The sequence below is a fragment of the Thermobia domestica genome, chromosome 4 (genome assembly GCF_964235325.1).
Source record: "Thermobia domestica chromosome 4, izTheDome1.hap1.1, whole genome shotgun sequence".
In the NCBI taxonomy this organism is placed as follows: Eukaryota; Metazoa; Arthropoda; class Insecta; order Zygentoma; family Lepismatidae; genus Thermobia; species Thermobia domestica.
Window position 1 is genome coordinate 206,919,972 of NC_137457.1, and position 1,146,795 is coordinate 208,066,766.

The window sequence follows — 1,146,795 nt, forward strand, 5'->3', positions numbered from 1 at the left end:
TCAAAATGGGCTTCCAAAGTGGGGCAAAAGTGACCCACTGTTCCGCCACTAACGAATTTCGAGATGGTTTCTTTTGCATCGTTTTGTGCCGTTTTGTGCGCCTATACCCACGTTTTGTGCGTCATCGGAAGTGGGTCAAAATGGGCCTCCAAGGTGGGGCAAAAGTGACCCACTGTTCCGCCACCAATGAATTTCGAGATGGTTTCTTTTGCATCGTTTTGTGCACGTTTTGTGCCGTTTTGTGCGCCTACTCCCACGTTTTGTGCGCCATCGGAAGTGGGTCAAAATGGGCCTCCAAGGTGGGGCAAAAGTGACCCACTGTTCCGCCACTAACGAATTTCGAGATGGTTTCTTTTGCATCGTTTTGTGCGCGTTTTGTGCCGTTTTGTGCGCCTATTTCCACGTTTTGTGCGCCATCGGAAGTGGGTCAAAATGGGCCTCCAAAGTGGGGCAAAAGTGACCCACTGTTCCGCCACCAATGAATTTCGAGATGGTTTCTTTTGCATCGTTTTGTGCGCGTTTTGTGCCGTTTTGTGCGCCTATTCCCACGTTTTGTGCGCCATCGGAAGTGGGTCAAAATGGGCCACCAAGGTGGGGCAAAAGTGACCCACTGTTCCGCCACCAATGAATTTCGAGATGGTTTCTTTTGCATCGTTTTGTGCGCGTTTTTAGTGCCGTTTTGTGCGCCTATTCCCACGTTTTGTGCGCCATCGGAAGTGGGTGAAAATGGGCCTCCAAGGTGGGGCAAAAGTGACCCACTGTTCCGCCACTAACGAATTTCGAGATGGTTTCTTTTGCATCGTTTTGTGCGCGTTTTGTGCCTTTTATGCGCTTATTTGCACGTTTTGTGCGCCATCGGAAGTGGGTCAAAACGGGCCTCCAAGGTGGGGCAAAAGTGACCCACTGTTCCGCCACTAACGAAGTTCGAGATGGTTTCTTTTCCATCGTTTTGTGCGGGTTTTGTGCCGTTTTGTGCGCCTATTCCCACGTTTTGTGCGCCATCGGAAGTGGGTCAAAATGGGCCTTCAAGGTGGGGCAAAAGTGACCCACTGTTCCGCCACTAACGAATTTCGAGATGGTTTCTTTTGCATCGTTTTGTGCGCGTTTTGTGCCTTTTGTGCGCCTATTCCCACGTTTTGTGCGCCATCGGAAGTGGGTGAAAATGGGCCTCCAAGGTGGGGCAAAAGTGACCCACTGTTCCGCCACCAATGAATTTCGGGATGGTTTCTTTTGCATCGTTTTGTGCGCGTTTTGTGCCGTTTTGTGCGCCTATTCCCACGTTTTGTACACCATCGGAAGTGGGTCAAAACGGGCCTCCAATGTGGGGCAAAAGTGACCCACTGTTCCGCCACCAATGAATTTCGAGATGGTTTCTTTTGCATCGTTTTGTGCGCGTTTTGTGCGCCTATTCCCACATTTTGTGCGCCATCGGAAGTGGGTCAAAATGGGCCTCCAAGGTGGGGCAAAAGTGACCCACTGTTCCGCCACTAACGAATTTCGAGATGGTTTCTTTTGCATCGTTTTGTGCGCGTTTTTTGCCTTTTGTGCGCCTATTCCCACATTTTGTGCGCCATCGGAAGTGGGTGAAAATGGGCCTCCAAGGTGGGGCAAAAGTGACCCACTGTTCCGCCACTAACGAATTTCGAGATGGTTTCTTTTGCATCGTTTTGTGCGCGTTTTTTGCCTTTTGTGCGCCTATTCCCACGTTTTGTGCGCCATCGGAAGTGGGTGAAAATGGGCCTCCAAGGTGGGGCAAAAGTGACCCACTGTTCCGCCACCAATGAATTTCGAGATGGTTTCTTTTGCATCGTTTTGTGCGCGTTTTGTGCCGTTTTGTGCGCCTATTCCCACGTTCTGTGCGCCATCGGAAGTGGGTCAAAATGGGCCTTCAAGGTGGGGCAAAATTGACCCACTGTTCCGCCACTAACGAATTTCGAGATGGTTTCTTTTGTATCGTTTTGTGCGCGTTTTGTGTCTTTTGTGCGCCTATTCCCACGTTTTGTGCGCCATCGGAAGTGGGTGAAAATGGGCCTCCAAGGTGGGGCAAAAGTGACCCAATGTTCCGCCACTAACGAATTTCGAGATGGTTTCTTTTGCATCGTTTTGTGCGCGTTTTGTGCCGTTTTATTCGCCTATTCCCACGTTTTGTGCGCCATCGGAAGTGGGTCAAAATAGGCTTCAAAAGTGGGGCAAAAGTGACCCACTGTTCCGCCACCAATGAATTTCGGGATGGTTTCTTTTGCATCGTTTTGTGCGCGTTTTGTGCCGTTTTCTGCGCCTATTCCCACGTTTTGTACACCATCGGAAGTGCGTCAAAACGGGCCTCCAATGTGGGGCAAAAGTGACCCACTGTTCCGCCACCAATGAATTTCGAGATGGTTTCTTTTGCATCGTTTTGTGCGCGTTTTGTGCGCCTATTCCCACATTTTGTGCGCCATCGGAAGTGGGTCAAAATGGGCCTCCAAGGTGGGGCAAAAGTGACCCACTGTTCCGCCACTAACGAATTTCGAGATGGTTTCTTTTGCATCGTTTTGTGCGCGTTTTGTGCCTTTTGTGCGCCTATTCCCACGTTTTGTGCGCCATCGGAAGTGGGTGAAAATGGGCCTCCAAGGTGGGGCAAAAGTGACCCACTGTTCCGCCACCAATGAATTTCGAGATGGTTTCTTTTGCATCGTTTTGTGCGCGTTTTGTGCCGTTTTGTGCGCCTATTCCCACGTTTTGTACACCATCGGAAGTGCGTCAAAACGGGCCTCCAATGTGGGGCAAAAGTGACCCACTGTTCCGCCACCAATGAATTTCGAGATGGTTTCTTTTGCATCGTTTTGTGCGCGTTTTGTGCGCCTATTCCCACATTTTGTGCGCCATCGGAAGTGGGTCAAAATGGGCCTCCAAGGTGGGGCAAAAGTGACCCACTGTTCCGCCACTAACGAATTTCGAGATGGTTTCTTTTGCATCGTTTTGTGAGCGTTTCGTGCCTTTTGTGCGCCTATTTCCACGTTTTGAGCGCCATCGGAAGTGGGTCAAAACGGGCCTCCAAGGTGGGCCAAAGTGACCCACTGTTCCGCCACTAACGAAGTTCGAGATGGTTTCTTTTGCATCGTTTTGTGCGGGTTTTGTGCCGTTTTGTGCGCCTATTCCCACGTTTGGTGCGCCATCGGAAGTGGGTCAAAATGGGCCTTCAAGGTGGGGCAAAATTGACCCACTGTTCCGCCACTAACGAATTTCGAGATGGTTTCTTTTGCATCGTTTTGTGCGCGTTTTGTGCCTTTTGTGCGCCTATTCCCACGTTTTGTGCGCCATCGGAAGTGGGTGAAAATGGGCCTCCAAGGTGGGGCAAAAGTGACCCAATGTTCCGCCACTAACGAATTTCGAGATGGTTTCTTTTGCATCGTTTTGTGCGCGTTTTGTGCCGTTTTATTCGTTTATTCCCACGTATTGTGCGTTATCGGAAGTGGGTCAAAATGGGCCTCCAAGGTGGGGCAAAAGTGACCCAATGTTCCGCCACTAACGAATTTCGAGATGGTTTCTTTTGCATCGTTTTGTGCGCGTTTTGGGCCGCTTTGTGCGCCTATTCCCACGTTTTGTGCGCCATCGGAAGTGGGTCAAAATGGGCCTTCAAGGTGGGGCAAAATTGACCCACTGTTCCGCCACTAACGAATTTCGAGATGGTTTCTTTTGCATCGTTTTGTGCGCGTTTTGTGTCTTTTGTGCGCCTATTCCCACGTTTTGTGCGCCATCGGAAGTGGGTGAAAATGGGCCTCCAAGGTGGGGCAAAAGTGACCCACTGTTCCGCCACTAACGAATTTCGAGATGGTTTCTTTTGCATCGTTTTGTGCGCGTTTTGTGCCGTTTTATTCGTTTATTCCCACGTTTTGTGCGCCATCGGAAGTGGGTCAAAATGGGCTTCCAAAGTGGGGCAAAAGTGACCCACTGTTCCGCCACTAACGAATTTCGAGATGGTTTCTTTTGCATCGTTTTGTGCCGTTTTGTGCGCCTATACCCACGTTTTGTGCGTCATCGGAAGTGGGTCAAAATGGGCCTCCAAGGTGGGGCAAAAGTGACCCACTGTTCCGCCACCAATGAATTTCGAGATGGTTTCTTTTGCATCGTTTTGTGCACGTTTTGTGCCGTTTTGTGCCCCTACTCCCACGTTTTGTGCGCCATCGGAAGTGGGTCAAAATGGGCCTCCAAAGTGGGGCAAAAGTGACCCACTGTTCCGCCACTAACGAATTTCGAGATGGTTTCTTTTGCATCGTTTTGTGCGCGTTTTGTGCCGTTTTGTGCGCCTATTTCCACGTTTTGTGCGCCATCGGAAGTGGGTCAAAATGGGCCTCCAAAGTGGGGCAAAAGTGACCCACTGTTCCGCCACCAATGAATTTCGAGATGGTTTCTTTTGCATCGTTTTGTGCGCGTTTTGTGCCGTTTTGTGCGCCTATTCCCACGTTTTGTGCGCCATCGGAAGTGGGTCAAAATGGGCCACCAAGGTGGGGCAAAAGTGACCCACTGTTCCGCCACCAATGAATTTCGAGATGGTTTCTTTTGCATCGTTTTGTGCGCGTTTTGTGCCGTTTTGTGCGCCTATTCCCACGTTTTGTGCGCCATCGGAAGTGGGTCAAAATGGGCCTCCAAGGTGGGGCAAAAGTGACCCACTGTTCCGCCACTAACGAATTTCGAGATGGTTTCTTTTGCATCGTTTTGTGCGCGTTTTGTGCCTTTTGTGCGCCTATTTCCACGTTTTGTGCGCCATCGGAAGTGGGTCAAAACGGGCCTCCAAGGTGGGGCAAAAGTGACCCACTGTTCCGCCACTAACGAAGTTCGAGATGGTTTCTTTTCCATCGTTTTGTGCGGGTTTTGTGCCGTTTTGTGCGCCTATTCCCACGTTTTGTGCGCCATCGGAAGTGGGTGAAAATGGGCCTCCAAGGTGGGGCAAAAGTGACCCAATGTTCCGCCACTAACGAATTTCGAGATGGTTTCTTTTGCATCGTTTTGTGCGCGTTTTGTGCCGTTTTATTCGTTTATTCCCACGTTTTGTGCGCCATCGGAAGTGGGTCAAAATGGGCTTCCAAAGTGGGGCAAAAGTGACCCACTGTTCCGCCACTAACGAATTTCGAGATGGTTTCTTTTGCATCGTTTTGTGCCGTTTTGTGCGCCTATACCCACGTTTTGTGCGTCATCGGAAGTGGGTCAAAATGGGCCTCCAAGGTGGGGCAAAAGTGACCCACTGTTCCGCCACCAATGAATTTCGAGATGGTTTCTTTTGCATCGTTTTGTGCACGTTTTGTGCCGTTTTGTGCGCCTACTCCCACGTTTTGTGCGCCATCGGAAGTGGGTCAAAATGGGCCTCCAAGGTGGGGCAAAAGTGACCCACTGTTCCGCCACTAACGAATTTCGAGATGGTTTCTTTTGCATCGTTTTGTGCGCGTTTTGTGCCGTTTTGTGCGCCTATTTCCACGTTTTGTGCGCCATCGGAAGTGGGTCAAAATGGGCCTCCAAAGTGGGGCAAAAGTGACCCACTGTTCCGCCACCAATGAATTTCGAGATGGTTTCTTTTGCATCGTTTTGTGCGCGTTTTGTGCCGTTTTGTGCGCCTATTCCCACGTTTTGTGCGCCATCGGAAGTGGGTCAAAATGGGCCACCAAGGTGGGGCAAAAGTGACCCACTGTTCCGCCACCAATGAATTTCGAGATGGTTTCTTTTGCATCGTTTTGTGCGCGTTTTTAGTGCCGTTTTGTGCGCCTATTCCCACGTTTTGTGCGCCATCGGAAGTGGGTGAAAATGGGCCTCCAAGGTGGGGCAAAAGTGACCCACTGTTCCGCCACTAACGAATTTCGAGATGGTTTCTTTTGCATCGTTTTGTGCGCGTTTTGTGCCTTTTATGCGCTTATTTGCACGTTTTGTGCGCCATCGGAAGTGGGTCAAAACGGGCCTCCAAGGTGGGGCAAAAGTGACCCACTGTTCCGCCACTAACGAAGTTCGAGATGGTTTCTTTTCCATCGTTTTGTGCGGGTTTTGTGCCGTTTTGTGCGCCTATTCCCACGTTTTGTGCGCCATCGGAAGTGGGTCAAAATGGGCCTTCAAGGTGGGGCAAAAGTGACCCACTGTTCCGCCACTAACGAATTTCGAGATGGTTTCTTTTACATCGTTTTGTGCGCGTTTTGTGCCTTTTGTGCGCCTATTCCCACGTTTTGTGCGCCATCGGAAGTGGGTGACAATGGGCCTCCAAGGTGGGGCAAAAGTGACCCAATGTTCCGCCACTAACGAATTTCGAGATGGTTTCTTTTGCATCGTTTTGTACGCGTTTTGTGCCGTTTTATTCGCCTATTCCCACGTTTTGTGCGCCATCGGAAGTGGGTCAAAATAGGCTTCAAAAGTGGGGCAAAAGTGACCCACTGTTCCGCCACCAATGAATTTCGGGATGGTTTCTTTTGCATCGTTTTGTGCGCGTTTTGTGCCGTTTTCTGCGCCTATTCCCACGTTTTGTACACCATCGGAAGTGCGTCAAAACGGGCCTCCAATGTGGGGCAAAAGTGACCCACTGTTCCGCCACCAATGAATTTCGAGATGGTTTCTTTTGCATCGTTTTGTGCGCGTTTTGTGCGCCTATTCCCACATTTTGTGCGCCATCGGAAGTGGGTCAAAATGGGCCTCCAAGGTGGGGCAAAAGTGACCCACTGTTCCGCCACTAACGAATTTCGAGATGGTTTCTTTTGCATCGTTTTGTGCGCGTTTTGTGCCTTTTGTGCGCCTATTCCCACGTTTTGTGCGCCATCGGATGTGGGTGAAAATGGGCCTCCAAGGTGGGGCAAAAGTGACCCACTGTTCCGCCACCAATGAATTTCGAGATGGTTTCTTTTGCATCGTTTTGTGCGCGTTTTGTGCCGTTTTGTGCGCCTATTCCCACGTTTTGTGCGCCATCGGAAGTGGGTCAAAATGGGCCTCCAAGGTGGGGCAAAAGTGACCCACTGTTCCGCCACTAACGAATTTCGAGATGGTTTCTTTTGCATCGTTTTGTGCGCGTTTCGTGCCTTTTGTGCGCCTATTTCCACGTTTTGAGCGCCATCGGAAGTGGGTCAAAACGGGCCTCCAAGGTGGGCCAAAGTGACCCACTGTTCCGCCACTAACGAAGTTCGAGATGGTTTCTTTTGCATCGTTTTGTGCGGGTTTTGTGCCGTTTTGTGCGCCTATTCCCACGTTTTGTGCGCCATCGGAAGTGGGTCAAAATGGGCCTTCAAGGTGGGGCAAAATTGACCCACTGTTCCGCCACTAACGAATTTCGAGATGGTTTCTTTTGCATCGTTTTGTGCGCGTTTTGTGCCTTTTGTGCGCCTATTCCCACGTTTTGTGCGCCATCGGAAGTGGGTGAAAATGGGCCTCCAAGGTGGGGCAAAAGTGACCCAATGTTCCGCCACTAACGAATTTCGAGATGGTTTCTTTTGCATCGTTTTGTGCGCGTTTTGTGCCGTTTTATTCGTTTATTCCCACGTATTGTGCGTTATCGGAAGTGGGTCAAAATGGGCCTCCAAGGTGGGGCAAAAGTGACCCAATGTTCCGCCACTAACGAATTTCGAGATGGTTTCTTTTGCATCGTTTTGTGCGCGTTTTGGGCCGCTTTGTGCGCCTATTCCCACGTTTTGTGCGCCATCGGAAGTGGGTCAAAATGGGCCTTCAAGGTGGGGCAAAATTGACCCACTGTTCCGCCACTAACGAATTTCGAGATGGTTTCTTTTGCATCGTTTTGTGCGCGTTTTGTGTCTTTTGTGCGCCTATTCCCACGTTTTGTGCGCCATCGGAAGTGGGTGAAAATGGGCCTCCAAGGTGGGGCAAAAGTGACCCACTGTTCCGCCACTAACGAATTTCGAGATGGTTTCTTTTGCATCGTTTTGTGCGCGTTTTGTGCCGTTTTATTCGTTTATTCCCACGTTTTGTGCGCCATCGGAAGTGGGTCAAAATGGGCTTCCAAAGTGGGGCAAAAGTGACCCACTGTTCCGCCACTAACGAATTTCGAGATGGTTTCTTTTGCATCGTTTTGTGCCGTTTTGTGCGCCTATACCCACGTTTTGTGCGTCATCGGAAGTGGGTCAAAATGGGCCTCCAAGGTGGGGCAAAAGTGACCCACTGTTCCGCCACCAATGAATTTCGAGATGGTTTCTTTTGCATCGTTTTGTGCACGTTTTGTGCCGTTTTGTGCCCCTACTCCCACGTTTTGTGCGCCATCGGAAGTGGGTCAAAATGGGCCTCCAAAGTGGGGCAAAAGTGACCCACTGTTCCGCCACTAACGAATTTCGAGATGGTTTCTTTTGCATCGTTTTGTGCGCGTTTTGTGCCGTTTTGTGCGCCTATTTCCACGTTTTGTGCGCCATCGGAAGTGGGTCAAAATGGGCCTCCAAAGTGGGGCAAAAGTGACCCACTGTTCCGCCACCAATGAATTTCGAGATGGTTTCTTTTGCATCGTTTTGTGCGCGTTTTGTGCCGTTTTGTGCGCCTATTCCCACGTTTTGTGCGCCATCGGAAGTGGGTCAAAATGGGCCACCAAGGTGGGGCAAAAGTGACCCACTGTTCCGCCACCAATGAATTTCGAGATGGTTTCTTTTGCATCGTTTTGTGCGCGTTTTGTGCCGTTTTGTGCGCCTATTCCCACGTTTTGTGCGCCATCGGAAGTGGGTCAAAATGGGCCTCCAAGGTGGGGCAAAAGTGACCCACTGTTCCGCCACTAACGAATTTCGAGATGGTTTCTTTTGCATCGTTTTGTGCGCGTTTTGTGCCTTTTGTGCGCCTATTTCCACGTTTTGTGCGCCATCGGAAGTGGGTCAAAACGGGCCTCCAAGGTGGGGCAAAAGTGACCCACTGTTCCGCCACTAACGAAGTTCGAGATGGTTTCTTTTCCATCGTTTTGTGCGGGTTTTGTGCCGTTTTGTGCGCCTATTCCCACGTTTTGTGCGCCATCGGAAGTGGGTGAAAATGGGCCTCCAAGGTGGGGCAAAAGTGACCCAATGTTCCGCCACTAACGAATTTCGAGATGGTTTCTTTTGCATCGTTTTGTGCGCGTTTTGTGCCGTTTTATTCGTTTATTCCCACGTTTTGTGCGCCATCGGAAGTGGGTCAAAATGGGCTTCCAAAGTGGGGCAAAAGTGACCCACTGTTCCGCCACTAACGAATTTCGAGATGGTTTCTTTTGCATCGTTTTGTGCCGTTTTGTGCGCCTATACCCACGTTTTGTGCGTCATCGGAAGTGGGTCAAAATGGGCCTCCAAGGTGGGGCAAAAGTGACCCACTGTTCCGCCACCAATGAATTTCGAGATGGTTTCTTTTGCATCGTTTTGTGCACGTTTTGTGCCGTTTTGTGCGCCTACTCCCACGTTTTGTGCGCCATCGGAAGTGGGTCAAAATGGGCCTCCAAGGTGGGGCAAAAGTGACCCACTGTTCCGCCACTAACGAATTTCGAGATGGTTTCTTTTGCATCGTTTTGTGCGCGTTTTGTGCCGTTTTGTGCGCCTATTTCCACGTTTTGTGCGCCATCGGAAGTGGGTCAAAATGGGCCTCCAAAGTGGGGCAAAAGTGACCCACTGTTCCGCCACCAATGAATTTCGAGATGGTTTCTTTTGCATCGTTTTGTGCGCGTTTTGTGCCGTTTTGTGCGCCTATTCCCACGTTTTGTGCGCCATCGGAAGTGGGTCAAAATGGGCCACCAAGGTGGGGCAAAAGTGACCCACTGTTCCGCCACCAATGAATTTCGAGATGGTTTCTTTTGCATCGTTTTGTGCGCGTTTTTAGTGCCGTTTTGTGCGCCTATTCCCACGTTTTGTGCGCCATCGGAAGTGGGTGAAAATGGGCCTCCAAGGTGGGGCAAAAGTGACCCACTGTTCCGCCACTAACGAATTTCGAGATGGTTTCTTTTGCATCGTTTTGTGCGCGTTTTGTGCCTTTTATGCGCTTATTTGCACGTTTTGTGCGCCATCGGAAGTGGGTCAAAACGGGCCTCCAAGGTGGGGCAAAAGTGACCCACTGTTCCGCCACTAACGAAGTTCGAGGTGGTTTCTTTTCCATCGTTTTGTGCGGGTTTTGTGCCGTTTTGTGCGCCTATTCCCACGTTTTGTGCGCCATCGGAAGTGGGTCAAAATGGGCCTTCAAGGTGGGGCAAAAGTGACCCACTGTTCCGCCACTAACGAATTTCGAGATGGTTTCTTTTACATCGTTTTGTGCGCGTTTTGTGCCTTTTGTGCGCCTATTCCCACGTTTTGTGCGCCATCGGAAGTGGGTGAAAATGGGCCTCCAAGGTGGGGCAAAAGTGACCCAATGTTCCGCCACTAACGAATTTCGAGATGGTTTCTTTTGCATCGTTTTGTACGCGTTTTGTGCCGTTTTATTCGCCTATTCCCACGTTTTGTGCGCCATCGGAAGTGGGTCAAAATAGGCTTCAAAAGTGGGGCAAAAGTGACCCACTGTTCCGCCACCAATGAATTTCGGGATGGTTTCTTTTGCATCGTTTTGTGCGCGTTTTGTGCCGTTTTCTGCGCCTATTACCACGTTTTGTAAACCATCGGAAGTGCGTCAAAACGGGCCTCCAATGTGGGGCAAAAGTGACCCACTGTTCCGCCACCAATGAATTTCGAGATGGTTTCTTTTGCATCGTTTTGTGCGCGTTTTGTGCGCCTATTCCCACATTTTGTGCGCCATCGGAAGTGGGTCAAAATGGGCCTCCAAGGTGGGGCAAAAGTGACCCACTGTTCCGCCACTAACGAATTTCGAGATGGTTTCTTTTGCATCGTTTTGTGCGCGTTTTGTGCCTTTTGTGCGCCTATTCCCACGTTTTGTGCGCCATCGGAAGTGGGTGAAAATGGGCCTCCAAGGTGGGGCAAAAGTGACCCACTGTTCCGCCACCAATGAATTTCGAGATGGTTTCTTTTGCATCGTTTTGTGCGCGTTTTGTGCCGTTTTGTGCGCCTATTCTTACGTTTTGTGCGCCATCGGAAGTCGGTCAAAATGGGCCTCCAAGGTGGGGCAAAAGTGACCCACTGTTCCGCCACTAACGAATTTCGAGATGGTTTCTTTTGCATCGTTTTGTGCGCGTTTTGTGCCGTTTTGTGCGCCTATTCTTACGTTTTGTGCGCCATCGGAAGTGGGTCAAAATGGGCCTCCAAGGTGGGGCAAAAGTGACCCACTGTTCCGCCACTAACGAATTTCGAGATGGTTTCTTTTGCATCGTTTTGTGCGCGTTTCGTGCCTTTTGTGCGCCTATTTCCACGTTTTGAGCGCCATCGGAAGTGGGTCAAAACGGGCCTCCAAGGTGGGCCAAAGTGACCCACTGTTCCGCCACTAACGAAGTTCGAGATGGTTTCTTTTGCATCGTTTTGTGCGGGTTTTGTGCCGTTTTGTGCGCCTATTCCCACGTTTTGTGCGCCATCGGAAGTGGGTCAAAATGGGCCTTCAAGGTGGGGCAAAATTGACCCACTGTTCCGCCACTAACGAATTTCGAGATGGTTTCTTTTGCATCGTTTTGTGCGCGTTTTGTGCCTTTTGTGCGCCTATTCCCACGTTTTGTGCGCCATCGGAAATGGGTGAAAATGGGCCTCCAAGGTGGGGCAAAAGTGACCCAATGTTCCGCCACTAACGAATTTCGAGATGGTTTCTTTTGCATCGTTTTGTGCGCGTTTTGTGCCGTTTTATTCGTTTATTCCCACGTTTTGTGCGTTATCGGAAGTGGGTCAAAATGGGCCTCCAAGGTGGGGCAAAAGTGACCCAATGTTCCGCCACTAACGAATTTCGAGATGGTTTCTTTTGCATCGTTTTGTGCGCAATTTGTGCCGTTTTGTGCGCCCATCCCTACGTTTTGTGCGCCATCGGAAGTGGGTCAAAATGGGCCTCCAATGTGGGGCAAAAGTGACCCAATGTTCCGCCACCAATGAATTTCGAGATGGTTTCTTTTGCATCGTTTTGTGCGCGTTTTGTGCCGTTTTATGCGCCTATTCCCACGTTTTGTGCGCCATCGGAAGTGGGTCAAAATGGGCTTCCAATGTGGGGCAAAAGTGACCCACTGTTCCGCCACCAATGAATTTCCAGATGGTTTCTTTTGCATCGTTTTGTGCGCGTTTTGTGCCGTTTTGTGCGCCTATTCCCACGTTTTGTGCGCCATCGGAAGTGGGTCAAAATGGGCCTCCAAGGTGGGGCAAAAGTGACCCACTGTTCCGCCACTAACGAATTTCGAGATGGTTTCTTTTGCATCGTTTTGTGCGCGTTTTGTGCCTTTTGTGCGCCTATTTCCACGTTTTGTGCGCCATCGGAAGTGGGTCAAAACGGGCCTCCAAGGTGGGGCAAAAGTGACCCACTGTTCCGCCACTAACGAAGTTCGAGATGGTTTCTTTTGCATCGTTTTGTGCGGGTTTTGTGCCGTTTTGTGCGCCTATTCCCACGTTTTGTGCGCCATCGGAAGTGGGTCAAAATGGGCCTTCAAGGTGAGGCAAAAGTGACCCACTGTTCCGCCACTAACGAATTTCGAGATGGTTTCTTTTACATCGTTTTGTGCGCGTTTTGTGCCTTTTGTGCGCCTATTCCCACGTTTTGTGCGCCATCGGAAGTGGGTGAAAATGGGCCTCCAAGGTGGGGCAAAAGTGACCCAATGTTCCGCCACTAACGAATTTCGAGATGGTTTCTTTTGCATCGTTTTGGGCGCGTTTTGTGCCGTTTTATTCGCCTATTCCCACGTTTTGTGCGCCATCGGAAGTGGGTCAAAATAGGCTTCAAAAGTGGGGCAAAAATCACCCACTGTTCCGCCACCAATGAATTTCGGGATGGTTTCTTTTGCATCGTTTTGTGCGCGTTTTGTGCCGTTTTGTGCGCCTATTCCCACGTTTTGTACACCATCGGAAGTGCGTCAAAACGGGCCTCCAATGTGGGGCAAAAGTGACCCAATGTTCCGCCACTAACGAATTTCGAGATGGTTTCTTTTGCATCGTTTTGTGCGCGTTTTGTGCCGTTTTATTCTTTTATTCCCACGTTTTGTGCGCCATCGGAAGTGGGTCAAAATGGGCTTCCAAAGTGGGGCAAAAGTGACCCACTGTTCCGCCACCAATGAATTTCGAGATGGTTTCTTTTGCATCGTTTTGTGCGCGTTTTGTGCCTTTTGTGCGCCTATTCCCACGTTTTGTGCGCCATCGGAAGTGGGTGAAAATTGGCCTCCAAGGTGGGGCAAAATGACCCAATGTTCCGCCACTAACGAATTTCGAGATGGTTTCTTTTGCATCGTTTTGTGCGCGTTTTGTGCCGTTTTATGCGCCTATTTCCACGTTTTGTGCGCCATCGGAAGTGGGTCAAAATGGGCCTCCAAGGTGGGGCAAAAGTGACCCACTGTTCCGCCACTAACAGATTTCGAGATGGTTTCTTTTGCATCGTTTTGTGCGCGTTTTGTGCCGTTTTGTGCGCCTATTCCCACGTTTTGTGCGCCATCGGAAGTGGGTCAAAATGGGCCTCCAAGGTGGGGCAAAAGTGACCCACTGTTCCGCCACCAATGAATTTCGAGATGGTTTCTTTTGCATCGTTTTGTGCGCGTTTTGTGCCGTTTTGTGCGCCTATTTCCACGTTTTGTGCGCCATCGGAAGTGGGTGAAAATGGGCCTCCAAGGTGGGGCAAAAGTGACCCACTGTTCGGCCACTAACGAATTTCGAGATGGTTTCTTTTCCATCGTTTTGTGCGCGTTTTGTGCCTTTTGTGCGCCTATTCCCACGTTTTGTGCGCCATCGGAAGTGGGTCAAAATGGGGCTCTAAGGTGGGGCAAAAGTGACCCAATGTTCCGCCACCAATGAATTTCGAGATGGTTTCTTTTGCATCGTTTTGTGCGCGTTTTGTGCCGTTTTGTGCGCCTATTCCCACGTTTTGTGCGCCATTGGAAGTGGGTCAAAATGGGCCTCCAAGGTGGGGCAAAAGTGACTTACTGTTCCGCCACTAACGAATTTCGAGATGGTTTCTTTTGCATCGTTTTGTGCGCATTTTGTGCCGTTTTATGCGCCTATTCCCACGTTTTGTGCGCCATCGGAAGTGGGTCAAAATGGGCTTCCAAAGTGGGGCAAAAGTGACCCACTGTTCCGCCACCAATGAATTTCGAGATGGTTTCTTTTGCATCGTTTTGTGCGCGTTTTGTGCCGATTTGTGCGCCTATTCCCACGTTTTGTGCGCCAACGGAAGTGGGTCAAAACGGGCCTCCAAATATGGCGGAACAAGTTAATGCTGTTCCGCCACCAACGAATTTTGAGGTCATTCCCATCACATCAAATTGTGCGTGTTTTGTGCCGTTTTGTGCGCCTATTTCCACGTTTTGTGCGCCATCGGAAGTGGGTCAAAATGGGCCTCCAAGGTGGGGCAAAAGTGACCCACTGTTCCGCCACTAACGAATTTCGAGATGGTTTCTTTTGCATCGTTTTGTTCGCGTTTTGTGCCGTTTTGTGCGCCTATTCCTACGTTTTGTGCGCCACCGGAAGTGGGTCAAAACCGGCCTCCAAATATGGCGGAACAAGTTAATGCTGTTCCGCCACCAACGAATTTTGAGGTCATTCCCATCACATCGTTTTGTGCGTGTTTTGTGCCGTTTTGTGCGCCTATTTCCACGTTTTGTGCGCCATCGGAAGTGGGTCAAAATGGGCCTCCAAGGTGGGGCAAAAGTGACCCACTGTTCCGCCACTAACGAATTTCGAGATGGTTTCTTTTGCATCGTTTTGTGCCGTTTTGTGCGCCTATTTCCACGTTTTGTGCGCCATCGGAAGTGGGTCAAAATGGGCCTCCAAGGTGGGGCAAAAGTGACCCAATGTTCCGCCACTAACGAATTTCGAGATGGTTTCTTTTGCATCGTTTTGTGCGCGTTTTGTGCCGTTTTATTCTTTTATTCCCACGTTTTGTGCGCCATCGGAAGTGGGTCAAAATGGGCTTCCAAAGTGGGGCAAAAGTTACCCACTGTTCCGCCACCAATGAATTTCGAGATGGTTTCTTTTGCATCGTTTTGTGCGCGTTTTGTGCCTTTCGTGCGCCTATTCCCACGTTTTGTGCGCCATCGGAAGTGGGTGAAAATGGGCCTCCAAGGTGGGGCAAAAGTGACCCAATGTTCCGCCACTAACGAATTTCGAGATGGTTTCTTTTGCATCGTTTTGTGCGCGTTTTGTGCCGTTTTATGCGCCTATTTCCACGTTTTGTGCGCCATCGGAAGTGGGTCAAAATGGGCCTCCAAGGTGGGGCAAAAGTGACCCACTGTTCCGCCACTAACAGATTTCGAGATGGTTTCTTTTGCATCGTTTTGTGCGCGTTTTGTGCCGTTTTGTGCGCCTATTCCCACGTTTTGTGCGCCATCGGAAGTGGGTCAAAATGGGCCTCCAAGGTGGGGCAAAAGTGACCCACTGTTCCGCCACCAATGAATTTCGAGATGGTTTCTTTTGCATCGTTTTGTGCGCGTTTTGTGCCGTTTTGTGCGCCTATTTCCACGTTTTGTGCGCCATCGGAAGTGGGTGAAAATGGGCCTCCAAGGTGGGGCAAAAGTGACCCACTGTTCGGCCACTAACGAATTTCGAGATGGTTTCTTTTCCATCGTTTTGTGCGCGTTTTGTGCCTTTTGTGCGCCTATTCCCACGTTTTGTGCGCCATCGGAAGTGGGTCAAAATGGGCCTCTAAGGTGGGGCAAAAGTGACCCAATGTTCCGCCACCAATGAATTTCGAGATGGTTTCTTTTGCATCGTTTTGTGCGCGTTTTGTGCCGTTTTGTGCGCCTATTCCCACGTTTTGTGCGCCATTGGAAGTGGGTCAAAATGGGCCTCCAAGGTGGGGCAAAAGTGACTTACTGTTCCGCCACTAACGAATTTCGAGATGGTTTCTTTTGCATCGTTTTGTGCGCATTTTGTGCCGTTTTATGCGCCTATTCCCACGTTTTGTGCGCCATCGGAAGTGGGTCAAAATGGGCTTCCAAAGTGGGGCAAAAGTGACCCACTGTTCCGCCACCAATGAATTTCGAGATGGTTTCTTTTGCATCGTTTTGTGCGCGTTTTGTGCCGATTTGTGCGCCTATTCCCACGTTTTGTGCGCCAACGGAAGTGGGTCAAAACGGGCCTCCAAATATGGCGGAACAAGTTAATGCTGTTCCGCCACCAACGAATTTTGAGGTCATTCCCATCACATCAAATTGTGCGTGTTTTGTGCCGTTTTGTGCGCCTATTTCCACGTTTTGTGCGCCATCGGAAGTGGGTCAAAATGGGCCTCCAAGGTGGGGCAAAAGTGACCCACTGTTCCGCCACTAACGAATTTCGAGATGGTTTCTTTTGCATCGTTTTGTTCGCGTTTTGTGCCGTTTTGTGCGCCTATTCCTACGTTTTGTGCGCCACCGGAAGTGGGTCAAAACCGGCCTCCAAATATGGCGGAACAAGTTAATGCTGTTCCGCCACCAACGAATTTTGAGGTCATTCCCATCACATCGTTTTGTGCGTGTTTTGTGCCGTTTTGTGCGCCTATTTCCACGTTTTGTGCGCCATCGGAAGTGGGTCAAAATGGGCCTCCAAGGTGGGGCAAAAGTGACCCACTGTTCCGCCACTAACGAATTTCGAGATGGTTTCTTTTGCATCGTTTTGTGCCGTTTTGTGCGCCATCGGAAGTGGGTCAAAATGGGCCTCCAAGGTGGGGCAAAAGTGACCCACTGTTCCGCCCCTAATGAATTTCGAGATGGTTTCTTTTGCATCGTTTTGTGCACGTTTTGTGCCGTTTTGTGCGCCTACTCCCACGTTTTGTGCGCCATCGGAAGTGGGTCAAAATGGGCCTCCAATGTGGGGCAAAAGTGACCCACTGTTCCGCCACTAACGAATTTCGAGATGGTTTCTTTTGCATCGTTTTGTGCGCGTTTTGTGCCGTTTTGTGCGCCTATTTCCACGTTTTGTGCGCCATCGGAAGTGGGTCAAAATGGACCTCCAAGGTGGGGCAAAAGTGACCCACTGTTCCGCCACTAACGAATTTCGAGATGGTTTCTTTTGCATCGTTTTGTGCGCGTTTTGTGCCGTTTTGTGCGCCTATTCCCACGCTTTGTGCGCCACCGGAAGTGGGTCAAAACGGGCCTCCAAATATGGCGGAACAAGATAATGCTGTTCCGGCACCAACGAATTTTGAGGTCATTCCCATCACATCGTTTTGTGCGTGTTTTGTGCGCCTATTTCCACGTTTTGTGCGCCATAGGAAGTGGGTCAAAATGGGCCTCCAAGGTGGGGCAAATGTGACCCACTGTTCCGCCACCAATGAATTTCGAGATGGTTTCTTTTGCATCGTTTTGTGCGCGTTTTGTGCCGTTTTGTGCGCCTATTCCCACGTTTTGTGCGCCATCGGAAGTGGGTCAAAATGGGCCTCCAAGGTGTGGTAAAAGTGACCCACTGTTCCGCCACTAACGAATTTCGAGATGGTTTCTTTTACATCGTTTTGTGCGCGTTTTGTGCCTTTTGTGCGCCTATTCCCACGTTTTGTGCGCCATCGGAAGTGGGTGAAAATGGGCCTCCAAGGTGGGGCAAAAGTGACCCAATGTTCCGCCACTAACGAATTTCGAGATGGTTTCTTTTGCATCGTTTTGTGCGCGTTTTGTGCCGTTTTATTCGCCTATTCCCACGTTTTGTGCGCCATCGGAAGTGGGTCAAAATGGGCTTCCAATGTGGGGCAAAAGTGACCCACTGTTCCGCCACCAATGAATTTCGGGATGGTTTCTTTTGCATCGTTTTGTGCGCGTTTTGTGCCGTTTTGTGCGCCTATTCCCACGTTTTGTACACCATCGGAAGTGGGTCAAAACGGGCCTCCAATGTGGGGCAAAAGTGACCCACTGTTCCGCCACCAATGAATTTCGAGATGGTTTCTTTTGCATCGTTTTGTGCGCGTTTTGTGCGCCTATTCCCACATTTTGTGCGCCATCGGAAGTGGGTCAAAATGGGCCTCCAAGGTGGGGCAAAAGTGACCCACTGTTCCGCCACTAACGAATTTCGAGATGGTTTCTTTTGCATCGTTTTGTGCGCGTTTTGTGCCTTTTGTGCGCCTATTCCCACGTTTTGTGCGCCATCGGAAGTGGGTGAAAATGGGCCTCCAAGGTGGGGCAAAAGTGACCCAATGTTCCGCCACCAATGAATTTCGAGATGGTTTCTTTTGCATCGTTTTGTGCGCGTTTTGTGCCGTTTTGTGCGCTTATTCCCACGTTTTGTACGCCATCGGAAGTGGGTCAAAATGGGCCTGCAAAGTGGGGCAAAAGTGACCCACTGTTCCGCCACTAACGAATTTCGAGATGGTTTCTTTTGCATCGTTTTGTGCGCGTTTTGTGCCGTTTTATGCGCCTATTCCCACGTTTTGTGCGCCATCGGAAGTGGGTCAAAATGGGCTTCCAAATTGGGGCAAAAGTGACCCACTGTTCCGCCACCAATGAATTTCCAGATGGTTTCTTTTGCATCGTTTTGTGCGCGTTTTGTGCCGTTTTGTGCGCCTATTCCCACGTTTTGTACGCCATCGGAAGTGGGTCAAAATGGGCCTCCAAGGTGGGGCAAAAGTGACCCACTGTTCCGCCACTAACGAATTTCGAGATGGTTTCTTTTGCATCGTTTTGTGCGCGTTTTGTGCCTTTTGTGCGCCTATTCACACGTTTTGTGCGCCATCGGAAATGGGTCAAAATGGACCTCCAAGGTGGGGCAAAAGTGACCCAATGTTCCGCCACCAATGAATTTCGAGATGGTTTCTTTTGCATCATTTTTTGCGCGTTTTGTGCCGTTTTATGCGCCTATTCCCACGTTTTGTGCGCCATCGGAAGTGGGTCAAAATGGGCCTCCAAGGTGGGGCAAAAGTGACCCACTGTTCCGCCACTAACGAATTTCGAGATGGTTTCTTTTGCATCGTTTTGTGCGCGTTTTGTGCCGTTTTATGCGCCTATTCCCACGTTTTGTGCGCCATCGGAAGTGGGTCAAAATGGGCTTCCAAAGTGGGGCAAAAGTGACCCAATGTTCCGCCACCAATGAATTTCGAGATTGTTTCTTTTGCATCGTTTTGAGCGCGTTTTGTGAGGTCTTGTGCGCTTATTCTTACGTTTTGTTCGCCACAGGAAGTGGGTCAAAACGGGACTACAAATATGGCGGAACAAGTTAATGCTGTTCCGCCACCAACGAATCTTGAAGTCATTCCCATCACATCGTTTTGTGCAGTTTTGTGCGCCATCCGAAGTGGGTCAAAATGGGTCTACAATTTTGGCGGAAGAAGTTAATTCTGAAGTTGTTCCTATCACATCATCTTTGCGTGTTTTGTGCCGTTTTGCCGTCCTATTTTCACGTTTTGTGCGCCATCGGAAGTGTTTCAAAATGGGTCTCAAAAGTGGTAAGAAAGGGCCCCGTTAACTTGTTCCCCCACTTTTAAAATTTACTCAGAAAAGAATGCCAAAGTTTTGTACTAGTTTTGTACCGTTTTGTACCACCAATAAAAAGTTTTGTACCACGTCCATTAACCAGTAATGGACAATTCAAAGTGGGGAACAAGTTAACGCCTGTACCCCCACCATAACGAAATTTCCCGAAAATAGTGTCAAAGTTCTGTACTAGTTTTGTACCGTTTTGTACCACAAATAAAATGTTTTGTACCACATCCATTAGCCAGTAATTGACGATTTAATGTCTGGGCTCAGCGTTAACTTGTTCCCCCACCATAACGATTTTTCCTGAAAATAGTGTCAAAGTTTTTTACTAGTTTTGTACCGTTTTGTACCACCAATAAAAAGTTTTGTACCACATCCATTAGCCAGTAATGGACGATTTAAAGTCTGGACCTAACGTTAACCTGTTCCCACACCATAACGAATTTTTCCGAAAATAGTGGCAAAGTTTTTTACTAGTTTTGTACCGGTTTGTACCACCAATAAAAATTTTTGTACCACGTCCATTAGCCAGTAATGGACAATTTGAAGTCAGGACCTAGCGTTAACGTGTTCCCCCACCATAACGAATTTTCCCGAAAATAGTGGCAAAGTTTTGTACTAGTTTTGTACCGTTTTGTACCACCAATGAAAACTTTTGTACCACATCCATTAGCCAGTAATGGACGATTTAAAGTCTGGACCTATCGTTAACTTGTTCCCCCACCATAACGAATTTTCCTGAAAATAGTGTCAAAGTTTTGTACTAGTTTTGTACCGTTTTGTACCATCAACAAAATGTTTTATACCACATCCATTAGCCACATCCATCCATCTGGGCCCACAGTTAACTTGTTCCCCCAGCATAAGGAACTTTCTCGAAAATAATTTCAAAGTTTTGTACTAGTTTTGTACCACCAATAAAACGTTTCGTACCACCTCCATTAGCCAGTAATGGACGATTTAATGTCTGCACCCAGCGTTACCTTGTTCCCCACCATAACGAATTTTCTGGAAAATAATTACAAAGCATTTGCTAGTTTTGTACCACAAATAAAAAGTTTTGTACTACGTCCATTAGCCAGTAATGGAGGATTTAAAGTTTGGACCTAGCATTAACTTGTTCCCCCAACAAAACGAATATTCCTAAAAATATTGGCAAAGTTTTATGCTAGTTTTGCACCGTTTTGTACCACCAATAAAAAGTTTTGTACCACCTCCATTAGCCAGTAATGGACGATTTAAATTCAGGACCTAGCGTTAACTTTTTTCCCCACCATAGCGATTTTTCCTGAAAATAGGGTCAAAGTTTTGTACTAGTTTTTTACCGTTTTTTACCACCAATAAAACGTTTTGTACCACCTCCATTAGCCAGTAATGGACGATTTAAAGTCTGGACCTAGCGTTAACTTGTTCCTCCACCATAGCAAATTTTCCCGAAAATAGTGTCAAAGTTTTGTACTAGTTTTGTACCGTTTTGTATCACCAACAAAAAGTTTGTACCACCTCTATTAGCCACTAATGGACGATTTAATGTCTGAACCCAGCGCTAACTTGTTCCCCACCATAACGAATTTTCTCGAAAATAATATCAAAGTTTTGTACTAGTTTTGTACCAACAATAAAAAGTTTTGTACCTGTCCCCAAATGTCCCAAATTTTAGATTTTATTGTGGAACTCGAACTTGACCTCTGAGTTCTATATTCGCCGATTTGCATCAATGTGCCATCATTACATAAAGAAAGTGATGTACTGTTTTGTACCAAGAATAAAAATGTTTGTACCAGTCCCAAAAGTCCCAAATTCAAACTTCTAATTTGCGACACATAAACAAATCTCAGTCCCATAAACACTTATATCAATGATAATGGTCTCATTAGATAAAGAAAGTTTTGTACTGTTTTGTACCAACAATAAAAAGTTTTTTTTGTACCTGTCCCCAAATGTCCCAAATTCCACATTCTAATGCGGAACACTAAGGTCAAGTTGGAGTTCCACATAGCCCGATTTCTATCAAAATCGTCTCATTAGATAAAGAAAGTTTTGTACTGTTTCGTACCAACAACAGAAAGTTTTGTATCTGTCCCAAAATGTCGCAAATTTCATCTTCTAACGTGAAACGCCAACAGCCATCTCAGTTTTCTAAATATGAATTTACAAATAAAAGTTGTACCAGAGTTTTGTACTCATTTTGTACTGTTTTGTACGAACAACAAAAGTTTTGTAGCTGTCCCAAAATGTCCCAAATTTTAGATTTTAGTGTGGAACTCCAACTTCACCTCTGAGTTCCACATTTGCGATTTGCATTAAAGTGATGTCATTAAATAAAGTTTTGTACTGTTTTATACCAACAATAAAAAGTTTTGTACCAACCCCAAAATGTCCGAAATTAAGGCTTCCTTTATCTAATGAGACAATTTCAAAAGAAATCGGGGTATGTGGAACTCTGTCTTGACCTTAGTGTTCCGCATTAGAAGATGGAATTTCGGACATTTGGGGAAAGGTACAAAACTTTTTATTGTTGGTACAAACACAGTACAAAACTTTCTTTATGTAATGAGGCCACTTTAATCCAAATCGGGAAATGTAGAACTAAGAGGTCAAGTTGGAGTTCCTCACTAAACTCTAAAAATTGGGACATGTTGGGACTGGTACAGAACTTTTTACTGTTGGTAGAGAACAGTACAAAACTAGTACAAAGGTCTGGTAAAACTTTTATTCCTAAATTCTTATTTAGAAAACTGAGATGGCTGTTGGCATTTCACATTAGAAGATGAAATTTGGGACAGATACAAAACTTTCTATTGTTGGTACAAAACAGTACAAAACTTTCTTTACCTAATGAGACGATTTTGAAAGAAATCGGGCTATGTGTAACTCCAACTTGACCTTAGTATTCCGCATTAGAATGTGGAATTTGGGACATTTGGGGACAGATACAAAACTTTTTATTGTTCGTATAAAACAGTACAAAATTTCTTTATCTAATGATACCATTATCATTGATATATGTCTTTATGGGACTGAGATTTGTTTCTGTATCAAAAAATAAGAATTTTGAATTTGGGACATTTTGGGACGTACAAAACTTTTTATTGTTGGTACAAAACCGTACAAAACTTTCTTTATGTAATGAAGCCACTTTGATGCAAATCGGCGAATGTAGAACTCAGAGGTCAAGTTGGAGTTCCACACTAAAATCTGAAATTTGGGATATTTTGGGACTGATACAAAACTTTTTATTGTTGGTACAAAACATTACAAAACTAGTAAAAATCTCTGGTATAAATTATTTTTGTAAATGGCGATGTAGAACTCCATCTTGACCGACCTGAAGCTAATAGTGGTTCCAGACATTCAATCGTCCATTAATGTCTAATGATGGAGTACAACATTTTTGTTAATAGTACCATATAGGAAAAAACTTTGAAAAAATTCGTTAAGGTGGAGGAACAAGTTAACGCTGGGTGAAGACATTAACTCGTCCATTACTGGCTAATGGAGGTGGTACAAAAGTTTTTTTGGAGGTACAAAACGGTACAAAACTAGTACAAAACTTTGACACGATTTTCGGGAAAATTCGTTATGGTGGGGGAACAAGTTAACGCTAGGTCCTGACTTTAAATTGTCCATTACTGGCTAATGGAGGTGGTACAAAAGTTTTTTTGGAGGTACAAAACGGTACAAAACTAGTACAAAACTTTGTCACTATTTTCGGGAAAATTCGTTATGGTGGGGGAACAAGTTAACGCTACTTCCGGAATTTAAATCGTCCATTACTGGCAAATGGATGTGGTACAAAACTTTTTATTGGTGGTACAAAACGGTACAAAACTAGTACAAAACTTCGCCACTATTTTCGGGAAAATTCGTTATGGTGTGGGAACAAGTTAACGCTAGGTCCAGACTTTAAATCGTCCATTACTGGCTAATGGACGTGGTACAAAACTTTTTATTGGTGGTAAAAAACGGTACAAAACTAGTACAAAACTTTGACATTCTTTTGTGAGTAAATTTTAAAAGTGGGGTAACAAGTTAACGGAGCTGTAAGAAAGTGACCCACTGTTCCGCCACCAACGAATTTAGAGGTGGTCTCTTTACTATCGTTTTGTGCGTGTTTTGTGAGGCTTTTTGCGCCTATTTCTACATTTTGTTCGCCATCGGAAGTGGGTCAAAATCGAGCTAGAAATATGGCGTAATAAGTTCTGCCAACAACGAATTTTGAAGTCGTTTCCATCACATCGATTTGTTCGTGTTTTCAGTCGTTTCGTGCGCCTGTTTTTGGGCCTTAAATGTGGAACGAAAATGACACTCTTCTGCAATATCAAATTCCCAGTTTGTTTCTATCGTTCAGTGTTTGTTTTGTGTCTGTATGTGAGCCTATTTTCATGTTGGGCCGCGGTGACTCAGTGGTAGAGCGTTCACCTCTGGTGCATGGTGTCGTGGGTTCAAACTCTTCTCCCACGAAGTGAACTTTTTTGTGGACAAGCCGTGTGCATGGGTTTCCTCGGGGTTCTCCACGTTTTCTCCAACTATCTTCATTCCACCATTTCATTTATTTCTCATAATAACCGCCTTCTTTAGCTTAACCGGCAGAACCATGGGACGTAAAACTAGGACTAATTTCATTTCATTTTCTATTTCCATGTTTTGTGCGTCACCGGAAGTGGGTTGAAATGGGGATAAAAAACTTCGTCAAAAATCACCCCTGTTCTCCCAATATCAGACTTCGAGGTTGTTTGCTTCGCATCGTATAGTGCCTGTTTTGCGCGCCTATTTCTTCGTTTCGTGCGTCACCGCAAGTGGGTCAAAATGGGTCCCCAAGGGGGGACGAAAATGATCCACTGTTCTGCCAATATCAATTTTCGAGATTCTTCCTTTCGCATCGTTTTGTGCCGTCTTATGCGCCTATTTTCACGTTATCATCGTCACCGGAAGTGGTTCAAAATGGGCGTACAATATGGGGGAACAAGTTAATGCTGCTCCGCCATCAACGTATTTTGAGGTCGTTTCCATCACGTCGTTTTGTGTGTTTTGTGAGGTTTGTGCGCCTATTTCCACGTTATGTGCATGCCCGCAGAGACAATTAATCGATTGCAGAAAAACGCATCTTGCCATCTATTACCATTGTTGTTCTACAGTGATCAGTGATTAAGCCATTCTATAAGAATTCCGATATTTACAAATAGTAAAACGATGTGATGGAAACGACCTCAAAATTCGTTGGTGCCGGAACAGAATTAACTTGTTGCGCTATATTTGTAGGCCCATTTCGATACACTTCGGGTGACGCACAAAACATGGGAATAGGCGCACAAAACGGCACAGAACACACACAAAACGATGTGATGGAAACGACCTCAAAATACGTTGATGGCGGAGCAGAATTAAGTTGTTCCCCCATTATCGTACGCCCATTTTGAACCACTTCCAGTGACGCAGATAACGTGTAAATAGGCGCATAAGACGGCACAAAACAGGAACAAAACGATGCGAAAGGAAGAAGCTCGAAAATTGATATTAGCAGAACAGTGGGTCATTTTTGTCCCCCTTGGAGGCCCATTTTGACCAACTTCCGATGGCGCACAAAACGCCACAAATACACACAAAGCGATGTGACGGAAACGACGTCAAAATTAGTTGGTGGCGGAACAGCATTAACTTGTTCCGCCATATTTGGAGGACCGTTTTGACCCACTTCCGATGGCGCACAAAACGGCACAAAACACGCACAAAACGATGTGATGGAAATGACCTCCAAATTCTTTGGTGGCGGAACAGCATTAACTTTTTCCACCATATTTGTAGGCCCGTTTTGACCCACTTCCGGTGGCGCACAAAACTTGGGAATAGGCGCACAAAACGGCACAAAACGCGCACAAAACGATGCAAAAGAAACCATCTCGAAATTCATTGGTGGCGGAACAGAGGGTCACTTTTGCAACACCTTGGAGGCCCATTTTGACCCACTTCCGATGGCGCACAAAACGTGGGAAAAGGCGCATAAAACGGCACAAAACGCGCAGAAAACGATGCAAAAGAAACCATCTCGAAATTCGTTAGTGGCGGAACAGTGGGTCACTTTTGCCCCACATTGGAGGCCCATTTTGATCCACTTCCGGCGGCGCACAAAACGGCACAAAATGCGCACAAAACGAAGCAAAAGAAACCATCTCGAAATTCATTTGTGGCGGAACAGTGGGTCACTTTTGCACCACTTTGGAGGCCCATTTTGACCCACTTCCGATGACACACAAAACGTGAGAATTGGCGCACAAAACGGCACAAAACGCGCACAAAACGATGCAAAAGAAACTATCTCGAAATTTATTGGTGGCGGAACAGTGGGACACTTTTGCCCCACCTTGGAGGCCCATTTTGACCCACTTCCGATGGCGCACAAAACGTGGGAATAGGCGCACAAAACGGCACAAAACGCGCACAAAACGATGCAAAAGAAACCATCTCGAAATTCATTGGTGGCGGAACATTGGGTCACTTTTGCCCCACCTTGGAAGCCCATTTTGACCCACTTCCGATGGCACACAAAACGTGGGAATTGGCGCACAAAACGGCACAAAACGCGCACAAAACGATGCAAAAGAAACTATCTCGAAATTTATTGGTGGCGGAACAGTGGGTCACTTTTGCCCCACCTTGGAGGCCCATTTTGACCCACTTCCGATGGCGCACAAAACGTGGGAATAGGCGCACAAAACGGCACTAAACGCGCACAAAACGATGCAAAAGAAACCATCTCGAAATTCATTGGTGGCGGAACATTGGGTCACTTTTGCCCCACCTTGGAGGCCCATTTTGACCCACTTCCGATGGCGCACAAAACGTGGAAATAGGCGCACAAAACGGCACAAAACGATGTGATGGGAATGACCTCAAAATTCGTTGGTGGCGGAACAGCATTAACTTGTTCCGCCATATTTGGAGGACCGTTTTGACCCACTTCCGGTGGCGCACAAAACGTGGGAATAGGCGCACAAATCGGCACAAAACGCGCACAAAACGATGCAAAAGAAACCATCTTAAAATTCATTAGTGGCGGAACAGTGGGTCACTTTTGCCCCACCTTGGAGGCCCATTTTGACCCACTTCCGATGGCGCACAAAACGTGGGAATAGGCGCACAAAACGGCACAAAACGCGCACAAAACGATGCAAAAGAAACCATCTCGAAATTCGTTAGTGGCGGAACAGTGGGTCACTTTTGCCCCACCTTGGAGGCCCATTTTGACCCACTTCCGATGGCGCACAAAACGTGGAAATAGGCGCAAAAAACGGCACAAAACACGCACAAAACAATGTGATGGGAATGACCTCAAAATTCGTTGGTGGCGGAACAGCATTAACTTGTTCCGCCATATTTGGAGGCCCGTTTTGACCCACTTCCGGTGGCGCAGAAAACGTTGGAATAGGCGCACAAATCGGCACAAAACGCGCACAAAACGATGCAAAAGAAACCATCTCGAAATTCATTGGTGGCGGAACAGTGGGTCACTTTTGCAACACCTTGGAGGCCCATTTTGACCCACTTCCGATGGCGCACGAAACGTGGGAAAAGGCGCATAAAACGGCACAAAACGCGCACAAAACGATGCAAAAGAAACCATCTCGAAATTCGTTAGTGGCGGAACAGTGGGTCACTTTTGCCCCACTTGGAGGCCCATTTTGATCCACTTCCGGCGGCGCACAAAACGGCACAAAATGCGCACAAAACGAAGCAAAAGAAACCATCTCGAAATTCATTTGTGGCGGAACAGTGGGTCACTTTTAAACCACTTTGGAGGCCCATTTTGACCCACTTCCGATGACACACAAAACGTCAGAATTGGCGCACAAAACGGCACAAAACGCGCACAAAACGATGCAAAAGAAACCATCTCGAAATTCATTGGAGGCGGAACATTGGGTCACTTTTGCCCCACCTTGGAAGCCCATTTTGACCCACTTCCGATGGCGCACAAAACGTGGGAATAGGCGCACAAAACGTCACAAAACGCGCACAAAACGATGCAAAAGAAACCATCTCGAAATTCGTTAGTGGCGGAACAGTGGGTCACTTTTCCCCACCTTGGAAGCCCATTTTGACCCACTTCCGATGGCGCACAAAACGTGGGAATAGGCGCACAAATCGGCACAAAACGCGCACAAGACGATGCAAAAGAAACCATCTCGAAATTCATTGGTGGCGGAACAGTGGGTCACTTTTGCAACACCTTGGAGGCCCATTTTGACCCACTTCCGATGGCGCACAAAACGTGGGAATAGGCGCACAAAACGGCACAAAACGCGCACACAACGATGCAAAAGAAACCATCTCGAAATTCGTTAGTGGCGGAAAAGTGGGTCACTTTTGCCCCACCTTGGAGGCCCATTTTGACCCACTTCCGATGGCGCACAAAACGTGGAAATAGGCGCACAAAACGGCACAAAACACGCACAAAACGATGTGATGGGAATGACCTCAAAATTCGTTGGTGCCGGAACAGCATTAACTTGTTCCGCCATATTTGGAGGCCCGTTTTGACCCACTTCCGGTGGCGCAAAAATCGGCACAAAACGCGCACAAAACGATGCAAAAGAAACCATCTTAAAATTCATTAGTGGCGGAACAGTGGGTCACTTTTGCCCCACCTTGGAGGCCCGTTTTGACCCACTTCCGGTGGCGCACAAGACGTGGGAATAGGCGCACAAATCGGCACAAAACGCGCACAAAACGATGCAAAAGAAACCATCTTAAAATTCATTAGTGGCGGAACAGTGGGTCACTTTTGCCCCACCTTGGAGGCCCATTTTGACCCACTTCCGATGGCGCACAAAACGTGGGAATAGGCGCACAAAACGGCACAAAACGCGCACAAAACGATGCAAAAGAAACCATCTCGAAATTCGTTAGTGGCGGAACAGTGGGTCACTTTTCCCCCACCTTGGAGGCCCATTTTGACCCACTTCCGATGGCGCACAAAACGTGGAAATAGGCGCACAAAACGGCACAAAACACGCACAAAACAATGTGATGGGAATGACCTCAAAATTCGTTGGTGGCGGAACAGCATTAACTTGTTCCGCTATATTTGGAGGCCCGTTTTGACCCACTTCCAGTGGCGCACAAAACGTGGGAATAGGCGCACAAAACGGCACAAAACGCGCACAAAACGATGCAAAAGAAACCATCTCGAAATTCGTTAGTGGCGGAACAGTGGGTCACTTTTGCCCCACCTTGGAGGCCCATTTTGACCCACTTCCGATGGCGCACAAAACGTGGAAATAGGCGCACAAAACGGCACAAAACACGCACAAAACGATGCAAAAGAAACCATCTCGAAATTCGTTAGTGGCGGAAAAGTGGGTCACTTTTGCCCCACCTTGGAGGCCCATTTTGATCCACTTCCGGCGGCGCACAAAACGTGCAAATAGGCGCACAAAACGGCACAAAATGAGCACAAAACGAAGCAAAAGAAACCATCTCGAAATCCATTTGTGGCGGAACAGTGGGTCACTTTTGCACCACTTTGGAGGCCCATTTTGACCCACTTCCGATGACACACAAAACGTGAGAATTGGCGCACAAAACGGCACAAAACGCGCACAAAACGATGCAAAAGAAACTATCTCGAAATTTATTGGTGGCGGAACAGTGGGTCACTTTTGCCCCACCTTGGAGGCCCATTTTGACCCACTTCCGATGGCGCACAAAACGTGGGAATAGGCGCACAAAACGGCACAAAACGCGCACAAAACGATGCAAAAGAAACCATCTCGAAATTCATTGGTGGCGGAACATTGGGTCACTTTTGCCCCACCTTGGAAGCCCATTTTGACCCACTTCCGATGGCGCACAAAACGTGGGAATAGGCGCACAAAACGGCACAAAACGCGCACAAAACGATGCAAAAGAAACCATCTCGAAATTCGTTAGTGGGGGAACAGTGGGTCACTTTGCCCCACCTTGGAAGCCCATTTTGACCCAGTTCCGATGGCGCACAAAACGTTTGAATAGGCGCACAAAACGGCACAAAACGCGCACAAAACGATGCAAAAAAAACCATCTCGAAATTCGTTAGTGGCGGAACAGTGGGTCACTTTTGCCCCACATTGGAGGCCCATTTTGACCCACTTCCGATGGCGCACAAAACGTGGGAATAGGCGCACAAAACTGCACAAAACGCGCACACAACGATGCAAAAGAAACCATCTCGAAATTCGTTAGTGGCGGAAAAGTTGGTCACTTTTGCCCCACCTTGGAGGCCTATTTTGACCCACTTCCGATGGCGCACAAAACGTGGAAATAGGCGCACAAAACGGCACAAAACACGCACAAAACGATGTGATGGGAATGACCTCAAAATTCGTTGGTGGCGGAACAGCATTAACTTGTTCCGCCATATTTGGAGGCCCGTTATTGACCCACTTCCGGTGGCGCACAAAACGTGGGAATAGGCGCACAAATCGGCACAAAACGCGCACAAAACGATGCAAAAGAAACCATCTTAAAATTCATTATTGGCGGAACAGTGGGTCACTTTTGCCCCACCTTGGAGGCCCATTTTGACCCACTTTCGATGGCGCACAAAACGTGGGAATAGGCGCACAAAACGGCACAAAACGCGCACAAAACGATGCAAAAGAAACCATCTCGAAATTCGTTAGTGGCGGAACAGTGGGTCACTTTTGCCCCACCTTGGAGGCCCATTTTGACCCACTTCCGATGGCGCACAAAACGTGGAAATAGGCGCACAAAACGGCACAAAACACGCACAAAACAATGTGAAGGGAATGACCTCAAAATTCGTTGGTGGCGGAACAGCATTAACTTGTTCCGCCATATTTGGAGGCCCGTTTTGACCCACTTCCAATGGCGCACAAAACGTGGGAATAGGCGCACAAAACGGCACAAAACGCGCACAAAACGATGCAAAAGAAACCATCTCGAAATTCGTTAGTGGCGGAACAGTGGGTCACTTTTGCCCCACCTTGGAGGCCCATTTTGACCCACTTCCGATGGCGCACAAAACGGCACAAAACACGCACAAAACGATGTGATGGGAATGACCTCAAAATTCGTTGGTGGCGGAACAGCATTAACTTGTTCCGCCATATTTGGAGGCCCGTTTTGACCCACTTCCGGTGGCGCACAAAACGTGGGAATAGGCGCACAAAACGGCACAAAACGCGCACAAAACGATGCAAAAGAAACCATCTCGAAATTCATTGGTGGCGGAACATTGGGTCACTTTTGCCCCACCTTGGAAGCCCATTTTGACCCACTTCCGATGGCACACAAAACGTGGGAATTGGCGCATAAAACGGCACAAAACGCGCACAAAACGATGCAAAAGAAACTATCTCGAAATTTATTGGTGGCGGAACAGTGGGTCACTTTTGCCCCACCTTGGAGGCCCATTTTGACCCACTTCCGATGGCGCACAAAACGTGGGAATAGGCGCACAAAACGGCACAAAACGCGCACAAAACGATGCAAAAGAAACCATCTCGAAATTCATTGGTGGCGGAACATTGGGTCACTTTTGCCCCACCTTGGAAGCCCATTTTGACCCACTTCCGATGGCGCACAAAACGTGGGAATAGGCGCACAAAACGGCACAAAACGCGCACAAAACGATGCAAAAGAAACCATCTCGAAATTCGTTAGTGGCGGAACAGTGGGTCACTTTGCCCCACCTTGGAAGCCTATTTTGACCCACTTCCGATGGCGCACAAAACGTGGGAATAGGCGCACAAAACGGCACAAAACGCGCACAAAACGATGCAAAAAAACCATCTCGGAATTCGTTAGTGGCGGAAAAGTGGGTCACTTTTGCCCCACATTGGAGGCCCATTTTGACGCACTTCCGATGGCGCACAAAACGTGGGAATAGGCGCACAAAACGGCACAAAACGCGCACACAACGATGCAAAAGAAACCATCTCGAAATTCGTTAGTGGCGGAAAAGTGGGTCACTTTTGCCCCACCTTGGAGGCCCATTTTGACCCACTTCCGATGGCGCACAAAACGTGGAAATAGGCGCACAAAACGGCACAAAACACGCACAAAACGATGTGATGGGAATGACCTCAAAATTCGTTGGTGGCGGAACAGCATTAACTTGTTCCGCCATATTTGGAAACCCGTTTTGACCCACTTCCGGTGGCGCACAAAACGTGGGAATAGGCGCTCAAATCGGCACAAAACGCGCACAAAACGATGCAAAAGAAACCATCTTAAAATTCATTAGTGGCGGAACAGTGGGTCACTTTTGCCCCACCTTCGAGGCCCATTTTGACCCACTTCCGATGGCGCACAAAACGTGGGAATAGGCGCACAAAACGGCACAAAACGCGCACAAAACGATGCAAAAGAAACCATCTCGAAATTCGTTAGTGGCGGAACAGTGGGTCACTTTTGCCCCACCTTGGAGGCCCATTTTGACCCACTTCCGATGGCGCACAAAACGTGGAAATAGGCGCACAAAACGGCACAAAACACGCACAAAACAATGTGATGGGAATGACCTCAAAAGTCGTTGGTGGCGGAACAGCATTAACTTGTTCCGCCATATTTGGAGGCCCGTTTTGACCCACTTCCAGTGGCGCACAAAACGTGGGAATAGGCGCACAAAACGGCACAAGACGCGCACAAAACGATGCAAAAGAATCCATCTCGAAATTCATTGGTGGCGGAACATTGGGTCACTTTTGCCCCACCTTGGAAGCCCATTTTCACCCACTTCCGATGGCACATAAAACGTGGGAATTGGCGCACAAAACGGCACAAAACGCGCACAAAACGATGCAAAAGAAACTATCTCGAAATTTATTGGTGGCGGAACATTGGGTCACTTTTGCCCCACCTTGGAGGCCCATTTTGACCCACTTCCGATGGCGCACAAAACGTGGGAATAGGCGCACAAAACGGCACAAATCGCGCACAAAACGATGCAAAAGAAACCATCTCGAAATTCATTGGTGGCGGAACATTGGGTCACTTTTGCCCCACCTTGGAGGCCCATTTTGACCCACTTCCGATGGCGCACAAAACGTGGGAATAGGCGCACAAAACGGCACAAAACGCGCACAAAACGATGCAAAAGAACCATCTCGAAATTCGTTAGTGGCAGAACAGTGGGTCACTTTGCCCCACCTTGGAAGCCCATTTTGACCCACTTCCGATGGCGCACAAAACGTGGGAATAGGCACACAAAACGGCACAAAACGCGCACAAAACGATGCAAAAAAAACCATCTCGAAATTCGTTAGTGGCGGAACAGTGGGTCACTTTTGCCCCACATTGGAGGCCCATTTTGACCCACTTCCGATGGCGCACAAAACGTGGGAATAGGCGCACAAAACGGCACAAAACGCGCACACAACGATGCAAAAGAAACCATCTCGAAATTCGTTAGTGGCGGAAAAGTGGGTCACTTTTGCCCCACCTTGGAGGCCCATTTTGACCCACTTCCGATGGCGCACAAAACGTGGAAATAGGCGCACAAAACGGCACAAAACACGCACAAAACGATGTGATGGGAATGACCTCAAAATTCGTTGGTGGCGGAACAGCATTAACTTGTTCCGCCATATTTGGAGGCCCGTTTTGACCGACTTCCGGTGGCGCACAAAACGTGGGAATAGGCGCACAAATTGGCACAAAACGCGCACAAAACGATGCAAAAGAAACCATCTTAAAATTCATTAGTGGCGGAACAGTGGGTCACTTTTGCCCCACCTTGGAGGCCCATTTTGACCAACTTCCGATGGCGCACAAAACGTGGGAATAGGCGCACAAAACGGCACAAAACGCGCACAAAACGATGCAAAAGAAACCATCTCGAAATTCGTTAGTGGCGGAACAGTGGGTCACTTTTGCCCCACCTTGGAGGCCCATTTTGACCCACTTCCGATGGCGCACAAAACGTGGAAATAGGCGCACAAAACACGCACAAAACACGCACAAAACAATGTGATGGGAATGACCTCAAAATTCGTTGGTGGCGGAACAGTATTAACTTGTTCCGCCATATTTGGAGGCCCGTTTTGACCCACTTCCAGTGGCGCACAAAACGTGGGAATAGGCGCACAAAACGGCACAAAACGCGCACAAAACGATGCAAAAGAAACCATCTCGAAATTCGTTAGTGGCGGAACAGTGGGTCACTTTTGCCCCACCTTGGAGGCCCATTTTGACCCACTTCCGATGGCGCACAAAACGTGAAAATAGGCGCACAAAACGGCACAAAACACGCACAAAACGATGTGATGGGAATGACCTCAAAATTCGTTGGTGGCGGAACAGCATTAACTTGTTCCGCCATATTTGGAGGCCCGTTTTGACCCACTTCCGGTGGCGCACAAAACGTGGGAATAGGCGCACAAAACGGCACAAAACGCGCACAAAACGATGCAAAAGAAACCATCTCGAAATTCATTGGTGGCGGAACATTGGGTCACTTTTGCCCCACCTTGGAAGCCCATTTTGACCCACTTCCGATGGCACACAAAACGTGGGAATTGGCGCATAAAACGGCACAAAACGCGCACAAAACGATGCAAAAGAAACTATCTCGAAATTTATTGGTGGCGGAACAGTGGGTCACTTTTGCCCCACCTTGGAGGCCCATTTTGACCCACTTCCGATGGCGCACAAAACGTGGGAATAGGCGCACAAAACGGCACAAAACGCGCACAAAACGATGCAAAAGAAACCATCTCGAAATTCATTGGTGGCGGAACATTGGGTCACTTTTGCCCCACCTTGGAAGCCCATTTTGACCCACTTCCGATGGCGCACAAACGTGGGAATAGGCGCACAAAACGGCACAAAACGCGCACAAAACGATGCAAAAGAAACCACCTCGAAATTCGTTAGTGGCGGAACAGTGGGTCACTTTGCCCCACCTTGGAAGCCTATTTTGACCCACTTCCGATGGCGCACAAAACGTGGGAATAGGCGCACAAAACGGCACAAAACGCGCACAAAACGATGCAAAAAAAACCATCTCGGAATTCGTTAGTGGCGGAACAGTGGGTCACTTTTGCCCCACATTGGAGGCCCATTTTGACGCACTTCCGATGGCGCACAAAACGTGGGAATAGGCGCACAAAACGGCACAAAACGCGCACACAACGATGCAAAAGAAACCATCTCGAAATTCGTTAGTGGCGGAAAAGTGGGTCACTTTTGCCCCACCTTGGAGGCCCATTTTGACCCACTTCCGATGGCGCACAAAACGTGGAAATAGGCGCACAAAACGGCACAAAACACGCACAAAACGATGTGATGGGAATGACCTCAAAATTCGTTGGTGGCGGAACAGCATTAACTTGTTCCGCCATATTTGGAAACCCGTTTTGACCCACTTCCGGTGGCGCACAAAACGTGGGAATAGGCGCTCAAATCGGCACAAAACGCGCACAAAACGATGCAAAAGAAACCATCTTAAAATTCATTAGTGGCGGAACAGTGGGTCACTTTTGCCCCACCTTCGAGGCCCATTTTGACCCACTTCCGATGGCGCACAAAACGTGGGAATAGGCGCACAAAACGGCACAAAACGCGCACAAAACGATGCAAAAGAAACCATCTCGAAATTCGTTAGTGGCGGAACAGTGGGTCAGTTTTGCCCCACCTTGGAGGCCCATTTTGACCCACTTCCGATGGCGCACAAAACGTGGAAATAGGCGCACAAAACGGCACAAAACACGCACAAAACAATGTGATGGGAATGACCTCAAAAGTCGTTGGTGGCGGAACAGCATTAACTTGTTCCGCCATATTTGGAGGCCCGTTTTGACCCACTTCCAGTGGCGCACAAAACGTGGGAATAGGCGCACAAAACGGCACAAGACGCGCACAAAACGATGCAAAAGAATCCATCTCGAAATTCATTGGTGGCGGAACATTGGGTCACTTTTGCCCCACCTTGGAAGCCCATTTTCACCCACTTCCGATGGCACATAAAACGTGGGAATTGGCGCACAAAACGGCACAAAACGCGCACAAAACGATGCAAAAGAAACTATCTCGAAATTTATTGGTGGCGGAACATTGGGTCACTTTTGCCCCACCTTGGAGGCCCATTTTGACCCACTTCCGATGGCGCACAAAACGTGGGAATAGGCGCACAAAACGGCACAAAACGCGCACAAAACGATGCAAAAGAAACCATCTCGAAATTCATTGGTGGCGGAACATTGGGTCACTTTTGCCCCACCTTGGAGGCCCATTTTGACCCACTTCCGATGGCGCACAAAACGTGGGAATAGGCGCACAAAACGGCACAAAACGCGCACAAAACGATGCAAAAGAAACCATCTCGAAATTCGTTAGTGGCAGAACAGTGGGTCACTTTGCCCCACCTTGGAAGCCCATTTTGACCCACTTCCGATGGCGCACAAAACGTGGGAATAGGCGCACAAAACGGCACAAAACGCGCACAAAACGATGCAAAAAAAACCATCTCGAAATTCGTTAGTGGCGGAACAGTGGGTCACTTTTGCCCCACCTTGGAGGCCCGTTTTGACCCACTTCCGGTGGCGCACAAAACGTGGGAATAGGCGCACAAAACGGCACAAAACGCGCACAAAACGATGCAAAAGAAACCATCTCGAAATTCATTGGTGGCGGAACATTGGGTCACTTTTGCCCCACCTTGGAAGCCCATTTTGACCCACTTCCGATGGCACACAAAACGTGGGAATTGGCGCATAAAACGGCACAAAACGCGCACAAAACGATGCAAAAGAAACTATCTCGAAATTTATTGGTGGCGGAACAGTGGGTCACTTTTGCCCCACCTTGGAGGCCCATTTTGACCCACTTCCGATGGCGCACAAAACGTGGGAATAGGCGCACAAAACGGCACAAAACGCGCACAAAACGATGCAAAAGAAACCATCTCGAAATTCATTGGTGGCGGAACATTGGGTCACTTTTGCCCCACCTTGGAAGCCCATTTTGACCCACTTCCGATGGCGCACAAAACGTGGGAATAGGCGCACAAAACGGCACAAAACGCGCACAAAACGATGCAAAAGAAACCATCTCGAAATTCGTTAGTGGCGGAACAGTGGGTCACTTTGCCCCACCTTGGAAGCCTATTTTGACCCACTTCCGATGGCGCACAAAACGTGGGAATAGGCGCACAAAACGGCACAAAACGCGCACAAAACGATGCAAAAAAAACCATCTCGGAATTCGTTAGTGGCGGAACAGTGGGTCACTTTTGCCCCACATTGGAGGCCCATTTTGACGCACTTCCGATGGCGCACAAAACGTGGGAATAGGCGCACAAAACGGCACAAAACGCGCACACAACGATGCAAAAGAAACCATCTCGAAATTCGTTAGTGGCGGAAAAGTGGGTCACTTTTGCCCCACCTTGGAGGCCCATTTTGACCCACTTCCGATGGCGCACAAAACGTGGAAATAGGCGCACAAAACGGCACAAAACACGCACAAAACGATGTGATGGGAATGACCTCAAAATTCGTTGGTGGCGGAACAGCATTAACTTGTTCCGCCATATTTGGAAACCCGTTTTGACCCACTTCCGGTGGCGCACAAAACGTGGGAATAGGCGCTCAAATCGGCACAAAACGCGCACAAAACGATGCAAAAGAAACCATCTTAAAATTCATTAGTGGCGGAACAGTGGGTCACTTTTGCCCCACCTTCGAGGCCCATTTTGACCCACTTCCGATGGCGCACAAAACGTGGGAATAGGCGCACAAAACGGCACAAAACGCGCACAAAACGATGCAAAAGAAACCATCTCGAAATTCGTTAGTGGCGGAACAGTGGGTCACTTTTGCCCCACCTTGGAGGCCCATTTTGACCCACTTCCGATGGCGCACAAAACGTGGAAATAGGCGCACAAAACGGCACAAAACACGCACAAAACAATGTGATGGGAATGACCTCAAAAGTCGTTGGTGGCGGAACAGCATTAACTTGTTCCGCCATATTTGGAGGCCCGTTTTGACCCACTTCCAGTGGCGCACAAAACGTGGGAATAGGCGCACAAAACGGCACAAGACGCGCACAAAACGATGCAAAAGAATCCATCTCGAAATTCATTGGTGGCGGAACATTGGGTCACTTTTGCCCCACCTTGGAAGCCCATTTTCACCCACTTCCGATGGCACATAAAACGTGGGAATTGGCGCACAAAACGGCACAAAACGCGCACAAAACGATGCAAAAGAAACTATCTCGAAATTTATTGGTGGCGGAACATTGGGTCACTTTTGCCCCACCTTGGAGGCCCATTTTGACCCACTTCCGATGGCGCACAAAACGTGGGAATAGGCGCACAAAACGGCACAAAACGCGCACAAAACGATGCAAAAGAAACCATCTCGAAATTCATTGGTGGCGGAACATTGGGTCACTTTTGCCCCACCTTGGAGGCCCATTTTGACCCACTTCCGATGGCGCACAAAACGTGGGAATAGGCGCACAAAACGGCACAAAACGCGCACAAAACGATGCAAAAGAAACCATCTCGAAATTCGTTAGTGGCAGAACAGTGGGTCACTTTGCCCCACCTTGGAAGCCCATTTTGACCCACTTCCGATGGCGCACAAAACGTGGGAATAGGCGCACAAACGGCACAAAACGCGCACAAAACGATGCAAAAAAAACCATCTCGAAATTCGTTAGTGGCGGAACAGTGGGTCACTTTTGCCCCACATTGGAGGCCCATTTTGACCCACTTCCGATGGCGCACAAAACGTGGGAATAGGCGCACAAAACGGCACAAAACGCGCACACAACGATGCAAAAGAAACCATCTCGAAATTCGTTAGTGGCGGAAAAGTGGGTCACTTTTGCCCCACCTTGGAGGCCCATTTTGACCCACTTCCGATGGCGCACAAAACGTGGAAATAGGCGCACAAAACGGCACAAAACACGCACAAAACGATGTGATGGGAATGACCTCAAAATTCGTTGGTGGCGGAACAGCATTAACTTGTTCCGCCATATTTGGAGGCCCGTTTTGACCGACTTCCGGTGGCGCACAAAACGTGGGAATAGGCGCACAAATTGGCACAAAACGCGCACAAAACGATGCAAAAGAAACCATCTTAAAATTCATTAGTGGCGGAACAGTGGGTCACTTTTGCCCCACCTTGGAGGCCCATTTTGACCAACTTCCGATGGCGCACAAAACGTGGGAATAGGCGCACAAAACGGCACAAAACGCGCACAAAACGATGCAAAAGAAACCATCTCGAAATTCGTTAGTGGCGGAACAGTGGGTCACTTTTGCCCCACCTTGGAGGCCCATTTTGACCCACTTCCGATGGCGCACAAAACGTGGAAATAGGCGCACAAAACACGCACAAAACACGCACAAAACAATGTGATGGGAATGACCTCAAAATTCGTTGGTGGCGGAACAGTATTAACTTGTTCCGCCATATTTGGAGGCCCGTTTTGACCCACTTCCAGTGGCGCACAAAACGTGGGAATAGGCGCACAAAACGGCACAAAACGCGCACAAAACGATGCAAAAGAAACCATCTCGAAATTCGTTAGTGGCGGAACAGTGGGTCACTTTTGCCCACCTTGGAGGCCCATTTTGACCCACTTCCGATGGCGCACAAAACGTGAAAATAGGCGCACAAAACGGCACAAAACACGCACAAAACGATGTGATGGGAATGACCTCAAAATTCGTTGGTGGCGGAACAGCATTAACTTGTTCCGCCATATTTGGAGGCCCGTTTTGACCCACTTCCGGTGGCGCACAAAACGTGGGAATAGGCGCACAAAACGGCACAAAACGCGCACAAAACGATGCAAAAGAAACCATCTCGAAATTCATTGGTGGCGGAACATTGGGTCACTATTGCCCCACCTTGGAAGCCCATTTTGACCCACTTCCGATGGCACACAAAACGTGGGAATTGGCGCACAAAACGGCACAAAACGCGCACAAAACGATGCAAAAGAAACTATCTCGAAATTTATTGGTGGCGGAACAGTGGGTCACTTTTGCCCCACCTTGGAGGCCCATTTTGACCCACTTCCGATGGCGCACAAAACGTGGGAATAGGCGCACAAAACGGCACAAAACGCGCACAAAACGATGCAAAAGAAACCATCTCGAAATTCATTGGTGGCGGAACATTGGGTCACTTTTGCCCCACCTTGGAAGCCCATTTTGACCCACTTCCGATGGCGCACAAAACGTGGGAATAGGCGCACAAAACGGCACAAAACGCGCACAAAACGATGCAAAAGAAACCATCTCGAAATTCGTTAGTGGCGGAACAGTGGGTCACTTTGCCCCACCTTGGAAGCCCATTTTGACCCACTTCCGATGGCGCACAAAACGTGGGAATAGGCGCACAAAACGGCACAAAACGCGCACAAAACGATGCAAAAAAAACCATCTCGAAATTCGTTAGTGGCGGAACAGTGGGTCACTTTTGCCCCACATTGGAGGCCCATTTTGACCCACTTCCGATGGCGCACAAAACGTGGGAATAGGCGCACAAAACGGCACAAAACGCGCACACAACGATGCAAAAGAAACCATCTCGAAATTCGTTAGTGGCGGAAAAGTGGGTCACTTTTGCCCCACCTTGGAGGCCCATTTTGACCCACTTCCGATGGCGCACAAAACGTGGAAATAGGCGCACAAAACGGCACAAAACACGCACAAAACGATGTGATGGGAATGACCTCAAAATTCGTTGGTGGCGGAACAGCATTAACTTGTTCCGCCATATTTGGAGGCCCGTTTTGACCCACTTCCGGTGGCGCACAAAACGTGGGAATAGGCGCAGAAATCGGCACAAAACGCGCACAAAACGATGCAAAAGAAACCATCTTAAAATTCATTAGTGGCGGAACAGTGGGTCACTTTTGCCCCACCTTGGAGGCCCATTTTGACCCACTTCCGATGGCGCACAAAACGTGGGAATAGGCGCACAAAACGGCACAAACGCGCACAAAACGATGCAAAAGAAACCATCTCGAAATTCGTTAGTGGCGGAACAGTGGGTCACTTTTGCCCCACCTTGGAGGCCCATTTTGACCCACTTCTGATGGCGCACAAAACGTGGAAATAGGCGAACAAAACGGCACAAAACACGCACAAAACAATGTGATGGGAATGACCTCAAAATTCGTTGGTGGCGGAACAGCATTAAATTGTTCCGCCATATTTGGAGGCCCGTTTTGACCCACTTCCAGTGGCGCACAAAACGTGGGAATAGGCGCACAAAACGGCACAAAACGCGCACAAAACGATGCAAAAGAAACCATCTCGAAATTCGTTAGTGGCGGAACAGTGGGTCACTTTTGCCCCACCTTGGAGGCCCATTTTGACCCACTTCCGATGGCGCACAAAACGTGGAAATAGGCGCACAAAACGGCACAAAACGATGTGATGGGAATGACCTCAAAATTCGTTGGTGGCGTAACAGCATTAACTTGTTCCGCCATATTTGGAGGCCCGTTTTGACCCACTTCCGGTGGCGCACAAAACGTGGGAATAGGCGCACAAATCGGCACAAAACGATGCAAAAGAAACCATCTTGAAATTCATTGGTGGCGGAACAAGTTAATGACGCCGGTCCTTGCACCACTGGATACACCTCTTCGCATTTACTGCTGTGACCAGGGGTTTGGCGATAGCGGCCCTGCCACGAATTTTCATTTTATGAAGTTCTCGTCGCACTGTTTTCGATGAAACCGAGTTCTGTAGGTCGGAATTGAGTTTAGATTTAATTTTCATTGCAGTGGTCTTCTTTTTAGCTGCTACAAACTATTATAATGCCCTCCGGTCTCTATCTGACAGGATTGTCTTTCGACCGGACGTGGCTTGCAGACGTCGTTTGCCCATGAATTGTGTATGCCCTCGTGACATTGGACACAGTGCCTTTCGATACCCCCTCAATGTTCGCCACTATTGCCACTGAAGCTCCAACCAGACGGGCACAAACGACCATGCTTCTTTGGAAGTCTCTCAGGTAACCCATTTTACCGCACCACTTTCACACCACGACACTCACAGGTGAACTGGTACCGCTGACGGAAGAGGAAGGTCCATATGACACATTGAAAACAAAAAGCGATCGGCAACCTCAACACGTATTGTACAGTGGAGGGCCAAACTTACGTGTCCTGTATGAAGTATTTTTACTCCCTGTATAAGTAAAAATACTTCACTTAGTTCAAATAGTTTTGTCTACTTTTCACTACTTCAAATAGTTTTGCCTACCCCTGTATAAGTAAAATATTAATTCACTATATGTTTATAATGAATAAAACAATAGACATTTTCAAATCACTTGTATAATCTTTCAATGTTCCATGTTAACTACGGTAGGAACAAAATTTAATCTACTCCGTAAATATTATTGTTACCCCAGTCGTTGTGTAAAAAATGTTTTTGACGCTTCGTGTCTACATCTGTAGACAGTGTGCGAATTACAAGGGGAATGAGGAGGAAATCTCGTTTGGTTATAGCAACATCCAGTATTAGCAAAGGGGATTTCTGCCTCAACTCCTTTGTAATTCTCTAACTGTCAACTTATGTAGACACGAAGCGTCAATAACATTTATTACACAGCGACTGCCGTAACCAGTGGCGTATTTAAGGGGGGCGCTTCCGGGCTTAAGCCCCCCCGAAATGTTACTTACTATATTATAAATTAAATGAAATATCTTGGAGAATTTTCACATTTCCAGGACTAAAGTTGGCATAGCCCCTCCCCCGAAACAAAATCCTAAATACGCTACTGGTCGTAATCATAATATAACTCGTGATATCAATAGCTACTGCTGTCGGTCTTCGTGGTCGAGACTGCTAGCACAACTGCTTAATAGTTATAATTACTTTTAGCGTAGGTTCAAACCGGCTTCAGAGAATTTTTTTTCTTATACTTTTTTTTATTAAGTTTCCCTAACACGATTTCCATTAAAATATGATAAATAATACTCAACAAAGTGATTTACTTACGTTACGCGTGCAGTTTTGTTACAGGAATCCATAGTATAGGTAGTAATAGTAGTAGTAGTAACAACGGATCAGAAGCCCCGCAAGACTCGTTTTGTTCCAACTTGAGTGCCATGATATTAATTTAACCTCAGCTGCTTCTTCAATTTTCTTCTTCTTTAATTCCAACCAATTGACTATTTTCTTCTATTACTATAACACACAATACATACACTAGAAGGTTTGGACAATCGCAAACTGCAACCAATCAGATACGTGTATTTAGTTCTTATGGCTAGGGTCCAGGGTGAAGTAAAAATATACTGTTCAGAAGATACTGTCTACAATGCAGTTAGTAGAGTGGGTCGGGGATCGCAGTGGGTCATAGTGGGTCACAGTGCATCATAGTGGGTCGCAGAGGGTCATGGTGGCTGGTGTGTCGCAGTGGGTCACATGTTGTTGACCCTCGACCCACTGCTCCACTCAGAAAACTCTCAATGACCCACTCCAACTCTGATCTGAGGGTTGGGTTCTTGGTTCGTTCCCAAGGTAAGTAAGCTTGAAGTGGACAACACCGTGCTCGTGGTTTTTTTTCGTTACAATCCAATTTCCTCCCAATTTCTCCTTCCACTAATTTGCCCATCATACTTCACTTGCTTTAACTATGGTGTCCCTTAACCTAACAGACATAATTATGGGACATTAAACGCAAAGATCACGAAATATCAAAAGTGCTAATAACAGAATGTCAGATGTGCCTAAGAGACATGATGAGTTACAACAAAACTTTGTGTAGGGACAATACGCAGACAATAAGAGAATAAGCGTTCTTTTTTTGTAATTTTCTGGGGGAAAATGGTTTTAATGGACAAAAGCCCCCATCCAAAATTTTGAAATTTGACGCCCGAAAATCAAAACGTGGACCGAAGCGAACGAAATTGTGCACAGATATTTAGACCCCAAATGAGGAAATATGTGTTTCATACTTTCCTGGAAAAAAATGTTGGGTGGGCACGGATCCCGGAAAGCCCTTGATTATGAAATATCAAAATTGCTAACAACAGTGTGTCAGAAGTGCCTAAAGATCATGAAGTGTTACAACGAAACTTTCTGTAGGGACAATACGCAAAAAGGAAACGAATAATTGTTTTTCTTTTTTTCATTTTCTGCGGAAAAAATGTTTTAGAGTGCAAACACCCCTACCCAAAATTGTGAAAGTTGATGCTCTAAAGGCAAGAAGTTTTGGACTCAAGTGAATGTAATTGTGCACAGATATTGTTGGGGCAATGCCTCTTCCGCAATAAGTAAATATTATCGTAGAAGTACGGGAAAGAGTGGCTCGAAGCGATTGAAATTGTATGTAGATATTGTATATGTAAAATAAGGCAATACGTATTTCCCAATGTCCCCATGTAATCTATTTCGTAAATATATTGATATCACGGGTTATATTATAGTTATCACAGTCGTTGTGTAAAGTTATCACAGCGTGTTCTTCACACTTTGTGCCTACATCTGTTGACAGTGTGAAAATTACAAAGGGGATGAGAAGAAAATCCTCTTTGGTAATACTGGATGTTACTATAACCAAAGGAGATTACACCCTAATTCCACTTCTATTAAGCGGCGAAAATCTCTCCAATTTTGGGGGGATAACGAGTAGGACCATTCCCATATTTTTTTTAAAGCGATGTTCAAAATATTTATGATGCTGAAAAACAGTTGTGTGGAGGATCAGGGGAGCAAAGTTATCTTCAAAATTGGGAGGCGGGCAGATTTGAGGCTTAATCTGGGGAATATCAATTTTCTTTTGTGGCAATCGGACACAATTCATCACATCTCTCCCAAAAAACACATTTGAAATCGGACTATTGGGGGCACAATCCCTCAGTTCCAAGATTAGAGGGGACATGTCCTCCTCACCCCGTGTGATTTGAGCCAGTGCTTGTAATGCACACACTGTCAACAGATGTAGACATGAAGCATAAGAACATTTTTTACACAACGATTGAGGTAACCATAATGTAACTCCTGATATCTATATATTTACGAAATAGATTATATTTTGTTACCAGTTACCATGCTATATTGAAAGATTTTACAACTGATTTGAACATTTCTATTGTTTTAATTCATTATAAACAAATGGAGAATTAACATTTTACTTGTAGCTACAAGTGGCTACTTTATTTTTTGAAACAAAAAAAATTGACACCGGCGGGAAATGAACCCGTACCCCTTGGATCGTGAGTCGCAAATGCTTCAGACTCTGCCACGCCGTCTCTTAATAAATTTGCGCAACGTACGACACATGCGGCGAGTCGAAAATTTTAAAACGCCTTTTCTCTGCTATATTAGACCATTGCGCTCCCTCACTTTGTAATATGAACACTTTACATGCTCACAATAATCTCGCAAAAAATGGCCCCGATGTTAATTTACCAAAGTCTGCTTTCTCCTTGTAGGTGAAAAAAGAACATCATGCATTTTGGGATATTGATATTTGTAATTGTAATAATAGCAAGATACGGAGATACTTCCGGTGAATCAGAAATCAAAATGTTATGAGGCACCATATGTCTATTTTTGTATTTTAATTTAAATTTCAAGTCTCTCGACTATAATATTTTATCATGACAGAAATCAGTATGTTTCGTCGCTATCGCAAACCTGTGAAATTTGCTCCATAAACGAATGATTTTTGACTCATTCTTAAGAGAGCAGTCTCAGCGTAGTGGCGAGAGCATTCGTTTCATGATTTAGGGGTCCAGTGTTCGATTCTCTCTGAGGTAAGTTGTTTTTATGAACCTTAACATTCATACTTCTGATGTGTAATAAGATGAAAACTACTCAATTTCTTTCGGTCTTACTAGTTAGAGTGGAGACGGCTTTCTTCACAGGGGAAATTCTAGCAAAATGACGTCACATGTCTGTTTACAACCTTGATTCGTACTGTGGTGGAAAACGTAACGTGTTTAGCAAACAATTCATGAATACGACCATTAAGGGTCATGCTTAAGGCCTAGTATGAGTCATAAATGTGTCTGAAACCATATTGTTTTCGAGCAATTATTCCGAACGTCTTCCACTATTACTCCTACTGCTAGAAATAATAATATTTTCGTTCGCCATTTCCAACACATTCCATATATCCGTTCAACAAAATTTTTAAATAGGAACTATACTTTCTTATATTGGTATGTATATTTTGTTAAAATATCAATATAATGTATACATAATCCAAAGTCTTTTAACCAAAGAAAGCGTGTTACTATGTATCGTGGTGAAGACAAATCATACTTAATTTCTGTTTAGGCATCCGAAGTCTCGATATTAATGTTGTCCTGGAGCTGACACCATCTTTCTCCCCTCCCATTTCCTTTCGGACACTAATCGCTCTTATCCTTTCTGTATCATTGTCTCTTATTCTTTCTTTTCTTTTCCTATCAACTTCAGTACGTTTATTTACATTGCAATAGGACGTAATATTGAGGTCTTAAACTTTTAGTACTAGTAATAATAATAATAATAATAATCATAATGGTATTAACATTTTAAAGTTGCCCTAAAAGTAGGCAAAACTTACAGATAAATCGGGATTTCGGGAGAGTGTCTGACCTCCAGGACACACCTCTGCCAGTACTAAAGTCTTAAATCAAAGCGTTCCACTGAATTTTCATGTAGAAAGTATTCTACTGTACGATTTGAGTAAGATAACTGTAATAAAAATTAGTTAATATCACTGAGCAGTAAGGCATATAATAAACTAACTTTTAGGATATGCAGAGATAATTAAAAAATGTTCGCTTCAAAAATAGTTACACAGACCATAATAAATTCAATGAAGTGCGAAGTACAAAGTAACAAAATAGCATATAAGACATAGTCCACAAAGCAATTTTTACTTAAACAATGGACATACATTATTTCGAGAATCGAGATAAAAAGAGTTATGTTTACGATACTTTTCGTCTCGTCTCGCTTCCATCCGCAAAGCGAGACGATAATTTGAGTTAGGCTTGTCCCGTCTTAAATCTAAAATGTTAACTCTCGTCTTAATTTTGTTTGTTTTGCACCAGAAACGAAATGAGAAATTCCTCTTCTCGTGAGCAAGACTAAACAAAACCGAAATATTCTTGCCAAATGCTACATTTCTGGTTGTAATGTTATGCCTGAACGATAATAAGCTCCTAATCTTTAATCTTCTATGAGATAATAATAATAATAATAATTATTATTATTATTATTATTATTTATTATTATTATTATTATTATTATTATTATTATTATTATTATTATTATTATTATTATTATTATTATTATTATTATTATTATTCCTGAAGATTTGACAGATCAAGTATTTAAACATCCGAGTATCAAATATCAGAAGAAAATAAAAAGTGTGTCATCGCCGGTCAATCGCCACCAAAAATTCTAAAGTAAAAAATGTACTGGTTGTTCGTGGATCCAATTTGATTCGACTATCTTCAGACTACTGGTCGAGCGGCTTGACCACTTAACAACGATTACTACGGAGCAATTGATTTGTCTTTAGTTTGTTTACGACTATAATACACGCGCCGTATTTCATTCAAAATAAAGGAATTTTGTATTTTATTTAAAAAAAATCTAGTATGATGATAATTTAGTGAATTTAGTGATATAATGCCCTCCGAGTCAATTACATATTCCTGTGTTTTGCCAATCAATCTGACTATTAACAAGCTACTTTTGAGCGAACAGAAAAAGGCTCTTTACTTAGGCGAGGCGAAAGTAGTAACGCTTTAGATAAGTGGTTACAGTTCCACTCGAGAGTTCGAGCGAAGCATATCGCAGCCTGCGCTGGTAGTGTAGTTCACTTTCTTCCCACTCCTGCAGTGTTGTACGTTTGGCAATTTCCTGTGTAATATATTGCTTGGCCAGTTTGGTGCCTATACTTGTGAGTTCAGTGTGAAGTAGTGCTTCATTATTTCAACGTAGTGTCATATAAAAGAGATCTGCAATACAAATTTTTGTTTGATAAGAGATATCGCAAATTCTAGCCAGGTCTACCAGTGGTTAAATTGGACATTAACTAGCCTTTTCGATAAAATTTGTGCCCTTCAGTTACACTAAGAGTCCTATAGTATTTATATTAAGTTCAAGCCCTTAAAGGAGTATGAACAGCTTGCTTCCACAGTTCCTGGGTCTGTTGTGTTTAACCACGCCGATGGAAATTCGAGCATTGTGATAATTTTGCCGGTTGAAGACCTAGTTAAAATGATTCATGTTTTTGATTTCTCCCTTGAAGCTCCTTTACAATTACTAGAAGAGCACTTTAGGGCCTATGAAAAGTGCGAAGCGTAGAACAGGAATTTTGTGCTGCCTCATTCCCTACTGAGTTTGACAGTGGCGTCAGTATTATACATATGGAACTTCTTAAAATTATCCAATCTCGAGTGTTTCGTATGATGGTAAACCGATTTCTTGTTTTTTTCTGCCAGAGGAAATTTCACACGATCTCTACTTGGCCTTTAAAGAAAAACCCAGGCCTCTGAGTGTGCAACCCACCCCCGTTTCTGTGCACATGACCGAATTAGGGCAAGTGCAACGTTCAATTCATTCTTGCGGACCTTTGGAACGATCAGTTGAGGCCACCCTGGATCCCGTCCTCGGATCTTTTGGGGTAAACCGTTTTGCCGATGTGTGTGTTTCATGAGCTACCCCGACCTCCTGTTGCTCCAGTGTCACTGACAAAACCGACGTCAGTGTTGGATACTTCTATAAAGACCTTGCCCCCGCTGCTTCCACAAGATACGCCACTGGAAAGTAAGCGATCAGCTGCTAATTCATCGATTCGATGTTCTTCCGATAAGAAGTGACTCCCCTCCCTCCCTCCCTTCCCCTCCCTCCAACACATTCATTCCTCCTCCACTGCCTACAGGTGTTGTGTCTGCTGACCTAGATGCCGCTTCGCAACATCAACGAAGAAGGGTACCAAGAGCATCTACTAAGAAAAAGCGCCAGATTGTATCTCTTTGTGTTCTTAAAGCGACGAAGCATGCAATCACGTGACACGTGCTAACAAGAACGTGCTATTTCTGATTCGGAACTGCAGTGAGTGAAGACGTGAGTGTCTTTCAACCTTATATTACGAGAGTGATTTTGTTGTTTAGGAAAGATTCATGCAATGATTTGCAGCCTTGTCCTAATGCCTTTTTTACTTATCAGTGGGCAGGTAACTGTATCATATGTTCATTTATATAGAGGAATTTTTTATGATTAAGAGTTCTACCCAGTATTACTCTAGTAAGTATTATTTGTTTGTTCTTTCTTGTTGAATGTCAGCGATATACTCTTTTACGATATTATCGCTAAACATTAATCGAATTAGTTCTGCGCAAAATACGGCACTCCTTAAAAATTTATTGAGAGCTGTCCGTTGTATCACAGAACTGACTTTCTCTTCCTTTATATTTCTTCGTGATTATAACGCGATTATTAATTGCGAAGCATATACTGGTGTCGCTATTTTAGTGAGGAAGGGATTAACCTATGACTGAGTGATATTGTCATCTGATGGTAGAGCCATTCGCTGCTACATTCAAAATATTTGTATTATTTGTTTGTATGGGCATTCTGGCTATCTCAGGATAAGAGAAAAGGCAGAGTTTTATGCTACAAACATTCCGTCTTTGCCTTCTCCCGGTGTAAGTCAATGTACATTGGTAGGTGATTTTAATGCGATGATAGATCCTAGTGATTCTCTTACCCCTTAACCTCCTTGTCATTCTATAGTGGAGCTGGTGCGCGCTCTGAAGTTACAAGATGCGCTGATTACGTCTAATTTTACGCATGCTAGGATATTCTGCGGCTCCACGACGAAGACCAGAGTCGACAGAGCCTATTTTATGGCCCCTTATGTACAGCAGTGCTACACGTCTTGACTACTAGTACCGATGTCCGATCACGCAGCAATAGAAGTAGCCTCTAAGCTCCCTTTTTTATTCCTGCTGCACGCGGCCTTTCCTTTTGGAAGATTAATAATGAAGTGATGTCACGCGAGGAAGTGGTGGAAGCATTTTCCACGCGTTTTGAATTCTGGCGTAGAATGCAACAATATTATCCGACTGTCATTTCCTTATTCCCAATAGCCCTTAAATTATTCACGATGGTTCTTACAACCAGAGAACTCCCTATTATTCAACGACATATCAGTTCTTTTCAGGCGGCGCTTCATGAGGCACATAACATAGTACACCTTTCGCTTTCTCCGGTATCTTTTCGCATATTTCCATTCTCGTCAGGTTTCCACAGGACCAATAGCAGTAGACCTGCCTAAGGCTTATGACAGCGTGGATAATGGTTTCCTTCGCTTAACGTTTGAAGCGTGGGGCTTTCCATTGGCTTTCTGTCAAGTGATTTTCAACCTTTACGCTATGGCAAACTTCCGTATTATAATTAATGGTCATTTATCGCCTGTTACTTTGTTACAGCGTGGCTTACGTCAAGGGTGTTGTCTCTCCAATATGCTATTCGCTTTAGTCTTAGACCCGCTACTTGATCGTTTGTCAACGTTGTCTCCTTCTGGAACCTCTCTTTCACAGCCAAAATATCTTTAGGTTTGACGACGATCTGACCATCACCGGAGTAAATTCTGCTGTTCTCCAGGGAGTTTTTCCTGTTTTACAGCAATATTCTGGTTGTTCGGGCCTTCATTATAACGACAGGAAAACTTACGTATTGCAGTTTAATGACTCTCAGTTATTTTAGTAGCTAAGCGCTCGTGGTACCCCGCGTCTGCCGCATGTCACTTCCTTAACAATCTTAGGCATTTCATTTACGTCACACCCTACCCCACAGTATGACGAGACTTTGTCCCCACTCTTAACACAAGTACGCCGTCTGTTTTATTCCCAGCGTTTTCGTCGGCTCAATTTAATATATCTTATTCAATTTATCAATATGTTTGTTGCAACCAAACTGTGGTACCGGTCGCGAGTTTACCCACTACCGGAGGTGTACGCCAAAAGGTTCGAATGTTTGTTTCTTTGGCATATTTGGCACGGTTTTCACTTCAGTATTCCGGGTACTGCGCTTTATCTGCCACGTTCCCTTGATGGGTTAGGATTAGTTAATATTCGTTAAAATGCCAAACATTGTACATGTTAGATTCCTACACTGCGCTCACTTCTGCAGCTTCTTTCACTCATAACTGGATCAGTTGTGTAGAGGTATATGGTTTTGGTTATGTTATTTTGGGTGATGGAAAATCACATTTATTCAAAGTTAAATTAAAACACTGAATTATAGCAATAATCAAATATTGTCATGTTGTACAAACACGTGCGTTTGTTTATTTCTTGACTTACGTCAATAATTTGTAAATGTGTTAAATGTAATTACTGAATGTTATGGCTAGACGCTAAGTCGTCACTTTATGTGTTTGATGTGATTTGTAATGTTGTGTACAAAATAATGAAATGTCATCAATGTGAAATGATGTATGTAACATTGACACACTTTGACTGTGGCATAACTGTCAGGTTTGCAGAAATTGTTGCTCTGGGAATTTGGTCACGATGTAATTCGGGTTGAAACCAATGTTTCACCAATAGCTGAGATAGACAGAAAAGATCAACGAAATGAATTCCAGAGTGTCTGGAAAGGAGAACAAAAACCTCTCGTTGGAGAGGATTGGGATGAGAAGTGGAGGAGCATTAGAGAGAACCACTTGAGAGCCTTTAGCAGCTAAGTGTTGAGCTGCAAGTCCATTCTATCTGAATAGATCAAGGGAGATCTATTATTCTACATCTTCAACCATAAACTTGGAGTATGGTTGGCTTCTAGTCGGACTCTACAGAACGCCGACTATCTGCATTGAGAGATCCTGCATCGTAAAAGTATTATCATCCAGTCCAGGCATTCATCAGAAATTAAGGTATGTGTATCTCAGCTATGTACGAATTATTCGTGACAGAATTTCTAGATGCTGTCGATATGTGATCTGACTAGTTATACTCAATCATACATGAACATATACACACACTTGATATTATTGAATAATACATTTATTTAAATGAAAGCTCAATTGCGTGGTTTTTCTCTGCTTCCACTTCAACCTACTCATTTCAGATAGTGAGTAGTAGCAATCTCCAATCGTCAATTAAAACGTCATCCCCATGCAATTCAGGCACGACGTGAAGAGGTTGTTATGGTGGAGATAGCTGTGGTTCGAATCCCGATACGGAACAGTTTTAGTTTTAAGGATATTACCCACCATTGTTATGGGGGAGATGCGTTTGGTTCGAGCCCTGGTGCGTGCAGAAAGCTTGTAGTAGTGGACATATGTTTGGTTCGAGTCCCAGCACGATTAAATTTAGGTTAAGTTATTAGTATGATAAGAAATAGTCAAGTTTATTTTAACGTTCACCATTGGAATAATGCAAGGTTTTGGTTCGGATCTCGAAAGGCTTAAAAGTGACTCTATTATTATATAAAGTTAACAGGTTCACCCTCACCACCCTCCCACACTACGTTGTTAAATATAAGTTGTTATAAGTGAAATATATATTAATAAATGACGGAGAATACTGTGTTGACGAGGGCACAAAAAGCGAATAAAGGAATTCAGATTGAAGTCAATGATTTATTTAGTGTGAGGATACCTGAGAGACGGAAATATTGTAGTAGTCAAGAAACAGCCGCGAGTCCTAAAATAGTGTTAAGTAAAGAACAGGTTTTTAATTTTCCGAGCAGTCCAGTGATAAAATCATTTTCGGAAGATTTTCCCTCCATTTTAAACTTAGACGAGAATTTAGTTAAGAATAAAAATAAGAACGTAAAAATGGCTTCGAACGTGACGTTTTACGCTGATATAAATTGCCGAAGTTCGATTTAAAGAACGATGGAGATATTGTTTCTTTCTTTGACGAATTTGACGATGCGTGTCAGATGGCAGGTATCGCCGAAAACAAGAGGAAAGAACTTATCCCGAATATTTTCAAAGGAGTAGGGAGACAGTGGATTAAGCTATTCCTGAAACGAAAGAACGTATCAGAAATCCAGTATAAAGAATTGCAAGCCGAAATTGTGGAAGAGTTTACGAAGTCGAACGTAACTCTCGATATTGAGGACCGAATAAGAGAGCGATTACAACACGAGGATGAGGCAGTCATAAATTATGTGTATGACATGCTTGTTCTTTGTGAAAGATTGGATACGAATATGTCAGACATGAAAAAGATCGGGATAATTGTAAGTGGGTTGCATCCGTACTACATGGAAAAAGTAGGTACGGTGGCCTACTCGAGTTTGGACAAATTTGTAGACGATCTACAAAAAATTGAAAAAAATAAGTGCAAAATTGCGAAACGTGTTAAACGCGAAACAGGCAAAGTAACAATCAAAGATTTGGTTAAAAAGATTCGTGAACAAGTCGAGGACGAGGAGAGCGAGTCCGAGTTAGATCACGTGTTAGTACGAAAGAGTAAAGAGGAACATAAAATTAAACAGGAACCGCATAGTTTGACACAAATTGCGGAATTGGAAAAGAAAAATTGATAAATTACAGATTGCGTTGTGAGCAAGAACGCAGGAGGATGAAAAACGGGAAAGTCAAAGTAGTAAACAGTTGAAAAATCAAAATTTTAAGAATAATAGGCAGTACAGAGGAAATAATAGGGCCAATTATCGTGGAAATAATAATAGATATTGGACAAATAATAATGATACAAGAGGTCAGAATAATTTTAGAAATAATAGAGGAAACAATGGATTTCAGAATAGACGTGGAAATGGAGGTGGATACTGGCGTAGTAATCGTGGTCGTAATCAACAAGGAAACTGGCAAAGAAGTGGTCATTGTCAAAATTCTTGTTGTCAGCAGAATCAGTATTCGAATGATCAAAATTTGCAGAGGTTCGTGCAAGTTGTACCTGCACAGGTTAATGGTACAACGTATTACCAACCAGTAGGGACAAGTAATTTAAAGTAAATAGATCTGTAAATGAGCGAGGCACATTTACAGGTAGCAAAAATGTTCGGACACGTGATGTAATAGCCTCAGTGATATTAGAAAACAATATGGTATATTTACCATTGGAAGTTGAGAACAAACAACTTAAAGCATTACTCGATAGTTGATCGCAGATTTCCATTATCAATGAGAAATCAGTCCCGCCAAATGCACCTATTATACCGAAACAGACGAAAATAAGGGTATAACTCAGAACATACTTGTGATCAATAAATTGGCAATAGTAAAATTTAAAATTTCTAATCAGACGTTCCATCAGGAATTTAGAGTAATAACTTAGAGTAGGAATTTAGAGCTTTGACGGAATAGATTTACTTTTACACTCTTTTTTCTATGTTGTTATTGTTGTCTTGGTTTTTTCTTTCTTTTGTTAGCATGTCCCTGTGTAAAATGGCAAAGTTATGCTGTATCTGGGAATTTCTTCAATAAATAAATAAATAAATAAATAAATAAAAGATTTTCCTTATCAGATGCTGATAGGGAATGAATTTTTAAAGTCGCAAAATTGTCAGATAGATTATGGGAACGGTAAGATTTTAGTACAAAGGTTCGGAAGACCGACAAGGAGATGTGAAAATGATCAGCAACCAAGATCAGTTTCTGATAATATTGCTATAAGTGTAAAAACTAGTTGAAAACCAAAGTGGGTTTTAGGTCATAAAGTCAGACTGTTACCAAGGACTAGAACGACTGTAGAACTCAATCTAGTAAATTCTTGGGCTAGTAATGAGTATTTATTAGAACCTGATAGGCAATTAAAATGCAATATAATGTGTTTATACCGAGAGCTATCTTATCAAAAGACAATCAAAAGTTAGAGATTATTAACCCCTCGAATAAAACGATTATGTTGACAAGAAATTTGAAAATTGGCGATGCGGAAGAATGTGTAAGTGAGAAGGAGTTAAGACAGGAAGGTCTAACGGAAGACGAGATAGAGGAAGTTTTAGAAGCACGTAGAAATTATGATAAGGCGAGATTAAAATTCGGTGACAAAACAAAACCCGAAATTAAGAAGAAATTAGAAAAACTTTGTTTTGATTATGCGGACGTGTTCGCATGGAAAGAAAACGACCTAGGTAGAGTGAAAGGTGTTGAGCACAAAATAGAATTAGAAACGGAAGTTCCTTTTAGGAGACAACAATATCCAAACCCAATTGCACTGAAAGAAAAAGTCAAGGAACAAATAAACATCTTGCTTGAACAGAACATCATTGAGGAAAGTAACAGTTCTTATAATTCCCCAATGCTGTTTGTTAAAAAGCCCTCTGGAGCGATAAGAGCTGTACTCGACTGTCGTCACCTTAACCGCCATGTTAAGTTCCATTCCGTGGCGTTACCGCCCATACATCAAATCTTAACATGTATGGGAGGTCATAAATTATTCAGTGTTCTGGATATTAAAAGTGCTTACCACACTGTGTCTATCTCGAAGGATTCTAGAAAATACACGGCGTTCAACATTCCTGGCGTCGGTGCTTATCAATATTGCAAACTCCCGATGGGTGCCATACAATCGCCCGCTGTATACACTAAGATCATGGCTATGACATTGGCTAACGTTAATCCGGAAGCGGTGTCATATTACATGGACGATGTGTTTACGTAAATAACCAAGAGAAAATGGTATCAGTTTTGCATTCTATCTTTCAAAGACTGCGGATATATGGTTTGAAATTGTCCGTCGAAAAATGCCACTTCATGGAAGAAAAAGTGTTAGCGCTAGGTCACATAGTGAGTGAGGCCGGAGTGAAGCCATAAAAGCATGTAAACCACCGAAATCCGCAAAAGAACTCAAATCGTTCCTAGGTTTAACGAATTACGTACGGAAATTCTGCAAAGATTATGCAGAAATCTCAACAATTTTTCAAGCATTGCTAAGAAAAAATCATAAGTTCGTATGGACTGAGGAACACCAGAAAAGCTTTGAGAGATTAAAAAATGCATTGTTGAATGCACCGTTGCTAGCTCCGTTCCGTGAAAATTTGGACACAAGAGTATATACTGTTGCTTCGACCAAATACATAGGAGCAGTTCTAATGCAAAAACAAGCAAACGAGGAATGGAGTCCAATCGCATACTACAGTAGGGTATTGCGACCTCAGGAGGCTAAAAGACACATAGTGGAATTGGAAACCCTAGCAGTTGTAAGTGCGTTTAAAGCATTTAATTATTATCTGTGCAATAAAGAGTTTGAACTGTTTACGGATTGTCGATGTATAAAGTACTTGCAAACAACACCGAAATTGGCACCGAAATTATTAAGATATAGTTTGGAAATGGCGCAATATCAATATACACCTGTTCATTGTCCGGGTGAGAAGAACCCAAGTGACGTGCTTTCTAGGAATACGGATATACATCCAACGGCAGAGGATATAGATTTAGACGCATTGCCGGTTAATACCGAGGATCTGGAAGTGAACATCACCTTTGATGATAATGTAGATGTAGGCGAACTTCAAAGAAGAGATTCATTCTTTGGACCCATCATGAATGCGATCGAACATCCGGAAGTAGCTGATGATAAGGCTGAAAGGTAGGCACGTTGGTATGTTGTGAAAGACGGAAAACTTTTTAGGACACAAAGGATGGCAAGTGGAAAGAAGTTTCTCTTGTTCATTCCTTTTGCGTTAAGGGAGCAAGTGTTTAAAAACTTGCACTGCTCAATTTACGGTGGAGGTCATTACTCCTACACCAAATGTTACAATCGGGCACTTAAGTCAATCTATTTCCCTAACATGAAAAAGTTTTTTCTGGAGAAGGCCAGCCAATGTGTAAGCTGCCAGATTCAAAAACGTAAGGCAGGTAGAACACCATTGCATCCGCAGACGTACCCAAGTTATATGCCATTCCAGCATGTAACAATGGAAGAGATCGGGCCATTTAAACGCTCGAAGAACCATCGAAACAAATATGTAATTGTGTTTGTGGATAGTGCAACGAGATATGTAATTGCGAAGGCAGTTCCAGCAATAACATCTGAGATCATAGCGGAGGTGATTTTCGAAGAACTAATCACTAAACATGGGATTCCCGAGGTGTTAGCGATGGATAGGCATAGCACCCACCGAAGCAAAGTGATGGAGGAATTGGCAGAACGTTTTGAAATGAAATTAAACTTCGCCAATACTGATGCACATTATAATATAGGAACATCGGAACGCGCCATAGGATCCATACAACAGGTGATGAAACACTACATAGACCGAGAATTTACGAATTGGGATGAAATTCTACCTTGTATAGTATTCACCATGAATACTCAAGTACATGATGGAACAAAACATTCGCCGTATTATTTACTGACAGGACGTGAACCCAGAACGTTCTTAGAACAAGATCTGGACATGCCCTGTGAGTATGTGGAGAATGATGAGCGAATCAAGGCCGTCAAAGAAGCAAGGAAGGTGGCATACCAAAATTTACAAAAGCGTTTTAGGTCACAGAAGAAGCAGATTGAGAAGAAATTTTCTCAACCCAATTTCGACGTCGGTCAAAAAGTGTGGATAAGAGAGACGCCAAGAGCAGGTATTCCCGCATTTTTGGAGGAAGATGCAATACCCGTGGTATTATATTGGAAAAGATGAATAATAATTCTTATAAAGTAAAGTACGAGACGAAAAAAGGTCAAGAAAAAGTGGATACGATTGACATTCGTCGTTTAAAACCGTTTATTGGAGCAAATGATGGAGAGTTTGATAAACAAGAGGAAGATTCGGATTTAGACAGTGATGTCTAAGGAAAAAAAACAACGCGTGGAAATAAACCATAAGGTTTATTGACTCAAATACTACAACAGTTAAAGATTGTTGCGACGAAATACAAAAATAAATTAAGTTTATAAGTTTGATTTTTTTAATAAGGGATCTGTAAGCAAAATATGTTTGGCAGTGGACGGCGAGTTGGACCGCCGTTTATCATCCAAAGTCCGAATCCGAAGCCGAAGGAAATGTCGGTTTCCATCTGAAAACCCTGAACTGGTAAACATGTTTTGTTTACAGAATTTAGAGTTATTAGGAATATAGAGAATTTTTTTAAATTAGAGATATTTCATAATTCTGTTTGTATATTAAATTATCCAAGGTACGCATACAACATAAATAAAGTAAATGAAAACATGATAAAATAAATAAATAAATAAACATAAGTATTACCTAAATAAAAGATTTAAAATTTATTAAATTAAATAAAATAAATTCAATAAGTAATTTTAAGTTTTAATTATTTACAGTCAACACCATGTTGAAGATTATAATTTTGGAATTGCTAATGATGAGCATGTGCATAGCAGAAGATGAACAGCAGCAGATTACGTTACCGGAGATTCTATGGTGCCGACGAGTTCCTCGAGGTGCCAGACCAGCTGTGGCTCACTCCTTAAGTGAAGTTCTACAAAAGGTCACGAATACTACTAGTATTGATGCTTTGCTAGATCTTTTAATATTTCCTTATGTGGTTCTCTGTATTCTGCAATATGCCGAGAAAGTTACCAACCTCACCACATGGGTGAAGCAGAGACTAAGAAACTGGTCTGATATTCATTTAGAAGCTTCGTCAGTCGAATTTATTAAATTAACAAAGTTCTTGATTTGTCAAAATCCGCATCTTCCACAGCAAGACTATTGAAAATAAACTATCTGACGGTAATGTAAGAGGAGCAGTAAGACTACTAACGTCCGAAGGCTCGAAAGCAACGCCACATAATTCAGTGTTAGAAGCACTCAGAACAAAAATCACTCACATTTATTAGCCATCTCTGAACCTCCTGAGACATCAGCAACTAAAGTATCATCAACAGAATTATTGAAAGCTGTTAAATCTTTTCCTTCGGATCTGCCGGTGGAATGGATAACCTCAGAGCTTCAATTTTAAAAGATTGAAATTTAGTCCTATCCCACACGATTACGAATTAAGAGATCATCTCATTACGGCTATCAGAGAACTGTTACATCTCATTACATCGGGAAATGTACCCTCCATATTGAGACCGATATTCTTCTCACTCCTTGCTCACTCCTTGAAAAGAAGTGGTGGTATTCGGCCAATAGCCGTGGGTAATGTTTGGAAACGATTGTCGGCCAAAATAATTTGCAACAAGATACGCGAATCACTAATCAACATATTATTCCACACCAACTAAGAGTCTGCGTCCCATTTGGGGCGGTACATGCAGCCCGCACATATTATTCTACTTCGCACACCCATCTGAAAGCATTTTTAAAAATCGGTTTCAGAAATGCCTTCAACGAATTAAATCGAGATTTCATGTTATTATCTGTTAAAAACAATTTTCCATCATATTTCTCGTACATCTCTCAATGCTATTCTCAGCCAAGCAACCTATATATAGGAGATAACACTATATTATCACAGCGAGGCGTTCAACAAGGTGATCCGTTAGGCAAACCGCTGTTTGCTTTGACTCTCCAACCAATTCTTAATAATATTAAAACAGACTGAATGTCTGGTATTTGGATGATGGAACTATAGCTGGAAATACAGACGTAATACTACAAACATTACACAACATTCGTACACATGCATCATCAATTGGCTTATCGCTACATTACTCCAAATATGAAGTGTGATTCTTCGGTGCTACAAAAGAACAAATTGCAACGGAATAATTTACCGTTACATTAAATTTCTACTTTGCTTTGCAACGGATCTCATAAATTATATTAAAGGTTGCATAATTTTAAGGGGAAGGATTCAGATGTAGTATCTTAGGTATAGAGCTCCTTTCATTTGAAGTGATTAAAGTAGACTTGCACAAACATGTTGTGAGTTGTTAGTTTGTTATTCTAGTAGGTTTTGTTGCTTTCGTGTTCTCGTTTGTTTTCGATGTGTAATTAACCTACTGCATAACGGTGTACAGTTACTTGATCTGTGCCTATGCATACTTTACAATTGTATAAATAATTTTAGGAACCTCAGAAATACCCATATGCTTTAATATTTATAAAATAATTCCTCAAAAAAATTACTGTTATTTGTTTAATTAACTTTTAGTATAAGTGTGGCTATTTTCATTCTGTACGTGCTTTCGCGTGCTTTTTAAAACCGTGTGGGAAGCTTTACATTTCGTAGATTCTGTCCACAAAAGAAGACGTTATTGATAATGTTAGAAAAGAGGAAACGCGGACGAATAAACATTATGTAAGTGGCGTGTTGTTTTATAAATTTGTAAGTCAATATTTTTGTAAATTTGTAATAAATTTGTAAGCGACTCAATGTTACAATCTGTTAAAACTAACTTTCCAACTTACTATCCATACATCTACCAATGCTACTCCGAACCAAGCAATCTTTTTATAAGTGATAACATAATTCACTCACAACGTGGAGTACAGCAAGGCGACCCACTTGGACCAGCACTGTTCGCCCTAACCATCCATCACATTGTTAAGGATATTAACACAGATTTAAATATCTGGTACTTAGACGACGGAACCATAGCTGGAAATATCGACGTAGTACTATGCGCTTTTAATAAAATTCGTCTAGAAGCTTCATCTATTGGATTGTTTCTTAACTCTGCCAAATGTGAAGTGAGTTTTCTGAGCGCCAGAGTTGATGAAATCCATGACCTTTACGAAAGATTTAATGAAGTAGCACCTTATCAAACTCTTATCTCCTACCAATGCGGAACTTTTAGGGGCTGCCATCTCTACCGAATCAAGGAGCAAAATTTTATTGGACAAGATATCAAAATTAGAATTCTCCTTTTCTCAATTATCAAAGCTTTCTGCACACTCCGCTTATTATTTACTACGAGCTTCACTCTCACTTCCAAGATTACTGTATTTCCTTCGTTGCTCCCCTTCTTGGCAGGATGATAAATTACTTGACAAATTCGACCACACTCTTAGAACAGGACTGGAATCCATTCTAAACTGTTCTTTGAAAGACAGTTCATGGTTACAAGTTTCCTTACCAGTGGAGAATGGGAGCCTTGGGATTCGTCGAGCCATGGATATCGCCATACCTTCTTTCCTCGCATCATTCTATGGCTCACGAGAACTAATTGGATCTCTTCTTCAACAGCAGGTTGACTTTGACTCGCTTCGAGATGTACAAGAATGCATCGATAAATGGACTAGTCTAGTTGGAATGGATCCCCCACCTAACGACAAAAGACATGTTCAGTCTGTTTGGGATGAACCTATAGTCAAGCTTCATTTATCTTCACTCCTATCATCAACCAATAACCTAGATGACAAAGCCAGGCTGTTAGCTGTCTCCTCCTCCAAAAACGGAGCATGGCTTCAAGCCCTATCTTCTCACACACTCGGCCTACACCTTTCTAATGAGAGCTTTCGTATTGCTACAGCTCTGCGCTTAGGTGCTAATATTTGTGAGCCTCACTTTTGTTTTGCTTGCAACGCATATGTTGATGATAAAGGATTACATGGTCTTTCATGTAAAAAAAAAGTGCGGGAAGACAATCTCGACATCATATTGTAAACGACATTATTTGTAGAGCCCTCGTTTCAGCGGGAGTTCCTTCAATAAAAGAACCAAATGGTTGTTGCCGCTCTGATGGTAAAAGGCCTGATGGCATGACCTTGGTACCGTGGAAAAATGGAAAGGCACTAGTCTGGGATTTCACATGTTCCGATGCGTTTGCTCCTTCCAACTTATCCCATTCTTCAATTCAGGCAGGTCTCGTCGCCGCTCACAGAGAATCAGACAAAAGACTAAAATACTCAAACCTACTGGACAAATATTGGTTTGTAACAGTAGCAATAGAAACCAGTGGGTCTTGGGGTCACGAAGGATCTAATTTCATTAATGAAGTTGGTCATCGAATAGCAATCAAAACTGGTGACCCCCGAGCTACTGCATTCCTTTTCCAACGTATCAGCATCGCCATCCAGCGCGGGAATATGTCATCGATCTTAGGCACATTACCTCCTGGTAAAGAACTGGACGAGATTTTCTTCTATAACACACAATAAGACGGAAGTAGAGACATCCTAGGAGGCTGACAACCACTTTGACTATGTTCATGAAGAATGTTTTGAATACAGTTTGGATAAATATAAGTTCTTGGAAGTCATGGCTAATTCCGGTAAATTTGGGAGTGGTAGCAACATTATCTACAGATTTTACTTTGTTGCTCAAAATCGTTAAAGACCCGAAAAATATTGTTGTCAAGCTGTCCGATGTTTATTTTGGAACAAATATGCAATAAAGGAAATATTTTCAGAATTCATACTTCATTGTTTGTATAAGTAAATCGTTATTACAATTTTACGTTCTGTCTTAAATTTTTCATTTGATAAAATGACCATTGAAATATCAGGTGTGTAAAATTATCGCGAATTATGTTTCTAAGCGGATTCTGATGAACGTGTTTAGTGCACCTTTCTAGAAAACAAAACATTGCAATAATGAATATGAATGCGGTGCTTGGAAATTTGAAATATGTTCCAGAAAATAAAATTTAGTGAAAAGAAAACATTCAGTTTTGGCTTATAAGCACAGACTGCTCTAAAGTTTTGGTTCATCCAGGTAACAAATAATTAGAACGTTTTCTGCAGTGCATGAGAGGAAGCATAAATGCTGTTATAGTATTCTCGTTGCTTAGTTAAAATTTCGTTCTCAACGTTCGCCTTCTTATTTACGGTAATTTAGTAAGAATGCATGCCATAATGAGATCTATAATGCATCATTAATTCGTGCCGCCTTTCGTCCCGATCTATTAATCAACAATGATCACAAAACACCAAATGATCAGATTAGTATGCACTTTTCTCGCATAAATGAAATTAAATATGCTTGGCAAGATACCTAATTCAAAATAATAAGTTTGTACGTTATTAATTGAATAAATTTCCGAGTTCCAGGTAGAAAGTAGTCACGATAATTGCCTTAGTCACGATATTTCGGTATTGTTTTCCAATATTCAGGAAATCAGCAGTGACAAATTAATTAGAAACTGGTCTTATATATCTTTAGCAAAATTTCGCTTTATGTACATTATATTTTCTCTTGTGAGTACTAACCTTTGATTTGGTTTTAGTTTAGCGCCCTTTCAGCAGCGAGGCTATATGAGACGTGGACCCACTGATTAACGTGGAATCCGAACCACATGAAATGAAATGAAATGAAATTTTGAGTTTTACGTCCCACGGTTATGCCGGTTAGGCTAAAGGAGACGGTGATAATGAGAAATGAATGAAATGGTGGAATGAAGAAAGTGGGAGGAAACGGGAGAACCCCGAGAAAACCCACGCACACGGTGTTTGTCCACCACAAAGTTCACTTGGCGGGAGCAGGGTTTGAACCCGAGACCCCTAGCACCAGAGGTGAACGCTCTACCACTGAGCCACCGCGGCCCCCCCGAACCACATGAGCTCCCGGGGGGAATCGTACCCGGGTCTCCCACGCCAAAGGCGCGTACGCTAACCACTTAGCCACGGAGCTCTGTAGTACTAACCTATGTGAATTGTAGAATAAATTAAGATGATGTAAAAAAAATAGTAGTCAAGTATCCATAGGAGCATTGATCAATACATATTTGAATTCAGACAGTAATGTCAATCTTAAAGAGGATTGATGTCCATTCCTTGTTTTTTTTTAAATCTCGGCGAGATGCATGGGTTCATCTTCGTAACTTCATCTGTGAATATGCACTATTTCATAATATATGGAGGAACATTCTCATTATTGTTTTCAAAGTATACGTTAGGTTAAATGTATTACAAGAGAATCCCCATCAGTTAGGTGCTAGAAGTTCACGTGATGGCCGAGCTGCTTAAAATATTCTTTGTCGTTAGATCATCATCATCATCTCTGTTACAGTTGGGCATTGAAGGAATGGTTGAACGTAACTATATGTTATTCTTACGGTATTGTAGTCTTTATGTCAGAAGGTTTTCTTTTCTTCGTATGGAATTACGAAATATCAACTATCATTAACTATCATATACGAAATACTAGATTTGTTTCATTGCATCCGAGGATACTTGCTAACATTATTGAGATAAAAAGGAATTATGAAATATTAATTATCATAAGATACCAGCTTTGTTTGATTGTATCTGTGGCTACTTACTAACATAAAAAAATAATTTGAATAAGACTCATTATAGATTAATATACAATCTGCTGAAATTTAACCATTCACTTGTAAATACAGATTGTTTAAATACAGCTTCCTAAAAATGTTTTGTGAATTAATTGATGTAAAGCTAATGGAAATGACATATTGTTCAAGTGTGTAGTTTCCAAGTAATTCGTTATGCAATATGCTGAGCAAAGATTTGGAAATTTGTTAATTCTTTATTTGTTGTCTATTTGAGAAAGAAATAATGAACAAATAACTTAATCAAACGATAGTTTGCGTTAATTTATTAACAAGAATATATTTTTTATGAATTGAATATTTTTTTAGAATTTTAAATTAATTACTAATTTATTTAGTTCCATGAATAGAGGTTACCCGTCAAAACTCAAGAACCTGGTGTCTGATACGTAGTTATGAAAAATATACTTTCAGTTTATTTGCAGTTTCTTTGTTTCTCTTTTGTTTTAGGCAAGCTATAATTAATAAGTGAATTGTATACGCCGAAAAGGTTATTTTATTTATTATCATTAAATTTTAAAGTGTGTATTTAAAAAAAAAAGTAAATTATAAGGTACACGCGGCGCTCATAAATTCGAATTGATACTAGGCGCTGCGCGGTATCGTTACAAAATTAAGAACATATATGATATCTTTAATAAATCAGCACCTGGTATTTCGCTCCTTACTCCAACTAATGCTGAGCTTTTAGCTTCAGCTATCTCATGGGAGCGCAGAGCAAAATGTTATTAGACAAGACCTCCAAACTATATTTTTTTTTATCACGACTTCCCAAGCTTTCAGCCCATTCTGCATTTTATGTTTTAAGGGCTTCATTTGGAAAGCCGAGATTATTTTATTTCCTTCGATGTTCTCCATCTTGAAAGGAAGATATCTTATTGGCAAAGTTTGACGATACTCTTAAAACTGGACTAGAATCCATCCTCAATTGAAGGGCAAGGGGAAAAAACAAGGAATGTCCATGTGCGTGCTTTATCGTTTTTTTCTTTTTTGTCCTATTTGTTAGTGACTCTTGGTACTATTTGACTGTATATGCCAGGCATGCGTAGATGTAGAAATGTCCATGTATAAATGGCAAAAGATTTGACTTGCCCTATTCTTTATTACGCGGTTTACAATATTAAAACGCTGTTTTCTCGAAAATTAATTTTTGTGACATTCCTCTTTTTTTCACTTACCCTTCAATTGTTCTCTTGATAACGACTCTTGGATACAAGCTTCATTACCAGTCAAAAATGGAAGTCTTGGAATCCGTCGCGCTACAGTTATGGCTATTCCGTATTTTCTTGCGTCTTTCTATGGTGCAACTCAATTAATTAGCTCTCTTCTTCAATGGAATAACGACGAAATCACCAATCCAGATGTGCTGGACTGCATAGCTAAATGGACAAATTTCTTGGGTTAGACCCTCCGGCTGTCGAAAATCGTAACAATCAGTCGGCCTATGACGAGCCCATCGTTAATTACCATGTAGCTTCTTTATTGCAGATTACAAATAACACTGAAAATAAAGCCAGGCTTCTCGCGGTCATGTTCCGTGAAAATGGTGCACGGCTTCAAGCTCACATTTATTTTCTCTGGGCCTATATCTATCCAATGAGAGTTTCCGAGTATCCGTCGCTCTACTTTTGGGAGCAGATAAATGTGAACCACACCACTGCCCCAATTGTAACACCTTAGTAGATAAAAAGGATTATACGATTTGTCGTACAAAAGCAGCGCCGGCAGACATCCACGTCACTCAAGTGTTAATTATATAATATTAAGAGCTTTAATATCTTCGTGAACCGAATGCATGTAGCCGTTCAGATGGAGAAAGACCTGATGGTAATGACATTAGTATCATGGAAGAAAGGAAAGGCATTGATTTGGGATTTCACATGTTCAGATACTTATGCCTCCTCCAACCTTCAATATTTCTCAGTACAAGCTGAACTCTTAGCTCTTCGAAGAGCAAAAGGAAAAGGATTAAATATAGTAATGTACTCAATAACTATTGCTTTGTTGCAATAGCAATTCAGTCTAGCAGTTCCTGGGAAGAAGGGAGGTTTTGATTGCAGAGCAGGGAGGTTTTGAGTAAAAACAAATCATTGGTGCAACAATTTATCTAACAACCGAGCAAGGAGTAAAAAGAGACAGCTCACAGTCAACAAGTTTATGTGAAAAATTACGGCAGAATGCTGTACCGTGCGTCAAGACAGTGACATTAAATGACCTGTTGGAGCCTTTGAAAGCAGAAGATTTAGTATTACCTGCCAAACAGTATTGGAACAAATGTGTGTAAGCAAGCTGTGGTTTCTTGGAAAATATCTCCGGTCATGCGGAACGGGTAGCAATTCGAGTAGTCATATATATTAGGAAGCTTTCTGAGGCCAACAAAGCGAAACAAGAGGCCCGTAGAACAGACGAATAAGAAAGTAAAGAGACAAAGAAGAGCTTAAGCGTTCTTGATGTTAGTAAAATTGTAAACGATGAAAAATTACAATAATTTATTTTTTATTATGTATTCAATAAAATGTATATTCTTTCAGTAAAAAAAAAGTTTTGAATAATGTTATGCCACTTTTATATCCTAAAAAGATAAAAAAAAACTTGTGATGTCTAATGCATCATTCAGTCTTCTTCATCACTGTACATTAACTAATATTGAATTTTTACACTCGTTCGGAGAACTACACATTGGAGTGCACAAGAAACCTCGATTCTTACATTTGTATTTCAAACTTGCACACTCAAGTTTCTGAAATCTACACATGGTAATCTCTAAACAAGCTTTATGGATATCTTTGAGTGTTTTCAAAACTGGTCTCAGAATTTGGTCCTGCAAATACCATCCCGTGTCTTCTGGCCTTGGTGGATAGATCTCACACAAATCAGCGTTTTCCAAATTGCTGTTTGGTAACGGGATCTCTTTATATGTTGTTTCAGAGCATCCCTAGTTGGAGGCAATTTCTCCAGGCTGAATTTTCCTAAAAGTATTAGCCTAGTTCCATCACAGACCATCACATTAACCTTGAGGATCTTTGTGAAAAACAGTTCTGCGGATTCAATAGCGTTTGCTGATAAAGGAATCTGTCCTAGAGAAAATAAAAGGTCACAGTTCTCTCAGTAAGTAAACCATAAGTAGATAATGCATTGCTGGAATTATCACGACCAGTACTCTTTGTTGTTTTTCCGGTAGTTTTAAAGATAAGAAGACTGATAAGTCAAACTTCGAGATCGATTTCCAAAATCTTGAAGGGAAGCATGTAGAAGCAGATACTTTTAGAATGATATTTCATGCTGTGAATCACAATTCAGAAAGAATTGTTGTGATGAGTAGAGACACCGATGTATTCCTGCTGTTGATACACCATTATTACAGAATGTCTTGTAAAGAATTGTACATGATGGCAAGATTTCAAGATGTTTGTTCTTCACTACGTTTGCCGCCAGTTATCTGATAATGAGAAGAGAGGTAATGGCTTATCACGCTCCACTTGGATTCGACATAACGTCATATCCAGTTGGAACATCAAAGGTCAAGAACCGTCTACTTACTCATATCAGAGAACCGTGACCTTCTATATCCTTAGGACAGATTCCTTTATCAGCAAGCGCTATTGAATCTGCAAACTGCTTTTTTACAAATCTAAGCAAGGTTAATGCGAAGATATGTGAGTAAGGATGGTGACGAAACACTCGAAGACGCACTACTTGCCGAACCATGTACAAAATGAAGATCTTCAGGCAGCAATTGAATCGAACAGTGGCCAGACATGTGAGGAAATGGGACTACAATTCAGTGTAAGTGGAAAACCCGTTTGGCAGCACCTCAATTTGAAAAGAACTACACGTTGGGTCGATGGGTCCTACATGATATGACTCCGGGCTAGAAGGCAACGGGAGTAAACACCTGTGTTTCTTCGCTGTCTCGTCTGAGGATGGAACAATTTTTGGACAGGGTGTTGACATGTGATGAGAAGTGGGTCCGTTACGAAGCTCCACGGTACCGTCATCTTTGGTTAGCATCCCATGAGCTGGTTCCAAAACAGTAAAAACTAGAACTGCATCAGAAGAAGGTCCTCTTGTGTTTTTGGTGGACTGCTGGCGACATCGTGCATCGGGAACTGCTACGAGCTGGACAGGGCATCAATGCGACTGTGTGCAGTCAGCAGTTGACCGTGTTCAAGAAAAAGTCAAAACTCTGGAGCCAACACTTCCGAATCGCAAAGGGGTCCTACTGTTATAGAAGAAGATTTACGTGGTTGGGACGACCAGCGACATATTTGCATGCTTCAAATTCGAAATACTATTGCATCCGCCATACTCCCGGGCATAGCACCGCCCGATTAAAACCTGTTCCGTTCCTTGGACAATCACTTTAGAGGTCTCCTGTTGAAATCCCTAATAGAGGTGAAAATGGATTGGTATCATCATCACTTCACGGCACACTAAGTTCTTCCGCGATGGAATCCATGTCCTTCCAGAACCTTAACAGAAGGTCGTCGATATTGTAAAACTTCTCGCGTAGAGCAATAAATGTACTCGGGATTTGGACTTTTCCCTTCACCCTTTTATTATAAAAGTTTATGTACACAAATTATAATAAGAAATTCCACTAATATTTAGGTAAGATTAGATAGGAGCCCGGTGACCAAGCGTCGTGGGCTTTGAGGTCAGGTACTCTCGATGACCGTGCGTCGTGAGAGGGGTGTAGATTAGGTATCTCTCTCTCTGTGACCGTGCGTCGTGAGAAAGAGGATAGGAACCCGTAGACCGAGCGTCGTGGGTATAAGGATGGGTACCTCTCGGTGACCGAGCGTCGTGAGAGGGGTTTTAGGTGTTGTGATCAATCCGTGAAGATTGATGTTGGTCGAGGTGTGCAGGTCCTTCTTATTCTGTCTTGTCGGCTTCCATCGTTTATTCTCGTCCTTCCGACTGTTGGCGATGGTGATCGACTCCTCTTCGAGACCGTCGTCTGTTTGTTTTTATTTATTACTAACACATGTAGTTCACACGTGGTTATTGCCTGGTAGGGCAACGTGGGGATCCTTACACCCCCGGGGCGTAGAAAAAAATAAGCCACTGGATTATTTTTTCGTGTTTGTGCCAGTATGTGGAGTCTGCATATTGGACACAGTATACACTGGAAAACACTATAACACTGAAACACAAAATCAAAGTTGAAGTTGGAGCACTGACAGTTTGTCCTCTTAATCTAAGCAGGATCCGTATAATACGTCATCTCCCTCAAAGGAGAGGCTGTCGAAGCTGTGGAGATTAGAGTTAATAGTTATAACTACGTCACTGATAGTAATGTCCGTAGTATATGTTATGAAGTTCGCACGTCATGTGGTGCTATTATACAAAAAGTTTCTAATATCGGTCTAGTTCTGGGTAGTACTAGTGAATAGATGACAGAACACACTTAGAAAACGGCTAAAGTCAGTACTTTGATAATTGTAGTCACGCCGGAAAAAAGGTTGCCAATCAAAAGTCCTGATTTTCCGAACACTCTGGACATGTAGGTCAATGTGTTAGTTATATGATACGCAACGGAGAAGCGAAGAGAAAAAATGTAGCTGGCCTTGTGAAGTTCGTTCGCTCGAAATCGAAAGAAAATTCTGGCTTGCAATTTTGTTCACTGAAGGAAATTGTATGTATGGATGCTTATTTATATGACAGAATGCAGGATGGTTAGGAATTATAAGAGTGAAAAAAAGACAAGGGATCGCTTGCGATTTGAATACGAAGGTAGGTACTAGATTTGGTCACTTCAAATAGTTAGCTGTATCATATGGTGTATCGTGTTTTCTTCTATTCCATGTTTTCTTGTGTCGCATTTTTTTGTCTGCCGCTGAAACATGAAGAGTGAGCTTCGCATGTCGCTTGTTTATATCTGCTGGGATTATGTTAGTCTTGATTTTCTCTCTTCTTATCTTCTCTTTCGTTCTTCCTAGCTGGTGCGTTCGTCATCATTATCATTAGGTATATTTTCTTCGGCGGCATGAAATGGCTTAATCCTGTCAATGGAAATATTCTGTTCTCTCTCCCTGAAATTATGGGGCATGCGAACTCGATAGAGATTATTGTAGCCGGTCCACAGTACCTATCGGTCCATTGTGATGATTCTCCAATTCTTCGAAAGGGAAAGTAAATGAGTACTTTATCTCCAGTGTGAAAAGTTTGTTGTTTATGTCTTTTATCAAAGTACTTCTTTTGTTGTTCGTGAGCCTTCAGTATGCCGTGTCTTTTCTCGAAGCTTTACGAGCTTGTCCCGTTCAAGCTAAAGCTGAGTGGTAATCCGTAGTTTGCAATCGCTGATGGTCCTGGGTTCGTATCCAAATATGAGAAAGAAGCTGGATTTCTTCGTTCCTAATTGAGCGAAACTATTTAAACCAAAAGTAATATGAGGTAATAATTTTGGGCATGTTTCGTGATTTTGTTGGACGAAAAATTTTAAGGAGTTCTGAAGTGTTTTGTTCATAACTTCGACTAATCCTATGTCTTGATGGTTGAAAGCAGGGCAGAACTTAAATTCAAAGTTATATATCTCTGCTAGTTTTTGAAGTTTCTTCGCTCTGTGCACAGGATGTCTGTCTAGTTGAAGGAAACGAAAGGCGCCGAATTTCAGAGTTATTTCTTCCAATAAAAATTGTTCAATTGTGTCTGCTGTAATTCCATTAACAACCTTCGTCACTATATAACGTGTACTTGTTTCGATGGCGACTAAAACATATTTTGGTTTCCCTTCTTCGTGCGGATAGGGACCTAAGCCGTCAAACATCCATCGTTCTCCTATATGGCCTATCGGGTGGTGCAGAAGTTCTCTCTGTCGTTTTCTGGGTAGCTTTTTCAAGAGTTGGCACTTCTTACAGTTCTTTATTCTGAATGCCAAGTATGATTTCATGTTTGGCATGTAGTATTTGTTAAGGACGGTCTTATATGTCTTACCCAAAATGGGGAGCTGACGGGTCTTTATGAATAGACTCGAACCATTGTTCTGCCAAGCTTTTCGGGATGCACAAAAGATGAAGTAGCCCAAGTTCTGGATGTTTTTGTGTATGATACAATATGTTGTCTTTTAATCGAAAATATTTCGCTGCTCTCATGGCAGAACGTTTTGCTGGTTCTCCCCCTTCTAAAACTGTTATGATATCGGCGTATGCGTCATCCTCACGCTGCTCTTCTCGTAAGTTCTTCAAAGATCCTGAGTATTCTATTTGGAGAATGGGCTCTTCTAGAGAATTGGATCTGTATGCATGTAGATCTTCGATTGCCTGATGTGCGTCGATAGGTTCTGAAGTATCACTGCTATTCTGCTCTAAGCGGCTGATGATGTCAGCCGGATGCTTCTTTCCTTCGATGTGACAGATTTCGAAATTATAGTCAGCTAAGAAAAGTCTATAGCGAGTGTATTTTCCTACTCTGTCCGGGTGACTACGTAAAGAGGTTAGACATTTTGCGTCTGTAAACAATTTAAATTTACGATTGAGTAAGAAATATCTAAATTCGCGTAAAGCATATATGATAGCGTATAATTCTTTTTGCCATACTGAGCTCTTGATCTCAGTTTTCGTGAGACGTCTGCTACGATAGGAAACGATTCTTTCTTCGTTAGTTTTGGGATCAAAACAGGCTAATAGCCCTCCAATCTGGTGACAGGATGCATCCGTGTACAGCCTTATCTCTAGCTTTTCGTCGAAATGATAGAGAGAAGGAGCATTCAAAATGTCTTCTTTCAACTTCTCAAATAATTCGTCATGTTTTTCTGTCCATTTAAATTTGACATTTTTGGTAAGAAGCTGCTGGAAAGGTTCTATCTTGATCGTGAAGTCCTTAATATGACTTCGTAAATAAGAGCATAGGCCAATAAAGCTCTTAAGTATGCGTTTCGTAGTTGGCTTTTTAAAATTCTTGATCTTCTTTGCCATTTTTGGTGAGATACTTATCTTCTCTCCGGATACAAGGAATCCTAGTACTGGGAGTTCTGTATATAACAGGTTCGTCTTCTTGGGGTTGGCTCGGAAGTCGTGTTTCCTTAATTTTTGAAATAAAAGCTCCAAATCTGAAAGTTGTTGTTCCCACGTATAAGAGCCGATGACGATGTCATCTGCGAAATTGGTAATGCGTTTAGGTAAGCCGTCTAGTAGCATTTTAATTACTATAGTCAAAGATTGGGAAGAGGAACAATGATCCATTACGCATGTAAGGAATTTATAACTTTTGCGTGTATGATTTACCTCGAAAGTCATATATTTAGTGGTTTTTGGATGCAATTTTATCTGGAAGTACGATTGCGAAATGTCCAAGCTTGAAATTTGGTTTTTCCCTTTTAAAACATGTAAAACGTCCTCTGTATTTTGAAATGGTATGCTTAAGTATTTTGTATAACTATTGCATGCCTGGAGATTCAACACAAGCCTGAAATCTGAACTGTTTGGCTTTTTGATCGCAATTAAAGGCGAAAAGAAATTACTAGTCTGTGTCTCCGTTATGATTTTGGCATCTAACAGCTGTTGTATCTGCTTATCAATTTGATCTCTTACGTATAATGGAATCGGTGGGGAACGGTGATGAAATTACGCACTTTTATCTATACGAATTCTGTGTTCATATCCTCTAAAATAGCCTATATCCTCTGGGCTGTATGAAAACACATCCCTGTATTTGTATAATAAGTTGGTTACAGCTATTCGGTGGTATTCCGGTAAATCCGGATTTATATCAAAAAGGTTAATGTTAAAAGATTTAGCAGTTTGCCTTAATCTTTCCTTTATCTCTTCATGAGTACGAAATTGATGCGCTTTCTTTTCGTCTTCTTCTATTGTAAATGAAAATTCTTCCACGCCCTCCCCTGTATACGCCACTGGTGTACCTTTATTTAGAGTTATTATTCGTGACGTGGAATTGGAAATTAGTAACGTAAGGTCGTTACTCGGTACTCTCATGGTCATTGCCTGCAAGCCTTATCGGTCTAATAATGATTGTAATGGAGTAATGTAAAATGCAGCGTCATGAATTGTTTCTTTCTGAATCGATACAGGGAAGTAGAAATGTGACTTCGCCGGAATCGTAATTTTACTTGCTGTGATGACGTTTGCATTCCTTTGCAAGTGCAAAGAGTGCGTAGTGTCTCGTAACATTTCTTCCGATTCCTGTTTTTCCATTGGAAACGTAGGTTTCCTAGGTTTTCTGTATAATGATATGGATTTATTCTCCAAGTTTATTTGAGAGAAAAGTCTTGTGAGAATGTCATTCCCAAAAATCGGATTAGTCAGCATCTATGATGCGGAAGTAATGTGAGAAGGTAGTGGTGCCAATTTTAAATTTAATTAAAGCTATTTCTTTTAAAGTTAGAACTTTGTTGGCAATGCCCTTGATACGAGTTTGAAATCGTATTAGCGTACATTTTGGGGGTACGTATCTTCTTGAGCACAGACTAAGACTAGAACCCGTATCTATTATAGCTGATAGACTGTATTTATATTAATATTGAGTCACAGTTTATTATTTTCTATTCCCAGCCTAACATGTTCACGATGTTCATTATTGGTCGTCTGGGTGAAAAAATTGGCGTCCGTGTCCGTAAAAGTTTCCGCTGTTGCCTGCTCTTCTTGAATGCCATCATATTTTAATTGTGGTTGTGTCTGTGTGGCCCGCGCTGACTTCTCTGAAATGGCCCGCGAGGCTTGACCTTGGCCTGCGAGCCCATCTATGCGTTTCCCTGGTTGGAATTTTTTGGAATATTCCAACACGTGGATGCTCCGTGGTTCTTCTTGTAACAAATTGAGCAGACTGATATTTTGTCGCCTTTACAAAATGGTTCTTTTTTCTAGCACCGTTATTTCCTTTATTGCTATTCTTCGCATCCGCTTTTCGTCCGTTGTTACGCCTATAATTGGACTTCATGGCATTCTGTGCCACCATTAATGATAACTCGGCCATTTGATTATCTAATTTGGTAAGGTCCGTGTGAGGAGGTTGTGAGGGCGGGTTTTGACTTTGGTGGGGTTGCGGATTCGAAACTTCAGGTGCAGAGGAAGTTGACTGAGGAGGGAAGATATTCTGCGATGGAGGTGCAAAAGGTGACGATTGCGAATAACTAGGAGCAGGTTGGGTGTGATGCACAGTAGAAGTTGGCTGTTGTGCATAGGTTGGTAAGTATGAATTAGAATTCGTTTGGCTATAATGGTCGTACAGAGGGAGTGGTGAGGGGCGGTTAGGTTGGCTGATTAAAGAATGAATTGCCTGTGACAATTCTACATAATTCCTCTTTTGCATGAGATCTTGAGCTTTTTGCAATTCATGGAGTCGATCCTGCAGCCGCTAGATTCAGGGACGGCGCTAAGGGTGGGCGGGGGTGGGCAACCGCCCACCCGATGGATGGCCTCGCCCACCCATCCGCCCACCCCAACAGAACAGGGGTGTCATTAAGGGGAGACAGGAGGGGGCAATTGCCCCCCGCAAGATTTTGAGGAATACATATACTTTATCGATTGTCTGCTAATATACTAGTGCAAACTGTGAAAGTCTTATGTTGTTGGTGTTCTTGCCCCCTCAAGCGAAGTCTGAAATGACACCCCTGCAACAGAAGTAGAATAATGAAGGTGACCTGTACCGGATTTAAGTTTGATAGGGCCCTAAGCTATTGAAGATAATGGGGCCAATTTATTTCTACCATTCTTTTTCAGCGACAAAATTTCGCCTTTTCTGTTTGAATATATGCTATATGGTAATTTATGGACCTAATACATATCTATTAAGTAAATACGTTTTCGTGTATATTTCCTTACTTAACTTACTGTTTTGAATACATTACAGAAAAACTGTAAAATTTGTAAAATTAGCGGTAATTTAATTTGGTACCAATAAAGTCCCTTGCCGATCTTTTTGCACCAACTATGATCAACGTTCCACGCCATGCTTCTACAATATGTGGAGACCGCATCATTTCTCATTTCAAGTTGTTTCTATTCAGTTGGGTAAAGTTTGAAACGTTTCCAGGGATCCGTGTAAGTAAATACAGTCTAAATATCATCCAGGGTTGGTAATTACTGTCTGAAGCTCAACTAATCGTGTGAGCTTTTTCCAGGTCAGGTTACTGGAGTAACTCAAAATGGAATGCAACCCTCGAAGATTACACAAGGTGTAATACGACACAAATTCGCTGGAACCAGAGACGAACTTAGAAGGTTAAAACTGGAGAAGGGGCAACTAAAACCCAGATTATGATGGATATATCGTGAGTTTACTCTAAACTTTCAAAAATATGTAAGTAATGGCTTCAATTATTTTTGTCACTCAAAAAACCTGGGATCGTAGACCTCTCCGGCCCCTGGCTAGATACGTCTCTGGTTGAAAATCATAAAAACATTGTTAAAAAACCTAACTGTTGCACTAAAATTATTATAAGATCTATAAATGTAGGTAGCATCTTTTTACTGCGACGTGAAAAGATGTTGGTACCTTGCCTTGCTATGTAGTAACCAGTGGCGTATTTAGGGGGGTGGCTTCCGGGCTTAAGCCCCCCCCCCAAAATCACTTAGTATAGTAAAGTAAATGAAATATCTTGCAGAATGTTCACATTTCCAGGCAAAGCCCCCCCGAAAGTTAGCAAAGCCCCTCCCGAAATAAAATCGTAAATACGCCACTGGCTAGTAACTAGTGCCGATAACCTAATGGATTCAGCCTGTTGCATACTAACTTATACAAGGTAAATTCGGGCAGTTCTGAACGTAACAATACATAAAATACTGTTAATATATACAAACGAACGACTCATATGCCTAGAACGAATGGATGAAATCACTACGATTCGTGCTCCTATTCTTTCCTTTAGTCAGGGGCGGATCCATTCTGAATGTTTAGGGGGGGCAGTCGTTCGAAGTCAATAGGTTTTATTTTACGTTTATAATACAAAGGTGAAAATTCTTAGGATAGGTTTTATTTTTAAAATAAAAACATATTCAATTCTGGGGGGCGATCGCCCCCTGGATCCGCCCCTGCATTTAGTGATCCATTATTGCACTCTGTAGATCACTATATGAGCTCCTCCGTGGCTAAGCGGTTAGCGTACGCACTTTTGGCGTGGGAGACCCGGGTTCGATTCTCGGCGGGAGCTCATGTGGTTCGGATTCCACGTTAATCAGTAGGTCCCGTCTCATGTAGCCTCGCTGCTGAAAGGGACGTTAAACTCAAAATCAACTCAACTCTATAGATCACTATGAAAATCAGTGCCAAGTTCTGAAAGTTATGAAAATACTTCTGCAAATTACTTTTCATACTTACGTACAGCGAAATAAAATAGCTATAATTTCGCGATGTAAAGATTATTGCCGCTTAGGGCTGTAATTCCTTTATATTTTACTATTATTTCGCGAGCTTGTCGTTTCATGCCTTCTTCTTAAGCATCCACTGTTACCAGACTCAATTTCTTGTCGAATTCCAAATCGTACAAGAAAGGGTAGCACTAGATTTCTATCCTCATACAAGATACTGTATCACTTATGCTGTGAAGTCTTATTAAAGTAGCTAAGTGTAATGGCTGGAAAACAGGGTCCCGATTATAAATGGGGCTCTGAAACAAAATTCCCATTACAAGCGGAGCTGGGAAACGAGGGTTCCATTATAAGCGGGGCTGGGCAACAGAAATCCCATTGCAGGCGGGTTGGAAAACAGGGCCCTATTACTTGCTTCATGAGAGCTTAATACATAACAGTACAGAACACCGTTGTTGTATGTGCGTTTTATCTTATTTGCTTTTTCTTATTATTTGGAAATTACATTACAGCCACTTTTTCTTTAAAATTTTTTGGGCCCAAGAGAGCTATAGCTTGTTTAGTTGATACGCAAATCCGGCACTGAAGGTGACATCCTGTACTTCACAAGCAATAGGTATTACTTTCGATTGTAATGTAATAGGTTCTATGACTCTGTTTAACTCTGCAATGGACAATGATTTTAAGACAGATACTTGTAGTAATATAATGATGCCAAAAGTCGTGATTAATGAATTAAAGTTTAACACACACGCACAATCGTGCTATTGAAACGCCAGTGTTTGTATGTGCTGCACTGAAAAAAAAAGTGCTTTTTAAAAAGCCAACTAAATAATGGACAGAGCTGGCCAGTATTATCTATTGTCTCATTTTGAGAAAGAGAGGGAGGAGAGTAGTGCTTTGTGTCAAGGGCGCCGATCCTGTTAAGTTAGTGATGTTAGTGATAATCTTTCTTGTTCAATGGGGAAAAAGACAAAAAATACAAATACATGTGACAACCAGGATTCGCAATTTGAAGTGTTCGATTTCGAGGAAAGTGAAAATGAACTAGATGTTGGAGAGAGCGAAGACGGCAGCATTGCTTCTGAAGTTACTCATTTATATTTTTTGTCTCTTGCTTTCTTGTAATAAATACTTCAAAGATAAAAATGTTTGCAGCAGCCTATTTTATCCTTGTTTTACTTTACCTACTTATTGTGTATTTTATGTTATTAACGAAAAGTAGAGTATTATCTGTTAGTCTGCGTTGTTTGAACCTTCTTTTATTTCTATGCATTCATGTGCATTCTTGGAGGGAGCGGAGGTAAAGCAGTCTTGAACTTCTTCGACTACACAGAACACACAGTTATTATTGTTTAAAAAGCTGAAAGTAGAGGTAGCGTGTGTGCCACGCGGAATTCGGTAGGTCGAGCATATTGCCACGAACTCCCGCATCCCATTCTAAGTCCTGCATTTCTTCAGTTTTACCAGGTGAATGCTGGAATGGCACCTTCTATAAGGCCAACACAGCTGTTTTCCACATCCTTGTTTCTCCCCTATTTCGGTCTGAGCCTTAGCTAACTAAAGAGTATAAAAATTAAAATTTAATTATTGTCAAAAAATGTATACATTGCCAAGTTCTCATTTTCGTTGTCCGTCCACCCAGCAACTAGGTCCGCCTCTTTCCGCCCACCCCATCAAGCGTTCCTGGCGCCGTCCCTGGCTGGATTGTTGGAAAGGATCCCAACGCTATCTTTTGCAGCAAATTTCGTTGTAGTTCTAACGAAAGAAAATGAATTTTCTGTTCCTCTGAAACCTCTGGCATCAGCTGTCTGATAGCCCTGAATTTCCTTAAGAAATATGAATCAACCGATTCATTTTCGTTTTATTGTATTTGAAAAATTTCTAATTCCGCCTTATACGCTGGTAAATTTGGACAGGACAGAGAAATTAATTTGGTTTTCAGTTGTTCGAAATTTAGTGTGTCGAATTGATTCAGATTTTGAAATTGTAAGACAAAGTCGAGAGCTACGTCCTGTAGATACATAGGAAAAATTTCTTTCTTCTTTTCGGGGGTCCAAGCCTGAAGTAAAGCCAAATGATCAAACAGCATGAAAAATCGATCGGGGTCGTCAGAACTGTGACCAGAATATCTAGTTAAGTGAGGAATATTAAGAGGTATACGGGAGCCTGATTCTGCCATATTGTTATCACCTTCTTTATATGTATTTTTTCCAGATCTAGTTGTCGGCATAAATACCTGCCAGCCTGTAACGAATCAATCTACCGTTAAGAGTAGTGAGAGTGTTTATGAGAATACGGATACTATCTTTTATATGATCCTGCTTTTAGTAACACTTACACTGTATTGCGATAAAGTTTTTTAAGTCCGTGTTTTCGTTAATTAAAAGAGCACCCCGTAGGAAAGCCCTTTTAGTGTCTGCAAATAGACGCCGACGCATCTACCATGTAAAACTTCTCGAGTAGAGCAAAAAATGTACTCGGGATTTGGACTTTTCCCTTCACTTTTTTATTATAAAAGTTTATGTACACAAATTATAATAAGAAATTCCACTAATATTTAGGTAAGATTAGATAGGAGCCCGGTGACCAAGCGTCGTGGGCTTTGAGGTCAGGTACTCTCGATGACCGTGCGTCGTGAGAGGGGTGTAGATTAGGTATCTCTCTCTCGGTGACCGTGCGTCGTGAGAAAGAGGAAAGGAACCCGTTGACCGAGCGTCGTGGGTATAAGGTTGGGTACCTCTCGGTGACCGAGCATAGTGAGAGGGGTTTTAGGTGTTGTGATCAATCCGTGAAGATTTATGTTGGTCGAGGTGTGCAGGTCCTTTTTATTCTGTCTTGTCGGCTTCCATCGTTGATTCTCGTCCTTCCGACTGTTGGCGATGGTGATCGACTCCTCTTCGGGACCGTCGTCTGTTTGTTTTTATTTATTACTAACACATGTAGTTCACACGTGGTTATTGCCTGGTACGGCAACGTGGGGATCCTTACAATATTGATGGAAACTATTTTTGATCTGCGAGGAACGTTTAATCACATCGATGTTCGAAATTTGTGGGGGGAAAAGCGACACAACTTTCTTGGTTACCTTTATATAAGAGTGACATAATAAGAACTAATTCTAGAAATAAATAATTTGTTTTCTTGTGTAGAGATTTCTTAAATATGGTACATGATTTCCTTCTATTACGTTTCTTACTATGGATTTATTGTATTATAGCAGCTGTACACAATCTTAATAATAGGCAAGTGTTTCTTCTGTAGGCATAAATAATATTTTACAGTTTAAAAACTGACCATTCGTAAAATGTGTTTCGCATATAGAATGTATCTTATGTTTCGCCTTTTTTTACCGTTACTGTAAGTATTAAGAGGGATAGGTGGTAATATATAAAAAGCGTGGATGGCAAATTGTTTATGATTCTCTCTTGAAGGCAATTTTGAAATCTGGTTCCTGCTCTACTTCGCTCAGTAGCATTGTAATAGCATTGTAATAGGAAGACTTGTACCAAAAACAACCCTTGTAGAAAATAGATTTTTTCAGAAAAACGAATAGAAAGCTGAATATTTGTGCATGTTTTAGAAGGTATCAGAGACACGTATAAACAATAAAATTTCACAGTTTCTTACACTGTGTACTAGAGAAAGCTGTCTTTTTATTGTTCAGAGAAATTTTGAATTTTGACAAGGGTTTACTTTCCGAAAAACCCCTCAATTGAAATTAAAATTGGATATTTTTTAATTACGTTATAGATAGACTCATCATAATTACATACTTGCAGTCAGACAAGATTATATATATATATATATATATATATATATATATATATATATATATAATATATATAATTAGCAGCTAATATCTACCTTCATGGGAAGGTAACTCTCGGGCCGCGTCGTGATCAGTTTCGCACACGACAGAATAGAGACCCTTATAACTCAGGCACTATTAGTCCTACACTAATATAAGTATACATGTTTTGAAAGAGCATAAAATGACGAAAAACTTTTAGAGGAAACATTTTTCCGAATTCGATCTTGTAAAGAATCTGTACCGAGAAAACTGACGTCGCCTGCAACCAATACTGATTAAAAATGAAAATAACAAGAAAACTATTAAATTTAGTTCAAAAATGCACTAGAATTCAATTGTAGAAGACCATTAGACAAACAAAATAAAAAAGTTTGGATGCTGTAGCTCCAATGGTTATGGAGATATAGTGAATAATAGAAACTGCTAAGATTTCGGCTTTCTCACCCTCCCTGTCCCTTCCCCTGAAGTGTTTTTCTGGCATCCGGCATTTTTGTGATCAGGTATGGGTATATATTCAAAAAATATATAATTCCATATTGTTACATAATTTGCTCTTAGAGCTATAGCCTAAGGGCATAGTTCTAAGGGAAAATCCTTTCCGATGCCTATACTATGTCTACATACTTTACTTGTAATCATCAAAGATTAAGTGAGGATAAGCGACTGAGTTGAAAATAACTAGCTATCAGCATATAGTAGCAACGGGAACTTAAGCTACTAGCAGATGCATTTTGATCACACAAGGAATAGATTACTTGAGATAACTCAACATAAAATAGTTTTTTTCATGAAGTGGTATGCATTCTTTAAATTGTGTAAATGTGTTTGCAATGCTTGAACTGTTGTGAAAGATTCCAACCAATTTTTGCAGGAAATTTTTCGACAGTCCCAATGACATATAATTTATTTTTTGTCTCTCCGTAGCTTGGAGGCATGACCTGACAAATTACTTTTAAATTCCTTGAAAATTAGCATCGAAAGGCTCATTTTCACCCTGTTGAATCTGGAAATTTTTAAATTCCGTCCTATAAGCTGATAATTTCGGTCTACTTAAATACTTCAAATTAGATTTAAACTGCTCATAAATAAGTGTTTCCAATTGATTCTGAGACTTTAATTGTAACACCAAATCGAGAGCCACATCCTGGAGATAGATAGGAAGAAGTTCATTCTTCTTTTCGGTATTCCACGAATGCAATAATACAAAATGGTCAAATAAGTTGAAGAACCAATCAGAATCTTCGGTGACGTGGTCCCGATCATGTCTTACTTCTTACAGAGTATTTGGAAAGCTGGGGAATATTATAGGAAGGGCAGGAATAAGCAGTCCTAAGGTTCTCACGCATCAATTTTTGTAGGGGAAGTTTGGCCACGAGCATGTGATATGAAGTGCTCACCAACTAACTCTAAAAAGTTGTTGCAGAAGTACCGCAGGATTCTGAAACATGGATATTTGGATATGACACATACTAGTTCCTAAATAAGGTATTGATCCGACTACAGTAGATCCCATAGTTGTGGATCTATGGGTCTTTATATTTCATTTTTTCACGTTTTCGGCAGCCTGTAACTCCGAAAGGAAGCATTTGTGCACCCAGGTTGGTCTATACTTTTTATCATGGTATCAGGAATCACCTCCTAAACGTTGTCAGTGTTGCTTTGAAACACCCGATATACATTTAGTTGGGTCTAAGCCACTAAGTTAACTAATTAAAAAATCACATACTTATGAATTTAAAATTTACGAATTCAATTAATAAAAATAGCGTCTGATCGGGAGGCATTTCAGGAAAGTCTGAGTCTGACAAGCTTCTACTATGTAAAATTTCTTGGTACGTATAGCAAGGTAATGAAAGGAAGATAGGGAATCGTCTCCCACTACCGATTTATTTATGAAAAGTCTCTATATAACAGTATTTAGAAAAATACTACTAAAGTGCTTTCCTCTAATTCATCAGGTCGAAATTCGATAGTCCTTGACCGTGTAGCCAAGAACAGGATATCCACGGAGCCCGGAAGAAGACTAGGCAGAGTGGCGAAGGAAATCTGAATGCTCCGAAGCAAACAGTAAGGAGTTTGGAAACCACACAGCCATGAAGCAGGGTAAGCAAATGTGGTAGGATTCCGAACAGAGCCCCGAAGCAGGCTAAGCCAGGAGGAAAGAATAGCCAAGACTCCCGAAGCAGCCTTGCGGCTTAGCGGATAGGCTACTCCTAATACTAAAAGGCAAGCAGTAGGAGGGACACCAGAGAACAACTCCTGGTCCGCTAGTTGCTACCGAATATATAGACGTCCTGAGCTTCTTTGTCGCTGCTGCTGTTCTGTCATCATGTGCTTCGTAGAATTTGCCAGTGGTCCGTCGTGCGCTGCTCCTGGTAATCCCACGTAGTAAATTCATATTGATGTTTACAAACAAGAGTACACGTCATTGTTTGTATACAGTAGTATCGGTATTATGTCAGGAAAGTAAATGTACACCTGTTTTTTGAGTTTGGCATTCCTGCCCTCCATTCATGGAGAGTATGAGAATTAAATCAATCAAATGTTTACTGAGGGACAAGAAAAAAAAGTCTAATCTGAATAAGACATTGCAGAGGGGCACAAGGTGTGAACACGAATAGTGCATAGTGTAAATAAAGGGCGACACCGAAAGAGAAAACCAAAAACAGCTGCTAAACGGAGAAAAAAGAGTAAAAATTGTCGAAGTGGGAACATAAAATAATAAATATAAATAGAATAAATAATATAAATAGAATAAATATAAATAGAATAAATAGAAAAACATAAAATACAAATAGAACAAATATGCCAACAACTTAGCGTTTGCCGAGCAACGATCTTGGTGTAGTGGTTATGGCGCTAGATTACAAATACAAAGAACGGCGGTTCGAATCTGCTCCGAGTAGTATATTTTCTATTTTTTAAAATAATACAGCACATGAAAGGTGGTAAAAGAGAGCGTGTTACCCGTTTAATATGTTAAGTGAAAACAAGATAAAATTTCGGTGGAATTTATTAGAGAAGTGAGACAATGAAAATGAGGAAGCAAGTATATTTAATCAGGGGTTGTATCAGAGGGTGGTGACCGGAAAAACTGGAAATTTTCCCTAATTTTGCCCATGTGAGTCTCTACGATAGGCAAATTTCTTCAGAAATGTGCGTATTGCAGAGAGAGAGAGAGAGAGATGCTTCCGGAACTGAGAGTGTGGTGTTTCCATTCAAATTAACAAGATGACAAATAGACGCTTACATAATAAGAATGCCGAATGCAGCCATAAAACAGGAAAGTAACAATTGCAAGCGTTATCACCTAAGGTTCCAAGATCCGAACAACATATCACTAATATCCCGAATGCCAAAATACTGTGACTTACACAGCTCCCCCTCTCCCCAAATGTGTCATGTGAAAACAATCACCAACTTTGGGATGAGAGGCCATATTGAGACTACAATAATAAACTATATAAATAGACTGTTAACAGATTCGAATTCAGTTATTTTTTTTTCCCACAACCAGTTTTATTGATATTGAAGACAGCAAATGCACTATATTTCTTAACGACAAAGCGAAGTTATTGCAACACTGCGTTACACAGTGAATCATGCATATTACACTCGTGGGTTTTGCTATGCAGAGGCTAGACAGCGAGGCATGCTGAATAACTCCTGAAGGCAGCAGCGAGGACAGATAGCGATACAGTGAACGGAACAAGCATTGCATTACAGACATTTCAAGGGAAAAACAGAAAGACCCCTCTTTCCACACTTCATGCTGCAGTTCTAACTTCCATTTCCCCATCAAAGTTACATGCCTAGACTATTATACAATTCCATTACACTTAATCCAGAGCCTTCAAACAACTTTGTTCTACGAAGGGAAACGTAGAACACTATACTTATAGATATATCATACATAGACAGTTAAGTAGTAATAGATGAATGCAATTAACCCCACATAATATCGATTGTCTAAATATACACCGGTTTCAAACAATTAGACAGATAACAAACATTCACAACACCATTATAACCTATCATATGTTAATTCCACTCCACAAGTGGTAGAATAAAAACCGTAGACTGACCGTGGAATGAAAACCGTAGAATATAGAACGATTTTTTAAAAATTATAAACACAAGTTAGTGAAGGAAACAATGACGATCAATGAAAAGAAGATGATCCGAGGTCGGATTTCGAGAAATAACTTGATAATGGGATGAAAACAGAATTTTATAAAACGAATGGTTATGACGCGCTAGACACAACATGGTTGCCTGTTTCGTCTCGTCATGTGAAAATGTCTCGTTTTAGAGAGACGAGAAAAAACTTGTGTTTCGTCTTGTGCAGTGGCGGATTTAGCTCGCGGGCGTGGGGCCTAGGCCCCCACTTTCAGATTGAGGAAAATAATTTAAGCTACTATTTATATAGTTTTGAAAATTTATAGTAAGGTCATGGTATACGGATCATAGTCTAAATTTAGGAACCCCCCAGGTTTTACCTTTAGATCCGCCACTGGTTTCGTGGCTATTCCGGTGTCATCTCGTTTTTTCCGAAACGGGACAAATTGATATCTAGTCTCCTGTCGTCTAATTTTCTTTCGTAAACCTCATAATAATAGAAGTAAGATTGGAAGCTATGGGGCTTCGAAATGTAACGAAGTTTACAAGTTAGAATTGATAATCGGACAAGAGAGGGCTATGGAATGCTTTCAAGACATTTAAAACGCGACGAGTCCAGACAAGGACCTGTCACGCCTCGTGTAGGAAAACGAGACGAGACAGACTCTTTTTCTCGTGTGTTCTCGGATTTAACAAAGCCTATATTGTCTCGCCAATGCTGAATTGGAAGCCTGTCACCAGAGATGAAGTAGATAGTGGGCCGTGGGTCAACAGGACGTGACCCACTGCAACCCACCATCCGCCGTTACCCACCATAAACCAGCGGCTCGCCATAACCTACATACCCACTACGACCCACCAACACACTCTGCTTAGTGCATTGTATATAGCACCCTCTGAGGAGTGGTGAATTTGTCTACATTTCACTTTTAAAACCTCCATTTTCTTCTTCTTCTTGTTTTCATTTGTTTCTATTTACTTACCTGAGATGAGTATATCTAACAAGGAAAAGGCAGACTTTCTTAAATGAACTTAGGGGTCATCTTTCGCGAAGTAGTAGTTCACATTTAAACTGGAAGAGCGCAATAGCCAGAAATAGCTTAGAAAAAGCCTCTTAAAGTTTCGACTCTCCGTATATATGGTACGACGCCTAAAGTTACCAACTGGGGTTGTGGCAGAGTGTGGAGCATTCCCGATTCCCGTGTAAAGGGTTCAGCGTTCGATTCCCTCTCGAGTCAACTTGTTTTTGCTTTTTACCAATAAAGTAGTTATTATAACTACAAGTAAAATATTAATTCACTATATGGTCATATATTCTAAACGATAGGAATTTTCAAATCAGTTGTAAAACGTTTCAATGTTTTATGTGAACTAGATACAAAATATAACCTATTTCATAAATATATTGATATTACAGGCTGTATTACGGTTACATCAGTCGTTGTGTCCGAAATTTCGTGTCTATATCTGTGGACAGTGGGCGAATTACAAGGGGGTTGAGGGGGATATCCGCTAGGGAATACTGTATGAATGCTATAGCCAAAGGGAATTTCGGAATTATCCCCCTTGCAATTCGCACTCTGTCCACAGATATAGACACTAATCGTCAAGTTCATTTTTCGTTTGACGACTTATCGAAATAGGTTATATGTGTATCTAGTTCACACGAAACATTGAAAAGTATAACAACTGATTTAAAAATTCCTATTTTTTCATGCATTATAAACATATTGTAAATTAATATTTTACTTGTAGTTGTAAATGACTACTTTATTGGTAAAAGCAAAAACAAGTCGACTCAAGCGGGAATCGAACCCGCGATCCTTTACGCGTGAATCGTGAATGCTCCAAACTCTGCCACACCGTCACTTGGTAATTTTAAGCATGGTATCATATATACGGCTAGTCGAAACTTTAAGACGCATATTCTACGCTATTTCTGGTTATTGCGCTCTCCCAGTTTGTAATATTAACACTTTAAATATGCACAACTACCTCGCGAAAGTTCATTTAACAAAGCCTGCTTTTTCCTTGTATCATATAGTCATCTCAGGTAAGTAAATAAAAACAAATGCCAAAAAAGAAAAAAGAAAATAGAGACCCTAAAAGTAAAATGTAGACAAATTCACCACTATTCAGACGATGCTATATATAATGCACTAAGCAGAGTGTGTCGGTGGGTCGTAGTGAGTCTGTAGGTTATAGTGGATCGCTGCTTTATGGTGGGTCACGGTGGGTGGTGGATTGCAGTGGGTCACATCCTGTTGACTCACAACCCACTAACCGAGTTACACATCTTGACCCACATGTCTCACTTGACACAAGATCCACTTCAATTCTGGTTTCCAATTCAGCATGGGTGAGACAATATAGGCTTTGTTAAATCCGAGACGAGACGAGACAAAGCGTCTGTCTCGTCTAGTTTTCCGAGACGAGACGTGACGTGTCCCTGTCTGGACTCATCGCGATTTAAATGTCTCAAAAGCATTCAATAGCCCTCTCTTGTCTGATTATCAATTCTAACTTGTAAAATTCGTTACATTTCGAAGTCGCACGGCTTCCAATTTTACTTCTATTATTATGAGGTTTACGAAAGAAAATTAGACGAAAGGAGACGAGTTAACAATTTGTCTCGTTTCGGAAACACGATATGACACTGGAATAGTCACGAGACGAGACACTGGCTTTGTCTCGCATTGCTAAAATGAGACAATTTAACATGAGGAGAAGAAACAGGCAATCATGTTGTGTCTAGTGCGTCATAATAATTTCTTTTCTAAAGTTCTGTTTTAATTTCATTATCAAATTATTTCTCGACGTCCGACATCGGATCATGTTTCATTGACCGTCATGGTTCCGGAACCTTAGGTGATATGCTTGCAATTGTCACTTTGATGTTTTATTGTTGTTTGTATTCCGCTTTCGCATTATGTAAGCGTCTATTTTGTCAGTTCGTTGATTTGAATGGAAGCACCTCACTCTGAGTTCCGGGAACATCTCTCTCTCTCTCTTCCCGTTTCAGAGGTGATGATAGACAAAAGGGCAAAATTGCATAGAAATTTTACGGCATTTCTGGAAAGATGTTCTCTGCAATAGGCACATTTCTGAAGATATTTGCCTATCGTAGAGACTCACATTTGCGAAATTCGGCAAAATTTCAGTTTTTGAGATTAGCACCCTCTGATACATACCCCTGATTAAATATATCTGCTTCCTCGTTTTCATTGTTTCACTTCTCTACTAAATTTTACCGAAATTTTAAACTCTTTTTCACTTAACGTATTAAACGGATAACACGCTCTCTTTTACCACCTCTCATGTGCTCTATGCATAATTTTAAAAAAAAAACTAAAAAAAAACTGCAAACCACTGAATGTTTAAACGGCTTTCGTTAAATCCAAGTTGTAGTATTCACAGTTACATCCATTTGTGTCTATATGATCGGATTAGTAAAGCTTTCTATATGATAGGGTTATTTATTTATTGAACAAATTCTCAGATACAGCATAATTGTGCCATTTTACACAGGGAAATGTCAACAAGCGGGAAAAAAAGACAAAAGAAAAAGAATTTAAAAAATAAGCAACAACAGTAACATCAATAGTAATATTGATATTATTTAGCCAGCACGCGTTTTATTGCTCTTTCAAACACCAGGTAGCTCGGAAAAATGTCCACCTCCCTACTTAGATATTTATAATAGTTGGGTACTCGGTGAAAAAGAGACCTCTGTATAATTGTCAACCTAGGGCGTGCAACATGGAATAGGTGGGTATTCCGGGTTTTGCGGGAAGGGACATGTAAGGATAGTTGTTGAATTAGGGTTTCCGATCTTAGGTTCCTATTTACAATCTTATGAAGAAACTTCAAATCAGAGTTATTTCTGCCTATTTCCGGCATCTGGATATTAAGATATCGCAAAATTTCCTCCTTAGGTAATATTCGAAGTGCGGGAACACGAAAACGTACTATTGCAATAAAGAAATTGAGAACAGACTCAAGTCTAGATAGATGTGTAGGTGCGGCCATGGTCCATATGGGAGAGCAGTATTCGATCTTGGGTGCTATTAGAGTTTTATAGAATGTTATGAATGATGCCACAGTACGTAGTTCAGTGAATCGGTAAAGAAGCCCCAGCATACGCATTGATTTCTTAACTATTGAGGAGATGTGGTCAGAGAACTAGAGTTTCGAATCAAAGATGACACCAAGATCATTATGACTGGCAGAATGTGTTATAGGGGAATCGTTAATATGGTATTTGGAGGGAACAGGAAACATTTTCAGAGTAATTGTAATATCGTCACATTTCTTACTGTTAAGTTTCAATTGCCACATTTCACACCAGCCCACAAGATAATATTTGTCTTCCAGTAGGGCAATTGTGTCATGGAAACATGATATTTCTCTATATAATTTGCAATCATCAGCAAAAAGCAAAAGGCCACTAGGATTAACTGATAGGTTAGAGTAGAGATCGTCCATATACAGGACAAATAGCAGGGGCCCTAGTATGCTTCCCTGAGGCACCTCCGAGATCACAGGTTGGGGTTAGAAGTCGCCCCTGAAAGAACAACTTTCTGTTTACGGCCCTTTAGATAGCTGGTGATTGAAATTTACCATGCACATTAAGCCTATTGGAAAGCTTGTGGAGAAGAAGAATGTGACTGACAGAATCAAAGGTCTTTGAGAGATCAAAATAAATTACATCTAATTGAGTATTATTATTTATACATTGAACTGCACAGGAAAGAAGAGTACTTAAGTTTGTGAGACTTGAGCTTTTCGGTAGAAAGCCGTGCTGAGAAGTGTGAATGTAAGGCGACGTGAATTTGAGAAGCCTGTCTTTGATTATTTTTTCGCAGACAACAGATATTACAGAAAGAAGAGATGTTGGCCTATAGGAGGATACTTGATTTTTAAGTCCTGATTTATATATTGGGGTCACATGAGCTAGTTTCCAGCTGGTGGGATAATATCCTTCTCTGAAGCATCTATTGAATAGGATGGATAAACGAACTGCATAGCTGAAGCAGTTTTGTTAAGATAGAGAGAGACAATGTTGTCGGGCCCTAGAGATCTATGTGGAGAAAGCGTCTGCAAGAGAACCAAAACTTCACCCGGGGTGGTAGAGAGGTCTGATAAGGTGTTAGTACAAATGAGCATGAGAGGGGGAATATGGGTTGTAGGGGGAAACGCGGTAAATGTTTTACAGAAGTAGTTATTAAAAAGGTCGGGTCTCTGACCATCACTAGCTTTAAAATTCTCGTCATGAACTGTTGCTGGTATGCTGGGAGATGTCGATCGAGATTTAATTACAGTTCAAAATAGTTTAGGGTTGCTAACAGTAAAATCACCAATTGAGTCCATGTATTCGAAGTACTTACGTCGCTGTACCTTCTTCGTAAAGCGTCTAATTTTAGCGAATTGTTTGTATGTGTAGTCACTCGGATGTGACTTCGAGGGTTAGTAAGTCTTTCTCTGCTCTTCCGAAAAGTTGTGATACGATCTACTACAGGATATAGAACTAATTATCAATTTAACCAAAGTTGTTGTATTACTACACATCTGCTTCCGCCTCTGTCAACTCTGGTCGATCTCGTTGACGCGACATGTTTGCTTTCTATACCCCTTTCTTCGTTTACTGAACTAAACAGTGACTATTCTGAATTATATTACTGCGCATGCCTCGTAGATAAATATTTCTGATGCTAATAGTTTCCGTTTTGTCCAAGGAATGTTCTTTTCCTTATTCCCAGCATGATCCTTTTATTACCTTATAAGAAAAGCATGTAGGTCTAAATATCTCATGTATTACATATGGCATGTAGATTTAATTACCACATGTAAGCCATTTGTCGACTTCCAGTAAAGGAACACGTGATCACAATATAAAACCCACGGAAATGATAGCTCTTAATACATAGTAATCCCTAACGATACAGTGGGTGAATAAACAAAGCACTGCCTTCTCGCGCCGGCCACCCGAGTTCGAATCTATCTTGGCTTTTTTATCCAGTTGAGAGAAAAAAATTGTCTTTTCGTTACAGATTGTCACTCTTTCCATATTTTCATATTTTAAAAAAGACAACTGTCTATTCTTATTTGTTCTACGAATGATGGATCTTCTCTTTGATTCCGTGTCAAACATGCGCAGGTAGTGAAAGACACTGTTGATAATAATAATAATAATAATAATAATATTAATAATAATAATAATAATAATAATAATAATAATAATAATAATAATAATAACTATTACTAGCTGACCCATGCGTAGATTTCGCACAATATAATTGAATATTAATATGTGAAAATAAGTAAGGGGGCTGGCATACCCCTCATATTTTTTTTGCGCCTTATGGGTCCACAGTGCCCAACGTTGTCCCATCCCTCCTGCTCTCGAAATTAATTATTGACATTTTGCCTGTGGAGGGCTCTACTATGGCTGCTTGACTCCACATGACGATGCCCCGAAGGACGCTCTTCATTATTATTTGTATTGAAATCGCTTAATTTCATTTGTTTACTTCTTAATCATTAATGGGGGGAAGAGAGAGTAGTAATTGCGTCACCTGAGGACACTTTTGGCCCCTGGGTTCCTGCCTCACGACTCATGGTCCCTGGCCCGGGGTCAATGACCTAGGGGTACTTAGGACCACCCCCTCTAAATTTTGGCAGGGGTACCATGGCCCTCCCTCTAAACTTTGGCAGGGGTACATAGGACCACCACCCCTTAAATTTGGAAAATTGCCAAACCTAAAAATTTCGTATGGTAGCCTAGGACCATAGTATGTACCTCTATCAGTATTGGGTGTCTATGTCGTTCCCTTTCATGGGTAAAAAATTACCAAAAACTCAAATTTCGGGGTTTTTTGACCTAATTTATCCCCTTTGATGAGGTATTATTACCCTATATGATTATATAAGCGTATACAGGGGTCCATTACCTTTTCTAACTTTTGGGTATATTAATGCACCCCTTGAAAAATTTGGGAGGAGTACCTTGGCCCACCCCTTAAATGTTGGAAATTGCCCAATTTAAACATTAGGTATAATAGTACAAGACCCTAATATGTATTATGATAGATTTGGATGATCCACCTCGTTCCCTTCTAGGGGTACACAATTGCCAAAATATAAACGTAAGCAATACGTTATACCACGTGTTTGGTTTTTGACCTAATTTATCTCCTTGGATGAGGTCCTATTACCTTATATAGTTACATGGTCATGTATAGGGGTCCATTCCCTATCATAAGACATAGGTACATTTGTGCACTCCTTTAAAATTTTGGGAGGGGTACCTTGGCCCGCCCCATAAGTTTTGGAAATTGCTCAATTTAAACATTTGGTATTATAGTATAGGACGCTAATATGGATCACTATAAATTTGGATGGTCCACCTCGTTCCCTTTTTAGGTGTACAAAATTGCCAAAATATAAACATAAGCAATATGTTGTACCACGTGTTTGGTTTTCGACCTAATTTATCTCCTTGGATGAGGTCCTATCACCTTATATAGTTATATGGTCATGTATAGGTGTTCATTTCCTATAATAAGACATAGGTACATTGGTGCACCCCTTTAAATTTTTAGGAGGAGTACCCTGGCCCACCCCCTCAATTTTAGAAATTATCCAATTTAATCATTTGGTATCATAGTACAGGACATCACTATGTATCATGATAAATTTGGATGGTCCATCTCGTTCCCTTTCATGGGTACGAAATTGCCAAATTTTAGTACAACCACGTGTTTGGTTTTTGACCTAATTTATTCCCTTGGATGAGGTCCTATTACCTTATATGGTTATATTGTAATGTATAGGGGTCCATTTCCTATCATAAGACATAGGTACATTTCTGCACTCCCGGGAGGGATACCTTGGCCCACCCTTTAATTTTGGAAATTGCTCAATTTAAACATTTGGTATTATAGTATAGGACCCTAATATGGATCATTATAAATTTGGGTGGTCCACGTCGTTCCCTTTTAGGGGTACAAAATTGCCAAAATATAAACGTAAGCAATACGTTGTACCACGTGTTTGGTTTTCCCACCTAATTTATCTCATTGGATGAGGCCCTATTACCTTATATGGTTATATTGTAATGTATAGGTGTTCATTCCCTATCATAAGACATAGGTACATTGTTGCACTCCTTTCAATTTTTTGGAGAGGTACTACCTTGGCCCGTCCCTTAAATTTTGCAATTTTTTGATTTAAGCATTCGGTATTATAGTACGGGACCTCAATATGTATCATGATAAATTTCGATGGTCCACATCGTTCACTTTCATGGGTACGAAATTGCCAAAATATAAACGTAAGCAATACGTTGTACCACGTATTTGGTATTTTGGCCTAATTTATCCTCTTGGATGAGGTCCTATTAACTTATATGGTTATATGATTATGTATATTGGTCCATTCCCTATTATAAGACATGGGTATATTGATGCACCCCTTTAAAAAATTGGGAGCGGTACTTTGGCCCACCCCCTTAAATTTTGGAAATTGCCCAATTTAAACATTTGGTATAATAGTATAAGACCCTAATATATATTACTATAAATTTGGGTGATCCACATCATTCCCTTTCATGGGTAAAGAACTACCAAAAAATTAAATTTCGGAGGTTATTGACCCCTTTGATAAGGATTTAGCATATTATATGGGTATGCGCAGAGGTTTATTACCTTTATATGTTTATGTGCCCTTTTAAATTTGGGAATTATCAAATAACAAAATTCGGTAAACGTTTTTCTAGGACCCATTGGTGTTCCTCTTATAGCCAAATACTCAAATTTTGAAGTTTATTGACCTATATTTTTTGATACGGCTTTATTATTGAATAACTACAGGATTTATGACTTTTTCATAAGACACAGGCGTATTTGTGTACCAATCTTAAATTTTGGGAGGGGTACATTTCTTATTGTCATATCAATAATTGATAATTGTTCTTAAAATTGGATAGTATCTCATTCATTGGGTAAATCATTGTCAAATATGAGTATGATCACGTGATCAGTTATTGGCCTATGATGGGATTAGGTGTTCAGGACATTGGTACATTTAAACTTTGTAGGATAATTTGAGAATGCGTCATTGGTTTTGATTATTATAGCCAAATATAAACGTAAGCAATACGATGTACCACGTGATTGACCTTGATGAGGTAGTGTACAGGGATTAATTTCCTTTGTTCTGGTACTTCTTAAGTTTGAGTACACGTTTCTAGACAACAGTTGGTTCTGCTAAGATAAACAATTGACGGACATTATTGACCTTATTGATCATATAATGATATGATTAATTCTGAGACAGGTATATCAAGAGAAGTATTCTTTAAATTTGGGAATTGTGAAAAATAGAATTTTAACATAAGGCGCGAAATTTGAAACAATACATTGAACTTTAGTCACAGCTCATAGTCTAAGATCATTTGTGGTGATTGATTTGAACTTGAGCTTTAGAATCTGACAGCTAATCTTATCGAATCTTATGACTCATAGTCTTAAGAGAATAGATGCTACAACACTGGCAAAGTTATTGTTGATGCAATTTGATTGGTTGATCACTATCTTTCGTGCAATCTGATTGGCTGATCACTATCTTTCGTGCAATCTGATTGGTTGATGAGTTTCAAATCTTTGCTGCATTCAGTTTTGTTCTAACATTTAAAAGTTTTTGAAATTTTTGTTTGAAACTTTGGTTTGACATTTTTTCGTTTGATATTTTTAATTTGAAAATTTGTTTCGAAATTTTTGTTTTAATTTTTTTTAAATTTTTGTTTCAAAATTTTGTTTGAAATTTTTTCGTTTGAAATTTTTGTTTGAAATTTTTGTTTCAAAATTTTGTCTGAAAATTTTTGGTTTGTGAATTTTTGTTTCGAAATTTTTGTTTGCAAAATTTGTTTGAAATTTTTTGTTTAAAATTCTTTCTTTTGAAATTTCTTGTCTGAAATTATTCGTTTCCAAATTTTTTTCCGTTTAAGAATTTTTATTTGGAAAATTTTGTTTCCAAATTTTTTGTTTGAAAATTTTTTGTTTGAAATTTTTGTTTCAAAATTTTTGTTTGACATTTTTTAAATTTGTGCACTCATTAGTAAAGAACTGGAACTGTTTAGAACAAAAACATCTGGCATCATTGTTTATCATGGTGCAATAGTACACGTCAGAACATGATAATGCAACGTCATCAGTTTTGCATCATATATAAGTATCGTTCGCGTTAGTATTCACGATAACGTCATCATGGCTACTTGTCTGTAGTTTCTAAACACACGTGATGTGATGGAATCATTTACCAAGATTACTGATTTACAACAGAATGTACCTTATAGAATCTTAGCTAGCCAAAAAATCCCTACAAAGTTTGGATTAAGAATCGTAGTGAAGCTTGAAAATGATAAGAATATAATTTTACCAGCAGGATATTTACCCATGGAAGCATCAAAACAAGGAGAACTGCTGCGTTCCTTAAACACTTGATCTGTATCTTTATGTTACAAAGGATTCTTGGGTCGAAGTCATCAATTTGAATTTAGTACACAGCCGGTTTTTTCAGCAATTGTGATGAAATCATGAATTCAAACGTTAGCACATTCCTTTGACGTCAGACGTAATTGTATGCAGAATGCGATCTATGAATTTGGTGAGTCAGCATGACGTCAGCAACTGTGATGAAACCATGAATTCAAACGTCAGCACATTCCTTTCCAATGACGTTAGCAATAACTATGAAATGAGCAAATACAGAGTCAGCCCATGAATTCATTTGAGCAAGTGCGTTTAAGGAGGAAAGATGTGTACTTCTAACGATAAAGAGTTCCTCTTCGCAAGCTATTATCCAATAAATATATTTCAAACAAAATATGTAACGATTGGTATCAGTGCTATAACATTTGAACCTGTGATTCGATTGGGCAAAGCAGAACAATTTGGTGTACAACTGAACTTTGAAGAATGGCAAATATTATATTCACGAATCGACCAAATGAATGATTATTTTCATGATGAGCTAAATGTGACCATAGTCAAATCATTAGGCTCAAATCATGAAGTGGTGCTACGTACAGTCCTTGAAGAGAAGATGGCGCTGTTACGTAAAAAGAGTACATTGCATGTCCCTCGCCACATAGTGTATCTAACGCAAACGGAATGGAACAGATTCATGAACGTATTCCAGTGTGTTAAAAATGCAGTGGAAATGTGCAACAAAACAAGCATATTCCTGAAAAAGTATTATTTTGAAAAATGTGTTATGCATATTGTACAACATGTATCTAGATGATGTGATGGTTGTCAACATCGTTCGTGGGTGCATACCTGTATTGATAAACAGTCTATTTGTGCTCAAGTGGACATTGAGTTTCCACCAATTGATATTGCAATAGACCTTAAAAGACTTCAATTGGAATTAAAATTATATGCTAAAGATAAACTAGTGCAAGAAGTTCAAAATACATTGTATCGGCAATATCCAGACCCTTTATCTTGTATGGATGTATGTGGAGTGTAATAAAATGATCCATTTCAATGAATTGTGTTTTTTCATTTCAAGTACAACCCCATGTTCTAACGTGTACTATTGCACCACAATGTTGCCAGAGGTTTTAGTTCTAAAAAGTTCCGGGTTTTTACTAATCAGTGCACAAACTTAAAAAATGTCAAACAAAAATTTCAAACAAAAATTTCAAAAAAAAATTTCAAACAAAAACAATTCAAACCAAATTTTCTTCTGAACAGTTACGGTTCTTTACTAATGAGTACACAAACAAAAATTTGAAACCAAAATTTTCCAAACAAAAATGTTCAAACAAAAATTTTTAAACAGAAAAAAAATTTGGAAACGAAAAATTTCAAAGAATTTCAAACGAAAAAATTTTAAACAAAAAATTTCAAACAAATTTTTCAAACAAAAATTTCGAAACAAAAGTTTACAAACAAAAAATTTCGAAACAAAAAATTTTGAAACAAAAATTTCAAACAAATTTTTCAAACAAAAATTTCAAACGAAAAAATTTCAAAATTTCGAAACAAACTTTCAAAAAACATTCAAACAAAAATTTCGAAACAAATTTTTAAATTAAAAATATCAAACGAAAAAATGTCAAACCAAAGTTTCAAACAAAAAATTTTCAAACAAAAATTTCAAAAACTTTTAAATGTTAAAACAAAACTGAATGCAGCAAAGATTTGAAACTCATCAACCAATCAGATTGCACGAAAGATAGTGATCAGCCAATCAGATTGCACGAAAGATAGTGATCAACCAATCAAATTGCATCAACAATAACTTTGCCAGTGTTGTAGCATCTATTTTCTTAAGACTATGAGTAATAAGATTCGATAAGATTAGCTGTCAGATTCTAAAGCTCAAGTTCAAATCAATCACCACAAATGATCTTAGACTATGAGCTGTGACTAAAGTTCAATGTATTGTTTCAAATTTCGCGCCTTATGTTAAAATTCTATTTTTCACAATTCCCAAATTTAAAGAATACTTCTCTTGATATACCTAAGTCTCAGAATTAATCATATCATTATATGTTCAATAAGGTCAATAATGTCCGTCAATTGTTTATCTTAGCAGAACCAACTGTTGTCTAGAAACGTGTACTCAAACTTAAGAAGTACCAGAACAAAGGAAATTAATCCCTGTACACTACCTCATCAAGGTCAATCACGTGGTACATCGTATTGCTTACGTTTATATTTGGCTATAATAATCAAAACCAATGACGCATTCTCAAATTATCCTACAAAGTTTAAATGTACCAATGTCCTGAACACCTAATCCCATCATAGGTCAATAACTGATCACGTGATCATACTCATATTTGACAATGATTTACCCAATGAATGAGATACTATCCAATTTTAAGAACAATTATCAATTATTGATATGACAATAAGAAATGTACCCCTCCCAAAATTTAAGATTGGTACACAAATACGCCTGTGTCTTATGAAAAAGTCATAAATCCTGTAGTTATTCAATAATAAAGCCGTATCAAAAAATATAGATCAACAAACTTCAAAATTTGAGTATTTGGCTATAAGAGGAACACCAATGGGTCCTAGAAAAACGTTTACCGAATTTTGTTATTTGATAATTCCCAAATTTAAAAGGGCACATAAACATATAAAGGTAATAAACCTCTGCGCATACCCATATAATATGCTAAATCCTTATCAAAGGGGTCAATAACCTCCGAAATTTAATTTTTTGGTAGTTCTTTACCCATGAAAGGGAATGATGTGGATCACCCAAATTTATAGTATTATATATTAGGGTCTTATACTATTATACCAAATGTTTAAATTGGGCAATTTCCAAAATTTAAGGGGGTGGGCCAAAGTACCCCTCAAAATTTTTTAAAGGGGTGCATCAATATACCCATGTCTTATAATAGGGAATGGACCAATATACATAACCATATAACCATATAAGTTAATAGGACCTCATCCAAGAGGATAAATTAGCCCAAAATACCAAACACGTGGTACAACGTATTGCTTACGTTTATATTTTGGCAATTTCGTACCCATGAAAGTGAACGATGTGGACCATCCAAATTTATCATGATACATATTGAGGTCCCGTACTATAATACCGAATGCTTAAATCAAAAAAATTGCAAAATTTAAAGGGGCGGGCCAATGTAGTACCTCTCCAAAAAAATGAAAGGAATGCAGCACTGTACGTATGTCTTCTGATAGGGAATGAACACCTATACATTACAATATAACCATATAAGGTAATAGGGCCTCATCCAATGAGATAAATTAGGTGGAAAAACCAAACACGTGGTACAACGTATTGCTTACGTTTATATTTTGGCAATTTTGTACCCCTAAAAGGGAACGACGTGGACCACCCAAATTTATAGTGATCCATATTAGGGTCCTATACTATAATACCAAATGTTTAAATTGAGCAATTTCCAAAATTAAAGGGTGGTCCAAGGTATCCCTCCCGGGAGTGCACAAATGTACCTATGTCTTATGATAGGAAATGGACCCCTATACATGACCATATAACCATATAAGGTAATAGGACCTCATCCAAGGGAATAAATTAGGTCAAAAACCAAACACGTGGTTGTACTAAAATTTGGCAATTTCGTACCCATGAAAGTGAACGAGATGGACCATCCAAATTTATCATGATACATAGTGATGTCCTGTACTATGATACCAAATGATTAAATTGGATAATTTCTAAAATTGAAGGGATGGGCCAGGGTACTCCTCCTAAAAATTTAAAGGGGTGCACCAATGTACCTATGTCTTATTATAGGAAATGAACATCTATACATGACCATATAACTATATAAGGTGATAGGACCTCATCCAAGGAGATAAATTAGGTCGAAAACCAAACAGGTGGTACAGCGGGGGACACTTCTAAATGGTACACCTTAGCCGTAAATTTCCATATGGCTGTACCATTTAGAAGTGTCTCCCACTGTACAACATATTGCTTATGTTTATATTTTGGTAATTTTGTACACGTAAAAAGGGAACGAGGTGGACCATCCAAATTTATAGTGATCCATATTAGCGTCCTATACTATAGTACCAAATGTTTAATTTGAACAATTTCCAAAATTAAAGGGTTGGGCCAAATATGGTATGATGGTCTCTGCAATAGGCATATTTCTGAAGAAGTTTGCCTAATGTGGAGACTCACATGTGTGAAATTCGGGAAAATTTCGTTTTTCCGATCACCGCTTTCTGATACATACCCCTGAATAGATATACCTGCTTCCTAGTTTTCATTGTTTCACTTCTCTAATAAATGTAACTGGAATTTTTACCTCGTTTTTACTTTTACCACCTCTCACGTACTGTATGCATTTTAAAAAACATTCTACTTGTAGTGGATTGGAACTTACGTCCTTTGGATTTATAATCTAGCGTCTTAGCCACTACACCAGGATCCTTGCTTGCCAAGTGTTTAGTTGTTGGCATATTTGTTTGTATTTGTATTTTATGTTCCCAATTCGACAATTTTTACTCTTTTTCTCCGTTTGCCAGCTGTTTCTGAATTTCTCTTTTGGTGTCGTGATTTATTTACACCAGGTACTATTCATACTCACAGTTTGTGCCCCTCTGCAACGTCTTATTCAGATTGGACTTCTCTTCATGCCCCACACTAAACATTTGATTGATTTAATTCTCGTACTCTCCATGGCTGGAGCACAGGAATGCCAGGCTCAAAAAACAGATATACATTTACTTTTCTGACAGATCATACATTACAATATTTTTTCATCAAGTACACGACAGCAATGTTCATGATTGCTCAGCTGTATAACAAGAGATATCTGATCATGAGTTCAGGTCAAAGTTTTTGGTGTTCGATATTTCTCAATGCATGATAAATTATGTAAAATAAATAAGTTATATCTATATCTATATCTATCTATATATATATATACACACACACACACACACACACACACACACATATATATATATATATATATATATATATATATATATATATATATATATTTATATATATATATATATATATATATATATATATATATATATATATATATATATATATATATATATATTTACATCTGCTTATGCTTATGACATCAAATATGATCCGAAGCTTTCTGGCATCTAGTGGAAAGCTTGGAGTATATTAATATTTGTTTGCATATATTGTTATTGTAGAGTGTTCCCATAATGACCATCGACTTCGATTTTCTAAAATTTGAGAGAGAAATTTAACTTTTTATTTTGTGGTCAATTTGAAGGCATTTTATTACACTGTCATTAAGAAACCCATATACATCATCTTACGAATCAATCATTATGGAAGAATTGCATGTGTATGTTGCAGCAGTAGTACCAATCTTTGAAAGTTTCATTAACAACTATTCTTTTTTTCTTTTTTTAATTGATGTTCTGAGTAATTGCGTGTTCTGTGTAAAGGTGTAATAAGATTCTCTCTCTCTCTCTCTCTCTCTTTGTTTCCAGCTACCGGCATAGGCATATGGGAACTACCAGATATACTTTCGTGTGTACATAAGTTACTGTGTGTGTGTGGCGGGGTCGGGGGTATGAATTATTTATTATGATCACTTAGTGGAACTTACCGTAACATTCCGCACGATAACTTTTGAACGAATGCGAATTTTTTAATTCTGTTTTTTGAAATAGATAAATAGAGTAATTATCTCGTGGAATTTTGTTAACGGAGATTATTTAGTCAACAGAAAGTGGTGCAAATGAGCCATTTCCGGTTTCAACGTTGATCACTGTAGAGCACATACTGTAATAGATAGCGACAAACGGTTTTCGGCAATCGATTAAACGTTTCAAGGACAACTCCCACATTCATTCTTAACACTATAGTAAAACCGGAAGTGGTATAAATGAGTCATTTCCGGTTTTATTGTTGATCACTATAGAGCAAAAACGGTAAAAGATAGCAAGAAGCAATTTTCGGCAATCGATAAAGCGTGTGAAGGATAACTTTCATCTTCATAATTAACATCCTACTAAAACCGGAAGCAGTAGAAATTAACTATAATTTCCGACTTCAAATTAATCTACATAGGGAGATAGGGAGAAGCTGTTTTGGGAAATCAGTTTAGCGTTGTGGGAATAAGTATCGTTTCCTCTCTTAAACTTCTAAATAAACCGGGAGTGGCAAAACCCAACTACTTCCGGTTTTAGTGTTGATCACAATAGATTAGAAACCGTAATAAATAGCGAGAAGCGGTTTTCAGTAATCAATTAAGTGTTCCAAGAATTTTCTAATTCGACTTTAATCTTTCTACTCAAACCGCAAGTGACAGAAATCAATCACTTCCAGTTTAAGCATTGAGTGTTATAGAATATATAGCGAAAAGGGAATAGAATGGAAAATTTATTAAGTGCCCAAGAGTGTATTCCGTCTCGACAGTAATTACTCTACTCAACTAGGAAGTGAAAAAAAATATACTACAACTTCTGATTTCCAAATCAATTGAGAAAATATTACGTACATCTTTACTGTTTTAACTATTAGGATTACGTAGTGAAACTTGTAACATCGTAATGTTTGTACATACGTCCGTACGATGACATTTGGACGGATGCGAATTTTTAAATTGTTTTTTGCAATAGAAAGATACAATGATTATCTCGAGGGAGTTCTTTAATAGAGAAGATTCACCAACCGGAAGTGGTAGAAATATGTCATTTCCGGTTTTAATGTTGATCATTATAGAACAAAAACGGTAATAGATAGGGAAAAGCGGTTCTTGGCAATCGATTACACGTTTCATAGCCAACTCTCATCTTCATTCTTAATAGTCTAATAAAACCGGAAGAGGTACGAATGAGCCATCGAGAATGGACAATCGAAAAAGCGTTTCAAGATTAATCTACGTCTTCACCCTTAGCACTCTAGTAAAACATGAACTGGTACAAATGAACCATTTCCGGTTTTAACGTTGATCACTATAGAGAGAAAAAGGTAATAGATAGTAAGAGGTAGTTTTCGGCAATCGATAAATAGTTTCAAGAATAACCTTCTTCTTCATAATTAACACCTTAGTGAAAAAGATGTGGCAGAAATTACCTATAACTTCCGGTTTCAATTTAATCTATATAGTGCAAAAACTATAAGTTATAGAAACTGCTTTTGGTAACTAATTTAGCGTTGTAGGAACAGGTATCATCTCTATTAAACTTCTAATCGAACCGGAAGTAGCAAAACCCAACTACTTCCGGTTTTAGTGTTGATTGCTATAGATTAGAAACTAATTAACGATAAGCTGTTTTCTGTAATCAATTAAGTGTCCTAAGAATATGTTCTATCTCGACTCTAATCTTTCTACTAAAACTTGAAGTGGTAGAAATCAATCGCTTCCGGTTATAACATTGAGCGTTATAGGATGGATAGCGAGAAGGCTTTTTTGGTAATTCATTAAGTGCTCCAAGAGTATATTCCATCTCGGCAGTGATCCCTTTACTCAAATCGGAAGTGAAATAAATATACTAGAGCTTCTGGTTCCCAAACCACTATACAAAATATAACATGATCGTCTTTAAGATTTTATTATTATTAGGATCACGTAGTGGAACTTGTAATATCGTAATGTTAGTACGTACGTACATACATACGTCCGTTACTTCGAAAGATAACATTTGAAAGGATGCAAATTTTCTATTATTATTATTATTATTATTATTATTATTATTATTATTATTATTATTATTATTATTATTATTGTTATTATTATTATTATTATTATTATTATTATTTTATTATTATTATTATTATTATTGTTATAATTATTATTATTATTATTATTTTCAATAAGTAGATAATGTGATTTTCTCGAGAGAGTTCATTAATAGAGGTGATTCGACAAACAAAATGGTAGAAATGATTTTTTTCAGGTTTTAACGTTGATCAATAAAAAACAAAAACGATCATGGATAGCGAAAAGCGGTTCTGGGCAATCGATTTTACGTTTCAAGGGAATCTCTATTTTTATTCTTAACATTCTAGTAGAACTGGAAATGGTAGAAATAAGCCATTTCCGATTTTAACACTCATTACTATAGAGCAAAAACGATAATAGATAACGAGAAGATGTTTCTGGCAATCAATTAAACTTTTCAAGGATAACCTTCTTCACATTTAACAAGCTAGTAAATTCTGAAAGTAACAGAATTGAGCCATTTCCTGTTTCAGCGTTGATCACTATAGAGCGAAAACGATAATATATAGTAAGAAGCAGTTTTCGGCAATCTATAAAGCGTTCCAGGAGTAACTTTCATCTTCGTACTTAACACCCTAGTAAAAAGGAAGTGTAGAAATCACCTATAACTTCCGGTTTCAATTTAATTAACATAGAGCATAAACTATAAGATATAGGGAGAAGCAGTTTTATGGAATCAATTTAACGTTGTGGGAACAGGTAAGTTATTATCTCTCTTAAACTCCAAACCGGAAGTAGCAAAATCCAACTACTTCCGGTTTTAGTGTTGATCGCAATAGATTAGAAAAGATAACAGATAAGGAGAAGCGGTTTTCTATAATCATTTAGTGTCCCAAGAATATGTTCTATCTCGACTCTAACCTTTATACTAAAAGCAGAAGTGGCATATATCAATCACTTCCGGTTATAAATTGAGTGTTATAGATTGGAGAGCTAGATGGGATTTTATGTAATTCATTAAGTACCGCAAGAGTGTATTCCATCTCGACAGTAATCTCTGTATTAATACCAGAACTGAAAGAAATACGATACAAATTCCGGTATCCATATTAATTGAGAACATATTACATAAAATCCTCTTTACGGTTTTTACTAGAGTTTATTTTTAAATTAAATACTAGCCGGATGTTCACTAACTTTTGTGAGCTACTAGCCCATTCCCTAAGGAATAAGTACTGGCATATTCTGTGGTCAAACTCGGGCAAGAACAGGGTGGACGCGGGTTGCATTTCATACCTTATTTCTCGATAACTACTTAATTAGCCAGCAGCATTTTCTTGATAACTATTGGCCGAATCGGAACAAAATTCGGTGGTGGGCAGCCCTCAACCTAATTAAGATCTCTACATTTTCTGATCGAGTTTGGCCAAGTTTTGGGCTTGATTTGCGTGTGGTAATTTATTTCTCGGTAAACACTTGTCAGATCCAATCTGAAGGATTTGCCATTACAGAAAGCCGCTCGTAACTATTTATCCATTTTGCTTTATAGTGTTCAACGTAAAAGCGGAAATGCTTTATTTCTACCACTTTCGATTGGTAACGAAAGGAGATGAAAAATATTCTTTAAATGCTTAATCGATTGCCGAAAACCGTTTTTGTTTTATAGTGGTCAACGTTAAAACTTGGAAAAGGTTGATTTCTACCACTTTCGGTTTATGGATCACTTCAATTAACTAGCTCCTCCGAAATAATTACTCTACCCATAGTTTGCAACAAAAATAAATCAATAAATAAAATAAAATAAAAATTTGCTTTCTTTCAAGAGCTATCGTGCGCAGTAACTTAGTCGCAGCAGCTATCGTGGTCTGTTATTATTATCATTATTATTATTATTATTATTATTATTATTATTATTATTATTATTATTATTATTATTATTATCATTATTATTATTATTAAGTATTCTACCTGCTGGCAGGTACTGGGACTAATGGGAGATGTGAGTGTGATTGTGTGTTTTCTTAGGTTCTGGTCTGGAAATTCTTCTTTCACCTTTCTCGGTCTTCAGCTTCCTCTTTTTATTCCCAATATTTGATACCATTTTTCAAATCATCGACCAATTGCATTCTTCTTCTTACTATTCCTTTCTTACCTTTCATCTCTTACTTTCAACCTTTCTCTTCCTCAGTGGGTTGAGAAAAGCTAATACGTTTTAATCTGGTTCCTTATAATTATTACCAGACTGCAGTTTCCTCTATCTATTTTTGAATACTATTTTTAAGAAATTGAATTATTATTATTATTATTATTATTATTATTATTATTATTATTATTATTATTATTATTATTATTATTATTATTATTATTATCGCGTCTATGTTCTATTATTCTTTTAACTGTTAGAGGAAAGGTTCATTTTTTCTACAGTCTCACTTTATCTATAATGCTACTTCGGTATTTTACTTAATGTTTAGTTAACTCAAGAAAAAGCGGATCTAGTTGTGTGAATCCACCATTTCATGTTAGCCTTCGGTGATCATTTAGTTCTGTTGAGCGAGGTAATTTAACAGAAGTACAATGTTCTTATAGAGTATTCGATGTAGTGTTATAAAGTAGGAAATGATACAAGACGCTGTGTTTTCTAAATTAAAGTTTTGGGATCTTCTAGGGCAATTGTTCCAACATTTTTAACAAGCGTCCACATTCTTAAACCCTACATACTTCATGCCTACATCATTCGCGATGTCTTTGATCGTTTCTGCAATTTTATATGCAGCATTGTATTCTCAAATCATCAGTAATAGCAACAAAAATAATAACAATAATAATAACCTATACTGTATATAAGACAGCATAAGTGAGTTACTCATTATCGACCAAGCCATAATGCTATAATTAGCAAGAATACTCTTTTTGACGAAAGCAAGGGATAAAGAAGGATTTTTGGAAATATGTATCCTTAGGGGCGTAAATAGGATAGTGTATCTTGCTAATCCCTGAGGTAAGGAAGATGAAACTAGGCATATAAACTAACCACTAAAAATAACTGAACATGTTTCTCACAGTTTCTGAAAATTCCGGACCTAAACAAGAAAGGAGTAATTCGTATAACATTAATTTTTCAACTGTATTTTATTTCATTTATTTTTAGAAAATGATAAATGTCATCATCATAGGTATTCTGCCTTTATTGGCAGGTCACTTGCTGCAGCTGAAAAGCTTCCATGCTCCACGGTCCTCCGCTAACCTCTTCGTCTTCGCGTATGATCCTTCTGTTTTTATATAATCCATTAATTGCAGTCTCCTTCGCCCCCTCCCTCTCTTTCCGGCCTACTTGCCCTCTAGGACGTCCCTCATGATACAATGTCTTCTTAGGCAATGTCCCGACCAGTTTCTCTTCCTCTTCCTAATAATATCTAAAGTGTTCTTTTCTCACCCACCATTTCTAACACTCTCTCATTCGTTATCCGCTCGACCCAACTAATTCTTTCCATTCTTCTCCACACCCACATTTCGAAAGCTTCCAGTCGATTTTCATCACCTTTACGTAATGTCCACGTTTCCGCCCCATACAGTACAACACTCCACACGAAGCATTTTATGGTCTTTTTCTCAACTCTTTATTCAAGGTCCCGCAAAACAGACTTTTCTTCCTCCTAAAGCTTCTTTCGCCATTCCTATCCTTGCTTTTATTTCAAGTTCGCACTTCATGTTATTACTAAGAATACTACCCAGATATCGAAAACTATTCACTTGTTCTATTTTCTCCCCTCCTACTTTTATATTTGACACAGACCCCTTCGTTCCAATCACCATGGCTTTTGTCTTTCTAACGTTTATTTTCATCCCATATTCTTCAAAGCCCTTTCTCATTTTCTCTAACATTTTAATGATTTTCTTTACAGATTCTACAACAAGCGCCATATCGTCTGCAAATCTTATGCATTTAATAATTCTACCTCCTACCGAAATGCCATCATCATCATGTAGGCTCTTTTTCACTATCTCTTCTAGATAGACATTAAATAGTGTTGGCGAGAGACAGCATCCTTGTCAAACTCTCCTTCCAATTGCACTCTCTTTCGTCAGTTCTTCCCCTATCCTAACACTTACTTGTTGGTTCATGTATAAGTTTCTTATTAGTCTTCTATCTTTCCATTACAACCCTATCTTCGTTAGAACTCCCAACAACAATTCCCAATTCACGCGGTCAAAAGCCTTTTCTAGATCAATAAATATAACATACACCTCTTTCCCTTTTTCTATAAATCTTTCACCGATCGCCCTTAATAATCCAATTGCATCTCTTCTGCCCTTGCCTCTTCTGAACCCGAACTGCTCCTCCTCAACTTCTTTATTCGTTCTTTCATATAACCTTCTGTTCAGTATTCGGAGGAGAATTTTAGCTGCATGAGATATGAGACTAATAGTTCTATAATCCTCACATCTCTTTGGGTTCGATTTCTTAGCCATCGGTATCATGATCGTTTTTTGGCCATTCTCCTGTTTCATATATTTCATTGCATAATCCGAACAACTCTTTCTTTCCCTTGTCTCCTATATTTTTAATGAATTCGATTGGTATGTTATATATTCCAGTTGCCTTTCCATTTCTAATCTCGGATATAGCCTTTTCAAACTCATCCCTAAGAATACTAAATCCTTTATCATCCTCGCCTACTTCATTTTCTACTTCAGCATTTAGGCTACACGGTCTATCCCTACTCTCATACAAGTCTTCAACGTATTCTTTCCACCTTCCTATGACCTCATTTCTCTCGCTGACTACCTTCCCATTCTTATTTTCTACTGCCATCATAATACCCTCTTGATAAATGTAAGAATTCTTTATATTGGAGACGTGAAATTTTAAAATTAAACTCAATTAGAAACGAATCAATACATGTTTAGGTTTTCCGAAAAGTCTGTCCTAAGATGAGAATGGAGGATAGTGTCTACCTATTAAAATTTCTGCATTTGCTTACGTTTGAGGTGTGAAATTTGGCTTTGATTTCTTAACTATAAATAATTGAACGTATGTTTCCGGAAATTCCCCTCTTAAAGATGGAGAAAAGAGACGATTTCTATAATATTAAAATTTACCACTATTTATTCAGAAAATATCATGAAATGTGAAATTCGCTTAAATTCGTAATGTGAAATTTCGTAAACCAACTCTGAACTAAAAAGAATGGAATACGTATTTCAGAGTTCTCGAAATTCTCCTTTTAAGCAGAACGAGGGAGGAATTAATTTACTTATTTCTCGACATTCAAATAGGCGTTCGCTGTCTCATCATCATAGAATGTTCGAGGAGAATTACTGAACATATTTAGAACTACTGTAGAGCATGGTTTCATCATATCGCTTTCACTGAAATGCGTATCCTAAGGGGAGGGGTCAAGGTCTAAAATATTTGCTAAAAATACAGTATCTTTCAAATCTCTCATGTATGAAGATGAAATTTAATATAAAAACCAAGTGGACACGCAACCCAGCGTTCTAGGAAATTCCACTTCCGTCTCATCTCATGAAAAATGATTGCGAATTTTAGAACATTGTTAGCACTTGGCTGAAGCCATTTATTAACCTTGTCAGTTTCATTAAAATTCGTATCCTAAGAGGGTGGAAGAGTTAATATATACGGCGAAAATATCTTCTAAGCCAAGGAGATGAAGCTTGGTATATAACTTTTTACTTAACGAGGTCATCATGTGGACATGCCCCAGCGTTTTCGAAAATTCTGCTTCCAAAAGAGGTTACAGTGTGGCAAAGTGTTTGAAACGTCTGAAATGAATTTTTAAACATATTGAGCATGTGGGACATTTCTATTTTATCAACTCACTTCGAAATAAAAGAATCGTAAAAGCAGAAGAGAATTTAGATTTCTTGCAAAGAATAAATACTGCATCGTGTGAAACACATTTTTGAACATGGTCGAGCTAGGGGATTTATTTCACTTTTGTTCAAATAAGTTACGTAATGGGGAAAGAGTGATCAAATATAACTTTCAAATATTTCCTATAAACCTATTCTACCCGTACGAAGAACGGGCTTGCATATAATAATAGTAAATAATATTAGCCATATTCTCACAAATTTATAATTATTTCCAGCAAGATTCCTGCATAGCATTGTAATGCAGTGGAATATTATATTTTACCAGTTTTGTCAATGGAACCACAGTTCTTACAGAATAGTTATTTCGTGCTTAAATATTTAATTTAATGTTTTTTACAACATTCGTAATATTTGTAATTTTAAATTTAGATCTGTCAGAGACTCGCACCCCTAGATTAGGAGCCACTGCTCTAAGGACTACCTAGAAACTTTGAATTTACACCTACATAGGAATTGTGACGTGGGGTACCAGTAAGAAAAATTTTTGAAAATTCACGAAAAGAGGAGGAATTGTGGTGAGAGTTATTTTAATAAGATACCCTCATCTCCGAAACGTATAGGACTGTGAACTTAAAATTTGGTATTTAGATTTCCAATTTAAAATAATTTAACACATGTTTCACCATTTCTTTTATATCTTAGTAATAAAAGAGAAGGAAAAGGTGAGAATAGGAATTATTACTCATATAATAGCATATCGGTATCTCAGAATCTCTGAAAGTTACAAACATGAACTTTGGCTTTAGGACTTCTCATTTAAAACAAAATCACTTAAAGACAGTAAACAGGACCACCCAATATTTTTCAATTAAAATTGAAACCAGAAGTTGTAGTAGATATCTACCACTTAGTGTTATTTACTAGTGATTATAGTGGAGATGGAATATATTCTAGGGGCGCTTAATCGAATACAAAAACCGTGCCTATCTATTGCCGTTTGTCATATACAATCTTGTTCAAGAAAACTTTGCCATTCATCTCTCTTTGAAAAGGCCTGTGGTCTTACCTATAGTTAGAATTAAATCAAATAAATGTAAATTTTGTTTGGTCGATTAAGAAGTTTATTTAGAGCCACAGCATTATAATTTCCTTTTGCGGTTGCAAGAATATCATCTTTCATAGCCGGGTGAGTGGTCAAGATTTCTTGAACAAGACTGTACAACGATGAACGTTAAAACCGGAAGTGGTTGATTTCTAATAATTACGTTTGATTACAGGGTAAAAGAAGAGATGGTATTTTAAGAACGCTACCTATTTTAAGAACGCTCATTTAAAAAAAAAAATAAAAAAAACCTCTTCTCGCTGTCTCTTATAGGTCATGTTCTATGTATATTACATTGAACCTGGAAGTCATACTGGATTACTAGGGTGTCTATCGGTCACGAAAAGGATTAAAGAAAGCCACGAAATCAGAAAATGGTCATGAAAGTCAAGAAATTTTGCTTTTGGGTCACGATTCATTTTATCTGTACAAATATAAGTACATACTTGTAAATGTTGTTCTATAAAGTGTCAAAATTCACCACAAAAAACGCATATAGTTTTAGACTCTACCAAATCACAAGTAAAGCACGCTTCTATCACGTGCGTGAAAATTGGCCTAAGTCGCACTAAAATTCGCTTTTGAGAATGTTACTAAATTTAATGGTTTGTTAAAGAAAAGGTCATGAAATTTCATTTTGGAATTTTAGTAGACACCCTGTAATTTCTGATTTTATTAGAGTGTTATGGAAAGACAAAATGTATTGTTGGGATCCTCCGTCGATTGTCGAAAACAGCTTCTCGCTATCTATTACAGCTTTTGCTCAACAGTAATGAAAAGTAAACCAAAAAATGTTGATTTCTACCGCTGTTAGTTTTATCAAAGTGTTAAGGATAGAAATGAAAGGTGTTCTTGGAATCTTTTAGTCGATTTCCCAAAACTGCTTCTCTTTATATATTACAGTTTTTCCCCATTCAATGTTAAAGCGGGAACTTGTTTATTTCTGCCACTTTCTATTTCAATACAGTATTAAGGATGGAGTTGAAAGGTATTCTTGGGATGCTAAATCGACTGCCGGAAACCAGTTTTTGCTATCTATTACCCTTTTTGGTTTACAGGATCAACGTTAAAAGCAAAAATGGTTGATTTCTACCACTTCTGGTTTCTGATCAATAACCTCCTGGTTCATGATCCTCTATCAACGAACTCTTTCGAGATAATTACTTTAGCTATCAATTGCAAAAAACAGAAGTCAAATTCAGTTTCGTTCAAGAGTTTCGTGCGGAGTAACGGACGGAGTAATTAACTGTACAATATTATTATAAATCTTACTCTGTAATCCCAATAATTAGATACATATTTCAGCGTTTTTGATTGTGATCTAGAAAGAAAGAAAAGGGTTTGGAAGAGAATAAAGGTGGATATTACAATTATTATTATACTAAGATGTTTATATCTCGGGATCCCGTAAAGTTGAAGACATGAAACGTGGTATTTAAACTGAAATTGGTATGCTTCCTGATATATAAAGTGCAAGGCAGGGACGGTTCTAAGGGTGGGCGGAGGTGGCCAACCGCCCACCCCAACAGAACAGGGGTGTCATTAAGGGGAGACAGGAGGGGGCAATTGCCCCCCGCAAGATTTTGAGGAATACATATACTTTATCGATTGTCTACTAATATACTAGTGCAAACTGTGAAAGTCTTATGTTGTTGGTGTTCTTGCCCCCTCAAGCGAAGTCTGAAATGACACCCCTGCAACAGAAGGTGATAATAAAGGTGACCTGTGCCGGATTTAGGTTTGATGGGGCCCTAAGCGATTGAAGATAATGGGGCCAATTTATTTCTAGCATTCTTTTTCAGCGACATTTCGCCTTTTCTGTTTGAATATATGCTATATGTTAATTTATGGACCTAATACATATCTATTAAGTAAATACGTTTTCGTGTATATCTCGTTAACTTAACTTACTGTTTTGAATACATTACAGAAAAACTGTAAAATTTGTAAAATTAGCGGTAGTTTAATTTGGTACCAATAAAGTCCCTTGCCGATCTTTTTGCACCAACTATGATCCACGCTCCACGCCATGCTTCTACAATATGTGGAGACCGCATCATTTCTCATTTCAAGTTGTTTCTATTCAGTTGGGTAAAGTTTGAAACGTTTCCAGGGATCCGTGTAAGTAAATACAGTCTAAATATCATCCAGGGTTGGTAATTACTGCCTGAAGCTCAACTAATCGTGTGAGCTTTTTCGAGGTCAGGTTACTGGAGTAACTCAAAATGGAATGCAAAACTCGAAGATTACACAAGGTGTAATACGACACAAATTCGCTGGAACCAGAGGCGAACTTAGAAGGTTAAAACTGGAGAAGGGGCAACTAAAACCCAGATTATGATAGATATATTGTGAGTTTACTCTAAACTTTCAAAAATATGTAAGTAATGGCTTCAATTATTTTTGTCACTCAAAAAACTGGGATCGTAGACCTCCCCGGCCCCTGGCTAGATACGTCTCTGGCTGAAAATCATAAAAACATCGTTAAAAAACCTAACTGTTGCACTAAAATTATTATAAGACCTATAAATGTAGGTAGCATCTTTTTACTCCGACGTGAAAAGATGTTGGAACCTTGCCTTGCTATGTAGTAACCAGTGACGTATTTAGGGGGGTGGTTTCCGGGCTTAAGCCCCCCCGAAATCACTTAGTATATAAGGTAAATGAAATATCTTGCAGAATTTTCACATTTCCAGGCAAAGTCCCACCCGAAAGTTAGCAAAGCCCCTCCCGAAACAAAATCGTAAATACGCCACTGGTAGTAACTAGTGCCGATAACCTAATGGATTCAGCTTGTTGCATACTAACTTACACAAGGTAAATTCGGGCAGTTCTGAACGTAACAATACATAAAATACTGTTAATATATACAAACGAACGACTCATATGCCTAGAACGAATGGATGAAATCACTACGATTCGTGCTCCTATTCTTTCCTTTAGTCAGGGGCGGATCCATTCTGAATGTTTAGGGGGGGGGCAGTCGTTCGAAGTCAATAGGTTTTATTTTACGTTTATAATACAAAGGTGAAAATTCTTAGGATAGGTTTTATTTTTAAAATAAAAACATATTCAATTCTGGGGGGCGATCGCCCCCTGGATCCGCCCCTGCCTTTAGTGATCCATTATTGCACTCTATAGATCACTATATGAGCTCCTCCGTGGCTAAGCGGTTAGCGTACGCACTTTTGGCGTGGGAGACCCGGGTTCGATTCTCGGCGGGAGCTCATGTGGTTCGGATTCCACGTTAATCAGTAGGTCCCGTCTCATGTAGCCTCGCTGCTGAAAGGGACGTTAAACTCAAAATCAACTCAACTCTATAGATCACTATGAAAATCAGTGCCAAGTTCTGAAAGTTATGAAAATACTTCTGCAAACTACTTTTCATACTTACGTACAGCAAAATAAAATAGCTATAATTTTGCGATGTAAAGGTTATTGCCGCTTAGGGCTGTAATTCCTTTATATTTTACTATTATTTCGCGAGCTTGTCGTTTCATGCCTTCTTCTTAAGCATCCACTGTTACCAGACTCAATTTCTTGTCGAATTCCAAATAGTACAAGAAAGGGTAGCACTAGAGTTCTATCCGCATACAAGATACTGTATCACTTATGCTGTGAAGTCTTATCAAAGTAGCTAAGTGTAATGGCTGGAAAACAGGGTCCCAATTACAAATGGGGCTCTGAAACAAAATCCCCATTACAAGCAGAGCTGGGAAACGAGGGTTCCATTATAAGCGGGGCTGGGCAACAGAAATCCCATTGCAGGCGGGTTGGAAAACAGGGCCCTATTACTTGCTAAATGAGAGCTTAATACATAACAGTACAGAACACCGTTGTTGTATGTGCGTTTTATCTTATTTGCTTTTTCTTATTATTTGGAAATTACATTACAGCCACTTTTTCTTTAAAATTTTTGGGGTCCCCAAGAGAGCTATAGCTTGTTTAGCTTATACGCAAATCCGGCACTGAAGGTGACATTCTGTACTTCACAAGCAATAGGTATTACTTTCGATTGTAATGTAATAGGTTCTATGACTCTGTTTAACTCTGCAATGGACAATGATTTTAAGACAGATACTTGTAGTAATATAATGATGCAAAAAGTCGTGATTAATGAATTGAAGTTTAACACACACGCACAATCGTGCTATTGAAACGCCAGTGTTTGTATGTGCTGCACTGAAAAAAAAAAGTGCTTTCTAAAAAGCCAACTAAATAATGGACAGAGCTGGCCAGTATTATCTATTGTCTCATTTTGAGAAAGAGAGGGAGAAGAGTAGTGCTTTGTGTCAAGGGCGCCGATCCTGGGGGCCCGGGCTCCCCCAAAGCCCATGTGCGCCCCCGCATTTTATTTATGAATATACAATATTTGGCATAATTTGAATTCGATTTATCTTAAAATCCTCATGCATGCCTTCTGCATCTGAATGCCCCCCCTCCCCCAAATTTACAGAGAAATCGGCGCCCTTGCTTTGTGTTGGCGCGATAGCTTCTTATAAGAGGGTTCCAACTTGCAATTGTTTACAGCAATGTACCACATGTCTTACCCGTGTGGCATTAAACAGATTTGTAAAAACCCTTATTCTAGCATTGTTGAGTTGATCTCTGTTGCGTTCAGAAGTCTTGGCGGTCGGTGCTTGTTCTGCTAATATGTCGAAAAAAATTAGCGATTTCTTCTCAGGCTCGGTGTCTTTCTCGTGTTCAAAGAAGCGCGATTTTCAATCCGTTGATGTTAGTGATAATCCTTCTTCTTCAATGGGGAAAAAGACAAAAAATACAAATACATGTGACAACCAGGATTCGCAATTTGAGGTGTTCGATTTCGAGGAAAGTGAAAATGAACTAGATGTTGGAGAGAGCGAAGACCACAGCATTGCTTCTGAAGTTACTCATTTATATTTTTTGTCTCTTGCTTTCTTGTAGTAAATACTTCAAAGATAAAAATGTTTCCAGCAACCTATTTTATCCTTGTTTTACTTTACCTACTTATTGTGTATTTTATGTTATTAACGAAAAGTAGAGTATTATCTGTTAGTCTGCGTTGTTTGAACCTTCTTTTATTTCTATGCATTCATGTGCATTCTTGGAGGGAGAGGAGTTAAAGCAGTCTTGAACTTGTTCGACTACACAGAACACACCGTTATTATTATTTAAAAAGCTGAAAGTAGAGGTAGTGTGTGTGCCACGCGGAATTCGGTAGGTCCAGCATATTGCCACGAACTCCCGCAGCCCATCCTAAGTCCTGCATTTCTTCAGTCTTACCAGGTGAATGCTGGAATGGCACCTTCTATAAGGCCAACACAGCTGTTTTCCACATCCTTGTTTCTCCCCTATTTCGGTCTGAGAATTAGCTATCTAAAGAGTATAAAAATTCAAATTTAATTATTGTCAAAAAATGTCTACATTGCCCAGTTCTCATTTTCGTTGTCCGCCCACCCAGCAACTAGGTCCGCCTCTTTCCGCCCACCCCATCAAGCGTTCCTGGCGCCGTCCCTGGTGCAAGGCCATAGGCCGAACAAACACGGTGGCCTGGGAGCAAAGCCCCCAGGTATTTCAACTGAAATTCAGTATACTTGCAGGTATGTGAGGTGCGAGGCCGTAAGCCTAGCAAACACTGATGATTGCAGGTTTAGATGCAAAGCGTTAGAACGAACAAATTTGCGAGTCTGAGGGCAAAGCCTTCAGCAAGACGAAGGCTTGTATTGAATAAACTCTGATGAAGACTCTAAGGAGGCTCACACAATATTTTCTTAATTAATAATGAAATAGGAAGTGATAGTAGATTTATACCACTCCCGTTGTTAGTAGAGGGATTGGATTGGTGACACAATTATATTCTTGGGGTGCTTAATTGATTGCAGAAAACTGCGTCTTGCTACCTACTTCCGTATAGAGGTTGATATCTACCAGTTCCAGTTTTAGTAGAGGGTAAAGGATGAAGATGAAATGTATTCTTAGTCGATTGTAGAAAACCGGGTTACGGTTTCTGCTCTGCAGTGATCAACGTTAAAACCGGAAAGGGTTGATGTCTACCACCACCGGTTTTAGTATAATGTTAAAAATGGAAATGAGAATGGATGGTTAATCGATTATGGAAAACAGCGTTTTGTTGTCTATTACAGTTTTTCTTCCATAGCAATCAACGTTAAAAACAGGAAATAGTTAATCGCTACCACTTCCTGTTTTACTTGTAGGTTAAGAACAGAGATAATATGAATTCTTAGGACGCTTAATCGATTTTCAGAAACAGCTTCTAGATTTCTACTTTTGCTCTACAGTGATCAATCTTAAACCGGAAGTCGTTGATTTCTGCCACTTCCAGTTCAAGAGTCACCTCCATTAATTTTAAAACATTTTTTCCTACAGAATTATGTAACACGGTTTAATTCAAACTAAACTTGATAGATATATGTCTAACAATCTGGAAAGAAATACGCGGGAGGGTAAGGAACCCCTTGCATACCAAGGAGTGGGGATGGGAGAGCTGACATTTTAAAATAATTGTAATGATCGATATTCGTGTTGAATCCATAGTTTTCGGGTGAGTCGCTGATATGGATAATGACAGTTTCCATGCCGTTCAAGTTCATCCTGAAGAATCGGGAAGAGTGGCATTTTAAAAGTAATCGAAAATGACGGACATTAAAAGCGAATCCATAGTTCTCATTAGTGCTAAGACGAATAGTGGTACTTTTGATACTTTTCTTATAATTTTAATTTATGTTTGTTTCTTATAATTCAAGTACATACAACTTGTAAGATGTCAATACAACTTAATTTTGAAGAGACTAAAAAATGGTGACGCCATTTCCGGTGTTCTAGTAGCTAGCACGCGCGCCTTTTGTGCACATAGTTGCACGTTCGATTCCCAGTGGGAGTCTCTTACAAAATTTGGACGATTACTGTGTTTGAGTTTCTTCATAATCTTTGAGTCTACGTCTCATATAATCTCGATGCAGAAATGGAATCCTAAATTTAAATAATTAACTAACTCGAAACCGATAAGAGTTCAAACTCGAGGGTTTGGCAGAAAACAAGCACGAAACTTTGGAATAGATAAAGTATCAAGTATCCAGTTGGAGGGGGAGGGAAAGGATGGGAACACGAACATAAGACCATAAAACACATTATTGAAATGGCAGTCAGTGATGATTATAAAGGTGGCTCTTGGGTCTAGTGCTTCGAAATTCCCTCTAGGGCATTTCCCGAGTGTGCTCAATCTGAGTTACCAGAATTTTCACAGTACTATATTCACTCATCGTTTATTCAATCCCCCCGCACTGGAAAATCTGAAATGAGCATTGTCTCCTATCGTGCTCAATATGAATTACATGTATTTTTGCAGTACTACTTTTCACCTATAGTGTAATTAAATTCTTCCACGAGAAAATCTGTAATCAACACTCAGGCACGTAGCCAAGGAGGGGTCTGGGATGTCCGGACCCCCCTTCGAGTCCAGAAATAAAAGAATAAGGAAGGATGAAACAAAATGAAATGACAAAAAGAAGAACCAGCTTTAAAAATTAAAAAGGAAACTACAGGAAACTTTTGCTTACTACACTCAGGCACGTAGCCAAGGAGGGGTCTGGGAGGTCCGGACCCCCCTTTGAGTCCAGAAATAAAAGAATAAGGAAGGATAAAACAAAATGAAATGACAAAAAGAAGGATCAGCGTTAAAAATTAAAAAGGAAACTACAGGAAACTTTTGCTTACTCTTTCTTATGAAGAGATTTGTATTACTTGCAATATGGTGGCGAGGTAAGCGAGGTATCCTGGAAGAGTCAGAGAATTTGAAAAATCAAGAAAAGTTATGGAATTCTCAGAATTCCTTTACTAGTCAGGGAGATTTCAAGCTTTCGAAAACGTAAGTGCCGTTTGTAACAGCGTGAACATTTTTAATCATAACTTTTCGTCATCGCATTCTTGCAGTATCAAACATGTTATTTCAAGGACAATTTTCTGTTGCTGCTTTAACCTGTCATTTGGAACCGACAGTAGTTGACGGAATAATAAAAACAAAAATAAATGTTGAAAGAAAGTTCCGCTAGCATTTGATTCAACAGAGAAAGGAACGCATATATTGTAAAACTAGTTGAATACACATGCTTCGCACAGGGGCTGTATTTGGAAATCAACGCCTGTTGGAGTATCACTATTGATCTCAGTGACTGCGAAAACTATGGATTTGATACTAATATCGGTCATTTTGGGATATTTTTTACATGCCTCGGTATCCACACCCCGCTGACTCCCGGCCCGTATACTTGCAAGTCATCGCTAATGGAAGTGTCACCATTGATTTGAGCGACCACGAAAACTATGGATTTGACACTAATATCGGTCATTTTGGATTACTTTTATATGTCTTGGTAACTCACCCCCCTCCGGTGACCCCCGGCCCGGAGCCGAATAGCGTGAATTTGAAGTTCATGCGACTAGAGTTTCACCATTGATTTCAGCGACCGCGAAAATATGAATTCGACACTAATAGCTCAAGTGGTAGAGCATTGGCTTCGCATTCGGGAGGTCGTGGCTTCGAATCCCGCTGCCTACCATCCTGACTGAAGCTTTCCAGTGTTTCCCTCAGTCCTACCAGGCAAATGCCGGGATGGCACCTACTAAACTGGCCCTGGACGATACCTTCCCAAATCCTTTCCATTGTTAATGTTGATGGATATTCAATGCAAAATGGACTCTGAGCTGTATCTGGTGATTGTTAAATAAATAAATAGTAAAATATCGGTCATTTTCTACTACTTTTACATGTCCCGGTAAACGATCCCCTGCTACCCCCTGGTTCGAATTTCCACAAAAACGTTTACTCTGGTCTGGAGCCTTGACCAAGGTATTCGTGACTAAAATTTGGTAACGCTCGGTCAATTTGTCTGGTTCCCAAGCCGGTTCCGGTAAAAGCCCCCTAAGACCCCACTGCTTCGAAATTTGAAAAAAATCGCTGCGTCTTGATCTGGGGCCTAGGCCAAGGTACCCCTCACCAAAACTTGGTATCTCTCGGTCCACTCGTCTGGTCCCTAGGCCGCACGCAGACAGACAGACAGACAAACACACAAACAAACTCTTTATTTTATTTATATTAGAAGGTAGTTTACAAGACAGTATTCAGTATGTACTTTTTATAATAATTGAGGTCATAATGAAAGGAAAATTGTTATATTTGAATAAACAGGAGAAGAACGTAAATATTGCAAAATCTTTTTCAATACTTTTTTTTATTATTTTGCTCGAAATTTCTTCATAGTTTCTTATTAAAATGCTTGCCAACATATCCTCATTTTATTGTCCTAAAAAAGCAATATATGTTGATAGTAAAATAGTTTAGATTGATCCAGGTAACGTTACGAAATCTTGGCTAAACGAACCAATATATGTTCCAATAAAATAGTTTAGAGTGATCGAGCTCCTTTTGTGATGACCACAGTATTTCATGTCACGGACCCCCTCCCCCTCTTCACGAAATCCCGGCTACGTGCCTGCAACACTGTCAGTAGCTACGTCCTCGACTAATATACATTTGCAAGTACAGCTTTATTTTCGTATTATTTTTGAACAGTTAACCAATTTAAAACCGTATTATAATTCAAAGTACTTATCATATTTTTATCGCAAAACAAGAATATGTAGTTAACTTCTTAAAGACTTCGCTCCGCAGGAACTCGTTCTGCGCGTGCAACAAGCAAAAACAACATGCTTGGTGTCTCACAAATGAAAAAGGACAAAAAAAAATAAATAAATAAAAAACAAAAATAAAAATAAAAAACCAAAAGCAGCACAGCAGTGCCTTATCGCAGTCATAGCTGACAACATAGTTTCGGTCGTCACTTACGCCAATAGACCTACAAGCGGTGTAGAAGAGTTATACAGTTTCAATATACATTGTGCCACAGTAGCGCTACTGGCGGAATGTGCACGAACTACAAATGAATGTGCTTGTTACAAGTATCAGTCACTGTTGCGCCCTCTTTACATTCTACACATCCTTTTTTCTCCCCCGGGGAGCGCGGTGGCTCAGTGGTAGAGCGTTCACCTCTGGTGTTTGGGGTCCCGGGTTCGATCCCAGCCCCCGCCAAGTGAACTTTGTGGTGGACAAACACCGTGCTCGTGGGTTTTCTCGGGGTTCTCCCGTTTCCTCCCACTCTCTTCATTCCACCATTTTCACTCATCTCTCATTATCACCGTCTCCTTTAGCCTAACCGGCATAAACGTGGGACGTAAAACTTAAAGATTTCATTTCATTTTCTTTTTTCTCCCACTTTCTGACCTTGACAAGCTTTCCAAGTACCAGGCTTTCCGAGTCCACAACCATAAACTGTTTGTGTACAGAGTACGTTTTCAGTTCTTCGAATGACTCTGCGCGCGAAGAACAGGGGTGATGATCGGGCTACCGTATACGGCAGTCAGAAACACCCGGTTGCAACTTTAAATGTAAAATACAAATATAGAGCCTTGAAAATGCCGTGAGGATATATATATATATATATATATATATATATATATATATATATATATATATATATATATATATATATATATTTCGCATGGTTTTGTTTAGAAACACCCAACATATAATCGTATGTACAAACTTCAATTATGTGCGTCTTACTATGGTTTACTGATTGTGCAGACGACAGAGGAAACGCGACACTACTGGTCACATGACGACAAGGTAAGGGCGGCGCCACCGCTTCACCTGCAGCACCTATGCAACCGAGAGGTTTAAATGGACAGACATCAGTCTCAGCTGGTCAAATTCTTGTTTCTTGGCTTGCAATGTAGTCTGGGAAGTATTTCACCTAAACCCAAAGCTTTAGTTTTCAGTTAAACTATTGGTTCCTCTTCCTTTTGCTCGCATTGAAGCCTAAGAAGATTCCTAATCGCAACCTTGTCCTAGCTTTCAGTGGTTCTTTGTCGGAACCCTATCCCTCCTGTGCTTGTAGTAAAGCAGCAAGTGTCCTACACTTCCTCACGTATCTTTCTTCGTGAGGGTTCCTTCTCGAGACCGCCAGGTCAATGGGACACCTACTTAAATTCCAAACGTTAGAGAATTTAAATCTATTTTGTACTATCGTGGAATTTTATAATAATAACCATTAGTGGGGAAAAATATTCCGGTGGTAATTTTCTCCACCTATATTCTACCTACAGGGGCTCAGGCAGATCTTTACATGGTAGATGCGTCAGGCTCAGTTTTAACCCTTAACCAGACGCGCTCTGTTATTCACCGTTAGTCGGCGCGTGGGGGTGTATTTTACCCCCAAATTTATTTTACTTTTTTCGTTAAAGTATTGTTTAGATTTATTGGCAGACAAATTTATGGTATTACAGAGATTATTACCAGCCACCAGAAATAGGATTTGATATAAAATATGAGATAACAACAAAATAAAAAAAATAAAAATAAAAATGCTGGTATTTTATCTCCTTCTTCATATTTTTTGGATACATTTTTCAAAGTTATAACAATAAAAAGTAGGCAAATATTAAGATAACGAAATACGCTTTTTCATTGGATATACACCCTGGTATTTGTTTAACTTTAACAGTAGTTCGATTTTAAAACCATAAAATACTTTTTTTTCATCACACTTTTCTTTGAAAAAATCTAGTTTCTGTATATGGGTAATTCTGAAATTAACCCGGCAGTTCCCAGTGTCACCTACAGGTGACACTACTTTGGATGCGTGTAATTTAATTTCTTTTTCTTGAAACTTAGTTTCGATTGTCAAAAGGTGAAGAACTGTCCTTAAACAAACAAATGAGTGGCACTAGAACTCTGAAGCCATCTAGTGCAAACTTCTGCTTTGATGTTTCCAGAATGGCGTCACCGAATGTTAACAAGATGAACAGGTGTGCCCGAAATGACGCTTCTACCAGTCACAGAAGGTGAGTGGGAGTAATATAAATGTTATAGTATTTTTCTTCAAGTATCAGTTAGTGATAATATTTGTTTTGTAGAAAAGAAATCTAAACTCTAATTTATCTTATAACCAGTTGAATTTCCGTTGTCACCTACAGGTGACACTGGGATATAGAGCTACTTTTTGTATTGAAGAACGTAATAAGCACTACTATCGTATAACCTGGAATATTGAGCTTTTGTGTGTCTGTGTATGTGTGTGAATGCGCGCGCGTGTGTGTGTGTGTGAGAGAGAGAGAGATTGAGAGGGAGGGGGGAGAGAAAGAGAGAGAGATGTACGTAACTTATTCACTTGTGGCAATAGAAAGAGTAAAAAAAGGCCCACCTTCTATATTACTATTTGTGTTAGGTAAAGTTAGTCTACTTGTGTGATAAAAGATAAGAAGTCGAGATTGCTGTTTGGTGATATTTTGTCCCTTGTACAGAAGAAAATACACAATTAGTTACCTCCTACATTGGTAGAAAAAATTTAGTCATATTTACCGTCAATAAACTAATAAATTTAGTTTTTATTCGGTGCAGAATTTTCTTGCAAGGAATATACACCTTTTGTAGATCTTTTATTTCATTTCGTTTACATTTCTTTGCTATCCTCAACTAAAAGAGACTTCTCAGGTTCCATTCATCCTGATATCCAATGAATATGTGCGAATCCAAAGCAGCCAAAGTTTGGTTCCGAATATATCTCTTGCTTCAGTTGAGAAAACTACTTATCCCACAGGCATTTCATATTATTTTGGAATTTTAGATATTCGAATTCATCTGATATTTTATACAAAATAGCTGTTTGTTACAGTGATTCCAAGATTACTTTATTCAAAAAATCTCTCTTTTTTCAGCTTGAAGCTCCATGAAATTCTCGACTGTTTGGAAGAAAACGAATCTGATCTTAACCTACAAGAAATAGTTCTAATTCCTCCTAAAGATGACTATAACACTGAAGAAGACAGCGGAGATGAATATGTGGCTGATATGAATCGACTACCGCCAAGAGTTTTGAGGTTCTCTGTTGAAGTAAACATTACTTCACAAGAAGTTGAAGATGAACACACAAAATATGGTGACAGGGAGAAAAGTGTTTATAATAGTGGTGATGTACCTTACAAGAAAAAGAAGCAAACGAGTAAATCAGTGACTAAGCATTGCAGTTTTATCTCTGCACGTAGAGAGTGGTCCGGAAGACACGAGGTATTCACAAACCAATGTGGACGGAGAGTAAAAGATTAAGTGGTTTCTCATAACAAGGACTTGATAGTTTCTCCTACGGAGTGCTTTGAACTTTTTTCTGATGAAGTTATTGAACACATTTGTGAAATGTCAAATAGATATGCTTCACAAAACAATCACGCACTCGACGTAACAATAGATGAGATTAAGGTGTATATTGCGATTCTGTTTTAACAGGTTATCCGAGACCAAAATACTTACGTATGTTGTGGGAAATCAAGGCTGATACTCACAACAAGATGGCTGAAACTAGTATGAGAAGAAATCGATTTTTTGAAATTCAAAAATATGTCCATCTGTCAAACAACCTAAATCTTCCAGAATATGAGGGCATATTTTACAATTCTAAATAAGAAATTTACTGACAATTTCAAAAAAGTAAGTTCCTCTCATATATCTATAAATTAAACCATGATTCCTTATTTTGGTCGCCATGGCACCAAACAGCATATCCATGGCAAGCCTTTGCGCTTTGGTTACAAAGAGTGGTCTGCTGCTACACGCGAGGGGTACCTGTCACGTTTCAGCCTTATCAAGGAACTAAATCTACTCATTTACCCAAGCAAGACGAATTCGGTTTGGAAGCTGCTGTTGTACTCGAAATGGAATCACGTCTTCCTCGTGAATTAGGTCCTTATAATCTGTATTTTGACAACTTCTTTACATCGTTGCCCCTTCTAACAGAACTTCCAAACCGTAAACTGGTGGAACAGGGACTATTAGAGAAAACAGAACTCAGAAATGCCCTGTCGAAGACACACATCTGCTACAGAAAATGAATCGAGGATTCATGTCTTTCAAGTGCACCAAAGACATTACGATTGTCAAGTGGAATGATAATAGTGTAGTGACTATTGCGTCTCACTGTCACTCCCCACTCCCAATTTCGACAGTTGATAAAACAGGAATGATCGAATTGAAAAGAAGAAAGATTCAAATTGAATGCCCGCATCACATGTTTCATCGAGAGTTTCATTGGAGCAGCGAAACAGTGGAAGTGTTGAAGATCACGACCGTATGGATTGTCCCCAAAGAAGATGCGGTTTCTGCCACAAGAGAACTAGAATAATGTGTGGAAGGTGCGAGGTTGAGTTACATTAGCATTGCTCGTATAAGTTCCATAATGCCAATCGATGATTTTTTTTTCAAATCCGAACGCAAGGTTGGCATAAAAGGCAAACAAACTCTCAGTTTGATGGCGTTCAAATTGTTTCATGAACTGCTTTGGTTTCATGCTGGACATTTGTTGTAATGTGTGTGCAATCTCTTATATAGGTTGAATTTTTTTTGCATTCAAAATATATACACGAGAACCATATATACTTTTACAATAAAACTTCCACTCTCAAAAAGTTTAGCATGGTGTTAGTTTGTACACGTATTGCCCAGTGTCACCTGTAGGTGACACCATGGTACCGGGGTACCGGGATATGAGTTTCTCAAAATAATATGAAATATGTATTAAGGAGTGCCTAAATAAAATCTTTTATTTGCGAGAATGTTTAATCTTTATAAATAACGCTATGGGAATTGCCGGGTTAAGGGGAATTTTGGCATTGGAAAAATCCTAAAATTAAAAATTGGAGAAATAATGTATAATTTATTTTATAGATAATTAAGAGCTAAACAAATACAATCATTACAGTGGATGAGGTCAGGAAAATATATATATATATCTTTTAAGAAATGGCAATTTATTATTTTGACAAACATGGTGGTTACGTTAATATCCACGGAGGTTAGGAAACATACTCAGTGAAGATATATTTAAGTTTTATTCACTAGTAAAGTGTAAGACAATGTAATATTTTAAATTGAATGCTTAATATAGATTTGTGCACACAGCTAAAATTGCAGTAAACGTAAACTGGAATGTTCTGTTTTCCAAGAAAAGCTGTCCCAATTTCGCGACAATGTCTTTAGTATCGACAATGGGTCTATTTGTTTTTTAAGGAAACACAATTATGTTCTACCTTTATTCTGTAAAAAACTCGATTTTTTATTCGATGTTAGTAGACATTTTAAGGTCATGTAATGTATGATGGTGTTTCTGGAGTACATAATTTCAACATAACAAGAGTTCACTGTGTAAGTTCTGTCGATATCCCAAAAAATTTGGTATCGTTTTCGTTGTCACTGTCGGATTACGCATCTTGATAACAGAACGTTTATTGAGATTTATTTGGTACTGGGAGTAATAGTTAAGAGAAAATACGGGACTTGTAACACGTAACCATAATGAAACTTCTAAACATCGTTAAGGTAGAGTACGAAGATCTGAAAACAAGTTGTTTATAAATACTGTTGCATAAAAGGATACACTTTATGGTTGAAACAGCAGGTACAAACTGTATTGTCCCTCATGAAAATGACTGCATTTAGCATCAGGATTACATTGAAAGCAGCTTAGACAGCGCTTATTTAATGCCAATGTGTTTCTTCCCCATGTCACTTGATGGTGCTTCCGTCCTCTTTGGTAATATTGGATGTTACTAATTCCCCCTCATTCCCCTTGTAATTCGCACACTGTCAACAGATGTAAACACGAAGCGTCAAGAACATTTTTCACACAATGACTGAGGCAACCACAATATAACGCATGATATCAATATATTTACGGAATATTTTACATTTTGTTGTTAGTTAACATGGAACGTTCAAAGATTTTACAACTGATTTGAACATATCTATTGCTTTATTCATTACAAACATATGGTGAATTAATATTTTACTTGTAGTTACTAATGGCTACTTTATTGGTTGAAGCAAAAAAGTAAAGAAAATCGACTCGGGCGGAAACCCAACCCGGTACTCTTTTGCACGTGAATCGTAGATGTTTTCCACACTCTGCCACGCCGTCACTTGATAACTTCATTCGTCGTACGATATGCGACGAGTCGGAAACTTCAATACGCTTTTTCTCCATTATTTTTGGCTTTTGTGCTCTCCTAGTTTGTAATATTAATACTTTAAATATGCACTACCACTTCACAAAAAATTGACCCCGAAGTTCATTTACCAAAGTCTGCTTTCTCCTTGTTAGTTTTATTTTATTTTGCAATTTTCTTACCACTTTTCTTTCGGCTGGTTTCTGGCCGGTCAAAATTAGGCCCAACCTAGGGCGTCGATCCTGGAGGGCTGGGGGGCCCGGGTCCCCCAAAGCTCATATGTGCCCCTTAGAGTATTTATGAATATACAATTTTTGGCGTAATTTGAATGCAATTTGTCTTATCCTCATATATATATCTTCTGCGTCTGTGTGGGCCCCTAAAATTTACAGAGAAACCGGCGCCCTTGGGCACAACAATATCATTCATTTCGACATATTGATTGTTACCACCATTATCACTGTCAGGAGGAGTTGCCTCTTCCAGCATTTTATTTACTGCTTCCTTCTTTGCTTCTTTTCTCTATGCCTTCTAACTTTTTCACGTATTTTTTTCTCTGGGATTTTTCTCTCGTCTGTCTGCTATTATTAAAAAAATCTTTCCGCTTGTAGTTCTGGCTTTGTATCTCTCACTTTCTTTTCTTTTCAATTCTTCGTATAACACAGAATCTACTTTGATTCTTTCTCTTCTTCGTCTTTCTGATTCTCTTTTCATTCTTAACTCTCTTTTCTATTTCTGATATCTTACTTGGGTTTTTCTTTCTACAATTAACACTTAAATTTGATTAAATTGTTTCTTTTTCACTAACATTCTTTTTCTTGGTTCCATTCTCTGTATAAAATAAAAAAGTAAATCAATAATTTTAATAATCCAGATTTAATCAGCAATAAACCTGTTTTTAATAGCTTGGACTCGATAAAGAGGCGCATCCTAACGCCAAACTTCAAACATTTAGTGCTTTTGTTTAAAGAGATAAGCAACAACAAATTACATTTCCAAATTTTACTCATGTATAACATTTAATTAAATTTTAATTCAATATTCATCAACCTAATCATATATTATTGAAGACAACATCTAATTTATATTAATTATAATGTAGCATGTTTAGCAAACATATGATGGAATTTTTGGAATGTTTTCCTCTGGGTAGCTCTAATAGGTAGCATTTTAATAAGAAGCGCAAAATAACTCAAACATATAACTATTTTTTTTTATAATAATATCATGAAGTGCTCATTATGGTAACCTTCATGGATCATGTATAACCTCCATGCTACATAGAAACTATGGAGGTTACTTCCATGGAGGTTACAAAAGTGCACTTCAGACAGCATGATACTCAAACCTAGAAGACTATATATGCAATAATTTCGTTTTTAGTACGAAAACTGCTATTTTAACAACAATGAATTGAAAAAGCAATTTCAGCATTTTAAATAATAAAACTAGCAAATGCATGGAGGTTACAGGATCAAAGAGTACGCACTTATTTTCCACAGAATGTGACGATTTTTCACGAACACGATACTGCACACACATTTATCAAAATATCACTCACAAAATGGCTGCTCTGAGGTTCACTTTCAGATCTAGAGACTGGACAGTGCTCCTTCCTAATGGAGTCTCTGGTGATTTTAAAAGTACTCCATGGAAATTACCTCACAACTCAGGGACAATATTTTCCCTTTAAATAGGTCATGAAAATTACCTTAAAATTTAATTTCTTGCTAAGTAGTTTCATTATTTATGTAACTTCTTCTTACATAATTTATGTAAATTATTCGGAATTTCCAAGAATTTTCAAGCAAAAACATGTTTTTCTCTTCTGTTAATGTTGAAAAATGTTGCTGGGGACACTCCACGGAGGTAACATTTCATATATTTTTCGCTTTTTTAAAAGCAGAAAAGTAAAATAAATGTTTAAAATACTCTGGGAACACAAAGTACTGATTATTGTTTATTTAATAATAACTTTGTTACTTTAATATTGTATATCTGGAGGCTGAAAAACAGGGTGCGAATTGGCGGGGGGGATGCCAGGGATTTCCCCCCTAACAAAAATCTTTCCCACCCTGGAGAAGAAAAAATTTATCCCTGGCAGGGATAACGTTTTCCCCCTCTGGAGTATTTTTAAATGGATATAAAGATAAGATAGAAAAAGGGAACAATTCTTACTTTGCGTAGCAAACCTAAATATTACTTGAGTGAAAATTTATGAAAGATCTCACATCTCAACTGTTTTGTACCTGTTAGTATATATATATATATATATATATATATATATATATATATATATATATATATATATATATATGTGTGTGTGTGTGTGTGTGTGTGTGTGGGAGGACTGGGTGCGCATATGGGTGAAATTCATCCCCCCCTGGGAAAATTTTTCAATTCGCACACTGCTGAAAAATCAGAGGGACTGAAAATTCCCCTTAATTTTAGAATCACCCATATGCAGTTTATTACAATGTTTTGGCTTTTAGGATTCCAATTGAGATTTTACCCTTTTTTATTTTCCTTTATAGCAATAATTTCAGAGTGAATAAAATAAAATATTGTGAAGTGTATATAAAAATGAAGTTTATAAAAAATGAAGTGTATATCAATTGAAGTGTATATAAAAATATTGCAAACATCTACAAATAAATATTTTATTTCTTGTAGTTAATTGAATATTAACTAATCGATTTAAGTTTGTAATTAAACAGTAACAAGTATTATAATATAATAAATAAATAGGTTTACAAATTGAATTGTTATCACTAATTAGTAAAGGAAAAATTGTTGCTTTGTCATCATCCACACCATTAACATTATTGATATTTGTTGATCTGTAAACATAATATTAAATATATATAAACAATAGCTCTACAAACACCAAAATATATGAAAATATTGTATGGGAATCTCTTAGTATAGTCAAAATTTAAATTTAGAACAATTTTTCCAGAAAAGAGCGTGCCTACGTTTGTTTATTCATCTTTTCAAACTCTGCAAGACATTATTTTCTGTTGTGAAACCAGTATGTGTTAAGCAGAAGGCAATTGGCTTCAGCTAAAATGTTCCTTTTTACTCTGGAGATTGACCACTAAGGCACTGATCAGACACGGGTTTTATGTGAGAAGCACACATGTTGGCTTGACACTTAAAACATAAACTTTTCACTTTCATGTCCTTTTTCCTTGGGCACCGTACACAGCGTGATAGGCCAGGGATTGTCATGTTACAAGAATCTTTAGGCTGAGGGTGAGGGAGCTCAATTTTTGCAATCTTTGCTGCTTTTTCACGCAGACATCTTGGAATGTTTGTAATAGCGTTTCTTTTCACAAGTTGCGATTTCACCAGGCGCATGCCGACTTCCCGCAAATACAGATGCCTAGCAACATTCTTTTCTGGGTTATTGAATAAGAATATTACTTGCCATTTACTCCAGCTATGTCAAGCAGACGATAGAATAGAACAAGTGGGCATCTTCTTCATCGTCCTGCAACCGTGTGAGTTGAAGACATCTCGTCCAGCGTGTCGACTCCACCTTTCGTGCGATTATAGGTGGTGATTATCTCTGGTTTCTTCTGGTCACCAGTCTCAGGATCGATTGCTCCATCGTAGTGCATGGTGGGCAACAAAATAACACTCTTCTTCTGGGTCGCTTTGTAAGAAACTATGGTCATATTGGGACTAAATCCAAATAGACTACTGCTCACTTCTCGAGTTTTCACATTGGTGAATTCTAAAGGAAGTTCTGGTTTATTTTTGCGCAAGGTACGAACATACGTTGTCTTTCTTTGTAACAAGTTTTGTGCTAAGGGCAGACTAGAAAACCAATTGTCAGCTGTTATATTTCGGCCAGTGTTCTCTATCGCTCTTACCAAGCGCACAACTATCTCTTGAGGACGATTTGATTGTACATACGGTCGTTCAGGTTGGCATCCAACATAGACTTCCATTGTTTTTGTGTATACTGTTTTGGCATCAGCAAGAGTGAAGATTGTTGTTGAAGCTTGTTGGCCATATATTGCCTGAAACTACAGCGACCTCTGAAGGGAACTAGCTGTTTGTCTATTGTAGTGTACTCTCCAAGAGTGTAATATCTTTCACAATTTGCAACAAACACCTCAAGCACTTCTCGGAAAGCTGCAAATTTGTCCACTTCACGTCGTTGCGCACGATCGTTAATGTCATCAAATCGTATACACCGTAGCAAGAACAAGAACCGCTTTAGACACGTAGTAGTGTAAAAGATTTCGATGCCAAAGCCGTTCTGGTCCCACAGATCTTCGAGATTTTGAAGAGCTCCACGGAGAGATCCAGCTAGAAGTAGCAAACCAAATACACATCTTATTTCTTCACAAGTTGTCACGATGGCATCTATTTCTCATATATACTTCCCGTAACTTTTCAATGAATTTGTTGGTATTTACTGTTACAATTCTCACAATAGAATCATTTATAAAAAGTGAAAATTTCTCAAGAGCAGATTTCGCGTTCCTAGCTTCTACACATGGTCCAGGCAACCGTAGAACAATGTTCACACTTCTTGTCCTAACATTAGGGCCAGAATACGGGATTTTCTTCCATCGCGTAGACTTGTCTTTACCAACGTAATAGTTTCCATCTTCATTTACGAGGATATCGCTCTCATCATTGTCACTGGTCTCGGAGTTGGTATCGTGCTCTGATTTACTCACGTGGTCTTCTTCGTCGTGGTCAGATTCTTGATCAAAGTCTTCAGTTTCGAACACTACTGATGAATTTGGCTCTTCCTCATTCCCCGTCTCCTCCAAAAGATGCCGAATTCGCTCCTGTTCCTTTTCATGGGCCATAATTTCCACGATATCTTACACGAATAATTTCAGCTACAACATACCGCTGTTCAACACAGAGAATCACTGATGCTGCATAAGATAAGAAGTTCAGGGAATTAAACAACAGATGTCACCATTCAACACTGATAAAAATAACTTATTGTTGCAAAAATGAATGATAAAAGCAAAAATTCAGATAAGAGAAAAAGGAAAATGACATACGTTACTAAGCGCGTGGGGGTATATTTTACCCCCAGTGACTTTGGAACGTATTTTCGTCACGATTCTTTTTCGACTACTGAGGAATGATTTTGAAGGCAAGCTTATACCTTTCTAGAAAGGTACTAGGAGGGCCAGCAGTGTGGCCAACCAGCAAATGTCTATATCACAAAATGTTCACACCTGGTTAAATTAATAAAATTTACCCCCACGCGCCCAGCTATGGGTTAAACTGATTACTCCCCTACCGGAAACTATTTTTATTAACCAATACAGTAAACTCTAAAGATTTAATGGTACTTGGCTTTATTGTGCTATATTGTTTGTGCGTTTGTGTGTGTATGCCTCAAACTAGATAATCTGGCAAAGGTACCTTTCCAGAAAACACAACCGCTATGGCTGAAGAAGCATCTAGGCCTTCCTTTAACAAATCTCATCTTACCAAATATTCAGGCCATATTACCGAGGACCCCGGTTGTTTGTTCATACTTTTCGACCACTTAGCATTACTTCATTTTCTGACTGCACAGAAGAAAAAAGAGCTTCTTCCAATGTATCTCCAGGATGTCGCTCTGAAAGGCACTAAATCAATTACATTCTCTTAATTACGAACAGCTGAAATCCAAATTGGTAGACTTTAATAGACCTAAATTACTTACTTCTACGGCGAATTTTAAGACATTTCAAATCCAGCAGGCAGACAATGAACTTATAAATGCGTACTTCTTGTCTAAATTGAAAGTAATTAGGCAAGTTATGCCCCAGGCAACACAAGAACAAAAGTTCATTTATTAATCATTGTGATTAAAGAAGGCGGAAACCGTATCTGTCTGTGGCACGAGTTTCAAGCAAGGACACATCTCCAGGACAATAAAATTAAACACTTTTTGAGTACCACTACTAAAAGGGCCTATGTTCACATATTCATACCGTTTTTATTGCAGAAACTTCAGAGGACATCCAAAGCATCCCATTAATACTTCAAGTTGAAGATAGGGCCTTTCAAAGCTCTCTTAGAAAAAATCGAAATTGAAATGCTCATCGGAATATGACAAACTGAACAACTCAAATCGAATATTATCAATTCACCATCGCTTCACCACTGTGATCCAACTTTGGAAATCCGCACCTATGTAGATGCAACCTGTACCGAGATTGGAAGCCTTTGGCCTGTTATAACCCTAAAACCAAAAAAGAAAAGGCTGTGTCTTTTAGACGTCGGCTCACTAAGACGGAATGTAAAACTTCAACGTTGCAGCGCGAATTATATGCATTAATATATGTGCTACGGAAGTTTGTTATTTTCTCTTAAACAGAAGATTCAGACTATTCATACACACAAAATGCCTTACGTCATTGAACACTCAACCCGACAAGGATAAAACTCATATTGTATAAGGTATTTTTGATCTATTATAACTGAAGTTAGCCACATTATAACTTTATAACACCCGGCCGATATCTTAACCGTCTTGAATAGGGGCAACAACAAGCAGCACACAAAACAGACAACTTTTGCAATACAGACGATGCTAAAGTCTTTCCCTAGCATTCGTTGGAATATACTAGACCCCTATACATTCACATGGAACAATCTGCGCCTTTGTGACTCAAAGATTGTTCATTATATCGTAGTCACAGAGACCTAGAATTAGGACTGCTCCATCTTCTTTACATTCCGAAATTTTTGTTAAGTCATTGGTTCGAAATCGTACATAACAACCCTAAAGCGCCGTACTTTGGATGCACTAAAACTTGTCAGTCATTATTACCCAAGTATTACTTCCCTAATAAGAAAGCATATTTGGCCCATAAAATCAAGATATGCAGCGATTGTCAAAGACTGAAGAAACTACCTACCATGCCCCATGGAGAACTACTCCATCCTTCTGCACCGTCAATAGCTTTCACATGGCAGTTAAATACTTTGGAAAAATTTTCAGTCAGACACGGCCCGCCGAAATATATTAGCGTTCAAATATCAACACGTTATATGCCACCACAGTCCCCGATGGTATTAATGTTGAAGGTATTGGGAAGTTTCTCCTTGAAGATATTATCTTCCGATTTAGTGCTTTCTCATATTTATATCTGGATAGTTAACCTGTGTGTAATGAAAAAATTTTAAAATTCAGACAGAACTTCGAACTAAAATTTTGTCTAGCATAAAACTACAGAGATGTAAATCTTCAAACGCATCATACAAAATTCACTTAAATTCTTTGTACAGGACGATCAGTCAATATGGTCAAATGTAGTCTAAGTCTTTTGATAAATTCATTTGTTCAAATGGGCACTAAGTATTCTAACTTCTTTATTCTTCATGTATATGAACCCAAGACTATCCAATGCAGCGCTTAAGTCAGGACCCCATTTTCACTTCAACACAGCACACTGTAATAAAATACGTGAGACTGTGAAAGATACTTTGTCTAAGATGCATCAAACAGAAAAATTATGATGCCAAACTTAGAAAATGTGATTTCTCTCATGGACAAAAAAATCCTATTTTGTTACCTTCCTATCTTTTAGTAACATCGGATCGTATGATATAAGTACTTCTTAATACGTTGGACTTGTCTTTATTATTAGCAAACTGAATCCAAATTTATATAAAGTTCACTTACCAGACATATTCCACAATCCAATTCGAAATATTTCAGCCGAAAAAGTTAAGCCTTATTATAATGATCCAGAGAAAGTCTAACATGTATATCTCGCTTCTATAACCACACGAGCTAGGATATTGAAAACATATAGATATTGCGCTCTCCCTGCTGGCCTAGTGGTTAGCGCGTGCACCTATGGTGTACATATGTCATAATAACTATAAATACCATAGTTCCTTTGTCAATTTAGCCTTACACGAATTGACTTTCGGAAGTCATTTTGCAATTTGAGATTGAAATAATAGGCCTACTTAGTTGTTCTTGTGAAATGAGGAGACATGATCGCATGTCCAGTGTACATGATAGATATAAGAAACCTATATTCTGTTGCATATTACTCTGTTTTTTCTCCCTCTCATCTGCTATGGTATCTCGACCGCATGTTCGCAGTTACCCTACAACTATCCACATTTTCTTCGTTATTCGACACCATATCGTCGGTCAGTAATTTTCCCTGCAGCCGTCCCTTGTTCCTTCGAATATATTGCTCTTCTCCGCCGAAGGGTCATTCCTTCACATCCGGAACGCTTGCGTCAGCAGTCTCGCCACGAAATACAGATTCATTAATGTATTTCGATAAAGAGTTTACTGACACTCTGCGGAAAGTACTTCTCTAACAAATTGACCTTCTAGATTATTCCTTGTTGTTACTAGTAAGCTTACTCATTATATCAAGTTTATACGTTATCTTATTGTGTCACGTCATCTTCGCTGCACATCAGTACAAGAAGTGAATAACAAAGGTATAATAGGTCAGTAAGAAAATTTCATATCATCAATGCTCATTTAAACATTCATACTTCCAAACTCATAATACTACATTTTTACAGAATTCGATTCTTGTTTTTTTCCAGAACATTCTGACCTAGATGTATATACTACAGAACTATTTTTCATATTACAATTTTACACCGAATTTAAAAGAGTACATTTCAATATAGCTGTTTAATCTCCCTTCCGGATTCTGTGACACTTCAGTAGTAACACTACTCTAACAATAAAATGTTCAAGGATTTCTACGTTTTTCATATACACAATCGTGATCTGCTACAATCTTCCAGTTATGTTTCTCCACTCCGTATGATACTCAGCCGATATAACTTCAAATGTGATTATTATTCATATTTACTTCATCATATGTTTTATAAAATATGTTCAATCTTGCATGTCGCTTACTTCATTGATACACATTTTCGAACTCTATTTGTTTCGTCTGCTTTTTGTAAATTAATAGATAAAGGATTTTGAGTTTGAAAGTAAAATGTGCTGCATAAATAGAATGTACTTTCTATTTAAAAATGGAACACATACGCCTAGTTCTTTTGAATTTCCTATTGGATACTTAGAAATAATTCATATACTACAAGACAAAGTAACAAGTATGTATATAATTACAGATTAATCTATTTTTTGTAAACTAATAGGACAAGTTCTTCTAGATAATAATAGTGCAGCTTTTTTTTTAAAAAAAAAAATCATAATGAATCAGTTGCTAAAAAGAGAGGAATGATGCTATTTAACAAATAAAAGTGTTACGCTATGCAATTTGTTGGAAATATGAATTTCTTGCACTCGAATTATTTTAAGTAATGACAGAATGTACTGAGAAATTTACTTTATTTATAATCTAGACCAGCGTTTCACAGTCTTTCTGATGTAGTAGATTCATTTTGCAATTGATAATTCTCTTAGCTATCCCGAAATTAGAAATATTTTCTTTTAAAAATGTATTTTATATCCAAGAAATGAAATAATAAATTACATACTTTTTTAGGTATTCAATTTGGATTTATTTTTATAGTATTCTATATTTATATATTTAAAATTATATATTATTACTATTTTCTTTCGTTATTTTACTAATAAATGTTAAACAGAAAAAATTAATTTTATTAGTATTGTAACAATTTTTCAATACTATCTATTGAAGGTTACAATTGTTTAATAATAATGTATGAATGCTACAATTTTTCAAATTATAACATCAAAAGAAAAACTATTGTCCAGGAACTATTATATATAAAACAATTCTTTTCAGAGTATAAACACCTCATCCTGCTCCTTGCCAGGTGGTAAAGTACCAAGGACCGACGAGACGTTACCACGTTGGATAGAAACGGATATGCGCTGTATTAGATAAGATGTGGAGCGAACTTCACCGGAAACACAACAAATGCGTCTTCCTACTTCCCTAATGAATTCAAGACTTCTTGCACCCCAAGCACCACTGGTTTCAATAGCGATTGGAGTGAAAACAAACTTTTCGAGAAGGTTGTTATATTTTCTTTGCTTTTCAGCTTCTCTGCGATTAGCAACAGCTCCAACGTTCATTACTGACAGACGGAGACTTGAATGAGCGTATGTATCAGCGCATGTGAAGTCCCACAATAAACATTTACCTCTCATCCATGGAACCAGTGTCATCCCATCCGGTCGCTTTCCATCCGAACGACAGCAACCAGAAGGTTCCCGTATTGAAGGAATTCCAGCTGTGTTGAGGGCTCGTAGTATTATATCATTTAAAGAGGAATGTCGGGCGAATCTACCAGCGCTCTTCATGCATGAAAGGCCATGCAGGCCACGTTGGTTAACCTCATCCCCACAAGCTGGACAGCGATGAGGCTCACAAACTGCTAAGCCTAAACGTAAGGCTGCAGCAATTCGAAAGCTTTCATTTGACAAATGAAAGCCTAAAGGCGGAGAAGGTATTGCCATCAACCATGCACCTGCTTCGGGAGACGAAGCAGCAAGAAGCCTGGCTTTATCTTCCGGAACCACAACAGATTGTAACAAATGATTATGTAATTGACATGCAATTGGTGTATACCAAGATGACTGATAACACTTTTTGTTAATCTCCGGAAGGCTTGTATCTGCTAAGTTTGACCACTTATTAGAGCCTTCTTGAACTGAACCATCTGGATCCAAACAATAACCCTGTGGAAGGAGAACTTCGATTAAACGCAGAGATCCATGGTATGACGCTAAGAATGTAGGAATCGCCATATCCACAGCTCGTCGAATACCAATATCGCCCAAACCAACCCTTATTTTGTATTCATATCAGTAAGTTAATAGTTAATTGTTACAAATAGAAGTTAATATAAATAGTAATTGATAAAATTCAAATAACATTTAAAAAATGCGATCCAAAATAAGTAAATGTTCAAGAAATATAAAGCACATTTCCCTTACACATTTTTTTAGATCAACTTCAGTTTCTTACTCAGCCTTGAAAGCTAACTATCATGAAGAACCAAATTTTATGTTTACATTTATTTGGATTAGACAACATCACATTTTCATCTCACCACCTGTAATTTTTATTGGGGGGGAGGGGCGTAATTGAAGCAAATATAAAGCTTGGAATAAACGTCTTTAAATACCATTAAAATATTGGGAATAGTTCTCTGCTCACTTCTTAATAATTCGTTATTCAATTGTACAGAAACATAAATCAATAGAGTTTGTATTGAACACAAGATCCCTGCCTATCTTTCAAATGATGCCGAAAAAAATGTTATATTTTATGAATATGATTTCATTGAATCGTTCCATAATCTGGGCATTCTGTTGGTAATTTGCCTCAGTGTTCATGTGCTGAGAGTAACATTCCCGGACTAGACAATGGTTTGTAATAAGATTTACGTTTGTCATGCAACTATTACTACTTGGACAATCCTATGTCAGTGGCTACGAATGTTACGAGTTAATTTCAGCCGATAGGTATTTACATCCAAATGCTACTGTGATAATATTAGTACTATTGCACAGCGTTATTAGCTCATTTTTATTGAAACAAATGTTAACTAATTTATGGCAATTACGTTAAATATTGCATTTAATTTTATTATTATATACATTTTTGCACAGTATATATACATGTTGCACGGTGTGTGCAATCTTATGCTTAATAGAATCTTCTACACAATAGATATAACAAACAGATTAGTATTTAATAATAACTCAATTTCTTATCAAGTTATATTATAAATTTCACTTGATAAAGAGGCAATGTGAATTTTATATATATATATATATATATATATATATATATATATATATATATATATATATATATATATATATATATATATATATATATATATATATATAAGTAAATAAATTTTAAATTTGAAGTGGAAAGGGCACTAAAAGAATCTTTTTTCAATCATAATCACTACTAGTTAAAGGATATTCGCTTTAAGGAAAAGAGTGCGTGAAGTACTAACAACAGTTTCTTCTAGACAATAAACGTTTTACCATAGTGTTCGATATATTATATACATTATGGACTCAGAAAGGAAGAATATTATATGGAACTTTAACATTGCGAAAAATGCAAGAAATCTTAGTTACGGAATTACCCCGAAGGAAGAAAATTTTTTTCTGTGATGTATTAACATCATGTATGTAGAAAAAATAAATAGCTTATAAACCCATATAACATTTTACCTTTAGTATATCCTTCTGAAATAAAATGTGTTCTTAGAATAAATTAGGCCAATCCATACGGCTTCCTACCGTTGCAGGTCAATTAACTTGCCGCAAGCTCTACTATGCAAGCCAATTTCCTTGCTGCAAGCTTGTAGCAAGCTAGTTAGTTACATCAGGCAAGGATTGCTGCAAGCTTTGTGTTCACAAATGAAACGCAATTCAAATTATCTTAAACGCAAGCCAAATTTAAGCGAAGCTCATCAACGCAAGCCTGATTAAACTAAATAGAAGCGAAATACACGCCAAATAAGCCATATGCAAGCTTGCCATATCCGTTCTGCTTCTACAAAAAATCAAAATAATCATAACCATAACAGTTTTATTATGATATGCAACACGGTCACGGTAATGTTGTAGTTGCGTATAGAGTATGGAGCCGGAGCCCTTGACTCCGTAAGTAATGTGGTGTAAAGATTGTATGAAGATGTGCTGGTTCTTTGTTGGAAATTGATTTTGTTTTGTTATGTATGGGAGTCTACATCCGCAACTGTCGCAGAGTAGCTGATTATGACTCCATTATCAGTTCTGGGAAGATGTTAAATTAATGGTGTTCGATGGACATTCCACAGAGCGCATTCGGTGCCGATGTTAGGTATAGCTGGATTTATAGTAGGAATGTCTGGGTAAGGTACGCCAGAACTTATTGTGAAGATGCCCTAGAACATCTCTAACAGTGCGTAGCTCTAAATCTTCCAGGATCTGGCTGTTTCGTGTATATCTGTCGTGACAAGTGATTATAGGACCAGCCCGAGTTTGCACACTTTTAAGAGTTTGGATGTGACTGTGTGAAGCATGTTGCCAGGCATGGCATGGATAAGAGATTGTAGACAGGACTATCATCTTGAAGATGTAAACTCGGACCTCGTGAGAGAAGGAGGTACAACGCAAGATGGTGTACAACGTTGAGATTTTTGTAATGCTCTCTGTTTTATGTCTCTGATGTGTGCGACGAACGTTAGACCACGATCTAAAGTCACACTAAATATTTCTCGTGCGTAGCGTGAGGAATGCGTGCGATCTCACTGGTTAAATTTCGAGGGGTGCGGATCCGTCCCCTACTCTGGGTGACAGCACAGCTTTTCTCGGCATTGATTTTAATCCTCCAGCGTCTTGCCCACTTCTGAAAACATATGAGTTGACGTTGCATGTAGATGCAACACTGTGCAAGTGTGCTACTGGTCGTGGAAAACAGTACCCTCGGCGTACGTTGCGGAAAAGCAATGTGGTAAGGTCGAGAGATCTGCCGTGTATAGATTATATAATAGCTTTGAAAGTACAGCGCCCTGTGCAACACCTGCTTTGATAGGGCTAGACGTGGATTTGACACCGTCAACAGACACATGAAATTTTCTGCCAATAAAGTAGGACCGAAGTAAATGCAGAAGACGATCGGGAAAACCTTGAGCGTATAGTTTATATAATAGTCCTGCTAACCGCACTTTATCAAATGCTTTTGAGAGATCCAGGTAGACTCCAAGGTGTATTGTTTTCTATTGAAAGCCACTGTTAAGTGATCCTGTACTCGTACGAGTTGTGTAGTAGTGCTATGTTCAGCACGAAACAAAATTGATGGAATGGTACAAGGTTTCTAGTAACTACATGCTCTTTCGGCCTCCAGAGAAAAACAGTTCAAAGAGTTAACACAGTTGTGACAAAGAGTAATCGGCCTATAATTTTCCGGGAGTAGTGGATTCTTTTCACGTTTGGGGCTGGTGATGATACGAGCTTCTTTCCAGGTCTTCGGGAAGTAGCATAATTGAAATATCGCATTATATAAATAGGTTAAAAAGACCAGTAGTTTTCTAGTTGGATGTTTCAAGATCTCAGATCGAATCCCATTGGGCCCAGATGCTGTCTTTGCCGGGAGACATTTGATATGTCCTATTTTCCAAAGAGTAACTAAGGTGGTCATGTGTAAAATTTTGTATATTTATCTTATACATTGTAGTTCGAATGTGCTGTTTGAAATAGGGATAGCCTTTTTCGAGAAATCTGTTTTTCGATTTTCGGAAATTTCCTTTTCCTTTTTTTTTTTGTTTTTCGGTTTTTGGAATTTTTTTTTCGTTTTTCGTTGTTCGAAAAATTTTTCGCTTTTCGTTTTTCGAAAAATATTTCGGTTTTCGTTTTCCGAAAAAACTCGTTTTTCGTTTTTTCAAAAATTTTTCGTTTTCGAAAAAATGTGGCCATCCCTAATTTCATGACGTTTTATAGACAGTAAGATCTTATTGGTTTATTTTCTAAAATTACAGTATCTTAATTCTCTTTGCAATATTTAAAATCCAAGTAAATTGCATGAACCGTAATGGAACTCATTGTTAAAGAATATCAAGAATCAGCATCATAGAAATAAAAATTACCAAAATACAAATTATCCTTGGCATATTTACCCGTATATTATTATTATTATTAAGTATTAAAATATAAAGTGATTTTAATATACATAAGGTGTTAATTTTATACAAAAATCACTAGTGAAATATTTGGAATGAAAGAACAGAAAAAGCTCATACGAACATCATAAATACCATTAATTTGATTTGTTGTAGTTCTAAAACTATGTACACTCATGTCCAAAATTATTGTCGCATGTCTATAAATATGTTGTTGTATGAATATAATTTGATAACGAAATCGCCCGGAATTTCTTATAATGTTAGTATGTGTATAATCGGGAAAGACATGTATGTGGCAAATTTCATGTCAAAAGAGCAGTAAATAAGAACAATAAAACGAAAAATAACACTTTCTTGTCTATTTAGCAACATTTTGTTTTACTCACTCTCATTTTCGTATTTATTATTCTTTCCCTATGAAATTTACCACAAATACACATTTCCCGATTATAGACATAGTATCAGTATTAAAAGTACCCTGCAAAATTATTATCAAATTATATTGTTACAAGAAGACAGTTATATATATGCGACAATCATTTTGGACATGAGTGTACCTATAGAAGTAGTTCGAAAGCCTTTGATACAAACAAATAAGAAGGTTAAAAATTAATATGGACTCCATATAAATGTACATGTTTTACAATCTTGCATCACGTGCATATACATTTTATGCAACAAATGTAGAAATGGCAATGCAGTGTTCAGTAAGTAGACTTCCTCAACCATATTCGTTATACATGTTTCGTAGGATTCTAATAAATGGATAGCACATACTTTACTTTCTAAAGAAGTCCTTGGACAACCTTTTATAGGTTCATAGTTTTTGAACTACACAAAATCCAAAGTTACTTATTTTCGGGAGCTTATAACTCTGATTTTGCTGTTTCCAACATTTGTTCATAAGTTTTTGAACTACATAAAATCCAAAGTTACTTATCATTTTCGGGAGCTTATAACTCTGATTTTGCTCTTTCCAACATTTGTTCATAAATAATTACTAATAAGTATTAAAACAAAATTTAAATCAATTATAAAATTATACATATAGTTTTAATGTGATTTCACTGAACAGTGACTTGTGATATAGATGCACATAACAATTAGAATTCAACCCTTTCCTCTGGCTTTGTTTTTTGCATATGTGCCTTTGGTGCTCGTGGGCCCGGGTTCAATCATCAATGAAGAATATTGAAAGAATTACAAAGGTGCGGAACATACTTTATCCTATTATCCACGTTTCTTATACCCCGGGGCTGGAACAATTAAACTTCAAGAATTATACATCAAAAATTAAAACTATTATTAAAATTATTAATATTATGTGTACTCAAGGACTAAAGCCTGTGACAAACATCTTGGCATTTCAGCTAAACGAATAAAACGCAAGCTCTGGGGCCAAGTTGCCAAGTGATCAGGGCTGTGTGTGGCTATGACTAAGCAAACAAACTACAGCGCGATCAGATGGCAGGGGATAGACGTGAATGTGTACAAAGTAAATGTGGCAATATCGCTGGCCTCTCATTTACGAGCGGCTAGGGAACTTGGAGCGCCGCCTTCAAATGCCAAGATGTTTGTCACGGCGTTTAATTAGAAAATAATAAGTTGAGGAGGAGCAGTTCGAGTTCAGAAGAGGCAAGGGCACAAGAGATGCAATTGGATTATTAAGGGCGATCGGTGAAAGATTTATAGAAAAAGGGAAAGAGGTGTATGTAATATTTATTGATCTAGAAAAGGCTTTTGACCGCGTGAATTGGGAATTGTTGTTGGGAGTTCTAACGAAGATAGGGTTGGAATGGAAAGATAGAAGACTTATAAGAAACTTATACATGAACCAACAAGTAAGTGTTAGGTTAGGGGAAGAACTGGCGGAAGAGAGTGCAATTGGAAGGGGAGTACGACAAGGATGCTGCCTCTCGCCAACACTATTTAATGTCTATCGTGAAAAAGAGTTTACATGATGATGATGGTATTTCGGTAGGAGGTAGAATGATTAGATGCATAAGATTTGCAGATGATATGGCGTTTGTTGCAGAGTCTGAAAAGAAAATCAATAAAATGTTACAAAAATGAGAAAGGGCTTTGAAGAATATGGGATGAAAATAAATGTTAGAAAGACAAAAGCCATGGTGATTGGAACGAAGGGGTCTGTGTCAAATATAAAAGTAGGAGGGGAGAAAATAGAACAAGTGAATAGTTTTCGATATCTGGGTAGTATTCTTACTAATAACATGAAGTGTGAACGTGAAATAAAAGCAAGGATAGGAATGGCGAAAGAAGCCTTTAGGAGGAAGAAAAGTCTGTTTTGTGGGACCTTGAAGAAAGAGTTGAGAAAAAGACCATAAAATGCTTCGTGTGGAGTGTCGTACTATATGGGGCGGAAACGTGGACATTACGTAAAGGTGATGAAAATCGACTGGAAGCCTTCGAAATGTGGGTGTGGAGAAGAATGGAAAGAATTAGTTGGGTCGAGCGCAAAACGAGTGAAACAGTGTTAGAAATGGTGGGTGAGAAAAGAACACTTTTAGATATTATTAGGAAGAGGAAGAGAAACTGGTTGGGACATTGCCTAAGAAGAGATTGTATCATGAGGGACGTCCTAGAGGGTATGGTGGCGGGAAAGAGAGGGAGGAGGGCGAAAGAGACTACAATTAATCGATGATATAAAAACAGAAAGATCATACGCGAAGACGAAGAAGTTAGCGGAGGACCGTGGAGCATGGAAGCTTCTCAGCTGCGGCAAGTGACCTGCCAATAAAGGCAGAATACCTGTGATGATGATGAAGATCATACAAGGACTACTCTTGAGATTTCATGAAATCTAGTTTTCGACCTCGCTCATTCTTCATGTTCCTGTTTTTTTTTTTTTTTTTTTTTTTTTTTTTTTTTTAAACAGCATATTAACGTGTTCAGGTGTGATTCTACTTCTCCGCGAATTTGCAATCATTCCAGCTGTTGAGAACACTCTTTCTGCGGGAACTGATGTTACTGGAAGAACCAAATACTTTCTGGCCAATTTTCAGAGTATGGGAAATCTGTGTTTATTTTTTCCACCACTGTAATGGGTCATTTGAGGGTCGTATTTGTGGATCTGACAAATAAGAGTTTACTTCGTCAACATGACTTGAGGATTGAAGAGTAGTGTATTGATCTCCAAGCAACATATCTACCACGCTACGAATTTCTTCTTGATCATCTTTCCTCGTATCATCACTGATACTCTTCGACTTTTCTTCAATGAATAATGTTTCAAGAGCAAATTGCACTTCTTTCTTACGTTCACTAGTAAGAAATGGTAAGTGCTTGTATAGCGGATCAAGGACAGATGCTATCAACAAAACGAACTTCTTTATGTCTGTGCAACTTAAGTCTAAACGCAGCTTTAAATCTTCAGCTATTTCCACTTTAATCTTTTTTAATAATTTCTAAATCTTCGTCTTTCAGAGTAAGGTGACGTGATGCTAGACTATACGCTATAGGAAGCACGCTATAGAATGAGTAACATGTTCTTGGCTGCAAAGAACTGTAGTTGCTGCTTTCAGAGATTCCAAACACTTTACAAGCTCCTCCAACACTTTCCACTTGTCACTAGAAATGTCAAATTTACTTACATCATTTGATGATGTGAGAGTTCTGTCCATTAAAATGTCTACCACGGCACGGCGTTGTTCTGTAGGTCGAGCAATCATGTAGTACGCACTATTCCACCTGGTTTTAACATGTTGCATTAATTTGTGTTTTGGAAGCTCGAACAGTTCTTGTCTTTTACGTAATTCATTGGAGGCTAAATGACTGTGTTTAATGTGTGCTACTATGATATAACACAATTTTAAAATGTCATCTACTTCGACTATTGATAGTCCCTTGTTGATGGATAATTGCAATATATGGGCAAAACAACGTACACTTTCATACGGTAAGGAAGCCGCCGCTGCTACTATGTTGCTCGCATTGTCATGCACGAAACCACAGATTTTGTCTTGAATTTTCCAACCATATATACTGTCTGTTAGCGCGTCAGCAAGATTTCTTGCTGTATGTCTTTCTTCCATTTCAACTGTTTCTAGAACAAAATTTATTAATTTATTTTCTTCTGTTAAAGTGTGTTCAGTAATTGTGATGTAAGACTGTGTGGCTGTAGAGGTCCAACAATCAGTTGTTAACGCGATATAATTTGCATTAGCAAGTTTCCGCATAACATCACTTTTGCACTTACTGTATAATACTTCCACCCGACGAGTGATAGTCTGGCGAGACGGAAGTGATAGTTTGAGTTTTGCTTGACTTGCCATGAGTTCACGGAATCCTCTACCTTCGACTGCAAAAGATCATCAACAATCATGTTCGTTATTTTATCGTCCAATAACTCAGTTCGCGATGGCGGACAGGGCCAGTTACTTGGGTAAAATGTTGGGATTTTACTTTTTTTTTTTTCGATTTAATTCTCTCACTTTCTAATAACGGAACACTTGGCTGAGAAGTGGAAACTACATCACGTATTCCCGGTGTACTTGGTTGGGATGTGGAAACAATGAGTGTAATATTAGAAGCATCACTTATACCAGAAGCGCTTGGTGTAACATCCATAGATGACATCGATGCAATGCCACTTTCCACATTTGGTTCTGAATGTGATCTGGAATAATAATTCAATTCTGAATATAGAAACGGAATGTACAAGTCAAATATAACATAATACAATGCAAAATATACCATTGAATATTAAGCGACAGTAAGGAAGAATTGAAATAAAGGGTACGGGTCACTGCACTGAACTTTCTCGCTACCACTGTGGCATGTAGCTGTTATAGAAATGTTTATTTATGATATATTGGCAAAATTATAATAGGCGTTTACGGGGAACTTAGTACAAACAACACTCACTCCAAAGAGAAAATTATCACCTGTCGACCACTTTTTATTAGAAATGACTATACCATATTGTAAGTTGTTAATAAAATATATATTTATAAAATATAAAAGAAATATCGCTTGAGCATTTCTTAATAAAATCTTCTGAAAAGAAAATTTGATCCCATGAGAAAATTACTCCTCGGTTTTCTCATCAAAAATTACGACACATTGTAATGTTTAATGAAATATGATCACAAGCCTCTGAACCGATTTTGAGAAAGGTATCCGAAAAGAAGAGTAAACCACTTCTTCATGAGCGCCGACTCTGAGATAGGCAGAAGGAGCCTGAGCCCCCTGAAATTCATTTTGGACTACGCATTTGTATTAAAATTCTCATCAGTGTTTTGTTAGAAGAAATTTGACATACCTGAATGGGTCTCCGCATAAGTTACACATAAATCGGCACCATTGTAGCATTGTGGACTTTTTCAAATTAAATCAGATTTTGTAGGGTTCAAAATGAAATGTGTATTTATGAAGTATAATAGAATCGCTTAAGTAGTTTCAAGAATATCGATCGAGAAAAAAACTTACACCAAGAATAAATTATCTTTTCTGGATTTTTCTAGAAAAAAAATATTGTTACTGTATTAACGAAGGTTGTTAACGAAATATTGATGTACGAAACATAAACGAAATCGTCAGAACTGTTTTTGAGAAATTCACCCCTTTTAAGTTGAACGTCCCTCGGCTACTTCCCGAGTGTAAGGAAAATTGTGGTGATGATGTTAATAAACAAAACAGTAGAATGAAGAAACTGGGGGAAGTAGGAGAATTCTGAGAAAATCCATGCACATTGTGTTTGTAAGCTAGAAATCCCACTTCGCACGAGCTAGGTACTAACCAAGGATAACATACTCTTGAGGTGAGCACTCTACCACTGAGCCACTGCGGCCCTGTACATTTTTCTTACTTTTAAGTATAGCCTACTACTTTTTTGAGAGTAGATAGATCCAAATCTCCCTAGAGAATCTTAAAAAAAAAATCTTTTTGATTGAGGTACGATTAATGGTATGGGTTCTAGGCGAGTCTAACTACACCAGGTTGGGACAGATGAACTAACGGATAGACATCCGAATTTCAGTTTTGTGGTATGCAGGGAACATAAAACGTGTAAAGCCGTTGATTATTTTAATTACGAAGTTTTCTTCGCTCGGAACTCAAAAGTAGAAAGGAACATAATCTAATTTTAAAAAATTCGAACTGACACATAGGTTTCATAGTTTTTAGTAATAAGTTTAATCTCAGAACTCATGCGTTTTCATAGCAGGTACTATAAATGTTGATAATACGAGGTCCGACAATAAAGTAGTAAGAATGGTTTGTTTTTTTCAACTGATGCTGGCAACCTGCAGACTGAAACTGCCGCCAGCGTGTGACGAGCCTGCTCCAGTACTACAGCACGTGACACTCTAGAGGTTGAAACGTGCAGTCGTGTGTTGGACCACCGTCACAACAATGGAAGTAGGTAATATTGAGCAGCGCTACGCAATCTCCTTCTGAGTGAAACTTGGTGAGACTGCCGCGGTAACGTACCGGAAGCTTCAGCAGGCCTTTGGAAATGAAATGTTATCAATGGCACAGGTGTATCGTTGGCACAAAATGTTTGCGGAACGCAGAACAAAAATCAAAGATGTAGTGGGCGACCCACAACAACACGAACGGAAGAGAACACAGACAGGGTGAGGAACTTGTGCGAGCAGATAGACGATTAACCGTGAAAATGATTGCGAATGAACTGAATATGAATCGAGAAACAGTGCCTCTGATATTAACTCAAAATTTGGGAATGAGAAAAGTGTGTGCCAAACTGGTTCCAAAAAATCTCACACAGTAACAGAAAGATGGCTGTGGCGGCTGATTTGTTGGACCAAATGGAGTCTAACCCGTATTTACTAAAATTATCACTAGTGATAAAAATTGGTGTTTTCAATATGACCCCGAAACGAAACGTCAAAGTGCGCAATGGTGTTGGAAAGATTCGCCACGACCAAAGAAAGCCCGCATGTCCAAGTGCAAGGTGAAATGCATGCTTGTGTGCTTTTTTGACTTGAGGGAAATTGTCCATAAAGAGTGGGTAGTTTCCGAGTAGACAGTGAATCAACATTTGCACATAGAAATTCTCGAAATACTTCGAAAACGCATCCGTCGTGTTTGTCCAGAGATTGCTGACACTTGGAACCTCCATCACGATAATGCACCAGCTCATATTGCATTGTCTGTTCGGCAGTATTTGGCATCAAAATCCATTACAGTGCTACCACACCCTGCTTATTCACCGGGGATCGCCCCGTGTGATTTTTTTTCTGTTCCCAAAGGTGAAAGCAGTTCTTAAAAAACACCAATTTGAAGCAGAAACAGACGTTCAAACAACCGTAGCACGGGCTTTGGCAGGCATCCCAAAAGATGACTTCCAGAGATGCTACCAACAATTAAAACGCCGATGGAGTAAGTGTGTGCACTCACACGGGGAGTACTTTGATGGTGATCACATTATGGTTGGTTAAAAATGTAAGTAAAGTTTTTTTTCAACACTTCTCATTACTTTTTTGTCAGCCCTCGTAAAATTTCGAAGCGAAATTGGAACTAGTACTACCATATTCAATACTTTAAATGTGAGGTTTAAAAAGTTAGATCACGTTCTAACATGAAGGAGAAAAAAGAATTACAAACAATCCATTCAGGACTGTAAGTGGGGGCATTTGAGGGACAATAGAACAAAATGTTATATTTTTTTCATAAAATATTTAACATGCAAAAGTTATGAATGATAGTTCGTGTTCTTTCAGTATTTGTTCTCATCAGCCTCTTAATAAAACCTACAATTTTGCTGCATTTGTATCCTGAGTTTTATATCAATTTTGTTCAGTCATTATAACTTCAAAAGGCATGATAACGTTATATATAGGCGGGGTCTAGGGGGTCTAGGGCCTCCTAAATTTTGGCTGGCCCCTAAAATTTTCACCATAGACTGGCAAATGAACTATAATGTGGTTGCATCGGCCCCCCTAACTTCAGCCCGACCCCTGTACATTTTTGGGCTGGCTACATGCCTGGTTATAAATAGAAAGAAATGTAATTTAACAGTACAGGAAGAACATAAATTCTCTCAGTGATGCACTTCACTAACAAGAGACCTACGAAGTTGGTGGATTTTTTTTCTCCCTAAATATTGAATGCAATTCACTCCAAGTAAATGAAGTCTAAAATGTCTTCAAAGCACGCGTGATTTTGAAAGGAAAAATTACACTAGTTAACAAAGGTTTTGTTACATAAAAGGAAATACCTGTTCTTAAAGGAACTTTTTGCGCTGAATTCGAATATGCACTCGGTTTTTCTCCATCACGTACGGTTTTCCCGTAACAGAGGGATTTTCGGTAAAATCCGTCAAAAATTTCCCTTTTCGTTTATTTTACACCCCAAGATCTTGTCCCCTTGCATATACTAACATAGAAATTACCGTGTATACCTAAGTATACTTTGATTCATATTTAACAAACCCTCCAAGTTTCGTAATAATCGCTTTATTCTTTCTAGAGAAATAAATATGTTTGTATGTATACTGTGTGTACTGTTTATTGCACCTTATAGTAATGCTTTCAGATCTCTTAAGTTGAGGTAAAAGGTTTTGCTTTATTACCACAAACACATATATAAAATATAATACAATATAATTTACAAGTGTGACAATTTATAACAAACAATAATACAAATGTACCAAAAGGTCATGAAAAGACAATCAAAACTATCACAATATATGAAACTTCCATTGGGTTACAAAAACGTACACTACTTCCTTCTTTTGTAAGAAATGTTGCATTCTCTAACAAGACTCCAACAATAGTCCCCCATCATTGAAGGATCCCATCGTCCCTGGTACCTTTTCTCCATTGCCATTATATCTTGGTGGAATCTTTCCCCCTGTTCGTCGCTGAGAGCACCTAGGTTAGCAGAAAAGAAGCTGACGTGGGAGTGCAAAAAGTGGATTTTTAAAGACATCCTACAACCCAACTCTTTGTATTTCTGTATCATGTCCTGTACGATTTCTGTGTAACTCTCAGCTTTGTTATTGCCCAGAAAGTTGCGCACAACACACTTAAATGCTGTCCAGGCAGCTAGCTCAGCACTGTTTAACTTGCTGTCAAAGCTATCATCAAGCATTAATTTCCTAATTTGGGGACCAATAAACACTCCCGCTGAAATCCTAGCATCACTCAGGTTAGGGAACTTATCTTGCAAATACTTGAAACCTTCACCAGATGTGTCCATGGCTTTGACAAAGTTTTTCATAAGTCCTAACTTGATATGAAGTGGCGGTAGTAATATCTTATTAGGATCTACCAAAGGAGCGTATTTGACGTTGCATTCTCCAGGTACGTAATTCACTCTAGGTTCCCATTCCTTCACTTCATAATGTTTGTCATCAGCTCGGCTATCCCATAAACATAAAAAACATTGGTACTTCGTGTAACCGCACTGCAGTCCTAATAAAATACCAACTACCTTGAGATCACAACATATTTGCCAACAATGGTCCTTGTAATTTATAAGATTTAGCAAAGTTGACATGGTGTCATAGGATTCCTTAATCTTCACTGAGTGCGCAAGTGGTATAGAAGGTTTTTTATTTCCATTATGTAAAAGGACAGCTTTAAGGCTGACCTTTGACGCGTCGATAAATAACCTCCATTCTTCTGGAACGTAAGCAATTCCTAGCTCCGCCATCAACCCATTTATATCCGTACATACGCACACATTATCTTGCATTGAGAAATAGCTTGAAAATTGAACATGTCTTTTCCTGTACACTGATATGTTCGTTTCTGCATCCAATAAGTTCCACTGCTGGAGCCTTGATCCCAGAAGTTCCGCCTCTTGTTTTGTCAGGTGCAAATCACGGACTAGGTCATTAAGTTCACATTGCCGGATGAAATGTGGCTCGCGAACACAGTCAGGGATGAACGTTGGATTCCTGGATGTACATGTTGATGTCGATGGTTCATCAAGGTCATGATCATCATCAGAGTCTTTTGGCCATATCTCTTCCCAGTTGGTAGGGGGCTCGGGAAGTGGAAGTTCATCCCCGTGCGGAATAGCTCTAATTGCGGATTTAACGTTGGGATAACTTATTGTGTATTTGCTTTTTTTAGAATGTCCCTTAACTACTGTGAGACAAAAATAACAATCATCCAGATGGTTGGTGGGTTCTCTCCACACCATTGGTACAGCAAATTTCATGAATCTCCGTTTCCCTTTGGCCCATGCAAGTAAAGTGACGTAGCACGACGCACAATTTACAGAGAGCAATACAAGTGTGTTGTTGACTATTGTAAATATTCATTTTTATGTCTGTGTTTGTAGTAATAAAGCAAATCGTTTTTACCCCAACTCAGGAGATCTGAAAGCATTACTATCAGGTGCAATAAACAGTGCACACAGTATACATACAAATATATTTATTTCTCTAGAAAGAACAAAGCGATTTTTACGAAACTTTTAGGGTTTATTAAATATAAATCAAGGTATACTTAGGTATAATTTCTATGTTACTATATGTAAGGGGACAGGACCTAGGGGAATAAAATATCTGAAAAAGGGAAATTTTGAGGGAATTTCCCGAAAATCCCTCTATTACGGGAAAACTGTACGTGATGGAGAGAAACCGAGTGCATATTCGAATTCAGCGCAAAAAGTTCCTTTAAGATCAGGTGATTTTTCCCATGTAACAAACAAAAAGTTTAAATTTGTTAACTAGTGTTATCAATAATCATAGTAAAGTTTTAATATTTTACAGATGATTTAGCTGCACGTACCCCAGGTAGAATTCGAGGTCATTCTTTTCAATTTATTCGTATTTATAAACAGCAAACATCTCAGTGCATCACACGAATTCCTATAGTAGTCACGCTAATAACTATCAACTTCCATTATCATTTATTGTTAACAGATGTCGGTAGCTTGAGGCAGTTTGCCGATTTAGAACTTTTGTGACGATTTAACTACAACTCAAGAACTGTATTGTTTCAATTTAATTGCAAAATAAGGCAACTGCAAGTACTGTAATCATATTTACACTTATGCATTAACAACTGTGTATTTCTACAGTGATATATTGTGATGATTTAATTGTAACTTTAGCTGTATTTAATGAATTTGAATATTTCAAAATAGATAGTGATGACACTGAACATGAACGTGCTTTGCTATTTACTTTTAGACAAGGGCTGTAACCATATTTGTGTAGATTTGAACATTAATATTTGTATAACCGCATGTTGGTTGGTAGGTAAACTCAAGAGATAACCAAATAAGAACTAAATTTATTATATACAGGATTTGAAACTTTTATGAAGCTCAATTTTAGCCAAATGCTTGCCCACAACAACGCTTACGTGCGGTTTTCCACGACTCGATTTCGGTGTCGTTTCCCACAGATTTGTTTTTGCTGATTTATCTTATATCACAATCGTAAAGTTTTACATAAATCGACTCGTAAGTTTAGGGTTGCCAGGGTGAAGATATAACAATGAAAAACCTATTATGTTTATAAACAGAATACATGCAAATGGTCTGAAGTACGTTATTAGATTATTGAGCTATCGGCTATTAATGCCAATTAAATTGAAGCTCTTGAGATAATCATTACTGTTGTTAGAAACCTGCCAAAAGCGTTTCAAATTTGATATGAGGTTCAACTTGTGTGCGTTTGAATGTGCATCCAATGTTGAAAAATGTAGTGAAATCTTTCAGTTTAACGTCCATGATTATATCCCTTAGGCTAAAGAATACGATGATTAAAGCAAGTGAATTATGATGAAAGAATTGGTGGAATGAGAAAGTGGGAGGAAATAGGAGTACCTCGAGAAAATCCACGGACACTGAAACCACAAACTTGGCCGAAGATCGAACCAGGGACCCCGCCAGAGGTAAGCGCTCTACCCCTGCACCCAACATTAAATCTAAGCATATCACTAGGGCAATCTGTAAAAGAGAGAGTGACAATCACGGTAAATGTCGGGGACTCAGAACTTCGGGAGGGGGCAGGATAAAAATTCTATCTCCTTTTAATTTTTCATTACTTTCCTAGAGGTTAAATTAAACAAAACTAAACATATGATTTTAACAATCTATAGTCATCCCATGAAGCCAGACAACCCATCAGAAGTAAGTAAAACTGCAAAATATGTAAAGCTAAATAGGCAATGCAGGTTGTGCTTTGGCTATCAGAAGTAAAGATACAAGGGCGTACCCATGTGGAGTGTTCAACGGTTCCGGACTCTCCCAAACTCCGTAACTCAACATACATTTTTATACTTTTATAATATAAAACTATAACTTTCTGACAGAGGAATGATAGATGTCGGGGAAACATTTGATCTTACATTTCATCTATACTCCTTCTTTGCTTATAAGAGAATCTACTTCGTATGTTTTTTTCTGAGAATATAGGTGGCAGTACTTAACAATAGCATATAGTCTTTTCGGGTGTAGAACAACACCAGTTCAATATTACATAGACCCCCGAACTTTGTCTTGTAATATTCAACTTCCCCAAACTTTGAACCCTTCCCAACAAGAACTTCTAGTTGTGCGCCTGTAAAGACACATGACGTTTCTCCAACTTTGAGCAGATACAGACATCTATTTTCACTTGTGAAAAATTAGAGTTGTGAAGATGGATTTTTAAACTGCAGCAAATAATGCCCCACCCAACACAAGTACATACTGGTCATGTGTAAAGAATGTTCCTCGAGGTACATTGGAATGTACATGATAGGTACGTGAATAGAGCAATCATGTGAAATACATATGTAAGGAATAAGGTTACTTCCGCCCAAAAGTACGTGCATGACACATACCGAGGAATGTATCTATTATGTGTATATCACGTACCGTGTATGTACTTGACACATTTACTTGGCATGTGCCAGGAATGTACTAGGCATGTCAGTAATGTTCCTTAGGGCGGTGCTATTCAACCGGGGGTACGCGTACCTCTGGGGATACGTAATCCGAAAATAAGCATATTTTGAAATTTCCCATATTATTTTTTTGGGAATGTGCACTTTATCCCCCTGTAAATAGTCTTTTGATTTGTAGACTGATTGTCCGTTTGCTGGTTCTCTATTTGTCCCTCTTTTAATCAACACATGTTCTGCTTTGATTTCCAAATATGCTTATTTTCGGATTACGTATCCCCAGAGGTACGCGTACCCCTGAATATTTAATAAGCTCATTTTGATTTAATTTATCTACAGCTGGTACACAATTGGATGATGAATTGTGTCCACGGGTACGTGAGAAAAAGAAGGTTGAACAGCACTGTCTTAGGGTAATATGTGTGTGTGTGTGGTAAGAGTCAAACCTAATATACGGTGGTGTACTAAAGGAAATGAAATCTTCCAGTTTTACGTCCTACGGTTATGCCGATTAGGTTAAAGGAGACGGTGATGATGAGAAATTCTGGAATGAAGAGTGGGAGGAAACGGAAGAACTCCGAGAAATCCAGAGCACAGTTTTTGTCCACCACAAAGTTTACACGGCGCAAGCTGGGATCGAACCAAGACCCCAAGCACCAAGGACGCTCTACCACTGAGCCACCGCGCCCCTGTGGCTACGAAAGGGGATTTTGGAGGATCCGGACCTGCGGAAAATTTCAACATTTATGTAAATTTAGTATAATTTTACCGTTAACTTTACATATTTTACGTATAGTTTAACTTCATATTGATCTACGCTTAAAACACTTCATTCTCTTAATTTCAGTATCAATACACAACTTTAAAATAATTTTAGTTCTCATAAATGGGTAACTCTTTACTTTGAGCAGAGCAGTGCGAGGGTAAATCCTTTTCTAAAGTTCTCTTTAAGAGATACTTCTAGAACACTGGTCCGCATTATGAATGCAAGAACATAACTCTTTCTTTTTTTTCTTTTTTTTTAATGTCTGGTCTTTATCTTCTCTCTGATGTAACCGTCCCTATCCCCCTAGCCCAACTCGAATGAAACCAAATCGAAAAAATAAAATAAAATAAAATAAAAAATATTCTGTAGATTTAATCTCAAACAGCCAAGCCCGGGAGAGAAGACTTGTTTCGGAAAGCAACGTCACTCCAGCGCCTGTCACGATATAACCTTAATTAATCCAATATCCCTTAGTATTCAAAGCCAAATGGGAAAAATTAAAAAAAAAAAAGACAAATTAAAATTTCAAAGAAAGAAAAAAAACAAATTTCAATATTTCAATAACAATCTTTATTAAAATAATTAGGTGGTTGTGAATATGCAGAAATACGTTAGATTTCTACAAATATACAATTATACACGTATCCACAATATTACTTCAATTAATAAAAAAAAAACCTAGGTAAATAATTCGGAACACTGAATCGAGAATTTATTTACCAGAACTAAATTTTAAATATTTAAGCAAAATTAGACTGATAATGAAAAGCACGCCTTTACATCAAAATTTTCATTCAATACACAGAATCCAATAAAAGTTGCTTTAGCAGAAATCAAAAATCGTGAAGTATCATTAATGTCTATCCAAATGAATTAATAAACGCAGTAAAATTCAAGTTAAAGTTGAATTTTCTTTCCTTTTACAAAAAATTTCTATTTTTTTATAAAATTCAAAATAACTATTCAATCATTAATTACCAAAAAATAAGCAATCAAATATTTTTGTCTAATCATCTTCAAAAATAAAACCAGACTTCTCTTAGAAAATTCGTTCTTTTTTCCTCTTTTTTTAAAAAAGAACACAAACTGAATTAACACTTTCGCCAAAAACATTATTAAGAATAATTCTTGTTTTCATTATAATCGAACAAAATAGGTTTCCCGTTCAGAGGCATTCAAACTCCTTGTTCTTCCCCAAACTAATAACACACCGATCGAGAACCACCGACGAAGTCTCGAGAGGAAAACCACGCCTCTCGCTCACGCGACTAACTCTAATATCTCTCTCATTCGCGCGGCTGATAATCCCTCATTACAATTTTCTTTTTTTTTTTTTTTTTTTAAGAATAAAATAACAAAGTGACAAAAATATATTTAAATACCAATTTTAATAATATAATTCTTATACACAAAAACTCAAATTATCTACTCCTCTCCTAAGTACAAACATAACTTTCTTAATTTCATTACTCCTCTTCTTTTTTTTTATTGGTGACGAATCCATCTCGGGGGAACAAAAAGGTCTCCAAACGATGGGTCGTTACAGATTGATTTCTCTTTAAGAAAAGAAGAAAAAAATAAATCAAATAATAACGATTAGCTTGCAAGTTCACAGTATCTAAACATAAATTTCGTTTTCTATTCAAAATGGGAAAAAGATACATCCTCCTCCTCTCATAGTATTCTTAAATTGTCTGCATTATCAAAAGAATGAAAACATTGAATTGAATTGAACTTGCAACAGGATTTAAGTGTGTAGTGAAAACATTTCCTGTAATGTTGACCTTTTTATAGTTCAAATTCCTTTAAAGTGAGTTCCAAAATAAGCACATAGTAAATCAATTTTATTGAAAGGAGATAAAATCCTTGCAAGAATAAGCAATAGCTAATGCTTTTTAAAAATTTGACATCATTGTTTTTTTTTTAAGTTGTAATATTACAATGATCTTATTACGTGAATAAATAATTACAAGGTTCTGCAAAAATAGTTTCAGATTTTATTCCCAGTGAAGTATGAAAGGAATACTGAAATCTAAACCGTGTGCTAGAAGCTACACTAAGTAATGTTTATATTTTTATTCTAATCGTTAAAAATAAAAATAAAAAATCATTTCTCAAATCTTAAATATTTCAACAGAAAGGATGAACCATCGGCTGGTTTCTATTTAAAAGTCGCAAAGAAACACTATTCAGCATGATTGAACGTTTGTAGCTTTATTGTAAATTGTATCCTTCCGATTAAGTATGGGCGATAATTTCATTCAAATACCTGTCTAAAATTGCTTGGCAGTAGCGGATCCTGTCAACCTGATTTTGCAGTATACGTTTGTTAGATGGTTTGGGGCGTGATTTCACAAACAGCTCGCTTAATATTATGCGTAAGTATCTGAATACTTTCTGGATTGTCATGAAACACGGATCATTAATGTCACCCCCCCTCCCCACCAAAAAAATAAATAGTATCAAATCGTAGCTTCACCGAGGGGAAATCACGAAAACTGCTGATACGATTATTGAAATTAGTCCGCAAAAGAGTGATTGTGAGACGGCTTCTGTGGCACGTAGAGCCATGATGTTGGCCTCAAATCTTGCGTACGTCTAATGCTGGCAAATAAAATCTGTAAACATGTCTCTGTAACTCACTACATTACATGCAATACAGTCCCACGCTTTCTACCACAAATAAAGCATGCAGCAATTCGAGACTGAGCACAGCTAAAGGAGGCATAGATTATAGAAATTCTATATCTTATTCTTTAAAAGACGGAAAAAAAAACTTGTCACACCTTAAGGTGACCGTAATTATATTGATTTTGTAAGTCTACATCTTCGGGCTCTTGAAGTCAAGATACGTGTAAATGTAACAATTTATGTAAATGTTTAAGAAACAACATGGTTAAATGGGTATTATTCTTAAGAAACCATCTTTTAACTTTGGCACAAATAATAACAAGGAACTCCTAAATTATCTTGTTGTCAAGGGCCATGTTGATACATTGAACTCACATCACTTATACACATGAGGATATATATGATACGCTTTTTTGCTTTCTTGAGATCTAAGGTATTTTATCTTCCCTACTTCTACACATTAACCTTTTGTCACTCGCGCCAAATTTAGTAACATAACTACTCGCGCGTTTGCTTTTTTCCAACATTGACATTTTGAGGTACAATAATATATTTAGTAACATTTATTGGAAGTAATGCATGCAATTGTTGAGTAAATTACTTAGAACATTTCGTGTTGTTGCTATAGTTCTGTCAAAACGTCTTGATCCATGGCAAAAATGCGAACTAAAACCCAAACCATCGACACATCCACGCGTTGAGCCAATAATGGTTCTGCTGTTGCTGAACGAGAGAGCCTTGACTAAATTTCGGTCGTAGCATCTTTTTCACAATGTTTTTACACTTTGTCTTTGCCGGTGCTGCCAGTCACTTCTTCCATTTTGTTTTTCTGTCTTTCCCAATGAAAAAAATCTTCACTATTTTCATTGTAACTGTAACTCACATCCATATCGTTTGCATTAATATTGTCAAGCCACTCAGGCCCGTAGCCAGCCCAAAAATTTAGGGGGGGGCGGTAGAAGTTAGGGGGGCCGACCCAATCATATTATACTTCATCACCATATTATAGTTAATTTGCAAGCCTACCGTGAAATTTTATGGGGGCCAGCCAAGGTTTAGGGGGGGCCCGGCCCCCTCCCCCCCGTGGATACGGGTCTGAAACCACTTCTGTATCTCCTTGTACTCAAGAAGCGAGACATTGCTTAGAAAAACAAAACTTCACTCATAAACAGTAATTATCACATTAACGATCGCGCGTTGGAAAATTTCAAACTCCATAAAAATATACGGTTGCTACTGTAATCACGGAACTACTCGCGCGTTTGAAAAAAGCAAACACAGACGAAACTATTTTCTCAACCTGTACTGCAAGCTACTACAATTAGAGCACGTCACCGAGCTTTTGGTAGGAAGAGGGGGAGGAACCACTTGAGGAATAGCAGTGAGGGTGGCTTCTCTAATGCGACCGTTCATAAAAATCATTAGTTTTTATTCACCTGTTTGCTTTTTTCCAACAGCGCGAGTGACAAAAGGTTGAGATAACTGTTTTCAGCCGTCTAAATTTTATTGTGGGATAAGAAGTGTTAGATGCATATGTTCAATTTAATAGTTGAATTTTATACGTACTCCTTTTCCTTCATTGCTCTTTGTTTCCCCTTTACTAGCCAGCGCTGGATCGGTTCTATAATTTGAGCATCCGTAGCTTCGCAGGCGTGCACACGAACGACATCTGTGAAAAAACAACGACAAAATAAATGTAAGTTTAAATATATACCACAATGTATTAAAATGAATAAAAGTAGTTTCACATCACCACCAGTCGTAGTTTTAAAAATGAAGCATACACGATCCGGAATGAGACGTGGTTAAGAAATGAAAGGAATAAAATTAGGAAGAGTACTTTTCAATATGCAAGGCCACCACAGTATGAAGTTAGGTTCTGTAGTGATCTGAAATGTTGAAAAACTCTCTTCCTGATTTTATTCCTTTCATTTTTTAACCACGTCCTACTTCAGACCTGTATGTCCTTTTTTAATACAACTGACAAAGGTAATATGAAGTGAATGAAACTACTTTTATTCATTTTACTACGTTGCGGTGCGTAAAGTTTTCATTTATTTTGTGTCTGATATATCGTCATCGCCCACTCTACCTAAAAGTTAATGTAGGTACAGAATTATGAAAAAATAGATATTTGATAGTTAAAAATAAACGGTATACAAATCAAATATAAGAAAAAAATCAATTTTTATTTTTCTGCCTCTTCCCATCAATAGTGTTTGACGAGTTCGATTCTCAGCTTTCTTCATACTATATGTTTGCAACTCTTTTACTGTTAAGTACAATACGAAGCGAAATACTCTCAGCAAGAAAAGAGAGTATAAACAACGCCCGACCACACACTGGGAATATGACCAAATAATTCCATGAAAGCTTTGGCTGGGACGTTTTTAGCCATCCTGCGTTCAGTCCCGACCTCGCTCCTAGCGACTTCTATCTGTTTCTGCATCTGGAGTTTTTACTTGGTGCTAAGCGTTTCAACAATAAAAAAAATCTAAGTTTTACGTCCCACGGTTATGCCGGTTAGGCTAAAGGAGACGGTGATGATGAGAGATGAGTGAAATGGTGGAATGAAGAAAGTGGGAGGAAACGGGAGAACCCCGAGAAAACCCACGAGCACTCAACAATAAAAAGTTCAAAGAACACATTACCACATGATTGACAACACAGGCGGCAACATTCTATGTCTCAGGAATCAAACTTAGGCAACGCTATGAAAAATGCCTGGAAAATTACGGGAGTTATGTGGAAAAGTAGTGCAAGTGTTATTGATTTTTGTGCAAAAATGCTTTCTTTATCTGTACTCTATTTCTTTTTTATTACCAAACGGAACTTACTTTCCGAACGAACATTCTATCTTTACTTTTTTCCCTCCTGAATTTTGCTCCCCTTTACTTCGGAGCTTGGACAGTTGCCCCGCCCGCCTTCTGCCCACAGCACGACACTGAGCCACACCAAAGAAAAATGAATCGGACTCCCCTCTGAAATGCTGACTTTTTTATAAGTATAGTCTAATTTTAGTACTAAGTTTGGAAATTTTACATATAGTTTACCATCTTAGTAAATTTCGGAAAACTGTATCGGAAACCTCTCCGATATTCAGACTTTTAATGTGTATAGTCTAATTTTAGGAGTAATTTTGAAAAGTATAACTTTCTCCACGTTTCTTTGTACTTATTTGGTTACCACATTTTCTGCAATTTATTTTTAGATTTATTAAGCTTGATTATTACCTTATTGTTTCAAAACTGGATTACTGTTACCTCAGATGTTTGAGTACCTGCAGCCATGTTTACAATACAAATGCTCATTACATGCCCACAATCCTACCATGCGGTAACCTTGCGCGAAGTAGTTCCCTCTGCTTGCGAAATAGTATCATGTAGTGAACCGCGTATATAAAAAATTAACACAACTTTTTCCTCTTCTTATATAGTATCAAGGGTTGTTCCAAAGTTGGTCGTCCGATGGTAGCAAAATTTTGAAAATTTAAAGGAAAGAAATGAATAATTTGCTTGTTTTTGTGCTTGATAATGTATAACGAGAGCGGAAGTTGTGCTTATTTTCTTATATAAACAGTTCTAAACATGGAACTATTTGGCAAGCGGAGGGAACTACGTGGGGCAAGGATTTCTCATAGTAGCATTATGGGAATGTAATGAGCATTTCTTTGTTGTGAACATGGCTGGTGATAATCAGAAAAATCTATTAAAAGTAAGTAAAAGTCACAGCTTAATAAATCTAGAAGTAAATTGTAAAACATGTGGTAAGCAAATAACTGTAAAGAAAGATGGAGAAAGTTATACTTTTCAATGTAACAGTAAGTACATAACCAACTTGCCGGCAAGGTTCTGGAACACAAGTCCCCCTTCCCACTTAACTGTAAGAAAAATTGAAAACAACGTGTCCTGCGGGCTCTAACCCGACTTCACTCGTAACGCTCGCTCGGCAATAAATGTGAATTAAATATTAAACTTTGGAACAGAAAGGACTCAATTATTAAGCTTCTAGCCAAAAACTAGGCGGACGACCAACTTCGGAATACATCCCATTATCAAGCACAGAAACAAGAAAGTTATTCATTTCAACCCGGTAAATTTTCAAAGGATAAACTTTACGAGACACGCTCCAGCTGCGCATCAATAAGTAGGGCCCTTGTACAAAGTATTGTAGAGTACGGTAGGCCAGAGTAAATTAGGATAGAAATAAGTAGGGTAGAGGGCTAGGAACGGGTTAACTTAAGGTTAGGTAAGTTTTGATTCATTCTCATAAAATTATTAGAGTGTAATTCCTCATTTCTTAGTGAGTATACCTGCTGGAGCGGGCGTTGTAAAGTTTACCCTTTTCAAAATTTTGTTAGCAACAGACAACCAACTTTGGAACTTAATCCAATATATTTTAATAGGGTAGTGTGTAAGTAATCACGATACGGTGTGCTCTTACCTGTGAGATGCGTATTTACGTGAAAATGTATTAATTAAAGTCGAACCTGATATGCACAAATTCGCCCATTAAGTTATGGTAGATTAATAAAGGGCAATATGCAATAAATGTAATGTGCATATGACTAACTAAAACATATATTTTTTATTATGAAAGCAGGTTTTCCACAATCCTCGTTTACGCGACCCACCATCGCTGACGCGAGTGCCTTCTACGGACGTATCCTTGTGTAGCCCGCTCCTGCACTGACTCCGTTAGATAGCATTCGTTCTTTTTAGTGGCCACCAAGCACAGATTGGCTGGTTATTTTGCGCAAGATCTCTTAAAGTGAATCTCCACCGGGGAATGCAAGGCACACCTCAGTGATTGCTGAAGGTACATAAAGTGAAGGGAAGGTCCCCATATAGGTTAGTAGCTAGGTTTGTTCCTTCCTGCACCAAAGTTTAATATTTAATTTAGACAGTAGTACCGAGCGAGCGTTAGCAAGTGAAGGTGGGTTAGAGCCTCCCAGGGCACGTTGTTTTCTGTCTTAACTACAGCTCAATGAAATGGAGGACCTGTGTTCTAGAACCTTGCCGAAAGCTAATGCAGAGAGAAAGAAGTAGGCTATATATTTCATGCATTTCTGTACCAATCTTTATCATTAATCCGCACGCAGGTTAGGTTACAACTCAATTATCTTTTCTTACCATGCAAAAGAAACTATTTTATCCGGTAGAAAAAGAAAAGTTGTACGATGCTTCGGTAGTTATACCCAAACTTCATCATTTTAAATATCTGCACTCAGACTAAGACTACAGAGAAAATAAAATTTTCTGTGTGCTAGGACTCATTAATAATTTGTTACGTAGCATTAGTTACATATATAATAACGTGCATGAACCGCCAGAATGTAATGTTTCAAAAAATGTAACATCACACCTTTATTCTCTTAGCGCTTCAATTATGTTATAATCCATAAGAATTATACATAATTTTATATTTTCTTCCAGTGAACATATCAAAAGTTTGAACCTATATTTAATTTCGTAAATTTGACAGTATATTTATCGAGAATATATAAAAAAATATACGTTGGATTTCCATTCATAATTACCTGAAATAAAAGTATATTCCTATGAAAATGAAGTTGATTGTAAGTTCAGCCTCCGCCAGCTTTACACTTGCAATCATTCCCTCCTTTAAAAAAATATGTGCTTGTGGGGTGTAGACAAATGAATGTTGCTTTTAGTGTTGCCAACACCAACGAGAAAAAGTAGCTTAAACGAATAGCTAAAAATGGCCAGAAATGGCTAGAAGAAAGCAAGCTTCCACGCTGAGACATTGATAAATAAATCCGAATCCTATAATACTAACCTCACAGAGATAAATATCATCTTCTTCTTTAAGTTGTGACGTCTTTTATCTCTGTTATTTGAACTCGGCTGGTTCTGTTTCAACTAGTTACAAGAGTGGATGAAATTTCGTATAGAGAATAACACTGTGTTATAGAGATAAACAATTCTAGCAGTGGGATTTAGAATGTTACAACTTAGATAATGCATGAAACTTCAGAAAATAGCAAAATGACACACATAATATATTAAAATGTGGCTAAACTCAGAAAGTAGCTAAAAGAGAAAAGCATATTTCTAAAAAAAAGAAAAGAAAAGAAAGAGAGCCACTATTGGCTCTTTGGAAATTTTATGACTAACTAGGTTCTCAAAGTGGCCAGATCTAGCCACAAAGTGGCAAAATTGGCAACTCTACTCGCAATACGAAGCAACTTACGCGCAACCAGGCCGTGGTACATGGGGTATGTGCCATTCACATTCCTCACATTCCAGTGAAGCATGTAAAAGTACCTTTCAAGTGCCAGAAATTCCTCGAAAGGCATGTACCTAGCGACACATGCTATGCATGTGAAATGTACATTTCTCAAGTACCAGGTACGTAAACGATACATATGGAACTTAAATGGCACGTTCCTAGAATGTACCTGGTTGGGTGGGGCATTACACTTTACGTTTCCAAATGCAGTGATTTCAGGCTACAACTACCATTTCAACCAGAACATCTGACGGAAACTAAAAAGTCTAGGGTAGTCGATGACTATCTCAAGATTAAAGAGATTCGCAGTCACGTCCGGATGTGTGAAACACTGGCACTAGTACCCGTAGAGTATATTTCTGATGGTTTGTTGATCAACATGGAGGCTGTCCGATTAGACGAAGAGTCAAAGTCTTCAATGATTACTTTACGGAGCAATGGCTGGAAAATTTAAATTTTTCTCCGGAAAGTTCGAATTGTAGCAGTCACAGGAATCGAACAAATAAAGCAGTAGAAGACTGACACACAGTGGCGGCGTAAGGGCGGGGCGAGCGGTGCCCTCGCCCCGGGCCCCGCCTTCTGGGGGCCCCCGACGGTAGGTAAAAAAATAATTACTAAGGAACTTTGTTAGCATGAGCCGTACAAGGGCTGTCGAGGTTTATAATCCACACCTTCCCTAAAAGGAAATGCAATTAATTGTCAATCAATATTACACCAAACGACGGATGAAACAACAGAAATATCTGTCTAATAAAGCTAATCAGAGCTGGATTTCCGTATAAGCTAAATAAACTATAAGCTTCGGGCCTCACTTTCTTGGGGACCCGAAAGAAATTTAAAGAAAAAACTGAATGTAGATTAAAAATAAATAAAATAAAAGTTTCATTATCTTGGAAGCTCCCAAAGAAATTTAAAGGGAAAAACTCTGAATATAGGTGAAAAATAAAGTAAACGTTTCACTTTCTCGGGACCCCCAAGAAAATCAAAGAAAAAAGTTGAAGAGATGAAAAATAAATAAAATAAAAGTTTCACTCTCTTGGGGCCCCAAAGAAATTTAAAGGAAAAAATGTATGCGGAGTAAAATATGAATAGAATAAAAGTTTCACTTTGTTGAATAAGCTCAGAGAAATTTAAAGGAGAAACCTGTGTAGATTAAAATATAATATAAGAAAGTCAAAATATATTGTTTTGTTTACATTCTAAGCTCTTATGATGCAAGTAATGGGGCCCCATCTACTACCTGCCTGCTTCCTAAAACATCACTGTTATTTATTTATTCACATATCAGTCCAAGAGAAGGGTAGAAAGAAAGGATTAACGTAATGCGTAATGCTTTATTAGGGTACTAGCATTCTGTTGCTAACTGAAAGCTCTTAGGAGCAGACGCTATAGTCGCAGATTCACTTTTTTCTTCTGTTTTTTCTTTTGTCCTTTACAAGTCGAATTTTCAGCGAGCGAAACCCTTTTGCTCAGCTGGTTTCTCCTTTTCTGCTCTTGTGTTTTGGCGTATGAATTTACATTTCAGCCCTCAAATTTAGAATGAAGAAAATGTTCAATAAGAAAACAGGTGTTTAAATATTCAAAATACTTCAGCATTATATTGAATTCAACACCTAATTGTAGAACAGTTCTCACAAATCATTCGATTTGTTGACATACAACGTGATTCAGTTCAAGTTCATGTTCTGTAACGTTTTTGGTATTCTTCTCTAGATCTACTCACCGATGGAATGTACTGCAAAGTCGTGTAAAGATTGGTCTGAAACGTAAAACTGACACTAGATGGAGTTCAAAAGCAGAAACTTTGGAGACACTTTCTAGTCAATTGGATGAAGTAATTGATCTGTTGGAAGATCTGTGTGACACTTCGACTGAAACACTTGATACTAGAAGAGATGCTAGTCTTCTTGCAAGCATCCAGTCATTTAACTTCATTGCTTTACTATATTTCTGGTCTGCAAATCTCTCATATATTGATCGGATCCAAAAATTCCTTCAATCTCAGAATATGAGTTTTAATCAAACTCTTATTCAGTTACAGAGCCTGGTTGACACCACTGATACCTGGAGACTTGGGCTGGGCAAGGAAATCATATCTGCAGCTGAAGGAAGTTGCAGGGCATGGAACATAACTGTAGATACACACAGGAGAAAGAGATGAATGCCTGGAGAAGCAAAGAATGAACCCCTGACTGCACAGGCCAAAGTGAAGCGCTCTATCAATGAAATTCTAGATGAAATGAGACAACAAATGAATGATCATTTTACTCAGATGCATGACCTGACAGATTTGGATTCCTGTGTTGCATGGCCAACTTTGTGCAGCAGCTAGATTATGAGAGCAAGGAAAGGCTAAAGGCATGTTGATCTGATTTGGCTTTGTTCTACCCGAATGACCTGGATGGCTTGAAATTATTTCAGGACTGTAAGGATTTAATCCGTTCACTAAGGTGTGCTCAGAAAGCTAAAGAACAGCTTGACTTTTCCCCACAAGGCATCCTGAAATATGTATCTTCAATGGGGCTTGAAATTTACTAAAGTTTGCCAACCGCTCTTCAGATTTTGATAACACTGCACGTATCTGTCGCATCGTGTGAAAGGTATTTCAGCAAAATGAAATTGATAAAATCATACTTGCGTTCCACAGTGAGTCAAAGATTCACGAATCTGGACATTCTTTCTATCGAAAATGAAATAGCATCTACTTTGGATTTTGATAATATAGTTGAGACTTTCGCTGCTACCAAAGCAAGAAAGGTCTCTTTCTGAAAGTTGGTGGAACACAGGCTAATATGGTAGTGAAACTACGAAAAGTGGTCGAAAGTAGTAGTAGTTTCATGTTTGAAGTGAAGGCAATAAACATACAAACATACCAAAAGAGTAATATAATAAAAAGCGTTAAGATCTGTCAATTGACTGGTGATAGCTGGTAAAAAGTAGGATGGTATTATATAACCCGTAGTAGAATTCTGTGCTTACATATTTAATTTATAATATATTCCCAATTATTCAATACATTCAGAATTTTTTGTTATAATATATTCTAATACTATGTTAGTAAGAAGTAATGGAAATATTCATAAGTGACAGAATATAAACATGACTGAATTATTAAATACAAAATAATATAAACATAAAATAAGTGTGAAATCTGGAAACAATAGTAAAATAGACAAGCAGGAGAGAAATATTCTAGTGCTTAACTATTCTTTGATACTTCGGCAAAAGTAGTGGAACTAAATAGATAGTACATTATCACTGCAGAAAAACCTAGTGAGAGATAAATGAAGACGACACGCAGGAGAGAAATCTATTCTAGCTGTTATTTACTGATAGTTCGGTTTTAAAAAAAGTGTTTAAGTATTGTGTATGATCACTGGAGAGAAACCTAATGTTAAAGTGAATGGGGCTAATTGTAGAAAAAAAATCTAATCAAATAAAACACATGTAACGCAAATTCAGACAGGGAGAAACTATGAATAAACTGACTCATATGAGAAATTGCACAGAAGAAACACCAAAGGAGAGAACCAAACAAAGAATTCTAGGAAACATAGAGCTTACATTTAGTGATCTCATCGGTTATATTATTATTTGTATTTTTTTTCAATATCAGCTCATTGGTATATTTTGTAGGTAAATTTGTCTCTAAATGTATTATTAGGAGAATTACTTCCACTATTCCATCTAATTACAGTACGCGTTGATACTAGGATAGTATAGGTGTAGGATAAATTCTGAATTCTAAGATTATGTTATTTTTGTCCTGGGTTGTAGTTTCCGTTACACTTGTATCCCTAATCCTTTTTCTATCGTGTCCTTTGTTTAAAAATGAATAAAAAGGAAAACAATATGCAATGATAGTCTTGGTCCAGTTTTATTTTTAGATACCAGTCTGAAGAAGGTTCTAAGTATTAAAAAATAGACAGGGATGCTGAATTTCATCCCATTTGTTTTATATATATATAAGATTAAAATGATTAAACACACACACCAACGGGAGAGGGGGAAGAGTAAACAGAAAAAGTGACTATGTGAATGAATGTCAAAAATAGAAGTGTATAAATCACGATTGTTCGAAACGGGGGCCCCAATCTACTTCACTGGCCCCGGGCCCCAGTTTGCCTTCCGCCGCCACTGCTGACACAAACGCTTAAACAAAATATTGTCCAGAACAGCTGCACATTTCCATTCTTGTAAAGATATTGAGGGAAGATTCTATATGTAATCATGTTTTCGGAAGAATGGAAATGCTGAGCATTACTCAAAAGAACAGAAAAGCCATGTATATGAAAGTTGACAATAGGATACAGTCAATACTTCATAATTTAAGAGAACATGTTGACCTGAGAAAATGTCTCAGTCGCTTGAGCTTTGTATATACATAAATTTCAGTAGTTAATAGCTGAATTTTATTTCAGACTTACATTTTTGTCAATGGACGACGTGCAGTTTGTACAGAATATAGAGGACGGGGTTCTAATATTCATCTAGAACTATGAACTAAATGTGAAGTGAGATTATAGTCACTACTTGTATTTCGTTCTTCTGGGCGCATAAATTTTACTTCTTTATTTTATTTTTGGAGAATGGTTGCTGCGGAATATTAAAAACGGGTTAAAATTATCAGAGGGGATAAATGAGATCAGCTTTGAGCTTCGTAATTAACATGTGTGCTTTTCTTACAATTGACATTTTGGAACGTTTTTATACTCTTCTACCCAAACGTATTATATATGCATTTCTTATGTATATAGGGACCACTTTGCCTCACTGGCCAAGTATTCACCTCTGGTGTGTGGGGTATGGTTAAATTTCAACTCATGCCAAGTGGACTTCGTGGTGGACAAACCGTGTGCATCAGTTTTCTCGAGGTTCTCCCATTTTCTTCCATTTCCTTCATTTTACCATCGTTCATGCATTCTTATCATCACCCTCTCCTTTGACCGACATGGCATAATCGTGGGATGCAAAACTGAAATATTTCATTTGTTTTTTGACAATAGCCGCATAGCATAACGGAAAAATGGAAAATTATATAACAAGAGGCAATCTATGTTAAATGGGAAAATGCAGTATTGCAATTACATCAGTTTATGAAGCTATGGCGATATTAATCATGTTTTGTAAAAAATATTTTTAAGTTTTACGTCCCACGATTGTGCCGGCTAAGCTAAAGGAGACAATGATGATGAGAAATAAATAAAATGGTGGAATGAAGAAAGTGGGAGGAAACGGGAGAACCCCGAGAAAACCCATGCACACGGTGCTTGTCAACCACAAAGCCCACTTGGCGCGAGCTGGGATCTAACCAAAGATTCCATGCACCAGAGGTGAACACTACCACTAAGCCACCGCGGCCCCTAATGATGTTTTGTGTTCGTTTGTTTAGAGCTTAATTTTCTTTTGCAAGAAAAAGCTAATGCTCGTCCCAAAGGAGAGAACTCTTACCACTTATTTACAGAGGATCAAAAATAGAGGCGCTTGCCAAACCTTACCTTTTACGTTAAGTATGTGAATCTTCTCGATAACGAGATTTAATAAACCTCATTTAAAATGCTGTGGCAAATCATGCCACACAACAACAAAATAGAATCGTGGCAAACAAAGACCAACCGCAAGAACTAGTATAGCTATAACGCGTAATTCCAGACATTAAGCAATAATAATAATAATAAAGAGAGTGGTAGCATAATTCACATATTATAGTTCTGTTTTATCACAGACTTTTTTACTTGAGTTAGTCATCCCGCGACACCCAAAGTAATAAACTGAAGTTGCAGCAAAGATTTTTTTTTCTTATTACAGAACGTCATAAGTAAATGAGTTTTTATTTCTGAGTATGGGAATAATACTCCGATTTTGTGCTTTTGTTTCGCCTTAATTCCCCATAGATAATCAGAAACTTAGCCTTACTTTTACGTTCATACCAAAATAAATCAACCAAAACAAATTAACCTTTTAGAAACAAGTATCCCAAAATTTTAAAATATAATCAATGGACTATACACGTAATTCCATTATTAAATTTGTCCAGTAGCATCATTTTAAATTTTACTTTGAAAGATAGGAGAGGAGACTCTCCGAAAGAAGTAGTTTCATTATATATATATATATATATATATATATATATATATATATATATATATATATATATATATATATATATATATATTCAGTAGCGGATCCAGGATCCAAGGGAGGGGCTATATAACCATACTTTGCCATTTTATCCAGTGTAAAGCAGGAGTGAACCCCATTTTATCCCCCTTTGGATCCACCACTGTGTATATATATAGTAGTTTCACGAAAAGTCCCGGGTGGCAAGCTATTTTTTAAAAATCAGTATTCCCAATTTTTACCTGCCAGTAGTTTCTGAGGTGGCGCCTCATTTTGACAACTAGCGCCTAAGTCAGAAGAAAATTTGACGAGTCATATATTAGTGGTAAGCTACAGGAAGATTGGGGGCTAGGATGACAGCTCATAAACTTGGCCCAACCTGTGGTCGCTACTCAATGTGGCCATGTTGCCACTAACTGAAACATTGAAAACCGTAGTACTAGTCGATAATTACTTCGTGCTATCAAATATTCAAAACTACTGCTCCCAACTACGGCAATCTCTGTACCAATCTTTGAGTTGACTATTTAAAAAAAAAATTGTGTATTATAATGAATGTTAAGTATAAGGTCAGTGACGACGTCAGCTTTAATTTCTTCAAGGGACAAAGAGAGGGACAGAGAAAATTTTGGTGGTGGATCTATGTTTTGTACAGCGAAAATGATAGTTCTATACAACTGAGGGGCACAGGTTTTGAGGGAGAAGCGACGCTTCGGTACAGAATTAGGAAAAAGTATTTGCTTACCTTTGTTTCCGAGAAAATAAAGTATAAAATTAAAAAAGTGCTTTTTACTTACACCAGAAGTGTTCAAAATTATGTTTTAAATGTTTATTCATTCACAAATAAACGTTAATAAATATTTATAATTAGCTTGCAATTTCTATTTATGTTGAAACTGTATTTTGGGATCTCTTATCTTCCATCAACCACTCAGGCACCAGGATAATCCTGATATTGTTTAGCCTACATTACAATAGGTCTGTAGGCGGCAGTCGGAGCGTAGCGTTGCATCAAAGAACTACCCCTCTTCCTCTTTGGCGTCGTCGCTAATTGTATAGATTTTTGCTGGATAAACACCGTGCATGTGGGTTTTCCCGGGTTCTTCCCTTTCCTTTAAATTTCTCAATTCCATTATTTTGCTCATTAGCATCTCCCTTAGTTATGCAGCCCCATTCGAGGTCCCTCGTGACTATATGTTTAGCGTATGCGTCTTCGGCTCGGGGGACCGGGTTCGATTCCAGGCTGGAGCTCAAGTGGTTTGTATCTCATGTTACGCTGAGTTCACGTCTCTAAAGCTGAGTAGGATGCTAAACTAAAACCAATATCCTCATCATCATCGGAACACATTTGCAAGGTGTTAAGCTTAAAATAAAAACTAGATTGCGATTCTTCTATTTATATGTTTTCTTTTCACTTGAAAAATATCTTGGGTCTCTTTAAAAGAAGGAAACGTAATAATCATTTGAGATTTTACATTTGAAGAAAAAAATTGATTAATAAGGATTATATTATATATAATGGAACTTCTCCACTTTATAGTATAAAAATTTGAGATGGACCATTTATCTTGATATGCCCATGTAATTTTAAAACTAATTAATAAAAATGGCTGGAATTTTGTAAGATGCAAATAACGACAATGGAACTCTGTCTAATAAACTCTGCATTACCAACAAATTAATAGTGTTGCCAACATAATATAAAGTTACATTTTAAGGGCACTATGCCATGTTATTACATATCTCAAATCTAAATATTAAACGAAAACTTACAATACAAATTTGTTATCCAGTGTTGCAAATTATAGGCGCTGCAATATGACAAGCATCGAAACTTCAGAAACCTGATGATAGTATTAATAAAAGCAGAGGCGGACTCAGGACGAACTCAACGGTGAAGAAAGAAGGTAGTGAAAGATTCTGTTTTCTCTCTCAGCGACTTTTGCAGCACTGGTGATTGTAAAACTCAGGGAGATGAATGACCTTTCCCCCTTGATCTGTCTATGAATAGAAGTGAGACGGACAGAGAAATGCAAACCCGAAATACTTTACGAGCCTTCATATTCAGCCATTGCAGTGGCGCAACTCGGTGGCGCGACTGCTTGTGAAGCATTGCTTTAAATTGCTGCGTTCGTACGAGGTAACTGCAGTTGCTGCCACTAAAACGGTTGCCGTCACCGACCGCTCTCGCGCAACTGTCTCGAGCAACTCTCAGTGTCCGTCACTCGAGGAAAATCATTGGTTTAAATTGTAGCCTTCGTACGGGGACATTGCAGTGACGGTCACCGCACAAGGTTGCCAGGGTATCTCGATGCCAATGTATGTATGTTGAAAAAAAAAAAAAAAAACAAGAAAGAAAAGAAAAAGAGGTGATGATCAGACGAAACATGCACAATTGATCTTTCTGTGCTTGCCCTAGTCGCGGGTTTACTACCCCTCCCCGATGAGGGAAATTTTTAACACAGAAAATAATAATGAAAAACTTATTTTATGCATACCTTTATTTCGTTTTAGTATAAATTTTAATGAATTTTCATATTACAAATGGTGTGGAGAAAGACTTTAATTACTATAAATTCACGATCTTTTCTTGTTGTTTGAAATAGTTACAGAGAATGATGGGTTTTACAATATGCGTTTACAATGAAATAAATTCGTTTTGAATTTTCGCCCGTAATAGTTTGAATATTCGAACACTAAGAATTTCATTAAAGGGAATAAAATAATCCTATTGTTGAACTTTATCTACATTTATATTGTGATAAGGTGTTGAGGAGCACATGCACAGAAGGTTACGAGGGAAGTGCAGTACACCATAATTACCCGCCTCTTAGCTACTGTCTACTCAACTAGAACGTTAAAATTCTATTTAGCTTCGACGACCAATGATTAACGCCAATAACTTGCTAAATCAATTATTATTTGGAGACTCTTTGACTTCTATTATTATTATTATTATTATTATTATTATTATTATTATTATTATTATTATTATTATTATTATTATTATTATACTTTTGCACTTTTCTTCGTCTTGCTAATTAAATTTTCATTTAAAGTGCTCCCCTCAAAACGTTGCGCCCCTAGACTCGGGCCTAGTGGTAAATCCTACTCTGCCTAGTCGTCTTTATGTTTTGTTCTTTGGGTATTAGTCATTTACATTAATCACCGGATTAGCAGCCACCCCTTATGCCAAATGAATCATTTCCGGATACGTTTATAACTATTATTATTATCACGTAACGGGACTTATAATATTGTATTCTTAGTCCGTCCGTCCGTTACTCCTACGATAACTCTTGGACAAATGCCAAATTGTTATATTCTGTTTTTGGAACAGATATGTGGAACAATCATGGTATCTCGTCCGAGTTCGTTAATGGAGACAATTAATCAACCGGACGTGGTAAAAATCAATCATTTCCGGTTTTAACGTTGCTAGTACAGAGCGAAAGCCATAATAGATAGCGAGAAGGGGTTTTCTCAAATCGATTGGGCACGAATATCTTCCTTGTCCATCCTTGATACTGTATTAAAACTGGAAGTGGTAGAAATCCAGTACGACTTCCGGTTTCAATATTAATCTTTATAAAGAAAACCGATAAGAGAGCAAGTTCGATTTCCTTGGAATAGACGTAGTGTGAGCGTGTGTCCTCCCCCACTCCCATTCCATTTTAATGTTCCCAGTTTCTCTTGGCTGAAGTGGAATAAGGCTCCATGGATTATACGTCGACGCAAACTTTGTTAGTTTTATCTTTTTCAAGGAGTTGGCAGTACTGTGAATGGTGACTTGAACTTCTTGTGCATCGGACAAAGGAATGTTATGTGGTCATGACTTTATAACAAAATAGTCCCTTAAAATCTGATGTAATCGAAAAACATTTTTACTATTTTCAATACTTTGAATATATTGCCCTAATGGCGAATCCTTATAGCACTCTTTGATATACATATTCTTTGTATAGAACATTTTGTATAGATATTATTAAAATTTCTCTCTGTCATCGTAAGCGCAAGTATACCGACGCTAGATAGAGAAGCCGCGAGAACTATTGTGCGAAGGGACGCCATGAAAAAGAAAAGATGTGAACGACTCAGCAAAGAAATCCGTCGTTTATTTGGTCATCATTTATGTTATGGTGTTAAAATATGTATGAGTGAAGTGTGGAACTTATATCATTTCGTCACTGACGTATGTTAAAGTAAATTTCAACGAAAATGCTTTGAAACAACTTAACTTGTCTAAGATTGGAAATGCCACGTTGTTTCAGTTCCTTACAAATGTTGCTGTTTTAGAACAAATACCAAGTCTACTATTGAATTTTACTTATATTAGCGATAAAGTAACGTAAGTAAAACAAGGGATAAATTTACTTTTTTAATTGTTAATCAGTGGCACCACAAATAACTTTATGGTCGACTACCCAGCCGGACAATGGAAATTGGAGTTATTCAAGGAAGTCGGAAAACTATTCAAAAATGGAAAGAAGAATCTAAAAAGGGATTGCCCTCCAAAAGAGTCCACTAAACCCCCCCTTTTCTTGTGAAATCACGAAAATCAAAGTGCTGCGTGAAATAGTGCTCAGTGAGTAACGTGTGAAAAATAATCATTTCTCTAATCATGCAATAAGCCGGCTTCGTCGTCATATCATATATTTTTGAGTTGATCTTTTAAAATCCCTTTTTTTATTTTTTTATTCTTTTATTAGCAAATACATGGGCTTAAATTCATTATGTTAAAATGATAAAAAGAAAAATCTAAAATACAAAACTTCAAATGGTATCAATAATAATCATATCAACAAAATACAGAAGTAAGTATGTATTGAAATGTGTAATATTTCGTGCTTGAGTAAAACCATTTTCGTGTATATTTCTTGTTTTCAGTTGTAATTCATGTTTCTCGCATCGATCACTACCAGAACGGTAAGAATTCAGTAGTTAATATCATAGCACTTGAGTGTATGCGAAGCAGGCGTGTCACTGAAGGTGGGTACGCGCATATGCCAGTTTGGTTCGGACTCATCTCAAGTTGCAATCTGGTACAGTTCCTCATACGAATTCTAACCACTGAAACCACCATTAGTAAGGCGTACCGAACAAGATTCGAACTCAGAAGGTCATAAGAATGTCTTCCCAAAGGGGGACAAGCGGGAATCGAACACCACCATGTTATAAGAATGGCCTGCCCGAACAAGAACACGAACCATTCCTGTTATAAGAATGGCTTTGCCGAACAGGGACAGACAGGAATCCGAACCCTTCCTGTTATAGTAGGGTTCTAAGAATAGTTTGCATTTTCTCTTTTAACACTTTATTCAAATCGGTAGTGGCAGAAATCAACCATTTCCCCTTTCAGTGTTGATCGTCATAGAATAAAAACGATAATAGATAGCGGAAAGTGTTTTGTATTCAATTTAGCATTTCAAATGTGTGTACTATCTCCCCTCTTAACCCTCTATTTAAACCAGAAATGGCATAAATCAACTACTTCCGGTTTAAACGTTGATTACTATAAGGTAAAAACGGTAATAGGTAGGGAGAAGCGGTTTTCTATAATCAATTGTGTCCCAAGAATAATATTCCATCTCGACTCTAATCTGTTTACTAAAACCAAACCTGGTACACATGTACCATTTTTGGTTTTCAGACTAATTTGAAAAAAATATTGGCGCGCTCTTCTTTATTGTCTTTACAGAATTATGTATTATTATTATTATTATTATTATTATTATTATTATTATTATTATTACTAGCAGCGTTCACCCCGCTTCGCTGCGGTCACCCCGGAACGCAATAAACTTTGTTACTTAGATAATTTTTACTTTTTCGCTTTCAAGTGATATGATAAAAACCATAGAAGATTGCACTAATGTTAACATTATATCGCCTGTCATTTATGTTAACCCGCCCCGCTTCGCTGCGGTCACCCCAACCCGCCCCGCTTCGCTGCGGTCATCCCGGAACGCAATAAACTTTGTTACTTAGATAATTTTTACTTTTTCGCTTTCAAGTGATTTATAGCGCCTGTCAGTTATGTTAACCCGCCGAGTCACAGGGTCATGCGGGTTGCATATAAATACGTTTATTTTTATACCTATGATGAACTAATAACAAAGGATTTGTACGTATGGACACCTGAATGGTCAATTATCTCAAGACACTGGTAATTGAAAATTAAAGTGATATGATAAAAACCATCTAGGGTCCACATCCTAACAACCCCCCAAAAATGAAAGAAATCGGTTCAGCCGTATTAGCGTGATGAGCGGACAAAGGATTTTGTGCGTTCTCTTTTATATATATAGATTATTATTATTATTATTATTATATCATTAAGGAAAGAAGTAAAGGACGGAAATATGTTGTTGACAAAACCAAATATATATGGATGGGATTCTTTGTGGCTAAGTGCTTACAACTTTGCTGCCCTTGCAGAAGTAGGGTTCGATTTCCGGTGGCAGGTACTGTGGTTTGTAGATCTACGTCGCATGTAGCCTAGTAGCGTAGGTGTTGAAGTGAAGTTGAAGTCTAAGTAATAAAAATGAAAAGTGAAATGCAATCTTTAAGTTTTACGTCCCACGCATATGCCGGTTAGGCTAAAGGAGACGGTGATGATGAGAAATGAATGAAATGGTGGAATAAAGAAAGTGGGAGGAAACGGGAGAACCCCGAGAAAACCCACGAGCACGGTGTTTGTCCACTTCAAAGTCCACACGGCGCAAGCGGGGATCGAACTAGGGACCACAAGCACCGGAGTAAGTAATAAAAATATATAAACAAAAATATTTGTAAGTGGAAGAGCCAATAGACCTGCGTCTAACCTAAGAATATCAATTGAGAAATTAATGATACAGGCCAGTTTGCAATCTCGTTGATAGCATAGAATGCACGGACATTCGTTTTTTGCCTCTACGTTTCTTCTTTTTTGAGCAGCAAAATAAGAAGTGCTTGCTTACTATTAACAGCCAGTTCTCAAGTTGGAATAACTTGAGACGGTGGAAACGCTTCTACGAACTATATGAACCGGATAGTCGCTGAATGGACACTGAAATCTCGAACCATGAACGGCTGTATGTGTGTTTCAGCGTGTTCCATGTATTTCTGTGTGTCCTGGCAACACCACTCATAACTTGGGCAATAAAAGGGGGGAAAACAGATAATAACAAGAAGCCTTGGTACCTGCTGTCGGTTGCTTGTCTTTTCACAATCAGTGTCGAAACTCAGTGACGCCACTCAGTGACCGCGAACGAAGGGGACCTTTATGTCGAATACTATGATCATGGCTTATTTCGAATGAATACAAGAAATTGAAAATTAGATTTTTTCGAAAAATTCCTTACATAAATAGAACGTCTAATCACGTAGGTGATTCTCAAAAGACGTAAACTTCTCGGAGCCGTTACAGCATTTGATCTCAAACCGTTCAGGAGGCATAAAAAACGTGAATACTAATAGCGACACTCCTAAAAATGACGTATTTGGGGATTGTTTGTAATGTATCTTGATCCTCTTTGCTTCTATAACATTACAGATACAGATTTTGGTACTTGTAATTACAATTAATTCTTGTAATTACATAATTTTAACCAGTGTTGCAAACTTTAACAATGTGTATCATATCTCCAGATCAGTTTGAGATATCAAATTGCTGTAAACTGCATTATGATCTTTACGTCTGTTGAAAACCTTCTATGTTGTTGGATATGATACTCATCCAAGCAGTTATCGAAATAAAATCTTTCGGGAAAAAAAGTCAAATTTTCAATCCCATACGTAAAGACTAAGCAGCATGGAAGCTTCTAATTTCCGACAAGTGACTTGCCAATAATGGCAGAATACCTATGATGACAACTTTCTACCTATTTATTTGAAATAAACAATATCATGATCATAATGTGTAACACTAATGTACAGTGGGTGTGCATGCCCCATCCATGTTATTAATTACTATTATAGAAGCCTAAAACATTTGGATCTTTGTGGATGTTCGTGATACTGTAACATCCTTAGTTTGTAACAAAATTTCAGCCTTTTTTATATTATTCTAAAAGTTACAAGACTGTAAAGATAAATAGTTCGCTAAGTGTGTTCGGGTCACGTTGTTTTTCATTTTTACCCTGAGAGTGTTAAACACGAGTGTCCCCTAAATAAATCTTTTCTACCCCACTCGGGGAGGAGGGTAGAAGCTTCAAATGACACCAATAGATATGTATATATAATCACTTACCTCTGTTTCTTTTGTAGCTCCATCTCTGGATCACCCACGGCCTCAATAATCTCTTCCAGTGACTGCTGTCTTGATGTTTCCTGTATAACACCAACGTGTTGTGATCTTAAATGGTACTACAAACCAGTCGTTGAATTTCAATTGTGGATAATACTTCGACAGTAATTGGATTTTGAAGAAACAGCAACTTTCTCAGGAGTGAAATGTTCCCATATATTCGACTTTCCCATTGTAAATACTTCCCGAAAATATCTCTTCTTGCAGTTCTCTGTATATAGTTCGAAACAAGCTCTGCGTTGGTGACTGATATAATGAACGTCGGTTGGGTATTCCTCGTAACGAACTAATGCTTCTCCCACTAGACCAATAAACATATCGGAAGTGTTGATATCGTAGTACACGTGTCCTTTCTCTAAATAACAATCTTTATTGTTACCAAAATATACAGTCACAGCGAATATGAACCCACGTACCGTATCAGCAAAGGCGAGTACGAGATAGCTACCTAAAAGCAGTCTCAAATAGCTATTACGATTAGAACACGCCGCATCAGCGAAATAAAATACTATCCAATTTCAGTCCAGGAGTAAAGCTTATCTCTATGTAATGATGCGTTTCTTTTCTTTTGTTTATAACTTCAATCAAACCAGGCAGGAAAGGAAATGTTGCTCTTTCGCCACTTCAAATTTCTCTTTAGTTTCGTTTTGTCCCTTCGTGTTCCATCTCCAAACTTTGTCCTTCTGTCTCGATTTTTTCGTTTTTCGTTTTTCAAAAAAATTTTCGTGTTTCGTTTTAAGAAAAATTTTTCGTTTCTAGAAACAATTTTCGTGTTTCATTTTTCGTTTTCGAAAAAGCCATTTTTCGAAAAAATCTGGCCATCTCTAATTTGAAATAGGGAACAGGACGTGTTCTATTGGGCTGGAACTGTTCTTCCAGAGAGTCAGCGAAAGTATTCGCTTGCAGCTGAGGGTCTTAAGTCAGTCTTTGTGGTCCTTGTATGACTCTAGCTCTGGAAGTATTTGTAGCACGTTGAAAGCATTGGAAGTATGACATTTTGTGATTATTTAATGTCACATTAGTAGTATTATTTAGTAGTATGGTTAAAAAGACCGCGCTTTGATAAGAGATATCAAATGTTTGAATATGGATAATGTTGATACGTAGTGAGTTTCACAACCAGGAAGCTGATGAAAGAGGATGATGAAATTGTATTAGGATAGGAGAATTTTTTTTCTGGAGGTAGTTGAATGACCCCCAAGGTCACAATAGATGATCCCTACTGCATGATTCCTGGTTGAAAATGGCCCCAGCTTTTTTCTGGAGGAAGTAGAATGACCCACAGGGACACACCGGATGAGCCCCAGGACCCTTCCCTACTTTTTTGTATTTCCTCGTAATATGTAATTTTAATCCCTCATATGTATAATATATATTCGAACATTGTGTGAGAAGTTAAAAAAGCTACTGTTTAAAATAACATATATGATTATCATATAATAGAGTGCCCCTGGTCCCTCCAGGGACCACTGCCACCTATACAAAGGAATCTATGATTAGTTTATGACACTTCAGCTTATGTAATTGTTCGTAAAATAGCCCCTGATGACCCCAAAACCCTTTACTAATAACGAGGGACCACTACCACCTATACAGAGGAATTTATGATTATTTAAGGAACAAAGGGACCATTTTATTTGTTCTTTCGTATGGCAAGCCATACTCCTTGTTAAACATTGTGTGAGCATGTGAAAATGGGAGGGACATAACTTTATTCATGCGAGACACATTTCTTTATTCATTTTAATATGTAAAATATTACTCGTTGGTAATAATCTGAAAGACGCCGTATACGGAGTACATATACAGAGCGCGGTTCTCGTACATCTGCTGCTGACGAACTCAAGACATGAACTGAAGTTTTCGCGCACTTCTGGAACCCGGATGAAATGACCTTAGTACCATTAGAGAAATTTGTTGACACCGCGATAAGTAATCATGACCGTTGATACATGACTAAACAACATGTGACCATTAGAGAAGTCTGTTGACGCCACGATAAGTAATCATGACCGTTGACACATGACTAAACAATATGTGATCATTTTCAGGAATTAACTGAAGAATAGATTCAATAGAAGAATAATATCCAGGTGTTACTCAAACATGATGACGTTTAGCTTTATCATCGATAACACTAGTAATTATTATTTCTTCATTTTCACCAACATTATAAAAGCTCCACGGAATATTAATTTGTTTTAATGCAACACCCCATTCCCCATCACTAAAATCAATAGGTTTTGCTAATTTAACGCGAAATGAAGCTGTAGTATTATTATCAAAAATTTACTACTGACATTTGAAGGAAGAGAACGTAAAAGTATGTGCAAGGTTTGAATTCATCTTGCAGACTGAATAGAACCTGATCTAATCCACGAATTCATACTTGACGGATATCCCACAATTTTACATACATCCACCCATTTTTACGTTTTAATACTTTTTCAATTAGATAAGTTACTTTGAATTTTTAATTACTTTTTGTAATTCTTGTGCATAAAATATTCCTTTAATTTCTTCTCCGTTCCAATATTTTATTTATAAGTCACGGGATTAGATTTAATACATTTATCTACAATAAATATTTCTTGTGACCATTTAGGTAAATATCCTTTTTCCAATATATGTTTATACTTACTAACACGAACAGAATCACCCGGACTAAATTTACAACTTGTATTCTTTTTATTTACTGTATTTCCGTATAATGTTTCCCACACTTGATTCACATTAGAATCATTTACTTCTGCAGACGCCATATTAATACTTGATTGATATGAATGTATATAATTATTGACAATTTGATCTAAGACAATAATGTAACGATAAGTATTCTTTGCAGTAAACTAGCGATATAATTTTTCTTTTAATGTTCTTATAAAACGATCTGCTAAAGCACATTTAAGAATGAACACTATATTGATTAATTTCATATTGTTTAAACAATTGTTTTACATGACGAATATAAAATCCTGTACCTAAATCAGTTTGTACATTAAACACGAGTAACTTGAAATTTTTAAAAAAATTTCTTATAGCTTTTGCCATTTCAGGACCTTTCTTTGTTTCCAAGGGGACACAATATGCATAACGTGAAAAATATCAATACAACATACTATATATTAATAATTATTATACTTTGCAATATTTTGCATATCTGCTAAATCCATTTGTAATGTTTCATTTGGTGGAATAACATAATACTTTTCTGTTGAAAAATTTTACGAACTGGTGCATGCAATGTATATGCATCTTCAGAAGCTAACCAGTTATTAATTTTCTTTTAGACAATTTTGTTTTACGATGTAATTGTATACTCGATAAAGAATCAGGATTTGAATAATCATAATATATTTTTGATGATTTTATCATTTTTACATACTATATTGTTTCCAATGTTTAAATAAATTAGATAATGCCTTAGGACTGGATGATTGTCTTATTTTACGAATACGTTGTCTTTTACTAGTACTACTACTAATATTCAGTTTTGATGCTGGTGTGCCAATAAATTCTTTAAGATATTAAGATCTAATAAATTTTTAAATTCATGAATAGCTATAGGGTTTCTTGAATATGTTCTTGTACGAACAACATCATTTACTAAATCTATAATATTTGAACCAGGTATTGTTTTTGCTTGGATACGTATTATACCAGATTTATCCCAATGAATTTTATCATAATTTGTCAACTGCTTTAAAATAGATGTTTTCCTACGTAGTGTTTTTGGTACTGATTTTAAAATGTCTGATACAAATTGTAAAATAGAAGTATTGTTATCATATTGCGAAGCAGATGATTTTTCTTCTTCTTCCTGAAAAACAGGTAATGTAATACGCTTATATGGAGAAGAAAAAGTATATTGTAAATAACGATGCAAAGCTGGCTGATATAATTTCCATTTTTGTTGTACACTAAGATCATGACAGTTTAAAATATTATTCATTTCTTCATCTAAACATGATTGATGAGAATCTATAGATTTAAAATTCGATCGAATTTCATGTAATGCATTTTCAGGAACTAAAATCATTTTACGGAATTCTGACATTATTAACGAATAAAAATACTACTGCCTACTGCTGCTAGAAGTGGTCCCAAAATTAATAGTAGAGGTGCACCACCTATTTTTAGTAACAACTTCTTTTTCTTGTTTAATGCTGTACGTTGCTGAGATAAACGCAAGATCTTTTTGTCTACGTAGTTGTTGCTTCTGGCGCGAAATTAAAGGAATGTTTCATTTTATTGTGTTCTTAGCTACTTGAGAAATTGTTCTTATTAGCATTTTGTAATATTTGTTTGCATTTTGTGTTCTTGCATTTGCACAAAGCACGGTGCGTGTTGTAGTGTTTTTTGACCTTCAACATCTTGATGTCGACTAAATAAAAATTTCTGTGTACATGTCTTTTATGTTAGCGTACACATGCATGATTTCATTAGGAAAAATATTCGTACGTATTCGCAATGCATCGTTTGTTTTTTGGTTAAGTCAAATAACAAAAAAGTGTGAGGCTCACGTGTTACCTTCTCGAATACATTCACGAATTCCTTACTATATCGAGGCATAATTTGCCTTGCTAAAAATCGTATTTGTAATTTATCACGCGGATTTTAAAAATAATATCACATGCATGTTTTCCTTTTCAAAATAAATTTTGAATAATAAATATTACAGTCAACTTTTCATTATGTGCATACTTTGTAAATAAATTAGTAACATCACCATTAGTTTCTGACAAGTAAATCATTTAAATCATCAAGTATTAATAATGAATTTTCTTTAGATTCAAAATTATTCATGGCAAGTATCCCCTCTACAAAGTGTATTTTTGCATGTGCGTCCAACTTTGCTATTACTGCACCATAACACCAGACAATATCACTAAATTTTATACTAAACATTTGATCACGTTCATTAAGTAATCAATTTACAAAACATGTTTTTCCTGCCCTTGATGGGCCTGCAATTAAAATAGTAGAGGGATGTTCAAAATGTAACATGATGTACTCAAATGAATGCATACAATCGAGCTTTTGCTTTATATACACTCACTCACACACATTTAACAACGAGCTTTTAATGAAGCCTTCGAACAATAAAAATTAAAGCTTTTGAGTAAAAATAAATAAGATCAGCTTCTATAAGAAGCGTACCAAATAAAATTGCATAGGAAGCGAAACGTAAAAAAAGATGCGATATAACAAAAAAATAAGTTAAGAATAAATATTAAAGCTTTGGACTTAAAGTAAATGAGTATGCACAGCATATAACAAAATAAATAAATATTTAAGAACGACTGTTATTATAAATAACACGAAATAACAAAAGAAAAAAAGAAAGAGACATTCATACAAGTCACAGTTACTCCTTCGTGGGCCTATAACAGTTAGGTACACTTGCTCGTTTTAGTCTGTGTCTTAGTCTCTGTACAGCTAAAGATATGGAACCCTGGTATACGCACTATACTATTTGGATTTTCTATTACTGTGGACTCTAATTATCCAGAAACTAATTTATAGAAATTCTCGAAGTTAATTTTTTGAGAGGTCCTATCCTTTACTGTTATCCCCCAAATTTTGAGTATGTGCCGAACATCCCCTTTGGCATAATTACCCTATAAGCATAATTTTAGCACATAAACCATAGAAGATTGTAAACTTCCAACCTTCTGAAACTTCATCTGTTAGATGACCCAAATAATTTTCAAGTGGTAACAAAGGTTCCTCATCTCTTTTCTGTATGTACATAATACTGAGAGTGTCACAGTAGATGGCTCTGTTTGGTGCTACAGTCGTCAGTAGTTTGTAAAGTTCAAGTCTAGCCCACGAACTAATAAAGGTGGCTAGTATAACATTGGAAAACTGAAGAGGTGTGTTTTCAGTTTCAATGTCTCTGTAAGTGATAATTAAATGATCATCATTAATTGGGACCACACTTTGAATTTCATATCGTGCCGTTCTTAAATACTTAAGAAACGTTACTTCGTCACTAACGATTACACTATGTGACATATCAGTGCGCTGTGCTTTTTTGCCATATAATGTACTGAGGTAAAGTTTTGCACATTGCCTCAAACCCGGGTTCGTTCTGATGCTATCATAGTTTAACTGTATGCCTTCATGGGCATAATAGTTTTCGATATATTGTTGTTTGTCTTCTTCAGTTTTACAATATGCAGGGAAACCAGAGGCTTCCTGCTTCATCTGAAGGAACGAATTCACATAAGTTCCGAACAAACCATCTGAATTCCCCTCTTCAGGACCCATGAGTTCGAATTCCCTTATTTCAAGTATATCGAGGATTTTGTATTCTTTTTGAAGAGCCAGGTGTAACTCTGGAGTACAAAATGTCCCTGTAAGAGCACACTCATCGTCACTATGAGTACAATTGTTAGTATTTTCCTCTTCCATACATGTACGGCAGAAACCGAAAAGTAATCGACCTCCCGCAACGTACGGAATAATCCGAAAATACAAGTCTTTCGGAGGCAAGATAGTGCATTTTAGTACACCATGAGCACATTCCACATTGGAAAGTCCGACCCCGTATGTATCTTAGGCGATTTAACAGGCATAGGTTTACGTGACATTATATAAGGATATAATGACTTAATATCGGCATACGCAATTTGCTCATTACCGTTACAATAGACGTAAGATTTGAACACTTCAGTGCGTCCGCCATTGTAACAATTCTTGGGAATAAGGAAATCAGGCAGGTTACTACAACGTTCTTTAATAAACCTTTGTACGTCATTATCCGTCTTTACCTTCTCATCCTAAGAATCTTCCCAGATTTCGTATAGGTTTATACCTAAACTTTTCAGGTACTTCGGGCGGAGTATTGTTTGTTCATATCTTTTTTGCATCGTATTGTACGAGTCTTGAGCATCATGCAAAACAGCGTCACGGTTATAGGGATAACATTTTTTACATGAATGCCAGTAGCAGCCCATGAAGTCGAAGGGAGCGTTGGGAGTCCTTCGTGCCATCCATCGACTTCGTACCTACCAATATTCTTTTCGCCACCTCTCCTAGCATGCTGGATTTTTATCCCTAATTGTTCTTCCAATATACATAACCCATTGCATAGCTTTTGTTCTAGATTTTGAATTATGATGAAAACTCAACGCTGGAATTACGGAGATATTTTTCTCCGGTAAGTACAAAGTACGATATGTATGCATCGCAAGATTTGTAATGGTGGATGATGTGATGAAACATTGCAAACCATTCGTTTTCTATTCAATAATGTCGGAAAATTTGATGATCGCTTCTGCTAGAATTCTAACATCATTTTCGCAATAAGCAAGCATTTCCTTTTCGAGGTTTAACTCCTCGCCACTTAGCGCACGTTCTTGGTGCCAGGGAATTAATTCTTTTTCTCCGGTGCTTCGTCCTTCAGGGTCATAAAATTCAAGTGGGGGATAGGGACCAATATAATTTTGATTTTCTTCGGTATTTGATAAGCATGGGAAATATCCCTTTCGTAACTTACCGCGCAAGCCTAGTTTTGGGGAGTCTACCTAGTTTGCATGAAAGGAACAAAAAAGAATCTCTAAAAAATACGATTTCCAATGTTAATATTAAAAATTTTCTGACTTTGAATGATCATATTATGAATAATATGCTACTCTTCTATTAAATTTCTAAGGCAGAAAAAACCATCACAACGACTACCATTGTGCGCCACACAAACTATACGTCTAAAGGCAGATCGGTCTACTAGTACATGATTAATAAAGTCAGTCATTGTCTTAGAAGAAAACGAGCGATTTCCTTTATTATCACCACATGTCTTACAGGGCTCATCGATGCCTTTACTCATGCAATTGTAGCAAATATGCTTACCACATACCAGGGCTACCACATGTTCCCTTTCACCGCGCGCATTTGGTGCCTTTACCATCGTTTCTATATCATAAGCAATGTACATAAACCTATTAGTATATATAGGCTTTTGTCATTGCACAAAGCATGTATGGGTGATATCTACATGCTTACGACATGTTGAACAGAAATGTCCACCACATACATGATCTGATTTTCGACACCTGTTATCAAAGATGACACCACAATTAGTGCAGACCTAAACATTATCACAAACAGATCTACCCGCTTTATTAAGGTACACATGATTCTCAAAACAGACGCCCTCAGCAAACTCTCTATTGCATGCATCACATTTAATTCTCTTACTGTTATAATTTCGTTCGTGTTTGCATTCGCAAAGGGAACACTGAGTTTTACACTTATGTTTATATGCTAACTCATTATACCGTTGCAAACAATGATAGCAATACTTCAATTTACCAAGAAAACTTTTAAAATACGGAATGGGTTCAAAATGACCAACAATTACACCTCTCTTATAGTAAATAAAAATCTTATTTTCTGCATACTCGCCTGGATAACGTACTATATATTCCCGGTCATTGTTTTCATCTTCCTCATAAACCACGATTTGATAATCTCCAATCAAGTATGACTGGAACATATCAAGGTCTTTAAAATCACACCCCCTTTCGCCTTAACGTCAACTCCTGCCTTCTCACAGAGAATTTCTGCTCTAACAACCCATGATATGTTGTTGTTTCTTTTTAAGTTATATAAATTGTATTTTGTGCCGTGAAGCTTTACTTGCCACCAAACATTTGCCATGCGAAGACAATACATATGATTGTTTTCTATGCGTATTAAACGCTTTTCCAAATAATCTTGATGTTTGGAATTTTGCAACAACACTTGCTGCATTTCTTCCTTTTCCATGCGTACTCTCGGCCAAGTGGCACGAAAGAGTACTTCTTGCCCCAATAGGAAATCCTCATTTGAATTTAAAACTCGTTCAATTGAGGAAAGGACATTTCTAGCAGAAAAACCGTGCTTTATTTTAAATGGGACATACACAAATTTGTTATTCCTATTATTTATACTATCTATGTATAGTCCAAAATAATCTGTGGGGCGAGCGTCAGATAACACATGTTCTCACGCAAAATTAAATAAACTTCCAATATAGGCCTCTGGATTATCAATACGTCTCTCATTATCCACAGGTCTAACCACGATTTCATGGCCCGTAACATGAAACTTAAGAAACCTTTTTCTGCTTTTTATTACAACTTCGAAATTACTATTGCTCTGATCTTCTCGGTCATTAGTATTATTACTATTACTACCACTTGTTTTACTACTACTAATACCACTACGTTTAGTACTATTTGCGCTATTATTATTATTGCTCCCACATCCAACCAATACTGGATCAGCGGCGTATGACGGGCCGGGCTGTGGAATAGATTGGCTCCCATAACCATGATCCTCGTGTACACAATGTTTAGGCTCGGGGTTGTATACAGGATTTTGTCCCTGAATATCTTGCGTGGGTATAACCACAGCATTGTTCGTATTTTCAGCAAATCTCCTTATTTCTTCTTCTTAAACGGAATTTAGATCTAACCCATCTAAAAATGCTAAGTCTGAATTTGCTAATAAATGTAAATTAGTGTTAGCACTCATGTTATGAATTTCTTGAGAGGTCGCAGTTATGGGTGTTTCAGATGGGGTTACATATTCAATCGAAACAAATCGCGAACCAAAATCAAAAAATTTGGATAGCTCTGCAACTTTTATTCTATCTGTCCTTCTCCGTAAGCCATCTAATACATAAATCTGTCTTGAGCACAATCATAAACTTTACTACGGAAGAACCCGTAAACAAACAATCCTAAGATATCAGCACTGCTTACGCAGTGCTGTAATAATATAATGTCATTACCTTCAAAGGCACAAAGGGCGCACAATACGGCGTCGCACCTCTCTGACCCACGATGTCCTAGCCTCTGCAATTCCATAATTGCTTTCCACGTCCTAAAGTCCCAGGGGTAATTATCGACACCACCGCAGCACTTCTTGCAGGTAGATTTCATCAACCATATTCAGCTCTCTACTTGGGCAAAATATATCCATCTGATTGAAATAAAACGCGAAAAACTATTTTGAGTTATCAAGTTCACTTTAATATATAAGCTTCATAAAAAGGAAAGAAGAATCAATGATTTTAAATCTTCTGTTCAATTATATTGATATGCAAAGAGAGAGTCATCGAATATTAATATGTTATAAAGAAACTAATCAATAATTTCAAGGTATAGTACGATTAGAATGATATAGAAAAGAATCAGAATACTTTATGAAAAGGAATACACTTTCTAAAATTTTAAAATATCAACAAGGTCTCTTTCTATCTCTCTGTTCTTTAATAATAATTGATTAATGAAGTAGTACTAAGTACAAAAATATAAAAAACACACCTTTTTGACCTTTAGTTGTTCTTCAGAACATTAAAATCCAAAATCAGGGAAATGGTGGGCACACCTCGATACCTTTCTTCTGCTACTGCAGGTTTTTATTTTGTCGCCCAAAATTAGTATACCGTAAAATAGATATAATAAATTTAGACTTTTACTAAATTCCATGCTTTAGATTCACTAGTGCTAATAATATATACGCCAGCGCTGGTCAAAACTTGTTTTCAGTGCTTTACGTCTGACTGCGTGAAATAAAATGATATCAATACCGAATAACGTACTTATATATATCATTGCATCATGATTACCAACAAGTTCACACATGTTTCCACGCAACTCTCTAGTAAGTGCTGCCCCTAAGGGTCAATTGCAAAGTAGTCAGTACACTCTAACACATGTAGGAGGTGGTTCATAAACAAAATGCATTGCGCTGTGCTCATTCCATAAGGGTTTCTCAATATTACAGTCTGTAGAGGTATGCGGCCCCCACAACAATCGTTTTATTTTTACAAACTAGGCATTTCGTTCATGCCTAATTTTAGTTAAAGTATACAAAAAAGATTCCAATTCTCCCCTAAGTTGTCTATGAGTAATCTACAATTAACAAATCTTCCGTTCTAAAATAATTTAAAATGGACTGCATTTCTATAAAAAATATTACGTTTATCTATTGACGGTGGCGGTGGGGCGCTTTTCTTTAGACCGTTCACATATTGTTCGAACATGTTATTTTAACAAGGAGCTTTTTTAACTTCTCACACAATGTTCGAACATGTTATACATGTGAGAGATTGAAAGATACGAAAGAATAAAAGTTACGAGGGATTAAAAGATGCGATTTATTTTACAAGTTCGCAGCGTAGCTGTTCTTAGGAGTATGCTCTGGCATTTTTTAAATGTTCACAAATACAATTTGCTCCGACGAATTTATTAGGAGAATAAAAATAAGAATGAGCTTCTAATGGAGCGAAAAAATGAATAGTTTAACGCAAATCCATAGAGGCTGCATTGCATTGTAAACTTGCATAAACCACCGCAAATCCATAGGGGCTGCATTGCATTGCAGAATGCGTAAACCACCGCAAATCCATAGAGGAAGTCTAATGCATATATTTATTTATAATTAAAAAATAGGTCAATATAGAAAAAATACTACACATCCACGCTACAATCGCAATTTTAAACGCAAAGTCTATGAACACAGATTATTCACAATCCATTACTGTGTCTTGCCGGCAGCATCATTTCTATGCCTCCTGGTGCTTTCATTCCATAATAACCTAAGACAGTCTGTAGTGGTATGCGTCAACACATTTCATTTATTTTCATTTATTTTATTACAAACTAGGTAAGGCATTTACTTTTCTGCAGTTGTAGTCAAAATATACGAAGAAATCACCATTCCATAATAATTTATTTATTAATCTGTCTGAATGAATAAATTCTTCTATTACTACTCTGTGATTAGTCGCGTGATTTACCTATGTTAACGCAGGCATAATTATTGCTGCGCCCTAGCGGGCAAATTGTTAAACATGTAGTATACTGTAACTTACAATGAGTGATTACCAACACGTTTGAAAGGCGGTGCATCTGAATCAGAACATGTAAATGCATTTGTTTTTTACATTTCTATTAGCATTATTAGTGAATAATATTAATCATTGTTTTCTACGTGAAATGTAACACTAAAATAATATTCGAACGAATAAAAAATGAATCGGTTCTCCGTACGTTTGTCTGTGCTTTTACGGCTGCACTAGTGTTAAAAGTCAGAGCTCAAATTTTACTTCGTACTTTTATTCAACCTTACTGAATTTGTTTCGAAATTTGAGCTATGGTAATTTGTGTGAACAAAGTCAGATACTTGAAATATTCTCCACTATACAAACTTTGAGTGTTGTGTACTATGTATCCGTCAAATACATGTTGCAAAGAATTTATTGTATGTATAATATTTCCAATCGGGTTGCAGTAAAAGTGGTTAGGTTAGGTTAGTAAATAATTTAAAGAATATTTCCGATCGGATTGCAGCTACTGAGGTTAGGTTAGGTTAGTAAATAATTTATACAATATTTCCGATCGGGTTGCAGCAAATGAGGTTAGGTTAGTAATTAATTTATACAATATTCCCAAGCAAACCCGTGCGCAAGTAAATCAATAGAAAAACATTACGAATGAATAAAACCATGGACAACTTGTGTTAGCTGGTCCCGTTAATTTATTACTATTACTGAGTAAGCGTGTGCGCGAGTAAATGCGGGATGGCAATAATTCATTATGCAGTATTCCCAAGGGCGCGTCAGCATTTGTGGGTAGGTTACTGCCTTGCAAAACGAAAAAAAACAAGTTTAACAACAACAACTTTCAATATGAATATCCGAGGGCGCGTCAGCGAGTGAAGGTAGGCTAGTGTCTTGCAAACGAAAAAACAAACCAATTAAAAATGACACGAAACAATAAAACTTTCTTTGCGTAAAACACAGAAAAGGGTCCCTGATGCTGGAAATTACAATGGGCATCTGTGTTTAGGCCAACTAGTTAATTAATTGAATAATCAAACAAGAAATAACTTACGTTATTTTCAATGTTTTATAACGCACAGAAAGACAATCACTGACTTAGTATTAATAATAATAGGATAGGGGGATTTAAGGGTTTTATATACCTTTACTTCAATATGGGTGGGCATTTTTTTACGTATGGCAATGCACTTTTAACTTTGGCTTGGTTAAGAAATCATTTATTGCATTCACTATGCACATTGTGCTTTTTAAATACAGATAGGAAATTAAAATTAACTTTGATCACAAACATTAAATATTCTTATTCGGTTACACACACAATGTGTTCAAATAATTATAAAATTATCTTGTGTACACATAGACCATGCTTGCAATAGTGGGCATATATTTCTAGAGACAGTGATCTCTGTATGCAAGCCGGAGATGATTAGTATACTTCGATTTATTTATTTACATCCTCCGAAACAGTTTCATGAGGCATCACAAAGTTGCAAAATGTTTTTCGTTCGAGATCTGTTGTAAAGTTTCGTCCTCCAAAGGACAGGGATTTACCTCTGACTAACTTATTTTTCAATTCAGTATGTGTATTACAAACCTAATGAAACAGATTTATCTGCAAGTAAGATACTGATTAAGTATTTGTCATCTCTTCCCCCATAGGTTTGTGTACCAAGGCACTAAAAGTATTTTCGTTAATCGTGAAACACCCGTGTATCTTATTTAATCTGATTATCCTACCAAATTATTTACAAGCGATTCAGCACAAGATGCAAAAACAAGTGATTTCCTTAATCACCACGTGTACATGATAAACATCGTATCAGTTTGTTTGCACGTACTCAATCAAAAAATAACATGAGGGAGGTCAAAAACGTTCATATGACACATATTTGTGCATGTCTTCGTGATCATTTCTACATTCTGATTAAGTCAGTTAGATATCAGCCAAGCATATACAAAACAAAGTTCATATAACATGTATTTGTGTATCCCCTCGTGGTCATTGCAATTGGATATCAGCCACACCAGTACAAACTGATATGACGTCAGCACACCGTGACTCCACCTTTCTCTCAGAAGTCATTTCAGTTTCATAGCCTGTAAAGGACGGATGTCTCTGCACAGTTGTGCGTACTAAAAGCGCGCAAAAACTTCAGTTTATGTCTTGAGTTCGTCAGCAGCCGATGTACGAGAATCACGTTCTATATATGTAATCCGTATACGACGTCTTTCAGATTATTACCAACGAGTAATATATTACATATTACAAATGAACAAAGAAATGTGTCCCGCAGGAATAAAGTTACGTCCCTCCCATTCTCACATGCTCACACAATGTTTAACAAGGAGTATGGCTTGCCATACGAAAGAACAAATAATATGGTCCCTGTGTTCCTTAAATAATCATAAATTCATATGTATAGGTGATAGTGGTCCCACGTAAGCAGTAAAGGGTCCTGGGATCATCAGGGGCTATGTTACGAACAATTACATAAGCTGAAGTGTCATCAACTAATCATAGATTCCTTTGTATAGATGGCAGTGGTCCCTGGAGGGACCAGGGGCACTCTATTATATCATAATCATATATGTTATTTTAACCAGGAGCTTTTTTAACATTTCACACAATGTTCGGGAGTAAAAGAGAAAAGATATATATATAAAATGGAAGGAAAAGTAATAAAAAGTTCTCAAAATCAAGGAAAACAGGGTTTATATTTGAAAATTGTCTTACCATTGGCGCCAACTGTGGTGGCGCTTTGTGGCTGGTCTGCTGACATCACTCATATGTACGGGGGACGTCGTATACTCTCGCCTCGATCGGTGATTTTCCGGCCGCTGATTTCCGGACGGCACTGGCTACACCCTTTTATTTTGAGGTCTTTAGGATCTTTTGGATCATAAACTTACAACAAGGTAGAAAAATTACACAGTTTACATAAATATCGACGCAACGAAAATAAGATAGTAGATGAAAGAATACAAAACAAAAAAACTAGAAATAACAAACTATCGAATTCTAGAATATTTAATAACGTAAATGGAGTATTAACTAACGTACAATAACAAATCATAAGCACCAATGGAGATGAGAGATGAAATAAGGTGTACTTGATGCCACAACACACCACGAAGACTGCAAGAAGGAAAAATCCGGTTATCTTCTGCCTAAGGACAGCTTTAGGCTAATGAGGGCGTGGTGAGCTCTGTTAGTAATGTATGGAATCACTGTGCAGAAAATAATGGAAAAATGTGAGGGAAATGAACATGCAGGCAATATTCTTCGAGGATTTGACGATTGATGTGGTCTGATGGTACAGCGTAGCACTATAATGTAAGCAGAAGGCGAAGTGGAGTATAACGGTATCGTGCGGGAGAGGCGTGAAGTGCAAGATGATGCATTGTTTCAAAGAGGAGAGATTGATGGTGCATGTAACACTGAATGACAATCTTTAAACGAGGTGCTTCACGGTGATACTGGAAGGTAGGAAATGAGATCAAGGAATAGAGATCAAGAGTCGGACTTGGCTGAGGGATTCGGAAGGCAATGCGAAAATCATGTCTTTCAAAAATGGCTAATTTTTCATAATAGGAGGATGAAACGGAAATCCAAGCCGGAAAGCCATACGTAAGAACTGACCGGAGTAAGACTTTGTAGGTGTTCAGTATAACTTTGGCTCTAAGACCCCAGGTAGTGCCGGTTAGTCATTTGAGCAAGTTTAGGTGGTTGTAGGCTTTAGTTTTGACACTTTGGAGGTGTGGTTTCCAGGTGAGATGGTTATCGAAGATAATGCCTAAGTATGTGACAGTGCGTGTTGGAGTGATGAGGTATCATGCACAGTGAGCGATAGAAGAGATTGATTGCGATGAATTTTGGTACGGTTTCGAGGTGGAACAAAAACAATGGCTTGAGTGTTGGAGGCATTAATTTTTAGCTTCCTATATAACAACTGTGGGTGAAACTATAGCTGCTTGTAATGAAATGCTTATGACTTGGATGGTTTTGCCTAGATCAATGAAAGCGGTATTGTCAGCATACTGGAAGAGGAGCACGTCAGAAGATTTGCAACAAACAGAATGTACAATAGAGGGGAGAGAGCAAAACCGTGAGGTACTCCACACATAAGAAAAACAGGATGTGAAAGCTGCTCATTAATGGTAATGTATGAGATATGGCATGGTAGGAAGTGATAAATAATGCGAATATAGGTTAGTGGAAACTTCAATTTGATGAGCTTGTATATAAGTGCTAGGTGCCAAACCTTGTCAGGTGCCTTCTCAAAATCGAAGAGAAGACGAGGGTTGATTGGAGTTGTAATGACTGGTGATCAGAGTTATGACACGGAGTAGTTGGTGGTTAATTGAAAATGATGGTCGAAAACCTTAGTGTGTGGGTAGGGTAGTAGTTGGCGATCGAGTAAATAAGGATGTAGGCGTGTTACAATTATTTGTTCGAATATTTTGCTGAATGTAAGACGTGTATGGGGCGATAGTACGAGACATTCGATTGAGGGTTATTAGGTTTGGGGAACATGAGTGTTTTAGATACTTTCCAGTCAGTAGGAAAAAATCCCGTTCAGAGTATAAATGTATACATAAATGCCAAAAGGGTAAGTAGTGCTATAGGACTTTCTTTAATAAGTCTGTAACTAATAGAATCGAAGCCAGATACGGTGTTTCGTTTACGCTGGATGACAGATGTGATTTCCTAAACTGTGATTTGACTCGTAAAAACATGGTCGGGAAGTACATGAGTGGTGTTTGGTTGCAAAGATCTAGACTTAAGATTGAATTGATCGACTGGAGGATGTACGTCCATGTTGTCTGACTCGGATGGAGTGAATATTCCCTGAAGATAGTCAGCAAAAGCGTTTGCTTTATCTGTGTATAAATGAAGTAGGACATCATGTAGTAGAAAGGGGTATGGGGTCCTGGTGTGTGTTGCCAAAGAGTGTATTGAAGCGCTTCCAGTACAGGGTAGGATGTGCTTTGTCGGAAAGATGATTGTAGGTTTTCACCTACTGTAGTAATTTAAGCCGAAATGTAGTTGTAAATTGTTCTTGGAGTGACGATGAAGGTGAAGTGCTTTAGGATTCCGGGTGCGCAGGAATTCCCGATATGACTGGCGTGAGTGACGTACAATATGTATATATTGTGGTGAGAGTTTCAGCATTTACAGGATGGATTCAGACTGTGGAATTTATAGAGAAGAAGCCTGTTGAATTGTAGTAGTGATGGTATCGACCTGGTGCGTTAGGTCGTCTTGCGTAGTTGGGGATTCGTAATCTGCCACTTCCTTTGATATGTAGGAGCGATATGTTGGTCAATCTGCTTTATTGTAACGTGGTGATATGCATGGTTAAGGTGATGATGTAGGAGAAGTAAAACCGGAATGATAAGTGAGCTTAATGGGCATGTAGACGCTCACAACTAAGTCCAGAAGACTGATGATACTGTTGGAGTCCAATGCTATATCGGGTGTAGTATTACTGATAAGACGAGTTGGGGACGGTAGTGCAAGCAGAGTATCTGTGGTATGAACCGTACTGAAGTTCGTAAAGTCATCTCGCTCTGTTTCAGAACTACTATGAAAGTTTATGTCACCGAGATTATTAAAGTGTTAATATGATTAAGAGATGTGTGAAAAAAGTAGATTGTTGCGAGAGTAAGAGATATATTTTGGAAATATAAGGTAGTGATTGCGTACTCGGAGTTATGTAATAGAGGATGCTGGTGCGATCGGAATCGAATTGAATGACGAAAACCTATCTGAACACCTCCGTTCGCTCAAAGTACTTTGATGTAACTATCATGGGGGAATAAGGTGTGTCGAGGTAAAGGTTTCATTTAACAGAAATGCTGTAACGTTTTCTTCCAGTAAGAGAGTCTCAAAGTGTAGTTTGTTTTCAGGGAGAGAGCGGAGTATAATAGTCCCAATAAATGTCTTTATTTATTTCAATATTTAAGAAAATATTGTAAGAGCACGATGATTAAAAATCTGCAGAGAGAGAGAGAGAGAGAATCTGTTGCGTACTAGCCTGTGTCTAAAGTGTGCTGCCATCTGGTGGGCAATTGCGATACTAGAACCGGAATTTAACCGTGCCGTATCGATTTCCAATCACGTTGGATTTTGCAGGTAAGGGATAGGGATAGATAATTTACCTCGTCTGTAAAGGTCAATAATACATAATGTAGTAATATTTTTTTTTAAAATATGCATGTAAATGGGAAAGGAAGTTATAAGGTATCATTCCGGTATAAAAAGGCCTCATGTAATTTTATATTTAGTCTTGTTAACCTTCCGAATATATTGCAAGCGTAAACTTGTTACGAGGCCCATGCTTAGTAATCTTGTGCTCGCTTTTCATATTCTAGTTCAAGTGTTGTTTTATAATACAGGGTATAAAATATTTATGTTAAAGAGTTATATAAAGAATGAGATATATTTATTACTATTTCTGAACTTCTTTTACTTCGTGTCGCCTGCTGTTGAAAGGAACGAACAGGGTTGCCTTGTTATTCAACGTGTAGAAAAAGATCATTCTTTTACTTGTTAATAAAAATTTGTTTGTTTCAAATTTCATCTTATAATTCACACGATATATACTTATTTGACCTGAGCTGGTTTCAGTCAAATTTACAAAATTTACTAGAAGGTTTGTACGTTACATAATTATGAAGCGGCGAAATCTGAAGTTCATGAAAGAAGGCAAGCGGAAAAATACAGCTGTCTTCTTAATGATATATCGTGTGAGAGAGGTAAAAATCAAGCTGTGAGCACATCAGATATTCTAGTAAGAGTAGAAAATGATTGATCATAATTTAATTTCATTTGAGTCTGATGATGATGAGGTAGATAATAATTCTGAAAGTAATAGAAATTAATTTAATCAAAGTGCTGATGCTGAAAATGAAGTTGGTATGGGTTACCCGAATGCACAAGTTCTCAGAGAGCCACATCGTGTTGAACGAAGTATAGGAGGTTCACGGAAGGCATTTTGTGATTAACAAAATGCACAATGAGCCAGTGGTTTATATTGTGTGGAATTAAATGCTAGAGAATAATGTTGTTCTGTACAAACTACACAAGCTCCAAGAGAGCCGATTAAGACTGATAATTTTTCACAGTCAATTAGGTACCCATGTCCGCGTTGTGGAAATATTAGCGGCGCAGGTGGACCTTATTTAGGCCAATCAAAGGTATCTTAGACCAAGGTTCATTTGCGACGTGGTGTGAATGAATAGTCTGTAGGCCAAAGTAATCTTGGGCGAGGTTCAGATGTACATCAATGTAACATTTAGTTTTCAAAATATGAAAATAGAAGTACTCCTAATGTACAAGGTAGACAGGGTCAGTTCATGAAAAATGAATAAACTGCGTCTTATAGGAATGAAAATGAAACACGATGTAAAGAGTACATTAATAATGATGGGAGAGTTCCGCCTTCATTGGCACAGATGAACTTATTGCAGACCAATATGTCACGTCCTGCTATTCAATGCAATTTTGATAAATTGCTGGGACAAAGCGCTTTTCGTTCATTGGAACAACCAATTAAGTCATTACCTATAGTTGATGGCACAGATAGCCATTCTTGCTTCAACTTTCTGGTTAGGTTAGATAAATTGATAAGAAGGTATGACTTGGAAGCTATTTTGGTGCAAAGTTTAATCCAAACTAGGAGAGAATTTAACAGAACTTTTCATTCTTTCCTTACTCGTTATAATGATCGGGAGGAAATTTGTTCTAATTTTTTATGTAAATATATTTCTACGGTAGGTCGTACACAGTCTGTTCGAAAATTTTTCTACCGGTTAACGAATGAAGGTGAAGAACTTGGAATGTTTCTCCAAGAGAAAATCAGTGTTGCCAATGTCCGTGGTATGACATAAACTGAAGAAATATTATGTAATATTGCAACCAGTCTGGGTTTGCTAGAAATATACCAAAATTGTTTTGGGGAAACCATACCATCTTCAGTTTCTGAATTGTTGACCATTGGCAAACTTACGATCATTTTGTAAAATATAAAAAAGATTATTCATCACTTAAAACAATGCCAAATGCTAGGTATATACCGAACATTTTTGAAGAAAATCGAAGACGCTTTACATCTTAAAAACAAGTATCAGGATTAGATTATTCAGCACTTAAAACAATGCCAAATGCTAGGTATATACCGAACATTTTTGAAGAAAATCGAAGACGCTCTACATCTTAAAAACAAGTATCAGGATTACACACTGTGAAATGCAATCTTATTAGATGTTACAAGTGTGATGGCGTTTGACACACACAACGGTTTTGTGTTAGTGAAAAAAATATTCATTCATCAATCCCACCTTCAAAAACATTAATCAACATGGAAGGTAATAAATATTATACTTTATAGTGCTGATTGTGGGCATCACAAACTCTTGTTTATTGGACACATCATCATCCGTCAATCTAATTAGAAAAATACTTGCACCAAATTATGTGTCATCTTACTATAAAAACTACATCAGCAGAATTAATGAATACCACTGAAGATGGTGGTTTGCTTGAATTTCATCAGAATGCAGAAATTAAATTTACAATTCAAGGTTGTGAATTTAGTGAAACTTTTTACATAATAAACTCTTCATATTTTAATTTGCTCTTAGGAAATAACTTTCTTTCAAAATGGAAAGCAGACATGAGACTTAGTCAACGTCAGTTTATAATAGAACAGAAGAAATTTACTGCTCCTCTTTTTTGGAGGGATTATTTGCCTCCAATGAAAACTACTCGTCCTATATCTCATTTCACCGTCTCCGATGCGGCCTGGAGTCATTCTAGTGAGAGGCGCAATGGACAAAGGATCGTACAGGAAGGACACTGGAAATCAACTTCAAACAGGGTGCCAGCAGAAAAGCAACCAGCACTATTTCTTCATGACAGCTGACTCAGGCAGACAGGAGGACTAGGCAACATCGAATAAACCAGGTAGTGAAATTCATGTTTGTTACCATAATAAATTAAGTACTAATAATGAAATATTTTATGATTGTGATGTTGATAATTGGAATTTTGATAATACTTCTTCACTGTCAGTTAAACTCGTAGAGCAATATCCAGATTAACCATGTTATGTTAAAAATCTTTGTGAAAAATACAGGGACGTTATCACTGAACAACTAGGGACAATAAATTGGTTCACTTATGAGATAGAAATGGAGGAAGAAACTCCTGTACGTTTCCCCCTTATCAAATTACAGGCTCTAAACTTAAAGCACCTAATGAATACATAGATCAGCTTATTAACAAGGGAGTGCTCCGTGAAGTCGATTTTTCTCTTTATTCGTCTTCGTGCTTTCTTGTGCAAAATGAGGATGGGACTTCGAGACTTGTTATTGCATATTCTAAAATAAATAAGAAAGTAAGGGTTAACATTTATCCTTCCCCGCATATTGAAGCTACGATAGCGAATTTAGAGAAGGATACCATCTTCGGAAGGCTGGAAATACAATCGTTTGTATCAATTTTGTATCTCCGAGGGTAGTAGAAAAAGTACATTTTGTACACCTAACCGTTTATTAGAACATCTAGTTTTACCAATGGGTTTCCGTTATAGCCCTTATGTTCACACTAGTTTTATGTATAAAATCTTCGGGGACTTAGTAAATAAAACTCTTGAAATTTTTCAAGATGATTTCCTCATTCATGCCTCAGACATTGAAATATATAAAAGAGTATTGGAGGAAATCCTTAAATGTTTTGGAAAATGGGGAATTACTGTTTCAAATAGAAAAACAGCTTTTTCAAACTAAAATAAAATTCCTAGGATATGAATTCGAAGCGGATGAAACAAGGATTGATCCGGAAAGGATTGAAACCATTCTCAAATTACTCAAACCTAAAAATAAAAAAGGAGTAAATCGTATATGTTTGTTTTTAGATTATTTAAGAAAATATATTAAGGATTATGCTGAAATAATGGAACCTCTGCACCGTTTAAGATCTAATAAGGTAAAATTTCAATGGGATTAGAGGGAAGTTGAAGCCTATAATAATATTAAGCAAGCCTTTGTTGGTCATGTTGTATTACAGTTACCGGACATGAATAAATCTTTTGTTATTCATGTGGATAGCGCATATACAAAATTTAAGGTATTCTTTCTCAATATGATGGTGACGGCCTCCTTAAACCGGTGTCATTTTTTCTAAGGATATTTCTTCATCGGATTGGTCTAAAAGTATATATGAACTTGAACTAAGTTCGCTTCTTCTGGCTATGGAAAATTTTGAAATGTGTCTTATAAAACCATTTACTGTTTTCTGTGATAATTCATCGGTCACGTGATTTTGACGGAACCATAAGCGTCAATGTAAGTATGGAACATTAATTGAAAAACTATCTAAATGTTCCTTTAAGGTTGTTTATCTCAGAAGTAAGCAGAACTTTTTGGCAGTTTTTATTTCGCGTACGAACAATGGTGTGGGATTTTATACCAATGATCCTTCAGTTAAAAAACTTGAACAATTCGAAGGAAAACCAGTCAACATTAGTTTCGCCAACTTTTGGAGTTCACCCTTGTTCAGGAAGCCGGTAAAGGAACATCAACTGGAAGATTCTGAACTACGGAATATTATCCACAAAATGCAACGAGGGCAAAGAGTAAATGAATTCTGCCTTAAGAATGGAATCTTAATGAAGACCCGTGGCAGACGAGACCATGGTTGGAGGATAGTCATCCCAAAGGAAATGGGTATCCTATAATGAAGTATTTCTATGCATATGAGATGGGAGGTTTTCATTCGAAGACAATAGTGAAATAGCCTCCAGATGTACCTGGAAGACCTTATACAGTGACGTCAGAGAATACGTGAAGGAATGTCAGCGATGTCATCTGCAAGGACACCAACAGGAAAAGGCCAGGTGTATATTACAGTAGGAAGGTTACCACACCGAACAACAGCTGGTACTTTGATACCGTTGGTCAACTCCCAAATTCGTGACCTTACTGTCATATCCTCGCCATTACTGACGCAGCATCACGGTCCGTTATGCTTCAACGTTTGCGTTCCCTGAATTCCAAGGTTATATGTAAACACTTGATGAAATTGTTCATGTTACTAGGACAACTTCAGACAATTATCCATGATCGTGCTCAAGTGTTTTGTAGTCACCATAAGAAGCAATTTCTCTTCAGTTTAGGTATCCAGGATGTGAGTACAGCGCCGTAAGATCCTAACAGTAACCTTTGTGAAAGTGAACCGAGTTGCCAAGAATATGTTGCGTATTTGTGTTAATGAACAACAAAATAACTGGGCGGAACTGTTGGACAGAACCCAGTTTACTTTTTACATCAATAAAAGTGAGAGTGTCTCTGGGAAGGAAACTTTATACAGCTCTTGATGTGTTGTGGGAAATAGATTTTGAAGAGTTAACAAAGGCGTAGAATAGAGAAGAGAAGTTGAGAAGAAACATCATCAATATTGATAAAGCATGGCGTAGGAAAGAGAAATGTTAAAATAAAAAGAGATAACCTTGTAATTATTCTGATGGTCAAAAGGTATTAGTAAAAAGTTTCAAAAGGCTTCATTAATGAAACATTACACACCTAAGTTATCCCCCTTATTTTATGGGCAATTTGAGATTATTAATAAACCTACCTTAAGCACATTTTGGTTAAGGAAATGTGACCAACCTAGTGGTGTAACTAAACGTCATTTAACCATGTAAAACCTTACATTTGTAATAATAACGAAACTTAATACGTATTGCTTTCCTTGTAATAATTGTTAGAAATTGTCTGTGGTTTATTTATTTTTTCTTTACAGAGAGAGGTATACCATATTCTTCCAACATATTGTAAAGCAGGATTGGCAATATTGAGTAAGTGGTTTAATGTACATTTGTAAGATTCTGGAAAACTGAAAGTAGAGAAATTTATTTCTGTTCTTTTTTTTGTCCGTCATCCCGGTTAAAGGGTTGCGCCTTTTCTTCGGGTAAGTGCTTCAATTTGATGTATTGATTTGAAGGAAATATAGGTGGTCTAAGAGGTTTCATATTTATTATTTCTTTATTCATTCATTCATTATATTAAACATGGATTAAGTGAAGTTATTCCGAAAATGAAACCCACATACATGAACAGGAATATTTTAAGTGCTACAAATGAACATGTTAACATTGCCAGGCATTACATTAACACAAAGCAGGGAATAAAAGGTAAATTGGACTCAAAAAAAAAATAATAATAATAAAGGTGCAAATGGAGTTGATGAAATAGATGAAATGAAGTGCTCTAGACGTCACATCACTAGGTTATGTTAGTTTAGACGAATGAAGTTATCTTCTGTTCCTGGGGCGATTCAGGAACTGATGATTGACAGAGGAGGCCCTTGTTAATAGGTTCTTACGGTGCGTATGATGGATAGATATGAGATGAAAATTCATGCGGGCGATAAATTGCAAAGATTTCGGGGTCCAGCATAGCGTTATCTAACTGTAAATGATATAGTGTCATGAAGTGCTGAAGAGGAGTATCAACGTAATTGGGCGGTGCATCGTTATCACGGTCGTAGCGGAGGATTTCAAGCGTCAGGGGATGGTGCTGAGCAAATCGTTTGCAGATATAACGTATACGAAGTTGTTCAAGATGATTTAGTAATGGCGGAAACTCGATCATCTCATAAAGTAATCTCGTTGGATGCGGCAGTCTTATACGATATGCTAGGCGTATAGCATGACGCTCGAGGATAGCAAGTTTTTGGTAGAATTTTAACGGTACAGATATCCAAGCTGTATGTCCATATGTTCACGTACTCCGCATGGATGTTTTATATGTATTGATTACGGTACGTGCTCGAAGCCCCCAGGTTGTGCCAACTAGTCGTTTCAGGAGATTAAGTCGGTTTTGTGCTTGGCCTACGAGTTTGGTAAGATGTGGAATCCATGTAAGATGAGTGTCAAAAATGACACCGAGATACGTAATAGTGGTTGACACGGGAACAGGCGTAAGATCAACCTGAAGACGAAGTAGATTCGGATTTCGATGTATTCGAGAGCGGCGTCTACGTGGCAAGAAAACTATGGCTTGTGTTTTTGAAGAGTTAATGTTCAACCTCCATATATGACACCAACGCACGAATGCGTCAATAGCTACTTGCATGGTTTTATTAAGAGATCGTACAGTACGGGCAGTTGTGAAAAATGCAGTGTCGTCCGCAAACTGAAATATTGTGGTAGTATTAGGAACGACTAGGTCCGCGACGTACAATAAGTATAATAAAGGAGACAAAGATGAGCCTTGCGGTACCCCAGATTGTAAGAAGATGGGATGAGATAACGTTCCATTGATCGAGATATAAGCTATTCGCCCTATTAAGAAGGAATGTACGAATCGGATGTAGGAGGTTGGTAGAAGGTAGTTACGAAGTTTGTATAGTAAACCAGGGTGCCAAACCTTGTCGAAAGCTTTTTCTAGAACAAAGGTTACAAGGCAAGAAGGATATCCTGTATTAAACTGATTATAAATTGCTGTGGCGAGACGGAATAATTGATCGAGAGTGCTAAAATGTGGCCTAAATCCAGCTTGATGAATTGGAATAAGGTTATGTGAATTGAGATGGTCGTGCATGCGACGTACAAGGATTCGTTCCAAGATCTTGCAGAGACAACTTGTGAGGTGAATAGGACGGTACGATGTGACTTCTGATGGAGGTTTCTTTGGTTTAGGGAAAAGAAGAACTTTGGAGTACTTCCAGTCGAGCGGAAAAAAATCCAGTTCGTAGAATAAAGTTATAAATGCTGCTAAGAAAGAGGAGCAAAGAATGAGACGCCTGTCTGACGAGAACATATGTAACAGAGTCAAAGCCTGGTGCAGTATTCCGTTTACCTGTAAGTGCATTACTAATAGTTTCGGGGTGAATTTCCTTATTTCTGGTCAAAAATTCTTCTTTCTAATTTACTGTGTACAATTACTTTCGTAAGGAGAAGGTAGAATTTTAGAGATAGAGGGGTAGGATATATTATGTAATGTAATAGTCCCAATAAATGTCTTTGTATTTATTTCTATGTTTAAGAAAATATTGTAAGAGCACGATGATTAAAAATCTGCAGAGAAAATCTGTTGCGTACTAGCCTGTGTCTAAAGTATGCTGCCATCTGGTAGGCAATTGCGGTACTAGAGCCGAAACTTAACCGTGCCGTATCGATTTCCAATCACTTTAGATTTCGCAGGTAAGACATAGGGATAAATAACTTACATCGTCTATAAAGGTCAATAATACATAATATAGTAACTGTTTTCTTTCTAAAATATGTATGTAAATAGGAAAGGAAGTTATAAGATACCTTTCCGGTATATAAACGCTTCATTTATTTTTATATTAGTCTTGTTAATCTTCCAAATATATTGCTAACGTTAACTTGTTACGAGGCCCATGCTTAGTAATCTTGTGTTCACTTTTAATGTTCTAGTTCGGGTTGTTTTATAATATTGGGTATAAAAAAGAATATTTATGGTAAAGAGTTATATAAAGAACAAGATATATTTATTGCTATTTCAGAACTTCTTTTACTTCGTGTCACCTGTTGTTGAAAGGAACAAACAGGGTTGCCTTGTTTTTCAACGTGTAGAAAAAATCAATCTTTTACTTGTTAATAAATATTTGTTTGTTTCAAATTTCATCTTAAAATTCACACGATATATACTTATTTGCCATGTGCTGGCTTCAATTAAATTTACAAAATTTACTAGAGGCATAGCACGTTACAGTTATTGAGAAATAAGAAAATGATATCTATAGTTGATAAATTTAAACTGCTGTTTTCGAGTTTCGTGGTGTGGAAGTGGACATAGTTGTTGGAGTATGTAGCGTCTAATGGCACATAAAAAGTAGATTTGGTGGAAGCCATAATATGTTGAAATATATGTTGACATTGGAATGGATGTATATTTTGTAATGTCAGAGCAACGAATTCGAATAGTTTGCTAACAGTGACAGGATTTTCAACTGTGCGGTTAGGGGAAACTGTCGGCTCTGCAGCTCGCAAAGGAACAACAAGCTCCGGATGAGATTCTTGTGCTGCAGGTTTGCCTTTACATATATAACTATATGAGGGATGTTGAACATTGCACGTGGAGCATTTCGGAGGTTGTCATGTTTGAGCAGATACGAGTTTGATGAGGCCCAGAACAGTAACCGCACATAGTAGAGTTTGTATACTGAGAAGTATGATGAGAGTTGTATACCTGTCACATCTCACACCGAAGAGGCAAAGGTGGAGAAGAACGCGATGGTTCGACACGATATTTTCGTTTATAGATAAGTGCCCCTGCCGTGAGGAAGTTATGGACAGTGTTTTGTGACGAGGAGAGGACACGTACCATGTAAGTGGGACCAGCATGATTTCGAATACGTATGACTTTGTTGATGGTATTTCCTTCGTATTGAAGTTCTTCATGAATCTCCTAATCACTGTAAGTTGGGTCGACTCCTCGAATCACTACGGAAAGTAGTGGAAGTCGTTTCGGTGGGGTTACTTTTTTGCGTCGACTAGAGCTGAGTGATGTGATGGTAGCCTGTTTGCTGAAGATTTCGAATGAAGCCTTATTCCGAATTGTAGTTGCGAACTGTGGGACTGGCGATTTGAAGAAATACCCGTTTCTAGTTTTGAATATGGTTGGCGTCGTTAGTAATGTGGTCATCTTCTGCATCCATATCCGAAGAATCTGATGGTTTATCTCGATGCTGCTTCTTCGCTTGATGGCAAGGCTGCATTACAGTATCAGAATGTAGCTGCTTGCTTCGTGGTGATGTGGACCGTGTGCAAACGTTTGATGTTGTAGAAGTACTTGAACTAGTTTCGTTCTCTGTTACCCGTATCCTTCCGCTTGACCACCTTCATGGCCAAAGCGGAGGGAGGAAGGAAAACAGGTGGTAGATTAGCGTGTCGGCCATCCACTATGGGTCCACCAGAAGCATTGGGGTCCGCCATCGTACAGAAAGGGAGAGTAATAAGCCGTGATTCTCACCTATGAGATTCTGATGAAAGATGAATGAGATGATGAAGGTAGGACAACTCGTTTGCATAGATGTCCAGAAGAAGCAGCCTCTCTGGCTCGATACGTATATCCGACCGCCCTTGTCTGAATAAATCTAACGAGAGGATTTCAAGAAAGAGACAGACAAGAAGCTCAGGATGGGGAACAGGAAGGATAGATCGAAACTCGTCATCATGCACTTGATAACGTTTCAGAGCAAGCTCTGGTAAAGTGTTTTCGCACGCAGTTGCTTTTTATCAATATCCAATATCTTGTTATATTAGCAGCGAGTACTTGAAATTTCTACCTTTTAATATAAAAATAGAAAAAATATTTAAACACAGCATTCACATATAGTAAGCTAAACTATAAGTTGATATTAATGTATCTGCAACAGTTCTGTATTCTTTCGCGAAATAAGTATTCTCAAATCTGCTACCATCTATGTTCACATGTATGCTTTATACATAAATACCACAATTTCTTATGCCTCATGGTTACCGAAATATGAGGAAATAAAGAGCGACATTATAGGTACGTGATACTAGAGTACGACAGTACAATTAGAAAAATTATTACATTTTGTCCTTTATTCAAGATGAAAGCTAAAAATACCTTAAAACGCGAACACTACATTGGCACCTGAAAGCGAAATAAAATCAAATAAAAGCGTCAGGCAAGCTTGCGGTAAGCAAGCATGCTGTCTGGTATGTATAATCTATATTCTTAGTGCAATATCTTCAAGTCAGCAAAAGTATATTAATTTGCTGCAGCTACAAACAACTTGTAATCAGCAATTTTTTGGCTTTCACTTGTTAGTGTCATATATGGATTAGCGTGGTTACAGAGTGAATTAAATTAGAGTTAAAGAAATATGGTACCTTAATTGCTCAGAATTTAATATTAAGCATGTACGCTGATCTTAAATCTTTCCGCTGAGGCTCCAGTGGAAAGATTTGGTTAAAATCTAAATATACTGGAGGTAACACAGAATTCATCCGAACTGATCATTGCACATATGAAACTGGTAGAATTATTATGACCAATTTATACTCTTAGTCGTACTTCGAAGCTATTGTCCCTATATTTGTATCACGTACAGCTAATTCGAAATTACACTCTGTCTCAGTGGTAGAGCGTTCACCTCTGGTGCTTTGGGTTCCTGGGTCGATTCCAGCTCGCCAAGTGAGCTTTGTTCTGGACAAACACAATGTGCATGGGTTTCCTCGGGGTTCTTCCGTTTCCTCCCATTCCACCATTCCATTCATTTCCCATTATCACTGTCCCCTTTAGCCTAGCCGGCTTAACTGTTGCACGTAAAACTGCGAGTTTTTTTTAATACACCCGTGAACTAAAGACTAACAATTAACAGTTATATCTCCAATGTGTAAGTTAGCAAAACTTCAGTAGTCATTGGTGTTCAATAATAATAATAATAATAATAATAATAATAATAATAATAATAATAATAATAATAATAATAATAGTAATAATAATAATTTTATTCAGGGCGAAGTTCAGCCAAGGCTGCTCTACCACCTAACCTTAGATGAAACACCTGCCACCTAGGTGTTTCACTGTTTGATAAAAAAATAATATTGGATATTGGCACTCAAGCAACACCCCACATTATGAACAGTCTATTCTTCAAGTCCAGTGAACAATATCTTGAGTTAAGTGAGTAGTGTAAGCAAAGGGATAGCGACAATGTAACGGAGTACAAGGTTGGATGGGTACACTGCACTCTTTTCCACAGCATAATCACCTTTAAAATATTTCTACCCGAGTACTAGATGACAATAATGTTGCTTGTGATAAAGTGGTAAAATTGTCAAGCTTAGAACTTACAATTTAACTGAAAAAATCACGATATTGAGTTGAAAACACCAGTTAGAGCTCCCCCAATTGCTAGGGTATTTAGTTGTGTAAAAGTGAATAACACTGCAATTAATGTCAAAAGAATACAATTGTTGAGCAGTATCATTGGAGTGCACAAGAGTGATGATCATTCTTCAGAGTATTTTTGCTATGAACTTTCACCAAAGCCACTTTCATTATTTAATAGCTTTGCGCTACGAAAGATAAATAAATGAGTATTGATTGATATTTCAGAACCCTCTTTGAGGATGAAGTTAACAGGTATGATGGAAGAAGGGGTGTAATAATTGATAGAGAGTTTCTCTTACACAGCCTTATATGACCACAAAACAGTTGGTTTTCTGACGTAGTAACCGCATATGAAAAACATACATTGATATTATAGTTACACTTCAATAGTAATAATAAAGATATGAAGCGAATAAAACTTTCTGTCAAGCTACATTCACTGACATTAATGTTTCCTTCTTCAACAATAATAGTTACGTCTCAAGAGAAATTCCTAATAAATTTCAAGAATAGATCTAAATTTATTAAAACACTTCCAAATCATCTCACTCCTACTGTCATTAATGTTCTCTAATTCTTTGGAGATTCAGATTCCCAGATGAAGCATACAGCGAAAGAATTCTAATAATACAAGTCATATCTAATATTACGTATTGAAGAAGATATTGACATGCTTTACATTTGGAGCAAAAGAAGAGAAAGATGAGCCATTCATTAAACGTGGTAGGGGAAAGTCCTCTTTAAAGTATTCATATCTAGAAATTTGCAGAGTAAATTTGGAGACAGGAACCCATTTTTCTACGTTGTTCACAGGATGCGATACATTAGCCGCATACTGTCAAGGAAAGAAAAGTCCTATGTCATACCTCACACTTCCCGGAAAATATGTCCTTAAAAGTTGTCTCTGCTGCTGATGAATCATTTCTCGTTGCTTCCTATGGCAGTAAGAAACATTGTCAAGTTATAATTGCATCCTGGAACTCTTCAATACAAGGAATTCAGATTCTGAATTTAGAAAGGCAGTTTCCATCCGATCATCATTTTTCAGGACAAATAGAGACACAGTTGAGATGTCGATTATCTCCAGTGTTCAATTATTCTCCAACAACATCACCAGAAAAAAACCCGTTCACTGTAATCAATAAAATCACTTAGTATCTAAATGAAATTGCTTTTTCTTTCTCCAAACGGTAGCATCATAAATCTAACTTGTTAGTTGTAGCCTATATTATGTACAAAAGATACTGTGAGATATGATACCATAAAAGGTTGAGTTAAAATATTAAAATGTAAAAAACAAAAAAAAATCTTCACGAAATAAGTCAGAAACAAAAATCATTTGAAATTGTAAAATTGTGTCCAAATTTAAGTTAGAATTAATTAATAAGAAACAACCTTATCTCGTCACGAAGTTAAAAAAACTGTGTGAGAACCTTACCCCGATATAATAAATTTCCGAATCTAATATTGAGTCTTGCTGATCAGTTACTATTTAATTGCAAAGGAGAAAAATAACAATCTGTTAAGAGGAAGTGATCTAATAAAATTGATAAATTTTACTACTCGCCAAGAATTGTTTCATTTTGGAAGGTATTAGGTGAGCAGTAAGTCTCACTTATTATTCCGAATTAATATATTAGACCAGGTACTATTTGCAAAATAATGGATTAAATTCCTGATATTTAAATAAGTTTCACATATGTCTTTCACTCTTGTTTAATAGTATTCTTATCTCTTCTTTTATTTTTCCATATTCTTTTATTCTCAATTCGTATAAATTTACTGCAGTTAGTGAACATTACAAATAACCTACTTTTGTTAATCTTATAAGCAGGGGTAAAAGTGAGGGGGAACTCGGGGAAACGTCGTCCCCTCACTCCAGAAAATATCTGTGGTATCTCCCGCTTTCTAAAAAAAAATTGCAATGGGCAAAGATAGGCACGGGGCACGGCGTGACGTCATGCGTCCCCCTACCTTTTCAGATCCACTTTTACTCCTGCTTATAAGATAACTTTAATGAAAATTAAACGACGAGCGAACCATAGATTGAACAGTCTTGACACTCTTAGAAGACAGAATTACCAACTATTGGAAGAAAACAGTGTGAGGACGGTATTTTTTTCTGAAAATTTCCATGTTACTTCCCTCCAGTGCATGGATCTGATACGTGTCGTACATCGTCTGGAAGCATGATTTTTCTCTGGTAGTATGAAATAAAACGTATACGTTTGAGTTATAGCAGTTACTGTGGCGATCAAACAATTCTTTTTAAGAAAAACTGATCTGGCGGCCATTTCCCAATATAGCGGACAAAACTATAGCCATATATTTCAGGACTTTTAGTATGTAGCTATGTGTATCTATTTGTTATGTATGTACTAAATAACAGATTCTTTTGATTTTTGGAGGAAATTAAATTATAATTTGATTAGGCTATATATAAATTCAACCATTAGTTTCATCGATATTTGAGCATCCATCTAATGTAGAATAGACATGACGTTTGTTAGACATGGCAACATACAATGCAAAAACTCATTTCTCGACCAAGAAAAATGAAAAGAAAACAATTTTCGAAAAACGGAAAACAATTGCTTGTCGAAAAAGGGAAATTGATTTTTTTGGAAAAGCAAAATAAAAATAAAAAACGAAAATTCTTTCCAGAAACGAAAAATGAAAAAAACTTTTCGAAGCGGAAAAGGCAAAATTGTTTTAAAACATAATGTGAAGTCAGTTCAGTTGATGACATTTCGAAACTATACTTCTATTTATCTGTTCATCCATCCGTTTGTTTACATGCATCAGAGCAAAACCAGTACACAATAGCGAGAAACGGATTTTTAGAATACGAATAGGTTCATCTAGTGCACTCATCTTCTATTTAGTTTGTATGTGTTAGAAGTTTAGCACTTCGGGTTATATTGTTGATCTCCACAGAGCACAGATGACAATGTATAGAAGAGGCAGATTTTTAAAATCGATTCAGTATTCCAAGAATAAACACCATTTAAACCTTTGTTTCTTTAGTGCAGCCATCCACATAGAGTAAAATTGTAAGTGATAGCGAGAATGTCTTCAGCGCCCATGTACCTAAGGTCATCTTGGCCATACATCAGATCACCTCAAAGCAAAAACAGTAATATATAGTAGCTTCAAGAATGTATTCATTTTCTATCCCTATTTATGCACTAGAAAAACAAATGGTAGAAATGTGATACCACTTACGGTTTCAGTATTGATCACATGGTGCAAACACAGTAATAATTTGCGAGAAGGATAAATTCAGTACTTTAAGAATAGACTCTATATCTGAGTATTAATCTGTTAGAAATTCACTATCACTTTCCGTTTCAATAGTGATCACAATACAGCAAAAATTAGATTTCTGATATGAATTCAGCATCTGAAGATTGTCATCTGGATCTTTAGCCCTCAATATAAACCGAACGTGATGAGAAACTACCAATTCCAGTTCAAACACTGATCGTCATAGTGGAAGAATTATAGCAAGAAGAAGTTCTTGACATAGATTGAGTGCAGCAAGAATAGTTTCCAGAACTCCATTAGGGCGGGTCCAGTACATTTGGTGGTATTACAAACGCTTGAACACATGGAACATAACTTACAGATAACAATTATGGAAAACGAAGAAATTTGCTAAACTGACTCCAAAATCGACCATGTATACAATATGGGTTAAACCCTATCTCAAAACATATATGTATCAAGTTTCATCAGCTATAATAATTTTGACAACTCGAATGGGAAGTGGGTCTAAATATCTAGGAAACGGTGAGAGCTACCGTGGAAATAAGCTCTTACAAGCCCTTTAGGTGGCAAACCCACCGAAAAACATGACACACTAACTCGATCTCTTGATCGCCAAGACAAGAAGTAGCTCTCCTTTGGTCGTGAAAAAGTAGTCAGCGATAGTGCAAATCTGACTTCAAACTTAATCCGTAACCTCTCCTTCTACGCCATTTTGGAGAAAAAAATTCCATGCTCCCGATTGGTTGAAATCAGTCACAAGAATTTCGAATGAAATTTCCATTTCTTTCTCTTTCCGTCAGACTCCGATGTAATTCTTACTCCACACCCTCCCTCTCTCAAAATTTAGTAATACTCGTACGCATTTTTATATATAGTTGTCACTGCTCAAAAACCGACCAAAAAAATTGCAGGTTATAGTTGTAAAATATAGTACCTCCTTTCTACAAAGAAATTGTATCCCTGGAAGCCTATCAGATGGACAACAACAAGATACTACAAACATGAGCCAAAACATGACACGCCAAGACATTTCTCTATTTGAAGCAAGAAATAACAAGTACTTCAGCATCACATAGAGAACCACGATATAGCTAGATAGAAATGTCATTCACGTTAAGTTCTAGGAGACAAGAATCAAGGCAAATAAAAGGTAAAGAACAATATGGATATCATGGAGAAATCGTCAGAGTGCAGGATAACAAACTAGTTTTGTTCACACAGAGGAAATAAAGCATAGAAGAATACGCAGAAAGAGCGAAAAAGAGGCGAAAAGAAAGAGACGTAAGACATAGAAGTAAAGAACATTTTAACGCTTAAGGATACACACTCAGCATCTTTGTCCCTGCCTCTCTCTCTCTTTGTCTGTGATTTTCTCCCTTTATGAGATAAATCTCGGTAGCAACTACGGACATCAGTTACAACGCTTAATTATTAGAGAAACGAACTGGAAACCAAGGCTGGGACTAGAACCAGGAACCTTGAGAACTAGCGTCTCAAACGCTGTCCACTTAACTATACATGCCGTAGCAGGTATGTTCGTAAATCAGTAATTAAACAAGGTGCATTTAACGAGTTACTGGTTCCACTTGAAGTTTCAATTTAATTTACAGTTTTTAGACATCTATTGCTCAAGCATCTTGGTTCAATAAATACATTCCATCCCTAGATTAAGATCAAGCATGAAATTATACACAATCTTGAAATCTTACGATTCTATCATCATATACGTATATCTCGGATTAATCTAGAATTAAAAGTGACTTCGGAAAGCTACGAAACAAGTCACAATTAGTGAAGGACAAGGAAGGAAAAATTTCAATTTCTCCTTCGGTAAAATTTCAGTATGCTCAATTTGTTATAAGGAGAAACACGGAGCATCCACGTGTTAGAATAATCCTAAAACTTACAACTAGGGAAACGCATAACTGGGCTCGCAGGCCAAAGCCAAGCATCACGAGTCATACCAGAAAAGTCGGCGCGGGCCACACAGGCACCACCACAAGCAAAACTTAATAACATTCAAGAAGAGCAGGCAACAGCGGAAATTTTTAAGGATACGGACGGCAATTTTCTCACCCAGATGACCTATAATGAACACAAAGAACATGTTAAGCTGGGAATAGAAAGTAATAAACTATTGCTCAAAATTAAAGTAAATGCAAGTAATCTACCAATTATAATAGATACAGGATCTAGTCTTAGTCTATGGTCTAGGCGAGACGTGCCTTCAAAAATCTACGCTAATACCATTTCAAACTCGTATTAAGTGCATTGCTAACGAAGTTCTAACTTTGAAGGTAGTACCTTTAATTAAATTTAAAATTGGCACTACCACCTTCTCACATTACTTCCGCATCATAGATGCTGACTTTAATCCGATTTTTGGGAATGACACTCTCACAAGACTTTTCTCTCAATTAGACTTGGAGAATAAATCCATATCGTTATATAGAAAACCTAGGAAACCTACGTTTTCAATGGAAAAAGAAGAATCAGAAGAAATGTCAAAAGAAACTACTCACTCTTTGCACCTGCGAAGGAATGCAAACGTCATCACAGCCAGTAAAGTTACGATTCCGTCGAAATCACATTTCTACTTTCTTGTATTGATTCAAAGAGAAACAATTCCTGACACTGTATTTTATATTACTCAACTACAATCATTATTAGACCGATACGGCTTACAGGCAATGACCATGAGCGTACCGAGTAACGGCCTTACGTTACTATTTTCCAATCCTACGGCACGAATAATAATGCTAAATAAAGGTACACCAGTGGCGTATACAGAGGAGGAAGTGGAAAAATTTTCATTTAGAACAGAAGAAGACGAAAAGAAATCATACCAATTTCGTACTCAAGAAGAAATAGAGGACAAATTTACTATCGTGAAAGAGTTGGATGACATCAAAAGTTACAAAATGATCTTACTCAAGCAGCTCAAACAAAATGAAACACAAGAAACAGATATCGGAGGAAAGCATTTCTCTCGTCCCCACCAAAAAAAAAAAAAAAAGAATCTCATAAAAAGAAAAGTTACATAACGTAAAGTTTTAAAATAAAAGCCCCACTCTAAATTGTAAAATTTAATACCGGAAAGGCAAGAACAACTGAACTAAACTCAATGAAATTTTGCACAGATATTACAGACATACAACGAGGGAATACGAGTTTCGTATTTTCCTGGAAAAAACGGTTCGGTGGGGCACGGACCCCTCCAAACGTTTGTTCGAGAAATATCAAAAGTGCCAGTAACAATATGTCAGATGTGTGTAAAAGACATGAAGAATTGCAACGGAACTTTTGTATGGAAAATACGTAAAAAATAAAGAATTACTGTTTTTTTTAATTTTCTGCGGAAAAACGGATTTAGAGGCCAAAGCCCCCACCCATAATTTTGAAACTTGACGCCCGAAGAAGTGAACCGAAGTGAATGAAATTATACACAGATATTTCAGACGTAAAATGAGGATACGAGGTTCGTATTTTCCCCGAAAACCCAGTTGGGTGGGGCACGGACCCCTCCCAACCTTGGATCAGGAAAAATCAAATGTGCTGGTCACAGAATGCCAGATGTGTGTAAAGGACATGAAGAATTTCAAAGAAAGTTTTGTATGGAAATACGGAAAAAATGAAGGAAAATCTTTTATTTTACTCGTTCTTGAGTGGACGAGACAGAGATGTGGGCGAGGCGCCCGTCAATTACCTCACTCGTCTCCTTTTGAACTGAGTTCTTCCACTCCTCCATTTTCTTTTCCAGCTGGTTGCAGACATCCTGCACGGTGTCGTGCATCTGCCTGATGCTCCCGTTACACTCAGAACGAATTTCCTCGAGCTGCGTTTCTTGGTCGATCTCCCCCCTAAGCCTGGCAAGTTGGGAGGCGAAGCTCACCTCCACTCTCCTGACCTGGTTATTCAAATATTGAGTGGTCTGTTCAACACGAGACGATACGCGCTGTAACCCCTCAGACAATTCCGTATAGTTTTCCTCCAGTTGCCTGGCAACACTGCTTGCGCTCTCCTGTACTTCCTCTAGCCTACTCACAGTTTCAGCTACACGGGTAGTTAATTCCTCTCGAGCGCCATCTATCTCCCCCCTTAACTCGACGGTGGTGAGCTCCAACCGTTCCGTTAACTGGCGCTCGCTGTGTTCGAGCCTCGAACTCACGTTCTCCAACTGAAGTTCGAGACGGGCATTGCTTGTCTCAATAGCCTGTTCGAGTCGTTGGTGCATGTCTCGAGACTCCCTACGCACCTGCTCCAGGCCTGTTCCAACCTCTGACAGCTATTCTCTAAATTCTTCGAACTTTCTTGTAATTTAGATTCTAATTTAGTCTCTAGGTTCCGTGCATTTTCCTCTAATTTTGATTCTAACTTACTTTCAAGATTCCGCTGTCCTTCTAAAAGCTCACCTAAGATGGCCGCGAGGTTTAGGCTACTAATATTGCTCATATCACTTATGACTGAACTATCCGTAGTACTCGGGTTGACAGTCGGCTCTAACGTTTCTTCCCGACGAGGCACTTCCGGTTCCCTACTGGTGGACGGCGGAACCGTTTCCACCACGTCTGTATTCTCTACCAAATCTTCAATGCGCTCGTCAGTGCTCTGCGCGTACTCTAAATTTTCACACTGGTTTTCCATGTTTAAGTTTCGACGAGCCTGCGCTCTCGTGATTACCATGGATAAGAACAACACAATACAAAATTTACTTCCCCCCTAAACTTTAAAAGCTTGAATTCTCTAGATACAGGACATGTAAATTTCACAAAATCAAATAATCATAGGCAAAACAAACATTCAAAATACATTTCAAAACACACCGAAGTTCTTGGAAATTTTGTGGGTTATTGAAACACATTAACCGAAAATTTTTAAAGCCAAACGTACTCTGACCAAAAGTATTCTGCAAAAGAAATACTTATTCGCCCTTCACGCTGTCGGCGCCACAAATATTGTGAGGTGCAAGTAGCAAGAGATATAATCTATGCACACAAGACAAAACACCAACACAATACTACAAATAAAAGGTGGTGGAATGGCGAGGGATATTCCGATTTATGTAAATAACAACAAAATGCTAATGAATTGATTTGCATATGTAAATCCCTTCTTGGAGTGATAAAGGTGATCTCCTGATGGAGCCGCCACTACCACACTTGATAATGTAACGAGCATGAGTAAAATAAAAAAAACACAAAATCTCAGGGTTTTAAATTACTAATATATATATATATATATATATATATATATATATATATATATATATATATATATATATATAAATCTCAGGGATTTCTGACGACAGCTATAGTCTCAGCAGCTACTTGTAAAGGGTTCCAACCTTTTAACAAGATTTAAAAAAAATGATTTCAAAACAACAGGTAGCAGCCTGTTACGTACCCTTTACACTCATAGGTGTGTCTCGGTTGTTCTCTGGGCGTATGCCTTCCTGGGCCCCATTCAGGAAGGTGGTCAGAAGTACAAGAGAAAAGGAATAATGTTTCCTTTACTCTCAATCCTGAAATAAAAACATATGGATTAGCTGTTGGGTACTCACCAATCAGGAAAATAGACACCCTCACTATACTGGTTGAAGATAAATATTTATTCTCCAGTGCAAAACGTTAGTTGACTGAAGGTAACACTCACCGATATCATGTTACAGAAACACTCACTTACGAAATTACTTTTCCTGGTGCACCAATCACACTAAATTTTCATATATACACATCTCTCACTTGATAGATTACAGATAATTTTATTTACATTAGAGATCTGTCTGACCTCTTTTAAAAAAAACAAATAACTCTCCTCATGTGTATGAGTTTATAGTCTCTGGCCGTCTATGCTCAGAGAGGAGAAAAAGAAAAAAACAAATATAGTTGAAATTCAATTTCAAAATAGGTGATGCAGCTTCATGGTGGTAAATGTTGATTTAATGTCCACTTCATGGAAAGTCTCTGCTAACCCTAGGGACTGGAAAATGTCTCTGATGAAATCACACGCAGGATACAATTTCCAACATTTTCATTCCACTGGAATGTGACTGTTCCCGGATGGTGATGAGAGAAAATATAAACTTGTGACGTTAAACTAGGTCACAACTGACCCAACGATGTCAGTCTAAATTCAGTATTTCTTCATTTTGGTGGTCTCCTTGATTAAAAGTTCAGGAGGGCACTGTCGTTTAGCAAGACAGGCCTAGTGATCTCACTTGAGATCTGTAATATTGATGCTAATATGCCATAACAGGGTGTAATGATAGTGCCACGGCACTATACTAAATTTATGTCCACAAATAGACTGCTCACTTCTAAAATACTAGAACAGGCATGGCCAAAATAGCCACTGTTCTGATGTATCAGTAATAAAAGTTGTTAGTTTACAACTTGAACACGAAGTGTTTAGTATTTGAAGAATTTTCACTGTTCTATTAGCACTTCCAGATATATATATCAACACTATCTGATGAGAAACACAATAATTTTATATGTATGTACACTATCCACTAAGACACCCGTGGCGCAATACATGGGTGTCCATGTATATAATCAGCAGGGCTCCTAGGGAAGAACGAACGACTTCACACTACCCTGGGTTATAACATCCAACCACTCTTGAATTTCAGAAACAACTAAACTGCACACTGACTACCGAAGGCTAGTAACCTCTGTTACTTCCCGGAAAAGCAGGGACTCGCTCATCCTAGAATCCACTACAAAGAGTTCTCATGCCTAGGGCTATAACTGTGTGTGGTCTCTTCACAAAACAGCACTTCGAAACGCCAGCCTGCTTTTGCAACGAGAAGATACTTCGTGACAGGTGGTGCCATCACCGTTGTGAGCGGCAGTTCTGAAAGCTCCTGCCTAAACAGAAGTCCATAGCAAAAACTACATAAACATTACTTGTTTCACTAGTATTAATTTAACAAAGAATAGTTACACTTGATTATACACACAAAAAGTAGGTAAAATATACATAGAATGCAATTATATCATTATACACAGGTGACAACACTCATAGTATGTGTAGGAAGTCTTTTTTCCACTGGCTTCCCTAGATACGTCTGCTAAATCCAGCAGCCATTATCTCAAGAGAGAGAGAGATAGAAACATTTGTTATTTTGATTAAATTTTGACAATAACACAAGATCTAAATGTCTTGCACGTTGGGAAACACGATGACAATTAATTCATGAATTTTAAACGGTCTTTCCAAGAACTTGTGAGCGTAATACGGTACTATCAATAATTTACACATAAAATAAGTCAAAATAAAATACAAGTTTTCAAAAGCGCAGTGCATCATGGGAGAAAAGGCTAGGTCAGTTCGCTGACGGTAACGAACTTAGCTCCAAGCCACGCTATGAGCTTGGGACTCGTGAGATTCTTTTCAGAGGTGTGAATTTAACACGTATAGAAATTGGAAATCTATCGTGTTGACACTAAAATTTTTATGACTTTTGTAACAAAGCCTGGAGAGAGTCTGTAAGCAATGTTTCCACCTAGCCATTGCTATACAAGAGAAGTTACCAGTATTCTTCCAATACACACTGTTTCATTCTTCCATGTTTATTTAGGGATTTCTCCACCCACTAGCAGTCAAAGACCTCACACAAACTCTCAGCTCAGACTGCTGTCGCCAAGAAAAAAAAACTCTGCCCAAGCTCTCTCTGTAACAACGAAGTTCATACTTCTATACATGAAGTAAATGAATATAATATGCTTTCTTCTTTATTCTATCATATGTAGAATATGTATGCAGGATAGGTCAATCCAATAACGCATGTAATATATACATTTTAATTCCCATTAATGAGATGCACGAAAAATTTAATGATGTTAATAGCCTATAAAGGAGTAAAATACATACATGAATACAATATACATCAAAAGAGTATTAATAATATCGTATTACGCTCGGTGTTTACCCAATAATATTCATAAAAGTTACATAATAAGTAAAATGAATGCTAATTAATCAGCAATTAATTTGGTCACAAATTATCATATATTTACATATTGATAGGGAAATGTGCACTCATCTGCATTTTGATATGCAGATGAAGGAGAAGGCACTCTGCCTTCTACACCGGGTAGTGAAGATCGCAAGTTTTGAAAAAATCGTAATATTCGCCTTCGGTTTTTACTGGCAGGATGTAGGTTTTGATCCAAACAGACTTCACCGTTCGGTCGGGGACACTTAAAACAATACAGTCCCACTTCTAACTCAATTTCTCAAAAAATTGGAGATTGCCACTATTGCATCTACACCCATCACTTTTCTTCCACTTTTCTCCATGCTGCTTTCATATTTGCGGCGTTATCAGTTACTATGCCAATGAACTTTTCTGACCCGACTTGTTCCATCACATCAGTTACGGTTTATGCAATGTATGGAGCATCATGTTTCGCAGTTGTATTTGGAAAGGACTTACAAGAAAACTGGCTCGAGTATGGTTAGAACAAAGTTAATGATACTTTCTCTTCTTATGTTTGAAATGTTTAATTTTGAAATATTTCATTTGGAAGATTTCAAATTGAAATATTTCATGCATACAACTCTTACTGTGATACATAAGAAAACACGAGAGTCTGAGTATGTTAGGATGCGAATTCCCTTAAAATTACGGATAGTGCGTGGTAGTAGGCCGAGCAAATGCGGGGTCAACAACCTCAACCTTCTTGTATATATGTAGGTTATAATACATACACACAGTTTATGTGCAGACAGATATTTGACCTTAGGTTTTTAAATTTTATAAAATGCAAATATCTGATATATAGGGCAGCCCAAAAGCATAAAAAACATAATAGCATTTTACACATATGTTTGGTACCTTGAATATGGTTGTGATTGTCTAAGGGTCCAGAAGAAACTAATTTTAAAAGCATAATAAAGCATAATTTTAGAAAATAAAGTATAAAGCATAATTTAAAATATATAACACAATTCTTGGAAAGTTCTGTTTAACTGCAAGTTTCACATACAATATTAATATTTTTAAAACCAGTCTTTACAATGCAAAATCTTTGAGAACATTACAATGCAACAATGAAAATTTGTTTTTATTTCTGTAAACTTCTCGGTGTAATCCTTTGAAATGGAGAAAAGAAAACAGGAAAAGAAGAAGAAAACTTCCCGTCAATAATAAATAAACAGTAGTTTTCTTAAGTCGCTAAATCTAGGGGATTCGACTTTTAGGATAGCGACAAAAAATATTTTTTCCGATTAGCGACTTCTTTGGTTATTTTTGAATGACAATTTGGTGACTTACAAATCTAGCGACTTTTGTACTGCGAAAAATTTTAATAATAATAATAATAATTTAATTTCTTAAAAATAGTATTCAAAAATAAATAAAGGAAACTGTAATCTGGTAATAATTATAAGGAACCAGATTAAAACGGTTCCACTGGGGAAGATTAAAACGGTGCCACTTCTCAACCCACTGAGGAAGACAAAAGTTGAAAGGTAAGAAAAGAATAGTAAGAAGAAGAATGCAGTTGGTCGATGATTTGAAAAATGGAATCAAATATTGGGAATTAAAAGAGGAAGCTGAAGATCGAAAGAGGTGAAAGAAGAATTTCCAGACCAGAACCTAAGAAAACACACAAGCACACTCACATCTCCCATTAAGCTCAATACCTACCAACAGGTAGAATACTTAATAATAATAATAATAATAATAATAATAATAATAATAATAATAATAATAATAATAATAATAATAATAATAATAATAATAATAATAATAATAATTCAATTTCTTAAAAAAGTATTCAAAAATAGAAAGATGAAACTGGAGTTTGGTAATAATTATAAGGAACCAGATTAAAACGTATTAGCCACTTCTCAACCCACTGAGGAGGAGAAAATTTGAAAGTAAGAGTTGAAAGGTAAGAAAAGTATAGTAAGAAGAAGAATGCAGTTGGTCGATGATTTGAAAAATGAAATCAAATATTGGGAATTAAAAGAGGAAGCTGAAGATCGAGAAATGTGAAAGAAGAATTTCCAGACCAGAACCTACGATAGCTGCTGCTACTAAGTTACTGAGCACGATAGCTCTTTTATGAAAGAAAGAAAGCAAATTTTCATTTATTTTATTCTTTCTGCAAACAATGGGTAGAGTAATTATTTCGGAGGAACTAGTTAATTCAAGTGATCCATTAACCTAAAGTGGTAGAAATCAACCATTTCCAAGTTTTAACGTTGACCACTATCAAACAAAAACGGTTTTCGGCAATCGATTAAGGATTCCAAGAATACCTTTCATCTCCTTTCGTTACCAACCGAAAGTGGTAGAAATAAACTATTTCCGGTTTTACGTTGACCACTATAAAGCAAAATCGTTAAACAGGGACGAGCGGCTTTCTGTAATGGGAAATCCTTTAGATTGGATCTGGCAAGAGATTACCACACGCAAATCAAGCCCAAAACTTGGCCAAGCTCGGGCAGCAAATGTAGAGATCTTAATTAGGTTGAAGGCTGCCCATCACCGAATTTTGTTCCTATTCGACCAATAGTTATAAAGAAAATGCAACTGGCTAATTAAGTAGCTATCGAGAAATAAGGTATGAAATGCAATCCGTGTCCACCCTGCTCTACCAGTACAGAATATACCAGTACTTATTCCTTAAGGAATGGGCTAGTAGCTTACAAAATTTGGTAAACATCCGGATAGTATTTAATTTAAAAATAAACTCTAGTAAAAACCCTAAAGAGGATGACGTAATATGTTCTCAATTAATACGGATCCCGGAATTTGTACCATATTTCTTTCACTTCTGGTATTAATAGAGATTACTGTCGAGATGGAATACACTCTTGGGGTACTTAATGAATTACATAAAATCCCTTCTAGCTCTCCAATCTATAACACTCAATTTATAACCGGAAGTGATTGGTATCTGCCACTTCTGCTTTTAGTATAAAGGTTAGAGTCGACATAGAACATATTCTTGGGACTCTAAATGATTATAGAAAACCGCTTCTCCTTATCTGTTTTCATTTCTAATCTATTGCGATCAACACTAAAACCGGAAGTAGTTGGATTTTGCTACTTCCGGTTTGGAGTTTAAGAGAGATAATAACTTACCTGCTCCCACAACGTTAAATTGATTCCATAAAACTGCTTCTCCCTATATCTTATAGTTTATGCTCTATGTAAATTAAATTGAAACCGGAAGTTACAGGTGATTTCTACACTTCCTTTTTACTAGGGTGTTAAGTACGAAGATGAAAGTTACTCCTGGAACGCTTTATAGATTACCGAAAACTGCTTCTTACTATCTATTATCGTTTTCGCTCTATAGTGATCAACGTTGAAACCGGAAATGGTTCAATTATGTTACTTTCAGAATTTAGTAGCTTGTTAAATGTGAAGAAGGTTATCCTTGAAAAGTTTAATTGATTGCCGAAAACATCTTCTCGTTATCTATTATCGTTTTTACTCTACAGTAATGAATGCTAAAACCGGAAATGGCTCATTTCTACCTTTCCCAGTTCTACTAGAATGTTAAGAATAAGATGAGAGATTCCCTTGAAACGTATAATCGATTGCCGAGAACCGCTTTTCGCTATCCATTACCATTTTTGTTTTATGCTGATCAACGTTTAAACCTGAAATAACTCATTTCTACCATTTTGCTTGTCGAATCACCTCTATTAATGAACTCTCTGGAGAAAATCACACTATCTACTTATTGCAAAAAAAAAAGAAAAAAAAAAGAAAATTCTCATCCTTTCAAATGTTATCGTTCGAAGTAGCGGACGTATGTATGTACTACCATGAGCAAAATAAATGACGCGTCTCTTTATTTTGAAGTTTTTTGAAAATATCTCCGTTTTCTTTATATGTTCGAAATTTCGGAAGGTTTCCCCAGCAGGACAGGTTAATAACAAACCCGTTTTTAATATTTGTGTTAGATATTAGCTTAAAATAAAGAAATTAGAAGCAAAAAACATTAAATCGACAGAAATCTCGAGAATTACCAACTCTGCTAAAGTAGGAAATTTTCAAGAACACGAGGGAATTCTGCATTTCAACACGAAGCAGCGACATCTATGTCATTGAGAGAAATGTGGATTAAATCTACAAACAAAACTTTTAACGAATATTTCTAGTATGTCTTATTATATGCATTATCTGCAAGCTCCAAATATATGAATATATGCTAAGTATTAACATAAAGATAGAGCAAATAGTGGAAATTATCTATGGAAAAATACGAATTGGTAGGACGATCGTAATGAAATATCGTCTTTACCGGAACAGGCTCAGTTCACGTAAAAAAACAAATAGCTCAGTTAGTTAAAACAACGAGTCTGTATGCTGAAGGTAGCGGGTTCGATCCCGTGGAAGTGCCGTTATCATTTTTATCACTACACTACGGTTATTTTTTTATCTTTTTATTTTTGAAAAAATCAAATTGTAACGTATGTGTAAAACTCATGACGATACCAAAAAAAGAAAAAATGCTGTTGTCGCACTTGCATTAGCGTCCCTAATTTTGTTTGCAAACAGTTTCGTAATTATTTCCCCTGTGCTCACTGCTCACCATATGCTCGTTGGAGGATAACGAATGTTTCCCAGTAAATGATAATTCTAATTTGGAGAATTTTATAAAGTTTCACAATATTTCTCACTAGATAGTCGTCTATCTACGTGTTTGGATATTTTGATAACAGATTTCCCTATTAAATGTTTAATTTTCCCTAGATGTTTAATTACGGAAAAGTTTTACAATGTATTTGTATTGAATTGAAATTGTTTTGAATTTACTACATAAGGTAAGTAGACCGAAGGAGGAGAACTCAAGTAATTGATATTCTACGTAAAAGCAACCTATTGTAGAATGATGATGCTTCTTACCTTCAGCACATAATCTTTACGTTAGAGAGTCAGACAGAGAAAAATCCTGGTTTTTCCTCCTCTATGACCACCCATCTTAAACCTCTACATATCATTGTTCGTCTCACAAAATTTCGGTGCTCCAAAAACATTCAAATAATAATAATAATAATAATAATAATAATAATAATAATAATAATAATAATAATAATAATAATAATAATAATAATAATAATAATCTTCATCCTGAATATGCCATCCTTACATAATGTAGGATATCTTAGTTTCCTAGTTTAAATCTTAAATATCTTAGTTTAAAATGCTTTCTTTAGTACTTATTTGAGCAACCATGTAGGAGGGGGTACGACTTTTTATTTTGCCCCTCTGATTTCAGTAGCCTTCCAACAGAAAGTAATTTTTGATAAGCAGGACAGACAAAATGAATAAGAAATATATTTACAGCATCCTCTCCCCTTTCATGATTGGAATATCACGTAATATTTTTTATTCTACGAAAGATGGCCCTGTGCGGTTAGGGGTAGGTAACTAAAAAAATACCTAATATATAGCGCCCCTTGATTGTAATATTACCGCTTCTTTATTTGTACGAGGGAGCCCCTACACAATCAAGGGTGACAAAAAGAATAAGAAGAGTGTCTATTGATTCCAGTGGTGGATCCAGCACGAACTCCTGGGGGAGGGGAGGGGAAGTGAAACATTGTTTTGATGATGTGAAGCTGTCACAAATTACCACTTAACTAAACTAAACAATAGGGGGGGGGGAACTGGAACCCAGTCAGTTTAAATTGATGTAAAAGTTTAATTTTTGGATTAATATTAAAGTTTTGGTTTCAAATGAGAATTTCAGTCCAAGTGGTCAATGATCAAATCTCGTGGGGCTCTTCAGTGTAGGCTAATACGGCCCCCTTATGAGAAAAGGCAAAATTATTAACATGTTTATAACTTTCGAATTTTTCGTCTATTTTAAAGAAATATTTTGCTTCGTATTAAAGTGTTGGTTCCAAATGACAAACTCAGTACGAGTGGACAATGATCAAATCTCCGGGGGGGTCTTCAGTATAGGGGGCTACGGCTCCCTTATGGGAAAAGGCAAAAATATGAAAATGCTTATAACTTCCGAATTTTCCGTCTATTTTAAAGAAATTATTGGCTTCATATTAAAGTCTTGGCTTCAAATGACAATTTCAGTCCGTGTGGACAATGATCAAATCTCGGAGGGCTCTTCGGTGTAGGGGTTTCGGCTTCTTTATGGGACAAGATTCACGTAGTTGATATTGCAAAATTGTTTTGTATATATAAGTGGAAACTTGCACCATTTGGTTAATTTTACCTCTTATGTTTTGCAGATTCATATTCCAAGCAATAGTTACTTCGCAGAGCTAAAAGAAGGCACTTACTAGTTTCATTAAAATGAAATGTCTTTTATGAGAGGAGGAGACGAACGAACAGGCACCCAAACGTTGGTTGAGTCGTACGGTTGAAACTCGTTAAGCTCGCTTCAATTATTATTATTATTATTATTATTATTATTATTATTATTATTATTATTATTATTATTATTATTATTAATAATAATAATAATAATAATAATAATAATAAAGCATTGCAGGGACCTTTGGTGCAGGGGGTCCGTGGCTCGATTCCACTTCGTGCCAAGTGAAATTTGAGGTGGACAAATACCGTGTGCATGGGTATGTGTTTTCTTGAGATTTTCCATTTTCCTCCCACTTTCTTCATTTCACCATTTCATTCATCATCATTCTCCCTTAGCGTAGGTGCATAATCGTCCAACGTTAAACTAGATATTGCAATTTCAATAATAATAATAATAAAAATTAATTCAACTGAAAGGACTGTATTTTATGTGGACAGCAATTATCATAAATATGCAACCCTTATAAAAACAATGCTTTGAGTAGAAAGATAATCCTTCCCAAGTGTTAACGAATGCGCACGAGATAAGACATGTCTCGAGAAAGAGACAAGACGCGCTTTGTGACATCCAAGATAATACGAGGCAAATGTTTTGGACACGAGATATCTTGTAAAATGTCTCGTCTTGTCTGGAATGTCTCGAAAACAAAAGTCTAAGTTTTAAAATTATTTTTCAAGATCTATTCTCTCAGAAGTAGTTCTCTGCCTTAAAATTAATAACGACATTTGTGATTTAAAAAAAGATAAACAATGCCTAAAGTTAATAGTTAACTTTTCGAAAAGAAGCTTCATTAAGGGTGAACCTGAAAGATGTCCACAAACTTCGGGAGGTGATTCGTGACATCGAAAGGAGACAAATGGTCCTCTTGCAGTTTTCGAATTCAGCTTCGTTGTCGAGATACAGGGTTGCCAACTGGTCGTGTTTGAGAAACTCACTGGGAATAAATTCAAGTCCAAGAATAAACTACTACTCATATATTTTTCAGGTCAATTGACTTATACCATGTTGTAAGGTCAAATATTTATTTATAAAGTGTGTACAAAATTCGCCAGGGTCTTTTCTGAGAAAATCGTCGAGAAAAAGTCACCTCCAAGAATAAACTACCCCTCGTAATTTTTTCTAAGAGAAATATCTGATACTGCAATATAGGGTTGTTAATTAAATATTGATTAATGAAAAATAAACAAAATTGTTAAAACCATTTTTGAGAAAATAGCGTTTTTCGATTTTCGGCTGTTTGTAAACCACACTTATTTTAGGTGGTAGGAAAAAATGGAAAAGCTCCTGTAAGAATACTAAGTAAACCCTAAGTTTAAAATTTGGTGTAGATAAGTTGAACGGTATGGCCTCTAGGCGAGTGCATATAAAAGTGTGCCGAACGGACGGACCGGAAGGACGGGTGTCGAAAAGTCACACTTTCGGTATGTAGACGCCATGAAACATGTAAATCCGTTGAAATCTGAATTTGATATTATTTTCACAATCACTATATTTTCTTCTCTCTTTTGTCGCTCGAAAAAGAAAAGCCTGAGTTTACCACAAAAAGCTAGGGAGTTTCTCAAAAAATATTCAATTACAGGGCCACCGCACTAAACTTTTTCAATTCAATTTCTTAACTGTGTTAGGCCGCAGTTGTTACTGAAGTGTGTATTTGGATATTACGAATAAAATTATCTTATTATTCAAATACATCGAATGTCAGATTATCGAATAAAAAACTTCGACTGAAGAAAATCCATACTACAAAACTAACTCACACTTTGAGCACATTTTCATTAGACATATAATAGACCAATTAGTGAAATCATTTTTTATGAAATATGAAAAAAATCAAATGAGTCACTTTGGGAAAGTCGTTCAAAAAGAACACGTCAGGAGTAACCTACCTCTTGTGAATTGTTTCGAACAATGAGTTAAGATATACTTTTGGTTATTAATGAAATATTTATTTGCGAAATTTGAACAAAATCGCCTGTCGTTCGAGAAAATTGTCGGGGAAAAAACCTTGACCCCAAAAATAAACTATCCGTTGTAATTGTTTTTCATAGAAATGACTTATACTAAAATATAGGGTTATTAATGAAATACTTATTTATGAATTATCAATAAAATTGTCCGAGTAATTTTTGAGAAAATCATGAGGGAAAAATAACTCCCCGAATAAACTATCTCTTAAGGATACTTTCAGGGTAAGCGAGTTATTCCATATTACTAGGTTTTTAATGAAATATTTATTTCTGAGTACGAACAAAATTGCTTGACTCATTTTTGAGAAAGCCGTGGAGGAAAAACACCCCCAAGAGTAAACTACCCCTCGCATATTTTTTTAGGACAAACGAGTTTTGCCATATTGTTCGGTTATTAACGAAATATTTATTTTTGAAATATGAATAAACTCTTTTGAGTCGTTTTTGAGAAAATCGCCCAGACAACACTCCACCAAGAATAAACTACCCCTCGCATTTTTTTAGGACAAACGAGTTATGCCATATTGATAAGTTATTAATGAAATCTTTATTTATGAAATATGAACGAAAACATTTGAGTCCATTTTGAGAAAATCACTGAGAAAAAACTCACCCCCTTAGTATAAACTACCCCTTCTAGATTTTTCTCAGATAAATGCCTTATACCACAAAATAGGGTTGCTAATTAAATATTGATTTATAAAAAAAGAAAGAAAACAAGATCGTTAGAGCCAGTTATGAGAAAATATCTTTTTTTTATTTTCATCGTACAGGAAACTACCCTTGTTTTGGGAGTAGGAGGGAAATAAAAAAAAACTATAGGAAATACTATGAAAATCTTAAACTAAAATTTGGTGCAGATAAGTTGAACATACCGTAAATTTTTCAACTAATTTACGGTATGTTCAAGTATGGCTTCTAGGCGAGGTATGGCTTCAGGTATGGCTTCTAGGCGAGTGCACAGAAAAGTGTAGCGAACGGACGGACGAACTGATGGACATGTATCGAAAAATAACTTTTTCGGTGTTAGGGGCTATAATACGTGTAAATTCGTTGAAATCTCAAATTTGATTTTTTTTTCGAACACCATACTTTCTTCTCTCATTTGTCACTTCAAAGTAAAAGGAACTCAGAACTACAGATAGAAGACACCTACTTTTACACATAGACATTTATTGATTTAAAACTGTTTTAGTTTGTGTCATTTCACTTCCAATTGAAAGGTTTTACAATGATTAACGGCATACCAATGACGAGACGGAAGTTTTCAGGAAGTAAATGCATTCAGAAGTCTAGACTGCATTACAGCCTGTTTTTATTTCTGCAATTGTTAACAGCTGTAATTTCGTCCAAACGCTACATGAAATAATTTTTCGTTGACGTCATTGTATTACTATTTTAGTATTGTTCTCTTCAGACTTGGTTGAAGTTTTGTCTTAACGGTTATACATTTTTTCTTTCTTATTTCATCGTTACACATAAGAACAAAATGTTATGGTGAGTGGATAGATTCGAACCTACGAACATTGAGTTTATATTCTTCCAACACTTTACCAATGGACCAAGCTTTGTCTTCACGTTAACGCCCGGTTACAGGGTTTACTACGATTTAAATAAAATGGCTGGCTGTTAGAATTCCCTGCTCACATATTTCGATAAATAATTTTCATTGCTTCGTAGATACGTTGAGCAATGTTTAGATAACATTTTAGGAGAGTGAATTTTGGTGTATATAATAATTTCATGCCAGGTAAAAGCTAGATAAGTTTTGATAAAATGTTTCATATGTAGTTCTCAATAATAAGCTTGCTCTTCGGAGTGAAGTTCCAAGGTTCAGCATTGCCTAGCAGTTTTTGCTATTAATATCCCTTCTAACAATATTGGCAGTGGACAAAAGTTAGCCCGTGTTGAAGCTTTTTGCTCCTAATTTAGTTATTTTACTTATTTAAGGAATATATTGAAAATTGTCAGCAGGCACGTATGCAGTAATTTATTTCGGGAGAAGTCCGACTTCAATATTAGGATAAATTATAATAAAATTTAAAAGATAATCCTTAAATTTAGGCTAAATTTACAGAGAAGTTGGGATTTCAGAGGGGAGTCCGGACCACCTGGACCCACCCCTAAATGCGTCCTTGTTTGTCAGTAACGTTTCCCCATTTTGAAACCCTCAAAAACTTCGGATATATAAAGGAAAACGAGTTATTTTCGATAAAATATCACTTCAGAAGACGCGACAGTTTTATTGCACATGGTGGTATCCCAGGTTCACAAGGGCAAGAATTCATTAATTTTGATTCTCTGTCATTGTGCTCTATCGAAAGGTTAGGTTTGTAACATATTACTCCTACGAACAAGCATGACTGGCAGATAGGAATACTGAACACAACTCCCGAGAAATGCATGCTGAACTTACGTTTATAGCTACGCTTTGGTGATTTGCCCTCAAGGTCAATCGAGTGGTAATTCAGTTCCGTCCCTGTTCTTAAGCCATGTTCGTATTACTTCGAACAGTTTTGATAATGAAAAGCATGCCTCTTAATATAACAGACTTCTTTCGCGTAAGAAATCGAAACTCGCGTAAGAATTAGGTTGTTAGTAAGTTAGGAGCCCAGTACGAGTAAGGGTTTTTATTACTATTGTTTTTATCTTTTTTATGTGAGGAAAAATCAAATTGTGACATCGCGATATCAAATGCATTTGATTAGGTAGCTTTGTCTTAGCTAAACTTTAAACATCAGTAACCGTCGAAATTATTTCACCAACTGATCACTTACTGAACATTTCAAACACGTCAAACCAGTGGCATAACATGAAGGTTAACCTCTCCTCCGCAGTCCTTAGTTATGCGTCCGTACTTTCAAGGGCGGACTAAGGGCCGGGCGACTGCCCGGGGCGCCAGAGAAAGAGGGGCACCAAAACGAGCCTCAAAAAGTAAATTTTATAATGTGCTTTCTACTGGCGTTTTTGGTTTATATTCTTGTAAAGTAGTGGCAATTATATGATCTTTTTACATTTCACTATGGAAGAAGAGAGTTTCATAGTACTAAGGGGGCTGTATCGAAAAATTGAGAGATGGCATGTAGAATAAAGAGTGCCGGGAATTAAGTATTGTTTGTTTGTTTGCTTGAGTTTAGCGTTCCACGCTTATGCCTTAATGGGCAAGGGAGATGTGGATACTAATTATAGTGGAATCCGAACCACTTTTATCGTTCAACAGTAATCCACCGGGAATTGGACCCGGTACCACAGAAGGCAGGCGTGCTAGCCACTAGACCAGGGGGGGGTGGAGTTGGTATTGTTTATAGCGGGCCATATTCTTTGTGAACTTTTCCTAGGTAATGGATTTCTTTTTGAAAATGGGTTTAAAACAGGGGCGTCATTTAGGGAGGGCAGGGAGGGGCATTTGCTCTCCGTGAGTTTGAGATGTATATAGATTTTATCATTAGAATAGTAGTAAATCAGTGAAAAACGCGAAATTTTACTTATATCAAGAGGTCTTGCCCCCCCCAAAGCAAAATCTGAAATGACGCTCCTGGTTTAAACTATTAAATACACTATGATAAAATGTAAAATATAGGCTACTACTAGGGGAAGGGCGCCAAAAAGTCACTTTGCCCGTGTGAAAATTTGGCCTGCTCCGCCCCTGCGTACTTTCTGTATATTTTTTGGCCTTGCAGCTTGTGCGGTCCCCACGTCACATTGTTGCGGGGGCGCTATTTACCCTACCCTTCGAACGTAATTCAATAACTGTTTAAGAAATTCTACCATCAGCGTGAAAACGGGAATATATTTTTGTAATAGTCCCATAGAACTTTCACTCAGAATGCCAGATGCAATTTTTCAGAGTGGGCTCTGGCTAAGTAGAAGGAAGATCTGTTTCCTAAGTAAGTTCCTTTCAGAAAGTTTGCTATTTCTCTAACAGTGATGTAAATAAATATACTTATCGTTATTAGCTCGACACCAAACCATCCTGGAAAAATCCCTCTAGAACAATGATCGGCAAAAGTTATTCTGCATAATTTTATAAGCGACTCAAGGGTGAAACACTTGTTAACGAAAGCAATGTTGTGTATATACTGCCTTGTTTCTGACAAAATATAAAGTCTTTTGTAATCTTTAGACACTTTTCCTATTCTTTTTGTCACACTTGGTTGTGTAGGGAAGCCTCGAACAAATAAAGAAGAGGTAATATTACAGTTAAGGGGCGCTATAAATATATTAGGTATTTCTTTTGTTACCTAACCATAACGGCCTAGGGTCGTCTTCAGTAGAATAAAAAATGCTACGTGATATTACATTCACGAAGGAGGAAAGGATGCTCTAAATATATTTCTTATTCATTTTGTCTGCCCTGCTTCTCAGAAATTATATACCTTCTGTTGGAGGGTGCTGAAAAGAGAGGAGGGGAAATAAAACGTCGTGCCCCCTCATACATTTTAAATTTTGTGACGTGGTTGCTCAAATTATTACTAAAGAAAGCACTTTAAACTAAGATGTGTAAAGTTACAACATTATGTAAGGGTGGCATATTCATTAGTAATAATAATAATAATAATAATAATAAATATGAATGTCTTTGGAGAGCCGAAATTATGTGAGACGAACAATGATATGTAGAGGTTTAAGATGGGTGGTCATAGAGGAGGAAAAACCAGGATTTTTCTCTCTCTGACTCTCTAACGTTAAGATTATGTGCTGAAGGTAAGAAGCATCATCATTCTACAATAGGTTGCTTTTACGTAGAATATCTATTACTTGAGCTCCCCTCCTTCGGGCAACTTTGCTTATGTAGTAAATTCAAAACAATTTCAATTTAAGACAAATATTTATAGAGAAAATTAAACATTTAATAGGGAAATCTGTTATCAAAATATCCAAACACGTAGATAGAAGACTATGTAGTGAGAAACATTGTGAAACTATAAAATTCTCCAAATTAGAATTAACATTTACTGGAAAACATTCGTTATGCATCAGTGAGAACAGGGGAAATAATTACGAATCTGTTTGCAAACAAAAATTAGAGACACTAATGCAAATGCGACGATATTTTCTCTCCTTTTTTTGGTATCGTCATGAGTTTTACACATATGTTACAATTTGATTCTTTCCCAAATAAAAAATAAATAAAATAACCTTAGTGATAAAAATAACAACAGTGCTTCCACGGGATTCGAACCGTCTACCTTCGGTATACAAACTCGTTGGTTTACCTAACTGAGCTATTTGCTCTCTTACATAAACTGAACCTGTTTTACAGTAAAGACGATTTTTCATTACGATTGGGCTAACAATTCGTCTTTTCCCATAGGTAATTTCCACTATTTGCACTATCTATACGTTAATACTTAGCATAGATTCATATATTTGGAGTTCGCTGATAATGCATATAATAAGACATACTAGAAATATTTCGTTAAAATTTTCGTTTGTAGATCTAATCCACGCTTCTCTCAATGACATAGATGTCGCTGCTTCGTGTTGAACTGCAGAATTCCCTCGCGTTCTTGAAAATTTCCCACTTTAGCAGAGTTGGTAATTCTCGAGATTTCTGTCGATTTAATGTTTTTTGCTTCTAATTTCTTTATTTTAAGCTAATATCTAACACAAATATTAAAAACGGGTTTGTTATTAACCTGTCCTGCTGGGGAAACCTTCCGAAATTTCGAATATATAAAGAAAACGGAGATATTTTCAAAAAACTTCAAAATAAAGAGACGCGTCATTTATTTTGCTCTTGGTAGTACGTACGTACTAACATTACGATATTACAAGTTTCACTTCGTGATCCTAATAATAATAAAGTCTTAAAGAGGATCATGTTATTTTTTCTGAAGTGGTTTGGAAACCAGAAGCTCTAGTATATTTATTTTACTTCCGATTTGAGTAGAGAGATTACTGCCGAGATGGAATATACTCTTGGAGCACTTAATGAATTACCTAAAAAATCCTTCTATAACGCTCAATGTTATAACCGGAAGCGATTGATTTCTACCACTTCAAGTTTTAGTAGAAAGATTAAAGTCGAGATAGAACATATTCTTTGGACAATTAGTTGATTTCAGAAAACCTCTTCTCGCTATTTAGTATCGTTTTAATCTGTTGTAATCGACACTAAAATGGAAAGTAGTTGGGTTTTGCTACTTCCGACTTGATTAGAAGTTTAAGAGAGAAAACGATATTTATTCCCACAACGCTATATTAATTCCTAAAACATCTTCTTCCTATCCCACTATGTAGATTAATTTGAAGCCAGAAGTCATATTTAGGTTAATTTCTATCTCTTCCGGTTTTACCAGGATATTAAGGATGAAACAGAAAGTTATCCTTGATACCCTTTATCGATTGCCGAAAACTGCTTTTTACTATTTATTACCATTTCCGCTCTATAGTGATTAACGTTAAAATCGGAAATGACCCATTTCTACCACTTCCAGTTGGCGAATCACCTCCATTAAGGAACTCCTTCGAGAGGAATCACTCTACTTATTTATTGCAAAAAGCAGAATTAAAAATTCTCATTCGTCCAAAGTTATCGTGTGAAGTAACGGCTGCACGTATGTACGTACTAATATCGATAAGCTCCACTACGCGATCCCAATTAATACTTCATATACCTCCGCCACATACACACACACTAGCATATGTACACACGGAAGTATACCTGGTAGTATCCACACGCTTACGCCGGAAACTAGAAACACACACACACACACACACACACACACACACACACACACAGACAGAGAGAGAGAGAGAGAGATGGGAGAGAGAGAAAAAAATCTTGTTGTACCTTTATACTGAATGCACCATTACTCACAAAATCAATTAAAAAAGAAAAATGAAAAAAGTTGTTAATGAAACTTTCAAAGATTGTACTACTGCTTCGTGTAACACATGAAATTATTCCATAATGATTGATTCGTAATGTAATGTATATGGGTTTCTTAATGGTAGTATAACTAAGTGCCTTCAAATTGACTACAAAATAAAAAGTGAAATTTATTTCTCAAATTTTGTAAAATCGAAGTCGGTGGGCATTATGGGAACAGTCTACTTTAATAATATATGCAAATAAATATTAATATACTTCACCTTTTCCAGTGGGTGCAAGAAAGCTTCGAATTGTATTTGGTTTCATAATCATTAGCGGATGTAAATGTATATATATTGACAATGTTAATATTGAAATTTCATGAAAGTCATTAACTTAAAATATTTAAATAGAGAAGATTTAACACATCTTTAGGATTTCAAATTTATAATGATGAATATAAACTTCACGTCCAAGTTCCAGTAAAATGTACTTCCACAGGAAATCAACAGTGATACCAATTTAGCCTAGTCTAGTGGCTAAATCTAGCCTATTTGATGATGCTTTTAGCCATACAAATCTACGAAATGCTTTTAGCTTTAAATATAGCTTATTTTATGAAACTTTTCGCCATTTTTGGCTTTTTTATTAGCCCTTAACTTAATTCAAAAAATACATTTTCTTTGAAAAGTCCAAGTTTTAATAACTAGCCTATATGTCATTATATATTATCGTATTAACTGGACAGAGGGTGTTTTATAACACAACAAACACTTGTTTTCATTTTCTCTCTCCCCACCCACAGATTTACAACTACATAACAATACTTAAGCTCCGTTAACATAGAGTGCGCCCATCGCAGATTTAAAAAAGATTAATTCCAAAGTTTTGTACACATTTTTTACAGTTTTGTACAACAAAAATAAAGTTTTTTTTTATCGTAACCCATTTTTAAAAAAAGGCGAAATTAAAGGCGTGCTCCAAGTTGATGCTGGAGTGGGCCCTCAACCGATATAAAAAAATTCCATTGTTTTATTTGAGTTTTGTACTGTTTTGTACACTCAAAAGAAAGTTTTGTATCATCACCCATTTCCAGAAAATAACGGTTAAATTGTTACCAAAATCTGGAGTGCGCCCTACACCGATATCCGTAAAAACTATATCATGTTTTACTCTGAGTTTTGAACAGTTTTATACAGCAAAACTGAAGTTTTGTATTGCAAACCATTCCGAGAAAACAAGCCTTAAATTAGCTAACCCAACCGTTAACCTGGAGTGCGCCTCACATAGATATTCGTAAAAATTATATCGTTTTCCTCTGAGTTTTGTACACTGTTGTACAGCAAGAATAAAGTTTTGTATCGCAACCCATTCCGAGATAATAAGCCTTAAATTTAATAGCGCAACCGTTAACCAGGAGTGCGCCCTACACTGATATCCGTAGAAACTATATCATGTTTTATCCTGAGTTTTGTACAGTTTTGTACGCAAAAATAAAGTTTTGTATCGTAACCTGTTCCGAGAAAATAAGCCTTAAATTTGTTAACCCAACCGTTAACATGAGTGTGCCCTCAACCGATACCCATAAAAACTATTCTATGTTTTACTCTGAGTTTTGTACAACAAAAGAAAGTTTTGGCTGCCACCTGTTCCGAGAAGATTAGAGTCAATCTTGTTAATCCATCCCTAAAATTGTAATATACCATTACAGTCTAATGTGATGACGTTTTTAATAGGAGGGTGCCCGAAATTTTTTGCACCGACTGTACTTGACGTTTAACAAAAAATTTCTGGCTGTTCATATAATTCGTAATTTTGTTTGTTATTCTTTCAAATTAACATGGAAAGCTGTAAAAAATTCATTAGGAATTATAGTTTTGGGAATCAATATCTTTATTTATATATTAAATTAGTTATAAGTCTTGTATATGGATATGTAAATGGATTATTACAATTCTTACGGTGTCAGTGCGATCTGAAAATATAGGTCCACCATTGGACGGAACTTTTCGAATAAATAACCAATCTAAAATTCGACAGAATTTTCAGGACCACCCTTCACCTCTCTTTTAGATATCTAGGTCCTTCTGAAATCTAGTTTAATCCAGATTTTACCAAATTTTATTCGTTTCAAAGCCCCACCGCCAAAAAAGCTCTGTTTTGATTGGTGCAATTACTGACGCGATATATCAAAGCGCCAACATCTTGTCTTCTTTTGTTGATACCGGCGGAGCAAGCTCTATAATTTCTGATGGTGACGATTTAGGCAGATTCTACCCAAAAATCTTCAGATTTTCAGGTAAATACGTAATACAAGTGAAAAAGAACATGGCTGGAAGTTGCCAATAGCTGAGAACAGAGAATTTATCAGTTGTAAAACCCATAGAAGTTAGTTGATATACGAACATCAATTTCTGTGACGCCATATTTGACAACATGAATCGTGATGGATAGAATTCAGGATAGTGTGTGCATTTAATCTCCTTTCCCAAACCCAGTTTGCAGTTCAGTGAATCGAATAGTTAAATTTCCCTCTTGCCCCTCCTGAATCAGTGTAGGTTCGGTCAGACCTGTCCGTTCAGTAATCTGTCTGTGTGGTTAGTACGTGATTTTTTTTAAATATATATATGGCGGTATTTTTAGGTCTGTTTGTAGTGTTAGTAACCATCAGCATGTACGTGTAAATTAAGCAGAAGGGCTCCTATTTTACTCATGACTTGGGAGTACAGCTTCCAGCGGGATGAGTTGAACATGTAGTTTTCTCCGGGTTCCTGCCCCTTCAGGGCAGGGGTCCTATTGTTAGCCAACACTTTGAAATGTCCCCTCGGGGGCATTGATTAAACAGTTTAAAGAATGTGAATTGGTGAATACAAGGGCCAATTGGCCCTGTTCCTTTCTTTCCCTTTCCTTTCATGAACCGTTAGAGCCGATTTTAAGAAAATGGTAAAATCTGAATGTTGTTTATGTGATTAAATAGTAATGATTAATATGTATTATAACATGTATTAATGTAGTTTGTAGTTATGGATGCGGCATGTATGTGTTCGTAATGTAGTATCAGTAGTAGCAATTGTAGTTAAGTGTTGGAAGAGTGTGTGAAATAATGAAGTATGGACAGTGTATCATTCGTATTCGATCAATAGATAAACGCAACACATCACTCTACAGTAATATTAAAAAATGAGAGTGTCATAGTATCAAAATTTCCGTGTACAAGGTCACATTCAGTGGTTCAAGGGTTGATCATATCGTCGCTAGCCCTCTAGTGTCAAAAGTCAGTACTAACCGTCATTCTTATGTCGAAACTTTTAGTGATTTAGTGTCCATGGAATCGACCTTTCTTTTCGAAATAAAACCTAGTAAATATAATTCCCAGCCCAAATGCATATGCAGTTAGGTTAAGTGATCCAAAATTAATATTTTCTGAAAATTACAACATTCTACTTAGTCTAGAAATCGAAATATTTAAGTAAATAAACAATACGTAAATTCTTAACAGAAGTCGGGCGATATGATGCTAGTTCTTCGCTTTGAAATTATATTAAATGTTCATTTTTTTTGTGGCTGCAGAATAATTTCATTGTTGTCAGAATTTCATAAACATTAAATATTATCGCAGGTAATTCTATTTTCAGTGAACATACGTAGGATTTTTTTTAATAAAGCTACCAGGTATTACATAGTATTGTGTGTGTGGTGAAAGAGTCTTGAGTTCGAGTGAGGTTGTCGTGCAGTGATCGCAATGGGAAATGTTTGTAGTGACTATAGATTTTAAAGTATTATGATGAAATGTGTATGTAGGCTGGGCGTAGATAGAGGAGACAGGGTGTTTGTAAAATATAGCGTCGTAGCAAATGGAAAAAGATGATGACATGAATATATGAATATTTATTTGAATATGAATATGAATTATATGAATATTGTAGTAGATGAATATAGATGATAGGACACCCATATAGTTATATATATAGTAGCTCAGTGCATACTTCGCCACGTGTTGATATATATTCGTATACGTATTGAGTAGATACGTGTAGCTACAAACATCTCAGGTTCTGACCCCTGCTCCGGAATATCACGCGGACAGGAGGGCGATATATAGTCGGACTATGGCAATACTTTGTAGTTTAATGTGTTATAGTAATGATCAACTATAATATCATCTGATAGCATGGGTAGCATCGTAGAATCGCTGACTAGACATATTAAATAATCAATTATGCAAAAGACAATAGTAGGTATACAACAGGGCTGTAGTGAATTATATTTTTCGGTCGGTTTTAAAATAGAATATCCTGCTCCGTGAGATTTTTTTTCTTCCACGTTATCTACTCGGGCTAGCTTACAGTATTCATGAAGGCGACAGCTCTGACAGGGTTACGGAAACAAAACAATTAGTTATTGAAATGTATTTTACCGTACCCGGGCATCGACCCCTCCCCCTTGAATATTTTCGTTTTCTTTTCTCAGTTTCCAAACTAGATAGTGATGGAAATTAATCGATGCCTCAGAATTTAGCGCATTCTGCGAAGGGGAGCTATCGGTGAAGTTTGGTCATTGAAATCACCGATCCAAAATTCAGTTTATTTAATTTTTTTATTATTTTGGCAAATCACTAATTAGGGATATCTTAGATATTATTTTACTCTAGTTTCATTACTATTCTGGACTCTTCTAGTTTCTGAGAGGTCGGATGATTTTTTTTCTTTTTGAAATTCTAAATTAACGCCTTCTCTAACCTTCCTGAGGATTCCGGGATCTGCAAGGGTGTTGACTGGATACGGTGAGTGGTGGGATTTCCCTAAAGCCTTCGTCTTTCCGAAAATCCCATCGAGGACACAGACTTGTCTCAACTTTGCAGACATCTTTTTTCGGCTATTTATTTGGTAAGCCGAACCCTTTTTGGCATAAAAGAGAAGATTTGGTTATAGTATGTTGTATACGTAAATTAGACCACTTATCTTTCGTAGTTGTAGTGTTCTGTGTCCTCTCTCTTTACCTATACTTCTTCTACTTCTTCTCTAGAGTTTTTTTTAATTTTTCAACCTTCCCCCCCAGATTTTGAACTTGTCGCTTACAATTTATTTAACGTACAACTCTGATCTGAAATTACCAGCTGAGACGTTGCAAGACACAATTCATGGATAGAGTAGATAATGATTGGGTCCTCCATCACATTTTGACCTATTGCCAAATGAATAACGACTTCATATTTGACGACACTTCAATTACGTTCTTTCACCGTCGTCCCTCTAAGTTTTTTTTAATCCATTGGTCACTTTCCTTTCTGTTTTGGTTTTCGTTTATCTTGTAGTTAACCTGGGCCCAGAAATTGTATTTTGGTTTATCTATTTATATCTTTAGGAATGTTCTGTGTTACGTGCCTGCCTCACAAAGTTTTTCTTTTTTTTTTACGATTCATGCACGGATTTACTATATGAAAGTTAAAATTTATAGACGCGCGGTATCAGATAAAAATTTCAATTCTTTTTCATATGTAATGTCGGAAGTCATTTGTTTTTCTTGTACAATGTTTGCAACCTTTTCTGAAATTATTGTTGGGGTTATTATTTAAAATGTGTGCGCGATTATTAAATATGAATATATATATATAGAGAGAGATAAATGAATACGTCGAAATGTACATGTGCTTAGTATGTGAATATGATGTTAAAGTAAAGTATGATATTAAATGTATTATATGGATATATGTAAGAGCGCTCGTGTCTGTCCCCCCAAACGTGTATTGGTTGCTATAGTTTACAAGTAAGTTTCCGACGAATATAATAATATAGATTTTTGTCAAGAATACCGCCGTGCACTCAAATAATTTTCCTTTCTTCTGAATAGATGTAAATCATAACCTATGTAATTATTTAATGGCATGTATTAAGAAGTAACGGCAGGTCTAAATGTAACCCACATCATAATGAATATTATCCCTGAGCTACCAACCTAAAACCATTGTGGAAAGTGTACCTGTAATCCCTCTCACCTGCATATGTATCCTGTGACTTGACCAGTGTTTTTTTTATCCTCAATTTAAATCATTATACTCCTTATACCTGTGGAAGATCATCTCAAATCCGAACTATATATATACACACAAAAGTGATCCTGGATAAATGAAAGGTCTCATGACGTGTCCCAGTGATGAACAAGTAACTCAAAATTACCTGATTAATAAATTTGTGAATGGACTGACTAAGAGGAGAAACATCCTCTGGCGGAAAGTGATTTCAAAATCCCTAGATGGGTATAAACGTTGTAGTATGCGAGTGCAGCTAGAAACTGCTAATAGTCACAAACTAAATATAGTTGATGAATGGTTTCATAAACCAATAGTTATATATATATATATATATATATATATATATATATATATATATATATATATATATATATATATATATATATATATAAACACAAACTAAGTTAAATGGAGCGAAATATTTTGGACACTACGAGTAGTGCGTGATTTGTGATTTGAACGCTCAGAATTATTAATATTTTATTTCTCAATGTGAGGTAGAGACTCATAAGTTCTAGTACCTAAAAGTTTTTTTTTCTTTTCTTTCCTCTTTGTCCATTTTTTTTCTTAAATAAGTGTCTTCTTTGCGTATGTCGCAAATCATAATTTTGCTTTAGCATGCCTAAGATATAATATATGTACTTATTTTTTTTCTTTCATTTGTCAATATGATTGAACATATAAATATTTACTAAAATATAACTCTATGTATTCTATTGATATATAACCAAGAACTTGTGCTTTTAATGTTTTTTTTATAATTATTTCTTCTTTTTTTTCACTATGAATGTAATAAACTATTTGTACCTTTGTAGCTAGTTGGTTTCCTTTAAACATATATACACTGTCCTGAGTGAGTGAGCGAGTGAATGCATGGTAGATTTAATTTAAGTAATTTTAGTGATATCATTTGTCATATTAACATCTATAATATATGTGTCATGCTTTAATATATGTTTTAAGGTAAATAACCTAGGTCATGAAGGACCGCTACTAACGGTTTAAATCGGCTCTAGGAGTGAAACGAAAATAGCAGGATGAGCCTAAATACGACATCTTTCTTCCAGGAAGTTGAAACCCTTATTGATACGATACATAAATTTATATTGAGTTTACAACTTTGATTTTTTTTTCTCTTGGCTAATTCATATGTGTGGTCGATCCTAGAGATACTGGATGGTTATCAATCATTGTTTGGAATAACTCTACGAAGAATAATTTCGATTTTCTCCTTTCCTGGTCTAGGTCTGGGCAACCCCACAAACGTGGTGCGTGGAGCTAGGTCGGGGTGGTATGGAGGAACATGTGTTTATTTCGAAGCATTCTAAAATTGATTAATCGTTAATAACATTTAAAATGATTCATCTTTCAACGACTTTCCCGACTTCTTACTATATTCCCGGAATTATCCAGTAATCTATCTCGTATTAAAAAACTCTATTTGTTTTTCTTTCTTTTTCCTCCCTTTTCCTACCTCCTTCTTTTACCCTTCTACTTTCTTCTCTTCCTTTTTCTATTTCTAAATGAAAGAAAACGGTGTCATGACTGAGAGTAGTCGCTATTGGCGCGGTCAATAAGTTGTTTCGATGAGTTTCTTCGGAAGTCCGATATGGGATAATTAACCATGAGATGAGTATGCATTGAGGGACGAGCAATAACAAGAAAGTTTGTTCAATTTTACTTTATTGGAAATTAATCATGATTGCAATTAGTAGGTGTTGTTTAGTAATCGCCCTCGTAAAAAAGAGAATTAATTTTAGCGACTACACTACATGCACTCTCTTCTTCGTTTACTACTTTTTTTTTTACCGTTTTCTTTCAAAATTGTAGTGTGCCATTAACCAATTACGATTAAAAAAATATCATCTTGCAGTCTGAATTTGTAAATTTTTTGTACCAAAAAGGAAAGTTTTTTATCGTCTCTAATTCCAACTAAAAGGGTTAAATTTTTTCATCCAACAATTAACTGCAGTGCAGGATTAACACGCTAACCAAAGAAACTATTTTATCTTTTAGTATGAGTTTTCAATGAGTTTGCACACGCAAAAGAAAGTTTCGTATGTGAGGAAATAAGGTAAATATATATATTTATAATATATTTAGCATGTAGCATTGTAAGTGATATGTAGCATTATATCACTTATCATCTGTATCATCTGGATTGCGCTATCAACCGATAACTGTAAAAAATATATAATTTATCAGTATGTTTCTTTTACAGTTTTGTGCAACCCAAGGAATGTTTTGTATGGTCACTCATTGCAAAATAGTACGAACGTGCAAAATAGTAGCAACTTGAACAGTACGAACGTGTCAAAGTTGTTACCTTAACAGTTAACCTGCGTTCAGGTCCGGAACAAGATCTTCTAAGCCTTTAATTTCGTGTTAAATTGGAACAATATCTTATTTTGGATTTCACGGCCCAGCAGACCTCGCGGTGAGGGGGGAAGGGCGGGGTCAAGAGGGTCCCGTAAGCGACTTGTTTCTTACTACGCTCTTTAGGGAATATTTGTTCCTATACTTTTTGTACCTTTTCGAGAATTGTAATTTTTAAAATTATAGATTGAAAAAACCCGCTTAGAGAGCGATCGAGCAGCACTAGTTGAAACTACACAATATTGACTCCAGTGATGACAATTTCTTCAGAGCCATTTTACCTTCACAAGCTTCAGAATTTCCCTTTTTCTGATAAAATTTACCTTCATCCAAATCGTTCAAGTAATCTATTAATTAAACATACAGTATGCTTAATCGTTTTATCCGCCCAACTCAATTCTTGTAAGCACAAACAAGCAGATACCTGACAGCATTCATTTGTGCGTACGTACAGTGACTTAGCAAAACTCATGAGATAGCAGGTGACTGATTCGCCGATAGACACCATGTGTTCTCAATGCCATCTGCAGGGCTCCGGGACGGCTTCAGTTGTGTACAAGACATTGTGGGAACTGGCTGTGTGAGTGATCTACTAAAATGCAACGTCGTCGTGAGTTGACGGCATTCGCACGTGACATGGTGGTGGGTGGCCGACGCATGGGACATGCGATTTCAGAGGTGGTACAGGAATTCGGCTTCCCACGTTCAACCGCGTCGAGGGTGTACCAAGAATGAGTGAATGAAGGTGTCAGAGTTCACAGCAAACACCATACTGGGCGTCCAGAGGCCCTTCATGACCGAGACCGGCGGCAGCTGGGACGAGTGGTCAATTATTATTATTATTATTATTATTATTATTATTATTATTATTATTATTATTATTATTATTATTATTATTATTATTATTATTGCGTCCATGTTCTGTTATTCTTTTAACTGTTAGAGGAAAGGTTCATTTTTTCTACAGTCTCACTTTATCTATAATGGTACTTCGGTATTATACTTAATGTTTAGTTAACTCAAGAAGAAGCGGATCTAGTTGTGTGAAGCCTCAATTTCATGTTAGCCTTCGTTGATCATTTAGTACTGTTCAGCGAGGTAATTTAACAGAAGTATTATGTTCTTATAGATTATTCGTTGTAGTGTTATAAAGTAGGAAATGATACAAGATGCTGTGTTTTTTAAATTGAAGTTTTGGGATCTTCTAGGACAATTGTTCCAACATTTTTAACAAGCGCCCACATTCTTAAACCCTACATACTTCACGCCTACATCATTCGCGCATGTCTTTGACCGTTTCTGCAATTTTAGTTGAAGCATTGTATTCTCAAATCATCAGTAATAGCAACAAAAATAATAAGAATAATATTAATAATCTATACTGTATATAAGACAATATAAGTGAGTTACTCATTATCGACCAAGCCATAATACTATAATTAGCAAGAATACTCGTTTTGACGAAAGCAAGGGATAAAGAAGGATTTTTGGAAATATGTATCCGTAGAGGCGTAAATAGGATAGTGTATCTTGCTAATTCCTGAAGTAAGGAAGATGAAACTATTCATATAAACTAACCATCAAAAATAACTGAACTTGTTTTTCACAGTTTCTGAAAATTCCGCACCTAAACAAGAAAGGAGTAATTCGTATAACATTAATTTTTCAACTGTATTTTATTTCATTTATTTTTAGAAAATGATAAATGTAAGAATTCTTTATATTGGAGACGTGAAATTTCAAAATTAAACTCAATTAAAAACAAACCAATACATGTTAGCTTTTCCGAAAATTCTGTCAGAGGAGGATGGAGGATAGTGTCTACCTATTAAAATTTCTGCATTTGCTTACGTTTGAGGTGTGAAATTTGTCTTTGATTTCTTAACTAAAAATAATTGAACGTATGTTTCCGGAAATTCCCCTCTTAAAGATGGAGAAAAGAGACGATTTCTATAATATTAAAATTTACCACTATTTATTTTGAAAATGTCATGAAATGTGAAATTCGCTTAAATTCGAAATGCAAAATTTGGTATACCAACTCTGAACTAAAAAGAATGGAATACGTATTTCAGAGTTTTCGAAATTCTCCTTTTACGCAGAAGGAGGGAGGAATTAATTTACTTATTTCTCGACATTCAAATCGGCGTTCGCTGTCTCATCATCATAGAATGTTCGAGGAGAATTACTGAACATATTTAGAACTACTCTAGAGCATGGTTTTATCATATCACTTTCACTGAAATGCGTATCCTAAGGGGAGGGATCAACGTCCAAAATATTTGCTAAAAATATAGTATCTTATAAATCTCTCATGCATGAAGATGAAATTTAATATAAAAACCAAGTAGACAAGCAACCCAGCGTTATAGGAAATTCCACTTCCGTCTCATCTCATGAGAAATGATTGAGAGTTTTAGAACATGGTTAGCACTTGGCTGAACCCATTTTTTAATCATGTCAATTTCATTGAAATTCGTATCCTAAGAAGGTGGAGGAGTTAATATATACGTCGAAAATTAAATGTCTTCCAAGCCAAGGAGATGAAACTAGGTATATAAACTTTTTACTTAACGAGGTCACCATGTGGACATGCCCCAGCGTTTTCGAAAATTCTGCTTCCAAAAGAGGTTACAGTGTGGCAAAGTGTTTGAAACGTCTGAAATGAATTTTTAAACATATTTAGCATGTGGGACATTTCTATTTTATCAACTCACTTTGAAAAAAAGAATCGTAAAAGCAGAAGAGAATTTAAATTTCTTGCAATGAATGAATACTGCATCCTATGAAACACATTTTTGAACATGGTCGAGCTAGGGGTTTTATTTCACTTTTGATCAAATAAGTTACGAAATGGGGAACGGGGGATCAAATATAACTTTCAAGTATTTCCCATAAACCAATTCTACCCGTACGAAGAACGGGCTTGGATATAATAATAGTAAATAATAATAGCCATATTCTTACAAATTTATATTTATTTTCAGCAAGACTCTTGCATAGCATTGTAGTGCAGTGGAATATTATATTTTACCAGTTTTGTCCTTAATGAAACCACAGTTCTTACACAATAGTTATTTCGTGTTTAAATTATATTTAGTTTAATGTTTGTTACAACATTCGTAATATTTGTAATTTTAAATTTAGTTCTGTCAGAGACTCGCACCCCTAGATTAGGAGCCACTGCTCTTGGGACTACCTAGAAACTTTGAATTTACACCTACATAGGATTTGTGACGTGGGGTACCAAAATTTTTTTGAAAATTCATGAAAAGAGGAGGAATTGGGGTGAGAGTTATTTTAATAAGATACCCTAATCTCCGAAACGTATAGGACTGGGAACTTAAAATTTGGTATTTGGATTTCCAATTTAAAATAATTTAACACGTGTTTCAGCATTTCTTTTGTATCTTAGTAATAAAGGGAAAGGAAAAGGTGAGAATAGGAGTTATTACTCATATAATAGCATATCGGTATCTCAGAATCTCTGAAAGTTACAAACATGAAATTTGGCTTTAGGACTTCTCATTTAAAACAAAATCTCTTAAAGGCTGTAAACAGGACCACCCAATATTTTTCAATTAAAATTGAAACCAGAAGTTGTAGTAGATATCTTCCACTTAGTGTTATAGATTAGTGGTTATAGTGGAGATGGAATATATTCTAGAGACGCTTAATCGAATACAATAACCGTGCCTATCTATTGCTGTTTGTGATATACAGTCCTGTTCAAGAAAACATTGCCATTCACCTCTCTTTGAAAAGGAATGTAGTCTTGCCTACAGTTCGAATTAAATCAAATAAATGTAAATTTTGTTTGGTCGATTAAGAAGTTTATTTAGAGCCACAGCATTATAATTTCCTTTTGTAGTTGCAAGAATATTATCTTACATAGCAGGGTGAGTGGTCAAGATTTCTTGAACAAGTCTGTACAACGATGAACGTTAAAACCGGAAGTGGTTGATTTCTGATAATTACGTTTGATTATAGGGTAAAAGAAAAGATGGTACCTATTTTAAGCACGCTAACTCTTTTTTTTTTTTTAAAGAAAACTCTTCTCGCTGTCTCTTATAGGTCATGTTCTATGTACACTCATGTCCAAAATGATTGTCGCGTATCTATAATTTTCTTTTTGTAAGAATATAATTTGATAATGATTTTGCAGGGTACTTTTAATACTGATACTATGTGTAAAATCGGGAAATGTATATTTGCGGTAAATTTCATAGGAAAAGAATTATAAATACGAAAATTAGAATGAGTAAAACAAAAGGTTGCTAAATGGACAAGAACGTTTTATTTCCGTTTTATTGTTCTTGTTTACTGCTCTTTTGACATGAAATTTACCATATGTCTTTGCGGATTATACACATACTAACATTGTAAGAAATACTGGGAGAACTCGTTATCAAATTATATTCCTACAACAACGTATTTATAGACATGCGACAACAATTTTGGACATGAGTGTACATACTGGATTACCAGGGTGTCTATCGGTCACGAAAGGGATTTTAAAAAGTTACGAAATCAGAAAACGGTAATGAAAGTCAAGAAAAAGACACGAAATTTTTATTTTGGGTCACGATTCATTTTATCTGTACAAATATAAGTACGTACTGGAAAATGTTGTTCTATAAAATGTCAAAATTCACCACCAAAAACGTCTATGGTTTTAGACGCTACCAAATCACAAGTAAAGAACGATTCTATCACGTGCATGAAAATTGGCCCAAGTCGCACTCAAATTCACTTTTGAGAATGTTACTAAATTTAATGGTTTGTTAAAGAAAAGGTCATGAAATTTCATTTTGGAATTTTAGTAGACCTCCTGTCATTTCTGATTGTATTAGAGTATTATGGATAGACAAAATGAATTCTTGAGATGCTCAGTCGATTGTCGAAAACAGCTTCTCGCTATCTATTACAGCTTTTGCTCCGCAGTAATGAAAAGTAAACCGAAAATTGTTGATTTCTATCGCTTCTAGTTTTTATCAAAGTGTTAAGGATAGAAACGAAAGGTGTTCTTGGAATCTTTTAGTAGATTTCCCAAAACTGCTTCTCGCTATATATTACCGTTTTTCCCCGTTCAATGTTAAAGCGGGAACTAGTTTATTCCTGCCACTTTCTATTTCAATACAGTATTAAGGATGGAGTTGAAAGGTGTTCTTGGGATGGATCCTTTGGATCTTTTTGGTTTACAGGATCAACATTAAAAACAAAAATGGTTGATTTCTACCACTCCTGGTTTCCCTCGTTTATGATCCTCTACTAACGAATTCTTTCGAGATAATTACTCTAGCTATCAACTGCGAAAAACAGAAGTAAAATTCAGTTTCGTTCAAGAGTTTCGTGCGGAGTAACGAATGGGATGGACTAATGTATTAACTGTATAATATTATTATAAATCTTACTAATATTATTATAAATCTATTATAAATCCGAATAATTAGATACATATTTCAGCGTTTTTGATTGTGATCTAGAAGGGAAGAAAAGGGTTTGGAAGAGAATAGAGGTGGATATTACAATTATTATTATGCTAAGATGTTTATATCTCGGGATCCCGTAAAGTTGAAGACATGAAACGTGGTATTTGAACTGAAATTGGTATGATTCCAGATATATAAAATGCAAGGCCATAGGCCGAACAAACACGGTGGCCTGGGAGCAAAGCCCCCAACTATTTCAACTGAAATTCAGTATACTTGCAGGTATGTGAGGTGCGAGGCCGTAAGCCGAGCAAACACTGATGATTGCAGGTTTGAGATGCAAAGCGTTAGACCGAACAAATTTGCGGGTCTGAGGGCAAAGCCTTCAGCGAGACGAAGGCTTGTATTGAATAAACTCTGATGAAGACACTAAGGAGGCTCATACAATATTTTCTTAATTAATAATGAAATAAGAAGTGGTAGTAGATTTATACCACTTCCGGTGTTAGTAGAGAGATTGGATTGGTGACACAATTATATTCTTGGGATGCTTAATTGATTGCAGAAAACTGCGTCTTGCTATCTACTTCCGTATAGAATTTGATATCTACCAGTTCCAGTTTTAGCAGAGGGTAAAGGATGAAGATGAAGTGTATTTTTAGTCGATTGTAAAAAACCGAGTTACGGTTTCTGCTCTGCACTGATCAACCTTAAAACCGGAAAGGGTTGATGTCCACTACTTCCGGTTTTAGTAATGGGTTAAGGATGGAGATGAAATGTTTTCTTTGGACGGTAACTCGATTACGGAAAATAGAGTTTTGTTATCTATTACAGTTTTTCTTCCATAGCAATCAACGTTAAAAACAGGAAATAGTAAATTGCTACCACTTCCTGTTTTAGTTGTAGGTTAAGAACAGAGATAATATGCATTCTTAGGACGCTTAATCGATGTTCAGAAACAGCTTCTAGCTTTCTATTAACGTCTTTTGCTCTACAGTGATCAATCTTAAACCGGAAATCGTTGGTTTCTGCCACTTCCAGTTCAAGAGTCACCTCCATTAATTTTAAAACATTTTTTCCTACATACTTATGTAACACTTGGTTTAATTCCAACTAAACTTGATACATATATGTCTTACAATCTCGAATGAAATACTCGGGAGGATTAGGAACTCCTAGCATCCCAAGGAGTGGGGATTGGAGAGCTGACATTTTAAAAATAATTGTAATGATCGATATTCGTGTTGAATCCATAGTTTTCGGGTCAGTCACTGATATGGATAGTGACTGTTTCCATGCCGTTCGAGTTCATCCCTGAAGAATCGGGAAGAGAGACATTTTAAAAGTAATCGAAAATGACGGATATTAAAAGCGAATCCATAGTTCTCATTAGTGCTAAGGCGAATAGTGGTACTTCTGATACAATTTTAAAAGAAGTTAGAATGCAACTTTTGAATTTAATTAATGTAAACTTATGCATTAAGAAAAACTAGACTATTTGCCATCCAAAGTTGTAGGTGCGACTGTAGAGTTAATTATTATTATTATTTTTAAAGTATACTTTTTAAATAGCACCACGACATGGGAGGGAGAGAGAGTGAGAGATTTCTGGCCTTTTCAACATATTCTTAAACGTTTATAATGATTTTGTTGAGAATTTCATACAGGTATAATTTTAGTTTATGTTTGTTTCCTATATTGCAAGTACACACAACTTGTAAGATGTAAATACAACTTAATTTTGAAGAGACTCGAAAATGGTGACGCCATTTCCGTTGTTTTAGTTGCTAGCACGCGCGCCTTTCGTGCACGTATTCACACGTTCGATTCCCAGTGGGAGTCTCTTACAAAATTTGGACGATTACTGTGTTTGAATTTCATCATAATCTTTGAGTCTACGTCTCATATAACCTCGAAGTAGAAAGGGAATCCTAAACTTAAATAGTTAACTAACTCGAAACCGATGAGAGTACAAAACTCAAGGTTTCGGCAGAAAACTAGCACGAAACTTTGGAATAGAAAAAGTATCAAGTATGCAGTTGGAGGGGGAGTGAAACGATGGGAACACGGACGTAAGACCATAAACACATTATTGAAATTGCAGTCAGTGATGATTATAGAGGTGGCTCTTGGGCCTAGAGCTTCGAAATTCCCTCTAGGGCATTTCCCGAGCGTGCTCAATCTGAGTTACCAGAATTTTCACAGTACTATATTCACCCATCGTTTATTCTATCCCCCCGCAGTGGAAAATCTGAAATGAACATTGTCTCCTATCGTGCTCAATATGAATTACATGTATTTTTGCAGTACTGCTTTTCACCTCTAGTGTAATTAAATTCTTCCACGAGAAAATCTGTAATCAACACTCAGGCACGTAGCCAAGGGAGGGGTCCGGACCCCCCCCTTCGAGACCAGAAATGAAAAAAATAAGGAAGGATAAAACAAAATGAAATGACAAAAAGAAGGACCAGCGTTAAAAATTAAAAACAAAACTACAGGAAGCTGTTGCTTACTCTTTCTTATGAGGAGATTTGTATTACTTGCAATATGGTGGCGAGGTAAGCGAGGTATTCTGGAAGAGACTGGGAATTTGAAATTTCAAGAAAAGTTATGGAATTCTCAGCATTCCTGTTACTAGTCAGGGAGATTTCAAGCTTTCGAAAGCATAAGTGCCGTTGTGTAACAGCGTGGACATTTTTAATCATAACTTTTCGTCATCGCATCCTTGCAGTATCAAACATGTTATTTCAAGGACAATTTTCTGTTGCTCCTTTAATCTGTCATTTGGAACTGACAGCGGTTGACGGAATAATAAAAACAAAAAAATATGTTGAAAGAAAGTTCCGTTAGCATTTGATTCAATAGAGAAAGGAACGCATATATTGTAAAACTAGTTGAATATACACATGCTTCGCACAGGGGCTGTATTTCAAGTCAACGCCTGTGGGAGTATCACCATTGATCTCAGCGACCGCGAAAACTATGGATTTGATACTAATATCGATAATTTTGGGCTATTTTTTTTTACATGTCTCGGTATCCACCCCTCGCTGACTCCCGGCCCGCATACTTGCAAGTCATCGCTAATGGAAGTGTCACCATTGATTTCAGCGACCGCGGAAACTATGGATTTGACACTAATATCGGTCATTTTGGATTACTTTTATATGTCTTGTATCTCACCCCCCTCCGGTGACCCCCGGCCCGGAGCCGAATAGCGTGAGTTTGGAAGCTAATGCGACTGGAGTTTCACCATTGATTTCAGCTACCGCGAAAATATGAATTCGACACTAATAGCTCAAGTGGTAGATCGTCGGCTTTGCATTCGGGAGGTCGTGGCTTCGAATTCTCCTGCTTACCATCCTGACTGAGGTTTTCCAGGGTTTCCCTCAGTCCTACCAGGCAAATGCCGGGATAGCACCTACTAAACAGGCCCTTGCCGATACCTTCCCAAATCCTTTCATTGTTAATGTTGTTGGATATTCAATGTAAAATGGCCTCTGAGCTGTATCTGGTGATTGTTAAATAAATAAATAAATATCGGTCATTTTCTACTACTTTTACATGTCCCGGTAAACTCCCCCCTGAGACCCCCTGGTTCGAATTTCGTCAAAAACTTTTAACTCTGGTCTGGAGCCTGGACCAAGGTATTCGTGACTAAAATTTGGTAACTCTCGGTCAATTTGTCTGGTTCCCAAGCCGGTTCCGGTAAACGCCCCTCTGAGACCCCACTGCTTCGAAATTAAAAAAAAAACGCTTCGTCTTGATCTGGGGCCTGGGCCAAGGCACCCCTGACCAAAATTTGGAAACTCGGTCCACTCGTCTGGTCCCCAGGCCGCACGCAGACAGACAGACAGACAAACACATACAAACTCTTTATTTTATTTATATTAGAAGATAGTTTACAAGATAGTATTCAGTATGTGGTGCCTTCCATTTCAACTCAGGCAAAAAAATATAAAATTGTACCATCACCATCTCAGATATTGTTGAAACATTTTTTTTATAGCAACTAGACATGTTTTTAAGAGACCCATATTTTTTTGTTTTGTCGAAAAAAATTTTCCCGCCAAGTAATGGGCCATCAAAGACGGAGAGTACAATTTATGAATTGTAGAAGACATGGAAAATGGTCAACTTCGGAGCCTCACCATTCGGCTATCGAGACAGGTATAATTCTTGTTGTGGTATGTACATAGGGATATAAATAAACTATATTTTATTATAGTTTGGTTTGCGCATGCGTATCTTTTTGTACATAAATTAACAAATGAACGTCAATTTATCTGAAAAGTCGAAGTTTGCGAATTTTTTTCGAGCACTTCTAGTTCGAATTTTAAAATTCTGTTTTCACGGTTGGTAAGACCTGGTTACCCGCTTTCCGAAACAAATTTTGTATCGCTTCTGTGTGCAACCGTTTTGTCGCAAAAAATTCGAGAAATTGTAAAATTTTCAAAAATCGCCATGTTTGGGCGCCATTTTCTCGAAAACACCATCTTTTAAAATTCTGAAATTTTGTCAGATGGTTCAACTTTACATGAATAATAAACACACCAAACACCATTCTCGACCAATGCTTCATGAATTAACTGCAGCCTTTTAAAGTTAGCGAAGTTTCCTTAACTTTGATGTCACAGTTAGCAACACTGGGAACAATAAAAGTGCAATGATTTGATGATGTTTGTGGTTCACATTCATTAAATGAAGAATAAAAGGTTTTCTTGACTGTTTTGTTCATTATTTTGATTAAGAAGGCTCTCTGAAATAGTAAAATGAGCCTCCCCCTACTCCTCCGTTTTCTTAAACCGAAATAATCTGAGGTGGAAATTACGATTACGAAACGCACAAATTTCAAGTTCACTTACTTAAAATGGTCTTCGGAAACAAAATTTCACTTATTTTTTTAATTTTTTACGTGGACCAATCATTTGCTTGGTTTGTGTTTTCTTCGCTAATAGCATGTAACCGTGAAGGTGCTCCAATAGGTGTTGGCTCACTCACAACTCGTCCAGGAGTGGATCTAGGGGGAAGAAATTTTATTTTATATATAAATAAAACCGATCTCAGAGTTTGGAGCACTTAAAAGTAGCTCTAAGTAGCAGTATTACCCCCCTCCCCCTTCCAGAAGTCCGTCCTGGATCCGCCCCTGCGTAGCACATTGGCGATAGTCACAAATGCTGAAGGTCCATGTGGAAGCATAAACAGCACTTCAACTTCACGTAATTCATGATTTATTCATAATATTTCTGCTACGCACCACTGGTTATCATACAGATAGGCCTATGTATGTAACAAAAGTTCCTTTTTGCAGATTTCTTAAATCTTCACTTTGAATTGCAGAAGTTCGATTTTGGGGGAAGCATGAAGTTAGTTCATGGTGACCCGTTACTGCCATAAAAACTTCGCCATTTTCCGAAAGCCAAAGATGATTTCATTGAATACCAGTTACCGGTCGCATACTTTCCCTTTTTTTCTTCCGGAAGTCGTCGAATTGAGTTCCAGGCAACAAAACGAGAGTAATAACCGGAGTTTGTACTTGCACTATACTCACGAATTCTTCTGCGGTTTTAGTGGCGGCGCGGTGGCTGAGTGGTAGAGCGTTCACCTCCGGTACTTGGGGTCCCTGATTCGATCCCAGCTCGCGCCGTGTAGGTTTTGTGGTGGACAAACACCGTGCTCGTGGGTTTTCTCGGGGTTATCCCGTTTCCCCCCACTTTCTATATTCCACCATTTCATTCATTTCTCATAATCACCGTCTTCTTTAGCCTAACCGGCATAAGCGTGGGACGTAAAACTTAAAGATTTCATTTCATTTTTTTTCTTCTGCGGTTTTAATACTGTGTATCTGTTTTGCTTAAGGTTATGCCGCGTTGCCACATTCTTTACACCCCCCCCCCTCAATACCGCCGCAGAGACCCTTGCATGGCCGGTTTCACTGCAAAACCACTGCTTTAACGGACCTGTCTGCATCTCGAACATCTGACAGCGATTTTTAAAGTGGGATGCAGCACCACCAGAAATCACTGACACGGTTTGGGAAATTGTAGACACTTTTTTTTCTCGTATTCAAACCTTTTTCTATAAAATATATTTTTGCTTTTCTTCGAGTATTTTTAGAATCTTGTCTATGGCTATGAGTAAATGAGCCGAATCGTGTGTTTTATCGTCGTTTATTACAACAAAACTGTCAGTTGTTTCATATTCCGGTGATAACTCTGAATTTCACTTTGCAGAATAACAGTCCAGTTTTCAGTGAAGTCCACATGAAGTAAAATAGAATTTGTATCTTGAAATTTTATATGGTGCTTTTCGGTAGCAATTAATTCTTGATGTAGTCATGAATTACAATTCTTACAGTTAAACAAGCAATGTACGATACGAAAACAGAAAGTGTCAGTTTTTTTAACGAGATTATTGTTTTCCCATATGGCATACGTAACACTCATTTTCATCAGGATCAATGATTAAAGACTCCACACTTATTCGTTCCACTCCAGGACATTCACCACATTCTTGAAGAAGACAGTTGTCATTTTCTACGGATCATACTATTAAAGGAAATAGGTCACTCATGACAGCTTCAATACAGGCTGAACCTTGGATTTGTAGCAACGCAGTAGCACCTAACCTAGAATTTGCAGAATACACACACACACATACACACTTCCCTCGCAGGTTGCGGACTGACCCACTTTAGTCGAATACTGTAAAATTCCGAGTGACCCATTCTTATGTTGGGATTGTTTTGTTTAAAAAGTCAGTAAATTTCTTTGGTACGCGTAAGAAAACGTTTCGATTTTTTTTTTTTTTTAACTTTTTGCCCTTTTTCGATCACTGTAATGACATCGCACTTAATTGAGACTTTGTTTGGAGCATTCCAAATCATCACTGAGGCAATAATTCAGACTTTTTGTAGATCATCAGAACTTATTGGATGGCCATTTCAAGTAAACGTAAATTTGTGTGTTTCGTAATCGTAATTTCCACCTCAGATTATTTCGGTTTAAGAAAACGGAGGAGTAGGGGGAGGGTCATTTTACTATTTCAGAGAGCCTTCTTGATCAAAATAATAATAAAAAACAGTCAAGAAAACCTTTTATTCTTCATTTAATGAATGTGAACCACAAACATCATCAAATCATTGCACTTTTATTGTTCCCAGTGTTGCTAACTGTGACATCAAAGTTAAGGAAACTTCGCTAACTTTAAAAGGCTGCAGTTAATTCATGAAGCATTGGTCGAGAATGGTGTTTGGTGTGTTTATTATTCATGTAAAGTTGAACCATCTGACAAAATTTCAGAATTTTAAAAGATGGTGTTTTCGAGAAAATGGCGCCCAAACATGGCGATTTTTGAAAATTTTACAATTTCTCGAATTTTTTGCGACAAAACGGTTGCACACAGAAGCGATACAAAATTTGTTTCGGAAAGCGGGTAACCAGGTCTTACCAACCGTGAAAACAGAATTTTAAAATTCGAACTAGAAGTGCTCGAAAAAAATTCGCAAACTTCGACTTTTCAGATAAATTGACGTTCATTTGTTAATTTATGTACAAAAAGATACGCATGCGCAAACCAAACTATAATAAAATATAGTTTATTTATATCCCTATGTACATACCACAACAAGAATTATAACTCTACCTGTCTCCATAGCCGAATGGTAAGGCTCCGAAGTTGACCATTTTCCATGTCTTCTACAATTCATAAATTGTACTCCCCGTCTTTGATGGCCCATTACTTGGCGGGAAAATTTTTTTCGACAAAACAAAAAAATATGGGTCTCTTAAAAACATGTCTAGTTGCCATAAAAAAAGTTTCAACAATATCTGAGATGGTGATGGTACATGCTCTGCCTGAATTGAAATGGAAGGCACCATGTACTTTTTATAATAATTGAGGCCATAACGAAAGGAAAAATCTTATATTTGAATAAACAGGAGAAGGACTAAATATTGCAAAATATTTTTTTTATAATTATTTTGCTCGAAATTTCTTCATGGTTTGTCATTAAAATACTTGCCAACATATCCTCATTTTATTATCCTAACAAACCATTATATGTTGATAGTAAAATAGCTTAGATTGATCGAGCTCCTGGGCCTTCAGAATTTCATGTCACCCCCCCCCCCCCGTTACGAAATCCTGGCTAAACGAATCAATATATGTTCCAGTAAAATAGTTTAGAGTGATCGAGCCCCTTTTGTGATGACCACAGTATTTCATGTCACGGGCCCCCCACCTTCACAAAATCCTGGCTGGGTGCCTGTAACACTGTCAGTAGCTACGTCCTCGACTAATATACATTTACTAAAGTACAACTTTATTTTCGTATTTTTTTCAACAGTTAAAAAATTTAAAACCGTATTATAATTCAAAGTACTTATATTTCTATCGTAAACAAGAATATGTACTTCTTAAATACTTCACTCTACTGGAACCCGTTCAGCGCGTGCAACATGCAAAAACAACATGTTTGGCGTCTCACAAGAAACAAAGGACAAAAAAGAAAAGTAAAAGCAGCACAGCAGTGCCTTATCGCAGTCAGAGCTGACAACACAGTTTCGGTCGTCACTTACGCCAAGAGACCTACAAGGGGTATACAAGAGATATACAGTTACAATATACGTTGTGGCACAGTAGCGCTACAGGCGGAATGTGCACGAACTACAAATGAATATGTTTCTTACAAGTGTCAGTCAGTGTTGCACCCTCTTTACATTCTACACATACTTTTTTCTCCCACTTTTTGACCTTGGCAAGCAGAAGTACGAGGCTTTCCGAGTTCACAACCATAAACTGTTTGTGTACAGAGTACGATTTCAGTTCTTCGAATGACTCTGCGCGCGAAGAACAAGGGTGATGATTGGACAACCGTTTACCGCAGCCAGAAACACCCAGTTGCAATTTTAAATGTAAAATACAAATATAGAGCCTTGACAATGCCGTGAGGATGTATATATATAGGGTTATTCAGTAAGAACGTAGACTTTCTATATCGCAGCTAATACTGCACGTAGAGCCCTCAAACAAAAAAATGCATTACGAAATCGTATGTGTAGAATGCAATAAAAAAAGTGGCGTCTCGTGAATACCTTCAGCGGGGTCAACTTCAAAATTTAAAATGGAAACTGGTATAATTGTTGGAATCGTTCGAAACGACATTAAATGTCATGCAACTTTTAGAGGACAAACGTTGTCATATCCTTTCCCATTTAGCCGCTAGAGGCATTGTTGCAGACTTGTATCTGACTACTCGTAGCAGGCCTTTATCTCAGCTAATAATACATATAGAGCCGTCAAACAAACAATTAAACTACCAAATCGTATGTGTAGACGTCAATAAAAATAGCAGCGTATCGTGAATATCTCCAACGGGGGTCATCTGCAAAATTTGACATAGAAACAGGGGTTGGTTGTGCCTTCATAGAAACAAGCGCACAATGGGAGAAACATCGACAGTAAACACATTGACATATTTCTTTCTCTGTGGCAGCACACGATCGCATTACGAGGTCAAAGTCAGATGATGCGAGGGTTTGTCCATGCGGAACCAAAGGGAAGAGTAAATACTGGTCTGAAACGAACGGGACGTACAATTGTACATATGTGGAATCACACCGTTTAAGTGGCGACAACAATGGCGTCAGCAAGAGACCACGACGGGAGGAGGGTACATACTGTAACAGTAAGCAGAGGCACATTTGCTGCTGTTGAATGAAGCTCTAAATAGGAAACCAATGACATACGCAATATTTGAAGAGAGTGGTTTCCGTATAACAAAACGGAAGAAGAAACTATTGGTTGCAACGAAGAAAGACGAACCGAATGTGCTGTTGCCAAAAAATGGAACAAAACATGGGAACAGAAAGCGTTGCAAACAAGCCATTGGAGAAAGAAGAATAAAGAGCTAAAGAATCACCTTACCTTCTGCGGAGTGTAGTCGACGCCCCCTGGCTTTCAGTTCAAAGTGATGTCCCTAAACAGCAATACAGCGATTTATTCGCTGTACGTAATTGTGAGGAACAGCTTCCAACTCTTCCACGTTGGTGGTCCGGAATGCGGTTGTAATGCGGTCTTGCATGTTGCGAATTGTAGTTGTGCGGTTGATATACATAAGATTCTTAATTCGACCCCAGAAAAAATAGTCCATACAAGTAAGGTCGGGAGACCGCGGAGGAAACTGTGGATTGGAACGTCTTCCGATCCAGCGTTGGGAAATAGAATATTAACCTCTTCCCTACACATGGCAGCATTATTGGCTGACAGCCATCAAATTTAAACCACAGCGTCTGACGTATATGGAGCGGTACGTTTTCCAATAGCGGCTGTAGATAGTATCGCAAGAAATCACGAAACATTGCACCTGTTAAATGACCAGCATAAAACCATGGCCCATGATCTGAGTCCCTACAATGCCACCCCACACATTAATGCGCCATCGGTGATGCCGATTGACTTTTCTCATCCAGTGAGGGTTCTCCGCTGCCCAGTAATGTGCATTGTGGAGATTCACGTTGCCATCACTGCAGAATGTCCCTACATCAGTCAATAAAATGAAGTGAATGAAATTCGGATGTTCTCTCACGCGATTGACCATCCAGTTGCAGAACAAAGCCGTAAATTACAGTCCGCATCACTTAGTTCTTAATACAGAGAGAAATGGTATGGGTAATTTCCACAGAATACGCAAGACACTACCTTGACTGATACCATGATCTCGTGCGATCTGCCGCGAAGATACATGAGGATTTACTGCAATAGCGGCAAGTAAATCAATGGGAAAGTTTTCATTTTGTACGAGTCTTCCCCGGACACCATAGCGTCCACGCATGTTACCTGTCTGCCGCAATCGTGCTGCTAATCTCCGCAGCAGATTGTGGGAAATAGCTTGTCGCTATGGATAGCGTTCAGGGTGTAATCGAGCTGCAGCCCTGTAATTTTCGCTGCATTCCCCTAAAATCATGAGCATTTGGAATGCCTCCAAATTCGTATACCGCATAATGTTATTTACTACCGACACTTCCTACTACAATCACTCAAACATCAACACAATCAAAGAGGTTTCACTGCTTGTGGAAGTTTCGTATTCGTCCCGTCGCGAGCCTGTAATGCACAGCAGTATTAGAACTAAATGTACGACACCTTGTCCAGACCCGGACAACTTTAATTCACTGCAGAGGTTAATCACTCTCGGACTCTACACGCTTGTGTTACCTGTTTTGGCTACAGCATCGCTCCTTCTGCCTGCTTTCTGACATAGCAGGAATCGCCTGTTCGAGGCCTCATAGACTATGTCTTGAGCAAGGTCATGTACGTGTTAGGTACTGGATCTGCAAGAGTACCACCACACAATCAATGACAACGATAAATGAGTGTGATGTTCGAAACAACGACAAACAAGCCCACAATACATGTTCCCGGATTTGGGAGATATTTCATACTGTACGTACGCACACAAGATACATCGCGCGCCAACGTCATTGTGGGTCTGGGCTACCCCTGGTTTAGGCCCCGAGTTAATCCTGCAAAGGCGCCGGCGGTTGTTTGCCAGGGCATGCTTTGCACGTACCCTCCCGGCATTCGCCTGATGTAACTGGGGACACCATCGCACCACTGACTTTCACCTAGTAATGCGACCATGTTGTTGTCACAGAGGAAGAAATATGACAACGTGTTTCCTCTCGACGTTTCTCCCATTGTGCGCCTGTTTCAATGGAGGCACAACCAACCCTTGTTTCCATGTCAAATTTTGCAAATGACCCCCGTTGGAGATATTCACGATACGCCACTGGTCTCGCTACTATTTTTATTGCATTCTGCACATACGATTTGGTAATGTAATTTTTTTGAAGGCTCTACGTGCAGTATTAGCTGCGATATAGGCCTGTTACGTTTTTATTGAATCACGCTGCATATATATTTTAAAGTAAGTATCACTTGAGGAATGTAAATAGAGTCTTACAGAACAATAATATCATAATGTATTATTAAAAATTGGTCTGCGTAACACACATGCTCTATGATGTTCCAATATATAAAACTCGGGTGTTAATTGGTTATAATAACAAACTGTAAGCATTGCGTAAATCCGTGTTCAACATTGGGGGAGACATCCCATGCCGTAAAAGTCGCCAACAGCTAGTGGCCCATTTGCCGGTAAATGTCGATCGTCGCTATAGCGACGCGTCAAAGGACTCTCGCTAGTGTGCCACAGGCGGCAGGGTTTCGTCGAGTCAAAAGAGATATCTAGAGTCAGAATATTGAAGTCACCACCAAGTAGCAGCGAGGTCTTCATTTTGGTCCGCGCTTCTTCGATTCGTCGCGGAAAATCACGAACGGACCAACACGAACTATCGCCAGTCATGTGCATGCGGTTATTGTTATATATTATATTTCCTGATGAATTGTTCCTAAAGTGAGCTACGGGGGTCAAGAATAACCCCTGCCTCTACATCATGAAGTGAAAAATCTTGAGATAAGTGAATATAATTGTATAAATTTAGATTACAACTGTAGCCGATTATTTCAAATGAATATCGGGGAACCATGAAATAAAGTAAATAGACGCGTGTCATTTTGTTATAAAATTGCATGGCGAACGGATTTTTATCTAATCTCGACCGGTTATCGTCGAATATTAGGGATGCGCACGAGACAAGATTTGTGGTTGTCTCGTCTCGAAAATGTGCTGTAAAAGTGGTCTCGACTCGAAAAATGTATATTTCAACATTGAAAGAGCCGTGTCTCGACTCGAATTTTGTTAGGAAATCCTGTCTCAACTCGTCTCGTGCGCATCCCTATTGAATATACACGGTTACAGGAATACTCTGATTAGCTAAATTAGAAACACCTCAACGTTTTATGCCTCTACAAGCGACGTTTTCTCCATCGCATACGTGGCCAAGTCCGAAGAGCACGCGCCTAATAATCCAATGGTAGGTGGTTCGCGCGTACTCTGAGACACGTATTTTTTTTACTTTTTAAAAAGTGTTTTTAGACTCTCCTTAATGTAGCAAATTATGCATATAGGCGATTTAACATATTTTGGGGGAGTAATGCTGTTGTTCATTGGCGTTTCGTCGCGTCTCTGCTGCTGGTGGGCCGCTGATGGTATAATTTTCAAAACGGAAGTGGGCCCACCGCGGATCATCGCTGCGGGCCCACCAATATTTTTCGAGATATCTCTAGTTGCCTATCGGTGGTCCTCCGACGCCTATGGCATGGGGCAGGTAAGACTTTTTCCCATATTTCTTTTTAAGTGATGTTGAAAATATTTATGAAGTTAAAAAACAATGCTGTGGAGGATCAGGGGAGTAGAGTTGTCTTCAACATTGGAAGGCGGGCAGATTTGAGGCCAGTTCTTGGGGGACATCAATTTCATCTCACTTTCCTTTGTGTCAATCGAACACAAATCATCACATTCCCTCCCCCCCCAAAAAAAATTTGAAATCGAAAAAAAAAAGAAATGAAATCTTTAAGTTTAACGTACCGCGGCTATGCCGATTAGGCTAAAGGAGATGGTGAATGAGAAATGAGTGAAATGGTGGAATGAAGAAAGTGGGAGGAAACGGGAGAACCGCGAGAAAACCCACAAGTACGGAGTTTGTCCACCACAAAGTCCACACGACATGACATTTCAAATCGGATTTTTGAGGGGACAGTCTACCCAATTCCAAGATTGAAGGGGACATGTGCCGCTCATCCCCCGGGATTTTGCACCAGTGATGATAAGAGATGATTCCATACATCAAAATAAGAGAAAAAGTTAATATGGGCCTGTGGGAAAAGTGCATAGTTTCAGACCTTGAGCTGTCCATAATCGCTTAGAAGATAAATTTCAACACGCGCTGTTTTGAATTCCGGAAACGTGGAGTGGCGACCCATATTAGGTAAAGCAAGTCGTACATTTGCAATCCAAAACGAATATTTCATCAATGGTGTGTGCAAGGCATTCACTGTAGGGAATAATTCCCAGAGATGCTCTCAAGAGATTTGTCAGATACAGTCTTGTTTCAAGACGAGTCGAGCGTAGGAAAAAGGCGGCTTTGAGAACAGTGGGCATGGAACGCTTTTGGTGGAAATCGGAATTATGTGTTGAAGTTTTGCTTTTAGGCGACTTTGCACAACCTTTGCTCTAGAGCTATGCATTTTCCCCACAAGTTCATAGTAATCTCTTCCTACGGTGTGTTGGTATAGTTTATTAACACTCTGTATAATTAACTTAGAAAATAGTTCTTGTTTTGTCATGAAAGGATACATCTCTTTTCTATTTAACCTTTTCGTAAGTTACTAAGATTCGCAAAGAACATGCAAATTTTAATTCCTCTTTATCTCTTTCACGAGTTGAGTATATAGTATATAATTCGTTTGAATGTCGAGAATTTCTAACACAATATTATATCTACTGTACTTAATCATGTTCTTCGATACTTCATCATACATCAGAAGCATACTGCAACAACTTCAAAGATTTAACGAGCAATTGGAAATGGTGCAAGAAAACGATAAAAGTATTATTTATGTAAATATAATTCACGATACGTTAGCGTGCGTTCCTTTTGTTAATGCTTTTATTTCACATCTCGACTATGTAAATGCCTACACGAACAAAATCAGATTCTATAGCGTTCTGAGATCAATTCTTATTCGGTAATAAACATTACGGTATGACTTCAATCAGCGTGAAAAAATATTTTAACGGTTTTATTAACAGTTACGAATTAAGATTTAAAAGAATACTTACGTGCACATGAATTTCCCATAACATTGTTCTAACAACAATTGCTTGGAAGGTTAGTTATATCTGAATTTTCTCAATATTATTACTAGTTAAGTTGAGTTAAGGTAGTTTAACGAAGATATCTATTTAAAATTCTGATACCAGAATTTTGAAGCAGGTGAAGGAACAACATTTTTATATATTTAGACTTAATATTTATCAGAATTACTACTTAGAAATATTATGATGAAGACAGAAGTTTGTCTATTTTAGTCTATAATAATTTGTGGTAATAATATTTCCAAGAAGTATTTATGTTCGCAATAGTATCATCTTAAATATGTAGAGTTAATGTATCCTCGTCGCCAAAAGTGCCTTTACATTGCCGTGACAGGTATGTGACCGCGCAGTACTCCAACGAAGGAATGGATGCATGAGAAATTGTGATTAATTTTAAAGAGGTTTTACTTTGATTAGGGAAATAACGTAGGTATAGGCAGTAAAGGCATAGGTTTAAAACATCAGCGTACTGCCATCTCTGAAAATATTCGTATTCTCAGTTTTTTCAATTTATTGTCTTATATATTAAGTTAATAACTGCTAACAACTGCTACTAGTGCTTTTCACCCTTCAGGAATTTACTACGACATGTCCGAAGGGCACTTTTCTAAGTCCTAAATGTGCGTGTGAATTATTTCTTTCGCCCCACTGTAATTATCTTAGAATGGAAACTGATTACGCTGAACGTAAATGTGGTTCGCTATCGTAAAGGAAGGACAGTAATAAATGTAGATAAGATTTTTATTATTATATAAAGGACAGAAGTATTTATTCCGTGTATAGAACAATACGATACAGTAACTAAGCAACGTCATAATCCCTAACGCTCGCAGGAACTTTTCCAACGGGGGAGGGGGGTAAAAGACCGATATAGAGTTTTCCGTTTTATTGCCCTATATATGTTAAGTTAAAAGTCATAACATTTATCATTGATAGCGTATATCGTCTTTTGCCACTGTAGCCTATTAGTCAAAACATTCATTTCAGGACATGATGTCGAGAGAATAGAAAGAAAGAGATATGAACAATGGCGTAACTAATTTTACTGCGCTCTGGAACGATCAATCATCGATTTACAAATACCCGCCTCTTGCCCAAGGCATTTCAGCTGCTGCGTTATATATATGGTTCTATGTTAGAAGGACCAGACAAAAGAGCAAAGACAGAAAGACCAGAGTCAAAAGGGCCCTGCGTCAAACGGGCCCGGGTTGAAAGGGGCCCCACTACAAAAGGGCCAGACTCGAAAGGGACCCCGCTACAAAATTGCCGGAACAAAACGGCCCCGCGACAAAAGATCTCGGGTCAAAAAGTCTCCTCAACAAAAGGGCAGGAGCCACAATTGCTCGAATCAAAACAATTGCTCGAATCCTCTTCAAAAGGGCCGGGTCAAAAGGGTCCCATGGCAAAAGGACCCGAGTAAAGAGGGACCTGCCTCTAATGAGCCCGTGTCAAAATGGACCCCGCGTCAAAAGTGCCCGGGACAAAAGTTCTCCGCAACAAAAGGGCCCTAGTCAAAAGAGGCCGAATCAAAAGGACCCTCATAAAAAGAGCTCGGGTCAAAGGGATTCCACGAGAAAAGAACCAAACAGCCGTGCGTCCAAAGGCTCCGGTATAAAAGGTCTCTGTATTAAAGGGCCTGAGTCAAAGCGCTTTTCATAAAAAGAACCCGTGTCAAAAGGGTAACACGACAAAAGGGCTCGAGTCGCAAGGGAAATGGATCAAACGGGCCTGGGTCAACAGGGGCCCGATACAAAAGGGCCCGAGTCAAACTTCACTGCGTCAAAAGGGCCCGAGTCAAAAGGATTCCGAAACAAAAACGACCGAGTCAAAAGGGCCAAATCAAAACTCCCCTCATCAAAGGGCCCTTGGTCAAAAGAGTCCCGCGACAAAAGTGTCCAAGTCAAAAGGTCCCTGCCTCAAACGAGCCATGGTAAAAAGTTGCCCGGATATAAAAGAGCCCGAGTCAAAACTGGCAGCGTTAAAAGGGTCCTGGTCAAAAAAAAGTCCCGCGACCAAAGGGTCCAAGTCAAAATGTTACTGCGTCAAAATTGCCCCGCTATTAAAGGACCCGAGTCGAAACGGCCCCAAGTCGAAAGGGTATGGATTAAAAGGTCTCCGCAACAAAAGGACACAAGTCAAAAGTGGTCCCGCTAGAAAGGGTACGAATCAAAATGAACCCGCGTCAAAAGGGCTCGAGTCAAACATCTCCTCAACAAAAGGGCAGGAGTCAAAATTGCTCGAATCAAAACGATCCTCACCGAAAGGGCCTTGGTCAAAAGAGTGCTACGACACATTGGCCCGAGTCAAAAGGGCTCTACGTCAAATGGACCCGCGTCGAAATGTGCACCGCTACCAAATGCCCGAGTCTAAACAGCCACACGTTAAAAGGGTCCAGGCAGAAGATCTCCGCGACAAAGAGGGCCCGAGTTATAAGTCCCTACATTAAAAGGACCCGGATCAAATAGGGTTCTGCGACAAAAGGGCCCAAGTCAATAGGTAACTGCGTCAAACGCGCTCTTGTCAAAGGTGACAAACGGCCAGGCGTCAACTGGGCCGAGTCCAAAAGGCACCGCGTTAGAAAGGTACAACTCAGAAAGGCCCTGCGTCAAAAATAGCCGGGTAAATATAGTTCCACGTGTAAAAAGCTTGAGATCAAAGCAAGAGTGGAGATCAGGCATGCATACGGAGATGTGTCCCCTTAGTAAGTTGAAGTGTTTGTGCTAAAGAAGGAAATATATCTGTGGTTATTAGTAATAAATAGGAAATTTGAATGGTGATAGTAGTTTTGTTTGCTTGTTGATTGTTTTGAAACAATTGCTATCGCTTAAGTCGTTATCCATGAAAGATTGTTGTACTCCCGTAATAAACGGACTGGGTGTATTAGGGCCTAGGCCGCGGTTAACATGGAGGGCTCTCAGCCTGTAAAACGAATTTCTAAAATAACGTACAATCAGTGGCGCAACCAGCTATGAGATCGCTGGGCCTTGCCCTCCCCGAAACAAACCTGTCTGTCTTATACAGCAACGCTGCAGACCAATTTTGGTGAAATTTCAAAATGGATCATTGCATAAATGAATACTGAATTAAATGAAAGCACTGTACGAAAGGAGAAATACCCAGTGAAAACTCCTACTTAATTTCATACAGTAATAAATACTTGTAAAGAGTGCGTCATTTTATGCAAAAATAAAGATGTACAAAGTAATAATTAAAGCGTTAATTTCGAAACTTGTAACCGTTAATAATAGGGAATTGGTCAATTGGAATTTTCATTTTAAGATTTTCTTAGCATGTTAATAAGAGGGATAACTAATTTGCTTGAATGAGGAGAATTCAAACTTTCAATTTTGTCCATATGAAATGGTGCAGCACGTTTGCAGACTATTTTACTGGATGTCCTTGGCCCCTCCCGAAATAAAATCCTGGTTGCCCCACTGCGTACAATGAACATCTGCGATGAGCCATCGCGTTATGCAGTTGTAAATTCGTTGTTACTTGATAGTTTTTGGAAGCTATGATTTATCATTGACCATTGAAAGTTGGTGTCACAGCAAGCACAGGATTTCCAGAAACAAACGGTCAAGAGAATATTTTAAAATTATTGTTTTGCCACACGGGGTGTCTAAAAAATCCCCTGACATAGGATAACTCTGTTATTATCAGAGTTACAACAAAATGTAAGAGAAGAAACCGTCTCCAAATATAACGTTTCTAACAGACAGTCACTTCATTCATTTATGTTGTGTGTCCAGGTAAATAGTAACGTTGCATTTTCATGTAACATTCGGGGCATATAGAGTGTACAGACAAACGGCTTGTCCTATTTGAAAAATTCTTTCATTTTAGATTGAAAACATCATATTCGGAAACGGTTTGCCCTCCTACAGTTTGTTGTAACTCTGATAAGAAGATTTACCGTAAGTCATGAACATTTGAGACACTCTGTATAGTAGCAGAAACACTAAAGAAATAATAGCCAATAACTTTTTACTATGGAATGAACAGAACAGCTTACTGAAAATTGTAATACTAAACAACTAATAACAACTTTTGGCTGTGGAATGAACACGACAGTTTTACTGAAAATGAAAAATACTGCTCAACCACTAAAGAACTAATAATTTTAAAAAGTTAAGATTCTTTTCTGTTCAGATTATGAATTGCAGAGGTCCTGAATAACTTCGTTCACAGACACTAAATTTAACATGTCTCTTTCCATATTCATTAGTAAAAATGTGTCAAAAATGTCTTCACACAAACTAGCTCTGATATTTGTTTACTCTCTCACTTTATCTTCGAGAAGCACCTTTCACATGTCACTTGCGTGCATGGCAGAGACAACGCATGTTTGTATGCAATGTATAAATTATTAAAATAACTAGACTGACAGAAATTGGTACAAAATTTTCCCTCCACATGACAAACAATTTTTACACAAGGCGTTTTTGCAGAATCATTATCACTCTTGCCGTCAATCCCGTACAAAGATGTTTCATCTTCCATAGCATGCTCAGATAAATAATCATCATTATCTTCTACGGATTCAGGGGCATCATTCTCTTCAGGATCATCAGAAACAAGAACGCTTTGTGACAGAGTGTAGTACACGACTGAGAACTGCTGGAGCTCTTTGTATATTTCCTCCTGTTTTATATTTGTTTTCTTTTCGCAGGAACTCTGAAAGCTCCAGCAGACACACCATTCTTCTTGATTTCCAAAAATTGCTTGAGATGCAGCATTTGTAGTTCTTTTTTTGGCTGCTGAAATCTATCTCTGACACATGTAGCAGCTGTATTCAGAATTTTCGTTGAAGTATTTTTATTCTGAGTAAATCATTTTCACTTATATTTAAGTTCTTTCCGAGTTCATCTGCCGCCAGCTCGCCTGACATTTTTTTCTTTAAGATTCTTCTGGGCTGAAAGTCTTTTTTCCATTTGTATCTCTAAACCAGATTGCTCAAGCTGTTTATTTATTTTCACACAAAATATTTTTGTATTTTCGTAAAGCATTAAACAGACATCTTTTGCCTCTATTTTCTTCTGGAGCTGCTGCTGCAAATTGTCTACAATTCTCCAGGTTGTAAGATATGGTTTTTCTTGTAACCTGGAGACTTGTAGACAATTTGTAGAAAATACCGTGCGACAAATTCGACTTGTAGACAAAATACCGTGAGACTGCAGGTATTTTGAAACAGGATCCGTTTTGTAAACAAGTCCTGAAACAGAGAGCACATCATTACAGTGTTAAAATTCTGTCCGTTTATTCAACAAAGTTTAGCTTGAAGTTTTGATTTCACACTGTACATCATCATTGAGGAAGAATAAAAATGAAAGAAATCTTGATGATGATAGACAGTCGTCCTCGTCTTGGCTTCATGTTTCGTAGCGAAACTCGTTTCCGTCGACTACCGCATTCAGTGCCTTGTCTTTGCTCCACCATCGTGTTGCACCAACTTCCTGCTGAGCTTTTCGTAATCTGTCATGTCCTTCATTTGTTGCATCAATCATTTCCTTCCAAACATTCTTTCTTTTCTAGTATTCAGACAGAACACGGCACTGGTTTCAACCACACAAAATAAGTTTGCAGCTTCAGGGATCTACTCAGTCGAATTTGTCATATCCCAATTAAGAGCATGAGCCATGCATTGGGTGTAAATGATTTCAGGATTATCCTTCTCCAGTAATGATTTAACTCCTTTATAGCATCCACTCAAGTTAGCAGCTCTATCAAAAACCAGCTTACAATATCAGACATCAAAACATTGTTGGCACAAAGTACTCTTTTGATTTCATTATAAGTTACTTGCCTTGTAGTGTCACTGTTTACGACAACTGCCAACAGCCGCTCAAATACTTGACCGTTTATAACCTAGAGAATTACTATAGCCAGCTGATTAAGCACTGAAACATCTTGGATAGAATCAACCATTATGCTGAAAATTCCCGCTTTCTTGGCGTATTCCCCTGTTTTCTCCTGCAATTTTGTAAACGTTTTTGATAGAAAATAAATTTTTCTAAATGCGCTGTTTTTCCATTTTTGAGTTATCAAATGTAGACCTACAAGATGTATTAACATCCATAAAGGACCAATCAGGCTGTGGTTAAATATGGACCCAGCTACAATGATGGGCCCCAGTCCCCAGTCTTCAACGATGAAAGGGCCCGAACTGACCATTATAATGAAAAAAGGTCCCAGGTCCCAACAGCTCATCATGATAAAAAAGGGCCTAGGACGCCAACTACTCAATGAAATGAAAGAAGGACCCCAACTGCCCAATATAATGAATAAAGGGCCCAAGGCCCCAACTGGTTAATGTAATGAAAGTAGCCCCAACTGTCCAATATATGGAAGGCCCCAGCTACAAACTAAATCAGTTTCTGATAATAAAATACCATAGTGAAAGATGTACCTAGCCACAAATCCAGTAACAATTTACTGCACCTGCAAGGCAAAAGGGAATAATTCAAAAATCTCATTTTTTTATTTGACAATTTGAAATATACGGTTTGGCCTATGTGCTGTAAAAATTGGCACTCGTAGGATAACAAATAAGGGAGATATAAGCATCCTCTCGTTTTGAGTAAGTCAGTGTCATTCAAAGATCTACACAGTGAAAAAGAATAAGTCGACTTACTCTCTTTCGCCAAATGCATTTCTATCTGAAACGATACAAAGTATGTTATTCTTAAAGTAATAAGTCATTAGAGTTTCCATTTCTTATGATTACTTTTCTCGGCAAAGTGAACAATTTAACATAATGCTATTGACAAGGTGAAAAAGGGAAGCGGCTAACTGGTGGAAACTTTGATCTAGCGTATTTTTTATACAATCAAAGAGGCTGGTAAAATTGTTCTGCGTTAAATATTTTCAGAGTGGTTGGTTCCACTTTTATTAGTCATTATTGTAAAAAAGATTTGTTGTCAACAGTCGCTACTTTTTGTTGCTCATATTTAGATAGTTTAGTTTTCCAGTTAAAGGTTTATATGCTCAGTATATATGCCTTGAACTTGATCTGGAGTAATGTCAATTGAAAAAAAATTCGTGTGCAACTCTTTAGATGAATTATCTGATTCCAGTATCAGTGATTTAATTGCGGACTCTGGTTCCAGTTATCACCCGGAAGAAAGTGATGGTGCTTCGGCTTCTAGTTCTTATCGAAAAAAAGTTGGTGGAAGAAAACGTTTTCTCCAACAAAATAAGGATAGTGTTAGACAGACTAAGAGTCGTATGTCTTTCTCCCAACCCGTTTTCGACTCGCAAAGCAAACACAGCAAGAATAAAAAGCTTAGTGTCAACTCAGAATACGAGGATACGGAAGACATTGATTCCGTATTTAGTAAACGGAAAAGAGATGAAGATTTTTCTAGTAGTAACCAGTCTAACGATCAGCAAGTAAAGAAGCGAAGAAAGTCGAAAAAGAAAGCAAAGGAAAAGAAGAATTTAGGACAGCAGTACATTTCTACTAATGGAAGTATCGTCCCTGAAAAGAAGATACCTCTTTCCCCGTTTCGTTCCGGATGCTACAAGAAATTTTCAGAAGAGGAACTCAAGACCATCTTTCAAGACTTTTGGAAGCTCGCAGACCACAATTTACAAACTCAGTTTATTCGCAATCTGATATCAGATATACAAAGCTCAAGACCTCGAAAAGAAAATCCACGAAATCGTAATGTAGCTTGCAAATATTTCTTAACTCATCCTGGTGGCAATAATTTTAAAGTGTGCAAAGGCTGCTTCAGTAAAATCTTTTCCATTGGGATCAAGTACTTGAATGTTGTTATAAACAAAAAGAAGAAATCAGCATCAGGAATATTATTTCCCAATAGAAGAGATTCCACTACTCCATCAACAGTTTTTTGTTTCTTCGTGAACATTTTAACAAACTACCTGCATATGAGTCGCATTATGGACGACAAAGAAGTAGCAAGAGATACCTACCTAGCTATTTAAACAAACAAATTACATATGAAATGTACAAATGTGTGTGTCCTGAAAACACAAAACCTGTGAGCTATACATTTTATTGCAATTTCATGCCTAAAGAATTTCCATTTCTTTCAATTAAAAGACCAAGAATTGATACGTGCAACGTTTGTGACACACTTAACGTGAAACTAAAATATTGTTCCTGAAGTGAGACTGACGATATTCAAAGGCAGCTATCTGATCGTTAACTTAAAGCTGAATATGCTTATGACATAATGAGGAGTGACAAGTAGAAGTGCAAGAGAAGAGGAGGAGAATCAGTTGTTTTTACATTCGACTTACAGCAATCCTTACCAACGCCAAATTTACATACAAATGTGTCATTCTACAAAAGACTTCTATGGACATAAAATTTAACTGTTCATCCATTTAATGATGACAAAGGAACTTGTTGCATGTAGCACGAAGGTATAGGAGTACGAGGGTCCAATCAGATTTCGTTTTGTGTGTTTGAGTATATAATGACTTTGCCTGAGTCAGTGAAACACCTTACTATGTATTCTGACACGTGTGGTGGGCAGAATAGAAATATCAATTTTGTGGCAATGTGTACCTTCGCTATCAAACAAAAGAAAACCTTACAGAGAATAGATCATAAATTTTTAGAGCTTGGACATACTCATCTCGAGTGTGATGCTGATCATACCCGAATTGAGAAACCTAAAAAGAGTTCTAATATTCAAATTCGTGTTCGAAAGGAATTCTATATGATGGTTAGAATGGCTCGACGAAAGAGACCATTCACTGTTGTAAAAATGGATACCACAAAATTTCTTTCATTCTCAGACCTTCATCGCTTGTCCACAAACATCACAACGCTTTAGGAGATAAAGTAAAATGGCTCGAAATAAATGGCTGAAATACGAGAGAGAATTTGGTGTAGTCTACTACGAAACAAGTCTTCGAGATAATGAGACATTTCTCACAATGGACCTTTATCGAAGGGGAAACACTAGCGAAAATGGAACGGCTTGTCCAACCTACTCAGGATCTAATCCAATAAACCCAGAATAGAAGAAAGATTTTCTGTCTTTGTTACACCTAATAGATCCAATGTATTATGGATTCTACCAGTGGCGGCTGGTGCTTTGAATTTTAGGTGGTGCACAATAGATGACCTCTCCTTTTTCATTAATATTATTATTATAAATAATCATAATTTAATAATAATACTAATATAAATATTAATAATAATTGCTATTATTATTATTACTATTATATTAATATTTTATTATTATTAATAATAATAGCAGTGGTGTATTCACGATTTTGTTTCGGGGGACTTTGCTAACTCTCGGGGAGGGGCTTTGCCTGAAAATGTGAAAATTCTGCAAGATATTTCATATACTTTACTATAGTAAGTAAGATTTCGGGGGAGCTTAAGCCCGGAAGCCCCCTAAATGCGCCACTGATAGTTATTATAAATAATAATAGCGATTTCTTCATGGCATGGTTCAAGTATGCAATGGGAAAGCTTATTTTGTATGATTTTTGACGTACTCTTGACAATTGTTGCGCTTTCTAAATGACTATTGAGAGCGCTGTCAAGTTCTGCACTGAAATTAATTAATCTGCGAAAAACGACTCGATTTAAAGACGAGTCTGTTTTTCATCATGTCCTCTTAAAGCCAATTCGAAGGTGCCACGAAACCAAATGCAATTGATGATTATATTGAGCATGTACCTGTTTTGCGTCATTTCTTGCTTGTGATTCTCAATGGACCGCCTATAACCAGCATTTAGTTGAGCAGCACTATTCACGTTTCCCAACACAGTGAGATCAGAACGTGTCTTATATGACCTGACGATTTTTTTTCTTTTTGTCGTGGAGATGCTGGATATCCGAACAACAAAGAGAGAAAACAAAACAAAGCATTTTTAATTTCACATTCACATAATTACTTATGCTGTTCGTACAAGTTGAGATTAAACCTCCTTGTAACTGTTCGTTTCTGACTTCTAATTACTTGCGTTATATTGAGAGAATCGGTCTTTCGATGTCTTTCACAAGTAGGTTTGCTTCTGAAGTTCTTTTCGAAAACGGCTAATTCAACAGAGACGTTACAGAATTCATTGCTACTGCATTGCTAGTTCACGTATATCAGGGACAGACACGTAATTATGCAATTACGGCACCAATATTCCAATGAACGACAAAGACCGGCACACACACACAAACATATAACACAACAAAGTCCGCTACCCGCTTTAAAATCGCACCCCTTCCCCAATTAACGCCCTTTTACTAAAAACTGCCCTCCAGTTTTCTCATTCACCCATGCACACATGAAAAGGAAAACATTGTATCTATGCTGCCAAATTTCTACTTATTCAGATACGAGTGTATTAAATATCGACACCCTCAATTTGTCTTCACTTTTTGTCTCATAGCTGCCTTGACGTTACTTGTTGACAGAACCAATAGTTATAACCACTTGGCAATCTCGCTTTTAGGCAAGGCGCAAGTTTTTTCTCCCCTCCCCCCCTCTCTCTCTCTCTGTAGCGACTTGGTTACGGTACGCAACATTGTCACAAAGGAACAGACTATTCTCCTTCGGGCTAGAACCGTGTCAACCAATACTGCAGGAGGATGGACGGTGGTGAAATTCCAGTTCCAAAGCGTTATGTTTTGGAAAGGCTGTTTTTGTTTGGTAGATTTGTTTGCAAAAGATGTGCAAGCATATGGATCCTTATGAGGCAGTGCATGGCGTGATAACCCCCCTCTTACTCCGCAACCCCCGCAATGGCCCAGAAGCTGTTAAATCTGGGGAGTTTGACAAACTATTAAGTAGAAAGCAACTAGCCAGCCCCGTTTCAAACGCACTTGTTTAAGAAAAGATGATGTTGACAATAAAATGAAAAGTGATTTAGCACAAATAAAAAATGAAAATATTGGAAGGAGGTTTGTACAAACATGCAAACATTAAGAGAAACAGACCCTGACATTATTCAGTCAGAAAAAGAAGAAGAGCTGTAAGTGATTGAAATGCTCTTGTACTATCTAAATATGTAAAGATTCAAAGTTAGAATAGCTTCTTTTTAAGTAAATCTGCTCTATCATGTTTCAAAGTTACTTAAAATGTTAATTTTGCTCATGTGCAAGTAAATGTTATATATTTTTGTTATACACTCACCACACACACACCCACACACACACACACACACACACACATATATATATATATATATATATATATATATATATATATATCGGGTAATTCCGTTAGTCCGTAGCAGACCTTTAAATCGAAAACGGTCCGAGATATGTACAAGCTGAAAATCACGTATCCAATTATTTGCAAAGGACAACAGAGCGAAGTAAAAAGTTTCGTCCCAGGGTCCTCCGCAGAGTCTCAGACGGAGTCCAACTCAAAATTGTCAAATGAAAAGAGGGTCAAGTGGTATATCGCTTGAAAGCTCTTGTAAAAAGAAAGAAGCTACAACAAGTCCCGATTGTCTACGATCACCCTATGCAACATGGCGGCGGGTCAAAATGTAATCAAAAGTTGCATTGAAATGAATGTGAAAAAAAAACATATTCCAGTGGAATTGGCGGTAAAATTGCTGGACAGTGCCCGGTAGCCCTGGAGAGTTGTGGTGTTCATAATAAAAACAGATCAGCGAGTGGTGCACACAGCCGAAATATTGAGTCAATGACACTAGTCGGTTGGGAGAAAACAACTGTTTTCACTTTGCTTGCACAGAATTCTTCGAGATGTGGAACGAGGCAAGCATGCTCTACCAATGTTTCCTGCATCTGTTTTGTAAGAGTCCTGGGGTTCTTCCCAGATCTTGACCTTGGTGTCTGCACAGGATGTGTGTTTGAAAGCCCTTTGTCGGTAGTTGTGATGTTGCTTCTTAGGGTGGCCTCTCCCCTCCCAGACCTCCGACACTATGGGATCCAGAAACTGAACACTGTATCCTCCCGACAGGCTAGTGCAACGGACGAAATATTTCGGCTGTGGGCACTACGCGATGATTTGTTTCCATGATGCACACCATAACTCTGCAGCGTACAGCAATTATACGGAACATTCCCCTAGGACATGTTGTTTTGCAACATTTGCCCGCATTCAGCCCAGAACCCAAAACGGCGGTATAAGTAGATCTGTATTATGGACTTGGCGTGTGCTACCCAATGACGTATAAATCTTGCCAATCCCCGAGTGTCATGTTGCGACCCTCTCCGCGATATTGTGTTATTTCCGTTCGAGAATGCATCCCCCCCATTCCCGACCTAGGTTTGAATGATGTCACAGCCTGGTTCGTCTGTATACCTATCTTAAGCTCAGTTTTCCTCAGTAACAACAGCAAATAATGGGATTGATGCATGGTTTCAGCCCTGTCCTTACCTGCCCTTTTCTTCCCTATGCGTCGTGTAAAAGTGAAATTTATGAGACATTAATGTCGTGAAACGTATAACTTCAAATGAAATACCGAAATGAATAAACATACACATCTTTGATAACAATTACTGCAACTGGATTGTGTTGTTTGCTTGGTTTATGTTTGTTGTACAAAACATACGCCTTTCGAGAGAAACAGTCGCAGACAACCTTGAGTTGAAAGGCACGAACGTGAGGTACGCTAGAACACAGTTTGTTCCACAGTAAGTTGAACAGGCTTTGCTGAAGGGTCTTTAGTGCGAATTGTAGTGAAGTACTTGTGCTGTGCAAAAGTAATACACACTACGAATTGAGGTGTATGTGTGTGAGTGTGTGTCAGAAGGCTTCCATTTCATTGTAGAAGGTGGCACGTACTACCCTAATATCGTGTGTTAGTGCAGTGTCTGCTTAAGATAGCATTGTATTGGAACAATGCCATATACGAACGGGGAGGCATTTGACATGTTAATGCTGTTAGGGGAATGTAGGCAAAACTATAGAGCTGCAGCCCGAATTTATAATGCCAGGTTCCTACAGCGACCTGTACCATAATGTACTCAATCAATTTCCATAATCAATAATCAATTTCCATAATCAATAATCAATAATATGGTACCATTAGTACAGTAAATAAAGGGCTGAACCCGGAAAAAATTCATACAAGCAAGAAACTTTGCAAGAAGTTTCCTTATGATGTCCTAATCAATATACTAAAAGTTCCTGAAAATTCATGCTGTGCTCTGGCCGCCATCTTGGAAAATGGCGGATTTTCCTAATATTTACAAAATACGCCATAACGTCCTTGCTAATTGACGAATTGTCATGTAACTTCCACTAAATTAAAGAGCAATAAATAAGAATTCTGAAAATAGTAGTATTATTGTTATATTTTGTTTCAATAAGTGAAAAATAATTAAATAATTAAGATTTTGAAACGTACAAAAACATATTTTGAGAAATAACTCTAAAAGTGTGCAAGATACCCGGCTTTAGTACATAAAACAAAAGGAAGATGCAAACTTGTTCTTTCATTTAGCGCAATTTTGGTTACATTATGACAAACCGTAACGAAGATATGATTATTTTTCTAAACATAAATGAATATTGTTTTACGGGTTGCATAATTACGGGCATAAACTTGAATTCTTAAAAGTTTTAATGACGCCCTTATAATTAAAATGTATCAATGAAAGTTTCACTAAACCCATCAGAAATACTCAGGGAAATTTAAATATAATCTTCAATACTTCTTATATTACCTAAAATTATAGTTTCACCATATTAAAACATGTTGTATAATACACCGAAAAAAGTATTAAATTTATTTCATAAAATGATCACCACGAGGTACAATGCGTTCCTTAAATTACCTTGGAAATTTCACAGCATTGCTTTTGTTATTTTTAAGTTGTATTGAATTTATATATTAAGATGTGGTTCTATTTTCATGTACTATATCGTCTTAGAGAGTTATGAGAAAATTGCTTATTATGTTTATTCTTCTCTTTACAGGCTGGAAAGTGAATAAAATATCATTGAACATTCTATACGCTTAAAAGTACGATACAATGAAAATACCTTCTATGCTTGCCTTAATATTATTATATTGTAGTAAGAAGCCTCAAGATGAACGAGAAAAATATTTGTATTTTATGTGGTGAGTGCCTTGATAAGGATGTAACTGCAAAAATAGGATTGAAAGGAATTCACACGTTAGTTGACGCTAGTAAGAAAAGAGAAGATAAGAAATATGAAATGATGCAAAATTTAGACATACTTGTAGTTCATGTTCATTGTAGGAAAGAGTATACAAGACCAAGCAGTAATGTTTCAGTCAAACGTAAAAGAGAAGAAGACTTATCAGATACTTCTGAAATATTTCTTCGTTCAAGTGTGCCTAAATTTGATTACAAAGTTAATTGCTTGTTTTGTGCGGAAGAGTGCAAATTTCCTAACACAAAATTACCAAAGAATCGCCGAAGAAGGATAAGTAGAGTTGAAACTATGGATATTAAAGATACTATATTACAAATGTTCCCTTCTCAACGACTCATTGGCTAAGGAAGTCGCGATTCGTATAGCAGATGCAATTGACTTAGTAGCTGCGGAAGCGCGTTATCACAACGATTGTTACATTGACTTCAGAAATGTGCCAGAGAGAGAGAAGACCGAGGGAGGCCATCCAATGTTTTGGGACAGACATTTGAATAATTGATTAATTATCTTGATGAAAATGATGAATGCCAGTACACATTAGCAGAGTTAATGGACATTGCAAAGAATATAACTGGAGTTACCGAAGAAATGTGTGACAAGAAAACTTTGAAAATGTATTTGTAAGATCATTATAAATCAGGACTTGTATGTACTGAGATACCAGGAAAACCTTCTATTTTTAGCTTCTTAGGTACTCCTCACAAAATCATTTTTGATCAGTGGTATGCAGAGAGAAGGAAAGCAGAAGAAAGTGAAAGGATGAGAATAGTAGAAACAGCTGCTCTTATAATAATAGAAGATATTTGACGAAAAGTTTATGATACTAAAATTTATCCAACTATCGACGAAATGGAAGAGGGTGGTATAGATCTTGTACCTGAAACACTGCGGGTTTTACGCATAGTGTTGTTTCAGGAGGAACTAAAAGCAAAATTAAAGATCGTACTAACGTACTCAGAAAAGACTTGCAATCATTAGTACTTGCAGACCAAGATCATTTACTTCTCCTATTCAACTCGGACACTCTGTTTATCTTCATCATAAATATGGCTCTAGGCGCTTGGTAGATTTACTTAATCGACTTGGTATTTCCTCATCATACTCTGAAGCCAACACGTACATGATTTGCGCAGCAAATAACACAAATAGACTTGCAATAGATGAAGATGGATTTATACAGTTTATTTTCGATAACGCAGATGTAAACGTTTGCACTTTGGATGGTTTTGACACTTTTCATGCGCTTGGAGGTATAGAATGTGTAACACCTGCTTCGTCTGTTAAAATATGTGGAAACGTCTTACGAAGTTTTAAAATCGACATTACTAAATTCAAACGAAACTCCTCAAATGGCACAAAATTGGTCAAAACTCTGCAGTGAATAATGAGCAGGTATCAGTAATGCGAAAAGCATTTAAGATTGATGTAATATGGTTGGCTGGATTTCCTGTTTGTAATAGTTCTCAACCAAGCTGGAATGAATATATGCAAAGTACCTCAGGTCCTACAGGCACTTTCAGCGTAAGTAAAATTGTTCCAATACAATTCATTAATTTGGACCCTATTAATTTGGACACCTTGTATTCATCTTTGAATTTTGCTGCACGACAATGCATTCAAAGAAACCAAATTTGTATCGTTACATTTGACCAACCACTCTATATGAAATCATCTCAAATAAAGAAGAGTGCACGAGTTACTTGTCGTCTGTCTTACTAAGACTAGGAGGGTTTCATCTCCTCATGTCTTTTCTGGAAGCTATAGGATATTTAATGAAGGGCAGTGGATTGGAAAGTTTGTGGGAGACCACATACGCCAAAAATACAGTTGTCCATATGCTATCTGACCATGCTTTCTCTCGAGCTGTACGTGTTCATACTTTAACGGCTACAGCGCTCCTATCTGTTCTCATTAATGAGAGTGAAGATCTTAAAGAAGACGTCTTAGGACTTGCAAGGTTATTCCAAAGACTGCTTGCAAAAGAACTATCACCTGATGAAGCAGTTTCCACAGATATCTTGAATCAGTTTGTTCGAAATTTTGAACTTGTATGCGAGCGAATGAGAGCCGAGAGTCGAACGACCTCCCTTTGGTTGCAGTATTTTGGACAAATAACTTTGATATATCAGTTCATTCGAGCAGAAAGAACAGGAAACTGGCCTCTTCATGTGGCAACAGTTATGAAAATGATACCATACTTCCATGCGGCAGGACACATCTTATACGCAAAATCAGCACATTTGTACGCACAGGAAATGCTTGAATTGGAATCTCGCCTATCTCCTGAAGATTACCGAAAGTTCACCATGGAAGGATACTTTACAATCAGAAGAAATAACTGTTATTGGTCAGGAACGTGGAGCGATATGATTATAGAACAACCGTTAATGAAGAACCTTAAATCAACAGGCGGCTTAACACGTGCACGTGGCATTACTGAGAATACTTTAATGAAGTGGATACTGTGTGCACCAACATGTATAGAAGTTGCTCATGCTGTTGAGAGTTTAGCTGGAATTATTCCTTTGTCAACAGATCATGTAGAACTTAGAGAGAGCCGAAAGAGCAAGGATGCGTCTGATACAAGTATTTTAATACAGTGGCTAACACAACACAATCCCGTTAAGCACAAATCAGGGGCCCTTATTTGTCTGTCAAGTGGACTTGTCGGAGGATCTGATGTAACTTGTGATGAGGCACTCACGAAGGGAAGAGCATCAATGGAAGCATTTGAAGGCAAGGATGTATTTACTGCTTCCTTACGGAGAAAAGACAGAGTAATACCTCCAGCTGCAGTTAGCTCAGGAGTGAAAATTAAGGATACTACTGTAGTCATCCATCAGCACCAAATCTTTGCTCCGTAAAAACTGAAAGTGAGCTCAAACATTGCTTCAAATTTGAGTTAGCACCGGAACCTCCGTCATTATTCGACGACGTATCAATGCGAAAAACGAAAAATCATCAATCATTCAACTGTTTACAGCAGACAAACTAATGCATGAAACGTTACCATCGATTTGCAAGTTTGTTATAGATGGTGGACATATTTTGCATTTATGTCAATGGTCTAGGCCTTCAACTTATGGAGCCATTGCAAGTATGTATGTGTCATATATCATTTCTCACTATGGTACAACCTGCACCGTAGTTTTTGACGGTTACCCAGACAATCCTACCACTGAAACACAAGAACAGAAGCGACGAGCAAGTAGAAGGACATCAGCTGATATTCTAGTGCAAGACCACATGATTACTACTACTACTCAAGAGGAGTTTCTTGCAAATGAAAACAACAAACGATGTTTCATAAATCTTCTCAAAACCAGGTTAGAAGGAAACAAAATATCAGTTGAAGAAGCCGAAGCTGACGCAGACGTTCTCATTGTATCAGTCGCACTACGAGAAGCTGCTATGGGAAGTGAAGTTGTTGTTGTAGGTTGGGATAGTGATTTGTTAGTTTTACTGACTGCTTTATCTACACCTGAAAATAAAATTTGGTTCCTAAAGCCTGGTACAAAACATGCGAACAAAAAGGAAACTGTAGTTTTTAACATCTCGAAGCAAAAATCTGTTTTCAAAGACGTTTGCGATGTTTTATTCTTTGCTCATGCAATGAGTGGTTGTGATACTACTTCGGCGCTTTTTCGGAAGGGGAAGGTAAAAGTTTTGCGTTTATTGGAACAGAACGAAACCCCTCGAAAAGAAATGGGAGTGTTTAACTGCAAAGACTCAAGCAGAGAAGAAATATCAAATGCTGGAGAAAAATTCCTTCCTGCATTATATGGAGCTCGCCGTTACACGCCATTAGATGAATATAGGAATTTCTACTATAATCGTATCGTTGGAAAACAACAGCTACATTCTAAGTTGGAATTAGGAGTATTACCACCAACAGGTACTGCTGCCGCTCAGCATTCTTTCAGAGTCTATTTCCAAATACAACAATGGCTAGGAAATGCATTAGATCCTACCGAATGGGGATGGAGTTATATTGATGCTTCACTGAATCCCGTTACCACAACTCTGGAACCAGCACCAGTTACTCTTTTGAAACTTATTTCATGTTCATGCAAGCTGTCTTGCCGAAAAGAATGTGAATGTGCTAGAAAAGGTCTTCATTGTTCAGCAATGTGTAGTAACTGCCAAGGAATGTCGTGTGAAAACTGTCATGATGTCAACGAATTGTATGAGGATGAAGGCGAGGTATTTTGATTGTGCTGGTGACGTGAAGATCTCAAATCTTAATATCTTTCCATGTACTACTTATTTTTTATACTCCAATATTTTGCAGAAAATATAATTGAGGAAAGGTACGTAATGGTATAGTCTCTACCCAGAGAGATTTTATCCTCTATACTAAATTAATTACGGATTTCGAACTATTATACCAGATGTGGTTAATATTGAGAAATTGACATTATTTACATAAGACAAAAAGGACAAATAAGAGTGAAGTTTAAATGTTAGTTTTTTGTGTGTAACTCTAATGGGATTGGATAAGTTTTTCCTTTTAAAAGAAATCAATTATACTAAAGTTTAACAAATCAAGTTTTGTATGTGGTTATGCAACCCGTAAAGCAATATTCATTTATGTTTAGAAAAATAATCATATCTTCCTTACCGTTTGCCATAATGTAACCAAAATTGCGCTAAATGCAAGAACAATTTAGCATCTACCTTTTATTTTATGTACTGAAGCCGGGTATCTTGCACACTTTTAGAGCTATTTCTCAAAATATGTTTTTGTACGTTTCAAAATCCTAATTATTTAATTATTTTTCACTTACTAAAAAATATAGCAATAATACTGCTATTTTCAGATTTCTTATTTATTGCTCTTTAATTTAGTGGAAGTTTCATGACAATACGTCAATTAGCAAGGACGTTATGGCGTATTTTGTAAATATTAGGAAAATCCGCCATTTTCCAAGATGGCGGCCAGAGCACAGCATGAATTTTCGGGGACTTTTAGTATATTGATTAGGACATCATAAGGAAACTTTCTGCAAAGTTTCTTGCTTGTATAATTTTTTTCCGTGTTCGCCCAAATTTTGACCTTCATTTACTGTACTACATAATGTATCATAATCAATTCCCCATAATGCACATCGACGGTTAGCAAATCGTCTGAAACAAACAGGGCGCATACCTCCTCAATATGGGGGTCACAAACATGCTCCAATTGTAGATGACAACGATGTCGTTATTGAAGTTTTGGCTGCTGTCGAAGTACGTCCTAATGCATCCTCAAGTGATATTGCCCGGGATCGCGGAATTAGTCAAACAAGTCTACTGCGTATACTGTGGAAGCATAAACGCCACTCGTATCATATCTCCTTGCGCCAAGTGCTAACAGACGCCGACCTTAATAAGCGCCTCCAGTTTTCTAATTGGGCCCGTCAGAAATTGAGGACAAACCCAGGCACGTGCTGAGGACTAGGGACGGTCAGAAAGATCCGGTTTTGAGGACCGGTTTTGGAACCGGTTCCGTACCTGGATCCGGAAACCCGGTTCCAGAACGGGATCTTAGGAACCGGTTCCAGACCTGGATCCGAAAACCCGGTTCCAGAACCGGATCTTAGGAACCGGTTCCAGATCTGGATCTGAAAACCCAGTTCCATAACCGGATCTTATGAACCGGTTCCAGACCTGGATCCGAAAGCCCCCAAAGACCCGTAAAAGAGGCACAAATTTCATCTTCAAAACACTGCAAAGAGGACCATGCTCTTGTGCCCTCCCCGCCCAGACCCGCTTGTGCCTCCAGAAATAAAATTGTTTCACCATTGTGTGTTTAGCCAAATTAGTTGGCCAGTTTGCCTGAATAGCTAATGAGTTTGCCAGTTACTCAGTTTATTTAGCCAAATGAGACAAGCGGCCGCCGCCTGCCTTTCGCTTCCACCATTTCATTTAGCACACTGTTCACAGTCTGCCAGCAGCTCGGGTTTAGCGTAAGGATGGTCACAAAGTTTCGGTTCCAGCGGAACCAGTTCCTCGAGGAACTGGTTCTTGGAGATCCAGTTTTCAGAACCGGTTCCGAAAGCGGTTCTAGACCTGGATTCAAAAATTCGATTGCAAAACTGGATCTTGGGAACCGGTTCCTGAAGGGGATTCGAAGAACCGGTTCCAGACCTGGATCGGAAAAAACGATTCCAGACCTAGATCCGAAAAACCGGTTTCGGAACTGGATCTTCTAGAACCGGATCCGTTCAGACCCGAAAACCAGTTCCACCAGGAACCGGTTCTGGCTATCCCTACTGTGGACAGAAGAAGCAATATTTACAAGTGTTGATCATGTCAACCTACATAATGCGCATTATTGGGCTGCGGCCAATCCGCACTGGACGCTACAGATCGACCGAGAAAGACGTTGGAGCATCAATGTGTGGGGTGGTATCATTGGAATACATGTAATTGAGCCCTGGTTTATTGATGGAAATTTAACGTCGGCTCTGTTCCATCAATTCTTGACAGAACATCTACCGCAACTGCTGGAAAACATCCCAGTTCATGTGCGGCGTAATATGTGGATGCAATTGGATGGTTGTCCAGCAGATGCTGTTCGTATATGCAGAGGTGCATTAAATAATTTATTTCCGCACCGTTGGTTAGAAAGAGGGTCCAATACTCCTTTCCCTCCTCGCTCTCCAGACCTTACGTGCATGGATTATTATTTCTGGGGTCGACTCAAGGAGCTTGTTTACACGAATAGACAAACTACACCAGAAGATATGAGGCAACGTATAATGACCGCATTTCGAAACATAGGAGAGGCAGAGCTTGAAGCTGTGGGCTATATTTATTATCGCCGTCTGGACCGTTGTCTTGCTGTACATGGACGGCAATTTCGGTAAAACGTGATGTAAAACGTGCTGTGTGAAGTGCACATCTGTTACATAACGGACAGCAGCCGTCTCCAAGATAAATATGATATATCCTTTGTACGTTATGCAATGGTTAATTAATTCTTACAAAAACGTTAGACATTTCAATATAATATGGTTACCTGTCCACCATAACGCTTCGATTTCCATACTGTGTATGTTACTAGTGTTGACTACGAGACGAGACAAGACAACACTTTTCAGTAGTGTCACGAAAGAAAACTGAACAGTCCCTGTAGTATTGTACCCGGAAAACGTATGTTAGCAAGAAAATATAGCGGTTCAAAATGTTCAGGGTTTTCCCTCCTGCACAGTCAAACAACTGTTAATTTGGAGGTGGGCCGTCCCTGGATATCTAGTACTGGTTACCGTGATATGTTGTTCTTTTGAAATTAGACACTTGTTTTTCAGTTTTTACGTCTGGCTGCCCGTTTCAATGCAACTTTTGATTACATTTTGACCCCCGCCAATTTGCATAGGGTGATCGTAGAGAATCGGGAATTGTTGTAACTTCTTTCTTTTCACAAGAGCTTTCAAGCGATATACCACTTGACCCCTCTTCCCATTTGAAAATTTTGAGCTGGACTCCGTCTGGGACCCTGCGGTGGACCCCGGAACGAAACTTTTGACTTCGCTCTGTTGTCCTTTGCAACTAATGGGATACGTGTTTTTCAGTTTGTACATATCTTGGACCGTTTCCGATTTAAAGGCCTGGTACGGACTAACGGAATCACCTGATATATATATATATAAAGTAAATATAACATGTTAATTTCATAAAACGTTGTCACAACAGATGTGGAAAGCTTAACAAATAAAGGAAACTGAAGTTATAACTAAATAAATAAAATGCTATTATTGTATTGATTCTGATTCCTGCACTGTTTGTAGTTTTGCTCTTGGTTATTATCGTTTTTCGAGCTAGTTAAAGCTACCTGTAATGTTCGTAATTTATTTTTTAAGTTGATTATTTGTGTTAAGCTAACCGGTTCCTACTTAATTTGCTTTTCTCCCACCTTTTTCGAAATCCTCGTTATTAATTCGTCTAGGTCTGAGTTTTTTCACTTTCTTGCTTTCTTAATTTACTTAATAATTCTCTAACTGTTTCTTTTGGTTCACTATTTGTACGATTTTGCCTTCTAACTATCCTTACCTTATTCTTCTCTAATTTTTGTAAGTCATTCAGGAATTCGTCTAAATTAGCATACGATGTAGTTCCGACCTTATCAATGCAATAAGGTAACACACCAGATACTATAAGACCAATTTTCTTTTTTCAGTCATGTTCTCATCGAGTGTCTCAGCTAACGTTAAGATATCATAGGCGAAATTTATGACTGGTTCGTCTTTTTGAAGCTTATCCCTTATCCTGTCCTCTATGTCTACATTAAAACCTGATCCTGTAAATTCGTCAATCAGTTCTTTTCTCAATGTTACATATGGTGTGGTGTCAATATTTTTCCTTCCCAAAAAATAGTTTAAACCACTGGCGACCAATTCCTTTAAAGACAGACGGTATTAACGCTTTTCTTTTGAGGTTATCATCACCTGCAATGTTGAGCATGCATCGTCAAATTCTTCGAATAATGGCACTATGTTCTTATCATTTTTTAAATCGAAGCTAGGTAACCTACCATAATCTCAAAACATTGTAATGGCTATTTTCATTTCTTGTGATGCACTTCCACCCTAATTCATATTGCTTTCTACTTTAAATTTTTTGCTTGGAAATGTTGGGACTCATATATCTGCTTTGTCGTGGCGGAGTTAATAATTTACTAATATTTTCTATTCCAATGTCAATATCTTTTAATGCCTTTCTAGTTCTAGTTAAAATATCTTCAGTCAATACCAATGAAGAGAAATCAATACTTATAATATACAAACACCACCTTAAAATAATATGCAATCACATTATTCCAGTATGAAATTCAAAACACGATATTAAATTCAATATTAGACACGAATCAAGTTCTGTGTTATCTAATTTAACTCTATGCTCAGTACAGGACATATGCAATCTATCACTGGTGTGCTATTAAATGATTTGGAGATTAATGCAAAGGGATAAGCCTCACAGCATATCTCCACCATGTTAGCTTGGCTTACTCTAATTCTATTTGTGTATGGGGATCGTAGCATCAGAGTAAAAATCAGACCAATCTAGAGAAATATCTTAAATTTCTCTCTCAAATATGCTCCTGAAACTTGAGCGGAAATTGTATAAAATGAGTGGAAAACCAAATTAGAGTAATGATTACTCAAGATGATTCTTAAATTAGTAAGTCTTTGTGTTCAAGTCAATTCGATTTATTAGGTACAGGTTTGTACAAATTTAAGGTTTCAAGAAATTTAGATTGGTCATGTTTAGCTATTTGGAATTCGTGAAGGATAATAATAAAGAAATTTGGCCAAAATAGGAATGTCACACCTTTTGTGCAGCTAGTTCCCCGCCGTCAAAAGATCCTTCTCCACAGTTCTGTTTTCGGCTGATATAAAATGTCTTTGAAAATATCAAATTTGATGATCGGGGCACATAAAAATAAAAGTCTATCTGGAATCCTTCAAACAATATTTAAACTCGAATAACGTTGTAATTTGCAAGTCACATAGTGCGAGACGCGTAATACTTCAGAAGTGTGACTAGTTTAACAACTTATCTATACTCAGAAGTTACTCCGAGATTTTTATTTCGATGACTCGGTTAACGTCTCTGACGGCGTATCTCATTCCTCTCTGCGATTGTCTTCCATTCTCCCCCAAAATTTTGAAGGAAAGATTTTATATAACCTTAAACATGAGATTGCGGATTTTCAATGAAATTTCCAGACGGTAACGGTCTCAGCCCGCACATGGAAATTCAGTTGAGAAAGAACATTCTGCTGACCAAAAATCTTTAAAATTTTCAGGACACAAAATCCACAAATATTTTGAACTCTGGCAATCTAAGAAATTACTAAAAAGATGTGTCCTGAAGATTTTACAATATTACGAACATTCGCAGATAGAATTTTGAAATAAAATGCAGATTTTATGACAGTTACTTAACAGTCTTGTTATGTAAGTTCTCTTGATGTAACATACTAGCTTGCATACTATACTTGCATCTTGTTTCATAACAAAAACGAAGAATCGTAAATAATGTGAATAAACTCCATGACATACTTTCTTTTCAAACCTTTCGGAAGACAGTAAAATTTAAGTAACGCAAGAGAATAATGTAAATAGAATTAAGTTCGGTTACTTTTAAAATATAATACATCGTAGCATTACTCAGTTTTGAACACAGGTACCTTAACAAAATGAGTAAAATATAAAAATCATGTAGTAATTATTGGCTATTTTAAGTATGGGGAATTAGTATTTCAAATTGATTAATCTTTACTTTTAACCGACTTCAAAAGAAGGAGGGCTTTTCCTTTTACCAGTTTACATGTTAACTCTACGTTCACGCATAACTTTAACAAATAGGTGGCGATTTTGATTAGTCTTTTTGTTTAAGGATCATGTTTTCCTGGTGGTTGCATATAAATCTCAGCAGAGTGTAAAATATTTTTCGCAGCTACACCATGGAACACTTCAATTGATGTAATGCGAAAACCGTAATAACTCACATTAATATTCGTATGTTTACGCATAACCTCGACATACATTACCAATTTTAATGATTCTATTTTTGTTTGAAAAATAATTCCGAGCATTTTTAGTAGAAGGAATCCAGAAGCACCTAAAATATAGGTAATTTTCAGGATAAATGAATGATGTAATTGCTTAGACGTAACATAACGTAACCAAATCTTTCGTAAGTTAACCTAACCTAATATTAGTAGAAGTAAGTGAAATTCTATCATTTTTTGGAAAATTACACTGGATCCCTGCACTAACATAATATAAACTAACCGAACATAACCTAAACTAACCTAATGTGAACAGAAATTACCAAAATTGTAAAATTTTTAATAAAAAGAGCTGGACCCTTTCTGCTAAACATAGGCCTAAATTTCTTTCCATGTAATTGCACGGGATCCTCATAAAGATGTAATGATGACCTTCGGAGGTAGATTATAAAGCAGTTCAATGCCTTACAGTGTTCATCATTCTTTGTTTTTGTATGATCGCTGAACAAAGGTGCAGCGATTTCGATAATTATTGTATTGTTTGAATGAGTACGAAGTTTCAATGAGTATTCCTTATGATCCCATATAAACTTCATAAGAATCTATGAAGGAACGTAAAGTTGGAAAAAGTAAGTAGGATATAATAAAAACAGAAGGAAATAAAGTGCTTAAAGTTGGAAAAGGTAAGTAGGATATAATAAAAACAGAAGGAAATAAAGTGCTTAAAAGGAGAAAATAATTCATTCCTATTACGTAGGTTTTTTTAGATCTGTCGCAAGCCAAACAAATTAATTATCAGTGAAACTAATTTTATATTAGGTACCGTATTATTTTGTTTCTCTTCCTACCTAATAGTAACGAACTAATTTCTGCTTGTAAGTGCATTATTATTGTTATTTTCTTCTTTTGTAATGCTCTATTATTTTCTACACTTTATTGATTTTATTGAAGTCTGTTAATATATCTCGGGTGTTTGTGCAGAGGGTGTTAAGTCACAAAATTCCATTTTTGAGTTTTTACTATCACTGGAAAAAGATTTTTTTTCTCTACACATGTGTATAAGAGGCTAAGTCAAATTCGAATATGTACCGAAGTTAGTAACTTGTGTTTTATGAGGTAGTTCAATAAATTTCGAATACGGTTGTGCAAAGAGTTGTAAGTCAAGTTTGAACTGACTTAGCACTCTTTACCCTCACAGTTTGTCCCAAATGTGTGTGTACAAAGTGGGCTAAGTCGCCCCTTTTCTTTAAGCAGAATCCGTTCTTGTGTGCGGAATTGGGTAAGGCACACGGGCGTAAACCTTATACCTTTTTTAATAGTGACGCTGCTGCTGACCAACAGATGGTACTACCTATATCACACCTTATGATCAGTCTACATATTTATTTTTTTTTTGGAACTGAAGCAACATTTCCGTCAAATTACAGTTTCATATCATGTCGATGTAAATGGAGAAAGAAAAAAGGTTTGTAAAGGCTGCTTTATGAAGATGTTTGGCGAAACAAAGAAGTTTATTGAAACCGTAATTCAAAAGAAACGATCCAGTATTTCGGGCATAGTTGCTCCGGATGCAAGGGGTGTCCACAAGCCTGCTAATGCAAAATCTGAAGAGGAAGTGGAGGAAGTTCGAAAACATCTACAAGCTGTTCTTAAATATGAGAGCCATTACTCACGGAAAGATTCGGACAGAAGATACTTGCCATCATATCTCACCATTTCGGAGCTTTATGACGAGTACAAAAGAACCTGCAAGGGATCTCCTGTGAGTCGGACCCTTTATGAAAAAGAGTTTCGCAAAATGAATTTAAAAATCAAGAAACCACATGCGGATACATGTCAACTGTGCGACAGGTTGTCATTGCGGATAAAAGCAACCGGTGATGAAAATTCAAAAACACAACTAAATGAACATCATAGGGAAGCTGAGCTGGCCTACCAGGCTAAAGCTAGAGACAAGGAACTATCCAAACACGATCGAGGAAAGAAAACCGTAACTTTTGACATGCAGCAATGCCTACCGACACCTTTGGTTAAAAATTCAATAGCGTTCAATAAGAGGCAACTATGGACTTTTAACCTAACAGTGCACGATTGTGATGATGGCCAAGGTTACTGTTTCATATGGCATGAAGGTTTAGCTGGTAGGGGGGCAAATGATGTCGGTTCCTGCTTGTACCAATTTCTTCTTCACTACTTGAACCCGGATGTCAGACATGTCACAATGTATTCCGACACCTGCAGTGGACAAAACAGGAACAGCCATGTAGCAGTAATGTGCATGACTGCTTTGCAAAATTCTCCCCATTTAGAAGTTATCGACCATAAGTTTCTACTACCAGGACATACTCATATGGAGAGCGACATGGATCACAGCTTAATAGAAAAGAAAAAGGAATTCAACGGTAGTATTGACCACCCTCATGATTGGGCACAACTTATCAGACAGGCTGGAAAGAGTAAGCAGTTCGTTGTGAAAGAAATGTCCCGCGAAGAATTTTTGAACTTCTCTTCTCTTCTTAAGGGCCCCCTCCAACTCCGTACAGTTGATGAAAGTGGTTGCAAGATAACTTGGCGGGATATGAAGTGGCTTCATTATGAAAAGAAGAATTTGGGAATAATGTATTATAAAACTAGCTTAAATGAAGAGGAAGACTTCAAGCAAGTTAGTTTCAGGAGAAGAGGAAGGAGCTCTACTCTGACTCCAACTTTTACATATGATGGGCCAGTACCCATAACCACCGAAAAGAAGAAATATCTTCTTGATCTTCTGCCATTTGTGTCAAATGTATTTCACGATTTTTACAAATCTCTGACAACAGCGAAAACTGCACGTAATGTCTTGCCGGACACAATGGGGAACGTTTCAGAGCCTGAAGAATGTAACTTCAAATATTTTTTTTAGTTTGATACAAAAATGTATGTGTGTAAGGCAGATAGAAAGTGCGTGTCTGTATAGAATGGTGTAGGGGTCTGATTTTCAAAAGTGCAAAACGGGATAAGTAAGAATTTTTCAAATGGTACATTTTTGTTCTCTTATAAGCATAAAACGTAATACATGACATTAGTGATATAATACACACTGTTTGTACACATATGTCTCTTCATAAATCTTATATTAAAGTAGTGTTTACTCGTCATCCTGATTTAGCACGATTTTTTAAACTTTCAAATCAATTTTCCCAAAAAGTGTATTTTTTGACTTAACACCCTCTGCACAAACACCCGAGATATATATATTTTTTAAAAAATATATAACTCTGTTATTTGAGTAAGAAAAGTTGGAATTTTTGTTCTATCCCCAAATTGTCAACGTTATTTCAAGAACAAAAAGATCATTTCGGATCATAATTTTAAAGCAAACAGAAACACAAACACACATGCAGTTACCAAATGATATACGTTTTTCTCTGGTGACTGCTTAGCTGAGTGTTAAGGATCTTTGCCTACAGCGGGTGCTCTTAGAATTTGGTTCGTTTCCTAAAAATGAATGAGCGACTTTGTTCAGGGAACATACTAGAAGCTATTATGAGGATTGTCAAGTCAGTGTTTTCATTTTGATACTTGAAATAATTCGAGAGTAGTGTGCTGCTTAAACAAGTAAACTGCAGCTAATTCGGGCTGGGCGTGTAACGAAATGTAAAACTATTAAAATGAAATAATCGTATGAAACAAGGACTAAAATGCAAGTCACCAATCCCAAGTACCTTGAACATTTCTTGGTTGGATTTGTATTCTTTCATAGAAATTCTAACAGCACAAATGTATAATATGTTATAGAAACATTAACATGTTGCTTAAACAAATTTAACATCACGCAATATTGTTCACCCTATCACACCAATAATCATGATTCAGTTTGGAGAACAAGCGAGAGCTTAAGTTGCTGTAAACGAGAAAGAAAGCGTGTTAAGAAATGTAAGTTACAACTAGTATTATTATTACAAATTCTAACTATGGCTTTTAAATCTCCTTTAATAGCTGAAGGATAAGCAGTAGTCACATAACGTTACGTAACTTTAAAATTTACCTTCAATGTAAGAATTATGTTTCCTAAACAATAGTCCGTGGAGCACCAGTGATGCACAACCCGATTAGAAGTGGATGATGCGCAACACGATAATACCACCATCACATCCAGAAAATGTGTAAAATATTTCCACTACGAATTTATCGTTATATTTTTTTCATTTTGAACTAGTGCTTCAACGTAGGCTTGATAAGGATCTTGGAATTTCGGGGATTGTACCGCAATTGATCTTTAATCTAATAATATACAGCTCAAAGCACATAGAGACTAAAGATAAACTGATAAACGATTTACAAGGTTTATTGGAATATGTTTAGTGTTTCTTTTTGCATTCATTTGGAATCATTTGGAATCTGAAAACGACAAAGCCGTGGTTTACGTTTATGTTAGAAGATTCAAATAGCAAAATCTTGATTGCGTTTTTAATAATATTGTAGATGTAAAAATGAAAAACATTCAAAGTTTAATAGATTGAACCTAGCAGGTAGAAATGTAATACGTTGTGTTGTTATACACTCAAAATGGTTACGTGTTTTATCATCATCACGTGATTTACCGTGAAAATGAACTTTGGGCACGAATATCTCGAAAACTATTAGCTATTGAGCTGAGGCGACATGTTATTGTCTTATTCTTGTAATCTGCTCCATCCGAAATGCTTGATACTGAATAGTGCAGTGGCGACGCAAAGAACTCTCCCACAGGAAGTGAGGGGGGTCCCGAATATTCCCTTAGAACAGATGGATCCGATTTATGACAAATAGAACAACGTACCACTAAGTAACAAAAAGTAGTCGAAAGACCTCAATATTTTTAAGAAAATGAAAATGGAGAAGGATCTTTGGTGTGCTGTGCTTTGTTTTATAGCTACAGTTGCGACTGAATGTAGTGAGAAAAAAGGAAATTAAATAAAATAATTACATCTGCAGGTTCATTATCCACAGTCATCATGTATGTACTGAAGGAGACAGATATTAAGAATATGTAATGATTGTGGATGAATTGATCCAATGAGGATTGGCGAGAAAATGGGAGTATCCCCCGCCAAAAAAATTAGATCAATAGATACAATGTTCTTCATCACAAACTCATTTGTCATAGATCTAAAGTGGAACCCCTTGCCATATAGGTGCACACTAACACTGAGTTACCATGTATCCGTTTTCCCCCTCCCACGAAGCGGACAAGATTGTTTACAACGTATGGGAGCTGATGACACAAGAGCTATAATATTGGTTATGTAACAAAAAGAGGTAAAAGTCATGTTAAGAAGGTAGATATCTCGAGAAGAGTTAGTAACTTATCCTTTCCGATTTGTTCGAAACAAATTAACATTCCACAGTGTTGCCTCTTAGGCTAAAGAAGGCAGTACCTGCTCATTGAGATGACAAACATTGGAAGTTGAGCAACGTGTCTGGGAAGAATATCACAATCTACACTGAAAGTAATTTCTCTACCTTCACTTCTCCTTCCTTCTTTGATATATGAACGTACGAAATTATCACAGGGACAGCGAAAACAAATTACAAGTAAATTGAATGAGTGCACATATTTTCCGCAACGGATGAATAATATCACGCGCTACCTTGTAATCAAAGGGTCCCAGATTCGATTTTTAATTGTTGCAAGAGGTTCAAAGGCGAATTTGGGTGACCTTATTTGTAGTAGTATCGCTACTGAGGAAGGTCATAAGACTATAAGGTAACAAATGCAGTAAGAAACCTAGATGCACCTAAGGCTGGCCCTAAAACGGTGAGAAACGAAAATGGAACACGTTTTATTCCGAAAACGTACTCCGTGGATCTGGGAGTCTATGACCGTATACATAGATAAAGTCATACATAAGCTAACAAAAGGCATATGTCAGTAATGCCCGGTAAGTGATCAAACGATTACGCACAATTCATAATGGATTCCGAGACATCCTCGGACGTGTTTGTTTGTCCAAGTTATGCAAAACTTAAAACCTGACGGAATGTATTAATGAGAAGTAAATCTACAGGCCAAATGGGGATCATTGTGTCAATTGTACTTGCTGTAAATAAAACAATAAACAACAACAGCAATGAAATGATGACATTACGACATATGCCAGAAATAGCTTCTAGAGAAGCTGCCTGAAACGCCTCCTGCGACGTCAGTAGAGGCATTGCAAAGGCAACGTAGTGAGTCTCCAAAAGGTGTTGACATATGTGGGTCTCTTTGATGCTATGGCTCTTCTTCAGACAGTACAGGTGTTTCGTAGACCAGGGCTTTCACATGCTCACACAGAAACTTTTTTCTGTTGAGACCAAATTTCAGATAAAAAGTCTCACGGTGAACGAACACACCTACTCATGGGACACTTCGCTCTATCCTTTGCTCCGGATACACATGATTCAGGTATTACCACACGTTGGTAAGAAATGTTCGAGGATCCGCCATGTTGGAACCAAATGCACTGATGAAGTTATAGTGAAATCTCCTTAAAAAAGTACTGGTAAAACGTTTGCCATAAAATAAAATAAAATGTCCATTTAATGGAGCTGGTGAAAGACGTGGATCAATGTAGTAATCAGCCAAAATACTATGCTTACAAGTGTTACTCGTAATTACAATCTCTGAAGATGAATGCGATGTCTGCATTCGAAATGTCGAATGTCAATATCTTCACTTGGCTTACAGCCTGAAAAGACTTATTTAAAAAATGGGTCTTCAGTTTACATACAATTTATTTTCAGTGTCCCTGTGATAGTCTCATATGTTCATACATCAAAGAGGGAAAGGGGAGGTGACGGAAGTAAGATTACTTTCAATGTAGATTGAAATATTGCTCCCAAGACATGCATGTGTGCTCCTGATCCGTTCTATGACACTCACATTGTTACTGCCTAGCAGTACCAGGTGTTATATTTCCTGTTACCAACTACAGTGTGATCCACATGGCCAAGAAACTTACAATGTTGGTAATCTCAATGAGCATGTACCGCCTTCTTTGGCCTAAGAGACAACAGTGTGGAATGTCATTTTGTTTCAAACAAATCTGAACAAACTTTTCCCTTTTTTTGTTACATAACCAGTATTGTAGCTTTTATGTGTCATTAGTTCCCATACGTTGTAAACAATATGTTGTCCACTACGTTGGAGGGCGAAAAGGAGTACATATGGTAACCCAGAGTTAGTGTGCACCTGTATGGCAAGGGATTCCACTTTAGATCTACAAGTCAGTTTGTGATGAAGAATATTGTATCTATTGTTCTTATTGTTTCTTGGCGGGGATACTCCCATTTTCTCGCAAATCCTCATTGGATCAATTCACCCAAAATCATTACGTATTATTAATATCTGTCTTCTTCAGCACATAGATGACGTCCGTGGGTCATGAACCTGCAGATGTATTGATTTTATTTAATTTCCTTTTCTTCCATTTTATTCAGTCCCAACTAGAGCTATGCAATCACGCAAAACACACTAAAAATCCTTCGCCATCTTGATTTTGTTCAAGATATTGATGGTGTTTTGACTACTTTTTGTTACTTGGTGGTATGTTGTTTTATCTGTCATGAATCGGACCCGTCTGTAATAACGGAATATCCGTGACCGCCCACTTCCTGTGGGAGGTTCCCTTGCGCCGTCACGGAACGATTCAAAATCATGCATTTTTAGATAGATCAGATTACAAGCCTAAGACAGTAATATATCGCCTCAGATTAATAGCTAATAGTTTTCGAAATATTCGCCTCCAAAGTTCATCTTCCCAGGGTTTCGGGCAGTTCTAGCTGTGAAGTTATGTACTTCTGACCACGTGCCCATATAATTTTTTTTCCTTATTTTGATGTGAGAAATCACCTGTTTCAATTTGTCGGCCCAGTGATTAACACCCTACTATGTGGTGTGTGTGTGTGTGTGTGTGTCTAGTGTGTTTAGCAACATGCTAACTGAAGCGCATAAACTTGGGATCGAACTAGGACCCCAAACCACTCCACGGTTGGCTGAAATCCCTAAAAACTGGACAAAATTCTATGAATCAATTTTCGATTTGAGAACTTTAAGTCTTGGATCTTATACTATATGTTCGAAGTATAAAATTTCGTTAAAATACCAGTGACTATGTTGTACTTCCTGAGCAGGCAGTCATTTGAAAAGTGACGTTTGATTGGTTCGGATGTAGTGAACGTAAAAAAAAACACTGATTTAAAGTATGATATCATTGTTAATTTTCAAATTCTTTTATTTTCAAAATGAATAAAATAGATGAAGGTAAGTAGAATTAACATTTGAATAGTTTAAGCTGAGGAAACAATTCAAGTTACCACAAATTATCATTAAATTTAATGAAAAATAAAGAACGAACAGAAGATAAATGCAGAAAAATAGTTGTGAATTCCGTATAACTCTATGGACATTTGATTTTACGACACATGCAATACTAAAAGCTAACGGAATTCTCCAAAGAAGCTATTCATAGATCCTTTTCTAAATGTATGTGCGTGTTTTCCAATGGATGTCAAGAATATCAATTGTTTAACAATTATTAATAATTACTAACTGTAACTATAATAAATATATATGTTAATTTAATATATTTCAGTTAGCTACTCCATAACCATTTTGAGTATTGAAATTCTGACTTTATAATCGTTATCAGTGACCTAAAAAATATGACGAAATTTCAACCTATTGGGAAAATGTTTAAAACATTTACATGCTATTTTGAATTTTTGATTTTGACAAATTCTGACTTTATAATCGTTACCGGCGACCTCAAAAATATGAGGAAACTTGGTTTTATCCTTTTTGGAAGTTAAAAAAATATTCGACCGACATATTGGTTCCGCCATTTTGAAGTTTTTAGTTTTAATCTATCTGCGACCTCTAATATCTATATCAGCAACCTCGAAATGCATTATGCAAATTTCATGGAAATTGGAAAACGTATTCATATTTTGGCCAGCTTTCTGGGATTTCAGGCCATTGTGCAACATGAACCCATATTTGAAAATGAACTGTATTAGTGTTGAATCCTTAGTTTACGGCATCCCTAAGTTGGTAAGTGATATTTTGGTACCCTCTAAGTCCTCGTTAAGGTAAAATCCGCTTTAGCATTCCCAGGGGGTTGAGAGAGGGACACAAATAAGAGAGATTGATATTAGCTGATGTTACTGTCGAATATATAGTTTATGTGTTCGTTTAGATAATTAGTGACACTCCTGGTGCCGTTTAACTCCGATTTAGGTCCACATTATCACCCGTGAGCAGAATATAGTACTGACATGTATAAATATTGAAATCGAACTATGGTAGTGTTGAAACATTAGTTTCTTGGGTCGCTCAGGTAATTTTAGGCAGTTCTGATTCCGTTTGAGTCCAGTTTAGCCACAAGTGGTGCTAAGATCTCTCTAATCCTTCGTAGGGGGAATGGGAGGCTTAGATTTAGAAAGATTTAAAAGATGATCGATATTAGTGCGGAAACCATAGTTTTAGGGGTCGCTTGGATAAGGAGTAACACTTCATATGCCATTTAATATCAAGTTTAGCTCCATTTTCTCCATAGAGAGGGGTGAAATTGTGACATGTAAAAGTAATTTAAGATTACAGATATCAGTGTTGACTCAGTAGCTTTAGAGATCCCTAAGTTGATTGGTAGCAGTTCCGATTACCTTTAAGTTTAAATTGAGCTTACAGAAGGGGTAAGACTCCGTTGCTCACATAAGGAGGGGTTACATACAAAATGATCGAAAACGACCGATACTAGTATAGATTGCTTAGTTTTCTGTTCCGTTCAGATGAACAGCAACACTTCATATGCCATTTAAATGCACGTTCAGCCCTATTGATACATCTAGAGAGAAGAATGGTGACATGAAAACATATTGAAAAATGATCCATATTAGTATCTAATCCATAGGTTCTAAGTTTCTAAGTTCATTGCCGAAACTCCTTACAACATTTAAGTCTTTGTATACTTTTTATTATAATTTTTATTTTTATTAAATGGTAACAAGAATGGACATATAAAGCAATCGAAAACATCCTATATTAGTATCGAATCTATAATTTTCGTTGTCGGTAATATTAATAATTACAATACCGATAGTGTTAAGGTCCAAATTTAGCGCCCATCTCTTAGGAGGTTTAGAAGGGTTGAAAAATAAAATGTCTGAAATGACTATCTTAGAGTAGAATTGAAAGGTCACATTCATCAAGAAATTAAGCTACAATCGCGTTGATATTTAATCCCAAGTTTAGTCATAGATGAGCATGTCTGCTGAATTGGGAATTTATAGGGACAGCGCTAGAGGAGTTGGTCGCAGATCTAGTTGGAAGTATGTATATGAATGTCCATTCCAGTGTAACTCCGTAACGTTTCGAGCAATTTTAACCAAACTTGGTAGTTATATGATATATTATCTGGAAAAAATACTATGGAGTGAGACACCACAAGGAGAATTGAATAAACAAATGAAGTCAGCGAGTTGTGAACACCATGACAATTATATCAGATAAAGACTTGTTAAAAGGACAGAACTTTTACAATCAAAAATTGAATACTCATATTCAATTCAGAAAGCCGTACATCGTATACTATATTCACAGGAATACAAAATCTATTATAACTGTAAAAAATATTTACAGAAAAAAAAAACGAAACAAATATTTACAATTTTGGTGTTCAACTTGACTCTTTGTGTTCTTAAGTAGTCTCTTTGGGTGAAAGTGCACTCTTTGGGCAAAAGTGATCTCTGTGCTCGTTGGTACAATATGATAGTTCCAATACGGACCATATTTTCAGGGTGGACATCAGTTATCCAAGGGAGAGAAGTCAATTTAGTTAAGAGATTGCATATGAAATACATTTCCATTAACGGATCAGGTGGGCCAGGCAAAATAGTTCAGTGGGCCGAAACCGGCCCGGGGACCGGTTGTTGCATTTGGCTGCTCTGAGCGTCAACCATTATTAGAGTACAGAAGAAATATGCGCAGTGTAAGAATTATAGTATTAACTTTTATATATGCTTTAATTTTATTACATTTTTTATTAATATATTATTACTTTCGTGTTATTCCAGAGGCGGAAAATATTAAGTTCCAAATGGAAATCATAAAAGGAAGAAAATGATAGACTTTTTCTCAACATTCATAATATGTACACTTATATTACTGGTAAGCTAAATTGTTATATTCATGGCTTTTGTCCGCGTAAATGTACAACTAGTAAGTCTACATCTAATTTGTATACCATAAGAGACCAAATTAAAGTGAAAACTTTCAGTAGTAACATACAAGAAATAAAATATTTGATACATTTGGAATATATAGGTAAATTAAATACATTGAAATAAAATGTGATATGCTGTATTCTACAATACATGGTGGGCCAGGCTGAATTAGGCAATTTAGAATAGATGTTATTATTATTGAGGAATGTATAGCATGTCGCAATCGTTATATAAAATGTTACAAAATGGTGAGATTAGGTTACAAAAATGAAAAAAGCACACTGAGTAATCGAGTTTGAACATATTGTTAGGCCTAGATTCTATCTAAGTTAATACAGGTTTCCAGAGGCACAGGAGCATTTTCACATGCCTTCGCACATCCACGCATAGATTCACCGGAACATTGTTAAATTCCTGAAAAGTAAGTTGATGCGATGTTTTTCATTGTCAATAGAATTAGCACACACTTTGTTTTTTAGTGTCTCCAAAGGGAAAAATCAGGGGGGCTTATGTCGACTTGCAACTTCACAGACCGGTACGGCCAACCCAATGTACAGGAAAAACTCAACTCGATGGTAGAAATCGATCTCGTTAGGGAAATGAATAAGAACATTGATTGTATGTCGTCAGCTTCATGTCACCGTAAACTCGACGTAAACTTGTCCTCGGAATGTCCATCAAAGCAGACAAACACCAGATATACTTTGACTCGTGAGGAGATTATGCGTTTCGCAGCAACAAGTGTTTGTGTCTCCGCAGTTCGCAAACTACTCGGTTAATCATAACGCTTAGCACTATGATTAACCGAGCACTAGCAATTACATCAAACTGTTGTTAATCCGAGTGATTATGTGTCTCTGGACTGCTGGTGGTCGAAACTCTTCTAAGATCATGCGTTGAACATCTGATACATTGTTAGTAATAGAGGAAAGACGGAGTAGAATAAAGTCGCTTCGGCAAATTTGACCTTGACCTTGGCCGACTGTTACTAGGCGGTTGTTACTAAGACGTATGTAGGCATAGACATGTGTTGGGGCAGTGTTCCTAAGTGTAAGGACCCTACGTGGGAAAATTGTCGCCCTGGGAACGTTGACTGGTTTCTGGATTGCTAAGATGAATATCGTAAGCAGCATCGAAATTTTAGCCTTGGTTCTATTGCCCCAGATGCCTGTATAAACAAGATGAAACATAACTGTCCCAAGGTCTTGAGTGAATAGTTTGTTATTTGGATTCCATTGAGCATGATCTAAGAACGAAAGCTTCTCATAGTATTTCATATATTTTTCCTCTTCTTCTTCTCGTCTTCTATTGGTTAGCTATTTTTGACCCCCAATGCAAAGAGCGTAAGTGTCCATGGTAGCGGACTATAAGAAATGTGTCCTTTGATCGCATTGCTCTTAGTTGCCTAGGTGTATACCGTATTTCATGATGTTTTTGAAAACGTGGGATGAAAATTCGTATATGCAGGTGCCCCAATAGACTGGACGCTGAGTGGTAAGTTGGTGGCCGTAGGTCTCACGTGAAAGTTGTTGCAACGTTAGCATCAGCGTCGAAAATTAGCCTTGGTCCTACTCCCCCGGACTCCCCATTGCCTGTATAAACAAGATGAAACATGACTTTCCCAGGTCTTGAGTGAATAGTTTGTTATTTCGATTCCATTGAGCATGATCTAAGAACGGAAGCTTCTCATAGCATTTCATAGTGTTTTGACAACGTAGGATGAAAATTTGTATCCTCAAGTCCCCCAGGGGGCTTGTGCTGCACGCTAAAAGTGTTATATGAAGAACTACATCAACGAAAACTATAAAAGCTTCTCATACCATTTCATAATGTTTTGACAACATAGGATGGAAATTTGTATACTCAAGGCCACCAAGGCTTCTGGAAAGTGTAATACGAAGAATCACATCAACCAAAAGAAAAATACATGATAATGCTTGTGTTGAAGTCGGGATGAGATATTGTTTCGAAATACATTCCCATAGAAAACGATTATATGACTAGTATTCAAAGTCACTTTTGCAATATAGGCTAAGTATTAAATTATGTTAATGAATTGGAAGTTAGTATGTCCTTGACTTCACACAAGAAATGGATTGTGATTAATGTGTCCCTGAATAGTTGAAGATGTGTTTGAAAATTGAATAATGCATTGACTAAAGTTTCTTAGCCATCTTGTTTAGTCTGAATGACACGGGAAAATACTCTATGCGTTAATCTCATAATAAAGCCCCAGGTTCTTGTTAGAACATGTTTTGTCGATGGTAATCACTTGTTTGAGTGTGTGTGTGTGTGTGTGTGTGTGTGTGTGTCTGTGTGACGAAAGCTTGAAAGAATGTTTGTTATTCATAAGTGATACAGTGTACATTTGTGTGCAGCGCCTTGTCTTCGAGTGAAGTCAATATCCGGATTCAGTTGCTGCTTTTATTAAAATAGGTAAGTAAAAAACCTTGATATATTAATAATAAATAAATAATGTAAACCTAAAATGTTACGGCCCATGAATAGGCCTGAAGCATTAAACTACATGTTATATCTTCGTTTAACTACAAAGAGTTCAAAAGACACGTTCTTGGTAATGACAATGAATTCTAACGTTAAAAAAAGAAGCATAGAAGGTTACCAAGGTTAGTTCCTTCTCTTCGTTGTAGATGGAATTCAGTGACATACATATGTTGTGTACGTTGAAGAACAAAAGATAAGATTACAAAGTATGTGTATTGTTGTTTTGTGTTTCAATTTTGTTCTCAGCCGTCGTGCGATAAAACGTCCCGAGCATCGTGTGAAACAGATGCAGATCACTAAAGAAAAGATTTAAAACTGTCTGTATGTTAAAAATAATAATGTGAATGAAGATATGCGGTTTCAGCCATTGATAATATCATATGATAGCTTTAAAATAAACGTGTCTATCTGTCTGTCTGTTGAATGTGGTCGGGAACCAACAGATTGAATTGAAAATGAATCAAAATTTGATCATGGTCTTAGATCAAGACGAAGCGCTTTTTGTGGGTAAATTCGAAATCACGTTACTTTCAAAGTTATCCCCCACTCTCATGAGGTAAGGAACGCCCCCTAATAGGGGTGGGTTATCGAGACATGTAAAAATAATTCAAAATGATCTATATTAGTGTGAAATCCATAGTTTTCGGGGCAGCTGTGATTAGTGATGAAACTCCGAACACATCAGCTAATTATGTATAGGAATTGAAGTAAGGGTTCCCAGGGGTGATATCGAGACATGTAAAAATTCAAAATGCTCGATATTACTGTCAAATCCATAGTTTTCGGGGGCGCTGTGTTCAGTGATGAAATTTCGAACTCATGAACAGGTCATCTAAGGGGGTGGGAATATGAGGTCCCCAGGGGTGGTATCGAGACATATAAAAAGAATTCAAAATGCTCGATATTAGTGTCAAATCCATAGTTTTCGGGGGAGTTGTGTTCAGTGATGAAACTCCGAGCACATTAGCTCATCATGTATGAGGTTGGTGTGGGGGTCCCCAGGGGTGATATCGAGACATGTAAAAATAATTCAAAATGCTCGATATTACTGTCAACCCCATAGTTTTTGGAGCCGCTGTGATCAATGATGAGACTTCGAACACATTAGCTCATCATGTGTAGGGGGTTGGAGTGGGGGTCCCCACGGCCCCTAAATAGAGTTTTCGTATTTTCTAATAAGAACATCATACTGAGTTAAGTGATAATTTAGGTTTGGCTGCACTGGGAGACCCTCGAGGAAACCCACGAGTAAGTGTAGAGAAATTTACCCCCACAGGAGTCAAGGAACAATCCCTAACAGTGGGGCTATCAATGCGTAAAAATTATTAAAAAGTGACCGATATTAGTGTCAAATCCATAGTTTACTTGGTCGATGAGATTAATGGTGAAACTTTAATCGCATTCAGTACATTTGTTTGTGATCCAAAGTGGTCTCTAATGGGGGGTGGAATACCAAAGTATGTATAGATATGACCGATATTATTGACTAACATACAGTTTTCGTGGTCACTGAAATTAATGGTAAAACTCAAGTTGACGTTTACATTCAAATTTATCTCCCACAGGAGTTAGGGATCAAGCCGTACCAATGGGAGCTATCAAGACTTAAAATAATTGGAAAATGACCGATATTAGTCTCAAATCCATAGTTTACTTGGTCGTTGAGATTAATGGTGAAACTTTAATCGCATTCGGGGTCGCTAAAGGAGTCAGCTTTAGTGCATGGTATCCCCGATTCGATCTCACGTCATGGTTCCATAGTCCATAGTTCTCATGATTACTGAGATGGGTGATGATACTTCTACATTTATTGACTTTCAAACACAGTCACAGTTGTTGGTTATCGTTAGTGAAAATTGTTTAATGATTATGCTTCGAAACGAAGGAAGACGATAATAATATTGATGAAGTAAATGGTAAAAAATCCCATGTATATAGTGTTTGGTCAAATCCGTTTTATGTATACTGAAATATAACCAGGGAACGTACGCACGAAAGGTTAACATTCTATCATGAGCCGCTGCTTCCCTAGAATAATTAATATAGCTATATTAATCAATGTAAGGATCGTGTAACATCACCACAGGGAATCAGGTCGAAGCGAAAATTGAGAGACGGAAGAATAAGAATAAAAAATCACACACGTGTTTATCCATCAAAAACACACTTGAACCAAACTCTGAACATACACTTGTTTATCTCGTTTGTTTATTTTATCGCAGAAGTAAAAAAAAAAAAAAAAAAATTATCACACGTGCGATACTAAAAATTTGTGCTTTTTGTTTCCTTGAAAGTTCTGTCTTACTTTTTCTTATAACGATTTGAAATCTATAGGTATATATATTGTTTTATAACTATTGTGATTGTGTATATAAGTAACGAGATGAATTTCTTTTTTTTTTTATTTTAGGTTGAATACAAATAAACAAAGGCAAGTGTATATTCCTTTCCTTATCCTTTTTTAATATATATATATATATATATATATATATATATATATATATATATATATATATATATATATATAGTGGCGTATTTAGGGGGCTTCCGGGCTTAAGCCCCCCCCGAAATGTTACTTACCATAGTAAAGTATATGAAATATCTTGCAGAATTTTCACATTTACAGGCAAAGCCCCCCCGAAAATTAGCAAAGCCCTCCCCGAAACAAAATCGTAAATACGCCACTGTATATATATATATATATATATATATATATATATATATATATATATATATATATATATATATATTACGTACTATCCAGTTGAAATAGTTATATATACATATAGGAAAATATCCTTTTTTAAGTACTTATATACATATAGCGGGAAATAAATTGGAAAACAAGAAGAGTACGCAAGAACTATTAAAAGAGATTACAGACTTTAGTAACGACATATAAGAAGAAGAGGAAGAAGAAGAAGAAGAGTACGTACGAAATAAAGAGACGCTAGTTCTTCTACGGGAAATAGATGACGTACTAGGTATAGAAGAAGGAGACGATCATCATGAGAGGAAGGAAGGAGTCATAAGGTAGAAGGAGATAATGAAAGAAAGAAGAAAGGAACGCATAAGGAAGAAGTGAGATTACAAACAGATGCCATTGCTGAAGAAGAAGAAGAAGAAGAAGAAGGAAAAGATGTAGTTCATGAAATTGAAATAGCAGAAGAAAAAGAGATGATGAACATTGCCAAAGAAGAAAGAGATGCACTTAATGGCATTCAAATAGCAAAAAAAGAAGAAAAAGAAGAGATGATAAACGAAGCTGTAGAAGATGATGAAATATAAAGAACTATTAAAAATATTAGAAAATAAAGCTAATAAAATGAAAACACAAGAAGAGGAAAAGGACGCATCTGTCTGTATTGAAAAAAATAAAAATGGTTAAAAGAAGAAGAAGAAGCAGAAGAAGACGTCGAAGAAAGGACAAATGATGAGGATGTGCTAAATCTACGTTTTCGCAGATAATGGGAGAGGCTTACAGTGAGGAAGAGAAGAACACAGAAGAAGAAGAGTTTTATAAACATGAATTACAAAACAGGATTAGCTCGGGAGAGTAATGCTCCCGGAAGTAGAAACGAGAAATACAGTTCTGATTGGTTGGCGTTATCCACTTCTTGCCACGTTGCATTAAAATAACAGAAATCAAAGTGGGCTAGTGCTATATGCTAGTAATAAAATTCTCTTTTGGCGCGAGTTCAAACACGGCCCGAGAAAAGAATTTTTTTTTACATTCTTTTTACATTTTTATAACACTTATTAAATTAAAATAATATGAAAATAATACTTTAAAAAGTGATTTATTTACTTTTTTGCAAATAAATAGTTGTAGTACTTATGCCCTTGTACTCCACGATATAGGGCTCGTTTTGTTCCCCCTGTACTTCATGATATAAATTTTGTGACCAACTTAGAACAACTGGCTAGGATAGCGCGTAAAACAGCTGGCTAGAGTAGCGCGCGGAAAAACGTACTTGCGGGAGTATTACTCTCCCGAGCGGGTCGTTTACAAAACTGGCTTAAGAATTTATTTCCCAATCCTGGAAAAGAAGAGGAAGAAGAAGAAATATATACATCGTTTATGGAAACATTAGCAAAGGTTAACACTGAACATGAAGAAATAGAAGTTAATTTTGACGAAACAGAGAAGAGAATGGATGAATTGCAATCTGAATTTCAAGCAGAGCGTAACACTAATGCACAAGTGGGATTTGGAAATAATCGTAATCAGAATACCAGCAGAAGAAATAATCGTAATCAGAGAAGCAAGAAATCTCTCAGCAGAAGTTCTATGGACGAGTTATGAGAAAGTACTGCAAATTAACGCGGATCTTCTTATACATGAAGATTGTATCGTGAACTTTCATCATGTACCCATGCCAAGAGGACATGGCAGACTTTTGAGTTAGCATGTTATGAATACCAGTGATTATATAAATGCAAAACGGGGTATTATCACAATTAAGAACGAAGTTACAAGATTTTTATCACATGCAATCTTTGTTACCATAGGATTACGAAAACACAAGGGAAGGAATCAAACAGAATAGAGTAGATATAAAAATCAAAGTAAAAATATATTAGAAAAAGATGTAGAAGACCTGTGTGAAGCGGCTGATGTAGACCTCAGTCATGATGGTGGAATTCCTGAAATTCGTAAATTTCATGAACATTTAATTTACTATAAAATTACAGTGTATAGGGAATTTTGAGGAAGTGATGTCATGTTTGAAGCACCACCAAGCGATAACGAGAGACAATCTTTAAATTTACTTTTCTTAATCATTACAACGTCATTGAAAGCTTGACAGCATGTTTTAGCTGTAGTTATTAGTGCGAAAGTTGTCATAAGAAATGTGAAAACAAGCTTGCACATTTGAAACATTGTACAACGGTATGTTATCGTTGTCATCAGATGCTACCATGCGATTATAAAGAAGGTCGTATTACATTCAATGATTGTAATTTCAGGGTCAGTCATGCTATGAATATCATAAGTCAGCTTCGTATCAAAATGAAAAGCGTTTATGTTCAATTGTGAAATATTGTGCCCAGTGTTTGAAAATTTGTGGAAAAAGAAAAAGGATCTCACGTACGTGGCGAAACGTATTGCAATATTTGATATACTATAGTACCACCTAATCACGAATATTACATGAGAGTGAATGAAAGAAGAAAATCAAAAAAGCAAAAAAATTATCATGGTTTGTATGGTATGATATTGAATCTACAGTGGGCCACATAAATTTCTGATGTACAACGTCCGCAAGATAGGCAACCCAACTAACGCCTGCTCCAAGATTAATTACGCCTGGTAGTAGCTAGCACAGCAGTGTGAAGTTGCCCCCACCTGTTAAAAGCACAAATCGTAGAGTATTTTAGTGCAGAAGTGGAGCGAAACGCTGACTCACGAAATGACAAAAGGGAGTCATTGGATACTTGAACTCACAGTACTTCTTGTTTGTATGATACACACATAAAATTACACCCGACCACTTGAAAAAATATACAGGTAACAGAGACGCCGAAGAGAAGATAACATCCGGCGGACTTAGTTAATCTTATAATTAATCAAATGAGGATTATACAAACAAGTTTACTTAGGTCATATAACTATATATATATCTGCGTATCAAATAGCATACGGATAGATTATGTGGTATATTATATGGTAGGTTATTTTCTTTTAGCTAACCCAAAGCTCTCCGCCAAGTTTCGCACTAGTCCTACCTGCAAATCAACTAAAAGTATGGAAGGGTCGCTTGGGGGGAAGAATCCAACCCCCAATGAAAATTTTGGGGGCCTAACAGCGCGCGAACTCCTAGGTTCCGGCAGTGCTGATTCATACGTAATACTACTTCGAAAAAAGAAATTATTGATTTCATTATTCGTTAAATAACTTTTGAAAATACTAACTATTTGCAATTTATTTGTAAATATTAAAATAGAAAAATTCGGTAACACTCAAACGAGTTGGAGAACTTATTCCTTATTAACGTATTTCCGTTAGGTTACAAATGTAACTGACGGTTCATGATCTGTATAATATTTGTGAAACTTTACACATTGAAACACGAAGAGAAAAGGGGAGAATATAATCTCAATATACAACTTAAAATGCACGAAATTAACGGATAATATCAAATACAGAACCATTCACAGACTTAAGTTCGTAACTCGTTTTCTCCATTCATTTTCTTTCCTTTCTTTTCAGGATTACATCATCACTGAATTTCTCCACTGAAGATTACCTTTCATTTTGCAGCACCCAAACGGAGCTCAGCCTTGTAAATAGAACATTTTAAAAAGGTTAAACGCGAAGACGGGAATCCCACCCCGGGCCACCAGATTAGAAAAGCTACAAATTTAACCACACATCTAAAGCGTTACATCTTCCGGCTCGCCTAAATAAAGAGCGTTTTCTGTTCGCTCAAAAAAGTAGCTTGTTAATAGTCAGATTGATTGGCAAAACACAGGATCAGAGGGCATTATATCACTGTATTCACTAAATTATCAACATTACAGATTTTTTAAACACAAAATGCAAAACTCCTTTATTTTGAGTCAAATACGGCGCGTGTATTATACTCGTAAACAAACTAAAGGCAAATCAATTACTGCGTAGTAATCGTGGTTAAGTGGTCAAGGCGCTAGACCAGTAATCTGAACACTGGCGTCGTTAGCTTTTTAAATCTGAGGGGTCGGATGAATCAAAATCAAAATCCTCTTTCCGACGAAAGTTACATATACACAGTAGTATAGTTTCTTTAAATATACTTGACTAAAGTCTGGGGGAAAAGCGAACCCCCGACCCTCCCGATAACGACGCCCGTGATTTGATTGTAGTCGAATCGAATCGTATCCACGAACAACCAGTACTTTTTTTTTACTTTGAATTTTTGGTGGCGATTGATCGGCGATGATACACGTTCTATTTTCTTCTGATATTTGAATACTTGGATGCTTCAATACTTGAACTATCAAATCTTAACAAATAATAATAATAATAATAATAATAATAATAATAATAATAATAATAATAATAATAATAATAATAATAATAATAATAATAATAATAATAATAATTATTATTATTATTATTATTATTATTATTATTATTATTATTATTATTATTATTATTATTATTATAATCTCATAGAAGATTAAGTTAGTAGCTTATAATCGCTCAGAGTATAACATTTCAACCAGAAATGTAACATTTGGCATGAATATTTCGGTTTTCTTTAGTGTTGCTCACGAGAAGATGAATTTCTCATCTCGTTTCTGAAAGAAAACAAAACAACGCTTTGGTTTAACATTTTGGTAGTTCCAGAGGTATGTCCTAGAGGTCCAGAGACACTCCCGAAATCCCGACTTATCTATAAGTTTTGTCTAATTTTAGGTAACTTTAAAAATTTTAATGCCATTATTATTATTATTATTATTATTATTATTATTATTATTATTATTATTATTATTGTTATTACTGAAAATTTAAGACCTCAATATTAGGTCATATTGCAATGTAAATAAGCGTACTGAAGTTGATAGGAAAAGTAGGGTAAATGATAAGAGAAAGTGATAGGGAAAGGATTAGAGCTATTAGTATGCGAAAGGAAACGGAAGGTGAGAAAGAAGGTGTCAGCTCCTGAACAATATTAATATCGAAACTTCGGATGCCTAAATAGAAATTAAGTAGGATTTGTCTTCACCAAGATACATAGTAATACGCTTCCTTTGGCTAAAAGACGTTGGATTATGTATGCGTTATATTGATATTTCAACCAAAATATAATACCAATATAAAAAAGAATAGTTCCTATTTACAAATTTTGGTTGAACGGATATATGGAACGTGTTGGAAATGGCGAACGAAAATATTATTATTTCTAGCAGTAGGAGTAACAGTGAAAGAGGTTCGGAATAACTGCTCGAAAACAATACGGTTTCAGACACATTTATGACTCATACTAGACCCTAAGCATGACCCTTAGGGGTCATATTTATGAATTGTTTGCTAGACACGTTTTGTTTTCCACCACAGTACGAATCAAGGTTGTAGACAGACATGTGGCGTCATTTTGCTAGTATTTCCCCTGTGAAGAAAGCCGCCCCCATTCTAACTCGTAAGACCGAAAGAAATTGAGCATTTTTCATTTTATTACACTTCAGAAGTATGCATATTGTAGTTCATAAAAACAACTTACCGCACTGACAATCGAATCCGTAACTCTTGAATTACGAAACGAATGCTCATGCCACTACGCTAAACCTTTTCTGTTAAGTAAGAGTCAAAAACACTCGCTTATGAAGCAAACTGCACACGTTGACGATAACGACGAAGCACACTGATTTCTGTCATGATAAAATACTATACTCGAGAGACTTCAATTTTAAATTAAAAAAACAAAAATAGACTTATAGTGCAACAGACTAATTTTTTTCTGATTCACCGAAAGTATCTCCATATCTTGCTATTATTGCAATTACAAATATCAATATCTAAAAATGCCTGAAGTTCTTTTTTCACTTAGAAGGAGAAAGCAGACTTTGGTAAATTAATATCGGGGCCATTTTTTGCAAGGCGATTGTGAAAATTAAAGTGTTCATATTACAAACTGGGAGAGCGCAATGGCCTAATATAGCATAGAGAAAGCGACTTAAAATTTTCGACTCGCCGCATATGTGCGTTGCGCAAATTTTTAAGTGACGTCGTGAAGCGTTTGTGATTCACGTTTTAAGGGTTACAGGTTCGATTCTCGCGGGCGTCATTTTTTTTTCGCTTCAACCAATAAAGTAGCCACTTGTAGCTACAAGTAAAATGTTAATTCTCCATATGTTTATAATAAATTAAAGCAATAAAAATATTCATATCAGTTGTAAAATCTTTCAATATTTCATGGTAACTGGCAAAGGCGCTGATCATGCCCCCCAAAGGTCATGTGGGCTCCATATATTTTTATGAATATGTATTTTTTATTATTATATGTATTGTTGTATGTATTTTTATGAATGCCCCCCCCCCAAATTTACAGGGAAATCGGTGCCGTTAGTAACTGGCAAAAAAGATAATATATTTTGTAAATATATTGATATCACGAGTTATATTATGGTTACCACAGTCGTTGTGTAAAAAGTGTTCTTATGCTTCGTGTCTACATCTATGACAGTGTGTGTATCACTAGCACTGGCGCAAATGGCTCGAGAGGATGAAGGGGACATGTCCCCTCCAATCTTGAAACTGAGGAATATTGCCCCCAATAATCCGATTTGAAATGTGTTTTTTGGGGAGAAACGTGATGAATTGTGTCCGATTGCCACAAAGAAAAATGAGATGAAATTGATATTTCCCCATAATAAGCATCAAATCTGCCCGCCTCACAATGTTGAAGACAACTCTGCTCCGCTGATCCTTCACAGTATTGGTTTTCAATTTCAATATATTTACGAAATAGATTACATGCGGACGATTGGGAAACACGAATAGCCTTATTTTACATATACCATATCTACACACAATTTCAATCCCTTCGATCCACTCCTTCCCGTGCTTCTACGATAATATTTACTTTTTGTGGAAGAGGCCTTAGCCCCAACACTGTTTCTCCACACAAGCTAAAAACACATGTTTGTTTATGAGGGTAAGACCGTTCCCATAAAGCGATGTTGAAAATGTTTACGATGTTGAAAAACAATACTGTGGAAGATCAGGGGAGCATAGTTGTCTTCAACGTTGTGAGGCGGACAGATTTGGTGCTTATTCTGGGGAAATATCAATTTCATCTCATTTTTCTTTGTCGCAATCGGACACGATTCATCATATTTCTCCCCTAAAAAACACATTACAAATCGGATTATTGGGGGCACAATCCCTCAGTTCCAAGATTGGAGAGGACATGTCCCCCTCAAACCCGTGCCATTTTTGCCAGTGCCACTGTCAACATATATAGACACGAAGCATAAGAACATTTTTTACACAACGACTGTGGTAACCACAATATAACTCGTGGTATCAATATATTTACGAAATAGATTATATTTTTTGCCAGGTACCAACGGCGCCGATTTCTCTGTAAATTTGGGGGGCCCATTCTTTAAAAATACATACAACAATAAATATAATAATAAAAAATACATATTCATAAAAATAAATGAGGCGCACATGAGATTTGAGGGGGGCCCAGGATCAGCGCCCTTGCCAGTTACCATGAAATATTGAAAGATTTTACAACTGATTTGAATATTTTTATTGTTTCAATTCATTAAGGTAATTGTGGGGAACTCCGACATCTGGGGAACTCCGACACTTGATAGTTAGCAACACTGCAACTTTTAGTTGAGGGACAATAAAAGACTTACGTCAAGTTGGCGACCACACTTGTAGCCACCACAGTAACATTAAAAAAATTTTTGTGCTCAATTTGTGCTAATTTATGCTCCAGTTATCAGAATTTGTGACCACATTATGAAAAACAATTCCTACCATAGAGATATTAACAAATTATTTTGTGCTCAATTTGAGCTGATTTATCCTGCAGTTATTAACATTTTTTGTTGCAATAATTACAGAATGAAGAAAAAAGAAAACAGGTTGGTCGCCAAACTGACGTCCAGTTAGCTACCACGTCGTGGAAAAACAATCCCAAACACACTCTATCAACAACTTATTTTGTGCTCAATTTGTGCTAATATATATGCAGATTTTAGAAGGTGTTCCGCAATAGCTAAACGATAAAATAGAAAAAAAAGTTGATCGCCAAATTGACGTCAAGTTAGCGACCACATTGTGAAAACCAACCCCTACCATATAGATATTAACAAAAAAAAATGTGTTCAATTTGTGCTGATTTATGCTGCAGTTATTAGAACATTTTGCTACAATAACTACAGAATGAAGAAAAAACAAAACAGGTTGCTCACCAAGATGACGTTCAGCTGGGAAGGGAAATACTAACATTTCAGCGACCACCCATTCTATACTTGAAAGACAAAATTAATGCTTGCGATGGAATTGCCTTTCCTTGCATGCATTTGTGCAGCACAAAGCAGAATTTGTGCTCGAACAGTTAACCGTTTATATGGCATAAATAAAAAATAGAAGGAAATATTAAAATCCCAGCGACCACCCTTCCTACACTTGAAAAAGAAAATTAATACTTGTGATGCAATTGTCTCTCCATGCTTGTATTTGTTCAACACAAAACAGAATTTGTGCCCGCAAAGTTAACCATATATAAGGCATAAATAAACAGTAGAGGGAAATATTAAAATTTCAGCGACAACCCTTTCTACACTTCAAAGAGAAAATTAATGCCTGCGATCGAATGGTTTCTCGTTGCTTGTATTTGTGCAGCACAAAGCAGAATTTGTGCTCGCACAGTTAACCATATATAAGGCATAAACAAATAGTAGAGGGAAATATTAAAATTTCAGCTAAAACCCTTTCTACACTTGAATGAAAAAAAATAATGCTTGCGATTGAATTGCCTCTCGTTGCTTGTATTTGCGCAGCACAAAGCAGAATTTGTGCCCGCATAGTTAACCTTATATAAGGCATAAACAAAAAGTAGAGGGAAATATTAAAATTTCAGCGAAAACCCTTTCTACACTTCAAAGAGAAAATTAATGCTTGCGATGGAATTCTCTCTCGTTGCTTGTATTTGGCAGCACAAAGCAGAATTTGTGCTCGCACAGTTAATCATATATAAGGCACAAACTAATAGTAGAGAGAAATATTAAAATTTCAGCTACCACCCTTTCTACACTTGAAAGAGAAAATTAATGCTTGTGATGGAATTCTCTGTCGATGCTTGTATTTGGCAGCACAAAGCAGAATTTATACTCGCATAGTTAAACATATATAAGGAATAAACAAAAAGTAGAGGGAAATATTAAAATTTCAGCGACCACCCTTTCTACACGTGAAAGAGAAAATTAATGCTTGTGATGGAATTCTGTGTCGATGCTTGTGTTTGTCTAGCACAAAGCAGAATTTGTGCTCGCACAGTTAACCATATATAAGACAAAACAAAAAGAAGAAGGAAGTATTAAACTTTCAGCTACCACTCTTTCTACACGTGAAACAGAAAATTAATGTTTGCGACGGAATTTTCTCTCGTTGCTTTGTATTTGTGCAGCACAAAGCAGAATTTGTGCTCGAACGGTTAACCCATTTATATGGCATAAATAAACAGTAGAGGGAAATATTAAAATTTCAGCGACAACCCTTTCTACACTTCAAAGAGAAAATTAATGCCTGCGATCGAATGGTTTCTCGTTGCTTGTATTTGTGCAGCACAAAGCAGAATTTGTGCTCGCACAGTTAACCATATATAAGGCATAAACAAATAGTAGAGGGAAATATTAAAATTTCAGCTAAAACCCTTTCTACACTTGAATGAAAAAAAATAATGCTTGCGATTGAATTGCCTCTCGTTGCTTGTATTTGCGCAGCACAAAGCAGAATTTGTGCCCGCATAGTTAACCTTATATAAGGCATAAACAAAAAGTAGAGGGAAATATTAAAATTTCAGCGAAAACCCTTTCTACACTTCAAAGAGAAAATTAATGCTTGCGATGGAATTCTCTCTCGTTGCTTGTATTTGGCAGCACAAAGCAGAATTTGTGCTCGCACAGTTAATCATATATAAGGCACAAACTAATAGTAGAGAGAAATATTAAAATTTCAGCTACCACCCTTTCTACACTTGAAAGAGAAAATTAATGCTTGTGATGGAATTCTCTGTCGATGCTTGTATTTGGCAGCACAAAGCAGAATTTATACTCGCATAGTTAAACATATATAAGGAATAAACAAAAAGTAGAGGGAAATATTAAAATTTCAGCGACCACCCTTTCTACACGTGAAAGAGAAAATTAATGCTTGTGATGGAATTCTGTGTCGATGCTTGTATTTGTCTAGCACAAAGCAGAATTTGTGCTCGCACAGTTAACCATATATAAGACAAAACAAAAAGAAGAAGGAAGTATTAAACTTTCAGCTACCACTCTTTCTACACGTGAAACAGAAAATTAATGTTTGCGACGGAATTTTCTCTCGTTGCTTTGTATTTGTGCAGCACAAAGCAGAATTTGTGCTCGAACGGTTAACCCATTTATATGGCATAAATAAAAAATAGAAGGAAATATTAAAATTCCAACGAGCACCCTTCCTACACTTGAAAAAAATTAATGCTTGTGATGGAATTGTCTCTCGTTGCTTGTATTTGTGCAGGACAACGCAGAATTTGTGCTCGCACAGTTAACCATATATAAGGTATAAACAAAAAGTAGAGGGAAATATTAAATTTCAGCGACCACTCTTTGTGCACTTCAAAGAGAAAATTAATACTTGCGATGGAATTGTCTCTCGTTGCCTGTATTTGTGCATCAGAATGCGGAATTTGCGTTCGCACAATTAACCAGATATAAGGCATTATGAAATAGTAGAGGAAAGAAGTGACATTTAGCGACCAATCATTTTATACTTTAATCGCCAAATTGTTTGTTGCGATGGACCTGTGTGCGTGTATACCTGTATTTTTGCAGCAGATACCAGAATTTGTGCTCACGCAGTTAATTAGATGTAAAGCATTAATTAAAAGTAGAGAGAATGAGTGAAATTTCAGCGACCACCCTCTTTCGACTTGAATGGCGGAACTGATAGTTGCAATGGACTTATCCATCAATAGTTGTATTTTAGAAGCGTATACCATAATTTGTTCCCACGCAGTTAATTAGATATAATGCATTAATAGAAAGTAGAAAGAAAGAGTGAAAATTCAGCGATCGCCCTTTCTCGACTTCAATGGTAAAACTGATTATTGCGATGCACTCGCCCATCGATACTTGACTTTCTGCAAATAAAGCAGAAATTGTGCTCGCACAATTAATTAGATGTAAAGCAACAATAAATAGTAGAGAGGAAGAGTGAAATTTCATCGATCACCCTTTTTCGACTGCAATGGTAAAACTGATTGTTGCGATGCATTTGCGCATCGATACTTGATTTTGTGCAGATAAACCATAAATTGTGCTCGCACAGGTTATTAGATATAAAGCAACAATAAAAAGTAGAGAAGAAGAGTGAAATTTCAGCGACCACCCTTTTTCGACTTGAATGTCCAAAGTGATTATTGGCGATGTATCTGCCTTTCGATACTTGTATTTGTGCAGCAGAAACCAGACGTTCTCGCACAGGTAATTAGGTATAAAGCATTAATAATACGTGATCCCCCTTGCGATTTGAAACTTTTGAGTAGACCTTATCTAGAACCCTACCAGGGGACCCTATAGCTGAATTGTTTACCTCGGTTCGTTGTACATTTTAAATGACGCGGCACGTGTTTCTCACTTTTGCCATCTGATTCGCTGCTTCAAATTACTAGGTGTGTCTACAGACATTTCGGACCCCCGCTTGGTCTACAGGCTAGCACGCTTGCTTTAGTGCGCGTGGTTTCGGGTTCAATTCCCGGTGGGGTGTTTTTGAACGAAAAAGTGGTTCGGATTTCACTATAATCAGTATGTCTACGTCTCCATTAGCCGACATGGTATAATCGTGGGACGCTAAACCCAAAACCAAAACCATCTACAAACATTTCAATGGAAACTGTGTTGACATTTTGATTCACTGTCATCTTGCACAGGATTCTTTGCAGAGGCATCCATTTGGCGAGATCGCAAATATGCGATGGCAGTTGGGACATCGAAAGTGGCACCATAAGGATGTTGCTGCTGCTGGCGCTTAGCCTGGGCTTCAGACAACTGACGTACTTGGCTTGTATTTGGTCTAGGAATTAATTCGTGCGGTTGGTACGCACACATTGAAGCTGTAGTACAAACACAAAATACATAAATACCTTAAGAAAAATATTGTCCATCGTTAGCCACCACTTTCGCCCATCTGTCAGGCAATGTACGGGTTCCGTGGCGAAAGAAGTCCTCATCCTTGGAAGCGATCCAGTCAGAGACCCATGTTTCGATATCTTCTGAAGAAGTAAACCGCTGTCCAATCAAATCGTTGTTCATGCAATCGAACAAGTAGTAGTCCGAAGGAGCAACGTCTGGTGAATACGGCGGGTGGGGTAAAACTTCCCATCCGACATTTTCTAAATAGGTTTTGACCGGTTTTGCGACATGTGGGCGAGCGTTATCATGTTGAACAATAAGTTTATCATGTTTGTTCTCCCATTCTGGTCGTGTTCTTGCCAGAGCTTGCTTCAAACGCATTAATTGTCGTCGATAACGTTCTCCATTCATAGTTTCACCCGGTTGCAGCAGCTCATAGTACACCACACCTTTCATATCCCACCATATGCACAGCATAACCTTTGCACAGTGAATATCTTGTTTTGGTTGTGATGGACCTGGTTCACCTGGTTTCACCCAGGCCTTTTTTCGTTTAGGGTTCTCGTAATGGATCCACTTCTCATCACCCGTAATAATTCGATGCAGAAACCCCTTTCTGCTCTGTCGTTGAAGCAGCAATTCGCAAATGGTTTTTCGTCTTTCAACGTCTCTGTCTTTCAATTCATGTGGAACCCAATGTGACATCTTTTGAATCATTCCCATGGCTTTCAAGCGTTTGGAGACTGTTGTTTGATCAACGCCTAATGCTGCTGCAAGTTGTTCCTGCGTTTGACACGAATCCTGCTCGAGCAATGCTGTCAATTCTTCGTCTTGAAATTTTTTTGGCTGTCCAGCTCGCTCTTGGTCTGCCAAGCCGAAATCACCACTTCTAAACCGTGCAAACCACTTCTGACACGTTCGCTCATCTAGAGCATGGTCACCATACACTTCCACCAAAATACGATGACTTTCAGTCGCACTTTTCTGCATGTTAAAGTAATGCAGCAGGACACCCCGCAAAAACACTTTATCAGGCACAAATTGCGCCATGTTCACTTAACTACAAACTGGTGTTGTTGACGCTTTAATCCACTGCCCTATACTACGAACGATACGCGATGACAGGAGTTTGCAACATATGTGTGGATACACGGAACTGTGGGACGCTCCGTTCGTTGCGCCATCTCTTGTCCACCCGCACGAATTAATTCCTAGACCAAATATTTGTGGAGCACAAAGCAGAATTTGTGCTCGCACAGTTAACCATATATAAGGCAAAACAAAAATTAGAAGGAAATATTAAAATTTCAGCAACCACCCCTTCTACACTTCAAAGAGTAAATTAATGCCTGCGACAGAATTGTCTCTTGTTGCTTGTATTTGTGCTCGCATAGTTAACCAAATATAAGGCATAAACAAAAAGTAGAGAGAAATATTAAAATTTCAGCGACAACCCTTTCTATACTTGAATGAAAAAAAATAATGCCTGCGATGGAATTGTCTCTCCATGCTTTGTATTAGCGCAGCACAAAGCAGAATGTGTGCTCGAACAGTTAACCATTTATATGGCATAAGTAAGAAATAGAGGGAAATATTAAAATTCCAGCGACCACCCTTCCTACACTTGAAAAAGAAAATTAATGCTTGTGATGGAATTGTCTCTCCATGCTTGTATTTGTTCAACACAAAGCAGAATTTGTGCCCACACTGTTAACCATATATAAGGCATAAACAAACAGTAGAGGGAAATATTAAAACTTCAGCGACCACCCTTTCTACACTTCAAAGAGAAAATTAATGCTTGCGACGGAATTGTCTCTCGTTGCTTGTATTTGCGCAGCACAAAGCAGAATTTGTGCTCGCATTGTTTACCATACATAAGACATAAACAAAAAGTAGAGGGAAATATTAAAATTTTAGCGACAACTCTTTCTACACTTGAAAGAGAAAATTAATGCTTGCGATAGAATTGTCTCTCGTTGCTTGTATTTGTGCAGCACAAAGCAGAATTTGTGCTCGCACAGTTAACCATATATGAAGCATAAACAAAAAGTAGAGGGAAATATTAAAATTCAGCGCCCACCCTTTTTACACTACCAAGAGGAAATTAATGCTTGCGATGGAATTCTCTCTCGTTGCTTGTATTTGGCAGCACAAAGCAGAATTTGTGCTCGCACAAATAACCTTATATAAGGAATAAACAAAAAGTAGAGAGAAATATTAAAATTTCAGCGACCACCCTTTCTACACTTCAAAGAGAAAATTAATACTTGAGATGGAATTGCCTTTCGTTGCTTGAATTGTGACGCACAAAGCAGAATTTGTGCTCAACAGTTAACCAGATATACAGCATTAATAAAAAGTAGAGGGAAATATTAAATTTCAGGGAGCACCCTCTGTACACTTCAAAGAGAAAATTAGTACTTGTGATGGTATTGTCTCTCGTTGCCTGTATTTGTGCAACTCAAAGCAGAATTTTTGCTCGCACAGTTAACCATACTTGAGCCATAAACAAAAATAGAGGGAAATATTATAATTCAGCGACCACCCTTTCTGCACTTCAAGGAGAAAATTGATACTCGTGATGCAATTGTCTCTCGCTGCTTGTATTTGGCAGCACAAAGCAGAATTTGTGCTCGCACAATTAACCATATATAAGACAATCAAAAAGTAGAGAGAAATATTAAAATTTCAGCGACCACCCTTTCTACACTTCAAAAAGAAAATTAATACTTGCGATGGAATTGCCTCTCGTTGCTTGCATTTGAGCAAATATCAATATAACGCATACATAATCCAAAGACTTTTAGCAAAAGAAAGCGTGTTACTATGTATCGTGGTGAAGAGAAACCCTACTTAATTTCTGTTTAGGCATCCGAAGTTTCGATATTAATATTGTTCAGGAGCTGACACCTTTCTCACCTTTCGTTTCCTTTCGGATACTAATAGCCCTTATCTTTCTCTATCACTATCTCTTATAATTTCCTTTTCTTTTCCTATGAACTTTAGTACGCTTATTTACATTGCAAAATGACCTAATATAGAGGTCTTAAATTTTCAGTACTACTACTACTACTACTACTACTACTACTACTACTACTACTACTACTAATAATAATAATAATAATAATAATAATAATAATAATGGTATTAAAATTCTTAAAGTTGCCTAACAGACAAAATTTACAGATAAGTCGGGATTACGGGAAGGTGTCTGGACCTCCAGGACACACATCTGCAACTACCAAAAATTTAAAGCAAAGCCTTGTTTTGTTTCAGAAACGAGATGAGAAATTCCTCTTCTCGTGAACAACACGAAAGAATAGCGAAATATTCTTGCAAATGTTACATTTCTGGTTGTAATTTATGCCCTGAGCGATTATAAGCTCCTAACTTTGAATCTTCTTTGAGGTTATTATTATTATTCGTGAAGATTTGATAGTTCAAGTATTGAAACATACGAGTATTCAAATATTAGAAGAATATAGAACGTGTGTCATCGCCGATCAATCGCCACCAATAATTCTAAAGTAAAAAATTTATACTGGTCGTTCGTAGATCCAACTCGATTCGACTACTTTCAGATCACGTGCGTCGTTATCGGGAGGGTCGGGGGTTCGCTTTACCCCCAGACTTTAGTCAAGTATATTTAAAGAAACTATACTACTTTGTATATGTAACTTTCGTCGGAAAGAGGATTTTGATTTTGATTCATCCGACCCCTCAGATTTAAAAAGCTAACGACGCCAGTGTTCAGATTACTGGTCTAGCGCCTTGACCACTTAACCACGATTACTACGCAGTAATTGATTTGCCTTTAGTTTGTTTACGAGTATTATACACGCGCCGTATTTGACTCAAAATAAAGGAGTTTTGCATTTTGTTTTTAAAAAATCTGTAATGTTGATAATTTAGTGAATACAGTGATATAATGCCCTCCGATCCTGTGTTTTGCCAATCAATCTGACTATTAACAAGCTACTTTTTTGAGCGAACAGAAAACGCTCTTTATTTAGGCGAGCCGGAAGATGTAACGCTTTAGATGTGTGGTTAAATTTGTAGCTTTTCTAATCTGGTGGCCCGGGGTTGGATTCCCGTCTTCGCGTTTAACCTTTTTAAAATGTTCTATTTACAAGGCTGAGCTCCGTTTGGGTGCTGCAAAATGAAAGGTAATCTCCAGTGGAGAAATTCAGTGGTTATGTAATCCTGTATATAAAGGAAAGAAAATGAATGGAGAAAACGAGTTACGAACTTAATTCTCTGAATGGTTCTATATTTGGTATTATCCGTTAATTTCGTGCGTTTTAAGTTGTTTATTGACACTATACTATCCCCTTTTCTCTTTGTGTCTGAATGTGTAAAGTTTCACAAATATTATGCAAATCATAAACCGTCAGTTTATTTGTAACCTAACGGAAATACGTTAATAAGGAATAAGTTCTCCAACTCGTTTGAGTGTTATCGAATTTTTCTATTTTAATATTTACAAATAAATTGCAAATAGTTAGTATTTTCAAAAATTATTTTACGAATTTTTAAACCAACGATTTGTTGTTTATTGTTTTGCAGGTAAGACTAACACGAAACTCGGCGCTATGCTTTGGGTTAGTTAAAGAAAATAACCTACCATATACCGCATAATCTATCCGTATATTATTTGATATGCGGGTATGTATAGTTATATGACCTAAGTAAACTTGTTTGTATAATCCTCATTTGAGTTAATTATAAGATTAACGAATAATAGAAGATGAGGACGAAAAATAGAAGATGAGGACGAAAACATATATGAACATATACCTAATATTGTGTTTAGTGAGCATGCATGTTACCGTTGTTATGAAGATATAAATGTGAAAAATGATTGTATCGTTTGTGCAAAACGAGAAAATAAGAAGACTTTCTAATAAACCTACAAAAACGACGTCCAAACATTAACACAATTAAATGCATTGCACACAACTCGAAGGTATATGATGCACATTTCAGCATTAAGACCATGGTTGAGAAGATGAATTGGACTCCAAAAGTGATCATGAATGGGGCGAAAATTCTCTCTCTGTAAGTAGGGAACATAACCTTCATTGATTCACTAAGTTTTCTACCTTTGCCCTTAAGTAAATTAAGTCGTGCGTTTGTTCATCAATCCTGCAAAAGGGTATTTTCGACACTTTTTCAATAGACGTGAGAATGAAACACATGAAGTTACACTTCGAAATATTAGATATTATGGAGCAGATGCCATGAAAGTAGACGAAAGACTCAAGTTTCGGCAATGGTATGCTGAACACTGCAATGACACATTTAAAAAGAAAGAAGTCCTCAAGTATTGTGTACAGGTGGCCGAAGTTTTACCTCAAGCATGTATTTCCTTTATTAATACATTTGAATCAGAAACGAATGTAAATCCATTACTTGAATGTACTACAATAGCTAGTGCATATAACTTGTTGTATCGAAGAAATTTCCTAAAGAAAAATACTATTGGTATCATACGAAAGAACGGGCATCGGTGGAGAGATGTACAATCAATTGAAGCAGCACAATGAATAACCAGCGAAGAAGAAACAAGAAACATTCAACTTACCAATGCTGCACGTATTAAGGAAAGCAAATTGCATCAATGAAAGTAGATGATGAATGGACAGACCCCGATACAGGAAGAATACATGTGTGGGAGTACGAAGGATGTTTTGCACATGATTGTATTTTTTCTTACCCTAAGGACAGAGATAAACCCATATATAACAATGCTACAAATACCATGGAATTTCGATATGATGCAACAAAGAAGATTGAAAAATTAAAGGATTTTGACTTTGAAGTTCACGAAACATGTGGCTGTGAATTTATAAAACAATTGGCAAGAAGTGAAGAAGAATGTTAGTAATCATCCTTACAAAAAGAAAACTCCATTGAATCATTGTGACTCTTTTTATGGAGGACGTGTGAATGCGATATGTTTGTATCATAAAGCACGAGAATCTGATGAAGCAATATGCTACAAAGATGTTATTAGTTTGTACCCTTACGTCTCTAAAACTAAGAAATTTCCAATTCGTCACCCCACTATTTATTTGCCTGAAGATTTAAATATTCCCACCATTGAAGAAGTAGAAGGATTAGTTAAGCATTCTTCCTCCAAAAGACGAAAGTACACTCTTCCATCCAGTGCTCCCTTATAAATCAAATTATAGATAATGTTTTCACTTTGTCGTACATGTTGTGGTGAATTAAACCACACCTTGTAATCACAGTCATGAAGACTGAATGCGTAGCAGAAGAAGTAAGTAAAGCATTGGAAACAGGATACAAAATGGATATTCATGAAATTTGGACTTATGATGTTCAATATGATGAAGTAACAAAAAGTGGAGGCTTATTCGAAGAATATATAAACGCCTTCCTGAAGGCAAAAACGGAATGTAGTGGCTGGCCATCATGCTGTGAAACAGATGAACAAAAGCAGAAACACATACAGCACTTTTGTGCAAAGAAAGGAATGGAGTCTAGATATGAAGAAAATTAAACACAATCGAGCACTTAGGAATTTAGCTAAATTAATGTTAAATTCGTTTTGCGGAAAATCTGGTCAACGTGACAACATGGGTCATGTAAGCATCATTAATGACCCCAAGGAATCATATGATAAATCAACATCCCATGATATAGACGTACATCAAATATTTCCAGTAAATGATATGTTGAATGTATATTGGCAATACACATATGAAGTTCCTGGTTCACTACCAACAGTAAATGCTGTCATAGCCGCATACACAACAGAACAAGCGAGATTGCAATTGTACAAGTATTTAGGACAACTACAAGAGAGAGTATTGTATTTTGATAGTGATTCAGTGATACTGATGAAAGTACAATTCGAACTGGTGACTTTTTATGTGATTTAACAAATGAATTACTCGAATATGGTAAACAGACATATATCTCAGAATATGTATAAGTTGGACCCAAGAATTGTGCGTTACGTACTTTCAATCTCAGTATGAAGAAGGAGTATAATTATGCACCTTAAGAGGCTTTTCATAAAATTATGAATCTCCCAAACACCTAAATTTTGATGTAATGAAGAAAATAGTAGAAGATAACAAAGAGGAGCAGAATAAGAAGACTCTCAAACTACCGAAGTCAAAATTACAAATGAGAAAAAAATTTTCCGAAGGAAAGATCATACTATCGTCAACATGTCCGAAACAAAAGTCTGTAAGGTAAATTATACTAAATATAAAACGACGTAGAATTCCAAATTCATATTATACACTTCCATATGGATACACTCCTTGCAACAAAAGAAGAGAAATGTAATACAGCCCTTATAAATATACGCATGAAGAGAAAATTTTCATACTTCATAACATGGATACGACATGGAAACATCCCTTTTCATGTATTGTTGCAGAAACAAGTGGATGTGGAAAACTTCCTTTGTAATACGATCCCTCTCTAAATTATTACTTATGGTTAATACGTCGTTTCGTCATACTTATTGGTACTATGCAGAATGGTAAAATGAATACAGATAAGTTTCGACGAAAGTACAATTTATTGAAGGGTCACCTCGAACAAAAACTTTTTACCTGAAAGTGGGCCTTATCTTAATATTATTGATGATCATATGTGTGAAGTGAACCGCAATATAGTTGATTTCTTTACAAAGGGATCTCATGATAGAAATCTTAGTGTACTATTTATTACACAAACATATTTCATCAGGGAAAAGGAAGCAGAGATAGGAGCGTGTATTGTTATTATCTCGTATTATTTAAAAATCCAAGAGGTAAATTACAAATTAAACATATGAGTTATCAGCTAACTCCTGAGAATCCAAAATTTCTTCAACAAAGTTTCAACGACGCAACAAAGTAACCATATGGATATTTATTGATTTAAAACAGGATTCGCCAGATGAACTTCGTTTTCAAACAAATACCTTTCATGATGATATTTATCATTACGTTTGTTCCAACAAAATAGAACAAGGTGTGTTTATAATGCTAGTTTTATACTGTGTTGTTCATTTTTTCAATATGTCTCCAAGAGTAAAACACGGAGATCTTCTACGTACGCGGAGCAAAGCAAATCCTAAATTACGTAAAGCCATAGTGGCAAATGCAGACTCTTCATTGATTCGTAGTATTTGTGAATGTTGTTATAATGTATTAAAAAGAAATGCACCTCTCATAAAGACACACAAAGCAAGCTTAAAGCGTTACAAGAGGACGCATCGACATCTTGTGAACAAAGAAAACTCCATCGAAAAGAAGAAGAACCATTTATTAGTGCAACAGGGTGGATTCCTACCGGCATTACTAGCTGTATATTAAGTGGTGCATTATCAAGTTTACTATTTCATTAGCGCAATGGAACACGCAAGGAAAATGATTTTAGTTTCACCTAAAGTTCTTAATCGATCTTCCAGCATCATCATCATCAGCCCTGGAAAACGTGAATCTATTTTGGATCAAGAAACACAACAGATTTTACATTTATCTTCTCTTAGTGATGAAGAAAAGTAGAATCAATATGATGTTCTTCAAAAATATTTACATTTAATACGAAAACAAGAAGAACATCTCACACTTTCGATTACGTAAACTAAATCAGAGAAAGCTAAAGTAGAAGAAGAAATATTGTTATCTGTATCAAAAATGTGTCGTAGAGCTGAATTACTACTGCATAGAATGAGACATGATGATAATATCGCGTGGGATAATAAAGGAACTGTTTACTGATAAACTAATAAACTAGAAGGATCTCACATCGTAGATTTAATGTGTGATGTGTCGCGACCATGGAAACACACAAATCCACCTGGACACACCTCAAGAACTTATTGGAAATCCAAAACGTTTGTCATATATTTTACGACGAACTAAAGCATCACCAGTAGCATCATCGTCAAGGGAAAAATTATCTCCGAAATCGTTTGCAGAAGACGAAGAAGAAGAAGAAAAGGAAAAAAGTAGTATGTAATATAAGGAAAAGGGAACCTGCGTTTAAACGTCCAGTATGTTCAAGATGGAAACCATAAAGAAACAGTTAAGCAAAATTTACTACAACCCTTCACATCCTGCTTCGTTTTCGACTGCTAAAATATTGTGGTTAACTACAAAGAAGAAAATTCCTATACACTGTGTAAAAAAATGGTTATAGAAGCAAACAACATATACGTTACACAAACCAGTACGTCGTCGTTTTAAAAGAGATTTCTATGTAGTGAATAACATTGATGAGTGGGAAAGTGATATTAATGATCTTCCATCTCTTCATAAATTTAATGACGGATATCGTTATATTCTTACAGTGATAGATGTGGTCAGTCGATATGCGTGGGCTCTGCCATTAAAATCTAACAGTACAAATGATGTTTTAAAACATTAAAAATTGTTTTCAAAGACAGAGAACCGATTACATTCCGAACAGATAAAGGAAATGAGTTTACTAATAAAACAATACAGAAGTACTTCAAGGAAAACAAAATGAAACATATTACAACTAAAAATCCTGATATAAAGGCTAGTATTGTAGAGCGTTTTAACAGAACTCTAAAAGAAAAATGTGGAAGTATTTCACAAAGTATCAAAAGTATAATTATGTAAATGTATTACCTTTTCTTGTGAAATTATACAATGAAGATTATCATTGAAGCACTAACATATCACCTGTAAATGTTTCTCAAAATAACCTATTACAAGTATGGCAGAATCAGTATGATACTAAAATGAAGAAGAAGGAAAAATGCAGATTTCTCAAAACATCTTAAGATTGGTGATACTGTACGAATTAGTGAAACTATACGTACATTTGATAAAGGATCGATGCAGAATTTTTAACGTACATAGGAACCACCGTTTAAAATGTAACGATTGATTTATATTATACATATATTTTACGTTACATTTCAGCCCACAGTGCGTGTAAGTTTTAAAATATGTCAAAATGATTCGATCACATTAAATCAGCAACGACGAAGTATATCAGTATTATCTTTATTCTCTAAAACTCCATTAATTATTTTTTCTTTCTTGTGTGTCATAGCAACGTTTAAAACAAGCAACTATGTGATGTTAAAGTTACTAAATGTAAAGATTATACACGTAAAATCAACATATATTTCAACTATTAAGATTAAATATTATTTCTTTCTATTCAGGATCAACAACATATATATTCTCTTCTTTTTCTTTTACACGACAGATTGTGTACTTTTATACACCATTGCCCAAAACCATCATATAAAAATAGAAAAAATTGCAAAATAGATATACAATATCGTTGTCTATATGGCTCCTGACGAGGACTTCTTAAATTAATTACAATTTAAGAAATAATCTTGGGCCATTACTTATCTTTACATATAAGGTTACATTACTTTCCGAATAGCCCTCATATATATTACAATACATATATATATGTCAATTTCATTTTTTCTCATTCTTATATTATTTAACAATTAATTCCATTTTAATTATATAAAATTATCATTGAAGAGGACTAATTCAGAAAAAACCTGTCAATTTATTAATTATTTAGGTCCTAAAATAGATTCTTCAAATCAATATTGTGGGAGCTCATTAAGAAATCAACTCAGTATATGTTGACATATAACTTATTTCTTCCATTTGGGCATAATTAACATAGCTTTGATAAACAATATTTGTATCAATGCATAGTTGTAAATAACATTGAGTTCAGAATTACGAAGTACAAAGAAATTAAGACAATACACAAAATGTAATAAATAATCAATATCATAACAAGAAATAATACAAGTAAAGAAAATACTATATCAAGAACTAGGAAAGTTTATGTTGGTTAGAATACAGTATAACATGTTTTATTTGTTCAAGCATATCTATCATAACTTTTAGTAAGCGATATTCGTGCTCATACCACAATTTGCTGCAACTTAGTATCCATTATTTTTATTATCTGTATAGAATTCAAACAAAGTACGAATGAGGAATGAAATTATAATTGTATTCAAAGTGAAAATAAACAAAAACCAATTGAATATGTTTTGTCGGACTACAACATTAGCTTAAGTTATATTGCCAAAGAATGCGGTTAGGTTTCATTGAATTACAAAATCATGAATGTAGTACGGCGTGTCCTTTACTTCAACAATACTTTGGTTTGTATTTCGAGAATTTCTGCCATCTAGGTAACTATGACGAAATCCAATTCGATGGAAATTAAATCTGTTATTTGACTTATTCCTAACTGTTGTACGATTACTATTTCTGTTGCTTCTGAAATTAGTTTCGGTGACATTACGGGTACAATTTATAATGCACTGCTTCGTATTCGTGTCCAATAAGTGTTCCTCATCAATCCAGCGGAATGAATTTTCAAAGATCCTGGACCACGTTGTCTAGGAGCTTCATTATTTTCCTCATCATTATCACGGTTTTCCTCTAACTGAATGTCTAACGCTGCTTCAATTAATGATTCAGTCGAATTTAACGGCAATCCTGTTTGTTCCATTTTCTGACGATGAACCGTTTTAATTCTTGAAGGGTCCAACCCTATTTGAACAGCAGCCACAGCGGGCTCAGTGTTCATCAGACTTTGCATCTCCTCATCCGTTACTTCTCGAAGTTGATGACTGGAAACAGGAGGCACTACTGGGTTTTCTACAATACATTCTCGACATGCCACATGACTTCGAGACTCAATATGTGTACGTTCTCTGAGCGCCTGCTTCGTAAATTCTTCATCTTTCACCAAAGCAACGAAGTCACAATGGGAAACCGTCGTGCATGCTCTTGCCACGGTTTATTTCCCTTTTCCAAATGCCTAAGTCCTCCGTCAGAATGGAAGCATCTAACATTATTACTTACATCAACATAGTAAAACACAGACTGGGCCATTTCTTCTGGAGTTTCTACCACTTCCATAGAACTTTGTAAACTGTAAATCTCTGCTCCACTTTACTGTCATTGCGTTCTAGATTAATGTTTATTTGCGGTGTTATTTGTTCCAATGTATTATCCACTCGCTGTAGTAATTGCTCGAATTTAGTGTCCATCTGTTGAAACATATGTTCAAATTTTGTATCCATTTGCTTCATTTGCTGCAAAATTCGTTGGGTCATTTGCTCTAGCGCAGTATCAATTTTTGCTGTTGTTGAGATATTTGCTGACCAGGGTGTCTTATAAGATCAGCCACGTTCGCTGAAGAGTTCAGACCTGGTAGCTCTACATCACCACCTTCCTCATTCATATTTTCATTTCCGGACACACTCATTTTTGTTTTTATAGATTCCTTTCCCACTTCTGAGTAAAGTATACTCCGCGTTGAATTCTATGCTGAGACAGCTTTACTTTACTTCAAACTAATCTCAATAATCCTGGTCGGTAAACCACCATCTAAGATGTAACTTATATAGGAACCACCATTTAAAATGTAATGATTAAATTATATTGTACATATATTTTACGTTACATTTCAGCCCACAGTCCTGTAAGTTTTAAAATATGGCAAAATGATTCAATCACATTAAATCAGCAACGACAAAGTATATCACTATTATCTTTATTCTCGAAAATCCCATTAATTACTCTTTTCTATTTTGGTTGTCATAGCAACGTTTGAAACAAGCAAATATCTGATGTTAAGGTAACTAAATATCTGATGATTATACACATAAAATCAACATATATTTCAAGTATGAAGATTAAATTTTATTTTTTCTATTTAGAATGAACAACATACATATTCTTCTTCTTCTACCTGACACATTGTGTACCTTTATGCACCGTTGCCCAAAACCATGATATAAAAATAGACGAAATTACGAAATAGATATACAACATTGTTGTAAACTGGATTTGGGAAATATTTAAAGTGAAGAATATAATACCTAGTGTTCCACCTGTTTATGAAATAGAAGATTTAAACAAAGAACCATTAGATTGATTATTTTATAGAGAGGAATTACAACCTGTGACGTTATCAAAAACGTTTTACATAGATAAAATCATACGCAGAAGAAGAGAAGGTAGCAGAAAAGAATATCTTGTTCATTGGATAGAATATCCTCCTTCTTTCAATTCCTGGATACTTGCATCATCCGTAAAGAAGATTGAGAAGTACAATCAACCTGATGGAAATTTTTACGTTACGCTTCCCAGTAATAGTTGTATGCAATATTTTCCTGACAACACCTTAACATCATACACTACTAAACTTCATCAAAGAATGGAATTCCGTGAAAAGTGGGAAGTGGCCATTGTTCAGATTCATTTTCCTCATTCAATTTTAAATTAATGAAGAAAATAACAATTTTTTTTTACAAACCTGGAAAAGTGATGAATGGAAATTTGCAACTATTCCTGTACGTGATTATACTAACATTTCAGAATTGATAAAAATAATTAACACGCACAACAGATTCATAATTTACATATTTCCTACATTCGTGACAGTAACACCTGTTTTATACGACGTCTTTTTATACGACGTCTTCATAAAGACGTTGCATTATCTCCAAGTGTAAGTACGATGTTGGGATTTGATCCAAACGTTGATTTAAAGAATATTCAACAAGGCCAAAGAGTTCCAAATTTACGTTTAGGACTTCCATCTACAATGTATGTATATTTTGATATAATTCAATCCGTATTTGTTGGAAATACAGTAGCACCATTATTATGTATCATAAATATGAATCCTGTGAATCACACATTTGGAAGTAGTGCTATAGAAAGTTTTAATTCTGCACATTATGTGCCTATAGAAAACATGCATTTTGAACTCTTTGAACTCATGAAAATAGATATAAGAGATAGTACAGGCTCTCCACTGGCATTTACTTTCGGAACTGTATGCGTTATACTACATTATCGACCAGTGCGCCAACATCAACAATTACAAATAACCCATATTTACAATATTATCAAAAAATGCTCTTTGTAGAACTGGAAACGTTTATGTTGGATCACCTTATCAAGTTGGACATGGTATTGGAAGTTGCCTTGGAGGATTATTTCGTTCTGTCATGCCATTAGTAAAACAAGGAGCTAAAACAATAGGAAAGGAATTATTAACATCTGGAGCAAATGTTATTAATGATGTCATCATCAATAAACAACCTATTAGCGAATCCCTTCGTCAACGAATGGGTGAAGCGAGGTCCATCTTGCAAGAAAAAAGCTAAAAATAAACTGAAATCTATGCTAGGATCTGGATATCAGCGAAGGAAAAGAAGAGTTACACGTCATTCCGTCTTTGACCCTTCATCATTACACATCATTAAGCAGAAGAAGAAGAAGCGCAAGACGCAGAAAACAATAGGCTGATAGCCCTCCAGATGCACAGGAAGCTGGATGAAATTAGGTTCACGGCCAGTCATCTCAAATTCCAATGTACGCCACGCAGTTTCACAGGCACCAATGTAGCGTTTTGTAGCATTAAGTTCTACTTCATCGTTCAACTGTTCTTCCGGAGCAACTGCAACGCGAGCCTCATCCGGTCCCTTGGTTACGTATTTGAATAAATACTTCACGATCTTACGAGTTGAAGCAATTTCAAGGTTTATGTGGCAATCGTACTTCAGCAGAAGAGGAGCATTATAAGGCACAATCCAGGAGTCATTAACCTGTACGTACTTCCCACCACAGGTAATTTTAGCAGTGTTAGAACTATCCCTTATCTAGTGCACAAACCCTCTCTCATCTACATGTGTCACTTCAATATGAGGCGTAAGGAAGCGTTTCGTGCACTGTTTCGCCTTACAGTCCCAGCATGGAAGATATCTGCGATTAGGAGGTCCACAAGAGCCGTGCATCACGTGTCTCAATACAATCTCCCTTACTTTCCCACCTGCGTCGTCCGGTGAAGGAATGTTTGCCCGAAAAACTTGATCAATTTCAGTGTTTTGTCTCGGCCCTCCCCCTCAACTCTAAAACACACATGTGAGTGAGGTAAACAACGCTTCTTATTCCAGCACATAGAGTAAATAAACTCTTTTTCCAAAAAAAAAATGTTCCACTGCGCAGATCACGAAGCAGTCCCAATAGTTTTAACTGGAACACTCGGCATACCAAACTGGCGGAAGCTTTAGTGCCGGGAGGAGTAGACTCAATAATTTCATCCCCTTTCGTATTACATGTCATGGTAAGGAAATATGACGGCCTTCCTAATCTCGCTACGATACATATTCCATCCATATGTTTAGTCTTCATATATCTTGGCCCACCTGTGAACTATTTGGAAGATAAATACGGCCATGAACAATACCACCCTCCCCTTGAATAGTTTTATCAGTCGCTAGAGCCCTATATTGTCTCCCTGTTTCTTTGTCAACATTGAAGTCTGTAGTTCGTGCAAAACAGCAGATCGTACTCATAGAGTCGTATTTTTTCTGCATACCAGAAATAAATCTTAGCCTCTCCTCTTCCACACGGCTGGGGCCGCGGTGGCTCAGTGGTAGAGCGTTCACCTCTGGTGCTGGGGGTCTCGGGTTCAAACCCTGCTCCCACCAAGTGAATTTGTGGTGGACAAACACCGTGTGCGTGAGTTTTCTCGGGGTTCTCCCGTTTCCTCCCACTTTCTTCATTCCACCATTTCATTCATCTCTCATCTTCACCGTCTCCTTTAGCCTAACCGGCATAACCGTGGGACGTAAAACTCAAAAATTTCATTTCATTTTTTTTTCTCCCACACGGCTGTACATATCTACGAGCCATTCCTCCGACAATCGTCCCAGCGTAGAAAATCTTGGTTCTGATAAGAACAGTCGTCGGTAGTATTTAACTTGGGATAGCTTTTCCCCTTTTTATCCAACAGTCCGATATACCAGCCAGGTGTATCATGTGGATAAAGGAGAGGGTACTGCAAAGACTCGTATAACGGATGAAAGACATCAACTGTGTGCGGTTTTCTAGCGCCTATTTTTCAAATAACAATTTGACGGGAATTGTATTGTTCTCTTTCCGTACTCAAGATGACACCTATTTCTGTTCCTCTATTAACATCCCCTAAAATAGGTCTATGGGTGCGTCTACATGTAGGTTCGAAAATCAAATGAGCATAGTCTTAAGGTTCTTGGCCCATTTGTTTCAGCAGGCCAATGAAAGGGTTAACAGCATATAAATACTTTGCGATTGCTTGAACAACGACTTCATTTGAAGCCATTTTCTTGCCAATTATCGTACGCTCTTCCCCATCATCAATGTGCATACCATTGGATTATTCGATGCGGTGTATGCTAAATCAAATACTCTATGGTAAGTACGGCCTTGTATTTTTTTAAAATGATACACCTGTACTCGGATGCTTAAAGAAATGAGATACTCCCAGCGCACTAAATGCAAATATATCACTGTACGGTCTAAGTTGTTTTAAAAGCGGTGTCGTAGTATAGAAATCGCTGTCAAGTTGTGGAAAATCAATTACAATATAAGCATTTTCACCGCAACACCACTTTTTACGATTTTTTCTTCGTGAAATAATGGAGCTTTACAGTATTGACATTTGAAACAGCCAGGGTTTAAAAGTGAAGTAACTTTCAGTTGGTACTTGAGGATATTATTAAGTTGAGCACCACTGTAATGGCCACTGTTAAGGACTTCCTTTCCTTATTGTGCCTGAAAGATGGCGGGACCGATTTTGATCATTCTTAAAATTTTGATGTGTTTCGACATAGCGTCGAACTGCATACATATGTCGTTGCTCTGGACTAAAAGGCGACTGCTTAGGTCGACCCACGCCTAATTTCTTCTTAGGACGACCAAGGGTACTGCTTTTGTTGTCAATAGCATACAAGGTAGGCCAAGTTGCAAATTCTTCGGAGTTTACAGAATTGAAAACTACTTTGTTTTCGGAATAAGAATTTTCAACTTCCATAGTAACCCGTTTTAGTATATTAGAATTCTTATTCTTTGGGCAACCTACTGCTTTCTTTCTTGGACGACCAGGCCTTATAGACACATTAGAAGTCAAGGGTGAAGGTAATATAACAGAATAATTACAATCACTCTCATCAATAGGAAGTTCAGATGGTATTGAAGTGCCTTTTGGTGGACGAACCAACTTTCTCTTTTTTGGTCTCCCACATTTAGAAATAGAAGAGTGTTCAATAGGTTGAGGGAATTCAACAACAAATCTAGTTTGAAGTGGTGAAATATATGGAAGATCTGGCAAAGGTAGTGGTGTAGTAATTGGCCTCAATATACTGAAGTGGCCACTCTCGCGCGGTCCTGTGAGCAATGCGACAATCATATCCCACTCATGGTTGCCCTCATCACGCAGTACTTCCTTACTCTCTATGATAATCAAACGTCGGTCAAAGAGAAGAGCAGTAGCCATGAACTCCACATAAGTAGCAAACGCGTAAGGCGAAAGCATGTGTGCTTGCTACACATGTACTGTCATTGGTTCACCAGTACCATGGTGTAAGATAAAGGGACCATAGAAAGCGTAGTGTTCAACTATGTATTGGACTACATCTTTCAGTACGTTCATTGCATACTCTTTAGTACCAAACAATTCCAAACTAAATGTCCAGAAGAAAAAAGCCCTATCTCCACGCATATTGTGCACATGAAACTTAGTTATTTGTTTATCAATGCATAACTGGAGATTATTCCTTATGATTTAATCAAGCAATAATTTTTAAGGATAAAGTAGTTTTATATATAGTTAGGAATATATAATTAAGATTGCAAAACGACGTAAACTATTTCAAATATTACTTCTTCGAATATTGACAACCTCCGAAACGAAGAATTGACACATATATTGTTAGGATATGAATCACAGAATAAGATATAAACAACATATGAAAAGAAAGAAATCATATTCTTAAAACTGCTTAAAAAATTATCCTCTGAACGATTACAATTACCGGAGGTACTGATTTGATATGTAGTGCACAACCGTTTAAAACAAATAACATTAAATAATATTAAAAAATTAGCAGCAACCGCTATAATGATAACATAAGGTAACAATAACCATGCATTTTCATATTTCAGCTACCTAAAAGAAAAGATTTAGTATCCCAAGTAAACGCCCATTTAAATAACATGCGAATTTCTTCATTCCCCTTTAGACCCCTAAAAAATTAAAAATATTCACTTTTGGCAAGTTTCGTAGTTTGTCTCGGAAAGCTACAATCATGTCAAATTTCAACATTGTAGCCCTACGGGAATTGCTCAATAATTTGGGGGTATAAAACGTGTCCCATATAAATAACATGAGAAAGATTTTTCTGTTCCCTATAAAACCACTCTAAAGTTGGAATTTTTGATTTTTACATTCTTGCTTAGGTAGTGCTAACAAAAACGTGCAAGTATTCCGAATTTCAAGTTTTTATTCAAATTCGAAGTAGCTAAAACATCAGATTAAGTCCAAGAAAGGCCCATTTAAATAACATGGGGAAATTCTTCATCCCCTCTTTAGACCTCTAAAAATTAAAAATATTCACTTTTGGCAATTTTCCTGTAGGTTTGTTGCGAAAAGCTACAATCATGTGTAATTTCATCATTGTAGCTCTACAGGAAGTGTTCAATAATTTATGACAGCTCATGTAGTTTTATATATAGTAAGGATAAGAATTTGTAATTGAGAATGTAAATAATCCGAAACAAACGGAATTAAATGTACAAGTTTCTCCCACTCTGCCAAATTTAACTTCACTCCAAACACAAGGCCTTTACCAACACGAATCACTGGTTCAAATGTATCACTATCCAGTCCTATACAAATTAATTTGGTTTCCATTGAATAAAGTCCATATTCCACATTTAACGAGTACTCTTTCTTAGTAGCTATAGTTGATGCACAAGCACTCAAAGACATGTTACTTCAGTAGCTGATCGACACAGAATAACAGCACTATGGATACAGATGACTTCACATGCATGAAGGGGAGGACGAAGAGGAAAATTCATGTTTCATCTTGTTTCTACGTGCCCCCCATACACTTACGATGAAAATACCATTTCAGTAAATTCAAGATCGTGCATGTTACGTCCAGATAAATTAATCTTCATTCCTTTATATGTTAAACATACATTTCCACTTTGTAAATACGTTAATAATGCACCATTATATGCTTCAAATTTTTCAGTACAGCGTCCTGATAAAATAACTTTTTCCTCTCCTTCAAATGTCACTCATGCCTTCCTGTGATATATCGTTGTAATTATCTCACAGTTTACAATACGAAATGGTACGCCAATCTCTAAATCTCGCATTTTTGTAAAAGGAGCTAATGTTAAGCTTATCTAATAAATTTATTGACGATACCATCTTTAATTTCACGTTTCTTTCTCTGCAAGAGCTGCTAACGGAATGATCTACAGAAACACATATGTGTACACACCACGTTCCGTTTACGACGTCACCCTTCATTATCTACTTTTTATCACGTGATCCACCTACTTTAAGTACACACACATTAAAGCTTCCTTCCAAAAGAATAGCCATGAAACGCTACACCTAGTTGACAACAACACAATTTCACATGAGAACTCAAGGCCAAATTCCACCTAGCAATTATGAGAAGAAGAAGAGGAAAACAGCATTTTTCATCTTGTTTATACAGCCGGTAGCCGTCCAAGAACATACTTCGTTATTCCAGCACAGCAACTATCCACTCAGTGCCAAGGGAACGTTTCCAGGGCGACAATTTTCCCACGGAGGGTCCTAGCACTTAGCAACACTGGCCCCAATAAATGTCTATATGACTACATACTTCTAGTAACAACCGCCTAGTAACAGTCGCCCAAAGTCAAGGTAAAATTTGCCGAAGCGACTTCATTCTACTGATGAATATATTTTACACGCTGCTCAATGGACAACCGTCTCCAGTCATATTGGTTTCCTAATGCACACTAAATAAGCTGAGCCAGCGTTGCTGAAACGTTGACACAAAAACTCGGTAAACGAGAGATGAAATGTATCCAACTTGTGTTAAAAGGACGCTAAAAAGTATTCGTGAAGTATTTTTACTATGTTCAACTTTCAAATGTAATTTTTATGGTTCAGAGTCACCTACCTAAGAGAACGAAATTATTGATTTTCGCTTTTAAAATTATCTTATACACGTTATCAGGATTAGCTTTGTTAGAGATGAGAAATTAAGTATTAAACTCTAGTAAAAATAATAATGGAATGCATATTTCAGCGTTTTCGAAAATTCCGTTTTTAAATGGGAAACTATTCTTCCATTGCATTCTGATTATTATTTCTTTATTGGGAAAGTGTCCAAGGTGAAGATTCACTTAAGTTGAAGTTCTAAAATTTGGTTTATAAACTTTTAACAAATAATAATGAAATGCGCATTTTATAGCCTTCAATATTGCGGGCTAAGGAGCTGCACTGTCAAACCCATGTAAATACATCCAAATTTTGGATGCTTCAATAAGATAAGTGAGATATCCGTATCAATGCATATTCAAAGTGTATCCTGTCGAATAATGTGGTCATGATGTGATCGTTTTTCGAACAAGCAGAAATCAAGTTAGAAGGAATTGACAATTTGATTTTCTTAAAACGACATTATTTCAAAAAAGTGCTGGGATAAGATATCCAAGTACTTAGATGGTTTGGTATAGAGATACATTTATAATGAAGTATTCAGCAACTTAGTATCTAAAATTATTCCTGAGGTGTGAAACTACATGTATGATAAAAAGTTCTATTTTGCATAAAAGGCGTATTGTGGGAACTTGCTTCCATAGCATTATAACAATACTTTCTGACAGGTGTAATTACAACAGTGCTCGGAATTACATAAATTAGGTCAGTTGCAAAATTTACCATTGTTTGTCATGTCTCTAAAACGATTTGAGGTATGAAATTTTTGTAAACCAGATAATGATATTAGCATCTATTGTAATACATCTCAGCGATTGGATAGGGTACTAAGTTACTATCTAGGCAGTTTTCCAAACTAAAGGCTCTTGATCAAAGTTAAACTATCAGTACCCTATAACTTTCTTGTTCATTCGAAGCCATCATTTTGTGATCATAATATAAGACACCAAAGTACTTTAGATGTTTGTTGCCCTGTCCGTCTTATTGAAAATAACTTTATGAAGAGACGCGTACACTATTGACACCGTGGTATTTTAGAGTATGCCAAACAATGTTCTCCAGCCAATGTTTGCATGGTACATGAACTTTTTTCTCTGTTAGTTTATATGTTAGAAACACATATCAAGATAAATGGTTCACCCTATATATATATATGTATGTATGTATGTATGTGTGTTTGTGTAGAATAAAGAGATTTGTAATTTTTGTAATTTGTCTTATAAACAATAAATACAAAGTCCAAATATCATGTAGCAGGTACACTTGTGTGTTTAAAGATTTATAAAGAAATACATAATGAAATGAAATGAAAATGTCTTTATTGAAGCAGGCGAGGTTCAGCCATGGTTGCTCTACCACCTAACCCTTGTCAAAGAAATACAATACTAAACATTACACATCAAAAGGAACAGAAAAAAAACTTTAAAAAATACAAGTAAAAGAATAAATCAGAAAATAAACATGTGACATATGCAATAAAAAGTATCCATATTGTTGGATTTAGCTAAGTTGTTACATAAAACTGTACACGTCATAAGTGCCAGAGGCCAGTCGCTGGGATTTCATCAAATGTGATTTTAATGAATTTCGAAATGAATTAAATGACTTTATTTCCGTGAGAGCTTTTGGTATCGCATTACATACTCTCGGACCTGTTCTAGAAAATACTCCTTGCACTATCTTCAGTTTAAGTCTTTGTACATTGAATTTCTCACTGTTACGCGTCACGTGAGAGTGAATTTGTGACCGCTTTGTAAATTTACAATATAAATATTGTGGGGATTGAGTTTTAAGGAGTTTATATATCAGACAACTATAGCGTAGGTATCTTCTTCTCGACATTGTTAAAATGTCGTTTCTATTTAGCACTGGTAGGATATGTTCCGATTTCTTTAAGTTAAAGGCAAACCTAACGCACGAGTTCTGTATTTTCTGTATAGTTTTAGAATTGTAAACGGAGAGAGATGGTCCATATACAGCGACACAGTAGTCTAATAACGGTAAAACAAGAACTTGTATGAGATATAATTTCACAGACTGAGATAGAAAGTCTTTGGCTTTGTAAAGTCGACGTAATAAAGTAATAGCTTTATTACACTGAGTAGATATATGATTATTATAGTTTAGTTCCTTATCCAATATGAGTCCTAAGCTTTTCACATGGGTAGAGTAAGAAATATAAGTGTCCATAATTTTTATTTTTCGATCCGCTGCCTTCATTTTACTCAACTGTTGTGAGGTTCCTATAATCGTAAATGTACACTTACTTGGGTTGATGACAAGACCGTTATCGGTACACCATTCAGATACAGAGGTCAAATCTCTATTAACAAGTTCTACAGTTTGTTCAATATTTTGTGGAGATGACATGATGCAAAGTTGTGTGTCATCCGCGTAGCAATGCACAGTAGAGTATTTAATGGAATCCATGAGGTCAGCAATGTAAATAGAAAATAAAATGGGACCCAAGATTGATCCTTGAGATGCTCCTTTGTTTATAACAAGTGACGAAGATAAGGGATTTTGAGCTGTTCTTGTTGCTTCCTGCCTAGTAAGTAGCTTTCAATCCAGTTTATGACGGTATCAGAAAATTTATAATACCTTAGTTTAGCCAACAACAGGTTATGATTAACTAGATCGAAGGCCTTGGTTAGGTCTAAGAAGACTATGATTGCAACTTGAGACTTATCAACTGCTTTTAATATCCCATCTGTTACCTCGAGCATCGCACTGACAGTACTATGATGCTTACGAAAACCGGATTGAATAATAGGGATAATATTATTATGATTTACACAGTCGTATAATTGCTGGTTTACTAATTTTTCTACAACTTTTGACATTATTGGTAAGATACTAATTGGACGTAGCTCGTTTAAAGAAGTTACGCGGGGTTTCTTTGGTAGCGGTACCACTTTTGCTGTTTTCCAGGCAGTAGGAAAGCAGCCGTTAACTAGTGAATAATTAATTATTTTTGTTAGAGGTGATAGTATGAATGGCAACGCTAATTTGATCATTTTATTGCTTATTGCATCAAGGCCAGCTGAGTTAGATTTTATGCTGTGTACCGCCTTTCTCACATCGGATTCATTTATTGGGTTGAATAGAAATGTTGTCTGTATCTGTGGATGTTTTTTAGACTTAAATTTCTTAGTTTGATTGTCAACTCTCTCAGAATTACTAGGAGGCAAACCAGGAAGACTGACGAAATGATCATTAATAATATCTGGATCATTGATTTCACTGGAAAGTGCTACATCATTGTTCCTGTTACAAAGACCCAGCTCTTGTATTACTTTCCATTTGTCTTTAACTGCAGTGCAGTTTTTAATACGATAAGAGAAGTAAGCAAATTTTTCTTGCAGAACCACTGACGTTGTAAAGTTCCTAAGCTTTTTAAACTCTTCCCAATCTTGTCGGGTTTTGGTACGCTTGAACTTGAGATGTGCTCGATCACGCAATTTCATTAATAGCTTGGTATTACTTGAGAGATATGGGAGTTTAGTTTTAGAAAGCTTGATCTTTTTAATAGGAGCATGTACATCGAATATATGTGTTAATGCGTCCTGTACAAAGGAAACCTTATCGTCTATTGTTTCAAATGACTCAATGTTTTCCCAGTGTATGTATTGAGCATCGAATAATGAACATAAAGAACATAATTGTTTTATATATACAATTCTTTTGTATATTTATACGTGTGTGTTTGTGTGTATTGGTAAAATAAGTCATAGTTTTCGTCTAATAATAAGAAAACCATCTATAACATGTCATGAAATCTCAAACGCCCTCCAATCGCACCTTTTTGTTCCAAGCCTCGTTTAGAAGGAAAACGCCTGTGGGGGCGTTAAGCCATGGTTAAGAACCAGCGACTTAAATAATGAAAATATTTTCAGGATTCTCATCATTATTCCGAATAATCAATCTCTTTGTAGGCTATATTGTTGATAGGCACGTAGCCGAGGGAAGGGTTCAGACCCCCTTGAAGTCTCACAAAAAGGAAAAAAAGTATTGAAAGTTTGCGATAAATGGGAATTTCTTGTTTTATCTTCATTCTTGTACATTTTTAGAATACGAAATACCAGTAAATTAAATACATTTAATAAATACCAGCAGAGAAAAAAAAAAGAAATGAAATGATTACTTGTTCTGTATTGCTTGGTATATAATGTGTTTCTATGGAGTATCTGATACGTTATTATTATTATTATTATTATTCTAATTATTATTATTTCTCTGTGCACGAAAGCGCGTACCAATGAGCGAAATATCGCGCTAATACAGTTACGTTACTTTTTATTTTTGTAAGTAACCCTTTAAATTCTTCCTTCTGTTTCCAATATTTATATATTTTCAACCCATCAAGTCTTTTCTTCTGTTACGAAATAAAATACTAAAGTATTTAAAAACAGATTTTGTTCGATTTAGAGATGAAAATTGTACAGTAATTTGGCTGTCCGCAGATGTACATCTAAGCCTGATTACCGTCTAATTATATTAACGGATAATAATTATATTAAACTTTGTAAATTTGTCCCTAAAATTAGACTAAATTTACAAAAATGTCGAGATATTGTGGGGTCCGGACCCCCAAGACCCACTCCCTGCGTACGTCCATTGTCTCCTGGTTATGCTCTCCTGGTGTGTAGTTTGAATACATGTATCCATGTATCAAGTTCGGATACATGAGAACTTATTTGATTTGATGCGAATTTAATCACTATATATTAAGCACTTATCCAGGTTTTCTTTTCGCGGGGGGTAACAAGGGGAAGTCTCGTAAGCACGTAATTCTAATGTTTTAAACTATCAATTTGTTTTCTAAATAATAATAATAATAATATAATGCAACAGTTCTATTCTTGCTTAAACTTTTACTTACTTTTCATTATAAGAACCAGTTTAGTTTGAAGGAACTGTATTGTAGCACAAAGAAAGTCAAACAAATATTTCCGAGAGATATGTAACTAAGGAAAATGTCTTCGATAGCATATAACAAGAATAACAAGAAAACACTGAGTGCATAGTTCCATTACATATTCAGTTGTAAACAGAACAGAAACGAAATTTTAATCCTATTTAAAAGTGTTCTTTTTTTTTATTCCACCAAGGGGCAATGGCATCACGGTATGTTCTTAGACTTAAAAGAAGACGAAACACATTGCCCAAAATTTTGACAGACTCGAAGTAATTTGAAACGAAAGAATCTCAAAAGCGTAAAAGAATATTTATTAAAAACGTGCTTCAGTTTCGGAGGGGACATGAGCCCCCAGATTCCCCCTGGATACGTACCTGCTATATATGCTTGCTGTGGTGGAAGCTTCACATTGATCTGTTTCAATAGTTTGAACGGTTGTTGACATAATTCATCGATGGATACAGAGAAAAATATATAGCCTTTCCTATCACCCTTAAGGATAAAGTATCTGTATTTGCTAATATCTCTATTTGCTAATGTCTTGGCCTCAGAGACGTACGCAGGAATTTATTTTAGGAGGGGTCTAAACCATTTCGGGAGGTCCGAGGTTAAATTATATTAAAATGTGTAAAATTGCCCCTAAAGTTAGACTAAATTTAGAACAAAGTCGGAATTTCGGGGGTTCCGGATCCCTAGGACCCACCCTCTGCGTACGTCCCTGGGTAAATGTATGAAGAAATGTTAGAAAAATTAATTGAAAATTCCAGGGGTACCCTGTAGAGATAGTAAATTCTGAAATAGCCCTCGATCAAGCCATGAAAATTATTTTTTGGAGAAGGTGCACTTGTTATGTACAGAAGGAGAAGGTGTACAGAAGAATGTTTTTTCTGCCTTATTTTATCACACATGTAATTTCGTTTACGTTATATTGTTCCTCCATGCATCAATATCCAAATTCCCCCAGCAAAAATACAGAACCCCAGACAAAATTCTGAGAAAACCCATGGTTGGGGCCGGTGCAGGGCCATACACCGTCGTCTGGTTACTCCGGTTTTATATATATCATTTGTTATTATTTATCAAATTTAATAAACTTTTAGAACGACAATATAAAAAAGCCATAGAAACCTCTTCTGTCGCCTTGAAATACAAAAGCATCAAATACGAATTTAAAGGATAGGGTTTCAAGGGAAAAGAATGGCCCAAAAACTTGTCTTGAGAACCAAGTAATTAGAAGAACATGTTTGGTAGCAGCAGTCTACATCTATAGCACTAGCCGTGGCGGGGGAGTTCTTTCAATGGTGATCCACCCGTCCTTCTGTTCAACGCGCGGTCAGTATCCCTCCCTGTGTAGAAGCTGTCACTCACTCCAGAAAACTCGTCCTATAGAGCGGAGATGTTCATTCTTCCTTGACGGACGTCGCGCTCACTACTACCCTTCTATCCTCTCTACACAAAGATATACACAAAATACAAATGACAGGAAAAGCAATCGGCAACTGTCACTCAGCATTCACCGGGCTTGGGACCGTCAAGAATGTGTAACACAGTGATTCTCAAACAATTTACCTCTAGACCCGCTTTAGAAGTCAGTAAAAGTTACGACGCCTCCTCTTTGTATAATACTAATGTCACAAAGTCATTTACGAATAAATATTTTTAAACACCGTGTGGGTGGGTTTTCTCGGGGTTCTCCCGTTTCCTCCCACTTTCTTCATTCCACCATTTTATTCATCACTCATCATCACCGTCTCCTTTAGCCTAACCGGCATAACCGTGGTACGTAAAACTCAAAGATTTCATTTCATTTTTGAATATTTTTAAACTTACAAACTCCTTGATATTTTACCGATTTTGGGAGTTGTTACCAAACAGTTTGAGAAACACTGGTACAATGTCTTCTTGGCTGCTTTCCCAGTTATCTGGGGTAGTCAGACTAGCGATTTCTTTACTTATGCTAAAATACAAATAATAGTATGATTGTTTGGTTATTCAGCGCAAGAATACTGTTACTGCATTATAAACAACATTTAAAAACTTGGAACTTGGAAATTTAAGTAATGTTAAGTAGTTATTTGTGTGAGACTCTTAGTAACATAAGTACATAAGAGTCTATGTGAATAAAAAATATGTAACAGAATATTTGAGTAAAAATAAAGTGTTGTAATGATAATTTTCATTTTATAAATTATTTACACTATTTAGATCATTCTTAGTTCTCTATTTTGAGTCTTTATATCATATAATAAAACCCGAGTTACTTTATTCAATATTAACAAGTACATCAACATGAACAAATTCAAATACATACACAGCGCAACTATAATACAAAGAGCAACAAATAAACACAATACAAGTTTACATTATTAAGAAAATATTTACATTATTTATATATTTCCTAACCATGATCCAGTAAATCATGGCATTTTTCAGCATTTCGAATAACACGAGAGAAGCAGTATTATAAAACATTACAAGAGTAATTAACGAACTGCAAATATACAATAATAGTAACAATCAATGGTGGCGATTTGACGTTAAAAGTGGGGGGACAAGGCATGATCTGAATATTTGCATATCAGTGTTAGTTTTCCTGGTTGTTTGACGAAAGGTTGTATAACTAATAGGATATTATCTTTTGTAGTTAAAATGCCATATGCTATATCGTATTTCATATTTCATTAAGTAAATTGACAAGAGCAACGGAAGTAGGTACTCATAAATAACGAAAGTGTAAGAAGTGATTTGATTGCTTGCTCATGAAATCTTAAAATTCTGTCTGGAATATTGTGTGATCAGAACGAATTTGCAAAGCAAATAAATAGAAGGGATAACAGTAATCATAGTAATGAATAATGAGGCTTGTTTTGTAGAAGTTATGTTGAAACTAGGGATTAAAGAACAACTTATATTTTTAATTTCACACATGCCATTAAATGTATGTTATTACTCTTACTAGGGATGTACTTGAACCTGAACCCACAAAGCAGGGGTGATGTATATAGATTGGGTTAAGGTAAGATCAAAACCGGTTACCAAAATTGGGAAAGTCTCATGCATTCCGCTTGAGGACAGCACTTTATTCATTATTAAAATCTTTAAGCGTGTCCGTAAAGTCTATTGCAACCTCGAAAAATCTGAAACGGTGAGAGAAATATGAAAACAAAGAAAGCGTGTCTTTCATTATTTTAAAAGTACGCGTATCAAAGTAAAATAAATTGTCCCAGGGTCCCCAGCAGATCCCAGACGGGGTCCAACTCAAAATTTTTAAATAGAAAGGGGGGTCAACTTGCATATGGTGTGAAAGTTGGTGTTGAATGAGAGAAGATAAATCAAGTCTTGATTCTCTACGATAAGCCTGGGTAAAATAGCGGTAGGTCAAAATATCAACACAATCTTCATTGTTAAGTCTATGGCGATTCATATGAATCTGAAACGATGGGATAGGTGTAAAAACAAAAATACGGATATGTCATTATTTCAAAACTATAATGATTCAAAGTAAAACAATGTTCCAGGGTCCCTCGCGAGATCCCAGACGGGGCCCAACTCAAAATGTTGAAATGGGAAAGGGGTTAAAGTTGAGCATCGTATGAACGCTGATGTTAAGTGAAAGAAGATGAAACAAGTCACGACTCTTGATGATAAGCCTGTGCAAAATGGGTCAAAATGTCAACACAAGCGTATTGATACATTCTAGGTTTTTTCTATCCCCCTTTTTCTTTCTTCTTCTTCTTTTTATTTTTTACACTTGTCTCGACATTTCAGATTAATAGGAGTGGTCATAGACTTTCAAAAACGCTTGTGTTGACATTTTGACCCATCGCCATTTTGCACAGGGTTATCGTAGAAAGTCGAGACTTGATTTATCTGCGGGGGACCCTGAGGGAGAGTCTGAGATCTGCGGGGTTCCCTGGGACAATTTATTTTATTTTGATACGCGTACTTTTAAAATGATGAAAGACACGTTTTTCTGTTTTCATATCTATATCACCATTTCAGATTTTTCGGGGTTGCAACGGACTTTATGGGCATGCTTAAAGATTTTAATAAAAATGAGTAAAGTGCTGCTCCCAAGCGGAATGCATGAGACCTCCCCAATTTTGGTAACCCGTTTTGATTTGATCTTGACCCCAGCTTTCAGAAAATATACATCACACCTATTTTGTGGGCTCAGGTTCAAGTACATCCCGGGTTAGATAATGAAAGACAGTAAATGCTACAGGCATACCTGTATCCTACGATATTTAAAGAAATACGTATTTGCAATATTAATTGCTTTCAATTGCAATTAAAACGCAATTCTTGTAGCTTTCTTAACTCAACGGGAAGACAAATAACCAGTACGTACTCACACAACGACAAATATTATAAGGCACCATTTTTTCTATGAACCAGCAAAACATACAAAACTTTTCATTTGGAAATGAAATTGTATACATTACGGGTACAGTTCAAAAAAAGTGGGGGGCAACTGCCCTCTCTTGCCCCCCCTCCCGAATCGCCGCTCATGGTAACAATAATTATATACACATGCTGAACACGATTATTTAGAACACAAATTCGTTGCAGTAAGTATGTACATTATTACACCTATTTCATTTTTGCTCGATCATTGTCTTTTTCTTGGCGATCTTGCTTTGAGCACTGAGGATATATTCCGGTTCTCTGCAGGGCATCCCACGTTGTACCATAGAATCTACTATCTCAGGAAGCATACACTCTTTAAAAAAACCGTATAAATTTCGGTAGTATAACATTTTCCCATAATTCTTCATCTTTTCTTACTTCCACGATGTGTAAATGTGATTTATCATTAATGTATACAACTAAAAAGCATTTGTCTAATTTGGCAATATTCAACTGGCCCTGAGTTTGGTAGTAGTAGTCGCTGTTAGTATTTAGTCCTATAGTTCCGTCTGGAAGAGCTCTAAGAAAAAACGGCCCTGTCTTTTTCTTTCTCTTCAGTGACATCCTTATTTCTGAGTGAAGGAACACACTTTACTTCCAGTTCCAGATGTTTCCTAGGTTTACACATGAAGGCAAAAATATTATTACGTTTATGGCTTTACAGATAGAATTATCATTTTATGACAAGAAATGGAATATAAAGGTTTGTTAGCTGATAGCAGTAATGCATTTTGTTTCGCCCTTCTTCTAGGTAGAAAGGTGATGTGACATCTTAAATAGGATCATTCGCGTGACTAGCGGTGCAAGTTCGATCACTGTTAGCAATTTGTTCACAGCTACGAACAATTCCTTGGAACTCATTTTTGGTCCGTGCTACAGCAGTAAGGACGTGTCATTAAACATCAATTCTTGTCCAAACCACGTTACTTGCCAGACGGTTATGATTGAACTTGATACGGATGATGTAATTTTGTGTTCTTGGCATTTCACCTATGAAGGAGGTCGTCTCAACTCTTACAAGGAGAAGGCACACATTGGTAAGTGAACTTCGGGACCATCTTTTCCGAGGTGGTAGTCCAGGTTTAAAGAATTAATATTACAAACTGGGAGAGCGCAATGGGCAAAAATGACGGAGAAAAACGATCTTAAAGTTTTCTACTCGCCGCATATATCGTATGAGCGCAAACTTATGAAGTAACGGCGTGGCAGAGTGAGAAGAATCAGCGACTCAAGTGCAAAAGGTCTCGTGTTCGATTCTCGTTCGAGTCAAACTTTTTTCATGTTTGTGCTTCAACCAATAAGGTAGGTATTTGTAGCTATAAGTAATATTTTAATTCACCATATGTTTATAATGAGTAAAACAATAGAAATTTTCTATCACTTGTAAATTCATTTGATGTTCCACGTTAACTAGGAACAAAGTTTATTCTCTCCCATAAATATTATTGTTACTGCAGTCGTTGTGTAAAAAATGTTCTTGAAGCTTTGTGTCTACATTTGTTGACAGTGTGAGAAATAAAAGGAGAATGAGGGGGAAATATGCTTTGGTTATAGCAACCTCCAGTATTAGCAAAGGGGATTTCTCCCCTCAAATCCTTTGTAAATCGCATATTGTCAACAGATGTAGACACGAAGCGTCAAGAACATTTATTACACAACGACTGTCGTCAAGTGCGCTGATCATGGGGATAGGGGCCCCGGGGCCCGTCCCCCGACTCGTGTGGGCACCATGTATTTTATGAGTGTGTATTTTCAACACAAACTAATTACAACTTTATAACAAGGCTATCTATAATCTTTATTATTATTTAAGCAGAAATGTTAGTTTTGGAAGTATATCACTTCCTTCTTCAGACTACTACTCCAACTGAAATCACAAATAACTTTACATCATTTGTTATCTCTACCAATCAGGAATTACTTTCCATTAAAATTCAATATATACGTCCATTGTTGTTACAATTTTAAATTCTTAACAGACAGAATACATTGTTAACAAATCTTTATATTTCTTTTAACATATCTTTTTGCCATATACTGACTGAAATAAATACTAATTAACTACCTAAATATTAAAATTTTTACCTGAATATTGAATACTAATTAACTGCGTGAATATTGAAAAAAACACAATAAATAAATTTAACTCTATATTGTCCTTATTTTATACCTTTCTTCTTTCTTCTCTTTTCAAAATGTCCTCCCACTCTTCATTAATATTCAAACAGCTATTCCAGTTCATAGCTTTAAAGTAAACTTCTTTTATCCTCTTCACTTCTCTCCACTTTCTAACCAGTTGTCTCCCTTCATATTCCAATATTTTCGCTCTTTCCCAGTTTACTTCGTGGCCTGTTTCATCGACACGCTTGTAAATAGCATTAGTGTCTCTCTTCAATCTTACATCATCTTTATGTTGTTTAAAACGTTCTTCCATTCTCTTCTTGGTTTCCCCTACATACACCTTATCACACACCCCACACGGTACTTCATATGTCACTCCTTTTCTACATAATTCCGCTGACGTTCTCATCTCTTTTAACTTTATAATATATATTATCTTCATTCCTCCTTTCCTGTACGTCTTAATATCTTCTCAGGCATACTTCTTATCTTGTCTGATATCACCCCTGCACTTTCAATACCATATCACCTTTTCTTCTTGTCTTCTTCTTTCTCACTTTTCTTCCTTCTCTTTCCTGCTCTTTTTCTTGTCCTTTTCACAGTAACTATTCTCTTTCTATATCTTTCTGCTTTTAATCTTCCTTCATATTTATCATTCTGAACCTCTCTTCCATATTTCTAATGAAATTCAGTTTTCTTCCATCATCAACATCACTTCTTTTATTGCAGTAAACTTCTGCTGCACATTCTTTTTGGAACCACGATGTTATAAAATTTCCTTCCTTTGTTCTCAATGCTTTGATATCTAAGAAATTTATTATACCTTCTTCTTCTATTGCCTCCTCTAATATGACACCTTCTCTTTCATAATTCAATTCTCCAATTATTTTTTCTAATTGCCTTCTAGTTTCTTTCCATACTCCAAAACAATCATCCACATACCTACAAAACAGTAGTAAGTTATCACCACCTTTTTTCATCACTGTTTCCTCCCATTCATTCATTACCAGATCTGCCATTACTGGGTTTATACATGATCCAATGCTCAACCCATCTTTCATTTTCACTATCCTATCACTTATTTTGCAGAAACTATTGTCCCACACAAACCTTAAAGCTTTTTTCATTTTCTCCTTATCCCAGTTTTCAATTTTTCTGTTCTTCATCGCTGTGTCCACTACTCTTAGAACTTCTTCTCTCTTGAAGCTGGGGAACATACTTTTTACGTCCACACTAAACATAACTGACTTTTCTTTTCTCATTCCTAAACCTTTATCAATTGTTTCACTTCTGCTGAATCAACTACCGTTTTGCTATCCTGAATTCCTCTGAGGGCGTCTGCAATTTTTTAATCTTTCTTCCCAATGCTTCCATGAACTTACTCCTACAGTCTAAAACAGGTCTCAGTTTTACTTCGTTCTTATGAATTTTAGAAAAACCTTTCATCTTCAGTATCCTTCCCTCTTCATCAAGAAACTTTGGGAATCCTTTCTTCTTACCTTCTTCTATTTCCTGTCTTCTTATCTTCTTATCTTCTTTCCCTGCTTCTGCTACTTCCTAATATGTACTGTTATTGAACTCCTCAAGCTTCTCTTCATACCACCATTTTTCCATACCCACTATTGCAAAACCAAGAAGAGAATGCAAGAACGTTTAAAACAACATAAAGATGGTGTGGGATTGAAAAGAGACAATAATGCCATTACAAGCACGTCGATGAAACAGGCCAAGAAGTAAACTGGGAAGGAGCGAAAATATTGGAATATGGAGGGAGACAACTTGTTAGAAAGTGGAAAGAAGCGATGAAGATAAAAGAAGTTTACGATAAAGCTATGAACTGAAATAGTGGTTTGAATATTAATGAGGAGTGGGAGAACATTTTGAAAAGAGAAGAAAGAAGAAAGGTATAAAATAAGGACAATATAGAGTTAAATTAATTTATGTGTTTTTTCAATATTCAGGTAGATAATTAGTATTCAATATTCAGGTAGATAATTTCAATATTTAGGTAGTTAATTAGTATTTATTTTAGTTAATATAAGGTAAAATAAATATGTTAATTTGTTAAGAATGTATTATGCTTGTTAAGAATTTAAAATTGTAACAACAATGGACATATATATTGAATTTTAATGAAAAGTAATTCCTTATTGGTAGAGATAACAAATGATGTAATGCTATTTATGATTTCAGTTGGATTAGTAGTCTGAAGAAGGAAGTGATACAGTTTCGAAAGTGTAACATTTCTAGTTAATTTATAATAAAGATTATTTACAGCCTTATAAGAAAGTTGTAATTAGTTTGTGTTGAAGGTCTACACAAGGCCTCTTTATCATAATATCAATGTTGGTAATTTTCCGAGTCTTCAGAGGAGAATTAATGAGTGGAAGGATAACAAATGAGAGGAAATTAAGATTGAAGAACAACTGAGATTCTTAAGTAAGTGCTTAGAAAAGGGAGTAGCTCCGAAAGGACTACTGGTAAAGAAAAAAGGTGTAAAGTGCGAAACAGTAAGATATAGAAACTTGATTAGAAAGTTACAAAAAGAACTCATATGGGATGTGATCAAGAACAAGAAAGTAGAAGTGAAGACTTTCAAAGAACATAATGAGAGAAACAAAAGCTAATTTGAAGAAAAAGTAAGTATATTTTTAAGGAAGTGGCCGATGGAAGGTCTAAGCCTTTGGGAAGAAAACTACAGGGAGACAGAGAAGAAGAGGTGAAATGAAAAAGGAAGAAGAATAGGATGGAAGGAAGAGAAAAGAAATGATTTCAAAAAGAAGGTAGTAGTTACTAGAGGAGCTGAGATTACGAAAGAACAAGAGGAATTTTTAAGTCTAGGATACAAGTACGAGATAGTCAAATATAAAACAGACATAGAAGAATTGGTTTATGTCGCGAAAGAAGCTTTACAAGAGATAGAAGAAAAGAGAAGGTGAAAGAAATAATAATAAGAATAGTGAAATTAGTGAAAAATGTTTCAAGAAAGAGGAAATGGAATCTACATGAAAATGAATCGCAAGGTTTAAAGGGAATTAAGAACAGTCAAGATATAGTGGTGGAACAAGCGGATAAAGAGGGTGCAATAGTGGTTATGGAAAAAAGTGGTATAAAGAGAAGCTTCAGCAGTTGAATGACGGTACATATGAGGAAGTAGCAGAAGCAGGGAAAGAAGAATAGAAGAAGACAGGTAATAGAAGAAGGTAAGAAGAAAGGATTCCCAAAGTTTCATAATGAAGAAGGAAGAATACCGAAGATGAAAAGTTTTCCTAAAATTCATAAGAAGAAAGTAAAACCGAGACCTGTTTTAGACTGTAGGAGTAATTTCATGGAAGCACTGGAGAAAAAGATTAAAAAGATTGCAGAAGCACTCAGAGGAATGCAGCATAGCAAGAGAGTAAATAATTCAAAAGAAGTGAAAGAATTGATAAAAGATTTAAGAACCAGATAAGAAAGGACTGTTATGTTTAGTGTAGACGTAAAAAGTGTTCCCCAGCCTCAAGAGAGAAGAAGTTCTAAGACTAGTGTACATAGCGATGAAGAACAGAAAAATTGAAAACAGGGATAAGAAGAAAATGAAAAAAAGCTTTAAGGTTTGTGTGGGACAATAGTTTCTGCAAAATAAGTGATAGGATAGTGAAAATGAAAGATGGGTTGAGCATTGGATCATGTATAAGCCCAGTAATGGCAGATCTGGTAATGAATGAATGGGAGGAAACAGTGATGAAAATAGGTGGCGATAAATTACTACTGTTTTGTAGGTATGTGGATGATTGTTTTGGAGTATGGAAAGAAACTAGAAGGCAATTAGAAAAATTTATTGGAGAATTGAATTATGAAAGAAAAGGTGTCATATTAGAGGAGGCAATAGAAGAAGAAGGTGTAATAAATTTCTTAGATATCAAAGCATTGAGAACAAAGGAAGGAAATTGTATAATATCGTGGTTCCAAAAAGAATGTGCAGCAGAAGTTTACTGCAATAAAAGAAGTGATGTTGATGATGGAAGAAAACTGAATTTCATTAGAAATATGGAAGAGAGGTTCAGAATGATAAATATGAAGGAAGATTGAAAGCAGAAAGATATAGAAAGAGAATAGTTACTGTGAAAAGGACAAGGAAAAGAGCAGGAAAGAGAAGGAAGAAAAGTGAGAAAGAAGACAAGAAGAAAAGGTGGCATGGTATTGAAAGTGCAGGGGTGATATCAGACAAGATAAGAAGTATGCTTGAGAAGATATTAAGACGTACAGGAAAGGAGGAATGAAGATAATATATATCATAAAGTTAAAAGAGATGAGAACGTCAGCGGAATTATGTAGAAAAGGAGTGACATATGAAGTACCGTGTGGGATGTGTGATAAGGTGTATGTAGAGGAAACCACGAGAATGCAAGAACGTTTAAAACAACATAGAGATGATGTAAGATTGAAGAGAGACACAAATGCCATTTACAAGCATGTCGATGAAACAGGCCACGAAGTAAACCAGGAAGGAGCGAAAATATTGGAATATGAAGGGAGACAACTGGTTAGAAAGTGGAAAGAAGCGAAGAAGATAAAAGAAGTTTACGATAAAGCTATGAACTGGAATAGTGGTTTGAATATTAATGAAGAGTGGGAGGACATTTTGAAAAGAGAAGAAAGAAGAAAGGTATAAAATAAGGACAATATAGGGTTAAATTTATTTATATGTGTTTTTCCAATATTGAGGTAGTTAGTTAGTATTCAATATTGAGGTACCGTGTGCGTGGGTTTTCTCGGGGTTCTCCCGTTTCCTCCCACTTTCTTCATTCCACCATTTCATTCATTACTGTTCATCACCGTCTCCTTTAGCCTAACCGGCATAATCGTGGGACGTAAAACTCAAAAATTTCATTTCATTTTTTCAATATTGAGGTAGATAGTTTCAATATTTAGGTAGTTAAGTAGTAGTTATTTTAGTTAATCTACGGTATAAGAAATATGTTAAAAGAAATATAAAGATTTGTTTACAATGTGTTCTGTCTGTTAAGAATTTAAAATTGTCACAACAATGGACGTATATATTGAATTTTAATGGAAAGTAAATCCTGATTGGTAGAGACAATTAATAATGTAATGTTATTTATGATTTCAGTTGGAGAAGTAGTCTGAAGAAGGAAGTGATGTACTTCCGAAAGTGTAACGTTTCTGGTTAATTTAAAATAAAGATTATTTACAGCCTTGTAAGAAAGTTGTAATTAGTTTGTGCCTAAGATGGCACAAGTCCTTTTTATCATAATATCCATATGTATTTTCATATGTATATTTTATTGTTATATGCATTTTTTATGCATGCCCCCCCCCCCAAATTTACAGTGAAATCGGCGCCGTTGACTGTTGTAACTATAATACAACTCGTGATATCAGTATATTTGCGGAATAGATTAAATTTTCTTGCTTGTTAACATGGAATATTGAAAGCTTTTACAAGAGATTTTAAAATTTCTTTTGTTCTATTCGTTATACACATATGGTGAATAAATTTTTTTATTTATAGTTACAAATGGTTACTTTCTTAGTTGAAGCAAAAAACAAAACAAGGATTGACTCGAAGAGGAATCGAATTCGGTACCCGTTTCATATGAGTTGCACTCTTTACTCACTCTGCTACTCCGTTACATAATAAATTTGCGCGTTGAACGGTATATGTTGCTAGTAGAAAACTTTTGTAAACGGGTTTTCTCCCTTATTTTTGCCCATTGCGCTCTCCCAGTTTGTAATATTAACTCTTTAAATGTGCGCTACCACCTCGCAGAAAATGGCCCCGAAGTTCACTTACCAAAGTCTGCCTTCAATTTGTTAGACCCAGAGAAATTAAATATGTTTCATGTTAGTATACATCAGAAGTATAAGTTTTGTATATTGTAAAACTGTACTGAATTGCCACACCCGGAATGGAACTCACGTTCCCAACAATACGAAACTAACGCTTAAGCCACTACGCTAAGAATCACTGTTTTTGGAGAAGAAAGAAATGGAGGTGTAGTGAATTCGGTAATTACACACTTTTACGATTCCAGTGTAATGATGCTGAAACTTTCTGATTTCAGTCATGATAAAATAGTAAATATTATGCAGAAAGAATCGTCCAGAGAAGTCAACTTTAACAGCCAAGGATTTGCACAAGTTTTATTTCTCCATCCAGAGATGGAGTTAGCATCGCAGTCGGTCTTGCCTTCGCTCGCAAAAACATCTGTGAAAAAGTTTGTTTCATTCGATGTTGCCATCTCAATAATGAAAAATTGTTAAATACAGTCAAATCAGTTGACGAATAATGAACATAAAGAACATAATTGTTTTATATATACAATTCTTTTGTATATTTATACGTGTGTGTTTGTGTGTATTGGTAAAATAAGTCATAGTTTTCGTCTAATAATAAGAAAACCATCTATAACATGTCATGAAATCTCAAACGCCCTCCAATCGCACCTTTTTGTTCCAAGCCTCGTTTAGAAGGAAAACGCCTGTGGGGGCGTTAAGCCATGGTTAAGAACCAGTGACTTAAATAATGAAAATATTTTCAGGATTCTCATCATTATTCCGAATAATCAATCTCTTTGTAGGCTATATTGTTGATAGGCACGTAGCCGAGGGGAGGGTTCGGATCCCCTTGAAGTCTCACAAAAAGGAAAAAAAGTATTGAAAGTTTGCGATAAATGGGAATTTCTTGTTTTATCTTCATTCTTGTATATTTTTAGAATACGAAATACCAGTAAATTAAATACATTTAATAAATACCTGCAGAGAAAAAAAAAAGAAATGAAATGATTACTTGTTCTGTATTGCTTGGTATATAATGTGTTTCTATGGAGTATCTAATACGTTATTATTATTATTATTATTATTCTAATTATTATTGTTTAACTGTGCACGAAAGCGCGTACCAATGAGCGAAATATCGCGCTAATACAGTTACGTTATTTTTTATTTTTGTAAGTAACTCTTTAAATTCTTCCTTCTGTTTCCAATATTTATACATTTTCAACCCATCAAGTCTTTTCTTCTGTTACGAAATAAAATACTAAAGTATTTAAAAACAGATTTTGTTCGATTTAGAGATGAAAATTGTACAGTAATTTGGCTGTCCGCAGATGTACATCTAAGCCTGATTACCGTCTAATTATATTAACGGATAATAATTATATTAAACTTTGTAAATTTGCCCCTAAAATTAGACCAAATTTACAAAAATGTCGGGATATTGTGGGGCCCGGACCCCCAAGACCCACTCCCTGCGTACGTCCATTGTCTCCTGGTTATGCTCTCCTGGTGTGTAGTTTGAATACATGTATCCATGTATCAAGTTCGGATACATGAGAACTTATTTGATTTGATGCGAATTTAATCACTATATATTAAGCACTTATCCAGGTTTTCTTTTCGCGGGGGGTAACAAGGGGAAGTCTCGTAAGCACGTAATTCTAATGTTTTAAACTATCAATTTGTTTTCTAAATAATAATAATAATAATATAATGCAACAGTTCTATTCTTGCTTAAACTTTTACTTACTTTTCATTATAAGAACCAGTTTAGTTTGAAGGAACTGTATTGTGGCACAAAGAAAGTCAAACAAATATTTCCGAGAGATATGTAACTAAGGAAAATGTCTTCGATAGCATATAACAAGAATAACAAGGAAACACTGAGTGCATAGTTCCATTACATATTCAGTTGTAAACAGAACAGAAACGAAATTTTAATCCTATTTAAAAGTGTTCTTTTTTTTTATTCCACCAAGGGGCAATGGCATCACGGTATGTTCTTAGACTTAAAAGAAGACGAAACACATTGCCCAAAATTTTGACAGACTCGAAGTAATTTGAAACGAAAGAATCTCAAAAGCGTAAAAGAATATTTATTAAAAACGTGCTTCAGTTTCGGAGGGGACATGAGCCCCCAGATTCCCCCTGGATACGTACCTGCTATATATGCTTGCTGTGGTGGAAGCTTCACATTGATCTGTTTCAATAGTTTGAACGGTTGTTGACATAATTCATCGATGGATACAGAGAAAAATATATAGACTTTCCTATCACCCTTAAGGATAAAGTATCTGTATTTGCTAATATCTCTATTTGCTAATGTCTTGGCCTCAGAGACGTACGCAGGAATTTATTTTAGGAGGGGTCCAAACCATTTCGGGAAGTCCGAGGTTAAATTATATTAAAATGTGTAAAATTGCCCCTAAAGTTAGACTAAATTTAGAACAACGTCGGAATTTCGGGGGTTCCAGATCCCTAGGACCCACCCTCTGCGTACGTCCCTGGGTAAATGTATGAAGAAATGTTAGAAAAATTAATTGAAAATTCCAGGGGTACCCTGTAGAGATAGTAAATTCTGAAATAGCCCTCGATCAAGCCATGAAAATTATTTTTTGGAGAAGGTGCACTTGTTATGTACAGAAGGAGAAGGTGTACAGAAGAATGTTTTTTCTGCCTTATTTCATCACACATGTAATTTCGTTTACGTTATGTTGTTCCTCCATGCATCAATATGCAAATTCCCCCAGCAAAAATACAGAACCCCAGACAAAATTCTGCGAAAACCCATGGTTGGGGCCGGTGCAGGGCCATACACCGTCGTCTGGTTACTCCGGTTTTATATATATCATTTGTTATTATTTATCAAATTTAATAAACTTTTAAAACGACAATATAAAAAAGCCATAGAAACCTCTTCTGTCGCCTTGAAATACAAAAGCATCAAATACGAATTTAAAGGATAGGGTTTCAAGGGAAAAGAATGGCCCAAAAACTTATCTTGAGAACCAAGTAATTAGAAGAACATGTTTGGTAGCAGCAGTCTACATCTATAGCTTTAGCCGTGGCGGGGGAGTTCTTTCAATGGTGATCCACCCGTCCTTCTGTTCAACGCGCGGTCAGTATCCCTCCCCGTGTAGAAGATGTCACTCACTCCAGAAAACTCGTCCTATAGAGCGGAGATGTTCATTCTTCCTTGACGTACCTCGCGCTCACTACTACCCTTCTATCCTCTCTACACAAAGATATACACAAAATACAAATGACAGGAAAAGCAATCGGCAACTGTCACTCAGCATTCACCGGGCTTGGGACCGTCAAGAATGTGTAACACAGTGATTCTCAAACAATTTACCTCTAGACCCGCTTTAGAAGTCAGTAAAAGTTACGACGGCTCCTCTTTGTATAATACTAATGTCACAAAGTCATTTACGAATAAATATTTTTAAACACCGTGTGGGTGGGTTTTCTCGGGGTTCTCCCGTTTCCTCCCACTTTCTTCATTCCACCATTTTATTCATCACTCATCATCACCGTCTCCTTTAGCCTAACCGGCATAACCGTGGTACGTAAAACTCAAAGATTTCATTTCATTTTTGAATATTTTTAAACTTACAAACTCCTTGATATTTTACCGATTTTGGGAGTTGTTACCAAACAGTTTGAGAAACACTGGTACAATGTCTTCTTGGCTGCTTTCCCAGTTATCTGGGGTAGTCAGACTAGCGATTTCTTTACTTGTGCTAAATACAAATAATAGTATGATTGTTTGGTTATTCAGCGCAAGAATACTGTTACTCCATTATAAACAACATTTAAAAACTTGGAACTTGGAAATTTAAGTAATGTTAAGTAGTTATTTGTGTGAGACTCTTAGTAACATAAGTACATAAGAGTCTATGTGAATAAAAAATATGTAACAGAATATTTGAGTAAAAATAAAGTGTTGTAATGATAATTTTCATTTTATAAATTATTTACACTATTTAGATCATTCTTAGTTCTCTATTTTGAGTCTTTATATCATATAATAAAACCCGAGTTACTTTATTCAATATTAACAAGTACATCAACATGAACAAATTCAAATACATACACAGCGCAACTATAATACAAAGAGCAACAAATAAACACAATACAAGTTTACATTATTAAGAAAATATTTACATTATTTATATATTTCCTAACCATGATCCAGTAAATCATGGCATTTTTCAGCATTTCGAATAACACGAGAGAAGCAGTATTATAAAACATTACAAGAGTAATTAACGAACTGCAAATATACAATAATAGTAACAATCAATGGTGGCGATTTGACGTTAAAAGTGGGGGGACAAGGCATGATCTGAATATTTGCATATCAGTGTTAGTTTTCCTGGTTGTTTGACGAAAGGTTGTATAACTAATAGGATATTATCTTTTTTAGCTAAAATGCCATATGCTGTATCGTATTTCATATTTCATTAAGTAAATTGACAAGAGCAACGGAAGTAGGTACTCATAAATAACGAAAGTGTAAGAAGTGATTTGATTGCTTGCTCATGAAATCTTAAAATTCTGTCTGGAATATTGTGTGATCAGAACGAATTTGCAAAGCAAATAAATAGAAGGGATAACAGTAATCATAGTAATGAATAATGAGGCTTGTTTTGTAGAAGTTATGTTGAAACTAGGGATTAAAGAACAACTTATATTTTTAATTTCACACATGCCATTAAATGTATGTTATTACTCTTACTAGGGATGTACTTGAACCTGAACCCACAAAGCAGGGGTGATGTATATAGATTGGGTTAAGGTAAGATCAAAACCGGTTACCAAAATTGGGGAAGTCTCATGCATTCCGCTTGAGGACAGCACTTTATTCATTATTAAAATCTTTAAGCGTGTCCGTAAAGTCTATTGCAACCTCGAAAAATCTGAAACGGTGAGAGAAATATGAAAACAAAGAAAGCGTGTCTTTCATTATTTTAAAAGTACGCGTATCAAAGTAAAATAAATTGTCCCAGGGTCCCCCGCAGATCCCAGACGGGGTCCAACTCAAAATTTTTAAATAGAAAGGGGGGTCAACTTGCATATGGTGTGAAAGTTGGTGTTGAATGAAAGAAGATAAATCAAGTCTTGATTCTCTACGATAAGCCTGGGTAAAATAGCGGTAGGTCAAAATATCAACACAATCTTCATTGTTAAGTCTATGGCGATTCATATGAATCTGAAACGATGGGATAGGTGTAAAAACAAAAATACGGATATGTCATTATTTCAAAACTATAATGATTCAAAGTAAAACAATGTTCCAGGGTCCCTCGCGAGATCCCAGACGGGGCCCAACTCAAAATGTTGAAATGGGAAAGGGGTTAAAGTTGAGCATCGTATGAACGCTGATGTTAAGTGAAAGAAGATGAAACAAGTCACGACTCTTGACGATAAGCCTGTGCAAAATGGGTCAAAATGTCAACACAAGCGTATTGATACATTCTAGGTTTTTTCTATCCCCCTTTTTCTTTCTTCTTCTTCTTTTTATTTTTTACACTTGTCTCGACATTTCAGATTAATAGGAGTGGTCATAGACTTTCAAAAACGCTTGTGTTGACATTTTGACCCATCGCCATTTTGCACAGGGTTATCGTAGAAAGTCGAGACTTGATTTATTTGCGGGGGACCCTGAGGGAGAGTCTGAGATCTGCGGGGTACCCTGGGACAATTTATTTTATTTTGATACGCGTACTTTTAAAATGATGAAAGACCGTTTTTCTGTTTTCATATCTATATCACCATTTCAGATTTTTCGGGGTTGCAACGGACTTTATGGGCATGCTTAAAGATTTTAATAAAAATGAGTAAAGTGCTGCTCCCAAGCGGAGTGCATGAGACCTCCCCAATTTTGGTAACCCGTTTTGATTTGATCTTGACCCCAGCTTTCAGAAAATATACATCACCCCTATTTTGTGGGCTCAGGTTCAAGTACATCCCGGGTTAGATAATGAAAGACAGTAAATGCTACAGGCATACCTGTATCCTACGATATTTAAAGAAATACGTATTTGCAATATTAATTGCTTTCAATTGCAATTAAAACGCAATTCTTGTAGCTTTCTTAACTCAACGAAAAGACAAATAACCAGTACGTACTCACACAACGACAAATATTATAAGGCACCATTTTTTCTATGAACCAGCAAAACATACAAAACTTTTCATTTGGAAATGAAATTGTATACATTACGGGTCCAGTTCAAAAAAAGTGGGGGGCAACTGCCCTCTCTTGCCCCCCCCCTCCCGAATCGCCGCCCATGGTAACAATAATTATATACACATGCTGAACACGATTATTTAGAACACAAATTCGTTGCAGTAAGTATGTACATTATTACACCTATTTCATCTTTGCTCGATCATTGTCTTTTTCTTGGCGATCTTGCTTTGAGCACTGAGGATATATTCCGGTTCTCTGCAGGGCATCCCACGTTGTACCATAGAATCTACAATCTCAGGAAGCATACACTCTTTAAAAAAAAGCGTATAAATTTCGGTAGTATAACATTTTCCCATAATTCTTCATCTCTTCTTACTTCCACGATGTGTAAATGTGATTTATCAATAATGAATACAACTAAAAAGCATTTGTCTAATTTGGTAATATTCAACTGGCCCTGAGTTTGGTAGTAGTAGTCGCTGTTAGTATTTAGTTCTATAGTTCCGTCTGGAAGAGCTCTAAGAAAAAACGACCCTGTCTTTTTCTTTCTCTTCAGTGACATCCTTATTTCTGAGTGAAGGAACACACTTTACTTCCAGTTCCAGATGTTTCCTAGGTTTACACATGAAGGCAAAAATATTATTACGTTTATGGCTTTACAGATAGAATTATCATTTTATGACAAGAAATGGAATATAAAGGTTTGTTAGCTGATAGCAGTAATGCATTTTGTTTCGCCCTTCTTCTAGGTAGAAAGGTGATGTGACATCTTAAATAGGATCATTCCCGTGACTAGCGGTGCAAGTTCGATCACTGTTAGCAATTTGTTCACAGCTACGAACAATTCCTTGGTACTCATTTTTGGTCCATGCTACAGCAGTAAGGACGTGTCATTAAACATCAATTCTTGTCCAAACCACGTTACTTGCCAGACGGTTATGATTGAACTTGATACGGATGATGTAATTTTTTGTTCTTGGGATTTCACCTATGAAGGAGGTCGTCTCAACTCTTACAAGGAGAAGGCACACATTGGTAAGTGAACTTCGGGACCATCTTTTCCGAGGTGGTAGTCCAGGTTTAAAGAGTTAATATTACAAACTGGGAGAGCGCAATGGGCAAAAATGACGGAGAAAAACGATCTTAAAGTTTTCTACTCGCCGCATATATCGTATGAGCGCAAACTTATGAAGTAACGGCGTGGCAGAGTGAGAAGAATCAGCGACTCAAGTGCAAAAGGTCTCGTGTTCGATTCTCGTTCGAGTCAAACTTTTTTCATGTTTGTGCTTCAACCAATAAGGTAGGTATTTGTAGCTATAAGTAATATATTAATTCACCATATGTTTATAATGAGTAAAACAAGAGAAATTTTCTATCACTTGTAAATTCATTTGATGTTCCACGTTAACTAGGAACAAAGTTTAATCTCTCCCATAAATATTATTGTTACTGCAGTCGTTGTGTAAAAAATGTTCTTGAAGCTTTGTGTCTACATCTGTTGACAGTGTGAGAAATACAAGGAGAATGAGGGGGAAATCTGCTTCGGTTATAACAACCTCCAGTATTAGCAAAGGGGATTTTTCCCCTCAACTCCTTTGTAAATCGCACATTGTCAACAGATGTAGACACATAGCGTCAAGAACATTTATTACACAACGACTGTCGTCAAGTGCGCTGATCATGGGGATAGGGGCCCCGGGGCCCGTCCTCCAAGCTCGTGTGGGCACCATGTATTTTATGAGTATGTATTTTCAACACAAACTAATTACAACTTTCTTACATGGCTATCTATAATCTTTATTATTATTTAAGCAGAAATGTTAGTTTTGGAAGTATATCACTTCCTTCTTCAGACTACTACTCCAACTGAAATCACAAATAACCTTACATCACTTGTTATCTCTACCAACCAGGAATTACTTTCCATTAAAATTCAATATATACGTCCATTGTTGTGACAATTTTAAATTCTTAACAGACAGAATACATTGTTAACAAATCTTTATATTTCTTTTAACATATTTCTTTTGCCATATACTAACTGAAATAAATACTAATTAACTACCTAAATATTGAAATTTTTTACCTGAATATTGAATACTAATTAACTGCCTGAATATTGAAAAACACAATAAATAAATTTAACTCTATATTGTCCTTATTTTATACCTTTCTCTTTCTTCTCTTTTCAAAGTGTCCTCCCACTCTTCATTAAAATTCAAACCGCTATTCCAGTTCATAGCTTTATCGTAAATTTCTTTTATCCTCTTCACTTCTCTCCACTTTCTAACCAGTTGTCTCCCTTCATATTCCAATATTTTCGCTCTTTCCCAGTTTACTTCGTGGCCTGTTTCATCGACACGCTTGTAAATAGCATTAGTGTCTCTCTTCAATCTTACATCATCTTTATGTTGTTTTAAACGTTCTTCCATTCTCTTCTTGGTTTCCCCTACATACACCTTATCACACACCCCACACGGTACTTCATATGTCACTCCTTTTCTACATAATTCCGCTGACGTTCTCATCTCTTTTAACTTTATAATATATATTATCTTCATTCCTCCTTTCCTGTACGTCTTAATATCTTCTCAGGCATACTTCTTATCTTGTCTGATATCACCCCTGCACTTTCAATACCATATCACCTTTTCTTCTTGTCTTCTTCTTTCTCACTTTTCTTCCTTCTCTTTCCTGCTCTTTTTCTTGTCCTTTTCACAGTAACTATTCTCTTTCTATATCTTTCTGCTTTTAATCTTCCTTCATATTTATCATTCTGAACCTCTCTTCCATATTTCTAATGAAATTCAGTTTTCTTCCATCATCAACATCACTTCTTTTATTGCAGTAAACTTCTGCTGCACATTCTTTTTGGAACCACGATATTATACAATTTCCTTCCTTTGTTCTCAATGCTTTGATATCTAAGAAATTTATTATACCTTCTTCTTCTATTGCCTCCTCTAATATGACACCTTTTCTTTCATAATTCAATTCTCCAATAATATTTTCTAATTGCCTTCTAGTTTCTTTCCATACTCCAAAACAATCATCCACATACCTACAAAACAGTAGTAATTTATCACCACCTTTTTTCATCACTGTTTCCTCCCATTCATTCATTACCAGATCTGCCATTACTGGGCTTATACATGATCCAATGCTCAACCCATCTTTCATTTTCACTATCCTATCACTTATTTCGCAGAAACTATTGTCCCACACAAACCTTAAAGCTTTTTTCATTTTCTCCTTATCCCAGTTTTCAATTTTTCTGTTCTTCATCGCTGTGTCAACTACTCTTAGAACTTCTTCTCTCTTGAAGCTAGGGAACATACTTTTTACGTCCATATTAAACATAACTGTCTTTTCTTTTCTCATTCCTAAACCTTTATCAATTGTTTCACTTCTGCTGAATCAACTACCGTCTTGCTATCCTGAATTCCTCTGAGGGCGTCTGCAATTTTTTAATCTTTCTTCCCAATGCTTCCATGAACTTACTCCTACAGTCTAAAACAGGTCTCAGTTTTACTTCGTTCTTATGAATTTTAGAAAAACCTTTCATCTTCAGTATCCTTCCCTCTTCATCAAGAAACTTTGGGAATCCTTTCTTCTTACCTTCTTCTATTTCCTGTCTTCTTATCTTCTTATCTTCTTTCCCTGCTTCTGCTACTTCCTAATATGTACTGTTATTGAACTCCTCAAGCTTCTCTTCATACCACCATTTTTCCATACCCACTATTGCAAAACCAAGAAGAGAATGCAAGAACGTTTAAAACAACATAAAGATGGTGTGAGATTGAAGAGAGACAATAATGCCATTACAAGCACGTCGATGAAACAGGCCAAGAAGTAAACTGGGAAGGAGCGAAAATATTGGAATATGAAGGGAGGCAACTCGTTAGAAAGTGGAAAGAAGCGAAGAAGATAAAAGAAGTTTACGATAAAGCTATGAACTGAAATAGTGGTTTGAATATTAATGAGGAGTGGGAGAACACTTTGAAAAGAGAAGAAAGAAGAAAGGTAGAAAATAAGGACAATATAGAGTTAAATTAATTTATGTGTTTTTTCAATATTCAGGTAGATAATTAGTATTCAATATTCAGGTAGATAATTTCAATATTTAGGTAGTTAATTAGTATTTATTTTAGTTAATATATGGTAAAATAAATATGTTAATTTGTTAAGAATGTATTATGCTTGTTAAGAATTTAAAATTGTAACAACAATGGACATATATATTGAATTTTAATGAAAAGTAATTCCTTATTGGTAGAGATAACAAATGATGTAATGCTATTTATGATTTCAGTTGGATTAGTAGTCTGAAGAAGGAAGTGATACACTTTCGAAAGTGTAACATTTCTAGTTAATTTATAATAAAGATTATTTACAGCCTTATAAGAAAGTTGTAATTAGTTTGTGTGGAAGGTCTACACAAGGCCTCTTTATCATAATATCAATGTTGGTCATTTTCCGAGTCTTCAGAGGAGAATTAATGAGTGGAAGGATAACAAATGAGAGGAAATTAAGATTGAAGAACAACTGAGATTCTTAAGTAAGTGCTTAGAAAAGGGTGTAGCTCCGAAAGGACTACTGGTAAAGAAAAAAGGTGTAAAGTGCCAAACAGTAAGGTATAGAAACTTGATTAGAAAGTTACAAAAAGAACTCATATGGGATGTGATCAGGAACAAGAAAGTAGAAGTGAAGACTTTCAAAGAACATAATGAGAGAAACAAAAGCTAATTTGAAGAAAAAGTAAGTATATTTTTAAGGAAGTGGCCGATGGAGGGTCTAAGACTTTGGGAAGAAAACTACAGGGAAAAAGAGAAGAAGAGGTTTAATGAAAAAGGAAGAAGAATAGGATGGAAGGAAGAGAAAAGAAATGATTTCAAGAAGAAGGTAGTAGTTACTAGAGGAGCTGAGATTACGAAAGAACAAGAGGAATTTTTAAGTCTAGGATACAAGTATGAGATAGTCAAATGTAAAACAGACATAGAAGAATTGGTTTATGTCGCGGAAGAAGCTTTACAAGAGATAGAAGAAAAGAGAAGGTGAAAGAAATAATAATAAGAATAGTGAAATTAGTGAAAAATGTTTCAAGAAAGAGGAAATGGAATCTACATGAAAATGAATTGCAAGGTTTAAAGGGAATTAAGAACAGTCAAGATATAGTGGTGGAACAAGCGGATAAAGAGGGTGCAATAGTGGTTGTGGAAAAAAGGTGGTATAAAGAGAAGCTTCAGCAGTTGAATGACGGTACATATGAGGAAGTAGCAGAAGCAGGGAAAGAAGAATAGAATAAGACAGGTAATAGAAGAAGGTAAGAAGAAAGGATTCCCAAAGTTTCATAATGAAGAAGGAAGGATACCGAAGATGAAAAGTTTTCCTAAAATTCATAAGAAGAAAGTAAAACCGAGACCTCTTTTAGACTGTAGGAGTAATTTCATGGAAGCACTGGAGAAAAAGATTAAAAAGATTGCAGAAGCACTCAGAGGAATGCAGCATAGCAAGAGAGTAAATAATTCAACAGAAGTGAAAGAATTGATAAAAGATTTAAGAACCAGATAAGAAAGGACTGTTATGTTTAGTGTAGACGTAAAAAGTGTTCCCCAGCCTCAAGAGAGAAGAAGTTCTAAGACTAGAGTACATAGCGATGAAGAACAGAAAAATTGAAAACAGGGATAAGGAGAAAATGAAAAAAGCTTTAAGGTTTGTGTGGGACAATAGTTTCTGCAAAATAAGTGATAGGATAGTGAAAATGAAAGATGGGTTGAGCATTGGATCATGTATAAGCCCAGTAATGGCAGATCTGGTAATGAATGAATGGGAGAAAACAGTGATGAAAAAAGGTGGCGATAAATTACTACTGTTTTGTAGGTATGTGGATGATTGTTTTGGAGTATGGAAAGAAACTAGAAGGCAATTAGAAAAATTTATTGGAGAATTGAATTATGAAAGAAAAGGTGTCATATTAGAGGAGGCAATAGAAGAAGAAGGTATAATAAATTTCTTAGATACCAAAGCATTGAGAACAAAGGAAGGAAATTTTATAACATCGTGGTTCCAAAAAGAATGTGCAGCAGAAGTTTACTGCAATAAAAGAAGTGATGTTGATGATGGAAGAAAACTGAATTTCATTAGAAATATGGAAGAGAGGTTCAGAATGATAAATATGAAGGAAGATTAAGAGCAGAAAGATATAGAAAGAGAATAGTTACTGTGAAAAGGACAAGAAAAATAGCAGGAAAGAGAAGGAAGAAAAGTGAGAAAGAAGACAAGAAGAAAAGGTGGCATGGTATTGAAAGTGCAAGGGTGATATCAGACAATATAAGAAGTATGCTTGAGAAGATATTAAGACGTACAGGAAAGGAGGAATGAAGATATTATATATCATAAAGTTAAAAGAGATGAGAACGTCAGCGGAATTATGTAGAAAAGGAGTGATATATGAAGTACCGTGTGGGATGTGTGATAAGGTCTATGTAGAGGAAACCACGAGAATGCAAGAACGTTTAAAACAACATAGAGATGATGTAAGATTGAAGAGAGACACTAATGCCATTTACAAGCACGTCGATGAAACAGGGCACGAAGTAAACTGGGAAAGAGCGAAAATATTGGAATATGAAGGGAGACAACTGGTTAGAAAGTGGAAAGAAGCGAAGAAGATAAAAGAAGTTTACGATAAAGCTATGAACTGGAATAGTGGTTTGAATATTAATGAAGAGTGGGATTACATTTTGAAAAGAGAAGAAAGAAGAAAGGTATAAAATGAGGACAATATAGGGTTAAATTTATTTATATGTGTTTTTCCAATATTGAAGTAGTTAGTTAGTATTCAATATTGAGGTAGAAAATTTCAATATTTAGGTAGTTAAGTAGTAGTTATTTTAGTTAATATACGGTATAAGAAATATGTTAAAAGAAATATAAAGATTTGTTAACAATGTATTCTGTCTGTTAAGAATTTAAAATTGTCACAACAATGGACGTATATATTGAATTTTAATGGAAAGTAATTCCTGATTGGTAGAGACAACAAATGATGTAATGTTATTTATGATTTCAGGTGGAGTAGTAGTCTGAAGAAGGAAGTGATGTACTTCCGAAAGTGTAACATTTCTGGTTAATTTAAAATAAAGACTATTTACAGCCTTGTAAGAAAGTTGTAATTAGTTTGTGCTTAAGATGACACAAGTCCTTTTTATTATAATATCCATATGTATTTTCATATGTATATTTTATTGTTATATGCATTTTTTATGAATGCCCCCCCCCCCAAAATTTACAGTGAAATCGGCGCCGTTGACTGTTGTAACTATAATACAACTCGTGATATCAGTATATTTACGGAATAGATTAAATTTTCTTGCTTGTTAACATGGAATATTGAAAGCTTTTACAAGAGGTTTTAAAATTTCTGTTGTTCTGTTCGTTATACACATATGGTGAATAATTTTTTTTATTTATAGTTACAAATGTTTACTTTGTGAGTTGAAGCAAAAAACAAAACAATTATTGACTCAAAGAGGAATCGAACCCGGTACCCGTTGCATATGAGTTGCACACTTTACTCACTCTGCTACTCCGTTACATAATAAACTTGCGCGTTGAACGGTATATGTTGCTAGTAGAAAACTTTTGTAAAAGGGTTTTCTCCCTTATTTTTGCCCATTGCGCTCTCCCAGTTTGCAATATTAACTCTTTAAATGTGCGCTACCACCTCGCAAAAAACGGCCCCGAAGTTCACTTACCAAAGTCTGCCTTCAACTTGTTAGACCCAGAGAAATTGAATATGTTTCATGTTAGTATACATCAGAAGTATAAGTTTTGTATATTGTAAAACTGTACTGAATTGCCACACCCGGAATGGAACTCACGTTCCCAACAATACTAAACTAACGCTTAAGCCACTACGCTACGACATCACTGTTCTTGAAGAAGAAAGAAATGGAGGTGTAGTGAATTCGGTAATTACACACTTTTACGATTCCAGTGTAATGATGCTGAAACTTTCTAATTTCAGTCATGATAAAATAGTAAATATTATGCAGAAAGAATCGACCAGAGAAGTCAACTTTAACAGCCAAGGATTTGCACGAGCTTTATTTCTCCGTCGAGAGATGGAGTTAGCATCGCAGTCGGTCTTGCCTTCGCTCGCAAAAACATCTGTGAAAAAGTTCGTTTCATTCGATGTTGCCATCTCAATAATGAAAAAGTGTTAAATACAGTTAAATCAGTTGACGAATAATGAACATAAAGAACATAATTGTTTTATATATACAATTCTTTTGTATATTTATACGTGTGTGTTTGTGTGTATTGGTAAAATAAGTCATGGTTTTCGTCTAATAATAAGAAAACAGTCTATAACATGTCATGAAATCTCAAACGCCCTCCTATCGCCCCTTTTTATTTCAAGCCTCGTTTAGAAGGAAAACGACTGTGGGGTCGTTAAGCCATTGTTAAGAACCAGTGACTTAAATAATGAAAATATTTTCAGGATTCTCATCATTATTCCGAATAATCAATCTCTTTATAGGCTATATTGTTGATAGGCACGTAGCCGAGGGGAGGGTTCGGACCCCCTTGAAGTCTCACAAAAAGGAAAAAAAGTATTGAAAGTTTGCGATAAATGGGAATTTCTTGTTTTATCTTCATTCTTGTATATTTTTAGAATACGAAATACCAGTAAATTAAATACATTTAATGAATACCTGCAGAGAAAAAAAAAGAAATGAAATGATTACTTGTTCTGTATTGCTTGGTATATAATGTGTTTCTATGGAGTATCTGATACGTTATTATTATTATTATTATTATTATTATTATTATTATTATTATTATTATTATTATTATTATTATTATTATTATTATTATTATTATTATTATTATTATTTCTCTGTGCACGAAAGCGCGTACCAATGAGCGAAATATCGCGCTAATACAGTTACGTTATTTTTTATTTTTGTAAGTAACCCTTTAAATTCTTCCTTCTGTTTCCAATATTTATATATTTTCAACCCATGAAGTCTTTCCTTCTGTTACGAAATAAAATACTAAAGTATTTAAAAACAGATTTTGTTCGATTTAGAGATGAAAATTGTGCAGTAATTTGGCTGTCCGCAGATGTACATCTAAGCCGGATTACCGTCTAATTATATTAGCGGATAATAATTATATTAAACTTTGTAAATTTGCCCCTAAAATTAGACTAAATTTACAAAAATGTCGGGATATTGTGGGGTCCGGACCCCCAAGACCCACTCCCTGCGTACGTCCATTGTCTCCTGGTTATGCTCTCCTGGTGTGTAGTTTGAATACATGTATCCATGTATCAAGTTCGGATACATGAGAACTTATTTGATTTGATGCGAATTTAATCACTATATATTAAGCACTTATCCAGGTTTTCTTTTCGCGGGGGGTTACAAGGGAAGTCTCGTAAACGCGGGGGGTTAAGTCTCGAAAACGTAATTCTAATGTTTTAAACTATCAATTTGTTTTCTAAATAATAATAATAATAATATAATGCAACAGTTCTATTCTTGCTTAAACTTTTACTTACTTTTCATTATAAGAACCAGTTTAGTTTGAAGGAACTGTATTGTGGCACAAAGAAAGTCAAACAAATATTTCCGAGAGATATGTAACTAAGGAAAATGTCTTCGATAGCATATAACAAGAATAACAAGAAAACACTGAGGGCATAGTTCCATTACATATTCAGTTGTAAACAGAACAGAAACGAAATTTTAATCATATTTAAAAGTGTTCTTTTTTTTATTCCACCAAGGGGCAATGGCATCACGGTATGTTCTTAGACTTAAAAGAAGACGAAACACATTGCCCAAAATTTTGACAGACTCGAAGTAATTTGAAACGAAAGAATCTCAAAAGCGTAAAAGAATATATATTAAAAACGTGCTTCAGTTTCGGAGGGGACATGAGCCCCCAGATTCCCCCTGGATACGTACCTGCTATATATGCTTGCTGTGGTGGAAGCTTCACGTTGATCTGTTCCAATAGTTTGAACGGTTGTTGACATAATTCATCGATGGATACAGAGAAAAATATATAGCCTTTCCTATCACCCTTAAGGATAAAGTATCTGTATTTGCTAATATCTCTATTTGCTAATGTCTTGGCCTCAGAGACGTACGCAGGAATTTATTTTAGGAGGGGTCCAAACCATTTCGGGAAGTCCGAGGTTAAATTATATTAAAATGTGTAAAATTGCCCCTAAAGTTAGACTAAATTTAGAACAACGTCGGAATTTCGGGGGTTCCAGATCCCTAGGACCCACCCTCTGCGTACGTCCCTGGGTAAATGTATGAAGAAATGTTAGAAAAATTAATTGAAAATTCCAGGGGTACCCTGTAGAGATAGTAAATTCTGAAATAGCCCTCGATCAAGCCATGAAAATTATTTTTTGGAGAAGGTGCACTTGTTATGTACAGAAGGAGAAGGTGTACAGAAGAATGTTTTTTCTGCCTTATTTCATCACACATGTAATTTCGTTTACGTTATGTTGTTCCTCCATGCATCAATATGCAAAATCCCCCAGCAAAAATACAGAACCCCAGACAAAATTCTGCGAAAACCCATGGTTGGGGCCGGTGCAGGGCCATACACCGTCGTCTGGTTACTCCGGTTTTATATATATCATTTGTTATTATTTATCAAATTTAATAAACTTTTAAAACGACAATATAAAAAGCCATAGAAACTTCTTCTGTCAATTTGAAATACAAAAGCATCAAATACGAATTGAAAGGATGGGATTTCAAGGGAAAAGAATGGCCCAAAAACTTGTCTTGAGAACCAAGTAATTAGAAGAAAATGTTTGGTAGCAGCAGTCTATATCCATAGCACTAGCCGCGGCGGGGGAGTTCTTTCAATGGTGATCCACCCGTCCTTCTGTTCAACGCGCGGTCAGTATCCCTCCCCGTGTAGAAGATGTCACTCACTCCAGAAAACTCGTCCTATAGAGCGGAGATATTCATTCTTTGTTGACGTACCTCGCGCTCACTACTACCCTTCTATCCTCTCTACACAAAGATATACACAAAATACAAATGACAGGAAAAGCAATCGGCAACTGTCACTCAGCATTCACCGGGCTTGGGACCGTCAAGAATGTGTAACACAGTGATTCTCAAACAATTTACCTCTAGACCCGCTTTAGAAGTCAGTAAAAGTTACGACGCCTCCTCTTTGTATAATACTAATGTCACAAAGTCATTTACGAATAAATATTTTTAAACACCGTGTGGGTGGGTTTTCTCGGGGTTCTCCCGTTTCCTCCCACTTTCTTCATTCCACCATTTTATTCATCACTCATCATCACCGTCTCCTTTAGCCTAACCGGCATAACCGTGGTACGTAAAACTCAAAGATTTCATTTCATTTTTGAATATTTTTAAACTTACAAACTCCTTGATATTTTACCGATTTTGGGAGTTGTTACCAAACAGTTTGAGAAACACTGGTACAATGTCTTCTTGGCTGCTTTCCCAGTTATCTGGGGGTAGTCAGACTAGCGATTTCTTTACTTATGCTAAAATACAAATAATAGTATGATTGTTTGGTTATTCAGCGCAAGAATACTGTTACTGCATTATAAACAACATTTAAAAACTTGGAACTTGGAAATTTAAGTAATGTTAAGTAGTTATTTGTGTGAGACTCTTAGTAACAGAAGTACATAAGAGTCTATGTGAATAAAAAATATTTAACAGAATATTTGAGTAAAAATAAAGTGTTGTAATGATAATTTTCATTTTATAAATTATTTACACTATTTAGATCATTCTTAGTTCTCTATTTTGAGTCTTTATATCATATAATAAAACCCGAGTTACTTTATTCAATATTAACAAGTACATCAACATGAACAAATTCAAATATATACACAGCGCAACTATAATACAAAGAGCAACAAATAAACACAATACAAGTTTACATTATTAAGAAAATATTTACATTATTAAATATTTCCTAGCCATGATCCAGTAAATCATGGCATTTTTCAGCATTTCGAATAACACGAGAGAAGCAGTATTATAAAACATTACAAGAGTAATTAACGAACTGCAAATATACAATAATAGTAACAATCAGTTGCGGCGATTTGACGTTAAAAGTGGGGGGACAAGGCATGATCTGAATATTTGCATATCAGTGTTAGCTTTCCTGGTTGTTTGATGAAATGTTGTATAACTAATAGGATATTATCTTTTTTAGCTAAAATGCCATATGCTATATCGTATTTCATATTTCATTAAGTAAATTGACAAGAGCAACGGAAGTAGGTACTCATAAATAACGAAAGTGTAAGAAGAGATTTGATTGCTTGCTCATGAAATCTTAAAATTCTGTCTGGAATATTGTGTGATCAGAACGAATTTGCAAAGCAAATAAATAGAAGGGATAACAGTAATCATAGTAATGAATAATGAGGCTTGTTTTGTAGAAGTTATGTTGAAACTAGGGATTAAAGAACAACTTATATTTTTAATTTCACACATGCCATTAAATGTATGTTATTACTCTTACTAGGGATGTACTTGAACCTGAACCCACAAAGCAGGGGTGATGTATATAGATTGGGTTAAGGTAAGATCAAAACCGGTTACCAAAATTGGGGAAGTCTCATGCATTCCGCTTGAGGACAGCACTTTATTCATTATTAAAATCTTTAAGCGTGTCCGTAAAGTCTATTGCAACCTCGAAAAATCTGAAACGGCGAGAGAAATATGAAAACAAAAAAAGCGTGTCTTTTACCATTTTAAAAGTACGCATATCAAAGTAAAATAAATTGTCCCAGGGTCCCCCGCAGATCCCAGACGGGGTCCTACTCAAAATTTTTAAATAGAAAGGGGGGTCAACTTGCATATGGTATGAAAGTTGGTGTTGAATGAAAGAAGATAAATCAAGTCTTGATTCTCTACGATAAGCGTGGGTAAAATAGCGGTAGGTCAAAATATCAACACAATCTTCATTGTTAAGTCTATGGCGATTCATATGAATCTGAAACGATGGGATAGGTGTAAAAACAAAAATACGGATATGTCATTATTTCAAAACTATAATGATTCAAAGTAAAACAATGTTCCAGGGTCCCTCGCGAGATCCCAGACGGGGCCCAACTCAAAATGTTGAAATGGGAAAGGGGTTAAAGTTGAGCATCGTATGAACGCTGATGTTAAGTGAAAGAAGATGAAACAAGTCACGACTCTTGATGATAAGCCTGTGCAAAATGGGTCAAAATGTCAACACAAGCGTATTGATACATTCTAGGTTTTTTCTATCCCCCTTTTTCTTTCTTCTTCTTCTTTTTATTTTTTACACTTGTCTCGACATTTCAGATTAATAGGAGTGGTCATAGACTTTCAAAAACGCTTGTGTTGACATTTTGACCCATCGCCATTTTGCACAGGGTTATCGTAGAAAGTCGAGACTTGATTTATCTGCGGGGGACCCTGAGGGAGAGTCTGAGATCTGCGGGGTACCCTGGGACAATTTATTTTACTTTGATACGCGTACTTTTAAAATGATGAAAGACACGTTTTTCTGTTTTCATATCTGTATCACCATTTCAGATTTTTCGGGGTTGCAACCGACTTTATGGGCATACTTAAAGATTTTAATAAAAATGAGTAAAGTGCTGACCCAAGCGGAATGCATGAGACCTCCCCAATTTTGGTAACCCGTTTTGATTTGATCTTGACCCCAGCTTTCAGAAAATATACATCACCCCTATTTTGTGGGCTCAGGTTCAAGTACATCCCGGGTTAGATAATGAAAGACAGTAAATGCTACAGGCATACCTGTATCCTACGATATTTAAAGAAATACGCATTTGCAATATTAATTGCTTTCAATTGCAATTAAAACGCAATTCTTGTAGCTTTGTTAACTCAACGGGAAGACAAATAACCAATACGTACTCACGCAACGACAAATATTATAAGGCACCATTTTTTCTATGATCCAGCAAAACATACAACACTTTTCATTTCCAAATGAAATTGTATACATTACGGGTCCAGTTCAAAAAAAGTGGGGGGGGGGCAACTGCCCTCTCTTGCCCCCCCGAATCGCCGCCCATGGTAACAATAATTATATACACATGCTGAACACGATTATTTAGAACACAAATTCGTTGCAGTAAGTATGTACATTATTACACCTATTTCATCTTTGCTCGATCATTGTCTTTTTCTTGGCGATCTTGCTTTGAGCACTGAGGATATATTCCGGTTCTCTGCAGGGCATCCCACGTTGTACCATAGAATCTACTATCTCTGGAAGCATACACTCTTTAAAAAACCGTATAAATTTCGGTAGCATAACATTTTCCCATAATTCTTCATCTCTTCTTACTTCCACGATGTGTAAAGGTGATTTATCATTAATGTATACAACTAAAAAGCATTTGTCTAATTTGGTAATATTCAACTGGCCCTGAATTTGGTAGTAGTAGTCGCTGTTAGTATTTAGTCCTATAGTTCCGTCTGGATGAGCTCTAAGAAAAAACGACCCTGTCTTTTTCTTTCTCTTCAGTGACATCCTTATTTCTGAGTGAAGGAACACACTTTACTTCCACTAACGCATCATCTACTACATATCCTGAAATATGATTAGAAGAGAATTAATTGATAGACAAGAATGAAAACATTTTTTTTAAAAAAAAAATAATATAATAATTTGTCTGTCTTTTTTCCATAAACAAAAAGGAAGTGGCCCAAACTGCTGACGTATTAACAGTTGACACTTTCGTTTTTGAGTCCAATTTCTCAGTAGAATGGCTAACTTCCCGGTTGCATGCTCGACATTTGAAGTACAAATAACTAACAAGTCCTAGTCGCCATTCTTTTATAAAGTCCAATTTACCGCCAGGGTATATTCTTCTATGGTTATCTTGAAGTGTTAATGCCCATTGAAGAAAATGTTCCAAGTTAACAATTCGATAGCCGCTTCGGACGCCATTTCGTGTGACATTTCTACGCTGTCTCAAGAAAGTTTCAGAATCAAAGCTGCAAAGAAGAAACAAGTGAGTATCGTTGCACAGTGTGAAACTACGGTAGACTTCCAAACTATACAAATTACAAAGTAAAACTGGAAATAGTAGAGACCGGAAGTAGTTGACTTCTACCACTTCCGGTTTAAATAGAAGATTGTCGAAGGAGATTGTACGTATTCTTGGAACAATGAATCGATTCTCAGAAACCTCTTGTCGATATCTCTTACCGTTTCTGAGTTATGACAAATACTGTTGAAACCGGAAGTAGCAGATTTGTATAGCTTCCGGTTTAACTTGAAGATTGGTGTAGGAGATAGGACAATTCTTAAGATGCTGAATCGATTTCTGAAAACTGCTTGTCGATAACTCTTACAGTTTTATGTCATTGAAAATCAATATTGAAACTGGAAGTAGTAGTGAATTGCTACCACTTCCGGTTTTAGCGGAAATACAGAAGTCGAAGTGTTTTGTTTCTTTGACACCTTGAATCGATTCCTGAGAAACGTTTGACGCTAGCTATTATCGTTTCTGGGTTATGACTATTACTGTTGAAACAGGAAGTGGTAAAAATCGACCACTTCCGGTTTAAGTAGGAGGTTGTTGAAGGAGATGGAATCTGTTCATGGGATGCTGAATCGATTCCCGAAAACCACTTGTCGACAGATTTTACAGCTTAAATTGTATGAAAATAGCTCTTTCCGTTTTTGCTGTGATACCTGTTGACAGACAGACAGATAGACAGACGGACGGACACAGCTATTCTAAAGGACTTCAATTTCTTATGCATAGCATAGTTTGGAAGTCTAAAATTAATCCTGATAAAATTAAAACTGGTTTCGGTGAAATCCTTTCCAAAACGTAAAACTATTTCTGTGGAAATGGATTCGGTTTCCGGAGAGCAACGAAACACCATTCTGGTCAAAAATAGAACAAATTTTGGGAAAAAACTGGAATCGATTTTGAAGAAAACCGAAACTGGATCGGGTGAAAAACCGAACCGGTTTTGGAGAAAACCAATAACCGGTTTCGGAGGAAACCGAACCGGTTTTGAAGAAAACCGAAACAGGTTTAGGTGAAAAACCAAAACCGTTTTTTTTGTAAATTTTCTAAAGCCGGTTTCGGTTTTTCTAAAGACCGAAAAACCGGTTTATTGAAAATTTTCAAAAGCCGGTTTCGTTTTTTCTAAAGACCGAAAAACCGGTTTTTGTGCCCACCACTAGTTCATACCCAACCCATCCCAGAAAATTCTGAGCAAATGAAAAAAATACTTCTATAGAAAAATAAATAGCAAATTCCACATTTTAGAAGTTGGAAAAGTCGGATCTCACTGAGAAATGATTTTTTTCTATCATACCACTTTTGTGATGCAATTATAATCCGAGCTGGTAATTGCGCGTCAATTTTTTTTTTTTTTTTTTTTTTTTTTTGCGAATCACGTTTTCGGACGTTCAAAATGCTCAGCAATTACATTTTTTTTTAGTTTCTACCAGGAACGTAGCCAGAGCTCTGATTTGAGTGGGGGGCATCAGTGATGTAATGCCAATTTTTTAGGTGGGTATACGCTCCATCTCTTGTCACATACACATACACACACACATATATATATATATATATATCGGATGTTTCAATACTATTAGCCTTTGCACTATTAAGATTTCAAGTTCAAAGTTCATAAGAAAGTTATATCCTTTATCTTTGCTTATAGGCAACTCACACTGGCTTTCTGCGCGTATCGGTTGCATAACAAGCAGGATATGATATGAAGTAACAAGAAAAGTCTGAGTGGAGAGCTGTTTTCAAGAACAGTCACCGAACCACTTAACATATCAACCAGAGACTAAGAAAAAGATTACCTATAATGTTATAGATTAATTTAAGACCTTATTTAGCTCTCTGCGTTAAGTAGGTCAGGCTGTAGAAGTGGTTATACTTGCATGACTTATAACTGTACGAATAAAAAAATGACTTGTACCAATGTTGTTTCTGCCACCCTGCTCATTCCTTTGGTTCTATCTATCACTGTGACACTTTCAAAGCGTGTATTTAATGTACACAGAAATACACATATCTCGTTTGAGTTAAAATGTTGAGTACATTTGGAGTAATTTAAGATTGAAATTTTGAATTGTAACATTGTACATCGGTCGCGAACCACAGCCTACTGGCTGCTATGATAATCAGGGCCATAACCAAGAAGAGATTAATCGCCCTCAATCTGTAGTTTGTCCGTCCTGCAGATTACAGCCTCTCTCTTTCTTTCTCTCCCAAATTGTGTTGAGTTATTCTTTTGCTCGAAGAGTGAATTTAGCTCTCTTCTGTCGGATCATAGCTGCATTAAAATAGAAAAGGTTTAATTTTGGTTTCGTTGGCGCATGATCGTTTTAGAATTGATAGGTTGAGTGACCCAGTAGCCTAAGTGTCAACAGCAATAATGTCGAAATTAGTATCCGTGCTAATACTAATATCTGCCTTATTGCTGTTGGTACTTAGGCTACTGTGTCACTCAATTATTCAATTAAAACAATGACAGCTATGTCCCAATGAGCAAATAATTAATGACTTGAAGCGTTAATAGCTAAGTATAAAGAATAGACAAATAAACAATACAATAATACGAAGACAAGCTGTTTTCATGAACTACCACACCTAGAACTTAGAACTTTAGATGTCTGGGAAAAGCAGAAATAAACTTAGGTTATGCCACTGTCATAAGTTCAAATCTAGTCTTTGTTGCGATCTTCAGACACGAAGCTTTCTTTTGCTCTAGATGCTAATTTCAAGACAAATTTAAACCGAATTAGGCATATGACACCTGCGGTGGCGTTATGATCGAATATTTTTCTTGTTTGAACTTGGTCCGATATTTTTTTTTCAAGTAAACATTTAGTTTTTTTTATCAGAAGCTATGCAAAAGAACCGCTTCGACCAAACAACAAATAGTCACCTTGGAGAACATTTTTAAAGCCAATTTATGGTTGAATTAAGCCCGGATACCAGCGCCGAAGTTAGAGTCGGGTACTATCGGTATACAAATCTAAAACTTTAATCCAATAATTCGATTCGAGGTTTGGGTTTCCCGTCAGGAGCGATTTTAAAAAATCACAAACGACAATCTTTCTGAGAGAAGTAGCTCAAGTGGTAGAGCGTGGCTTTTTATTCGATAGGCCGTGGGTTCGATTCCCGCTGCCAACCATCCTGACTGGAGTTTTCCTAGTCCTACCAGGCAAATGCCGGGATAGTACCTACTAAACAGATCCTGGCCGATACCTTCCCAAATCCTTTTTATTATTGTTGTTGTTGTTAGATATGCAGTATAAAATGGCCTCTAAGCTATATCTGGTGATTGTTAAACAAATAAAATAAATACGCACCCTGGAAAAAAGGAAAATAGATAAAGACAAAAAATGCTCTCCTCCTAAAAGTATTTTTCAAAAGAAATAAAAGTTGTAAACTAAGTTTTTTTTTTTTCTTCATTAAAACCGAGGAAGCAAATAAGAAAACCCGCAAGTCTAGCTCTTGTAGTTAGATTATAATGTTCGTGGTCAGACATTTTCTCAGATGTTGAAAGGTGTTTCGAGTATACTGTCAGACAAAAGGACTTGAAAAGGATGCTGCCTGGACTCATATGCTCATGTACTATTCCAGCATTCACTTAATCTGTCAAAAGCTTGGAAATACCAGTAAGGATGGATGGCTATTTAGCTAATTTTCTAACGTCTTCTTCGACATCTTGCAAATTGCGAAGAAACTCGTAATTTGTCAACCCCCAAAGAAAGTTTAAACATATTTGGGATTTCCACTTTTTGAGGTAAATTTTAGACTTTCACTGAAACAGTTACTGCTTCCTTACTATTTATCGTCGGATCATGGTTCATACCTTGTTTTTCTCAGAATAGAGCACAATTCTTTCCAACGGCACTACTCGCTTGTCCGTATTATTCACCAGAAACGAGAAAAGCGGGGAAAACCGGGAGTTTTTTTTCGATTTTTTTCAAGATTTTTGCACCCATTTATATATATTCAAAAAAATTACATCGTCATTACTACTTGGCCTAGCATCATGGCCATTTTCTTCGTATTACACGTCTTTTCCAACGGCACCATCACATGTCCGTATCGTACACCTGAACCGGAAAGTTCAGGAAAAACCGGATTTTTTTTGAAAAGTCGCCCCTCTCGGAACATTTCGCCCCTCTGGCCCGGCCTGTGTTCACGTAGGGATCTAAAAATCTCTTGGAAAATACGTTGTTATGTACACAATGCATGTGTAAAATTTCAATCTGATATCTTGAAAACAAAGAGCAGATTTTTTTTTTTTTTTTGAAAATCTGAAGGCGATCCATTTATAGATGTAGAGGGTGGCCCAAAAGTATTTATACAACCCTGCATTGATTAAGTATGACAGTTTATTAAGATAATGAGCTTCAGTCTATTCCGACTTTAGGGTATAAGTGAAAAGAAATCAAAAACAAATAATAAACTAGCGTAAGTTAAATCTGTATGGATAATAATAAGTGAATTACATAAAATGCCATAAGTCTATTAGTACGGTAGGCTGTATATCTACTTTTGGATCACACTATATATACATATATTCTAAAAATTCCTACAGCATTACTATTTGGCTTAGGATCATGGTTCAAACGTCATTTTCTTCAGTATTACGCGCCCTTTCCAACGGTACCACTCACATGTCTGTATCATACACATAAATACGAAAATGCGGGAAAACCGTTTTTTTTCTGAAAAAAACCCTCTCGAAATATTAGCACCCCTCGTGCCCGGGTCCGGGTTCAGGTATGGATCTCAAAAAATTAAGAAATACTGAAAGATGCACACAATCCGTATGCAAAATTTTAATCTTTATATCTTGAAAACTAAGGGTGGGATTTTTAAAAATTTTCCTTTTGGTACCGCCAAGTTTACCATCCGATTCCAAAACGCATCTGAGGTGTTCTTTGCTCTCTTGTCTTGACCAATAAAAAAAATAGGTTCAATACGTGTTATATGAGCTTAATAAGCGTTTAAACATAACACTACTCCATGGTACCGATTTTTACCATAAATCCCCAAAGGGTTAAACACTACTAAGCAAATATTTTCGAAGTGACGGCTGTATCAAAATGATTAAAGATTGCTGTGACATGCTCATACGCTACAAGGCTTTCCTGACTTTTGTTTTCTACCCCTTTCTGTTAACAAATTTTCTTTAATTTTCTTTTTAATCTGAAAGAATTTTACACAACAATGAAAAATGTTTATTTTTACAACGTCTTTTTTTGTTCAGTAGGTTTATGAAAATCAATCGCCACCTTCCTTGATGTCAATTGAGGCTACAAATGAGGAGTACTAATTCGGGGTTCGCTGTTGTATTTGGTGGTATTGGGAACGACGGTGAATGCTTCGAACTAGACCGACGACAGGTCATATGTTTTGTTATTTTTGTGGAGGCCAACGATTTCTTGGGGCAAATATATTCATGTAATTTCCTCTTAGCTCTTAAAGTAAAGACCACATTTTTGCGGAACCTCCTTCCGCGATTAGAAAGGAACTGGTTCCATTCCATATTGCCTTGCTCAAATTGTATCCAATCGACAGACTTTGAATTTGTATTTGGAATTTTAAGGTAGGGACAACGCATGTGACATCTTGAGGAAAAATCACTGGATGTTCAGAGCGCTGCTTTCCATTATAGAAGAGATTCTCAGAAAATTTGATTCCTACGCCCCGAAAACGCAAATATTTTAATAGAATTTAGACATCACTCGCGGCAACAGCCTGCCGACCAGCTGTTTAGTGATTTTTTTTTTTTTTTTTTTTTGGAAATAACGTACCGGTACATGAAAAGTAGTTGCTGTTTGTCCCAATGAAATGAGTATGCTATTGATCGATTGTAGCGTATACCCGCGTACTTCCTAAATTTTAGGTGGCTATACGATAGTTCCCAAAAATTAGAGGTGGGTATACGCCGTATACCCGCCTATACCCTCCATTACATCCCTGGGGGGCATATATACTAAACTAGTAGTATAAATAGCATACTAGTATCTATATACTAGTTTAAATATTTGGAAGGCAATTCAAGATTTGGACCCCGTGCACCCCCTAGCTACATCCTTGGTTTCAACACAACTTTTTTCCGCTAGAAAGTAGTACCCAAGTGAATTAAATAGTTGCATAAATCGCTTGCTATAGTACATGTAAATAAATTTTAGAAAAAAAAAAATCATTCAAATCATAACCTACGATGCGGGGGCTTGCGAATATGATTCCCGATGTGAACACTTGGTCGACGTTGAATAAAAAAATAGTGGATCAAAACGACTAAAACTATAAACCAGATGAGAGGATAGAGACGCATGCTAACATGGAGAATACACTCATTTGTAGCTACAACATATGAAATGCACTACTTTTCGTAGTGACTCTGGCGTTTTTACCATGCCTTGAAAGAAAGAAAGCGAAACAGATACTCTACTATGGCACCTGAAATGCCCGCGGCTGAGTCAATACTTAGAAACAATTTTGGCGGAACAAGAATGAGGAAAACCAATCCGGCAGGAAGGGGAGTAGAAATGACATGCCAATTCCAATGTGAAAACCCTCTGTGCAGCACAAATGAAAAAAAAGTCTTATCAGATCCCCTCGTTTGCTTGCTTCTTCTCAATTCTTGGAATTCTAAACCGAAGCTAGTCAGTCACGTGATGTGCAAAGCAGAGAAATTCTTGGTTCATCTGCTTGCCCTACCGTACCGTTTGGGAGATAGGATGTACTCATTACTGATAGATGAGACTTATTATTATTATTATTATTATTATTATTATTATTATTATTATTATTATTATTATTATTATTATTATTAGTAGTAGTAGTAGTAGTAGTAGTAGTAGTAGTAGTAGTAGTAGTATGATTATTCAAACTAATGGAATAAGGGGCGGGAAAACTTCACACTTACCCGTCCGATTTTGAGATTTTTCAGCTCAAATCGTTAGTTTAGGTTAGTTGCTAAAATTATTATTTTCGAAAGAGTTCTTTTATACTAGAAATAAATTAGGGAGAGGAGGGATAGTGTGAAGTTGTCCACCCATGAACAATATCCATATAGTTATACTGCATTGTATAACTAGTTGCTCGTCAGTTTTTACTCAGTTCTGAAGCTGCCTATCTCAGTTTTGCAAAAGTGAATATTTTATTTGACAAATATGTTTGAGGACCAAGTGGCATGTAATTATAATCGTACTTTTTCTCTTTAATCAACATCATATTCGTATACATCGCTCCTTGTCACTGGTACCCTTGTGTGGTTCGCAGTGAGAGAGTATTAAATGTAGTACAATATTTCGTTCCAGTCTAAATAGTGAGTCAATATATTACAGATTGTATATAGAAACTGGTAGGTAATGAGAACAGATGCTAAACAACGAAAACAAAACATAATTTAAAAACAAGAGAGACAAAAATAATGTAAATATACATTAAATAATAAGTGAAACGAATATAAAGAGTTATCTACTAACATACTCCAGTAACACGAAGCTTATATATATACATAATCTTACCTTTCATCATGCTGTCTTGAATCTTCACCGATTCCTTGTTCTTGATAACATGGAGAAGAATCATCAACAGAAACAACAATTTCAGTTTTGCGATGTTTAGCGGCGGCTCGAGCAGATTTTGAGCTCTTATTTCGTTTTCTGGTTTTTGATAAAGGACGTTTACGAACCATTATGTATTTGCAGTATATCAGCTCACGCCTGATTGGTAACAATTTCAATCGTTAGCTACACTGCGACATAGGTAATAGTAGGACCTTGTAGTTGTAGAACATCCCGTCGAAAATGCGAGTGGCGCTAGCGTACAGGTGTCCCTTTTAAAATGTTAACGCTTTGCGCATTTATTCTCGAAATACATAAAGTACGTTGGTAATACATGATGAAGTATAATATTCAGAGGAAGGAGACATTTCAGTGCTTAGAACGATATATAAATATTGAAGATCGCTGGCCTCTTTCGACAAATATAAGTAGTCAAAAAACGGACTTGCGCTATGGTGAGCAGTTTAGTTGCATTTTTTCATTCCAATATCTAGTTCTTAAGATAATTAAAAACAAATCAAGCTTCAAGAAAAATTTAATACCATTTCATTTGAATCAATAATAATCAGGGAATAACATATTTAAGTTTCGGAACGAAATTTTTATTAATTATTGTACTAAAGTGGAACAAATTTTAATTAATTATATAAGCGCATATTGATTATATCAACATTAAATTTATCATTACTACTATTAAATATATTGCTATAATGTTATATACTCAGATCATTTCGACAAATTGTGTTCTTTAGTAATTCTGAGTAGAGTACCAACGCCCTTAAATTGACAACTCATATGTACGGAGGCGCTGCCATGTGCTCTCGCTTCGGGCTCTGATTTTTCACGGCACGGCATTGGGCAGATACTTATACTGATTGGAGTCTGATGTTTAAGGACGCTGGATTATTTTTTAAAGTTAATTAATTTAACGAACTTTCCTCAGTACCTTGTTTGCTATTTTTACGCGTTTTACTCACTTTTACATTTTTTCCACTAACTCTTTAAGAAGAAGGACAAAAATACAGAAACATGGAGGACAGTAAATATCACAAACACTATTTGCGCGTTCTTCCCTTGCCTCAAGTAAAACCATAAAATATGGAGAATATGCAATTTTCGGTCTTCCATATTCCATGTGTTGTGAAATGTGTAAATCAAACCAAACAAAGAGCAATACTACTATACAAAACGCTTAACATGTTAGCTATTCATGACATAACTGTTGCATTATCCGAATAACTCCAGTATATCCACAAGTCATCATTTGTCATATTTTACCGAAATACGTCATGACTTTTCTGACAACCTGACACTTTAAATGTTGTTAACACGCATAGTTCATAGATCTCAGCACTTATTCACTTACTCTCTTAGGATCATTACAACCTTTAGGCTACATCCCGTAGATATAGAAAGGTGAAATGTAGTATCCAGGCTTGGTGTAGCATCCAAGTTAACAAATAAAAGGCAACGTAATGATAATTCCCTTCGTCATGTCCCCTTCAATAGATTGTGTTTATTATTCAACAAAAAGACGTGAAATCCAATCAGAAAATTCTTAAGATGTAAAACATGTAGCCAAGTCTCGACTTTGCCATAACAATAATAATAATAATAATAATAATAATAATAATAATAATAATAATAATAATAATAATAATAATAATAATAATAATAATAATATGGGAATAACAGAATTGCGGTATCAACTACGTAAACAAAACCTTCCAATCAAGAAAAAATAATAATCGCCACACCGGGATTCGAACTCGGATGACTAATGGAAGTTCTCTGCTCTCACCCTTTGCCATCAATTCCTCAGACAAAGATAAGAAGATAAACTATTAGTTTTGTTAGATAATCAAAGCATACACTATTTCGACACGTGTTGATATAATTCAGAGAATGTGAAAATAATTTCTATCGCCTTTTCTTCCTTATAAAACTAGAAGGTAAAGAAGAATTGTAGGGATGAGTACGAGCGAGTTCGACCGAGTTTCGACTCAAATTCGACTCGACGAAAAACACACATCTTTGAGCTCTACTCGACAACTCATCTCGAAACATTTCCTCCAACTTGACTCGAATTGGAATCGAGTCAAAACGAAGAAAATTGAGCCAAATGCTTTGAGTAGTTTCAAGTACTTTCTTCAAGTATCCTACTTAAACAATATAATTATGATCAATGATGCTACTACTACTACCACTACTACTTCTACTTATTATTATTATTATTACTATTATTATTATAACTTTTACTATGGATCCATATAGTAAAACTGCAAGCTTTAGTGAAGTGACTAAGTCATAACTAGTGAAAAAAGTGTTATGAAAATTCAAAAAATCCTTGGGCACTTGGATTTTCACGCCAAAAAGTATTTTCATTACTAGTTGTCCCACAACACTACCCCGAGGGCCCACAGCAATTTGCCTTAATTTCAACTATATGTAGGTCATGACTCTTGATGTCCTATCTGTATCGGCCAATAAGATCAGAGGATAAATCAAATTCTTGGAATCTCCCGCATGCCAAGGTCTGTGGGGTCCTTTGTTACGCTTCTGGGCCCGTTCCATACACGACAAATTAATTAAAGGGACCATATTGACAAATCTCACAAAAATATAGGAATATATATTATTTCTACTGACCCTAATAGTAGACATTTTTTTGCTGAAATGGGTCCACGACTCATTATTGTTTTATTTACCTTTAGTGTCCTGTTCTGTTTATGTAATGTAGCGAACCTATTTGATGTTTCACTTATAATTTGATTTTCGTATCGTATATGGGGTAAAACAATTTTGTCTTAAAATGGGATCCCCTTTGTAATGTACCATTACAGTTGAGAGTAATGGCAACTTTTTTTACTCACCCTGTACCTAGTAAAAATGTTTTCTTAAATTCGATTTCGGTTTAATTACACAATTTATTTATTCTCTTTACTTCAAATGAATGTAATGAATCGAAAGGTCTCATTAGTTATCATATTTTAACTGAATAATATATTTATTTATATTTTGATTACTTGTAAATCCCATTTTCGCATATACAAGTTGAATGGTTACAAGGTTTACCATTCTGACGTCATACCGAAATATAGTTCCGCCATTGGATATAAATTTTCTTAATTTCAGACCAATGTAGAATTTAGTCAGGTACCTAAACTTTTCCTCACCCCCTCTCACTAGTCCATAGTCACTTTCAGATCCGCTTATATCTGGATTTGACAAATTTCTATTTGCTTTGTAATTTCCGCGGCTTAAAGATTTCGCCCTGATTGGAGGAATCTTTCAACCCCTGTCGTTTTCGGCGCAATATTATTATTATAATTGAAGACATTAAGAGGAGCAACCTACATTTTCTTACGGCTACGTATCTGCCTAAAAGACTAGGATTTCGACGAAAGTAAGGCAAAATTTTAGTTTCTCTGCCATAGTAAACGGCGTATGATGATTTAGGAGCTGACAAACCTCCATTTTTCGTTAAGTGAACTGTAAAATAAAGGAGAAATAGGAACCAGCTTTTCAGACGCCATATTGCTCGTCATCCAAGCCAAAGCATAGACAGTTTATAAGAGTGATTTTACTTTCCTTTTCTTTCAAACAGTAACATTCAGTTAGGGATTAGGGAAATACGACCTGGTTTCGTACATTCTATAGTGTATATTGTAAATGTGATTTTTTTTAAATCAGTAAGTGCATGTACTTAGTAGGTTTCATAACTGTAATACTAATCAGCAGAATGGCAGCTTAAGCTAACAAAAAGGGGCTCCTATTTCTTTCTCCAAATTGAACCAGTTCTAGCGGGGGATGGGTTAGTTATTGTTTGTTTTGGGGCCTTTTCCACTTTCAGGGGAAGGGTCTCTCAATAAACCTCGTTAAGGTGCCCCCAGGGCATCAATCTTTAGTAAACATGTTTAAAGTAATTGGTCAGGTCAGTTGGACCTAGGGCTTACTCTTCTCATTTTGTCCCCCTAAAGTTCAATAGAGCCAACTGTATATACCGACTAGGGAGTAGTATAAGATATCAGGTACTTGCCTATAATATGCATGTAATTAAATTGTGCTTGTTTGGTTTAGTAGTTTAGTATATATATTGTTATGTGTAGATAGTAGTTTTGTGTGAATGTGTGACGTTACTGTGCGAGAACACTGTAGTTAAATATGTAAACTCATTACCATTTTTCTAACTAAAAGTAACTAAACCAGAATGAATATTATAGATTTGATTAGCAAGTGTAAGGCTATATTTTAGTACACAGCGGATTATTCCTTACTACAGCGCCATCATGTCCGTTTCCGGTAATCAGTTGTTTGTTGACATTACGTCATTGCACGAGTTAGTGATTTAGTTTGTTTGATTTTGGCCCCTTCTTCTTAAATTACATCTCGTGGACATGGTTTTCGGTACATATGAGTGTACATTCATATAAGATAACATGAGATCTTACTGTTCTGAAAATTACAGCTTGCTATGTCAATTAGCAATCGAAATATCCACTGAAATCAAGAATGCCTATTTTCTTAATATAAATATACCTACATGATGTTACTGTTTGTTTCAAAATGTAATATTAAATTCTCTTTTCCTGTGGCTGTTGAAAAATTCCATTGTTGCTTTAGTTTTATCAGCAAATCAGCAATAAAATCATCGTTGACAATTTAACTTTCAGTGAATACCCACATGGATTTTTTTTACTGCGAAGTAAATATAATTTGGGTGCTTCGAAACAGAGTCCGCGGTTCTATGAATGTTATCATGTAGTAGTTTAAGCGTGACGGATTGTGATAATTATAGATTTATTAGTGCATAATGTAATATGTTTATGGGCTGTCTGTGAATGTATGTAATAGTGTGACCGTAAAATATTATTCGCGCGAAAATGAGTAAATAATGAATAAATGTAATGATATAATAATGATACGATTATAATATGAAATGAATGAGATGGTAGGACACCTGTACTTAAATGAATAGGCCCAGTGTATATTATATATGGAGAATATGAATATGTTTTACTGAAAATCTCTCGCGTTTTGACTTCTACACCAGTACATTCATCCAACCGAGTTTGCTATTGGATAGTAATGTGTAGTTGGGAATTGTATGTCACTTCGCATTTAAGTACCTCATACTAACAGCCCCGGTTCTTAAGCCTCTCATCAGATAGGGTAGCATCATGTGGGAATTACTTTTAAAGGTTGACAGAAATGATAATTAAGAAAAATAACTGCTATATCCTGTGATCATCGAAAAGTACAGGTTTAGTCATTTGTACCTTTAACATTCATTGACTCTCCGAGATTTTTTTTCGTTGCTTACCTTATTTATTGTGCAGTGTTCATATAGCTAAAAGCTCAGTTCGGGCTATCCGATTAAATCAACCGGTACTAAATAAATATTTATGCCCATTGCGTACCCGGACGTCGACACATGACCCTCTTAAATATTTTCGTTTCTTTTCTTAGTTTAATTAGATGATGAAAATTAACGACGTCCCAGACCTTGGCATGTCTGCGCAGGGTAGCCATCGGTGATGTTTGGTCACTGAAATCACCGATCCAAAATTCAGTTTATTTATTTTTATTTTTATGTTTTCAAATATCTAGTTAGGGATATCTTAGCTATTATTGTACTCTAGTTTCATTACTATTCTATACTTTCTTAGTTTCTAAAAGGTCGGATGATTTTTTTTGAAATTCTAAATTAGAGCCTTCTCTAACCTTCCGGTGGATTTCCGGGGTCTTCAATGGCGTTGACCGGATAGGGTGAGTGGTGGGATTTCCCTAAAGCCTTTGTCTTTCCGAAAATCCCATCAAGGGCACAGACTCGTCTCGTCGTTGCAGACATTTGTTTTCGGCTACTTATTTGGTAAGCCGAACCCCTTTTCGAATAAAAGAGAATATTTGGTTATAGTATGTTGTATACATAAATTCGACCACTTATCTTTCGTTGTTGTAGTGTTCCGTCTCCTCTCTTTTCACCTATCCTTCTACTTCTTCTCTAAAGATTTTTTTTTAAATTTCCAACCTTCCTCCCCCCGGTTCTGAAACTCATGAAAGCATACAATATTGATATCACTTACTTCGATCGTATGTACTAACTGAGACATCGAGGGATACAATTCATTGAGGTATTTCCCGGTATTTCAGCACAACTCAGGACCATTTTCACGATACTCAACCCACCATGGGAGGGACTGACGAGAAGGTACAATACGATTTCAGATACGCAGAAGCTTGATTATTGTTCATCGATCGTACAAATTATATCCATTGATTACTGATTTCTGGTTTTCTTTCTATTGATTGGTTATATGGTGTGTATGTATTAGTAGTTTGGGTCCACTAGTTTCAAATAGCCTTGATTTTGTTCTTTCTCTGTATATACACCTATATATATATGCTTACATAATTTGAAAAGTTACGTGCCTGTTCTATTTGTTTTATTTCCACCTCTTGTGTCAACTTATTAAATAACATCAACCATTTCTTTATACGCGGATTTTAGTAATTGAATTATTACTAATTATCGGGTTTATATATATATTTCAATGTTGCAACCTCATTGAATGAAAGGAATTTTTGTTATTCAGGTTTTTTTTGTTTTTTTCGGGCCAAGAAAATGAAAATACTTGTTGAATATGAAAAGGTTGTGTAGAATTTAAATGTCGACGAAATACTAAGATTGATATTAGAGTGAAATTTATTATATTGAGTAATATGAATATATATATATGTAAAGGGCTCGGTATTTACCCTGGTTGTTTTAGGTTGCCATAGATTTTTGACACACGATATTGACTAACTAGTTCTGATTGTGAAATATTGCCGCGTAATTTGTGATAAATGACACCTTATTGATTTCTTAGTAATGTTCGTAACTTTTAAAGTTTAATACTATGTTAAATATTGCATGTAAATACAACAAGTAGCAGGTCGTAAGAAAAGAAAAAACCCTAAACCGTATCTAAAGTTATTCGTAAAACAATAGTGAAATCAGTAAACTATGAAACAGTGCGCCCCAAATCCTTCCCCTACGATCGGAAACCTAACTATTTGTCGTTCGTCAGTTCAGTGACTAAAATCTTTTGACTCCACGATTTAGACCAAAAATCAAATTTTAGTGATCTTAATTTGAACTGAAAGTGGTTAATAACTTAGTGGTTAGTAATGTGAATACAGGACCTAGATAGGTCCAAAGACCTAACTCCATTGAGATGTCATATAGTATTATGGAAATATGTTCCCAATGTCTGTGACTGGATCCGATAATATTTATTTTAATCTTAATAAATTTTGAAATTTTATACCAAGTGCGTCAAGTGACGAAATGAAAATTATATATAATATGAAGAAACTATTTTTTTTGTCTGTAGTTAGGACAAACGATTAAATACTCTCATGGACACCAATCACAGTGCATAAAGAGAGTGGATAAAGGAGTTACTATCGACGTGAGAACAAGGACTCATAAAAGTGTCGAAATTTCTCTTCTTGGGACAGAGACTCAATAAAAATGCTACCAAAGTGTTTTTTAATGATTAACCAATGTTTTTTCTTTCTTCTTTCGCATTGGTATGTACTCGTTTAGTACTGAATCTGAAATATGTTCAATGTTGACCTTTGATTTGTTTTTGTCTTCGTCTTTCGTTTTGTCGATTTTTTTAACGTAATCCAACTTTTAAGTGTATCTACAAAGAGAAATGTGTTATTCGATATTGTTGAAAGTAACAGATTTCTGTGCATGCTTATGAAACTTGTTTTTTTTTTAATTCATGTATCAAACTTTTTCTGTTATGACAAATTAAGTTTTCTTTTCTTGAAATGTAATAAATGTCTATAGAAATGTAGTTAGGTTAGTTTAATTCTACTAAATGTAACCTTAAGTATACATTGTACTGTATGAATGTGTGTGAGAGTGAAATGTAGGTTTAGTATTAAGTGCACCAATTCTTTTGACATATATGTGTGACTTACTATAATTAATGGTAGTTGGCAATTAAAGTCGTTGAAAGTCAATACTAACTTGATTTAAGTTGGCTCTATAAAGGAAGCAAAAAGGACCGAAGTAGTCTGAACGAATGATCATCATGGGAGAACGGTGAAGGTCAAAATCTTCGACAAATATATGTTACTCTGATTTTTTTGTGGTCGATTCTAGCATGCCGTCCACTTCATCGTTTATACTGGATAATCGTCAAGAATTTTGGAAATATTTAATAAACTGTTAAAATAACTTTCTCACCTATCTCAGAGCTAGATTGGGATAATTCGGTAGTTGGAGTTAAATGGATCTAGGTCTGAGAGGTATGGGTTAACATGTGTCTACCTTCGATCACCTTAATACCAAATATTCACCCAATAGCTATTGCAAATGATCCCAATTCGATAATTATTCACTTTCCTTTACCATATTTCTCAAAAATATCCAGTAACAGTTTCCTTCTTTTCTCATCTTCTTACTTTCCCTCTTTTTCCTCTCTTCCTTTTATCCCAACTTTCTCTTATCTTCTTTACTTCTTCTTCTATTTTAATAAAACTGAAAAGGGGGCCGTGACTGGGAATTCTATATGTAATAAACACGGTCATGTATTTATTTACTTTATTTTATTTTTCTTCGGAAGTTCGATATAAAAGTCTTTTCATTTTGGTTGAACCTTGTAGGTTCGAAAGTAAGAAATGAATTATATATATATATATATATAATTAGACATAAGTTGATAGTTTTATGAATATCCCCCCACCAGGGGTGAAGGGTTCCCACTCACGACTTACTCCATGTAACTCATTTGTTACAGAGCGAGCATAGTATTCTTTCTTTCTTTCTTTTTTTTCCTTTTTTTAGTTTTAGATTTATTGAGGTTTATTGAGGGACCCTTCCCCTGAAAGGGAAGAAGGCCCTAAAACAAACAATAACTAACCCATCCCCCGCTAGAACTGGTTCAATTTGGAGAGAGGAATAGGAGCCCCTTTTTGTTGGAATAACGTACAGCAGACGTATAACTGAAAACGCATGTTCTATAATACTTTTCGTATAAATTTTCGATCTATACATACTTTCCGCATGAAACAGTAGGAATGGCAGCACCTGACCTAACTTTCGACTTTGACCCCGACCTTTGTGACGTTATAGGTCAAAGGTCAATGACCTTGGCCCGGGGTCAATGACCTACGGGTACATAGGACCACCCCCTCTAGAGGCAGGGGTACCTTGCCCACCCCCTAAATTTTGGCAGGAGTGCCTAGAACCAGCCCCCTTAAATTTTGGAAATTACCAAATTTAAAAATTGGGTATGGTAGCCTAGGACAAGGGTACGTATCTCTATTAGTATTGAGGGTTCACCTCGTTCCCTTTCATGGGTAAAAAATTGCCAAAAAGATAAATTTCGGGGTTTTTTGACCTAATTTATCCCTTTTGATGAGGTGTTATTACCTTATATAATTATATGGACGTATACAGGGGTCCATTCCCTTTCATAAGATATGGGTATATTAGTGGACCCCTTTAAAAATTTGGGAGGGGTGCATTGGCCTACCCCTTTAATTGTCGAAATTGCCTTAATTTAAACATTTGGTATTATAGTACAAGACCCAATTATAGATCACTATAAATTCGGGTGGTCCACCTCGTTCCCTTTTAGTGGTATAAAATTGCCCAAATATAAACGTAAGCAATTGGTTGTACCATGTGTTTGGTTTTTGACCTAATTTATCCCCTTGGATGAGGTCCTATTAGCTTATATAGTTATAGGGTCATGTATAGGGGTCCATTCCTTATCATCAGACATAGGCACATTTGTGCACCCCTCTTAATTTTTGGGAGGGGCACCATGGCCAACCCCTTAAATTTTGGAAATTTTCCAATTAAATATTCGGTATCATAGTACATGACCTCAACATTTATCATGATAAATTCAGGTAGTCCACCTTGTTCCTTTTCATGGGTAAAAAATTTCCAAATACTACATTTCGGGAGTTCTTGTCCCAATTATCCCCTTATTAAATAGTTATACCTGGTGATTTGCAGAAACTTCTTATTGAGTACTACCATAATGATAAACTAGTAGGAGGACATTCCAGTATATATAGAACTTTGAAAAAAAATATGAAAAGATTTACCTGGGATAAAATAAAGGTTGATGTTGCAGAGTTTTGTCCGAAGTTGTGATAGATGCCAGCTACCAAAGGAATATAATAGAAGAAAAATGGGATATTTAATATCAGAATATAACAAGAGAAAAGGTGCCCATTGGATGTTCGATATCATCGGTATATTGCCGAACTCTAATGGGTACAAATATATTCTCATAGGAGTTGATAACGCCAGCAGGTTTGTAGTCTTGGAAAAGTTGAAATCTTTGTCTACTCTTAGCATTACATCTAAAATGTCAAATATTTTTAGCCACGTAGTGTTTCCTGAAGCGATATCTAGTGATAATGCTTCAGTGTTTATTTCACATAAATTTAGGGACTTTTTGTATGGACTTGGAATTGATCACATAAAGTTGAATACATACCATCCAGGCGGTAATATATCGGAGCGTTTTATAAAATCTTTAAAGTCGTTTATTAGTATTATTTTTCGGATAAGCAGCATCAATGGGCTAGTTTAATTCCAGAACTACAGTACAACTTAAATATAAGTGCGCATGCTGGTCTGAAAAGTCTCCAATCAAACTTTTTGTTGGACGTCACTTACACCCCTCTAGGAATACGATGGAAAATCACAAACCAAGACATTGGAGCCAAATCTACTCGATATTTATGGGTTCAGGCCATGCTGAATATGGAAGAGTTCTCGAAGAAACGACGGAAGCTCATGATGAGTAGAAGAAGAGAAGCTAATATTGCTGTGGGAGAAAATATCCTCATTCGATCCCATTTGAAGTCATCTTTAAAATTTTTTTCGACAAAATTTCGAAGTCTTTTAGTGATAAATGGCAAGGACCATTTGTCGTGAGGAGATTTTTAACTCCAAATACTGTTCTTGTTTCGGATGAAAATAATAATTTAAATTCTTATAGACGAAGTAACGTTTCTGAAATTAAAATCTATCGAGAGCCCAGGAATTGATTTATTATGAATCGTTGAAAAGAATTGAGTCTCAAAGAATAATTAGAATATAAATTATTGGAAATTGTAAATATGTAAATTACTTTAAAAGACATAATGGCCATAAATTCTTAAAAATAATTTTAATATTTTCTATTTTATGTATTTTTTAGATATCTTTTGTTATAATAATTTTTGAAATTTAATTATTATTCGAGAAATATAGTATTGTAAATAGTATGTATGTAATATATAAGCATAACTAGTTTATTTGTAATGTTTGATTAATATCAATTTTTTTTATTTTTTTAGATAAAACCTATGTATGATGTGATTCGACCAAAAATTTTTGGAGTTCTATTTCAAAATTTTTTCTCTTCAGCGGAGGAGGAAGTGACGTTCTAATTTTTTAAGAATTCATTTCAGAAGAAAGCATGAAAAAATTGAATTGTCACAAAAAAAAGAAAAAATAAAAAATGAAAAATTTGTAGGAGTAAAGTTGGCAACCATCTAGATGACTTGATGAAATATTAATTTGTAATATATTTTATATTAGTTGTTTTTATAGGTAAACATTTAGTTAATGCATAATTGATAGATGGAACTATTGCCTGTAAATAGGTTTAAGTTCACCGCTGGAAATATGTATTTTACATTCGTGAGTTGGTAGGAGGCGTTCAGGTTGTTCCTCTAAGAGAGCGTGATCGCTGGTCTTTTTCGGGCCAGCGAACTCACTCTCTAGTCGTCGTGGTGTGTAGACCGTGTGTATGTGACGTGGTAATCTTCGTAGATATCATATCGGCTTTCGAAGTATGGCTTAGTTTTGGATTATATTTTTATTGTTTGTGTGGCCTTTGTTGGAATAAAGAATTTAATTTCAGTCGTGGTTTGATTTGCATTCTCTAGAGCGAAACTAATTTCGTTTTGTGAGTTTTGCTTTTTCACGAAATCTTCTGTTTAGAGACTAACGTGACAGAATATACGTACTGTGACTAAGTGAATGGGAAAATCTTGTACAAATTCGCTGTATTTAGTGCCAGTTTCAATACTAGTGTTCAATAGTGAATTAATTTAGTGCTGTGAATTGGTGATGTTTTAAAGTTATATTGAATCTTTATCTCTCATCTAATTTGTGAAAATTTCGAGTTTAAATATATACCCATTGGCCTTTCTGAGGGGGGGGGGATGTAAATGTCCCCATTGGAGAGTGTCTTTTGAACCTTTGTCTGGATGAATTGTCAATTTATTGATATATATTATATATTAGTTATCAAATTATTGAAAAGACTTGGATTCTATTGTGAATTAAAGATCAAGATGGGGTTTTTCGTTTACAGAAATCGAAGTGCACATGTGAAAGTAAGACAGGTTATTCAAAATTTTTTTCTGTCATTCGATGGATAAGAGTAATTGCTTTAGTATTAGTTATTCAACTTTTGGCCTCTAAATAATTTACCCAAATATTTTTTTTGGAATAAGTAAAATACTTTCACTAAATTAACAAAATTTATAACTTGAACGTGTTAGGGTTCTTTTTAAACGACTCACAGACTGATGACCTATTGGATTTCCTCAGGAAAGGTAACGGAATGATTTATTTCCGTGGGTTTAGATATTTATGTTAATCTCAGTAGGTTAGTCTGTAAAAACTGACCTTTTTGGTCGAGGCTTCTGATTGGTCGTTTAGAGCATATTATTAATTCTCCGTCTTTGGTTTCATTGCTGTTTGAAGGTTTGAACTCGATTCCATTATCTCAGGGTCGTTCTCGTAAATTCGCGTTCCGTAAAAATTTGTGAATCTAAAATTACAATGTTACATAGAATCTGATCCAATATTTCAGAAATTAATTTGTATTTTTTGTTACAGCTGATAGGAAAGTATCGTTTTTATAAAAAAAGTCAGGTACAATTTAGTGCTAAATATAATAAGAATCATACGACCAGCAGTTGAATTTAATAGAATTTTATTTTTGAATGATATTTTGAAGTCCTGTGAACGATTATTATTAAATTTATGGAATTTAATTGCAATTGTCTTGATATTAATTAAGGAAAGTAAACTAAATTGAATTTGAATAAATCGATTTGATGGAATTTTGTATTGGATGGAATATTTTATTCTCCAGTATAGATTCAAGGATTTGTGATATTAAATGAAAAGAATTGAATTAATAACTGAAATTTGTTTGGAAAAGAAAGGAAATTGATTAGTAACTGAAATTTATATTGAAGGACTTTGAAATTGTATAATTGGAATTCCGTGAATGTAGACTCAAATACTCGGGATTTTGTATTAAGCATTTCTATCTAAATTATTGAGTTTGGAAGAAATTTAAACTAAATTAATTTTGATGGATCCAGAAGTTTTTCTGTTAATGATTAGTTTGATTGCTTTTTAATAATTTATTTGTTGTTTATATTGTGTATTTGCAACAACCTAACGTGTTGCTGGGAAATACACATCCATCATAATGTTATAATAAAGTTGTTATTGAAAGAGGAGTTGATGTGTTTGATTTGTTTATTATGTTTAATATGTTTGATTAACCTTTATTTTGATTGGTTTGAGATATTGGATGAGGAATTTTTGTTGATTTTTGTGATCTTTTTTGACGTGACGCGTTTGATTTGGTGTGTTGCTCGGATGTGGTCTGTGCACCCAAGTTCTCTCTGTCGGGTGTGAACGATTAGAAATCAAGGCTGACAGTTGGCTTTATTATAGTATTCTTTTAAATTTTTTTTACAAATTTTTAAGTTTAACCCTCAGTTTGAGTTTCTTGATCTGTGATTAGACTGAAGGGGACGTTGCAGTACACAGCCGGATCTGTGAATTTGATTTCGTCAGCAAATGCGATGAAATCATGAATTCAAACGTCAGCACATTCCTTTTATATGACGTCCCGGCAGCTGTATGAAATCATCAATGTAAACGTTAGCAAATACCGTGTCAGCCCATGAAATTATTCGAGCAAGTGCGTTTCAGCAGGAAAGATGTGTACTTCTAATGATAAAGAATTCCACTTCGCAAGCTATTATCCGATAAATATATTTCAAACAGAACATGTGATGGTTGTTATCTGTGCTACAACGTTTGAAGCTGTGATTCGATTGGGCAAAGCAGAACAATTTGGTGTACAACTGAACTTTGAAGACTGGCAAATATTATGTTCAAGACTCGACCAAATGAATGTTTATTTTCATACTGTGCTAAATGTGACCATAGTTAAATCATTAGGCTCAAATCATGAAGTTGTGCTACGTACAGTCCTCGAGAAGATGGCGCTGTTACGTAAAAAGAGTAATTGCATGAAGTCCGCATTATGGTTTATATAACGCAAATGGAATGGATCAAATTCATCAATTTATTCCAGTGTGTTAACATGCAGTGGAAGTGTGCAACAAAAGAAGTATATTCCTGAAAAGTACCATTTTCAGAAATGTGTTATACATATTGTACAACATGTATCTAGATGTTGTGATGGTTGTCAACATCGTTCGTGGGTGCATACCTGTAGTGATAAACAGTTTATTTGAGATCAAATGGACATTGAGTTTTCACCAATTGATTATGCAATAACCTTAAAAGACTTCAGTTGGAATTAAAATTATACACTAAAGACAAACTAGTGCAAGAAGTTCAAAATACATTGTATCGACAATATCCAGATCTATTATCTGGTATGGATGTATGTGATTAATCTGTGCAGTGTAATAAAATGACCCATTTCAATGATTTGTTTTTTTCATTTCAAGTACAACCACATGTTCTGACGTTTACTATTGCATCATGATAAAGAGTGTTGCCAGATGTTTTTGTTCTAAACAGTTCCGGTTCTTTATCAATGAGTGAAAAACCTTAAAAATTTGAAACCAAAATTTTCCAAACAAAAATTTTGAAACAAAAATTTTCAAACAAAAAAATTCCAAACCAAAATTCTCCAAACTAAAATTTCAAAAAAATCTATTTTAAAACGAAAAACTCTAAAACAAAAATTCTCAATCAAAAATTTGGATTAAAAAATTTACAAAAATGTCAAACAGAAAAATTTCAAACAAATAATTTTCAAAAAATGAAAAAAAAATTGAAAAAAATTACAAAAAAAATTCTAACAAAAAATTATTAAACAAAAATTTTCAAACATAAATTTCAAACCAAATTTTCAAACAAAATTTTGGAAAAAGTTACAAACAAAATTTTGAAGAAAAATTCAAACAAAAATTTGAAACAAAAATTTTCAAACAAAATGTTTCAAACGAAAAAATTTTCAAACCAAAAATATCAACTAGAATAATTTCATGTTTCATGGTTAACCGTCAAACATTATCCCGTTTTTAACTATTCGACTAAGAAATAAACGGTTTTGATCATATTTATCAATGAGTACACAATGTTGAACAAAATTGTTCAAATCAAGATTTTTAAATGTTAAACAAATCTTAAAACTGAATGCAGCAAAGATTTGAAAATCATCAGCGAATCAGATCGCACGAAAGATAGTGATCAACCAATCAGATTCCATGAAAGATAGTGATCAGCCAATCAAATTGCATCAACAATAACTTTGCAAGTGTGAGATTACATCACCTTGTGATTAAATTTCAAAGTGTTTTAGCATGTATTGCCTTTCGTCTATAAGTCTTAAGATTCAATAAGGTACCTATCAGATTTCTGAAAACTCAAGGTTAATTCAACCACTACCAATCATCTTAGACTTTGAGCTTAACTAAAGTTCAAAGTATTGTTTCAAATTTCGCGCCTCCTACTAAAATTTTGTTTATCACAATTTCCAAATTTAAAGAATGGTCCTACGTACGTCTCTCGATATACCTAAGTCTTAGAATTAATCATATAATTACATGTTGTAGTGAGGTCTGAATTAGGACAATTGTTTATCTTAGCAGAACCAACTGTTGTGTAGAAACGTGTTATTTGATAACTTCCACGAATTTTGAAAAGGAAATGAATCCTTGTGCACGATTCAATCACACGGACATCGTGTTGTTTACGTTTATAATTGGCCCATAGGAGGGAATAATCAAAACCAATGACGTAATTTCATTTTGACATTTCTAAAATTTTCTTACAAAGTTTAAATGTACCAATGTCCTGAACACCTAATCCCATCATAGGTCAATAACAGATCACGTGACAATACCCATAATTCACAATGATTTACCCAAAGAAAGAGTTACCACCTAATTCTAAGAACAATTACCAATTATTAATTGAACAATAAGAAATGTACCCTCCCAAAATTTAAGATTGGTACGTAAATATGCCTGTGTCTTATGAAAAAGTCACAAATCCTGTACTCATTCAATAATAAAGCCGTATAAAAAAAGATAAAATAGGTCAATAACATTTAAAATTTGAATAGTTGACCATAAGATGGTCACCCACGTTTACAATGGGTCCTAGAAAAATGTCACCGAATTTTGTTATTTGATAATTCCCAAATTTAAAAGGAAACATAAACATATAAAAGTAACAAACCTCTGTACATACCCATATAACGTGCTAAATCCTTATCAAATAGGGGTCAATAACCTCCGAAATTTGATTTTTGGTAGTTCTTGACCCATGAAAGGGAACGAGGCGGACCATCCAAATGTATAGTGGTACATATTGAACTCCTGTACTATGAAACCAAATGCTTATATTAAACGATTTCTAAAACTGAGTGGATGAGCCAAGATAACCCTCCCAAATTTTTAAAGGGTGCATCAATGTACCCATGTCTTATGATAGAAAATGAACGCATATACATGACCATATAACCATGTAAGGTAATAAGACCGCATCAAAGGGGATAAATTGGTCCAAAAACCAAACACGTGGTACAAGATATTCCTTATGTTTATATTTTGGCAATTTTTTACCCATGAAAGGGAACAAGGTGTACCACCCAAATTTATCACCATACATGTTGAGGTCATGTACTATAATACCGAATGCTTAAATTGGAAAATTTCCAAAATTTAGGGGGTTGGCCATGGTACCTCTCCCAAAATTTTAAAGGGGTGCGTCAATGTACCTATGTTTTATGATAGGAAATGGACTCCTATACATGACCATATAACCATATAAGGTAATAGGACCTCATCAAAGGGGATAAATCAGGTCAAAACCAAACGCGTGGTTGTATTAAAATTTGACAATTTTGTACCCCTAAAAGGGAACGAGATGGACCACCCAAATTTATAGTGATCTATATTAGGGTCCAGTACTATAATAGCAAATGTTTAAATTGGTCAATTTCCAAAACTAAAGGGGTAGGCCAAGGTATCTATCCCAAAAATTTAGAGGGGTGCATCAGTATAACCATGTCTTATGATAAGAAATGAACCCGTGTATACGCCCATATAACATATAAGGTAATAAGACCTCATCAAAGGGGATAAATTGGGCCAAAACCAAACATGTGGTTGTACCAAAATTTGGCAATTTTGTACCCCTAAAGGGAACGAGATGGACCACCCTTATTTATAGTGATCTGTATTAGGGTCCTATACTATAATACCAAATGTTTAAGTTCGGCAATTTCCAAAATTAAAGGGGTGGGCCAAGGTACCCCTCCCAAAAATTTAAAGAGGTGCACAAATGTACCTATGTCTTATAATAGGGAATGGACCCCAATACATGACCATATAACTATATAAGCTAATAGGACCTCATCCAAGGGGATAAATTAGGTCAAATACCAAACACGTGGTACAACCTATTGCTTACGTTTATAATTGGGCAATTTTGTACCACTAAAAGGGAACGAGATGGACCACCCAAATTTATAGTGATCTATATTAGGGTCCTATACTATAATACCAAGTGTTTAAATTGGGTAATTTCCAAAATTAAAGGGGTTGGCTAATGTACCTCTCCCAAATTTTTGAAGGGGTGCGCCAATATACCCATATCTTATGAAAGCAAAGGGACCCTTGTATACCTCCATATAACTATATAAGGTAATAACACCTCATCAAAAGGGATAAATTAGGTCGAAACCCCCGAAATTTAACTTTTTGGCAATTTTTTACCCATAAAAGGGAACGAGGTGGACCCCCAATACTAATAGAGATACGTACCCTTGTCCTAGGCTACCATACCCAATTTTTATATTTGGCAATTTCCAAAATTTAAGGGGGTTGGTTCTAGGTACTCGTGCCAAAATTTAGGGGGTTGGCCAAGGTACCCCTGCCTCTAGAGGGGGTGGTCCTATGTACCCCTAGGCCATTGTCTCTGGGCCAAGGTCATTGACCTTTGACCTATAACGTCACAAAGGTCGGGATCAAAGTCCAAAGTTAGATCAGGTGCTTTCAGTACTACTGAAACAATATGGGCGGTCAGTATTTCACATACAAATGGACGTATATATATATATATATATATATATATATATATATATATATATATATATATATATATATATATATATATATATATATATATATAAGTTTTTGTATATGTCGTAATTCAACAATTTCTTTCGTGTATCATTTTTCTAAAATTTTATTTTAGGACATTTTCCACATCTTTTTAAAGATGTACATTTAATAAGAAAAAAGTATCACAACCACCGGCTCAGATTATTTTCTTCAGCTTTATGAGTTGAGGAAATTTTTACCTCTACCGCCATACCAACATAATTGTTAACAATGTGCAGACATTGTACTACACACAATAATAATAATAATAATAATAATAATAATAATAATAATAATAATAATAATAATAATAGTAATAATAATAATTTTATATTTCCAGGTATTGAACATTGCCACTTGTCAATCTTATTTATCACCCGCTTCACCATATCTCATGTCCCCTGGTAGAGGTTATTATAGATCTTATGGCTTCAATCCGAGGTATGCAAGAGTTCGGAATGTAAGAAGATATGCTCCGATGAATAATTATTATTTTGGTCCCCCAACAAATGCTTTCTATAAACCTGGAGATTCAGCTTCAACTACAAGCGAAGAAGACAGTGAACAAGGTTAGTAGTCTCATTTGTAGTGTCCTTGTGCGCGCTATTATATTCATATTCAATCCTTTTGTAAACCTAAGAAACTTAAATTACTATTATTATGGGCATGGTTAATATTGATATATAAGTACTATCTATTCAGCAAGTAAGTGTGCTTTCTTAGTGTTAATCTAAAACTTCCAAATTTTTAGAATTCAACGCTAAAATTGCAAGTAGTACCTTAAACCTATTGGTTGTAATAGAGTAATGAGATTAAAGATAGAACCTGTTTCTCAGACACTGAATCCACTATTTACAAACACCTAATATATATGTATGTGTTATTATATAAATTTTATATTTTCCCAATGCAGGTTTATTTTGAAGAAAATGCATAGAATAGGCAACATTAAACATTAAAACAATTATTTAGGCAGTAAAGGGCGAAATAGGAAAAAAATAGCCGAATTAAATTGCCTTAAATAGAAACTATAACCCTTCATATCAAATTTAAAAGGTTATTTTTGATCATTTCTTTAATATTAAAGAATAGGCGTTTTGCCTAACATCCAGTTTCTAGTGATAAATTTTCAAATCGTGAATGATTCATTTCAACCACCTCCGGTTTCACCAGAGCATTAACGGAAGAGCTGAAATCTACTCTTAGCCATCTGAATCGATTAAAAAATCGCATCTCGAAATTTCGTAGTATTTTTTTTTTTTTTTATTTACAAAATGGTATTGAATCGTAAGTAGCAGTAAATTTTAACTACTTTCGGTTTTGCTAGACTGCTGTGTGTTATGATAACACGTTCTCTTGAGACTCTGAATCGAATGGGGAAATTATCTGTCGCTATATATATATATATATAGTGATATATATATCACTTTTTGTGTTTTATGGTGATAAATTTTGAAACCGGAAATGGTTAATTGGAACCACTTGTGATTGAGAAAAAGGGGTTAGAGAGAATAAGAGTTATATTCTTGTCAAACTAAATCGATTGCAAGAGGCCGCATCTCAATACCTCTTACCGTTTTTGCTGTATGCAAATCACTATTGAAACCGGAGATAAAAGTACATTAGAACGAGTTAAAAACATGTTTCAATTTGTTTGTCGCGGTGGATTCTATTCATATGGCATCTTTTAACGTAGTGGAGATGTATCTATTAATACCAGTAGACCTGGCTTTAGAGGCAGTGAAACTTGCCTTACTTACACTAAAAGTATACCCATACGAAATTCAACTAGTCTCTCAACTGATAGTTTTTGCCTTAGAAATAATGTTTTGCAATTTGAAGGTACCATCTTTCGTCAGGACAATGGATTGGCCGTGAGCAATACTCTTTCTACAATACTTTCGAACCTGATATTCGAAAACATGTTCGAAAACAATATTCTCCCAAAATTTCCTCATATCAGGTATTTTCGATATGTTGACGATACCTTAATTCTGTACAATGAATATCATGATTTAAAGAAATTATTTGATGAATTTAGCATGAAAATAATCACACAATTGTTAATTCATGTTTGATCGAAAAAGCCAAAATATCAACTGAACGGAAAATTAAAGAAGCTTATTAGATTCATAAGGAGAAACCGGCACTCAATTCAGATAAAGGTGACATAAATGCCATTTCGAGCAATGTTTTTGCTACTCATTTTCGCCGTCTGGAAGATAATGAAGAAAGAAAAAATAGTGAACAACAGTGAACAGTGAAGATTGAATTATTATTAACATATGTCTAATTATAGTGACAAGAAGATTTTTACTTCGCACATTTTTAAAATTATTTTTATGGTTCAAATCCTTTTTGAAGTATGTCTAGGCTGACGATGAAGACGATGTTCTTGGAAAGTACTTCCTAATAATGAGGTTTGTTTCTTGCGGTGGCTATTAGCCTTTTACTTACAGTATTTCTACATTAGAACGACTTTCTGTTTTGATAGAAATGAAATGAAATCTTTCAGTTTAAAGCCTCACGACAATTATGCTTTTTAGTCTAAGGGGATAGATGATTAAGAGAAGTGAATGACGATGCAAGAATTGGTAGATTGATAATGTGGTAGGAGACGGGAGTATACCCGAGAAAACCTACGGAGACAATATTGTCCAGCGTAAATTTACTTTGCCGGGAATCAAAGTAGGGATCCCACGCACTAGAGGCAAGCGCTCTACTACTGGGCCACCGTGCCCCGCTTTTGGTAGAATGTTGTTGATAGTCATGCTATGTTGTTTTCAGACGTTAAATCATCTGTAAAATACAGCTTTTCTCTACCTTGTACCGCTTCCTTTCTATCGTAGTAAACGTAAAAACTTGATATGGCTAATTGCAGGTCTTTTGATCTCGATAGAATTTCAATGGAGGAGATTAAATTTGCTCCTGAGGAGATTAAATTGATTACCAAAAAAAAAAAAAAAAATTGATAGCATTTACCGTATTTGCTCTACGGAAAAGAGTTTTGTGATTGGAAGTAGTAGTAAATTTGACAATATCTGTTTTTGATAGTGTTTTGTATATTCATGATATGTTGTCTAGAAGCTTTTAATCGTTTAGATATAAAACTCTTATCGTTATTATCATGTTTGTTCTATGACGATGAACAGTGAAACCGGAAATGGCAAAATTTTCACCTCTTTTAGATTGCGTAGAAGGTTCATGAAGAAGATTAGACCTTGGGACAATGAATCGATTACGAAAAGCCACATCATCTGACTACCTCTTATCGTTTTTGATCTATCGGAAATACTATTGAAACCGGCAGTAACAATAAATTTAAACCATTTGCTGTTTTGGTAGGGTGTTCGGAATATATATCGGATCTTTATACAGTGAGTCGTTTACAGGAAACTACTTTTTGCTATCGGTTACCGCTCTTGTTCTATGGCGATTAACGTTGAAACCGGAAATGACTAATTTAAACCACATCATGTTTGAATATGATAACTAAAGCCGGGATTTGTATGTAAAATAAAAGCCCAAAACAAAGTTTATTATCCCAATTAAGAGTTTACAAGTGTAAATTACAAATGTTATTTCACATAAAAACACATATTTTCTGAAAAAAAGTTATGTAAATAAATAAATATTTTAGATATATCTATTATAATAAATACATATTTTTAATGCTCAACCAAGTGATCTGTTTTTCAACGGAAACACTATTTCTTCTCAGAGAGGTGTACAACAAGGTGATCCCCTGGGCCCAGCACTTTTCGCTATAACTATTTACTCTTTAGTTAAATCACGGGATACCAAATTAAACATTTCGTACTTAGGCGATGGAACAATTGGTGGTGAACCCGAGATAGTTCTTTCATCTTTAATAGAAATAAATAAGAAGGCATCACTTCTTGGCTTGCGTCTTAACTTTTCTAAATGCGAGGTGGGTTGTCTTGGAACAGATGAAACCGCATTCGACGAAGTCTTTAGAAGATTTAATGAGGCTGCACCACGCATACGCCCTCTAACAATTCAGAATGCTTGTCTTCTAAGTGCAGCTCTCACGTCGGAAGCACTCACTAACGTGCTATTGAATAAAATATCTACTTTAAAATTGTTCTTGTCTCGACTTCCCTCAATTTCAGCCCATTCAGCCTTTTTTCTTTTACGAGCATCTTTATCAATCCCTCGCTTAACCTATTTTTTACGATGCTTTCCATCTTGGCATGAGAATTCTTTGCTGGAAAAATATGATACTGTCTTGAAAACTGTTCTTGAATCAATTCTGAACTGCTTCTTAAATGACGACTCTTGGACACAAGCATGTTTACCTGTTTGTTTGGGCGGTCTTGGTATTCGACGAGCTGTGGATATGGCGATTCCTACATTCTTAGCTTCATACCACGAATCTCTGCGTTTAATCGAAGCTCTCCTTTCACAGGGTTATTGTTTGGACCCAGATGGTTCAGTTCAAGAAGGCTCTAATAAGTGGGCAAACTTAGTAGATACAAGCCTTCCGGAGATTAACAAAAAGTGTTATCAGTCATCTTGGTATACACCAATTGCATGTCAATTACATAATCATTTGTTACAATCTGTTGTGGTTCCGGAAGATAAAGCCAGGCTTCTTGCTGCCTCGTCTCCCGAAGCGGGTGCATGGTTGATGGCGATACCTTCTCCGCCTTCAGGCCTTCATTTGTCAAATGAAAGCTTTCGAATTGCTGCAGCCTTACGTTTACGCTTAGCAGTTTGTGAGCTTCATCGCTGTCCAGCTTGTGGGGATGAGGTTAACCAACGTGGCCTGCATGGCCTTTCATGCATGAAGAGCGCTGGTAGATTCGCCCGACATTCCTCTGTAAATGATATAATACTACGAGCTGGATTTCCTTCAATACGGGAACCTTGTGGTTGCAGTCGTTCGGATGGAAAGCGACTGGATGGGATGACACTGGTTCCATGGATGAGAGGTAAATGTTTATTGTGGGACTTTACATGAGCTGATACATACGCTCATTCAAGTCTCCCTCTGTCAGTAATGAACGCTGGAGCTGTTGCTAAACGCAGGGAAGCTGAAAAGCAAAGATAATACAACAATCTTCTCGAAAAGTTTGTTTCACTCCAATCGCTATTGAAACCAGTGGTGCTTGGGGTGCAAGAAGTCTTGAATTCATTAAGGAGGTAGGAAGACGCATTTCTTGTGTTTCCGGCGAAGTTCGCTCCACATCTTATCTAATACAGCGCATATCCGTTTCTATCCAACGTGGTAACGTCTCGTCGGTCCTTGGCACTTTACCACCTGGCAAGGAACTGGATGAGGTGTTTATACTCTGACAAGAATTGTTTTATATATAACAGTTCCTGGACAATAGTTTCTCTTTTGACGTTATAATTACATAATTATTTCTGATTTAATATTTCTTGTTTCCGACCATGAATCGACATTAATATGTTCTTTAACTTATTACAATTAACTTATTATGTTCTTTAACTTATTACAACTTATTTAACTTATTACGTACAAATACTATTTTATCTATATGTATAATCACTTCTGTAAATCATTTTATGTTTTGTTTTATAATCTCACATTAAGACAATTCTTATATTTAACTAATTTTGGCATAAATATATTTTTAATAATTTTTCGTAATTTTATTTTAAATTCAACAGCGAATTGTTTTGTCTTTCTCTCGAAAGAAATTAACATCGAAAAAAGAATAGGATAGGTAAATCGATCCATCATATTTACAAGCAATTTCCCACCTGCAGAAACAGCGACGTCTTAAATTCTGATTATCAGCGCTGGTATAACTTGTGCCAAACAAAGAGCTTCTAAAGGAGCGCTTTGTACTTTAAAGCGAAAACTGAGGGGAGGACGAGTGACCGTAGGTGAAGAGGAGGTAATCGTAGGCACAACACTATATTTTATATTGCTAAAAAAGGAGAAAGATTTCGTTGCTGTGCGTTTTCATTGCTTTCACCACCACATAATTTGTCAGGCCTGGTGATGCTACGACTTACAGTCCGGCTTCAAAATCCCACCCTAGTTGTCGCTCTTTAACCAGAAGCTTTTTGGAACCAAATGTCTCTTTCCTTTGTAACATTACCGGGTTTCAGTCTCGATATTTTACGTTAGTGCCTTATACACAGAACCAAGTATGGAAACAAATCACTATCTTTTACTTTCTTCAACATCCGTAATCACGCGGTCTGGTATCCGGTTTAATGCAGTACTATATTATGCGCAGAATTTTGAAGTATTTGTATTTGTAGTAACATCAGACGATACTTCATCCATTGAAATTGTTCAAAATTTAGTGACAGTAGCTTGAAATGTGAACTTGGCTTTATTATTTGGCTTTATTTTTCGGTTTCTTAACTCATTTTATAAAGAAACTACAAACTACGGGATATTTATTGAGTTTTTTGGTTAAAGAAGTACAGTGCGTTGAAAGAAAGCTGAATTTTCTGCTTCAAAAGCTAAAGTTGTAAGAAAAAAAATTAAGGATTTGTTTGAGAAAAGCATTGGCTATAAAACCCTATGTAAAATATCTGAAGTATTGGAAAGCCAAAACACAAGTGAAGTTGGTGTGAATATTCGTGATACGCCCCTTTTCAAATAGGGGAGGTTAACATTGTGTAACGTAGAACGTTCATTTCCTTAATATAAGGCATTATTCCGTGACAATAGGCATGCTTTACGATATACAATTTGGAAAAGTTGATAGTTATTCACTGCAATGCCTATGGAATTTCGACATCTGATGAATAGAAGCTTTGGTATTTATTTTTCTTAAGTTGGTCGTTTTCCCATACTTCTCCTTGTTATTTTTTGTTAAATATTTTTTAATTTTTAGCATTTTTTTTAGCAAATAAAAAATAAATATTTTACAGTTTTTAGCACGTAAATATCCGGGCTCTAATGATAACTATTCCTGAGACGCTGAAACAGTTGCAGAAAACCATACCTCGATATCTCTTAGCTTTTTGATCCGATAGTTATTGAGTGACCGACAGATGATGGTGAAAGCCATTGTATAAGTATAAAGGTTATTGGGCCAATCGACACGTAATCGTTTCAATCAAAACGAATCGGGTTCTCTGCTTTAGCACTCGTTTATTACGTTCATGGACGTCGCCATACTTTAACCACAGTTACCAGTTTAACCAGAGTTGTCAGATCTTGCTTTCTTACTAACTTACAATACAAAAGAGCTACTCGCAATACACAATATAGAAGACTACTAGTACAAAAATTATAATAACAATTACTTCCTTAGCACTCCCCCTTAATTGTATATTTTAATTTTTTTCTTTCAAACTTGTTTACCCCAAATTTAAACACTCTCTAAATTCTTCAAACGTATTTTTGCCCAAATATTTAGTAAAAATGTCTGCAGTCAGGGTTTCAGTACTTTACTTCACTTGAATTTTACCCTCTTATACCTTTTTCCTTACAAAATGATACCTAATGTCTCTTGTGGTGTTGGTGTTCTGGATTACTGGTGACTTGGATTGCAGACTGGTTATCTTCATAAAGTATTATTGGGGATTTTATTTTTACTTGTAAGTCACTTAGAATTCCTTGTGACCAACACTTGCAGCATTACTTAGGGATATGTATTCAGCTTCAGTTGATGATAATGTCACTGAATTTTGTTTCCTGGACATCCATGAAATAACACAATCATTCAACTTGAACACAAAACCTGTTGTTGATTTTCGGTCTGTTATATCTCCTGCCCAGTCAGCATTTACACAATCTTCTAAAACAAGAGGCTGGTTACCACTTTTGTACACTAAACCTAAATTTAAAGTACCTTTGACATATCTTAACGCCCTCTTAATTGATTTCAACAACATTTCGTTTGCACAGTGTTGATACCGGCTGAGAAGACTAACAACGGTACACAAATCTGGTCGTAACCCTTGAACAGCATACACCAGGCACCCGATTGCTTGTCTACACTTTACTTCAAGCTCGGTGCTGCTTTTATTATTTTCCGATTCAACAAATTTCCAGTTTGGTTCTAAAGGTATTTTGATTGGTTTACAATCTTCCATTCCAAAGTTTTTAATACTGTCTTCAAATATGTTGACTGGCTCAGCTTAATTACACCATTCTTCTTATCACGTTGAATTCTTATGCCTAAATAGTTCTTCACATTCTCCATTTCAGTCATCTTAAATTTGGCATTCAGTTTAGTTTTCAGATTTCTCAATTCTTTTTCACTTGACTCTACTATAATCAAATCGTCTACATAACAGAGCACATACAGCTTTTCTTTCCTGTTGCATTTGGTATATAGGCTATAATCATATTTTGACCTATTGACAGGGGTGTAGCCAAGGGGGGGGGCATTGGGGTCACGCCCCACCAAATGGTTTCCTGCGCCCCCCCCCAAATGACCAGCTTTTATAACATCATAGAAAAATTATCTCGCTTCATTCATTTAAAAGTAACAAAGTTTATTGACAATTAATAATTTATGGAAAATAGGAGAAATATTGTTTTTCCATACCGATCGAAAAATAGTATAGTATATCTTCCTTATACCGATCGAAAAATAGGATACTTTTTTGTGACAGCAGATTACACAATTTACTGCTATTTATATTTGAAAATTGAGAAGACAAACGTTTTAACAAGGTACTACAAATACAGCCATAAACAAAGGTACTAAACTGATTTGTAAATACAGTATATTTTTATATGCTTTAACAAGTGTTTTCAAAGACATAGAGGATGGAAAATTTGGTGAGAAACAATGCTTTTATTCAATTTGGATTTCATTCGCTCTCTCTTATTTCTACTCAGTGTAATAAAATAATTATGTTTTTTAGTCACGAATAATAAATAAATATTTTTATCAGGAAATCGTAAAGAAATTAAGTGAAATTTCAAAGAAAATCAATCTTGTGTAGATAGGTTCTGTATACAAGGTCTTAAATTTAAATATAAAGGTAACCAAGAAAAGTTGTGTTGCTTTTTCACTCACCACCTTCCAACATCGATATGTCACCTAACCTGGAAGATCAAAAATAGTCTCCATCAGCATCGACGACTTTCTGAAAACGTTCTGGAAGGCTATGGAATCCATTGCAGTAGAACTTGGTGGGCCGTGAAACGAAGAAAGTATCAGGTGCATTTTGGACTTTTACTAGGGATTTGAACTGGCGTCCTCTAAGGTGATTGTCCAAAGAATGCAATAGGTGATAATCGGACGGTGCAATACCCGGGGAATATAGTGGTTGCAATATTGTTTTCCATTAAAGGCGGAAAATGGTGTCCTGAGTCATCCTAGTCACGTGGGACTTAGCGTTGTCCCGTAAACGAGGACCCATTTGCAATTCACAAGTGATGGCTACAAAGTTTTGAGTTTTTGTTGAGCACAGCTCAACTGCTGACACTACACAGTTGCATTGATACTCTGACCAGCTGGTAGCAGTTCACGATGCACGAAACACACAGAAGGACCTTCTTCTGGTACAGCTGGTTTCGGCTGTTTTGAAATCGGTTCATGGGATGCTAACCAATGATGACGGCGCCGTGGAGCTTCGTATAGGACACACTTTATCACATGTCTACGCCCTGCCCAGAAATGGCTCCGAAACAGTAAATAAACACAGGCGACTGTCGCGTTGCCTTCTGGCCCGGAGTCAAAATATGTAAGACCCATCGACCCAACTTGTAGTGCTTCACAAGTTGATGGATGTGTGCCGAATGGTTTCTCCACACACTGAATTGTAGTCCCAGTTCCTCTTTGTACATGTGTTGGTATTCTGGCACGTGGTGTTTTCGGGTGTTTCGTCATCGTCCTTAAACTTGCTAAACCATCGCTGCAATGTCCGCGTCGTCACGACACCCTCATCAAAGGCCTGGCATATCTTCTGTCCCGCTACAGCGGCGTTTGACCTCCATTTGAACTCGTTCAGCATACTTGCTCTTATGACGCTCTGTGGATGTCCCATGTTCCCTCTGTCTTTACGCAAGTTCACAGTGTGTCTGAATTGCCACAACCAGGTAGTATGTTGGATATACTCACACCAACAACTGACATTCGCCTTATCTCCACTCGCATTCAACTCACGGTGTGAGGTCCAATTGAACACAGACCTCTATGAAAAGGAACAGAACTTTCTTGGTTACCTTTATAGTTATGCACAAAAGTATAGCGTTTGATCCCGGGCAGTAGTTCTTGATTAAGCATAATAAAAACTATCTTGAATATAATTTATGAATAATAATAATAATAATAATAATAATAATAATAATAATAATAATAATAATAATAATAAGAAGAAGAAGAAGAAGAAGAAGAAGAAGAAGAAGAGGAAGCTAAAATAGTGTTTTTAGTTTTCCAGAAGGAAACCAGAATTTTCCTTTCTTTCAGGCCTCAAAAACACTAGCAGCAACACATTTTTTGGCTTTGTACATTGTAGCTGCCCCTCCTCAAAAACGACGGGCCCCCCATACACAAACCTGCTAGCTACACCCCTGCCTATTAAAACCAAGAGAGATCATGAAATCATTGAATTTTTCATTCGAGCATCTGGGTGATGCTTTGAAACCATAAATTGACTTCTTCAGTTCGAGCAACTAACCTTTTCCCAAACCAGACAATCCTTGTGGAATTTCCATGTATATTTCACCTCTAATATCTCCATTTAAGAATGTGTTCTTTACATCCATATGACATATTTCAAGATTTTCGTGAACTGCAATGGCTAGAAATATTCTAAATGTTGTTAACTTGGCTACCGGGGAATATATCTCTGAATAATCACCTACTTCTTTCGTTTGCTTGAAACCTCTTGCCACTAAGCTTGCTTTATACTTTTTGCCTACGCCACTGTTACTTTCTTTCACTCTAAATACCCATTTTGAATCCACAATATTATGGCTTTTTGCTTCTGATTTATCTACTACAGTCCACGTTTCATTTTGTTTCAAAGCGTCCAGCTCACTTTCTATGACTTCTTTCTACCTTTTTCCATTTTCATCAATCTTTTCCTACTTATTTGTATTCGGTACATTTTGATCACTTTCACTTAGCAGTACAAAATCATCAAATCTTGCTGGTTTCTTTATTTGATTTCTGTCTCTCAACACTGGTCTTTTTGATTCCTATTGAATCTCATTATTTTCTTCATCTGACGAATCTTCATTTCCTTAGTCACTTAAGATCTCATCTGTTTTTAGGGGTTGAAAGCGAGCCGTTTTTTCTAACCCTTCTTTCTCCCTCTTGAAATCTGATTTTACTCCACTTTTTGTCTTCTCGATCTGACTGCACTTCACAAGTCTGATTATTAAAAATCACATCTCTGGCAATCTCAACCTTTTTTGTTTCAGGGAAGTATATACGGTAAACCTTACAATGTGTCATATTCAACGAAAATTCCTTTTTCACTTTTTTCATCCCACTTTGCTCTCTTCCTTTTAGGTATGTGTGTCCACGCTTCACTTCCGAAAACACTAAGACCAGACAAGCCCTTTACTGATATTTCTTTATTGAACCATATTTCAGCTGCTGTCTTTCTCGTTTCCTTTGAAGTTCCTGTTATATTTAAAATATACACAGCAGCATTTACAGCTTCAGTCCACAGTTCCTTATTTAAGGATTTTGCACACAAGATAGTTCTCGCTGACTCCAAAATAGTGCGCATCTCTCTTTCCGCCTTACCATTTTGCTCGGGTGTATAAGCTACATTTCTTTGGTGAATTATCCCACGCGATGCTAACACTTCTTTCACTTCACAGTTCACAAATTCTAACCCATTATTTGTTCTTGAAATCTGTACCTTTTGTCCAGTATCTTTTCAATTTTGTTCAGAAAAAATACTAAAAATTGTTTCACTTGATTCTTGCTTTTAAGAAAATACACTGTCCGATAATAAGATAGATCATCTTTGAACAGAAGAAAATATCTTGAACCACCAAGAGATTCCTCTTCCATTGCTCCGCACAAATTTGCATGAACTATTTCCTCCACCCTTGTTGCGATTGTTTCTCTTTTGGCGAAGGGCAGTCTATGCTGTTTTCCTTTTACACATGCTTCACAAAATAATCTACATCACAAAACTCAACCCCATACTTTTTTAAAATTTTAACCACCTGTTTGTCATTCTGATGACCTAATTTTTCATGCCACACCTGCAATGTTTCCTTTTGATTTACCTTTTGACTTGCATTCACATATTCAGAACTGTTACCGTTTACTTTAAACTGCATTTAAACAGATTTCCACATCTCATTGCAATGCAACACACTTTGCCCCTTTTTTCAAATTTACTTAACTTGTCATCAGAGATCAACCTAAACCCGTTATCTAGAACTGAAGACACAGAGAATAGGTTTAGTTTCAAACTTGGAACAAAAGCACATTTTCGATGGTTGAATCAACCCATTGCTTCTCTTAAAATCACTCAGTTTTACAGTTCCTTTCCCAACCGCTAATATTGATGTACCATCTCCGATTTTCACTTCCTTTGGCTTGTCAAGTTCTTTGTAATCTGCAAACAAACTTCTGTTACAGCACATATGGTTGGTCAGTTGTCCCACTGTCTCAAAACCAATCTTGGTTATTAACCACTTCACTGCAAAACGCGTTACTAACAAAGGCATTTGAATATTTTTCCTTTTCTTGCTTTTCATTTTCAAATCTCAGCTTACAATCTTTGACTACATGATCTTTTTTGCAATAATAACAAACACGTTTTTCTTTGGACTTTTCTGTTTTGTTTCGGGGACACTGTTTCTTAAAATATCGAAACGATTACACCCATAACACCTTGTACCTTTGGAGTTATTTTCTGCTTTCTTCTCTTGATTCACTTTTCCTACAAAAGCACTACTCGCACCAGTATTTGAAGCAGCAGCTGACTTACAACGTTCCTCTTCAATTGACAAACGTGAAATTAATTCATTCACAGTTTGTTTATCTGATGGCACAGACTCCCAAGCAGATACAAAATACCGGTACTCTTCTGGCAGCGACATCAAGATTTTTGTTATTAGCATTTTGTCAGGAACATTTTCGCCCATTACTTTCATTCGCATAACTATTTCTTGAGGTCCTGAGACAAAATCGGCGATATTTTCGCTCTTAAATTTTACACTGAAGAGCTGTTGATGGAAATGTGTAAACTCACTTCCAATTGCTTTTCATATACGGTAAGCAATTTGGTCCACATTTCATGTGCACTGGTACAGGTTAAAAGATGAGTTATTACATTTTCTTCAACTAACGTAACTAAAAGTTCTTGTGTTTTGTTATCTTTCTTCAACCATTCACAAAGTTCCTTCTCGTACGCTTTTTCATTGCCTGTATTCATTGGTTTCACTTCTTCCCCTTGCACTATATTAAGGTAGTCTTTTGCTCTCAGAATAACAATAGTTTGAAATGTCCATGTATTCCAGTTCTCTTGTCTTTTAATACACTTTCCATGGCTCTTTACTTTTTTTCCTCGTAATAACACAAACCACAGTTCAAGGAAAAAACAAACGCGAGTCACGAACCCGCGCAGCAACAACCAGCGACACAAAGTTAACCGGGTCGGTACACAACGAAAACGGCAACTACCGATTTCCATATTCTTTTCTTATTAAGCGATGTCTGGGCCCATAATCTATAAAGGTTATTGAGCCAATCGACACGTAATCGTTTCAATAAAAACGAATCAGGTTCTCTGCTTTAGCACTTGTTTATTACGTTCATGTACGTCGCCATACTTTAACCAGAGTTGTCAGATCTTGTTTTCTTACTTACACTAACTTACAATACAAAAGAGCTATTCACAATACACAATATAGAAGACTACTAGTACAAAAGTTATAATAAGAATTACTTCTCTAACAATAAGTCTTCCGGCGTCACCGGGATTTTTCACCCCTCATTACACAGTTTATAACATAAATGACTGAAAACATAAAACATATCTTTCAATTAAAAACAACGTTATTGCAAATCCTCTCTCTCTCTCTCTCTCTCTCTCTCTCTCTGTATATACATATATATATGTATATGTTGCTGTGGATTATAGGTTGAGAATTATATATATATATATATATATATATATATATATATATATATATATATATATATATATATATATATATATATATATATATATATAATTCTCAATCTATAGTGCGTAGCGGAATTTGGCTTGTGTGTTCGAAACTTTAAAGGCAATGGGAAAAAATAAATGAAAATAATGTAATTCAATATGAATTTGAAGAAAGGTAATAGGAGAAATATTCCAAATGCAAATATTATTTATTTTTCAGAAATGTTCAACAATATACCAAGTAATTAATGAAGAAATTTACGCTACACGCGAGGTAGATTAATGTAGCTTTCCAATTGTGGTTAATATGCTGTGAGTACATTCATCAAAAGTTGTGTCGTGGCCGTATAAAAATTGAGAATCTCTGAGTTTAGAAAGAGATTCTATAATTCTATTTGTGTTCTTTCAAAAGGTCATTACTTGATTGTCAGTCAAACAGTTATTACGGTTTATTTTACTGTGTGTCCCAATTCAGTGCTTCCGAACTACAATAAGTTTATACCTTAATAGTAATCATTAAGTCGATTAATTAAGAATCTTAACAAAAGAATATAATTGTATAGTATGAATTAAATTTTCCTCTATAAATTTCTTCACACATATTGAGCAACATAATTTTTACACAATATGATATATTTATATTCACATACGAATAAGTATTTATATTTTATATTACATATCTCAACAACGCTAAATTTTATTAAAAAAAATCGTTACGGAGAAAATTAATAATTGGAGTATAATTTCCATATTACAAACGTTTCATTTAATTCTAGATAGGTTCTTTTGTTGATTTTTTCAATCAATAATTGTCAATCATAAGAATCGTATTCTGCATTAAGATTCCTTAGATGCACATTTCTCGTCCGTGTTACTTACGTTTTTACTAATGTAAAAGAATCCAAAATTTGAATGTTTGTGATGCTGTAGTGTCGTTATTTTGTAACACTGAATACGCAATAAGGTATCGTATGTTTTTGGTTAGTAAGTACCTTTCAAATAGGGACATTTGAAAAATATATCTCTATATTAGCCGTCAAACACTATTAATCAAATGATATTTAGAGCATACTAAACGATTTACTTTATTCATGCTTTTTGTACATTCCGCATCTAAAAAATTGAGACAGCTAACGCCATGCAGCTAGGCCACCCAACATACAACTTCTTATCCCATAATCTGTTCTCATTCCTCCTTCCCTCTCTCCCATACTAAAATCAGCTAACAACATGAGCGCAATTCTAATTTCAATCTGCACATATATTAGTATCGATAAAATGAATGAATAAAACCGAGACGAAAAAGGATTCATAAGTGGATGTAGGGAGAAAAACACACAAAATGAAAAATTGAAACCAACGGATATCTATTACACAGAGGTTCAGAAATGACGCAGAGAAACAGAGAGAGAGAGACAGAGAGACGGAGAGAGACAGAGAAGGGGAGAGAAGAAGAAAAAGAAAAGCGAGAGCAGATAAAAATGAGGAATTTAAAGGTAGTAAGAAAAGAACCTAGCATTAGGAAGTTCCGTTTCCAGAAGTCCAACAATAATATAGAAGTAACCTCTGTTTTTATATGATTTTTTCCAGAACTATTTGAATATATAGGAGATTCTTGAAACATTCAATAAGTCACTTTCAAAAAGAATATCATACTCAATTTCCAGTAGAACTGTCGGTCTCTGAAGCATATCTGGGATAATGTCAAAACTTTAACGCACATGGGGGCCGCGGTGGCTCAATGGTTGAGCGTTCACCTGTAGTGCTTGAGGTCTCGGGTTCGATCCCAGCCCCTGCCAAGTGAACTATGTGGTGGACAAACATCGTATGTCTTGGCTTTATCGGGGTTCTCCCGTTTCCTCTCACTTTCTTCATTCCACCATTTCATTCATTACTCATCATCACCGTCTCCTTTAGCCTAACCGGCATAACCGTGGGACGTAAAACTCAAAGATTTCATTTCATTTTCATTTAACGCACATGCTTTGTTTTCATATGGTTCGGTTGCAAATTCGATAGTGTTTATTCGACGTACTGATCCAAAACACATTCTAATGAATCCAGTACGTAGTGTAGGTCATACCTTCCATTCCAGACCACTAATGCATGCTGATACAAAAAAAGGAACAAGAAAATAAATAAACAAAAAATGAATGAGTGCTATTTTACTGCTAAGTTTCTGTCAGAAATACCCTATATTAAAAGTCCAAACTGTATCATAATGAAAAGTTACAAATGTTCGAAGGGAAAATTGGATATTCCTTATACATGTACCAGAGCTTGCATGTTTCAAATTTCAAACGTAAATAGAACTCATTGAATTACAACACGGATACAAATTTTGTGTCGAATAAAATCTTGTTTTCAAATAACTAAAGATGCGGTCATTTTCTAGTCTTCTTCGAAATTATCTGTTCCGAAAATCCAGTATCGATTTCATTTGTTGCGGATATAACGTTATAATTAGCAAAGATAGAATGAACATGCTAGAGCACAAACGGGACACCGCATCAGTCAGATGATGTTGGTTAACTTATAGACCACTACTGGGTCGAGGATTCGAACCCGTAGTGACCCGCTGATTAGATTGAGATTCGGTAACCCAGAGGAAAGAGAGAGATATTTCACTTATTCCCTTGCGTTTAAACAGCATTTCTTTCAAAGATGACCAGGACTGGAAATATTATCCCCAGAGCACTGAAAACTTGTTCCCGAAGTTCCCAGTTGATTAGAGTTTCCAAACCGGAATGATCGGGCTCTTGCTTCGTTTTAACTGTCAAACATGCACAAGCGCATAAAATGTGTATGCGTGAGAGAGATGGAAAGAGAGGGAAGAAGAGAAAGATGCAAAGACAGAATAGGGAAACATCAAGAAAGAGAGAGAGACGAATATTAATATGAAACATACTTATCATTACAGTGTATGGTGAACGCACACACTGTTTACTCGGATTCTCCTCAGTGATGATTTGTAAGTTCTATACGAGAAGATGAATCTGTTTTTGCAGCCATTATTTTATGCGAAAAATGATACTACATGACGAGGAATCAAATCCTGATTTTCCATGTGGAAGTTCAGTACGATACCACTACTCCAGCGATTGCTCTACTGAAACTTTGTTTAAGAAATGATATAGTATTTCTTTCTGCGAACGATAACATAAAAACTTTATACTGCAGATCAATGAGGTGTTTTGAGTGTCTTGGTAGTTCCCTTGCCCTTTCCCAACTAATATTCGTAAATCGTCTATACCGTGATACAGGTGTTTGCTTCCACGTTCTTAGCGATTGCTCGTCTAGTATGAGAAGTTAATTCTTCAGAATCAGTTTGAAAAACACAACTTTGGCGTGAACACGATTTGAAACAACGTTGGATAGCTGTATTATTCGTAAGTCCATTACGTTAACCATACATTGTCGTGCCACCTGAAACTACAAGCCAAATATTACTTACTTCAGCTCCGATCTTTGGAACGAACCAGCATCTCCCTCTAATGTTATTTTTACACCAAAGTGCACAATGAAAGTCATTTAGTGGACGACCTAAGAAAAAATTAGTGCCCACTAATAAATGATATAACATACAATACAGGAATAATAATAATACTGATAATTGACAGCTATACTGAGAAGGTGAACATTTATATTCTTATTCTTATTGTTATTATTATTCGCGTACATTTGAACTCTGACGGCGAAATTACTGCATAATATGTTTTTATTTCTGTAATTATTCCTGATTCTCAAGAATCGATTTCTCATACTAGACGAACAATCCCTGAGAATGTGGAAGCAAACACATGTGTCACGATAAAGACGATTTACGAATGTTACTTGGGAAGGAGAATTACCAGGACATTCGAAACATCTCATTGGTCTGCAGTATACATTTATAGTGTTATCGTTCTCAGAAAGAAATACTATACCATTTCTTAAACAAAGTTTGGGTAGAGCAATCCGTGAAGTAGCGGTATCGTGCTAGACTTCCACGTGGTAAATCTGGGTTCGGTTCCCCGTCAAGTAAAGTCATTTTTTCGCATAAAATAATGGCTGTAAAAACAGAGATTCTTCTTCTGTTGGAGAACTTACAAGGCATCGCAGCGAGAATCCAAGTAAATGGTGTGTGTCTTCATCATACACTGTAATGATAAGTATGTTTCATATTCATCTCTCTCTCTCTCTCCCTCTCTGTCTTTCTTGAAGTTTACCTATTCTGTCTTTGCATTTTTCTTTTCTCCTCTCTTCTCCTCTCTCTCTCTCTCTCTCTCTCTCTCTCACACACACACACACACTTTACGTCGGGGTTCGTGTTCTAGAGTTAAAACGGAGCAATAGCCCGATCGACCTGATCTGGAAAATCTAATTAACTGGGAAATTCGTCGTCTTGTTTTTTGTGCTCTGGGATAACCCCTCCAGTCCTGGTCATCTCTGAAAGAAATACTGTATAAACGCAAGTGAATAAGTAAAGTTTCTCTTATTCTCTGAGTTACCGACTCCTAATCGAATCAGCGGGTCACTACGAGTTCAATTTCTCGACCCAGTGGTGGTCTATAAGCTAACCAACATCATCTGACTGACGCGATGACCCGTTGCCTCTAGCATGTTCATTCTATCTGTGCGAATTATAACGTTATATCTGCATTAGATCACATCGACACTAGATGTTCGGAAGAGATAACTCTTCGGAGAAGACTAGAAAATGACCCCATCTTTAGTTATTTGAAAACAAGATTTTATTTATAAAAGTTCGATGCAAAATTTGTTTCCATCTTATAATTCAATGTGTTTTATTCACATTTGAAATTTTAAACATACAAGATCTGGTGCATGTATGAGGAACATTCAATTTTCGTGTTGAACATTTGTAACTTTTCATTATGATACACTTTGGACTGTTACTAAAGAGTATTTCTAATAGAAATTTAGCTGTAAAATAGCACTTTTTCATTTTTTCTTTCTTTCTTTACTTTTTTCTTTATTTCAGTTTGCACTAGTAGTCTGGAATTGAAGGTATGACCTACGCTACGTACTGGATTTATTTACGTATTTGGGTCAGTACGTCGAATGAACACTACCGAATTTGCAACCGAACCACACGGAAACAAAGCATGTGTGTTAAACTTTTGACATCATCCTAGAAGTGTTTTGGAGATCCACAGTTCTACTGGTAATTGAGTGTGCTCTTCTTTCTGAAAGTGACTTAATGAATCAAGCATGCTCTATATATTCGAATAGTCCTGAAAAATATATTAAAACAGAGGTTACTTCCATATTACGGAAATATGGATTTCTGGATACGGGACTTTATAATGTTAGGTTCTTTTCTTTCTACGTTTAATTTCCTCATTTTTATCTGCTTTCGTTTTTCTTTTTCTTCTTCTCTTCCCTTCTCTCTCTCTCTCTCTCTCTCTCTGCCTCATTTCTGAACCTCTGTGTAATAGACATCCGTTGGTTTCAATTTTTTATTGTGTGTTTCAGTTTCTCCCTACATCAACTTATGAATGTTTTTTAGTCTCCGTTTTATTCTTTCATTTTATCGATACTAATGCATGTGTGATTTGAAATTAGAATTGCGCTCATGTTGTTAGCTGATTTTAGTATGGGAGAGAGGGAAGGAAAAGAGAGAAGGGATCTCTTTACCAGACACGATTATGGGATAAAAAAAGGTGTATATTAGATGGCGTAGCTGCACCGCGTTAGCTGTCGCAATTTTTGAGATGCGGAGTGTACAAAATATCTGCAACAACCATTCAAGATAAGTGGTGTACCCTGTATATATGCACCTGATAACTAAAGCATACCGGTACTACTAACATAAAATGTTTTCTCTTCTTTAACGACCTATATGAGGAGAGGCTAGAAAGTTCTTACTATCAGCATGATAGAAATATACAAGTAATGTAAAAGTTTGCTTAATGATGCCCTAATATACACCGTATATGCTTGTTTGTGTCCTTACGGTCTTGTTGAATTTATGTCACACTAAAAAATACGCTACTCAGTAGTAGCGTGCTAGACAAAATCGAATACTGAGTTACGATTAGATTATTTCATTTTGAAGAAAAATCAACACAAATTGTATATGAAGAGATTACAGCTATATGTACTGGGATGCGCATTTTGCGACACAGTGAAATGCAAAATTAGAATTCAATTTAGTTTGAAAATTCTACAGGATATCCCAAGAGAAGCTAAAGAATCAATCCCGGTGACGTAAGGTTGAGTATGTACTGGTTTAAGGTAGAGGTATGGTTGTAGTTGTTTAACTATGGAAGTTAACTTAGTATGAACCTATTTTCACTTGCGATATTCTGTATATTAAGGAAGAGTGACAGCTACCAAATGTTGTTATATTTTGTATTACCGAATGTTGATATATTTTCAAACGCGGTAAAGTTCGAAATGTATAACAAGCAACTTTTACCCTGAGGATGGTTTGCTGAAGAGATTAGTAACTATGAATGAATTTTAGCTGCATCTATTTGACGCTAAACCAAATAAACTAGTAAGGCATAGAAATATACCTTGCCTCTAAAAATACACAAAGAGTCATTCAGTAAAGTGTTGTTGTCCGTCCTATATAACCATAAGAATGTGATCTTGACTGACAATTCTTAAACGAAACTATTACAGGAACCTGCTACAAGAGTTATGGAACACAATCAAAGCAAAGAGATAGGAATTGCTGTTGAAATACATGTTGCTTCTGGACGAGTATACACCGGCACACCGATCAATAGAAACATTCATTTTATTTACCAATTTAGCTACTAATTCTGGATTTACTCAGAATATTTAGAAGGCCTGTCTCTATCCCATTACTTTCCCTGTCCAAATATGGACAAATAGTTGTGGAGTAGGCGTTTTCCGAACTATAAAGAGGTTATGAATGCGGTGGAGAGCAGGTCTGAATATAACACCACAGACTTCCGTCCAGATAGTATTAAGGGACGAATCTATAGATGTGAGAATTATAAGGTAGTACGAGATAAATATGTAGGGAATGTCGCATCCGCGGAGCAAATTGCAGATTCGAGGCTCGTATCTCCGATGGAGATGGTGAGAACATCCTGATTTCTCGTCATATTAAGTTTTGGTAGAAATCAATTACTTTAGTAGAAATCAATAAGGTATTTTAAAATAATAGAGTATTCTACATTTGTTTTTCACTAGATATTGCATGATGTTTTACTTCTGTTATTTCTTGTGTTAAACAGCGAGTCACAGGACCAGAAACAATATAGTAGCTACAGCATTTGGAAAATCTTAATTAGTAGTTAGCAATATTATTTTTAATAGTAGATATGCGCATCACATACATTTTCATATGTTTAACGCCATGTTTACAAGAGGTGAATTTTATATACATTATGATCTGTTTTGTTTCGTTTCCTGGACATAATGGTAACTATTTATTTACAGAGTCCATCTTTTCTTTCTTTTCTTTATCAACGTTTTATTCCCCATATATATAATGGTTTAACTTATTTGGAAATGACACATATTGTGTAATACATTTGGGTAAAAAAGTTTGTTTAATTCGAACCATTTTTTTTAGGAAATTGGAGCGGTCCTTTGAAAAGTAATTTAATTCATTTCAATATATTTGGAGAAGCATACACATACTTTTCTACGAATCAAAAATATCTGTCAATTTCATAAGTAGTACCTGATCATGATTCTTACCATGATTTACGAAGGATGAATTGTTTAAATAATATACATTTTCATTCTACACCCTTTAGAAAATACAAACTTATTATAACATTAATGTAACATATGACAATATAATACATATGATTGTTGTAACTATAATAATATTATAGTAATAATGAAATTATTGGAAAAGTAAATCATTACAAAGTTTTCCTTAATGTTGCTGTTTGAATATGAGCTACAAACCATTAAAGTAGATATCATAAAACAAAAGGAAGAAAAGTATAATGCTAATAGTCCGAATACATACACTTGCACCTAGAATGCTAAAAGTACTACAAAAATCTAGTAACGGTACGCATTATCACTTGTGTTATATAGCAAAATGCAGAAATAGCACGCACCTACAGTGACACAAAATTCTTACGCTATTTTATGACGTATGATGCTAAATTATATGCTCTTTGTGGTTCCTCTTGTTTGTACAAAGGTTGAACAAACTGTTCTAATTAATTCAGAACAAAAATAATACTGGAAAAACAAATGTATAGTGTAGGGAAAAAATTACCTGGAAGCAATACGGTGTATATGTTTCGGTAATCCCGCGCAGCTGGTAAGAATTGTAAACATATCAGTAAATACTTAAAGGTTTCAACATTGTATTCAAATACAAATTTATTGTTACTATTAGAATCTACTTAAAAACGAATTTCAACAATGAACTCCTGGGCTTTAGCACATCAATAAAAATATTTTCTCGCAAAAACTTGAGTTATCTTTAAACATTATGTATATTTCTTGGATGATTCTTTTCCTTGAATGTAAGGAGTATGAAAGAATGTATGTATGCAATATTTATCTACATGTTATAAGTTCAATGAAAATAATAAGTTCCTTGCAACGTAGTCCACTTACCTCATATCTTTTCTTGGAAGTGAAGTAATGGAGATCATACTAGCAGTTGCTTTAATCAAGATCAATAAGCTGTCTTTCTGTATGAATTCTTCATATTCCCAGAGCTCTCTGTGTCTTTGCGAATCGTTGAGGCTAATCCATAAAACTGTTGAGCTTTATAATCTAGGATCATCTACTTCATCCTTATCATTCAAAAGTCTTTCATCTATACTGTCAGAATCACATCTTCTAGGTTAAAAATTTTAGACCTATTCTGCAGTCTATGTCTTCTCGTTTTGATGTTTTATGATTAGTTACAATCGTGACATCCGGCTTCTGTTTTGATCTTACGTTGATTGGTACTTTTCTTTCAATAGACAAGCAGTCAGTGTTTCTGGATGACTTTATTTACTTCAACTGTTCATCTTGGAGTTTGTAACAGCCAACAAACTCTATCTAACATGTGTTGAGAGAGTTCTTTGGGAATAAAAACGAAATTTTGTAAAAATGGTATTTGATGCTTTTCTATTCAAGTAAATTTATTTTATACTTCTAAAACTTGTATTTGTTACAAACATTCTTCGTATATACATAGTAAATGGTCTGATTTCTTGGAGAAATATTATGTAATATTCCTCCCATCATTCATTGAATATAACCTAATTCATGGGAGACCTTAAAGCTTTCACGGAAAATATTTAATATCAATATTTAATGTTTAATATCAATATTTAGTGTGTAAGGTTAAAACGGGATGATTATACATTAAAAAGTACAAGTTTCACATTTCTTTCATCTCTTCTAAAAATCAAACTTTTCTTGTAATCTTCCTCTCAGGCAACAAATAAGACTTTCACTGCTTTGATACTTTCGGCAGTTTCTATTAGGCTAACTTTACTTACGTATAAGGGCAAAACACATGTTTCCAATATTAGCGTTTCCCATTTCTCTTTAATTTTCTGAACTGCGATCTCCGTGGACATTGCTTAACACATTGCACACTGAATTACATCGCCATAGAAGAACCCTCCAAAAGTGGCACACACAGTTTTACTGCCTCCTGTTGTCGTGTGTTTCTTTAGATGGAAGAAGGAAGATCTTTAAAAAATGCCCTAATGGTTAATCATATTCCTTTCACATGTATCAATTGTTGGCTGTTTGAGAGTTTTCTCTTCTCTGTTTGCATCATTTAGCGATCCCAAGAAATTTTTGAATGCTCCTGCACCCATAAATCTTAAATATCCTAGTTGTAGGTATCCTAGATACAGCCTTCTTTCAGTGGAACACTTGCTTGAGATACAGTGATTTCGTTTGTCAATTGAAAGAAAAGATATCTTCACTTTCGTTATGTTGATCATTTATCGACTTGAGTTCTCTCAGCTTTTACGACATACATTGTTGCAGATTAAGACCTTTTGCATAACAAATTTGGTTCTACTTCCAGTATGATAAAAATCATCTTCGGTGAAGATATTAGAATTAAATATATAAATCCATGTAGAAACAACCTATGTTCGTTTTTTCAATTGCCTTATTCTTATATACGTCATACTAAAGATTCCAGTAACATGGAGTTTGTAACGCCCCTATCCAGGCCTAACCACGACAATGCGGGAAACACGTCAAACGATCTAGCCAACAGAAAGGGCTTTACGCGGCCAAGATACACGATCAAGAATTACTGATGGAATGAAAATCCAGTTGATTTGCCGTATTACAAAATACACATACAAACAGTGCAAGTCCAATGAAAAACACAACAACTTAGATTTATAAATTTATTTACAATTAATGATACAGACTCAAAATAATACTCTTCTTCCTGGTAAAGGCTTGATACAATAAAATTTGCATCGAAATAATTATTTCGATTCTTTCTTGGATGAAAATTCAATTAAGATTAGATACAATGCAAACAAAGGCCAATCCAGGACCTCTCCCACTAAAGGCAACAAGATTCCAGATTTCCTTCACAGACGTCGGAGACCAGTCTAGGACCTCACCATCATCAGACTAAATCTTCAACTGTTAAAGCTTCAGAACTTTCAAGTCTAATTTGTATTCTACATTTTAGTAAAGATTTCCTTCATATATTTCCTCGATAAAGCCAAGTAATTATTAAAAAGGTTAATATTCTAACTAATAAATAACTTACTTTCTTTCATCAAAAAATTAAGTTGATTTTAATAGTTATATTACAAATATTCCGTCGTCTAAGACTCTAATACTAATTCTGATCAAATTATTTTCTCTCATTTTTTTTAATTAAGAAAGAATTAGCGATTAATTTCTCTCTAACTTCAAATCGTAATCTAATAATAATTCCAAGAGAATTAATAAATTTAGAAATCGCAAATTCTGGCAACCAAACCTGAAAAAGACATTCATATAACTGAGGTTTTGGGTCCAAACCCGCCACCTAACTTCACCTGGATTTTCAGTTGAAACAGGGCCAAACAGCAATGATTCATTTTTCTTTCGAGATAGAAAACAAGCCAATTAATCTATATTTTGGAGGCAATAACACGACCAACATCAGACGTCACAAACATTGGACAAAAAAAAAAAAAAAAAAAAAAAAAAAAACAGGAACTAATTTAGTATAAAAAATTTTAACACTCACCTCATTTATTCTTCAGTAATATTTTATCTCTTTGGAATAATTCCTGAATTCTAATGACTTGTGGACTGCTCCATGCAAACAAGAATAATTTTCATTTATGAGGAGGAAAATAACGGACAAACAAATCACATGGTCCGGGACCATGTATTCCAAAATCTGATCCCTTAATTTCCCAGGAATGAAACGAATAGGTTACCTCTATTAAACATATAGTTCCATCATTAATTTAAAAAAGACTATAATTCAAACACGCCACTCTTAAATCACAAAAAAAAAAAAAAAAAGCTGAGTAAAACCACTTTTGGGCAATAACAGTTATAACTATCAAACAACGTTTAACTGAAACACACGAAAAATTGCTGCAATCTCACAATTTAAATACGTAACATATTAACTCGAACAACACTTCACTCCTCATTACACAAATTATTCTTAATTTGCACTGTTCTTGCCTTTCAAAAATAATATTTCGTCGAAAAATCCAATAATCTCTTTCAATCGACAGGATTCCATTTCACTGCAACTCCATTTTAACAAGCATGGATAGCGCGACCACATTGAAACATGCAAACACACGAAAGCGAGGTCACAAGCAATCCTAGCAAGTACAAATCCGTAACAAAAACAGCAATCCTTAACCATGATCAGAGCCACAGGGCAGCTTCCTTCCATGTTACCACACAAAGGTGAGAGCTTGCAGAGGTCAGCTGCGCTCATGCGCAAAGAACCAAAGGTCACAACTCGCAATCCTAACTCGACCGTATGATCGCACGGGAGAATTTAACTCGAAAGTGTGGTCGCACGGGAGAAACGAAATATTTTTAATTCTATATTTTTAACCTTGATAATGTAAATTAACAGTAGTTAATTCCACGAGTCTATGTTTTCAAATGCGACAAACAAATAATACAAATGGCGACAAACAAAATTATTTTTTGAAAGTGTAACGGTACGTTACAAACTCGCCGCCCAGGAAAAATAAAAATTGTGACTGTGGAATTTTTCCTCAAATCACTCCTCCACTGGCAAGCTACGGAACAAAAAAGCATTATAATTATACATATTTACATATTGACACATATATTTAAAACATATAACTCATTCAAGTTTTAATTATATACAATTTATTATTCAATTATTTTAACAATATTAAATTCATATTAAATCTGACTTTTCACTATGAATAACTAACTATACCCAATAAATGTAATTTGATTAATATGAATGACTCTCACTCCACTAAAGAAATAAAATTTTGATTACTACGGCCATAGTACTTAAAATAATAATTTAATCAAATATATTTACACGTATTAACAATAGAATCTGGCAAACTAGCATTTAGCGAACATGGAAAAATTACAAATAGCATAAATATTTGATTAAGGCTATCATTTTCTATTTCCTTCAAAGGATAAGGAAGAAGTCAACCAAGTCCATTTAATTCAAAAAATATTTTTTGAGGTCTTCGAGATCTATAGATCTTAACTTCCGAAACGTGGGATCTACGGTAGGTTTCTGCTGCATCTGCTTCATCCGATAACAAAATGGTATTGGGAGTTAAAAATCTTCTAATGATAAAAGGACGTACCCATTTTTCAGCCAGAGATTTTGTAAATTTATCCTTTAGGGATGATTTCGCATGGGATTTCACCAGAACCTTGTCTCCAACATTCAATATAACTGGATTTCTCCGACACATCATTAGTACTCGACGTTTTTGCCAACTCTTCTCAAAATTTTCCATTTTTTGTTTCCACATTTCTGCTGAACTTTTGCACCAAAATCAGAATCTACGATGTTCCATCGATTATCTAATGGTGTTGTGTACGGACGTCCATAAAATATTTCGAATGGAGACATCTTCAGTCCTTCATGCTCTCTGATGTTGAGAGTGAATTGCAATCGTGGAATGAAATTTGACCAGAGTTGTTGGTTTCCAGATATAGAGGAGCGTAACGCAGCCTTCAAATTTATAATGAAGCGCTCATTACATTTTTCCCTGGGTGATACGGGCTCAAACGAATATGTTTGATGCCTAGCCCAAATAGAAATCTCTTGAAGGTCTCAGACACAAAAATGGATGCGTTATCAGTCGAAATGGTTTCCGGAACCCAATTCGGCTGAATATGTCCATTAACTTATTAGCTACCAAATTAAAAGTGATATTTCGTAATTTTTCAATCACAACCAATCTACTCGCATTGACTACACCAATTAGTATGTACCTGAAAGCATTTGAGATGGGAAGAGCTCCTACAATATCATACATCCAGGGTGCGTTCACTCGATTACTATATTCAGAAGCTAAATAACCCATCTTACGTTTGTTAGATTCCTTCATTTTCTGGCAAACGTTGCATGTTGAAACAAACTCCTTAACTTCTTCCTTCATCTTCTCCCATGTGAATTTTCGCATCAGTTTTCTCAACGTTCTGTATGTTCCAGAATGTCCACCCACTAGATTATCATTGTGGTGAATTTCTATCAGAACTCTTCCTAATCTTCTCGGAATTATTATTTTAAATGGATTAAGAGCAGACTTAGTCCTTTCCATAAGAATCTTATTATTTAAATGATACCCAACTACTTGTTTTCCATTTTTAATCTACTCAATAATCATGTTCAGTTCTTCATCCTCCCGTTGTAGTTCGTCGAACGGATTCTCCACTATTGGTAATTTCCAATGGTTCGCAGCCCTCATATTTCCTTTGAACACAGCTAGGCCAATAGGTCCATCAATAATATTGAATTCGAATGGGTCATACATCCGCGTTAAGAAATCTGCTACGGTATTATCGGCTGATCTAACATGTTGGACTTTAAATGAAAATTGGCATAAGGTTTCAACCAAAGGTCCGTATTTCAACAGTCTCTTACTATTTCCCAGGATCCATGTCAAAGCTTTGTTATCGGTCAAGACTTCAAATTCATTTATAAGATAACGCTTGTACCTGGATATCGTTTTCACAAGACTGATGAACTCGATTTCATAAATGCTTCTATGCCTGTCAGCTTCTGACAGGCGTTTACTAAAGAAAGCCACAGGTACCAAGTTCCCTTTGTCCTTTTCTTATGAAACGCACCTAGCTACGCTCTTCCCTGACCCGGCGACGTTAACAGCGAAGCGCTTGTTTAAATAAGGTATTTTTAAAACAACATTTTCTATCAAGATATTCTTGAATTTATCAAGAATCCGCTGATGCTCTTGTTTCCATGCAAATTTTACCTCCGGTGATTCCAACGCACTTAAAGGGCCCATTAAGTCCTGGAATTCGGACGCGAACTTAGAGTAGTAGTTGAATAAACCTAATATTATCATCAACCCTCTTGTATTTCTTGGCGGAGGTATATTACGAATCGCAGAAACTCTACTCGGGTCGATTTCCATTTAATCTCCCTCAATCAGACAACCCAAATAGTTTATCTTTTTGCAAAAGAAATGACATTTATCAGGTGACACTGTAATGTTGAATTCTTTAAATCTTTCTAATACCCTTTTTACCAGAACCATGTGTTCTGATAAACTACGTGATGCTATTAAGACATCATCAAAAAAAGTTTTACATTATCATCTATCATGTCTCCAAGTACCTTCTCCATAGCCCAGGACAAAATATTACTCCCTGTTTTTATCCCAACTGGTAATCGCGTATAACGATAACACCTTTTAGGAGTAACTATGGTAGTGATAACCCTTGACTCTTTATTCATTGAGCACTGGAAATATGCCCGGCGCAAGTCAATTTTACTGTACACGATCTTGTCTGCAAGCTCCGTGAGACATTCCTCTAAATTACGTGAAGGAAAAATATCATTAACAATGAGACTATTAGCCTTAATTTAATTTTAGACAATTCTATGAGTATTGTTCTTTTTTAGCACCAAAAAACAACTATTTGCGAAATTTGAATGATCAACCTCCTCAATTATTCCCTCATCTAGTATTTCCTGAATCTGTTCATAGAAAATTCGTTCTTTACCCTTTGTTATCGGAAAAGGTGTATCTTTGAATGGCTTATTTTCTTTCAAATATTATTACATCCTTATACCTCTCCTTTAACGAATCAATGAATGCCATGATCTCCCGCTCGGTGAATTTCCAAGAATCTTTTTCATTAGATTGGGTTTTCACTTGCATATGGTTATGATCTTTCACCTGTACAGGAGTCTGATCCTTTATTTCACTAGACTGTCTAATATCCTCATCTATGTACTTCTTGTTTCGTTTAATAAGTTTATGAAAGTTGTCAGCTTGATCCAGGTCGATATCCGACGCCACTGAATCACTTTCACTCTTGGATGCACAACGTTGTGTTGTATTAGCGGGTAATCCATCACTCATCTTAAGATCTTCTGCGCAATCCACCAATTTGATTTCCGATATATCCATAACCTTTTTCTTCTTGGAATCACGTTTTTTCCGACGCTTCTTCTTTGATTTAGCTTCAACAGGCATCTTATTATTTCCATCTTCAACAGGCTTTCCATTTTCAATCATCTCCTTAGATTTTAAATTGTTGTTGCAACTCAAAGATTCTTCCTTGTTGTCAACAACTAAGCTATCAGACGATGTCAATCCAACCACACATAATAGATTCACTCTATCCGTCACACTGGACTCCTTAACCTTGGATGGCACCCTAATCTTTAATTTGGTTTGTTTCTTGTCGACCTTTTCCAAGAACATTTCATTTGCACCACCTCCATAATTTCCGGAATTATCAGTTACTGATCCTCAATCTATTCTTCGGGTCAGTCCAGCAGTTTCCGAACATCTCGGTCCTTGAACTCCTAAGTCATCTGTCTTAATAGATAGCCGTTGATCACCACTACTTCGAAGAGTTCCTTCACATTTCACCTCGATTGAATTCTCAGGCTGATCAGTGTTGACTTCAGAATCAATCAAAGATCTAAGTTCTTTTAACTGCATTACACTCGGTACACTTATTTCAAGCATCCTTAATTCAATGTCCCGATAGTCCAAATCACATTGAATCGCTGCATGACTATATCTAGAGACAAACCCGTCCTCGCATATAAATAACGACGCCATGAAGCCAGATAAAACTCCTAAACCCGCCTTCTCAACGGATGAATCCCCAAAAGATTTTTGGTCCTCAACGTTCTTCATATCTTTAAACTTACCGTTTGGTTGAACCAATCTCTTGTAGTTTAGCTTCAATATTTTCAGTCCACCACGCAAATTCAAGCAATTCCTAGAATAGTCAATAACCGAATGCGTCGATCTCAAAAACGATGTACCCAGTAAACACGAACAAGGTAACTCCTTAACCTCCTTAAACCATACCCTCTCAAAATGACCTGAGAGATTCACGTTCACTAGAATTTCCATGTTCGTATAAAAATTAAGTCCTGATGGTGCATTAAACAGCTTCTCTGGAGTAGATTTAATAAATCTCTCCAACCTACAAGCTTGAACCAAGTCTAAACGTATTATATTAAAGCTTGATCCACCGTCAATACAAATATCGGACAAGCGTCCATGAATCCTCCCAACTACAAAACAAGCCACAGTGTCAGTCACCACACATGGAATGGTTATTGGCGAATTCTTAAATTTTTTCGAATGATCAGACGTTTCAAAACGATCCTTGTATATTCCTCGAGCCTGAGACTTAACCTTCATCTGATTCTGAACACCAAATAAATTAGGTTGATCCAAATATACATAAGTATTTTGTTTTCGAGATTTTTCAAAATTTTTGGAATAACTAACACCAGGATTTTGTTTAAATATTACTAAATTCGATTTCCTTCTAGAAATGCCCATCTCCTTATTATATTCCATCTGATTTCTAAATTCTAAATCATGCCTTTCGGCAATTTCCAATAACTCTAACCTAGACACTGGAATATAATTATTTAACATTTTAAATTTATGATTAGGGTTCATCCCACTAATCATTATATTAACCACATCGGACTCATTAACCCCAAATTGCAAAATATTCATAGCAATAAATACTCATTTGACATACTGATAAACCGATTCTGACAATCCCTGACGCCTATATATTTTCTCAGAAATAAATTGATGTAAACAAACCGGGGTAATAAACAGACCCACAAGCCTACCTCTTAATTCACTCCAACTCATTTGACTATTTAAGGCAAATAACATTTCATTCAAAAAAGCTCCATGACACTTTCCAATTAACAATGACAGAACCATATTAAAAGAGTAACTAGTGTCTAGTAAAATCTCTTCAATTTTGGATAAAATGTCAAATACAAGTACGCTATCGCTACCATCGGTTAACTTAACATCCTTAAATTTACATTCAAGAAAGTCGTTCGTTCTCTTATTTCAACAAAAGATTAAGTTCGAAATGCGAGTTTTCAGTAATATTACCACGTGTTGGCAATCCTGCATTAGCATTACCCCGTAACGGAGGTTCTCTAGTGTAATATAAATACCTATTATTATGACTTATGTGTTGAATTTCTCAACAATGAAACTCGCCTATAATAATCCCTTAAATTTAGATAACCGGATGGCGATGATAATCTATTAGGCTCTGACGATCGAAATTCAGATGAAACACATCGACCTAATTGTCCTGGATTATCAAAGGGCTCACTAAAATTAAACTGTCTATAATCACGAGCAGTTTCATTTACACTGCCGACATTAACTAATCTACTAAAATTATTAGCAAAATACTGAGGGCTCACTCCAGATTCTAAATCAACATTCAAGGTTGATGAGCGTCTTCTAGCAAAGCTATCATATATGGGTGGAGTCAAAGACATTTTCAGCTGACCACAGCCAGACCTCGTCTCAAGGTCCATAAAACCGGTACGGTCGAGGGTTACAAATTCTGAATTCTGTTCAGGTATATCAATAGATATATAATCCTTTGGACTACACATGATATTTAATAATAAATAAATAAATATCACTTCAAACATTTAACAACCAAATATTATCACAAATGTACCCACTAACTACTGACACTACAGTCGATCCAGACGTATGATCAAATGGAATCAACCTATCACGAACCTTTCTTGCTTGCCGTTGCTAATAATGAAAATTTATTACAGGTTTCTTCTTTTTTGTTTGCATAAATATTCATTTACAAATCACAAAGTCTATATTAATTAAATTGATGACGAAAGAAACTCAATAACACATCAAAAAATTTCCTATATCGAAAACGAAATTAATATTAAAGTAAAAATTTATTATGATAACGCTGATAACTGTATTAACCACAAATTAGCGCGAACTATAACCAAACTCTATATTCTTATTACCAGACTTGAAAATCATAAAAAACTTATTTTTGAACTTCGAACAACACGAAGATTGTTTTATTGAATTTGGAAGGAAGCCACTGATGTAACGCCCCTATCCAGGCCCAACTACGACAATGCGGGAAACACGTCGAACGATCTAGCCAAGAGAAAAGGCTTTACGCGACCAAGATACACGCTCAAGAATTACTGATGGAATGAAAATCCACAGAATTGGCAATATTGCAAAATACACATACAAACAGTACAAATCCAATGAAAAACACAACAACTCAGATTTATAAGTTTATTTACAAGTAATGATACAGACTCAAAATAATACTCTTCTTCCTGGTAAAGGTTTGATACAATAAAATTTGTATCGAAATAATTATTTCGATTCTTTCTTGGATGAAAATTCAATTAAGATTAGATACAATGCAAACAAAGGCCAATCCAGGACCTCTCCCATTAAAGGCAACAATATTCCAGATTTCTTTCACAGACGTCGGAGGCCAGTCTAGGACCTCATCATCATCAGACTAAATCTTCAACTGTTAAAGCTTCAGAACTTTCAAGTCTAATTTGTATTCTACCTTTTTAGTAAAGATTTCCTTCATATATTTCCTTCTCTCCGATCAAGCCAAATAATTATTTAAGATATTAATATTCTAACTAATAAATAACTTACTTTCTTTCAGCAAAAAGAAAAAAAAACTAAGTTGATTTTAATAGATATATTACAAATATTCCGTCGTCTATATTTCGAATACTAATTGTGATCAAATTATTTTCTCTCATTTTTTTATTAAGAAAGAATTAGCGATTTATTTCTCTCTAACTTCAAATCGTAATCTAATAATAATTCCAAGAGAATTAATAAATTTAGAAATCGCAAATTCTGGCAACCAAACCTGAAAAAGACATTCATATAACTGAGATTTTGGGTCCAAACCCGCCACCTAACTTCACCTGGATTTTCAGTTGAAACAGGGCCAAACAGCAATGATTCATTTTTCTTTCGAGATAGAAAACAAGCCAATTAATCTATATTTTGGAGGCCATAACACGACCAACATCAGACGTCACAAACATTGGACAAAAAAAAAAAAAAAAAAAAAAAAAAAAAACAGGAACTGATTCAGTATAAAAAATTTTAACACTCACCTCATTTATTCTTCAGTAATATTTTACCTCTTTGGAATAATTCCTGACTTCTAATGACTTGTGGACTGCTCCATGCAAACAAGAATAATTTTCATTTATGAGGAGGAAAATAACGGACAAACAAATCACATGGTCCGGGACCATGTATTCCAAAATCTGATCCCTTAATTTCCCAGGAATGAAACGAATTGGTTATCTCTATTTAACGTATAGTTTCATCATTAATTTAAAAAAGACTATAATTCAAACACGCCACTCTTAAATCACACACACAAAAAAAAAAAAAAAAAAAAGCTGAGTAAAACCACTTTTGGGCAACAGCAGCTACAACTATCAAACAACGTTTTACTGAAACACACGAAAAATTGCTGCAATCTGACAATTTAAATACGTAACATATTAACTCGAACAACACTTCACTCCTCATTACACAAATTATTCTTAATTTGCACTGTTCTTGCCTTTCAAAAATAATATTTCGTCGAAAAATCCAATAATCTCTTTCAATCGACAGGATTCCATTTCACTGCAACTCCATTTTAACAAGCGTGGAAAGCGCGACCACATTGAAACATGCAAACACACAAAAGCGTGGTCACAAGCAATCCTAGCAAGTACGAATCCGTAACAAAAACAGCAATCCTTAACCATGATCCGAGCCACAGGGCAGCTTCCTTCCATGTTACCACAGAAAGGTGAGAGCTTGGGAAAGTCAGCTGCGGTCATGCGCAAAGAACCAAAGGTTACAACTCGCAATCCTAACTCGACCGTAAAGCCGCACGGGAGAAAGGAAATGTTTTTACATTCTATAGTTTTTAACCTTGATGATGTAAATTAACAGTAGTTAATTCCACGAGTCTATGTTTTCAAATGCGACAAACAAATAATACAAATGGCGACAAACAAAATTATTTTTTTGAAAGTGTAACGGTACGTTACAAGTTTAAGAAACTGGAATTAGGTGATAAGTCGCACCTACGTCCTACGCGTAATTTCTACGTTATAGGCATTCTTAAGTGTGTCAATTAGGAATTAACTAACAAATTGAAATGTATGAAATTAAAATGCTCCTGCTTTTCGCATGTCTAGTGTTAATGGTGTAAATAAAAATGCTGGTTTACATTCTCAGGTTTAACACACTTATATGTGGCAGCGGCCTCTGACGTTTATGTTTCTATTGAAAATTTCGTAAGTTCAACTTTTATTCTTAGTATACTAACAATTTTCTCGAATCTGTAATGAGAGATTGTATTACGACAAACTTCTGGGCGACATAGGGAAGCCAAATTTAGCCTTCCTTCTGCGTTATAAAATTTTCCAGTCGATACAGGAAGGTAGTCGATAAATGGTTCTAAAATAGTAATAGTTATACGTTGTTCAACAGGAACTGTTTTCCTAAATATTTGGTAAATTTTAATGGCATGCTTTGTATTAATGTTAAACATCGCAAATATATTATGCCAAAAATCAGAGAAATCTTTATTTTCCTATAACTATATGAAATTCATAAGCACAACATAATACATTGTGGTTTTCAAAGTGTCCTAGACTTGAGTCATAAGATGTCAAAGATGTAGTACTGTGAGTAGCTCTATGTTTTCCTAATTACTGGAAACAGGCAACAGTAATCTTAGATCTCCATATGCTCTTAGTCCCTTTTGTACAATTGTTGATTCTGCTTTGGAAGAAGCTGTTAAATGTATTTATTATTACTATTGTTCCTAATATGAAATAATTGAAAAGAACAGAATAAACATTTAGTATGTAAGTTTCTTCATTGTTACTATTTTATAATATTTATGTTGTGCGTGAATAGAGGATACTGACTCTACTCCATTACAACTAATGCCATCTACTAGGCAGTTCTCAAATTCTCGTCAAATGCAAGAACAAAGGAATTCCGGACTACAAGCTGCAGTAACAGGTACCAGTATCATTGTTTAATTCAAATTAACCAATGTATATTTCTTAAGTATAAAATAAGTAATCAAATTATTCTCTCATTAGGTGTTAGTGAGGTAACATTACCTTTAAAATTTAAACATCTTTGTACATTAAATTTATTATAAGTGTAAATATTTCTAATATAATGTGGCAATTAGTAATGTGTTTCGAAATTCCGGAAAAAAGTCGACATTCATTGATTTTAGCAGTTTTTGTTATATGTGTATATTCAGTTATTTAACATTTAATATATTCACGCAGTTCCAATTTAACGTTGGGAGGTTTCTTTTCATATTTCCACAAAGTCTTACCCCAAATATCGACCAGTGTTAAGTTCCCTCCAATTTATCTTTGGAAGAGATATAAAGGTAACCAAGAAAGTTCTAACGCTTTTTGTGGAGGTCTGTGTTCAATTGGCCCAGACACCGTGAGTTGAATGCGAATGGAAATAAGGCGAAGGTCAGTTGTTGATGTGGGCATATCCAACATACTACCTGATTGTGGCAGTTTAATTACCCTGTGAACTTCAGTAAGGGCCGAGTGAATATTAAACCTCCACATAGCATCCTAAGAGTGCGTATGCTGCACGAGTTCAAACTGGGGTCAAACTGCAGTAGGGCGGAAGAATTGGCAGGCCTTTGGTGAGGGTGCCGACGGTTCAGCAGTGTTTTAACAAGTTTAACGACAGTAACGAAACACTCGAAAACACACCACGTGCTGGAAAACGATCACATGTACAATATGATCTTCAGGCACTAATTAAGACGAACGAACAGTGGCCAGACACGAAGGGAACTGGGATTACAATTCAGTGTGAGTGGAGAAACCATTCGGCGGAAACCCCATCAACTTAGGAAGCACTACAAGTTGGGTCGATGGTTCCACATGGTTTGTCTGCATGCAAGAAGGCAACACTAGCAGACACCTATATTTCTTTGCTGTATCATCTGAGAAGGGAATTTCTCTGGACAGGGTGTTGACATGTGATGAGAAGTACGTTCTGTACGAAGCTCCACAACGCCGTCATCATTTTTAGCACCCCATAAACCGGTTCCAAAACAACCCAAACAGATACTGCACCGGAAGAACCTCCTGTGTGTTTGGTGGACTTCGTGCATCAGAAACTGCTACCATCTGGACAGAGCATCAATAGGACTGTATACTGTCAGCAGTTGAACCGTTTTCAAGAAAAAACTCAAAACTGTGGAGCCAGTATTTCTGAATCGCAGTGTCTATTACAGGACAACGCTAAGCCCCATGAAGATGACCCGCGACACCGTTCTACGCCTTGGATGGGAAACACTATTCCATCCACTCCCCGGACATTGCCTCGTGCGATGATCAACTGTTCTATTCCTTGCACAATCACCTTCGAGGACACCGTTTCAAATTCATAGTAGAAATGCAAAATGCACTTGATACTTTCTTCGCGTCACTACCCACCAAGTTCTACTGTGAGGGAAACCAAAGCCTTCCAGAACGTTCGCAGAAGGTCGTCGACTCTGATGGGGACTATTTTGGATCTTCGAGGTGCCTGTTAAGTGACATATCGATATTCGAAGGCGGTGGTTGAAAAAGCGACAGAAGATTTTTGGTTACATTTATAAAAGTACAGTGTCAGATAAATATTTTCATTTAACCGCAGAAGATATGAAAACGTCTTTCTGGAGTGATTGATGAAGCAAAAGAAGCTAAATGGAGTTATGTATACAGGCTTTTTAAAAGCCTTTGATTTTGTAGAATATGATGTACTACTACAAAAACTAACGACTTTTAATTTCTCAATACAAGCGAACATTTTTTTGTGTTTTATTTGCAAAATTGTAGGCAGGCCGTCGTGAATAAAGGGTATGTTCATCAAGACTCAAATTCTGGCCCATTCATCTCTTTAACTCATAAATGTTCTAGCGTCTTAAATTCATTATTCTAACAGTGCTCTTTTTGGGAACTATCTTTTGATACTCTCAAACGTAATTCCTTTGAGAATTCTGTAAAAACTGCAAATCGAGTTGTGCAGTATTAACAACCGATGTGACAATAGTAACATTCAATTGAACGTGAATAAATGCAAAAATTGTTTCCTATATCCCTAAAGAAAACAATATTACACATGACTACTCTATTCAAGAAACTATTTTAAGTGACGTAAATTAATTAATAAAAGATCTAGAAATTCTATACGATTCTAAATTAATTTTTACTTATCATATAGAAATAACGTTTTATAATTCATTTAGAAATCTTGGCTTTATTATAAGAATAGGCATAGTTTCAAAATTATGTGACATTAATGTAATTATTTATGTTTTGTGAGAACCCAGTCAAAATACATAACTATGTCTTGGTCACCAAAAACACTAAAGCACATTGATATGGTTGAGGGATGCAACCAAGTTTTGAAATTACTTACTTCCATAAAAACTAGTCAGTATCCAAAATATGTGCCGTATTAAGAAACAGTAAAGAACTTCAATATTTTGCATATATGCATATTTTGTATATGTGCATATTTTGAAACTTCGGAGAAAACATACGGATCGTTAATTGTTATAAGTTACTATATTGTAAAATTGACTGTCTAGATCTTATGCGAGGATCCAATTCTTTGTCTAATCAGGTAAAACTCTGGTATTTTACTGCAAAAAGGGGAGAACAAATATCCTCGCTAAGTCTCGTGTGTGGAGGATAAGTGTTTTCTGCAATGCAATTGAACAGGTATCTGATACAGATATTTTTGGAATGTCAAAGATTTCATTTAGGAATAGACTTAAGAATATACCAATTAACGAAAAGGTAAAATGTACAATCTTAAAATATATAACTATGGATAAATGTATTTAAAATGGAAACAGCCTAGAGCCCATTGTGTTCAATAAATAAACAAATAATTTGTAGAGTGTGCGGATTCCTATTTTTGTGATGAAATGCTACAAAACTTTGCAGCATTCAGAAAGCAGTATATTCGTCTTGAGGTAAGAGACCGCTCTAGTTGAGAACAAGACTCAAATTATATCAATTTGATGGAAATTAGGCATTTCATAGGACTTACGTATGTTGGTGGAACATTGCTTGCTAATAGCATGATGCTGCATGATTTGTGAGGCACTGGTTTGATGGAGGGTAAATATTTCATCTTGATTGAGAGTTTGGAAGTTCCGAGTTTTAAGAATGATCCAAAAATGGATCAAAAGATTCTGAACTTGACCAAGAATTTTGGGAATGATTCAAAAACACTGCCTCAAAAAATTCCGATCTTGGCCAATAATTAGTTTTTAGGTCAGGGGCCACAAAATATTTAAACGGCACCCAAAATCAAGCTAACCATACTGAGTTAAGTGATAGTTTGGGTTTGGCTACTCTACATGTAGTTCTCCAGGTATAAGACGTACAAGAAAATTTCTGGTTTAAATATATTGGATCTTTTGATGCATTTTTGAATCAGGGACCACGTAATTTTTTAATGGTTTCTAAATCTAGTTTTCGTATTGTTTACGAAATAAGCATATCATACTGATAGCTTGGGATTAGCTACACTATATGTAGTTTTCCAGATATAAGGCGTACAAGAAAAGATTTCATTGAATTCGATTTTTTGGATCAGGGGCCAGAAATATTTTGAACGGACGCTAAATCGAGTTTTCGTATTTTTTTCTTACGGAATAACCATATCATAGTAAGTTAAGTGATAGTTTGGGTTTGGCTACACTATATGCAGCTCTCCGGATATAAGCGGTACAAAAGATTTTTAATTGAATGAAATATATTGGATATTTCGGATCGGGGGCCAGAAAATTTTTGAACGGCCCCGAAATCGAGTTTTCGTATTATTTTTAAGGAATAAGCACATCATACTGAGTTGATAGTTTGGGTTTGGCTACACTATATGTAGTTATCTAAATATAAGGCCTACAAGAAAATTTTTGTCTTAAATATATTGGATCTTTCGATCCAAAACGAGCTATGCTATTAAAGTGTGTGTAACCATCGGTGAAAAGCTTGAAAGTCCTAGTGGGTTCTCTCATTTAAAAACAGTACATTCCATTAAAACCTCAAAATATCGGATCAAAATCTATGCTATGTATGACTCTAAGATTTCTCATACTTATAACATAGAAATATGTGGTGTCAAGCAACGTTTCAGAATTTATTATCAAGGTAATAACTTAGATATTGTCCGTAGTTTGGCACAACCAAACTATGGTAGAGGAAGAAACGTAACGGATGATAAATGGTTTTATGACATGTAACTAGTTACTGAGTTGTAGGAAAATAAACTTTCTTAGGAACATTAAACGAAATTAACAGATCATTCCATATGACTATTTAACCTGAACGATCAACATACCAAATCAAGTATTTTTAGAAGACGTGTACAATTGTATCTTACACGCCAAAGAAAATTGGAGTGTTCTTCTTATATTCACTCAAAATTTTGTCAATACCGTGGATGAGGAATCCGGAGAATCTGCTACAGTAGAGATAATTACTTATTTGAAATAGAAATCATCTGGAGAGTTGACGTTGTAGACTAACTCTGTGAAGCGAACAATGTTGCTAGAAATACATGTTGTTGGCCCATGCAAGCTTTGTATGCAATAGTAGACTGTTACCATTTTCTCCTCAATCATGACTATTCATGAGTGAGGAGGTTTTTGACATTTTAGCAGTTCCTAATGCACGGGCGGTTGACAGTTTGAAGAATTGATACACCTTTTTTCCGCATATTAATGATCTTGTAAATGACACAGAAAAAATATGATAATATATGCACCTGCTTGCGGATATTGTATATGGAAAAGAGAACATGACGTATAATAAATGTTTTCAGCTTGAAAAAAATGCTAATTGCAAAAGCAGAATATAGAAAAGACCTTTAGAAAATAAAATATGCAGATCACACACGTATAACAAGCTAATATATTGTTTGATTCATTTATATGCATGACATGTAACGCGGCAACGGATGTTGGTAGTTGGAATGACTGAAATAAAATGCTAGAAGGTTCCGGATCTGCTCTCAAGGTTATTATCGTTGGAATAGGGGAAAGAATACTCTCGAAGCTTCCAGACGGCTCTTAAGGTTATTAGACCTATATAAATAAAGATTCATTTGCATGATTCGTACAAAGTATAAGAGATAAGAAGCGCAAGTGTTAAGTTAATGAAAAACAAAATTAACACGTACAAGGCAGTGGAAAAGAAAATTATTGGTAGGTACTAACTTCGTAGTGTTTTTGTTTTATACTTGTTCACTTTTATATGGGAAGAGACATTGGAAAATGAAATACATGTAAAATATATTGTAATGGTCGGGAGTACGTATAAGGGGACGAAGTGTTTGTCTTTTATCGTGAATTGATTGCGGATTTTCCGGCATTGAATACCATATGACTCGGTGTACTTTTATGGAATTATAACTTGACTAAGATACAGTATAATGTAATACGTAGGGTACAGCGAATCAACATTATTCATTGCACCGGGACTCGAAATAGGATTCTCCCAGGTGAAGAACCATATGCTAAACCTTTTGCTTGCAGTGCGAACTTGTTACTTATATATATATATGAATTGTGTAAGACATAACAAGTATATATACATTATACTGAACAGGAAGTTAGCAGAATCTGCGCCAGGGATCAAACCAGGGCTCTTCCGTGTTGAAAACCGTACTATAAACCTTTTGCTTAGCAGGTGTTGTTACTTGTATGTAGCTATGAATTGTGTAAGGTGTATAACTGGTATTTATAAAGTATATGTTAAGAAGGAAGTTATACTGCATATGGAGCCATGACACTCCCGGGACCTGAACTAGAATTGTACCAGGTGGAGAACCGTACGCTAAACTTTTTGCCTGCACTGTACACTTTTTCAATTATAAATGGTATATTTTTACTGTGTAAGAACAAACTTATATTGGATAGGTAGTTAGCAGAATCTGCACCGGGAATCAAACCATGAATCTCTCACATGCAAAGCCAATATGGTTGGGAATTTTAGTGCTACGTTAATAATACGAAATTTTTGTAATTTGAAAAGTCGTAATACGATAAGCAACTATTTGCATTTTTATCTTTTCTAGGTCATGAAGCAAATAGAAACTGTTGTAATTAATAGAAACTCTGGAGAATAAAACCTATTGTCGTGAATTGTTCGTTGTTTAAATATAGCGGAGGTTTTTTAATGTAAAGGAGTTATAGATTGGCTTTAAAATATTGATTTAGTGAAAACTTCGAATCTTAGTTGTATGAAATATAGAAATATTGGATAATGTTTGATATGAATATTGAATACTGAAATATCGACATAAAATTTATTATGTTTTACATCCAACGAATATACTGGTTAAGCTAAAGGAGTCGGTTAAATAAGGTACGCATTTATAAATTACCGAAATGAAGAAAGTACGGAAAACGAAAGAACGCCGAGAAAACCCACGCATGCCGTGTTTGTCCACCACAAAGTTTATCTGGCGCGAACTGTGATTGAATCAAGGACCTCATGCACCAAAGGTGTACCTGTATCGCGTACCCACCATAGCTCTTCTATGTATTATATTTTGGATAAATGAGAGTGATAAATAAATTACACATTTATAATTTGGTGGAACGAGATTGTAGGCGAAAACGGAAGAACTCCACACACATTGCTTAAACTAGAAATACACTTTGAATGAGCGAAAGCATTTCGTTTCAGAAGTGACTTATTTTTATGATCAGCGCTATTTAATGTTTATGAACGAGAACAGTAACTTACTGTAGCAGTTAATGGAGAATCATACTCTTTAAAACCCTTTATACAAAACTATATTTACATACTAGTAAAGAAGATATATCTAATAACACGTAATGTAAGGTAAGGACAATTTTTACATTATTTTAATAGTGTCGGTAACGACAGTTTTAAGGTAATACAAGAGACGGACAATTATCTTACAGTGCAGATCGTGATAGTAATGGTGTGCTTGGTTTAGTAGGATTAGTTTTATATGCAGTTGGAAACAATTGCGTAAATAAGAGATACCACACTATTACATTGTACCATTAATTCGGTTAAATTGGTTTACTCTAGAACTCTTAACATTAAGTACAAGGTAATCAACACCGATAACTATTGGCGATAACTAATACCATGACTAAAAATTATGGGAATTAGCGTGTCGGAGAGACAGACACATTTTGCATATATAAAAATGAGTATGAATATTTGACTTTGGCACCTAGAAGATTATGCAGCCGACAAGTTAAAAATGTTTTGAGGATTCCATATTATATATATTCACAGACAATTTTATACGTTTCTGTATTTTACTTCAAGTGTAATGAATGTTTGTTTGAACTTAAAGGGTATTTTATTTATAGGTTTTGTTTCTAAGTTAGAAAAACAAGAATATTTTCTTTTAATGGTGTTACGACCGTCACAAACGAAATAATTTAATAGCTTCTATTACAGCCAATAGCTAATATGTCCGTTTTACAGTTGAAATAGATCTCTGTAAACTTTAAACTTTAATAAAAACTATTCTGAATTTCGACAATTTTAAACTTTATTGTAATTGTAACAAATGCCTAAGAAAGTAGAATTTTAATGTTTTAGTTGTCTGCATATACAGTGTAGATATATTTGTGAGTGAATACATGACATACAGTTATAACAGATCAAAAGTGACATGCTCACGAAATTAGATCTTCCTAAACCTTAACTAGATTATATTGTGCAGTTTGCACTTCTTAAATTAAATTTGGTAATTTAAGACGAACTGTCGTTTTGCTCTTTTACCCACTGCAATTCTATTGCATTGAAATATTGAACTTACTATTTTTGGATTTTTTTAGTTAGTGTTTCGCTGGTTCTATGAGTGATTTGGGAAGGCTGTTGTTTAAAGTGGAATTTTTACCATTACTAATGATTGTAACGAGAAAATACATCTATTGGGAAGTGTGGACTTTCTTTTACGCAGATGAGAAGTAGCCTGTGTTCAAGATAGCATTTCGAAAACAAATGTTTGCACAACGAATTGAATCACTATTGCTCACACCAAGATTCATTTTAAGTGTACCTGGGACTTTTGATTGAAACGTAAATTAGTAAATTATATTTTAAAGCGGTGTTGAGATTTATTTCGTATTATGTTATCGACTACTGTTGGATATTTTAGTTTTGTGTTTTATATAACAACAAGGTTATAAAAAACGGTATATTAAGAGTAATATTTATTCCAAACCTTAATAGGGACAACTTTAATGCATTTCCTGTTTATATGAACTGCTATCGAAGATTAATTCTCATAGTACACAGCATTTCTAATATATTATCGTAACTGCAAGAGAACTGTGTTATAAGACTACCTAACACATGTAAATAATAGTTAGAACTGAAATATTGTTGTACTGGCAACTGATTTGTCAGTGAGAGTAATGGATTCTTTTCTTTTAATGAAATAAATTGATATTAAGAAATACAATCTTAGTTTTTTGTATGCTATATGAAGGAACTGGTGCTGAAGAAGCACTGCATTAGAAGAAAAATAATTGTTTTTGAAGAATATGGTAGGAAACTGAAAGTATGTAATACTTTCTTTTACATTTCTACAGACATTACCAACGTAAGTGAATAATGAATTGTTGTTCATTGGACGGGAGTCACTGGGGTTGATAAATTGTGTTTAGTTTATGATATGAAGACTTTAAAACTTTTCTTTAATCATATACTTTAAATCAAAAACAACATATAATCTTGTATGCTAAATGCACTGATTCAAGAGCGCACCCGGTTCCTTTGGACCCGGAGCACATTTAAAACTATAATCTAACAAACATTAGAACGCTTTCTTAAGAAAATTATGGTTGCAGTGGGAGAGAAATGCGTGATATACTGTAAACAAATGTTATACTACCCTTGTACTCTTTCTTTTTTTATAAAATGAAGTTAGTGTACTGTTGTGAATTATTACCTTTTACTTGAACATCAAACACAACCCTTTTGTTAGGCAACCAGTAGAAAACCTACGTACAACGAATTGACACACACTGCAGACGCTTTTTCTTATTGATCCTGACAATAAACGTTGTATGATAACCTCTTGAAAACTTGTAGACGCACAATGAGGTATAGTCGGATACATGAAAAAAGATTTATGCTTATAGCAGATTGATGTAGTATGTGGAAAAAGCAGGAGAGCACGGTGACTCAGTGGTGGAACTACATTTTTAATGCTCATGATTTCAAACTGACCAAGTGAACTTTGTGGTGGACAACATCTTTTTCTTCTGGTATTTCCGTTTCCTACAACAATCATTGGTTGGCTTAATTAGCCTTTCCCTTAACTTAAAGGACCTCCTTCAGAGTAAGGAAACTATCATGTTCATAATATATAGTATAACAGGTACGATTATCGTTGTATATATTAAAACCTCAACTTCACTGATAGAATTTTACAACGACAAAAGATTTTGAATTGAATAATAATACGATTTCTATGCTTTTAGTTCACATTTAATTTCTTTCTAAATATGGTTTTGGTAGATTTTATCGAAAGTATTATTTGATATTAAACGTATTTATTTTATCGAAAGTATTATTTGATACTTTCAAGCATTTTATAATTGTAGCATTACCATTTGAAGAACTCTCATGTACTTATCAGTAAACTCATACCTCTGCAAGCGTTTTAGTAAGACGTGATTTATTTAGAAACAATAAAAATTTTTACTTCAGATGGATTGATTTCTCAGGGAGGAAATGTTAGAATCCCGAGAAAAACTTGCTTACATGCTGTGTGCAAACCATAATAATCGTTTGGCGGACTAAGATCGAACCATGGACCCATCACGAGCCAGATGTGAATGATTTTGAAGGCGATGAAGAATATTTTATAATCCCACAGTAATATAAATAATTGTTTGAGATTCTTAGTATACTATGTGATACACATGTTACATGAATTTTATTTAGTTCTTTGCGGACTAATGTTTAAGAGGAGCAGAAGAATAGATATCAAGAACTACCTTTGGTGCACGGACCACAGTTTTAATTTTTCAGCTTTATACAGTTGCATTCAAAATTATAAGGCCATTAGATGAGTGTATAAGAATCTTGTTGGAATAAATGTTTTTTCGCTGGAACCTTTTTAAAAAAATAATGTAAAACCTGAAACATAATGAAGAAAATAAGAACATGCTGAGGCGAAATAAACTTAAAAACTCCCACCGTGCAAAGGAATTAAGGAAAACAGCCTCTGTTTTCAACTTGAGACTGTACGTGTTTGAGATTGACCACCAAATATAACGATTATTTTTCTTAGATGATGATTTCGTATGGTTATGCCAGTAGCTAAAACTGGAAAAGTGAACCAGGTAGTGTTTGTAAAATGGTGTTACTTGGTTCAACCTCAGAACATGTGCAATTGTGATGGACAAAAATTCCATGAATAGTAATGGTGGTGGACAACATTTTCACGAAACATAAGATCACATAACTAACTTTGCTGCCTACAACTATCTGTTGGTATCCAAATTAGCGATACATGAACTTTCAAAAGACGAAATGTTTCTTTATCTGGACTGTTAATATGTATTTGAAATTTCATCGGAAGAAGCATTCAAATTAAACTATAATAAACGAACGAACTATCTAGTTGCATTATAGGAGTGCGATACAGATGTGGATGAAATGTTTATGTATTGATTCTTTGAATACTATATGTGTGCGAGTAATTCAATTTTATTTAACTTCTAATATTAGAGATTATCTTATACGACCATTTAATATTTATTTTTTATACATAATCACTTACATCATTTGACCATTGTAATGTTAGTAGACAAAATGCTTTATTTATCAACATCAGCACGAAAACCTACAAGAAATGTATATATTAGACAACATTCTTAATTATCACTGTACGAAATACTTCTTTGAACGGAAACAGTCTGGTCCATTGGTAGAGTGCACCCATCTGGCACGAGTATCTCTAGTTCAATCCCAGAGCGTGTCAATTTGTGATGGACAACACCCTGTAAAGTGTTTTCGCTTTGCTCTCAAGTCAGAAAAAAAAGAAGAAACTCGTATCCATGAAACTCGTGAAAAATGGCGAGTAGTGATCTAGTGAGCTTTTTCGGTATTTCAAATTCTGTAAGAAACACGTTGTACCTTGTAACACGTTGTACCGTTGTACCTTGTTTCTCTCCTAACCAAGTCGTAAAACTTTCTGAAATCAATAAATAGTTGATCTACCGGGATACTGTACTCCCACTTCTTCTTGAGTATTTGGCGAATGGTAAGTATTTGGTCGATAGTTGATCGATTTCGTCTAAATCTGATAATCTCAAATAATTTAATCTGCGTATGGGGTCAATCTTGCTAATAGAATGTTTGAAAGGATTTTATAGGATGTTGGCAGAAAGAGATGCCTTGATAATTATTACAGTCAGTTTTGTCGCCTTTTTTGTGAATTGGATCAATGATTGATTCTTTCCACTCTTGTGGCATTTCTTCGTTGTTCCAGATAAGGAGAATGAGTTTGTGTATCTTGTTCCACAATTTTTCGCCTTCAGCTAAAATTAACACAGTCGGAATTTCGTTTACACCCGCAGATTTGTGTTTCTTTACAACGATTTCTACTTCAATTCGGTTGGGTTCTGGAATATACGGTTCTGCGGTGTGTATCTCCCTTTCTCCACGCAAATTAGTTTTTGGCTGCGTGTTAAACAAACGTCAATGAAATCTTTCCATCTATTTAAATTACTATCTGTATCAGTGAGGACTGTTCCATCGGCTTTCTTTAATATATAAGCACGAGGTTGATAGCCTTTCTTAAATTTGTTGAGAAAGCCCCTTATACATGTCCCGAATATTTTAATTTTTACTATTATCTTCAACTTCCTTAATTTTAGCTTTCAAAAAATCTCGTTTCTTTGTTCTAAAAGTTTTGGAAGTTTCCCGCCTGATATCTACGAAATGTGTAGTTATTTCATTCGGGTTTTGTAGCCAACGTAATTTTGCCTGTTTTCTCTTCTCTGCTAGTTCGAACCATGGATTGTTCCTACGTATTTCCGCGTGTCCCAATTTTTCTTTTGAGAGAGGATGCTTCGTAAGCAAAGAAAGGAACTCAATTGCTGGAATGTTTTTCACCATAATCTTAAGGTTACATCTGTTAACTAAAGAGTATATGACATGCGTCAGATTTCTGTAATGATTCCTGTAATGTTAGTGAGATTATCATCATTTTGCACAAAGAGTATTGTTGCGTCATACATAATTGATATTCTTTCTTCTTAGTTTTGGGGAAGTCATTATTTATATTATTATATTACTATAAAACAATTTTAACGTGGATCTTTGTGGATGCCTAATTAGAAACATAACAATTATAAATGGCATGTATTCAGATTTCAGAATGTGTTCACGGCAGTGATTTGTAATACTGACATCTACTACTACTTCATCTACATCGCCTAATATATAATATACTCTATAACACTTGATCAGATTCGTCTACCGTAATATGAGTTTTCATCTCCCTTCTCTAGAATGAGCCTCAATTCTGCCCACCTCCCAATGTTGAAGACATGGAATTGCGTATTTTGGATTTTGATCCAAGGGCCTATGCCAAACACAAGGAAGGAAGTGGGCAATTGCCCGCCTGAGTTTGAGAATTAAATATATTTTAACTTATGCATAAATTGAAGTAATAATGGCAGGAATTACATACCGATAAATCCTATATGATATGATACAAAAATTTAGGAGTGAATCTAACCCTTTATTCTATTTATCGAAGAAAAAGGAAGCATCCACTTGGCCTTCCTAATTTCCCGGACAAATTATTACCCCGTTTTGATTTCTTTAATTCAAACATTTCGTTCTTTTAAAAATAACTAAACGATATAATTTTTCCTTTGTTATAATAATTAAAGTCCTGTCATGTTGATATTCGCGCAAGTTGATGTGGAACACCAGTTTCGCTTATCAACACCTCTTGGTTTTGGTGTTACTGATGACGGCCGACTTGAATCACAACTGACAACGGTCGATAAAGTACAGGCGAAATGAAAGAAATAACGTCAAGAAAAAGAAACAAAAGTAGAAAGGATGAAAGAAAGAACAAAAGGACGCAATTCTTATATGGAATGAAATTTGACAAATACAGTATTATTTCTGAACAAAGAGCATAAGAAAAGGAAAATTCAATGACGTTCTTAAAATGGTAAGAAGGATTATTGTTGTACGTGGAATGCTAAAAACTAACAAATTTATTTCGGGGGGAGCTTCAGCCCGATAGCCTCCTAAATACGGCACTAAAGACAATTCTGATCCCCTGATCATTCACAACATTGTTTTTCAACTCCATAAATATTTTGAACAACACACACACACATATATATATATATATATATATATATATATATATATATATATATATATATATATATATATATCGTATAAGAACGGTCTTACTCGTCCCCCCAATGTTGAAGACAGATTTGCGCCGATGACCACGGAAAGTCTCAGCTTGAAAACAGAGGCTGTTTTCCTGAATTTTTTGCACGGTGGGAGTTTTTAAGTTTATTTTGCCTCAGCATGTTCTTATTTACTTCATTATGTTTCAGGTTTTACATTAAATTTTAAGAAAGGTTCCAGCGAAAAAACATGTACTCCAACAAGATTTCTATATACCCATCTAATAGCCTTATAATTTTGAATGCAAGTGTAAAAATCTGTAAAATTAAAACTGCATTCCGTGGGCCAAAGCTAGTTCTTGAAATCTATCCTTCTGGTCCTGTTAAACATTAGTCCGCAAAGAACTAAATAAAATTCATGTAACCTGTGTATCATATAGTATACTAAGAATCTTAAACAATTATTCATATTACTGTGGGATTATAAAATATTCTTCATCGCCTTCAAAATCGTTCACCTCTGGCGCGTGATGGGTCCATGGTTCGATCTTAGTCCGCAAAACGATTATTATGGTTTGCACACAGCATGTAAACAAGTTTTTCTCGGGATTCTGACATTTCCTCCCTGAGAAATCAATCCATCTCAAATAAAATTTTTTATTGTTTCCAAATAAATCGCGAAGTAAATTAAACCTTCAATAAACATTATTTGATAATAATTATAAGGTATGGTCATAGCCTCGTAATGATTCTATTGCAAGAGAGAAAGGTAGATCAAATTAAAATGCTTTGTATACAACTAAAACTAATTCAATCTTTTGAAAGAATAAATATACCCGTTTCAAAGATAGCATTTTATTTCGACAGTCACATCTTACAGTCACGCTTGCAGAGACATGAGTTTACTAATAAGTACATGAGAGTTCTTCAAATGGTAATGCTACAATTATAAAATGCTTTAAAAAATCAAATAATACTTTCGATAAAGTAAATACGTTTAATATCAAATAATACTTTCGATAAAATCTACCAAAACAATATTTAGGAAGAAATTAAATGTTAACTAAACCATAGAAATCGTATTATTATTCAGTTCAAAATCTTTTGTCGTAAAATTCTATCGATGAAATTGAGGTTTTACTATATACAACGATAATCGTACCTGTTATACTATATATTATGAACATGGTAGTTTCCTTACTCTGAATGAGGTCCTTTAGGTTAAGGGAAAGGCTAATTAAGCCAATCAATGAGTGCTGTAGGAAATTGAAGTACCAGGAGAAAAAGATGTTGTCCACCACAAAGTTCGTGTGGTCGGTTTTAAGCATGAATCTTTTCCCCCATATTCCACTATACCTCACTGAGGGTCTACAAGTTTTCAAGAGGTTACCATACAATGTTTGTTATCAGGATGAATAAAAGTAAAGCTTCTGCAGTGTGTGTCAATTCGTTATACGTAGGTTTTCTACTGGTTGCCTAACAAAAGGGTTGTGTTTGATTTTCAAATAAAAGGTAATTATTCACAACACTACACTAACTTCAATTTATGAGAAAAGAAAGAGTATAAGGGTAGTATAACATCAACTTTTTTACAGTATATCACGCATTTCTCTCCTACTGCAACCATAATTTTCTTAAGAAAGTGTTCAAATGTTTGATAGATTATAGTTTTAAATGTAGTCCGGGTCAAAAGAATCCCTCGCGTGGGCGCGTCCTTGAATCAGTCAATTTTCCATACAAGATTATAAGTTGTTTTTCATTTAAATTAAATGATTAAAGAAAAGTTTTAGTCTTCATATCATAAACTAAACACAATATATCAACACCAGTGACTCCCGTTCAATGGACAACAATTCATTATTCACTTACGTTGGTAATGTCTGTAGAAATGTAAAAGAAAGTATTACATACTTTCAGTTTCCTACCATATTCTTCAAAAACAATTATTTTTCTTCTAATGCAGTGCTTCTTCAGCACCAGTTCCTTCATATAGCATACAAAAAACTAAGATTGTATTTCTTAATATCAATTTATTTCATTAAAAGAAAAGAATCCATTACTCTCACTGACAAATCAGTTGCCAATACATCAATATTTTAGTTCTAACTATTATTTACATGTGTTAGGTAGTCTTATAATACAGTTCTCTTGCAGTTACGATAATATATTAGAAATGCTATATACTATGAGAATTAATCTTCGATAGCAGTTCACTTAAACAGGAAATGCATTAAAGTTGTCGCTATTGTGATTCGGAATCCATATTATTGTTAATATACCGTTCTTTATAACCTTGTTGTTATATAAAGCATAAAATTAAAAAATCCAAACAGTTGTCGATAACCTAATACGAAATAAATCTCAACACCGCTTTAAAATATAATTTACTAATTTACTTTTCAATCAAAAGTCCCAGGTACACTTAAATTGAATCTTGGTGTGAGCAATAGTGATTCAATTCGTTGTGCAAACATTTGTTTTCGAAATGCTCTCTTGAACACAGGCTACTTCTCATCTGCGTAAAAGAAAGTCCACACTTCCCAATAGATGTATTTTCTCGTTACAATCATTAGTAATGGTAAAAATTCCACTTTAAACAACAGCCTTCCCAAATCACTCATAGAACCAACGAAACACTAACTAAAAAAAATCCAAAAATAGTAAGTTCAATATTTCAATGCAATAGAATTGCAGTGGGTAAAAGAGCAAAACGACAGTTCGTCTTAAATTACCAAATTTAATTCAAGAAGTGCAAACTGCACAATACAATCTCGTTAAGGTGTAGGAAGATCTAATTTCGTGAGCACGACACTTCTGATCTGTTATAACTGTATGTCATGTATTCACTCACAAATATATCTACACTGTATATGCAGACAACTAAAACATTAAAATTCTATTTTTTTAAGCATTTGTAACAATTACAATAAAGTTTAAAATTGTCGAAATTCAGAAAAGTTTTTTTTAAAGTTTAAAATTGACAGAGATCTATTTCAACTGTAAAACGGACATATTAGCTATTGGCTGTAATAGAAGCTATTAAATTATTTCGTTTGTGACGGTCGTAACACCATTAAAAGAAAATGTTCTTGTTTTTCTAACTTAGAAACCAAACCTATAAATAGTTTAACCTAAAACAAAACCCTTTTAGTTCAAACAAACAATCATTACACTTCAAGTAAAATAAAACTGTCTGTGAATATATGTAATATGCAATCCTCAAAACATTTTTAACTTGTCGGTTGCATAGTCTTCTAGGTGCCAAAGTCAAATATTCATACTCATTTTTATATCTGCAAAATGTGTCTGTGTCTCCGACACGCTAATTACCATAATTCACAGTCATAATAATAGTTATCCCCATGGTGTTGATTACCTTGTACTTAATATTATGAGTTCTAGAGTAAAGCAATTTAACTGAATTATATGTTCAAAGTGGTATATGTTATTTAAAGCAATTGTTTCCATCTGCATATAAAACTAATCCTACTAAACCAAGCACACCATTACTATCACGATCTGCACTGTAAGATAATTGTCCGTCTCTTGTATTACCTTAAAACTGTCGTTACCTACACTATTAAAATAATGTAAAAATTGTCCCTGTCTTACATTACGTGTTATTAGATATATCTTCTTTACTATTATATATGAAGTTAAATAAAAATATAGTTTTGTATAAAGGGTTTTAAAGAGTATGATTCTCCATTAACTGCTACAGTAAGTTTCTTTTCTCGTTCATAAACATTAATAGCGCTGATCATAAAAATAAGTCACTTCTGAAACGAAATGTTTTCGCTCATTCAAAATGTATTTCTAGTTTAAACAATGTGTGTGGTGTTCTCCCGTTTCCGCCTACAATCCCGTTCCACCAAATTATAAATGTGTACTTTATTCATCACTCTCATTTATCCAAAATATAACACATAGAAGAGCTATGGTGGGTACGCGATACAGGTTCACCTCTGGTGCATGAGGTCCTTGATTCAATTACAGTTCGCGCCAGATAAGCTTTGTGGTGGACAAACACGGCGTGTGTGGGTTTTCTCGGGGTTCTTTCATTTTCCGTACTTTCTTCATTTCGGTAATTTATAAATGCGTACCTTATTTAACCGACTCCTTTGGCTTAACCAGTATATTCGTTGGATGTAAAACTTATGTCGATATTTCAGTATTCAATATTCATATCAAACATTATCCAATATTTCTATATTTCATACAACTAAGATTCGAAGTTTTCAGTAAATCAGTATTTTAAAACCAATCTATAACTCCTTTACATTAAAAAACCTCCGCTATATTTAAACAACGAACAATTCACGACAATAGGTTTTATTCTCCAGAGTTTCTATTAAGTACAACAGTTTCTATTTGCTTCATGACCTAGAAAAGATAAAAATGCAAATAGTTACTTATCATATTACGACTTTTCAAATTACAAAAATATCATATTCAACGTAGCACTAAAATTCCCAACCATATTGGCTTTGCTTGTGAGAGAGGCATGGTTCGATTCCCGGTGGAGATTCTGCTAACTACAATCCAATATAAGTTTGTTCTTACACAGTAAAAATATACCATTTATAACTGAAAAAGTCTACAGTATAGGCAAAAGATTTAGCGTACGGTTCTCCACCTGGTACAGCGAAAGACACTTCTAAATGGTACAGCCATATGGAGGTTTACGGCTAAAGTGCTCCACCAGCTGAGTCCGAAGCATTTGCCGGGGAGTATGCAACCAAATTAGCTGTAAAGGAAGGCGGGTGGCATAAACGCCAGGCACTGAATATTCCCGTACACTTGGGCGAAATTCCCACTGTCGTCTACAGCAGCGTTTCCCAACCGGTGTGCCGCGGCACACTGGTGTGCCGCGAATGGGCCGCAGGTGTGCCGCGAGGAAATCGAAACAAATTATTAATTCTATAGGAATCAAATTGCAAGACATAGGGGAAAATGTATATTTGTATTTCACATTACTATGAACCTCTACTATAAATCTACAATTTTAAATTTCATACTGTGTTACTTTTCTGTACATTTTTAATGTTGGAAAACGTATTTATCATTGTCATGACCATTATTGCTTCTTTATTGTTGCAGACTATTTCGTAACTTGAAATTTTAACATATCATTCAATAAATTCAACAAAGCAAATATGCATACAAATTACCTACATTTGTGTTTTAAAAGTATAGGAGATTGTTTATTTATTCGTTATTTAGTGATCTTCCCTTTTCGTTAAAGGTTAGATACAGTTTCCGAAAGAGAAAGTGTATTTTTAAAAACCCGAGTCCTATATTTCATTGCAATTGTTTTCTATTTTAAAATTAAAATGAAAAATAAGCATAATGATTTACCACGGGGGGAAATCAGTGATCGAGCTTTCTTCTCTGTAAGGAGATCAGTAATCACATAAAAATACCATGGTATTTTATATTTACAAATAATATATATATATATATATATATATATATATATATATATATATATATATATATATATATATGGCAGGGGCGTCATTTCAGACTTCGCTTGAGGGGGCCAAGAGCACCACAGGCATAAGAAGACTTTCACGTTTTGTAGTAGTATATTAGTAGTCAATCGATTAAAGTATATGTATTACTCAAACTCTTGGGGGAGCAATTGCCCCCTCCTGCCCTCCCTAAATGACGCCCCTGATATATGGGTGTGCCGCGAGAATTCAAGTTACACCTATAGTGTGCCGCAAGTTGAAAAAGGTTGGGAAACGCTGGTCTACAGCATCATTTTTCCAAATGAAATGAATCTACTTCTTATGGCAAACATATTACTTGATATTTGTTCTATTTGTGGAGATAAGTTGAAACAAAAAAATGAAGTCCAATCCTGTTGCTGTTGGAATGAACACTCTTTCTGTCGTTTGATCTGAAATGACTTTGCAGAGTCTGAATAAATATCCTGTCACTTCAGGAGGGTAGGAAGAGCGGATACCCCCCCTCCATCAGTGTGAAAACACATACCGGTACATTTAATCAAATGCTTAGTGAGAGTGAGCCCATTTGTATAGCACTTTTATGGTATAGCACTTTTCAATCTTTGCTCCCAAGCCATCTTATGTCATAGCTGATGACCTTGGAAAACGAGAGATGCAAATATGATGAAAGAGAGATACAGTCACATGTGCAAATTTAGAATTTGAGACAAAATGATCGGATAGCATCCATATTTTGTCGAAAATTTTAATTTTGTAAGTAGACATGTAAAAGCTCACCCGAACCTGAGAGCATCCCACTACCAATTCTTGAATTCAAGTGGAGAACTCAGTTGAGAGTATCAGATGATTACAGAGGGGGAGAAACATCATCAGATATGGGAAACAAACAATGAAAGAAATGGATTGGACTGGCCTGGGCAGGACTTGAACCACCAAACTCATCATTACGAAGCAAAGACTCTACTCACTCATCCACAGAACCACACAGAAAGGTAGGCAGTCATAAGTCAGACATAGAACGTTTGTTACTTACGAAACGTTTATTTCTAAGGGGGAAAGCTAAGCAAATTCCCCGTGTCTAAAGCGTTTTTCACAGTCCTTTGCACCCTTTAAAAACAAACCGCGTAACTTGACGTTGTATCACTGCGGGCAAGACTGCTGATTGGTGAAGAGGAAATTGTTTACTGTGTTTCCCGCAATATTTCTGCTGCAGCACGTGCATGCATATATTTCTGCCACTGGGATGTGCATTACTCGTCTCACTCTCACACAATTGCAGCGATATGGGGCAAAATACCCAATACTATATAATCCTCCCTCCTTTAAGAACAACTGAACATTGTTATTTTTGTCCAAATTGTGATTACAGATAAAACTACAATAAATTGTGTCAAATTATCAACGATAAAGAGATAGCTCTGGTATGTAACAGCAAGCATATTTATCATCATGGGAGATTATTTCTTTTTCATCTATTACCTAAATCATTACGCCGCATATCCATGAAAACAGATGGTACTTTTCCTACTTAAGTTCAATTTCTTGATGCGCTTTCTTACATTATATAGCATGCGAACATACAAATAGTAACTTCAGTACTACAAAGTAAATAAATAATGTATATATACTATTTTATGAGAACACGAAAATTAGCTACTTAAAGTCTTAATTTTCTTCAAGTGAATTGAACAACGTTGATATCGTTTGATAAACTATTTGCTTTTCTTCTGCACTTACGGGTTTGCCTTGTTTATGTTTAACAAAATAATTCGATCCCATATAGATTTCGATCCCATATAGATACACACTTTGAGTCGGATCCTAAATGTTCTTACTATGTCTTAACAATACATTAATTACCACAATATATTGCATTTGTCGATTACTATTTGCCAGAGATGGAGTGGGTCAGTGGGTCAAGTGGGTCAAGTTTTCTGAGTGGGTCAGTGGGTCGTGGGTCAACAGCGTGTGACCCACCACCCACCGTGACCCACTGCGACCCACCATCCACCGGGACCCACTACCCAACGTGACCCACTGCGACCCACCACCCACCATGACCCACTGCGACCCACCGACTCAGTATGATCTACCGACCCTCTCTGCTCACTGCATTGTAGACAGTATCTTCTGAGGACTGGTAAATTTGTCTTCGTTTTACTTTCAAGACCTTCATTTCCCATCCTTTTCCACTTGTTTCTGTCTACTTACCTGAGGTGAGTATATCTAAGTGAAAAAAGAACTTCAGACACTTTTGGATATTGTTATTTTTAATTGTAATAATAGCAATAGGACTTATACTACTACTTGGCTTTCGAGATCTCTGAGTTTTTAGAGGAGCTAACTACTGGAAAAAATATTTTTTGAATCACTGTAATATATAAATTATTATATAAAAAAATTGAATGTAACTATGTTGCCTGATCATCACGGTCAAATTGCAAAGTCAAATGAAATGACTTTTGGTATATAGTTAGGCCTTAATCCAAACTGGGATGTTATATTGCTTTCATTATAATGCATGATATCCTAAGGAGGTAGTGAGGATTCGAATTTTTGCGGAAAAAAAATGAGTATCTCGCACCACGCCGTTAAGTTACGGAGCTGAGATTCAGTGTATTAATTGTTTACTGAAAATAAACAGAATGTGTAATAGAATTTTTTAAAATTCTCCTTTATGTGAGGGGGGGGGCACTTTCTATATATGGAAAATTGTTACTGAGTTGGTTTGTAAAAATGATCGAAAACGATCGGTTATTTAAGTAAAAAAAAAAAAAAAACAGAAACAAAAAATACAGTGCTTGGCTTCATATATACATTGCTTTCTACTATAATAATTGCTGAAGTTTTTGTTTATTATATGGAGCGTTTACAGCACAGGGCAATCAACCCAAAACTTGTGACTAAAATAGGCATAAAATTTGTACTGTAAGCTTAATTACACGAAAATTTTAAGTTTGGATTGTACGCATAATTATATGGAAAATTTTACACTTTTTTCCCTTTACGTTGGTCTACTTACCTTGATTTCGAACTTTCAAATTTCATTCTTTTTTCCACTGAAAAGTATTGATAATTCAACAAGGAAATAATTATACTATGATAATTTAATTTAAATTCATCGTAATTTGGCACATGGCAAACAACAGTGTAGTAATTGAAGGGGAAGAAGGAGGGAAATTCCCATTCACCTCTGAACACTCCAGGAACCTCGGTTCCCTTTCGCTTTCTAGACGGGGGAGGGAACTTGGTAATGGCATCAAACCTTCATGTGTAATTGCAAAAATTAAATTTATAAACAAGTAAGAAATCATCAATTTATCAGGCTTTAATTGATAATTTATTCACAAGATTCCCTATCGAAGGCGTGGTAGATGAAGTTTCTGTTCTCCATGAGTCAACATAGCCAACTGACATGGTCGATATGGAAAAGATGTTGTATGGTGATAGAGAAATTATACTTCTTGCTGAATATTTAAAAACTGACCAAGAAAAATCGTTATCATACTTAAGTCTAAGAAGCAGTTTGTCGATGAGGAGTTGCAGAAATCGGGTAGAAGTATTATCAATTTCCACGACAGAGTGCGAACGGGGATTTCCCCTTATGAATTTACAGATGACTGATATTAGAAATAGACTAAGTGCTCAAACGTTGTCTAACTTGTTGTTCATCAATGTTAATGGCCCACCGCTAGACAAGCTCAAAGTACATGAGTTAGTTATTTGTTGGCTGAAGGATGGACATCATTCCGCTGCGGATGATTTACCACGAAAAAGTTACCAACAGGAAATAAACCCGATTTCAGATTTGTTTTAAGGTGGAAAATTACGAGTTATGGAAAATGTATGTTACTAATAGCTTATTTGTGTTATTCAACTTTGTACCTATTTTTTTTAGGAAGTCTCTTCTATGCTTTAGGTAAACTACTTTGAATAAATATTCCTAATAATTGCAATTATGCATATTTGTAACTTAAATTTAACGTGGCGATTCTATTATCAATATTATAACACAATCTCTTGTAAGTTGTGTCTGTGGTCAAGCGGGTTTAGTACTGCTCAGTGGCGTATTTAGTGGGTGGCTTCCGGGCTTAAGCCCCCCGAAATCTTACTTAGTACAGTAAAATAAATGAAATATCTTGCAGAATTTTCACATTTCCAGGCAAAGCACCCCCTCCCCGAAAGTTAGGAAAGCCCCTCCCGAAACAAAATCGTAAATACGCCACTGGTACTGCTACTAACATTTCTGAAACGAAGGGCGACGGTTCGAGCCTCCGTGAGGAAAGTTAAAGTTTCTCTTCCTATTTTTTAAATATATGAGAACTTTTTTATAAATATAAATTTCTACTGTGAAGTGATTGGAAACACATTATTCGACAAACTGTCACTTTGTAAATCCTTGTCCCATTTACTAGCCCGCCATGTCCATAATTAATATATGAAAACGCTAAAAGTGAGAATATGAACGCAGTTGAATACCTAATACCACACGTCCAAAATGAAAATTATTCATATATATATTTCGGGGGGCTTTGCCAACTTTATTCTTGGAAATGTGAACATTCTACAAGATACTTCATTCACTTTACAATATTTTATTTGAATAAACATAAAAATTCGGTGGGGGGATCAAGACCGGAAGACCCATAAGATACACCTATATATATATATTTGTATTTTTTTGCATTACAAAAACTTAGGGTACCTCATAATCTGGATTCTTATAAAGCAATTTGAACAATTATTTAGAAAATATGTACTGCTTAAAATCGTATTAAATCGCAATGCCAGTAATCTGTAATATCTTACATTTTTATTTATTTACATTGAATGTGTACTTGTTTTATACTGTATAGCATGAATATTAGCCGCTACATAAGAAAATTATCTATAATTGAATTTAAGTAGGAAATCGATATAGTTATTATAAGAAGAAGCTTATGAAAATGAAGTGCATAATAATGGTTGTATCTGAAATAGATGTTGCGTAATGGTGTAGTTGGTTACCACGCCAGCTTTGGAATACTGGGTTCTTCAAACTGTCCATCCTTAGGGATGCACAGAGTCGGGTCGAGACAGAATTTTCCTGACAAAATTCGAGTCGAGACACAGCTCTTCCAATAGAAAAATATACATTTTTCGAGTCGAGACATCACTTTTACAGCATATTGTCAAGACGAGACAGCCTCAAATCTTGTCTCGTGTGCATCCCTATCCATCCTACCTAGATAAAATCAATTTTGGATACGAATATTCAATTTCTTTTAACGATAATTCTAATCTACGATAGAGATTGAAGTAAGATATTGGCTTAAACTGCTTTATTACCCACTTAACCTTCGTATACTGCAATTATATCTAAGTTTGGCATAAATATTTATTATTATTAGAATGTAAACACTAAAGAATATATATTAACACACAATGAGGAAGAACTCAATGCTCGTAGTAATTAACAAATTGGTTGCATATTTATTTAAAATTAACTTTTGTGCAATCTAAATCATCATTATTAGAAAGACAGTAAGAGAACCGTTTTGTTAATTTGAACCTATTATAAGGGATTGAGGAATGTGTATGTAATCGAACAGAATATATGAAACTAAATGGAATGGCATGTAGAACTGAACTTGAAAGAGGATAGGATGTGTAAATGAAAAATTAAAGAAAGCAACTGTTAGCAGTAGTTACTATTTACAGCAGATGAGTGAAATCTACCCCCCCCCCCCCCCCCAAAAAAAAAACGTACAACAATTCTGAAACATAAAGGCGTCAAAATTTTTTTGTTTCCTGACAAAATTGAAAAATGGATTTTGCATATTTTTCGTCTATACCCCTTCAATATAGTTAGCTAACAAACCAAGTACGATCAACTAACTAGACGTCACGTGAGTGAAATTTATATAGGAAGTTTCGATACAGCGTTCACCGAAGTGACGCAGACGTGGTGTTGAAGCTTCTGGTAGGTCCTATTTCGTAAGGATTTTAGGTTAGTGAGATTTCTTTATATGTATCAGAAAGCTCTTTAACTCCATACTAAAGGCGTGTCGTATGATTTATTCAAATAGTCAGGTATTCGGACAACCGTGAGCCCAATTCGTTTTGCTTCACTGCTCACAAGTTTAACTTGAAGTAAATTCTTACTTTTCCACGGAAACATAAACTGTTTGAATGCTCATTGTATTATGGGAGAAATGTATAATTGTGCAAGTAATAAAATTTTCATGGCCTTCTCCGAGATTCGATCCCTCGTCCTTTGGCTCAGCAGTTCAACACGTAGACCACTAGACTAATTGTCGTTGTGTAAGAGGTCGCAGGAAAATCGGTTTCAACTGCACGAAGGAAATTGAGGGCATTGGTTATAAAGTTCTTAGTGCCACTTGCTGTATTTAAAAGATGAGGACAGCCTTAGGGAAATCACGTGTACTGATTGCAAGCACCTGGAAGATTTTGTCGTAGATTTTGACAGCTCCAAATAAATACATTCAGTGAGTGAATTAGGAGTGCAATGATACTGGTAGTCTATTTTACTTTGATTGGTGTTTTTATAAAGATGGAGAACAAAAATATTTTACCGTTCGAACATTTGGAAGAATACTTTTTTCTTAAGAGCTGAGGATGATAGTGGACAGAATTTAAAAGTAAACAGTCTGAACTGCCCCGGCGGAAAATATTTATCAACAACTAGGGTGCCATAATTAACGATTTATAGTAAGGGGTTAATATGAAAAAACTGTGTTCTGATGAGCAGGCCTACTTTATTACTAGAAAATAGTTTGCTGATGGTATGCAATATTGGAGTTCTTTCAGATCAGTTTGCTTATCCTAGAGTCCCGTTGATTATAGAGTTTGAAATTAGCTTTAAAAAGCATGTATCGATTTTAGAGTTACTGGCAAGTTTTGATTCCTTCCCAGTTCATGTGTTCTCATTTTATTAGTTATAGTGTAATGTTTCTCTATATTCTGTATTTTTAATTTTGCATAACAACATTGTTATTATTATATAATTAGTTTAGCAGAATAATAATAAGCAACCATTTTTTCTAACGCATAGGGATGAGCACGAGTCAAGTTAAAACTCTACTCGACTCGAATTCAAATTGAGTTTCGAGTCAAGTCAAAGGTAATAACCTCGAGTCGAGTTCCGAGCCGATTCAGTTTTTCGCGTCGAGTTTCGGGTTCAGTCAAGTTTGATAAATGGTTCGTTCGTTTTAACTCGTCTTGAAATCATGGCCTGATTACACTGGAAAACGAAAGCCATGAGAAATGAAAGCTAAACAGTAATATGGAATACTTTTAGTGTAGCTCACGAGATGGGACACTGCTCGCATCTCGTCTCGTCTCGATAGCGAAACCACAAGAGATTTTTCATAACAAGCTCAGCTCGGCTCGGCTCAACTGAGAAGATGGCTCGAGCCGGCTCACTTGGGGTGAACCATCAGCTCGAGCTGGCTTGGTAGGGATGATCCATCTGCTCGGTTCGGCTCAACTGAGCCGAGGGCTCTAGCCGAGTCGTTGGGTGAGCTGTTGGCTCGGCTCACTTCTCGGTTCGGGTCGATAGTGAATGAGCTGTGAGCCGAGCTGGTCGAATCGTTGACAATTCTAAACCCGGACCGAGCAGTTTTGAAGACATTTGGCCAGTGCCAGGGTTGAATTCAGGGGGTAGCCTGGGGAATCTCCCCCCGAAGAAAATGCATTCCCCTCCGGAGAAACTCAAAGAATTTCAGTCACAAAATGTAGAAATTACTTCACATAATTATTTGCTTTCTTTCCGTGCACGTGCAGACGAAATCCAATCTCTCAATATACACATAAATGACGCAGACCCATTCTATATAAATATTAAACATGTAACATCTAAGATAGAATACCAAATAGCCAATAAAACTTGTATTTCTTAACGCTATGACCGAGTTTGGCAGAACATGAAATTGCCAACTGTTGAAGAAAGGTTTGTATTTTAGTAGGTACTATACTCTCGCCCTATATTGTATATTTGTAGGTAGCACTAGCACAGGTTGAGATAGGAAAGGAAAGATAGGGAAGATCTTTCGATCATTCCATATGATCTCTGATGTCAACAGACTTCAGTTCTTGAAAATGTACAGTTCTTGCATTATTTGAAATAGGGCACCTAAATCCCATTTCTCGCATCGGAAGTAACAGACGTAAATGTGTTTTACGATTGTTAAAGTAAACATACCTTTCTTTAATTAAAAATAATTAAGTTAAAGTGAGAGATTCAGAGGACGTCATTTAGAGGGATCAGGGAGGAACAGTTATCCCTCCTGGATTAGAGTCTTATATAGAATTTATCAATATGATACTAGTATATAAGTGAAAGATCGCTATTGAAGGTGATGAAGATCCTGCTCAGAGCCGTGCCATGGGGGAGGGGCAAGCGGGGCGACGGCCCCGGGCGCCGAAGTAAGGGGTGCAAAATTCGGGAGGGGAAAAGAAAAGAAAAGAGGGAAAGAAAAACAGAGAAATAAAACACATGTGCACATATTATATAAAATAAAAGAAAAAAGTAATGAAAAGTGCTCAAAATCAAGGAAAAGCAGGGTTTACTTTTTAAAATTTTCTCACCTTTGCGGCTGGTCTCTTGACCTCACTCATATATACGGGGGTACCGTCGTATACTCTCGCGCCAAGCGCTGATTTTCCACGACACGGCACTAATCCTACTGAAGATTTCGTAAACTAAACTATTGATGTGTATGCAGCGAACCAAGGCTAATATGCTTGGTTTAGAATCATAAGTGTGAGAAAGAATGATAACTTTTTGTTAATATATTTTTGTGTGTGTTTGTTTTAGGACAAAAAATATTTGAGTTAATTTAAATCTTTTTAAAAACTTCTACATTAGTAACAAACAATAACTACTGAATATAGGAAATAATAACAAAAATAGCTGTTAATAGCAGTTAAAGTTTAGTCTAAAATATTTTTGTCAGTCTTTATTTAATGCTTTAGATGAAATCAAACGATTGTTTTTCTTTTTATAATTTCACATTGAATATTTTTCAGCAATTAGTCTCAATATTAGGTAAGATGTGTATGTGAATGGAATTGTTAAATATGCTGCTGCTTTCTTGAAAAAATACAGAAAAACAACCGTCCCCCCCCCCCGAGGAGTTGACATTCCCGCCCCGGGTGAAAATGTCTGAATTCAACACTGCCCTATAACTTTTAACAGTGTTTGGCTCGAGACCGAATACTAAACTTAGACCCTCAACCCAAATTCAGAAGCTAGTGAACAATGTCCTTGACTCCTAGACTTCACGACTACCGAGGTTCTCATTTAACTAGTTTCTTAGTTTTCAAATACAAACCGCCTATCTTTCATGTTTACATTTTCGAGCCTAGTTCTCGGTTCGAACTCAAAGATGTCTGTTTCTAGTCGAATCGAGTTTCAAAGAAAATTCGCTCGAACTCACTTGTGTCCATCCCTACGAGTAACAACACAGTATGGCATTTTGACATTGTTACATTATATGAAAATGTTCATATATCGGTAAAATGTTACCGAAGAGACCTCGTGATCGATGTCGAGGTATAGGTCGCGGTCGCACTCTCGGTAGTGGCACAAACACAGTGCTTAGATACTGGCACTGTTCACTGGAACAAACACCCATGTGAATTTGAAACACATAGATTCTAATGGGTACGATCATGCCGAAGATGTACGCTACATCGCGATCTAGAGGTCGACCGCGAAGGTGAATTAGTGATCACGATGATAAACAACCGAGTATGTTTTCACATCGATGTTCAGGGGAAGCATCGCTGTGCATTATGTTCTATTTGGTTCTCCCTGAAGCGCTGCAGGGAATAACATCTTCATTTGTTGAAAATGTCGTCTGCAGAGGATTCTGTATGTCTATACTCGAGAGGTCTTGCTGCACTGTTAAATTTGATTATGAAAGACATATGAATAGAACATGTGAGGAATCCAGCAATATTGTATAAGAAACACAAACATCATAATAGACACGTTTTAAATAGAGAATGAAAGAAAATAGCAACTGAAATGTGACTGTCAGATAAGTTATTCATATTTATTTGAGAATTATACTGTAGGTTATTATTATATATAGCAGTGGCGGTTACAGGAACGGGGTTTCTGGGCTGAAGTCCGTAAAGTGTGGAATTTCTACCGAAAAAAAATTACTGTTAATTATATCTATGTTTAAAAACTCCACTCCTCTCCCCCAATTCCGAGATTATTAAAAAAGGGTTTCTTCTAAATTCGTTACTGATATAAGGTAAAGAAATACCAGTAAAGACAGGCACATATCCATAAGGAGAAAATGTCGGATAATGAAATTGCAGTGACGAAACTTCATTTGCTACAGTTAATACCGCCTCCAAACCGAAATCTGAAGATATACGGTACCTGTTTTTTTTTTTTTTTTTTTAAATTTTACTGGGAAATGAATTCCCGCCTGAGTGCTGAATGAGGGCATTTCTTCACAGAAAATTGAAAAATGTAAAAGTCTTTGATTTATTGATGGAGATGGACAAGAGATGAGACTCAAATATTTTTGCGAAACAAGAGAGGAGACTTTAGCATTTCACATGTCTCGTCTCGCGTCCATCCCTATCTAAAAACTGCTTCGTCCTTTCAATTTCAAAATGTTGTTTTGAAGTGATTTTTATGCAATAATTTAAGACGTGTTACAGTAATGTTTCTCCTCGAACTGAGGACTTACAGCCGGGATGCGACCTCCTCGTTATGTCCGCCTTACATCCATCTAGACCACTGGTGTCCAATTATAATGAGCCTGAGGGCCATAACCGTCTTTACTAGTAAAGTGGAGGGCCGCAGCTAATAATAATAATAATAATAATAATAATAATAATAATAGTTATTATTATTATTATTATTATTATTATTATTATTATTATTATTATTATTATTATTATTATTATTATTATTATTATGTATATTAATAACGGTATTAAAAGTTTTAAACTAATAATAAACTAACTTGTAGAATATGCAGATGCAATTATAAAAACTTTGCTACAACAATATATACACAGACCGTAATTCGGTTAGCTCTGAAATACAAAGTAACAAAATAACGTATAAGATTAAGTCTACAGAGCAATTGTTACTGAAAGAGTGGCATACACTATTTCGAGAATCGAGATAAGACGAGAAATATTTACGATACTTTTCGCCTCGTCTGGATTCTCATCTCCAAAGCGAGACGATAATTTGAGTTAGCCTTGTCCCGTCTCGAATGTAAAATGTTAAGTCTTATCCAGATTTTGTTTGGTTTGTTTTAGAATCTAGATGAGAAATTCCTCATGCAGATTTCACATGCTTATTCCGCTAGGCCCTTTACTACAATGACGGACTGATCAAATTATTTCAAACTATGTGGGAAATATTGTTTACAGCCAACTATCCAATAACTTTTCTACAAAGAAAACATGGACAAATAAATGACGTGAAAGTACTGTTTGCCTTCGCTCATTTTATGTCATTTTCACTTTAATGGTGAGGTAACTGGACAGAAGGCCATTAATAGCTCACTCACAAGGAAAAGGCACATTTTGGTAAGTGAACTTCAGAATTATTTTTTGGAAGGCGGTAGTGCACATTTAAAGAGTTAATATTACAAACTGGCAGAGCGCAATGAGCAAAAATGACGTGGAAAAACCGTCTTAAAGTTTTCTACTCGACGCATATATCGTACGACAGGTCTAGCTCAGGAGAGTAATGCTCCCGGAAGTAGGAACGAAAAACGCAGTTCTGATTGGTTGGCGTTATCCATTTCTTGCCACATTGCATTCAAATAGCAAAAATCAAACCATATTTGCTGTCGGTCTTCGTGGGATTCGTGTTGTAGCAGCGGTGGCGAGCAGACCTGCGGAATGCGCTGTTGCCTGTTTATACGGCATACCTTCATACTTCAAGTTAGAATTCTTCTGATCGCCTAAATGGTAGTGAAACGAGTTAATACTTTGCGTGTAAACTTTAGTAATGTGCCTACTCGCCCAATTACTTATAGAATACATGAATTCATATTTGACAATTTCAAGTTAAGCAATGATCAAGTTGTGAGTATTGAATTAGACAATTACCGACGTTGTGTGTTCGTTAAGTTAATATCCCAGCTTTTGTGTGAACAGATAATTCGAGATAATAGTACTGGATTACGATATACTGATGAAAATGGAGTGTATGAAGTGAATGTGGAAGTTGCAGATAAGCCTGTTACTTTAGTTAAATTATCTTTAGTGCCAAGTGAATTGGACGATGAAGAAATACTAAAAGTGTTGACACCATATGGTAGTGTCAAAAATATCAAGGACGAGTTTTATGATAGTAGTCATCGATACCGAGTGCGTACTGGGCGGAAACTGGTGTACATACAGTTAGATAAGGCAATTCCATCGTCTATTGAAATCCAAGGTCAACGATACTTAGTATCTTATTTTGGTCAGGAACGTACCTGTTTTGCTTGTAATAGCCCTCAACATCGATATGACCAATGTGATAGACGTAATGTAAACTCTAAACCTATAGTGCAATCTTCAACCGAAGTTAACCTAGTCCGGACACTTAATTCAGTTACGAGTGTACAACCTGTTGTTTCATTACCTTCGTCTTTTAGTGACAAGGATTTTCCCCCATTAACTAGTGACAGTGATAAAGTTGTGTCACCTTGTGCGGAGATAGTGAATGCTGACACTGCTAATGTTCCATCGGTAGCTTCGGCTACTTCTCAATGCAGATCTAATCCAGTACTTGAGCATACTTCGGATAATCAGCCACCTGTCGAGGTTTCTTTGCCTCCCGCAATAGGTTCTGTTTCATCTCCAGTTATAATTAGTGTATCCGACTCGATACCTCCAGCGGTTTCTATTGCTGACACTGCTGACTGTGTTTCTGACGATATAAGTGATGTGGCAGATGTTCCTATTACTATTGACAGTGGTCCATCTGAGAGTGAGAAATCCATATCATCTTATAATCATACCTTCGTTTTAGCCTCAGTTCCCTCGCAAAGTAGTTCTAAAGAGCGATCCTCTCAAGATAAGAAGAGACGGAAAACAGTGAAAGACGGTAAAGTTTCTTCATCTGCTAGAAAACCTGATAAACCAGCTAGTGATGCTTTGTACAGGATAACTAGTGCTAATGTTTCCAAACAATTGCAGCTTGTTGCAACAACTTCGGTAGAAGACAGTGCTTCTGGATCTGTAGAATCTCCACTTTCTGGTGTCACTGTCACCTAGTGATTCTTGTGTGTGTGACATGATATGTTCCTAGTGTGTTTCCGAGTCAGTCCTCCCACTTTGTGTCTACGTCATCTCATCATGTACTACCAAGTCTGTCTCCTTCCCTACCTTTTCATGGCAATTGTTCTTACCATTGCTAGTATTAATCTAAATGGAATATCTTTACCCACACAGTATCATGCTCTGTCTGATTTTTTGTTGAAATCTGAAATTGAGGTGGCTTTTCTGCAAGAGGTAGGTCCGGAAGTGGTGAATGTACATGATTCATATCACGTTTATAACAATTCAACGTATAATCGTCTTGGTACTGCGATTTTGGTTAAAGATGGGTTACCGTTTACGAATGTACAATGTCACCCCAGTGGTAGAATTATACGAGGTGATTTGTTTGGTATGACTATGATCAATGTGTATTCCCCATCTGGAAGTCATAATCGTGGTGCGCGCAACACATTTTTTGCGACTGATGTTGCGACATCGTTTAGTTGTGCCTCAGACAATGTCATTTTGGGGGGTGATATGAATTGCGTATTGAATAGAGCAGATATGGACCCAGGGTTTAATTATTGTGCTTCTCTTGATGAACTCATCTCTCATTATCCCTTGTATGATGCATGGCAACTAAGGAACAGCGATCTGTTGGGGTACACCCTGATTCGCCAGAATAGTGCCTCGAGAATCGATAGATTCTATTTGACGGAATCTCTTAAATCTCAGCTTTTTGATATATACCGTTATCCTGTTTGTTTTAGTGATCATCTGTCTTTAGTAATGAAAGTTAAGATTCCATGTGATAAAATTGTGCGTGGACGTGGTTACTATCATATGAATGAAACACTATTAACAGATGAGGGATTTCTTACATTGTTTCAGAGTAAATGGGACTATTGGAGACAGCAAGCAAAACGGTATCCAAATATCCTTGTATGGTGGACTACCTATTTTAAACCTAACCTAATACGCTTCTGTAAATGGTACTCTGGTGAAGGCTCTCGTGATCGCCTGAAATTGTATAATTTTTATTACGGATGTTTAGTAGAGGCTCAACGAGATGCTCTTTCCGACAGAACATTATTGCCCCTTGTTAAAAAATATAAAGCAAAACTCTTAGATTTTCATAGGATTCAAGTTCAAGGTGTAACAATTAGGAGTAAGGCTCTTATGTTTGATGTTACTGAACAGTGTTCTCTTACTCACGTTTTGCAAGAAAACCGGCGTGGCAAGCGCCGCCTGATCAAGACGGTTCTTACTCCGGATGGAGATCCCTGCAAGAATGTTTTTGCAATTCAAAAGGTATTTTATGATCATTATTTAAAACTTTTTGGTGAATCACGAGGACTGGATGTTGACAATTTTATTTTTGAAGTTATTCCTAACGTCATAACAGATGATGATAATATGTCTTTTACGGCGCCCTTTACACTTGAAGAAGTAAAGTTGGCAACATTTGCTGCAAAGCCAGGAAAATCGCCCGGACAAGATGGAATATCGGGTATATTGTATCAAAAACTTTGGCCCGTCATAGGTCAGACACTTACTGATGTGGTCAATGCTTGGTTTTTTGCTTCCGAACATATCTGTCGACCCAATCCCGCTATCACTATTTTTATACCAAAAGTGCCTCAACCAACAATGGTTGAACATTTCAGACCTATTTCCCTTTTAAATACTGATGTTAAAATTATTAGTCGTTGTTTGGCTTCTAGATTAGCTCCATATATGAATAAGTTGCTGGGTGATTTGCAATATGCTGCAGTTAAGGGTAAGACTATATATCAGATTTTAATGAATGTTAGAGATTGTATTACAATATGTCAAGATTGTGAGATTACCGCAGCTATTGTTAATTTAGATTTTCAGAATGCGTTTGATAACATTGAGCATTCCTATTTGTGGAGAGTTTTGACTGGTTTTGGTTTTAATGCTCGCATTATACAATGGTTTAAATTCTTCTATAAAGACGCTGCGACTAAATTAAATATTAATGGTCATATTACCCTTCCCATCAAAGTAGTTCGTAGTATTCGACAAGGAGATCCTATAAGCTTACAATTATTTACCTTGGCTATTGCACCCTTCTTGTATGATGTAAACCGCAAGATTCAGGGTTTTGATGTTATTGCACGTCCTCTACGTGTGTGTGGATATGCTGATGATGTCAATGTTTTCCTGCATTCTGTTCATGACTATAACCTTTTAATGCAAAGTGTTGCTAATTATCAACAAGTGTCTGGAGCTCTCTTGAATAGAAAAAAATCAACCGGTCTTATAATATATAATTCTGAGGAGTTTAGTAAAATTCAGGACATTGCATTTCAATCGAGGATTAAAATACTAGGAATATCATTTATGAGTAATCTTGTTGAAACAGTAAAATATAATTATGACCTTGTCATTAATAAAATCAGGCATTTAAGTCTCTTGCATAAATGTAGGTCACTATGTTTATTGTCTCGTGCTCGACTTCTCAACGTTTATATTTTGAGTAAACTGTGGTATGTTGCTAACGTCTTTGCCCTGCCTTCTACAGCAGGCAAAAAACTACAAAGTGTTTGTGGTTGGTTTTTGTGGAACAATTGTGTGTTTCGTGTTCGCTATAATGACATCTGTTTATCGGTAGCGAACGGAGGCATTAACATGACTCACGTGCAGTTCAAGGCTGAGAGTTTGTTTATAAGACGTAACTTGACTGCCTTAGTTGAAGATGTACCCTCTCCCACTAGACACTTGCTGCGAAATTTATTGGATACGATCGATCCAACACTGCCGTTGGCGATCGCTTCCCTCCCCTCCAGTTGCTCTTACTTAACTAATGTCTTGTGTGCCTATCTCTATCAATGTCAGCGAACTCCCGATGTTTTGACTTTAACAAGTAAACAATGGTACATGCACCACCTACAACAGTTATCACCATGCAAATTAATAGAAAGAGAACCAGAATACAATTGGCATATAATATTTCGTAATATACACTCAAAATATTTAACAGCAGAAAATAAATCCTTTTGGTACATAGTAGTGAATGACATTGTAGATACGAAAGTAAAACGAAATAAATGTGGGTTTAGTGCTGATATAATATGTTCTTTCTGTGGTGCTGCTGATTCCTTGAGTCATAGATTAACAACTTGTGTGAACAGCTAACAAATCTGGTACCAATTGCAGCGATTTTTGGGTCTTATTATGCGCCAACCTCGTCGCTCAATCGAGGTCAATCTCCTGTTACGACCGGAATATTCTCTGTATCCCAAAACGAAACACAATGCTGTTACCTGGCTTATAGCGCAAACAATTACGTATGTACTCTCAGTGGAAACTGCAGGTAATTCTTCGTTTTATATTGAATATCTTCAAACTAATTATGACAAAATGAGCTCCATTATGAAAACTTGTACTTTTGCTCGTTTTCTCGACAATACCATATATGCGTAATTAATTTGTACTCCTTTGTTATTCCAATGAGTTTTTAGTCATTTGTAAAACTTGTGTATATGCTACATACGTTCTTAAAAAAAAACGCACAAAATGTACAACTTGTATCTATGCTCCATAAGCAGTTTTTTTTCTCTTCCCTTGAGTTACATTGTGCATTATTAGCTGTATATATTTATATTGTTCTGCAGTTGTGTTAATGATCGTATGTATCCAACTCTATTAGTTAATAAAAAAGTTGTTTAAAAAAAGTGGCTAAAAAAAAGTGGGCAAACGCAATAAACTACTAATGAAAATGTCTTTTGGCGTGAGTTCAAACCCGGGCGGAGTAATTTTTTAACATTTTTTTTTTACATTTTTATAACACTTTTTAAATTAAAATAATATGAAAATAATAGTCAAAAAAGTGATTTACTTACTTTTGTGCAGATAAATAATAGTAGTAATAGGAACGGGTTAGAAGCCCCGCAGGGCTAGTTTTGTTCCCCTTGTACTCCATGATATAGGGCTCGTTTTGTTTCCCTTGCACTCCCTGATATAAATATTGTGACCAGCTTAAAACAATTGGCTAGTATAGCGCGTAAAACAGCTGGCTATAGTAACGCGCGAAAAAACGTACACCTTGTCTCAAAAAGGTTGAGCGCATTCGTTATTGGTGTTTTGAGTCCAACTTCGGGTATCTTCGGAAAAAAGTAAACCAGGTTCGAACCTCCAAGCCAGCCTTTGCAATCGGGAAAAAGTTTGAAGATGTGTTTTTCTTCTTTTAAATATAATAAGACTTGTTACCAAGTGTAGAAAAAAAAGCAACATTGATTGAAATACTTTATGATACAATATTTCGAAACCTTGTATTAATGTCAGCACTGCTTGTTTGTCATTTAGCTCTCCATACGTAATTGAACATTTAGATAAGTTAAAGAATCTTTCCATATGTAAAAGAATGCTCAAAGTTAAGACATAGAACATAATTATCGCCTGAGTACTAAAATAAAAGTCAAAGTAGAACAAAAACAGCGTTTGTAGTGGATATGAATGGCATAATTATCTTTAGAACCGTTATATATGTTTTGGTAGAAGCATGTTTACGAAAGTCCTTGGGTTAGCTCATTGGTAAGCTGTCGGATTTTAAATCAGAAGGTTGCGAGTTCGATTCCTGTCACGGTCAATGCTTTTTTAAAAATTATATTTTCCGCAATGAATGAAAAATTATATAAAATAATTACATTAAAATACATCAGTTTATATATATATATATAACATAATCATTGCAGAACATAGTAATTATTATGTTTAAAATATAACATCTGAGATAGGTAGGTATTCACAGTAGGTCTGTATTATATATGAGAATGTTAAATACAAGTTAGGAAAATCGTTCAATAGCAATAAATAAATTATGTAGTGTACTTATTTGCAGCTATTTGTCATATAGTGGGTACTTCTCAATATTCATATTATGTTCAATGAATATCATTTATGCTCAATTAATATCATTTATGTTCTTGAAAAATTATTCGATGCATAAAGAGAGGGTATAAACAGAGAATCCAAAGTCGCAACGCTCGCAAGAAATTCATGAACCCCAAAGGTCACGTGAGCAGACTGGAATTGTCCTTATGAAGCATGCCACAGCAGAAAGTCTTTACATAGATTTTCAATTCAATTCCCATTGGCGTAACTAGGATATTTTCCTAGGGGGGGGGCAGGGTTCATTTGTTCTGAAAAATTAGAAGAATCTTTTAGAAGACCTTGTTATGATGTTATATATGGTCTTTCTTACCCCGCACTCATTATCAACAGTGTCGTGTAACATTTCAGTGAAAATTTATTTTTCAGAAATTTGCTAAAAAATATTCCCTATATTCTGATGCTACTATATAACTACCTACAATCTAATTATGGAAACTCATAGTGTTCTATTACTGTTTTACTCGAGCAATTCTGAGCGAAAATACATTATTCGTAAACGTTAACTGTCATGCTCTCAGTTTACTCTTACACAGGGGTAAAAGTAGGTCTGAAAAGATAGGGGGACGAATGACGTCACGCCGTCTCCCGTGCCTATTTTTGCCCATTGCATTTTTTAGGAATTGGAGGGGCACCGTATATAGTTTTGGAAGTGGGAGAACGGTGTCCTCCCGCGTTCCCCTTTACTTTTACCCCTGCTCTTACATCTTATAGAAACACAAATAAATATACAAGCAGTGACATAATTTAAAGTTCTAACTTTTTAAAAATCAGTCATGGGCTAATGTTTATTCATTTATGTATTTAAAGTAAAGTGTAAAATTGTTTCATTGTCGTTTAGTAATGTTGCAGTTTAATTACATAAATCTTTGCGAACAAAGAAATACAATCAACTTTTATACACAAAACATTTTTAACTAAAAAACAGAAACAATGGTATACAAAACAGTGGTAGAAATATAGTTGGCAAACTTCCCGAACGACTTAAATATTTTTTTTAAAAAATACAATTAGAGTAAAGCAGATTAACAATACGGGAGAAGACATGTAGACGGACTTGAGGAACTCGTTTTCCTATAAAAGATGTTTCCCATTAACTTTTCAATTAAATATTAAATTACACACCTTACAATTTTCGGGAGGACGTATGATAAGTGGCCCTGATGGACAAGCAGATGTGATCGTAAAAATTAAAACAACAAACATTTAATGAAACAAAGATTCAACCAGCAGAATTGATTGATAATAATATTGATCACAATATTTTGAGAGAGAGAGAAAATATACCAACACTTGTGATATTCCTGAATTACATTATGAGCTTTTAAGCATATTGTTGTAGTTACATCGTTAGCGTCAACCGTTGGGAAATATCATTACAGCCAAGGGACACCCACGAAGAGGTCCACCGGACCCGAACCCTAAAAAATATATATATATATATTATGATTGTGTTTTGTCTGTACCAGGGAGCACTCATGGAAAGTCCACTCAATTTGGACCGCAGAAAATCTTAGTGACTTGACATACATATGTGCACTTCCTTAATAAAACTATACTTGACTTAACAGTGAAATTATTATTGGTTTATTTCCGAAGAACAAAGAAAAATTTAAATATTTATATTGGGTAATCAGTAAGCGCAAGAATTTCTCTAGATTAGGGAAATTTCCCTTAAACTACGAACACTGCTTGTTATTGCTGCGATGCCCATGTAACTTTTACAGCAAGAAACTAAAATATCAGGTTATCAGGGACATATTTTTTTTTCTTTAGCATAGCACAAATACACTCCCTTTTCGAAAGCAAAATCTAAAAATTGTTCATATGGTGCACAACTTACGCTACTTGGAAATTATTTATGGTTCACTCGGACGCAGAATAACGCCGTGTCTGTGTCTTGCAATATTGTACCCCTCCCAACTTTCGACACTCTGAACAAAAATTTCTGGGTGCGCACCTGATTACAGTTTATACCTTAAGAATGTAACTACAAACTTCAGTTCATAAATAATACTAATACTAATACTAAGAAGGAGGGGAAAAGCAACAAACGATATTGAATAGTGACTTTTGAATGGGTATTATATGCGTAATTGCTTCAGTTTAGCAGTTCAAGAGTTCGGCTTCTTTTTTCTTTCCCTTCTGTTTTTTTAGTGTACCTTAATAATTTGCTCTGAGAATTGTAACTGTTCAAACATTACTACAGTATGCTATAAATAAAATAATAACAATAAGACTGATTTATCACATATATATAAACAAGAAAAAATACTACGTCAATAAGTGAATTACTTGAAAGAATACAAAAATAATTTACATTAATGAAGCTATCAAATAAAAAAAATCGCACACAGCGCAAGTCGAGAAATCGCTATACTGCCCACTATCACATTGGTCCAGGTATTTTATTACATTCAGGCACAAGACCATAGATCCATATTAAAAAAAAAAAAAAGTCGATAGGCGGACGAATATAGACACTATTAAACATGTCGAATGCAAGCATAATTAAAGTTGTTATGCGTAAATTGAGGTAAATTAATAACATTATTTTCATCCAGTATAAAAATTCTGGGGAGGGCCAGCTTTGCTTCTAGGGGGAGCCGGCACCCCCTGGACCCTCTCTAGTTCCGCCTATGTCAATTCCTGATATATGCTTTTGCAATGTGGAAGTGGTGATGCCTTGAGTCGCTCTCTCTCGCTCGCTCGCTCACTCTCTATTTATACAGAATATAAAAGTGGCTGTATGTGTGTCTTTCAACATAATTCTGATATGTCTAGAGCAATTTTAACTACATTTCTTACAGTCTGGAAAAGAGTACTGTCGGGCTACATATGAAAAATGCTAGAAACGGGTCGATATTAGTATCGAATCCATAGTTTCGTGGTCGTTTAGGTGAATAGTTCTACTTTGAGTATTAAGCTCTCATTAGCACCCAGGGTGGTTACGTAGCGACATAAAAATATCGACATCAACCGATATTAGAATCGAATCATAAGTTTTCAGCGCCGCTAACAGTGCCGCATTTCCCATTAGTCCACATTAGTCCACATTTCACATTAGTCACATTGCCTAGAGGGCAACATATTTGTAGCGTGCGAAGTTTAAAACTTGAATAATGTCTTAATTTTTTCCTTATGAAAAAGTTAAAAATCAAGAGCAAATATACTATTTCATGAACAATCCTCTTTTACTATTGTAATATGTTTAATAATAGCGTTAGAAATCCAAAAAATAATTCAGAACATGTTTCACATTTGTTATTTTTTGTTACGTAGTTGTAGCTGTAGCATCTAGTGAGTGGTATTTAACTGTAATAAATTCACTAATTAAGCATATTCGAATTAAGTTTTATTTTTAAGTTAGGGATGAAGGGGCGGAGAAATATGTAGTTATTGGGAACGACGAGAGCAAAAGTGTGTATGTTTACCGAGCTTATGTGCAGAGATCGGAAGATGCAGAAGATGAGGGGCAAGATTAATGAACTTGAACAGAGTTGAAAAAGAAAAGAAAGAAATCAAATGATGAAATGATGGACTGTAGCCCTGAAGTAGAGATCATCTTTTGTTGTAGTTATGTAGACCTTGAATTCTTTTGCTGTTTTATTTCGGTAATCCCCGGGAGAATATTGGGATGAGACTGTGCTTTTGACAATTTGTTTTTGGCAATACCGGGAGAGTGTTAGGTTATATTAGTTAGCCGGACATGGTGTTGATTTTGAATAATCGGACAAAGTGTTGGAAAATAGAAACAACAAATGAAGGATGTTACTATGTAGAAATAAATAATGTGTAATCGTGTTGATGTAGAAATGGAGCCATAAGTGGCTGAAGTCTTTTGTATGTTAAGGAAAGTTAGATCCAGTGTGGCAATTGATATTTTAGGGTTTATGTGCCAAGCGTGGCTGTTGATAATAAGGTTGAAGATCCGAGAGTGGACACTGTTATGTTAGGTTGATGAGCCAAGAGTGGCTTTTCATATTTTAGTGGCTTATGGTAATGCCAAGTGGGATCATAGTTATTGTTATAGTTTTTGGGATTCAGAAAGGCTCCTGTTTAATTGAGTATATTGGTGTAAGTCAATTAAAGGTTGACAGTGAAAAGAAAGTGGTATAATTCATTTATAAACTCTAGTAGATTTGAGAAGTTAATTAAAGTAATACTTTGCTTCACTGAAGGTATCAAAAATAAACAAACCTAACAATTATAATACATATCCTTAGGGGGGAGTAGAAGTCCGACTTTTTGCGAAAAATTGAGTATCTCACAAGCCGTTGAACTAAGAGCTGAAATTCAGCATATAACTCTTTATTAAAAATAAACAGAATATGTCCTGACATTTTAAATTTTTTTTCATGAGCGGGGGCTGCATTTTCTATATATTGGAAATTGGTACTGGATTGATTTGTAAAAATAATCGAAAACGATTGATATTAGTTAAGAAACAAATTGAGTAATGAAAACTACAGTTCTTCGAATTTTATACCCACTATTTTCTATTTATAATTGCAGAAGCTAGTGTTTAATATATGGAGCGTTCAGAACATCAGGCAATCAAGCCATAAAGTTGAGAGAAAATGGCCATAAAATTTGTATTCTAAACTTAATTACATAGGCATTTTCAATTAGTACGGCATGGTTAATTATATAGAAAATTAGTTTTTCTTTCTGTTTTACGTTCGTCTACTTTTCCTTGATTTGAGACTTTTAAATTTCATCCTATTTTCTACTGAAATGTGTATGTAAGGCAACTTAATTCGGAAGATGAGAAACACTTTACCCTTGTATATCTTAAAGGTCAGGTCCACCAGCATTGTAACAGGGAGTGTTTGAGCCATTGAAGGTTGAAATTCAAACTCCGATAAGTGATAATTTCACAGTCTTGTTTTATTACAAGTGTAACCTCTTTAGTCAATGGAGAGGAGGACGTGGATCATAGGTCAGAGTTGATGACGGTGGGTTTTGGTGGGTCGGAGTTGGTCGCAATGGTACAGAGTGGTTTATAGTTGGTTGTGGGTCAGAGTGGATCACGATGGATGATGGGTTAGAGTGGGCCAATGGGTCATTTGTGTGTTGGGTGATAGTGGGTCATGGTGGGTCGTGGATTAAATTTTCATTGACCCACACCATCTCTGGTTAAAATTGTACTAAAGAGAAGAGGCACCGAAGATACATGTCGGATATTATGCTCAAATTTTGCACATAGATAGTACCCCACCAGAAAGCAATAAATCTGAAATGGTTCACGGTACCACCTCCTAGAACTCGAGATGTAGGGGTTTGTCTGATTGGCTAAATTTAGACCTCAATGATTTATCCTTCAACAAGCAAGCTTTTTATGATCATTTCCGTGGGAAAGTCAGAAAAACACGTGCCTAGCAATCGTAATATGAATAGTTCGCAACCACCACGGGGTATTTGTTTAGTGTTTTTTTGACTCACCTAAATATAAACAAATCACACATATAGGCAATTTAACATATTTTGGGAGAGTAATTTTGTGGTTCGTTGGCGCTTCATCGCGTCTCTACCAATGGTAGTAAAATTTTCAAAATGGAACTGGGGCCACCGCGGATCGTCGTTGCCGGACCACCAATTTTTGGCGAGAGGTCAATAGTTGACCATCTGTAGTCCACCGACGCTTACAGCTTAGGGTAATGAACGATGTCTTTGCCTTGTAGACTTCATGACTATCGACATTATTATTATTATTATTATTATTATTATTATTATTAATATTATTATTTGTAGTAATATTAGTATAATTGATATTAGAATAATTATATTGTCTATGTATTGTCTCGGTAGGACTACGCACAGGATTTGGCTCGTTTTGGTTCGACTCGACTCTAATCCGAGTCGAGTTGCAGGAAATTTTTCGCGCCGAGTCCTAGAGTAGACCTTAAAGATGGCTGTTTCTTGTCGAGTCGAGTTTCAAAGAAAAGTCGCTCGTGCCCATCCCTACTAATGAGAGCTTAATCGGAGTTAAGCGAAATCGAAAGTCACACTATCTCTCTAAGCGACCCCGGAACTATGAATTCGACACTAATATCGATCATTTTCTAGCAATATTTTATATGTATCCCCCTCCCATTCGCCATAGGTAACTCAACAGCACTCTTTTTCAGACTATAAGAAATGTGGTTAAAATTACTCTACGCAAGTGATTCTCAATATAATTCCTATCACGATCCCCTTTTATCACATCCTCTTGCCAGCGACCCTTTTATAATTTGTTTTATAATAAGCTTGTGTGGGATTTTTAACATACCTATTTCTAATAATAGTAGAATCAATTCCTTGCTTATAGTGAATAGTACCGTGGCATGGAAAACTAGCGCCCGGGACGAGAGTATACGCTGTTTCCGTACATATGAGTGATGTCGACAGACTAACTGCGAATCGCCACCATGGTTGGCACGAAGCTCAATAAAATTTTCAAAAGTAAACCCTGCCTTTCCTTGATTTTGAGCACATTTTATTACGTTTTTCCTTCTATTTTTTACATGGGCACAGCACCTTCCTAACATGAGTAACACACTTCCTCCGAAATTTGTGCCCCCTTTTTTCGGCGCCCGGCACTGACAGTGGATTCAGTAACTGTGATATCTATATTCCCAACGACGAAGGTGCTGGTTCAAGATGGATGTTAAACTCCTTCATTGAAGACGTCATTAACGTATCTGATTCCACAACTTCTTGACCAAATAATAGAATGATCATGCGACAAGTCTTTGCAACTGGTTTTCTGTAACGAAGACTTGGACAAATTCTGCCTGATGAGGAGAAAAGAGTATCCTGATCTGGTATCTGCTGCTGGTATCTGCATACAGCTCTGCGAAGGCTTCATCATGCTGGGTTACGTGGCCGTGTTGCTGCCGTGAAAGAAAACTCTCAGACGACCACAAAATTTACCGTCTCGCGTTTGCACAGGCGAATGTGGGTCGCAATTGGGAAAACGTAGTTTTCTCAGATGAATCCATATTCACAACATCAAATGAGGGACGCCGTTTTGTGTATCGTCCGAGAGGCACCCGATATGACCCTGGATATGTGGCTGCTTACAATCGCAGTGGCCATGTATCTATTTCATGTTGGGAATGGATCTTCAGTCGTGGAGCAGGACAGCTTCACAGAATTGAAGGACATTTGGACAGTGCTCAGTACTCAGACATTATGAGTAATATCATGGTGCCATCGGTACGAGTATTACAGCCTGATGGTGTAATTCAGTTCCAGCACGACCAGTCGCCAATACATACTTCCCGTGTGGTTCAGGAATGGTTCGCAGGGCAGCCTGAGATTGATTTAATTGACTGGTCGCCTCGTGGAGCAGACCTCAATCCCATGGAAAATATGTGGGCAGAAGTGAAGCGCACTCTAAGGGACAGTTGGCCTGAGGCAGATCCACCAAGAACTCAGGATGACCTGTGGCATCTTGTTTCCGGAGCATGGCTGGAGGTAGGGGAAGGAGATAGATTTGTCACTCATTTAATAGATTCCATGCCCAGAAGAATGAAGCGTGTAATAAATTGAGAAGGGTCTTGGACACAATATTAATGTCCCCGCCTTAACTCCCGAAAACAGCTCTTTTCCAAAACGCTTCTGAAAATATTTCTAGAAGTAAACCACTCCTTGTATACGAATTCAGTGCAATTCTACTAACAAAAAAAAAGATAAATCGCTGCAGGCTTTGAACTCGAGACCTCTTCATTGCCAAACCCGTACTCTACCAGTGAGCTAACATGAACTCGCAACCCAAACACGACTTTCAATTTCTGGTATTCGATGACAATGATGCTCATATACTTTGCAAATGTTGTATTCAACTTGGGATATCCTGCAACACACACACACATAAACAAAGCGCGCGCGCGCGAGAGAGAGAGAGAGAGAGAGAGATGAGTATACAAAAGCATATTCAACGTATTCGAATGAGACTCTAAGTAACGACATTCCGTTCTAAAGATAATTTGTGTTTCTTCCCGTGACGTTAAGGGGATCGGGAAAAATTAGTGTGTCTTGAAGCAGGATCCGACTTTGGATACTCTGTTTATACACTTTCTATATCCGTAGGAATATACTGTATTTCACGAATGTAAATTACATGCTGTAATGAGAATATTGAGAAGTTACATCTGTATGACAAATAGCTGCAAATAAATACACTACCTAATTTATTTATTGCTATTGAACGATTTTCCTAACTTGTATTTAACATTCTCATATATAATACCGACCTACTGTGAATACCTACCTATCTCAGATGTTATATTTTAAACATAATAATTACTATGTTCTGCAATGATTATGTTATATATATATACAACTGATGTATTTTAATGTAATTATTTTATATAATTTTTCATTCATTGCGGAAAATATAATTTAAAAAAAAGCATTGACCGAGATAGGAATCGAACTCGCAACCTTATGACTTAAAATCCGACAGCTTGCCAGTGAGCTAACCCAAGGACTTCCCTAAACATGCTTCTAGCAAAACATGTATAACGGTTCTAAAGATAATTATGCCATTCATATCCACTACAAACGCTGTTTTTGTTCTACTTTGACTTTTATTTTAGTACTCAGGCGATAATTATGTTCTATGTCTTAACTTTGAGCATTCTTTTACATGTGTAAAGATTCGTTTACGTATCTAATTATTCAAGAGCTAAATGACAAACAAGCAGTGCTGACATTAATACAAGGTTTCGAAATATTGTATCATAAAGTATTTCAATCAATGTTGCTTTTTTTTCTACACTTGGTAACAAGTCTTATTATATTTAAAAGAAGAAAAACACATCTTCAAACTTTTTTCCGATTGCAAAGGGTGGCTTGGAGGTTCGAACCTGGTTTACTTTTTTCCGAAGATACCCGAAGTTGGACTTAGAAAATTTTTGCCTCAAAACACCAATAAAGAATGCGCTCAACCTTTTTGAGACAAGGTGTACTTCCGGGAGTATTACTCTCCCGAGCGAGTCGTCGTACGACGCGCAAACTTGTCAAACGACGGCGTGGCAGAGTGAGAAAAATCAGCGACTCAGGTGCAAAAGGTTACGGGTTCCATTCTCGCTCGAGTCAAGCTTTTTTTTTTTGCTTCAACCAATAAAGTAGTCATTTGTAACTATAAGTAAAATATTAATTCACCATATGTTTATAATGCATAAATCAATAGAAATTTTCAATTACTTGTAAATTCTTTTGATGTTCCATTTTAACTAGAAACAAAATTTAATCTCTTCCGTGAATATTATTGTTACTGCAGTCGTTGTGTAAAAAATGTTCTTGAAGCTTCGTGTCTACATCTGTTGACAGTGTGTAGGGATGCACGCGAGACGAGACAAGACGGGAAATTGAAAAGTCTCGTCTCGTCTCGCAAATGTGAAGTCTCGTCTCGCGTCTCGCATAAAATTTTGTGTCTCATCTCGCGTCTCGCGCGAGACTTTCTCGCATGGTCTTGCAATCTCGCATATATTCTGGGTCAAAATTTTGCAATCTGTTATTCTATTTCTGTTAATGAATGATCATGTGATATTTTGTCCAAAGGCAGGTATTTGACCTAAAAGTCCCTTGACAACTTGAGTCCATGGTGGTTTGCCATTGCTTTACATGTTATGAATGTTCATAACATCCTAAGGAGACGGAACCTAGAGTTCAACATGGTATCCGAACTTGTGTCCCCTCCGCTCCAAATTAAAAGAAAAGTTGTGCTGGAATTTGATTGCTGGACCAGTAATTTTCGTCAAATTAATAGCATAATTTACAGCAAAACCAGCATAAATTGTTGCTGGATCCAACATTGTTTTCCAGCTTAGAGGTCTCCAGCAATATTTTCCAGTATGCCATGCGGGCGCATTTTTGCCCCGAAACAAAGTCACCAATGTAATTAGGATAGAAAGAATATAACATTTGCGTATATGTTTTTCTGAACACATTGAACCAAACCCGGATCCTTTTACTATATATATATATGTAAATTTCTTCGTCTTTATTTAACCGGATTTCAACCTTGTCTTTGCCTGCTTCTAGTCCGACGAATGCTTTAATGTCACAATATCCAAAATTGACATGGATTGTTTCCTTAGAATATGTCTGAACTTTCTTTTCGGAAAGTTTAAACTCTCTAGCATTAAATTTGTGAAAGTAGCAGAGAAAATATAAAAATACGTTACTTGTGTCCAGTAGCATAGGGAAGGGGGGCAAAGAGGCCGCCCCCCAAAGAGGTTCGACAATGTTCTTTGGTACTTTGATGTTTGTAATTTTTTATATATTTTTATGTTTATATTTTTTTGTTTGTAATTTCTCTATATGTACCTATAACAGCACTTGCCCCCCCCCCAAACACACATTCTGGCTACGCTACTGAGGAGAACAGTGCTGCCATCTATTGTCGCCTATCTCCCTTTACACCAACCACCAAGGAATAACATTACTTGTGTCAACGGACTTGTAGATAACGCAATATGTTAACAATTGCGAGAATCAAAATATCCAGCAAACTATACTTGATACGAAAAAAGCTTTCTGGATCAATTTCCAGATCATACAGTTGAACTAACTGCAGTGTTGCCAGAATATCAAAACCTGAAAAGTTTTGATTAACCCGACAGCACTGGTGTCAAGCCACAAAGACCCAGACCACGTATCCTTTGATCTTGAGCTAAGTAAAATGCTGACCTTACAAGAACGCGGTTTCGTCTAACTTTCTACTTCAACACCTCAGTTGTAGACCGCATTCTATCGCTTGCTGAGAGGCATTCTATCCGGAGGGATCTAACTAAAAATATGTTATTTCTGCGAGCCGGGCCGGGGATAAACTTTGACGAGAAGGGATTTCAACGTCATCCCCCAACATTAATCGCTAGTAGTAATGTGAAAAAGACAGAAACAACAGAAATATCACATTTCGCAGCAATAGGGAGTCTTGTTCCATTTTCAGACCAAAAACAGAAGTTCATGTATTCGTGCGCGCCCGCGTGTGTGTGTTTGTATCGCAAAATAAAGTCCTAAATCGATGCTCTAATAAATTTCCAATTTACAAAGCTTTTTATGATGTTTGGAAACTAAAGAAGGCTTTAATTATGAAAATCAACCTTGCATAATAATAAATCTCATAAAATGTCTATTGCCTCAATCACTTTTTTTCCTGGAGGCATTAACGCAAAACTCAATAAATGTAAAATCACTAAATATACAATTAAAAGTAATTCATAAATGTTGCGAGACTGCGAGAAGTCTCGCGAGACTTCTCGTGCGAGACTTAACCGAGTCTCGTCTCGCATGGTTTAGTCTCGTCTCGCATAAAATTTTCACTCTCGTCTAGTGTCTCGCGTGCATCTCTAACAGTGTGAAAATTACAAGTGGTATGAGGGGAAATCTGCGTTGGTTATAGCAACGCCCAGTATTAGCAAAGGGGATTTCCCCCCTCAACTTCTTTGTAAATCGCACACTGTCAACAGATGTAGACACGAAGCGTCAAGAACATTTATTACACAACGACTGTCGTCACGGGCGCAGATCATGGGGGGAGGACCCCCAAGCTCATGTGGGCCCCATGTATTTTTATGAATATGTATTTTTTTATTGTTACATGTATTGTTGTATGTATTTTTTATAAATGTCCCCTCCCAAATTTACAGAGAAATCGGCGCCGTTGACTGTCGTAACCATACACACCACAATACAATCGTGATATCGGTATATTTACGGAATAGATTAAATTTTCTTGCTAATTTACATGGAACATCGAAAGATTTTACAAGTGTCTATTGTTTAAAATGTCTATTGTTTTATTCACTATAAACATATGGTGGCTTAATATTTTATTTATAGTTACAAACGGTTACTTTATTAGTTGAAGTAAAAAACAAACAAGGATTGACTCCAACAGGAATGGAACCCGGGTCGCTTAGTATACAAGTTGCACACTTTACCCAATCTGCCACGCCGTCCGTTGATATACTTGCACGTCGAACAGTATATATGGCGAGTAGAAAACTTTTGAAGACTTTTTTTTTTCCTTATTTTTGCCCATTGCGTTCTCCCAGTTTGTAATATTAACTCATTAAATGTGCATTACCTTCTCTCCCTGTTCCAAATAGAAAGATTGAATTTGGATATTTTCTGCAAGACTATTGTCGAGATATAGAATTTCATATCCAGTATTTCTGTTTACTTGGTAATGGAATTAATAGAATTGGAAGTAATTGTTTTGTGTAAGTATAATTGTGCAGAACAGACATAGATAAATGTTTTGTGCTGCTATATATAAATATATGAAAATTGTTAGGAAAATTTATGGAGGGGTTGAAAATATTCTTCCCAGGCTGGAACAACAGTAATTAAGTTAGTGTCAGGGAAAGAAATTTGCTTAGCTTTCCCCCTTAGAAATAAACGTTTCGTAAGTAACAAACGTTCTACGTCTGACTAATGACTGCCTACCTTTCTGTGTGGCTCCGTGGATGAGTGAGTAGAGTCGTTGCATCCTAATAATGAGTTTGCTGGTTCAAGTCCTGCTCAGGCCAGTCCATTTTTTTCATTGTTTGTTTCCCATATCTGATGTTGTTTTTCCCCCTCTGTAATCATCTGATACTCTCAACTGAGTTCTCCACTTGAATTCAACAATTGGTAGTGGGATGCTCTCAGGTTCGGGTGAGCTTTTACATGTCTATTTCCAAAATCAAAATTTTCGACAAAATATGGATGCTATCCGATCATTTTGTCTCTAATTCTAAATTTGCGCATGTGACTGTATCTCTCTTTCATCATATTTGCATCTCTCGTTTTCCAAGGTCATCAGCTATGACATAAGATGGCTTGGGAGCAAAGATTGAAAAGTGCTATACCATAAAAGTGCTATACCAATGGGCTCACTCTCACTAAGCATTTGATTAAATGTACCGGTATGTGTTTTCACACTGATGGAGGGGGGGTATCCGCTCTTCCTACCCTCCTGAAGTGACAGGATATTTATTCAGACTCTGCAAAGTCATTTCAGATCAAACGACAGAAAGAGTGTTCATTCCAACAGCAACAGGATTGGACTTCAATTTTTTGTTTCAACTTATCTCCACAAATAGAACAAATATCAAGTAATATGTTTGCCATAAGAAGTAGATTCATTTCATTTGGAGAAATGATGCTGTAGACGATAGTGGGAATTTCGCCCAAGTGTACGGGAATTTTCAGTGCCTGGCGTTTATGCCACCCGCCTTCCTTTACAGCTAATTTGGTTGCATACTCCCCGGCAAATGCTTCGGACTCAACTGGTGGAGCACTTTAGCCGTAAACCTCCATATGGCTGTATCATTTAGAAGTGTCTTTCGCTGTACAATTCTAGTTCAAGTCCCGGCAGTGTCATGGCTCCATATCCAGTATGACTTCCTTCTTAACATATGCTTTATAAATACCAGTTATACACCTTACACAATTCATAGCTACATACAAGTAACAACACCTGCTAAGCAAGAGGTTTATCGTACGGTTTTCCACGTGGAAGAGACCTGGTTCGATTCCCGGCGCGGATTCAGCTAACTTCCTGTTCAGTATAATGTATATATACTTGTTATGTCTTACACAATTCATATATATATATATATATATATATATAGGTAACAAGTTCGCACTGCAAACAAAAGGTTTAGCGTATGGTTCTCCACCTGGGAGAATCCTATTTCGAGTCCCGGTGCAATGAATAATGTTGATTCCGTGTACCCTACATATTATATTATACTGTATCTTAGTCAAATTATAATTCCGTAAAAGTACACCGAGTCATATGGTATTCAATGCCGGAAAATCCGCAATCAATTCCCGATAAAAGACGAACACTTCGTCCCCTTATACGTACTCCCGACAATTACAATATGTTTCACATGTATTTCATTTTCCAATGTCTCTTCCCATATAAAAGTGAACAAGTATAAAACAACAACACTACGAAGTTAGTACCTACCAATAATTTTCTTTTCCAGTGCCTTCTACGTGTTAATTTTGTTTTTCGTTAACTTAATACTTGCGCTTCTTATCTCTTATACTTTGTACGAATCATGCAAATGAATCTTTATTTATATAGGTCTAATAACCTTAAGAGCCGTCTGGAAGCTTCGAGAGTATTCTTTCCCCTATTCCAACGATAATAACCTTGAGAGAAGATCTGGAACCTTCTAGCATTTTATTTCAGTCATTCCAACTACCAACATCCGCTGCCGCGTTACATGTCATGCATATAAATGAATCAAACAATATATTAGCTTGTTATACGTGTGTGATCTGCATATTTTATTTTCTAAAGGTCTTTTCTATATTCTGCTTTTGCAATTAGCATTTTTTCAAGCTGAAAACATTTATTATACGTCATGTTCTCTTTTCCATATACAATATCCGTACGCAGGTGCACATATTATCGTATTTCTTCTGTGTAATTTACAAGATCATTAATATGCTAAAAAAAGGTGTATCAATCCTTCAAACTGTCAACCGCCCGTGCAATAGAAACTGCTAAATTGTCAAAAATCTCCTCAATCATGAATATTCATGATTGAGGAGAAAATGGTAACCGTCTACTTGCAATACCGCACATAACATGCATCTACTCACACCTGATTTGGATCGGTAATGGACAAGATAACTTTCGACGTCTTTTTTCTATCAAAAGGTAGGGAATGAATTGGTCCTAACACAGCTACAAATGAGAAAAGTTATGAGACATGAAATTCCAGCAGCCGTAACTGGAGCTTTAAAAAATGTTCAGCCTCAGCCAGAAATTCTTGCGAAAACTGGACTAGCAGTAACAGAACAAAATGGCTCTCCTCCAGGATCCCGGAAGAAAAATTGACTAAAACAATGTGCAAAAATTGTTAAAGATATACAAGGTCTGTCCGGAAAATAAGACTTATTGTCATTCTATTGGGAAATGACTAAATTGCAGCGGGCTCTATCTGCAGGGACCGATAGTGCTGTAGCAAAACTGCTGGGCGACTGCTTGCGTAATTATCTCCGAGCTCTGGGAGGTGAAGGACGGGCGTAAACCTCTGTTACATCTTTTGTACAAGTCGTGGGCATTGTTCACTGGAACAAAGATAATCCATGAAGGTTTGTGTGTAAGTCGACAATTCTGTAGCGGTTTTTTTTTTCCTTTGGTTCAATAGGTCTTCGAGGATGAGTGTCTGTCACAAAGGCAAGTCTACGGATTGTACAAGCGTTTTTGAAAGGCCGTGAATAGGTCTACGACTAAGCCTGTGCTGGATGCCCGTCAACCTCAAAGGACGAAAATGTGATTCTTGTGAAATAACATTTGGAGACAGAACATCGAATGAGTGTTCGTTATGGCTGACATGTTAAATTTTTTAGAAAGCTATCATCCACGAGATTGTGACTAAGGATTTGACACGAGAAAAGTGTGCGCGAAGCTTGTTCCAAGAATTTTGATCGACGACCAAAAATCTCGCCGAGTGGAAATTTGTGAAGACATTTGGAAATGCGTGAAAATAACTTGACGTAATACCCTCACCCCAACAAGGCTTGAATGAGCAAATCTGAAATCAAGATCACGCTCATTAAGTTTCTGACATCAGAGAGATCGTCTATCGCAAGTTTGTACTTCCAAAGAGATCCGTTAACACTAAATTTAACACTTAAGTCCTCAAGAGGCTGAGAGTAATGATCCTGCGTATCATACCAACATCAGCGGCTATTGGAAACTTCATCATGACAATTCACCACCCAACACTTATTTTGTTGTGAGCAACTACCAGGCTAATTCTAACCTGATAACGCTGACCCAGCCACTCTTCAGTTCCGATATGGCTCCTACGGCCTTTTTTGTTTCCATGTTAGAAATCAACCTTGAAATGATATTGTTACAGAGCAATTGACAACGTGAAAGCAGCTTGTGAAATGGCTTTAAAGCACTTCCTGAACAGGCCTTCCAGGACGCCTTTGGACTTTGGAAATGTCGCTGACCAAGATATATCGACGCAGGAGGACAATACTTTGAATAGCTTTACTGTACATTTATTATTATTATTATGTAAATAAATGTTTTTCTCATACGTGTAGACTTGGTAGAATTACTTTCCGGACAGACCTTGTATCTCTGGCAAACACATAACTACAGTCAGTTTAGAATGTTACCTGTATCAGTAAGAATAAGAAAATGTTTTGAGTGATGACTAAATGCAGCGACCTGAGAAAATTCCGATGTAAAATTTTGTATAGCTGTAGTATTCATTTGTTCTGAGTGGTATTTCATTATGATTAGTTATAAATTAGAATTAGAAATTTCAATTTTGTAAATTAGAAAATTAAATGAATAATTAAATGTGTAATACAGTTTGAAAAAGTCAATAATTAAAGTGCAGTCAATATAAAAATGAAACTTTTTAAAAAAAATCAAAACCATACATTGCATCTAATCCTGTTAGTAGTTTTGAGATAATTTTTCCAACAAAATTTTAATAGCTGTAAGAAGTTGATAACAGAAATGCTCAGGAAATAGCAGTAGTACCATAAGTTAGGAAATTAAATGAAGCGTGTAGCACAATTTGCTGCAATAAATCTATTTATAATTAAATTGGTGATGTTAAGACAAAATATATTGTAGCGTTCTGACACATTGGGATTAATTCGTTACAAAACAAAGAGACGAGTAATAGAAGATACCTTCAGTGGAATACCGATACACCCTTTGGGGGAATTTCAAGATAATGTAAACAGGAAAATAAAATGTTTGAAATCACTTCCTTTGGTTATTTTCCTGTATGGAATTGAATTTCTTAATGTACGTTCAGAAAAGACGAAAATTATGGTGCTAAGTGGGTGTAGAAGTGTCTTCCGTGTACTGAATCAGATATTAAAGAATTTAAAGCGAGCAGAAACTATATGGTTCCTTCCAATCCAAAAATATATCTCAAATCTATAGGGAGTGAGAACGCTAATACGTCTTTTTGCGATGTTCTTTATAATACGATAAAAATAGATCGAAACTGATTCCAGTTAGAGCGTACTTGTTCCAGTTATAAAGGAAGAATTAGTGGTATTCAAACTAGAAATTTGTGATTACTTCAATAAACAATATCTTCCAATCACCTTTCGCCTTTCGTGATTTTTCTTTTTACTTTTTTATTTTCTTTTTGAGAGCCAAGAGTGTAAGAAATATCAGTGTCAAAACACTATCTTCTTTTTTATTCTCTTTCCATTTTAAGTTTATAATCAAAAATTGAGAGCGTACATGATAAGCTTAGCAGGACGTAACTCTGAGCTAAATGTTACAATTTATGAAATAAAATTTATAATGGAGTAACGGAAAACGCGATTGCATGTTTTTGAATCTTTTCTATATAAAGTAAATGTTTTCATTCGATATTTTAAAAGAAATTAATTTTTACGCAGAAATAAAGTGATTTTATTTCCGATGAACCAGCATTTTAATTATATTTCTGACTGATATTCGTATAATTATTTCTACTCTGTTTATACTTAGCAAAGGTGTCATAGTTGTTTTTTTATTTACTGCTAATAAAATTGTAATTTCAAAATAGTGTCTTTTGAAAATTTCTTGAAGCATTTCATTCTTCACTATTATTTTTTATATGATTAATAAAAAGGAACTAAAGCTACATACTAATTGTTAATTTTGTTCACGTTGTTCATGTTGACGTTATTTTTCAAGTTCATTCTGATCTTTCAAGGAATGCAGCGAATACCAGGTACAAATCTTACTTTTTTATTTAGGTATTTAGTAACTCCCATGACATAAAGTCAAAAAGTACAGTTCAGCGGAATTTATTACTGTAATTAGCATAACATGTTCATAACCATGAAACGTATGTTTCGTTAGTAGTTAAATATATGACAAAGTGATGTCTTTCAATGTTTCACGTATCATTTTAAGTGAGACAAAGTTACAATTGGAGTTTCCTTCCGTCAGTTCGAAGCGTTAAAACTTAATTTTTAATCAATTTGCCTTCCCCTACAAGAAGGGCCATTTCACGTTTTGCCAGGCAGGAAAAAAGATTCCACTGACATAAGAGTTTCATATTTTCTATTAGTATATTAGTTTATTAATAAATAAAATAAAACAAAAAATATGCATTTCCCTAACCCAAGGCCTAGGTCAAATAGCCTCTACACTTCCCAAATGATTCCCTTGTTTCTTACAAGCAACCTGTACCATAAATCCAATAGAGTAGAGGTAGGAAGCCCCCTACAAGAAGGGCCATTTCAGGTTTTGCCAAGGAGGAAGGAAAGATTCCACTGACATCCCTTGCTTCTTACAAGCAACCTCTATCATGAATCGGGTAGATTAGAGGTAGAATCGCCAGATACTTTTCTGTGTGCTTCAATGCAATTATGACAAATTGTAAATTAGGAGCTGGAGGAGGTTTGGAAATTACGATTTGAGGTACATGCTCAGAAGACGTTAGTAATAATGGTTTCATTAAAAGAGTAATTCTCCAATATAAAGCGATCTACCTTTCTACGTATAATGTCAAATACCAGAAAGTTACAAACATATAAACAATGTAAATAAACTTTTACATAATTTCTATTACCCATAATTACATCATTGTTGAGTTAATTTGTGTGTTTAGCGTCTCTATCAGTGGCATGGCTATATGAGATGTGGACTTACAGTTGAAGGTGGGATCTAATTCACATGAACTCCAGCCAGTAATCAAACCTAAGTCTCCTGCGCCGGAACATTAATTGGGAGGTACTACAGAGTCGTCTTAATGCGTGGGCCTAATGGTCACTTGCCTTTGGCTCCACGAGCAGAATTACGTTTATTACAGGTAAAATTTAATCGTAGAGTCGCTTGCACTCTGATTAGAGTAGGGAACCTTATAACAGATAAGATGGCATAGATGAGTCCTGCACAAAAGTGACATGAAATTCCAATTCAATGTACGCTATTTTGGCTTCGAAAGTGAGAGAAGGAGGACACGCAAAGTTCCAAGGAAAGCATACCTGCATGATACATTGCTTTTCACGCTCTTCGATACTGAATTACACATTGATATTATTTTTTAGACAAATTTCATAGCGCAGCAATTTTTATCATACATGTGTTATCATCCCTTTAGTTTGAATGAAATATTAGTTTGTATTTCATTCTACTTCCATTAGTTGTATATCTTTTCTTTATTCTTGAGCTTTGTGGTAACTATCTGACTAGTATCCACGAAGATCTAGGGCTTTTTTTCTGTGATCTCATGATGTTCAGATTCTACGTTAAACTGTGTGTCTATGTTACATTTATCCTCGATGTTGAAAAAAGACATTAAACTAGAAATCGATCAACATCCAATCAACTTTTTCTAAACATTTTATATGTTCGTATATATAGTACCTCCATACATGAAACCCTTGCAGCATTTATTTTGATTCTTAATTTATCGTTCAGCTTTCTGTACATTCCTCTTTAGTGTCTGGTTTCAATTATATCAATTCTTTAATACTGCTCCAGTAACCTATGAGTTCTCCAATAACCAGTAGGACCCTTCTGATCCCTATACCATATACTTTCACATCAATATATCTTACTCAAATTTATAAGCTCATTTGTTCCTCTGTCTTCTTTATGTAAACTTAGATAGTACTTCTGTAATCCAAACATTTTTTTTCTGATTCCTCGTAATTCAACCTTTAACATTTAAGATTTTGTATAATATTTTTCCTTAGATACATTTCCCAGCTGGTCTCAACTTCTACCAGCAAGAGACGATGATCTGAGATGCCATGTTCAAGGAAAATCTTTGCGTTTTTAGTTCATTTTTAATTAATTCTGAACCATACGTCATCTACCTGATACAAGCGTCCATCTATTACTAATTCAATGTGCAACTTTTACTGTGCATGTTCATGTGTGTCCTATTACTATTTAGTTAAGCCTATGAATTTTTTTCTCGTAAATAGTATTTGTGCACTACTATATTTTATCCAAAATACTACTATAATTCAGAGTAAAATACACATCCATAGCACATATTCTATCTTTAATATTTTTTCTTGTTACATTATGTGTGACATTTGTATTACCTCGAGATATTTCTCATTTCCCTTAAATATGGAGACAGAATCTGTCATAATCCCTTATTCGCTATCTTGTCCTTCATTAGCTGTTTTAGAATCAATATTGCATTAATGTGCCACTTTTTATTAGTTTATTATTCCATTGTTTCATCTTCTATTTTCCTTTGTATTTTTCCACTTGATTTCAATGATTTCAAATATTATATATTTCAGTTTAAATCATTTCTTTCAATCTTCTTATTTTTCTCTTGTAACATGTTATATAAATTCCAAGTTTTATTCCCTATCCTTTCGATCATTTATCGTTTCCCTGTTATGTTTTCGTTGAATTAGTGTTCCCAAATATTTCCCGACGAGATATCTATGAGGAATTTCTAACGTGCAGAAATATATCTCGTTTCCAAATGAGTATCATATATTTTTCTTCTTTTCGTCAGCAGCAACGAAGGAAAATAGTATTGCAGCTTTCCATTGCTTTCTGTGCCATAGTTTTCCATCATAAAGCCTGGAATGATCGTCAAGTTGCAGTACTCTACACTCCGACTTCCACAACTTCAGTATAGAAATAACAGCTGCCAATGCCTAGGACACTCTTTGCTAGTGTTCTATACCAACTTGACATGTTTTGATCTACTGATAGTACAGAAATCACAGACGTAGTTTTAATTGTCAGTATTATACGCAATAATTTCCATCTGACAAATGACATTATCTTTATAATAAATATAGGTCTATTGGAAAGTCAATGTTTAAAAGGTGCTTGATATTGCTAACAAATATCTATATCTATATCTATATCTATCTATCTATCTATCTATGTATCTATCTATCTATCTATCTATGTATGTATGTATCTATCTATCTATCTATCTATCTATCTATCTATCTATCTATCTATCTATCTATCTATCTATCTATCTATCTATCTATCTATCTATCTATCTATCTATATTTGTTACTGAAGCTTTGGAATGTGCATGGATTTTCTCGAAGTTCTACCGTTTTCTCCCTTTTTCTTCGTTCCACCTTCATTCTCATGATCATGGTTTCCTTTAGCCAACACACCATTACCTCGGGACGATAGACTGACCTTTATTCTGGAAGCGGACCTATTTACAATCTCGTTACCATACACTAATATACATTTTAACGATAAACAACACGAACAGAAAGCCATTCTCGACATGTAATGTTTTAATAGATTGAGATTGTTCCTCATCTATTCATTTTGGAAAGAATATTTCATTTGTGATGTTCTTCCTTATAGTATTAAATGACAATTTTAATCAGCCGCTCGTATGGATTTGCAGGAAAGAGGGCAATTGTCTTTCACTGACTTTGTATGAGTCTGAGTTTGAGAGAAGTCACTATACCCATAGGTTTGAGTATCGCATGGAGCAATTTTAGTGTGATTTTAACTTCATTTAATATATGCTATAGTTGAGTAGTTAAAAGTACCTACTATTTATTCAGTGAAGGCATCTTCATATTCTTCTTGACGTTTTGGAAATATCATTCGAACCCTCTTGCCTCTACCCTTCGTTGCCTCCACCCTTTCTCACAAAATGTTATCTGTCTTATATGTCTTATCTGTCTTATGTGCCGATGAGAGACATGTTACTTTATTATTCCTCACAATGAGTCGTCTGATGCTATATGTCCCACGTTTGGCCCAGGCTACATGGAAAACATTTCAGTTGGGTTGTTAGAGAACAGTGGCGAAGGGTGGTAAGGGGCTCTGAGGCCTGGCCTACCCATTTACTTTCAGAAATTATGATTTATAATTAATTCATTTTCCTTGCACAGAATGTATGATAACTTCCAAAGTTGAGAAAATATTTTTTGTCCGATAAATAAATTGTGGTTAGCACCACTGCTGGGAGGCTCAGCGAGCAGCGTCTCAAGCCAATGTCACCTGGACAGATGGCATTGCTCAAGCGACAGTAGAACGACTGCCAAGCTACTCAGAAAATCCCGCGACAGAACTATTGGTATTAAGCTGCGAAAGAGACCGGCCTCAGCGCTTATCGACATTCGTTTCTACATAAAGCATTTCTCTCGAGATCTTCGATTTCGATTCGATATGTCAAACAAATAAAGATCAAGAGAATGTGGGTCCCATTCCGTACCAACTTTGCTTAAGTTTGCGGACTCTAACGCAACGCAAAAGCTGTTACAAGCGATTGTAAAGGTGTTACGCCTATTATCGCAAACTAATTCTCCTTTATTCCGTTACGTTGACGCATACCCATACGATACCGAACTCGTTGTATTTATTAAAATTTACTAGAGAGTGTGTGTGTTTCTGAGATATTGTAAGTGGCATACAAAATGACTTGGTTGAATGTTTGCATGTGTTTGTCATGTGTTTTAAACAATATAATTAAAGACGAAATTTTAAAAGCAGAGTATGTTTCAGTACAAGTACACGAAACAGCATATGTTTCTTGTGAAACTCAGGTAATGTGATAGTCCATCTTCCCCACTCGATCACACCCAACTGAAACAATTAAATTGCATTACGGCGAATTAAGATAAGCTATGAGTCACATACGTGAATTTCATTACGAAAATTGAGATCCGGATCGAATAAATGCTGTAGATGGTCTATAATTATGTTAAATTCATGTGAATTTTTCTTGTATTTCTGTAGTAAATTATTTTCGCCTTATGCAGAGTCGTTTTGACGTTTGATTAGCGTCATACTAAAGGCCTGACTACTGCAGGAAACATATGTTAGTCGAACTCTTTAATATGGTGCTAATCACGCGTTAAAACGACTCTGCATAAGGCCCTTTATCGATAATCTGTTACATATATTGCAAAAGACAATATACTTCCAGTATGTCACGCTTAGCTACAAAGGAGTGATGCAAACATTGAGTGCGTTCACAAAAAACTGTACATAATTCGTTAAAATTTTAGTTCGTTGCAGTTCGGTGATAAGGAAAAGCAAAGCTTAAAAACTACTTTCCTACGAAATTTTGGATATACTTAAAGTTCAGGTGGATGTGATTTATTCTCTTTGGAATCTTCAGAACTACTTGACTGTGAACAGTTTCAGGATTACAATAGTGATTTTGCTAGGACGAAACTAGAGAATCTTAAACTCTGTCCCACTTTCGACGATAATCAGCTGCGGAATGAACTGACAGTCATCTTTTACGACGGAAAGCACTATCTTCGACCTGTCAATTTTGTTCAATACATCTCATCAAACGGCCTGCAAGAAGTGTACCTATAATGACTTCGTTTGTTACATGTATACTCAGGCATTCCAGTTACTACAACACCATGTAAGACAAGCGCATAGGTGCCCCGAAGAAAATCAAAACATTCCATAGGAATATAATGAGTAACAACAGACTTAGTGTGTTATCTTCAATCGCTACAGAAATGAACTCTGAAGGATAGGCTATTAGTCAACGATACAGCTTTCAAGAAGAAAGTAATTGATATATTTGATGAGAAGAAAAACTGGCACTTGGAATTAATTTACAAAATGATATAAGTAATGCAGGTATTATTATTATTATTATTATTATTATTATAGTAATAGAGTTTGATTTGGTTTATTATTATTATTTGGAATAGTATAGGTATAACATTGGCAAACAAAATTGAGTCAGTACAAAAATGTTTTATTAGGTTACTCTGCTATAAAATGAATAGAGATTACTACTCACGTAGTTGTGAATACTGGTGTCAATTTTGGGGATTGCAGGTATTGAGCGACAGGAGAAAACTTATTGAAAGAGATTTTATTAAGAAATTACTAGACAATAGATATCATAGTGAATATTGCTTGCATAATATAGGTATAAGGGTACCAATGTATAATACAAGAAATAGATCAACATTAGTTCATTTGAATCCGAAATTTGCAATTTTTAAGACGATTGACTAATTATTTTATTTTAGTTTAATTTATTTTTTATCAGTAGGTATAAAAGCATGAATTTTAGAGCTTGTCAAATATTATTTTTAGTATTTATGACGACTATTTTGAGACTAAAAGAAATATTTGGTGTTAATTTCACAAGGAATTATTAATCCGATATTATTTTCCTTTATTTTATCATTATGTTTTATTGTTTTAGTATGTAGCTTACATTGTATGTAATGTGTTTATGTTGTCTGATACAGTGCTGTATTTTTGCCGTTAGGCTATTCATGGCACAGAAATAAACATTATTATTATTATTATTATTATTATTATTATTATTATTATTATTAGTGGTGGTGGTAGTAGTAGTAGTAGTAGTAGTAGTAGTAGTAGTAGTATAACATTGTGCCTACCCTGTTGAAACTATCACCCTTCGCCACTGTTAGAGAACCAGGTCCAATCCAGCGGTCTGAAAATTATTCATTAAATAAATCATGCATGACCTGGAAAGCCAAATGAGCCGAACACCGTTCTTCTGTACTTCTTTACGATTCATAGTTCCTTTGTTTTCAGCTGATAAAGTTGCTTTGTTTGCATAATATGTAAATAAGAATGTACTTTCATATATTCGTCAAAAACTAATGTTTGAATATCTCATCCCGTATCATAAAATAAAGGGGTTCGTTCTTACTCTTCCTCATAATGCAATTTTTTCTAAAATGCGAATTCCGCATTTTAGTTGTGTGAACTGAAATCTATCACGCATTTATCTTAAAATAACAACAGTGAGCGAGACGCAGTAGTTAGAAATTATGTCAACAAAGCACGACGTTTCAGATCATTCACTCACAAATTTCGGCCTAAAGGCTTCCATGTGTGGTCTTGCATTGTTGAAATCGTTACATTTAATCCAGCTGGTGTTTTACGAAGCGATACATCGCAGAACAACCGAGCAATGGTAGCACGTTGTCTTACATTTCTTCTCACATTCCCTATGAGTCTTGTTCTTGACTTTCTGAAGCAAACACACGTTTCTTCCCAATCACATATGATTGTTTTATTAGATGAGTCTTACCAAAGATCAGTGGCGGCTCGTAAGTATATGATATGGTAGTGCCAAAACGTACACAATAAAAAAAGCGCATATCCGTAAAAAAGAGTACATGTAAAGGCACGAGTAACATTATTTTATTACAGTCACACACACACACACACACACACATTATATATATATATATATATATATATATATATATATATATATATATAGAGAGAGAGAGAGAGAGAGAGAGAGAGAGAGAGAGAGAGAGAGAGTTATTTAGAATAAAGTTGTTTGTGCCTACAGTAAACTTATTATAAACATAAAGCAGATTTTGTCCAGCTTGCGACCCCCCTTCCCCAAACAACACACAGAAAACAAAATAAAGGATTGGATACATCACAACCACAAATTCGAACTGTTTTTCAAATATATGTTCATGTTAAATTGATGCAATCTTTCCTTATTACGGATTACTTGCTTAACACACAATTTTAAATTAGGATTTGCTTTCCGAAATTTCCTGCTTCCAGTTAGTTTGTCGTCATATGATAGGGATAAAAACGGATATTTCACTAAATTACTTGCCGCATTCATCGTAATGTATTGTTCTAGTTTCACGGAAAATAGTTACAAATATAGAGAAAGAAGAAAACAGCACTACACTTAAATACTCAGCATCAAAACTTCTCAAAAATATATTATAGGTCTATACACACCACATTCAACACCACAAACACTCAGGAGCACAATGTGTTTATGTTTCAATCAGGGGGGATCATACCTGGGTTGACAACAAAATAATGAAATAAATTCCAAATCGATTTTTGGGAGGGTCAAATCTAGATGGTACATATTGGTATGTAATAAGTAACTAGTTTGGAAACACTGCAATAGGAACAAGTGAATCAGGAGTCATGTGTTAGAATTCCAGGCGACTTAACTCCAAACCAAAGCCCCCTTTCCTAGAGCATCAAAACATAAGACGAAACAAATCTCCCGCTTCGAGCCACCTTTGATCGTGGCACAAAACGGTAGTTATTTCTCCGTGCTTTCCTCCAGCTCGCCAACTAACGAGCATGCGCACAAACCATTTTTAGAACAGTCGGGAGAGCACGGGAGAACTTGGCACAACACAGAGTAGAGGTAGGCCTATGTACTGCTAGCGTGCGAGTAATTCTGAGCGCATTCAATCACTAAGAGCGACTCAAACCAGCTTCTCATGAGCAATGATGACGTTGCAAGTAAAGTATTGTGCATAAAATTAAAAAGTTTTTTTTTTTTTAGTAAGAAGATGCAAATATTATTTATATTATTTTTTGTATTATTTGTGGTAGTGCCACGGCACATTGGCTCCCCTTCAGCGGCCGCCGCTGCCAAAGATATATTTAAACGGAGTCTTTACGTGTATTATTATTTGTCCTTTGTGTGATACTTCAGGTTCCTACGGGTCTCGGTGGCTCTGTGGTAGGGCGTTCATCTCTAGTGCATGGTTTCCTTGTTTCGATTCCAGCTCGCGCCAAGGGACAAACACCATGTGCATGGGTTTTCTCGGGGATTTCCGGTTTCCTCCCACTTTCTTCATTCCACCATTTCATTCATTTCTCTTCATCACCGTCTTCTTTTGCTTTGTCGGCATAATCGTGGGACGTAAAACTTACTTAAATATTTCATTTAATTTCATTTTTCAGGTTCCCAAACATATCTCACGAACCACTACTCATATGTGCAACAGCAACCACTCACATCAGCCCTAACGTCACAACCGAAATGTCCTGAATGTTGGGATATTTTTATCAATACCACAACTTAAATTGAACAGATGTTGCTCTCTGTGATACTCAAAGCTAGTGGTACTGGGACTTATCGGACACTATATATGGACAGATGTAATGATCTGACATAATGCCATTTAAAGAAGTATAATTTTATATTGGACCGGCTACACTGCTAATCTAATGGGGTTGCAGATACGTCAAACAATGCCGATATTTCCAGGGTACAACATTTCAATTCTTTTGTTAATAACTTAAAACTTGCAAGAGTTTATCATTATATATAGTATATTTTTAACAATGGTACGTGAAAATGCTAATGAAAAACGTTGAACTCTACTTGTATCGGAGGGATTTGCCCATAATCCCGAAGAAAACCGAAATGGCGTATCTCATTTGAACAGTTCTGTGTAATGAATATACTTGTTTTTGTATGTAATTTTATAAGTATTCCATGGCTCGTTTTATGGAGTGAAGGATTTTTTTTTGCTAGCCGTAGCTAGCACCCACCCAAAGGGTTACGCCCTTTATTTGGGATGTGAAGTTACTATTCATTTTGATTTAGGGGTATTATCGAGGGGCAAGGAGGTTCTATATAATCTTTATTATTATTAAGTGCATTTAAGTACAGGTCATTATGGCCGTTAACCATAATCATCAGGAAAGGTTAGGAATACTGTCTTTTAATTCATTATGACATTAATGATAGCAAAGCAGTGATGCAGGGTGAATCCATGAGGTGCACTAGACAACACAACACAACATAAACAGGATTAGAGAGACGAATGTAGGTTATCTTCTGTCCAGGGGCTACTCTGGACGCAATGAAGGCGAGGGGGAGCCCTATTAGTATTGGAAGGTCACAGTGCAACATATGATGGAGTGATGTATGGGGGTGGAGTAGGAACGAGAAAATCTTCTAGAAGTAGTAGATCGGGACTATTTGACGGAAGAACATGATGATACAAAGTATAGAGCAGGGAAAGTGGAGAATGTCGGAGAGTAACAGAGGGCTTACGAAGAGTGGCTTCGTGGTGCATTGCATCAAAGAGTAGTGAATGGTGATTCTGGAATCGCTTCGCAACGTACCTGAGCCGGAGATCTTCGAGATGATAAAGTATGTGGCGAAAAGGCGTTCTCTCGTATAAGTCTCTGGTGGGGCTTGGTAATTTAATGCGAAACGCAAGGAGTAGGGCGTGACGCTCAAGAATCTGGAGTCGGCGGTAATATGACTCAGGTGCGGAGAGCCAAGCTGTAAAACCATAAGTTAAAACGGGTCGGAGAAAAGTTTTGTATGTGTTTAGAAGAATGTGAGATTTCAAACTCCAGGTTGTCCTAGTGAGGCGGCGGAGGAGGTTCAGGCGGTTAGTAGCTTTGAGAATGATACCTTTGAGATGTGCAGACCATTTGAGATGAGAGTCAAAGGTAATACCAAGATACGTCACCGTGGGACTAGCGGCGAGGGGTGTACCGTCAATCGTGACGTGGAGGTTGGATGGATTTCGATGTACACGACTGCGTTTGCCTGGTGGCAGAAAGAGTATTGCTTGGGTCTTGCTTGCATTAAGTTTGAGACGCCACGTTTCACACCACTGAAGGAAATCATTTATGGCCGCTTGAAGGATGCGGTTAATATGTTGAATAGTATTACCTATCGCCAAGAAAGCCGTATCGTCTGCATACTGAAATATACTGACATGTGGAGGAAGGGCAGGAAAGTCTGAAACATACAGTAAGTAAAGCAGCGGCGAGAGGGCAGAGCCTTGGGGAACACCAGAGTGGATAAACACAGGGTGAGAGAGAGTATCATTAATGGAAACATAAGTGAGACGGCTAGAGAGAAAATGGTACACGAAGCGAATATAGCAGAATGGAAGTCTGAAGGAAAATAGTTTGTATAGAAGGCCTAGATGCCAGACTTTATCAAAAGCCTTTTCTAAATCGAAAAGGACGAAACAGGAAGGCTTGGATTGGTTAAACTGAGCAGTGATTAATGTGGTAAGACGTAGGAGTTGACCATTAATGCTACAATTCGGTCGGAATCCTGCTTGATGTATGGGAATGAGGTTGTGATCGGCGAGATGTGTGTGGAGGCGTGAGACTAGAATTCGTTCAAGCATCTTACTGAAAACAAGGGTGAGTTGATAGGTCGATAGGAGGACACAGATGGAGCTGGTTTGTTCGGTTTCAGGAACATTAAAATTTTGGATGTTTTCCAATCGTTAGGGATAAACCCAGTGCGAAGAATGAATGTGAAAATGAGAGATAAAAGATAGTGGAGAATGTACGGTCCCTCTTTGATATGGCGATATGTGATTGAGTCCAGTCCGGGAGCTGTATTACGTTTACGGGCAACGATAGTGGTAATTTCTGTGACGGTGATAGGAACTGTCAACGGCGAATCGTCTGGCAGAACATGTTGAACATTTGGTTGAAGTGAGGGCGAGTCAAAATTTAGTCGAGCTGTAGGATGAGGACGGAGTGAGAGAGTAGGTCCAAGGGGCGTGAAGACGTCTTGGAGTTGGGTAGCAAAAGCATTGGCTTTTTCTTCGTCAGTGAGTAAGGGCGTATCGTTAACAATTAGTGGGTAAGATGTGCGTGTGTTTTTGCCGGTGAGCTGATGAAATCTTTTCCAGTATTGTGTGGGGTGTGCTGTATCAGATAGATTATTGCAAGCTTTTATCCAGTTTCTGGTCTTGTATGCAATGATGTAATTATGGACTGCCCGTTGGTATTGGCGATTCCAGGTTTCCTGTGTGAGTGAAATCTCGGTAGAACTGGCGGGAGCGGCGTATTAAAGGGAGATATTGTGGAGGCAGCTTAGGTCTGTAGGAAGTAATTGGCGTCTGAGGAATAAATTTAGAGGATGCCTGGTGTATACTGTCAGTGATTGTATGCAGGATATGATAGAGTTCTGTTTCTGTGGTAGGAGCTGGTACAGATTCAAGCCTATTGGAAAGAAATTCTCTATATTGTGGCCAATTTGCACGATCGAAACGTGCTACTGAGCGGGGAGGAGCTGGTTGAGGTAATTGAGGAGGTCCTTGAAGTTGAAGAGTAAGTTTGACATGGACATGATCGCTCCCCAAAGGATCAAGTACAGTCAGGGTAAGCTTAGTAAGAAGATTGGACGAAGTTATGACTATATCTGGGGTTGTATTGGAGGATGGTCGTATCGGCTTAGGGAGAGTGTGAAAGAATCCTGTCGTGTGGGTCTGAATATAATGGTGAAAAGTGAGGTTTTGGTGATCGGAACGGCTGTGGTAGTTAATGTCGGCCATGATAATGTAACTGCGAAAGTGGTCTGATATATATTGAAAAAGACTTAAAGGAATAGGTTGGCCGGGTCGGATATAGATGGTAGCAACAGTGATGTAGCATTGTTTGAAATATAAAGTGGAAATGAGATGTTCAGGCAGCGTTCGGTCACCAGTAGTATGTATGTAAGCAATGAGAAATAGATGGGGGGAAACCAATAGCCACACCGCCATTGGCACGCCGAGCTGGGACGGCATTATCATGGCGAAGAAGATGATAGGATAGAACTTTACAGGAGAGTTTCGGGGTGAGGAATGTCTCATTAAGCAGAAAACAATGGATGTGTTCCTCAAGGAGCAGCTGTTCGAACAGAGGCTTGTGTTTATGGAGGGAGCGAATGTTCAGAAATAAAAAGTGAACGGCCATAGTGAAGAGAAATGAAAGTAGATGGTGAAAGAGATTATACTGCAGATTCATGAATAGTAGAACAAAAGTGAGCATACTTTTGTTGGAATAGGTGTCAGTGAAATTAACATGCAGAATGGTTTTAGCGGCGAGTTGTATTTGTTGGAGAATGTGCTGACGGAGGAAAAGATGAATATTCTGTAAGGTGACTGTAAGAAATGAAAGAAATTGATCGATGGTAATCGGTTGGTGGGCCGAGCTGGGAGGCGGTGTGGTAGAATCAGTATTATGTATCCGGATTGGAAAAGTGAGTTTAGGTTTGAGTAAGTCTGCCGCGGGTTTAGCCTTACATTTGTAACTGTATGTGGGATGCTGATCTGGGCAGGTTGAACATTAAGGTGCATTCTGTAGATTAGTGCAGGACTTGGTCGAATGGGGGCCAGCACAATATCCGCATTTGAAGGGGTTCCTGCAATCATTAGTATGGTGCGAATTATAGGCCTGGCAGCGCTCACAACGGACAGGAAGGGGGGAGGTGAGCGAGAAGGTTCTACTCGATGTCTTTTTAAGAAAATGAATGCACCATTATGAAGAAGGTCATCTACCGTCTCTTGACTATTAGTGAGAACACGGACCATGTAAGTTGATCCGGATGTGTTCTTAATGCGAATGCATTTAATGATTGAATGGCCATCAAGTTTTAGTTCGTCAGCTATCTCGGCATCTGTATATTGTGGATTGACTCCTCGGATGACGACAGACAGAGCTGGAGACTTGCGAGGAGGTGGAGGCTGCTTTGCCTGATTTGATGTAAGCTTCTGAATGTTAGCAGAGGCGCCGAAGATCTCGAAAGAGTAGGTGTTTCGAAGTGTAGAGGCCATGTTTGGATCGGTCGAGCGAATAATAACACCATTCTTGGTAGGTATTAGCTGTTTAACTTCTGAGCGTGGAACATACTTAAGCAGACGTAGGTAGATTTGCTTTAGATCATGGTACTTCGCGTTGTAATTCGTAAGTAGAAAAGAGTGAACAACTGGCTTAGATGGTGGTACTTTATCAGCGGTCTCGGTCTCCATGTTACTAGATGTTGCTGAGGACTCACTTAAAGTATGATGACGTTTGGTTGGTGGTGTCATCTGAAGCGCAGCAGCAAAACTAGCAACGGTTGAAGAGTGAGCCGTTGGACTACTCGGTTCTGACTCTTGGCGGGCTTTCCGTTTGTCGATCTTTGCCGCCGTCAGAGATGGACCCTGAGCAACAACAGAAGGTAGACCAGTATGACCGGAGAGTTGTCCAGAAGCCATAGCAAAGGTCGTCAACAAGGTTACAGGTTTGAAGACCACCCGTTTGGATAGTGGTCTACGTGGGCCAAAGAGGCTATCAACCTGCGTAGGTATCTGATGAGTTGGGCTAGATAAGTCTCTCAACCGATACACACAGGAATCAAGCTTCAGTGACCAGGAGTGAGGATAGGATATAACAAAAATCGTCACTAAGCTCTAGTGGCGCTTCAGAGCAATATTAAGTCGTAAGACTTTATCTATGAGTATTTGTCTTTGCCTTTGAAACAAGTAATATTATCGAGTGTATTGTAAACTTAATGCATATAATTTGGCTGAGATATTTAATGAAATATCACTTTTCTATTTATAATTTACAGATAAGATATTAATATTCTCTTCTTGATTACGAATGTTAGTCCACTTGTATCGGGCGGTTTGCCCATTCCTTAAAACAAAATTGCAATTGTGCTACTGATTTGAATAGTTTTGTAAAATGTATAATATGTAATATTATAAGATGTACAGTATTACATGACATATTATAGAAGTGAAAGAGAATATTATATCTTATATCCGTATGAAGTTCTAAGAATTTATCTGAGAATCGTTCTCTTTATCATTTAAGTGCAATGTTATAATATAGAATATTGTAAATTTAATGCCTATAATTTGGCTGAGATATTTCATGCATTATCACTTTTCTATTTATAATTTGTAGAAAAATTTAATAATATATTTATAAAAACTACTTTATCACTACCACTTCTCAAAACATTTGACTCGTTGGGTGTCTAGTTCGTATTAAATTATTTTCCATATCTGTTATCATGGGTGGTGGACCACAAACATACACCTAAAGCGATCGTTTGTCAAACTGTGCCACACATGCGTTGTTCTTCCATCCTGCCACCGACAAGTTCTGTAGAATTCTCGTGGGAAGCATCATACTAAACACTTCCAAATTCATTGAGACTAAAGTCCCAAATTAGTGCTTTATCTCTCTTCCACGGTAAAAGAGTCATCATATCTGGTCTTTTCCCATCTGTTCTGCTACACCCTATGGGTTCTCTTATTGCAGGTATACCGGCTGAGATTAGTGCTGTCATTATAATGTCATTAACATTTGAATAGCTAGAGTGTCTACCTGCACTTTTGGAACTTGAAGGGCCGTGTAAACCATTTTATTTACTTCGCTCTTACATGCTTGATCTTTGTGGTCCTCACATAAATCTCCCCTAGACCTGACGCAATGGCTATTCGGAAGCATTCATTACTTAGGTAAAGGCCGAGCGTAGGCGAAGGTAGGGCTTTGAACCAAGCACCTGCTCCTAAGGAGGAAGCAGAGACTAGTCTGGCTTTGTCTTCTAAGTTGTCTGCCGACTGGAGTAAAAAGAGAGGTGTGATTTAATGATATGTATATCCCATTTGATTTGATTTGATCTGGTGTTGATTTCGGGTAATTCTAAGTCAACTAATATCGACCAAGTTGTAGAGCAATCCATAATCTCAGGAATTCAATGAGAAAGTATTCGTGTTGGAGAAGTGATTCGATTAGTCATTTCTAACCATAGAATGATGCCAAGAAGATGGGAATAGCCATAACGAAGGCTCGTCGGATGCCTAATCCTCCAAAATTGACCAGAATAGAAGCCTGTAGCCATGTATTATGAGGAAGAAAACAATTGAGGCTGGATTCTAAACCAGATTTGATGAAGTTATCGTAGTGTTGAAATAGAATTCCTTCTCTCCAAGAAGGTGAACATCGTAGAAAGTAGAGTAACCTTGACATTGTAAAAGAAGTTCTTAATAAATAAAAAGCTGAGTGAGCCAAAATTAGTGACAGTCGTGTAAAATTATTCTCCAGCTTGGTAGTCTTCTCATTAATAGACATCTCCTTGCTTCAGAAGAAAGGGCTGAACCCAAAAGAAAAGCGTTTCAGGGCGACATTAATTGAATGCCTGGAGCCGCCTCATTAAACATGGTGAAAAATATATGTCTGCTCTGGAGGTGTTTCCAGGAAGCTAATCTCACATTTAAAGTAGTTTAGTTGGAGGTCTATTAAAGATGCCTTTGTATCGATTTAGTATGGTATCCTGGTCTCCAGCTATAGTGCCATCCTCCAAATACCATATATTAAAATCTGTATTTATATTGTTGACGATTGGTTGTAGCGTTAAGGCAAATAATGCAGGACCTAAAGGGTTCCCTTGATGAACTCGTCTTTGAGATAAGATTATGTCTGTGCCGTATAATAAGTAACTGACTTGGGCATAACTCTGGAGTACGTAAGGATAAATGGATGTAAAATTGTTCTCAACGGCAGTGAGCATTGCGTTCCGGTCTCCTTCGTTAAAAGCATTTCTAAAATCAATCTTTAGGAAGGTTTAGGTTTCTGATGAAGGTAGGAGTAATACATACATGCAATGTGTGCTGCAACTTCAGCCTCATATTGAATGCCTACTCCTAGTTGATGCGGAGAAAGACGTTGAAGTAGCTGACTTTTATTCCTTTCATATATTATTTTAGAAGAAAGTCTTCTCCATGTGTTTCCAATGACAATTGGTCTAATCCCTCCACATTTCTTTTTCAATGTAACAAGAGAAGCTCCGAAGAAAATTAATCTTATTTCTACTGGCACTTTTGACAAAATCATTGAGAGAAATTCACAAGTGACCTTGGTAAGGCGATCTTTAGAGTCATGAATGTTGTAAAGAATTAAGTCCTTGAGTACTTAAGGGCGCATGCTGTCTATTCTTCCAGCTGAACAAGAATGGAAGGATTTGAGCGCTTTTGGAAAGTCTCTAGATAAAACTTGATTAACTTTGGTATTATGATCTAAGTTACGTGCAGTAAATGTGTAAAAGTGTGGAGGATATTTTTCTTTTAAAAATCTTAAATAGCAGGATCTGATGGAACAAAAGAATCCTCAGAAATGAGAAGTCTGACAGCACCATGTATGTCACCATTAGTTAGTTTATTTTTGATATATTTGATGAAGATGACATTAGGTGATTTGTTAAGGCTTCTATTACGTTTGTTTTTGTTCGTCATTAACTTATTTAAATTAGTTGTATCGTCGTGAGAGCTATTTGACCAGAGTTGAACTCTTTGTTTCACCCATGTGGTGAGATTAGAGTTTTTTCGGATTGGGTAGGCATACTAAGAGTAATGTAACGAAATATTAGGAGTTCGGTCCAATCTTCTATATTATTTGAAGTTACAATCCTCTGGAGAACTTCGATAAGAGCTTCAGCCACTGCATGTCTTGCTCCTCGAGAAACTAGACGAAAAATGACTACTGATAATTTTAGGGTTCCCAAACTATCAATAAGTTTCGAACTTACAACCTCTCCAAGAGAAACGTTATCATCTGAATTTAAGTCTCCATTGTTTGAAATAATACTAGTTGAAGAATGTCTCGCACTAAGCTTAGATGCTCTCTTTTCGTTATGACATTAATTGTTGTGATTCGTCAATCCTCTCGAGTTGGCGAAGTATTTATTACATTTGGAACAGAGGACATCTCTGGAATTAAAACTAGTTCCATTAGGTGTGCAAGATAAATGTTTAGTGATTGATCATTGTTTCTTCATTGTTGGATTATTTAAACTTAGACTTGAAAGATATTGTTACTGTTGAAGAATTCGAAATTTTTAACTGACATGCAATTTAACGAATAATAACTGACATTCATTTTGCACTATGAAACAAAACACGAAAACAGCACAAAATGAAAAAAAAATCCACTCTGTTCCCTCAACCACCCACACAGGGCAAAGCACCGCACAAAGAAGACTGCTCCAATTACACAAAACTGCAATGAACGACAAAAGGAAGATGACACCAAACACCAGACTCACTCCCAGTGCCTGCAAATCATAAAATGTCCTCAGAGTCACCGGAACATGTTGAATGTTAAATCAAAACACTCTCCTCATCATTAAACCACACTTTCCAACTGAAAATGAAGCAAATTCACGGAGCGGTTCAAAAGCACGTCTATACCGTTTAACAATAACAATATCAATAACAATTGTAGAAAATGTATTACAAATATCTTCTTGATTAGAGTATGTTTTATTTCCTTATAGGAGTTGCTAGCTACCGTCGTTCTCGATTGGGTAAGAGCTAACATTTCTGTAATACTATGTTTCATAATTTTCTTATTTTTGAAAGAAGTATTCATTGTTTGAAGTCAGTAATAATCTTACGTAGTTATTAGTTTAGAAAACATGACTAATTAATTAAATGCATAAAATGAGTAGGGTTATCTCTTTAAATCCACTTTTCATTCAAAGACACAGACAAATCAAGCTTTAATCTCATTGAAATATTTCCTTTTATAATTCTTATCAATCTAGCTTACAAGGCAATGTGTAAAAAAGTGAAAAATAAATCTACATACAAATATTCAGATATAGATTCTACATACTCGCCGTTTAAGTTATGATCATTATTTACCATGTAATTATGATTATTAAAGTAGTTAAGAATGAGTCGAAATACAAATGTTATTTTTCATCTTCCTTTCTTAATAAGCAAATTGAAGTGAAAGCAAATACCTTTATTTACTATTAATGTTAAAATTGAAAACAATTCTGTGTTAAGTTCTACAATACCTAGTTAATAAACTTATGCACAGAAGTAAGTGATATCAAATTTAAAACATGACTGAAATATTAGAGTGAATTAGGAGAATGAATAATGCGAAAGTTCTTGAAGCTGGTTTGCAAAAAGAATTAAATTTATGACACATTTTTTGCAGTGTTAGTTTCTTACTTACTAGTAGATTATACTTTGATAAGCAACTAAAATTACTACCCATCTCGTAATTACTTCTAAGTTAATCATTTTTATGAATAATTTGTGATATTCTCGTCACACATATTTTACAACTTCATTTTAGGTAACTCGAATATTCCACTATCAGATGGTAAGTATTTCTAATTTATTATTAAATATTCCTATTTCCAAAAAATTAATTTCTCATATTACTAATACAAAAAATACTCATGCTTTTAATTCAAAAAGTAATATACATATACTGATCTAAATACTATCACGATAAGATGGAACCGATCTCTGATACACATTCCATGAATTAATAATCGCCTCCATTATTCGTCCGGAACCGTCATGGAACCTTCTCTTGTAAAGTGTGCACTGAAAGCTCCCCTCTGTTTAACTTCAGCTTTATATGTGTGGTGATCCACTACTTTTAAAACAATTGGTCATATGACTTGGGTGTGTTCAATACAGCCGCCATCTTGGACTCCAATATGGAGCCACGAGACTGCATCCATTTATACTTAAATCATAATATCTCATCACAAAACTGAGATACAAACGTTGTTTTGGTGCCAAATTAAAGGTAGTTCATGTTTCAAGTGATCGGAGTCAATAACAGTCCATTATTTTGCTGACATTTTTAACTATGGCGGCTATTATCGAAAAAATAGTTTTCTCGGTTTCATTATGGTCATTTCATAGCAGATTACTACGAAACTGACAAAGATAACGGAAAAACACCTTGCAATAAACTTTATTGCGTAGAGTCTTACCTTTCAAATGATAGTTGTGTTATTCCAGTATCTTAAAAGCTAAGGGTACTAGTTCATTTTATGTAGCGCAAGATGTTGAATTGTAAGAACTTAATTTCGCTCAACAAAATGGCATGCGCAAGTACTCCTACAAATAAAGACGGAGAAACATTTGAAGAGCTACTAGTATTGTAGTACGTTATTTTGGGAACCCTGCACCTTCTGGTGAAAGTAGAATTTGGACATTGACCTACAATGATATGATCAATATGGCGCCCAAGCGAGAGCGTGATGTGGTCCCATGTGCATTGAAAGGTACCCTCTGTTTTAGTTCAGATTCATGTTCGAGGTGGGTAAGGCCCCATCTGGATTCCAATATTGCCACTCTGTCGCCCTGTGTATTTTGCATTAATGTTCCCTATGTCGTAAAATTTCGTGTCCGACTAAAATAGTCATCTAAACAAAATTGAAGAAAATTAAAATTACACAAATGCTTTCCGATTTCTGCTCAAAAAGCACAAGCTTTGGTATGAAGAAAGAGATTACAGAATAATCGTTAAAATGTTCGGCTGTTGTTACCAGACAAATTGAAAAAAAATCTTCATCTGGTTTGGAGCTTTCCGCTTCTCAAAAAAACCGTGACCTGTCTCGGCGATCATCTTCTAGATAGTAGTTTAGAAAATTTGTTGAGACATGAACATTTAGACCACAGGTTCTGAAGAGTATTTCAAGTGGAACTCACTAACCATGAGGATTTAAAAGTTTCAACATCACAGCAGAAGCAATGCTGCGCTAACGCGGTTACCATTTCTTGAACAGACAAACAAACGAGAAGCAAAGAATTGGCAGTGTCAGTATCCCTAATGAATTTATCCGTTGATTCCAAATATACAACTGAAACAGAAAAATGTGGAATCGGTAAACGATCAGTTGTCTGCTTATAATGAATTATTTAAGATATTTGTGGATAATGGCTTCCAGAATAGTGGCATATTCAAATATTGCCATCAGTTTGTGTCTTATCTTTCTCCAGTGTAACGAAACTTAACTCGTGTACTAAGGAAAGCAAACTGGGAATGTTTGTCGGCGCAGTGTCCAAGGCGGCCTCCATGTCTTTTTTGTTTGATAATATCAAACATTCCAGGTGGGGAGCAGCCTTTCTACAGGACTGTCTGAAGTTGCAAAACCATTTCTCCACAATATACGATGACTTTGTTACTGACGGGATTGTAGCGAAAAGCACGTCTCGCAAATTCAGTTCTATTCCAATTGTTTATGGGTTGGAACCACGGGATACGGACAAAATCTCGCGGCCGAAACATCGCCGTCCAAAATCTCGCCGGCCAAAACCTCGCGGGACAAAATCTCGCCGGGCCAAAACCTCGCGTGGCCAAAACCTCGCCGCCTAAAACCTCGCGGGACAAAATCTCGCCGGGCCAAAACCTCGCGTGGCCATAACCTCGCCGTCCAAAACCTCGCGGGACAAAATCTCGCCGGGCCAAAACCTCGCGTTGCCAAAACCTCGCCACCCAAAACCTCGCGTGGCCAAAACCTCGTCGCGAATGAAACTTTTTTTAAAAATTTACCCAATGAGTTTCTTAATCTGCAATTCCACATTACAAATAATAATAATAATAATAATAATAATAATAATAATAATAATAATAATAATAATAATAATAATAATAATAATAATAATAATAATAAGAAGAAGAAGAAGAAGAAGAAGAAGAAGAAGAAGAAGAAGAAGATACAAAAAACATCGTGTGCATGGGCTTTCCCGGGTTATTCCCGTTTCCTCCTACTTTCTTTATTCGATCATTTCCTTCATCCTGGTCATCTACGTCTCCTTTAACCTACAGGACATAATCAAGGGACGTCGTAAAAACTCATATATTATTTCATACTTTCATAAATATTATTAGATTTTTGTTGAAATTTTAAGTTTTTGGATGGTCCAAAGTTCACGAAACTAACCCCGTTAGTTGTCATTGCTTTCCTTATGCAGACTTTCTTTCCCTATAACCAGTTTAAAAACATCCTGTCGTCCTATCTTCACATTGAAATCCTCTAATACAGAAATAGAATTTTCATATGGTATCGCGGGACTTGGTCAAATACCCGTGATACTTTTTCTGAAACAGCATCTTTTATACCGTCATCCTTATCATCTGTGGGAACATTTACATTTTGGTCAGGCGAGATTTTGGGTATGGCGATATTTTGGGGCGCGAGGTTTTGGCAAGGCGAGGTTTTGGCCCGGCGAGATTTTGGCCCGCGAGGTTTTGGCCAGGCGAGGTTTTGGCCCCGCGATGTTTTGGGCGGCGAGGTTTTGGCCCCGCGATGTTTTGGGCGGCGAGGTTTTGGCCCGGCGAGATTTTGTCCCGCGAGGTTTTGGGCGGCGAGGTTTTGGCCAGGCGAGGTTTCGGCCCGGCGAGATTTTGGGCCGCGAGGTTTTGGGAGGCGAGGTTTTGGCCAGGCGAGGTTTTGGTCCGCGAGGTTGTCGCCGCGAGGTTCTGGCCGCGAGGTTTTGTACCCAAACCTGGAACCACACCACAATAAACCAGCCAAAGGACGTGGAAATATAATTGTATGCACACGAAGAAAAGAAGTAGTTGGTCAGCTTGATAATCAAACACAAAACACTTACTTCTCGCGCAATGTGTGTGATTTTATGGACGAAGATGAATGTTCTGTACACCATGAATTTCCATCACCTACAATCAGTAAGAGATTAGAATCTTGTTAATGCCTTGATAGAGGTCATTCTGGAAAGAGGAAATACTTTCTTGTTTGTATGAAAATAACCGGGAAAAGTAAAATTAAGGAACTTCGTTACTGGAGAGGTGGTGGACGATGATACAACCTCGTTTTTACTTAAGTTTATCATACCCGATGATATTTCTTTCAATAATACTTCACCAGGGGGGCGCGGTGGCTCAGTGGTAGATCGTTCACCTCTGGTGCTTCGGGTCCCTGGTTCGATGCCAGCTTGCGCCGTGTGGACTTTGTGGTGGACAAACACAGTGCTCGTGGGTTTTCTCGGTGTTCTCCCGTTTCCTCCCAATTTCTTCATTCCACCATTTTTCATTCATATCTCATTATCACCATCTCCTTTAGCCTAATCGGCATAACCGTGGGACGTTAAACTTAAAGATTTCATTTCATTTCAATACTTCACCAAAAAATCAAAGGCATTAGTGGATCCAATTAAGAAAAGAAAGTGTGAGAAGAAAAATAAGAAAGGAGAGGAATGAATATATCGAAGGGAAGTTTCGTTGATTTTCAGTGTACAGATATTGCGAGAGCAGGGAGATACGACATGAAAAGACTCCTTAAGTATGAAACCACACCAACGCCATTTTTTTTATTATTATTATTATTTTTTTTTTTTTTTACAAAGTACATGCTCTGTAGAAAGCCTGTTAAATCCGAGCTTCTCCACGAAATCACAAAAAACTTTTTGAACCAGCTCCAGACGAAGTACCTTGTATCCACATGCCTTCCACTCTTGTTAGAGTTTCATTGTTTTAGCTAGAAGAGTCAGCGTTAAAAAGCTGAAAATGAAGACATTTGGCGGGTAACATTATGGAAAAGTTTTGTTGCAGTAAATCCGAATATTCTGTGACTCAACACAAATGTTGATGTTTCTCAAATAAATAGTATCAAGTCCCAGATCTGTCTTCGAAGTGTGAAAGCAGAGACCGTTGAAGTCACTTCACGAAAAATCAACACCCCACTCCCAATACAAATGGAACAGTATTGGTCGTCTTCCAGCAATGAGATGAAATATCTGCAGTTTTTCATTCGTTAGGTTTACACAGCAGAGCATGTACTTATCTACGGTTCCAGAGCATGTACTTATCTACGTTCGAGGTGCTCATGCTGACTACTTTGAGAAAAGTAGTTTCCTTCACGCGACAGGAAATAAATATGAACCACTTCTATATTTCGCTAACGAAGAGTTAGATGACCAGATTCTAGCATACAATCGGCATCAGCAACAGTAAAGTCAACTTCTTACATTATTTCCTCTCCAAATACGGGTGTATTCGCAAACGCACTTTACCATTTTCAAAACAGTTGGAAAAAACTTTGGAGCCCACTGGTTGTGTATTTTTGTGGATTGGCCAAGATTGTGAGACAGTTCCACTCTATTAGTCCACCAGCGAACGAGTGCGGGCGGCCGATTTTGGAACTAAAATACAAACAACAGTGTTTCTAACCGGATCACTTGTAATTAATCTATCACAGTTGTTTTGGCCCTGTTCATAATAAACCACTTCACGCATATGTTCAAGTTAAGACAAACATAATTTCAAAAGTTATGGAAATGTTTTTCAGAACATTTTAAGGGACTGCAAAAAAAAAAAAAAAAAAAAAAGTACATACACCCTCCATATTAACATGACAATAACTTGCGAATAAACTAACCTCAGTGTTGTACAAAGGAACACTGAGAACTTCGTAGCATTAGAGTGTAAGGAATTCCTAATTCATCTGTTAACGAAACCTCGAAGTTCATCTTTGTGAATCAAAGTTATACTTTGGCAACTGCGCTTTCATTGTTTAAAGCAAGTTCTATTGTGTACTTTTGAGATAAGGCGTCTTCGAAATTGCTACCAATTTGGACCATCGATTGACAGTACCTTCAGTAACAAATTTGCATGGAGATCATTTTCGGATATGTTGCAAAAGACTGGTGAGAGAGAAACTGATAATCTAACCGCCTCCGAAGGAGATTTGGATCCGCCCCTAATTAAGAAGGTAGATAAAGATAACTTTCTCTGATATCTAACCTGTCATTATTTAGCATGGTTTAAAAATCCAGTATTTCTACCAAATTTTGAAAGAAAAATATTTAAAAGAAATAAACCCAATGTTACATTGAGGCGGTAGGAGAGCGATTAAAATTTAAAGTGGGGAGCCTGACAATTGATTTCCTATAGCTCGTGAAATTCAGAAAAAATGAATTTCATATTAAAAAAGAAATACAAAATACATTTTCAGGGTAACTCTTACATTCATTATGTTATTATAAAGTTAATGGTACTTTTGAAATTGATTAGAGTGAATAGATATGTATTTAACTAACAAAACCACTTGCGTAAGTTTTTCAAAATATCCAGTTAGAAGAACGAAGTTTGTCTTCCACTACTATCTCATTGCTCAAAGATACCGGCGATGAAACAATTGGCCGGAAATCTACGTAGCACATTTTAGTACTTACACTTGAAATAAAAATACAGCTGTTTAAAGACGATTGATTACCTTTGTCTTTGAATTTCATATGTGCACACAGAATTTGTTAAACAAGACCGTACATCTGATATGTTTGAACTATATGCAACTTATGCTCACGGGCTAAACTCAGTCTTCTGAAGTCAATCGACAAATGATTTCGTATTACAGACACAAAGACAACACTAGGCTCCCAAGTTTCAAAATTATATTGTGTATGAAAACAGATAATAGAATTAATTCTTTGTCACAAGAGACCTAGGGTCTGAAAGAAATTCAGAGGGAGTTCAAAGGGAATTTCTATACTCATAAATAAAAGTTGTGAATTTATTGTGTATTGAACCAATGATATTTATGCTTACATTACCCATACGCTGATGTTTTATCGATACTTTTATTTCACATTTACCAAAAGGCTGGATTACGATTATAATCCTAAAAGAAAGATACATTGTAATCAGGTTTTACAAGGCAATCCCGAAAGACAAGCTATTCAATCCCGTAGCCCTTTAAAAAATTAAGGAAAATTTCTTCTTCACTTCCTTTTCCCCCAAAGGGTTCACATTAATCGAAACAATGAAATGAAATTTCTTTAGTTTAACGTCTCATGATTATGCTCTTTATACTAGAGGAGACAGATGATTAATGAAAGTGAAACGTAAAATTAATTGTTGGGCTCTCAGAGAACCACGTACAACAAAGACACATGCGCTAGCCAATAGACCAACGGAGAGAACTTCCACCGTTCTCGAGTGGAAACGTATCGGAATTCTTTCTTGGCTACAACTCAAGAAAATAATTTAGTTGTCAATCGATATACCTACATTAAAACAAATACAAGCATCGCGAGCCTTAACTTGATTTAAACGTACAGTTACAAGATATTGCGCAAGTATCTAAGCTACCAACCCATAATTAATATTTTAGTCATTACATCTTATTACTGAGTTTTACAGGTTTCTACTGTTTTATAATGAAATCAAATAAAATGTAATTATTTTTTTTTATATATAATCTGCTTAATACACGGTAGAAACTCACTTGTATGCTATCTTGTTCTTAAATTGTTAATTTCCATGCATATGCCATTATCCACAATACATCTGCATTACTGCAGGAATAACCATTACTGCATTCAATAACAACTATATAATTTATGGAGTTCTTTATTAAGCGAAACAGATTAGGCTACTTATAACATGTAAACTGCAACTTTTGAAAATCGTTGGATACACTGCAAAGTGACGCTCTCCGTTCCCCTGTCCCACCGCGCTTACCAAGAAACTGATGTAAACACTACACTAGCGCCCTCCACGAAAAACCGCACTAATATCCTGGTCAGGTAATACTCATTAACGATGTAACTGATTTCTGTTCTTCCAGCCCATCACACATTGAGTGGTTTTCGTACAAATTTCAAAGTCGGGACAGAACATGCAGTGCTTATAGCTAGTGAAGACTGTGGGCTAGACTTTCTAGAAAGATTTGTTAGAACAGAGCTGTCTCCATGACATAAAAAACAGAACTGAAACATTCCAAGCGCCAACTCTTAGTTCACAGTTAACTATATTCGATTAGTTAAGCTCATATATGAGTCAGAGCCCTGCAAACTCAGGCCCGAAGACGGCCTGGCCCGGATGGATCTGTATTCTGTGCCCGGCTCGACCCGACCCGGCCCGGCCCGAATCTCGAAACGGGAAGAGAACGGGCCGGGCCCTAAACTGGCCGGCCACAAACGAGCCGGGCTCTAAACGGGCCGGGCGTAACCGACATGAGAACAACCAAGTTGATAAGTCAAGTCAATCCTTCAATATGCAATGGAAAATGAGAAATGTGTCGTCATAATATTACAATGGATGATATCAATAAAACGGAGAAGTTACTCATTATTCCCAATCTTGTAGTAGTTACTCGCATTGGTGTCAATAAAAAGAGAACTGAGCACTACTCGTCTCGGCTGACCTCGGAGAAGCCCCGGTCTTTTGAAGTAACCATACCTCTATTCTCGAGCCTAGTAACTACTCCGCGTTTGATATCAATGAAAATCAAAGACTCCTCTGTGATGCTAGTAACGTCTCCAAATTTATGGAGCAAGCTAAATAGGTGACTCCGTGTTAAATATTGCAGAGTATATGATTGTTTTGCTACGTAGAAAAACTTATAAACTGCATACAAATGTTGTAAATGGAGATTACAAAAAACATTATAGGTTCATGAAAGAAAATGAGGAGTGGTTAGCACAACATTTTTAGGAGAATCAATCTAAATTTGGGGTAGTGCACTACGTAATGAGGAAAAGATGCGGGTTTTCTTGCATTATGTGAGTAATCCGGGGTTCCAGGTCGGAATGTCAGGGGATTCTGGTGTGGTTCAAAGTACTGTGTCTATGACTACTACAAGTGTAATGGATGCGATTATTGCGATATCTGAAAATTGATTGTTTCCGGAAGTGTGCGTACTATGCAAACAGCAAAGGCAGAGTGGCAAGAACAATATACATTTCCGGGTGCTATCGGAACACTTAACTATACACACATGGCAATAAAGAAACCTAGTACTTTGGAGACGAATACGCCAATAGGAAGAGCTCATTCGTGGCTAAGCGGTTAGCGTACATGCTTTTGGCATGACAGACCCGTGTTCGATTCCCGGCGGGAGCTCATGTGGTTCGGATTCCACGTTAATCAGTGGATCCCGTCTCATATAACCTCGCTACTGAAAAGGACGTTAAACTCAAAATCAACTCAACGTTGATAGGAAGGGTGTATACATGAGAATGTATTTTTTTTATGCCAAGGCGAAAGGGGACACGTATGATGTGGGAAACGGATGGACGTGCTTTATGATGTAACTGGCTGGAACTTCTTTTTAAAAAAAGGAAACAAAGGAGGATAAGTGTCTGATTTCGTTCTTAAAGCCAAACAATCTACAAAGACCTTGGGCAACACGTGATATGCGCTTGTCGTGTTAATCTTGATATTGTTGGATTCGAACTTTGTTTCCGGTTTTTTATTTTTTCTTTACTTTCTTTTTTCTTTTTTGGGGGTAGATTTGTGTCTCAGTCATAGATGTATTTGATATTTCGTTGCATTTCACTGTACTTGCCTTCAAAGCTTCGGCTTCCCTTCGTTTACTTTCTGGTAACTGACTTCGAAAGTACTACTGGAAACTCTTTTATAATATTCACAATTACACTTTGATTGAAACTATCGTTGCTACTTGTCCCTTCCATTGCGTTTAGGATATTGCGCCATAAGTTACCCACAACGAAATGACCGCTCAACAGATGGGTGTAATGAGTAACTACTTCTTTTATTGATACGACTCAGTGCTACGTGCAGAGGAAGCGCGAGTAAACGTTCATAAGTCTGGAGCAGACTAGACCTGAGTAGTGGCTTGTTTTATTGATACGAAATTGAGGGCAGAGACTACTCCAGGTGTAGTTACTCCGATTCTCGAGCAGGACTTCTCAGGAGTAGTTACTTATTTTTATTGATATCACCCAATGTCTATTTGTCCTTCTCGAATGGGAAAATCGTGTGAAAAGTTACCCAAGGTTTGTTTTCTATATCCCGATTCTGTCTGTCTATTTGTTATCTGTGCTTGCTCTGTCCAGCCATGTTTATTATACAATAATACAGCTCATGGACGTAAAAGTCTTATACTACACTCATTAGTGCATTACGAGTAACAGAGAAGATATGTAAAACTGCTACACCGTTTGTGATACTAATACTACAATTACTACTGTTAATACTACTATTACTATTACGATTACCAATGCTAGTGCTAATTCCACTATTGCTCCCACTACTACTACTATTACTATTACCACTACTGCTACTACTCATTACTACACTAATACGACAGCGAATACCACTACTGCTATTACTAGTAATACGAAAACAAATCAATGCAAATGAAATCTTTAAGTTTTACATCCCACAGTTATGCCGGCTAGGCTAAAGGAGACGGTGATGATGAGAAATAAATGAAATGATGGAATGAATAAAATGGGAGAACGCCGAGAACCGCCCCCCCCGCCCACATGATGTTTGTCCACCATAAAGTTCATCTGGCGAGAGCTGGGATCGAACCAGGGACCCCATCCACCAGAGGTGAACGCTCAACCACTGAGCCACCGTTCTAGGAACACCTAATCGACCCTGGCGTTTTGGTGATTTATTTCATCATTATATTTTGTTATATTTGTAGTATCATACTATAAACAATACAGGAACATGTAACACCACTTGGTATTTGCCTTGCTAATTGAACATTACTACTACAAATTGCACTGATTTTATGAGCACGCCAGTGCACGGTTTTGGACACCGTGGTCTTATGGTTGCTTACCAAATTCTACTTTGTAGGTCAAGTACTTGACTTTATCATACGCTCTTTAGGTAACTACGGCTCAGACCGTATGAATGATGATGGGATGAATTGGTGGAATGAAAACAGTAGTAGGAAGCGGGACCACCACGGAACCTCCCACGCACACGGTGTTTGTCCACCACAAAACTCACATAGCACAAGCAGGGATTGATCTGACGACTTCTGGCACCAGATGTGAGTGCTTTTTCTACTGAGCTACCGTTGTCCCTCGTAGATCAAGTATCGGTTCACATTCTACGCAGACCGGCCATAATAACTACCATTTGTCTGTTTTCTTCTGTACTTAGAAGGTAAATTCGGTACCACTAGACATGTCAACTCTGACGCGAAGTTGTAACAGTTGTAGTAGTATTAGCAGTGGTCGTAGTAGTAATAGTAGAAGTAGTAGTAGTAGTACTAGTAGAAGTAATAATAGTAGTAGTATTACAGTACTTTGCAGTCTTGAATATAGAGTCAGTTTCCCAAATACATTACGATTAACATAGGCTGACAGTAAGACCAGTTAGTGGCTCCAACCTTACTAAATATTTTATTTTTTTTATTTTTTTGGACAACCACTTACCCTGCCCCAACAGACTTGAAGTTTTTAAGTGTTTGGTTAGGCAACACGCACAACACCAATGACAGAAAAGCTACTTGTGGTTGTTTTTAGAGTTACCTGATGGCTATAATTCAATTATTTTATTTAAAAAAACTTGTAACAATGCCAGTAAATAATTTTAAAATGTTTATGAGTCAAAGTACAGCCATATTAGCTCAGTTGTTGGAATTAATGTCCAGATTTTGTTTGGAATGCCACGTTAACGATGATTATAGGCATAGCTCTTCGTATAACATGATTTGTTTTTGGCAACTCTTCGCTTGTTATGTACATCGACAGCAAATGCCATCTAGCGGCAGGGTACACAACTTCGTGGTAGCTTACTTTGGCCACGCTCTTCGAGCCCCGGTTCAATGTCCGGCTCTGTCCAGAAGATTCGCGCACCTCCCGCTTGCCTCGTTGGCTCCAGAACCTACGCCGACGTTTCTAGAATATTCTCGCTCGAAGTTCGGCGGTAGTATAAATATTAAATACTTCGACCAACAGTTTATTGCAGCTTAAGCTTTAACGATTTTAGTTCGTTACTGTTTTTCTGTTAAGACAGAGAGATTCTGCATTGTACCTAAAGTTACAGTCGTCTTAGTGCGATACGATTCAGAGACATTTTGTATACTTTGGTTTCCAAGTTCGGAAGGAATGGAAAGCAAGATGAAGAAAAAGCCTCATAGCAGACCAACGCGAGAAAGTGTGAAACGAGGCTTATTTGGCACTTGTAATAAAAGGGGGTCGTAATATGAAAAAAAGTTCATAATTACTAATCTATATTGAAATATTCTGTACTCAACACATTGTAGTGTCAACAGGGATAAAATAAATAAAAAGGTCGGTTATAAGCAGTGGTGCTATTCTGCCGGTTCCGACCGGTTCGCTAGAATCGGTTGTTAAATATTCCGAATTCGCAGAACCGTTTGATATAACCAGACATAACAGTAAATTTTACCCAGTTATACTGAAGAACAGTAAATTTTAGTTTAACTATCTTTGTTTTTAGAAATTCTCACAGCTAAAGGGTTAAACATATGATTCCGAGAAACAAATAATAAGTGATTTATTTCTTAATCTCAAATGCTCAGATATCAAGAATGAAAACTGGGATCACATGAGTGTAGTAATGAGGATTATTTAGGTCTACGTATATTTGAAACGCATACATATTATCAACACTTATCGATCCATTGCTGGATTAAGGTCTTTCCTATACCTTTTGAAACCACCTATCTTGGGTGATTTGTTTCCTGAATTTTTGCAGTAGTACCTAATTTCGTCACACCACCTTGTATTAGAATGCTGTGTAGGTTGCTTCTCACTTGTGGTATCCAGTAAAAAATTTGCTTTTGTCTACCTTGCACGGTTTGTTTCCTAAGAGAGTTATATATATATGTAGTCTCTCTCTCTCTCTCTCTATACAGTATAAAAATGATATGAAAATAAAAATAAAATGATATGTATGTATACATACAGATATACAGAACCGGTTGTTAAATAATTAGAATAATATCACTGATTGCTAGTAAAAAGCAAGAAATCTTAACAAATAAGTGACTACACGATTTTGAAATATATGTTTAAAATTATGTTTTAAACTGTTCAAAATGTTTAAAACATGTTTCTTTCGTGTGTGTTTTAAAACATGTTTAAGACATTTTAAACATCTTTTTCATGTTTCAAACACATGTTTTATTCTTTTTCAAAAAACTTTTCTTTTCAACCCTGGTTTCCACTCTCCTTTAATCTAAGCTAGACTTATCATTTCTTTCTGATATTCCCTTCACGTTTCATGATGTGTTCAGTCATTTGTTATCTTCTTCCCGAAATATTCTCCAGTATATTCCGTTTATTACTCCTACCATCGCTAATGTTGTTTCATTTGATGTCTTACTCCTATTTTTTAAACAACCTCTTACACAATCAAATTTCAAAACTTCCACTCTGCGTTTCTTCTCTTTTTTTAGTGCTCGTGCTTCATATACATAGAATGCCATATCCCATACATATACTACAATGAGCATTAAGTTTCAGTTATGTGTCGATGTGTTCCACTAGAAGGTTTTTAGTTTTTAATATCTCCGTTGGCAAAGCTATTCTTGATTTGTATGCGCTTACTATCGTTCGTTATTTTACTACCTAAGTGACATAATTCCTCCACCTCTATCACTAGGTGATCTCTATTTTCATCTTTACTTTTCTTGTCCTCTATTTTCCACAGCATCTCATAAGTTTTGTTTTGATCTTGTTGATCTTCATGTTGATTTTTTTGTTAAGCATTAGTTATGTTCTGTTTACACCTGCCTCTAATGTTTCTCACTGTCTGCTAATATCAGAATACCGTCCAAAATATGTATGTATGTTTTCTGTCATTGAACGGTTATTACTAGGCTCTGTCACTGATTCCTTTTATTACTTCTTCAATGTACAGGTTAAAAAAAGTCAGTGGCAATGAGCATCCTTGTCTGAGAACTATCAGAATTGCTCCTCCTCGTTTCTCTCCACTTACCTCAATTGTTGACCAATGTTCTTTGTTCTGAGGTAATAAAATGTTTCCGTTCTTTATAGTTTATTATTGATTCCTTTATAATCATTAACATTTTTTTTTCACCTTGCATGTTCACGTCTGCAATTACTACGTAATTTGCAATTTCCACATGAATTCGTTTTTCCATCACTGATCATATTACAAATATTGCTTTAGGTTTTACAATTTTATTTCTCAAACCAAAGTTGTCATCAGTGTTAACAAAGTGTTTTGTTAATCTTAGATTACAATATTCAATAAATATTTTTTTTCAGGATTGTGGAAATATGCTGTGATCATCGTGTATCTAAGTATCTAGTGTTTTTGTTATTCCCGATATCTTACTCTTATGGAAGTCACTTATTTTTATGAATATTCTTAATTAATTCTGTCCTGAACTGCATGTCAGAACTTTGTACAATTTCTGTGCTGTTATATTATCTACAAATGTAATTTTTCATTGTTTAAGCTCTTGTAGTACTCAGCCGTTGTAATCTGAGTATCAAGTCTACTTTTGCCCCTTGCTTTAACTGCGCCATCTTGTACATTTCCTACAATAACTTGAATAGTACCCTTCTGATTATTCTTTCTACTATTTCAGTTTATCTACAGCTTCAATCATGATTTCTCCTGTATTTTTGTTACATTGGTTTGTGTTCTCTGTTACTTCAAGGTTCTCTTAATCCTTTTAAAAGCCGCATCTACTTTTCGTGTGTTCATGTCCTTCACTATTTATTCATATTATTGTTTGATGCATTCCTCCTTTCTGAATGATTTGATTTCTTAATTTTTTTATATTCCTCCTTAGCTTCCTCTCAGTAATATTCTTAATTTTTTCATCATCCACTATTTCAGAATATCTTTCGATATCTACAATTTCCTTGCTATATTCTCTTCATCACTTAGCACTTCCTTCCATCGTGAAAACAAATGTGCCACTTTTTATAAATTATCATTCGTGATTAATTTCCTACCTTGCTGATATTTGTGCTATGTTATCTACTGCCTTCTTCGTGAAATTCTTGAATTTCCTTGTTCTTCACATTATCTGTTTCAAGTATAACATTTTTCTCTTGTATCTCAGGTTCATAAATTCCAATATGCTTTTTATCATACCTTAGTTTAGGTCACAGTTTACATACGTTTCTTTGTAATTTCCACAGTTCTTAATATTGCTTCTGATCTTTTCTTAACGACTATGTAATCTGTCTTTTGTATATGCTGATCTCCTTATATTTTCAAGTATAAATCTTGCGCTTATGTTTCTTGAAGAAAGTATTTGTTACTATTATGTTGTTCTTCGTGCAGAATTCAGTTCGTCTTTTTCAGTTTGTGTTTTGCTTTCCACATCCGTGTTATCCTACTGTTTTCTCCTCTGATGTCATTCTAACTTCCCACAAAATTAAATTTATCTTTTAACATCATTTTATGACGTTTTCAGTAACCTCACCAGCTTTCTTTACTTCCACATTATGATGTGCTGTTGTTGGCATCTCTCTCTCTCTCTCTCTCTCTCTCTCTCTCTCTCTCTCTCTCTCTCTCTCTATATATATATATATATATATATATATATATATATATATATATAGATAGATAGATAGATAGATAAATAGATAAACTATAAATTATAGTTGCAACTCTTGGTTTCGTGGCTAGTTGTACTGAAATCATCTGGAAAAGAATTCACCTCTACGACACTGTAAAAAACTAACTTTTGTCAATGTTTTTCTTAAAATTATTATTTACCTATCCACTATTGTAGGATTATAAATCAATCATTTTTAATAAAACACAAAAAAAATAATAGTAAATGAGTATAAACGAAACATTTATTCAGAATATATATACCAGAACGCACAGAAAAACTGGAGTAAACTACTCCTTCCCAGACAATTGTCCCAGAGAAACTGCTTATATCGTAACACAGGGTTGTTAATGAAGTATTGAGTACGAAGTGTAAACAAAATCATTAGAGTTGTTTCTGAAAATGTTGTAACTTTAAGTTGACCCTATAGTAAAGTACAGTTCCCTCATTTTGGGGTGTAGAAAGAAATTCGATAAAGACTGAAAAGTTATACTTCAAATTCAAAAGTTTGGATTTTGGTGTTGCTACGTTAAATTGTTAAATGGCCCCTAAGGAAGTGTATAGACACCAGGAAGAACGAACGAACGAAAGAATAGTCATTCGAACATCTCTGTTTCTGAAGGTATAGCCCACGGAACCTAAGATCCTTTAAAATTTCAACTTCGACTCTTTTTATAATCAGCATGCTTTCTGTTCAATATCGTTGTTCACAAGTAAAAGCACATTTCATTCCACAGACTAAGTAGAATTGCATTGCGTATTGTAAATTCAAATGAATTGCCAAATGGATTAAAGTTCGTTTTGCAGCAAATGTAATAATGGTATTTCATTACTTCAAATCTTTAGCACAAACCTGTAACAGCAAGACATTTGAAGGGAAATAGCATACGTGCAGCAGCTGCAATTTCCATGTGTATTTCAGAGAAAAGTCGATTAACATTTAATGTGGTTTTTTGTCTATTATAACACAATGATATTTATTTTTTTCAGCGATTTTGGTAGCATATAATACTTTGTGAGATGTTTAAAATGATTTGTTAATGCAGGGTTATATTCATGGTGTTTTAGTCGGCCACTTGGATTTATCGAATAGGAATAGTATTTTAATGAGAAATAAAAAAACCAAAATTCATTCAAAATGTAATTTTCTATATATGCATATATATTTACGTTTCAAATGGAGAATTACTGCTATTAAAATTAATCTTAATTTTATATTGAGTTACAGCTATGGAAAGAAAACTCGATGATAAAGCATTTATTGGTAAGAATTTGATTTCTAACTTTCTATGTCAAGTAATAATTAGCTAAAACTTGAAGATACTGAGTAAATCATTCTGTATTATTAATTTAAATTAGAAATGGACTGATGTTAATATTCTACAATATTATTTAAATATATTAACCGACTTCAAACAAAGCACTAAAATACAGAAACAATTCGTTACTATTATCTATAGAAGAAATTAAAATCTATGACAAGTCGAACAAGTTAATGCTTATAAAATTACCATCCAAACTGATTTTATATTAGGCATTAATTTGTTTGGATTAGCACAAACTACAATTATTTTATAGATAATGGTACTGAATTATTTTCTGCTTCTAGTGTTTTCATTCTTTTCTGCTTCCTAATGCTTTTCTTAAAGACGGTTAATATCGTTGTTTCCATAGTTTCTACGTTCTCTTTCTAGGTTATTTTTAAGTCAGTTATATTTCTTTAATTTTCATTATTTTTTCCACTTTCGTTATCCCAGTTGTTTAATTAGGTACCTTAACTAAAGATAATATAGATAATTAGGTACATATAAACTGAATGAGCTTCCATGACTATATATATATATATATATATATATATATATATATATATATAACTATTTAGCTTATGGAACCCGGAGGTTCAATGCCGCGTTCACAAAAGGTCTTCCTAATGGTTGTTTTCCGATTGGTCTTCCAGTCAAGACTTTCAGAGCGTATCTACTTTCTTGCATCCTAGCTACATGAATTGCCCACCTGAGCGTCCTAGACTTGATGACCCTAACAATGTTTGGTAAACCGTATAAATTATGTAGTTTCTGCCATTCCCCATTCCCGTTCCTCTTGAGTCCGAATATTCGTCTCAGGATCTTGTTCTCGAATGCATTCAGTCTATGATCCTCTCTCAGAGTAAGCGACCATGTTTCACAACCATACAGAACAACAGGCATGATTATCGTTTTATATATTTTTAAGCTTCAAATTCCTCGACAGAATTCGCGAAAAGAAATTTTGAACTGAACAATAACACGAATTCCCTGCTTTTAGTCGACATTTAATTTCTTCGTGAATATGATTTTCGTCTGTTTTATATATATATATATATATATATATATATATAGATAGATAGATAGATAGAGAGATAGATAGATAGATAGATAGATAGATAGATAAAACATGGATCTACGTGTTATGAAATTATATGATATCAGCTGTTGAGGAGTTTCATAGTCTAATCTAAAAATTCTCAACAGATTCCAATAAATTTTGTATAGAGCCCGTGATAAAGTATAGTCTGTGAAACTGAAAACGAATAATGAAAATCGTTAAGTCAGTTGAAGCTATGCATGAAAGTGTGCACAATGTAGTCATGTAAATTAGGATATTTACACTGTAAGTCGGGGAATTTTATGCGCTAGGTCTAGAGACTAGCAGAAGATCCATATCGGTTTTATATTTAATAATCACGAATGTATATTCATCAAAACCAGAAAAGAATCTTCAGAATCGTTACATCTACCTTGACGATATGCTTGATCATTCTTATAATTATTAATTAACAGTCAGCGGTTGAGGAGTTTGATGGTCCAATTTCGAAGACTATTGTTATTCCCTCATGAAATTTAGACTAGATCACCTTGACTGTACTTTTCTTTAAACTAAAAATGTTTATTAAAATCGGTGCATTTAAGGTCAACTTATGCGTAAACATATGCATGTTAAAATCGATTAATTAAATTTTTGTCACTACACCTGTTCAAGTGTGTCATGATATAGCTCAAAAGACTCGCATTACATCTTGTTCAAATTAATATGAGACCACCAGAGAAGTATACTCTTTTAAAAGAAAAACCTCAAAATGAATGCATCTATGTGGAAGTTATTCGTGAACATGCAACATATATACGTTGGTGTGCAAAACTTAGAAAGGAGCTAGATAAACGGCCATTCCGTCGTAACGGGTGTTACATTTGGACGAATAGAAATTGTTATAGTAAAGTACTTATTGGGTCAAGATATATCAAACTGCTTCGAAACATCACCGTTTCTCTCTATAGTTTAGCAAACACTAAATTCGTTACATATACATGATACCAGAACTCAGTGATAGTGAAAAATGTGGCGTAACGGGCGTTACAGTAATTGGATATGCACTTTCAGATGCATGGAAAGTTAAGCCAAACTCTGCGAATGTCCAGATTAAAACTTGTTTTCAATTATGTGTCCACCTTTCTGAAAGTATGATGCTGTGAATATTGCAAACAGAAATTTCATAAGTATAATAGCTTTTGTTTAAAAAATTGTTCAATACTGTAACGGGTGTTACACAAATTGTAACGGGTGTTACACAGTGCGAATGAACTTAAACCAAATTGACTTTTAATAAGCATATTATGTAAAGAACAAAATAATACAATGTTAATGGATAAGAAGTTACACATGCAGTACAGTGTAGGAAATTAAAACACAAAATAGTAAATATATATATATATATATATCAGAAAAAAGTAGAAATATTCAGTATTAAACTTGTAGGTCTGTTCATACACTGATCATCAACAAAAATCAATTCTTTTTATGCTTCAGTAACATTAACTCTGGAACTAAACTGATATACAACTTTACATTATTCTTTAATTTTCATAATCGGAGTTAGCAGTTTACCAATCTCGTCATGAATATGAATTATACTTTCCAAACTTCCGGTAGTTAAATTCCTTTTCGCCACAAGATTTTAAGAACATAACTCTAATATCACTATTTTCGTTCAGAAGTCCTTGACAGATTCCAACTTGACGACAGTCTTTGTTAGTTGTTTCATCTTTCATTGTCACGAAAACAAACATTCCAACAAAAACATCAACTTTCCGCAAACGGCTGATCACATCTTCATTCGTAGGGTGTATTTTATCTTCGGAGTCTGTGTACGTACACGTCATGTAGAGTTTTTCTGGTTTCTTGATGGTAATTGTTTATAGATATACTGCTTGAAATGTTTGCTGTTGTGCCATTTTCTTCTATTTCGGAAATGTCGGAAGGATCATATCCTTCACTTATATTCTCTGAGGAAGCATTCTCTTCCTTAATCGATTGAAACGGACAACAAAATAAATGCTCTAATTGAAATGGAACTGATATATTGAGCATTCTGTCTTTGGAATTTCTAATTTTACTATGCTTTCCTGGAAAATACAGAATATGTAATTTCGCCTGGAACTGAGACACATGTAAACCACTCTGTTATATGCCATGTAAATTAAATTATGTGCTGTTCGGTGCATCCATACCGAAATGTGGCCAGTTTTGCAACTGTAATAGATAGGAGGCCTACCATCTGGATGATACTGAACGAATGAGAGCTGATCCTGTTTAGTCAATTAGCTGCACTAGTATTCAATTGCACACATACTTGCACCAGAAAAATACTATCAGTTTTGAAAGTTTGTCGCACTGCAACCCCTAATGATTTCCTAAACCAAGACTTCCAATAGCAGCGTATTGGGCCTCAGATGAAGAAGTAGACTTCTGGTATGTAATGAGTATTCAATTGAAATACGGCGCTTTTATGCTATTTAATCACTACCCTGAGTGTGCGACTTAACGGGAGGATGAGAGGGAGTCCCCCATCGCATGAAATCTCCTAGATGTTATATTCTCTGTAGTGCACTTAATCACCTCCGGTACAATGTCACGTAATTCGCACACTGCACAACCGGATTCATGTCTTCAGAAGAGAACCCTCTAACTTTACTAACTTCAAATTCCCTATTTAGAGCCTTAGAGTTAGCCTAAGTGCACAAAGTATCACTGTCAAACCAAGCTAACAGTTCACATGTAACACCCGTTACACTGGCAATGTAACACCCGTTACGCAGTTTTTACCTATTAAATTAGAAATATAATGATATTTACTTCCTTGTTCTATTACCCATGTGCTAAATTTAACTTTTTCAAAAGATAGACTACTTCTGACTTTTAGTACAAGTTGTATAGAAAAAAACATATCTGAATTGTAACGGGTGTTACATAATTACATTGGTACCAAAAGTAATCAAATAGTAGACTACCTAATATACTAATAGCTTTAAAACTCCTGAGTTTCAGTTCCCAAAACGTTCGTGCTTGTCTACACCGCAGTGCAACTGAATCAAACGCTTATCACATGATAATCACGGGTGTCCAAAATTGCTGGTAAATTCTCCCTTCGACTGGCTTCGTGAAACATGGAACTTCAATCGCTCAAAAACATAAAAACTGAAGCTTTTAAACAAGAAATCGATCTGTGTAGTAAATTGTGAACCTTTCTGGCCATTTTTATATAAATAATGAGCAAAATATATCTAAAAAATTTTCTGCCGTTAGGCTCATATTTACGTAAAGTTCGGCGGATAACTGGAGGAAAGACGAAGGCCCGTTACACAGTCAAGCGGAGCTCCGCCCTCCGCGCTCCGTCTTCCGCTCCTCCGCGCTACGCGTGTGTGCTTACACAGTCATAAAATAACATAAAATATCGCGTAATCTACGAATGAAACGAATGAAATCCTGGCAGCATGTTAGTAGAAGTCTCCCACACATACACAGAGAGTAAGACATTTGTCAGCTTGAATCAGCATGACCGTAGTGTCGAATTGAATAGTTTCTCCAACACAAAGCAGTTAAACGAAAGAGGGGAGACAGTGTGTGTCAGTCCGGGATCTGTTACGGTGCATTTTAATAGTGTTACTCGCAATAAGGCTCACAGACAACATTTCGGTGACATCGCAGGAGTAAAGTTCGGCGGATAACTGGAGGAAAGACGAAGGCCCGTTACACAGTCAAGCGGAGCTCCGCCCTCCGCGCTCCGTCTTCCGCTCCTCCGCGCTACGCGTGTGTGCTTACACAGTCATCCGTAGCTACGCGCTCCGCGTCACGTGATTACATACCCAACTCTCCTCAGTCAGTGTTGCGAGTCAACATGAGTAAGATCGAAACGACAATAGTGGCTTCTTATTATCTCTGAAGGAAAGAAAACGAAGAAGACAGAAAAATAGGCGGTTCCAAAGTCACCCCTTAGTTGCTCAAATAAGTTAGAAGGGAGCTTTTGTGACTCTTTATGTAGGTTTGCGAGAATATTAGAAAAAGTTCTTCAATTATTTTCGCATGTCAGTGCGGTCCTTCGAGGAATTAATTGGAAAAATTGCGAATATCACGATTTTTGTATTCTATGCAAGCGGGATCCCATAAACATAGTCTTAATTCAACTTCTGTAATAAGTCTTTCTGGATCAATCTTCATTTCGGTTTTGCTACTATGCACCTTGCTCTTTACATTTTAAAGGGAAGTTGCTGCTCCGCGCGCGGATTTCCGCTTGACTATGTAAGCACCCATTTGCTCAATGGCCCTATTCGCCTCGCGGTGGACGGAGCGCGGATAGGGCCACGCGGAGGCCTCCGCGTGATTATGTATGCACCCATAAGAAACAATAGAACAATCTTGCCACGCGGGACTCCGCGCGCGGAGCTCCGCGTGACTGTGTAACGGACCGAAGTGTGACGAACGTGGTCGAGAAGTTTAATATTGCCCACTGCATTGTTTCACGTGCATGAAGATCATTCTGAATCACAGGTTATGCTGTGAGAAGGAGAGTCGGTGATATACTGCAGAGAACTACAGCGGAAGACGACTCCTACATTGTGAAATAAGCATGAAGAAACTGAAGGCAAACACCAGGTACAATAGAAAACATATCTAGAAGGATTACAATTTACTCAGTCACATGGTCCAAAGCGGCACATCGAGTGCATGGAGGTACTTCCTTTGCCCGATGGCCGTTATGTTGCATTGACATCGGCACATCGGCGGCACCTTAGCTGTAATATCAAGCAGAGATGGGCACCCACCAAATAGAGCCAAATTTTCTATTCTTAAATTCGAATTAAATTAAGAAATGTTCATATTTAATGCATTCTAGCAGAACAATGTGTTCTCAAACACATAATTAAAAGTAGAGGCTGCTCTTGAGGGAAGTCACACCATTAAGAAAATAAATAGATTTCTTTCTTCAATGTAAGGGGGAAAAGGTAAAATGAGGGAGTTAGAAGGTACGGGGCATGATTGGGAACACTATTCCGTGGTCCCCGGATATACTATATATGAAAGGCTTGGTGCATTATATATATATATATATATATATATGGGATATAAATAATATTACGTAGATATAATGTATATCTACGTATATTACAATATATACCGTAAATTTCAATCACTGGAATGAGAATCATATTTACCCTTACTTATTGTTTATTTAGTACATGAAGGCAACTGTCAGTGTGAAAAAGTCGATTGAAGGTGAGAGTGGCTGAGGGTGAAGGAGTCGATTAAGGGTGATGGTGGCTGAGGGTGAGGGAATCGATTGAGGGTTTGGATTCCTGAGGATAGGTGTGAGGGGGGTCGATTGAGGGTGAGGGTGGCTGATGGTTAGGGTGAAGGAGTCAACTGAAGGCGAGAGTGGCTGAGGGTGAGGGAGTCGATTAAGAGTGAGGGTGGTTGAGGGTGAGGGAATCGATTAGGGTTTGGATTCCTGGGAGTAGGTGTGAGGGGGTCGATTGAGGGTGGCTGAGGGTGAGGGATTCGATTGAGGTTGAGGGTGAGGGTGTAAACTGAGGGTGAGGGTGGCTGAGGGTTAGAGTGAAGGAGTCAACTGAAGGCGAGAGTGGCTGAGAATGAGAGTGAGGTGTTGATTGAGGGTGAGGGTGGCTGAGGGTGACTGTGAGGGAGTCAACTGAGGGTGAGGATGTGCGAGGGTTAGCAAAACTGCCCATCTCTAAACCAAGAATATCAGAACTGAACCAAGGAGTAGTACTATTGCGTTTTCTTCTCGGATGAAAGATTCAATTTGAAAATGAAATTTTGAGTTTAACGTCTCACAATTATGCTCTTTAGAGTCAGGGAGACGATGATTAAAGCAAGTGAATGACGATGAAACAATCGGTGGAATGAGGAACTGGAGGAAAAGGAAGTACCCCGAGAAAACCCACGGACACGATGTTGTCCACCACAAACTTACTTGGCTAACGAGATACGTCACACACACCAGAGGTAAGCGCTTTACCACTGTGCCACCGTGCATGGATTCAATGTGATTAGTAGTTCTGGAGGTAAACTCAGTGGCGAGAAGTGATAATACGCATTTACTCCAGGAACATTATCGAACGTGATAAATAATATGGTCAGATGTCCTTGTGTGTGGTGGTATAATGTTGCGTGGGCATGCCGACCTCCAAATGTTTGAACGCGATACACGTTCCGATCAACATTGTTGTGAAACTGTATTTCTCCACGTGCATATTTTACAGACGCAATCGCCATAATTAACTTATTGATTGATAATCTTCCAACACGTTGAAAAGCGCAGATGTCGGAACGAGACGATATTTAGGAAATGGACTGATTTTCGTGTTTGCTCGACTTCAATCCCATCGAAAACGTTTGAAAATGGTGAGATGCCTTGTAGGACACCCAGATGCACCAAGGACCATCCAGCAATTATCAACAGTGCTGATGCAGTAATGGAACCCCATACCACAGCAACTCATTTACAGCCCTGTGAGCAGCACAGAACCACGTTCCACAATATTTCTCATTGTCTACGGTGATCACCACCCTTTTAACCCGAGACGGCCCATGCTGATTTTACCCTTAAAAGGCCCAATGGGCGCCTCTGAGACTTCCTGCTGCATATACAAGCTACCTGAACCCACCGCGACAATTTTTATTTTCCGTCGTCACATTATCAAGTAATTAGAAAAGTAGATATTTCAATAGGAGTCTCAAAGGCATCCCTTGGGCCTTTACGTTAGTATAAAAATGAACGCACCGCGACCATTCTTATTTTCCGTCATCAATAGAAAAGGCTAGTCACTATTTTGCTATGCAATTATTTGTTAATGGTAATAAAACATAAACAGTATCAAATAATTGGAAAAGTACATATTTTAATAGGAGCCTCAGAGGCACCCCTTGGGCCTTCACGTTAACATAAAAAATAACCCTATTTTTCTGAAGTAAAATAAAAATGCTTCGAAAACGCAATCAGAGGGTGTATTTCAAAGAGATAGGAGGATCCAAGAACCCAGGACACGGGACGAAATATCTATTAAGAATAACGGCATTTAAAGTGGACCAGGGTACCTCCGAGGCACCCTTTGGGCTTTCTCCGGTTAAGAACCATTTCACTTCTGTAATAAAATTTGTATCATAGGTAGCAGTGACATCAGTGTAAGTTATTGCTTCTGTATAAAAGTTGGGCTTTTTGTTCTTCTAATATGTTGTTTCCTGTATCATACTGTAGCACTAGTTTCTACGTATGTCTCAAGGTTCACCAAAGTATGTCACTTGGAAGTGACAATCCATGAAAAACAGTTTCGTCCTTAATTTTGACACAGCAGTATAAATATATGTATATATATAAAACAGTCGAATTGAGAACCTACTCCTTTTCTATAAGTCTCTTAAAAATAGTGCACAAAACTTTAACAGAGATTTATTCAAATATTGCTATAAGGACACAGCCTTTAAGTGATGTGACTAAAATGGAAACCGTTGACTTGTGATTAAAATGTATGTAAATGTACAACCATTTATTGAGTTTAAATTCTAATAACATATTAAATCTCTTAGTTTTAACGTCTTCTCCCGTGTAGGATAAACAAGACAGTGATGATGAGAAATGAACAAAATAGTGGAATGGAAAAGTGGGATGAAAAAGGGAGAAGTCTAAGAAAACACACAGAAGGGTGTTTGGCGTTTAAGTTCTAGTACCTGAGTGATTGCACACATTATACCGTAATATACCTATATAATAAAAACTCATTCAGAAATTCTTTGATCTCGTTTGGTGTACTATATTATACTTCTTCCTATTTTTATATTATGCTTCATCTGTTTTTCTTCTTAGTGGTATTGTTAATGTCACTATTTCTTCATATTTCCTTACTAGTCATTATTACTCCATACTTCCTTACTAGTTATTCTCTCTTAGTTTGACAGCTTGTCATAAGGTTTGTCTATCATACATCTCTATATCTTCGCCTCATCATAACTTATCTCTTTCTTGCCACGAGGTCAGAAAGTTAATTTGTTTTACTTCACTTTTATCCAATGTAGCCCATTTCTTTAATTCATCTCCCATTACTACTTTTTTCATACCAAGTATTCATTTTCACCAGTTCACAAGTAGTTTCGGAAGTTTGCAGTTATTTCAACTGAGTATCTCTGATCCATCTTGCAAATAAATTATAATCCGTTGCTGTAATATCTTCAATTTGTGTCGCTATATCTCAAATTAGTTAATGTTCAATTTCCAAGCAGGAATATTTCAAAAATACCACCCCATGGAATTGGTTATTAACATTTTATAAAGTAGATCCCAATGAAAATTACTAATGTAAATCTCAAGATATCTTAGACAGAAAATAATTTCTCAATACACTTCTTTCTAATATAGTGTCTTAAACTATTTCTACTGTAATTAATGGAATTAGGTAACAACTATTATTTTCATTTAACAATGGATTTATTAGGTCAATATTTACATAATAGCAACTATTTGTCATAATATATTCTTTGTTTTTGCCTAATTTTAATATATAGTGATGTTACATAGTCATTTCTAGCAGTTAACATTCAATTAAATAGCTCGTTAGGACCACCATTATTTTCTTCATCAGCAAATGTGTCATCAAATGCCAAATGCTGTACTCGTGCACTCAGGTGTCTCATGAGTTGCAACTTCTAATTCTGGACTCTGCAGTTTATTTACATTAGATTTACAACCACTGATATATATTGACTTACTCTTAAATTCTTCTAATGATTAAACTGATTTCTAAAAAAAAACTATTGTGTTTCTTGGTCAGGAGACGATTATATGGGAGCTCATCCATCAATCAAGCTGACAGTGCCTGCAATATTCTAGAACATATAATCTTGAACTGCTAATAACTTAGTATTTGACAACATCTAAACATGAGTGACATGTTACATCTCATACGGTGATATGATCTCACTAGTTCATCTACAATATCGCCATAATAAAAAGCTCTTGCAAAAATTTACAAAGGACAGCGATGCCATTTTCACAAATCACTCGTCAACAAAATTCTCATAATTCATTAATTTTCTAGTTTGGTTCTACACATATTCCTTCCTTTATTTTAGTATCACTGATTTTTGGAAACTTTTGTCGCAAGTACATGAACGCACGTGGTGTTTGGTCTATATCTTTCACAAAATTTTGATAAGTCCCAATTTAATGTGCAGTGGAGGTAAATAGATATTTTTAGGGTGAACAAGAGGGGGATTTACCACATTTTTATGTTCAGCCAGCAGTTCACTGCGAGCAGCCATTTTTTCCCACTATAGTATTCTTTTCTGTCCTGCTGTCCTACTCGCAAAGAAAGCAGCAGTACTTTATGTATCCCGGTTGCGTTCCAAGAGAATAGCGATTACCTTTAGATCTCCACAGATATTCCATTTGTATTTATCATACTGGATAAGAGAAAGAAGCAGCTTAATATTCTCATAAGTCTCCTTAAGATTAACTGCGTAAGCAATCGGAACAGAAAAAAAATTGTTCCCGTTGTGGAGAACTGTTTTGAGACTCAATTTACTAGAATCTATGTACAGACACCACTTATTTACACTGTATCCATGGCCAAGAGTCTCCATAACGGATTCGATATTGTTACAAAACACTACGTCTCCTTCCTTCCAGAAATTTCAGGAAAAAAAAACAGCACGGTGGTCACGAAAAGCACTCACTTTTGCATTTGGAGAAAGAAGATTTCATCTTTTCAATCGCGAAGCTAAAAGCTCAGATTGCTGCTTAGACAAATTTTAATCGCTAACACGATCGTTGAGATCACCTTGTGTCAAAATGTGTGGGGTATCTGATTCAAAGGGCAATTCAAATGTTGGGTCGGCATGAGTGGATCTCCGATCTTCTGAACCTTCTTCATGCTCGTTACCAGATTAATCGTTACGGACTATCACATTTTCTGGAGGCATTGGTACTGGTACATTTTCTCATTATGGCATGCAGGTCTTGTAGGAGATGGTAAATTCGGGTATTGCACACTCTTCTTTGTTTTAGACGCGATTCAAGCTATTTTTGTTACAGAAATAACAGTCTGTTGTGTGATAGGTGGTTCCGGCCAAATCATGGGAACAGCGAACGGCATATGTTGTGAACCTTGTAAGGACGAGGGTTCGCCCTTACTGTGTTATTTTGTGAGTAAATAATTAGTGTACAAGAGTAAATAATGTTGTTATTGATTAAGGTAAGTCTGGCCAAACATATATTTAATTACATATATCATATTATGTGTTATATATATTTATAATTTCATATTGGATATTGCTTATTAGTATGTGTATATCTGCTCAAGCCATGTATTCCAGCTTGGATTTTTCTTTTCAGCTATATTTAACGAACTCTACGTTCAAGTTTTTTTATATAGATTTTCTTATAGTGATCGATGGAATTTTCCAGAGGCTAGCGACGGTTGCTCGTTTTTTCAAAAGACTTTTTTGCGGATTTTTAAGCGAAAATAAAGTTAAGCAAACTAAAAGGGGAAGGGTCATCGACCATATAAAAGGAAGCCTCTCGCCGCATAGGGGGATACTGCTGGATGACTATGGCTGTTAGAGCCACTCTTCGTTATTAAGGTCCTGCCTTTTTCTTTTTCTTTCTTTCTTTTTTTTTTTTACTTTCCTATCTTGTAGGGAACGGTCTGAATGATGACCGATGACAGAGAATAAATGATTTCTCTGGAGCCTGAGTGATGGCATTAGAATTTTCTGATATTTTAATGAAATAGTAGGGACTGGCCTAAGTGATGGTCAGAGCAAGGAATAAGTGATTTCCTTCGGTCTGAGTGATGACCAAGTTTGAGGACAATTAGCTAGTCAGGGTTATAAGCTTAAATGATAGCTTATTGGGATAAGTGATTCCCGTTATCTTCTAGTGAGGAGAAGTAGGTTATACTTTTTTAACCTCAGAGGCAAAAACTCTTTAAGTTTTTTTTCTTATATTATTATTATTATTATTTTTTTTTTTTTTTTTTTTTTTTTTTTGCTAGGCCAGAGAAAACCTAAGTGATGGTCTTCTCTTTAGAGGAAGAGAATCAGTCATTCGGCTAAGTGATGTCCATTGATAACAGGATCTCTTATATTTTGGACGGAAAGTTGTAGTCAGGCTTTCCTGGTAGAGGTAAGCGTCAGATGAAACTGTGAGGGAATGACGGATCGGTAGAGTCTGACTAAGAAATTTGTAGGAGTCTGTTGGTCTAAGTGATGATCTTCCGCCTTAAGGGATAGGGCTCTGAAGTGAAGGAGTCCCGTATTTTTTTTATTATTTTGCCTTAAAAGATTTTTCGTCGAATCACTTTTGCTTTACTTATTATCTAAATAAATATTTATCTACCCTGATATGACTAGCAGTTTTCATTTGAGAATATAACTACCCATATATTTGATGGAAGTTAGTAATTTGATTGTGGTTTGCATTGTGAGTTGATACCCTTAGAGAGCCGTAACAGATTAGAACGAGGAAACCACAACAACCTTTTGCCTAATCTGTCAGGAGTCTGACATATGTCAAGCAGCTTAAGTGGGATCCCCATTTTTTGTCTTGGTTGCCAACCTTACATCCGAAATAAAGCTCGTAGCACTTCTTTACGAGCGAGGTCAATTGTTGTTTATGCAACTTGACAGCCACCTCTCCACAGATTTAATAATAAAAAAAAATTGCACTATTGACACAGGTACGAAATGTTTTCCTTTCCGAATGACCACAACACTCAAATTACACTAACCTAGAACAACATGCAACTGCTTTCCACTCTGTCAGAATTCACAATGTCATACAGGTGGCAAAAATCACAACGCAATTGCATGTGATTGAATATGATTCATCGGCAATGTTACCAAACGTCACTCATTTGTTGGTGTATTTTTGTTGACCTCAAATTTGACCAAATCCCGCGGTACTATATGAAAATATAATTGGAGATTTCAATTCGAACGCAGGAAAAGAAGATACTTTCAAACCGATTATAGGGAAAGAAAGTCTGCATAAGGAAAGTAATGAAAACAAGCTTAGACTTGTAAACTTTGGAACATCCAAAAACCGTATTGTAAAGAGTACAAAACTTCCAAATCACGACGTTCATAAATGTACTTGGACCTCACCAGACGGAAAAATACATAATCAAATTGATCATGTTTTAGTAGATAGAAGAAGACAATTTAGCATAAATGATGTTGGTCGTTCAGAGGAGCAGATTGTGACACTGATCACTACCTGGTAGCAGCGATAATAAGCGAGAGATTATCGTTGAATAAAGGAAGTATTCAATGTCTGAAAACGAAGAGATTTAATTTAAAGAAATCAGAAGAGAACCAGGTAAGAGATCAATACCGGATTGAAGTTTCGAATAGATTCTCGGTTTTAGAATATTCAGAGTTCAGTAGTGTTGAGAATACTTAGATTTAAATCGGAGATACCATTAAAATTTTAGCAAACGAAAAATTGGAAACTAGGAAATACGTAGAAACAAACCATGATTCGACAGAATGCATTAAATTAGCAGAGAAGAGAAAAAAGGTAAATTACGTTGGCTACGAAATCGGAATGAAATAACTACAGAAAAGTTCGCAGACACCAAGTGGGAAACTTCCAAAACTTTTCAAAATAAAGAAACGCAATTTTTGGAAACCTAAAATGAAGGAATTTGAAGATAGTGGTAAAAACTAAAACATGGAATATGTATAAGGGGATCTATACAAACTTAAGAAAGGCTATCAACCCCGTGCTTATATATATGTAAGAAAGCCGACGGGACATTTCTCACTAACACAGGGGACCGCGGTGGCTCACTGGTAGAGCGTTCACCTCTGGTGCTTGGGGTTCCGGGTTCGATCCCAGCCCCCGCCAAGTGAACTTAGTGGTGGACAAACACCGTGTGCATGGGTTTCCTCGGGGTTCTCCCGTTTCCTCCCACTTTCTTCATTCCACCATTTCATTCATTTCTCATAACCACCGTCTCCTTTAGCCTAACCAGCATAATCGTGGGACGTAAAACTCAAAGATTTCATTTCATTCCACTAACAGAGATAGCATCCTAAATAGATGGACAGATTTCTTTAACCATTTGTTTAATACACAATCAAAAACTAATGTGTATGGACAAGGGAAAATGCACACCGCAGAATGTACTGTATATTCTATATTCTAGAACCTAACGCAATAGAGGTAGAAATCGCGATAAATAAATTAAAGAAACACAAATCTCCGGGTGTAGACGAAATTTCAACTGAGTTAATTTTAGCTGGAGGCAAAAAATTGTGGAACAAGATTGTAGAACAGTAGAATTGTAGAACAAAAAATTATTCTCTTTATCTGGAATAAAGCGGAATTTTTACGCAAGTGGAAAGAATCAATCACTGTTCCAATTCACAAAAAAGGTGACAAAACTGATTGTAATAATTACCAAGGCATTTCTCTTCTGTCAACATTCTATAAAATCTTCTCAAAAATTCTATTAGCAAGATTGACCCAATACGTAGATGAAATTGTTGATTATCCGTGCGGATTTAGACGAAATCGATCAACTATCGACTAAATATTTAGCATTCGACAAATACTCGAAAAGAAGTAGGAATACAATGCCCTGGTACAGAAGTTATTTATTGATTTTAGAAAGGCTTACGACCTGGTTAGAAGAGAGACAATGTACACCATTCTTACAGAATTTGTAATACCGAGAAAGCTAATGAAATTAATTAAGATATGTTTAAATAAATCCTGAAGTAAAGTCCAGATAGGAAATTTTTGTTCACGAGCTTTCACGTCGAGAATAGCCTGAAACAATGAGATACGTTGTCGCCATTATTTTCAACTTTGTTTTGGAGTACGCTATAAGGAAAGTCAAAAATAGTAACCAGGGCATAGAGGTGAACGGTATTCACCAGGTTATGGCGTTTATATGCTGATGATATAAATTTAATGTGGGGTGATACTAGAACAATAGAAAGACGTACAGATTTCTTGCTAAACGCTGGCAAGGACATGGGTTTAGAAGTAAGTGCAGAGAAAACTAAATACATGGAAGTTGATCGGAATCGTAATACAGCAAATTATAGATGCGTTAAAATATCAAATAATATATTGGATAATTTCAAACATTTGGGATCAATATTAACACACCAAAACCATATCCATGAAGAGATGAAATATCGGCTGAAAGCATTCGGGATATTATTCATTTCAAAATATTTTGTCTTCGTAAGCTTTGTAGAGAAATTTGAAGCTTAAAATGCATAATACGATATTCATTCCTGTTGTGTTGTATGATAGTGAAACATGGTTCCTTACCCAGAGGGAGGTACGCAGAATGCTTTATGAAAAAGATTATAACCGACACTCGTTACACAACATTTCTTATTGCAATATACTTCAGCTTTCAAGTTTCCAAAATATTTTATAAAGTGTCATAATATATGACTATACAGCGGCTTTAGACGATCCGCTTATACTCCCTAACTTCACAAACCAACTTGATCAAACTGCTAATGTAAGATACATTTCGTTGAAATATACATTTCAGTAGATTGAGTGGTTGGGAGCCTATACTAAGCAATGCAGTGATTCTTACCTATTCTAGGAATGTGATATAGTACCACCAAAGGATCATAGATCACTATCTTGTATGCTGGACCACATTATTCCTAAAACTAATACCAGCGTAAAGAAGCTAATTCTCATAACACTTATTTACTAGCTTACACGAGAACTATAACTTCTATAATTTATATATATTTTGAACATAGTCTCATGCTATACTGTAACAACAAGTACAATCGAATATTTCAGATACATAGATCAGTCGATTAATTCCTGTTTTCTCATTAAAACATCTGAGAAACTACTTTATTTGTTAACGCAGCTTAATCCACAGAACATGTGTTAAAATCATAAACCATATGTTGCCCTCGCCATAACAATTATCTCCAACAATTTTATTTTAAGATGTTTCTGTGCCTGGAGAAATTGGGAGTATTTGTGGCTCCATTGGTAGTGTTAGCACGCTAGTGATTGTGCGTATTACGCGACGAATCTGATACGGAAAGATCGTTTTATTTTCCTATCAATTTGTACTTAATTCTTTATTTCTTCGAATATAATCGAGAATTTTTTTGCTCTTATGGTTTTGTAGTTTTTAGAATACGTATTTATAATGATGTAACTTTCTTAACCAACATTTAATGTACAGTTTCATTTTCTGCTCTCGAAATTCTATTATTGACAACACTTCGATTTCAGATATTTTTTTGTTGTTGAAAAGAAAAGAATACAATGATTCTGAACTTATTGTAAGTGGGTAGCGAGCTTCAATTGTACACACCTTTCAAGGAGACTGGCAGTTTTTGTTACTGTTTGCTGTAACTTAAATTTTAAAAAATAAGTCACGTTTACCTTAAGTCAAAAAAGTTCTGTAGAGAGAAAAGAGAAGGATTAAATCTCTCTCTTAATGAAAATAAAGTAGGAAAGAAATATAACAAAATAAGGCTAAAATATCAGAATACATTTTAAACAAACAAACAAAAAAAACTGTTACATTCTGTTGTTGTTCCGGAAGATAAAGCCAGGCTTCTTGCTGCCTCGTCTCCCGAAGCGGGTGCATAGTTGATGGCGATACCTTCTCCGCCTTTAGGCCTTCATTTGTCAAATTGGAGCTTTCGAATTGCTACAGCCTTACATTTAGGCTTAGCAGTTTGTGAGCCTCATCGCTGTCTAGCTTCTGGGGATGAGGTTAACCAACATGGCCTGCATGGCCTTTCATGCATGAAGAGCGCTGGTAGATTCGCCCGACATTCCTCTGTAAATGATATAATACTACGAGCCCTCAACACAGCTGGATTTCCTTCAATACGGGAACCTTGTGGTTGCTGTCGTTCGGATGGAAAGCGACTGGATGGGATGACACTGGTTCCATGGATGAGAGGTAAATGTTTATTGTGGGACTTCACATGCGCTAATACATACGCTCATTCAAGTCTCCCTCTGTCAGTAATGAACGCTGGAGCTGTTGCTAATCGCAGAGAAGCTGAAAAGCAAAGAAAATACAACAAACTTCTTGAAAAGTTTGTTTTTACTCCAATCGCTATTGAAACTAGTGGTGCTTGGGGTGCAAGAAGTCTTGAATTCATTAGGGAGGTAGAAAGATGCATTTCTTGTGTTTCCGGCGAAGTTCGCTCCACATCTTATCTAATACAGCGAATATCCGTTTCTATCCAACGTGGTAACGTCTCGTCGGTCTTTGGCACTTTACCATCTGGCAAGGAACAGGATGAGGTGTTTATACTCTGAGAAGAATTGTTTTATATATAATAGTTCCTGGACAAAATTGTGAAATCTATTTCCACATAAACGTTTTGATTTTTACAAGATAATGACAAAATAACAACAATAAAAAATTTGAATATCTTTTATATAAAAAAACACTTTATTTATACGTGAAAATTTTCTTATTTATTAACATAGTTCCATATACAATTCAGAGGCCAATTTATTTTGAACAAAGATGTTATGAAAATAATCAGATAAATAATAACATTTGAAGGTTTAATTCCACATTTGAGTACTGAAATTTGAGGAAAACACTGCAGAATCCTATCGAATTGAAGTTAGATTGAAACTTGGATTATAGGACTTGCTAACAAGAACTTTAGCTGTCCCCTGACTACATATTTGATTAGTTGGTTTGGAGTAATATCCTTTCCATTACATGAAACTTGGACGTACAGCTTAATCTAGTATCAAATCCCTTAAAATCCTACCGGTAATCGAGAAACCGTCTAATACGTCGAAGACAGATATTCACGCAATGACAATGGGAGAGATTACTAGGTTGTATCGTTTCGAAAGAACCAAAAGTGTAAGTAGATCTCATTGAATGCTTATATTAATACGCATTTTCACGAGAGAAACTATCAAGGGAGGCATTCTATCTTGGATTCGAAATCTTTGAAATCTTTAAGTTTAATGTCCCACGGTTATGCCGGTTAGGCTAAAGGAGACGGTGATAATGAGAAATGAGTGAATTGGTGGAATGAAGAAAGTGGGAGGAAACGGGAGAACCCCGAGAAAACCCACGAGCACGGTGTTGTCCACCACAAAGTCCACACGGCGCGAGCTGGGACCTAAGCACCGGAGATGAACGCTCTACCACTGAGCCACCGCGCCCCCTATCTTGGATTCGAATTGAAAGGAGATAAACTGTTAATTCATTTAGTAATGTTATAATGTGCATAAGAGCTTTATATTCATGAAATCAGAAAGTTATATAAAACCATCATGAATTACAAATTGAAGCATAAATTAATAAAATGATTCAATAAAGTTTGTGTCATCTGTGCTATTAACTCAATAAAATATAAGACTAAAAGGAAAGATTACAAACGCATGCACATTTCTGCCTTCTGGATTAGAAAAATCATTGATCTTATTTAAAATTTATCGAAGTTGCTTTGAACTTCTCATAAAAATTCGAACTGCTGAGTCGTTACTGTCTCTTTGCAAGCGGGAGAACTACGTAATAGTTTGACTCTCGAACTGAGTATTACCACAATCTATTTTAAACATTTTTTCTGAAAGTCATATTTAATTAATTAAGTTCTCATTCAAGTAAATGACAGCCTCTCCCTGTCTAATAATTTTTAAAGACAAATTATTAGGGAATTACTACCAAGAGAAGTTTTCCTAAGCTAGCTTTGAAATAAATTATCTCATAGTCAAGACCAAACTTTCTTCTCATCTAGAATGATATACATCCAAGATAATTCAAGAAAATTATTTGTCACACTAAACAATTAAAATATATTGTGTAGCTTAACGTCCCATATTTATCCACTGAGCTAGTGAAGACGGTCATTATGAGACGGATGATAATGGTGAAATGAAGGAAGTGGGACCTATCATGTGAGCTCCGAGAAAACCCACACACATATTGTTTGTCTACCACAAAGCTTACTTGTTGAGAAGTGGACCGAACCAGGAATTATATGCACAAGGAGCGAACGCTCTTCCACTTTTCATTAAGCTTTCTAACTCCAATTTTCTATTTCCACCTCTGTTCGGAACTACTAGACTAATCAGGAACACGAACAAAGTTAGAGTTCTACCTATGGTATTACTAATGGGCTCAATCCGCTTCTAGTTTTTACCTCACGGTCGTCAGTCTAATGCCTCAGACCGCTCGCTTACACTCACCGGGTCTCACAAGACATCTCGACCCGCAATTAAAAGAAAAGGAGTAGGGTATTATTATAATTTCTTATACACTGCTCCAGTTTTAAAGTTTGGTTAATTTCATTGGGTGTAGGGTAGTTGAATGTGACAAAATAGTAATGTAAGATACTAGATTAAGGTTACATTTCAGTCTCTTCAATATTTTAAAATGAAATTAGTACATAACTACATACAAACAGAAGATAGATGTTTATATGAAGTATAACTTAAGCGTTAATTTACGAAATTGACCGTAAGAGCATTATCAAATATACTTATTCATTTTCAGAAAACATTCTTAACCCAACGTTCAAAAAGAAACCACGTATGAGGACTTCACCGACGTTATCAGACGAGAAAGAGAATCCATTGTCCAATACTTTATCATTACAATCAGGAAACAAGGAGAACAAAACAATATCATCCGCACTTTTAAACAATAAAACGAAAGTTCAGGAAGAAAACAAAAATATTACACGAGATAAACTGAATCAAAGTGAAAAGAGCAGCACTTCAAATAACATTAATTCATCACCCATGGAAAAAAAGAAATCATCTCAAAGTAAGAGAAATTATGTTTATTGAGAACTATGTATCTTATACAGTTTAGATCTCCTTTTAGTAAAATCGAATCTAAAGGTAATTATTGGCCACAAGAATTTCGTTTAAGCAATAACTTCGGAATAAATTTACTAATTTAAGAAGAGATTTCCTTGTTTAATTGTCGGATAAACAATTATTCACACTCGAAGTTTATTCAAAAGTTATTATTAAAGTGTCATGATTGGAAAACAGATTTGGTTCTGATGTTATCTTTTTTCTAGAATTGATAAACTTCTACTTATTGTTTGTTTATGTAATTGACTTACGCTTATTAATGTAAGGTAAATCTATTTTCATTTCCTATCAGACTACAGCCATTGATTGAAGTTTATGATGTTTTCTTCTATGTGGAAATTATGTGAATTTATGTAAGATACTGCAAGTCAAGTAGTACTAGAATGGATTAGTCAATTCCAAAATTACTTACAGAAGAACATAGCAACTTTAGTTTGTTGCATTTCGGGACGTTTGGTTAAGCACATCAATTAAAATGAATAGCCTGAAATAACATTCTAGGAACTGTCTGTGTGGAAATCAGTGTGTTGCACTCCATTTAATTACCACTACTTCAAGAAACGCGTAGACTAGTTTCTCAATTTTAAAGTAACAATAATAAAAAAATTTTAATTAAGTCGTTCAGTTGATCCCTAGACATCTATTTTTCAGCAAACATATGGCTTGCTCGGATGCCAAGTGGTGTATCTACAAAAGAAGGTTTTTTTTTTTTTTTTTTTTTTTTAAGGAGAGAACTTTAGAATTAGTTACTTCATGGAAAGTTCATGTTTCTTTTATGGTTCTAACCAAAAACATAAAGTTTATTTCCTAATGTTGATCACGGATAACATTATCTTCATGTGATTTACATGAGAAGTTAAACAGCAACGTTTCCTACAAAATTTCAGTTTTAGAGTTATGCCACTTGGCATCTATATGAAATTAGTTCTGGTGACAGTATTCATCTCATAAACCTCAGCATTTGTAACCAATATTTCGACAGGAGGTCTTAGTATATGTAACTTGAATAGAAGTAATCAAGGTCTAACCTCCAGAGTTTTAATTTATGTATATATTAGTATTTACGCGAGTGTTCGAAACTTACGAATGAGGTGGATAAAGTAACATGAAACATTTAAATGAATGGAAGCCCGGCACCACGTTCCCAGAAATCTCCACACGTGGACATGAATCAAAACATTGCATGGTGTAACGTGAGCCCGACAGTAGCCTCGAATGCATCTGTGCCATCTACACGAAACAGTTGAATCAATCAGAGAGCCCTTAAGGAGTGTGTGATGCAGTTACTTACAACATGTTCCAGAGAAATCATTTAGATCACTTCATAGGGTGAACAATCATAACTGGAAGAAGGATGAAGTGTGACGAGGTAACTATTCCCTACAGAATTGTTTCATATGAGTAGGTTCTGAACCTCAGACAATGTTGCGCAAAGGAGAGATGTAGGCCAACCACGGTTAGCTGTAACAGTAGCAGATGACAGCTACAATATGTAATAGGAAGATGGAACCGACGTCAAGCAGCAGGTACAAATACAAACGTATTTGAAAGGAGTACAAGGCACCCGATCTCAATCATTAAATTGGCAACTGGAATGCGTGGTGTGTCCTCGCTGTCGGCGGTACAGTTTGCGGTGGAGCCAAGAATATCATGGTTTCACCGAGAAGGAGTATTTTCCAGATGAGAGGAGATTCAGTATGAATATTGATTCTGGACGTAAACTTACCTGGAGACTCATAAAAAGACGAAATGAACCTTAGAGCGTGATCGTTTGAATGGTTAAGGGTGTTTTGTTTATTTAGTAGTTAGATTTCTGGGCTTTCGGCATCTATGGCCATTTGGCCCATCACGTTTGAGGAATGACGTTTCTCGGCGAGCAAACTATCTGGGAAAAGTGAAGGAGGAAAGGATTGGGGAAGGAAGGAAGCTGCCTGGGACCTAAAAGTTAGGTACCAGCCCGACATATAAATGATGTGAATGAGAAAAACTCAGGAGACCCTCATTCAGGGTGGCTGGGCTGAAAAAGCAATTCGCATTTTTTTCCACCGAGTACCCCCACCGGGAATCAAATACGGAACATATGTAATAGGATCTAAAAGGATACATGTTACCTTGTCACGGCCTCATTGAGGTAGGTGGAACACGTATGTGAACTTTATAGTTCGTTCCTACGGAGATAAGTCTCACGACATTCTTCTGAAATGGACAACTGGGTCGTGCGCTCCTTAGGTCCGGGAGATAAGAATACGTGATACCACAGCATGTAAAAGAAGAGAAGTTGCTCTCTCCACTGGAATGTATTTAACGCCTTACTGGAGGGCTGTGAATGGTCCTCAAGTAAGTGTGCGATGTGTCTGTCTTTATAAATTCTGAACTATTTCAAATTCGAATTTGAAGATGTCTCACCATAACTAAATGTCGCCCTGAACTTTGAAATGACCCTTTGAAATTTTCTTTAAAACCCTTTAGGTGATACTGGTAATATGTCTAACCATCAATTACCACCCACTCTTCTATAAGTTCTCGCTCCATGACTGAATGAATAGTGGTTACTTAAATAATCACACAATTCTTTTTCAACAGCGAATATAATACTTATTATCCAGGCAAAATAGTACGTTATAAAACCATGGTCTGACACTAAGAAACTAATTTCAACCTGATATTTGTGTTGGGACTTACGGGGAATTTAGCCATTTAAACGGTTAAGTAGTACAAAAAGCTACGAAAATAATACAGAATTCTGAGCTAGTTATAATTTAAGATAGCAAAACAACGAAATGGTTCCCGAAATTTTAAAATAGTCTTCCTACGCTTATTTCAATGCTACTAATATTTTTCTTGGTAGTGAAGAAAGACTACAAAATTCTGGTCTGCTTAAATTTCGAATTTGAAGATATCTATCCACAACTAAATGGACGCCAAACTTTAAAAAGGCCAAATGCGTTTATTTAAATGTTACCAATATTTTCTTGGTACTACAAGAGAGGTATAAAAGGAGTACTAAATTCTGGGCTACTTACAATTCGAGTTTGAAGCTTTAGCGCTACAGGTGATCGAAGTCGTCAAAAATTTTAAACGCTCTTCCTTCGTTTATTTGAATGGTACAAAATTGTTTTAGTACAAAATTCTAAGGTAGTGTAGATTCGAATTTGAAGATATACTACAGGTGATAGAGGTGGCCCAAATTTTGTTTCTGTTCTACTTTGTTAATTGAGCTGAGCGAAGCGAAGCTCTTATACTCGGGTTAGCCGTTTGGTTGTCCGCGAACTCCTCCTAGACCGTTTGGCCGATCTCAACCAAACTTAGCACGCTGATAGAATATGTCGTGCTGAGTGAGAACATAGGTCGAAATCAAAAATCCGATGTACCATCGAGGAATAATCACCGAAAAACGCTTCCTCCTAGACCGTTTGGCCGATCTCAACCAAGCTTAGCACGCTGATAGAGTATGACGTGCTGAGTGAGAACATAGGTTGAAATCAAAAATCCGATGTACCATCGAGGAATAATCACCGAAAAACGCTTCCTCCTAGACCGTTTGGCCGATCTCAACCAAACTTAGCACGCTGATAGAGTATGTCGTGCTGAGTGACAACATAGGTCGAAATCAAAAATCCGATGTACCATCGAGGAATAATCACCGAAAAACGCTTCCTCCTAGACCGTTTGGCCGATCTCAACCAAACTTAGCACGCTGATAGAGTATGTCGTGCTGAGTGACAACATAGGTCGAAATCAAAAATCCGATGTACCATCGAGGAATAATCACCGAAAAACGCTTCCTGATTACGTAGTTTAAGCTCGCTCAGCTCATTTCATTGCAATCGGGTATATCCATTGCATTCCTAGTTTGAATGGTACATCTTTCTTGGTAGTACAAAAAGGTACAAAAATATTGCAAATTCTGCACTAGTTAAGTTTATGAGTTGAAAATCTTACGCTGCTACTCAATGGATTCGAATTTTAGCTTAATTGAATTACAATCCAAATAAAAGATCATGGGATATTATTCAGTGCAGTTGAGAGATTTACAACGTTTATGCATTCATATGAATCATATCGCTGCAGTGGAAAGCTTCAATAACAAAAAATGTTTTGCTATGATGCTTTATATGACCTTACTTGGAAACAACGAGAAAGTAAAGTTCGCATCTCAGGCATTTAATATCAACTTTATTGGACTCTTTTGCATGCTTTTCAATTCAATGCTGCAATATTTGTTTAGCTCTTTGATTTCGGTACTGTTTTTAAAAAGTAGTATCAAAAGCTCACACCAATACGTAAATCGCAATAGTCACAACAATAAATAAATCACAATAATAATTATAATATTATAACACTACACAATTGTGTCATTTGAGGATTTGCTTGTTGGGAGGGCAAGACTCTCCCATACATGCAGAGGTTCACCTTTTTCATTAGTATATTTAACTGTAACTAATTATTCACACATTGAACATGTAACGATACTTAACACATACAAATATTTCAAATTGACGTCCTGAATTGAAAAATATTTCAAATATACAAAAATGTTAGGTATATACAGATTTTCAACATTGGTATATTTCACATAGTCTCAAGTTTAGGGAGGGACAACAAGAAACAGAATTTAATTAGTAAAAAAAACAAAAAAATGACTTTCGGACAAAAACTTTAAACATTACACCGTTTTTTATCTTGAAATAAAATACTCCTGTGCACTTGAGATGTTTTCCAATTCAAGTATTCAACCTTCTCAGTAAGAATTTTACAAATCCCTTATATATACTAGCAAACCAGGTTTAATGGTGGAATCAAGAGAAGAAATAACGACGTTCGCGACCAAAACGACGTTCGCGCGGACAGCGATGCTTTCTCAACCGCTGCTCGCAGCGCACTGGGCCAAGTTCCGCTTGAAAGAGGAAGATCCCGCGCACATTTTTCCCCACCCCTCACATTTTTCTAACGCCAGGGAGCCGCGCGGCGGGAAAAGTTCCGGTACTTTTCAATCACACCCTGTACCCCATAGATTACTTTTATGGCAGGAAAATTGTTTTATTAATTTTTGTAAAAAATACTAGGGAAACGACATTTACAAAACAGAGAGTCGGAGGCTTTAGAAAATATAATTTCAAGTATTTACAAAGTTACTGATAAAATGTAAGTGCCGAAAGCAGTCCAAATTTAAATAATGCAGAAAAAAATTGTAAATGATACATTGAGTAATCCTAGACCGTGTAACATGGGTTCCTGTCACCACAGCATAGCACGTTCTAAGGTTGCGGGGTGATTAGAAGGCCTCTAGATATCGAGGTTAGCTGCAAATATACTGAATAAGCAGTCCCGGACAAACGACAAGGGGTTGTTCTCCAGCTTGGGGGTTTAGCGTAAGGCTAACAACCTCATCTTGTAAAAAAAGGCACTTGTTCAGAAGGATTCACAGACTCGTCGGACCAGGACTGATAACTTGGCACAACCTCTGCAAAGTAAAGTAAGCATGAGATTTGAAACATGTAATATAAAAACTCTTTATAGGGCAGCGCATTAAAATACATAATGAGTGATTTAGCGAAATATAGGATGGATCTACGAAGTTAGAAGGAAAGGAAAAGAAATCAAGTCCAATCTACGGGGAAAAAAATAAAATTACCAACCAAAATGGTATTTCGTTAACAAACGAATACTATAAACAAATAAAGGGTTGAATTTGTCAATGACGGACTTTATTTTAATATTCATAGGGTTGGTTGTTTAATATTAATGTCAAACAGAAGGTGAGAATCTATCTATTAAAATGCTACAGTACCAATTAAGAGCGATTTTTTTTAGAGGGTAGTGGTTGGAGCTAACACTTTATTTCTGCATACGGAAGTATGAGAGCATCTTATTATGAGTGGAACAATCTTTATTTGTTTTTGGTAATTGGAATAAGCATTAGTTGTGTACAATCTGCCAGTAGAGGGTTTCGCCCTCTCTCTTGGCCTGCGGTTTGAGATCATCAATTATTCTTTATTCATATTATGGTCGGTCAAGGAGCTGTGAAACAAATATTTATTTTAGTCATTAACAAAATCAAAATACAAAGATTATATCAAAATAAAAGATTAATTTTATATATCAATATCATAAACAAAGCGAAATATGCAAACAAAAGGTTATTAAACAAAACAATATTAAACAAAACAATATTAAACAAAGTATGAAACTAGAAACGAAGGTGCGAGTGCAGAAAAATAACGTAAGTGCAAAAAAGTGATAAGAGAAGTAGAGCAGAATAAAGTTTTGTGAAATGTATAGAAGGTGTTGAAACAAATTATAGTACAAATTTATGACATATGAATAGTGATGAGTGAGGTGCTCTGGACGTCACAACACAGTAGATGGATGTTAGAACAGACAAATGCATATTAATCTTCTGTCCTGGGGCGGCTCAGGACTGATGAAAGACATATGGATAGCCCTTATTATGGGGCGTTTACACTTAGTCGATTTGCGTTCGATTCAGTTGAATTTACGTCACTTTCAACTTAATCGACCGTGTAAACGGGATTTCAACTTAATCGCTTGTTGATCGAAGGTGACTAGTCGACTGGCAACTGAATTGAAAGACGTTCTATTTTCTGTGTTTGAAATAATTGAACACATCCATCGATCTGATTCGGCCTAGTTGCTTAGATTTAGTGGCAAATGCAGCGAGTCGATTTAGTCGTGCGACTAAATCGACCAAGTGTAAACGCCCCATTAGTGGTGTGGAGAAACAGTGCTATGATGGGAAAAGATGAGGAATGTGCTGCTGGATAAGTTGGTGATGAAAGAATGCTGTGTGATGATGATCTGCTGGAATATTGCAGAGATATATTGTAACCAGAACGCTGAGTGGTGTATAACAGTATTTATATGTGGATTCTTGCTGTTAGTCTGTAAATATTTTATCAAGAAATATATCCTTACGATCCTGGAGATTCTTGGCTATAAATTTCTCACGCAAGTTGGCAATGTGGTGAACGAGCGGAGGAAAGTCAATTTTATCATATAGGTCAGTATTGTGATAAGGAAGTTTGATCCGATATGCTAAACGAATGGCGTGTCGCTCTAGGATCTCAAGTCTGTTGTAGATTTTTTGTAAGGCTGAACACCAAGCTACGTGACCAAAAGTAAGGGCACTCCTCATGAATGCTTTGTAGGTGTTAAGTAGTAATTTAGAGTTCAGTCCCCAGTTCTGACCAACAAGGCGACGAAGAAGTTGTAATCTGCTTTTAGCCTTCGTAACAATTTTTTGTAACTGAGGTGTCCATCGCAACTTATCATCGAAGATGATACCTAAGTACGTAACAGTTTTAGAAGGGTGAAGAAGGGGATCGCCTACTCGTATCTGTAACAAATTTGGATTACGCCTAACTTTACTACGACACTTTGTTGGTAGAATAACTAGTGTCTGAGTTTGGTCTTCGTTTACTGATAATCGCCATTTACGACACCATTGCAGAAAAGCTGTAATCGTAGTCTGCAAATGTATGTTAATATGTTGTATTGTTTTGCCTAGTGTTAGAAAGGCAGTATCGTCAGCATATTGGAACAGATAAGTATTCGGCGCTGGAGATGGCAAATCTGAAGCATACAAGATGTACAAAAGAGGCGATAAGCTAGACCCTTGCGGTACTCCCGTGTGTGGAAATACTGGATGCGATAGAGAGTTATTGACGCTGACATAGGCAATACGGTTAAGTATGAACGAATAAATAACTCTGAGATATGAGAGAAGAAGATTCAATTTAAGCAGTTTATAAAATAATCCGTAGTGCCAAATCCGATCGAATGCCTTTTCAAGGTCCAGCAGTATGAGACGAGACGGAAGAGATTTATTGTAGTGGTTGGTTATGATAGTGGTTAGGCGAAGTAACTGATCATTTATACTGTAATAGGGTCTAAATCCAGCCTGATGAAGTGGTAAAAGTTGATGATCAGTGATATAGGGGTGTAAACGTAAGACCAGTATTTTATCAAAGACTTTCCCAAGTGTAGACGTTAGCTGGATTGGACGATATGATTGCACAGAATGTGCTGGTTTGTTCGGTTTCAAAAACATACAGACTTTGGATACCTTCCAATCGGAAGGATAGTAACCTGTTCGAAGTATAAATGTATATATTGCAGCCAGAAAAATGAAAAAGTTGGTCGAACATTCTTTCAGAAGTCTGTACGATATTTGGTCAAAGCCGGGGGCAGTGCTACGTTTCCGTTTAATGACGGATAGAATATCTCCAGAAGTGATTTCCTGAGTTAAAGGATTATTATTGTCTAACCTGTGATGGATGGAAGGCTGTAATAGCTGGTTTATTGTTTCTTCGGAAACTTTGGGACTGCTGCGGTGAATACAGGTAGGAGATGTAAAGACAGATTGGAGATGGCCGGCGAAAGCATCTGCTTTCTCATTGTCCGTATGTAAAGGTTGATCATTCTGTATAAGTGGATAACATGAATTTACTTTTTGCCCAGTTAGAAGGTGAAACTTTTTCCAATATTTCGTTGGATGTGACTCTGTGTTCAGTTGATTAGAGGTTTTGCTCCAGCTAATCCGTTTATGAGCAACAATATAATTATGCACCGTCCTTTGTCACCTACGAGCCTGCGTTAGGTACTCTGGGTTTCGTGTTTTTTCGTATTCTCGAAAATAATAGCGAGATTTGCGTACGAGAGCCAGATACTGAGGAGGTAACATTGGCTGATATGTTTTACCTCGATACTGAGGTATATGTTGGTCAGCGCTATTTCTTATAGCCTCTACAATGCTATGTACGGTACCTTCAAGCTCGGATTCAGTAGTAGGTGGTGCTAAAGGAGCAAGAGCGACATCTATATCAGAGCGATATTGATCCCAGTTCGCTTTGTCGTACAGCTTGATAGTTCTTAAAACTGGTTCAGATTGTTGTCTTTTATGGTTAACAATCACTTTTATTGGAAGGTGGTCGCTGCCAATACAATCAAGAATTTGTATGATGCATTTATCGACAATTGAAACAGTACTAATAACAACATCAGGTGTCGTCTGACTGCTTGGTCGCGTATGTCTAGGTAGTTGATAAACATGTCCATGCAAATTAAGTGATATATGATCGTAAAACTGTTCTTGATCCTGTGCAGAGCGACTATGAATATTGATGTCGGCTAATATTATGAGATGTCGAAATTGATTAAACAAGTAAGTGAAAAATGCAAGAGGAATGACGTGACCGGGACGAACGTAGATTGTAGCCACTGTTAGTGTAAGGTTTGGAAGGTAAACAGTTGTCACTAGGTGCTCTGGTAACTGATAATGCATTGCAATAGAGTGGTTTCTATGAGTGATTTTATTACGTATGCCGATTGCAGCGCCGCCTTGAGCTCTTGCATTGTGGTCTGGGTAATCACAGCGAATAAAGTTATACCGAGGAAAACGAATATATGTAGTTGGTTTGAGCGCTGTTTCATTCAGAAGAAAGATGTCTATATTCTCCTCAAGTAGTAATTGCTCAAACAGTATGCGATGTGACGGTAGGGAGCGAATGTTCATGAAAAGAAGTGCAAGAGCCATAATCACATAAAACATTATGAACTTAGACTGCGGTGTCTCTAGGTACAATGTGGAAATGAACATAGGGCCCAGAATATGTAGCATACAGATTAACTTGAAAGATAGGTGAGGCTGCTGCAATAACGTGATCCAGAATAAGTTGGCGTTGGAAAGGAAATATATTTTGAAGGATAAGCGTAATGTAACGGAGAAAGTTCTCAACAATTAATGGAGTTGTAATAGATTGTGACACTGGTACTGTTGAGTCTGTAGTCCGTAGTGGAACAGTCATCTCAGGATGTTCTGGATTTGCTGCTGGTTTAGCTTTACATTTATAGCTATAGGTCGGATGAGTGTCACTGGCACAAGTAGAACAGTGCGGGGCCTTTCCCGTATTTGGACAATCTTTAGTTTCGTGAGTGCCAGTACAATACCCGCATTCCGCAACATTTGGACATTTTGCAGTTACATGTTGATTATAAACTTGGCACCGCTCACATCGAATTGGCAGAGGGTGATTGGTACGAGGTGGTTCTACCCTGTGACGCTTTTTGTATATAAATGCGCCCTCTTGCAACAGAATATCAATGGCTGATTGAGAAGTGGTCAAAACTCGTACCATATATGTTGCACCGTTATTATTTTTAATTCGGATACATTTTGAAACGTCAATTCCCTCAGCTTTTAATTCTTCAAGCACTTCGTCATTTCCGGTAAGACACCTCGAATAACTACTGACATCATAGGAGTTCTAGGAGGTGGAGGATTTTGTTTGACTCTATCCGGCAGTTTAGATAATTGAGCAGCTTTGCCAAAAATTTCATAACTCGCCTTATTGCGAAGAGTTGTACCGAAATTTTCATCTTCAGACTTGATAATAACACCACCCCTGGTGAAAACAATCTGGTGAATGCTGGCTCGTGGTAGGCATTTCATGATTTGGTTAAATATATGACGATTATTACTGTATTTAGGATCGAAATTGGTTAGAAGAAATGAGTAAAGTTTCGGTCGAGCAAGTGTGGCTGCATATGACTGTTGGATAGCAACAGTGGACGTAGTAGGATTGGATGAGGTAGTCTGCATCGGTTCTGGATCATCTGGACGTTTGATAAAGGTAGGAGAACGAGAGCGAGATCTCTTCTCAACAGACTCTAAGCTACCCTCCGAGAGCTGTCGGCTACGCCTATTACTTCGGGGGTCTCGTTTGGCATCCACCACTGGTTTAGGTGTAGGTTTTTGAACTAATCCCGGTAGCTTATGCATGGTGCGATAAAGAATATGCACCGCATAAGGTAGGGTTTATACAGGTAACGAGCAGCAAGTTCGGATGAGTGATACGATCCACGGAGAGCAACAAAAGAGTTGGTCAGGATATGAATACCACAATTGACCTTCAAAAATCTAAGTATAACCCTCCAGAAGATGAGAATCTTCTGTCAAACTCCTAAGTAGAGTATCTGTACTGACCTCCCAAGTACGTCTACAATACTTGATCACTGTTTAGTACAGTAACTAACTACAAGAGGAGTTAGGTTCGAAGTATGAAAAAGAGCACGGTCACGGTAATTTTGGAGTTGTGAGTAGAGTATCGGGTCGAATCCCCTGACTCCATGAGTTAGATGGTATAAGAGATATATACAACAGGTGCAGGTGGTTGGGTGGGTAGTACTATTGCTTTGTTTGGTGTGATAGGCTACATCGGCAACTGTCGCAGAGTAGCTGATGATGACATCACTACGAACGCTAGGAAGATATTAAATGCGTGGCGTGCGATGGACATTTCGTAGAGTGAATTCGGTGCCGATGTTAGCTATTGCTGGATTAATGTGTCTGGGTAAAGTATGCCAGAACTTACTGTGGAGATGTCGTAGTAGTTCTCTAACAGTAGGGAGCTCTAAATCTTCCAGAATCTGTCTGTTTGGTGTATATCTGTCGTGACCAGTGATTATGCGACCAGCTCTAGTTTGCACACTTTCAAGTGTTTGAAGATAACTGTATGAAGCGTGTTGCCAGGCAGGGCATGCATATGAAAGAGTGGACAGGATTATCATCTTAAGTATGTGAACACGGACCCCATGAGAAAGTGAACTGCAGCGAAAGATGGGATATAATGCTGAGATTTTCCGTAAAGCTCTTTGCTTTATGTCACTGATGTGTGTAGCGAACGTTAGCCCACGGTCTAAAGTCACTCCCAAGTATTTGGCGTGGGTGGCGTGAGGAATGTGTGCGTTCTCATACATAAGATGTCGAGGGGCGCGGACGCGTCTTCTACTGTGGATGACAGCACAACGTTTGTCTGCATTTACTTTAATCCTCCAACGTCTTGGCCATTCTTGAAATCTTGTAAGTTGACGTTGCATATAGATGTAGCATTGCGCAAGGGAGCTACTGGTCGTGAAAAAGGCAGTATCATCGGCGTACGTTGCGAGAAAGCTATGTGGTAGTGTCGGAAGATCTGCTGTATACAGAGTATACAAAAGCGGTGAAAGTACAGCGCCCTGTGGAACACCTGCTTTGATAATCCTAGAGGAGGATTTGGCACCATCAACAGACACATGAAATTTTCTGCCAATGAGATAAGAACGAAGTAAATGCAGAAGACGATCCGGAAGACATTGGGTGTACAGTTTATATAATAGCCCTGCTAACCAGACTTTATCAAATGCTTTTGAGACATCCATATATACGCCAATGATGTGTTGTTTTCTATTGAAAGCTACAGTTAAATGATCTACTACGCGTACGAGTTGGGTAGTAGTGCTATGTTGTGCACGAAACCCAAACTGATGAGATGGTATGAGATCATTATCGAGTACATGCTGTCTCAGCCTCCAGAGTAACACACGTTCAAGTAATTTATTTAAGTGTGACAGAAGACTGATCGGCCTATAGTTTTCCGGGAGCAACGGATTTTTTCCAGGTTTGGGGATGGTGATGATACGTGCTTCCTTCCAGGTCTTTGGGAAATAGCATAGTTGAAGGATGGCATTGAATAAATAGATTAAGAAGATCAGTAATTTCCTTGTGGGTTGTTTTAGTATCTCAGTTCTAATCCCATCAGGCCCAAATGCTGTCCTTGCCGGCAGACGTTTGATATGTGTTTCTATTTCCCGAGGTGTTACTAAAGTGATATCATCTGTAGGGCTTTGTTTGCTTATGGTATATAATGTGGTTCGGATGTGCTGTTGGAAATAAGGATCAAGAATTGTTCTATTGGGCTGGAACTGTTCTTCCAAAGAGTCGGCGAAAATATCCGGTGGCGACTGAGGGTCTTGAGTCAGTCCTTGAGGTCCTTGAATGACTCTAGCCTTTGAAGCGCTTGTAGTGCGTTGGAATGACTTGGAGTACGTCCATTTTTTGCGATCATTTAGTGTGACATATCGAAAAGTGTCTTCCCAGTATTGTTGGTTTTCTCGCATAGTTAGCATCTTGAGCTTTGCACGCAGTTTGTTCCATAGCGTCTTATATGCTGGATGTAATGTGTGCTGCCATCGACGCCTAGCCCAGCGTTTTAGATGGATATACAGTTGTAGATGAAAACTGTCGCATTGACCAGTTTGGGTGGAAGAGATTTTGATGGTGGTGCTCGCTGCCTCTGCAGTGCGAAGTGCTAAGGTGACGTGAAAAAATGCTTGTTCGATGTCCTCAATGGTGGCTGGCCTATCTCGTAGATCGATCATATTGTTTAGTTCCTGTTTAAATACATCCCAATCAGTTTCTGTTGTTTTGATGAGAGGGATGGTATGTGCGAGGCTGCGGTGTGAAACGTGGAAAATGACAGGATCATGATCAGAGTCTAAATCCGAGATGACATAGGGATGTACAGTAAAGGATACATCTTTGTAAATAGCGACGTCAAGAACATCGGGTTGACCACCGAATTTTGGATGGTGAGTCGGGTCTCGTGGAGCACTGATAATGAAATTAGAAGTTAGAATATATTGGTGTAAGGCGTCTCCTGCGTTGTTAGGTTTAATTGAGTGCCATTCGCCATGCTTAGCACTAAGATCTCCAGCCAAGATGACTTTTGGTCCTAAGCTAGCTATGATATCAAAGTCTGTAGGCTCTAGTTGTGTGGCTGGGGACCTGTACCCAGTGACCAATATTAGTGGAACGCCTGGAGTTATTAGCTCATCTGCAAGGGCCTCCAAAGTAAGTAGGGGTGGTATTGGAATCAACCTAACTGGGAATGCGTTTTTAATTATTAGTAGCAATCCTCCTTTCTGCCTGTACACAATGATTCCCAGTGACCAATATTAGTGGAACGCCTGGAGTTATTAGCTCATCTGCAAGGGCCTCCAAAGTAAGTAGGGGTGGTATTGGAATCAACCTAACTGGGAATGCGTTTTTAATTATTAGTAGCAATTAGTGCTGTTGAATTTTTGTGACATTTGCGGTTTTCGGTTTTTGAGAAAACCGATTTTCTGAAAACCGAAAACCGCAAATGCGGTTTTCAAAACCGAAACCGCAAAAGCGGTTTTCAAAACCGAAACCGAAAAAGCGGTTTTCGAAACCGAAACCGCGAAAGCGGTTTTCAAAACCGAAACCGCAGATGCGGTTTTCAAAACCGAAACCGCAAAAGCGGTTTTCAAAACCGAAACCGCAAAAGCGGTTTTCGAAACCGAAACCGCGAAAGCGGTTTTCAAAACCGAAACCGCAGATGCGGTTTTCAAAACCGAAACCGCAAAAGCGGTTTTCAAAACCGAAACCGCAAATGCGGTTTTCCAAACTGAAACCGAAAAAGCTCTTTTCGAAAGCGAAAGCCGCCCGAAACCGTGTTTGCGGTTTTATAAAGGATTGTCCTTTTCAAAGCAGAAACAATGTTTGCTGTTTTTAATTACACTTTTTAACAATTGTGAAAGCATCTATCGATCGAGACAAATGTATTGATTTATATATGTGTTTTAACTTTTTTTATTTGCTCCAAGACTATTATGGTAATATGTGCAGCACAGTGCGAAAGGGATAATTCGATGGTTGTACAAGTCACAGCTAAATTAGGGTGACAAATAATGACGTTCGATCCTTAGCTTTTTTTTTTTTTTTTTTTTAGTTATTTCTTTGACGACACTTTCAATGTACCTTTCGGCTGCAGGGAAGCAAACCCGGTGGACCCCACCTGATTTTCATATATGTTGTAAATTAGACCACCAGGAACACGAATCTGAAGGAATTTTGACATTTCGAATGTCGGAACTCGAGATATTCGAACATAAATTGACCATTGAAGCAAACTGGACCCCACCTGATTTTTATATATTTTGTAAAGTAGACCACAAGGAACACGTATCTGAAGGAATTTTGACATTCCGAATTTCGGAACTCGAGATATTCGAACATCAAGTGAAAACGGAAGCAAACTAGACCCCAACTGATTTTTATATATTTTGTAAACTAAACCACGAGAAACACGAATCTGAAGGAATTTTGACATTCCGAATTTCGGAACTCGAGATTTTCTAACATAAAGTAACCAGGAAGCAAAAAGGACACTATTTGATTTTTATATATTTTGTAAACTGGACCAAAATTAGCAATTATCTGAACGAATTTTGACATTCCGATTTCCCGATCTCGAGATACTAGAACTTATACAGTAGTTTTATGCAATATGTATAAAAGTACGTAACGAAGAAAGTTCTGTCGCTTTTTGACCTATCACTTAGAGCATAGATATGTCACCAAAGACGTACCTGGAAGATCAAAAATAGTACCCATCAGTATCAATGACCTTCTGCCAACGTTCGGGATGGGCATGGATTCCTTCGCGGTAGAACTTGGTTTGCCGTGAAGCGAAGAAGGTATCAAGTGCATTTAGCACCTCTACTACGGAGTTGAACTGGAGTCCTCTAAAGTGAGTGTCCAAGGAAAGGAACAGGTGATAACCGGACGGTATAATGTCCGGACAGTATGGCGGATGCAATAGTGTTTCCCATTCAAGGTGTAGGATGGTGTTCCGGCTCATTCTAGCTATGTGGGGCATAGCGTTGTCCCGTAATGGGGGAACCCCTTAGCGATTGAGAAGTGTTGGCTCCAGGGTTTTGAGTTTTTCTTGAACACGGCTCAACTGCTGACAGTAGACAGTTGCATTGATGTTCTTCTCTGACCGCCCGGTAGCAGTTCCCGATGCACGATGTCGTGAGCAGTCCACCAAACACACAGGAGGACTTTCTGGAACCGGAAACAAATCATCTGGGACACATAGACCCAACTTGTAGTGCTTTCCAAATTGATGGAGGTGCTGGCGAATGGTTAGTGGAGGTGCTGGTCTGTTCGGCTCAATTGCTACCTGAAGATCCTCATTTTGTACATGTGTTGGTCTTCCGGCACGTGTGGTGCGTCTTTCGTGAGTGTTCCGTCGCCGTCCTTAAACTTTCTAAACCACCCTTGCACTGTCTGCGTAATCACGACACCCTCACCAAAACCCTGAGATATCTTCCGCCCCGCTACAGTGGCGTTTGATCCAAGTTGGAACTCGTACAGCATACACGCCCCTATGACGCTCTGTGGAGGTTCCATATTCACTCCGTCCTTACATACGTTTACGTTGTAACTGAACTTCCACAACCATGTAGAATGTCGGATATACCCACACCAACAACTGACCTTCGCCTTATCTCCATTCGCATTAAACTCACGGTATGAGGGTCAATTTTACACAGAATTACACAAAAAGCGACAGAACTTTCTTGGTTACCTTTATATATCTCTCAGGACATAATAAGTTTCGTATAGAGAATATTGTGTGTGTTTTTTTTTTCATATAACGTCTATATTAAACTTTAAGTTTTAATATCTCGAGTTCCGGAGGTCGGAATGTCAAAACGCCTTCAGATTTGTGTTCCTCGTGATCTAGTTTACAAAATATATAAAAATCAGGGGAGGTCCAATTTGCTTCCCTGCATCCTACTTTTCAAACGAAACCGTTTTCCAGAGTGTACATTTTGCTTCAAACTGAGTTCTGCCCTGGCTAAGAAACGTAAATTCGCTTCTATAAGAGTCTTTCAAGTTACACTTGAAAGTGTCGTTCGGCATTCTTGTAGCTTGTGAAGGTATGAATAATCCAAGTATGTTTGTTACATCATCTACAAACGAATACTCATTCGTATAGAACCTCCAATACATTACATAGAAAACACATGAACTATACAAAGAAAACCATTGTGCATTAGAGCAGATCTCTTATTAGCAAATGATTCTGCACACGCGCACTGCTCAGATAGCCCAGAGCTTGAGCCTGAGCGCGAATCCAAATTTAACTCAATCGCGATTGAGATTGTCAAAGGCGTAGCGGTTTACGTTGAATATACCATACCAACACTTTATCAACTAAGTCCTCTTAGATTTTTCTCCAATCCCAAAAAGCGGGTGGTTTTTCGTGATTAAGATATGTTTAAGCGGGGGACGAATATATAACCTGAAAATCGGGTGGTACCCGCTAAAATAGGGTAATAAGCCAACACTCAATAGAAATAAGGTATATCCCTATTTAAGATCATTACACATGCAACTCATGAAATTCAATTTGAAATATCATCCACTTAGACTGACATCTTTTATATTATTATTACTCTTTCCCCATATTTTTAAAAATAGTACTGCCACTCTTTCTTTTGTTAACAAAAAGGCACCACCTCCCTTTCTTAATATAAAGAAAGAGAAAAGAAAGAAAGAAAATCTCTATCGCAATACACAATTTTATTGTTCATTTGTTGCTACTCCGATAAATGTGAATGTTGTGGTTTTGCATGTGTCGACTGGCTTCTTATCGCAAGTCCCAGACACCTGCAATAGTTTATACTAGACGGAAACACCGATCATATTTTATTCTGTATCTTTTTACTTCCCAATAACGATAGCCGTGCCTCTTTGAGAAATTGCAACTTTTTTTTTTTTTATTCTGCCAATTGTAAAAGTATAGAATTTCCCTTCACTTTAGGACATTTTAAGAAAAAATACCTTCTTTTCCTTCTGCAAATTTTGATCATTTTTCCCTAAGCCGCCGAGGGAAATTTCCCTCCATCTGGCAACTGAGAGCCGGTGTGGGGAAAGATTCTTTGCTGTTTTCTCGTCGTTACTTGATATTAGTGCTGTAGAATTTTTGACATTTGCGGTTTTCAAAACCGAAACCGCAAATGCGGTTTTCAAAACCGAAACCGCAAAAGCGGTTTTCAAAACCGAAACCGCAAATGCGGTTTTCAAAACCGAAACCGCAAAAGCGGTTTCAAAACCGAAACCGCAAATGCGGTTTTCAAAACCGACATTTCGGTTTTATGAAATTTCACTTTTTTCAAAAACCGGTTTTTGGTTTTTTCAAAAACCGATTTCGACAGCACTAGTAGCAATCCTCCTTTCTGCCTGTTTGGTAATCGTCAAGTATTGATTCGTGCAGTAAAATGCGTTTCTTGAATAAACATAATATCAACTTTATGTTGGGTGAGAAATCTAATAAGCAGGTGCTTCTGCCCTTCGAAACCATCTGCATTCCACGTAGCAAGAATAAGGGAGTGATGGAGAACCTTGGAGTTAGAAGCAGCCATCGTCAACCATTTCCGCTATAGTTTCTATGACAACTGCAGCCTTGGAAGCTGAATCGGCTGCTTGTCGGAAACGTGCAATCCCACGTTTGACATGCGTTATTATTTTACGGAAAGGTAATTCCTTGAGGAAGGAAAGAACGGACTTTAAGTCCAGATCTTCTGTGGAGTTCCCTTGTTTGAGGGTTGAAGCTGACTTGATGTGGGAAGAAGTGGGGGTTTCAGAATCATTATCTGTAGTCACGAATTGTTTATTAACAGGAGTGGGAATGGAGGTTTTCTCTGTTGTTTCTTGTAAATTTTTCTTGGGTGCTTCTCGATTTTTCTTCGGTTGCTGGGCTGGTAATTTTAGTGCTTCAGAGTAAGATTTAAATACCGGGCAACCACGGTAATTTGCCGGGTGATCTCCCTGACAATTTGCACAAGTGGCGGGTGTGGATGTGTCTGGTTTACTGCAAGACTGTGTGAAATGCTGTTGTCCACATTTGAGACAGCGCGGGTGTGCTTGGCAGGTGTCTTGCGAATGCCCCAAGCGTTGGCATCCGTAACATTGCAGCACTGATGGAGGCTTATAGGGTTCGATTTGGACCTTGTAATGTAGCAAGTTATTAAGTGCGTATATCTCTTTAACAGCTGCAGTTCTCTCCAAAGCAACCAAGAACAGTGGCATCATTATTTTCTTGTCATCCGTCTTGCTTTTGCGACACATTTGGTGGACACTTGTTGGTTTGTAGCCCAATCGTATAAGTTCTTCCCTCAGGTCATCTAATTCTGTGTCGATAGGCAGTTTGCGGACAACTACCTTAATGGGTCTTTCATTTTTTGCCACTCCTGTGGCATATTCAATCTTCGTTTGCTCGCAATAAGCTTTGATAGAGTTATAGTCATCTTTGTTAGCCGCTTGAAGTCGAATGCGCTCCTTGTTGGGCTGCGCTAAGGGTGGCTCCTATAATGCTCGTGTCAGGGTCTTTATAAAGGTATATGTGTTTTAAATTCCATAAATAAAAATCGAAGGAGGCTTGAAATTGGATGGCTTGTTAATAGGAACATTGTTGTTGTTGGCAACAGCGTTATCTGTTTGTTCTGATGTAACACATCGAACATGTTGCTGGTCGGAAGAGGTGGATAGTCTTGGACGGTAGTAGTGAGCTTTCCTGCCTTGTTGAGGTTTTCCAAAGAAGACCTACGTCGCTTCAGTGTCCCCACTACTGTAAAATCCATATCCTCCGATTTGTTCGATGTTGATGGTTGGGAGGTACTTGGTTGCTTCGTTGATTTTGATTTCAGCTCCGCTGAAACGGCCGGTTGCTTCTTTTGGCCTAAAGGCAGAAGGAAGTCTTCTGGTTTGTAAGTTGCTCTGCTTAGCTTGCCCCTGATACCGGGAATCTTGGTTGATTGTGACTTTTTCTCAGATCTGACTGCTGTCTTCTGAGATGCCATCTTGATAGCTAGAGTGGGAGATGGTGCCAGCGTACCACTAAGTAGTGACGTTTACGATAAATGATATGTTCTTAGAGCAGTGCTCGAAGTTTACAGATTCGAAAGATGTCTGTTCCTCCGGAGAGGAAACACAAAAGGTAATCGTTCGCCGGTGGAGATGCCAAAGTCGTCAACTAGTGTTAGGCACCTCTACCTCCGAAGAGGAGAGTATCAAAATAAATCGTAAGCTTAGAGAATAGCAAGGCTGTTAACAGTTAAGATCAAATCAGGTTGTCAACCTCCGTGGAGGTATGAAAATACAATTCGACGTTTGTTTCCTAAACCCCAAAGAGGCAAGTAATCCAACCGTATATACGAAGATCGCGAATAAAATAAACCAATGAGGATGGAATACGTAAGTGACTCAGTTATTTTTCTCCGGCAGCTACGTATACCCTATTTTTTTTTACCTGGTAAGAGATTCCAGGTGGCCAGTTCAAAAAGAGCGTTTTTTATTTTTTTTACCAGCTAGCCTACGCTAGCTACTACCCAAAGAGGGTTACGCCCGCTGTGGGGGAAGAGATGTTTAGTATATTGTGCTGTTTAGGAAGTAATGGTTGGGCTATGGGTAGGTACAGAGAACTTTATTATTCAAACTTTAACAGTCATTATGGCCTTTAAAAAGAGCAACTTTTTTTTTAACCAGAGTTTCATTCCTATCCAATGGATGGGCGGGCCGTAGAAGGCAACACCTTCTCGGTGGCCAGAGATATTTTCAACCTTTTTGATTTATAGGACATGGAGAATGATTTCAGGCTATATAATAATGTGGATTGAAGTAGGGAACTAATAGCAAAATCAAGTTGACGAGAATGTGTCAGAGTTGGATATTGTGTTAAAATGTTTCTTGAGCACATGTACGGAGGTTATGGGCAATATATATGTGGATTTGCGTGGTAGATACGGCGGTCAGGATTATACTGATCTATGGCTTCGGTGCTTTCGTATATTGCTAAGAGATGATCCGGTGGTGGGTAGGCATAACGTGGTACAGCAGGAACTTGGTCTAAGAGCTCATGGACGATGGGATGTGCCAATTGGAATCGTGTCGCTATTTAGCGTTGGCGTATATGGTGGAGGTGTGGCAAAATGGTTGGAAATTGCGCACGACGATATATTTCAGCAGTGGGAGTATCGAAAGCGAGAGAGTAGGCCAGACGTAAGGCATGTCTTTCGAGAACTTTCAGACGTTCATAGTAAGTTGGTGCTGCTGATAACCAGGCTAGATGTCCATACGTGAGTGCTGGGCGTACAAAGACTTTATATGTTAACAGTAGTAGTTTTGTATTAAGACCCCACGTGGTGCTTTTAAGGTTTCGTAAATGGTTCAAACGGCGCCGGATATTAGCTTCTAATTGTTTCAGATGAGGCTTCCAAGTAAGATGTTTGTCGAATATTACACCCAGATATTTGAGACTGTTTTGAATTGGGATTGGAGAGTCAAAAAGGGTTAAATGTAGACGGTCCGGGTTGCGACTGTTACAGTATTTATTGCGTTTGAGCCCAAAGAGAGTCATTTGAGTCTTAGTTGAATTCAGCTTGAGCTTCCATTTCAGGCACCATGTAACTAGTTTGTCCAAAGCTGGTTGTAGGAGTTGATTGATGCAATCCACAGAAGATCCCAATGCTACATAAGCGGTATCATCAGCAAATTGTAAGGCATATAGTGGGGGCTGAGGTTGAGGCATGTCGGCTACACAAAGAATATATAATAGAGGAGATAAAACAGATCCTTGGGGCACACCGGCGCGGAGTTGAAAGATGTGTGACTTTGCCCTGTTGATCTGAACGAAAGCCTGGCGGTGATGCAGAAAATTGGCTATTAATCGGACATAGCTGTGAGGAAGCAGACGTTTGAGTTTATAAATTAACCCTTCATGCCAAACAGTATCGAACGCCCGTTCAATATCAAAGGAGATCAAAACAGATGGTAAACGCTTGTTAAAATGGTTGACTGGTAGTGTAGAAAGTTTGAGTAATTGGTCAGCAGTGCTATACAGTGGACGGAATCCAGCTTGAATAGTTGGTAGTTTGTCCGTGAGTTGTAGATAGTGATGTAGCCGTTTTACCATAATGAGTTCTAGTGTCTTGCTAAACACGTTAGTAAGGCTAATGGGACTGTAGGATGACACAGCAGTTGGATCTTTGCGAGGTTTTAGAAATACCACAATTTTAGCAAGTTTCCATTTAGTTGGAAAATAGCCTGTAGATAAAATAGTTGTATACAAAGAAGCAAGTAAGACTAGAAACGCCATAGGTGCCTTAAGCAGTTGACGATATGTAATTGAGTCTGCCCCCGGAGCTGTGTTGCGACGGCATTTAAGAACAGCTGTAATATCATCTGATGTTATTGGAGCAGTGAGCTGATTTGTGGGATCAAGGTGGTAGTTGAAATCAGGTTGAAATGATGGCTGCACGAGAGAACCAGCGTGTGAGATATGGGTATCTGTAGGACAAGTGAACAAAGGTGTAGTATGTGGAGTGAAGACTCCCTCAAGATATGTTGCGAAAACAGTTGCCTTTTCTGCATCCGTCGTTGGTACTTGGCCAGCACAAATGATGGGATATTGTGGGCCCTGTTTCTGAAATGTTAGACGTTTAACCCTAGAAAGGCAAACTTCACTATCAACCCATTAAAGGTAAACATACGTAATATTTACGTGCACACTAAATAATGATCTATAAATATACGATTCATATAGAAACTATTATTGTTGTTTTGCTCAAGGTTCAAAAATTGAAGTTTTATTGTTTAGATAGTATTACAGCACAACTATTATCCAGGGCCGTAATTTGTGGGGGTAGGGGTGGGAACTGCAACCTAGGTAAGCTCCCCGCCGTTTGAGAGGCTCCATTTTGAGACAAAATTATCTAACCTCATATACGGTACGAACATGAAATTATAAATGAAGCATCAAACAGGTTCGCTACATTACATAAACAAAAAAGCACACAAAACGTAAATAAAACAAAAATGAGTCGTGAGCCCATTTCAGTAAACAAATATTTACTATTAGGGGCCCTAGAAATAATATTCATTCGTATGGCTTTGAGATTTGTCAATATTGTCCCCTTAATTAATTTGTCATGTATGGAACGGTCCCAGGGTCGTAAGTAACGGCCCCGCAGATCTTGCCGTGTGGGAGGGCCCACAGGCTCCGGGGCCCATAAAGAGTAAGAGAAAACGGAAAGAGAGGGGGCACAAGAATTAATAAAACAACTTTTTCTAGGGGCCCAAATACACATATTAATGCTTGCCCCCCTCAGAAAAAATCTAAGTTACGGCGCTGTTATTATCCTAAATCTTTTAGAAGTACATAGAAAAAAAGCAAAATAAACATTATTAACATTTAAGAACAAACCTCTGAGAAAGTCTAGATATATCACTGATTATTTTTGTTACTAGGAAATATTGAATTCATATTGAATAGTTCTTTCACATTATATGTCAGATTGTTTCGCAAATCACACACAGTTATAACACATTTTGATCTGATGTTCACCACAAACTGGCTTATTGCAGTTATAGCAGTGTTCCTTCTTGGAATCTTTCCACTTGAATCTGTCATTGGATTTGTGTTCCAGGGACCGTTCTTTCCTACCAAAACAGTAACACCACTAACTTTCACTTGCCTTTCGTCAACTGGAAGTTAATTTGCCTTCTCATCTCTAAAATATGCTGCCCTCTGTCTAATTTTATCCAGATTCTTCTCTTGAATGAGTGGCGAAACTGCTATTTTAGTTTATACTACATGTGGAAAATTTCCGCTTCTTTGGTTGAATTTGAGGTTTCACATTCAACAGTTCAAATTGCTGACACAAAATGTTGTTCAATATCATTTTCACTGGAGTAGTAATCTGGATCTTTGTCAGAGTCATCTTCTTCTTCTGAGCTCATATCAAATTCAACGTTATCTTCCTCCATTTCTGAATCTGAGGTTTTCCCCTAATATCCCTAAAATAGCTTCCGCGCGATTTATTGCACCACACTCGTCCATTTTTGTAGTAATAATTGATTCTTTACGAATGACAATGGTCCATTGATGGTAAACATGCGTACAAAATGCGTGCAAGAAAAATAACGCTAAAGGTAAACACACGCTAAACTTACGTGCAAGATTTTACGTTAAAAGGTATAAGGTACGTATAAGGTTCTACACTCAATCGTTTGGTACAGAGAATATAATACCTACAGAAGTAATTAACGTCGGAACATCAAGCCAATTAACCCGCGATAGCATATCTTGAGGTTTGTATTTCTACACACAGTTCCTGCTACGTCACATCAGTGTTTCCAACTCGTACACGTAAAATTTACGTAGTTTACCTTTCTAGGGTTAAAGGTATTCCAGAATTTAGTAGGATTTGTTTCTTGGCGCAAAGCAATACAAGAGGCACGCCAGTCTAGTCGTTTGCGGGCTACTATGTAGCTCTGTACCGTTCGTTGGAATTGACGATGGAGAAGAAGAAATCGGCGGTCATGTGTGCGACGAAACTCTGTTAAATATTCGTGTGAGCGCCGGAGAAGATCGAGGGCGCGTGCTGGTATACGAGGTCTAGATGATGTGGTGGTACATTTAGGAACTGCGTAATCCGTAGCGTGAGAGACTATGTCAGTCAGAGTATGTGTGAGTGTTTCAATAGATGCAACTGTTGTGAGAGTAGGTGCAGGAGCCGGCAGATTTTCGGTAATATAAGTGCTGTACTGATCCCACCGAGCTTTGCTAAAGTTATATCTGGGTGTGCGTGGTGATGCAGATGCAGTGGATGTCAGACATGGAGTTATAGAGAGAAGTATTGGGAGATGATCACTACCTATGGAACCAAGGACATCTATAGTAGTAAGTGGTAACAGATTATTGGAAATGATTGCCACGTCGGGAATAGTGTCGCTTTCCGGACGAGTAGGATACGGCAGCTGCAATAAAGAACTATGAGTAGTTTGGAGGAAATTATGAAAGCGTTGTTTCTGAGCTGCTGTACGAGAATGGTAGTTTATATCTGCTAAGAAGATGTATGTTTTAAGTTAAGAGCGACCGAGTACTAACCTATAACCTTAGCTTTCAACCCTTTGATTTACGGTTATTTGTGATTTCACGTTTATAACAAAGACAAATATTTTTAAAAGAGTGTTCTTTAAATAAATTACTTAAAGAAATATTTTTCACAAAATTTATCCTTTTAAATTATTGTTCAAAGGCCTTTGCCTTTTAATAAGCCTTCTTCGAAATAAATGCAAATGAATTGTGCTGCCATCTTTGGAGCTCTTTTAAAATACATTTATATGTTTCTGGCCAATCCTTTCAACAATGAGATCTCGGAAACTACAGGCTCTAGAAAGATGACGTTTTCACTGATCGATTGCAAATTTCATGTAGATTGTCTAGTTCTAATTGAATATTTAAAGAAGTTCTAATTGAATATTTAAAAAACATGGGCACTATTGCTTTATTTTTATTTTTTCGCCCGACATTTTGCTCATAATTACCGACTTTTACTTTGCTGTTTTTCGCACTTGCTCATAATTGCCGACTTTTACTTTGCTTTTTCGCTCTTGCTCATAATTGTCGACTTTTGCTCATAATTGCCGACTTTTACTTTGCTTTTCTCGCACTTGCTCATAACTGCCGACTTTTGCTCATAATTGCCGACTTTTATTTTACTTTTTTCGCACTCACTCACACTTGCCCATCTTTACTTGACTTTTTTCCCCATGTATAAATGGGTTAGCTTTTTAGTGCCATTCGTTTGATTATTCCTCTCACGCGCACGTGTCTGACTCGTGTCTGACCCGCGCGTGTTTTGCGGGTAAGCGATCTTACAGGAGATGGAAGAGATGGAAGAACCTCGCAGCAAGTGTGGGCGAGATCTTTAAAGGGAACCTACTTTAGACAGGGGCGACCTCGTCCGTCAATTCCCTACCCCAGTCCATACTGCCTCCGTGACACTAGATACCACAGTAGTCTTACTATCACCGACAAGTACACGTGGCATACACCATATAATGTGTCCGTTCCCAGAAATAGTACATTTGTCTCATTATAAGCAGAGGCTCCTCTGTATGACAGCAACTAATCCATCCATCACCGACATGGTTTAGCTTCTCGCTCCCGTTAAACTTAAGCATGGACGGACTTGTTTACATGACGATAACCGCGCCCTCCATCAGCGCCACAATTTACCGTATGCTTTTTTTGTTGAATTTCATTAGTTTACAGTTATGTGGTGATTTCTTTTTCTTAATTTGGTTGTTTTCGCTCACAGTTGTATACTTTCCAGATGAGGTATAAATATATATCTTCTCTTGAGAGTGCAACAAGTGTCTTATGTGGAATGTTCCATATGATCATAATTGCCAACTTTTTTTTTCATTTGCTCATAATTGCCGACTTTACCTTTTCTCACTCGCTCACACTTGCCGATCTTTTCACATATATAAAAGTGTTAGCAAGGGGAACATGGTTCTCATGATAGGCAGGGGTTTCTCTATATGACGGCAACTAAGCCATCCATCACCGACATGGCTTACCTTCTCGCTTCCGTTAAACTTAAGCGTGGACGTACTTGTTTAAGTGACGGTAACTGCGCCCTCCATCACCGCCATAATTTACCGTATGCTTTCTTTTCTTGAACTTCATTAACTTTCAGACTTTCCAGACGATGTGTATACATATATATCTCCTCTTGAGAGAGTATAATAAGTGTCTTATCACACTTTTCTGTTCTTGCTTTTTATTTAATTCTCCCATTTGGAATATTCCATATGCTCATAATTGCTGACTTTTTTTATTTGCTCATAATTGCCGACTTTACCTTTTCCCACTCGCTCACACTTGCCGATCTTTACTTCTTTTCACATACATAAAAGTGTTAGCAAGGGGAACATGGGTCTCACGATAGGCAGGGGTTTCTCTATATGACGGTAACTGCGCCCTCCATCACCGCCACAATTTACCGTATGCTTTCTTTTGTTGAACTTCATTAGCTTACACTTATGTGGTGATTTCGTTTTAAATTTGGTTGTTTTAGCTCACAGTTGTGAGCTTTCTATCGACTCAAATTTCCAGACGATGTGTGTATCTTCTCTTGAGAGTACAACAAAGGTCTTATCACAACGTTTCCTTTTTAATTTTTACCACATATTTTTAAGTATGATAATGGTTTATTTGTTTTGAACTTCACAGCTCTGTATTTCAATTTGGAATTTTTACCTACCTCTTCATTCATTTGCTGTGTTCTTCCCTCAGAAGTATTTAATTTTTATTAAGTTATTTATTTATTTAATCTCGTTGAGAAAAATTCGTGTTCACAGAAAGAAATTCTTCTTTCACTACCGTGGTGGCACACGCCAACACCGCGTTTTAACGGATTTCTGCCGTTCCTTCCCATATACTTTGCTGTTGCTATAGTGTGCACGAAGTCCCATGAAATTTTAACCTATCTGCTACGATTATGCACCGGACCGGAGAGATGCAATAAACCTATATTTTCTTTCGGGGGGGGGGGGGAGTTGTGAGAAAAAACATGGATGAGTTTTTATGTATATTCCGTGTCACTCCGGTTAAATTTTTTTTTTATTTCTATACATAGTGGTTTGCCATGGTTTCGGTTGAAATTTCACTCCTGTAGTTAGAACAGTTTTGTTAAAAACGTGACTTGCAATAACAGCAATTTCAAACGTGAGCGAAAAGTAAAAATATTGGAATTTGCTTTATTTCTGTATCAGCCACCTCGTGGCTAAGCCGTTAATATATGCGCATCTGGCGTTAGGGATCCGAGTTTTATTTTCCGGCAAACAACCTGGGTGGTTCGCCTCCTGTATTAAGCCAAATTTCAACTTTCTTGCACATATTTATTATTATTATTATTATTATTATTATTATTATTATTATTATCTATTAAAATGCTACAATAGAAATTAAAAGCGCTTTTTTTGCTAGCCACGCACGACTAGCCCCGCCCAAAGGGTCATGCCCTTTATTAGGGGATGAGGAATAAAGGAAATCACGGGAGAGAAGAAAGATAGATGGGACAAGTGAGGTTTAATTTATTTATTATATCTTTATTTTATTCCAAAATCATAACATCATGACGGGGGAAACATCAATTTTCAGCTCTGGTATTGACTGGAGGAGCTGCAGGACATCATGGGCTTTAACCATGATCATACTGTTAGGTGATGATGAGATGAGGATGAAGTGCAGATGACGTCACAACACAAGGTATTTGGTTAGTTCGACAAATGCTGATTATCTTCTGATCCAGGGCTACTCTGGATCGTGATGAAGACAGTGGGAGGCCTGGTGAGACAGTAGGACTACTGTGCAGTAGATGGGAAAATGTAAGGTGAATCGAGATGAGTGATAAAATCGGCAACGAGAGGAAGATCAATGCTGTCAGGTGGCAATGAGTAATGATACAGTGAGAAAAGCAGAGACAACGGGGTATGGCGAAGGAGTTCTCGTTTCGGAAAAGTGGCGTCGGCGTGCATGGTGTCAAAAAGTAATGGGTGGTGGTTCTGGAAGCGTTGAGAAATATAGCGTAGGCGGAGTGTTTCAAGGTGGTATAGAATATGTGGAAACGGAGTACGGTCATATAGATCTCGAGTAGGGATGGGAAGACGGATACGAAAGGCAAGTCGGAGTGCGTGGCGTTCTAGAATTTGGAGGCGTTTATAGAATGAAGAGGGAGCATCGATCCAAGCTGTAAAGCCGTATGTAAGGACTGGTCGGAGGAAGGATTTGTACGTATTAAGAAGAGTGACAGCAGAAAGACCCCAAGTAGTGCCTGTAAGGCGGCGAAGAAGGTTAAGTTGTGAGTAAGCCTTGGCACAGATGTACTTGAGGTATGGAGTCCATTTAAGATGTTGGTCGAAAGTAATGCCTAAATACGTGACTGTTTTGCTGATAGTGACAGGAGTATGGGATATACGGAGATGGAGATTGGTAGGATTGCGATGAACACGGGAGCGCTTTCCAGGTTGTAAGAAGATAATCGCTTGCGTTTCAGCGGCATTGATGGTAAGACGCCACTTCTGACACCAAGAAAGAAAGGAATCTATGGCAGGTTGGAGAGAAGAATTAATGCGTTGAATCATATTCCCTGTTGCTAAAAAGGCAGTGTCGTCTGCATATTGAAGGAGGGTAACGTTCGGGGGAAGTGTGGGAAAGTCTGCGACATATAGAAGGTAGAGCAGAGGGGATAGGACTGATCTTTGGGGGACTCCGGAATGAAGGAAGATAGGATAGGAAAGGTGATTATTAATTGATATATAGCTAAGTCTGCAGGAGAGAAATTGATAGATGAGGCGAATATAACAGTAAGGCAGGTGAAAGGAGAAAAGTTTATAGAGAAGGCCAAGATGCCAGACTTTATCAAAAGCTTTCTCGAGGTCAAATAAGATGAGGCAGGAAGGTTTGGATGTGTTAAACTGATTAGTGATGAAAGTAGTAAGGAGGAGGAGTTGATCGGAGATGCTAAAGGAAGGACGAAAACCTGCTTGATGGAGAGGGAGTAAATTATATGCTGAAAGATGGGTGTGAAGGCGAGTGACGAGGATACGTTCGAGAATCTTGCTAAAGAGAAGGTGAGTTGGATTAGTGTTGTAAAAAATACGGTTTTTTTCTGTGAAGTTTTTTTTTTCAATAAAAAACCGTTCTTTTTCATGTTTTTTTCAAATGTCTGTTTTTTTCTGGCAACTATTATTTATTGATTTATGTTGCAGATTATTGAAATAATCAACAGAACTTGTCGATCAACAGTCAAAGCCCTCGTAACTTACAAATCGTTTGTTTCTTTGTACCTATACGAGCAAAATTATGTGATTATTTCTTTCGGACCCAGGTCATTTTTGGCGTTTTCCTACATTTTCAGTTAGTGACTTATTGCTCAAGAAACCATTCATCCGATTGATAAGATTAAGGCCTTGCTTTTTAGAAAATGGATGTGGCTATGTTTTGGTGTAAGTTGCATTGCTGTGCTGCCAATGGGTGGGAAATTATTGAGGGAAATGTAAGGGTGAAAATTTACAAAAAAAATTCCCTAACCGAATTTCAAAATTTTTTGTATCTAGCACCACTGCTGCTATATGGGTTCAAGTCACCTAAAATTTCTCTAGTATGTTGACAAGGTACAGTGAAATCCTGAACTCGCTGTTCCATTCAAAGAGGGAAAGAAAAAATTCTCTGTCATCATACACACAAAATTTTGACACTTTTTACGCCTCAGAAGCAAAAATCAACATATATGTCGGAGCTACAGCTTCTCTAATTATCCCATTGAAACTTTTTATGGTGCGTTCTGTAGGGCAAAGAGGAAGCTTTCAGATAGTGGTACGTTTGTTTCAATGTAGCTAGCAAGAGGGTAATAATAGAGGGGAAAAGAGAAATATTCCGAATTTTTCACCTAAAATCGGGAATTAATTGTTTTGGCTAGAAACACTGCCATCAGACAGACGAAAACTATCTGAAAATAAGCCTTAGTACTCCAAGAATATATCGTACAAGTATCATGGCAATATCTCATAAAGTAAGCATAATTAAAAAAAATCTCATTCTAGCTCAGAAATTTACCATTTTCTTACCATTTCCAGAACATAGTTTATTATAAACAACAATTGTACTTCCCCTAATTATTCTAGTGAAACTTTTTGTGGTGCGCTGTGTAGGCTAAGGGCACTGGTAAGGGCTAAGGGCACTTTTTAGACACTGGTATGTTTGTTCAAATGTAGCCAACAAGAGGGAAATAATAGAAAAAAAGGGATTTTTTCAAAATTTGACCCTAAAATCTGAATTAAAATTTTCTGTAGCTGGCAACACTACTATCACACACACACACACAAACTATCTTAAAATAAGCTTTGGTATTCCTCTAATATATCCTACAAGTATTGTGACGATATCTAATAAAGTAAGAATAACTAACTAACTAACTATCTCTATGGCCTATGGAACCCGGAGGTTCAATGCCGCGTTCACAAAATCTCTCCACGACTTCTATCCTTAGCTAACTGCATCCAGTTTCTACTCTGTATTCCAATCTCTGCGAGATCCATCTTAATATTGTCCTCCCATCTGCGCCTAGGTCTTCCTAATGGTCGTTTTCCGATTGGTCTTCCAGTCAAGACTTTGAAAGCGTCTCTACTTTCTTCCATCCTAGCTACATGACCCACCCATTTAAGCCTCCTAGACTTGACGACCCTTACAATGTTGGGTAAACCGTATTAATTAAGTAGTTCCTCGTTATGTAGTTTCCGCCATTCCCCATTCCCGTTGCTCTTGGGTCCGAATATTCGTCTCAGGATCTTGTTCTCAAATACTTTCAGTCTATGTTCTTCCCTCAGAGTAAGTGACCATGTTTCGCAGCCATACAGAACTACAGGCATGATTATCATTTTGTATATTTTAAGTTTCAAATTCCTCGACAGAATTCGGGACGACAAGAGATTTTGAACCGAATAGTAACACGAATTCCCTGCTTTTAGTCGACATTTAATTTCTCCGTGAATATGATTTTCCTCTGTTAATATTGATCCTAGATATTTGAAAGTATCCACTTTATCAAAAGTATAATTTAGTATTTTAACGCATTCATAATTTGCTGTATTCCGGTCCCGACGCACTTCCATGTATTTAGTGTTCTCTGCATTTACTTCTAAACCCATGTCCCTGCAAGCATTTAATAAGATCTCTGCATTTCTTTCTATTGTTCTCCTATCATCTCCTATTAAATTTGCATCATCAGCATATGCCATAACCTGGTGAATACCGTTCAACTGTAAAACCTGGTTGCTATCTTTGATTTTCCTTATAGCGTATTCCAAACCGAAGTTAAATAATAATGGCGACAACGCATCTCCTTGTTTCAGGCCATTTTCGACGTGAAAGCTCGTGGACAAAAATTTTCCTACCCGGACTTTACTTTGGGATTCATTTAAACATATATTAATTAAAGTAATTAGCTTTCTCGGTATTCTATGTTCTATAAGAACGTTGTATAATGTTTCTCTCCTAACCGAGTCGTACGCCTTTCTAAAATCAATAAATAGTTGATGTACCGGAGTATTGTATTCCCACTTTTTTTCGAGTATTTGGCGAATGGTAAATATTTGGTCGATAGTTGATCGATTTCGTCTAAATCCGCACTGATAATCTCCGATAATTTCATCTGCGTATGGGGTCAGTCTTGCTAACAGAATATTTGAAAGGATTTTATAGGATGTTGACAGAAGAGAAATGCCTCGATAATTATTACAGTCAGTTTTGTCGCCTTTCTTGTGGATTGGAACAATGATTGATTCTTTCCACTCTTGTGGCAATTCTTCCTTGTTCCAGATAAGGAGAATGAGTTTGTGTATCTTGTTCCACAATTTTTCGCCTCCAGCTAAAATTAACTAGGCCGGAATTTCATCTACACTCGGAGATTTGTGTTTCTTTAATTTCTTTATAGCGGTTTCTACTTCTATTCGGTTGGGTTCTGGAATATACGGTTCTGCGGTGTGTATCTCCTTTTCTCCACGAACACTTGTTTTTGGTTGCGTGTTAAGCAAATCGTCAAAGAAATCTTTCCATCTATTTAAGATGCTATCCGTGTCAGTGAGAACTGTACCGTCAGATTTCTTTAATATATATGCATGAGGTTGATAGCCTTTCTTAAATTCGTTGATTCCCTTATACATGTCCCGGATGTTTTTATTTTTACTATTATCTTCAAGTTCCTTAATTTTAGCTTTCAGAAAATCGCGTTTCTTTGTTCTAAAAGTTTTGGAAGTTTCCCGCCTGATATCTGCGAAATTTTGTGTAGTCATTTCATTCGGATTTTGTAGCCAGCGTAATTTTGCCTGTTTTCTCATCTCTGCTAGTTTTATGCATTCCTGGTCGAACCATGGTTTGTTCCTACGTATTTCCGCGTGTCCCAATTTTTCTTTTGCTGAAATTTTAATGCTATCTCTAATTTCAATCCAGGTATCCTCAACACTAGTGCACTCCGAATCTTCTAAAGCCGAAAATCTATTCGAAACTTCAATCTGGTATTCCTCTCTTACCTGGCTCTCTTCTAATTTCTTTAAAATGAATCTCTCCGTTTTCGGACAATGAATATTACCTTTATTCAACGATAACCTCTCTCGTATTATCGCTGCTACCAGGTAGTGGTCAGTGTCACAATCAACCCCTCTAAACGACCGGACATCAATTATGCTAGATTGCCTTCTTCTATCTACTAAAACGTGATCAATTTGATTATGTGTTTTCCCGTCTGATTATGTCCAAGTGTATTTATGAACGTCGCGGTGTGGAAATTTTGTACTCTTCACGATTAGGTTTTTGGATGTTGCGAAGTTCACGAGTCTAACACCGTTGTCATTACTTTCCTTATGCAGACTTTCGTTCCCTATAATCGGTTTCAAAATATCCTCTCGTCCTACCTTCGCATTGAAATCCCCTAATAGAATTTTCATATGGTATCGCGGGAGTTGGTCAAATATCCGTTCCACTTCTTCGTAAAAACTGTCTTTTATATCGTCATCCTTATCTTTCGTTGGGGCATGTACATTTAAAACAATAATATCATACCACCGTCCCTTATGAGTAATAAAAGAAAGTCTGTCAGTAACAAATTCAACCCGTTTAATTGCTGGTAATATACGTTTATGAACGAAAAACCCTGTTCCTAACTGGTGATTTTTATTTCCTTCCCCGTAAAAGAACGTAAAATTTCCGGAATTCTCAGATCCATTTCCTTCCCACCTAACTTCCTGAACTCCTACTACGTCCATCCTGTATTTCTCTAACTCCCTCGTTACGGATTTTAACGCGCCTGCCCTATAAAGACTCCTAATATTCCATGTTCCAAATCTCATGTCCATTTTCTTTTGCTGAGGTCGTGCCAAGTTATCAGTCCTTGTCCGAGGCTTTTGTGAATATTTCTGAACAACTGCTTTTTTTTACAGGATGAGGTTGTTAGCCCTACCCAAACCTCCAAGCTGGAGGACCACTCCTAGTCGGCTGTCCGCGGCTGCTTATTCAGTATATTCGCAGCTTACCTCTATATCTAGAGGCCTTCTCCTCGATCCGCAACCTGAGGACGCGCCATTCCGTGGTGATAGGAACCCACGTTAAATAAAGTAAGCATGTCAATAAAAATATCTCATTCTACCTTAAAAAAATCAAGTTATCTTTCCAATTATAGAACAAAGTCTACTGTAAACCTCAACTGTATTTCCCCTAATTATCTTATTGAAACTTTCTATAGTGCGTTGTGTAGGGCAAAGACGATACTTTCAGATATTGGCACGTTTGTTCCGATATAGCCAACAAGAGGGAAATAATAGACAAAAAGGGATTTTTCCCCAAAATTTCCCCCTAAAATCTGGAATTAAAAATTTTCTGTAGCTAGCAACATGCTACCAGACAGACGAAAACTATCTTAAATTAACCATTGGCACAACACTAATATATCCTACAAGTATTATGGCGATATTTAAGGAACAAAGCTTCTAATTACCAAAAAAATATTACGGTAAACAGAAAAGTAGGGGAAAACTAGAGAAATCAAGTTTTAGAACCAAAATACGAATTTTTCGTGCGCCCCCTAATTACCCTATTGTAACGACCTGTACTTGCGTTTGTTAAGTAAGGACAAATGTTCGATTGGCGTAAGTTGACTTGCACTCGGACGTATAGGTACGAATTTATAAACAAAAATTTCGAATTTTTTGATCAAATTTAGGGAAATTTTAATTTTCCTAACTGGCAACACTGCGCGCAGGCCAGTCCAATTGATGTCAACAGTTAGGTATGCATTCGAGGTATCTTTCGGGCAAGTCTTAAGGAGGTCTTTCTACAACGAAGGAAGCTACTGGAAAAAAAGAAGTAAAGGAAATTCGAAATTAGAAAATTCTCGAATTTTTGATTGGGTGAAATTTGAGAAGGAAATTTGACACCAGAAGAAAAAGAAATTAATATGATAAACTATGGTCGAACCAGGCACGTAGCCAGGATTTCGTAATAGGGGGGGGGTCCGTGACGAAATATTGCGGTCATCACGCCAGGGCTCGATCATTCTGAACTATTTTACTGTAAACATATATTGGTTCGTTTAGCCAGGATTTCGTAATGCTGGGGGGGGGGGATAATATGAAATACTCTGGTTAGACACCAGGGGCTAGATCAATCTAAACTATTTTGGTGGCAACACGTATATTGGTTTGTTAGGACAATAAAATGAGGATATGCTAGTAAGTATTTCAATAATGAACTATCTCTCGAGTAAAAGAATAAAGAATCTCGACTAAAAGAATATAAAAAAAAAAAGTATTGAAAAAGATATAATATTCCGAGTTTCTTAAGTTCTTCTTAGAGTCTAACCGATCGAACCGGTTTCTCGATCACCATTTGTTGTCCATAGGATTAGCATGGAGCTAGATGGAATTTGGAATGCTCCGTTACAATAATATTCATTTTCAACTTGATACCTCCCCCCCTCCACACACACACAGTTTCCTCTACACAAAGCTCCTCATAAGAAAGAGTAACCATACGCTTGCTGTAGCTTTATATTTTTAACACTGATTCGTCTTTTTCTAGTTTCTTATTGTTTCATCCTTCCTTAATTTTTTACATTTCTGGTTCCGAAGGGGGGTCCGGACCCCCCGGACACACCCCTTGGCTACGTGCCTGGTCGAACCATATTTGGCAAGAATAATATCCCAATATCTTAATTAGTGTTCACACAGGAGCGGATTGAAAACGTGACACACCCGTGTGTGCCACTTTGGCCAACTGGGCCACCGAGTGTACATTTGATTACATTTCCTGACTACTAATCCGTGTTGTTGTTGTTGTAGTTATAGTCTCGACTAATAATAATATCGTTGTTGTAAACAATAACTTTATAAGGAAAATTTTCTCTCCTTTTTACATCTTAGTTCCAACACTGTTGGTAAGAAATGCAGGGTATTTCAAAATGAATATCAGGGTTTTAAGTCTTCGTAGTACTTATTACATTTTACGTACAATTATAAGCAATGCATCAAGTAAAACAGCACCTCAAACAGTCTTTGCTAGAAGTGTTCGATGTGAGATTCATTCGTCACACGACGCACATCTAGTCGATAGGCGAGAAAGGCCCATAAACTTTACGCCAAATGGCACAAAACACATTCAATTTAGGGGAATCTCGTTTCAACTGTACCATCTCCTGAGGATTTGCTGACCGCCAGATGCGAACATTATGAGTATTCACATTAGCTCTTAGGTGAAATGTTGATTTATCATTGAAGACGACACGATCCAGAAAATCTTCATTGTTATGCAGCAATATTTCACTTGCAAAATTGGCACGTAAACCGTAATCTGTAGGCTTTAGACTGTAACAACTGCAAACGATAAGGACATAGTTGCAAGCGTATCCTTAATATTCTTCACCCAGACGGTTGCACTGTAACTACAGATTCAATCTTTATTAAAACACAAAAAGCTTTCTGCTCTCTAGTCTCCATCTTTGCTTCTTGCTCTTTCTAACGGCAGACAGAATAAACAATGCATGTGCATGCGTGTTTGAGTTGCTCTTCCATTTGATATAATATTTATAATTGTAAGCTAATTGTAATAGATACTACAAAGTTTCACAACCCTAATATTCATTTTGAAACACCCTGCATTATTTCAAATTGTGTCATCCTATAGTCATGTCTTGTATATACATATCATCAGAGCCGGCCCTAGGCAATTTGTCGCCTCGTGTAATGGCATAATTTGCCGCCTCCCCCTTTCTCCAGAAAGAACAAATCTTAAAAGTTATGATTTTAAGTATGGTACTCCAGCATGAACAACGAAGGGGAGGGTATGTGCAGTTGCACTCAGAAAGGCTTAAATACTTACCAAAAACGCAATCCCGTTGTGTCTGTTTTTCTTTAAATATTAATCTATTATGTTAGTGAAAGATAAAACAAACACACCTGCAGAGGAAAGATGGTAATCCTTTTCATAGAATTCAATATCGAGCTTCAATCTCAATGTATCAGTTTGCAATTTCAGTGCAAGTAGCTCTTTCATTTTTATTTCTTGATTTTTCTTCTACATCTGTTAACATTTAAAAAAAAACTTGTTTCTATCTTCAATGATAAGGAACCTGTTTCTGATAAAAACATGACTAGTTGTCATATCAAAACTATGATAACTTACTAAATGAAACAGATATTCTCTACTATTAGAATTGAATTCTTGCATTTGACAACAATCAAGCAATTTATGCTTGGATTTATTCGACCATTTGCTTTAGCATTGTCCATGTGATCTTAAACTAATGCAACCTAAACATAATTTATGAATGTAGTATTCAAATAGAAGGTCAGCTTAGTAAATGTAACTACCATCATCATGAAGTCTGTTTCCAACAAGAAATATCTAATTTAAATTATATACTTATGACAGATTTTGCCGTACCCTCCAAACTTGCCGCTCCACGCAAATGCACGTGTTGCATATATGGTAGAGCCGGCTATGCATATCATATATATCTAGCCGACAAATTATTTATATATGAGAGTTAGAAAAATACTATTAGGCAAATTAGTATTAGTTTTTACCTTTAGACAAGTTATTGGAATTTTATACTGTTCGTGACATTATTTTCGTATTTATTAAAGGCCTGCTTTTACGAAAAAACAAAATTTCATTTCTACTTTTATTTCTTAGTTGATATTGATGAAAACTGCTGAAACCCGAATTGTTAGTAGGTATGGTATTCATGTAAATTGTAAAATATTTGCAGCGTATCATTATCTAGCGTTTAATTTATGTTGCATTTTACGGTGATTACACCTACATAAAAATATTTCATACTTAAATAGACGTAAGATGCATAACAAATGACTATTTAAAAAAACGAAATTTAGAAAAAAACGAGAGGCAATGTATTTTTTCTAAAAAAAAACGTACATTTCTGAAAAAATACGAACGGTTTTTTTTCTATTTACAACACTAAGTGGGATAGGGCGGTATGAAGAGACAGATTGTGGGGGTTTGGCAGGTTTGAGAAACATTAAGGTAGTAGAAGTTTTGCAAGGTAGAGGATAGATGCCAGTGCGAAGGATGAAAGTAAAAATGGTAGAGAGAAGGTAAAGCAAGACATGGACCTTCCTTGATGTGGAGATAGGTGATTTTGTCTATGCCAGGAGCAGTGTTCTTCTTTCGGGAGGTGGTCTGCTGGATATCAGAAACAGTGATAGGAGCTGTAAGTGGATTGTGGAGAGGTAATGGATGATCGTGGTGAGGTTGAAGGTCGGGTGACGAAAGATCTAAAGTGTCAGTGGGATGTCGGCGAAATACTGGATCTGGTGCAGAAGGAGTGAATATATCCTGGAGGTAGGTGGCAAAAGCGTTGGCTTTAGCAGTATCGTCGGGAAGAGGTAGTGCATCATCTAGAAGTGGATAGGAAGTACGTGTGGATTGGCCGGTAAGTTGATGGAAACGCTTCCAGAATTTGGTGGGGTGGGAGTTATCAGAGAGAAAATTGCAAGTTTTGATTAAATTTCGGCGTTTGTAAGCTACTAGGTAATTATGGACAGTACGTTGGTATTGACGATGGAAACTAAGAGATTCGGGATCGGATTCGGGTGAAATCACGATAGAGTTGTCTAGAACGCCTGATTAAAGGAAGGTATTGAGGCGGGACGGGCGGTTTGTGTGGATGAATGGTAGACTGAGGTATGTATTTCGTAGATGCAAGATGAATGGTGTCGGTGATAGTGTCAAGAGTTGTATAAAGTTCAGTTTCGGTTGTCGGGGGCGGAACAGGTTCAAGAGCTGTATCAATGTGGGAGCGGTAACTAACCCAATCGGCCTTGTCGAAACGAGGGGTGGTGCGAGCGGGAAGAGATTGATAATTGACAGGAGAGCGTTGCAGGAGCAGAGACAGTTTAATGGGAACATAATCGATTCCAAGCGGATCTAAGACTGAGATCGTGCAACGGTGAGAGAGATTGGATGATGTGATCACCACGTCAGGTGTGGTATTACTGACAGGGCGAGTTGGTTTCGGAAGAGTATGAATAAACCCAGTAGTATGAGTGGTAATATAAGTTCGAAAATCCTGCTGTTGTTGGGCTGAGCGGCTATGAAAGTTGATATCGGCCATAATGATGAAAGAGCGGAAATTTACAGAGATGAAGTGAAAAAAGTCGTGCGGAATGGGATGGCCAGGGCGAACATAGAGAGTAGCGACAGTGACAGATATATTTCTAAAATAGAGAGTGAGAATGAGATGCTCAGGAAGATTGAGAACAGCAGAAGTATGTTGTCGGAAAAGAATGCTGGGAGGAAAGCCAATGGCAACCCCACCATTTGCACGGCTTGCCGGGAGTGCATTATCATGGCGAACTATCTGATAGCCAGAGATGCGGGGATGGAGCCGTGGAGTCAGATAAGTTTCATTGAGGAGAAACGTACTAACGTGTTCTTCTCTGAGCAGTTGTTCGAAGAGAGTTTGGTGTTGGCACAAGGAACGAATATTCAAAAATAGAAAGTTCAATTCCATGATGAAGGCAATGAAAAATTTGAGTTTCTGGTGGGGATACCTAAAATGGTTACACTGCTGTGTGGAGCACATCAGAGTGAAAATATACAGTTGGACCAGAATAGGTTGCCTGAAAGTCGACGTTAAGGATGGCTTTAGCTGTTTGTTGAACCTGTTGTAAGATGTGATGTCGAAGAAAAGGGTGGATATTCTGAAGAGTAACAGTAATGAAAGACAGAAATTTATTAATAGTGATCGGTTGGTATACAGATGATGGCGGAAGAACAGTAGTATCTTGAGTCCCGTGAGGACGCAGAGGGACAACGAGTTCTGGCTTGAAAGGTTCGGCTGTGGGTCTGGCTTTGCATTTGTAGCTGTATGTGGGATGTTCATGAGAACCACAGGTACTACAGAGCGGAGGTTGCTGAAGATTCGTGCAGGTTTTGGTAGTATGAGGTCCGGAGCAGAAACCGCACTTGGGTGTGTTCGGGCACTGAGAAGTATGGTGCGAGTTGTACGTTTGACAGGTTTCGCATCTGACCGGGAGTGGTGCCGGAGATTTAGATGGTTCAAGCCTGTGTCGATTTCGATAAATATAGGCTCCGTGCGAGAGAAGATTGTCGATAGTTGTTGAGGAGTGAGTAAGCACACGGATCATCTAGGTGTTTCCAGAAGCGTTTTTGATGCGAATGCATTTAAGAATAGAGTGCCCATCGAGTTTGAGTTCTTCTGCAATCTCGTCATCTGTGTAGTCAGGTGGAACTCCTCTAATAACAACAGAGAGTGCTGGTGAACGTCGAGGTGGTGGTGGTTGTTTGGAGCGAGAGGGAGCCAGCTTAGAAAGATTTGTGTTTCTGCCAAAGACCTCATATGAGTGCGTGTTAAGAAGTGAAGAAGCGAGATTGGAATCAGGAGACTTAATGATGATACCCTTACGGGTCGAGACGATTTGGGTGATCTGTGAGCGAGGAACGTACTTGGTAAGACGAAGGTAAAGCTGCTTGAGATCTTAATATTTTGGGTCGTAATTTGTGAGTAAGAATGAAGTAGTTGCTGGAGCCTGTAGATTAGTGACTGGAGGTCGATTTTGCGGAATAGGTAGTGATGGAAAGTCTGTATCCATGTTGAAGTGACCAGAAGTAGTTGATGAAGGTGATTCACTGAGTGTGTGATGACGTTTAGCTCGTGGTGCATGCGACTGGGGGTCGTCTTTAGAATGAGGAGATCGTGAGCGCTCAGGACTTTGTTTAGAACTACGGTCCTTTCTTTTATCCACCTTAGTGGATACAACAGAAGTGTCTGCATCAACAGAGGTTCGTCCTGTAGAAGACATAGCGAGTGCTAGTGCAAACACAAAAATGATACAACGAATATGGGTATCAGGTTGTAGGTTGAAGACCACCCATTCGGATAGTGGTCTAGGTGAGGAAATGCCCTAGTCTAAACGTGTCGCAACAAGCTACCCTTGGCTGAGATAAGTCTGATAGCTGTTGCTCAGCGAATATCTGACGAGCGAGTCCCAGGATCGAGGACAGGAGTACAAAAAACAGCCGTGCTGACGTTTGGTATGTCACAGCTGATGATTGTCGATATTTCTATCGACCTGAAAGATGATTAAAAGCGCCCGAGTTCCAACGTATAACTATGGCTTTCAAATCTTTCATTTACGGTTATGAGTGATTTCACGTTTAACAGAGACAAACATTTTAAGTACGAGTACTTTAAATAAATCAGTTAACTTTTTCATAAAGTTTGTGATATAAAATTGTTTTTCAAAGCCTTTGTATTTTAATAAGCCTTCTCTAAAATCAATGTACATGAATTGTGCTTCTATCTTCCGGGTTCTTTTAAACTATATGTTGTGGAAATTTATATGTTTCTGGCCAATCCTTTCGACAATGAGATCTCGGAAACTACAGGCTCTAGAAAGATGACGTTTTCATTTATCGATTGGAAATTTTGCGTAGATTGTCCACTTCTAATTGAATATTTTAAAAACATGGCCGTTATTTCTTTATTACATTTTTTAGGGTACGCATGGAAGCGTTGAAATAATAATAATAATAATAAAAACATTCCAACACCACTCTGTTGTATATAGGGGTTGCATATGTCTCAGGCGTGTATTTCATGGCCAAATAATAATGAAAAAGGGACGATAACCATTTCTCCAGTTTAACCAGTAAAATAAATCTTTATTTTTGGAGCGATTTTCCCAATGAACACCATATATAACTGCGATTATAATTAATTGCGTCTGTAATGTATTTGCTTATTACATACTGCATGGAAAAAGAAAGAAAACACTGGTCATGCATGAATTAGAAACCCCAACCGGAAGTAGGTTCAACTCTTGCAAACGGTGCGAAATATTGAGGTCCGCTTTATGATACGCCTTGCCATTTTTTTTAAATCAAGACTTTTTTCACTTGTGTCTGTAAAGGGACATGTACAGATGTGAGGAATGAGAAGGTTATTTATGCTCATATGCGAATGATGCGCTGTGTAGAGAGCGTAGGTTCAGCTAGTAATGATATAAAAAAACGATTTTTACGAAGAAGTTGGACAGATATTTGACCTACTCACGCGATTTAATACGAAAATTCAAATAGGGGATTATGATACTAAAGATGAGAGAATATTTTCAAACCGATTATAGGAAATGAAAGTCTGTATAAGCGAAGTAATGACAACTTCGTTTTAAACGTGGACTCTTTAAGATTCAAAAACGTTAAGGTAGAGCAAAAGATTCCCATTTCGCGATGTTCATAAATATACTTTTACCTCACCAGAGGAAAAACACCTAATCATATTGATAATGTTTTATTAGGTAGAACGAGACAGCCTAGCATAATTAATTTTCGGTTGTTCGGGGGAGATTACTGTTACACTAATCACAAGGGCCTAACTGGTACCAGCAATATCAAGAGCGACATTATCGTTGAATAAAGGAAATATTCACAGTCTGAAAGCGGATTGGTTTAATTTAAAGAAATTAGAGGAAGTGGAATAGCAGATTGAAGTGTCGAATAGACTTTCGGTTTTGGAAGGTTTGGAGCGTTACTTTTTAGGATACTTGTATTGAAATTAATGACTGCATTAAAATTTCAGCAAAAGAAAAATTGAAGCACACAGAAATACATATAAACAAATCACTTTTAACCAGGAATGCACTAATTTAACAGAGAAGAAAAAACAAGCAAAACTGTGATGGTTACTAATTCAGAAAGACATGACTACACGAAATTTCCTTAACATTAGCCAGGAAAATTCCAAAATTCAAAGAAACGCTATGTTTTACAGCCAATATTAATGAACGTGAAGATAATAGTAGAAACAAAAATATTTGTGACATGTATAAAAGCATCACAGAATTTAAGAAAGGGTATCAACCTCGCATATTAAGGAAACTGACGGTGCAATTCTCACTGATATAAGTAGCATTTTAAATACATGGAAAGACATGCTTCACACGAGCCAAAAACTAATTTTCGTAGAGGAAGGAAAATACATAAAGCAGTACTGTATATTCCAGAGCCTAAACGAACAGAAATAGCAATCGTTATGAAGAAATTAAAGAAACACAAAATTCGAGAACTTAAATTCTGTTTAAGTTACTTTTAACTGAATGTTAAACGTGGTGGAACAAGACACACAAACTCGTTCTTCTTATCTAGAACAATAAGAAATTGCCACAAGTGTAGAAAAAATCAATCATGTTCTAATTCACAAGAAAGGTGACAAAACTGATTGTTATAATTATTGAGGCGTCTCTTCTGTCAATACATTACAAAAACCTGTCAAACATTCTGTTAACAAGATTGCCCTAATACAGAGACGAAACTACTAAAGATTATCAGTGCAAATTTATGCGAAATTGATCAACTATCAATCCGATACTTATCATTTTACAAATACTCAAAAAATGGAAATAAAATACCTTGGTACAGTGCGCGGCTTAGAAATTGTTACAAAGATTCTAAGTCCAAACTCTTGCCCTGTTTTCTTATGCAATCCAGAAATACATGTCTCGATCGATTAGTTGTTTCTTGTCTTCAATCCAACTCCCTCCTTCCTCCACCTCTCCTTGTCTAAAGCAGCGTGGGCGACGTAATATACTCTTTCCATTCAGACAAAAAAAAAAAAAAAAAGGAACCAAGTTTACAATGTTATAGCTTTAAAACAGTCTTTTTCATTCGTTTGTTCTGAAATACCTTTTAAGAGCCTATTTTAGAAAAGTCACACAATCTTCCCATAGCTGCATTAATACCTTTAGTTTCATTCTTTCCCTTCTTTAAAGGCTGCAAGCTAGTAAGATGCTCCCTAAGAAATCTATCGAAATTGCCAATAGGGGCAGTAAGTTTTGTGCTTCCTAAAGTCTGTAATGCACGCACAGACCTCCAGAATATCTACTGACAGAAATGAGTGTTATTCAATGATTCATCTCATTTCTTTTCAGTAATTGCAAGCAAAGGTTCCAAGAGCGTCATTTGGGCAGGACAGGAGGGTGTAATTTTCCGTCCCTTGAGCTTCATAAATACATATTGTTTGAGCAAATATATAGTAATACACTAATAAAAAGTGAAATTTTTTGTCGGCAGAGACTCTCCCCACCCCCCGAATAAAATATAAAATGACACTGCTTTTAGCAACAAACCTATAGAGTTACGATAGCACATTGCTAGAGAGCTTACATTTGGTTTCAAGAGTCGAATGTTTTATCTCAAGTCATATGAGTTCCTGGGCGACATTGAGAGAGACAGACAGAGAAAGAGATTGAAATATGGAGACAGAGAGGAATGATTTATATACACATATTTAGAACTGGGGAAAAATGATCGGCCAGCATTCGTATTACGGCGAAAATTGTGAGTTTGTGATACAGAAGAAGGGAAGGTTTCGAACTGCGAGAATCACATTAGGCAGTTGTCGAATTAAGGTGGAGAATACTTTTGAAAGAATCAGATAATTACGAATGAAGAGAAAGATCTTGAGAACTGAGGAAATAAGAATTTTAAAAAATCTGCAGCTTTCGAGACGGGTTCCGAACCGCGAACCTTGTAGTTATCGAACTATGACTTTATTCACTCTGCTACGGAGAACTCTGTACTCACGCACATACGTTTCCTTTAACTACGTTGAAAGCTAACTTAATGGAATATTCCAAAAGTTGACTTGGTGGATGCGCCGTTCTGATAGGATATAAACCTCTTGTAAGTTAGTTACAATGTGCATAATGAACTTCTCCCTGTTCAGAACACTTTTCAGGGCAGTAAAATTTGTTACTATTGTGTTAATGAGGTTACATTTGATAGAACCATCTGATAAAGTACTGCCAAACCCTGTGCGTCACACTGTGCATTCCACAAATTCAATTTTGAAGTAACGTAGTCACAGCAAGTTTAATTCGAAATTATTTTCAAATATGATATTTGTTATTACATGCGTTTCTTTAACTATTTCAAACTTGATATTAAATCTTTCAACCTTAATGTAACTCATTTCCCTACGGCTTATCATCATGAATGTTTCCACAACGACGACAATCAGGAGTTAATACAAAATTTAGTTCTTAATGGAATGTATGCGTATATATTTAGAAAGTTTGACTCAGAAAAAAAAACGTACAGTGCAACATTGACTCTTGGAGGAATTTCAAACGAATTTACTATACGTATAAATTACCATCTCAACAATCTACTGTGGGGGCTAAGACACTGAAACCATTCCAGGGAGCGAAAACGGTTATAAGTTTAAAAAATGTAATAGAATACAAAAAATATTGGTGACAAATTCATAATTTTCTGATTCAAAGAGATGAATAGTGGCTACCAGATGGCACTCCTCACTTGTTCGCAGCCTTGCATAAATGGAAAATTGTTTTAAAAGTATATTTTACATTCAAATATGATTGTTTAAAAAATGCTTGTCCTTCAACATTATGTTTTATAATTATTTTCTACTGTATTTCTTCTTTATAATAACATATTTTCTATATATATTGTATTCTATGTTAAACGTTTCTTAATTACATTTTACGTCTTACATTTGAAGAGGAGCTTATGACAATTCAGAGCAGCAGGGACATACACAGAATGCAGACCTTGGCAATCCAGAGCTCCTGCCCCACGAAATCACTACTTTTCTGAAAATTATATCTAATTTTAGAGATGATGATAGACATTTTAGTAAAACATGCCCTCAAAAAACCTTGTCTACGCCCGTGCAAAGCAGTGAAAATTTTAGAATGTGAGCAGTTAGTAATGTTTCCCAGAAGTTATATCTCCTATTATTCCGAGTGTGATATCAGTATTTGTGCATTATCACTTTTCACCCGCAGTGTATTGACACGTACTAAAAAGGAACAGTTCTGAATTCTTCACTGGTTCCCCCTATGACCTCATGCAAATAGGGTCAACCTTGGACATATCCACATCTGAAATATCACGTTTTATTTCAGTGATTCCGAAAACTATCCACTCGACACTAATATAGGATATTTTCGATTCTTTTTGCCTGTCACTCTTCCATTGTCAACTGTATGCCAACCAAGGCTTGATTTGGACTTACGCAGCATCCACAGTGTCATTATTCATCTTTGCACATGAATGCGACACTAATATCGTTCGTATTTGACGTCTTTTACATGTCTTCTTCACCTCTTGGTAGGGGTGGTTTCAGTGTCTCGCCCCAATAAGAATGGAGAAATTTCAACCAAAGTAAGTATAATTATAAATTACCACTTGAAAAATAAGTGTACAGGTGATCTTTTTAGGAGAGGAATTCGTTAACTACTTTTTCGAGATCAATGTATTGCCTTTTTTAATGTAAGATCCTGTACTCAAACACAAATCATGTCTTTCAAAGCTCTAATGGAAAACGAAACGAATCGTCGTATACATGTTACGTTTTTGAAGAGAAAAAAAGCAAAACATTGATTGCACAAACATATAATGGTATTATTTGCATGCAAATTTATAACTTATAAAATATATTGGCTTGATAGATGAGGTGTTAGTGAACGGGTTTTCTGCTGGTGGTCCTACGTTTGAATCTCGTCCATTCTTGTTGCGTTTTTCTTTTAGCTACACTGAGTTTGTGCATTCCAGATCTTCAAGCTTGAACCAAATCTTATACCAGTTAGTGAATTAAAAGTAGCTGACATTATTTTGAAATACGAGACGTTATTACATCCTTTTCATTAGCTTGCAGTACTCAACTTTGATATCAACTCTTCCATCCTTCATTTAACTCATTTCTTGACGTATTTTGTTACAAAATTCATTAATCGCGACGGAAAAGATTGCTTTACCAGTTAATGGTGACTGCTTTAAAAGCAAGTGCAAAGTATGAGAATTAAATTTGTCATATCTGTAGTTTCGTGTGTAGAAGAAACTAACTTGTGAACCAAAGGTTTAAGAACAACTCAAGTTATTAATATAAACTTTGCCGGAGATTATCCACTTATATCATCATAAAAGAAATACGAAGGACGTTCTGAAACGAAGAAATATACAACTTTGCAAGCGGAGGCAAAGAAACCTAACGTAACAAGACTAAAGATGATTTATTTAAGGCGTAGTGATCGTGGTTGAGTGGTGAAGGCACTCGATTAGTAATCTGGAGGTTCGTGGTTCGAATCCGCATCGGGCACTTTTTTACTTTAGGATTTTTGATGGTGATTGATCGACGATGGCACACATTTTATTATATTCAGATATTTGAATACTCGGATGTTTCAATACTTGAACTATCAAAACTTCAGGGATAATAATAGTAATAATAATACTTATTATTATCTCGTAGAAGATTAAAAGCTAGGAGATAATTATGGCACCGGTCATACCGTTACAAGCAGAAACATGACATTTGGCAAGAATGTTTATGATTTATTTAATGTTGCCCACGAGAAGAGAAATTTCTCATCTTATTTCTAAAACAAACAAAATAACATGAGAATTAACATTTTACATTCGAGACGGGATAAGGGTAACTCAAATTATCATGTCGCTTTAGAGATGAAAATCAAGACGAGATGAAAAGTATCGTAAACATTTCTCGTCTTGTTACGATTCTCGAAATAGTGCATGTCCATTGTTTAACAATTGCTTTGTAGACGGAATTTTATAAGCTTTTCGTTACTTTCTATTTTACAGCTCATTGAATTATGGTCTGTGTAGGTATTTCTTTTTTTTTTTTTTTTTTTTTTTTAGCAAAGCTTTTATACTTATTTCTGCATATTCTAAAAATTAGTATATTATATGTCTTCCTGTTGAGTGATATTCAATTATTTCTATTGCAGTTATTTTTCTTAAAACATACAGTAGAACACTTTCTACATGAAACGTTAGTGGAAAGGTTTTGTTTAAAATGTGGGTAGTTGCAGAGGTGTATCTTGAAGGTACGGAAACCCTTCTCCGAAATCCCTACGTTTAAGTAAGTTTTTCCAAATTTTAGACCATTTTAGACCATTCCCACTTTTAATACCATTATTATTGTGGTTATTATTATTATTATTATTATTATTATTATTATTATTATTATTATTATTATTATTATTATTATTATTATTATTATTACTGAGGTGTTGTTAATTTAGTGGTTCACCCTCTTCCACCCAGCTCTCGCCTAGTGGGCATTGTGCTGAATAAACACCGTGTGTGTAGTTTTCTCCGGATTTCCCTTCCTCCCAGTTTCTTTATTTCAATATTTTTTTCATTCTCATCATGGACTTCTTCTCTAGCTTAGCCGGCATAACCATTACTTAAAAACAAATTGTTGTATGGCTCTTCTGAGTTCAGTATCCCTACTTTCTGCATGAAATTAGTCTGGAAACTTTCCGTTTAATATTTCGCTAGTTGTAGGGATGTATGCAGAGGGTATGTCCTGATGGTCCTGACAATTGTCTCCAATCCCGACTATTTTCTAACTTTTGCCTAAGGCTAGGGGCGATTTTAAAGATTTTAATATACTCTGTCCTCATACGGAATTTGTCTTCTATATTATTATTATTATTATTATTATTATTATTATTATTATTATTATTATTATTATTATTATTATTATTATTATTATTATTACTGAATATTAGAGACCTAAATATTACGTCCTATTCCAACGCAAATAAGCGTACTGATAAGAAAAATCAAAAGAAGTTTTTTGGACTCTCTATAAGGATGAATTGCCTTGTAAGAGATACTTTGGAAAGAAAACAGGGGGAAAAAGAATGTGTCAGCTACTGGACAATATGAAAATCGAACCTTCAATTGCCTTAACAGAAACTAAGTAGGACTTGTCTTCATCACGGTACTTAGTAACGCCCTTTCTTTGGGTAAAAGACATTGGATTATGTTTGTGTTATATTGATATTATAACAAAATATATATACATACAAAATAGTTCGTATTTACCAATTTTGGTTGAACGAATATATGGAACGTGTTGAAAATGACGAACGGAAATATTATTACTTTTAGTAAGAGTGGAAGAACGTAGAAACAATTCCACAAAGTCGTTTCAGACAAATTTATGACTTATACTAGACCTTATGGATGACCGTTTTGTATTCATGAATTGTTTGCAAAACACGCCAAGTTTTCAGACAGTAAGAATCGAGAGTGTAGACTGTGACGTCATGTTACTTTTTCCCCTGTGAAGGAAGTCGTTTCAACTCTAACTTGTAAAAACGAGAGAAATTGACTGTTTTATGTTATTATACATCAAAAATATCAACTTTGTAAATTATAAAATATTTCTGAATTTCGTCGGAGGGACTCGAACCGCGCACCTCTGACTCAGGAAGCGACTGCTCAAGCCACTATCCTAAGACTGCTCTTTTAAGTAAGAGTTAGGAAACACTCGTGTATATAACACATTGCAAACGTTTACGATTGTAATATTTTATTAACGATGAAACACTGATTTCGGTCATGATAAAATATTATAGTCCAGAGAATGCAAGTTTGAGTTTTAAAAAAGACCGAAAGTATCTCCGTAACTTATCTCTATTATATTCGGTTATTCGCGTTTTACATTTGTTTCCAGTAACCTTGAACGAGAGGGACACGAACACAGAGGCATCGAGGACATTTAATATTTCAAAGGCTCTCCCATCGGGAATCGAAACTGAGACCACCCCTACTGGACTATCTGATGGGTGAGGTCCCTAGTTCGTTCCCAAGACAAGTAAGCTTGAGACGGACAACATTGTGCTCGTGGGTTTTCTCTGGACACTCCCACTTTTCATTCCACCAATTCGTCCATCATAATTCACTTGCTTTAATCATAGTCTTCCTCAACCTAACAGGTATAATCGTGGGACATTAAACGTAAAAATTACATTTTCAAGCTGTTAACCCAAACCAATCCGAATTGAGAAACAGTTGCATATTATTGCTCATTAACGTGTTTTCACAAAAAATATGTAGAAAAGAAATGGGAATCGTAATTCCATTCGAAAGTGAAACAGCAGACTCATAATACCTTCACTTAAAACGAAACACGAATGAACTTGATTATGGACAAACACTGTATGCATGAGTATTCTCGAGTTTCTCCCGTTTCCTCCCACTCCTTCATTTCACGATTTCGTTCATTTCTCAGCATCAATGTCACCATTAGAGTAATCGGTATAAACGTGGGACGTAAAACTTAAATATTTCATTTCATTTTTCATTTGTAACTGTATCTCACTTTTCCTGTGACGAGAGCAACATCTAAGCGAGCATTCAGTGAGTTAAATCACTAAAACCTATATTCATAGCACAATTGTGCAGATGAGGTTGAGCCCTTTCGCAATTTTTACCATGGAAAGCAAAAAAGGCAATACATTGATATCGAAAAAGCAGTTAACGAATTCCTCTCCAACAAAGATCACCTGTACACTTATTTTTCAAATGGTAATTTATAATTATACTTACGTTGGTTGAAATTTCTCCATTCTTATGGGGGGCGAGACACTGAAACCACCCCTACCAAGAGGTGAAGATGACATGAAAAAGACGTCAAATACGAACGATATTAGTGTCGAATTCATGTGCAAAGATGAATAGTGACACTGTGGATACTGTGTAAGTCCAAATCAAGCCTTGGTTGGCATAGAGTTGACAATGGGAGAGTGACAGGCAAAAAGAATCGAAAATATCCTATATTTGTGTCTAATGGATGGTTTTCGGAATCACTGAAATAAAACGTGATATTTCAGATGCGGATATGTCCAAGGTTGACCCTGTTGGCATGATGTCATAGGGGGAACCAGTGAAGAATTCCGAACTGTTCCTTTTTAGTGCGTTTCAATACACTGCGGGTGAAAGAGGTAATGCACAATTACTGATACCACACTCGGAATTATCGGAGATATAACTTCTGGGAAACATTACTAACTGCTCACTTTCTAAATTTTCACTGCTTTGCAGGGGCGTAGACAAGGCTTTTTGAGGGCATGTTTTACTAAAATGTCTATCATCATCTCTAAAATTGGATATATTGGATATAATATAAGCTCTGGATTGCCAAGGCCTTCATTCTGTGTATGTCCCTGCTGCTCTGAATTGTCATAAGCTCCTCTTTAAATGTAAGACGAAAAATTTAATTAAGAAACGTATAACATAGATTACAATATATATAGAAAATATGTTATTATAAAGAAGAAATACAGTAGAAAATAATTATAAAACATAATGTTGAAGGACAAGCTTTTTTTAAACAATCATACTTGGATGTATAATCTACTTTTAAAACAATTCTCCATTTATGCAAGGCTACAAACAAGTTAGGAGTGCCATCTGGTAGCCAATATTCATCTCTTCGAATCAGAAAACTATGAATTTGACACCAATATTTTTCGCATTCTACTACTATTTTTTAATCTTATAACCGTTTTCGCTCCCTGGAATGGTTTCAGTGTCTTAGTCCGTACAGTAGATTGTTGTGATGGTAATTTACACGTATAGTAAATTCGTTTGAAATTCCTCCAAGAGTCAATGTTGCACTGTACGTTTCTTTCTGAGTCAAACTCTCTAAATATATATACAAACATTCCAGTAAGAACTGAATTTTGTATTAACGCCTGACTGTCGTCGTTGTACAAACATTCACGATGATATGTCGTAGGGAAATGAGTTGCATTAAGGTTGTATGATTTAATATCAAGTTTGAAACATCGCAAGTTAAAGAAGCACATGTAATAACAAATATATTTAAAAATAATTTCGAATTAAACTAGCTGTGACTACATTACTTGAAAATTGAACTTGTGGAATACACAATATGAGCGTAGTTTAAACAAAATAATCAATAAGAATGGTCTTGATTCGAAGCTCGGACCATACAAGGAGGAGTAACTTACATTAACCATTCACTTAACAGACAATGACGCACAGGGTTTGGCAGTACTTTATCTGTTGGTTCTATCAAATGTAACCTAATTAACACAATAGTAACAAATTTTACTGCCCTAAAAAGTGTTCTGAAAAGAAGAAGTTCATTATGCACATTGTAACTAACTTACAAGAGGTTTATGTCCTATCAGAACGGCGCATCCACCAAGTCAACTTTTGGAATATTCCATTAAGTTAGTTTTCAACGTAGTTAAAGGAAACGTATGTGCATGAGTACAGAGTTCTCCGTAGGAGAATGGATAAAGTCATGGTTCGATAACTACAAGGTTCGCGGTTCGAAACCCTTCTCGGAAGCTGCAGATTTTTTAAAATTCTTATTTCCTCAGTTCTCAAGATCTTTCTCTTCATTCGTAATTATCTGATGCTCTCAAAAGTTTTCTCCACCTTAATTCGACAACTGCCTAATGTGATCCTCGCAGTTCGAAACCTTCCCTTCTACTGTTTCAGAAAATCACAATTTTCGTCATTATACGAATGCTGGCCGATCATTTTTCCCCAGTTCTAAATCTGTGTATATAAGTCATTCCTCTCTGTCTCAATATTTCAATCTCTTTCTCTGTCTGTCTCTCTCAATGTCGCCCAGGAACTCATATGACTTGAGATAAAACATTCGACTCTTGAAACCAAATGTAAGCTCTCTAGCAATGTGCTATCGTAACTCTATAGGTTTGTTGCTAAAAGCAGTGTCATTTTATATTTTATTCGGGGGGGTGGGGAGAGTCTCTGCCGACAAAAAATTTCACTTTTTATTAGTGTATTACTATATATTTGCTCAAACAATATGTATTTATGAAGCTCAAGGGACGGAAAATTACACCCCCCTGTCCTGCCCAAATGACGCTCTTGGAACCTTTGCTTGCAATTACTGAAAAGAAATGAAATGAATCATTGAATAACACTGATTTCTGTCAGTAGATATTCTCGAGCTCTGTGCGTGCATTACAGACTTTAGGAAGCACAAAACTTACTGCCCCTATTGGCAATTTCCATAGATTTCTTAGGGAGCATCTTACTAGCTTGCAGTCTTTAAAGAAGGGAAAGAATGAAATTAAAGATATTGATTCAGCTATGGGAAGATTGTGTGACTTTTTTAAAATAGGCTCTTAAAAGGTATTTCAGAACAAACGAATGAAAAAGACTGTTTTAAAGCTATAACATTGTAAACTTGATTTCTGTTTTTTTTTTTTTTTTTTTTTTGTCTGAATGGAAAGAGTGTATCACGTCGCCCACGCTGCTTTAGACAAGGAGAGGTGGAGGAAGGAGGGAGTTGGATTGAAGACAAGAAACAGCTAATCGATCGAGACATGTATTTCTGGATTGCATAAGAAAACAGGGCAAGAGTTTGTTATTAATTTGGACTTAGAATTTTTGTAACAATTTCTAAGCCACGGACTGTACATCAATTAATTAATTATTGACTTTAGAGAGCTCTATGATCCAGTTAGGAGGAATACATTGCCCAACGTTTTTACAGATTTTTTATGCCGTGAAAGCTTGTTATATTAATTAAAATTTGTTTAAATGAATCCCAAAATAAAATCGGAGTAGACAAATTCTTGTCCATAAGCTTTAGCGTCGCAAAGAGCTTGAAACAGGGAGATACGTTCTCGCGATTATTATTCAGCTTTGTCTTGAGGTAGGGTATAAGGAAAATAAGAGATAGCATCCAATGTCTAGAGCTGAATGGTATTCAGCAGGATATGACATTTGCTGAAGATGGAAATCTGATGGAGGGTGATAGGAGAAAAATAGAAAGAAATACAGACGTATTATTAAAGTCTTGCAAGGACATTGGTTTAGAAGTAAATGTAGAGAAACTAAACATATGGAAATTCTCTGAGATGGTAATACTGCAAATTACGGATCGCCAAATATCAAATAATTCTTTCGATGAAGTGAATACTTTCAAATATCTAAGGTCAATATTAACAGACAAAAACCATATCCACGAAGAAATTAAATTCGACTGAACACAAGGGATTCGTGTTATTAGCGAATTCAAAATCTTTTGTCTTCGCAAATTCTGTCAAGGAATTGGAAACTCAAAATATATAAAACGATATTCAGTCCTGTTGTGCTGTATGCTTGTGAAACATGGCCCCTTACTCTACGTTAAGAACGCACACTGAAAATACTTGAGAACAAAATCTTGAGGCAAATATTCTATCGAATATTCTTGAATGTGGAACGGCAATGAGGGGTAGAAAGTCTATAACGAGGAACTGTATAATCTATAAAATGTACTAAACATTACTACAATCATCAAGTCTAGGAGGCTCATGTTGGCAGGTCATGAAGTCCGAAAGAAAGAAAGTAGGAGTGCTTTCAAAATTTTAAGTGAAAATACAATCTGAGAACAACCATTTGGAAGACCTAGGCGCAGATGGAAGAAGAAAATCAAGATGGTTGTCGCAGAAATGGGAATACAAAGTAGAAATTGTAGCTAGTTGTCGAAAGACAGAAGGTAATGGAGAGATTTTGTGAACGCTACATTGAACCTCCTGGTTTTGTAGCCATAGAATCAGTTAGTTAGTAAGACTAATTCTAGATTTAAACTAGAATATTATCTATATATTACACAATAATGATATTTTTGCAATTTAACTCTTGATAATTGAAGTTTCATGCATTAATTAGGAAGATTTTGCAATTTTTATAGTGAAAGGTGATTCTATAGAAACTTACCATTCTGGAAGCAAAACATAGGATTATATTGTGCTAACATGTCTAGTTTTTAAGAAAATAAAATGCCCCAATAGCATAACGAGTAGCCAATTTTACATAGAAGGGTGGATCCCAAGCTTGGCGTAAGCAATAATCCACAATGACAGTCAACACTCCAGTATAGTTTAAATTGTGAGATATATACCATAAAATTCAAGCAAATATATCAATGTTCAAGACACAAGGCCAGTGTTATGTAACGAACATGGACCTTAATATTAGTTGCGTGATTTGAATTTATCAAAATATGTATCAAAGTTACAAAAGTTCTGGGCTAAGAGCGAATAAATTTGTATAACAATAGCATATGCTCGTGGCAAGACTCTTTTTTTAGTCAGAGAGAAGGCTTAGTTGATTGTGATCATACCTTTGTACTACTGAAATTCTGGAGTGTTTCTTAAACTTCAGAACGTTGGCGTTTTTTCATACATTGAATCAAATAAAGTTTAAAGGTTGCTTTGTTACAAACGTGAGCATTATGCTTTCCTTTCAGTGTTTCATTAGATGAATACTGAAGTGATAATGAACCGTTCGAAAGATATCAACCACCATCAACACAGGAAATAAGCATAGCTATAAAAACAAATCTTTCCTTTAGTTTTATATGATATATGTATTTCTTTCATGTATATGTTCAAGACGGATGTTTAGTTGAGTCTTTATTACGTGTTTTATGCCCAATTAATTAACTATTTATTGTGCGTAGCTTAGAAGCGCGAAGTCTCCATGCTTATAGAGAAACGCAAGGACCGTCACTACGCCATGTTTGATTCCGATCGATTCAGTTTGATATATATCACTTTTTGTTTTCTAAACTATGACCCATAATTTTACCACCAATAACTGGGAGAATGAGAGCTTCTACAACATAATATTTTTATTTTTCACACTTTAAATAGAAGGTTAAGGTGTACCAAGTCACGCACCGTTCCGAGTTTGATGCATGACTTCGATTTAAGAAAAAATGACCTCCAACAACCCAGGAGACAAGAACCTGGATAATTTAATATTTTAGATGATTATGTAGCAGGTCAAGATTCACTACCATTTCAAATCTGATCCCCATCGGATGAGTTTAGTGCATTATTTTTGTTTTGAAAAATGACAAAATTCTACCCATCACTTAGGAATCGAGAAAATGATCAACAGAATATTTCACACACATATATAATTATCAAGATCTAGTATCATGCCCAGTTTGATCCCAATAGAATGAGTTCGGTTGAACTCGTAAGATTTATATCGTCCTTCTGTTTTTCGAAAGTGGTAAATAAAGGACGAAAAATTGGAAATTTTGAAAGAAGTCCACGGTGAATTATCTGTGTGGTGTATATATGCTTTTATTTCTAGCAAAATGTTTATGTTACACCACGTCTTCAGCATAAATTTCTTGCTTCTCTTCGCAGTTTATAGCCATGTTCTCATAGTGCATATTTTCCTATCCTTCACGATACTTTCTTAACATTCATTTTACATACTCATTAATTATAAAGAAACATGACGTGCTACAGTACTTATATGGTCTCTTTTAAAATGAGTGAAAAGTTATGACAGAGTCATCTCTCTAATTAAGCAAAACGAATATGATAACGATTACCGAAATGAAGTAAAACACTTTTCTAGATTGCTTTTTATTAACTTAAGAGTGTTTATATTGTATTTTCTAAGCTACGAAATTGAATATAAAGTTGGATATGAAGTTAGAAATTGAATATGTTTCTAGTTTATAATTATGTATTGTATATAAAAATGTAAATATGAAGAGCTGTATTTGGAAGTTTAACCTTTTAGTGTCAACAATTAATGATTTATGTACCATATTGAATGTATGACTAAATATTTAACTTCGTTTCTGTTCTTCAGGCGACATTCCAGACACAGCCATAAATAAATCTAAAGGTGAAAAAGGTAAGTCACTTGAAATGACTAAAAATTATGTATATATATTAAATTTATGCATTAAACTATATTTAGTTGATGAATATTGGACTCTTGTTGATTGTGAACTCAGTCCTTTTCATTAATACTTATAAATTTATATAATCTACATATCAATTTCCGAGAACGACAAGGACTCAGCTATAACATAAGATTCTGATTAGGAAATTTACATTTTCAATAAAGTAAATTCTCTAATATTATTAACATTTAATAGACAAAGAATGTTCAAATATGAAGTATATGCTAATCAGTGGTTTTACTGAGCAGAACAAAGTGATAGGAGTGAACATGAAACACTTATGCGTAGATTTTGGAATAATGGATAACAATCAGTAAATTTGTAATCATAAAATTTGGTGTTCGAGAACCATAACACTTATTGAAGTCAAACTGTTATTGACATATGCCTGATTATTTTGTTTATGAAGATACTTAGAAGATGACAGTAAACAATTTGGTTAATGAGATGTAGAACAAATTATCATTAACTCCTAGGTCTTAAATTGTGTTTAATTAATGTTCTCGAAATATACGACGTGTGTAAGTCGATAGATCTGCTCGAGCTGAACAAAATAACATGCTTCAATGTAAATTATTTTTTGTACCTTGAGAGAAAATCGACTAAAAGTAACTCTTGCCCTGATATAAGGTAGTCGTTCGTGTCAATAATTTGTAGCTTTTATTTTGCCGGAAAAATTATTTATGTACTGTATATGTACCAAAATACACAGAGAAAAACGATTGCGGCATACGTAAAAACGTAGGTTACATTCGTAAAACTTGTAGTTTTTAAACTTAATGTACGTCTGTATGTAACATTCTCAGCAAACATATAGCGGGAAACGTACATTTTATAACACTTTCCATATGAGCGTTCCATCTATACGTACTTTCCGTATGAAAGAAATGCGGTAGGCATCTTATACAGATGGACGTATTTAATATATAGTTGATGTGTGTAAAATACATACGCATATGAGTATGTAATGTACGGAAGACTGTTAAATGTCAGGCATTCTGCAGCGGCATGATGAAACATCTATGCCAGAAAAAGGCAGTACGTATGTACCATATGGATAACATATACTCTGTACTGATCTCCTTAGAAAACATATGGATTCCGTATATTTTTACAATATACCGCTGTCCGGATAACTGATTTTTCTGTGTACACAGATGAAATGTAGTTCTTCCCAGGATTAGGCGTTGTTTATCATTTATAACAGTGAAACATATTTGTGTGCACATAATACAATATGCATATTAATACTTGCACCAATTTCTTACTCTCCTGTAATTAATCGAAATGCACAGCACTTCAAGTCAATAATAAATTTTATATTCTTCAAGCTATAACTAAATCAATTATAAATCATAAATCATAAACTTCACCAATTATAGCTGTGAAAACTATGAGCTACAAAACTATTCGCTGCATATTGCTTTTGCTTCACAGTAACAAAGAGAAAAACGGAACATTAAAAGGATAGAGTAGAACGCGAGTGCGAATGTATACTGGTAATCTACCCTATCAATTGATGCAGGAACTAATGATCAATCATCATGTTTTTCTCTGAAATTTATATAACATCAAACATCCCAAGCTTTTGTTGCTTTGAATGATATTACAACATTTTTGTTAATTGTTTTATCCAAGTATGAATTTGTTGGTTGAAATATAAAATTTATCTTTGGAAAATTTGAAATATATTTTTAATTGGTGAGATCTATTGGTACGAGATCACTCTTTGTAATAATCTGGTACTAACTAAAACAAACTATACCAATATGTTAGATCAATATACGGACTTGTTCATATATTCTAAGTCACTTTGAAGTTGACGCCTCCAAGTAGCCCCCAATAAGACTTATTCTCTCTTGTACTCCACTAAAATCTTTGATTATCTCTTCTCATTCTTGCAATCATATTGTTGGTTAGTTCTTCATCTAACGCTTTGTGTAGCATTCTTAAAATTATTCAACTTAAAATGATACCTTCAAAATAAAATAATTTGGAACGTAAATAGTTATCTACTTTGTGTAGTAAAACTCTCACTAATCAATATTTGACACCTCATGCGCGCAATGTAGCTGCATGTCAAGAAAAGCAATCTAAATGTGAAAGTTATTTCATAAAACTTCTGTAAATGTTTCAAGAGCACTTATTTTATTAAAAATTTTAGCATTAACCTACACAATGCAGTTTTGTTTTAGGTGACCTCAAGATAAATGCTATAAATCCATTATTTTAAGAAACCACAGCATAATTCATTAACCACTCGTGTTCGTTAGTGACGTTATCTTCTACTAATTGTGATTGAACAAGAATATATCTCATGACTCAATAGAAGTATTCGAGACAGAAAAGGGAAAGCTTTCAGTTGAAGAGTAGTGAAGATGGTAAAGAACTGAAGTAGAGAGATGGCCATTGCATTCTCTAATCTAGTACTATACTCGAGTACTCTAGTGAATGTTTTACACTATTCACTAGGATAGTGTTCAAAGTTATGGTACTCTTGATACTGAGCTATATAGTACGTTTGAATAAATAAAAGGCAAAACTAAGGGATGCATAAACCTACTTTTGAACGTAAGGACTAGCGTTCCCCATATATTACTTTATTCTTGCCAAAAGTGTCAAAACAGAAATCCATCTTTTTTGGAGCACAATCAATTGTGTACAATCGATTTAAATCTGTCATCGGGAAGTTGGGATAAAATTGTTTTCATAGGACAAAAAATATTATAACTTTGCATGCTCGACAATGTTCGAACATCTATTCACAAATTGCCTCTTCAATAGCAGTGTTCGCACGCTGTTACTAGATACCCAACGCGTCACAAACCTGCAAGACTAACAACGAAGATGACCTTCGTCAAAACAATTTTCTACCTGGAGATGTTGCTATCATTCACATAATTTTTCTCCATCCATGTATACCGTTTAACAACGGAAAATAACACACGCTAATTTTGTTATTTATTTCATACCTTTTGCCGCTGGAAGTACAGCTGATCGATCAACTAACGATCGCAGTACGAACACCAAAATACTTGTATTTCAATATTGGTATCATCGAACGATATAATATAGCATGAAAAAATGTGAGTTACTTGTCACTGACTCCTAATTAATAACTTTATATTCTCAGTAAATATTTATGTTCAGTATTGTTTCCTATATTACTTCCCTTTCCCGTTTCTCAATACATAAGGTGAAAGAAAACATTTCTGTTTGAACAAAACAAAATAATGCATCATATACTAGGATAGAGGGAAGAGGGATGATAGATAGAAGTGCGTAATAGGAAGAAATGTCAAACAATGAATTATTGAGGTGTACCAGTCACTTCAATTTTGATCGCTATATCATAATCTTATACTTTTTATCTAAAACTCAATAAATGTGACGTAAAATTTTCCCAAGTGACTTGTACTAGATTTACACAATTAGCAAAAGTGAAAAGTGCATTATGTATGAAAGTCAATGAAAAATGTACAAAGAAATAATTATAGTAAAGAGATAAGAAAACTATAAGGTAATAAACAGGATAAAGTTATAAACAGGATATGGTAATAAACAGGATGGTGGTGAAACAAAGTAAAAGTCACAATGGAGAAAAAGGAAACTTCAAAAGTCATAACTATGAGAAGTGTGTGATATATTTGTAAGTGAATATATAGGTTTATATATGAGCGGTGTAAATTTTTGAAAAGTTAAAACTTGACCCTTTTTCTTGCACTCAGGTCTACACACACGATGTGGATTCCGAAAATATTATCATATCTACTGACGTACTTGTGATTACTAGATGTCAGATGATATTAAATCGCACGTTAATTGAGAAAGGTCGTGTTGTCAACCAGAATAGTTCGTTCTAGTTCTTCCGAATAGGTTTTTGTTATAAATACTATAATGGTTTGTCAGCGCAGCAGTACAATCAACAATTATTTATTTATTTTTTATTTATTTATAATAGGTTTCAGATATAGCATTGGCCATTTTACACTGAAACATTTTAACAATTTTGTAACATAACAATAGAATGACAATTTGAAATGAAGATGGTAGAGTACAATGGCAACATTACCAAGATAGTTTATTTATAGGTGATCTAAAGGTATGCTCATTTGAAAAAAACGTCTACAGTTTCTGGTAATTGATTATACGTGCTAGCATTTCGGTTCAGAAGGGACCTTTGGATAATATTAATTCTCGCAGCTCGAGTGTAAAAGAGATAACTAGACCGTGTTGTTCTAGCAGGTACGCGAAAATTGACCCGACTTAATAACTGTTCACATGATATATGGCCATTTACAATTTTATGCAAAAATATTAGGTCAGAAATTTTGTTTCTCACTAGGGGAGGTTTGATATTGAGAAATGTTAAAACGTCATTTTTTGGAAGTGTTCGGAGGTGAGGTACTCGGTAGGATACAATGGCTAAAATGAAATTAATTACAGAATTTATTTTTTTCAGATGAGTAGGGCAGGCCATAGACCAGATAGGAGAACAGTACTCAATTCTAGTGTTGACTATTTATTTGCTGTCACTAAAAGAGTAAGGTGAAATGGATAATACGATGTGGAGAACTGTATCAGTGACTTTTAGTTGCCGTTTCTCAAGTAAATGAACTTGGAATTTATGTATAAACGCTAAAGCTGTATTTTAGATATCACTAATAAAGCTTCCACATAAGTAAATATATCACCACTGTAGCTTTGATACTAAAATAGTTGTAGAATCATAAAATATTTAAACTATAAGCATTGGGTTGTAAAAATATATAGAATTAGTAGAAGAAGAACAGGAAGAACAAACATTTAAGAACTGGAAAGCAGTGCACTCAAATTGGAGTTAGACTTATTTTTATATTTGATTTGTTACATTTTAGAATCTTTACTAATAAAAGTCCAACTGGCCAGAGCAGTATATATATTTTAAGATTATATATTTGTGTTACAGTTTCGGCTATGTGACATAGCCTTCCTCAGACTCATTATGAGAGAAATATCCAATCTTGACAGGTCATATACAATCTGGATGCCAGACACTCTCTCTTAGATATTTCTCTCATAATGTTTCTGAGGAAGTCTATGTTACATAGCCGAAACTATAACACAAATATATAATCTTAAAATATGTATACTGCTTTGGTTAGTTGGAGTTTTATTAGTAATCTTGTATTTTAGAATCTTACAGTACATCTATTGAATTACAATACAAGTACTTGTAAGTTTATTACAAATGGTGTTACAAGTACGTATATGCTATTCCCTATTCGCAATCAATAGCGATTATATGTCGTACTATATTAACAAACTTCCTTTTCTAGTATATTATTTTAAATCCGAGCAATAGAAAACTGTGTACTAAATTATTGAAACCAAATCATAGAATGTTGTATCTTACTAAGTTTTATATATACAGTAAACGGATGGTTCAATTATTATTTCTATTTAGCAATAAACAAAATAAAGTTTGCTATTAACTAGAGAAGTGGAATATAGAATTTTATTATTGAGGAATAAAGAATGCTTCAATAATAAAATTCGACATAAAATTCTTTTCTTTAAGTTGCTAAATTAAGACAGATACAACGTTAGTAATTGTAATTAAGTTTTCCATACAGGGTGACAAGAAATAATCCGGACGAAGTTTTGTTACCATACATTTATTAAAACGGAAGAATTTCGCAAAACAGCACGTAATGTCAAGAGCATCGGTATTTAAAAACAATATGGTCAGCCGGTTTCGAAGTGGCCGCCCTTGGCAGCGATACAGAGACCCAAACGTGCTTTCAAATGTTCGGCGACAGGCCACAGCTCCTAGGTGACAATCAGTTCCACTCACAACGCTGGGTCGACCATACACCGTAGTCCATGGGTTTGAGATCTGACGAGTAGAATGGCCATTCCGAAGACGAACTTAAATCCAGAAAATGGGTTTTGCACCAGTCTTTCGTCTGTTTCGCAATCTGGACCGGAGTGGAGTCTTGTTAGAAAGTCCATTCCGTATCGCCGAAGTTGACACTTAACCCACGGAAGTACTACGGTCCGTAAAATGTCATGGCGGTACACGTCTTGGTTGATCTTGGCGTCTTGATCCTGGAACACCACAGGAGTCTTGCCATTTGCGCAAATTCCACTCCAGACCATGACCAACCTTGGAGTTTGGTGGTGTTCCACGATGGTTCAGATGCCGGCAGCCTCTGCGCAGCAGGTCCTGTCGTTTTGGTGGTTGTACACCTGCTTCACGGTTAACAGCTTCTAGTCGGTAAAGAGAATGCGCTCCCATCGCTGACCTGTGGCCCTGCGATTGAGAAGGTGGCATCGTTCGAGTCACACGCTTTTATTTTTGGCCGTGAGTAGCTGAATTTTTCGAGCTTGTATACCTTGAAGTTAAGTTCCCTTTTTGCCATTTGCCACACCGTTAGAGGTTGATCCCGATCCCACGAGCGACTTTTCTCACGGAGACCCTCGAATTTCATTCCACTCGCTTCTTGATCTTACGGTTCTTGAGCGTGTTGGCGGTTTATCTTCTTCTGGAATAGGCAGGGCCGGATTTAGCATTTTGGTGCCCCTAGGCCCAATAATTTTTTCCGCCCCCTAGTTTGGTTAAAGTTACTTTCCTAAAAACCTTTATTAAAAAATTACAGCCAGTTCTCCCGTGTTTGAGATCAATGTTGTAACGAACTTTATGCATAATGTTGAAAAATAGTTTAACTTTACCAACAATTATTTGTTCCAATGAACTTCAAAATCAGAATGCTTTATTAGCCTGATTTTTTTACAATCAATTCAAAAAATATGTTAAGTTATGGCTATTTATTTTTATTTCTAGATATTTTTTAATTTTCTTCTCGGCCGTGCGCCCCCTGGGAGCTTGCGTCCATAGGCCCGGGCCTACCGGGCCTATTGGGAAATCCGGCCATGGGAATAGGGAACTGAATCTGTGACTGTTGTTTTTGGAACAACAAGCAAACCAACATTTTCACACTGACGCTTTCCTTCACGAAACAGTTCCAACATTTCCCTGTGTTTGGTTGTCATTCTGAAACAAAAATGAAATTCCTCGTTTGGAAGCCGGAAAAAGCATGTACAGGTACACAAGAATCCAACAAAACATCACTTATTTTGCTACAGTACACTACATTTCTGGCTGGATACACCAAACACTGTACGGGTTATTTGTTGTCACCCTGTATCAATTATTATAGTTAACTACAATAAACCTTCTTTGAATATTCCTTATTTCAGGTTTACAAACTGAAAGTTCTGGAGATTCAAGTAAGTATCACTACAAAAACTAGTTAATAGGAAAATCGAACTTTATTATATAATATACAGAGTAATACACAACGTGACTACAACTAACCAACTAACTAACTCTATGGCCTATGAAACCCTTAGGTTTAATGTCGCTTTCAAAATTCTCCATTGACTTGTATCCTTTGCCAACTGGGTCCATTTTCTACTTCGTATTCCTATTTCTGATACATACTATTGTCCTCCAGTCTGCAGCTAGGTCTTTCTAATGGTCATTGTCCAATTGGAATTCCTGTTAAACCTTTGAAACCATTCCTATTTTTTTCCATTCTGGCTACATCGCCTGCCCAACTGAATCTCCAGGATTTGATAAATCTAACAATGTTCGGAAAACCGTAGAAATTTTGTAGCTCTTCATTATGGAGTTTCCGTCATTCCCCATTCCCGGTTCTCCTGGATCCGAAGTTACTACAACGGAAAAAAAAAGTTAATATTGTTTTGCGATTACCGTCAAATTGTATACTAACAAAAGTAAAATAATAATAATAATAATAATAATAATAATAATAATAATAATAATAATAATAATAATAATAATAATAATAACAAATATTTTTTTCGTTCCTGAAAAGGTGAATAGTTGCAAACAGATGTACCGCCGAGGTCCAGTAAATGCAGCAAGACATTTATTTATTTATTTATTTATTTTTCATTTATTTATTTTTTTTAGAAAAAAAACAGACGAATGCCTAATTAGTTTTCCATCGTGATAATATACTTTAAAACACACATCTGATAGCATAACAATACTATAGGAAAATAAATACTTTAAAACACACACAACACGACAGAGACCTCATTCATTTAGAATAAAGTTCTGTCTATAACCAAAAATATCTCTGGGTGCTCTCGTGACATCTTATTAAACAATAAACACATTTTTTCTGACAAGCGATAAATTAAATGCATTAATCCTTTGCACTGAGAAGTGAAATTCGTCATTATGGGGTCTCTTGCTCTATGTGGGACATGAAGTTTGATTGGTGATAATAAATATTTTGAACCTACTGTACTATGAATTATTTCATAAGAAAGATAAAATGAAATGAGTCCTCCTGCTTTCAAGTGATTGTAAATATTTGCTTCAAGGTTCTTCATACTTCTCAAATTCCGGATATATATCTGTTTCATTATATGTTAAGAAGCGCATACATTTATTTTGAATATTTTCGATTTTTTTTATATATTTCTTACTGTGAAAACCCCATATTATCGCTACATATTTCACTTTAGGCAATGTATAGTGTTTTGAGGACATTGGTGTTTTTTTTTAAAAAAAATTCTGAATCTCATCACAAAGCCAAGGTTCCTAAAGGCCTCACCAACTACTCTGTTGACATGAATATCGAATGATAGGTTTGACTGCAGAGTGACTCCAAGATCAATTTACAATCCATTCCCTCAATTGGTGTTTGATTAATAGTATACACATTGCGCACATGACATGCAGCAATATGCTGTTTCATTTTCCTGGTGTACGATACTACTTTACATTTTTTTATATTTAACCGCAATTTGTTTGATTCGCAGCATTGGAAAATATAATTAATGCCGCTTTGCAAAGAAATAGTGTCTAATTCCATGAAAATACTGTTGTTGTGTAATTTTCTGTATAACTTTGTGTTTGACAGTTTCTCTTTGCAAATTTTTTGTTGGATATTTTTAGCACAATATCTTTGTTTAAAAGTTATTCCTAATAATTTCTCTGTTAACTGTCATACTTATTCAATTTGATGATCAAGTGTAACGGTTTTATTTTCTTCTGGATAAGTTAGAGGGTTAACCAGAAATTTGAAAAGATTAACAGTTTAACTTTTATGACTTGGAAACGAAAATAACATGTAACAGTTTAACGTTTATGTTTTAAAAATAAACGAGTTTAATTTTCTTGTAGGTAAACATGTAGGATGCGTGAAGGTAAACATTCTGTTGACTACCAAGTACTGAGCTGAAATGAAGTGGCGCGTGGTAAAAGCAACGAATTAGAAGTGGTCGCACGTGATAGTGATGACTCATATGTATGTGTATAAAAGATGATCAGTTAGTTATTGTCAAGCTGGTGTCTCAAGAGGATTTAACTTTTTGGGGAGGACTAAAACTCACAGATATCTGCCATACTCTTAAGTATATTTACCTCATTTCTATGCATAAGCACTCAGCTGTAGATATCATATTGAAATTTAAGGAGAGATCTAATACAAATAAAGTCCATGAGCCATGATAAAACATCTGAATAAAGCAATTTTCTTCTACAGTCGAACTTATACTTCAATCACACTAACATTGAAGTCACACTTGTGAACCATAAAAGTATTATTTTTCATTCCCTGCTTCAAACATATAAACTCTCACTCCAAACTACATAACGTAACACTCTAAAAGAAGCACTTCATCCTAAAGTATGGAGAGACTAAGGTACGTCAAAGTAACCCAAATAACGTATACATTTCCGGATATTTCAATTGTTAGTATTTTCACTCTTCCAAAGAAAAGATCTAAGATCCCTAGGGATATATATTTAGGACCGATAGACCCAGTCACATGACCATGTGACATCAAACCATATGGTACAGTTTGTTCATGATGTCTTACCACGTAACTACGATCAACGTCTTCAGGTCACATTATCCTATGGCCCAGCAACGCGAGTCCAAAATCAATATTGATTAGTTGAGGGCCACTTTGAGCGAAGAAGGACAAGTGCTATTTTACACCACATACTGAAGTTCATTGTGAAATTTCTGCGCAAAATACTATCACCTTGACGTACCTCTTTATCTATCCTTATAGTCTTTTTACAGCTATTTGCCTAACTTCTTGACCGACGTTATCTATGACTATACCCTTCTTTCATACCACTTGTTCTAACACTGTGAATAACCATTGCAATCTTTATAGAATCCAATTTCTTCATACTCAATGAACGCAGGTTGTAAGGGTAATTAATATTTGTTTGAAAGTTTTGTCAGTTTTCAGTCACTTGATAATAACCCACAATGCTGTAACACTTTTAAACCCAGCCTGGTTATTTATTGGGTATTGTTTAAATTTTGTAATATAAATTTTGAATTAATATAAGTGTTTCACTTTGTAACGTTAGTTTTGATTTACTGTTTTTCCACATATATTCTCAACTATATTCATAAGTACAAACTTATGTCTTCAATATCAGATTTAACGACAATTACAAATAAATCAATTCAAACTACCTGAAAATGTTTGAACGGTGAATATAGATTTCGTTTCAAATGGCACCTTCATCACCATTGTTACTTACTTTTTCCTTTTCTAGTGTACAGCATGACATGAACACTGTGGTTTCATGACTACATGAAAGAGCATTTTAAGAGTTTTTCTATAAGCAAAAGGAAAGACTAATTGAACCGTCATCCCTACAAAGTATTACATATAAACTTAATAAGGATAAGCTAAATGAAAGTCATTTATTGCTTTTGTTGTTATTATTAAGATTAGCAACGTCGAATACTAAAGCTGTTGTATTCGAGGTTAATCTTTGCAGAAGGGTATACTTTAATATTGTTCAAATAAACCCATTTTATTATTAATATTCATCTGGAGAAATACATACTTGTACATGTAACACTTAATTTTAGAAATATTGGCATTGTTATTATTTATTAACATGCTTTTCTAATTTCAGTGTCCTTAGCAGCCGCCATGAAATCAGTAAAAGGTATTAAAGAAGGTAGGGGTTCCAGAAAAATGGGAAGCTAGGTTGCAGTAATATACAGTTATCATCACCGTATTATACCTGTTGAATACGTTAACAGATGGTAAAACTACTAGAACAATATTGATGATACTTTAATATTTACTAATAACTAAGCACTAAGAATTAAAACAAATTTGTACACATTGATAAAAATATATAATAACTAACTAGTAGAAGTATCTATTTCGGAAAATGACAGAATAAGCAACATATAAAGTATTTGAATAGTGAACCAGATAGTGTCTTCAAAATACTAATACTTCTAATACTAGTAATTTTAGATATTCCTTTAATGCAAAAGTTTGACTGCAGGGCAACTATGAAGTAATAAACAAGAGTTCCAGAATTTTCACTTATAAAAAGTTTCCGAAGCATTTATTGGTTTATTAAATAACATTTCCCAGATAACATCTTGCTTATTTCCTACATTCTTAAGATTTGTCATTTTACTTAAGGTGTTTATTGAAGCAGAAGAAAGTGGAGGAGTAGTAGTGATGATAATAATTTCTAAAGTTATATAAATAATACTTAACTTCAAATATAGAATATAATTATTATTCTGATGTTAGGAAAGAGATAAGAACATAGTGTCTAGTTGATGTAATTTCAAGGCATATAATACAAACTTGTAAATCAATCGTACAAATTTCGACATTTTATCACACAAAGTTTTTTTTATTATTATTATTATGAAATGCCCTCTTAACACATGCCTGAGTTTGTGTGAGTGAGTGACATTTCCGCCCCAGGTGTGTCATTTCCAAACACTAAAAGGAAAAAGAAGGATTTTTCCGCAGGCCGGTAAATTATGCAGTATTTGGCAGATAGCACAACTGAGGGAGGCTCGGCAATATTAGAAAGTAGTGCATAGAGTCCTGACAAATATCTTCTTGGAATTAGGATACATATAATTTAATTCTAAATCAAAATACAAAGTTATATTTTTCTGTGCTCATTCTGAGACAACTCTCCTGTTAAACTTGTAAGCGATAACTTATGAAAGCGTTAATCTACTACATAAATTCACAAGCCAAACGAATCATGTCCTATAATTTCGATTATTTGTAGTTTTGTGATGTTATTTTGAACACTACTCTGTCTTAAAAGTTGTTCAAAATGATGAGCATCCACATTAAAACATTCATGATCTTTCCTTTAAAAAATTCAATTAACATGTAAAATTACTTCTTTTGAGGTTACTTAAACTTCTGACCTTGTGTTATCTTCAAATTCGTTTATTTTGCGGAGCTATATCTATGTGTCACTTCTTAAGCGTTCGCCACAAATAAAAGTCCCACATGTTAAGATTTGAGGAGCGTGCAGGCCATATGCCTCTAGAAGTGATGATGTTATTTAAAACTCCACTGAAGAGTTCGAAGAATCCATAAATACATCTTGTTAGATATATTCATAATGTCTCTAGTTTTCCAATAACTAGAAAATTTGTTCCATCATATGTCTACATAGCATCTCCGAATTTATCATATCGCCGAAAAATATGTGAGCTATTATTATTTTTGCTGTTACATTCTACCACACACACAGTTTTTCATCGTGTAATGAAGATTTGTACATCGGTAAATTTCATTAGAGGAGTTCTGTGACCATTAATAGAATGGGTCATGGGTCACCAGACTACTTGGGTCACGACTTTTGTCCGGATCTGGATGTATCCTGTCAGACTCGGTGACCCAAACAGATCAGGAAGCCCAGACAGACCCGGTGACCCAACAGAAGCCATACCCAATATTATCTTTGCGGACGATTATAGTTGATTAATGATGCCTAGCGCTTAATCTCAAACATTTACCTGTAGATTCTCGATATGACATCTCTTAACCAAGATACCATATCTTCATTATTTTATGTTCGCACAAATATAGTTCCATGTTTATTCATTTTCCCATACGTTGTTCTTAAATATAGCCTTGTTATCATTGGTTTGAGAGGTTTAAGGATGTTGAACTAACCTTGTAATGAAATACAGAAACTCCATAAGATGCAGCCAATCATCTCTCATGCCACGATGACATAACATGTATTAGTAATCATTATCCAAACTTGGGAGAATATTTGAAAATGAAATGAAATCTTTAAGTTTAACGTAACACTTTTATGCCGCTTAGGCTAAAGGAGACGGTGATAATGAAAAATGAGTGAAATGGTGGAATGAAGAAAGTGGGAGGAAACAAGAGAATCCCGAGAAAACCCACGAACACGGTGTTTGTCCACCACAAAGTCTAGACGGCGCGAGCTGGAATCGGGAAGAAGATTTGATTAATGTTTAGTAGTAATATGTTTGATCACGTCTGGGCTATATCGGTAATTCATATGACAATTCTTTAATCCTTTCTCGCCTCTTACTATGAGTGACAACCCAGAATTTCAGTTAAGGAAAACGTACCAAGATCTAGTTTCTCGTACTGTTTGCCTTCACTACGAACTAACCAAAATAAGGTTTATAACTAAATATATATGATTTGAATAGTGGCATTTCTAAAACTAAAAAAGATGCATTTTGTACATCTTTTTGATTAATTTAAATAATAGCTTTCATAGTTAGGCTATTTGCGAAGAAGAAGTTTGCAAAGAAAATAATAAACCTGTTAAACTATGTAATTACCACTAAAACTGACGGGCGTGATATATTTATTGCTTGTTTTTAAAAATAATAATGTTATTTATTTTTGTTTCTACGATTTGTGGCTATGTTTCTAAATTTTCCTTTAACTATACAAGACGATGATACTAATCCAAGTTTTAATTGTCAATATTTCGTCACTACGTTCTTCACGGAATGATTTACTGTCGGAATCAAATGTGAAATTAATACTTTATATTTTAGGTTACTCTTGTAGTAATTACAACGTAAATGTTATATACTCACAATTTCTTCATGTGTTGTATTACTCCAATGTCAAAAAGGTGTTTTAACTAACAAATAGGTGAGCATTTTCGAAATCGCTGCACTGACCCTTTAGACGATACTTCAGCTTCGATATTATTCAGGAAAGTCCAGGAAAAATATTAATGGAATGTCTGCTCAACAAGAAGAAAGATTTTGATTTTTTTTTTTAAGGTACACTGTTCAATCATAAATTGGCTTTGTTCCTTACAAGACAAAGGAAAATGGCGTGGTAACTTCGAAACTGTGTGAGACAACCCAAAAGACAATTACATATTAGTTTGCACAGGTAGGGCTTTGCTATACATATATACATACAAGCAGAAATGAGTATGTTTCATATTCATAACAATCGGTCTCAAAATTAGCAAAAAGATATCAGTGGTGCCAATTTAAATTCACTTTCACCAAACTAGATGAAAAGAAGAATTTTATAATAAAGTTTCATATTTTGCGGAGACGAGAGCCCAGTATTGATCGCAGACTATAACAAAGAACTGTCTGGAGTTAAAGGTATATTTTATAATTTTAAATGAGAAGTTTTACTGGTCGATCAAAATTCGACAATCCCTCATAAGAAAAACATGTGGCGTACGTTTTCTGTAACTCCATTAGTATACTAAAGAGTTTGTGGTTTCATTTCAGTGCAATGTGTAACACACACAGATGCGAACAACAACCGGGAAGGTAAAATATATATTTAATGTAAAGAGAATGAAAGAGAAGGAAATCATGATTGTACCAATTGTGTTAGTAGCTTGACACATAGTCACTTTTATATGATGGCATTTAGTCTCCGCGACACCAGTTCAATCAGGGTCATGGCTTTGACCGTGTCACTGGGTTTGGTGGGTCGTAGGTATGACTGCCTATTAGTCTTTCCATTCCATCTTCAGATGAATTTTGTGGCCTATGCCATCACTGCAAACCAAAAAGTCACTAAATGAAACTAAGCTTCATCCGAAGAAAATGCGTATTAAGGCTGTGCCCAACACTCGGAAAGCGATAACATTTCCCTATATAATAACATAGCATATTTCTTTCCAAAATTTTATGAAAACTATTTATTTTATAAAGTTCAAAATTCGGCCAAATGTTTGTTAGTATTAATATTGCATGTTCACTTTTAGTTTTTCTTGCTAAGGTAATATTAGAGCGCGCTAATTAAAAATTAATTTTCTTCCATTTAAAAGCTTTTTAAGATATTGGCTGCATTTTGCAACAGTGTAGAACAGCAGATAGGAAACTAACCAGGTAGATTTCTTTCATTCTCTGTCCCCGCTAGGTCACGTGCGCGGAGAAAAAGAAACCGATGGAATGCAGATTGACAGCAGATAACAAGAGCAATGTCTGTTTCCTCTCTCTTCATAGATCGGAAAGATTTTCTTGATTCTTCGTAAACATCTCAGTGAATAGTTACCTGTACAGGCATATTGCAGCTAACAACATACGAAAGTTTCAGAAAATCTGTCTATGTTGTTTTCAAGTAAGGGAAGTCTGTTCATCTTATGAAATTAGTTTCGAACTGTATAGCGTAAAGGAAACTCACTTATTTGTTGCATCAACTGAGAAAAATTTACATATAGATTAAAGAGAAGTCTTAGGAAAAACTAACGATATACTAAATGCTGGTACTTACTATCTATTAAGTATATTCGTATCAAAATTGTCTAATAAATCTAGAAATGAATAAAAATAAAGAACGGTCCGAACGATTCTTTTACTATATATATTTTATTTACCTATCTGCGTTTTGAGTGGCATCGAGAACCCAACTCTTTGCCTTTTTCTAAAATCAAACTTGAGACCACAGGGGCCCACGTCTCAAAACTACTGGTCTTGTAATACAAGTGTGATACTTCTCAAAATCAAATATTTTATACTTGTATATATTATTAAAAAGCGGCAAATTAAAAATGTCAGCAATAGTACTTAAAAATTAATTTTTACTATTATTCTAGTATTTCTACGTCATGATATTTGATGGATTCTCAATATATATATATATATATATATATATATATATATATATATATATATATATATATATATATATATATATATATATATATATATATATATATATATATATATTACAAGACGAGTAGTTTTGAGAAATAGACCGCTGCTGTGTTAGAAACACACACACAACTGACGAGTAAATTTAAATGTATTAATTAATATTTATTTTAGAAAACGAAATGTCAGATGGAGCCGAAAGGCCATTTTATACCGAAACATTAATAACAAAGACAAGGAAATGTGGAAATCAGGCAGAGCATATGTGGGAAGTATATCATCCTGGTGATATTCGCCTGGTGGGACAGAAGAAAATCGTGGGTTAACATTAATAATAATAAAAAATGCTTCTTGATATCACTTATCGATTTTGCTCTATGGAGCTATGGATTTGGTTTTAGTTTGATTTCAGCTTAGTATACCGTTCAGCAGCGAGGCTATATGAGACGTGGACCTACAGCGAGGGAATACGAACCACACGAGTTCCTGCCGGAAATCGAACCCGGGTCTCCCGCGCCAAAGACGCGTATGCTATCCACATAGGTCCGGGGGAGCTCTATGGAGCTATGGGGATCAATATTGAAACTAAAAGAGTGAAATTGTTTTACCATTTCCGGTTTCAGTAGAGAGAATTAGGTGAAGATGGTATTTTTCTTGAGATGCTCAATCGATTTTCGAAAACTATCGCTATCTACTACCAATTTATTTTTATGGCGATCAATGTTAAAACCGAAAACGGTTTATTAATACCACTCCTGATTTCAATACAGGGTTAACGAAAGAAAGGGAGCTTATTTTTGAGACGTAGTTTGAATTCCCGAAAATTTCTCGAGCTCTCTGACAGTTTTTATTCTATGAAAATCAATATTGAAACCGGAAATAGTAGTAAATTTTTACGACTTACGGTTTTAATAGTGAGATAGGGGTAGAGGTTGTAAATGTTCTTGACGTTGAATCGATTTCCCAAATCCTCTCGTCGCTAGTTATTTCCGTCTTTGATTTATGGCCATTAATGTTGAAACTGGTTGTGGTCGATTTTTACCACTTACGGTTTAAATAGAAGGTTGTTGGAGGAGACGGATATGGAACCTATTCTTGGGGTGCTAATGGAGTCCACAGAAAACTGCTTCTCGATATATCTTATCGTCTTTGCTCTATGAAAATCAATATTGAAACTGGAAGTAGTAGTAAATTTCTACCAGTTCCGGTTTTGATAGAAAGATAGGGATAGAAATAGTACATTTCCGAGAGACGTTGAATCAATTCCCTAATCCCGCTTGTCGCTAGTTATTATAGTTTTTGATTTATGACCCGTAAGTAGTCGATCTCTATCACTTCCGATTTATATAGAAGATTGACGGAGGAGATGGAACCTATTCTTAGGACGCTAAATCTATTCCGGAAAATCCTTTTCGATATCTCTTACCGCTTTTCATCTGATATCTGTCAACATGCAGAGCCGTTCTATTAGACTTCTGATCCTTATGCATAACATAGGTTGAAAGTATAATAAATCCAGATAGAAGAAATATTATTCATCAAATTTATTTTCGTGCAGATTAAGAATCTGAGAATTTCAAAAATTCTTTTACATCAGTAATTATTCCATGAAGAATAACGGGTACCACGGTGGTTCAGTGGTAGAGTGCTCACCTCTGGTGTGTGTTGTCCCAGGCTCTATTTCAGCTCGCGCCGAGTGAGTTTTGTGGTGGGCAAACGCCATGTGCGTGGGTTTTCTTGGGGTTCTCACGTTTCTCCCACTTTCTTCATTACAGCATTTCGTTCATTCTCATCATCACAGTCTCCTTTAGCGTATCCGGTATAACAGTGGGACGTAAAACTGAAAGATTTCACTTCTAAATAAGAACCTAATGCACTCTACAGGGTTTTATTCTTGGCTAATACCCAATAATAGCGTACAGATTGATGTTATGGTTGGAGATTGATATGCCATAAAATCGATTATTCATGCAAAAAATGCACCAACATTTGTCAGCTAGTCACTAAAAGTAAGAATGATATCTGCTTCGTTCAGATAATGTTCCTCATGAGACGAGACGAGACGAAAAGAAAGGTTTTCTCGTCTCGTCTCCTAAATTTAATAGGCTCCGTCTCGTCTCGATCCTTGAAGACTTCTTTCGCTCTTGTCTCGAAATTTTATTGCTTCGTTTTGTTAATGTATGTTTAAAAAAATATATCTTATTTTTTTCTTTCAACTAGGAGTTTTCACAACCGTTCCGCGTCACGATTGTTACACGAATAGTGTGATATACGAACACTTAAACCACACTTATTATTGGAGTAAATTTTGTAATGACTTGGATAGTTTAAACGTAGATAAATTCTCTTCATTGCTTTCGTACCATCATTTGTGTTGTACGCATGATGCGAAAACGTAATAATGGAATTATTCCTGGAGGAATTGGCCCCATAGCCCCTAAATATGCCACTGATCAAAACATATTTTTCATAATTTTTAGTCCGTAAATGCAAGTTACCCTTCATAATTATACTAAATACGTATGTTCATTGCATTGTTCATATAGAACAATATCATGGTGATGGAACAAACTTTTTAGTGCTGTATCTCAGTTACATGAGTTACAAGTTATCCGCCTACATAAATAAGTTCTTCGTTTCTGAGTTGACAGGTTTTATCCGTAAATTTTCCCAAAAAAAGTGTCCACCTCATTCTTGTTCTGTCTCTCTATTTAATTAAATTATATGGTGAGCGTGAAACGTGAAGATCTACTTCCGATGCAAGTGTTTATAAGGCGGGCACTAACGACTTACCTATCTTTCTTTTCCTCTTTTAAAAATTAATAAAATCACTTATGTTCTGTCTTGTAATATATATATAAATAAATTGAAAATCACTATGTGACTAAATCTCCTGAACCGCCCGACAGATCTCGATGAAATTTCTAACATGAATGAGGTTCGAGGCTGGGTTGGTTTTAGGCTATTCACTTTGTTGGTAGAACTAAGGGGAGGGGGTGGAGGAGGTAGTATAAAAATAAATAAAACCTTATAACTCCTGAACCACTCGACTAATCTTGAACAAATTTTGAAGAGAAGACAATTCAAAAGAAGACTTGTTACAAAATACAAGTAAAAAGATGTGTAGGTAGATAAGATTTTCTCATTTCTGACAGCAGCCAGTCTTACCTCCCGCAAGCTTATGTTCTTGCGACCATATGGTCAGGTTGTCAACTAATATAACTTCGAAGATATGCCTTCTCTTCATTTTTAGATAAACGATCTTATCTCACTTCGTAACTTGTTTCCCTCCCCTACTAGCTTTTTGAAGATCAGTGAGGAACAATGGTGTGAATGGATCAGGTATCTGCACCTCCACGAACAGGAAAAGAAAGCCTGCTTACAACGCTGCCATATTTACTTGTAAAAAATAATAATTATAAACTATAAGAGCTAGTTTAAAAATAAAAAGTGAACATGTAGTATTGGGGTAGGTTACCATCTGGAGAAAGTTTGAACTGCATAAGACAAATAGTTTTTATAATATTTTGGAAAGAAGTTTACCATGTTATTATATAGGGATTGATGATCCCAGCTCCAAACGTTAGACACGGCCTTAAGTATAGATCGACAGTACCATCAACAAAATTTAGTAAAATCCAGTTAGAGAAATTCGCTCATATGGACATAATTCTTGATATACAGTTATCCTGTATGGTTTAAGTTTCAAAAGTTTGATAGTCCTCTAAGCTGGGAATTTTGAAACACCCATTTGCAGAGAAAGGAGACATTGATATTTCTTCGCATAACGTTATAAAGACGCGTTAATTGGTTCGTGTTTTTGTTTAGACAAAACGCTTCAATTTGCTCAGGAATTTTATGGCATAATGGTCTTGTTTTTGTAGTCTAAAAAGGATTATCTTAACTGTGTTTTCACCTAGGACTGGACAGTCGAATTTCTTTTCTTTTTTGTAAAAATTGTCTCACATATCTCGGCACTAGTTTGTCATACATGTTGGGTTTTAAAATTATTTGTTTCACAGTGAAGTGTCTGGCGGCATTTTAATTTATAATAATCAATTTTAACACTGACCTATTTTACTGTAACCCACATGCACATAGACACACTAAAATAAAAACAGTAACTAAGACACAGGACACATACCGGATAATGACAACATTGGTATTGTTTAAGAAATTAAAACATATATTGCAATTATGTTCTAAAGAAGATCTCCGCTCAATCAATTCAGGATAACATCTCATACTGCGTACTTTGATCAGGTAGATAGAATATAGCCTGCATCACACTTTTACTAGTAACGAGCTTGTTGAAGTTAGTACACACCGATGCTAATTACCTGTCAACAGCGAGACGTAAGAAAAAAAAACAAATTTTTGTTTGACTCTTATTTTTTAATAAAAATAATTTTAATTGCCATTATTATTAGTTATGCATTGCAATTCAAGAGATCCTGTATGACTTCATGTTTACCGTATGCGCCTTCATTAAGGGAGACCAGTGATAGATTCTCGGCGGGAGCTCATGGGTTCGAATTCCACGTTAAGTTTTAATCATCACCATCACATTCTAATACCAAGGAGAGGTATCGCTCAAAAGTATTGTGACAATAAGGAAAACAGAACTGTTCAATCATATATTAAAGTTACAATCAAAATCTCTAAATAATTCTGTTGCGCCGATACCTTATTGGGGGGAGAGAAGACGCTCAGAGATGTTATGTGTGTTTCGTTGTCAGATGTTCGAGAAAAGATCCAAGGAAAAATCCTGGAGAAAAAGCTAACTTTGAAGTGCTAACTTCCTCAAACTCCAGGAACGGCGCATCTGCACACATTGTAACTGCATTCGGGAAAACGTGAAGGACTTCAAGTTATTGGGAAACATATCTTACACTGTATGATTCAATTTCAATTTGAAATCTGCAGTAGTCATCGTTGCATTCCCACACCTTACGTAGAGGAGTCATCCATATTAACTGGGTGGATATATTGGTAAACAGCGGAAGAAAGTAAGAATTTTAATTTGCTATAAATATTACTTATAAATAATTTCAATTATTTATATTATTATTATTTTTAAAAGTATTTATATATTCAGTTTTAAATCTAAAAGGAAATATTCCTTAAGAACGTAATTAGTAACTCTTCTCGAGCTATCAGCCAGGTGAAAGTACTGACATCCGAGGTTACGAAAGCAGATATACCATTCAACTTCAGGGATTGTAATGAATATGAATGGGATCCTTGCATTAGAAACATTGGATGTTCAAACTTTCATCTAGCTGACAGCCCGAGAAGAGTTACTAAAACGAAGTCACCAGGAAAAATTCAATTCTTTCTAGTTAATTACCGTTTTTGGCTTAAAGAAAACATAATCGCTAATTGTAATGCTTACGTGCCGTACTCTCGACCTTGAGCGGAAAGAATTATAGAGTATAACTATACCTTAAAGTGTTGTTTAAAAAAACATATCATTGAGAGTTACTTACAAGACAGTATTGACTTATATTTCAAAAGGAACAAAGAAGTCCTCTAACCATTGTTTTATACGTAGAAGAAATTCATTTTTCATTCTTGGGGTTATGCTTTCCTGCTGATCTAGTGTTTAGTGCGTGCGATTTAAATGCGTGTGGTTTTCGATTTTGCTGGAGGAACATTGAATGGATTACAGTGGGTCGGATTTAACTTTATACTATAGGTCTCGTGTAGTATCGGTAATAAATACTAACTCTTAAATTTTAACAAATAAACCAGGAAGTTTCTGGGCTTGCGATTCATGTAGGCTAATATAAAGAATGAATATAATAACGCATATTTCACAATATGAAAATCAATAGAACAGTTAACTCATTATTAAAGCCAAATTTCAAGTCATAAGTATAGCAGTAATATTATTGAACTAAGTATTATAGTAATTTACGTTCATCTACATAAATACACACTAGGCTTGTCGAAAAACTGTCCGACCATGGCTCAGGAAAACCAATACACTCACCTGCCATTTTCGATGACCCAATTGCCTTCAAATTAGTTCCCCTCTGCTTCAACGCATCGAGTTTCCACAGTTCCAAAAAGACTTGAAAACCCCCACTGATAGTACAGCAGACTTGGCGTTGCACTAGATCTCCTCCCGAATGCGAAAGCGAACTTCTGTCTGACATTTTTTGATTTTCGCGAACAGGGTATAGGAGAGCTTGAGGAAACATCGACACTTTGTGTTGTGCTGCAAAGGACAATCACATGAGCTTGGACGAATGGAGTCATTATCCTGGTGTAGTTTCGGGGATTTGAAGTAAACAGGTCTGATCACTTCGGACAAAGTGGGTCATGCAAATAACGGAAAATGTCTAAAGAAAAGTCCTTGGTTCGTTAACGTCTTTCCTCTATGTACTCATAAAGCACAGTGCCACGGCAATCGAAGAACACAATCTACATTAGTTTTATCTTGGTACGCAACTGGCGATCTTCTGTGTCTCTTTGCGAGCTTTGTTAGGTCTTGATAAGGTCGGAAGAACTTTTGGAGTCGGCTGTGACTTCCTTCTAGCATTCTATTTGTAATGTCTTTAACATTTTATCCGCGTCGAGATCACAGAAGAGCATCCAACATAACCACGCCAGCACAACAGCAGATGCAAATGAAAGTAACGCCATCTTCATGCTAAAGACATTATGGACCCCTCTTCCAAAATTTGGCTAACCTATTCCATGAAGTTTTCTCAAAACAAAGGAGGCCGGATACTTTTTCTACACGCGTCGTACATCTTTTTAAGCGAATACAAAACTGATATTGCTGTATGATTAGTATTTGATGAGATTGTTGTTTTTATTCAATGTATGTACTACGAAGATAATTTTTTCTGACCAGTGGATTGTATTAACTCATATACGGACATTACTTTATATTGCAGTAGCTGAAGACATGCCATTTACACCAACTATTACCTCAGGTAAGAAACAATACTTGGGATAATTTGTAGAAGTGTCCTCTTAATAACGATTTTTTGTGCAAATATAACATATAATTTCAAATTACTAACATTAAATTAAAGATTCCTTTATTTTGTTTGTTAGAGAATGAGATTATGATTAAAAATTGCAGTATAACCTATCATGTTTATAAAACAGACAAAAACTTAAAGCAAAGTGGAACATAGCTCGATCAATAACGCACGTATGCTGTCATGAATAGATGTTCGATGTGGACACTTATAGGTGTAAACAAGAAAAGTCGACGTTAAAATACAGTGAAAAACATGAGCATATCCGTACCGTATTTAGTGAAAGTTCTTGACTAAGATTTCTTTATGTTGATTTAGTCTTTTCTGGATTGTAATATTTCTACGAAATTTGTAAAGCATTATTACTTTTCAGTTGCATGTATAAGAAAAGGAAGATACGTGTGCGTAGGAATTGATGAACATTTTTTAAATTGAACAATTGATTTGTCAACATTGCAACGTACTTAGTCCTAATGAATAGGAATAGAGGAATCGTTGTGTGGAAGTGAATTCGGGACAAGTAAAATGGTCGTACAAAACTCACTACACTGGAAAGGTTTATCGACTGAAAGTCATTATAGTAATGCAATTCTGATTTCGAAAAACTAAATAAACTAGGAAGAGAATCAAATAGATATAGCTCATCATATTTCTGGTTACTAAATAAAATGAATTTACTGATTTTTATTTTATAGGAAAGAAAAGACTGCATATGATTCATTTTTTTATATATGCCAAAACTTGAATATATATATATATATATATATATATATATATATATATATATATATATATATATATATATATATATATATATATATATATATATATATATATATATAATACAAACTCTAACAATATAGCATAATTTAAATATCTGATATCTATCAATGAACAACTTACTATTTTAGTCGATTTACTTATCAAATATAAACTGTATATTCAATGTATAGAAATGGGTAACTTACCAAAGGTATAAAACTGCTCATTCCTTTTACAACTAAAATATAGGTGCTTCAATTTGAATTAATAATTCTACATATAATATATATATATATAGCCATAGACCTCTTCACAGAAAAAAAAATAATATGTTTAACAGAAGCAAAGAGAAAATCCTTTACCATATATCACGGAAGGACAATCTAACGACCATATGTATTTGCCAAATTATCCAACTAATCACCAAATCACTCGTAAAGACTTTTCGAGCAATACGGAACACTAGTCTATTTCGAAAAACTTGGTTATAACAACGAGACCCTTGTAAAAAGAATAATGCACAATAACAACTGTTCATTGCCTGTTATATGAGGTTGCACTGAACCTCAGGTATTCTATTCAAAGTACTAGCCCAACTTACGGTTGTGTCCCTCCGAATCATGTATTCACGTAACCTTGTATCTAACTTCACGATGTTAATGCAGCTAGCGTTTTAAGTAATCCACATGGCATTTGAAGTAGCAATGGACACCCGTATCCAAACCAATCACCAACAGGCAGCTTATTCCCTTTTCTTGCACTGCGGCGCTGCGGAACTGCGCTGAAATTATAAGGTCTCTAAAATTTTTTAAAGAATCTTTCTCTCCTTTCTCTACTTATTCATTTGTACTCAAATATCGTTACAACATAAATATCAACTTGTTACATGTATATCCTTATTTTACAGCTCCGACAACAACAAAAAGTAAATATTTTGGAAGTAAGTATGCCGACAGTTTTTCTAATTCATTCAGAAAATTATAATGTGTTATGTTACTTAGAAATTATATACATATGTTTGTATGCGTGTTTGTATGGCTGCAATAAAACTTAAAGTAAAATTGAAGATTTTGTGATTCTCAAATAACGGATAAAATATTAAAATCTTTTGGGAGGCGTTCTTCCCGGAGGGATGTAAGAAAAAACCCTATGTGTAACGTAATTGTAAAACACAATCATGAATACGTAACAATGGAGTATGTTTGTATGCTTCCTGAATTTAAATATATTGCACATTACATATTCTCCTCAACAATTCCAGCATCTGCTATAACACAATGGAATTGTGTTTACCGAAAAAAGAAGAAATCTTCTGAATAATTTTATTGTGTTTGCAACGTGTATTTTGATAATTACAAATGAAAAATATAGGTAAATGTACTCCTTTACTTTCCACACTGTTCTATAGATAATTAATGCTATAACAGTAATAATCCTGGCCTTAACAAGGAGCTTCTAGGTAGTCGTGATACATGGTATAGCTTATTACATTTCCTATAGATAAACATTACGGGTCCTTAACCCCATGTAAGTTAGCAAGTCAAAAAGTACAAATACCAAATAGCAAATGATGTTACTTCATTCCACTATTCACATAGTGTTACTGTGCTGATTTCTAAAAGTCAATCACTTAGTACCGTCTACGTAATGCCAGTTACAATCGTCATAATAAGGGATTGTAAGCTTAAATTCCAACAACCATACTTTGTGATCACATCTATCTAGTCTTGATATCTCTCCCTCTCTATATGAAAAGTTCTAACAAACTAACTAATTGATCTATTGCTAGTACGAACAGGTTAAGCTAGAAACTTGAAATTTTGACAGGGCATAGGATTTTTAATGTAAGGTTACATTAAGAAGAACTTTTAGAAATTCGACGAGGAAGCGGAGAAAAGGGGAGTGGCAGTTATTATTATAAATGACCATATTTCGGAACCTCTAAAAGTTTGAGTTGTAACTTTGGTATATGCAATTCTCACTTTAAAAAGTCAGATTCGTCTCTAAGTGTTTTCGATAGATATGCTAAAAGATATGCTGTTAAGTTGCCATCCGAAATAATTGAAATTGGTATTTACCTAAAATAGTCTACTCCGTCACTCTCACTCATGCACGATGCAATGGTCACTTGCATAGAATATTGTACGTTATCGAAGTTTACACTCTAGCTATACCAGGGAACCTTGTACCTTGCTGCTTACATACCTTCTAGAGACAATTTACCGTGCGAACCCACATGAAGAAATGGCCATTTGAAAAGGTCAAAATCAGGAAACTAATATCTCGCTTGTCCTCGAACGGAAAACAAGGGAATCATCAGCAGCTACCATTCATCGATAAAGTCAGCAACGTATTGGGTGTTTGACCAGAAGCTTTCGTATAGTAGAGATTCTCAACACAGGTGTAGTTGGCATACAATCTGGTACAGGATATTTGAACCACTGATTGGAAAAAGGGAATAAGTACAATTTTTTTGCGATATTAACCTGAGATAGCAGATGTGTTCCTTTAAGATAGTTACATCGTTCAGTAGAAAATAGGAATGTTTGGGCAACTCTATATGGCCAATGAAGAAGACAAAATCTGTCGCTGATTAGAAAAAGGGAATAACTACGTTTCTTATTTCCTTCTTCCAGTCACTACAGGACACCACCACAACTGTGAGACTGTGTGTAAGTAGACAATCACCAGAGCCCAGTGCTGTCGTTACGATACTTCGCCTTCTTTTCGCAGTGCACAATCTATAGAGAACTTTTTGCCCCAATCAGTTACAGATTTACATGTTTACAGTGATACAAGTGGTGGTCAAAACTGCAATCATTCAATGACATGAATGGTTTTCAGGCTGATCGTGTCGTAACGGTTCAGCACTATACAGCAATATTTGCCTGTCAGAGGTCACAGTTTTTACCATGTGACCGAAATTTTGCCGTAATCAAACCAGAACTCAAACGACACAATGGCATTTATTTACCAGCACAGTTTAACCACATGATTGCGAATGCAAGAAATACTGATTCTCCATTTCAGGTTTATGAAGTTGTCAATGAAGAAATCTTATATTTTAAACATTGGTGGCAACCGTTTTACAAGAAATCTTCAGGGAGCATTGTGGACAAAACAGTGAAATTCAAGTAAGTAGATACACTGTTTACAAAGCAGAATCTCCAAGTTATGTGCAAGCTCGTAAGTTTATCAATGGACTAAGAACTGATATTTTTCGAGTACTCAAAAGTAATGTCACAAACGTTCCATTGCCAACGTCAAAGGCATACGATTGGCAAGTCTCGATCAATCAGAAAAAAATCAACGATTCTTCACAAATCATCAAATGCATACCTGACCAATACAAACAGTTTTATAGGATGATTTGTTCATGGAAAACCACTGACCAAGAAACTGTAGAAAACGAAGATTAAGACAGATAGGACCCTATGTAAACCCATTCTACTGTGACAACGTATTTTGTTCAGTTGTCTATTGTATTACTTTTCTTGCTGTACGAATAACATGTGCTGTACAGAAAAACGAACGGTGACAATAAAAGTGTTAGAAGCCTAACATTCGTGATAGTTCGAATACATATATCCAAGATTAACATACAACATTGCATTCAACGTACATTTTCATAGCTCTCTATCATAAACTGCACATTACATACCCTACACACAATTACAATTGCGTCCAACTTTAATTGATTGGAAAGAGGGAATATTTTTTTCCATTTTTAAGCTTTTCTAAACAATTGGAGTGCTGCAATACAATATTCTTCTTGTTGTCTTAGTGTTTGTTAGTTGTTTTGCTACAAGTAACCAATTATACGCTTTTTGCAACAAATACAAACAAAGCCTCGAGAAGGTTTTTTTTAGCGTTATTGAAAACTTAGGTCTGATGCACTTATTCCCTTTTTCCAATCAGTGACTCATTTGGTTTGCACAAATTGGGAATAGGACGTGTTATTATAAATAAATCACATTGATTTTAACACTTCCTCAATCCTACGATGTTTTTGAGTCTAGCTCGGTACAAAATGCCTTTCTAAGAGCCATAATTTTTTGCATAAACTTTTTTTCGTAACACAATTATATATCGTTCTTTCTCATTACCAGTACTACAAGTGGTGATTCCAACTTTTCAGCTTTCACTTAGACCATACTTTTTATTAATCACAAGGTAATTCTCAGTGGTCACAAGCTAGGTGCTATCTTGCACTTTCCTTGCCGTGGTGTTAAGTTGTTCGTGCTGGAGGTCTGTGAGTTACAATGATGCCATGTTCCCCTTTATGTGGACTATGCAGGGGGTGTTGTGGATAACGCTGAATAATAGAATTAGCAATGACACGTATAACAAAGGAAACAAGTTTGTACACTATTCTACTATGCGATTCGTTTTAGAAATCACTTCCGAAAGTGATTTATTTTTGTCAATTTTATCCACTATGAGATCTGGACTCTGTTACACAAAAGCTGAGAAACTGCTACACGTTGACATACACTTTTGTTACTCTTTGAAATTCGATTTGAGAAAAACAGGTATTGTAGCCTGCAAGATTTTAGGATGGTAATATATCAGCATAAAGCAGCAGGGTAATGAAAATACTCAAATTAAATGAGTATATAATATATATATGATACGGGGACAAACCTGCGCTACCTCTAAACCGAATATGGGGGAGAAAAGTGCCCTTACATGTTCGCTATTTTAATCAAAGGCGCCTGATATCCGAAGATAAGTTTGGCCAGAAAAATAACTTCAAATTCCATCGAATTTCGAAATTATTCTTGAACATTTGAAAGTCAAAATTTGTTCATAGCTCGGAAGCGATTTGAGTTACAAGGATGAAAAAATAAGAGTATACTTTCGTCAAAAATCTTCGCTAAAAACAGGAAATAATATATTTTTCCTTTCAAATTTCTAGCGAAAACCGATCGAAAATATAAACTCAAATCTTTCTGCTTTATGTTCGAGTGGCCACTACTAAAAGGATCACCAACTAACTTAGAATAATTTTAACCTTAGATGCAACTTAGTGTAAAATTAGGAAAAACACAATCGGGGTACCGTGTTTTGCCTGCAAGAAAGGCAACACACGTTATGCCATATTTTTTGCGGCACAAATATTGTCAGAAGTCAAAGATAGTCGATTTTCACTTTCTGCCTCGTCATTAATGGCTCTACACGGCAGTACGAGTCTCATAATCGTACTTCTGCCAGAAAGGTCTCTTCTGTAAATAACAATTAAAGACATTGGTAACCCACTTAGACTGAAAACCCTTATCACTAGCGCTCTGATGTGCTTTCTGTAGTTTCTGTAAAACACAATTTATTATTACTTATCACAGGTTTTATAAATAGTATCAATAAAGTCACTGTTAGAATTGAAGATTAAGAATTCTTCACTTTCTCCAAACGGCATATTTAAAATATTACTTTAATTATGAATATTAAGATATTTTTCTGATTATTATTCTTTAACCTAAGTAGTGTCTCTCTAAGCATGCCCACTCTAAAGGTAGATCTTGATATTTCGAAATATTATATCAAGCACTCTTTAAATTTTAAAATCTTAAAATGTAAAATATTTTATCTTTAATTTTTAAAATAAAAAGAAGTAATATGGGGCTTCTTTGAAATTACGTTTTAACCTACATTATCAGCATAATCTTTTTAAGTTCTCAGATAAAATTTGGCGTAAATATTAACGAGCACAAGAAACTTCATCAAACACGTTTACGTACAACATTCTTTTAATAGTTTACTTGCTTTAGATATGTTATCAAAATAAACTTTATCTACAAACTTATTAATAAAATTTTGATTTAAATATACTTTTTTCTAATCAAGTTTATCTACAAATTTTCTACAAAATACTCTTATAATACTTATACATAAATTTCTTTCCAGTCAAGCTTGTCTGTCAATTCTCTAACGAAACCTCGAGGAAATTGTTTTCGAGATATTACTTTTCGATTAATGTTCTGTTTATATTTTCATATGAAATTTTCTATAATATATTCTAATTCATATTCATTATAACATGAAAAAGGATTCATCATCAAATAGTATATTTAACACTTCATCCGACAGATTTATAACTCATGGACAAGAAATTTTCTTATAATGTATTTATCATTCTCTTTATGGCGTTTTGGTAAAGATTCATCATGATAATTGATTATTTTTAGCAGTATAATTATCTCCAAAAAATAACTACATCGACAAAGAAATACGGATTTTAGACATAATATTTCTCTCGTATATGACATATTTAACTAAATTCGTTTAACTTGTTTGCATAAATGTAAATTAATTCCAGTTTTGTCAATAAATTCAATGATTTTTATATATAAATATGGAAACCTGAAGATATAATACATGTGTCAATTATACTTTTTCGCAATTATCTCAAAGTGATAGTAATATTAATAGGGAAACCAACATTGTTAAAAGAAAGAGAAATGATATTGATATTGCAATTGAAAGAAAGTGAAAAAAGAGTGGTATAACGAGCATATACACCAGAATCAGATTGGGATAATGAAAGTGAAAAGGAATTTACCAAATTTTATGATTTGGTAGATTCTTAAATCATATATATATATATATATATATATATATATATATATATATATATATATATATATATATATATATATATATACATAGATAGATAGATAGATATAGATATATACTCAAAATCAATTAAGTTTACATTAAAAGTTTGACTTTGAAATGTTGATTTTATAAAAGTTACATGCTTATATCACGTGTTGATAAACATAACATTTCAGACGGTGATATGAATATTAAATGTATTTATATTAGAAAATGAAAATAAAATAAATGTTTTCTATAGAAAATAAGACAGATGAGTTTTAGAAATTATAGTAAAAATTGTAAAAAATGAGATAAAAAATAAATAAAAAGCAAAAAAGTAGAAAACAATACGATAAATAATAGTGTTAAAAAATAAGAACTTTATAATAAAGAAAAGATAATTTTGTTAATAGTAGCGTTAAAAGTCCAAATATCAAAAATGCAGTTAAATGAAACTACGAAAGCAAAAATCAGTTAGATGAAACGTTTAAATATGCATACAATAGTTGAATTAAAGATGTTGTGTAAAGAAAATCGAATAAAAGGTTATTCACAAGTAAGACAAGCAAATGAAAATGGAGAAACATGAATTTATATACTGCAGTAGAATTAAAATGTATGCAAAGAACAGAAGGCAAAACCTTATTCAAGACTAAGGAAAGCTGTAATAATTATCCTTGTTAAATGACATGAAGACAAAAAGAACAGATATCGAAGGTGAAGAAATCCAGAACATTTAACACAATACTAAAACCGAGAAATATATCAATCAACAGATTTAAAGAAGTAGTTATTAATATGAAAGAAGCGACAAGAAGAATTGACTATTTATAAGCTAGAAGCTTTGGATAGGCTCTTGCAAATATCTTTTTTTAAACAATTGTTAAATACACAGCATAGAATTGATCTATATATATATATATATATATATATATATATATATTAAAAAAGCTGTTATTAATGTAGAGAACAAACATCATAAATACTTATACTCAACATACAGAGTATTTATAATATACTAAAGTTCTATGCTAAACTAGTGTCTAAAAACTGACAATTCTAGAAGATAAGTTAAAAGATATTCATTTTCCTGCAAAACCATCTGATAGTCCAAAAGTTGAAAGAATATTTTATATTTTCATTAATGTCTAGACACTATATACTATATCACACTTAAATCTACAGAGGCAATTTAAGTTTATTGTATACACGACTCCAAAAGTGCATTACCACCTGCAATTCTCCCTTTCCTGCAATAGCAGGCAACCCAAAAAGCTCAGCGCTTGGGTTGGTTGCACATTCGAAAGGCGTTGGACCAAACCTCAATTTTGTTACAAATATATCAGTGTGGCAAACTGCAAATAAGAGAATAAAATAAATTGTTAAGACTTACCATTTTATTATCGTGATGGCAATGGATGACATAAAAGTTACAAAATCATCTTACCTAAGCAGTTCAAACAAGGTGAATGGTAAGAAACACACATAAGAGGAAAGCAGTTTCTTTCCTTTTCCAAAAGAAAATCTCGTAAAAAAGAAAAAGATTATATAATGTAAAGGTTTAATATAAAAGCCTAACACCCCCAAAACAAACATCCACACGACACAGAAAGAGAGAGAAACACAGAATAAGGAACACCAATGGCTTAGCTGACTAGCGGCCCTCTCATACAAGATAAAGAGATGGGACCCTAGTTGTAAACCTAATTGTTATAATAATAATAATAATAATAATAATAATAATAATAATAATAATAATAATAATTATTATTATTATTATTATTATTATTATTATTATTAAAAATCGTCTACTTTCCCAATCTCTGACCTACCTAAGAGCATGTCTGTATATAGCGGTCATGTGAGTACCTTTTGTCAGTGAGTGGCTCTAAAGGTAAAAGGGATGCAAATCTCTGAGAGAGAGAAACAAAAAAACTTTGCTTTTGACGGGTGCTCCCTTGATTTTTGGGGACAGAAAATTGTATCGCCTAAGAAATTACAGTATATAATATTGCAAATTTGCAAGTGCATTTATTTACAATGCAATTTGAGGTAATAAAGAAATTGAAGACTTCGGGACAAACGACTTGTCAAGTCCAAAAAGTGAAACTATAAAGGAGGTAGCTTCACAAGGATTTCTATTCATCTGATTTTCTTCAAACTTGGCACATATATACTAGACCGAAAATAAATGCACATGTTTTTTTTTGTTTCTTTCGGAGAACAGGTTAAAGGAGGCAAAGGGTCCCTTTTAAAAAAACCTTTGATTTAAAAGGACCAAATTAAAGAAACGATACTCTGCCGATGCAAAGATGACTTCAAAGTACAAAATACGGGTTTTGAAGTTTTTCACAGAGAAGTTTTGCAGAGGCAATGCTCCTTCGAAATGAGAAAGGACCCCAAGCAATCTTTATGGAAATTGGATTTAGGTGGAATTGCTTGGAACCGTGTTATGTTGTAAATATTATGTTCCTGAGAAAAATTCTCAATGGACACAACCAAAAATCGTTGGCCGTTTGGCCACTTTCTTTAAAAAAAGCAGAAGAAAACGACATTCGAGATTTTGGACAAAAATACTAAAACCGTGATGTTGTAGATATTGTGATTCCGAAAAGGTCCTAATGGCCATAACCACCAAACACTGATATTTGGCCACTACATGGCTACTTTTTTGAAAACAGCCAAACATAGTGATATTCTGGATTTCAATGAAAATCAGTAAAACTGTGATGTGTTGTAGATGTTGTGATCCTGAGAAAAAGTCTCAATAAGCACAACCACCAATCACTGACCGTTTGGTAACTACAGAGCCACACTTTTGCCAAAAGCAGAACTTAACGTTATTTTGGATTTCATAGCAATTGCTTGAAACGGTGATATGTTGTAGATATTGTGATTCTGGGAAAAGGTCTTAATGAGCACAACCACTAATCACTGATCGTTTGGCCACTACGAGGCCACTGTTTTGAAAGTAACCGAAGGTGGCGATGTTCTTAATTTCAGTAAAAATGACTAAAACTGTGATATGTTGTAGACATTGTTATTCTGAGAAAAGGTCTTAATGGGCACAAACACTAAACAATGAACGTTTGGCCACAACCAGGCCACTTTCTTGAAAGTAACCGAAGATAGCCACGTTCTGGATTTCGGTAAAATGACTGAAACTGTGATATGTTGTAGATGTGGTAATTCTGAGAAAAGGTCTCAATGGGCACAAACACTAATCAGTGACCGTTTGGCCACGACCAGGCCACTTTCTTGAAAGCAACCGAAAATATTGATGGCCTGGATTTCGGTAAAAATGACTGAAACTGTGATATGTTGTAGACATTGTGATTATGACAAAAAGTCTTAATGGGCACAGCCAATAATCACTGGCCGTTTGGACACTACGAGGCCAATTTTTTGAAAGTAAGTGAAAATGGTGATGTTCTAGATTTAGGTAAAACTGACTGAAACTGTGATATGTTGTAGATGTGGTGATTCTAAGAAAAGGTCCTAATAGGCACAACCATTAGTCACTGACCTTTGGCCACAACCAGGCCACTTTCTTGAAAGTAACCGAAAATATTGATGGCCTGGATTTCGGTAAAATTGACTGAAATTGCGATATGTTGTAGCCATTGTGATTGTGAGAAAAAGTCTTAATGGGCACAGCCAATAATAACTGGCGGTTTGGACACTACGAGGGCACTTTTTTGAAAGTAACGGAACATGGTGATGTTCTGAATTTCGGTAAAAATGACTGAAACTGTGATATGTTGTAGATGTGGTGTTTCTGAGAAAATGTCCTAATGGGCACAACCAATAATTACTGAGCGTTTGGCCACTACAGGGCCACGGTGATGTTCTGGATTTCGGTAAAAATGACTGAAACTGTAATATGTTGTAGATCTTCTGATTCCGAAAAAAGGTCTCAATGGGCACACCCACTAATCACTGACCGTTTGGCAACAACCAGGCCACTTTCTTGAAAGTAACCGAAGATGGTGATGTTCTGGATTTCGTTAAAAATTACTGAAACTGTGATATGTTGTAGATCTTGTGATTCTAAGAAAATGTCCTAATGGGCACAACCAATAAATACTGAGCGTTTGGCCATTACCGGGCCACTTTCTTGAAAGTAACGGAACATGGTGACGTTCTTGATTTCGATAGAAATGACTGAAACTGTGATATATTGTAGATATTGTGATTCTGAGAAAATGTCCTAATGGGCACAACCAATAAATACTGAGCGTTTGCCCATTACGGGGCCACTTTTTTTTAAAGTAACGGAACATGGCGATGTTCTGGATTTAGGTAAAAATGACTGAAACTTTGATATGTTATAGATCTTGTGATTCCACGAATAGGTCTCAATGGGCACACAAACTAATCACTGACCTCTGGCCACAACCAGGCCACTTTCTTGAAAGTAACCGAAGATGGTGATGTTCTGGATTTCGGTAAAAATGACTGAAACTGTGATATGTTGTAGATCTTGTGATTGTGAGAAATGGACACAACCACTAATCACTGACCGTTTGGTCACTACAGGGCCACTTTTTGGAAAGTAATCCAATATATTGATTTTCTGGATTTCATTAAAAATGACTGAAATTGTGATATGTTGTAGATATTGTGATTCTGAGAAAATGTCCTAATGGGCACAACCAATAATTACTGACGGTTTGGCCACTACCGGGCCACTTTCTTGAAAGTAACCGAAAATGTTGATGTCCTGGATTTCGGTAAAAATTACTGAAACTGTGATATGTTGTAGATTGCTGATTCTGAGGGAAGATCTTAATAGGCAGAACCACTAATCGCTGACCATTGGCCAGAAGCAGGGCGCTTTCTTGAAAGAACCGAAAATATTGATGGCCTGAATTTCGGTAAAATGACTGAAACTGTGATACGTTGTAGATATTGTGATTCTGAGAAAAAGTCTTAATGGGTACAGCCAATAATCACTGGTCGTTTTTACACTACGAGACCACATTTTTGAATGTAAGCTAAAATGGTGATGTTCTGGAATTAGGTAAAATGACTAAAACTGTGAGATGTAGAAATTGTGATTATGAGAAAATGTCCTAATGGGAACAACCAAAAATTACTGACCGTTTAGCCACAACCAGGCCAATTGAAAGTAACCAAAGATGGTGACATTCTAGATTTCGGTAAAAATGACTGAAACTGTGATATGTTGTAGATATTGTGATTCTGAGAAAAGGATTTAATAGGCATAACCACTACTCACTGAACGTTTCGCCACTACAGGGACAATTTGGGAAAGTAATCGAAAATGTTGATTTTCTGAATTTCGGTAAAAATGACTGAAACTGTATTATGTTGTAGATATTGTGATCCTGAGAAAAGGATTTAATAGGCACAACCACTAATCACTGATCGTTTCGATACTACAGGGCCACTTTTTTTGAAAGTAACGGAACATGGTGATGTTCAGGATTTCTTAAAAAAAATAACTGAAATTGTGATATGTTGTAGATCTTGAGATTCTGAGAAAATGTCTCAATGGGCACACCCACTAATCACTGACCGTTTGGCCACAACCAGGCCACTTTCTTGAAAGTAAGCGAGGATGGTGATGTTCTGGATTTATCTAAAAATGACTGAAACTGTGATATGTTGTAGATCTTGTAATTCTGAGAAAATGGTACAACACCTAATCAGTAACCGTGTGGCCACTACAGGGCTACTTTTTTGATAGTAATCGAAAATATTGATGTTCTGGACTTCGGTAAAAATGACTGGAACTGTGATATGTTGTAGATCTTGTGATTCCGAGAAAAGGTCTGAATGGGCATACCCACTAATCACTGACAGTTTGGCCATTATAGGGCCACTTTTTTAAAGTAACGGAACATGGTGATGTTCTGGATTTAGGTACAAATGACTGAAAAGTGATATGTTGTAGATCTTGTAAGGTCTCCATGGGCACACAAACTAATCACTGACCTTTGGCCACAACCAGGCCACTTTCTTGAAGGTAATCGAAGATGATGATCTGGATTTCGAAAAAAAAAACTGTGATATGTTGTAGATCTTGTGATTCTGAGAAAAGGCACAAACACTAATCACTCAACGTTTAGCCACTACAGGGCCACTTTTTGGAAAGTATTCGAATATGTTGATTTTCTGGATTTCGCTAAAAATGACTGAAACTGTGATATGTTGTAGATATTGTGATTCTGAGAAAATGTCCTGATGGGCACAACTAATAATTACTGACCATTTGGCCATTACCAGGCCACTTTCTTGAAAGTAACGGAACATGGTGATGTTCTGGATTTCGACAGAAGTGACTGAAACTGTGATATGTTGTAAATCTTGTGATTCCGAGAAAAGGTCTTAATGGGTACACACACTAATCAATTTCCGTTTGGCCATTACAGGCCACTTTCTTGAAAGTAACCGAAAATATTGATGTCCTGGATTTCAGTAAAAATCACTGAAACTGTGTTATGTTGTAGATATTGTGATTCTGAGAGAAAGTCTTAATGGGCACAGCCAATAATCACTGGCCGTTTGGACACTACGAGATGACTTTTTTGAAAGTAAGCTAAAATGGTGATGTTCTGCATTTAGGTAAAAATGACTGAAAGTGTGATATGTTGTAGATATTGTGATTCTGAGAAAATGTCCTAATGGGTACAACCAATAATTACTGACCGTTTGGCCACAACCAGGCCACTTGAAAGTAACCAAAGATGGTGATATTCTGGATTTCGGTAAAAATGACTGAAACTGTGATATGTTGTAGATATTGTGATTCTGAGAAAAGGATTTAATAGGCACAACCACTACTCACTGACCGTTTCGCCACTACAGGGACAATTTTGGAAAGTAATCGAAAATGTTGATTTTCTGGATTTCGGTAAAAATGACTGAAATAATGGAGTGTCAGTGGGTCAATTGGATTAAGACTTTTAAGTGGGTTGTGGGTCAACAGGATATGACTCACTGCGATACACAACCCACCGTGACCCACTTTGACCAAACAATCCATTCTGACCCACGCTGACCCACCGAACTACTGTGACTCACCAACCCATTCTGCTCAGTGCATTGTAGACAGCTTCTTCTGAGCACTGGTGAATTTGTCTACGTTTTACTTTCAACGCCTTCTTTTTTCTTCTTTTTCATTTGTTTCTATTGAAGAATGAATTTCAGGCACTCTTGCAGAACTTTAGGAAATTGATCATATTTGCAATTGTAATAATAGCAATAGGACTTACTTCTTGACTTTTCAGATACAGCCTAAGAGTTTTTAGAGGACCTAACTACTGGTTTTATTTTGAATCACCTATAATGTATGAATTATTATATAAAAATTTAATATAACTATGTATGTGTGATCATCAACATCAAAGTCAGCTGAAATGACATTTGGCACATGCATAGTTAGGCCCTAATTTCAATATCATTTTTTAAGACTCCCTTTTGTTGGGGGGGGGCATTTTCTATATATAGGATTGATTTCTAAAAATAATCGAAAACGATCGATATTAGTTGACTGCCTAATATTGATATTAGGCAGTCCTTGATATGAACCACCGTGACTGCCATGATATAAATTTAACTTCAACTGCTTCTTCAATGTTTTTCTTCTTTTAATTTTTACTTTCTATGGCTAGAGTCGAGGGTGAAAAAAATATGCTGTTCAGAAAAGGCTGTTTGCAATGCAGTGAGCAGAGTGGGTCATGGTGGGTGATGGGTCGCAGTGGGTCACGGTGGGTGGTGGGTCACATTCTGTTGACCCACGTCCCACTCAGAAAACTCGACCCACCGACCCACTCACCCACTCACCCACTCACCCACTCCAACTCTGGTTAACGTTTCGGCGTCTGGAGTAAACAAGTTCTGCCAGGGAACTTTTTTTCTTTCAAAATATATTTTTATATGTTCATATTTATTATTATTATTAATTACTTTCTTGTATTTTTTCCTACATTATCTTAGATTAGTGACCGCGGTTTAGGATAGATTATGTAAAGTCAAATACGGTTATGTATGTTTACATTTTCGTTTCTTTCTTTCAAAATGCACTCCTATCCGTTCACGTAGTCCAAACGTAGGCATACACCTCTGTATTGATCAACTATAACATTCTAGTTTATGAGTTTATTTGCTTGGGCTCTTCTGAGCTTAAGATGTAAGTAAAAACATATTAAGAACAAATAATAAAGAAACTAAGTCTACCTGATGGATAAAAATAAGAAATTATATAAAATGCAATGAGCTGATCAGTACGGTACTGTTTACGTACTTTTGGGCCACCCTGTGTATTATTAATAATTTATTTCTTGCATTTAATAATAACTAGCTGAAAATAACCACTTTTCGCATGGGTCAGATAAAATATCTATGTAAACAAACTGAACAACGAAACGAAAATATATCGGTAATTTTCTACTACTTTTACATATCGCGGGAAACGCCCCTTGAGACCCCCTGGTTCAAAATTTAAAAAGAACGCCTCTGGCTCCCAAGCGATGGGAGCTGTATTTAGAATTCAACGCCTCTGGAAGAATCACCATTCATCTCAGCGACCGTGAAAACTAAGGATTTGATACTAATATAGGTCATTTTGGATTATTTTTACGTGTTTCTGTACATCTCCCCCCTCCCGGTGACCCCGGCCCGCACGCAATGGTAGCTGATTTTGAAAGTCATCGCTAATTGAAGTGTCATCATTGATCTCAGTGACCGTGAAAACTATGAATTCGACAGAAATATCGGCAATTTTCTAATATTATTACATGTCTCGGTAAACGTCCCCCTCCCCTGAGACCCCTGGTTCCATTTTTTTTTAATAAAAACCACTTGGTCCTGGTCTGGGGCCTGGACAAAAGTATCCGTTATTAAAATTTAGCAACTTTTTGTCAACTCGTCTGATCCCCAGGCTGCACACAGACAGACACACAAGCAAACTCGAACAGATAGAACAAACAGCGTTCTTTCGCATAGAATGTTGTTGCTTCCACCCAGCCTAAGTGCCGGAGGGCTTCTTTTATACGTAAACACGTCTATTGAATCTGCCTCTTCTATCGAAGTAATGGGTCGCGTGTAGTTCTAGTATTAGGTATTTTGTTGTTATTGTCCTTGAAGAACTAACAAATGGTTTCACATCAAGTCACAAGTCGCTTTGGTCCGTGAAGTTGATATACAGTAGAAATGACCTATGCATTACTCACCCGTTGTGAAATAGAAATATTATGTTGGTTTTATCTGAACACCCACAAATCTGTTATAGCAAGAGGCCTTTCCACAACTACTTCCAATCTAGATTAAATTTCACGGCTAACTTTTTGAATCATACACAAGAGTATCATTGATATGTTAGTGTTAATAATATTTATGGAACCAAAGACAGGTTCTAAACTTCCAAATTGTGCTGTGCATAAAGTCGGAAATCTTATAGAGTGGTTTCATGCGTGTGTCTGTTGACAGATACCAAAGCAAAAACAGAAAGTGATATAGAAAAATGGTTTTCTGCTATTGATTCTTCATCCAATGAATAGAATAGGTTCCATCTCATCCGTTAACTTTATATTGAACCCAGAAGTGGTTCAAATTAGCAATTTCGGGTTCTGACATTTAACCCATAGATGAAAACGGTAACATACATGAAAACTTCTTTTTTTGTAAACGATTGCGCGTGTATAGGCAACATATCATGGTCATTCACAATCTCTACTAAAATTGAAAATGGTTTAAATTTATTATTACTTCCGGTTTGAACAACAGTTTCAACTTTTATTGTCATAGCATAAAACGGTAACATAGCGAGAACTGATTTTTGAAAACGAGTTACCCTCTAGAGTCAACATCATGGGTACACAAAATATTCTACCGAAATTATAAATGGTTGAAATTTACTATTACTTCCGGTTTCAATTTCCAATTTCCGCCTAATAGAAATAATAAATGCTTCAAGATGTGGTCTTTTGCAATTAATTCAGTATCCAAAGAGTATATTTTATTTCCTCCGTTAACCTTCTACTCAAACCGGAATTGCTTCAAATTAGCCATTTCCGATTTCAATGTTTGTCGATATATAAAGAAAATGATAACGGATAGTGAGAAGTGGTTTCTGCAAACGATTTAGAGTCTAAAGACAAATATCTACAATACTAAATTCGGCTGTAGTTAGAATTTATTACAACTTCTGGTTTCAATAACGGTTTCAACGTTTATCGCTATAGAATGAAAACGGCAGCAGATAGCTAGAAACAGTTTTAAGCAAACGATTCAGCCTCTCAACAAACATATCGTTACTATCCATATAACTCTACTAAAACTGGAAATTGTTCAAATTTACTAGTATTTCCTGTTCCAATACTGATTTCCGTAGAGCAAAAATGGTAAAAGATATTAAAAAGTGGCTTTTTGCAATCGATTCATCGTCTCAAGAATATCCTCCTCCATCTCCGTGGCAGCTTTGATCAAAGCAGAATTTGTTAAATTAGCCATATTCTGTTTGAACGTTCCTCGTCATAGAGCAAAAACAGTAACAGATAGAACATTTTTGTCCAAATGATTTACCGTCTCTAGGCAACATACCATAATTATTGTCAACACCCTACCGGAACAGAAAGTGGTTCAAATTAACTATTACTTCCTATTTCAATTCTTTTTTCCAGAGATCACAATAATAGGAGATATCAAGATACGGCTTTTTTTAAATATATCAGAGTCGTAAGGAAATGTTCCTCCAAGAATTCAGCATCCCAAGAATACTTTCCACCAATTCCCATTCAAAAAAGAAGTAGCTGAAGTTAGCCAAGCTCGGTTTCAACGTGTATTGCTACATGTTTAATCTATGACTAAGAGTTTCAACTTGTTGCATATATTAGAGGAGTTACCAGTACCAATACCATACTAAAAGAAGTGAGTATCGTTTCACAGTATGAAACGAAGATTTCCAAACAATATGAATTCAATAGTGAAACTTGAAGTAGTACTATCATCTGTCACAAAAGAAAATGTACGTTTTTCGCGGGATAGTATGTTTCTATCACCTCTCGATTTAATTAAATGTTTTAAAGGACCAATCCCTAACCATAAATCGATAAATGTATTACCTCTCGTTTTGCAGCTCAGACAAGATACGATAGAAATATCGTAAACCTTAATAGAAAGACAAAGCAGCTACGTTCTTTTACAAGCTTGAAACTTACGAATATTAGCAGTATATATTTACAGAGTAGGGAGTTCCTGCTATGTTATTCCGTAGTTCATTGGATCCGTACAGAACTACCACCCAGATGCTATGTGAGCTTTGTGGTGGACAAATAACGTGTGCGTGGGAGTTTCCGGGATGGTCCCGCTTCCTCCCACTGTTTTCATTCCACCAATTCATCCCATCATCATCCATACAGCCTGAGCCGTAGTTACCTATAGAACGTATGACAAAGTCAAGTACTTGACCTACTAAGTAGAATTTGGTACGCTACCTTTAGACCACGGAGGCCAAAACCGTGAACTGGCGTGCTCATAAGATCAGTGCAATTTGTAGTTATGTTCAATTAGCAAGCCAAATACCAAATGATGTTACATGTTCCTGTATTCGTTATATCATAGTATGATACTACAAATATAACAATATATTATGATAAAAAAAATCACCAAGACGCCAGGGCGGATTAGGTGTTCCTGGAACGGTGGCTCAGTGATTGAGCGTTCACCACTGGTGGATGGGGTCCCTGGTTCGATCCCAGGTCTCGCCAAATGAAATTTGTGATGGACAAACACCGTGTGTGGGGGTTCTCGACTTTCTCCCGTTTCCTCCCACTTTATTAATTCCACCATTTTATTTCATTTATTCCACCAGTATCACCATCTCCTTTAGCCTAGCCGGCATAACTGTGGGACGTAAAACTCAAAGATTTCATTTGCATTGTTTTGTTTTCGTATTACTAGTAATAGCAGTAGTGGTATTCGCTGTCGTATTAGTATAGTAATAAGTAGTAGCAGTAGTTGTAATAGTAACAGTATTAGCAGTGGCGGCAATAGTGGAATTAGCACTAGCATTCGTAATCGCAATAGTAATAATAGTATTAGCAGTAATAGTTGTAGTATTAGTATCACATACAGTGTAGAAGTTTTATATTCTCTGTTACTTGTAATGCATTAATGAGTGTATTATAAGACTTTTACGTCCATGAGTTGTATTATTGTATAATAAACATGGCTGGACAGAGCAAGCACAAATAACAAATAGAAAGACAGTATAGGGATATAGAAAACAAACCTTGGGTAACTTTTCACACGATTTTCCTATTTGAGAAGGACAAATAGACAGTGCAATATTATGACGACATATTTCTCATTTTCCATTACATATTGAAGGATTGACTTGATTTATCAACTTGGTTTTTCTCAGGCCGGTTACGCCCGGCCCATTTAGAACCCGGCTCCTTTGTGTCCGGCCAGTTTAGAGTCCGGCCCGTTTGTGCCCGGCCCGGTTACAGTCCCGCCCATTCTCTGCCCGGCTCGAGATTCGGGCCGGATCGGGTCGAGACGGACACAGAATACAGATCCATCCGGGCCGTCTTCGGGCCTGGCTTTGCAGGGCTCTGGTCTACAGACACACGGATAAAACCGTTTTATGAGACTTCCAGCATTTATGCACAGCATAGGTTTGAAGGTCATTTCTATATTAACTTCATGAATTAAGGGGAACTTGTATTCCTCGAAAGGCATTTGTTGGTCCTTCAAGGTCAATCGAACAATGAAAAAACTGATACTAGGAGTATTTTAACACGCCACTCACTACAACGATATAACAGAATGCTGCCTCCGGCTGTTAATAAAAGGCTTAACTAGCTGGAACTCGCTAGTACAGGAGCAACGTTATATGCCAAACAACGTTGTACTGTGTAAGAAATGCTAGGGGTTGTTCTGTCTATGTGCGCCGCCTCCTTGGCGTTCCCTGGTTAAATCACTCACACAAATAATCTTGTCAGGGGGCTGCAGGCAAGATTTTTAGTTTCGAAACATAATAAACATAATAAAATAAATATTTCTCGCTTGACACTATCAAAAAATAAACAATTAGAACATAGAGATTGGAGTTAAAATTTTTAACCTCTAAAACATAATTGATTGTTTCAAATGTGTTTTTGCAAAGGCAACCAAAGAACACACTAAGTTAGCCACTTTATACTTTATGTCCACAACAAAATCCTTGCAGGGGGCGCAGTGGCTCAGTGGTAGAGCATTCACTTCTGGTGCTTGGGGTCCCGGGGTCGATCACAGTCCCCACCAAGTGAACCTTGTGGTGGACAAACACCGTGCTCGTTGGTTTTCTCGGGGCACTCCCGTTTCCTACCACTTTCTTCATTCCACCATTTCATTCATCTCTCATCATCACCGTCTCCTTTAGCCTAACCGGCATAACCGTGGGACGCAAGACTCAAAGATTTCATTTTCAAAATCCTTGCAAGTTCTTTTTGCAATACCATTAAAATTATTTTCTTTTATGATGATATTTTCATTTTAATTTGTATGAATGTAGTATTTTCTTTTAGTAACGTTTGATATTATCACTGCCTCTTGCACTCATTGTGCATCATGTAAGTTGTTGAAAATATACACTAAATACCACGATTATATATGTTGGGAATAAGCATTACAGGAATTAAACTTGAACCCGGGTTTCAACCTGTTTCTTTACGTTTAAGTCAGTCGTGTTACCGACTGAGCTAGGACAGTCCCAACTTATCCTTATATTACCGGTATATTTTACTTTATCACAGCACAGCCCTTTATGACGGTGTTCATAGCCTAAAAGATTTTAACTAAAAAGAAATCAATAAAAAAAATCGAGACTCCCCTGAAAACATATAACACGTCCCGCCATTTATATGCACCCACATACATTTTGGAAAGTCGGCGCCGTTGGTTCTATCTGTTGTGTTTGAAATCAGTGTTTCTTTCAGAAACTATGTTCCGGAGGGGGGCACACTTCGTATTCCGGGGACACTATCGATAACTTTCTATTTTTTTATTATATTATAGACGTATTATTTTGGTCTCTTCTGGGGGGCACTCTCAGAGCTCCGGGCGGGCAGTACCCCTAAAAACGCTTCTGGAAGAAGCACTGTTTGAAATACACCTAATCTAATATAAATAAAATGAAAAGTTTGTTTGTGTGTCTGTCTGTCTGTATGTATGTATCTGTGTGCTGCCTGGAGACCAGACAAGAGGACCGAGAGTTACCAAATTTTGATCTTGGGTACCTTGGCCCAGGTTCCGGATCAAGACGAAGCGTTTTTTTTTAAATCGAACCAAGAAGTCTCAGGAGACATTTACAGGGACATGTAAAAGTAGTAGAAGATAACCGATATTAGTGTCGAATTCAAAGTTTTGGCGGCCGCTGAGATCAATGGTGAAACTCCGATTGCATTAACTTCCAAATTAACCCCACTTAGTTGCGGGTCGGGGTACCGGAGAGGATAACTGACCGTAAAAATAATCCAAAATGGCCGATATTAATGTCAAATCCAAAGTTTTCGCACTCGCTGAAATCAACGGTGATACTATAGAGGCGTTGACTTCCAAATACAGCCACCATGCGAATAATGGGTTTTTCTGATAGTTATTAATAAATGCAAGAAATAAATTATTAATAATAAATGGGAACAGAAATGCATTTTGAAAGAAAGAAACGAAAGTGTAAACATACATAACCATGTCTGACTTTATATAATCTATCCTAAACCACGATCACTAATCTAACAAGAAGAAAGTAGACTTTGGTAAATTAACTTCGGGGTCATTTTTCGCGAGGTAGTATTGCACATTTAAAATATAAATATTTAGTGATGCACACGAGTCGAGACATGTCTCGAATCTGGACTGAAATTCGAGTTGACACACTTTGTAAAATTCGAGACGAGTCAAGACAAATTTATTTCTCGCCTCTAATTTTCGAGCCGAGACACGAGTCGAGTCGAGACTTTTCGTAAAACTCTCGACTCGACTCGAATGTGTCGAAAATCTTTCTATAATTTTTAATATTATTTTGAAGAAAGTATTCAGTCAGAAACGTATATTTTGAAAGAACAATGTTTCCCAGAAGTAACTTTGTAAATTTAGGATTTAGATTTCTGGGCTTTCGGCATCTGAGACCATTTAACCCGTCACGTTCGAGGGATGACGTCTCTAGGCGAACACACTTTCCGGGGAAAGGGAAGGAAAAAAGGATTGGGGAAGAAAGGAAGTGATCTGAAACCTAAGGAATCATCTTCCTGGTGTGAATGTGGAAAACCAAGGAAAATCTCATTCAAGGTGGCTGGCCTGAAAAACTTTTAAATTTTTCGACCGAGTGCCCCCACCAGGAATCGAACACGGGACCGCCTTCATGTAACCATATAAACGTATGTTTGTCTATTCCATTACATTGCGAATAGGCGAAATTGGAACAATGTTGCATCGGAGTCAGTCAATTAGTTCGAATAAAATCTGTTATTCATAGCACAATCCCTTCGAGGACATTTCCAAGATTGGGGCAGTAACCCACATGGTCGAAAGTAGTGTTTCCACGAGATGAGACGAGAGAAGACTTCAAGCTGTCTAGTCTCGTGAGACGAGACACGAGAAATGTCTCGTCTCGTGGCAACACTAGAGCGGATGAGGCCCACAAAAAGGAGTTGTTATACAAAGTGGTTACAATTACAGCTTTTAACCACTTTTGTTTGGTTATCAGCACAACACACAACACGACTACAATCTTCCAATCAGTGTTTCTTTCAGGAAAAATGTTCCTGGGGAGGGTATATTTAGGATTCCGGGGGTACTGCTGGTATTATTCAATTATAGATGTATTATTTTGGTCTCCCCGTGGGGGGTACTCTTAGAGTTCCAGGGGGCAGCACCCCAAAAACATGTCTGGAAGAAACACTGCTAAAAACAACGACTATTTAGTTTTGACCACGGGCGCCTCAAGGGAGGGGGAAGGAGCCCGGCCGCCCTTGCTCACGAAAATATATGTGTAATATAGCAAACTACGTATATTAAATATCAGGCGTAATATAGCAATCAAGGAGATTACCCCCTTAAAAATTATTCGGGCGCCAGTGGTTTCCAGTAATGAATTATTACGACAGGAATATTTGTCAATATCGTCGGTACAGTCGAAAGGCAAGCCTTCCCCACTTATTCTGAAATCCTTTTTTCAAAACCTCTGGCGCCACTTCAAAATATAAGAAGGCCCATGTGACTTTCTGATTTCAAAAATGACTTTGGTTCGAATAACATCATAAAACAATAAAACGAAACTAAATTTTATTGTCAAACTCAGTACAGGAAAAGGCCTACACGTTTCTGTCTTTGTTCGGAACCAGAAAACTCATGAAACAATGGTTAGTTGCTGATGAAACTGGCATTAAGAGAACTTGTATTTCTATAAAGGATTTTTATACATATGTATAACCACCAGCCCTCGGAATGAAATATTCTGAAACATTGATCTCAAAGAATGGTTTAACATTTTACTTGAATCTGGAACAGTATCACTAAATATTTAAACTTGAATTGGTTGGAAAATAGAAATGAAAGCTGTTTGTAAGAATCATTTAAAAAATATCTTTAGGTCTTCCTTGTTCTTTTAGGATAGTCCTCATTTGAAATAATAAACGCTGGTATACTTTCGAAGGCAATAACTTATTCCGAGTTAATAAATTTTTTAACAATTTTGTCTTTTCATTTTTGAGACATGAGACGATACGATGCATTTCAAGAGACGTCTCGTCTCGTCTCGGAAACGAGACGGGACAAGTAGTCTGTCTCGTCTCGTGTCTCGTATCAAAGGTTTCTGTCTGGTCTCGTGGCAACACTAGTTGAAAGAAAGAAACAAATGAAATCTTTGGGGTTTACGTCCCACGATTATGCCGGTTAGGCTAAAGGAGACGGTGATGATGAGTAATGAATGAAATGGTGGAATGAACAAAGCGGGAGAACCCCGAGAAAACCCACGCACACGGTGTTTGTCCACCACAAAGTTCACTTGTCGGGGACGGATCGAAGCCGGACCTCAAGCACCAAAGTTCAACGCTCTACCACTGAGCCGCCGCGGCCCCAAGAAAGAAAGAAATATGTAAAGATACATATATAAGTACACACACACGGATAAAGTAGTCATACATGTATTTTAATCTTCTGACTACTTAACCCCGACAAATTTAAGATTGTAAGAAAGTAATTATTAAGAAGAAATATAAACATAAAGAAACGTATTTTGAAAGGGAAAAAAATCAAACCGTACCAGCCGTGATATGAATCTGGGTTGCCCACTCAACAAGCAGACACCTTACTGAATTATCTGCGGCAGAACTTGCAATTTGTGGTTTCGAAGCTATATTTATACTGTGTGTGTTACGTAACGACGCTACGGGATGTCATTACTAGTGCGACCACCTCATTCAAGAACCTTTTTGTAAATTGTTTGAGGAAAAAAGAGTGATTTCGTAAATCAACAAAACGGATCTTGTATATAGAGGGTGTAACTAAAAGGTACGAGAAAACTTCATGGATGGATTCCTTATTGGTAGACAAGCAAAAACGTTCCGATGACCATATGTCGGGAAATGCATCGTTTCAGAATTACGGCCTTTGAGCCGACTACTGGTATGAAATAGTCACATTCTGGTCGCTCCTTAATGTGTCTCAATTTTAACCTCAATATATCAAACTCTCATTAAGATAGGAAGGTAATTTTAGTAGCAACGTGTTCTGCATAAATTAAGCTTTCCGCTGATATGCATTTTATGAGTGTATCCCCAAGGAATGCCATCTCCAAAATGCTGATGCAAAAATCAAACAAAAAGCAAGTAATTACCCTCCCATGTCCAACGTGGTACTCCCACACATACATAAAATATACAGGGTGAGTCAAAAGTCCTTGGATACCTGCATAAGTTTGAAAATCGACGGGAAAAGTAAAAAGTAATGATGGGAACAGAGGTTTGATGAGGGGCCGCAACTTTTGAAATGTATGCCATTCATGACCGCCATCCTGAAATCCGCCATTTTGGATTCACGTCATTTTTTAAATGGGAAGGGGGTGTATGACCCATCAAATAACACTAGCTTGAGCTCAGGAATTTAGTGGTGTAATTTGTTTTTCCTATCTAGTACAGGTTAGAAGTTATTAATGTTCAAAGGTGGGAAATTACCTTGATACTGAATGCTACAACACATGTTCTACGTGTTGTCCATTTCGTGCAATGCACAACTGTAGTCCCTGCAACCACTCTGACTGCACACGGAGGAGATGGCTCCTGAAGTTTGGTCACAGGCTTGTTGGATGCGTTCCTCCAGGTGTCTCAAATCACGTATTGTGATAGCATATACTATCTGCTTAAGATGTCCCCAAGGATAAAAATCAAGGGGCGTTAAGTCAGGGGATCTGGGCATCCACTCCACGGGACCACGGCGACCAATTCACTTCCGTGGCAGTTGTTCATCCAACCATTGACGGACACCAAGTCTATAGTGTGGAGGGGTTCCATCGTGCTGAAAATAAGATGGGAAAATGCCGTCAGCGTTCAGTGTGGCAGGGAACACAAGGTCCTGCAACAGCATCAGATACTGTGGTGCAGTTAAGGTGTTGTAAGTGAAAAATGGCCCAATGATGCGGGTGTCCCATATGCCACACCAAACCATCACCTTCGCTGGACTATGCTCTTGACTCGGGTCAACCAAGATCGGATTTTCGTCGCACCAGTATCGACAATTATGTCGAATAACCTCCCCGTTCAAAGTGAAATACGCCTCGTCACTGAACAGTATGCCCTTGACAAACGCAGGATCCAGTTCGTGTTGTTCAGTAGCCCACATGCAGAACTCCAACCGGCGATCAGGGTCATCCTCGTTCAGTTTGTGTTGCATGTACAGCTTGTAAGGATGCCACTGACTGGTGTGCAATATACGGATAACGGAGGATTGACTTTTTGAACATGCTAGGGACACACGACGGGTACTTCGTGTAGGACTTTTCACAAACGACGCAACAACCGCCGTTGCAGTTTCGTCATTGGTGGCAGTCTTTGGTCGCCCACTACGTGCCCTATCTTGAACAGAGCCCGTCTGTCGGAATTTGGTGATCACGTGAGCCACCGTGCTGTGCGATACCGGTTCTCTGTCTGAGTGCCGTCGGTTGTAGTCAGCTGCTATTTTTCGGTAGCTGCGTTCCACTGATATAAGGATGATTTCGATCTTCTGTTCACGTGTCAGACTTATTTTAGATCACCTGGAACAGAGAGAACTTGGTCAGTATCAAGGTAATTTCCCACTTTTGAACATTAATGACTTCTAAACTGTACAAGATAGAAAAAAAACAAATTACACCACTAAATTTCTGAGCTCAAGCTAGTGTTATTTGATGTGACATACACTTTCCCATTTATAAAAAGACTTGAATCCAAAATGGCGGATTTCGAGATGGCGGCCATGAATGGCATACACTCCAAAAGTTGCAGCCCCTCATCAAACCTCTTTTCCCATCATCACTTTTTATCCTTCCCGTCGATTTTAAAACTTATGCAGGTGTCCAAGACTTTTGACTCACCCTATATATATATATATATATATATATATATATATATATATATATATAGGCGGAAAGTATCGTCCTTTAGAAATACATAGATATCAAAAATATCTTCCTAGGTTAATTAGGGTCTGAGTTATTGAGGTTTAAATTAAGTCACATTAAGGAGCGACCAGAATATGACTATTTCCACCATTAGGCGGCTCAATGGCCGTAACTCTGTAATGATACATTTCCCGACATATGGTCATATGAACGATTTTGCTTGTCTACCCATAAGGAATCCACCTCTGAAATTTTGCCGTACCTTTTTGTTACACCCTGTATATATGTGTGTTGGTGCAACAATAAGTTCCCAAGAATATAGATGATTTCATTTTTGATTTTAATCTACACAACAAATGCTTTTTTTATGAAAGCAAGGAGCGTGCGAGTTAAAGATGGTTAAAGACCGTAAATAAAATTGAAGATCTGAATTGCAGAACATCCGAAGTCCACCGGAGTACTTTTTGTTTTCAGAATAAAGACAAGAAGATTATACTTTGAATGCTATTCTGTTTAGCTGAAATTATTTTGATTTTTTTTTTAAAGTTTTGACTTGGACTTACGTATTATGCAAGTGAATAGCCCTGAAACATAGATGCTAACATAAAAAACAGAAAACGAAAACTACGAAGAAAAAGAGTGGATTTGGGATGTTTTGTAATTCAGGTTTTCAATTCAAACTTCAAATGGAACTAAGGTAACTCGCAGACAATGGCTGACTTAACACTTTGATAATAGCGGGTGTAATGGCTGGTTTGAGAACACAATTGATATGGCCTCTGTAGCTAAGCAGACTCCCGCCCTTCCCCCTCAACATTGGATACAGAAATGAAAAACTTGTTTAGAATGTGATTGTTGATTCCAGTATATTTCAAGCATCACTTCTCGGAATCTGGGCCTGTGATATGTCGATATATCGCTATCATCGATATCTATATTATCATATATCAACATTCGATATCGCAAATATATGGACATGAATATAATCATTCTAAATTTTCGATATCGATATTCGGGGAGTGGGGATGCGAGGTATAAAGGTCCCCTAAGACTTGCGATGAATGAAGAAATTAAACTTACTTTTTGCAAGATTGTTTTTTAATCATAATATCCTTATTACCAAACATTGCAATGTAAATACATCCACTTGCAAATTTGCAATATTATATGATGTAATTTCTTAGGCGCCAGAACTTTTTTGCTCCCTGAAGAAAGAAAGAAAAAAATTACGAGGAAAAACAAGTACTTCGAACTTTGAACTAGAATTTACCGTAAGAAAGTTTTTTGTTTCTCTTCTTTGGAGATTTCCATCCCTTTTGGCCTTTGGGACGGCTAATTGACAAAAGGTGCACACATGATCGCTATTTGCATTTATGCTCTGAGGCAGAGTCAGAGATTTAGAAAAGGAAACGACTTTTTAATAATAATAATAATAATAATAATAATAATAATAATAATAATTATTATTATTATTATTATTATTATTATAACAATGGGGTTTACAACTAGGGTTTGTCTCTTTATCTTGCATGGGAAGGCCGCAAGCCTGCTACGCCACTGGTGTCCCCTATTCTGTGTTTTTCTCTTTTTCGTTTCGTGTAGATATTTGTTTTTGTGCTGTTAGGCTTTTATATGAAACTTTTATATTATGTAACTTTTTCTTTTTATGAGTTTCTTTTTTGGGTGGGGCGGGGAGAAAGAGAGAAATTCTTTCTTCTGATATCTGTATCTTACCATTCATCTTGTTTGAACTGCTTAAGTAAGTCATTTTGTAACCTTTGATGTCATCCAACTCCATCACAATAATAAAATTGTCATTCTTAACAATTTGTTTTATTCCCTTATTTGCAGTTTGCCACACTGATATATTTGTGACAAAATTGAGGTTTTGTCCAACGCCTTTCGAATTCGCAACCAACCCAACCGCCGAGCTTTTTGGGTTGCCTGCTATTGCAGGAAAAGGAGAATTGCAGGTGGTAAGCACTTTTGGAGTCGTGTATACATAAAAATACATCACGTTTCTATTAGATTAAATGTTTGTCGATGTTAAAGTATTCTCTACTTAGTAAACATAACGAACGGAAATACCAATGTAAAAGAGGTTTTATACTTAAACTCATAAAAATGCATTAGATAAACATGAGCAACATTGTTCATCGAGTAAACCTGTGAAAGTGGAAATGTCAGATGAAGATACATACATAGGGTTAATTAAAACTATTAATATAAAGTAAAAGCGTCATTTCCGATTTATGCTGATTTTAAATGTTTATTACACAAGGTTATGGACTATAAAAATATTATCCAGAAAATCAGTCATATACGACGCCATATCAAAAATATAAAATATCTGGATTTTGCTATGATATTGTAAAACTGATGAATATGAAACAAATCTGTTAGTATATAAAGGTGGAAATAAGAATTTTATAAGGAAATTTAAGACAGAACTTAAACAAATAACAAATATACACCAGGAAAGTAATGAATTTCTTCTAACAAAAGGCAAGGAAATTCTTTAATAAATGTGAGTTTTTATAATGTAAAAAAAAGTATACCGAAGAATCATAAAACGGAGCACCATAATCATATAAGAGAATATAGAGCTCCTCTTTGTAATAATTGTACTTTAAAAGCTAAAGTTTCAAAAATTCTTCCAGCCATAATACATAACTTACCCCAATATGACTCACATTTATTTATAAAAGAGCTTGGATTTAACAAAGAAACAAATAATCAAATATCTATTAATGAAAAATGATTTATATCATTCAGTGAAAATGTAAAATGAAATGTAAATAATCAAATTAAAGATCAGAGATTCATTTAGATTTATAGCTTCTAGACAAATTCAACATTAAACTTATCAGATTATATGGTTTATATACAAAACTTCTATTCTTATCGAGAATAAATTTAAACTCACAATTAGAAAAGATACTTCTTTACACAAATATGATGCTGATTGAGATAAGTTTGTAAAGAAAATTTACCACTAAAAGAAATAATCTTGAACAAGCTTAACAGTATAGAATTTAGTGGTAAAATGTATGAAGATCTAAAGGTGAACAGAAATAAATGTAAACACCTTGGACAATATCAAGACTTGTATTTAAAACCTCCCATGTCATTATCAGGATACGAATTCGAATGTTTTAGAGAAATACGTATAAACACTTGTGGAATGGATTCAGCTCAGTATATGACAGCTCCAGGGTTCGCTTTTAATGCAATGTTAAGAATGTCGAGTAGAATTAGAACTATTATGTGGCTGTGTTACGGTTTTCATGATAGAGAAACATATAAGAGGAAGAATTAGTTAATGTTCAAAAATCTATGGAGAGGCAAATAATAAATATATGGAAGGTTATAATGAAAATGATAAGGATTCTTACCTAATGTACTTAGACGCGAATACTTATGGGCGATGATCCAATATCTGCAGTATAGAGAAGATTAATGTTTATATAGTCAAGAAATAAAACAATAAATTTCAAAGATATACCTGATGTTTAGAATATACATTAGAAGTAGATCTTGAATATTAAAAAATTACATGATCATTCCAAGTACTGTCAATTAGCTTCTCAAAATATGTGTTCACTTTGCTCAAAACAATTAAGGCTTTTAAAAACTCTATTTGACGAAAAAATGTTTTTCACTATCAGCAGTTTAAAGTATGTTTATCATTTGGATCACAATTAAAGAAGGTATATCAAATAATTGAGTTCTCACAGTTAGATTATGACCGGCCGGGGTTCAATTCTCATGTTCGGGTTATGAACTTGGGATATAAACAGTGGACTCAGTGGTTAGAACAATCAAGTACCCCAATCTCCGTATAATAGTGGTTAGGAATCGTTGAAGGGTCTGCATCAGATCACAAATCAAATGAACCAAGGTAGCGCGCGCGCGCGCGCGTACCCACCATCGTTGATGCGCCCACTTCGTATCTGCAGAGTGTGTATAAATACCTGTACTTAATTCTAACCGTATCGGTAGTGATTCGTGTGAGAAACTTGGATAAAACAACTGAAAACAAAACAAATACATTAAATGAATTTTACTCAAACAAAATTATTGTATACTTCACATATACTTACGTGCACGTTTTATCAATATAAATTTTATTAGTAAACCTGTTTCGATGTATTTAGTATCTTCTAGCCCATTTTTATTATATGCCAAAAAAAATGAAATAAAGATTAATACTAAAATAGCATGATATTATTATCCCCAACTTATGTTTAGCTTGGGAGTATGTGACCACTGAGCACAAGTTGATTTATAAAGCACTTCGCTGCACTGCACTTTAATTGTGGGAGGATTTAAGGGAAATGTGGTGTCATTGCATTAAAAGGGAATTTTATTTTATCTTCTTATTTTGACGAAGGATCCAAGGCTCTATCTTAGGCGCTTTGGCTAGCATGTTCCAATCCGAAGTTTATGGTAAAATCACTAAACATTCGATGAACTCATGATACATCATGTGGTATTGTTCTTTCAGGTGACTTAGAACTTCTTATGATGAATATCAATGTTATCAAATGCAACAATTATATTTTCGTATCAATCATGAACGAATAGTAGGCTACTGGGTTTTGCAGCGTGCATTCATGTCACTTCAGATAATTTGCATAAATTTAACACTAATTCACTTATCTTCGCTTAACATTTTGTGTTTCGAAGCTATGTCCACTTTCTAGAACCCGTTTATGCCCTTAATTTCGTTGCACTACAAAAGATTGCAATTTTAATTACAGATTTTCATTGCATTTCATTTACATAGTCCTTCATCGGGTCCATGATCGGTTCCGGAATGCCTTCCTTGCCGCCTTCAATGCACAATGTTCATGTTCCTACGCCGATTCATTATAAAGAACAGCATTGAAAAACTATTCGAAATCGTTCATTTGCAAGTAATATACACACTAACAGGTTTTATAGTTATTCGCCATTTAAAATAATGCGATTAAAATATTAAAACAATAAAAATAAACTTCGATGATATATGCTCTTAACGAACTAGTTTTTCAAGAGTTACAGCCACTTCACGACTTATTGTGTTCTGTCCACGTAATGCAAGTCACCACTGCAAAACGTTCCCAACACGTTAAAATAGACAGGACCATTTTGTAAGGTTTGCATCAACGTATATAGAGCCTAATTCCACTTCAGATGAGACTGACTGGGGAATTTAAAATGGAATGGGAGTGAGGAAGGACATACACTCACAAAATGGCGCGCGGGAGAGACGATGATCTTTGAAGATTATCAGAATCATGGAATCTTGTACGTTTCCACTTCTTAAAATTTATTCTTCCGGTTATTACTCCTCTTCCTTCTTACACAATTAATTCTTGGTATATCATGGCTCACTAACACTTTACACAAACGTAGATGGGCTATTCATTTTAAATGGGCTTTTTTTACAAGTATAAGATTATATATTTGTTCGTAACACAATATTTTAACACAAATTGTATAACATATTGATTATGGCCTATATTTTGATTTTATGTTACCTATATATATAATTTTCATATTATATTTATTCATATTAAATAACCTATATAGTTCGTACACCATTGCATGGATCATAATATTTCAACTTTCTTTTGTAAGTGTCTGACTCGTGTTATTACATCTTACACTAAACATTTTTATTATATTACACTAAATATATGGAATTTTCAACATTTTAAAGAGAATAAAATATAAAACGCAAAGTTAACTATTTTTATACGTATATGTACTTACTTACAGCTAATTTTCAAAATAACTTTTAATAATGTATTGTTTTCATTATTCAAACATTTAAAATGCAGCATTGAAACGACATTATATCAACTTATTAGTTAACTTCAAATACAATGCAATAATATGGTAACATGAAAATACGAAATAAATTTTCTTATTAGTAAATAATTTTTCAAAACACATTACATATGAAAAACTTTATTTTCAACATAGCATTGAACAATATACTTTTGTCGAGATTTCATAAAATTTATCGGCGCATTTAAGATCCACAGCTAAATTTTTACAATGTAATAATTCAGTTGTGCTTCTCTCTGACCACTCGACAGGGTCTGCCTTGCTAAATTTGGCCTACCCACAATGAATCATTTGTTTCCCATCCCGAGATAAGGCCGGAATATAGAACACAAGGTTAAAATTTAAAATAATAAAGAATGGGACTTAACAAAATTGCTTACTCAGAGCTTTAAAGAAATATTATTTTACCCAAAATATATAGGGGGGGGAACCTCATCTCAATGACTTGGCATATATCTTTACTGGTTTTTCCATTACTTTAGAAAAGAAAATATCAACGGCTATCTGGAAGTCGCATCGCTGATCAGAGATGCCTGCTTACATCATATCAAATAAACTTACATATATATATATATATATATATATATATATATATATATATATATATATATATTTCTTGAATTCGCTCATACAAAGATACGTAAGGATTTTTTAGATTTACCAATGGAAATTCCAATACATCAGATGAGCATAGATTTTTACACTACAGAAAATTCAAATATTTATCAACATTCAATAATTTCTCTAAAATTTTGTATATCTGTTTGTTATTACTTCTTGACCGAACATTTTGAGATAAACATACTGGTACTGTGGTTAGTGCATTGCAAAGAACAGTTTCAACACCACTTTCTAAATCTGAATTTTTAAATTCACTTGAAATTACATCGTGATACTTTTCAGAACTATGTTTTACAGCTAAATCTAACCAAATTTCCCGAGTTTGTTTCGTAGGTTTCCACACCTTAAGTCGATCTACAAAATGCGAGCTAATTAATTTACCAGTTAAAGGATCTAACAATTTAAAATATTTTTTCTATTTCTTATAGGTTGAAAAAGGAAATTTTAATTTTTATATTATTTTTTTTTGTAATTTTCGGAAATCTTAAACATCGCTAAGGTCAAATTTCCAAAATGTACACAGTCCGGTTTTTTACCAATATATATTTTTATCCTATTCCCACTCTTGGTTTTTCGTGCGCAACAGGAATTTTGAATTTTGTTCCAAAACATTTAATAAACATACCTTCGTAATTTCCTGTATGGTTTCTGCAACAAATATTTACTTTGATAAACACTGACGGTAATAGTATACATGAGACCGCTCTTGTTTTCGGTGCTCCAGGATACTTCTTACTCTTGCATTACGTAGGGAAATGATGTTATTTCATGTGCAAGTGGTAACAGAACACATAGGAAACCCAGATCATATTGTATTCACACTCCAATATAAAGTGTGAATACACCCTGATCTGCATTTCTTCTTTGTTCTATTACCACTTCCACATGAAATACCATTTCCCTACGTAATGCAAGAGTAAGAAGTATTCTGCAGGACAAGATATGCGATATGCGTTAAATCCCCCCCCACACACACTCATATATAAAGTACAAGGGCACTACACATGCAGATATAAAGTACAAGGGCAAATGTGAGGAATAAAAGTAAAAAGACAATAAGAAGCAGAAGGAGCACAAGACATGCGATATGCGATAAATCCCCCCACACACACACTCATAGATAAAGTACAAGGCATTACACATGCAGATATAAAGTACAAGGGCAAATGTGAGGAATGAAAGTAAAAAGACATAAGGAGCAGAAAGCATCATATCGAATCACAATCAAATACTAGGAGGATATATTCGAGCTACTTCCAAGAGAAAGTTATGAAACCGCGTTTGTAGGGGATACTTTTTCTTCAAAAGAAAGGAGGCCACATGTCCTCCGAAATTGTCTTTTATTCCCAAAAACCGCATCCCTACCACATACATAACCGACTTACCCGTCCAAAAAGCGCACTTCACTATTTTTTTTATTTTCTACTTATTTTTAATAGATGATGCAACTAAAACAAAGATAGTTAAAACACGGAATTACATACCTTTTCTCCCTCCATCGTCTTCTGTCTTCTACCGGAAGAACACCTACCGTCAATGTGCGCAGACCCAAAACTAGGAATGCCATCTGCACGGAAAACACACCTACACTTAGAGTTCCAAGATGTAATAGATCAGCGAGGAATTTTACTCAATTTATACACATAATTCTAAGCATTATAGTTCGCATGTAAATTACCAAAAACAAAGTAAACATGAAAAAGCAAACTTCGCGTTGCATTCCCTTCACGTAAACCTGTACGGAAGAAGGCCCAAGCTTCCGTTCTTTGCACAAAAACCGCAAAGCAATCACGCTAGACCTGCTACTACTGCATACAGCTGTCAAACATTTGCACATCACTAAACGCCTAATGTAAATAAAGGCAGAAGAACAACAAACAGGTACGTTCTTTTTTATTTTCCTATCACTCGCGAAGTAAATGAAAGTGGGTTTGTTACCCCCTTTTTAAGTTCGTAGATACTCAATGAATAATCCCTAAAAGTATGAGCGTCCAGATCCTTCTGGAACTGATGCCGTCTTACGTCAATTATATCCACACTGACTTTGCATACGCATAAGATTTTTCACCGTCCATAATGACAACATTGATTTGTATACTAGCAGAAATTTTGACTTTCGACTTACCACATTGTTTCATTAACTTGCCGTTTCCGCGTATTTTGTAATTTCGTTTACTGCACGTATTTCTTTCCAAAATCTTGTTACAGGAAATTTTCTGCCCAATTTTGTATGAAACACTGAATTTACTTTTTTGATCAAACTGGTTTTTCATTTTCCCCGTGTGATTACACACTGGTACTGCAACCAGATGTTTGAGCCACCTAGCACTAGTTCCTTTGACTAACGTAGCTTTAGTTTCCTGTCAGATTTGTTTTGAATTTTGGACGCTTTGCTACTACACGGTTTTTTCACCTGATTTTTAAACCCTTCACGGACACCATCATGATTTTTAACGACTAATTTCTGTATATAGTTTCCTTCCGCATTAACTTTTAACTTTCTGAGCAACTTATAATGCTTACTAGGTTCTGACGTTTTACTTTCTTTTTCACTTACCTTTTCTAACTGTGATTTCTCTACAACGATTACATTGATCTTTTCATTAATGCTTGCCACCATGCAAATGCCTTTGCGCTCACCTTGATTTTTCTTAAAATTCCTACGAACAAATTTTGAAATTTTTTCAAGAGATCGCAAAATTCTGTGCATCCTTCTTATTTTTCGTTTTAGTTTACGCAACTTTTGTTTCTCACTGTGCTTATGTTTAACGCGCCATGACCAATATTTGTACTTCCTAACATGGTTTCTCAAAGTATATTCCAGCTTACCAAAACTATTTTGACAAATTTCAATTTGTTTACGCCACGATGCTTCGCCAACATTATTCTCATTAATGCTACAAGTGCCTGAACTGATTTCATCATTCATTACATATACTTGGGTGCATAGGAAACAATAAAAAGTTATGCACTTGTAATTCGTAACATACACATTCGTTACTGCCAAGTTGGAACTATTACCGCTATTTTGCCTCTTGCCTATCTGAACGATAACTATGTTCACGAAGTACGAACAAATGTCATTACTTGGAATACATGCTAACCTATCTGTTTGTGACGTGCTCTGGACGCATCCTAGCTCCATGAAATTCAAAATAAAACTAATGAGTAAAGAGCGCATTTTCTTGCCTCCATCAATTAATATTACTTCATTAGTACAATTACACGCACAAAACCTGTCAGTGCACTCTTTTCCATGACATTACAAATATTTTATGTTCAATACATCTATCTGTTGTTTAAACTTCGAACGAACATTAGGCCTACATGAAATAACAGTTTGGCTAACTGAACCTTTACCTTTGTGTAATACTGGCTGACTACTTATTCGTTTGACAGTGTAAGCGCTAACAACTGAATCATGTACAACTTTTTGGCATCATTGTTCTACATCTGCACAACTAAACTTTTCAATTGGCACTTCCATCGATTCAATTTTTTCATTATTAGGTATTTGTTCATATTTACCCCAAAATTCTTTCCTTACTACTTTTAATTGTACATCGAGTCTATCGTCAATTTGTTTTTGGGTTGTTTCAAAAATTTCTAACATTTTACTTCATAACGATTCGTTAACCCTTTTTATTTTGTTTTCTAAAACTTCTTTAACCTTTTCTATTTTGCTTTCTAAAGATTTGCGTATATTTTGGATTTTATATTTACTTTCTTTAAGTGCGGCCAACACTAGCTTAATATCACTTTCATCATTTTGCAGGATTAAAGAAAATTTCTAAACACGAGTCAGACTTATTTAGTTTTTGTTTTACCTTTACGTTTCTAAACATGAATCACTATTTTCAATTTAGCGGTGCAGGAATTCTGTCGTAGTTCGGTGCGCCATTCTTATGACTGGCCGGGGTTCGATTCTCACGTTCGGGTTATGAACTTGGGATATAAACAGTGGACTCAGTGCTTAAAACAATCAAATACCCCAATCTCCGTATAATAGTGGTTAGGAATCATGGGAGGGTCCGCATCAGATCACAAATCAAAATAGATTCGAACCAAGGTAGCGCGCGCGCGTACCCACCATCGTTGATGCCCCCTCTTCGTATCTGCAGAGTGTGTATAAATACCTGTACTTAATTCTAACCGTTTCTGTAGTGATTCGTGTGAGAAACTTGGATAAAACAACTGAAAACAAAACAAATATATTAAATGAATTTTACTCAAACAAAATTATTGTACACTTCACATATACTTACGTGCACGTTTTATCAATATAAATTTTATTAGTAAACCTGTTTCGATGTATTTAGTATCTTCTAGCCCATTTTTATTGTATGCCAAAAAAATGAAATAAGGATTAATATAAAAATAGCATGATATTATTATCCCCAACTTATGTTTAGCTTGGGAGTATGTGACCACTGAGCACAAGTTGATTTATAAAGCACTTCGCTGCACTGCACTTTAATTGTGGGAGGATTTAAGGGAAATGTGGTGTCATTGCATTAAAAGGGAATTTTATTTTATCTTCTTATTTTGACGAAGGATCCAAGGCTCTATCTTAGGCGCTTTGGCTAGCATGTTCCAATCCGAAGTTTATGGTAAAATCACTAAACATTCGATGAACTCATGATACATCATGTGGTATTGTTCTTTCAGGTGACTTAGAACTTCTTATGATGAATATCAATGTTATCAAATGCAACAATTATATTTTCGTATCAATCATGAACGAATAGTAGGCTACTGGGTTTTGCAGCGTGCATTCATGTCACTTCAGATAATTTGCATAAATTTAACACTAATTCACTTATCTTCGCTTAACATTTTGTGTTTCGAAGCTATGTCCACTTTCTAGAACCCGTTTATGCCCTTAATTTCGTTGCACTACAAAAGAATGCAATTTTAATTACAGATTTTCATTGCATTCCATTTACATAGTCCTTCATCGGGTCCATGATCGGTTCCGGAATGCCTTCCTTGCCGCCTTCAATGCACAATGTTCATGTTCCTACGCCGATTCATTATAAAGAACAGCATTGAAAAATTATTCGAAATCGTTCATTTGCAAGTAATATACACACTAACAGGTTTTATAGTTATTCGCCATTTATAATAATGCGATTAAAATATTAAAATAATAAAAATAAACTTCGATGACATATGCTCTTAACGAACTAGTTTTTCAAGAGTTACAGCCACTTCACGACTTATTGTGTTCTGTTCACGTAAGGCAAGTCACCACTGCAAAACGTTCCCAACACGTTAAAATAGACAGGACCATTTTGTAAGGTTTGCATCAACGTATATAGAGCCTAATTCCACTTCAGATGAGACTGACTGGGGAATTTAAAATGGAATGGGAGTGAGGGAGGACATAAACTCACAAGATGGCATAAAAATATTACTGATCTCAACGCACATATGAGAACAAATGCAACCCAGGATCTTGAGAAATATTTTTTCGAAGTTCATGATCAACTTTTTGTTAGGGAAAATTATAGAACATATTAGAGAAAAGAGTTAATATTAAGCCTGTCCGTGATGAAAACAAATATAACAACCTTGTAATGGAACCAACCTATAAAAGCACAACCGTTTATACAGAAAACTTACTACTTTTACACATGAAGAAGGTCAAAATAATATTTAATAAATCAATCTCTGTTTTTTCGATTTTATATTTGTCAAAATATTTCATATACGATTTCCATTATAATGTGATGAATCAAAAATATCAGAACAAAATAGAAATTTGCTATCCAGAAATGGGTAGTTTTATTTACCATTTTCAGACGAAACAAGTATACAGAAATATGGAATGTTTTCTTAATTACTTGATAGAAGTGATTATGAGCAAAATAATAGATATGGACTACCACAAATAAATAAGAAAATAGTTTGTAAAATGAAAGATGAATGAAAGGAACAATTATTAAAAAATTGTTGGAATAAGATAAAATTACATTCATTTAAAGCATTACATATCGATTTAATAGAAAAAAGTTTAAAAGTAATTTCGTTAAACAAAAATGTTATAAAAATGGCAAGGTGTTAATAAAAAATGTAGTACAAAACGGACTTTTGTCTTAAGAATATTAAGACTGTTTGTTCAGTTACAAATAATATTATACTAAAATGTATTTATATAAGAGTTCAAAGATGAAGTATATAGTTCAGAAGTGAATAAACTGACACCATGCCGTAGGATCATTATTAGATAAAGGAAATAAATGCATATTTTGTTTTATATAATATGTATAATATACATTAATAGTAGTATATATAGTATGTATTTGTAGGTAGTAGTTTTAGGTATAAGTTCTTTATGACTAAAACTCATAAACTTCTCTGTACAGTGCAATATGTTTTGTAATATATTATATATAATATTTGAAGTAGTATTTATAAAAAAATGCTTTTATTTTTTTTCTGCATAAAATCTTTTAAAATGGAGGTTATCAAAGTTTGTCTTCGTATCCCTATATACTATCCACTAAAATGCAACTTATCGTTTCATATGGCAAGTAAAACCGTTAGTCTGATGATAAACAATGATTTGGTGCGGAATGAAGTCATTAGGAAAATCTCTCTCTCGCTATCATTTAGAAAACTCAGAGAAACTTAATTATTTTAATATTACATTAATAAACGCATTAAAACAATACTATCCCCAACACCTTACTAATTATTATTAAATCAACCAAAATTATGTGTAAAGTACGAATATTTTGGTACTGATCCTAGAATGTACTGCATATTTGATGCGAAGATATCGGAAATATAGGAATCAGGGACTTTTCAAGTTAGTTCACCTATCTTCTTGCTTTTGATTCGAGCTTCTTCAAGGACATGAATCTTGATCTTCATCTTCTAGTTCAAATATATTCTTTTCTTATATTCCGTTCAAGAGATTTCAACATGATCTTACACTACGACTAAAATCAATTCGCTGTGAGTTTATACAAAAACATGGAGTTTTATGTAATTACAGTAGCTTCTCCGCATATCTCCCATTGTAAATTTCTATTAATAACGAGTTCTTTCTAGATTTTTTGATGTCCATAACTTGTCCGGCTCTATAAAATAACAATGATAATATGGGAATTCTGAACATTTTATATTTGTATACCTTGTCATTTATTATCCTTTTCCAAACATACCATCAGACATTCGGAAATCTCGCAGTGCTATTTGCAACTGAGAAAGCAAGCTCAAAACATGCAGATGAAGTGTAATAAAATTTAAAATAGAGCTGCCCTCTCTGTCTCTCTCCTCCAGCCTTTCAAGCGTTGAAGGTTTGCTGCATTATGTGAAATGGAAAATAATAATAGTATAAATAGTTTTTGCTTTTATAAGTTAAGTATATTTATTCGGCCTCTGGAGAAGACAAACTAACGTTGTTTCTTTCTCGAACAAATATTCTTATTCTTATTTCATAACATTCCCAAATTATTTATTTTCATAGATATTTCTAAATATTAGTTTCTCTTTACTAATGTTCAAAAATTGATATTATCCCTCAGTTTATAAATATTCTTGTTTGATTTCCTAATTGTCTCGTCTTACGTCTTACACTTTCGAAATCAAGTTGTAATTAGTGTGTCACTTTTCTATGTTACAGTGTCATTGTCAGAAGCCTTGAAGGCAGCGAAAAGTAAAAACGCTCCGAAAGGTAAGTAAAGAAAAATAAAAACGTTCCACCAATTAGGTTGGTTATATATTTTATAACAGGTAGTCTTTAGTATAATCTTAATGGATAAAAATTAGTATACCGATATCAGATTTTACTTTCTTAATTAATTTGAAAATTTTGCTTCTTATAAATTTTATTATTTAACAGCTTTCCTAATTAATCATACGAATTGAATGAAAAAGAGATTTTTTTCTATTAACTGTCTTATATTTTTTTAAATTCAAAACTTTGTCACGAAACACTTGGAAATATCAGAGTGATAGCTGGAAGTGAAACTATAGATATATAAATAACAACAAAAACTATTTTATCTCGTCTGTAACATAAATTACGCTATAACGAATGGCTGTCTGGGGAAAACATAAAACGTTATAGTTTTACTCATGTTTATTATTGTCACAGAATTATTATTCTGTAAGGTAACAATCGTGAAATCTTAATCAAATATTGTTTCCAGTATTGTCCAACTGCGTTCAACGTAGGACCGAGAATATATTTAAGAGTAACACACTATTCACGAAAAAAGTAATAAATCATTTTTCGATTTCCACCCACGGTAATTCAACATTTGAGATAGTATTCAAGACAGGCTCATACGGCTGGTAGGAACACGTGAAATTTGTTGACAACTATTAGCAAGCAAGATTTATAATTTCCTGACGGACTTAAATGTATAAAATATAGTATAGAAATACGAAATACCTCACAAATTAAGGTGGGGTTATCGAATTAGTCAAATTATGTATAAGCTATGGTTAGCCTTATAACCATAACTTAAAGTAAAGTGTCTAAGGTAAGCACAGCAGTTTTAGACTACCCTAAGCTATCTTAACCCACCAGCAATTAAAATAAGACTATTAAGCATTAAGGTAAAACATCTTTAAACAAAATGTTTATTGTAAACATTATATTCATATATCGACATTTGAAATCATTATGATCCACTGAATAAAGTTACTCGTAGGATACATACAACTGCCAGACATTAAACTGAGGTTTATGAAATGTTGTCCAAGGATATATGTAATTCCTGATAGAAAACCTTTTTAAATATTCATACACTCTTTATATAACATGTTATCATTGTATCTTATATGTAATAAGTGATAGAAAACATTTTTAAATATTCATACATTATTCATATAAAGTTGTTATAAAGACAGCAGGAAAAACAGTATGTAACTCTGCAAATATAAGAATATGTTAAAAAATATAAAATAAAGAAATAGGACAGCAATTTGGTTCATATTTTGATTTTTTAATATTTTAGAAACTAAACAGTTAAAGACCCGGAGTACTGGTTTCTCTATTTACTTTTTGTGCGAGAAAACTTCAGAAATATGGCCAGTTTTGAAGTTTTGTTAATGCTAGTATTATACGATGGGTACACTGAATTCATCTTTGGATAATCTTAAGAATATTCTAACAATAGAACATCAGAAATGTAGAAATACATTGTTTCGATACAAATAAGAAATAATCTGTATTCTTGACAGTAAAATTGATCGATTTATAGAAAATTACAGTTGCTTGAAGGTTCATAGTTACGTTATTAAATCAGCTGAAAAACTTATTGAATTTCAATTAGTGAACCTCAGAAATTCCATTTCAGTCTAATTATTATCAAGGCGACACAGTGAATAATGATCGTTCAATGAGTCAAACTCCGAATATTTTTACATTTTTGGCGATTTGATATTAGATGAAAGAAACGGAGGCTTACCTAAATCTCTTTATGATATATATCTTGCTCGAAGAAACGAAACTGAACTTAATGATCTTCAATACAAAGAAGACAATAACTTTGGTCTATTAAGTTTACGAATTATGAAAAGTGCAAATAACAAAAAAGTCGTTATACAGAAGACAATAAGCTGTGGAATTGGTGGTACTAACACGATAACACGTAATGATCATTCAACAATTGATAAAAGTAATTTAGCATTTATAGTGTATTCTACATTCACTTTAGACCATCTAAAAGTGATTGGGAAACTTAAAGAAGGACTTTGTGAATCAGGAGAATTGAAATATTACTGAACCTTGACACAATAGCGCTATGTCGAAAGTTTAGAGCAAATTTGTAGTGTTACACGTTAAAACTTAATACAGATTTGAAAGCAATGTAATATCACCTAGATATGATAATTTCCTTCGTAATAGAAACATTAGAATAAGAGGGTATTTTAATTGAACAGACTACAATCCAAGATGTTCACGAAATATGGCAGAATCAATTGATATGTCTCTGACATGATATATCTCATTTAAGGGATAATTTTAGACGACCAAAGGGAATTCCAACACGTTTCGCGAGAAACTACTATGGCCCGAAAAGATCACGAGTCTAACTTAGATCTAGTATTATACTTCCAATCCAAGAATGTGACTTTGAAAGCACTCTTTTTGATTTTGCACATAATATTAAAGCGTGAATAAGAAGTAGGTAGACAGGAAGATCATATGTGCACAAGGAAATAGACAAGCTATTTGTCCAAACCGTTAACTCGACCAGATGCTTGGTGTTTCTGTTTGCGACTAGGCCACAATTGTTCACTTGAAACTTCAGTATTCATAACGTCAAACAAGTGGTGTCAACAAGAAACAAGTGGTGGCAAAACACATCATTTCATACTACGAAAATGAAGCAGATAAAAGTATGTTTTCATTATTTTACACTATTTCATTATTGGAGACAAAGCTATTGCATAAAGCACGATATACCGAGTGATCTCCAGGTTCGAGGCTACCCAGCAGAGAAGTTACCGAAAACAAACTGGTCTTCCAGCAAAGAAATCAGGACCGAAGATGATGGCAAAAGTGCAGTAGTTGTTTCAAAGGGATACGTCGATGTCTGCTCGCCGTGCTGCACAGAAATTGAAGCTGAGTCAGTCAACTTTGCAGTTTATAAAGCAGAATAAATTACGAATTAAGGCTAAGGAAAGAAAATTGCCCAAGTACATCAACGATTGGGAGAAGCGTATAAAGTCAGTTTGGCGTTACGTTTACCAAAAATCCCTATTCAAAGCCGTTCTAGTGAATGACGAAACCTAAGTGCCTTGGAAGCCAGATGAAGTTGCAGGAACAAAGCACTTCTATGCCTCGGAAGCTGCTGCGCTACGATACAAAGATGCAGAGCAAGTTCTTCTAGAAAATATTTGTGTGGCAAGTAATAGACATCTAGAGAACAGTTTCAGAGCCCTATATATCTGAAGGCACCATCAACGTGAATGTGTACCTCTCAAAATGTTTGAAGAAGAGATTGTTTCCTTGCACTTCCGGAGGCCGAAGGAACAACGTTTTGGTTTGGCCGGATCTTGCTATGTCGAACTATGGCAAGAATGTTGTCGAGTTTCCGACTAACTTACCCTAAGCGCAGATCATAGAAGCATTTTGGGCCCTATGTAAACAGATTAATGCTCAACGTCCCCACAGAGCCAAAATCTTCGCGACTTTAGGCAGATTTGGAAATCTCTCAGATTGAGATGTTTTTTTGAAACTGATTTTCGAAATGGAAGAATACATAAGAATGAGGACTCCGTACAAAACAATTTAAATAAGGTTTGCGTTTCGGATGACTTTGCATCCAATTTCACTCAAATTATGTATACCCCTCAGCATCAGGTCGAATCCTGTAGTTGGCAGGACTACATTAAACTAGAAAGAAAATATGAAATATATAAATAGATAACTATAACATTCTTCTCATTATTTAAACATGGACTCTTAAAGTTGTCTCTCATCATCACAGGAACAAAACATATAATCACATACGAGTATTTCTAACATTTCTTATATCCATATAGTGCGTGGAGTTAGCGTAAAAATATTTCACTTCTGGCTACCAGTCTGCAATTTTACACAGTTCTTATATGTATACCAAAGAACAAAAAACCGAAGGGAGACACTCGATCCAATGTCCAGAACTCGTGTGATGACGTCATCAAAATGGCGGACATCACGATTCAAAAAATAAGCCATATCTCCGTTATTTATGGACCGATTTTCTTCAAACTAGGCTTAGTTTAAAGAAAATTAAATTTACAATAAAACATGTCACCAAAATATTTCTTCTAAAATTAACCGTTTCGGAGTTATTTAAGAATTTAATAAATTAATGAGTATTTATTGAAGAAATATACAAAATAACTCCGAACCCTTAGTTTTAGACGAAACACTTATGTAACGTGTTATGATTTTAATTTCATTACCTTTAAAATGAGCTATTAAGGAAGAAAATCGGTCCATAAATAACTGAGATATCACATATAACGTGTTAATTACATTATTAAGATGGCAGTAACGACTTCTAACAGTGTAGTTTGCACAACAGGATTCGACCTGATGCTGAGGGGTATACATAATTTGAGTGAAATTGGGTGCAAAGTCATCCGAAACGCAAACCTTATTTAAATTGTTTTGTACGGAGTCCTCATTCTCATGTATTCTTCCATTTCGAAAATCAGTTTCAAAAAAACATCTCAATCTTTATAGATTTTCCAGTTTTCCAGTTTCCAAATGAACGTTCAGCCAGCGATCCCCGAAATCAAATCCTTCTCTGTATGAGAGATGCAAATCTGTGTGGAATTCATTAGAAGAGGGAAGAAATCTCGCTAACAATTTAGGCACTCTTTTTCTGGTGGGGAAAAGGAGAATGATAATGTGGGAGAAATTTCTCCGAAGTACCTGGAGGGATGGTCACCTCTTGCCCAGGAGGGTAACTACAATTTATAAGTTACCAAGAGGTAGCCAAGAGAATAAGCTATTTCTCTAGCAGAAAATCAGTAAACAAAACGTTGGTCTCTACTGTGTTAGTTAAGTTTTATTTGGAAGAACCGTCTGCTAAAAACTACTGTCAAGTAATCAGACAAAAAACGTAGCTAATATTAAAAAATGTCCGAAATATGTGATATTTGTGAAACATAAGAGATAGAGAGAGAGAGAGAGAGAATTACACTTGCACATAATAGTGTTCCTCGGTTATAATTCTAAACAAAGGAACGCTTTCCGTTAGGTTTCTTAGATGAGTGGTTAGCGTACTGGACTTGTACATATAGTTTTACGGGTTCGAGTACCCGCAAAGCACATTGTTTTTAGCAACATTTATTCTGAGCATCCCACAAGTTCTGTTAAGACTAATTCTAAGCAAAACTGTTTTTCTTTTACTTGCAATATTGCAAATTTGACTTCAAATCTTACAATGTTAATTCCACTCATTGTCCTACGTCAGATTATGATTAAAGTTTGCACAGCGACGGCAATCCGATGGTACTATAATATTTGATTCTTACTGTGATATGTTCAAATATAGTGCGGAAAGGTAACTAAGAAACAAAGTTTGTTAACTCGTACGATGCACCACGGACGCCTGGAGGAATTTCACACGAATTTAGCATACGTATATATTACCAAGGAAAAATTTGTGAAGTGGTAAGACACAAATAGCATCTCTGGGAGCAGGGGATAACCAGGGGAAGGATACGGGGAGTTTGAACTTCAAACTTTGTAAAAATATTTATAAGAATTGAGGTAAGGTTTTGTTGCACTTTCTGTCCTGAGAATAGTTCCGAGACAAATGGATTAAAAATCCACAAATTACGAGAGGGCACGTTTATAACAAATACCTCAAAATGCCAAATCGGTATTGAATTAAGATTATAATCAGTAATAAGTCTGTGAAGCTACAACACTTGAATAGCTTAGGCTTGTTTAAGGAATTGGAATAAATAAAGAGGAAAAAGTGAGACCATGGCTTCCCACAGTGGGGGTCGAATTTGCCCCCACTCTGGATTTGCAAAAGAATTTCAGTTCTGTCTACATACGTGTCAAAACACATTAGATTTAGTTACATACTATAGTATTGAACGTATTCACTTTAGTTATGCAATGTGCTTAAATAATTGTAGTTTTGCATTAAGTATTGCAGGCAGCTATGGCACAATGATAGAGCAATCACCTCTTTTAAGTGGGGTCCCTAGTTCGATCCCATCTCTCGCCAAGTGGTCTCTGTAGTAGACAAACACGGTGTGGTAGTTGTTTTGGGTTCTCCTATTTACTCTCACCCCTTTGATTCCATCATTTCATTATTTTCATCATCACTATCTCCCTTAGCCTACTCGGCATAATCGTGGGACGTAAACCTGAAAGATTTCATTTTACATTAAGTATTATGTGATTCAAGGTCTGTGCATTCGCAACTTAGGTTACGCCACGTTTCTCAAAAAAGCACTTTTAGTGCCCGTACTTCCTACTTCATGTCTCCGTTGAGTTTCATGAGAGAGGAATGTGCATCCCAGTAAAACCAAGTGAAATTTCACTACTCAAATTGCAAAAAGGATAAAATAATAGATATTCAAAGGTGGGACTGCTGCGTGGAAAGCAAAGAGTTTTCCAATACGCCATTACGACACTCCGCGACACATTTAATTTATATTCGTTATATTTTGATAAAAATAGGGTACTACTTTCCCACAAATATAATCACATGACTTGTTGCCTCCAAATTGCAATTCACGTGGAAACATATAATATTTTTTCTCATGTTCAAGAACAATGTCAGAAACGATTAGAAAAAAAGAGAGACCCACACCCAGAATCGAACCTAGCACCTTCGGAACTTAAGACAGCCACAATAACCACAGGACTACGAAGCAACTAATTCGTAGCGTTTTTATTCAATTATTTCCACCAATTATTTCCAACTACAAAATTATCTATCACACGTAACAAAGAGTGAAGGATCATTTTGTTTTGGGGCACTTACATTCATAACATGTAATGCAATCACCTTGTTAGCTATTTTATCATGCTATACACGTGTTCTGTTAGAAGACGGAATTCTGCTGCAAGAGAAAATACGAAACAGTAGTAAAAAACAGAATAATCATCAATCACAATATCCAAATCACGATGAAAAAGGTTCATAATATAGCAACGAAGTTACTCACAACTCATGTGTATAGTGTAATGGTTAAACCACGTGAATCCTGTTCGGCGCACTCCGGTTCGAATCTACAGTAGTTTAGCTTAAATTTTTCATCAACAAAAAGACATCATTTTTGAAAATAGCTGCAACGTAATGTAGAAATCCATTAGTTCCATCCAGAAAAATAACAATGCAGGATTCAGAAGTGTCCTATTCAACAGCGATAGTGTGCAAGCCGATTTCAATTACCAGGTACTTCAAACATCTTACACATCTGACAAGGAGAAGGCTGACATTGGTAAGTGAACTTCTGGCCAGTTTTTGCGAGGTGGTAGTGCACATTTAGAGAGTTAAAATTACAAACTGGGAGAGTGCAATGGCCACAAATAACCGAGAAAAACCATCTTAAAGTTTTCTTCTCGCCGCATATATCGTAAGACGCACAAACTTCATAAGTGACGGCATGGTAAATTGAGAACCTGAGGGTCAAGTGTAAAGGGCCCCGGGTTCGGTTCCCATTCGAGTCAAACTTTTATTTTCGTTTTTTGCTTCAAGCAATAAGGTAGCCATTTGTAACTATATGTATAATATTAATACACCATATGTTTATAATGTATTAAAACAATAGAAATTTTGAACCACTTGTAAAATCTTTCAATGTTCCATTTTAACTACCAAGAAAATTTAATCTATTCCGTAAATAGACTGATATCATGAGTTATACTATGGTTACGACAGTCATTGCCTAATAAATATTCTTGACGCTTCGTGTCCACATCTGTTGACAATGTGCAAATTACAAAGGGGTTGTGGGGAAAATCCCCTTTGCTAATACTGGATGTTGCTATATCCAAAGAAGATTTTCCCCTCATTCCCCTTGTAATTCGCACACTGTCAACAGATGCAGACACGAAGCTTCAAGAACATTTTTACACAACCACTGAGGTAACAATAAAATCTACGGAAGAGATTAAATTTTGTTCCTAGTTAACATTGAACATTGAAAGATTTTACAAATGATTGAAAATTTGTATTCTTTTAATACATTATAAACATATGGTGAATTAATATTTTACTTATAGTTGCAAATGACTACTTTATTGGTTGAAGCATAAAACGAAAATAAGACTTTGATACGAATAGGAATCGAACCCGTGTCCCTTTGCACTTGAGTATCAGGTTCTTTTTACTCTGCCACACAGTCACTTGATAAGTTTGCGCGTCTTATGATATATGCGGCAAGTAGAAACTTTAAGACGTTTTTTCTCGGTTATTTTTGACCATTGCGCTCTCCCAGTTTGTAATATTAACTCTTTATATGTGCACTACCACCTCGCAAAAAATGACCCGAAGTTCATTACTTACCCGAAGTTCAGACTTACCAAAGTCTGCCTTCTCCTTGTGAGTGAACTATTATTTGCCTCCTGTCCAGTGATCTCACCAATAAAGTGAAAATTGCATAAAATGAGCAAAGGCAAACAGTACTTTCACGTCATTTATTTGTCCATGATTTCTTTGTAGAAAAGTTATTGAACAGTTGGCTGTAAACTATATTACTCAATCATATAGTTTGAAATAATTTGATCAGTCCGTCATTGTAGTAAATTTGCGTTGCGAACGTGTAAGGGATTGTGGTACATTTTGTATTAACAAGTTGGTTTCCAACATTCGTCAATGTTCGCATTATGCATGTATGTAAGTGCAGTAAATGAAATATATATATTGCACTCTTGTAGCCGTTTCCAGGTCTTTTTCAGGGTAGATTTCAATTCCTGTAACGTCGGATTCGTAAAATAAGCCCTCACACACACACACACACACACACATACATATATATATATACTCTTGCTGCCCAGTACCTGGTTATACCACTGCTTCAAATCTGAGTGCAAAATAACCACAAGAAAATACAACTGGTATACGGTTTGAGCAATCTACAATTGTCAGAGAAGACATAATTATTGTTTGAGTATAAGAAAACAACAAATCTGCCTCGGCAGTTCGGCTAAGTCATTACCTCTAGGTTTGAAACACTGCCCAAATGCCCTTGATGAAACGAGCGTAGTACAGAAGGTTGTTCGCTTTATATCCGACCATTTTGACAGGTACTCACCAATAGATATACCGCGCTGCCACAGCCCATCATGTTCTATTGGATCCCTAGCATTGCGGACTACCGCAAGACATCTCCGTTTTCACTGCAAATACATCTGGCGCAGCACAAGCATGGGAACTCTGTCCCACTCCTTCCCACAAAAATTTCATAGATCATCCAGGGAGAGCAGACTGCTATGTTGAAGACGTCATTTCAACACTCCAAATGCGCATAAATTCATTAGGCTGGTACCTGGGCTCTTTATAGAAATGTCTCCAAACTGAATGACACGAATTCCTGAGTCCCGCTATTTTCTAATAGAATGTAGTAATATTCTGGTAGTATGACTCAAAGTCTTGTTCATATGGTTCCTCACCTGGTCCGCGTCCATTCCATACAGTTGAGGGATGACTCTCCGGAAGATAGGTGTCCTAATGGAGCCTTGGAAGTATCTGGCATTCACCTTTATGTTTTTGTTCACCTTACGTATCATTAACTTAGCCTCATATCCGAATCCCGTAAGGACCGCAAAGAAAAGAAGAAAACTTTCTCTGCGCGGACGAACAGTTCGGATGCACCCTTTGCTGTCCATATCCCAGCATGTGATTGCCCAAGTGTAACCACTAGCAGTAAGATGGACAAGAGATTCATCAATTGTGACGACTTTCTTCCATTCGGAACCTGTCAGGTATTTGTTCATACAGTTCGTCTTCCGTTCGGCAATGTAACGCGCTAGAAGGTGGTATACATGGGCCTTCCGCACACACTTCAACTCAAGTCGCGTCGGAATTGTTTTGTTCACAGTTGACGGTGTGAGGTGAAATTCTTCACCCATATCACGTTGAGTTAGGGAATTGTCTTGGCACGCCAATAGACGGATCCCGCTTAACAGTATGGGTGCCACTCTGCTTGCAGCCCTCCTCTTGATGGTTTTCGTGGGTGCATGTTTAGCAAGGGGTTCTTGTTGTGTGTAACAAGCCTCAATAGCTTTCGCAGTAGTCTCCTCGACTGTTAACTCTATTCTCCCGACACATTTTCAAAATACGTATGCACAAAAACATGGAAAAGGGCAATAACATAACTCTCCCAACATCGGTTGCTTTTCGTCGCCATTTGATAACTCTCATCACCAACAATCACGCACCTATAAGGTCAAACACAGTAGTACTCTCACCAGCAGACACATACGGTAGTTCCAGCATGAAACGCAGGTAGCAACACCACATCACAAATTGTTGGACGTAAAGAAAACAATCTTCTGTGTTTAAAATAAGAGTAATGTTATGTATTCACAAACAGCTTTGTGAATTCGTGAATCCTGTATATTTCCATGGATTTCACAAAGAAAAGCGTAAGCTAACGTGAAGTACTCTAGGTTGCATTTCATTCTGCTTCAGTATAAAACCACTCATTGGTTTAGAGGATGCCGGTGACAATGGCCGGGTAGTCTCAGGCGTATAATAATAATAATAATCATAATAATAATAATAATACCAATAACAATTTTTTTTGTCTTCGGGCGCCTTTTCGTAGTACCATACCGTATAATATTTGAATAATTGTCTACTCAATACATTATTAAATAGTTCATCTCAGCAGTAGAAATATATGACAGGGAAATCATTTGCAGCAGTTGTTATTTTTACTATTATGCATTTCCATATCAATATAGTTTTTTCCGTCAATCAACTTTATTCTCTGATCACCCTAACTTGCACTATTTAACAACAAAGGCGACGTGAAATTTAAAAAAACTTTATTAAAAATAATAACTACAATATTATGAGATATTCTGAACATTTGTATAAATATCATATGCTATACATATTGAAAGAAATGTTACGAAATACGTACTTGTTTTCAGTTGATTTTCCGTTGTTTTCAGTTTGTGTACAGACGTCGGGAGATTTAATGTTTACTTTCTACAGATGAAAAGACTAACAAAGACGTTTCATACGTACCCTACTTAGTAATGTGTCTACCGCCCATCGTTGTCCAAAACGTCTTGCAGTCACTGACGAATGTTGCCAACTAGCCTGCTGCATATTTTGGGGCGACGTCGCAGCGATTCCCAAACGTCAAACACGTATTCTACCAATGCCGCCCTTCATGGTCTTTGAGCTGGATCTAGTGGCGTAACTACGTTTTATGGGTCCCCTGAGAGACAATACCCAGGGCCCCACGACTTAATGTAATTTTTTGTGGAATGATAGATAACATAATAAATAGCCATACTTCCCTGTATTTGTGAATAATGAGCTAGATGCGTGCAACTACTAGGCTTAAATATTCATAAGTGAAAACCACTTTGCTATACATATAATTTATTCAATAAGCTTCACAATGAAATTATGGACTTTCCTCTTTGCAGTCAGTGACGTCATTCGTCATGAAGAGTAGTAGGAATTAATTGAGTGGTTTCCTTCTTGCTTTCCTGTGAGCAAAACCCTTTACTAAGCCCCTTACATTCATTTTTCAGCTTCGTCCGCATTTATTGAAAGCAGTGCTGGATTACTTAAGCTATTATGGCCCATTGTGCATCTCGCATAGTTTTATATTAATTTCAATTTTGAGGACAATCTCTCCGCAGAACTAACACAGACAGGGAGCGTCAAAAACAATAAATACGCGGTAATAAGCTCTGAAAAGCTAGTTGCCAATGACTAATATTTCACAATTAAAAGTCTTGTAAATGAAGCATAATTCTGAACACTTATTTCAGATTTCAGCTGTTTCACAAAGCAAATTACTTCCTTCGGAAACGAAGAACCAATATCACAAGTGTAAGATGTTTGAAGAATCTGTGCCCTTCTTAGAATTTCATCATAAGGGAGATGAATTATATGGGCAGAAAAAAGGGAACTTTGGATACTGTATCACGCAAAGATGTACAACGACAATTGAACTGTTAATTTAATATATCAAATAGTTTAATATAGATGTTCATTCTAAAGTTTGATTCAATATTTTTCGTCGAAGAAAAAGATAAGAACGTATAAAAGCCAACCGAACCAAATATCCTTTTTTTTTTTTTTTTTTTTTTGCGGTGCTTGACCAACACGTCAAGCTTCCCAAACTTTGTCGAAAAGAGAGGAGGGTGGAGGAACATTGCCGACTAATACATAACTGAAAATCATATTGATTCGACCTATTAGGAGGCTAGGATAAAGGGCCCCTTGGAAGTGTCTGGCCCCCCATTGCGGGGTTTCGCGCCATAGTAGTTACGATACTGCCTGGATCCCAATCTCTAACCATTATCGCCCAAAGGATTTCAATTTGGTTGAGGTCAGGTATTTTGATGCCCACTGCAAAACTTCGATTTCTGGATGTTGTAATAACCAATTAGTAGTGTGATGAACAGTATGCACCCTGGAATTGTCATGAGCACGAAATGTGTTTACTTCTTCTCGGGGATATATTGCCCTAAAATATGAAGTAAATGTGTTTCCAGGATTCATGTATATTCCTCGACATTCATCCTTGGAGTTGTCACGATCAATTCTCCAACTCCATATGAAATTATCCAGACCCAAACAGACACGGATATTCTTTCTTGTCTATGTTGTTGCAAAACATGTCCAGAGGATAATCTTGTTTCACCTTATTGCAATTCGAAAAGCGAATCACTTTCGTGCGTGCAGAATACTTTTTCCTCAATCCAAAAACATTTTTTTCAGTAATCCTGTTGGTTTCCTACGTGTTCCTGGGCGAATTCTAATCTTACACGGTGACGATCATCCATCGACACCTGCTCCGAAGGAAAAAAATCACTGCTATTAGGGAAGTTGGTCTCATTTGCATTGAATGTTGAGATGCTGTATTACAAGACCGGAAAGTGTATGAGAACATGGACATTTTTAGACGTTGCTGTGAAACGAGTGTGCACACTCCTCATGGGAGTCGTTTTTTATCTTTACAAATTCAATCTTGTAATTTGCTACTAGAAAACGGTCTATTACTATTGAACGGCACTGCTTTCTTTAATGGCCAGGGTTTTCAAAATTGAAACTTGACGGCCGAAAGGCAAGACGAAGTTGAACGAAGTCAATGAAGGTGTGAGATATTGTAGGCGTAAAATAATTGAATACATGTTTCGTGCATTTCAGGAAAAATGGTTGAGTGAAGCACAGAGCTCTCCAAACCATTGATCACGAAAAATCAAAATTGCTAATATTACTGCGTCAGAATTATACTTCAGTCTAGAATTTCTGTCGCATGTCTTTAGAAATTACATAAATGATAATAACACTCTTTCTTATGATCAAAATTGTCACGTGTTTTCTTGGAAATATGCAGGAGACATATTTCCAAGAAAAAATCAATAACAAAATTCAATAAAAAGTTAAGAAATAAGTAAATTAGATTATAAAAAGTACTATTCGAAACTTTGATCGCCAAACTCCATGTTCGTAAACGTGGCAAACGCCAAGCAAAATTTGGAAACAAAGAAGGAATTTCATTCTCTATTAAAAATATAACGTAAATCTTTCATAATGTTAGTTACTGTACATATAACACATCAATAGCAATCACAGGTTAAAGATTTTACACGTAAACAAAAGATTAAATAAAAATAACACATAAAATATGCGAACGATAAGGTATTTTCACTCAATGGTTACCTTATATATGTCTACCACGTCACTCTGTGTTAAGTTGCTTTCGTAGAGCAGTCGGTGAAGGCGTGTTCGTTGGATGTTCAACTCTTTCTACGATCGTCAGTTCAAATCCCATACCCAACTATACCTTATTTCTTCTTTTCTTTTATTTTTCTCTTTTTTAGAAAAGCTTGATTCTGTCAATTCGTTAAACAATGTTTTGTTCTAATAGTGTTCCTTAGTATAATTCTCTTCATTCAGGTTTTTTTTTAATATTTCCAAATAATTCAAAATTATGTCCTTAAAGAAAGTTACAATTGTCAAGAATTTTATAAGAGACGTGGGTCCTCTAGGGTTCATCCGTTTCATCCATTTTTGCATTCCATCATTATCATGCATCCCATTATTACAGTCTCCCTTAGCCTTACAGTATAATCGTGGGACATTAAACCTAAAGAAAATATGAAATATATAAATAGATAACTATAACATTCTTCTCATTATTTAAACATGGACTCTTAAAGTTGTCTCTCATCATCACAGGAACAAAACATATAATCACATACGAGTATTTCTAACATTTCTTATATCTTTAGACTCCATATAGTGCGTGGAGTTAGCGTAAAAATATTTCACTTCTGGCTACCAGTCTGCAATTTTACAGTTCTTATATGTATACCAAAGAACAAAAAACCGCCGGGAGAAACTCGATCCAATGTCCAGAACTCGTGTGATGACGTCATCAAAATGGCGGACATCACGATTCAAAAAATAAGCCATATCTCCGTTATTTATGGACCGATTTTCTTCAAACTAGGCTTAGTTTAAAGAAAATTAAATTTACAATAAAACATGTCACCAAAATATTTCTTCTAAAATTAACCGTTTCGGAGTTATTTAGGAATTTAATAAATTAATGAGTATTTATTGAAGAAATATACAAAATAACTCCGAAACCCTTAGTTTTAGACGAAACACTTATGTAACGTGTTATGATTTTAATTTCATTACCTTTAAAATGAGCTATAAAGGAAGAAAATCGGTCCATAAATAACTGAGATATCACATATAACGTATTAATTACATTACTAAAATGGCAGTAACGACTTCTAACAGATAGCGACAAATTCAGCCAAAATACTTCACTTCCATATACAAGTCCCAAAAGTAGATAGCGAACCTCACTTCTGGGCCAAAACTCCTAGCTAACACATTTCGTATATATTTTTTAACCAACACAGAAGGACCCAAGAAACTAATACTAAGTTACATAGCCCAAAGTGAGATTGCATAGGCTTTTATGACATTTAAAATGATAAAAACTTACATCTAAAACTTACATCTAAAACTACAACTAAATTATTCTACGCATTTACAAATATAATCATATTCATAATCTTCACATCTACTACATCTTCCAAAGCTACAGAAGTCACTAGTACATTATTTTTTTAGTTTGCGTTGCAATTGATTTACATGTTGTGCAATAATATCGAAAGTAGTCGAATTTTATTATGTTTTGTTTGGGCATTTATTATATAAATGAATTGTATATATTTTATTTTTTTTCTATCTTATAATGCCCCCATGGTAGAGTATCTATCCCATTCTTTAAAACACATCTTTTATCATCTACACAACTTAAAGCTAAATTATTCACTTCTATACTGTACAAATCATGTTTATAACTTCTAATTAATTTCATCTTTTTATAATATTCTCTTTGGCTAATCAAACAGTCCTTATATTCGTTAAATGTAAGTTCTTTATACACAACACTCTTCTTAACACCTTTAGCTTTTTTACAACACTTTTCTTTATCGAACTTACCTTTAAAGTCTTTATCTGTTAAATCTATTTGAGGTGCTTTTATACTGTACATCTTACTTCTTAAACCCACAAACTCTTCTATGATTGTACCTTTAATCTCATCCTTTATCTTACCAAGTATTTTCTTATTAACCTGTGGTATCTTATATCTGTTATCTTTAGAGTAATCGCTCGTATCGAAGTAATCAATATCATTTTTCATGTCCTCGTACACATCTTCTGTTTGGATATGGTATATATAGCTATCGTTATCTGTATAACATACTTCTATTTTGTCTTGATATTTTGGTTTCATCACATTATAATGGAAATCGTACATTAAATATTTTGACAAATCTAGAATTGACATACCAACATAAATCGGTTTGTTAAATTGCACTTTAACCTTGTTCATGTGAACTGCTATTAAATTTTCCGTATAAACTGTAGTACTCTTATAATTTGGTTTTGCTACAAGCTTCTCGTATTTTTTTCATCACTTACAAGTTTAGTATTAACTCTCTTTCTAATATTTTCCATAGTTTTCCCAAATACTGAATTATTCATGAGCTTATAGAAGTCTTTTTCAAAATCATTTGTTGCTTTCGTTCTCATCTGTGTGTTTAAATCAATATATTTATTTAACCAATCTGATTGTTCGAACTCTATTACTCGATGTATCTTGTTAAGTTTTAATCCAAGTGAAAGACATTGTTTTAGGTTTCGATAGTGAATTACATATTTTTCCTTATCGTATAAAGTTGTTAATAGCTTAGATTGTTTTGAACCAGGCGGACATATGCTTTGAGAAGCTAGTGGATAGTCTTTGTGATAGTCATGTAATTCTTTAGGATATTCAAATCAACTTCTAATATGTAACCAGTATCAGAATTATCAGTTATACTTGTAAAATCTATTTCTCTTATCTCATCTTCGCTTAACCATCTAAATCCCTTATACGGTAAATATTGACTCATTGCCCACCCATACAAGTTATTGGCATCTAGATACATTAAGTAAGAATCTTCTTTATTCTTATCGTAATCTTCCATATACTTATTGTTTGCTTTTACATATCTTTTTGAACATTGACTAATCCCACCTCTTATACCTTTCTCTACCATTAATACCATATCATAATCCCACAACAATTCTAATTTTATATTTGTCATCTTTAACATTGCATCCCAAGCTAAACCTGGTGCCGTCATATACCAAGCAGGATCAAGATCATAAGCTTTAAGACATGTTTCTCTAAAGTTCTCAAACACATCTGCTAACAATAATACATCTGTTTTCAAATATAAATCATGGTATTGTCCGAGATTCTTAATGTCAAATGTTTCCCATACTTTCTTTGCATGTTCATAATCTTCATCACTTATATGTGTGTTCATAAGCTTGTTGAAGAATGCTTCCTTTAGCGGTAATTTTTTTCTGTAAACCTATCCCAATTTTTAACATAATCATATGGGTAAACACCTTTTCTTATTACAAGTTGAAACTGTTCTTGATTAGGATAAAAGTGTTGGGTATGTATCATTTGCTCAGGTTTCAAGTTCGATGACAATTTATCTAAACTAGAAGCCATAAATCTAAATGAATCTACAAATTTCAATTTAATAGTTCCAACCTTTTTACTGAATGATATGTATCTTTCTTCATTATTGGATATTAGATCTATTTCTTCTTTATTACATCCAAGCTCTTTTATAAACAAGTGTGAGTCATATCCTGTCAAGTTATGTATAATCACTGGTACAAACTTTGGTACTTTAACTTTTAAATTGCAGTTATTACATAGAGGTGCCACAAAGTTTCCTGTTATATGATCATGATGCTTAACTTTATAATTTTCTTTAGTATACTCCTGCTTACAGTAATAACAACATTCAGATTCATTGAATTCTTTTCTCTGACTTTTTGTTAATGGTAATTCGTTATTTTCTTTGTATATGTTCGATATGTGTTTAGCTTCTTTTGTTAACAGTCTTATAAATTTCTTAGCAGCGTTTTTATTTCTATACAAAACAGGATTAGTTTTACTTCCATCGCTCTTTACTACATAATAACAAAATCCAGATGGCTTATGTTGTTGATATTTTTTGTATATGATACATTATCTGGATAACATTCTTCACAACCCATAACTTTATGTAACAAATATTCAAAATCAGCATAAATCACAAATGGCATTTTCATTGTGTATTGGTAGTTTTTAAATTCAACGCATTTACCTTCTTCGGGCATTATTATTTTTACTGGCTCATTTAACAAACAATCTTGCTCATGTTTATTTAAAGCGTTTTGAGAGTAAAAGTATAACAAACATCTGTCACATAAATATTTTCGAGCTCTCCATTTAGTTAACTGTGCACATACTAGTCTGCTTAAATCCTTAATCCAACAATAGTGTGTTTTAACTTGATCTTCATTTTGTTCTTTTATATATAATAAATTGACATGATTTTCTTGCTGGTTTTGTGTGTGATGTAGTATATAGATTGAATAGTCTTTATCATATGCATAAACATTTATAGAAATATCAAGTAGTTTTTCAGCTTTTGGAATATCGCTTTGTTTTACAGGAAAATGAATATTTTTTTAATTTAGATTCTAAGTTGAACAAAAGTTCATTATTTTTTGGTACTCACTCAGGATGTGAATTTGTAGGATATAAGGCTCTGTATAATGAATATAAGAAACATTTTTCATCTTCATTCTTTACATTAATTACTGCCTTTTTGTTTTGAATTTTTTAGGTAATTCTATGTATGTTGATCCTCTATATGGTGTATATTTGACGATTGCTAGTTGTAAAAAGTTAATGTTTATAAGAGCCCAGCCAGAACCTCTAGCTTGGAACTCATCCATTCTTGTTCTTAATCTTTGTTTCATCTTAGTTATTTCTTCTTTTAAATTACTTGATTGATATATTTCTTGGTTTTCAGTGTTAAAATAGAAGTTTTGAGTTTCTTCACATTTTTTATATGTACAACTTATATAAAGATTAGCTTTCAATGAAGTATGTTTACTTAAGCTAATTTGTAATCTGTTTAATATGGCTTTAGATGTTGTAGTAATATATTGTTCAAGTGGATCTTGTGACTTATAATCTGTTGTAAATTTCCATGTTTCTAATCTTGATTTTAATGCAATGTTCTGACGTTTTACATCGATTGGTATTGATTCAACTTTGATTCTTGGTTTTTCAATTACTTCTTGTTTAAATGGGAATATATTTCTAATCTGTCTTCTACTTTGTTCATCATCATATTGTTTAAGAAGGTTTATTAGTTCTGCTTTTCTTAATCGGGAATATCTTTTGATTCCCTTTTCTTTACATAAGTTTTTTAATTCAATAACTGTATGTTTAATTAAACTCATAATTACTCTATCGTTTTATATAGAAAATCTTACTATTACTCAATTTTTTATCTTCCCCGGATTATTTCTAGTCCTTTTTGTACTATTTTTACTTCCATATATCCTAATACAACACTTAACATTGTACACTCCTGCCATTGTCTACATATTACGCGTTGTATTAGAACACGACTTTTATGGGAATAACCCATCAAAGTTATATATACAAATATTAAAATTAAATCATTTTCTTAAACTTACTCTTCATCGTCATAATCATCACTACCATATTTATATTCATCATCACTATCCAAATCAGATGTTTTTTTGTATTATTAAGAATTCTTTTCCTTTAACAATATTTGCTTCTCTAGTAGTGCTGTTATGCGTTTAAGATCATGATGAATTAGTTTAAGTCTATCATGTAATAAATCAAAATGTGTCTTCATATTTATTATATAGAAAATTAGCAAAAATGATTATTATTTTTTAAAATTTATATATAAAACGATAGAGTAATTATGAGTTTAATTAAACATACTGTTGCTGAATTAAAAAAATCTTATGTAAAGAAAAGGGAATACGAGGTTATTCAGAGCTTACAAAAGCAGAACTAATAACCTTAATCAACGAACACAGAACAACTACCACAAGTTCACAACAACTAACTAAACTTATAAAAGACATGGCTCAAAAATTAAATCCTGAACATATCGTACTTTGAAAATCCACTTTGTAAAAATATAGTTATAGATGTACTTAATAATCGAAATGTCGAAGAATGGAGACCAATTTCAGAAATAAAGGATTTATCCGATAACTTTCTACATACTTTCAAAAACAAGATAAATTGGTATTCAGTTACATCAACGCATAATCTATCACTTTCTTTTATTGAAAATCACAAAGAACACATTGATTGGGTTAAATTATCAAGAAGAAAAGATCTGACTCAACACGAAAGCACTATTAATAAGAATGGAGATATGCTTTTCTAGGATAAATTGTGTGAGCGAAAGTATGGATTAAGGTCTTATCCTCATTCAAAACCAGAATTCGTATTAAAACATAAAGAACATGTAAGACAACATATAAAATGGCATTACTACACTGATGAATATGCTCGACAAATGACAGAAGATTTTCTTAATGAGTTTAAAGAAGAGATTGATTGGCCTGCATTCACTGAAAAAAATAACTGGAGAAAGTATACAGAGAAACAAGCTATTAATTTTTGTACACAATTCAGAGAATACTTACAATGGGAAATAATATCTTATCTTACAAATTTGCTCACACTTGAGTTCCTAAGAACCTTTAAAGATAAACTCTGTTGGGATGCAGTTTCTAAAAAGTGTCATTTTGAAAGAAAAGAACTAACAACCTTCTTGAGCGAATTTAATTCTCTTATCAATTGGCGAGCTATTACACCACACTAGACGAGGCACTTGTAAGAAAATACCAAATTAGAGTTGATTGGCCAAATGCTAGCTTAGATGATAAAAGCGAAAAATTCATTCTCGAGTTTGAAAGCAAAGGTTTAAATTTAAGTCGGATAGTATATGCTTGTTGAAATAGGAGTTTTTCTGAAAGCTTTATAATGAGAATCAAAGACAAGATCAATATAGTTCAATTCCTAAGAATGAATAGACATGTTAGCGATCGCCTTAGAAACAAACTAATGTTACTTTCATCAGGTTTACGCTTACTAGAAAACTCAGAAGAATGTCCAATATGCAAAGAAACAAAAACTGAATTGTGTAGAACAGCATGCGAACATGTGTTCTGTGTTGAAAGTATGGTTACCTGGTTAGGAAATAATAACACTTGTCCTTTGTGTAGAACGGTTATACATAATAATAACAATTGACAATAATGATTTTGATAACCCGGTTTATTCTAGATATTGATAGCACGTTTTTATGAAGAATTAGGTTAGTGTAGATTAATGTTAAGCTTTTATGATCAATAATCATAAAAGTTATATTCACATAATCTTTACCTTTATAAATATCTGTTATACTTAAAAACTCATCATCTTCTTCTCCATCCACATGACAATCATACTTTTCTTTTACTTTATTTAGAAGGTTGATTGAGTTTGGGTACTCCCTTACAACTAAAACAATCATCATTCATCTTAGCTTAAACACAAGTAGAATGATTCGCTATTCATACTAACCTTTTATGTAATAATAACCATAAAAGACATTATATATTTACACTACAACATTATTTTTATCTATCCAACTATTATGTGAATCATCAAATCCTAACCATTTAACGTATACTTTGTTACCTTTCTTTCTCAACACTTTCTCCACCAAGTATTCATCTTTGTGTTTCGTCTTTAATAGTTCTGGTTCGTAAAATCTACCTTGTACATCCTCTTCTTTTAAATCTTTAATTCTATATGTAGGCGGATTAGATGGAATAACTTCACTAATAACTAATACTTTTGTTGACCAATTAGGTGTATATCCTTTCTCAAATAACCCTTTCGATTTACTTATACGAACATGATCATCTAACTTGTATTTGGGTTTAACATGCTTATATTCTTTCTTATACACTTTCTCCAATATTGTTCGCTCATTCTTCTTATTAACTTATATAGATTTTAAACCAATTGTTCTATGAATTTGATTATTATACTCTTTAACTAGTGTTGGTAATATCTCTATCCATTTATAATTTCCTTGTGCTGTAAACTTCTTCCACATGTTCTGTTTAAGTGTTCTATTAAATCTTTCAACAACAGAAGCCTTCTTACCACTATAGGTTGAGTAATGATTAATTTTATTTACCTCCATCAACTTCTTAAATACTTTATTGTAAAACTCTTCACCTTGATCTGTTTGTAAGTTATTAGGTTTTCTTACTTTTAACACTGATTCAAATGCTTCAGTAACATTCTTTCCACTCTTATCTTTAACAGGAACAGCAAATGCATATTTCGAGAACACGTCTATTATTGTTAGTAGATACTTATACCCTTTATTGATTTTGGAAATACTTTTAAGTACTCCACTATCCATTTCTACAAGATCAGCTTGCCAAAGATCATCAATACCTTTAATCACAACACTTAGTCTAGGATAGTTTTTTCTTTCTGGTTTATGAATTTCTTCTATAATGTCTTCTCTAATACCTTTACCTTCTTCTAGTCAATCGGGCTTTTTAACGAATTGAGACTTAGTAACACCACATACAGAACAAATACCTTTCTTAATATATCTTCCATTTTTTGTTTGTTCTATCCTAATGGTATATTTCTTTGTATCTGTTGATTTCTTACATTTAACACAATACATTATCATTATTTATTGTATAGAAAATCAAGAAAATAATTAAAATTTTTCACTATCTAATACTATACTTTTAACATTACCAAAGATATCCATATTTATTGTATAGCAAATGTTTTTATGAAAGCTCTCTTTCTATATACATTACAACAAATAATTGTCCTTCTTCCATAGCTGAATTTCTATTTGGTTTAATCGTAATTATATCGTTCTTATTAAAGTTAAAAGGTAAATTTTCAATTAAAGTATCACCTAAATATATGTCTAGAAAGTATTTATCCAAACTTAAATTCATATGCATTATTTTACCATTATAAAGAAATTTATAACCATTAGAAAGATTAAACATTCTAAAGATAGGATCCTTAACGTTTTTAGCTCTCAATCGATATAATAGGTGATTAGTTTCTTTCTGCATAATCAATTTAGTAGTATCCATCCTAATCTTTTGAAAATCTTCTTTCTTTATGTATGTGTCTTGTAACGTTTCTAACACATCTTCAAATCCTTTTCTATCATTGTCTAATTGACTGCTAATACTAGCTTCTAATGATCTAAGCTGACTTACATTAACAACGTTATTTAATTTATCCTCACTAATATCGTTTTTTCTACTTTTAACATTACCAAAAATATCCATATTTATTATATACAAAATTTATATCTATTTAACAGCGAGAAGAACAGTTATACGAGCTCCACCAAAATAAATCAAATCACCATTCTCATCTCGAATTGAAACTTTTATATTACTAAATTTGTTGTGATGTATTAGAAAAAATATCTTCTCTTTAGGTTCATATATGATTGGTTCTCTAAACTCTGCATTTGTTCTAAATGTTGCTATTAAATCTGTTTCGTTGTGTGTTGTGTCATTATGTTTTAAAATCATACCTTCTGCTAAATCGCAATGAATATTTATAGTATCAAACGGATGAAACCTTGGCACCTTATCTCCTACATGTTCTGTGCTTCTGATAAAGTTTTTCTCACTAAAACCTAATACAGTGTTAATGCTATCTAAGGTTATATCACACAATCTGCTAAATATTTTAACTCTGTTTTTCTTTCTATCCTCAGTAAATTTAATATCTTTTAAAACATCGGTGGAGTATGGAAGATTTGATTTAATATATTATTTTAACCCTTTTAAATTATATTGACCAGGTTGAACTATAAGTTGTTTTGCAAGATTAGAATAGCCAGAAAAGTTACAAAACGTTAATTTATTATTTATTTCTGTAATGTTTGGATTTAAGTATGTTGTATAAAATTCTGCAACAGCTACTTCTAAATCGTTTTCAAATGCATAATGCAAAGACATGTTTAATACAGATGAATAACCATTTAAATTAAATATCTTCATTTATTATATAATAAATAATTAAAATGGATAATTGGGATATTCAAGTAAGGTTACCAGATCAAATTATAAAAAAGAAGAAGAATGGAAAGTTGTTACCTGATGATATAAGATGTTTAATTGTAGGACCTAGTGGTTGTGGTACAACAACACTAATGATTGATAATTTCTTGTTAGCACCTGAATGGTTAAAATATGCAAATGTGTATATCTATTCTAAAAGTCTTATTCAACCTAATACCAACAACTAATACAACTTTTTCGAGATATAGAATCTAATATTAAAGATACAATAGCAATAGTAAAAGGAAATAGTGAGGATATAATTCCATTAGATCAATGTGAGAAATATTCTGTGGTAGTGTTTGATGATTTCATTTTAGAAGAACAAAACCATGTAAGAGAATATTTTACTCGAGGTCGTCATAAAGGTTTATACTGTTTCTATCTCAGACAAACCTATTCTAAAGTGCCAAAACAATTAATTAGAGATAACTTAAACTTTCTTTGTATCTTTAGACAGGACAATGTGAATCTAAAGTACATATATGATGAGTTTGTTGGATCTCATATGTCGTTTGAAAAATTACAATCTGTATGCAATAAGTGTTGGGAAGAAGACCTTGGTTTCTTAACAATAGATATCATTAGGAAAACGAATAATGGTAAATATAGAAATAAAATTAGACTTTTTAAATGTATAATGAATTAAAAACGAACCTAGATGAAGTCCACCTTAAACGCAAACAAACATACCTAAACATGATTGAACGTACTTAAACGTAGATGAACGTACTTGAACGTGTATGTTTTATTACGTTGTGTTGTGTTGTGTTTTTGTTTTTCTTTATATAATAAATGGATGTTAATAAAGCTAAGAAATATATAAAATTAAAAGAAGAACTTGCTAAAAGATTTAAAGAAATTAAACAGACCAACCGAAGTAAATATGAGAAATGTGAAGAACAAGATCAACATGTTATCGATGCAATTAAAGATTTAGGACAAGATATATCAAAAGTAACAGAAGAAAAAAATCTAATTCGAGAGTTAGTTCCAATTGTTCATAAAAGTGCGAAAATAGATTCAAGCTTATTAGTAACGCCTCCTATGTATGAGAGTTCAATAAGTGAAAGTGACACGCCTATAACAGAAGAAATAAAATATATGAAAAAACAAATTAAAGATAAAGTAGAAGGAATAGAGTCTTTAGAAACTACTCATTTTGGTAAGATTGCCTCAAGATATTATGCAACTAGAGATGATAAAAGTTTTGGAATGCAACCATATGATGAAGAGGGAAAAATCATTGATATGATAGGCGATACAGAAGTTAAAATTCATGGTGATGATTTAATTATTAATAATCGACATTACACGGGAACAGAAGGCTTATGGGAATTACTAACGAAACATAATCCAAAAACTATAATGATGATGACCTACAAAAATATAAACAAATAGTTATTGATTCTAATGTAGCATTTCATAACAATGATCCGAATACAAGAAAACAACGATCTAGTAGAAGCGAAAAATATAAAGGAATTATTAAACCTATTTGGGATAGATATATAAAACCAACTTTAGCTCCAACACCAACAAGAAAGAAAACAGGAGAAGGAATAAAAATATATAATGAATTACCTAAAGAATATATATGGATGGATGATGTGAGGAAATTAATTGATCGATTAATTGTTATTGATGGAGAAGAAAAATATGGGAATGATAATTTTTACAATGAGAAAGTAGGTATTATGGATATGATTAATTCTAAGCTCTCACAATTTATTCCTAATGATCCAAAGGGTATAGGTTACTTGATAAAGATATTGAATACGTTACCACCAAAATTTTGGAATAATGAAAATTATGGAAAAAAATTAATGAATAAAATTTTAAACATGAAGAGGATACCTGAGTTACATATTCCAAGCTATGAATTTTGCGGACCTTTTACGAAACTACAAGAAAGATTAGAAAGAGGAGACAATGGAAATAACCCACTAGATGAAGCTTGTAAAGAACATGATATTTACTACAGAGATAATAAAGATCTTCTAGACATATTGCAGACAAAGAATTAGAAAATAAAGCATGAGAAAGAGTTTTCTCGAAAGATGCAAACTTGATAACAGAACGTTTACCAGCTTTAGGAACTGCTTTGGCTATGAATACAAAAGTAAGACTTGGTTTAGGTTTATAAATATTTGTGTTTAATTTTTATGCTTTATAATAAATATATAAGTATGAAGTTGACTAGTTTTACATTTACAATTCCTAACGAAGAAATTAATCAATTAAATATTGATCACATTTTAACTAAGAAACAAATTAAACAAAAAGAAGAGAAACTAAGTAAAGGAAAATGTATGTCCTTAACTCTTTCTATAGCACAAGTTAAGAAAATAAACAAAGAAATAAGGACAAATGACAATAAAGTTCATTATGGAGGTTTTATATTTACAATTTCAATCATTTTAGCTTTAATAGGTGCTCTTGGTTCTGCTGCTGGAGGTGTAGCTACTATTGTAAAAGCTGTAGATGATGTAAAAAAGAATAAACAGGAATTAGAAGAACAAAAGAGACATAACTTTGCAATGGAAGAGAAACAAGGTGGTAAGCTTTCAAAAAACGAAAAGCCCAAAAAATTAAAGAAAAAGAAGAAGTCAAACCTTTAAGTAATTTACACCTAATACAACTTGTTAAGAGACTTAGGATAAAAAACTTTAGAGGTGTGTTTATGAGTGATGAATTGCCTAAACAACCATGGAAGAATGAGTGTGCTATTGTTAACTTTGTTACATCTAAAAATATAGGAACACATTGAATTTGTTATTGGAAAGAAGGAAATAGAAAGTATGGGTTTGATTCATTCGGAGGAAATCCACCAAAAGCACTCGTAAAATATCTTGGCTATAATATAGAGTACAGTAGCAATCGAATACAACATTTTAACGAAGTGATCTGTGGACATTTATGTATTGTAGTATTAAAAATGTTTACAGATGGATATAGTTTTGTAGACGTCATTAGCGAGGTAAATAGGAATAAGAATATTTGGAGAAGTTATATTTAAGTTGTTTTATGAGTTTAATTCATAAGACGATAATAATACTTTTTCTGTATAATAAATATGGATAAGATAGAGTCATATGAATTACAATCCTTTAAACCTAATCAAAAAACAATCGAAAATTTAAATAAACCGTATAGATCTATTGAGTTTGATATAGATGTTGGAGATGGGTTTGTTCATCCTTATTATGCTGATATTTATTTAACTTTTGAAATTAGAGGTAGAGATGCTAATGGTGAATATACTACTGGTCAAAATATTAGACTTATTAATAATTTCTTCCCACATTTGGTTTCTCAAATACAAGTTAATAAACATGGACGAATATTGGATATAATAGATTATCCCGGTTTAACTTCGACAGCTATAAACACATGCACGATTTCAAAACCAGAAGCAAATCATTATGATGAATGTGGATGGGAAGGAATTACATGGCAAAGAACAGATGAAGAAATAGTATTTCTATTAAGACTTTTACCAGGCTTTTGTTCTGATTATAAAGATATTATGTGGAAAGGTGGATTAAAATATATATTTAAAAGAAGTGGTTCTGATGATAATGCAATTGCTATTTGGAAAACAAAAAAGGAAGATGGAACATATGAGAATGATCAACCACATCCAGGTAAAGTTAAGATTACAAATATGGAGTTAAGAATGCCGGTTGTTAATTATGAACCTAACTATGCTACCTTGCTAAAATCTAATATGTTAAAAGAAGGTAAGATTCCTATTTCCTTCAACACATATCAATGTTTACAGAAATCAGTTAGTGGCAAAATATTTAGAGTTTGATTTAACCACACAATTTAACTCAAGTGAATTTGATATGCCTAATTTTGTGATTGCCTTTTTTCAAACTGATAGAAATGATAATCAAGAAAGAGATTCAAGCTATTTTGATCATTGTAAAGTTCAGAATATCCATTTTTGTAATTCTAGAAACGAATCTTTTCCATTAGAATCTTTAAACTTAGGTTTTGCGAAACATAAGTATTTGAAAACATCCGAAATGTATACGATATATAAGAGAGCTACAATTGGAAACACTGAGATGTATTACTATTTTAAAGAGTTTTTAAAAAATAGACCGATGTTTGTAATTAATACAAGCAAACATAAATCAGTAACTGTAAGTGATAGAACTAATTTGAAACTGACTGTTAATTTTGAAAGCGATGTACCAGATAGAACGATTTGTTATTGTTTTGATTGGTAAGAAAAATTTAGAATACGATGTACACTAAAAAAATAATTGAGAAGATATAAATCAATTATATGTTTATTAGATCTGTTTAGTTTGTAAGTGATTTTATGACAATATCTTATTATTTATTTAATAATAAATACTTATTTATTAAATACTTATTTATTAAATACTTAAAAACTTATTTAATAAATGAATATTCCAGATAGCATACCACATGAGAATTTAATTGTGTTAATTGAAGATACTATATTAAATCTTGAGAAGTTATTAATGAAAAACAAAAGGAAGTTTAAGAGAATAAAATGTGTTTATACTACTTTTATTACGTTATCAATTCTACTATCAGCTTCTACATGGTTCATCAATGTGTTTAGTCCTGTTACAGTATATTTAATTATTACAACTGCATTTGCTTCGGCTTCTGCTGTTATCACTGGTCTATCAACACGGTTTAATATAGCTTCGAAGAAAGAATATTATAAAAATATGGTAAATCGAATTGGACTGTTTAAAGATGAGCTTAATGTAATTAAGCTAATAAATGGGAAATTGACAGACGAAAATGTAAGAGATATTGTTAACAGAATCAATGACATACTTAACGAAATTCGAGATCATTAGAAACAAAAAAGAAGAAGCTCGAATACAAAATTACAGAAAAAAATTAGAACACATGTTGATGAAGAAAAAGATATCTATGTAGAAGACCCCTTCGTTTCAAGACCCCTTTCAAACTCACAACCACACATAGTCTTTATTAATGAGTCAGGATTGTATTCTCTTATCGATTTTTCCTATATAATAAAAGATGGCTCAACACATTGATTTTATAAATAGGCTTGGTAGTCGTGAACAAAAACAGGTTATTGGATTAAGAGAATTAGAATTAAATACAGAATATAAGATTGTGAAAATGGAAAAGATTAAAACTAAGTTTGGAAAGAGCATTTTAGCTGAGTGTGAGGAGTTTAAGGTTTTCCTTCCACCTAGATTTACAAAAGGCCTAACAGATAAAATGATTGACGAAATAATTAAATATGGATTAAAAATTAAATACACTGGACTAAGATAATTATCCAACTGTTGAGTTCTGTATGTAAATTTCAAATGAGGATCGGTTTTGTGAATCCAAAAAATAATAAAAATGACTAGAATATGTCTTCAGAAGTAAAAAAATGGAGTGGTTAGAATGGATCCCCAAAAAAGTTTATACTTACTAAATTTCAACGTAATTGTGAAAAATGTGCAAACCGAAGCTCAAATTGTTTTTGATATTAACGGCTGTATATTCAGCTTCAATTATGATCAGTGGACAGAGTTTAAGAAGTCATTGTTTCCTATAGAGAACGAAGTTAGCAGAAGATTCCATTATCAATATCCAAACTTGTAATTTTAAGTATGTTTTAAGTGTATAAGTGTTTTTCTGATTTCATTATCAATATCCGAACTTGTAATTTTAAGTATGTTTTAAGTGTATAAGTGTTTTTATAGTTTCAAGATTATAAAAACTAAGACCTTTGGATATACAGAACATAATGTCAATTGAATTTTAAAGATGCATGTATAAATAAGGGATTTATTTGAGTTTTTATAGTTATATCCTTAGAGTTATGCAATCTATAAGACATTCTGTAGATAGTAAATTTATTTCTCTATTGAATGCCGTTTGAATTTTGAAAATCGGTTAATATTTGACGAAGTTATAACAAATTCAAAATTTCGGGAATTTTTACGGGTTTATTTTTGAGTTTTCGGGAAAATGTTATTCTCTAAAAAAGTCTTAGAATTTTATGTAGATTATGGTAGTATTTTTTATTTTTCACATATCTGAATTTTTATTTTTTGCAGTGTATTCCAACTTTTTTTCTGAAATTTGCCAACTTTTTTATTTGATGAGTTAGCACATTATAACTATGGAGTGGTAAAACTATCCTCTTAAAAATATTTTGGTAAACACTATAATATTTGGTAAGTGGGTTGGCAACACTGACATTTTTTCTATTTTTTGAACATTGATGTTTTAGCTATATTTGCTAGCTAGGTGGGCATTTTAAGAAGTTACTCACTTACTCAGTAGATAGTGCTGCATATCGTGTAGTTTATCACTTTGCTAATAGATGGCGTTACTTGAAGAAGTATTTGTTCATATATAAGGACCGATTTTCTCTCCTATATACAGCGTTAGCCAGTAGCTCAGTTGGTTAGCGCGCGGTTCCATAAAGCTTGTGATTTGATACTGAGAATGTAGGTTCAAATCCTTGGCTAGGACTTGCGAATTTATATCTACGGCCGGGGTATAAATTTGTAATTTCTCAAGGAACTGTAAAGTGAACTGAGCTATAGGCTGTCTTTCATCACAGATGGCTACAGTGTCCTCACCTCTGACTCAAGTGTGGGATATGGCTGGGCGTCTCTGTTACTTGGGACAGCAAAAATAAAAGGGAAGAAAGGGAAACCTGGCGCCAGGGATGGGGCGGGATGGATACAATAAGATTGTGAACTGTGTGGGTGAATGTTGCGACTCGTATTCAGATAGATAGCTATACCGACGCTGGGTGGAAAGCCACAAGTTCGCTTACAGACCTCAAAGGAAGGAAGTAAAGAAAGAAGAAAGGCACATAGAAATTGAACAAAAAGTCCTAGGATCTATCTGGGGGGAAAACAGCAACAACAACATCAGCGCTGACCTCTCAAATGGATCCTAGGATTTCTGCGACGGCAGTTTTGCTTAAATAAACTCTGATTTTTTAAAACATATTTATTTAACCTATTTCTTATGATCTCGTGTTGTGGTGTTCCAATGTTAGTACTGGAATCGTTCAAAATGAATCAGTGACAGATCACCTGTTCCGGAGTTGTATGTATTCCTTCTCATTGAGTTTTTAAAGCTAATTATTAACGGATTTTCATGATTCAAGTGCTAAATGAAAGCCTATAAACTGTAAATTTAGATGCAACAAATACATTTTGTATAGGATTAAGAGAGCTCTGTTAAAAAAATGGAATACATATGTTGTTATGGTTGCATTATAAGATAGAAGAGAAGTAAGTTTTAGATGTAAGTTTTTATCATTTTAAATGTCATAAAAGCCTATGCAATCTCACTTTGGGCTATGTAACTTAGTATTAATTTGTTGGGTCCTTCTGTGTTGGTTAAAAATATATACGAAATGTGTTAGCTTGGAGTTTTGGCCCAGAAGTGAGGTTCGCTATCTACTCCCAAATTTTACACAGTATTTATATACATAATAAATAATTTTAAAATACCTGGGAGGCACTTGATTTAACACGCTGAACTCCTATGTTGGCGTCATCAAAATGGTCGCCGGGATTACAAACATAGGTTTGCTTAAATACACTTCACTCCGTTACCAATCATTTTACTGAGTCTTCCAATTGTTCCATTTGAAAGAGCATTAAATAAGCTACAAAAATGTTATTCGATTTAGTTTATAGGTAAATGGTTTATGAACTATGTATGGCGATGACAACTTGGAAGTGAATGAAAAGAAGATCCCTACATTTTCTTCTAGTAGATGGCAGAAGTTTTTACTTGAAGAAAACACAAAAACATTTCCCTTGTTTTTGCTAGTGGTGACTTCTGTTACCGAATTATTAGAAAAGGAACAAATATTTTATCACACAATGTTTGCAACGTGGTGCGTCGGCTTGGCTCGCTATATTGTTTATTTATTGCAATTCATGTATTCAGTTCGTCTTTAAGTTTCTATTAATTTGGATTCAGATATAGCCTCCAAGTGCTGAGCCATTACATTATATTTACACCTTGGAACAACGGATAGTTTGTGATGAGTTTTAATAGTCAGATTTGTTTGACATATAAAACTACAGAAAATAGTATGGGGAGCAATAGGCAAGTTGAAATTTGCGAGCAGTTAGTAAGACTAGATCTCTAACCTCCAGATATTAATTGGAAGCTATGTTTAGTTTGCCAAAAACATTCAAAAGAACCCCTTATTCTACAAACAGTTCAAGGATATACTTCGCTTGTAGTGAATCTGCTGAGATATGCTGAGTTTGAGTCCTTACCCATTCCACCTGACCACTGAAAACTTGCTTATCAAATTTATCGAAAATCAGGGAAAATACCATAAAGTATGTCGAACAAGATTCAACAATCAAAAAATTGACCGACTTTCTCGAAAGAAGAAACCAAGGTTGGATGATGAATCTAGTTCAGATACAAACGATGCTATACAATGTTAGAGGACTCTGCCGTCAATGCCAGCTGTACTACAGCCAGAGTTACCAGATCTCATAATCAATGCAGCAGCCTTGATCCATATGCTTGTCCCTAAATCCAGCCGGACATTTCAAGAGTACTGCAACCAGATTGTTAAACCATTCATTCTAATGAGATTAAGATCTGTGGAAAGAGTTGACCTAGTTTTTGACCGCTACCTAGACGGAAGCCTAAAAAATTACGTAAGACAGTCGAGAGAGTCTGGGCTCAGAATAAATGTAAAATCGAATGTTGTCATCCCCAAATCTTTCAGTTAGTTCCTTGCTCACAATAAAAACAAAGGAGAACGCTTTGAAGTTTTAGCTGAAAACCTGGTCAAAATGGATCTCCCCACCGAGAAAAAAGTCATTTGCACCTACAGAGACACGGTAATTGGATCGCAGATTTGAAGCTATATCTTCCGAATTACATGAAGAAGCCGATGCCCATCTCCTACTTCATGTATGGCATGCCATGGAATACTCGGGTTGTTATAAGGTCATGGTGAAAACTGTTGATAGTGACTTGGTAGTAATTGCTATGTATGCCTTTTCTAGACTCAATACACTGAAACAATTTTGGATGGAATACGGCAGTGGAAAGCACCTCCAATACATTTTGATCCACGAGTTGCACAACAAATTTCCCCGAGGAGTTCCAGATCTTTTGCCTTTCTTCCATGCATTTACGGGGACTGGCACTGTGTCAAGTTTTGCAAGTATTGGTAAAACCACTGCATGGAAAACGTGGATGACTTTTCGAGACGTAGACAAAGCTTTTTCGGCATTTTCTCAAGTTCTGGACAACAACTCTGAAGCTGACGACATGTTTTTACTCATTCAATGCTTTGTAGTTCTTATGTACCATTCATCAAGTTCTGCAGAGACCGTCAATGAGGCCAGGCGGATTCTCTTTACCCAGAAAAACAGACTCGTTGAAAATATTTCACTAACCAGCAACGCTCTGTTGCAACACTTGAAGAGGGCCATCCTGCAATGTTCTTTGTGGACAAACTGTCTTCAACGGAACAGTCAACGCTTGGATCCTTGTGAGTGGGGATGGAAGAAGACCGCAGATGACTACGGGCCCCTCTATTCGACAAGCCCTAACTTCATCATAGAAAAGCTAAAAGAGTTGATAGCATTCAAGTGTACACAGAATTGCACGCGCTGTCGATGTGTAAAAATACACGAACTTTGCGCTTTACTTTGTAGTTGTGAGGGTCAATGCAGAAATTAAGTTTAATCTTACAAACTTGACACTTTGTTTAAAGTTTACGTTGTTTTCAATAGTTGTGCCTTCCGCGTTAATAATCCATATGAACTGTACATGTTTTCATCGTGAGAAACTGTTGCAAATATCTGTTACCCTTCCTAAAAAAAGAAAAGTTTTTTTTTTTAATTTTTGCTAATCAGTAAAAAGAGGGCATTGGATCTACTAAAAGATGTAAATAACTTTTTATTTTCATGTTCACTCTTTTGTGGTGTAATTTATAATTAAAGATGAATCACTCATAAAAAAAATTAAAGCATGCAACATTGCAATGAATGTAATGTGCATTTACTTGAGTTAACGCCTCTTGTAATAACAGAAATGTCATTGCAAAATATATTAAGCCAACAGCAACTATTTCAAAACATTGATGTTTTACCCCTTCCACGTTGTCACCGCCATAAACCATTTAAAATCGAATAAAATTTTTGTAGCTTATTTCATGTTCTTTCAAATAGAACAATTGGAAGACTCAATAAAATGATTGGTAACAGAGTTAAGTGTATTTAAGCAAACCTATGTTTGTAATCCCGGCGACCATTTTGATGACGTCAACATAGGAGTTCAGCGTGTTAAATCAAGTGCCTCCCAGGTATTTTAAAATTATTTATTATGTATATAAATACTGTGTAAAATTTGGGACTTGTATATGGAAGTGAAGTATTTTGGCTGAATTTATCGCTATCTGTTAGAAGTTGTGACTGCCATTTTAAGAATGTAATTAACACGTTATATGTGATATCTCAGTTATTTATGGACCGATTTTCTTCCTTAATAGCTCATTTTAGAGGTAATGAAATTAACATTATAACACGTTACCAAAGTGTTTCGTCTAAAACTAAGGGTTTCGGAGTTATTTTTTATTATTCTTCAATAAATACTCATTAATTTATTAAATTCTTAAGTAACTCCGAAACGGTTACTTTTAGAGGAAATATTTTGGTGACATGTTTTATTTCAAATTTAATTTCCTTTAAAATGAGCCTAGTTTGAAGAAATTCGGTCCATAAATAACGGAGATATTGCTTATTTTTTAATCGTGCTGTCCGCCATTATGCCGACGTCATCACGTGAGTTCCGGACGTCAGATCAAGTGTCTCCCGGCAGATTCTTGTCCTTTGGTATACATATAAGAACTGTGTAAAATTGCAGACTGGTAGCCGGAAGTGAAATATTTTGGTGGTTTCTGACACTAACTCCATGCACTAATATAAATAATGCAAACACTGAAACTTATCTATCAAAAGGGACGAAGTGGAACACAATAATAATGAAAATCATGTCTTCCAGTAGAATGGACATGTAGTGTGTAAGAATCGGTAACATGAGGCGGCAAAAATTAACGTAATATATTAGCGATAAAGATGCCGTTCAGGGTGTAAAAGTCATGACTTTTTTAACTCATAAATAATTATATGTTCAGGCTACTACTTATTGTACTTACTTTTTTATTCTAGAGAATATTCCATCTGTTTTAGCGGATCATAATCGACAGTGTATTTCAGGTTCGTTCACAATAGACGATGTCAAACAGTCATATGATTATGCAAGCTTGGAAAATCCACATTCATTGATTTTTTACCATTACAATCTTGTGTAACATTTATGGTTATTTTAGCTCCCTTCCTTGCTGTCCTTTTTAATGAATGCCGAAGATATCTTGTTTAAGGACAATCTATCAGTACAAGCACTACCGTTTTGGTCCTAAAATATTCATTAACAGCTACTTTTACCTGTTTTCGGCCTTCAAGTCCTTTGTACAGGGACTTAAAACTATTAAGTAGTTGCCTCACGATCAGAGAGAAAGCATATCTTGAAAAGCTGTTAAGTTCTTACAAATATGATCTTGGACTCAATAACCGTCTTACAAGACCTTGTGAAATCTCGGGGCCGCGGTGGCTCAGTAATAGAACGTTCACCTCCTATGCATTGGGTCCCTAGTTCGATCCCAGCTCGTGCCAAGTGAACTTTTTGGTGGGCAAACACCGTGTCCGTGAATTTCCTCGTAGTTCCTTTGTTCCCTCCCACTTTTTCATTCCAGCATTTCATTCATTTCTCATCATCACCGTCACCTTTAGCCTAGCCGCCATAATCGTGGGACGTAAAACTCAAAGATTTCATTTCTTATCAAATCTCAGAGATTTTATTTCTTTTCATGAATCAGCAATTTTATCCACGAATTATTCCAAGACCTTTGACAGAATTAATCACAATTACCTCTTCCAAGTTTTAGCTAAATACGGAATGGGTGATATTTTCATTTCTCTTATCTAAGCGACAAATTCGAAACGAATTACAACGTTGAAGCTAAATGTTGGTTTAAGTACTCCTTTCTCAGTTTATAATGGTATTCTACAAGGGCACACAATGTTTAGTATTTCATTCAGTTTATCGTTAGTATTACTTTTACATGAAACACACTGCCTTCTCCCTGGTATTTCTGTGTATAGTAACAGTCTATGAGTGCAATCATAGATTATTCTATTGCGCAATGAAACAGATCTGGAATGTATACATCACCTACTAACCCTATATCAAAACGCATCCGAAGCGCAATTTAATAAAGCAAAAACCAAAATATAATGTATACATGAAAAATATCAGTCCCTGTATAGATTGGCTAATAGTAATGCTGAATAGAACACCACAGAAATGTTGGCTGAACTCACGTTTATATGTGCCCTGGAGCAATATATGTCTACTCTCAGGGTCAATCCAGTGATAATTCTGTTTCAGTCGTGTTCGTGTTGCTTGCTGCAGTTTCACCGTATTTGTTTTGTTTCCCAAACGTTAGTCGTATGTAAGATACAAACAGGACTAAATTACATCTATTTCATTTTCATGTATTTGTATCTCCTGGCAACAGTGAACTGTAAGAGGCGAGTCATGACATGTGAAATTTTACTTTGTGATTCGTAAGGAAATAGACTTTTCGCTTTCCTCTTCGCACAAATTGAAAGACGGATAAGGTAAGAATATACTGTGTCTTGACAGGTTGATGCATAATCATTTCAAAATAAATAACTTTTAAGTAGAATACATTTCACTAGAGATTCTGCTTGTGTGATGATGAACATTGGATGTTCTTAAGACATACGATAAATTCAAAGAACAAAAATATATATATTTGGAATAAGAACGATAATAAATAAAGAAAAGAAAGAAATACAATTAAAACACGAAAGTATTATTTACTCGTTAGGGAATTTCATTGTGCATGAATACGTTTCTCGCTTAATCAAAGTATTGACAGCAGGGAGAACAAGTTATTCGTATTATCAACGATTTTCGAAGTCAAGGTAAAAGAACTGTCCAATACTTCACGGTTTCTGCGAATTGGTAGTAGGTGAACAAAATCACGCAGGCGTTTAAGGCATAATGCTTCTAGTCTCACGGACCAAGGTTCGAGTCTCAATAGAGTAAAATTTTCGTTTTCTTTATTTAATACAGCAATTTTCTACGCCTTAAGAAATGTTCATTGATAAACGCATAACCAGTTGAAGTATCAGAGGTGACAGAATTTGTAAGTAAAACGCAAGACATTGTTGTTTCATGATGCCAGTTTTGAACCAAAGAAGTATTTGAAAACTTTGAACACTTTGCATAGCTTGATGTGAACGTCTGTAATACATTCGACTCAAGCAGAATGTGGACAATTACTCTTATTTGTTTTCTAAAAAGCTTTTCTTTACGCTGGTAGGAACTTCAGTTTGTAGATTAGAAATATATTTGTTAATTTCTTCATATAAACTATATACTAAATTTTATATCTCTCGCTGCTATTTAATTAAAAGAAAATATTCTCGTCTCCACCTTAGTAGCAACATTTCTGTTAGTGAATAACTAAATTGAAAGTATTCGAAATGCAATATGTTTCATGAATTCACTACTTGTTCGTTTAATTAAACGTTTTTGACGGATACTGACATTCAAAGGTTGCCTAGAACAAAGTTACCTAATTTAATAGTGTGACTGCAACACAAGATTGTAGGCTGTGTCGTCTGGTCTCGTGGAAATGTCGTTCCGTCTAGAAAATAATATTAGTGTCTCGTCTCAAAGTCTCATTATTAATTATATTTATATATATTTATCGAGACCATACACGAGAAATATTTTGTCTGATGGAATTGCTAGTGTTGCCAGGGGACGAGACGAGGCAGTTTAAAATCTCTACTCGTCCCGTTTCGTGAAAGTGCTGTCTCGTCTCGAAACATCACTAGTTAATTAAATGTATTATTGAACTTTTACTTGAATAAATGTTTACAGAGAAAATTAAACATTTAATAGGGAAGTATATGAAACAAGTAGATAGAGGAAAAATTTCTATAATATATTTAATTAGGTAGCGCTGCCACCAGAGGAGACATTCATATGATTTTCGAGACAATATGTAATGTGAAAATTGATTAATAAATTCCCTAAATTAGTGCTTTTAAGAAGTAAAATTTACTGGAAAGATTTCTTTAGGCACAATGAGCACATAGGCAACAATTACGAAGCTTTTGCAAACAAAAAGTGAAGAGTAGTAATAAAGTTGCAAGATGACATTTTTTCGTATTTTGATATCGTGATGAGTCTTAAACATAGAAGTTTAATTGTTCCTGATATACAAAAAACAACAAAAAGTTATAATAGTTAAGAAACTTCTCAGTACGAGGTTCGAACAGCTCACAATCACATTTACTGTATTGACTCTGCAATTTCACGTTAATCAATTCGCTATCGATTTCTTACACGCTATCTCCCTGTTCTATTAGAAGACATGATTTTCATTATTGTGTGTTCCATTTCGCCCCTTTTATAGATAATTTCCATTGCTTGATTTAATTATATGGAGTCTGAAGATATAGGAAATGTTAGAAATACTTGATTAAATCGTGTCCTTAGAGCGCGAAGGCTCAATTTTCAATTTTTTCGAGATTGAGTTTTTTATACTCATAGATTGACCATGGTGTGCTCTTTCACATGGCGACAAAAAAGCGTACGAAATCAGTATTATTTACAACAAATAATGAACGAAATATTGTCCTATGCCGATACCTTTTCAATAAAGTTGATAATTTTCGTAATATCGACCAAATTAAAGTTTTTGCTTCTAATTTCTGTATTTTAAAATAATATTGAATATAAACATTACAAATGTGTTTGTCGTTAACCTTTGCTTCTGTGGAAACCTTCCAAACTTTCGAATATATAAAGCAAATGCAGATATTTCTAAACATTAGCTTGAAGAGACGCATCAATAAATTTGCTCATATCTGTGTGTAGAGACTTTTATAGTGAGTTTGTATCATTGCCATTACATTTGTATAACGTTTCTCTTTTGTTTTAAAAACAGTTTGTATGTGTGAGTGTCAACAAGTTGAGCACCAAGAGATCCATACAAGACGGTCCTCCGGAATTCGTAAAAAAAGACAATATAATAGTAAGTTGTAAGTGTTTCAGTTGTTGTGTATTTAGTGCAAATAAACATTTATTCATTTATCACAATTAAGCTGTTTTGTGAACATTTATTCATGAAAAGACAGAAACATTGGTCAACTCCGACCGGATCACAGTGAACTAGCGTTTGATACAAACTGTGAATGTGTATGTGAACAATTGTTACATTGCTCTTTGTTTAGTTCTGTTCATGTGTGCAGTGACATTTATTAATTCTTCTGGAAACTATGTGAATAGACATAAGTGAGAACACGTTCATCAGTATGGACTTGTGCGTGGACTTGTGTTTATTAGTGTTAGTTGGGTCTTACAATATTTTTCAAGATGGAGGACTCAGACAGAAGCAAGTTACTGAAACAACGTGGTGTGTGCAAAAGTCAACTGACAAGAATTCAAAACTACGTAAGTAATATTAATTCAACAACTACAATTAGTCAGGTGAAAGTACGTAAGACTGCAATGATTGAGTTGTATGAAAAGTTCGATGAAGTACAATCACAGTTAGAAATAAATTACGAACAAGTAGCGGACGATGCATATAGGGAGGAGTTTGAAACCAGTTACTATGATGTATTAGCGCAACTAGAAGATGTTATTCAGCGTAGCCAGGAATCTCATTCAAACAATTCTTCGAAAAATGAGAATCAGGTGTCAAATGATCAATTAAAATTGCCTCGTGTAGAATTGCCATCATTTGAAGGACGATACGAAAATTGGCTTTTATTTTCAGACAATTTTAAAGTTATGATTCATAATAATGATAACGTGTCAGTGTTGCAAAAGTTCCATTACCTTAGGAGTGCATTGAGAGGGGAGGCGTATGATTTAATAGCGAATCTGCAAGTTACAGAAGCTAATTATAAAATTGCATTGCAATTATTGAAAGACAGGTATGAAAATAAGCGTTTGATTGCAGCTACTCATGTCCGTAATTTGTTACATATTAAAAGTATCACAAAGGAAACTACATCAGAATTAAGAGAATTTATTAATACAGCTACTAGTAACTTGAATGCATTACGAGCTTTAGATTTGCAGACGCCACTACAACAGGTTTTGTTAGTTCAACATCGTTTCACAAATTAGACAATAACACTAGGCGTGCATGGGAGTTACAAATCACAGATCATTCTTTCCCTCCCTTATCAGAGTTCTTTGCTTTCTTGGAACGTAGGTGTCAAACATTTGAAACTATAAAAAATATACCATCGCAGGAAGTAGTGTCAAGGTCAAGGGGCGATAAAAATAGACAGAGTGCTGGACCGAAACAAAAAGAAAAAATAACCAAATCATACGTGACAACAACTCAGTCTTTCTGTAACTTTTGTAAACAAAACCTAATACATCAGTTGTTTAAATTTCCTGCATTTTTAAACGCTGAAGCAAAAGAAAGACAAGACTATGTTCGAGATAATTTATTGTGTTTTAACTGTCTCAAAAAAGAATGTTAAGTAAAGACGTGCAGATCAGGTGACTGTAAACGCTGTTCTAAAAGGCATAATACCTTGCTGCATTATGATGTAATGTCAAAAGCAGATGAGAAAATCAGTCTTACTAATTCACAATCAAGAAATTCTTCGAGTCATTCTAATACGAATAGGGAAAATATGACACAAGGTTCTTATTGCATTTTCAAGGGTAAACCAAATGTTAATGTTATGTTATCTACTGCTATAGTAAATGTACGAGATGCAAATGGTAAATTACATCCATATAGAGTATTATTAGATTCTACCAGTCAAAGTAATTTTGTGACTGAAGATTTAGTTCAAAGGTTGCGTCTATCTAAAAATAAACACCGAGTTCCAATTCAAGATATTAATAGTGTGATTAGTGAAACAAAGCATTGTGTAGATGTACATATAGAATCAAGAATTCGTGAATTTGCAATTGATGTAAACTGTTTAGTTTTGCTGAAAATAACAGATAACATTCCAAGTAGGCCAATAGATCATGCTGATAGGAACTTACCGACAGACATAGTGTATGCGGGTCCTAACTTTCACCTAACAGATACTATTGATATTTTGTTAGGCGCGGAAGTATTTTGGACATTTTGCGATCGCATAAACTAACTAGACCAGGGAATTATTCAGTAGTACAAGAGACTGAATTTGGGTACATTTTCTGACAGGAGCAACAATCCAGCAAGATTTACATTCAATTGTCACGAGATTTCGAACCTTTCCTATTGCCTTTACGGCGGATATTCAGTCAATGTATCGAATGATTATAGTTCATATAAGATGACATTGGACTTCTGTTGAGATATTCATCAGTGGAACCAGTTAAGATTTATGAGTTGCAGCGGGTCACATATGGTGAAGCATCATCACCATATTTGGCGAGGGCATGTCTTCGAAGGTTAGAGGAAGAAGAAAGAAGTAAATATCCTCAAGCAGCGACAGTATTGGAACGTGATTTTCATACGGATGATGTAAGCTCAGGATGCCATAACGTTGAACAGGCGTTAAAGCTTCAGAAAGAACTTATTCAACTATTGCAAAGCGGTGGGTTTACTTTAAGAAAATGGTGTTCGCACGAGCCAGCATTGTTGGAAGCAGTGCCAGAAGAACATAGGGAAATACACTTACCATTTGAATTTGAGTCCGAGTCAGGTGTTTCAACATTGGGTTTATCGTGCAATCCTCCATCAGATAAGCTTCTCATCACCAACAAGTCAGTTAAAGAATGTCTCACGACCAACATATCAACCAAACGTCAAGTGACTTCGACCATAGCAAAAATATTTGATCCTTTAGGACTTATAAGCCCTGTAGTTACTCCGTTCAAGATTTTCTTACAACAAATGTGGATCCATAAGATCAATTGGGATGATCAAATACCATCAGAGCTCTATCAACAATGGTTAGACCTGTGTCATCATCTTCCAAGTGTTAACGAAATACAAATTGATAGATGTGTAGTATTGAAGAAGTATGTTCATGTAGAGAGAGAAGTTTGCTGACAGCAGTCAACTTGCTTACGGCTGTTGCATATATGTTAAAACTGTGGACATTTCAGGCAAAATTACTGTTAAACTTTTGGGTTCTAAATCGAGAATAGCTCCTATTAAAAAGGTAAAGTTACCAAGACTTGAACTTTCTGCGGTAGTACTTTTGAGCAGGTTGTATCACAAAATAATTCCGATATTAAACATTTCAGTGAATAGTACTTACTTCTGGACCGATTCAAAAATAATGCTTGCATGGATATCATCTCCAGCTGCCAGATGGAAGGAGTTCGTGGCAAACAGGGTTGCAGAGATACAGGAGATCACATCAGTCAACCAGTGGCATCCTGTGTCGTCAATGGACAATCCAGCCGACATTATTACACGAGGAATGGATCCGAAACAGTTGAAGGAAGCAGATATTTGGTGGCATGGACCCGCATGGCTTGAATCATCTGCATGGCCCGAACAATCAGAAGTGGTAGACGAAGATATTCCAGAAGAAAGGAAAGTAACGAGCATATCTTTAGCCAGTTATGAAGGTGGCATAAACTGTCTGGAGAAATTTTCATCATTGTGGAAACTATTGCGAGTTATTTGTTTGTGTCGTCGTTTTATTTATAATTGTAAAAATCGCAACGAGAAGAAAGTAGAAACTATTTCCACTACTGAAATTAATTGGAACAATGCATTAAGCTAATCCAACAGGTTAGTTATTCGCAAGAATTCAAGGACTTAGCTTCATCAGGCCAAGTTTCATCCCAAAGTGAACTTAAATCTTTGTGTCCATTTATATATAATGAACAGTTGCTACGAGTGGGAGGACGGCTAAAAAACTTCGACTTACCGTATGATAGCAGACATCAGATCATCTTACCACCTAAAGAGCATCTCATCAAATTGATAATTGAAGCGGAACATGGAAGATTGTTACATGCTGGACCGCACTTATTGATTTCATCATTGAGACAAAAATATTGGATCCCACGAGCTAAACAAGTCGTTCCATCTATCATTCATCAGTGTCTAGTTTGTTTTAAATTGAAAGCGTCAGCCTCAGAACAACTCATGGGTCAATTACCATCAGCATGAATACAGCCAGCTCAAGCTTCTATTCACATAGGGGTGGATTTCGCCGGTCCCCTAATGATTAAGCAAGGAACTAGATCTCGTAAAATGACAATATTCGCGTGCTTAGCAACCAAAGCGATTCATATGGAGTTAGTGAGTGATTTGAGTAGCCAAGTATTTTTAGCAGCTCTTCGAATATTTGTATCAAGAAGAGGCAAATTCTCGAATATCTATAGTGACAACGGAACCAATTTCAGCGAGAACTTAAGGAGCTTCAACAACTACTCAGTTCACAACAATTTCAAAACTCAATTCAAGATGTTGTAGTGCAAGAAGGATTTACATGGCATTTCATTCCACCCAGAGCAAGTCATTTTGCAGGCATTTGGGAAAGTGCAGTGAAGTCATTTAAGTTTCATTTAAGAAGAATAGTAGGTTGCACGATTTTGACATTTGAAGAACTCAACACAGTCATAACACAAATAAAAGCCTGTTTGAATTCAAGACCAAGCACTGTTCTATCCAATGAATCGATGATCGTTCATTTTTGTCGCCAGGACATTTCCTTATTGGTGAACCTTTGATAAGCATTCCTGAACCAGATCTAGTGGACATTCCGACCAACCGATTATCAAGATGGAATCACGTTCAGAAGATGAAGCAGCACTTTTGGAAAAGATGGTCTCCAGATTATCTACATGAACTCCAGCAGAGAAGAAAGTGGACAACAAAACAACCTAATATTTCTCTTGGAGATGTGGTTCTAATCAAAGAAGACAATACTCCTCCATTGTCATGGAAATTAGGTGTCATTCAACAAGTGTTTCCGGGAAAAGATGGATTAGTGAGAGTAGTGAGTGTAAAGTGTAAGACAGGGACTGTTAAGAGACAAATTACTAAAATTGTACCTCTACCTAAAAGTGATAATGTGGATTATGTGTAAGTTGATTGGCTTGGTACAATCAAGAGAGGGGAGAATGTAGAGACTTTTATAGTGAGTTCGTATCATTGCCATTACATTTGTATAACGTTTCTCTTTTGTTTTAAAAACAGTTTGTATGTGTGAGTGTCAGCAAATTGAGCACCAACAGATCCATACAGGACGGTCCTTCGTAAAAAAGACAATATAACAGTAAGTTTCAGTTGTTGTGTAGTTAGTGCGAATAAACATTTATTCATTTATCACAATTAAGCTGTTTTGTGAACATTTTTTCACCAAAGGAGAAACACTGTGTCTTTGATCACTCTTCTTCCCTTCGGATACGCTTATAGATCAAAGTTAAATTAGAAAACCAAAGCCGTTTAAGTCACAATTAATTTTAAACTAACTATTTTGTAAATTTGGCTATTTTATAAATAGATAATTGGAATTTAAAATATTGTAGAATTTGATCTTTATCTTTTCAAAATCAAAATTTTCGAAGGTGTTGGGACTAACATAAACTTGCTCGTATACAGAGTTTGATATGTCTATCTTAAATGGGTTCTAAGATATATTTTGATATTGTGATCAGTGTTGTTACGTAGATTTCCAAAACTTATAGTTGTCATATAGGTATAAAAGTTGAAGTAAAAATTTTTATTTTGTTGGAACGTTTCATTGATTCCGAAATACCGATTTTCGATGTCTATTACCATATTTGCTCTATGGTTAGCAATATCTAAATCGGAAGTACTAGTAAATGTTTACCACTTCCGGTTGTAACATTAAATCGAAAACCCGCTTGTCGCTTCTAATACCGATTTTGTTCTATGACGATAAACAATGTAACTAAAACCTCTTTATTTCTATCAGTTTTGGTTTGAATAGAGGTTGGCAGAATAGGTGGATCCTATCAGTAAAACACTAAATTAGTTAAAAAGAATATTGCTTCTGGATAGCTTAATATTTTTGTCCTGACAGGTGCCGAGAGACGGACAGAGAGTTTTGATATATATATATAATGTTTCACAAATATCACGTGTTTCGGGAATTTTTTAATATTATCTATGCTTTTTGTCTGATTATTTGGTAGTAGTTTTTAGCAGACGGTTCTTCCAAATAAAACTTAACTAACAGCATAGTAACCAATGTCTTGTTTATTGATTTTCTAGAATGGAAAGAACTTAGTCTCTTCGCTAGCACTTGGCAACTTTAAAAAATTGCAGCCTTCCCTCTTGGGTTAGAGGTGACCGTCCCTCCAGGTACTTGGGCGAAATTTCTCCCACATTTATCATTCACTTCCTCCCCACCAGAAAAAGAGTGCCTAAATTGTTAGCGAGATTTCCCCCATCCTCTAATTAATTCCACCTTGATTTGCATGTCATACGTAGGTTAGTACAATCTTTGGTAGCAAGAGCGTAACCAGGATTTTATTTCTGTTGGTTGCTGGCTAAACGTACATTTGGGGGGAATAGGAGGGTTCACTCCCGAAAAAAATGGAACAAATCCGCAATATTAGGCCTTAACAAATTTTACAAAGTCGGAGGTTCCAGACTTCCTGCAAACGTCATTGCTTGGTAGCATGCATTCTTCCAAAACATTATCAGCCTCTGTTCACTTTCACCTTCAGCTATAATTTTATTCTTTCAAGTCTAACAGATTACATTCGTTCTCTTCGCATTTGGAGTTCTTGCAAGTAAAATTATTGTATCATTAAACGTGCGATTTTGCCATTTTGAATGTAAATTTCTGTCCCCTTCTCAAAGTAAAACTCATGGGTGTAACCTGCGTAGATGCTCCGCTTTTTGAAATAGAAAAAGTCAATGTGGAAATTTTCTGCAAGACTATTGGCAAGATATAGAATTTCATATCCAGTATTTCTGTTTGCTTGGTACTGGAATTAACAGAATTGGTAGTAATTGTTTTTTGTAATTATAATAGTGCAGAACAGCCATGGATAAATGTTTTGTGTTGCTATAAATGTGTGAAAACTGTTAGAAAGTTTCTAGAGGGGTGGAAAATATTCTTCTCAGGCAGGGACAACAGTAATTAAGTTAGTGCCAGGTAAAGAAGAAACTAGAAACTTGTAATTTCTCTATCTTTCCTCCTTACAATTAAACGATTTTGTAAGTAACAAACGTTCTGTGTCTGACGTAAGACTACCTATTCTTCTGTGTGCCTCCCTGATGAGTGAGTAGAGTCGTTGCTCTGTAAATGTGAGTTTGAGAGATCGAATCCCGTCCAGGGCAGTTGACATTTTTTCACTCTTTGTTTCCCATATCTTAAGATGTTTTTTCCCTCCATAATCATCTGATGCTCTCAACTAAGTTCTCCACTTGAATTCAACAATTGCTAGTGGGATGCTCTAAAGTTCGTGTGAGCTTTTACGTGTCTATTTACAAAATCAAAATTTGCGACAAAATATGGATCCTATCCGATCATTTTGTCTCAAATACTAAATTTACAAGTTACTATATCTCTCTTTCTTCATATTTGCATCTCTCGTTCTCCAATGTCATCAGCTATGACATAAGATGGCTTGGGAGCAAAACTTCAAATCATAAAAGTGCTATAGCAATGGGCTCACTCTCACTAAGCATTTGATTAAATGTATGTGTTTTCACACTGAAGGTGGGGGATCAGCTCTTCCTAAACTTCCTGAAGTGACAGAATATTTATTCAAGTTCCGCAAAGTCATTTAAGATCAAAAGACTGAAAGAGTGTTTATTCCAACACCAACAGGATTGGACTTCCATTTTTTGTTGCACTTTATCTTCACGAACAGGACAAATATTAAGTAATATGTTTGCCGTAAGAACTACAAGTCTGAGATTGATTTTATTTTAGAGGAATGATGCTATTGATGGTAGTAGGAATTTCGTCCAGGTGTACGGGAATTTTCACTGCCTGGTGATTATGTAAACCACCTTCCTCTAAGGCTAATTGGGTTGCAATACTTTCTGGCACATGCTTCGAACTCAAATGGTGGAACACGTTTGCTTTAAATCTCCATATGGCTGTTCCATCCAGAAGTGTCCCTTATTGTACACTCCGCAACAAAAAATTGCGACAGCTAACGGCGTGCAGTTAGTCCACCAAATATACACCTTCTTATCCCATAATCGTGCCAGGTAAAGAAACCCCCTCTCTATCATCCTTTCTTCTCTCCCATACTAAAATTAGCTAATAACAAGGCGCAATTCTAATTTCAAACTACACATATATTACCTTCGATAAAATGAGTAACAAAACCGAAACAAAACAAGATTCATAAGTTGATGTAGGGAGAAACTGAAACCCACACAACGAAAAATTGAAACCAATGGATCACTATTACAAGACATTCAAGAGTGAGGCAGAGAGAGAGAGAGAGAGAGAGAGAGAGAGAGAAAAGAGGAGAGGAGAAGAATAAAAAGAAAATGAAGAACAGATAAAACTGTGGAATTCAAACATAGTAAGAAAAGAACCTAACATTATAATGTTCGGTTTCCAGAAATCCAACAGTAACACGGGCGCCCATCAAGGGGGGCAAGGTGGGGCGCTTGCCGCCCCTAAGAGGAAATTGTTGTTGTAAATATTGAAAACCCAATAGAATTTTTACATTAGTTACAGCAAAATTTGAAACTATATTTGAAACGTCGCTTATACTTGCCCCCCTTGGAAACCACAACATGCGCCCTTGAACAGGGATATAGAAATAACGTTTGTTTTTAGATAGTTTTCAGAACTATTCGAATATATAGATAATGCTTTAAACATTCATTATGTTACTTTCTATGATAATGTCAAAAGTTTAACACGCATTCTTTGTTTCCGCGTGGTTAAATTTCAAATTCGGTAGTGTTATTTGAACGTACTGATCGAAAATACTTTCTTACACTCAGTAGATAGCGTTGGCCATATCCTCCATTTTAGACTACTAATGCAAACTGAATAGAAAAACAAAAACCCAAATGAATAGAAAAAGAAAGAAAGAAAGAAAACATTGAAAAATCCTATTTTACTGCTAAATTTCTATCAGAAATACCCTATCTTAAAAGTCTAAATTGAATCCTAATGAAAAGTTACAAATGTTCGAAAGGAAAAGTTTATGTTCCTTATAGATGTGACATGTTTCGATTTTCAACGTGAATAAAACACATTGAATTTTAGGATGGAAACAAATTTTGTGTCAAACCAGCATAAATAAAATTTTGTTTAAAATAACCAAGGAGGTTACCATTTTCTAGTCTTTTCCAAGATGTATCTGTTCCGAACGTCCAACATTGATTTCTTCTCTTCCAGATATAACGTAATTTGCACAAATAGAATGAACACACTAAGAGATCAAACGGATCATCGTGTCAGTCGGATGATGTTGGTTAGGCTATAGACCACCACTAGGACGAGGATTTAAATCCATAGTGAGCTAGTGTTTCGATTCATACTTAGTAACCCAGAAGATAAAAAAAGTGATATTTCTTACTCTCTTGCGTTTAAACAATATATCTGCTAGTGATGACCAGGACTGGAGATGTTATCGCTAGAGCACGAAAAACACGACGCCGAAGTTTCCAGTTAATTAGATTCTCCAGACCAGCTATATCGTGCTCTTACTCCGTTTTAACTTTGGAACATAAAGTGCGTGTCTGTGTGTGTGAGAGAGAGGGGAAGAAGTGAAACATGCAAAGACAGGATAGGGAAACGTCAAGAGAGAGGGGTGACGAATATAAATATGAAACTTAAATATCATTGCAGTGTATGATTTAGAACGCATATACTGTTTACTAGAATTATTGGTAGTGATGCTTTGTAAGTTCTCCATCAGAACAAGAATCTCTGTTTCCAGCTATTATTTTATGCAAAAAATCGTACTACCTGATGGGGAATGGAACCAAGATTTCTATTTAGAAATCTAGCACGCTACCACTACACCAGTTATACCTTTAGCCAAACTGTGTTTGACAAATGTTGTAATGTTTCTCTCTGAGAACGATAACACGAAATGTGTATACTGCAGATCAATATTTTCTTTGGAATGTTCTTGTAATTCCGTTGCACTTTCCCAACCAACATTCGTAAATTGTTTCCATCATGATACAGGTGTTTGCTTCCAAATTGTTATGTATTTCTTGTAAACATATAAAAATGATCGACATGACCAATATCAGTATCCAAATCACAGTTTTTCGGCTCGCTGAGATGAACAATGACACTGCAGATAACGTGCCCGAAACATACGTTGTGGAGGAATATTTATAACTCATGGAAAACGACCGATATCAAAGAGCACTCTAGTAATACCAAACAGTGACTGAGTAACGGAACATATTACTATTTTTTCTCAATTTAACCCAACGAAGCGGATAATTGACGCTAATAATAACATCAATAATAATAATAATAATAATAATAATAATAATAATAATAATAATAATAACAATAACAACAACAACAATAATAATAATAATAGACATCTATATTGTGAATGTGAACATTATTATTATTATTATTATTATTATTATTATTATTATTATTATTATTATTCACGTACTTTTGAACTTGAACTTGCGAAATTACTGCAAAATATGTTTTCTTTCTGTAATTTTTCCTGGATTGTATGGTTTTCTGTCATTAGTGGGCACTAATTTCTCTCTAGACCGTCGAATAAATAAATTTCGTTGTGTACTTTGGCTTGTTCCAAAGATCAGGGCAAAAATAAGTAATATTTTGTTCGTAATTTCAGGTGGCCCGATAGTGTAGGAGTAACATAAGGGGCTTATGAACAATATAGCTTTCTAACATAGGTTCAAATCCTGTTCATGCCAAAATTATTTTTTTTCAAAGTGATTGTGAAGAATCGATTTATCATACTGGAGAGCTAGTACATAAGAATTTGGAAGCAAACACCTGTATCATGATAGAAACTATTTATGAATGTTGGTCGGGAACGGGCAAGGGAATTCAAGGCCATTCCAAGGACATTGATGTGCAGTATACACTTTTCGCGTTATCGTTCTCAGAAAGAAACATTACGCCATTTATTAAACAAAGACTAGCTAAAGCAATCGGTGGTGTAGTGTTTGTGTGCTAGAATTCTAAATGGAAATCTTGGTCTGATTCCCCATCATTTAGTATGATTTTTTCGCATAAAATAATGGCTGCAAACAAAATTCTTCTTCTGATGGAGAACTTAGAAAGCATCACTGGCGATAATTCTAGTAAGCAGTGTATGCGTTCTACATCATACACTGCAATGATAAGTATGTTTCATATTTATATTCGTCTCCCCTCTCCCTCTTTCTTGACGTTTCTCTAACCTCTCTTTGTATCTTTCACTTCTTCCGGCAATCGGTGTGTGTGTATGTGTGTGTGTAACTTACAGATGTCATCACTTAATGCACCTTAATTATAAATTTTACTTGATTTTATGTGAACATTATATGAATATCTACTCATTAATTATATTTATTATATTTTGACAGAACAATCAGATACAATTGATTCAGGAATATATGCAGGTAATAACTTACCTTTCATTTTCATTTAGTTATATAATTTTTTTGTATAATTACGAAAATGTTCTATTTGCAATCGTTAAACGCTTCACGTTTCTAGTTTTACAAAATTACATTTTGTGTATTTGTGACAAGAACTTACTACGGATTGAAAAATTTATTGAGTATTAATTTCTCAATGTTGCTCGTAATATGAATATTGTTTATTATACTTCTTATTTGACAAACATTATAATATTGTGTAAACTACACAATTCATATTTTGATTAAAAGTTTTCAAAACGGTATTCAAATTTTATCTTCTAGGATATTTTTATTAGTCTATCATTGCTTACAATACGGTGTATAATATTATCCAATGGTAGATTTTGTAAAATTAAATCAAACTTAGTTGTTAGTATTTCATATATAATTGCAGAAAATTTTGCGACTTTTTGTCCACTTTCTAAGCCAACCGCCTGACATGAAATTTCATTTTAAATTTGCACCATTACAAGCTGAGATGAATTTCGTTGCTTGTGCTAATATCAGTACCTGCTCTTGGATTGCCAAAATAAAGAAGAGTATAACCTCATGTCCCCGCTGGAAACCATCATGAAATGAAGTAACTTGAGTAAAGGGAAGATTAAAAATAATATCAAAAAGTATAAAAATAATTAGCACGTAATGAATACAGTAATGAATTATAATACTTTATATGAATTATTTTATATTCAATAATTTTATATGAATTATAATTAATTCATATAAAATATAATTCTACAACAGGTTTCATCTTTGGTTTATAGTTATTTTTGAACAGGATAATTATGTATACATAAAAATTATCTTTGAAGAATTCAATAACTATACATACATTCTGTTTAGAACACATTTCTCTCGAGTAAAATTCCTCTTTACTGAAACATTCAATTATCTTACTTCCGCAAAGATTATGTAAAATATAAGTTTATCTTAAAGGGGGATTAGGAATTGATTCAAAAACTATAGATACAATTCTAATTGAAACACAGCTACGTCTTGTGTAAGATATCTCATTACCGAAACAGTAAATTCTCTTACTTTCACAAAGATACTGTTTAATACAAATACATTTTAAAGTGTGATATAATGTATTTTACTGCCACAACAGGTATGATTTTATACAAACTTAAATGAATATCTCATTCGCAAAGCAATACAGAACTCTTATGAATACTACAGCTTTATGGCAAGTATGAAGCTTCCAGTATCTTCATTTGTCGCAAAGTGCTTCTGAAAAGTACGATGTTCTTGGCTTTTCTTAAACGCTGAAGTACGATAAATACGTGCCTGCTTTTTATGTTCTAAAGAAGACGTTTCTAAAGAAAATACACTTTGTGTCTATTGAGGAGACTGACAGATAAAAAAGAAAGTCACATGACTAAGATCTATAAGAGCTATGTATACATGTGATAATGGATTTTCTACTTATGTTGGGGATATATTAATGTTAGGAACTGAACTTTTAAAAACGTAAAAAGGTACTCAGTCAGTAATCGATAGACAAAATGTTATGTTGAACTTTTGTTGTTCTGCATGCAATTCCCACACTTACCGTTTCGAAGTAAAAGGATAAGTTCGCGAAGTTTTTCTTTTGCGGTTTGCTATTGCAGTCGCTATAGTTAAACGAGAAGGTCAGTGATAAGAGATCAAGTATGAGAACCAAAAACATTGTACAGTGTACAAATCTTAAGCTCTAAAAGTTTAAAATAATTCAAACTTGCTACAAACAGTAACAATCGGAATGATAAAGGTATTAGATATTTGATATTAATGTCGTACATCAATGCACAATATAATAATAATTTATTAAATTTAAGAGTGACAATGAAATCCTTCACTATCACCATAAATTTCAAAAATGCATAAAACAGCGATAGCAATGATGCACAAACATGTGTCGCATTAGATGCATTATTATGCAGTGCACAAATTATTCTTAACCTTTAACTACTCTGGTCAGGTATCACATATTACAACTATCACATGTTCCTCTCTACATTTAAAGGTGCTCAATCCATAACAACCGTTTATAGTACTAAGGGGTGAAAACTGGGCTTGTGCCTGGGCGCCTAATCAGGAGACGGAAAATTGGGGAATTATTTATTTGCACTTATAGGGCAAGAAAAGGAATTATAACAAACTATAGTTCATACAAAATGTCTCATTAACTTAACGGGACAAAACGATTCACCAACCTTAGGATCATATCCATAGAGCATAAGTTACCTTCAAAGCTATCTTTTTGAGGACATTTTTAAAACCTTTGCTGACAAATGAGTCCGCAAAGTTAAGTTTTAATTCCAGCTTTTTGTGTTTTCATTTAACTTACATCGGTAAAAGAGATTTGCAAAATGTTCGAGTATAATACTCAGGACAACAGCTTGACTCTTTGTCATAATTAATGTTCTATTCTAAAGCAACAGACTGTTGATTTATTCTACACATATACGTATCCCGTCTGTGAACTAACCCGACCAACCTCAATTCTTTTCTAAGTAGTAACTAACAATAACATCATTACCAATAATGGTTAACACACTAATTCGTGAACTAACACAAATTATAAATGAAAAATTATTGTTGAATTGAATTACATATGCAATTTTTCAAGTGCTTATTAACGTACACTTACATAGCTTCGACTGTTAAGAGCAGTCTAGATAGAATAACAATAGTCTGGACAGAATTTCTAATTTCTAAACATAATCATATGTAAGTATTATGACTCAAAAAATCAATATGAATTCAACAATGTGATTGAGGTCAATTTCTATTTCCATGTGTATGAGCTGAATTAAAACCTTCAATTTCTTGCTAACGAACTACAATACCAACAGAAACAGTACGCAAATATGATAGGATTTATGAAGACAGTACAACGTAGTAAGAATTCCAATATTATGTACACGTGAAATTGTATGACCCTGAAACTGAATAAAACAAAAAAAAATATTCTCAGTAATGCAAGGTAAAAACTTTTTGTTTCTAAACTATCCTCACACTGATACAACTTAGTGCTCGAATGAAACCTCTTTAAGATGGAAAACTGCAACTCTACCTTTTATGTAGATGCAAAAATAATAGATCAAGAGGTATAGCACGAACTGCTGCTCCGAGCGAACAAGTATACGAATGTATTGTAATTTATGAAACGATCTCTAACTCTCTTTTCAAGAAAATAACATGATTGTGCTGAGCTATTCCATGAGGATAGTTGCATCATCTCATGTTGAAATCACGTATTTCTCACTTATTCCTGGAGTTGTCTTGTTTTTTCTTGATTTTTGCAGCTTTGTAATTGTGCGTCACTAAGTACAATTATAATATTACATATGAAATCAGATCAATTCAACAATAAAGCAACTCCTTATGTTGTAAATTATACTCACTTCTTGTATTGGTGTACGAATGTCAACAAGAAAGATTCGACGACAAATGAAGGTTCCATTTGTAATAGAAATAAGTGAATCGAAAATTGAGAATAAAATGCAAAAGAGGTATAATAAATAAATATCACTACGAACGTGTGTGACTAAAAGGTTAAAAATTGAAAGATGATTTAGAATCAATTTCAAGGATTTAGGACAGGAAGAAAATGGATAAATTTACACTTTCACTATTACATGTTGAATGCATCTCTGCCAACCAAGGGTAAAAATGAGGGGGAATTCGGGGACATTGACCCCAAATTCCAATAAATATCTGTGGCGTTCATTCACTTTTTGAAAAAAAATACAATGAGCAAAGATAGGCAATAGAGGACGGTGTGACATCATGCGTTACCTTTTGAGATACAATTTTAGCTCTGCTGCAAACAATTATTTTCTCTGCTGTTAGGACAATGTATTAGAAATACATAGTTGCAAGACTTAAGAAGACCGGTATAATCTGTGTGATAAATCTCGAAGTTCAAAGGGGTCAAATTGAACGGACTATGTCTTTTGTATGTTATAGGCTATCATCTGACAGGATATAATCGTGAACTTTGTTTTTGTATATAATTTGGTGGCGTACAACAGGAACGCTAGAATTGTCAGATTCTTAAATTGTGTTGCAAAAATGAAAATTTTCGGTTTGATTCGATTCTTCCATTCCTTGTGAGGTCATTCATATCGTGGTTGAAAATTCCTTGCAAGACGTGTGAGGGTATACATTCCGAAATAAGTTTGGAAAGTAATAATACATCTCATCAGATCTGACAAGTTCACACTTTGTGTTGATAGTACGATTGATTCCGAGAACTGATGGCTTCGCCTATTAAGAAAACTGAGAATTTCACCGAGCGTTCCACCATATAATCACATTCCTTTTAAAATATTTTTCTTCAGATAATGTCAATATTCTAGAAACTACCGTGGGACTATAGTAGAATCATTGTACATTCCGTATCGAAAAAAATTGCGACAGCTAACGCCGCTCAGTTAGGTCACCCAATATGCACCAACTTATCCCATAAATGTCTTAGGTAAAGTGACTCCCTCTCTCTCCTTCCTTCTTCTCTCCCATACTAAAATTAGTTAAAAACATGAGCGCAATTCTGATTTCAAACTACACTTGTATTAGTTTCGATAAAATGATATAACAAAACCGAGACCAAACAGGATTCATAAGTTGATGTAGGAAGAAAGTGAAACACAGTCAATGAAAAATTGAAACCAATGGATATCTATTACACAGATTCAGAAATGAGGCAGAGAGAGAGAGAAGAGGAGAGGAGAAGAAGAAAAAGGAAAGGAAGCACAGATAAAACTGTGGAATTCAAACGTAGTAAGAAAAGAATCTAACACTATAAAGTTCCGTTTCCAGAAATCCAACAGTAATATAGAAATAACGCTTACTTTTACATATTTTTCAGAAGAATTCATATATATATATATATATATATATATATATATATATATATATATAATGCTTTAAACATTCATTATGTCACTTTCACAATGGATAGAATACTCAATTTTCAGTAGAAATGTATATCTCCGAGATACATCTAGGATAATGTCAAAAGTTTAACGCACATGCATTGTTTCCGCGTGGTCCGATTCCAAATTCGGTAGTGTTCCTTGGACGCACTGATCCAAAATACATTCTAATGTACCCAGTAGATAACGTTGGTCATATCCTCCATTTCAGGCTACTAATGCAAACTGAACAAAACACAAAGAGAAGGAAACGAAAAGAAAAAGAAAGAAAGAAAGAGAAAATTGAAGACTGCTATTTTACTGCCAAATTTCTATCAGAAACCCTGTATCAAAAGTACAAACTATATCTTAATGAAAAATTTCAAATATTCGAAAGTTTATGCTCCTCATAGACATAGCATGTTTCAAATTTCAAAGTGAATGAAACATTGAATTATAGGATGGAAACAAATTTTGTGTCGAACTAGTATAAAAAAAAATTGTTTTCAAATAACAAAAGGGATTACCATTTTCTAGTCTTTTCCGAAGTGTATCTGTTACGAACATCCAGCATTGATTTCATCTGTTCTGGATATAACATAATTTTCGCAGATAGAATGAACATGCTAAAAGCTTAAACGGATCATTGTGTCAGTCGGATGATGTTGGTTGAGTTGTATACCACCACTGGGTTGAGGATTCAAATCCGTATTACCCAGTAATTCGACTGAGACTCGGTAACCGAGAGTACAAAAAAGAATTTTTTTTACTCCCTTGTGCTTAAACACTATTTCGGTCAGAGGTGACCAGGACTGGGAATGTTATTGCCGGACCACGAAAAACACAACACCGAAGTTCCCAGTTAATTAGATTCTCCAGACCAGGTATATCACTCTCTTGCTCCGTTTTAACTTTGGAACATGAAGTGCGTGCGTGTATGAAGGAAAAAGTGGGGGAGAAGTGAAAGATGCAAAGACAGGATAGGGAAACGTCAAAAAACAGGGTGAGAGGGACGAATATAAATATGAAAAATACTTATCGTTGCAGTGTATGATGTAGAACGCACACACTGTTTACTCGAATTATCGCCAGTGATACTTTGTAAGTTCTCCATCAGAAGATGAATCTCTGTTTGCAGCCATTATTGTATGCTAAAAGATAATGCAAACTAATGGGGGATGGAAGCAAGATTTTCCATTTGCAAGCCTGGCGGGCTACAACTACACCGCTTATACCTTTAGCCAAACTTTGTTTAACAAATGGTGTAGTGTTTCTTTTTCAGAACGATAACATGAAAAATGTATACTGTCGATCAATGATGCCTTTGGAATGTAATGGTAATTCCCTTGCCCTTTCCCAACCAAAATATACTGTCGATCAATGATGCCTTTGGAATGTAATGGTAATTCTCTTGCCCTTTCCCAACCAACATTCCTAAATGGTTTCTATCATGATATAGGTGTTTGCTTCCACATTCTTACTATTGCTTGTCCAGTATAATAAGTCGAGTCTTCTCAATGACTGTGGAAAAAGAATTAACTTTGGCATGAACAGGATTTGAACCTGTGTTAGATAGCTGTATTATTCATAAGATGATTAAGTTACCCCTACACTGTCCTGCTCTCTGAAATTACAAGTCAAAGATTACTTACTTTAGCCCTCTTTGAGGCAACCGACTTCTTCCTGTAACGTTATTTGCACCAAAGTGCACAACGAAATTCATTTATTCTACGGCCTAGAGAGAAAATAGTGCCCACTAATAAAGAATAAATATACAATCCGGGTAATAATAGAGAAATAAAACATATTTTACAGTGATTTCGCCGTGCAAGTTCAAAAGTAAGCACATAATAATAATAATAATAATAATAATAATAATAATAATAATAATAATAATAATAATAATAATAACGTATATTATAAAATTGAAAGTAAGTATGTTTGTGGCTCCTAATCTCTTGAACCAGCCTACCAATCTCTATTCAAATTCTCAATATTGATAAGGTTCGGTCTTGGGAAGCTTTTTTATCATTTCATTTTAACGGCAGAATTTAAGGAGGTGAAAGAGGGGATTAGGGTTGATATATAAAAATGAATAGAACGTAATAACTCTTGAACCATTTCTGTCAAACTTTCAACATACATAATGTTTGAATCTGGGACAACTTTTATCATTTCAGTTTATCACTGGAACGTAGGGGCCGGGGAGACGGACGTATATGTAAAAATAATGAAAATGAAAGTGAATGTCTTTGTGACTTCATGACTTGTGCGCCACCAAACCGATCTCGATTAAATTTTTCAACATAAATGAGGTTCGGGCATAAGATGCTATTTATCTATTTACTTTGATGATATTAGTTGCGGGTGAGGGGAGGGATGGAGTTAAAATGAATAAATAAAACTTTATAACTCATGAAACAAAGGATGAATCTCGATCACAATTTTAACATAGGTGAGGTTCGGACCTGAGATGATTTTTATCATTTCCCTTTCACGGGAGAACTTGGGGAGGGGAATGAGAGAGGGAGATATATAAAAATTAAACTTAATGACTCTTGAACCACCAAACCAATCTCGATCAAATTTTTCAATCTAGATGAACTTCAAATCTGTTATGGTTTGTGTTATATCACTTTGACGGTTTAACTTAAGAGATTAAGGAGGAGCGACATTTCAAAAAGAACGAAAAATGACCGGTGTTAGTGGCGAATCTATAATTTTTCGAGTCGCTGAGATTAACAGTGACGCATCTCATGCTGATTAAATCCAAATTCAGATCCGCAACTTGGAGGACTGGGAGACATAAATATGATCAAATAACCAATATCACTGTCGAATTCATAGCTTTCCGGCTCGCTAAGATGAACAATGACATTGTAGATGTCGTACCCTACAAACTAGGATGGATTTCAATCAGTGCTATGCCCTGTGCATTGAAAAACTTTATCACTGATCCCACTTCAGACGCGGCGGGAGCTGAAATAGGAACGTCCATTTTGAACCACTGCCACGACGCTACTGAGGACACTAAGGAAGTTCCGCTGGTGCATGTGTCATGTTAGAACATTACTCTCTCACGTACACGCTGTAGCTTCGCGCAACATACGGTTTCCTAGCTATGGAACGCGTGGGAAACTTACTTTCTGCATGCGCCTGGTATTAAAATTATAAATTATACAGTTTTCTCTACTAATAACTTTTGACAATATTAATGTCTCCTTTCTTCGATTTCAAGCTATGATTATTTTTGTATACTACGAATAGTGCATCAAATATTCCTGTAAAGACTATATTACGCCATGCGTTATATAGCATAACATTTCATGGTCCAAATTAATACACTCATATTCTTCTTCAATGATTCATTTTCTATTGAATTATTAATCACAAAGTAATTTAGAATATGTTACAAAATAGATCATACGTTTGAACGCTCAGTTTTCACTTGCATTAAAGGAATAACAATTATGTTCTCTCATATAACTTGTAAATACAGTATTTTCATCTTAATTCAAGAATACTTTTGCGAGTTCATCACTTAACCAAGAAGCCTAGCCTCTCTTGTGTAGGGAATTAACGATAGTTTTCACTTTCAGAGGGCATTTGTTTTTTAACGTCATCTATCTTCCTTCCTTTTACTTAAATCTTCATTTGGGCTTCGGACCTAGACTCCTTACTCACCGTAACGGATCTTGCTAACGCTTCAGGCTCATCGCATCTCTTTCAACAAAACTTCAGCTAATATAGGCCCAACGGTCAGCAGAAGACTCAACCCCGGATTGTTACCGGAACACTATTGTCAGGACTTAACACCCATGTTTTTGCTAGGCTTCCGGCTGATTGTTTCACTAAAGGACAGTGCATTCGCTCTTGATCTCTCTCGGATGGAGAACAATCTATACATCCGAAGATATAGCAAGTTACATCTATCATTGATCCAATTATAAGCAATATCATGGATTGGACATATAAGTCAGTCGACAATCCCAACACACATCACAAACTAGAGCCTATCTATAACTTCCTGCTGACAGATTATGATCAGAATATAGCACCGTTTGAGAAGTTTTTCAGCAGTTGATTAAATATATGTCTCTTCCTGTGATACGCGAAATCGTCAAAACTCGCAGAGGCAGTATACTAAAGTCTCCGAACTTAAATTTGGCAAAACAAGGCCACTTTTGAGCTCTTTGTATCAAAGGCTAGACTATCCACACTAACTCCAAGTGAAAGCAAAACTTCTCCTCCTCGTAGGCTATTGCCAATGCTACCCGTTGTTATACGAAGAGGGGAACCAGATTTCACCGATGAGGAAATCTATTTGAAATTACATCAGGAAGAACTTCCTGTAAGGCGAGTATCCCGGTAAAGAACAATAACGGTGGAACATATCTTGTACGGGTACTCACCGATCAGCCACAGTTAATAGACGAACTTTTGTCCAATGGAGCTTATATTTATCGACGACGTTAAGGAGTTAAACCCTCTTGTACACCTAATCTCCCGTTATCATGTCAGCGATGTCAACTGCATAATGAACATCCCAAATCCGATTGTACTAATTATATTAAATGTGGCTATTGTTTATCACAACATGCTACGAAGGATTGCCCCCATCAAAAATCACCACCACAGGGTAGTACATGTCCTGAGAAAAATCCAATATATAGTTACAGATGTAAAGCTAATCCACAAACTGAACTTTGAAAACCAGAATTTATTTCACCCATGAGGACTGCTTACCGTCCCACTCCACCTGCTAATTCTTTACTTCATCCTGTTTCTGTTGAAGATCTGCTCCGCTTCCTCACGATTAGTTTACAGAACACCCACCAATTTTCTCGCACGCAAATTCTCAATGAAATCATTCATGCAGCTAAAATCCTGTTTAATCTTCAGCTACATGCCAAGCTATCGACGTCTACGTTTAATATGGTAGATTTCATTTGCATTTTCCTGTTTTTCTGTAATAGCTTCTAGCTTCTTATTTATGAACATCCACTCATTGTTGACATATCAAGTACTCTTCACGCAGTTATTATAGGAAGAATACTCACTCTTCGTACTCAATGAAATTTATCTGGCTCCTTACCTAGAGTGTCACATACCAAATATAACTAACTACGTCATGATACTCCGGACCACATCTTACGGCGGTACAGCTATCGGCATTAGCACTCGTCTACCATACTGCACTGTTACCATGCCTCAAAGTTCCAATCTGCCTGCATACAATACTACTATCTACTTTCGTTGATACACAATCTCGGCATTGTATTACCATGGCACACGTGAATTTCCATAGGGGAACACACCGCGACAAACAGTAATTTCTTGATTTTATACAAACTTCCACTACAGTAGAATTTCACATCTTGCCTTAACATACGAGACCAGCTAGCAACACAACGTCTGACGTAGTAATAATCTCGTCTTTTCTATCTCCTCTTATCAATATTACTGTACTGGATTCAATCGACAGCGATCATATTCCTATTAAACTGGAATACAATGTACAGTGAAGTCATCAAATCCCTCACCTGCTGTGAAAATTTATCTCTGTCATAAGGCTAAATGGGATCAATACCGTTCAACAATCGACCACGACACTAGCACAGTCACCACACCTGCCTCGCAGCACAGTCTTGGACAAGTCATTACGAACCTTAATGCAGCAGTTCAAGATGCAGCGAAACAATTCATTCCTTCTACTCATGTACAATCGCATAAACCTATTTTGCCATCAAGATAACTTGCACTTATTTCTGCTTCACGCCAAGCTTATCTTGAATACCGAATCAGAGGCAACTTGGAGGCACTACGCTTCCATGCCAATATCTCCGAATAGTACACAACTACATTGCAATCTACAAAAAGATAGTGGATTCTAATGTGTAATACTCCAGCAAATTTCGGCATAAATACAATCAACTTACTGACAAAACGTCTCGTACACCATATCCTCTTATTCACAACCATCAAGCGCTTAATACTGACATCGACAAGGCGAATTATTTTGCTACTTTTTCCAAGAAGCTTTCACTCCTGTTTCTGGATGGAACAACAACGCAATGCCTTCAAACTTTGATTAACCGTTACACCGATCCGACTGCTCCTCACCTACAGCCATCTGACCATCAGCCTCGAACCAGGACTGATAACTTGGCACGACCTCAGCAAATTAAAATGGACATGAGATGTGGAATATTAGAAGACTTTATAGGGAAGATGCGTTCAAATCCGTAACGAGTGAGTTAGGAAAATACATGATGGACCTAGTAGGAGTTTAGGAAGTTGGATTGGAAGGAAATGGAACTGTCAAGTCCGGAAATTTTACGTTCTTTTATTACGAAGCAAATAAAATTACCAATTAGATACAGAATTTTTCGTTCACAAACGATTAATATAAGAGATTAGCCGGATTGAATTTGTTAATGATAGACTTTCGTTTATGACTCTTAAGGGTTGGTGAGGTGATATTATTGTTTTAAATGTACATGCCCCAACAGAAGATAAGGATGACGACACAAAAGAAGTTTTCACGAAGAAGTGCAACAAATATTTTACCAACTCCAGCGATACTATATACAAATTATATTAGGGGATTTGAATGCGAAGGTAGGATGAGAGAATATTTCCAAACGGATTATAGTGAATGAAAGCCTTCGTAAGGACGGTAATGACAAGGATGTTAGACTCATGAACTTTGCAACATCCAAAACCCACATATGGGAAGAGTACAAAATTCCCACATGGCGACGTTCATACGTAAACCTCACTAGGTGGAAAAACACATTATCAAATTGATCACGTTTTATTAGATAGAAGAAGGTAGTCTAACAATACTGATGTTTGTTCGTTTAAAGGAGATTACTGTGGCATTGATCACTACCTGGTAGCACCGATAATAAGAGAGAGGTAATCGTTCAACAAAGAAAATATTCAATGTCTGAAAACAGAGAAATTTTATTTAAAAGAAATTAGAAGAGAGCCAGGTGAGAGAGGAAAAACAGATTGAAGTTTCGAATAAATTCTCGGCTTTAGAAGATTCGGAGTGCACTAGCGTTTTGGATACTTGGATTGAAATTAGAGATAGCATTAACATTTCAGGAACAGAAAAATTGGGATACGCAGAAATATGTAGGAACAAACCACGGTTCAACCAGGTAAGCACTAGCAGAGAAGAGAAAAGAGGCAAAATTATGTTGGTTACAAAATCCGACTGAAATAACTACATAAAATTTCGTAGATTTTAGGGGGGAACTTTCAAAACTTTTAGAAGAAAGAAACGCGATTCTTTGAATGCTAAAATTAAGGAAATTGAAGATAAGAGTAAAAATAAGAACATTAAGGAAGGCTAGCAACTTCATGCTTAATAACTAAAGAAAGCCGACGGAAGAGTTGTAATTGATACAGATAGCATCTTAAAAAGCATGTGTGTCTTCTCTGGAAATAGAACCCGGAACTCCTGGAGCACAAGGCAAAGAGTGTGTGAAGAAAAAAGAAGCAAACCTCGGATCACCATCAAATCACTTCTGCATATTGTGGCCCTGAAACCCATATCATTGAAACACATGCAGGCGTGAGTAAGAACCTGGAAAGGTAATTACAGTCTTTCTTATTATTTAGCATCACTATGTCGTTTTTCTTCCACGCTGGATTTACGTGGCGTTGTACAGCGCTACAATTACCTCTTTTGGCGAAAAGTGGAACTATTGTTTTCTACACCAATCGTTTCTGCATGTTCCCAAAGATGCTCCTACCAAGTTTGGTTGTATTCTATTGAGTGGTTACGTCACCAGAGTTCTCTGAACAGCGATACTTATTTTATGATAACCTTGTATATATATATATATATATATATATATATATATATATATATATATATATATATATATATTGTTTACTTGTTTAGTAAATTTATTTAATGCAATTGTTACAATTTTATTCAAATTATTGAAATTTAACAATCAAATATTGTTAAAAGCGACGGCCTCATTCAAATTTGTAACATTCAAAGTTAATTAAAATTAGAAATTAGACAACAATAAGATCCCATTTTGCATTAAGTCCGCTGGCAAAACTACAAAATATTACATTCCTTGAACAGTGCACAATTTACATTTTACAGGTTATCAAAATATAATTATCCACTAATACACGTTATTGCGATAAGCCTCGCAACACCATCCTCAAACCTTCGCCGAGATTACAAACAATAGATCTCCTCCAGTTCCTTACCAGAGGGTAGCGTTCCCAAAACTGATGCAACGTTCCCTCTTTATACTGCCATGCTGATGCGTTGCAGTAGAAACGAGGTTGCTCTAGCATCTCCTGACGATAAACGAATGTGGTGACCAATTTCTTTTATAAAGTTAAGGCCTTCGGGACCCCATGAACTACCCGATTCAACAGCTATAGCGACAAAATGATATTTGTCGAGTAAATTGCTATACTTCCTGCGCTTTTCTGTTTCCCGGCGAGCAGCCACGTTGCCAGCTTGTGCTGAGGAAGAATGTATATTTGAAGGGGCGAAGGAGTCGGAACAAGTAAAATCCCATAGAAGTGCTTTTCCTTTCTTCCACGATATTAGGGTCATACCATCTGGCCTCTTGCCGTCTGCACGACTGCATCCCAACGGTTCACATATAGAAGGAACGCCTGCTGAAATTAGTGCCCTCATGATAATGTCGTTGACGCTGGAGTGGCGTGAATGTCTGCCCGCACTATTGGCACAAGAGAGTCCATGAAGGCCCTTCTTGTCTACGAGACTTCTGCAGGCAGGACATCTGTGTTGCTCGCAAACATCTGCTCCCAAACGCAGTGCACTGGCAATTCGAAAACTGTCATTGGGAAGATGTAATCCTAAAGAAGGTGACGGGATAGCATGGAGCCAAGCGCCTGCTTCTGGAGATGATGTAGCTAGAAGTCTGGCCTTATCTTCTGGGTTATTGGATGACTGAAGCAGAGCTGAAAAGTGATGATTTATAAGAGGATCGTCCCAAGAGGATTGTAGTCCTCTCTTATCAAGGTCAGGGGGATCTGATCCCACTATAGATGACCACTTAGCAATGCTATCGTTGACATCCGAATCCGATACTAGGCTAAGATCTTGTTAGAGAATGGTCTCGATCAATGGCTTAGCGCCATAGAATGAAGACAGAAAGGATGAAATAGCCAGGTCCATGGCGCGACGAATGCCGAGACCTCCGTGGTTAACAGGAAGGGACGCCTGCAGCCAAGAGTTATTGTTGAGTGAACAATGAGGCACGTAGTAGGTAAAAGGCAGAGTGAACTGAAATCAAGGAAAGACGTGTAAAGAAGAATTCTAATTTAGAAATTTTGTCTTTTAATATTGTTCGTTTTGCCTCATTAGATAGTGCTGCTCCTAATAAGCTGGCGTAATCTGTCGAAATTCTTTGAATCCTAGGCGCGGCTTCGTCAAACAGCTTGAAGAGGTTATTAGAGTGCTCATTGGAAACTCCGAGAAAGCTGACCTCACATTTGGAGAAATTCATTTGCAATCCGATCTCCTTAGCCCGTCTACGGATCATTTCTAATGTCTCTAGTACTGTATCCTTGTCTCCAGCTATAGTCCCGTCATCCAAATACCATATGTTCAGTTCTGTATTGATACTATTAACGATGGATTGTAAAGTTAGTGCGAACAAACCAGGGCCAAGAGGGTCGCCTTGTTGTACGCCACGCCGAGAGAGGATTATTTCATCTCCTAAGTATAAGTTGCTCAGTTGCGAGTAGCACTGATGTATGTATCGATCACTGTTGCCAACTCGCCAGTGTGAAATGTCGCTAGTTTAGTACTCTAAAGTCGTTAGAAGTCGCTAAATGCCTCCTGCCAAGTCGCTAGAAAAGTCGCTATACAATTTTACAAAGGAATTAAAATAATTTAAATATTTTTCATATACAATGGAAGACTCGAGTATTTTTTCTTTTAAAAAAATGGCCATCTTGACAAAAACACTGCACTATGCGCTTTGAAGAATACAAAATTAATAAATATAGCATTGAAAGTTTGCAAATACTTAAAATTTTGGATCACTTTTCCCCATTCCCTCTTATTGAGTACGATTATCTTTTTGGGGGGGTTGGGGAATTCATGTTGCTTTCGTATTGGAACACTTCACCGAACTCACCCCACGAAATTTCTGTATAATTTATATTAAGAACAACCGCAGTTCAATTAATATATAAATCACACGCACTACACTGAACCAGAAAAGCACAACGTTCCCCGTCACTGTCACTGTACGCACTGTGGAATGCAAGAGGTTACCAGCTATTACGCAACTAGTTAGATACGGGAAATTCCCGGATTTCCGAACCGCAGTGAAGAAGGGCATAATCCTCATAGCAGCGATGAATTCAACGAAGTAGGTTACTCATAGCAGTAGTGCAACCGAGTGTAAAAGTAATTAGTATCACGAACTGCAAAATTTTGGATACTTTAATATAAATATAGAACAAAATATTTGAATTCCTAAATGTCGCTAGGCGCTAAATAAAAATTTTTGTCGTTAGACACTTCCAAAAGTCGTTAGTTCTAGCGACAAAGTCGCAAAATTGGCAACACTGGTTCCTATAAATTGATGGAAAACTGTTTTTTACCTGTATGAGCATAGAGTCACGATTCAACTCGTTAAATGCGTTTCTGAAGTCTATTTTCAGAAACAATTTCTCCTGCTGGTGTGGAAAAGAGTAGTACATACGAGCAGCGTGTATTGCTGCTTCTGCTCTATGTGAGACGCAAACTCCCAGCTGGTGTGGGGATAGAAAAAGTGTTAGAGGCTCTCTAATTCTATGGCAAATGATTTTGGCTGATAATCTCCTCCACACATTGCCTATTGCGGTAGGACGAATGCCGCCACTTTTCTTCATCAAAGCTGTCTGTACAAATGCTGAGACCCGACTACATACTTCAGAAATCTTAGGAGAGTTGGCACCCGTGTCACCTCGTGAGCTAACACGCACTTCTTGCAACACGTGACGGTAATATATCACTCCTCTAAGTGATGAGACATTAGCAAAGGTGAAAGTAGTAACCTGTTCCACTGTAGAAGCCATCTTGGTGTCAGCATCCAACAGCTCGATAGCTCGTTCACTTTGTCTCAAAAACTGACTATTCGAGACGAGATGCCCACACCTTGGCAGCTAAGATACTGTTGAATAGATCATCTTGCTTTTTAAAACCGGTTGTTTTGAATCTACAACCCGCAGTGTATTTCTCTCCACGAGTGTTGGCTTAAAAGTGGGTTAGCACTATTCAAGCCATACACTAGCGCCAGGCACATAGACTAGTGCCAGAGTCAAGTAGGGCACATTCTGATTGTGCGAAAACAGTGACATTTATTTCAGGGAGGGAACTTATATTGTTGCAGGTCAGAGGATCCTCACTAGTCTCCAAAAGGTTTTTAAAAATAGTTTTAGCTTCCTCAAAAATAGTTCTTTCAATCTCTATACAATACCCATTTCTACGTAGCAACGAAATTTTGTTACTTTGGGCCTCAAAAACATTCTCATTAAGAAGTGTATAATTGATGATCTTTGTTCAAGGTTCACAATTTTCCTCATCTACATTAATTATAATTAAATGTTCCTTCACTGCGGTTTCATGCTCCCTAGTTATATCCTTATTCAACTGGAGTATTTTCTATCGTGTTCAGCCCTCACAAGTATGCACGGACGCACCTCACTCTCTAGCCGATAGAGGCACTCGACTAGCCGTGTCAGGTCGGTTGGGTATATTTTCGTTACTAGGTGGCCTTGTTCCCTCGTACGCTTACAACACCTGTAGAGATAGGAATTTCCCTATAGGAATTTCTTTGCTGTGCGGGATTTCTTGCTCCTCCCCTATGTCCTCTCACTGGACGGGACGAGTGGTTGCGGTAGCTAACGTGACTACCACTTGATTGAGCCACATCTCCACGGTTGTTGCCATGGTTACGAGGTGGGCTGTTCGTTGCGTTCTGGTCATTATTATGTCTCCCTTATGATATACCGTTGTCTCGATTTCCTGAACTCTCTTCGAGACCAACATCTACCATTATAACCTGAGGAGTTGTGTCCCCTGCGTTCTACTTCCACTTCCAGCAGGTTCACTCCCTTCCTATTATTTTGATAGAAAGGCTCACGAGCTTGGATTGTGGTCTGCAATTCCTGGACCAACATGAGCAATTCGGATATGTTCTTTGATTTAGAGGAGACTATTGAGCGAAATAACCACCTGCTCGGGAGTTGACAACAAAGAACCTTGAGGAGTGAAACCTCTCCGAGATTTGGCGACAGGATCCTATTTTTGTACTAGATATCTAAAAGATATTCAGATGGAGATTTGTGCACCCGTGCATCATAATGCAACATAAGAATGGTGGACCTCAGGTTCGCGAGATGTTCGTAGCTGAGGTAGTTGTCTGGAAAAAGAGTAATGAACTCATTATCCATTTGGATCCTTGCTCCAATAACTTGATACAATTGGTGTGCTCTATTTCGAAAACTTTTTGCCATTAAGCGAAGTCTCATCTCATTTACACCCTTAGTGATCACGAAATACCAGTCGAGATCCATCAGGAAATTGTGAGTCTCAGTTTCACTTTCATTTCCTTGTACGTAGGCAGCGTCAGGTCTCGATGGAAAAAACCTAACGCGGTTCGTATGTTAAGTCTCGTCTCGTGTTCACAATTTCGAGACGAGGAGGGTTGTGCTACAGTCTCTGCGTTTACGAAGTTCGCAGGTTGAGAACCATGCAGATCGTGTCCCGAGGAGATGTCTTGTGAAGAAGATAGCGATTCAGCTCTAGGTGACTCAGTTGAGATGGTGGCTAGTCCTGCGTTCACAATCTCAGCTGTACAAACTCATTTTCTTCAAATTTTTTCCATCTGTACCATCTTTTGTTCCAATTTTCCACAAACATCATTTACCGTATCCTGCATATGCTGTATGCAGTCATTATGCTATCGGATCTCCTCGAGAGGCGTCTCCTGTTGGACTTCGCCTTATTCGCGCAATCCGGGAAGTGAAATTCACTTCCACACGCATTACACTGGTTTTCATCTGTGTCACGGTGGTTACTCTCTCTACCCTCTCAGTGACACCAACAATGGTCTGTTCCACTCAGGACGAGACCAGTTGCAACCCATCAAAAATTAGCTATAATTCGAGTCTACAGCCCTGGCAACGCTGTCCGAGTGGTCATACATCTATCCCAACTTCTCGTTGGTCTCACAGGTGTGGGAATTTAGCTCCCGTTTGTGGACTCCAACTGGGCTTGCAACTCGCTTGTTGTGTTCTCCAAGCGCTGAGTGAGCTGTCTTTTACTGTTTTCCAGTTGTTCCTGGACAAGCTCTAATCTTCTTTCTATTCGGCTGTTGTTAGCCTCTATTCGGACATCCAAACGCTGGTTTGTAGTCTCCACCTTTTCCTCTAATTTCTGAATACACTCACGCGATTCGTTTCTCGCCTGCTCAGTTTCCTGCTTAACCTCCTGTAGACCAGCCTTTAGGTTTCTACAACTATTCTCAAGCTTCTGCTCTAATTTCTCATTATTATCACGCGCTCCCTGTCGTATTTGTTTAATACCTTTCAAAATCTGCTCTAACATGGCTGTTACATTGGCATTTCCTGCATCACTACCTTCTGCCACTTAACTACTCGGTTTCGCGTGTTTTTCAACTAGGGTCTATCCTCCAACCTCGAGTGACGTCTGAATGATGCTTGGAGGGACATCATTCTCTGCCCAGACACTTCAATTTCTCCTTCAGAGAACACGGCAGCTCTCTTCTTCGTCTATTAACTCGATTCTTATTTTTCTTGATTGCCCTCCAGTTAATACCATTAAACTAGATTTGCGATTTTGTCCTTACAAGTTGGTCTACTAACATGTAGTTTATATGCAACACTTATTTTTACACAGGTATATTTCTAATCTTATGTATTTTACATTGTATGTCAAACATTTCTTTTTTAAGTGAAACATGAACATACGCCTTATTTGACTTTCGAATCTTTCAGGTTCCCTACATTACCTGAGCAGACTGTGTTTAACTTATAAAAATTATGCTTGGGTTCTTCATTAATATCTGTGACAGAATAAATTATATTCAATTTTCCACTTAGCTAGTGCTTTACCACTCAAAAGTGCAAACACACCTTCGGGATTACATTACCAGCGACGTCACAGATACCAAATCACAACTTTTCTAATTCCTTTATCTATCTTAAGCTGAAAAATACGAAAAATTAGCTAGAGTTATTTTCTTAGCTGCAACACCAACTTCTCCACAATTTCCAATGTTTCAGTTGTACAATAAAAGCTTTAAGTCCTTTATTTCCACAAATGTCTCTTTAATTACGTCAACATTTATGTTCTGCACAACCTCGTATATTACCATTCACAAAAAATGCGTATGATAACACAGTTTCAATTTACATTATTTACAGAGTATCAGTATTATATATTAGGGTGGATCGAAAAAGACTTTTTTTTTTTAGTTTCCGAGTTGCTATACCGCGGAAAAGTTGTGGTTAGTGATAACTTGAAAAAATAAAAAAAGTGTCTAAATCGGTTAATATCTTCCGATTGCGCAAAGCGTCTGAAAATTTTTAAAAAGCACGAAAAACTTAATTTTCTCGTACTCTTTATTAAAATAAAATACTCTCGTATTTTTACGCTATAGTGATAAAACGGTGCAACATGCCTTATTTAATAATAAAAACAGTTGTTTTATGATTTTAGGGAATATCTTCCGATCGCGCAAAGCACTGTTGTCTAAGCACAACTTTTCCGCGGTATAGCAACTCGGAAACAAAAAAAAAAAGAAGAAGTTTTTTTCGATCCACCCTAATATATATCAACCAATAATTACAGAACCCTTTACATAATAAGTTTAAAATTATATATAAATTTCACATACTTGGACTTCTATACTGAGTCTGCAGGAGACTAGTTACCGCTGTGTTTCCATAGGCACATAGTCAATCTCAAAGCACACATTAGCAAACTGATTAAGCATCCCATGTGCACAACCGTCAAAAGATAATGTCAGAAACGGTTTCTATTAGTTAATTGACTCTCTAATACACTCAGAGTTCGTGTGATTATATCTGCAAATACAAGATAACGATAAAGTAATGAAGGAGATGGCGGAGGGAATAACAAACGAAGAGCTTTAACGTTTTCCACAACATCACTGGCAATGTCTATCACTGGAACATCTTCTCTCGCATACCAGCTTCGTATGTATCATTTTCTATATCGCCTTTCTTGCTATCATTACACGTTTCATATTCAATAATAGGTCCGAAGGCTGTGGTGAACGATACACACTTTCTTCTTCTACTTACACTCTAATATTAAAATATGAGTTCTCTGGAAATCATCATAGATAATACTGCTGTTACAATCAACTGCTTCAATTACTTCCAACTCTCTAAAATGTTACAAATGTTACAAATGTTTAGAATAATACACAAAGTGACCAATCTACTTAAAGAATATTTGAAAATGAGACGAGCACCAATGTGCTCACGCCAAACTTTACCCAACATAAAAATTGTTTGTAGAGTATTATTGATTCGTATTCGCGTCTAAAATTTTTCGCCAAATTCCTTACATAACATTTGACACAGTATTATTTATATTTTAACTAATTTACTTATTTAAATCTCCCTTTCGCGCTTCAGTTAATCTGTTGTCTTCCGTTGCTGCCCCAGCCCGCGTACCCAGTCGATGAACGGCCCAACCCCCTTTTCCCCGCGCTCATTAAACTTTTCTTTCATTATGACACTATCATGGCGAAACCGGTTTAAACAACCACCTTCCACATTGAATAAGATACATGTCTATAGAGTATGTTAGTTCAGTCTTACAGCAGAGAGCAAGGAATCGAGCGCTAAGTCCCCGCGTGTCGTTTTCAAAAATATCAAACCCATGTTTTCTTTAGAAGATAACAATAATAGATTATGCTATTATGCGCTATTAAGATAATATCAATATCATTTTCCAAAAAAGTCAGCAAAATAACACAATAGAATAAAATAGATGCTTTCCGACCCTCAGTCATTTTGTTTACAACCACAGCATTCTGCTGAAACCACTTAAATAAAACCAACTATATACCTGTCAAAAGGCGGAACAAATTAGTAATATAGAACATTATTTTCACCCATAATATACAGTATTGCATATGTATGAATAAAAGACTATGTTGTCGTTCTTCATTAAATGGCAGAGCCAATGTTTAGACCCTCGTATTACTGAAGTATTACTCTGTTTTCTTACCCCCACCCACTCTTTGAATATACATGACATTAAAACACTTAACATGAGGACAAGATGGCGGAACAAACGGAAGCACATATAAAAGAAATAAAATATTTTCTCAAGTCACTTCAATATACAATGCGTGTACTTTCACTCCTCTTTGCATGATACGCTAATAATAAGGGATATAAAGTCTATTTAATTCAGTAAGCCGTCAACTATTTGACGAAAAAATCATAATTAACATTAATTAGGTGGAGGGTTAGTATTGTTTACATGTGTAAATTTGCATGTAAGAAACTAGATGAGGATATATATATATATACAAAGAATCTAAAAACACTTCATACAGGACACGTAAGTTAGATCCTCCACTGTACAACACGTGTTGCGGTTGCCGATCGTTTTTTGTTTTCAACGTGTTACGTGGACCTTTCTCTTCCGTCAGCAGTAACCATTCACCTGTGAGTGTCGTGGTGTGAAAGTGGTGCGGTAAAATGGGCGACCTGACAGACTTCCAGAGAGGAATAATCGTTGATCCCCGTCTGGTTGGAGCTTCAGTGGCAACAGTGGCGAACATTGTGGGTGCATCGAAAGGCACTGTGTCAAATCTCACGAGGGCATGCACAATATTATTCATGGGTAAACGACGTCTGCAAAGCACAACAGCGGTCGAAAGACAATCCTGTCAGATAGGGACCGGAGGGCATTAAAGCGGATTGTAGCAGCTAGAAAGAAGACCACTGCAATGAAAATTACGCCTGAATTCAATTCCGGCCTACAAAACCCGGTTTCGTCGAAAACAGTGCGACGGGAACTTCATAAAATGAAAATTCGTAGCAAGGCCACTATCGCCAAACCCGTTGTCACAGCAGTAAATGCTCAGAGGCGTATCCAATGGTGCAAGGAGCACAAGGCGTGGACTCTTGAGCAGTGGAAACACATAATGTGGTCTGATAAATCGACCTTCACCTTGTTTCCAACAACCGGCCGTGTTTACGTATGGAGTACACCGTCGCAGGCCTATGATACAAACTGTCTGCTCCGAACTGTAAATCATGGGGGCGGTTCTGTTACAGTATGAGCAGTGATATCGTGGTTTTCTGCAGGTCCCATCATAGCCCTGCATGGAATGATGAATGCTAAGGCGAATGATGTCATTTTGGGGGACCAGGTTCTATCCATGGCTCAAATATTGTTCCCAGACGGTGATGGCATCTACCTAGATGATTTGGCGCCCTGTCACGCTGCAAAATCGCTGAAATTATGGTTTGAGGAGCATACCCAGGAGTTATCACACCTCCCCTGGGCCCCACAATCACCAGATCTGAACATCATTTAGCCATTGTGGTTTGAGTTATAAAGACGTGATCGGTCTCATTACCCTCCACCACATCCCATAAGGAACTGGAGCATGTTTTGGAGGAACAATGGTACAAAATTCCACACACCACGATTCAGGAACTGTATACGTCCATTCCACATCGGATCCAAGCTGTTTTGCACGCAGGCCGCGGTGGCTCAGTGGTCGAGCTTCACCTCTGGTGCTTGGGGTCTTGGGTTCGATCCCAGACCCCGCCAAGTGAACTTTGTGGTAGACAAACACCGTGTGCGTGGGTTTCCTCGGGGTTGTCGCGTTTCCCCCCCTTTCTTCATTCCACCATTTCATTCATTACTCATCATCACTGTGTCCTTTAGCCTAACCGGCATAAGTGTGGGACGTAAAACTCAAAGATTTCATTTCATTTCATTTATTTTGGACGCAAAAGGACCCGTGTATGATTTTCATACTTTCTCAAACGTTTTAGATTTTTTGGGGAAAATTAGAATGAATCATTAAATTCATATGCGTTTCACGTCGAATTGCAACTTTAGAAATCATTAGAAGTAAAATTACAATTATCAATAGTGCCCAGAAGTACATACCTATGGCTTCTACTATATAGAGTTCTTTGAAGTAGTCTCCATTAATGAATTGTCATTGGACCAGGACCTATAAACCAGAACGGGAACGCCAATCGGTGGAGTGGCGTCATCCAGGCTCGCCACACCTAGAGTATTGCAGTAGCGGGCTATTTTGGGCGATTTATGTAAACATACCTAAACTTTAAAGCTTGTACTACTCCTGCACTTTTCTTCATTATACCTACGTCCTACTACTCACGAAAAACTTCCTGAGCACCTTTACAATGTACATATCCTTCATGACTGTTTCACATCCTATACGGTAGAATGTGTACAGAATATCCTCGCGCAATGGATGTGGAAGTATTCCAGCACCTAATATAGTCGCCAGGGGATCTCTTGTGATTTCGAGTTAATTCCAAATCTGTATGAGCCATTACGTGCTTTTGGTTTCACGCGTTCGAATACATGAAAACATCGGCACAGGAGTGAACGGTGAAAACAGAATACTCGCTCATAGTAAAACTACGGACTTGGCGTCTTCCTCATCGTTGGCAGTATGTAGTGGATTGTTTAAGAGACTACTTCGGAAACCTCAAATACCGCTAGCGTGAATTTTCTGGGCTTTACGCCTAATTGTAATTGTAATTGTAATGGTTTGTAATGTGATTCGAGAGAAAACACATATGACGTGACTGACTTGTTTAATTTACTTTTGTCTCTGGTATATCATGGTAATGATATGTATGTTCATCCAGCTCCTTAGTAACGTTTTCATATGTTCTAACCTTTCATTTTCATATTTCAAAATTCTTACTTCGTTCCACTTTCGTACAAAAATAATATCATAGCTTTTGTTGTAACCTTCGTATATATATATATATATATATATATATATATATATATATATATATATATATATATATATATATATAGACTTCCTGCAAGTGTGTGATTATTTGGTATATGTATATATGCATGAAATACGTTCCCTGTTTAAAAATCTAATGCTCACACTGGTAATAATAATTGTAATGTGTGCACTTAAAGTACTTAGCATGTGAACGTCATATCAACTATCATGTGCATTAGGTTGATAAAGAAAAATATGTTAATTTAAAACCTTTCAATAACATTAGTGTCTACAAGGTATAAGATTGGTACGTAAAATTATTAAATTAGTATCAATAGGGAGGGACACATCTGGGTCAGTGTATCGCAAAACCAATTGAGGTTAGAAAAGAAAATGTAACGTTTGTGTTTTTGAGGGCAGTCCTCCTACCTTCCACTCTCTAAATCTACCACTGAGGCCAAATATAGCTTTTCTTTCACTTAACTGTGCCAATATATGGTATAAATTTTAGATTTACAAGTAAAAGCATATAAAGTTCAAATAACACAACTACAATCACGCAAATTATATTATGTGCAAAGCACACACAGGAAAGGAATAACTAATATGGAAAACACTCACAAGCACAAGTACACACACACACGCACACACACACACACACACACACACACACACACACACGACACACAAATACCTACACATACACATATAACCATAATACAATCAGAATAAAATCGGTAAAATATCAAACTAATTGAGAAAAAGGGAGATTAGAAATGAACATTTTGACATTGTGTTTCAATAGTCTAAGACTGAAGAATGAAAAAATTGTTCAACTGACTTTTTACCTACATAGATTGAATATGATTGACACATACTAGATGAAAGGTTATTCTGTGCGTGAGTATTGTATGCAAAGAATACCTCGACAAATGGAGGGGAAAGACTGCGATTTTCATACCTGATGTTGTAGTGTGATCACGGTGATTATGTAGTTCTTGTAATTTTAAAATAGGAAGGATGATGTTGAAAGCACAAACTCTTCAACAGAAGTGTGAAATGTCTTTCCAAATACTCTGCTTATTTATCAGAAAATTTTAGCAACCCAAGTTTTGTCTAATACCGAGTTGAATTATTTGACTATTTCAAATTATTTACAAACGAAGCACATGCGCTAGTTATTTCTACGTACGATAGCATTTTAATATCTGAAGAAAATTTTGAGATTCTACAAGTAGTAGTTTTATATCTGTATAAAATTTTCTTTCGTCTTGTGAGACAATGCAAAGAACAGAAGGTATTCTTACAGAAATTAATGTGAGGTTTCAATTCAAGAAATTTGTCTAAAGTCATCTAAAAATTTGTAATCGTTTCAGAAAATGCAAGAAATAAGTGTTCCGTTAATTTTTACTTCTGATACATTCGAACGGTGTCTTTGCATTAGTCATTTAGAAAAGACAGAAATGCACTTAAATTTTGTAGATTTATGACTACCGCATTTTCTCCCTTCCTTTTTTCTCGAGAAATATTTTAAAATGTAAGCTAGATGATAAATGAAACAAATACCATTTTTTTCTTCTACTTAAATGCGAAATATAGAAATAATGTATATTATTGTTCTGCAGATGATCTATTATTCTTAATATACTTAGAAATATGTAGCATACTTCACAAGAAGTTTCAAGTCTTTTCTAATGTTAACGGATCTCATTCCTTTGATTAGGTGTTTCGCTTATGTTGAAGATTCAAAGTTTGGTCAGATCTCTACGAAAGAGTAAAGCTTATGTTTCAGTTGCTTAATTATTATTCTTAGAGTGATTAGATATAATCAAGCCCAACTACTAAGTACACACAACACTTCCTCTGTATATTCACACATTGTATATTCTATAATAATCCGACTTCTTCCAATACTTAACTACCACTTTTATTTAAAGCAAACAGTATCGCACCTCTACATATAGGGTGTTCACAATTAGACCCTAACATTTTAAAGCAAAATAGCGGAGAGGAAAATTTATGTACTATACTTACGATATATGAAAATGATCCTGCAACTTATCCGATTTTTACAGCAAAGCATAGCTTTCTTTGCTCCTTTCCTTGATTGCTTTCTTATTTATACTTTTGCCTGCTAATGAAGACTTTCTTCATACTTCAATCAAAAATGTTTCGCTTCTTTCAAGTTGAGTTTTGAAATCTCTCTAAGTACTATCTCCTCATTGTTTAGATTTCGCTGATAATCTGCCTAATTTGGAAGTGTTAATTTTTTTTGGAATGTAATTTCGCCAGTGTATTAGCATGACCATCCCTGCACAATATGTTCTTAAAGTAGAACAATCACTATCAGTCTTATTTGGTGATTGTCTCGATTTTCACATCAAAATAAAACATTTTCAACACCACCGGAAACATCTAGACTTTACGTTGTATTTCTTTTAGCCTATGTTCTGACCTTATCGGTTTTGATTCAGTGATAATATGACGAGACATGTTAACCTTCTTAATAAACTTTTCTAGTTCCTTTTGCAGTGTTTTTTCAGTCGACAAACAGAAACAAAATGATTATGTCTGCTACATTAATACATTCCTCACAAAAGTAGGGTAATGGTTTACATAATGATAATATGGACATTTGGCACACTTCAAACTTGAATTTAGAGCTCTGTACAAAATGGGATTTTCGATAGCATTGGTACAAACACATCTAGCTTGTCATTTGCTTACTACAAATGTTCTAGAACAATTAATGCGATTAATAACTTCAAAGTGACGTACGTCCATGTCGATGTCCACAATGTAAACTTAACTCACTCGTGCTCGTGTTCAATATGCCCTGGGCCGACTTGTATAGTCTCGTTTCTTTTCTTCTACGCCATTGTAGAAAGATGCAATTTTGGTTAGATATCTATAAGAATGGAGCTTATGTTTCAAATTCTTCTGTAATTCGTATTTCCTGAGTGCTTAGATATAATAAAACCCAAGTTGGAAGTAAAACCAAACTACCTCTTAAGCTTGCATACCGTATATCTAATAATAACCCATTTCTTCCAATACTAAACTATAAATTTTATGTAAAACAAACAGTTTTAAACCTCCACATATATTTTATATATTAACCAAGCTGTATGACTTTAGATAAACATAATGATTCGCGTGACAACTTGTTAAAACCTTCTGTTAAACATGATTATTTTAACAAAAAAACAAAAACAATCGAATTGGTGGTTATTCATGTTCCAACTACAATTTGTGTATACATTGTTAAAATACTTTTGATTCTTCGTACAATTAAAATTAATTTTGAATACAAAGTTTATAATTAGGACCCGGGAGTTTATGCCCTACAAAACTGTAAAATATTTATGCAAATATGTCATATAAACTTGAAAAATGTCACGAAAATTTAAAAAAGTCAAAAAATGCCATCTCCCTAGAACACAGTAGCAAATTAAAGCATAAGTACTTAATATACAAACTCACTTTTAGGGAAATTTTGTGGTTTCATTTTTTGGTATTTTTTAAAATATTATTTGAAGTTAGTTGACAGCTACAAAAGGAACATTTTCCAGTGTTATTTCTAAAGAGACTCTTTAAGGAAAGTTCTATCGTATATTTTAATGTTTTATTTTACTTAGCTTACGGTTACAAAAGAAACATTTTTCAATAAAACAATTATAGAAGGTTTTTCGTGTTAATTTGAACAGCTTGTAATGAATCTCTAGAACTTGTTATTTCAGTTTCTTTTAGTTCAACATACAAACATACACACACACACACAAATAGAGAACTTTACTTCAATGTCATACTATGCTATACACTTGAAAATGAAAAATAAAGAACGGACAAATCAATAGGGAACAGTAATTTTAAGCATTGCATTGTGACACGAAGGCCTTCTTTAGATTCTCTTCTGTGAAACTTCGCCTATTTTCTACAAGCAGCGACTTGTAGCGTGAGAATGTACGTTCGACGTAGCACCAAGTCAAAGGAGCAAACCTTAAACATACTGCATTTGCAGGCACTAAATCTTCTTCAACATTTTTGAGAGTTAATTCTCCGTCACCACTCAGAACAGCGGCGATGTTGGTGAAAGTGCCATATCCAGGCTTATTGTTCAGGATGGCAATGAACTTGTCTTTCACCAAATCTGCTGTTGGTCCCTTTGCTGTTGACAACTTTTTTCTAACATCTTCTACGGTTTCAAGACAGTTTTCTACACTGAGACCATTTGTCTCCAATCGTTCAATGAATAAAACCAGAAACCCAAAATTTGCAGAAATGTACACAATATCATCTTTTAGTTTAATATCAAAGCAATTTCTGAATAACACTGATACATGCTGCATCTTCAGTTTGAAATTCAGCAACTATTTCGGCAAGAATAGGCAGATTGGGACAGTAATATTAAATTCCTTTAAGTCATGTTCCCCACTGTGTCACCACCGGCTGTGGTGGCAAAGCAATATCCTGATCATCCTCCTTTAGGGCTTGGCGTCGTGATGGACACTTTAAGAAAATTTTCTTCATATTTGACGCAAAGCGATCTACGTTGTGGTGTTTTACTCTAATTTCTTCACATAGTCTTTGGACTCCGTGTGCCACACAAGTAATGTGGATCATTTTGGGATATAGAACTTTCAAGGCTTTTCCTGCTTTCACCATATACCTAGCTGCATACATTATCAGTACGAGGAGCCTGTCACGAGGAACGTCTTATATATATATATATATATATATATATATATATATATATATAAACTGCATTGCGTTTTCAATATAGTCAGCGATTGTAGAAAGGTTAATCTTCTCCAACTGCTGAACATGCACAAGGAAAATTTCTCCAGCCTGTTCCGGTTCCAAACTACCAAGTACAACATTGGCTATATAACGTCCGCAACAGTCTGTCGTTTCGTCCACTGATAACCAGAAATGTTTATTTTTCACTTTCTGCCGGTTGTTACATATAGTTTCACTATAGGCACTTTACACATTGGCCATTCTAAGCGTGGATTCGTGAGGGATATCTTTGTCGTAGCACTTCTTCAAAAACTCACGAAGATTGGGGTTTTCCAACTTCCACACAGGGATATAAGACGCGATAAATGCTTTACACAGGTACTTGAAGAAAGAGGACATTCGACTGGTCTGGGACGATGTCACGTGATGAAGCAGCCTTTGTGAGTTTGCTTTCTTCCTACACACATATTTCTTTTATGCTTCGTCGTACCTAGATGTTGCAATACAGAAGATTTCTTCGAATATCCCACACTGGATTTACAATATTTACAGAACAGTGTCTTGTCATCTGTAGAAAACACATCGCTTTCAAATTCTGCAACGTATGCTATCAACTTCAATGAAACAGATTGCTTCACAGGAGGCATTCTCTACACTTGCTCCACTGCACGCCTGGCTAAAGCTACTGTTGATTTTGACTGACGTAAAAATAAGTATTTTTTCAGCAGAAAATGCTAATTTGTTTGTTTTTGTTTAAAAGGAAAAATGTAAATAAAAATGGAACAGTTGTGATTGTCGTGTGCACGTGCAACAACGACCACAGAGCTTTTGGTCTTAAACGATTTTCGGATTTTATTACTTTGGTAGAAGGCATATAAGAAAAAGTTTTAAAAAATGTCGATTTTGTGCAAGTATATTGCAAAATACATATACAAATATGTGTTATCATTAGAAAAGTAAAAAAATATGTTTCCAAGTTGGAAAATGTGGAAAATATGTCAAAATATGTCCTTTCAACTTTGCTTATTTCAGCTGGTTCTCGTCTGATACGTGAAGATCTCACCCCATTATCCGATTTCCATGTAAAATAAATATATGATAGAACATAAACTCCCGGGCCTTATTTATAATATTTATCCTTTCCCTTCAAAAAATAAAGAGTTATAAACAAACATATGTTTGTGACAAGCGCGCATAGTAATTATAACTCGCAAAGAAGAGTTGATTTTAAGTATATGGCGATTGTAGTATCTCCAGCTTTCTTCTAAATTTTACTGTGCCAACCATATTACTCAAATAAAAACTGTGTCGACTTATTATGTAACATAATTGAGTTAAACTTGATGGGAAATAGTAAATTGAATCAAATTGGACGATGTTGCTATAATGTAACAAATAAGAATGCTTTACTCAAAAAAGAAAAAAAATAATAAATTGAAAGGTTAACTAGATAAAACATAATTTTGATACAAGTGTGCATTTTAATATAAACAATATTTTATAATAATATATAATTTATAATTACAGATCAAAGGATTGAAATAATACCAAAGAAAGGTTGCGTCTTGAAAGTTAGAGCACCTTTACCGCCATCCTCGGTTGCTAGGAGTGGATTACTTCCTACAGGTGATGTCGAAATGAAACAAAATATTCAGGATTCCAGTAGAAATTATTTAGACCGTAAAGAAGATTAAATCACTTTCTTAATTAATTGTTCAATAATTAAAAAGATCATTCATGGCTATAAATCTTACAATGAAAGTAGAAATTTCATTACATTCTGAGAAACGTTTAGGTAATTAATCTTTCTACTTATAACTCTTACGTGTAATTTACGTAATAAAGAATATTTGAAACTATTGTCTTTTTTATTTATGCATAAATTATATGCTTTCACTGAAAGATATTAAAATTTGTTTGGGTGAAGAGGACCCAGTCGTGCAAAATAGTTAAATAATATTAATTGTAATAGAAAGGCTTGTAATCAAGAATATCGGAACATTATAATTCTATATTATAACTGAAAATAAAATTTTAAAATAATGCTCTTAAATTACATTGCGTAAGTTACAAAAATCATACCGTACAACATACATAAATTATTACAGTATGTAAAGAAGATTTTAATCAGTAATTAAGATTAAATAATTTAATATAACACAATATTTAATATCTTAGTACAGAAAAAATATTACTAATAAAATATAAACTAATTTTTAGTTACAGGACCAAGAAACTTATCTCCGACAATGAGGCAGTTTGCAACCATTATGAGGGACATAGAAAACGGTGAGATCTTAAGGAATATTTCATCATACTACCTGTTTTTTTTTTTTTTTTTTTTTTTTTAACTGGCCTCAGTACATTCTTTTTTCTCCTTCGTATTCAATACTTTAGATTAGTAGTTTATCCATCCACTTAATCCCGAACACTCACGTACAGCAGCAAATTTTGGGAACACCCGTCTTTACTTTCCATTTAGAGTCCGTAACTCATATACAGTGACCACTGCATTCACATCTATAGTTTCATCAACCTTTCCTTCAGTGTAATGTAGGTTTTTACCATCAGACGATATTTTGTTTTTTTCTTCAAGTGCCTGCTTTTACTCCTGAAGAATTTTTGATATTTTTTTCTGTTTTGAACATACTGCACATTTATTGTCATTGCATTGCTTCTTATTATACAACTTAAGTGACACGATTACTTCTCGTTCACCAGGTGAGCATCCTTGTGGCTATACGGTCAGTACGCTGTTGGAGCTCAAGTGGTTTCCATCTCACATTAAGCTTTAGATCTACGTCTCACAAAGCTCGGTGCTGAATGGGACGCTAAATTTGAATCCAACCAACTGATCCTTACAAGCTGATCTACTATTTTCACCTTCATTTTACATTTTTTTCTTCCGCACTACATAAATATTGTTTTGCTTTGCTCATGTTAAACTCAACGTAGAATTTGTTTTTAAAAAAGGCACCTGCAGTTTGCATTTAGGCCTCCTATGTTTCATCACTAGCTTCTAACAGTCTGCAAAACGTTGAAGTGTATTTATTGTGTATGAATAAACTTACGTCTATGCTATGAGTGTTTTGTTATTTCTTTTATTTCCTCTTCAAGGTAATGATTAAATAAAATTGCTGACACTAAATATCTTTGCGTGACTCTCTCTGAATAGTTGCTATTGGTCTATTTACTCTTTTTTCCAAGTTGCATTTTGTTACCAATGAAAGCAATATAGATTGCTACGGTAGCTATATATGGTAACATAGGTTTGCATATGTGATATACTTAGTAATATACGTATGGGTCATCTTTATTTTTCTATCTTTTAGGAGTCTCACTCTTTGAAATGGTTTTATATCACTCCAAAATAATCAACGAGAAAAATTAGCTCGTTTCTATAATAATAAATTGTGCCCCAGTAACCTTAAGTTTCGAATAAATCTACAGTATACAAAATGAGGCAATGGTACACTCTATTCCAAAAAGAATGAGCGTATCAATTATGTCTGTTTTGAGCTAAAAATCTTCTAAGTCCAATTTCGGGTATCTTCGTAAACAGTAAACCAAGGGTGCCAGATTTGAGCCCTCAAGCAACCTTCGCAAACAGGAAAGAAATTGTGCAGATGTGCTTTTTCTTGTCTTAAGTGAAATAAGCCATGTTGAAATGTTATTAAATGTTGAAAAAGTACTTAATAATACAGTATTCCGGACTATTTATACATGTGAGCACATGCTAATCTTGTCCTTTACGTTTCCGTACGTAGAAGAACATTCTACCTAGGTAATGAAAGAAAAAGCAGTGATCATAGTTTTCGCATACATAGCAGAATAAAAAAGACAAAGGAGAAACAAACAACAACATTTGCAATGGATATGAATGTCTTTGTCTTATAAAGTATATTTCTTACATATTAATTACATTCCTTCAGAATGAGCTCGCCAAATGTGTTCATGTTAGCCCAGTGGTAAAACATGGACTTCTAGTTGTAAGGTCTTGAGGTCTTCAATGCATAAATGATTATAAAAATAATAATTATATTAAAATAAATCAGTTATATATATATATATATATATATATATATATATATATATATATATATATATATATATATATATATATATATATATATATGTATATGTAAGGCATGCGATATGTGTTGACAATATATCGTTATATTATAATTGAATGTTAAGTACAAATTAAATAAAACACGTAATGACAATACGCAGGTGTGGGTTTTCTATTTTGAGTTTGTGTGTTTTCTATCTTATACACATACGAGGGCTATCCAGAAAGTAGATTACGTTTTGGAATAAAAAATCAACAAAGTATAGGAAACAAATTTTATTATATACAGATGAAAGCCACACACAAATACTACTTTTCGACATAGTCACCATTCAAATTAAGGCATTTATCGTAGCGATGTACGAGCTTGGAAATTCCTTCGTCGAAAAATTCGGCCGCCTGCGACTTCAACCACTTCGTTACCTCTTCTTGCAGCTGTTCGTCGTCATCAAAACGCTGCATAGCCAGCCACTTCTTCATTGCTGGGAATAGGTAGAAGTCGCTCGGTGCCAGGTCGGGACTGTACGGCGGATGAGGAAACAACTCCCACTGAAAAGATTCAAGAACTTCACGCGTGACATTTGCCGTGTGGGGCCGGGCGTTGTCGTGAATCAACAAGATCTTAGAGCTCAACATTCCTCTGCGCTTGTTTTGAATTGCTCTTCTGAGGTTTTGCAGAGTTTGGCAATACCTTTGAGCGTTTATTGTAGTGCCTCTTTCCAGGAAGTCCACCAAAATCACACCTTTTCTGTCCCAAAAAACAGTCGCCATCATCTTCCTTGCCGACATTGTTTGCATGCATTTCTTGGGTTTTGGGGGAGAACCTGTGTGCCCCCACTGCATTGATTGCAATTTCGTTTCACAGTTCACGTGTTTCACCCATGTTTCGTCACCAGTAACGATGCGATCGAGTAAAGAGTCACCATCCTTATTGTAGGCGTCCAAAAAGTGCAACGCTGCAGCCATTCGATGATTTTTGTGGTCCTCTGTCAAGATTTTTGGAATCCATCTTGCACAAAACTTGTGGTAACCAAGCTTTTCGCTGATGATTTCGTGCAACAAACTTCGCGAAATTTGTGGAAAACTCAAAGAAAGTTCCGTTATTGTGAACTTTCGATTTTCACGGACTTTAACATCGACTTTTTCGACAAGTTCGGCAGTCACTTTGCTGGGTCTCCCACTTCGATCTTCGTCGTGAACATTGGTTCTAGTGATGAGCAAATGCAAGACCAAGACCAAGACCCGGGTGGTCTTGGTCTTGGTCTTGGTCTTGCACATGCAGTCTTGGTCTTGGTCTTGCACTGGAACCCTCGGTCTTGGTCTTGGTCTTGGTCTTGCACACCTAGTCTTGGTCTTGGTCTTGGTCTTGGTCTTGCACACCCAGTCTTGGTCTTGCTTGCAAGAGTCTTGCAAGTTTTGCTTTTAAGAAATCTATGATTTTCATAAGTAAATTTTACTCTGGATATAAGGGATAATAAATCCTACATTGCGTCAATAGTGAGGGAAATACAATGTATGTTTCTGAATGTAATATATTTTACCTTCGTGTAAGTGTGATGATACTGTACAACATAGGCGATGACCCTTACTTTTTTTTTTCAATGGGTGATCACGGTTCACTACTTATAAGATAAATCACAACATTTCGTAATATTTTTATATGTTTTAACAGATCCAATACTCCACTGGTTCCCAAACTGGGGAGGCTACCCCCTGACAGTGAGACGCATGAAAGAAAACCAAGACGGCACAAATACCATAAATTGCAAAATTATTTTTACATTCTAAAGGCGTCAGATTGTTTTCTTTCCAACCACGATTAGCTCATCTTTTTATTGAACAAACTCCCAATTAAATATTGAAATTTTGTTTTACTGATTCTAATATGTACTGTATGGGGCAGAAACAAGGACATTACGCAAAAACGATGAAACAATTAGACTTTCGAAATGTGGGCATGGAGAAAAAAGGAGAGAATCAGCTGGGTTGAACGGAAAACGAATGCGAAGGTTTTAGAAATATTAGAAGTAGGGGAGAAAAGAAAAATTTTAGATGTAATTAAGAGGAGGACATTGGCTGAGGAGGAACTGTATTATGAGGGACGTGCTAGAGGGAGGGGGCGAAGGAGATTGTAGTTGAAGAAAGATATTAAGACAGAAAATTGCTACGTTAAGACGAAGAGACTAGCTAAGAACCACAGTCATCGAAGCTTCTCAGCTTCAGTAAGTGACCTGCCAATAATGGCAGAATAGCTATTATTATGTCGATGATGATATGTTTTGCAATATTGACCAAAAAAGAGAGAAAAAATTAAAATAATAATAATTAAACCTCTTAATATTTTAGAATATGAAATGAAATTAAATTTGTGAGTTTTACGTCCCACGTTTATGCCGGCTAGGCTAAAGGAAACAGTGATGATGAAAGATGAATGAAAATGATGGAAAGAAGAAAGTGGGAGGAAATTGGAGAACCCCGAGGAAACCCACGCACACGGTGTTTGTCTACCACAAAGTTCACTTGGCGGGGGCTGGGATCGAACGCGGGACCCCAAACACCAGAGCTGAACGCTCTACCACTGAACCACCGCGGCCCCAATATTTTAGAATAATTTGAGTGAAAACTGAGAGCGACTCAACTGTCTATGTCTTTTGTGTAAATTCAATTTATATAAATACTTTTGACCTACATTAGAAATACATAATAACGGCATCAAACTTCAGGTTATTTGAAATAAGTACGAAATCACTCTCAGTTGTGAATATAGATTATTTATTGTTGTATAATGTTATATCGTTGAATCCTAGATATGCCGTATACCTAAGGGGGCTATAAGTTATATTGATAAACAATTATTCAACGTATAAGCATCCACCTATGAAATCAAACTTGCGGTCACATGCGCTAAGTTTTTGTCAATGTCATGAAAATGTTATTTCAATATTAATTTTATAAGTACACATTAAAAATTTCCAACGGATGCTTGAACCTCAGAGCCAAGGCCATACCCATGTAGTCGACACCTATGGTGTACGGTATTACCGATGTTCATTACTACAATATTTCTCTTTAGTTTTGGAAGAAGAACACCACTAATATGTTTTGAAATGAAATGAAATATCTACTTTAACGTCCCACGATTATTACACTGAGGCTAAGGGAAACAGTGATGATGAGAAATGGTGGAATGAAGAAAGTACGAGGAAACGGGAAAACCCACGCACAGGGTGTTTGTTCACCAAAGAAGCTCACATAGCGCAAGCTGCGATCGAACCAGGGCCCCATGTACCAGAGGTGAATGCTCTGCCACTGAGCTACCGTGTCCATAACATGCTCTAGTTTATTTTTGCTTATCCACTTCTTATGGACACAACTATTCTTCGTATGATTTCCCAAAATCCAATCATGGGCCGTCGTGAATGATCAAATGATGACCAAAGTAAATCAGACACGGAGGTTATTATAGCTTGTAACAATTCATAGAATTATGCTGTCGGTCGTCTCGTGAACAACCGATTCAAAAAACGACATACTGTACCTATATGTTACAGGAGCAGATCGACTCACATGGATTGCATAAATTACTGGGAACACATTCACTCCGGCGGTATTTTTACTGGAGCCAAGAAGTTCACGTGAAAGATGTAATGATTTTTACCCTTCCTTTTTACATTCTATAAAAAATCAAGTAGTACCATACTTGTGCAAGACTCTTGCGCAAGAGTCTTGGTCTTGGTCTTGGTCTTGCAGGTATGGTCTTGGTCTTGGTCTTGGTCTTGCACCCCTTGGTCTTGGTCTTGGTCTTGCATCGGGATTCCTGGTCTTGGTCTTGGTCTTGGTCTTGGTCTTGCATGCAAGACTCTTGCAAAAACTGCAAGACCAAGACTCTTGCGCTCATCACTAATTGGTTCGGCCATTTTTAAATCTTATGACCCACTGTCGCACTCCACCTTCAGTGATAATGTTGTCCCCATACACTTCACACAGCTGCCGATAGATTTCTATCGGTTTACAGTTTTTTGCTGTCAGAAACCTTATTACTGCACGCACCTCGCAGCTCGCGGGATTTTCAATTAACGCAGACATTTCAAACCGTCACAGTATCTTAACGGAGCACAGCACGAACCTCTCACTAGCACGGCTAGATGCCGACTGAGCTGCGCAACGCTCTGACCCCAAGATGGCCGCGCTAGCCCCGCCCCTAGCGGACACAGACGAAAACGTAATCTACTTTCTGGATAGCCCTCGTACATTAAAATACGATAAATTTCGAGTTTGTCTTGAATCTTTCCTTCATGGCAGCAACATGATGACGTTCCCTGCATGAAGAAGCATTCTCGGAGTTGTTCTGAGTACTACCACGAAAGTATGAAGCTTTCATTAGCCGTCTAGACGCCCTTAGTTTGTAGAACTAGTTTTCGTTTCCTAATATCGGATTTAAAGGGAGAGAGAAACTGGTTTCAGATCTTCGTTCAGTGACTTTGATTATCGATTAAAATCTTGTGAATCTAAAGTAGTTTAGAGTGTAATCTATTCACTAAGGGGACTCAGAATCACACGGTCATATATCAACGAAAACAGTAGGTGAGAAACTATTTCAGATCTTGTTTCACTGACTATATTTATTGGGAAGTTTCAGTTCTCGTAACTGTAACAGTGATGTGAATAAAAAAATATCTTTGACACAGCGCATAAGGGCTCTAGGCTTCTCGAATTAAATAGTTCTTGCACTGTTTTACAGTGAGTGTTGGCCCGCATTCAAATCTCAGAGTTCTTCATTTTCACAGAGTGGTTCAGAGCTATGTTTACCGAATATATAGGAGTGATCCTCAGAAACTGAGATTCATTAAACAGTGAATAACGTAAGTATTTAATTATCATTAGAGGAGATTGGAGGTAAAACCAAATGACTGTACACGAGGAACATGCCGAAAGATTTTACTTACTTTTGAAAATACATTTATTTACATAATACATTTTACAATTTCTCAAAATAGCCTCCACAAGCATCAATTGTTCTTGAAAACCACGAGTCAAATATTTTTTTTAAAAAAATATTTCCTGGAATATCATAAATTTCATTATTACACCTGCGACAGCATCTTCCTGTTCGAAAGAGGCATTTTCCAAGATTTTTCTTGAATTTTAGGGAGAATATAAAGCAATGCGGAGCTAAATCTGGATAATATGCCGGGTGCTGTAGAGTACCGACAAACTTTATTGTATGAATTCCAAAGTTCCTGCTGCTGTGTGTGGCCTTGCATTGTCGTGATGAAGAATGAAGTAAGACAGAGGAGAATTTTGATGAGCAAATCTCGTACCTTCAAAGACATCCGGAAGGTAATAAATAACTTACTACTTTGCTATCAGTGTATGTCGATCATCTAACTGAATTGTTGCTACGTGGTTGTCGTAGAGAAAAAATATGGCCACCCTAACCTTCCAAACGCTGTGTCCTCGTTTCACTTTCGAAGGTGGAGTATCATTTTGGAAAACATCATAGATTCGATTGCTGTTTTGCTTCGGAACCATAGTTGTAAATCCATATTTCGTCACCTTTAACAATATTATAAACTTCTTTATCTTGCCCTTGCGAAAATCACTTAACCATTTTGCGATACCTCTTCTCCAGGTCCTCATTTCGCTCAAGCGTATGTACATATGAAACAACTGCGAAACTTGGAAAAACCAAGATAACGTTCTATTATGGACACAGCAGCAGTTGGTCCAATCTTCAAAGTTAACTGAATTTCACGGCTCCAACATAGCTCAACTCTCAGACTTTGTCGGCCGTGTTTGAAGTCTGCAAATCAATAAAAAGGTTTGCATGTGAAGGGTTAGAGTCCTCGAGATACTTTTCTAAATATCATAGCATTGTTCAAGTGTTAAATAGTACGCAAAACCATAAATCTCACTGCACGAAAATCACGTCACTCCAGTTCTGTTGTTGTGGAGTGACATGTTCAAGTTAATCTATACTTCCAGCCCTTTAACTTTGAAGAAAACCTGCGGCTTTGTAGTTATATTACCTTTCACCAATAAAGGGCATACGCTTTCAAACGTGATACGCTTCAGTACGCCAACGCTTTTTGAGTTTTAGTATCTAAAAACGTTTGACATGTACCTGACAAAACTCACATATAAATTCTAGTAGATCGTAATATGGAGTTAATATTGACTGCATCAATTAAAATTCGAAAAACGGCAGAAAACATATGTACTTGAAAAAATCTATCGCCTGAGGTGATATGGAGTCTCCTTTCGTAACAGAAAGATATATATATATATATTAGCTGAAATGCGCGTTCTCCTCACGGCAGAAAAAAATTTATGGGAAGAATTGAATCACGTTCCCTTTAGGATATTAATTCATTCGAAAGCTCAATGAAACACACAGAAAATACTCTACATTTGGCATAAATATTATTATTTTTCAGTTTGCCACTCCCACTTCTCCTAGTGGAGGTAATAACATCTTAGTAGTACTGAGAGCTGAACTTGAACGTAAATGGTATCAGAATTGCCGTAAACTAATGAATGAATAAATGAATGAATGTGGATTGATGGGGACGTCAGCAACGAGGCTATATGGCCCCGTCACGATAAAAAACGTTGCTCAGGACTGCAAGATTAAAAAGGAATTACAGGCTAAAAAGAATACAGGTAATAGAACGAAAATGCTGCTAAATGAATAGTAAAAGGAGAAAAGCAAAAGTGGAAGATAAAAGAATAAATAAGTTAAAATAATAACAATAACAATATACAAAAATAAACCTAAAACATGTGAGAAAATATAAAAATTTAGCAGCAATAAAACAAGAACAACGGACTAAAAACAGCTCAGAGAACTTGAGCAACGCCAATACTACGAACGAACTCAAGCACCCGGCCAACAACATTACTATCATCCCCCAAAGCACGGGTAAGTTCACAAGGCAGTCCGTAACGTTCTCTGAGATATGAGTATTCAGGACATTCCACAAGAATGTGCTGAATACTCAGGGGGACGATACAATCTTCACAATATGGACGGTTCAACCTCCGCAGCAAGTAACTGTGCGTCAGAGGAGAGTGTCCGATACGCAAACGCGCCAGGAGCACTTCATCTCGACGACGAGCGGACGAGGACGTACGCCACTCGCCTAGGAGTGGTTTGACTGCATGTAATTTATTCGCAATGGCCTGGTCCCAATCGGCTTGCCAGTGAGAGCGCATCAAGATGTGAAAATAGGAAGGAAGATCGGAGCAAGGAAGGCTATGCTCCAGTGCAACCCCGGCCAAGGCGGCGTTCTTGGCAGCTGTGTCAGCAAGTTCGTTTCCCCGGATGCCGACATGACCCGGCACCCAGCAGACAACGACGACACAACCCTGTTGCTGCAATTGATTGCATCCCAGAAGAATGTCCTGCACGAGAGAGTGCATACTGAAGGCATTCTGTGTACTCAGAACCACGCTCTGAAAACGGTGCAAACAAGCACACGACGTAATGAAAGCATGAGAGCATGGTCCAAGGCGAGCTTAAGTGCAGTCAATTCGGCCGTGAACACGGAACACAGCAAATGAAATTCTGAGCTGCCCTCGTCGGTGACAAAGGCACAGCCTACAGAATCCCCATCCTTAGAACCGTCCGTAAAGAACACACCAAAATCGGGGTACTGATCTAACAGTGCGGCAAACTCTTGCTGGTACACCTGGGAACTAGTTTTCTGTTTCGAAATCAGAGACAAACGTAAATCATACCGAGGTAGACGAAGCAGCCATGGTGGAATAGCATAAAAGCGAACCAACGAAAGAGAGGGCCACACGAAATCGTCGCCAAGGAAGCTCTCGCACGCACGGATGTACCATGGACGTGTAGAGCGAGGACGTGCAGCATAGCGCTCGTATATCCGACCACCACGGAGACATGGTCTACACGGGTGGTCTGGAATACAACGCACATGCGCAGACTAATTAAGAAGTAGTTTACTGCGACGATACGCTAACGAAGGTTCATTGGCTTCAGCATACAGGCTGGCGACGGGACTTGTTCGGTAGGCGCCAGTAGCAATACGAATACCCAGGTGATGCACTGTGTCAAGTTGTCGTAACAGAGAAGCACGAGCAGAACCATAGACAATACAGCCATAGTCTAACTTGGACCGAATGAGACTACGGTACAAACGAAGTAGAACAGTACGATCAGCACCCCTCGTGCGGTGGGAAAGGACACGAAGGAGATTCAGAGCTCGAAGACAAGAGTATTTAAGATTCCGTATATGTGGTGCCCACGACAAGCGACGGTCAAACACCAGACTCAAGAAACGGACTGTATCAATGAAGGACAAACGGGTGCCATCGAGGTACAAGTCCGGGTCAACAACGCGCGTACGCTGCCGGCAGAAGTGGACACATTGGGATTTCTCGGTGGAAAAGCGAAATCCAATCTCATTCGACCAGCGAACGAGACGATTGAGAGTCAGTTGAAGCTGTCGAGTAATGCCGCGAAGGTGGCGGGAGCGACAGAAAATGACAAGATCGTCAACATAAAGCAGACCAGACACAGGAGCCTGGATCTGCGAAAGAACGCTGTTGACTGTGACAGCAAACAACGTGACACTAAGAACACTGCCTTGTGGAACACCATTTTCTTGTACAAAGCGCTCTGAAAGAGTAGAGCCCACACGCACTCTAAAGTGTCGCTCGTGAAGAAAATTCGAAATAAAGTGGGCCATATGCCCACGAAGACCCCAGTCATATAATTGTTTTAGGATTCCGTAACGCCATGTGGTGTCATACGCCTTCTCTAACTCGAAAAATATAGCTACAAGATGTTCGCCGTGGAGAAAGGCGTCTTGAATTTCACCCTCAAGATAAGCGAGATTGTCCGTAGTGGAGCGGAAACGATGAAATCCACTTTGAAACTTGCTCAAAAGGGAATGCGATTCCAAATACCACACCAGGCGCTTGTTGACCATTCGCTCTAGCAGCTAACAGACACAGCTCGTGAGAGCAATGGGTCTGTAGCTCGTGGGACTAGTTGCGGCTTTCCCTGGCTTTAAGATGGGAAGAACCAGGGCCTCGCCCCAAGCAGGTGGAAAAAACTCCTCAACCCAGAGGCGATTATACAACTGCAACAATGCAAGTTGAGAATCGCGGGAGAGGTTGCGCAACATATCATAGGAAACACGGTCAAGCCCGGGAGCAGTATTGGACGATTCGCGGAGAGCAGAATCGAACTCAACGAGCGTGAAAGGAGTGTTATAGTCCTCACTGTTGGCGGTACGGAAATTTAACGGGTTTCGCTCCAGCTGAGGACGGGAACGAGCAAACGCTGGTGGGTAGTGACCTAACTCAGAAATAGTGGCAAAATGGTGGCCCAATATATTGGCGATCTCTGATTGATTGGTGTCTAGAACACCATTCACCGTTAAGGCTGGGACAAGAAGTAAAGAAGCGGATCCGTTTATGGAGCGAACCCGACGCCACACAGTTGACATAGGTGTGCGACTACTGAGGGACGAAACGTAATTCATCCAGCTTTGGCGCTTCGAAAGCTTGACCAGACGTCGAGCACGAGCACGTAGAATGCGGAACTGCTGAAGATTTTCTTCAGTGGGATGGCGATTGAAAGTGGAAAGAGCGCGCCGACGAGCCTGGATAGCCTCACGGAGTTCCGCAGACCACCATGGAACACGCCGGCGGGAAACGTCGCCACCGCATTCCGGAATGGAACCATGAGCAGCATCAAGAACAGTCTGCTCAAAAGCCTCAGCCACAACAGCTACAGGGAGATCATCACGACAATGAAACTCATTGAGCTCACGGAATTTACGCCAGTCAGCACGCTTCAGATTGAAGCGGCGGAGAGGAAAAGCAGGAGTAACATTGGGAACGGGAGTAACAACGGGAAGTGATCACTGCCAAAAGATCAGGATGCACTCTCCACGTCAATGAGGTCAAGAGACCAGCACTCCACAGGGGAGGTCGATATGTGCCGTGGGCAGTGGAGAAATGAGTAGGACTGCCATCATTAAGGATAAGCAAGCCACTCTCCTCAAGAAATTCGGTGACCTCGCGGCCACGACCGTCAGTACGGACAGATCCCACAGACGGTGATAGGCATTAAGGTCTTCTACATGCAAGACTGGCGGCTCAAGTTGATGGAAGAGCTGAAGCAGATCGGCGGTTGTAAAGGCTGTAAAAATGTGAATTTGCTGAGAATGAACAGAATTGGAGGCACAGACTGCCACGCCGTCAGCAGCGTGGGCAGCGTCTGGCTTATCACATCGATACATAGTATACCCAGAAAGAAGAAAGGACTGGGTAGGCTTAAAATGGGTTTCCTGCAAGCAGAGAAGTACAGGCGAGTGGTCAGTAATCAGTTGGGTCAATTCCTCACGGTGACCACAGAAGCCATTGAGGTTCCACTGAAGAAGCGCCATACTGGAAAGGATTAACGTTTGAGGCGACCTTTCCCACGGGGTCCAATAACAGCCCACTCGGAGTCCATAAGTTTGTCCTCCACCATGTCAGACTTGAGCGAAACTGCAGGAGGCTTACGAACTGGCGTAGATTTTGTTCTTTTGGGAGTGAGAACAGTCTCGTTCAGCCGGCGAATATGTTGGCTAAGTTTCAGTCCGGCGATATAAGGTGATCGGCGATGGGCTGGAGTACGCCGAAGAGCACCACTAACAGAAACACGTGGGGTTCTGGGAAGTTCGCTTGTCGTTGCAACTGGGGTGTTCGTGTCACAACTATTCTCTCGGACCGAGTCTGTCTGGGTGGAAACGTCAGATGTCTGGGTTGCTACAGATTTTCGAGAACTAGCTGCAACAGTAGCGAATGGAACAGAAAGCGAAGAAGGGACGCTTTCTTTCAGACGACGCTTAGCATCAGCAGGAGAGATCTTCTCAACAACCATGAGTTCTCGAATACGCTTCTCGCGCTGAAAGGCTGGACAGTCCCGAGACCAAGCTGAATGCTCACCCTTGCAGTTGACACAGAGGGGTTTGGCCGCTTTGCAGGGTTCCGCACCATGACTACCCTGGCCACAAATCGCACAAAGAGCAGCACTCGCATTACACGAGGTGCTGTTGTGCCCAAGTGGAGGAAGACGTCCACTAGATCTGCCTCTTCCCGACTCCCACCAACCACCCGCGAGTCCGGTAGCGGTATTCGCGGCTGAGAGGGCATGCAATGATATGAGGATGAAGGGTGATAAAATGAATGACTTATGAAGCCGTCCTCTCAGCCCCACCCCCTTCCTGACGATGACGGTCCGCTACATGAAGGGGGTGCCGTAAACTAACTTACCTACGATGAAACCAATGATTCGATACTAATATCAGTTGACTTCGATATTTTTACGGCACTATGTGACCCCCGCCGCTGCAAATGAAAGTTTAAATCGGACCTAAACGACATCGGGTGTGTTACTATTTATTAAGCAACCCCGAAGACTATAGATTTGACATTAATATGCATCGATTTCGGTCATTTCATATGTATCCGGCTTCCACTTCCCTATAGATGTGCTAAGGGGTATTGCTCCAACAGAACTCTTTTCCAGACAGTAAGTAATACGTGTACGATGTTTGGTTAAAATTACATCAGGTGTTCCAGAATTATGCTAGAAAACGTACAATTATACATATACACACGTATATCAAAAAAAGATTATACAACTTTGAAAATTCATATTGATTTATTTATTTACCTTACAGATATGGTTTTGGTGTCATTGACATTTTGTAGCAAAATACATGAAGTTTTTTTCTTAACCTTATACCTAAAGAGGATCAATTTGGCTTTCAGTGGTTAAGCGGAAAACATCCCATCTAGAGCCTGTTTCTTGCAAAACAGGCTACAGTGTTCTATTAGTGTCTTTCAATTCTTGCACCATTTGTAATTTGCATGATTTGAGATGCAACCGTTTTCTCAACATATGACAAACAGTCATGTGTGGGAAGTACGCCGGGTTGATTTGTAGGACTGTTCACAAAGCTTTGTCTCACTTGCTTTACAATGTCTTTAGAAGTATGAGGACAACCTGAAGATTTGTTGTCTCTTACGGAACATCCAGTTTCAATAAAACAACTGATAAATGCAAGGATGTTACTGATAATTCAGGCTTACTGGAAGGACCTTTACAATACTTCTACGAAAATTACGTTACAAACCTTCCCCAGCCTTGGATTTTTGAAACGAAAACACACAGGTAGCACGCTTTGTACCAGTAAATGCAGCCATCTTTGCTCCAACCTACGCCACTGCCTGCTTGTTCAAACTGGATTTATTTTGCTACAAAATGACACCAAAACCATGTTTGTAAGATAAATGAATAAACAGTATGAGTTTTCCTTTTGTAAACCTTTCGAAGTTGTAAAGTCCTTTTGATATATAATAGAGAGAAAGAAAGTGACCAAAGCCACATCAGTTTTATTATAAAAGTATCTCAGTGTCTTAAACTGATATTCTGTTCTGCATTTCTTAATAAAGCCCAATTCAGTTTCTTAAAATGACTCATGCGGATCGTGAATTTCCTGAGAACATGGTTTTGAGGATAGTATTTTTTTTATATATTCTCTGTTTAAACCCCCACATTCTCTTTACGGTTCTGACTATATTTCGTAAGTAATTTCGTTACTAGTTTCGTTTCGTTTCGTAAGAGTATATTTCGTTACTATACTATAAGATTGTAAATCCTATGTTGTAATAAGAATATTGAAAAGTAATCTCCGTATGGCAAATAACTGCAGATAAATACACCACACAACTTATTTATTGCTATTACACGATTTTCTTAATTTGTATTTAACTGTCATATAAAATACTAATGTTCCGTCAACACCCACATCTCAGACATTAAATTTTAAACATAATTAATTACATCCTGTAAGGATTATATGAACATATACGTACAACTGATTTCTTCTAATGTAATATTTTATGTAAATATTCATGTATTAATAAATAAAGCATTAAATACCAAAAGGCTTTACCCAAACAGGAATCGAACTCATGACTTTACGAGTAGAAGTCTCGCAGTTTACCACTGAGCTAACATTAATTCTCGTGCCATAATCTTTCTGAAGAGATATAACGGAATTTTCAAGATAATAGCATTGATATTTGTTGCATATGCTGTTGTTTTATCTCTCCTTTGTCTTTTTCATTCTGTTATGTATACGAGAACCATATTCATTGGCTTGCTTAATCATGTAAATGGAAATGACAAAACTAGCCTGTGAAAAAAGATATATACATAATTTCGAAATCATTAAATACTTCAATGTAAGTTACTTTTTGTATATTTTATAACATTTCAGCATGTCTTATTACATTTAAAAGTAGAATAACAAATCTGCACAATTTTTCTCGTTTACGAAGATTCGAACCTGGTATTTCTGGTTCCGTTTTTCTAAAGATACTCGAAGTCAAACTTAGAAAATTTTTAACTCGATTTTTTCCATAACTAATGCGATCATTTGTTTTGGAATAAGTTATTCCACGTATGTTTGTAAAGGGAAGTGCAAGTTTAATAAATCCATATTATGAAAGTAATAATTTATGAATGATTATAGGTAGATGCGAAATTACATCAGATGTGTATTTGTGGTGAAACCACACAAGACGATATATCACGTGGCTCCCTTCCTATTTAAAATTTTGGACCTGAATCATATTTGATGGACTTCAAAATAACCACCGTGATGACATTATCAATTAACAAATGCTGTTCTGCTTCCGTTACTAAGATGTGGTGTTACTCTCTCTACCCGTTGCAAACTTAAAAGACATCTTTGTCGCACAATGTATACCGTAAATGCATTCAAAACTCGAGATCAAAAAATATACAATTTAATATATTTGAATTGAACTAATTGTTCCTATCGATTACTTGGGTCTGATAAGCAGTGGCGTTTTTACCACTAGGAAGCGTCGAAACGCTCGTAAAGGTACTTAAATTGAAAATTGAAAAAATTTATTCTTTCAGTGCATGTAATGTTTTATTGGTTTCATTTATGTTCGCTGTTAACAATTTGCGTGCATGTCAGGTAAACTATTAACATTGTTCCTTGGTAAAGAACACAAGGATGAAATTGTTACGGATTCTCGAAAATGAGATGGCCAGTAAAAGCTGATTCTTCTAAGTTTCTGGGTGCATATTGGAACTCAAACCATCAGCCATTAGTTTCAACTTCACAAGACAGAGATGAAAATGTTTTTAATGCAAGGTCGTTACACTGTTCAAAGAATTTGAGAAGTTGGAAGAAAGCATTTAAAGCAGTGTTTTACTGCCTTATATTGAAAAGATACAATTCTTTAAGAATGTTTATTCAGTTCATATAGACTGAGTCATTGTTGTAGAATTCTATGATTCTTTCATCAATCTAGTTAAGACCACTAAATACGATTTTAGTTTATTTAAAGTATAAACAATTGCAATATCTCATATCAAATATTACAAAACTTATAATCAAAGTTAAAGGAAAAAGGAAGCCCTTCTTTGACGACAACGAAGAAGAAATGACAGAAGAACGCCGATCAAGCATGATTGGGCAAGAAAACGTTTCAGAAAAAATATATATTGACATCATTCAAAAGTCGGAGTCAGAATCCGTCTTATTCTATGAAGTTTATAAAGATCATCCTTAAAACTTTACACCATCTATAAATATTCTTGAGCAAGACATAGTTGCAGTATATAAGGCTTCAGACACAACTCTCTTAACATACTATCATATACCTTAGAAGAATTCATTGTTCATGGATGTGTTCACTTCCAAATTGATCTAAAATCCCTGAATATTAATTAGACTTGCAGTGCAGGAACTCTCACTATGGGAAGAAGAAACTAGAAAAGCGTGAGCGCTGCGTAGATTCAAAGTATTGTGGAATATTGTGTGTGTTGACCCACTTGTGCTTTGATACATAAGCAGAAGTGTTCTTTCTGATGATGAAGCGGTACATTTCGTTAGTATGCAAATAAGTACCTTAGCGTATCGTTCTAATCTTTCAACATCTGATATGGTGACTTTGAGAATATTGGAGGGTCGACTTCTTGCACTGCAGAAGACCACAAGTTTCAGGTGTGACATTGGTCTTTATCAATCCGATGTCGGATCATTGTGTATCATTTCTTCCGTTTCAGTAGCACTGATTATTAATAACACGTAACATAGCTTTAGATGGTGTCATGATTTCTAAGACACTCTCTGTTCCTAATTGCGTTACCTCAGACAAATTCAGAGATATCGTGTAAACCTGCGAGTGTTAGAGCAGTATACAAATATACCACTTCAATAACTACTTGAATTTAAATATACTGAAATGAAATGAAATCTTTGAGTTTTACGTCCCACGGTTATGCCGGTTAGACTAAAGGAGACGGTGATGATGAGAGATGAGTGAAATGGTGGAATGAAGAAAGTGGGAGGAAACGGGAGAACCCCGAGAAAACCCACGAGCACGGTGTTTGTCCACCACATTTAAATATACTGAATCCACTACATTAAATATTCCAGTACGAAATAAGTTGTTTCTTTAGTACATAGAACGAGTATGAAACATTCAATATTATAATTTATTTTTGATAAATTACCTATGTACGATTCTTAAATTTGGTCGAAGCGTGAGATCTTTAATATCATACTCAGGGGATTAAAAGCAAATTGTTGATTTAATGGTATATAAGTTTTCAGTTCTCTACCACTCTTCTAGTTTTAAATTAACTGTAAATTAAAACTCGTTATAGTACATGAATGTGATGCGACCACAATTTCGCAACTTGGACTTGCCCACAGTTTAGCAATTTCCTGTGGATATTCTAGTACCAACACCCGATGTTTCAAAAACAATATACGTATTTCGAATGCATATATTTATCAAACTTTAAGACATACGAATATGAAATTTTACACACATATTTACGAACCTCTCAAGTTCAAATTAGAATTCAAAGTTCAAATTACAGATGTTGAATATGTCCTCCATCAGCGACACGAACAATATCACATCGATTGCTACCTAATGTTTCCCTCGGGTGCTGGCTTCCGAAGAATCCCTAAGAAAACAGCTGATAACAATTCTGGTCCAGGCTCATGTTCTGTTCAGGCGCAGATTGATGATGGTGAAATACAACAAGTGATTTGACATGAGCAACGTTGGTGCTTTTGAGACTCAGGTTGGATTATACTTACTTTTGCGTATGCATACGTATACATATACGTGACTGGCAAGCCGACTGCTCGCAGGGATTCATACACACATGAATGAAGACGATAGTATTTCCTTAGATGAATTCTTATTTATTAAATAGGCATATATGTGGATACGGAGTAGAATGAGAAATATTAACAACACACAAAATTTTCACTTTACAAAACTAAACGCTCAAACAGAAAAAGTTGCACTGACGCAATTGAATAAACGAAATAATGAAAAATAGGACACTTAATATTGCATAATAGACGTAGATATGCACACACTATATAAAATCACTAGAAATATAGCCCTTCTATTCGATATCACTTGCACTATATACTTATTATTCGCACAGATATGAGACTTTCACTGCGTAATTAGGACAAGGGGGATGGGGAGATACAGGAAACACTAATCCATGATGAGATTTCTTGACTCCGAAGAAATGCTGTACTCCAAAAGATGGTTGTTCACTTTTTCGTTTAACACCAAAATAAGTAGGGGTGGTATCGAGACGAGACGAGACGAGACTTTGTACAGTCTCGGTCTCGTCTCGGTTGAAAAATAGCTGTCTCGGTCTCGATCTCGTCTCGAGTCAAAAATCGCCGTCTCGGTCTCGGTATCGTCTCGGTCAACAAATGCTTGTCTCGATCTCGGTCTCAGTCTCGAGGGCCAAATCTCGGTCTCGTCTCGGTCTCGTCTCGAAATTCTCGAAATAAATAGGTGAAATTAAAATTGTAAAAGTATTATTATCGTACAGTCTGTCGTTTCCGCTTATTTTTGGCCTTCATTCTTGACTTAGAATTATAGTATGGTGTACTTCTTTAGAGTTAATTTGCTAGCGCTAATGCTTTCCATGCGTGTGTTCCAGGTTCAATTATCAATGAGTATATCATGGCTGGGATAAAACCCTAATAGTAACCCATATTTCACTTTCAGCAGAAGACTTTCTCATATATGGCCTCAGTGCTGCCCATACAATTAAACTCTATTAACCCTTAGAATCCCGGAAAATAATACTGACGAACTGTCAAACATAGTCTTGGGGTCCATTGGACCCCACCGTGAGTCCTAGGGTTAAATTAACTTCAGTACTATATAGTAGTTTATTTCCTTCCTTTGCTCCGGTGCTTGGGGTCCCTGGTTCGATCCTAGCTCTCGCCGTGTGGACTTTGTGGTGGACAGACACCGTGCTCGTGGGTTTTCTCGGGGTTCTCCCGTTTCCTCCCACTTTCTTCATTCCATCATTTCATTCATTTCTCATAATCACCGTCTCCTTTAGCCTAACCGGCCTAACCGTGGGACGTAAAATTCAAAGATTTTATTTCATTTTTTCCTTCCTTTGAATCAGAATTGTTCAATACATCCTAACGGATAACACAACACATAGCAGCACGAATGTATTTATCTTACCGAAATTGAAATTTTACAGTTTCTCATTTATTAACCAATACATTCTGCTTTGACTGTCATTTTAAAAACAGAATATAACGTTCATTATCTTAACAAATATGTTAAATTATTACTACAATATATTTTGTTTAAAATTGATCAAATGCTTTATTACCGTTTCACATCTACGTGTTTAATTGCCACCTTATAACACGAACTTCCTGAACTTTGTGGTGGGAGCTACGGCACTCATCTTTGCTATGTGTGGTCTGGGGTTGGATCACGAAACAAATTAGATTCAAAGTCAGATGTTTCGCACAGTTCGCGTTTAAATTTAAGTACATTCTGTTTCCTATACAAGTTGTAATGCATAACATAAGCATATATCCACTGCCGTAACATAGATTAAGCTTATTCCTGAACACTTAACGGTGCATGTGATCTTTACTCGAGAAAACCAATCGTGCGTTCATTACGTTGAAATTTTATATTGATTGAAAATTACTTGCGAAACATAAACATACATATTATATAAGTATATAAGTAATTCGAGCTATCTATATCTATTTTCTCTCTCCTGCCAAAACAAGTGATTGTTAACTTTCTAGTTTTTCTTTGTATTAATTTTCGTAGTTTTGCAGCAACATGGAGTATTAAATAGTCAAAAATATATTTTTTTTTTCGCTGTACGACTTTCGTTAAATTTTGGATCGAATTTTAGCCTACCTTACCTAGTAAATTTATACAGTATATATATCTATATCTATATTTATATATCTATATATATCTATATATATCTATCTATCTACATATATATATATATATATATATATATATATATATATATATATATATATATATATATATATATATATCTGAACATTAGTGGTAGACTATGCTAAGTCACTTTTTGGTCAAATTAAGTTAGAATACTTTTTTAATAGACTATGTTCTTTCTAGTGGTGTAATGATGTAAGTCTAAAAGCATCCTACTTCTTTGTAACTACTCAGTATAGTTTGAAAAACAGTACTATAGATCTTAGTTAAGAAACCGGTTTTTCGCTTCTCCTGTAAAGTTACGAAATTATGACTTGGTTTAGTTTAACTCTGAGGTTTCGATATAAAATCATCACCATCATCATAATCAACCATTATCAATCCATTGCTGGATGAAGTCTTCCCAAGTTTTCTCTACAACTATCTATCTTGGGTAATTATTTTCCAGGTTACTTCCCAGTGGTTCCTGATTTTGTCAGTATTTCTGGTATGAAGACAGTTCCTAGGCTGTTTTTGTCACGTGGTATCCAATATAGAACTGTTTTCGTCCATCGATCAGAATTTATTCTTGCAATATACCCAGCCCATTTTCTAGCCCATGTTAAAATGATTTCATTAGTACCAGTCATTAGTTGCCAAATAATTCATTTCTATATTTTCAAATAGTTCATATCCTCTACTTTTGGAGCGCAGACACGCTACTTTTTGATCTTCGGATCTGGAAACACTGACTCAATTATTTAAATCAACACAATGTAAGGACCCCCCATTCGCTCTAGTGGCTAGCATGCTTGATTTTGGTTCGCATGGTCCTGAGTTCCATTCCCGGTGGCGATAAAGTTCAACGACCGAAGTTTTCGTATTCTACTATGATGAGTAACTCCCCGTCTTCTTTAGCCGCCCTAGCATAACCGTGAGACATTAAACTAAAACAAAACAAATCAAAAATCAACACAATGTATATTACTAACTGTAAGTCCTTGAATAATTGCATATAGCTATATGGTATGGATCGAGTTTGAGGTGGTCGGTGGTCAAACTATAACAAATGAAATGCAGTGAGGGTGTAATTAAAATTTTAATAAAGTGCTGTTTTAATCTTTAAAAAAAATACACCAGGCCTAAGGCTTAGAGAGAACAATTAGTGTTACTGAAAAGTTATCAGTTACATTTAATTTCAGTTACATTTAATTTGCTTTTACATGTATTGCTGGAACGGAAACTTTGACATTAATATTATAACTAGCCCAGAGACTATGAAAAACATCGTGTTTTGAAAACATACTTGCACCATAAAACAAATTACGAGTGATTTTAAAATATTTTGCAGTTTAACTACGTTATTTGCACTATATTTATAATAATATTTAGCAATTTATTTAAGTTCACAACACTGCTTAAAATAATGTAACTCCGACTTATTGTAATTAAAACTACCGAACACTAATGTTATAATGTCTCTGCCATTTGAGTTATTAGATATCTCCAAAATGTTGATGTTACTGATATGTATTGTCCTTTGTTACACTGAATAATATATGTGCTTTTGTGGTTTTATTTAATATCTAAATTAGAAAGATGTAGAGCTCTTTCGTAGCTAAACGGTTATCCTTTGGCGTGAGATACCCAAGTTCGATTCCCGGCGGGAGCTCTTGTAGTTCCACTTTAATCAGTAGGTTCAGTCTCATATAGCCTCGCTGCTGAAAGGGACGTTAAACTCAATTAACTGAACGGAAATATGTAATACCATACGTAGTGCAATTTGAGAAATTATAACTTTATGTTGCGTTGGAAACTCTGCTTGTTTATCTAGTAATATTGCAGAGTATCTGGAAGAATTTCCCCTTTCATATTTCACACAGCATGTTAAAAAAATTCAGCATTTTTCGCATGGGACCAGTATTTGGAAGCCAAGACCTGTGAGAGTATCACTATCTCAACAACCGCGAAGACTATGTATTTGACACTAATATCGGTCATTTTGTATTATTTTTACATGTCTCGGTACCTCCTCCCCCGCAGGTGAACCCCGGCACGCGTGCACTAGTAGCTGAATTTGAAAGTCATCACTAATGGAAGTGTCACCATTGATCTCAGCAACAGCGAAAACTTTGAATTTGACACTAATATCGGTCATTTTCTACTACTTTTACATGTCCCGGTAAACGGTGCCCCTGAGACCCCTGGTTCAAAATTAAAAAAAAAAATGCTTCTTCTTGGTCTGAGGCCTGGGCCATGATACCCGTCACCCAATTTGTTAACTCTTGGACGCTCGTCTGATCCCCAGGCCGCACACAGGCAGTCAGACAGACAGGGACACAGACAAACAAAAAACGTAACTCTTCCTTTTACATATATTAGATAAGATATACAGGCGAGGATCCAAGGGGAGGGTTAAAGGGTTATAGCTCCCCTTGACGCTCTGCTATACACTGTATAAAATGGGCTTCAATCCTACTTCTTTACACTGGATAAAATGTCAAACTATGGTTTAGCCTCTCCCTCGATCATATCCTGGATCCGCTGGTATATATATATATATTGAGAGAGTGAGAGACAGAGAAGGCTATATACATCAGTAGTGGATTTTGTTTTGGGAGAGGCTTGCGAACGAGTAAGAAACATTTGTGTTGTACGCGCAATGCGAAAAATTGATCACAAATTTATTTCGGGAGGAGCTAGAGTCCGATAGCCACTCCCTAAATACGCCACTGAACATTAGTCAACCGTTCCCATATTATCTAACACAGCAACGAAACAAATTTTGAGTAAAGGGCAAAATAATAGCTATGTATATCAATATTCGAGACGAGACCGAGACTTTCGAGACTGGCCTAAGTCTCGTCTCGGTCTCGTTTCGATTTATAGAGCTACGTCTCGGTCTCGGTCTCGTCTCGGTATATAAAAGGCCGTCTCGGTCTCGGTCTCGTCTCGATATATAAAGGGCCGTCTCGGTCTCGGTCTCGTCTCGATAATTCGAGACGATACTGAGACGAGTCTCGGTCTCGGTACCATCCCTAAAAATAAGACTTGTATCACGTACTTAATTACTGGTCGTACTCATCTTATGTTAGTATATAGGTAAAACGTTTTTGAAAACTTTTCCGTTCCTTCTTACTCTGACTGCTTAGGCTGACTCCTCGCTTCTACCAACGCTTGGGAACCTCCCGTTCACTATACTTAGGGTTGGTAGTGCGTTATACAAAATAATAAACAAGTGTCAAAATTTTCTGCATTCTTACACAACACAAATATGACGACGGTATAATTGATAGCACTGGCAACACATATTTCGGTCCTGTGGGAATAAAACTTGAAAGTGATAGTCAAACAAGTGTTGCAGTCTGAACTGGCAGATTCCTTCCATGACTATTAGATTTTTTTACACTACTATTATACATAAAACAGTTCAGTGGAAAGGATCGAACGTTGGTAATTGTGTAAATGATCATTTCACCTACGACTCCTACAAGCCATGAGCACTGTTCTCACGGTAGGAAAGATGATGCAATATGAGTGCATGAGAACACAACAGACGACGAGAATTCGTTCACAGACAATATCAACTTCCTGTCCAAAAATATTCCCAACCTTAATAAATGTCGTTATGAAGAAAGTATATTAAAACAGTCATTGTGACGAAAACCATAAGTTGGTAACTATTTTTAGGGAGAGAAAAAAAATGAGTTTGCTACTACAAAGCACTTTGTCCAGACGATAAGCGTTGTTTTGAAAAACAACAAGTCCTTTGTTCTATCGTGAGAAATGATAAAAACAACTGAGGAACACCTGCAGAAAGAGTTGAGTTTCTCACCAGCAAGAAAAATAGCTTTTCTTTTCTATGAGTAAAATAACGATTTCGTTGCATAAATAAAAGTTAAAAAAGAAATACACTGTTCGTCCAAAAACATAATTTTGTGGCCAGGCTGACGGTCACACGATACTCAAATTCCTCCCATACTCGGGTAAGCATGTCCTGCGTCACTGCTGTTATGGCAGTACGGATCCGGTTCTTCAACTCTTCCAGGTTCTGTTGGAGTGCTGGTACGTAAACGTTGTCTTTAACGAAACTCCACAGAAAGAAGTCACATGGTGTCATATCAGGTAACCGTGGAGGCCAGCTGAGACATGCTAAATCGCCAGCTCCTTGACGATCAATCAAACGTTTCGGTAGTGTTTCATTCAGATATTCACGCACTTTGCGACTCCAGTGAGGGGGTGTCCCGTCTTGTTGAAAAATAAAGTTGTCTTCGTGCAGCCTCGGAAACAATCAGCTTTGTAACATAGCGAGATACTGCTGACTGTTAACCGTGTTTTCATTAAAGAAGAATGGGCCGTAAACAGATGATCGGGATATCGCACAAAACACATTGATTTTGGGCAAATTTCGTACATTTTCAGTGACTGCATGTGGGTTCCGTAGGCCCCAAATTCGGACATTTTGTTTATTTACCTTACCACTAACACGGAAAGTCGCTTCATCACTGAACACGATGCATTGTGCAAGAGTGTTATCATTGTCAATAGCAACCAGAGCCTCGTTACGAAATGCCAGACGTTCGCATTTGTCATCAGGACGCAGAGCTTGTAACAGCTGTAACTTGTACGGCTTCATAACCAACCGACATATCTAAACACGCTAAACTGTTGTTGTCGGCACTTGTTACTCCCGACTGGCACGACGAGTTGATTTTGAAGGACTACGTTGGAAAGCAGTTTGAATTCGTGCAACATTTTCTTCAGGAACACGAGGGCGGCCAGGACTCTTTCCTTTACATACACATCCTGTATCTACAAACTGTCGATACCATCTGCGAATGTTCGACCCATTCGAAGGATCAATTTGGCACCTCAACCTGAAACGTCTTTCCACTGTAATCACCTAATTGCACTTCGCAAACTCGATAACACAAGATAATTTCGGCTGCAGAGTAGCCACTTTAAACATATGGCAGTTACCAAGCAAAACAGAAGACAACTGACATCTAGCGGCTATTAATATAAACTAGACTATGTATTCGTTTCTCCAATAGCGGAGCCGAGGCGCAGCGATCGATAGTTTCGGCAAAATAATTCTTCGTAATACGTATATTCCTTTTGAAACAGGGTGTATATTCCTATTTGATTCAAGAGTTGTAAATAAATTCTTGAAAGTTAACTGTTTGGTTATATCATGTAACGTTTACGTCCAATGTATTCTTTTCAAGTTTTGGCTTTATTGGTGACAAATTAAAGACCGTGAATTGTTTTGAATTACCCGCAAGTAGTAAAATTTCCTTATAAAATATTATTTTTGAACAAATTTGATTTTATTGCTGTACTGCAACTGAATTCACATATTTTGTATTTTCCTGAAAAATAATAAGTATTTAACTGGTAAGTTGACTGCTTTCCAAGTATATGAGTAAAGATTACTTTCCCCAAAACATATGTATTTAGGTACAAGTATGTAACATTATACTTACTTTTAGAGTATCTGTATAGATTCTGATAAGGTGTGAAGAGCATTTTATGAATTTGACATAATTTTCACGACGCACAATGGGGCGAAAGCACTGCATTCCTGAAAAAAAGTAGGAATGCAAAATATGAAGCAGAAAATTGTAAGGTAATCAATTACTTCGGTGTGTGCAGTGGCTACAATAATGTATTCAATATGTAGAATAAAGAATAGGACATAAAATAAATTTACAAGCAAACAGAAAAAGAAAAAGTTATTATGTAACACACACCAAGGTGCACTATATGAACATGTCTTCAAAAGTATAAAAGAAAGTCCGTGGACTGAAATTCTTATGTTATTTCGACATTATTTTATCAAAAATATATAGTTTTACAGCACGAAAGGGAATATTCCTTATATTCGCGCCTAAGTTATATTACAAATCATATGGTTATCATAAACACGCGCGTGGGTAATATGCTTTGATTTGGCAACTTACAATTTGGATTACATTCTTGCGCGTGAACGGAAAAATTGTAATTATACAGTTCACAACTGAAGAAGAATAAAATCGTAGAAAATGTCTTGCTTCTCAAAATTATTTCAAAATTGTGGAGGATTCGTTATGACAATAATGATACAAGGAAGCTTCAATACATAAAATTTATCTCATCACAAGTTCTCTATATGAAGATATTATAATAGACTATATATTAAAAATATTATGATTTATACGCATCAGTAACCTGTTTAGGTTGTTTCATTTCTCGCATCGTGAAATACGTGGGCTCATTCGGGGCTGTGTGATTGGAACGTTCTGAGCAGGAGCGAGCGAAGACTCATTACAGTTGATTCCAATCTCACTACTGTGCACCTGTGCACTAACTAACTAAAACTAACTCTATGGCCTATGGAACCCGGAGGTTCAGTGCCGCGTTCACAAAAGCTCTCCACTGACTTCTATCCTTAGCTAATTGCATCCAGTTTCTACTTTGTATTCCTATCTCTGCGAGATCCATCTTAATATTATCCTCCCATCTGCGCCTAGGTCTTCCTAATGGTCGTTTTCCTATGGGTCTACCAGTCAAGACTTTGAAAGCGTTTCTACTTTCTTCCATTCTAGCTACATGACCTGCCCACCTAAGCCTCCTAGACTTGACGATCCTAACAATGTTGGGTAAACCGTATAAACTATGTAGTTCCTCGTTATGAAGCTTTCGCCATTCCCCATTCTCGTTCCTCTTGGGTCCGAATATTCTTCTCAGGATCCTGTTCTCAAATACTTTCAGTCTATGTTCTTCCCTCAGAGTAAGCGACCATGTTTCGCAACCATACAGAACAACAGGCATGATTATCGTTTTATATATTTTAAGCTTCAAATTCCTCGACAGAATTCGCGACGACAAGAGATTTTGAACCGAATAGTAACACGAATTCCCTGCTTTTAGTCGACATTTAATTTCTTCGTGAATATGATTTTCGTCTGTTAATATTGATCCTAAATATTTGAAAGTATCCACTTTATCAAAAGTATTATTTAATATTTTAACGCCTCCACAATTTGCCGTATTACGGTCCCGACGCACTTCCATGTATTTAGTTTTCTCTGCATTTACTTCTAAACCCATGTCCCTGCAAGCGTTTAATAATATCTCTGCATTTATTTCTACTGTTCTCCTATCATCCCCTATTAAATTTACATCATCAGCATATGCCATAACCTGGTGAATGCCGTTCAACTCTAGGCCCTGGTTGCTATCTTTGATTTTCCTTATGGCGTATTCCAGCACAAAGTTAAATAATAATGGCGACAACGCATCTCCTTGTTTCAGGCCATTTTCGACGTGGAAGCTCGTGGACAAAAATTTTCCTACCCGGACTTTACTTTGGGATTCACTTAAACATATCTTAATTAATCTAATTAGCTTTCTCGGTATTCCAAGCTCTGTAAGAACGTTGTATAATGTTTCTCTCCTAACCGAGTCGTAAGCCTTTCTAAAATCAATAAATAGTTGATGTACCGGGGTATTGTATTCCCACTTCTTTTCGAGTGTTTGGCGAATGGTAAATATTTGGTCGATAGTTGATCGATTTCGTCTAAATCCGCACTGATAATCTCCAATAATTTCATGAATGTGCACCTGTGCACGCATTACAAAAAAAAAAAAAACACTCATCAACACAATTTTTAATATGGTGCACGTTATAGTCCGTAGATTGTTTAGCAAATATTTGCGTTTTAAAATGTCGCCATCATTAACCAAATGTGAGTTTATTTCTGCGGGTGAATGCAAGGGAAGTACGACTAGATGTTGGGAACAAGATAGGACCTAGGTGCGAAGCCCCCAACGAGGTCTGGGAGTAAAATTCACAGAATCGACTTATATTCAATCTTGTTAGTTCGTGCATGTGGACCACACATCTAATAACTAACACTTGCTCTCACATTCACCCCAGCTGAATTCAAAAGCAGCACTATGTGCGGAATACGTTTTTTTTTATCTAAAACATTTTCGTGTGCTATATTTTCTAAAAGTGCAAATATATGCAGGATTTTTCTTTTCATACAATAAGAACAATGTTTCCGCTACGACATATTAAATAATCACAGACACGATATGCCATGTTTTCTACTAAAATGCCATTCTATCGTTTGTTCAGTTTATGTGCTTTCAGTACCACAGTATTTTCCCAAAATGATATTATGTAGTGCTAATTCACGTCACCTCAACAGTCTAAATTTACAAAACGATACATATAAGTATGTGGGTCGTGTCAACATATTTGCCAGCTGCTGAATATCTTTACGTGCTGGAGATAATCACATTCAAATTGGACTTCCTATCTTCTGACACGAATCAGTGCCTCTCCGCCTTCGGTGGATAATTAAGTTTAGGCGTGCCATGAGGTCATTGTTAGCTGCTACCACTTCTTTTCTGCACCATATCTTATGTGTAATAAGGTTTCATTATAACAAATTATTTCGCGTCAATCTTTTATTCACTTTTCGCGTTTTTGCCAAGAATTGCAGGTTTGGCCCCACTGTGTGACGTGGCAATTCAATAAACAGATTTTATTGGCACATTCGCTTTTTACTTAGTTCGAGATAACATTTCAGATATAAGTGTCTGATTTTATCATCACTATGTACCGACTTGAAGAACTTTTTGTATTATATTCTTATAGTTTTCATATAAATTTACAATTTAATTTTTCAATATATGAGACTCATATTTTGTTACAACGTGCAGTTTAATTAAAAATATATTCAAATATTCAAATATGTTGACTTATTAGTTGCTATTATTATTATTTCCTTTTTTTAACTTTTATTGTGCTAATATTCACCAAACTCACTTCTATTCAAACCTATGATTTTCAACTAGTGCATCTGATCTAATGCTGATTTCAATGAATGGTTTAGTTCGTATATTTTTACCTGTTGCAGATTGTTGGTTTTAGGTGATCCTGGGAGATAATATATATTATTTGCTTAAAGTTCATGGAATAATTTTGTAGTATTTGAAAATATTTGATACACATTTTCCATTTTTTTCTAAAGGTTGAAACGTCATACTGTCTGTGACTTTTCTAGAGTAGATATATTTTTACATTTGATCAATTTACAAGTTTCGGTTAATAAACAAAACAAAATTTATTTCTGAGCTGCAACTTTTGAGTTGATTCTTTGAATGACCGATCTTAGCCATTGTCCATCTATTAAGGTATTCGAAAATATTGAACGAAGTTGTAAATCGCTACTAAATGAAGCACTTGTTATTGCAATTATATCTGTGTATATAATGTAATGTATTTATTTCTCAAACTTTTAGAGTAATGACTAAACTGTAAGCTAATATGTGTAGATGTATCAGTAAAACGCTTTTAAATAAGTATGTAAATTATACATTAATTTGTGGTGGGTAAAAATAAATTGTACAATTTATTTATGAATATTAAGTTATCATTACAGTGGTACGTTACGAATAGAGCAATTGATGTATTATGGAATAGATAGTATCCTTACATTTAAACAATTGCAATTATCTCAAAAGCACATATCTCTATGTTCAAATGATGTCGTTTTCACTTTTTGGACATTTTCTCGAAATTATAAAACTAGTACATGACGAAAATTGATAAGTAATAATTGTAGTATGCAATTTGAGAATCATATACAACAATGCTTTGTACACTATATGATTCATATTTAGTGACAAGACGAAGAAACCAGTTCTGCATTCTTTTAAGTCAACGATAGACAACCATTGAAATGCTGCATCACTAATACAACAATTGATCAAGCCTACGTTTAAGAAAATGTTAATATATACTTATTGAACTTTATTATTTATTTTTAAAATGCTAATCTAACAACATAACATATATACTGTACACGTTATTCATCTTTTTAGAACTATAAATTAAAATCCATAATTTAATAACAAAATTTTACTACCTACCTTAGAACTAGTAGAAAAATAGCACTATAGAAATCTTCACCGACAACATGTAGCTATTAATACCAAGTAATTGTATATTTTAGTACTAAATATTTTAAAATTATACCTTTCAATACTTACATTTTTCCTCCTACACTTATATTAATATTCTTTCATTTTGGAAAAAAAAAATATGTGTTAATTTTTTATGGACCTAGGTAGTATTGGAAATTAAATGTTTAAGTTGTTTACAAATTTCCTAATTTATTTATTATTGATATTTTCCAGAGGAAGCTGGAACCAAGTTATAATTTTGATTTGTTCAGAAAAGGATGACCATAAAATCTGTACCATTCATTATTAGTATTGTATAATACACTTTCAGTAAATATTGCTTTCAATATGAACTAGATTTTTAATACTCTATATATCAAGCTATGCATCCTAGGAAACCGATGCAGTTGCGAGTGTCGTTTTTGCAGCAATAATAAGTACAGTTTACCTTTTCTATTGACAGAGACATGACAATTAATTTCTGGATGCTGTTGAAAACAGCGCTCATAGATGCTCCATATCATGTCATGGAGTTATACATTGCTTTGCTCTGTTGCGAGGGATCCAACGCGAAGTGAATTTGCTGTGAACATAGAGCACATAAGTTTTCTAAGAGTTCTTGTGTTTCTGCATACATTTTCATTCCACGAGTTGTTTCATAATGAATTCCATTCATTGATCATATGATTAATTAAGCATAAAACATATAACTATGGAACATCAATTAAAATATTCCCTCTGTATGTGATTTACAATATTTCGTGCCGAGCTCCCTCGTAGTTATGTGCTTAGCGTACGTGTCTTTGGCGTTGAAAATCCAGGGTATATTCTCAGCTCACGCAGTTTCAATCCCATGTTAATATTTTGATATTTATATACTCAAATATTTTAATATTTACTTCTAGCATTAAGTAATATCGCAATAAAACCGTTTATGTTTGGAGTAGGATGATGCTGGTTCACACTTTATTAGGTGTCATATAGCTAGAATGATCACTTTCTGCTTTGTTAAGAGGTCAAACAACACCTTTTCACTTTGACAAATTAATAAGTACAAAATAATTTGATGAGGGAGAGTAGTTCCAAAAATTTATAGAAAAAAAACTTATATTATCATTTTGGTTCAATGAAGAATTAATGTAGGAAGATGTTCGGTGATTAGAGTAAATAACTACTGCTTTACGTTTGATACTAACGGAAGTGTTGGACTTTCCAGATAATGAAAGGGGAACCTCTGACAATATAATGGTAAGTTATAGAAGTAACTGGACGCTTGTGCATCTGTACATGTATGCAGTGGCGGCTCGTGAGTATATGATATGGTAGTGCCAAAACGTACACAATAAATCCGTAAAAAAAAAAGTCAATGTAAAGGCACAAATAACATTATTTTATTACAATCACACACACACACACACACACACACACACACACACATATATATATATATATATATATATATATATATATATATATATATATATATATATATATATAGAAAGATAGATAGATAGAGAGAGAGAGAGATAGATAGAGAGAGAGAGAGACTTAGAATGAAGTTGTTTGTGCCTACAGTTAACTTATTATAAACATAAGGCAGATTTTGTCCAGCTTACGACCCTCCTTCCCCAAACAACACACGGAAAACAAAATAAAGGATTGGCTACATCACAACCACAAATTCGAACTGTTTTTCAAATATATGTTTACTAGCAGCGTTCACCCCGCTTCGCTGCGGTCACCCCGGAACGCAATAAACTTTGTTACTTAGATAATTTTTACTTTTTCGCTTTCAAGTGATATGATAAAAACCATAGAAGATTGCAGTAAATGTTAACATTATATCGCCTGTCATTTATGTTAACCCGCCCCGCTTCGCTGCGGTCACCCCGGAACGCAATAAACTTTGTTACTTAGATAATTTTTACTTTTTCGCTTTCAAGTGATATGATAAAAACCATAGTAGATTGCAGTAAATGTTAACATTATATCGCCTGTCATTTATGTTAACCCGCCGAGTGACACGGTCATGCGGGTTGCATATAAATACGTTTATTTTTACCTATGATGAACTAACAAAGGATTTGTACGTTATGGACACTTGAATGGTCAATTATCTCAAGACACTGGTAATTAAAAATTAAAGTGATATGATAAAAACCATCTAGGGTCCAAATCCTAATAACCCCCCAAAAATGAAAGAAATTGGTTCAGCCGTATCAGCGTGATGAGGGAACAAAGGATTTGTGCGTTCTCTTTTATATATATAGATGTTAAATTGATGCAATCTTTCCTTACTATGGATCAATGCAATAAGTAACTAGTTTGGAAACACTGCATTAGGAACAAGTGAATCAGGAGTCACGTGTTAGAATTAGTAGTAGGGGCCCGCGTTGGCGCGAATGACTCATCCTCACTCTCTTTTATGACCGGGATTTTTGAAATTTATTCCCTTTTACGGTTAAGATGAGTGCTTTGGTACCTCGATTCTGATTGGCTGATAGAGGTCACGTGACTTTAGGCCCCGCCCACGCGGGAAATTCAAATTTCCAGGTCACATGGTATGACGTCATGAGTCACCCCGCGGGAAATCTCTCACCCGGGATTTTTGAAATTCGTTCCCTTTTACGGGTAAGATGAGTGCTTTGATATCTCATTCTGATTGGTTGACAGCTGTCACGTGATCTTAGACCCTGGTGGTACCACGATGCTGATTGGTTGATAGAGGTCACGTGATTTTAGGCTCAGGGATTTTTTTTTTAAAGTTCGTTCCCTTTTATGGGTAAGATGAGTGGTTTGGTACCTTGAATTTGATTGGTTGATAGTGGTCACATGATCTTAGACCCTGGGTTTTGAAATTTGGGTATCCTCTTTGATGAGTACTTTGGTACTACGATACTGATTGGGCTGATAGAGGTTACATGATCTTAGACCTGCTACACGCTGAACAGGTCACATGGTATGACGTCATGTTTTACCCTTGCGGGGAAATCCATCATTAATTCGTTTCCTTTTACGGGTAAGATGAGTGCTTTGGTACCTTGATTCTGATTGGATGATAGAGATCACGTGATTTTAGGTCCTAGGTTTTTTGAAATTAGGGTGTCCTTTCTGATGTATACTTTGGTACCTCGATTCTGATTGGTTGATAGAGGTCACATGATTTAGACCCGCCACACGGTGAACAGATTACATGGGAAAACCCCTCACTCATTTGTTTCCATTTTATGGGTAAGATGATTGCTTTGGTACCACGATGTTGATTGGTTCATAGAAATCGCATAATCTTACACCCCACCCCAATGCTAGACATTCAGAGTACTATGACGACGATCCACCCTAGACCTGGATTTTAGAATTTTGTTCCCTTTTATGGTTATCCTTAAAGTTCCCATGGAGGGTTCAACCTCCTCCTTAAATAACCCTTTTTTTGGTATCATGATATTGTACTGAAGTTTACATTAAATATTATCGTTCTCTTTGACAGATAAGATGATTATCAACTTTCTTACCTTGATGGAGATCCTGTCCTTGAATTAGTAGCCTATGTCTCTGGAAGTAACAATGGTGAAAGAGGGGTGTCGCTTGTAGATTTCTTATAACACATTGTTGTGAGTTTAAGCGATTTTTTAAACGCTCAGTAAGCGCTTCATTAATGGAAACAGTGTTGCCAGATTTTTTCTTACCTAAACTGCTCCGATTCTTTTCGAAACGGTTCCGCAGAGTGCAAGAAATTTAAACTAAAAATTTTTCGAACAAAAAAAAATTTTAAACAAAAATTTTCAAACAAAAAATTTTCGAACTAAAAATTTTGAAACAAAAATTTCAAACAAAAAAATTTCGAACTAAAAAATTTAAACAATTTTTCGAAAAAAATTTAAACTAAAAGCTTTCGAACCAAATTTTCAAATCAAAAAATTTTCAAACTAAAAAATTTATATTTTCGAACCCAAAAAAAAATTCGAACTAAAAAAATTAAAAATTTTTCGAAAAAATATTTTAACTAAAAACTTTCGAACTGAATTTTCAAATCAACATTTTTCGAACTAAAAATTTTAAAAAAATTTTCGAACCAATTTTTAAAAACAAGTTTCGAACTAAAGATGTAAACACATTTGAATATTTTCAAATCAATTTTTGAACTAAATTAAAAACCAAATTTTGGACACTAAAAATTCTTTAATTATTTTTCGAACAAAATCATGTAAACCAAATCTTGGATATATTTTCCACCTTAAATTTTCAAGATTACCATGATTTGAAAACAAGTGTTCAGGGTTTCAAGAAATAATAAAACACATTTTTTTTCAACTTGTTGTATTTTAACGAAAAGTATGTGCTCTTCCTATACATGTTTATTAAAATAATAAATACAGGATCTAGTTTAATGAATATGTTGGACGTGTCATCATCTTCGAATCTTGTAGACGTATCCTGTAAAGAAAAAGAAGAAACGACGGATTACTTTTTGAATTTCTTTTTTCCTGAAACAATAAAAATGAGTCAATATTGATAAGAGAGAAATAAAACTTACTCGTAAATGATGGATGTGTTTAGGCTCATCTTCCTCCTCGGGTACGAGATGACTGCATTTCTTCCACTGATGGTGGTTTACGAACTCTTCTGGGTACTGCATTTTTCTTTGTGTTGCTCCTTTATGGTCAAGATTTCCCCGTTGAATATGAGATTCTGCATTTCTTCCACTGATAGTGTTGGTGGTGGTTTATGAACTCTTCTGGGTACTTCATTTTTTTCTTCTTGGTGTTGCTGCTTTATGGTCAAGGATTGGAAAAAAAGGAAAAGGAAAAAGAAATGGCGGCCTTATTGGGTGTTTACAGTTTTTTCTTCATCTTCTTCTTTTTCCAGTTCCAGTTTCCGTTTTTTAACGTACCCGTACGGAACCGTATCATAGGAATTGAGTTCTTTAAATCGACGTTTTGTGTACTGGATGCTGTACATTTTTTCTTCTTTGCGTGTGACGATGGTATGGTCTTTGGTCCTGCATATCTTATGGGGGATAGTGATGGTGACTTGTCCACGGCATTGATTTGTAATCATTTCTTTTAGCGTATTGAAATTTAATTGTTGTCCTGCATTGTAGTTTAATGTAAATCCTCTAATTTTACATATGTAGCTGGTGACGTTGGTGTCCGGATTGTATATTTCTAGGCTGTAATTTTTCGGTCCTCCACTGACAAATGTCTTGATGTATGCTCGTTGACCGTAAGACTCCATCTCATCCGATAAGCATCCCAAGTACGTTGAAGGTTCAATGGTTGGCTCCCCGGGCTTCTCCGTAAATATCACAGAATCCGTGTCGAAATATAAAACACGTTCCTGCAACATTTCCAGGTACTTGTACAGTTCCAGACGTGCCTGACATGTTGTAAATGCACCTAACACGACATTGGTGTTTCGTTTTTGAACAGGCACATGTTCATTGTACTCCCAGAACGCATACAACATCGTATCATTGATGGGTACAATTTGATGGAGTTTAATGTCGGGGGAAGTGAGTTTTTCATAAAATTCTTCCGGCCGATCAATAATTGTGGTCTGGCTAAAGTTTGAACGTTGCGAAAGTTTTCCCCATAATGCGTTCACACAAAGCTTAGATAAACTTCTTCGTGCAGGATTATTTTCAATTTTGGTCGGATCCAATGCAATACCTTCACGCTCCAGGACGGTTTGTATGAATTTTGATTTGTCTTCTTCGGTCACACAGGAACTGGGCCAGCCAGAAGCTTCCATTTTCGATTTCAAAAATGTATTGATATATTCCGTGAACAAGCCACCTGTTTTCGTGATGGGATCATATTGTTCAATGTCATAATCCCAAATTTCAAAGATTTCCACCGGTTGATATCCTAATTCTATTGCTTTCTGTATTTCATATGATACCCATGTTCCAGTGAGGCATCGCTCCTGGTCGTTGTGTGTACACGTTGCTGTGGGGTCTGGGTTCATTTCTTCGGCACACGCAGCACACAGTGGAAAGAGTAGTTTCTTGTTGCATCGGTAAGGCAGGAGACCATGATAAAGATGTTGACTTGGTAATATCGTCATTTTGATCAGACCATTGACTTTATTTATTGATGGTATATTTTCATCACCCTGTAGATAAATTCTAGGATGTCCTACAGGGTATTTAGCACACTTATTTATGTAAGGATAAAGCGAGACAATATCGAAATATTTTATTACTTCTCCTGCTATTTCGTCGACTTGGTGGTACAATTTCACGCAATTGGTCCTTCCTCCAAAAAAGCTATCTCTAGGATTTAATGGTCTGCGGTTCATGTACGGGTGATTCTTCAGATACGTCGCCATTGTTGGATTTTGTTTTAAGAACTGGTTAAATTCGCACTCCCACATTTCATGTACAATGTACCCCAATTCACGCAGTCTTGCATTTTTGCGTTGCGTTCGTTCATAACGGAATTCCATAGTGTCTTCTGGATTGCCATAGATGGGCTGATTACGGCCTGTAGTAATACATACTTTACACCCGTGATAAAAGCAGCCGGCATGCTCGTAGACGTGCTCCTCTAACGTCTCAGGATCTTGGTAGTAACCATCAACATGGAATCCCGCAATAAACACTTCTTTTTGTCGGGCCGCATGTAAGATTTGTTTTCCTTCGCTTTTTTCAATGTAGGCCAGCCATTGCATTGCAGCGATTGATTGGGTACTTCTCCATCGATAGCCATGTGCCGGTAGAATTCCAATGGTGTTGGGTTTGAGGAAATTCCGGCGGAATACTAAATTGGAGGCACTGGCAATCGTGATCGTCTCCAAGAAGGGATTCACTTTGGTTTCTGCTTCAAATGACGTCATAAACGAAACGCATGCTTGTCGCAGTACATTGACATCTTGAATACAATACTTGATAATTTCTTTCTGAAAATCAAACGTGTCATTACGATGATCGTTGTACCACTGCATGAACTTGTTTCTGTCTTCGACGGTCATTTCATTTGCACCATAATACTTTGTTCCTGGAAGTGGTCCAATATACGATTGATTTTCTTTGGTGTTGAAGAAATGCGGGAAGTAGCCTTTGGTTGCGGGTAAATTGAACGCTTTTGACAATTTACTTAATGCCATAGGTAGGAAGTTCAACGAGTCAATGAACGTCAGATTATTCAAGGTTAAACTCAATATCTTGGTCCCATTTAATATGACGTCAGGTCTCCATTGGCATTGTTCGACCATGGTCCTTAGGATGAAATGTCCATCGTAGCCCTTCGAGTTGTGAGCAAGACAGAAAATCCTATTTATATTGGGACGACGTTCCCGCAAGTACTGAAGAAAATCATAAACTGGATCGTCCCCCTGGAAAATATGCTGGCGCTGACCACACGTACTGCAAGACTGCTGGATATTATCGTTTTCAACACATGCGTAACATACTTGTTGTGCAACCAATAAATTCGGAACGTGTACATACATATTATCGCCAATATTCGTGTCCTGCATAGATTCTATATCATAGAAAATCAATAATGCTTTCTTTGCATGCATGAGTGAAGGAACACCAGGTTTCAAACACTGTCGATCGGGAAGCATAAAACATTGATGTGATCCTGGAACAATCTTCTTACAAACATTGCAAAAGATCTCATTACAATCATGAATGCGTTCTCCACTTCGTACAAAAGAATATACTCTGTAGCATCTAGTACATTGCTTCACCATTTTGCATATAGGTTCCCCTTGATGATATACAATATTACGATGATTGTTAAAACATTGTTCGCCGTAAAATTGACGATTGCAGTCGTTGCATAATATCGGCGTTTGATTATTGTCGCATAGAGGTCTCTGTAAGCATTTGGAACATGTTACAGGACAATTTTTCACATGTCTGTTACGATGATCATACTTTTTATGGCACGCTTCACAGTAGAACTTGGTTGCAAAACAAGCCGTTAAAGATTGGATGATGTCAAAATGGCCAGCAAAACAAATCAAATTTATGGGAGTGCGATTTTCATCGTTGGGCCCCTCGTACATGATGTCACGACCTGTGAAGCTAGTGTAAACTGTAATTTTATATTCTTTGAGGTATGACTGGAATTGTCGTATTTCATTTACACTGGCACCATAATCCAAATTGACTCCTGCATTTGCACATAACGCATTCACTTCATCGTCCACAACATATTTCGATTGGCGTTGATATTGCCAATATCGTTGCATATCTACATTCTTGTATGCCTTCAGGCCAATAGCAATAACAAGGGCGTACGCCAGGCACCTTGAGTCTTGATTTTTTACACGTACAATCCCTCGCTTGGAACGTAACAATTCTTCGTTCTCCAGTACTCCTTGTCGCAAACCGCCGCCGTAGCCACGTGGTATATCCACACGATGGAAATGAACGGTGAATGGTTCATGCAGGAGAAATGCATTGTTACTTTGTAACACTCTTTCAAACGAGGCCCACATCGTTTCCAGTGTTAGGTTTCGTGCTTGGCGAAAACTCACCCAAAATGGCTTATTCGTGTTGCGTGGTGATATTACCGATAAACCAACCATCGCCTCATCGTCGACATTGGATAACAAATGGTCCAGCATCGCTTGGAAACTGTTATGTACATACTGTATGATATCGGTTCCTACGGGCGGTGCGTTGAATTGAACTTCGAGCATTCTACCCTCAATGTTAAATCGTCTATAATGACGAGTGATTTCATTGCGAACAGTAAAACCCGATTCGGCCATGGTTAAAAATGAAAACAAACAAACAGGTACGATAAAATATGTAATGGGAAAAAAGGAATTGAGCAGCGTGAATTTACTACAAAAGAAAAGAAGAAAGAAAAATCTTAATCACCTGATAAACAGGAAATCATAACATTCATGATAAATTCTTAACTAAGTAATTCATGTAAAGGTCCTGAGTTTGATTCCCTGGCGGTGGCGTTCAGAATCTCATTATGAAAGCACGTGTACTAGAAACCAAAGTTGTTTTTTTTAAATAATTATGTTACTGAAATGAGTGCTTTATTGCTGTCAAACTCGAGACCATTACATCAGCATATAACTGACCTATCATTCTATAGTGATAAAAAGAATGCATGAAATGAATGAATGTTTTAACAGTGCTGAGATGTGACAAAGTACGCGTAAGCATTTTTTTCCACTCACAACGACCTTTAAATGATGCGTTTGCAAGTTGAAGAGATTCACCAAGCATTAACGTTATACATACGTAATTGTCGAAACAAAATCTGTATAGCGTATTTTTTTTATTATTGTGACTAAGCGGTTAGCGTACATGGTTCGGACGTGGAAGGCCCTGGTTCAATCCTCGGTGGGTTTGCTTTCCACGTCGGGGGCATGTCAAGCCTTTTCTGTAATTTAATATTCTCATGCGTTATCATACATTCTTTTCAAAACTAAGCTAAATGACTGACGTACACACCTCATAATACATAAACGTACATAAATCGTCTATAATGACGAGTGATTTCATTACAAACAGTAAAACCCGATTCGGCCATGGTTAAAAATGAAAACAAACAAACAGGTACGGTAAACAAATATGTAATGGGAAAAAAAGGAATTGAGCAGCGTGAATTTACTACAAAAGAAAAGAAGAAAGAAAAATCTTAATCACCTGATAAACAGGAAATCATAACATTCATGATAAATTCTTAACTAAGCAATTCATGTAAAGGTCCTGAGTTTGATTCCCTGGCGGTGGCGTTCAGAATCTCATTATGAAAGCACGTGTACTAGAAATCAAAGTTTTTTTAAAAATAATTATGTTACTGAAATGTGTATTTTATTGCTGTCAAACTCGAAACCATTACATCAGCATGTAACTGACCTACCATTCTATAGTGATAAAAAGAATGCATGAATGAATGAATGTTTCAACAGTACTGAGATGTGATAAAGCACGCGTAAGCATTTTTTCTACTCACAACGACCTTTAAATGATGCGTTTGCAAGTTGAAGAGATTCACCAACCATTAACGTAACACATACGTAATTGTCAAAACAAAATCTGTATAGCGTAAATCTTTTAACCAAATATTCATGCACTCTTTTTTATTTAAGCGGTTAGCGTACATGGTTCGGATGTGGAAGGCCCTGGTTCAATCCTCGGTGGGGTTTGCTTTCCCACATCGGATCGCTCTCAAGCCTTTTCTGAAATTTAATATTCTCACGCGTTATCATACATTCTTTTCAAAACTAAGCTAAATGGTTGACGTACACACCTCTGGCCCAGGTTCAATCCCGGGTGATTGCTTGAATATCACGTTAAGCTGAAGGGGACGGTAAACTAAAATAATGGTTTCAAAGGGTATCGAACCATATTATTCTCAGGCATAGTTTTTAATATTCTGTAATGCATTCTTTTCAAAACTAAGCGCACACATTTTCTGGCCATGGCTCAATTCCCGACGGGAGTTCACATTCAACATTAAGCTGAAGGGACGCTAAACCATATCATTTCTCGTGCTTAGTTTTAATGTGTGGGGGTTCCTGATTCGTACTCCCACTTTCCCATTCCACTAATTCCTTCATACCCTAAATATTTCGTACTAAAAGTAAAACAGTGTATGAGTGATCCACCCCCACAAATATGAAATAAAAATGATTTTCGAATCTTGTGTGAAAAATAAAATCTCACTGAACTTACCTCAAATTCAATGAACAAAAAGTCGGTGCAGTAAAGCTTCTTAAATGAAGACACTTTTAAAAAACAGACCTTCTCACTTGACAGTTGAGAGCGGTGTAGGATTTGAAAAATGAAATTTAGATTTTTATTTAGGTCGCTGCGAAAACGATGTCATCATCAACCAATCAGAAACGAGGAAATTTATAAAATGACATCACAACGAACCAATCAAAACGCTCGCTGCTTTTGTCATGAATCACGAACCAAAACGATGTGTAACAATCGATCGTGACGTCATTCACGTTACTCAATAGTTACAACAAGTATGGCAATTCCGATCGTGACATCATCCAAATGATTTCCACATGTCACTACTTGTCGTAACTGTGACGACATTTCATTTTCCTCATATTCCATACGAGAATGTCAATGTTTGCTTTTTTCATGAATCATGCTGACACGTTCGTAGTAAAACAAAAGTAATGCGATCCGCTGACGTTTGCATTTTCAATCATATGTACTTCTATGTCTACACACAAAGAAGTCTATCAGCATTTTATTTTAATCCACGAATGGATGCGTTACACTGTCAGATTTATTTTCTTAAAGTATATGTGTATCCTTTTCAAGAACCATGGTTCGAAACCCACCAAGATCGATTAAAAACCGAATTCATTCATAGCTAAGCGGTTAGCATACACATCTTTGGTTTGAAAGACCTGAGTTCGATTCCTGGAGAAACATTTCTTAGGATTTTTCTAAAACTTGGTTTAAATTTCTAGTTCGAAAATTTTAAAAGTTTAGTTCGATAAAAAGTTTGATTTGAAAATTTTTAGATGTGATTTACATCTTTAGTTCGAAACTTTTGTTTTTAAAAAATGTTTTAGTTCGACAAAATTTTGTTTCAATTTTTTTAGTTCGAAATTTTTTTGTTTAATTTTTTTAGTTTGAAATTTTTTTGTAATTTTTGTTTCGAAATTTTTTTGTAATTTTTGTTTCGAAACTTTTGTTTGAAATTTTTGTTTCAAAATTTTTAGTTCGAAAATTTTTTGTTTGAAAATTTTTGTTTAAAATTTTTTTAGTTCGAAAAATTTTTAGTTTAAATTTCTTGCACTCTGCGGAACCGTTTCGAAAAGAATCGGAGCAGTTTAGGTAAGAAAAAATCTGGCAACACTGTTTCCATTAATGAAGCGCTTACTGAGCGTTTAAAAAATCGCTTAAACTCACAACAATGTGTTATAAGAAATCTACAAGCGACACCCCTCTTTCACCATTGTTACTTCCAGAGACATAGGCTACTAATTCAAGGACAGGATCTCCATCAAGGTAAGAAAGTTGATAATCATCTTATCTGTCAAAGAGAACGATAATATTTAATGTAAACTTCAGTACAATATCATGATACCAAAAAAAGGGTTATTTAAGGAGGAGGTTGAACCCTCCATGGGAACTTTAAGGATAACCATAAAAGGGAACAAAATTCTAAAATCCAGGTCTAGGGTGGATCGTCGTCATAGTACTCTGAATGTCTAGCATTGGGGTGGGGTGTAAGATTATGCGATTTCTATCAACCAATCAACATCGTGGTACCAAAGCAATCATCTTACCCATAAAATGGAAACAAATGAGTGAGGGGTTTCCCATGTAATCTGTTCACCGTGTGGCGGGTCTAAATCATGTGACCTCTATCAACCAATCAGAATCGAGGTACCAAAGTATACATCAGAAAGGACACCCTAATTTCAAAAATCCTAGGACCTAAAATCACGTGATCTCTATCATCCAATCAGAATCAAGGTACCAAAGCACTCATCTTACCCGTAAAAGGAAACGAATTAATGATGGATTTCCCCGCAAGGGTAAAACATGACGTCATACCATGTGACCTGTTCAGCGTGTAGCGGGTCTAAGATCATGTAACCTCTATCAGCCCAATCAGTATCGTAGTACCAAAGTACTCATCAAAGAGGATACCCAAATTTCAAAACCCAGGGTCTAAGATCATGTGACCACTATCAACCAATCAAATTCAAGGTACCAAACCACTCATCTTACCCATAAAAGGGAACGAACTTTAAAAAAAAATCCCTGAGCCTAAAATCACGTGACCTCTATCAACCAATCAGCATCGTGGTACCACCAGGGTCTAAGATCACGTGACAGCTGTCAATCAATCAGAATGAGATATCAAAGCACTCATCTTACCCGTAAAAGGGAACGAATTTCAAAAATCCTGGGTGAGAGATTTCCCGCGGGGTGACTCATGACGTCATACCATGTGACCTGGAAATTTGAATTTCCCGCGTGGGCGGGGCCTAAAGTCACGTGACCTCTATCAGCCAATCAGAATCGAGGTACCAAAGCACTCATCTTAACCGTAAAAGGGAATAAATTTCAAAAATCCCGGTCATAAAAGAGAGTGAGGATGAGTCATTAGCAAACTTCAGTACAATATCATGATACCAAAAAAAGGGTTATTTAAGGAGGAGGTTGAACCCTCCATGGGAACTTTAAGGATAACCATAAAAGGGAACAAAATTCTAAAATCCAGGTCTAGGGTGGATCGTCGTCATAGTACTCTGAATATCTAGCATTGGGGTGGGGTGTAAGGTTATGCGATTTCTATCAACCAATCAACATCGTGGTACCAAAGCAATCATCTTACCCATAAAATGGAAGCAAATGAGTGAGGGGTTTTCCCATGTAATCTGTTCACCGTGTGGCGGGTCTAAATCATGTGACCTCTATCAACCAATCAGAATCGAGGTACCAAAGTATACATCAGAAAGGACACCCTAATTTCAAAAATCCTAGGACCTAAAATCACGTGATCTCTATCATCCAATCAGAATCAAGGTACCAAAGCACTCATCTTACCCGTAAAAGGAAACGAATTAATGATGGATTTCCCCGCAAGGGTAAAACATGACGTCATACCATGTGACCTGTTCAGCGTGTAGCGGGTCTAAGATCATGTAACCTCTATCAGCCCAATCAGTATCGTAGTACCAAAGTACTCATCAAAGAGGATACCCAAATTTCAAAACCCAGGGTCTAAGATCATGTGACCACTATCAACCAATCAAATTCAAGGTACCAAACCACTCATCTTACCCATAAAAGGGAACGAACTTTAAAAAAAAATCCCTGAGCCTAAAATCACGTGACCTCTATCAACCAATCAGCATCGTGGTACCACCAGGGTCTAAGATCACGTGACACCTGTCAACCAATCAGAATGAGATATCAAAGCACTCATCTTACCCGTAAAAGGGAACGAATTTCAAAAATCCCGGGTGAGAGATTTCCCGCGGGGTGACTCATGACGTCATACCATGTGACCTGGAAATTTGAATTTCCCGCGTGGGCGGGGCCTAAAGTCACGTGACCTCTATCAGCCAATCAGAATCGAGGTACCAAAGCACTCATCTTAACCGTAAAAGGGAATAAATTTCAAAAATCCCGGTCATAAAAGAGAGTGAGGATGAGTCATTCGCGCCAACGCGGGGCCCTACTACTGAATTCCAGGCGACTTAACTCCAAACCAAAGCCCCCTTTCCTAGAGCATCAAAACATAAGACGAAACAAATCTCCCGCTTCGAGCCACCTTCGATCGTGGCACAAAACGCTAGTTATTTCTCCGTACTTTCATCCTGCTCTCCAACTAACGAGCATGCGCACAAACCATTTTTGGAACAGTCGGGAGTGCACTGGAGAACTTGGCACGAACAGAGTAGAGATAGGCCTATGTACTGCTAGCGTGCGAGTAATTCTGAACGAATTCAATCACTGAGCGCGACTCAAACCAGCTTCTCGTGAGCAATGATGATGTTGCAAGTATAGTATTGTGCATAAAATTAAAAAGTTTGTTATTTAGTAAGATGCAAATATTATTTGTCTTTTGTATTATTTGTGGTAGTGCCACGGCACATTGGCTCCCCTTCAGCGGCCGCCGCTGAAGGTATGAGAGAAAAGATGAAGTGGAATATTGGAAAGTGTGTAGTTGTTGATGAGTTCTCTTGGTTACCAAAAAGCTTTAAAAATAATTACATTTTTAAAAAGTATTATCTAATATTCTGGAAAGTTATTGCTACAAAATTATATTTTCAGTTGTTTTCAACTCTTTTCTAGTAATGTTAGTTTCAAGTACGATGAACACACCCTGTTCTTAAATACTTGTCACTAAACTGATTCCGTACTTAACTACTGCAACGAACTAACTAACTCAATGGCCTATGGAACCCGAAGGTTGAATGCCGCGTTCACAAAAGCTATCCACTGACTTCTATCCTTAGCTAACTGCATTCAGTTTCTACTTTGTATTCCAATCTCTGCGAGATCCATCTTAATATTGTCCTCCCATCTGCGCCTATATCTTTCTAATGGTCGTTTTCCGATTGATCTTCCAGTCAAGATTTAAAACGTGTCTACTTTCTTCCATTCTAGCAACATGACTCGCCCACCTAAGCCTCCAAGACTTGACGACCATAACAATGTTGGGTAAACCATATAAATTATGTAGTTCCTCGTTTTGAAGTTTCCGCCATTCCCGTTCCTCTTGGGGCCGAATATTCGTCTCAGGATCTTGTTCTCAAATATTTTCAGTCTATGTTCTTCCCTCAGAGTAAGTGACCATGTTTCGCAGCCATACAGAACAACAGGCATGATTACCGTTTTGTATATTTTAAGCTTCAAATTCCTCGACAGAATTCGCGACGACAAGAGATTTTCAACCGAATAATAACACCAATTCCCTGCTTTTAGTCGACATTTAATTTCTCCGTGAATATGATTTTCCTCTGTTAATATTGATCCTAGATATTTGAAACTATCCACTTTATCAAAAGTATTATTTAATATTTTAACGCATCCATATTTTGTTGTTTTCCTGTCCCGATGCACTTCCATGTATTTAGTTTTCTCTGCATTTACTTCTAAACCCATGTCCCAGCAAGCGTTCAATAAGATATCTGCATTTCTTTCTATTGTTCTCCTATCATCCCCTATTAAATTTACATGATCAGCATATGCCATAACCTGGTGAATACCGTTCAACTGTAGGTCCTGGTTGCTGTCTTTGGTTTTCCTTATAGCGTATTCCACAACGAAGTTAAATAATAATGGCGACAACGCATCTCCTTGTTTCGCGCCATTTTCGACGTGAAATCTCGTGGACAAAAATTTTCCTACCCGGACTTTCCTTTGAGATTCATTTAAACATATCTTAATTAATCTAATTATCTTTCTCGGTATTCTAAGTTCTGTAAGAGCGTTGTATAATGTTTCTCTTCTAACCAAGTCGTACGCCTTTCTAAAATCAATAAATAGTTGATGTACCGGGGTATTGTATTCCCACTTTTTCGAGTATTTGGCGAATGGTAAATATTTGGTCGATAATTGATCGATTTTGTCTAAATCTGCACTGATAATCTCCAATAATTTCATCTGCATATGAGGTCAGTCTTGCTAATAGAATATTTGAAAGGATTTTATAGGATGTTGACAGAAGAGAAATGCCTGGATAATTATTATAGTCAGTTTTGTCGCCTTACTTCTGAATTGGAACAATGATTGATTCTTTCTACTCTTGTAGCAATTTTTCCTTGCTCCAGATAAGGAGAATGAGTTTGTGTATCTTGTTTCACAATTTTTCGCCTCTAGCTAAAATTAACTCAGCCGGAATTTCATCTACACCCGGAGATTTTTGTTTCTTTAATTTCTTTATAGCGGTTTCTACTTCTATTCGGTTGGGTTCTGGAATATACGGTTCTGTGGTGTGTAGCTCCTTTTCTCCACGCACATTAGTTTTTACTGCGTGGTAAGCAAATCGTCAAAGAAATCTTTCCATCTATTTAAGATGCTATCCGTATCAATGAGAACTTTTCCGTCAGCTTTTTTTAATATATTAGCTCGAGGTTGATAGCGTTTCTTAAATTCGTAGATCCCCTTATGCACATCCCGAAAGTTTCTGTTTTTACTATTATCTTCAAGTTCCTTAATTTTAGCTTTCAAAAAATCGCGTTTTTTTGTTCTAAAATTTTGGAAGTTCCCCGCCTGATGTCTACGAAATTTTATGTAGTATCTCTTACGGATTGAGTAGCCACTGTAATTTTGCCAGTTTTCTCTTCTCTGCTAGTTTTATGCATTCCTGGTCGAACCATGGTTTGTTCCTACGTATTTCCGCGTGTCCCAGTTTATCTTTTGCTCAAATTTTAATGCTATCTCTAATTTCAATCCAGGTATCCTCAACACTAGTGCACTCCGAATCTTCTAAAACCGAGAATCTATTTGAAACTTCAATCTGGTATTTCTCTCTTACCTGGCTCTTTTCTAATTTCTTTAAATTGAATCTCTCCGTTTTCGGACAATGAATATTACCTTTACTCAACGATAACTTTTCTCGTATTATCATTGCTACCAGGTAGTAGTCTGTGTCACAATCAGCCCCTCTAAACGACCGGACATTAATTATGCTAGATTGCCTTCTTCTGTCTACTAAAGCGTGATCAATTTGATTATGTGTTTTCCCGTCTGGTGATGTCCACGTGTATTTATGAACGTCGCGATGTGGGAATTTTGTACTCTTCACGATTAGGTTTTTGGATGTTGCAAAGTTCACGAGTCTAACACCGTTGTAATTACTTTCCTTATGCAGACTTTCGTTCCCTATAATCGGTTTGAAAATATCCTCTCGTCCTATCTTTGCATTGAAATCCCCTAATAGAATTTTCATATGGTATCGGGGGAGTTGGTCAAATATTCGTTCCACTTCTTCGTAAATCTGTCTTTTATATTGTCATCCTTATCTTCAGTTGAGGCATGTCCATTTAAAACAATAATATCACACCACCGTCCCTTAAGAGTAATAAAAGAAAGTCTGTCAGTAACAAAATCAATCCGTTTAATTGCTGATAATATACGTTTATGATCAAAAAACCCTGTTCCGAACTGGTGATTTTTATTTCCTTCCCCGTAAAAGAACGTAAAATTTCCGGAATTCACAGATCCATTTCCTTCCCACCTAACTTCCTGAACTCCTACTACATCCATCCTGTATTTCTCTAACTCACTCATTACGGATTTTAACGCGCCTCCCTATAAAGATTCCTAATACTCCATGTTCCAAATCTCATGTCCATTTTCTTTTGCTGAGGTCGTGCCTAGTTAACAGTCCTTGTCCGAGGCTTTTGTAAATATTTCTGAACAAGTGTTTTTTTTTTTTTTATTTTTTTTACAGGATGAGGTTGTTAGTCCTACCCAAACCCCCAAGCTAGAGGGCCACTCCTAGTCGGCTGTCCGCGACTGCTTTTTCAGTATATTCGCAGCTAACCTCTATATCTAGAGGCCTTCTCCTCGATTCGCAACCTGAGGACGCACCATGCCGTGGTGACAGGAACCCACGTTACACGGGTACTTAACTACTATTTACTTCAAAGTTACATTTTCCTATTGTCTGAAGCTACGCGCATTTACAGCAAAGTAAAAGTATAGTGGATCATATTTTATTATGTTACTCTATTATATGTTATGACGATGCCATTTCAAAACTATTTTCACAATCATCTGACACCACATGGACTTGAATAGTGGTCAAGGATAATAGGGCTTGACCCTGCTCATCGTTTTGTCATTTATAAACAGAGGATATATTATGTGCAACCTGATTTCAGAATTATATTTAGTGTTCTATTTGTAACTATTCTATCGGGCCTTGTTTTCACTTTGTACTAATATACACAATAACACACTGAGCAAGGCTGTGTGATAATATGCAAAGAAAACAACAGTATCACGTAACGGTTTCAACAGAATAACTGTGTCTTCATCAGACTTCCACTCCTTCTGGCTGCTTGGGAGTTGGTCATCACTTATATACACCGTATACTTTCCGGAGATAAACTTTTAATTAGGCTCTTCATTAAAAAGTAATACTTGTGAGGCTTTCACTTTCACTTTTCAGCTGCACACGTGTCCAATTAAAAGTTTACTTTTATCGCTGGATGCATTCTGTCCCCTAATTATCCTTATTTTCCTTGTTAATTATTTTTTTCCTTTCTTTCTTCTTCCTTTCCGTTTCTTCTTCTTTAAGCAGAATCTTCTCCCACTCTTTATTTATCGAGAATCCTGCGTTCCAATTCATCACTTTGTCTCCTGCCTTCATAATCTCCCAGGCTTCCATTTTCTCACCAAAGTTCTGTTCTCTACTCCTATGACCTCTGCTCCTTCCCACCGTATCCTGTGGTTTGTCTCTTTCTGATGCTTGTATATCGCATTGTTGTCTCTTTTCAATCTTACATCATCCTGCTGCTGTTTAATCCTTTCTTGCATTTTCTTTTTTGTTACTCCTATGTAAATTTTGTTACACTCCGCGCATCCTACTCTATATATTACTCCCCTTTGATCTTTGTCCGCTATTGCTTTTCTCTTGGTTCTTATGACTAGTTCAATTATTCTGCTTCCTCCTTTCCTTTACATCCTAAGTCCTGCTTTCCAAAGCATTCTGTTTAGAGCATGAAACTACTGTATAGTGCATATAAATGAAAATACGCTTTGCAAACAATAGGAAGAATGCTTCACAACGACAAGCAAATTAAAAAATCTCTCTAAATACGAAATATATCTGTGTCAGAATCCCCATTTCATGAAAGCATAAAGACAAATGTATTTAATTAAAATTCTTTCCATCTTTTGAAACACACGCAAATCACATATATTAAACTCTATTATCTTCAAACATGTTGTGGGTAGGTTTTATACATGAAATGGGGAAGTACCTCGTTAAGGAATATTCCAAGTCATGTTTCATCATAATTGCTTACGTTAAGAATATACTATTGAATTTGTTGTATCAAAAATATAAAAAAATAGTTGAAAATCCTCCAAGGTATGCCAAGAAAAGTGGAAAATATATGGTGAAGGACCCTCAATTAACAGCTTCACAAGGAACTTTCTTCCTGAAGTAAAAGAAAAAAACTCTACAATTTCAAAGTTACTCCACCATCTGTTAACATTATGATCATAAACACAATCAAACACCACACCAAACTTCCATTATTATTGAGAAAGTTGATAAAGTCAGATGAGAGAAAACTCCCATTACGTGCTTCAAAATAATGGGGAAACAATGTAATCTCCTGAAACGTTTCATGTCTCCCAATGCGGAGATTTGGTGTGACATAATTAAACTTTCTTTCAGTAGTAAAAGACTCAGACATCCAAAATAGAAAAATAGAAAATTAACAAGAAAGCATATATCGAATCAGTATATAAATCCTTAATGATCCTGATGAATCTGAGGAGGATATTTGGAGAACAGGTGCAATTTTCGTTCGTGAATTGTAAGAGGTTAACACATAAGGATATGGCGTCTTGACGTTGATATGTGTTTAAAAGGGTACTTACAAAAGGAATACTGGAAGCGAAAATAAATAAATCAACGTCAGACGCTTCTTTGCACATATCCTACTTTGTTACTATCAACTGCAGTCTTGGGAAGGACAAACTTGAACTACTAGGATGAGGATGAAACACTCACAAAATATTCCAATACTAACGTCAACGACCAAAACATCAATTGGTTACAATACGAAGAAGTGCAACGGATATTTGACAAACTCTCGCGATACCATATGAAAATTCTATTAGGGAATTTCAATGCAAAGATAGGACGAGAGGATATTTTCAAACCAGTTATAGGGAACGAAAGTCTGCATAAGGAAAGTATTGGCAATGGTGTTAGACTCGTGAACTTCGCAACATCCAAGATCCTAATCGTAAAGAGTACAAAATTCCCACATCGCGACGTCCGTAAGTACACTTAGACCTCACCAGACAAAAAAAAAAAAAAAAAAAAAAAAATCATTGCTTACCTGCTAATATTCATTTTTCGAAAACGGAGAGATTCAATTTAAAGAAATTAGAAGAGAGCAGGTAAGAGAGAAATACCAGATTGAAGTTTCAAATAGATTCTCGGTTTTAGAAGATTCGGAGTGCACTAGTGTTGAGGATGCCTGGATTGAAATTAGAGATAGCATTAAAATTTCAGCAAAAGATAAACTGGGACACGCGGAAGTGCGTATGATCAAACCATGGTTCGACCAGGAATGCATTAAACTGGCACAGAAGAGAAAATAGGCAAAATTACAGTGGCTACAAAATCTGTATGAGATAACTATATAAAATTTCGTAGACATCAGGCGGGAAACTTTTAGAACAAAAAAACGCGACTTTTGAAAGCTAAAATTAAGGAACTTGAAGATAATAGTAAAAACAGAAACTTTCGGGATGTGCATAAGGGGATCAACGAATTTAAGAAACGCTATCAACCTCGTGCTTATATATTAAAGAAAGCTGACGGAACAGTTCTCACTGATACGGATAGCATCTTAAATAGATGGAAAGATTTCTTTGACGATTTGCTTACCACGCAGTAAAAACTAATGTGCGTGGAGAAAAGGAGCTACACACCACAGAAATGTATATTCCAAAATCCAACCGAAAGCAAGTAGAAACCTCTGCAAAGAAATTAAAGAAACAAAAATCTCCGGGTGTAGACGAATTTCGGCTGAGTTAATTTTAGCTGGAGGCGAAAAATTTTGAAACAAGATACACAAACTCCTGGAGCAAGGAAGAATTGCTACAAGAGTGGAAAGAAACAATCATTGTTCCAATTCACAAGAAAGGCGACAAAACTGACTGTAATAATTATTGAGACATTTCTTTTCTGTTAACATCCTATAAAATTCTTTCAAATATTCTATTAGCAAGATTGACCTCATATTAGCAAGATTGCAGATGAAATTATTGGAGATTACCAGTGCGGATTTAGACGAAATCAATCAACTATCGACCAAATATTTACCATTCGCCAAATACTTGAAAAGAAGTGGGAACACAATACCCCGGTATATCAACTATTTATTGATTTCAGGAAGGCCAACGACCCGGTTAGGAGAGAAAGATTATAGAACGTTCTTACAGATGTAGGAATACCGAGAAAGCTAATTGGATTAATTGAGAATGAGCGCCAAAAGGGCGTAACTGCCGAATTTTCATATTTTGAGTTAATGCTATGATGACATGTATAATGGATTGAATTTTCTTGTGCCAAGACGCCTTAATGAAAATCTCTATCGTTGGAAGGCTATTCGAAAATGATATAAAGATATAACTGAGTTATTAGCATTTGGTTGTGTGTCAGAGAGGCACATATCGCTTAAGCCTTTTTGGCTCACAGTATAAAATAGTTATTCTTCAAAGTATTGTGTGCAAAAGGGAGCTAAGTTAATTTCCAGCACTCAACAATGCTGTTAATGTTGTTTTCATTATTAAGAAAATTTAGTTATACAATAGTACCGACAGTTAGAGCACAGTTGCACTTGTGCAGTGTGTTTTTTATCGCCGAGGAGCAAACACGACAAAAATTAATGTGTCTATCAGACAAACCAAACTTAACAGAAGTTGATATAGCTGAGATTTTGGAAGAATCAGTCGATTCTGTTAAGGATCCAAATTATGTATTAACTGGTAAATAAAGTTTTAAAAATTAAATTTTAACATCTGTTTCACATGAAGCAGTTACAAACAAGGATATATTATCGATTTTTATGTCCGACCTAAAATCATGATGCTCATGTTTGTTCTGTCCTAAGGCTAGTCTTTGACGTGAAGGTCTCTGGGCAGGATAAATCCATGGCGGTTTGCCATTGTCTTGCATGGGATAATAATGATGTTCTAAGGGGGGGCTACAGTTTAGCATGGGATCCTAACCACCGGGAATTGAACCCGGAACCCCTTGATTACAAGGTGACGAGTTTAACTACTCATCCACGGGAAAGTGAGTACGTTCTTTTGGCATTTTCTGTGACAATTGTTTTCTGAAATCTATATAGGATGATATACTTGCATATACGCATATCTTGAAAATTGAAATAAATGTTAGCAAATATTGCAAATTTTCTCCCTATTGTTTTTCTAAAGGAAACTTAAAGTAATTGTTATTTACATTGTTGGAGAAATTGAACCATAATATATTCAAATGTTCTCATATTATATATACGATATCAGGGCCGTAGCAATAGAACTCGTCGAGCTTACGTTAGCCCTATCTAAAACTGACAGAGTTCAACTCATTGACATTCTCATTGTACTGAATATTTAATAAGATAATCAATAAAGGAAAGGATTTGCACGAAATCGGCCTCTGCCTTAATAAGTGAAGCCTAGCCACGGCTATTAATTTACTATTGAAATTAGTGAGAAATCAAATAGGGGACGATGGTATTGTTTCTGGGACAAATGATCAAAAGCTAGAAAAAACATTAGATATTGCTTTCAAATAATAATGAAAATGTCAGATGGAAACCTGGGTCCTCTTAAATACCTTGATGCAAATTGCAATCCATGAAGCTTCTTCACAAAGCTGCAAAATAAGAGTTCTTGGATGTTCTGAAATTAAAGGTACAACTCACATTTTGCGCATCAAAAGTCACTAAGAAGCTTAGTTACCTGAAATAAAAAAAATGCGATTGAGTAACAGATCTTTCTCCGAAAGCAAGAGTATTTAGAGTTCTAGAAGTTGCCCGCACTAGTTGAAATTAGGTTTGTTTAAGTTTGTAGTGACGTTTGTTGTGGAAGTGGGATTTGTTCCATTGTACTTCCGAATATGCAAAAACTATTGCTTGGAAAACTTAAGAACCTTTAGGGTTGAGATTTGCATGTACTACCATGAGCAAAATAAATGACGCGTCTCTTTATTTTGAAGTTTTTTGAAAATATCTCCGTTTTCTTTATATGTTCGAAATTTCGGAAGGTTTCCCCAGCAGGACAGGTTAATAACAAACCCGTTTTTAATATTTGTGTTAGATATTAGCTTAAAATAAAGAAATTAGAAGCAAAAAACATTAAATCGACAGAAATCTCGAGAATTACCAACTCTGCTAAAGTGGGAAATTTTCAAGAACGCGAGGGAATTTTGCAGTTCAACACGAAGCAGCGACATCTATGTCATTGAGAGAAGCGTGGATTAGATCTACAAACGAAAATTTTAACGAAATATTTCTAGTATGTCTTATTATATGCATTATCAGCGAACTCCAAATATATGAATCTATGCTAAGTATTAACGTATAGATAGTGCAAATAGTGGAAATTACCTATGGAAAAAGACGAAGTTAGCCCAATCGTAATGAAAAATCGTCTTTACTGTAGAACAGGTTCAGCTTACGTAAGAGAGCAAATAGCTCAGTTAGGTAAAGCAACGAGTTTGTATACCGAAGGTAGACGGTTCGAATCCCGTGGAAGCACTGTTGTTATTTTTATCACTAAGGTTATTTTATTTATTTTTTATTTGGGAAAGAATCAAATTGTAACATATGTGTAAAACTCATGACGATACCAAAAACAAGAGAAAATATCGTCGCATTTGCATTAGTGTGTCTAATTTTTGTTTGCAAACAGATTCGTAATTATTTCCCCTGTGCTCACTGATGCATAACGAATGTTTTCCAGTAAATGTTAATTCTAATTTGGAGAATTTTATAGTTTCACAATGTTTCTCACTACATAGTCTTCTATCTACGTGTTTGGATATTTTGATAACAGATTTCCCTATTAAATGTTTAATTTTCTCTATAAATATTTGTCTTAAATTGAAATTGTTTTGAATTTACTACATAAGCAAAGTTGCCCGAAGGAGGGGAGCTCAAGTAATAGATATTCTACGTAAAAGCAACCTATTGTAGAATGATGATGCTTCTTACCTTCAGCACATAATCTTAACGTTAGAGAGTCAGAGAGAGAAAAATCCTGTTTTTCCTCCTCTATGACCACCCATCTTAAACCTCTACATATCATTGTTCGTCTCACATAATTTCGGCTCTCCAAAGACATTCATATTTATTATTATTATTATTATTATTATTATTATTATTATTATTATTATTATTATTATTATTATTACTATTATTATTATTATTATTATTAGTATTACTATTATTATTATTATTATTATTATTATTAATGAATATGCCACCCTTACATAATGTTGTAACTTTACACATCTTAGTTTAAAGTGCTTTCTTTAGTAATAATTTGAGCAACCACGTCACAAAATTTAAAATGTATGAGGGGGCACGACGTTTTATTTCCCCTCCTCTCTTTTCAGCACCCTCCAACAGAAGGTATATAATTTCTGAGAAGCAGGGCAGACAAAATGAATAAGAAATATATTTAGAGCATCCTTTCCTCCTTCGTGAATGTAATATCACGTAGCATTTTTTATTCTACTGAAGACGACCCTAGGCCGTTATGGTTAGGTAACAAAAGAAATACCTAATATATTTATAGCGCCCCTTATCTGTAATATTACCTCTTCTTTATTTGTTCGAGGCTTCCCTACACAACCAAGGGTGACAAAAAGAATAGGAAAAGTGTCTAAAGATTACAAAAGACTTTATATTTTGTCAGAAACAAGGCAGTATATACACAACATTGCTTTCGTTAACAAGTGTTTCACCCTTGAGTCGCTTATAAAATTATGCAGAATAACTTTTGCCGATCATTGTTCTAGAGGGATTTGTCCAGGATGGTTTGGTGTCGAGCTAATAACGATAAGTATATTTATTTACATCACTGTTAAAGAAATAGCAAACTATCTGAAAGGAACTTACTTAGGAAACAGATCTTCCTTCTACTTAGCCAGAGCCCACTCTGAAAAATTGCATCTGGCATTCTGAGTGAAAGTTCTATGGGACTATTAGAAAAATATATTCCCGTTTTCACGCTGATGGTAGAATTTCTTAAACAGTTATTGAATTACGTTCGAAGGGTAGGCGTAAATAGCGCCCCCGCAACAATGTGGCGTGGGGACCGCACAAGCTGCAAGGCAAAAAAATATACAGAAAGTACGCAGGGGCGGAGCAGGCCAAATTTTCACACGGGCAAAGTGACTTTTTGGCGCCCTTCCCCTAGTAGTAGCCTATATTTTACATTTTATCATAGTGTTTTTAATAGTTTAAACCAGGAGCGTCATTTCAGATTTTGCTTTGGGGGGGCAAGATCTCTTGATATAAGTAAAATTTCGCGTTTTTCACTGATTTACTACTATTCTAATGATAAAATCTATATACATCTCAAACTCACGGGGGGCAAATGCCCCTCCCTGCCCTCCCTAAATGACGCCCCTGTTTTAAACCCATTTTCAAAAAGAAATCCATTACCTAGGAAAAGTTCACAAAGAATATGGCCCGCTATAAACAATACCAACTCCACCCCCCTGGTCTAGTGGCTAGCATGCCTGCCTTCTGTGGTACCGGGTCCAATTCCCGGTGGATTACTGTTGAACGATAAAAGTGGTTCGGATTCCACTATAATTAGTATCCACATCTCCCTTGCCCATTAAGGCATAACCGTGGAACGCTAAACTCAAGCAAACAAACAAACAATACTTAATTCCCGGCACTCTTTATTCTACATGCCATCTCTCAATTTTTCGATACAGCCCCCTTAGTACTATGAAACTCTCTTCTTCCATAGTGAAATGGAAAAAGATCATATAATTGCCACTACTTTACAAGAATATAAACCAAGATCCTCTAAGATAACTAGCGTTTCTTGTCAAAATAAAATTATTAAAAATCCGACTGAAATTGCAAATGCTTTTAACGATTACTTCACGAATGAAGTGGAAAAGCTTATCACTAATAACGTGAACAATAAACTACCTAGCAAACAATACGTTAGTAGACACAACGATATTTTCGAAAAATCATTGTTCTTGCACCCAGTAACTAGTCAGGAAATCTTAAATACTACACTGAAAATGAAAAATAAGAGTTCTTCAGGATATGATGAAGTTCCTGATAAAATTCTAAAGCAATGCTCCTATGAAATTGCTGATATCTTATGCTTTATAGTAAATAACTCTTTTAGTAGTGGCGTTTTTCTTGAGGCATTGAAGCTAGCAGTTGTTAAGCCCTTATATAAAAGTGGCAAGAAAGATCTTACATCGAACTATAGACCAATATCATGTCTGTCTACCTTCTCTAAACTTTTTGAAAAACTTATGTATATAAGACTAGTTAGCTTTCTAAATAATTTTAACTTAATATCTCCTGCTCAAAATGGCTTTAGATCAAATAAGTCTACTGAAACTGCTCTTTACTCCTTTCTCTATTCTGCTTTAAATTCAATAAACGCTAAGAAATATACAACCGGCATATTTCTTGATCTTAGCAAAGCTTTCGATACAATTGATCATCAAATTTTACTTAAAAATTGCAAGATTATGGTATTAGGGGAAATGCTTATGACTGGTTTAAATCGTATATTTCCAACAGAAGGCAAACTGTTGAAATTAACTGTCAAACTCAGGGAGTAAGCAAATGTTATTCAGATACAAAAGAGTTAAAATTTGGAGTTCCTCAAGGTTCCATCTTAGGCCCTATTCTATTTTTAATATATATAAATGATTTGCCACAATGTTTAGACTCTGCTAAAATTGTTCTGTATGCTGACGATACAAATATATTAGTAGCCGGAGAAACTTACGTTGAGTTATGTAATGCAGTAGATTCCACCATGTCTGCCGTCAGTGACTGGATGGATAGAAATAAACTAATACTAAACACAACAAAGTCTTCGTGCATGTGTTTTCACGTAGTAAAAAACGAGATAACAAAACGCCCTTGTGTAACAATTAACGGCAAAACGTTGAATTACGTCTCGGATATAAAATTTCTTGGTCTTTGGGTGTCAGATACATTAGATTGGAAAATTCACATTCAAAAATTATCTAGTAAATTGGCTCAAACCTGTTACATGTTAAAGCTTTTACGAAATAGTGTCAGTCAGCATGTTCTGCTCACAACTTATTTTGGACTTTTTCATTCTAAATTGAAATATGGTATTATATTCTGGGGATCTACTGCACTGCTAAATTCCATATTCGTTTTACAAAAGAGAGCTTTAAGTTTTATGACCGGAAGTAAACCTCGAACTTCTTGTAAACCTCTATTTAAATTCCTTGAAATCTTACCTCTTCCATGTTTATATATATATGAACTTCTAAAATTTGTAAGAAAAGATATACAGACAGATACAAGCAGGTTCCGGTTGAACTCAGATATTCATATGCATAATACAAGACAAGCGTCTGATCTTCATGTAGAGTCCTCACGTTTAAAAGTACATAAGAATAGTACATTTCCTATGGCAGTGAATATTTATAACAAGCTTCCTTCCACTTTAAAAAACAAAACATCTGGTTTCAATAAAGCAGTCAAGTCCTACCTACTCGAGTACTGTTTCTATTCTGTAGAAGAATATCTCGCCTGTAGTAAATAAGGTTTAAAGTATATATATTTTGTATATCTATAATGTAAGGTTTTATTAACTGTTTTGTTGTTTTATATCGATGTATGTAAATTAGAATAATGAAAAGTTGTACCTTTTTTTGTACATAAATTCACACTATTTTAATATTGCATGTAGATCTAAATGTATACATATGTACACATTCAGTGTTCTTATGACGTGTCCAACTCATACGTTCACGTTGTGAACAATTTGTATGAAAAAGGATGAAAATAAATACAATACAATACAACGACAGTAGAAAGCACATTATAAAATTTACTTTTTGAGGCTCGTTTTGGTGCCCCTCTTTCTCTGGCGCCCCGGGTAGTCGCCCGGCCCTTAGTCCGCCCTTGAAAGTACGGACGCATAACTAAGGACTGCGGAGGAGAGGTTAAACTTCATGTTATGCCACTGGTTTGACGTGTTTGAAATGTTCAGTAAGTGATCAGTTGGTGAAATAATTTCGACGGTTACTGATGTTTAAAGTTTAGCTAAGACAAAGCTACCTAATCAAATTCATTTGATATCGCGATGTCGCAATTTGATTTTTCCTCACATAAAAAAGATAAAAACAATAGTAATAAAAACCCTTACTCGTACTGGGCTCCTAACTAACTAACAACCTAATTCTTACAGACTAGTTGCTCTGACCAACTGAGTTTCGATTTCTTACGCGAAAGAAGTCTGTTATATTAAGAGGCATGCTTTTCATTATCAAAACTGTTCGAAGTAATACGAACATGGCTTAAGAACAGAGACGGAACTGAATTACCACTCGATTGACCTTGAGGGCAAATCACCAAAGCGTAGCTATAAACGTAAGTTCAGCATGCATTTCTCTGGAGTTGTGTTCAGTATTCCTATCTGCCAGTCATGCTTGTTCGTAGGAGTAATATGTTACAAACCTAACCTTTCGATAGAGCACAATGACAGAGAATCAAAATTAATGAATTCTTGCCCTTGTGAACTTGGGATACCACCATGTGCAATAAAACTGTCGCGTCTTCTGAAGTGATATTTTATCGAAAATAACTCGTTTTCCTTTATATATCCGAAGTTTTTGAGGGTTTCAAAACGAGGAAACGTTACTGACAAACAAGGACGCATTTAGGGGTGGGTCCAGGTGGTCCGGACTCCCCTCTGAAATCCCAACTTCTCTGTAAATTTAGCCTAAATTTAAGGATTATCTTTTAAATTTTATTATAATTTATCCTAATATTGAAGTCGGACTTCTCCCGAAATAAATTACTGCATACGTGCCTGCTGACAATTTTCAATATATTTCTTAAATAAGTAAAATAACTAAATTAGGAGCAAAAAGCTTCAACACGGGCTAACTTTTGTCCACTGCCAATATTGTTAGAAGGGATATTAATAGCAAAAACTGCTAGGCAATGCTGAACCTTGGAACTTCACTCCGAACAGCAAGCTTATTATTGAGAACTACATATGAAACATTTTATCAAAACTTATCTAGCTTTTACCTGGCATGAAATTATTATATACACCAAAATTCACTCTCCTAAAATGTGTATCTAAACATTGCTCTACGTATCTACGAAGCAATGAAAATTATTTATCGAAATATGTGAGAGGGGAATTCTAACAGCCAGCCATTTTATTTAAATCGTAGTAAACCCTGTAACCGGGCGTTAACGTGAAGACAAAGCTTGGTCCATTGGTAAAGTGTTGGAAGAATATAAACTCAATGTTCGTAGGTTCGAATCTATCCACTCACCATAACATTTTGTTCTTATGTGTAACGATGAAATAAGAAAGAAAAATGTATAACCGTTAAGACAAAACTTCAACCAAGTCTGAAGAGAACAATACTAAAATAGTAATACAATGACGTCAACCAAAAATTATGTCATGTAGCGTTTGGACGAAATTACAGCTGTTAACAATTGCAGAAATAAAAACAGGCTGTAATGCAGTCTAGACTTCTGAATGCATTTACTTACTGAAAACTTCCGTCTCGTCATTGGTATGCCGTTAATCATTGTAAAACCTTTCAATTGGAAGTGAAATGACACAAACTAAAACAGTTTTAAATCAATAAATGTCTATGTGTAAAAGTAGGTGTCTTTTATCTGTAGTTCTGAGTTCCTTTTACTTTGAAGTGACAAATGAGAGAAGAAAGTATGGTGTTCGAAAAAAAAATCAAATTTGAGATTTCAACGAATTTACACGTATTATAGCCCCTAACACCGAAAAAGTTATTTTTCGATACATGTCCATCAGTTCGTCCGTCCGTTCGCTACACTTTTTTGTGCACTCGCCTAGAAGCCATACCTGAAGCCATACCTCGCCTAGAAGCCATACTTGAACATACCGTAAATTAGTTGAAAAATTTACGGTATGTTCAACTTATCTGCACCAAATTTTAGTTTAAGATTTTCATAGTATTTCCTATAGTTTTTTTTATTTCCCTCCTACTCCCAAAACAAGGGTAGTTTCCTGTACGATGAAAATAAAAAAAAAGATATTTTCTTATAACTGGCTCTAACGATCTTGTTTTCTTTCTTTTTTTATAAATCAATATTTAATTAGCAAACCTATTTTGTGGTATAAGGCATTTATCTGAGAAAAATCTACAAGGGATAGTTTATACTAAGGGGGTGAGTTTTTTCTCAGTGATTTTCTCAAAATGGACTCAAATGTTTTCGTTCATATTTCATAAATAAAGATTTCATTAATAACTTATCAATATGGCATAACTCGTTTGTTCTAAAAAAATGCGAGGGGTAGTTTATTCTTGGTGGAGTGTTGTCTGGGCGATTTTCTCAAAAACGACTCAAAAGAGTTTATTCATATTTCAAAAATAAATATTTCGTTAATAACCGAACAATATGGCAAAACTCGTTTGTCCTGAAAAAATATGCGAGGGGTAGTTTACTCTTGGGGGTGTTTTTCCTCCACGGTTTTCTCAAAAATGAGTCAAGCAATTTTGTTCGTACTCAGAAATAAATATTTCATTAAAAACCTAGTAATATGGAATAACTCGCTTACCCTGAAAGAATCCTCAAGAGATAGTTTATTCGGGGAGTTATTTTTCCCTCACGATTTTCTCAAAAATTACTCGGACAATTTTATTGATAATTCATAAATAAGTATTTCATTAATAACCCTATATTTTAGTATAAGTCATTTCTATGAAAAACAATTACAACGGATAGTTTATTTTTGGGGTCAAGGTTTTTTCCCCGACAATTTTCTCGAACGACAGGCGATTTTGTTCAAATTTCGCAAATAAATATTTCATTAATAACCAAAAGTATATCTTAACTCATTGTTCGAAACAATTCACAAGAGGTAGGTTACTCCTGACGTGTTCTTTTTGAACGACTTTCCCAAAGTGACTCATTTGACTTTTTTCATATTTCATAAACAATGATTGCATTAATTGGTCTATTATATGTCTAATGAAAATGTGCTCAAAGTGTGAGTTAGTTTTGTAGTATGGATTTTCTTCAATCGAAGTTTTTTATTCGATAATCTGACATTCGATGTATTTGAATAATACGATAATTTTATTCGTATTATCCAAGTACACACTTCAGTAACAACTGCGGCCTAACACAGTTAAGAAATTGAATTGAAAAAGTTTAGTGCGGTGGCCCTGTAATTGAATATTTTTTGAGAAACTCCCTAGCTTTTTGTGGTAAACTCAGGCTTTTCTTTTTCGAGCGACAAAAGAGAGAAGAAAATATAGTGATTGTGAAAATAATATCCAATTCAGATTTCAACGGATTTACATGTTTCATGGCGTCTACATACCGAAAATGTGACTTTTGGACACCCGTCCTTCCGGTCCGTCCGTTCGGCACACTTTTATATGCACTCGCCTAGAGACCATACCGTTCAACTTATCTACACCAAATTTTAAACTTAGGGTTTACTTAGTATTCTTACAGGAGCTTTTCCATTTTTTCCTACCACCTAAAATAAGTGTGGTTTACAAACAGCCGAAAATCGAAAAACGCTATTTTCTCAAAAATGGTTTTAACAATTTTGTTTATTTTTCATTAATCAATATTTAATTAACAACCCTATATTGCAGTATCAGATATTTCTCTTAGAAAAATTTACGAGGGGTAGTTTATTCTTGGAGGTGACTTTTTCTCGACGATTTTCTCAGAAAAGACCCTGGCGAAGTTTGTACACACTTCATAAATAAATATTTGACCTTACAACATGGTATAAGTCAATTGACCTGAAAAATATGTAGTAGTTTATTCTTGGACTTGAATTTATTCCCAGTGAGTTTCTCAAACACGACCAGTTGGCAACCCTGTATCTCGACAACGAAGCTGAATTCGGAAACTGCAAGAGGACCATTTGTCTCCTTTTGATGTCACGAATCACCTCCCGAAGTTTGTGGACATCTTTCAGGTTCACCCTTAATGAAGCTTCTTTTCGAAAAGTTAACTATTAACTTTAGGCATTGTTTATCTTTTTTTAAATCACAAATGTCGTTATTAATTTTAAGGCAGAGAACTACTTCTGAGAGAATAGATCTTGAAAAATAATTTTAAAACTTAGACTTTTGTTTTCGAGACATTCCAGACAAGACGAGACATTTTACAAGCTATCTCGTGTCCAAAACATTTGCCTCGTATTATCTTGGATGTCACAAAGCGCGTCTTGTCTCTTTCTCGAGACATGTCTTATCTCGTGCGCATTCGTTAACACTTGGGAAGGATTATCTTTCTACTCAAAGCATTGTTTTTATAATGGTTGCATATTTATGATAATTGCTGTCCACATAAATTACAGTCCTTTCAGTTGAATTAATTATTATTATTATTATTATTGAAATTGCAATATCTAGTTTAACGTTGGACGATTATGCACCTACGCTAAGGGAGAATGATGATGAATGAAATGTTGAAATGAAGAAAGTGGGAGGAAAATGGAAAATCTCAAGAAAACACATACCCATGCACACGGTATTTGTCCACCTCAAATTTCACTTGGCACGAAGTGGAATCGAGCCACGGACCCCCTGCACCAAAGGTCCCTGCAATGCTTTATTATTATTATTATTATTATTATTATTATTATTATTATTATTATTATTAATAATAATAATAATAATAATAATAATAATTGAAGCGAGCTTAACGAGTTTCAACCGTACGACTCAACCAACGTTTGGGTGCCTGTTCGTTCGTCTGCTCCTCTCATAAAAGACGTTTCATTTTAATGAAAATAGTAAGTGCTTTCTTTTAGCTCTGCGAAGTAACTATTGCTTGGAATATGAATCTGCAAAACCTAAGAGGTACAATTAACCAAATGGTGCAAGTTTCCACTTATATATACAAAACAATTTTGCAATATCAACTACGTGAATCTTGTCCCATAAAGAAGCCGAAACCCCTACACCGAAGAGCCCTCCGAGATTTGATCATTGTCCACACGGACTGAAATTGTCATTTGAAGCCAAGACTTTAATATGAAGCCAATAATTTCTTTAAAACAGACGGAAAATTCGGAAGTTATAAGCATTTTCATATTTTTGCCTTTTCCCATAAGGGAGCCGTAGCCCCCTATACTGAAGACCCCCCCGGAGATTTGATCATTGTCCATTCGGACTGAGTTTGTCATTTGGAATCAATACTTTAATACGAAGCAACATATTTCTTTAAAATAGACGAAAAATTCGAAAGTTATAAACATGTTAATAATTTTGCCTTTTCTCATAAGGGGGCCGTATTAGCCTACACTGAAGAGCCCCACGAGATTTGATCATTGACCACTTGGACTGAAATTCTCATTTGAAACCAAAACTTTAATATGAATCCAAAAATTAAACTTTTACATCAATTTAAACTGACTGGGTTCCGGTTCCCCCCACCATTGTTTAGTTTAGTTAAGTGGTAATTTGTGACAGCTTCACATCATCAAAAGAATGTTTCACTTCCCCTCCCCTCCCCCAGGAGTTCGTGCTGGATCCACCACTGGAATCAATAGACACTCTTCCTATTCTTTTTGTCACCCTTGATTGTGTAGGGGCTCCCTCGTACAAATAAAGAAGCGGTAATATTACAATCAAGGGGCGCTATATATTAGGTATTTTTTAGTTACCTACCGCTAACCGCACAGGGACATCTTTCGTAGAATAAAAAATATTACGTGATATTCCAATCATGAAAGGGGGGAGGATGCTGTAAATATATTTCTTATTCATTTTGTCTGTCCTGCTTATCAAAAATTACTTTCTGTTGGAAGGCTACTGAAATGAGAGGGGCAAAATAAAAAGTCGTACCCCCTCCTACATGGTTGCTCAAATAAGTACTAAAGAAAGCATTTTAAACTAGTATATTTAAGATTTAAACTAGGAAACTAAGATATCCTACATTATGTAAGGATGGCATATTCAGGATTATTATTATTATTATTATTATTATTATTATTATTATTATTATTATTATTATTATTATTATTTGAATGTTTTTGGAGCACCGAAATTTTGTGAGACGAACAATGATATGTAGAGGTTTAAGATGGGTGGTCATAGAGGAGGAAAAACCAGCATTTTTCTCTGTCTGACTCTCTAACGTAAAGATTATGTGCTGAAGGTAAGAAGCATCATCATTCTACAATAGGTTGCTTTTACGTAGAATATCAATTACTTGAGTTCTCCTCCTTCGGTCTACATACCTTATGTAGTAAATTCAAAACAATTTCAATTCAATACAAATACATTGTAAAACTTTTCCGTAATTAAACATCTAGGGAAAATTAAACATTTAATAGGAAAATCTGTTATCAAAATATCCAAACACGTAGATAGAAGACTATCTAGTGAGAAATATTGTGAAACTTTATAAAATTCTCCAAATTAGAATTAACATTTACTGGGAAACATTCGTTATGCGCCAGCGAGCATATGGTGAGCAGTGAGCACAGGGGAAATAATTACGAAACTGTTTGCAAACAAAATTAGGGACGCTAATGCAAGTGCGACAACAGCATTTTTTCTTTTTTTGGTATCGTCATGAGTTTTACACATACGTTACAATTTGATTCTTTCCCAAATAAAAAAATAAAAAATAACCGTAGTGTAGTGATAAAAATGATAACGGCACTTCCACGGGATCGAACCCGCTACCTTCAGCATACAGATTCGTTGCTTTAACTAACTGAGCTCTTTGTTTTTTTACGTGAACTGAGCCTGTTCCGGTAAAGACGATATTTCATTACGATCGTCCTACCAATTCGTCCTTTTCCATAGATAATTTCCACTATTTGCTCTATCTTTATGTTAATAATTAGCATATATTCATATATTTGGAGTTTGCAGATAATGCATATAATAAGATATACTAGAAATATTTCGTTAAAAGTTTAGTTTGTAGATTTAATCCACATTTCTCTCAATGACATAGATGTCGCTGCTTCGTGTTGAAATGCAGAATTCCCTCGCGTTCTTGAAAATTTCCCACTTTAGCAGAGTTGGTAATTCTCGAGATTTCTGTCGATTTAATGTTTTTTGCTTCTAATTTCTTTATTTTAAGCTAATATCTAACACAAATATTAAAAACGGGTTTGTTATTAACCTGTCCTGCTGGGGAAACCTTCCGAAATTTCGAACATATAAAGAAAACGGAGATATTTTCAAAAAACTTCAAAATAAAGAGACGCGTCATTTATTTTGCTCATGGTAGTACATACTTGATATATGGGTCCAGGCGGAGAGGACTAGTTATTGAGAATAGTTATTGAGTTATCTTCAACTGAGAAGAAGAAAGCAAAATGTTGAAAAATGAACTGCGGGACATTTTATAGATTCCGTTATATTAGACGTTTTTCTTTTTTTTTTCAGATGAAGGTGAGTCATCCAAGGAGTCTGATGAGCTTGATGAGTTTTCCAATGAGTTGATGAGTAGCAAAATTCTTCCAAAACATGCCTCTGGATTAGGAGAGGAAACTGATAAATCACCAGAGAAACAAAAGGACAAAAACCAAGAAAACGAAAGGCAAATCCTCAAATGTGGAAGAAGAATGTCAGAAAGAGTAAGCGAGACAGAGGATTGTCGTACGTGAGTATTTCGGGAAAACTTGCTTCTGCGAGAGAACCTCGTTTTATTGTTTGTAAACATACAAATAAGTGTTCAGACAAAATAATCTGTGGACAACAGAGTGACTTATGCAGAATGTTTTCGCAAGATTTGGCATCTGATGTTAGACGTCGTGACTTTATATCATCGATGGTGTTACAGAATGAGACTAGAAAGTGGCCTGGAAATAAAGGAAAACATACGCAGTCATTACAGTATTTTTTGACTGTAGACAGTAATCGAATTAGAGTATGTAAAGCGTTCTTTATGGCAACACTTGCTTGTTCAGATAAGTTTATCCGAAATTCAATGAACATGCGCAATGACATGGGCATCACCGGTTTTACAAATTAACGTGGCAAACATAAGCCATGGAACGCATCTAATGAAACTGAAAAAGAAAGGGTAAAGGAACACGTTAGCAGTTTTCCAAGAATGAGACCTCATTATGTTAGAAAGCAATCTTCACGCGAATATCTTGAATCAGGATTAAAAATAAGACGTATGTACAATTTGTACAAGGAATATTGCCAGGGAAAGGATTACCTACCGAAGCATGTGAATGGGTTTATCGTAACATTTTCAGCAGTGACTTTAATCTTGGATTTCACCAACCCAGAAAGGATCAGTGTGTGACTTGTACAAAGTTTGAGGCGTCAAAAGGTGAAGAAAACATACAGATGAAGTCGCAATATGAGGAACACCTGCAGAGGAAAACATGTGCACAGAATGAAATGGCTAAAGATAAGGAAGCTGCAGCCAAGGATTCTTCGTTCGAGTCCTTCACAATGGATATGAAGTCTGTAGTGTATACTCCGTGTTCTGAAGTTAGTGTTTTGTATTACAAGCGGAAGTTAAATATTTTCAAATTTACAGTGTACCAACAAAGCCCTCCTAATGACGCATATTGTTTTTTGTATCCTGAGTGTGAAGGTCGAAGAGGTTCAAATGAAATAGGAACGTGTTTGTGGAAGCTGCTTGGACTCATACCTGAAAACGTGTTTGATGTTTCATTTTTCTCCGATGGATGTTGTGGACAAAACAGGAACCAGTACATAACGTCTCTACTCTACTATGCAGTTCACTGCAAGTTCAAAGCAAATTCAATAGAACAGAAATTTCTTGAAAAGGGCCACACTTACATGGAGTGCGATGCTATGCATGCTACTATTGAACATGCAAAGAAAACTGTTAAGATACATTCCATACATGAGTGGGAAAACGTTATTACAATGGCCAGGAAGAGAAATCCCTTTATAGTGATTGAACTTTGCCATACAGATTTCATAGACACTAAACATTTGGCTTCCTCTTTGTCAAGTCATCTTTGGCGAACTGAAGACGTTGACAAGGTAAAATGGCAAAAAGTTCTATGTATAAAATTTTTGAAGAAACAAGAAAAATCCTTTTAATTTAAGTATGGTTACCACAGTAAATACTTACGAGTGGATATCCCTCAGCGACGAGGGCAAACATTGAAAATGGAAAAGCCTGTATATTCAAGTAAGTTTCCAATTTCTCAAGCCAAGAAAAGTGATCTTGTTCGGTTATGCGAAGATGGTGTAATTCCGTCCATGTATCAGCAGTATTACTTATCACTACCTACATCGCCATCCTCTCCCAGAACCAGATATTGGCGAATCTGATGATTGTATTGAGTGAAAAACAGGACTATGGCAGTAACAATAGTATAAATTTTGTGGTTTGTTACAAGAAACTGCAACACTTACAAAATGTAAAGAACAGCTATGGATACCCTTACTTTGAAAGCACTGTTTTCTTTATAATCTCCCATAAAACTTTCTGAACATACAATACCGTATAATATTTTGTTTTAAGATTAACAGGTTTAAATTTATCGTCTAGACATTTTGTTATTCTTAAAGCAAAAAGAACATAACTGATTCAAAACAGCGACGTAACTTAGATTTTGGGTTGTCGGAGGAAAGCATTAATACGCGTATTTGGGCCCCCTAGAAAAAGTTGTTTTTCTAATTCTTGGGTCCCCTCTTTTCATCTTTCTCTTACTTTTTATGGGACCCCGGAGCCTGTGGGCCCTCCCGCACGGCATGGTCTGCGGGGCCGTTAGTTATTCCCCTGGGCCCGTTCCATACATGAAAAATTAATTACTGGGACAATATTCACAAACCTCAAAGCCATATGAATAAATATTATTTCTAGGGATAGTTATAGTAGACAGTTTTTACTGAAATGGGCCCACAACCTATTTTTGTTTTATTTATCTTTTGTGTGCTGTTTAGTTTATATAATGTAGTGAAACAGTTTGATGCTTCATTTATATTTTCAATGTTCGTACCGTATATGGAATAAGAAAATTTTGTCTTAAAATGGGCTCGCATCGAACGGCGGAGAGCTTCTCTGGGGGACAGTTGCCCCCTGCCACTCACAAGTTGCGGCCCTGGGCAAAAGTTAACCTATTGGAGTGCAACAATTCCTTCTTACAAGGACTCGATATGTTAGCCGCTTTGAAACTAATTGAGAGAGCATTTCGCAAAGGAAACAATACGCATAAGTTATTCTTGAATTGCACAAAAATCGACAGTGCCTAAAATGTCATTCTTTATTACTATAATTAATATTATCCTTTCCATTTAGCTATTTGTTTTGCAAATTTGTTATCAAATAATCTGATATCACACTTTTCCAGACAGAGTTTTAAGATGTCCATGAGCAAGGAATCAAATATCTTCTTAGACCTTCGTTGTTTAAACTACAAAGGGCTAGTACCTATTTGGGTTTCCCTTGCCAATTTACTTAATAAAATATGAAATACAATATACGATATTTTAATTGAAAAAAGATAGTAGTTATGCAACCTTTCGGAAAACAAAGTATTAGAAACAACTAGGAAAACTAACGTTGATATACAAATATTCAGATCAGATCTTGCACCCCCACTTTTAACGTCCAATCGCCGCCACTGACTCCGGCAACTTTGAAATGGAAGTAAAATTAAACAATTTCCTCACAAATATTATACAGGAAGTACACTTTTTGCTACAGAGAATTTATTTTTTCAGAAATATGTGTATAGTAACATCTAGTAAGGTATCGAAATTGTGATAGAATAATGAAGATCGTGTTGCCATCATCTGACAATTTTTGAAACAACACAACTCACTTGTCATTGTTAGGAATTACCAATTATCAAGCTTTATTTATCTGTCTGCGCATATGCGGCACGGGAAACCGTGGGGTCAGTACGGACCCCTGGTGTGCTAAATGCGTTTTGGTTCTTAAATATGCTTATAATTTCTAAATACAAAAGCGTACAACAAGTAAATTGTTATGAGTGAATTGAAAACATCTTAAAAGGAGATCTTAGAGTGAAATGTAAAAAATAAATATAATGAAAGCATGCATTACAATCATTCTGAAATAATTTGCTTTCTGTAGAATAGAATTCACGTAAGAGCTGTTACTTATATGGCGATGAAACGTCGAGTTCTTTAAGTCACAGGGATGATTCAAAGTACTTAGGATTTATATGCATTTGAAAAACACGCTCCAGGCAAGCTATACCAATTTAAACATACCATATTATTTTTTAAAAAATTATATTTATGTAAATTAAATACATCTCAATTAAATACTTTTCAAGATTCTGAAAAGCAGATCAGCCAAGAAACAAATTATTCACGAAAATGTATACTCCTTTCTTAGTTTCAGCGGTTTCTCCTACTTGTGTTGAGTCGGTTACCTTTAGTAATGGAAAATGGAATGGAATGTATGAATGTACAATACGATAAACTTTCTTATGCGTCTTACTATTGTGCCGACTATTAGAGGCACAAACTAAAACACAAATATTGCGTAGAGTTGACGCAAGTGACTACAGAACGAGGAGCCAGGTACAGTCTGTCAGGAAAGTAAATGTACACCTGTTTCTTGAGTCTGACTTTCCTCCGGACCAACCATGGAGAATTAAATCAATCAAATGTTTACTGAGGGGCAAGAAGAAAAGTCTAATCTGAATAACACATTGCAGAAGGGCACAAGCTGTGAATACGAATGGTGCATAGTGTAAATAAAGGACGACACCTAAAGAGAAAGCCAGAAACAGCCGATAAACGCAGAAAAAGAGTAAAAATTGTCGAAGTAGGGAAAATAAAGTACAAATACAAGTAAATACGCCGACAACTAAGCGTTTACCAAGCAATGATCTTGGTGTAGTGGCTGAGTAGCTGGCTTACAAATGCAAAGGACGTCAGTTCGAATCCCTGCAGAAGATTTTTTAAAAATTTTGTTAATAATGCATACAGCGCATGAGAGATGGTAAAAGAGGTCTATTTAATCTTTCGTAGCAATTATTATTGGTAATACTTAATACTGATAATACTTTTGTCTTTGCGTATTGCTTTTATTCCTGTCTTCATTTCGAAAGAGAAGAATATTCGAACAAATGCTACCAAAATTATTTTTATTTTGAATGTAAACGCCATTTGCAATTAGTAAAGAATAAAAATTGAACGTTCCGACGTAGCTACAAAAAGTAAAAAAAAAGAAAAAAAGAAGTGAATTGGTTCGAACCCATACTCATGCTCATTGTCATTAAAAATACGATCACTGATATGCCTTAAACCTCTCGACTGCGATTTCTACGTTGAGTACTGCAAGGCTTGTGTTTAGGTTAGGCTGGTCAATAGGTTTTGCAATGAGATCCGGTTTAGCTGTGACACAGCACGAGTGCGAGAAGAGAGAAGGGAGCGAGGCATTTGTGCTGATCATCACCCTCTGAGACAAAAAACACTTTAAGTTCGAAAGTTTCTGTGACCGCCATAGCCACCCTAATTTTCAGGGGATTGAAACCAAACTTGCCACAATTATTAATTGTTGAAATATCTTGATCGAGTTCGTTAGCCAGAGTAATCAGATGAAAATGTTCAAAATAGCGGCCCCTCAAACTCTAAAATGTTATAAGGGAATCAAATATTGCCCCTAAATTGGTATTCACAATATTTGAATGACTTTTCCTCTTTTACTGAAGTATTTGTGTGCAGGGACGTATCCTCTTTTATTGAAATATTGGACACAAATAATCATCTAAAGAAGGTTCAGGTCAGGCTACGGTCAGGCTTGTTCTTCAGGAAGACGGGATATTTTAAAATCGGAACAAGACGATTATTACTGATATGAAGTTACACATTGAAAGTAAAATAACTTGTGAAAATTTGTTAACTGAAAGAATAACATAATAAATGTGCTTTCCCCTAAGACAGAGAACTGTAAATCATGTATTTCGAGTTCAGGAGCGTGAATGGCGAGGAGTGTTATTTGAGTGCTTTTTAGAAACACATTGCATTGGACATAGTGGTAAGCAACATTAGTGGTAAGTATAAATAAATAAATAATAATTATTATTATATATTACTCAAAGGTGTTGTTTGTGGCAACGCAATATCTTCCTCAATTTTTCATCAAACGTAATGATTGAAACGCCATATTTCCCTTAAAGGCAAAATATTAGCAATTTCTATCGAGAGAACGGGAAATGGTAGAGTGATGGGAGCAACGTTGGGCAGTATATACTCATATTACTCAGAAAAACAAGCAATTTCAATGGAGAAAGAACGAAGAGGCATTGTCATGGGGAGTAACGGGGCCACGGTAGAGCCCTCTTTAGGCAAATTGTCGATAACTTATATTGAGAGGAAGGAGGTAAAAGTAGGATGGGACCAACGTTGGACACCGTGGACCAATAAGACGCATTGGAAAAATATGAGTGGGTGCCAGCCAGCTTTACTTATTTCCACATTATAATATAAAATTATATTGTGCGAAATATACGCACGAGTTAACTAGTCAAATTTATTATTATTATTATTTTATCAACATTGTTTTTTCATTACGTGTGGATGTTTAACATCAAACCAAAGAGAAGACCCGTCATTTGTAGAAACAATAAAATAGATAGTTACTTATACTGTGAAGGACGACGAAAAATACGAAAAGAGTGACTTCCTGTAGCAAAAAGAAACAATACTTTCTCTCAAATTGATAGAAAATCAAGCCAAGATAGATTCGAACTCGGGTGGCCGGCTTTGTCCACTCACCCACTGTGTCGTTAGGGATCACAACCATTGCATTAACAGCTATCACTTCCGTGGGCTGTGTACTATGATTACGTGTTCCTTCTTTCCTGGAAGTCGACAATGTTCTTACATGTAGTAGTTAAACCTACATGCTATGTAATACATGAGATATTTAGACCTACATGCTCTCCATATAATATAAAAAGGGCCATGCTGGGAATAAGAAAAAAACATTGCTTGGAGAAAACGGAAACTATTGGCATCAAAAGAAATATTTATCTACGAGGCATGCGTAGTAACATACTTCAGAATAGCTTTTACTGTATAGTTCCGTAAACGAAGAAAGGGGTATAGAAAGCGAACATGTAGCGTCAGCGAGATCGACCAGAGTTGACAGAGACGTAAGCAGATGTGTAGTAATACAACAACTTTGGTTAGATTGATAATTCGTTCTGTAACCTGTAGTAGATCGTATCACAACTTTACGGGAGAGTAGAGAAAGAATTACTAACCCTATCATATTGAAAACTTTACTAAGCCGATCATATATACCCAAATGGATGTAACTGTGAGTCTACAACTTGGATTTAACAAAATCAGTTTAGACATTCAGTGGTTTGAAGGGTTGTATATTTACTAAAGGATAAGACACAATACAATTATTCATACCTGAGCTTCCAGTAGCTAGATATATGCAGTTTCTAGTTAGATAACGAAATTGCTGTCGGATTTTGATACATTACATATTGCAGAATACTAAATGCTTTCCATTATTTGTTTGTTTGTGGACAGCTATTAGTTTACTGTTCTGAAAGATTGTGTGTAAGCTAGGGATGGTCCATTCAGGAATTTTAACTTTCCGGACTACCGATAGTAAAACCGGACAAATTCCGGAATTCGATAAAATCCGATTTGGAAAAATTTCGGGATTCGGAAAAAATATCAAGTTAGAAATTTCTGATTTCGTAAACATGCCGGAATTCGGAAATAATTCGGAATTCTTCCAAATTCTGGACTTCTTCTGGTCTGAAATTTTCTAAATTCTGAATTCTTTCAGAGTTCCGTAATTTTTCTGAATTCCGGAATTTTACCGAATTCCATAATTTTCCGAAATCCGGAAAGAGAAATTTCTGCTTCCGGAAAATGAATTTCTCTCTGTTAATATGTACCCTGGCGGAGATAAGTCTTCGACCATTTAATGGCGACTGCTTTGAAACAAATGGAGAGTATGGGAATTAAATATGTCTCATCTGTAGTTTCGTGTGAAGAAGAAAAAAACTTGTGAACCAAAGGTTTAAGAACAACTCAAGTTATTAATATAAACTTTGCCGAAGATTAGTCACTTATTTCATCATAAAAGAAATAAAAAGACGTTTTGAATCGAAGAAATATAACATACAACTTTGTAAGCGGAGGCAAAGAAACCCAACGTAACCAGACTAAAGACAAATCGTTTACCTCGTAGTTATCGCCTTTCAGTGGTCAAGGCACTTGTTCGAATGCATGTCCAGCAATTTTTTAGGATTTTTGATGGCGATTGATCGGCGATGACATACGTTTTATTATATTCAGATATTTGAATACATGAATGTTTCAATACTTGAACTATCAAATCTTCATGAATAATAATAATGGTAATATTAATAAACAAATATTAATTATTATTATCTCGTAGAAGATTAAAAGCTAGGAGCCAATTATCACTCGGGTCATACCACTACAAGCACAAACGTGACACTATGAAAGAATATTTCGGTTTTGTTTAATGTTGGCCACGAGAAGAGGAAATTCTCATCTCGTTTCTTTAACATTTTATATTCGGGACCGGACAAGGCTAACTCAAATTATCGTCTCGCTTTGGAGATGAGAATCGAGACGAGAAGAAAAGTTTCGTAAACATTTCTCGTCTTGTCTCGATTCTCGAAATAGTGTATGTCCATTCTTTAAGTAACAATTGCTCTGTGCACAGAATGTTATAGGCTATTTTGTTATTTTGTATTTCAGAACTCATTGAATTGTGGTCTGTGTAGGTATATTTGTAGCAAAGCCTTTATAATTACCTCTGCATATCCTAAAAAATTAGTTTAATATATGCCTTACGGTTGAGTGATATTCAGTTATTTTTATTGGAGTTATTTTCCTTAAAACATACAGTAGAATACTTTCTATATGAAACTTTAGTGGAACGCTTTAGTTTAATATTTAAAATTTGGGTAGTTGCAGAGGTGTATCATGAAGGTACGGAACCCCTTTCATGAAATTTCTACTTTTAAGTAAGTTTTGCCAAATTTTAGGGCAATTTTAAAACTTTTAATACTATTATTATTATTATTATTATTATTATTATTATTATTATTATTATTATTATTATTATTATTATTATTATTAATGAAGTGTTGTGAATTTAATGGTTCACCCTGTTCCATCTAGCTCCTACCTAGAAGGCATTATGCAGGACAAACAACGTGTGTGCAGGTTTCTCCGGTTTCAGGTTCCTCGCACTTTCTTTATTCCAAAATTTCTTTTATTCTCATCATCGACGTGTTCTGTAGCTTAGCCGGCATAACCACTACATAGAAACAAATTTTCTTAGGGCTCTTTGGAGTTCAGTATCCCTACTTTCTAAACGAAATGTGAATGGAAACCTTCCGTTTAACATTTAGCTAGTTGTAATGATGTATGCAGAGGGTATGTCTTCATGATCCTGACATTTCTCTCCAATACCGACAATTTTGTAACTTCTGTCTATCGTTAGAGGTGATTTTATAGATTTTAATACAATCTGTCCTCATACGGAATTTATCTTCTATATTATTATTATTATTATTTTTATTTTTATTATTATTATTATTATTATTATTATTATTATTATTATTATTATTATTATTATTATTAACGAATATTTGAGACCTTAATATTACATCATATTAAATTGCAAATAAGCATACTGGAGTTAAGAAAAATGAAAAGAAATTTTTTACTCTTTATAAGGATGAATTGCCTTATAAGAGATACTTTGGAAGGGAAGGAAGCGGAAAAGGCGTCAGCTGCTCGACAATACGACAATCGAACCTTCGGATACCTTAACAGAAACCAAGTAGAATTTGTCTTCATCACGATATATAGTAACACCCTTTCTTTGGGTGAAAGACTTTGGATTATATATGCGTTATATTGATATTTTAACAAATTATGCATACAAATATAAAAGAGAATAGTTCTAATTTACAAATTTCGGTTGAACAGATATATGGAACGTGTTGGAAATTGCAAACGAAATTATTATTATTATCTCTAGTAAGAGTGGAAGAAGTAAGAAATAATTTCACAATGAAACAATAACGTTTCAGACACATTTATGACTTATATTTTATGTATCCATGAATTGTTTGCTATATACGCTAAAGTTTCAGAGAGTACGAATCGAGATTGCAGACTGTGTCATATTGTCAGTATTTCCCCTGAGAAGAAAGTCGTTTCAACTCTAACTTGTAAGAACGAGATAAATTGACTATTATTCATGTTAATATACGTCAGAAATATTAACGTTATAAATGATAATTTTTTCTTAATCTTCTCAAAGGTTATCGATCCGGGACCTCTAAGTTACGAAACGAATGCTGATGCCACTAACCTAAGACTGCTGTGTTAAGTAAGATTCAAGAAACACACGTCTATGTAGCAAATTGCACACGTTTAGAATTCCAATAATTTATTAACGATGAAACACTGATTTCGGTCATGAAAAATACTATAGTCCAGAAAATGCAAATTTAAATTATAAAACACACACACGCAAGAACATGAAGGAGGAAGTGGTCTTAAGAGTAATGAACCTGGTTTTAATCTGGAGCCTCAGACCACTCTTTCTTGTGATTAACAGAAAGTATCTCCGTAACTTTGTAATCGATTGAGTGTTCATGTCACTGTTCGGGCTTCCATTTATTTGTAACCGCCTGTAGTTCTGATCTGATCGCTGTCCTCGGCTCGTGGTATTACCAATAAGTATACTCCTGATACTTTAACTTACCTGGACAGGACGACGAAGACCTCTCCAAGAAAGGTTACAAACTGTTTCCCACAAAGCTCGTCGGTCTCAATAATGAGATGAGCATTAGGCGCCGAGAGGTTCGGGTGTCTCGTCTCGAAAACCTCACGGACGATCAGACGGTCATCCAGACCATAACGCACACAAATATCACTCATACAAACAACGAAAACACACTGGATTAATTGACACTATACTTATTTATTAGAACACTATTTTGAAAAAAAAATAACGAAGAGAAATGAATACAACACTGGACACTAATAAATTTTGCCGCTGAAATTACGTTTTGCCCTATTCGGGAAATATAGCCCTTTCTATGTATATATGATTATAATTTAGGTATCACTATAAATACTTTGCTCACACCATGAACACACTTGGGGGATTCGCACTGGGGAAAAGTTGTCTGGATCGTCCCACGATGAACCCAGTTGTTACGCTGAACAGTCCTGCAGCGTAAAAGTAAATCTTGAGTAAATAAACGAAAAGAAGGTCTTCACAGTTTAATTCTGATATTGGAGGGCGCGAATATAACTTTTGAAACGCACAAGGTCTGAGGACCTAGGATTTCACTGATTGGGGCTAGCCGTAAGAAATCGTCCTTCACCGGCTAAATAGCTTGTGCCCCTTAACACAACTTATGTTTGAAGTTCAACGCGAGATGCGTGGTTGCATCTTCCAGACCTGGAGTCAAACTCCCTGAGCGTCCAAGCTCAAGCTACGGATTGCAATGGTCAACAGAAAAGTGTTGGCAGTTCATTTCAAAAATTACTCAGTTAACTCACCTGTATGCACATACAAACAGAATATAGAAAACAATTTCTGTTAATTTTAGTCAACTGCCCATAATGCACTAGACACGGCGATAACACTGGCGTGAGAAAGTACAGATAACGGGCTACGAAACAACACAGTTGGTGCCACTTTGGTTACTGAAACATCTGGTCAGTCCGTATTTCTCCAATCTATTATAATGTTTCCATAAGCGATTAAAGAAAACACTTAATTCAGTTCCCATTAACTATAGAATATATACTGTGCATATAATGAGTCAGGGAGAAACACTGAAATGGTTAGTCACTAACTGAAATGTTCTCAGCAAAAGCAACGTTTTAAATATATATATGAAAAAATGATGAAAGACTTCTTTGTCCAATTATGTGGGAAAGAAGCAATTCCCACCAAAGAAAAATCTTATGTGCGTTGCAGAATAAAGTACAAATCGAAAATAATAATCACTGTCTTCACGAAATATACAGGGCGTCCACAAAAAAAATACTTCTATAACCTGGTGGCGGTTATAGATTGGTGTCCGAAAGTGGAACAACCTGTCAAGTGCACACGTAGACAGGTTGAGAACCCTTGGCCGTATGACGAAGTCTGAATAAAATTAGGTTTTTCACCTGAAAATTTAAAATAAGTTAGTTGGCAACACTGTCATATGGTGTGAGACTTATGTGCATAAACGATGAATGGTTTTTCACCTGAAAAAGGGCTATTTAAAATAGTTAAAGAACTTGTTCACTCACTACAACATGATGAGGTTCCTGCATGAGCAATGTCCAATCCAAATGTTCCATGAAGTAATAAGATCCTCTTGAACAATTGGTGCAGTTGGGTTTCCTTATCTTCCGTTTCTTCACATGTTGAAACCATGCTGTCTTCCTGTGTGAGTATCCTCCATGATTCTCCAACGATGAGTTGATGAGGGGAGAAGGGGAGATTTTTTTTTTTTTTTAACACTGGTGTGAGAAACGAGGTACGGTTACAACACCTGTATGATAACTTTTTTTTTTTTTTTAAAGTTCGCAGAAAGCGTTTATAGGGCTATTTAATTCTTATTTTTTTTTTTTTTTAACACACAAATACTTTTCGTAAAATGTTTAAGTGTTCCGTTTCGATCACTTTATTTAATATAATACGAAGTAAATACGTTATAGGGCTATTTAAATGCTTTTTTTTTTTTTTTTTTTTTTAACACCAATAAATTCTTTTCGTAAAATGTTGAAGTCTTCCGTTTCGATCACTTTATTTGATATAATATGAAGTAAATATACACACACAATAACTATTCATGAAAACATCGACTTAAAGAATTATCTAATATCTCAATAAAATTAGTAAATATACTGATATCTGCATTTAAAATATCAAAATGTGAATGAATAAGCAAATAGCAAAACATGTTAAAGGTACTAAAATATTAAAATTATTGTTAAAGTTTCGATATCACTCTGATATATTTGAAAAATATGAAAATCATTGAAAAAGTAAAATGAATGGAAATGTAAACACATGATAAACTGACAATATATAAACAAAATAAGATTTTCACCTGTATGTCCTTTTTTTTTTTTTTTTAACTGTGCCTCGTGTTGTTTGGCAGAAAAGAACGAAAAATCGTTTTTCAAAAATAAAAAGAAATAAACTTAAGTGTCAAAATTGACGTTCATAGTAATTCCAAGAAATAAGCATGATTCTGCATATCAAAGAAAAGATCGTGATTTCGTTGACATGTATGAAGAAAATTTGGCACGCCATAAGATCAAATGCCATCTGCTCGTCGAGACTTTAGTTCGATAATGCTCAATACAACAAATGGTTTCGTTCTGAAACAAAGTTATTATTAGCTTAGGCCTAGAATAATGGTTGTTGTTCACTTCTAAAACGTAAACATTGTAGGGTTACCAGAATAGATGGGTATTATCTGCAAAAAAATTATTAATAAAGTGTTGAAAACTATTCAATATTGATCCAAGTTTTTCGAAGGTCTGAATCAAGGAAGTTGACTCACTAGTCCAAACATTCCTGAAAATGAATGGTCATTATGCCATGAATTGACCAAAATCATAGGTGGGAAAAATGTGTAATACTACACGTACTTACACACAAAATATGCCATCGACACCTGCGAGGCAAAAAAACTAGAAACGTGGAAAGGCCTGCGACCATAGGCACTTACAAAATGTTTCTATACATAACTGAAATATAAACATTTATATTCAGTAAAATACGCGTATGTTCCCTGGAACATAACATACGTCTTCCACCTAGAAAAAATGTGTAAACACACAAAATACAAATGCTCTCGTAGCATCGTAAAATATGTCTCTGAAAGACAAAATACATGAGACCTGTGAAAAGAAAAACATGAGATACAAACAAGAATATAGTCAACGACATTACAACTTTCTGGTTGGTCTGAAACATCAAGATAAAATTCCCTACAAAACAGCTGTAACAAGCTTCCTTAGGCATCTTCGCTACAAAATTTTCAAAATGGTTTTATTAACTCATTAAAATTCAAAGTCATCGAGCATATGAAATAATTGATAGAAAGTAATTCTCATAAACGTTATGGCTTCATGCTGTTGGAAAGAAAGAAAATAAGTTTATTTTTCGGGATCTATATCGATATATCAGAGACGGCTGAAACCTCATAAATAATGGGCCATGTCGATTTTTGAAGAAAATCATCCGTCATTGGCAGTATGGCTGAAACCTAAAGATTTATATTTCAAAACCTTTGGCCATGTTGATTTCTGAAGGAAATCCTCCATACTGTTTGTTATGGCTGAAACCTAAAGGTCTGTATTTCAAAACCTTTGGCCATGTTGATTTAAAAAATCCTCCATAACAAAAACAATTTTACTAAAAAAAATTCCAAATAGTTTTGGGACATACTGTGATTAAAATATAGCTTTCTGAAAATTAATAAAAAAAATTACAACACCTTAACATACAAGTACACAATATAGTTACGATTCATAAACATTAAAATATTCACTAGAATATTACTAGACGTATAAATATACTAAAAAATTTAAACTAAGAATACACATATCTAGTTACAGGTTACTATTAAAATGAAAACGAAAATCTAAGATTAACACTGAAAAGAAATTTAACATTGATTATAAATGTAAAGTTTCATATTCTACGCATGAGATTACATACTAAGTTTCATTTACAAATACAGAAATATATACGTAACTAACAACTAAAAATTTTCTTATCCTGGGCATCTCGATACATTTTTTTTTCTAAAAGAAAATCAAACATTAATTCTAAATAACATGTAATAACATATTTAAGAATTTCGAAAGTGGGAAAGGATCCTAAAAAGGGATTTAAAATTTAAAACATTTAATAAAAATATGTTATAAGGCCAAAATATCTTCCCACTGGCTGGGGATACGGAAATCGCGCCAAGATTTCAAATTGCTTTTAAAATGCAATTCCCCTACGTATGTGATTGTATACTAAATTCAAACATCTGAAATGAAAACAAGAAAAAGTTAATGACATTAAACTAATAGTAAGTCAATGATAAGGTTTGCAACACTCATACACAGCTGACTGAGGTGTGAACTGCTACACGGAGCAAAGACAGAAAAAGAAAAGAATGAATCAGCTGTATACCGTCCGTTATTCGTCGACATTAACAGGTGATCGAAAATGCAGCGATTATCTTATCACAATAAAGAAAGAAAACGTGTTATCTGCTCTTTACCGAACAGTTAAAAGCTGGAAGCAAAAAGGAATTTTAAAAACAATGCGTAGTTCTCTTTTCCTACACAGGTGTTCTGATCAAAAACTAAAAGCAAAAAGGAAGAGAAATGAATGAATGTCTATCGCTTAAAATGCGTCGCTCTCCTAGGAGAAAAATTTGTATCAACACACAAAGTCTCGGTTACTTTTTTTTTTCTTTTTCTATGATTACTGTTTCTACTTTGATAATTACGGTTTGTTCGTTTATTTCTACGGTGGTTACCTCTCCGTACAAATCTATGCTTAATGTCACACAAATTGCGGTTCCTGTCTAGTATGTGATAACTCAGGCTACGTGGCCGTGATTTACGACTCCTTCTGTTTCTGTTACTACCTTTTCGTGTGCGGTCTTGGTTCTGATTCCCTTTAAATTTCATATTGTTTACGCTCTGGTCTGCGTATCTTTGCCTATTGCTATAACTGTAACCTCGTTTGCGCTTTTTCACTCTGTGGTTAGTGGTAGTTATTCTTGTGCGCTTACGACCTCTGTCGTCTACAATCATATGTTCGCTATTGTCATTACTACTACTATTAGGGATGTTATTAGATTCTAAATGAATAAAATCATTGTCAGATTTGTTACGAGGTTGGTTGAGAATACCTGTATCTGGTTGAAGTTCAGATTTCTGCTTTTCCTTTTCATTAGGAGTGTTAGTTTCTAGCTTAGGTTTCAATTCCGATGTTTTATTTACACTAGGAATATCAGTCACTAACTGAGGTTCCAATTCCGGTGTTTCGTATCCAGTAGGAACATCTGACTGTAACTGGGGTTCACATTCCGGTATTTTGTTTTCAGCGCTCTCTGTTTCTTGGCTATTTTCACGAAACACGTCCCGTAAAGCGTCTATCTTTTGCCCTAATTCGCTCTTTACCTCAGTAAAAGTCTCTCTATTTTTATCCAGTTTTCGTTCTAACCTGGCAAAATTCTCTCTATTTTCCTTTTTTAATCTGTCAATATTCTCTTTAAAAAGTAAGCTTATCTTAGTAAACAAATCTGCTTCGTTGTATGCCATCTTCAACAAGAATAAAACAAAACATACAATTAGGATAGAATAAACTATCACTAAAACATATTATTAAAATCACCTGAAAAAGAATATTTTTTCAAATTCCTGGTACTAAGCTGAAAGAGAAATCGTATATCAAAATATTGATCTTATAAGTTTTCGAGCACCAACGGTCTCGATTCGAGTCCCTGTTCGGGCGCCATTTATTTGTAATCGATTGAGTGTTCATGTCACTGTTCGGGCTTCCATTTATTTGTAACCGCCTGTAGTTCTGATCTGATCGCTGTCCTCGGCTCGTGGTATTACCAATAAGTATACTCCTGATACTTTAACTTACCTGGACAGGACGACGAAGACCTCTCCAAGAAAGGTTACAAACTGTTTCCCACAAAGCTCGTCGGTCTCAATAATGAGATGAGCATTAGGCGCCGAGAGGTTCGGGTGTCTCGTCTCGAAAACCTCACGGACGATCAGACGGTCATCCAGACCATAACGCACACAAATATCACTCATACAAACAACGAAAACACACTGGATTAATTGACACTATACTTATTTATTAGAACACTATTTTGAAAAAAAAATAACGAAGAGAAATGAATACAACACTGGACACTAATAAATTTTGCCGCTGAAATTACGTTTTGCCCTATTCGGGAAATATAGCCCTTTCTATGTATATATGATTATAATTTAGGTATCACTATAAATACTTTGCTCACACCATGAACACACTTGGGGGATTCGCACTGGGGAAAAGTTGTCTGGATCGTCCCACGATGAACCCAGTTGTTACGCTGAACAGTCCTGCAGCGTAAAAGTAAATCTTGAGTAAATAAACGAAAAGAAGGTCTTCACAGTTTAATTCTGATATTGGAGGGCGCGAATATAACTTTTGAAACGCACAAGGTCTGAGGACCTAGGATTTCACTGATTGGGGCTAGCCGTAAGAAATCGTCCTTCACCGGCTAAATAGCTTGTGCCCCTTAACACAACTTATGTTTGAAGTTCAACGCGAGATGCGTGGTTGCATCTTCCAGACCTGGAGTCAAACTCCCTGAGCGTCCAAGCTCAAGCTACGGATTGCAATGGTCAACAGAAAAGTGTTGGCAGTTCATTTCAAAAATTACTCAGTTAACTCACCTGTATGCACATACAAACAGAATATAGAAAACAATTTCTGTTAATTTTAGTCAACTGCCCATAATGCACTAGACACGGCGATAACACTGGCGTGAGAAAGTACAGATAACGGGCTACGAAACAACACAGTTGGTGCCACTTTGGTTACTGAAACATCTGGTCAGTCCGTATTTCTCCAATCTATTATAATGTTTCCATAAGCGATTAAAGAAAACACTTAATTCAGTTCCCATTAACTATAGAATATATACTGTGCATATAATGAGTCAGGGAGAAACACTGAAATGGTTAGTCACTAACTGAAATGTTCTCAGCAAAAGCAACGTTTTAAATATATATATGAAAAAATGATGAAAGACTTCTTTGTCCAATTATGTGGGAAAGAAGCAATTCCCACCAAAGAAAAATCTTATGTGCGTTGCAGAATAAAGTACAAATCGAAAATAATAATCACTGTCTTCACGAAATATACAGGGCGTCCACAAAAAAAATACTTCTATAACCTGGTGGCGGTTATAACTTATCTCAATTATTTTCGATTATTCTCGTTTTACAGTTATTTCCAGTAACCTTGAACGGGAGGGACACGGACACAGATACATCGAGGACATTTAATATTTCAAAAGCTATCCCACTGGAAATCAAAACTGAGACTCCGATTAATTAACTATCTGATGGGTGGGGTATCTGGTGCATTCCCAAGGCAAGTAAGCCTGAGGCGGACAACGTGCTCGTGGGTTTTCTTGGGACACTGCCACTTTCTTCTTCCACTAATTCGTACCTCATAATTCAGTTGGTTTACTCATAGTCTTCCTCAGCCTAACCGGCATAATTTTGGGACATTAAACGTAAAGATTACATTTTCAAACTGTTAACCAAAACCAATCTGAACCGGAAATCAGTAATATCTATTGGTCATTAACTTGTTTTTACAAATATATATATATAGAAGAAGAAACGTGGGGAATCATAATTCTATTCAAAAGTGAAACAGCAGACTCATTATACCTTAACCTAAAACGAAACCATTATATATCGTTTGGAACTTTTCCAAAATATATACGGATATTTTGAAAAGTGGCAATAGTGTCTGTTTTCAAACAACTGAACCAAATTACGGTTCGTTTTCGGGAATAAACGGACACATTCTGTTTCAAGCCTAAACCGAACACAAACCAGTTAACCGTGTCGTGAGTCATGAAAACTTGACCTACGACCCACCACCCACTGTGATCCACTCTGACTCACCACCCACCATGAACCACTCCGACCCACCATCCACCAAAACACATTGTCAGCAACTGTGACACTTGATCCACGGCCTCTTCTTTACCGACTAAAAAGTTTACACTGATAATAAAATCAAGTTGTGAAATTCTAACTAATCGGAGTTTGAATTTCTACGGTCAATCGCTCAAGCAATGCTCTGTTACAATAACGATGGATCTGACCTTTACGATATAAAATTTGAAAGTGTTTGTCATGTGTAAAATTACGATGAATTTCAATTAAATTACCATGTAATTCCATGGTAAATTAAATTACCATGTTCGGTTGTTGACCAGAACCAGTGTCGTTTCCTCCAAAACCGGTTAGTTTTTTGCCGAAACTGGTTTAGTTTTCTTCAAAACCGGTCCGTGTTTTCACGGAATCTGGTTTCGGTTTTCTCCAAAAACCGGTTCGATTTTTCACCAAAACTGATTTCTGAGAAACCGCTTGGAAAACATAAAACTATTTCTGTGGAAATGGAATATATTTCCGGAAAACAACGGAATACTATTCTGGTCAGAAATAGAACCAATTTTGAAAAACGGAAGCGGGTTCGAAGGAAACCGAAACCGGATCCGGTGAAAGCCCAAAATTGCTTTAAAGAAAACGGATAACAGGTTTCGGTGAAAACTGAACCGATTTCGGTGAAAAATCGGTTTTTTGAAATTATTCAAAACCCGGTTTCGGTTTTCCTAAAAATCGAAAAAGGACAATAGATCGCTACTGTAGGCCTCATTGTTTATCCTTACGCTCTCTTAATACTGTTTTACTGTTGTGCAAGACTGATTACTTACACTACTTGATATATCACTACGACCGGAATATGTCGACTATTAACGTTAACAATATGACTTCTACACAGGTGTAATGGAAATATATGAGTGAGAAACCAGACAGAATGCCCTAACGAGATGGTGGTATTCGGGGGCAGACCAACTCCAAAGTCTTCTCAATTCAGTTGCTTGAAAACGCTCACTTTTGAGTCTAGTCTTTTTCTTGCATTATGTTATACTCGTCATGTAGTTCAAACTAAGCAAGAGAAAAATATATCACAGTCTTCATGTTTTCGAGATCTGCGCATGAGCACAATTATTTGTTCATTATGCACAGGTCTGCGCAGCTACAGAAAGTTCGTTTAAATTCCGTTTTAAAGTTAATATCTCTATCTACTATGGCTTGCAAACTTTGCTTGATCTCGGTGCAGCCGTTCCCGAAATATCATGACAAATGTCATCTATAATGAAGCGACTGTATATCAGAAACTACAGCTTTTTCTACAAATTCCTGCTAGTTACATTAGTTTTGCAAGGTGTCCTATTAGTCTACCAAGATTCATCACAATCGGTTATTGTGGCCCAGACACCTTATGGATGTCACAGGCCCTTTATATCATGGCAGTCAAGGTGGAACAAAACGAGCCCCGCGGGGCTTCTAACCAATCCCTGCTACTACTACTAATCCTACTATTCTTACTACTACTACTATTTATACAGTGGAATGGTATAGCAAAACTGCACACGTAACGTAAGTAAATCACTTTTTTGAGTATTATTTTTTTATAAAAATAAAAAATTTCTTGTTTTGGGCTTGAACCCACACCAAAAGGAATTATAATTACTAGCTCATTGCGCTAGTACGCACGCCCACGAACACAACCAGTAACAGGCATTTGATTTCTGCTATATTTAGGGCACGTGGTGGGAAACTGATAACTCCAACTAACCAGAAACGTGTTATTAGCTCCTATGAGTAGGGTCGAACGGGATTTAGAAATATAACCTCTGAACACATGTGAATCAGTCTACGGTTTACTCTCAAGTCCTCCATTTCCCTTTTCCTTTGTTTCTGTTTACTTACCTGAGCTGAGTATCTCTAAGTGAAAAAATAAAACTTGAGGCATTTTTGGATATTGATATTTGTAATAAGAGCAATAGGACTTATACTACTATTTGGCTTTCGAGACAAACAGCCTGGGAGTTTTTAGAGGAGCTAACTACTAGAAAAAAAACATTTTTGAATCACTGTAAAATAAAAATTATTATATTAAAACATTGAATATGTGCCTAATCATCACAGCCAAATGACAGTCAAAAATGCTGAATTTTGGTATATAGTTAGGCCTTAATTCAAACTGGGATGTTACCATATTGCTTTCATTATAATAATTTTCTAAGGGATAGTGGGGATATGAAATTGTGCGAAAAAAAAAATGAGTATCTCACAAGACGTTCAACTTTCGGAATTGAAATTCAGTATGTTAACACTTGAAAATGAACAGAACATCTTCTAGCATTTTTAAACTTATCCTTTGTGGGAAGAGGCAGTACTTTCTACATGCGGTACATTTATAATGGGTTAGTTTGTAAAAATTATCGAAAACGATCGATAATACACGTAGTTGAGAAACAAACAATACAGATCTTCGTATCATATATCCATATATGCTTGACATGCGCTTTCCACTATTATAATCGCTGAATCCTGTTTATTATATCGAGCGGTTAGAACACAGGGCAATCAACCCATTAAGTTATGATAAAAATAGACATAAAATTTGTAATATATGCTTTTGTACGTTAGTCTACATACCTTGATCTGGAACTTTTCATCCATTTTTCGACTGAAAAGTATCGATTATTCGAAAACGAAATAATTAGACCATGATAATTGAAATCCATACAATTTTACCAATGACAAATACTTTACCATTTTATATCTTAAAGCTCAGATCCATCGTTATTGTAACAGAACGGTGCTTGAGCGATTGACCGTAGAAATTAAAACTCCGATTAGTTAGAATTTGACAACCTGCTTTTATTATAAGTGTACTCTCTTCTCGGTAGAGAGAGGCCGTGGATCATGTGTCAGAGTTGACGATAATGTGTTTTGTTGGGTCAATAGTTCATGGTGGTGGTGGGTCCGAGTAGGGTCATGGTGGATAATGGGTCACAGTGCGTCACGGTGAGTTGTTGTTAATGGTAGGTCCTGAGTTAGAGTGGATGACGATTGGTGGTGAGTCAGTGGGTCGTGGGTCAAGTTTTCATTGACTCACGACTCGTTTAACTTGTTTGTGTTCCGTTTAAGCTTGAAACAGAATGTGTCCGTTTATTTCCGAAAACGAACAGTAATTTTGTTCAGTTTTATTCGATAACATACACTATATTGCCACTTTACAGAATATCCGTATATATTTTGGAAAAGTTCCAAACAATCTGTAATTATTTCGTTTTAGGTTAAGATATTATGAGTCTGCAGTGTCACTTTTGAATTTAATTACGATTCCCCATGTTTTTTCTTCTATACTTTTTTGTGAAAACACGTTAATAAATAAAAGAAGATATAACTGTTTTTTTTGGTTCGGATTGATTTGCGTTAACAACTTGAAAATGGAATCTTTACATTTAATATCCGACGATTGTGCCTGTTAGCTTGAGGAAGACTATGACTAAACCAAGTGAATTATGATGTACGGATTGGTGGAATGAGAAAGTGGCAGTGTCCCAAGAAAACTGACGAGCACGATGTTGTGCGTCGCAAGCTTACTGGCCTTGGGAACGAACACAGTACCCCACCCATCAGATAGTTAATTAATCGGAGTCTCAGTTTTGATTTCCAGTGGGAGAGCATTTGAAATATTAAGTGTCCTCGATGTATCTGTGATCGTGTCCTGGCGTTCAAGGTTACTGGAAATAACTGTAAAACGAGAATAATTGAATATAATGGAGAAAAGTTACGGATATACTTTCGGCTAATCAGAAAAACTAGTGATCTGAGGATCCAGGTTAAGACCAGGTTAATCACTCTTAAGACCACTTTCTTCTTCATGTTCTTGCGTGTTTGTAAGTCTTTTGTAATTTAAATTTTAATTTTCTGGACTATAGTGTTTTTCATGACCGAAATCAGTGTTTCATCGTTAATAAAGTGTGCAATTTGCTACTTAACGAGTGCTTTTAGCTCCAACTTAACACAGCAGTCTTAGGTTAGTGGCATCAGCATTCGTTTCGTAACTTAGAGGTCCACGGATCGATTCCCTGTGAGAAAATTAGGAAAAAATTATCATTTATAACGTTAATGTTTCTGACGTATATTAACATCTCGTTCTTACAAGTTAGAGTTGAAACGACTTTCTTCTCAGGGGAAATACTGACAACATGACACAGCCTACAATCTCGATTCGTACTCTCTGAAACTTTAGCGTGTACAGCAAACAATTCATGGATACATAAAGTATAAGTCACAAATGTGTCCGAAACGTTATTGTTTCTTTGTGAAAATATTTATTACTTCTTTCACTCTTACTAGAAATAATAATAATAATTTCGTTTGCAATTTCCAACACGTTCAACCGAAATTTGCAAATTAGAACGATTCTCTTTTATATTTGTATGCATATTTTGTTAAAATATCAATATAACGCATATATAATCCAAAGTCTTTCTCCCAAAGAAAGGCTGTTACTATATATCGTGATGAAGACAAATTCTACTTGGTTTCTGTTAAGGTATCCGAAGGTTCGATTGTCGTATTGTCGAGCAGCTGACGCCTTTTCCGCTTCCTTCCCTTCCAAAGTATCTCTTATAAGGCAATTCATCCTTATAGAGGGTAAAAAATTTCTTTTCATTTTTCTTAACTCCAGTATGCTTATTTGCTATTTAATATGACGTAATATTGAGGTCTTAAATATTCGGTAATAATAATAATAATAATAATAATAATAATAATAATAATAATAATAATAATAATAATAATAATAATAATAATAATAATGGTATTAAAAGTTTTAAAGTTGCCCTAAAATTTGGCAAAACTTAGTTAAAAGTGGAGATTTCGTAGAAGGGGTTCCGCACCTTCAAGACAAACCTCTGCAACTACCCAAATTTTAAATTTTCAACTAAAGCGTTCCACTAAAGTTTTCTATAGAAAGTATGTTTTAAGGAAAATAACTCCAATAAAAATAACTCAATATCACTCAACAATAAGGCATATAATAAACTAATTTATAGGATATGCAGAGGTAATTATAAAAGCTTTGCTACAAAAATACCTACACAGACCATAATTCAATGGGCTCTGAAATGCAAAGTAACAAAATAGCCTATAAGATTGAGTCTACAGAGCAATTGTTACTTAAAGAATGGACATACACTATTTCGAGAATCGAAAAGAGAAATGTTTACGATACTTTTCGTCTCGTCTCAATTCTTATCTTCAAAGCGAGACAATAATTTGACTTAGCCTTGAAGCGTCATGTAAAATATTAATTGTCGTGTTATTTTGTTTATTTTAGAAACGAGATGAGAAATTCCTCTTCTAGTGGACAACATTAAACAAAACAGAAATATTTTTTCCAAATGTCACGTTTCTGCTTGTAATTGTATGACCTGAGTGCTAATTAAATCCTCGCTTTTAAACTGCTACGAGATAATATTAATTATTATTCGTTTATTCTTATTACTATTATTATTTCTGAAGATTTGGTAGTTCAAGTATTGAAACATCCGAGTATTCAAATATCTGACTATAACAAAACGTATGTCAGCGCCAATTAATCTCCATTAAAAGTACTAAAGTAAAAAAGAAAATTGCCCGACGTAGCTTCGAACAAACTCCTTGACCATCAAACCACAATATCTACGCGGTAAACGATTCGCCTTTAATCTGGTTACGTTAGGTTTCTTTTGCCTCCGCTTGCAAAGTTGTATGTTATACTTTTTCGACTCAAAACTTCTTTCGTATTTTTTTATGATGATATAAGTGAATAATCTTCGGCAAAATTTATATTAATAACTTGAGTTGTTCTTAACTTTTGGTTTACAAGATTGTTTCGGTAAAATTTCGGAATTCAGAAAAATCCGTATCTCGGAAAGAATCTGGAAGGTAGAAAATTCCGTAATTCAGAAAACCCCGAATATGGAAAAATTCCAATTTTCCGAATTCCGGAATGTTTACGAAATCGAAAATTTCTAAATTCCGGGTTTTTACCGAATTCCGGAATTTTTCCATAATCGGATCTTTTCCGAATTTGAGTGGACAAAGAACTGGCTTTTAGTGCCGGCCACCCGAGTTCTAATCTATCATGGTTTGATTTTTTATCCATTTGAGAGGTAGTATTATTTCTTTTCGCTACAGGTAGTCACTCTTTTCGTATTTCTCGTCGTCCTTCACTGTTAAAGTATCTGTCTGTTCTTATTCTTTCTACTAATGATGGATCTTCTTGTTTGGTTTCATGCCAAACATGCACACGTAATGAAAAGACGCTGTTGATAAAATGATAATAATATTAAATATTACTAGTTAACTCGTGCGTATATTTCGCACAATATAATTACATATTATCATGTGGAAATAAGTAAAGCTGGCTGGGGCCACCTAATAGTTTTTTCGATGTGCCCTAAGGGTTCACGGTGTCCAATGTTGGCCCCATCCCACTATCACCTTCTGTTCTCTCTATATAAGTTATCGACATTTTGCTTAAAGAGCATCTTCAAGCATCGTTAAGACTTCATCAACTGGTTTTTGTATATTTATGTTCAAATTGATGCATCGCATGACCCTCTTCTGATTTACACCAATCGCATCAGTTTCAACATGGCCTCTTTCAAGATGGCAGATATTCTTTGCATCACTTTTAACAGATCATATCGACCATCTCGTATCCATGTATGCTCATTTCGTGTGGTTACAATGACGAGTTTTAAAGAAAAACGTGCCTTTTCTCACCATGTCCTTAATGTACTGACGTTCCATTTTTGATCTTTCTCGAGCTCTAGTGTCCCAACGTCTTGGACTCTGCAGCTACAATTTTAGCTGTGCGTGTTTTCCGAGATACTCTATCTATATACAAAGTTTCATGAAAATCGGGCTCTGATAAATACCTAGGGTTCTTTGTGAGCAGGAATCAGTGAATCGAAGAAAGATACAGTAGTTGCAATGAAAAGTCAAAGCAAATTTCAAGCAAAATATATGTACGTAAACATGCAAATCAGTGTAATCTTACTGCTGTTACCCATATTTTTATTAAATGCTATGACACTGGTATTGCTGTTATTATTTACTTATTCCAGGGGGCAAAGATTTAATAGAATGTTTATAACAATATAAATGAATAGGAATCACTATTTATGTTTATACCCTTATCTTACCTCCTGCTAAAAGTGTTTACACTTTCATATTTTTAAAGCTACTGTTTTTCACTGTGAACACTCACTGAATGTAAATGCATTAGATGGTTTTGCATTGAAAAGTGTCCGGCAGAATCTAAAATAAGAGTAGAAAATGTATAGTTCTATAAGGTGATTACCGAATTTACTCTTATAGCTGATAAAAAATGAATGTTGCCAGTATAAAATCCAAGTTTTTCTGGTATCTTTATAATTACAAGTCGGGAGTTTAGGGCTTCAGCCTACATCAGCCATTCATGTAGCCAAAATTGACCAAGTTATTGTCGAATCATGGGTAAACAAAGCGTTTGCCAAATGCAAAGATAAAATCGAGCATGAATGTAAATTTATTTATGTTATCTCAAATTCATACAACTGAACATACGTGATCTCGCAGAAAGGAAGTATTCTTATTTGCAATTGCCTACTAAATAAGAAACAGATTTTAATCTTCAAAGCTGTCATGAGCTAATAAAGACTGAGCATTTACCTTCTTTGTACTCATGGATGTTGCGCTTCTCTATTTAGATATCTTATTACATAATATTAAATCTCTTCCGCTATAAATCTTTTGTGAGTAATAATTAGTATCGGACTCATTTGTACGTAGTTTACAGCATCGTATTCTTATATTTTGTATGGTTTCTCCCTTTATTCCAATGCTGTTAATTAAAATTTCTCATTCGTCTCATTTATTTATTTCTTTCAGTGCCAATAATTCATTTCGTTGTATAATAGGTTAAAGAAATAGACTATATTTCTAGTGAAATTATTACACTTACCGTTATTTGCAACCTGAGATTCCAGGAAAAAGTCCAAAAGGCAGTAGCACTTTGGGTTCCCATGGGCGCAAGAAAAGCTCGAAAACCACAATGTATGGGTCTTGGACTTGCTTCTGAAGTATAGCAAGCCACATATCTACATCCAATTGCCAACTGTAACTGGCGGATGCCTTGGATATAAAGGCAGTTGTATTTGATCAGAGAAAGATAAAATTAAATTCTGCAACAAGACAGTGAATTCCATGCTTTACATTGTCATGAATTATCATGTTGGAAAGGGACTCCATGCAGTATATGCAGAAAAATAAACATGTTATATCCAAGATCTCACCGGTAAACCGTTAGGCGCTTAATAATCTATCAATGCATATCAATAGAGAGGAATCCAACAGTACTTCAATTCATAACATAGTATCTGTAGCACGAAATAGATACACGAGACGGCGAACATCTGAGGGTAGGGGAAAATGACTTACGTTTTATCGTTCTCATAATTAATTCATGAAAGAGTTGAAGATGTATATGAATGGCAGATAATTATAGTGCGCAGAAAAATATGCGCTAGATAGCTACTACACTATTTTACTATAATTCTACCTTAATTTCGTTAATATTTACTATAATATTTGTTTCTAACTTTTCGTAAAACTAGATTTCAGGAACTTTTTCTTGCAGGAAACGATCCTACACATTCTTTCTAACTTTGCTATAAACTGAAATACGAAAACTTTTAATAGCTTTCTTGTTGTTAGAATACCAGCTGCCTCTAACTTTTCTGTTAATTCATTTTGCTTGAATTAAAAATGCAGTATCATTTCAGTATTTTTTTCTGAAAATTATATGCAGCTTTTATATTACTATGTTTACATTAAACTAAAATTCCAAAGTTCTTGTTAGAATTTTTATTATGACGTTCTTTCTATTAACTAAAGTACACTAACTTTTCTGGTTAATTACAAATTGTATTACAAATACTTTTAGCATAGTATGAGTAAAATATTTGCCTATACAAATAATAAGCTAAAAAAACTTTAGAGTGATATTCTTCTTTTCAAACTAAAATGTCAAAAGTAATTGTAATAATTGTACTTACAATTGAAATTCAAGTTTTAAATCAGTTAAATAATTAAAATCATAATCTGCACTTATAAAGACTCACAAGGAATTGTATTGCTTAATTATGAATTATTATGCTATGATATATTCTTCCAAATGCTGGTTCATAATTTAAAAACATGTTGATTTGGAAATATAACTGATATATGCAATTTAATATATTCCATAATAACAAACGCAAAGTAATATTAAAGTTCAAATATTCCAACTAAAATCACTAAAGATATACAAACGTCGGATTACGCGTACAAATGCATTGATAACAAAATAATAAGTATTGTATTAACTTAAGAGTCTGAGTTGACAATACTATGCAAATAAGTTCCAAAGGTCTTCTTCACATGATAAAATTTTAACATAATGTCATTTTAATGTTAAAACGCTGCTAACAATAATTGTAAAGTTTATCTGTATATTATTTAAGCATTTTCAGTATGAACAAACATAGCTTTGATTGGTATGAATTTTAAATTTCAAAATAGGTATATAAATTAAAGAGAAACGTAAAAGTTCAGAGAATTCATGTCAATTTAATCTCAATTGAATTATTAATTATGCCACAACGATAGTTTTGTGAGATATGCTTACAATCGTGTTTCCTTATTTTGAGATCCTAAGTTAAATTCAATACATACAAAGGGCGAATAGACAATCTTTCATAACAAAACCGAATAATTTATATCACAATATCAGAGTCTAGAAAGACAAGGCATATAACCATATAATATTAAGGCATATTTCAGAAAAATACAATATAACAAATTGCTACTAAGTGACTAAGTAAATTATCAACCTTATATGAATATAGTATTTATCTTTTACATTTCATACTCAAATATATGTCTAACTACATGAATTCTGAAGAACATTCTGATTTGTAACGGGAAGGTCCGGGTAAATTATATATGTCAATTCTAAAGAAAAATCTTCACCATATCTTTTAATTTAAATATTAAATATAATTTCATTCATGTCTTTGAACTCTGCAATAAATTCTTCTCTTAAATTTTGAAATATTGAAATCATTGCCCAATCTACTTTATCAGCATAATCTCTTATAAGGTTTTCTGATAATTGCTGAGTCCTACATAAGCTCCACCAATCAACTCTATCTGCATGTTTTCGTATAAAGGCTTCAGAGAGTTTGCTTCCATAAGATATAGCATCAAAATCAACTTTGTCTATAAACTCATTAATAAATTCTTCAGATAGGTTTTGATTTAACGATACTTCTTTCCAATCAACTCTATCTGCAAACTCTCTTATAAAGTCTTCTGATAAGTCTTGGCTTTCCGAAATATTCTCCCAATCAACTTTATCAGCTAATTCTCTTATAAACTCTTCTGATAACTTTTTCCAAGAACATATTTTACTCAAATTAACTTTCTGCAGATATTTGCGTATGAAGTCTTCTGTAATGTGATCATAGTTATATTCCTCGTCATAATCATCATAACCTATAGATAGCCATTGTTCATCAGTCAGTGAATCTAACATCTCATCAGACAAATTCATAACGTTTGCATAGAGATGTTTTGTATAAGAAATGAGTTGTTTTCTTTAGAGGATTTCTTGAACAAATGATCTAACATACCTATGGACACGCTAAAATTTATTTTGTCTTCATCATTATAACCACCAATATCTAGATGTTTACATACACAATCAAATATAGGTTTGTAAGATAATATTTCCTTAGCACTAGTCATATTCACCTGTTCGTTTTTATTCTTAGATTTTTTTAAATTTATCTCATTTTTGTTGGTTTTCTATATAATAAATATGGAGAAAGAATTTGATTTATTACATGATAGACTTAAACTAATTCATCATGATCTTAAACTCTTAGCAGCACTAATAGAGAAGCAAATACTGTTAAAGGAAAAAGAATTATTAATAATGCAACAAAAAACATCTGATTTGAGTAGTGATGATGAACATAAATATGGTAGTGAGGATTATGACGATGATGAGTAAGTTTACAAAAATGATTTAATTTTAATATGTGTATATGTAACTTTGATGGGTTATTCTCATCAAAGTCGTGTTCTAATACAACGCGTAATATGTAGACAATGGCAGGAGTGTACAATGTTAAGTGTTGTATTAGGATATATGGAAGTAAAAATAGTACAAAAATGAAACAGAAATAATCCGGCGAAGATAAAAATTGAGTAGTAGGATTTTCTATATATTAAAAGATGAGTAATTATATTAGATTTACTGTAGTGGAGTTAAGGTGACGATGTAAAGAGAGGGGAATCAAAAGATATTCCCGATTAAGAAAACATGAACTAATAAACCTTCTTAATCAATATGATGATGAACAAAGCAGAAGACAGATTAGAGATATATTCCCATTTAAACAAGAAATAATTGAAGAACCGAAACCAGCACGTATACCAATTGAGATAGAATTAGAAGAAACAGCACTCAAGAAGCGTTTACAAACTATTAAAGTTGAAAACGTAGGTGGATATAAAGACCCAATAAAATTTTTAGATACAAGAGGAAGAGTTGCTATTAACAAAATCAAAGAAGAATTAAAATTCAACCCTGTTAAAGTAAATCTCGTTTTCATTTGTGACTATATTAAAGATAAAGAAATACAAGAGCGCAATTTCAAAACATCAAACGAGAGAATATTAGAATCAACTGACTTAAGTGAATATATACATCATGCAAAACAAAAACTACGTAGAGAAATGGAAGAGTTTGAAGGTAGAGGATCAGGATGGACATTACAGCAAATTAAATACTTACAAATCAGATTAAACAAGTATGTACCATTAAGAGCTTCTTCCTATATTGAACTTCCTAAACCAATTAAAGTTAAGAAAGCAGTGATTAATGTTAAAAATAAAGACAATAAATGTTTCTTGTATTCTATTGCAAGTTACTTAAAACCTGTTGAAATACATCCTGAAAGACCTTCACACTATAAACGACTTGCTGGTAAATTAGAAAAGAAATATTGTGATAACATTGAATTTCCTGTACAATTAGAAGAAATTCCAAAATTTGAAAGAAGAAGTAATATTTCTATTAATGTTTACAGCTATGACAAGAACTATAATGTATATCCACTTCAAATCACAAAAACAAAGCAAGAAAAACATGTTAATTTATTATATATAAAAGATGATCAAAATAATAGTCATTTTTGTTGGATAAAAGACCTATCACGATTAATAAGAAGTCAAGTGACAAAACATACTGAGAAGTTATACTTTTGTGATAGATGTTTAACAAGACACTTTCGAAATGAGAAGCAGTTACAGAACCATGAGCTATATTGTAAAGAGTATGAGGCTGTTAGAATAGAACTTCCGAAACCATACGACAATCAAATAGAGTTTCAAAACTATAATCGATCATTAAGAGTTCCATTTGTCATATTTGCTGACTTTGAATGTATCTTATGTAAGTTAAAAATAGAGCATAATTGTAGTAAAACAGTAAAATATCAAAAGCATGAACCAATGAGTTTTTGTTACTATGTCAAATATTCAAATGGTAACTATAAAGCTACTGTTAGTTATATAGGTCCAGATGCCGCAAAAGTATTTATTGAAATGTTACAAAAAGAAGCAATAGAAATTATGGAAATATATAAAAGGATAGTTAATATGAGCCCGCTTACTGGGGAAGAAAAAGAAGCTTATAACAGTTCAGATACTTGTCATATATGTGGGAAAAACTTGAATGACTTACCACCAGCCGTTGAGAAAACAATAAATATATTAAAGAAGAAAATACAGTTCTATAAGGATAAAGATGATATGAGTGAAAAAATAAAAGAATGGAAATACGAGAAAAGAAAATGTTTGTATAAGATAAATAAAAATAAAGCAAATGTAAGAGATCATGATCATTTAACTGGAAAGTTTAGAGGTGCAGCTCACAGTTATTGCAATTTAAACTATAAAAATCCTAACTTTGTTCCTGTATTTCTTCACAACTTAACTGGCTACGATACGCATTTGTTTATTAGAGACTTAGCTTATGATACACAGAAAATTAAACTGATCGCTAATAATGAGGAAAGGTACATAACATATGAAAAATATATAAAAGCAGGACCAAAAAAAGATGGAATAAATTTAAGATTTGTTGATTCATTTAGATTTATGCCAAAGAGTTTAGCAGAGCTAACTAGTAATTTAAAACCAGAACAATTTCGAGAAACATTAAAGTTTCTCCAGATTGATAAACTTGATCTAGTTAATACTAAAGGTGATTATCCATATGACTTTTTTGATTCATTTGAAAAATTGAAAGAACCTGTTCCATTATCTCCAGACAAATTTACAAACAGATTAACAGGAGAAAAAATGAGTCCTGAACGCCATAAGCTTCATGTACGAGTTTGTAAAGAATTCGATCTGAAGTTAGGGGAAGGCTTAACTGAACATTATAACAAAACAGATGTCCTTCAATTCACTGATATATTTGAAAACTTTAGAGATGTGTGTTTAAAGGCATATTGATTAGATCCTGCATGGTATTACACAGCACCGGGCTTATCATGGGATGCAATGTTAAAGATGACTAAAATTAACTTAGAAATGTTGACTGCTTATGATAAAATACTAATGCTAGAAAAAGGTATACGAGGAGCAATCTCACAATGTAGTAAAAGATATGTAAAAGCTAACAACAAATATATGCAAGATTATATTAAATAATAAAGATGAGTGTTCAACATACCTAGCATATCTAGACGCAAACAACTTATATGGATGAGCGATGAGTCAATACATGCCTTATAAAGACTTTAAGTGGGTTAAACCTTACACAGATATAATGAACATTCCGGATGACACAGAAACTGGTTACATATTAGAAGTAGATTTAGAATATCCGAGGTATTTACACAACAAACATTCTGATTTACCATTAGCTCCAGAAAATATGTGTCCACCAGAATCTAAACAATCAAAATTATTAACGACACTTAATAATAAGGAAAGATATGTAATTCACTATAGAAACTTAAAACTATATATGTCACTTGGAATGAGATTAAAGAAAGTGCATAGAATATTAGAATTCAAACAATCAGACTGGCTAAAGAAATACATTGACTTAAATACAAATATGAGAACGCAAGCTAAAAACAAGTTTGAAGAAGATTTTTATAAGCTCATGAATAACTCGGTATTCGGAAAAACAATGGAAAATAATCGAAAGAGGCAGCCCATACAATTAGAATGTGATCCTGAAAGAGTAGAAAAATTAATTGCAAAACCTAATTTTGATTATAGAACAATATTTACAGAGAATTTGTGTGCTATACATATGAAAAGAGAGCGATTGACATTTAATAAACCAATATGTGTTGGTATGAGTGTATTAGAACTATCGAAGCTATTAATGTATGATTTTCACTATAATACGATGAAGCCAAAATATGGAAACAATATAGATTTATGTTATATGGATACTGATAGCTTTATATATGAGATTGAAACTGAAGACTTTTACAAAGATATAGCAGAAATAGTTGACCAGTTTGACACGAGTGAATACAAGGAAAATAACATATATGGACTGCCACTAATAAACAAAAAAGTAATAGGTAAGATGAAAGATGAGAATAAGGGTAAAATAATGACGGAGTTTATTGGATTGAGATAAAAGATATATGCTTATAGAGTAGAAAATAAAGAAGAGAAAAAGCTAAAGGAGTAACTAAAGCTGTAATATCAAAAGAGTTGCAGCTTAATGATTATAAAGAAAGTTTATTTAAAAAAGTAAAAACATATAAAGACATAAACCTCATTAGGAGTTATAAACGTGACTTATATACTATAACAGTTAATAAGCTAGCATTAGATTCTTCGGACGATAAAAGATATATAGCGCGAGATGGTATAAATACATTAGCTTGGGGTCATTATGGGATAGAGTAAAAAGTGTAATTATAAGTAGTGTAGTTTTATATGTAAGTTTTTTTTAGATATAAGTTCTTTATAGTTGAAAGCTATAAAGTTCTATACATAAACAACTCTTTAACCAATTTTCATATACCAAAAGTCTAGCCCCAAAAATATGATCAAAAATTGTGCTAGTCAACTAATGTTAAAGCAAAAAATTATTCAAAGAAAATGCTTAGTAATTACGTTAGTCATCTAGTGGCGATTTGTATTTAGTGATATTATATCCCTTTTCTTTAAATTCTGACAATCTTTTTTGTATCCAATCATGAAGTTTTATATGGGGTATGGAACAAAAGTTCTCACTATAATATGCAGGAATTCCACATACAACACATTTATTATTAATATTTCTTTCATTAGTTAAGTCATAACAAGATGTAGTTTCGTTCCTTCTAGTAAAATATGGTGGGAAACCAACACGCATTATATCTTTAAATAAAATAACTTGTGGTGCTGGTAATGTAAAACCTACGGGGTTATATGTTGGATCTACAAACTTACATTCTGATAATGTAGCTGGTCTTAAAATCATAAATCGTGTGTCTATATCCTTAAAGAAAAGATACATTATTTTTATAAAGTCATGCTCTAACATTTTATTATGTATTTCAACCACTCGTTCTATTGATGAGAGTGGATAATCTATCAACGGTCCAGAATATTTTAAACCCTGTTCAGTTTCTTTATTGAGATTCTCTGTTCTACAACATCTTTTACAGTTATCAGACCTCTTGTTTCCATTCTAGCGAACTCTTGGAATTGTTTTAGTTCTCCACAAATTACACACTTTTTCATGATTTATTAAATATAAAAATATCCAAAATAGTTAGTTCATTTTATTTGATTTTAAATGTCATAAATACCTATGTGTAATGCAATTACTCAATCTCACTTTGGGTTATCCTTCTGTGTTAAAGTACAATAGTCAGTGGTGGCTTCGTAGTTTTTTTTTTGTTAGTTAGGGGTTGAAGGGGGAAAGTGTCCTAGAACATACAAACATACCCTACTTAGGTTCAATAAGGTAGAAATCAGATTCCTCAGAACGCATGGTACTTTGAAATTACCTTCAGAAACAATAATAAAGTGAAGAGTAAATACAGATAGGTGAAAGTACATCCAAATGCGGCTTGTTGTAACTAACAATGACAACATACTTACATACGAATATATAAACCTTAAAGTTTTTAGGAAGTCATAACTAACATTCTAGGGCAAAACGTGTATTTCTACAATAATGACCCACCTAATTCTTATGTCGTGCCCTTGTTTCAAATAAATAAATCGCAGTCTTTAATATTAATGATGAAGTAAGAAATTAGTATTAAGGATGCCAAAATGAACATATCAATCTACAAATAGTTTCAATAATGTAATCTGATAGCCAAGGAGGCGCATTGTCTTCATTATTATTAAAGATAGTTAATATGCCTTCCGTGTTGAATGATATTCACTGTATTAGGGTTCACGCTGATTGTGGAAATCTTTTTCTAGTGGTGAACAGGAGAAAGAGATACAGGGAGTTTATTAAACGCTTGCATTGACATGGATTTATTAGTAAATGCATAGAAAACTAAAAACATAAAAATCCAACATGACCGTAAACCTGGAAAGATATCAATTAATACTTTTAACTAGTGGATAAAATCAAATATCTGCGATCGGACCAAAATCATGTCCACGAAAACTTAAATCTAAACTTAAAAGTGGGAATTTAGGTTGTTATTCTTTACGAGCTCTTTTATCTTCACGAATTCTGTCGAAGAATTCAAACTGTAATATATATAGAACAAGTGTGTTTATTGCACAATATAATTGCATAATATTGTCGTTTACTTAGAGAGGAGATCATATATTGAAAGCATTTGAAACTAAAATCGTAAGGAAACTATTCTGACCCAAGAGGGATGAGAATGGGAAATTGGCTAATTGGCGAAAATCTTAATAAATGACTACATAATTGATATGGTTTTCTTAAAGCCCTTAAAACTAAACGGTTCAAATCTCCATGCCATGTTTAAAGAATGAAAAAAGATAGGAACTTATGCGCAGATTAAAAGACAATAATAAAATCTGTAGTTAAAGTAATTTCATAATAATAGGAATACATACTAGAAATTAAATTCAGTTCACCAAAGTAATTGAAGAACTTTTGTGAATGCGGAATTAAACTTTCGGGTTCTACTATAGATCCATTTCTTTTTGCGTTAGAAGTTTCAATTATCGGCATGTTATAAAGTTATGATATTATCCCATAAAAACCAAAAAACTTCAATTAATTCCATAGCTATTATAACATTACTATTCTATGAACTAAATATCTTCTAGTCTTTGTATAACTCATATTCTCTTCCTCTTAATCCCACAACACAAGAACGTTTAATAAATCGATACTTACACACACACACACACACACACACACATATATATATATATATATATATATATATATATATATATAATGAAACTAGCAACTTTACACCTATAAAATAAAAGTATCGTCATTTAATTGGAATGATCCATCCTCTACTAAAATAAAAAAAAAATATATTGCTGTCAGTGAATATCATTAACTACCCACATAACATTTACGAAATGGTGATTGCAAACACTTCTAATCGTCATAATTAGATATTCTTACCCATTATTACAAACTGAACGACACATAACGTTATAAGGCTTTATCAAAGAGGATAAGATAAATCAATATCTTCCGAATATTTTTCTTTTGTCAATTTTATACCCATGAATGGAAACGAAATGCTTCTAAAGTAGGTCAAAGTTCCGAAGTTGGTCTTACGCATCCTTGGTCACAAATACTCCTGTCGCAAGTTGACCTTGACCTTTGACCTCAAAAATTTGGCCCAGAGTAGGGTGCGTTGGCCAGAGCGAAGGTACTTCTCAATTTTTGCTGAATCGCGCCAACGTCTGTCAATATTACTATATTGTTTCATAAGAGATCAGTATCAACACCGAATTTAGTACGGATTAAACTGAAGGTGTCATGCTGAACTATAGTACTGCTAACGTATAAAACAAAACATCAAATAATGAATATATCAATTAACTTCTGTTTATTGGCGAAATTATTCAACTTTCACTAAACATTTATAGTCTAAATATTATCATTTGTTTTAAAGTTTTGTTATAAAATGTTTCTATTTTACATAAGAATAGCTTATAATTGACTGAGTCATATATATATATATATATATATATATATATATATATATATATATATATATATATATATATATATATATATATATATATATATATATCAAGTTAAGTATACGTTCAATCCAAATAATTTCTTGACATAGTTCTCTTATCATCGTCGCATAACTCAATTTCTTATGCTCAATGTTGACATTAACAAAAATTTATTGCTAAAAGTTTCATAAATTATAAAATGCCAAATATAATAATGTTGCACATACTTCAAATACTGTAGAATCGCTATTACTGAAACTTGTATTCAGAAACATGGTAGTTATTTCACACTTTTTTTAATAGACGGTAAGTTTCTATTGAATTGAGAAGCCGGAAAACATAACTGTTATGAAAATTAATTTGTCAATTTCAAATTTCATTAATCATGTCGTGGAGATTTCACGTGGGAATGTTTCTACAATCCTTCGACTTCTACACGCTAAACAATTAATACCTATAAATTTACTTATTTCCGTAATGGAATATGCATGCATTATCTGGAGTTTTCTTTTATGCGAGGTAATTACATTACTTAAATTTTAATTAGACAAGTAATAGAACTGAGTGACTTTTGACACTGGTTATCTACGCATAATCTACAGTGTTAGATTTAGTACCAAAAGCTACCATACGTTTGAGAGTTTGTTCCAGTAATATTCTTACTTATTCACTTAGTTACGTTCGAGTTAAGTGATTGTTCTAATTAACAAAAATTTTGAAATTAAGTATTATTACTATTGCTTCTAATATATATTTACTTTACACTACCTGAGGTTTCTGTTCCTTGCACGGCGAGATTAAGATTTGTTGAATATTATGTGTATATCTCCAAGTGTGTGGCTACGTGACTGAGTGGTGGCAGAAGGCGGCGTGTCGCGAGCTCGGGCCATGCTCCTCTCCTTTCTATCTCTGCCTTTGTCAAATATGAATGGAGACCGAAACATGTGTTTAATTACATTTAATAAAAAGTATTAGTGGGAAGTTTTATTTCTCTGAACCAAAAGAATTCCATGTTTCAAATGAAAAGTCTAAATAGCACACTTCATTCTTTAAACTTAAGGAATTTCCATATATTTGCATCTCAATGATCCTCTCAGCCTTCCTTCTTTCCTTGTAGGTTAAACATTTTAAAGAAATATTAAAAAAAAATACTTTTCCATTATAAATTACAATCTCATATTTCTAAAAAGGTATTCCAATGTACTCTGGAAAGAGGTACTCCAGTCTAAATAGAAATTGTAATACTCTTCAGGAATTTTGAGATGTGAACATCTTATAATAATTACTACAATACTACTTTCTCCTTTCCTCCTCTTTTCTTCTCTTATATGTCAAATATCAATAAACGCTGGATAAACAATAATAAATTGCTACTCCAATTTACCGCTACCTTCCAATTCGATTTTTTAGAAATCTTATCGTAGTGGCACTAAATGTGGTTAATTACTATGTACTATGTAATGACGTCATTAAAGTACTATGTAATGACGAAATTTCAAGGTTGTAGCTCAAGGCGGTTGGTACCTCTTTGCTGAGTCGAGTTTTCCCCTATCTAATAACCTTGGAACTTTTTTCGTGTTTTTCTCAGCAAGCAATGAACAAATCCTTATAAAAACTTGCATGGAGTCAGGTCGATAATAAAAGATTAGTTATATGAGCTTATAATTTTACTAAAAGCCTCCAATTAAGTTATCCATTCGTCCCTTTTTTATGTGAAGATTTGCAACAGTGCGATGTCTGTTTCTCCCTCTTTGTATTAGCAGCGTGAGGGAAATTCGGGCTAGCCATTTAAAACAGGTTTTTAAACTCTGTCCATATGACATCTGTGGAATGAAATTTTCTAGCCCTCTCGTCTTTTTCGAGGACAGATTTATGGCACTGAGAAGGAGTGGGAACTCTTTATTTTCTTTGCTAAACCTATTGCTTTTAGTATATTCGTCTAGTCTCATTCGGAGTTTTTGTGGTTACTTTCAAACGTAGCAAGGTGCCTCTTGCATCTCATGTATTTCAGTCTTACACCTGGTGATTGGTTATACAAATATAAATTAGCAGACGATTGTGATAACAGATAAATTTCCTGTGTGTGAGCCGCGGTGGCTCAGTGGTACACCGTTCATCTCTGGTGCATGGGGTCCTTGGTTTGATCCCAGCTCGCGCTGTGAACTTTGTGGTGGACAAACACCGTGTGCATGGGTTTTCTCAGGGTTCTCCTGTTTCCTTCCACTTTCTTCATTCCACCATTTCATTCATTACTTATCATCACCGTCTCTTTTAGTCTAACCGGCATAACTGTGGGACGTAAAACTTACAGATTTCATTTCATTTTCAAATTTCCTGTGTGAAATAATAATAATAATAATAATAATAATAATAATAATAATAATAATAATAATAATAATAATAATAATAATAATAATAATAATAATAATAATAATAATAATAATAATAGGAAATTCGTAACACAAGAGATTATAACGAGCAAGGAATATCAGTGCAGCTTGGCACTAGTAACTTAGTTAAAATTTGTGGTCATCACATCGGTTCCTCCTTGCCGGTGTTACCCTGACCGGAGACTGGCCGCGCTGCCGACACCAGTGAGGTTTTCACATTGAAACACTAGCGCTCTTTGACTTTTGTAACCTCATGGAAACAGGTAAACCAGTGTAGATAGCATTTTGGAATAATTATATATATGTATATGCAGGCCCATGTCCAGGGGGGGTCTAGGGGGCCGCCCCCCTAAATTTTCGCTGACTACCCTAAACTTTTCACGGTAGGCTTGCAAATGAACTATAATATGGCGATAAACTATGATATGGTTGGATCGGGCCCCCCCTAACTTCAGCCGTCTCCCCTACATTTTTGGACTGGCTACCGGCCTGTGTATATGTATTTGAAACTGTGAATAGTAGTATGAATGTGTATGCTAAATAATAATAATTTCATTTTTACCACATACGAAGGAAATTTGGAAATAATCTTTTTTGTTACCCAAATGTGTTAGCGTGAATGCTGTCGAATTCTATTCCTAGTGATGACAGATTTTTCGGTGTTGTTTGAGTATCGTGAGACAATTGGGAAACTGAAGAACTGACCTAACTCTTCTAACAGAGCACATTTGTAGGAGAAAGTGAAGTGTAATATCAGGGATTCTTTTACTACACAAGAAAACATCTATACATAATGAAATATGTACTGTTAATGTAGATACAAACGTCATTTTCTTATTATTACTTTTCGAAATATGAATAGGAACTTATTTCTTGGTAACAGGGAATAGGGACTGATTAGTGTTACCTGCTAATAATAACCTTGTAGCTTACGCATTCTAAATAAGAAATATTTATTTTCCAGCTGGTGAACGCGAACTTAAATCTATAGCTACAACATATATATAAATAGTACAACACATATTAACAGAATAATTTTAATTTTATGCATTATTTTTTCATGCTTCATTTTAAAATATAGGGCTTTTTTTGTTGAAGTACACCTATTTGTCAATGTCATACATATTAAACTAAAACATTACCGTATGAGTATAAAAAGATGTTTTGGAATACTCAGTTACATCAACCCACAATATTATGTAAATGAAGTGATTAGAAAAATAAATAAACAAGCAGTATAATCAAAATGCTAAATATCACCGAAGCACTATTCACAATTTAAATATGTATGAACATACTCCAAAATCCCTAGGCAAGTTTCTACATTAAAAAAAGGTAAACAAAATTCACAAGGCCACGCTAAACATAAATACAGGAAAAGTTAAATAAAAAATGTTATTAGTAAAATTTCTACTCTTCCCCTCCAAAATTATATCTCAAATCAAGTAAGTAACTTGCTTAAATTATACTGGTCTACGACTTTTTAATTTTGTTGATAGTTGGCCAAAGTTACACTGGAAGTATTGACTTCAATCAATACAAATAATCAAACAAAACACTAACATTTCACGTTTATTTATATAATGAGTATGTCATACTTTTTTTTAAAAAAAACTATTTATTTATTTAATATACAACACAACAGGCTTAATACCCAATTACAGTGTTGTGTACATACAGCAAATGTTACATATATAAATTTCTTAATTATTTCTACAGAATTTAAAAGTTAGACTGGAAGTATTGACTTCAATCAGTACAAATAAATCAAACAAAACACTAACTTTTCACGTTTATTTATACAATGAGTATGTCATACTTTTTTTTAAAAAAAAAATATGTATTTATTTAATATACAACACAACAGGCTTAATACCCAATTACACTGTTCTGTACATACAGCAAATGTTACATATATAAATTTCTTAATTATTTCTACAGATTGTTTTTGTTTCACATATGATCTGAACCTGTTTTCTGAAAGACTAAATACATCCACTTTATCAAGCTTATTTACAATATCATTGTATTATTTCCACAGCCTCCACATGGGGGATTTATATAATATGTTGCTCCTGGCCTTTGCACAATAAAATATCCCTGTATTCTGTACTCTGGTTTTGCAAGTGGGAATCCGCAGTGATATTTACGAGACCAACTCCATTCAATCAATCTTATTATTTAATAACTTGTATAGGAATAACAAGTCCAACATCCATCTTCTTTTTTCTAGGGTTTCAAAATTAAAGTTGTTTACTAGGTCATTGTGGGAAAAATATTTGGGATAATAATTAGTTTTTTTGTATGTATGCATTTCCAAGAATTTCGTTTGGATGTTTTCTATTTCTTGAGAGTAATTTTTATTATTGGGGGTCCATATAGTAAAACATTATTCTAATTTTGATCTAACATATGTAAAATAAAGTGTTGTAAACGTTGTCTCACTGAAGAAATCTTGTACTATTCTGTAAATTAAACCTAAGTTTCTATATGCGCTGTTTGTTATCATATCTACGTGTTGATTGAAATTTAGTTCAGGATAAAAATTACGCCTAAATCTTTGACAGTACTTGGTTTAGACAATTTAGTTTCTTTCAGTGTATAGTCAAAGGTGATGGGATTTCTTTTTCTCGTAAAAGATAGGGATTTACACTTAGATACATTTATTACTAATTTGTTGTCATCGCACCATGTTTGAACTCGCTGTAGGTCTTGTTGTAGTTGAATGCAGTCTTCAGTTGAATTAATTCTAGAATATAATTTGAGATCATCAGCGAATGGGAGAATCTCAGAGTTTTCGATAAAAAGTGAAATATCATTAATAAGTAGGAGAAATAGCAGAGGACCCAGATGAGATCCTTGAGGAACCCCAGACAGAGTAACAAACTTTTCGGTGACATGCCCCTTGTATAGAATAGATTGTTTCCGGTTACATAAAAACGATACAATATATTCTATTGCCGACTTTGAAAAGTTTGGGCTTGGTAATTTCGCCACTAGAACATCATGATCCACGACATCGAATGCCTTACTGAATTCGGTATAAATAACGTCTACCTGGCCGCCTTTGTCTAACTCTGTTGCTATAAAATTTGTTACAATTTTCATTTCATGTATAAATTTTAAAAGAAATAATTTGGTTCCAAATGTTACTTTCACGCAAAAAAGAAAGAAAAATATACTATGACAAATTAAAGTGAGATTACAGGTTTAAAGTACATAAAACTATTTTTGTTATTGTGGCGGGCCGGCCGTATGCGTTTGCGTAGACCGGCACCCACACAAGAGAGTTTAGTAATTAACCAAAATACTCCTAATTGGTCAACAAAGTTTCTGCAAAATCACCAATTATAACTCGAGCGGCAAAGTTATACTGGAACAGGAATTCAGCTAACAACCAATCTGAAGATCTTAGTTTTTACAAGGTAGCGATGGCCTCGGCCAAGACTTAACTTCTAACTAGAGAAGGGTGGAGTCGTTATCTCGACGAAAACTTGATAGTTACCAACCCCTTGGGATACCACTTAAAAGCAAAAACTCAGAAATAAAGTTCCTTGCAGCAAGACTGCAGTTTATTGTTCCTAATGTTATTACAAGTCCACGAGCTTGGGGCGCTAAGTGTAACTATATGTGTGGTAAATACTTTGACTTACGTGAGAGGTTCCAGTCGATAATCAACTGCACAGAGAAACACTCACAAAAATAAAATAAAACTTCACTAGACTGGGAGGGCACGAGTTAGTCCTAGTAGAAGGTTAGGTGCAAAGGTGTAACTATTTGATTTTATTCGTATGTTTAGGCCAGCTAGGCAATGAACCTAGAGTCTGTCAAAACACACATCAAATAGGGGAGTGACAGAACTTCGACCGTCAACTTTCTAAGCTCGCCAGCAGTTTCTTGGCGCACAGGTCCCAGCTGGAGCTAGCTTTCAGAAGTAGATTGCCAAGTTCGAAGGAGGTAACTTTGACCGTCAGTTTCCTAAGCCCACCAGCAATTATGGGCAGACCCCTGGCTGTCGTCAGGCTTTTAGAAACAGAGTGCCAAGTTAGCCACTAGGATAAGGTATGGATGGAATCAAGAGAGTAGGGATGCCTCCGGAGAAGCCGAGAGAGTAAGAGGCAGAATGACGGCTAAGACAACTAGGAACTTACTCGGAAATCCTGGGCTGAATCGTGCTTAAGACATTGTGGACTCCGTCTAGATAGCACGACTCTGAGGGGCCTCAGGAAAGGGACGTTGTCCCACGATCAAGCGAAAAACACGAGTTTTAAGGGGCTCGATCAGCTTTGCACACGGCACCAATTTACGTTTCGTGTGCAGCATTGTAACGTGTGCAGACATTGCACTCGGACCGTGAGGTCTGAGGTTGGACATGCGTGGTAGTCCGAAAGTTCCCTGGGGAGGAATCCAAGAGTAGCCAGCAGCCTGAAAAGAAAGCTGATTGCTGTGCACACGACACTAAGGGCAAAGTCAGCTGAGAAAAGTGCTTCTCCGAGGGGCGGAGAGAAAAGCGATTGGAACACGTCATGCTCCTAACACCAAGATTGGTTTACAATAGGGTGCCTGAACGGCGCTACATGAGAAGAGAAGATTATGTTGGTGCGCATGCGTGTATATGTACTCCGTGTTCTTGAACGTGTTATCTCCAAACTCTGGAAGAGTGGTATACATCGAGATATACAATGTTCATACATTGAATCACTTAAAATTCATACATTGAATCACTTAAAATATAAAACATAAATGGTTTTAAATACGAAAAAACAAAGATTTTATATATGTTTGAACCAAAGATCTTCTTACTGTAATTTATCTTTAAATTCTTCTAAGATAATATATATAAACATCTGCAGTTTGAGGACAGAAAAATAATCTCCTTTTTTGAAGCAAAAAATGAAAAGATTTTTAAACATACAGATTATATTGTAAGGATCCCCACGTTGCCGTACCAGGCAATAACCACGTGTGAACTACATGTGTTGGTAATAAATAAAAACAGACAGACGACGGTCCCGAAGAGGAGTCGATCACCATCGCCAACAGTCGGAAGGACGAGTACCCACGATGGAAGCCGACAAGACAGAATAAAAAGGACCTGCACACCTCGACCAACATCAATCTTCACGGATTGGTCATAACACCTAAAACCCCTCTCACGACGCTTGGTCACCGAGAGGTACCTATCCTTATACCCACGACGCTTGGTCACCGGGTTCCTTTCCTCTTTCTCACGACGCACGGTCACCGAGAGAGAGATACCTAATCTACACCCCTCTCACGACGCTTGGTCACCGAGAGTACCTCACCTCAAAGCCCACGACGCTTGTTCACCGGGCTCCCATCTAATCTTACCTGATATTAGTGAAATTTCTTATTATTTGTGTACATAAAACTTTTGTAATAAAAAGGTGAAGGGAAAAGTCCAAATCCCGTGTACATTTCATTTGCTCTACCCGAGAAATCTTTACAATATGGACTTCGTTAAAAGTCTTCTACCACTAATAATAATAACAATAATAATAATATAACTAATACAAGACTACATATATGTCAGACACAAAGCCAGATATCTCTCTGTTACAGAGGGGATGTTATAATCTACCAGATGGTTGACCTCGGAGGTCAAGTAGGGGTAACTCGGATGCTCAGACGGTAAGAACGAAAAGTCTTTCGTTCTAACTAAAAGAAAAGAACAACATTCAACACGAATTTGTATTTTAAAACAAGTGAATGAAATACGAATTCTGTTGGTTTAAAAAATGCAAAAAAAGAAAAAAAATAAAGCAAAAAGGAATTTGCGAATCTGCGAACACTACATTATATTATACTGTGTACATTGTAAGATCAAACCACAAGTTCTCTAAACGTATACATTCCATTTTAAAAAGTAGTTCAAATAAGATGCTAACGAAATTTTGAGGCCAACTCTCGAAACTTATCTAAGAAGCAACTTTAAAAAATTGACAAAAGTTATAGATATATTTCATGAGTGAGTAAAGAAAGAATAAATACAAATATAGATTAAAAAGAGATGTTTTTTTTAAAAATCTGCAGCTAACAGGAATATAGTTAAACAAATCTAAAATATTCTATAAAATAGAGTTAAACAAATCTTCAATCAGATGAACTGATTTCCTCAATTTTCTTTGTATCATCTTTTATATAAAAAAAATATATAAAAACAAGAATTTTAGGAATAATCCAAAAAATGGATCAAAAGATAGCGTTCTTGGCTAAGAATTTTAAAAATGATCCAAATAATTAGTTTTTTAATAAGGGGTCACAAAAGTTAGGAACGGCTCCTAAATCGAGTTTTCGTATTTTTTACGGAATCAGCACATCATACTGAGTAAATTGTTAGTTTGGGTTTGGCTACACTACCTGTAGTTCTCCAGATATAAGGCGTACAAGAAAATGTTTAAGTGGATGAAATATATTGGATTTTTTGGTTCAGGGCTGACAATTTTTTTGAATGGGCCCTAAATCGAGTTTTCGTAATTTTTATGGAATAAGCACATCATGCGGAGTAAATTGTTACTTTTGGTTTGGCTATACTGTAGTAGTTCTCAAAATATGGGGCGTACAAGAAAATGTTTAAGTGGATGAAATATATTGAATTTTTTGGATCAGGGCCCACAAAATGTTTGAATGGCCCCTAAATCGGGTTTTTGTACTTTTTGCGGAATAAGCACATCATACTGTGTAAATTGTTAGTTTTGGTTTGGCCTCACACTTTGCAATTGTCAAAATATGGGGCGTACAAGAAAATAGTTGATTGAATGAAATATATTGAATTTTCTGGATCAGGGTCCTCGAAATTTTTGAACGGTTCTTAAATCCAGTTTTTGTAATTTTTACGCAATAAGCACATCATACTGAGTTAAGTCATAGTTTGGGTACGCTACATGTAGTTCTCGAAATATCGATATAAGGCCTACAAGAAAAAATTTTTGTCTTGATCCAATAAATGTATACAATATATATTGGTGGTGTTGTCCATTATTAGGTTTGATCTAAATCTAAAGTTGACAGGTAATAGGTACTATTTTCAGCACTATTCGTTGTTACAAACCATACACTTTATTTTAAATTGAAATAAAATAAATAAAATACAAATAGTTCTCTTAGCAAGATACGTCACTATAAAAATAGTTTTTCTTTTACAAGTATAGAAGTTTATTATAAATACCTCATATATAGATAAAATGGGCACTGGAGTCAAGAAAGGTATGTCTCTTCATGTTTTGAAAAATGTAATAATAATAATAATAATAATAATAATAATAATAATAATAATAATAAAGTGACATTCGCTTTCGTATACATTAAAAGTATCTTTATTCAAGAGACAGTTCGCTTCTAATTGCTTGGGGGGGGGGGGAAGCAAATGTAAAGAGAATGGATCTGTTCTGGGTGTGTTTATTTTTTCTGCTTTCAGCAAAGGAAACGTACTCCAACGCCTCCTCACTGAAATGCCATAAATATGTCATTGTTGAAAAGGGTCCCCTCACAGCTGTGGACAATGTTCAAACTTCAAAGTAACCCTCAGTTACTCGCCGCAACCTGCTAGAAGAGAGAACGCAGTGTCGTCAATACGTTGTTGCAAATCTTCACATGGAAAAAAAGAGGGAAATAAATAACTTAATTGGAGGCTTTTAGTAAAATTATAAGTTCATGCAATGAATTCTTTATTATCCATCTGACTGCATGCAAATTTTTGTAAGGATTTGTTCATTGCTTGCTGAGAAAAACACGAAAAAAGTTCCAATGTTATTAGATAGGGGAAAACTCGACTCGAGGTACCGACCGCCTTAAATATTTCGTACTGCGGGTTAATCAGTCAGCCAGTCAGGGTCAGGATTTCTTTTGTGTAGCAATATTATAAATTTCCTCCTGAAATATGAAATGATTTTGAAATAGATATACAGAAAGTGAAGAAATAAATATACAGAAATCTTGAAATAGATATACAGATACACAAAAGAAGAATAGATATATGAAATAGATATAGAAATATATTTCAAAATGTAGGTGTTATCCTGGCAATGACGGAAAAATGTTCAGAAATAATTTAAAATATTTCTATGTGAAAACCAGAAAATGTTAGAAAATATTTCAAGTACGTTCTGAAACTACATACAATAACAAACTAAAAACATAGCACTTGCTACTCGAGAAATGAAACATAAATGTTTTGTTTCTTAGCACAAATGTATATCTGAAACTTGTTTAATACTTTAAAATTTACTACTGCTACAAAACGCCAAGAAAACGAATTGAAAATGTTTTTGATATGTCTACCTTATATTCTCTGAATATAATCTGTCATGTACAGAAAGTATTCTCTAATTATTTTGTCATGTACCCGGATCCCTTAATATTACAAGCCGACACCACAGGGAAAACACTGTACAGTATAAATGGAGAAAAAAATAAATTATCTTGGACACATCACATTCTACATCTATGCCAATATTCATTGAAAAATGGTATGGAGAAACAATAACAATCGGAACAAATCACGTGCATTTTGTGATAAGTATTTATAATGGAACTCCTAAAAAATATATTAGTACGATTTCTTACAAAAGTATTTAAAATATACGAAATTTTACAAAGACGTGTATATAATAAGTTTTTCTTATAAAGAATCATTATAAAATGTGATCATATCACCAGGAAACCATTTTAATGCACCATGACTCTCAACACAAGAACAAAGTGGACCACTCAGATGTTCACAAATGGTGTGTAATCATTGTGCTGATAGTGCGTAAAATAAATGACAGAGCACAAGAAAGACCCCGGGTGTCAACATGTGAGTGGTTCAAGTAGTCCTTGTGGTGGGGTTCATGGTGCAGTAAGAAGTTAAGGGATGTCTGAAGTACTACTATATATGAAAACGCATTATAATGAATGGCTTTAGAGAGAAATGTTTATGAACCTGCAGTAGGTAAGGACGCCATCACTTGTACCACTAAATTGTGGACTTCTACTTTACATTTATTTAGTTTTATCACCCTCTTCGTCATCCCAACCCGAAGAAACTTTGCTGACAACGTCACACAAACACACACAGGATAGGAAAATGTGAAAGATTACCTTCGCTGTCGCCAGTAACAGCCAATGAAGGCCATCCCAAAAGGGATGCCAGCTAAGGTCCACGTGCTTGTACGCCTATACAATTTCATCATAATGAAAGTAAAACGTATGCAGCACCACAATACTGTTGAATAGTCTGACATCTTACACGGAATACAGTAATATCTTTCGGCTCACTTCAGTGAGCAAGATTCACAATAAACATGCTGGGAAAACTCGGCTAGTGATACAAACAGGTGCAGGAAAGAAACAAATCTTGAAAACGATTTAGAGAACGTATTATCTCTGCCTCATACTTGATTCTCCTAGAGAGAAAAAGAGAAGGGGTATCAAGTGGTCTATCTATAAGGCACACGATGGCAAGAGTTAAAAAGAACTATGCCAAGGATACGCCTGGAGTAGGTACAACTACAATTTCAGTGATTTTTAGGTTGGCAGAGAGAAGGCAAGAGGGAGTTGAAACCACTGTAGGACGACAAACGACACATATATACGTACAATTGTCTAAAAAATTGTGTCTCAAATGTCATGCATATGTACAATAGTGCAGAAGTGAAATACTGCCAATTTTTTTAAAAAAATGTCACTACGATCTTTGTGTGTGTATCAGAGAATGACTATACTTTCGAACACGACTGTACATATAAATGAACATGCACAAAAATGGAAACGCTTAATTCATAAATACCTATTGTTTATGATATTACCCATCATTATTTAGAATGCCTAGGATTTCTTCATCAGTACCGATTGGATTAAAAAAATGTCGCAAAATCACTCCTATTTTTCAAAGTACTTCCATATTAGCACGAGGTAAGTTAAATCCACTTCTTGATATCCACTTTTTACCATATATATAATATATATTATATAAAGAAATCAGTTCTATTAAGTCAAATTATAAATTATATACAAAAGGTAAGAAAATGCAAGACTGGACTAAGATTTGAACCTTGATCTTCAACTTACCGTGTCGATACATTAATCACTAGGCTACTCACTGTTCCCGAATAGACATACATTCTACCACTCCTGAAGTCAGTGCTCAAGCAACCAGACCGCATTGACTATACCACAACTTGTGAAGTACTTGGGCAACCAGTGTCTACACTACAGAACATCCTAAATCTGGAAACAGGAATGAGATAGAGAACTTCAGACCCGTAGCCATCCTACCTTCCTTTGGCAAAGTTCTCGAAAACATATTATACAACAGAATTTTAAACCATGTAAAGCCTGTCATATCTGAACATCAACACGGATTTTTAAGGAATAAATCCACAACAACCAGTTTAGCAATAGTAACGGATTACATAGCAAGAGAATTAGACAAAGGCGGTCAAGTGGACGTCATTTATACGGATTTTAAGGCTTTCGACAGAGTTGACCATGACGTGCTACTACAGAAATTGGTATCTTTCAATTTTTCTAAACGAGCAATAGAGTACTTCGCTTCCTACTTGTGCAATCGAGAGCAAGCTGTCTCTTACAAGGGATATATTACCACCAAATTTACCACATTATCAGGTGTTCCTCAAGGATCCCATTTAGGTCCGCTATTATTTCTTCTTGTAATTAATGATATTTCAACCTATGTTAAAAACTCTCACTTTCTGTTTTTTTGCCGATGATCACAAATTATATTCCAAAATAAGCATAATAGATGACTGCACACAACTCGAGCAGGATTTACAGGGTGTTGGGCAATGGTGTGACAAAAACAAACTTTCATTGAATATCTCTAAATGCAAGTCTTTATCGTTCTCAAGGAAAGAAACTCCCATCAATTATCCGTATATAATTAACGGCATATCTCTGTGTAAACCAAATTCAGTTAAAGATTTAGGAGTAATTTTTGATTCAAAATTGACCGTCTCTCATCACATCGATGCGATCTGTAACGCTGCATTCAGAAGCCTGGGTTGTATCTATAGAATGGGTAAAGAGTTTAGAAACGAGAAACATTCATTAAACTTTATAATTTGTACGTAAGGTCCCGATTAGAATATACGTGCGTTATTTGGACACCGAATGTAAATAAATACTTAGAAGCAATAGAAAACATACAATTTAAATTTCTAAAAATGCTTACGTAAAAGAAAACAGCTTTCTATCCCAAACATATTCCCTACGTGGACTTAGTAAGGAGTTTGAATTTCCTAACGTTGACGAATCGACGAAAGATTTTTGATTTACTATTTTTATACAAAGTATTAAATAAAAAAATTGACTGTCCAGAACTCCTCACGAAAATATATCTGAGTGTTCCAACAGGCAGAACAAGATCAGGGAATACTGGTATATTTTTCTGTTAAAGGGCACGAACAAATATTTTCAGTAAATCTCCGCTGTGGAGAATGTGTCACTCCTACAATGAAATAAGTCATAAAACTGATGTATTAGATATATTCAGTATGTCAGAATATATAATTAGAAACAGGATTATTACCGAGTACCTGACACTTGAAGTGAATTGATTAATTGTACGGGTAAATGTATATATGTATAAGTATGTATTATACTACACTATAATTAGGCATTAAGCCTGTTGTGTTGTTTTCTAAATAAATAAATAAACATTACTGGTGGTTAGATTTATATATGATAAATGGGGAAATAACTGGCTGTATACCATGTAAATATTTAATGTGATATACAATCGATTATTCCCTTGAGTTATCGTATATAATAAACAAATTAATCCGTTTAACCATAAAATTATTTAAATTCAAGCATGCTACATTACGTATGATTGCGTAACAAATCGAAAGCCAAATTAAGGAATGAAGTTGTAAAAGACAATACATAAAATAAAATTCTGCACATTTATTGAGAATAATTACAGTAATAATTACTTAACTTTAAATTAAGTATCCATTTGTAGTACACAATATGTTTAATGGGAATACATTAACAAAGTCTATAATAATTTAGGTCTAGTAATTTCATACCGTACATTAAAATGGTTTGAAATGTATATACACCTCATCAGTGTATCAATTTTAACAAGTGCTATATAACGTTAAAAAAAGAAAAAAACAATTACTTTGCAAGAAAAGTTCGAATCGAGTTGCAGCTTACATTCATTTTCAGTCTTGTCAAAACTTTTCCCCACATCCTAGCATTGTATTTCAGAAGATGACAGTACCAATCACCGAAAATCACGTAGCAGAATCATGCGTTTACTTACGTCCCCTCTTCCCTTCAAACCACACACAAAATAAAAGTTAAACTATTTCTTGAAAAGTTCTCTCCCACCTTCTAAGAATATATTTAACGATACCAAGTAGGTATACTATACATTACCTTACCATTTGAAGTGTGATTTAACTGACATACATTAGAACTGAGCATAATATGCATAAGCTTAAATGCGTACGATACCTATCACACGAAACGAGCTACGCCAATAAAAAACAATCAGAGTCAATAAGAATTAGATTTTCACACTAGATTTTTAAATTTGTGCTATGTTGACGCTATGAATTTTGGGCTTCCTACAATAAATGTCTCTATGCCAAACTCTTTCTATATAAAACGTTTTTGGTCGAAGCTGTGACCATGTGCAAATTGAGGAAACCGCAGGCTAATGATGGGGTGATGACGGTAACATGCAGGCTGATGATAGTTCATCATTTATAGGAAGACACTCTCAAAGGCTAGATAAAACAGAACACTATTGTTTTCCCTGGGATTCATTCTCACTTACGGTCAAATTTGGTACACCTTGTCTCAAAAAGGTTGAGCGCATTCTTTATTGGTGTTTTGAGGCAAAAATTTTCAAAGTCCAACTTCGGGTATCTTCGGGAAATAGTAAACCAGGTTCGAACCTCCAAACCAGCCTTTGCAATCGAGAAAAAGTTTGCAGATGTGTTTTTCTTCTTTTAAATATAATAAAACTTGTTATCAAGTGTTGAAAAAAAACAACATTGATTGAAATACTTAATGACACAATATTTCGAAACTTTGTATTAATGTCAGCGCATCCTTGTTTGTCATTTAGCTCTCCATACGTAATGGAACATTTAGATGTGTAAACGAATCTTTCCATATGTAAAAGAATGCTCAAAGTTAAGACATAGAACATAATTATCGCCTGAGTACTAAAATAATAGTCAAAGTAGAACAAAAATAGCGTTTCTAGTGGGTATGAATGTCATAATTTTCTTGAGAACCGTTATACATCGCTAAAAGTACCTTAGCAGAAGTCCTTGTGTTAGCTCACTGGTAAGCTGTCGGATTTCAAATCATAAGGTTGTGAGTTCGAATCCCATCTGGGTCAATGCTTTTTTAAAAATTATATTTTCCGCAATGCATGAAAAGTTATATAAAATAATGACATTAAATACATCAGTTGTATATATATAACAAAATCATTGCAGAATGGAGTAATTATTATGTTTAAATATAGCATCTGAAATAGCTAGGTGTTCACAGTAGGTCTGTATTATATATATGAGAATGTTAAATACAAGTTAAGAAACTCGTTCACTAGCAATAAATAAATCATGTAGTGTATTTATTTGCAACTATTTGTCATATAGAGAGTAATTCTCAACATTCATAATACAGCATGTCATTTATGTTCTTGAAAACTTATTCGATGCATAAACCGAGGGTTTAAACAGAGAATCCAAAGTCGCAACGCTCGCAAGAAATTCATGAACCCCAAAGGTCACGTGAGCAGACTAGAATTGTCCTTATGAAGCACGCCACAGCAGAAAAGTATTTACGTAGATTTTCAATTCAATTCCTGATATATGCTTTTGCAATGTGGAAGTGGTGATGCCTTTAGTCGCTCTCTCTCGCTCGCTCGCTCACTCTCTATTTATACAGAATATAAAAGTGGATGTATGTGTGTGTTTCAACATAATTCTGATATATCTAGCGCAATTATAACTATATTTCTTACAGTCTGGAAAAGAGTACTGTCGGGATACATATCAAAAATGCTAGAAACGGGTCGATATTAGTATCGAATCCATAGCTTCGTGGTCGCTTAGGTGAATAGTTCTACTTTCAATTCAAGTCCAATTAAGCTCTCATTAGCACCCAGGGTGGTTACGTAGCGACATAAAAATATCGAAATCAACCGATATTAGAATCGAATCGTAAGTTTTCATCGCCGCTAACAGTGCCGCATTTCCCAATAGTCCACATTTCACATTAGTCCCATTGCCTAGAGGGCAATATATTTGCAGAGTGCAAAGTTTAAAACTTGAATAATATTTTAATTTTTTCCGTATGAAAAAGTTAAAAATCAAGAGCAAATATACTATTTCATCAACAATCCTCTTTTACTGTTCTAATATGTATAATAATAGCGTAAGAAATCTAAAAATAATTCAGAACACGTTTCACATTTGTTATTTTTTGTTACGTAGTTCTAGCTGTAGCATGTAGTGAGTGGTATTTAAATGTAATAAATTCACTAATTAAGCATATTCGAATTAAGTTTTATTTTTAAGTTAGGGATGAAGGGGCGGAGAAATATGTAGTTATTGGGGGCGCCGAGAGCAAAAGTGCGTAGGGGCGCCGAGCTTTTAAATGCAACACTGATCGCTAAATTAATTGGTAGAAATTTTAATGTCATTTAAGACCAAACTTAGTCCTAACGGTGGCAGTATCCGTTTGCTCTCCTAGGAGAAATGAAAGGGGCTGACATCAAAATTATATATATATATATATATATATATATATATATATATATATATATATATATATTGGTCTAGGAATTAATTCGTGCGGTTTTTAATAAAAATTGAAACTTTATTTCAAAAACAAAGTAAATGAATAAGTTAACAAAAATATTGTCCATCGCTAGCCACTACTTTCTCCCATCTTTCAGGCAATTTACGGATTCCGTGTCGAAAGAATTCCTCATCTTTTGACGCAATCTAATCAAAGATCCATTTTTCGATATTTTCTGAAGAAGTGAACCGCTGTCCAATCAAATCGTTATTCATGCAATCGATCAAGTAGTAGTCAGACGGAGCAGTGTCTGGTGAATATGGCGGGTGGAGTAACACTTTCCATCCGACATTTTCCAAATAGGTTTTGACCGGTTTTGCGACATGTGGTCGAGCGTTATCATCTTGATAAATAAGTTTATTATGCCTGTTATTCCATTCTGGTCGTTTTCAGGCCAGAGCTTGCTTCAAACGCATTAAATGTTGTCGATAGCGGTGTCCATTAATAGTTTCACCAAGTTTCAGAAGTTCATAGTACACCACACGTTTCAAATCCCACCATATATACAGCATAACCTTTGCACAATGAATATCGCGTTTCGGTTGTGAAGGACCTGGTTCACCTTGCTTCACCCAGGCCTTTTTTCGTTTAGGATTCTCGTAATGAATCCACTTCTCATCACCAGTTACAATTCGATGCAAAAATCCCTTCCTTTTCTGTCTTTGAAGCAGCAATTCGCAAACGGTTTTTCTTCTTTCAACGTCTTTCTTTTCAATTCATGTGAAACCCAATAAGACATCTTTTGAATCATTCCTATGGCTTTGAGACGTTTGGAAACTGTTGTTTGCTCAACTCCAAATGCTTCTGCAAGTTCGTCCTGCGTTTGACACGAATCCTGATCAAGCAATGCTCTCAATTCTTCATCTTCAAATTCTTTTGGCTGTCCAAATTGCTTTTGGTCTTCCAAGCTGAAATCACCACCTTTAAACCGTGCAAACCACTTCTGACACGTTCGCTCAGCTAGAGCATGGTCACCAAACACTTCCACTAAAATATGATGACTTGCGGTAGCACTTTTCTTCATGTTAAAGCAATGAAGAATAACTCCCCGCAAAATCACTTTATCAGGCACAAAATGCGCCATTTTCAGTTGAAGAAAAAATGTTGTTGTTTCCGCTTCAAGCAACTGACATATACTAAACAAGATGCTCAATGACAGTAGTTTTCAACGCATGTTTGGATCAACGAAACTATGGGACAATAAGCTAGTTACGCCATCTTTTGTAAAACCGCACGAATTAATTCCTAGACCAAAAAAAAAATATTATATATAAAGACCGACATTAGTGTCGAATCCATAATTTTCGAGGTGGATTGTGGCGATAAAGAGTGGCACTCCAGGTGCTTAAGAGCCGGCGGGAGTCAAGTGACCTTGACAAATCGAAGATAGAGTTTCTCTTTGCAGTTCAAAGTGTTTCCTTATTTTGGCAACAGATGGGGTTGTCGCTGAAATGCCGTCAAAGCAAATGCACCTGTCCTTTTCCTTCGTTTTCCCCTGCATGTGGTCAAAGTTGGACAGCGTAGGAGGGGGATGGTTACGGCTGTAAATGGGACAGAAGAGTGAAATTCTTTTCTTTTGGCTAAAAGAGAAACAGAACTGAAGAAACAAATAAATAAGAGGGACCAACATGATATCAGCCGTCAGCTCCGTGTCAGAGAGCCACTCAAATATCTACAACGGTCACAAACATACCATAGAGAACTAAAGCACTTGTCGCCTGTCTCTTTCTCAAAGGATTCTACCTATGGTAAATAACAGAACAGTGCGGGAAGAATCTGATATAAAATAAAGAACCATGCCAATATTAAAAAAAAAAAAAAACACGGGAGAGTCGATATTCTAATTTATTTAGGGCCTTCGTGGTTTAAAAAAGAAAAAAAAATGGAATTGAAAGGCAGAAAACCCAAAGATTTGAAATGTATTGACAATGTGAATCATTTTTTTAGTGGAATCCATTTCCTTATTTTCTTTTCAAAATATGACTACCAGATTTACCCTCTCTCTCGCCTTCACATTCGAATGGTCCTGGGTTCGATACCAGTTGCTGACCATCCTGAGTTTTTCCTATTATAACAGGAAAAAGCCGCAATGTTACATTCAGCCTTGGGGGCCGGCTTAGAAGGACAGGAGGGAGCACATGCCCTGCTTGATGTTGGTTTTTATTGGGGGAAATAGACCACTTCATTAACAATAGAATTAAAAGATGTGTCACTCACGTCCAAAATTATTGTCGCATGTCTATAAATATGTTATTGTAGGAATATAATTTGATAACGAATTCACTTGGTATTTCTTATAATGTTAGTATGCGTACAATCGGCAAAGACATGTATGTGGCAAATTTCATGTCAAAAGAACAGTAAATAAGAACAATAAAACGAAAACAAAACTTTCGTGTCCATTTAGCAACATTTTATTTTACTCATTCTAATCTTCGTATTTATAATTACTGTATTTTCCAATGAAATTTACCACATATATTTCCCGATTGTACACATAGTATCAGTATTAAAAGCCTCCTGCAAAATCATTATTACATGATATTTTTACAAGAAGACAGTTATAGATATGCGACAATCATTTTGGACATGAGTGTACAAGGATGTAACAGGTGTTTGTTTCAAACATTAAATAAGTGTTCGTATAAATTGAACTTATTTCCTGACGTCATAGAACTAAGAACTGTTGCAGAGCGATGTAAGTCCGGTGACAATACAACATTCCATTCTTACTTTCATACTTTGCAATATATCTATTTATTTTAAAAGCAAATTTTAATATGTTTTTATTTTCAACTTCCTAATCCTAAAATAAATACTAGCCTTTAACCAGCCCTGGTATCCCTGGTTGTATATCACTTTAGGATTTGGAAAAGGTGTCCAACGAATTAAAAAAAAATGATAAGACACCTTTTAAAGACATTCTTTTGTTAATAAATTCCCACTAAAAAGTTAAAAATAATTTTGTTTATGCAAGACTAAATAAAAAGAATGGAGCGCGTCATTTTAAGAATTTATAAAGTAACTGTAAGCCTATATGAGAGCGCATCCCTTTTTTTTAGTCACGCATAAACATTTTTTTTTTTAACTTTTAAGTGCGACTTGATTAATGAAAGAATGTCTTTAAAATGTTTATTATTATCTTTTTTTTATTATTGTTAATGTTTCGTCCTTGGCATAGGGTGTTTATTTTGGTAAGGTACCGTATGGTACGTTTCTATACTACTAGGGTATATTAAAATTTAGTTTCCTATGCGTTACTACATACATTAAAAAGCATTTTTTTTTTTAAAGAATTACTATCGAATATTACTACCGCTCCGCTAATAAGAGGGAGACAGATTGAGGATACCAAACACCCCTACCGTTGATTGAGAAATATTTAGGTGTCGACACTGATGAGCAACATCTACATATGAATTTGAATGTTTTATGGGCTTTAGACAATTGTTTCAGACCGGGAAACATGGGGGACAGAATGTTGGAAGCAAGTAGTCCAGTCCCTAGTTTGAATGCCTGGAATGAGTAAGGATTCTTCCCCCTTGGTAAAACCTGCCGGAATTGGAAGAAATATCAAAGAAACACTGCTTCGAAAAAATAGGGAGCAAACATGCATAAATAGTCAGAGTCGGATTTAGGTTTAGTGGGGCCCCAAGCTGTTGAAGGTAATGGGGTCCTTTATGTGTCCAGATGAACATAGGCACCCTACATACAGCAATGAAGAAACTAGAGATAATTTAGGAAGCAGACTGGTAGAAGGAGCCCTATTAATTACACGAACGTAGGCTACACAGCAGGAAGCACTGTTGCTACGTATATATAAATTTTATTTTATTTTTTTAAATTTTCTTATATTTTAGAAATCCAGTTTTTCTTTAGATTTTGGGGCCCCCAAGAGAGCGGGGCCCTAAGCTATAGCTTGTTTAGCTTACACGAAACTCCGGCACTGTAAATAGTATACATATACAGGCGCGGATCCAAGGGTGGCTATAGAGGCTATAGCCCCCCCCCCTTTGACGCTCAGGCTGGATAAAATGGGCTTCAATCCTGTTTACTCTGGATAAAGAGGCAAACTATGGTTTAGCTCCTCCCTTGATCATATCCTGGATCCGCCACTATATATATATATATATATATATATATATATATATATATATATATATATATATATGTACATGTATGTATGTATATAAATGTGTGTGTCTAGTATGTTGTACGATGGAAGCTGATGAAAGAGCTTTATACCATATTATTCTTGATTTTTTGACAGGTAAACAAAGAATATTTCGGGAATTAATGTATCCTAAAGATTATAATAATGATCTTATTTTTTCTCTTGCATGTATATTCTTAGTCCTGCAGGAAGTTTTCATTTATTTCTTGGAATAGATAAACGAAGACTTTGGTTCGGCTTCTCCTTCACAAATTTTTGTCGAAAGGTTGACTTTATCGCTAGAAACACAAATTACTTCTCATAGAAACCATCTACAAACACACTGTACTGCTGAAACAGAAACCATCAACCAAAGAGGTCATAAATTTTGCCATTCCTCGTGTTTGAAGTTCCCATTCTTCACAATGATTTCCTTCCTCCCGCCCCTGTTAAGAAGTTCAAAGTAGATTTTCAAAAGGACTGGCTCCCGCTGAGAAGGAAAGTGGGATGAGGAATGACTATAGTGCCATCTAGCAGTTATACGGCCAAATACGTGAACACGAAAAAATCTGATTTCTGATTTCTGTAGATTCAATTATGAAGGATATAATTTCTCATCGATTGTGAAATGGATGTCTTTGGAAACAGCGAAAAAATAGTACAGTAGCGCACAAATACAAAGATTGTACTCCATTCTCAAAAAAGTCCGGAGTTTTTAGCTCTTTTCCTTACTGTAAAAAAACAGAAGACTTTTCCGTCTGATTTTGATCATTTTCTTATGGGAATTTGGATTATAATTATCTGTATTTATAAGAAGAAAATATCACGCACAGCGTTCAAATTGCACCTTTAAAATGAGATGCATCATATTTAGTGCGCTACTGAGACATTTTTGCGAAAGAACGAAATGAAACCGTGATTTGCGTAAAAAATGGTTGAGATCCCATGTTAAATTGAACACCAATATTCCGGCCGCTGTGGCGCACTCCTTCTCCCTCTTAATGATATAGAAAATTAGTTTTTCTTTCTTTTTTTTACGTTGGTCTACTTTTCCTTGATTTGAGACTTTCAAATTTCATCCTATTTTCTACTGAAACGTGTCTGTAAGGCAACAAAGAAATAATTATATATGATAAATTTAAATTCATTTTAATTCGGAAGTTGAGAAACACTTTGCCATTATATATCGTAAAGGTCAGATCCACCAGTATTGTAACAGAAAGGTGCTTGAGCCATTGACGGTAGAAATTCAAACTCCGATAAGTGATAATTTCACAGTCTTGTTTTATTACAAGTGTAGCCTCTTTAGTCAACGGAGAAGAGGACGTGGATCATGGGTCAGAGTTGATGTCGATGGGTGTTGGTGGGTCGGAGTTGGTCGCAATGGTTCAGAGTGGTTCATAGTTGGTGGTGGGTCAGAGTGGATCACGATGGATGATGGGTCAGAGTGGGCCAATGGGTCATTTCGGTGGTGGATGATACTGGATCATGGTGGGTCGTGGATCAAATTTTCACTGACCCACACCATCTCTGGTTAGAATTGTACTAAAGATAAGAGGCACCGAACATGCATGTCGGCTATTATGCTCAAATTTTGCACATAGATAGTACCCCACCAGAAAGCAATAAATCTAAAACGGTTCACGGTACCACCTCCTAGAACTCGAGATGTAGGGGTTTGTCTGATTGGCTAAATTAAGACGTCAATGATTTATCCATCAACAAGCAAGCTTTTTATGATCGTTTCCGTGGGGAAATCAGAAGAACACGTGCCTAGTAATCGTAATATTGATAGTTCGCGTCCACCCCGGTTTTTTTTTTTGACTCACCTAAATATAAACAACTCACACATATAGGCATTTTAACATATTTTGGGAGAGTAATTTTGTGGTTCGTTGTCGTTCCATCGCGTCTCTGCCGCTGGTAGTAAAGTTTTCAAAATGGAACTGGGGCCACCGCGGATTGTCACTGGGGGGCCACCAATTTTTGGCGAGAGGTCAATAGTTGACTATCTGTAGTCCACCGACGCTTACAGCTTAGGGTAATGAACGATGTCTTTGCCTTGTAGACGTCATGACTACCGACGTCGGCAGTCAACTAGCTTTTAGCATTCCTTTACTAACCATCTATCGTTCATGTTTATACACGGTGTAATAATAATAATAATAATAATAATAATAATAATAATAATAATAATAATAATTATGATTATGATTATGATGATGATGATGATGATTATTATTATTATTATTATTATTATTATTATTTGTAGTAATAGTTGTATAATTGATAATAGAATAATTATATTGTCTATGTATTGTCTAGGTAGGACTACACACAGGATTTGACTCGTTTTAGTTTGACTCGACTCTAATCCGAGTCGAGTTGGAGGATATTTTTCGCGCCGAGTCCTAGAGTAGACCTCAAAGATGTCTGTTTCGAGTCGAGTCGAGTTTCATAGAAAAGTCGCTCGTGCCCATCCCTACTAATGAGACCTTAATCGGAGTTAAGCGAAATCGAAAGTCACACTATTTATCTAAGCGACCCCGAAAACTACGAATTCGACACTAATACCGATCATTTTCTAGCAATCTTTTATATGTATCCCCCCCCATTTACCATAGGTAACCCGACAGCACTCTTTTTCAGACTATAAGAAATTTGGTTAAAATTACTCTAGGCCAGTGGTTCTCAATCTAATTCCTATCACGATCCCCTTTTATCACATCCTCTTGCCAGCGACCCTTTTATAATTTGTGTTTTATAATAAGCTTGTGTGGGATTTTTAGCATACCTATTTCTATAATAGTAGAATCAATTTCTTGTTTATAGTGAACAGTGCCGTGGCATGGAAAATCAACGCTCGGGGCGAGAGTATACGACGATGTCTCCGTACATATGAGTGAGGTCGACAGACTAGCTGCGAAGTGCCACCATGGTTGGCACGAAGCTCAATAAAATTTTCAAAAGTAAACCCTGCCTTTCCTTGATTTTGAGCACATTTTATTACGTTTTTCCTTCTATTTTATACATGTGCACATGCAATTTCCTATAGGGATGCACGCGAGACGCGAGGAGTCTCGTCTCGTCTCGCATTTGCGATACGAGACACGAGACAAGAGCGAAAATTTTATGCGAGACGCGAGACGCAAAATTACAAAGCTCTTCTCGCAGTCTCGCAACATTTATGAATTACATTTAATTGTATATTTAGTAATTTTACATTTATTGAGTTTTCTAAGTTGAGCGTTAATGCCTCCAGGAACAAAAAAGTGATTGGGGCAATATACATTTTATGAGATTTATTATTATTCAAGGTTGATTTTCAGAATCAAAGCCTTCTTTAGTTTCTAAACATCATTAAAAAAGAAAAGCTTTGTAAATCTGAAATTTATTACAGCATCGATTTAGGACTTTATTTTGCGACACAAACACATACACGCGGGCCCGCACGAATACATGAACTTCTATTTTTGGTCTGAAAAGCGAATAAGACTCCCTATTCCTGTGAAATATGATATTTCTGTTGTTTCTGTCTTTTTCACATTACTACTAGCGATTAATGTTGGGGGATGGCGGGGAAATCCCCTCTCGTTAAAGTTTATCCCCGGCCCGGCTCGCAGAAATAACATGATATTTTTACATGGAATAAGTATTTTCTTTCTATATATTTATCAAAAACATCCCCCTCTAGTTCGGAAGTTTAATTCAAATACTGGTTTGGCAGGATGTCCCTATAGGTTTCGTGGGAGATGGTAGGAATGGCCCTATATCTGTCAGTAATTTTATTTTCTAGATCTGGCAGTATAAGTTGAAAGCGAAAGTTGATAAAATGCGATAATCCAACATTGCTACAAGCGCGATCGAACCAAAAGAATTGGGTCGTATTGTGTTGTGAGGAGTTCTTTTGTTGTCTACAAGCGCTTTTGGTGGTATAAAAACATCTTTATACTGGAAAATCACCCTTCAAGGAAACGATCAAAACGTGTAAATGTTGATAGTGGCGACGATATTTTAGAAGAGGCAAATATTGCTGGACACCTCTAAGCTGGAAAACAATGTTGGATCCAGCAACAATTTATGCTGGTTTTTCTGTAAATTATGCTATTAATTTGACGAAAATTAATGGTCCAGCGATCAAATTCCAGCACAACTTTTCTTTTAATTTGGAGCGGAGGGGACATAAGTTCGGATAACATGTTGAACTCTAGGTTCCGTCTCCTTAGGATGTGATAAACATTCATCCCATGGAAAGCAATGGCAAACCACCATTCACCTTGCCAAGGGACTTTTAGGTCAAATACCTGCCTTCGGACAGAATATCACATCATCATTCATTAACAGCCATAGAATGACACATTGCAAAATTTTGACCTAGAATATATGCGAGACTGCGAGACCATGCGAGAAAGTCCCGCGCGAGACGCGAGATGAGACTCAAAATTTTATGCGAGACGCGAGACGAGACTTCACATTTGCGAGACGAGACCTTACGCGAGACGCTACCAACGTTTGAGGTTGCGAGACGAGACGAAACTTTTCCATTTCTCATCTCGTCTTGTCTCGCGTGCATCCCTACTTTCCTAACATGAGTAACACACTTCCTCCGAAATTTGTGCCCCCTTTTTTTGGCGCCCGGGATTGACAGTGGATACAGTAACTGTACTATCTATATTCCCAACGACGAAGGTGCTGGTTCCAGATGGATGTTAAACTCCTTCATTGAAGAGGCCATTAACGTATCTGATCTAAGCCCACAACTTCTTGACCAAATAATAGAATGATCATGCTACAAGTCTTTGCAACTGGTTTTCTGTAACGAAGGCTTGGACAAGTTCTGCCTGATGAGGAGAGATGAATATCCTGGTCTGGTATCTGCTGCTTTAAAAGTAATAATTCCATTTGCTACATCGTACTTGTGCGAAAGTTTTTTTTTTCATGGTAAACATTAAAACAAAGACAAGAAATCGTTTATCAGTTGAAAATGGCTTCATAATGTTCGTCACGAAGATTGAACCGGGCATTGCTGCACTAGTGAAATTACACCATGCTTAGGTATCTCATTAGGTTTCAATTTTAATTGTATTTCAATGTGCAGGTTTTGTTCCATGTGTATTTTTCTAGTATTTCTATATACAGTTCTCATTAGTATCATATCATACGTCTTTCATTTAAATTCATTTTTAAACAACTCTGCACCCTTTGACAATGTTCAGTAGACTTATTTTTTATTGTTCTTTACAGTATGTATAAAAAATAAAAGTATGCCTATTAGAACAAAATTCAAAATAATTTCCGGTATTAGATTCTAACTATATTTATCTCTTCCGCTTAACTTCGCGACTCCCTAGGGGCCACGACTCCCAGGTTGAGAAACCCTGCTGTAGGCATACATCAGTTATGTTGGAACATACATACATACACTTTTATATGTATAAATGCAGATAAGAGAGAGTTGAGAGAGAGCGATTAAGGTATTGCCGCTCTCAATCTCTTCACTTTACTTTTGCGATTCGTGAATTTCTTACGTGACAGTTTGGGGCTAGCTAGTTTTTTGTCTTGAACCACGATCCGATTTTCGATATGCTCTACCTAAATGCTGTAATGCAAATATTGAGAAGTTACCTGCGTATGAAAATAGCTGCAAATAAATACATTACATAACTTATTTATTGCTATTACACGATTTTCTTAATTTGTATTTAATATTCACATATACCGACGTTCTGTCAATACCTTAAATGTTATATTTTAAAGATAAGAATTGCTTATGTCGTGAAATGATATGAATATATATATTCAACTGATATATACAACTGATGAATTGTAATGTAACTATTTTACATAATTTTCATGCATTGAGGAAAGTAGAATATCATAAAAGAATCTCACCTGAACGGGTGTCGAACTCACGATTTAAACGCTTGGGAGTGTACCACTGAGCTAACATGACCGCTTTTCGGAAGCTGCTTCTGAAATATAACTGAGCTCATACGTAAATTATTTTTTTTCGTATGGAAATCACAATGACGAAACGAGAGTGTGAATATATCGTTTCGAAATATTGTATCATTAACTATTTCAATCAACTTTACTTTTTTTCTACACTTAATACCATTTCAACATGTCTTATTATATTTAGCAGAAGGAAAACATATCTGTACATTTTTTCCCGATTGCTAAGGTTGGTTTGGAGGTTCGAACCAGCAGCTTTAGTTTACTGTTTTCAGAAGATACCCGAAGTTGGACTTCGAAAGTGTTCGTCTCAATACAGCTATCATCATATCGCTCAATCTGTTTGGTATATGGTATATGTTTTTATACGTGTAAAGTCAGTATAACAATTCATATTTTCGTATGTATTACTACTCCTTTATAAAAACTGTTTTTAATATTATTATTACGGCGCACCATTTTCAGATTTCTTTCGCGAGTCGTTAACCAAGTCGTTCCCCACAATAGGCGTGTCGTGCAATTAACCAACCACACGTCAGGTACTAGCTTTTACCTATTGCTTCCTGCTCACAGCTCAGAACATTGGTAACTATGGATAGACGTACAGCAGTAATTACTTTATGGGAGTTGGAAGGCTATTCTGCAACTGCAGCTAGCAGGCGAGTAGGTGTCCCGGCCTCTACAGGAAGGCGATGGATTCGGAAATATGGTCCTACACGTCAAACTGGTAATTTACGATCTTCTGGTTGTCCGCATGTGTCAACCGAAGCCAAAGATGCGAGATTAGTAAACGAAGCCCGGTTAGACCCACTAAGGACGTCTAGACAGCTAAAGGAAACTTCTCTTTTTCCTGGTAGTAAGCATACACTCTGCGAAGGCTTCGTCATGCTGGGTTACGTGGCTGTGTTGCTGCCGTGAAGGAAAAACTCTCAGACGACCACAAAATTTACCGTCTCGCGTTTGCACAGGCGAATGTGGGTCGCAATTGGGAAAACGTAGTTTTCTCAGATGAATCCATATTCACAACATCAAATGAGGGACGCCGTTTTGTGTATCGCCCGAGAGGCACCCGATATGACCCTGGATGTGTTGCTGCTTGAAATCGCAGTGGCCATGTATCTAATTCATGTTGGGGGTTGTATTTTCAGGCGCGGAGCAGAACAGCTTCACAGAATTGAAGGACACCTGGACAGTGCTCAGTACTTAGATATTATGAGTAATATCATGGTGCCATCTCTACGAGTATTTCAGCCTGATGGTGTAATTCAGTTCCAGCAAGACCATTCGCCAATACATACTTCCCGTATGGTTCAGGAATGGTTCGCAGGGCAGCCTGAGATTGATTTAATTGACTGGCCGCCTCGTGGAGCAGACCTCAATCTCATGGAAAATATGTGGGCAGAAGTGAAGCGTACTCTAAGGGATAGTTGGCCTGAGGCAGATCCACAAAGAACCCAGCATGACCTGTGGCATCTTGTTTCCGAAGCATAGCTGGAGGTAGGGGAAGGAGATAAATTTGTCACCCATTTAATAGATTCCATGCCCAGAAGAATGGGGCGTGTAATAAATTCAGAAGGGTATTGGACACAATATTAATGTCCCCGCCTTAACTCCTGAAAACAGCCCTGTTCAGGGCTACCTAAACGCTTCTGAAAATATTTCTAGAAGTAAACCACTCCTAGAATCCGATTTCTGTGCAATTCTACTAACAAAAAAAAGATAATTTTCTGCAGGCTTTGAACTCAAGACGACCTCATTAACAAGCCCGTACTCTACCAGTGAGCTAACATGAATACGCAAATCCAACCTGAAGAAACACGACTTTCAATTTCCGGTATTCCATGACACTGATGGTCATATACTTTGCAAATGTTGTATTCAACTTGGGATATTCCGCAACACATAAACAAAGCGAGAGAGAGAGAGAGAAATGAATATACAAAAGCATATTCAACGTATTCGAATGAGACTCTAAGTAAAGATTTTCCGTTGTAAAGAGAATTTGTGTTTCTTCCCGTGACGTTAAGGGGATCGGGAAAAGTTATGTGTCTTGAAGCAGGATCCGACTTTGGATACTCTGTTTACACACTTTCTATATCCGTAGGAATATACTGTATTTCACAAATGTAAATGACATGCTGTATTGAGAATATTGAGAAGTTACATCTGTATGACAAATAGCTGCAAATAAATACACTACATAATTTATTTATTGCTATTAAACGATTTTCTTAACTTGTATTTAACATTCTCATATATAATACCGACCTACTGTGAAAATTATCTCAGATTTTATATTTTAAACATAATAATTACTCCATTCTGCAATGATTATGTTATATATATACAACTGATGTATTTTAATGTAATTATTTTATATGACTTTTCATGCATTGCGGAAAATATAATTTTTAAAAAAAGCATTGACCCAGATGGGATTCGAACTCACAACCTTATGATTTGAAATCCGACAGCTTACCAGTGAGCTAACACAAGGACTTCTGTTAAGGTACTTTTAGCGATGTATAACGGTTCTCAAGAAAATTATGACATTCATACCCACTAGAAACGCTATTTTTGTTCTACTTTGACTATTATTTTAGTACTCAGGCGATAATTATGTTCTATGTCTTAACTTTGAGCTTTCTTTTACATATGGAAAGATTCGTTTACATATCTAAATGTTCCATTACATATGGAGAGCTAAATGACAAACAAGCATGCGCTGACATTAATACAAAGTTTCGAAATATTGTGTCATTAAGTATTTCAATCAATGTTGCTTTTTTTCAACACTTGATAACAAGTTTTATTATATTTAAAAGAAGAAAAACACATCTGCAAACTTTTCCTCGATTGCAAAGGCTGGTTTGGAGGTTCGAACCTGGTTTACTATTTCCCGAAGATACCCGAAGTTGGACTAATCGTCACTAATATCACAAAAGCTCTGTCTTAAAAATGACTGCAGAACCTAGAATTAAGAAGTTCAGAAAGGTGAAAATTGATCCAAATTGACTTTAAAATGCCAGCTTGAAAATTCTAAATTATCGTTACGTTATAGTATGTCCTATCGTAAACAGCCACTTAAAGTCTCAGCTGCAACAAGTGCTTAATTTAGTTCTAATAAATTTTTGTATAATGCAGAAAGAAAAAAAAATGCGTTTAATTATTTTGTTTTTATCCTAATTTTAGGAAAATCAGAGACAATGACTTGCAGGATTTTCTTTCAGCATGAATCTATAACGGGCTGAAAGAAAATTTGCTGTAGGCATCCTATAACACCCCAAAGTAAACTTCTGTGAAGTTACCTTTATAATGTCTCTAACGTAAAGGATATTCATAACTTCATAGGAATTCATAACATTCCCTTAGTGCTTATTACTATTTATTTGTAAAAGAGACAATTGGAAAGGAAACATCAGTGAAATAAGAAGTAAACAGTGAAATTTAATATACATATTGAATAATTTATTTTGCCTTACGTAACAATTACCATGACATTATCATTCTATCACGGAATTATGGGCCAAATCCAGCATTATTCTACAATGTCAACAGTTTCAAAATTCCATGCGGCGAATTCTTTCATCTACCTGAATGTATTTTCTTTTTTTGAGTTGAGTTGATTTAGAGTTTAACGTCCCGTTCAGCAGCGAGGCTATATGACACGTGGATCTTCTGACTAACGTGGAATCCGAATCACATGAGCTCCCGCCAGAAAATTTCTTCTTTTCTTGGGCGGACAGTATGCTCGAAGCATTGCCTCGTACACTAAGTCCTGCTTTTTTGCCCCACGAAATGCATTATAAAGCGCCAAATTGGCCAATATCGTTCATTTACGTTAGATATAGTATAAAGAACAGGAGTTTATTTACTTTGGGGTGTCATAGATTGCCTTCAGAAAATCTTAGGCACATTCTTCTAATTTAAATGTACAGTTATTGCAGATTTTTATGAAAATTTATTAATATTATAATGTCTGAAATTTCTATTAATACAATAGTCTCAACTATCCGGTCTAATGGGCATATCGAATAACAAAAAAAGGATTCAATAAATACTCACTTCCTGGGCCACCCCAGCTCCAACTAGTGGTGGTGTTCACTTTTCTCATGAATGATTGATGTACGGGTGCGAAATATATGGCTTCTGTTGAACAAAAACAGGATACACATCTCACACTTATAATTTGGAATACATTTGCAGAAATATAAAGCCATTCCATTAGGTGCAGGACTTCCAGCTATTTCTAAGGTCAGCAATGAACAATAACGTGTAAGTGGTTACGTTCATCTTGGTGGGAGAGACCACTTGGAGGTTCGCTCTAATCGAAACGTTGTGTATGTAATCTGTGTTCAAGCAGTTCTTACGAAATGTTTCAAATTTAATGAGGGCTTGCACGTACACTGACAGATTTTTCTTAATTCCATAAAGGCCATGTACGCCCGGAGGTGGGGCAGGGTGGGGCCGTGGCCCCTCTTGGCTCATGCAAATATATACGTAATATAGCAAACCACTTATATTAAATACCAGATGTAATATAGCAACCCCTCCTTGATTTTTTTTCGGGCTCCCTGATAAAGTTCCATTGATATTGCGCTTCATAACCTACTTCATAATCCCAATACTCTGTTTATTTTGTATTCTAGGTTTTAACAGTTTCTAACAATAATAATTGTAAGATAATATTTTTTTTTTTTTTTTTTACATATGTGTGAATAATTTGACAGGGAATTCATATACTCATGCTATCCGAAAGTGCTTCCTTAAACACCTAGCGTCTTCATATGATCACGGGGTACTCCAACGAAACCGCTTACGTCACGAACTCAAAATTTCTCGTGCGTGGTCTTCACACCTAAATAACCCAAAATTACCAATTCCACCAAAATTGAAAACAAAAAATAACTCCGGCGTTAAATGGTTAATAGATCATAATTTTTGCCTGGCAGAAAACTGAAAAAAGGAAGAAAATACATAGGAAAAAGGAGAAATTAATACTCTATACAATTTTCTTTCATATGCACTAAATCATTTTAACCATAAAATTATGATTATTATGATGGACGTAACCAGTACAAAATAAGCATTACAAAGTTATAACACCCTAGGTGTGGACACAAAACTCAAACTTCATCCAAACCTGTTTCTTTGCGATTATTGGCTTAAGCCCCGCCAGCTTTTCAACATGACAATGACTTATAAATAGGTTACATCTTATTTCGTCCACTCATATAGTACATAGATGTGGCGCGGCGGAACTTATCGGGACTCAACCTGCTTCTTTTCACTTGGAGGAAAATGAAATGAAATTCTAAAGATACGAAAATAACACTCTTCGGCGCAGCTACAGAATAGACTGTCAAATTATTATTATTGCAAATTATTTCCTAAGACGATCTAGACTGGTAATAAGATGGCGAAATAATTGAGTACATATTGATAATAGGCGTGCAAACTGCTGTACTTCCATTGCAAGTATAAACCTTGTACCTCTAACTTCTTCCCCAACTTCATGCCTTTCGTGCTACTATATCATATGAAACGTACCTCTCCGCGAAATAGTCCTTCCGCCTCCACATACTGTGCCACTTACATCAAAAACTACCAACAATAACAACAACTTTCATCACTTTTACTATTTCACTTATCTCACTTTCACTCATTCCTCCTCACAAGCGTACATAAATTCTCCAATTGACCCGGTAAATTTCCTAAAATTGGTCCGACGATACAGCACTTAACCCGTGGAAATTAGTATCTTAGGCAATCCTTTTTCATATGCACTCAACAATGTCACAAACGTATAGATTATTCTGCGGTATGCAAATCTTCAACAGTTTACAACTAGGCTTTAGCCATTATTTAATTTTTATGGGAACCTAATTTCGAATATTTCGAGAATATGAGTTTCTATATATGAAATATGGAATTGAAAAGTAATACCTTTTGTTATCTGTTTCGCTTCGCAGTACACTAAAGACTACACAACAAATTCAAATTTTACCACTCCCACTAGCCACTTCCGCTACAAACGGTCGAAACACAATTAGCGTTTGTTTCCAGCAGGGTTGCCAATTAAGAGTTGCTGTTTAGTACTAGATCGAAGATCCAAATTTACTAAACGATCATATATATATGTATATGGCAGGAGCCTCTTGGTTGAGCGGTTAGTGTGCGCGCCTTTGGGGTGGGAGACACGGCTCCGATTCCCAGTGGTAGCTCATTTAGTTCGGATTCCACGTAAATCAGTAGGTCCACGCCTCACTGCTAAACGGGTTAAACTCAAAATCAACTCGACAATATATGTATGTTTGTGTGTGTGCTTATGTGAATTTCCTCGCGTCTGTATCGTTACCACATAGGCCTACGCCTTGAGCGCGGGAGACCATGATTCGATTTCCGCTGGGAGCTCATGTAGTTGCTATCCCACTTTAAACTGTAGATCCATGTCTCAAATAAGCACACATATATTGTATATGTCTTTGGTACACTTATGTTCTTACTTGGGAGCCGTCGAAGATTTCGGAATACAGAGTGCCGTAGACAGAAAAGTGAGAAGCATGGGTACAGAGTAAAACTACCATTAAAATATAAGCCTTATGGGCTATGCTAATCCTTACATATAATGTAAGTAGTTTGGCCAAGCTACAATTGAGGAAATGCAATATCTGCAATACTCTGACGATAGAAAATATTCTTCAGGTATTACTATCCCCCTCTCCTGCAGAATGAAAGCCCTGACGAAAACGCAATATTATTATATATAACTACAACCTTATTTTGTGTAATATAACAGACGGTGGCGGTTAGAATCCAGTGTTTGTTTTTCTCAGAAATAATTTCGAGGGTTCGTTCCCATCTCCCCCAAGAAGTAAGGTAAATAAAAATTGCAATTACTTGTTATTTTTTACAAGGGACGCAATTAAAGTTCCAGTTCAGCACCTTCACACTTAGATTTTGCTCCTGGAAGAAATTATCTGGAGGAAAACTTGTTAGTGTTATTTCTTGGTTTCTCAGCTGGTCTCACCTACATAAGCAAAGTACAAGAGTGTAGAATTTCATATTCCATACTTAATGGAAATTTTCTTCTGAAATCAGAAATTGTTACACAGATAAAATTAAAGGATTTTACATCTTTAGATTGCTTGCACGTTACATCTAACTATAGCTCTCAACAAATGTGTCACAGATGGAAATGTCTTTTTGTGTTGCTCTATTTTCTGGTACTTGTGTTTTATTTATTTTATGTTCCTCAGATTTATTGGGAAGCAAGTAAAGACTGTGTCTGTGTGTGTGACAAAACGTGAATGTACCGAATAATTATTTCTTCACTTCCATAGAAAATAAATGAAAAAAAAAACCGACAATTTAGCCCGTCTCATATGTGCTAACAAAATGAGGTAGCGGAACAAAGATAGGCGCTCTTTACCAAAGGTTGTTACACAGCAGATGTTTCATTCATTCAGAGAGAAAGAAAATAATAATAGGAAGTTTCTATATTCGTTCGAACTGCAATATACTTCTTCCTATTATTTTAAGAAACATTTCCTTGCCATTTCTCTGCATCAGAAAGGAAACGCCAAAAATCAATAGAATGTGCAGATTTAACCGAAGTACGTACTAGCTCACTAGTTCAATAGTAAAGTCAGTAAATCTAGTACGAAATTATTAAATGTGGCATCCCTACCTTTGACCACATGTTCATAATTTTTTTTTCAGGTTTCGATGAGTATATTCTTCTCTCACACGCTGTAAATAGTGCACGCGAACACCCTAGTGTATATATGTATTTTCTGGCGCATTTTCCCTCTCCCCGCATTTCGTATTTAAAATCATATATAATAATAATGCTAAAGTTTTCAAATTAAGTTAGATTGAGTAGGATACATAGCGCATATGCTCTTATGACATTTAAAATCATAAAAAACTTATATCTAAAGAAACTTATAACCAAAACAACATTACATATAATTACATTTTTACTCTATCCCATAATGCCCCCAAGCTAATGTATTTATGCCATCTCGTAGTATATATCTATATATATCTATATCTATATATATATATATATATATATATATATATATATATATATATATATATTATCATTTGAAGAATCTAAAACTAGTTTATTAGCTGTTATATATATACATCATGTCTGTAACTTCTAATTAAATTTATCTTATTGTATTGCACCCTTGGATTGGATAAATAGTCTTGGTTTCGTTGAAATTGGTTCACAGATGGTTGTATAATTAGAAGTTGTATTTTAGAATGTTGCACATAGTCAATTGTATATATTTTCTCATCTGACTCGCTGTTACATGCATATATATATATATATATATATATATATATATATATATATATATATATATATATATATATATATATATATATATATATATACATTCTTGCATTCATTCAAGACAAAGAGAAAAATAATGCGTGACTTGTTTGCATCATCATATACTCGCCCGCACTCACATTCTCTTCAGTCAACCGGGACAGTGAGATGTGATGTTTCTTTCTCTCTTTATCAGCTCATAGCTTTGCTTGAGGATTGTATACATATATGTTTCCTTTCGGTCTAACAGATGGCACTGCATCGATGGCGTAGTCTCCATCGGGGAGGCCACGTAATACATGATGTCATTGAATCTGTGACGAAGTATCTCTTGGTTCTCTTGCCGATATATGATCCTTTAGGAAGATAACGTAAGCATAAGGAATTTATAGAAGAGGGAAATTTGAAAGATAATAATATTAAGATTATTGATATCTCGGTTCCTATTGAATATTTTGACAATCTGATTGCATTTTTGGTAAGCCCATATATGCATTGAGTGTTGCATACTTACAGGGGCAAACATTGCTGTATTGCGTAACTTGTGAAATTTCAGGGGCAAAAAATGGAAATGTCTGTATCTTCCTTATTTATAGACGAATTTTGAAAATGCAAATGGATATCAAGATAGAAATAAAAGGGTTGCCTACTTTTAAGAATACGATTTTAATTTTTAATAACATTACTAATTTTTATCAGTTTTGAAAAATAGAAAATACTAGCATAATCAACATAAAATTCTAAGACTTTGTTAAAGAATAACATTTTCCGGAAAGCTCAAAAATAAACAAGTAAAAATTCCCGAAACTTTGAATTTGTTATAACCGCCAAGTATTTATCGATTTTGAAAATTCAAACGGAAATCAATAGAGAAATAAATTCATTATCTTTTTAAGGTCTTATAGCCTGCATAACTCTAAGGATATTATTACACAAATTCAAATATCTCTCTTATTTATATATGGATCTTAAAATTCAAATGGCAGTCAAAAGTACTGGTTTTCCTTATGCGTTGTGTATGTCTAATTCTCAGATTTTATAACCTTATAACCATAAAAACACTTATAAAAGTTAACTATATTTTAAAACATATTTAAAATTATAAGTTTGGATATTGATAGTGAAATCTTCTGCTTATTTCGTTCTCTATGGGAAATAATGATTTCTTAAACTCAGTCCATTGATCGTAACTCAGGCTGAATAAACATCGATTGATTTCGAAAATTACTTGCGTTTGATTTTATACACCTTTTACAATCACCTTGAATAAAGGAGTAAGAATTGAGGTTCCATACTAACTACTCATTTTTTTCTAAGATTATTTTTCGATTTCATTTTTGACATTATTTTGTTCGTTGGTGAAAATAGTCATTTTCTCGTTTTATAGAAAAACCCATAAAAGGATTTCAAAATTTACATACATAACTCAACAGTTGGATAATTATCTTTTAGCCCAGTACACTTAATACATAAACCATCTTTAGTTGTCTCTTCCAGCATATTATCTGTCATGTGTTTCGTAAATCTAGGCGGAAGAAATATTTTAAAGTCCTCACATTCAACTAAAATCGCATGCCAAATTTTGTCTTTATTTTTTCCATCTTTATAATCTTACATTTTGTATTTAAATTTAACTCTTTCAAACTGATAACTGGTTTTTGCTCAATATTTCCAATCTTGTTTAAAAAATCAACGTGTTCGGCCATATTTATTATATAGAAAAAAATCCCTTAAAAATCGGTTTTAAAACGATTCCAGTATGGTCTTGTGTTGAAAAAGAGGAAAGTAGGAACGAACAGATTAAAAGAACACAGGAAACTGTTAGGAAAAGACTTTTCGAATAAATTAGTCAAGATGAAGATCTCGTGGAAGCTCTGTCCGAGAAAGAAGATGACAAAGAAGATAATATTAAAGAGAGTGATCACGAAAGTGGAAGTGAGGAGTCCACAAGCGAGTTTGAAGATCTTCAGTCCAGGAATGACCAGTGTATCACCGAACCTGTTCTTTGTTGCAGTATATTGGAAAGGACAATGAAACGAAATGGAACATGCATGAAACTCGTAACATAGGAGCCGAACTCGTAAGTACAATATTGTGACACATGTGCCAGGACTAGTCGGTGAAGCTAAAAATGTCACAACTCCTCTTGAAGCATGGAAACTCTATCTCACTGAAGAATTGTTAGAAAAAATAGTTGAATACACCAACCTGTGGATAGCAAACAGGAGAGGAAATTACAACAGGCCCTGGGATGCAGCTGATACCAACAGGGTAGAAATAGAAGCAGTGATTGGTCTACTCTATCTGGCTGGAGTATTGAAGTCGTCGCATACAAACTTGAAAGACGTATGGGAACGAGAAGGAACTGGTGTCGAAATTTTCCGCACAACCATGACTGAAAGAAGATTTCGATTTTTGCTGACAGCAATACGTTTTGACGATTATAGGACAAGAGGAGATCGACAAAAAGTTGACAAATTTTCAGGTTTTAGAGACTTGTTTCAGGAGTTCGTTGAAAACTGCAAAAAGTATTATTCTTTGAGTGAGTATGTAACAATTGACAAAATGCTCGATGGATTTCGTGGAAAATGTTCATTTCTGCAATCAGTGGCGGCGATACCGGCTTCGCCCCCCCCCCCGCAAAAACTGAACAAAAGGCCATGTGTTACTCGAACTTTATCTACAATTTCTATTGCGTACTAATGTATCATTTTACAATGTTAACAGTATTATCACTATAATTACAGTTACTACGAATAATAATAATAATAATAATAATAATAATAATAATAATAATAATAATAATACAATATAACCCCGGTTAACCAAACTAAAGTAGGGTGGTTATTTCGGATATTTTTGCTAAGTCATGGACATCTATTACCGGGCCTGTACTACAGTATTTTTTATTTATCTGAAATGTTTTGAAGATCAAATAAGTTCAAAACTCTCTTTGTAGGCTACACTTACGTTCTTTATTAAAGTTAAGGAGCTCCATAGTCTAGTGGTGAGAGCGTTTTATTCATATCCACGTGATCTCGGGTTCAATCCTCCTCTGGAGTACTCCAAATTTTTGGTGTCTGTCCAGCGTCGTGAGGAAAATTGAGAAGTGATACGCCTGTTGGGAGAGGGTGACGCAATGGGCTGACCACCTGTTCGTCACTCAGGTGATCGTAGGTCCACCAGTCGTTACATATGGTGTTGAGGCCGACACGCCAGTGGTTTTAGTTTTTAGTTTTTGTAAGTTAAATGAACATTTTTAGGACTACAGTACATCTGTATTCCATTTGTAGTAGTACTGTAATTGTTTATCCTTATGGCATATGGATTAGGCACAGCCTAGTGCGTCCCCGTCCTCTAGATTATTCCCGTGCAGGTCTTTGGATTTGCGATTTCGCATAATTCGGGTTTCGGTTATCCGGGATTATACTGTAACTACATTCCACACAGAGAAAAATTAACGTAGAATATTTTTGTGTACTCGCGTAAAACACAGTGCTCTCATTGCCTAGAATAAAAGGGTAGGGAAACTCTTGTTGTATCATCACATCGGAACACGAAACACACAAACACACATGGTAAAACTAAGGAAAGATATTGTAAGCATTACTATCACTAAATTTCACTTGGAATGGAATGGAATACAAAATTTTTAAGAACTGTTTACACCAATGCTATTCAATCGGGGGTACGCGAAGATATTTCTGGGGGTCTGCTGGAAATCTGTTGACAGTTCACTGCAAATAGAATTCGATAACTTGTCAATTTGTGATTTTTGTATTTATGCTCGAACAGAGTACAGTGAAATTAGTGAGTATTCCACAACTTCCATTTCCATCAACATATTTGTGTAAACAGGGTTCCTCTGGAATAAAATCAATAAAAACGAAGCACATAAATTGCTTGGATCCAGAATCAGCTCTGATTCTCGCACTCTCGAAGATTGGACCAAGAATAGAGGCGTTGGCGTTGCTGAAACAAGCTCAGTCATCTCATTAATACGTGACTTCTAAAGTTAACATTGTTCTCAGTGTACGAATTATCAGGGAGGATGAGGGGAAAATCCTTCTCAGTAGAACTCGATGTCTCCTATATATTTTGAAATTTCCCATGTTAATTTTTCGGATGCACACTTTATTCCCCTGTAAATGGTCTTTTGATTGACACACTGATTTTTTTTTGGGGAGGGGTCTCTATTTGCCACCACCTTTTAATCAACAGATCTTGTGTATTAAGTTTAATAAGTTAATTTCGGCTTAATTTCTTTTAAATAGCTTCAGGGCTACACAATTGGATGGCGAACTGTCTGGGGTACACGAGGAAAAAAGGTTGAATAGCATTGGTTTACACAATAACCTTCGGTTTTTTAGAAACAAGAATTTCTCTATAATTTTATTCTCTTTTTTTTTATATGTTCGATGCTGAAGATGGCAAGCGCACGAAATCTACCTTCTGTCATGGTGCTCCGTAAATAATTCTTGATAATTTTTAATTTTGAAAAACTTCTCTCTGCCGCAGTAGTTGTGACAGGAAGTGTGAGGTGCAGCTGTAAGGCAGTAGTCAAGTCCAACAAACTACTCAGTAAACAACTGTCTTCTTCAAGTCTCGAATTGTTTTCTTTGTAGATATTTCCGGTAAACACGATTATTTATTGTAATACACGGTAATTGTAGTCTAATATACACGATAACGAAAATATGGCATAATAGACTAACATAATAATATACAAATGTTACACTGGAAAATTAAATCTTTGGAAAATCGCAAAGAGCAGCCTGACATTCATGTTCACAGTCATACCTCATTATTTAATTTTAATGATTACTTCATTATTTAATTCAGTGAAACTGTTAGAATTAGTTATAGGCTGTGTAGAAACGCTTTCAAAATGCATTAAAATTATAAATATCATGTACAAGGTGCCTTGCTGAGTGTACTTTGTAGGGGCCCCCTCACGTCCGGGGCCCCCCGCACCGCTGGGTCTGCGGGACCCTTATCGCCGCCACTGTCTGCAATACATAGCGAACAAGCCAGCAAAATACGGGATAAAGATTTATGCCGTGTGTGATGCCAGAACATTTTACACAGGAAAAATGGAAGTTTATACAGGAAAGCAGCCCAGTGGACCTTCCAAAGTGAGCAATAAAGTACAAGACGTTGTCGAAATGCTTGTGAAGCCTATATCAGAAACGGGAAGAAATATTACTATGGACAACTGGTGCACGTCTGTACCTTTGGCGTTTTCTCTCTTATCAAATCACAGACTGACAATGGTTGGAACGATTAAAAAGAACAAGCGGGTGATACCTCCATTATTCGTACAAACAAATTAAAGACCGGCCAAAAGCAGTATGTTTGGTTTTGGGAATGTTTCCACATTGCTGTCGTACGTGACAAAAAAGAATTAAGTAGTGTTACTTCTGTCAACCTTGCATGATGACGGAGCCATCGACGAATCCACTGGTGAAGCAAACAAACCTGAAATGTTGACATTCTAGAACCTTACCAATGGAGGTGTGGATATGGTGGACAAACTGAAAGGAGCGTACTCAGTGTCAAGAGCAGGGCCGTGCCGTGGAAAATCAGCGCCCGGGGCGACGGTATACGACGGCGCCCCATACATATATTCCAAGCTTTTTTCCTATATTTTTCTTTTTTCTCTCCCGAATTATTTTACAGTATCCTGAATATTCGCGGCATCAACAGCTTTATCATTCTGCAAAACAAAGTTGAAATGGATCGAAGGACATTTTTGAAAACCTTCTCACGTGAACTCTGCCAGGAGCACCAACGTTATCGCCTCACCCTCGAAACCATTCCTCGGCGCATCAGAAACAGGCTTGATGATCTACTAGGAATTAAGGAAAAAGAGAAAAAGCAAAAGGATCCCAACATTGGAAGATGCTACTACTGTGACAGAACCAAAAACAGGAAAAAAAAACAGCCTGTACCTCTTGTCTGGCTCCAATATTTAGAAAACATACTGTTTCTACCTGCAAAGAGTGTAGTATTATCAGAGCAGCAGAGGCCGACATAAACAACGTCGAAGTGTAAAACGGTATGAAATTAAAGATATGACTGTCTAAAATAATTCAATGTAGTGCTGTATAGGAGGTGAAGTTTCAAGATAATAAGACTGTGAAAAAATAATTCCGTGCCGTTGTATATAGCTGTGAAATTTTCAAGTAATAGGATTGTAAAATAATTCCGTGTGGAGGAGGCTGTGATATTGTAAAATAACAACAGTGCCAAAAAGAATTCAATGTAAACTATGGTATTAAGTTTTGCCTTATTGTCATATTCATATAGTATTTATTTAGTTATTTATTATTGTATTTCTAAGTATGGGAAACCAAAGAGTTAACCTGCAAAATATTTTATTATAAAAGAAGAAATATTGTATTTTCATGCAATAGCAAAAGATCATTCTCAGAATTCGAATCGTGCCTAAATCCAGTACCTAGTTCTCTATTTAATGAGTTATGTTAAAAAAAAAAAAAAGTTTTAATCCAAATGAAAATTGCTGTAAAACGTATTATAATAATAAATACATTACACTCTCCTAATCAAAGAAAAGATATTTGCCCTTATAATACAAGAAAAATTTTTAAAACGATATTAGGGACACGTTACGTTCATGCGGTCCTTTTGCGGACTACTCGTGTTATTTCAGCAGCGGACTTCCCGAGGGTTAATCGTGTTTCTACTGGTTTTCCGCCATTTTGGAAACAGTCCCCGGTGTCGACTGGTGAGCTCTAATGCAGTGTAGATATGACAAAGTAATAGGGTGTTGTTTCTCGTTGTTGACTTATTTCTTTAGAAACATTATGCAAAACAACTTAGAACACATCTTGCGGTTTGCACGTTGAAATTTGCGACTACCTAAGTTTGTTTAAGTATTTCTGTGTTTGACTCTACCTTCAGTACATAAACCTTTATAATTAGATGGTCAGCATATTTGGCAATCAGGGAGAAAACAACCAGTGAAGATTGTATACTTGTGTTAATTTAACACACAAGATGTGTATCATTTGACACACCAGCATTTGACACACAACTCCAAATAGAGAGTGATTTCTTCCAACCACCTGTTTGTGTTGTATTTTAAAACAATTGTGTTAACGCACAGACATGTCGTTGAAATAACACGATTTTTTACAGTGTAATCACTTAATTTTGCCTTAATATATGATTCACTATATTATCTTCATGCTCCATACTCTATTAGAAACACCTTTTGATATAAAATAGGCCTAAGCTTAAAAATTAAAATTCTTAGTCGCGACTAAAGCATATATATATTTTTTTTCTATGCGCTGCTGTATATCACAGATATACAGCGAAATCGAGCATACTGAATATTTTGTCATGTATTTATTTATTTATTATTGCTTTCTATTACAGAAGTTTATCCCAGTTACAGCAGGCTTACAAAATTAATGTTATATCTACAAATGAACAATAGAAGAAAAAATAAATAAAAATATCCACAAGAAAACATCAGAACATATAATGGCAAAATGCTAAATGAATAGGGAGGGAGGAAGATGTGAATAACATACCAGAAAGAGAAGATAAAAAAACTACCAAATCACATACAACCAAAAACAATAGAAAATACATTAGTAGTCTGATATAATGATTTTTATGAGCACCGGAACAGTGAGATACTTCTAAAGTAGATTTATAAAGCTATCTTTTAGCGAAGGAGCATAACAAAGTCCATAAACTAACTTATCAAAGCAATTTTTAATATATACAATATTGTTACTAAACAAATTCAAAATAGTAACAATAGAAGGATTGTTCAAATATTGAAGACATATTATAATCATGTTACAATTAAATTGCCTTACATAATAAATAGATATAGAAATATCAATACTATAGGTAATCTAAACGTGGTAAAATTGTTATAAGCGATCTTATGTAGGCAATACGTGGCATAGCAAAACCAATTTCAATGTTATTTTGTATTAAATTGTTAAATAATCTACACATACTTATCAAAGGTATATTCAAATTTGCAATGGTTTTGGATCTTTTACAAATAAATGGCAATCTTGTCCTCAAACAGTTATGTGTAATATTAAAATTTAATAAATGCAAACACTCAGTCCTACCAACAATTCCATTTACTAACTTAAAAAGAAATATAAGTTGAAAATACCTTCGTCTAGCAGATAATGTTCCAACATCAAATAAACTTGGAAGAGTTGCATACGATATTTTATTTTCATAAGAATTTATTCAATAAGTTTTGTAATATAAGTATCTCAGAAAAGTATTCTGAATCCGCTCAATTTTTGCAATGTACTGCTTATAATACGGTGTCCAAACTATACTTGCATAATCAAGTTTGCTTCGTACTAGAAAAGTGAATAACATAATAATGACATATGGATTATTAAAATCTCTAGTACTTCTTATCACAAAACCTAGAGATTTGAAAGCTTCATTGACAACCTTTTCTATATGAGCGATAAAACACAATTTAGTATTTACAATGACACCCAAATCATTTACTTCCTGAGCTCTATTAAGAATAGTGTTTGTTAGGGTATAATTATAATATACAGAGTTTCCATTTTTAGAAAATGTGATTACATTACATTTATTTATATGAAAATGTAACTTATTTTCAACACACCATAAATAGCAGTTTTCAAATCACTCTGAAGTCTTAGAACATCGTCAAGTTCTCTTATTTCCTTGTATAATTTCATATCATCCGCATATAATAAACAGTGTGAATGTTCAAGTACAGATGGTAAATCATTAACAAATAGTAGAAAGAAGAGAGGTCCAAGATTAGAGCCTTTTCGCATACCCGAATTAACATCAAACAATGGAGAAGTGTGATTATTATACAGAACATATTGTTTTCGACCATTTAAGTAGGAAAAAATTAATAATAGTAGTTGCTTTGAAAAGCCATAATTAGATAATTTTGCAAGTAATACAGCATGATCTAGCTTATCAAAGGCCATCGCAAAATCTGTATAAATTACATCCACAGAAAAACCATTATTAAAGAAATCCGCAACAGACTGTATAAATACAAATAAATTAGTAACGGTCGATCTCCATGGATAAAATCAATGTTGAAAATTAGATATGTAAGGTTTGACATGATGAAGTATTCCATTATAGAGATATGCTCAAATATTTTAGCTACTGTGGAAATTAGAGATATTGGTCTATAATTTTCAATACTTTTGGCATCTCCTTTCTTAAGTATTGGACGAATTTTACTAATCTTCCAGTTTTCTGGGAATATTGAAGTTTTTAATATCAGATTATAAATGTAATTTAATGGTTTTATAAAAACTTCTCCACATCCTTTTAATAAATAAGTTGGCATAGATCGAGCCCATTTGATTTAGAAGATTTTAACTTTTTAATAGCCTCTTTAAGTTCACATTCAGAAATGGAATTCACCGTCAAACAATACGGTATGATTGACTTGGTATGGGAGATAATATCGTAATCAGAAGGATGAGGAGAATAAACATTTTTGAAATATTGAGCAAAGTTGTAAGCTATGTCTGCATCTGTTGTAACTACTTTACCTTTGAAACTCATGATTTATTTCTAAATTTTGATTCTTCTTATTTTTGATATAATCCCAAAACTTTTTAGGATTATCCTTCCATGCCATTTCTGACTGATTTATATATAAAGCATAAGCCCTCCTAATCAACGTTTTTGATTCTCTACGCAATTCCTTAAATTTATTTAAATTATAGTCGGAAGTTTTTATGTGTTTCCTATAATAATACTTTTATTTCAATGTATTAATAATTTCTGATGTAAACCAACATGGATATTGATATTTCTTAGATATTTTCTTTTTTTGGCACATTTCTTTCAATAATACTATTAAGAACATCATAAATATAATTGACAGCTTTATCAACATCATTTATATTATATAGATGTAGGTCAAGTTGTTTATAAAGGTTATAAAAATTGGCCTTACTAAAATTAAGCAAAATACTTGAGTTATGTTTTATGCTCGGTGTGAAATTTCCAAGATTAATATTAAAATTAAGAGATGGATGATGATTATCTTCTGTCAATAATGGAAATACATTTCTATTTAGATTAATATCATCTCCAACATTAGAGAAAACCAAGTCCAAAGTTTTCCCGTACATATTTCTTATTATGCGATGCTAAATTATGTAAAGAAATAAAGTTCGCCAACATGTTACAAACATACCCACCCTGCAATAAATCAAAATCAGCATCCGTAATTGATGATATATTAAAATCACCAACAACAAGCAAACTTTTATCATATGTGTCATCGATTTCCTCTATTTTTTTAAAGAAATCATTATAGGTTCCTACTTGACTCTTCAGTGGAAAGTATACCAATACTATATAAAAATTTCTTCTAGATATTGTAACTTTTAGACAAAGAACTTCAATACAGTTTACTGTTATGAATACCTCAGATACACAATAATCTCTTAAAATAGCTATGGGAACACCACCTCCATTTTTATGAGTCCTATCACACCGATAAACATTATACCTTTGGTCAATAAATTCACCATTCACCTTTGGCCAATAAATTCACATATACCTTCACACAGCCAAGCTTCAGTTAGTAATATTATGTCAAAGCTTGAAGCTGCAATATTTGTATATAGCTCTGTAAGTTTACTACGTATACCTCTAACATTCTGATAATTTAAATGTATCAAATTATGGCTTTCACTCATGTAATTATGTCAGATGTCTTACTTCCTCAACTGTGTTAAGTGTATATACAAAAGTATCATCAGCTTTCTTCTTTAGTCGGATATTACCAGCATAGTCTATCCACAAGTAGTCGTAATGGAGTCGTTTAAATATTACGTAAGTATTCGAGAAAGGTAGTTCAATTTTTGTTTTGTTTGTACTTCATGAATGCTTTTAAATGGGGCATGTTACTTTTTCGTGACACTTGAACGTCTTCTGTCAAAATAAAGTTAGCGGATTATTGGAGGTGGCATGTGAAAGTATCGCCCAGGGCGGAAAAACTATTAGTGTCGTCCCTGTATGCAGGGTATTTCAAAACATCACAAAAAATGAATAGGTGATTCCTGACAGGAAGATAAAAAAAAAGTATATGCCAACTCATGTGTAATAACGTTTCTTTTCGGCAATATGAACAGTTAAGAATGAGTTGGAAAAATGAAAAAAACTGCGATAACTCCAGAACAAAATTCGGATCAAAATCGCTAAGAAAATATATATATTATTTTAAGTTGTAGACTCCATTAATGTAGACATAGAGTAATACGAGGGAAAATGGACATAGTAAGCATGACAGTAAAACAATCTTACACAGAAATGACAGCATGGCTGATTGACAATTATATCTAAAATGGACAGACCTTCTGCATTCTGAAAATATAAATATGGTCCATGTCGTGTCTGAAGAAACGTTCACAGAAAGGAATTAATCATACAAGTTAAATTATTCACTTCATCCCACACAGAAAGGTGATGTGAATATACATATGGGGTGAAGTGATGAGAAGTGTCTTCTTTATAATGTAAATAGTAAGATATAGACTGCTATAATGAGTATACAGGTAACGAAAAACACTTACATAATGTAAAGTTACATAAGCTATTGTTGTAGAAATGATTAATTAGCAAATAGATATACCAACCTAAGATCATCTCCAAAGTACAAGTGTATTGAGCTGTCTGGCCTTACAAGAAAGAACACAATATTTGAGTTGCCAATAAGAAATGAATCTAAGTTTATCCTATACGAGACTTTAGCTTGGAGGACATACAAGGAGCAGTTAGAAGTAGATATGTTCTTTATTCGTAGAACGTAAACATAAACTTTTACCGAGTAGAGGATGTTTAGGCACACACACACCGAAGAAAGCCTGCTTCATCCAGAAAAAATATGGTTATGGAATAGTTTGCTCCCAAAGGGAAACATATACAAGCCAAGTTTGTGCAGAAAATGAAAAAAAAGTAATGTTGGAAAAACTTCTCGAAGAAAAATAAACGGTAATTAATATGATGCTACTTGTTTGTTTATGGTACCAATGAAACCTACACACACACACACACACGTCAAAGGAAACAGATCTTGGGAAACGTTGCTAACAGATTAATACGTGTTCATAATAAAGGATAGTTCAAGAAGCACACAAAAAATATGAAGCTGAACACACATGGTTCACACGGAACACATTGCACATATGAACACTTTTCTTTTTTTTGACAAAGGCTCCTAAACAATACTCATGGTACCACATTTGACACTTTGGGCACTGTATCCAATTCAGGAATTGACTGCTAATGGGTGCGTGAAAAGATTTGTGACAAAACCAAATTGGTCAGATGTATAATTTCTAGAAGCGACCGAGGAAGCCACAGCACGAACTGCCCTAAGACGTAACTCCACACGTGGTGCCTTTGTTAAGACCATAGCACGGTTTTTGCGATTGCTCCGATTGACAGTTTGTATAGGAATTTTGCTTCTCGAACACCGCAATATTAACCGCGATTCAGCCACGGTGCTTGTATTCAAAGCTCCATCATCTTTGGCAAAAATATATTTAGTACTGTTGTATTATTCCTCACTGCTGGCAACAAACCGTGTTTCTGAGATGGCCAATGTACAAAAGGGGAACATACTAATGATTCTAAAGCCAGAGAACGCATTTTCTACGAAAGTTGAGTTCCACCACGCTACTTTGAGGAGGTGACTAAACTGGATCTTAGTGATGGACCGGCCGGGATGATTAAAAACCCATTAATTGCAATCTTTTTTTTGTAATATGTAGGTAGAGGCTTAAAAACGCTTTATCTAGAGGTTGTATCAAAACGATAACAGTAACATTTTCACCCCCTGCCTTACACATGACGGAAACAACATCACATTTTCTGTTTTGGCAATTACACTTCCTGGTGACTCATTATTGAAGAGCAACGAGGTTTCGTTAACATTAAGAATTTTGTCCCCCTTACCTGCCAGTTCTAATTCTATGATTGTCTTTTTCAGTAAATTGAAAAAGTACCCCAATGTTTCGTGTGTTAATTTTGACATTCTTGCCTGAGAGATAACGGCAGGTGTTCTAATTGACAGTTCAGGATGCCACTTCAAAAATCCGCTCAGCCAATCGCAACCGGCAATCTTAGTTTGCTGATTGAATGGATGTTCAATGTTAACCACCGTGCAAAACCAAAATGCTACTCATCTCACATCTTCTGGAGTTAATGAAAACACACTTCTTGCCATTAGTTGTAATCTGTAGGATAAAGCATACTCTTGATTTACTGTGAACAAAGGTGGGCAAAGAAGAGACAATTGAACAAGACAAGAGACTCTTCCTTCTTTTCGCATTTTTACCCTTCTTCTCAGTGTAGCGTATTGAATCCCGAACGGTTTGCTGCTTTTGGGAACCGTAAATAGAAAACCAGGCGAGTACGAAATTAATGTCACCCTTTATATTCTCCTTCTCCCACCTGAAGTGATGAATATCTGCTTTTCGTTTGTAGTGTCTGGACATCTGAATATAAGACAAAGAAAACAAATGCAATCTACAAAATGAGGACGTAGTCATAAGTCCAGTATAGTCACTGCCAAATCAGGTGCGCTTAGGCAGTGGAGGATCTCTGACTCACGCCTTTGTCAGTAACGATTACATACAAACATACAACAAGTTCGGACGGAAATATATTCCGTATAAGAAGCTTGGCATTAGACCCAGCTCTCTTTTGTTCCCCGGTAGATGAGTGGTTACGCTTGTCGTTTTGTAATCAAGATGCCCTTGGTTAAAAGGCCTGCCTTCGGGCAGAACACTATATCACACACACACACTCACAAGTGTATATATTTATATCTATATCTATCTATCTACATATATATATATATATATATATATATATATATATATATATATATATATATATATATATATATATATATATATATATATGAAATAATTAACAGGATATTCACATCACCCCAAAATATGTTAGTCATTTCACTCCACTATGTAGTCATTTTTAAAAACATGTTTGATAGCTTTATGTCGTCAATATACTGCGGCTCATCTACTGCGTATTTAACAAATCACCACTTGCTCTTGTGGAAGTACTGAGTATTACTATTACTTCAGGAAAGAATTTCCCTAGTTTATTACTCTTTCATATTACAATAGCAACAAAATGCTACAAATCTACTCACTTCCGTGCTGTCCGTGCTCGCTGCACTCAATAGTTCGCTTCTTTCCTTTGTACACTACCTTCTTTGTCAGCCCTAGACTCAATGCCGCAAAAACGCGGGCTCTAGAAGGTCAGCGCCGATCATGCTTTGTTGCCACATATCATTAGCCTAAACTCTATTCGCTTCATCCCTATGATTACTTCTCCCTAATTACTCTATGCTTATTAAATCTTGTGCCTATGCTGTATTATTTGCATTTATTACATTTTCCTTATTCTTTTTGGGAAAAGTTGATTAATTAATAAGTTAAAATGTTTTTTTGATAGAAAATATTCCTTACACGAAAATCTACTAAAATATATTTCAGAATAATAAAATTGTAAGCAAGGAAACATTAATCTCGATTGAATGAATCCTGGCAGTGATTCTTTCAGGGGGTGAGCCGGGGGTATTACCCCCCCGGAACTTGAAGGCTACCCCCCGGCGCATTCCCAAAGAATATAAAAATGTTAAGAAACTTATATATTTCTGTACTCGAAAAAAGAAACAACACAAATTTTGGCTTGAGTACGTTTGCGAACGGGAAAGAGAACAAAATGTATAACCATCAGATATATTAATACTTTTCAGCTTACACAAGAAAACAGTTTGATTGCATTGGCGGTCACCCCTAACAGAGCAAGCACCAAATATATATTAACAGGTTTTGTCCTTTCAACTGAACTCCCCCAAACAGAGAGGGTGTTAAAGGGAGGGACACTTCCAACCTCTCTCAATTATCTTTTTGGCTCGTAAGGTTCCTGAGGGCGTGAGGTACATAGGGTATAAGAACAAACGACACATTTTGGAAAACATGGTATGAGAAAGAGATGATGGTTATAAAGGCAGCTTACCTCTCCCTAGCATTCAAAGACCTCTTGGTGCTGAGTTGACCGTAGATCACAAAAGAAGGAAGAGAAACCCCAGTGTATATATATATATATATAACGGAGACAACGGTTGTAAGTTGTCCTTTTGCAAAATTTTATTGGGCAGAAACAATGAAGTTAGGCGGTAGTGATTGTTGCTTGGTGGCAATCGGCTCGTAGCTGGAATAGACGGTTCGCTTTATCCCTCCTCTAACCCCAGGCCTGAAATGAACCTCTGTGTATATATATATATATATATATATATATATATATATATATATATATATATATATATATATATATATATATATATATATATATATACTAAAAAACATGCCTCTTTCCCTGCCTGTTTATCTTTCTATATTTATTTTAAATGCATTTTATTACTATAAGAGAGAGAAGTGGGTTCGGACAGAACTTGGCTGGCGGCTTTCGCTGTGGACAATATTGAGACAGTTCTATAACTGCAACGTACTGTTGGCGTGTGAAGTGTTGTGTAGCTTACTTCAAAACTTTGAATGCAGGCTGTTTGGCAATTCCACAAGAAAACTTGAATTCTCTGTTGTTCTTGTAAAACCTGAAAAATGTGCGCTGGGAGGAGACGGTAGTTAGAATAGTGTTTATTGCATGATTGTTCGATTTTGCATGCTGTAACTAACTTTCAAATTACATTTTTGATGTTCTTTTTATTATTTATTTATTTTACTTGAGGTGACAGGTTGAAAATCACAGTGATGAGCACAAAACGAAAAGCAGGTACTTTACTGTCACACTTTACCAAAAAAATAAAGCATGGGTCATCGCTCGAAGAGAGTTCAAGAGTACCAGAAGGCAGTACCACTATTTCCTCATCTCATCCGCAGGAACCTATTCCTTCAACTTCTTTTAACACCGGATGTTCTGCTGTACAGGGAAGATCGAAACATGAATATCGTTTCATGACTTCTTGGACAGATAAATACAAGTGGTTAGTTTATGACGAAAATCGGGGAGGTGCATTTTGTAGTGTGTGTTCGGGATATTATCAAAATGATTTAAATGTAGCACAGAAAACTATAGGCGTATTCATTACAGTTCCGTTCACAAATTTCAGGAAAGCAACTTGTACTACAGGGAAACTCCACAAGCATGATTCCTCTGAATATCACAAAAGTGCGATGGTGAAAAAAAAATCTTCGAATTTTACATGAAAATAAACCTATTCATTCAATTTTACAGCAACAGAGCAGCACTGAAATCGAAGAAAGCAAACAGGCTGTAAAAATTCTCTTGCGCAGTTTATATTTTCTTGTGAAAGAAGAAGTGGTTCATACGAGTAAATATGAACATATTGTAAGAAATTTGATGGCTCCGTGTATTCAAAGTCTGAACGACTGGCTTCAGATAAAGAGTGAGCGTGCAACATACTGCAGCAAAGACACAGCTTGTAAGATGTTGGAGTGCATGGGAGAAGTGTTAGATGAGGTGTTTGCTGCTGAACTTAAAGAGAAACCTTTTGTGTTAATGGCTGACGAATCAACTAACACAGCGAATAAATCATAGCTTTCTGTCTGTGTGAGATATGTTACTGACAGCTGCGTAGTGAGGGAGAGATTTCTATGCATAACTACGCTTCAGGACACTATTACAAATTGTATTGAAAATGAAATAACCAAACGAAATTTGTCATTTGATAATCTTGTGGCATGTGGATTCGATGGGGGTTCTAATTTTTCTGGTAGTTTCTGGGGCGCTGAAGAGAATTTCAGAAAAGGCAAAGAGAAATGTCCCGTACATACATTGTAGAGCGCATGTTTTGGCCCTTTCAGTGACAAGTGCAAAAAATTTGTTTCTATGTGTAAAAAGATTTTTTTACGTTGTGAGGGACATTTGCAAGATATTCCGCCAATCTCCGAAAAGAGAAGATGCTCTTCACGATGTTCAAAAAAGGTTACAGGACTCTACTTTGAAAATTCCAGAACCCATGGATGTACGTTGGCTCAGTCATTACAAAACTATTCAAACCATTAAGAAATGTTATGGATCAATAATGATGACGTTAGAGCACTTATATAAAGAAGGTGGAGATTTTTGTTCTTTGGCAGGTGGAATATTAATTGAAATGGAAAACTCGACCTTTCTTCTAACATTGTGCTTGTTGGTAGAGATATTGGGATCCGTGTCAAATCTAAGTAAATACCTGCGAAAGGAAGACTGTCAGTTAGCGAATTTACCCCAGCTGATTTCAAGTACTGAGGCAGGGACGTCATTTAGGGAGGGCAGAAGGGGGCAATTGCCCCCCCCAAGAGTTTGAGAAAAGCATATACTTTAGTCAATGTCTACTAATATACTAGTACAAAACGTGAAATTCTTAGTCGGCGGTGCTGTTGCCCCCCAAGCTAAGTCTGAAATGACGCCCCTGTACTGAGGCTCACCTGCAGTCAATTTCTGAAGATGCAAATAAAGCAGCAAGGCAAGAGTCTAGTACCATTTTTACTACTTACGGTGAAAGAAAAGTTAAACTTTCAGGAATCCGAACAATCAAGTCAGATCCATCTGAAGAAAAGAAATGTTTGGGAATGCTTGCTAAATTTGCTGATGCTGTAGCCACTGAAATTGGCAGAAGGTTTAATAAGCAACCTGTTGATTTGATTTCAGCGTGTTCATTTTTTCAATCATTTGATTCTATTCAAGATATCAAAGAATCAGATGTGAAAAGTCTCTGTAGCATTCTGTCCGGCATAGATAAAGATCACTTATACACAGATCTTCAATCATTCAAATTTCTGGCATCAAATGTAAATGACAAGATATCGCCATTAAAATACATTTTAACATCTTCTTTTGGATACGATGAACTTAAAAAAGCCAGTGTAAAAATTCTAACAGTGCCAATATCAACAGCCACCGTTGAAAGATCTTGCAGTGCCATGAACAGAATAATGACACCGTTGAGGAATCGATTAGGGGAATTTCCTTGGACCATTGCATGAGAATTTCCATTGAAGGAGAAGTTCCTAGTGAAGAATTTTTCTGCAAAGTTATGGAACGTTATGCAACCAAAAAGCAAAGAAGAATACGTTTACGTTAACTGAAAAGTACTTTTAAAATAACAAATATCATTTTTTTTACGTGAAAATGAAGTTATTTTGTGATGTGACTGTGGATGCGTGTATTCGGGAGGAAGAATTGTCTTACCGTTTGGCTTATGTGCTTCACAGTTCCGTTTTTTAGTATTACATTATTATGTGGATATTATGAAGTGTTAGTGGTTGAACTGCAAACAATGGTGTCTATCTCAACTTTGTCGGCAGGTTAGCTTAGAGGAACATAACAAGTAGGACTACAAATTCTTAATTTAAAAAATCGCATGTTGTTATAATCATTAGAATCATAAATGTGCTATAAAGTAAATTTACGAGTACGAATCTAATTCTTCAATCAAGTACTAACTGAATATTCTATACGTGTCTGTTATTTTCTTCATTGGAAAATTCTATCTTTAAATCGTCCATACGCTCCACCACTCCTCTGTGAATATATTTTCAATTGAGAGTACTTTGCATTGCGAAATCATTGAACCTTTGGTTTCCAACGTTACCCCCCCAGACCCTGAAAATACCCTCTCGGAGATTTTTTTCTGAAAGAAACACTGAATCCTGGCAATCGTGCTTTCCAGGGATGTGTGTAGTAGCGAAACGAAAATCACAAATTTCCAGTAAAGAAACTAGGTAAGAGAAGTAAGGAAGGGGGAAAGGAGTAAACTGTTGAATTTGTTGGTGCAAACCCAGTATATAGATTGCCTGAAAAATATATATTCTTTCTGTAATCAAGACTCTGCACACATACGTAGAAACAAACAGAAAAAATTCTTCTCTACAGGCTCGAAGCGACACGCCATGGCTAGAAAAACTTAAAGTGTGGTATAAAATAGGACACCCTTTCAATAAAGCTCTCATGAGTGAGTCCGGGAAAGTAAGACGATAAACTCACAAAGAGACTTGACACCATATCGAATCTCATTACCTTTCCTTCTTTACTTGATTTGCTTTATTAATTTATTTTAGAATAGTAGGATAGGTGTAAGGTAGAATAGTAGGGTAGGTGTAGGATTTTCAAATTCCTAAGGACTATCAGACAGTAAGCTTTTCTTTTAATCTACTTACCTATTAAGAATCAGAGTACTATCGCTAGTATTGCACTATTGCACTCTTTCTCCTTCCACCCCTTTCCTTTCATCGCATTATAGACACATGCAATTCGAACTTTGTGAAAAAGAAAGAATGAATGATAGATACGTTACAGTCTTATTACAATTAATTAAATAGGAGGGACCTCGGTGGCTCAGTGGTAGAGCGTTCACTCTGGAGCTTCGGGTCCTGGGTTCGGTCCCAGATCCCGGCAGGTGAACTTTGAGGTGGACAAACACCGTTTGCGTGGGTTTTCTCGGTGTTCTACCGTTTTTTCTCACTTTCTTCATTCCACCATTTCATTTATTACTAATCATCACAGTCTCCTTTAGCCTAATTGGCATAGCCGTGGGACGTAAAACTTAAAAAAGAAAAAAGAAGACTTAAATAGAAAAATTGTCGTTATCTAACAAGGCAACGACTAACTGAAACTTCCTTGCTGAACGTTTGGATTTTTCAGTATGTTAAAAATATTTTTTCTTTGTGAAGGCGTGCTAAGGAATGAGTGCAATCATATCCAAAAGTCAAAAATACTGTTTTGATAAATAAATATATGTCAAGAATAATGTTTTGATAAATATATACATTATGTGATCAAAAGTATTCGGACACCCCCAAAACATACGTTTTTCATATTAGGTGCATTGTGCTGCCACCCACTGCCAGGTACTCATTACCAGCGACCACAGTAGTCATTAGACATCGTGAGAAAGCAGAATGGGGCATTCTGAGGAACACACGGACTTTGAACGTGGTCAGGTGATTGAGTGTCACTTGTGTCAGAGATCTGTACGCAAGATTTCCACACTCCTAAACATCCCTAGGTCTACTGTGTCTGATGTGATAGTGAAGTGGAAACGTGAAGGGACACGTACAGCACAAAAGCGTACAGGCCGACCTCGTCTGTTGACTGACAGAGACCGCCGACACTTGAAGTGTAATAGGCAGACATCTATCCAGACAATCACACAGGAATCCCAAACAACAGCAGGATCCAGTCCAAGTACTGTGACAGTTAGGCGTGAGATGAGAAAGCTTGGATTTCAGGATCGAGCGGCTGCTCATAAGCAACACATCACGCAGGTATATGCCAACGAATGCCTCACTTGGTGTAAGGAGGGTAAACATTGGACGATTGAACAGTGGAAAAACGTTGTGTGGAATGACTAATCAAGGTACACAATGTGGTGATCCGATGGCAGCGTATGGGTATGGTGAATGCCCGGTGAACGTCATCTGTTAGCATGTGTAGTGCCAACAGTAAAATTCGGAGGTGGTGGTGTTATGGTGTGGTCGTGTTTTTCTTGGAGGGGGCTTGCACCCCTTGTTTTGGGTGGCACTTTCACAGCGGAGGCATACATTGATGTTTTAAGCACCTTCTTGCTTCGCACTGTTGAAGAGCAATTCGAGGATGACGATTGCATCTTTCAACACGATCGAGCACCTATTCATACTGCACGGCCTGTGGCGAAGTTGTTACAGGACCTTAACATCCCTGTAGTGGACTGGCCTGCATAAAGTTCTGACTCGATTCCTATAGAACACATTTGGGATGTTTTGGAACGCCCAATTCACCGACCTACCTCGATACCTCTCCTCAGTCCAGCACTCCGTAAAGAATGGGATGCCATTCCCCAAGGAACTTTCCAGCACTTTATTGAAAGTATACCTGCGAGAGTGGAAGCTGTCTTCAAGGCTAAGGATGGGCCAACGCCATATTGAATTTCACCAGTACCAATTGAGGGTCCACGAATTTGTAAGTCATTTTCAGTCAGGAGCCCGGATACTTTTAATCACATAGTGTAGGTCTATAGATTCTATAAATTTAAGTGCTTAGAATACGACGACTTCGAAAGAATAACATATTGTGGCAGAGCCCGTATTTTATGTATCAGAATTTTATTTTAACGATCAAATTTATTTATTTTTGATATTGGGTTTTGTGAAATATTAAAAATTATGTGGTGAAGGAAAACATTCGTTAAAATTGAGGTTAATGCAAGTTGGTAGAATTGCATTATTTTGTTGTCAGCAGATAAAGTAAACAAAAGCATAATTGATAGTCTGCGAATGCAGGAAGGAAATTTATTAAATGCGTTAGCTATAACATTTATAACATTCTGTAAAAATCATGAATCGCAGTTGTAACATGTTTGTGAACATCAAACACATTCACGGATATGTAGAAATTGCCTAGAATCGAGAAATCAGAGCATGTCGAGTGTTGCAGTTTTTGTTCTTGACACGAGGAAAAAATTTGTTTTCCGAATGAAAGGAGGTCACACGTGCCTGACAGCAGACGACGCCGCAGAATTCCGGAAATCAAGATCCGAACAAAACCAAGGGACAGGAGGTCTTTGGGATAGAGAAGTTCCACGGCTTTGAGAGAAGTCCAGGCTTTTAGAGAGTGAAGTTCTCCGTTTTCGTCGAAGTACTTTGAGTTTATCGCGATAAAGATCGAATGTGATTCAATGTAAGAATTCAATCGTAACATCGGAAGATCGATCTTATAACGACTAACAGCCAACGTTAGTTCGTCTGGAGCATTGGTTGGAGAGGTCAATATCCAATGCAATTTGTCTACTGACCAGCGACGCCTGTCCGTAAAGGTATCACACTGGCGATACCGAAATCAACGGAGCAACCCCGGAGGTCAACAGAGAGCGTCCACTGAAGACATCAGTAAAGGTATGTATTTCTCCAATTCAGGGTACAAATGCTCAATGCTCGATACGCACTACTCGTCTGGCAAAGTTTCTAAATATCCGTCATAATTCACAACACTTACACTAGCTACATTCTTTTAATAAGAAATACAGTTGTTGTTTTTAATAATCGAATTGATGTGTTATCATTACGACTTAATCCCCAGTAGTTATGTGCTTATTTAGAAACCTGTCGTTTATGAAATAGATACTTGCCCACTCATTCTAGATGGTGAGTGGAAGGTGATCTGCTCAATTCAACTTTTGCATCCCCAAATTTAGGTACGAATTGAGCGGGTTGTCATACTGGAGATGCTGTGAGGCTTATGCCATTTTGTAGCGATCCTAGTACAATACCGAGGTTGTCATGGTGGAGTATGCTTAGGGTTCGATTCTCGGCGAAACTAGTTTGTCATAAGGTTATATAACCACTCTGACATGGTTATCATGCCAGTTTGTAGCCAGATAATCCTAGTTTATCATGCCAGTTTGTAGCGATCTCAGTAAATATTAAGCCCTCCCAAACCCACCCTATCATGGTGAAGTATACGTTAAGAATCTCTCTAGTATTTTCTCGAAATTGGTAAAGTATGTTTAGTAGTAATGTTTTGTAGTTATACGTAAAATTTCGCGAAATATGGTTATAGATTAAGTGTTCGGTTTTAGTAATAAGAATAATTCCCACCCACCCACCCTATCTGATATTTAGATGCTCGACATATACGTGATATAGGAATAAAAAGTATTGAATTAAAATAGTAGATAAATGAGTGACGACACAGTTCGTACTAGAGCACAAAAAGCAGGTAGAGGTGTACAAGTTGGAAGTATATTTAATATTGCAACTTCGAGTAGAAAGAAGCAAGTAAAAGTAACTGAACAAGAAGGTGCTAAACCAAATTTAAAACTAGGTCCAGTAGAGAATTTTCCATCTAGTCCGGTAACGAAATCATATTCTGAGGATTTCGAGTCTATTTTTCCGTTTGAAAGTAGTACTGTAAACAATAAACAGACTAGTAGTGAAAACAATAGTTCGCAAGAAAACAAAATGACGACCAACGTGATGTTCTATTCTGACGTGAATAAGCTACCTAAATTTGATTTAAAAACGGATAGTGACATTGTAGGATTTTTCGATGAATTTGATGACGCGTGTCAAATGGCAGGCGTGAGCGAAGATAAAAGAAAAGAGCTTTTGCCAAGCGTATTCAAGGGAAACGGAAGGCTATGGATAAAGGTGTTTTTAAAACGGAGGAATACAAATGATATAGGTTATAAGGAGCTACAAAAGAACATTATTGAAGAGTTTACTAGGACTAACGTTACCATGGATATAGAAGAAAAGATTAGGGAAAGATTGCATCTTGAGGATGAACCTATTATCAATTATGTTTATGACATGGTGCTGTGCGAAAGATTAGATCCAAGTATGGATGACAAGAAAAAGATTGGAATTGTAGTAGGAGGCCTTCAGCCATATTTTATGGAGAAAGTTGGGACGATTTCGTATTCTACAATAGATAAGTTTGTCGAAGATCTCCAGAAAATAGAGAAAAACAAATGCAAGGTAGACAAACGTGTAAAAAGAGAAAATGGAAAGGTTACGGTGAAGGATCTACTAAAGAAAATGCGTTAGCATGTAGAAGAAGATGACAGTGACATAGAAGTAGACAAGTTATTGTTAAAGAAAGAAATTAGGAATAGAGACGAAGTTAAAATTAAACAAGAGCCCCAGAGTATCACCCAATTAGGAGAATTAGAGAAGAAGATTGAAAAACTACAATTGACTTTAGCCGCGAAGTTTCAAGACCATGATGATAGGGAAGATAGACGAGATAGTGTGTCTAAACAACACAAGAATGGAAACAATTTTAGAGGCAATAAGAATTTTAGAAGTAGAGGACGTAACTTTTATCGTAATAACGGAAATAGAAGTTGGAACAGAGACAATAGTAATTTTAATAGGAATAGAGGAAATGGTGATTATAATAATAGGAGAGGATACAGGAATAATAACAATTGGCGTGGTAATCGTGGTGCACGTAAGACAAATTATTGGCAACAACGAGGAAGTTGTTGTGGAAATAGAAGTAATGGACAGTCGTGGTGTCAAAATCAAGGGCAGATGAATAATCAAGTGCAGTATGTACCAGTTGTACCGAATCAAATTAACGGAACAACATATTATCAGGCTCAAAATACACCGAATTTAAACTAAGTAATACTGTAAATGACGGAGGCGCATTTACAGGAAGTAAGACGAAAGTTAGAGAAATTGTAGCCTCTACAGTAAACGAGAATAATATGTTATATGTACCGATAGAAGTCGATGGGCGAAAACACAAGGCATTAATTGATACAGGGTCTCAGATATCAATCATCAATGAAAAGTTAATTCCACCGAGTGCTAAGTTTCTTTCTAAATCAACACGAATACGTGGTATAACACAGAATGTGTTAGTGGTAAACAAGGTAGCAATTGTAAAGTTTAAATTGGCTGGTCAAACATTTCATTTGGAGTTTCGTGTAGTAAAAGATTTTCCGTATCAGGTTTTGATCGGAAATGATTTTCTGCAAAGTCAAAATTGTCAGATAAATTCTGGACAAAATAAGCTAACGCTACAGAGATTTGGGAAACCACGGTTTAGAAAGAGGGAAGAACAGGAATCTGTTACAGTATCAGAAAATGCATCAATTGGCTTGAGATACAGTATTAGACCGAAATGGGTTTTAGGTCACAAGGTACGATTGTTACCTAGAACGAAAACCACAGTAGAGGTCAATTTAGTCAACTCATGGAATAACAAGGAGTATTTGTTAGAGCCAGATAGGAATATAGAACGCCAAAATAATGTCTTAATCCCTCGTGTACTTTTATCGGCGCAGAATAACAAAATTGAGATAGTGAATCCATCTAACAAATTTGTTATGTTAAGAGCGAATGTAACACTATGACAAGCGGAAGAATGTATAGATGAGGAAGAATTAAAACAGGAAGGATTGTCGGATGAGGATATAGAAGGTGGTTTAAAGTCAAGGAAAAAATTTGACAAGTCTAGATTAAAATTTGGAGAAGAAACAAGACCTGAAATTAAAGAACAAATTGAGAAGTTATGTTTTAAGTACGCAGACGTCTTTGCATGGCAAGACGACGAGTTAGGTCAAGTTAAACATTTTCAACATCACATCGAATTAGAGACTAAAGTACCGTTCAGAAGACATCAGTATCCCATCCCAATCGCACTCAAGGACAAAGTAAAAGAGCAAATCAATATTTTGTTGAAACAGGGCATTATAGAGGAAAGTTCAAGTGCTTACAATTCTCCAATGCTGTTTATACAGAAACCATCAGGGGTATTCGTGCAGTTTTGGACTGTAGGTTCCTCAATAAATGTGTCAAATTACATAGCATTGCGTTGTCTCCAATCCATCAGATATTAACAGGCATGGGAGGACATAAATATTTTAGCATTTTAGATGTAAAATCCGCTTATCACCAAGTTCCCATCTCAGAAGAGTCTAGAGATTACACTGCTTTTAACATACCAGGCGTAGGAGCCTATTCATATCGTGTTTTGCCTGTGGGGTACTTACAGGCGCCTGCTATCTATACTAAAATAATGGCAATGACGTTGGCCAATGTAAATCCAGAGTCCGTATCCTACTATATGGATGACGTGTTCCTTTACACTGATAAACAAGGGAAAATGGTGGACATATTGCAGTCTGTGTTTAAAAGGTTGAGACATTATGGTCTCAAGTTGTCTGTAGAGAAGTGCCAGTTCGTTGAAAAGAAAATTATAGCCCTTGGTCACATGGTAACCGATGCAGGTTATGAAGTTAGCCCAAAAATTATACAAGCCATTAAAGCGTGCAAAGCCCCAAACAATGTGAAACAGCTTAAGTCATTTCTTGGACTAACGAATTACGTTAGGAAGTTTTGTAAAGATTACGCCAAGATAACTTCAATTTTCCAACCGATTTTGAAAAAAGCACATAAATTTGAGTGGAACGAGTCATGCCAACAGGCATTTGAAAAGTTGAAATTGGGATTGATGAATGCACCATTGTTAGCCCCGTTTAGGGAGGAGTTAGAAACGAGGGTGTACACGGATGCATCAACAAGTTCAATTGGCGGAGTCCTTATGCAAAAACAAGCGAATGGTGAATGGACACCAGTGGCGTATTACAGTCGTGTACTAAGACCACAGGAAAAACTAGACACATAGTAGAATTGGAAATTTTAGCCGTGATTAGTTCTTTACGAGCGTACAACTACTATTTGTTTAATAAGGAGTTTGAATTGTATACCGATTGTAAACAGGTAGAGGCGCTAAAATATCTTCAAACATCGCCGAAGTTAGCACCAAAACTAGTAAGGTGGAGTCTTGACTTAGCACAATACAAGTATACACCAGTGCATTGTCCTGGAGAAAAAAAAATCCGAGTGATATTTTGTCCAGGAACACTGACATAGAACCGACAACTGACGATGTAGAGTTGGAAACATTGAAAGTAAACACCGAGGATTTGCAAGTAAATTTAACGTTTGATAAAGATGTCGACGTAGGGGAATTTCAACGTCAAGATCCGTTTTTTGGCCCTATAAGGAAAGCAATTGAAAATCCAGCAGAGGCAGATGTTAAAGCAGAGAAACAAGCTAGATGGTACACAGTTAAAGATAATAGGTTATATAGAACACAGCGTATGGCTGGCGGAACGAAATTATTATTGTGTATTTCATATACCTTGAGAGAGCAAGTATTTAGGAATTTACATTGTTCAATATATGGTGGTGGACACTTTTCGTATACAAAGTGTTACAGACGAGCATTGAAAATAATATACTTTCCTAATATGAAGAAGTTTTTCATTGATAAAGTAGGCCAGTGCATAAGTTGTCAAATGCAGAAAAGGAAAACAGGTAGAGTCCCGTTTCATGCTCAAACTTATCCGTCATATGCACCATTTCAATCAGTTGTAATGGATGAGGTTGGACCATTTAAGATCTCACGTAATAATCGAAATAAGTACATTTTGGTGTTTGTGGATAATGCCAGAACATTCATCATTGCTAGAGCAGTACCGGCGATAACAGCAGAGATCGTAGCTCAAGTGATCTTTGAGGATCTCATTACTAAACATGGGATCCCATCCCAGCTCCATCTGGATAGGTTATCATCCCACCGCAGCAAGATATTAGAGGAGATGTCGGAAAAATTTGGCATGGACTTGCATTTTGCCAATACGAGTGCCCATTATTCTATTGGAAGCGCAGAGAGGGCCATAGGCTCATTACAACAAGTAATGAAGCACTATATAGATAAAGATTTTGCAAACTGGGACGAAATACTACCTAGTTTAATGTTTACGATCAATACGCAAGTGCATGATGGTACTGGTTTTTTACCACACTATTTGTTGCATGGAGTCGAACCGAGAACATTTCTCGAGCAGGATTTAGATATCCCTTGCGAGTTTGTGGACAACGAGGTGAGACTTCAAGGCATAAAGGAGGCACGTCAACTTGCGTATAAGAATTTGCAGAGGAAATTCAGATCCCAGAAAAAACAAATTGAAAAGAAATTTGACCAACCAAATTTTGATATTGGTCAAATAGTTTTGATCAGGGAAATGCCAAGAGCAGGTTTGCCGGCATGTTTCGGTAATCGTTATAACACCAAAGGTCTAATTATTGACAAAGTCAATAACAATTCATACAAAGTTAAGTATGAAACTAAAAAGGGTGAAACTAAAATTGTCACTATAGACATAAGACGGTTGAAATTATTCGTTGGTAGTAAAGACGAAAAGTTTGGTGATATTGATCAAATGTCAGATGGCGAAGAGTAAATTTGAAAAAAAAATATTGAAAACATTTAAATTAAGGTTTACTGTAACTATGGTACAAATTTGGTCTACCGATGAAGTGTCAGACAGGGTTCACTTTTCTCAACCAAACCCTCAACCCGAGATTGGAGGAAATGCTAATCTCCATCAGAAAATTCCCGAATCGATAGACACTTTTTGGATTATAGTTACTAGAATTTTAAATAAATATATATGCAATATGCAAGTACTATTAAAGATACATTAAGTTGGTGCCTAGAACATAAAATGAAATGTGAAGTACATATAAATTAATAAATCGTTAAAGTAATCTTAAAATATAAATAAATAAATACTTAGTTAATGGTATGTATCACGCTTTGGATCGTTCCAAATGTGAATTTAAGAGCTTTTTGTGTTTCTGCGAACAAATAACATTGGATGACAAAGCAAAATGTCTTAATAATATTGTTTTCAACGGTTCACTAAAGGGTTGTCAACAACGAACAGAAAAATACCCAGAGAATGTAGTATATAGATATACTCATGCTGGAGTATTGTATTCGTCACTATCAGAGGGATACATAACCAAATTAGGCAACCATCACGAAGTTACATCAACGAAAGTAAACTTTGGAAATAATTGTTCCTATTTTATTAAGTACAGCCAATTTGATAATTTAATTTTTGGAGAATTAGCAATTCCAACGAAAAAAGTAATAAATGTTAACAATAAACATCTAAATTTAATAGGAAATTGAACGCAAAAACAATTAAATTTTAGTTTACATCATGAAGAACTGAATAGTCTAGCCAAAAATTTGTTAAAATTAAAAGTGGATACCACTGTACCACTACTAATAATGAAAACAAACTATATAATGTATGTAGTTGCAGCCATTATACTTGTTCTAGTAGTTTCTGTTGTTGCATTAATAATATTGTATAGTAAATTGTATAAATCGCTAAGGAAATATAAATTGGGAAGTACTGAAGCATAATAATAACAACAATAATTATAATATCATTTAGTAATAGACAATATAAATTTATTCATGTTCTAGTGCACGAAAACTCACGAAAAATTTTGTAAACAGTGAAGTCATTGATTGGTAAATTGTTAAAAAAAGAAGAAACAAATGTAAACAAACGAGTAGGAGGTATCAATATTGCATAGGAATCATGCATTAGGTACTCACCAAACAGCCATTACCGATAGCAAAGACCATCACCAAATATAAGAATGATTTGTAGTAAAGAAAGTCTATAGATCATAGTAGTTCATAGCACCCGATCGAATGTAATAATAGATCGTATTGTAATACCGAACCGAGCGATGTCCCATTTACGTTTGAGGTGTAAATGAAAAAAAAATAATAAGGATAGAAAAAGATGAGAATAGATAACCTAGATAAATATAGGAAAGTAACACCAAAGGAGGATAGATAAAGTCAAGAATGTCCAGCAAGGATAAACAAAATAATAGTAGAAAATAATAGAAAATTAATAATAATAGTAGTAAAAATAGTTAATAATAGATAAAAATAGATAAAATAGAAATAGATTAGTATTACTGTATTAATAGTTAAAATATAGATAAGTACTACGATTATTTATAGAAAATACAGAATAATTAAATTTGTATAATAATTACATTGTGAACTGAAGGGTTAATATTCTTGAATAAGCATAGATACAACGAGAAATAGTTCACGAAGTAGACAGAAGAACGATTAATTAAAATAGGATTAATATATTTAATGTTTATGTTCCGTACAGAAAATTATTTTTAAAAAAGAAAGGAAAAGAAAATAATATAATATATTACTGATATAATTGGTAATAATCAATCGACATTGAGTAAAAATAATGATTGGAATCATTTATTTCATCGTTGTATTTACATTGCAAGCGCTACAGGCAATAATCATATGGGAGTCTGTAATCATTTGCGTCAAAACATTCAGTGAGTTCCGCACGCCAAGAGGTGAAAAATTGACTAAAAACCCGACGAGAGGCTAGATTTACTCTCCACTCCAGGACCCAGCGAAGACTGCAGACGAAAAACGAACAGTTCCGAGTAAGCACGAATGATTACGGAAATTATCCAGCCACGCTAGCCGCTTTCCAGCCAAGCGAAAAAGCCTTGCCGATCGTAAAACCCAAGAAATATTATTTTAAATTACGGAAAATAAAGATATTAAATAGAATTAACGATATTTAAGTATATAGATTATTAAAATAAGGTTTAAATAATAGAAAACGTACGTTAGAAGACATATAAGTGTAAATATATGAGAATATAGTGAATATAGTTTATTATTATTTTTAATGAAGAAAACGACGGAAAATACGAGATTTTAAGTGTAAAACAGAGTCTAGAGCTTATAAGCAGCTGAGTTTTTGCACATAGTTATAGTATTAATGGTCTATCACGAGTATTACTTCGAAAGTAGCAAGTGTGTTAGACAAAGTAGAGAACAGTATAAGCCTGCTTCAACAACACGCGAAATATAGTGGCAAAAAATGTAAGCAGACACAAGTTAGGAATAATAATTATTCAAATAGTTATAGTAAATATAATGTTCTACAAATTTTAAGTAGGCCTATCCCGACTTTATCTATTTCTCGTCTATTTCAGATAAAATCCAAAACAAGAAAAATGGACATCGAAACAATTTTATTATTAACATCTACGATAGTTTTAGGAAGTATATTAGTTATAGTAGTGAATATTACATGTTATATTCTAGTAAGATTACGTAAGCTAGAGAGAAAATACGTTAATAGAGATAGTAAAGATATTGTAAAATCAAATGTAGAGTTAGAAATAAGTGGTAGAGATGAGTCTGAAACTTACGTACATTCACAAGTTTCTCCCCTCTATGCCACAATATTAAATAAGAATAAAACACAACTTAATAACACAACACAAAGCACTGATAACACAATTTTTCGTAATTTGCCAGATTGTAGTAGAGCATATCATAGCACTAGCACTGATACTGAATTGAAGCTTACACAAATGAACCACACCACTAAAGAAGAAGATGCACACCACAAACGCAGAAGGGACATATTAAAACCGCGGAATCTAATGTTTTCGTGATAAATTCCGGAAAACACGGAAAAACCGAATGCCCGACAGACATCAACAGGGAATATTTCTACCCCTGTGACGTCGTAATACTGTAAAAACAGAATTTTAGTTAATTTAGTGAAAATTTTTGTAGTGCGTTTTCGACAACGAGTTAACATTGAACCAAGGTGACGCGCAGAATGGGAGTGTCAACGTGTAAGCAGATTAACCTTGGTTAAAAACTGCTGAATGTGCAGATCCCGCTCAAAGTTATTTCCAGTGTGGCAAATCAACTACAGAAGAATTTTATTCTTCTATAGTGAAAATTCAGTGTTTAGTTTTTTTAAAAAATAAAAAAGTGATGATATGGTGTGATATATTTTAATTACTAAAGTATCACAATAAGTGATTATGCTATAATTTCTAGCGAAAAGTTTCATATTTTTTAGAAATGAAGAATAAAAACGACTGGAAAGGACAAAAAGTAACCTTTGCTAATACTGTCAACAAGTGTCCAAGTTGGCAAGTATGGACAATGAAGCAATGGAAAATTCCAGTAAAATGATACCAAGCTGAATTGCGAGACTAAAAGAGTCACAATTAATAAATTACAGAGTGATTTTGCTCTTCTTATAGTTTTAGTACAACTCACGAGATGGAGTGAGTGTACACTTTTTGAATATATATTTTCCATGTTATATTGCAATTTAAGGAGATGATTAAAGGATTATTAAATATATATATATATTGAGTAAATGTTGGGGTGTCGGAAACGATTTATTGATTTAAAGATATTTATTTATATGGATATATAGACTTTATTTATTTTCAAGTTTTATGTTTCAGTTTCATTTTTTTTCACATATGTTGTTGTATATATATCTACAGGGTGTTTTGTTAGTTCACGATCTCCAACGAGATCTAGTTCGATAGCGTAGCTACCAATTTTTAAGGAGGTCCATGTGGCAGAGCACGTATTTTATGTATCAGAATTTTATTTTAACGATCAACTTTATTTGTTTTTGATATTGGGTTTTGTGAAATATTAAAAATTATGTGGTGAAGGAAAACATTCGTTAAAATTGAGGTTAATGCAAGTTGGTAGAATTGCATTATTTGGTTGTCAGCAGATAAAGTAAACAAAAGCATAATTGATAGTCTGCGAATGCAGGAAGGAAATTTATTAAATGCGTTAGCTATAACATTTATAACATTCTGTAAAAATCATGAATCGCAGTTGTAGCATGTTTGTGAACATCAAACACATTCACGGATATGTAGAAATTGCCTAGAATCGAGAAATCAGAGCGTGTCGAGTGTTGCAGTTTTTGTTCTTGACACCAGGAAAGAATTTGTTTTCCGAATGAAAGGAGGTCACACGTGCTTGACAGCAGACGACGCCGCAGAATTCCGGAAATCAAGATCCGAACAAAACCAAGGGACAGGAGGTCTTTGGGATAGAGAAGTTCCACGGCTTTGAGAGAAGTCCAGGCTTTTAGAGAGTGAAGTTCTACGTTTTCGTCGAAGTACTTTGAGTTCATCGCGATAAAGATCGAATGTGATTCAATGTAAGAATTCAATCGTAACATCGGAAGACCGATCTTATAACGACTAACAGCCAACGTTAGTTCGTCTGGAGCATTGGTTGGAGAGGTCAATATCCAATGCAATTTGTCTACTGACCAGCGACGCCTGTCCGTAAAGGTATCACACTGGCGATACCGAAATCAACGGAGCAACCCCGGAGGTCAACAGAGAACGTCCACTGAAGACATCAGTAAAGGTGTGTGTTTCTCCAATTCAGGGTACAAATGCTCAATGCTCGATACGCACTACTCGTCTGGCAAAGTTTCTAAATATCCGTCATAATTCACAACACTTACACTAGCTACATTCTTTTAATAAGAAATACAGTTGTTGTTTTTAATAATCGAATTGATGTGTTATCATTACGACTTAATCCCCAGTAGTTATGTGCTTAATTTGAAACCTCTCGTTTATGAAATAGATACTTGCCCACTCATTCTAGATGGTGAGTGGAGGGTGATCTGCTCAATTCAACTTTTGCATCCCCAAATTTCGGCAAGAATTGAGCGGGTTGTCAATATGTATCAATCAAAATCATATCTTTCTAAAACAGACAGAAGAGTGAAATATTCATATTAGAAGATTACAGCGAAAAGGTGCAAGCAACCTTTCTTTTCTAATGTGACAACACACTAAGTGTATTTCACTGAAATGTTTTAGTTACTGATTATCAACTTAGATGTTGGTGTGTACTCTTTCTTAATTTCTTAAGCAGTTTTAATGTTTATTGCTATCTACAATATTCTCCAACTAAATCGAAACGAAATAGACCTGGATTGAATTTGCTGTAGGAAGTAATATGTTTTGATTCGGCATTAAGGTTTAGATAACAAGTCGGTAAAAAAGTCGTTAATAGGAACCAAAACAAATTAGTTAAATAAACAAAACAATGTTTCGAAGATACATTATTTTAAAGAAAAGTATTGGTGCGATTGAATTTTCCGAAAACACATATATGCGTCTTACATATGCTCTTATGTGTGTGGGAGGTGTTCAATTTAGAATTTCAACTTTCAAGTTCCGGTATTCCTACTTTTCGTCTTTCATCATATAATAATGTCTATCTAATTCGTAATAATATTATTTATTTAGTCACATTTTTAATTTATCGTTTTACAAACATTCCTAGTGTTGTTATATTGGACAGCGGTGACTTAGTTGTAGAGTGTTGTGCGTGAGGTCCCTGTTTGAATTACAGATCGCGCGAAGTGAGATTTGTAGTGGGCAAAAACATTTGTGCAAATTATCTGGAGGTTGTCCTCTTTCCTTCACCTTTCTTCATTCAACTATTTCATTCATTCTCATTTGCACCATTTCCCTTAGCCTGTGGGCATAAGCGTGGAACACAAAATTCAAAATTACATTTCATTTCAATAGTTTGACTATCCTGTGAAAGGAAAAACATTTTGAATACACGATAGAATGAATTGTACATTTTCAATGTTATAAAATTGAAATTAAGAAATTGAGTGAAAATAAACTCTATATTTCTACGCAAGAATAAAAGACAGATTGCAAATTTCTTATGAATCTTGTTTCTTCATCAATCATAACTTAGTTATAAATAAAACAAGAACGGAACAAGCGTCAAATTGTTAAACTGCACTGTGTCTTCCACGCATATTCTTTGGAGCCCCCTAAAGTTTATCAATTTGTTTCCTCCTAACCACCAGAGCTAAGGTAAATAAAAGTACCGATTACATAACTGCCATTCAGGATATGTCCTTTTGCAAATAAAAATAAATTGAAATTTTTGAATGTTACTTTCCACGGTTATGCTGTTGAGGATAAAGCAGACGGTAATAATAAGAAATGAATGAAATGGTGGAATGAAGAAAGAGGTAGGAAACGGTAAGAGAACAGGAACGGAGAAAGAGGTAAGAGAACCCCGAGAAAACTCACATAGACAGCGTTTGTCCACGACAAAGCTCACCTGGCGCGAGATAGAATGGAACTAGGACCCCTGCACCAGAGGCGAACGCTCTACCCTTTTGCAATTAGTGTCCCAGGACAGCCTCCTCACACTTCGAATTTCCCCATGCCCTTTTTTTCTTAAAGAGAGCCTGTCTAGTTTTATGTTTGGAATGTGCTGAAACAGAATCGGAGCCCGAAGGTTTTAAAGTTTGAAAGTAGAAAGTTTGCTTTTTCTAACTTACTGTATTATAACTTAAGTTTTAGATCTTGTACGTATAAAACCTCTACATAATTCAGTTTCAACTTGCTGGGTTTTATTTTTTGTATATGTATATGTGGCCAGTTTGGGAAGATATATGCTCATCTTAATGCTGGGATGAAGGGACGTATAGTCAGAAAATAACTCGAAAAGATTAATTTTATTGTTAGGTTTGTTTATACATAGTCACCCCAGCCAAGTAATATTTCGATTCTATATGATTGCTTACTAGAGTGCTTTAATATTATATACATTTATACCCCACTTAATTTTTCGAATTCTTCAATTTTCCCTACTTCTCTTCAAGAATGAGTGTGAGTGAAAGTTGACAATCTCATCTTAAAGACCTAGAATTGTTTTCTTGGCAGGCGTTATTTTTGAAAAGACGGTAGATGATAAATGCGGACTAAAGGTCAGATGATCAGTTTATATTCTTAACTTTTGTCCTAGACTTTTCATTCACATGTTACGCCACAGCAGAGATCTATTGTTTCCTATTTGTGAAAATTTTGTAGAACTTTGAAATAGGAAATTACCAACTATTTTAAAACTTAACATGGGATGATTATTTATGAAAAGGAGAAAAGGATATCGAAATTCTTCATAAACCTGGGATAACAATTCTTTGTTTTACAGTAAGTAATGAATACCTATACTCTTGATATCAAAGTAAAAAAGAGTTACCTTCATTGTAGTTAGTGTATTTTATCTAAAAAATATTTTTTTCAATTTGACAGTATCATATGATTAATTGGTTATCAAATTGATTTTCAGTAGAAATTAATTTTATCACATATAAAATTAGTTTGGTTTATTCCTTTCTAATTACATGTTTATTTAAATTTATATCAGTCTAATTTCCCGCCAATTCAAATGTTACTGATTATTCTATAGAGTTTAAACCAAGTAACCTTTTAAGTATTTGCTTTGGAACTAAAAGTAAAGAAAAAATACAGTAGGGTCCATAGGAATAAACACCGATTTTAAAACCAGAGCATAAAATTTGAAATTTATATGTGTAATAAATATTACACTTTTATCATACATTCGTGTTTAAAAAATAAATTTAGAAACCTCTGAAACCGAGCTTCAAACCGTAGATATTCAAGTTTCACCAATAGTATACGAACACTCAATACCTCACCCTCTTTGGTTATCGTCGGCACATATACATATATTTTCTTTAACAATAGTTTCATTCTCATCTTAGTTTTGTCTTGCCCTAAAGGCAATATTTTCTCTCTGACCAGAGATATCTCCAAGTTTAAGCAGTGTTTAATGTGTAGAAAGGTAGAAGAATATATGATATTATGAGTGGAAGTAGGAAAATATATAAGGATATATACGTCTTATAGCTGGTGTCAATATAAAGAACGAGGGAAATGCAATTAGCTCTGTACAAAACTGTGGGAATTGTGATGGGTCTATGCATAATTTTTAGTCTTAATTTCTGTAATGGTTTCTAGGTTTTTGTGAACAGTAATGTAGCACTATATAGTCCACTTTGTAGATAGTCAATTATGTTGGGTAGTTTTTGAACAGTTCATATTTTTGTATTTATTTTTAGATATTATAAGTAATAGCAGATTCCCAGAAGCTATGTATGTACCCTATTATTATGAATATAGAATTGAGCTATTACTTTCTTTTACAGGTATGTGATAACAGCTCATCCATGATGGAAATACTACAAGGATGTTGCATGCGCACGTGACCTTGAGTGCTGTCGTTGCTGTGACGTCACCTTGGTTGCAAGGGACGACTGGAAAATTCTCGGCTGGACGTGACTTGTGGTAATTCCTTTGTGTTCGGTTAAGTGATGTTGAGAATGTGTTCTGTTAAGTGATATCGAGTTAACTAACTAACGAATGGAAGTTTGTAACAGGCACAGTTTTTGCAGTCAATGGGGCGTCCGGACTCGCGTAGAAACCAGGAATGAAAAAAGTAAGGAAGGATGAAACAAAAAGAAACGAGAAAAGAAAAATCAGTGTGAAAAAATAACAGGCTACAGCAAGCTTTTAGTTACTCTTTCTTGTGAGGAGATTTGTATTACTTACAATACATGGTGGCGAATGAGCGGGATATCCTGGAAAAGTCAGGGAAATTGAAATTTCTAGAAAAGTTACGGAATTCTCAGAATTTCTTCTACTAGTGAGGTAAATTTCAAACTTTCGAAAGCATAGCGCCACTTTGTGACAGTGTGGACATTTATTATAATATTTTTTGGTCATCGCTTCTCTGCAGTATCAAACATGTATTTCAGAAACAGTTTTCTATTCCGCCTTTAACTTGTCATTTGGAACAGACAGTAGATGATGGAATAATGAAAACAAAAAAGTTATGTGGAAAGAAATTTTATTGTAATTTGATTCAACAGAGAAAGGAACGCAGATATTGTAAAATATTTTAGAAGACATTATTGGATATGTACTTTTTATAATAGTTGTGGTTATAATGAAAGGAAAATTGTTATATTTGAATGAATAAAGGAAGGAACGTAAATATTGTAAAATATTTTTCAATATTTTTTTATTTTATTCGAGATTTCTTTATAGTTTGTTATTTAAATACTTACTAACATACCTTAATTTTATTGTCCTAACAAATCAATATATATTGCCAGTAAAATAGTTTAAAATGATCGAGCCCCTGGTGTGATTACCAAAGTATTTCCTGCCACGGACCCCACTGCTTTACGAAATTCTGACTATATATCTGATTCGTAATAACGATTAACGGTTACAAAGATTATGTAACAATGTATTGAATCAAGAGAATAAAGTATCTATCTCCCATGTCATGGGTGTCATTGTCGGAGCATTTTTACACTCAGATTTTGAAATTTTTGTTCATTTTAATCGTAACTTTGGATAATTATTTATACAAATTTAGGTGCCCCTTCAGAAGACTGCAGTAAATATGGAAATATGGTAGATTCTCGAATCAAGGGAGCAGGATGGCTCAGTGGCAGAACGCTCACCTTTGGTGCAAGGGGTACTGATTCGCTACCCGGTCAATTGAATTTATTTATTTATTTATTTATAATAGGTTTCAGATACAGCACTAGGCCATTTTACACTGAACCATTTTAACAATTATGTAACATAACAATAGAATAACAATTTGAAATCAAGATAGTACAGTACAATGGCAACATTACAAAGATAGTTTATTTATAGATGATCTGAAGGTATGCTCATTTGAAAAAACGTCTACAGTTTCTGGTAACTTATTATACGTGCTAACAATTCTGTTTAGAAGGGACCTTTGAAGAATATTAACTCTCACAGCTCGAGTGTAAAAGAGGTCACTAGATCGTGTTGTTCTAGCGGGTACGCGAAAATTGATCTGACTTAATAACTGTTCGCATGATATATGGCCATTTACAATTTTATGCAAGAATATTAGGTCAGAAATATAGTTTCTCACTACGGGAGGTTTGATATTGAGAAATGTTAAAACATCATTTTTTGGAAGTGTTCGAAGGAGAGCTACTCGGTAGGATACTATGGCTAAAAAGAAATTTATTACAGAATTTATTTTTTTCAGATGAGTAGGGCAGGCCATAGACAAGATAGGAGAGCAGTACTCAATAGTGGGAACAACATATGACTTATAGAACAAGCTTAAGGAACTAGGATTTTTATGTTAGTGAAGCGACAAGGGAGTCCTAGTTTTCTCATAGCAGTACAAGATATTGTGCTTATATGATCCGCAAAAGTAAGCTTATTGTCAATGATAACACCAAGATCTCTGAAAGAGGTGACAGGATTTATGTTCTGATGACCAGTTTTGTAGATGTGGTTTATAGGGTCATTTTTTAGAAAAATCGTAAGAGAAGCACATTTTCCGATGTTTAAATTAAGTTTCCAACAGTTACACCAGTTGACAAGAATAGAAGCATCATGCTGAAGAGCAAGAGCATCGTACTCTGATTTAACGTGTCTGTAGAGTTTGCAATCATCAGCAAATAGAAGGAGTTTGGTACAGCTGTTTGTGAACAAAGAAGGCAAATCGTCCATGTATAATAAAAATAGAAGTGGACCCAGAACACTGCCTTGAAGAACTGCAGAAGTTACGGGAAGTCAGAAAAGTAACCTGAAACTGAAACTCGTTGTGTCCTATTACTGAGATACGCTTCTAGAAGACTAAGTAATTTACCATGTATATTGAATCTAGAACTGAGTTTGTATAGACGAAGATGGTGTGGAAGAGAATCGAAAGCCTTAGACAGGTTCAAATACAAAATGTCGAGTTGAGAATTTTCTGAGATGCTGTCCACAGCATCGGACAGAAGAACTGATAAATTAGTAAGACAAGACTTTCCTGGCAAAAAGCCGTGTTGTTACGAGTTTATAAATGGAGCAAAAAATGAAAAGGCCTGTTTTTGATTATCTTTTCACAAACAAGTGAGAGTGGAGATAATAAGGAAATAGGTCGATAGGAGTATACATCATTTTTATTTTTACCAGACTTATAAAAAGGAGTGATATTAGCTTTATTCCAACTGGTGGGAAAGACACCTTCTGCGAAAAAGCGATTTAGTAAAACCGAAAGGGGTTGAGAAAGAGAACTGGCAACACTGCGTAGGAAGCAAGTATAGATATTATCTGGCCCTAAGGCGCAATGACAAGAGAAGATAGAGAACTTCAGTCGGTGTGGTACTGATAGAAGACAAAGACTCAGAACAAACAGGTTGATGAGGGTAGGGGAAGGAAGGAGAGGTGGGAGGGGATGAAACGAAGCTGTTAGCAAAATATTCATTAAATACATTTGCCCTGTCTTCTTCATTGACACAAGCATTTTTGTAGGTCGGTTCTGTCGGTATGCGAGAACTATTTCTTCGATAGTTTATTAGGGTCCAGAAACCGCTTAGGATTTTTGTGTGTATCAATTGTGATGTGTTCAATGTACTCCACATACTTTCGTTTCATAATATGTTTACTATGTCTTCTAATATCAGTAAAGTTCTTGTAAGTATACTCACTGGGAAAATCGTTCCATAGCTTCCATGCACTTTTTTGTAGCGAAGTATGCACTTTAGTTCCTCATCAAACTACGGGGAAAACTTTGAAGAAGGTCTTTTTCGGAAAGGCACAAAGTCTTTAACTACAGTCTGAATGACGTCAGCAAGTTAGCTGCATCATCAACTGAGCCTGAGGCAAGTAAGCACCATGGGAAAATATGAAGAGCTTGACGTATTTCATCCCAAGGGGCTTTTTTCCACTGGGGTAAAGGATTCACTGATTTCACGTGGAGATATTTTATGTTAGATGTGAGGGAAAAACACACTGAGAAAGTCGTGACCTGATGGGAAAAAGTTTAACTTTGGAACCACAACCATTTGTTTGTGAGTTGATACAATATTTTCCAGGTTACTATTGTCTCTAGCAGGGTGCATATTATGCTGTGCTAATCCAAGACCATGTATAAAATTGACTAAAAACCAAGAGTCATTATTATAGATTTTAGAATTTGGGACACCATATGGGGGGAAAGCCAGTCAATGGAGAGATTGAAATCTCCAAGAAGAGTTGCATTGCAGTATGCTACGGCGGCAATCATGGAATCACGACAAACTTCCAATATGTACACTCATGTCCAAAATTATTGTCGCATGTCTATAAATATGTTGTAGGAATACAATTTGATAACGAATCCGTCTGGTATTTCTTATACTTGTTAGTATGTGTATAATCGGCAAAGACACGTTTGCGGCAAATTTCATGTCAAAAGAGCAGTAAATAAGAATAACAAAACGAAAATAAAACTTTCTTGTCCATTTAGCAACATCTTGTTTTACTCTTTCTCATTTTCGTATTTATTATTCTTTTCCTTTGAAATTTACCACAAATATACATTTTCCTATTATACACATAGCATCAGTATTAAAAGTACCCTGCAAAATTATTATCAAATTATATTCTTACAAGAAGACAGTTATAGATATGCGACAATCATTCTGGACATGAGTGTACAACGGAGAGTTTTTCTGTCGCCGATAAAAGCAGCCTATGAGTTGTTTTGGACCGTTTGGAACGTTAATTTCAACCCATAAGATTTCACAGTCCTTACTGTATAAGTCTTTACGTTCCTTACTTTTTAGTTTAGAGTTCACGCATATCATTACACCACCACCACGTGAACCCCTGTCCCGTCTGTATATAGTAAAGTTGTCCGAGATTTTTTTGTCCAGCTAGCGGACGCTAGCTACTACCCGAAGAGGGTTACGCCCTCTGTAGGGGAAGATATACAAGAAAATGTAGTACGATGTGCAGGAATCAGTGGTGGGGATATGGGTAGATACAAAAACTTCATTGCACATACTTTTACGGTCTTTATGGAATTTAACCATAAACATGAGGTAAGGTAGGTACATACTTCAGTGAAGGAAGTAATAACTGGTAATGATATTATGTGAGATGATGAAATGAAGTGCAAAACACATCACAGCACATAGGTTCTGTTAGTGGAACTTTGTCTGAGATTTTTTTACATTGCTAGCGAAAAGCTAGCTACCTCTGAGAGGGTTACGCCCTCTTTTAGGAAAATGATGTTAAGAGACAGAGGCGTATAAGGTTTGTGGTTGGTCTATGTGATTTAAGAGACTTTATTCATAGTAGTAAGAGATTTAAGGAACTTTTCGCTCCTTAACATTAGGTTTAAAGGTTCACATAAATATATAGACACAAGAAAATAACATATATAGCTGTTATGAACAGCAAAGTAGAAATATGAAAAGAATAATAATAACAATAAATGAGAAACATTATATAAACAATACGGGATATATAAATATGAGGAAAGCATAAAGTGATTGTTCGTGGTATAATAGCATAATAATTAATGGTGGCGAGTGATGAGATGAGGTGCAAGCACAGGACAACACAAAGGAAAATATTAGCAGACAGATGCAGTTATCTTCTTGCCTAGGGGGACTCTAGGCTATGATGAGAGACGTAATGGACCCAGGTTAGTATGAGGAATTTACTGTGCGTGAAATGATGGAAAAATGAGTGGCAAATGAGCATGAGTGACGTAATCACTTAGCAAGAACAGGGAGGGATCATCGGGAGGAAGCGTGTAATGATATAATGTAAACAGAAGAGATAATGGAGTGTGAAAATACCGGGTAGGTGTGGGATGTAGTGCTATGTAGTGCATCGTCTCGAAAAGTAAAGGATGTTGGGTTTGAAAACGGCGACGTATGTATGACAGTCGAAGAGTTTCGAGGTAGTACTGCAAGGCAGGAAAAGTAATGCGCTGATAGAGTTCCTGTGTTGGGCTAGGTAATTTGATACGATAAGCTATGCGGAAGGCGTGGCGTTCAAGGATAAGAAGTTTGTTATAGAACTTTTCTGATGCGGCAATTCAAGCTGTGAAACCATATGTTAGAGTAGGTCGGAGAAAGACTTTATAAGTGTTTAAGAGTGTATGGGCTTGTAGACCCCATGTCGTTCCTGCGAGACGTTTAAGCAAATTCAGGCGATTGTAAGCTTTAGTTAAGATTGTTTTAAGGTGGTGCGTCCAGGTAAGATGTTTGTCATACGTGATGCCTAAGTAGGAGACTGTGTTAGTAGCTAGCAATGGAACGTGATCCACATAGAGAGAGAGAGAGGCAACGTGGATTTCGGCGGACTTTGGTAGTTTTCTTTGGCGGAATAAAGAGGATGGCCTGAGTTTTAGTGGCAATAATGGTAAGTTTCCAATGTCGACACCAGAGGCAGAAGTAAGTGATGGCTGTTTGTAAGACGTTGTTGATATACTGGATGTTCCTAGTTCAAGAAATGCGGTGTCATCTGCATACTGGAAAAAATAGACTTTACCTGCAACGAACAGAATGTATAATAGAGGTGAAAGTGCGGATCCTTGTGGAACTCCTGAGAGTAAGAAGATCGGGTGAGACAGATGTTCGTTTATGGCAACATAAGTGAAACGCCCAGAGAGAAAGTTAAAGATAAGCCGTATGTATGCTATAAGAAGTTGGAGCCATAAAACGGAAGTTGGAAGTTGGAGTTTGTGAATAAGTCCACACTTTATCGAAAGCTTTCTCGAGATCGAATAACACCAGGCATGATGGTTTCACTCTGTTATAGTGTGTAGTGATAAGGCTTGTGAGTCGTAAAAGTTGATCGTTTATCGAGAAAGAAGGGCAAAAACCTGTTTGAGTTAGAGGTATGACGTTTCTGCTATTTAGATAAATATGAAGACGTTTAACGAGGATGCGTTCGCGGATTTTACTGAATGTGCTTGTGAGCTGGATCGGTCTGTACGAAGAGTTCTCTTGAGGAAGCTTATGTGGTTTTTGGAACATAAGTGTCTTAGATGTTTTCCAGGACAGAGGGAAGTAACCTGTACATAGTATGAACGTGAAGATATTGGCGATAACGATGAGTAGTGTAGATGGACACTCCCTGATCTGGCGATAAATAACGTTATCAAGGCCAGGCGCTCTGTTTCGTTTATATTTGATGGTATCGGTGATCTCTTGTACAGTGATAGGTGCAGTGACAGGTCGATTGATAGCGAGTTCATGTAGATGATTATTTTGCAAAAGTGGAGAGGTGTCAGCTCTATCAGAAATATGGGGTGTATTAACAGGTGGTGGTGGCGTGAAGATGCTCTGCAGATGATCTGCGAAAGCATTTACTTTCTCCGTATCAGTGTGAGCAGCGGAGTTGCCGTTCAGAATGGGGTATGGAGTTTTTGTAAGCTTTCCGCATAAAGCATTAAACTTTTTCCAGAATTTGGTAGGGTGGTTGGTGGTAGACAGATTATTACAAGTTTTAACCCAACATCGAAGTTGTGCACAGTTCTCTGTAGCTGCTGATGATGGCGTAAAGCTTCAGGATTTCTAGTACGAATCTAGTCTCGATAAAGTTGGCGAGAACGTGAGATCATGGTCAGATAGTGTGGGGGCAAGCGAGGTTGATAGGGGATATTTTTACTGGTAGGTATATAAAGAGTGATCGCTTCCTGTATAGTATGTGTGAGTGTATTGACAGTAGTGTAGAGATCGTCTTCCGTAGTGAGAGATGAAAGGTGCTCGGTGTGGTGAGTAAGGTAAGACCGATAAAAGACCCAGTTAGCTTTGTCAAAACGTTAGGAGGTCCGGGAAGGCATTTGCAAGCGAGGGGATGCAGAAAAGTTGAGATTTATGGTGAGTATAATAGGAGCATGATCACTACCTAGAGTACCAAGTACTGCAATGGAGCTATGAGTTAGGAGGTTTCTAAATGTGATAACGATGTCTGGTGTTGTGTTAGACTCTGGGCGCGTAGGTTTGGGCAGATGATGGAAGGTGCCAGTGGTGTTTGTGGTGATAAAAGCTTCAAAGTTAGTACGATCGTGTTGGGAACGACTGTGCATATTGAAATCTGCCATGATAATATAGTGCCGATAGGTGTTGGAAATATGCTGTACAGTTGTAGTGGGAGGGGATGGCCAGGCCGGATGTAGATTGTAGCTAGGGTGATGATAAGAGATTTAGAATACACAGTGACAATGATGTGTTCCGGTAAAGCCGTAATCAAACAATTGTGTTGGTGATAAGGTAAATGGGGAGAGAAACCAACTGCTACGCCCCCATTAGCTCGCTGTGCTGGCAGACATTGTCTGCGCGTAAGATGGTATAGCCTGGTAGGCGACAGGGAGTTGATTTTGTAAGGAATGTTTCATTGAGTAGAAAAACTGTAATATGTTCCTCGAGGAGCAGGGTTTCAAACAGGAGTTTGTTTCCGAAAACGATCGGATGTTTAAAAAGAGAAAGTTTAGGGCCATGATGAAGTAGAAATTAACCGTTTTGATATGTTGGAGATGCATCAAAATGGACTGTGTTCCCAGAATATGTTGCCGTGAAATGAATATGAAAGGTTGCTTTAGCTGCAAGGGTGATTTGCTGCAAGATGTGTGGCCGTATAAAAGGGTGGATGTTTTGCAGGGCAAGAGTAAGAAAGGTAAGCATTTGAGTTACTGTGACTGGAGTGTCGGCTGTGGGCGGGGTGGTGGGAACATTGGATGTTGTACGTAGCGGTACGACCAATTCAGAGTGCTGCGGCGTAGGTTCCGGTTTTGCTTTACATTTATAGCTGTAGGTAGGATGGGTCAGGACATGTAAAACATTGTGCTGGCTGATGTAAATTTGTGCATAATCTGGTGGAGTGTGGTAGAGACCTGCACGGGCCGAATATTTCGGCCCGAGCCCAATCCAGCCCGAACGTACCTAGGCCCGGCCCAGCCCGGGCCCGAAAAGTTTTGGAGATTTTCGGCCCAAGCCCGGCCCGGCCCGATAAGTTTTTCAAAATTCTTGGCCCAAGCCCGGCCCGGGCCCGATAAATTTTAAAAGTTTTTGGCCCGACCCCGGCCCGATAAATTTTTTAAAAAAAATTAGCTCGAGCACCAATCTTTCTCAAAATTTAGTACTAAATTTGACCGAACCCTCGGGTTAAGTTTAGAGTTACCCCTCCGTTTTTTATAAAAATCAGGAAAATTTACAGGAGAAATGAGGTAAGAAATGATAATTTGAAGTTTTTATTTGATGTTTAGGAATGTAAATTCGGCAGGAAAGAGTTATGTTTAATACGAGAAAAGGTATATGAAAGTTAGTACTATTTGCCGGATGCGGAAGCATTCGCGGAAGGTTTCACCAGCATGGTATTGTAAAATATGGCGAATATGGCGAACAGGTGTAACGGATGCGCAACTATAATGAAGAAAACCTTTTAAATTTTTGTGAAGCCCATGGAGTACTGAAGTTAAGTGAAATGTAACAATTTTTAATACTTTAAGCACTGTTTTTTGTATGTTGCAAAGTCCAAGGGCAACTCTGGACTGGAGGGGCAACTCTAAACTTAAGTCGAACCCTCAGAAACATTTTCTAAACTTTGGTTCACAACCTGACGCTTGCCTCCCGAATGGTACCATTGCCTCCTAGAACTTTGCCTGTCATCGAGACAACAAAAACTCCATTCCCTGTAACAAAAATCTAACCTTATTGATTTTTAGCATAAAGTGAAGATGGCAATATTGTTTAGCGACAGGCAAAACATTCCCACCTCTTCTTTTTATATTTTGAGTTCAGTGAAGGACAAGGTCAGAGCTCAATTTACCGCATAATGCCTGCAATCCTCTATAGTAGAAGTGGAGCCGCTAAGCAACACAAAATGTAAATAGCTATTGCATTCTTTGTAACATTTTTCACGGACACACTTCTTCAACGTTTGGCTTTATTCCAATTATCGTTTAACGAAAGTCAATAATTATTAAAGAATTGCAATTGATCGGCCCCAGCCCGGCCCGACCTCAAGAGAAATCAGTGTCGGCCAGCCCAAGCCCAGCCCGGCCCAAAGAAATAACAGTGTCGGCCAGCCCAAGCCCAGCCCGGCCCAAAGAAATAACAGTGTCGGCCCGCCCAAGCCCGGCCCGGCCCAAAGAAATAACAGAGTCGGCCCGCTCAAGCCCGGCCCGCGGGCCGGGCCGGGCTTCGGGCCTCGGGCCAGGCCCGGCCCGTGCAGGTCTCTAGAGTGTGGTCCTGCACAGTAACCGCATTTGAACTCATTTTTGCACTCAGTTGTACTATGAGTATTGTAGGCCTGACAGCGTTCGCAGCGAACTGGAAGCAGTGCCATTGAACGTGAGGGTTCGACTCTATGTTTGCAATTGTAGATGAGAGCCCCATGAGCAAGCAATTCGTCTATTGTATCTTGATGGGGTGTAAGAATGCGAACCATGAAGGTGGGCCCACGGTCGTTTCGGATTCTAAGTGCCTTAGAGATGGTGTACCCTTCAAATTTTATTTCTTCAAGAACTTCCTCGTCTGTGTAAGACGGGTCTACGCCACGGATAACAACAGAGAGAAGAGCTGGCCTCGGGGGTGGAGGGAGTTGCTTGCGCGTTGAAGGTTTGAGATGGGTGATCTCTGCTTGTGCCCCAAAAATATCTATAGGGACTTTGTTGCGGATAGTCCTGTAGAGATCAGGATCAGTTGTTTTCAGAATGTATCCATTTCTGGTGTGCACAATGTTTTTGATGGAATCACGTGGAAGATATTTTCTCAGCTGAAGAGTAACAAATTTCTCATTGGAGAAATTAGTATCGTAATTGCGGAGGAGGATAGAAAATGATGTCTGCACAGGTGAAGAAGCAGAAACTGTTGGAGCGCCTGTATCCATAGTATCAGTATAAGAATGCTTTTTCTTTGGCGGTGAGTCCTGTACACGGGCAGCGTAACTTGGCTTGGATTGAGGCGACCTGGTTCGAACTCAGGTGGAAGACTCGATAGATGCTCCAGAAGTCTGAGAATCTCGGGGTTGGCGGGAGCCTGAAGAGCTGGGTTTTGATTTTGATGGCACCTTCCGTTGCCCTACCTAGGTGGGAAAAATGGGAGGTCCATCAACCACAGAAGGTATATTTTGATGTCGACCAATATTTCGTTTGTCAGGTTTCGCGCCATGATCCGCCAAAATGAAGTCTATCCGGTGGGACAATGCCCAGATAACAAAAGCAATACGATAGTGTGTGCGTATATGATGAGATGAAGAGTAATGATACGATAACAAGGTCGGACTACCCGTTTGGATAGTAGTCCAGGGAAGACAGTTCCCCTTATTGATGCAGTGACACTGTACACCCTTGGCTGAGATAAGTCTGATGAACAGTGTCCTGTAAAAACGCGAGAAAAAGCCCAGGAGTAGGAGTAGAAAGGTTTTTTAAAAAGATCGTCACCGTTCTAAATAGGTGGCGCTTGAAAGGCAAACCTCTGGAAAAGTATGTCCGAGAATTTTTTTTTAGAGTGGTGGGTAGTAACAGTACTTTACTTATTGAGTTGGAAGGTGATGGGCATCAATTTAAGTAAAACATTTATTGATTGCTGAAGAACTTGGAATGAATGGGTGTAAAGAAACGGCCACTAGAGGGTTTCGCCCTCTCTCTTGGCCAGGGGTGTGGGAGCATCAATTATTCTTTATTAAACTCATAGCTGGTCAAAGAACTGTGAAACAATCATTGTTATTATACACTAACAAAAATCACAAAATAAAGATATTAAACAACAATAACATTAATAATATATGAATAATAACAAACTAGTAAGGAAAGGTGCACATACAAAAGATAAGAAAAAGATGCGGAAAAACTGAAACTAATGAATAACGTAGAAAATGAAAAAATGATGATGAGTAAGGTGCTCGTAACGCCACAACACAACATATAGAGGTTAGTACAAACAAATGCAGACTAATCTTCTGTCCTGGGGCGTCTCAGGACTGATGAGAAACATGGGGTAAGCCCAGATTAGTGTTGTAGAGAGACAAGTGCTATAATGGAAAAAGATGTGGAAGATGTTGACGGATGAGTTGGTGATGGAAGATGGTGGCATGGTGGTGATCTGCTGGAAGAGTGCGGATGTATATGGAAAGCAAAACTCTGAGTGGTGTATAGCAGTACTTAGATTGAGATTCTTGTTGTAAATCAGTAAATATGGTGTCAAGAAAGATATCCTTACGATCATGGAGACTGGTAGTTATGAACTTATGACGCAATTGTGCTGTGTGTTGAACAAGCGGAGGAAAGGTAATTTTGTCATACAAGTCTGTATTATGATACGGAAGTTTGATCCTAAATGCAAGACGAATGGCATGTCTCTCTAGAATTTCAAGTCTATTGTAAAATTTCGGAGGCGCTGAACACCAGGCTATGTGTCCAAATGTAAGTATACTCCGCATAAATGCTTTGTATGTATTAAGCTATAATTTGGAATTTAAACTCCAGGTCTGACCAACCAGACGACGAAGAAGTTGTAAGCGGTTCTTTGCTTTGATAACAAGTTTCTGAAGCTGGGGTGTCCATCGCAACTTATCGTCAAAAATGATTCCTAAGTATGTTACTGTTTTAGCTGGTTGAAGAAAGTGATCTCCCACACGTATCTGTAGTAAATTTGGATTTCGTCTAACTTTGCTGAGGCATTTAGGAGGTAAAATAACAAGCGTTTGTGTTTTGTCTTCATTAACTGAAAGTCTCCATTTACTACACCAATTCAGAAAGCTAGTAATTGTAGTCTGTAAGTTTGTATTAATCTGCTGTATCGTGTTTCCCAGTGTAAGAAAAGCTGTATCATCAGCATATTGAAAAAGATAAGTGTTCGGCGATGGAGATGGCAAATCGGAAGCATAGAGTATGTATAAATGAGGAGATAGACTAGAACCTTGCGGTACACTTGTGTATAGAAAGACTGGATGTGATAATGAATTGTTTATGCTGACGTAGGCTATTCGGTTGAGTATAAGAGAAAATATGACTCGGAGGTATGTAACAGGAAGACCCAGTTTAAGAAGTTTATAAAATAATCCATAATGCCAAATCCGATCAAAAGCTTTTTCCAAATCCATTAAAACGAGACAGGACAGAAGAGATTTATTATAGTGATTGGTAATAATGGTAGTTGATCATTTGACGAAGTAGTTGATCATTTATGCTATAATGAGGTCGAAATCTAGTTTGATGGAGAGGTAGAAGTTGTAGATTGATAATGTATGGGTGCAAACGAGATACAAGTATTTTTTCAAATACTTTACCCAACGTGGAAGTTAACTGGATTGGACGATAGGATTGTACAGAATGCGGTGGTTTGTTGGGTTTCAGAAACATACAGATTTTAGATACCTTCCAATCGAGAGGATAGAAACCAGTTCGAAGGATAAATGTATATATCGATGCTAGAAATATGAAAAAATTGACCGAACATTCCTTAAGTAATCTGTAAGTTATTTGGTCAAAGCCTGGGGCAGTACTAAGTTTCCGCTTGATGATGGACTGTATTTCCGCGTAGGTGATTTCACGAGTCAAAGGATTATCAGCTTCTAAAGTGTGCTGGATGGAAGGTTAAAGTAATTGTGCAATTGTCTCCTCAGAAACTCTAGGGCTGAATCGATGTGTGCCAGGCGGAGGCGTAAATACTGACTGAAGATGTGTGGCTAAAGCGTCTGCTTTATCTTGGTCTGTATCTAGAGATTGATTATCTGTATGAGAGGATAAACTGAAGTAACTGTCTGTCCAGTCAGAAGATGAATTTTTTTCCAATATTTCGTGGGATGTGACTCTGTATTTAATTGATTGCATGCTTTGCTCCAGGTAAGCCGTTTATGAGCAATAATATAATTATGAACTGTCCTCTGCCATCGTCTTGCTTAAGTCAAATACTCTGGATTTCGTGTTTGTTCGTATTTTCGAAAGTAAGTGCGAGACTTTTTGACGAGATCCAAGTACTGCGGAGGTAGCATAGGTTGGTATGTTTTGCCTCGATATGTAGGTATGTTTTTGTTGGCGCTACTGGTGATTGCTGTGCTAATGCTATGGACGGTATTATTAAGATCAGTCTCTGATGTCGGTGTTACAAAGGAGGCAAGAGCAACATCTACATCATTACGAAACTGATCCCATTTCGCCTTGTCGTATAACATGATAGTTCTCATAATTGATTCAGATAGTTGTCGTCTCTGATAGTTGACAACGACTTTCACCGGAAGATGGTCGCTGCCGATACAATCTAGTATATGCATATTACATTTATCGACCATAGAGGCAGTGCTAATAACAACATCGGGTGTAGTCTGACTGCTCGGTCGCGTATGTTTGGGCAATTGATGGACATGCCCATTTAAATTAAGAGTTATATGATCGAAAAACTCCGCTTTATCATGGGCAGAGCGACTGTGAATATTAATGTCGGCTAGTATGACAAGATGTTTAAAGTGGCGAAACAAATAGGTGAAGAAGGCAAGAGGAATGATATGACCTGGTCGAACGTATATTGTAGCTACTGTTAATATAAGGTGAGGAAGATAAACTGTTGTCACTAGGTGTTCCGGTAACTGCATATGCTGCGGAACAGAGTTGTTATCTATAAGTAAGTTTATTACGAACTCCAATTGCAGCGCCACCTTGGGCTCGTGCGTTATTGTCTGCGTAATCGCAGCGAAGAAATTGATAGCGAGGAAATCTGACATAAGTAGCAGGTTTGAGTGCAGTCTCATTTAGTACAAATAAATCGATATTTTCCTCAAGCAGTAACTGCTCAAATAGTATTCGGTGTTGCGCTAAAGAACGAATGTTCAGAAAAAGAAGTGTCAGAGCCATATTCATACACAAAATTACGGAGTTAAACTGCAGTGTCTCGGGGAGCAATATGGAAGTGAACGTACGGTCCAGAATATGGAGATTACAAGTTAACTTGAAATATAGCGGAGGCTGCTGCAATAACGTGATCTAATATAAGTTGACGTTGGAATGGGAAAATATTTTGTAATATGAGTGTTATGTAGCGGAGGAAGTTTTCCACAATAAGAGTAGAGGTGATAGACTGTGACAAAGGCACGTTAGAATCTATGGTACGTAGCGGTACCGTCATCTCCGGGTGGTCAGGAGTTGGATTCGGTTTCCCTTTACATTTATAACTATAAGTTGGGTGCATGTCACTGGAACAGGTCGAGCATAGAGGTGGTTTTCCCGTATTAGGACACTCTTTAGTATCATGGTTGCCAGCACAGTAGCCGCATTTTACGACATTTGGATACTTAGCCGTTATATGTTGGTTGTACACCTGGCACCTTTCACATCTAATTGGAAGAGGGAGGCTTGTTCGGGAAGGTTCCACCCTATGACGTTTATTTATTTATTTATTTATTTATTGAACAAATTCCCAGATACAGCATAACTTTGCCATTTTACACAGGGGCATGCTAACAAAAGAAAGAAAAAAAACAAGACAACAATAACAACAACATAGAAAAAAGAGTGTAAAAGTAAAACCATTCCGTCAAAGCTTGTTTAATTGCTCTTTCAAACACTGGGTAGCTCGAAAAAATGTCCACATCAGTTGTTACTTGATTATAACAGTTTGGTATTCTATAAAAAAAGAGACCTCTGTATAACAGCCAACCTAGGACGGGCAAGATGAAATAGGTGGGTATTCCGGGTGATGCGGGAAGGGACACGTAAGGATAGTTCCTGAAGTAATATTTCCGATCTTAAGTTTCCATTAACTATTTTATGTAGGTATTTCAGGTCAGAGATAATTCTGTGTACTTCAGGAGTATGAATATTAAGATGTCGCAAGAGCTCCTTCTTAGATAATATTCGAAGTGCAGGAACACGAAAACGGACTATAGCGATGAAGAAATTGAGAACAGAATCAAGTCTGGAGAGATGTGTAGGTGCTGCCACGCCCATATGGGAGAGCAGTATTCGATCTTGGGCGCTATTAAAGTCTTATAAAAAGTTGCTAATGAAGAAACAGTGCGTAGTTCGGTGAATCGATAAAGAAGTCCCAACATGCGCATTGAATCCTTTAGTATTGAGGACATGTGGTCAGAGAAGGTGAGTTTTGAATCAAAGATGACACCAAGATCGTTATGACTAGCAGAATGTGTGATAGGGGAATCGTTGATATGGTATGTGGAGGGAGGAGACTTTTTCAAAGTAATAGTAATACTGTCACATTTCTTACTGTTGAGTTTCAAGTGCCATATTTCACACCAGATTGTAAGGTAATTTATGTCTTCCTGTAGAGCAATTGTGTCATGGAGACACGATATTTCTTTGTATAACTTACAATCATCAGCGAAAAGCAGAAGGCCACTAGGTTGAGCTGATAAGTGCGTGTAGAGATCATCCATATACAGGACAAACAGCAGAGGCCCAAGTACACTCCCCTGAGGCACCCCTGAGATCACGGGTTTGGGGTTAGAAGTCGCCCCTGAAAGAACAACTCTCTGTTTACGGTCCTTCAAGTAGCTTGTGATTAGAGAGAGAAATTTGCCATGTACATTAAATCTATTGGAGAGTTTATGAAGAAGATGGATGTGACTGACAGAATCAAAGGCCTTCGAGAGATCAAAGTAGATAACATCTAATTGAGTATTGTTATTCATACATTTGACTGCACAGGAAGGGAGAGTACTTAAGTTTGAGAGACTTGAGCTTTTCGGTAGAAAGCCGTGCTGAGAACTATGTATGTAAGGTGAGGTGAATTTAAGTAGCCTGTCTTTGATTATTTTTTCGCAGATAATTGATATTACAGAAAGAAGAGATATTGGCCTATAAGAGGATACATGATCTTTAAGTCCTGATTTATATATTGGGGTCACGTGAGCTAGTTTCCAACTGGTGGGATAATACCCTTCCTTGAAGCATCTATTGAATAAGATAGATAGAGGAACCGCAATAACTGAAGCAGTTTTGTTGAGAAAGAGAGGACTAATTTTATCGGGTCCAAGTGATCTATGTGGAGATAACGATAGCAAGAGAGCCAGAACTTCGCCCGGGGTGGTAGAGAGAATGGATAAGGTGTCCGAACAGATGGGGTATATGCATGCGCCATCTTAAATATGTATGCGCCATCTTGTAACAAGGCATCGATGGACGATTGAGAAGTAGTGAGAACTCTCACCATATATGCTGGACCGTTATTATTTCTGATACGTATACATTTGGTCACTTCAATTCCCTCTGCTTTTAGCTCCTCAAGCACCTCATCATCTGTTATTTCAGGTAAAACTCCGCGAATAACTACGGACATCATTGGTGTTCTCGAAGGTAGAGGAGTTTGCTTGATTTTCTCAGGAAGCTTAGACAGTTGTGCAGCTTTGCCAAAAATCTCTTAACTGGCTTTATTACGAAGAGTAATGCCAAAATTTTCGTCCTGAGATTTAATAATAACACCGCCCCTGGTGAAAACTATCTGTTGGATACTGGCCCTTGGAAGATACTTGATAATCTGATTAAAGATATGGCGGGTGTTACTGTACTTTGGGTCGAAGTTAGTTAGAAGGAAAGAATGCAATTTAGGACGAGCAAGGGCCAAGGGTTAGAGCTGCATATGACGGTTGTAATCCAACAGTAGATGTGTTAGGATCCCCAGCGGTCGTCTGCATTGGTTCCGATTCTTCCGACTTACGAATATAGGCAGGAGAGCAAGATCTGGAACGCTTATCAGCCGATTCTAAACTACCCTCCGAGAGCTGACGGGTACGTTGATTCGTTCGAGGATCGCGTTTGGCATCAGCCACTGCTTTAGGTGTGGGACCTTCAACTAATCCCGGTAGCTTATGCATGGTGCGATAAAAATATGCACCGCATAAAGTGGTGTAAACAACACCCCGCTCAGATAGTGCTACAGGTAGCCTTAACAAAGTGGCAAAAGAGTTGGTCAAACTGTGATTACACACAATGACCTTCAAAATTTAAGATAAACCCTCCAGAAGATGAAGATCCTCTGTCAATCTCCTATGTAGGGTATCTGCGCTGATCTCACAAGTACGTTTGCAATACTTGATCGCTGCTTAGCACAGTAACTAACTACAAGAGGAGTTAGGTTCGTAGTAAGTATTGTCCGAGAATGGCAATTCACAATCAAGAATATCATCAGTCATCCAAGTTTCAGTAAAAACTAAAGTCATATTCTCAAAGTTCAGTTAAATGTATTTCGCAGTCACTTAGTTTGTTTTTAACGGAGCGAACGTTTTGATAATAGATAGAAAGGGCATGTCCCTCACTGGGTCCCGGATTGAGGTGGACATCGCTACTGAGCAGAACGATCAGCAGTAGGTGATGCCATCTATTGACAGGTTTCTTACATGAGTCAACCTGCTCGGAAGAAGAAGGTTTCGTAATGGCAGTCCAAAGAGTCTCAGACAAGGTTGATAACGGAAAAGAAAACATCCTTTCAGAGCAAGACAGATCACAAACACAGCACTGAGAAACACACTGTTTACCAATATCACACCATCGTGCAGTTACAGATAACCAAGACACTCTAACACACGGATAAACCAGACAAAAAGTAAAAAATATCAGAGCACAACAAAACACCGACACACCACTAGACGCCATCTTTACCAATACACCGTTCATGGTGGACAACATCATGTCCGGGAGTTTCTCGGAGATACTCCCGTATTCTCATTCCACAAAAGTCTCACATAATCATTCACTTTCATTTATCGTTTGTCTCTGTTAGTCCACGGGACAGAATCATGGAACACTAAACTAATAATTTCAATAAACTACTAAAAACGATACAATAAATATTTACCATCCTAGTATCTCTAACAGTACTAACTGCGCTTATCACTGTTTCCCGAATTTATTGTAAATATTTTGTGAAGCGCTGTGTAATCACTCTACCTGTTCGCTATCAACTCGTTTACTCGGTCTTATGGGGCGTTTACACCTGGTCGATTTAGTCGCACGACTAAATCGACTCGCTGCATTTGCCACTAAATCGAAGCAACTAGGCCGAATCAGATCGATAGATGTGTTCAATTATTTGAACCACAGAAAATAGAACGTCTTTCAATTCAGTTGCCAGTCGATTAGTCGTTTTCGATCAACAAGCGATTAAGTTGAAGTCCCGTTTACACGGTCGATTAAGTTGAAAGTGACGTCAATTCAACTGAATCGAACGCAAATCGACTAAGTGTAAACGCCCCATTAGGAAGATAAATTAACTACAAAATGAGATAAGTGCTGTTGTTCTTGCAATTACTTTGTTTCAGGTGCTTTGTATACACATATTTTATTTCTATATATTTTTAGAACACAATAAAAAGCTGTGTATGTAACGTTCTATTTCGTACAAATATTTAACAAAAGAACTTGTCGTCGCGTATGTTTTATATATATATATATATATATATATATATATATATATAGATAGATAGATAGATATATATAGATAGATAGATAGATAGATAGATAGATATAGATATATAGATATATAGATATATGCTATATATATATATATATATACTTCATTCTTAAACGTGTGCCCCTGCTGAATAAAATTTATTCTCCCCTGAGATTATGATGAAACTTATATGGAAAACACCTTTTAAAATGTTCAAGCATAACGAAAATACACGTGTGTGCACCTCAGTTTACGAAAACCATGAATTCGCCTCTGAGATATTCTCAAAAGTTATCTGTAAAGAATTATCTTTCAAGCAAAATAATAATAATAGTAAATCAAAATCGATCAATGTGACGAAATCGAGAATACACTTGACCATACATAAATATATAACCATGAAGTGCATTAACGACACACTGCATTTTAGACTATTCAAGCCTATGCATAGTCGAGTGCATTGCTTCATATGTTAAAAAAAGAAAAGATTTGAAAGAAAGAAAGAAAAAGGAAAGGGAAAAATGTAGTGAGCAATATTAGTTTATTCAAGCTTTAAAGTTGTTTTCACTTAGCATAAGCATTGATTACATTATGTTTCTATAATTAGTTTGTATTAAACTTATCACTCCGTTGAAGACCAATACAAATACAAGGGAAATTCGCATATGAGACACCAGCGAGCAAGCGCTAGTTAAAAGTCCATATGCTACCCAGATGACGTCATGCGCCAGAGAGACTAGAACTTATCACCGCATTGCATCCACCTTGTAGTCTTTCCACCATGAGTTCATCTATCGGTAAACTTTTTGCAAATGGATCACCTCTTCCGATCAAAAATTTGAAAATGTATTGATACTAAAACATGTATTTTTTAATATTAAATATAAATATGAATGATTTGCGGAAAGACTTTGTCACTCTTTTAAACTTTCGAGTAAACTCGAAAAGAAAGCTTAATATTTTCATGCAGTGCAATCCAATGACACTTACCAAACAAATATCTGCAGGTACATTTCCGAAGTTAAAGTACCAACATACTGTTCTCTGGTCCGATCCCAACCCATTCCATCTAATAACGCAATGTCACTGAAAGTTGAGCCTACCGTTGTCTTCGCACTAGCTGCTCATTTATTAATCATTAATACCTAATTATTTTGTCTTATTCATATGAGTATTTAGCAAATAGCTGAGTATTTATACTTTAATAACTGAAAAATAATGATAGCTTTGTTTATAGTTCCAATATATATTGAAATGGGTTCTGGTAATTCCTTTAAATATGTCTATTCTAGTAAATGCAACTACGTGTTACTGGGGGCATTTTATGTTCTCTCACCTACAACTTTCTTAGAGTTTGTATTAGCTAAACATTTCTCGTGAAATTCCATCATCTAACACAGACATCTTAGTGAACCATCCTCACACGTTTTTCGTTCATTCTACAAGTAGGTCAAATATTTCAACGAAGTTTAAACATGCTTTTGAACACTTTAAATGAAAGTCCAAATTCCATGTCTCTGGCCTTAAGGTTATTCATTACGTCCAAATAGTTTGTGTCTAAAACGGTAGATGGCGCCACCGTCACCAATGTTAACATATGCAACTAGTAAAATTAAAACAATCAAAAATAAAATGAACAATTCAAAAATTAAGCAAAAACGGATATAATCTGGTTAATGGACGTTACAAAATCTAGGGAATGGTACGTGTCGATTTCACTTATTGTTATTAGTTTCATTGTTAGAGGCCACCATTGTTAAGTAAACAATCAACTTTATCTGCCATACTTTTTACCAGAAACTGACCAAACTTTACACACCCATTTAAGATTGAAATATCTAGGGAATGGTACGTGTCGATTTCAAATATTGTTGTTAGTTTCATTGTTGAAGACCACCATTGTTAAATAAACAATCAACTTTATGTGCCACACTTTCTAAAACAAACTGACCAAACTTGGCACACCCATCCGATTAGCACAGATACATCTAGCGAATGGTACCTGTCGAATGTTCGACAGGTTTCATTGTTCGAGGAAACCATTGTTAAACAAACAATTGCTGGATTTTTCCATTGTTAAATAAACAATTAACTTTATCTGCCATACTTTATACTACAAACTAACCAAACTTGGCATACTCATTTACAATTGAGACATCTATGGAACCGTACGTGACTATTTCACTTATTGTTGTTAGTTTCATTGTTAGAGGACATCATTGTTAAATAAAGAATCAACTTTATCTGCCACACTTTCTACCAGAAACTGACAAAACCTTGCACACTCATTTAAGATTGAAATATCTAGGGAAAGATATGTGTCGGTTTCTCATATTGTTGTTAGTTTCATTGTTCAAGACCATCATTGTTAAATACACAAGCGTTGGATTTCTACATTGTTAAATAAACGATCATCTTCATCTGCCATACTTTCTAACACAAACTGACCAAACTTGGCGCACCCATCGGATTACCACAGAGATATATACTGAATGGTACCAATCAATTTCTCATATTGTTGTTAGCTTCATTCTTCGAGGCCACCATTGTAAAACAATCGTTGGATTTCTCCATTATTAAATAAACGATCAACTTTATCTGCCATACTTTCTACCACAAACTGACCAAACTTGCACAATCATTTACGATTGAGATGTCGATGGAACGGTACGTGCCGATTTCACTTATTGTTGTTAGTTTCATTCTTAGAGGCCACCATTTAAAAAAAAACAATCAACTTTATCTGCCACACTTTCTACCAGAAACTGACCAAACTTTGCACACGCATTTAAGATTGATGTATCTAGGGAATGGTACGTGTCGATTTCACATATTGTTGTTCTTTCATTGTTAGATGCCACCATTGTTAAATAAACAATCAAGTTTTTCTGCCACACTTTCTACCACAAACTAACCAAAATTTGCAGAATCATTTAAGATTAAGATATCTATGGAATGGTATGGGTCGATTTCACATATTGTTGTTTGTTTCATTGTTAGAGGCCACCATTGTTAAACAAACAATCAACATTAATGGCCATACGTTCTACCAGAAACTGACCAAACTTTGCACACCCATTTAAAGTTGAAATATCTACGGAATGCTATGTGTCGATTTCACATATTGTTGTTAGTTTCATTGTTGTAAGACACTATTGTTAAATACATAATCGTTGGATTTCTTCATTATTAAACAACAATCAACTTTATCTGCCATATTTTCTATCACAAACTGACCAAACTTGCACAATCATTTACGATTGAGATGTCGATGGAACGGTACGTGCCGATTTCACTTATTGTTGTTACTTTCATTCTTAGAGGCCACCATTTTTAAAATACAATCAACTTTGTCTGCCACATGTTCTACCAGAAACTATCCAAACTTTGCACACGCATTTAAGATTGAAATATTTAGGGAATGGTACGTGTCGATTTCACATATTGTTCTTTCATTGTTAGATGCCACCATTGTTAAATAAACAATCAAGTTTTTCTGCCACACTTTCTTCCACAAACTAACCAAACTTGCCCAATCATTTACGATTGAGATATCTATGGAATGGTATGGATCGATTTCACATATTGTTGTTAGTTTCATTGTTAGAGGACACAATTTTAAGTAAAGAATCAACTTTTTCTGCCGTACTTTCTACCACAAGCTGACCAAACTTTATACATCCATTTAAGATTGAGATATCTAAAGAACAGTACGTGTCGATTCCACATATTCTTGTTAGTTTCATTACTGAAGGCCTACATTGTTAAGTAAACAGTCAACTTTATCTAACACACTTTCTAACACAAACTGATAAAACTTGGCACACCCATCGGATTACCACAGAGATATCTACTGAATGGTACCAATCGATTTCACATGTTGTTAGTTTCACTGTTCGAGGCCACCATTTTAAAACAATCGTTGGATTTCTCCATTATTAAATAAACTATCAACTTTATCTGCCATACTTTATACTACAAACTAACCAAACGTGGCATACTTATTTACGATTGAGATATCTATGGAATGGTACGTGTCGATTTCATTTATTGTTGTTAGTTTTATTGTTAGAGACCGCCATTTTTAAATAAACAATCAACTATATCTGCCATACTTTCTACCAGAAACTGACCAAATTTTGCATACCCCTTGAAAGTTGAAATATCTACGGAATGCTATGTGTCGATTTTACATGTTGTTGTTAGGTTCATGATTGATGGCCACCATTTTTAAATACAGAATCATTGGATTTCTCCAGTGTTAAGTATACAGTCAACTTTTGTCTGCCATATTTTCTACCAGAAACTAACCAAACGTGGCACACTCATTTACGATTGAGATATCAATGGAATGGTTCGTGCCGATTTCACATATTGTTGTTAGTTTCATTGTTGAAGGCCACCGTTGTTAAGTAAACAATCAACTTTATCTTTCGTACTTTCTACGAGAAAATGAAGAAACTTTGCACACCCATTTAAGATTGCAGTATCTAGGGAATGGTACGTGTGGATTCCACATATTGTTGTTAGTTTCATTGTTGAAGGCCACTATTCTTAAATAAACAATCAACTTTATCTGCCATACTTTCTAAAACAAACTGACCAAATTTGGCACACCCATCGGATTTGCACAGAGATATCTACTAGTCGATTTCACATATTGTTTTTAGTTTCATTGTTCGAGGCCACCAATAATTAATAAACAATCGTTGGATTTCCCCATGGTTAAATAAACAATCAACTTTAACTGCCACACTTTCAACCACAAACTAACCAAACTTGGCACACTCATTTAGGATTGAGATATCTATGGAATGGTACGTGTCGATTTCACTTATTGTTGTTAGTTTCATTGTTAGAGGCCAGGTTTGTTAAATGAACAATCAACTATATGTGCCATACTTTCTACCAGAAATTGGCCAAACCTTGCACACACATTTAAGATTGAAATATCTAGGGAAACATATGTGTCGATTTCTCATATTGTTGTTAGTTTCATTGTAAAGATCACCATTGTTAAATAAACATTCGTTGGATTTCTCCATTGTTAAATAAACGATCAACTTTATCTGCCATACTTTCTACCACAAACTAAGCAAACTTTGCACACTCATGAACGATTGAGATATCTATGGAATGGTATGTGTCGATTTCACATATTGTTGTTCTTTCATTGTTGAAGGCCACCATTGTTAAATAAACAATCGTTGAATTTCTAAATTGTTACCTAAACAATCAACTTTATCTTACACTCTTTCTACCACAACTAACCAAATTTGGCGCACTCATTTACAATTGAGACATCTATGGAACAGTCGATTTCACTTATTGTTGTTAATTTCATTGTTAGAGGCCACCATTATTAAATAAAGAATCAACTTTATATACCATACTTTCTAGCAGAAACTGACCAAACCTTACACACTCATTTAAGATTGATATATCTAGGGAAAGATATGTGTCGATTTCTCATATTGTTGTTAGCTTCATTGTTGAAGACCACCATTGTTAAATACACAATCCTTGGATTTCTACATTGTGAAATAAACGATCAACTTTATCTGCCATACTTTCTACCACAGACTAACCAAACTTTGCACACCCATTTAAGATTGAAATATGTAGGAAATAGTACGTGTTGATTTCACATATTGTTCTTAGTTTCATTGTTGGAGGCCACCATTGTTAAATAAAGAATCAACTTTATTTGCTATATTTTGTACCAGAAACTGACCAAACTTGGCACACCAATCGGATTACCACTGAGATATCTAGGGAATGGTACTTGTCGATTTCACATATTATTGTTAGTTTTATCGTTTAAGGCCACAATTGTTCAATAAATAATTGTTGGATTTCTCCATTGTTAAATAAACAATCAACTTTATCTGCCATACTTTTTACCACAGATTAACCAAACTTAGCACACTCCTTTACGAATTAGATATCTATGAAATGGTACTTGTTGATTTCACTTGTTGTTGTTAGTTGCATTGTTAGAGGCCACCATTGTTAAATAAACAATAAACTTTATCTGTCATACTTTCTACCAGAAACTGACCAAACTTTGCGTACCTATGTAAGATTAAAATATCTATCCTATGGTTCATGTCGATTTCACATATTGTTTTAATTACGTTGTTGGAGACTACTATTGTTAAATAAACGATTCACTTTATTTTCCATACTTTTTACCACAAGCTGACCAAACTTGTCATATTTACAATTCAGATATCTAGAGTGGTACATGTCGATTTCTCATATTGTTGTTAGTTTCATTGTTGGAGGCCTCCATTTTTAAATAAACAGTAAACTATTTTCCATACTTGCTACCAGAAACTAAGCAAACTTTGCTTACCTATTTACGATTGAAATATCTATGGAATGATACATGTCGATTATCAAGGGCTAACAAGCTCTAGCCAAATTGTGTGTAATACATCAGTATGCGTTGGGATCAAACGATAATTATTCGTGATCAAACGAGCTGGACAAATTCCGATTGAATTTGTTTTCATGGTGGCTGTGGTGGAAGGGCTAACAGGTCATCGGTAAATGTTATTGTTCGGAAAATGGAATAGTAAATAAATAAATAAATAAATAAATAAATATATATATATATATATATATATATATATATATATATATTTCATTCAGAACTTTGTTGCGCCAGAACTTGTTTATAGCCAGTGTGAACTAGTTGTGTGCCTCCAGATTTTTTTTGTCTCAGGTGGAGCGGGATGGCCCCCTACAGCGTTCCTAGAATTACACTCTAAAAGCCCACAGTGTTCCTAGAATTGCACTCTAAAAGCCCCTCCCATACAACTGACCTGTGTTTCCCAGCAGACACCTCACATTTGAACTCTGTTGAGATTCTATGTAAGTTTGTCGGCTGTACGTACAAATTCAGAGAATAAACATGTATTAGGGAATGAGAAGTTCTCGAAATAAATTTGCAAGCTGAATATTTTTCGCGACATAAGTGAAGAGTAATTATATACCCTTGAAGAGTACCCTGGAGAGTAAGAAAGCTCTAAGCAAAATAATCATTGAATAAATAGCAATGTAATCACAGTAATGTGTATATATGGCATGTTGTATTTCTAACAGATTGTTAGAGCACTAATTATCTCATTTTTTGATGTGAGCGATCTCGCTATCGAATTTCCAGAAGAACATTAAAAAAAAGTTGTATTTAGGTCTATTCCATTTTAAACAAACGAAATACGTTGCGTAAAAGAATTTTCCATGTTAAAATATTTGATGGGTAGAGTAGTTTGTGTGGGATTTGATTGTTATTGCATGTATCTATTGCATGCTGAATGGGTAGCTGGGAAAGCAGCCAGGATATTCATTCTGACGGTTGCAAGCCCATGAAAATACAGAGCAACAGTTACTCCAAGGGAGTAGATAATAGATAAAAATTCTTAAAACAACCGTGGGGGAGAGAGCCGAAAATTTGGGCCAGAATCACCTGTATACAGCTCTCATTGTTGAGATACTAAAATTTTTCAATTACTCGTATACGGAAGATAAACATTACGAAACTATTTTTATTTATTTATTTATTTACTTATTCCTCGGGGGGTAGTCTATCTCAGAAAATTACGATTAGCATAATTCTATGTTTCAGGAGTGCGCTTCGAACCCACCCCCCAGAGGCGGTTTTTTGGGCGGGCGAACTATACCTTGTCCGCAGGTCCACACATTAATTAAAGTATATGTAACACACATGTACGTGTGTGTGTGTGTGTGTGTGTGTGTGTGTGTGTATGTATGTATATATATACATATGTGTGTATATATGTATGCTAAATGTAAAATATTTTTGAACCAATGTTTCCAATCCAAATAATAGAGCCCCACGGCTCCAACTCGCCAAGGGCTCCATAAGAACAAATTCCGCCTGTGTCACCTTCTACACATCAGTGACTATGCCCACAGTAGGCCTATATTCTATGATAACAATTGACTGAATGTGCTTTTCAAGTTTCACTTTCTTGGAAAGAGAATGCGTAAGACTCTCTTAGTGTTCCAACGAGACGGGACTCGACTCTTTGAAGCGAGACACGATACAATACGAAACTTTTTGTGAAATGTCTCGTCTCGTGTCTCGAAAAATACAAACACAGTTTCTGAATTTGCTTAAAAATTTATTAACCCGGAATAAATTATTTGCCTTCGAAATGTATACCATCTTTTATTATTTCAGATGATCCAAATGATTCAATGTTTCAAATCCTACAAAGAACAGGGAATACCTAAAGAATTTTTTAAAAATGATTCTTACAAACAGCTTTCACTTCCATTTTTCAATCGATTCAAGTTTAATTATTTTGTGATAGTGCTCTAGATTCAAATACAAATGTAAAGCGTTCATTGAGATCAGTGTTTCAGAAGATTTTACTCCGGGGGCTGGTGGAGATATCTACGTATAAAAATCCTGTTATAGAAGTACAAGTAGAAGTGGCAATTTTATCAGTAACTAACTATTGTTTCATTGTCTTTCTCGTTCCGAACCAAGACAGAAACGTGTCAGTCTTTCTCGATACTGAGTTTTGAAAAGATGCTGATTTGACAACAAAATTTATCTTTTTTATTGTTTTATGATGTTATTCGAAGCTAAACCATTTTTTAAATGGGAAAGTTACATAGGCCTCCTTATTTGTTGAAGTGGCGCCAGGGGTTCTGAAAAAAGGATATCAGAATAAATGGGGAAATCTTGCCTTTCGACTGTACTGACGGTATTGACAAATGTTCCTATCGAAGTAATTACTGGTTCAGTCGAATCTAAGCAGCCGTTGCTGGAAGATTGCAGTCGTGTTGTGTGTTGTGCTACCAAACAAAACTTGGTTAAAAGTTGTAATTTTAACCACTTGGTATAACAGCTCTTTTTGTGGGCCTCAGCCTTTCTGGTGTTGCCACGAGACGAGACAGAACCATTCGATATGAGACGAGACGACACAGCCAGAAATCTCGTATTGTCTCGTGGCAACACTAGACTCTCTAGATATGTCAGTAAAAGGAATGACAACGTTCCTCACGGAGCACGTGTTAGCTCTCAGCCTCTTTCTTTCACTAATGTTTGTTTACATAGTAGATGAATATATAGAGAGTAACAAAAGGATGAGATATGCAGATTCTCCTGAAACCACATTAAAATTGTAGCAGTATTTGGAGCTTGTTATAAATGGATGTACCGGGGAACTAAAATAATTCTTGGAATTGATCATACAGTATTGATATATATATAAAAAAAAAACATGGAAACAAGTAAAGACAAAGAACTGAAATCGTGAATTTGTTTTCAAAATACAGAAATCTCAAAGGAATATCTGTTTAGCCGACTTTAATTGTAAACGAATTTTGAATAAATTTGCATTCCCTGAATTCTTATACATAAAAAATAGAAATTTTTCTTTTAGCGTACGAATGAGAGGCTTTAGGAAATTAGGCCAAGATAATTAAAATGATACTGTCCTTTACAAAATTTAAAGGGGAAGACCATGATCGAAAAAGCATCAGTCAAACTATAAAGGTCAATGGTAGCTTTTGTCATTTCTTACGACCACTATATGCACCTTATTGCGAAAAATTTATTCGTATTATAAAACCGCTATCGTTCAATAAATGTCAAATTTAATAGATCTTAAAGATGAAATTGTCATTACCTCTGTCGCATAATATATTCTAGCTTTGGGACCTATGTCATTATATGACTTTCACGATAAGTGACAAGAAGAATATAAATCCCAAGTTCAAAACGTAAGGAAAGAAACCGGCTGTTCGCCCTTCAAATTATGAAAAATGTACCAAAATGGTTGAAATTATGATTTTGTATTTCTTTACGAGAGAGAAGAATAAAAATAAAAATTGGAGCAATTGTGTATGTATACGGCCACTATCTTCTTCAAGTTACTAAACTAACTTCAAGTGTTTCAACCATTTTTGACACATATCTCGAAAACTTTTAGTGATATTAGAGGCAAGAATACGTGGTTGATAATGAGCTTTTTAATTATGTCACAATACTTTTGAACTTTACCTTATGAGAAATGGCATATTCCAAAAATAATTCAGTACCGCCCTAACCTGAATTTTACCAAAAGATTAGCGAAAGTGATACGGTGTGCGTCGTCCAGAGTTTAATTCCCGGTGTGGCACTCAAACATTGCTGTGTTGACCAAACATCGAGAGAAAAGTTGGGAAACTAAAAGATAGTGGACTTCAATCTAGACAGCCGGCTATGTTGGGTGTAGTTGTGCTGACCACTAACATAAGCCCGCTGCAGACTCAGATCACAAGGGACTGTTGCGCCAGGAGTTTATATATATGTATATATTGGTGTTATTATTTTACCTTACCTCTCAGTAGCGTAAGTAAGGACGAATGGACCTCCCCGCAAAAATGTTAAACGGACCCCCTCTATCCACATCCATGAGTCACGTAAAATTTACAGAGAACAGTTTTGACTTTCTATGTTCTATCAGTGAGTCACAACTTGCTCATATGCAAAAAAAAGCACATTATTATTATTATTATTATTATTATTATTATTATTATTATTATTATTATTATTATTATTATTATTATTATTGTGCTATAGTTTTCGTCTATTCTTCTGTACCAACCTCGAGAGTCTACGACATTTTTAATGAGATGTAGTCGCCCCACTTTTTGTTGTTTGGTTCGATGCTGGTTTCACTGTCCTTTTCCCATCTTTGAAATACATAAGCACTGCAGATCGCGAAAACTCGACAAGTCGCGCTGTTTCCGAAATGAAGCTCCCAGCCATTTAGTCACCCTGATATATCGTCGTCCTTCCCCATTCAAGGCACAAGCACCACACTGACTAATCGAGTGAGATTCTTGTCGTGTTTGGAGCGCGGTTGTGATATGCCTTGTAGCTCTTATCTCAGCCCGATGATTTCGTTCAAAAAGTAGCGAGTGGTCATAATGTTTTCGCTGGTCAGTATAAGTTTTGTTGTCATTTAATTTACTAAATAATCGCTTAGGTCTTACCGTCTTCACAGGTAAAAATGATATATAGTTCAAACATCGCATAATTTTTAACATCCTAACATTATAAAGTTTAACTTCGAAACTGAAATGGGCCTCTTTCTGTTCTGGGCCTCTCAATGTTGCGGGCCCTGCAGGCCCTTTAGTTGCGCCACAGCATTCTCTCTACTCAGAAGGATAGGGACAAATAGAAAAATCAAAATTCATTCTGTCCATTTTTCAAGCATCATACACTTCATGAAAAAAAAAAAAAAAATCATATAATACTGATATGTAAGAAAATATTGGTATTGTTTGTTTTCTGTATGCAAAGAACCATTTAGGTTTTTTATCTCATATACTGGTAATAATCGAAAAAAAATAAAAGAGCTTCATGTGATAAACGGACGAAAGAAAATTTGTCAACGCGATGCGAATGACGCTCTTTGCAACCTAATTCACGTTTTTCGTACAAAAACTCTATTCCTACCTGCAAAAAGAAAAGATTTCTGTTACCCGTCAATGGTTGAGATTTTGCCCTGCGGCTGAACAACACGGCTTGCTGACTGACTGCAGGTGCACGAAGGAAAAAAAAACTGTTGGATTCCTCTCCCCGCCCACTTCAATTGTGGATATCCTGGACACATTTAAACTGAGCGGTACGATCTTTCAGTTCTTCCCAGTAGAGGTACCAGCAGTGATTGCTAAATGAAAAAGTGAGCATCTGGTGGCGAAAAGGCGAAGTGCTCGGACAATGGGGTGGGCACAGTAACCTTAAGGGATTCCGAGATATGAACATCTTATTATAAAAATAACAATTTCAACACATTTACATTCAACCGTTTTTCTTCCCTTCTAGAACAAATATCACACGTGTAACACGTCCTTAAGCCTTAAGTGATTACGAGATATAGACATCTTATTATAATAAGTACAAACCACATTTCCCCCATTTGATGTTGAATTACCAAAAGTCCTCCCTTAGGAGCATCTTACGTCACAAATCCTATGAACTGTTTAAATTTAGCTTATGCGTTCGATCAGTCTGTCAGCCATTCTTTCATTCAGCGATTCATCACGATTTCTTCTCCTATATATAATGATTACTGGGTACATTGTATGTAATTACTGGGTACATTGTAAACATCAGTTTTCATTTGCATCGCGTGTGTTGACTTGTTTTATTAAGGTTATATTCCAGCAGAAGTAGTATAACAACCAACACAGCAACATACTCTATCAAAATAAAGAAGTGAAAATATGTAGAGAAAAAGGACACATGGAACATTTTCCTCTTATTTTAAAGATATGTTTTGAATCTATAGGATTATCTTTTCAATTTTATAAGTAAAACATGGTAAACATAATATTGATTTCTGAGAAATGGCACAATTATGACCCAAATCATTATATTCTGTTAATTTTCTCTTTCAATGACGAAAGTGTACATTATAATGTCGTATAATTTACGATTTGAAATTTTGATTTTGTGAAGAGAAACACAATATCCCTGATACTTAATTACTTTTACTCTAATATTCAATTAGTAGATTATCTGATTTGTAAGGATTATTTTCAGATACAATTGTTAGTACAGGTGACGTCGAAAATTGATTGAACCTGCAAATATCTTTTTCAGTTCTTCATATTATATAATACATCAAAAATCTCTTTCAGGGCGTTAGTTCGATGGAAAATAATATCTCTCCATCTCACCATCCAAAGAACGCATCTCCTCCTCCTATGATTTCTAGTGTAAGATATCCTCATTCCTTAGCAAGAATCAATAATAATTACTACTTCTATACCAACCAACCAAAAATAGTAAGTATGTAATTGCTATATGTTATTTATTGATCCACATCATTTTTTCAAGATGGCGTCCAAGAGTAGTGGTGTAAATTCTCAGGCTGTTGATAAAAAAGATAAAGTGTGATGAAACCTGAGGTAAGTGTAAGAGAAATGTTAAAAATGGTATTTTGTTTTATCATGTGACAAATGGTTCCATTTCAAATGTGGAAATATCAATAATGGTGACAGAATTCATAAAATGAAGGAACAGCTCGACTGGTTTTGCCCAACATGTACAGAACATGGTGAACCAGTAAACATTGATGCTTCTATTTGTTATACCGATAGTTTGTTAGAAATTATACGTGTTCTACAGGAAGACTTGAAACTACTAAAAATAGAAATTGAAACTTTACATCAAAGAATTAAAGCAGTAGAACTAAATCTTGAGAAGAAAAATCCATCAAATTTTGAGGGATCAAAAACAAGTAGTAGACAAAGGGGGTCTATATCTCATATAGGAATGACGCCAGAGTTTCCATTAGTGTGAGAAAATAAATTTAGTGTTCTACAGAATGTTGACAGTGAAACTGTGAAAAACTCAAAATGTTTGAAAGATAATGGAACAAACAGTAAAAGAAAGACAATGAATAACGCCAAACTTACACCGAATCCGGCCTTTAATGCGGTAGACGAAAAGATAAGTGCAAGGAATAAACCTGGAACACAATCTCAAATTTTCGTATTTGCGGATAGCAATCGGAGGGGTCTAGCTGAGCAAATAAACCGCAATCTAAAACACAAATTAAAGACACAAGGAACAATTAAGCCTGGAGCTAAAAGTGCAGATATATTAAGTGGCATTAACCCTAAAATTGCAAGTAAGGAGAAAAACTATGTTGTAATGTTAACCGGTACAACTGATGTGGCTTGTAAACAAGGAAATGAAGTTATTAAGAAAATTAGAGGTAAGCTTAATGAGCTAAATTACTGTAAAGTAGTGGTGGTAAATATTCCAAATAGGAATGACTTTATGGAAGAATTGTGCGTAAATCAAGCTACTGAAGTCCTAACGTGAAGCTGCAATCTTTGTGTAAACACTTCAGAAATGTGAAAATGGTAGATGTGGTAGAGATATGTTCACAAAGCTTGCTTTGCATTTAAATTAAAGGGGAAAAGAATTGTTAAGTAATGAAATTTATGATGTAATTAACAGTGATTTGGGTTTTCCATTGGCAAACAATTAACGATGAAAATTTTGTTGACGGAAATTCTGAAAGATGTAGATATTATTTGTAAAACCGGATATTAGTGCTCACAAAACAATATAGCAACTATAAATTTACTAAATTTCAAACTAGCGAGTAGTTTCTGTCGAGAAGAGAAAACAAGGGATGGTTGAAGCATTTTTGTAAAACATAGTTTAAAATTTAAAGAATGCACTAAGTTTAAACATATAAACGATGAAAAAATTGAATGTTGTATTTTGGAGCTCCCAAAGGGAAAAAAAATGGAATAATATGTATATATAGGACACCCGATAGTGAAATTGAAATTTTGGTACGTAACTTAGAAGTAATACTCTCACATTATAGTTGTACTAAATACAGTCCAGTAGTAGTAGGAGATCTAAATATGAAGTTTTTGAAAGATATTGATATAAAGACAAAAACATTATTGGGTACGTTTAATTTAAATCATTTAATAAATAAACCTATTAGGGTAACTCCAACCAGTATATCAGCGCCAGATCACATAATTCTAAACTCTGACCATTTGCGCTCAAGAGCGCAAGTGATTAGTACCGGATTTTGAATCTTATGAAGCTCAGATTGCTGAAATATGTTATAAACGCTTCTCTGTAACTCAAAAGTGTAAGAAATGCAGTATAACAACTTTCAAAGTTACAAGAGTATTCAGTAATCAGAATATCAATTATTCAATTATTTACTTAGTCACGAAACATGGAAAGGTATACTTTCATTAAGCAACGCAAATGATATATATAATGAATTCATAAAAACTTTTACTTACTATTTTGATATAGCTTTTCCTAAAATGAAACTCGTGTTAAAATAACAGAAGAAGGGACAATGGGTTATTCGTGAAGTACTAGAAACAAGTGCTACCAACATAAATTTACATAAACTTAGTAACTTTTTTAGAACAGGTTGTGCAAAGTCCTACTATAAACAAACTAAAAAAGGAACAAGGAACTAATAGAACGACTAAAAAGAACTACTACCAACTTAAACTTGCTCATGAATCAAATGAAACTAAAACCATGTGGAACATTACAAATGAAGAACTAAATGGTGGCAAAGAGACACCATATGTAGATACAATTATATATGAAGGGAAGAGTGTAACGAACCCAAGGGAAAAAGCAAAAATATTTAGTATTTTTTATTAATGTTGTGGCAAAAATTATGGATGGTGATAAAGTAAATAAATGTAAACAGAATGGCTACAAAGTAGTTACTCTAAATAATTTTAAACAAAGGTCAAATAAATGTGAAATAACATTCTTTCTACGACAGTGTCAGAAGATGAAATAACAAATATAATAAAATCTCTCAAAAACAAAAATACAGCTGGAATTGATGAAATCTCAGATAATTTATTGAAAAGATGTTTCCATCTGGTGAGAAAGCCACTTTGTAATTTAGCAAATATATCCCTTACAAGTGGCGAGTATCTAGAAAAGTTAAAAATTGCGTAAATTAAGCCCTTGTTTAGAAAAGGTGGAAACAAAGCATATATAACTGCAAACCAATATCTCTCCTACCTGTCGTTGGAAAAATTTTGGAAAAAATTATGTATAACAGAGTAATAATTTTTTTTATTGAAAGAAAATGTAATCTCAACAAAACAACATGGCTTCCTTAAAAATCGATCTGCAAACACGGCCATATGTAATTGATTGAGAAAGTGAGAATTATTGTAGATAACAAAGAAAACTGTATAGGAATCTTTCTTGATTTGTCTAAAGCTTTCGATACAGTGCAAAACAGTTTACTTTTGAACAAAGTGGAGAAGTGTGGAATACGTGGTAAAGCAAGGGACTGGTTTGGTTCGTACTTAAAAATCGTAGGCAGGTCGTAGAAATAATGCATAAGAATAATAACATTGTAGAAAACTATTTATCAGATGAATTATATATAAAACACGGAATTCCACAAGAATCTATTCTAGGGCTATTGCTCTTCCCTTTTTACATTAATGATTTTGAAAAAAAATAAAGCATATCTTCGGCAGCATATCCCTTTTCGCATGCATAAAATAAAGCATATCCCTTTTCGCTGACGATACCACTCTGCAGGTGAGTGGAAAAAACGAAAAATTATTGGAACAGAATACTAGGCAAACACTAAATAAAGTATCTCTTTGGTTGAAGAATAATAATCTTTTCGTTAATGCTGAAAAATCCATTGATATAAATTTTCATAACAAGTGCAATAAACCTGTATACCCTAACCTGTATCTGAACCACAATAAAATTAACTATACAACAAACTGTTTTTTTTTAGGTCTTACTGTAGATCATAACCTGACGTAGGAATTTCATATAGAGTCAGTTATAGTAAATTAAATTAAATATGTTTTGCACTAAGGATTATTAGAAAAAAGGTAAATTTAAAATTACTAAAATCTTGTACCATTCGTGTTTTAACTCTATCTTGAAATATGGTATCATGTTCTGGGGAAATTCAAGTCAGAGATTTAATGTTTTCAAAATTCAGAAGAAAGCCATAAGAGTACTTTGGGATAAGAAGCCGAATTTTTCTTGTAGACATTTGTTTAAGGAGGTTAATATACTTCTACTGGATAGTTTACATTTGTATCGTCTTTTCTTGTATTTGAAGGAACACTCATCGGCATTAGTAACAAATAAGGATGTACATAATCATAATTCGCAAAATAAGAATGATTTTCATTTGTGTAATCAGCAACGTATAAAAAAGTATAAGTTATGGTAGTGTTAAGTTGTACAACATGTTGCCTATTGATATAAAGTATGAAGAAAGTATGAAAAGGTTTAGACAAAAGTTAAAATCATTTCTATTAGAAAATTCTTGTTATAAGATTGAGGAGTACGTAAATATCATGACAAGGTAATTTTACTTTATTTTACTCGGGTAAATTTTTGTACATATGATGCATGTTACACTTACTTGAGGACATTCCTCATACTTGTAAGTTCATACAAAAGAAATAAATACAATGCAATACAAGTCTTTTTAGAATTTTTGAACAATTACAGTTACGAGTAACAATGTGTGGTACATTTCAGTAAGTTGGAGAAATCTGGAAAAACTCTATAGTATGTTCCTGGAATATAATAGGGGGCATGATGGTTCAGTGGTATAGTGCTTACTTCTACTAGATGAGGTCCCTTGTTCGATCCCTGGTGGACAACATCGTCTTCATGAGTTTTCGCGAGATACTCCCGTTTCTTCCCAGTCTCTCATTCCACCAATTCTTCTGTCATCATTCATTTGCTCTAATCATCGTCTCCCTTAGCCTAATAGGCATAATCATGGGACGTTAAACTGAAAGATTTCATTTCAGTTCCTAGACTACAAAGCTTAGATATCAGTTTGCCAGCATATAGTGTCTAGGTTTGGGCAATGAAGAAACAATCCTTTCAGAATTTCAGTCACATTCCGTACAGCGCTTGAGCCCTCTGGTAATTCAGGATATTTCACAATGTTATTCGGTAGGTGCTTCAATTATTATCTTAGTCTTCATGGACCTTGGTGCGATCATCTTGGAAAATTATTTTTAACCTTTCTCATCAACCTAATAATGGCCTGAATTTGAAGAAAACAAAGTCTTTAAGTTTTACGTCCCACTGTTATGCCGACTAGTCTAAAGGAGACAGTGATGATGAGAAATGCTGGAATGAAGCAAGTGGGAGAAAACGGGAGAACCCCGAGAAAACCCACTCACACGATGTTTGTTCACTACAAAAGTAACTTCATCAGTGAATAGAAAGTCAGTTTCTAGTTTTGGGTTATGTATTTGTCTGCTGGAACCATTTACAGAACTCTGTTCTTCTCTCTGTCATCCCCATGGAACTCTTGTACCAAACGTATCTTGTAAGGATGATGTTCAAGTGACAAAATTCTGGAGACAGACGTATAGCTCACGCAAGCCTATTATGCAACCTTCCGTGTTACTCGTTATTCCGAACTAACTGTCATCTTCTCTGTCACATCTATGCTTATTGCGCAGAACATTGCAGTTTGTGGTAGACCACCACGGGCTCTATTTATCACTCTACCCGTCGCTTTAAATTGTGCCATAAATATCCAAATTAGTTGGTGCGATGGTGTTACCTGATTAGAATTACACCTGTGACGAATTAGCTTGCTGCTTCTAGTAGACATTTTCCAGATGCATTTTAGCGTTTTCCTACATTGTACACATTTCACTTTCTAAAAACACACGTGTCTTAAAGGAAACCGATAGAACAAAACTACACTAATTAGTTTCACAGAGGCACCATTAGACACGGCACGTACAGTCAGCTACCTTGCACGGGCACAGAATTCCGATTGATACGTAATTTGTCCAGCACTATACTCTGGTAATAACGATTGAACTCATTAAGATTTTTGTATACGTTGCCATCTTTCTAACTTTCTTAAGTTGCATCAGAGGTAACCATTTGATCGGATGTACCTACTCCCGGTTTATTCTTGAATTTGAACGTGAAACTACTACGTTCTAATGATCTACTGGTACACTTCCATTACCTTTAGAAATCCTAAATGTTTTAAAACAAAGGAATAATCAATGGTGGAGATCAAAGTATCCTTCGCTGTATGCTTCACATCATGAAGGGGCGTAGAAGGGTATGCCAAATGAAACTTCATACTATCTTAAGTTTGGCTATATTTGAGGTGTATAGTCAACAAGAAGCCAATGCATACTTCCATCATCTAAGTGCTGATCTCTCGGAAGTAGGGATGTGCACGATCTGAGTCGAGTCGAGATTTAAGCCTGTCTCGACTCGTCTCCAGAAAATGTTGTCTCAACTCCAAAATATGTTTCTGTCTCGGCTAGACAGTTTCTCTCTTGACTCAACTCGAACTCGAGACGAGACGTCTCGAAATTCGAGTCGAGACAAAATATATGAGTTAAAATATGCGCACACATTAGCCAGAACATTATGACTACCTATCTAATTGTCAATGAACTCTTTCATCATCTAAGTGCAGATCTTCCGGAAGTCCATCTTTGGCACGGATAACAACCGTCTTGGCATGAACGCAATGATCCTTGGTAGGTCGCTGGAGAAAGTTTTCACATGTGCACACACAGGTCACCTAATTCTCGTAAATTCCGGGGAAGGGGTCTGACGTCATGTTCAATCACATCCCAGACGTGTTCGATTGAGTTCAGATCCGGCGAGTTATTGGGCCAGTACATCACTTGGAACTTCCACCTGTTTTCCTCGAACCACTCAATCACTCTCCTCAGGTATCGGGATATGGTCCATTAACTTGTCGAAAAATGCCTCTGCCGTTGGGAAACATGGTCGTCATGAAAGGATGTACGTAGTCTGCAAGCAGTGTGCGATACACTTTGGCCGTCATGGTGACTTGCTCGAGCTCCACTTGGTACATGGTTGATGTGTAAATGTTAACCAGAGTATAATTAAGCTGCCGCCAGCTTGTCCCCGTCCCGCAGTACAGGTGTAAAGGAGCTGTTCCCTTGGAACACGACGGATTCGCACCCTCCCATCGTCATGATGAAGAAGGCATCGAGATTCATCAGACAATGCAACGTTCTGCCACTGCGCGAAGGTCCAGTGGGGATGGTAACGTGTTCATTTCAGTCGTGGTGGCCGATGTCGTGTGTTAACATTCGCACATGGATGGGTCGTCGGCTGCGGAGGCTCATCGTTAGAAGTGTTCGGTGCACTGTGTGTTCAGACACATTTGCAATTTTTCCACATTAAAGTCTGATATTAGTTCGGGCACAGTTTGTTGCCTGTCCTCTTTTACCAGTCTGCCCAGCCTACAATGTCAGACATCTGTAATGAGGTGGCAGGCGCCCAACCCCTCGACGTTTGTACGTCGTTTCCCCTTGGCTTCGCCATTTGTTGAAGACACTCACCACAGCATTCCTCAAATACCCGACAACACACGAGCTTCCGAAATTCTCATGCTGAATCTCCTGGCTATTACAACCTGCTCTCGGTCAAACTAAGATAGATCGTGCACCTTCCCCATTCTACACACGGACAGCAATTTCACTGATACTACATGCACCGTACGTCTATCTGACTAGCAGGCATTCCTCGGCAGGTGACGCTGTTATCGCCTGGACGAGTTTATATCGGTTGTAGGTAAGTGGTCATAATGATCTAGTTGGTCAGTTTATAATAAATAAATTTAAAATGTAGGAAAGTTTCAACATTCTGATCAACTTGAAGCAAATTTCACAAGTTATGACAAGAAGCAGCTGAGTTGGACAAGACAACGGATAGTTGACGAGGCAATCTTTTTTCTGGTTTTTGAGGTGTGTGGCTTTGACGTCAACAAATATTTAATGTGGTGTGAAATTCTGATGTTTAGTGCTCGTCAGTGGCACTTTCATTTTTTTCGAATTTTTACAGTTGATAATAATTAATACGTTGCGCAGTTCGAATACATGTTCACGTTTTCATTCAATTCATCTCATGCCGCTTCAGATACTATATAGTTATATTTGTTTACGAAGAATTAATTGTATATGAGAAATAACACGCCAACAAAAAAAAAAAAATGCTGCGTGCTCATCTGCTCAGTATTTAAGATTTTAATTACAACCTGAATTGTTAAAATGTGAACGTAAGTTGCGTTATATATCTAAGCATTCCTATGACAGGGGTGCCCACAAAGGGGGGCTCTGACGCAAACTGCGTCATTGAAATATTTGAAGGGATTAAAAATCTATATAAATATGTTTGAGGGGGTGTAAAAATTAATCGAAAAGATTCTTTTCATGGAAGAACACCTATGGATAGACAATTGGAAGGGGGTGCGTCATGGACATAAGGGGGCACCACTGTCTATGAATAATTCGAGCACATTCTGGTTATGATTTTTCTAGCAAGCACTTCTGCTATTCAGAATCATTACGCATTCGAGTAGGAGAAAAAAACAAAGAAAATACCAAAAATGGTCGTTTTGCAACCGGGACTCATGCTCTCTATCCTCAATGGAGCTCGCGTTCGCTAATCTCAATGAGAATCACAGTAGTCAAGATTCGCACTAGTTCGAGCTTGAGCTTGATATTCACTGTGAAATTCTCTTTAGCTCGATCTCGTGCTCATTAAGTTCACTGGACTAGAGCTTACTAATGGCTTGCGCTCGATCCCCAATGAGGCTTGCACTCGCTAGTTATCTAGAAATAGAGAGCACCAGATCCTGCGGCATAGAAGGAAAGAGTTAGGTTTTCGAAAAATAATAATTTTATAGTTAGGTTTCCGAAAAAATAATAATTTTATTATTTCAAATTCATTATTGAAATTCAAAATATTTCGACATGATTGTTCTGCAAATCATTTTACGATTACAAACTATTCATATCATGGACCGCACTCACAAGATCATATCATTATCATTGATATAATATATATATATATATATATATATATATATATATATATATATATATATAAAACTAAGTTCGCACAAATTAATTTATTCACCTTGCATATGAAATTCTCCTTTACATCATTGGATCTACAATTTACTTTCGTTTCAAGCTCTCCAAATCGACCGCGATGGCAGAGCCCGATTTCGTACTAATGTTTAGAAATCGTTCAACTCACCTGAGGCAATATTTGTGGATTATTGCATTGTATTTTGCCTTTAATTAAATTGGAATCCACTTTACGATCTTGAGTAATGTACCACTAAACTAGAATTTTTGTTTTTATGGAGAAAGTAAGCACTTATAAAAAGGTGAATAAGGTACGTATGTACTTATAAGAAAGTTTATTTTACGAATCTTTTGTGGTTCCACTAACCTATTTTTTTTTCAAGATACTCATATCTTGTAAATAAGAAAGCTATATTAAAATATCTTACCACTATTCTATAATATTTATAAAATTTTGTTTATTGTAAAAGCACTGGCGAGATATTTCTTATCGCCCACTACAATTATGGTTCCGACTCCATTATCATATCATTAGTTAAGACGCCCGACTGCCCAGTAATTATAAACATTGACAGGGCCGTCGATGGTCCCGGGCGCCGCAACTAGGAGGGGTGCTGGGACGACAAATATACAAAATTCAAGGAATTCAGATTATGTTGGTAAATGATTTTTTCAAAAATAATGTAAAATCAGATATTTTAATAATGATCAGGCCACTGCTAAGTGAAATTTATTTATTCCATAAGGACAACACAACAGGCTTATGCCCAGTTATAGTGTCGTGTAGATAATTATGTATCATGCGCTATTATACCAACACAAATATACGTCGTTTAATTAAGCAGAAATTATTGCCTGACAATTGTTTTGAACTTGTTTCTGGACATACTAAATGCATCTACTACATGAAATATAATTCTTTCGATACACGAAGCACACATCTCCACAGAGGAGACTTTTGTAATATGTTAGTTTTTGCTTTTTTACAATAGAATGTCCCAGTGTTTTCTATTCTAGTCTTACCTACTGGGACAAGTAACAATACTTCTGAAACTAATTCTGGACAATCAATTTTACTGTTTAATAATTTATGTAAGAACAACAGACCAAACACCCAACTCCTTTTTCATAATGTTTGAAAACTAAAACTCGTTAATAGGTCTTCGTAGGAAACATACTTCGTATAGAAACTGATTTTTATGCAAGCATTTTTAAAAATTAAACGGTATATTTTCTATTGCATCAGAGTATTTAGTGTCATTTGGTGTTCAAACAGTACAACAGTATTCTAAGTTTGACCTCACATACGAAAAATACAACCTTACAAATGTTGATTCTTGTAGAAATTTTGCCCCCTCCTATAAATTAAACCTAAGTTTCTATATGCACTAGTCGCTATTTAAAACATGTTGAGCAAAGGTTAATTTGCTATCAAGTATAAATCCTAGATCTTTGATAGTATTTGGGGTAGAAGAGGAAGTGACACTTATTGTATAGGTAAAGTTAATAGGATTTTTTCCCTCGTGGAAGATACAAATTTACATTTGGACACATTAAGGACTAATTTATTCTTATTACACCATACTTGAACTCTTTGTAGATCCTATTGAACATTCCCGCAGTTATCAATTGGACTTACTTTGGAGTATAATTTGAGACTATCGGCAAAAAGAACTTGGGAAGTTTTAATACACAGAGGAATATCATGAATGACAAGAATAAACCAAAGGGGCCTAGGTTGGATCCTTGAGGAACTCCCGATAAAGTATTGAACTTGAAAATTACTGGTATTGTAAAACATGTTCTAGGATTATTTAACTGGAACTCTCTCCATCCCCCCTGCGAGTAGAGTTTATTTTCATCTTGGTATTTAATACTTGTATAGTTACATTACTACTCTATACTATTACTATGTTGATGTCAGTTCAAACTAAACAAGGATAGCACTCGATTTCAATAATTCAAAACCATGTTTTCATTAAGTTCCTTAATTTAACTAAAAAAGCCATTCACTTTAAAAATGACATAATACTAACTTCTTTTATCTTGCATTGTGATCTTATATTCCATATTAAAATCTAGAGGTACAGAATAAACTCTGGTTGTTTTTTTACAACACACTAAGGCCTTTAAATTCTCGCCCCGGGCGTTTGCAATCCACGTGACGGCTCTGAACATTGACTACATTATGAAATAGTAATTAGCAACTACTAAAATAGAGGAAATTAAAGATTATACTTTGGCTTTTAGAAAATTTTTAAAAACGTGAAAAACCGGTATTGCACCGATACAACACACTTAACTTTTCAGATTTGTTTTTGTGTAAAGTGATGCAAACTAACGAAGAATAACAACGTAATTCGCAGTCGTTTTCTAGAATTCTAAAACAGGATTCTGTAGTTTGTTCAGTATTGTCTATTAAAAGAATACTTAAAGGCCTTACCCAAAATGATGTCTGTCCGACCAAATCTTCAAGCCTGATTGCGGCAATGGATGTCGATACGTTTCCCATCCTAAAAAAATAAGCCTTCAATTTAATTGTGATTTAACTTTTTTTTTAAAAAAAAATGAAATAAATGCAATGTTTGAGTTTAACGTCCCACGTGTAATGTACCATTACAGTTGAAAGTAATGGCAACTTTTTTTACGCACCCTGTACCTAGTATTTTTTTTTAAATTCAATTTCGGTTTAGTTACACAATTTATTTACTCTCTTTACTTCGAATTAAATATAATGAATCGAAAGGTTTCATTAGTAACCATATTCCCACTGAATAATATATTTATTTATATTTTGATTAAGTGTAAATCCCATTTTCGCATATACAAGTTGAATAGTTACAAGGTTTACCATTCTGACGTCATACCGAAACATAGTTCCGTCATTGGATATAAATTTTCTTAATTTCAGAACAATGTAGAATTTAGTCAGGTACCTAATCTTTCCCTCACCCCCTCTCACTAGTCGATAGTCACTTTCAGATCCGGTTATATCTGGATTTGCCAAATTTCTATTTGTTTTGTAATTTCCGCGGCTAAAGTTTTCGTTCTGATTGGAGGAATTCTCCTACCTCTAGCTTTTTCGGCGCAATGTTATCATAATAATAATCGAAGACGATTCTACGAGCACAGCCGTGAACAGCATCTACTCTATATTTGCTGGTAAGGACTTAAATTTTTAGTGAAAATCCATTAAAAATCAGATTAAATGCCGTAGTAAACGCCATAAGATTATATAGGAGCCTGTAAACCTATACTTTAGCTGAAAGAACTGCAAAACCAAGGAGAAATAACAAATTCCGGATTTCTGTTTACTAGGAAGCCATGTTTGCTGCCCAGCTAGAATAGACAGAGTGAAATAGTGACTTTACTTTCTTTTTTATTTCAAATTCAATTAGGGATTAGGGAAATTACGATCTGTTTAGTGCATGTTGTTCGTGTATTAGGTAGATGTGATTTTTTTTTATTTTACAGTAAGTGCATGTACGTAGTAGGTTTGATAGTTGTAATGTTAATAATCATAATGGCAGCTTAAGCTAGCGTAAAAGGGCTCCTATCCCCTTTTCCAAATTGAACCAGTTCTAGCGGGGGAATGGGTTAGTTATTGTTTGTTTTAGGGCCTTTTCCCCTTTCAGGGGAAGGGTCCCTCAATAAACCTCGCTAAGGTGCCCCCAGGGCATCACTCTTTAGTAATTATTTTGTAAACCTGTTTCAAGTAATTGGCCAGGTCAATTGGACCTAGGGTTACCTTTCTCATTTTGCCCCCCCCCCTAAAGTTTAATAGAGCCAACTCTATATACCAAAAAGAAGTACTTTTCTTCAATATGCATGTAATTCAATGGTGTTTGTTTAGTTAATAGTATTTATGTGTAGTATTTATAGTGGTGTGTAGTTCGTAGTTCTGTATGAGTGCGTGATTTTACCGTATGGACAGTGTATAAATATGCAGTAGTTTAATACCATTTGTCTAACTCAAAGCACACTAAACGAGAGTAAATATTAGATTTCTGATTAATGAGTACAAGTATATATTTCAGTACACGGTAAATTATGCCTCCACTACAGCGCCATTGCGTCCGGTTTCGCTAATCAGTTGTTTGTCGACATTACGACATCGCATGACTTAGTGATCTAGATTGTTTGATTTTGGCCATTTATTCTCAAATTACATCCCGTGGACATGGTTTTCGGTTCAGATGAGTGTACGTTTTAATGAAATAGCATGAGATCTTACTGTACTGAAAATTTCAGCTTGCTAGGTCCAGTAGTAATTGAAATATCCACTGAAATAAAGAATACCTATTTTCTTAATAGAAGTAAAGCCCATATGCTGTTACTGTTTGTTTCAAAATGTAGTATTAAATTCTCTTTTCCCGTGGCTGTAGAAAAATTCCATTGTTGCTTTAGTTTTATCAACAAATCAGAAATAGATTAATCGTTGACAATTTAACTTTCAGTGAATACGCACGTATGATTTTTTTTTAACTGCGAAGTAAATACGATTTGGGTGCTTCGAAACAAAGAGTACGTGGTTCGATGAATGTTATCGTGTAGTAGTTTGAGCGTGATAGATTGTGATAATTATATATATTTATTACTGTGTAATGTAAATATGTGTATGGCCTGCGTGTAAAATGTATGAAATAGGGTGTCTATAAAATATTACTTCGCGCGAAAATTAGTAGATAATGAATGAATGTAATGATATATTAATAATATGATATAAAATATGAATGAGATGATATGACACCTATATTTAAATGGATAGGCCTAGTGTATGTTATATAGTGAAAATATGAATATGTTTACTAAAAAAAATCTCTCGCCTTTTGACTTCTACACCAGTACATTCATCCAACCAAGTTTGCTACTTGGATAGTAAATTGTAGTTGGGAATTGTGTGTTACTTCGCATTTAAGTACCTCATAATAATAGCCCCGGATCTTAAGCCTTTCAATAGATAGGGTAGCATCATGTGGGAATTACTCCTAAAGGTTGACAGAAATGATAACTAATAAAAGCTAACTGCTATATCCTGTGATCATCGAAAAGTACAGGTTTCGGTCATTTGTACCTTTAACATTCATTGCCCCTCCGAGATTTTTTTTCGTTGCTTACCTTATGTATTTATTATGCAGTGCTCATATAACTCAGTTCGGACTATCCGATTAAATCAACCGCTACTAAATTAATATTTATGTCATTTCCGTACCCGGGCATCGACCCCTCCCACCTTGAATATTTTCGTTTTCTTTTCTCAGTTTCCAAACTAGATAGTGATAGAAATTAATCGATGCCTCAGAATTTAGCGCATTCTGCGAAGGGGAGCTATCGGTGAGGTTTGGCAATAGAAATCACCGATCCAAAATTCAGTTTATTTAATTTTTTTTTATTTTGGCAAATTCTAATTAGGGATATCTTAGCTATTACTCTAATTTCATTACTATTCTGGAATCTTCTAGTTTCTTAGAGGTCGGATGATTTTTTTTCTCTTGAAATTCTAAATTAACGCCGTCTCTAACCTTCCGGAGGATTCCGGAATCTGCAAGGGTATTGACCGGATACGGTGAGTGGTGGGATTTCCCTAAAGCCTTTGTCTTTCCGAAAATCCCATCGGGGACACAGACTTGTCTCATTTTTGCAGACATCTTTTATCGGCTATTTATTTGGTAAGCCGAACCCTTTTTGGCATAAAAGAGAATATTTGGTTATAGTATGTTGTATACGTAAATTCGACCACTTATCTTTCGTAGTTGTAGTGTTCTGTCTTCTCTCTCTTTACCTATTCTTCTTCTACTTCTCCTCTAGAGTTATTTTTTTTAACTTTTCAACCTCCCCCCTCCCGGTTTCTGAAACTCATGAAAACATACAATATTCATATCACTTATTTCGATCGTATGTACTAACTGAGACATCGAGGGATGCAATTCGTGGAGGTATTGCAGCACAGCTCAGGACCATTTTCGCGATATTCAATCCACCACGGGAGAAACTGGCGAGAAGGTACACTATGATTTCAGATTTCTAGAAACTTATTTGTTATTCATTGATGGTACAAATTATACCCATTGACGACTGATTTCTGGTTTTCTTTCTATTGATTGGTCATATAGTGTGTATGTATTAGTAGTTTGGGCCCACTAGTTTCGAATAACCTTGAATTCCCTTGAATTCCCTTGAATAACCTTGAATATATTGATCTTTGAATTTTCTTTTTTTTCCTTTATTTTTTTTGTCTTTCGTCTGTTGTCGATTTTTTTTATGTAATCAACTTTTAATATCTCTAGAAAGAGAAATGTGTTATTTGATCTTGTTGAAAGTAGCGGATTTCTGTGCATGCTTATGAAACATTCTTTTGATGTATTAAATTTTTCCTGTTATGTCAAACTAAGTTATCTTTTATTGAAATGTAATAAATGTCTATAGAAATGTAGTTAGGTTAGTTTAATTCAACTAAATACAACCTGAAGTATACATTGTCCTGTATGAATGTGTGTGTGAGTGAAATGTAGGTTTAGTATTAAGTGCACCAAATTATTTTGACATATATGTGTGACTTATTATAATTAATGGTAGTTGGCAATTAAAGTCATTGAATGTCAATACTAACTTAATTTAAGTTGGCTCTATGAAGGAAGTAAAAAGGACCGAAGTAGCCTGAACGAATGATCATCATGGGAGAACTGTGAAAGTCAAAATCTTCGACAAATATGTGATACTCGGATTTTTTTTTCTTCTGTGGTCGATTCTAGCATGCCATCAACTTCGTCGTTTGTTTTTCAAATATTGGATATTAGTCTAGAACTTCTGGAAATATTGAATAAACGGTTAAATTAAACTTTCTCGTTTATCTCGGAGCTAGATTGGGATAATTTGGTAGTTGGGGTTAAATGGATCTAGGTCTGGGATGTATGGGTTAACATGTGTCTACCTTTGATCACCTTAATACCAAACATTCACCCAATAGCTATCGGAAATAATCCCAATTCGATAATTATTCACTTTCCCTTTACCATATTTCTCAAAATATCCAGTAACAGTTTCCTCTTTATCAGCTTCTTACTTTAACTCTTTTCTCTTCTATCTTCCTTTTCCTTTCTTCATCTTCTTCTTCTATTTTTAATAAAACTGAAAAGGGGGTCGTGACTGGGAATTCCATATATAATAAACACGGTCATGTATTTATTTAATTTATTTTATTTTCTTCAGAAGTCCGATAAAAAGTTTTCTCATTTCGATCGAACCTAGTATGTTCGAAATTAAGAAATGGATATTATATTCCAATATAATTAGACATAAGCTGATAGTTTCATGAATATCCCCACCAGGGGTGAAGGGTTCCCACTCACGACTTATTCCGTGCATCACAAATGTTGCAGAGTTTTTTTTTCTTGCCCTTTAACCAGTTTTAGATTGACGAGCCGTGACAGGATTCGTTGTTATGGAAACGGTGGTTTCTATGGCAACGGCCCCTTTTCAGTTTTAGAGTGGCGACACGTGACAAGACTGTTGCCATGGTAACGCATGTTTGCTGTGGTAACGGATCTGAAAATGCTTATTGAACAATACAAGTTATCATGCCAATCAGTTTTAGATTGGTGAACCGCGACAAGGACGGTTGTCATGGCAACGTTTGTTCCCATGGCAACGGATCTCAGTTTAAATGGCGACCGGTAGATCTGAATTTTTTTAAGAATGTCAAAGTGTGAGGTTGAAGGCATGTTGAATTGATCACAACATCGAAATTAATAAGAGAAATTTTATAGTCAAGTGAAACAACTAGAGTCGTTGGCTACTTTGTCATTTTTGTTTCCTTTTCTAAGGGGGAAAAAGAGAAGGAGTGTCAAATTTTTTTCTAAATTAGAACTAAACGCTAGAAGGGTTTCAAGGAAGGAAAGAGAATGGGAGTCCTTTAATTCATGAATAATACTTGTCTTGGTGGCGAATAAGTATTTTATAGTACATGTGTATTTTTGATATATATCTTGTCTTTTGTAAAGTGTATAGTGTGTCAAAGCTATGGCAACAAATAAAAAAGTTGTTTTGTCACAGGACGAATGTGAAGTCACGTGCACTCAATGCACGTTAGATGAAAAAGAGAAAAGATCTCGCGCCCCGCGGAGATTAATAAGATGCACCGGTTGTGGACTAAAATGGATCCACTTTGTTTGCTCCAATTTGGATGATACTGCTGAAAATGCAGAAAAAGTTCAAACCGGCGAAATAATAAAATATTGTGAGGATTGTGAAAAGGATCGAGGCCAAATACCTCCAGCGGAGATATCTGACCTCGATGATGAGGAAAAGAATGGAAATCACAGTGATTCTCGGAATCAGACGGCAAACCCGAAGGAAGGAATGTCATCTGGAGGGTCTGACACGTCTGCATTAATTCGCCAGATGATGGAAATGATGCATGAAAAATTTTCTAATATGAATGAAAAATTTTCTAACAAATTTCATGAATTGAAACAGAACGGTGCAGATATGAGGCGTGAGATAAATGAGATAAATGAGAAGTTAGATCAAAATAGTGCAGATCTGAGGCGTGAGAATGCAGAAATGAGACGTGAAATAAATGAAAAGTTTGATACCTCGAAACGAGAGACCGATGCTCGATTCGAGGTACTAAACAATAAATTTGACCAGATCTGTTTAGACTTTGCTTCTTCGATTAGCAAATTGAAGGAGCAAACGTCAACTCAACTAGAGCAGGTTAGATACCGGGCCCAACATTCTACCGAGCAGCTCAGAGACGAAACAAATGAAAAATTAAATGAAATAGATGTAAGGTTTGAGAGCACAAACAAAAGATTCTGTAACATCGAACAAAAGGTTGAACAGCAGCAGGCTGAAATAAGTAAATTAAATGTTGTAATATCTAACCTATCAATAGGAACCAAACTGGAGTCGGTTGATCAAAGGATTGGTCAAATTCAAACCGAAGTAGACAGTCTTAAGGGGAATATTACTAAATTGGAAATCGTCAAGTCTGATATCTCCTATCCTTTTCCTGATAGCGATTCTCCAGGGAAAATTTTCCCAGAAACAAGTAACGTCCCACCGGGAAAGAGTCAAGTGTTGCCTGATGCACGGGACACAGCAATGTATTGCCCCCCGCATCAGCCAACCTCGAAATCATGGTTGAGTAATTTCGATGTACCGATGCAGTCGAGTGTTGTGACTACAACAGTCACTAGCGTAAATGCTCACTCTACCTTTGGAATGGTACAATCTTACAGCGTGCTGCCAGGAGGGGAAAGGAGATGTGCCGGACCGTCGGTTACTGCCGTGGTGGGTCCTAAGTTCGAACCTCACATGGTCAACACTAATTATAAAACCTCTCTTGGTCATATGGGAGCGTTCAGTTCGGTGACCACTCCGTCGGTGGCAAATCCGGTGACAATCCCAACCGCTCAGGATAACGCGTTGATTCCAATAGATTCTTTTCTTGCCCCGTATAGTATGAGCTCTAAAGTTTCCCTCCGGGATATTGAACGTTTTCCCACTTTCGATGGGAACATTACTAACGGGTTACCTCGAGTTTTCCTGCGAAGATTGCAGCAATATCTAGATACGTACAAACTTACTGATGGGGAACGCCTACAAATAGTCGAAAAATGTTTGATCGCCGCTTCGGGCGCATGGTTTGCCTCTGTTAAATACCAAATCCGGACGTTCAGTGATTTTTTGATTCTTTTCAAAGAAGAGTATTGTAATGAGCACATCGAGCGGCTCCAAAAGAGAAACTTACAATCACTCCGGTATGATCGCTCCAAGTATGGGTCCCTTTTGGACTATGCTTGGAAAATCATTGAACTATATTATCAGATAGCTGAACATCCCTCTCAGGCCGAACTGGTAGATATTATAGTTAACGCTCTTCCACCCGATGAGTCCCGGGCCATAGCGTCCCACTTGTGCTAAACGGTGCGAGAAGTCACCACACGTCTAGCTGCCTTGTGCGGCAAGGAAGTTGGTGGTCCACCAAAACGATACTTCGCCCGACAGGCAAAGATTCTAAAACCGACGAAGACGAAGGTAACGGCAAGTTGCCAGGCAGATTTCCTGAGTTATACCCAAGCTGGATCTCGTTATCCTAGTGGGTATGGCTCAGAAAACAACAATAATGGCCGGCGACTATTCAGGAATCGGCCCATGTTCAACAATCGCCGGAGTTATCGTCCCTATGACCGTACCAACATGGAATCGAACCCGGATAGGGGCGATAACACCAGGAGGAATTTTAACAGGACGTACGGAAGAAAGGAGAACGGTAATAGTCAGGGCAATAATAATAACAATAATAGTAACAATAATGTAAATCGACCCCAGAATTCAGTCCCTTCGCAAGTGCGTGGTAACGGTGAGCCTAGAACAATATTAAATAAAAGTGATAGTCGAGAAACTAGATCCTAATGTCATCTGATATGCTAGTCGGCGAGTGAAGCCTCACGAGTTGTCTCTGTTGATGTCACAGTTAGAACTTCTATCCGCTCTATTGCTATGTGAACACTGCTGAAAAAAAAAGTATCGGAACTCACAATTTTCGAAATTTAAAGATTTTCAATTGTACAGAAGATAAACGTAGTGAATTACTCGCGCAATACCCCAAGTATATATAATATACTGTCCTAGTGTGACTGGTAACGTTTGAATGGGATGAATGAGTGTGTTAACTTAACAAGCATCAGTAGTTAGTATTCCCAATTAGCAAAATTTTGTTATTCTAACAAAATTTTGTTAATGGGCCGGGGAAAACTGTAATGTACCATTACAGTTGAAAGTAATGGCAACTTTTTTTACGCACCCTGTACCTAGTAATTTTTTTTAAATTCAATTTCGGTTTAGTTACACAATTTATTTACTCTCTTTACTTCGAATTAAATATAATGAATCGAAAGGTTTCATTAGTAACCATATTCCCACTGAATAATATATTTATTTATATTTTGATTAAGTGTAAATCCCATTTTCGCATATGCAAGTTGAATAGTTACAAGGTTTACCATTCTGACGTCATACCGAAACATAGTTCCGTCATTGGATATAAATTTTCTTAATTTCAGAACAATGTAGAATTTAGTCAGGTACCTAATCTTTCCCTCACCCCCTCTCACTAGTCGATAGTCACTTTCAGATCCGGTTATATCTGGATTTGCCAAATTTCTATTTGTTTTGTAATTTCCGCGGCTAAAGTTTTCGTTCTGATTGGAGGAATTCTCCTACCTCTGGCTTTTTCGGCGCAATGTTATCATAATAATAATCGAAGACGATTCTACGAGCACAGCCGTGAACAGCATCTACTCTATATTTGCTGGTAAGGACTTAAATTTTTAGTGAAAATCCATTAAAAATCAGATTAAATGCCGTAGTAAACGCCATAAGATTATATAGGAGCCTGTAAACCTACAAGGTCTGTATGATAAGTAATGAGACTCGCCGCGCCGCGGCGCGCGTGTCGCTGGAGCGGGTTTGTCGGTGATGGAGGATGTAGGGGGGGGTCCGAGCAAAGCAACGCACCGCGCGTCAGTTGGCTCCGAGCCTTAGTGGAGCGCGGACAAGCCTTGGACAAAGCCCTTGTGAACATTCTTGTCACGGCGGAAAATCAACAAACATGGAGGGTTCCATCGAACAGCGTTATGCGATCAAATTTTGCGTTCGCCTGGGGAAAACGGCTACTCAGACGCTTTCTCTCATCACGGAGGCCTACAAAGAGGAAGCCCTATCCAAAGCCCAGGTGTTTCGTTGGCACAGTGCGTTCCGGAACGGCCGGGAAAGCGTTGAGGATCTGGAGAGGGCTGGACGCCCGACAACAGTGACTACGGACGAAACTGTGGCAAAAGTGAGGGATCTCCTGAACTCAGACCGTCGATTATCGTTGAGATTGATTGCTGATGAACTCGATATGAACCACACAACAGTGCACAAGATTGTGACGGAACAATTGGGAATGAGAAAAATCTGTGCGAAACTGGTGCCGCGAGTGTTGACTGACGAACAAAAGCAACGACGTGTTGATTGTTGTCAGGAACTGTTGAACCTCATGAACAGTGACCCTAACTTTGAAGATGACGTCATAACAGGTGACGAGTCGTGGGTGTTCCAGTACGACCCTGAAACGAAACGTCAAAGCGCGGAGTGGCACACTCCTGCGTCCCCGCGCCCCAAGAAGGCCAGAATGTCGAAGTCAAAGGTGAAAACAATGTTGATTGTTTTTTTTTGACAATGTGGGGGTGGTCCACAAGGAGTTTGTACCCCAAGGACAAGCCGTCAACGCCGCCTTCTACAAACAAGTCCTTGAGAGACTGCACAGGAGCGTCAAGCGGAAAAGACCGGCGATCGCTAGCCGGTGGAAGTTGCATCACGACAATGCCCCTGCCCACACCGCCTTCTTAGTGACCTCCTTTTTGACCCGGATTGGGGTGGAAGTCCTTCCACAACCACCCTACAGCCCAGATGTGAGCCCGGCCGACTTCTTCCTCTTCCCGAAGCTGAAGCCACGCTTGAAAGGAACCCGTTTTGCAGACGTCACAGCCATCCAAGCAGCCGTGACCACATTTCTAAAGGACATGCCGGCTGCTGACTTCCAGGGGGCGTTTGCAGCGTGGAAACATCGATTGCAGAAGTGCATCGACGCAAGAGGAGAGTACTTCGAAAGCTTTTAAGTCCCTGTACAGATCAGATCAATAAAACAATGTTTCCAGACCTGGTCTCATTACTTATCATACAAACCCTGTATACTTTAGCTGAAAGAACTGCAAAACCAAGGAGAAATAACAAATTCCGGATTTCTGTTTACTAGGAAGCCATGTTTGCTGCCCAGCTAGAATAGACAGAGTGAAATAGTGACTTTACTTTCTTTTTTATTTCAAATTCAATTAGGGATTAGGGAAATTACGACCTGTTTAGTGCATGTTGTTCGTGTATTAGGTAGATGTGATTTTTTTTTATTTTACAGTAAGTGCATGTACGTAGTAGGTTTGATAGTTGTAATGTTAATAATCATAATGGCAGCTTAAGCTAGCGTAAAAGGGCTCCTATCCCCTTTTCCAAATTGAACCAGTTCTAGCGGGGGAATGGGTTAGTTATTGTTTGTTTTAGGGCCTTTTCCCCTTTCAGGGGAAGGGTCCCTCAATAAACCTTGTTAAGGTGCCCCCAGGGCATCACTCTTTAGTAATTATTTTGTAAACCGGATTCAAGTAATTGGCCAGGTCAATTGGACCTAGGGTTACCTTTCTCATTTTGCCCCCCCCCCTAAAGTTTAATAGAGCCAACTCTATATACCAAAAAGAAGTACTTTTCTTCAATATGCATGTAATTCAATGGTGTTTGTTTAGTTAATAGTATTTATGTGTAGTATTTATAGTGGTGTGTAGTTCGTAGTTCTGTATGAGTGCGTGATTTTACCGTATGGACAGTGTATAAATATGCAGTAGTTTAATACCATTTGTCTAACTCAAAGCACACTAAACGAGAGTAAATATTAGATTTCTGATTAATGAGTACAAGTATATATTTCAGTACACGGTAAATTATGCCTCCACTACAGCGCCATTGCGTCCGGTTTCGCTAATCAGTTGTTTGTCGACATTACGACATCGCATGACTTAGTGATCTAGATTGTTTGATTTTGGCCATTTATTCTCAAATTACATCCCGTGGACATGGTTTTCGGTTCAGATGAGTGTACGTTTTAATGAAATAGCATGAGATCTTACTGTACTGAAAATTTCAGCTTGCTAGGTCCAGTAGTAATTGAAATATCCACTGAAATAAAGAATACCTATTTTCTTAATAGAAGTAAAGCCCATATGCTGTTACTGTTTGTTTCAAAATGTAGTATTAAATTCTCTTTTCCCGTGGCTGTAGAAAAATTCCATTGTTGCTTTAGTTTTATCAACAAATCAGAAATAGATTAATCGTTGACAATTTAACTTTCAGTGAATACGCACGTATGATTTTTTTTTAACTGCGAAGTAAATACGATTTGGGTGCTTCGAAACAAAGAGTACGTGGTTCGATGAATGTTATCGTGTAGTAGTTTGAGCGTGATAGATTGTGATAATTATATATAGGGTGTCTATAAAATATTACTTCGCGCGAAAATTAGTAGATAATGAATGAATGTAATGATATATTAATAATATGATATAAAATATGAATGAGATGATATGACACCTATATTTAAATGGATAGGCCTAGTGTATGTTATATAGTGAAAATATGAATATGTTTACTAAAAAAAATCTCTCGCCTTTTGACTTCTACACCAGTACATTCATCCAACCAAGTTTGCTACTTGGATAGTAAATTGTAGTTGGGAATTGTGTGTTACTTCGCATTTAAGTACCTCATAATAATAGCCCCGGATCTTAAGCCTTTCAATAGATAGGGTAGCATCATGTGGGAATTACTCCTAAAGGTTGACAGAAATGATAACTAATAAAAGCTAACTGCTATATCCTGTGATCATCGAAAAGTACAGGTTTCGGTCATTTGTACCTTTAACATTCATTGCCCCTCCGAGATTTTTTTTCGTTGCTTACCTTATGTATTTATTATGCAGTGCTCATATAACTCAGTTCGGACTATCCGATTAAATCAACCGCTACTAAATTAATATTTATGTCATTTCCGTACCCGGGCATCGACCCCTCCCACCTTGAATATTTTCGTTTTCTTTTCTCAGTTTCCAAACTAGATAGTGATAGAAATTAATCGATGCCTCAGAATTTAGCGCATTCTGCGAAGGGGAGCTATCGGTGAGGTTTGGCAATAGAAATCACCGATCCAAAATTCAGTTTATTTAATTTTTTTTTATTTTGGCAAATTCTAATTAGGGATATCTTAGCTATTACTCTAATTTCATTACTATTCTGGAATCTTCTAGTTTCTTAGAGGTCGGATGATTTTTTTTCTCTTGAAATTCTAAATTAACGCCGTCTCTAACCTTCCGGAGGATTCCGGAATCTGCAAGGGTATTGACCGGATACGGTGAGTGGTGGGATTTCCCTAAAGCCTTTGTCTTTCCGAAAATCCCATCGGGGACACAGACTTGTCTCATTTTTGCAGACATCTTTTATCGGCTATTTATTTGGTAAGCCGAACCCTTTTTGGCATAAAAGAGAATATTTGGTTATAGTATGTTGTATACGTAAATTCGACCACTTATCTTTCGTAGTTGTAGTGTTCTGTCTTCTCTCTCTTTACCTATTCTTCTTCTACTTCTCCTCTAGAGTTATTTTTTTTAACTTTTCAACCTCCCCCCTCCCGGTTTCTGAAACTCATGAAAACATACAATATTCATATCACTTATTTCGATCGTATGTACTAACTGAGACATCGAGGGATGCAATTCGTGGAGGTATTGCAGCACAGCTCAGGACCATTTTCGCGATATTCAATCCACCACGGGAGAAACTGGCGAGAAGGTACACTATGATTTCAGATTTCTAGAAACTTATTTGTTATTCATTGATGGTACAAATTATACCCATTGACGACTGATTTCTGGTTTTCTTTCTATTGATTGGTCATATAGTGTGTATGTATTAGTAGTTTGGGCCCACTAGTTTCGAATAACCTTGAATTCCCTTGAATTCCCTTGAATAACCTTGAATATATTGATCTTTGAATTTTCTTTTTTTTCCTTTATTTTTTTTGTCTTTCGTCTGTTGTCGATTTTTTTTATGTAATCAACTTTTAATATCTCTAGAAAGAGAAATGTGTTATTTGATCTTGTTGAAAGTAGCGGATTTCTGTGCATGCTTATGAAACATTCTTTTGATGTATTAAATTTTTCCTGTTATGTCAAACTAAGTTATCTTTTATTGAAATGTAATAAATGTCTATAGAAATGTAGTTAGGTTAGTTTAATTCAACTAAATACAACCTGAAGTATACATTGTCCTGTATGAATGTGTGTGTGAGTGAAATGTAGGTTTAGTATTAAGTGCACCAAATTATTTTGACATATATGTGTGACTTATTATAATTAATGGTAGTTGGCAATTAAAGTCATTGAATGTCAATACTAACTTAATTTAAGTTGGCTCTATGAAGGAAGTAAAAAGGACCGAAGTAGCCTGAACGAATGATCATCATGGGAGAACTGTGAAAGTCAAAATCTTCGACAAATATGTGATACTCGGATTTTTTTTTCTTCTGTGGTCGATTCTAGCATGCCATCAACTTCGTCGTTTGTTTTTCAAATATTGGATATTAGTCTAGAACTTCTGGAAATATTGAATAAACGGTTAAATTAAACTTTCTCGTTTATCTCGGAGCTAGATTGGGATAATTTGGTAGTTGGGGTTAAATGGATCTAGGTCTGGGATGTATGGGTTAACATGTGTCTACCTTTGATCACCTTAATACCAAACATTCACCCAATAGCTATCGGAAATAATCCCAATTCGATAATTATTCACTTTCCCTTTACCATATTTCTCAAAATATCCAGTAACAGTTTCCTCTTTATCAGCTTCTTACTTTAACTCTTTTCTCTTCTATCTTCCTTTTCCTTTCTTCATCTTCTTCTTCTATTTTTAATAAAACTGAAAAGGGGGTCGTGACTGGGAATTCCATATATAATAAACACGGTCATGTATTTATTTAATTTATTTTATTTTCTTCAGAAGTCCGATAAAAAGTTTTCTCATTTCGATCGAACCTAGTATGTTCGAAATTAAGAAATGGATATTATATTCCAATATAATTAGACATAAGCTGATAGTTTCATGAATATCCCCACCAGGGGTGAAGGGTTCCCACTCACGACTTATTCCGTGCATCACAAATGTTGCAGAGTTTTTTTTTCTTGCCCTTTAACCAGTTTTAGATTGACGAGCCGTGACAGGATTCGTTGTTATGGAAACGGTGGTTTCTATGGCAACGGCCCCTTTTCAGTTTTAGAGTGGCGACACGTGACAAGACTGTTGCCATGGTAACGCATGTTTGCTGTGGTAACGGATCTGAAAATGCTTATTGAACAATACAAGTTATCATGCCAATCAGTTTTAGATTGGTGAACCGCGACAAGGACGGTTGTCATGGCAACGTTTGTTCCCATGGCAACGGATCTCAGTTTAAATGGCGACCGGTAGATCTGAATTTTTTTAAGAATGTCAAAGTGTGAGGTTGAAGGCATGTTGAATTGATCACAACATCGAAATTAATAAGAGAAATTTTATAGTCAAGTGAAACAACTAGAGTCGTTGGCTACTTTGTCATTTTTGTTTCCTTTTCTAAGGGGGAAAAAGAGAAGGAGTGTCAAATTTTTTTCTAAATTAGAACTAAACGCTAGAAGGGTTTCAAGGAAGGAAAGAGAATGGGAGTCCTTTAATTCATGAATAATACTTGTCTTGGTGGCGAATAAGTATTTTATAGTACATGTGTATTTTTGATATATATCTTGTCTTTTGTAAAGTGTATAGTGTGTCAAAGCTATGGCAACAAATAAAAAAGTTGTTTTGTCACAGGACGAATGTGAAGTCACGTGCACTCAATGCACGTTAGATGAAAAAGAGAAAAGATCTCGCGCCCCGCGGAGATTAATAAGATGCACCGGTTGTGGACTAAAATGGATCCACTTTGTTTGCTCCAATTTGGATGATACTGCTGAAAATGCAGAAAAAGTTCAAACCGGCGAAATAATAAAATATTGTGAGGATTGTGAAAAGGATCGAGGCCAAATACCTCCAGCGGAGATATCTGACCTCGATGATGAGGAAAAGAATGGAAATCACAGTGATTCTCGGAATCAGACGGCAAACCCGAAGGAAGGAATGTCATCTGGAGGGTCTGACACGTCTGCATTAATTCGCCAGATGATGGAAATGATGCATGAAAAATTTTCTAATATGAATGAAAAATTTTCTAACAAATTTCATGAATTGAAACAGAACGGTGCAGATATGAGGCGTGAGATAAATGAGATAAATGAGAAGTTAGATCAAAATAGTGCAGATCTGAGGCGTGAGAATGCAGAAATGAGACGTGAAATAAATGAAAAGTTTGATACCTCGAAACGAGAGACCGATGCTCGATTCGAGGTACTAAACAATAAATTTGACCAGATCTGTTTAGACTTTGCTTCTTCGATTAGCAAATTGAAGGAGCAAACGTCAACTCAACTAGAGCAGGTTAGATACCGGGCCCAACATTCTACCGAGCAGCTCAGAGACGAAACAAATGAAAAATTAAATGAAATAGATGTAAGGTTTGAGAGCACAAACAAAAGATTCTGTAACATCGAACAAAAGGTTGAACAGCAGCAGGCTGAAATAAGTAAATTAAATGTTGTAATATCTAACCTATCAATAGGAACCAAACTGGAGTCGGTTGATCAAAGGATTGGTCAAATTCAAACCGAAGTAGACAGTCTTAAGGGGAATATTACTAAATTGGAAATCGTCAAGTCTGATATCTCCTATCCTTTTCCTGATAGCGATTCTCCAGGGAAAATTTTCCCAGAAACAAGTAACGTCCCACCGGGAAAGAGTCAAGTGTTGCCTGATGCACGGGACACAGCAATGTATTGCCCCCCGCATCAGCCAACCTCGAAATCATGGTTGAGTAATTTCGATGTACCGATGCAGTCGAGTGTTGTGACTACAACAGTCACTAGCGTAAATGCTCACTCTACCTTTGGAATGGTACAATCTTACAGCGTGCTGCCAGGAGGGGAAAGGAGATGTGCCGGACCGTCGGTTACTGCCGTGGTGGGTCCTAAGTTCGAACCTCACATGGTCAACACTAATTATAAAACCTCTCTTGGTCATATGGGAGCGTTCAGTTCGGTGACCACTCCGTCGGTGGCAAATCCGGTGACAATCCCAACCGCTCAGGATAACGCGTTGATTCCAATAGATTCTTTTCTTGCCCCGTATAGTATGAGCTCTAAAGTTTCCCTCCGGGATATTGAACGTTTTCCCACTTTCGATGGGAACATTACTAACGGGTTACCTCGAGTTTTCCTGCGAAGATTGCAGCAATATCTAGATACGTACAAACTTACTGATGGGGAACGCCTACAAATAGTCGAAAAATGTTTGATCGCCGCTTCGGGCGCATGGTTTGCCTCTGTTAAATACCAAATCCGGACGTTCAGTGATTTTTTGATTCTTTTCAAAGAAGAGTATTGTAATGAGCACATCGAGCGGCTCCAAAAGAGAAACTTACAATCACTCCGGTATGATCGCTCCAAGTATGGGTCCCTTTTGGACTATGCTTGGAAAATCATTGAACTATATTATCAGATAGCTGAACATCCCTCTCAGGCCGAACTGGTAGATATTATAGTTAACGCTCTTCCACCCGATGAGTCCCGGGCCATAGCGTCCCACTTGTGCTAAACGGTGCGAGAAGTCACCACACGTCTAGCTGCCTTGTGCGGCAAGGAAGTTGGTGGTCCACCAAAACGATACTTCGCCCGACAGGCAAAGATTCTAAAACCGACGAAGACGAAGGTAACGGCAAGTTGCCAGGCAGATTTCCTGAGTTATACCCAAGCTGGATCTCGTTATCCTAGTGGGTATGGCTCAGAAAACAACAATAATGGCCGGCGACTATTCAGGAATCGGCCCATGTTCAACAATCGCCGGAGTTATCGTCCCTATGACCGTACCAACATGGAATCGAACCCGGATAGGGGCGATAACACCAGGAGGAATTTTAACAGGACGTACGGAAGAAAGGAGAACGGTAATAGTCAGGGCAATAATAATAACAATAATAGTAACAATAATGTAAATCGACCCCAGAATTCAGTCCCTTCGCAAGTGCGTGGTAACGGTGAGCCTAGAACAATATTAAATAAAAGTGATAGTCGAGAAACTAGATCCTAATGTCATCTGATATGCTAGTCGGCGAGTGAAGCCTCACGAGTTGTCTCTGTTGATGTCACAGTTAGAACTTCTATCCGCTCTATTGCTATGTGAACACTGCTGAAAAAAAAAGTATCGGAACTCACAATTTTCGAAATTTAAAGATTTTCAATTGTACAGAAGATAAACGTAGTGAATTACTCGCGCAATACCCCAAGTATATATAATATACTGTCCTAGTGTGACTGGTAACGTTTGAATGGGATGAATGAGTGTGTTAACTTAACAAGCATCAGTAGTTAGTATTCCCAATTAGCAAAATTTTGTTATTCTAACAAAATTTTGTTAATGGGCCGGGGAAAACTGTAATGTACCATTACAGTTGAAAGTAATGGCAACTTTTTTTACGCACCCTGTACCTAGTAATTTTTTTTAAATTCAATTTCGGTTTAGTTACACAATTTATTTACTCTCTTTACTTCGAATTAAATATAATGAATCGAAAGGTTTCATTAGTAACCATATTCCCACTGAATAATATATTTATTTATATTTTGATTAAGTGTAAATCCCATTTTCGCATATGCAAGTTGAATAGTTACAAGGTTTACCATTCTGACGTCATACCGAAACATAGTTCCGTCATTGGATATAAATTTTCTTAATTTCAGAACAATGTAGAATTTAGTCAGGTACCTAATCTTTCCCTCACCCCCTCTCACTAGTCGATAGTCACTTTCAGATCCGGTTATATCTGGATTTGCCAAATTTCTATTTGTTTTGTAATTTCCGCGGCTAAAGTTTTCGTTCTGATTGGAGGAATTCTCCTACCTCTGGCTTTTTCGGCGCAATGTTATCATAATAATAATCGAAGACGATTCTACGAGCACAGCCGTGAACAGCATCTACTCTATATTTGCTGGTAAGGACTTAAATTTTTAGTGAAAATCCATTAAAAATCAGATTAAATGCCGTAGTAAACGCCATAAGATTATATAGGAGCCTGTAAACCTACAAGGTCTGTATGATAAGTAATGAGACTCGCCGCGCCGCGGCGCGCGTGTCGCTGGAGCGGGTTTGTCGGTGATGGAGGATGTAGGGGGGGGTCCGAGCAAAGCAACGCACCGCGCGTCAGTTGGCTCCGAGCCTTAGTGGAGCGCGGACAAGCCTTGGACAAAGCCCTTGTGAACATTCTTGTCACGGCGGAAAATCAACAAACATGGAGGGTTCCATCGAACAGCGTTATGCGATCAAATTTTGCGTTCGCCTGGGGAAAACGGCTACTCAGACGCTTTCTCTCATCACGGAGGCCTACAAAGAGGAAGCCCTATCCAAAGCCCAGGTGTTTCGTTGGCACAGTGCGTTCCGGAACGGCCGGGAAAGCGTTGAGGATCTGGAGAGGGCTGGACGCCCGACAACAGTGACTACGGACGAAACTGTGGCAAAAGTGAGGGATCTCCTGAACTCAGACCGTCGATTATCGTTGAGATTGATTGCTGATGAACTCGATATGAACCACACAACAGTGCACAAGATTGTGACGGAACAATTGGGAATGAGAAAAATCTGTGCGAAACTGGTGCCGCGAGTGTTGACTGACGAACAAAAGCAACGACGTGTTGATTGTTGTCAGGAACTGTTGAACCTCATGAACAGTGACCCTAACTTTGAAGATGACGTCATAACAGGTGACGAGTCGTGGGTGTTCCAGTACGACCCTGAAACGAAACGTCAAAGCGCGGAGTGGCACACTCCTGCGTCCCCGCGCCCCAAGAAGGCCAGAATGTCGAAGTCAAAGGTGAAAACAATGTTGATTGTTTTTTTTGACAATGTGGGGGTGGTCCACAAGGAGTTTGTACCCCAAGGACAAGCCGTCAACGCCGCCTTCTACAAACAAGTCCTTGAGAGACTGCACAGGAGCGTCAAGCGGAAAAGACCGGCGATCGCTAGCCGGTGGAAGTTGCATCACGACAATGCCCCTGCCCACACCGCCTTCTTAGTGACCTCCTTTTTGACCCGGATTGGGGTGGAAGTCCTTCCACAACCACCCTACAGCCCAGATGTGAGCCCGGCCGACTTCTTCCTCTTCCCGAAGCTGAAGCCACGCTTGAAAGGAACCCGTTTTGCAGACGTCACAGCCATCCAAGCAGCCGTGACCACATTTCTAAAGGACATGCCGGCTGCTGACTTCCAGGGGGCGTTTGCAGCGTGGAAACATCGATTGCAGAAGTGCATCGACGCAAGAGGAGAGTACTTCGAAAGCTTTTAAGTCCCTGTACAGATCAGATCAATAAAACAATGTTTCCAGACCTGGTCTCATTACTTATCATACAAACCCTGTATACTTTAGCTGAAAGAACTGCAAAACCAAGGAGAAATAACAAATTCCGGATTTCTGTTTACTAGGAAGCCATGTTTGCTGCCCAGCTAGAATAGACAGAGTGAAATAGTGACTTTACTTTCTTTTTTATTTCAAATTCAATTAGGGATTAGGGAAATTACGACCTGTTTAGTGCATGTTGTTCGTGTATTAGGTAGATGTGATTTTTTTTTATTTTACAGTAAGTGCATGTACGTAGTAGGTTTGATAGTTGTAATGTTAATAATCATAATGGCAGCTTAAGCTAGCGTAAAAGGGCTCCTATCCCCTTTTCCAAATTGAACCAGTTCTAGCGGGGGAATGGGTTAGTTATTGTTTGTTTTAGGGCCTTTTCCCCTTTCAGGGGAAGGGTCCCTCAATAAACCTTGTTAAGGTGCCCCCAGGGCATCACTCTTTAGTAATTATTTTGTAAACCGGATTCAAGTAATTGGCCAGGTCAATTGGACCTAGGGTTACCTTTCTCATTTTGCCCCCCCCCTAAAGTTTAATAGAGCCAACTCTATATACCAAAAAGAAGTACTTTTCTTCAATATGCATGTAATTCAATGGTGTTTGTTTAGTTAATAGTATTTATGTGTAGTATTTATAGTGGTGTGTAGTTCGTAGTTCTGTATGAGTGCGTGATTTTACCGTATGGACAGTGTATAAATATGCAGTAGTTTAATACCATTTGTCTAACTCAAAGCACACTAAACGAGAGTAAATATTAGATTTCTGATTAATGAGTACAAGTATATATTTCAGTACACGGTAAATTATGCCTCCACTACAGCGCCATTGCGTCCGGTTTCGCTAATCAGTTGTTTGTCGACATTACGACATCGCATGACTTAGTGATCTAGATTGTTTGATTTTGGCCATTTATTCTCAAATTACATCCCGTGGACATGGTTTTCGGTTCAGATGAGTGTACGTTTTAATGAAATAGCATGAGATCTTACTGTACTGAAAATTTCAGCTTGCTAGGTCCAGTAGTAATTGAAATATCCACTGAAATAAAGAATACCTATTTTCTTAATAGAAGTAAAGCCCATATGCTGTTACTGTTTGTTTCAAAATGTAGTATTAAATTCTCTTTTCCCGTGGCTGTAGAAAAATTCCATTGTTGCTTTAGTTTTATCAACAAATCAGAAATAGATTAATCGTTGACAATTTAACTTTCAGTGAATACGCACGTATGATTTTTTTTTAACTGCGAAGTAAATACGATTTGGGTGCTTCGAAACAAAGAGTACGTGGTTCGATGAATGTTATCGTGTAGTAGTTTGAGCGTGATAGATTGTGATAATTATATATAGGGTGTCTATAAAATATTACTTCGCGCGAAAATTAGTAGATAATGAATGAATGTAATGATATATTAATAATATGATATAAAATATGAATGAGATGATATGACACCTATATTTAAATGGATAGGCCTAGTGTATGTTATATAGTGAAAATATGAATATGTTTACTAAAAAAAATCTCTCGCCTTTTGACTTCTACACCAGTACATTCATCCAACCAAGTTTGCTACTTGGATAGTAAATTGTAGTTGGGAATTGTGTGTTACTTCGCATTTAAGTACCTCATAATAATAGCCCCGGATCTTAAGCCTTTCAATAGATAGGGTAGCATCATGTGGGAATTACTCCTAAAGGTTGACAGAAATGATAACTAATAGAAGCTAACTGCTATATCCTGTGATCATCGAAAAGTACAGGTTTCGGTCATTTGTACCTTTAACATTCATTGCCCCTCCGAGATTTTTTTTCGTTGCTTACCTTATGTATTTATTATGCAGTGCTCATATAACTCAGTTCGGACTATCCGATTAAATCAACCGCTACTAAATTAATATTTATGTCATTTCCGTACCCGGGCATCGACCCCTCCCACCTTGAATATTTTCGTTTTCTTTTCTCAGTTTCTAAACTAGATAGTGATGGAAATTAATCGATGCCTCAGAATTTAGCGCATTCTGCGAAGGGGAGCTATCGGTGAGGTTTGGCAATAGAAATCACCGATCCAAAATTCAGTTTATTTAATTTTTTTTATTTTGGCAAATTCTAATTAGGGATATCTTAGCTATTACTCTAATTTCATTACTATTCTGGAATCTTCTAGTTTCTTAGAGGTCGGATGATTTTTTTTCTCTTGAAATTCTAAATTAACGCCGTCTCTAACCTTTCGGAGGATTCCGGAATCTGCAAGGGTGTTGACCGGATACGGTGAGTGGTGGGATTTCCCTAAAGCCTTTGTCTTTCCGAAAATCCCATCGGGGACACAGACTTGTCTCATTTTTGCAGACATCTTTTATCGGCTATTTATTTGGTAAGCCGAACCCTTTTTGGCATAAAAGAGAATATTTGGTTATAGTATGTTGTATACGTAAATTCGACCACTTATCTTTCGTAGTTGTAGTGTTCTGTCTTCTCTCTCTTTACCTATTCTTCTTCTACTTCACCTCTAGAGTTATTTTTTTTAATTTTTCAACCTCCCCCCTCCCGGTTTCTGAAACTCATGAAAACATACAATATTCATATCACTTATTTCGATCGTATGTACTAACTGAGACATCGAGGGATGCAATTCGTGGAGGTATTGCAGCACAACTCAGGACCATTTTCGCGATATTCAATCCACCACGGGAGAAACTGACGAGAAGGTACACTATGATTTCAGATTTCTAGAAACTTATTTGTTATTCATTGATGGTACAAATTATACCCATTGACGACTGATTTCTGGTTTTCTTTCTATTGATTGGTCATATAGTGTGTATGTATTAGTAGTTTGGGCCCACTAGTTTCGAATAACCTTGAATTTTTCTTTCTCTGTATATACATCTATATATATGTACTTACATAGTTTGAAAAGTTACTCTCTATTTGTTGTATTTCCACCTCTTATGTCAACTTATTAAATAACACCAACTATTTCTTTATACGCGGATCTTTAGTAAATTGAGAATGATTATTGATTATCGGGTTTATACATATAAAGTACAATGTTGCAACCTTATGAGGGAAAAAAGTGAATTTTGATAGTCAGGGTTTTTGTTTATTTTGAGCCAAGCAAGCATGAATACTTGTCGAATATAAAAAGGTTATGTAGAATTTAAATGTCGACGAAATACTATGATGGATATTAAAGTGAAATTTATTATATTGAGTAATATGAATATATATATATATATATATGCGAGTATGTATGTAAAGGGCTCGGTATTTACCCTGGTTGTTTTAGGTTACCATAGATTTTTGACACCCGATATTGACCAACTATTTGTGATATATAGTATTACCGCGTAAATTGTAATAAATGACATTTTGTTGAGTTGTTATTGATGTTTGTGACTATTTAAGTTGAATATCATGTTAAATACTGCATGTAAATAAAACAAGTAGCAGGTCGTAAGAAAAGTAAAAATAACCCTAATCCTTATCCAAATTCATTTTGCGAGACCATAGTGAAATTAGTAAGCTACGAAACAGTGTGCCCCACCAACGAATCTTCTATCAGTAAACTATGAAACAAATCCTTCCCCTACGATCGGAAACCTAACTATTCAGTGACTAGAATCTTTTGACTACACGATCTATACTAGAAAAAAAATTAGTGATCTTAAATTCAATGAACTGAAATTTGGTTAATAATTTAATGTGAATACAGGAATATGGAAATATGTTCCCAATGTTTGGGACTGGACTCGATATTTTAAATCTTGATAAACTTTGAAATTTTATATCAAGTGCGTCAAGTGACGAAATGAGAAATTTATATATATATATAATATGAAGCAACTATTTGTCTGTAATTAAAACCAAAACGATTAAATACTCTCATGGACACAAATCACAGTGCGTAAAGAGAGTTGAAAAAGGAGTTATTATCGACGTGAGAACAAAGACTCATAAAATTGTCGAAATGTCTCCTCTTGGGACAGAGACTCAGTAAAATGCTACTAAAGTGTTTTTTTTTAAAGAATGATTAACCAATTATATTTTTTTCTTTCTTTTTTTCGCAATGATATGTATTCATTGCACTGAATCTTAAATATATTGATCTTTGAATTTTCTTTTGTTTTCCTTTATTTTTTTCTGTCTTTCGTCTGTTGTCGATTTTTTTTATGTAATCCAACTTTTAATATCTCTAGAAAGGGAAATGTGTTATTTGATCTTGTTGAAAGTAGCGGATTTCTGTGCATGCTTATGAAACATTCTTTTCATGTATTAAATTTTTCCTGTTATGTCAAACTAAGTTATCTTTTATTGAAATGTAATAAATGTCTATAGAAATGTAGTTAGGTTAGTTTAATTCAACTAAATACAACCTGAAGTATACATTGTCCTGTATGAATGTGTGTGTGAGTGAAATGTAGGTTTAGTATTAAGTGCACCAAATTATTTTGACATATATGTGTGACTTATTATAATTAATGGTAGTTGGCAATTAAAGTCATTGAATGTCAATACTAACTTAATTTAAGTTGGCTCTATGAAGGAAGTAAAAAGGACCGAAGTAGCCTGAACGAATGATCATCATGGGAGAACTGTGAAAGTCAAAATCTTCGACAAATATGTGATACTCGGATTTTTTTTTCTTCTGTGGTCGATTCTAGCATGCCATCAACTTCGTCGTTTGTTTTTCAAATATTGGATATTAGTCTAGAACTTCTGGAAATATTGAATAAACGGTTAAATTAAACTTTCTCGTTTATCTCGGAGCTAGATTGGGATAATTTGGTAGTTGGGGTTAAATGGATCTAGGTCTGGGATGTATGGGTTAACATGTGTCTACCTTTGATCACCTTAATACCAAACATTCACCCAATAGCTATCGGAAATAATCCCAATTCGATAATTATTCACTTTCCCTTTACCATATTTCTCAAAATATCCAGTAACAGTTTCCTCTTTATCAGCTTCTTACTTTACCTCTTTTCTCTTCTATCTTCCTTTTCCTTTCTTCATCTTCTTCTATTTTTAATAAAACTGAAAAGGGGGTCGTGACTGGGAATTCCATATATAATAAACACGGTCATGTATTTATTTAATTTATTTTATTTTCTTCAGAAGTCCGATAAAAAGTTTTCTCATTTCGATCGAACCTAGTATGTTCGAAATTAAGAAATGGATATTATATTCCAATATAATTAGACATAAGCTGATAGCTTCATGAATATCCCCACCAGGGGTGAAGGGTTCCCACTCACGACTTATTCCGTGCATCACAAATGTTGCAGAGTTTTTTTTTCTTGCCCTTTAACCAGTTTTAGATTGACGAGCCGTGACAGGATTCGTTGTTATGGAAACGGTGGTTTCTATGGCAACGGCCCCTTTTCACACGGCTATGCCTGTTAGCCTGAGAGAGACGATGATTAAAGGATGTGAATGATGATGGAAAATTTATTGGAATGAAATTGTGGGAGGGAACGGGAGTACCCCGATAAAACCCACGGCCACGATGTTATAAAACACAAAACTTCTTTACATAGCTTTGGTTCGATTCCCAACGCGTACTACAACTACCCGTTAAATTGTGGATCCGAAAACCACCCTTTGTTAAACTTCGCTTATCATCGCTCATCTTAATAATATATTTAACATTACCGCGAAGCAAATGTTGCAGTTCTCCCTTTCATCCTAACACAAAAGAAAACTGAGCACAGCTGTGACACGAAAAAGATATTTCGAAAAGTAAGCTATGCTTCTGTGCTTCATAGAGATGTGCACTAAATGATAGAGGTGTGATTGATATCATTCCTGTTTATTGATATCAGTTGGTGTTCTTAATGAGTTTACTCATTAGTGTAGAAAGAGTACAAATCTAGATATATGTCGTACGTATTCTCCTGAGTAAATCATGAGACCAGAAAACCTATAATGACAGACGGAATAGGTTTAAGCGCATTTACATATTATCAAAGATTTATTCTCCATAACAGTACCACTCGGAAAACTAGGTCTACCATAGTCTTTGCCTCCCTCTGCTTGCTGTTTCCTATCATGTGTATCGGATGGGTTTGATGTTTCTTCTGAACATTAAAACATAGCAATGATATCTGTGTGCGTGAGAAAACGCAAAAGCACCAAACATCTATCTTCCCATTTGTTTTAGAAACAACAAACCCATTTTAAGTGTGCAAGAAAAAATCAGGAGAGCAAGATCAGATGTTTACTCATCGTCAGTTCGTGGTACGAGTCTATGGTAAAAGATTTGGCTCGCCATGTCTTCACATTGATGTAAAGCATACTCACAAAAGCCTAGAAATACAAACGACTGCACTTCAATGAAAGTTTAAGACACAGATGTTTCAATTTTCTCTAAAAAGGGACCCTTGGTATATCTCAGAGCCCGATGTTCATCAATCTTTGTATATATTGGGAAAATAACACAGCCAAAATTGTAGCTGCAGTGTCCCAGACCTTGGGACACTTGGGCTGGAGAAAGATCAAAAGTGGAACGTCAGGACATTAAGAACATGGTGAGAAAATGCACGTGTTCCTTTATACTTGATCATTGTAACGACATGACATCAGCATACATGGATACTAAACGGTAGATGTGATTTGTTAAAAGTGATAAAAGGCACCAAATTTTTTGTTCCCGAAAAAAGCACCTGTCAAAGGGAACTGCTTCGAACTTTGACCTAGAATTTATCATAAGAAAGCTTTTTGTTCCTCTCTCTCAGAGATTTCCATCCTATTTGGCCTTTGAGACCGCTCAGTTACAAAAACTGCGCATATGGTGGCTATATGCAGACGTGCTCTGAGTCAGAGATTTGGAAAAGAAACGAATTTTCAATAATAATAATAATAATAATAATAATAATAATAATAATAATAATAATAATAATAATAATAATAATAATAATAATAATACTTTTATAACAATTGGGTTTACAACTAGGTTCCCATCTCCTTATCTTGCGTGGTAGGCCCGCAAGCCTGGTACGCCAATGGTGTCCCTTTGTCTCTGTTTCCGTTTCTTCTGTATGTTTTTTGTTGTGATGATAGCCTTTTATATAAAACCTTTACATTATTTCCTTTTTTGTTTTTTTAAAGTCTTTTTTTTAACAAGGAAAGAAACTGTTTTCCTCCGATATCTATTTCTTTGCATTCATCTTGTTTGAAGTGTTTAAATCAGTTCATTTTGTAACTTTTTATGTCATCCAGTTCCTTCTCAATATTAAAACCTTAATTCTTAAAGATTTATTTTATTCTCTTATTCATAGTTTGCCACAATGATATATCAGTAACAAAATTGAGGTTTGACCCAACGCCTTTCTAATTCTCAACCAACTCAACGACTCCACTTTTTGGGTTCCCTACTATTGCAGGAAAAGTATAATTTCAGACGGTAATGCACTTTTGGAGTCGTGTATACAACAAATGTTACATTATATATTATCTGTAAAGATAACTCGTGATATGCTGGAACACATTATAGCTTCAAAATATTTGGGAAAGCGAATAATCCAGAAGTTATGTAGCACTATTGCGTCCATGGGAACGAAAACACAATAATTATAATTATGGTAAATTACTATGGACTTCCAATTGCTCATTCAGAGAATTCATGAAGCGCACTTTATCTTAATAGTTTTATGTAAACTAGATATAGGCTACGGATAATAGTTTTATACAATCAAATATTATTATTATTATATTTCAAATACAATGAAATATCACGACATTAATTAACTGAACTGAGCTGAAAAATTAAATCTTGATCTCGAAAGATTAACATTTAAATTTATGCGTCCTATACCTTTCTAATGTAATAAATGCTGGAATTGGTTTTGAAGGCTGCTTCTGAGTGAATAGTTTCTTCAAAATAGTATTAAGTTTATAGAAAGATTTCGTAGACATTCAAGTCGAGTCGAGATTTTTACGAGCAGTCTCGACTCGAATTCGAGTTGAGTCGAATCGAGATTCAAGATATGTCGAGATTCGTGAGCATCCATACCCGGAAACATCCCTACCACAACTCAGGTTCCCTGCGTTGCATCTGGATGCTCTACTACCTTGACCATCGAAGGTAGTGCTGACAACATTTTTTGTCATAAGCGTATTACAATTGTAAAGATATAGGAAGCTAACAGTTTGAGATTCTTTTGGATACCAACTCTTGCGGCCCTTAAAGAAATTATTAAGAAAATAACTTTTGGGCCTTGACAGAAAGTAACCCCTTGAGATCAACAGTCTAAAATTTGACTGATAAGCATACCTTTGATGCAAAGTGGAGTATCGAGCATCTTTGTTTCTACGTATCACCAATTTCAAGATAAGGGAGAGGTGACACACAAGGGAAACATGACAAAGAGTACAATAACAATATGATCCTGTAAGGGTCTGTAAAAAAACGAACTTAAACTCATGTGGAGGGCCTTTTTACGATTGAAAGGTTAAAGTTGTAGAAATACGTAATTAGGATGCTAGTACACTATGTTTTGTTTGGCGTCATTCCTCTACAGGATAGTAATACCTTTAGTATGGTTATGAGACCTATACTGTTAGTATTAAAGTAAAACTATTAGTAGCATATCGTAGGAAAAGGAGGTAATACATAGCTATAATGGCATTGCTTTCCTCAATGTCCACCCTTACACATCACGATTCTAATGATTGCAACTGAGATTTGTAGTATTCTTGTTTCTTCCCTATGGCATAATTCTTTCTTCATTTCTGTTCCATTATTTCGTAAACTAATGCTTATATTGTAACATTATGACTGGCAATGTTGTTTATTCGATTACCATCAAGGCGATTGACTACCTGCGTAGAGCCAAAACTTCTGCTCCGATTTGGAAAGTTCCTAAACTTTACATTGAAAACCTATTATTTGCAGCATGTTTGCTCTCTTTACATTTTTTCGTATCTGCACTTACAATAAACTTGACCTGTAGTAAAGTACTTTTATATATACAGGTTTAGAAAGAAAGCGTAGACACAAAATGTGTAAAAAAAAAAAAAAAAAAAAAAAAGGCTACGCTTAATCGCTTCATTTTAAATATTGGGGTGGGCATTTTTTCGGAGAGCTTTCTTTAGTTAAGGGTTTTAATTTATTGACATTTTTAGACATTTACAAAAATCATACTACCTTTATTATTGGCATTGTATTATTACAAAATATTTTCGTACATGAAATTAATACAATTGGTAAAAACTTTTTTATTGTTTTACACATATTATTGTCCCAAATCGTTTACATCTTGAGAACAACAAGCCCAATACAAATATTAATTTCTAGCGTTATGTTAGTTACTACAATTCTTCTCTTATTTTCAAATTGAAAAGGTGGGAACTACTAAAAAGTAAATCAATTCTACTCTTTTCAGGTCCATAAACTAGCGGGGTCAACTGGGTTCTGCCTAGGTCTGTTCCATCATAGATGCTAGGATTCACTCTACTTGTGTACACTCCACGAGCAAAAGTATATTCATATTTCTATTTTTGTTCACATCCTGCAACGTTAGATAAGCAACAATGCACTTAAGGTTGGTTGGTTGGTTGGTCAATGAACTAAGTTAGACGTTCTACAAGTGCTTTAGTTTGTTCCAAAAATGTCAGTGTAGCACACGGCAAAAAGTAGAAAAACATCCGTGCCTCTGCAACAAAACAAAAATCGTGTAGAAGACACCGTTTAGTATCTACAGAGCGACTGGTATCGTGAAAACGTCATGAATGAATTGAGCGGAATCAAGCATTAGTTGAACGTCTCACAACAAAGTCCTTTCGGCTAAAGAAGAAAAAAATGAAATCTACGAGTTTTACGTCCCACGATTATGCCGGTTAGGCTAAAGGAGACGGTGATGATGAGTAATGAATGAAATGGTGGAATGAAGAAAGTGGGAGGAAACGGGAGAACCCCGAGAAAACCCCCGCACACGGTGTTTGTCCACCACAAAGTTCCCGGATCGAACCCGGGACCCCAAGCACCAGAGGTGAACGCTCTACCACTGAGCCACAGCGGCCCCACGGCTAAAGAAGGCGGATGATTAATGAACTTAAATACTAAGTTAAATAAAAGTATAGCGATCCCGTAACTGGAATCGAATGAGGCAATATATACACCAAAGGAGCATCCGCTAAGCACTAAACCAACAGGAAGGATTAGAACTACATTGACAGTGTCATACAAATTCTTCATGTATGACGACATTCCATCGTCTCTAGGTGTCTTAAGGTAGTACCGGGTCATAGTTCTCACTCATTCCAGGTCACAAAATTCGTAACCAGTTTCATTATTGCTTCCCAATACCAAGTATAATATAAGGATTGTTTCAACCCCAAAGGGTCAGATACTTTTTTCGAAACAAGGATTTCTTTTTCCAGCTGGAGCTCATGTAGTTCGGATCCCGCGTTAAGCTGTAGGTCCATGTCTCATATAACCACCCTGCTGAATAGGGATGCTAAAACTCAAATTAACGACAAGTATTAACAGAAACATGTCCGTTCTAAAGTACATGCAAAGGAAAACATATATTTTGAAATAAAATTCGGTGTAGTGATAATCTAATTATTTATATTTATTTATAGACAAATTGGGAAATAGGAACCGGTTGAGAATGTCACTCTCTGGTTTTATCGCTAGTTTAGTCAGTTAATAATAATATAGGCATGAGACGTATGCATTCTTCTGGGTCGATAATAATATCAACCATATCAACTGTGACGTACCAAACGTCAGAAAAGTTGTCTTTTGAGAATCCTTTCCAACTTCCTGGTCGAAGAAGCTTCATACTGTGTGTGACCGCTGAGAGACTCATCAAGCCCAACTCAGCTGATACCTACGCAGTTGGCAAGCGTCTTCAGGCCCACCTAGACCATTATCCGAACGGGTGGTCTTCATATAACCTTACCTTACCTACTACATCTGGCGGCTTTTTAGCTTGCGTAATGGATCCTGGACCAGGTCCAGGGCATCCCGGATTACCACACCAAGTTGTTCAGGGCCCCTCTGTTTTATCAGCGAAAGGGGATAAGCGGAAGGATCGGCAAGAAGTCAATTCTAATCCTACAGGAACTTCAAATTTGCCATCCAATGCATCCGCTCCTATAAGTACTGACCAAATCAAGCAAGCTTCACAACGTCCTCACACATTGAGTGAATCATCCTCTTCTTCTAATGAACTCATGAACGCAGACTTTCCGCCGGTCAAGGCATTTTCTAAACCACCGATTTATGACTTCCTTCTAACAAACTATGCCGCTACATACCAGGATCTTCGTCAACTTTATCTACGAATTTTGAAATATGTACCTCGAACTAACATCAAACAAATCCATACCAAGAATGGTATCATTATCCGCTCACCAGATCCGAACCTAGCTTCTACCATACATAATACATACTCTTATGAAATTTTCGGACCATTAGCTGATCTCAAGAAACTAACTCCCAAACAAGTAAAGCAACCTCCACCTCCTCGTAAACCGCCGGCACTTTCTGTTGTTATACGAGGCGTGGATCCACAATTCAGCGATGAGGAAATCGCCAAAGAATTACAGCTGGAAGGACATTCAATAATAAAGTGCATTCGTATTAAGAACGCAAGTGGTTCTACCTATATGGTACGGGTTCTTACGAATTCCCAAGACACGATAGACAATCTTCTTAGCGACGGTGCTTATATCTATTTAAAACGTCATAGAGTTGAACTCTCTCGCTCCTCGCCACCTCTGCTTGTTCGATGCGAGCGCTGTCAGTCGTATAATTCCCATTCTACATCTGAGTGTAAAAATCACCAAAGTGCGGCTTCTGTCCAGGACCTCACGCAACAAAGACCTGTACGAATTTCCAAAACCCTCCTAAATGCTCGACTTGTAACGCGCAGCACCCTACTTACAGCTATAAGTGTAAGGCGAAACCGGGAGCAGAACCTCTTAAACCCGAACTCATTGTACCTATTCGTCCGCATGAATCACCAGACAATACCCCTGCTCCAGCTTCAGCTTCTCAACCTCTCACGATCAATCAATTTTTCACATTCCTCACAGTTTCTTTACAAAACATCCATCCGTTTCTCAGACAACACATCCTTCAGCAAATTCATCTCGCTGCCAAAAGCATCTTCCACATTAACTTCACTGCCACATACTCTGGCAACTATGTTCATTTTCATTCAACTCCTTATGAAACTGCCGTTTAACACCTCGCTACACCCACTGCTTATCACTCTGATTATGGCCATTAACTTCTTATTTCTAAATATTCGCTCATTAGCTAAACATAAACCCTTGTTTGAACAACTGCTTTTGGAGGAACACATTCATTGCTTCTTACTGAATGAAACCTATCTCACTACTGCCTCGCTCTGCAAAATTCCCTCATACCATCTACTCCGTCACGACTGCCTACTGCCCTCACGTCGTGCCAACGGTGGGGTAGCTATCGGATTTCCTCCTTCAATTCCCCATAGACTCCATAGCTCCGGGATACAATCTTTGCCTGAACATCTGATCACTACTCTATATTTTCCACAATGTTATGTAACAGTGGCCACCATATACATCCGACCTGGATGTCCCATTCCTTTGCTGTTCTTCCCGTTTATTTCCGACTCCTTTCGCAACTGTTATCATGGCTGACATCAACTTCCACAGTCGTTCTGACAGACAAAAATCTGACTTTCGCACATATATCCAAACCCATACTACTGGCTTTATCCATCACCTTCCAAAACCTGCCCGACCTACCAGTAACACTACACCCGACATCGTTATTACTACATCCAGCTTACTGTCCCAAATACAAGTGGCTGTTCTTGATCCCATGGGCAGCGACCACGTGCCCGTCACACTTACCATTACTCCTCCCGGTCAGCATCATCTAGTTCCTTCCGCCGTACCTCCCAGACTCATACCTCGTTACGACAGGGCAGATTGGCCGAACTATCGATCTTATCTCACCACTCACTTAGAAAACTCCCTGCTCCCACCACTGAACCAGATCTATACGACACTCTCCACACGATCACCCAAAGCATCCATCAAGCCTCCTCTAAATATATACCGCAGACGCCTCTTCATCCATACAAACCGACATTACCGCCTCAATATTTGCCTCTGATTCGTCGCTCGCGACAATTCTATAGGGACTATAAACGTACCGGTAATCTGGAATCGCTTCGATTATCTCGCCAATACCAACGAACTGTTCATAATTACATTGTAGCGTACAAGAAACGAACCTGGATCAAAACCTGTAATAACTTAGCAGAAAACACGCATCCCACAAAATTCTGGAAGCGCTTTAATCGACTAACTGGTAAATCTTCTAGCACTACTTATCCGTTACTTGAGAATAACACTCCTATCCTTACTGATACAGAGAAAGCCGATGCATTTGCACATTATCTTCAGGACGTTTTCACCCCACTCCCACCTGCCGCACCGACTCGTCTCCATCCTGCTGATCATCTTAACCTTCATGCCCCTGCCTTGCAACCAAATCTCACTCACACTCTCCCACCCAATTCACCTCTCATCGTTCCCATCACAGTTGCTGACATTCAGAAAACCATTGCTCGTAAACGCAATACAGCTCCTGGAATTGATACTATCACCTATCGCCATATTAAAGAGGGTCCTTATATTCTTCTTTATTTACTCTCCCTAATTTTCACTTTTGTTCTCCGCACAGGATTTATCCCTGCCGACTGAAAGACTTCTAAAACCTTAATGTTTCTGAAACCCGGTAAGACAGCATCCTCTGTTTCATCCTACCGCCCTATACAACTTACTCTAGTGTTCAGCAAAATCCTTGAACGGATACTAGTCTCCCGCCTTCATATTCATCTCACTACTCATGACTCCATCCCCATTCATCAAGCAGGCTTTAAACCATCCTTTAGTATTAATGATCAACTTCTTCGTCTCACTACACATATCACTAATCATTACAGTCTTTCGAAACCTTCTTGTCTTGTGCTCTTTGATTCAGAAAAAGCATTCGACAAAGTTTGGCACATAGGCCTCCTATATAAACTTTCTTTCTTTCGCCTTCCCTATTGCTATACTCGCTTCATCTTTCACTTCCCTTTTGGCCGCTTGACGTATGTCTCCATTAACAATCATCTCTCGCATCCTGTCTTCATCAATTCTGGTGTTCCACAAGGTTCCGCCCTTTCACCTTTACTCTATCTCTTATACGTGGCGGACTTCCCTCGCCTTCCCTCAAATGTTAGTCTCTTCCAATACGCTGATGACACAGCATTCCTAGCCACTGGTACCACCATTCATCAGATAACCATACTCTCCAACAGGCTATAAATTCTTTCTACTCCTGGTGTGAACACTGGCGTCTCAAAATCAATGCAGATAAAACTCAGGCAATTGTTTTTCTTCCTCCACGTACTCGCAGCCGTATCCATCGTAATCCCACCAGGCTCCACATCCAAGTCGATAATTCACCTATATCTGCAAGTAAAACAGTTACATATCTCGGCATAACCTTCGATTCACAACTGAAATGGAATGCTCATCTTAAACGCATTACAACCAAAGCCACAAACCGCCTTAACCTCCTCCGCCGCCTCCTAGGTACCACTTGGGGACTCCAAGCAACAACCGTCTTAAACACCTATAAAGTCTTCATGCGTCCCGTCTTGACGTATGGGTATACAGCTTGGGTAGATGCACCAATTTCCTTTTACAAACGCTTACTCATTTTAGAACGCCATGCCCTACGTCTTGCTTATCGTATCAGGCTTCTACACGAGACCTATATGCTCGGACCCCCTTCGCCAACCTTCTGTACCACCTTGAAGACCTGCGACTTCGCTATATAACGAAATGATTTCAGACACACCATCCTATGCTATTCGACACCATGCATCGTGATGCCACTTTCCGCAAGACCTCTGCTCTCTTACGCCATACACCGTTATCTATATTATTCACTCTTTACCATTACACTCTCCCGCCCAATAGTCCATTCCTACCCCTCATCGAAGATTACATCACAGACATGCACTCACCTTACATTCTTCCATCATATGTCGCACAGTAATCCTTCCGTACTAACAGGGCTCCCCATGTCTCCATTATATCCAGAGCAGCTCCAGGATAAGAAGATAATCTGCATTCGTCCGACTAACATTTCCCCAGTGTTGTGTCGTCAATAGCACCTCACTCTCATCTCATCACATGATCGTCATTTTCTATCATACCGCTCATACATATATTATTTTGTATTGTATATATTAACTTGTATATATTACTTTGTATTGTATATCTTACTTCGTACTGTAATAGTTGTACTCAAATTCTAGCTCACTTTCCATCCCTAATGATTATGGCCAAAAGGCCATTATGACCATTAATGCTTTGGATTTATTTAAATAAAGATAAATAAATAAATAAGAAACTCTATTAACCACCTACATGTATTGTACCATCCCCAATTTCCTTCACTCCCTCATCCCGAATAAAGGGCGTAACCCTTTGGGCGGGCGCTAGCCTCGGCTAGCAAAAAAAAATGAGACGTAAAATCTCTTGAGTTCCTGAAGGCTAAAAGTTCTTAATGTGTTTCAGATTATGTCCAGAATCGAATTCAAGATGTATATTTCAAGTTAAAGTGTCTACACATATTCAGTAAACTTGTTTTCCTACATATAAGGACAAATATTCTTGCTAACGTTCAATGCACTGCATTTCATTACAGTTTGTTTTAGTATAAACTATTGATTAGTTCATTATAGAACTTTTCATAATGTTTGTCATATTATCTTCGCTATTTTCAAGTGTAAATGTATTCCTTTGTTCCGTTCATGTATGCAACGAAATTTAATGTCATAGTAACGTTGTTGACTATGTTTTTATGTTTAGTTATATTTTGTTCCGGAAATAAAGATGAGAAAATGAGCTGACAACACACCAAACGACTAAAACATATCTCGCTAATCAAAGCTATTAATAAATTTTAATTAAAGAGAACTTAATACAGTTTTATATTGTACAAGAATGGTCTGTATGCTTGTAAAATTCTACCCCATCCATTTTACTTGACAAAAAAAAGAATGTCGAATTGCACTTATTACATTTAACTTTTTGTTTTCATCTTATGAAAAATAGGCCAAGCGTCACGAAAATTTAAAAACAGCCGTGTAGTTAAACGTTCTATACGGATCCAATGAAGCACAGAATAAAATGTAAACACAAGATATTTACTCTATACACACGTAGCTAATAGACGTAAGTTTTAAGCTGTGAAATAACGTCGTTTTCTTGTCTTTTTATAAAGTTTTTTTTTTAATATTTCTATTATACCTTGAGTCAACTACAAAGAGAAAGATAATGCATTTATCAATTTTGTTAGGAGACTTCACCAATAGTGGGAGAATAATTGAGGTGTTTAAATCCACTCTAATTCAAAATAATACTTTTATATGCATTTTTTCTTAGAAGGTGAATGCTAAATTCTCATTTGCTTAAAATTCTCCATCTAGAGATGAGATGCAATATACGCTCACATACTAACCGAGAGTGTGGAGATAGATCTTTTGATATATTATTAGAAACATTTGTAGCGTTCCCATCCGCCGTCAAAGTCAGGAAAACTGCCAAGTGTCCAACACACATGGATTAGTAAAAGGTCGCAAGATATGTTGATCAATCAGCAACACCCCCAACCAACTACAGAGGGATCTACACGAGCTGATGTCCTTCTTGGTATCCAAAGCAGGAGTAGGCAATAATAGATAATTCAGCATTCAGCATCAAATCAGAAATACCACAAATATCAAAGTAACTTAAATCTATAAATAACAACAGATACAATTCAACTTAACAAATATTTATTAACAATTTATTTACAGGGTGATATCTGATCGTTCAGATATCCAAAAACAATAATAAATTCGTCGTCGAAATACTATGTCGTAGATTCTATTTTTCAGCTCCAAATTAATTGCGTTCAATATTAGATTAAGTCGATAATAAGTCAAATTGTCAGTTTTCAAAGTTATAAATAATAGCCAAATATTAAGGTATTTATTATGTTCAATATTCTATTTAAGGAGAGAGGTTAAGATTCATAATGCCTCAGTATTATCAATATCATGCTATTCATAACGTACTTCGAAATAGTCTAAACTCTGGGGGGGATGAATACCAAATGCAATTTCAATAATAATATTTCTTATATATTTAAAGTTTCAGTAAGGGTTGTCATTAGCAAAAACTCAACGTCGAACCCGATAACGTCGTATCTCACCCAGTAATCTTTCCAATTAAATCTCAATCTAATCAATGAATTAATCCAAATCTAATTATACTATAAAAGCAATATTTCAGGAAACGAATTATATTTAAGCAATAATAATACTCCCACAAATATGAAAATAAATATCGGTTCACAGCCAAAAAATGTTAAATGCTGAATTATCAATATCTTGGCAACTATGAACGTATGGGTGACGAATCGAACCACAACAAGCAACAATGGATGCGAATTTGACAACCAACCAACGTAAAACACACACAACGGACAAGCCAAAGAAATAATAAATAGTTCAACACTCACCTCACACTTCCACTGGGTTTATAATTACCTCCTTATACATTGGACCTGGGTCTGCATGTCGTCTTGCAAGTGAAAAGGAGGAATCGAGAATAATTTGGTCGTTGCTGTATAATCTGGACAGGAAATATTAAAGTTTTGATTATCCTTAGTCAATTTGATCGAAAACATAGGTTTTCAGTTGGCATACAAGTTTCTGCACTTTGCAACACTCCCTTGTAAGAAATTACAATTGAGTGACAAATATTCAATATTCTAAAGAATACTTTAATTGGGCCCAATGAGGATATTTCCAATATAGATACTCCTCTTTCTGATCAATTGACTAAATTTCTGCCTCGTGACTTCCCACATTCGCATTCCACCATTTGCAAAAACGTCAAATTCAAGAAAAAAGCAAAGGTACTTTCTAGAGATGGTGGGAATAAACCTTATTAAGGCAAACTAAAGGTTTAATTGCCATGCACACTTACGTCTCCCACATCCCCATTTCACCATTCAAAATGAATTCACAGTATCTCATTGAAAACTAGCATTAAGTGAGCTGCATTCAACAAATAACTCTTTGGAATGCTTAAGCAGACTAAAGTGGGATCTTTCAGCCAGTTCATGCGCAAGTTACCCACGTTCTCATTCCACTAAAAATAGAGAACTGAAAAATAACATTCAGCGAGGGATTTCCTCGAACAAGGTAACTCGGCGGTTTGACCAGACTTAGTCTAATATATATATATATATATATATATATATATATATATATATATATATATATATATATATATATATATATATATATATGTATGTATATATATATATATATATATTTATTCGTCCGGAATACGGCAGAAAGACGAGGAACAAAAATAAGTAATGAAATTAACTGAAAGAGCGGAAAAGAAAGAAACTCCACTCGAATGGAAAATACAATTGGGCACAAGCAGCACTAAACTACATTCACAATGTAACCCTCTTCTTTTACTTCACTTCTTTCGCTGCACTTCTTTTTATGAAAATTTCGTAAAACTAAATCACAGCAACAACTCACTATTCTCATTCCTGTTACTTAACACACAACGATGAAATCCAACAAGGACTCTGGTTAGAATCAAATGATGAATCAAGTGTCCTTTTAACAGAAGTCCGCTTCTACCATATCGAACGCTAACAGAATAGACGTTCTCCTTCCCTCGAACAACAAAGACCAAGACACCTGCATGCCTCAGACACCAAAACCAAGACATCTGCACGTCTTCGACACTACATAGTTAGTTCGTCGTCACTACGAACGAACGAACCCACCATAGTTCCTGGCGCCACAATCGCGTCACGAGATACACACGTAACGTCCACGGCCTTGAGGCAGTATGATAGAATACCTCCCCTCTCTCTCCTTAACTACAACTCGAGCTGATAAACAGCTCGCAATTTACAAACTCTTTTATCCTTTCTCCTCTCTTACTTTTTTTTTTCAAAAGAATCAAGACGAAGAGGAAAGCATGATTTACATTGACAAGATGTATTTTAATCCTTTTCTTCTTATTTTGTCCTCCCTCCATAGCTCATCGTAACGAGATCGTTACACATTCAACCATGTTTATATTTGTTTATGTATTAGTTCACTTTTATACTTCTTTACGAAATTAGTTCTCACTACTTAGAGTATAGCAAGGGATGTCAAAAATATATTTTTTATTATTTGTCATAATTGAAATATACGGCATATTTTGTAGTAATGCAATAATTTTTCCAAATGAAACTTCACACACTGCACATCTTGTTTCACTTTCCTAGATTATCCTTTTGTTTTCTTCGGTTGCGTATTCTAACACACTTTAAACCTATAACACCGAAATAATCTTATTAGCTTTATTATATTATTATTATTATTATGTGTAAATGTCGCATAATAATAATAATACATAATTGAAAACCTGAATCTATGATGCTTTTATAAGAGTCAAATCATTCCAAACGAGATGATATTTTTTCATAGAGTTCCAGTATGTACACTAAAATTGAAAACTTACAAAAATGAACGTAGTGATGAAACGAATAATATAAAACATTCATTCAGATATTGTGGAAAATACTTTAACCTGTGAAATGAATTGAATGATTGTTGAAGATAACTTGACCGTCTAAGGTACATACTGATTACTGACTCAAAAGACTTGATCACAGACGATTATTGTAATCGCTTCCTCTTCTCCAGTAGGAGTATCTAGTTCATCCATCTGCAGGGGGAAGAGCTTTCATTTACTTTGAAACGGGTACTCGGTTTGAACCCATTTACTGGTTCCACCCAACATCCCCTTTATGATGAAACTACAAGTCTATTAAAAATATGAAGAGGCCATATCATCTAAACAATCTGTTGGGCCGTCTAAACCAATTGTTCAAACATTGACAACATTGAACCATATTCTAATTCAGTTCTAAGTTTCTTGCCCTATTTGAGACAAAAAAAGATAGCAATACCTAAATTCAAAGACAAATTCTGATTAAAGCATATATTAACTAATAAATAATAGCGTTACAGTTTCGGCAAATTAACTTTGCTTTCATCAGACCATTATGAAACACAATTTCTAAGATTACAGCTTATATACTTCTTAAAATGAGAGGTCATTCTATGAACCAATCCTATTCTTCCTTTCCTTTTTAACAATGTGTAATTAATACTTATGCAACTTTTAATGATCAAGTTTCACTTAAGAGCAAAACTTTCAATTGGGACACCTGTGTATCCTTAATGAATACCTTTCACTTTTGAGAAACATAAAGTTTAGTTGTCTATCTGCTGTTCTATTCACCTGTTTTTACCTCTTCTTTTTCTCTGCTTTATCCAATATCTTACTCCATACATAATGTATATTTAGTCCGCCATTTCAATTAATAAGTTTATCGCTTCCTTCCTTTCGTATCCGTCCTGCCTCTTTCCATTTTCTTGTAATAATTCTTTTCTCCTTTTCCAGCCCTCTACGCCTTTCCAGTTTATTTTATGTCCTGTCTCCTTCACATGTTTATATATAGCATTACTATCAATCTAACGTCGTCCCTGTGCTGTTTAATCCTTTCTTGTAACCTTTTTCCTATATAACTCATATCACATTCTTTGAGATTCGAAACAATATGGTATAGGAAATAATGTTCAGCATGTGTTTATTGCCATAGAGGGAGTGATGTGGAATAACGAACTAAAACCATCTTTATTAGAAACATGGAGAGAAGGATAAAAATGATAGACAGTGATGACGAGAAGAGAAAAGAAGACATGGAGCAGTTTCATAATTTATTAATGCAGAATGTATATAGTGAGGATAGATTGAAGAAGAATACTAAGAAAGAAGAGAGCAGAAAGCAGAAGGAAGTGAGAGAAGATACAAAAGAAGAAAAAAAGACGGTTCGGGATAGAGAGCATAGGAGAAAAATGGAAGTGTTAAAAATATACTGAGAAAAGGAAGTGTAAGAACGTACAGAAGAGGAAGTAAAAGAATGTTAGATGCGTGGAGAATGAGGAAAAGGAAGGTAACAGATATGCAAATAAGTGATATAGAACTAAACGGGTTGTATATAGAACTAAAAGCAATAATGTGATATGAGTTATATAGGAGAAACAGGAAAGAGGTTACAAGAAAGGATTAAACACCACGGGGACAACGTTAGATTGAGGAGGGATAGTAACTCTATATATAAACATGTGAAGGCATAAAGGGGCTGGAAAAGGAGGAAAGAAGTATTATAAGAAAATGAAAAAAAGAGACAATGGATACGAAAGGAAGGAAACGAGAAACTTGTGAATTCTAATAGCGGACTAAATATACATTATGTATGGAGTAAGGTATTGGATAAAGCAGAGAAGAAAGAAGAGATAAAAACAGGTGTATAGAACAGAGGATCACAATTAAAAGTTTATGTTTCTCAAAAGTGAAAGTTATTCATTAAGAATACGGAGGTGTGCCAATTAAAAGTTTAGCTCTTAAGTGAAAGTTAATCATTAAACGTTGCATATGTATTAATTTAAAAATGTTAAAAAGGAAAGAACGAATATGATTGGTTCATGGAATAATATCCTCTCATTTTAAGAAGTATATAAGCTGTAATCTTAGAAATTGTATTTCATAATGTGTCTGATGAAGGTATAGTTAATTTCCTGAAACTGTAACGCTATTATTTATTATTTAATATATGCTTTGGTCAGAATATATCTTTTAATTTATACAAGAAGTACCAAAGCTAGAATGAGTGGTATGCACACCTAAATTCAAGTTTTGAAACATATCAAAGCTAAAGAACCAGAATCACATCAGCTCTTCGACCAGAGAGACAATGGATCTTCACGTCCAAAGGAAGATTCACAATGGATCTTCACGTGACAAGCAGATATTTGAGAACTCTAACTTAAAACAGGTTGTCGTGCTCTTGTCTATCTTCTCCCAAGTGAAAAATGCTGTTACGTTTGCGCCTCTCACGTCGGAATTAGAGCAGTATCAATTTACCATTTCACACAGTCCAAGGAGATCTAAAACCCTCGTAGAAGTGCTTTCGATTAACGTGGACTATACCAGATATATTTCCGATGACTAGAAGAATGTCCAGGATACTAGAGTATTTCCCATCCAAGTTGACGATATCTTGAATAGTGAACAGCGTAAGGATCCTTATAGTCCATGAACTTTAGCATTTTTCTTCGGAAAAATTAGAAGCCAAGGTTTTTCTTCACAAAAACGTTCATTAGGTCATTCTAAATGATATCAAAAGTCCCCGACTTTCTGATGTACGCTTCCCCTTTTTTCAGGGGGTGGAAGTGGAGGAGGAAAACGCAATTTAAAATACAATGAAATTCAGCTTATTTGCATGTTAATCTAAATATTCCGAATTAAAAACAAAATTTACCGGGAACGCTTAGCACATTTGCTCGTAAATGTTTCACAGGAAGTCCCAAGGAATATCGGGTCGGGTTTCGGAAATATGACGTCATCAAAATGGCCGATACCAGAATTTGTAGTGTTTTGTGAGAATGGTTATAACTTTCCGCAGAATAGTGGTAAAACCGTCGTTTTTGTTTCAGATTGAAGATAATTAATTACCAAATGTACGGAATGAAACGTGCTTCTGTATCGTTAATTTCTTTCAGATACAATAACAAAAAAACTAGTTTTTGAGTATCTGGTTCTAAGTGTAAATGCAAATAACTCAGTAATCATAAAATATTTCAAAATATATCTTCAAACAATGGCTGTAGGGCATTATAAAGCCTTTCCAATGGTACCTGTACCTGAATTTTTTTGTATTTTGAAATGTAAGGAATTAAAGGAATGTAAATGTAAGGAATTTTATTTAATAGACCGACTCTTGTAAAGACAATATAAGCCTACTTTTAAAAAAAATGAAAAAAATTGGATATAAGATTCAATATCCCATTATAATCGTAAGTCACACAAACCCCAGACACAGATACAAAGATGAGGATTTACAACGTTCGGCGATAGATTCTTATCGTTTGTAGAATGAGAGATGTAAAATTCAGAGTAATAATGAATAAGAAATGTAAACTATTTAACTTACCTGAAATGGTTTACTTATTGAGTTCCTTTGCTGATTGATAAATAATAATTGTAATTTTAGCATGTCTACGTGGTTTGGGACATGCTATAATTGCAATTATTATTTATCAATCAGCAAAGGAACGCAATAATAAGTATTCGGCCTCTCTTTCTTCGGCGTCTATGAGTATTTCACGTTCAGAGATTCCTTCCGTTGGAGTGATATTCAAACAGGATTGTCCGTGACAATTTGCACAAGCAAGAGAGCAGAACAGACCCAGCTTTCGACATCCACACACTTTGCCGCATCCTTTAAATCATGAACATAACATCATTTTAAGGGGACGGTGGAGCAGGTGGCTGCGTTGATCGAATTGGTACTAACAAATTGTCTTTCATAACCCAACCCCATTCCTGAGGATTTAGTTAGTTTCCGAGCCATGTTTGTACGTGGTAATAAACCCGAAACAAATGTTGTGCTGCAGCTGAAGTCGGTGGTATGGCTTTTAAATCGACACTTATTTCCCTTCACGGATTTGGTGAAATACTGGTAACGGTAATCATTTAGTGAAATGTCATTTGCAGATGCACCGTATAACCCCCCCCCAAAAAAAAAACTGTATGCCATTTTCAGTTATTTCTGGATGGGAAACATTACTCGATTAAAAATTTCTACGACATGTTTTAAATCTTGACGTTTTTGTAATAATTTCAAACAAGCTGATTTCCCCTTCTGAAAAATGGCAGATGTTCCATCACAGCCTAAAAAAGCATGTAGAAATAAAATGTGATTTTTGAATACACCTTCTAAACTCCTTGATGAGTAAATCTTCTGCTCTGTCTTTTCTTTTCCTGGCTTCAAGAAAATAATTCTAAATTCGGCGGAGATCGAGCTGTCATGATTACTAACAAATGAATATCCTCACCAACAATAACTGTAGAATTAGAATTAATTTTTGATATCGTGAGTGCGGTTTCTACAATGAGGACATCAGTATCATTCTCTGCTTGTTTAACATCAATACTGGCAGCCTTGAATTTATCAGTGAGCAAACCAATCAACCTACTTTTGTTGTTTGCATTGGCGAGAAAGTTTTCTTGGCTCGTAGTCGCAACCATGTTTCCATCAAATATAATTGTTTTTGATGCTGCTTTCGAGCACCGTCTAAGTTGCTCCATGCCTTTTACATTTTTCTGAGGATTACCATATCCGTCAAATACGATGACAGTGTTTTGACCGAAGTGTTTTCCACATATGTCACATATTTATCACAAATATCCATGAAAGAATCGTTTTGACGCCACACCACTCGATGAAGAAGGAACCCTCCATCAACGACGTAGTTTGCGTTTCCGAGATCAGGATGAACATTGGTCGAGTTGAAGATGTTGAATAAGGATGATTTCTTCGTTTTTCTCATTCCAGTTGCATCAAAAAGAGCCATTGGGTAAGGATCCAGTTCGAAATTTAAACATGCTCGAAGGTCATCATCTGATATTTTGATTACACTGAATCGTTGAAACAACAGCAATGGATCGACAGGCACAGTAACATCATGTACCGTAAGGTGATTGTTCACTGTTTGAAGAGTAAGAACCCTATCAGTACGAGAATATTTTATGTCATGAAAATTGTCACCAACTTTTCTTTCCATCATGGTTTTTCCATGTTCAGTGTATCGTAGCAGTTTATCTTCTCCACATTACCTGTAACCCCTGTTGCTATAGACATGATCACTTGTACATTTGGGAAAGGGTTGTGGGTACTGAACTACTCTGATACTTTCCTAACATCTTCTTGGTCCCGTTTGATTCGAGATTCTCGTGCATCTACGTGCTGTTCTCCACTTGCAAACGAAATCCCACAAAAGTTTTCTAGTCCTTCAGAAATGTTGCTCGCACTTAACAAACCAACAACAAACTTAGTTAAAACATTCTCTTTTGTACTTCTTCCATGCACAAAGCCTCCTCGTATCTTTGAAGACTTCATGAGTGACTGTTCTATTACCATATCTGTTAGAGTTCCACTCAAAAATTTGTCTGATCGCTTAACAGTGAAAAAGTCTGCAGTAAATTTTCTATAGATTTCTCCATCCATTATGTTCTCCAATTTTACCATGTCTTGTACAGCGGTGGAAAATTCTAAATGGTACAGCCATATGGAGATTTACGGCTAAGGTGTACCATTTAGAAGTGTCCACCGCTGTACAAACACGTTGGCACTTTTAGCGTACAAAAAATGTCCTGCGGCGTGGAAATATGGAATCATCCTGTTCACTGCAGACAGATATGCCTTCCAGGCACCCATCCTCTTTGCCCCAATAAACTCTTTACGGATTAACAACATATCTAAATACTGGTCCCATAATTGTGCAGTTGGACCTCTCCTTTTTAGTTGGTTTTAGTTACAAAAAATGCAGGTACAGATACCGTTGGAAAGGGTTTATAATGTTCTACAACCTTTATTTGAAGATATATTTTGAAATATTTTATGATTACTGAGTTATTTGCATTTACACTTAAAACCAGGTACTCAAAAACTAGTTTTGTTTTTGTTATTGTATCTGAAAGAAATTAACGATACAGAAGCACGTTTCATTCCGTACATTTGGTAATTAATTATCTTCAATCTGAAACAAAAGCGACGGTTTTACCACCATTCTGCGGAAAGTTATAACCATTCTCACAAAACACTACAAATTCTGGTATCGGCCATTTTGATGACGTCATATTTCCGAAACCCGACCCGATATTCCTTGGGACTTCCTGTGAAACATTTACGAGCAAATGTGCTAAGCGTTCCCGGTAAATTTTGTTTTTAATTCGGAATATTTAGATTAACATGCAAATAAGCTGAATTTCATTGTATTTTAAATTGCGTTTTCCTCCCCCACTTCCACTCCCCGAAAAAAGGGGAAGCGTACATCAGAAAGTCGGGGACTTCTGATATGTCATTTAGAATGACCTAATGAACGTTTTTGTGAAGAAAAACCTTGGCTTCTAATTTTTCCGAAGAAACGCCCATTTTTTGACTAAAGTTCCTGGACTATTACTTGAGGGAGATCATCTGCTTCCTAGAAGGGAAAATCCACAGCATCATATAACGGAGCGGCAGACCTTGAGTTATGAGATTAAGGATAGCATGTTTCATCGAAAGTATCGACATTCTTCCAGAATACAGCTCCTGTCTGTGTTTCCAACAACGACACGTGGCAAAGAACATCGCATTCTGGATATAGAAAACATATCAAATATTGTTCAAGTCAGTGTGTTTTCATTCATGAAGAACTTGCTCACAGATCGCTACCGTAACATTTTAAGAAAACTCCAGGGAAACTTCCAGGAATTTGACAAATAGTACCTTAATTGGCACCGTTTTATCGCATTGGTCTCAAAGTTTTCAGGGCATTATTCAAATGCGAAGATTCACCACCATAAATATTTTGCCATAGCAGTTGATTATAAAACAAAGTATGTCCTATCGGCAACGATAGGTAATCAGACGTCCGCCACACTAGCAGACATTTCATATAATCACTTCTTTCTGCGGTTTGGAATATTCAAGTAAATTTTGGCGTATCGATTGACGGCTTTCAAAGGTTCTCTGTTTCAAGAGGTTTGTTTCATGATGAGAGTGGGGACAAAGTTTGCAAATCCTTATCAGCAGTAAACCCACGGACTTGTGAAGATTAGTGTGAAACATCTTGAAGCTTCGATAAGGAAAGTCAATACATCACACCATGAGATTTTGGTAGACCTGTACTCCCTATTTCGTTTTCTCAAAACATTACTATCAATCTTGGATGTTTTATTCTCCCTTCCAGATACTACAAGGGCTCGATTTTTATCTAGCATATCTGGCTATTATCAATGGATCATTTTTCAATATCTTCAATGAAGATCGTTTAGCGATTTTATATGATATAAGGGAAAAGGCTAAGGACATACTATATGATCCATTTCGAACTTCTGAGATGTCGTATAATAAACATCATGCTACTGTTAATATAACATTGGACAACATTATAGGATTTTTGATCTATCTAGATGACAAGAAAATACAAAATCCTTTTCTGGACATTTTAGTTTAAACTGTATTTGTTCAGGTAGATAACGCAAACGCTTAGTTCTTGAAGTATAAAACATCTAGAGGAAGAGAGAGGATTGAATCCATAGCGATTACTACGCTAAAGCAATATCATTCTGATATAACGCTTACTGAGTATGATCCACAGCAAGAGGATGAATCATGTATTCAACAGAACATTTTGGTATTATAATTTTTTGAGAGGTACTTATCTATCGAGGATAATGCAAGTACGAGTCCATTTTCGTATTGGTCCATTTTCGTATTGGTCCATATTTCCATGTTTTGGACTTGAGATACCGCCTACTGAGGATAACCTAAAGAAAGAGGATGGATCAGCGAAACGTCTTGCTACCGTTACTTCTTTCAAATTTTCCAGAGCAAGCGAGGGTTTTGATCACTTGCAACAATCCCTTCTTGCAAATTTTAAAGATCAAGAGAGGTTTTTGATCATACACAACAACAATGTGCATACATCCTGGCGTATCCAGAAGTGGCTTCGACAACACTGAAAGCTCATCTGCATTGATAAGCCCCAAGATCTGTTGATCTCAACCCAATAGTACGTTTATTTGGTTTCATAGTGCAGGTATTGATAGAAAGGCCAGAAGATAGAATCTAGTTGTTTGTGGAAGTCAGTATTCTAGAAGTATGGCAGTGCTATCACAATAACTCTGATCACTATTCTGCATCTGATGCAGGCATGTAGCAGTGACTGTGTGCCTTAATTACAGCACGCATTCATTACACCAAATTTTAATATGGATATATTTTTGTCTGAATCTCTAATGTCATGATAATTTGGACCACTTGGATGTCAAATGGCCTAAATTCAAAATTAAAATTTTCTGGGAGTAAAATTTGAAGTTCAGTACCTCATGAATAATACGTATTTTCGTCATTTGCAGCAACTAAAACCATAATGATATAGTGTGTGGATTTCGAACTTCCTTTTTACAAAAATAGCTGAAGATAGTTACTTATCTATCTTACCTATGGAGATAATGTAGGAATTAGTCCATTTTTTATGTTTTGGTCTTATTTCACTTGGAAAAATATTCCGGTTTGTAGAGCAATTTAGTCGTTCATGTGAGTTAGGTGGTGGTCTCATATCATGACGTATGTTTTCTCGGTGTTTTTTGTTCCTTCTCATTTCACAATTCTACAATTTACATTGGTCGTACGTAACTTTTATATTGTCTTTTTCATCCTTAATTGAGAAAACATAAAAAGTTAAACTAAAGAATTCATTTTATTTTTCGCGCCATGCTCGGCTCCAGAATTTCGTTATTTCATTACATAATTATTACAGCAATAACGATAGATGTATGAACAAGAAGTTCTAGTTTTGCTGATAAAAATATTTTATTTTCATGTTCTACTCACACCTTGCAGAGGAGGAAATGACTAATATATATTCCATTAGTTGGTTTAATTCCTTGTTTTTTTTTTCAGTCTACTGTATGGGTTTCAATTTGACCACTCACTAACAAAAACGCCACTTTTTATAACCAGCACAATAAGTTTACCAAAAAATTAGAATACGTACTCCCACTTATATTATGTATCAGAATGAAAGTGTGATGACAAAAATTCATATTTTCACTCCTTTGGGTTTTGCTTTTCTTGCAATAATTTCCTTGCTAGTGAACGTGAGCTTCTTTCAAAGTACATTATTAAATTGAAGTATTTGACTGGTAACATAAAAGATGAATTACAGAGTTTACAAGACCATTATAATCATATTTAAAGAAAAGAACTGTTGTAAAATTGTGTAAAACTTGTAAGCTTATCCTAGGAGCAATATATCTTATTGTAAAACTTGTAAGCACAGGTGGAAAATTATTAATAGTTATGTATTTACTTTATGCTAGTAGTAACGTGATATACTCACAAGGGAAGTACTTGAAGTGGTACACAGGAATCTGAACGTGTGATATATCGTTGGAAAGGTCACTACAATACAGCCCACATGTGAAATATCTCGCTTGAAACGAGCCTGTAGGTTTGTAAAGTTTGATGTCAAATTAGTATTCAGCTGACTTTTAAACATATATATACCACATGTCAAAACAATTACATCAAAGCTTCCTATTTTGCCTAAGTTTTCTGATGTTTCGGAGATTACCTTCTTCTGATATTCAAATTGACGCCGCGCCCCCTACACACCACATTCAAGCGAGATTTTCACATCTGAGATGTACTCGGTGTGACCTTTCCAATGATATATATAACCTGCAGATTCCCGCGTACCACTTTAAGTACTTCCCTTGTCAGTGAATTTACGAAATATTCGTTGACATATAATAAATTAATGATAGCCTGCAGAAGTACACTCTAAATATATATATATATACACAGAGCAGAAGCGACACATAAACACAAAGCACTGGATGAAAATATATAGGTTGATAAAAGTAGGGCAACATTTTTCACAAGTTAGAGGGCTGTATCTCAGCAGTACAAGAATGTTGTTGCTTTGTAAAGCGAAAGTAAGACGATGAAGTGCATCGAAAGGAGGAAAAAGGAAGCGCTATGCAAATAAGTTTCGGAAAGACGAACAATTTACAAGGATCAAGATTGAAGTGACGTGGGGATGCAATGCGAAACTATGTTTTCAGGGACTTTGTGTCTATCTTTTGGGAAATGAAGGAAACATGCGAAGCACTTCGACCACAAACAAGCTATCACTCATATCATATGCATGTCTCTACAGAATAATGACAAATACTGATACTTTGTCAGTGTACAACACCTTCTACACGAGTGGCAGAGGGTGATAAAAGGCGATTACATTGGAGGATTGTAACAAAAATGCTCCTCTCTGCATAAAGTCAGGTACAAATTAATACAATGTTGCCATTAATTTTATCCAGTTCTTGTAGAAAACAAATACCTGGAAGAATAAAAAACACTATTTCACATTTGATGGCTTTGAGACCAATGGAAATGTCTCGCAATATTATCAACAACGCATTAATTTCATATAGTTTTTTCGTATATAAACAATAGTACATGGTGTTTCAGTAAAACGCAGAGAGGTATAGCCCTTTAAATTTAATAAAGTGCATTAAATAAAACTTAAATGACAACATATGACAGTGAATTAACATATGATTCAACAGTTTTATAGGGGTTGCGTATGAAAATTAACTAATTTTCTGAAGTGACAGAACAGATGCAGTTTATAATGCAAATACTTTACAATTGTATTTATTTATTCGAAGGTTAAAATCTGAAAATTTCGTTTATGTTTAATTTATAACTAAATACTGAAAGTTGTTCAAAATAAAAAATCGAATATAGCATTAGTATTACAAATCAAGTTTGAAAACTGCCGAAAGAAATTTTACTAATTGCACTTAAAAGTGACCGTTTAAATACGAAAATTGAATACATTCGCTGTAATATATCATTAAATGAATATAAACTTACATTAAAAGCTTTGATCGTCAATAAGGTTTGTTAATAGCACTCATTAATAATGTAAAAACATTTCTTTGATAGTATCAATAATCAGAAAACATAAAATCTTACAAAACAAAAACTGCAAATCATTTTAATATTAATATCATAAACAAAAGAACTACAGATAAACACTAATAAATATCGACCAGTTTCAAATGCTGATCCCCAAGAGAAGGCAATGAATGTAATATCTGAGTTTCATGTACAGATATGAATGGTCATTTGTTTACACATTTCTGTTCCGAGCACCATCTTCATCAAAAATGCCTGCGACCTCCTTAACTTTGTGAAAATGCTCGGCTTGATAACAAGCTTCACTTAACCATGTTATCTGTCGTATCAAAACTGAACTGGGAGACAATTTATCTGGTACAATCTTTCTAAAAGGCCTCAATTTTCCAAGTGATTTAAGAAAGATCATTTTCAGATTTGTAACAAGTATGTCAATATCCGGTTACAGGAACTATTTCCGCAATCCTATGTAAGGCACGTGCTAAGCACATTAAATATAGCGTTTTGGGAAATATGACTTTAAGTGTCTCACTTGCTTTCAAAGGAGAACGATGTTGTGATTATAAATTTATTTGGCCAAAGTAGATTCACAACCCTGATAAGGATTTGAGATATGCTAGAACTATTAGCTTTCCCACAACATCTACTTCCGAATTATTTTTTAAAATGGTTTCCAGGTTCCATAGTCTCAATTACAATGTCACATACGAATCTGTCCACTGTATCTGTTGCTTCACCCATCGAAATGAAGATATTACTCACTCAATTCTCACTTCTGATATTCGTAACTACATTGACGTATTCAGCACCTAGAATTATGTTCCTTAAAATACATTAACAAAGGATTTCACGTTTCATGTAAGTTTAGAAAAAAATCTTCAGAGGCTCATTTTCCACTTTCGAAAGAAAAATGCTGACCGACAAAAATCATTCACAGACTGACTGTGGCGCGAAGTTGCTTCTGCAGACATTGATAAAATATACGTTGTTTCAAGGGAACTGGACTTCCTGCTAGCTGGTGATTAGTTTGTTTTAAATGGTTGACATTGGTTTTAAATGCTGTCACAAAATACTTCTCAGCACAAACGGAATGCTAACTATGTTTGCAAACAAGCATTGATCCCTTCATTGTAAAGATGTTCAAATTCTCTCAATATATCCTTTATTTTTCCTCTTGTGACCTCCCTATCATACACAAGTTGACACGAAAAGACAAACAAAACCGAGAGAAGAAATTTCATCGAAATTCAGTTCACATTTCTTACGTTGACTCTTTTACAGAAAGCTTATGCTGCTGGTTGATCAACGTTGAATCGTTCTGCTGGTGAAGAGCCTTAAATTCATATCTTATTGGTGGTCTGCTGGCATTTTGCAATAACTGTAAACCATAAAACTTGCATTTCCAGTAGATACATAAACAAAACTTAAGAAATATTCATGATTTCTTTCAATAATGGTAAAATATAGCATTTAAGAATTTTTGCCACAATATTTAGTCTTATATTTTATATTTAGTATAAAAAAATAAAATACCGTTTAAATATTGTTAATAACGTAACAATTTCAGACAAGAAGAAAAAAGACGCTTCTAAAGGATTAGGAACCATAAATAACAAGAAATTCATCTTATCAAATTTATTCGTTGAAATATTCAATTGATACTTTTAATACAAAGCATATGAAATTTATTCAAATTCTTTCATATTGTAATCTCAAAAATTCGGATATAGTTCTTTATGTGTATTTTGCAATTTTTCACAAGTAAAATTTATAATTCCGAGCACATCAAACTCACTGCGCGAGTGCAAAGGTATAAATTGTTCACAACGTTTCTTTCAGATGTAGATTCAAATTGCAATTTCAGTACAGAACAGGGCAAAACACAAAACGTCCTAAAATCTGCAACAAACTATTTATTAGAAAACGAGGATGCGACAGAGATCGTAGTAAGTTTTAAGTCATCATTCAGAAAAATGTGGTAAATAATACTGAATACCTTTCGTTACATTAGAATGTCTAGTCTGGTTCTTTTCTAATACAATACCGCCATATAATCTATATTATAGGACTGACTGAGTTGCAAAGAATTTGTATACAAGTCAAGCCGATTAAGACTGTTTCTGATATTATCATCGGAAAGGATCATCAAAAAGATTGACCCCTCCAGCTTTACTAATAGTAATGACCGGGTTGTTCAGAGTCATCCCACTTATAGAAAAATGTTCTAACATGCCTCCGTCATTTTCTCTGAAATAACTTCACTAAGAAAACATGTCAAAATGTCGTTTGCAGATAGAACCAGGAACTTCAAGAATAACATTTTTCCTATGTTTATGGTCCAACTCTTAGAAACTCTATTGAAATATATCGTGGAACATTCCCGAAATATATACTCATCAGAACAATCTCTACAGAAATTTGCGGAGATTAAGTACAGGAAACCGAACTAAATCTTTTTGAAGAACGACCAAAATACAAGTCGAATTCCATTAAAGGAGAACCAAAAAAGATGATTAATTATGAGGAGTGAAGTATTTTCTCTGTATTTCATAATTATAAATAACTTACAAGATTGTAGACTATAGGCAGTGGTGGACTTGACTTGGTGAGAATGCGTGATTTGCCGCTTGTATATCTCGAGCTAGGCATATAATAATAACACTGGTGTATGGTCATTTTCATTCGAGAAAAGTAAGCGTGTATGCATACAAGTTGAGTGACGTTATGAACGAAAAGTACTCCTGTTGTTAGCAGTCACACGTCACTTTAGAGACATGACAACTTTTCCAAAAATCGCGATATTAGCCCTGAACGAGTTGATTTACGTCTGGTAATTGCAAATGTGACCGCCTAGAGAGGTCACATATTGCTTTTTTCACTTGTGAAGCATATGCAACAGCATGTCAGATTCAGTTCGCAGGAAGTGTTGTGTTGGTGTGCTTTGATATGTGTGGACTGTGTTGTCACTAGCATTTACAGTTTGATAAGACTATGTCGCGCTGTGGAAGGTGTTTTAATGATGTTAATAATTTTTCCTACACAAATGGAGTCTATACTCCCAGGAAACAAAGACGAAACACTGCTGCGCATTACAGATAATGTTACTACATATATTTTGGTGTTCACGTAGATCAAAATAAACCGTGGACATTTAAAATAGTGTGTACCACATCTTCTGTAAATATTAATCGGTGGTTACATGAAGAAAGGAAATTGGAGCCCAGATGCAGGACCAGTATTTCACAATAAAACAATGTGTGATCAGCAATAAGAAGCTTAGCTTACTCTACAAAAAGTAGGAGAAAACTTTCTGCCGTAAGGCTGCAAGTTTTGAGAAAATTGTAGATCACCTGCTGGACGTCTTCGCAAGATTGGGTTGTAGACAGTGGCGGATCTAAATGGCGCTGATGGCCTAGGACTCCCAGTTTTTCGAGTAATTAATGGAATTTAAGGTATTGTAGTAGTGAATAATATACTTGGGCAAGTTTGACCTCTGTTGACCTTTTGTAATTTGAGCCCCCCGTGGGAAAATTTTGGTCCTGGGAACGCTTCCTGGTCGCTGTTGCAAAGCTGGTATACGTATGCTCATACTCTTGAACGCCTACCGGCTGCAGAAACAAGACGAAACATGCCTTTTTCGTGTTCTTGTCGTGTATTGGATAGTTAATTGAATCCCCAATTCCCACCCCTCCCGCGAAGAGCATAAGTGGAATGTATGTGTTTGTTTAGATCATTCCGTTAGCAGCTGTTGCAAAGGAAGAAACGTCAAATTAAAGATGGCATCGTCAATGAATTTATTAGATAAACTTAATATTTCATCAATGGTACCCTCTACAAAAATGCGTGCTTTAGAGATTAGCGTACCATTTCGTATTGTAAATTGGGAGATAATTACAACGATATATGGTAAGAAGGCATGTGTAACATTTGAAGGAGGCCAAAAGTGATTTTACCAGGATGCTGTACTGAAAAATTGGAAGCAGATAATAGTGCATTATTAACGTATTTACAAAGTGGAAATGTATGTTTAACACATAAAGGAATGAAGATTAATGTATCTGGACGTAACATGCACGATTTTCAATTTACTGAGTTGGTATATTCATCGTAAGAGTATGGTGGCATGTAGAAACAAGATGAATCAGGAATTTTCCTCTTCGTCCATCCTCTTCATGCATGCGCAGTCATCTGTATGCATAGTTTCGTTATTCTGTGTTGACCGGCTACTGGAGTAACATGTCTTTGAGTGCTTGTACATCAACTATGCCTACCAAGAAAGAGTACCTTTTAAATGTGGAATATGGACTTAATTCAATGAAAACCAAATTAATTTGTATTGGACTGGATAGTGATACATTTGAGCCTGTGATTCGTGTTGGTTAAGGACTTGTGTTTGAAGTGGAGTTCAATTTGGCAGAGTGGGAGAAACCGGTACATTCGAACCCGTTTGGTACGGACTATTTAAATTCTCAAGTAGAAATTACATTTATAAAATCTCTTGGCCGAAAAAAAGAGCTGGTGGTGCGAAAACTAATGGGTGAAAAATTAGTGATGTTAGAGAAGAAAGGAACACTTCATGCTCCTCGAAACACTGTGTAGTTAACTTCAAGTGATTGGCTTTATTTCTTGGAAATATTACCATGTATTGAACATGCTGTGAAAAACAGTCAAGTTTGCAGTGTTGTGCTACGTGAATATTTTGACTTGTGTACAGATATTATTCGCAATCATTTACAATCACAGTGTCTTACATGCAGAGGACTTGCCAGAAACCATACATGTGTACATGAACTGAGTATTATGAACGGTATGAACATCAGTTTTCCAAGTGCATCTCTTAATAAGAACAGTGATGTCAACGTTGACGGTGAAAGATTAAAATTGGAAATGAAAGTATTTTGCAGACAAACTCTCATAGATTCAATTACGGCTGAGTTTATTTGATAGTGTACAGACACAACCATGGTGGGGGAAAACCGATACTCAACCTTCAGAGAGTATCAACTAAGGGGACACCTGATCATCAAGAAGAAGAAAATTGATTTATACTGAAGCGTAGTTTTAAATTCAAAAATAAAAATTATAGCGAAAGTGAAATGGTTTATTTGTGTTTTGTGCTCATTTCATACACTTCAATATAATAGGATTTTTATTAGTGTACTATTTTTTTATAATAAGGAAATATTAACATATTTCCCCTGTATACTATAAGTGTTATGTATAATAATCATCATCATAGGTATTCTGCCTTTATTGGGAGGTCACTTGCCCCAGCTGAGAAGCTTCCATGGTCCACGGTTCTCCGCTAACTTCTTCGTCTTCGTATATGATCTTTCTGTTTTTATATAATCCATTAATTGTAGTCTCCTTCGCCCCCTCCCTCTCTTTCCCGTCACCGTACCCTCTAGGATGTCCCTCATGATACAATTTCTTCTTAGGCAATGTCCCAACCAGTTTCTCTTCCTCTTCCTAATAGTATCTAAAAGTGTTCTTTTCTCACCTACCATTTTTAACACACTCTCATTCGTTTTGCGCTCATACCAACTAATTCTTTCCATTCTTCTCCACACCCACATTTTGAAGGCTTCCAGTCGATTTTCATCACCTTTACGTAATATCCACGTTTCCGACCCATAGAGTACAACACTCCACACGAAGCATTTTATGAGTCTTTTTCTCAACTCTTTCTTCAAGGTCCCACAAAACAGACTTTTCTTCCTCCTAAAGGCTTCTTTCGCCATTCCTATCTTTGCTTTTATTTCACGTTCGCACTTCATGTTATTACTAAGAATACTACCCAGATATTGAAAACTATTCACTTATTCTATCTTCACCCCTCCTACTTTTATATTTGACACAGACTCCTTCATTCCAATCAACATGGCTTTTGTCTTTCTAACATTTATTTTCATCCCATATTCTTCAAAGCCCCTTCTCATTTTTTCTAACATTTTATTGGTTTTCTTTTCAGATTCTGCAACAAGCGCCATATCATCTGCAAATCTTATGCACCTAATCATTCTACCTCCTACCGAAATACCATCATCATCATGTAAACTCTTTTTCACTATCTCTTCTAGATAGATATTAAATAGTGTTGGCGAGAGGCAGAATCCTTGTCGAGCTTCCCTTCCAATTGCACTCTCTTCCGTCAGTTCTTCCCCTATCCTAACACTTAGTTGTTGGTTCATGTATAAGTTTCGTATAAGTCTTCTATCTTTCCATTCCAACCCTATCTTCGTTAGAACTCCCAACAACAATTCCCAATTCAGGCGGTCAAAAGCCTTTTCTAGATCAATAAATATAACATACACCTCTTCCCTTTTTCTATAAATCACCGATCACACTTAATAATCCAATTGCATCTCTTGTGCCCTTGCCTCTTCTGAACACGAACTGCTCCTCGTCAACTTCTTTATTTGTTCTTTCATATAACCTTCTGTTCAGTATTCGGAGCAGAATTTTAGCTGCATGAGATATAAGAGTAATAGTTCTATAATCTTCACATCTCTTTGGGTTCGATTTCTTAGCCATCGTTATCATGATCGTTTTCGGAAAGTCTTTTGGCCATTCTCCTGTTTCATATATTTCATGGCATAGTCGGAACAATTCTTTCTTTCCCTTGTCTCCTATATTTTTAATGAATTCGATTGGTATGTTATCTATTCCGGTTGCCTTTCCATTCCTAATCTCGGATATAGCCTTTTCAAACTCATCCCTAAGAATACTAAATCCTTTATAATCCTCGCCTACTTCATTTTCTACTTCAACATTTAGGCTACACGGTCTATCCCTACTTTCATATAAGTCTTCAATGTATTCTTTCCACCTTCCTATGACCTCATTTCTCTCGCTGACTACCTTCCCGTTCTTATTTTCTACTTCCATCATAATACCCCCTTGTTTTCTCCGAAATTCCATAGATTTCACCTCCTTGTACATTTCCTCATATTTCCCAACTCTTTCTAATTATTCTATGTCTTCGCATTTTCTTTTGTAAAACTCTTCCCTCGCTCTGTCTGTTTCTCTTCGTAATTCATTATTTAAGTTTCTGTACATCTTTTTGCCCTCTTCTGTATCAACCTGTTACCACATCTTCCTCTCCCTCATTTTCTGTAACATCTGCTCTGTAACCCATGGTTTCTTAGCAGTTTTGTGTTCGCGGTAACCTACTGCTTCTTCTGCGGCTTGCTTTGAGCAACGTTTAATATGTTTCCACCGTGCGTTACTACCTGCACCTATTCTTTCCTCGTTTGAACATTTTTCTTCAAATTTTTTAACGAAAAGATTTCTTATTGTCTCGTTTTTCAACTTTTCAGTATTCAACACTTTGTTACCTACTTTTCTTCTGCCTACATTTTTCAGTTGAATATCTACTTCGGCCAGCACAAGATTATGATCAGAGAAAATATCAGCCCCGGGAAGGGTCTTCGCGTTCTTTAAGCTATTCCGATACCTGTCCTGAATCATAACATAGTCTATTACTAGTGAATTATGTCTACAGAAACTCACTAGTCCCTCTCCCCTTTCATTTCTTTCGCCTAAACCTTATTTGCCTACGATACTACCTTCCTGTTTTTCTCCCACAACTGCATTGAAATCTCCTATTAGAATTATGCATGCATCTTTGTTCTCCCTGTCTATAATTTCTTCTATTTTCTCATTATTTTCCTCTATTTCTTCATTTGCATGCGAAGTCGTCGGTGCATATGTCTGAATCACCACTAGATCCTTCGTTTTTCCTTTAAGTCTTAACATCATAACTCTATCATCAATAAATTCTACTTTCACTGCCTTCTCCTTTAAGCGCTTTCCAAGAATTATTCCTACGCCATTATGACCGCCCTTTTCATTACCTGAATAAAACATTCTATATTCTTCGCTGTTCAATACCCCATTACCTTCCCATTTAACTTCACAAACGCCTACCAAATCTAAATTATTTTGTTTCATTCCTTCTTTAAGATTTTCTAATTTTCCTCCCTGTAACATAGTACGTACGTTCCATGTCCCTATCCTAAACCTTTTGCTCTTTCTTTCTCTGTCTGTCTTCCCCCATTATTACTTTCTCGCCCAATAGTCCTTCCCAAGCCATCCCCCTCCCGGAGATCCGAATGGGGGGATATTTTACCTCCGGAACTACATTTTGACCTGCGAAAGACCACTGTTCATATGTTCTCTTTTTGCTGCCAGCAAACTAGGGAAAATAGAGTGTTGGTGTCCCGTTGCTTTCCATCCCGCAGTATCCCAGCCTTTAAAGTCACTCTGACCACGCCTGGAACAAATGTCCAAGTTGCCGTACCAATCACTATGATTTCCGCCAAGTTGGCTACTGGAGAACTGCTGTCTTCTCCCAGAAGACTCTTCGTCTGGCTACTCCATTTAGACCAATTCGGTAGGGGTGGCCCTTCTAGCAGTGAACTACTACCGACACGACACTAAATTTCACTGTAGCACGCAATCCTCCCCACCCGACACATAAGTGTCTTCGTAAAGGTAGATTCAAATACTTGAAATGTTTGTTAAATAAAAGTTAGTATTTGAAATCATTATTATTATTCTACAACTCTGTCTTAAGTATGATAGGCATGTTTATTTTAAAAAAAGATACTTTAAAATAATTAATATTCAATTTTAAGAACAAAGTCCTATCATCACCATCATAATAATAATATTGAATTCACATACTTGTTTTAATTTACGAAAGAATAACTGATTAAGTCTTTGAATTTATTATTATTATTATTATTATTATTATTATTTAGTTATATAATTACATCATTGAAGTAAAAAATCAGTGCTAGTTTATTTTTTTAAAAAGACATAGTATGAAATTATTTTATTCAATGAGTTGAAAAATATATCTTTTGGTATATTTACTTAATTACATAATTGATCATAAAACATATTTATTTATTAGGAAACGGAAGAAAATAAGAAATAAAACATTTCTTTTCAAAGAGAAGAAGGAATACAAACTATTTATTGATGATTATACTATTTACACAAGAAAAACGAAGGTAAGTATAGTACATTTTTCTTTTTTAAAAAAGGGGTTTAAACAGTTAATTCTTCTTCTTCATATTCACTGTGCAAATGATTTTTAAAAAGTCACTTTTTACACAACACACACAGTTCTTTATTATTCTTTTTTTGGCCACTTGTTGATGACTCCATATATGACATATGACGATGCTGTTGTTGCTGCTGGTGATGATGATGGAACGTAGATAGAAGTCATATTGTACATTGATGCTGCCCATACACACGCTGACAATCTTTTACTTTCTGAAATAGAAAAATTGAAAAACATAACTTAAAATTTTTTTATCTATAATCATGAACAAATAAAACAACAAATGACAATATGTATACAAAACACGTTATAATAATAATAAAGAAGGAGAAATGACTACCTGTAGTAGTAGAAAGAATTTAAGGTTTATTTTGTCTATAATAAAAAGGTATCCAAAACAAGCGAAGGAGAAGAAGAAGAAATATCATCCATAATAACAACAATAATAATAATAATAATAATAATAATAATAATAATAATAATAATAATAATAATAATAATAATAATAATATGAGAATATGTATACAGGAGAAATGATTACCTGTAATAGTTAATACAACAATCGGTGGTCATTTTTACTCGAGCTAATGACAAGGTATAATGAAAATCATTTCAGGACTTTCCTTTAGCTTTAAAGCAAAGGAATAGGTATGAGTAATATCCACATAGGGACGATTTCATACTTTGAATTTGTTTATTACTAAATGTATAATAAAGTGAATTTCTACGCAGAAATGGAATATGTTGCATTACATATGAAGGAAATCGAAGTAGTGAGCACGTCCATTAGCATTAATATATACGGAAATCCAATGGGTACCGATTTTATTAGCGGGTCTGTATTTATGGTGATAGCTGCAGGTAGTGGAACAAGCATTGGTAACTCATTCGCTGCATATACAACTACGAACTGGTTTTGAAATAAAGAATTTGTTTGAAGTGCATGCAATAAATCTAGTGTAGAGGATATCATGTATAAAAATGTAGACATGTACATATATGTTACGGTATTTAAATAATAATAATAATAATAATAATAACGAATCTTTAAAAATCCATGATGACGTTCCTCTGATGAAGCACTTCTAAGAGAGATGGAAACTCGCCATATGTGATGCATTAGACAGGTGCTGGTAGAGGATTCTTAACATGAACTTCCAAACGAACACAACCATGTTTGATGAGATTCCAATGCTGCACAGCGCTGGCTTCTCCATCTTGCGTAATGTCGAAAACAAAGATAGTGTATCCTTGAGGAAAGGAAAGGCGAGGAATATTGTTGGCATAATTGAAAAAAAAATACCTGATCCACAGAATAAGGTATGATATGAAGAAACAAAGAGGTTGTTTTCGAAATTTGGTTGTAGAGGTTTTGAAGGTACAGGTTTTCCATCAATGTATAATGAAGTGAAATTGATGTCATAATGTTTGAAATGAAATGGATTTGAAGTTATCGTTCCTGTATAGACATTATTTTGAGTAAATGCCACAATCACTCGAGTAGATAATACTCCCATAAATAAATTATCAATTGATTTTGATTGAAGATCCTTTGAAATGACGAATGACTTCATTTGCACTCTTGTGAGAGGATATTTGGGTGTTATTGATTGTAGAAGCTTGTTATGTGCTAGTTTTACTGTAGGACTAAATTAATGTTTTTAATATGTAAAGCAGCGTCTAAAACATTCACCTTAGCTTCAACAAACAAATCGCTAGCGGTGAGACAAAAGTTTGGCTTTGAGGGAATTAACTTGATGCGTAATTATACTCCTTGGATTAAAAAGTTGTCTTGATTAAAAAATATCACAATGAAGATATCAAGTTTTTGTTAATTCATAACTTTGTTAAAATCCTCTATTACCACTAGATGTTGCATCCATATGTCCAGCAGTATCTTGAAACCAGAATGAACATTGATGAGCAGAATCATCATTATTTAACAATTTTTCGATATATGAACGATATGGATGATTATGAGATGGAAATGAGAAATCACTTTGTTATTTAAACACACTTCCACTTCACTGAAAATAGAATTTAAAAAGTCATTAATAGGAGCCAAAGCTTTATCACTTTCGCCAAATGCTGATCCATCAGGCTTAACCATTTGAGGTTCAATGTATAGAAGAGTATGTGATAGATCTATGTATTCATCACTTGTTCCTAGGATGACAAATTCTATAGGTGCATTATCAGCTAGTGAACTGATTGGTTTGTATGGAACGACATGATTATCCAATATACGGGTTTGCATTGGTTTTGTAGAAAAAATATCTAGTTCACTTTTTACACACTCGCAGGATTGATGATGTAAGAAAGCCATGATGATGATGATTTAATCAAAGATATCCTGTGATACTTTCCTCTTCTTATACGACTGATTTTTCTTTGTTTTCTGTGTACGTTTCCTCTCGCCCTTCTTCTTCTTCTTGCGCTTGATGATGTGTAATGATGAAGGGTTAAAGATGTAATGACGTGAAATTCTTCTTATCCTTCGTTGATATCCAGATCTTAGCATAGCTTTCAGTTACTTTTTCGCTTTTTCTTGCAAGTTGGACTTCGATTCATCCATTCGTTGATGAACGGATTCGTTAATGGGTTGTTTATCAATAATGACATCATTTATAACGTTTACTCCAGATTTTAATAATTTCTTTCCTATAGTTTTAGCTCCTTGTTTTACTAGTGGCATGACAGAACGAAATAATCCTCCAATGAAACTTCCAATACCATGTCCAACTTGATAAGGTGATCCAAAATAAACGTTTCCAGCTCCAGAAGGAGCTTGTTTTTGATAATATTGTAAATTTGGATTATTCATATTTGTTGATATTGGCACACTGGTCCAAAATGTAGTTTAACGCATACAGTTCCGGAAGTGAATGCCAGTGGAGAGCCTGTACTATCTCTTATATCTATTTTGATATGTTCAAAACGCATTTTCTCTATAGGAACATAATGTGGAGGATTAAAAATTTCTATAATACTACCAAATGTATGACTCGCAGGATTCATATTTATGATACGTAATATGGTGCTGCTGTATCTCCAAGAAATACGGATTGAATTATATCATAATATGCTTACATTGCAGATAGAAGTCCTAAAAGTAAATTTGGAATTCTTTGGCCTTGTTGCATATCCTTTAAATCAACGTTTGGATCAAATCCCAACATCGCATTAACATTTGGTGATAATGCAACATCTACATCTGTGTCTTTATGAAGACGTCGTATAAAACAGGTATTACTCCCACGAGTGTATGAAATATGTAAATTTTTGATTCTGTTGTGCATATTAATTATCTTTATCAATTCTGAAATGTCAGTGTAATAACGTACAGGAATAGTTACAAATTTCCATTCATCACTTTTTGCAGGTTTGTAAAAAAATATTATTTTCTTCATTAATATTTAATATTGAATGAGGAAAATGAATCTCAACAATACCCACTTCCCACTTTTCACGGAGTTCCATTCTTTGATGAAGTTTAGTAGTGTATGATGTTAAGGTGTTGTCGGGAAAATATCCCATAAAACTATTACTAACAAGCGTAACGTAAAAATCTCCATCAGGTTGCATTGTACTTCTCAATCTTCTTTGCGGATGATGCAGGTATCCAGGAATCGAAAGAAGAAGGATATCCTTTCCAATTAACATGATATTCTTTTCTGCTACCTTTTCTTCTTGTACGTATGATTTTATCTATGTAAAACGTCTTTGCTAACGTCACAGGTTGTAATTCCTCTTTATAAAATAATCCATCCAGTAGTTCCTTGTTTAAATCTTCAATTTCATAAACAGGTGGATCTCTTGGTATTATCTTCATCACTTTAAATATTTCCCAAGTCAAGTTTTGCATTATCCTTTATCATATGTACGTTTAGTTTTACTAATTCGTACTGTATCAACAGTCCTAAGATGTTTTGAGAAATCTGGATTCTTCTTCTTCTTCTTTATTTTATTATCATACTGATTATGCCATACTTGTAATAGGTTATTTTGAGAAACACTTGCAGGTAACATCTTAATGCTTGACTGATAACCTTCATTGTATAATTTCACAAGAAGAGGTAATACATTTAAATAATTTTACGTTTGATACTTTGTGAAATACTTCCACATTTTTTTCTTTTAGAGTTCTGTTAAAACGCTCTACAATACTAGCCTTTATATCAGGATTTTTAGTTGTAATATGTTTTATATTGTTTTCCTCTAAATACTTCTGTATTGTTTTATGAGTAAACTCACTTCCTTTATCTGTTCGTAGTGTAATTGGTTTTCTGTCTTTGAAAACAATTTTTAATGCTTTTAAGACATCATTTGTACTTTTAGATTTTAATGGTACAGCCCAGGTATCTCGACTGAACACATATCACTGTAAGAATATAACGATATCTATCATTAAATTTCTTAAGAGACTGAAGATTATTAATATCACTTTCCCACTGATCATCAATATTATTCACTACATAGAAATATATTTTAAAACGACGACGTACTGGTTTGTGTAACGTATATGTTTGCTTCAGTAAACACTTCCTTATACAGTGTATAGGAATTTTCTTCATTGTAGCTAACCACAATTTTTTAGCAGTTGAAAAGGAAGCAGGATGTGAAGGGTTGTAGCAAATCTTGCTTAATTGTTTGTTTATGGTTTCCATCTTGACCATACTGGACGTTTACATGTACGTTTCCTTTTCCTTATAGGAAATACTACTTTTTCCTTTTTTCCTCTTCTGCTTCTTCGTCGTCTTCGGCAAACGATGTCAGAGGTATTTTTTTCCTTGACGATGATGCTACTGGTGATGCTTTAATTTGTCCTAAACTATATAACAAACTTTTTGGATTTCCAATAAGTTCTTGAGGTGTGTTATTAGAAGGTAAATAATTACAAAATTGTTTCCATCCAAATGGATTTGTGTGTTTCCGTGGTCGTGACACATCACAATTTAAATCTACAGTGTCCTTCATTATCCCACGTGATATTATCATCATGTTTCATTCTATGCAGTAGTAATTCAGCTTTTTACGAAACATTTTTGGTATATATAACAATATTTCTTCTTCTACTTCAGGAAGTAATCGAAAGTGTCAAAGGTTCTTGTTTTCGTATTAAAAGTAAATATTTTTTAAGAATATTATTATATTGATTCCATTTTTGTTCATTACTAAGAAATGATAAATTTAAATTTGTTGCATTTCTTCATCCAAACTAGATTCACGTTTCTCCAGGACTGCTGCTGCTGATGCTGATGCTGATGCTGGTATTTGTATACGATTAAGAACTTCAGTTGAAACTAAAATAATTTTCTTTGTGTGTTCCATTGCACTAACGGAATAGTAAACTTGATAATGCACCACTTAAAATAGGAGCTAATATTGACGGTAGGAAACCACCCTGATGCACTAATAAATGCTTCTTCTTCTTTTGGATGGAGTTTCCGTTCTTCACAAGATATCGAAGCATCCTCTTGTATCGCTTTAATCTTGCTTTCTGTGTCTCTGTAAGAGATACCTTCCCTTTTAATACATTATAACAACATTCGCAAATACTACGAATCACTGAATAGTCTGCATTGGCTACTATAGCTTTACGAAATATAGAATTTGCTTTGCTCAGCGTAGGAAGAAGATCTCCGTGTTTTACGTTTGGAGACATATTGCCAGAATGAACAAACACAGTTTAAAACTAACATTATAAACACATATTATTATTCTTCTATTTCGTTGGAACATAAACGTGATGATAAATATCATCAGGAAAGATATTTGTTTGAAAACGATGTTCATGTGGTGTATCCTGTTTTAAATCAATAAATAAATATCCATATGTTAACTTCGTTGCATCGTTGAAACTTTCTTCAAGAAATGTTGGATTCTCAGGAGTTAGGTGATAGCTCATATGTTTAATCTGTGATGTATCTCTAGGATTTTTAAATAATACGGGATAAGAACAATTCAAGCTCATATCTGTGCTTCCTTTTCCCTGATGAAATATGTTTTGTATAATAAATAGCACACTTAGATTTCTATAATGAGAACCCTGTGTAAAGAAATCAACTATATTGCGGTTCTCTTCACAGATATGACGATCAATAATAATAAGATGAGGTCCAGTTTCAGGTAAAAAGTCTTTTGTTTGAGGTAATCCTTCAATAAATTATACTTTTGTAGAAATTTCTCTATATGCATTTTGCCATTCTGCATAGTAAAAATAAACATAACGAAACGATGTATTAACCGTACTTGATTAATTAGAGAGGAATCGTATTACGAAGGAAGTTTTTCCACATCCACTTGGTTCTGCAACAATACATGAAAAGGGTTGTTTCCATGTCGTAACCATGTTAAGAAGTATGATAATTCTCTCTTCATGCGTATATTTATAAGGGCCGTATTACATTTGTCTTCTTCTATTGTTGGATGAGGTGTAGTAATGTGGAAGATCTTCATATGAATTTGGAATCCTTCGTCGTTTTATATAATTTATCTTATAGACTTTTGTTTCGGGCATGCTGACGATATTATTATCTTTTCTGCGGCAAATTTTTGTCTCGTTGGTAATTTTGACTTCAGTGGGACGAGATTCTTCTTCTTCTTCTTCTGCCTCCTCTTCATTATCTACTATCATTTTCTTCATTACATCAAAATTTAGGTGTTTAGATTATTCATACTTTAACGAAAAGCCCGGTATCTTGCATAGTTGAAACTCCTTCTCCGTACTGGGATCAAAAATACGTAACGCATGATTCTTGGGTCCTGCCGAAATGCATTCTGAAATATAGGCCTCTTAATCATATTCGATATTAATCATTAATTTGTTAAATCACCTAAAAAGTCACAGGTTGGAATTGTACTTTCACCAGGTTTTTGAGTATAAATTACTGAATCCGTATCAAAATACAATACTCTTTCCTGTAGTTGATCTAAATACTTATAGAATTCTAATCTTGCTTGTGCTGTTGTGTACGCGTCTATGACGACGTCTACTGTTGGTAGTGAAATAGGAAATTCATCCGCTTATTGCTAATATACATTTATCATGTCATCATTTACTGGAAATATTTGGTGTACGTCTATATCATGAAATGTTAATTTCTGATATAATTCCTAAGGGTCATTAATAATGCTAACATGTCCCATGTTCTCGCGTTGACCAAAATTTCCCAGAAAAATGAATTTAGCATTAATTTAGCTAAAGTTCTAAGTGCTGGATTGTGTTTAGTTTTGTTTTCATCTAGACGTATTCCTTCCTTTTCATAAAATTGTTGAAAGCACTTGTCATTTAGCTGATCTGTTTCACACCATGACGGCCACTCACTAGCTTCCGTTTTTGCTTTCAGGAAGGTGTTTATGTACTCTGCAAATAAGCCAATACTTTTTGTTTCTTCATCATATTGAACAACATCATATGCCCAAATTTCATGAATATATATTACTTCGTATCCTTTTTCTATTGATTTTCTTACTTCATCTACTACCCATGTACCATATAGAACTCGGTCCTCATCCTGTAATCACAAGGTGTCTGGTTTAATTCATCACAACATGTATGACAAAGTGGAAACATCAATCTATCATTTGATTTATAAGGTAAAACTAGATGAAAAATGGTTTTCGAAAGAAGAATACTTAGCTTAACTAACCCTTCTACTTCTTTAATGCTGGGAATATTTGAATCTCCAGGCAGATAGATAGTGGGATGACGAATAGGATTTTTTTAGTATTACTTACATACGGATAAAGGGAAATAACATCCTTGTATGAAATAGTTTATCCTTCAGACTCTTGTGCTTTATGATATAAACGTATGGCATTCACACGTCTTCCATAAAAAGCGTCACGAGGATTCAACTGTGTTTTCTTTTTGTATGGATGGCTACTAACATACTTCTTTGTCTCTTCATTTAATACCAATTGTTTTTTAAACTCACAGCCACATATTCGTGCACTTCACAGCCAAAATCATTTAATTTTTGAATCTTCTTCTTTGTTGCTTCATATGGAAATTCCATGGTATCTGTAACATTGTTATATACGGGCTTATCTCTGTCGTTAAGATAACAGAAAAGATAGCCATGCGTCCAATCCCCTTCATAATCCCACACGTGTATTTCTCCTGTATCGGGGTCTGCCCATTCACCATCTACTTTCATTGATGCAATTCGTTTTTCCTTACTACGTGCAGCATTGGTAATTTGGATGTTTCTTATTTTTTTCTTCCCAAGCTATCCATTGTACTGCTTCAATTGATTTACATCTCTCCATCGATACCCGTTCTTTGGTATGATACCAATCGTGTTTTCCTTTAAGAAATTTCTTCGATACACCAAGTTACATGCACTGGCGATTGTAATGGATTCAAGTAAGGGATTTACATTGGTTTGAGATTAAAATGTATTGATACATGCTTCCAAGGAAATACATGCTTGGCGTAAAACTTCAACATCCTCTACACAATACTTTATGAGTTCTTTTTTCATTTTAAAGGTGTCGTTTCAATGTTCCGTACACCATTGCAGAAACTAGCGTCTTTCGTGTACTTTCATGGTATCTGCTCCATAATACCTAATGTCTGGAAGTGTGCTTTCATATGTTTGGTTCTCACGTCGATTGAAAAAGTGTGGGAAATATCCTTTGCAGGATTGAGGACCAAATGCACCACTTAATTTACTTAAGGGCATAGGAAGAAAACTTAGTGAATCAATGAAAGTTACGTTCTCTACTTTAAAATATAGAATTTTCGCCCCATTCATGATCACATCTGGAGTCCAACTCATTTTCTCAACCATGGTCTTAATGATGAAATATGCATCGTAGCCCTTAGAGTTGTGTGCAATACATGTTACTGATTTAATCTTTGGACGTTGTTTTTGTAAATGTTCTAGAAAGTCTTCTACTACATTATCTCCATCAAATATATTTTCTCGTTTTCCACAAACTATACAATCAATTTTTATGTTTTCGTCTTCATAACAACGGTAACATGCATGCTGACTAACCAAGACATTAGGTATATGCTCATACGTTTCCGTTCTCATCCATTTTCGTATCTTATGTACATTCAATATCATAAAACACAATCATAGCTTTCTTCTCCATGATAATTTTTTTCGTTAACTTTTTTTTGGATTTTGTTCTTTCATTCCCTTTCATGCAACATTCATGATTAGGTGGTACTGTAGTATAGCAAATATTGCAATACGTTTCTCCACATACGTGGAATCCTTTTTCTTTCACTACATAAATTTTCAAACACTGGGCACAACATTTAACAAAGGAACATAAAGGCCTTTCATTTTGATTAGGAGCTAACTTGTGATAATCATAGCAAGACTGGCCATAAAATACTCGATTAAAATCATTGCATGTAATATGAGTTTCTCTAAAATCACATGGGGGTTTTTGATGACAACGATAACATATAGCTGTACAATGTTTCAAATGTTCATGTTTTGTTCAAATGTTCTTATGACAGCTTTCAAATAAAAATTGCAACTGAAACATGCTGTCAAACTTTAAATGACGTCGTAATGATTATCTATGTAAAGTAAGTTTAAAGGTGTTCTCTCATTATCACTTGGTGGTGCTTCAAACATGACATCACTTCCTGAAATGCCGCTATACACGGTAATTTTATAATCCTTTAAATATTCCTGAAATTTGCGAATTTCAGGAATTCCACCATCATGACTGAGATCCACATCAGCTACTTCCCACAAGTATTCTCCTTCTTTTTCTATTATATAATTACTTTGATTTTTATATCTTCTGTAATCCGTTTGATTTCTCTCCTTGTTTTTCTAGTCCTATGGCAACAACAATTGCATGCACTAAACATCTTGTACCTGTGTTCTTATTTGTAACAATAGCACGTTTTGCCGTTACATATTCCTCGGTATTCATATGTTGCTTCAAACGACCCTGTCCTCTTGGCATACGTACATGATGAAAATCACGATGCAATCTTCATTTATAAGAAAGGCCGTATACTTTGCACTACTTTCTCATAACTTGTCCATAGAACTTCTGCTGAGACATTTCTTGCTTCTCTGAACGATAACCAAAAAGGGGGATGTCCTCCCCTCTCATTTGTGATTGTTATTCCTACGTAATCATGTTGGTCCACATTACGTAGTAAATAATCTATTAAAGCCCGTAGACTTGTTTCAGTTGCAGTAAAAGGATTTTCATCTGCACGCACTGGGGTTAATCGAATTCTAAGCATTGTACCTTCCATATTGTATCTTCTATATTTTCTACGTTCTTCTATTATATGAAATCTATTGTTTCCATGCTTTCGCCTGTTATTTCCAAATCCCACTTGTACATTTGTGTTTCGTTCTGCTTGAAAATTTGATAGCAATTCATCCATTCTTTTTTCTATTTCGTCTAAATCAACTTCTATTTCACCATGTTCTATATTAGCTTCTGCTAAAGTTTCCATAAATGATGGATATATTTCTTCTTCTTCCTCTTCTTTTTCAGGATTGGGAAACAAATTGTTAAGCCGGTTTTGCAGTTCATATTCGTAAAACTCTTCTTCTGTATTCCTCTCTTCTTCATTGTACGGCTCTCCTATTACCTGCGAAAACGTGAGATTAGTGTTGTAAATAGAAAAAAAACGGTTCGTATTTTTTCAGAAATGTACGTTTTTTTTAGAAAAAAAAACATTGCCTCTCGTTTTTTTTCTAAATTTCGTTTTTTTTCAAATAGTCATTTGTAATGCATCTTACGTCTATTTAAGTATGAAATATTTTTATGTAGGTGTAATCACCGTAAAATGCAACATAAATTAAACGATAGATACTGATACGCTACAAATATTTTACAATTTACATGAATACCATACCTATTAACAATTCGGGTTTCAGCAGTTTTCATCAATATCAACTAAGAAATAAAAGTAGAAATGAAATTTTGTTTTTTCGTGAAAGAAAGCCTTTAATAAGTACGAAAATAATGTCACGAACAGTATAAAATTCCAATAACTTGTCTAAAGGTAAAAAATAATACTAATTTGCCTAATAGTATTTTTCTAAATGTCATATATAAATAATTTGTCAAGATATATATAATATGCAGAGTCGGCTCTACCATATATGCAGTGGCGTATTTACGAATTTGTTTCGGGAGGGGCTTTGCCTGAAAATGTGAAAATTCTGCAAGATATTTCATATCTATATATATAAAAGAGAACGCACAAATCCTTTGTGAACTCATCACGCTAATACGGCTGAACCAATTTCTTTCATTTTTGGGGGGTTATTAGGATTTGGACCCTAGATGGTTTTTATCATATCACTTTAATTTTTAATTACCAGTGTCTTGAGATAATTGACCATTCAAGTGTCCATACGTACAAATCCTTTGTTATTAGTTCATCATAGGTAAAAGTAAACGTATTTATATGCAACCCGCATGACCATGTGACTCGGCGGGTTAACATAAATGACAGGCGCTATAATGTTAACATTTACTGCAATTTGAAAGCGAAAAAGTAAAAATTATCTAAGTAACAAAGTTTATTGCGTTCCGGGGTGACCGCAGCGAAGCGGGGCGGGTTAACATAAATGACAGGCGATATAATGTTAACATTTACTGCAATCTTCTATGGTTTTTATCATATCACTTGAAAGCGAAAAAGTAAAAATTATCTAAGTAACAACGTTTATTGCGTTCCGGGGTGACCGCAGCGAAGCGGGGTGAACGCTGCTAGTACTTTACTATAGTAAATAAGATTTCGGGGGGGGCTTAAGCCTGGAAGCCCCCTAAATACGCCAATATATGCAACACGTGCATTTGCGTGGAACGGCAAGCTTGGATGGTCTGGCAAAATCTGTCATAAGTATATTATTTAAATTAAATATTTCTTGTTGGAAATAGACTTCATGATGATGGTAGTTACATTCACTAAGCTGACCTTCTATTTGAATACTACATTTATAAATTATGTTTAGGTTGCATTAATTTAAGGCCATATGGACAATGCTAAAGCAAATGGTCGAATAAATCCGACCACAAATTGCTTGATTGTTGTCAAATGCAAGAATTCAATTCTCGAATAGTAGTGAATATCTGTTCCATTTAGTAAGTTACCACAGTTTTAATATGACAACTATCTTGTTTTTGTCAGAAACAAGTTCCTTATCATTGAACATAGAAACAAGTTTTTTTTTTAATGTTAACAGATATAGAAGAGAAATCAAGAAATCAAGATAAAAGAGCTAGTTGCGCTGGAATTGCAAACTGATACATTGAGATTGAAGCTTGATAGTGAATTCTATAAAAAGGATTACCATCTTTCCTCTGCAGGTGTGTTTGCTTTATCTTTTACTATCATAATAGATTAACACTTAAAGAAAAAAAAAACAGACACAACGGAATTGCATTTTTAGTAAGTATTTAAGCCTTTTTGAGTGCGACTGCGCTTACCCTCACCTTTGTTGTTCATGCTTGAGTAGCATACTTAAAATCATGACTTTTAAGATTTGTTCTTTCTGGAGAAAGGGAGAGGCGGCAAATTATGCCATTGCACGAGGCGACAAATTGACTAGGACCGACCCTGATGATATGTATATAAAAGACATGAATATAGGATGACTGAATTTGAAGTAATGCAGGGTGTTTCAAAATGATTATTAGGGTTTTGAAACTTTGTAGTATCTATTACAATTAACTTACAATTATAAATATTATATTAAATGAAAGAGCAACTCAAACAGTTTTGTACGCACGCATGTACATGCATTGTTTCTTCTGTCTGCCGTTAGAAAGAGCAAGTAGCAAAGATGGAGACTAGAGAGCAGAAAGCTTTCTGTGTTTTAATAAAGACTGAACCTGTACAATGCAACCGTCTGTGTGAAGAATACTAAGGAGACCCTTGCAGCTACGTATTTATTGTTTGCTGTTGCTACAGGTCTAAAGCCTACAGACTACGGTTTACGTGCCAATTTCGCAAGTGAAATATTGCTGCATAACAATGAAGATTTTCTGGATCGTGTCGTCTTCAGTGGTAATTGGCATTTACCTAAGAGCTCATGTGAACACTGATAATGTTTGCATTTGGCCGTCAGTAAATCCTCAGGAGATGGTACAGTTGAAACGAAACTTCCCTAAATTGAATGTGTTTTGTGCCATATGGTGGAAAGTTTATGGGCCTTTCTCGCCTATCGACTAAATGTGTGCCGTGTGACGAATGAATCTCACATTGAACACTTGTAGCAAAGACTGTTTGAGGCGCTCTTTTACTTGATGCATTGCTTATAATTGTACGTAAAATGTAATAAGTACTACGAAGACTTAAAATCCCAAAATTTATTTTGAAACACCCATATATTTCTCACCAACAGTGTTGGAACTAAGATGTAAAAAGGAGAGAAAATTTTCCTTATAAAGTTATTGTTTACAACGATATTATTATTAGTCGAGATTATAACTACAACAACAACACGAGTTAGTAGTCAAAAAAATGTAATCAAATGTATACTCGGTGGCCCAGGTGGCCAAAGTGGCACTAACAGGTGTGTCACTTGTTTAATCCGCTCCAGTGTGGACACTAATTAAGATATCAGGATATTATTCTTGCAAAATGTGGTTGGACTATAGTTTATCATATTAATTTCTTTTTCTTCTGGTGTCGAATTTCCTTCTCAAATTTCACCCCAATAAAAATTCGAGAATTTACTTTACATTTTTTTTCCTTGTAGCTTCCTTCGTTGTAGAAAGACATCCTTAAGACTTGCCAGGTAGATACCTCGGATGGATACCTAACTGTTGACATCAATTGGACGGGCCTGCGCGCAGTGTTGCCAATTAGGGAAATTATAATTCTCCTATATTTGGGCAAAAAATTCGAGATTTTTGTTTATAAATCCGTACCTATACGTCCGAGTGCAAGTAAACTTACGCCAATCGAACATTTGTCCTTACTTAACAAACGAAAGTACAGATCGTTACAATGGGGTAATTAGGAGGCGCACGTAAAATTCGTATTTAGGTTCTAGCCCTTAATTTTTCTAGTTTTTCCTTACTTTTCTGTTTACCGTAATATATTTTTGGTAATTAGAAGCTTTGTTCCTTAAATATCGCCATTACACTTGTAGGATGTATTAGTGATGTACCAATGTTTAATTTAAGATAGTTTGCGTGTCTGGTAGCAGAGTTGCCAGCTACAGAATATTTTAATTCCAGATTTTAGGGGGAAATTTTGGAAAAATTAATGTTTTGTCTCTATTATTTCCCTCTTGTTGGCTATATCGGAACAAACGTACCAGTATCTGGAAGTCTCGTCTTTGCTCTACACAACGCACTATATAAAGTTTCAATAGGATAATTAGGGGAAGTACAGTTGAGTTTTACAGTGGACCTTGTTCTCTAATTGGAAAGATAACTGTGATTTTTTTTAAAGGTAGAATGAGATATTTTTTATTGACATGCTTACTTTATTAGATATCGTCACAATACTTGTAGGATATATTAGAGGGATAAAAAACCTTATTTTAAGATAGTTTGCGTGTGTCTGATAGTAGTGTTGCTAGCCACAAAAAATTTTAATTCCAGATTTTAGGGGCAAATTTTGGGAAAAAATCCCTTTTTTATTTCTATTATTTCCTCTTTATTGGCTACATTAGAACAAATGCACCAGTGTCTAACAGCCTCATCCTCAGCCTACACAGCGCACCACAAAAAGTTTCACTAGAATAATTAGGGGAAGTACAGTTGAGGTTTATAATAAACCATGTTCTGGAAATGGTAAGAAAATGGTGAATTTCTGAGGTAGAATGAGATTTTTTTTTTAATTTCATGCTTACTTTGTTATATATCGCCATTATACTTGTAGGATATATTCTTGGAGTACTACGGTTTATTTCCAGATAGTTTTCGTCTGTCTGATGGCAGTGTTTCCAGCCAAAACAATTAATTTCCGCTATTAGGTGAAAAATTCGGAAAATTTCCCTTTTCCCCTTTATTATTACCCTCTTACTGGCTACATTAAAACAAACGTACCACTACCTGAAAGCTTCCTCTTTGCCCTACAGAACGCACCATAAAAAGTTTCAATAGGATAATTAGAGAAGCTGTACCCCGGCATATTTGATTTTTGCTTCTGAAGCGTAAAAAGTGTCAAAATTTCATGTGTATGACAGAATTTTTTCTTTCGCTCTTTGAATGGAAGCCAGCGACTTCAGGATTTCACTGTACCTTGTCAACACACCAAAGATTTGTTTAGGTGACTTGAACCCATATAGCAGCAGTGGTGCTAGATACAAAAAATTTTTGAAATTCGGTTAGGGAATTTTTTGTAAATTTTCACTCCTACATTTCCCTCAATAATTTCCCACCCGTTGGCAACACTGCAATGCAACTTACACCAAAAAATAGCCACATCCATTTTCTTAAAAACAAGGCCTTAACCATGTCAATCGAATGAATAGTTTTTGAGCAATAAGTCACTAACTGGAAATGTGGGAAAACGCCAAAAATGACCTGGGACCGAAAGGAATAATCACACAATTTTGCTCGTATAGGTTCAAAGAAACAAACGATTTGTAAGTTACGAGGGCTTCGACTCAAGTTCTGTTGATTATTTCAATAATCTGCAACATAAATCAATAAATAATAGATGCCTGAAAAAAAACAGACTTTTGAAAAAAAACATGAAAAAGAACGATGTTTTTTATTGAAAAAAAACTTCACAGAAAAAAAACCGTTTTTTTACAACACTACGTGAGATTTAGCAAATCTTCCTCCTTTGTCTATTCTTCGACGTCATCTTTTTCCTCCTCCTCTTCGTTTCCGGGATTGGGAAATAAATTATTAAGCCAATTTTGTAGCTCATTTTCGAAAAACTCTTATTCTTCTGTTTTTTCTCTTCCTTATTGTAAGCTTCTCCTATTATCTGCGAAAACGTAAGATTTAGCAACTCTTCTTCATTTGTTTTTTCTTTGACGTCTTCTTCAGCTTCTTCTTGTAACCATTTTTTATTTTTTCATACGGACGGATGCTTCCTTTTCCTCTTGTTGTGTTATCCTTCTATCAATCCACTATCTAATATGTCTAATAGTTCCTTATATTTCTCTTCTTCTTCTACAATTTGAATTTCATTAACTACATCTTCTCCTTCTTTTTTGCACTGGTGATCATCTCTTCTTCTTCTTATGCTTTTTCAATTTCATTAACTACATCTTTTCTTCTTCTCCTTCTTGAGCAATTGCATTTGTTGGAAATCCTGCTTCTACCTTGTGTGTTCCTTTCTTCTTCCTTTCATCATCTTCTTCTTCCTTCCTCTCGCGATGATCATCTTCTTCTTCTATCCCGATTTACTCGTCTATTTCCCTTAACAGAACTAGCGTCTCTTTATTTGGTACGTTCTCTTCTTCTTTTATGTCGTTAATAAAGACGGTAATCTCTTTTAATAATTCTTGTTTTCCATTTTATTCCCGTAAATGTAGATAAGTAATTGAAAAAATATTTTCCTATATGTATGTATGTATATGTAACTACTTATACAGAATATATAAGTATTGTGTAAAACGGTATATATTTAAAAAGGGATATAAGTACTTTAAAAGAATATATAGGTATGTAAAAGGAGGATATATATAAGTATTTAAACAAAAGGAATAACAATATCAATAAGGATAAGGATAACGAACCAACACGTATCTTTGTTTATTTGTATTCAACCTAAAATAAAAAAGAAATGCATCTCGTTACTTATAGCCATATTCGAAATAAATATAAACAGTATATATGCACATAGATTTCAATTCGTTATACGGAAATACAGAAATGTCAAAGGAAAAGTAGCATACGTTTTAAGTAGTTAAAATGATCTGTAATTATTTTACGTATTCCATGGGAGTGAAACAAATGTATGTTCACAATTTGCTTCAAGTGTATTGTCTAATGTATAAACGTTCTGTACGTGAATTGTATACTTAATCTTTCAGAGTCTCAACGACCACGAAAAGTATGTATTTGGCACTAATATCATCCGTTTTACAGCGTAAGGAGCATATTTGTGGGACGTTAAACTGAAAGATTTCATCTCTCCCTCTCTCTTTCTCTTACGAGGGTATGATGTCTGAATGATTACGAAAGCTATCACTTAACTCAGTATGATATTTTTATTCCGTAGCAAATACGGAAACTCAATTTAAAGGGCCGTCCAACCTACTTAGATGATGTGGTATTCAGTTCAGAGTATCATCATTGAACACATCAGCCCCGAAAAATATTTATTTGACACTAATATCGATCATTTAAAATTATTTTTACGTGTCCCGATACTACCCCTGGGGACCCCAACTCCAACCACTGAGATGTTGTGCTAATGAGTTCAGACTACTATCATTGAACACAGTGTCCCCGAAAACTATGAATTTGAATATAATATCGATCATTTTAAATTATTTTTATGTGTCTCGATATCACCCCTGGAGACCCCCATCTCCAACCCCCTTAGATGGTGTACTAATGAATTCGGAGTATCAACATTGAACATAACGGCCCCGAAAAATATGAATTTGACTAATATCGATCATTTAAAATTATTTTTAAGTGTCTCGATACCACCCCTGGATACCCCCAACTCCAACCCCTTAGATGATGTGCTAATGAGTTCAGACTACTATCATTGAACACAGTGTCCCCGAAAACTATGAATTTGAATATAATATCGATCATTTTAAATTATTTTTATGTGTCTCGATATCACCCCTGGAGACCCCCATCTCCAACCCCCTTAGATGGTGTACTAGTGAATTCAGAGTATCACCATTGAACACAACGTCCCCGAAAACTATGAATTTGACATTAATATGCATTTTAAATTATTTTTATATGATTCGATAACCCACCCTCCTATTACTGGTGTGATCTTTACCTCATGAGGGTTAAGATAACTTTGAAAGTAACGTAAACTCGAGTAGTAAAGTAACGTAGTTTACCACCCCAAAACGCTTCTTCTTAGTCTGAGACCATGACCAAAGTTTCGTACTTTTCGACTGCTTTGTCTGAACACCCAGATCACAAACAAACAGATAGTATTACAGATATACACTTTTATTTAAAGCTATCATATAATATCAATGGCTAAAACACACATACACATATCTTCGCTTCGTCTTGGTCTGAGACGATGACCAAAATTTTCATCACTTTTCGCCTCACTTCTCTGATCCCAGACCACATACAGACACACAGACAAACAGACAGACAGATATATACTCTTATTTATATTTCATACGTATAGGAACAAATGTTCATTGTTAAAACATTCGTGGGGTGCCAAAACAATTATTGCATGAGTGTTGTGGTTTGACGTTTCCCTCGTTCCAGGGGGTCTCGGTTGCTCAGTGGTAGAGCGTTCACCTCTGGTGCATGGGGGTTCCAGGTTCAAAATCCTGTTCCCACCAAGTGAACTTTGTGGTGGACAAACACCGTGTACGTGGATTTCCTCTGGGTTCTCCCGTTTCCTCCCACTATCTTCATTCCAACATTTCATTCATTTCTCATGATCACCGTCTCCATTAGCCTCGCCGGCATAACTGTGGGACGTAAAACTTAAAGATTTCCCATTAGTCTAATCGTCATAAGCATGGGACGTAAAACTCAAATATTTCATTTCATTGTTTCGCCTGTTCCACATTAATTTATTCTATCATCATTCACTTAGGGGACACTGTGGCTCAGTGCTTGGAGGGTCCTTGCTTCGATCTCAGCTCGGAGCCGCGTTTCTGACCATATTTTCATACCCTCGGTGCCTCAGTGGTACAGCGTTCACCTATGGTGCATAGGGTCTCAGGTTCAACCCCAAAACTCTTCGTCAGTCTAATACCATGACCAAATTTTGATAACTTTTCTGCTCCCTTGTCTGACCCCAGATCACAGACAAATAGATATACGCTTATTTTAAAACTATCATATGATGTTATCAATGGCTAATACACACATATCTTCGCTTCGTCTTGTTCTGATACCTTGTCGGCAGGTGGCCTCGGTGGCTCAGTGGTAGAGCTTCACCTCTAGTGCATGGGGTCCCAGGTTCAAAATCCTGTTCCCACCAAGTGAACTTTGTTGTGGACAAACACCGTGTGCGTGGATTTCCTCGCCGTTCTCCAGTTTCCTACCAGTTTTTTCATCCCAACATTCCTCGGGGCTCTCCCGTTTACTACCACTTTCTTCATTGTAACATTTCATTCATTTCTCATCATCACCGTCTCCATTAGCCTAGCAGGCATAACTGATGGACGTAAAACTCAAAGATTTCCAACCGTGGGACGTAAAACTCGAAGATTTCCCATTAGCCCAGCCGGCATAACTGTAGGACGTAAAACTCAAAGATTTCATGTCATTGTTCCCGCCGTCAATGTTTGCTGGTGTGAGCACATACTACAGACAGATAGACATGTTATTATCAAAATTATAACACTTAATGTACCTCCTGTTTTATAATATTATTTTAACATTAAACTAAAAGCGATTCATCTTTAACGTTCAACGTTCACTATCTGCTTTATACAAGACTCTAGACATTTCTCACGTCATGTGTAATCTAGTTGCAATACGAGTCAAAAAAAAAAAAAAAAGAAAGAAAACACTCAAGAATTTCATCTTATCATTTTCTCGGAATTCAATGTACAACGAGCAGAATCATCATTCAGTTCAGATTCGTTTATATGTATTGTTTTTTAACGTTAGAATTCCGTCTCATTATCAAATACGGAAACGCTAAGTAAATGAAGACATAACATACTGATTTATTACTTCAGGGAAAATGATGAACCTTAATATTTTTAGTAATATTTTTACTCACATATTTTAATAAAAACGTCCGATGATAAAACTTATTCACAACTCTTGACATACAGCGGTGCACATACACACACACACTATTGCAAATTTAAAGCGAAAAACGATGAATTAATCACAGCTTCTCTCTCTCAACTACAACTTACAACTATTAATTTTCCGTCTTGCACAACACACACACACACACACACACACACACACATATATATATATATATATATATATATATATATATAGAGAGAGAGAGAGAGAGAGAGAGAGAGAGATGTGATTACCTTCGACAAAACATGTTCACACACGTTTTCAATAATAAGGGATCACATACTAGTCATCGAAAACATATCTCCTCACGATTTCAATACAGACATAAGATAATACCTTTCACATCAAGACTTGGGAAAGTCATGTTTCATTTTGTTATGTTCTCTATGGAAAGTCATGTTCTCTATGGAAATGTGTTTCAAAGCAATATCTCATTACGGCTTCAATACAAACAGTATATTCGTTGGGATAAGTGATTTTAATTATTGATCATTTCGTTCATGTGATTCTTCATATAACACTTTTTACATGAAATACAAGCATCCCTGTCGAGTTGAGTATACAGATTTTCATCCTACGTTGTGAAAACATTATTAATTGATATGAGAAGCTTCCGTTACTAGATTATGTTCAATCAATGGAATCCAATACGTTTTAAAACAATCATATTTAATTTAGGAACCCAGGGAACGTTCTCAGGGCGACAATTTTCCCGCACGGGGTCCTAACACTTAGCAACATCATTTTGTAGGGGAATGTGTTTCGCTATGGAAGTCATATATCGTTTCTAATCCCACGTTTTAAAAAATCATAAATACAATATTTACCTTACCAACTAAGACCAATTTCATACAATCTGTTGAGAAGTTTCTATCATTTGAATATCACACCTTCAGTTCATAATCTACAGGCATTTCGTGGGAATAGGACCAAGGGGCTAAATCGCTTATGTTCTTCGCAAGAAGGTCGGGGCTGGGGGAGGTCCAAATAGCTACCCAAATGCTATGAGAGGCTTCAATTCTTAGCTTTCTAGGAGGAGCGGGTGGCGGGGGGTTCAAATAACTAGCCAGTACACGAAAAGAACACGAAAATGCATGTTTCATCTTGTTTTTACAGCCGGTAGTCGTCCAAAAGTATGAGCATACGTATACCAGCTTAGCAACAGCGACCAGAAAACGTTTTCAGGACCAAAATGTTCTCACGGGGGGGCTCAAATTACAAAAGGTCAACAGAGGTCAAACTTGCCCATGTATATTATTCACTACTATTGTATATATTTTCCAAAGTTTATAGTAAACTCATGGTACACCTATCATAGTCTGGGTTCTGGCTGCCTCCCCCCAGTTTTAGCCTTGTAGTTCAGCCTCTGGTTGTAGAATGAGCGTTAACGTTTATTTTCTCCACAACCATATCTCCCATTTACTCCTCAATCTTGGAAAATTCAGCGATTAACAAGGTGAACATTTTTACCATAACATTAAGACAATGGAATACCAATACCAAGGGCGTTGCAATGCATCCATATTTGTCGACTATTGTTGGTGTTTAAAGAAAGATTCTACTGCTGAGAATCTCAGAGCATCGAAGCGTCGCAAAGTTTCGTATGCTCAAAACGAGGCTTGAGAGTTATGAATAAAAGCAGTGAAGTCATTGTTATTTTCATATATCACACATGCCGTAAGCAGTGGTTACAATGTTATTATACTTTATTACTTGTGTAATAAGGAATATTTTAAGTGTTCTTTTATTTTATAGGAAAGCTAAAGTATGTATTTTGTCATATGGAAAGTAGCTAGTATTTTGTTTGCTATGTATATAGGAGAAATGTACACATTTATTTTTGATTTTGCATAAAAACCTGACATGATACGGAAGAACGGTTTTCCCATCTGTGGTCAGCATGTTTGAGTTAACAAAGAATAGGTAGTTTCGTTTCCGAATCAGAAAAAGTCTCAAAATCATATCATTGTAATCAGTGCTAAAGTTAATTGTTTCTGATTTAACAATTGTGTGTCATAACTTTAAACAGAATTAGTCACATACTATTTACAAATCTACTGAGACGGAAGTTCTGACTTTTCTGTACCAACGAAACTAAAGTCCTTAACGTGAACCCATATGTATACCAGTTCTAGACTCCCATATAATAATATGTATAGCAGGCCGGCCAGGCCCTTATAATTAATCCTATCCTAGGCCCTCCGAGCCTATCACTCATTATAGAGTAGTTAATTAGAATTAGTTCATAAAATGTAATGAAAAACAACCACTTCCAGGAAATAGAACTTTTCGATTTTGTCCTCCAATTAACTACCATTAGTTTTGCGAGTTGAAGAAAAACTTAAACTTTACCTTTGTAATCTTATATTAATTTCAAGTTTAAATCTTGGTGCAAATATGTTGGACTTACTAATTTAAGCTGTAGAAGCATACAACTAAACGAACAGGTGGACTGATTCCTAAAGTCCCTTATTTCATATGTAAAGTCCATGGAAATTGCAAAACTTAAAATATTTAATTCGACTTTTCACAGACAATCAACTCCAAACTAAAATTGAAGGATTGGATTCCAAATGAGCTTAAGACATTTTTAGTCAATTTTGAGATATTGGTTCTATTAAGTTCCATTTTTACATCTCCGTATATTGAACTCGGTTTCATGCCAAAACTCCATAAATCAAAGTAATTGTAGATAAAAGAAAAACGCTTTTAAAAAAAATGTCCTTAGTCAACAGTATTATCTGCAATTATTTTCTAACTCATGCTTAAAAACAATTATAAAACTTTTGCTATAGATGATAATTTCATCGTTATCTTACGAAAAATAGACAATTATAATTTTCTTTTATGTAGATTACTTTTCTTTCACAGAAATAGAATGATGAAAACACACAAAAACATCGTCTCCTGAAAAACTTACTTTTCTGAGTTAGGCACGTTTGGAATTGAGCTCTTCAATTACAAACTCTATCAAGTACATGAATCCTCGTAGTATGATGGACATAGCAGTATAAGGTGAGTTAATGATGTCCCCTATTCCGTACGAAGCGTCACTTTTGCCAAGGGAAACTTACACAGTTTTAAATTTCTTTGAAGTTGACTGAAGCTTTAAAACCACACTTTCAGACTGTGAACAGCGGAGCAGGGAGTCGTTGTAGCAAATCCTATCACTAAGTTAATGAGCAAGGTAGGGTAGCTCTTGGGTCGATCAGTGACTTTTGGTGTGAGAGGTCGCAGTCATGTGAGTTTGTGGTGAAAAACATGGTATCCGTGGGTTTACTTAAGTTTTCTCGTTTAATCCCACATTGTCATTTCACCAATTACACTGGTTAACAAGGTCTTTGTGAGAAGGAATCTCAATAGTTCTAAAGTAAGTCGAGGATGTTAAACTCAAAAATGAAATCCGATTTTGTCTATCGGGCTCCGTTTTCTTGTGATATGTTATCCCCTCTTTATTGAATTCCTTGAAAATCGGTAAAACCGCTGCATATAGTTCATTGTGCCATGGCTGAATTTAAGTAACTTGCAGATTTATTGATTGAAATAAAGTTGAGAGAAAGTGAGAAAAAATCTAGAAATGTGCAAAGAATTCTGATGCATGCTCCTGAGATCAAGGAACGTACTCCAGGAAAAGAGTGTTGTTTAGCAACATTATCGATGAGTCATATTCAATCACATAGAATTGTGTTGTGATTCTTTCCACCTGTTCGCAGCATTGTGAGTTCTGATAGCGTGAGAAGTGGTTGCATATTGTTCTAGATTAGCGAAATTCGAGTATTGTGGTCATTCAGAAGACGAAAATGTCTCATACCTGTGTCAATAATGCAAATAATTTTTGTTGTATCTGTGGAGATGTGACTCTCAAGTCGCAACAACGACAATTTACGCCGCTCGTAAACAAGTGCTACGAACTTAATTTCGGATGTAAGGTTGTCAACCAAGACAAGGAATGGGCTCCCCACATATCCTGCTTGGCACGTGTTAGACTCCTGACAGGTTAGGCAAAAGGTTCACAACATATGCCGTTCGCTGTTCCCATGATTTGGCGGGAACCAACCTATCACACAACAGACTTACTTTTGTCTAACAAAAATAGCTGGAATCACGTCAAAAACAAAGAAGAGTGTGAAATACCCGAATTTACCATTTGCTATGAGACGTCTACAGAAAATGTAATAGTGAGTGAAGATGAATCCGGTAACGAGCATGAAAAATGTTCAAATGATGGGGGATCCACTCATGCCGACCCAACATTTGAATTGCCCAGTGAGTCTAATACCCCACACATTTTGACACAAGGTGACCTCAACGATCTTGTTCGCGATTTAAATTTGCTCAAGCAGCAATGAGCTTTTAGCTTCGCGATTGAAAGAATGGGATCTTCTTTCTCCCGATGCAAACGTGAGTGTTCCTCGTGACCGCCATGATATTTTTTCTGAATATTTCTTAAGAAGGTGTCCCCTTTCTTGTAGCAATATCGAATCCGTTATGGAGACCCTGGCCATACATGCATTGTAAATGAATGGTATCTTTTCACATTCTAGTAAATTGAGACTCAGAACAGTTCTTGTCCACAACGGAAACAAATTTCCTTCTGTTCCGATTGCTCATACAATAAACCTTAAAGATACTTATGAGACTTTTAAAGTTCCTCTCACTCTTATCCAACATGAAATTGAAATGGAATACCCGTGGACTAGGGCGGGGCGAACATCAAGAAATGTAAACAGAAGCTTTTGTCTCTAGTTCTATAAGTTGATACAGGTAAAGATAATTTAGTATGTAAAATTTCAGATTTTTCTCTTTTGATTTAAGGGTCCCAACTTTGAGTTAACAATGAAGCTATTATTGGCATATGATAAAAAGTAGTTTTTTTCTGTTCAGAAGGTTTATTGTTCTAAAATATGCATTATTTTTTAAAAAAAGAAGTATTACTTAATTATCTGCTTTCAGAAACGCATGCTTAGTATCCAAATTTCCAAATTTCCTTCTTGATTCCTCGGATGAAGCAATCATTCCATGTCTGGCTATATGACCAAAAACTTTTGTGGAAACCCAATAAACTTCTTTTACGACTCGTTCATCTTCTTGTGAATGACATTGGATTTCTGTAAATTCCAGTGGTCCTATTTCAATCTTTGCCAGCAATTCTTCATCTGACATTAAGTGTACGAGTGGAGATGGCGTTGTGACGGAAGCATCCCAATCAATCATCTTGTAGTGGTTTTCTGCTTCGAGATGAATCATAATATTTGATTTACAAAATTTTCTCACTCCAGCTTGATTGGTCGTTCTTGCAACAACAATCTTGTTTACTGCATCTTTTCTTACTTCAATGTCTGGATCTGCAAGAGCTGCAAGAAGAATATTTTCACTGTGGGAAAAATAAGAATTTAACTTTAGAGATCTTATTGCAGCTTTCTTCATCTCACTATCGGGTAAATTTTTAACTTTCTCCAAAATAAAATAGAAGTTACGTGATCCATCAGTGCAGTTGGAATGGGTTTTTATCTCGAACCAACTTGGAGCATACACTCTAATGATGTAGGTTACAAGCTGCAATAGGTTTTTGGATTGATTTCTTGTGCTCATGAACAAACGAAGGGTTCGATTGGCGAGCGTCAACCACCTGGCGTGATTAACGGCACCTGGAGAAGCAGTTTGTAAAAATTTTATAACTGCATCATCAGCGTTTGTGATATTCACACAAAGTTCCTTGACATTTCCAGTGACGGGCTGGAAATCAACTATTGGAACATCCCGTAGATCAAAACTTAGCATCTTTCCGATATGGTCCGAAAATCCCTTTGCACCAGTTGTTTTGCCATCAATATTTTTAAAAATTTCTCTTAGTGAAAGCTCATTCAGATGCAATGCACAAATGAACCACTGTAAAGGTCGATTTAAAGCTGTTTCCAGTCGACGTATAATTACAGAATGTTCGCCGGTGTTTGTATTTGTTCCATCACATACCACAGCACGCAAAGTAGCTGTCGAATCCGTGTCACGTATAACAGAGAGTATTTCATTTGAAATATCTTCTGCTTTGCCACTCTGTGGAACAATATGATCCACGTATTGTTCACTAGGATGCAATGCAATAATAACCTAGTAATCCTCCTTCTCTGTTTGTTGTCCTCCATCTGGTCCAAATAGTCTGGTTTCATTTATGCGCCCATCAAAACCAACACAAATTAGCTGCGCAAGTCAAACGAACGAGATTCTGCTCCCTTGTCTCTCCAATAAATTCGCTTTCTCCGCAATTTTGTTGGTTCTAGTATATTTTCCGGTTTATCCAGTTTCAGGTCTTTCAGGCAGGCATTAATTAATTTGCAAGCGTCTCGGTAACTAACGCCAGTTCTTTCCATCATTTGGCTTAAGTTTGGGTACTGATACCTATTTTGTGCTGGCCGTTTTTCGGAATGTGTGTCTTCAGAGTCGGATGTGTTTGCTTCACATGGTGATTCATCTTCCAAGGCCATACCACTTGCTTCATTTTCCTCCATAAAGTTCAACTGACAGGCAGTAGTTTTAGTCGTAGTTAGGCTTTGCAAATGCTTTCCTAAACCGCTCTTCCTGGTCCTTCCTCTCTGCTTTTTTTCTGAAGTGAACTCGAAACAATCTTGTCAATCGAACCGATTACCATTTTCCGACCTACCTGATCTACCCAGAAATTCCACTCAATTTGTGGTACTTTTATGGCGCATTTACACAAATGTCTGTCCATTATTTTGTTTCTAACACACTTGCAAGTACAGATATGAAATACTTGTTGGAAATTACTGAAGTCCGCTTTGAACGTAAGTGATGTGCGCTTTGCTGGTGGATATTTTTGGAGCTGTTGGTCAAGTCGTATGAGCTTTGAAAGTTTGTCCAAAACGCTGGAATATCCAATGATTGGAATGCTAGCTTTGTACCAGATACTGACAAGATCAATCCCCACATATTTTAAAATATCTCTCGTAGAAGGTGTTCCTTTCCCCCTCTTTTTTTTAAGGCTAGCCGAAGGCTAGCATCCTTTGAGAGGGCTACACCCTCTTTTAGGAAAGGGAGTTGAGAGGACCATTATGGGAAAAGGTATGGGTGGTTGTGGTATGTGCTATTATTATATTCTTTATTATTTAACATATTATTGGAAGGACATTATGATCTTTGCGATCATAAACATATTTGTAGGCGAACTGGAACAAAATCATGGTTATACGTGAGAACAAAATACTACATATATATATATATATATATATATATATATATATATATATATATATATATATATATATATATAAAATATACGAAATATAGGATACATAATACAACATATTATATAGCAAGAAAGATGAAGAACACACATAATATGGCAAGCGTGAGAAATCAGACAACAAAATATAAAGTGAAGGTATTGATAAGCGACATGTAGAAGTCATGATGAAAATGAGAGATGAGATGAAATGCACTAGACGCCACAACACAACACAAGAAGTGTTAGAAAGACGAATGCGGTTATCTTCTGCCTAGGGGCTGCTCTAGGCCACTGGAGACGTGGTGAACCCTGTTAGTGAACTGGAATTACTGTGCATATGATGGAAAGATATGCGGTAAATGAATATGCAAACTATAATCTTGGAGAATCTGTAGATCGAGATGGTCGGGAGGGACTGTGTAGCAATATAAAGTAAAGAGAAGGTGAAGTGGAGTATGATAGTACCGTGCAGGAGATGACTGGAGTGCAATGATGCATAGTTTCAAACAATAGAGGATGGTGATGTGTGTAGCGTTGAGTAATGAATTTTAAGCGGAGAGTTTCGAGATGGTAGGTAAGAGTAGGAAATGATATTAAAGAATATAGGTCTCGAGTTGGACTCGGGAGAGAAATGCGGAAGGCGGTGCGAAAAAGCATGTCTCTCAAGAATGGCTAATTTCTGATAATGTGAGTAAGAAGCGAAAATCCAAGCTGGAAAACCGTAAGTAAGAACTGGGCGGAGGAAGGCCTTGTATGTGTTGAGAACTATGTGTGATGAGAGACCCCAGGTTGTGCCAGTTAGTCGTTGCAAGAGATTGAGGCGGTTGTAAGCTTTAGTTTTCACACGGTTGAGATGTGGTTTCCACGTTTAATGATGATCGAATAGTATGTCTAAGTATGTAACGGTTCGGGTTGGAACGATGGCTGCATTATGAACATGGAGTGACAAAAGAGATGGATTTCGGTGGGCCTTGGTACGTTTACGGGGCGGTATGAAAACAATAGCTTGGGTTTTGGTGACATTAATCTTAAGTTTCCACTTAGAACACGAGTGCGTGATGCGATTGATGGCTATTTGTAATGAATGATTGATGTTCTGTATAGTTTTGCCAAGTGCGAGAAAAGCTGTATTATCAGCGTACTAAAATAGATGGACGTCAGGAGGAAGATGTGGAAGGTCTGCAACAAAAAGGATATATAATAGCGGAGAAAGGGCGGAACCTTGAGGAACACCGCACATGGGAAAAATGGGATGTGACAGTTGTTCGTTAATGGAAATATAAGATATATGACAGACGAGAAAATGATAAATGAGGCGAATGTATGCCATCGGAAACTGAAATTTAATGAGCTTATAAATTAGCGCCAGATGCCAAACCTTGTCAAAGGCTTTCTCAAGGTCGGAAACGACGAGACACGAGGGTTGAATGGAGTTGTAATGGTTGGTTATGAGGTGGTTAGTCGCGATACTTTCCAGTCCGTTGGAAAAAAAACCTGTGCGTAAGATAAAAGTATAAATGAGTGCCAGAAGGGTGAATAATATAGCGGGGCTTTCATTAATATGCCGATAGGTGATCGAATCAAAACCTGGTGAGGTGTTGCGTTTGCGCTGAATGACACTGGTGATTTCTGAGACTGCGGTGGGATTGGTAAGAGCATGGTTGGGGACTGTATGAGAGATATGAGGTTGAAGTGAAGGACGGTTAAGATCGACTTGATCGACTGGATGAGCAATGTTGTCGGACTCTGAGGGTGTGAATATAGTTTGGAGATAGTCAGCAAATACATTTGCTTTCTCGCTGTCGGAATGTACTGGTGTATCGTGTACGAGAATCGGATATGGAGTCTTAGAGTGTTTGCCACAAAGAGCATTGAAGCGTTTCCAATAGCGAGTAGGATGAGTTGTATTGGAGAGTTGATTACAAGTTTTAAACCATTGGCGTAATTTGTAAGCGGAAATATAGTTGCGGACCGTTCGTTGAAGTTGATGATGAAGTCTGAGAGCTTCTGGATTTCTGGTGTGGAGAAATTCGCGGTAAGATTGGCGTGATCGACGGACTAATGCTAGATATTGTGGTGGTAGTTTTGGACGGTATGGAATTGATTCAGATTGAGGGATATGAAGTGCAGATGCCTGTTGAATGGAAGTGGTTATGAGATTGACCTGATGTAAAAGTTCTTCTGGGGTAGTAGGGGCTTCGGAATCAGCCAAAGTGTTTTCGAAATACGTACGATATTGTGGCCAGTTGGCTTTATCGTAACGGAGTGATATATGTGGTGAAAGTGTGGATTTGACAGAAGCCAGACCTGAATGATAGATTAGCTTGATGGGTGCATGATCACTGCCCATTAAGTCTAAACCATGAATAGTGCAATGATTAATGATGGTATTGGAGACTATTGCAATATCGGGAGTGGTGTTGCTGATAGGGCGAGTACAGCGAGGAAGATTGAGAAGACTACCTGTGGTATGAACTGTGATGTAGTCAGTAAAAGATGATTGACCGGCATTTGAACGGCTATGAAAGTTGACATCGGCCAAAATAATGAAGTGTTTATACGTATTTGAGATGTATGAGAAGAACGCATGAGGTATAGGAAGGCCGGGGCGCACATAGATAGTGGCAAGAGTGATTGCAATATTACGGAAATACAATGTGGTGATGAGATATTCAGGGAGATGTAAGAGGGGACAGTTGTGAGAGCAGAACGGAAGGGTGTGACGGAAACCTATTGCAGCTCCGCCATTGGCTCTGGGGGCTGGCATAGGGCTACCGTGGCGAAGTAATGTGTAACGTGATAGGGAGCAAGATGAAGTGGGTTTCAGAAAGGTTTCATTCAGGAGGAAAGCTGTGACTTGTTCTTCTAGTAAGAGGGTTTCGAAAACGACTTTGTGTTTAGGAAGAGATCGGATGTTGAGAAACAAAAAAACTATATCCATATTGCGTACAATTATACTGATGTTTCGAGGCGAGTTGTATGAAAATGAACATAGTTATTAGAGTACGTTGTATATAATGATACATGAAAGGTAGATTTCGCTGCGGCAATAATTTGTTGTAAGATATGCTGGCGGTGGAAAGGGTGAATATTTTGCAAAGTAAGAGAAAGGAATTCTAGTAACTTACTAACGGTGACGGGATCGTCAACGGAGTGATCAGTGGAAGTGGATGATTCAGCGGTTCTCAGAGGAACAACAAGTTCGGGATGGGTTTCTTGAGCGGAAGGTTTACCTTTACACTTATTTCTATAAGCTGGATGGGGTTCGGTGCAAGTAGGGCATTTCGGGGGCTGAGTCATGTTTGTGCAACCACGAGTTTGATGAGGTCCAGAACAAAAGCCTAAACGGTAGGATTTTTAAAGGCCGTTGTATGATGTGAATTGTATTGTTGGCATTTTTCACAGCGTATTGGTAAAGGTGCGGACGACCGGGAAGGCTCAACACGGTGTCTACGTTTATAAATATATGCTCCTTTAGATAAAAAATATTTGATCGTATCTTGAGAGGTCGTGAGTATACGCACCATATAGGTGACACCAGCATTGTTGTTTATGCGGAGAGCTTTATAAATAGTATTCCCTTTGAACTGGAGCTCTTCTTGAACCTCCTCATCGGTATACGTCGAGTCAACCCCACGAATTACAACAGAAAGAAGTGGAAGCCGTTTCGGTGGAGGCGCTTGTTTCCGTTTACAGAGTTAAGTGATGTAAGGGTAGCTTGTTTCCCAAATATTTCAAAAGATGCTTTATTCCGGACTAAGATCGCGAAGTTAGGATCCGGTGATTTGAGTATCATGCCGTTGTTTTGGTGCCTGGTCTTTTGATGACTTGAGACAGAGGGGCATTCGGCAGGTACTTTCGGAGCTGAATAGTTATGAATTTCTCGTTACTATACTTGGTATCAAAATTTTGGAGGAGAAAAGAATGAAGTACCGGAACATTGATGAGGAAGATGAAAGATGAAATGAGTAATTGATGACTGTTGGCTGGGCTTCCATGTCTGAAGTATCTGGAACATTTTCACAATGCGGTTTTTTCGCCGACTGGCGAGGCTGCTTAACAGAGTCAGCATAGAGTTGTTGACCACGCGGAGATCTGGATCTCATGGAAACGTTAGAATTTGTGGAGGCAGTAGAACTGCCTGACTGCGTACGATGTCTATTGCTCATATCCTTCCGCATGGCCACTTTCGCAGCCGAAGCAGAGGGAATGGCAAACACAGGAGAAAGGCCATGATGGCGTCCATCCACCGAGGATCCAGTGGTACTAGGAGAATCAGTCATAATGGAGAGCCGTGATCCTAAACAATGAAGCAGTGATGTATGATATGAGATATGAATAATATGAGCAAGGTGCGACAACCCGTTTGGATAGTTGTCTAGGTGGGGCAACTCCCTTGGCTAGATAAGTCTGACAGCCGGTTCGTGAGAAAGAGACAGAAGGTGAGGCCCAGGATGAGGAACAGGAAGATTTTTCCAGAAATCGTCACCATATAACTAGCGACGCTTCAGTGCGGAGCTCTGGGAAAGTATGTGTCCCCCTCTGTTTTTTTTGCTAGCCCTCGGGCTAGCTACCCTGTAGAGGGCTACACCCTCCTTAAGGAAAGGGATGGAATGGAAATTAAGGAATTAAAGGTTATAATCGGTGGGCTAAGAGATGTTACGAGTACTTTATTACTGTATATACTGGGTCATTATAGTCTTTGCGACTATAATCATTTTAGAGGTGAGGTAATTAACAAAATTATATATAGTTATAAATACAATAATGATGATTACAACGATACAATACATTATTGTGGAAGTAATGCAGATGTGTATAATTGAATATGAGGTATGAAATGAGGTGCGATGCACGCCACAACACATAGGTACTGTTAATAAAGGCATATGCGGGTTATCTTCTGCCTAGGGGCGACGCTAGGCCAATGTGGACAGAGGAGGCCCTGTTAGATGACAGAGGGGTTACTGTGCTTGATATGACGGGTAGATATGCGGATGATGGACATGAAGGCGGTGATCGTGCACAAGTGCTAAGTCTGGATGATTAGGCGGTAGGGTATAGCAATAGAGTGTGAAGAGTAAATTAAGTGGGAGATAGTAGTATCGGGGGCGAACAGATGAGAGGGCGAGGTGATGCATAGTTTGGAAAAGCAGTGATTGTTCTTGCTGGTAGCGAATGGTGATGAAGTTTCGGCGTTGAGATTCAATGTGATAAAGCAATGTAGGAAAGGTTATGAGAGAGTACAAGTAACGAGTCGGGCTGGGAAGAGAAATACGGTGAGCGATACGAAAGGCATGGCGCTCGAAGGTTGCCAGTTTGAAGTAGAACGAAGGTGGAGCTGATATCCAGGCAGTGAACCCATAGGTCAGGACAGGACGGAGAAAAACCTTATACGTGTTTAGAACGAGGTGCGATGTAAGTCCCCATGTCGTGCCTGTCAGACGTTTTAGGAGATTGAGGCGGTTATATACTTTAGTTTTAACGTAGTTCAGATGAGGAGTCCAAGTAAGATGTTGATCAAATATAATGCCGAGATAAGTTACTGTTCTGCTGAGACAAATTGGCGAATTCTGTATGGAGAGGGAGAGAAGTGATGGATTTCTGTGAATTTTGGAGCGTGTGCGTGGTGGAAAAAATACTATGGCTTGAGTTTTTGAAGCATTTATAATGAGCTTCCATTTTCGACACCACTGAGAGAAACGATCAATTGATTCCTGTAATATTAGGTTGATGTGTCTAATAGTACGGCCGAGTGCAAGGAAGGCGGTATCATCGGCATATTGAAAGATATGTACGTCTGCGGGCAGAGTTGGAAAGTCGGAAACGAATAGCAAGTAGAGTAAGGGGAACAAAGCTGATCCTTGAGGGACACCTGAGTGTAGCAAGATTGGATGAGATAAATGATTGTTAATATGAACATATGTAATGCGGCAAACCAAGAAGTGATAGACGAAACGGATGTATGATGTTGGTAGTTTAAGTTCGATGAGTTTGAAGATGAGGGCGAGATGCCAGACTTTGTCAAATGCTTTTTCTAGGTCAAAAAGCACAAGACAGGATGGGCGTACAGAATTATAATGATTTGTGATAAGGGTGCTTAGGCGTTGGAGCTGATCATTGATGGAGTATGACGGGCGAAAACAAGCTTGGAAAGATGGGATGAGACTGCGTGCATTGAGATAAGGGTGGAGCCTATTGACTAGAATGCGTTCAAGTACTTTGCTAAAAGTTGAAGTGAGTTGTATAGGGCGATAGGAAGATACAGCATTGGGTGGGTTTTTCGGTTTTAGGAACATGAGCGTTTTAGACATCTTCCACTCGGCAGGCAAAAAGCCTGTTCGAAGGATGAAAGTGAAGATAGAGGCTAATAAAAGGAGTAGTGACGGCGGACTTTCCTAGATGTGGCGATATGTAATTGAATCAAAACCTGGAGCAGAGTTTCGTTTAGTCCGGACAACGGAAGTGATATCGGCAACAATAATGGGAGAAGTGAGTTCATTGGGCGGTAATGTATGGCTGACACTAGGTTGGAAGAGATGACTCGCTGTGTTGACTTTATCGACTGGAAGAGAAAAAATATGATCAGAAGGTTGAGGGGTGAAGATGTCTTGGAGGTAGTCGGCAAACGCATTCGCCTTGTCCTGATCAGAAGCGGCTTGATTGTTGTTGATGATGAGGGGGTAAGACGTTTTGCTGAATTTACCACAAAGCGCATTGAAACGTTTCCAGTAACGTGATGGATGTGCTGTGTCTGCAAGAGTGTTACAAGTTTTAATGCATTGGCGCTTTTTGTACGTTTCAGTATAGTTTTTTTACGGAACGTTCGAGCTGATTGTGAAGACGTAGTGCTTCGGGATTTCGTGTCCGGACGTAGTCACGATATGCTTGACGAGAGCGTTTGATCTGATCTAGGTAGTGCGGAGGTAATTTAGGTTGGTATTGAGTGGAGCTAGAAGATGGGATGAATAATTCGGATGCACGGGTAATCTCAGAAGTGATACTAGAAACGTGGGCATATAGCTCGTCAGATGATGTAGAGGGGTGGAGATCTGCGACAGCAGGGTAAGATATGTGCGATATTGATTCCAGTTGGCTTTATCAAAGCGAGGCGTTCGTAGTGGAGGAAGTGCAGTATGTGAACGAGTGGTGCCAAAATGACATGAAAGTTTGACCGGGGCGTGGTCACTACCAAGAAGATCAAGAACTGTGAATGTACTGTTAGCAGCGAGTGTATTTGAGGTGATGGCGATGTCGGGAGTGGTATTGGAGACAGGTCTAGTAGCAGATGGGAGAGTATGTATGATGCCGGTAGTGTGAGTGGTGATATGGTCTGTAAAGCATGTGCGTTCATTCGGAGTGCGACTATGAAAGTTTATATCGGCGAGAATGATGAAATGTTTATAGGTATTAGAAATATGACTGAAAAATTCAAGTGGGATGGGGTGACCGGGTCGAACATAGATAGTAGCAAAAGTGATGATGATTGACTTGAAGTACAATGTAATGATGATATGCTCAGGGAGGTGTGGGACAGGACAAATGTGATGGCGAGATGGTTGTGATTGCGAAAGCCAATTGCTACTCCCCCATTGGCCCGTAATACAGGAGCTGAATTGTCATGACGAGTGAGTGTGTAGCGAGGAATATTGCATATGGTAGACTTGGTGAGAAAGGTCTCATTCAGCAAAAATACAGATACGTGTTCTTCGAGTAACAGTGCTTCGAAAAGGGTTTTGTTGGTAGGTAAGGAGCGAATATTCATGAAAAGAAAGACTAAATCCATAATGACGGGTAGGTTAAACAGTTGTTTCTTGACGGGATGTGTGAAAATGAACGTAATTGTTGATATAGGTGGCGTAGAAGTTGACATTGAAGACTGATTTAGCAGCTTTGGTAAGTTGTTGTAGAATATGATTGCGTTGAAAAGGATGGATATTTTGTAGGGTGAGCGTGAGAAATTGAAGAAGCTGCTGGATGGTAACTGGATCAGTGGTTTGAAGATCGGTTTTAGGAGGAGAGTCTGGCATCCGGAGCGGTACGACTAAATCAGGATGTTGTTGATCAGGTTGAGGTTTATTCATGCACTTATAACTATAGGCCGGATGTTGTTCATGGCATGTGGGGCATTCAGGTGGCTGTTGAAGGTTGGTGCAGAGGCGCGTAGGATGTGGTCCTGTGCAATGTCCACAGACTGGCTGATTTTTGCAATTGACAGTGTTGTGATCATTGTAGATTTGACAGTTTTCGCATTTCACTGGAAGAGGAGCTGGAGAGCGTGAAGGTTCAACCCTGTGGCGACGTTTATAGATGTATGCGCCAGTAGTGAGTAATGCGTCTATTGTATCTTGGGAAGAGGTGAGAATGCCTACCATAAAAGTTGCACCTTGATTGTTTCGTATGCGGATGACCTTATGAATGTTATGCCCTTCATGTTGAAGCTCTTCATGAATTTCGGCGTCGGAATATGTTGGGTCAACCCCCCGGATGACAACTGATAGATATGGTGGACGTTTTGAAGGCGGTGCTTGTTTCTGACGAGTAGAGGAGAGAGATGTAAGAGTAGCATTTTTCCCGAAGATCTCAAACGAAGCCTTGTTTCTGATGGTGATAGCAAACTGCGAATCTGTTGACTTTAAGATGTAACCGTTACGTGTCTTATTATTTCTGCTAGTGGAATGCTTGGAAGATATTTCGTAAGTTGTAATATGATGAACTTTTCATTGCTGTATTACGTGCCATAATTTTGAAGAAGGAACGAATGTAGAATCGGGCGTTGAAAGGGAGACTGATTATTGGTGAGAGATGATTGAGAATTTAGAATGATTGTATTGCTATTGTCATCGGCGGCATCCATATAAGTATTTCCTGAAATATTGTTTCTGTGTTGCTTCTTGTACTGATGTCGAGGCGGCTTAATAGTATCAGCATACAGCTGTGTCTTTCGTGGAGACCTAGACCTGGTGGAGACATTTGAAGCTGAGGAAGCTGTAGAGCTACCGGATATGGTTCGCTGGCGGTTGCCAGTGTCCTTCCGCTTGACCACCTTCGTGCTCGAAGCGGAAGGAGTGACAAATACCGGAGGAAGACCACCGTGCCGTTCATCCACCTTTGGTCCAGAAGCAGCTTGATCCGCCATAGCAGAGACCGATAGAATTCTAGAGAGCCGTGAGACCCGAAGATGATGTATAGTGAGTGATGAAAGGTAGGACAACCCGTTTGGATAGTTGCTGAGGAGGAGCGGCTCCTCTGGCTCGATCCGTAGATCCGGACGCAATTGGCTTGATGAGTCTGGCGGACGGATCTCTAGAAAGAAACAGAAAGAGGCTCAGGATATGCAAAAGGAAGGAAAATTCAAAAATCGTCACCATATAGAAGGCAACGCTTCAGACCAAGCTCTGGGAAAGTGTGTGTCCCCCTCTTTTTTTTACAGTCTACCCGTTTAAAGGGTTGCGCCCTTTCTTCGGGGAAGTGTTGCATTGATATTGTGGAGGCTATAACAATTGTGGGCGGGCTAAGGGTTTTTCTCTTTATTCATTATTTTAAAGACATGAACATATATACATTAGAGATAAACTTGAACTGGTTATATACATAAATAAAATAATAATAACAGAAAATGTGCAGGGTGGCGATGAGTAATATGAAACAAGAAACAAGAAAATAACAAAATTAGTGCAGTGTATTAGGTTCAGTGCGTGAATATAACAACAAATATGAAAAACATTAAAAGGAATAACAAGTCATAGCAAAACATAGCAGGAATAATAGAACTCATAGGAATTATTATTTGAAACGATGATGAAATGATGATGAATTGTTCTGGACGCCACAACACGAGGTTCTGTTCGTGAACAGATGCGGTTATCTTCTGTTCCTGGGGCTATTCAGGAACTGATGTAGACAGGAGAGGCCCATGTTAGTAGGTATTTACTGTGCATATGATGGATATATGGAAGATGACAGATGACGTGGATGATATATAGCAAATACTTCTGGGTCGCGGTCGGCAGGATCTATTTGCAAGTGGTACAATGTAAGATAGTGCTGTAGCGGAGAATCAACGTATCCTGATGGTGCATCATTGTCTCGGTCATAGCGTAGGGGTGTTGTAAGTCAAAACGTTGCGTAATATAACGGTTGCAAAGCTGTTCTAGATGGGTAAGCAATGGTGGAAAATCTATGAGGTTATAGAGGAGCCTAGTTGGTCTTGGTAATTTAATTCGATAGGCCAATCTGAAAGCATGTCGTTCCATTATTGATAACTGTTTATAAAATTTGTCGGGGGCAGCGGCCCAAGCTGTACGGCCGTAAGTTAAAGTGGTTCTCATAAAAGCTTTGTAAGTATGGAGGACAGTAGGTGGTCGGAAACCCCAGCCGGTTCCAACTAAGCGTTTAAGGAGATTTAGTCTGTTCTTGGCTTGAGTAATAATTTTCTTAAGATGCGGTGTCCAAGTGAGCTTTATGTCAAATATCACCCCAAGGTAGGTAAGAGAAGATGAAAGAGGAACTGGTGTGTTGTCCAAATGAATGTGTAATAGATTTGGATTGCGAAGCACTCTGGATCGTCTACCAGGTGGTAGAAATACAATAGATTGTGTTTTCGCAGAGTTAATACTGAGTCTCCATACGTCACACCAGTGGACAAATGTGTCGAAGGCTGGCTGCATTAGTCTGTTGATACGTTGGATAGTACGAGCCGTTGTTAGAAATGCTGTGGCGTCAGCGAATTGATAGACTTGGACGTGAGGAGTGACTCTGAGGTCAGCAACGTAAAGTAAGTACAGCATTGGAGAGAAAGAAGAACCTTGAGGTACGCCAGAGTGTAAGAAAATTGGGTGTGATAGAGCGTTGTTGATAGAGATGTATGCAATACGTCCGGTTAAGAAGGCATTGATTAAGCGTATATAAGATATGGGTAGCAGATAATTATGCAATTTGTATATCAAGCCAGGATGCCAGACTTCATCAAATGCCTTTTCCAAATCAAATGTAACTAAACAAGAAGGAAATTCAGTATTGGTTGTATTGGTTATAAATGGCAGTGGTAATTCGCAATAATTGATCTAGTGTGCTGAAACGCGATCGGAAACCAGCTTGATGGATTGGCAGAAGATTGTATGTAAGGAGGTGTTCGTGAAGCCGTCGAACGAGTATACGTTCGAATACTTTGCAAAGACAGCTTGTTAAATGGATTGGACGATACGACTGGACATCAGATGGTGGTTTCTTTGGCTTAGGAAATAAAAGAACTTTGGAGTATTTCCAATCGAGCGGAAAGAAGCCAGTTCGAAGGATGAACGTGTAAATATGACTGAGAATCAGAATGAAAGAAGGAGGTGCATGTTTGATGAGAGTATATGTAATAGAGTCGAATCCAGGCGCCGTATTGCGTTTAGTTGCTAAAATAGTTCTGATGTCATCTGGGTCTATAGCCTGAGTTAGTGGATTATTAGGTTCCAGAACATGCTGGTCAGATGGTTGTAAATGAGCAGATGAAGGATCAGCGTGACGGTTGATCGAAGATTGAAGGCGTTGCGGTGTGTGCCATCCAGGAAGTGGAGTGAAGATATCTTGAAAAAATGCAGCAAAAAGATTCGCCTTGCCGATATCAGTATTAGGAGCTTGATTGTTGTGAATAAGAGGATAGGGCGTGCGAGACGTTTTGCCAGTGAGTTGATGGAATTTACGCCAATATTTGCTGGGATGAGTTTCCTTGCTAAGGGTGTTACACGTGTGAGTTGAGTTGAGTTGAGTTGATTTTAGTTTAGCGTCCCGTTCAGCAGCGAGGCTATATGAGACGTGGACCTACTGATTAACGTGGAATCCGAACCACATGAGCTCCCGCCGGGAATCGAACCCGGGTCTCCCACGCCAAAAGCGCGTATGCGTTACACGTGTGAATCCACTGTCTTTTCTTGTAGGCTATAATATAGTTCTGTGTTATTCGGAGATATTGACGGTGTAAACGAAGTGCCTTTAAGTTGCCGCTTGTTCGATATTCTCGATAAGCTCGACGTGAAGCAGAAATTAATGTAAGATACCTTGACGGCAAGGTAGGGTTATTCGGATGGACATGAATAGATGGAATGGAATGATCTGCTGCACCTTTAACTGCGTCAGTAAGTTCCGTGATGACGTGATCAAGACTATGTTGCGAGGTAGGTACAGTGAGTGCGGTAATTGCATCATCGATGGTAGATCGATATTGATCCCAATTAGCCTTATGATAGAGATAAATCTTCCTAGCTGGTAAGGGATTTGTTGGCTTTCTTGTACATTGTAGTTCCAGCTTAATAGGAACATGATCACTACCGATTGAGTCCAGTACAGTAATGTTGATAAGAGGAGATAAAGAAGACGAAGTTATTACTTCGTCAAGAGTCGTGTTACTAGCTGGTCTCGTAGGCTGTGGCAAATTGTGAAATTCCCCAGTAGTGGATGTATGTATAAAATCAAGGAAGAGCTGCTTGTCGAGCTGTGTTCGACTATGGAAATTTAAGTCAGCCATGATAATATAATGCCTAGATTGTGTATCAATGAAACGAAAGAAATCGTAATTGATAATCTTTCCGGGGCGAACATAGATTGTAGCAAATGTGATTGTGCGACCGCGACAGTAGATAGTTGCTATATTGTATTAAGGCAGATTGAAATCCTGGGGTATTGTAACAGTGCGGTATGGTATACGACTACTAATGCCGAGAGCTGTACCCCCATATAGTCGTGGTCCGGACGGAGCATCATGGCGTAGTATATTGAATTTTGGTATGTAACACCATAGGTAAGGAGCCAGGTAAGTTTCATTGAGCGCAAAAACTGATATATGTTCTTCCTGTAATAACTGCGTAAACAGCACTTAATGAGTCAACAGAGAACGAATATTCATAAATAATAAGTTGTAAGTCATCACGGAAATACAGAAATAGTAGCAAATAGGAGCTGCCATATTACACGTAGACTTCAAGAGGTTGAATTTGAAAATGGACTGTTGGTCAAGAATAGGTGGCATGTAGCTGGAGATTAAACAAGATTTTAACTGCGTGAATGATTTGGTTGAGAATGTGGGTGCGAAGAAATGGATGGATATTCTGTAAACTAATTGTGAGAAAGCGGAGCAGATCTTCGACAGTAACCGGATGAAGTAAAGAATTAGCAGGTGGAGTTGGACGGTCAGCAGACCTTATGGGTGCTACAAGTTCTGGTTTGGATGGCTCAGGTTGTGGTCCCCCTCTTTTTTTTTTTTTTTTACTTTTTTTCGCAGACGATAACGTTGTCTCTTCGGGAGGGACTTAAGTTTAATTGCAGTGAGAAATGGGAACACATGTATGGGCTATGAGGTTTTCTAACAACAATAATAAAGAATCTCACTTTATTCATACATATAGGTGAATTATTATTGTTGTTGTAATCATGGCAGGATGAAGGATACAAGGATAAATACACAGATTGTAAGTAACATCAATATGAGACTGCAATAATAAGTTTTACAATAGAAATGAAAAAAATAAACAAGGAAGTAATATTATGAATCGGAGTAGTCGTAAGGTTATGATGATGAGATGAAGTGCATGGACGCCACAGTTCACAGGGCAGTGTTAGTAGTCACAAATGAGGTTATCTTCTGTGTTGGGGCTACTCAACACTGATGAGCGACATGGGGAAGCCCTTGTTAGAATGAGAGTTACTGTGAAAGCGATGGATAAACGTGATGATTGAATTCTGGTGGATGATATGATTGAAAAAAATTTTGATCCGGATGGTCTGGATGTTTCTGACTATAGATTGTAAGTAGATGCTCTAAAGGTGTATAAGCATACTTAGGAGGAGTGGAAAGCCTGGCATCAATGTGTATGGTTTCCAGGAGGGTGTGATGCTGAGTTGTCCATTTTTTCTCTATGTACCTAGAGCGGTGATCTTCAAGATGTCGAGTGATATGCGGAAAGGTCAGCTTATCGTACAAAATGCGAGTAGGGCTAGGCAAGGTGATGCGGTAGGCTAGACGTAATACATGACGTTCGATGATAAGAAGCCACTTATAAAATTCATCTCCAGCGCTAACCCAGGCAGTGTGGCCATGTGTGAGACACGGACGGAAAAACGCTTTATACGTGTTCAACAATGTGTCAGCATGTAAGCCCCACGTGGTACCGACCAGGCGCTTCAATAGATTTAAGCGGTTTTGGGCCTTCTCTTTGATTGAAAGAAGGTGAGGTTTCCAAGTTAGTTTAGCATCAAAAATCACTCCTAGATATTTAACGGTAGTACTTGCATGGATGGGTACACCCTGGACTTGAATATTAAGCAGAGATGGATTACGTCTCACTCGACTACGCCTCTTATGCGGAAGGATGACTAACGCCTGTGTTTTGTCACAGTTTAATTTTAATTGCCACCGCCTACACCAATTGTATAAAGCATCAATGGCCCGTTGTAAATGGGTATTGATTTGATGCATGGTTTGACAGCAAGCGAGCAGCGCTGTATCATCCGCAAAGGTGAAAGTGTAAATCGGTTCTGGCATAACAGGTAGATCACTAACAAATAGGATATATAATAAAGGCGATAAAGCTGAACCTTGTGGAACTCCAGTGCAAGGAAAGATTGGAAAGGATAGATTGTTATTTATTGAAATATAAGCAAGACGGTTGGTGAGAAAATGATATACCATCCGAAGATAGGCCGCAGGAAGACAAAAAAAATGTAATTTATAGATAAGACCATTGTGCCACACTCGGTCAAACGCCTTTTCTAGGTCGAAGAGAAGTAAGTAAGAAGGTGCTGTTGTATTATAATGATTCGTGAGAATAGTAACTAGACGTAAGAGATTATCGAGGAGGCTGTGATTAGGTCGAAAACCGGCTTGGTGTGTAGGCAGAAGATCATGGGTTGACAAGTGGTGATGAAGCCTGCGAACGATTATACGTTCAAATATTTTGCCTAACGTTGACGTCAGTTGAATTGGCCTGTAAGAAGCTGGGTCTGACTTTTCTTTATGTGGCTTAAGAAACATGAGTACCTAGGAAACCTTCCAATCGGGTGGGTAATAGCCGGTTCGGAGAACGAAAGTATACAGCGACGCCAAAATGTGGAATAAAAGAGCTGGACCTTCCTTAATGTGACAGTAAGTGATATGATCGAAGCCAGGCGCAGTGTTCTTTTTGTGGCGTAGGACCTCGGAAATGTCTAGTGGAGTTATAGGTGCTGTCAAAGGATTCTGATCGTCCAGAGTATGATCCATATTTATTCTTAGGTACCCATTATGAGGGTTGCTGTACTTCGCAACACGTTGATAGAGATTGGACCTGTCTCGAAGCGAGACTTCTGGTGTAAAGGTGGTTTGAAGAATCCGGGCAAAAGCATTAGCTTTCTCTGTATCTGTGGTCAAGGCAGTATTGTTCTCAACTAGCGGATAGTGAGGTGCACTGGTTTTCCCAATAAGACGGTTGAAATGTTTCCAGTAACGTGTTGAATGACTTTCTGTGGCTAAATTGTTGACAGCTCTGATCCAGTTAAGTTTCTTATACGCTCGTATGTAATTTTGCACCATACGAAGATATTGGCGATGGAGACGTAGGGTGACAGCATCACGAGTGCGTAGGTACTCCTTGTATGCAGTCCGGGCTAAGGAAATGAATGACAGGTACTGAGGGGGTAATTTAGGCCTGTAGAGATTTCTGGTATTAACAGGAATGGAGAGTGCACTGGCGGTTTGAATGCTCGTAGTGAGTTGGCCTAGCGTAGCGTCAAATGATGGGATATCGTTTGGAAGTGGAACATCAGCTAGCGTATCAGTTAATTCCCTTCGGTACTCTATCCAATTAGCTCGGTCAAAATTTGGCTGTGTACAAAGAGCTTCCGATTGTGGTTTCTTGGCGGTAGGAAAGTGTAAGTCTACTTTGATAGGATCATGGTCACTATCTATTGAATCAAGAACAGTAATCTCGAGATACGGCATGATACTAGAAGACGCAATGACCACATCAGGAGTGGTATTTGAAGATGGACGGGTTGCTCTAGGTATAGCGCAAATTTCGCTGTTCGTATGCGAGTTGATAAAATTAGAAAATGCACGTTTCTCAGCATCACTTCTGCTGTGGTAGTTGATATCAGCCATGATAATATATGAGCGGAAGGTAGTATCCAGATAAGTGAAGAAGCAAGTTGGTATGCGAACATTGGGACGAATATATATGGTAGCTACAGTGATTGGTCTGGCTTTAAAGTAAATAGTAACGATATTATGTTCCTGAAGAGGTTCCGAAAAGTTATAAGTAATGATTCGACATGGTAGTTTATGTTGGGTCCCTATAGCCGTTCCGCCGTTTGCTCGTTGCCCTGGAGGGCCATCGTGACGGGTGAAATCATAACCCGGAAAATAGACAGAGTGCTTCGGTGTCAGGAAAGTCTCATTCAATAGAAAACTATGTACCTGATGTTCGCGTAAAAGAGCAGTAAGAAGATCTTTCCTGGTACATAACGGCTGGATATTTAGGTAGAGTAACGTTATAAGAAGGCTTCTATCAATGATGAAAAACGATTAAACTTGGGTTTGTGACGGGATTGATTTGAAAATGGACAGTCTGACCGGAATAAGTCGCCCTGACATCGAGGTGATATAACACTTTGGTCGCATGAATGACTTGAGCGACAATGTGGGCTCGCAAGAACGGATGGATATTTTGAAGCGTGAGACTGAAAAAGCGAATCATATCTTCAACAGTAACTGGTTCACGAAGAGAATTATGTGGGGGCACTGGAGCATCGGGAGTGCGTAAAGGCACAACTAGTTCCGGTTTGGTAGGCTCCGCTGGAAGTTTGGCTTTGCACTTATAGCTGTAAGTAGGGTGCTTTTCGTTACAAGTATTACATTGTGGCGGTGCTGTTCCATTCGGACAATCTTTAGTGAGGTGAGTTTGACCACAGTAGCCGCACTTAGAATTGTTAGGACAGCTAGCTGTCAGATGTTGATTATACACTTGGCACTTTTCACAATGGATCGGGAGTGGCGGAGGTGTACGAGAAGGCTCTACCTTATGACGGCGTTTGAAAATGTAGGCTCCATGCTGTAGCAAGTGATCAATGGCCTGTTGTTCGCTGGTCAGAACGCGAACTAAGTAAGTAGCGCCTGTATTGTTGCGGATTCGAATACATTTTTGAATGCTGACCTCTTCAGCTGTAAGCTCCTCTTCGACCTCGGTGTCTGTTATCTCGGGATCGACACCCTTGATGACCACAGATAATAATGGTGGTTTCCTTGGTGGTGGAGCTTGGGCCTGACGTTTTGGTTGCAGAACAGAAATGTTTGCGTTTTTGCCAAAAATTTAGAAGGAAGCCTTGTTACGTACATGGCGATAAAAATCTGGATTTGTCGATTTCAGAATGATGCCATTGTTCGTGAAGCGAATTTCGGCTATTTCCAGGCGTGGAACGTATTTGCAAGTTGTTGGAAAACATGTTTCGAGTTTTTGAATTTGGTGTCATAATTAGTTAGAAGAAAATTGTAGATCGGAGTAGTCAAAGGCTGAGAAGGAGCGGTTGGTTTATTAACAGATGGTTGCGTGTCCATAATCAGATCCTGTTCGTCATCGGCAAGATTGGTTGCCTCAGGAGCAGACCCAGAACGGGGGCGCTTGTCAACAGATTGATCCGAGTTGTCCCTAGGCTGGGGGACCACGGGTGGTAGCCCGTGCATCGGGCCGACGGCCATACGAAAGTGATGGAGGCGTATGCAAAGGTATAGGTGATGATCGGATCCCGCAAGCAACAAATGAGGTGAGGTGAGATGAGATGAAAACAAAAATACAGGTTTAACCCTCCAAAAGGCGTATGATCCTTTTGTCAACCCTGTAAAAAGCGTACTTGCACCGATCTCAGAAATACGTGTTGCAATACTCCTTCATCGGAAGGTGCAATAACTGCTTTGAGACAGGTTAGGCTTAACCCAAGGTATGACCCCCCTCTTTTTTTTTACAGTCTACCCGTTTAAAGGGTTGCGCCCTTTCTTCGGGGAAGTGTTGCATTGATATTGTGGAGGCTATAACAATTATGGTTGGTCTAAGGGGTTTACTCTTTATTCATTATTTTAAGGACATGAACATATATACATTAGAAATAAACTTGAACTGGTGGTATACATAAATAAAATAATAATAACAGAAATTGTGCAGGGAGGCGATGAGTAATATGAAACAAGAAACAAGAAAATAACAAAATTAGTGCAGTGTATTAGGTTCAGTGCGTGAATATAACAACAAATATGAAAAACATTAAAAGGAATAACAAGTCATAGCAAAACATAGCAGGAATAATAGAACTCATAGGAATAATTATTTGAAATGATGATGAAATGAGGATGAATTGTTCTGGACGCCACAGGTTCTGGACGCCGGAGGTTCTGTTCGTGAACAGATGCGGTTATCTTCTGTTCCTGGGGCTATTCAGGAACTGATGTAGACAGGAGAGGCCCATGTTAGTAGGTATTTACTGTGCATATGATGGATATATGGAAGATGACAGATGACGTGAATGATATATAGCAAATACTTCTGGGTTGCGGTCGGCAGGATCTATTTGCAAGTGGTACAATGTAAGATAGTGCTGTAGCGGAGAATCAACGTATCCTGATGGTGCATCATTGTCTCGGTCATAGCGTATTACGTCCTGAAGCATGGGGTGTTGTAAGTCAAAACGTTGCGTAATATAACGGTTGCGAAGCTGTTCTAGATGGGCAAGCAATGGTGGAAAATCTATGAGGTTATAGAGGATCCTAGTTGGACTTGGTAATTTAATTCGATATGCCAATCTGAAAGCATGTCGTTCCATTATTGATAACTGTTTATAAAATTTGTCGGGGGCAGCGGCCCAAGCTGTATGGCCGTAAGTTAAAGTAGTCCTCATAAAAGCTATGTAAGTATGGATGACAGTAGGTGGTCGTAAACCCCAGCTGGTTCCAACTAAGCGTTTAAGGAGATTTAGTCTGTTCTTGGCTTGAGTAATAATTTTCTTAAGATGCGGTGTCCAAGTGAGCTTTGTGTCAAATATCACCCCAAGGTAGGTAAGAGAAGATGAAAGAGGAACTGGCGTGTTGTCCACATGAATGTGTAATAGATTTGGATTGCGAAGCACTCTGGATCGTCTACCAGGTGGTAGAAATACAATAGATTGTGTTTTCGCAGAGTTAATACTGAGTCTCCATACGTCACACCAGTGGACAAATGTGTCGATGGCTGGCTGCATTAGTCTGTTGATACGTTGGATAGTACGAGCAGTTGTTAGAAATGCCGTGTCGTCAGCGAATTGATAGACCCTACCCCCCCTCTTCAGGTAGCATTTTCCTGTAGAACAGGTAGGTTTAACTACTTGCCAGTTTTAGGATAAAACTGCGTTAATTGCATCGAACAAAGATTTATTTTAAGCAAAACAAGAGAAACATGAAAATATGTATAAACTATAATTAAAATATGATGTAAGGAAATTCTGCAACTACATGCAAAACCTTTTGTTTTACAAAAATACACTGGCATTTGTGGTGCCATCTAGCGAGAAATTGGAAAATTACAAAATAATAAAATTCCTGAATCAAATTCCAGTTGCCACCAGTAGAAGTGTGATTTTTTTTAGAAACCATATTGAAAGTGTGCTTAGCACATGCAAGAGCAGCGATCTTCATTAAATTTGCATCAATTAATTTTTTTGCCCCGCCCTACCGTGGAGATCTAAAGGCAATTGCTATTCTTCTCGGCATGCAGCAGGGTACACGAAATGCTGCTGCTTTCTATGCGAGTAGGACAGCAGAGACAGAAAAATCACTATTGTGGAAATAAATTGCTTGATCACAATGAACTATTCCTGGATATAAAAATGTGGGGATAAATACACTCCTCTTCTTGACACTAAAAATGTGTATTTACCTCCACTGCGCATTAAATTGGGACTTATCAAAATTTTTGTGAAAGGTATGGACCAAATATCTAGTGCATTAATGTACTTGCGACAGAAGTTCCCAAAGATCAGTGATGCTAAAATAAAGGAAGGAATATTTGTAGGATCGCAAACTAGGGAATTAATTAATAACGATAATCTTTTTCAGTTGTTATGTTGAGAAAATGGCATGCCTGTCCTTTGTAAGTGTATCCAAGAAATTTTTAGGCAACCATAAGGCTGAGAATTATGGCGATATTGTACATGAACTAGTAGGATCGTATCACCGTATGTGATGTAACATGTCACATAAACTGCATTTCTTGAACGAGTTATTGGAAAAAACAGAATTATTCTTGGGAAGTTGAATCGGTTGCATGAAACTCGCATCTGGGTATCCCCTACCGTTTTTGCTGTATGGAAATCAATATTGAAATCGTAGGTAATAAAAAATTCAACTTCCGGTTTTGGTAGATTGTTTCGGATTGTCCTGGTATGTTGCATTCAGACACTGGACCGTTTGCGAAAAATCGCTTCTAATTATTTGTTACTTTAGTGTTCTTATACCTCTCGATAGACAGACGGAGAAAACCGTTCCATAAGCCTTCCGACACTTATACATAATATAGTTGGATGTTTTAAAATATCTTGTCACTATGTACTACGTATTTTATTCTATCACAATTATCCTTGATTTATTCCACTTTTGGTTTAAACATAGGGTTAATGGAGGGGATAAATGCATTTTTCGAACTCTGAACTGATTAGTAGAAAGAACGCTTCTTAACATCGCTTAACTGCTTTGTCTGCGAAAATCAATTTTAAAATTACTAAATATTACGAAATATTAGGAAATTACTGTCACTTCTGGTTTCAATAGAGGGTTAATAGATGAGACGTAACCCATTGGGACACAAAATCGATTCGGAAACCCCTCTTCTTCATATATATATATATATATATATATCTTAACGTTTACATAAATGGAAATCAATATTGAAACAGGAGACACTAGGAAACTACTACCACGTCTGGTTTCAATATAGGGTTAATAGATAAATCGAGACCTGTCCTTGAGGTGGTAAATTACTCCCGAGGAACCGATTCTCGATATCTCCTACCATTTTTGAGCAATGGAATTCAATACAGAATACGGAAATACTAGGATATATCTACATTTTAAGGTTTAATAGTGCTACCAGGGGAGACGGTATATTCTCTTAAGATGCTGAATAGATTGCAAAAAAAAAAAAAAAAAAAAAAAAAATATTGGACTCATCTTCTGTTTCCCATGTATAGCAATCAACTTTCAAACTGAAAGTACTAGTAAAGTGTTACCACTTCCGGTTTTAGTAGAGAGCAATGATATCTTTCCTTAAGACGATGAATCGATTTCGTAAAATTACTTCTCGATATCTCCCTATTTGTTATATGGCTATCAACGTTGATACGTTGATTTCCACTACTTTTGGTTTCATTAGTGCGTTAATGAAGAAGGTTGGTCGCATTGGTGGAACGCAAAATTTATTCCGAATAACCTTTTCTTGATATCTTTTACCGTTTTTGCCCTGTGTAGGTCAAAATTGAAGCCAGAAATACTAGGAAATTGCTAACACACTGTAAATGTTAGTAGAGTGTTCTGGAAAAGATAGTGTCCTTTCTTGAGAAGTTGAATCAGATACACATAGCGCTTGTCTCTATCTATTACCATTTCTGTTCTATGTAATAGACGTTGAAAGTAGAAGTATTAACAAATTTTTACCACTTTCATTGTTAGTAAAGTAATATATCTTTCTTTGGGAGTCTGAATCGATTCGAATGAAATCGATTCTTGTTGTCTATTACCGTTTTGGTTCTGTTGTGAGAGTTTTAGTATAGTAATATGGGTCGAGATAATATCTTCTCTTGAGACCCTAAATTAATTGTGGAAACAGCTTGTCGTTATCTATTATATATATATATATATATATATATATATATATATATATATATATATATATATATATTTGTTTTATGATTATCAACGTTGATTATAAACCGTTGATCTCTGCCACATCTGGCTTCTATAGAAGGTTGTTGCAGGATATTGTACCAATATTTGGGACACTACAGCGATTCCGAAAAGCTAATTCTGGATATCTCTTCCTGTTTCTACTTTATGGAAATCAACATTGTTACCTAAAGTAGTAGGACAATATCTACCATTTCCCGTTCCAGTAGAGTCTTAGAGTGGTTATGAGAAGTGTTGTGAAGGTCAAAAAAAAAAAAAAAAAAACTGAAATTCTGTGTAAAAAAACAGTTTTATACCGTTTTTTTCGAGCCTGAAAAAAACGGTAAATTTGAGAAAAATTGAAAATTTTAAAATATTTTACTACGTTTTGCTTTTAAAATAAAAACTATTTTACATTTACTAGCTTACAGTTAAGTTCATTGAGTATTTATGTTTCTTGAATTATAATACGGAAAATTAGTAGCAACAAATATATATGCACCACTCATTTAAAGTTGGCACTGTGATAGAACGGAGTTATGGTTACAAAAAATACTAAAATATAATCCTAGTTAGATTAATTAATATAGACGAATTTAAATTATCTGAAGCAATCTTACGAAGTTCCCGCTTTATGGCAGGGAAGTGTCAAAATAACAGGGTCAGAATCATTTAAGTTAATACAGGTATGTTAAAATCAAATATATATATATATATATATATATATATATATTTACATCAGCTAATGCTTCTGGCAACAAATACTATTCGAAGCTTTCTTGCACCCACTGGAAAACGTGAAGTATATTAATATTTATTTGCATATATTGTTATTGTAGACTGTTCCCATAATGCCCACCGACTTCGGTTTTACAAAATTTGAGAAATAAATTTCACTTTTTATTTAGTGGTCAATTTGAAGGCATTTTGTTATACTACCATTAAGAAACCCATATACATCATATTACGAATCAATCATTATGGAACAATCTTATGTGTGACACGCAGCAGTGGTACCAATCTTTGAAAGTTTCATTTACAACTTTTTTCTTTTTTCTTTTTTAACTGATTTTGTGAGTAATGGTGCATTCAGTATAAAGGTACAACAAGATATTCTCTTTCTCTCTCTCTGTCCCTGTGTGTGTGTGTGTGTGTGTGTGTGTGTGTGTTTGTTTCTAGTTTCCGGCGTAAGCGTGTGGATACTACCAGGTATACTTTCTTGTGTACAAATGCTAGTGTGTGTGTGTGTGGCGCGGGTATATGAACTATTAATTGGGATCGCGTAGTGGAACTTATCAATATTAGTACGTACATACAAACGGCTGTTACTTCACACGATAACTTTGGACGAATGCGAATTTTTAAATTCTGCTTTTTGCAATAAATAAGTAGAGTGATTCCTCTCGAGGGAGTTCCCCTAAATGGTAGCCCCTACCATGTCCAATTAAATCACAAATTGCCGCAATCGTTTGTACATTGTTTGTACAGAAATGTACAGGCCAAATTTTCGTTTGTACACTATTAGGGGCGCCGCCAGAACGAAAACAAATTGGGGCTGTTAAACTGGTACCCCCCCCACCAACATGTTCTATTCAATCACTAATTATCGCAATCATTTGTACTTCGTTTGTACAGAAATGTGCACCCGAAATTTTCGTTTGTACATAATTAAGGGCGCCGCCAGAACAGAAAAAATGGGGGCTGTCTAAGTTGTAGCCCCCCCCCAAAACCAATTCAATCACAAGTTGTCGCATTCGTTTGTGCATCGTTTGTACAGAAATGTGCAGGCGAAATGTTTGTTTGAACAAACTTAGGGGCGTCGCCAGAACGAAAACAAAGTGGGGAGCTGTCTGAGTGGTAGCTCCCCCCACGATGTCCAATTGAATCACAAAGTATCGCAATCGTTTGTACATTGTTTGTACAGAAATGTGCAGGCCAAATTTTCGTTTGTACACTATTAGGGGCGACGCCAGAACGAAAACAAATTGGGGGCTGTCTAGCTGGTAGCCCCCCCGCCACCATGTCCTATTCAATCACAAATTATAGCAATCGTTTGTACTTCGTTTGTACAGAAACGTGCAGGCGAAATTTTTGTTTGTATACAATTAGGGGCGCCGCCAGAACAGAAAAAAATTGGGGCTGTCTAAGTGGTAGCCCCCCCCCCCCACCATGTCCAATTGAATCACAAATTGTCGCAATTGTTTGTACTTCATTTGTACAGAAATGTGCAGGCGAAATGTATGTTCGCACGCAATTAGGGGCGCCTCCAGAACGAAAAAAATTGGGGGCTGTCTAAGTGGTAGCCCCCGACCATGTCCTATTCAATCACAAATTGTCGCAATCGTTTGTACTTCGTTTGTACAGAAATGTGCACGCGAAATTTTCGTTTGTACATAATTAAGGGCGCCGCCAGAACAAAAAAATGGGGGCTGTCTAAGTGGTAGCCCCCCCACCATGTCCAATTCAATCACAAGTTGTCGCATTCGTTTGTGCATCGTTTGTACAGAAATGTGCAGGCGAAATGTTTGTTTGAACAAACTTAGGGGCGCCGCCAGAACGAAAACAAAGTGGGGGCTGTCTAAGTGGTAGCCCCCCCCCATCATGTCCAATTGAATCACAAATTGTCACAATCGTTTGTACTTCGTTTGTACAGAAATGTGCAGGCAAAATGTATGTTCGTACACAATTAGGGGCGCCGCTAGAACGAAAACAAAGTGGGGGACTGTCTAACTGGTAGCCCCCCACCAACATTTTCTATTCTATCACAAATTATCGCAATCGTTTCTACTTCGTGTGTACAGAAATGTGCAGGCAAAAGTTTCGTTTGTACACAATTAGGGGCGCCGACAGAACAGAAAAAAGGGGGCTGTCTAAGTGGTAGCCCCCCACCATGTCCAATTCAATCGCAAATTATCGCAATCGTTTGTACTTCGTTTGTACAGAAACGGGCAGGCGAAATGTTTGTTTGTTCACAATTAGGGGCGCCGCCAGAACGAAAACTAAGTGGGGTGCTTTCTAAGTAATACCTCCCCACCATGTCCAATTGAATCACAAATTGTCGGAATCGTTTGTACTTCGTTTGTACAGAAACGAGCAGGCGAAATGTTTGTTTGTACACAATTAGGGGCGCCGCCAGAACGAAAACTAAGTGGGGCTGTCTAAGTGGTAGCCCCCGACCATGTCCAATTCAATCACAAATTGTCGCAATCGTTTGTACGTCGTTTTTACAGAAATGTTCAGGCAAAATTTTCGTTTGTACACAATTAGGGGCGCCGCCAGAACGAAAAGAAACTGGGGGCTCTCTAACTGGTAGCTTCCCACCAACATGTCCAATTGAATCACAAATTTTCGTAATCGTTTGTACATCGTTTGTACAGAAATATGCATGCGTAATTTTCGTTCGTACACAATTATTGGCGCCGCCAGAACGAAAACAAAGTGGGGCTGTCTAAATGGTAGCCCCCACCATATCCAATTCAATCACAAATTATATCAATCGCTTGTACATCATTTGCACAGAAATGTGCAGGCGAAATTTTCGTTTGTACTCTATTAGGGGCGCCGCCAGAACGAAAACAATGTGAGGGTTTGTATAAATGGTAGAAGCATTAAAAAAATGTGTCACATTTATGGAGTATTTTTCTAACAGGACTTTGTTCACACTATTGTGTGGTTTGGTTTGTTCACACTATCGTGTGATTCACTATATTGATCTTATCCTAACGATGATGGAATTAAATGTTTTTTTTTGTTTTTTTATATTTATATTTATACTTACAATCATTATTGCTGAGTTAGTTTTTCACTCCTCGGCTCTTATTATTAAACTTATTCATTATTTCTTACGTGAACTGAATCCTTATGAGAAAAATGTATTTTTTTCTTTCTATCTTGCGCAGAAACCGTTATTCTCATCTCGTACAGGAAATTGATAAGTGGAAGATATAACAAATCCACAAAGTAGACTGTTAAAGGGAAAATTATAACACAGTATTTTGTTTTATATGATCATCTTCCTTAAACTCATTTTGCAGAAACTATAGAATGCATGGTGAAGTATTTTGGTGCATTCAGCATTCTGATTTACGAGTAGAGTTGCTAACTGGCCGGTATTTGCTGTAATTTTGATTAAGGCCGGTGACCGGTACAAACTTCTTATTAGACCCCTTCTGACCGGTATTTTGGAATCTGCAATCCAGAATATAACATTGAACATCGAAATTTTTCAACAGTGCCTTTACAAACACAAATTTCCGTTGTATTATACATTATCGATATTTTTTTAACGTATGGCAGTTTTTTTTATTTATTTAACATAACAAATTTGATAACACTTATATTTTATTGTAAAAGAATTTTATTCATTTATTGAGAGTAGAAAATGACTTTTTAAAGCAATTTCCTTTGTTTGAAGTGAAGTTTATAGAATAAATTTCATTTTATGAATCAACTATTGTTACATAAAGATTAATATCCAGTATTATTCATCTGTTTCGATAATTTTAAACAAGTGGCAATTGCTGGTAAATATAATAACGATCAATACAGTCTTCAGTTTCTCATTTGTACAGAGAATTTTGAGGGTGTGCCGGTAATTTTGTTTTCCTGAGTTGGCAACCTATTTACGAGGTTTTGTTTCAACTCTGCTACGTAGTGGCTCCGTACTGACACTCCGCATGCAAATAAGTATGTAAGGCTACCATACGCCCCGGTTTCTTAAAATTTGTCCCGGTGTGCAGAAATTTTCCTTCTTGTCCTGTTTTTTTCTTTATTATTATTATTAATTACATATCAAAATTTCTGAAAAGATAATAAAATCGACTTATTCCTTTTGCTTTCAATTCCGACAATACTATAGGAACAATTTCATTCTAATCTTTATTATTATTGCAATCGCTGCTTCCCCGGATATAACATGCAATGTTTAAATCCTCCTAAGTAGCACTCTTATCACTAAAAGTAAGAATGTATACCCCGAGGTGGCAACAAATTCTTGTGACGTTGCAGACCAGCCCCGAAAACACATTTTTTTTCTGCTTCAGAAAAACAATTATGCAAATTGCTTTCTTTTAGTTCGCATTTTAGGTTAACAACAATAAATTAGCCTATTGAAATTTTGAAACAACTTCATAAATCTGGATATCTTTCTTTATAGACATGCAGAGCATGTAAAGGTGGTATGCGTAATAATATTGAAAATATAATTTTTGCCTAAATATTGTATGTTCACTGATTGCGTTTATATTGTATAACAGCTTCTAGCTTCTATAATAATTTTTAGCACTGTTGATTAAGTATGGACAGTGGCGTATTTACGATTTTGTTTCGGGAGGGGCTTTGCTAACTTCCGGGGGTGCTTTGCCTGAAAATACGAAAATTCTGCAAGATATTTCATATACTTTACTATAGTAAGTAAGATTTCGGTGGGGGCTTGAGCCCGGAAGCCCTCCCCCTAAATACGCCACTGAGTATGGACTATATTAATACATTATTTTAAGTTGTATAACTAGTGCGATACTGTAGTAAAATTCGAAAGATAAAATTAATACAAAATGCAATATTTATTACTAATTTGTAAGATGTCCCGTTTTTTCTGTTTTCAAAAATTATGGTAGCCTTAAAGTATGCTAAACCATACAAAATAAATTGTACTGTAAATAGTACCCCTCTGATAGTGCTCTCAAACGGGTCGGGTTACGGGTCGGGTTGTCGGGTCGGGTCAGCACATTCTTCACTTATTTTCTATACGGAATACTATAAAGAGCTTTGTTGTGGAATTCAATTCGAAGTTGGTGAATGAATGATAAATGTGACTAATTGAAGGTGAAATAGTAATAAAATTTTAATTTTACCCTATATTAACTCATTGGTATTGTAATTGTAATTAATATTACTACTGACTTTTTTTCCTTTCTGCGTTTCTATGTCAAGTTAAATGTCACATTAAGTGAAATTGTAAGGAAATATCTAGTTAACGTCCCACGTTATGCACCAACGCTAAGAGAGACAGTGATGATGAGAAATAATTGAAGTGGTTGAATGAAGAAAGTGGGAGGAAATGGGAGAACACCGAGAAAACCCATGCACATGGGGTTTGTCCACCAGAAAACTTACTTGGTACGAGCTGGAATCAATACCCATGGACCTTCGGATCAAACATCTGCCTTTGGGCAGGACACATTATTATTATTATTATTATTATTATTATTATTATTATTATTATTATTATTATTATTATTATTATTATTATTATTATTATTATTATTATTATTATTATTATTATAACTTTAAGAGTGCCCAAGAAAGTTCCGCCGCCTTTTCACCAACACCTTCGAACATTGGTATGTAACCTAAGACGTACCTGGAATATCAAAAATCGTCTCCATCAGCCTCGACGACCTTCTGAAAACGTTCTGGAAGGCCATGGATTCCATCGCAGTCGAACTTGGTGGGACGTGAAGTGAAGAAGATATCAAGTGCATATTGAACCTCTACTAGCTGTTTGAATTGGCGTTCTCTAAGGTGATTGTCCAAGGAATGGAACAGGTGGTAATCGGACGGTACAATGTCCGTGGAGTATGGCGGATCCAATAGTGTTTTCCATCCAAGGCGTAGAATAATGTACTGGGTCATTTTAGCCACGTGGGGCTTAGCGTTGCCTTGTAACAAGAGGACCCCTTTGCGATTCAGAACTGCTGGATCCAGACAGTACACAGTGACAGTACACAGTTGCATTGATGATCTGATCAGCTGGTAGCAGTTCCCGATGGACGATACCTCGAGCAGTCCACAAAATGCACAGGAGAACCTTATTCTGGCGTGGTGCTGGCTTGGGCTGTTTTTGAACCGGTTCATGGGATGCTAACCAACAATGACGGCGCCGTGGAGCTTCGTACAGAACCCACTTCCCACCACATGTCAACACCCTGTTCAGAAATTGCTCCTTCCTCAGACGAGACACCAAAGAAACACAGGTGTCTGCTCGCGTTGCTTTCTGGCTCCAAGTCAAATCATGTAGGACCTATCAACCCAACTTGCAGTGCTTCCCAAGTTGATGGTGGTGGTGCAGAATGGTTTCTCCACTTACACTGAAAGGTAGTACCAGTTCCTCACATGTCTGTCTTCGCCTCAATTGCTGCCCGAAGATCTTTATTTTGAACATCTGTTTGTCTTCCGGCACGTGGTGCGTCTTCGAGTGTTTCGTCACCGTCCTTAAGCCGTCATACCACTGCACTCTCCGCGTAGTCACGACACCCTCACCAAAGGCCTGTCATATCTTCCGCTCCGCGGAGCAGCAATTTGAACTCGTACAGCAAACAAGCCCTTATGACGCTCTGTGAAAGCCCCATGTTCACTCAGTCCTTACGCACGTTCACGGTGCATCTGAACAGCCACAACCAAGTAGTATGTTGGATTTACTCACTAGTGTTGCTCACGAGACCTGGTTTGGGGCATTCTCGTTTCGAAAATGTGTCGTGAAGGTAGTCTCGTCTGGAAAAGTGCATATGTTTCTATTGAAAGAGCTCTGTCTCATCTCGTACCCTTTCATGAAAATTCTGTCTCGTCTCGTCTCGTCTCGTCCAACAACTGACCTTCACCTTATATCCATTCGCATTCAACTCACGGTGTGAGGGCCAATTGAACACAGACCTCCACAAAGAGTGTTGGACTTTCTTGGTCACCTTCAGATTATTATTATTATTATTGCTGGAGTAGTGATTTGACTTTCTCCGCAATAAAATACTTGCTAAGTTTATATAACGTTGCAAATATCTTCTAGATAAATTAATCAAGAAAAAATAAAAGGTAATTCCCTACAGAATGATATTTCAGTGCAATTAGTTCCTTATGATTCTATCAGACAGCAACGCTGTTTTTAAATAGAAAAATCGGAATGTTAACGTGATGAAATTGTTGTTTGTTACACAGCAAAAAATATTAAAAGAAGTTCTATATACATTCCTTACTAGAAAATAATGTTGTCTTCAGAACTTTTATTCTTTTAGCCTTCAGAACTTGTCTTCAGAACTCAGTCAAATTTTATTTTGACTTTTGAACTTGATTGCCTAAATTTTAACCTTGGAAATTTGGATGTGGAGTAAAATAAAGAAGGTTAGCAGGGTAGAGAGGAAAACGAATAAGGAAATGCTGAAAAAATGCAAGAGACGAGAGCAATATTAGACGATATAAGGAAGCGAAAAATGGACGGATCACAAGTTTTGATCTTGCTAAGGGATTGCATTCTGAGGGATGTAGTAAGGGGGGTGATATCAGGAGAGCGAGAGTATGTAAGAAGGTTGGAATTGATAGATTGTAATAAGGAGGGTGGTACTTTATGTTGGGTTGCGAGGCAGATATTAGCGGGAAATCGCAAAAATGGAAGCTTCTTACCTAATTCACGGAAACTGGCCTGTTTATTAATGGGAGAACACTGAGGAGGAGGAGGAGGATAATTATACTACAAGTAAAAAAAGCTGAAACAATGATTTATGCATAAGAATTGGTCAGCATTTTTTTTTCTGGTGGCAGTTTTGTAAAGTTCTAGCTCTCTCAAACTGGTTAGATTGTAAGTTCAAGTCACTCGGGTCGGTTGTCGGGTTAAGTCACCTCGGGTTGGTTCACTCGGGTCACTTTGGGTCGGGCCAATCGGGTCAGCTCGGGTCGGGTTGTCGGGTCGGGTCAGTCAATTTGGGTCACGGGTGGGGTCGGGTCGGTCTTCAACACATATAATTTCCACGAAAATTACAATATACCACGGTTTATACCTCATTGGACTTCCAATAAAACGTTTTCAATGATGTGTACACCATGTCACCATTTTTGTATGAGGGAATGTCTAGAGGGATTTTGTGGGAATTTGATGGAGTGTAGATTCCTGTGTGTGTGTGTGTGTGTGTGTGTATGTGTGTGATACCTTACAGGATACAAGATGTCGAGGAAGTGTGTAAATAAACCGGACAATTTCTGTTATGTATGTGGGGAGCTGATATTTAAATCACAACGTCGATGTTTTACTCCACTTGTGAGGAAGTGTTATCAGTTATATTTTGGTTGCTGTGTAGGAGACCAGGATAAGAACTGGGTTCCTCACTACATTTGTTGTACTTGCGTGAAACGTCTGACTGGGTGGGCAAATGGTGGACGAAACATGAACTTCGCAGTACCGATGATCTGGAGGGAACCAAAAGATCATTCTTCAGACTGCTACTTTTGTATGACACAGATAAAAGAAATAAGCAGTAAATCTAACCACACAGTACAGTACCCTAATTTGCATCAGCAATTAGGCCAGTTCCACACAGTGCAGAATTACCTGTACCGGTACCTCCTCCTCATCTTACGGTAAATGAGGATTACGTACTTGAGGCAACTATTGAAGTTCCAAATGAAGATGATGATCCTGCTTATGTAGGAATAGTGTTGTAAATAGAAAAAAAACCGTTCGTTTTTTTCAGAAATGTACGTTTTTTTAGAAAAAAAACATTGCCTCTCTTTTTTTTCTAAATTTAGTTTTTTTTCAAATAGTCATTTCTAATGCATCTTACGTCTATTTAAGTATTAAATATTTTTATGTAGGTATAATCACCGTAAAATGCAACATAAATTAAACGCTAGATACTGATACGCTACAAATATTTTACAATTTACATGAATACCATACCTATTAACAATTCGGGTTTCAGCAGTTTTCATCAATATCAACTAAGAAATAAAAGTAGAAATGAAATTTTGTTTTTTCGTGAAAGCAGGTCTTTAATAAGTACGAAAATAATGTCACGAACAGTATAAAATTCATAAAACTTGTCTAAAGATAAAAACTAATACTAATTTGCCTAATAGTATTTTTCTAAATGTCATATATAAATAATTTGTCGACTAGATACATATGATATGCAGAGCCGGCTCTACCATATATGCAAAACGTGCATTTGCATGGAGTGGCAAGTTTGGATGATCCGGCAAAATCTGTCATAAGTATATTATTTAAATTAAATATTTCTTGTTGGAAACAGACTTTATGATGATGGTAGTTACATTTACTAAGCTCACCTTCTATTTGAATACTACATTCATAAATTATGTTTAGGATGCATTAGTTTAAGGCCACATGGACAATGCTAAAGCAAATAGTCGAATAAATCCGAGCACAAATTGCTTGATTGTTGCCAAATGCAAGAATTCAATTCTCGAATAGTAGTGAATATCTGTTCCATTTAGTAAGTTATCACAGTTTTGATATGACAACTAGTCTTGTTTTTGTCAGAAACAAGTTCCTTATTATTGAAGATAGAAACAAGTTTTTTAGAAAATGTTAACAGATATAGAAGAGAAATCAAGAAATAAAGATAAAAGAACTAGTTGCACTGGAATTGCAAACTGGTACATTAGATTGAAGCTCGATAGTGAATTCTATAAAAAGGATTACCATCTATCCTCTGCAGGTGTGTTTGCTTTATGTTTCACTAACATAATAGATTAATATTTAAAAAAAACACACACACAACGGGATTGCATTTTTAGTGAGTATTTGACCCTTATCCGGGCAACCGGGGCCTCCCAGGCCCAGTAGCTTCATTTTTCTAAAATTTCTCAAAATACTGAATTCTTCTATCTTTCGTCGAAGTTAAAATCATGAACATATCGAGTTGGTAAAGCTTTTTTTTTTTTAATTTGAAAATCTTTTCCTGACGTAACCGGGCAACCGGCGCCTAGGAGGCCCCGTATAACTTTAGTGAAATTCCTGTCAAATATTAGATCAAATTGTCACATAATTATATATTGAACACGTGACTATTGTAACCTTTAGTCGGAACAGTATGCGGCAACAGACATTGAATTTTGAGTGTTCTGCACTTAAAATATATACTGGGCCTCACAGGCCCCGGTTGCCCGTTTACGTTACAAAAATGTCTGGACCGGATTTGCTATTCTGCTTGGTCGGCTTACAAAAGCGTGACACGAAGTTTCGCTACTTGACAAAAATATATACCGGTACATTCTAGACTAGTCTGAACAGTAAGTGACAATAGGCATTGATTTTGTGTATTCTGCACTTAAAATATATACTGGGCCTCACTGGCCCCGGTTGCCCGTTTACGTTACAAAAATGTCTTGCCCGGATAAGGGTTAAGCCTTTCTGAGTGCAACTGCACTTACCCTCACCTTTGTTGTTCATGCTGGAGTAGCATACTTAAAATCATGACTTTTAAGATTTTTTCTTTCTGGAGAAAGGGGGAGGCGGCAAATTATGCCATTGCATGGGGCGGCAAATTGACTAGGACCGGCCCTGATGATATGTATATAAAAGACACGAATATAGGATGACTCAAATTGAAGCAATGCAGGATGTTTCAAAAATAATATTAGGGTTTTGAAACTTTGTGGTATCTATTACAATTAACTTACAATTATAAATATTATATCAAATGAAAGAGCAACTCAAACAGTTTTGTACGCACGCATGTACATGCATTGTTTCTTCTGTCTGCTGTTAGAAACAGCAAGCAGCAAAAATGTAAACTGGAGAGCAGAAAGTTTTTTGTGTTTTAATAAAGACTGAATCTGTAAAGTGCAACGGTCTGTGTGAAGAATATTAAGGAGACGCTTGCAACTACATCCTTATCGTTTGCAGTTGCTACAGGTCTAAAGTCTACAGACTACGGTTTACATGCCAATTTCGCAAGTGAAATATTGCTGCATAACAATGAAGATTTTCTGGATCGTGTCGTCTTCAGTGGTAAATCGACATTTCACCTAAGAGCTAATGTGAACACTCATAATGTTTGCATCTGGCCGTCAGCAAATCCTCAGGAGATGGTACACTTGAAACGAGACTCTCCTAAATTGAATGTGTTTTGTGCCATATGGCGGAAAGTTTATGGGCTTTTCTCGCCTATCGACTAGATGTGTGCCGTGTGACGAATGAATCTCACATTGAACACTTGTAGCAAAGACAGTTTGAGGTGCTCTTTTACTTGATGCATTGTTTATAATTGTACGTAAAATGTAATAAGTACTACGAAGACTTAAAACCCCAAAATTCATTTTGAAACACCCTGCATTTCTCACCAACAGTGTTGGAACTAAGATGTAAAAAGGAAAAAAAAATTCCTTATAAAGTTATTGTTTACAACTACGATAGTATTATTAGTCGAGACTATAACTACAACAACAACACGAGTTAGTAGTAAAACAAAATGTAATCAAATGTATACTCAGTGGCCCAGGTGGCCAAAGTGGCACACACGGGTGTGTCATTTGTTTAATCCACTCCTGTGTAGACACTAATTAAGATATCGGGATATTATTCTTGCAAAATATGGTTGGACTATAGTTTATTATATTAATTTTTTTCTTCTGGTGTCGAATTTCCTTCTCAAATTTCACCCCAGTCAAAAATGCGAGAATTTTCTGATTACAAATTTCCTTTACTACTTTTTTCCCTGTAGCTTCCTTCGTTGTAGAAAGACCTCCTTAAGACTTGCCAAGTAGATACCTCGGATGGATACCTAACTGATGACATCAATTGGACGGGCCTGCGCGCAGTGTTGCCAATTAGGGAAATTAAAATTTTCCTAAATTTGGGCAAAAATTAGAAATTTTTATTTATAAATCCGTACCTATACGTCCGAGTGCAAGTCAACTTACGCCAATCGAACATTTGTCCTTACTTAAGAAACGCAAGTTCAGATCATTACAATGGGATAATTAGGGAATGCACGAAGAATTCATATTTAGGTTCTAACCCTTGATTTTTCTAATTTTTCCCTACTTTTCTGTTTACCGTAATATATTTTTGGTAATTACAAGTTTTGTTCCTTAAATATCGTCATAACACTTGTAGAATATATTAGTGGTGTACCAATGTTTAATTTAAGATAGTTTACGTCTGTCTGGTAGCAGTATTACCAGATACAGAAAATTTTAATTCCAGATTTTAGGGGGAAATTTTGGAAAAAATATCTGTTTTGTCTCTATTATTTCCCTCTTGTTGGCTATATCGGACAAAACGTACCAGTATCTGGAAGTCTCTTCTTTGCTCTACACAACGCACTATAGAAAGTTTCAATAGGATAATTAGGGGAAGCACAGTTGAGGTTTACAGTAGACCTTGTTCTCTAATTGGGAAGATAACTGTGATTTTTTTTAAAGGTAGAATGAGATGTTTTTTATTGACATGCTTACTTTATTAGATGTCATACTACTTGTAGGATATATTAGAGGGATATCAAATCTTATTTTAAGATAGTTTGTGTGTGTCTGATAGCAGTGTTGCCAGATACAGAAAATTTTAATTCCAGATTTTAGGGGCAAATTTTGGAAAAAATTCCCTTTTTTATTTCTATTATTTCCTTCTTGTTGGCTACATTCGAACAAACGTAGCAGTGTCTAGGAGCCTCATTTTTAGCCTAAGCAGTGCACCATAAAAAGTTTCACTAGAATAATTAGGGAAAGTACAGTTGAGGTTTATAATAAACCATGTTCTGTAAGTGGTAAGAAAATGGTGAATTTCTGAGGTAGAATGAGATTTTTTTTTTAAATTTCATGCTTACTTTGTTATATATCGCCATGATACTTGTAGGATATATTCTTGGAGTACTAAGGTTTATTTTTAGATAGTTTTTGTCTGTCTGATGGCAGTGTTTCCAGCCAAAACAATTAATTCCCGCTTTTAGGTGAAAAATTCGGAAAAAATACCCTTTTCCCCTCTAATATTACCCTCTTACTGGCTACATTAAAACAAACGTACCACTACCTGAAAGCTTTCTCTTTGCCCTACAGAACGCATCATAAAAAGTTTCAATAGGATAATTAGAGAAGTTGTAGCTCCGGCATATTTGATTTTTGCTTGTGAGGCGTAAAAAGTGTCAAAATTTAATGTGTATGACAGAATTTTTTCTTTCTCTCTTTGGATGGAAGCAAGCGACTACAGGATTTCACTGTACCTTGTCAACACACCAAAGATTCTTTTTGGTGATTTGAACCCATATAGCAGGAGTGGTACTAGATACAAAAAAAAACTGAAATTCGGTTAGGGATTTTTTTGTAAATTTTCACCCCTACATTTCCCTCAATAATTTCCTACCCATTGGCAACACTGCAATGCAACTTACACCAAAAAATAGTCACATCTATTTTCTAAAAAACAAGGTCTTAACCATATCAATCGAATGAATGGTTTTTGAGCAATAAGTCACTAACTGGAAATGTAGGAAAACGCCAAAAGTGACCTGGGGCCGAAAGGAATAATCACACAATTTTGCTAGTATATACGTATAAAGAAACAAAAGATTTGTAAGTTACGAGGGCTTCGACTCAAGTTCTGTTGATTATTTCAATAATCTGCAACGTAAATCAATAAATAATAGTTGCCAGAAAAAAAACAGACATTTGAAAAAAAACATGAAAAAGAACGATGTTTTTTATTGAAAAAAAAACTTCACAGAAAAAAAACCGTTTTTTTTACAACACTATGTAGGAAGCACATCTACATTGGATTCCCATCTGATAACTCCGGGTGAACTAAATGACCTCATACTGGATTTAAAACTCTCCAATACACAGACAGAACTTCTTGATTCTAAACTTAAGGCTGGAATCTGCTCCATCGTGACACTAAAGTGTGTATTTTTCGAAACCTTCATACAGAGTTTCAAAACTACTATTCTCAAGAAAATGATTTAGTGTATTGTAATAATGTCTGTGCTGTGATGGATAGACTTGGACATGCACATATAAGTACAGAGTGGAGATTGCTTATTGACTCTTTGAAAACTAGTTTTAAGGCTGTCCTTTTGCACAATAGCAACAAATTTCCTTCAGTGCCTTTGGCTTATGCAACTAATATGAAGGAAACCTATGAAAACATCGAAATAGTGTTAGAAAGAATTCAGTATGAGAAATACAAGTGGACCGTTTGCTGTGATTTACAAGTCATTTCTTTGTTAATGGGTTTGCAGCTTGGTTATACGAAATATTGTTGTTTCCTCTGCGAATGGGACAGCAGGAACAAAGCGGAACATTACATCAAGAAGGAATGGCCAACGCATGTATTAACTCCTGGACAGAAGAATGCTGTTTATTCCTCAATGGTGAGCCCTGATTAGATAATTCTACCTCCTCTTCACATAAAGTTGGGGCTCTTCAAAAACTTTGTTAGGACAATGGACAAAAGTAATGCAGGATCTTGTTACCTCAAGGAAAAAAATCCTCGGGTTAGTGACGCTAGGGATTTTTGTAGACCCCCAAATAAGATGTTTGATTCGTGACCAAAAATTTGAGGATCTCTTAACTCTGGTTGAGAAAGCAGCTTGGTGTCCATTTAAATGTTTAACAGAGATTTTTTTAGGAAACAAGAAAGCCCCAAATTACCGTGAAATTGTGAGTGATTTCCGGCAATCATTCAATGAAATGGGTTGCAACATGTCCCTTAAAGTTCACTTTCTAGACTCCCACCTGCATTTCTTTCCTGAAAAGCTTGGTGCTGTTAGTGATGAGTATGGGGAACATTTTCATCAGGACATTTCCTCCATGGAGAAGAGGTACCAGTGACAGTGTAGTTCAAAAATGCTAGCTGATTACTGTTGGACACTTAAGAGATGTTCCAGAAACCAAACACAGAAGAAAGTCGACAACTAAAACATATTAGTTGAGGTAAGTAAGTGTCCATTTATTAAGAAGATACCACTCACTTCTTTTGTATTATTTATTAAGTAGATATAAAATGGTGACACGGTGTATACATCATTGAAAATATGTTTTATTTCAAATCCAATAAGATATAAACCGTGCTTATATTGTAATTTTCGTGGAAGTTATATGTGATTTTATCTGCACTAATGAATATTGTAAAATGAACAGTACACATAGCATATTTTTTATATAAATAAGTTTATTTCTCTAGATAGAATAATGCTATTCTTATGAAACTTAGAGGGCTTACTAAGTATAAATCAGGCTAACATACAATATAATTTGTGCGTTTATATACCTAAGGTACCCAAGCTACAAGTATGAAAATGGTTTTAAAAAAAGAAAAAAAGAAAAAGAACAGAAATTTGAGGGGAAATTTTCACGGGAAAACTGAGGGTGATGGAGAAAAACTGATTGCAGATTCGAATTCTACGTGAAAAGTTCTATTAGAATCAGACATTTTCTTCCGTGTGCCAGAGAAAAAGAATTTTTTTTTCAACTAGTGCAATAGGAACCATTTTCAAACTCATCAACCGTTATCCAAACCGGTTAATGTTGATCGCAGATATTAAAAATACTCACATCCGTATATTATTTAATACAAACGAAAATTTTACCTGCACATTTCTGCACAAACGATGTATAAACGATCGCGACAATTTGTGGTTCAATCGAACACAACTGGTGGGGCTAGCACTTACACAACTCCCCTTTTTTTCGTTCTGTCCACGCATCTGATAGCTTAGAAAAAAATTTCGCCTGCGCATTACTGCTCAAACGATGTGCAAACAATTGAGATGATTTTCTTTTGAATGGGACATAGGGGGTGCTACCAATTAGGTAGGCTATACTTTGTTATCGTTTTGGCGCGCCCGCAATTGTGTACAAACGAAAATTTCGCCCGCAAATTTCTGTACAAAACCGTAACAAACAAGTGCGACAGTTTGTGGTTGAATTCGACATGGTGGGAGGCCTATCAATTAGAGAGCCCATAGTTTGTTATCGTTTTGGCGGGGCCACATTTATGTGCAAACGAAAATTTCAGCTGCACATTTATGTACAAAGGCGTACAAACAAGTGCGACAGTTTGTGGTTGAATTGAACACGGTGGGAGGGCTAACATTTAGACAGCCCCCCACTTTGTTTTCGTTCTGGCGGCGCCCCTAATTGTGTACAAACGAAAATCTCGCCTGCACATTTCTTTATAACTATATTCAAACGATTGCGACAATTTGTGATTCAATTGCACATGGTGGGAGGGCTACCATTTAGACAGACCCCCCCCCTTTGTTTTCGTTCTGAGGTCGCCCCTAATTGTGTACAAACGAAAATTTTGCCTGCATATTTCTGTACAAACGATGTACAAACGATTGCGACAATTTGTAATTGAATTGAACATGGTGATTGGGCTATCACTTAGAAAGCCCCCCACTTTGTTTTCGCCCTGGCGACGCCCCTAATTATGTACAAACGAAAATTTTGCATGCACATTTCTGTACAAACGATGTAGAAACGATTGCGACAATTTGTGACTGAATTGGACATGGTGGGGGGCTATCACTTAAAAAGCCCCCACTTTGTTTTCGTTCTGGCGGCGCCCTTAATTATGTACAAACAATAATTTAGCCTGCACATTTCTGTACAAACGATATAGAAACGATTGTGACAATTTGTGATTGAATTGGACATGGTGGGGGGCTACCACTTAGACAGCCCCCCCTTTGTTTTCGTTCTGAGCTCGCCTCTAATTGTATACAAACGAAAATTTTGCCTGCATATTTCTGTACAAACGATGTACAAACGATTGCGACAATTTGTGATTGAATTGAACATGGTGATTGGGCTATCACTTAGAAAGCCCCCCACTTTGTTTTCGCCCTGGCGGCGCCCCTAATAGTGTACAATCGAAAATGTGGCCTGCACATTTCTGTACAAACAATGTACAAACGATTGCGATACTTTGTGATTCAATTGGACATCGTGGGGGGAGCTACCACTCAGACAGCTCCCCACTTTGTTTTCGTTCTGGCGGCGCCCCTAAGTTTGTTCAAACAAACATTTCGCCTGCACATTTCTGTACAAACGATGCACAAACGAATGCGACAACTTGTGATTGAATTGGACATGGTGGGGGGCTACCACTTAGACAGCCCCCATTTTTTTCTGTTCTGGCGGCGCCCTTAATTATGTACAAACGAAAATTTCGCGTGCACATTTCTGTACAAACGAAGTACAAACTATTGCGACAATTTGTGATTGAATAGGACATGGTCGGGGGCTACCACTTAGACAGCCCCCAATTTTTTTCGTTCTGGCGGCGCCCCTAATTGCGTGCGAACATACATTTCGCCTGCACATTTCTGTACAAACGAAGTACAAACTATTGCGACAATTTGTGATTGAATAGGACATGGTCGGGGGCTACCACTTAGACAGCCCCCATTTTTTCTGTTCTGGCGGCGCCCCTAATTGTGTACAAACGAAAATTTCGCCTGCACATTTCTGTACAAACGAAGTACACACGATTGCGACAATTTGTGATTCAACTGGACATCGTGGGAGGGGCTACCATTTGGACAGCCCCCACTTTGGTTTCGTTCTGACGGCGCCCCTGATTGTGTACAAACGAAAATTTCGCCTTCACATTTCTGTAGAAACGATGTACAAATGATTGCGACAATTTGTGCTTGAATAGGACTTGTTGGTGGGGGGCTACCATTTAGACAGCCCCCACTTTGTTTTCGTTCTGACGGCGCCCCTAATTGTGTACAAACGAAAATTTCGCCTTCACATTTCTGTAGAAACGATGTACAAATGATTGCGACAATTTGTGCTTGAATAGGGCATGTTGTTGGGGGGCTACCATTTAGACAGCCCCCACTTTGTTTTCGTTCTGACGGCGCCCTTAATTGTGTACAAACGAAAATTTCGCCTGCACATTTGTGTGCAAACGATTGAGACCATTTCCGATTGAGTCTGATAAGGGGGAAGGGGCTGTCTAAATGGACGTCTCCTTTTCACCTCTACTGTAATTAAATTCTTCCTCGAGAAAATCTGTAATCAACACTGTCAGTAGCTACGTCCTCGACTAATATACCTTAACAAGTACAGCTTTATTTTCGTATATTTTTCAACAGTTAACCAATTTAAAACTATCGCAAACAAGAATATGTAGTCAACTTCTTAAATACTTCGCTCGCCGAAACCCGTTCAGCGCGTGCAACAAGCAAAAACAACATGTTTGGCGTCTCACAAATGGAAAAGGGGGAAAAAAGAGAAGGAAAAGCAGCACGGCAGTGCCTTATCGCAGTCAGAGCTGACAACATAGTTTCGGTCGTCACTAACGCGAATAGACCTACTAGCGGTGTACAAGAGTTATACAGTTACAATATACGTCGTGCCACAGTAGCGCTACAGGCGGAATGTGCACGAACTACAAATGAATATGTTCCCTTACAAGCATCAGTCACTGTTGCACCCTCTTTACATTCTACACATCCTTTTTTCTCCCACTTTTTGACCTTGACAAGCAGAAGTACCAGGCTTTCCGAGTTCACAACCATAAACTGTTTGTGTACAGAGTACGTTTTCAGTTCTTCGAATGACTGTGCGCGCGAAGAACAAGGGTGATGATCGGGCTACCGTATACGGAAGTCAGTAACACCCGGTTGCAATAATAAATGTAAAATACAAATATAGAGCCTTGACAATGCCGTGAGGATGAATATATATATATATATATATATATATATATATATATATATATATATATATATATATATATATATATATATATATATATATATATTATTGAGATACGTATCTTCCTTGTGCTGTGTAAAATTTCCAGAAATTTTGAACCCATTTGAAAAAATCTTTAATTCGGAAATACTGGCAAAAACCGAAAAAAAAAAATTAAAACTGTTTCTCCCATGATGCTAATCTTATTTGCTATAACGTGCCTGCAGCATATATTCAATGTATTTCGCTAGCAGGAAAAATACTTAATGCAACAGGTTTAATTGTACTTTTTAGCTTTCTGATTTCTAGTAAAATTCCTCTTTAATATTTGTATATTTTTCAAACAATTCAAAAAGACATATGATTTTATTTACACATACACCCATATACCGCACAAGTGTGTAACTTTGAGCAGCAAGGAATATATTAAAGAATTTAACATGTGAAACTTCGCACGGGGAGATTACGTTTAATTTTGGACATAAATGACACAAAAACTGTTCACCAATAAACTTAGGGACCCCAAAAACTATGAAATCGATAGTGGTACCGCTCATTTTCAATTACCTTTACATGTGACCGTCCCCCTTTAGGAGTATTAATTGGGGTGAATTTGGATTTAAACTGCATCGGAAGTGTCACTGTTCATCTCAGCGATCCCGGAAACTGTATCGGCCGGAAACTGTATCGGCCATTTGTGATCATTTTTAAGTATATCTCCTCTCTCCTCACCCCCAAGTTCCGGGGACGACTTTTTAATTAAATGGCATTGGAAGTGTCACTGTTCATCTCAGCGACCACGAAAACTATAGATTCGACACTAATATGGGTCATTTCGATCATTTTTATATATCACCCTCTTCCCCTCCCTGAAGTTACGCCACTGAATTTGGATTTAAACGTTATGGGAAGTGTCACTGTTCGCCTCAATGACCCCGAAAACTATGGATTCTATTTTCAATCATTTTTATATATCTTCCCTTCCCGCTCCGCTAAGTTGCAGTCTTGAATTTTTAATTAAACGGCATCGGAAGTGTCACTGTTCATCTCAGCGACCCCGAAAACTATATAGTAGACATTAATATCGGTCATTTTCAATATATATCCCCCATTCATTACTCCAAGTGGCACCTTCAAAATGAAATGAAAAAAAAACATCCCACGTAAAAACTTTATCTATTTTGAAAATTTTATCGAGATCGATCTGGTGGTTCAAGAATTGTTAAGTTACAAATATAGTCACTTTCATTCGTCGCACTAGAAAACAGGTATTTGCTTACATACAATTATTGCAACAGAAACGTTTCATGATGTTAGTTGTGTTCTGTAATTAATGCACAACCGCGAATAAAAGACTTAAAAGCACATAAAGGAAATGAGTGGAGACCATTGATTTTCAAGGATAATTATGCTACAATTTTATTTTCGAATCCTTCATTTTTAAATATTCGCAATACTGACATTTCTCAACTTGAATTTTTCACGCGTTCGGAAAAAAGGTCCGATTACTAGTAAAAATAACCTATAACAAAGATTTTTATTTTCCATTTTTTCCGGAAATTAACCGAAAAAAACTTTTTTACCAACAGGTTCAAACTTTCCGGAAATTTTACAACACTAGTTATGAGTCAACGTTTCCTTTGCGACAATCAATGGATTCCAAAAAAACTGATTGTCGCTATCTATTACCGTTTTCAAACTGTGGCGATCAACGTATAAATCGGAAATGGTTATTTTCCTTAGGACTTCCAGTTTCATTAGAATGTTAATAGTGGAGATGGAACCTATCTCTGGAATGATCCATCGATTAGTCTACAAGAAACTACTTCTCGATATATCCTACTGATGTTACTCTGATACCTGTTCACAGACAGATACTCATTCTGTAAGATTTCCAACACTTACGCAAATCATAGTTTGGAAGTCTAAAAAATAAAGATCTTCACCCTTCCGAGAAAGGTCACGATTTCCACGGAATATCTAGAAATAAACTATCCACATGTTTTGGCTTCGTGACTAAGAAAGATCAGGTAGTCAGCACAAGATTCCACCCCTTTACTTACCCGGGTTGCCCCAGGTAATAATTTAAAAGAAACTTGGTGAACCTCAGAGTCGCACTAGAAGAAGAATAGTACGAGAAAAATTTCTCTCCCCATCGGTGATACTACAAAGGCTGCTCACATGGCAAATTGGCGCCTCTTCGACTACACTAGCTCGGCTGTATATACAATGAGATTTACTCGTACCTACTTCATTATATATAAACATAGATATTTATTACATAATTGAAGTGTTTTGACGAACTGCAACTTACTTCATAACTACGGCCTTGGACAAATTTTAGTCTGCTATGTATGCTGTGTACCTTATACCTCTTAACAAAAGTTTCTTTTGAATTTGCGAAATTAAAGTATATACACTTAAGCTCATTAAATATTGTACGTATACTGTAGTTCACAATTTTTCGCATTTATTACATTTCACCTTCGAACTTTGGTTAAAGTTGAGTGATTAGTAAGTGAAAGAATTTCTTTTTAAGAAAATATTTCACAAACGTATTTAAAAAATGATAAAATAATCAGTAAAAAACAAAAATAATCTCTATTAAACGAATCCTGGAAATCGTGTTGTCCAGAGAGTATTGTAGTAGCTAAAAGAAAATCAAAAATTTCCAGTAAAGGAATTGGATAAGGGACGGAAAGGAGAGAGTGAAGGGAGTAACATCTTTCATCCATTTGTTTAGTTCTAATGTCTATATTGTCTGTAAAACATATATTAGTTTTTGTAATAAACATTTCATAGCAAATATAGAAACAAGCAGAGAAAACTATTCTCTTTAGGCAAGACAGGACGCGATAGAGCTAGAAAATCTTAATGTATGGGAAAAGGTAGGGAACCCTTTTAACGAAGTTCCCGTGGATGAGTGAGAAAAGCGAAAGGCTACAAGCTTGCAGAGCATTTTGACATCGAATCGAATTTTATTTTCTTTCTCCTATATTTTTTTAAATTTTATTTATTAATTTATTTTCATTTTTTTTTTTTTTTAGAATAACAGGATACTTGTAAGGTTTTCATATCTGTAAGACCCAGTGGCGTCGTAATGCAAACTGGGGTCCGGGGCCAGTGAAGTAGATCGGGGCCCCTTCTCGAACAATCATAACACTGCTATTCTTGACATTCATTTGGATAATCATTTTAATATTTACTCACCCCCTTTCCCATTCGTGTGTGCGTTTAAACCATCTTAATTTGGGATATATTAAATAAATGGGAGTGACATTCAGCATCCCTATCTATTTTTTAATGCTCAGAACCGCCTTCAGGCTGGTGTCTAAAAATAAAACCGGACCAAGGCTATCATTGCATACTATTATATACACAGTGTGTCCGCAAAGTTGCGCAACTCAAAGTTTGATTGCGAATATCTTTTCAACCAAGAACAATAAAGACCTGAGACTTGAAACAAATGTAAGCGCATTCTATGTTGATATTTTCGAGATAATGACTGATGTTGAAAACGCAAATTTTTGCATAAAAACTCAGGTTATCAATTATGTGTAAATTCTCGTTGCCTATCATTAACCAACTCAAAACACACCTGTTGGAGTAATTTTACGACAACAGCCTTTGAAGAGGCCGCGTTTCTATCGAAAACCACCCATTTTAAAGACTTGCATTAGATAGCCTTTTTACATGGCAACACTGCATCAATTTTGTCACATATTCACACCAATGGATAAACGTTGATGCTAACTGCACACATACACAGAGATTCACCCGCAGGACATCATTTTTCTGCAACTCAATATTGATTTTCTTCATTTTGTACATTTTTTATTTTACACTTTCGGTACTTTCTTTCGTTACCGTACTACACAAAAACTTTTCTGCAACTTTACGGACGCATTATATATATAATTCATTTTTAAACAAGGGACACGATAGAAAAAGGATTGGAGATATAAGTGTAACAGAAAGTACCTCCCACGTCAGAAATAACAATCTTAAGAACAAAGAAAACGTAACAACAAAGAATGCAGAATTTATCCTACACCTAAGTTATACTATCCTAGTTTAAACACATGCTGTAATTAAATGGAATAGTGGAAGAAATGCTCCTAATAATGCATTTAGAGACAAATTTACGTACAAAATATAACAATGAGCTGATATTGGAAAAAATGCAAATTTTAATATAACCGTTGTGATTTCTAATTGTAAGCTCTAAGTTTTCTAGAATTCTGTTGTTCGGTTCTCGCCTTTAGTGTTTCTCCTGTGCAGTTTCTCATATGGTTAAGTTTATTCATGGTTTCTCACCTATCTCAGTTTACGCTATATGAGTTTTATTTGATTAGATTTTTCTTCTACAATCAGCCCCATTCACTTTAAAATTCGGTTTCTCTCCAGTGATCATACAAGATACTTTTTTTCCCGAACTGTTAGTAAATAATGGCTAGAATAGATTTATCTCTTGCATGTCGTCTTCATTTATCTTTAGCTAGGTTTCTCTTCAGTAATATTATACGATGTATTTAGTCCCACTGCTTTTGCCGAAATATCAATGGTAGTTACACACTAGAATGTTTCTCTCCTGCTTGTCCTTTTTACTATTGTTTCCAGATTTCACACTTGCTTTAAGATTACATCATTTTGTATTTAATAATTCAGTGATATTTATATTCTGTCACTTATGGCTGTTTCCATTACTACTTACTAACACACTTAGTACTAGAATATATCATAACAAACAATTCTAAATATATTGAATAATTGTGGATATATAATAGATTAAATATGTGAGCATAGAATTCTACTACGTGTTGTAACATCCTACTTTTCATTAGCACCCATCACCGGTCAATTGACAGATCTTGACGGCTATTTTATTATTCTTTTGGTACTTTTGTATTTTTATTTTTAAGTTAAAACATAAAACTACTTTCAACGATAGTTCCATACCTTATTAGCCTGTGTTCTACCAACGTTCAACCTGTCTTTGCTAGCTGCGAAGGTTTCAACTATATTATCAAAATAGAAAGTAGATGCCATTTCATTTTTGATAGAAAGAGTACCCAGATTCGTGAGTCTTGCTTGACTGATTGTGGAATGCAAGTATGATTTTATCAGCTTCATTTTGCTGAAAGACCCTTCACATGATGCGGACAGACATGGATAGTGTTATCAAAATCTGAAGAACGGTTGTCAAACTTTTGTAAGCTTCAATCCTTATTGAAGATACATATTTCAGTATGCCTTCTGAGAAAAAGTCAAGTTGTTCTTTAGCTTTCTGAGCACACCTTAGTCAACGGATTATATCCTTACAATCCTGAAATAATTCTACGCCATCCAGATCATTCAGGTAGAACAAAGCCAAATCAGAGCAACATACTTTTAGCTTTTCCTCGCTCTCATCATCTAGCTGCTGTACAAAGTTGGCAAAGTAAAAAAAAAAAAAGTCTATTTTATTCCCATTTAAATATAGAAGGAAACAATATAACATATAATTCAAGTTTTTTTTTCTTTCTTTTGAATATTAGAACACTTGTTTTCTTATTGAACACTTTCTTCACTATAAATTTGTGGGCTGAAGTGTAAATTCATACGCCACAAAAACAAGAGCAAAAAAGAGGAAACCAGCTAAACAAAAGGGTTTGGCTTGCTGAAAATTCGACTTGTAAAGGACGAAACAAAAAACCGCAAAAGAAAAACAAGTGAATAGCGACTATAGCGTCTGAACCAAAGAGTATTTAGTAACCAAGAGAATGTTAGTAACTTAATAAAGCATCATTATGTACTTTGATCCCTTCTTTGTGCCCTTCCCTTGAACTGATATATAAATAAATAAATAAATAAATAAACAGTGATATTTTAGGAAACAAGCTAGCAGAGAGGGCCATACTACTTGCGTCATAAGGCCTTATAATGTAAAACAATACAATATACTTCGAATTTTCTTTTATTATATTTTAATGTACACTCATATCTTTCCTTCAAATTTCTCTAAGGTTATTGAACAGACTGAAATTTTTATTTTATCCATATTTTAATCCACATACATTTTTTCCCTTTAAGTATCTTTGGGACCCTAAGAGAGTGAAAGTTTTTTTCACCTACATTCAGCTTTTGTCTTTCTTTCTTTCTTTCTTTCTTTCTTTCTTTCTTTCTTTCTTTCTTTCTGTCTTTATTTATTTATTTATTTATTTATTTATTTTGGAAGGTTCCAAAAGAGTGAAACGTTTGTACTGTATTATTATTTTCTCGCCTACATTCAGTCCTTTCCTTTAAATTTCTTTGGCCCCCTTTCCCTTCCCCCAAGTGCGTGAAACGTTTATTTTATCTATTTTTTTTTTACCTAGATTAAGCTTTTTCCTTTAATCCTTGGGGTTCCCAAGATAATGAAACTGTTATTTATTTTTAATCTACATTCATTTTTTATTTTATTTTATTTTTATTTATTTATTTATTTATTTATTTATTTATTTATTGTTTCTTTAAATTTCTTTGCAAGTCCCAAAGAGAGTGAAGCCCTAAGCTATAGTTTCTTTAGCTTATACAGAATTCCGGCACTGATTACTTTTATTAGACAGATATTTATGTTGTTTCATCTGTTGTTTGGTGTAATATTGATCGACAATTAATTGCGTTTACTTTTAGGGAAGGTTTGGATTATATACCTTGACGGTCCTTGTACGAATTTCCTTTTGAAACATTGATGGTCCTTTTTTTGCTCTTGTGTTTTGGCGTATGGATTAAAAACTTCAGCCCACAATTGCAGAGTGAAGAAAATGTTCACAAGTGCTCAAATATCCAAAAGAAAAACAAGGTTAATTAGTAATTATTTCACAAAGTGGGGCCTGGGGCGCCGCTCGCCCCGCCCTTACGCCGCCACTGGTAAGACCTAAAGGTGCACAATAAGAAAGTAACTTTTTTTTTTAAATCCACGAGTCAAGTCAGAAGCAGGACACTATCGACAACAGCTATTATACTTGATCATCCCACCCCTTTCCCTTCGTTGCACACCACACAGATCTATTTCGAACTCAGATGAAGAGAGAAAGAGAAAAAGTTATACACAAACATGTTGTAGTCCTACTACCATGAATTAAATAGAAGAGGTTGTCGTTATCAAACCAACCGACGGCAAGTTATTGTAGTTCAACTTTTAAATTTTTCAGCATATTAGAAATATATTTTCTTTGTAAAGGTGCATACCCTTTAAGTCATTTGTAACTATTTAGATACATAGTTTTCTAGGCTTCTATTACTTTAACGAAACATTTTATTGGTGTTCTTGCACATTGTGTCCATTTAGACATACTTCCTGGTTATGTTTGATGGACACACTATGCAAGAACGTCAATCAAATGTTTCGCTAAAGTAATAGAAGCCTACAAAAACTATGTATCCAAATGGTTACAAATGACTTAAAGGGTTAAGTAAGAAGTCCGATCATACCCGCAAATTTCCTACGGAGGTAAGAATGATTCTTTAAAGATGAATAAATGTCTAAATTATATAAGTTTAGGTGCGTGAAATGGGGAACTTCGAAAGAATAGCATACGTGTGCATCAAAACCATACCGTTTTAAAACAGACAGGAGAGTGAAAATATTACAAGACTACAATGAAAAGGCTTAAGCAACCCTTTAATTTTAACATGAGAACACATTAATGATATTTCATTAAATTTCTTTTGTTACGGATTATCAACTTGTGCATCAGTGCATATTCCTTCATTAAACATAATTATTTTTAAATTTTACAATATTCTTATCAAATCGAAAGAAATAATTCTATATGCCTCTTTATGAATAACAGGCTAAACCACATGGTCTCAGGTTCGATTTTCAGTGGGATATAACGTTTTGATTCGACGTTAAGGATTAGTCATCATGTCGGTGCTAAAAGAAACTGTTAAGGTAACTAAATCAAATTAATCAAAGAAACAAAGTAGTGTTACGATAATACTTTATCAAAATACTGCTGGAATGATTAAAATGTATAAATGACATATGTCACATTCAAAGGTAAAAAACGTGAAAAGTACAATACCACAACTATAGTCTGTAGTCTCAAGCTAAAGGCATTTACTTTTGTCATCTCTCAACCAACGATTGGATTCCATAAGAGAAGTTTGGGATGCGATGAATTAATGAACCATACGTTGCAATGTCCGGTCACTAGGGAAGTTATTTCCTGAAAAGAAGTGATTGAAACAGAGGTGGGTCCGGAAATTTCTTTAGAAGAGGCGCACACTCTGGAATACATACATACACACACACACACACACACACGCACACACTCATTATATATCTGGGGGATACAGCTAAATTCAATTTAGGATATCAGTTTTCAAGCTGTGGTATGCCTTATGTTTGGTTTTCCTACATGAACTAATGTCTACATAATACGTAATAACTCCATTTGTTTGGTCATCTTTACATTTTTTTCTTTTAACTGACAAACCTAGTTTGGTTAAATTGGCACCCGGTGGCTCAGTTGTAGAGCATTCATCTCTTTTGAATGTTTTCCCCGGTTCGGTATCAGCTTGCAACAAATGGGATTTGATGTGGATTTCGATCTGCTCGGCCCACTGCTAGTTGGTTATTGAAACAAAAGCGGAGCCAGAAATTATGAAAGTAGAATATATTTTTTTAACTTATTGTACAAACTTCCATTCTCCATATTGTATATAATCCCTGTATAATTCAATTTCAAGTCACTGGCTTTTATTTCTCGTATATGTATAACTTGTCAGTCTGGGAATGTTTATGCTCAAGTTGATGCCGGGATAACGGAGAGCATCATGTGAAAAATCATCTCAAGTAATTCCTACGTTTTCTAAATAAGTTAAATTTTCGGTCACGAAACATTTATACCTCTCATTCTTGCACAAAAGAATGGTAAATTCCGATGGGGTGCAACATATCAAATGTAATACTTGGGAATGCTAGTCCCTAGTTATTTTCTATTAGGAATGGATTGGGAGTAAATTATTCGATTAATATTTTGAAAGAGACAGTCTAATGTTTTCTTGTGTAACATAGAAAAACAAACTGGATTGTAGATTTCTTTTAGGGATGGGCGTCCTCTTTTCGACCTGGAACTTAGAACAACAAGAGGTTATATCACCTCGTTTTCGTGCAAACGAAAGATAGGTCCGATGGGGGTTGTAATTATACGTATATCCTGTTACACTTCGGAACATTAGCAAACTTTCAGTAAATATTGTATCGCCGTCATCCAGAGCTGGTCAGTTTGAACTAATAGTTTAAATTTCTGCCAGATATCGCAGTAATAAACAGAATAAGCGGGTTGCATAAGAACCTCAGATCTTTATATATATACTTCCGTACTGCATACTCCGTCATTTGCTCTGTTTACGGCGTCGCGCTTCTCATATCCTAACATTCTCTAATCTTAATCGAACTCGAGACCATTGACCATTGAATTTAAACAAGTACAAGTCCAGCCTTTTTAAGGGAAACGTCAAAAATATGTTGAAACATGGCTTTAATTATTTTAAATTAAAAACCTAACACCAATTTCAATGCATCTAAACTTCAGGAATTTCAAAATCTTATTTTAACTATAGCAACTTCAATTGTTTTTCTTCCTCGTTTTCCTTCTGTTGGAGAGAAAATGCAAAAGAAAAGAACAGAAACACATCTTTCATTATTTTAAATGAAAAGCCTAAATATCAAAAATCATATCTCTAACCTATAGATGGACAGAGCCACTTATAGGTAATAGATATTTTTGTACAACATATGCAAACTGCTAATGGAGAACATTACAATGCATGCGAGACAACATACTCGTATGATTTAGGAGTTAATTCAATGAGTCTGAAATGAGCGACACACTTCCCTTCTAAAGAAAACTCGCAAGGAGTATACTTAAGTAAAGCCATAAATATCAGTGTATATATACTAAATGATCAAATAACGTGTTTATATCATATGATTTTCTTTTTGGTTATTTTAGGAGTAACTCCTAATGAACGTATGTTCCAAATGCTAAATATTACGTCTGGTAAGTAATATTTGAAATGCAAGTGAATAATGTCAATAAATTTAATAAGTAAAGAGAAACATAAACCTTATACAATACATTTACATTAATTACATCTACCTATCACATCTGATTTTGTACTTTTAAAATCTAACGGAGATCTGCTTTCTAATATGCTTTCTATTATGCAGTCCAAACTATTGTATTTTATGCACTTCAAAAATATTTTTACTCTATTTTCACGCTCAAATATGGTACCTATATCTGCAATCCGTCTTCGATTGTCCTTGGTTACAATGTACAAGTATTAATTACTTGATTGAAGAGCAAGACAGATACCTATACCACTTTTCGAACAAGATCAATTATGTTCTTGCATAGATAATATTAATATAATAAAAAAAGCACTTTGTTTAAACATGAATAAATGTAAATAAAAACCCAGTGATGCGAATAAGAGCGTATTCCCTAAAATTTCAAGTCTGAAGAAATTTCATCTGGATATAAGTCAAAGTTTGCATATCAAAGTACAGTAAAGACAATAATTAAAACGCTTCTTTAGTTTCAAGGGTTTCAAAATCAAAACAGGATCAGACATAACTACAAACAAAGTTTTATTCAGTGAATATCTACACTAAAGAGATCCTTGAACGAATCATAGTTATCTTCCTCTATCCATCTGAATATTGGTTTAGTGCGTTTAAAATGTCGGTGTTATTTCTGGTAGTACACATATTCTCTAATGCAACGAATGGATTGACCAAGATCAATCGTGCAACATCCCAAACCTGGTACATGTTTAGAAAAACAAGCTGGCCTATCTAGTAAGTCAAGGACCAGTGAGCAGTTGAATATAGTTGTCTGAGGTGCACCATGGGGAGCAAACCCTTGCAAGTGACTTTCCCTTAAAAGTTATAATTGGACATTCTGTACTTCTAGCCATGAGAAACATCAACAGTGCATTTGGGTCAGAAGTGGTGAATGAACACGCCATACGCCGTTGATTTCTGAAATCTCATACTGGAGACAATGAAAAATGATATCCTACTCTATGCAGCCACTAACCAACATATTCTGATAAACTCGTAGGTGCATCGTGAAAGCAAACTCTTGGAGAAGTATTCTTGCAATTGCAGATGAGTTAAGCACGCATGCATACTGTCGTTCGGCGGCTCCATACAATCGGTAATGTGAAAAAATGGGACTCATGGATGCCATAAGAGCTTACACCGGGTAACAGGGATAACAGTATTATGGCGTACAGTTATCTCAGAATATAGAACAACCAGACACATTTCCCAGATCCCATTCTCAATTCTGATTTTAAAAATGCATTTGCCACAATTTTGAATGGTAATGAAAGTTGTTGAATTGTTATAAGCATCCAGAAGCATTTCCAAAACCCACTGTTCACTCCAGTTGTTCCAAATATGGCGATCTATGGTGGGAATTATACAACAAGCCTGTTTCCACAGCGTTGAACTCCATGAAGTGCACCGTAAACTTCTTCAGAAGTATCCAAAACTGGTGAACAGATATGTAGTAGTAATTGCCCCACCTGATCGCGTTTTGGACTTTGACCCCGAGCTTTCTGACGTCATTGGTCAAAGGTCAATGACCTTGGAAAGGGATCAATGACCTAGGGGTATTTAGGATTACCCCCTCTAGATTTTGGCAGGGGTACCTTGGCAGGGGTACATAGGACAACCCCCCTTAAATTTTGGAAATTGCCAAATTTAAAAATTTGGTATGGTAGCCTAGGACCAGGGTATGTACCTCTATTAGTATTGGGGGTCCAGGTAGTGATGGGTAACCCGGGAAGATATTTTTCGGGAATATTCCCAGGGAAGATTCCCGGGAAGATTCCCAAAATGGGAATTTTTCCGGGAATTTATATACAATCACAAAGAAAAGTGCATTCTATTACTATATTAAGATTTCGAAGTTAAATTCTGGGGGCGCGATGGCTCAGTGTAGAGCGTTCACCTCCGGTGCTTGGGGTCTCTGGTTCGATCCCAGCTCGCGCCGTGGGACTTTGTGGTGGACAAACACTGTGCTCGTGGGTTTTCTTGGGGTTCTCCCGTTTCCTCCCACTTTCTTCATTCCACCACTTCACTCATCTCTCATCATCACCGTCTCCTTTAGCCTAACCGGCATAACCGTGGGACGTAAAACTTAAAGATTTCATTTCATTTTTTCGAAGTTAAATTCGTTTTTTTATCACAGTATATTATTACACTTGTCTCCAGGGGATTCGTTAAAATGTATATTCTGAGCGGTACTATGCTGCTTTATTAATATTTTATTATGTTTAGATAATACGCATAAATGTATATTTACTTACAATATGCTCGATGAAATATGTGGAAAAAATGATATAGCAAGTCCACATATTTTTACACCGCTAACCAGTTTAAATTTATAACTAAGTGGATTTTCTCTTACATGTCTCACCAATTTATCAACATTTGCGCATACGCATTTATATTCACAAAATTTGCAAGAGACTGATTTATTTTTATAACTTAGCACGTAACATTGCCATACACGACCTTTCTTCCTACCTATTTCTCGAAATTTCATGCATTAATTCACATGTAAGAGAAGTCCGAGTACCTCTTCAGAAATTCGAGTCAGAGAGAGGTAACAGACCGACGTCTATTACTAACGGTGGTTCATGGTTTATTAATAGTACTTCAACTCTATTTCTACATAATTTTACATTACTTTACACAATGGTTCCTTTTCATCATTTGTAAATTAGTACTTTGCTTATTTTGGCTATTGTTTAGCATTGGGGCGGGGGCCAGCTTTTGCCCCGACTTTTGTGCGATATTCTATTCCGATACGGTTGTTTTATGGTTTCATACGTTAAAGTACGTTACCAACATTAAATTCAGAGCACTGCAGAGCGAGCGTTAGCGAGTGAAGGCGGGTTAGAGCCCCGCATGGCACGTTGTTTTCTATCTTCGTTACCAACAACTCACTTTCTTTTCTCACATAAACCACTTCCCCTTACCTTTACGGTTTGTACAAAACTCCTACTGCCCTAAAAAGAAAATTGTGTTCGATATTTTCTTGACTACTTGAACACCACTAAAAACTCATTTCTTCCGTAAATCATCCTACTTTTTGCTAGTTTTGGCCCCCCAATATTACTCTTATTATTGCAATTACCTTACTTTTTAGTGCAAATGGAAATGGAACTTAAAAAATCATATTATTATTTATATAAAGTACAGTCAAAGAATTTTTAAGTTTGTAACCTCCAAATTCTTTAAAACCTAGAAGTAAATCATAATATATTAAAATAAAGTAATTTGTCATATGGTTCTTATAATTTGGAAGATAAAGTAAACAAATGGAAATAAATTCCTTCCCGGGAATTTATAGGCCAGGGAAAAAACCAGGGAATATTCCCATTTTTTAAATTTCTTCCCACCGGAAATATTCCCATTGCTCATCACTAGGTCCAGTTCGTTCCCTTTTATGAGTAAAAAAAATGCCAAAATATCAAATTTCAGGGTTTTTAACCAAGTTTAACCCCTTTTATGAGGTTTTGCTACCCTATATAATTATATGGGCGTATACAGGGGTCCATTGCCTTTCATTAGATATGGGTATATTGATGCACCCCTTTAAATTTTTGGGAGGTGTACCATGACCCGCCCCTTCAATTTTAGAAATTGCCCAATTTAAACATTTGGTATTATAGTATAGCACCGTAATATAGATCACCATAAATTTGGGTGGTCCACCTCATTCCCTTTCATGGGTACAAAATTGCCAAAATATAAACGTAAGCAATACGTTGTACCACGTGTTTGGTTTTTGACCTAATTTATTCCCTTTGATGAGATCCTATTATCTTATATGCTTATATGGGTATGTATAAGGGTCAATTATCTTACATAAGACATAGGTAAATTAGTGCACCCTTTTTTAAAATTTGGGAGGGGTACATTGGGCCACCCCTTAAATTTTGGAGATTATTTAATATAAGCATTTGGTATTATAGTATAAGACATCAATATGTATCACTATAAATTTGGGTGATTCATCATGTTCCCTTTCATGGGTAAAGAACTACGAAAAATCAAACTTCGGAGGTTATTGACCCATTTTTTTCATTTGATGTCTTATTACCTTATATGATTATATGGGCATGTATAGGGGTCTATTCTATTTCTTAAAATATCGATACATTAGTGCATCCGTTGACAAATTTGGAGTACATTGGCCCCACCTTAAAATTTGGAAATTGCCAAATGTAAACATTTAATATAGTATTATAGGACCCTAAAATGTATTAGTATAAATTTGGGTGGTCCATTTTTGTTCCCTTTTATGGATATAAAAAATGTTAAAAATTCCCTTGTACCAATGTAATGGACTCCTAATTCCATCATAGATCAATAACTGACCACGTGATCATACTCATATTTGACAATGATTTATCGAAAGAATGAGATACCACTCAATTCTAAGAACAACTACCAATTATTGATTTTTTATTGACCTATGATGCGATTAGGAGTCCATTACATTGTTACATTGAAACTTTGTGGGATAATTTGAGAATTGTCAAAATGAATAATTTGATTATTCCCGCCTATGTGCCAAATATAAACGTAAGCAACACGATATACCACGTGATTGACCTTGATGAGGTAGTGTACAGGGATTAATTTCTTCTTCAAAATTCGTTGAAGTTATCAAGTAACACGCTTCTAGACAACAGTTGGTTCTGCTAAGGTAAACAATTGAGGGACATTATTGACCTTATTGAACACATAATGATATGGTTAATTTTAATACAGATATATCGAGAGAGGTATTCTTTAAATTCGGGAATTGTGATAAACAGAATTTTAACATAAGGCGCGAAATTTGAAACAATACTTTGAACTTTTGTCACAGCTCATGTCAACCATCATTGGTGGTGGTTGATTTGCCCTTGAGCTTTAGAAATCTGATAGCTGAACTTATTGAATCTTATGACTCATAGTCTAAAGGCAATGGGGGAGAGGGGGTACATTTGAATATCTGTTTCCGGATATTCGTTTTTACTTCCAAACGCACAGTAAATTTCCTTATAGAATTGATATATATACCTCATATATAATATATATAATATATACCTCATTTGCCATAAAATGGAGGACTTTTTTGAACTTGTCATTGTATGCAAAGGCGTAAGGGCGTCGTTCAAATGTACCCCCTTGGGGGTAGATTGAAACAAGAATGGGGTAATTTGAACTAAAGGTGGGGAAGTTTTGAACACACCATTATTTTACTAAAATAATTTTTGTTTTCAGGATGAATTCCTTTACGAACATAAAAGCTAATGAAATAAAGCAACATTAACGGTTTAAGACACAAGTATAAACCAATCGTACATGGGAAGGAAATAATAATAATAGTAATAAGAGCTAAAACATATATGCTGTATTTTATAGGTTAGACAAAAAATCAACATGATACGTGGACAACATATCTATAGGCGTAGGCCGGTTCTGAAGAAAATTATATATATATATATATATACATATATATATATATATATATATATATATATATATATATATATATATATATATATATATATATGATAATCGTAGACTATTATTGAAAATATGCTTATGATTCACTCTTTAATTTTGCTCATCGTACATGGATAGGCTTAATGAAAGGCATGTTGCTACTAACAGTTTGTTAAAATTACATTTTTTTTTTCACTACTAAGCAGGTACTGGACAGGAAATTTATCCAATCCTAAAATTCTGAAAATCTACATTAGGGATGCGCATGAGTCGAGACACACTTTGTGAAATTCGAGACGAGTCGAGATAAACACTTCTCTACTCAAATTTTCGAGTCGAGACACGAGTCGAGTCGAGACTGCTCGTTAAAATCTCGACTCGACTCGAATGTCTCGAAAATCTTTCTATAATTTTAAATGTTATTTTGAAGAAAGTTTTCACTTAGAAATAGTTTTGAAACGAATTCTAGCGTTTATTACTTTAGAAATGAACAGAACGCATAATCTTAATAGTCAATCTTTCGAGATTAGGATTGAATATTCAGCTCAATTCAGTTAATTAAAAACTAATAATTAATGTCGTAATATTTGATTGTACTTCAAATACAATAATAATGATAGTAATATTTTGTTATGTAGTTTGTATAAAACTATTGCGATAAAGTGAAGTTCATAAATTCTCTGAACGAAATGGGAGGGTGCGAATCCGTCGTGTTCCAAGGGAACAGCTCCTTGACACCTGTACTGCGGGACGGAGACAAGATTACGGCGGCTTAGTTTGCTCTGGAAAAGATTCACGTTAGCATCCATGTGTCTAGTGGAGCTCGAGTAAGGCACCATGACGGCCGAGGTGTATCGAACACTGCTTGCAGACTACGTACACCCCTTCATGGCGACCATGTTTACCCAACGGTAGTGGCATTTTTCAACAATATCCAATTGATGTGCTGGCCTTCCAACTCGACGGATCTGAACCCAATCGAACACATCTCGGATGTGATTGAACATTACGTCAGAGCGCATCGCCCCTCCCCGGAATTTACGGGAATAAGGTGACTTGTGTGTGCACATGTGGTGCCAACTCAATCCAACGACCTACCAAGGATCATTGCGTTCATGCCAAGACCGGTCACCGTTGTTATCCGTGCCAAATTTTGACATACTGACACTTAGGTAAATAGTCATAATGTTCTGGCTGATGTGTGCGTATATTTTAACTCGTATATTTTGTCTCGACTCGAATTTCGAGACGTCTTTTCTCGAATTCGAGCCGAGTCGAGACAGAAATTGTCGAGTCGAGACAAAAACATATTTTCGAGTCGAGACAACATTTTCTCGAGACGACTCAAGACAGGGTTAATCTCGACTCCACTCGACTCGTGCGCATCCCTAATCAACAAGAAATGTCAGAAATTTTGCAGTACACTTCTTCCCTCCACAAGTTGTTGAAGCATTAGGAAGTTTAACACAATATCAGCAGCTGGCATTGAATATTTGTTTTCCATGTCTGGGAACACAAACATGTTGCTGGTACCTTTACATTTCAGAAAGGAGAGGTAGAACAATGTTCAAATGTACCCCTTAATTTTTGTTCAAAACTGCCCCAACTGGCATGACAAAGCAAAACTTGGTAATACTCAGACAGCATGAACTGTTGTGAAAGACAAAAGGCAACATTAGATACGTAAATTAATGTTGTTACTTCTGCAATGAATGCCAGATAATATCAAAACACAGGCTTCTGGCAAAAATCTTACAAAACTTCAGAAAAATTCCAACTTTCCACCCCACAAATCTAACAAAGTACTGCTGTTCATCAACAGTTACACTAAAATGGTAGATAATAGTTGACAGGCACGTAAAGGACTGTTGCCAAGCTAAAAATTTTGAAACAACTGGATATGCTATTATTCCTTTCCTGTTATCTTAATGTTCTAAGGTACCCCCGTTCAAACGTACCCCCTCCCCTCTACATACTACAACACTGAAATTTAGTGATATGGTGATGCAATTTGACACTGGCAAAGTTATTGTTGATACAATTTGATTGGATGATCACTGTCTTTCGTGCAATCTGATTGGTTGATCACTATCTTTCGCGCAATCTGATTGGTTGATGATTTTCAAATCTTTGTTGCATTTAGTTTTAAGTTTCGTTTAACATTTATCGATTACTGTTTAAACATCTTGGTTTGAACATTTTCGTTCAACATTTTCCACTCACTGATAAATATGATCAAACCCGTTTATTTGTTAATCGAATAGTTAAAAGCCGGATAAAGTTTGACGGTTAACCATGAAACGTAAAATTATTTGTTTGAAATTTTGTTTGAAAATTTTTTGAAATTTATCGTTTCAAAATTTTTTTTGAAATTTTTGTTTGTTAAATTTTTCGGTTTCAAAGTTTTGTTTGAAAATTTCTGTTTAAATATTTTATTTGGATTTTTTTTCACTTTTTCGTTTCAAAATTTTGTTTGAAAAATTTCTTGTTTGAAATTTTTTCGTTTCCAAATTTTTAGTTTAAAAAAATTTGTTCGAATTTTTGTTTAAATTTTTTAAAATTTTTTGTTTCAAGTTTTTGTTTGGAAAATTTTGGTTTCAAATTTTTGTTTGCGCAATCATTGATAAAGAACGGGAACTGTTTAGAACAAAAACAATTGACAATCCTATTTATCTTGATGCAATAATACACGTCAGAACATTCAGTTACTTGAAATGAAAAACTCAATTGATTGAAATGGATTCTTTTATTACACTGCACATACATCCATACCAGATAAAGGATCTGGATGTTGTCGATACAATGTATTTTGAAGTACTTGCACTACTTTGTCTTTAGTGTATAATTTGAATTCCAACTGAAGTCTTTTAAGGTATATTGCAATGTCTATTGGTGGAAACTCAATGTCCATTTTATCACAAATAAACTGTTTATCAATACAGGTATGAACCCACGAACGATGTTGACAACCATCATAAGATCTAGAAACATGTTGTACTAGATGCATAACACATTTCTCAAGATAGTACTTTTTCAGGAATATACTTGTTTTGTTGCACAGTTTCACTGCATGTTTAACACACTGGAATACATTGGTGAATTTTTCCATTCCGTTTGCGTTAGATAAACCATGTTGCTCATCACATGTATCTCACATGTAGCTCACATGTGACTATGGTCACATGTAGCTCATCATGAAAATAATCATTCATTTGGTCGATACGTGTACATAATATTTGTCACTCTTCAAAGTTTAGTTGTACACCAAATTGTTCTGCTTTGTCCAATCGAATCACAGGTTCAAACGTTGTAGCACAGATACCAACCATGGCATGTTTTGTTTTAAATATATTTATTGGATAATAGCTTGCGAAGAGGAATTCTTTATCGTTAGAAGTACACATCCTTCCAGCTAAAACGCACTTGCTCGAATGATTTCGTGGGCTGGCACGGTATTTGCTAACGTTTACATTGATGATTTTATACAGCTACGGCTGACGTCATCGAAAAAAAAATGTGCTTACGTTCGAATTCATGATTTTATCACAATTGCTGACGAAAACGAATTCACACATCAGCCTGTGTACTAAATTCAAATTGATGACTCCGCCCAACGAGTCTTTTATAGCATGAAGATACAGATCAAGTGTTTTAAAAAATAATAGTTCTTCTTGTTTTGAAGCTTCCATGGATAAATATCTTGCTGGTAATATAATATCCTTACCATTTTCAAGCTTCACTACGATTCTTAATCCCTACTTTGTAGGGATCATTTGGCTAGCTAAAATTCTATAAGGTATATTCTGTTGTAAATCAGTAATCTTGGTAAATAATTTCATCCAGTGGCGGCTAATGTTAGTGTTGCAGCGTTGCGCAACGACCAAAGTATTTCAAGAAAAAAATATTATTAGCAATAGTAGTAAAGAACAGAAAAAATACTTCTTAATACTCCCATATATATTTGAAATAACATTTTTTTACTTTTGTAACTGTCCGTTTCATTAATCCGTTTTAAAAAGCGAAAAATAATCCGTCACAGAATCTCTAATTTATATTGTGTTGCAGCGAGCATGCAACGACCAGATTCCTTCAGCGCGGGAATCGGAGCAAATGTTAAGTCTCCTTTCCCCTATCTCAGAAGTTAAAGGGTCTGGTCGTTGCAGTGCTTCTGCAACACAGCACGGTTTCCAGTGAATGAGAAGGCTTTTCGCGCTAAATAAGCTTTCTGAATTTTATTTCACTAGCAATTAACAAATGGAATTTGTTTTTATGCATTCATATTTTTAAATTACGGTACTTATACTGAAGCAAATCAATATATGACAATTTAAAAGAGTGATAGCAGAATTACAAAATAAGAAAGAGAAGTAGAGGAAAAATCAAATGAAAGAAATCCAAATTTACAAGTTAATTCTTAGCTTATATAGATAATGAAGGTTTCTTCTACAGTAATTTGTGAACCAAATATTAATAAGTCAATATGCAGAATCCCCCCTTCTGTGAATAGTATTTTAGTATATACATATTTCTTTTATAAAATAAGTATATTTTATACTCTTGACAGAACTGTATGGTGGGGAACGCCACATTGAATTTGGGACTAGTTAGTAATGCTCAGAGGCGTAGCCACGAGGGAGGTCCACCGGGTCCGGACCTCCCAAAAATTTCGAAATTTAACCAACATTTGTAGACTTCCCTAACAAACTATACTTGTTTAACAGAGAAATGATTGATGTATGCTAAATATTTTATTTTACGCCTCATCATATACTCTTTCTTTTCTTATAGAAATAATCGTTCTATCATTTTTTCTAAAAATATAGGTGACAGTAATTAAGAATTACTTATCTTTTCGGGTACAGTATAAGACGGGTTCGTTATTACTTAGACGTATTGGACCTTCCTCAAATACTTCGGACCCCTCCCAGTTAACAGTTGTTCCTATATCTGGCGGGTTTCAAGGTTGCTTTCCAGAACGTTGATAAACATTGTTTCGCCTCATGTGGAAGTATATTGTGTTCATCTTGCATTGCGTAACAACCAAGACGGATGATTTGGAATATATTTTTTTCTTTTACGCACATGTATATGTGTGTGTTGACATATGAATAGGGTTGCCAACTCTGTAAAATAAAAAAACGGCACTTCCTCAAACTTCTCTATGATATAGGTCTCAGCGTGAAGTATCTCTGTTCGGACCTATCCATGGAAAGGAAATATACTATCGTGGGCAAAAGTGCATTAACACATATATTCCGTATGTCCTTAGAACATTCACTAATAAGCTTAATAGATACATTGTGCTATAAATGAGAAACTGAAATTGATCAATCGGCATTGATCAATTTATTGTATTTACCAGTAACTACCATTTCTTTAAAATTATCGAAACAGATGAACAAAAGTATAATAATCTTTACGTGACAATTTTGGATTTGGAAAATGAAATTCACTCTTTAAACATATAGTCTCTACTTCAACTATAGGAAATTGCTTTAAGAAGTCCTTTTCCACTGTTAATAAATGTATAAAATTCCTTGAAAGTAAATTTCAAATTTTCTCTGATACAGTCCCTGTCACCTCTCTAAAATTTTCTAAACAGGTGAACAAAATATATTAATCGTTGATAGATGGTGAAAGGTAACAGTTTTGAGTTTACAGAAAGACAGCTACTTTTCAATATCTATATTTCGAACTAGATACAAATTTAAAAAAAAAAACGGTTATAAAGGGGTTATGAGAAGTTTGTACCCGTCACTGGCTTTAATCAAAATAACAGCAATTTTTCCGGCCAGGCCAATGAAAAGCCGGCCAGTTGACAGCCCTATGAATTAATATATTACATTCGCAATTCATATACCAGTATCTCTTTGGTATCAGCTGTTTTGATTTTTAGTTATTAGATTTAATTTTATTGTGTGTGCTTTAATTCTGTACATAACCTACAAATTCTGAATGAATTGCATACCATGACTTCTGTAAATAACTTAAAAAAGGCCCAGCTTTCAACCGAGGAAAAACTTACAGAAAGACTTATGGCTTAGAGAAAACAAGCAACGTGTAATTCAGGAGAGTGTTCGAAAAAAAAAACTGTTTAAATTTACATGACATCTTATGGCAGTAATGTTGTATACACTAGATACATTTTCACAATTTATTTTCAATTTTCTTAAATAAATTGTGAATAAAGCGTGTTCAATGTACATTTTTTATAACCTTATCTCTGCTGCGAACTCTCTTCAGTATACACTGAAGAGAATCACTGTCAGGGACTGAGTTTGCTAGAATGAATCGTTCACAATAATCTAGAAAAAAATATTTAGTGAATCTACAAAGCTTCTGAAATTAATATTAACTGTACCTATGGCGTCAGTAAAAGAAGAAAAGTTTTTTTCACATCAAAAAGAATTGACAATTTGAAGAAATTGAATGTCCCAAGGAAGATTGTCACCATTGATTATGCTTTCCATAGAAAAAGACCTGACAATAAGAATACTAGAGTTCAACCAGCATGGATTAGGCAGATTTGTTCCAATCAAAGAGAGAGGAATGAACTTACTAATTAATTAAGGTGATTAATCGGATTAAATGTTCTGCATTTTTTATTTTTTAAAAACAGAATTTTATTTAATTTAACATGTCACATAGAATTTGCATCTAAAGTTATGCTGATTAGTCAATGAGTCCACTTTATATCTTCTGTCTCCGATCGTTCGTACTGCAACAACCGAAACCACAATCCACCGGCCGCCACTGATTTCATCACATCACGTGAGTTTAGAAACTGCAGACAAGTAGCCATGATGACGTTATCATGAACAGTCTGGAACGATGATGCGAACTGATGACGTTGCATTACCATGTTCTGACGTGCATAATTGCATAATGATAAACAATGTTACCAGATGTTTTAGTTCTAAAAAGTGCCGGTTCGTTATCAATGAGTGCACAAACTCAAAACATTTGAAACCAAAATTTTCCAAACAAAAATTTCAAACAAAAATATTTTACACGAATTTTTTTAAATTAAAAATTTCAAACAAAAAATTCGTACAAACTTTTTAAACTAAAAATTTGGAAACGAAAAAATTTTCAAAAAGGTTTGAAACGAAAAATTTGAAACAAAAATTTTCAAACAAAATTTAAAAAACAAAAATTTCAAACAAAAATTTTGAAACGAAAACATTTTCATAAAAAAATTCAAAAAAAATTTCAAAAAATTATTTTACGTTTCACGGTTAACCGTCAAACTTTATCCGATTTTTAACTATTCGTTTAACAAATGAACGGTTTTGATCATATTTATCAGTGAGTGCAAAATGAACGAAAATGTTCAAATCAAGATTTTTAAACAGTAATCGATAAATGTTAAACAAAACAAAACTAAATGCAGCAAGGATTTGAAAATCATCAAATAATCGGATTGCATGAAAGATAGTGATCAACCAATCAGATTACACGAAAGATAGTGATTATCCAATCAAATTGTATCAACAATAACTTTGGCAGTGGCAGATTACATCACCTTGAACTAAATTTCAGTGATGTAGCATGTATTGCCTTTAGACTATGAGTCATAAGATTCAATAAGGTTAGCTATCAGATTTCTAAAGCTCAAGGGCAAATCAACCACCATAAATGATGTTAGACTATGAGCTGTGACAAAAGTTCAAAGTATTGTTTCAAATTTCGCGCCTTATGTTAAAATTCTGTTTATCACAATTCCCGAATTTAAAGAATACCTCTCTCGATATACCTGTCTTAAAATTAACCATATCATTATATGTTCAATAAGGTCAATAATGCCCGTCAATTGTTTACTTTAGCAGTACCAACTGTTTTCTAGAAGTGTGTACTCAAACTTAAGAAGTACCGCAACAAGGGAAATTAATCCCTGTACACTATATCATCAAGGTAAATCACGTGGTATATCATATTGCTTACGTTTATATTAGGTCCATAGGCGGGAATACTCAAAGGTAATGATGTAATTTCATTTTGACAACTCTCAAATTATCCTACGGTTTCAATGTGCCAATGTCCTACACTCCTAATCCCATCATAGGTCAATAACTGATCACGTGACCATACTAATATTTGACAATAGTTTACCCAAAGAATGAGATACACCCAATTCTTTGAACAACTACCAATTATTGACTTAACAATAAGAAATGTACCCCTACCAAAATTTAAGATTGGTACACAAATACACCTGCGTCTTATGAAAAAAGTAATAAATCCTGTACTCATTCAATGATAAAGCAATATCAAAGAAGATAAAATAGGTCAATTACCATCGAAATTTGAGTATTTGGCCATAAGAGGGACACCAACATTTTTCAAATGGTCCTAGAAAACGTTTACCGAATTTTGTTATTTGATAATTCCCAAATTTAAGGAATGGTTCTATGTTCCCCAACAAAATTTAAATGGAAACAAAAATATAAAGGTAATAAACCTCTGTACATACACATATAACGTGCTAAATCCTTATCAAAGCTAATAAATTGAATCAATAATCGAACACGTGATCATACTAATTTCCGGTAATTTTTACCCATGAAAGGGAACGAAATTTATAAGAACCTATATTATTATACCAAATTGGGCAATTTCCTAACTTTTAGGGTGAGCCAATGTACCTCTACCAAATTTTAAAATGAAAGCATCGATGTTCTAATGCATTACAAAAGAAAACAAACTCCTGAATACATTCATATGTTCATATAAGGTAATAAAACCGCATCAAGGGGATCAACAACCACCGAAATTTGAATTTTTAACATTTTTTTTATCCATAAATGGGAAGAAAATGGATCACACAAATTTATACTAATACCTATAGTATTCAGTGTTTCAGTGTTTTCATTTGGCAATTTCCAAAGTTTAAGGTTGGGGGGCAATGTACTACTTCAAATTTTTCAACGGATGCACTAATGTATCTATATCTTAAGAAATAGAATAGACCCCTATACATGCCCATATAATCATTTAAGGTAAAAAGACATCAAATGAAATAAAATGGGTCAATAACCTCCGAAATTTGATTTTTGGTAGTTCTTTACCCATGAAAGGGAACGTGATGGATCACCCAAATTTATAGTGATACATATTGATGTCCTATACTATAATACCAAATGCTTATATTAAACAATCTCCAAAATTTAAGGGGTGGCCCAAATTACCCCTCCCAAATTTTAAAAGGGTGCACTAATATACTTATGTCTTATGTAAGATAATTGACCCCATATATTTTGGTCTAGGAATTAATTCGTGCGGTTGGTAAGGACACATTGAAGCTGTAGTACAAACACAAAATACATAAATACCTTAAGAAAAATATTGTCCATCGCTAGCCACCACTTTCGCCCATCTGTCAGGCAATGTACGGATTCCGTGGCGAAAGAAGTCCTCATCCTTGGAAGCGATCCAGTCAGAGACCCATGTTTCGATATCTTCTGAAGAAGTAAACCGCTGTCCAATCAAATCGTTGTTCATGCAATCGAACAAGTAGTAGTCCGAAGGAGCAACGTCTGGTGAATACGGCGGGTGGGGTAAAACTTCCCATCCGACATTTTCTAAATAGGTTTTGACCGGTTTTGCGACATGTGGGCGAGCGTTATCATGTTGAACAATAAGTTTATCATGTCTGTTCTCCCATTCTGGTCGTGTTCTGGCCAGAGCTTGCTTCAAACGCATTAATTGTCGTCGATAACGTTCTCCATTCATAGTTTCACCCGGTTGCAGCAGCTCATAGTACACCACACCTTTCATATCCCACCATATGCACAGCATAACCTTTGCACAGTGAATATCTCGTTTTGGTTGTGATAGACCTGGTTCACCTGGTTTCACCCAGGCCTTTTTTCGTTTATGGTTCTCGTAATGGATCCACTTCTCATCACCCGTAATAATTCGATGCAGAAACCCCTTTCTGCTCTGTCGTTGAAGCAGCAATTCGCAAATGTTTTTTCGTCTTTCAACGTCTCTGTCTTTCAATTCATGTGGAACCCAATGTGACATCTTTTGAATCATTCCCATGGCTTTCAAGCGTTTGGAGACTGTTGTTTGATCAACGCCTAATGCTGCTGCAAGTTGTTCCTGCGTTTGACACGAATCCTGCTCGAGCAATGCTGTCAATTCTTCGTCTTGAAATTTTTTTGGCTGTCCAGCTCGCTCTTGGTCTGCCATCCGAAATCACCACTTCTGACACGTTCGCTCAGCTAGAGCATGGTCACCATACACTTCCACCAAAATACGATGACTTTCAGTCGCACTTTTCTGCATGTTAAAGTAATGCAGCAGGACACCCCGCAAAAACACTTTATCAGGCACAAATTGCGCCATGTTCACTTAACTACAAACTGGTGTTGTTGACGCTTTAATCCACTGCCCTATACTACGAACGATACGCGATGACAGGGGTTTGCAACACATGTGTGGATACACGGAACTGTGGGACGCTCCGTTCGTTGCGCCATCTCTTGTCCACCCGCACGAATTAATTCCTAGACCAAAAATACATACCTATATAATCATATATGATAATATGATCTCATCAAAGGGGATAACTTATGTCGAAACTAAACACGTGGTCGTACTAATTTTCGAAAATCTTTTACCCATGAAAGGGAACGAGGTGGACCATCCAAATTTATCATGATACATATTGAGGTCCTGTACTATAATACAGAATGCTTAAATTGAGAATTTCCAAAATTTAAGAGGTGGGCCAAGGTACCCCTCCCAAAAGTTTAAAGGGATTCATCAATATAAACATGTCTTATGATAGGAAATGAAAACATGTATACGCCCATATAACCATATAAGGTAATAGAATCTCATCAAAGGGAATAAAATGGGCCTAAAACCAAACACGTGGTTGTACAAAAATTTGGCAATTTTGTACCCCTAAAAGGGAACGAGGTGGACCTCCCAAATTAATAATAATCTATATTAGTTTCCTATACTTTAATACCAAATATTTAAATTGGGCAATTTCCATAATTTAAGGGGTGGATCAATGTCTCTCTCCCAAAATTTTAAAGGGGTGCATCAATGTACCTATGTTTTATGATAGGGAATGAACACCTTTACATGACCATATAACCATATAAGGTAATAGGACCTCATCAAAGGGGATAAATTAGGTCAAAAACCAAACATGTGGTACGACTTATTGCTTACGTTTATAATTTGGCAATTTTGTACCCCTCAAAGGGAACAAGGTGGACCGCCCAAATTTACAGTGATCTATATTAGCGTCCTAAACTATTATACCAAATGTTTAAATTGGGCAATTTCTAAAATTGAAGGGGTGGGCCATGGCACCCCCTCCCAAAAATTTAAAAGGGTGCAACAATATACCCATATCTGATGAAGGGAATGGACTCTTGTATACGTCCATGTAACTATATAGGGTAATAACACCTCATCAAAGGGGTTAAATTAGGTAAAAGAAAAACGAAATTTATCATTTTGGCAATTTTTTATCCATGAAAGGGAACGAGATGGGCTCCCAATACTAATAGAGGTACATACCCTGGTCCTAGGCTGCCATACCAAATTTTTAGATTTGGCAATTTCCAAAATTTAAGGGGGTTGGTCCTAGGTACCCCTGACAAAATTTAGGGAGCGGGTCAAGGTAACCCTGCCAAAATCTAGAGGGGGTGGTCCTAAATACCCCTAGGTCATTGACTCCGGGCCAAGGTCATTGACCTTTGACCTATGACGTCACTAAAATTTTGCTGACTCGGTTCGCCATAACGGGACCGCTACTACTCATGTTGTTCTCATGTTGCACAATTATGTATACCTACGTACATGTACGTAAAAAAAATTCTTGCAACATGAAACTCTTCCTCATCAAATGTATTCTCCAACATCTCTCCCATCGATTATCACCTCTGCCGACGTATCGATCACTTCTAGAAAGACAAGATCTTCCCTGATGATCTGGGCGGTGCAACTTGCAATTGAGAATTTGTTCGCATCGTAGACCCTAGTCAATGGCTAAGCGATGGTAAAAGTGTGTCACTGTAATGAGAGACTAATTTGATTAAGGACAAAATGTTGTGATACATATCGATCAGATATTTCAATCAAATCAACACAATTATTTTTATTTTCTCCTTTTTTTTTGTTTCTTAGAATTTCTGATTTTAAAATATTTTCCTTTTTTTCTGATATTTAAATTGAAAATTCCTTAGATCAAACGGAATGTAGAAAATGCAAATCATTTATATTTCACTAGCAAAGAGACGTCGTAACGATCTCATAAGAACTGAATAAAAAATATCTAATCTTGCAATTAAGAAATTGCTTTTAACATCTTTACATATTTAAGAGAAATTTATAACTCGTATGTAATATAAGCTACATAAAAATAAAAATATACAGAGTAAGAAATGAAGTAAACATACATTAAAACTGAGTGACACATTTCAAGCTGACTCATTGTAGGCTGGAATTCCTAATTTGCATCCTAATTTACAAAGTATAGTTCCACAAAATCCTGTCTTTTGTTTTTCCGACGTAGAATGAAGTTTTAAATATTTTAAATTATTAGCATTGATTTCAAGCGGTAAACAAATTTAAATCTTCCAATTTCACCTCACAGATGGATAAGTAGTAAAAAAGAATCAAGATGAAATGCTTGGTGATGTGACAATGTAGGAGGAAATGGAAGAAACCCTACAAAATACACAGAAACTATGTTTTCAGTCGTGAATTCACTTGGATGGGAACACTGTCGAAAAAGTGTAAGAGAGTTTTCGGGACAGCCATTCTGAGTGAGGATATCCTCATTCACACCAGGCAAATGTCTGGATTCCTAGCATATACAGAGTTTGTCCGGAAAGTAATAGGACTGAGTCGATTTAAAAAAAAATATTGAGCCAATCGTTACAATTCTTTAAAAATTTTCAAAATAGGCTCCTTCTGCGTCGATGCAGCGCTGCCAGCGCGATTTCCAAGCATTGAATGCGTTACGGAAGTCATTCTCCGGAATAGCCTTGAGAGGCGCGGTGCAAGCTGCTTGGATCCCCTCTGTCGTCTCAAAATGCTTGCCTTTCATCGGGCGTTTCAGGCGAGGAAACAAAAAGAAGTCCGAGGGGCCACATCTGGGCTGTAGGGCGGCTGCGGAAGCGTTGGAATGCTGGCTTTGGTCAGGTAGCTGTTCACAAGAAAGGCGGTGTGAGCCGGGGCGTTGTCGTGGTGCAGCTTCCAGTCGGCTCCGATTTCTGGTCGGACCTGATTGCCCTTCGTTTGAGTCTCTTGAGCACTTCCACGTAAAGCTTGACGTTGACGGTTTGTTCAGGAGGAACAAATTCAAGGTGGACGATGCCTTTGATGTCAAAAGAGACAATGAGCATCGTCTTCACTTTGGATTTGCTCATTCTTCCCTTTTTTGGGCGAGGAGACGCCGGCGTGTGCTACTCGGAAGATTGCCTCTTTGTCTCGGGATCATACTCAAAGATCCATGATTCGTCACCTGTGATTACGTTATTCAAAAATTGGGGGTCACAGTAGGAATAATGTACTTGGGTCGGGCGTGGGAAAATTTTCAAAAATTTTCTCATGGGAACGTTCCCTGGACGCTGTTGCTAAGCTGGTATACGTATGGTCATAGTCTTGGATGCCTACCAGATGTCGAAACAAGCTGAAACATGCCTTTTTTCGTCTCCTCATCTTATATTGTCTAGTTATTTGAACCCCCGTTACCCCCTACTCCTCCTGGAAAGCCAAAGAGCATAAGCGATTAAGCCCCTTGGTCCTATTCCCACGAGATGTCTGGAGAATATGAACTGAAAGCATGATATTAAAATGAACGAAGCTTCTCAGGAGATTGTATAAAATTGGTCTTAGTTGCTAAGGTAAATATTATATGTAATGATTTTTTTAATACATGGGATTAGACACATTATATGAGTCTCAGAACGAAACACATACCCATGCAAAATCGTGTTGCTTAGCCCCTTGGCCCTATTCCCACAAAGTGTCTGTAGAAGACGTGATATTCAAATGATCAAAGCTTCTCACGAAATTGACTTAGTTGCTAAGGTAAATATTGTATTTCACAATTTTTTTAAAGACACGAGACAAGAAACCATATATGAGTCCCATAACGAAACACATACCTATACACTCCTCCCCCAGACCTCCTGCGAATGGATTCTAATAACGGTAGCTTCTCATAGCATATCATATTGTTTGAAACGTAGAATGTGAAATGTGTTATATGAATATTCACATGATGATGTCTGTTATGACAAGTAATTAAAATCACTTATGTAGAGAAATTAAAGATCAGATTATGCCAAATGAATTTGCTGCTAAGTCGTGACGAGAAATTGCAATATAATATATTCCCATAGCAGAAGAACTACGTCAACGAAATTTAGAATTGAAATACAGTCCCATATAGATACCTGTGTAAACAAAATGAAACATGACTTTCTCAAGTCTTGATGTGAAAGATATTATCTTATGTATTGAAATCGTAACGAGATATGTTTTCGATTATGGTCGGCATGATCGAACTTGTTGAAACATGTTTCTCTAAGACAAACACGTGTGTGTGTGTGTGTGTGTGTGTGTGTGTGTGTGTGTGTGTGTGTGTATACAGAGAACATTTGTGATTCAGAGTTAGAAGACTAAAGTGTGTGTCGATCCTCTTCCGCGTAAAAACTTTCACTTCATATTTGTAATAGTGAGTGTGTGTGTGTGTCTTTGTACATGGTTGATCCGTTGGATGCCTAAAGCTAAGAATAAGTGTTACCATCAGACGATTTTATTAAAATAAGTAAGTAAAAAAATATATTATTAAAAATATTACGGTCTATGATTATTCCTGAAAGAATAAAACAATATGTTAGGTTTTCATTTAACTATAAATGTACTTCAGACAATGTATTTACTTCGCGTTTCCGTGTTCGATAGAGAAAGCGAGTTTGTATGATACTGTACGTTGATTTCTGAGAAAAAGATAAGATAAAATTCTTGAATGTTTTCTGACGCACATTGCAATTAGATAGCAGTTGACGACATATATGTGAATGTCTGTTTTGCTAGTCTCTTTCTTTCTCTGTTTGTTAGCACATTGAACTACATCTTAAAATGGTTTAGTTTCAAGAGCAACAGATAAGATACCATTGTCAAATGTTTTGATGATTCGTATTGCAACGAGATAACAAGACTGACCTAGTTAAAAACACATATCTATAAGTGAGCTTGTATGATGCTTCTAAGAAAATGATAAGATGGAATTCTTGAATGTTTTCTGGCTCGCATTGCAATTGACGCAAGAAGTGTCTGTAGACTTGGTGTTTTAATTTTGATAATATGATGTATACCTGTCTGTCTTTCTGTCTGTAAATGAACAATGAAGAGTTTTACGTCCAACAATAAAGCCAACGAGGTATGTCTGTCTTTGTATGTCGGCTATGCTAATGTAGACGGTGGTGCTGAGTTTAGTTGATTTTAGTTTAGTGTCCCTTTCAGCAGCGAGGCTATATGAGACGTGGACCTACTGATTAACGTGGAATCCGAACCACTAAGTTTTACGTCTTACACTTATGTCGGCTATGCTAATGCAGACGGTGATGATGAGTTGCTGAGTTGATTTTAGTTTAGCGTCCCTTTCTGCAGCGAGGCTATATGAGACGTGGACCTACTGATTAACGTGGAATCCGAATCACATGAGCTCCCGCCGGGACGGTGGTGATGAGAAATGAATGAAATGTTGGAAAGGAAAGAGTTGGATTAAATTCACGTACACGGTGTTTGTCCACCACAAGTTCATTCTAAATATAACAAAATTTTGCTCAACTCGGAACACATGCACAAAAGATGAACGCTATACCACTAAATCACCAAGGTCCCCTATCGCATCACAAGTGAACGCTTTACCATTGATTCACCAAGTCCCCTTAGATCAAAGTACAGTACTCATATAATAATATTATCTAACATAAAGTTCACTTGTCGAGGGGCTCCCTGGGGGGTGATATTCATACACGTAAAATAATTTAAAATAAACAATATTAGTATCGATTCCATAGTTTTCGAAGGTGTTGTATTCAATAAAGACACTTTGAAAACAGTAACACGACATCTAAGGGTTAAAAAGTGGTGAGCTCCCGGGGGTGATATTCATACACGTAAAATAATTTAAAATAAACAATATTAGTATCGATTCCATAGTTTTCGAAGGTGTTGTATTCAATAAAGACACTTTGAAAACAGTAACATGCCATCTAAGGGGTAAAAAGTGGTGAGCTCCCGGGGGTGATATTCATACACGTAAAATAATTTAAAATAAACAATATTAGTATCGATTCCATAGTTTTCGAAGGTGTTGTATTCAATAAAGACACTTTGAAAACAGTAACATGACATCTAAGGGGTAAAAAGTGATGAGCACCCGGGGGTGATATTCATACACGTAAAATAATTTAAAATAATATTGGTATCGATTCCATAGTTTTCGAAGGTGTTGTATTCAATAAAGACACTTTGAAAACAGTAACATGACATCTAAGGGGTAAAAAGTGGTGAGCTCCCGGGGGTGATATTCATACACGTAAAATAATTTAAAATAAACAATATTAGTATCGATTCTATAGTTTTCGAAGGTGTTGTATTCAATAAAGACACTTTGAAATCAGTAACATGACATCTAAGGGGTAAAAAGTGATGGGCTCCCGGGGGTGGTATTCTTATACGTAAAATAATATAAAATAAACAATATTAGTATCGATTCCATACTTTCCCTAGTGTTGATTCCATATCGTGACAGGATTCCAACCTGTGACTTCCCGTGCACTAAAGATGAACGCTGTATCACGTAAGAAAAAGAGATGAAATCTTTTAGTTTAAAATGTCTTCCCTCCCTCATTCACACATTAAGGGGGAGCATATGAATAAGACAAGTAAGACACATGTAGGAACGGTTTTCCGGGGGAAGGTCAATGCTGTATCACGTAAGAAAAAGAGATGAAATCTTTTAGTTAAAAATGTCCTCCCTCCCTCATTCACACGTTAAGGGGAGCATATGAATAAGACAAGTAAGACACATGTAAGAACGGTTTTCCGGGGAAAGTCAATAGCATCTTTTCGTTAAGTTGTAAAGATAGCATTGAATTTGTGGTCGCTAAAATTAATGACAGTATAAAAGAAAGACGTGTAGAGAGGAGGAGGAAATACGGATTTCGCGTTCACTAAAATTAACGATAAAATTCTAAAACAAAATAAGTATAAAAGGCCGTGTAATCTACATATCTTCATTAGTCAATACATTTGAAAGAGACTGTGAATATACATTTGTTTCACTCCTCATCCCGTGGAATAGGAAGAAAAGTTAAAATATTTAAAAGGTATGATGAGAGATTATTTCATTGACATCATAAAGTTCTGTCTTATATAGTATATATTTATATATCTAATATATATTGATTTATAAGTAAGAAAATTCATTTCTTTTTTATTTTAGGTTGCATACAAATAAAGATAAGTGTAATCCTTTTCCCTATTCCTGTTGATATTATCATTATTCCTTTTTAATTACTTATATATCACATTTTTACTTATTCGTATATTCTTTTAAACGCTTATATATCCTTTCAAATATTTATATACATATATATTCCATTTAAATAAGATTTATATATCCTATTACATATACTATTATATATCATATTCATATACTATTACATATACCATTTACATATATTGCATTACGTATATACATCTTGAAGCACGTTTGAAACACCACCAGGTGATAACGAGAGAATTGCTTTAAATTTACTGTTCATAGATAATCACTACAACGTCATAGAAAGCTTGACAGCATATTTAGCTGTGGATATTATTGCAAAAGCTGTCATAAGAAATATGAAAACAAACATGAACATTTGAAACATTGTACAGCTGTATGTTATCGTTGTCATCAGAAGCCACCATGTGACTTTATAGAAACCCATATTACTTGCAATGAATGCAATCGAGAATTTTATGGCCAGTCATGATATGACTATCACAAGTCAGCGCCGTATCAAAATGGAAAGACTTTATGTTCAACTGTGAAATGTTGTGTTCAGTGTTTGAAAATTTATGTAGTAAAAGAAAAAGGTTCTCACGTATGTGGAGAAACTTATTGCAACATTTGCTATGCTATAGTACCACCCAATCATGAATGTTACATGAAAGTGAATGAAAGAAGAAAATCAAAGAAGCCAATGAAAAAATTATGATGGAGAAGAAATCTATGATTGTGTTTTATGATATTGAATGCACACAAGACACGAAAATAGAAGAGGAGAACGCAAACATATATGAACATATACCTAACGTCTTGGTTAGTCAGCATACATGTTACAGACGTTATGAAGACAATGACATCAAAAATAATTGTATCGTTTGTGGAAAACGAGAAAATATATTTGACGGAGAAAATGTAATAGAAGACTTTCTAAAACATCTTCAACAACGTCGACCAAACATTAAATCAGTAACCTGTGTTGCCCATAATTCAAAGGGATATGACGCACATTTCATCATTAAGACCATGGTTGAGAAGATGAATTGGACTCCAGAAGTAATCATGAATGGAGCAAAAATTCTCTCTCTTAAAATAGGAAACGTAACCTTCATTGATTCACTAAGCTTTCCTCCTATGCCCTTAAGTAAATTAAGTGGTGCATTTGAGCTTCAATCGTGCAAATGATATTTCCCACACTTCGTTAATCGACGTGAGAACCAAACCTATGAAAGGCCGCTTCCAGACATTAAATATTATGGAGCAGATACTATGAAAGTAGACGAAAGACGCAAGTTTCTCGAATGGTATACCGAACATCAAAACGACACCTTTAAAATGAAAGAAGAACTCATCAAGTATTGTGTACAGGATGTCGAAGTATTACGTCAAGCCTGTATTTCCTTTATGAATACATTTGAATCTGAAACTAATGTCAATCCCTTACTTGAACGTATTACAATTGCCAGTGCATGTAATTTAGTGTATCGTAGAAATTTCTTAAAGGAAAATACAATTGGTATCATACCAAAGAACGGATATCGATGGAGAGATGTACAATCAATTGAAGCAGTACAATGGATAGCTTGGGAAGAAAAAAAACCAGAAACATCCAAATTACGAATGCTGCACGTAGAAAGGAAAAACGAATAGCATCAATGAAAGTAGATGGTGTATGGACAGAACCCAATACAGGAAAAATACACGTGTGGGAGTATGAAGGATGCTGGACGCATGCCTGTATCAAGTGTTACCCTAACGACAGAGATAAATTCATATATAACAATGCTACAGATACCATGGAATTTCGATATGAAGCAACAAAGAAGAAAATCCAAAAATTAAAAGATTTTGGCTGTGAAGTGCATGAAATATGGGGTTGTGAATTTAAAAAACAATTGGCAGGAAATGAAGAGATGAAGAAGTATGTTAGTAATCATCCGTATACAAAGAAAACACCATTAAATCCTCGTGACGCTTTTTACGTGAATGCCATACGTTTGTATCATAAAGCACAAGAATCTGAAGGAGAAACCATACATTACAAAGATGTTATTTCACTTTATCCATTTATCTCTAAGACTAAGAAGTTTCCAATTCGTCATCCTACTATCTACCTGCCTGGAGATTCAAATATTTCCACCATTGAAGAAGTAGAAGGATTAGTTAAGCTCAGTATTTTGCCTCCAAAACAACTGTTTCATCCTGTCTTCCCTTATAAATCAAATGATAGATTGATGTTTCCACTCTGCCGTACATGTTGTGATGAATTAAACCAAGCACCTTGTAATCACAACGATGAAGACCGAGTTCTACATGGAACATGGGTAACAGATGAAGTAAGTAAGGCATTAGAAAAAGGATACAAAATAATAGATATTCATGAAATATGGGCATATGACGTTGTTCAATATGATGAAAAAAACAAAGTGGCGGCTTATTTGCAGAATACATAAACACCTTCCTGAAAGCAAAAACAGAAGCTAGTGGATGGCCATCATGGTGTGAAACAAATGGATTAAAGAAGAAGTACATTCAGCAATTTTATGAAAAGGAAGGAATACGTCTAGATGAGAACAAAATTAAACATAATCCAGCACTTAGAAGTTTAGCTAAATTAATGCTAAATTCATTTTGGGGAAAATTTGGTCAACGTGAGAACATGGGTCATGTCAGCATTATTAATGAACCCAAGGAATTATATGAGAAATTAACATCTCATGATATAGATATTCATCAAATACTTCCAGTAAATGATGACATGTTATATGTATATTGGCAATACACCGATGACGTTCCTGTTTCACTACCAACAGTAAATGTTGTCATAGCCGCATACACAACAACACAAGCAAGATTAGAATTGTACAAATATTTAGATCAACTGCAAGAAAGAGTATTGTATTTTGATACAGATTCAGTCATTTATACGCAAAAGCCTGGTGAAAGTACAATTCCAACTGGTGACTTTTTAGGCGATTTAACAAATGAAGTACTCGAGTATGGTAAAGAGGCCTATATTTCAGAATACGTCTCGGCTGGACCCAAGAACTATGGATTACGTATTTTTGATCCCAGTACGAAGAAGGAGTTTCAAGTATGCAAGATACGGGGCTTTTCATTAAACTATGAATCTTCAAAACACCTAAATTTTGATGTAATGAAGAAAATGATAGTAGATAGTGAAGAGGATGCAGAAGAAGAAGAAGAATCTCGTAACACGGAAGTCAAAATTACCAATGAGAAAAAAATTTGCCGCAGGAAAGACCATACTATCGTCAGCATGCCCGAAACAAAAATTTATGAGATAAATTATATTAAACGACGTAGAATACCAAATTCATATGATACTCTTCCATATGGCTACACTATTTCCAACAAAAGAAGAAGAGAAATGTAATAAGGCCCTTTATAAATATACGTATGAAGAAAGAATGATCATACTCTTTAACATGGACACGACGTGGAAACATCCCTTTTCATGTATTGTTGCCGGACCAAGTGGATGTGGAAAAACTTCCTTTGTAATACGATTCCTGTCCAATTTATCACGTATGGTTAATACATCGTTTCGTCATATTTATTGGTACTATGCAGAATGGCAAAATGCACACAGAGAAATTTCGACAAAAGTACAATTTATTGAAGGATTACCTTGAAAAAAAGACTTTTTACCTGAAACTGGACCACACATTATTATTGATGATCAAATGTGTGAAGTGAACCGCAATATAGTTGATTTCTTTACAAAGGGTTCTCATCATAGAAATCTTAGTGTACTATTTATTACACAAAACATATTTCATCAGGGAAAAAGAAGCAGAGATATGAGCTTGAATTGTTCTTATCTCGTATTATTTAAAAATTCCAAGAGATAAATCACAAATTAAACATTTAAGTTATCAACTAACTCCTGAGAATCCAACATTTCTTCAAGAAAGTTTTAACGACGCAACAAAGTTACCATATGGATATTTCTTTATTGATTTAAAACAGGATACGCCAGACGAACTTCGTTTTCAAACAAATATCTTTCCTGATGATATTTATCATTACGTTTATGTTCCATCGAAATAGAAGAAGATGTGTTTATAATGTTTGTTTTAAACTGTGTTTCTTCATTCTGACAATATGTCTCCAAGAGTAAAACACGGAGATCTTCTTCGTACGCTGAGCAAAGCAAATCCTAAATTACGTAAAGCTATACTGGCCAATGCAGACTCTTCAGTGATTCGAAGTATTTGCGAATGTTGTTATAATGTATTAAAAGGGAATGTACCTCTTACAAAGACACAGAAAGCAAGATTAAAGCGATACAAGAGGACGCTTCGATATCTTGTGAAGAAAGGAAATTCCATCCAAAAGAAGAAGAAGCATTTATTAGTGCAGCAGCAGGGTGGATTCCTACCGGCATTATTAGCTCCTATTTTAACTGGTGCATTATCAAGTTTACTATTCCGTTAGTACAATGGAACACGCAAAGAAGATGATTTTAGTTCCACCTGATGTTCTGAATCGTATACAAACACCAGGATCATCATCATCATCAGCCCTGGAGAAACGTGAATCTAATTTGGATCAAGAAATGCAAGAGATTTTAGTTATCATCGCTTAGTGATGAAGAAAAGTGGAATCAGTATAATAATATTCTTCAAAAATATTTACATTTAATACGAAAACAAGAAGAACCTGTGACACTTACAATTACGTCAACTAAATCAGAGAAGCCTGAAGTAGAAGAAGAAATATTATTATCTATACCCAAAATGTTTCGTAAAAGAGCTGAATTACTACTACATAGAATGAAACATGATGATAATATCACCTGGGATAATAAAGGAACTGTTTACATCAAAGGTGATAAACTAGATGGATCTCACATTGTAGATTTAATTTCTGATGTGTCGCCACCCCGGAAACACACAAATCCACCGGGATGAGAGAAATTTTGTAATTATTTATCTTCTAATAACACACCTCAAGAACTTATTGGAAATCCAAAACGTTTGTCATATATTTTACGACGAACTAAAGCATCACCAACAGCATCATCGTCAAGGGAAAAAATACCTCTGAAATCGTTTCCAGAAGATGACGAAGAAGCAGAAGAAGAAGAAGAAGAAGAAAAGGAAAAAGTAATATCTCCTATAAGGAAAAGAAAACGTGCCTGTAAACGTCCAGTATGGTCAAGGTGGAAACCGTAAACAGACAGTTAAGCAAGATTTACTACAACCCTTCACATCCTGCCTCGTTTTCAACTGTTAAAAAATTGTGGATAGCTACAAAGAAGAAAATTCCTATACATTGTATAAGAAGATGGTTACTGCAACAAATAACATATACGTTACACAAACCTGTACGTCGTCGTTTTAAAAGAGATTTCTATGTAGTGAATAACATTGATGATGAGTGGGAAAGTGATATTAATGATCTTCAATCTCTTCATAAATTTAATGATGGATATCGTTATATTCTTACAGTGATAGATGTGTTCAGTCGATATGCATGGGCTGTGCCATTAAAATCTAAAAGTACAAATGATGTCTTAAAAGGATTGCAAATTGTGTTCAAAGACAGAAAGAAAACCAATTACATTCCGAACAGATAAAGGAAGTGAGTTTACTAATAAAACAATACAGAAGTATTTAGAGGAAAACAAAATAAAACATATTACAACTAAAAATCCTGATATAAAAGCTAGTATTGTAGAACGTTTTAACAGAACTCTAAAAGAAAAATGTGGAAGTATTTTACAAAGTATCAAACGTATAATTATTTAAATGTATTACCTCTTCTTGTGAAATCATACAATGAAGGTTATCATTCAAGCATAAAGATGTCACCTGCAAATGTTTCTCAAAATAACCTATTACAAGTATGGCATAATCAATATGATAATAAAAAAAGAAGAAGAAGAATCCAAATTTCTCAAAACATCTTAAGATTGGTGATACGGTACGAATTAGTAAAACTAAACGTACATTTGATAAAGGATATATGCAAAATTGGACTTGGGAAATATTTAAAGTGAAGAAGATAATACCAAGAGATCCACCTGTTTATGAAATTGAAGATTTAAACAAGGAACCACTGGATGGATTATTTTAAAGAGAGGAATTACAACCTGTGACGTTATCAAAGACATTTTACATAGATAAAATCATACGTACAAGAAGAAAAGGCAGCAGAAAAGAATATCTTGTTCATTGGAAAGGATATCCTTCTTCTTTCGATTCCTGGATACCTGCATCATCCGTAAAGAAGATCGAGAAGTACAATGGAACCTGATGGAGATTTTTACGTTACGCTTCCCAGTAATAGTTCTATGGAATATTTTCCTGACAACACCTTAACATCATACACTATGAAACTACATCAAAGAATGGAATTCCATGAAAAGTGGGAAGTGGCTATTGTTGAAATTCATTATCGTCATTCAATATTAAATATTAATGACGAAAATAATAAAATTTTTTACAAACCTGCAATAAGTGATGAATGGAAATTTATAACTATTCCTGTACGTTAGTACACTGACATATCAGAATTGATAAAGATAATAAATACGTACAACAGATTCACAAATTTACATATTTCTTATACTCGTGAGAGTAATACCTGTTTTATACGACGTCTTCATAAAGACATAGATGTAGACGTTGCATTATCACCAAGTGTTAGTGCGATGTTGGGGTTTGATCCAAGCGTTGATTTAAAGGATATGCAACAAGGCCCAAGCATTCCAAATTTACGTTTAGGACTTCCATCTACAATGTATGTGTATTGTGATATAATTCAATCTGTATTTGTTGTAGATACAGTAGCACCATTATTACGTATTATAAATATGAATCCTGTGAATCATAGATTTGGAAGTAGTGTTATAGAAATTTTTAATCCTCCACATTATGTGCCTATAGAGAAGATGCATTTTGAACACATCAAAATAGATATAAGAGATAGTACAGGCTCTCCACTGGCATTCACTTTCGGAACTGTATGCGTTAAACTACATTTTTTTTCGACCAGTGCGTCAACATCGACAAATATGAATAATCCATATTTACAATATTATCAAAAACAAGCTCTTTCTGGAACTGGAAACGTTTATGTTGGTTCCCCTTATCAAGTTTGACATGGTATTGGAAGTTTCCTTGGAGGATTATTTCGTTCTGTCATGCCACTAGTAAAACAAGGAGCTAAAACAGTAGGAAAGGAATTATTAAAATCTGGAGCAAACGTTATTACTGATGTCATCATCGATAATCAACCTATTAACGAATCCTTTCATCAACGAATGGGTGAAGCGAGATCCGTCTTGCAAGACAAAGCAAAAAATAAACTGAAATCTATGCTAGGATCTGGATATCAACGAAGGAAAAGAAGAATTACACATCATTCCATCTTTAACCCTTCATCATTACACATCATCAAGCGCAAGAAGAAGAAGAAGGGAAGAGGAAACGTACACAGAAAACAAAGAAAAATCAGTCTTATAAGAAGAGGAAGTTATCACACAATATCTTTGATTAAATCATCATCATTATGGCTTTCTTACATCATCAATCCTGCGAGTGTGTAAAAAGTGAACTAGATATTTTTTCTACAAAACCAACGCAAACCAGTATATTAGATAATCATGTTGTTACATACAAACCAATCAGTTCACTAGCTGATAATGCTCCTATAGAGTTTGTCATCCCAGGAACAAGTGATGAATACATAGATCTACCACATACTCTTCTTTACATCGAAGCTCAAATCCTTAAGCCTGATGGATCAGCATTTGGTGAAAGTGATAAAGCTGTGGCTCCTATTAATGACTTTTTAAATTCTATGTTCAGTGAAGTGGAAGTGTATTTAAATAACAGACTGATTTCATTTCCATCTCATAATCATCCATATCGATCATACATTGAGAAACTGTTAAATTATGATGATTCTGCTAAAAATACTCATCTTCAATGTGCATTCTGGTTTCAAGATACTGCTGGACATATGGATGCAACATCTAGTGGTAATAAAGGATTTCAACAACGTTATGAATTAACAAAAAAAAGTGCAAAATTCGACATGCTTGGACATCTTCATTGTGATATTTTTAATCAAGATAAATTTTTAATCCAAGGAGTAGAATTACGTCTCAAGTTAATTCCTGCAAAGCCAAACTTTTGTCTCATCGCTAGTGATGCGTCTGTTGAGGCTAAAGTGAACATTTTAGACGCTGCTTTACATATTAAAAAGATTAATGTTAGTCCTACAATAAAACTAGCACATAACAAGCTTCTACAATCAACAACAGCCAAATATCCTCTCACAAGAGTGCAAATGAAGTCATTCGTCATTCCAAAAAATCTTCAATCAAAAACAATTGATAATTTATTTATGGGAGTATTACCAACTCGAGTGATTGTGGCGTTTACACAAAATGATGCCTATACAGGAACAATAACTTCAAATCCATTTCGTTTCAAACATTTTGACATCAATTTCTTCTCTCTATACATTGATGGAAAACCTGTACCTTCAAAACCATTACGACCAATTTTCGAAAACAACCTCAATGTTTCCTCATATCATACCTTATTCTGTGGATCAGGCATTCACTTTTCCAATCATGGCAACGATATTCCTCGCCTTGACTTTCCTCAAGGATACACTATCTTTGTTTTGGACATTACTCAAGATGGAGAAGCAAGCGCTGTGCAGCATTGGAATCTCATCAAACATGGTTGTGTTCGTCTGGTAGTTCATTTTACGAAGCCTCTACCAGCACCTATCTCCTGCATTGTGTATGGAGAATTCCAATCTCTCTTAGAAGTGGATCATCAGAGGAACATCATCATGGATTTTTAAAGGTACGTTATTTAAATATCATATCATATATGTACATGTCTGCATTTTTATACATGATGTCCTCTACACTAGATTTATTGAATGCTTTGCAAACAAATTCTTTATTTCACAATTATTTCGTTGGCGTATATGCAGCCAATGAATTACCAGCACATGTTTCACTACCTGCAGCTATCATCATAAATACAGACCCCTCGAACAAACTTGGCACACACTGGATTTCCGTATATATTCATACTGACGGACGTGCCCACTACTTCGATACATTTGGATTTCCTCCATATGTAATGCAGCATATTCAATTTCTACGTAGAAATTCCACTTCTTATACATTTAATAAAAAACAAATTCAAAGTGTGAAATCGTCCCTATGTGGGCATTATTCATATCTTTTCCTATGCTTGAAAGCTAAAGGAAAATCCTTAAATGAATTTCATTACACTTTCTCATCAACTCCAGAAAAAAATGATCGTCGCTTGCTGTATTTACTTTTACAGGTAATCATGTCTTCATTCTTCTTCTTCGTTTGTTTTGATTACTTTCTTTTCATATTATTGCAGGTAGCCATTTCTTCTTCTTCTTCTTCTTTATTATAATGTGTTTGTATGTATTACTATTTGTTGTTTTATTTGTTCATGATTATAGATAAAATAAATTTTAAGTTTGTTTTTCAATTTTTTTTCATTTCAGAGAGTAAAAGATCGTCATCGTGTGTATGGACATCATCTTCATTGTACAGATTGACTTCTATCTACGTTTCATTACCATCATCAACAGCTGTAGTATCATCAGTGAACAGTATATGGCAGTTGTGAAGTTATCATCACATGAACAATAAAAACAAAATCTAACGTTCTTTTAAAATGTACTATACTTACCGTCGTTTTAATTGTGTAAATAGTTTCATCAGCAATAAACACTTTGTATTATTTTTTCTCTTTGAAAACAAATGTTTTATTTCTTATTTTCTCCGTTTCCTAATAAATAAATGTTTTATGATCAGTTATGTAATTAAATACACATATCATAAAACATATTTTTAAGTCATTGAATTAAAGAATTTCATAGTGATTTAAAAAAAAGATTCTAAAACTGATTTTTAATTCAATGATGTAATCATATAACTACATAATAATAATAATGAATTCAAATACTTAATCAGTTATTCTTTCGTAAATTAAATCAAGTATGTGAATTCAATATTATTATTATTATGATAGGACTTTTGTTTTTAAAATTTTAATATTAATTATTTTAGTTCCTTTTTTAAAAATTAAAAAAAGTCCTATCATACTTAAGACAAAGTTGTATAATAATAATAATAATAATAATAATAATAATAATAATAATAATAATAATAATAATAATAATTTCAAATACTAATTTTTATTTTAACATTCATTTCAAGAATTTGAATTCATTATGACTATTATTATTATTATTATACGTATCACTTATAACATACGAGAAAAAAATATATTAGGATTTTTTTCTTGTAAAAAACTTTAAAATCCTATCATATTAAGGTGTATGAACCGAACACAAAACACACACAAATAAAACATTTCACTTTTCACTATATATATGTTTCTTACATTTGATATTACGTTGTTTAGCATACATGAAAAAAACAAATCAATTTCTCCTTCTTTATGAAGAGTCGTTCACTTCATTGATACCCTCCGAAGGCTGAGTATCGGTTTCCCCCCACCATGGCTGTATCGATACACTATCAAATAAATCAGCCATAACTGAATCTATGAGTTTTTGTTTGCAAAATACTTTCATTTCCAATTTTAGTCGTTCACCATCAATGTTCACATCAGTGTTCTTATCAAGAGAGACAATTGAAAACTGATGTTCATACCATTAATAATACTCTGTTCGTCTACACAGGTATGGATTCCGGCAAGTCCTCTGCATGTAAGACACTGCAATTGTACATATTACAAATAGTATCTGTACACAAGTCAAAATATTCACGTAGCACAACACTACAAACTTTACTGTTTTTCAGAGCATGTTCAATACATGGTAATATTTCCAAGAAATAAAGCCAATCACTTGAAGTTAACTACACAGTGTTTCGAGGAGCATGAAGTGTTCCTTTCTTCTCTAACATCACTAATTTTTCACCCATTAGTTTTCGCACCACCAGTTCGTTTTTTCGACCAAGAGATTTTATAAATGTAATTTCCACTTGAGAATTTAAATAGTCCGTAACAAATGGGGTCAAATGTACAAGTTTCTCCCACTCTGCCAAATTTAACTCCACTCCAAACACAAGTCCTTTGCCAACACGAATCACTGGTTCAAATGTATCACTATCCAGTCCAATACAAATTAATTTCGTTTTCATTGAATTAAGTCCATATTCAACATTTAACAAGTACGCTTTCTTGGTGTCCATAGTTGATGCACAAGCACTCAAAGACATGTTACTCCAGTCGCTGCCCAGCACAGAATAACGACACTATGCATACAGATGACTGCGCATGCATGAAGAGGAAGGGGGCGAAGAGGAAAATTCATGTTTCATCTTGTTTGTACATGCTACCATACACTTACGATGAGTAAACCAGTTCAGTAAATTCAAGATCATGCATGTTACGTCCAGATACATTAATCTTCATTCCTTTATATATTAAACAGACATTCCCACTTTGTAAATACGTTAATAATGCACCATTATCTGCTTCCAATTTTTCAGTACAACGTCCAGGTAAAATCACTTTTTCGTCTCCTTCAAATGTCACACATGCCTTCCTACCATATACCATTGTTATTATCTCACAGTTTACAATACGAAATGGTACTCCAATCTCCAAATCTCGCATTTTTGTAAAGGGTACCATTGATGGCTTATTAAGCTTATCTAGCAAACTCATTGACGATGACATCTTTAAATTTTTTGACGTTTCTTCCTTTGCAACAGCTGCTAACAGAATGATCTACACAAGCACATACGTTCCGCTTACGCTCTTCGCAGGAGGGGTGAGGGGGTTTGGGGATTCAAATTATTAGCCAATAAACGACAAGAACACGAAAAAGGGAAGTTTTATCTTGTTTCTACATCTGGTAGGCATCCAAGACTATGACCATACGTATACTAGCTTAGCAACAGCGTCCAGGGAACGTTCCCATGGGAAAATTTTTAAAAATTTTCCCACGCCCGACCCAAGTACATTATTCCTACTGTCACTTTCGCACATGTTCAAATTTTCTTGGCACAATTTCACTCGCCGCAATTTCTGGTCGTCAGTGAGCACTTTTGTGACAATCTTCGCGCACACCTTGCGCATGTTCAAATGCTCCGTCACAATTTCATGAACCACAGTTTTTGCTAAATTTAACATTTGGGCAATTAAACGAATACTTAGTCGACGGTCTGAGTTCAAAACTTCGCGCACACGAGCCACATTGTCGGTGTTTGTCGAAGTCGAAGGTCTTCCAGCATGGTTTTCATCGGCGACCTCTTCCCGGCCCTCCGAAAAGGCCTTGTGCCACCGAAACACATCACTTCTTGCTAAAGCATCATCTGGGTAAGCTTCCTTGATCATATCAAACGTCTCTGTCGCAGATTTACCGAGTTTAACACAGAATTTATTCGCGTACCTCTGCTCTAACGAACGCTGCATTTTCGGCTTGCACCACGCACAGAAACACGTCGCGCGAAAAAGCCTGTCCTGACTCTCCGTGTGCTCGGAGACAACTGAGCAGCAGCTCGTTCGTTAGCTAGGAACGCCCTCTACCGGATCCAGTAGGTGCGCGCACGCTCCGAAGTACAGTCATGGCGGAATAAAATCAGTCCTATTACTTTCCGGACAAACCCTGTAGATTACAGACCACTTAATTCCTTCTCCATTTCTGTTTTTCCTTCCTTATCTTGAATAGTGTGATCGCCGAAGAACGTCATCCCTCAGATGCTGAAGGCCCAGAAATCTAATTTTTAATCCTAATCCTAACAAATTGACTTGGCCTGACATTAAACCAAGGACTCATATCACTAGAGGTGAGCACTCAACCACTGAGCCACCGTATCTGCTACCACGGCTACCATGACTTTATTTTACAACAAAGAGCCTAGTTATAAACATATCAGAATACATTTGTTCCTGTAAAGAAATACAGAAACATTAAATATTATTTTTTTCTCTAAAAGAAATATTTCAAAAGTAAAACTAAATTTAAAAATGCAGAAAGTCGTGTTAGTAGACTCCTTCAGTGCGGAAATATTAGGGAAAATGGAGTATCTAACACTTATCGATAATAAAATTGTACTGTAAGGAAAGTATTTGCTTTTCGAATTCAGGCGAAGGAAAATATTTTGTATACATTAGAATATTTCAAACGCTTGAAAGTAAGCAATGATACATATTGATATCTTAATAATACTTCACATTCTGTCTACAATAGTTGTCACATATCTTACTAATACTTTACTGTTTCCAATTTGATAAAATAATATTTTATAAAATTCTATATAAATGAATCAATCAAATTACTACGTACTCAAATTTATTCAAAATAAAAACAACTAATATGGCGTTTGCAAAACTTTGAGGAAAAATTATCGATCAAGGCGTAAGCTTATTTGGAAAATCTATTGTGATTGCTCTTGTTGATGAAAGTAGGACAAGTGAATAATACCCATTTCATTGTTTTTACACTTTTTAAATCAAAATACGATAATTTCTGAATACCATTCTAACCCGGTTTTTGAATAAGAACATCATATTTCACTTTTAGACTAAATGTCAGTATATCACATTAAATGTCTTCGTTTTGTACTAAAAGATTCAATCCACTTTTACTAGAATATTACATGGCACTTACTTGAAATATTAGTGTATAAATAGTTATATGATATCTAAACTATTAGATTTTATAACCCAAAGTATAGTTAAACAATAAAATTTAATTAGCACGAAATTAAACTCATTTTGCTTTGCATAAAAGATCATTTACTTTCCGTATATTGGTTTCAAAATATATTACCTTATATCGTTGACCTTTTAATTTTTTTATTATTTTAGAGTATATCTATTTATAACACTTTCATAATTGAACAAGTTTGAATTCATTTGTGCCAGTACTTAAATTATGCAAGGTAACAATAATTCTTGTAACGTGGGTTCCTGTCATCACGACATGGCGCGTCCTCAGGTTGCGGATCGAGGAGAAGGCCTCTAGATATAGAGATTAGCTGCAAATATACTTAATAAGCAATCGCCGACAGCCGACTAGCAGTGGTCCTCCAGCTTGGGGGTTTGGGTAGGGCTAACAACCTCATCCTGTAAAAAAAGCACTTGTTCAGAAATATTCACAAAAGCTTCGGACAAGGACTGATAACTTGGCACGACCTCAGCAAAAGAAAATAGACATGAGATTTGGAACATGGAATATTAGGAGTCTTTATAGGGCAGGCGCGTTAAAATCCGTAAGGAGTGAGTTAGAGAAATACAGGATGGACGTAGTAAGAGTTCAGGAAGTTAGGTGGGAAGGAAATGGATCTGAGAATTCCGGAAATTTTACGTTCTTTTACGGAGAAGGAAATAAAAATCATCAGTTAGGAACAGGGTTTTTCGTTCATAAACGTATATTACCAGCAATTAAACGGGTTGAATTTGTTACTGACAGACTTTCTTTTATTACTCATAAGGGACGGTGGTGTGATATTATTGTTTTAAATGTACATGCCTCAACTGAAGATAAGGATGACAATATAAAAGACAGTTTTTACGAAGAAGTGGAACGGATATTTGACCAACTCCCGCGATACCATATGAAAATTCTTTTAGGGGATTTCAATGCGAAGGTAGGACGAGAGGATATTTTCAAACCGATTATAGGGAACGAAAGTGAGCATAAGGAAAGTAATTACAACGGTGTTAGACTCGTGAACTTTGCAACATCCAAAAACCTAATCGTGAAGAGTACAAAATTCCCACATCCCATTCATAAATATACTTGGACATCACCAGACGGGAAAACACATAATCAAATTGATCACGTTTTAGTAGATAGAAAAAGGCAATCTAGCATAATTGATGTCCGGTCGTTTAGAGGGGCTGATTGTGACACTGACTACTACCTGATAGCAGCGATAATACGAGAGACGTTATCGTTGAGTAAAGGTAATATTCATTGTCCGAAAACGGAGAGATTCAACTTAAAGAAATTAGAAGAGAGCCAGGTGAGAGAGAAATACCAGATTGAAGTTTCGAATAGATTCTTGGCTTTAGAAGATTCGGAGTGCACTAGTGTTGAGTATACCTGCATTGAAATTAGAGATAGCATTAAAATTTCAGCAAAAGAAAAATTTGGACACTCGGAAATACGTAGGAACAAACCATGGTTCGACCAGGAATGCATAACACTAGCAGAGAAGAGAAAACAGGCAAAATTACGCTGGCTACAAAATCCGAATGAGATACAGGTAACTACACAACATTTCGCAGATATCAGGCGGGAAAGATCCAAAACTTTTAGAACAAAGAAACGCGATTTTCTGAAAGCTAAAATTAAGGAACTTGAAGATAATAGTAAAAACAAAAACATCCGGGACATGTATAAGGAAATCAACCAATTTAAGAAAGGCTATCAACCTCGTGCATATATATTAAAGAAATCTGACGGTACAATTCTCACTGACACGGATGGCATCTTAAAAAGATGGAAAGATTTTTTGACGATTTGCTTAACGCGCAACCAAAAACTAGTGTGCGTGGAGAAAAGGAGATACACACCGCAGAACCGTATATTCCAGAACCCAACCGAATAGAAGTGGAAACCGCTATAAAGAAATTAAAGAAGCACAAATCTCTGGGTGTTGATGAATTTCCGGCTGAGTTAATTTTAGCTGGAGGCGAAATATTGTAGAACAAGATACACAAACTCATTCTCCTCATCTGGAGCAAGGAAGAATTGCCACGAGAGTGGAAAGAATCAATCATTGTTCCAATTCACAAGAAAGGCGACAAAACTGACTGTAATAATTATCGAGGCATTTCTCTTCTGTCAACATCCTATAAAATCATTTCAAATATTCTATTAGCAAGACTGACCCCATACGCAGATGAAATTATTGGAGATTATCGGTGCGGATTTAGACGAAATCGATCAACTATCGACCAAATATTTACCATTCGCCAAATACTCGAAAAAAAGTGGGAATACAATACCCCGGTACATCAACTATTTATTGATTTTAGAAAGGCGTACGACTCGGTTAGGAGAGAAACATTATACAACGTTCTTACAGAACTTGGAATTTCAAGAAAGCTTATTAGATTGATTAAGATGAATCCCAAAGTAAAGTCCGAGTAGGAAAATTTTGTCCATGAGCTTTGACGTCGAAATTGGCCTGAAACAAGGAGATGCGTTTTCGCCATTCTTATTTAACTTCGTTCTGGAATACGCTATAAGGAAAATCAAAGATAGCAACCAGGGCCTACAGTTGAACGGTATTCACCAGGTTATGGCATATGCTGATGATGTAAATTTAATAGGGGATGATAGGAGAACAATAGAAAGAAATGCAGAGATCTTATTAAACGCTTGCAGGGACATGGGTTTAGAAGTAAATGCAGAGAAAACTAAATACATGGAAGTGCGTCGGGACCGGAATACAGCAAATTATGAATGCGTTAAAATATTAAATAATACTTTTGATAAAGTGGATAGTTTCAAATATCTAGGATCAATATTGACAGAGGAAAATCATTTTCACGGAGAAATTAAATGTCGAATAAAAACAGGCAATTTGTGTTACTATTCGGTTCAAAATCTCTTGTCGTCGCGAATTCTGTCGAGGAATTTGAAGCTTAAAATATACAAAACGATAATCAAGCCTGTTGCTTTGCATGGCTGCGAAACATGGTCACTTACTCTGAGGGAAGAACATAGACTGAAAGTATTTGAGAATAAGATCCTGAGACGAATATTCGGACCCAAGAGGAAGGGAATCGGGAATGGCGGAAACTTCATAACGAGGAACTACATAATTTATATGGTTTACCCAACATTGTGAGGGTCGTCAAGTCTAGGAGGCTTAGGTGGGCGGGTCATGTAGCTAGAATGGAAGAAAGTAGGAACGCTTTCAAGGTCTTGACAGGAAGACCAATGTGAAAACGACCATTAGGAAGACCTAGGCGCAAATGGGAGAACAATATTAAGATGGATCTAACAGAGATTGGAATACAAAGTAGAAACTGGATGCAGTTAGCTAAGAATAGAGGTCAGTGGAGAGCTTTTGTGAACGCGGCATTGAACCTCCGGGTTCCATAGGCCATAGAGTTAGTTAGTTAGTTTACCATAATTCTTGCATAATTAGTAAATCATTGTAGTAAATCCTTTATGCTAACTTCGGATGTGGAACTTATATAATTCAACTCTCGTCCTGACTTTTCATTGTTAAGTTTTCTTTCCGAAGTATCTCCTACTTAGGTATATAAGTGGAGTCAGTAAGTGGAAAAGGGTTTGATGGTCAATCACCTTCGAGTTAAAATAATATATGTAAATTAAATATCAAACAGCTAGACCAAAGATCTAGATTGAAAGTCATGATTAGCGTGTACGAAACTAAAAAAATGTACCTTCATTGGATATATTTTCAGTTCTACACTAGGGATGGCAAACATTTTCGGATCCGGATATCCCGGACCCAATGAGATCCGATTCCGGATCTTGCCTGATCCAGACCCAGATCAGGATCTCGGAACTAACCTCAGATTCGGATCTCGGATCCGGATAACAAATTCGGATCTCGGACCTGGGTCCGGATCTCAGATCTGGATTCGAAATTCTTGATTTGTATCCAAACCTACATCTGGAATTTTGATGATAAAATTGAATATCTGAAATTCGTCGAAACTTTTTTTTTTCGGATTCAATAATACAGTAGGTTGCTATGCTTTTAAATGTTTCCATAACACGTTTTTGCTTTATTTTATTTTATTTTAACCTTGTTCTTTATTTTATTTTAACCTTACGATATTTACATGTTGCACTTTCTGTCGAAGTCTCTTTAGTAAAATGTTTCCAAGTTTAACTTCTTCCCATTTCAGAGTATGCTGAATTGTCTGAAAACTCATGTAAATGGTAACAAATTTTTCTGTTTAGCTCCTCTTCAAAACTTAATCTTAGCTTTACATTGAAAATGTTTATTTTATTCTTATAAAATAAACTTTAATATTTTCTCATATACATATGAAATATCTTTTAGATAAGGCCCTTCTAATCGCAGGAGTACTAGACAAAACAAACTATTAATTGTAGTTTCTGACTCACTCGAGTCCAACCATCAACAAATGTAATAATGAATATCTTTCACTTCGAAGATACAACAAAAAATATAGACTGATTGGCGTGGAACAAAAGAATATATTTTTAAACATACACACGAGAATTTAAGGAGAGCGATATGGTTGTGTAGTATTATTAGTATTAATAAAAGTGTTCGTTGTATGACTTTATCACCTAACTTATGGCTTGCCCTTCTGAGGTCGGGTGTTTGTTAAACGAGTAAATAAAATGAGATTTCTGTTATTTTTTCTTCATCCTCCAGGCTTCTTCAATCATACATTGCAGGACGTAACCAAAACATATTCATGCATCGTAACCATTGAAACGTTTTGTGTTTTGTATATTAAAGTGTTGAAAAATATTTAACATATTCGCATTTGTTCATGTGATCTGAGGTTCAGTCCTCGGTGGAAACATACATGAGACAATTGAAAGCTAAACGAACATGAAAATAGTATTTAAAGATTAAGAAATTGATATTAAAACTTAAGTTATCTGTTGGGATTGTAAGGTTGTAGTTAAATTAACACACGCGTTTCATGAAGATATATTATGTCATTATTGTTTATTTACTACAAACTACCAGATACATCGTAAGAGGCCATTTTACACTGTAGTAATCAACATATGAAAACAACATTGGAAAAGGGATGGAAGGAAGGTCTCCAGAGCCTTAAATTAAGGTACTAACCTAGCATTTGCCCAGTATAACTGAGGAACAACCATGGGAAATCCTCAATCAAAATGGCTGTTCTCCGAATTCAAACCCGGTATTACCCAATTGAATAAACTCGCTCCGCATTATTATTATTATTATTATATTATTATTATTATATTATTATTATTATTATTATTATTATTATTATTATTATTATTATTATTATTATTATTATTATTATTATTTAATTGTAATTAAAGTAATGTTCTAAAATTAGTTCATATTAAACCCTAATTTCTTTATTGCTTATGTTATAGTTGAGAAGCCTACATGAGTCATCAGTCCCCCATTAAATGGGCCTTGCTCAAGAAAGAATATTAGAACTGGAATTCAGGAAGCGGGAATGAAGAGATTAATCAGGATAAGGAAACTGTGTACGATGCAACAGCTGAGTAATTATGACTTCATTGCAGATATATTCGCTTATATACGTCAATTCATATTTCTCTGATACAGGGCACTCTTACTTTCTATACTGGCAGGAAAATTGCCCGCTTTTGTAAACAGACACACTAAGCACGTGCCTATAGGTGCAATGTCCGTGCAAAGAAACATAGTATAGGTAAAACTAGAAAAAAATAGGGAAAACGAGGGGAAAATGATAAAATACCCTTTAACTTAAAAGGAAAAAAGCTAAAAATAACTAAACTTAGAGCTACGAAAGACGCGAGACGAATTTTATTGAAAATATGGTTTTTCCTTGGTGGTTAGTTGTGCTAACTATGAACATGAATTAAAAAAAAAAAACAATTATCTAGCTCTGAGTTTCGCAAACTAGTTGAAAAGAAACTATTGAATAAAATTTAATAATAAAGAAGGCATATATGATAATTAAAACAAACTAAACACTTGGTATGACAGTCCTTTGGTTTCCACGAGCGGGTTTACGTTCAATGGAGGTCGATGTGTAGTCAACGCATCGACACCCGAAGTCCGTAATGCCGGCTTACTAGACTGGAGGCCGCTACTTCTTACTTCAGATAACTCCCGAATTGTCCTCACGATGCTGGGTCAACACCGAAATATTTGAGTGCCTTTTCGGAAATTGAACCCATTACCACGGGCACCGAACGCACGGGCTAACCACTGTTTTTTATATATAAAAAGGTAACAGCTTTTTATCGAATTGTCCAACCTACTGAATGCTTTGCACGGATTACAATGTAACCATTACGACACCACACAGACATAGAAATAAAAGAGGACAGTTAAAAATACCAATGCCCGAAGCGGGATTTGAATCCAAGACATTCGCAGCAAAAGATCCACAGCTTAATGCCGCAAACCACTCGACTTTGGCTGTCGGATTCTCTCGGCTAAGCGGTAGCACATTTAAGGTACGGTATCTGATTATTTGAAAAGTTGCTCCTAAATACCGACAATCTAAGTCTTATGTATCAAATATTTCCTGCGATAGTACCATACACTCTCGGTCTTCTATAGACAAAAAGCTATAGTAACACACATTATCTAGTACAGAAATAAGTTCTGATTCTCTAATAGCTGCTGCTGATGATAGTCAAGGTTCACCGAAGCACGATCTCCCAAACCCTAAACTGAGATATTGATGTTACTAGAATAGATGGACAGTCATCGTGGGTAAGTGAATGCCCACTTTACAGGATGAAGGGCGCTTGTGATGTGAAATGCGGGGCTGTCGGAGGTAATAGTTATAATAACTGGATATATAATTTTCTATGGTGCCGTAAACCTTCTTCAAGAAGATAACTGTTAATCTTAGCTTGAAAATGTTACATATGGAGTTTTATTGCTACCATTAGGTTGCATATAAATCTCTTCATTCCGGAATGATCAGATTTATTTTAACGCTTAACTTTCACATCTCTTCTGATTTACGAATATTTAAATCGCGATTATCCAATTAAGGTCAATTAGTAACATTTTACTCATTTTGAACCAACTATATATATGATTAGTCGTGTTATATGGGAGTAATTGAGACCAGAAACAGTCTACAGGCTATGTTCAAAAGAATCTTGGCCGACCTCCTGATAAACCACGTCTTTCAGCAAGGTGAATTGTGGCAATCCGATACTTACGTGAGGAAATCTTCCGGTTCAATGTGAAAGCTTCCATACGAACCAGCATTCTAATCAGTGGAATGTGCCTTGCTAATTTTTTCCCAATGTGAAAGTATTTAACTTTATTGTTAAAATGAAAATTCCTTTATTTCAAACAAGTCGCCATTACAGTTTTTGTATTTAGACATAACACTCATGAAAAGTCATGTTAAAGCACGACTTACCCCTGAAATACAATATTTATCTTCTATTAGTTTATCGTGTTCCCCAAAGTACATGCGGAATTAGTGCAAATGTCTTCCGCTCGCATTACAACGGTTACGATCTTGGTACTAGCACATGTTTCGGTTTCCAGATCTCAAATACTTATTTTTCAGCCTGATTCTTGTATGAATCCAAAATTTCAAATCTAGATAAGGGGCACCAAAATTCATAGTTTATTCTCGGTGCTCATATTGTGATTTACTAATTAATTATTAAATCTAATTGTAAGGTATACATTTCATTTTTTTTTTTTTTTTTTTTTTTTACCAAACTGAGCGAGATAAATATAGTAAAAAGTAGTCAATACTTAACTGTTTATATTTCCTTAACTGTCAATGAAATAGGTCTCTTGAGGAATTTTAAATATCCGAGTTTTGTGTTCCGGTTTCAAATGTATACTAGTTTCAGATGTTCTAAATCGCAGGTGCGTATCTCAGTCCTGGAACCGGGTGGACCTAAATTCGGCATTCAAAATCTCATCTGGATCTTTTTTTTTTTATTATTATTATTTTTTTGTAAGGCAAGCATTTGATCTTTAGAGTAGAATGGAGACAAATAGATTTGTCAATACTCGTCTTGATTTTCTGTTTTCTTCTTTACTGTCAGGACTTCGTGAAATTACTTTCCGCAAATTTTAGATATTCAAGTTTATCACAAATTGGGTGGGATGTGGGTTTGGATAAGAATCAAGATCTGAGATCCGGAGTTTGGATCCAAATTAGAATTTCGGACCCAGACCCGAGATTCGACATCCGGATCCAGATCCGAAATCCGAGATCCAGACCCAGATCCGAGATCCAGATCCAGAACCGAGATTTGAGATCCGAGTCCAGATCCGGATCTCAGGGGTCTGGGCCCAATCAGATCCGAATCTTCGGATCCGGCCAGATCCGGAACCGACCATCTCTATTCCACACAGCAATTAATGACTTTTATTTCTTATAATACTTTCAAAGATAATATTAATACAACACATTTCAAACTAAAATTTCATAATTTCCTAATAACATTAGTGCAATAATCTTTATGTATGTGTATTGTAGTTAATACAACAAATTGATACGTCATTATTAAAAGTATATAGAATATTATTAACATTTTCCTCATTTGTTATATTTCATTTACTTTTCATGTACTTATTTATTGTACCTTTACAGAACCTTGAAAGAGACCCTGAATTGCTTCATAGGAATGAAAGATGAATCAAATCATTAATTGAACTTCAACGAGTTATAAAATAACTCGTATCTGAACCTATGCATTATATGTACTATTATTACAATAAAGATTTATATATCTTTTCTTAACTTATTAGAAATTTATTTTACACGTACAAAGAGCTTGATGTCACTAACGTTATTTCCTATTACTTAAAATGCCTGTTTTATTTTTTAAAAAATATTCAATTGTTTATAAATTTAATTTTCAGTTCATTTCTTAGTATTAATTTGAATTCAAGATTTGCCTTAATGTGGATATATTTATAGTAACACATTTTTATATATTATAGTGTGATTTATTTTAATTAAAATCATAAATTCAAACTTATATTCCTACTTCTCGTTAGTTTTTATCTACAACATATTTAGTAGGATTTTAAAATATTTATAAAATATTTCTAAAAA

The 1,146,795-nt window shown here is 36.4% G+C and overlaps 1 protein-coding gene and 1 long non-coding RNA gene across 6 annotated transcripts; one reads left to right on the top strand and one right to left on the bottom strand.

Moving 5' to 3' along the window:
- Nucleotides 1-153,574: 153,574 nt before the first annotated feature.
- On the bottom strand, nucleotides 153,575-161,356 carry LOC145683430 (uncharacterized). The gene is made up of 3 exons (XR_014131094.1): nucleotides 161,198-161,356; nucleotides 157,225-157,327; nucleotides 153,575-154,583 (listed from the first exon to the last, which is right to left on the bottom strand). It is a non-coding gene; the product is annotated as an uncharacterized LOC145683430 (long non-coding RNA).
- Nucleotides 161,357-296,710: 135,354 nt separating this feature from the next.
- LOC145683431 (uncharacterized) lies at nucleotides 296,711-776,001 on the top strand. Of its 5 annotated transcripts, none has more exons than XM_081754766.1 (16): nucleotides 296,711-296,805; nucleotides 399,159-399,387; nucleotides 507,234-507,263; nucleotides 508,049-508,075; nucleotides 524,248-524,283; nucleotides 543,899-544,171; nucleotides 600,282-600,326; nucleotides 607,621-607,650; nucleotides 611,351-611,395; nucleotides 623,255-623,293; nucleotides 625,014-625,046; nucleotides 664,402-664,452; nucleotides 714,600-714,635; nucleotides 744,862-744,960; nucleotides 745,561-745,623; nucleotides 775,937-776,001. In XM_081754766.1, exons 1-16 carry the CDS (start codon nucleotides 296,758-296,760, stop codon nucleotides 775,957-775,959), a joined length of 1,107 nt encoding a protein of 368 aa, XP_081610892.1. In that variant the 5' UTR covers nucleotides 296,711-296,757; the 3' UTR covers nucleotides 775,960-776,001. The 5 variants fall into 5 exon arrangements, with proteins under 5 accessions (XP_081610892.1, XP_081610890.1, XP_081610888.1 ...); XM_081754764.1 differs by having other exon boundaries at nucleotides 745,555-745,623; nucleotides 775,937-775,998; XM_081754762.1 differs by lacking the exon at nucleotides 775,937-776,001 and adding an exon at nucleotides 746,056-746,371 and having other exon boundaries at nucleotides 745,555-745,623.
- Nucleotides 776,002-1,146,795: the final 370,794 nt, after the last annotated feature.

Excerpts from the sequence above, each read along its gene's own strand:
- LOC145683431 (XM_081754762.1), top strand. The coding sequence starts at position 296,758 with ATGATAGACTTTTTCTCAACATTCATAATATGTACACTTATATTACTG. Across the intron at positions 544,172-600,281 it reads AAAAAAGAAATCATCTCAAA|GCGACATTCCAGACACAGCC; the intron begins GTAAGAGAAATT and ends TCTGTTCTTCAG. Across the intron at positions 745,624-746,055 it reads TATGAGGGACATAGAAAACG|GTGAGCATCCTTGTGGCTAT; the intron begins GTGAGATCTTAA and ends CTCGTTCACCAG.